Below are 1,106,442 nucleotides of genomic sequence, written 5' to 3'. Positions count from 1 at the left end.
TGTTAGCTATTACTAAGCAACATTATACAATATGTGATGACATGTTTAAATGGTTCAGTGTTAGAAAAAGGAATGAAACAAAATATTAATAAACTAGAGCAGACCACAGGGATGTACAACAGTTGCTCTCTGATGCTGACCTCATCTAACACCCTGTTACATATTCAGTTCTATTTTCTTCCTGGCTTTCATCCTTAAAAAGCAAACATTCCAGTAATCATTGGGATGACTTTTAGCCAACAGCAGCATTACATCACTTATGTAATTCCTTTTTATGAATCTTTTTTTCCACTATAGCTTGTACCTAGACTTGGTAGTGCTGTATAGCAGAAGCTGAAGGATTAGACCTTAACATGAACTCTCATTGATTTCACTGAGAATCCTGGCAGGATGAAGCTATAGCAAGAGAAAAAACGATAGCATTACAGGCCAAGTTTGATCTCAATTATGCCATTGTAATGCTAGGATTACTCAACAGATAAATTACACTGGTGGAACTGAGATGGGATTCAGTCCACTGCTTAACATCAACCTTATGAATAAAGCTTCTTGCTTCCGGCCAAATTCTGTGCGTGCTGCTTGAACTGACTTGGGCAGGATCCAGAATTTGACACTTAAAAATAGATGGAGATTAATATATTTTTATTTTCATGAATGAGTGCTGTACATCTGAAAATCAGATAAAAAAAAAAAACAAAACAGCATTTATATAGGAAGAATACTAGTGTCTTTGGACATATTGTGAATTGCATGTATTTAAATCCCATTGGCTAAAATAATGAAAAAAAAAAGGTTTAAGGTGTCCACTCAACAAATAAACACACTCAAGCAGACCCTTGTACTTGTGACACATTACAAGCCCATCACAAACTTCCTTTTAAACAACAAATTGTTGTCAGACTCCCTTAAATTAATCTTATAGATCTATCTGACTTTGGACAAATCATCCACTTACTAAGACATTTATTAATACTTACATATTCCTTTCTAAGTTATTCTTTTTTTAGGAAGTAATGCATACAAACAGATGAAGTGTGTATCTGAGAATCATCTAAAAATAAAAGTCTGACTTAAGAGAAAGGCATAGTATGTGGGGTTTCTCAGGTGTGTTTTTATGCTTTTCAATCATTCTTGTTATAATTCACAGAATTATTTACCTTTGATTTTGTTATCACATTTGAAATACACAAGATACCACATACATTCATCACACGAGCAAGCAGACAGTCCAACAGACAACCAGGCAGTGAGGTAATGCAAGCGGACACTCCATCAGTTACTCTTCTTTCCAAGCACTGCTCTTTCTCTCTTTCCCTGTAACATTTGCTCTGCCCTTGCCGCCTCATTGTGCCCTAATAGCCCAACCTACCCTATATTTTCAGGCTTAGCAAGTCCCTGCCAGGGCAAAAGGCAGCCACCTCCCCACCACTCACAACTCCCAGACATATAGGATGTGGTGTCACCTCTAAAGCAGCTTCCACACCTGGGCTTGAAAACAGCCCACTAGTCTGTTATCCCATTTCTCTTTTCCCAGCTTCATGAATAAATGGACTTAGTAGTCAGAGTATGGATGTGCTGTCTAGGGATATGAAGAAAGTAAGGATCATGGGGAGAGATATTTTAGTATTATTATTAAAACTAATATAATTGGAAGCCATTGACCAACTTAGGGAACACATATCTTTTCCTACAAATGTTCCCTCACCAAAGATGATACAGGAAGATTGCTTGCAATAATTTCAGGAAAAGTGTCTGAACAAGTCTCACATATATTTAGATTCCCTGGAACTGTGGAAACTTGACTCTAATTTATCAATTATTTTATTTATTTAATTTGATAAATTAGAGTAAAATGTCACTTTATTGCTACACTAACACTGTCACAGCTATATAAAAATTTATTTTCTCTATTCCCTCACAAGCAACTCAACCTTTTAACACTGACCCAGAAAGTAAAATGGTATATGCACTGTAAACAAACAAACATAAAAGAATCCTGCAAGATTTAGTTAGGCAAAATGCATGTTATGAATAAGGTTGTCTTAAAAAAAAAAAAAGGCATTTATTTCTGCTAAAAAAATGTCCTCAGTGCAGTGCTGCCAATGACACCATTTCAACAGGAAATAAACACACACAGATCCATTTTGATTTGAAGGCAACGGACTGCAACTACACCAGATATGAGAAAATTTAACATTTAGCAGTAAGATTACCCAGCATTCATTTCCAAAGTTACTTCAATATATTAGGAACAGCTGCCAAAAAAACAAAACAAAACAAAACAAACAAAAAAAACAACACTGCTAGAAAAAAGTAGATACAGTGAGAACTCACTGAGCACTTAGTAAGCAATTTCTTTGCAGGAAGTATCCTGATGATTCCCACTTTAGAGGGACTCCCTAATCTTTATTTAGTGATAAGGCCCTTTCCTGACAGAGATGCCAAATCAGGAACTCGGTTCATGTTCACTGAAAGGGCACAGAACTGCAGCCAAATGCTGATAAAACACAAAAGCATCACATCTCTGCTGGCACCAAGCAAGAGATTAACCTCAAAGTCTCTGCCCATCTATGAATCGTCTTTACATTGGCACAATGTCCCCTGGTCAGGATATGGGAGCTCAAGAGCCACACTTTTTTATCCGTGCCACATCACACAGCTGCACGATGATGTAGCATCTGGCTGCCTGGGCTTCGGTTTGGGGCTAAAGTAATTTCTGGAGTGTTTCATCAGATCTTCCTCATGGCTACCAGCTGGCTCCAAATTAAAATTGGGAATAAGAGAGCTGAGGAAAAAAAGATGTTTCTGGATTGTGAAGACACTATGTAGAATTGAAATGACATAGGATGAAGAAAATTCCTCATCCACAGATTAGTATACAGGCTCTGTGCAATACATTCAAATTCTTTGTCAACTGGTCAACATGAAACATCCTTCTGAGCTAGAATGGTTTCCAAATAACAACCTCCATAATCACTTTTAAGGCAATGTTATCCAGTGTACAGATATTCATAAAGTATCCAAAGCCCGAATACTATATGACAAAAGTCAAGGTGCAACATATTCTTTTCTGTCAGCAAAGCATTGCCGTATTAAATGTACCGCTGTCTGATGACATGGTGGAAGAGATGAAAGAGTTCAGCCTTTTCCCAGCTTACAAAGAACACAGCAGTGGCAACACTTGTGTGCTGTGAGAGCACTGCTGATTTTACAGATGAAGGTGCAAAACATGTAAACCTATGCAAGTAAACAGGGATAAAGATCCTCAACTCCTTTCCTTTGTGCTCAGCATCTCTATATTGCTATGTCTCCAAAGAAGGAAAATCCTATAACAAGATGAAACTGAAATGAGGTAGATACTTCACTTTGGTCTTACAGAAAACAGAGTTGCAAAATGTTTTTTGATAGAAATACAAGATGCATTTTTTTCTCATTTATACTGATGCTAAACATTTTCAGATTTTCAAAAATGGCTCAGTACCTTTAATCTGTCAATGGAGCTCCTAAATGGCTCTCTATATACCAATAATTACTCTGGATTCATATAGAAGAGGAATCTGGTCCCTGCTATCTAATCTTAGAGAAACAACAACCAAGAAAAGAAATAAAAATGAAGACAAAGATACCTTAAACACAAACCCTTAGGCTGGCACAAGAGGCCAAAATTTAAGTACGCTGTAGACTGGAATAAGCAGGCTGTTTTATTTTTCTTTAACAAGATCCAGCATTGTCAAATATCTCTATAAGGAGAAGGTGCATGAAAAATTTATTGAAGAAGCACTCTCCATTTTTGCTGGAGTACTCAAATGCTTTTGAGGCACTTAGTGACCTTGTGTTAGCTGAGGTTCATTGATGAAATACAGGCAGCAGCAGCAGGGTGCACAGATAAGTTTGACCTCTCAGCTTTCTTTTAGTCATCAACCTTTCATTTAGGAGTGTTAAAAAGGGCAAAAATTATGAAGCACTAAAAACCACTGTAATCTACAGCTCATGCAATTCCAGACAAGGTCATCTGTGGCATATTTATAAACAAGGTCAGTATTATCCAGACCTCTCTTGAGGTGATTTTACCTTCACTTTTTCATTGCAATCTCTCCATGGTAGCACTCTGCTTAATTCAAGCAGTGGGAAAGCCAGGGAGGCAAGAAGGCATTCCCCCAATTTCAGTATTCAGTGCCTGTGACTGGCTTAATAATTTGAAGTTTCAGGAAACCCACGGAAAACAGAACCGTGTTTCTCAATTCTTACTGAGAAAGAAGCGTCCTGGCAGGATTCCCTGGTATTTTGCCCTTATCCATCGATGTTGTGACCAGCAGATGTCCCTCTTCTCTCAACACAGATGTCTCAGAAATCATTTCTGTTCTATAAAAATCACCATGCCTCTACAGCATGAGACAAGAAAAGCCAGGGCAGTAGACTAGAGATAGTGCAAAAGCCATCCCCTACCTGATCAACTGGAGCACAGATTTGTCAGCTATTGCTACAAACATTCTGTTACAAAAATAAAAGGGCCTCTTCCTACTTCAAGTATTTCATCTGGAAAGCTGAGGCTCACATAAACACTGCATTGCGAGTCGTGTGATGTGTCCAGATCGCTTCCACCCTTCAACAAAGCCTTCCATCCTGGAATGACTTTTCCAGCACTGGAGGGGTCTACTCTGAAAGCATCTGGAAAACTCACTTTGGCTGCTTCATTATGCAGGTTCAGACAAACATAGTAGAGATTTACTCAGTGAAATAGACCTCCTGGCTACAGAGAACCAAAGCTTAAGTTTTCAACTTATTGATACTTCTGTAGCAGCGTAGCCAAGAAAGAACATGAAAAAAAGCAGAAAGGCAAGCACATCGAAATCACAGACATTTAACCACAGTCTGGCCAGGATATGAAGGTTTCTCTAGAGAACATGGTTTTACTTACTTGGCAAAGGGCTACTGTCCTGGTTCCAGTTAGGACAGAGTTAAGTAGCTCATAGTAGCTGGTAGGGTGCTATGTTTTGGATTAGGATGAGAAGAGCGCTGATAACATGCTGATGTTTTAATTGTTGCAGAGCAGTGTTTACACCAGGCCAAGGACTTTTCGGCTTCTTGCTCTGTCCTGCCAGCGAGCAGGCTGGGGGTGCAGCAGGAGCTGGGAGGGGACAGACCCAGGACAGCTGACCCAAACTGGCCAAAGGGGTATTCCATACCATCTGACGTCATGCTAAACAATATATAGGGGTGGCTGGCCGGGGTGGGGGGGCCGGCTGCTCGGGAATAGGCTGGGCATCGGTCAGCGGGTGGTGAGCAATTGCATTGTGCATCACTTGTTTTCTTACACATTATTATTGTTAATACTATTACCATTATCACTATTATTATTATTATTGTTATTATTATTTTCCTGTCTTAATAAACCGTCTTTATCTCAACTCACAGGCTTCACTTTCCCGTTTCTCTCCCCCCATCCCAGAGAGGGAGGGGGGAGGGTGAGCGAACGGCTGTGTGGTGTTTAGCTGCCAGCCGGGTTAAACCACAACAGCTACCTGAACGTGTAAGCAACAGTCATAATTAAGATGGTTATAGTTTAGAAATGTTTATCATGTAGGTTATGAGACATAAGCCATATACTAGCATGACATAGAGAACTGCAGTAGACTTTTAGAGTTACGTTCAAGTATGTTCTGCAGTTTTTTATAGAAAGACTTACCTTGAAACATAAAAACAAAGCAAAGCTATGGGAAAACAGAACCTTCCTGCAACATATCTTTGGGATATTCCTGTGGGAATCTTCTGCTGTCCTCTAGTTGTCCTCCTAGCAGTATGATTTGGGCAAATAATAACTTGTTTCATGGAGAAAAAAAAAACTCAGGGCCAACTGAAAAAAAATATTTCTTTTCTTTTAAGTAAAAAGAGCCATATACTAGAACAGCAACAAAAAAGATCAATCTGAAGAGCTTCACCTTAAAAAAATGATGGTGGTCCATTTGACCATTTTTTACCAAACATAAATCAATTTAAAAATGAAAAATACTAGTCCAGCTGAAAAGCTGAGATATTTAAGAACATCAAAATGAAATGATTTCAACTGCAGTCATCTTCAATGCCAAATATTATCAGTTGGATAATTAAGCTGGCATTTTGCCTCTATGCTGCTTTTTAGCATGAATAACAAAGTATTTCAGTATGTGCTAGTCATTCTGGTGCCTCACAGGTTAGCCATCAACATGTGATTCAATGTCTCAATAACACAACTGTAGAAAACATCAATTTTCTACCAAGTCCAGCAATGCTATTGTAAAAGATTACTCCCTTCTCCTTCCCTCACTGCCTCCCATCCCAACCTGCTACCAGCAAAAGGGTGTGTGTGAGCACTCCCTGAGTAAGGCTATCTCAAACACTGGTGTGAGCTTCAGCCCTAAAAAGTTGTTAATGAATTAGGAAAATTCACTTCCCTGAAGTGAATTAGGAGTGTTCACAAACTCCTCCAACAGCACAGCAGTGGGAACAGTACTTTCTGGGAGAGATGGTCCTTCTCAGTAGCGCAGCTGAACCTGAGAAAGAACTACTGTCAGGGCAAACTCATGCCTTTATTAAAGAATGCAAAAAGAGCTGACTTGGGATAATTTTTTAAGTTAAAATCCTCAGTGCGTTGCCAAAATGGATGAGCAAAGAAGAAAGTCCAGATTTGAGGTTTTTAAACTGCAACAGCTTCACTGGCCTTTTGCCAACATTGAATAGGCAGCCTATAGTCAGGGTGCCTTCACATCAGCACTGTATTACTTCCACTGTAAGGAAATTTGCCTCCAAATACTCGATGGCCCTTTCAAATGTCCTACATTGGGGAAAGCAGATTGTCAGATTAAGTCATAGGCTGTCCACTTAGGAAGAAAAAAAATAAAAAAGCACATGTATGCACACACGTGTGTGTTTTAATTCTAACTCACAATAATCTCTATAACCTGATTTAATCAGGATTCAAAACATTAGATTTTAAATTCCACCTTTTACAGTCACTCCCTACTACCACATTGAAGTTGCTTTAGGAGTGGACCATGACAGCTGCTTGCAATCAGAGACAGAGTACACCCTATTTTGTCGTTGTTTTGTTTTAAGAGTGGAAATGAAAACCAATTTCTCAGCTGAAAACACCAATAAAATTTAAGTAGATAGAATGTAAATACCAGAGTTGGAGCTTGGAGACAAGTGGGAAGATAATAAACACACTCTTTTTGTTGGAATAGTTATCCTTGGAGCTCAGCAATGACTTGGCCAGACCTGCTGAGCACATCACCACAAGAGGCAGAGGAACGTCGGGCTGCCTCAGTGCAGAGATGAGGACAGATCAGTACAGACAGCCCTGCCTGGAGGGAAGGGTTAACTGCTACCCACAGCATCCCTGCCTACCTGCAACAGTGCGGGCACTCCTAAGGGACTGTTCCTACACTCGGTTACTCTGTCTTATACACGTGCCAGAATCTGCTTCCCACTGATCCCATTCCTTATGATATAGATAGCCTGAAGAAGGCAGACACCTGCATTCATTTTCTTCTATGTCATGGTTATGCAGTCCCATTTACAATCCAGCCTTCAATAAGTAACAATTACTTTTTGTCTCATATGAAAGTATGCAGTTTACCTGTCCAACATTTACTTATGGGAAAAAAAAAAGCTTTCCAATGTAGGTTATGGTCTCCTAACTCAAGGAGTTGGACTTGATGATCCTTATGGGTCCCTTCCAACTCGGGATATTCTATGATTCTGTGATTATCTACAGAAGCAGAATATCTTTTTGCCCTATTTCTGTCACTCTAAAATAAAGGTTCTGGGCTTTTGCAGTTGGATCTGTCACTGAAGTCCCTTGTTTTAAAGCATCCCAATCAGGTGCCAACCAATCCTGATCTTGGTTTATCTGAGGAATGGCTAAAACTTCTGCAGCAAGTAACGCTCACTTTCCTCATGGCAACCAGCGAAAACAGCACACAACTACACATACATCCCTTACCCAAATCTGGGCTGCTTAAACCACAGACATTGCCCCTTTTTCTCCAAACTCTTGTCTCTGTCATTTCACAGTAACAGTTTACTTTTTAATGTGGACTATATATCAAGGCCCATTTTAAACTGCAGTAGTAGCTACATTGCTACCTAATGACATGTAAAGACCTGCTGCTTCTAGAGGAGATTTAGTATGCTCTGGAAGAAAGATGTTTTCTCATGATCAAAACAGGAAGAATCACAAAGGAACACTTCTATCTGCAGATAATTCCTAGAAAATTTTATTGCAGCACAGGTATAGTAGCAAGCTGATGCACTCATCATATATGAAAGACCATCATATTACAGACCAAATGAATTCCCATATGTCCATATCCCCAGCAAAGCTGCAGCTTTAGGTGCAACTTAGAAAGCTCTACATTGTTTTTGACTTGATCTACCTTACCATCTCCCTTGTGTCTCAAACATATTAGATCAGGTGGATCAGCATTGTTGGCAAATTATGGAAAAACTCCCAAATGCAATTCTCTTACAACTACAGGCCTCTTAGAACCCACCCACAAGAAGACTGCAGTATATGACATTTCTGATAAGCATGTTGGTGGTTAATGAAGCAGGACATATTTTAGATGGTATAATCAGCTCATCTATTGTGACAGCATATGTAATTGGTTAACATAGACTTCACAAACCAAATAGTCTAGTACAGTTTACGGAGATTAAAGATGGCCATCAAACTTCACTACACCTTTTTTCTTTCCAGAATAAATCAGAGACATTGTTGGGTTAAGTATAAAAGTGAATGCTGCAAGCATTTCTTTTTCTTTGCCTCTTAAATGTTTGTAAAACATAACCATGGCACATTATTTCCCTGAGAGCCTGCTGAAAATATACACAGTAAAATCCATTTAGTGTGTTCATGTAAGTTATACAAGAATGTCTCCTTTCATGGAGTTTACTCAGTACTCCCAGTGCTTAAAGATGCATGGATCCAAGCAATGAAAAATCAACCAAGTCTGCCAAGGGATTTAATGATGCTGTATTTAACAGGCACTCCGTTTTAAAGGAGGGGTTAGCAGGTGTATGTTACTCATCACTATTCAGTATGCATCTCAGAGGCAAAACAGGGTGTGATGTTGCATAAGTATGGACAATCAGAAGAGAAAAGCAAAAAATGTGAATTTTTGAAGTCCCTTGAATCTCTGGATTTAAGCTATTGGCAGTACTCTGGATCAAGCTTCTCAGAGCAGTTTAGAGCAGATAGAGAGAATACCAGGTCTTGGTGGAGCCACAGAACTTTCATTGTAAACTGCAATCTTCAACTTGCAGGAAAGATGACGTGTAAAAAAGCACCATTGTTTTCTTAAGGCTGTTCCACATAAACGGGAAACAGAAAAGAACCTGGGTACACTGGAATCCCCTTAACTGTACAGAATTTTCTTTCCTGCTTTTGTCTTTTCAAATCATATGAACCATATGATACAATTAGGTTATCACCGAACAAAATTTTGGAGGGCTGGGCTCCACTCACCATGGAAATGAAAGTAATTGCACTTCCCTTCAGCATCACTACGTGTTATAAATCCACTGCATAAACTCCACATAACATACTGTGCAAGCCTCATGCAGAGACACTAAATAGTTAGGGGGAATGTTGTGTCCTCTATGTCTCTCTGCTTTTGATTAATTACCATGCATGTAGAGGATGGGAAAGTCACTATGTCCTTTCACCATAGCATATAGACATTTTACAGAATGCTCCAAATGGATGTTTGTTGTCCTTTTGCAGAGTGTGGTAGCAGGACATTAAAAACAGGTATTTCAGTCAGCGAAGCAGGCTGACTTACTTCAGAAAAACAATCACGTACTGCTGAGGAGCTCTCCTTTTTTTCCTCCCACACACTGTTTAACTGTGAAATACCTTGGCTATTTCTGTGTTTTCCGCTACCATGAAAGTGAAGCTGATGTTCACCAGATCTGTGCCACTGCAAACACACACTATCCGTCCTTCCAACTCATTTTCTGATTTTCCAACAGCCTCAAGTGCAGTTAGTATTTTGGGATCCTGTTAAACAGAATAAACAGCTTGTTACATTTGCAATACTGATGTTATGCAATGCATTATGGTAAAGATGCTATTCGATCTTCATATACAGTAACACCTTTAAACCTTTGCCAATCATATTAAATGAGTGCTTTCACTTAGGATCACTGTGCGTGAACCTAGAAAACAATGTATTCTAACAATCATGAGAACATGACCGTAAAAGCTCAGCTGTAAATGAGGTACTTTAAACACATTTCAGAAAGTTAAGTTAGAAATTACGTATATTTTAGTCACGAGAAAAGAAAAATGAATCACTCCAAGAAATGGAAATAGAGAAACAGTATTAACCTCTACGTAAATTATTCCTGTCTAGTTAAGTCTGTAATTACTGAGAGTTATGATCTGTGTGACTTTTTGGCTGTTTCTTAATGATACATCTTACAAGCTGGTATCTCTGCTGAGGGTCAAGAGCTATGAATTTAATGGGCATAAAGAACAAATTACCTATGTAAAGTCAGAGGTGAAGTCTGAAGCATATTGGTATGGTTGGCTGCACATGAAGCATGGGGTTGTCTGCACCACCACTTCTCATGCCCCTTTTCTACAGGGGAAGCATTTTAGTTTATGGAATCCCAAGAGAACTACTAAGAGATGGTTATCTATGGTTAATATAAAAACATTTAGCACTTGAAAGTGGAAATGCAGAGGTCTTAACAGATAGATTTCTTCACAACAAATTTTCTAAACTAAAGGCCTGGAGGAGAGAGGCCCAAATTTAATCTCAGAACATTCTGCTTATGCTTTCTGAAGAATACCATTTAAATTATTTCCAAAGTTTTGGGCTTCTACAGAAGCTGTAGCTAGTCCTTCTGCTGATGTTCTTCAAAATTGCAGACAGTGACCACTGACTCTCTGACCACCTAACTGCACAAACAGGAATGCAAACAAAACTTTCTAGGCTTTTATATCAAGGAAACAAGAAGAAACAACACATCTTGAACATAAAGAACAAACTTTGGAATATGGAATTTTGTTTTTTTCCAGGTTCTTAAAAAATGTATCACAATACAATGTTAGAAAAATAATTAAGAACTCCTAACACATAAGCTTAATGCCTATTGTTCCACTTTCACAGCATTCTGAAAGCTAAGCGCCATACTAAATCAGGGAGACCAGATCACAGAATCTTCCCAGTGCAAACATACCAAATTACTTGAGTTTAAAACTTAAAATTTTAGACTTATTCCAAGAGAAAAGCTGTGTTGGTGGTATTTGTGAGACAAATGAACTCTGTTCTGCATTTCACGTTTTGTTTAAGTATTCTTTGTTTAAAAGAAGAGTATAAATTAGCTATAGAGTACCTTTGGTACAGCTCCAAAACGAACACTGTTGATCAGAGAACATTCTAATACCTGTCCTTCCTGAAATGGAAAAAAAAAAAAAAAAAAAGTACAAGTTGAAAGGTCTGCTAGGAAGTGCACCAAAACCAACAGATTTTATTTGCAATCACTGTTCATTAACACTAAACAGTATTTCCCTCTTGTTTCTGTTAATTCCCTCTTTAAACACTTCTGTAAAGTCCAAAAGAACAGAACTAAAGGTAGTTTTGTATATAAAGTAACATGATATTTTACATTTTTAAAAACTAGGCAGTTTATAAACCAAGTGCAATAATAAGTAATATATATTTTTGACATAACTGTAGTTTACCTTTCCTTCACTTTTCCAGCTCAGAAAAAAGCCAAATTCATCCACTTGAAAGAGACAGTTGCTTTCAAAGACAAAAGATTCCTATACAAAAGAAAATACAGATAATTATTTTAGTCAGTTTGAGAAATGTCATAGATCAATTTATTGCTCAAAAAATAAAAGACTGTTACATTTTTCCCCACGTGCCTTCCTGGGGAATTTGCCATTCCTAAGCAATCAGAAGTGAGAAGGAAGGCTTTTAAAAAATGATCATTTTTAATGATTTGTTTTTTTGCCAACATTTGAAACACTAGGATGCACTTAGTATTTTCATACTTTGCTTTGCAAGTATAACATTTCTTTTTTAATAAAAGCACCAATTCTTAGCTCAAAAACCTTAATGAAATGGAACTTCAAAAATATTTATTGAAAACTGAATACTTCAAACTATACTCAAACTAAGTTCAAAATTATGTACTTGCCAGCATTACCTTCAGGATCAAATGACCACATTTTATTTTAACATTCAGAAACTGGGAAGCACTTGTATGTTAGACTATGATAGTATGTATGCCACGAGTATTTTTTAGCCAGAGTATCTGGCAAGCAGAATTTGAAGGATATTGATTAGTAGAGAAATCAAGAAAGGATAGCATACCAGAGGGACTAGACAAGGCAAAATATCGGATTAGCTGAATTAAAAAAGAAATTTCCTCCACACACCTCCAGCCCCAATTAATGCATCATAAATTCAGCTAAAATGTAGGATAACACTGTGCAGAATCAATCATTTTCTCAATAAAAAAGGATCCAGGACTTCCTTACTTCCTTAATTGAAATCCAACAAGCATGGGGGCAGGCTACAGCACTGCTTACTGTTTCAGAGATCAAAGTGTTGCTCTGCATTCAGGGCTGAGATACCTTTCTGATATGCCCTGTCTTCCTCTGAGCATATAAGCAAGACCAGCCAGAACATCAGAGGTGTTTCCAGAGTAAAAGGTCTTACATACAGAACAATCTGAATTGAGGTAACAAAACAGGTAAAAACTCCAACGCCTTCAGTCCTTGGAGCACACTTGTAAGTCAGTAACTCTGCCCAGGACAGACTTGTCTCACTGGGTGACTCTGGGGCTGCTCCCCTGCTCAGCCTGGGATGAGGGACTTCATGGGGCAACCACCACTGTCTTTTTGGTGTCTGCCATGGCACAAGGGCCTCAGGTGGGCTGAAGAATACTCACATTCCAGTTAGGTCTTATCCCGACTTGACACCAGGCACAAAGTCAAGCAAGTACCTGGATCCAGAGTTTGGTAATGTCTTTGAGCCCTCCTAGATGGAGACAGCCAAAGGGGCTATGCTGTGCTTGGGATAATTCTTCCTCTTCCCTGGATACACTCGTTATTGAATGGTGTCTACCACTTCTGGACAATGTTTTTTTTGTCATCAAATGAGATTTACACAACTTAAGGACTGTAGTTTTCCATCCAAGTAGCAAACAACTATGTTAATTTTACAAGCAGGGAACTGAGATAGAAAATAGAAAGTTGCTGTAGCTTAGCCTGAGCCAACACCTCTACAAATAAGTTTCCAGCATGTACTGCTCTGCTCATCTTTCTCCACCACAGCTTCTATTTTCCTGCCTTCACCCTAGCACTCATCCCTCATGAAATGTACTTATTGCCAGACAACTCAGATTTACTAGTTTTACAGCCCTTGGAGTCCTGCAATGTTTCATATAAAAACACAGCTAGCTACCAATCAAAATGAGTGCCTCTTGCATTTTCCAGAGAGATTACTCATACAATAAAAGGCAAGCCGTTTTTTTTTTGTCAGTTATTGCATCCCCGCCTATCAAAAGCTCTTGATGTAACAAAAATGTTTTCACAAAGGTGTTTATGTAAACTGCATTCATGCTGACGTCCCACCCTAGCCTTGACCCTTTTCACTAAATTACTTTTTTTCCTGCAATTTGTCTTCTTGCACTGTAAAGAAAGTACCTACCATCAGACCATGTACTTGCAATTTGACTAGCAACGTTCCTAATCACGTCTGATTTTTTCTTCCCATATTCTGAGACATTCCTCTTCTAGACTCAGACTTCTCAGCAGTCAAATATGATAATGCTTTGCTCAAAATACATTTCTGCCACTTCGTATTTCTGCCAGTTAAGGGACTCCCCCATCAGGAAAAAGATGGATAGAGACACTGCTCCACATTACAGTAACCCTAGATTTTTCTAGACACTCAACGAAACTTGGGCACAAAAAAGACCTCCCATGCTGTACTAGAGCTATTCAGTCACCAAGACCCTCGACCAATATTCCTGAGCCCCAGTTCTACACTGACTTGTCGTGTGACCTCAGTTCACTTGCCATTTATCTTTTTCCCATATGGTCTTTCTGTTAAGGTTGGGGAATTAAGTACAGAACCTCAATTAGAATGAGAAGGCCAGATCTGAAATATTTATCTTGAAAATTGCAAGCCTTACAGTACAGAATTGGATCTTGCTATGCTTGCATAACATGACTAAAGCAACGGTGTTTTTCTCTTAGGTAGGCTATCTACTTACTACCACAACACAATTAAATCATTGCCTATGTATATCATAAATCTGACAATATCAAACAGCTACACCATCTAGTGCTCACTGTTTACAGGCTACAGATCTTAACTTCTGAGTCACTGTTTTCTTACAGCCCTTGATGATTCCTTGTAAATTGCAGATGAAATATACCCAAGTTACCCAAGTGAAAGCCCTTTTAATGTTTCCAGAAGAGTCCCTTTCAATAAAACAAACCAGGCTTCCAACTGTACAATAGCAAACCTGGAGTGAACTGTAGCAAAACTTGCAGCAATGTAGATGGCGCTTGTCACATGGATGGACAGAGAAAATTCTGTTCCAAAGGTGGCAAGTAGGATCCCCCTTTCCGTGGAGTTTTGGAAGGCAATAAATTCAGCTGGGAAGACCAAGACTACTGGTTCTACCATTTAACCCCATGTATGCACAGCGTTATCTGTTGGCTAGTCTTCCACGAGTGCATGCTGAGCACACCAACCTACCGTACAAAAGAATTTCATTTCAAGATGTCTTTTTCTCCCTATCACTGCATCAAGGACACGTGTGCCACACTGAGCATTCTTGATTCCACACTGAGATCTGAGCACTTGAACTCTTTTCTGTATCATTCTCACCTAAGGTGCAAGAGAACCACCATGGTCCATAACTCCTCATTTGGATGCTCACAGACTGAATTTCTGGAATACCATTTACTGAAGGAAAAACAGAGCTTTTAGGAACCTCCTTTTTAGGTCATTCAATGTCTATTAGTACCTTCTTAGTTTCTCTGTCCCCAAAACTGAACATACACGGTAAAATAACTGTCCTTAACTTGTCGGTTCTCATGATAAAAAATACATTTTACCTACATTTCAAAAGGTTAAGAGAATATCATAATATCTCTGAAGGGACTCACTTCCTGTCCAAATGATTAAAAATAGTCCCTGATAAAATTATTCTCACAGGTATATCAATGCTGAATGTAAGGTAAATGTCTCAGCACTTTATTTTGGCTGCCTGTGTAAAATGTCCTAATTTGCATTCCTTTAATAGATTTGGATTAAAGTACAGGTGAAACCAGGATCACAGTAATCACATTTCAGAAAGATTACAGGTTGATTTTGTAAAGGAGTTAAAACCACTCCAGATCTCAAATTATGCATATGAATCACAATATAAATGCTTTGTATTCTCTTACTTTCCTCTATAACATGCAGGTCCTCAGTTTGTATCTAAAAAGACATAATCTTTCCCCCCACCCCAAACCAATACATTTAAAAGATGCACTTTGTTCAGTAATATGCTTTATGTTCAGTAATATGCTTTACGGAACTGCAAAGATGAGAACTTTATGAGCATTACAGATATTTTGATTCTAATCTCCCTTTCTCTTGCTCAGGATTTATTGCAAATCATTGGGATTAAACATATTTTAATGTTATTTCTTTTAAAAGCAAAAATCTGTATAGCAATGAATTGTAATGATATTTTCTCCCCAAACACATTTCTGCAGTTATGTGAAAATTTATGTACAATGAAAACAAAGCATGAAATATTCTGAAACATCTACATATATAAAGAGAATAGCAAATTAAATGCAAATGCATTAAATGGCCTCTTACCTCTTCATATCTATCAAACACAGCTCCATCTTGCATGAAAGAGGGAACTGGCTTCTGCCAGTTAAATTCGTAAGGTTTTGCCATGATTACAGAAGAAAAACCTGAAATGGAATGAAAGAGCAGAGTTCAATTGCTGTCTTTTAAAAGGAGTATTTCAAAGTCTAAACAGGAAAAATAGTGACTTTTACCTTTTTCGTTCACACAGGAATATTAAAAAGTCACAGTGCATTTCCAAATGAAGTTTTCCTCACTAGAATATTTTTGTTTAGTAATTCAAATGAAAAATTATTATTAAATGTGTGTCAACTATTTGAAAAAACACTTGACACTGTAACATTGCTTTAGTTTAAATATCTGATGTATCACTTCTAGAGTATAATGAGGCTGGGATTAATGCAGCCCTAGGTGACACAAAATGTCACAACTGATAGCACACAGGAGTACTTCTTTTCAGAGGAAAACATCAAGTATTACATAAACTGATTTATTTTTTTTTCAATACACTAAATTGCATACTACCTAGACAAAACATTTTTTACCCCTCTGAATTTTGTGTTTCAAAATCCATCAATATTATTTAAAGTTATAGTTATTTACAGTAATATTTTACACATAAAACAATATACACATAATATATAGGTCCAAATTCATGGGGAAAAAAAACTGTTTAGGAATATAGGCCATTAAATGAAACTAGCTAGCAGCATTGCTCATTTGTGTAAGTTTAGGAATGCAAATAAAAGAAACTGTTAATTTAGAATACAATACAGAAGTCATAACATATAGACCTTACAACAAAGCCTATCAAATTATTCAGTATCTTTTCCATCACCTTGGTGCTTTCTAGGTTATGTTGTTGTACACCACAAAATGTTCCAACTACATTCTCTGCAAAGTTTAAACAGCATCTGCGTCATGCCTGCTTACTAACGCCATCTTGGTTACTCCTTCATACGCTAGGCCAGAGCTTTGCGTGAGAGGGAATACACTTGGCAGCAGCATGATAGGACTGACTCACAGATGTCAGCAAATCCATTCCATGAAACGATGTATTAAGACAAATGGAGCACACAGTCACAATAATCTGACCCCTCGTGCTCCTGCCTATTTCACAGGCAAACAACACCTTGCCCTGTTCTTATGGGCTTGGCCTAACCCTCTTCTGACAACTGCTCCAGACACACTGCTCAGGAAAGGTGGTATTATACAATGTAGGAATAAAAGACTGCACAAACACTGCACCAAGAGAAAGATGTGTCTTTCACAACAAAGCAACACACAGATGTTAAGACCATAACAAATAAAGTCCATCCTACACATGGCAACCATCTGAAGCCACACTGCTCTAAAAGCAAACTCAGGGCTGCAACTCGTAACTCATTTTTCTGATTCCCTTTGCATCAAGAAACAGCAGTCTTCACCAGCCCTAAACTTCGCACTGGTTACTCTTACCTTTGCTGGACAGATGTACAGAAAAGAGGAAGTTGCCATCCCATAATCCTGCTCTTTCACCACACTTTCCTCCCTAGTCCTCACCACGTTGAAGGTACTGCTATTGGAAGGTGGCAGTGGACCCCCGCTGCCAAAGTGAGGTTAACCCAGGAAAACACAATTGCTTCTCCCCCCAGTGTATTTGAAATGAGGTTCAACAAGTTGTTGAAGGTGAGAAACATCTAATAATTTCAGGAAGCAAATTCTGGGGAGAAGATCTCTCTATGCTTGCCTTAGTCTTACGTTTATCTACTATTGATCAACCCTAGCAACACGATACGGAGTAAGTGCAACCAGCACAATTCTTACTCTGTTATAGTGCAGGCACCTAGCCCAAACAAAGTTTGTCTAAGTGAGCAGAACAAAAAGCATACATAAAATTAAAGGGAAAGTATGACAGCCTGTGTAATCTATGCTATGCAAACCATCTTTGTAGTGTTTACTTATACCAAAACTCTGAATAGGAGACTAAAATATTACCGATTAGGTAACAATCCTTCAGTGATGCTCTTAGACTGAAATGGCTACTTTGACTGAACTTTAAACCCAGAATAGATACAAGTGCTTAAAAAATAAGAATTTTGCAGTGCCCTCCTTCTCCGTCATGTTCTCATTCCTATCAAAGATGTTCCAGCAAGAAAAAACAACAAAAGGACTCAGCAAATACTATTAAGGACTCCATCTAACACTAGCTTTAAGAACAGTTACTTTTGATAGTTCTATATTGAAAAAAATATCCCTACTTAAAAAAACAAAACATGCAAAATGCATTTTGATGCTGCCTATCTCTTCATCTCCTGCCCTTTTTAGGTCATTGATGTATAAACATGCATATTATGCTTCCAAAGCCTTGTAAGTTACATGAATTCATTCTCTGTAACTATCAAAAATACAATTTGACAATAATATACAACACCATTAAGTGTTCCCTTCTTTTAAATATTCATCCTTTTTTGTTGTTGTTTTGTTTGTTTGCTTGTTTGTTTTGGTTGGTTGGTTGGTTTTCTTTTGTTTTTGTTATGAAGAGATGATTTGAACAAAATAGAGAGCAAAGAACTAGGACCAAGAAGTGATCAGCTACATTTATTACTCTGCAAAAAGCCTCCCCCCGAGCATTTGGTTCTTACTACTCTGTAAAAGAGCAGTAATATCTTCCTCATGAGGACTGCAATGTTCTGAGATCCTTTCAGGGAATGTGCCAAATTATTGAATGTTTATTATTGTTTTAAATGTGCTTATAATTTTAGGTTCTCTCCTGGTTTAAGCTGGCACAGAGCTGCTTTTTTGTCATTCTATGGAGAAAGCTGTATAGTAGGACGGACTTCCCATTGCAGTAGCATGATAGTGTCTTGTTCTACACAACTCTCAGACTTCACAAAGTAGCTCAGGGTAATCACAGCACCTTGAAAATGTAGTGCTTGTTCTTACAACAAAGCTACATTTAGAGAAACATCTTCAAAAATAAGTTTTCTTACTTCACAGGCTTTACTAACGGCAAAATTTGAAACCAGCACCAACAAAATCCTATACTATACAGCAACTCCTCAAAAATCTTGGGAAAATACCCTTTAGATTTAAAGGTAACTTAAAACATACACACCTGAAGCGATAAACACTCCATTTTGACAGTATATTGACCATTCCCCTATAAACATGCTTTTATCTATTTAAATGACTTTTACTATCAGAATGTTCCCAAGAAGAAGAGTCACTTTAATGTGATAGGTAGTTTATGTAGTAATACACAGTGCCAGCATGTGAAGTCCTTCTGGGAAAGGCAGATACGTTCTGTGCTAAATCATAAGCAATGTGATGACACTTTTAAGGCTGTGAAGAATACTCTTCAACAGTCCCTTTACTACATCCACAGCCTTCAACCTTTGTTTTCTTCTTCTCCAAACAGACACTGAACCCCATACAGACAGATTTTAAAACCTAAAAGCTCTGCAACTGCTCTGAACCCCTGTACAAGATACATCATAACATTTCATCCAGCATCTGCCACTCCGAATCCTGTATGTAGCAAGTGCTTGAAGGGACACCTATCTTCCAGAAAGAGTTATTACTTTCACACTACAGACATGCACTTTATTGACAATTTCAACTTGGTTGAGTTCATCATCCAGTCACTGAAACATGACTTTCTTTACAGATATATTATCCTTGTCTGAGCGCTTAGTACAATGAAGTTGTCTCATTACTTCATCACTGAAATTAAATAGATTGAGCTCCTCAGTTTCTTGCTGCAATGCACACTTTACAAATCTTGGTGTCAGCCCGAACCCTCTCCAGTTTCCCAGCTGTTTTTCTGAGGTCGGGGGTCTGGACCAGGACACAGAAAACGACACAGCCCTCTATCATACAAGCTGGAATAATTCTCCTACTTCTTATTTGCATAACCTTGCATTTAGCTGCAAGAAAACACGCTTGATTGCTCATGATTTAGCAAGCAATCAAGTTCTGTGTCAGGGACTCAAGCTCATTGTTATTACCACCTCACCAATCTCTTCTTAGCTCTACTCTCTCACAGGTCTCACAGTTTACAGATGAACTAAGACAGATGAAGTGTGAGGGAAAGATGGCTTGCGTACACATAGCAAGGATTCAGACAAATCGTAACAAACAAGATTTTTAAGCCATATGCTTTGGCAGCTGAGTAGAAGGTGAAGAAATTTTTCTCTCCTTTTAGAAAACCTCTTCTCAGTCTCTCACATTTCTTACACTCCTCTCAAAAATCTGTTCTCCCACAAACCTCTCAGCTTTTAAGATCACCAAAAGAAAATATAAAACACTCCCTTGCCACTTTTTGGAACTCTAAATCTTCATCAACTACTAAGCAGTTTGAGCAAAGCTTAAAACAAACAAACAAAACACACAGCATTCCAACATGCATTTGATTGCAAATATATGCATGCATACACCATTGCCAGGATGAAAATCAAGAAGTACTCTCTTTAACAAAATTTAATAACTATTAAGTGTGAAGATTCAACTAGGAGAGGGAGAGATTTTAAGAACAAAACTTAAAAACAGTCATTCTAAAAAATTTCACTCAGTTAAAATTTTAAAACAACATTTAAAAATTAAAAATGTTTTCACTGACATAGAATTCTTTAAGTATAAAAATGTCTCTGAATACATACCATTCACAAAAGCAGAAAAAAACACTCATAAAATACACCTCAGGAGTTGATCAATGACCACAAGGGAGAAGCAGGTAAAGTCTCAAATGCGGTAGTTAAATGCCTTCTGAGCAATCTCCCTTTCCTTCAACACTGATTTATGCCTGAGGTCATAATTTGGGACACATAAAAAAAAAAAAAAAAAAAAACACACCTCCTGATTCACCTGGAGTACCCAAAGAGTTAGGACACAAAATTAACCATATCCAGAACAGCGTTATTTAACACAGAAGTCTTCTTTGCTGTACTACGCTAAATCTGGGGTGTGGGGGGGTGAAAGGATTATAAATCCTGTTTTTTTCGTTCTTTGACCAAACTAAAGACAAGGTGTGGCTGAACAGGAGGAGGAAAGGATTCTGTTAATACAAAACAGACAAATGTTTGGGGAAAGAGGTGATATTCTAAACTAACCCACAGGGCTGGCTAGCATGATGGATAGGATACTCCTCGGATCCCATAAACATCCTGTCAATGTTGAGACACTGTTGGAAAGGACAGCAGTATTCCTTAGAACTGACACCCCCAGCCTAAAACGCAGTAACTCACAATTTCCATTTTGCTTAGCCCCGAGCATTATAACAATACCTGTACAATTTTTTATTTTTTTTTTTTTAGTAATTACTATTTTTGCCTCTCGAATGAATCACTACCTGCTGAGTGAAAGAAGGTGAGGAGGCTCCACACACTCTGTTAGCCATTTCACCACTCACCTCATCAAATTACGCTCCCTAAAGAGTGCACTGGTTACTGTCTGGGTGGTTTACAGGGGCAAAGTATAAGCAGCCACAAAACATGTTTAGCAATCTTGCTCTGTCATATATATTTTTCTTACAGTTACAAGGAAACAACTTTAAAAAAAAAAAAACACTAATGAATTTCCTACTCTTTCCCCTCTTGAAGTATATACATCCTTCACCATCACTCCTCTTTAGTAAACAAGATTCGTCATAACAAAGACAACCAGATCCACATCAGCAGGCCTGTGTAACTTCTTGGGTTTGTTGTGGTATTCATTCCAATCCAGAAAGTCTACCTGCAGGGATATAGTTGCAGGGTTGTGATCCAGAGCTATGCAAGGCTCCTGCTGATCAGGCAGTGCAACGCTGAAGTTCTTATAAAAAAGCCACACTTGTTTTTTACCCTGAAGCACTGTCATATGCAAATGCCTCAATTGTTTCTAGATCTCTGTTGGAAGAAGACTCAGATCTTCATGTGTTTACTCGTCACAGTCAAATTTACTTGGTCCTAAATGTGCCAGCATTATCACATGAAAAATGCATAGAAAGGCTGTTTTTTAAACCAGAAAATGTGGTTTCTACTCTAGAACTTAAAATTCAGAGCAAGTTTCAAGAAAATTTAGAAAATAAGAGCAGCTACAGTGCAAGTCCTATGTAAAATGTAATGGTGAGAGCCACACTGCTGAATTTCTGCAGCATCCATACTATTTTTTAAAGCAATTCCAAGTTTTCACAGCTCACCAGGCCCTTCCACAGCCATATTTTGTTGTTGTTGTTGTTTTTAAAAAAAGAATGCTCTTTCAAGCAGGTTATTTTTAAACACATTATTCCCACAGCTAATGCAAGCAACTTAACAGTTCTCCCAAAAAACAAGGTCCAGAAGCAAGAAAAGACATACAACAGAGCTCAGGCATTGAAAATGTATTGTTTAAGTAATGGCCTCATTTTCGATTTTGTTTTAATTGCTGGAATGCATTGGCATGCAGGGGCACCTCAGAGGTTAGCCCAGAACAAGTGGCCTGTTTGTCACTAACCTCTTTAGCATTTCACACAAGGTCAGTGGGGCTGCCCACTGCAGAGCTCTGCTTCAGGCCAAGAAATGAGTCTCTCTGCTGCTGACAGCAGAAAACAAAAATTGCTTACGCCATAGTGCTGAAAATGAGATGGCCCTGCCTCAACATAAGGTCTGAACTGTGCTTCAGTCATTACCTCTGATGACAGCCATTATCTCTAACGAGTAGAGTTCCTGATAGACCAGAGGAGCCAAACATGACCTCCCTGCTTCCTTAGCTGATTTTCTATTTGTCCCAAGGCCTTCCTCATCTGTTAATACTTACAGTGTTGCCCAGTTCATTCCCATTCATTCCAACTCTCTCATAATACGCCCTAAGTACTTACGACCCATCCTTTTTTGAGGAGCTTTACACTTCCTGAGAAGTCTACCGTACATAAAGAAACATAGTGGTATGTAAAGAAATTTATTCTGGGTAAAGTACGTTTGCAACAGCATAACAAGAACGTGTTCTGGCTTTTAGAAGTATATTTAAATGGGGCTCTTAAGGAAAGCTTCTCAGTTAGATGATTCAGGCCTAACTCCTCACTCCACTGGAAAACAGAAAGCCAATTAAGCCATCTCATGCTTAAAGCAAATACTTAGTCCTGAAAAGGTAAATTATTCCTAAACTCAGCAGCAACAGAGTCACTGGAGCAGATTCTTCAATTTGGATCAATTCAAAAGGGATCACTGAAGTCATTTCAACTCTTCACATAAATTCTGACAAGACTGCAATCAGTCCTCATATGCCACCATTGCAAACTACAATTATTAGCTTATATGCTGACCAAAATGAGCCTTTAGATAAGTGCCACTTGAAGTGCTAAGATAAACAAAAGCAACTTGGCAATTCCAACAGCAAAGTGTTAAAGAAAAAAAAAGGGTAAATTTTTACTGATAGTGCATGAGGAAACTCCTACAATGAAAACAGAAGCTCATCTAGACGCATCTCTAGGAAACATATGTTTTGAATAGTAAAGCTAACTTCAGAGCTATCCTAACATAATGGAAAGTCAGTAAAAATTTAAGTGCTAAAAAATCATACAAAAGCATAAACTTTATGGAATAAGTAGTTTTTTGTTACTGTTCTTTCCTTTTGGTGATGGAAACTTTGATGTTTACATTTTCAAATTTGTAACAGTGAAAGCAAAAGGCAAGGATCTTCCCAAAGGATGATATCAGGAACTGACCTACACTTAATGCTGTCAATTGTACACAGAACTTAGCAAAATGCCTCATTAAACATATAATGATAATTAATTTTCATTTACATGTATTCTTCAGTACCCCTCTAAAAATAATTTATTGCTCTGACCAGTCAAGAGAAGGTAATTTCATAACATGAGCATATGTCGAACCTTTTCCTAGAACTTTTCCTGTTTTGTCTCATTCTAATAATCAACACTAACCATATATAAAATTGTGTAAAAGAGTTGAAGACATCGGGTTTATCTTTAGTTAAACAACAGAATTGTTAGAGGCATTCAATATTTTAGCATAATATCAAACACGCCATTTCCTTGAAGTCATCTCCTCGCCAGGTAGTAATTGAGAGTGAATTGGACGTAGATGAAAGCAATGGTTTGTGTAATAATTGTCAAAATCTTTTCTGAATTGCTATAGCATATAATGTATGTATAACATGTATCTTGATTTAAGAAGCAATGAATTTTATTAACTTTAATTACTTCACTCCTTGGCTTTCAAATGCAGAATGTTAAAACAAAGAACTTCTACTTCATAGAACAATCAAAAAAAAAACAAAAACAAAAAACACCACCACCATCAAATACATATCACTTGCAAAAGATCATATATTTCCTGAATTACTTGACACTAAATCCTTTCTTTATGGTCTTTTAAATCTGACACCTGATATAATTACAGCAATGAGTCCCACAGGAAAGAGACATCTGATTTATTAAAAACTAAATAAAACAACAGACTCTTCAGTATAATATTTGGGCAATTAACACCATACTTAATTTGTACTGCCACTTAATCTGCAACTGACAGCTAACATATCTTTTAAAACTGTGAATTCTGTTTCTCCCTTTTAGGTACACCTCTATGACGTGTCAGTTATTTTAATTAAAAATATTAACGATTTTGACATTTAGAACATGAGTTTCTTCTTTGTAGTCTCTTTCTGGGGTTTAAGTGCTCTAAGAAGTCTCAAACAGAAGTGAGGCCTGTACTTCAATGTGATAGGAATACATAAATACATGTTTAAAATTAAAATGCTAGGAAGTATTCAGGTGGAAGTATGAAAAAACACCGAATAACCTTAATGTAGAAGCATTCCTGTTATGATGCAATAGTTCAGTGATCCCAGGCCATAAGACAACTGCAAAAGTCTAAGACCAAATTATTACTTACAAATACCGTGAAAAAAGCAACACAAACTTCCAAACTAAACAAATATCAGTAGCCTTTCATTTTTAAATGCAAGGAAAAGTTATGGAAATAACATCAGCTAGTATCTCAAACAAAAATAAAGCAAAATACAAGTATCAGCTGCTCCATGAACACATCTTGAGGACACACTTGTCTGTTTCCAAACATTCACACAGATTTGGTATTTGTATTCAAGACTTGTCAGACTTGTATTAATAAAATTTAACGAAAGGTCAAGATCACATTTTTGTATTAGCTTCTAAATCTGTGTGTTTGAAATAATCCCTTCACAGTCAGATACATTAGATCAAACCAAACTTTATTAAAGTTTTGACATGGCTTAATATGAATTTGCTCAAAATATACAGATATTTTAAAAACTAATAAGCTGTAAGGAACATTGATGTTACTCTAAAATCTGAAATTAGGAAAGCGACAATATAACTGCAGGACTCAATTCTAACTGGTTTTCTAGATGATTTCTGAGAAAAAAGCAGTGAGCCACAATGCCAGCTTAAAAGATCAGATAAAAGCTGAAATGATCTTTAGAGATCGCTCTGGTAATCTAAAATGTATTAATGCAAAAAAAAAACCCCACGCGTTCATTATTTGATAGTACTGTGGGTGGGGTTAAAAGTAGGTATTTGTGGAAAACTTAAATCAATTACAAATTTATCGGTAGCCTGGGCAAAGCCTATAAACTACAATCACTATGAAAATACAGCTTTTTATACTATTTAGGTAAAATTCTCATGGTGCACTTTAACCCACAGCACTAGTCAGAAAATTTTTGCCTGCATTTTAGAAGTGATAACACTGCTCAGATTTCTTCTTAGCATCCACCTTGCACCTTCGAGGTTTTTGCATCCCCTTCTTTAAACAAGAAAAGATAATATGGAATGAAAAGTAGGAAACAGATCTAATATCTGCATTTGAGCAGTACACTCTTTCCTTTTGTGCACACAATATCCTTTCTCTTGTTTTCATCAGCCTTCACTTCCCCTGCTATCCTGCTCGCTCCCACACTGGCACCTGCCCTGATTCAAGTCTCAGTGCAGGCATAGTGTTACCAGCTGGCTGGAATGGAAATCATCCCCTGCTGTCCACCAATCCAGCCCCAGCAGCTGTGGTAAATGCAAACCCTGGGTAACAGAGTGGTAGGAGCAGCCTTTCTTCTTTAGTTCTGTGTTATAAGGAGAGCTCTAGTAAGGGTGGCAGCAGGACAGCTGGAACCTGGCTGGCACAGGCTGCAGCTCCCCCAGAGCTTTTGTGTTTTGGTTAGTTAGTTTAATTGCATTTTTCTGAGAAAAAAAAAGAAAAAAAAAGTTTCAAATCAAACCAAAATACAAAGAAACAGAACAAATTAATTGTCTTTAATGAAAGCTCTTCCTATGATTCCTCCCAGTCAGTATTAGGAGAAGAAAGACTCTTGGTGTTCATGGCATGCACCTTAACAGCACTGTGCAAAAAGCAAATCTAGGAACTGGGGTGACATTTAACAGATGGAAGAAGATAATCAAACCGTCTGGCCTGAACACTGCTGTATAGGATCAATTTGTCTATTCTCCTCACTCAAAAACACTCTCATTGTATGCAGAAACAATGTTCATTACCAATTGTTCGGGGAGAAAAATAAATAAATAAATAAAAATACAGTCCCTTTGGATTACCTGGGAGTCAAGGGACTTGGGTAACAGCTGAGGTTCAGCCAAACAGCTCTGGAATCCTAGCTGGACACTGTGCTGCTTTCCATTTTCCTCTTATCCCTCTATAAAATGAGCCTAGCAAGACTTGTCTTAATTACACTTTTATTGATACTTTTTTTTTTTTTAAATCTGTACAGAGAGTTTGAAGGCAGTGACAGCAAGATGTCCCAGAACTAAAAGTTATTAATGCTATACACCTTTAATCACCAAGAACATTCCGTATTAACTCATTAATACATATCTGGTCATTTTTTTTCTGAAGATGAGACTGCCACAGTTCTGAAATATAACGTATCACAACTAGGCGAGGTGAAAAGTAAAACGTTACTTAAAATTTGGAAACCTAGCTCTCTTTCCAGCAGGACAGCTGCCCACATTTGGACAGCCACATTTGAGATGCACCGAGCTATCAGCTACTTACAGCTTTAATTTCATAGAGATTCAAGAGGAAATGATACTGGTTTTGAACTTGAAATTATTATTATTGTTACTATATTATTGTAGGTAGGTGGCAGAGTAAGCCTTTCTTGTAAATTTGTTTTAGCCAAAGTTCTTTTCAAATGGTTGTTCTGCCACTGCCCAGAAGCTCTAAAAGCTATGGAGACAGAACAGGGAAGAGTGCTTTCATTAAAAAAAATAATGACACTGATCCCTCAGCTGATAATTTCATAGTTAAACATAAATGAAAGACAGGGATATATGAAACATGATATCACATTCTCTTTTCACTGCCTCAGAAAAACAGTGCGATCTATATATATGCTTCTATTAAGTAAATATGAAAACAACTCTCTTGACATTGTGGCATGCTTCCTGTCACATCAGGCATTATTGAATAGAAGTTGTCTCTTTGAGGTAAAATAAGATTGCAGGAGATATCTCTGATAAGTTTATTTGATAAAACAGTTCAGGAGTGCTAATGCACTCATTAATGATGCCTTCAGTTGTTTACATTCCTTGAGAACAATGTCCCTAAAATGTCTTTCTGAACATTAACGTACCTCGTGTTTAAAAACTGGGGCACAACTGGCCAGGCCAACTGTTTAAGAGAGGGGTGGGAGAGTGTTCCAAGCCAGCAGCCTCTCCAAATCCTGCTGCGGGCTGCATTTTGGCTTGTTCAACTATTCATAATGTACACGAAGATTTCTGGAAGAAAGGCATCTTACATTTCTGTATTGCTCCAAATGGATGATTTGACATAGTATTCCAAAAGGGATAAAAATAAAAGTGTTGGTATGTAACCTATTTGTCCACTATGGAGACAAAAAGGAGGGCCAGTCTGCCAGTCAGGGGTGCTGGTATGGCATGCTGGCATACACAACCCATTTTGAACACTTATTTGACATCTCATAATAAACAGCAGGCTTTACAGCATGCTGAGAGATTCAATTTATTCAGACTTTTCTGGACCAACTGGAGACACCAGAGCAAAGGGACTTTCTTTCTCTAAATTCCTAACATTAAGATGTGATTCAGTGTTACACAGCAGGAAAAAAAAAGCAGGGGGTGGAGAGGGGGGGAGCCGATACGTTTCCCAGCCCGCAGTACAGAGTAAATGGCCTCATCGGTTCTCTTTGTCACGTCATAGCTGGTATGAGCGACTTCCACCGAGGTGAAAAGGACACGTACAGCATGAGCAGAAGATACCTCTGCCCTCATGCTGAGACAAGTGTATAATGGAACATGTTCACATAGGTAGGAACATAAAAAGCGTTCTCCATGGAAAGGTGAGAATACACACATCATGCCCGAATATGAAAACATTATTGATTATGTACAACCATTTGGGGAGAAAGAAATGAAAGGCATGTATAGCAAAGCGCACAAGAATTAAAAAGAGGAGGAGGAAACTAGCAAAAAAATGCAGAAAGCAAGGACAGGATGTCTGACACGAATGTGAGCTTCAACAGCACAATGAAGCACCTGAGAAGGCCAATAAAGCTAAAATGAAAAGGGAAGGTGGCTCACAATGCTAGAGAAGAACAGTGGGTAGTTTGGAATAGCTGAAATGGAAATGGTTTGGGATAGCACAAGCATGGCTATTTTTAGAGACTGTTCAGAAACAGAGCTCAGTTTCTGCAATAGGGCTGGAAAAGAAGGGACAGAGTGGAATATATACTAGGAAAGACCAAAAAAACAAAATGCTGGTGTCTGTGTGGGGGGTAAAGAAGTGGCAAGAACAGTGCCAACATTCCAGGCAAGAGCAGACTGGGGTTATTTATTGCGGCAGCTTGGGAGTGGGGATGGCATGGCTCCCAGGGACAAGAAGTTCAGCATTCCCCCTTGCTGCAGACAAATTGAGGGGATGTGTGGGTGAGATGCCTGGGAAGGTGCAACAACTGATTCTAGACCACAGGGTGGAGGTCAAAGGCAGAAGAGCCAGTTTGGAAGTCATCAGATGCAGTGGGAATCAAAGGATGCAACTCATTACACCAAAAAAAAAAAAATTTGATAAAACAGCCCTTACAGAGACAAAAAATATTTTGCCATTTGCATAGGCTGTATTACACTGAGGTGTTCTTTGGTGCTGAACTAATGCTGCCACTCTCCACACTGGCCTCCTGCAACTTCACACCGAGTGGTACACATACTAAACAAGCACAGTGCCCACCAAAATCAAGAGTAGTGACGTATGCAAAGCATAGCAGACCCTGCAGGTAAAAGCAACATTTTTACATGCCTAAAACCAGCTTTGCTCCATATATCACCATTAAGCATTTCCAACATGGTAATTACCATTGCACAGAATAATATCTTAGGCCCAGCAGGCTTTTCCCATAAGAAAACTGGTCAGCTAGTTCAGACTGCTTTTCTTCCTGTCACATCCCTATTAAATGCTCCAGACTGTTTAATGTGATAAAAATGTCTAGACTGTTTTTTGACTGAAAGCATAAAGAAGAGAGTTCTTTGCCCTTGGCTAGCAATCCCCTTCTTTGCTCCTTTCCTGGTAAGTACAATAATGTGCACGCTGTACTTCTGCCGACCGCACTTTCTGCTATGGTAAATGTTATCTTTGTAAATCCAAGACTTTAGAGACAAGCCCAGTGGAAGGTAGAGAATATACACCCTGTATATATATATATACACACACACACACACGGTGCTGTACAGTGTTGCTTTGCAAGGAAAAATTTTGAGCTTATAATGAAGTGTAAATGTTGCTGAAGGAAAGACGATGAAAGAGCACCTCTCAGTCAAGTGAACAAGAAAAGGAGAAACTAAACAGAGGAATCTCTGTAAAGATTGGTAAAGAGCAAGATGGTTTGCTAAAGCAGGAAATAAAGGTAAAGTATTGGCAAGAAATTCCAGTGGGCACATTAGAAAAAGCATTAACAAATGTGAATTAGTGCTTTGAATACTTTATGGTCCCTAGTTGCCCTCGGTCTTTAGCAGCTGTTTATTTTTGTGTAACAAAACTTCTGACATAATTACAATCATGCTAAACTTAGATGCAAGTACACAATTTATACTAAAAATAACCCTCTGGCAGTGAAATTACCCAGCTCAACTGGTACACACCCTTCAGCCCTTTCTTTTTAGGCTCTATAAATCTGCATCTGTGGAGTGGGTTGTGGTCAAGGAACAGGTGCATCTGATTCTTGTCAGCATGTGTGACTTGTGTGTTGGAAACTAAGCTGCATACCATGGAAAAAGCTTGAGAAGAAACACTATCCCTGGACACCACTCATTGTAGCTGACTCCCATAGGAAATACAGCTATTGCCAAAAGAATTCATGGACAACGTGATGTGACAGAAACATCTTTTTGGCACAGTCGCAACTGGCTTGTCAAATAACATATTAAAGTCCCACTTTCCATTTTCCTGTACCCCGTTTGTTCCCAGATTAGCATAGTCTTAACACCCTGAGGGTGACTTTTTGTTTAAAGTGCCCTTATTTCTCATTCAAGATCCCTAAATTGCTCGTTCTCTGTGATCAGACCATAAGGTGCACAGCCAAAGGTGCTGAAGAAGAGACAACTGAACACTCCACGGGATAACAACCAAGGGCGTGGGAATATCTGTGGGAAGGTTGATCCAAGGAAAAAAAACGCAGCTTTTCCACATTAAAAAGCTCTGGGCAGAAAGACCTGTACAGTGAAAGTACTGGCCCACCACTGAGCACTTCTATTTTCCATCCTCAAGGTACCATTTTCGTTGAGCAAGTCAATGTTCCCCTCTGTTAAAAGTGAGAATAGGGTTTTCCAGCATCACCGGAGGTGATCTTACTGTTTTTGAAGCACTGAGACACTGCACTACTTAATACAATACAGTGGAAAACTGTACAGTATTATATATATTAGAGCAAATTGACAATTTTTGAAAAGAAGTTTTTGTGAAACAACTGTGTGTGCATGTTGAAAGTTTGGATCAGGACGGTTGCACATTGATTTTTTTTAAAAACTACTAATACAGTTTCTAGGTCAATAAGCCTTTCATCTTGTCAGTCCACTCCTGCAATCCTTGTGCCTGCACAGTTCCCACTCATGTCAGAGGGTGCTTTGCACAGCCGTGGCACTTCTGAATTAAGACCTTTCTTTGCTGTATATACGCACAGTTCCTCTAGGCATCTGAGTGAAATGGCACACACAGGGAAAAAGGAATAGGCTCAGCCAGCATTTCTCTGAAAAGCTCCACACCACCCTGAGTAACAGAGAGCTCTGCAAGCTCCTTATGCTGAGCAGCTGGTAGGAGCCTCCTGAAGGAAGGCACCCGCTCTGTACTTACTGAGATACCATGCTGCTGGGGAGTTTTTTTTGGATGGGAGACAAAAGCAGCACAGGGAAGAGAAAGGCTGTTGCTTTTCCTGAAACAGAAGTGGCTGGCACAGACGAAGAAAGAACAGACTTCATAGCACCTTTTGGTACTAAGACAGGCAGTGTGTGGCCAAGAGATGCAAGAGCACCAACTTTTTTGGTGGCTGCAAGCTGTGATATCAGGCCAGCCAATCTCGTCTAACACACACTACTGAGAAAAGTCATTGTGATTTTGGGAACTTTGGGGTTGATTTTTAGTATGCTTCCTCTCAGGACCCTGAGTTTTCTGCATTCCATTTTCTGAGGACTGTTGTTTGAGAATTGGTTAATCAGACTAAGTTTGCTATTCCTGTAAATTTTACCACAGACTGCAAACTCTGCTTTAATGCAAAAACAACAAATCTAGAGCCACAGCTTCTGCTAACTTAGCTGATAAATTGAAACAATTTCAAGAGCTACTTTGTTCCTTTTTTTTTTTTTTTAAATAAATCCTGTGTGCCCATAGACAGCAGAACAAAGAAGGGCACAATTTATTTATTTATTTATTTACGCTATGAAACCTGATTTTAAATTTCAGGATGGCAATACTTGAAAGTCAGGTTGAATATAAGATTATGCAGGTGCTGGATGTGATAAGTAGAAAAACTGAACTTTCCTTCAGAAATCCAAACTCATGCATGAGATAAGAAGGAATAAGGTACTCAGATATGCAAAAACCTATCACTGTGGCAAAACTATCAGGTTTAGGAAACAAAGGCCACACTTTTCGAGCTTCTATAATGAACAGTGTGCTGTTACAATTAAAGAAACCTGATTTCCTTTCTCATTTGGACTGGGTCCTGGTAGGCACATGCCAAAGTCAGTTCTATCCAAATCTGCCTTTCTTAGGAGGTTTGCCTTTGTTTTGGATCACAAATATGAAATAGATACCAGAATAAAACTGTCACAAGATCCTAAACTAGCAAAAAGGCACAATGATAAATAAGAGCTCCAGACAGGCTACCTGAACCCCTACAACTGTAGTCTCTGGCATGCGCACAAGTTGAACTTGAGGAACGCAAAGTGCAATCTGCAATACTACACTGCAGGGAAAAGCTACCCACCTGCTCTGTAACCATGCCTGTGGCCGAAGGTAAGAAGGGACACCACAGAACTGCTGTATAAATGATGTGTCATAAGACCAGTTTACATAATCTTTATAAAATAGTCTTGAAAAACATTTGTTAAATCCTTAAAATATAAGCCAATATTAAACAAGCAAAAAAAATATGAAACTGAAGATTTTTCCTTCTTTTTTTTTCAGGCATTAGTATTAAGAGATACATCCCTTTTTCTTGTATAAAGAGTGCAGAGAACTCTTGGATGAATGCATACCTCAATCCAGCATTTTGTTCATACACAAAAATCTTCTGGCATGCATGAATTGATGTTTCCTACTGGAACTAGGTGGTCGGTCCCTCAGTGGTAACACTGGTCAAAGATCAGGTATTTCTGATGCACAGGTTGGTAACAGAGAAAAAGCAGCTCAGACTACAATAGTGCATGCATCTCTTATTCCAATGTTCAGTGGGCACATTGGTGCTGTGCAGTGTACCTTGTAGATGTGCAAGTAGGCTCTGAGCTTTCTGGGATGCTATAAGCACCGTGCAGGCTAATTTAGTCTGCTTCTCAGCCACGCAGAGCTCCACATTGCTACAGCAAGGCTGCTTCCAGCTCACTCAGTGCTTGCCCAGGGATCTTTGGTATTTCTACCCATTACAGTATGTAGGGCAAACATACCTTCTGCTGCAAAACTGTAGTGTGAATGCTGCTTTGCAGTACATTTACAGTCACTCAAAACAGGCTGGCTGAAAGCCGTAAGACATCATAAAGCCATCTTTGAAGCAGAGATGATTTTAGACTGCAGTAATGTTCTCAAAGACTCTTCACTAACACTTGTCTTTGTTGAAATAACAGCCTGCAGTTACTGAATGTTCTGTAAATTACTCCATACTAGCAGTATTGCCATAATATTCATTTTCACAACCTATAAACAGTACCTGCTCCTATGTAACAAGACAGTGAAAATTCAAGTATCTATAATAGATTTCTGTCTTCTAACAATTAGCTTCTCCAGGCTAGTGCACTACAAGATAAGATTACTCCTGCAAAGCACAAGTGAAATATGAACCCCAGGTTTATACTCTAGTCTTTAAAATTGAAAATTTACTTCAATAAAAGCACTGTTTAAGGATTAGATTAAAACTTATACTCAGGAAACTGAAGCAAATTCAGCTGTAAAAAAGCACTTATTTTTCCCCACGGAAAATGTACTCAAAAGGCAGTGCACTCAGCTCATACACCACTTCTTAGGAACAACCTGTAAGAACCCCATAAGGCATTTGCAAGTTATGCTTCAACTTATGCAACCTGCTTGCTAGATCTCATCTCCAGAACATCTCGAATGGAATGCCGAAGCTAATTTTTTCTTATTCTGTAAGAGACATAAGCAAACAGTTATAAATGGTAACAGCCAACATACAGAGATGAAATGAAACAACCAACTTCTGGGAAGAGGCCTGTGTGCCTTGATTATAAACATTGTGACAGAAATGGGATGTTCTGGGACACCTGGGAGATGCAAAGGATGCAAGTCACGATTGCTCTGCTTGCAGAGGATCAGCCAGCAGCACCCTGTGTGAGACACTGAGTTTCACCACAATTTTCATAACAATTTTTGCTTTTCCCAAAGCCCTTGATAGCACATGATTAAGCAAAAGTCTCTGCATCCATCTTCCTTGTGGTTGCAGATAAAACTTTTTTAAAAATCTGAAATATCATTACGATAAGAGACAAAAATTTTTGCAAACACACAAATTTCAGTTAATCCTTTTCAGTTCTTCTTGAGCAGTTTGCAAGATTTCATACAGCTCTGGTTGCATTAAGAGTTTGAAGCTCTAGCAGCAACAGGCATTTCTCTTCAGTATAATGAACTCTGAGGCATCTCGCATGTCTTGAGTGATACAAGCCATCTGAAGCATCATTAGAATTATATTTCAGTCATATTCTAATAGAGGAGGAGGAAGAAAAGTTGTTTGACAAACATTTTGGATCAGCTCTGAATCAAATCAAATCAAACAGAAGACAGCTTATAGGTTTTAAATATTTGTACACACACACACATATATACACATGCACCCCGAGTCAGAAGGACAAAGGGATTCATTAACCTGGGAATCTCCAATATCATTTGGTTTGGCTGTGAAAAATTTTCCCAGCTCTTAATTCTATGTCATTTATAAAGGTCTTTGTACAGTTGCAATGTAAATACAGTCGATAGGTAATTTTGAAAACAGTGTTCTAATGCTGAACAGAAACATGTCTGTAAAAGGCACAGCGGCTGAAAAGCCAGTGGACATATGCTTTGATGAAGAACCAGATGATCTGGTTTAACATTTGATTTTCCTCCCAGGGCAGTCCCACCTACTTAATGAAAAGGAATATATGCCTTGTTAGCAAGTCTTCCTAAATCTGACTGCCTGTTTTGTGTAGTATGAAAACACTACAACATTACCTCAATGCACAAAACCCAAAAATTCAAGCTGTGCTAAACCCAATCATATGAACTATTTTCTTGTACATCTCGGTTTGTTTTCCTATTAGCAAGGCATGAAAATAAGCCAGTAATAAGGAACAGTAATAGATATTGTTAACATCAGTATTAACCAGGTAAAATAAACAGCAAAAGAGAAGAACTGGGAGGAATATTGGTGGAATTAACTCACAAAGATATTGCTTAAGGAAGATTTCTGTGCATTGTGGACAACAGCAGAACAAACCTAATTAAAAATAACTAATAACATGACTAAAATCTTGGAGCCATTAAATGTTCACTATACTTTAACATCACAGAATCTATTTACTGTTTTATTAGCTGGATACCAGTTGCATCTATCAATCATCTTGTTTGTTTATATTTTACAAAAGAAAATTTTGGGGTTTAGAGAATCCAGTTTACTTAACAGGCACTCAAAAATAATACATATTATTTTTAAAGATTACCAGGGTGATCATATGTAACATCTCTATTTCACCTTGTTTTATGTTCCTGGTGGTAAATCCTTGTTGTATACACAAGATGTGTACTGTTTATATATGTAGTGCCGTGCTTAATACTCCCTCTTAGAAAGACAGGAGAAAAATTAAAGCTAACTTGTTCCATTCCCTACACTTGTGTAACGTAACATTCTTCTGCTTCATAGCAATACTTAGACACAAAATCAGTACTTAATAGCCTTGTATTACTTATTGAAAATTACTGAAATAGATTTATGATGAACAGAAAATGGCAATAAATTGTAAAGACAAAAAAAAGAGTGAAGAAAAATAGGCAATGCTAATGAATTTGAAGAGACTGTCTCCACCCAAGTATTATGATAAATATTACCATCTTACCTTTTTCCACAGACTGCTAATCTTATTTGTTTATATGCTGACATATATTTAATTGGCTTCTTGAAGTTAAAATTTATGCAGCAGGAGGAATCAATGATCTTCTTAAATCAAAAGGACTTTCATATTTTTACCTTAAAGTCTGAGCATATTGTACATACTTTTCCTCAAAAAAAAAAAAGAAAAAAAAAAAAAGAAAAAATTCTCTTCAAATCTCTTCAGGATTTAAGATGCAAAGTCTGGTCCAGTAATAAACTTGACTATAGACTGCAGTGCTCATCAGATGGTCAGAAAGCTCCCAAGAAAAACAGACACCTTTCATAGACAAGAAAGGCTACGAATGGCAGAAAACAGACATGATCTAAGAGAATAATTTTATTTATCATCCACCAGATGTGGAATGGTATTAATTTTATACACCAGAGGCTCTAATTTCACCAGAATACCTAATCTGACATTGCAACTACTGCACTTGTTCTTACAGGTGAAGCACCTATACATATACAAACAGACAGCTGGGACAAGTTCACTCGTTTACATGTATACACTTACTTGATGTACAAGTTTGAAGACCATGAACTATCTTTCAAGAGGAGCACAGAGATATAATAATACCAAAGAAGCTGTTTAGTGAAATGTCCAGAATCACCTCTTAGACTCAGCTAACTCACACTAGTCTGTAAACCCCCGTGAAACACTACCTACACTGCTACACGTTTAAATACACTTGTAAATCTGGTGCTAGGAATGCGTAAAGTCAAAAGCACATCAAAGCAGAAACAGGTCCCCAAAAGCCTGATTCTCGTCAATATACTGAGAATTATGCTATTTTATTCCTGGAGTCAGAACTTCAACCGGGTACCTCAGCAAACTGTTCCAATCAACGCAAATGCGTGATAATAATTTTCCTCCAATTTCTGACCTGCTATAAGGTCAACTTCCTGAATGTCACACACTGCCACAATACCTACCAAATTCTTCTAGGACCATCTGGATGCTTTTTCCAGCTATAAAGCATACATATTCAATTCTTGTCATCATGGGATTTATCCCAATCTATTTTGAGAACTATCCCCACAAAAATGTCTAACAGACTTCCATCATCAGGCAAGTTAAAGCTTGAAATAAGCACAATGCTTCTACCCCATTTTGGTACTCTTCAATCATAGCTAGCAAAATTGTCATTTCTAATATTCAAGCCAAAGTAAAATTCACAATGTCATTATATTGGATCTGCAACATTTTCACATTAATTTGCAGGTTTCTCATTCATCCTTATTTCGTGCTTTGAATATGCTTGGATCCCAAACCAATTTCCTGAGATATATTCCAAAATGTTCAAGATTTAAATGTCATGAAGGAATCTGTAATTCATATTCAGACCAATTTTTGCTCAGCTTTGTAATTCCCTCCATATTAAAGCACCTTCATTAGATACTGTTACTTCGAGTGCTTTACCAGAATGGTTATGGCTTGGAAATATGACTTCAGTCATATTAAAAGTAGCAAGTCTCATTTTCCTATTTGCAATGTTCCGTTAACATATGCAGAACAATACAGACAAATTGGGCAGACAAAAATTAATATGAAGATGTCACCAAGTACAGTAGCATATCAAAGCAAGTGTCCAAGCCGCAAGAGATGTGACCAGTGGAGAGCTACAATTATGAAGAATAAACACTGGCTGCATTTTCATCTGATTTTTATTAGCACAGATTTTTGCTATCCTTTACCTACTTGGAAAAGCCAATGAGTATAGTTTCCACTACTAGATAATATCTTCGCTTTTGAGTACCTTTACTTCAAATTATTTCTCTCTACAAAACTATTAAATAATCTTGCATTATTCAATGTGCAGAGACATAATGATAAGGATGAATAATGAGAGAGAACTCAGCATGATCACTGCATGCACTGTTTAGGACAGGCAGCTTCATCTACCTCATAGTTTGCTTGCCACTTTACGGAAAAATTAATGCCACAACTTACAGAGACAAGGACACAATTCATTCGAAACTTGAAAGCATCAGAAAACCGCACAGTAGAAATACATTTCCATACTGCTCATGGAGACAGAGGTGTTTTTACCTGTCTAATGCACTTTGTCAAATCTGCCTACAAGAGCTCCAGATGTCTGACAGGAGACAAACACATTCCCATGGCAGAGCTGGGCATGCACGTGCAGGAGAGACCTGCAGATCCCACTGGTGCTGTCCCAAAGTACAGCGGGTATCTGCAGTCTGGCAACCGGTAACTTACTGCATAGCACAGAGGTTGATACCAAAACTGGACACAGCTGAGCTTGCAAAGTTATCAAACACCTGCTGCACACCACAACAAAAAGGATGTCTTGGGTCCTAGGTAGGATAATACTGAGATAATCTGTTCTGGTATACAGTAAGCAGTCATCACTTGCTCTTCAGGAGCTGCAAAATACACTTAATTTTAACTTAGTGCCAGTCATCTGCTTTTAACTGTTTAAAACAGAATACAGAGTAGGACCAAAGCACTTTTCCATACCACCCCTATTATCATGCCACTAACATAAGTTATAGTACTAGCATGAGTTTTACTACCTAAAATTTTCTATTCAGCTTCAGCCTAGATTAAAAGGATGCAAGGAATTAAAGAAGAATGAGCTTTTCAAAACAGATCTACATATAGTCCCATCTAAGCAAAGATGTGGTTACCATGGTCCAACTATGACCTAAATACTATGATCTACAAGTGTCTGCAAAAGGTTAACTACACGGATTACATCTAGTTTCACTGCACAAGTATTCACGTGTTTAGTTTTGTTCCCCCCACCCCACTTATTCTGGTATTTATGAGATTGACGCATTTGAAATAAATTCAAATGGGGTCTTAATCCATAATTTTTCAAAGATGCAACAACAGAAACCTCTACTAAGCAAAGAAATGATCAGTACACTGATCTTCTGAACTTGGAATACACACTTTTCTTCTATGTTTACTGTTTTGTTGGGAGAAAACACTATTGTTTAACTATTACACATAATGAAAAATAAAATCAATTTTCTGAATTTGAAATTATGGTATCTCTGAAAATTTATACACCAGTCATTGAAACACTGTAATAAGATGACAGGTAACCAACAACATTTAATTAGTTGATCTACAACTTCCTCTTGATTGCCAAAAGACCTATTCTAAATTACGTATAGACACTACTGCCTGCCCGGGGCTCAAGGCATGCTCTCATATTTATTTGGTAGTTGCAGTAAAATTAATGAGTTAACAAATATTGGAAGTGTTTCCAGGATTAGGACACAACTGCTGAGTAGAAACTTCTTGACCAAATTCCTTTTCCTGATAGCTTAAATCTGGCCACATCCCAAAATTTTGTGATTTAAATAATTTACACTCAGCCACTCAGAATGTTCCTTTGCCTAATATGCAAACTCTTTTGCAGGAATTTCTATGGGAAATTAGCATACGCTACTACTGTCTGACAGTGGCATGTGTTTCAAAATAAGCACAATTAAAAACTGAAAGTGACAATAAAAGACAATCACACTTACTTAGTAACGTAACAGAGAGCTCTATATAGTCATTTTAGAAAGTATAATGAATTGGCAAAAATTAAGATTCATATGATCACTCCACCACAGTTTAATTACTCTCCCAAGAGAATATCACATGCATAATCAGTGCCAGCTATACTCTCTGATTCACAGTTTAAACACTTACGTAAGATGATCTCTATTTCTGTAACAGAAGAGGAAAGCCCATCTTACGGACGGTAAAATTATACGATGCAGGGAAGGTGACAAATCCAGGTTTACCAAACCCTGAATTACGCTGAATGGCTTTAAACTGGAACTCCTTTTGGAACACTGCCAAGGATCTAGTATCAAGGGATACTTTAGAGCAACATATTCTGCATGCAAAAGTGCCGAGAGAGTATGTTAGAGAAATTAAATCATTCTGTTCCACTATTCAGCACCCGTGGAAGCCTAAGCAGAGGCTGATAATTAGCTAATTTGCATGGACTCTGTGAAGAAGAGTATTTAAAAGAATTCCAGCAATATAATCTTTAAAGAGCATGACAGCCTGGCCTGACTGGCTAGCTGCTTGCATATCTTGTATTCCCTCTGTCTGTGGCAAGACAAGCCATTTTTAGCTGTACAAGGATGGGTTGGTAGATTTCTGAAAATAGCTACATCTACAGCTCAATGTGTAATTTCCTCACAAAGAATCTAATCAGACTCCCATTTAAGTGGACTGCAAAAGCTGGATCAAGAAAAGGAATTAATCCATCCCTCCTTCAAAACACCCTGTAGAAAAATAAACATTCTTCTTGTGTTTATCCAACTATCTTTGTGATCACAACCAGGAAAAGTACCAGGGCAGTCACAGATGAACTCAGGAGATCCATTTTAGGCACTGTGTAGCAAAATGCAGCCTCTATAGATGCTGTGATAGCCCTTGGAAATACCACAGACTTCTCTACTCCTCTGTCAGGGAACAGTAACCCCTAACCCAGAAATGGGAGGTTGAAGCCAAGGCATTTCTTCTGTCAATTTTCTTTGAGAAATGATTATTTTGGAGTCATTTACTACAGGTGGTAAATTACTATCTCTACAATTTTTCAGATGTTCCAGATAAGGGTTTTAGATTGAAATACAACAATTACCTTTCCTGTATATGAAGTATTATCTTCCAAAGCTCTAATTCTCCAGTTTTATGCCAAGGCCTGAGATTTGCAATGGCAAAATCACAGTAAGTCAAGCCTAAGTCCTTAGCTACAACAAACCATATTTTACATATAAAAGGAAAACGGCTGCACCAGCACGAACCTCTGGTTTTATATTACTAGTGTTCTGTACATGGCACTTCAATGACTGTGGTATATCATCTGTTTATAAGCTGATTAATTCTGTGCATGCAATGTGCATTTCAGAGGTAATATTTTTTTTTCTGATGATACAGCTTTATATCCTGCACATGAAACACCAGCCCAAAAGCTGTTTTCAAAGTTACACAAATATTACATCCAGTCTACTATGCAAACATTCATTCTGGAATCTTGACAACAAGGAACTAACTTTTAATGCTTCAACAACATTTGCAAGTTGGAAAAAAATAAAGAAATGTTCTGCGTCAACAGGATCCTCCCCTTCAAGGAAATTAAATGCCAAAAATAAATATGGAATTCCCTCATGTGGCCCTGATGTTTTCTTCACTGTTTTCCCATAGACCTCAAAAACCAGAAGAGTATGCCTGGATTTTAAAGAAACACATATATATAGAAGCTATTTTGCAGAAGGAAAGAAAATCTACATATTTCTACCAGGTTTTGCGGTTTCTAATTAACTACATGATGTGTATGGATAAAGTTAGCACAGTGAGATGAAATTTGCAGATTTTGTCCAATTTCTTTAACTGAGAATAGCTGAAAAGAAAACAGAAAAGCTTTTGGACACGGAAGCCATATTTTTAGTACTGAAACGGAAATAGCAATGTTGAAGCTAAATGCAGATTATATTTGAGCTTTTTTTTTTTCCCTTGATCTTCTCCTGATTTTTCTGACGTTTGCAGCCACACCTCCCAGTCCCTAGGATGAGGGAAGCAATCCTGTATAGCAAGTGTAACAGAGGCTCTGTTGCCCTCTGTGCACCTTCCCCAAGACGTTTCCTTTTTCTGCATGTCCCCTTCTCTGTTCAGACATCTCCCAGCTCTTCACAGACCTCCCCTCTTGCTGAATTGGTTGGTTCCATTGCTGTGATTTAAGCCACTGTCTCCTTTCCAAACTCTCACACCCATCTCATTTCATCTTCTCCTTTATCATCATACTTCTTTTGTCTCTTGTCTCCCTTCTCCAAACACAAGTTGCTCATGTCCTTCTGACTCCACTGTTCATGGCAATTTCTGTTCTCTCTCCTTTATCTTTGACTGTTCATGAGCCATTTTAAACTGTATCAGGCAGGGAGGCTTGCCTCACAGACAAGGCCTACAAAGATTGAGGTCAGACCCTGGTTCAATTACCAACTTGACTGCAGGCCCTGTGCCACTCCAGGCAACACTGCTCATGCTGCATTTCTACAGCAGAAATACAAGGTTATGATTTTCCTTCCTCAATGGCAGCACTATGAGGATAAAGAGAGGCTGGAGCATACTCACTGATTCAAAATCTTTGGAGAACTTCAGTGTAAAACTCTAAGTATACAAGGAGTAGTCTCCCAAAGTCTAAAGCTCTGTCTAATTTAGGTGATTTTCTATGGAGAAATGGACATAACTGACTCAACACAACTTCAACCACCTTATTGAGTACAAACTGTAAGAGCCAAGGACTGTTCATTCTGGTTCTGTATATGTTAGAGTACTATCAAGACACCTAGTACCGAACAAATTCTAAATAGTAACCCTTTTACTTTTTTTTTTTTTAAACACAGAAGCACAACACCCATTTATAAATTGAAGAGCATGTTAACACATCAAGTCTTTTTGATGCCACTACATCAAAACACAAACCAAGCACTATTTAATTAAAAATGCTACTTTCTTAAGGGTATGTAAATAACAGGTGACTTTTTAATTTTTGGATCTTTCATGATGTAGGCAATATGAAAATCTTGGACTAAGTGAGTTATTTGATCCTAAAACTGAGAAGCCAAGCAGCAAACAAACACTATTACAGTGGCATACCAAAATTAACAAAACAGAGTATCAGATATCAACTTTCAGGGCCCTGTCCTAAAGGACGCAATGGCCAAAGAGCATGGGAAAAATGTTCAAGTGTTGGCTGCACCTGCAAGACTCTGCATGCAGACAATCGTGCTGAGAATAAACAACTAGTCAGCCATGCAGCTATTTGCAGAGCTATTTGCTCTTAAAAATGTCTACTTTCATACATAAATGCTGGGCTTGAAGGGCACAGCATTCATGCCTCTAAATTGAAAAAGAGAAATTAGGATCTTCGTGTTTAGGACTGTTCATGTGAGACATCCAACTCTGTAAGTCCTAGCTGTCATTCCTACACAATTAGAGCCCCTCCTAATTCCTGCCAACCAAGATCTGATGTGGCTACAGCTTAATTCAGACTGTTTGATGTTCCTTTCTAGTCTGTGCTTTATGCATCTACCTTTTAAATACCAGTTTTGTAAGTTCCTGTGCAAGAAATCCTTCTTGCTTCTTGGGGAAAAGGGAAATTAATTCCAAAAACAAAACAAAACCCCAAAAAACCCTCAGACATTGAAGGACTTGGTCAGCCTGGTCAGGAGAAACTTTCCTCTTTCTTCTCTTTCTGTCTAAGCTCAGGGACTCCCACGAGGTGAGGTGCCTCACAATACTGGACAGCCCACCAGTAGAGGTACAGAGGTCAGTACCTATACAAGGCTCTTTCACTGCCAAAGCCACCGGCATAACAGGCAAAGAGAAGAGAAATGTTGGCAGGTCATGAGAGTACAAGGAGGTGGAAACAGACATCAGACTATTCTTTTTTTTACAGCAAAATACTAAAAAGCAGCAATATTCTAAAAGATGCTATGTTCTGCTGCAGGCATAGGGATTCCTATCTCTGTGTTTGTCAGGCAACGACTTCATATTTGATTTAATTTCTCTTTGATTTTTATTTGAATAAACTTTGTATTTGGTCAAGTAAACTCTGCATACCAAAACATTGCCAAACATGGTATGCTAGTAACAGAACTGAGTAAAAAGGCATTGTGTGAAGGGAGGAATTTAGATGGATGGGAGGATACTCACATATAAAATGTCAATCAATTATGCAACCATCTGCATGACTCAGTAGATGTGAAAAATTATTCTCCTAAAGGAATGTACTTAAAAACATATGGAACAATATTCTTTTTCCATAACTTTCCTCTACTCCACAGATCCTCAGTCCATTTACCAATCACAAAGGTGCTTCAACACCGTTATGGATTACAGAACATTTCATTAAACCTTAATCTTTTGCAGGAAATAACAAGACTACAGCCTGTAGCTGCTTCACCCAGGCTTCACTTCCCACATCGTGGTAACTCCTGCTATCCAAGTATGAAACTCAGTAACCCACTATATTGCTGCACAGGACATTATCTCAGAACAGGATTTTCCCTTTTTTAGGTCAAGAAATAAATGAAAACTTGAGCCCTCTGGGTAATGGTCAGACACTTATAACTGCTTTACTGTACGAAGAGTCATGTAACACATCATAGTACACAAAGAGAGCCAGATTTTCAAAGCTGCTCAATACTTAAGGCTTCAAGAGAATTTCACTCCTTTTTAGGCTCATGAGTGAAGTGCCTGAATTTTCAAGTGCTCAGCACCCAGTGAGAACAAACAGTCCTGTTCGTATCACTTGTACAGCAATTGGCCATTTCTCAGAGGACATTATCAAAAGCTGTTCCAGCTCTGTTCTTTTCAACAGCATTGCTGCCTAATGGCACCAAACATTTGCTGCAAAATAAAGATAGGCTTACTTAGCTTTTCAAAATAATCAATTTGAAAAAAATGGGACAGAACATGTGGAATGTACTAACAGGTCCCAATTTTCAGGAGGAGCTGTCAGTTGGTCTGTATGAGAGTAGACCACTCTCCTGCTGTGTAAGCTTTGCACTTTAGGAACTTAGAAGCTGGCCAATGGCGGGGGGAGGTAAGAAATTCCTTTTCTGCTGAACTCAGTCGTAAAAGGATCTGAGCTCTGAGGTACCTTGTCACTTTGCTTTCTAAGAAATAAATTCTCTAAAAAATGAGTATGTTTTGCTAATCTGTGCAAGTCATAAAAGCAAGTTTACATAGTCTGGTGTTTCCCTGCTACGCAGAAGATATTTCTGTTACAACTACAGTTAAGAAACAAGATGTAAGTATGGTGACTGAAGCACTGTACAAATTCAGGAACAGACTGTTCTCTATTGAATAATCTTCTGGAAAAAAAAAACAGGCAAAGTAGAGATGTGACATTGTTTGCCATCGTGACTGTTTTCTGATTGTGTCTCAGTATGTGTGCATGTATGCGCAAGCACCTTTATATAAGTAACACTTATAGAAGCAACAGGTGGCTTAGTAATAAAACTGAATTAAACTTAAAAAAAAAAAAAGTCTTAAGATTTTATGCTTAAGTCTTTTCTTCCCCATTTTCTGTTAAAGTCTGAAAAAAGGCCAAATTTAAGTAATGCTTGCCTTTTTTTTTTTTTTTTTTGGTAACATTAACTACAAGAACCCCTCAAATAACCCACACCAAAGCCACAGCTATGGAACTGGGACAGCTAAGCAAAAATGAGGAATCGGCACTGCTTGCATGGCCTGCTTCCCACTCGGGAATGGCTATTCAGGAATTTCAGTGGTCCCAAGGTACCCTGAGATCTCCGACTCCCTCCCTTCACAAGTCCCCCATAAGAAAATGTTATGTCTCCACTATTAATGCATGGTTCCTTGTCAGTAACCTCTCCACAGCAGAGTGACATTTTAATCTATATAAGACTTCAGGCAATGGTAACAGCATTCAAATTCTAAAGGGTCAAATTTTAGCTTTAAATTATGTCTGCATTAGGCTTATAACTTTTGTATTTTCTCCCTCTGCCACTTTTCCCCCTCTTACTCCTACTATCTTTCACGGCAGCTTCTAAGTTTCAGAAAACTCAAGAGCAGTAAAATACTCTAATTTTGGTGCTCATGCGTTGCAAATATACTCACAGGGAAACCTAGGCATCACCCTTAAGACATGCAATTCAGTGCAAGCAGAAAACGCCAGACAGTTCAATAAGATAATATGAGAATACACAAAATATGCAAGCAAAGAGAACAGCAATCAAAGCTAAAACAGATGGTATATGAGATAGTACAATCTCAGAGTCTGAAATCATCACTTACAGCACTGAGGTGAAGTGCAGGAAAACAACCACATCGCAGAAGCATTACTTCAGCTGAGAGTCAACACAAATCAAAACCAAATTGCAATCCACCAGGAAAACGTGCTCTACTAGTCTGTGAGTTTACAAAAATACAAAAGACAACACTTCTCCACTATAGCATAATATAGCCTTGCTTTTTAGCAAACTGCACTCAGATGTTGCTCCTCTGACATCATTAATCTCCATGGAAACCTTAGAATGACTGCTGGCCTGAAATAGGCTCTGTCATCCCAGATCAACTCATAAGTAGTCCAGCAAAAGATCTTATATCTCATATTTTTGGCTGTACATTTTCACCAGTGAGCACAACTGAAGAGTTACAATTCCCGTGGCCGCTATGAAATAAAGCTTTCATTCCTGATAATCAGAACATGCAAAAGTTGAAACATTTTTCCAGCTGAGTCCAAGATAGATTCAAAGATCACCTACTTCTAGAGTAAGATGCAGACTGAAAACAAATGAAAAAAACAACGAAAGATATGTCTTTACTGAAGGTTAAAAGATGATAAAAACTAGAAGACTAACCTCCTGAAAATCCACTTGTATATCTGCATAGCAGATTTGCAGAGCATGCTATTTTCCACAGCATTTCTCTCTACAAGCAGAGAGCAGTGTAGAGCAAAGATAACTTTCTAAAAACATTTATTAGTATTTACTTTGGGGGGGTCATCAGGGAAATGCCTGCATTAAATGGAGTGCAACCAGATGGCTTGTGTTGGGTTTTTCTTTCTCCTTCTCCATGCTAACACTGCCAGCCTCCACGACTAATGTCCCCAGCACAGGGTCAAAGTGTTACTCAGATGTTTTACCTACAAACAAGTCCTCTGCAAATGTTTTCTAACGAGTTAAACTGACAGACTGAGACAAGCAGATACACTAAGTGTCACGAAAGCTGTTCTCTTGGCAAGAAGCCACGTACACAAATTGTTTCTATGAAGAAAATATGCATTTGTATACATACAGGCAGTATGTGTTATACACATACAGAAATAATCAGACTTCTCAGGGACCAAAATTGAGAAAAATCTTGAAGAGTTTTGAGCCTTGCATAGTTCCTGCACTAAATAAACTTGCTTTCTTGAATGTAAATCGGTCATTGTTATGAATTTCCAAGGATAATTAAACAAATTGCCATATAATTTTTTCTGTGAGATGTGAAAGAAAAGAGAGACTTGCAAAAGAAAACAAGAGAAAAAAACTAAATTGGCATATAAGGATTTCTACTTATTTCATTCATTTTCAACAGTCTGAACAAGCACGCAGAAAATTACAGGATTCAATCCTAAAATGAGGCACCTCCACTTACAGCTGCAAGTACTTAGGCATTTCCAGAAAACCACACCCTTACTTCCTTAGGTCTGACCGTCCCAATTTTAACTCTTCCAAGTCATTCCTTGATCATAGTTTATTTCAGTTCTGGACGGCAAATGTCTTCTGTAGTGTATTTGTCTTCTTTCAAACCCAATGAAATCCTGGGGCTCTCTATATAGCTGGGTTTTATATACTACAGTATTATGGTACAACAGAAATATCTTAAGACCAAGTTGTTAAAGGCTCACTAACTCAAGCAACACCACCGACTGCTAATAATATCTACGCTATACAGTCAGGTCTGTGGATTTGGATGTTTGTTGTTCTGTTTGTTTTTTTGTACCTCAGCAGCTTGGAGAAGTGCTCTAGACAGAAAGGGCTGAACTTGATAGATGACTGACTGATACCTTTAATTTAACGTGTATGTTGTAACCATCTGAATTTATGAGTTCATTTGTTAAGTACCTAAGTACTTAAGGGTAAGCACCTAAGTGCTTGGAGACCCACTAGAGACCAACAGTGTCTGTACAGAGAGGTCCACATCAATTCAGAGGGGATACAAACATGCCACCAAATAGTAGCATTGTTGTGTATTATAGGAAATCAATCTGACAGATCACAGAGGTCTTGACCATAGCTCTTTGAATGGTGGGGTATAGTCATTGCTAGCACTTGGCTCCGCACAAGCTTCATTTAATCATCAAACAAGTTCTCTGCCTGCTGCATAAATGTCAGGCCCTTTGCGTACCTACTCTTTTACCAGGGAAACACAGAAGAGGATGAGAGGTATACATCTGATGAACATCTTGCTGGACTGTGATCTCCAGCTATTACCTAAGGTGCCCAAAGCCACATGCTCTCTAGATTTGTCCTTCCTCCAACTAACAAGAAGAAATAACAGGGCACCTGCATAGTGCAATCTTTATGACTAAAGTGCTGAGCGGGAGTGAATTCACCAAAACATTAGGACTGAATGATGCCAGTTTTACAAGCATGGATCTTGAGGGGGCACAATCAGCTCTTACCTTTTTCTCTCTGTGGAGGGACCAAATATACACCCCTATCTTTGTGCTCACTACTGATTACAGGGACAGAGTCCACAGGATGGCAACAAACAGAGCTTGTCCAACATGGGAGCAGAGGAAATCAAATGCCAGACAGAAATGCCTTTTGCTCCCTCTAGGAGTCCCCTGTAGTCTGGTGTATGTTGTGCCTTACACTTGCTAAGGATATATCTGTGCATTTATTTTTATTTTTTTAATTTCTGAAGAGAATCAATGAACCACTGGATTTAACTATTAAAGACGTGTGCACCCAATAATACAACGATCATACAAGGCCTAATAAAGATTTTACCACCAATGGTGGCTGTGAGGTGATACCTAGGGGAACATATCTGATCACACCAGGTGTATAACTACACTTTTCTCAGAACATTCTTCTGTATTTTGGTGCCCCAAATCTTTTAGCCACAGGCAGCATTTTTATGTTAAATGTTTTCCTTGGTGGGCATTTCTTTCATGAGTTTGTATAATCTATTTATTACCTTCATAAGCACAAGCTCTAAATAACACAAACCCATGCTACCAGATATATAATCTAATCTGCTAGCTCTGACTAAACCTCCACCCTTGGAACCTAGGTATGGATATCTGAGGAGGGACAGCAGTGGGATTGCTGCTTACGCCTGTCTCTGTGTTTTTTCCTCCAGGTTTCCCTTCATTTTTATGATGGCTTCAGAACCATCGAAACATAGTGCAACATGAAAACACAAAACCTTTCAGCCAGAACAATGACTCAGTAAATTAGATTAGAATTACAGCAACAAATTGCTGCTTGTGTTTTTGTTTTCTGTTCTGTTTTTTGTTCATTTGTTTTCCCTAATTCTGCAAATCTAGCCCACCTTCTTTTCCCCTGCTCCTACCTCTGACAGTAAGAAGTTATGAAGCCTTAATAACCCTGCTACTAGCATGAAGGAGAAATTGCTTGGCTCCTGCTCCCCATGAGGCTTTTATGAAACATTTAGACTTCAACAGCTCTGCAAACAGAATACAAAACACTGCCTGTAGCACAGAACATCAAGGTATGATACACTTGATAAACAGAAGGAAAGGGCAAGTAATTTTTTTTTTTTTGTAGCAACTAATGCTAAATTTCACAAAGGGCTACTCAAGTTTTTGTAACAAACCGCATGCCCTGGTTGCTTTTGTTACTCATCCTGACCACAATAAAATGCGGCATGCTGGTCTTCAAACAATTAACTGTAACAAAGAGAAGTTGCAAGGAGAAAAAGAAAAGAAAATACACAGAAGACTACTGAACTTCTAAGCATTTATGGAGTGGATTTAGGACCAAATGAGGTAACATCTGATAGAAAGGTGACATACATATCCTTCCAAGACAAAAGCTCTGTCTGTATTGGCAGCCTGACATTGCCAGGCAACTCACACTGAAGCACCAAGGGCATATCAATGCAAGGAGTTTGTTAATTGTTGTAAAGCCACCATGTCATTTTATAATTCAGGAAGCACCAGACATAGCAACAGATGAAAAGAAATGTTTTAAACATTCCCTATTTTTTAAAAAAAATGCTCATTGGATACAAGCTCTCTTTTCCAATATTTTCAGCAAACTTCTGCACTAAACAGATCTCAACCATTGTGCACTCGTGTACTTACATAAAAGAAAGTTTACTAATTGCTGCCTTATTGCAAGGATCTCACATGCAGGTTTTTAAACTTTCAGTCTTGCAGCAAAAAAAAAAAAAGTATAATTCTGAGAAAGGTTCAAACAGGCTTCTGAGCTACACACAAAATATTCAAAGCCAGTAAAACCATCATAAGGCTTAATTACAGAATACAAACAGTTGATTAAGATAAACCCTCATAGAGCACAGAATCTTTTGTTAGAGATCTAGCACTGGACTTAGATGCTACAGCTTGTTTGTTTTTAGATAAATAGAATAACACCTATAATAGATACTGAAATACTGGTTTATACTTCTTAAATAACACTAATTTAAAGGTAAGCCCTAACATAACCTGATCACGTTTGGTATTTTGAAATTTCAATAAAGACACACATTTTCATTTAGGAAATATATACCCATGCACCAAACGACGCCTGAAGCTAACAATACAAAAGCTTTCTGAACTGAGCCTGGATACTGTTCTACCGTAGCCCAATACTTCATTATCCACTTGATTTCTGAACAGCATGTATTCACTCCAACCCATATGAATGCCAAAAGAAACTTCTGTTGCTGTTTGTCAGTTGCCATGCTATTGTCAACTATTTCACCCTTTGGGAATACAACATCCACCCACAATTTCCCAAGTTTGTACTAGTAAGCTCTGCCTAGCACTAGCTGTATTCCCAGGAAAAAGATACCATTTTTCAACTATCCCTATCACTTATTTAAGCTTTATAACAACATGAACAGATTCAGTTTAAGCATTAACAGTGATACTTGAATCATATCCAACAGCAAAGAGGAAAAAAAAAAGAGCAATACCCTTTGGTATATTCCCAGCTCCATATTTTCCGTGGACATTAGATCAGAAAATGCTGAGTTGTTTGGCCTAGAGTTGAAACAAGTCTATGGATTAAAAAGGCAAGTCTGAGTAATGCCTGTACCAAATAGTCCTCCCTTTTTCTTCACTGTTGGTATGCACAAATTCGTCTGCCCGGTACTGATAGAAGAGAGAAAGATTCAAACTTTCTCCAATGTTTACAGTGAGATTTGCTTTGGTGATCCAGAGCCCCTGGTGATAATGAACCATCAGACCACAGGATATAAGTACACTGTCTGCTCCACAGTGTTTCACAGTTCATCACTGGAACATCATCCTAATTTTTCCAGAAGGATTTAATAGATTACTTAAGAGAGCACAGCAGTGGGCTCCCATGATAAACAGATATGCTTTAAGGAGCGAGACATTTGGGTGCATCACAAGAAGTTGTCTGGAGGAATAGTCATTTACATCTCCCAGAGTGAACCTAACGGGATCCTAAAATGTGTACAACATATCATATCCTCTACGGTGAAAAATTTTGGCATTACACTCTAACCTATACCTCCTAAAGTGAGCAAGCTGTAAGAGCCAGAGTAAGGTAGCAACAAACTGAGTAATGCTGATTACAGACAACTCCTATGACTGAAGGAAAGGGATTCCATTGGGCTTGAAATCTCAGATAGCTGTTGACCTATATAATAAAAGACTGGATGTAAAAAACAAAAAAAAAACAAAAAAAAAAAAACTCTCTCTCAAATTAGGACACATATCCAGTATTTCTTATTAATCTGTATGCTGTGCACTGCAGCAGCTTCAATTGTTGCCAGTATTGCATGACACTCACACATAGCAACAGAGCTCAAAATTTCATCATGAAGATGTCTCCTATTTCGAAAGAGCAAGAACTAGATGGAACATCTAGCTGATCTTTTTGTTGGCTTTATTTTGTAATGAGAAAGAGGTTACTATGAACCAAACAAAAGCTAGGCAAGTGCCAAACCTACGTTATAGTTTTGTTATGGTGACCTGCAATCTGGGAGTGCTTCTGGAATCCCATTAGCTGCTTGGGCAGCCCTGCTATACAGAAATGTGTTTCCACCTGCTACTTCATGAAGTTCCTCTTCACAAGTTGGTCGTCTACATGGTAATAATCCCCGACTACTTCCTCTCAAAGTAAGCAGGCTCTTTTTGTGGAAATACTGCTACTATCAGCTACCTCAGAATTTACCAGTCACTAGTTTTCCAGTGGCAACAGCCCATAGCCCACATGCTATAGTCACTCCCCAGAAAAACACAATAAAGCTGGCAGTAGGCTGTGATTTTAAAGTATTATAAGCCAATACCACTGTGAAACACATAAAACCCAGAAATTAACTGCTAAAGTAACAGCCTCCCTGTTCTCTCATACTCATAATCACTTTTATTTTTACTAATTATGGGATAATGTATGTGAAACCAAGTCATACACTTGTTAATCTATAGGGAATTGATTAAAAGAGCGATACAATAGTGGACTGAAAGCTTAAACTCAGAGACAGAAAGAGAGGAAGGAGGGCGCAAGGAATAGAATTGGAATAGAATTTGCAAATTCCATTCCACTTATAATTTCTAGTTTGTAAACAAGTAACTTACAAAGTAGCTCTGGACCGGATGGAAAAACAGTAGCCTAATTAGGCTGATGTGCTGGGAAACTCTTCCTTCTGTGAAGCAATAAAACAAAAAGAAGTTCAATATAAAACCTGGTGTCATCTACCAAATCTCACGATAGGTAAAAACACACCCCTCCCACAGTTCACAAACATACAGTATCAAGATAATTTTTTTTTTTTTTTAATTAAGAACAGGATTCAGTTATGACACCTAAATCTTTCATTGGAAAGTTTTTGCTATGTGTCTTTGCATAGAAAAAGATAAGTTATGGCTGGTAGTGCTGGAAGCTCTGGATGAAGTATGCCATTCCCCACTGCACTGTGCCAGGTCAGTTTTTAAAATTCATAAAGCATCCTGAATGATTAATAATCATCACAAAGGAGCAGCTGAACAGTGCTGCCACATTTATACCTTCCAGAATAAACGCTAGCTGATTTTCATTGTTTGCGTTTCATGTGTTCCTTAGATGAGCAACATAAAGTTATGGAGCCCCAATCATACACCACACACTATTTTGTGTAGCATTGTACCAAAACAGAACCAAAGACATTCTGTGTCCTAAGCAGCTCATGGGAAAAGTTGATAGCACACATAGCTAAACTAAAGGGGTAAAGCATTGGAATTAAGATAATACTGGTCACACAGGGGTCTTGAAACAGCAGTATTTTCAAAGGAAAGAGATTTTCTATGATGAACTGAAGAAGGATAAATGATGTAGCTTGTCAGATGTTAAGGTAGTACCATTTGCTGCAAGAAGAAGCAAAAAATCAGAGTATAAACAGGTCTTGAGTTGAGAATGTAAGAAGTGAGCAATGAAGGCTTGGGTCCTGGACTGCTCAGTGGTGAGGGTGTATTTCTTATTACAGAAACAGAACAGAGGTGAAAACCACTGAGAATCATGGTAAAGAGCCCTGAAAGCACAAAAGAGTAGTTGATGTTTGATGTCCAAGACAGGAGGACGCAAACAGGGCAATGGCACCGTCAAAGAAACAGGGTAAAAACTGTGGAGCCATTTCAAATTGGCATGAGCGAAGTAGGACTCCATTTTATCAAGACAAGTCAAAACATTTATCAAGACAACAGGAACGTGACATATTAAGAATCTGGGGAAGAATCAGATGTGTGCATGGATAAGAAACTTTTTTATAACAGATATTAGACTAAATGCATGACACTCCATTCTTCAGACCGTGACCCAAAGAGACCAGATTAACAGAACTGCTTAACACCTAAAATTATCAGTCAGAGAAGCATCATGATGGTGCTCACAGCACTTACTTTTGGGAAAGAGGGAAGTAGCAAAGGAATTTATGTGAGACCAAGAAGGACAAAGGAGGCCCTGTAGAGAAAGAGTGCAAAAGCAGCTTTTAACTGTATGTGTGAATTTAAGAAAAAAATGAAGATGGATAGGGGAAACTGAATTTAACAAAGTGCGCCAACAGTAGATGGAGCTGTGAGATAAGAGAAAAATCTAACTTTTAAGGGGATGAGTTAAAATAGCAACTCTGAAAAATCCAAACTTAAAACCCCATCTTCATGTTAAGTCATTAAACAATCCACAAGAGCTGTTTGATATGCATATGATAGCCATACCACATTAGCAGAAGGAGTTGAAACAACCTGTAGCTTCTTTTTCCTGCCCTTAAATAAGCAAACATTGTCCATGCCTAGTGCAAGTTAAATCCCAGCCAGCTTGCTGTCAACCAAGTGCCAGGATTAGCCAAGCACTAAGCAAATGCAAACTCTTGATCTGATTTAACAACTGCATGGAGGGGTTGTACACATTCTTCATGCTTTGCAGTCTACACTGCATGCTAATACCTTCTGATTTTTTTCATAGAAGCACAGATGAGAATTTCATACTATTTTCTGAGATCTATTAAAAATAATTATTTACGATGAAGTCTGTTTACCTCTGGAAAGATGCAAGTAATACTTTGAGGTAGAGGGTAACAAACACTAAGGATATTTTAAAAGATCTGCAGAGACCACTGGTATCACACCATCACCATAAGAAAGTCTATAAACAGACTGCAGCAACGCAGGCTCCACTCCAGACCCAAAACAAAGCCGGACAACACTAATAACTCCAGATGGAATTGGAAATTTTATCTGAAACTTTTCTGTAAACAGAAACAAGGGAAAAAAATAAACACCTAGTCCTGTATAAAATGGATTCCTTTATTGAACAATGTACAGTGAGCCTGTCAAGGGTAAGAAAAACTTTCCCTGTCAGGGTTCTAACAACCATTCCTACGACACATTGACACATTTTAACATCTGATTCTTCTGTGCACACTCTCCAAAAGCAGCGTGCTCATGCTTGTATGCAACTGAGGCACAAAAATGGAACTACTAGCCTCTCTCACTGAAGAAAGACCCCAGAAGCGAAGCGCTGTGAGAAGAACCAAAAATAGGGAGATGACATATAATCTTTAATCCTTCATTCCATGAGGAAACCTTACCACTACCCCAATTCCACAAGTAATCTGGTGGCCAGAACACACAGATGATCAAATTGGCATTACCAGGCCTACTTTTCCAGAGACCTGGAAAAGAGCCTGTGTTCAAAAGCTTGTTTGCAGATCTCATCAGTTAGCCTGATAAAAAATATCATCTGCTCCTACAAATCTTGTTTCTTCAGGTAAAAAAGAAACAAATGTGTTAAATATAAGCACCTGATTGGCAATATTTGTAAACAATTCACAGGGGTGTCACTGAGGCCTAACCGTGTCACATGGTGCTAATTGCAGTGTGGGGCCTAGTTCAACAAGCTGTCAGATGGCCTGTCAAATGGGAATTATGTGCATAGCTACAGGAAAATAAATTGAAGTATATGATTAACTTGATCAACAATAACAGAGTGGGAATACAGGACAGGTTTCATTTTGTACATAAATGGGTCCACAGTCACACAGCTAGCCTGCTGTACATCAAACAATCCATTTCTCTTATTTTTGTGAAGCTGAGCTTTAAATCATGTTACATAATTTATAAATCATCATGCTGTAGCCTACTGATTAATATCATGCTCGCCAGTACTCAACCAAGTCATTTCCAGACACAGGGGAAGCCACAGAATTGTTCTGGGGCCCTTCAGACTACTGACATCCATGCTAATTATTTGCTACTTCATGGTCACATATAGTTAGATATAAAGTACAGCATGACAGGGTTGGTTAAGTCCTTTATTATTTAAAACATTTTTACATGTTATTCCTCCTCCTACCCCCCCTCCCTAAATCAGCATCACAGCAAACATACAAATGGCACTGAAACTCATTCAGCACACAGACGACAATTGCCCCTGCCACATGCTGTCCCTAACTGCAACACCCTTACAAGCACAGAGCCCGAACATCTGCACACACAAACAAAATCCATGATGAGCAAATGCACAGCTGCCTGCTGAGATGTCCTGCTTCCCACTGCAGGGCCTCTGCATCTCTCTCTGCGCCCAGTGAACCTTGCTCCCGAAGACTTGATCAATGAAGAGACAACAAGAAAGGGGTTAGACACACAGCTATCCACCTACTCAAAGTGAATGGCACTGCTAATACATGACCAGGAACAGTCACCCAAAGGGGAGGCAGGGGAGGTTAGAATAGCAAACATTTTCTGTTTGTTTCTACAAACTCAAGCATTCGATCATTATAAAAGAGAACACAGTAAAAATAATGTTTAGATCTAACAACTGCCAAAGCCAACAATACAAAATCTTTCTGGTCCCCAGCGTAGCTAGTCAGCTGTACAGTATGCTAACAATTGAAATGTTACTGTTGTTGAAGAAAAAAAAAGTGATTGGAAGTACTGCAGTAGAATTCCAGGCAGAGCAGTAATTTCTGCCATAACAGAAGGACTGCTAGACGATTTGGAAGATTAATAAGAAAGCCAACATTCACAACAACACTGCTGGATAGGCATGGAGTAAGGAGGGGAAGGGAATGGCAGTGCTATTTTCTTTTCTTGAAGAATACTGGTCTTGATAGTTTCTAATGACAGTGAAGTACTTCTGGGAAGATCAAGCTGATAAACACACACAATCAAGTTTGCCTAAATTTGGCACCTAGTAGAAGCCACATTCTTATAAAAATTCCTAAAAACCCTGTAACAAGCAAGTAGGGAAAGAAGGGGGTTTGTCTATCCAAGTTCACAAATCCTAAATAAGAGAGATATGAGCTTCCTCTAAACCCTTCATAACACGTACAAAGAACATTATGCAAAGATCATTATACAAAGAACACAGGAATTACACAAGGAACACCGATACTTATTTTAGGGAGACTGCATTGTCACCAGGTGCAATCTAAGGTGACCACTAGTTTCCTAACGGCAAAGCCACCTTAAGGGGTTCCTACCATCTTTCGTGCAGAATTATGTAAATTGGCAGTCTACTGCTGTCCTACTCATCTGTTGTGTCCGTGCCGCTGTTTGTGAGACTTGAATAATTTTAGGAGAAAACAACAAATCACAAAACCCTACCTCTATCCTTCCTTCCTACATTCTTTTTTCCTTATTTTCTAAACTTAGTTCACTGATTAGGGTTACAGTTTGGATTGACAAACAGATGCATGAGCACAGTTGAGGCAATACTAAGTAACAGTGGAATAAGGAGAAAAAAACATCAGACTCTGAGTAGGAATTATTAAAAAAAAAAAAAAAACTTTACACCCAAAGCAATAAAACATGGACCTGCATCCTCACATTCCTATTTCATGCTGGCCAGAGACATTCATGTTTTTCTTCAGTGCTGCCTTGTGTGTGCTCTTTAATTGTAGCATGCTAACAGCAGTTGGCATTTTACAAAATCCTGGAACTAGGGATTAAAGTTTTAAAGGATTTAAGGGCTGTGATTTCAAGCTGCTTTACAATAGTAAAGAACATTGACTTCTACAGAGAGTTGTAACAGGAGCAGTAAAAATCATGTCCAAATGGATGTGGGGAAGACAGATGGTATTCAAAATGATGAGATTTTAAGAACCAGCATACAGTGATGTGCCACAGCTAGAGCAACACATGGAAAATGAACTCAAACTCTTAACTGTTTGCTGGACTTTGCAACTGCTACTTCACTACTGAGTCAGGGATCTTTCTGTTAGTGCTGATGTACATATGTACCATAACCAGTGACTTACCCGCTGTTATACCCCTAGTGTGAAATCCCGGGCTTACATTAGTCAACAGAGAAAACTGCACCAATGTCAATAAACAGAGGTTCCTGAACTGGGGTAAAGAGAGTACTGTTAAAGGGCAGAGGGAGACAACTCTTCTGGAACAGATGCACTTAGCTCTGCTTTTAGCTTGGTCTCCCCTCACACTAACTTCAGCTGAAGGCTCAGACTATTCGCCTGTGTGCAGCCTTTTCACCTGAAAATACAAAGCATGTAGTAAGCACCTGCCTGCACACTGTTGCTATTGAAAGCCAGCACTTCCAGTAAATCATAGAATCACAGAATCGTCTAGGTTGGAAGAGACCTCCAAGATCACCTAGTCCAACCTCTGACCTAACACTAACCAGTCCTCCACTAAACCATATCACTAAGCTATACATCTAAACGTCTCTTAAAGACCTCCAGGGATGGTGACTCAACCACTTCCCTGGGCAGTCCATTCCAATGCCTAACAACCCTTTCAGTAAAGAAGTTCTTCCTAATAACCAACCTAAACCTCCCCTGGCGCAACTTTAGCCCATTCCCCCTCGTCCTGTCACCAGGTACGTGGGAGAATAAACCAACCCCTACCTCGCTACAGCCTCCTTTAAGGTACCTATAGAGAGCGATAAGGTCACCCCTGAGCCTCCTCTTCTCCAGGCTGAACAATCCCAGCTCCCTCAGCCGCTCCTCGTAAGACTTGTTCTCCAGACCCCTCACCAGCTTCGTCGCCCTTCTCTGGACTCGCTCAAGCACCTCCATGTCCTTCTTGTAGCGAGGGGCCCAAAACTGAACACAGTACTCGAGGTGCGGCCTCACCAGAGTCGAGTACAGGGGGACAATCACTTCCCTAGACCTGCTGGCCACACTGCTTCTTATACAAGCCAGGATGCTGTTGGCCTTCTTGGCCACCTGAGCACTCTGCTTGCTCAAATGCTCTTGCCCAACTGCCTGGTGCCAGTATCAGCTGTGCAAACCCACTCTGGAGATCACTGCAAGAATGTAAATTGGGCAAGACCACAGCAGTGAGAGAAGCTTATGTATTACCCCACTGCTTCTGCAGCAACAGGCACAACGCTAATCCTGGGAGCCCAAGGTCACACCCCTCTGCTCCACAGAAGGTCCTTGGATTCTGGGGATGTTTTCGGTTATCTGTTTTTGGCATCAAACTCCCTCACATGCCTCTCCAAAAAGATTCAAGTTTTAAATCTATACATCTTCTCAAAACACCCAGCAACAAGTTTGTCCTGAAGCCTCAAGTGTTAGGAGTTCATGGGAGCTCATTCTGCCTTGAAATGATAGCTGCACATCACTCCTCTTTCCTACAGCACTGTACTGAGTCTTTGATATTATTTATTGCATTCACTTTATAACAATTGAAATGTAAAAAGAGGAAGACCTTCAAAACCACAAGGCCATTTCAAGAAAAATGCCAACACCCCCTCATACTCAATTACAAAGGTTTGCAGACTGGGCAAACAGAAGCCCACAGTTGCCACAGAAAGTAAAGAACCTTCCGTAAGACAGGATGTGGCAGGACCAGAGAGAAAAAGCCACAAAAATATTTTCATCACAGCAGTAACTGCCTAATTCAGCTTGATGAAACCCATCATTTGTTACTGGAGACAGCAATGATTCCTTCGGCAGTGACTCAGGAGTGATACAAAAGTGCCTCTACAGAGCAGCCACACCATAAGTAAATCCCCACAAGTGGAGATTTCTTGTAAATAGACAAATATTTTGTGCCTGAAGGGAGAAAATACACATGTGAAATAGAAATGAAGTGCTAAACTCTAGATAGATGGCAGCCAGTAGAAATAAAACCATTTAAAATATATGTTTATATTCACTGAAGATCTAGGTGCTCTGATTAGCACAATTCTGTGAAGGACTGCAATGAAATTAATTAAGCAGAAATACCGAATGATGATTCCCCAAATTTTCACTTTGTGTTCTAAAGGATTAAACTTGAAAACAGAAAAAGGTGGCCCCTTTCTGGCTGCAAAATGATTTGAGGATTTTCAGAAGGTGGCAGTTTGACAGTTTAAAGAAGTTAGGACAGCGTAAAGTCACAGCAAAGTACTACCATCCCAAAAAAGCAGCACATTTTGCATCTAGTCTTTCTTTTGATATTTCTATTTCCTTTTTCTTACTAGGTCAGAATAAAACAAGATTTTCTTCTACATCTCCTTTTGCTACTGATTTGAATGAAAAAAGAATACACTGACTGTCATTATAACTTGCTTGGAGCATAACGAGGTATTTTGGAGAGTTGTAAGTGTCCATTCTAGCCTCGTGGTTATAGAAACAGAGAATCTATCATGACTTCCATATATACTGTACTTCACGGTTGGTTTTTGTTTGGTTTTCCCCCCTAAGGGTATACCAGAAGACTGTTTTTTTAAAGAAGACTGAAGGAAACACAATTCCTTCTTATGTGAAAGATAATGAAGTTAAGGAGTAACTATCTGTATTTTTCCAATGGAATTCTATCTTCAATTTTTCTATTCATTCTTTGCTTTTGTTTTGTCTCATAGAGATCAAATTAAATGATTATCTTAAATTTCCACATATCATTTGCACAAGCCAGATTTGTGTTATTTTTGACCAGAAAAATCTCAACAATGGTGCGTTTTTAATCCTTCAGCCTTACACCCACTTCCATATTTATATAATGGTATTTATTCACTTCCAGATACTGACTGTAGATTTCAGTGACACAAGTGGCTTTATTATTATTATGAATCAAATTAGATTAATATTTCTAATGCATGAATAGAAGCTCTTAGTGGAACACTGCCTTTGGTCTTGTCAACATACGCATTTTTACAAATTATGACTCCTTCAGATTTCTTCAGCATAAGGCCGCAACTCTGCAACCGCTTGCTCAATGGGGCCTCAATTGGTTTGAACTCAAATGATCCAAAACCTGAACCAATTGTCAAGGCCTCACCACAATGCAGCCATATCCTGATTTTTATTCCGCAGTAGCACGCAACTCATGTTTTGTGGAAAGGCCATATACTGACTTCCCTGTGGTTGGTTTATTGACAGGTCTAGAAGGTGCCATCCCTACTCAGCAGCCTGTATGAGAGCTTCCCAGGGCAAATGCCATGTCTGCCGCAGGAACGCCATCTATGGCCGGGTATCTAGTTTTATCTTCAAGAAAGCTGTAATACGGAAAGTCTCAAGTAATTCAAGTTTATACAGTAAATGCTCAAAAGGGATACAGTAACAATCTATAAGCCGAGGTTTTACTTGTCTACTGCATCTTTTAAGGCAATGATATTCTCTAAATTTTCATTTTACTGTCTAATAATGAAGCCTATCACCACCTAATCTTTTTCTCTCTCCAGTTCTTCTCTTTTAACCTGTCGTGCACTATGGCTTTAATACGATACGTCACTTTGACATATATACCCAGTTTCTGTAAACAAGGAGGGCCACTGATTTCAACTATGCAATGTATACTGTCTCAAAAAGGAATCTGTCGTAACTACACGTTCATTAACATTTCAACCAGAAATAACAGGGGAGCTATTATTTCAATCAGGAGCAGCAAGATGAAGCATGTGAGAATCATACTTAATTTGCATTCAATGATTATTCCTTTTGAGACAAGGCTAGGGTACTGCTGGGACGGGCAATCTGTGAGGGTCACTTAGGGATGGATCTCAAGTGGCTCCCCCACGCTCTGAGACAGGACTTCACTCCCCCAGAAGTCCACATAATGGCTGTTAACAGTAGTTTTCAGCACTGTCAACCCCATCACCAGGCCACCTCTGGCAAAACAGCACAAGGAACTTGAGGACTCCTGTGAAAATCTCAGACCAAATATGAACAACTGTGACAATTTGTTTTCAATCCCTATGCCTAGGCTGGGCACAGGGAAAAATCCCTCTGCAGACCCAACAATGTTGCCAAGTCAAATACAGCAGACTTCTTAGAAAGAAGTCGTCCAACTGATAACCACCACTCAAAGTAAGACCTTCCTAATGCAACAAAACATTGATTTCTATGGAAATTCCAGACAGTTTCAAAAAAAGTTGTCTATTCTAGATTCCGAGCATCTGAGTATTTGCATCTCTGAATGTATTCATGTGAATGAGACTCTGTGAGACTTAAAAAATAAAATAAAATAAACACTGCTGCAATGGTTTGTTCACAACAGTATTTCTTCAACTGAAGTTCACTAAAGTTTCGTACTGGCCCAATGACTGATGGGTCACCATTCCCATGAGATAACTATTTGAACTTGTGCACATATGGGAACATAATGCTGACCTATTTATATTTTTAAGCTAGTCCGTATAAGATGCATCTGTAATAATACAGTGCTCATGGATCTCTCACTGAACTTCTGCCATGTTTCCCACTTTAAAAGCCATTCCCTTTGGAAGCTATATGTGATCAAAGAGCTTTAAACATTTTTTCACGTCACTGGAATGGTAATGATTTCAGCACTGGAAGCTTCTTATTTGAGTGGGATTTCATGAACAATCACAAAAGTACATGATGTCACTATGGTCAAACGATCCTGTCTGGAACGGAATGAAAACATATACAGACATTTAATATACAACTGGAGAAGAAAAGGTCCATTCTTCAGAACATCAAGTTAAACATTTTCAGCATCAACAATAAAAGCTAAACTATGATAACATTTTCAGTTTCATGTATTTAGAGAATCAGTTGAGTGCATATACAAATATATTACAACACTAAAAAAAAAACAACAACAAAGAACTACAAAGGAAATACGCAAACTTGCAGAGCCCCAAACATACACCCTTCACGCAAGTAGTTGGGCTATATGATATAAACACTTACGATTTGCATTTCATTTAATAGGATGGTTTTGGTAAAGAACTCTAAGTTCACTACTAAAATGATGGCTTGTCACTCAGCAACTAAATGCTCTAATTCATTTAAATGTATGAATCAAGTCTTACTCAAATTGTATGCTAACCCTGTTTCATCTTATAATGATTACCAGTAAAATGCCACAAAAAAAAACCCGCATGGATCAATGTTTCCTCCCGAGGGGAGCGGAGGGGCAGGTGCTGAGCTCTGCTCTCTGGTGACAGCGACAGGACCCGAGGGAACAGCATGGAGCTGGGACAGGGGAGGGTCCGGCTGGGTGTTAGGAAAAGGTTCTGCACCCAGAGGGTGGCCAGGCACTGGGACAGGTTCCCCAGGGCAGTGGGCATGGCACTGAGCTGCCAGAGTTTAAGAAGAATTTGGACAATGCTCTCAGACATAGGGTCTGGTTTTGGGGTGGTCCTGTGTGGAGCCAGGAGTTGGTCTCCATGATCCTTGCAGGTCCCTCCCAACTCAGGATATTCTATCATGCTGTACGCTATCATTTCCCATGAAAATCTCTATATAAGCAAATATCATAAGGACATCAATGCAGTGCCATGTAAAATTATCCAGTATCACAAAAGTCCAAAAAGCCAGGTACTTCAACTGTCATCTTATAAAAAAAAAAAAGATTGGTCCAAAGTATTCTGTATTGAAGTATTCTGAATATATATTCTGTATTGCCAACATCAAGCCTTATACAATTATTTAATTCTAGAAAGACTATTTGGAAGTTGCAGAGAAGTCACATTTTAACAGAGAAAGGCCTTGACAGAAATGCGTACATTTAAGCCTATGATTGACCTCACTTCCATGAGGCTAGTCGTGAAAAAATAAAAAAGGCCTAAAAAATATTATTTACAAAAAGAACAAAATCATCAGACATTCTATTCTGTGGGAAAACTAAACAAAAGCAAGTTGTAGAAACTGAGGAGCATTCCAGGGAGCCTTTGTATGGAATAAGATCCCCCCCCCCCCCCCCCTTTTTTTTTCCCTAAAGCTCCAGAAAAGCAGACAATAAGCAAAAATGAGTGATACAAAGACAAAAAGAGGAAATGACCTTAGGTACAAATGCAATAACAGAAAAATGTAAACGTATATGCTTTCATATTTGTTTCTTTATAAAATATTTGTCTATATACTTAGATAATTTTCAAAGCAAAGTTGATGATACAAAATTTTGATGATACAAATCCTCCACTTGGACTTAGAACAGCTTGACAGTAACTTTTTTGTTTTCTACTTTACTTGTAACATATAGACAATAACCTACATAGCCACTATTTTTTCCCTATAACTTAAATCTCCTAAAAGCTACAAATACACTCTGACCAAAAGAAAGATGCTTTTCTTTGGGCATTCTTAGAATTCCCCATGATGATTACTGAACAGAAAGACTATTCACTGCGATCTTATCACTCTACTACCACATATTGTAGTCTAGTTTGCTTCAGTGCAGGCAGGTGGAATGCAAGTGATTTCATCTGGACTGCATTTGGCCCTTACAAAGCTAATTACAAAGCTGTATGGAATGAGCTTAAAGAAAATGCATGAAATAATTTACAATACAGTTGCTTTGTGCTTTAAGAAGATCACAAATGAAGCTGCATCAGGTTTCTTTTTACAGTCAACCAAGCATCTCATTTCACACAGAAAAATGCTTTTCTTCTTTGGGCACATTACCTGCATCTCTAATTTCTTACATTTGACATTACACACAGAAATAAACTGGTAGGGTCATATTTGTTACTGTTTAAATAAGTTGTATCATGAGAGCTGTAAAATCACAGCTGAGCTGTACAACTACAAAAAAAGCAGCTTTTTAGAGCTGTTTGGGGGGCTTTTACTTGCCATGTAAAAACTACCCAGTTTTCCATGCTTGTTTACTCTCTCCTTTCCCCCTAGCCTCCACAAGAGTCTAGAACAGGAAGAAACTGCATTCCTGGCTTTGGCTTGCTACTATTTCTTTTAAGGATTTTTTTTTTTTAAATGGTTATGAATCAGACAATGAGCATGATTTCAAAGTGAATTCTGCCACTGACTTAATTAGAGCTAGGATTTCATCCAAAGAATGTTACCATATGCTATTTAACATTATCTGTAATGTAAACTGTTATATGAAATATGGCCTGACTGTTAAAAGAACCAAAAGCTGTCTAGCGACTTCCTGGTTCATCATATTTCCAAAATTTGTCTGCTATAAAAACTCAAGCTCCTTTTTTTTCCCCATTCCTTACAAAAGAACCTCTTCATTTAAGAAGGAAAAAAAAAAAAAAAAAGGAAAAAAAGGTAAAAAAAATTGTTTCTCCACGCAAAGCCAGGAACATATCTAAGCATAAAATTTCACCAGTATTGTAGCAGACTGGTTTCAATTTATTAAAACCACTGATTTGAGAAAGGCTAGAAATAGGAGTAACAGGAAACTATATAAAGAATAGAAAAACTGATACCTTAAATATGGAACTTTTTCGCTCAAAGTATGCGATCTTTAATAAATTGACATGTGAAGAGGCAGTCAGTGTGACTCGTCCAGCTAACTACATTGTTGCTCAGATCAAAGATGAATTTTAATTGTTTTGAAAGAAAAGGGAATAACCTGCAGAACTAGAATACGTTTTTTAAACAATACAAGGTGTTTGTTGATGTAAGGAAACAGGACATGACAACCACTGTAGATTAAAAAGATGCAACTACATTTTTCATCTGGCAGTGTCCCTGATCAAATGCCAGACCACAAAAATACCAGAATAGTTTCAATTGGCCTGCAAGGGCACTGTCCATACCCCACCCCTGGAAGTGTTTAATACCAGGTTGGATGGGGCTTTGAGCAACCTGGTCTGATGGGAGGTGTCCTTGCCCATGGCAGGGGGGTTGGAATAAGATTGGCTTTAAGGTCTCTTCCAACCCAACTCACTCTGTGATTCATTCTATGCTGTATGCAGAGCCAGGCCTGAACATCACAGCAATACCCAAGCATACCCTCCCAGACATCCAGGGCTTCCTTGCCTGGGAATTTTGGCTGGCTCACTGCAGGCTTCAAAACAACACCACCAGACAGCTTAGATCACCCAGGTGTTTGGGTTCAGCTGCAAATTTAAGCCTAGAGCTATCACCAGTGGTACAGATGTAGCCTATTTGAATTTACAGATTACATCCCATAGTCTTCACTACAACACAGACGAAAGTGGTGACTTACAATGGAGATTGCCTAGGTAGGTAACTCTTTGCCATATATAATTAGGGTAACTGTTCCTCTCCATACAGAAGTCTACTCTGAATTTTGTAGCCAGGCAGATGACCAGACAATTTTGAAGGAGGGGGAGAGACTGACACTTTACCAGATAGAGCTGCAAATACGGCTTCATAATTCATATTCAAAGTTTCCATTTTCAACATTTATGTAAAGGTTCTTGCAATGTTTCACAACTTTTCTATAGGTATTTGATTGGGCTTATTTTGAAAGAGTTGCTTGAATTATGCTTATTTTATGAGGACTCCATTACTCATGTAATTCCGTAGGTTAAGTAAAAATAGATAAATACATTTCATTACGTTTTACAAGATTTTCAACAGTCTCAAAGTTTTATTGAATTTTTTTCAGTAGGGAAGAATTTACAAAAAAAAGTCTCGTAAGTCTTTTGACATTTTAAATTGCTAACTTTTCTATGCTGTAATAGGTACTTCTATGGCAAAGAAAACCAACAACGCCTCTGCCAAAAAGTCACAATAGGTTATGTACAACTTTAATAAGCACAACAAAACAAAACAAAAAAAGAGCTGTTATCAGACATCTTCCAGTTGCAAGATAGAATTAAAATGGCGCTTACTATATATAAACTATTGTGTATTAGACCAGTTTTGCCTTTATTAGTGTATGTGTACCCATCATATTGCAGTTCTGTAAAAACAAAACTGAATGAACAAATGGTTTACAATTGATTCATCTAACTCAATCGGTACATATTTTACTTCATTTAATTTTTAAAAAGCAAGAAATCTTATGCGTGCCCCAGCTATGCTCACCATAATTTAACAGTAATGTATCCAGACAGCCTCTAAGTCAATGAACTTTCACTTTTCATCAATTTGCAATGCAATGCCATTCCCCACCAGCAGCTCCGTGCCATTCCATTCACATCACCCATTTCCCATGCACTGTCTTCCACCTGTCCACAAAATGCTCTTGAGCTTCATGTCAGTGATACTGTAATTCAATACTTCTCCTTTAATTAGAAGGGCAGCTAACATGGGAAGATATAATTGATATAAAATCTGATGCATTTCAAACAAAACAACAACAGTCTCTTCATTACAGCTTCAATCTGTCAGGCTACTGGCCCATTTCCATGATTTTCTAGTAGCATTTTTCAGTATCTTACACTTGTCTTGCATGTTATTGAGTGAATGAAAGATAATTTCACTCTCTACCACTCCTATAAATGTTCTTGAGTTAAGAATAAATCAGCCAATACACAACAAAAATACAAGTAACAAGGAAAGTGACCAAGTGTGTAACCACACAGAGGAACTGCTCACGCAAGTATGTGCTTACAGGCCTTAACTGATTGGATGTATAAAGGACACATTAAAAATAACATTAACCACTGTCAAGGCAGAAACAGTCTGCATTTTACTAGGTGTTTTCTTCTTTGCTAGCTTTCAGTTGCAGCAAACTAAAACTGTATCAATCAAGAAGTGTTTGAGACAGACTTATAATGTTTATAATACCTCAGCTATTCTGAAAAATGCATAACTGGTCTGAGAAGGAGCAAAATTTTAGAAAAAAACTCTTTGTAAAATTTAAAATATTTAATAAGTTAAATATGCCCTTGCTGTTTCTATCATGCATCATAGTACCCTCCACTGAGTTAGGCTTAGTCTACACTGGAAGATGGATTTATCTTAACTTTACCAGTTTTGCATCATTAAAATACACAGTACAATTTCTCTCATAGGACTGATAAGTCAAATTTTACTTAGATGAGTGTTTTTTCCCTTGGGTTTGTACTCCTTTATATACAAGAGGAATTCAAATAAAAAAAAATACAATATTAACTAGTAATGTTGTAATCAATACTACATAAATTCAGGTGGGACGAATTATATCAACCAAAACCTACCAGAAACCAAATCTGATTTTTTTTTCTTATCCAAACAAATCTGAATTGCAAAAAGCAACTGTATAGAACCATTAAGAATACATTTTTTTCTGTATATACACACACATTTATTCTTAAATAAGTAAAGCATAAAAAGGACTTTTATCTTTTAAAACCCCAATGCTATTCTCCATCTAACCATCCCTTGATACAACTCATCTCTTCTGTGAAAAATAAATGGCACAAGAATGAGCCTGAAAACATGTCTGTATTACATCTGCCAACCTTTAACAGTGGACACAGCTAACACTGCTGCTGGAGGCAGCGTTGCTGCACGCACCGAGGTGCTCAGCCACTCTTCATCCTGCCAGCACCAGTGAGGCCAGTCAGTGCAATGCTACAGGGGGCTGCCTCTTGGCACGGGTACCCAGACGTGCCTGCTTCTCCAGTGGTGCTGACATTTCTGTTAGCACTGTTGCATCCCTACTGGCACCCAACCAAGCAAGGCAGATGAGTGACGCTTCAAATGCGACTCTCGATGCTGTGCTCACATAGCCAGCTGCAGGACAGAGGTAGCATAAACACAGCAAAAACTTAACTGGAATCACTCTGACAGTGCTATTCTATGTCTTCCTCCATGTGAGAAACAAATTCCTTCTCCTGAGATCTGAATTGCCTCACCCTGCAGTACAGGGTACAACAACATCATGCCAGAATGACTTCTACAGAGCACAGAGAAAAAGGAAAAAGCAAAAGATGGAAAATAAGTTTGACTCTGTCTCCCCAAAGTCAGGTAACTCTACCCCACACACACCCTACCAGTTGATCCAGTGCCTGTCACTGCTTTGGCTAAGGCTGACCCTCAGAAACAGAAGGTAATCATTATCCATCGTATTTGCCATCCCCACGCTACTAGCTTCTCTGCAAACCTGTGAAAGGATCTGTTAGCACAGAACACGGTTCTATCACATTAGCCATTTTCCTTTCACTTATCTTTCTATTGATTTTTAAACAAGCCATCAGAACTTGAACGAGACACAGCTCCTGCACTAAGAACTAAGCAGCGTCTCAAGATTGCAGGCAAATTGCTAAATTCAGGACGAAACTCTCAAAGTGTTCTATGATAAAGATTGGGCCTCCTGGGCAACCATACAATTACAGCATAATGCAAATAAATACCTCTGTCTGCATTACCACAATAACATCATCATCAGATGACACTAGATCATCACTGACTGTTGGTTCAGAATGCCACCTAATGTAGAAAATGAATTATCTGGTGCTGTCTCTGCAGTTATCTCCCATTTTGCTGACCCCCTCCCCCTCCCCCCCCCCCAAAAAAAAAGCACAAAACGGACAAATTTAGAAGGCAAATAAGTCACCTTTTCAATTTGTTCAAAATCATCGTCTAGGAAATGATAAGAGAATTCCCTTGTGCAGCATTGCAAATGAAAATAAGATGTTATGAGAGAGCTAAAGAACAACTATACTACAGCTGAAGAGGACAATAAAGGCATTATGCTAAATGTTTTCAGTGCCCCATCTATCTACTATTTTCCAGTTATGATTAAAAGCAGAGGCAATGCAAAAAGACTGATAAAATTGATTCTGTTTGACATAAATTTCCTACCAGACAGCAAACTACTGTGAAAGAATGCCTGGTGACAGATTTTATGGTCACATACAAAACAGGCCCAAATTATTACAGAAATAATTAAAAAATAAAAATCAGCAGACCACCCAGATTGTTAATTGCATTTTTATTACACATTCTCTGAATATACTTGCAGATCAGATCCATTTTGTAAACAGGATTTTTATGGCTTAAATTCCATAAAGTAAATAAATAATCATCATCAGAGTAATCAACTATTGACCCCAATCTAAAAAACTGTGCTCGTCTGGAGAGGGAGCTTGCATTGTGCCGTTACTTAAAAGTAAGAGCATGTGTAACTACGAGCTCCCCCTCACCTAAACAAACATTCATTTTTGTTTTGCATTCCTCTGATCTGTTGTGGGGTTTTTGGTTCATATTTTTGTTGTTGTTGTTTTTTGGTTATTGTTTTTTTGTTTGATTGGTTTTATTTAAAAAAACAAATTACCACATACTGACAATAGCTCTTGGTACAATGCAAGCCAGCCACGATTTTCTTCCAATATAGGCCATGTAGCCCTTCCAACTAATTGAGGTCCAGTCACTCCCACATTTGCCATATAAATGGAGTAAGCAAAATGGTCCTAGAAGTTATCTGCAGTTTATCTACCTCTCTGTCCTCTAACTAGCAATACTCAAGTAGGCCAAATGTCAAGAATGAAAATGCACACAAAGGCGGTCAATTTTTAACTGTATTTTTTTCTTTGGAAAACATAAAACCTTCAAAAGAGTCACATGTTTATAAGAGAAAAGGGAAAGTATCTGCAGACATAGCCTAATCAATTTTTCCCTTATGTGGGTATAGCCTAGAGCAATGCACTCAACTCCCAAACCTCTAGATCCCTAACACAATAAGGCATGCAAGTTGATACATACATGAAGAATACCCCTGTACAAGAAATAAACCAAACATTTCTTTTTACTAACCTTAAAAATATATTTACAGTGACGCTTTTTAGAGATGAAATGTAGTGAAAAGCTTCCAAAATGCATTTGGCTTCATATTTATAGGTATCTATTAATTCTGTAAAGTTCAGCTGATAAGCTCCTGTTAATTATAACACTTTCTGTGCATGCCTTTCATCTGAGGTTCTGGAAGTGCTTGGAAAATCTTAATTAGGTCTCAGAACACCACTGTGAAGAAAGAGTATTCTCTTTGCACAGAAGTAAAGACAAGGTGCAGACAGATTACGTGATTTGCCAAAGGTCACAAGAAGGCTCTGGTCCTAACTGGCACTCAGCAGACACCAGCGTTAGCAGAGCTGTTCTCTCCAATACCCTCATCTCCAGTCACATCTTGCAACCACCACACCGCTTACTTCTGTCCCTCACGTAAATATCGTATCTCCTCTTTGATTTTCAGTCACAGATTTAGCTGGAGTCCATGGAGACTCAGTCTATTCCAAGGAAAGTTCATTTCTAGTTTGGGGCAGTTGCATAAATTTCTCTGCTTTAATCTGAACTGGTCTATGCAGGCACAACTGTTCGTTAAAGCTACAGCAAACCTTGCTTGGTATAATTAAATGTTGTGCCTGGAAGGCTGGAATATCTTATAGCATCAAAGGTTTAAAATCTCATTTTCAGCCCTGATTACTTGAACCACTACTATAAAACTACAATGGATAAAATCTCATCTGAAGCCCATTAAATCTTTGCTGTTGTAATGGAAGAGTAGCAAACAATCAATTTGCATTTTCCAGGGATATTTACCTCTACTGCAGCTTTCAGTTCTGCAGTGAAGCATACTGTCTGCCAACTTGGTCTAACTTAAGTCCAAAACTTCCATTTTTTGTTGCCAATCATCTGCTTCAACAAACCATACTAAAAAAAAAAATATTAAAATCTGCTTTCATTTGTTTAAAATCAAGTGAGTAATTCTATTTGGCAGGATTTATGATAGCTGTAATACAAACGTGAAGTAATGAGATGACAGTTATAAAAGAAAAGCTCTAAAAAAATGGGAGTGATAAGGAGAATGATGATCAATTCTTCTAGTTGTAAGCTAAAACATTATTCAGCTTCCTACACAAACTTATACCGATGTGTCTAACAAGATGTTTGATGCATACATGCCCTTGTACCCATCCAGAATCAGAACTACTCAGACACCTCAAAAAAAAAAAACAAAAACACAACACTTTTCAGGAGTGATCAGCGCACACAGCACGTAACCTTTGTGCTCATCAATAGATTTTCAGAAGATCAGGACCTGGTGGCAGCAAACCTGAGATGAGAGCATATTGCTCTCCTGAAAAGTTGACATTTACCATGGAATCCAACTGGCAGCTCAGCTTGGGGGAAGGGGGGGGGGGGGGGGGGGGGGGGGCCAGAAATCAAGTTCACACTGCCACTGCACTTTCAATTGAATTTAAACCTCACCTAAAACACAGCAGATTAGGAGTAGTCAAGCAAGTGTATCGAAGATATTACTCATTCACCAGGCAGGGAAAAGGTTCATTTTTGATTAGGGAATAGACCACAACAAATTATTCCAAATCCGTTTCTATTTTGTCCCAGTTAAAGCTTCTTACTTAATCACTCCTTGAAAATATAAGATATGCTTTCATTCATATTACAAAACAAACAAACAAACAAAAAAAAAAAACCACTGCTGCTTCACACTACTCATTAATTTGAAACTTTTATATTTGGAATCATCATTTTCCATTCCAACTGTACTGGTGAGATGCACAAAGACCAAAGAGTTGTCAAACAAAACAGCATACAGTTTTTAAATGCAAAAACAGCCAATAGGAGCTTTTAGAAAAACACAACCTTGCAAAAATCATTTGGAAGTTGAAACTGTGGGTATACCCAGCACTTCCAAAAAAAAAAACAAGAGGCATGGGCAGCAAGTAAGAAAAGTGGTGCACAGTGCTTCTACATTTAAAAAAGTTGGAAGTGGCCCCTCATACGTAGAAGAATGGAGATGAAAGCATTTTTCGCCCAGGTCAGATTGATGAAGACCTGGGTGGGGATAGTGAAGACCTGATCCTAAACAACAAAAGGAAAAAAAAAAAAAAAAGGTCACCCCACTATTTTCACATACCAATAGGAAGAAAAGAGTAGTTAGTGAACCCCCTGGTATTGATGAGGAGCAGAAGGGCTGCTGCCAGCCACCCAGAGATGCATTCCAAAAGAATATACTTTCTTTAACAACGTTAGAGATATTTCAACTTATTGTTGTGCTTAGAGACAGTAGCAGTGAGATGTTTTCAAACTGGGCCTCATGTCTGAGCCCATGGTTTGCCCCAGAGGGCACTGTACGTTGAACAAAATCCAGTCTTACAACCCTGAGGCAAGTGAACAGCTCTCATGACAATATATGGACAGACAACCCAAAACAAATCAGTCAATACTCAGAAAACATGCTGGCTTCTTGAACCCACGTGCACAGCCAGCCAGAGCCCCTTATTTATAGCTTTTCAGATCGCAGGGAAGCTGAGGATAGACTGTGTTAATTTTATATCATGTTTTTTAATTAAGTTTTTCAGAAACTCAGAACCCAATTTTCTCTTCATAATATGAAGCTTTACTGGATATCTGTAAATAGAACATGGATTCATTTCCATATAAAGAGATCTAAATATACTACCCTTCACCAGTGGAAAAAAATAGAAAACTCCATGTTAACTAACAGTCCATCTAATCTTTCACAGACTTTACACAGTGAAATCATTAATACAGCTCATGCTGCTACGAATCAGTCCCTCTGAATAAAATACAGGCACTATTAATGGGTAGCAGTGATACTTTAGTCCAACTCTCCACGGCTAAAGAAACACTTCATTAAACTGAATGAAAAGAATGAGTATCAGGTTGGAAAACAATGGCCTTTGAATTCCCGCTTCTACTGAACTAGATCGACATTTTGCCACTGATTTTAGCAAGGGCCGAAATCACAATTAATTCTGAAGAGCACCAGGAAAAGCAGCAGAATTTCCCACTGAATTTCCTCCATGAAGTGCATTTTTGCCAAGCAGGGTGTCAGTTGCAGCCATAAAGCAATGCCTTCCAAGGAACCTTTCCTCCTGCTTTCTAACCATGAAAGAGCACAGGCGAAAACAGAAAGAACCGACTACTAAAACAAGACATGAGAAGTGAAGAGCTGTTTGTTGTTTTTATTTCAAGCACTCCATGGTTTCTCGAGTCATAATCATCACGATGACAGGGTTTTTCCTAAGTCTTCATAACTAACCTAAACTATACATTGGGATTTGTGGACATAACTTAGCAGACAAAGGGATGGTCAACGATAGATAGAAAAAAATCCAGTTGGTTGTCTGTGCTCAGGTATACTCCTGATACATGCAAATTACCACAATTTCTAATATATTCATTACACAAGAAACATCATAAACTTAAGCTATAGTGTAATAATATTAAAAAAATAAATTTTAGAAACTATGCATGTTTTGAACATGTAATAAAATAAGGCATTATATCTGTTCATTCTACTTACTATCTAATGCATACACACGTTTGTCAGGGAAAAATCATATTTCTTCAGATGTTTAAAAATTTTCATTAATTAATCATCTAACTACTCATTTTGTTTAATAAAAGAATATTTTAGCGATGAAGTGAAAAAAAAGAAATCATTGGCTTTCGAAAGAAAAACAGCTACGGAGTTTAAAAGTATATGCAATTAAACTGTAAGCTAAAAAGCAGAGTTCTACATATACCATTTCCAAACGTTTTTTGTACAACATAACCAGGGAGGCTGGCTTCATTTCCCAGCATTGCTTGTTAATAGCTTGAGAATGAAATACTTATTGTGGGATTCTGGTGACTACACCACTCAATTGTTAGAATGATTGCAATGTCACTCAATAATTTGATTGTCCTTACTGAGAGCCATTAGACACTGAATGTTTCTGAAAGTCTGGGACTTGTTTAACCAGGAACTGATCTCTTCTCAAAATATCACCAATTATTTATGAGGGAATAGTTGTTTAAGAGCTTTTGACAATTCGAATGTCTTCTAAACCCAGAGTCATGTAAGAATTAGCTAATGATTCTGATGGTAAATTATCTTAGCAGGAATGCAAGAAAGATAATGCCTGGTTTTAAATCATCATATACTACCACAGAATAATAAATAATAATTATTTTATTTTATTTTTTTAAGTAACAGAGGTATTTACCAGGCAGTAAAGCAAGAGCCAGTGAGTCCTAGACTGGTAAGTTTCTTTGTGTGGGGAATCACTTGAGTCTTTGGGTATTCTTTAGCAGCTTTGGAGCAGTCCTTGCGTCAATAATCTGAAACACATTTCAACAATTTTCCTCTCCCTGAGGAACCATGCTCTCAGGTCAGGGGTGTGGGACTGTGAAACACTGGAGTGGAAGAAGTTGACATCACGGGTGTAAACACCTAGGCTGCACATGGGTAGGTGCATAGCAGAAAGGTGAAGGAGGCAGAGAGTACAGAGAAAAGGGCATACCTTAAGTTGGGGCAGAAGGATTTCCTAGTAGGATGGGTAAAATAAAGAACATGTGGCTATGGAAGCATGGTGGGAAGGTGACAGTTAGAGAAAGTAGGGGAGACATGACTGATTTAATAAGTCAGATGCAAAGCTGAAACTGCTGCTGTCACGAGTAGCAGTTCCAAAGCAAACTATGGATGAGAACTCATGTAAGGTTATAAATAAGCATCACAACAAATAGAGCTTGTCCCCAAGCTCCACTGTTTCCAGCAGAGGTACTCTGTACAGCCAAGACTCCCTCAACATAAACCAGTTCATGTTAAAGGAGGGAGCATCCACCTTTGAGATCGGGGGAAGGATACAACATCCCGCTTCCAAAATGAGGAAGGTTAGGTGACAAGCCATCAGGAACACTAGGATCCCCAAGCAACCAGGAGAAGTTCTCCATTCCCCACCCCCATTAACTTCTGGTCTGTAACAGGAAACACCTTTTTCTACCTTCTCTGGAAAGCAGGCTCTGACCTAAAAACAAAGGCAGATAATTCACTGGAGCATTGAAGTGTGCAAGTGAGCAAACAGCGTGATTCCAGAGCAAAGGGCCCAGACAGCAGAACTCCTCCTGTTCCCAGCTTTTCATCCTGACTCAGTGTAAGAAGAGATTTACATGATGAGGAAAGAATCAGTACAAAAAGCAGAAAGGAACCAGCGCCGCTGAAGAAAGGGTGAATGTGACCCCTTTTTCTTACACTTCCACCAACACGGGAAATCGCCTGCCAAACTCTCTCTGCCTTCATTTGGCACAGGAGAGCAAGCAGTCTGAGTTACACTGCTGCTCATACCAGCAAGCTTTGCACCTTTCAGAGAAGTCCTTGCTCTCATTATCTGTCCAGATCATCCTATCACCATCATCATACACACGTCTCTGATACGCTCTCTCTCTTTGCTCCTTGCCTTTTCTCTTCTTCACTCCCCAAAACAGCAATATTGGCAATGCTATCTTAAAACGGTAATAAAATAATCAAAGCCAGCATGAAGTCTGAACTAAATTCACTTCCTCTTTGAGTTGTTTCTTCCTCGCTCATTCTTCTCTTACTTTTGACCCAGATTATTACCAGGGCTAATCTACAATTTTCAATCAAACCCGGGATTTTTATGGAGAAAACATGCATTTGATTACACTTATTTTTGCCTGACCCCATTCTCATCAATGATTCAGTTTTGGGGCTGTTGTCATCACACTGGCACTATCACAAACTCTTTTTTCCTCAAGAGAAAGGCAATCGGTGATTAGCTGTAGTTCCACGTTTCTGGGTGAGAACTCTGCATCTTGCGTTTGCTTGGTATTGCAAACGCTGCATGCAGCCATATGAAAGCTTTTTTCAAGTCTGTCAACACAGCTTTTTCCCAGCCCACCTTATTGATACCCTACTAAAATTGACATGTGTAAAAGTTACTAGCACTAAAACAGAAAATACTGACTTCAGTAGTTCTCAGGCTATTTTGTAACAATCACTCAAGTCAAATGCTAAAGGAAACACCTGAAATTTATTTTATTTCATTTATTTCCAAATGAAATCAAAACACGGATGACCCCTATTTGCTTATCACACTTGATGGTATTCTCAAGAGTGATATTACTTAGGTTTCATAGATGCACTAATCTAAAAGCTGTCAGAAAATTCAGGTGTGTCAGAAGAATTTTGTACTGGAAGCATACTGTAAATCACAGACTGCTTCAGAGATGACATTTTCAGAAAAGCTTGAGACTAGCAGTAAGCCAAATAAGGATTTTTTTCAATGAGTCTACTACACAGTACTTTGTTACTCTCGATCTTTCTCCTTCCCACAAGATCTGTAGACAGAAAGCAGATTTCATTCACTGTGACTTGCAGTCCATGACTCAAAGATGTTCAGAAAGAAACTCAATGAGGGCAGCATTCCAGATTGCTTTCCGGACACAACATAACATCCCATCACCCCCAGAGGAAACACACCCAAGTGTTGAAATTCCTACTGGAACATGTGCTCCCTCTTCACTTGGCAAAATCTCACAAGCCAAAAAGCCTCAGCTGCTGTATGATACCACGTGCCAAAACAGATATCAAAGCCTTTGACATCATTCAACCTCAAACAGGAGAAATTCTTTTTATAACCACATGTAGTAGTTCTATGTATGCAAAATTTCTTAAAATGACACTTACGTGTACAGCTCTTGAACTGTCCCATATGCTTCCTTCCCTTCTTTCCCTATCAACGCTATCTTTACATCAGTATCAATAATACTTATTCCCATCAGAGGCTTTGCATACTTGCCACGGAAAACACTGCACTCTAATTTTTTCTCTTAATATCTACAAGCAAATTAATAGTTTAAGACCTTGTTTTATGAAAAGTGTACACTCACATCTTGAGTTAGACCGGACGGTACTAAAAGCACAAAATTTATCGCCTGCTCACCTTTGGAGACTTACGATACAAGCAGACGGTGGAATACCCTGTTTTTCCCCAAGGATCATCTAATACAGCAAGATCAAATGAGATGAAAAAGTTGTCTTACAGAGCAAGTATCAGCAAATTTCAAAGCACTAGAAACACAAAGTGGATTAGAACATCTCCCTATAAAAAAAGGATCAGATAACTCCTGATCCGACAATGTCTGGCTACCTATCTTTGAACAACACATTTTGCCTTTGTGTTTTATCATCTCTACAACTGGGGATAATGCCATCTCACGGGACTGTTTTGAGGTTTAATTATTACTTGTAAAGGCCTTCAACTTCCTGAGCTGAAAGGCACAGCTTTAAACATTAGTAGCATCCATAATGTAGATCTGTATAGCTTACAGACCTTAGCAGTCAATCCTAGCAAATAAAGCCAGAATATGTTACACGTTAATGTTGTGCTGCTACACGCAAGCATGCAGAAGATTGCGCACATTGTTTAAATTAAACTTAAGGCTCTGCGACAAGGGAAGCTATTTGACTTTACCACGGGGGTAAAGTCTACTCATTTAAAAGCTGCAATAAATCTATCAGGAACATTTCTGTATTAAATACTGGACATAGTTGTACGAGCTTTCAATACTCCTGACAAACTCCTCCCCTAAAAAACAGAGTTGGTAAAGAAAAATACAAGTAGAGGACATGAAACATTTAGCCTCTAGGAGAAAGGGGCTAACGGATCTAACATAAGAGGAAAGTCAGTTCTGTGCAAAATGCATAGGTGCTTGCATAACAAGCTTTTTTTTTTTTTTTCCCCCTTCTCATCTGCCACCTTTTTTCCCCTCCAACAAAGGGCTTACTGTACAGCATGGGAAAGAGGCAGCTGTTCCCATAGGACCTCTAATAAACTTTGGGCCTATAGTCTCATATGAAAATGATATAGCCCTTACCAAATCTGATTTTACCAAATAAGGACCTTATTCTGAGCTAATGTCCTTAATGTCACCTGTCAAGTTCATCTAGCTACTTCCTTCCAGCTTATGCCAGTATGGATGATCGGAGTATCAAGGCAATCCCTACTACAGGAGACCTTGCTCCCCTCGGAGGTGGGACTGCATCCCCCCTATTCAACCAGACATTCAAGGCTCCACCACACCTCCCCAGCATGTGTTGCTTCTCTTCCTCATTTCACTCTCAGTACATCTTGAACGCATACTGTCTCCCCACAGCTCAGTATGTGGTGCCAGCAGAAGGAATCCCTCACACTGTTCACGTACTGCTCTCCTTATTTACACAGATGAGCACGATATACAATGGATTAGGAAATCAATATTCACTCCAACCGCACTGCAGCTAAACCTCAGTACAGTGTGCTCTATTTAATAAATTCTCCCACTTCTGATAGTTTAAGTTTCAGAAAACCAAATTAGTATGTTAGACTGAAATAAAAGAATACAGCCAACCCAAAAAAACACCTGATCTTTTTATCCATGTTTCAAGAGATACAGAACTACTTTTCAGTTTAGCTTTTTGTCATGAGCATTGTCTGCCTTTGAAACAAAAATACAATGAAAAGAGATAGCTGTGATCATCAGTAATTCATTCCTTTCCATGTGCATTTATACTTACACCCGTTAGGTCTCTACAACTAAATGCTGCACCCTATCAATATGCAAATAGCTGCTTTCCCACTTCAAGTTTCAGACACAAAAGAATGAAAGACTAGTTCATTTAATAATTGCTTTTAAGAGACCAGTGAGAATCATCAACAGTAAGTGTTCTTACGGGTTTCACTCTGATCTTGGACAGGAATACAATCAGTATGTGCTGAGACAAAGGTCCATGCTGAAAAGCAGGACTGATGAACTGTTTGGTAGAGGAGTGGGGGAAGATCCTGTCTCTGCAGCAGGCTGTGCATGTAGGCAGGGAAAGGATATACACACATGTACCATACTCTCATTGTAATCCAAAGGCTGGGTGAATGACAGCAAGTCACCTGTAACTTGAATTTCAGTCCTTTATAATGCATTAATGAAAAACCAAGACTGAGGTCACAGAAGGAGGCTTATATAAATTAAATGCTAGAACGAAGGAAAAAAGGGAAAGTTTATTAGCTAATGAACAGGTTGGCCTATTCCTTGGATCCAACCGGGATATTATGGTCCAGAGATAGGGACAACTAGGTGGCTGGGTTCAGACAGCAGTGATTAACGAGTCTCAGTCTACGTAGATGCTGGTGACAGGCCAGGTACCACAGGATCCTGCTTGACATTGAGAAAGGTTTCAGTGAATCCATGGCAATAAACTGACAGGTGCCTGGAGACTAACAGGATAGAGTGAAAAGTCATAGTCGCAGAGAAGTAAGACACATTTGTGTTGTTTTCCATTTATTAAAGTTTTATATAAGAGAAAGAAGATATTTATTTTTGAGGTTTCAAAAAAAAAAAGATAATCTGCAAAGGTCAATATACAACGCATGATTACAAACTATTTAAAGGCCAAAGAGACTATTGTGCCAGTGCTGAAAGTCAGTTGCTGTTCTGTAACCTTTAGAATGACTTTCTTATCAACAGTGAGTAATTGTGACCTTTCTCATCAAAAAAGTGCGATCAAATTCTTAATCCATTATAGAGAACACAATGGAAAGAACTTTTTCCTCCTTTATTGTTACAACATTTACGCAAGCCATAGGCAATGAATAGTTTCAGATGGTATTTTGATGTGTCAGGATAAAGACCAAAGGGAGTTGGTTTTTTTTTTTGTTCGTTTTTGTCATTAGGAAATGAAGGCTTGTATCCTCAATTTAGTTTTCTGTAACAGTTTTCTGTTGTTTTGGGGGGGAAAAACAAATATAGCCTTTTTCAGCTATTATAAAATTGAAGCAGAGGCCTAATGTTTCCCTTTGTTAATTATACAAAGTGTTTACATGATAACATGATAGCAATGTTGAACAAAATTCAATAACATTATACACAACGTCACTTTAAAACAAGTAATTCTTTTAGCACATTTGACAATTTCAAGGGCAACTACCTGAACTAGAACAGTAACAAGCACAAGAAAAAAAGCAAATATGTGTAAGCCTCGGACAACAGCTCTTGTGGTAACCATAAAAATGAAGAACTACAAATCACCTTATGTGCAGAGTTAGCTTTAACAGAGAAAATGAGCGGTTGAAACGTGAGTTTAATGAAGCTGAAATTTCTCACCTAACTCAAGAGTCTAAGAGCTATATGCACAAGCTAAGTTATCTGTCTAGCTCTAATGACTGCAAAATGTTAGACACCTCCGGAAGACAAGTCATACCATCCTTGGATATTTGTCTAGAACAAGACAGATGAATCATTCCCCCAGAGGTGCCTTATTCTCTCCTGCAACTTCAGGAGCCACCAAACCAATAGCTTAAATAGATGCGTTGCTTTAGGCAGCCAAACTAGGTGAGATAAATCCTACCCATACAGCTAGACAGCATATCAAATAATACTATATATCCACTTCTTTGTTTATGTAAAAACTGAGATGTGCCCTTTTTTCCTGCACTGTAACTTAATACTTCCTTTGTAACTCATCCCTCATCTAACCTGTTTTATGCATTCTCTTACAAATATTTTCTCCCCTGGTTCCCCCTCTCACTGCTCTCATCTCTTTAGAGAGAAATTAAAAAAAAAAAACAAAACTTTTTAAAAAATAGAGAAATTTTCAAAATTGTGTAGATCTCAGTTTAGATAACACTAGAACTGAAAGAAATTTTAAAGCACCTGGAAACATCCCCTGCATCATAAGTTTACTTTATGCCACAAAATCACTTCCCGAGCTTCCTCTGCAGTGTTGGAGGATTTTTTTTTTTTGATGCACATTACTTAGTATTATTTTATCAAAAATACACTTAATTCTTGTAAGTGTAATAAATACAGAAAATATTAGAAATACTGTATTTTACCAGAACGCCAATAAAATCAGTGTAGCAATGAGTACTTGAGAATGCTACTCATTATATGTTTGGTATTAGTTACAGCTCTTTTCTAAAGACTCAGTACAAAAATATGGACAGAAAGATGCAAAGGCTCACGAAACTGCATGAACAGGGCTTTTATTAAGCATTTATGACCACGTAGACCATTGGTTTGATGTTATTCTTCAATTTTACCAAAAGTACCATAGATAAAGATAATTTCTTGTCAAATGAAACAAACACAATAAAAACAAAAAGAGCAGTGTAAGACCTTACAATTACTTCAACATCACCATATAAGTTAACTACAGAAATTAGCTCATGTGGAACATTTTATGATTATAAGCTATCAGAACATTGGCAGTTGATGTTATTCAGTGAATACCAGGAAAAAGTAATTATATGAGAGCACAGAGTTAGAATAAATATCTTCCCTGATAGGTGTGAAAAAAAGGAACAGATGCATGCCTGATGCAAACTCAAATGTTTTTTTGGAAGTTACTGGCATCTGAAGATGTGGACTAACATTTTTATTTTTAAGGAAAAAAGAAAGAAAGTAAGGAGCATAATTCTAATTATGTAAATGCCTTTTTTGTTAAACAAGGTTGTTGCAATTTTGCATTAAATCAAGCTACATGATTTCATCCTAAAAATTCTGTTAAGTAGTGTAGGTGTAAGAAGTGACCTTGTTCAGAATGAGAGCAGCCTGGCGTTAACACCACGTACTCAAAACTCTGTTAGAGGTAAGAGAATAGTACAGTGTTCTGGCTACTACCTGGCTGCTCACACAGTATTTCCTCAAGTATTCCTGCAGTTACACAAACAGCTGAAATTATCTTCCTCTCCATAGTACTAGGATTCTCAAGTAGAGTATTTCAAAAATGCCTTCCATTGGTTCTACTGCACAGCTGCTGTCCTGACAGCAAAGACAGTTTGATTAACCAAAAGCAAGTTTGCTTGGACCTTACACAGAGCTTTCTCCTCATAAGCTGACACAGAAATACATCCAATATATACAAGTGCATATGCAGAATCCAGCAGCAAAGACTTACCTAAAGTACCAACTACCTTTGTAAATGTAGCAGTTATCTGTAGAAAAAAATAAATCACCCCTTTAGTTAAAAAAGCACAAAATCACATCATGCCAAGAAGTAAAGATGGAGAGGTAAAAAAAAAATCCACCACATAGCGCCTTTTATGTTTAAAAAAAATGTATATACTTAGTGGAGTAAAGGCAGAGGAAGATGCACAGACTTCAGATGTTTATGTTCCAAGGAGCTCAGAGGAACAAACCATATGCCTGAAGTATGTTCTCATCCCTGAGGGTATTCTAAAGAAAACAAAAGCATAGACTGTCCTACTGAAAAGGGCAAAAAAGTCAAGCGTACAGTAAAGGACAAAGTGGGATAGGAGTTGAATCATACCTGCAGAAAGAAAACAAAAAGAATCTACAAAACATAGTCTGCATTTGTCTTTTGACAAAGCTCCTAACAGATCTTTTAAAATGTATTCTATTTCTCTTAGCTCTGATGAAAAGAACAGAAAAAATTGCTACACATTCTATGTTCTCCCAGATGTTCTTGTTGATGAACAGAAAACTTTTCTACTTTCATAAGCACAAGCTTCTTCACAAAGCCTGTGGAAGCCACAAAAGTGAGACTTATGATAGTTTTCCAAACACTGAAGTTGTTATGATCCTGATTCAGCAAAAGCAAACACGAATTCATGAAAGCAGTTATTCATACTGCCATTAATGAAACCAGTCCCACAAATTAAGTTGCATGATATTCAGCAAACCAAATTCTCTCCCTCTGAAACTATCAGTTGAAGAGAACACATTTACAAGCTTACTCTAAGAACCTCCAAGCGGAATAAAATAGTTTAGTTTCTGCTGTTAGGGAGATTCATTAGTCTATATTTTATTTATTCCACTAAAAATATTGTGAATATTTACCAAGTTTAAAATACTGTCTCAGGAAGAGCAGCCCTGATCCAAGAAGAGCTGAAAACAAACTGTTCATCATCTTGAGTTGAAGTAACTCCACTAAGAACAGAGATTTACTGAGAAAGACTCTTTTCCTATAGCTTACAAATAAATTAAGTTGGAGAATATGTATGGGCAAACATGAACAATGCTCTGATAAATATTCAAAGTATTTGTGCTGTAATAGAATCAGTGTTTAGAAGAAATGAAAGTATACAGCTGCATATACCTGACATAAACCTTGAAATCTGTTGTCTTTTAAATCCTAACGACATCGGAAGTATTTACTGGGTATACACTACTATACTTAAAAAGTGAAAAAGTATCAGTATGCTATCAAGAAAGGTAGTTTTTTTTTTTTTTAACATAAGAAAGCCGCATCGGCTCTCTTCATCCAAGAGAAAACAGAACTCAGAACAAGGTAATCTTAGACAAGACTTAAAATATAGTTAAAGGAAACAAACATATATCACGTTTAAATTGACCTCTTTTTCAATATATATCTCACTGAACAATAAAGCAGTATGAAAAATAGAAAATGAAAACATTTACATTTGTCTCCCTAAGTTTACTGATATTTTTATTACTTGAACATGTACCTGAGCTGTATAGTACAAAGCAGTATCTAAGTAATGCAGAACAGCTACTATTCATACTTATAAAACACAATTTCTCCACGAATTGCCTTCAGTAAGTCCCCAAACCAAAACAGAAAATTATACTTCAGTAACACTGGCAAACTTTCAAGCCCCCTCACTTTCCGAGGCTTAAACTATATGGAAAGAAAACAAAACAATAAAACGAGTAATCTTCAGTTTTACAGAAAAGAAATGTTGCAGGTTCTAAGATAGAAATCCTTAGAAGTCTGAACTATATTTCACTTGAACAGTAAGACACTTGAATGGTAAAAAAATAAATAAATAAATAAAAACAAGCTATTTCTTACAGGCAGCAGAATGGTAGCACTAGGAATAAATTCTCACCTAGCAGCTAACGCCTCAAAACACTTTCCTGTGCTGGAATATGCCCTTTCCTTCCATACCTACTTTTTCTTCTCTATGTAGCTTTAAACTACGCTTACAAACCACAAAAATTAAAGTAGTGGTTAGGGTGCATACACTTGTATCTGGCTTTCTCTTAAACTAAGAATTGTAACAACAGCTGTTTAAATACAGCATCTTCAGTGCCAGATTACTGATCAAAATCTCATCCCAAAACCCACTTTTTGCTGGGGGCCACTTGTAACTCTATTTTGCAGACCTTTGGGCTTACATAGCTACCCCTAAAGTTCTCTATTATTACAGTTCCTTAATCAAAGCAACATAGATCGAAGTCTACACCTGCCTGCAATGCAATCCTCTCACCCAGCTGTAATGCAGGTACAAAATTTTAAGTTTTAGGTTGGGATCAAGAAGTTTAACATCTAATCTGTGCAGTATACACAACATTACTGACCTCTTTCAACTGAGCCATTTCAGACATCTGCCCAAGCAATATTCCTCAATCTAGGGAAAGTTAGCTTTCTGAATAATGTATCAGACATTTCCTCCCAGGCAATACGCTTCCATCCTGGCTATCAATTTGCAAGCCAAACCAAAAGATGTCCATAGACAAACATGGTTCAGTCCAATTGTTTTCTGCTTTCATACCCTAACAGAACAGGAAGGGAAAGACCAGGAAGAAACGAAAACAACATTTTCATCTTAAAATAGGACACAAAAAATGCACCACACTAAGACACCAGGACACCATGTTTCTAAAAGTCAATTTAATTAACCTCACCCCGCAACAGCTGAAGTCTTCAATTTCCAACCAAATTACTATTTCAGTAAGTAAAAGAGTAATTTTCTTACATCAAGACACAGCATAGAATTAATGTTGTTTTTGTTACATTTTAATGAAGCTCAAAGTGACACATGCAAAACATCAGAAATAAGAGCATCACCAATCTGAAAGCAAATATTTTAAAACAAATAGAACAAATGTCATTTTACTGTGCCCTCCCTAGTTTCCCCTAAACATTTCATTTTCCTGTTTTTTAAAGCATAATTCTCTCTCCTGGGACTGAGTAACCTTTAAATGGATCTCTAGTGCAAGTGAAACATCTGACTGACTATTCAAGAGAAAAAGTGGAACTATAACTCACAGAGCACTCTCTAATGCACAAAGTAAACAAACAGGAAAGATGGAAAATCCCACTATTTATTTTGTGGTCACCTTCTGATAAATGTAAATGGGAGAGTTGAATTCTACCAGTAGAAAGGTGACTTACAACTAGACAAGTATTACTGAGGAGAAATAAGTATGTTTCAACTGTTTGCTCTGAAACTTTACTGACTTTCTAGGTTTTGCAGTTTTCCAGAAGCCGAGGAAAAACCCTCATCAGGTCACATCTCACTGAAGCAAACCAGAAAGCAATGCTACAAATGGAAATCATGAGGAACGTTCTGACCATGCCACTTTTCCAAAGGCATGTCACAGTTCTTGGAAAAAAAAAAAAAAAAAAAAAAAAAGAGTGGCAGGGTGCAGGGTCAACGTCAGCAAGTTTTCCCTCCAGCATGGTTTTGATGTGCCTAACAACCTGTGGAAACAAGCCTGTGCAGTGTCAGCACCCCCCAAGTGCTTCCAGCAGCCCTGATCAGGCTGGGACATGCAGATCTTCCAGGTCTCAGAGGGGCTGGACTCTGGAGAAGCCACAGCTGAGGAAAGACCTCAGTCTCTGAGCATCCATGGACAACTAGGTCTTCAAACTAACAAAAAATAGACACTGGAATTATTTGCAGGACATTCTCCTCAGACTAGTTTTGTTCTAGAACTGAACTATTTTATTTGTTTTGTATTTTATTTTCTCCAAGATTGGGTTTTCATGTACTCTAGAAGGGTACGTCTATGCATTCATACAATTATTTATCCAAGGATATCCTGTATCTATAAAATGTCACTTATCCATACATGTAGTATAGATTTTTTTATATTTCTAATTGATAAGAACATTTAGATGTGTTATAGTTATATGCATTTTTAATATATCCATATAGCTGTACATTTGCAGCTAATGTTTTTGTTACATCATTATATAAATATTGTTATATCTTTTCTTCTCCCTTCAAGAATTAATCACTTGTAATCCAACAGAACAACATATTACTTGTCTAACTGGTGGGTGCAGTGTACAGAAAATCAAATGTGTATTTTTTTTTGTTGATGCTTTTTTTTGCTATGTATAGCATATGTTTCATTGTTACAGAATGTTTCTATGAGGCAGAGTGACATTAATGACAAAAAATGGACTCATCAGATACTCTGGAGAGTTGCTAGTATTTTTTTGTTTTGATTTTAAGTATTATGGGCACATGGAAGAGTTGGCATTTCTGATTGTATACACTTAGCACAGAGGTGAATGTCAGTACAACAGATCCACTTACTTAAAAATAAGTAAATATCAAGAATGTAAGACTTCCACCTCCCTGACTAGTCTTTACTATGACACAGTATTAATCTGAAGCACATTTGTATGGTTAGAGATTTTACTTTCCTTAAGCCATACGCAGAGAAATGGTGTAAGAAAGGATCTTTAGACAAAATCTTAGTGACTGCGGTACACTCTAGCCATGTAGGAAGCAGCAAGGAGGAGAGTTGAACCATGGTCCCAAATTTTACCGCATCTCTTCCCAACTTCCCTTGTGTAGTCCTGTTAATGTGGGTACACATTGCATGAGTTGCATGATAAACATCGTAAGAATAGTTAGCAATTAACTGAGAAAAATATTTGGATTTATACCCTGAAATTTAAAAAAAATAAGAGAGATTGTGAGCCCTAAAGTGGTTCAGCTTTATTTCCACAGCCAGTCTCATTCTCCTTGACACTGCCATTTGATTGCCTTTTTAGTCCCCCTCAAACAGACACAGACACACACACACAAAATAACAACAGGTTTACAGAGAAGCTATTAAGGCACAGTTGTGGAAAATACTATAGTGTCACTGAGCTAAACAGCCTCCCCAGCTTCGCTCTGCAAGTTTGCCTGTAGGAACATCAGTGGCTGGATGCCTGTCTGCGAGTCCTCCTTCAGAGGCACATTCTCTCTTTAGAGAGAATACTCTACCCTTTCAGCATACTTTGACTCCTGTTCAACCAAAGATACGGCACTTGTGCACACTGTTCTTTGAAAATACATCCGACATTATAAAATCCTCAGAATTACGTTCAAATGAGTAGTGTATCTGCAGCCCTAGCACACCGGATCGTTCCTTGTTGCAGTTTTGGAGCTGAAGGCTCCCCAGCCTGCTCGCTACCCAAATATACAGCTTGTATGCTGGACCTATCAATTAATTGGTTCATGTGCTGTCACTATGAACTAGTTATCTAGAGTTCCTAGAGATAATTGTGCTTTTCTACTTAAGCATTAAAAATTATACTACATATATAACAGGCAGACTAACACACACAAACTAAGCAGGAACAAACCAGCCGATTGAATTTTTAGCAGTCAATGCAAGATTTGGTTAGCGTTTACTGAAGTTCATCTGGTAACTTGGTATGTAGGCTAAAGCTGGCCTAGAATATCTTGTATTAATAAAATTATTATAAGCCATTCACAGCCCCACTCAGCATCAGGTTTGACATATCACAGTTCTGATTCTACAGCAAATCTAAGGAAAACTGCATTTGTTCTCTCATCTTGCTCAAAAGGGTACTTTATTCTGTAGTTTTTCTAAGTGCCCTAGAAGTGATATGTATATGTTAATGGAACAGTATATAAAGTCACCTCAAAGACAATTGTTTTAAAATTGTAAACCCCTACAGATGGGATGTAGGGTGACAAGTTAATTTAAAATTAGATTCCTGGATATAGTGCACACCTGATAATTGAGAGAAGTGGGAGGAGGGAGAAGAAGGTTACTGCTCTATATTTGAAAAGGTGAATCCCTCCTTCATTAGGAGAGGAGAGGAACGAAATCCAGAACCATACTGCACGGCAGATGTAACTGCTACCAATTGCAAGGATTTCTAAACAGCTGCAGGGGATGGGGATGGATGTATCCATGCTTGTGCTTTTTCACTACAGGTGAAATCCATTCAAGTTCAAGGAAGCTGTCAGGGTGTTGTGGTAAAGAGAAAGACCACTGAATACAAACTCTCAAACAGCCCAACATATGCTCTTCTGCGGCCCTCTCTCATCACGGGAGAGCAGCAGAAATCCAGAGACACTATCGCCCCATCTCCATCACTGCTCAGACCTGCCCACAGGGCACCCTGAGAACGGCCTCCGTGCTCTCCCAAGGCATAGAGGCACCACATCCAACCTGGTGCCCCTTGCCAACCTCGGTGCTGAGGCACACCAACCACACTTTCGTGCACCTTGTTGAATTTCACACCCACAGCCCATGCAGAAACCTCACTCTCTTCCCAATGTTTCACACCAGCAGCACCTACCAGCAAAGCTGAGGAGGAAAAGACAGGGCACCTGCATGTTGCCATTCCTGCTTCTGCAAGGCCACAGGATTTGGTGGTATAACACAACATTGCTACAGGTTATTTCTACCAACAGCAATTGTTATTTGCGAAATGCCAGCATTGTGTGTGCGACAAAGTATGACACTAAAGTAGAGCAAGAAATTTAGCTTTGTCAGCCACACATGGCACTCGAAAGAGGAGCAGACAGAACAGAGACAATGAGCAGAGAATACGGCCACTGTAGCTTCTTATTTTACTAATGGTTCTAATTGCTGACATTCAACATTCAATTATTCATATGCAGTTACATGTTCCTATTGTGCCAGAAGCATTGTAGGGACTTTGAAGATAAGAGTTGATAAGAGCTGCACTTAGAAGTATTTTGCCTTAATTACTTAAGAGAATACTTGCGTACAAAATATCTAGAAACACACAAGTCAATGTGAGTATTAGGAAATAAGCCAAACCCTGTAGGTTTAAGAAGCGTGCATAAGTGCGCTCCCCTTCCTAGCTCCTGAGGCTCCAGCATTTTGCCTTGTAATTTAAAAGAGCCCCAAGTACAATTTCACAACTGTTGTTAGAACTGCAATTGCAGGTAAGCACGTATACATGTTCACATACAACTACCAAGAAAGTAAATACGTATGCTGGACAGTACATCTCTAGAAATGTCTGATGAACAAAATAAAACAATGGGCTACAGTTTAATTCTTTTTAAATAAAATACGTAAAAATAGTCATAACAGCAGCAAAACCCTATACAAGAAGCTTACAAAACAACTAGCAGATGTGAATCAACACAACTGAAATCAAATCAAAATTCTATCTTTATGTTTTCCTTTTTACACTTCTACAAAAGAGTCAACCTAAAATTACAAGGATGTAAAAATGCTCCACTTTGGAAAAATTAAAAAAAAGTGGCATGCAATAAAAGATCTATTATTAGCTTTGTCTCTGTTCTATTTGTCTTCAATATCTTTCATAATAAAACCTAGAAGAATGAAGGGCAATATAATTATTTCTAAATCTCTACATAAACAAAAAGGGACTGTCCCCATTTACAGTTTAATATAGAATTAAACACCAAATCAATATTAAATAATGACTGAAATTGTTTAGGCAGCTGGCTGCATTTATGTTGACCTTACCTGCCACTTGACTGAGAATTTTCCATATACTGAATACAAAATAGCTTACAGGACACAAAGCTGATTATTATGTCAGACAAACTCTTTCTTCTCCTTTAAGTTCATACAACTAACCCTATGGCAAGCCTCTAAGAGGCTTTTGTCTTCTTCTGCATTACTGGGGGGGTACTTTAAGTGATGCCAAATTCAGTTTTTTAAAATACAGATCTTGAAACTACTGAAACACTTTGGAAAGAAGTACAGTCATTTACTCAAATTCCCTCCATGCTAACAACTGACTAATTACAGTTCCTTCTCTCAGCAAAGCTCGCAGTACATTTTTCTTGCATATTAGCCAGATTTTGTTTGGAGTAACTTTTCAGCTTTTTCTCTTTGCTAAGTACTTTTTAGCCCCACAGTGTCTGAGAAGCCCCTCTGAAAATATTAAAAAATAATAATAATACGCACCATCAGCAACACTTCCTATTCTGCACTGCGGCTACAGAAGAAAGGAAGAAAGAGGAAACTGCTGACATGTTCTCCACCTGGTGTTTAAATGGTTTTACCCACGAGACAAACTGGACTTCAGACTGCTCAGATTTAAAGGCTCTCAGTTTTAAAGTTTGATGTGTTAACTTCAGCACATGAAAATAAAAATCAAGAGTTAAGATACATGGCTTTCTTTTTACAACATTGAGCTGGCACTGGCAAACAAACTCTGTTTCACTGGTTCTTTTGTGGGTGTGGTACTTCAAGTCACAGAAACAAAACCAGAATGAAGCATATGTAATGCTTAGGACCCTTGAGGGAATTCTGTGGTTTGCTGTCTTGCAGTTGAGCTATGAACAGTTACTGCTGTGGTCTAACCCATCTACCCCATGAACTCCAACAAATGTTTACCTATCTGCCGCTCTAATGTGTTACTCAGCAATTCTACAACAGTGCTTGAATTCACCAAACCCCTGGGAGCTGTTTGCAATATTTCATTGCATTCTGCAGAATGCACACTCATATACTTAAAATACACAGTGGGAAAGCAGTGTACTGAGAAAGGGCTGAATGACCATTGACATAGCAGCAGTGAATTGCACATGGACAGTAAAAACAAGAGAGGAATCCATTTGTTACGAAAAGCACATTAGATATGAAGATGTCAGGGACCAGTTCCATTAGCACTAGCCTAACAGTAACCTTGAACTAGCTTTTAATTACTTTCAATTTCTGCAGCCATTGCTCTTAAGACAGTCACAGCTGTTGAAATCCTGACATCCCAAACAAGAACTCCCATTCGTGTTAAGATGATCAGGATCTTCGTCTGTTTCCTCAGTTGCAAAGAGATTTTTGCTGCTTTACTCTGAATATGGTTTCAGTAGCAGTGGAATAGGGGAAAAAGCAATAGCCACATTGTTTGCTTGATCCAACAACACACACACACACCTTTAATTTGCTCAAGTTTTGCATTAGCGCTCATCAGAAAAGCAACGGAGAAGCAACTTTTGTCCTTCTGCACATGCATTGAAAGCAACAAAAAAATTTCATTCTCACAAGCCTCAGCCTATCCAAATGGCCTGAAATAACTTCCTCCTTAATTTTTAGTGTTTTCTGTGAAGTTAGACATTCATCAAAAAACTACATATAGGAACAACATCTAAAGATGCACGGGAAATACTCCCTTATCTTGGAGCCTGGGATCATTTATTTTACTGCAAAGAATATAAAATCAATGCCTGAGAAAGTACTGAAGAATTATGATCATATTCTTAAATACATTAGTTCTGTATCTGATTACGCTAGCAAAAAAAAATGGGCAACAGGCACTGAGTGTCTTGGTATTGAATTACTATGCAACCTTTTCTTCTAGCAATGCAAATTTTCAGTGTATAGACTATGAGTAAAATACTAGCTTAACACTAGTTTAAATTTGAAGTTATTGGCCACAACTGCCAGTTTCATGGCAGATGCAAGGTTCTGTTAAACAAAAGCTGGGTATATTATTTACCACAATTACCTATGAAATACCACATGCAGGAAAATAAAGGCAAAACCAGCTAAAACTGTACTAAAATCAGCATAACATCTTTAAAGTAAATTTCTTCATATCTTCAAAGCTTCTAAGAAATGGAAATATTGATTTGGAATGTTATAATTCACAGTAACCCCTGATCCACTGTTCTTCTGCTTATGACTTTGTTCTACCATAAATTTTGTTTCATATCAACTTGCTGAACAATAAAAGTTTCTGAAATTGCTCAGTACAATTACAGTAAGCACACCAGCACTCCCCCATCTAAAAAAAATGAACTGTACAGCTAATAAGAATAATCATTGTGATCAATACAGATCAATCTAGTGATCATCACACGAGAATACCCTTTGGCTGCTTAGTTTTTCTGGTTTTCTTTTAACCTTAATGGAACTGGGATGCAAAGAGGAAAGCTGAGAGCAAGAATTCCTCAAACAGGAGGACTCCTGCAACCAGAAATACCAGAAATGCAGAAGCACATCGTGGTACCAGCAGAGATCCTCGTTTCACTGTGCTAACTGCTCTGCTGACAGATGGAGGGGCACTTTTCTTTGAAGAATTTTTAAGGAGTAAAAGAATGGCTAAGAAAGTGATATGAGCAATCCAGAATCACTCACTGAACAAGCAACCTGTGCCTGCATTGCAGATCAATGGTGTCCCCCCTGAACCTGCCTGTTGATAGATTTACAGGGGAACTACAGGATAGTAGCAAAATCACATCACTACAAGAACAGGGGACACATGCAGATGAGATACCTAGCACCAAAATAAAGTTGCAAAAACAACAGCCAAAACACTGATGCTATCAAAAGCTCTGCAGGCTATACAATCTGCCACAGGAGCTGCAAGATTTGGTGGAAAGCCCCCATTATGCCGACAGTCTTGCCAACCAAATGAAATAAATTGAAGTGAAACATGAGAAAGCGAGAGAGAGATGGAAAAACAAACAAAAAAAATTTAAAAATTTATTTGGGTTCTCTCTTAAAGCACATGAATGCAAATGGTAAAGCTGATTCCACTGATTTCAGCAGGCTGTATCACCAACTCCTGAATAATAAATCTTCTTTCTAGTTCACATCAGGGAAAAAAAAAAGTCAATTGATACAAGATGTTACAGTGCTTGTGAAGTGTCCTGGCTGGAACATTGTCCAGGGATTAGAACAATTAAAGACTATTCAGGCTCCATCCCTTAAATCTAATTCTACTCCATTAAAACAGTTGGATTTTTCCCTTGTAACTGTGAGAAGAATTTGGCCTTAAATTACAATTGTCTGATAGCTATATTTACAGAACTGGCAATACCCTGAAAATACAGAACCTCCAAGAGAAAAGAGCTCATAAAAAAACCTTATGGGATTATCAATTAAGATATTCTAACTTCCAAACTTAAAATAAATGGAAAATATGTCATATGAACCTCTGTAGATATTCAATCATTTTATTTTTATTATATTGAGACCCATAATTGCACCTGGAAGGAAGGAAAAACTGGATCACTTCGTCCCCATTGGTCTAAAAGCACAAGTACCATCAAGAGACATACCTGACTCACGAGCAGAGTGAGCAGCAATGAGACCAGTATTAACAAGCTTCACATGAAAAAAAATAATTAGGACAGTCAAAAAAAAAAAAGAGGATTTAATTGTTCACATAGCTATGAAATAGAATCCACACCGTTTAGAAAGTTCAATGAAACAATACTGAAGTAAGGAGTTCTGCCTCTTACCAATCACACATACTGCCGTATAATCCACTACATATGCTAAACATACCTATTTTTGGATCTTAACTTTATCTTCCATTTTGTGCCTGATATTTAAAACATAGGAATCGTTTTAGCACAATACGGTTTGTATGTAACACACAGAAAACAAACTTTTCTTGAATCATGTGTGCATGCATTTTACCAGATAAGTCCAACAAATCAGCCTTTATCTTCTCCACACAATATTATGTGCATTTTCATAGAAACAATCATCTAGGTATAAACAGGAATGGCTCGACTGGTGGAGGTGTTTATGGAAAGGAAACAGAGGTGTTTATGCACCGGAAAAAAGTAACCTGCCATTGAAGAGAACTGAAGTATAAATAGCAGAGAGGGTCTCTGCACTTAATATTAAGCATATATGACAACTGAGAATGAAAAAAAATGAAGAAATGCCAACACAGAAAAATATTTACAGGAGGACATAATCAAGATTCAAGTTTAAACCTACCAGGAGCTTGCTCCCATCTTGTTCTCTATTTTCAAGTATAATCAATTGAACCAGAAAGCAGTTAATACAAAAACACTTACATGAGAAAGGCCTTGCTTTTCAGAAAACCGTTACAAAGGAATGTTCATTAAACAGGCATCTTATGTATTGCTACACCTCTAGTACCTGCACAAAGCAAAACAATACCTTTAATAAAGTAGAAGCCAGCAGCTTTCCTAATGCATCTCATAAAACCAGTGTGCGCAAAGCTCTATCAACCCTCCATTTCAATTTCCATACACATCAAGATTTCTCATCTACTGCTCATCTAAAAAGAGGAATAAACCAGTTGCCTATCTGCTGAAATAAGGTTTGTGGAAAAAACTTGACTGAAAGAAAGAACGTTTTAAACTAGAAAATATATAATTAAAACATGTTTCATTCTAAAATGAGTAAGCCCAAGCTATTTCATTGTGTTTGTTTTGTTTTTGCCCTGTCTTTGCAACATATTTTCTGTCAAGTATGTTGCAAAGCACACATACCTGATAAAGCCAGACATCCAAGTGGACCAGACACCATGCAGCAAACATTTTGTTTACCAGAGACATTTATAATTCAATTTGGAGACATTTGCAAATGTTAGCTTTCAGACTGCCCTCTTAATGTGTTCTTTAACAACTCAGTAGATGCACAGTAACTGCAGGTATATTAGTATAATCAGTCTCAGGAGTAAATTATGCCATCTAGCCTTTTAGTAATGTTTTAGTTGCAAAATTCCAAAAAGAAAAGGCCATTTCAAGTAAAACAGACCACCTGGTTCAAAGGAAACCTGTCTGGTGGACAGGTTACATAAGTGAGAAAATGCAATATCAAATCATCTCTAATTATATTCTGAACATTTGTTCTGATATTTTGAAAAGTTCTGGATAGTTTAGCTGTTAAATCTTTAAAGTGAACTGCAGAAGTACTTCCTCAGTGGAAATAAAGGAAACTTTATTTGACAGACAAAGCAAGATAAAAATTCAGCTTGCTTCAGAAATCTTGTGTTGTCTTTTTTTTTTGACATCTTTTAATAGTTTTTTAAAACATTGTTATTTTAAATGACTTCAACACATTTCCTTTAGCAAAGAATCCAAGTTTTAGACTATACTGTCAAAGTCCCAATAAAACAGAGATACTTCCACCAAAAGGTAATAATACATGGTATCTTTTGCAATCCTGAGCTCATTAAAAACATCAACATCACAGCAAAAAAAATGGAACAAAATGCTTCTAAAATTAATATTTTAGAAGAAAAATCTCAAGATCCTCAAGTCACTAAGAGAAATCAGGTAAAAGCTTAAAAACAGGGGAGAAGGAAGATTTTTTTTTTTTTAACCTTTCGGTAAAGCGTCAAAATGACGCAAAATGATTAGATTTTCTCAGAGTGGGAAAAATTAAGAGTACTATCAAGCTATTAAACCTTGCATTGGATCATTTGTGGTATGAGTTATTAGCATAATTGGGGGCATGCTTTATTATGACCTCTGCAAAACTTTCATTTCCCAAATGTGATAGATACAAAGTGCTTTTGTAATACCAATAATGATTATTTCCTATGGGAAACTGCCAATTATAAGTTGGTGAAAAAGGCTATGCTGGGTGTACATTGAGAAAGCGAACACACCTACCAACAGTCAGACTAATTAAAGCCATTCTTCAAATATTAATAAAGCTTTCCAATTCCATGAAATATAACCTGTACATTTCAGTTCAACCACATCCTTGTCAGGTCATTCATTCAACAATAATAAATATTTGACTACTGTTTAAATACAGCATTTATGCTGAACATTCACCTTTCCCTGGCAGTAAACCAAAACATGTGGGAAGCTGTTTTAACATTTAACCACTTGACTCAATTTCATATTATTTATATCAAGTCACATCAAGCGCCAGCAAAAACAGACACAGAAACAAGTCCCTTGTGTTCTGGAAACACGTATTAGAAAAAAATAAATCATAGTGAAGATCACCTGTAAGGATAAGCAATAAACTGCCAAAGAGAGTGTGTTTTATAACACTGACTCCAGTATACTCTGCTGAGGTCACAAGTACAAGAGGTAGCAGAGTCAATAGCATCATTTCCTGCTCTTCCGTCACCTGCTGTCTCATACCCTCAGCTGCCAAGGTTCACATGCTAATGCGCACCACCAAGAAAAGAGGGGACAGAGGGCACAGCCAGACAAAATTCCTGAACATGCCAACTTGACAGCCAAAACACAGGACAACCACCTTCCCACCCACCCACACAGAGCGTCCAGCTCTACACACGTACGTTAGGCATGCCAGAGTGGGAATGCTTTTCAGCAACACCAGCCTGAGGCATCCTGTTTGCAAAGCTTCTGTTGCAGCCGTGAAACCATACTGCACAGAAATGGCAAAGCCTTCCAGAAAATGCAGTTTTAGGATATATAGCGCACACAGTCTCTTCATAGATAAGCCCTGGCATTTCAAAGCTCTCCCTGGATCCCACTGGTTGTACAGACTGAGTTGGTAGGCTGCAGAATCATACCAGAGAATAGATGAGAGCAAATGAAGCTCCATTAAGGAATACTTGGGATACAACCATGTGCTCCCACATTACTGAATAGGCTTCAGCTTTTACTGATTAGCTATTCCAGACACTGTTGCTTTAATTACCATTACCTCATATTTAAAAGGCATTTGCTGTAATGTCTTTGCTTTAGCCACCATAATTTTTAGAAGTTCTTAGAGTCTGATTCTCATTTATGCTCCTGCCAATTTGCAATACCTTCGCGAGATGAAATAGACGTAAAAGCAAATGTAGAAATATTGTACTACACCTTTACCTCATCTCTGGATTAACACAGAAGAGTAGAGTATTAATGACAAATCTGATTTGAAACTTCATGTGACATTAGAAAACACTCCATGCTGATACATGAATTGAGAAAAGAGGAAAGCTTTTACTTTCCTTAATATATTCTCCTGGAAACTGCCTAAATTGTTTAAAATTTTACAAGAGCAAACTCCCCAGTTCACCAATTGTTTATATGCACCATTATGAAGAAAAAAAATGTTCTGGAGAGTCTATGCAACAGACAGCTTAATTAGGGCATGGAGGAAGAGGCATGTTAAACCAACAGAATAAAAGAGATCATTTAAAAACCACTTAAGGAAGTTTGTTCTAGGTTCTTCAGGATATCTTGCACAATGAATATCTACATCCTTAAAATCAGATGTGTTTACACAAAAACAGGTTGTAAAGACTCTCACAGAAACAAGACAGCTAGATTTCAGGCATACAGACCCAGCTGATTTGTAGATGGGGTTATATGTGCAAATGTTTTTCTATTTTTCCCCTACAAGTTATAATTATATTGTTCAGTCTGATAAAAGACACTTTGCCTAATGAAAGATTTCACTTTGCTTAGTTCCAACATGGCCACAGGCAAATGCCATGTGGATGTTTGATATGAATCCTTCCTTCTCAAAGTTAGGACAGGCAGAACTGACTTTTGAAAGGAACCACAGGCACCAGCTCCAACTTCAGCAAAATCAAGTTCTGATCCACCTGGACAACAAGTTTTCCATCTTGTATCTACCTTTCAGAGATGGAGTTAAATGGCTTAGTGGACCACACATAAGAATCGATGTGCGCAAGCCCACACTTTATTTGGTGAAATTTAAAAAGTCAATTTAAAAACTCGTTTACTTAGTTTTCAAAGAGAAAGATTCAGAAATAACTTGAACAAGCCATCAAAGTACCAACGTGAGGCAGACATGCCTGACCATCTTGCTGGAAAGGACCTCCTGAATTCAAAGAGCCAGCTGCTCAGCATAAACGTAATTCAAACAAGCCGCATATATTTTAATAGCCAGGCTGCTTAGCTTTTCTCCTCCCAGAAAGTTTGTAAAGAATGAAAGACACAGTAGCTTTCTAAAGGCTACAATATAGCTAAGCTCAAGGTGAGATGCCATGCAAGAAGAAAGTGACTGAATTAATTTTTGTCAGACTGAACTTACAAACTGGAGCTGGAGATATACATTTGACCACCTAGACCTGATTAAATGCAGTAAGCAAAGCACTGCCTCTTTTTGTATGAGAAGAGTGATCTGGTAACCAGGCCATTTATAAAAACACTCACTGCAAAACAAGTATAAATGGTTGAATTCCTCCAAAGAAACAAATACCTGAGAAAAGGACTTTGTAGAGTTTGAAAAGCAGCCTGTGTATCAGTACAGGAGTTACCGGTAACCTCTACAGCAGTGCTGAAGATAGGCTCCCAACTGCTAACCCAGACTGCAGAAGATCTCAATGATCTTGTTTACAATCCAGATTTTGTCTGCTACAGATCAAACTGCAAAAAGTGCAGTTATTAAATCTATTTACTAAATTTACTTATTACTTTTCACTGTAATGTTTAATACAATGACTTATTAATTCTGAAAAAGAAGAAAGCTAAAAATACAAACAACTGAAAGGGGGGAATGTGTGCCATTAAGCAATAAACAACATTCCATATTTCTGTCTTTCCCCTTTGTTTTACAAAAAATAACTAGACAGTAGTCTCATCACTCCACATACTGTAACTTTCAAAACTTGGCAGAGCAACTCTTGCACATTGTGTTTCAGATCCAATAACTCAATACATGCTTCAAAGATCTGGCAGCAGTTCTTTTAGGACTTATTTCCTACTTTTCTGGCTTATGCAACCTGTTGAGTTTAGAAAATTTACACTCAGTAGATTAAGGTGATGCACACAGAGAAAGAGGAAATCGTAATAACCACAATAATTATAAATGAAATTTTGAATGCAAATTTGATTGGCCACAGATATTTCCATTGCCTGCAAGGAATCATTCTGATGAAGAACAGGACACACAACCCTATCAGATTCCAGCTTTCACAGGTACTACAACCAAAAACATTTTGTTAGGGTAAACTGCTGCCAATAGGGCAGACTCCATAACTATCACACACGCAAACTCCCTGTTCTCTAATGCAATACATGTTTTAAGAGCAACAGAATTACAACAGGTAAGGTATGAAAACTAGAACAAAAGCAGGTTCTGGCAAAGCCACAGGGTGATGGGGAGTTTTGCCTTTGATTAGAATCTGTTTACTTAAACACTCAGCCAAGCATCTCTCCTCTAAACCAGACCACAAATGTAATTATGGAAAATTTCACAGGGATGTTTTCTGTAGTTTCATAGTTTGAAGAAGTTGAAGACACTGGGGGGGCAGTCCTTTCCAAATGCAATGCATTTTCTGGCAGTAGTTGAGTAGTTTTCTTTTTGGCTTCACCAGACTACAGTAAGACCTAAAGCTGAACGCACCATTTACATTGTATAAGAACACACATCAGTTTAAAAGAAAATATATACTAGTGTATCTCTAGTAGGGCTTGGCAGGTAGTTTCAACAGGAAAATGGAATCAGAAATGAATAAAACATCTTATCCAAACTCATCTGTGCACATGACCTCTTGCTTCCTCCCCCACAACACATTTCCTACATCTGACAGTTTTATTTTTACATTTCCTGATTTTTCTACCACACTCTGTTTATTTTGCAGTTTTTCCCCTACCTTCCAAACTGTTCTGCCTATTCTGTAGCCCTCCATTTCTTTCTCATACACTCGGCTCCAGTTGAGTTCAGTGGCAAAAATCCCACCAACCTGACTGCAAAGGAATTCCTTGGGAACATCACCCACCACCTCTGCCCCCTGCCACCACCACCACCATTCAGCTTTCACACTGAGTCATGTCATCCAATTTTATGTTGAGAAACTGGAAAGGGAATAGTTTCCTCCACTCTTTTCTACTCTACCCTCTCCATTGCCAGGGGCATACTTCTACCAGTTAGATTGAGCAGACTCCAGGAGGCAATTCAAATCGCTATCAAGGAAGAAAGCAACCCAGAAAAAAAGAAGAAAAGAAAAAGAGGAAAACACAGAAAGTCAGCACTTAGTGTCTTAGTGAGCTGAGCCTGCACAGAGCAAAACTGTTTACAAAAATTCCACTTTCTTCAGGTTTCATTGAGGCCTAACAACACGAGCTGTCATTTTGTCTTACTTTCAGACCGTTTTCTCACCCACTGCAGTTTATCCCACATTGCCCACCTTTGCATGTAAGACCAGGTCTTTCCATATTTTAATGAAATAATGCTCTAGTGTTGGGCATTAATGAAACATAAAATTTGAATAAAATAGCATAGCTTAGTTCCTTATATAACATTCCGCTACCTGTGTGCTTTCCTTCCTGGGGAGTGCACGAGAAAAATCTAAAGGGAAAAGCTTTACTAGGCAGCCAAATGAAAAAATATCCAAACAAAAGAAAGCAAGCATTCCCAGCCTAAAACAAGTGCTAATTCAGTTTACTTGTCACACAGCTTTGTATACATACACCACTTCCAACAAGAGTCATGTATGCAGGAACACTTTGGGGAAAGCAGTTTTTATTTCCTAAGTGTCTGATCTTTCCCAGTAAATTATGGGTACAGATAGACAGACTGGATCAGACCCAAGGCCTGTCTACTGCAGTACTGTCTTGGATGCCACCACCAGATGCTTTAGATGAATGCATGAGAATCTTGCAGCAGGCAGTTATTGGATAATTTGCCCCCCCCACATAAGACTCATGCTGATCACTGATAGTCTGAGGTTGTCTTATGCAATGAGAAATAAGTTAATTATCCATTCCAAATTTTTATTATTAGTTATAATGATTATATGGCTATCATAAACAAAATATTCAGCACCCAAGAATTATTTCCTCCTTTTTTTTTTTTCCTGCATTAGAACGCCTGAAGATTCAGTCACAGTTTAAGACAGACCAACCATGGAAATGATGGAATATAATCAGCTCTCATCTTAGAAATTTATGAACAATTTTGAGGCAGTTCTCTGGTAAACTTCAAGAGTCCTCTCCAGAAATCCACCAGTCCCTCATCCTTTCCCTATTAACCTCCACTCTGCCACCACAAATGAAAACAGACTCATTTCAGGATTTTATTTAGCAAATCTACTTTTTGGCCAGATCAGTTCTGTGATTCGCTAGTTGCTTACACAGGTTTTTGATGTAAATGAGCATCCTGGGACAGAAATCAGAGGCTGGGAGTGAGATTGGGGACTGCTTTCTTTAGCAGCAGTGTACATGAAACTACAGGGAATCTGACAACCACAGCCGTGACTACCACCATAAGTGATCTACATACTTTTGTTATCACTTGCTTTTTAATTCCCAGAGCTCTCTCCCTTCTCTCTGAGCCACCAGCCTCCCTCAATCTGAGACCCTCACTAGTCCGTACTTCCTGCTCCATCCACGCTCACCTTTCCCAAAGAGGTCTACCTGCCACTAGATTTTGCTGTAATTATCTGAACAGTCTTTCACAGTAAAGTGTGAAGAATATGTGATTTCCAAACAGCAGGGAATGTTTAGAAAGCAATGCTTCATCTGGATGCAGTAAGCTTCTTTTAATTTTTTCCTTTCTTCCCCCCCTCTGTTTTACATCATTGACTCCAAGTTTTGATGACAAGATATTTTAAGCATTTCTGACTTAGAAGTGTGCTAAAAATAAGAGAATTTTTTTTTAGGAAAACATTGCCTAACTTAAGGGAAACTTGGTATATACACCACCTAAGTAAGCTACGCATGTTGCTTACAAACAGCAGATAACTTTTCAGACCTAAAAACTCGATTTCTGGAAGCCAGAGATAACATGCATAAACAATCTGACAGGCTGTAGGATTCAATGGATCTGATTAAAAGAACAGAATTACGAGTCATGGGCAAAACAGATGCTACAGAGCAAAATTCATCTCAAGTGGAAAATACCTACGCAAAATATCTTAATTGCTGTGCTTGTCAGGGACAATAAGAAGATATTCAGTGGAGACAGAGTCTAAAGCTAAGGTTAAAAACCTCTATTTTGAAAATAGCAAACTGAGCAAATTGCACTGGTCTCTTACAAGAAGAGAATTTCTCTTCTTTGTCCTTCCCTATAAAGTGTCACTTCCATTTTGGGAGTGGTTACCATGCCCTATATAATGATCAGAAGGCAAATACTTCAGGACTAAAATTCATCCTCAATTATGTGAGTGCATATATAGTTATGCTGTGCTGGTGGGAAGTCATACACTGACATAAGGAAAACACACACAGAGTATTTCTGGGTTCATAGCAAAAAAGATTACATAGAAGTTCATCAAGTTTTGGACTTTTAAAGTAAAGAAGTAAACAGTGCAACACTAGAAATTACAGAATGTAATTTGTACAAGTACATTGGGTGTGAGCAGCACCACATTAACAGTGTTTGCATTTGCACTTGCAGTACTTTCACAGCTACAGGACAATGTCTGTGGGTATGTGTCAGTATTTTGGAGGCTCCAGAGAAGTGAATGAACTAGTCACCTAAGTCTACCAAGTAAACCAACTGTTAAAGTAAAAACAGTTATAGATTCAGCTATAAAGATCAGAGCAGGCTTACTCTGTTAAGCTCCAGTACTCTTAAGAACCTAGGTTTTTAAAAGAGCCAGTAAATTGCTACTATTTTGTAATCACAACAGGGTGGAAAAACTTGAGCAACTGGATTACTGAGTGATCTGTTAATGATCTTCTTGAATACAGAAGAAACTTGCATCATTTCTCTCCTACCCTAGCAACCTTCATGTTCAGGTTCTCCATCCTTACTCCCACCCTGCCAGGATGGATCAGAGCACAGAGGCCCCCAATGAACTGGTTTCAGTCTGTCATATGCAGCAGGATGGACAAACACTATTTACATGTCCTGGAGGGACACAGTTGCGAACATCACTGTTCAAATCTGTTTCATTACCTACACCACAAGAACTGCTACCCTGAAGGAATCTGCTAGTACCCTTAATACTACCCTCAATGTAATTACAAGATTAAGATTTAAAAAAGTACTTTTTTGTTTGAATAGTAAATACAAACTGCACAGATGCAGAACACAGAGAAACAGGTAAAGAGAAACAAAAGAAAGGTATATCTGTGTGTGTGTGTGGCTAATATGTTAGCTCCTAATATGCCTGCCTTCATGATTCTAGCCAATAGTCCATCAGGTGTTCAAACTCTGGCTTGAGGATCCAGTTATACGATAACATCTTCAAGCCACATTAATGGGCAACGTTTATGGACAACGTTTTACTAGTGAGAACCCTTACTTTCTTTTACAGTTCGACTTGTCTTTGGTAATGGCTCTAATTTGTGTCTCTCCCTTCCTCCACTTCCACTCAGTCAGGAAGGCATTTAAACTGCTTCATAGCTGAGCGGGAAGATATCCGTTTCAGAAAAATATTAGTGTTTCTTGAGCATAGTCAGACTCAACTACTGTCTGCCTACAGGGTAAACAGTCAGCTAGTGACTGTTCCAGTGGGCTGCTATCTCCTAAACAGAACATTAGCAGAATGCTCATTTCCACAAGTCTGGGCTATCAGGGAGTGAGGCGTTTCCTTGTGTATTCCACGTAAATATACAGGTGGGTTGTTTTTTTAATAACATCATACACAATCACGTAGTTAGGATTAACAGAGGCAGGATTAACATAACTGGCTCTTACTGAAGACAAGATACAGAGATCATTAAGAATCACTTTGGGGTGAATGTTCTTAACTCCACATCTGAGAGAGAGAGTGTCACAAAAGTACCCACATGAGAGCACTAGCAATTTCAACAAAAATACCAAGGCCCAATAATCTGACTGTGCCCTTCACTCCAGAAAAAAAACCCTCTACACTTCTAATCTGTAAAAATGCCATAGGGATCTTGTTTCACCTCCATAAAAATCAACTAAAATGTGGTAATGAATAAAAATCATGTAATGATCAGGACATTGTTTTAATTACCACTCTGGTCAGGAATGCCCACTGAACATTATGCCCAACTTCAACACTACAGACTTTGATCAGGGGTTTAGTACTCCTCCTTTCAAGGAGGTCAAAAACTATAATCAATAAAGCAATTTTTATTTGGGTAATAGCCCAGTCTCTCTGCGAGTAGGAAAGTGGCAAAAGTTCCCGTAGCTGCTGACAGCATTGAAAGAGGTGACTATTATACATAGAGATGTGTTATGATTCAGGCAACATCTCTTATTTGCACCCCCCTGTCCTCCCAGCACTCTGTAAGCAGAATGAACCTGCGAGGACCCACTGGCTGACCTCAGCTCCTGAAGGGATACTGTTCAAAATCACACACTTTAATAAAAGACAATATTGCGCAACAGTCTCACCTCTAATAATCTGATATGTTAGCGTGCTTGCTATCCAAAAAAAAATTCTCCCAGGCATCCTCAAGGTAACTAGTATTAACTTCAGTACACTGCTAGCAGACCTTGTAACTGACTGTATAAATTACAACTGCCTGGGGCTATTTTTGTTTTGTTTTTGTTTTCTTGTTACTGAGCCAAATTCTCTTCATATTTACTTGATGTAAGTTCAGAAGTTGTGGAATTAACTTTTCCTTTGTTCCAAAGGGTTTTAACTTCTTTGGCTTTAGATGTGCAAAGCCTACAGCATATCCCCATGCACATTATGTTTAAATGGCTAAAATTGCGTCCAAGTAGAAAGCGAAAAGGAGCAATCATAACTTTCTTCACCTAATTTCACACTTAATGACTCTTACCACCGCTATGTAGAGTTTTATTTTGAAGGCACGCAAGTTGCTCAAATGCAATAGCTAAGGTACACTCAAGGTAAGGTACACTGATTCATCCCCTCCTTCTTTACCAATTCTAACAAATGAGCCAGTTATCCCAGCAGTTCTGTCACTAGTGTGATTTCATTCTGAATCTCCAGTAAGTTCTACTACTTACACCTGGATATGAATTTAGTTAGCACTACCCGTATTTTCAGACTGTTGCTCTAAGAAAACATTTACAGTAGTTTCTACTTTCCAAGAAAGCTATTTCTGGCCAATGTAGGTTTTATTTATTAATTATTATTTTAGCAAATAGCACTTTTGCCCATAAGAGAAATATTTTAATCATTTACAAATAAACAGACCAATTGTGATAAAACACCATGTCACTGTGCAACAAATTTCCCAAATCCTTGTGGTGTACATTGTGGGAATAAACCAACAACCAAGAAGTAAAAAAAAAATCTTGGGATGTTTTAGTGACTAATACCAAGGTTATATGTACATAAAACACTGCCTACAGCCATTGTGTTATTACTTCTAAAATTCTAGAAGACTAGGGCACCCACACACCCTTTCGTATCAACTACTTTTCTGCACTGACATTTTCCTGAGACATCCCTGCACAACAGATCTGTCTGGAATTGGAATCCTCATCTCAGATTCCTGATGATCCTGAGATTCCTGATGTGAATTTAGATACATTTTTATATAAGCAACAACAAAAAGTAAATACGTTATCCCATAATGGTCATTTACAACAATTTCAGTTGAAGGAAGAATGAATGTTCTAAACTGTATGTGCATGGGTGGAGCTCTGCTCCTATATACTGAGGTGATAGGCAAAGAACTCATTTAACTAAACTGAATGGATTAGCCAACAGGGCAAGGCTGAGGTCTCACCCAGAATTGGTGAGAAACTAGCATTTGCTTCAACAGTCCTTTTGGCCTGCTCAAGATCTGGATACTGAACCAAGTGGAATTTTGTGCTGATTTGGTGCTTTCAGAGGAGAGCAGACTCCAGTCAGCAGCACCAAAAAGGGTAAGAATCCTTGATGCCAAATGGCATATATAAAACTACAGTCAGACTAGAAGTACTTAAAGTGTGAAATCAAGGTGGTGTGCAAGTGACCAGAGTGCTTAAAAAAAACCAAAACAATAACAACAAAACATGTTTCCTGCAAATCTGAGGTGAGAAGAAATCGCTGGAACTACTTCGAAATTAGAGCACTTCCATTGCCTTTGCAGCTGTTTTATGAATGGATCCACAAAAGCTCGGGAGTTAGGTTGGGCCTTAGCAGGAAAGAGAGGTTTGTTGATTCCTTATCCCTTCTCCACAGAATGTTAGGCCACTACAAAAAGATGAGGTCAACAAGTACCTATAAAACCCTCAGTTGCCAGTGGTACCAAGCCATCCTCACACATCTTTCTTAGTGTCAAGGTACCTGGTTTTTGGGAGAGCTCAGCATACTCTGAAGCTGCAGACTTGTGACCTAAATTCTTGATGAAGTCTCTCCCCTCATGAACCTAAACTATTGTTCTTTCAGAACACATTCCTCATTCTACTAAGACTGCCAGCACAGCATCGAAACACTGAACAATATTTTAAAACTTGAAGTAAGTTATCTAGTAAAAATAAAAAAGATCAGATTAAAAGGTTAATAGAAAAACACTTACTTTTTGAAAATCAGAAATTACTCCGTAGAAATTCCCATTGTAGAAGATGACATCCTTTCCCTAAAAAAGGAAACAAAACAAAAAAAGCCTTAATTGTACAAACTAATACCCAGTTAATAAAATACAGTGAGCTACGTCAAGACATTTTTAACCCCCAGAAATAATTTTTCATAATGATTACATCCATTATTGGACATGAGGATAATATCCACACAACAAGCAAAGCAGCATATTTACAGAAAGAGGAATGAAGGGGACAGAAGTGTTCAGAATTGAAGTCAAATCCGAATTTAGATTAGAAACCTATGCATTAGAAGAGGCTTTGAAAGGAAAAAAAACAAGTGTTCGGTTTTCAAAATAATGAAAAATTAACTTAAATAGATCTTTCAAATGAATGTCCATCAAGACCTCCTGCACCTTAGGATTGAAGTTCTGTTTTTTGCTCTGTCATTAAGCTTCATGTTTTTTTTCTTCCCTTGAAGGTAAAATAAATTGAAGCCTAGAATCGAGCGCATCCACTAGGCACATACTCAGGATTAAATCTGACCTGGTACCTTTCAGATTTTTATGAAGTGCAGGAGAAAAGATGTATGCATGTGTGTACACATATGCATGTGTATATACACACAGATACCTCGGCAAGATTAGAAACAGAGGTTCTGGGAACCCAAACTCTCAGCCAAAGATATGCCAGAGCATGATGAAGGTCTAGCATTTTGCCCTGAAAACGCACGGTGCATGAAATGCCCTAAGTATCATACTAGAGTCACTAAGAACCACGGCAATCACAATTACAGCAACGAGAACAGTTAAAGAAAATCATTTCCTGTTCTGGTGGAATCTCCAGTAGTTGCCCAAAAATTCTACTAAAACAGAACTTTTTCCAAAACATAAATAGCTACTCAGGGGATGATGGCTAGGTATTTCATTCTTATTAAATATTGACAGTGCGCTCTTCTAATAAAAGAGCGCACAGTGCTTTTGCTTTGAGAAGGTATCATCACATCACCACCACCTAACAACTACACACAAAAGTGTCCTTACACTTATTTCTAGGGTCAACTGAAATCAGTTTAGTGCTAAAATAAACTCACAGTTCAAAACATGTTATTGTTGGAAAAACGATGTTACAAAAATATTTTAAGGCATGTAAACTACTTTAGTAGTCTGCAATGGCAGATACATATTCAGTATTTGTTTTCTTGCAGATTGTGGTCAAATTTTAACACGGTTACATCAGCATAAATGTAGCACAGCTCCACTGAAATCAGTAGCATCATACCACACCTAATGCACATAACAGAAGCAGAATCTGTTTCTCAACTGTTTTCAATCATTTACAGCTTTCAGGGTAAAACTGCCACTGGGCTCTGAAATTTCTCATGTTCCACGTACACAGATGAATATAATCTCAAAATTAAATCAAAAAATCATCTTCTCTTTAATTACATAAATATCAAAATCATTTTCTTTTCACCAGTTGAGTATTTCTTCAAGATCTTGTTTGTGTTCAAAATCTCCAAAGGCCTTTTAGTAAGACTGTAAATTCTTTGACAGAAAGAGAGCCAGAGTCAAGTCTCAGTTACACAGGCAGAAATGCAGAGCAACCCTTAATTCACAGTAACTCAAATACTGACAGGGAAACAGCCTGCAGCTGCAGCCTCAGGTTTATCCTTTGTTCCACAGCTGGTTGTAAAGGCCAAAAAAAGACAGACCAAATAATTCCTAATATTTTCATTCCTTTCCTGTCCCAAGAAAAATAAATGAAGGAACCAAGAGGTAAATAAGCTGGTCTTAAATACCTTGATGCCTTTTTTTTTTTTCCAGAGAATCATTGATTTTACGTTCCTAAATTCCTGAACACTTAACCGCACAGATATCACAGATCTCAATTGCAACTAAAAACCTAAACAGTTGTTGAGGCATCAAATGCGGAAGTGTTCATTAATCATCACTGGCTACACCACAGATAACACTAATCCTTCTTCTACTTGAGACATTACAGGTAGAGATTTTCACCTTGGGGTTTACAGACCCCTGGAGACTCAGATTGCTGCTAAAGATCCACGAAGAGCTGCTTAGAAAAGCAAGACCGACAGCATACTTTCCATTCTGAAACCCAGCCTCCCTAAATATACCTAAATGTCCCAGACTTAGCAATTCAATTATTTTGTCCAGCACAAATTATAAATCTAGTAGTAAACAGAATACCTCTCACTAACTAGCCATCCAATTCTTTGTATTTAATAGTGCTATCAAAACTACTGTTGTCTCTCTTTCTTTCTTTCTTAAGAGTATCCTTATACATTTTGTGCTTGCCAGTCAATCCAGGCCTTACAAGCAAGGTAAAACTTCTTTTCATAACTTTGGTCCTTTCACAACAGGAAAGGAAACTGGACATTCAGCTGCCACTGGGAACGTGCAAATGCATTTCTGCATGAGCCAGAGTATTGCCAAGACTAGAAAACCTCATACTGTTACAGAAGAACAGTTTCTTCCGGCAGGAAAGAAAATCCAACTTCCTGGTGGAAGAAAAAGAAGCCAAGCAACTCCAGCAGCATCTATTCATTGCTGAACTCCAGAAATGGATCAGTATTAAAAATAAGCTCTCAACTTGAATCAAGGGCAGCTCCTATTTTATACTGCAGAGATTTGCTACTCTCACCAGCCCACTCGTATATGTGAAGTATGAGCTGAAAGGGAATCATTGAAAGTGAACTGATCTGTTTTTCAAAAACATTTAGAAAACATGGCCATTAAGCTTAATAGTTTTGTACAGTACAGTTGAGAGAGAGACTGTGCAAGTGAGCTGTGTCTTGCTCAGCTGCACATGTCCAGTGACATCAACTCTTCCTGGTATGGTAGCACTCATTTATAAATTAGCCTTAAAATCTACTAGGTGCACTGCAGTATTCAGCAGAAAGTTCTGGACCTATCAGAATGCCGAGCAACACAAAAACGGTCTTCAAAATCCCTCTGAAAAGCAGTTATGTTAGAGCTGAGCCATTGGGACCATACATCTTCACTTCCATATCATGGATAGCAAATGGAGCTTTTATTTCTCCTATCGAAGTGTCACTAACACCAAGAGACAAAGCTCTTACCTGGTTCTGAGCTACTGTTCAGAAAGGCAAGACTTGTTTCTTGACTAGTCATCTGAACCATGCTATCACCTTAACCAGGCAGCAGAGCTTTGCCTAGTTGTCTGTCTCTCCCCACTGTACGACTTCAGGTTTTTCTTTATAGGTTACCAGGTGATTAGGTCTTCAAAATCCCCAGCTAAATCATGATGATCCATCATCACAACGGACAGCTTTCATTGAGACCCTGGGTTTGTCAACAGATCCCAAACATCCCTTTACTTTTTTGAACAAGCAAACAATTTTTTTTTTTTACTTTTTTTTTTTTTTAAACTTTGATCTCTGAAAAGATCAAAGAATGACCTGACAGGAACACATTCCTAGAAGTCTCCAGTGGTTTCCCACCTAAGAACACTTGGCAGAGGATGAAGAGCACTTGCTTGTGTTGCCCACTGGGAGAATAAAACCTTAGAACTCGAATAAGGACTTTTTGCCTGATTCTAATCAAAAGCAGAGTAATAGTACCTGATTTAGAAAAGACTGTTAAAATCTTAATTTAACCACAATGATTTTGGTCCTACTCTAAAACAGTCATTACCTTCCAAACTTTCACTTATTTTGTGCCAAAAAGGACCATCAACCATAGTGTTGTGTTAGTTGTTTTTAGACACGTATTTCTTTTAAATTCCACAGACCTAAATCCCCTATGCAATAACATGACAATTTCTAGAACAGTTCTTTCTTCCTTTTCAACTTTTTTCAAGATCCGCAAATAAATAAAAGCTGCAAATCACACTTGCTTTAATGCTAACTCCTTGAGAAGACAATGCCAGCTGGTACACATTTGTGGGCAGGAAACCCCACACACTAAAGGAACGTGATGTCAGCCCCCTGCCTCTGACAGCACGCAGCAAGGCTGTGCGCTGCCAGGTCCTGCCTTCAATGGTGCAAGCTGTTCTAGCTAGGGCCACGCTGTCAAGTTGTTCATCCTCGCCCGAAGCCTCGGAGAAAACTCAGCTCCTTCCTGGAGTGGAGCCGTGCCAGGGACATCAGTCTGTTGCTGGTGACACACACTACACACAATTCAGTGGCTTCCTGCTCAAAGCATTACATAATTTGAGCCTCTGGCATATCTTTCTGGAACATTTCACGTACTAACCCACAAGATCAGTAGCCTTTTCAGTCACCAGATAACTCTGCATCTTTTCTTCACCGATACTGATCCGGATGGTACTGACTGCAGGCCTAAGGCTGTCTATTCCCAAGGAAATAAAAAATGGACAGTTACGACCTACAGACACAGACAAAAGCAGCAGCTAAACAAATATGTCGGTAACTTCAGAGCCAGTGAAAAAATATATTTAATCCATTTCTGCCAAAAGAATACCACGATCAAAAATCGCATCTGGATTAATTAAGAACAGTTGCAGTTAGCTTCACGGAATTAAGCCAGAAAGTTATTAAACAAAGGAAACACACAACCTGCTGCTAGTGCCATGTGATACACTACCTACCGGTCATACATCTGACCCCAGCCATGCTCTCATGAGTCAAGAAAGTTCTCAACTCAGGACCTGCATGCATATAGCTATGTTGAAAACTTAGTTCTTCAACTACTTCCTGGTGTTTGCTGAGCAGAGTTCAGTATCTTGAATTCCTGAAATAGGCAGACTATTTTCCATAGAGACGCCAAAAAAATTGGAGGCCAGAAATTATTCTTTATGAAAAGTATATTGATGAATAATAGTTAAGTACACTCTCAAGAATTATTTATGTAAATAAATCTCTCAGGCTTGTTCATACAGTGAATGAGTTATATTTATCTGATAAAACTACACCATTTGAGCCAGGCAATAAACAGCAGTGTGTTTATGCAATACAAAATAGATACCGCAAACTCTTATCAGTATGCAAATGTAACAGGCCTACAAAATCTGCAACTTGAGTGCTGAAATTTCAGGGTATCCTAAAGTTCCTGCAGGTACTTTTGCTTATGTCTTAGGAGAATATTTTGTTTTTCCTCAGAAAAACAAACACTATCTTCGGTCATCTACAGAAATTCTCTGGAACCAAAATTATCCTGCTGCAGTTTTGAGAGGTTTTTAATCTATGAAATCACTCACTGCAGATGAAAGCAGTAACAATCCAAGACCTCACTTAAGGCATTGCAAAGAATCCAGCTCAATTATGTGTAGATGCCTTTATTCTCCTTTGGCCAATGAAATTATTTTCACACAAAAAAAAAAAATGCACTCTAAGAGCAAGTAAGACCTCTCACCATACCCAAAGAAAACAGAAATGAAGGGGCAATCCCAGCATCCATCCTGCAACCTGGGCAGCCGATGCAGGCACCAGGAAACAAGCAGCAGGTGAGAAGAGGGGAAGAAGATGGATGCTTCTTTCAGGCCAGCAAGCCACCAGCTGCCAGCTCTTTAAATCACTAAGATAAAATGCAATAATCTAAGGTCTCTAGGGACATCTCAATATGATCACAGAGGTCCCACCACAGCTCAGTCATTCTTTTTGAGATGTGCCCCTGTGCTCCAGAGTCTGAGAGTTCATTTCTCGTTGTTCATGTTTCAAAATGCAGACCAACAACTCCCACACAGCATATTTTGATCTGTGCTTTTATAATTGCAACCCTCGACAACAGTAAGAGAGAGGGATTACACAGCAGTATTTCTCCCCTTGAATATTTACTGAGATAATTATGTATCAGTTATAATACTAGTTGAACTGCACAGTGCAAAAACAACACTGAGTGGGCATGCCATTTTATTCAAGTCTTTTTGTCCCGTAACATATTGGGAAGTACACAGCCGATCATATTAGGGTAAGATCCTCCAGGATAGATGTGCTCAGCTTTTAAATACAGTCCCTTTTTTGGCAGTCATATTAAGATACATCCCCTCCCCCTACCAAAAAAAAACAAACCCACACACCACTACATGACAAAACATTACCAATTACTAAAGCCACCTGCACTTCCAGAGAATGTTCCCTTCCATACCTTCTTTCCTTCCTTCCTTCTGGGCTGCACAGTGAAGATGAAGCAGTATATTTACAACAAATTTTATGCTAGCAGATTTTACACCACAAAAAACCTGCTTTGCTCCAAGTTCAGCAAGGTGGTGGGCAGAAGTTTACGCAATCAGGCATTATGAACTAAAGGAAACCACAGGACAGACATTTAATTTTATGTAAATATCTTTTCCCCCTTTCTCACTCTGCTTTCCCATTTGTTTTAATTCCATAGGAGAATGTGACTGGCAGTCACTTCATAATGCACTGCAAGGCCTAAGTGCCAACAGCTTTTCTCATCTCAACAAAACATACAGAGCTGAAATTAAATTACCACTGGCTTAAACACACTTATTTTACTGCTACCCACCTAGAACACATACCCAGTTCAAAGTAAACATGTTTAGTCACTGCATAATATGAAGCATAAAAGAAAAATGTTCACTGTACTTAACTGAGAGTTACGTTCCAAAACAATTTTGATTACTATCTCTGAATCCAGCAGCAACCAGCTAGCTAAAACTGGCATTATTGTGATGGAAATAGCATGATATTTCAATGCAAGAAAATAAAACTTGTACCAGATACTAGCACAGGATTTGAAATCCACCCAAGAAAACCATTCGCATTATCAGTTTGTATTATTCTGCTCTTGCATTTTAACACCAAGTTTAAACATTAAGCTGCAAGTACAATGCCTTTATTTTTTTTTTTTTAAACTGATGTAATTTCTTGGGGGCAAAATCTGATACGGCTGGTCAGATTTCCTGTCAAGCAAAAAAGTGGGAGACATGGGTTTAATTTTCTATTTGTCCAGTAAGCAGATTAAAGCATTACACACCTGCAACAGGGGTTTACAGAGCCTCACTGTGCAAACATCCTGGGTCCTATGCTGTAGGCTATATTAAAACCAATCACTGATGATGGTAGCCAGCACCAGTTTGTGCTAGGTTGCACAGAGTAAAAACTTACACCTAAAAGCGAGCCAATAATTTTGTAGTCCCACTTGACTGAAAACTATTACCACGTGCAGCTCCAATTTTTAGACTGATCTTTACCACTGCAATTAGAAGAATTGCTGAATGCTCATGTTGTTGCCTCTGTTTGAAAAATTGTATTCAACTCCAGGCTCCTCCAATACTGATGTTACAAATGCATTTGGGCAAACAGCATTTTTAACAAGTACGTATAATGCCTAAAAAGAGGTTCCAGAACCGCCATTAGATCTGAGTGCTGTAAAACTGCAAAGTGTCAAATAATTTTAAGCGCAGCTGAAACATCTTTCTAGATGTATGCTTTGTATATTTGACAGCAATTTCTGCCCAATCTCTCCTATTGCTTTCCTCATCCAACTATGCAGTCTGTTTCTGTTGCCTTTCACAGAACTAGAAAAGAGAGGGAGGAAACAGAAACAACACAACCCAGATAAATGGGTTTAAAACTGACAGGGATATTCTGTAGCAGACTTCATGTGTGCAGCTGCTTCAGTGCATTTTTTAAAAAACAAAATAAAAAGCCATATATATATGTATGGTTTTGACTTGAGACTGTCCCTTTAAGCAAGCTTTGCTGATTCAGACTATGGCTGTACAGTTGCCAAGGGGGAGGCAGGGGGGAGAGCTCCTGAGTTATGCTCTGACTTAGGAGGTTTACATAGGGAATCCTCATACCTAGAAATAACACCAAGAAGCACATTTACATTTTCGCTGGAAGACTGGTGTCACAGATTATACGAGAACAGACTGCTTGATAAATACTCTGTATCAGACTATACTTCTAAAACCGAACAGAATGGAACCTCGCTACTGCTGGGCTATAAATCAAAACTGGATCTGTTCCATAACAAAGGTATTAAAGACAATGGCCTCTAATACTGCATGACACGTCAATCTAAGCAGAATGAGCAGTGCTTTACTCCATACATTAAGCTGCACGCCTGGGAGTTTGCTCTGCTATAGTATGTGCATGTCCCTGATTTACTACATTCTGATTTGCAATTCAAGGTCAAGAAGTAATTTACCAGAATCCCTGTTAACACACATGCTGCTAGCTTCTGTAAGCCCTCTTATTACACTAAAATAGTCTCAACAATTGGAATATAGAAATATAACAAATTGTCTTAATCATGCTGAAAACTGCTTTATACCTTTAGACACTTCAGCATATTGAACTGAACAACATGGATGCCATTTCTTTTTAACTTACAACACTCAATCGCATAGTTAAAAACACTGTGCTGCAGTATATTATCTCATCCAAAGTACCAATGAATGGTCACCAGCCAGGTCAAAAGGAAAAAAAAAAAACAAGAAAGAGGGAATGCAATATATGCCATAAAATAAATAATTCAAGGATAGTCCCTGCCCCAGAAACCTTGCAATTTAGGGCAAGAATAAAGAACCCTTAAGGGATCGTACCAAACCTACGTAACATTCCTGAATTCCCCATACTTTAAGGGCTCAAACTGCAAGTATGTGTTGCAGAAGGTTGTTGTGTATCCAAGTATTCATAAGAGAATGAACTGTCATGTCAGGCACTACCATGACAGATAAGAGAGATATTGGAAAATTATCATAGTCAGACCACCAGAGGTGGGGTGTGTGTGCAAGACACTGTATTTAACCCAGATCCTGGCCTGGAACATAAAGAAATGTAAATTTAAAAAAGTTCTCGCTACAGCCAGATACGCCTATGTCCAAACAATACAGGAAGAAAAAATGGGGCAAGACTCCGGAATTATCACACAGCAAAGAAACAGCCTTCAAGCTGGGCCTTATCCTTCCTACGCCACAAAAGTCTACAAGCTCTAACCTTCAGCCCAGTCCTACAGTTAGGAAACATGTTTGTCTTGAGCCAACTTTTTGGATATACATTTCATTTTAGATGGAATAATTTGACCTTCCTTGGATGTATACCAAGGAAATTGTCAAATTCAGTTCTGAAGCCAAATGAAGTACTTCCCCTGCAAAACACACAAACTGATGTAATCATATCTCAAGTTCTGAAGGGTTGGGATGGTGCAGGTGCAGCATGCTGCACCAGGTTCAGTTTTATTTCTCACAGATGGCATGCCTCCTTTTAGTTCCTGAGTCAAAGCCCAACATAGGTGCCAGGAGGGCTCTGCTGGTGGAGGGGGGTGCTGCCCTTTACAACAGGTGACGTAATATAATCATCATTTCTGATCATTCAATATACTACACACTTTTCAGATTTTGGTTCTGTCTTTGTCAGGTCTAATTTCAAGAGAGGAAAAAAATGAGGAGCCTCTTTTTATGCTTTATCTATTGGGTAGAATAGCCTTTTCTTTTACTCCCACTCTGTCTTCTGCTTTGCTTCCGAGTATTATTAAGCAACTGACAGCTTTTTAGAGGTAGCAAGTAGACCAGTACAAAATAACCATAGAAATAATATACTATAGCACCACTAATACAGCATATCAAAGCAGTCAGCAGACAAGCGTCATCCAAGCTTCACTAATACCTTGCAAGGTGACAAAGTCTCTTTCTAAAGACGGGAAGCTGAACAGAGGGGAAAAATTAGAGTGACTTACTCTAACTTTCGCCAGGCCAAAACACAGTCCCAATGACAGCACAATACTGGCATCATTGAGCTAGACATGGTCTACAGAGCCACTTCCTGTATTAATGTTAAGAAGCAGGGTATATAAATTTTATCAGCTCTTCAAAGATCATCTCACCAATCCTTACCTCATGGGCTTTGCTCAGAATGAGCTGCGCTGAGAACAGAACAAATCATGTCTCCACTCATGTACCCCTCATACGGTAATTTTCCTCTATTATTATTTTCCCTTTTAACAATGAAAAATAGACAAGTAAGTAGACACAAACAGTTTTGGCCTATAAAACCTGCAGATGCAGAAATCTAGCTGTGAAGGAATTACAATAAGAGAACAGATAAATTGGAACAGTTTTCTGAGAGACTTCTTAGCTGAGGCACAAAGTGATTTGGAAATGAATACAAGGCTCACGTTGACTTAAGTTACATGGTTGTAACACGCACGCTTTGTCAATAGACATTGCTGAACATAAAGAGAATTTTGGTTAAAAATTTTGTTTCAGTCATTAAGAAACATGCTAATTACCAGCTGAACTGCAGACTATCCAGCTAAGCAAAATGTGACCTGTCAAAGCCTTTAAGACAACATTCTTCAATTTCTAAAAACCTGAGAGGTTATGATACTTTGAAGAGACGGAAAGAAAAAAGATTTGTCCACTTTCAGTCATTTTTAAATAAAAATTCCTTTCTGTGTTTTAAAAATAACTATGAAGTATCATCTTTCCTTCAACTTCTACAAAAGAGAAAAAGACAGCCAGGAATTTATTTGTATTTCATGTGTAGAGAAGGACCTGTTTGTTTTTTTTACTGAAATGAGTTGGTTTCTTAGTTATTGAGGGATTCCATGAAATTTTGAGGGCTTACGAAATTAAGCAATATTACACCAGAAAGCCATTATCATTTAAAGTACCAATTATTTTTAAGGAAGAGATGTACCTTACATAACAAATACCACAGGTTTACAAGGTACCACCTTTCAGATATAAAGTTTTAAAGCTCTTAAAAAAACTGACATCTTGCTCTGATAATTACTACCTCTAAAATTTGAAGAAAGGCTTTGCCTTTCATCTGAGAGCTGTGGAAACCAACACCTTCATGATCCAAGTTATGGTTAAAGTTTCAAATTAGTCATGAAGGTCTTTATTGTACTTCAGTGCCACTAAAAGGCAGGAGCTATTCTTTTAGATATCGGCCTCTATTAAGAGAATGGAAAAAAATGAAGTAATTAAAAAACTAAGTCTATGAAAATTTAATGTAATTTTACATGACTAGTTTTTTTTTATTATTATTATTTTGCTGCATTAAGATTGTGTCTTGTAGAAAAATCCATTAAAAATGGAAGAAAGAAAGTTAAATGAAAATACACAGCAAACATTCTTACACTAAATTACGGTGGTATGGAGCCAACTTCTCAGAACTGTATAATGTAACAGTTAATACAGCAATGTAATTCTCTGTTATTTCTACCTGTGAATTTCAAGATCTGTTTTTCAGTTTTCAAGAGTCATAAAGTAATCTCCACATTGCTCAGCACCTGAATCATGGAAAACTACTCACCGTATCAATCATTTGATGATTCAAAATTACCTGAAGAACTACCTGTATTTCTTTCCGCATAATTTCAGATCAATTTAATAGATGTTTTTAACATAGCAAGCATCTGAGAGCTTGGATTATATCTTTGTTTTCACAATATTCAACCTCAATTGTTCTGTGGGGAGGGGAGGTGGTTATGCTAAATTAAAGTGAGCAGTGTCTCATCAAGGATAAAACAGAAGCATAACCAGGATGAGAACTGTGAAGATTACAGGGCACTATTTAAGCAAGCATAACTAAAACAAAGATACATAAATTGAGCGTGTACGTATTGATAGATTGAGTCAGTTTAGAAAACTGAAGTGCTACAAAGATGATAAAGTCCTCAGCAGCTAAGCTCACTATTTGTTGTTTTTGTTTTTAAATTACCCTACTTTACACCAACTCACAGCTACTCATGTAAGTATTGCTTTCATCTCAAATGTTTTTTTTTTTAAATACAAGAGAAGTTTACAAAATAAATGTGTTTGTATAGCAGAGAATTACTACAAACATATACTTTCGATTTCCCCACACTTAGGATTACATTTGCATTGCACAAGGCCTTTAGCTCATTGTAGGAAGTTGTTAGAAACTAACACAGGGATCTAAGCAAAATCTGGAAAGTACAATTTACCTTCCATTTTCAAAAAAAAAAGAAAAAAGAAAACAAAACCACCAACTGAATAAGCAAACTGGTGATCTGTTACCATAGCCGAGAGCAACAACACGTTAATTTTTCTGGGGCTGCAATTTAGTGAAAGGAACAGCACTGAAAGTGAAGATGCAGTAGATAAATGGTGATTGAGGTTTTACACACAACCTGGACTAGCTGATAAAGGTTTAAGTAGTGAGCTGGGATTCCCCTATCAACCCCAATTTGCAGTGCAGACTTCATTAATAAAAATTCTTGTAAACGAACTTAAGCAGACTAGCAGAAATTAAGATTTATACCTTCCATACCAACTGAATGAAAACACGCAGTAGGAACAGCAACACTCAACACAACTCCATAGTAATGTTCATAAAGCTTAAGAGAGAAAAACAAAATGCAGAAGACTGATACAGCTGTTTCCTTTTCCTGTCCATCTAAGCGCCTATGCATCTTTACTACCAGTTCACTGAAGAGAACTAGAGTGATTATCAGCTGTCTTCCTTTTCCAAAGTAAATGTTTACTAACAGCTAAATCTGCAAAAAGAGACGTTTGGGGTACTCACTCCTATGCACACAATCCGTGCACCCGTTCACAAAAGTACCAGTACAGGTTACCAAGGTCATCAGCAGTACATCAACTTTTTAACTGGATTTGCCTCAGAGACTGTTAAATGCCATATGCTCCTTCCAAGGTGTCAGCCTTCATTAATTCAACAGGGATGAGATGGCAAAAACTCACATAAAAGCAGTACAAATACTTCTTCCATTACCTGACACAAAGGCCAATTTAGCTGCAAGACATTTTCTTGTCTAAAGATACACACACGAAACAGCACACAGTTACAAACCACTGTTATATGACTTCAAGTTAACCTTATGCTCTCATCAGGATATCTCAAAGGAGACCATTCTATCATATACCACCTGTTGGGCAGGCTAGGCGTGTGTGCACATTCTACTACTTTCAGTCTGCGAAGGAGGTAGGGCAGGGGTGGAAGAAAATGAAAAAAGCACATGGGGCCAAACATGCATAACGTTTTAGGATGCAGCCAAGTAGATGAGGGACTGCCTGAGGTGTGCAGTGTTAAATGAACAATACATGAATACAGGGAAGCAGTAACCTGTACAATTAAAAAGCTGCCCATTTTGTTCTGACCTGGGCAAAGGCTTTCTAAGAAGTTACTTCTGTTCCGTGCCACCTGCTATAGTCACAGGTCAACAAACGCCTGTATGTGTTTCATAGCTGAAAAACTGCACATCAGCAAAAAGAACAGCCAGACTGCTAGATATTGCCAGATGTGAAGGGTTTGGAAGCAATTGCTGTACCGATTCAACCGAGGCAGAAAGAGATCACAAGACGAACAGACCCTCCACAGGGGAAACGTGACACAAGGGCTACCTCTCCTCATTTCAGAGCAAGCAGAAGCAGCTACAGCTAATGTGGGGGGCAGAATATGGCACCACCATCTCCCCAGGATAACGAGCAGCAGCTGAATCTCCTCCCCACTCAGGCTGCCCTGTTTGAGCCCTCCGTTATTCTCCCAGGTTGCAGCTCTGCCGTCTCCTCCATACACCCACCTTCTGCTTCAGCATGGGAATTCACCAATCAAAGCAGATAGCTGCATCATGTGAGGGCTAGCAGACAGGCTGAGGGAATTTCCGAGAGCTCCCCTGCACCTGCAGCATACACGGATGCAGGAGATTTCCAATGTGAAAATTACAAGCTAAGCCGCGATGTCAAAATACTCACATTAGCTGCAACTAACAGCTCTTACGCCAGACTGCAGCACCTCATTTGCAAGCTGCTCTGATACACCTGCAATCACATTCCATCTTCCCTTGTTGTTTAGCATATGACAATTATTCTGAGGCGTATTTTGTAGAGAAGTGGTACACAAATAACAGACTGTAAGACCAGAAAGAAATCATTACTCAGTCTATTCTTTGCTGATGTCAGGCGTGCAGTACAGTTCTCTGCATCCAGCAGGGAGACCAATTAATCTGCACCAACCCTCAAGAGCTATATCTGGAGGAAAAAAAAATAAATTTAAATCATGCAACAGCCCATCTGCCTTACAGTCAAGGTTTAGGAACAATACATAGTCCATTTGATCAGCAGACCTTGCCACACAACCTCTCCTTTCACAAAAATATGCTCTATTGTAATTTCTGCAAACAAACCTACCCGGAGTTTCTCAGCCCCTCCCCCTTCTTCTTCAAAACCACTGTTCCTTCCCTGATCACAGTCCTTCACAGAAGTGATTATACCAATTCTGTTTGGTTCAATAAATCATGTCAGCCTAGCCAGACCAACCATTCCATGACTCCACTTCATACATCCCAATATGTCATTTATCTTCTATTTCCACTCACTTTTCTGAGAAGGACTCTGGATGAATTAGAGTAATGTGCCCTTATCATGTCTGTGTAAGGAAAAGAGCAACTTGCATGAAGGTATTAATATTGAAAATTGCTTTAAAAAAAAAACTTTCATCCTAATTTGAGTATTTCAAAACAAGTAGGCTCTTACTGTAGCTGTTAATTCTGTTTCCTTCCTATGTTTCCCTTTAGCAGCTGCAGCAACAATATAGATGTCTAAAGGCTGCAATAAGGACAAGCGTCTTGGATCCAGAACATAGCCTCAACTAAGAGGAAACTAGAAAAAAAAAAAGTGAACGTCAAACAACATCTCAGGTAGGAAAACCAAAAAACAAATGTGAGAGAGACAGCAATTTCAAGCACAGGAAAGAAGAGTGCTAGAGGAAAAAAAAAAAAAAAAAGAGGAACAGAAGATCTCTTACAGTTTTGGAATGAAGGCCTAGAAGATCAAGGAGGAAAATTACCACTTTGACATGAGAAGCTCTTTCATCCAACCTATCTTGTTCAAAACCACAGCTTACATTTCACAGGCCTTCCTTATTATTTTCCACAACATCACATTGTTCACAGGATCACAGAAACTAGATCGCTGGAATCCAAGAGATGTTTCTTACTAACCTTTTAAGTCCTTACTCTATTTGCTCCCTTTGTTAGTCACTAACCTCCTGACTGCTCACTTCCAGGCTGCAGGAACATGTGTGCCTAAGTTCAGTATAGATGTTGTTAGAAAAAGAAATCCATCTACAAGTTCAAGAATAATGCTCTTCAATAGTGCTCTTCAATACCTTTTTCATACCAGTTTCCTCCTCACCAAAATGCACACAAATGTGGATATAGTTGGATATCCAACTTTCTCAGATGGCATAATGATAGATCAGATATAATATGTTTTTATACAACTCTGATAGGTGGATTACACCTGTACATTTTTTCTCTTCATATTTTCATATCGTATTGCATAAAAAATGCAAGCAAAGGCCTAGATTACAACATTTCAAAGAAATGAATGATCTACCAATATAACATCTTAAAAGGAACAGTGCATTCAACCTGACCAGTTACTCTTGAACCTAACCTTGAACCTACATCTTAATAGATCTTCTTGTGGTCATCTAAAGTTATCTCACAAAGAGAGTCAGAATTTGAGAGCCCCAAAGTCAACTGAATAGAAACAACTTTTTTCAAACCTAGGAGCTGTGAACTCAGTTGCCTAGAACTCCAAGTTATTGTTACTGGTTAAAGAAACAAGCTCTTGATTTGAGAAAAGAACAAGCCCTTAATTGTCGAAGCATAGAGTTTCATCATCGTTGTGGTAAAATAATAGCTTCCATGTGAAATGAAAAATAAGGCCAAAACTTTAGATATATGACAGCTGCCAATTACCTACTTAAACCATGTTTCTTAACAAGTAGAAGCAAGAGGAGAGAGATGCAACATCGAACTTTCTGGTTATGGAGCAGAACTGCTATCAGAGAGCACGCAGCAATTCCAGAAAGTCAGATTATGGATTCACCTCCTCATTCAATGAGTTGGTCACAACACAGGAGGACAAGTGAAACCTCTCCAGCCCTGTAGCTACGGGCTGTGTGATCTCCACTGTCCCACAACCAGCTCTTGGCCATTGGTGGGATAGGATCAATACAAGTAGCTGGCAACGGAAGAGAGCAGGAAGCCGCAGAGAGGTCAAAGTAAGGGCCCAAGTGGCCACAGAAACCTAAGCTGCGAAAGAGGCAAGTGGCTTTACCTAGCTGGAGACCTCACAGTTTTCCCTTTTCATGAGCGACAACTGCACTGATCCCTGGAACAGGTTTCCTTGCACAGAAAAGACAAACTGGTGCTTCTTAGAACTCCAAAGGTAAAACAAAGCTTTACAACCACTGACAAATACCGTTCATCAAAGCCTAGTAACACGCCAAACAGGCCAGTATGACTTTGTAACAGGCTGCCTGATAGCTGGGCTCTTCGGTAGAAAAGAAGAGAGTTTTGTTTCATTCCTTCCCTCTCCAGAAATCGATAGCCTTTTGCTGTTGCCTGGGTGCAGATTTAATGAGTTCTTCATTGAGTGGATGATACCTAGATATTGCACCATCCTATTAACAGCAGTAACAGCCTCACCGGAGAATGCCTTGTATAGACAAACTGACAAAAGAAACCACAGCACCTCACCACCTTACATAAGGCTGATATAGGTCTTCAAAAGGAGGGAACACAACTATTGGTTTTCCTCCAAGATCCCAGCAGCAACATCCTCACAGGTATAAGATCAGCCCAACATCCAAAAGGCTGCTGGAGAGGAATCTCTGAAGCCATAATAGTGCTGCTCCATCAATTTCTGTGCCTCACATAACCGCCCGGAATCATACTGCCCTGAAAGTACAGAGTCCTGGCATTAACACTACAAGAACAGCTGTGAAAGGGCCATCCTGATACTCTACTCAAGTTGTAGCTCTGTTCTAAGCACTCAGATGTATCAGCACATCCTTCTGGAACCTGGAAGTTACTGCTGGCATTGTTAGTTAGACTCTGAACCATTCTGGAACTGTTGTCTTCCACAGTTTCATAAGCCTCTTTATCCATGTTTAGAAAATTTCCAGAAACCTCTACCTTAAAGAGATGGGTAAGGAACAGTGAGATAGATTTTTACAGCTTAATGTTCAGAGTGAGAGCATAAGCAAAGCCTGTCCCTTAACATCAAAGCACAATATTTTTGGTATTTATATCGGCATTGCATATATTCAAACCCACTAGAGGTCAGATCTTTGGAAATACAAGTCCAATACCACTCATCAAAGTCAAGCCTACACATACTTTTAGTGCAGCAGCAAGAGTACCATAAAGCCTGCTCCCAGAAAGTCCCACTGAATAAAATTCATCTGAGCCTTTGATGCATGCACTTAAGTCATTTTGTTGTGATAAGTACTACACATGGGTCTTTCATAAAAATATGATGTCCTAAACAGTATAATAATAAAAATAATCAAACAACAACAAAAAACACCACCAACAAAAAACATTTGAAGGGTTAATAGCCTGTCATAAATATCTCCGTCATGTACAACCTCTGATGACGTTAAAGAGTCTTCCCAAAACTGTATATATGACACATCTTGCAAAATCAGTAAATGAACTCAAGCTATCAAGTTTGCAATACTCGAAGCGGCACAATGCACCTATTTATTAGAGAATGGAACTAAGCCCAGGCTACTCATTAGCCACCCTGCAAATAATGCTTATGCAACCTTTCATAATGATTCCCACCAACAACCATCCAGAGATTTTACGAATTGGAAAATTTCGGTTCTAAACTAATTTACAACAATTTTCTGAGTCTAATGGGAGAGATGATTAAAACTACAGAGGAAACCAGTCTTCTCCAAAAAAATCAATGAGGTATCAATTTTCATAACTAGTTACTCTTAGGTGAAATGCCTGGATTAAGCTTTTGTTCTCATTTTTAAAATTCTGATAAGCATTCCTCTGTCCCTTTTCTCCCTTCCAACTAGAAAAGGGATTAATTCAATTTTAAGAAAAATATGAAAACAGCAGTCTCAGACTTCATTCTTCTGCAAGTTACAAACAGGAAGGAACAGCAATTGAGCTGTTAAAACCACTGAGGGAAAGTAAACCACAAAACAATACAAGTAGACCACTAAAAGTGACAAGTTAAAAAATGAACAAGAAAGACAAAATAAGTAAACTCAAAGTATGGAAATTATAATCCTAGAAGTTTTCAACATAGCATACGCAAATGTTGCAAAAATAAAGTCATCAATTCCTACAAAGCTGTAATAAATATTTGACAGACTAACATAGCCCCAAGTTCACCATCACAGTCAGATATTACTTGAACAAATGGCCAAGTCTGCAGCAGAAGTCAGCAGCATATACCAAGCCAAAACAACTCACCATTATTTTAGAAAAATAGGAAAGCCGAACACAACCAGTGATTTTGGGTGGCACAAAATAAGAAGGTATTTCCTCTGTCAGTAAGGGAAATTCATATGAAATCTCTCTTCCCCCCTTATGGTCTTTACCTCTTCCCTCTCAAGGTTCTTTATTCCCTGCACAGTAAGAAAAAGCAGAGTGTACGTTACGCATAAATTCATGACAGAAAAAACTGTTTTAGAACAAAGCTCCTCTGCGTGGGTGCATGTCTATAAAATAATAGGCATTGTTACTCAACCATGTACGTATCCACATCCAGCAATCAAATCAGATCCTAAAATTTTATTTTGACAGCTACATGCAGTTATATTCTCACCAGAGGTTTAACTTTCACATTAATACCTGGTTTTTAGTGCTATCATCAAGAGATGAATCAAAATTGACATTTGAAGCTAGAGTGGTATTAATAGGTGGGAAAGGAATTCTCATCCCTGAAAACTGTAATTTATTTTAATTACTTTACAAAGTTACCAGTTTTAGAGAGGAATAAGTCTCTTCCCAACTCACATTAAGGAATAATCTCTGTGTAATACAAAATCACTCAGCTCTACATAACAATAATTATTTTGTGGAACACACCAATATTAGATACCCTTCATCCAGAAAAAGCCTGTAAATACTGTCGACGTTACACTTTCAGAAGTTAGAGAAAATACTGTCAGCTTGCTACAACTCCTCAGGTAAACGACAGAATACAACCACCAACACAAGCATGTTATGAAAGAATCTGCTCCATCCTTTCACAGAATCAGAAATGCAACATTTTCTCCGCACTCCATGTCAACTCCGTGTATTAATTTGAGAATTCCACAGCGCAACACCATGTGAAGCTTGAAAGCCCAAACATTATTTAAGCATTACGAGAGTGTTTCACAGTTGAATATAGATTTATGCTGTGCAAGACTTGGATTCCGGGTAGCCCTGACTGCCAGTCTTTCTTATGGATGCATCCCCATGGGCACTTTAATGTTATATAAATTCTCTCAGAGATAAAGATTATTTGATAACTTTCCAAAATCATTCCTCTTCGAGAAAGCATTACCTAACAAAGACGCATCACACACTTCACAAACAGATTAGATTCCCGGGCTTCTACTACATGCTAGCATGAAAGAATACCTGCCATTTATTTTCAGATCTTCAATAAAGAAGAGGGAGGCTGGCTAACTGTAGCTGGAAAGGATAAACAGCATTAAGTAACAGGTGTCTGACCGCACATATTTCAAAGCCACGCATCAAACAGGGTGCACTGCCTTGGTGGCAAAAGGGAAACATTGTTTTGCACCTGGCTTTGGAAGTTACCACTGAGCAAGCGGCTTCAAAAGCCTGCATCTACTTCACACACACACACAGGCAACCCAGGCACTCGTATCCCCAGAGACCTTTCATTTCATCTGGAAGAAAACAAACAAAAACCTTCAAAGGTGAGCCTTCTTCCAAGAAGGAGGAAGAAAGAAAAAAAAAAAAAAAAGAAAGAAAGAAAACACCGCAAGAAAGTTATACTTAACTCCACAGAAACATTTGTCAAACCGCCCAGCCCTGACAAAATCCGGATGCTCTGAAGGAACTACGGCGAGCTGCACAGCTGGCAGCGAGGATGAGGAGGGGAAGCGCCCCCACGCACACAGCGACAGCCACACGTCGGGCTCCGGGGCCGGGGACCGAGGCTGAGGGGACCCGGGGGGAACCAGGGGGGACCGGGGGAGCCGCCCCGGGCGGAGCGGGGAGCCCAAGGTTACGGCCCGGGGCGGGCACAGCCGCTGCTGAGGAACGACGTGGTGCTGCTGCCGGCACCCCAACGGTCACCCCCCAACGGTCACCCCCCAACGGTCACCCCCCAACGGTCACCCCCCAACGGTCACCCCCCAACGGTCACCGCCCTCAGCGGTCGCAGCGCGCACGCAGCCCGCCGCCGCCTTTTACCTCAGCCGCGCTGCGCAGGGTGGCCGCGGCCGCGCCGAGGCGCCGACCTCCTCCTCCTTCCTCCTCTTTCCTCCTCCTCCTCCGCACACTGTGCTTGTGCGAGTGTGTGCAACCCGCCCGCCTCGGAGCGGCGGCTCCCGGCTCCTCCTCCCTTCCCTTTTTTCCCTTTTTCCTCCTCCTCCTCCTTCCCCCCCCGCCCGGCGGCCCCGCCGCGCCCGCCTCAGCCCCCGCAGCGCGGAGGAGGGCGGCAGGGAAGGGGGAACCCCAGCGCCGCTTGGGCCGGCCCGGCCGCGATGCACCGACCCCCCCCCCCCCCCCTTCTTCTTCTTCTTCTTCTTCTTCTTCTTCCTCCTCCTCCTCCTCCTCGTCCTCCTCCTCCTCCAACGCCCAGGGCCGCGGGCAGCGCATGGCAAGTGACGCCGGGCTGTGTTTTGTCCCCGTGTCACCCACGCGGCTGTGTCTGGCCAGGCCCCCGCACCGTGTTTACTACGGGGCTTTTAAGGGTGTGAAAGAAATCTACACCCCCACCCCCCCCGCCACCGGTCTGGCCTCTGTAGAGTTTGGCGCAGAACGCGCTGCTGGGGAGAGAAAGGATTGTTTCAGAGGTGGCTGGAGGGTTCCCCGGTTCTCTCACGTTGAAAGGAAATTGAGGCTTACCGACCCAAAAAGAGGCAGGAGACGACTGTCTTGAGTACAGAAACACTCCTGAAAGAAAGGGGCGAGAGCCCCTTTTAGCTCTTCTGTGAAAATCTCAGGGCCTGGCAGGGCTTTAAATCGTGCTGTGAGGTCAGCTGCCTTTTTTTTTTTTTCCTTCCAATTTTTGTCTCCAAATTACAGTTGGACTACTTGAGGTTTATTTGAAGCGAGCGGCAGCTCAGCTTGCTCGCCCTGCGTTGAGCCTCCTCTAAGTGCACATGCGGTCAAGAGTGTGGGATTCCCTCTCCAAATACCAGCCAGCCAGCCCTCTCACAGCTAGCAACTGACTGAAAACCACTGCTGTGGCGTTGTCCATGTAACACCCTGTCCCTTGTGCTCCTCTGTTTGCTGTCATTGTGTGCCTGGTCTCAATTTTCTCTCTCCCCTCTGGCTTTATATGAGAAGTCTTTACCTCCGCATCAAGAAAAAACATAAACACCCACAAAGACAAACAAAGTGCTGAGTTTTACAGCCGGAGCAGGTTCCCATCTGTTTTATCCTACAGCTCGCCCTCTTGGACTTTATTGTTAGTGAAGTGCCAAGTTTGGCCACCTGGGGCTTCCAGCCTAGCCACCCCAAGGTTCCACCAGCACCAGGAGCTGGTGACAGCACTCAGGAGTAAGGAAGGGTAGCCAGCCATGGCTGTAGAAGTTACCTGGGGTAAACTGAGGAAGCAGTGGATAAAAGGCTGAGGAACCAAGTGGAGAAAAATCAACATACTTTTCTTAGACTGTCATAAGGGTGTTGAATTGCCACGAAGTACCCCCCAGCCTGGTAACACAGTGCCCAGAGCTTCCACGGGCAAATGACAACGTTTATATTATGCTATACCATAAACTATAAAAATCTAGCTTGGAACAAGAGCACTGTTGGCACTAGGTGCTGTACCAGGATGTGATAAAAACTATTCTGCCTCTAAGAGCTGAGACAGTGCTCCTGGAGCTGCCATGGAGAAGTGAAGAGGTGATGAGAACAACAGCAATGATGACATGTGATTTCAGGGACTGCCTGTCAGCACAGCAGGCCTTCCAGCTGAGGGGTTTCTATAATTGAGGTAAGTGTTATTTTAAGCAGATGTTCTTATTTGCTTATGTCTACTCAATTAGAAATTCCTCACAGGCATGGTGGTGGTTGCAGGTCTTTAGAAATATATGAAGGGGAGCAAGCCTGCAGCTAAGGCTTAGGCAGGGCATATCATGCAAAAGGAAGAGTGTGGAGGAAATGACAAAGGAACTGGAATGAGAAGCACATGAGCTTGATGGAGGCCAGTATCACTGGCAAGGGTAATGGGATCAAGTTAACACATAAGATGGAGGAGCAGTGATTATATCCATTAAGTTCAGAAGGCATCAGCTTGAATGTGAAATAGACGCGGGGCTAGCAAAGAGGTCTTTGTTTGGGTTTCTGGAAGTATTGATTCCTGAATAATTGAAATGGACACATTTGTTGGTATACTTATGAAAGTATATGAAAACTTCTTATCTTTTTTCATTGCTGTTGTTTTGCTATTGGGCTGCATGTACGTTAGTTATTATAAAAGACAAAAGTATTAATTACTATTATTTTAATTCCAGTGAGGATTAACAGCTTACTCACTAGCAAATACTGTTTGACTCCCTCTAGGAATCCCTGCATGGTTTGAGTTCAGACCTCCAGAGGTTGTAATGTCTGTAAGCATAGACACTATTATTCTGGATCATAATGCTGTCTGGCTCTTCTCATAATTTATCTCCTTCACCCCCAAAATGGCTTCTACATGATGATACTCCATCACTGACTTTTATAAGGCTGCCTGTCTGTGCAAGGGGATTTTATTCCAGGATAAAATTCAGGCCTATTGTCTTCATTTTTATGGTTTTAAAAAGTTGTAGCAAAATACAAGGACTTGAAATGTTTGGGTAACTACATGAAATGCAGACAAGTAGTAGCACCTCAGAATTAGTGAAAGTAGAGTTTCTTTACAAAAAGCCTTTCTTTGTTCTTACATCGTCTTTCCCTTTCCAATGTCATCTCTGTGACCTAATGTCTCTCATTCAGTGAAAGAAGGGCAGTCTTCACAGGAACGGTCGTCAGGACTGTGACTCTACAAGAAAACTAGAGATACTGACAATGGCAGTTTTAACAGCAAGAGAACTTCACATTAAAAGGTTTTTAAAGTTGTAGGAAATAAGGCTATAGGAAGGGTCCGGGACTCCCTATGCAGCCTTAAGTGGTAGGGTCAGGCCTGCAGATCAAAATCAATTCCCATGTTGCAATTTTCATTGTGCTACATCTCTGTTTACGGACTTGAACTTCTAAACACACTGCAACGGATGACACTTTCATCCTTGCTTCACTGATATCCACCTGACTTCAGCAGCACTTTCAAGGAATTGGAAGAAAAACTCAGTGTAACTAAGCCACTGAGGAATGAGTTTGGAGTGAACCTGAGAACCTCAGATTTTACAGCTAGTTCTTAGGTTGACTTGCTGTGGACAAGATACAGCTATTCCGTTTCTATTTCTTCCTGGCAAAATATTGACATTTCCTTCATTAAGAGTGCATGGCAATACAGAATGCTGTTTGTCAGTTATGGCTTTATAAATAGTACATATAAAATATGTGAATGCTAAAGATTACATGCTGGTGGCTTAGAACGAAGATTTAGGAAAAGACGAACTGTGCTAACAATTCACATCAATTAAAAACAAAATGCCACAGGGAACTCAGAAAAAATCTAACCTCTGAAGTGATTAGCTGAAACACACAGAATTTCACATAGTTTTCTCCATTAGAGGTAGCCAGCCACATCACCTGATTGTGTTGGCTAAAAACTACATCTGTCCTTGGAGAAGCTAGCTCAATTTGAAAACTTATTTCCAAAGACATTGCTTGAAAAGTTGGTAATGTCACTTGAATCTTTCACTTCTATTTCTTACTTGATAAAAGGGTGCAGGACATGAGAGTATCCACGCAAAGGAGCTTATTCTGCATTTTATTTTCAGGTTGTCTTAAGACAGGATTTCCGTTGGACATCCCCGTGCTTATTGATTGAAAGTATGTAGTAGGTATAGAAATGGGATAGGTGTTTCAAGCTCTAACATGGAAAATTCAGTGAGAATGTTGAAGCTGAAGGTCTACTCCATTAGCTCACAGACAGATGAGTTCTGATATAGCCCATGTTGATGTATTATGCAGTGTCCTTCCTACCCATTTATACCACCTCTTGATCTGACTGTTAATTTCTTTGCTTCTAGGCCTGGATGATCCTAGTAAAAATACATTGACATGAAATACTAAGGAACCCATCATCTGCATAACAAAACACAGTTATAAAATACTTGAATAAATGCTCCCTTTGCAGCTCTTACTTTGATCATGTGGATAGATACTACAGTGCTCTGACACAAGTCAGCTCAGAGCTAGCAACACAAGGCATTTTTTCCTCAGTCACAGTCCTTAGTGCAAGCTCAAGAGGACATTCATTATCTTCTCAACCCTCATCTTCTGTCCTCCTGCACATTGCACAAAAACTGTTCCCTGTGCTACAGGTAGTATGTCTCTATAGACTTTTGGAGCAGACTGCTCTGACTCTGCTTAGAGCTTACTGGAAACTGCATTAGGATGATGCTCGAGCTAATATTCCTCGTGATACGGCTTATTACCGTGGGCTCAATGCTGTACGCAGTAGCTACAGTGCTTGTAGCTACATGGCTTCTGCTCTGCACGCTCCCCTGGGAGGACTTTGTTGCTTCTGCCAAAAGGCTCTACCCAACGTGTTATCATCTGCCACTAATGGTACCATGGTTGATATTGATGGGTGGAATTTTGGTCTCAGTTAAGTCAATAGCAAAGCATCCACTTACATCAGTGTTTTCTTCAAGTCTTACATTGCAGCCAAGTTCACTCATCTTTAATGCAAAAGGCTATCCAATAGTTATTCAAAAGGCAAATTGCAGATTGAAACAAAAATACATTGATTTTTCATCTTCCAAAAAATGGCTGGGGCAAATAATTGTGGTTAGAAGTTTTTTTTTTGCTTCTTCTTCTTCATAACTCTTTCTTGAACATTGCTGAACCATTTCATTGCAGCCTCAGGCAGACATCAAGCTTGGAATAATTTAGTCAGGACAATTAAAATTTTGGCAAAATATCAAAATTGCTAGGCAGTTTTAACTGTAGATGTCACTACCAGTTCCCCCTTGCAAAGTCTTGGCTACCCAAATATTTGGTTAGATAGGACGCAGCTCAGTGAAAGATTTTCTTGAAGCTTCCCATTTTTTGCAGCGTATTTTTCATGAGACCATTCACTTTCCACATCTGTAAATACCATGCTGTTCCTGACCAATCATGGTCCCAATCATTTGTATTGGCTATGATAGGTTTGTGTTGTGGACCCATACCCCACAAAATGCTTGGATTTAAATAAAAGCCAGGGTTGCTTTATTAAATATTAGCTCTGTTGACAAGCAAGATCTCTTCCAGTATCTGGTCCTTGACTCATTACAAAAATAATGTTATATCTGATAATTCAGAAGGACTGTTAGCTTCTTCTTAGGCTTTTCAGGAAACTAGACACACACAAAGATGTGTTAATAGGAATGACTGGGAACAAGGAATGTTTTTCTTCTGCCTACAACATACTAATGACAGGCACTGCAATTATTATTTTTGAGGTCTTATTGAATGGAGTGAATATTACCACTCAAAAGTGTGATAGGGTATCTACTCAGAATACTCAATCTCCTCATTGTATTGTGATATATTTGTCTTCAGTCCTGGACTCCATGTCCTCTGAATGCAGCAGGACAGAAACATGTGGCTGGAGAAGAGTTCCTCCAGAAGCTGGGTAATGCAGCAGAGAGGAAAACAGAGCTTTCATGATAATGCTGTTAATAAGATTGTTTTTTTCCATTTGGACATTAAAAGGAAGGGGTTGAGTTTCTTTGCCCTTTTTAATGACAAAAAAAATAGTGCTGAACAACATTTTTTGAATCTTAAGATAGCAGTACCTCCACCTTCTTATTGAGAGATCATTTCTTCTTAGTGTCTTAAGAAAAGCAAATCCCCAGTGCCCCCAAACGTGTTTGAGAGGGCAAGAAAACACACATTTCAAATCAAGTTGACTTCCGCCTAAGCGTTTAGGCCAGCTGAAGGTGTTTGGCATTGCCTGCAAATAAATTTGAAGAGTATCAACACAATCACTGCTTAAATAACAGTATGTAGTATTACAAATAACAGATCAAAAATATAGAAAAACAATAACTACTACTTGTTAGAATTTGTAAAGGAAGCCATATTAATCAACTGCAATAAATCTATGCTTACTCAGTTCTCTACTTTAAGTATTGATGAAAAACGCAAGGATTTTTCAGTTTGGGATTTTTGGGGTGGAAGAAAGAATTCAACCATAAAGAGGAAAAAAAAAAAAGAGTCCAATTCATGAATTCTTCTTGTTGATTTTTTAGTTTAGCAGTTGACTGTCCTTTCTTTTCAGTCCCATCAAGTGTTATTAACAACACCAAGTACCCTAATACCTCAATGCTTGTGATTGGCTTATAAAAGTGGAAGTAAATTCCCCATCAATATATTTAAGTGGAAAATAAGGCAAATTTTTTTAGTAGCCATATGGTGGGCACAGTGAAGACTGAAGACCCTTTGTTTTGTGGTTTGTTTTTTTTCTTTGTTTAAGTTTGTATCATGGATTATATGACAGTGCATGCAATAGAAGGTCCCTTCCAGTCCTATGTAAACATTTCCTATATCTTCCTAGATTTTCCTGTAAGTTTTCTAGGAAGTGACTTAACTAGTAACATTACTTTATGTATCCCTCCCATTGACATACCTCCCTGTTCTTTCTTTTCCAGGACTTAGATTGTCTTCTCTTTCTCAAAACTTCTGAGAAACTGTAGTATGATATCATCGGTCTTACTAAAGTACAGGCAACCTTCATGTCATCTGCATCTTTATATATATTTATACAATGCAAGTCCACATTCATGCAGAGTACCTAGGGGCTTTCTATACTGCACTAGTGTCAGAGATCCCTTGAAAGTGACATTGTGTGATCGGATTGTGATTCTGCATAGAAGAGCAAACAAAAATCAAATTGGCAGATTGTCTGAAGAGCTTTGATACTTCAATTCTGCTGCTTGACATATTTCTCGTCCGGTACTTCTGCAAAAAGTCAGTGACATCAAATGAACTCAGTTGTCTTTCCTCCCCACCCTGGGCAGATGTGTAAGCCCACTGGGAGTCAGCCAAATGTGTTTTGTATGACAGCAAGCGTGCTTTGCTCACCTCGCCTGACAGTGACAAAACACAAGGACATCTGCTGGCAAAGAGGGACGATGGGAAGGACAGTGCAGGGCACCTGCATGCCAGAGAGGGCCGAGTATGTTAATGCCACCCACTGCTGAACCATCTGCAGGTTATTGCACGATAGTGACTTGACGGACAGTGACTAATTAAAAAGGAGTCCCACCACATCCACTGCGCAGGCTTAAGTGCACCTCCTCCAGCTAGACTGTTATTTATCTCTTCACCTTATTTTCAGCATTTATGTTTAATTCATATACTGGTGGTCACACACTGCAGGAGTCCACAAATGCAGAAGACAGCCGCTGCTTGAGCCTCAAAGGAACTGTCTTTTGGCAATAAACCTGAAGAACAGACATCAAACCACACTTTGGTAGGTACAGAACAGGTTGGTCACTTGAATACTTATGCATGTGCTCACTGTGAGGTGTGTTACTTACCAGGTAGGGACAGCAAGAATGTGGCATTAATGCAACAGCAGCAGCATCATTCCCCAGTTTACAGGTCTCTTTTGAGGGACCTCTTTGACAGTAGTGCAGGATGGACAGCCCCTGGGTCTCCTGAACGCATTGGGCTCGTGTTAGGGAACTGCAGTTACCTGCCTCCTTCTTTTTGCCATGAATAGTTGCCATTTCCTCCTCTTCTTGAATAATTAAGCTACAGATTAGTAATTCAGAGTGATTTGTCTAATGTCTGGTGTTGAACAGGGATTGACTCTCTGCAGCAACACACAATGGTTAATGCTCTTGCTGACCCCAGGGGTAATTCCCCCCCCCCTTTTTTTTTAAACTAGAAGGACTCCAGTGCTGTTCTTTTTCGGCTTCCTCTCTTCTCTATTCTAATGCTGCCCTTAACCCTGTATCTTGAGGTATAGTAACCAACCTGTCCTTGCTGAGGAGTGGGGAGCAATCTCCATCATCGGGCCAGTGATGAAATGACATCCTTCTAACATCACGTGGACAAAGAGCTGCATGAGAAATGAGATGTGGTGTTCTTACTAGCGGTATCGGTTAGTCATGCCATAGGAAGGCCGTGGCTTTCTCCTCAGGCTGCATAACAAGATTTTTATCTCCTGGCCCTTAAGAGCTGACACTGGATGGGTTTGAAGGAGACTGAGAGAGGCTCTTGTTATTGCAGACAGAAGGAGCTGAGACGTAAATGATGGTTCCTACTTCTCTCAAGTGGAGATTCATTGTCAAAGGCACATCCCCAGTCTTTGTCCCTACCATTGCCTCAGAGGTATGTGCTTCCCCTCCCCTGCATTTACAGGGCAAGACCTTTTCCTGTGAGCCAACTTTATCCCTGGTTGAATGGAGGGTGCAAGACAGTGCCTGAAGTAAAAACTCAACATGGCTAGCCTCAGAACATATTCAAAATAGCCAGTAAGAAGTACTGCTTGTGTTTCCCCCTTGTCAGCCTCCACTCCTCCTCACTTTCCTTTCCACCATCTGCTACTACTGCATTCGCCCACCCCAGACAACCCACCACAGCCTTTCCCCCCTTTTCTTCTGCACCAGGAGGGGAAGGGACTCTGCTTGTGGAGCAGTATGTCTGCCCCAGGAGCACAGAGGGATTTGCCGGAGCACAGCCAGGTACGCACCAGCTGCTGCCTCCCTTCTCCAAGCACTGCCAGGAGCGAGGAAGGCACATATCAAGTCACCTAGCCTCAGCTGAAGCTGGGGACAGAGTATGGGGGATGTTAAGCGAGTGAATTTGGGCAAATAAATTACTGGTGCAATTTCACCGGTTTCACCAATTCAGCCAAGGATGACTTCGGTCCAAGGAGACAGTAAGAGTAGAGCACTTGAAGGATTAAGAGCCTGGGAATCAGTCACACACCCTTGTGGTGGTTTTACGCGGGTGGGCGGCCGAGCTCCACCACAACTGCTCTCTCACTCCCCCTCCTCAAAGAGGAACAGGGAGAAAATACGATGAAAAGGGCTCAAGGGTTGAGATAAGGACAGGGAGATCATGCAGTAATTATTGTGATGGGCAAAACAGACTCAGCATAGGGAGACAGTAAGATTTATTGCTAATTACTAACAAGCTAGAGAAGTGAGAAACAAAGGAAAGAAACCAAAAGCACCTTCCCCCCCCATCCACCCTCTTCCACCTCCTCCCCCCGAGCAGCACAGGGGAACGGGGGTTATGGTCAGTCTATAACGCTGCTTCTCAGCTGCTCCTTCTCGGTCACTCTGGTCCCCTGTGCTGTGGGGTCCCTCCCACGGGATGCAGTCCTTGCCAAACTGATGTGGTATGGGCTGCCCACAGGCAGCAGCTCTTCAAGAACTGCTCCAGATATGGGTCCGTACCACAGGGTCCATCCCTCAGGAGTGAACTGCTCCAGCCTGGGTCCCCCACGGGCAGCAGCTCCTGCCAGGTCACCTGCTCCTGCGTGGTCTCCTCTCCACGGGCTACAGGTTTGGCCTGGAATCTTCTCCGGCAGGGGTCTTCCACAGGCCGCAGCCTTCATCAGTGCAGGTCCACCTGCTCCATCGTGGTCTCCTCCACGGGCTGCAGCGTGGAACCCCGCTCCCCCGTGGTACTCCATGGGCTGCAGGGGGACAACCTGCTTCACCATGGTCCTCACCACAGGCCGCAGGGGACTTCCACTCTGGCACCTGGAGCACCTCTCCCCCTCCTTCTTCGCTGACCTTGGTGCCTGCAAGGCTGTTTCTCACTCCTCTCACTCTCCCAGCTGCTGTGTGGTGCAGCATTTTATTTCCCTTTCTTAAATATGCTCTCAGAGACACAAAACAACATAGCTTATTGGCTCAGCTCTGATCAGCAGCAGGGCCCTTACCTAACATGGGGCAGCTTCTAGATTCTTCTCACAGAAGCCACCCCTATGGCCCCCTGCTACCAAAACCTTGCCACCTAAAACCACTACAACCCTACACTGACAGCACCACACATACACCATGACACTAGTTCAACAATTGCTCATCTTCAGTTCTCTAACTCAATAGCATCACTCGTCAGACTAAAACCTTAATGAGTGTTTGCCAAGTTCTTGTAATCACACCAAATTTCATAATTCAAACATGTTTTGAAGCTCCAGAGAAAAAATGTACATCAGTGAGAACCAGCCATCTGGAAAGCTTTGGAGTCTTTTTTTTGCTCATTTGTTTGTTTGCAATTCATCTACTACAGTACTGTAAGTGTAATTTTTTTTTTTTAAATAGGTTACAAGATAAGTTTTGACTACCAGATGAAAGCACAACTCTTGCAGGGATAATGCACTACTACAAAATGCAAGTGATTTCCAAATGATGAATGAGGTTTGTGATTATGCCAAGGTATCATCCATACTGTTACGACCTGCTACTTCCTGACACTGTTTGTGCAATGGTTGACAGTAATGTCATTTTTCTCCTGCCTCCTCCCAAGTTGTAAGCAAGGAGTAGGGTCCTGAACTTAAGGTAGAAAGGAAGAGACAGAAACAACCTCACTACGTGTGAGGTATTAAAAAATTATTGGTCAAAACACCAAAAAAGATAAAGTGATTGGCTGAGGGGAGTATTTTATGATGTCCTTTTTACATCAGGTTTCAGTCTTCTCTGAAGAACTAAGAAGGGTGGAAATGTACATTTCAAAATGAAAACTAGGAGTCGGTGTGTCAGCTGTGAATACAGGGAAAGTATCAGTTGTTCCCAGAGAGTTAGATGGGGAACACTGCTAAATTTGGGAGGCATTGGTAATGGATTACAGAGGTTGTAGATCCCATGGAAGGGTTGTAATACTAAAGATATTTGGCCCATATTGTTTTGTGGCTCATGGGCATAAGTGCTTATAGGGCTACAGGGGGATGAGGCAGCTGGAAGCTGAAAAAACATCTGAGAGATGGAGCTCCACCACAAGCTGCCATGGTGAACTGGCTCACGTACCAGGCACCCATGAGACAAAGGGGATTACAGTCATGAAGACAGTATTTTAGCTAATGAGATTGCAAGACACTGCTAGTGTAGGCAAAGAAAAGCTTAAAATACTAAATAATCCTTGTGTTCCTAAAAAAAAATAAATCAATCAACTAAAGTTTTTTTCTACTGTGATGCAGCTACATAGCAAGTCCATAGTGTAAAACATTGATACTGCTTCCAGTGAGGTCCAATATAGCATAATAGTCACATATAATACAACTGCATAATATAGTTGAATAATATAATAACTAACATAGTTGAAGTTATTCCACATACAGGTGACAGCTGTAAAAACATCATTCCTAGGTTGTCCATTAGTGGCCAGAAAATGTTGCTATTTAGTATCTCTTGTGAGGTCAGTGCTTCTGAATACACTGTGTAAATCTAGGTTTTGACTAAGCAAACCTATGTTATTTTAAATTATAAATACAAAATGCCTTCTAAAAAAAATCCTTTAAAAAAAATCCTTTAAAACATACCATGATCCCAGCCTGGGTTCATTATATATTTCATATTACAGTATGTGACAGCTCTGCCTTTGTACAAAATTAAAACTGCTTTAAATAAGTGATTAGGTTATTCCTTCCATGTTCACACCTTTGTTTTTAATTATTTATCCTTGCTGACATAAGTTTATGTATCATATTATTCATTTCTTGATACAAGTCTATAGGTGTTGTATAATTCCATTTAAAGAAAACAGGATGAAGAATATGTTTGTAGAATGTGATTTGATTTCAAAAAAACCTCCCCCATTTTTCAGTGTCAGCCCTGCCAACATCAGGCATGGTGGACAAAGCCCAAAGTTAGAGATTAGAGTACAGAGCTGAAAGGTAGATTGCTTCTCAGCTGCCAATTGTTAAATAAAATCACATGACATCATACAGATATTCATGGAAAAGCAATAGCATTTTTTATAATTAAAAGACAACTTGGAGGTTCTTTTGGGGATATCTTAGTATTACCTTAACCAGAAGAACAAGTTTTTGTTTGTTTTTTTTTTGTATCTGATACTTCACAAATGATCCTCCCCATCATTTAAAGAAAGAAAAAGGCAAAGTGAACTGAAGATAGGCTCCTTATTCAGTTCAACTGTCCCAGCACTGAGTGCTGCCCACAAGGGCAGGGAAAAGCTCTATATACCAAGGGCCCTTGCATACAGTAGTGGGGAGGGGAAGACATCTTCCACCTTTCTGCCCCATCAGGTTTCCCACAAAATGAGAGAGAATGGAGAAAAAGAATTAGCACACCTATTCCATGCAATAGCTAGACAATCTACAGTGATCCAACACCTCATAGTTAGATGTGGCAAAAGCCACCTAGAGTCAGACTACAGTTCTTGATTACCATTCCAGCCATCTAGCCTGCCCTCCCCCTCCCCCCAGCAGAGACCTGGGCAAGTTTGAAGACCATGCTTAGCACTGCAATATCCTAATCCTAGCCTATAACTAGGGTGGTCTCTTACCCCTGATGGCCATATGCCATTATTTCTAGCCAATACAGGTTTGGGGTTGTTTTTGTTGTTGCTCTTGTTTTTATTTTATTTTGTTGTTGTTATTTTTATTTGCCTGTTTTGAGTGGCCAATTGAAGGGTGACTAACTGAGAAAACAGAGTCAGGAGAATTGAACACAAATCTGAGAAGGAAGGGAGAGGGAGACTACCAGCAAAGACAGCTTCTGGAGAAAGGAAAGCAATCCAAGAAGAGGAATGAAAGGATGCAGAAGAAAACAATGACAGAAAAGATAACATGGTAGAAGATAAGAGTGAAAGCGTGTAACACCATCCCACCCCCAAACTCGGGTAAAAACTGTAGGTGTTAAGTAAATTTTTAATTGAGAGCATAAATGATTTACATGCTCACAGCAGTGCATCCCTCCTTCCTCTACCATTAGTGAGGTTCTTTCAGCAAGTATCAAAACTTGATTTCCAACATCATTGCAGTAAATAAAGACTAGTCTTTATTCTTTCTATTCCTTCTGATAGTATATTGTTTTCTAACCCATCAAGCAAAGATCAAATTGAGAATTTTTTCTTCAAAAAATGTATATTAGTTGAACATGTCAACCTATGGTCACTAGTGGGGTCCCTTAAGGCTCCATTTTAGGGCCAGTCCTCTTCAATGTTTTTATAAATGATTTGCATGTAGGACTAGAAGGTGTTTTGAGCAAATTTGCTGATGACACCAAACTTGGAGGAGTTGTGGACTCGGATGAGGGTGGAAAGGCCTTGCAGAGAGATCTGGACAGATTGGAGAGCTGGGCGATCACCAACCACATGAAGTTTAACAAAAGCAAGTGCCGGGTCATGCACCTGGGATGGGGCAACCCTGGCTATATGTACAGACTGGGCGACGAGACGCTGGAGAGCAGCCCCGCAGTGAGGGATCTGGGGGTTGTGGTTGACAGCAAGTTGAATATGAGCCAGCAGCGTGCCCTGGCAGCCAGGAGGCCCAACCGTATCCTAGGATGCATCAAGCACGGCATTGCTACTTGGTCGAGGGAAGTGATTGTCCCACTCTACTCTGCGCTGGTGCAGCCTCACCTCGAGTACTGTGTGCAGTTCTGGGCACCACAATACAAAAAGGATGTTAACCTGTTGGAGAGTATCCAGTGGAGGGTGATGAAGATGGTGAAGGGCCTAGAGGGGAAGACATATGAGGAGTGGCTGAGGTCACTTGGCCTGTTCAGCCTGGAGAAGAGGAGGCGGGGGGGGGCCTCATCTCAGTCTACAACTTCCTCGCGAGGGGGAGTGGAGAAGCAGGTGACCTATTCTCCGTTATCACCAGTGACAGGACCCACGGGAATGGTGTTAAGCTGAGGCAGGGGAAATTTAGGCTAGACGTCAGGAAGAGGTTCTTCACCGAGAGGGTGGTTGCACACTGGAACAGGCTCCCCAGTGAAGTAGTCACTGCACCAAGCCTGTCTGAATTTAAGAAGAGATTGGACTGTACACTTAGTCACATGGTCTAAACTTTTGGGCAGACCTGTGCGGTACCAGGAGTTGGACTTGATGATCCTTATGGGTCCCTTCCAACTCGGGATATTCTATGATTCTAATCAAATAGTTGTTTATACTCTTCGGAGGAAAATGCAACTGTTAACATTTGGATAGTTCTACAACTAACGTTTGTATGATCTTACCTCTTAATGTGAACATATTTGAATGCTTTTGGGTGCGGCATGATAAAGAGCTGGTTACTAAACTTAGCAGCACTTCATGTAGATTAGACGTTATAATTGATGCTTACAGAACAGGACCCAGATAAATTAATTTTATGTTGCTCCAATTTCACTGGTTTAAATTTAAGTTACATGAAGGGCCTTTACCATGGGGAAAAGTGTGCATGTATTCATGGACAATTGAAACTGTCTTTGTTCTCTGAAAGTGGGTGGGTGTGTTATTACTGCCCAGGGTGAGCTCTCCCTAGCTCAGTGCCCTGTGATCTCACTATCAGACTTCAGCGTCTTTCAGTTTTCTTGGACTTACGCATTTTCCCCTGCACTCTGCTTCACTTCTTGTACACCAACAGCATATTACAGACTTGAACAATTCCTCTGCCCCACACAAAACAAGAACAATACTGCTCACATTGATTTTTCAGTCCTGTAACCATCCTTTTTCATAGCATTAAGGCCTTGGACATACTATGGGTTTTCAATTTGCATCTTCAGGAGCTTTAGCAGGGAAGGCATTTAGACAGACTGGCTTTGCAGAGCAGCTCCCAGAGCAATAATCCTTTAGCTGGCATAGACAAAGGAACAGCTAGAAATCCCCAGTGTGCATTCCTCTGCCTCCATTTCCTCTCTTTTCCTGCTCCTCTTGCATCATTCAACTCTTCCAAGGGGTCCAAAGTCCCCATTTCTCATGCACCTTCTGTTCTAAGTCAGACTCCTGTACTTTTTCCTCTTCCTGAATGCACTCTCTGGTCAGTAAAGTTACTTCACTGAAAAGTACACTCTTCCGTTCCTATTTCCTTTCTGAACCTTCTACCACAAGCTTCTCCACGTACCTGAAATTTTTCTTGCCCTCTGCACCTACTCCTGACACACACAAACTTTCTATCCTGCCTCTCTTACTCAGCCTCCAGAATTGTTACAGATCTGCTAGTCTAGTCATTAGCAGTTTTCCACTCAAAGATCTGGCTCCATGCATGAAATTGGGAAGAGCAGGGCTTTCCCTAGAACAGAAATACTTTTGTTTCTTTCTCCAGAACCTGCTCATGTGCCAAGAGCCTTTAATGATCAGCCTGGATAAATCTGTTGGCACCACGCTGTGCCTTCAGCAAAAAAGACTGCCAGCGACATAAGGTACTGATAACTCATACTAGTCAGAGTGGAATTTATATATTGGGATAGATAACCCAAATCATCCCAATATTATATTATACTCGGGAGACAATTTACTGTAGAGGTGGCAGGCATGAGGCCAAGCAGTGAGATTTACACCTCCGGAGCCAGGAACCTAATTCAGCCGCAGCTGATCAATGAAAGCCTGAAGTAAATGGAGCAGCTCCAAGATTGTACTGAGGTACGAAGCATTAGCCTGAGTGTAGACTGAAACCCTGGGCTGCGTCTTCCCAACCAGTATCTTTCCCAAGAGAAGGCTTGAGGCTTTGAGTTGTTCCAGATGCAATGCTCTAAAATACTCCTGCTGCAAGAGGTGAGAAGCCTCATCCTTCTCTTTCACATTTCCAGGTGGGTAATTTAGATGGCTCAACCTACTGGCTTCTGTGAACCATTTTCTCAGACGTTTTTCTCCAAGCACCGTAGAAGACACCTAGGTGGCTGTGTGAGGGCTGTGGTGGAAGGGTACCCAGAGCTAATTGCAGCATGCACTGTACTAGGGACCTTTTGTAAATCCAGATCTAGCTACTGAAGTTGTTTCAGCACTTTTAAAAAAGTCTCACATTCACTGAAGAAGCCTTATTCTACAATTAAGATTTTTTTTTTTTAAACTTTCCCATATTGTGCAACAGCCCTTATCACAGTTTGAGTTCTCTATGTTGATAAAGAAAAAGGAACCCCACAAATCTAGAGTTCAACTGAAACAAAAATAACCCTAATTCATGACAATCAATGAACACTGTCAGGGCTTGTATGGGATCCTGTTTTAGCAACTCTTAATTAAAGAGTTGGCACATTCCAAATACTCGTCTAAAATTGTACTTCATAGAAGTCATAAAAGAGGGAACTTCAATCGGTGTTTGAAGAAAGAATAGATTTTTGTGTGTGTGTGTGTGTGTGTGTGTGTATGGAATCTCTAGTTAAATATTGGCAGAAAAGGGATGTAACAACAGTAACAGGCAGGGGAAACAACCTGTAGTCAGGCCTCATTAACACTGATTGTATAAAAATGATTTTGTTTCACTTTTCAGAGGTTTGCCCATTTTTTTTCCAGAAGTTAATATGAAACTCCATAGTACAGTTTTCATAGCCTAGTTTAAGCCTTGGAAGATGATACTTTTTTTTTTTTCCAACTTAAGAAAAAAAAATCCGATCAAATTCTCTTTGTGAGCCTTCCCTTCTGTTTTTGTCGTATCTGGGTAACTATAAATTGAAGAAAACAGTATTGCTCATCTGTCTAATCATTTGGCCTACATTTTGATTCTGTTTCTATGCAGCAATTCAGGTGTTATGGTTAGTGAGACATGGAGAGAGAAGCAAAAAATATTCTCACCTAATGAATAAAGGGGCAATAATATCCCAGGAGCTTCATTATTCATGAAGACATCAACATAGCTTAAACTGCTCTAAATTCTCAGGGCTTGTCTACACATGGTGGTTTTAATTCAGTTCAGTTAAACCAATGCAGACTTAAGTTGTTGGTGCTGACTAAACTTAAACAAGAGTAATATGGTAACAAAAGTATTGTCCAAGGATATTGTCAAAGTGATAGTGAACTGTATCTAAACACAAAGATATGTTTAGATAGGATATAATATGCATCCTTTGGGACTTAACTCTCATACTGATGCAAGTCAGGTAGAGGTACCCCAAAAGACAATTTCTCCTAACTGCCTGTTTCTAAACATACCCTCAAACTCTGCTGGACACTGGGCATGGTAGAGCAATAGCCTAATCACTGCTGCAAACCCTGCATGTTTTTATTCTTGTCTTTAGGGATGGCATTTCAAGATACCAGAAATCAAGTAAGTGTGCAAATGCAGACCTCCTAGACATACAGCATTGCTATGCATAGGCAGGCACTGGCATTACAAGAGTGGTCCAGTTAGCATTTAATGCACCTAAAGATAACTTGAGCACAGAATGCAGTTCTCAGAAGTCACATGCACTGTGTCAGGCCCAGACAGACAACAGACTGCAGAGCAGGGTGAACCAGGTTGTGCCCTGACCTTGTGGGTCACAGATCTCCCAATTTAGGGACCCTCCTGATGAGAATGTACCTTTGCTCTTCCCCTGGGCTTTATCATCAGTGTAAGGAATCACCAAAAAATTTAAAACCCTAAGCACAAGCATCAATATATTCAGTGTATTAATGCCAAATTTATCCTAAAAGTCTAAACTCAGGAACATTTTTCTGCCTTATACATATTTCTAGCTCAAAGTGCACCTTTTCTCCTGTTCTCAAACCTTTTCCTATTTATACCCTCCTTCAACAGCTGTGCCTTATTCCCCATTCAACATCCATTTTCCCTTAAGAGGGATAATTAATTTAGAACTCCAGGCAATAAGACTTAGGTGAGAAACCAGCTTTCCTGGTGTTGCCTTTCTTTTCTTACCCATTAAACGGTGCAATTCTGTCTGACATTTGCATGGGAACAAGGGAATACATCTAAAATCAAAACCAAAAGCGAAAAATAAATTCTTTTATTGCTATACTAGCATAACAAAACAAAGGAGGAACTCCAGAAGTCATTCTTCTACTACTACAGTATTACTTCATCACAGGTTCTTAGTATCTAAAAAGCAAAGAACTGACAAAATGTAGCTTGATGTGACATTCACCTAAGCAATCACATGCTTGCCCAAATCAATAGTTTTGGGAAGTATTTTCTGGAACCTCAGATACAAGAGTAGTACTTCGGAGATTTCCACATGAAAACAGACCAGTCTGTTGGAGTTTATTTAATCTTTTGTACATGCTCCATACATTGTAGTCCTGAAGGCTTCTAGCAGTCAGGTGCTTCAGTTACCTGGTCAATCTCAGTCCATTCTTACCTGAGATGACCTCACAAAAAAAGCAAAAATTGGTCCCCAGACTAGGGGAACTGTCACCTCAGCTTTTTTGGCTGAACTGGTCTTAGGATATTTCTGCCTCTTACAAAGAAACTCATCCTGGATAAGAAAACACGAACCGGAGAAAGATTCAGTGTCATCCTACTCTGAGTACAGTTTAAAATCTTTAGTCAGTCAAGGACCTATTATCTGAGATACCTCCTTCACTGTTTTGGGTTACTTTAGCACTCACAGCAAGCTTGCCCTGATCTCAAGGAAGCTGCAAATATGGGCAGGTATAGCAATAGGGCACAAGTGTCCCAAGAACACGTGATCGTATAACCAGGGACATATTGATAACAATGGTTATTCAGTGAGGTTTGTACTGATGTCCGATCAAGCTAAGACTGAACTCAAAGACTGTTTTGATTTCAGTGCATAGAAAAGACTTCTCTTGGTGATGCAAGTATGACAACTAGTTTATTCCACACACATACAATGAGTGACTTCTGCTAGCCTACTGCTTGCATGATTTCCCTTTAGAACTAAAACCCCAGTCATGATTGTGAGAAATATTACCATTCCCACCCCCACCAATAATGTCACAGTACATGAAGTATTGAAGCAAAAGAGAAACCATTCACTCATGCAGTGCTGTATTTCTGAGTCTACTTTGACTCTTTACATAAAATCCATGTGGTTCTACCTTTCTAACACAGTATGTGCTCACTGTCTGCACTGTATTTTTCAGACACTACAAGAGTCGCCTTATGGAAGTGGATTTGTGGACAAGAGCAAGAGGGGAACCTACATTTGCAGTAAATAAAAGCATCATTCACAGATCATCTCAAGTCCTACCAGTGACCTTTTGGAAATACACACTGCCTAGACAGGTAAGGGAATTACAATGGTGATTATTTTTTAATTTGGTGTTACTTTTTGCTCTGAAGTATACTGTGTACAAAGGAAGAGGAGCTTGCAAACTGTATTTAAAAAGAAGTGGGTTTGTCGGAGATGACAATAGTTAGGGGGAGATTTAAATGAAATAATAGGTGTTTTTTTCATCTTTAATGTCTGTAATTAGTTAATGCACTGTGAAAAAGAGCACATCATTACTCTTTTCTCCACAAAAAAAAAGACACAGCACTGCAAACCCAGTATTTTGTTTGCTCATCTTTATGAGCCTGATTCCTATTTAGTATATGTTTAGCGACAATACATTCAATTGAATGATTTACAGCATACATGACAACTTTTCAGAGGAGGTTTTTAATCAATGTCAGGCAGCTTCCTGTTTTTCAACATGTAAACACAAAACAGGAATCACCACTAACATTATTAGTGTTGGCTCATCTTCCTGCTGTTTGGATGGGAAAGCCCCATTTTTATTTTTTTTGGCAGTGAATTAATATTGTTACTTTTAGAACTTCTTCATTGTAAATGCTGAATTAAATTTATTATCGTAAAAGAAAAGCCCTGTATTGTACAGACACTGCTCAAGTTGCAAAGCCAGACACTCCTGGAAAATGTTAGAATTATGTTTACATCATATTAATTTTGCATGTTATTACTTTTGTATTCTTAAGTACAGACAGCAACCTTACTGGTAATAGCAAGTCTGCTTACGACAGCTCCAGTTATGCCATGTTTACTCACAAGTATCCTGAGAGCAGGAATCCATCCCCATTCAAAGCATTTCACTTGGTTTGCAATACTTTCACTGGCAGTTAAACATGCGTAAGTAAGGGTTGTTTTAAGCACCGATGTTTAGCTGCACACAACTGCACCGCATTCTGGTATTCATACCAATAGCTTAACTGAGGATAATTTTAAGTTGAGCAAAGTCTAGTCCTTCACATTATGGTATATACAGCTAGCAGCTGCTAGCAGCTAACCCTGCCTTGTATGAAATACTTCAGTTAAAGTAAAAACTAGCTCCAAGCTAGTAAGAATTTTTTCTATCCGTGTTCTTTTCATATTGCAGCTTACCCTTTCACTTTGTTCAGGGAAGGATAGTTAGACTAAAAAGCACTTTGAAATAACAAAACATCACTAAACATTTAGTTTCCCCTTCCACATGATCATGGATTTTTTTTCCAGCCTTCTCTTCAAGCCTAATTGTTTCCTGTTATCCACACAATTTTATGTAGGTACACACCCTACATAAGGTGCCAAGCTGCACAGTATGCTGTTAGATTCAGTAAGAGATTTAAATTTAGCAATTTTCTGATTGGAAATAATACCATTATTCATATGCCCTTGTGCTAACTCCCAGGCTGCTGCCTGGTTCTCTTGATAATAATACATTCCTGATGCACATTATCTCAGAGGTCAGTGCAGAAGGAAAGGTGTTACACAACTCTCAAGAACAAATCCTCCAAGGAGATCTCAGATAGGCACAAAAATGTTATATCCTAATCTTGGCACAATGTCTGCTGGTCTCTTACTCACTTGAAATATATACTGTTTCTAGGTGTTACTTATGTATGTGTCACTCATACGTATATTTCTTTAACATGCTTAGTATATCCATTATACAGGATATCTGTTAACAAGAATGGTAAAGAACAGTGGACTAATGGGCTAAACTAGGGAAAAATCTGAGTTTATTCCTATTTTTGAAGTTACACGGATGATTTTTACTAACTTCCATTTCTTTGTAAATAACATACAAAGGCAAATATCTAAAGATAGTGATAAAAATCCGGAAGCACCTGAGCAATGGCCATTTTCTATAGGTGCCCACATTCAGAATTTTGCTGACCCTATAGACCCAAGTTTTAAATTTGTGTTTCTTGGTGACTTGATTGCTACACCTGAGGATTACGTGTAGTGTCTTTCTATCAGAGAGGGTGTTGTGAAAACGCAAAGGCTAACACTATATCAGCATGAGAGTCTATACAGGAGTGCAGAGTCAGCTGGAGATGCTTCAAAGAGCCTGGGTACCAAAAAACACATTAGCCTTTCCTGAGCTCCCTGCTGTGGCCAAACACCTCCCAGTCAAACTTGTTCACGGCTCTCTGTTTTGCAGTCCAGTCACTTGTATGACTGCAATGCAGGCATAAGTCAAGGCTGGCGTAGCCCTATGGAAATAGAAAAGCTGTGCAGCTGCAAACAGCTGGTATGACCTGGGACAATGAGCTGATGAAAGTTAATAGGGACAGGAGCACCTGTATGCTTCTCCCTTCCCCACCCTTAGATCTACAACTGAGCATCTTAATGTAGTGAGTTGCGCGCAACCATGCATGAAAGCTGCCAAGAAATGGAGATTAAAATATTTTATTTGCCTGAGGTGAAAGGACTTATTGACACAAGGCAGGAACTAAGATCTTGTTTACCAGGTAAGTGTGGGGGCTAGAAATCAATACACAAAAAATTGCTGTGACCAGAAATTAAATTCACTTAGTGAACAAAATTCATGAAACCAAGCTATGCCTCACACCACACCTTTGCATGATTAACGCTTCTTTTGTCTTCTCCCAGAATGGCCCCTTTAGAACCAAACATTTCCACAGGACACTAAAATATTGTCAGTCCTTTCTAGTGAAGCAGTAATAAAGGCTTTAAGTCTTAATGAAAGTGTTGAAAAATTAGTAGAAAATTTAAAAAACACACATGCAGAAATTCACTTGTGCATCACTTTTAGTGATTGCTGGTAAAGCAGGTTTGATGGGAGCACTAATTTTTTTTCGTTTCCTTCCTTATTCTTTTTTCCATAAATATAAATTGTCCGACACTTACCCTCGTCATAGTCGTATTAAATAGGTAAAAAGATTTTCTTACCATGATAGGAGTTATTCTGCAAAAGAGAAAGATGGAGAGGCTTTATGAAACAGAGGTAGCAGAAAATAGCAGGAGTGTGTGAAATTGCAGAACAAGGGGGGGAGACAGGAGCTGCTGACTAGCTTGCTAATAGAGCCAAGGAGCTCTGGAGAAGAGATGAGAGTGGGAGAGCTGAAAATAAACCCAGTGCATCTCATACTGATATGCCATTCTCCAGATAAAGGACAGAAAGCCCAAAGGCCCTGCTCATACAGATTGGCATTGCTCTTCTAGCTCTAATGACAACTGTGCCTAGTTTGGGCAAGCAAAAGAAAATAAGTCCGATAAAAATAACAAAAGGAAAAGATCTGTATCCCTTATAGTATTATTTCAAACTGATCATCTTGTGATGGCACACAAAAGTTGACAGAAGAGCTACCAGTTTGTGGCACAAACATTTGACATGTTTGCTGTAGGCAGGCTTTTGCAAAGCACATTTTGGGGCTCATACTTTCTTTCCTCCTTCTCTCACTTTTCTGGGACCTTAGGTGCAGCTGTAGTACTTTAGAGATTCTTTTCTATGTCAAAGCAGAAACACATTCTCCAGCTAGTGCTGATCCCAGTAAGAATGGTAGTACATATACTTGCAGGTAGTGGAGAAAGAGCTTCAGTCTACATAGAATACTGTATCTGTATGTATTTCTGGCAATCAGCAGAAAGCATGCTTTACGAATTCTCTGCTTTCTCATAAGTCCTCACCTACAAGCTCAGATCACATCTCAACACACTAACCATGCAGTTGTGTGCAGGCTTGTCTACTCCTCAGGCAGAGTTACGTAAGAGTTTAATTGCCAGCAGATTAAAATTCAATTTAACGTGTATTTGCCCATGCAGTGCTGAATTCACAGCAGAGAGGAATGGTGATCTCCTTAGCGCTCTTTCCTGTGCTGTCCTGCCAATCCAGGAACCAGTAAAAATTATTGTGTGCTGCACCAAAAGGAATGGGTTTAGGAAGAAGTCGTCCTCCTCCTCTGACAAGGGAAGCATGCTATTGCTATTAAAAAAAAAATATAGGAACTATATAGGTTTTGACTTTCGAAGGTGCAGAGATCCAGAGTATACAACTGTGGTTGACTTTCAATATAACTGGTTTAAAAAAATCCACCACACACTATTTGTACAAGTCTTTCTTTCAAATAATTAAAAGAAGGACTAACAAGAATTTGCATTTTAAGCTTGAATATGAGTCATTCCTGGACACATCCTACACATTTAGTAAACAAAATCCCATTTTGTTACCTTTGTCTTTGCCTTTCTGATTGTAGCAACTGCAGATCTTTCCTAGGAAACGTACACAATTTGACCAGTGGTGAAGTAAAAACTTCTTGGAAATAACAAAGATGTTTTCATAAAAAAAAAAAAGAAAAAAAATCTATTGATTAAAGTTACCACTGAAAAAAAGCTACGGTAGAAAGCATACAGATAGTTTGAGTAGCTATCAGAGTCAGACAGACTAGAAAATAAGAGGCTATGCTCTATTCAAGCTCTAACCCCATGCTTCAACTGCTTCCACAGTCTCAGCACAGCTGGAGATTTTTGCTAAATTTATCAGCAGCAAAGCAGTGAACAACCAGGAAATATGAAAATGGCATAATTAGACTTCAGACTTAGCATCCCAGCAATGGGAGCAGAGCAGCTCCCCACCCCTTTGAAACCAGAGGCAAATCTCAAGTGTTGCAAACCAGACCAAAAAAAGATGTCACTACATGGTTGCATTTCTATTTGGAAGAGTTAAAAAGGCAGAACCGTATTTAGTCGTACATTTGAAGGAGATAGAGCTCAAGGCAGCTGCAAATTTAATTTTAAGCAAATCAGTGTTATAGACACTCAGGAAAACAAACCAGAAATATCACACTTTCTAGTGATTTAAAAAATATATATTGGTGAAAACTTTTGTGACACTTCCAGTGAAATGGTGCCTCTGTGGTACTGAGGTTATGGCACATTTTCTGAAGGATGAATTAACCTATTGGGTAAGACTTCACAAGTGCTAAAACTTGCTGACTTTCTAGATTAGCTAGGCATGTCTTCCTGTTTTGACAAAGAAAAAAGCAGTCAATTTGGAAAGCTTTACCTGTATATCATTTAGTTTCTCTAAAAACCATTAAGCTGATATTTTTGAAGCAGATATTGAGGAAAAATGCTACTCTGATGAATCTATGGCTTTAAAAAAAAAAACACAAAAAAAGCATGTATACCGAGAATCCAAAGTCTCTAATAAAATCAATACCTTGCATTAGTTGCCCTCACCATCTCTGAAAAACCAAGTCTTCATATTATTATAGCATCAGTGCTCATTCTCCTAATTGCACTGTATGGAGCTGATGAACAAAGCAAGCTTGTTCTGCTGAATTTTTTCTCTGTAGATACTGAGTAGTTGTTGTAGTATAAACTGGTAGTTGTGTAGATAAAGTTGAGATATAACTCAGCATTAAGATATAGTAGAAAGAGGAATGAAATAAGAGCTACCATAGAGTAAAGAGTAGAGGATACCTTCTCCTTGCATTAACATTTTTGAACTGAAGGAATGGGCTCAGCTTTAGGTAGCCCAGTGTTTTGTACTCTATTAAAAAAGTATCATTATCAGAGAACATCTAACATAAATCCTTCCTAAGGATTCCCTACAGGAATAAGGTGGTCTAGCTAACAAAAACTTGCCTTATTCAATAAAATACACTCCTTCTTCCATCTAAAATCTAGATAGGGCACCTACTTCTACCATCTTTGTGGGTCAACTGCTACTGCACAAATGTACCTTTATATCCAAAGGATACCTGATCGCCACTCCATGTTGCTACCTACAGGACAATAGTCTCCATTCATGTATCTTGCAGAGTGAACAAACAAGGGCACAAGATGTTGCTAAGTACACAGAAACCCATACAAACTCCCACAGACACACCACTTTCCCCACAGTATTGTCACGTAACCTGTCACATGAAGGAAGTCAAAATAGCAGGATTTGCTGCCTTGGCTCCTCCCTTTGCAGTCTTGCAGGAGAGAAAGGAAAAGTTACAAGTCTCTGAGTAAGGTGTCAGTTCACTGCTGCTGCAAGAAGCAACTGCCCCACTTGCAGGAGACTGCAGTTATTCGGGGGCAGATTCTGCTTTGTTTCCGCATGTGGGCAGGTCAGGGCTCTCCTATTCCTGCAGTCACAAACACCTTTGGGACCAGATCTCCAGACTGGAGGAGATGAGGTTGTTGTCCTGAAAATGCACTGCTTGGAAGATCACATGGAAAAATCATAGGAGGACAGAGTTTTTATAGACTATAGGTTTAGTACTATGTCAGTACAGCTTTACGCCTTCCCCTAATACACTTTTGCTTCTTGTTTATCAGTCCTGCCTCATGAAAACACTGCAACACAGACATGTTCATCTCTCATTCTTTATATGGTGCCCCAAAGAGCAAGAACACCTCTCAACACCTGTCAAATGCCTTTGGTTTGGGACACATTGCATAGCTAGTGCAATCTAGCACATCTTCTGAAGGAGTACAGAGGTCAGAGTCTCGCTAATTGGCAATGTTCTTCAGGGTGGTCTTTGAGGTGATCTAAACTAATGTGTCTGGACTGAATAGATCTTATCTTCTTTTTCAGCATGCCAGTGGGTGCTGACCCGCTGACAAATTCTAGCACTAAAAGAGGTATTCAAGGAGCCCCAATGTGGTGGAAACTGTTCAGCTGAGCAAGGCTAATACAGAAGAACTACAACTGAAGCTCTTGCTAATTACAGTAAGTGTGGGCTTTGCCCAAAGGAAAGGATACACCAAAATCACAGAAGTGGTTTCTCAGGGCAGGAATTGTGTCCTTGTATGAATTTACCTGTAAAGTACACTCCAGGTGTACAATAGAAATGAGTGATACAAAAGTATGCAGCAATAAATAGTGATGGCATCCGGACATCCTACCTATCAGCCAGCACACTGGCTACCTGCTTCTTATCTTCCCATAACCAGTCCCAACCTTCAACCCACCATCTTACCTTAGTGCAATGATTTTTCCAAAGGAGACTTTCTACAATTTAAGCATCAAAATTGTACTTATGAAAGAAGTTAAGGTCTGTTTCCAATAGTAGTCGGAAATCCAACAGGGTTTCCCAACTGAGGAAGTGTTACGGTAACAGATTTCTGAGTTGCATGTCTGCCTTTAGTTCATGAGACTGATGGTTCATTAATAGCACACACGGAAGAGCAACTTCCAGATACTCACCACCATCTATCTATACATGCACACATTACTGCTACAATTATGCTGAAGGCATAGGGGGCTTGTGTACTGACATTATAAATTAGAACAGATCACTTCCATTCCCTCAGCTTTCATAACTTGGCTATAACAAAAGAAATTGCAGTGTAGGGAGCTGGCAAGTTATGGTTTGTATTTGTAAGAGAAGGACATAGCAAGTAACTGTGTGTAGCATTTTGTTCTTTGTACTGAGAGTGTGTTACACTACAAAACCCTTCCTTATTTTTCTGTAAGCAATTATGTGTAAAATAAAATAGCAGCTATCTTAATGCTGTCCAAACCTAGCCGTTCTCTGATATGAAATTTGAAGATGGCTAAAACTAGTTTGTAAGCAGCTTCTTCCTGCTTAGTGTTAATCCTGGGGATAAAAGGAAGGAAAAATAAAAATATATAAAAAAATCTAACTGATATTAATGCCAGGATAGCAATGAAATTGCTTTTTACTCAGCTATGATGATTGAAGCATCATTTGTACTTGGGAAGCAACATGAGTAGTTGGATACTTTTGGATAATACTAGTTTAGCTCCCTTTGGAAACCATTTATGCTAGTCATTTATTCCCGGTACTGTGCTCAGCTGACTGTACCATACATCATCTCATCTCTGAAGAGAAGTTCTACATAAAATTCCTTCTCAAGCAGTACTTTCCCAGCGCAGGATTCTTGCACTTTGTTCTGTGGCAAAGATGGACTCGCTGGTACAACAGAACACCCATTTCTTTTAATGTATTAGGCCTCAAGGAGGGCTGGTAATTTCCATTTCCCCCCTAAAAACCCAGACCTACTTTCCTTTAAAAACTGATCTTTGCATTCTGTCCCACTCCTGTACACCTCAGTTTCTATAATCAGCATCTTATATAAGAGACCCAGAACTGGGAACAGTTATTTATCAGTTTTTGCATGCCCTCACTTTCTCCCCAGAGAGCACTGAAATAATGTGACAGATATACGCTTGGTATAAGGGCTGTTGTAGCAGACAGCTTCCTCCTGCTAGACTGAACCCACCATCACCCTAAAAGGAATGGTGCTGGGGAAAGAAAACCTATTTGTGCTGTTTGCACTATGGAGTCCCTACTCTGCTCATCACAGAGGTGCTGCAAGACACAGCAGACTCCCAGGGCATTCATACATCCCGCCATTGCAAGAGCTGCAGAAAAGCCTCCTGCCTGAACCGCAGCATAGCTCAGGGCTTATGATGTTCACAAAATAAGGCCAACCCCAGCAGCAGCACAGGGGGCTGTAGCCCACATCCTGGAGGCAGGGATGGGCACGCCAGTTGCATGCCAAATACAGACTGGGGAAGAGGATACAGGCATGTTATTCCCCTCTGCGCTAGCGCCCTGTTTTTTGCGCAAATATCCATCCCCAGTACAGGAAAGCAGGAGGGGGCCGTGGCACGCAGCTGGAGTCAGGCTCCCTCCCAACTTCACCCTGGGAGGCTATTTGTGCTTTTTATTGTTTGCCTGTTTATTTTCAGGTGACTCTTCCGCAGCCTTGTCACTCAGCTGGTTTCTAACCGACCTGGCAGGTTTTTACTGCTCCCTTCCTGGTTGCTGGCAAAACAACAAAGTGTGGGATTTATAGGCAGCAGCTCCCTCACAGTAGCTGCAAGTAAAGCGTCCTCACGAGGAGAGGAAGCCTTGCTGACAGCTGCCTCTGTTTGAGATGTCTGTGTGTATTTAGGCCCTGCTCCATCACAGCACTGTAGCACACACTCAGCATCGGGCACATCCGTGCTGCTGTCACTAGGCTACACAAAGTAAGGTGTGTGCTCAAGTCTTTGTGGGCTGTAGGGCCTTAAAGCCCTGCTTTATTGTCCTGGCAAGTCATGGAGTCATTGTGTAGCCTGCAGTGTCCCAGGTTGATGATTTACAGAGCAGCTGAAGAGAAAACTTGCAGCACACAAGTACCTCTGCAGTAAAAAAAAAAAAAAAAAAAAGCACAGAATAACCCACTTGATTAATTCTGGGGAGAGGCTTTCAGGAGTGAATATGCATTTATTCTTTTTAATAGGCACTTTGGCCACAAAAATCTATCAACTCGGCACAGTTTTCTCTCTGTAGAGCACCAATAGGCAGGAATCGCTTCTAGAAGTCAGCAATGCATACCCTATGAATTGCTAATAGGCACCATACAGGGTGCAGGGGCTAGCAGCAGCCTTCTAGTGATAGATATTTTCTCCAAAATTTAGTCAGTGCTTCCAGCCACTCCTTGTCTTGCCTATTCATCTTATGCCAAGCTTTTTTTTTTTTTTTTTAATATCTTTGACTTTGTTATGAGAAGTTCCTTTGTGGGAAGCAGATGAGACTAACATTAAACCAGAAAGTTGTAAGGGTTTCTGAAGAGGCCAGAGTAGTTTGACAAAAGCTTATTCCTCCCTGAAGAAATATCCACTAATTATCAGTGAGCAGACTGTTTGGTGCAGAAAATCCAGCATCCTAGTTTGAACTTTGTTACTAGTATCCTCCACGAGCTTTACTCTTTTGAAAAACCATTTCTTCAGCAAGATGCTGTAACCCAGTGCCCTCAGATCACCCATCCCTGCCCCTTGCCAGACCACCTTCATTCTCTCTGCTCTCCCACTTCCACAGAAAAACTCCAAATGCTGTACAAGCCAAACTAGAAAGCCTTATTTTTAAAACTTGCCACCCAGACAAAATGAGTCTTTCTGGTAAGGGAAAACCACTTGGTTTCTGAAACAGGAGCAGGAAGCAGCTGTGCCAGCTTGAGGCATCACACAGCTATGACTGGGAGTAACAGCACTCAGCCTTAGAGTTCGTCAGTGAGCCACTGCCTCCATAAGATAACCCAAACCATTTCCTGATGTTTCCCTAAATTGCCTCTGAGACTTCTGCTCCCCCTTTGGCTCAGTAATGCAAGTTCCCTTCACTTCTCTTCAAGAACTACATTGCTTTTACTGACAGGGTTGAAAATTTGCCTCAGATTTCTGCTAAATAGAAGTTGGGCCTCTTCATTTTATTATTCACTCATTGTCCACAAGGTTGGTCTACAGCAACAAAGAACAGATGTGAATATCAAATGTGAAGCTACCTGGTGTCATCACCACATAATCTGTGTTACAATAATGCTCAGTTTTCATCCGACCTTCAGAAATCAGCAGATTCAATTACTTATAGCATTTGCTGAAGATCCTCCAGGGATCTCACCATAAATTATACTGTATTCTACAAATAGATATGACAACACTAATCAGAAAATTAAGTGACAGCGATCATTCCTGCGGAGATACTTAAACATCTGATTGAGCGGGTATATTGGACCTGCGCAGCCTACAGCTTTAGTCTTCAAGAGGTGCTGCTCTCATGCATAGGAAATGCTGACCTTGCAAGCATGAACCTGTAGGTTACTTAAGATATCTAATAAAAGAAAAAGGCTGATGTCTCCAAGCAAACACTAATAGATATTGATGGATGGTGACTGTAGTCCCATCATAAATATTTTGCCCTGGTTGTTTCTACCCACTCAGCTTTACATGACAATTTCCAGAGTCACCAGAGCTGACGGGTGACTTAGGTGTGACACTTTCTAATAATTACCCTTTCCCCACAGGGGAATGCCCCCCTGCCCTGCCAGGTAGACCTAAGGCAGTACTTTCTGGAGGTGCACTCAGGAGCCATTTCTCAGTGGATGTGGACTGGTCCTTGTCCCATCTCTGCCCTCCTTGCCCTGTCAAGTTGCAATGGAAAAGCCTTGACTTTTTAAAACCCAGTGCTGTCAGCCAGCTGCTGCTGGGACTGTGCCCCATGTGTTTCACACATGACAGGCAGTTCAGCAAGAGCGAAAATACTAGCCTGGGAGGGCAGTGTATAAAAAGGGCAAAGCTGATGGCTGCAAGAGACCTTCTAGAGGTCATGGAGCAAAGGAGAAAAGTCACTAAAACAGTAGGCAGAGTGCATGGTGTATGGGCTGGGGCAGGCACCGATAGCAGGACTGTAGCAGGGCCCACGCTTGTAAGCCTTCAGCAAAGAGAAGCATGCAGGAACCCAATGCACTGCTCTGCTGGGAGGGTCAGCCAAGCGATCACAGAGACACATCCTGCACTCGCAGGCAGTGTCACCTTCATCTGGCCCCATCCTCAAGCCTTTCATTAGGAGCAGGTGCCACAGGAGGTGGGGGCAGCATGGAGTGGAGAGGTGTGATCACATCTCCTACTGCAAGCTGTTATTTTGACAGCTCTATTACAGACATACAGAAACAACTCCTGTGAAGTGTAAAGTACCGTAAAAAAAATCCAGGAAAATCATCTGTCCTGCAATATGCCAGCTTTCACTGAGGAAGACGACTAAATGCCAGCGAGAAGATATGTGGTGAATTCTTTCTAGGGCTTTTTCTTTGGCCATAGCAAGTTAACATTCACCTGAAGAACAGTCTTTCTTCTCCCACTAAGGTGTGGTTAGTCTGTCCCCTGTTCAGCTTCATAGCAGCTCTCTTCCCCAGGAGAAGTCCTTTTTCCTTTGAGCCAAACAACTTAAGGAATGAACAGCCCTTTTCTGAAATACCTTGCTTGGAAGAAAAGCAAACAACTTATCCCAGGAATCATTATGCTCAGAGTGCAAGTTCAACTCTGATTGCGTTCACGTGAAATAACACAGTTTATGGAGAACACTGCTGTTATTTCTTAATCCAAGTGCCAACAGTGCCAAGTACTAGTACGCAGACACACGCTGTCTGATCAGGCCAACAATTTCCTTGCCAGCACCTTGAGAAAGGTTCCTCCCCGCCATTTCTCAATTTAACAATGGTGTCACATCCTATGTAAACCAAGGTTTATCTCATACAAAAAACACAACACCACTCAAAGGAGTGTGATGTCGTCTCGAGCCATCTCTGGAAGAGTAAACAGGCATGTGCTCAGCCCAGTGTGTGGCTGCAGCGAGGCAGCTCTGCTGGGACTCAAGCCATATACTGCCACCCCTTTGCTGCTCCAGGAGCCTGCAGTTGCATGGAAGAGCGGGCTGCCTGAAGAATTTCATGCCCTGTACACCTTTGAATGATAGAGATCTGTCTGAATAATCCAGCAACATGCTGGAAGTGGATATTCTCAGAGGCAATAAAACCAAAACTTCAGGTATTTTCTTCAACTCGCCTGTTGGAGTTTAAGAAGTGTTTGGACTGTGCACTTAGTCACATGGTCTGAATTTTTGGGTAGACCTGGGTGGTGCCAGGAGTTGGACTCCGTGATCCTTATGGGTCCCTTCCAACTCAGGATATTCTATGATTCTTTTCCCCTCAACCTACCCCAGCCACACACGGTACTGTGTAGCAACAACATCTTTTAGCTTAACACAAACAATCCTGCTCATTTGTGTTAGCAATCTCAACAGATATGTATATGCACTTCAGTCTTATTGACCCTTCTCTCCCACCTTCGGGAAGAAAAGCAGCAGAAGTGCTGATGGAGGAACTCTGGTCACACTCCCTTCCAGTTTCTGGCGGCATTTGCTCAACAGTGATAGCTCATAAAGAAGACACAAATGGCTTGCTAGTCAGGTGCTTGTTGTGGAGCCCTACCCAGAGAAAATTCCTGTCAAGTACTCTACAAATTCACTGTGACTTTGTTACATTTTTGCTTCATAAGAGGTATCCTGAAAAGTTAAATTTCATCCCTCGTTATTGCAAATTATTCCCACAGGTGAAGTGCTTTTTGTCTTAGGCAAAATACCACAAATTGGTGCTGTGCTCCGTTAGTTAAGGGAGGCTCAATCAGCATTACTCTTCTGTCAAGGGAATGCCTTCTTTCTGCACCTGACACTTCTTGTGAAGGGGCTCTCACAGCAAAAGGGAAAGTTTTCAACCTAAGGAGCAGCACCCGAGTGCTGCTGGCAGGAGGCAACTTCACTGGCGGCTTAGAGATGCTTCAAGTACTCTACAGATTGATGTAGTTATTTTCTTTCTTTCACTTACAAACCAATGACGCTATCAAACACTTCCACGGGAGATCAGGTTGCAAGGACTGACCTGTGGGAAGTAACGTTGCAACTTGGTGTAGCAAATCCGCATGCCAGGGAAAGATTATTTCATTTTGAAACAAGAAGATAAATTCATTAATTCATCCTCTCACTTACTTGCTCACAAGCAGACAAAAATGCACATCCGGGTAGCCCCACAGGCACTAGGATTCTGGTATCCAGGGGGTGCGTCCAGGAACATTCATGATGCTGTGGATGACAAATAATAGCTGCTACAAACCCCTCTGACATATCCTTGTCCTAGCAACCAGGCACTGTTTTTGAAGCTGCTTTCTTACACCCTTCAGGAGCTGATGAGGGTTGGTCTCTCCACCCTGTCCCACCTGTGAGGCATTAGGATTGATTGGCTCACTCTCCGTGTCTCCTGCATTGGGTGGTCTGAGGAGCTGCCTGTAGAAGTGCTGGACATTTCATTGCTTCCTAGCATATGTGCCTTTTGTGATTGTGCTGTTAGAGCAGGTTTGATAAAGAATGAAGCTCTGTGTCTAACTTCTGTCTTTTGAGCCTATGTGGTACTGTTGGGGAGGTCATAACAATACCTTCTGCTGCACCAAAGTGATGCCTCTGCAAAAGCATCATTGTTTCACATCTAATGATTTACTAGCAGGTTTTAATGCCAGTGTCAGTTGATGGCACAGTCAGCAGGTCAAAGTGCCTTCTGTATTTTATGATGCCCAAAAGCGTCAGTTATGTTGTCAAAGTTTAATTATTCAAACCTCATACGTATCAGCTAGTAAACCCTAATTTCTTGCTTCACAAACTTCCTTTCTTTGCTCTCTCCAGCAATCTACAGTTTTGCTAATGAGCACACAGCCTCTGCACTCCTCACAGGACAGCTCAGGGCATAATTCCTGCGGGGAACCTCAGATGAGGTGTTATTTTGCTTCATGGGAGAGGTGTCCTGTTCTAGGGGTTATTTTTAGAGGATGCAGAAGGAAAGGACTTCACCCAAACCCTACAGACTACTGCAGCTTCCAGCCTACATGCTTTCTGTCCATCAAGAGTGTGATATAATCTTGCTTGTAGAGGATTGTACTGCTACCGCCCGTTAAATTGGTGTAGCTGTCCTTGTACATCTGCCTGGAATATGGGAAGAGAAAATGCTTTTGTTTAAGCACAAAAGCTCTGCTCACAGCTGAGGCATTTGAGAATCACTGCAACTCGAGGCCATTTTTAACTTTCTGCTCTGGCCATCACCTTGGTGCAGTTTGCCAAGGGTGGATAGAGAGGCTTTCAGTCCCACAGAAACCATGCCTTTTTCTTGCTTGCCTTTTTTGTGCACGTATTTTTAAGGCAAGTCTTAGTCCACTGGAGCCACAGGCTTACTTGCGGCTTTGTGGGAGGCTCATCGTACAATGTGAATATAGTAAAAGCTACAAATAAGGCCTTTTGCTTTCTCCCTTCCCCCTTTCCTGTGTCCTCTGCCATGGGTATCACTGCGTTTTCTGGATGTTTATACAGTACCTCTTACATCTGGGAATGGTTATAGGAAAAATCAAGATAGGGCAGATATTTTAACCGTGGAACACCAGAGAGAGTTTCATTTGTCATGAGCTGGAGTAATTAAAAGTCATTTCTGCATGTTTTGGATGAGGGATTCTGACTTCAGTCAGGGCATGAGCTGTGCAAAGTGCTTATTTTTATAGTTTTGACGTAAATCATGGAATGTTTTCCTTCTTAATTTGGAACATTTGCCCCAAATGTTCCAAGTCTGTATAGATAAGTCCATGCTCTTTTCTTCCTCACGACATACATCCGTACACGCTAAAGTTGCAGGGTTGACTGCCCAAGTTCAGCTGTACTGAAGACAGGACTGGGACTTCTTTTAAAAATAGTAATTTCCAACTGTTTCTGTTAGGTCACTGATCCCAAGTTAGATGCACAGTTTTACTACCTGTTAAAATCTATCTTCTGCTCTGCAGAAGTGCCTTTGGTCATTTGCTTAACAAAACAAACGTGCCTCCCTCCCCCAAATCCAGCACATATACAAAAATAATTTCATTGGTTATATCTTTTTTCTCTGGGGATATTTAAACTGTCAACTTTGCTGAGCTATGCTCTCCCCTCTCATTCTGTTTCATGGGAGATGTTCTGTTACAGGGCACTCATGGCAAACTCACATTTTGAAATTTTCCAGAGGATTTAATATTAATGCACATTCAAGAGACCCAAGAAATCTTTCTCTTTTGAAATGGTAATAAGCTATCAATAGTTTCTAGAGCTGGTATTGTTCAGCTTTCACAACTAGTTCAAAATACAGTCAGTGCAAACACATCTGATCCCAGGATGACAAAGATATATCATTTTCCAGGTCAATCACTGGCCCAGAGGATGGGCAGATGATTGTTGGCTCTCCAACATTGATTTGAGAAAGCAATTTCAAATCAGCCCATGTAATTGTTATCATTTAATGTTGAACTAGGAACTCCCTGCATTTCCAGCTGTAGCTTCTCTTGTTCATGGAAAGTCCTGCTTGGTCACCAACAATAAACTCTTGAAAACCATAGGGCACATCTCAAAACCTCTAGAGGCAGATGTGGGAACAACAGAAGCTTTGATTTTGTTTTAATCTAAGTCATTGTTTAGGAACCAGTTATTATAATGAATGACAATGCAAAACCTTTTGAACCCATGAAGCCTGTTACAAATGAATCTACACGTAAGAAAAGGGTTTATCACATGCACACTTTCCTGTAGAATTGGGTGTGCTTTACCACTGTTAAATAGAGCGCAATTAAATAGTGCTTTCCTCAGCCCCCATGGGTTGTGTCTGTGAAGTCACCGTGATGACCCAGCCAAGGATAAAGGTCAGGTAATGCTCAGCACAACTGAAGAAAGGCAAAGAAGGCAAATGTAGCCTCGCTTCAGGAGGTTCCTTTTCCTTCAAAATCCCACCCTGGGCACATGCCACAGCCTGTATGCTGCTCCTGCCCTTGGGCTAGCACAAGTGTTTTAGGCCTGCATGGTACATCAGATCAGGGATGTGATCTGGCTAGGAAAGAAGGAATATCTCCTTCATTCCCCTGCAGCCTTTTTTTTAATTGCTTCTGAGAAATACATACAGAAAATTGTATGTGCAGTCTCAGCTGTCAATCTTTGCAGCCACCCAGAGTCAGAAGTGACGGTGCAATATAGCTGCCAATCCCCTCAAGTTGAAACTTGGACTTAGTGTTTAACATCCATGACAAGCCATCAATTAAAATGCACTAAAATCCAACTCTCAAAAGAGTTTAAATGATTAATATTTTGAAGCTGCTCATATAGAAACAAAACATGCCAAAATGTTGGCTAGAACAAGCAACTTTGCACAACAATTTGTTTTACAGAGAGTACTCATTTGTTACAATAAAAAGCATGATGCAATCACCATTTCGTTATTAAATGAGTACTATTTTTTTTTTTTTTTTAGCATATATGGCAGATATGTCTTAGTAGCAATAGGGGATTCTTAGCAGACCTGTGCCCGAATGGTGTGTCGATGCCTGCACACCTTGCTGTACAAGTCTTCTGTCAAGAGAGCACAGATTTAGCCTGAATCCGGCAGCAGTGATCGCGAATGCCTGGCTGTTAGTATGCCTGAATAGGCTTCATTTGCAATCAGATCCACAGTGTGGCTCAAATGGAAAGTTGCCTGGTAAATTGGTGTAATTTATTGTAACTAAGACTAGTCCTGTTCCTGCTGCAGCCGCCAGCAGATTGCAATTTTGTCAGGGAAAGCAGGATCAGGCACTGTTGGCTGGTGCCTGTATTTCTGCTGAGGTAAGGCGTGCCAGCCAGAAAGATATCCCAAAATGGTGCCATAAAAATATCCCCCATTCCTTTTTCTCCCCTTTTATAAAAATACGGCACACTTTTAATCAATTACTTGTCTTCTATAGCTCCCAGTGTTAGTGGTTTTATATCCTCCACTGATTTAGAGTCGCTAACTTCGATATTACTGCAAGTGTTATGATGTTTATTGATTTTTTGAAAGCATCATCTCCTGCAGTCATGTGAAAACAGTTTTCAATTCACAAATTAGGAATGGTTCCACCTCTGCTGCTTGCAAAGGAAGGTGCAAGAATACACTCAATAACTGCTGCAAGCACCCATAATATTACTGATGATAATTCTTATCATTACAAATAAGAATAAATTCCTGATTTAAATCAGGAAGCCTCACAGATGTCCCTGTTTGACTTTTGTGAGTGGGTGGCAGTACCAGGTAATAAGCCAGCTCCTGCCCTATATGACTTTGCTGCTCCATCACCCCACAGCACATACACTACACTGATTTATACCATGACAGACTTACAGCCTTATAAACCCTTCCCCGGTTCTAAAGGCCACTGTAAGGAACTAATTTGAGTGAGTGATGCTGAGTGCTAATCCTACAGCACTCACAGTTCTCCAAGAGTTCATACCATCTGCATCCACAATGCTGCTGAGATGCTGAAAGCTGGCATGGTTTGGACCTGTTCCTCCTTTTGGCCTGGGGGCGAGTGCAATATTATCTTTTTCTACTATCATCTGAAAGAGACAGATCTGGTGGCAATTTAAGGATCATACATTATACTAGGCTATGGAAAGAATAATTTATGCCCTTGAGCCATTCTCAGATCTTTCAGCAAAATCAGACGTCTAAAGGAAAATCTAGTTCTTTGGAGAGCCACGGGGATTAGTAACACACCCAAGAGGACATGGGGGCCAGACATGATGGGATTAGTGTGATCCACAAGCATGGTTTTGTCATCTGTGACAGATTCAGGCATATACTTCATGTCTCTGTGTTTTGTAACAGCCATCTGGAAGCGCAAATGGGAAAAGACTGGGGTATGTTTCTTTCACGGCCCTGGTTTGTCTTCTTGCAGACAATAACATCACTTCTGGCTTTTGCACAGAGCTGTGGGATGCCTTCTCTGCTGCTGGCTTGCACCACTCCTCTTTCTTTCTGATGAGATGAAAAAAAAAAAAAAAAATCCTCCAAACCATCCTACGCAGGAGGGAGCACTCCAGCATAAACTGCCATTTTAAAAGGCTTTCTTGATGTTGTATTTCCTGGAAGATGAGGCTTGTGCAAGCCTTTGTGTCCTGGTGCAAGCCTAACTGCTCCACTACAGACTCAGGATGGGAATAACGACTGGCATGCAACCTCTCTGGCTGACGTTCAGGTGATTTTCAGGCAGCATGCTGAGCCTTAACACTGCCCATGCAGGTTTAGGTGCCAGGTTTTTAAGGCATAAAGCAACTGCAAAACATAAACAGAAGGGAACCTGACACATTACAGTGGCATGCAAAGACACCCCCTCCCCTTTGGCCCTAATACATGCCTAAAAACTCGCCATAGCATGCAGTAGACCTTTGTACGTGTAGCTCTGAAAGAGAGGGAATATTCCAATAACACTGCAGCCAAGATGATCACAATCATCAAAAATATTCCTCTGGACTGGGAAGGGGTCCTCAGCCCTACTGGGCATTTGTCAAGCTGTCTAACAAGATAAAAAAAACCTGTTGCCCCCCTAGGATCTTGTTGCATTCATGCAAGGAGTAACTAAGACAGCTCTGCATCTGTTGGCTTTTGCCTTCTGCCTAATGCTAGGATAACCTCCCTCTGCCAAAAAAAACCCAAAGGCTGCCTGTTAAGTGCTCCAGTTGGGACAATTCCCATTAGAGACAGCAGGATCTATCTCCAGTTCCCTGAGAGCATCGCAACGGGCAGTCACAGTTAAACAGTTGACCTAAGGCAAATCTAAGATGATCTAGGTATTAAAAAAATAAAAAAGGCAAAGAACTTCCCTCCCATCCAAAAGGGAGCAAGACCATCCAGCCACCCTGAGTTGGTGTGAATATGGGGTTTTCAGTCCAGCTCCTTCCTATAACGTTTGATGGTTCATTAAAAAAATAAAAAATGAACTGCAGAGGATTCTCTGGTGGGCTGTAAGAACTCCAAAGGACTTTTGACAGCATTCTCAAGGTATTATTAAGTTTTCAGAATATGTATGTGTAGCACAATAATTAGTTCCCCTGAAGAGACCCCAGTAATTGATGGATTTTTTTCTGATGTCTCTTATGAAAGTATGAAATGGCTCCTCATACAAAAGCAGCATTGGGTTTTCACTCTATATGCCAAACAAGCTAAAAATCAATATTAGTGCCTGGCTGGTAAATTCTGACACACAAAGAAGTCTGTGCTATGTGTCAGCAGACAGATTAGCAGTGGTGGAGGCAGTGCTGCCACGTTTCTGCAGGTGGGCTTTGCCCCAGACCCGAATAAAGGAGCCAGAGGCAAAGAAACCCACATGCCCACTGAGAGGGAGGGTGCAGGTGAGGAGGTGGCAGCAGGTAATTCCCCTTGATCTGCAACTGGGATTACACCTGCTACTTCAGCCTCCAAGAATTACCTTTTGTACTTCTAAGAAAAATCAAAGAAGTCCTTACCTGGAGCAACAAGTTACAAGCATCATCTTATAAAGCCAGTTCTTTACTTCTAGTGATGCTCCAAAGTGCTCAGAAACTGAGTGTGCAATAAATAGGACACACTCTGCCCAGTGGCACTTCAAATACGTTAGAATAAATACCATATGGGCTCCATGAGTTTTAGGAGTGGGGATGCAAACCAGCCAGTCGGGCAAGCATTGACAGAACAGCTGGGGACGGAAATGATTTTCCTCGCCTCGACCGTCGTGAGTTTCTGCTGAAGCTGCTGCAGAGCGTCAGCTAGTGCCAAAGGGAGGGAAATGTTTTGAGAAATGAAAGTGGGACCCAGGAGAACGGCAGGAACCTGCCGGAAGAATCAGTTTGCGTGAAAATCCAGCTCCTTTCCTTGAGACGTGCAGATCCCATGCTTTTTTTAATGCAACTATTTTTATGATAGCACTATAGATAGTCAAATAGTACATTGCTGTGACTATCCTAGTGCTTGTAAGTGATCAGAACACAGGGAAAAAAAATACGCAGCTGTATTAACTCCATGTGGCAAGACACTACCGACTGTGTCAAATTCACCTCAACCCACGGACTCTCCCAGTGACACAGGTGCAGTTAAAGAGTTTTATGAGTACATGTAACATTCACCAGTGTCTGTCCCCATGCCCCAGACCCTGTCTGGCCCCATGGTCGCCCCACGGCTCCTCCATCACATGGCCCATGGCACTATCATCGGGGTCTGCGCCAGTGGGGACCAGCAGCATCCCGCAGGAGCTAAGAGCAGCAGCATTTCCACAGAGAGACAAATAATTTCATTCTCATTAGTTACTTTGACACGAGAAAGTTATCATCACTCCCTGATCTGTCAGCAGAATGACAGAATGGGGATTTGTTAAGCCTGATACAGTTTTTAAATTATGGAAATAGCAAGACCATTGCTTTTCATGAAGTAACTCCAGCAGAAAGGGAGAGAGCGCACACACCTCAAGCTGAATGTCCTCAGGGAAAACAAAGTAATTATTTTGTTGCTATCAAGGAGATACCAGGGTGTTTTCTTCCTATTTCTAGGCTTCTAATATAATAACAGGAGTTAATAGCAGCAAGATGTGCAAGTCATTAGCTGATGAATACTCCAAAGCACTGGGCTAAATCAGGCCCTGTGCAAGAGAGAGCACACAAGATTTCTCAGCAGTGTGGGCTCAGTTGCAGCCATTAGGACTTGTTCATCATGCTAAGCCAGAGATTGAAGGCACCTAAATAGTGCTGTATGAGAGGAGTTTCATATAATGACGAACTAGGAGTGCCTTTTTCCACACTAAAAAGAGACTGAACACATCCAAGAAACACTGTCTCTGGATGAGCAAGGAGACACCACCTATGCTCCCATCATCTACCCAGGTGCACAGCAGAAGTCACTGTGCTCAGTGACCCAGGGGCTGCTCTTAAAACAGCTTTTATCTAGAGCAGATGCACCACACCAAATACAGCCCCAGACCTGGGCCTATTGTCACATGCAGAACTGCACCAAACGTGCCCCGCACTTCACTGTGGGTGCTGACAGCACAGAGCGTGTGCAGGAAAAAAAAAAAAACTCCTGGGTACTGGGAAAAGCTTTTCCCTCTTCCCTCTCCGCTGGGTCTGGCAGCTGTCTGCAGGTTTCTGAGAGCTCGCTGCCCTGCGCACTGCAGAAGGAAGCAGCCTCTGTGGCCTCCTCCAGTCACTAAATTACAGCAGCTAACAGCCCTGCTGCCATCGCAAGCAGCGGAGGTGGTGCTTAAAGATCAGAGGCAGCGTTTTGGAGCAGCAAAGTGAAAGCAGGGAGTAGTATTTATTTACTAAAGGGAAAGAGGCTTCTTCCTACTTCTAGGCATCCCTTTACATCAGTAGAGGCTTTTCCCCTAGATGGAAAAGGGAGCTTGAGGGACCAAGCTCTTTGCTGAGATCCTTGTACCCTTCAATGGAAATCGTGGCATACACCGGGTGCTGCCTCCTCCTGCTCCTCTCTTGGGCTCTGTCTCCAGCTGTTTCCCCAAGGCCGGCTGGCTGCCCTCGATGAGTCAGCGGCGTCTCTCACCACAGACTTCACGGCTCTGCTTCCAGCCAGAGTTCATCTGCCCCGCTCGGGTGGTGGCGAGCTGCGAGAGCACTGGGGTTGATTTTCTTTATTTATTGCTCAGAGCTCCTGGGATGCCACAGTTTTACAGATTTACGTCCTTGGAGAGAGGCAGCTCACTTTCTGAGAGATGTCCCATATAACTGAACCGTAGAGACTATGCTCAGCATTATGCTGCCAGCCTTTGCAATTAAAAGGACATTACAAAACCTTTTCCAAGGCAATCACAGCCTTTTTTGGGGGAGGTGGGGGGAACACACTCCAAGAGAAGAACAAGATTGTGCTAAGATTCATGGACCTTGAGGGCAGGAAAGACAGCTGGATCACTTAGTCTGGCTCAGTGGCCCTGCAGCCATTGCCCTCCTCTCTGCTGTGCCTACACGGACTGCATGATGCAAGTAACGTAATATGGCACAGTCCTCTGCAGCTCAACAGCCACCTTTGCTTTCAGTACTTACAATTAATCACCTCTGGTGAGTTTATACAGAAGGAGAAAAAAGAAAGAATATTGTGCCTTGCCTCTAACATGCTTGTGTACAGCTTCCAGTTCTTGTCATGCTTCCAGGAGGCTCAAGCGCTCCTCAACTTCTAGTGGTTTTCCCATGAAAGCCTAACTTTCAGCTGTCAATATACAGCACTGGCAGAACTTTTCTCTGCACCTTCCTGAAAATCCAGATACAAAACTTGCACAGCGTATTTAACACTTTTAACCTCTCACCCAGATGAAAGCAAGTCATCCACTCTGCTTGCAGTTCTCTCAACTCCAGGGCACATGCTGCTGCTACTAGCAGAGCAGATGAATGCAGCGCCACTTACTAACTAAACATGCAATGTTACCTAAGAGTAGAACAAAGCTTGTTTATTTCATTAAAAATCAAACAAACAAAAAAAAAACAAAAAAAAAAAACCCTGCTTTGATCCCTGTTACAGAGGCTATATCCATGTATTTGAGCATGCAAGTTATCCCACTGCAGTTCAGAAACACTAATTACATTACAGTTTTCAGCAACGAAACCTCTCCTGCTCATTAGCTAGGCTTGCACCATTGATACAGTAGCAGGTTATATAAATCTCTTTGCATTTGTCAGGTTGGCTTCCATTTGTTTCTAATTAGAGCTTTGCACCGCCCTTGCTACCTAAAGTCCTTCTACCTGCTCTGGCAGGCTCCAGCCAAGGTGATTGGCACCCCTCACCACGAGGCACAGCATGCTCTCCTCCCCACATTTCGTAGCCCACCATTCCACAAAACCCAAGCCTTTAAAATCATTTCAGTTATACAATAGGCAATGTGTTACCTCCCCTCCTTTCCTCTTTACTGTTTGCAAGCTGAACGCTTGGATTTTCAATTTCTTCCTTTTTATTTTTTTCTGACATCCATCTTTCTTAGGATGCTATTCCCACGATTCCAATCCTGATGAACTCAGGAACCGCACACACTTAGAAGAATTGCAATATAACTACATTGTGGAAAGCAGCACAAACCTCATGTCTTTTCTCCTGCTGACTGTCCTACCAGTGCACACTACTGGAGAGCTTCTCTCTTTAGAGGACCTTTTTTTAATTCCAGCACACATTTCTGCAGTCAGCTTCTTTAACTTTGCCAGTGACCATCACCAACTGCTTTTTGCACATGGCTTTAATTTCCTGCACTGACCCTTTTGCCAAGTAGCTGTTCCTTCATTGCATAGGAAATCCTCATTCTCTTGCTGAGCCTTTTAAGAAGAGAACAAGGCCAGGGCCCTGACCCTGGGGCAAAACTAGGTCTAATGATGGCCAAGCAAGTCCTGCTGTGCGCATTTAGGGATGCTCCACTTCTGGGCAGGGCTGGGTAAGGAGGTCAGGATTGTTTCAACTCTGTGGGAAATGGCAGGATCACAGACGTAGTCTCACCTAGCTTTCAGGTGTCTTCTGTGTATGATTAGGGCTAAATCCAGGAGAGGATTTATCTGTTTCCAAATTAAGTAACACTGCCTGGTTCCCTGATGCCTGGTGTCAGAAGTGAAAATCAGATGCAGAGTTAGGTTCTTCTACTCCCTCTACAGTTACTGGGGTAAGCAAGAGGTCTTTGAATGAGAGCCCAAACAAGCCACATGCAGTCACTGAAGCCCAATCCGTCAGTAAGAAATGGTGACCTGAGGTTTGCAGCTGAATCTTGGTGGCTTCTTGATGGGTTTGCAGAGCCCACTTGAAGCCTCAGCAAGGCTTGCTTTGCCTAGCATCCGCAGCTGCACGAGAGCACACAGCTCTGCCCCTGCTGCCTGGCCTCTGTGACACCATTGTCCCCTTGGTTGGCCTCCAAATAGCTCTTCCACACATCTAAGCTTGCCACCCTCTCTCCTCAGCAGCCAAGTCAGTCTCCTGTGGCCCAAGTACAACAAGTGCTGGGGACGTCTGCTCGGCTGACTGTGAGAATCCTGCCTTGCTGAGCCCCACGGGAGTCCGGGGTTATTTCCCAATCCTTCCCATGGCCTCCTGGCTTCTCCTGCTGTACTTGCTGTCACTGTCCGTCCTCCTCGTTATTGGGGTCTCCCCCTCATCCTCCTGAAAGTCTTCCCACCACACTGCTCCCTGACCCCACTCATCCGCGATGCATTCCTGTCTTCCTCCACTCTCCCGCCTCACTACATGACAAAGCCTCTGCAAAACCCCATTCTTGATGGTTTCACATCCCGCTATTCCTTCCTCAGGAAGGAAACGCACCCCTTTTTCTTTTCTTTTGCAGTGTTCCACCTCCATTTCTTTCATTTTCTTACTCTCTTGTGTCAAATTAATGGTCTTGATATTCAGCTCTATTCCTCCCTTCTTTTCTGCTTTTACGCTGCACCATGTCCATTCCTCTCTTCAGACCCCATTTCCCCAAACCTTTCTGAGTGAGCAATTTGAATCTAACTGCCTTGGAGACTATTTATTTTAATAGGTATATCCCTTAGTACACTGGATTAATATACCTGCTTATCTCTTCTCCCAGAGATGATAATTTTTTACCTCGTAAATTAAATGGGGAAAGGAAAGTCAAAAGCCAAAGGAATAGATTCATTTTCCAATGGTCTCAATGGCCCCTGCAAAGGTACATTTCACAGCACATATATAATTGCATAGATGATTAGTGAAACAGCTGGGGCAATGGAAAGAAGTAAGGCTGCTATAATTTGTTGAGGTAGTTTACAGGTATGGCTGAAAATCTTGCAGTTGTTGTCCTATAACAGCCTGTCTTGTAAACCAATAAATACTCTTATCGGTTTGTTAGCTGCCATGCACTTCTTCTGTTTTCCATTTTTTTCAGAACAGCAGCAAATACATGTTTTCCCTGGGAGGGGCAGAGGATGTCCTCACATGTACAATTTCTTGTTCTTATTGTAGTGAGCACAAGAGCCTGCGGGGAAAACTCATTGGCTTCTTGTGCCACTGCCCTTTTTGAGATCAGAGGGCTCGGTGTAAGGCCACTGAGGTCAGGAAGGTCTCCTGAGTCAACTTCCACTATAGAGTCAATGAACAGAGAGAACAACCACTTTGTGTTAAGAAATTTTTATTTGTCCTTTGGATCTGTAATGTAAGCACATAAAATTACAAGTGGAAGAAACATCATGCCACAAAATTGCATAGAATTTTTACAAAAATGTGAATTATGCCTCTGAAACAATCATAGATTGAAGAACCAAAAAATATGTACAAGTTAACTGAAATATTTCATCCTACTTTGAAAGCAAATCACCAAGGACTAATCAATCACAGACACTATTAATACAATGTACAAGAGCAACACTGATTTCAAAAAAAGGCAAGCAATGATGTCCCTTTAGTTATCTTTCAGTGAATGTTTAGTTACTACATGAGCATTAATTAACATAATTATGAACATGTTAAATCTAAAATGTCTGGCCTTCATTAGAATTTTTAAAATTCTGTTTATACTGCCAAAAACAAGCTATTTTCAGTAGTGTAAAGATATCTGAAGTGCACGACCTAGTTTAATATAGACAGCTCTATTCTATACAGCAGAAAGTCCACGATACAGCATTTCCACACATTCAACACGGAACAAGGCAAATACATAAAAGGCACAAGACTTGCACATCATAAAGACCCTTTTTCATTATCTTACTCTAGTTCAAGTAATATCAATATTAAATGATATCTGTTTCACTGAAATAGTTCGAACAATGCAAGATGTACAGTATTACACACTACCTTACACCTGCAGAAAGTGGCACTGTACAGATATAAAAAAATGTGAGTACAGTAAATGGTCAAATACAAACGTACTGTAAAATGACTACAGCTGATAGTATACTTAATCCAACCAGAAGGTTTTTTTTCTTTTTTTTTTCTTTTATTAAATATAAATAAAAGGTTAATTGGTATTTCCCCAACTTTCTTCGAAGACTGTGGTGAAGTCCTGGCTCCGCTGAAGTCCATGGGAATGTAGCACTGAAATTCAAAGGAGCTAAGATTTTACCTAAAAGCCTGCACTGTACAATGAGTTCTATAATGCAATAGTCTTCAGTTTTATTGTGAAGAGTGCTATCATCAGTTTATTCTTTTAATAATTTAGACAGTATGTCATTTTTACTTTATAAAATGCAGCATTACATCTTGACTCTTCATTTTCCATGAACGATTAAGCTTGATTTCAAAGTGCAAAATAAAGATTTACAGAGGATTCACCTTCTCTAGTATTAAGATGGAAATTAGATTTTTGAATTTTATGCTCATTAATTTCATCATCATCAATCAGAATAGTTTTAATCCAAAATATGATCTTCAAACAATGTGCAATTTTCTTTCTGCTCTAAATTTAAAAAGAAACATCAAAATACTGTTCGTCTATGATTTGAACTTATATATATACACAATTATTTAACTGAAATTTTAAGCTTGATTTGTATTTTATTGCTTAAATTTAAATAAAATAAGTTCCTTTAAAGTACTAAAATCCTGAGGGAAAGGAGGTAAAGTAACTTAACTGTTATAATGTATTAAAATGCCTTTCTACCTAATTGACTTCTTTCTCTGTTTGCTTTTGAATACAAAGTAAGGCCCCAATCTTGCAAATGTGTGTGAACATTATTACCCCAAATAGTTCCACTGAGCCCAGTGGTGCGCAGTGTTAAGTTGTCGATGGGAATTTGCAGGATCAAGCCGCTCCATGCAAATCTGTTTTTTGCCGTAATACACTTTTTTGCTACACGGCTGAGGGAAAAGCCTTTAGCATCATGCACTGGCTTGGGGACAAATAAGAATCCATCTGTAATGTTTTATAATTCCTACTTCTGTTAATATCGGATGCCAGAGAATAGCGTTTCTTTACCTTTCCAAATATGCTGACTTTCCTGAAGTCTCTCTGTTGTTTGATATAAATTTCTGAAAATGTGCTGTTACTTCTCTCATGCATATCATACAGTACATTAACTTTGATTGTTCTTACATTAAGAAGTCAGTTAAACGGATTAATATACATTTTTAAATAACAGTGATCAGGTTTTTATATTTTGCTTTTAAATTTCAGACCTTAGTAAAACTGAACCTCAGTCTTAAAAATAATGGAAGATTCTGTTAAATTTCAAATACTGTAGTCCTAAACATTTTATAATCCTATCAAATTCAGTAAGCTTAAAATATGATACTTAAAATCAATACTTTTGTGTCTGCAAAATATATATCAAATTTATATTCTAAAACTACTTTGATTTACAACACTAACACCACAAAAAGAATTTCATGATTCAATGACTATTTTATATCAGTATAACCCAGATGTTAGCTTTCATAAAGACTCTCTATTCACGTATCCCTGAAACTTCTCATTTGGCCAACAGACCATGCTGACTTCAAACAGAAACGTGCCATGTGTGTATATAGACAGATGTGTGTGTGTGCACATATATATATATATATATATACAAACATATATGCACTCACACAGTGTAACAAACACAGACGTACACAGACACTGACAATCTCCAGGCAAATTTCTTCTCTTTGTTTTTCTCTCGTCTCCACAGTTCCAAGAATTTTCAGCAGCAAATATATTTCTTTCCACGTGATAAACATGATATCAAGACAGCAAGCCACCAGTGCTTGCAAAGCTAAAAAGGATTAAATGTTTCAGTGCAAATGTAAAATGATGGTACAGCTGTCAAGGTGCAGTTATAAAGTAGGAAACAAATACAATTAAGTACTGTTATAATATTCTCTAGGATCTGTATTAGTTTGGAGCACTTTGCGCTGGCACTTCAAAAGGAAATCTGCACACATTTGTCTCTGTTCAATACACTGGTCTTCATTAAACATTCTTAACAGTGAACATGGCCAGAAAATTACCCATTGAAAATTGGCCAAAAAAAAAAAAAAAAGAGAGAGAGAATGATTAACATATTAATTTTCCCATTACAACTGCACTAAGCTTTAGCATAATAATAAGATGAAGAATGAGAATGAAGACCTTTGCACAATACTTTATAAAACGTTCCTTTTGGGAAATGTGCACTTGAATGCAGATTCCTCCTGCCTTCCGAAGCACTTCAGTGGCAGCTCACTTTGGGAAAGCAGAGCCAGGCAGCTGGGGAGTGGTGCGCCCTCGCGCACTGATTGTTGCTTGGGCAGTTAAAAAGTAGTATCAAACACTTTTTCTGAATTATCTTCTTCCAATTCCTCTTCACTTTGCAGAGGTTTATGATTTGATTTTCCACTGTCAGATGCCAGGGAAGAGGGGGCAGAACTGTGGTCTCCATCTTCACTGATTTTCCCTTTCATGGCTTCCTGTACAAACTCCAGAATTTCCAAAGGCAGTCTTTTGAATTTGTCTTGATATTCCTGATCAAGTTCCACCTGCAACTGCAACAAAACAAACAAGCTGTCTTCAGTTGTATCTGATGTGACTTACCTTAGATACAGCTGGGGAAAGTACCACATGAGGGGCGGGGAGGGAAATTAATAAATCATTTCTGCATGATTCAAAAATATATTCCTTTCTTTTCCATATTAGCACCACAATTATAATATGCCCATTAATAACCATGCAGCCATTGCAAAGCTGAAGGAAAGTGCAGCCCTTTGTGCATAAGGCCGGTTTTGGGTATCGTGCTTGGCTACCCAAATCCTTAAAACACTCGTGGTTTAGCTGTATTAGTGCCCACAGTCCCACTGGCTTTCACAACTCATTCAGGTATAGTAAGGATCACGGATAAGCCTTTGAAAGATCATGGCCTTAATTAAGCTTCAGGTAGCAAATCACACATTAATCACACCACAAACATTGCTCAGAGAACAATATAATAACTTGTGCCAAATTTCTTGGGTTGGAGAAACCATTAGGAAAAACTCAGTTGTCAAAGAGAGTCAGAGAGAGAGGGGAAAAAAGTTAAGTTACATTTTTTAGGGCTAGATCATGGAAAGTTACATTATCTGATTGATGTAGTATGTGTCTTGGACATTACTAGGGAAAAAGTGTCATATCATCAACAGGATGCAAAAGGCATGCAGAAAGAAATCTGGCTATCAGTCTTCAGGAAGCTGTGGGCCCTTTCCCAGTATTTACTCAATTAGCCTTTGTTTTTAGTGCCCATATAAGGATCTGCATGATCCATTCTTTAAAAAGCGTTAATGCATATGGAAGTTTCAACTGAAGACAAAGCCAATTTTTTCGTCATGACCGATCTGAACATGGCAGGAAGCAAAAGGGTTGAGTTCCAAAGCCAAATACTGCTAGCGCTCTGTCCGTCCATCCATCCACCCATCCACCTACCTTAAAAAGAGGGAGTCAGATTCTGCTAACTGTAGCTGCAGCAGTTTTGCAATAGTTTCTTAGACAATTGTATTTTGAGCTGTATTTTTTCAGGAATGTATAAAGATGCTATGAATTCTGATTTTTCAGCTCTATGCTTAAGTCTAGTCAATCTAATTTCAAGTATTCACCCCACTGTGATGGATCTCACCTGGTAATACAAATTTTTACTCAAACATTAGGACCTACACACGCTACTCTTACCATCCATCTCCTGTCCACAGCATGTGACTTTACCACTACACCTCCCTCTGAGCCCTTCCAATGCCATTCCCTGTGCTTTCATCCTGGTTTTCATCCCGCATCTCTGACTTTTTTTTTGTGAGGCCTCTTCTCCTTTCTCCTGATGTGCAGATCAATGTCCTTAGCTCACCTGGTCTAGATCTACATTAGACAAATTTTGCAGCTTTTCTTCCTCAGTATCTATGATCTAGCCTTTTCCTTTTGTTTTTTTTTCTTCTAAAGCTCATTCCCTGCCTTGTTTTTGGCAATCTTCCTGCTGTTCCAGCCTCCATTTCCCACCTTGGCATCACATTGCTGATAAACACCAACAAGTCTGGGGCATAAATGGTTGCATTAAATACACCATGCCGCTAAAATACACGTTTGTGCCAACAGTTATTCAATCAGTACCATAGTACCCTTCTTTCACACAGTACTCTTCTTTTGAACTCTTGTTTTTTGGCTTTATGTCTAGATATTTTGAAGGGATATTCCTTTTGTCTCTGTTATGATAACTCTTCCAACAGTAATGTGTTATCAGAGAGAGAGAAACCATGCTGTAAGCATGGTTGGCAGGAAAAAAACCACAAACTATGCTGATTGTCCCTCATTGCCCACCGCAATCCATGGGAACACAGTGTCCAAGCACTCCCCCCCTGCCAGGCACCACCTAGCTGAAGCTGCTCTAGGGACAGGCAGCCCTGCACACTATTTTTTTTTTTTTTTTAATCTAAGAGTGAAGGGAAAGGCTCTAGAGCACTGGAAGACGAGGCTTTATGTAAGGACATTAAATTCTTTACACAGGAACATCTGAGCCAGAGGTGGGGATGAAGGGCTGCTCTACCCCCCACCTCATTGTTGTATATGGAGGAACTGAACTTGTACATTTTGGGCATTTCTGGTATAGAAAGATGCATGTAAAATCCAAAGTCAAAGAAAATCTCCTGGCTCTCAACTTCCTTCAGAACCTTGATTTGCTTAATTAGGTTCAAAAGCAATAGAAATAATTGAAATCCCTCAGAAACAGAACCTTTTCTGAACCCAGTGCAACCATAAGCATGTTGTTATAAAGCAGTTGAGCCTAATATTCACCTCCTAAATGCCTCCAGCGGATAATCCCCCCTAAGTCGAGTGTTTAATAGAAATGACATCAATCTGGAGCTACCTCTCTCTCTTCAGTGTCTCCAGAGACAGTCTATATAGATATCTAATCATGAAAAGGTTGAAGTTAGTTGAGAAGGAGCAGACAGTAGACAAGGAGGGTTGATTAAAACTGTAACAGTGTGTAAAAATGAGGGGTTTTTTGATTTTAAAGGCATCATCAGTCTTTCCCCCTGCTCAGCTTCAAACAAGCACCTCAGAGCCCATTCCCTGACTCCCAAGCTATCACACAGGACTCAGCTGCAAAGAAGAGCACAACAGGTGAGGCTGGGCACACCACAGCCATCCCACTGCCAGACCTCACTGAGGTCCTTTTCAGTGAGCCCGGAGGTTGCAAACCTGCATCACTCACAATGCTTTAGCCATGTGTTTTGCCTTAAACCACCAGCCCCTAACAACACTGGCAAACAGCTGTGGGTCAGGGTTAAAGAAACAAGTTGCTTGCTTAAAACCTGACTCGAAAAACCTAGCTGTTTTTTAAGTCTCAGTGTCCTTTTATCAGACAACGATAATGATATTTTGTGGCCCTACAGGGAGATGACTGTTCATGCATGAATGGGAGGTTGTCCTCCCATTAGTAGCAGTAGTCTTGTACATCTTTTATTCGTCTTTCTGACTCTGTGACAAAGTGCCACGCCAGGTACCATTATGAAACACCAGCTGAAATGGGCTGGTGTTGCCTAGAAGTACATGTAGCCTTTTGCTGCTGGCCACCCAGCTGCTTAAAGTATCCCTGTAATCCTGTCCTGCTGCGCACTGAAGACTCTTGGACCGATAACGCACAAACTGAATAGGCGGCAAAGGGCAAGTGGGCGTGTGGGTGTGTATATAAAAAGCCCTCTGCACAACCAGCACCCCACCAGCCTCTGGTCCAGTGTGCTCTTACTGTTCAGTTTGCTGTCCACTTGGGTTGCTTCCCATTGCAAGTCCACCTATCTGCATTTCTCTGCTCTGTAGCTACTAAGCAAGGTGACGTACAACTGCTTTTAGGATTTTAGTGCCTGACAAGGAGGGGAAGATGAGACTAATGATTAGATGGGCAGATTGTTACCTAGACCACTATTCCATTAACACATAACAACCTTCCTCCTTGTGTTAGCTCACTACTTGCCCTCTTACTGATCCTCTGGCCTCTCTTTAAACCCCAACAAAAAAACCCGTACTGATCAATGTAACCTGTGATCAATCTTGTGGAGGTTGGAAACATTATTTCTTGTTCAGGTAAATCACATTCCCATGTATTTAATTTACAGGCAATTACCTAATACTTTAAAATTTGGAGCTGTCATTACATGCTTGCAGTGGAGTCCTTGGGGATATGAGATGAATACGTTACACTCTTGAAGGCTGTGGCCATAAGCTTTAACTCTTGCATGTACATTTCTATCTACCTACCCTTTTTTTTCTTACCAAATGGTGCTAGTTAAAAAAGAAAAAACAATCAGTTGATGCTTACACCAGCTTTACAAAATGGTTATGTATCAGTTTTGTTACCCCCAAATTACAGACGAAAGCAGAGAGATTAAACTTAGGCAGGGATAGGGATAAAGCTCATGATATGCCATCCTCAGCTGCATCTGGTTAGAAAGGGGCTCTTCTCCACTCTATATGACTGTTTATCAAACTTTACACCCATCATGACAGGCCTGAAACTGTCTGTGGACAATGGGGACACCAAGTTGTCCTTCATGGAACTTGTACAGTTTGTGATTATATGCACCACCGCTCCAGATCACAGTAGGTATGCTGAGGCTTTGATTACAACTGTCTTGCCTCTGTTACCTGTACCCCACAAGGGTTCCCTCAGGCAGCCCGTGCCAGAGGGTCCCTTTTGACTTTAGCCAGGCATTGGGCAGCACGGGTGGCTGATGGGCCTGGGCTCCTGCGCCTCTGTGCCCCGGAATAACAAAATCTGCAGCCTTTGAACCTCAGCTCCAACCAACACAGCAGCTAGCCACATGGACGGCAAATGCGCGGGGCTTTACATGACTAAGCCTGTGCTTCAGCGAGCAGAGCTCCTGGCGGCCAGCCAGCTGCCCAGCTGATCGGCTCACATTCCCTTTTATTTCAAAGGGCTCTTTGGCATCCTTGGCTACAACTGCTTTCCAAAAAGGGTCATCATTCAGAGAAAGGCCTCAGCAACACTTCCTTGGAATGTGGGAGGTGAAAGTGAGTATGGCCATTCAGCTTAAAGCAAGGAAAATGCACTCAGGGAAGGAAACAGATGGTATTATGAAAGCTCTTTATAGCACTTATACCTAGCTATTATTATTAAGCATACCAAAATAACAGCATTAAAATAGTGACCATAGGATTAAAAACAGTAACTTTGATCAATAAAGAATTACAGAAGCAGAAATTGTGGTTTCAGAGTATCCCAATCAATCCCCTCTAGACTTCTGAATACTTGCAACGTGATCTAATGAACTTCTGTTTCTACCAAGAACAAAAATAAAATGATCACATGAAAAATGCAACGTGCTGCCAACACAAGTCACCAGGAGTGCTGAAGTTCACGTAGAGTGTTTTGGTTAAAAGAACTTGGAAAATTAGAAAATAAATATATTGAACCCCTTAATCTTTAATTACTCCACATTTAGGGTACTTGATACTATCTTGCCATTAATTTTAAGCTTAGAATACTGAGCTCCTCTTTTCTCACTACCTGAAATAGATCTCATCCCTCATCCCCTGTGGAAAAGCAAACAAGCTGGGATAATTAGGTATAAGAATCTAATAACAAGCTACCAAGAACTTTCAGGTGTGGAGGAAAGTTAAGAAAACCTTTGCGGTAGCTCAACCCATGGGAAGCAGTTATCTGCACAAGCACAAATATTTCTGGTTTTGGGCAACTGGATCTAGGATTGTAGCTGGCAGGAGCAAAGACCTTACTGTGTGCAGTAAATAAAACCAGTGGACTAAAATTTGACCCCAGCTGTCTCCAGTGAGTATGTGTGTGGTCGTGGAGACCCAAAGAGTTCCCAATCCTGTTGTAATTGGAGCATCTATACAAGAATCACACACACAACAAATTTGGGAATGCATCTGTGGGCTGATGCAGTTGCCAGGGTCATGTGAAAGTCTATTACATCTTCCCCACAGCCAGCCTCAATGGCTTGAAGACAACAGACTGACACACAGCTGGCTGACAGGCAGCACCACTTCCATCCGACCTCCGACCTCTACCTTGACAGCCTAAGGGAAATTGTGGGGGAAACCATTTCCAACCTCTCACCCTCCTGTCACAGCAGGAAGTTTGAATACTTTGAAGTTGTTAACATGAGTATTGCTGCTCCTTCCCATTGCACCTCAAAAGGGGTATTTCGGAAGTTAGTAAACACAGTGATTTCCAGACTATTTTCCCTTCTCTTCCTTCCCTGTACAACTTGGTAGATTGCACGCTTGGTCTGCGCAGCAGTGACCACATAGTATCATTCCCCTGATGTAAGATCCCATCCCTGAGGCAGTTACCTAACGTAAAACCAACCCACTATCACACAAGGACTGAGATTCATCCAGATCACACATTTTTAAAAAATATATTTTCAACTCAAAATAATGGAAAGATCACTACCTGAAAAGCACCTGAAGAACTAATCTTAAAAATGTTTTGAGAAAGTTGTGTCTAAAATACAACTGGTTAAACATTTTGGTGGAAAAAAATAATCCACCAAATGCGATTTTGTTAAATCAAAAACATTCATGAAGGCCATATTTGTTTTGATGAAGTTCTTCCAATGAAAAATATTTAGTATGACTCAAAATAAACTTTTCTTAGTCTCAGATTTTCCATACTGCTTGCAATTTTTCTGTAAGGCCAATTTTCTGAGTTTTGTGCTCCTTTTAGCCTTTCTTTTTAATCTACCTTATTTTGCATTATTCATAAATATTTTCTTACCCTGATCATGCTCTTTCTAGCTGTGAATGATGAAGGAATTATGAACGAAAAATAATCAACATTACCTGGCTTAACAATCAAGATAAAATGCACGCTGAGGACTAAACAGTTCAGTATCTCCAGCAATGTCTGACTTTCCCAAAGGAAACCCTTTATTCTCAAGCTTTTGAAAAGATTTTAATGATTTTTGAATTCTAAATCCAAACGTGAAAAAATCGTAATTAGCATTATTTCCCCTTGAGGTTGAGAGTATAAAAATGTCAAAACAAATGACTTTTTTGGTACATGGTTACTACATTTGTTTACCAGTTGCACTTTGAAACTGATTTGTATCTATAATTTCTGTGGCACTACCAACATGCAGTATGAGATTTAGTGGCACAGAAATACTACCTGTTCTTTTTTTTTTTTTGATGATAATCTCAACTGCATTAATTTCTTCTATGCAATTTCATCAGGATGCATTCTGACAAGAATTAATAACCAGTCTCTACATGATTCGTTGCAAAAGGGTGACTGCAACCTCTACAGGACATTTCTGTTTAGCATAGCTCCCATTTTCCTTTTCACATATCATTGGAACTAACTATTTATTTTGTTAACACCGGTGACACTGATGTCTTCACTGGTCAGTGAAAGCATACTGCAACAGAAATACTGGTCTGAGATTGCAGGCCCTTTCTCACTCCTCCCCCGTTTCTCTAAATCTGCTAAAGCTCCAAATATTGTTTTTCTTCCTGCAAATGCTTGACCCATATGCCTAAAGATAATTTTGAATAGAGGATTTGGGGCTTTTAAGACTGCATCAGACAACAAATATGCATAATGTCAGTGACCTCAATTTAGCTTCCAAAAGAGCGCATACAGGACTCCTGGATTAAGGGTACAGAGAACAAGCAAGCTGCTGTTCTGCAGCTTTTCATTTTCCGAGCTTACTTAATTAGAAAGCCATTCTGGAGGGATACAGCATTAAAAGACATATGAGTAGCAAGAATTGTTAAAAGCAGATGGAGGCTCAATAACAGGGAGAGTGAAATTGAGGAACAGAGCGCAGGGATCAAGTGATTTATAGGCAGCAATTTTTGTTTAATTGGAAACAGGAGGACTTTCTTATTAAGAACCATGTTACTCCTTCCACTAAGCAGATTTCTGCTGGGAAGACAAAGGAGTAACCACTGCTTACTTGTCCTGGTGCCTCTTGCGGCCTCGGTCCCTCCGTGGGGCTCAGCGTGCCATGGGGCCTGCAGAAAATGGTGACTCAAGGTGAGGCTGATGGGTTTGGGAAGACCCAGGACTCCTCTACAGGCATTTCCCCAAAGTGATATACCTGCATCTGCCATGTAGAAGAATGGCCCAAAGAAAGCAGCTGGGAAATGCAGTTTCTTGGGAAGCCAGAGCTGGGGATGCAGAGTTAACATCGCTACATGTGCAGAGCTCATTAGAAGGCAACGGAGAGTTGAAGGAAAGTATTTTCTCTTTCTCCCAGCAACCGTAAGCAAGTGCTTAAAGGAACATACCACTGTGTTAACATTTGGGCTTAACTCAAGGACGATATAGCTAAATGTGAAAGAAAGCTGTTAGGTAGCTGAGGCCTTATCTCAAATGATGCTGGTGCACGGTATCGTTAAAGAAAACCTAAAGGCACTCTGTAACAGAGACAGCACGGATACACGCATTGCACTAGGTAAATGACAGCTGGTGTGGTCTTTACACAGAGTGGAAAGCTCCCATTAATGATTCCTGTCCTCAGACAAGGACATCTCAGTTTTGCTGCACTCCCACCACTGCCTTTACAAATAATGGTTACTTTTCAGACCACGACAGATATAAGTGACACCAACTTCAGGACTTTCTGTCCGTTAGCCCCACCTTGAACCCTTTTTCTTCCACATAAAACTTCCTAATCCTTCATACAAGGTCTAAGACACCAAGCTAATCTTGTCCTGCATGGTCTCAGTGCCACTCCTGACTGAGATCATGGGCCCTTGCTCAGGGGTAGCTGTATTTTCGACTGACCCACCCCTGGTTTCCCATGTCAACAGGTTTCACCGTCCAGATACTCTACTTTAGAAATTGCCCCAACACACGCTTGAAAAAATCAATATAGCACCTGAAGCCCTTTATAAGCCAAGGAATCTAGAAACTGTATATTGTGCTATCTTCCCTTCTTCATATGCTCCCTATTTGACATTCCCTGACTGCTATCTTCCATGTTTCAGCTTCCTGTCTCTTCTTATTAAAGCAAACGTGATTTGCTGCACTTTCCCCAATGTACAAGTCCCCATATAAATGAGTCCTTTAATATCTGCTGTCTCAAGGCATTAGACTGTAACCTTAGGGCCTTCATCAATCTGCGTCTCCACCTTTATTAACTGCAACTTCAATTAAACCAATGGGACTGCGAAGAAACCTGGGACCTAGGCTCCTAGGTTTTAACATTCTCATAAAGAAACGCGTATCTTCTTTCTGTATAGTAAAGCAACATCTATTCCAAGACCTAATTAAAAAGTAAATGTTTGAGTGATGAGATGTCTATCGGTGTCCAGATTATGTATGTATTATATACACACATGCCTGCACTGTACTGCTGATGAAAACTTTTGAGTTAGAGAAGTTCCTTGCAGCAAAAGCCTAAAATGGTGACTTTTTCCTACTGGCAGTTATATTATTGTTAGTAATTTCAGATCTCTTGCGTTTTCTTTAAAGAGAGAGCTTGTACTGAATTCTGTGGGAGGATTTTCTTCACAGTAACTTTGTTTCCTATTTCTTCAGCAGGGCAGCAATTTATTCTCATGCAAAGTCCTCCTCTGTGCCTTGTAAGCTGTATATTTGGAATCATTCTTCTTTTTGATGAGTATTTTGTGTAACTGTTTCTTTTTGTGGATAAAAAGCTTTCTTAATCTGTCAAGTGTTTTTTGTTGTTGTTGACTGTATAAATATGTGACCTATGCATCTCATGATGCATATCAATAAAGATAATTTGAGCTGGTATGAATGGGAAAAAAATCCCTTCTTCATGAAGATGTATAGTATTTTCGGGCTAGATTCTGCTCTTTTTCATTATCACCGGAGAAAGTTAACTTCACTGTAAGCAGAAGAGAATCTGCTCTGTTTCAATGCAATAAATCCAGAGAAATTCCACTGAAGTCTCATCTATCAACAGATACTGCCCTTAGTTTATTGGGATGGATCCAGGATGAATAACTTTAGTGACATAGCTCAAATGGAGCTTCTTAATTGGTCCTTTCTTAAAAAATGCTGTCCATATTTTGGGTACTGTCTTCAAAACAAACAAGCAAGAAAAACATCAGTGCATCCATTACCTTCTACGGATGGTGATTTTTTCATTTCCATGTTGCACCCCGTAAACAGGCAGCTGACTGTCCAATAGCACAAGCCTTGAAAGAGTAGCAGTATTGCAACTCTCAGCTCAAGAGGCCATAACAGTCCCTTGGAAACTCCTTTTAAATGACATCTGGAGGTTATAACAGCAACAATATAGTCCAGAAATACTTCAAATCCCGGGTGGACCAGAGGACACGAGGCTCTCAGAGCTGTGCAGCACCAGAGCAGCTGAGTAGGGTGTCTCCTGGGGGTCCTGGAATCCATGGGGCCACTTATATAATGTGTTTTGCCTAAAAGTGGTGCTGTTCTGCAGAGTGCAAGGTTCTGGCTATTTTTGAAAGAGGACAGAGACAAGACAAGAAAGCTTCAGGTGCTTAAGGCCTCCTGTGCAAGGGCTCAGGAGCTGATGAAATACAGACCTGTAAAAACAGTGGTGAAACCCACACCACATCTTTTGGATCCTTGCCTAAACTGAACTCTGAATACAGTTTAACAAAGTGCTTTTCAGTCTCTCACATCCACCTTGCTAACAGATAATTATAGCGTAGCCTGTGTCTGACTCTTGGCAGGACATCTCTAGCAATCCCATCAGTATTGCAGAAAATTCCCTCTGAGCAGAGAGACTGCTTCTCAAACACAACAATGAAATGAAAAGGAAATAAATAATTTATTTCTCTGTCTCTCTCTAGAGGCATCCCTGTGCTACTCAATGGAAAAGGAAGAGACGCATCCTATGATTAAGTCTGGCACCTCCTTTCGCTGTGATAGTCTGCTCTGCCCTCCTACTCAGCCCAAGGTCTCAAGCCTGTTTAGAGTAGTAAAAGCTCTGAACACACACTGAGGTCTGTGCATCTTGAGATAGCATGCTTCTTAAGGTATATGCTCAGTATAATTTCCATGTCGTTGATTATTGTCAGGGAACTGCAAGGAGTTTTAGAAGCAAGCCGTCATTAGTTCAAAAATAATCATGCTGATAAAGCCTTATAATGCGCATTGACTATACCTCTTCGTATTAGAAAGTCTCTGCAGGATGGAACCTCACTGAAAAGTGTGCTTGGAAAACTACTGAGCAGTCAGTCCTTCTGTTAATATCCTGTTAAAATGAATGTTTTTAGACTAGAAAGCAAGCACTCTCTGAATAAAGATCAAAGCCTCAGAAGTTTCTTCCAAAATCTTTTCAAGTAATTGCAGCTCTGTAATCCTTTGTAACAATGAAGGCTATTCCAAAATATTTCCAGCTCACTAGCAACGTGAATCTAGCTTCCTCTTTACTATTAGCAGAGACACGCATCTCCCCAAACGATGAGCCAATTTAGCAACCAACCTATTATTCTCTAACATAACCTAATGAAAAAAATCTATTTAGGATCTAACTCAGAGGTATCAGACACACACAAATGTATGCAGTCAAATGTGCATATGGTAGTAACATTAGGCAAACACTGGCAAATATTTCTACTATTTATTGCAATGTCTCAATTCAAGCAATGTTCTTCACTTCCTTTGGAATAGGGCAGTGGGGCAACTGCCACGCTGCCAAATAAATCCAGATATCATTTCTGATCATTAGCCCTACTTCTGACCGCTGTTTGTCTTTCTTCAAATGAGGTTGTGGAAAGACAAGAAAAATGAAACATTACAAGCTAAGACTTTCTTTTGAGAGAGTAGTGTGCAACTTTTGTTTCAGTGAAGTAGCCTGTTCTGCTCTAACACCCACATGTCCCTAAACATACCAATAAAAGGAAAACTTCATTTGACATGCGAAGGACTTTTTAAAAAGAAAATTACCTGTATCACACTTTGCCAGTTCAGAAGTTTGGCAGTGTATATTATCTTTCCCAGAAGACAATTAGAGGTTAAGTGGATGAATGACTGGATGATAAGCATATTCTTTTCTAGCTATCTATGTCTTAACCTGTTCGGTAAATATTTTTTAAAATAAATTAGAATTAGCTAATTTTGAAAATTAAGATACAGTCTCTCAAATCATTTAGGTGCTCTAAAAGCTTTCAACTTTTAAGCTATTGTGCTAAAATTGGAAATTTAAATATGCTTTCTGCTACCCAGAGCTTGAGGCAGGTGTTGATCAAATGATTAATAAACGTAAATACTTGTAATTTGGTGAAAGCAACATCTTAAAGACCAAACACGAAATTTCTTAGGTGCTTGAAGAGCAACCCAAGAAAGATAGCTCAGCTATTCATGTCTTGGATGGAGACCACTCTGGGAAGGCAATAAAACAGAAGTACACAAGCACATTTTCATCTCATAGCTGAGTTTTATATTGACTTTGCTACTCTGCTTCACAGGTGGGGTTAGGTGACTTTTTATTTTTATTCATTTTTCACAGTTTATTTGTCAAAAAAAAAGTTTTGGCAGGATAATCTATACATTTTTGAACTGCTGTCCATGATTTTAGCCATCTCAGAATGAATTACTGTAATGCTCTCATTTTTTGTTTTGTTAGTAAAAACATTAGAAAAAATCAAAGTGTTCTACTTCTTGAAGGCAAAATATTCAAAAGCACTCAACTTTGGCATTACTATGTGCCTAGCAGAAGTTTAACAGTGGACACACAGCTACTGTCCTTCACTTTCCATCTTGCAGGAATAATGGTTTAGTACTTTGGCCTTTCTACTTCCAAGAGGGCAGTGTAAGGGAAGCTGAGACTGAGCTTAACAATGACAAAAAGTTGGAACTTGATTTAAATTCATTATATAATTAATATTAAACTAAGTTGTACCATTGCTGTTAAGAATGCAAAGTCTGATGCTGGTAATGGCTGCTCTATGTCCATATACTACTGCTATCTTCATTTCTCTCTACTTCCATCTTTTTTTCACCCATATACCCACCACTTCTCATTGTTTCATGCTATATTGCACAGCACACCATTTTACTTTTTTTTTTTTTTGACTTGGGGTGCAAAATTAGTATGGAATTCTTACTGTACCTCTTAAAACTTTACAGCTCAATGTAAGAGCCGCACTGCCCAGAGGTTCAACCTCATTAAAAATAGCCTGAAGGCTTTTACTTTCTGATACTACAATGAACTTAAAAGGAAAAATACCTCTTCTTGTCTGTACTGCTATTACTGGATTAAGGAGTACTATGCAAAGGGAGGTTAATGGAGCTATCCTCATGATTAAGTTCAAGGGATTAATGTTTCAGTTCAGTTGTTTTTTATTTAAACATTTTTTCAAAGGTCATATTAACACTAACTATCACAAACTCAGGCAACTCTCTAATTACCCATCAAGTTTAAATGAGCCATGCAGAAAACTTTATTTCAATGATGTTTAGCAAGCATCCCGCAATGCAAAAACTGACATATAAGGTAACTCATAATGCTAGATAAACAACAAAAAGCTTGTCCCAGTGCTGCACAGAGTAGGTTGGCTTCATTCCTGTTAAGAGGCAAAGCCAAAGTTCATTTATGTTTACAAGAAGACGGTGATTGACTTTGATGGGTTTTGGATTTACAGTACCAGCAACTGTTTAAATACAGGCAAAAACTAACCAGGTCAAATGAAAGAAGCATCAGCACTAAATAGCACAAAGTGCACACTCTTTCCCAAACAGAGATCCAAAGCTGATCAGGATTTTCAACTACCTTGACTTAGCAACTGAAGGTAGCTGCAAAACACGAAAGAGTTTAGGAAACAGGGCCAGGTTGCTGCTTAAAATCCAGGCCTGTTTCAACAGACAGGTAGAGACAACAAATTCCTGTGGAAAAGGTCAGATGCCATTCTCATGTCCAGACCCACTGATCTTTTTCTCTCTGCATGCAACCTGATGTGGGTTTCTGTCGAGCACCTAAGCTCCATGAAGAAAGGAAGCCTCTGAAGGTGTTTTGCCCCTCTTTTAGTTAGTATGGGTGAACAACTACCGCCCTTACCGTGCTGCAGCCCAACCAGCCAGCAGAGATCCTCAGGTCAGCTGTTCCCAAGTGTGGTGGAATATGTTCAATGGGCTATGCTGATAGAAAACATGCAAATCATAAACACAGAGGAGCAGTTGCATGTTGAAGTCTGCTCTATGGTATATTTTTCACCTTGCAGTGCAGTTGGACATCTTAAAGTCCTCTTGAACAGATTGGTCAATGATACTGCCACCAGCACACTTTGTTTTTGCAGTCAGACCTCTTGCCAAGGAAGAGGAATATATTCCCTAGAAGGTATAGCCAGCAGGTACAGGAAAATAAGGAATGCCACAACTTACTAACACTGGACAGTGATACCTTCATACTGGTAACAGCTTGCTGTATTCAAGAGAATGGGCTGAAGAGGGAGAGTCCATGCTTAATTAGAGAAAACATTTCCTTTAGAGCACAGTGTGAAGCTGCAGGTTCGAGAAGGACGCAAAGTACCTTTTGTCCATGGTGTCCTATCCTTTATAGAAAGATTCAGGCACAGCCAGTCAAGAACAGCATGATGGGCCCAATGAGAAAGAGCAGCCCCCAGAAAGGTGGACGAAGTACCAGCACCACGAGGAATCGGTTCCTTCAGTACCTTCCTTTCCCACAGGTCTCAGTGTGCAGAGACCACACCGGGGCCTCCTCCCGCTCTCAAGCCTACTACAGGAAGAGTGAGCTTTTCTATTGACATCAGTGTGTGCTGGATTTGGTCCCTGGCCTTTCTCCTTCTGAACTTAATATAGTTCATCCAAGTTTAGTTCACCAGAGGGTCAAGCTTGAACTGAGATGAATCCCATGGAACTTCACTAAGTCCTTTGCTTTTTTTTTCCACTGAGATGCCACCAAAATATATAACATGACCTCCTTAGAGCTCTGATTTGTTTTTAATCTGATTTCATTTGTGTGTATCACTGTTGGTAGCCTCTATCTTGTAAAAGTTTTGTACTGTGCAAAACCTTATTTAAGAAAAAGAATTGGCAGTATAACCAAACCACTTTCCATTAAAAGAACTTATCTTCTTAATGCTCTATCTGTATTTTATTATTACTGCGGTACTTGACATCTTCCAAAGGCATTAAGAAGTTCTTGAGAGGTCTTATAACTTTACAATGTATTCTGTCATGCCAGTTCTGATCACAGTCTAGTTGAAGATAAGTTTAATGAACACTAGAAGAATACATGTCTCGCATGGAAAGTGATTCAGTTATTTGAGAAAGCAACAGTATACTTTGAAAACACTTGTTGCTTGGGTTAAAGCTCTATTTAAAACGTGTATAGTACACATTTTACTGAGGATAACAGAGACTGATTTTGAATTTGGGGAGTATTCCAAATGATGGTAGGCAAGTATTAGAAATAACTAAGATTGTTTACTTGCAAAAAAATCTTTTAGAACAATGACTTATAAAATACCATCTTTTCTGCATCTAATGCAAATGGATTTAGAACTATAGAACTACAGACAAGCATTAGATTTAGTAATGATGAGTGGATAAGCAAGTCAAATGCTACTCTATATAACAGCAATAAGATTATTCTGAGTTAGTCACAAGAGTTATTCCTAAAAAAAAAAATTAACACATGTTATTTAAACTTTCTTACATATCAATTAGTTTGAAAATAATAAGTCTTTAGGCTATCTATTAATTGCAGCACTGTAGACACAATCTGTATTTAAAATTATGCAGTGAAAATTAAGCCAAAGCACCAAGCAGTCTTGGCTAACAAAAAAGATTTCCTCAGCCCTTCGGATAAAGAAGGAGAGATAATGGGGGCACTGAATTCACAAGAGAACTCTTTCTCAGTTTACTATTCTCTGCTTGTCACATGTTAACACAGACTACCGAAGCCACAAGCTGTTATCCACGTGTTCAATTCGCAGTGTTGCATTTTCAGTGCATTCATTTTCTGATCATACGGTATGACTGTTTTCAGACAAAAAAGAAAAGAACTCCAGTGATTAATGCAAAGGAAGGACAGCAACATATGTAACCTGAAGAACAGCTGATTAAGAAGATTCTGCCACAGGATCATTTACAAGTGCAAGGTAAATGTAGATGGGAATTTTAATTAGTTTAGCTACTCTTTTTTAGAAGACAGAGGGAGGCTGGTTGCAGAGGAACATCTATACATCAGAAGTCACCAGTTTTAGTTTCTACTTGCTGTTATGGCTCTAGGCTCTCAAAGAAGGCTTCAAAGCACTCTTTTACGTCTTACTGTCTTTACAGAATAGATCCTATTAAAACAGAAGTTCCCTTGTCTGGACATATTTTGCTGCAATGATGTGCTGAAACTACAACTTGGCATTTGTACCATTATAGCTGGTTCACGCTGGCATTTGTCAGAGGTACACAGCATGGACTGCCACATCAGTCACAGCTGCTGACTGCAGCCGCTATCCTCAGTGGCAGCAGTGATGGGAACTAGAATTATTTTTAAAAGTGCAGCTATTAATTGATAGGTATTTTTTCCTGAGTCTTGTATGCCTGCAGCATCCATGAGGAGTCAGAGAACATTCAGCTGAATGGTGTCTTCCTGCCACAGAAATTAGGAACAAGCAGCTGAAATATTCTCTCTTGGAAAGAATGTCAGATGGAGGTAATCAGAAAGTATACCTGAGAACGATGCTTCTTTAAAGTCAGACAAACCGAAACAAACAGGTTGCTATCTTAAGTCTTCTCTGTGTGCTACACCAACAGCTACCAAGCTGTTACACCTTACTGTCTCTGGTATCTTGCACTTAATTATACTCTTACTTGATAAGAAAAGGCAGAGCATCGGGCAGTTACCTTTCTGTGTGTAATACAGCTCTTTATCCTCAGACAGTAGTGATTTATATTTCTGTGCTTGGAAAATGATAAACTCTTTGACATGCAGCCTAGCCACTGTGAGATTTCCTACTGTCAGTATCCTGACATGTAAGTTGGTTAAAAAACACTCTAAGATGTTCTCTACTATATGCATGTTTATTTTAAACGTGCTCCTCTAAATGCTCATTAAATTGTTATAGGAGGGAAATCAAGGTGAATACTGAGTCTATCCTCTTATGGCACGTCTGTATGTTTGTGGATGCATATACTCACAAAAATATGGGAAAAATAAGAGGGCATCTGACTATTTTTACGTAAATCAAAATACTGATTTCACTGGCATAAACAGAGATTTTCTATAAAAATTCACGTTACTGAAGTATTCATACCAGACCCAGGTAAAGAAAGGGTCTTTGGTGAGATACTTGTCTTTTTCTTTTCTTTTTTTTTTTTTTTCTTCTATCTCCTGCATATTATTGAAGGAGAGACCTGCTGAAAAATCTCTGGGTACTGACAGAACTGGACATGAAAATGGACACTGTCATGGTGGTGACCTCTGACAGTTGTCCACACTAGGAAGAAGGGGTGGTGAAGCTTACTTGCCCAGAAAACTTTTGAAAAAGGAACACAGCAGGGCACAGGACACTCTCAACTTCTTAGCAGGCAACATTCATATTTGCAATGCATATGCTCCACCTTACTCGTGTTTGTACAGGAAGACAGACACCTATTTCACCTAAAAGATCTCTGAGCAAGCTTATTGCCTTTTCACATTATATCAATTCCTGCAGCTGCCAAGAGAGATGACCTTGATCATCTTGGCCTGGATCAAATCCTCAAACGTGGTTTATATCACTTAACTGAATCTACTTTGAGGGAGCAGCAGCCATTAAGGAGCAGCTGATATTACAAGAAATTAACTCGAGACTTAAAAAAAAAAAAAAATCACCTAAAAAGTAAAAAACAAATGAACAAAAAACAAGTAATAACTTAAAAATTGAATTAATTTTCAATCAACTAGTATTTTCTAATGTGAGCCACAGTAGTGCCTGACTGAATACAGATGGGAATGAAGGGTATTCCAGGCCAAGAGGAGACATTAACACTGACATGGAACTGGGGAGAAGTTACTGCAGAGTTTATTCCATTATGCCACAGAGAGCATGAGCCCCTGCTCAGAATTACAATGAGTCTTTGAGGAAAAGACTGACAGCGAATTATCATTTCCAGGATGTTCTGTAATTTCCATGCTACTTAGCATTACAGACTCATACACCTATCACACCTCAACTTCAGCAGGATCCAAGCTAAGCAATATAAGATGTATTACTAAAAGAAAAGGGAAAGAATTAATTGCTTCCAAGGCCATCAGTCCTATCAGGAATACTGACTCCCAAAACCTGATCTGGGCTTTCAGATTTTTCAGCAGAAAAGATCACTCTGAGAACAGAAATATTACACTGAGATCCCACTGACCTATGCAACCCTGCAAAATACGACTCTGAGCCAAAAAGATACTTCTGAATATCCTGGTATTGAATAATCTCAAGAAGAACATCAGGAGATAATCTATTCTATATACTAATGGTTTCTAGAAATACTAACCTTCAGTATCAGCAGTTGGTGAAATAATTTGCCCTATGTGCTTCAAGCCGTATGTTTTATTCAGGCGTTAACACCTACTTTGTGAAAATAAAGATGTCAGAATGTGAGCTACCACATGCAATATCATTCCCACAGGCCATACAGTAATTAAGCATGCAGACTGACGTTGCACCACACATAATTCTAGATGTACGTAACAGGCATTAAAAGACTTACAAAAATCCAGGTTTAGAAAAGATGCCAGCTTGATTCTAGACAGCATCTACACATGGCTGAAGCCTAATGAAAAACTCTATCATGCACTTAAGTGTTTATCTGAAAGATCTTAAAGGATGAGGAAAGTGTAGCAGTAACTGTTGGTCTTTCTTTTCAGAGCTATCACAAGCCATCCCTTCCTGGCTTGGAAGGGATGCATGGAAAAAAAAGAGCTGCATGTTCAGACCAGACTTTTAAGTTTACATTCTCTTATTCTGCCTCAAAAAAATGTCTTAGGTTTCTGCTGTTGACAAAGATCAATCACTATTATCAAATGAAAGTTTCTGCTATAGATGACTAAGTGGATTCAGATAGTTCCTGATAGTTCCTGAATGAAGCTGTGAATTTAGGTCATTTCTCTACATTTATGCACAGCTACTCTCATGACTCATAAGGATTACATACCTCTCCTGCTTATGAATATTCTCTAAGGTCATTAGTTTTGTTCAGCCTAAAGTCATTGGTTTCTTGTATGGGAGAGAGCGCTGAGATACGTCTTGATGGCCTGCATGAAAACTTGACTCTTCTCTTCCCTTCTGTGCCACCTGACCTCCTCCTACCCAGCCACTTCAGAGCATGAGAGCTTGGGACAGAAAGGAGTGGAAGAAAAAAGAACTTCCCATCATTCTCATATTTCCTTTAGAGCAAGTGAAACTGTGGGGTGGATTCCTTCCCCCCTGGTTGGAGCTCCCTGTGTTCCTAGTGCTGATCCATGTTGTTTCCCAGTTTTCATGCACAGGTAGGACACACTGAATGGTAATTCCAGCATGCACAGCTTCCCTAATACCACATTCCCCTGTACGCAGTCTATGAGGCTGAACTCCTGAGAGCAGGACAAAGCAAAAGAAAGAATAACTGCAGTGGACCAGACAAGGTGTTATAAGTGGTTACATGGCTGCCACAGGAGGTTCTTCTCTGAGGTAACATTTGCAGGAGCAATTGGATTGCCCAGCTGCCCACCATCCTCCCAAGATATCCTGATTTGACCCAAGCAGGGGACATGAAGTTGGCCTCATATTGTTTAAAACGTAGATGATGTATGGTGAGAACAGAGTTAAGCACTTCTCTTTTTTAAAATGTTCACAGAGTGGTTTCAAGGCAGCTCAGCTCTATTTCTATCCTCCTGCTTTTCAGGAAAGGAAGACAGAATATCCCCGAGGAAGAGAAATCAATATTCTCATGACACTTATACACAAACAGCAAAGAAATCCCAGTTCCTTAATGAACAATTGCCAATTTAATGTTGCCATCTCTACTAAGTCACTCTTTTGAATACTGTCAAGGTGCCAACATATTCATTATGTCCTCTACTTTCTTTTGTCACAACTATGCTCAGGAAACACACGCTTTTAGTTGCCTTGCCTGTATCCAAGAGGAAAACAACATTCATGCAATCAAAGCCCCACCTAGCAGCTTTAATAGCTGACCTTATCAAATGAGAGAACTAAAAAATATTTAGAAGTAACTGCATTCTTCTTAAAAAGTGTTAGAAAAACACTTTTCAATAGTAGAAACATTAAAATAAATTGTAGGTATATAATGATATGTATAGATACATGAAAAATATGTTAGTGTCCCTATAGGCAGAAACAGGTGATCCACAGCAAAACAAAAATAAAAAGCCTGACCAATCAAGTTATAGTCACATGCTGTAAATCAAACTTATTTAGCATTTGTATTTCAGTAGAGTCTAGAAGCAAATCTCTATTTTGCAAGATACATATCAAACACACAGAGCTGGTTCCTTCTTTCTTACCTGTACATGCTCATAGAAGTATATGTGCATTTAAAAAACAAACAACCCCCCCCTAGGCAGGCTAATAAAACAACCCCTGAGGATGCACAAGGAATTGACACATTGCTGCTGGCTAGGGACGAGAGCAGCAATCACAGCAAACATGCTCCTTCACCACTGCTGAAGGTGCAGCACTGCTAACACCAGCATTGGCACCACACAGACTGGAAGTGTAGTCTCAAAAACCTTGGCCTTGGTTATCATTAGGAAGGGCTATAAATTATAAAACAATTATTAAGGCCTTGTATGTGATGGTGAAAAGCCACACAAGGATGTTCCCTAGCAGGGTGGAGCTGCAGCACTCTTGAGAAAGCTTCTTCTACTCCTGAGCATGTGTGCGAGTTGAGCCACAAGACGCAGAAAAGCAAACACTGCCTGCCTGGCAGTTGACCAAAATCCTTTGCATCCAGGTAACTGCAGCAGAAAGGTTGGTTTTGTTACCAAATACAGTCCTCACTGAGAAGCTATGGCAGTTCTCAAAGAGAAACAAAACATATCAAAACATTGCAGAAGGCAGCAGTAGAAAGAGAATATTAAATAAAAATACAAAGCAAACAGGATTCACTGATTCAGTGACAAAGGTGTGTGGTTTATTGTCACCCCCATGTCAGTGAAAGCTCTGGCATGACCATACTTAAAGAGGTTTCAGGAAGCTCACTTATGCATAGTCATGTCTCCTGATAGCAGAGATATCCCTGAAATACTAATTCCTTCTATCATCATGTTCTAATCATTAGCCCTCCCATAAAGCAAGGAAAAAAATATCTTTAATCTACTTGCATCTTTCTTCCAGGCTTTAACTGCCTTTCCCCATTTGTCTTCTGTTCTTCCTCTCTGAAAAACTCACTCTCTTACCTCTAAATCTTTCCCTTCAGGCTTTGCTAATCCTGCTTTACTGATTCACATTCATAAATTCTTTTTTTTTTTTTTTCCCCAATTTTCCCTCCTGCTCTGACACCCTGGTTAATCCTTTCTTTCTTTATCCCATAGTCTGGTGTCCCAGATGACAAATCCTAAATTTATCTTCTTGGTAAGCTTGATCTTCAGAGGTACCCAGAATTCTCACCTTCAACATCTTTCCCCTAGCTCATTCTTTACATTTAGATGCTCTCAATTCCTACCCCTATATCTCCCCCCACATCAATCTTTACCTCTTCAGAGAGACATTTAACAGTGCCTGGTTTTCTGATCTGTGAGTACTGCAGCTACTGTGAGCAGAGAACAGAGGATATTCTGATGACCCAAAGGGCTGTAGGAAGATGGCTTATATAATCATGCTGCTACACACAGCCCCTGACCACTGCGCTGAGGTGGGGCAAAAGCGGCAATAAATAAAGCAGGCAGGCAGACAATGTGGTGGGGTATGATTTGAAGAAGCCACAAATTGCTTTACCGGCATAAAAAGAATGTAATGGCCAGTGGCGACATATTATGCAGCTAGCAGATAATAATCAGGGCTGTAATTGCTCAAAGATTTCAGAGGAACCACCAGGCAGTAAATTGTGTACGCTCCTGACTCAAAGTTTTGACATGTAAAATGAAAACAACATTAGCATTACTTGATAAAAAGGGGAATGTTTCACTCACTTTCACTATAGTCTCATATTCCATTTCTACTTCTGTTTTTCCTCTACTTCTTGTTCTTCTATGCTCTTTAAAACAAAACCAAGGATCATTTCAATTTGATGTGATTAACAATTACTCTAAGCTGAAATGACATAATTCTGTGCATTACAGTAAAATAACAACTCTTTAATCTATGTACTTAAAGAAAAACAAAAGATTACTTCATGCTTCTGCGTGCTGGCTCGTTAATATGTGACTATGTAGTAGGAACACGTTAGTCAGAGAAACCAGTCTATGTATCACAACCTGTCACTCCATACTAAAAGAGGACAATATTTTGACTGTGTCATGTGCGAGATCTCCTAAGTTGCTGCTTAGGCACATCACGCGAAGTGACATGTTTTTTTTCTGGGAAAGGATAAGAAGTATGTCTCTGGAGGACAAAACGAGTATTGCCCATGCTACCTGAAGTCTGTGCTTGAAGAAATACCTCCAGCCATTGCAGCAGGAGGGCCTCAGGCTGCAGCCATGCCTAATCCCATGAACTCAGTGCAGTTTGCATGGAAAACCTTCAAAGACAACCCCAAGTGCTTACGAGAGTGGTGGAGCTCTTTCACCAGACAGCCGATTCCCCTTGACTCAGTCTTGCCACAGTGCCTGAGCAGGAGGGGTGCGGGACATGGTGCTGTTGGAGATGTCACTACTGTTTGCTTGCCTTCATTCTGACTTGGCGTTTCTCTCTGGAGCTGAAACTTCTGTTTGATAGTTCCAAAGAGCATCAGGATTTTCAGATTGTCCCATCAACCTAGAAGACCCTGATGTGCTGCAGGCATGCTACTCAGAGCTGTCTCACTGGGACGGCTGTGGCTCATCACACACCACCTTGAGCACCTGAACTTAAACTCTCTCTCTTGAAGAGGTCTAAGGTCTGCATCAGGGAAGTCCTGAAGGTATTCCAGCATCAACCAAAAAGACTCATGGTTTTTGTGCAGTTATTGGAAAATGGCTATAAAATTATAGTCTGGAACTTGAAAAAGGTGGCTTTCTGGTTCTTGCTGAGTGTAGTATTCCAACGAAGTTACTGTGCCATTTTCAAGTGGCTGCAGTATGTTTTATTCTCTGTTGTGTTAAGTTATTGTGGTAACTGCCTTGTTTTACTTTAAGTGTGATTTCAGTTATTAAGTGCTTCATAGAGATAGCAATTGCATGAGTATATCGCTGAACTTGGTTCTGTTTGTAGAAGTTAAACCATGGCTCTTATGTTACAGATGGTGCCACTAAAACCTTGACTCTTTCCGCCTCATGTACTTTATACCTTATTATGTATTCAAGATAATGAATACCACATATACCTATGTACAATGTCCAAGAGCCAGAGCTGTAATAGCATCTGATGTAATATGAATCAGCCCTGGAATAATCGCATGCAAGATCATTGAGGTCAACTGTATTTTGTCTTAGTCGTTGGCTGTCAGGTTTGCTACAAATGAAAATGCAAACTGAAACCTTTAAAAAGAAACAAACAATAGCACAAAATAAAGTTTTCTGTTTTAATATTTAAAGTTAAAATAGCTTAATAACTGTAGTGCTCTGTTTTCAATTGATCACAAAACATTTTCTCTAAAAGCAATTTTTTAAACTGAATGTAATTATTGAGCCACTTCCTTGGTAATGGGTAAAGCAGCAGAACGATACATTTGAGCACTGTGTCCTCATTCTACTTTCAGGCAGATTCATAAATGCCTTACAACTGAGTCACAATGAAAGGCAAAAAAAATTAGTTAATGTGGCAGAATTTGGTTGAAAATATTTGTAAAGGAACTTATACCACTCTTTCTTATACTGTGTTGCAACAAATGAATTAAACCATTTTTATTTTCTCCTTGAACTCTTTCTCACCTTGGTAGCAGTGGGCTGTAAAACTACTGCATTAGCACTGACACAAATGGTGTTATAAGATACATGTTGGGTATAAGATGTTCAGGAAATGGGTGCCAGTGATTGTGGTAGCTTGCACCATTTTGACATGCAAAATGAATCTAAAATATTAGCTGAGGAAGCAGAAAGTGACAGTTTGTAGCAGAAAAAATGTAGCAGCAAGAAGGTGAAACGTAAAGTGAAAAAAAGAAAGCTACTTTGGTTTGCACAGTTCCTGATCACTTCTGATGCACTTCGTTTTTCTGTCCCTTTGATCTCTACACACTGGTTTTGTGCTCCCTCCGACAGACAAATCAGATAAAGTGCCCTATTTAAAATTGGGAAATTTAACAACATTACATGCATGTTTGCAGCACACAAGCATTTTGTAACTGTGGATGTTGGCCTGGTTACTTCAATGAGGCTCATATCTACTCAGGCCAGGTTAAGATTTGACTAGAAATTCTTTTAAAACCAATCTTGGAAAACACCATTAAGCATACTCTTGCTAAATTCCTTTGTTTGTGCCACATTATTACTTTTTCTTACTTTAGACACTAGTTTTAGCCAGCCTCCTGTAAAGGAAACATTTGTGTTGGTGCAAATGTGTGTCTACTTTGCAGGCAGGTGACTACGGGTCTGTATTGGTTAGTGACCACACACCAGGTGTACAAAGTAGGCACGCATTTGCATTTGCAAACATACAGATTTTACCTACCTGTGGGGTGAACATCAGGCTCAAAATAACCAAATGTTTCAAAACAAACAAACGAACAACAACAACAAAAAAAAGGCAACATGATAACTTTTCTAAATCAAACTGAGGATTTTCCCTTTGGTTATTTAGCAAGTACTCAAAACACAGTCCACTGAATTTAGGAGAGATATCTGGATAGCATGAATTCCACAGTGATGGGAATTATAAGGTTACAAGATACAACTCTTTAGTTGTAAGTAGGGTACACACCACTCAAAACCAGTATCGTCTATGCAGCTTTCAACAATATAGTCTGTGCACTTGCACCATTAGGATTGTGCCAATCCAAATTACATTAGTGTAGCAGATGTATATTATATATTACACACGCATATTTACCACAGGGTGCTCACTAGTTTTGGAGATCCAGGCACTGTCTTGCAGCATAGGAAAAAGAAAGTCAGAAAGAAACACAGGGATTAAAATGAACACTGAATTCAAACTCTTTTCTATTCTGGTGGTCATGACCATAAGTTGTCATCATCACATGATCTTTATAATCCCCAAGCAACTCCTTGATTCTAGCGTGAGAAATGTATTTCCAGATGTACAGACATTGTGCTAAGCAGCCTTTTGTGAAATCTTTTGTGAAATTATGAAATGTGTGGATAATACAACACAGATACACAACAGATATATACTTTCCCATATCATAACTAGACAGCCAAATGTCTATTGCTTTTATTAGAGGTGAGACAACATTTCAGAGAAAAGACACATATGGGAACTGGACTGTAGAATACTACTAATGACGTGGGGAAGTGTTAAAACATTATCTGCTATTCAGTGTCTACCTAATGCTGGTTTCCTAGCAGTTTTCTGGAGACATCTTCTAAAGCAGAAAGTCTAAAAATCATTCAGTGCAATTTCAAGCTTTTAAAATACTGAAGTTGAATATATTCTGTTTTATCTGATAATCCTGAATGTGTCCTTACTTGTGCAAATGGCCAGAAGAAAAGGCTGATTTTTTTAATTTCTGGTTTCTAAGAGTTCATGAAGAGCTGTGGTGTGTTCTTATTTATTGTGACAGTAGTATAAAGAGTGACTGCTACAATTAGTCCAGAGTTATGTTCTTGCTAGTGCACAGAAATGTGGCCCAGAATCTGATCACACACAGCAATAAATTATGACGACCTCACATCTCCAATCAAAAATTGGTAATATGGCCGTATTCTTTACAAATATCTTTTACAAACATTAAAAAATATGATCAAGAAAAGCATATTGTATCAGGGAAAATAAAAAGGGAACGCTGCTTATCCACAAGTGCTGCCTCACAGCACATCATTTTCTTCTATGAATAATTCACACCCCTCCCAGTTATTCAGCAACTTGCATGCGTTGCTGTTGGCTCTGCCTTTGGCATACACTTAGGGTGTTTTCAGAGACCACAGCAGCACAAAATCACCACGTTAAATGAAGAAGAAAAAAAAAACAAAAGCACTTTGAGGGGAAATGGAAAAGTTTTAAGTGATGGAGCAACCCAAGGGACTTGAGATTTTCAGATATAAGCCATCCATACCTAGCTCCTTCTGTTTCTGTGCTGTAACACTCCTATCAAGGGCTCATCTGGCTAAAGGATTCCACTTGACTGGTGGCAACTGGGGGAACATCTTCCTGCTGAACCTCTCAGCAGCTAAGAAGCCAGCATAGTTTACTGGCCACTAAAATGAAGAAAAAAAAAAGCCATCTGGACGACAGTACATACTCTCCATTATTTAATCAATGGACCAAGCAAACAGGTCTTGGAATTTATGGAGGTTCTGGTTTAAATTATTATTAAGCCATGACTCCCTTTCAAAAGCTGTTTGCAGCTGTATTATGTGCTGTACAGTTCACCTTCAAAATAACGTGCCAGATGTATTTTAAATAAGTGTTCTTTATATAGGTATCTACAAATAGAAGATTGAATTGCAAAACAAAACAAAAAAGGAAATGAAAGGGTAGAGGGAATGCTTTCCCATGGATGTAATCTACAGCAAGGTTGCACAAACAGATACTTAGGACAAAATCTAGCTCATGGCAACACAGAAACAGTACAAAAAACATTCAAGGTAGCAATCTGTAGTCATATTTTGAAAGCTGTGAAATGTGATTATATTCTCATCTTTCTTGGGTCAGAAAAAGATCCTCTGCATCTCTATCACAAAGACAATGCACATAAAGAATGCTTATTAATTGATCCGAGACTGTGAACTAGACAGAGGAAGAAATGTAGGAGGAAGAGAGGTCCTAGCTTTGATCTCAGTGAAAGAGTAAAGTCAATTCAGATTAATTCTTTTGTATGGCAAAGAAAATCACTGTTTAACAACAATGTGATGAAATCAATCGCCATGGAATTTCACACCTAAGTTACATACAAACAATCCAACTGTAGCACAAATAGTCTTCATTTGCACTCCTATTTCTCTTCCTGGACAAAAGCACATTTCCATTTCTGCTTATTATCAATTACTTCAGTTATATCATTTTTAAAAATCAAATGCTTCTACAGAACAGCTCTATAAATGCCAAAATATTATCAGAATATATGTTTTTAAACTAACAAACAATAATAATAGTTCCAAACCTCAATACAAGATCCAGGAAGAGCATAACCAAAATTCTGCATGTACAAAACATTTTATCTATACCTTTCTGTATGTAGAAGAACATTTATCAGTTTGCAGGCTAGAAAAAGATTGAGATTGAAATTTATTTCTCAGAAACATGTTTCTATTAATATAATAAATGACACTTAGATGCAAAAAGTCCAATTCATGACTCTTTCCTCCAGAGTTCATGTTCATCTGGTCAAGCATGAACAGTTAACGCACCATGGTAATGAGGCCGACAAGATTCTGTGAATGTCTCAGTGGATGATTTTAATTGAAAGTCTCAAAGACACACTCATTTAGGACATGGGTTTGCTCCGCTGAAGTCAATCTTGATTTTGCTATTGCTATCAGTGAGAGCACATTAAAAGCTCACTTCTTACTTCATGGATGTAATTGGCAAATTGCCTTAGCTTGAGAGGTAGTCAGGCAACACCTGTGACTCAACTACTTTTCACAAATTACTTTAAGGGAGTCAGTGTTACTATAGCTAGTCCAGAACAGCAGGTTGGTGAGGGATTATTTTAGAGTTCATCAGCTTTTATGAAAAAATGCATTCCAATCTACTCAATTAAAGGGAATGAGAATATCAAAGAGATGAGACTTTGATTCCCATTGGGAGTGGGCTAAACAAAGAGAAGAAAGGATATGTTGTATTTTTACTAGGAAGATTTATTTTTTGTTATCATTCAGGAAGCACTAAAATAATTAAAGAAAAGTCAAGTTCTTTCACTGGCCACAGTAACAGGGCCACCAAAAGCTTCAGATACTAATATCTTCTTTCTGACATGATCATTACGGATTTTTAGGTGTTCGATAATACTCCATTCCCAGAAAGCTGGATTCTTGTTTGAGTGCCATGGCTTCTATACAGAAGACAACCAGTGTTCACAGAACCTATTATATAACAGGAGAGTAAGAAGCTGTCAAAGTCTTCATGCAAAAATCTATGTTATGGAGAGCACTTTTCTACTTTTAAAGATCTAGTCTGTCTAGATCACACGCACATTCAAAGTCATTTGATATAGACTAGTTATCTCAGTATTTCACATTAAGCAATGCTGAACTCTCACTCACTTTAAAATTCAAGTATTAAATAGATGTATATTTATGTGTAAGATCATAACAAGAACTGGGAGGGACCTCTTAGATGAACCATAAAACTAGGAGAAATCAGCTTAGCTCCATCTTAAAAATAGTGTTCTGTCTGCACAAAAATATAAGGTATGTAGTGTCCCAAACTGCAACTACTTGTCTGATGCCTAGTTAAGCATCAGCTAACCTAGTTATTTCTGTAAGAACAGAGCCTGCAGCAGTATTCTGCAATGCCTGTCTTCCCTCTGTCCTTATAGTAAACAGGTCAAACACAGTAAAGCCCAAACGCCTTCAGCGAAATACAACCATTGTCCCAATTTAGCAAATGTAACACAATATTTGATTTTTTAAAGTGTAAAGTGTTAATACATGGATTTTGTATAGAAATTATCTTTGGGGTTATAAAAGACTAAGCCCTCTGATCTGGATGGTGAGACAGACACTTCTGTTCCATAAATGATGTTCAGATTTGGAAGTCAGCAAACTAAAGAAAATTCTTCTCCTATACCAAAGTGTCATTCTAAATGACACCAGCACATATCCAAAGTGATACCAGTAACATCTCTGAAATGGTTATGAGCAAATGCCAGTGAAATTGAGATGAGCATCAGGCAAAAGGATGTTTCAAATTGATTCAATGACTCATATGAATTAAATAGTTTAGCATTCTTATCCGTCAAATTGATTTCCTTTGCACCTTTCCATAAGTCATTTCACTGCTAAGGTCTCAACTCTCCCATCTGCAAAATAAAAGTCTTAGTTCGAATTTTAATACTATTAGAATCTGAAAGCAATAGCAGAGCGTTGTCTTACAAAGCTAGCACGATAGCTTAGGCAATTTTAGATCCTTCTCTGTTAAATATAGCAGATTGCACAGCTTTCCCTGCAATGAAAGGAGATTTATTTCCTAAGAATGCTCAAAATCCAAATCCTTTTCCTAATGAAGTGTCAGATAAAAGGATCTTTTACTCCAACACCATATCAAGAAAACATCATCTCCCCAAATTTCATTAAACATTAAATGATTGTGAAATAAACAAATCTTGTTTTTTGACAAATTGTTATTAGTTCCATTCATTTTGTAAGACATAATGCATATGACAATTAGTTTTCACATGACTATATGGGAGAAATCCCTTCTATCCCTGTGCTCAGTACTGTATATTAAGCTCATTAGCTTGTGTCTAAGAAGAGATTTTCAGCTTCATTCTTTTCTGAAACCAAAGCTAGCCTTAAACAGATAATGTAGCTATGGCTGATAAACTCAAGATGCCTTAATATCAATTTGCTCAATGGAAAATCCTACTTATTTTGAACTAATTTAGTACAGCAGTACCTGTTCAAGATCAATTCACAGCAGACTATTTCCTATTTATTGCTAATTAAAATCACGGATTTCCTGTTACAAGCAGCATATAACCCTGAAGAATTAGCTACAAACCCAGTGTGTTATCGACTCAGCTGGTGGACTATTTCTAGACTTACTACCTAATTCTGAGTTTTATAAAAACAGCTAAGCAATGACAAAACTGCAAAAGTGAGGCCAGGCCAGGTGATGAAGGAAAAACAGGAGAGGCTCTCTGAGATTTATTTTCTCAACATTACAGAATTGCAGAATGGCTTAACTGTGATTCTTATCTCCAGCTTGAGGAACTGAGAGCACAGTGGGCTGAAACTCTTTCTTGGCACGTTAAATTCAGGGACCACCCGGCCTTGCTGTCTCAATTCCAGCCCTTTCCGGTCTTGTAGAGAATAATACACTAGCTGTGAGCCAAGGGGATATCTGCAGGTGGCATCTGGGTTTGACCTTATCCACCCACACTTTTGTTAGAATTACACAAACATATTTTCAACTGATTGTGCTGGGCAGATAGAGGCCAATTCTTTCACTTCTGGAACACAGTTGTCAGGAGAGCACACAAGCATGGGAACAGCTCAGAAAAAATGGATACAGTGGAGTGGTACTGAATTAAGGGAGAGTCCACCCAAAGCTTTCAGTGTGTTGCTTCTGAGCATTCCTGTTTGAGATTTAAGACTCTGTCTGAATGTCGGAGTTATCAGGAAACCAGCATCCACCAGACCAGATAAAAGGCTCCATCATGATACCAAATTTCCAGAGGCTAAGAAGGGCTGTCCAGTCCCTCTCTCTTTTCACTAAAACCCATAAATTGAGAGAGGATACAATTACAGGAAGACTGCACATTACTTTTGCTTACTAGTGAATTAACAACTTCTCCAAAAATCTTCACCTCATTCCCACAGAAAAAAAAAAAAAATCTGCTTAGGCTCATCTTAGGGGGATCCAATCAATCCCAGCACCCTGAAATGCATTTCCACATAGAAGTTTGAGTTTAAAATGCTATGGAGAGAGTGATGTACAAATGTAAAAAACCTCAAGGAAGCAACCCTGCAGATTTCGGAACAGACATATCTTCAGAGCTTTTGGCAAATCAAGTGCTGGCAAATGTTCCTATTTGCACCAAGTCTTGCAAAGCCGTGGTGTTTCCTACCCAGTCTGTCAGCAGATAGAAGACAAGAGACAGAGTGTATATCTCATTTAAAGCCTCCTCTAAAGCTTTTATTTTAAGATAAGCTAGTTGTCTGAGCACTGTATGTGGAAATAACTTAAGAGTTTAATCTCCAACTGGTAAACGTTATGAAAGGTAACATTAACTGACGTCAGCCTGGAAGATTCGTAATTCTCAAAAGCTACAGTGATGCTCATCTCAGGGCAGCACCACTCAGGCACAACTGTAATAAGATCCAGACCAAAACTATAGCAATTGCTGGCCAGCAGGTAAAATTCTCACACCAAAAGCAAGTGGAAGACCTCTTTCTTCACCAGTTTAAACAGACTGATATGAGACTACTACTACATTTTAAGATGTTGCATTGAGTCTTACAAGAGTAAAAAGGCAAGCAAAAAAATCTCAATGCTTTATCAAACCAGGCCTGAAAATTCACAACTTCAGAAGCAACTGGAGTTTGAAGGAAGCCAACCTTGTTACTAGTGTTTGCTTTGACACCCCAAAAATACCTGTCAGAATCCCCTTCAGGTCTGGAGTCGTGTGAAATCCAGCAGATTAAGGTTATGACTTCTTTTTGGTGCACTTACTGTTGAAAAAATCTTCCAGTTTTTCTTGTTAGGCGGAAAAGGGCAGATGCTCTTCTTTTAACATGCCACTCGAGTACACTGCTGTTTTAGTGTTGTTGGATTTCACCAACAGCAGCTGGTGAAACGAGCTGTGCTGGCATGGGGCACGCATTTGCATCTCCCTGGTACAATGACTCTTATGTCACTAATGTCTTATCTGTGTCACTTACATTCTCTTAAACTCAGCAATAAAGCTTCCTTTTCTTTACTCCCCCAAAACATTTTTAACCTCTCCCCAGGTTTGGGACTAATATCTTACTCATTTTGCTTTTCCTAGGGTAAGGTTTAATTCAAACAGATATTATTCTTTTTAATTTTTTTTTTTCATAACAGTACTTGGAGATATTAATCACTTTGCAAAAATATAATAGGTGCATAATTAATGTAATAATCATCCCGAATGTATATTCAGTAGGTTTAACAAGAAAGAAGTACTTCAAGTTTTCTTTCATTGTACAAGCTCTTTAATCTTGTACAAATATTTATATAATTAATCTGGTTGAAAACTTTGTTCAGGAAGCAGCTGGGGCAGGGACTGTCTTTTTCTGCAGTGACAGGCCCCTGCAGAACCAAGCATTTTAGGGTCTCTGCTCCTGCACTGAGCTTCTGCAAATTCATCAACACTACCATTTCTTGAAGAAACAGTCTTATTCTTTCTGCAAAAATACAAGGAGGCTTGTCATGCTTCAAATTTAGTCAAGCTCCTTATTTTTTTTTCAGAAGGAGGGCTTCAATTCAAATTCACGGATAAATGAAATTGGTGTAGCTGAAGCAGACAGTATCCCTGGCAATCCTTTTCTCTCCTGAAGATTACGCCATTCTTGCAGGCACAGCTGAGCAAATTCTGTATCTGCTCGCAAGTTGCTGTGGCTTAAATTAATTAAGTGCATTAATATAATCTGCTGCCAACTGGAGTCCACATTAACAGGCAGGACCATAAATATGGAAGCAAGGTGGGGGGCACATATCTCACTGAGCAGACTGCAAGGAAGGGCAGGGCAGAAAGCTAAGGTCGGTGTGAGTGCAGCTGTTTACACACAGTTCTCAGAGATCAAACACTGAACGAGAACCTGTATAGTGCCTGTGAACTCTGATCAAACACCAACGTTCTTGGTTCTGTTCAACCTCGTCTGCACAGGCAGTTCAACACCCCTGGAAGCCAATAAAGCCAGCTGCTGAAAATCTTACAGAAGGAAATTGGGAAGTGGGCAATTACCTCACCCACGGCACATGTGGCCTGTGACTTTGGGGGTGTTTCAATGACAGCTTTACCAGGGCTCTGAGGAGCTGTCCCAGCTGGGGTCAGCTTGGGGGATACCAAACAGCGCTAACAACTGCTGAAATTCAGAAGTAACGGGAAGTGATACAAATGCAAGCAAATATTAACAATAACACTTATTTTATCTGCATTTCTTATTAAAAGAATTAAATTAAATTAATAACAATAAGTATAAATATAAATGCTCGCGCTGATATTTAGATGATGAAATGTACTTCTGTTATTTAGAGCACTAACCAGTTCCTGTTCTTTGAAAGCTTGAAACAGTACTTCATTTATCTCCATCTTGTTTTCCATCATAACTTATTTATTTAAAGTATGTTAGGGGAGAAACCTAATTTGTAAGGACATTTTCCAATTAAGTTTATTAATTAAAAGTTAGACTCAGTTGGTTTGCAAATAATAATATTTAAAACCACAAACTTCATGGATTCTGGGAAATGGCTGAGAATGCAGCTATGCAAGTACTAACAGAAATGATCCAAATTTTCAGTCTCCCAAGCGTTACAGCATGTTTTCTGGCATTCTGAACGTCTGCTCGTTTTTACATGATCTGTAAACAATTTCATTTGCTCCAAGACTCTCTTACATTATTAGAGAGTTATTGTTCCCACTGGTTTCTGTTAGGTAATGCTATACACAAGTGCTTACATGGAAGCACGCACTTAAAACTAATGGCTTTAATGAGTTTTACATTTAAGTTCTGCTCTGAATATGACTCTTTAACAAGAGTCTCTGTGGAGATCTAACTTTATGAATTTATGCTAGAATCCAGTAATATCCTAGGAATTGTCTGCTGCTGCACTGACTCAAATGTCTGTCATTCAGACTGGTCTTTAGAAATCAGTGCGAAAACTCTCAGCTTCAGGCAGGACCAAGACTTTGTCTCAGATCCAATGAAATCCTTAAGTTAGTCTAAGTCTTTCAGGTTATATCTTTGAAATTAAACCAGACTCATGAAGAAAAACCCAGAGATCACATTGCTGTGTCTGACTTGGTGATCAATTAGAAACAGACTCATCCAACTGAACGGTTCACAACTACTGGAGAAAGATTTAAATCTAATAAACTGCAAAAAAATAATAATAATAAAAAAAATTATTGCAAACCACTTTAAAACACTAAAATTACTTATTTCTCTAGTGCATTTATACCAAGTGAATAGCCATACTTTGTGAATGCAAGGATGTTTCACATCTAAAAATAACTTACACTGTACACTGATTGCAAATCTAGATATACCCAAGGCAGCCTGTATTTGTAGGTCAATTTAAAGAGGGAAGGGAAGGGAAGGGAAGGGAAGGGAAGGGAAGGGAAGGGAAGGGAAGGGAAGGGAAGGGAAGGGAAGGGAAGGGAAGGGAAGGGAAGGGAAGGGAAGGGAAGGGAAGGGAAGGGAAGGGAAGGGAAGGGAAGGGAAGGGAAGGGAAGGGAAGGGAAGGGAAGGGAAGGGAAGGGAAGGGAAGGGAAGGGAAGGGAAGGGAAGGGAAGGGAAGGGAAGGGAAGGGAAGGGAAGGGAAGGGAAGGGAAGGGAAGGGAAGGGCTTAAAGCAAAATCAGATGTTATGTATTTCACATATCCATAGTGGTCATATGCTAAGAGTTATGCAAACTTTCTCAGAAACATGGTAATTTAGATGAACATACTTCTTAACAGTTTCCTTACTAAAACAGATTTTTCCCATATGTTGAAAAAGTGATCTTCAGTGGACAATAAGCCCTTAGACACAAGAATGTGTATTATATTTCAACAATTTTTCCTTTTGTAATTCCAATCTCCTTTCAGCAGGACCAATTCTAATCCTCAGACACGTGCAGGTATGTTGACTGAAAGCAACACTTTCTGTGCCCTCATCTAGATGTTGCCCTGAGGCATTCTTCATGGTGGGCATGTATAAACACATGGCTGAGTCCTCCTAATCACATCCTACCCATCTTACAACAGCTTCACACAACATTTAAGCAGCAGTTTTCTTCGCTTCAGTGATAAACAGAAATAAACGTGGTTTGATACAATTACTGTGCAAAAAGAGTAATTTCTACGTTCCCACAAAATGCTTTCAGAAATAATAATAATAAAAAAATCTGGAAAGTCTGACAGAGCCTAGCCATAACTGGAGAAACCAAGTGACTCCAAGTTTTGGACAGAATTGGTTCATAATATGTGAACACACATTTTAAATTAGCATGCTTGTGTGCAGACAACAGCATTGTATTCTCATTTTGTAGTGGTGTTTTTAACCACATGAGTCATAATGCAGAGAAGGCAGGCTGAGGAAACCTGATGGCTTCCACGCTTCAGAGTGTTTCCTTTGTTTAAGAAGGACAATGTTTCCTCTGTTCAGGACAATGTAAGGGGGAACTTTGCTGTATGTTTGACATATGCTAAATCCATTTTGTAGATAGCATGGAACCTAGAAATCCATAAATCCGTCTTCCCCCTTTTTTATTTTCCGTACAAGGGAAACTCTGACTTCATTGTTAATGCAGTCAACTAGGAAAACTTGAGTAGACCACAAAACTCCTTCATGGGATTAGTGGTTTCAAAACAGGACTGGGAACCATCCGAACCGGATTCTAATTTTGTCATGCAGACATGTCACTCTGAAAGGTGCTTAAGCCAAAGATTTCAAACACTGACACCTAAAGTAAGGCAGCAAAATGCAGAGTTAGCTATGCTACCAGCAAATCCTCTAATACACAAATAATATTGTACTGTTTGAGTTGGGAACAACATAGGGAAGTTTTATTACATGTGTTCTCCTTTTGGAATTTATTATTCTTTTTAGATCTCAAATCCACAGATTTAAAACTCGTGACCAAAGTTGTCTTGATATTGTCATTTCAACTGAACTACACGTATTCTCTAGTTGCTGGTTTAAGCTTCAAAGACTTTTTAAAATGGAGCAATTCAAAAACTAAGTTTCCTCAAAAACATATCCTTGGCTAATATCTGGAATCTCTCTTTTTAACAGCAACTGACCGTAATGAATCATTTTCAGTAGTATTTGGTGTCTTCTGCCTCATTTATACCAACTGTGAATTTCAGTGGATTCTCAGTCATTCACTGAAATTTAGGTTTATATGTAGTGATTAAAGTAATCCCTGAGTTGGAATTAAATGTAGTTGCCACTGAAAAGCAGCAGGCTACCTAAGCAGTAGCAGTGGCCAGACAGATTTCCCAGAATCAATAAACTCTTCCTTTGGATTTTCCCTTACAGCACACGTGATTGCAGGTAACCCTCCTGTAGTCTCTGCTCAATGGACCAATCCTGTTACCAAGGTCACCTTTGCAGAGTTATATTTGCATCCAGCTGACGTTGATTCATGTTGCCAGATGGCTAAGGACAAAGCACAATCGCTCAACACAATGTGTGACCTACTTATACGTCTAACAATCTGCTGTTTAATACTTCATAAAAGCATGGAGACTTTGATTAAAATTTTAATTTTGTTTCATAGTTAGCCCACATGTGGCATGTGCATTTTGCATACCAGATACATCTGTTCCAACAGGGCAGTAGTATGATGCCTCTGACTTCTTTCTAAAACAGGGCATATGAATGCGTAAGTGTCATTTCCTTATTTCCTAAAGGCACTCTCAGAAGTAATTACAAATAATTGTTTTACATATGGACAACTAATGAAGAGCCAAACACTCTCATGCTAGCACCACATAAACAAACAATGTCAATAGCAACGTATCAGCTACAAAAAAGAAGAATGAAAACATGACACAAAATTCATATGGGGTTTCCAATCAAATATATGGAAAGTCATGGGGAGATTCTCCATTCCTGTGCATAGTCACATAAATTTAAGAGGATAAGTGAGACAACCAAATTTTTGCCTTAACTTTAATATGAAGATTTGCAAAAATACTAGAAATGACGTTTGGTCATTGTAAGCCAGATTCCCTAAAGAGCTCAGGGCTTTAGGAACATGACAATTACCAGACTGAATCAGACCCAAGGCTGCCTAAGACCTGCAAGTTGCCTCTGCCCTTGACCAGTACCAGATGCTGTACAAAGGAAAAGAGCCTTAGAGCAGCCACACAAAATAATTCCCACCTTCAGGTAGGCCTATCTGGTCCTGATCTCTAATATTTAAAAAACGGCTCATGTCTTGAAGTTTTTGTGTATTTTTAGTTCCTTGCAAAGTACTCATCAACAAGAATTTCAACTCTGAAAATTTTTCATTTCCGAAGTGGTCTCCAATCCAGTTTTGAATCTACTTAGCTTTGACAGATTTTCAGGCACTTGGCACCTCTAAATGAAGCCAAACTGTTAAAAGTCATGAGCATACAGCAGCTCCTGTTGTGAAAGTTCACAGCCAGACCCTCAGGAGAGTTTAGTGTGGTGTAGGAAGCTAGGTGCACACACGTCAAAAATTCTTCTAAAAGAGAACTCAGTTGTTTTTAAAATAGAAATCCTTTTCTCCAGACTATGAGAAAGGAAAGCGGAAATCAAAAAGCCTACAGGAAAACAAGTCTAATGTTATATTAGAGATTGAGGAGGAGGTAAAAGAGGCTACTTGGAAAATGTCCTACCACATATCAATATCATCACGCAGGAAAAAATGAGAAAGGAAAGCCAAACACAAGGAGAAGCAATTGTATCACCATAATGCACGGTGCTAATGAGGTCATTACAGAGGCAGTGTAAATGAAATAAATGGCTGGGCGTTGACTACAATAGAACTTCATCAGTGAACTGAATACTTTATTACTGAATAAAGAAGTGAAGTTGGATCCAGGACATATTACTACATTATTTGGCATTCTCAAGCTCCCCCGGTGAACACAATCTAAAAGTAGATACAAACTTAGGCTGAAGTGTACTAAATGCAGGAAGGACTACCCCCGAGAAGTTTCTCTCTGACTTAAAGCTCTTGTGAGCCTAGTTTTGTCTGGCACCACGAGTTCTTCCTCTCTCCCCATAGCTCCAGAAGGCTGTATCACCAGCGGAATCACGGGAGGGAGCATGTATGAACATTTTGACCCTGCTGTGCCCATGGCATTTGTCACATAGCCAGACATGACGTTGTTTTACAAGGCAGTTCCCCACCCCTCTTTAGGTCAAAAGATGCCTTGAAAAGACATTCCAGTTGTGGATGAGAGAGAACAGAAGTAAAAAAAGAAAAGAAAAAATAAGATGCTTATGAGTTTGTATGTGTTATTTTCTCTACACTTATGCTTTATAGAAAGGATATACCCAGGGAAATGCAATTTCTTAAAGTTCTGTTAGTTCTGTTACTTTGACGTAACTGAAGCTTTGAGAGAAAAAATGATGTATGTATCCAGAATCCAAACTAAGTATAAAAAAAATAGCATTTATGTAACTACTGCGGAACTCACAACAGTTCTGGACAAATACCAGAACTCTGGTATCCATTAAAATTAAAAATCAGAGAAATCTCTTTTTCCTTTTAATTCAAAGGAAGTTCAACCCCAAATTTCTAAGCCAAATTTTCATGTGTAAATTGAAACTTCCATTATTCATAGAACAACAACGTTTTAAAAATATTTATTACATTTTTTGTGGGAATCATAATGATTATGATTAGTCTATCACACAGAACACAAGTTTTTTTGTACTGAGTGCCTCAGACTCTAGTAGAAGCAGGCCCTCATGGCACAGGTCTAAATCCTGTCACTGTGTCCATCTGGTGGACCTGATTCCAGAGCTTCTGTTCCGTGTAAACCTTTTTATACAGAATGTGTTCAATTACAGGCAGTAAACACATAGCAGGAAGCCTGTTTTAGCTGTGGCCGGTGACCCAGTTACAAATTTAAGGTTGCATATTCCCCTCAACCTACAGCAAAGCTCTCACAGCTTTGCAGAGTAAGAGATCTGCCAAGGAACTGGGAGATGACCTGGCGTTCATGCAACAAGAATGCTCTTTATAAGCACACATTATTATTTTCCTAGTTGCTGGACACCAAGCATGACACTATATCACGGATAACACTTCACTACATTTGATTGAAACTTACAATGTTTTGTATTCATTAGGGATGTACAGTGGAATAACAAACACAACCCAGTCCTGAAAGCACAGATTAAGTAAATCTGACTAGCTCTCTCTTTGGGCTGTTTAGCAGAGAACATCCTCCTCCTTTGCTAGGTCTGACTTTTTTTTTTTTTTTCAACTTAAAAGCCTGTAGAGGGGGAAATGTGTCTGTTTAATTTGCTGTTGTGTGGGAAAGAGGCAAAGGTGTCTGTGATACTACGCTGTGTTTGGAAATTGTTTGTGCTTGGAACAGCCTGCAGTTTTTAAGATGCCACAGAAAAACAAACATAATTGAAGAGAGGCTCCTTAAATGAGAACAAAGTAAACAGAGATGCTTCATTAGAAGTTACATCCCCTGATCTTGCTTTTACTGTCAAGCCAGCTGATTTTTTCTCTTTGGCTCAACTTAGAAATTAATTATCTTTCATAGAAAACACAAGTTGTTATGGTTATGTTAAGTATACTTAGAAGAAAAAGTGTTTCTTTTGGCAAGTCTGACTTTAGGAAGAGATAAATTTAGTAAAAGCCATACTTGCTTGCTCTTTAGGTCCTTCAAACAGCAATTTGCAACTGCTTTTTGTGCCTTGTAGCTCCATGTTTAGATAGGGGCTATACTGACAGATTTATGTTGAACAATAACAATATCTGCAACTGGCCAAGTGCAGTAGGACAGCTTTTGTCACTTACTCCCCACCGACAGCAGGTGGTTTTAAGGGACTCGCAGGTGTCCACCACCCTAAAAAAGAAAGCCTGCCATGTATGAAGAAAGTATGAGAAAAGCTCAAATACATCCTCACTTCAATTATTACTGCTGCAGAAAACATCTGTTGGTCTGGTGCCTTGCTTTAGACAACACAGAGGAGAAAGATAATTCTGTCACATTTCTCCAGAAAATAGGCACTCCATATATTCCTTTCAAATTTTGTAATGATGGAAGATTAAAATTTTCATCATGGAGAAAATAGAAGAAGTAGATTGGATAAAAACTTCATTAAATTTGAGTGGAATCATTATTCCAAAATTTTGAAATTTGTCTCAGATATTTATAGCAAATAATGGCAAAACTAATCCAGCAGACTTGAATTCTTTCTGATGACCTTTAACAAAGACTGCTGGCTGTAAACCTGATGCAAACAAAACCTTTTATTCTTAAAATCCCACCTGCATTTAGGATTTAAAACTGTAGTTCTGACTGTCTTTCATTGCTCTGTTTTGCTATATTTGAGTTCAGAATAAAGATAGCAATGATAATCTGAGGTTACTTGATGGGCATTAGACATTATATTTTAATCACATTCTCAGAGGTGCAGAGCATATCAGGAAATATCATTAACTTTATCAGTCAGCTGTGGTTTGAAACAATCACTAAGCAATCACAAAAGGGAAAAACGTCTTAAATAGTATGGAACTGGATAAACTAGGAATAGTAATACAATTGACAGTTTTGTTTGTGTTAGCGCTCTGTTTTGGTGTTGGACTTTTTTGGAAGAGCTGGATGGATCATATTCAGGACAGCTCTTTATTTAAGGAATAGAGCGCAAATCAGAAATTGGAAAGTATAAATATTTAAAGTGTTGTTGAAACTTTACACAACCATTCTATTAAGGCTGAACTCCTTTTTCTAGGCGGTGACTACAATACATGTCCTTAAAAGCAATCACTTAATATAATATTGGCCAAAGACCAAGAGAAACCGTTTCCATAATGGTGCACTGGAGAATTCTTTATTTTAAAGTGCCACATGGAATGTCTAAATTAAGACACAGGAGCACAAAAATCTATGGTATCCAAAACCTTTGCTTGGACATATACTTCATGGCATCAGTCTGTTAATCTTATTGCAGCTAAACAGAGCTGTTCACCAATTATTAACTCAAATGATCAACTGCTTCAAAGTTGTCAAGCCTCATGCCAGCTCTTTTCAGAACTGCACTCTTGATCACAAGTCTAGATGTGCTTTTAGGGTTATAGTGAGGAGTAAGCCAGAAGAAAAAAAAATGCCTGAAGTCCTATAGCCAAGAAATAGTAATTTCAAACAGCTCCCAATTTGGAAATGGCCGAGAGTAGAATAAGATCACAATCAAAACCAATCTCTGGAAGCACATGCTTGAAGCAAAGTATAGGTCAGTGAGTCTACAAGCACCACCCCCTAACTAAAGGGCAGTAATGGATGAAGGCAAATGGGGAAGATCAGCCCATGCTAGAAAGCACAGTTTTTTCCTCTCGCTGACATGGTTACAGAAGGAATTCCAGAGTTAAAAATCATGGTCTGTCTACCGTGTATTTTCAGCTAAGTAAGCTTTTTAAGTCAAAAGCACTACTTCAAAATTCCTCTTGTTTTGTCTCTCCACTGTCTGTGAAACTGTTCTTGGGGACTTGAAAGCACTGTGACTGCTTCCCTTGAAGCATGAGTGCCAGGCAGGTTTCACCTTGATCACCCAGCTATAAAATGCTTCCCTCCCCTCTCATACTTGCCATTTACCATCAGCTGTGATCTAGGGTGTTGTATCATCTCTGTGAAAATGTTCAGGGAAGCAGTAACACTTGTCCTTGTGAGGAAAGGGGAATGACCTTACTTTGTGTCCTGGCAGGGCCAGGTATCAGTGCTGTCCAACGCACTGCCCAGCCCTTGCCCAGCTCTGCACCTCGCTGTGAGCTGTTCCCAGGGAGGGCCTGATTCTGTTTGGGAACTGAAACTCTCATAGGTCTCTGAAGATTGCGATTGTATTTCTAGAGAATGTGCCATTTCATACTTTTACACCCCTGCTTTTCTCTTTCCTTTGTCAGTAAAGCAATGCTACCTAATTTTCCTTGGAGGAATAGCAAGTGCAGCTGAAATTTTTCTGAGTTTCTTCTTGTCTGAGAACAAGCTACTTAAGCCAGTTTGGGCGGCTAAGCAGATGCCAAGCAACAGAAACTCAACTTTTTGTTCTTATTGCATTAAAGAGTGAAACAGGAAATACAAACTTGTATGCATACCTCCAGTTTTAAGTTGTGCACACAACAAGCAAAAAGATGAAATTTGACACACCTCCTTCAAAACAAAACATACTCTTTCTTACTTAGCCACTCTTCAATTTTCTTAGATTCAAATTCAAGTAATTTTTGCATGGTAGTGAGATACCTCAAATAATCAAAACACTTAACTGCACCATGCTGAAGATATGCAATAGAAATGGCTAATGGAAAAACTCAGCTGTGAACAGATAAAAAGTATGTTTGTAGCACAAGCCTCTGGCTGTCTGTCAGGATACGTATCAATATATCGAAGGACGTTTTCTGCAAGTGGAATAGTTCTTCCCATAGTAAACTTTAAATGACAACAATTTTAGCTGATAAGTAATGTAAAATTCAGTTCTTGTCTCTGTAGATGAGTGGTTACTAGGATGTCAATTTTCACTCTTTAACAAAGTTCACTTTAAGTTAAGCTCATGATTAAAGTCTGAATTTATGTTTTTAAATTTTACACTTTCCGAAGAACAGTCCTAAATTAATGAGATGCAAGTTTAAAACATTTGATCTTATCTTTTATCATTTTTTCTCTTTTCTTTTTCATTATTAAAATTGTTGTATATAAAAATTAAATGAGGAATTCAAACAGAGTGGTAAATTGTTATTTCTTTTGATTTGAAGGCAAGCAATGTAAATCGTAAATCTTTAAACTCCAACGTCCCATCCACCAGTATTCTTGGGGTAATTTAAGCTCCTCTGGAACAGCATAAAATACTCAGAGCATATTGGCGCTGCTTTGTATTGCCAGGCAACAAAGCAGCTGATTATGTCTCTTAAATTACGTCTTCTTCCTGCATCTCTAAGCATTCCTTTCCATAACATCACCCCCAAACTGTCCATATTCTTGTTCTCTGATACAATCCCTACTGTTTTCTTCCTTCTATTCTTGATATTTCATCTTTCCTGGAAGCTGAAGAATATTTTTGAATAAAGCTAATATATTTTTTGAAATGTTTGCCTTCCCTCTGTTTCTTATACAGGCCTCAAACCTTAGGCTGCTTGAGTGAAGATGCTGTTTTATTTGCTTGCTGTCCATCCATTTGGAAAGAAAGGAAATTCCCTGAGGACAGCATTGTGCCTCATTCACAGGGGGGTAGGCATAGGAGGCCATTTACAAAGAGGACAGATGGGGCCAGGGAGCCTCTGTAAAAGGCTTAACAGTGTTTATAGAAAAGTTTTAAAGTAAACAATCTAGTCTTAATAAATTCATTTAGAGGAAATAAATAGCTATAGTAAGGCACTGTTATGTTTTAAAGAGCTATTCAATTTTTTAACAGATAATTTAAACCCAAGAACAGTTCTTCTAAAAAGATTTGTTTTCAGAAGGAAGTTTCACACCTGTCATAGGAGTTAATCTCAATTTATCCTTTCCTTAATAAATGTATTGCCTGTCTCCTTAATTAGAGATGTTTGAGCTGGTTCTGATTACACTATTTAACACCTACACACTCAATATAATTTTAAATCAAGATATATAGGATGGGTCCTATTGCGATCTCTTTGGAGTTCTATGTAAATCTGCTTGTAGAGAAGACATATAAAGTGGGTTAGGTGAATCCCTCCTAGCATAACTTGGTTCTCTCAGAGGAATTGAGCACAGGTAGACAGGTTTCTTGTAGATATCCTGATTTAGAAAAGATGAGTGTCACCTCCAGTTCTGCGCCTATTTCCCTTCAAATATTTTTTATATTATGTCATGCCCCCTTTAACTCACAAATAAAAAAGACTTACAATTTAACTGATCAGAAACAGTGCAGAAATACAGAAAAGTAAAAATCCTGAAAAAAAGGAGAAAAAATATATAGAGAATCCCATTTGGTCCATTCTGAAATTATAACTAATCTCATTTGCACAAATCCATGCAAAAGTAGCAAAAACTGAAAGGAACGAAATACTCCCTGGGTAACAGTACCCTTTTGTACTGCTAGTTAACAGCAGCATTAAACTTTAACAAATGAACTTCAGAATGCACTACACTTCTGTGTATCTGTAGTGATTGAGGTCCAAAAAAACGTAAGCAAGTGGAATAGTAGCTTTGTGCTAAAACTTAATCCAGCTCTATGATATAATGGTAACTATTTTCAGGAAAGGATGCTGAATCAATCACTGGTACTGAAAACCAACCAAAGTAACAATAATTTTCCTCAAAGACACTGACAACATCTATCAATGTCACAGTAATGAGGATTGGGGGAAAAAAAAAGAAAAACAGACAATGGCATTGTTTCACTGAATAAAATTAAATAAAACCTCCTAGAAATGCAGAATGGAATGATTACAGACCACAGTTGTCTTCTGTTTATGGCACCAAATGAACTTCTACCAATAAAAAAGGGTGAGTATTCAACATCCAGTAAGATATATGCGATAATACTGCACGTAGACATCTGGATGTCATTATAGGTAACATTTTCAAAAGGGCATAATTCACTGAAGTACTTTATAAATGGCATTCATGTTTATAATTTTACCTTTATCTATTTAGCAACTCTAAAGGTCTGTATGCACTGATCAATTCATTAGGAAAATGAAGTGTTGTATTTAATCTTCTGACCCTATAATGATCTACATGGTGAACTATACACCGTACCCTTAGATGTATATGCTAAAAAATCAAACTGTCAGCCAAATAAGCCCAACTGTTCAGCTATCCTAAAAAACAAAACAAAACAAAAAAAAAAAACAACACTGATTTGATATGCTGGATGTTTTTAGGTATAGTAGCCTACACCAATAAATATGTAAGTCCCATAATTTCTCATATATTATAAGGACAAGATACCATCTTGAAAGTTATAGCTCTTAATTGGTAATTTAAGATAAAATATCAAAAATCTCTTATCTCCAAAGAAATTGGAACAGGCAATACATTATTCTATGTAAAAATATAAAAACTAGGAGAAAATGTTGCCAGCTAAGTGCTGGCTATCCAAGTCATCTCCTTCCAGCATCTTTTCATTACACACATTACTTGTCCTGTGGCACCTCACTGTTTCTTAAGTTCTTATTATCATTATTTGGGAAACTAGTATCGCCTGCACAGATGTCCCCTGGATGGCCACACAGACCATCTGCAATAGCCAAGAACACCCTGGAAACAATTTAAATTTGTTTGCTGTTAACTTGTGACAGAGGTGAAAGCAAACCAGTTAATGGGGCCTTTCTTTTTTAGCAACATAGAAAGACTACTCAACTATGCATCATCTTGAGTTGCCAAGAGGGTTTGGCAATGAAAAAGTACAAATTGGGGAAGAACAAGGAAAAAGTGGAAACTGGGAAAGCCTGACTTCTGGTTGCAGAGAAGAGAAACTGCTTATCTGATGGGCTAATGTCCAGAGAAAGCTCAAGCTGATTTGAGCCCTGTGAACAAGACGGAAGTATACGCACAGCAACGCTGAGCCTCATTGCTGCACCGTGACTGTGTAATACCTCCAACAATGTCCTGAGAATGAGAATGAGAAAGTGCAAGCCAAGGACCCACAATTCTTGAAGAAAACAGACTGGAAAAGAAATGCCTACAGAGTTGGTAGAACAAGGACAAAGGGAACAACCTCATCTTGCTTGGTTTCTTCACTGGATAGCCCCCCAAAAGGGTGACTTTCTATTCAGACCCAAACCTGACCCTAAATATTAATATGCAACACTTCTATGGATTAAAGCTACAGCTGAACACAGCTCTACAGAAATAAACCCCAAATGTCACCCCCAAGGAACTGACAGCTGTTTTTTTTTTTTTACTAATGGCTAAGAATAATGAACAAACAAACAAACAAATAAAAAACCAACAACGAGCAAACCCAAGCAGTAAGCAATTTCAATGGAATTAAGGAGATGAAGGGAAGTCAAGGGCAACACTTCCAATTTTGTTTTCTGCACCAGAGTGGAACTGCAACACACATGCACAAAAAGAAGGGGGAGAGGGTATGGTTGAATGGTGGGTTGAATGGTAGTTAAGAGACCGTTAAAAATGGGTTAGAAGTTCTGCTTCTTCAGAAATTAACGTGTTTATGACACAAAGAATGCCTCAAAATCCCATATCTAAGTGTGTATTAAAAACATACATAACTAAAATGGTAGATGCTGAGTAATTAAAACATTTCTGAATGCTATTAAGGGAAATAAGCAAGAAAAATACACTGTGTAACTGCTGCTGGATATTGCTTTCATACCTCCTGAGCTGTGAAGGGAAGCCTGATATGACCAATAGAGTCCGTGCTGTGGGAAGGCTCCCCTGATAGCCAATGTCTCAAGAGCCACACTTGTAGTAACTAATATCCAGCACTGCAGCCTTTACATACGCTCTTACGAAAAGTGTGTTAAGTTTTACGTATGAAGGACTCAAATGTGAGTGACAGGCTAAAACAGGAAGAGCATGAATAGCTGCAAGTAGGACTGAAAGAGCTAATTGAGGAATACTGTGGAAGAAGTGGGAGACTCTTATGGCTTTTGACAGGACACCCCTGGGAGGGGAAACCGGAGTATTTAAAAAGGTTAAATTATGGTTCATATGGCGCAATAATAGTATATTGCAAAGAACTGTACAGATGATCCTAACCAAGGTACTTCAGGGAAACATAAATCCAGAAAGGCAATAGAAGAAGTGGAATCAATTAATGCTCTGAAGGCAGCTTTTCACACAGAATGGAAGGCCAAGTTGTTACAATTCACATAATATAATACAATTACAATTTTACACTGCATATTAATATTGCATGTTGTCATAGGCGTATGCATTAACAATAACTTTGCATGGATATCTGAAGAAGAAACAGAAACCTTGACCTGAAAAGCTATCATAAAGCTTAATGGAGAACACTGCTTTTAGTGGAAGCTGTGCAACACCCTTTACCATCAGGAAAACAAGCTGTAAGTCACCCCAGAGAGGACATTCATGAGTGCCCTCTACACAGTGAGTAACTATGCAAGCGAGGCAGAATATAAACATAAACCAACACAAGATGTTGGAGACAATTTTGTCACAATATGTTATCAACTCTAAATGTAAATGTAAAAAAAAAAATCTGTATTTTGTGAGCTGGAAAGTACCTTTTTTTTTTTTTTTTTTTTAACAATACAGCAGTCTACAAAAGGATATGACTAAATGGGTTTGGGAAGGGGCTAACCAGATAAGTAGTAATGACAACTACATAGCAGTCAAGGTGCTAATTATGTAGCAGACGTACTCTGTGGGCATATAAAATAGAAAATGTTAGGACACAGCCCTTCATCAAAAGGTAACAATCAAAGAAAAATGCAGGCATTCAAATCACCTCCACTCGCCTGCAAACATACTTACACAACTATATGAACAAGCAAGTTCTGGCGGGTATACAGTAACAACATAATTAGGCATTTAAGAAGTCTAGCGTATCTTGTCTGCATGGACAAAAATTGACTGTCAGAATATAAGAGAAAAAAAGCTCAACATAAGAACAGAAAAATGTGTATCACTACTGTAAGTACCAATATACTAAAGAATTTCAAACTGTGAAACTATCACCATTAATCTGAATGTTGTTAGAAATAGTTTGCACTGAAAGAGCTCTCCCAATCTCCCACATGAGGAGAGGCAGTTAGGGAGGTCAGGGCACCCAGACAATCCCACGAAGCAGCTATGCCAGATCAGTAGACATGAAAGCAAATGACACATACCATTTTCAATTAGAAAAATAGAAAAGGAAAGGGATTGGAAGAAGAAGAATGCTTTTTTTTTTTTTTTTTTTTTAAACTAGGCATTCACAAAATACAGGAGTGAAAGAATAAATATGTGAGAAACTGGTGAACTGGTGTTAAACAGTATGGTTTATGTAGCTCCAGAGATACAGGTTTATTCCATAATGGAAGAATCTATGTATTAATTGGGATGCCATGCACATAATGAGTGCATGACGACGTTTTGATGCTTCACTTGTCACTTCCCCTGCCAATCCATCTCTCTGGTTTGCAATCTGCCATTATTCCCAATGTGTTAATCTTTGGGGTGAGAAAATAAATATGTTTCAGCTCTTTCTGTGTGAGAATATTCAGGAACAGGTACTTGCTTAGGCACTGCAAAGACTCTCTCCTTGGAGTGAACAGTCACTGCAATTTACAGAGACTGCTGAAAAAGAGAGTTTAGCTAGCAGTTAGTTCACAATGAAACTCTCTAATCATGATTTTTTCCTATGTCTAATTATTATCTAATTTGCATTTATATACCCTTTATTACCTAAACACATCATAATCTCAAATGTGCTTAACCTAACAGAACCCTGAAAATTCAGGAGTGGTAGGGAACTTTTATACAGATAAGCAGGGATAAAGGTTATTTATATTTTCTAATTTAAGCACTGGAGCTGGAGGGTTAGTCTTAAGTTTTCCACAGAATTGCTAATCAGCTGCTACCCTGGACATGTTCAAGCACAGGCTCCTTCTTAAGCTGTGAAAAGCATGAACTAATGTTTAGTTCTGTGGGTTTTCTTCTCCTGGGTGGATCAAACCAGATCAATGTGGCTTTACACCTTTAACTCCCATCAACACATTCCCGAGGTCCCTCTCCTCATGCCATTTTGCCTGCATCTGCTGCCAATGAAGGCTCCCACTGGGTGAAGAAAATTGTTTCTCCATAGTCTTCATTTATTGTCTTTTCAGAAGGAAAAAAAATAATAATAACCTTGGCTGTTGAATCAGACTGCAATTAACAGAAAGGTGATCACGCCAGTTTAAAAATCATTAATATTATTTTGTATTTTACATCCTACGAGGCTATGAATAACTATTTTAACAGATGCATCCATAATATATTTATCAAATGAATCTCTATAAACACAGCATATGCATGTTCTTAATATATCTAGTGTGCATACACATACGTGCACACATTACAAATATTTACTATTTGACATACACAGACTCAAACATATAATCAAGAATATAGTAAACAAATTGACTATATCTACTCCATTTAAAATTTTGTTATAATTTCCCTTTGGCTAAAATTCATAGCAGCCAGAAGGGGGTTAGTGAGTTTACAGGTAACAAACTGACTCACAAGCAATGCTTCATTTATTAACCTTCGGAAAATGCATGGTGCAGATAATCTGATTTTTCCTGTAGCAGACCAGAAATTGCACTCTCAGATCACAAACCGGTGGGCCTGTTTGCTCCGTCAGAACAGTGGGGCTGGAGCACAGCCTGCTCCAGCTAAAGCACCACTCAAGAGGAGCTTACATAGATGTAAATTATATGCAGGCTGCCTACAGTTATCGTAATGCCTCGTTGTTCCCAGGGCTTTGAAGATGTGAATTTCAGTGCGACTGGGTAACCAATGCACTGTAAAATATTACTGTTGTATTTTGCTATAGGATATCTGTACATTACTATATGCATTTTGTTTGTTCTGTGATATGTATTTGCAGAGCATATTTTTAAAGAAAAAAGGAGGGGGGGGTAACATCACTGTATCACAGAAATTAGCTTTCCTGTTTTTATCTCATCTTAATTGAAGTCTGTTTCTGTTGCCAAGCAAGGTTTAGTCGGCTTCCCTGATTTATAAATCAAGGGTATTTGTTTCCCCAAAAGTGGTGTATAATTGCTTGCCAGCAGTCACCTTTGCTTTAAGAAAGGCTTTAAGAAAGGAGTGAAAGAAATCAAAGGAAATGTAGAATACTGCTGGAAACTGCCTTTGAACAATGAATAAATGAATAGGACTCTATGAATAGCTGATCAGGTCCCAAAGTTAAAAAAAAAATATATATATATATATATATGGAAGGTTTTTGATAGAAAATGTTTGCACTTATTCACGCTGAAATCATAAACTAAAGATCGTTTTATTCCTAATTCAATGAAATTCAAAATGAACCAGGACTATGACTTCCTGTCCCATATTCAGTAGTTTTGAAAGGGATTGTTTTCCATTAGATGATCATCAAAACTCTGAAACTTTTTTTTTTTTTTGGGGGGGGGGGGGGTGGTGGTAGTGGTAGAATTAAAAATTGTCAGCTTTCACCATTGTCACAATCATTTTCCTACAAACAATCTCTGGATCCTTGGAAAGGTCAATGCCACAAGAGTTTAAAAGCCTTCTTGAGCATCCTTGAGCCAGGCTCCACACCTAACCACCTCTGGATTAGGCTTCCTCTTCCCAGACACATGCACTTATTCCACACAAAGCTTTCAAATCTCTGGGACTCCATAAAAGAGATCATTTACAGGTTCATAGCTGTAGTTTATATGCTTAGTCACACTCCACAATCTCTTGGCAAGAACCTCTTTCTGCCATCAAAGGGCTGAATAAAAGGAAATGTACTGAGTCACTATAGTTAAACCTATATCCTAGCACCCACAACTAGTGCATTTCTGTCAGAAAATGCTGATTTGTTGGAAATGAGTCACAGGAGAAATTTAATGAAACATAATCATCCAAGAGAACAAGGAGGCTTGGAGCAGCTCGCTTGCCTGCCTCCCCAGCTCTTTTGCTGCTAAGGAAGGCTGCCAGACCTCTAAAAGTTGTACCCACATTGCAAGGGAAGTACACGCTGGCATGTCTGAGATGCAGGTTTCCCTGCCACTATGGCTGGAAGAGCACTTTCTCTCTCCCTTCCAGATGATGTACAAGGTTTTCTTCCCCTACCAGACTCAGTACTCTCAAACTGCTGGGGAAGATAATGCATCTCAAAGCAACCGCCTTTTGTTGCTGCAAAATTTTTTGTTTCTAAACACAACAAAAGATTTCCCATTGTTTTCATCATCATTCTAAACAGACTTTTAATCAATGTATTCCTTTGAAACTCTTACTTTATTTTTGATATTTCTGTTACTGTTTCTACTAATATATTTATCATCCTGAAATCTCACCGTAAATAAGATAAACTTGGCACCCACCTTATCATGGTTGCACTAAGAGCAACCTGTATCTTTAACACGTACTGCAATGCGTACTACTACCTCATGGACAGAAACGCAGCAGTATTTTCATTAATGGCTCTGTTTTGCAGACTGATTCTGCACAGAGATATAAGCAACGTCTTAAAAATCCATTTGCATATGCAAAACTAAGCACACACTACAATCTTTGCAGGACCAGCGATTTCATAGCTCTGTTCATTAAGGAACATATTTTCTTCCCACTTCATGCATTTTAAAGCACCTCTCTAATGAGTTTACATAGTAAGCATTAATATTTCTTTAACATTTTTGCCTTAGCTTTGTCAGACTCAATCTCTTATCATTTGTCATGTTGTACTGAAGGTCTGATAATTAACAAATATGTTGCTGCTGTTGTTCAGTGATGAATAGTTATATACAAGAGCATAAGTATCTGCCTTTGTGGTATTTGTTGTTCACTCTGACCCTGACATAGAGTGATGAAGATGTGTATAAGATACTATATAAAGTACTATATTGGAATTTTGTGTGGGTCACTACGCATTTTATATATATTACGTAGACTACATATATATATGGATGGATGTTATATATGTTATATATATGTTATATATATGGTTGGATGTTAGGAAGTACTTCTTTACCGAAAGGGTTATTAAGCATTGGAACGGGCTGCCCAGGGAGGTGGTGGAGTCACCATCCCTGGAGGTCTTTAAAAGACGTTTAGATGTAGAGCTTAGGGATATGGTTTAGTGGAGTACTTAGTGTTAGGTCGGAGGTTGGACTCGATGATCTTGAGGTCTCTTCCAACCTAGAGAAATCTGTGAATCTGTGAATCTGTGAATATATACACACATATACACACACTATGCATATATTTACTACATATTACATAGAGCACTAGAACAGCATAGAAAAAGGTGAAGAGGAGTCAACAACTTGTTGGTGCCCCTTTCCTCCCGTTCCTCACTTTGGTTTAGCATGGAAAACACTTTTGCCTTTGCAGAATCACAACTATTTTTCTAGTAGCAACTTATCTTGTCAGGTTTAAATATTGCACAGTCTAAGCTACAGATTCTGACACAAAATGTTTGCACTCTCTGTCCTCTTTTTTTTTTTTTTTTTTTTTACATAATTTTCAGCTTTTTCTTCAGAGATAACGTTGTTAATACACAAGTTAGCTCAGTGCTCTTTTTTCTCACATGTGGTTGCTTACTGTCACCCACCCTCTGGGAAATTTTTGCTGTGGGAAGCAGTAAATGGAGAACCAAAGCGAGTGCAGCAGTGGGTCACAGGGTTGCAGGTTACTGAGTGACAGCTGCACAGACGCACACTGCTGTAGAGCAGAGAATAGGATACTGCAGACCAAAGTGCTTTGAGAGGCTACAGAGAACAGATAAGGAGCTTTTAATGCTACACTATTCACTGCGGGCTGGTATTTTCTTGTTATCCTCTGCTACCTGCAGTACACTGAAGAGCATCTTCTGTAGAGACAAGGTGCTCTGTCTAGGATGTTATCAACCTGAACTTGACTTTGCAGAAAGAAGCTACACATTCACTTTTCACATCCTGTTCCTGGTTTTCACTTTAATCTATGGTAAAACACACTGTGCTCTTCTCTGCATTGGAAATTCACTTCTTTTAAGAAGAATTAACCATTCAATAATGTTAAAATCAGAATTAAGGTCTACTTCAATAATTTATGTTACCAAGGGAGAAAAGATAATTTTTACTTTTTGCTATTTATTACAAAGCTGATCATTTGTATGGCAATTTATGATGCCCTTTTTTCTCCCCTTAATTGAACTGCTTTCTAACTCAAATTAAGCATTTAAGACAATTATAGTATAGTAGAATCAGTTACTGTACAAATGCAAGTCATTTTCCTGCTTTTAACAAGTGGTTTTGTTTGCACATGGTGATGGTGTTCTGAAACAACGTCCCTAATGGCGAGAAAACATGGGCTGCTCTGTCATTTTGATGGATGATCACTGCAGCACTGTTACAAAGAGGGAGGGGGAGGACAAGACATCTTTTTATCTGCTTAATGGTAAATAACAGCACATTCATTGCTTATTATTCATACCTAGTTGGGCTGATTTGTCTTCCCATCCAACACTTCCATGATATTACAGAAGCCACAGGGGTGGTAAAGGTGTGCAGCTTGCCCTGAAGGAACAGCATGGATGCCATATGCTGCCCTGTGCTGCTGTGGTCATCGGTAGATGCAAAGCTGGTTGCCTTTCTGAAAGCTGAGAGAGATCTCCCAAATATGCACCTCTGCACTGTTCCCAAACTGGACTGTTTTGGGTGCTGCTGCACTTTCTGCTGAGGAGAGGAGGGAATCTAGGGGACACTGCCTCTGACTTTGGGTACAGGGAGTTACCTTTGCCTTCCCTCCAGCCAGATGGGAGTTTCTTGCAGTGGGGACCTCTCCCAGTATCGGGCAGTACTGTGCCAAGCTGGACACCAGTGGGGAATGGCAGGGAACAGCAGGCTGAGCTCTGCGTTGGAGTTTGGCTTTCTATGGTCTGTCAGGAACGCTAATTGAATAGATAACCACAGTAGTTTGAGACATGGGCTTATCTGAGATGGATAAAATAAGAACACAGTCTCTTGTGCAAATTAGGGAAGAAAAAAAACCTGTGAGGTTTCTTTTGCCCAGGAAGAAGTCTCAAATTTGTGCCTTTAAAATAAAATATTCAGTGAACGCCTTTGCCCACAGATGGTAGCTGGACTCTGAAATCACTTTTCTTAAAAAAATAAAAAATAAAAAGTCACAGTACCCTCACAAATCAAATCTGTCTGCCACATGACCTCCATTGTGGACCATACTCTGCCTTCAGTCATGCCATTTTAAATCACCAGTGCCTCTGCTAGTTCCATAATGTTCCTTTTTATTTACACTAGTGGAAACTGAGAAATAACTTGCCTTTTTTTTTGTTTTGTTTTTTAGCTCCATATGCCACCCAAGATTTTCTCTGGTTTCCAGTAGAACAATTTTTTTGTGAGGAATATGTCACTCCCTATCAACAAATAGCAATCTGAAATTCTTATACTTTATCTCTTTCCATTAGACTGCTTCTTCATATTTGCATTCTTAATACAATTGGTTTTAACATTTTTCTTTAATATTATAATTTTAAATTAATTTAAATTTAAAAAGCATTTTGCATAGTCGCACTGGAAATGTGATGCTGCTGATTGGAAAGTTAGTATTCCTGAGTGTTCCCAAGACACATGTGTATCTGCAAGACCAATACCGACAGACATTTAATTAACATGGAAAATATCACCTTAAACTGTTAGATGTATCTTTTGTGACCTGATATTCATTGCTCACACTGTAGTATTTATTCTGGTAGAAAAATAAACAATCATTAAAAATGTGGATTTGTGAAGAAAAAAAACATAAACAAGCAAACAAGGTCTTATTTTCAAATATTCCTTAGAGCATCCTGTTATTTGGACTGAAGTCGTTTGATCTCAGGCCTAGTGATGAACTAGTCACTTCATAGAAGTTAAGGGAGTTTTATTGGTATAAAATTGGCATAAGATAAAGGTCAGCCTATTTCATTTTAATGAGTGAAGTGAGATTATTTACCACTCAATTTACAGACCTGAAGTAAGTGCATTCTGTACTTCATCCACTGGGAGAAACAGAAAAAAGGAGACAACCCTAGTTTCCCAAAAGAATACTCTGCAGCCGTGAGCTGCCTAACAATCACAGTAATTAAACATTTAAAGAAATATCAGGACTTAAGCCACTCAAAGCTTATTAGATAAATTAGATTGATTGTCACTAAGGACCTGATGCTGAGAGGTGCTGAGCAAAGTGCTAAGGTCCTCAAGTGAATAGTCCATGAAAGCTGCATCCTTCAATTTAAATGCAATCTCTGGACTAAAAATGGGAAGATGCCAGATCCTTAAAGATCAAGTCATAGGGAGATTTGGAAATCTCAGCCTAAAAATTTTCATTTAAAAACATTCCTTTTAAATATTTGTTGTTCGCTGAGGCTAAGTAAATTCCATTCATTTCTCCGTGCTGTTGCCCATTTAATGAGGCAGAAAAGCATTTTATTATTCCCCTCTGATGAATATCCAAGCACCAAAACCCTAAGCTGAGCAGTGAAACAAACAGCAAATTATTTTCAATTCTTTTAATTCTGTGCTTTTTTTTGGCAGATACTGTCATAAATCATTTTAGCTCAGCAGCCATAGATTCAAGAGACATTTCCTTTTAAACTTTGAAGATGCTTAAACTGAATGAATTAACAGAAGAAATCACTTTTACCTAAACCATATCCATGAAGTGCAAAGTCCCATGAAACCTGGTAAACTGAAATAACCTTTTTCTCCAAACGCCTTCTCCGAAATTCTTGAATAATTGCCTATGGTTGAACTGGAATGCATTTGGAAAGGTTTGAATTGAAATGCAGCTAGCCCAAAAGACAGTTTGGCTTCTTACAGAGGTGTAAAGGATAAAAAGGGATTTTGGTGGACAGTGCATTGTTACTGTGAATTATGCAGTGAGCTGAAATGACACTGGAATAGTCATCAAAGTTCCTAAGAACTGTTCTCTTCCAGATGAGCTAATAGAGTGGCTCTGAGCTCTGAGGTTAACTGAAATCAAATCTAAAAGTGCTGTGAAATACATTTGCTCTATTTGACTTCTTTCAAAAGTTAGAGGTTCTGCTGACCCTGCTGTCAGCAACAGCTCCATTTCACACAACGACACTATCTGCATGAAGATGGACACTGAGTTTTTTCTAAAGCATATATGACAAGCTGCAACCATTGCAAAGATCAAATATCACTTAGATATTGTAAGAAATCAATCTGAAATCTATGAAATCATTCACCAGTTTTCAAATATTTCCATTTAAACAACACTCAGGAGGAAGGAGTCACTGTCCAGCAGTTTTTCATTAACAGGCTTCCATGATATGTGATTGTAAAAACAGCTAGCCCCGAGATGAAAGGCCTTGGAGGTCCTTTTCAGCCCAATGTAACAAAAAGAAGACACTGCAGCTGTAAGAGGCTTACTGTTGTAAAGGATAAGCATCTCTTAATTTGTTCTGTAACCTGAATATGTGTCATTTTATGTCCCCATAAATTTTTCAGGTACAGTGCTAATATTAATTATTGATTGGATATAGAAGTGTCAGCTCCCATTGTGTGCAATTAATAATGCATGTTGAATTGTGAGATAATAAATGTGTGTCCTTTGAAAGTAAGTTAGCATGCATCAGATGTGTTTATTTTCCATTATCAAAAAACAATTTATAATTCTAAAGAGCTGTTGTCGTTATATTTTCTGAGGGGAAAGGGGCATTTTCTACCTTATGCCTTACCTTAAGGCTATACCATCTTCATTCATTTCAAAGACCACAGAGAGGCAACACTTAGGAGGAAGTTTGCACAGCTTATGGCTCTGTTACAGACCTGTTGTGGCCTTTTCCACAGACAAAGCTTTACCCTGAACCATGCCATCTTCCACGCTGCCAGAGGAGCCCACACATTGTGGCAGGACTTGGCTAAGCTGGGGTTGTGAGCAGCAGGGCAGGTGTGAGCAGAAACACGAACATGGGCTACAAAACTATGAACCACATGCCCTACATCTCTCTTGACAGCTCTGGCTGTAAAAACATGGTTCCCTGAAGCCAAAAGTGTCCAGCTAATGCAATGGGGAGCTGGGGCTGACTTCAAGAGCACTGGAGTCTCAGCTACTGTGTTGACATTCAAGTGTAACTCTGGCCCATGAGCCTCAGTAACAAAAGTCTCATTGGTTTCAATTAGAGGAGGCTCAGGTCTATTTACTGTAACTCAGTTGATTCTCAGAAAAATAATTAATTTCTTGTCATGCCTCATGTGTATTGATTTTCGTAATTACAACGAAATTGAAGGCAAGGGTCGGGGGAAGGAAATGCACCTGATTTATGTTTAATTTGATGCACAGGCTGTCAAGGACAAAGAAATTGAGATGCATACCCATCCTCAACGCACTGTGTTGTGCTTAGATAGTGAGTGCCAGACACACTGTAGAGAAGAATCTAAAATCACACAATGCTCTAACGCACAGAATTCAATACTGCAGTGTAAAGAGCTGTGTTTCTACAGCAGCCTCCACTGTATGTAGAAGAGATGCCCAAGGGGAAAAAGGTAAGGACAGGACAAGCTTAATGTGTATTAATGACTAAGGGAAGAAGACAAAGAATTTGAATGGGGGAGAAAATAACTACAAGCTGTTGCTGATAATAAAGCTGCAAGTAGATAACATAAATACAGAGGGAAAAAAAAAAGGAGAAAAAAATACATACGCCTTGCTTAGCAATGCTGCTGTTAGGAATAAGACAGCGGCATGACAGCATTTGAACTTTGTTTTCACTGTGCTTTCACTACAATGGCACTCAAGCTAGAAATTTTTTGAACTATGGTCAGTCAGCATTTGACTTACTAATTAAATGATATTTCTCCTTTTCCAAACATGGCTGTGGGACTGGTTGCCTTGTTTCCGCATATACACACACAGATTTGATGATAATATTCAATTTCTAGTTTCTACAGCATCAGAGACTAGTTTGTCATAAAGATACCCTCATTACTTACATATACACAGTAAAACCTTTCAGGCCCGTTAAAGTCAGTGTTACACTGTTTTCAGCGGGACCACAAGATGAAGAATTATTTCCAAACTTTTGCCTAACAGTATCCATTCAGGAAGCAAAGTCTCCAACTCTTCCAAGAGAAAAAAAAAGCTACCTTTTTATATAATAGCCCTGCAAATGAAAGTTACAAAACAGTCTCACATCTAAACATTAGAAAGAAATTATGTATATGAAAGAAAGGCAAAGTTTCAGGGTGTGAATCAGCTCCAAGTACTTTCATATAAACACATGATATTTTAAAATTAAACAAAAAGTGAGCCCTCTGCCTCCGGTACAGGGAACTAATTTGCATTAAGTTTGTGCAGTTTCTAAAATCTGTTGCCTTAAATGTCTGCGCTCAAATGCAAGTTTTCCTCTGGTGGCCTACACACACCGCAACAAAGGAGGCTGCAAACGCATACTTAAAAAAAGAAAAATAAAAAAATAATCTCACTGGTATGGCAGTCTGTTGCCAACGCTTCGTGAAACGATATTCTTCCTGGCTTTGACAGAGCTCTGTGCACAAAGCCATAGCACAACAAATTCTGAGTCAGTAATAAATAACGAAATGAAAGTGATTGATGATGGCAAATCTGTCTCCAATGTCTCCAATTGTAAAAATACTAAAAATTCTTTCCCTCATATATTAAACTTTTTGTTTAGGGGTTGTTGATACTGCCAGAAAACCCCTTTGACACAGCTAGCATAAATTTTAGTGGGCGTTTTGACACTGAAACACCAGAGACCAGTCTATTTAAAAAGCTGCCCCTAGAAAGGCTGCTGTATGCATAAAATACATTGGTGGTTCTCAGCTGGGAAAGCATTTGATCTATTTTATATCATACGCCCTGTCACTAGGGAAGCTTATGAAGCAAATATTCATATGAAATATGAACACGAAGAAAAAAATAAAAAGATACTTAATAAAATGAGTAATTATGTTTTGCTTAAATCCTCTCATGCCAGCAAAAAGCACATACCATCATAAATTCAGTAAAGTCTGCCCATTTCAGTAGGTGGGAAAGGAAAAAAAATGCAGCCAGGCCCTGTGAGGCACATTACTGTAGAGGGTTTTCTCGGGAGAAATCAAGAGCACTGACCGAGGAGTGCTGATTACTGCAGTGCTTTAACTGATGGCCAGATGCAGGGGAAGACAAGGGATCTGGAGCTGCTCTGTGCCATGATCTAATGCTTGGCACATGGACAGATGAAGAGTCTCATGCTACCAGTCCACCCCAATCTTTCAAAATGCAACACAAGTCCTGAATGACAAATTCTGACTGCAGGTATGCTACTTATGAGTGAATCAATAAATTAAAAAAAGAAAGAGAGAGAAAAAAGAGGACACACAGAAAAGTAATGATGTGTCCAAGTATCTGTGAAAAGCTGAGGTTAGAAGTACTAATATTCTTTGAAACATGTTCAACATTTAAATTCCATTTTTTGGTTCCCATGCCTGAGAAGCTCATGATCCTACAGTATGAAATACAAACCATACTATTTTTCATGCTTTTAGACTCAGATGCCAGATAACATTGAAAAGTTCCAGGTTAATTATAAACATGGCTTTTAAAATGAAAGTAGAAAATCAGAAACGCAAACTTTTTTTTTCTAAACAATTTTAAGTTTCTAGCTATTCAGACCTTAGCCTAATTTATTCTCTTGATATTTGACAAAAATGACATGACAGCATTAAGTGACAACCAATACTAAATATTTGAACTGGAATACAAGCACATAAACATTAGGACTGTAGACACAAACGAGAAATTAAAAATGAAGCCTAGAGCACATATTTGAGTGAGCGCAGAAAAAATGAAAGCAGAGATGACACAATGGGCTGTGGAGAATCATACTTGGATATGAACTCTGCTGAAAACAGGTCTCCATACAGCAGTCTGATTACATGGTTACCTAGCTCTTCCTGCCGAAGAAGCATGTACAAAAGATGACTCCAAACCTTCTCCACTGAAGTCAGTGGCAAAATAACCACCAACTTGACTAGGAGTGGGAGTCAGCCAATAATATTTAGGATCAAAAAATGTATTTCAGAACACTGCTTGCAGATACAGTGCATAAAATAGAACAGGGGAAATCCAGCAAGCAATATAGAACATTTGGGACTAACATAAAAACTCTCATTGTTTTCCACAAAAATATATCCTCATTAATTATCACAAATATCCAAGACAAGCATGCTAAAAAGATATCTCTTTTTCATTTCAATGTAAACTGTGTTTTGGTTTTGTACTGCTAAAGCACAATAGAGTGAAGAGCACACTCTGCTGGTCAGAAGCACCATTTACGCTAAAATCTTTTTAACAATGTAATATGAGTACTGAAAAATAAACCAAATTATATGACATCTGACTTGAGGTGGTGCTCCTTACTAGGCTGCCACTCGATTTTTTTTTCCATCCTGTATATTAAGGTATATAGCTAAAATGCTATGTATGCATTTTGTCATGTTTAAATATCAGTCTACATGCTATATACAACTCTTTCTTTCCTAAAGGACATTTTAAAGTATTGCTCAAAATTCTTTACCTTGGGCTTTTCATCCAGTATTTGCTGACGAATCTCCTTATGTTTTTCTACCAGTTTCTCCTGTCTTTTACTCTGAGCATCTTCTAGCTGTAAGAGAACAGCAGAGAAACTTGTTTCAAAGGCTGTATATTCTCCCTTTCCCACCCCTTCACTGGTAGAACTTTTATTGCATCATTGTGCTTTAACTTTTACTGTATGAGATGTGCCGGATTGATCCTGCCTCCAGAAGAAAAGTATTTGCATCTTGGAGTCCTAAACAAACATGCTGATCAATTTTAGGCCTCATTTAATACAGCACTCAAGCATGTGCCTGACTCCAACAAGAACTGAGCATATTTAATTTGCTAATTCTTTACACTGATTCCTGAATCAAGGAATCTGTGAGCAAAAATGGGACAACATTTGAATTGAACTCTTCTGCACTGAAATTAAGAGAAAATTCAATAGTGGCAAAAGTTTTGTAATAATTTCCCACATCGAAGTATTGTAGTGCATACTTTCACCATTGCGTAAACTATGTATAGCTACAGAAATACCAACATCTGTAGTGAATTTCTTTGACTTGTATTTACAGAGCTCTCAGAATGCTTTTTGTTTTCTGATAACTGTACAAATGTATTTATGGTTAAAATATACTCTAAGATTGTTTATTAACTTTAAGAGTTCCTTATGCAATCTTTACATTCATGAAACAGCAAGCCAATTAAAAAACACACACAAATAAAAAAATCCTTAGTATTTAAAAAAAATCATAGAGTACATGTTCCATGAAAAAACATAGGATATTCAAAGATGAAATCACAACTTTATTAAAATATGTTCCCATTACTCTCTCCCACTCCCAAAGACTAACACTTAACAAGATCTGTCTGAAATTCCAGTCTTTCTTGCAGTAGAATGTAAATAGGAGCCCACACCGCATCTTTTAAAAATGTGCACTTGTGGAGTTTTTACACAGAAGCTTGGAATCTGTAGTGTAAAATGACCTAAAACATGAAAGCTGATGTTTTATCCCCCCAAATGAAAAATAAACATATGGCCTGACGTACCCTTTTTATGTACTGTACCACCTCCTGGATATATGATCGAATCATTTCAGTCTTCTCTCTGGGGAGAAGCAATCAACAAGTTATTGTAGTCAATAAGATCATACCAATGTATTTTAATTCTCCACAACTCCCTAGAAGAATGAGTACGGTGATGTTTTGAACTTATGGATCAGCCTAACTTAACATTTAGTGGCTTCCTGGATGCGCCTTTTATAACAGGTGGCATCATTACTGTATGAAGGACTCTGATTTCCCCGGGAGGTACCACAACAACTCCTCTGCTCTTCATGATAGTCTTTTCCCATAGGGTATTGTCACATCTTCAAAGTGATGGCAGCATTCCTTAGTGCCCAAATGTCAGTCTAGGAAAGCACACAACCGTCAGTAGGTGCACACTGCCACATCGTGGCACTTTACAAACTACTGAAATTATCTCTGTCTGTGTAGATGCTGCTGGCGACATCTCAGAGATGATGGCAAAGCTCCCACAAAGGGCTCAACTTTTTATTCCTCAGCTTTGCTATGTAAACTACAGAAAGCTGAACTTGGAAGAAGTACTCTAAGTGGCTCATGAGACAGCTATTAGGTAACTTTTGGTCAAAGACAAGATGCCTCAAAGGAATAAATGCACATAAAATAACATTCTGTGGATGCCGGAGTTGACCAGATTCAGGACAGTACTCTAAAATCTAATTGCCTAAGTCAAGAATAGTGAATTGCAATCTACTGAGGTGGCATTAAAATCTGATGGTTTTAGGTAGTTACACAATCCCTGGGCACAGGTAGAATTAGAAAACTTAAGCAAGAACAATATGACATATTCTCTCTCTGCATTTTTTTCCTTTTCTTCAAATTTTCATAAGAAAAGCTTTAAATAAACAACAGCCTAGCAGGGATGACTCAAGTGGGATTTTCCAGAAGGTCTCACTACTCCCTGTTCCACTGCAAAAGTGAGGACAAACTGCATCACTTGACAGAGGAAAGTTGGGTTTCCCATTTGGTTCCCATCTTACCTTTCCCAAGGGTTCTCTGAAAAGCCTGGCAAAAGAAAGCCCTTCGGAAAGATGAGCAAAAAATAAAAACAAAAATGAATTTTTACTTGTCTGTTCCTGAGCCTTTCACACTAGCACCTCATTTACCTCTCAGCTAGCAAATCATTTCCTATTGCAATTGATTTTACTGCTATATTTTTGTAATGACTATTTTTTTCTACTACATTTTATCAGCCCTAACCATATTATTTCTCCCCTTTTCATAATAAACTATTCTAATATTGTTATCTTTTTTTTGATGATGTTTATACGTTTCTTAAATTATCTGATGCAGTTCATCGCGTGAGTCTGTGACCCTCTTTTAGTGTTGCCAAACACAACGATTGTATGGAGAGGCTCCAAAATCTATATACATCTTTTTACCCAACATAATTGTTTCTTACTCACATGGTAAAACTCAGATATGATAGATTTTGTTGTTGTTGTTATTTCTCCTGTATTTTAACTGTTCTTAAGTGTTACTAAAATAAAGACTGGTATAAAAGAATATCCCAGCAAACAGTGAAAGATTAAAATGTTCCATTTTCTTTTTGAGCTGCTTGCCAAAACAAATGAAGAAGGAAAAGCAAACCTAGACACTGTGCCTTTGGGAAGAATATAATCACCTTGCATAACTCCATAACTTTGTATTGTCTGGTGGTGCAGAAATGAAATTAATATTACTGTCCCTGATCACAGAAACTGCACCCACAGAGCGCAGTTCTCCTCTGTCTTCTACCAGAAGTAACTGCACACTGAATAAAATTGTTATTGGAGGAGAGTCAGTAGCACAGCATCTGAGGGGAATTTATCACAAAAGTAGAGCAAACCTTCCAGTGTGTTGCTGCTATTTATTTTAGACAGCAGCTTTAACAGAGTTAAGAAGAAAAGATAACACAAATAAAAAAAATAAGTTACAGTGAAATCAAACCCTGCAGGAATTGAAGTCACTAAGTCTATTTATAGCCATACATAAAGGAATAGCATTTGGATTAACAGTGTCTTGGTGAATCATTGTCATGACACTCACAGGCATGTCCCTATATTATACATCAGCACCTTTGCAGCTGACCCAGACTATCAATGCTTGCTGAACAGGAGATTAGATTTGTCCCAGGAAATTAAATTAGTATCAGAGGAAGTAAGAAGGACTCCACTGCTCTGCTGAGGTATTACAGTCTAACTAAAAGCTGCCTTGTATTTAGGGTTGAGACCTTTCTTTGATTTTCCAGTTGTGAAAAATCTTGTGTCTCTCCACAACATATAAGGATATAGATCAAGGGATACACTTACTCTTCCATTTGATTTTTGTCCTTGGATTTTGCTTCTGTGATCTTCTCCTGCCTCTTCTTGTCCATTTTTTTCTTCAACTCTTTCTTTTCTCTGAAGTGTAAAAAAAAAAAAAAGAAGAAAAAAAAGCAAGTTCAAAATGTATCTAAATGAAAAACACACACCACAAGGAGATGTAATCAATTATAAGGGGAATAGCACCTTACTTTTCACACGTTTCTTTCAGTTTCTTTAGCTGGCTGTTCTGACATTCCTCTGCTACATCTGTCAACTTCTGAATAAGCTAAAAAAAAGAATTCCAAGAAACAGAAATATGCGTTTTCAGCAAAACATCATACATTCATCTAAGTTTCCTCAAACATCTGTGTTAAATATATGAAAGTGTTAAACCATTCCCTGATTAATTATCTATGATTAAAAGCAAGTAAACATTCTTATTAGTGCAAACACATTCTTAACTTGCGGACTCCAGACTTGTATAAGCCCAGCTTACATGGAAACTATGACTTCTCTGTACATCAAGGTGATATACCCTGAGAAAATTAAATGTAAAATCAAAAGATTTTTCTTAGATTTTACTCTTGCTATAGATTAAAATGTCTGTGATAATTCATAAATGATCACAAACTGAACTTGTGCAATATGAATTACAAGCTGAATTCCTGTTCACTTCAAGGTTCTCTGCGAGAGATGAAAACATTCCTCTTGTACAGAGTATTATTGCATGGAGTAGCCTGGATTTCAGTGTGGTCAGACAGACAAACATTCATGCATGATAGCTAAGAAAGTTAAGCTGTATCTTGATCACACATCACTGGATTCAGAATATCATAGTTGGTGTGCAGCGCTGGGTCCAATCTCATTTGAGCTGAAGCTGTTAACAAAACCATGCTTGTAGTTGTGATGCTGATGGATGAGGATACATGGACTGGGCCTCTGTTCAAGTTCAATGAATGGTGAATTAAAATGGGAAATGGGGCCAGTTTGATTCGATCATGCCTATGGTTTAAGCTGGATTCTATTAAATAATCTTCTCAGGATGATGAACAAGAAAATGGATAATAATGCCTAGCTAGTCTCATCCAGCTTTTCTTTCCTTAGATAAAAGAAGAAAAACACTGAGAATAGGCTCTCCTCTGAAAGAAATCAGAAAGAATCTCTCCTCTGCAAGGCAGATTTTATGTGGAACAAATATTAATTCCAGCATAACTCAGAGGGAAAACTGTCTGAATGTTCTGTGTTAAAAAATGAATTTATCATGACACTACCTAACTGGACAAAGCACAAAATGGGACTTGGCTTTGGGAAATGCCATTTCCTATTTTGGAATGAGAAATTAATTAACTTACAATATCATCCCAACTATGTGGGTCCAGAACATTTTGTTTTTATAAAAAGTAAAATCCCTGAGATGCAACCAACAATTGTTACTGTATCCCTGCAGCACAGGTAACTGTGTCCACACACTCCTGCTGGAGCTGCTCCTGCTGTTTTAACACTGATGTGGTTCACATACAACTGATGATAAACAGCACCGCTTGGGAGCCGCAGTTCTGTGCTATGATCCATGGGAATGAATTTGTGAAAAGGCCTTGCTGAGTGATTTAAATTCATATCACTCTTCTGCCCTGCTTTTTGGATGGCAGGACAGAACAGACAAATCACTTCAGACACCAGCAATGAGGTAAAACATCATACAATAGAAAAAAATTGTGAGACAGGATTGTCTGGAGTTGAGAAACAGTTTGCACTCCCATAACACACTTTTAAAAATGTTCTCTTCTGCCTGAGAACATCCATCAGCATCAGCTGCCATCTGCCCAAGCTCCTCTATTGCAGCTCAGAGGGCTATGATCCTGCTGCAGTTGTCAGCCAAACTCCAGCTGTAAAAACAAACTAGCTTGGACTGATGCATGCAAACTACTTCTTCACCATATACAGATTATGTCCTGCATCCCCTTAAAGCATTTGTCTGCAGTAGGAACACTGTTTGGCAAAACTCTGTGCCCTGGGGAATGTTTGAAGCTATTTTCATTTATTTATTTTCATAGTGTTTCAATTTATTTCCAGCTAATACTGCCTACTTGAGTATTGTACATTTAACTAAGTGGCAGAACAAAATAGGAACATCAACTAAAAGCTGCAGAGAACTTAGACATATCTAACTAGAGGTAAGGACTCAGTGCCCTAGCATTAATAATAAACCTGTTGCCTTTCTGCCTTCTATCCAAAGCCCTCCAAGTATGTTACAAGTGTTAGTGACAACGTGGCACAACAACCCCTTGAAGTAGCAATGGACCACATGGGAATCAAGATCTGAAATGGACTCCAACCGAAAGGAAGCCCCAGTTCGTTTTAACGGCACACTGCTTTCATTACTAACCCAGAGACCGCTATAAAGAAAAGCAGATACCATAAACGTACCAGCTTAATGTGCTCTCGTTTCTGGTACTTTTCACTGTAATACTGTTCCTGTCGGAGATTTAGCAGCTGCTGTTGCTGCTTCTCCTTCAGCTCGACTAGCTTCTGGGTCATTTCAGAGTCGAGTGCAGCTAATTCTTGTTCAATAGTTGAAGAACTGTGGTCTGGGCTGCCTGTTTCAGATCTGCAAAGACACACACACACACACACACCAGCTCCAAGTCACTAAGTATGCATGCTCTGCCCCATATTTAAACCCTGTTTTTAAGGTAGCTGGTTACATGTAGTCCATCAAATAAGTTTCTTGGCAACACATATAGAGGAAGAAGATGATTTTAGCCATGGTAAATCCACTAATTTTATCTTTTAGCAAAGAAAATAGTGCTATTTGTTTTTTCTAATGGGACATGTATTACTTTTAAACCTCGTATTACAAACCTGCTATGGTGGGGTGGAACAGAACTTAGTATAAATGAACTATAAATGAAACTGCCAGGATTTCCTATAAACATATGCCCATAGAACTTATTTCTGCACTTCCAGGCACATAACTTGAATTTCAGAGCTTCCTAGTCCTCAGCAAAAATGGTGAACGCTAAGTATTTTGAAAACAGAGTCATCCTTGCATGTGCTTAGCAATAAATTTAAGAGCATAACATTACATCTGCATTTATAAAAAGCTTAAAATGGTTAGGAACATCCCTTTATTTGGTATGTTCTCCCCTCTTCAGGAAATGCCATGCATAGCACACACACAAGAAAGTGCTCTATGGACTCCTGACTTCAGGAGGAAACTTAACTTCCCAGTGGGGAATATATCTCAGAAAGGCAACACATAGGAACAAAGAAAAAATATAAGAAAAAAACTAAAAAGCAAACACCAAGGACTAGATTTTATTTTTTTTCCTTAATATAGAAGGAAGGATAGATGTAACGGTGAAAGGAAACATGATGACACTGCTCAACGAAAAATAAACAAAAAAATGCAAAAGCAGTATCACTTTCAGGCCAGCAGTAAACTAAACCCAAGAAAAATGTTTTAAAAAAAATATGATTATGCTGTGTTTCTGCTTGGCTGCCGTGCTTACTGCTGTACTCAGGTGTTAAATCAGTTGCCTGGGAAACCTCAGGAACAGTACATGAGATGGACAAAACAGCAAAACCTTGAACAGAGAGGACTGACTTAGAAGAATGATTTTTCTACTCAGAAATTTGCAAAGATTACAATACAGAGAACTTGCTGCACTGGCTGCCTGCCTTTTCTCGCCCAGGTTCAACTTTGCAGCTGCTGTCAATTAGCATAACTTCAACTGAAATAATGTGAAGCTGCTTTCATCAGGCTGAAGATACAGACCAAGGTAGCCTATTTGTATCTCCTATATTATTATTATATTTGAATATTCTGCTATGAGCTTAAGTGGTATCAGTGTGACAGGTGAGGGTAATTTACATACAGAGCCACAAGACAGCATTAAAGAATATTAAAGTCAGCAAATTATGCCATTATGCTATATATTTTAAAGCTGACATCTCTTGTATTTTTGGCAAAACGAAATAAGGCTAAAACAGAAACCGTCTGTTAAGGGGCATGATCATTAAATAAAAACTTCAGAACTACACCAGCAAAATATCTGTGTTTGTGTTCAATAAATAGTTCAACTGTCCCATAGACATTGGCTTTACTGAATCTTTGCCCCATTTTAGACATGGGCATGAAACACTGATTGCTTCTGATCAGAGACAACATATTTTTATGACAATCTGATGCAGAGACTCTTGATGAAGTAGCGTTTTGTACTTTGCACTTACCATTTTAAATTATTAGTGAGGCTATTTACCTGTAAAAATTGCCTTTTCCCTTGGGATGCAGTATTCTATTAGAAGTCTTCTACTTGAGATAAAATGTACTTGCAAGTTCGAAAAGCCCTAAATACATACTCCTGCTCCTTAAAAATTCAGCAACAGATTTTTTAACCTTCAGACTTCTCAGTATCTTCGCATAAAACTTCACACCTCTGAAATCACTGTGACAGCTCCCCATAACAGAATACAGTGTTTTATTGACTAATATCATGCATGATTTATGATCAGATCATAATAAAATAAAAAACCCAAATCCTTTTTAGTCAAAGAAAGATGAGTCATTTATTCAGTTTGTTCTTCTACTTAAATTTGAATAGAATATGCTAGAGAAAAAGAGGAACAAAACAATATCATATTGTTTTGTCTGCCACTATCTGTCACACACACTTATGATGGAAAATACAATGAATAAAATATCACTGTGTATGCAGCTGACAACCAGTCATTAAGGGATTTTAACAAATTCAAGTGTAGAACCCAGAGGCCTGAAAACTGGCAACAGTTAAGGCCACCTGAGCATACATATTTTATGAGTACTAAGCTCTTACTAAGCCAAAAGACATTCTGTCATTGGGCAAGCATAAATGAGTAAGCTCCTTCCTAGGGACAAGTTATGGCCTGAATCTTGGTCACTTACAGTTAGAGGTACTATCAACAAGGGTAGTAGCTAAAGCTTGCTGGCACCTTTTTTCTCCAATGGTCTCCTACCAAAAAGTATCCAGTAATTTTTTTTTAATGCTCATTCAATGTCTTCATGTTCAAGATCTGCAGCTATATCAATTTTATGCCAAAGTTAAAAGGCTTTTGTGCTTATCTAATTACATTTAAAAAATTGATTATGTTAGAATGAGAAAGCTGCACTAATGGGAGAAGGAAAAATTTAGGAGGGTACTCCTACATAATTATCATTCAGTTTTAATAGTATTAGACACTGATTGTACCTACAAGTGCATATGTTTTGCCAGAAGTTAAAAAAGATCTTTAGTAATATAAAGTTCCTTACCATATAAATAAGAAAATTGTGGAAAGATTAACGAGACCCAACAGTGTTTGCATTTAAAACTGACAATTGCAAATGCAACTCTCTTTTATTATCAGAACAAATAATAAAAAATGATATCAGCAAACACAAAGAGATGAACTACAGTGCAATGCAACACTGAGAAAGAGACGTTGCACAGAAAGGATGTGCATGCAGAGGCAAAGCCAGTCGATCATTAAGAGATTCCCAAGCGGTCTGGATCAATCATCATTTAAACTATAGTCAGATGTTAATAACTGGCAGCTATTTCTTTCACCTAACTACACGTGATGCTTTTTACTGTAGTATGAGTTTTCTTTCCAGGGCTCTAACTTGGAGACGATGGTCTCCATCCAAAAATTCAGAATATCCATTCTAATCACAAATAACATTGGGAGGACTAGATTTAGTTTCTGTTTTGAAACTGGAGTCTTGCTCCACCACCAGGCAGCACACTGTGGTGGCCCAGGGGGAACCAGTTGCTCAATATGTGCAAGATGACTATGTGTGCTGGCTGCAAAACTTTCTCCTTGCTTGAAAAGGTGCCACATTATGATGCTGTATTATGAAGTGTAGGGCAAGTTTCCAATGAACTGACACCCCTTATCCTAAAGGAAGTCAAGCACGGGAGACTATGGGGTGCTCTGATAAAATGTGCTGCAGTTGACCTGAGTAGGAAACTAAAATACGTTATCCAGATAAGGTTTCAGTTCTTTGATGCCTCAGTCTGGTTCCCAAACTGCCCCCAGGATGTGGGGGAAGCCCAATCTCAGTTTGTGACTAAGTTTACCGCCTAACCACTGGCTCCTGTTGCCAGTATAGCTGAAGCACTTACCCACAACAAAGGACTAAGGAAAGTCCCAAGATAAATGTTGTATGATCTTATTTACAGAGAAAGAGGTATAAAATTGTGAACGACTTATCTGACTTCTAGCAGAGAATCAGTGTATCACAGAGAGGGCTTTTTTCTGCTGATTTCCATATCAAAACACCTGACTTCATTTTATCTAGGAATATTCCAACTTTTGATATTTTTTTTCACCTGTGATCTACTGTCACCTCCATATTAATTGTCTACCATAAAAGAAGCAAATATATCTGATGCCAAAGACAGGAAAGCTGCGTTTAACATACTTTTTCTTACTGTCTCTTTTTGCTGTTTTTTCTAAAACTGCTCTTCGTCGCAGGTAGTCATTTTGGATTTCATTATACTTTGCAGTGTGCTCTTTGATAAGATCAGTGGTTTTCTTGTGGTGCCTCTTTACAAGGTCCTTCATTTCCTTGTAGTGCTTCTTCTGAAGCTTTACAAACGACTTCTGTTGTTTTAGCTCCTCAATAGTCTGTGCTTCCACTTCTACAATGATAATAACAAAAGCCACTTCAATTTTCTAATAACATATGATTTCAATCAGAGAAATCACCACCAGCAGGAATGAAACAAAGCATGCTTTCTTACTGCTGGTAAGTGAAATGTGTTAGCTTAAGCTAACCAAGTAGACTTCTCTGAAAATAAGCTAACTAGATTAAAAACACTGTGGCAAATTTAGAGTAGGAAATGAGTCAAAAATTTAGAACAACGGTATGTCCAGCAAAATAAAAACCATGTACTTATTTTTTTTTCCTCAAACCCTTTCAGATGCAAAAGATTCACATCAGCCTGACATATAACATCATCATGGTACATAGGTATGGTCACTGTTCTTTTTCGTAAGCACTGTGCCAACACCTCAGGTCTCCCTTCTCCCTGAATGGACTACATAACATACTAATGCCTAAAACCCCTTTACAAACAGCATTTCAGCACCTGCTCCTCTGCCTTGACCTCGGCACTGGGTGGGAGCAGCTGTCCCGGTATCATCATGGCAACCCAACAGATTTCACTTCTCTTGTGATGGAGACCCTGCATCAGGAGAGTCATGGCCAGCTGTCTGCTAGTCTGGCAAGGCATCAGAAGCTAAATGCCAAGAATTGCACTCCAGAGCTGTCACTGAGAATAGCAGCTATCCTGGATGTCCTGCTCTGTGAACCCTGATCAGAGTTCAAGCTCAGTGTCTGCTAGTCTGACCTGCATAAGCTCACCCCAAGTCAGCAAAAACAACAAAAAAAGGTGACAGAGGGAAGGAACCCAGACTGAAGACCCTTTCCCAGATCTCACAACAGATCGAGTATACGGAAATGTTGGAAAATGACTTAAAAATAATGAGTTAGGAGATTTGCAATCTAAAATATGTCTCCAAGCTGAAGGACTTGACTCCCAGTTGCACAGTAGGGCTCTATCTGACAGGCCAGTTTGCTTAATGCAACAGGATAATTTCAGTTTTGTAGGAGTGATAGGAAGGATACAGGGCTAATGGAGACAAAATCGTTTCACTACTATTCACAAGAGTAGTAGCAAATTTAGCTTCTGTTCTGAGCATAATGCTGTTTTTTGTTTGCATTAGATGTAAACATTGTGCCTATGAGAATGCAATAATAGAATAATTTTTAAAAATTCCACGTTGGCACCCAATGATGATCTCATGAAGCATGTGCTCAAACATTCAATAACTTCATGGCTGAGGAAGAAGACATGGTAAGCATATTTTCTATGAGTTATTGCAGTCATAATCATTCAAAGAAATGTTTAAGTCAGATGGCCCATTTCATTAAAAATATACACTTTTTTGTCAATTGAAATATCTTTTATATAATGTAAACTGTACATTTAATACCTGTGAGGACACTCTGAATAAGATCTTCTGTCTTTGCAGGTGCTTTCACCGAACCTAGAGGTAAAAGAGATGACTGATATAAATTCTTTTAAAACAACCACCAGTACTGTGCCACTAGATTGCATATTAAAACATGGCATGTGACACAGGATGCATGCTGACACAAGCATTTATTAATCATTTCAGAAGACACATCTTGAATAGAAGAGAAGCAACACAAAACAACACCAATCCTGTGAACTAACACAAAAAGGTCATCTAAAAACCCACCTGAGCTTCATTGTTTTACTTATGAGGAGGGTGCCATTGAACTCACTGATATGACTCATATGAGTCATTTAAGTGGTATTAGGCTGATGGTTAGTACAACTGACCTATATTATGATGACAGTGCAAAATATCTGTACACAAGATGAGTCCAGCTCCTTGGAAGTCAGATGGATCATGCCTATGAAGACTGCATTCATTAAATTATATACACTGTGACTTAACAAGCATTTATTATAGGAGATACATTAATATAGAATATATGAGTATGAAAACCTGTGTTTTGTACATGGAATAAGATTTAACTACTTGCATAAATATGGCATATTTGTAAAAACAATTTAAAGAAATTCCTTCATTTGCAATCACAAAAAAGCACTAGCAAACTTTCTTGTTCGCAATGAACTTCAATTTCACCACAAAAGCAACTCTTAAATATAAGGTACTTGTATGATTGAAGAACGGCCCCCAACAGCAGAGTGGGAAAATGCCCACCCATTTTATAAACAAACAAACAAGCAAAAAAGAAAACACCAAAAACACTTTGTTCTTGAAATACAAAGCACATGAAAAACGATCTACATTTCTTTTGAAAAGATGGTGTTTTCTATTATTGTTTTGCTTGTGTTGTTTGTGTGGTTATTGTTTTGTTTGTTTTTTGTTTTTACCTGGTGTTGGTTGGCTATGGACAACCTGAGTTGCTGGTTTCGGTGTAAGAGAGGCAGTGCAATTTACTCCATTTTCTGCTGGTGTTGGCCTAGGTTCACTGTTAGCTTCAGATGGTGCATCTCCATGGTCCACCTAAAAATACGAAATGATTTACATTACTCTATCCAATTAACAGAATTTAAAATTTCCAGATCTGGTTTACCCTATTTTTCAATAAAATTATGTAGATGTTACACATAAATCATTCTAACAGGGAAAAAAAAAAGGTATCTTTAAGAGACACAGTAACCCAGGTAGTACATTTATGCAGGGCAAATTTCAGGAAGAAATAGAGCATGTATTATTCTGTAGAAGTATTTTCATTTTAAGTTGATATAACTCATCAGGGACATTTTTCATTACAGTATGTATTAGCTGCACCAGATGTGAAATCTGTATTTTATTGAAAAGCATTGTTCTCTGCCATAAAACCTTTCTAGATATAATGTAGAAGGTGGCAAGAAAATGCTACTCAGATCCCTGCTGTGAGCAAAATGTGTATACAAAATTACTTTTAAATTTCATACAAACACAGTACTATCATTATTCACTGTTCTTACAGCACAGAGACATACTTCTGATTCCCAAGATCTTACATTCTTGTAATTACACTCCAAGGATAATATGTAAACAGTACCTCCATCCTGCTGCATAAATACTCCTGTGGTATCCAAATATTTAAGCATTTTCTACAATCTTTTCTTTCTTTCCAGTTTCCTAAAAGCTCAGGCTTACTATGCATTGAACATCTTGTAATTTTCCTCGTGGCCAACAAGTTTGTAAATGACAAGCAAGCACCCAGTGCTCAGCAAACAGAAGGTCAGTGAAAGCAATTTTTATTTTGAAATGGCCAAGCCCTCCTTCTCACTGTCCCTGCAAGGGGCCAGTTGCCATGGTGTCTCAGGGTAGTCTTGGATTTGTTCCTTCAGCTGCTCCCATTTCACTCTTTGATGGTAATCACATTACATGCAGAGGCAGGATACCACAGTTGTTTTTTTTTTTTTTCCCTTGATTACTCTACACTAGCAAAATATCAGCCTGCACTGCATCAATAGAAGCAAAATACATTTTGATCTGTTTTGTGCTGCTCCTGCTGATGATTTCCTTCACCTTGGTCCTGAAAACAATCTAAATTGCAAAAGGATTTCCGTCTCAACAGCCTATTTCTACCAAAATTATAGGAGGGAGATACCATAGTCAGAAACATGATGCAATTGAAAAACAATGCCAAAAACTTTATTTATCTCAAGTGGGAATTACTGCAATAAAACAATGAAAAACATGACCTAGCCAATGTTTATGACAGCAGAACAATGTGCCTGGCAAAAGCTGTAGCTGTGACCACTGCTTAGAGACACGGGTATCCCTCTTGATTTCCCTTAAAATATATTCCTCACAGAACGCTATTCATTAGTTTGATAAAAAATAAAAATACTATATAGATCATCAACACTTAATAGAATCCCTATTTTCTAACAAGTTATTGCCCCAAAAGTCATTGCTTGAACAATGGGTACTATCTTCTTCTTTTGTGACTAGGTTTGTATGTGGTATGAAATGCTGCATCACAGATTGTTGAGAAGCTATTAATATAGCCTGTCAGTTCTGGACACAAAACATCTGTTTTCAGAAACTAAAGCAGAAATGCGAGACAGGATCAGGAAGTGAATAAAGAGTTATTTTCACTGCATCAGGCAATCTAATCTCATTAAAAAGCACTTTCTTTTCTCATAATTCATCACACAGAATGCTAAAGTAAACATGACTTTCCCTTAGTGGAGAATATTTTAGGCTCTTTTTAAAGATGATGCAATCCAGCCTTAGAATTTATAGTTTTAATATTCACAGAAAATGGTTTATATTCCACATGTTGCCATGTCTTTTGCAAGACAGTATGTTTACTATGTAGAAAGAGACATGCTCATACGGATACATATCTATATGGTCTGTATTTTTTTTATTTCTGCAGAGAAAAGAGCCTGCAATGGATTGGGATTGAGAGATCCTCCTCTGGTACTGAGTATATCTGTGCTGCACTGCTAGACTAGGTGGGCAGTTTTGAAGTTGGTTTGTTTCTATCCTTGGCCAAGTATAAGCAAGTCCCCCTATCAGAAGTGTCAGATCAACATAATTTCCATTACTGTAACTTGATCTGACCATCATGATTTACAAAATAATGGCTGCATTTTCATTTTAAATAGTGGTATCAGATGTGCTAAGTGCAGCTGCTCTCCTAGAGATGTTTTTATTTACTTCCCCCATCAAAATCATTTTTTCTTTAACTAAAGAAGCCAACTGGACTGATTACACACATTAGATTTACATCCAGGCACACAAAACAATAATTTCTATTTCAACACTGCTTTATGGGTAGAGACAGCAGATCCAATGCTCTGCTGCTTCTCCTGTCATTAACAAGCCCATGAGGCCTCCTGACTCATTGCCTCTGCAGAATAAATTGCATGCAGCCCCAGGGACATTACAGCAGCAGGGACAGCTGAAAAGCATTTTACTCTGGCTAGCTTCTCCTAGATCCCTAAACACTTCTGCACCCATAACGGTGGGGGGTGAAAACTTATGAACCAGTTACATCAATCTGTCTTACTATGGGATTAATTCATCACCAGAAACTCCCAGCTGCAAATTTCTGCATAGCCCATTCACTTTGTCTATAAAGGTTTGTCTATAAAGGGCAGGGGAAGAGAAGGCAACCTTCACTACCTTTATGCTCATAAAAGTACACTGTGCAAAAAAAGTATAGCTAAATATGCAAAACCCACACTGCATTGCAATGATTCCATTCGGCAAAGTCCTGTCTGCAAAAAGAGTTCTTTTAAGACCAGGCTGGAAAGCAGGACTTGGAAGTTATGAACTGACCAGAAAGCTCAAGGTAGGAATTCACATTACATTCAAGATGGGAACACTGCAAAACTAATACAGAATAGATGCTGTAGATTTTATCAGTTCTTCAGCATTCTTCTTTTATGTTATTAACAGGCAGTGTAATTTGAGGCTTAAAGAAAGGCTAATTTATTTATTTAAAACACTTTGCTGTTAGGTATCTGATTTGATTACTTTTTTGTAAGAAGTCTGAGGAACTTCCCAGATGCAGATTAAACTTCTAGGCAGCAAAAAAAACTCTCAGTTTTTCCTCTGATAGCTGCAAGAGCCCAGCTCAGATAAATAGATGTGTGTGAGAAGAGGGAAAAGGGTGTGGGGAGGTAGAATTTGTGCTTGGAGGCAGCACAGCTCTGGACACATTAATGCTAATAGTGTGTAGATTTGAAACTGCATATAGGAAAATTGAATCCTGGTGTAATTATGTGTACATATCTGGCAAACATACTCAGAATTATTTAGCTATGTTGCCAGTGAACGTACTTGTAATTATTAACCATTGTGATTCTTGTGGGTCAGTGTAAGTGAACAAATCATTCAGCCTGGCCAACTGATGAAGAAAGTATTATCAGATAAAATGATCAGGCAACTCATGATTTCCAAGCACAGCCCAGTTGCCAAATACCTTACCTAGAATGAGAATTTATGAATAGAAAGTAACAATGCTGTACTTAGATTGCAACTTAAAGTGGCAGTTTTGTACCTGTCCCTTGCTACTTCGTGTAATTGAATGGTTATACGTTTTTAGTAAGTGCACCACTGCAATCATTAGTTTTCTTTAAAAAAATATTTCTCCGCTACTCCAAAACAAGCTCCTTTATCCTATGAGCTTTCCAGCTCCTTGACACATGGTAACACTACCTAAGCACTACAATTCAGCTTTCCATCTTCCCATTTGCTTTAGAAGATATTCTGTGACAGATTTTTTCTGCAAATAAGCCTGTACAAACCAGAGGAATCTGTACTTTTTCAAAAGTAAAAATGACCTCTAAGGTATTTAAAGGATTATGTTAAAAAAAGACTTTGCTATTAAAATAGAATCTCATGTGTAGAGCGTCCTAGATTACTGTCTAAGATACTACTGAGCATTTCAGTGTCCTCATTCAGCCGAACTTGTGACACTGCACAAAGAGTAAATTGTTGGCCACTGAATTGTAATGACTTTCACTCATTCGGTCTGCTTTGGGAATGTATTCTTGGTTACAAAATCTAGTTCAATGAGGCTTTGCACATCTGAGAATTGAAGAAGACAGTCACCATAGATGAGGACAGTTTAGGATTATAAAGTATTTCTGCATCTTTGCTAGAGACCTGTAGAGAGTGCCTTTTGATTCATGTGATGTGCCTTACATCTGACACAAGCAATCTTTCAAATACAAGGTAGATATTTCCAAACAATGCTAGAAGATGTCCCAGTGACAGTATCTGGAACAGAGACACAGAACATCTGGATGAACATAATGTTTATTGGAAACAAAAGCTAAACTGTCAGTACTCTTTAAGTATGCTCAAAATTACATCTGTGCATTTGTACGTACAACTTCTCCAATTCTGCAGAAAAATGAGGTTTAAAGGTTAGTCCTTAAGTAACTGTATATATCCAAACAGATACCTAACAACTGAAAATATGGTTCTCGTAGCTTCAGGCTAAACTAGAATAGGTCTGAATATTTAATTATACTATGCTCTCTTCCCTCTTCATCTCTCTTTCTAAGATCTATGAAGGGCTGGATCAGGTGACCTCCAAAGGCCCTTTCCAATCTGAATTATTGTATGATTATACTGGGTCTCCTTAGGGCAAAATTCTAATACTTTCAGGAAAAGCTGCTGATACAGAGTTGTCATTTTTGTAAGGGTAACTTCAGCATCACACTGGAAAACAACAGGCAATGATTTAAGATGATTTAATTTACTACAAAAGAAGCCTACATATCAGCAAAAACCTAACATGCTTTTCCATTCAGCATTCAGTGTTTCTTTACCCCCGAACAGTAATTTGCACCATGCACAACATACTGCCTGCAGCACAGCGCTACTCTGTTGTAACATACCCTAGTCTCATTCTGAGACATTTGTAGGTGTTTAAGTGATCAACACACGCAATCCCCAGGGACTTTCAATATTTGTCTTTCTAAGCAAAGTAGGTGCTTCTAAATACTATAACATAATTTGCAGAGATTCTGAAACCTCCCTTACCTCTTTCTTTACCTCTTCTTCATCTTCTAGAGTAAGTGCTGCCAATTGCTTAGCTCTCTGCTCCATCAAGTTAACATATCTGATTGGATTGGATAAGGCCTCAATCACATCTAGAAATAACACAAATACTTCAGTTCCAAACCCCTTATGTTACGCACTCCTCAGGCTTTAAGAAGCTGTATTTTTCCTACAGATCTGTTGCTGACTGATACACCTAGGTCCTAGAAACATCAGTGAAAGAGAGTATACCATCATGCACAAGTACTCTAATGTGAACCCTCTCTGAGTTTCTGCTTGGGTCATGTCAATGTGCATTTTTGTGAATATGGTGGTTTATGATGGATGTTCAAAGTTTCCAGCATCAGCCAACTTGGATCCTACTTCACATGAGGTACAAAGAGGAGTATTAGTAAAAATTATGTTGTTTAAAAATAAAAACAACAAAACAACTATATGGAATATATATATATATTTATATATATATATATTTTTAAACTGAAGATGCATAGTATAGTCTTTAAACCTATCCCGGTTTAGAGGTGATTCCAAAATACAATACTCTATATTAGGCACAACACTCCTCTGCTTAGGGAACAGCTACATACTATATCATGTAAGCAAAGTGTCATCTGTGTTTCAGTGGCAAATGCCTGACCTTTTTCCTCCTTTAGGGTTATACACAATCTGCTTAAAAGAAAATAGTTAGTCCTAATCCTAAACCTCAGGAAGATGGCTATAAATCAAGTCATCTTGTATGAGTAATTAGACATAATGATCCAATCAGGTGCACAGGTTTCTTCACTGGACTGTTATCCCCAAATGACAAATTGTCTACCACACGTTAATTTTGCATTTCAATTAACCTTTATATTCCTTAGCAGAAAATTTTCACAGAATTACCTGCGTAAGTATCAGGTACATAGTCTTTGACCTCTATGTACACAAAGAGAGCTGGCAATGTCAAAGGTTGGTTCCTCTCATTCCTCAAACAGATATAGTGATAGCCTGTAAAATAAAAAAGAACCAGTTCAGAGCATAAACTCCTCCACAGGTACATCATCCACTGTAATTCTGTTATCATTTGTTATTTATACTTTGGCTCCAACTGAGCCAGCAGCGCTAGGGACTTCTGGTAGGGAAAGGTTTACTTGAAGGATTTTAAAGAGAAGAATACAAACAAGGGGCCATTAGAAAGGCACGTGATGCTGCAGTTTAAAGTAGTATTTGTATGTTATTATCACATCTCTGAATAACACTAAACATTGTCATTAAAATTATTTTGGATGCATTCTATTTTATTACTTTTGGCTGGGTTGGTTTGTTTGTTTCATAGCTCTTATTTTGTTTTCTAAAGTGACCTTTGTAGTATGCGGGAATTTGAACTGCAAATTAAAATTGTAAAATATAGTAGTCCATCAACAACACAATATCTAAGTAAAAAAAAAAAAAAAAGAAAAGGCAACGTGGCACTATATCTTCAAGGTGTGAGGGGTGAATCCTTCACGTGACCAACTGTAGGAATATATTTGAACAAAGAGCATTTTCAGACAGTCTTGAAAGCTGGTTATCCTGTAAGAATAAGGGTATGGTGTTACAGCACAGATTAGTCAAGTTAAGGCAAGGCATCCCAGACAGGGCAGCCCCAAGCCCCTTCTGCTAGCCAACCGCTGCCCACTCCTGCTCCTTCTCTTGTGCACTGACACGTGCCTGACTTTGTGGATAGGCAGTTCAACAACCTAAATTCCATAAAAAGCAACTTTCAGAAACCACAAGGAGTCTTCCCCTCAGTTTAGCTCCCCCAAATGCCTCACCATAAGGTCAGACATGTATTAATGCCAATTTAAAAACAGTGGTGGGAGTGCACAGGTAGGAATGGAAGAAATGGACTTTCAGTCCCATCAAACTGTTACAGCTTCGGAGTGCTGCAAAGCTGCATCCTCTGCCTCACAAATCAGTGCCTCCCACACCATGGCTAAAGCTGGTGTCCTAAGGGATGATTACGGAGCTGCACGTGTGGGTAGTGGCAGGACACAAGTCACCAGCAAGATGTGCTTATCTGGGGGGATCCTCATTTGGTTGATATGAGAAACTTCCTCTGAAAGTAACAGCTAAATTGTTGCTTTGGGAATAGTGATAACTCTGTGGATTTTTGTAACAGTATGATATAGTTTTCGATAATGTCTCAGAAAAGACTTAAATTATGTATTACAAAGGTTTCTCAGTTCCTTCTAGCTCCTCCAGCAAATTTTCAGCATGTACACAAACTAAAATCAACATGCTGTTTTCCATCACATGCTGTAAACTAATGCTTACTGGAGTCAAAAGGACAGAAGAAAAGGCCTGCGGGTAAAAGCTCTCAAAAACGCTCATATGATTTAACACCGTGGCCTCTATTTGGAAAAGCACAAACCTAAAAACACACACATGATTTAGTGCTCTGCTGAAGGGACTCTGTGTCACATGAAGGGTAAGTGCCACAGAAGGGGATGAGCTGTGGTAAGAGCTCACTTCCACCAGATGAGGGAAATCCTTCATAACTGCCTTTCTTCTCTCCCATAAGCTGTCTTCCTCTGGAGCTCAGCAGATCTTCCATGAAGCGATTTTGTCCACTAACTCAGCAGAAAATATACCTGGCATGAAAACGTGGAATTTTCTGCTGGACTGATTATCTGAGCTTGCTCACAAAAAGGTGTGGAGATAGGCAGAGCTGGCACAACAGAATAGTCAGGGATGTGGGGCCAACAGACAGGAGAGAGGAGAGAGGGAGAAGGGAAGGAGAAATGACAATTGCTGAGGAAATCCTGAAGCAATGAATGTCCAGCATTCACCTTCATCTAGCCTGTCTGTGTTCACAGTGAGGCCACATGACCCACGTCAGCTAAGGGACCGGTGAGACAGTAAGAGAAGGGACTGATTTCGACAGTACCTGAGCTCAGGTCTCCAGAAATAATACAAACAACTGCTAGATGCAGGGACGTGAGTTTTGTGCTACTGCTGGGACTGGCTAGAACAGGTATAATGTAGACACAGATACTCTTAAACTGTGAGTGAAGCTAGGAGCATGTTTATGGCCCTTATGCTTGCCCTAACTTAGGTTCATCTTGTCATACAAGATGATTTCCAGTTAAGTGGACACTAATTATAGTAGCAATAATAATATGTTTTCTCAAAAATCAGCAATAAGTATTCAAGTCATTTTGGGCTGATTTAAAGGTTTTGTAGATCTACAACAGCTTGCAAACAGGACACTTGATGTATGCATGTAAAAATTAGTCTAGAGGTGCATGTTTTTCTTTAATTCCCAGCCACATCCCATTCTCAAAAAGATGACATCAAAACTGGTTGCTGCTACCCTCTTTGCTCTCTGTACAAGAAGTGTACAACTGCATGTTTTAGCATAACTGTGTGAATATGCAGTTGATCTGCTGAAGACCAGCAAGTGCCAGCCATGTCTCTTGACACTTAATGCTAGTGGTTTTCCTGGTTCATTAGAAATTTACATCCCTGGTGAGATACGGTATTTCCCTTTTCAAAGTTGAGATATATTATTCAAATCCTCAGTTGCTATAAATCTGCAGGCTTGCTGCTGATTTACAGTGGTCGGGATTTGAATTTGCTGTTTATTTTCACTACATGTTGTCTGTCTCAATGGAGAAGAAGGTTTACCTGGTCGAATTGCTGAGACGGGTAATATCCGGTGGCCAATAAATTTCCCTCCTTCCTCATACACTGCTAGCCTCAAACACGCGAGGGAAGGTAAAACAACCTAGAAGGAAATATTTCTGCGTAATTAACTTTCTGCTCTGAATGAAACAGTTCCTTTCAGACATAGCCTTGCAATATAGCAGACAAAGTTCAACCTAGCAGACAGTAACACCTACATATCCACAGAAAGGTCTTACCATACAAGAGATCAGGGGGTATGTACCTGTGCATCAAAATAAATCTCATAGAAACATTTTTCTTTTAGGAAACTTGAGATGGAAAATGAGTATAGTATGTTCAACCCAGCATTTTCAATATGGTACAAGGGACTTCGCTCAACTCTTACTGCACTTGAATGCTGTTCTATTTACTGCCTATTACTCAGCCTTACTTTTTTTTTGTTTTGTTTTGTTATTTTTTTCCTTTGTGTCTGTGCCAATGGGACTACTTATTTCTGAGAAAAGCCACTGGTAATTCTTATTAGTGTTGAAAACTTAATAAGCAACTCAACATGTTTTCCGGAGCGTGAATGTCTGAATTACATGAACCTTGTCAACTCCAGTAAAGTTTTCCAGTGCTGCAGCCCACTCACTGGCCAGGCTAAAGAGGTTTAATCAGGTGGGATGTTTACTAGCATTGGACGCTTTCTTAGCACTATGTAAGAAAGAAGACCAAACAGTGAAAAAAGAAAACAAGAAATTGAAAACAGCTAATAAACTGCCCTACTAAGATTTGAATTTTTAATATTATTTCTAAAAAAAAAAATGTAGTATAATTTATCTAATTTTCTTGTTGTATGCAAATATGCATATAAATATACATATTTTGAACCTGGGTGCAGATAAGTATTTTTTGCATAATGTCACCCTCAAATTTACATAGACAATGAAAGAAAAACAAAAGCAACAATCAAAAAAAGAGTCTCTATAATTTATTTTCAACATTACTAAAAATAGTAATCTATGCTTCTCTGAGCATAGATGCAGTCAGGCATGATTGTAACTAAATAGAGAAATGAAGTACACTAATTAGAAGTTCATTACAGAAGAAAAATCCTACTGATGTTTCCAAACTTAAGCTTTGGCAGGCTGCCAAAGGAAAGTTATTCAGAAAGCAAAATATTCAGGGAAAAGGGCTGTACTCCCTAGAAAGCATAGCTGCAAGCACCAACTGTATAAACATCTCTGTGAACTGTGCATTTGCCTAGAGAAATTAAAAATATATTTTTTTCAAATACCTGGACTCAGGAACCAATTAACCTCACGTTCCAATAAACATGATCCAGATAATAGCAGAGTTCCTGGTAGAGAACTGGCTGCAAGGATATTGTGAAGCAGAATAAGATATTCTTGTTGCATAATCCTACAAAATGCTCAGTATTTTCTGCTCCCATGTCTCATTTCAGGTAGATTGGGATTTATACAGCTTCATAACCTAGCTTATATTTATATAACACACAGTAGAATTAAGCAGAGATAAAATTGCTTTGAATGAGCTGGTTTAGAGAGCCATGTTGTTACAGCTGTACTCACATCATCATGCTTGGAGGCTAACAGGATCTGCTTTTCAGCAGGGCTGTTCAGCCGAGGCAATTCAGCTAAACTGTTTCTGAGTTCTGCACTTGCTCACTTATAGCATGGCACCGCACCATACCACACAGATGTGTCTATTGACATGTTTGCTCTTTCTAGCTGTATTCTAGTGAGACAACCAACGTGACTTGAAACTACTTTATTTCAGTAGTGGCTGGGCATGGCTAGAGTAGCAAAATTATACCAGAAATAGTTAATGACAAACAGCTGAAGCAGTAACTATTCAGCATCCATTTATCTTTTTTTACAAATGCAAATTTTCAGTAAAACACAGAATTACCCTATTGAACAGTGATGAATCAAGCACTGTGAAGGTTCAAGAAGCAAGTGTTACACCAACCTTCTTAAATACTATGGTTTCCTCTTCCCAGACAGGATTAACTGCATTGCCTTGAGAGGTCTTGGTCTTTAAAGCTTTTCTTCTTGTATCCACGGGCAGGCCAAACATGTCAACTTCTACATAGGTACCCACTTTTTTATCAGAAAGAAACTGACCTGAAATTATCTAAAACCAAACAAAAGAGGGATCACTACAGACAGCTTTAGTGGATTAGGGAATGAGTAGCTAAGGAGCAGGTGTATAATTCTCATTAATGATCAGATAGAATGCATTTTCAAAGAAGAAACAACAACAAAGAAAACCACAAAACATCAAAAAACAACAAACAAAACCCCACCATTTAATATTGCAGGCACAGAAAAACAACTTGGAGGTCTGATTTCCTGTGGCCCTATGACCCTGAATTCCCCTATGAGCAATAATATGGCTGACATCATGCTGCTGCTGTTAGCTCAGCAGGAATACTCATTTGGATCTCATTCCTCAATCTGATTGCCTATTTCCACAACATGCTATCTTTCAGATCTCTAATTTCTATCCAGTTTCAACAGCAGGTTCAAAAGACAAATGCTGGAAGAAAAGAGCAACTGCGTATGACTTACTGGGAGGAAAAAAAAAAAAAGTTAAAAAGTTCGTGTTCTAATAAAGGCTTTTCATAGTTTATTTTCTAGTTTTCTTTTCTAGTTCTTAATTTTAACAGGAAACACAACTCCCAGCTTTAAAATGTGAAAGAAAGACCTGCAATTCATTCAGAAAATTGAAGATGCACAGGATTATACAGCAGTGCCACTGCACCTTAACAAATTCAGGTTTGCCTGAAGCAAGTTTAATTCTGTTCTCAGCTGGATCATGTATGGGCATTGCCATTATACCTAGCAGAGTCTTCACTGAGCAGGCAGATGTGACTGCCTTCTGACAGTTGACTCGTGATTCCAGGTTGCTCATTCCTGTTAAAAATGCTGTGCATCTCCTAATAACTGGTGAATGACTTCCACCTCCATTTCATAAAATTGCAGAACAACGTGCCTTTTAACCCACAGGAGGAACTTCCATGATTACAGGTCACCATGAAAGGTCATTCCCACACAGTTGGTCCCCCCCACCACCATGTTTTCAGATTATTACTTTATTCATAGCCCTCTGAGCACTGATCTGCTATGCTTGTGTCTGCAGCCTAAGAGGAAATACTTGTTTTCCCTCAATGAAAACAGGAGGATATTTTGCAGGTGGATTCTATAATACAGACACTGTTCTAATGGGCAAGTCCATTAAAGGCAGAACAGGATTTCAGAAAGTTTATGTTTTTATAACTAGAGATATACTGAGTATAAATCTGTGTCATAGCCAATGCAATCTAATCCTCTAAACATTCATATACGTAGTTTTCAATTTGCAGATTCCTGGCAGTCCTTGAACTTCGTCAGAGGTCCTTAAAAAGGACAAAGAAAAGCAAGTTGGCAATGACCTGCAGCTGACATTTATGGTTCCACAGATTTGCTGGAGAATTTATAGTGAACTAGAAAATGTATTTATACTAAACAGTATGCTGTTCTACCTATTCCAGTGCAACTGACCGCTTTGTAACTGTGCTTTAAATTCAGCCCTTTGTTACTAAGAACACAGCCATGTTATTCTTAAATTCATTAACTACCCAATCACTTGCATGAAAAATAATATATATAATAAAAGTACATTTATTTAACCTAGAAAATGAAATATGAGGCAGCAGATCCTCTGCAATTTAAAAATTAAGTATCACTCCATGAAACGAAATGCATTTTATTGTCTTGAATTAGTGTGGTCATTTGCTAGTCGTCTGCACAACAGAAATACACCTATGCACTGACATTGTCATGAGAGTATTTTCACCAGTATGTATACGTACCTTGACAGACAAGGTGTTAGCTACTATTCCATCCACTATACCTTCAGTAAATGGATCAAAGTGTTTGTCTGGTCTCCTCATGAATTCTGGCTTTAACCTGTATCCACTTTTGCCATTGTACTCGTACATTCCCATGTTTATTTGCATAGACAAATCTAGGTATTAAAAGTATTGATAAAAATCAATTCCTAGATTTTTCTAACAATTTAGAAAAAAACATTAAAATAATACTATTTATTGTAAGTTCAAAGTGACTATAATTTAAACAGCTTTTTATGGCACACTGCTGCTTGTTAACAGAAGTTTCAGATGTGATTGCAGCCACCTTCTTGGACTCTTTCCACAAGAAAATCACATGCATAAAGTGTCTTTCAGAAATTACTCAACAAATAACATTTTCAGATTTTAAAAGGAGTGTTAACACTTGGGTATTGAGTACCTCAGCGTTGTACTGATTGCACTGTTGTATCCCACCCATTAAGAGGACTTAATGTTTCAAACTCCTTCTAATATCTGATACCAGGTGCCTGATACTTAGTTGAAATTGTCCTAGAGACATTTTTATTACTCTGTGGACTTCTAGGCTCTGTGGACTTTTGCTTTCCATGAAGAGGTGGTGTGTACACCGGCACTACTGGAAAGTAAAAAGGGAATAATACCATGGTACCATGTGCCTAAAGGTAGGACATGGACAGGGTATGTCCTGGGATGTCTGGAAATATTTGTATTTCTCAGAACAGATGTAATCTCTGAAAACAGCAAAACCTATTTCAAAAGTGACTTGTGTATCTAGGAGCCTAAATGTTTTTGTTTCTAAAACACTCACTTTTAAAGTGGAATTTGCTGTCAAGTCACTCATGTCCTGATGTACTGAGACTTAGCAATTCAGGAAAAAAATCACTGCTCATTCTCAAATGCTGCTTAATGATAACCACTTGTAAATAACGACAATATGGAGGCCACTACGTCTGCATATTGTACTAGCTACAGACTGTTAATTACCAATATTCCAAGTTAAAAAAATAAACTGTGTTTAAAATGTTAATGAACAGCCTCAATCACTGTTCAATCACTGGACATCTTTTGACGCATAAAGCCTTTCTTACTTACCAGTCAGAAACTCTACCAGAACAGTGAAAAGGTACAAAATTAGGAGACAAGCACAACTTACCTACAGTTTGGAAGTTAAGAGCAACCATTTGGCAGCCAGCATTCCAAAAGACTTGGGGCATGTAGTTTGAAGAATCTACACGCGTTCCCTTTGGGTAAATTCGGCTTAGCTGCATTTTGTTGTATCTAGATGGTGGGTAGTTAAGATTTAATACATGTGACAAAAATGACTTTGCAGAGAGGCTGCACATTTGCAGTGTTTAAATGCAGATGATCTTTCCAAAATGGCGGTGGGATCTGTATTAGATTTCTGCAACTATAATGCTTCCAGAGATCCACAATTTTGTAGATATGATAAATATGGGGTAATTAAAAGTGCCATTCATGTACAGAGCACTCAGAATAAGCAAGGAAATAGCATAGACATATGCTTAAAAATACAACATTCATAAAATTCCATTTATCATTATAGTTCCTAATTTGGAATTTTTCTTAAGATTGCATTTTTAGAGGCCAATTAGCCATAGACAGCAAATCTTCCTCTGGTGGGGAGAGAAGTTCTCAGTTAAAAAGTAAGTGCTCTTCTGGAATGAGCATGAGAATTGGCCTTTACATAAAGACAGAAGTGACGAGTTTGCACTTCTTATAGTTGAGTCTACAAATCTCAGAGATGAGAACATGCTGCAGGTTATCTGTAGAAATTGCTTTTCATTAATCTTCTTTAAGACACTATTTTATCTTGATCATTTTTTCTTAACTGCAACCATGATGAGACACATTGAGAAGCATCATGAGGTCTAAACAGATTCCTCCTTTTCTTTAAAGGTTACAAGAGAAACGTTACAATTTTGGGTGGCAAGAGAAATCAGTGCACCTGGAACTAGAGGTATGATGGGAAAGAAAACTTTCTTGTATGACTTTGCAAAAAGCAAGTCAGCCACATTTTGACAATTTGCTCACCATAACTCAAACCACTTCATACAGGATGATAGATTTAACAATGAGAATACAAATTATCAGGTCTTCAATATGTAGTTTGTACCTATTCCCTCTAGTCCTAGCCCACAGCACAAGGACTCATGCCAGCTTTTAAATTAGCTCATCAGAACTCAGCCCAATTAATTCATCCAGGAAGACAGTCAAGTTTACAAATTTCATTTGGGTTCCCTATTTTCCCAGCTCCTGTCTTCAAATTTCAATAAAGACCTGTAACAGATCTCAGATATAGAAAGACTAAAAAGCTTCTTTCTGAAAGTCAAGGATACTCCACAAATTCCACAGGAGACTTCGTAAGTTGCTCAAGCCCTTTGGTTTCCACAAAGGAAGACATTTCAAAACTTTTGTTGCGTTCTGAAATTTTAAAGGGAGAAGAAAAACAGTGACACATTAGAGCATGAAATTGTATCCAATACATGAGCTGCAAACAACTGGTTTAGTCTCAGTCCCCTGATCTCATCTACTGTTCACCAGCTCATTTCACCTTAATCTTAAAAGGATTTATGTACACAGGCATTTGCTGACAGCGGCAAGCTCGCTCCGTACACAATCAAGGGTTCTGTCCAAACTCACACTAGCACTGCCCCAAATTAAGGGGACTTGTATTGCCTGAGATTGTTACTGTATCAGCTGCGCATAACAGAAAGTCAGTGCAAGGACAGAGATCTCTCATGTTTGCTTGCAAAATACCATGTTCATATATTTGAGAGGTATTGTCCAAAGCTCACAGGTGAGACATAGAAGTATTAAGGCAGCTTTTGTGGGGAACAGAGTGGACTGACAGATCTCTAGACTCTTTGTGGGCAGATACAATGGCTTTGAGCCAATTTGAAGCTGAAATAACTACTGTCCATATCAGATTAAACTAAGCAATATCCTAGCTCTGCCTACAGTGCTTTGTTATTTTCAGTACATCAGGGTAAACTCACATCTGTCTCAAACAGTCATGGAAACAGTGCTATCTAATCATGTCTGAAGGTACAATCCTATGTCCCAGCAGGTCTTCAGACCTAACCTTCAGACCTAACCCTGGACTCGTCTGAAGCATCAATAAACTCCTTTACATGGTCAGACTTTCTGACCTGACAGTGGCAAAAAGCTCCTGCTAAGTGTATAATTAGGTCGGACTAAACATTCATTCGTGTATCATTTGTTACTCACCTTTGCCTGATGTTTGCAGAGCCTTTCAATGTACCCACATGACATGCTGTAGCACAGCCTAAGTCAAGACCCTTCAAGCTTCAATATTTTTTCTTTTGAACTTTTATACAGGAAATAAGGATTCCTGTAAAATAACAGCTTCCCATTTCAGCACAATCAGCTTCATAGATTGCCTACAAGGGACTACAGCACTGAGAGATCACATCCATTAAATATATCAGCACTGCTCTCTCTAGAAATGAGGTAAACAGAGCATGTAGTGAAACATGAACTCTCTAGCCTAACTGCTTTATTGAAAGCAAACAGTAAATCAGAGAAAAAAGCTTGCCCTCATCCAGTATTTGAAGAAATTGTGCCACAGTAATCCAAGGATGGCCAGGAGGCCAGCCTGGCTGGCTCCTTGAAGTCAAACTGGGAAGCTGCAAGAGCCTGATAAAACTGAACAAAAGCACTTGTCTTGCAGAGAGAAGCAGGACTGAAACAGGTGGGCATTTTCCTTAGAGGAAGCCAAAAAGGAAACAATGGCTCCAAAGATGTAAAGAGCTAGATTGTTTGGGCCAATGTGAGAAGAAAATGTACTGCCAACTCGCGATCTGCGAACTAGATGGTTGCAACTGTTCTCGTTGTATGTTGAAGAGTCAGAGGATGACTGCGCTGTTCCAGAAATGATTCTCTATCCCTAGGAGGACTGGGACTCACACTTTGTAGCAGTCTATATTTCTAATTAGCAACCGACATGCTACTTCCATTATTTATAGCTGTTGTCTCCTAAAGGTGAAAGATTCCTGCCATTCCTTCAAGGCTGCTTTTCTACCACTCATCTTCCTTTCCAACAAGCAATATTCTCTCTTTCTCTAGATTCAATTCCAGACAGCTCACTCCCATCTCAGCTCCTTATAACGTCTCTGAGATGATTCCCCTTGCTAATGGGATAGCACTAGCAATGCACACATATAGTGCTAACGTAGACTATGAGGCTATCACTTGTATAACAGATCAGTTTGTTTATGAATAGGCTTTCATGTATCTGAATGTTTTGAGTTTTTTTTTTTTTTTAACTGAATCATGAAGTTTCTTACAAATCATCTAAGAATGATCACTGATTCCCAGGAACATGCTATCAAAGGAAGCTTTCCTGCAACCCCTAATAAACACTTTGTATCACAGGAGAAACATTTCAGTAGATGGCAACCTATACAAAAAAGATCAAATGAAACCTCATAAAATGACACTGAAATACATTAGTTATTTTTTGTTTGACAGTCCTGTTCCACTTCTTCATCTCATTGCTTCAGCAGTTACTTAGTTTAAAGTGTGTCCTATCAGGAAACAGACTAGTTGTGTTCTACCTCCACAGTTATTTGACCAATGTAAGACTACTGTTTAAAGTGTGAAAAAAAAATACTCAAAGAAAGAAAAAGAGCATTTCTTTTGTTCTAATTAGAATACAAGTGCTAGATTATTATTTTTAAATTATTATTATTATTATTATTATTATTATTTTGTAGTAGTTTACTGTATCTCTCAGCTTTATCTTAAAGTAGCGCATCTGCAGAAAACAAGAATGGGTAGTTATTAAACGACTCACTAAATGTTCACAACTTAATCAAACTCCTAAATAAGAGCAGTTATTGCCTTGTAGTATCTGGGGAGGATTAAGAAACCCGTCCTTTGATGAAAAGACTGTCCAAGAGAGGCATTTTTCTCTCATGATATGTTATACCGTGCTGTCTTATCAAGAGGAAGTCACTATAGAGTGGCTAAACAACTCACTAAAAACTCTGAAAAACTTGAAATAATACCTTGGAATAGTTACAATTATTTGCTGTCAGAGAGAGGGAACCTATCTAGTGAGGGCAATCAGGGGACTGTTACAGATCCAGTTGTATTCAATATTTCTGTTAACAAGCTGGATGCGAGACCAAAAAATGCACTTCTACAATGTACAAATGACAGCAGCAGTGAGATGCTGTTAACGTCATGGAGGCCAGGATCACAATTCAAACCAAATTATGAATTAGAAAATACTGAATTAGAACAAGGCTATAACACTGAAAGATGAAACTTTATGCAAGACAAGTGCAGAGCATTACACAATGCAATCTGTTAAAAACTGGATAGGCATCAAATTAAAAACTAATCCTCATTTAACTCTTTACTTATTCAGCTCATCTTTGCTGAATTTAGTGAAGGTTCAGCAGTGGTTCCAGGCCAGGATTAAGACCAGAAACCACAAGTCTTGATATAGTGGCCACTGCTTTGACCAACTGGCAACATTTGCCTCATAATGATTTTTTTTTTTTTTTGACACAAACACCAGATATATTAGTCCTTTAACATTATGAGTTCACAGAAACAGTATGATTGATCAGAGGTCACATGAAGACTTAGGGTTAAAAATGTGGGCATGAGCAGTTCTGATCAAAGGTCACATGAAGACTTAGGGTTAAAAATGTGGACATGAGAAGTTCTTCAGAAAACACAAAACTTGGAAAGGCGCAGGCATGTGAACAGAAGAAATCTACACAAGAGAATTTTATAACAGCTGCATCAACTTGTCCTGCTAGGATTCACACGGCTTCCTTTCCAAAAGGAATATCTCCTTCCCACTGTGTACTTGCAACTCTCATTAGAGCTAATGGAGATTATGAACATTCAAGGGACACTACTGTAGGGAACAAGCACAGCTCTCTGCACGATTTTGTGAATGCTTATGTGTATGCCGGTATAAATACACAAAAACATAAGAACAGGTAGATAACTTCTTATATGTTTATTATTCAAGATGAGTAAATGCAAAATCTTATGTACAGATATGGACTTATGCACCAATTACCTGTCTTCTGCTAAGGCCTCCACAAATCCATAATAAATTAAAATGCTATAAACTTCTTTAACGAAAAAGCTCCAAGAGCATATTGCAACCTGTCAAAACAAAGTGAAAAAGGGCAGGCAAACAGTAGGGGGTTCTGCACCAAGAAAGGAAAAGATGCTGCAGTGTTTACTGAGGATGCCACAGAGTGCATTCTTAGTAAGGCATCTTCTGTAAAAGCCCATGGGGGACGAAGTTACGGCTTTTTCTATACAACACACAGAGGCAGGAAAGAGTGAATTTGCTTGTGGGGAAGGGCACACTCCCTGCTTACACTGAATGCTATATAAAAGTAGCACAGGGAAAACAAAGCACTTGCTCCATCTGACAGAATATTTATGACCACTTTTCTCAAACTCCTTAAGTTACTCTTCAGGTATGGAAAACAAAGACAATCTAAGTAAAACATTTTTTAAAATGTTTTTGAAATGTCAGCATGTTTACTGTTGATGAAGCTTGATATTTAGACTAATGCAGGTTTCAAAATAAATATGGATTTATCTGGCTGGATACCAAGGAAACATCTCTGTCCATGCATCTAATTGAGAGGAAGCCAAGTCATTATTTCTCCAGAATTTTCTTCCAAATACTTGCTCTGTAATTTTTAGTATAAGACGCCACTCATGCTTAGCTTACTTACTTTTTGATACTTCAAAGGACTCAAACTTCACAGGCTGAATGTAGTTCACCAGGTTAGACATCTCTTCTGTGGCCATAGCCTCACTTCCAGCAGTACCCTAGGACAGAGAAGGGAAGGCTGAAGTTTTGGTCTGTTAAATTCCATGGTGGCCATCAGGGGCCACAAAACCAAAGCCCAGTTACTGTCAATCATGGTACCTTTCACTAATCCTGGCTTAGTGAAATCAATGCCTCACACTGGGAGCTTCACATATTAATGAAGAAAATATGATATAAAATTTAAATGTTTAATTAAACTGCTCTTGCATTCATTCTTTCAATGCGGCTTCTAGGGAAAGGTCTGTATTACCTGTGCAGATGGCATGGTGCTACACACACAGTGCTAAGCACACTTACCAGTACTATCAGACAAATAAAAAACATAGCTCCAAATTTTCAACATCTAGTTTTTCTTCCAACAGTGATAAATATACCACAAGCAGTTGTCTAACACATATCAGCTGTGGTATTAAGTCTTATTCCTCCCTAAATTAAAAAATAAAATAAATAAATAAATAAATAAACCAAATGTGCTTCCAAACTGAGTGACAACCAACTTCAGAAAGTTGGTGATTCCCAGTGTGCTGCCTCCCTTTCTCCACTAGATGGCAGTCCCACTCCTGGTAACACAAGCCAACCCATAACTGGCGGAATCTACCCATCACCATAAAACAAAGCCATGCCCTTACTTCATCCATCGACGACTTTTTACAGTCATCATCATAGTCATCGTCATCATCGCTCTCAATCTCTGCTTCTCCTGAAACGTTTTAAGCAGAAGTTAATTATTGGCTTAAGCAATAGCTATAAATAAAAGGGACAAATTTGTAAAAAGACATGCAAATAGCACTGCTTAGAAGATGTACATGTGCTTTTTGTGCAGCACAAATCAAAAAAACTGTCTTGAGGGATATGCCCATCCTCATCACTGGTAAGTTGTTATTACCTAACTAAACAAAAACTCTTGCTTTGCAGCTGCTGGACACTTAGTATTGGAAATTATAAGGCAGGTATCAGCGCTAAGAAAAGAGCATCGTGGTGTGCATAGTGTGCAGAGTGTGTAGGTATAGTACTACAAAATACTCCAAAGAGATGTTCCCATGCTTGGGTCACAGCTCTGGGGTCTGGGATTTCTATGTCACAGGATCCATGCAGGACCTTCGGTGAATGCTGTCACTCCCCTTGGGAAGCAGACACAACAGCATTCACAGGGTGAAAAAAAGTGTGTGAAAACTGATGGGATTCACATGCTGTGGTAACAAGGGCTGCTCAGAGTAATACATCTGCTTTGAAGATAACGCAGTGCATGTTCTCAGGTAGCATAGCTGGCAGGAATTGGCACACAATTCCCTTCACTGAGACTACTTTGGTGTGTCTTAGTGCTTGGACTCATAGCTCAAATGTGCCGGCTGAGGGCAGTGCAAATCAAATAATGTGACAAAGATGCATAAAGCTCATCCTTTCCCTGAAAACATACTGATGGAGTAAATAGAAGCAAATAAAACATTTTAAGCCTTGCTCCCAATTGCAGCGTACTTAAAAAATTCCAGTGGGCAAGACACAGATTCTTTATTGTTAATTACCGAATATCCCTCCCCTCTCAATGCTTTGATATGGTTGAGCTAGAAATCAATCCATCTTCCTCTTTAGAAACTCCTCCTTTGTGTTTGGCTATCAAAAAGTATACACCATGCATCTTTAGAAGACTCTGGAAAAGCAGGTTTAACTTATACTGCAGTCACCTATCCACAGCAGACTGACAACCGTCCTTAAAGGTTTTATTCCACAAACCTTTAATCTCTCTTCAGTGGTGGCAATTCTATTTTGGCAGCCCAGAAATATAACCACCGTGCAGCATTCCCAAACTCTCCAGAGAATGGTAATTCACTTTCAGTTCCTTCTGTCCACGTAAGGTCGAATCCAAAGCCCACTGAATCTGGAAACTCCTCTTTGTTCCAAGAGGCCTTGAATCATGCCCAGTGGGCCCTTTCTGAACATGTACAGCACATATGATTTAAGTAATGAGCGTGCCTTTCACAACCAAATGATGACTACCCAGGCTGCATTTCCTTCCAGATGCAGATGTTGAAATGTCATGCTTTTATTCATGAACGCATTTCTTCCTGAACATTTCATTGAAGAAAATAACATGATTGCTCAACAGGCTCAAGGGATGGCTCAGGGAACTTCAATGCGCTGCAAAGAGCCAGCCATGCTCTCACAAGATTTGCAGTGACAGTCTTGGGACGGGAAGCTCTTGATTTATCTGGACAGGCAAAATAACACTTCTCATTGTCTACAAAAAGGGGGACGTGGGTAGACTTCAGCCAGCTTCCACTGCCAAGATACCAGGTGGATGATAGCTTGCTTTTGCTATAAGTGTCCAAGGAGGGAAGTATGCAATACAAAATTCATTTATTTAAAAATATTTAACAGGAAAACTCCCAAGGAGATCAGATCTCATTTGGATCCGTCACTACAGGAAGGACATTAAGGTGCTGGAACATGCCAGAAAAGGGCAACAAAGCTGCTGGGGGTTCTGGAGATCAAGTCTTATGAGGAGCAGCTGAGGGAGCTGGGGTTGTTTAGCCTGGAGAAGAGGAGGCTCAGGGACAACCTTATCGCACTCTATAGATACCTTAAAGGAGGCTGTAGCCTGTAGGTGGGGGTTGGTCTATTCTCCCACGTACCTGGTGACAGGATGAGGGGGAATGGGCTAAAGTTGTGCCAGGGGAGGTTTAGGTTGGATATTAGGAAAAACTTCTTTACTGAAAGGGTTGTTAGGCATTGGAATGGGCTGCTCAGGGAAGTGGTTGAGTCACCATCCCTGGAGGTATTTAAAAGATGTTTAAGATGTTTAGATGTAGAGCTTAGTGATATGGTTTAGTGGAGGACTTGTTAGTGTTAGGTCAGAGGTTGGACTAGGTGATCTTGGAGGTTTCTTCCAACCTAAATGATTCTGAGATTTGGTGATTATCAAGTCCCGCATCAGACTGCAAATCCAGAACACATAATACACAGGACTGCAAACACAGAATAACAATTCCTAAGAATTTTTGAGACTACGACTACATCTGCATTGCCTTTCACTCAGCAGCATGGTTCTATGCTCAGACCCCAACTTCTTTTGCTGTTACACTGCTGGGACCTGACATCAGAGCAAGCCTTGGCCAGACCTAGGAGATGTCTGTGCTATGGATGCCCCCGTGCTCACCTTCCCACAGTGCTGGTGGGATCAGCTCAATGCCACCACTCCTGGCCCTCCTGGGACTGTACAGATGTGGTATATCATAAAGGCACATGGTTTGTACATACGGCTGTGCTGCAGGTCCAAGCCAGTGTGCATTGGGGAGCATGTGTAAGAGGGACAACTAGCAGTAATGACATTACTACTATTATTTGCATTTAGATGGGACTACAAACCCAGGACAAGACAGGACGTCACTGTACTGTTATACAAATACAGGGAAAACAGAGACCTCCTGCTCCAAAAGCTTGCTTTCCAAGTATGAGACAAAAGCTGAGGGATTAAGAATTTGTTTCAAAATTTAAATACTCTTCAGTTAGCGAGCTTTGGCTACTTTCAGTACAGGCCTAATTTTGGTATGACGTATGGCCTCACCCAGCAGAACTGCAGTGTAATCTAAATATATATGGCTTCTTTGAAAATCTCACTTATTTGCTCGTGTCAGTTGTGCTAAAACTGCTAGGTCTAAGATTCTTCTTTAACAAAATGAGAATCTCACAAATGTTATCTCAGAAATTCTTTTTCTGCTTTGCCAGCATTGCTTCTTTATCCCAAGCTGTTGGATATAAGATTTTACGCTTACAGACGTTATACCCTACTGAAGTTAGTTTTTACATCAGTTCCATGAAAAACTTGCAAGCCATTCTGAAAAGCTATTGCTTCAGAACTGTTTTTTAATTATTGCTACCATATCACTATCACCTAGCTTTCATGTGATATGTTTTATAAACATATCACAAGAATGGTTTATTTGGGTTTAATTAAATCTGACCTCAAGCAGTGTAAGACACAGAGAAGCCTGCTATCAACTGACGTACAGATCTCTGTATTTTTTGCTCTGCTGTGAAAAAGATCATTTAAAATCTCAAGAAGGCTAGATCAGCACAACTTTCTCCTGCAGATCAGCAGTAACTCTGACAGTTTCTATACAATACAATAGAGTTATTTGAATAATATGCCCAACTTGCTAAGTGTAAAGATTATATTAAGGTTGAAGAACTGAAACACTTCATGTTAAGAAAAGTTAAGAATTAGGCTTCTTTTAGCAAGTCTTTAATTGCATTATTCTTCTCACGCTGCATAAAGAAATTGGTACTGGGTATAGAGGAGCATAACGTCTGCAGTGCCTTACAAGTTGCCAATACCGAGATGCCTATAAGGAACAAGGCAGTGCAAAGATGGGCATCATGATGACTGCTGAGCACTGCCCTGTACAACCAGGCTCTACTCTGGGTCTTGCCACAGCAGTCATAAAATGCCAAATAATTTTTAAAAAATGTTCACAGAAAGCTGGCATCTGATTTACAGAAATGCTCAGTGGTCACAGATGGAGCTGCAGCTGAAATCTCTGGAGCTGTGCTCTGAATACTTAAAAATTCAGCGTAGTCTTTAAAAACAAATCCTGGATGTTCCTTGTCAGTTGCCCCCAAACTGTTCTTAAACCCTTTCAGACTCTGTTGTTCCCAGATTAAATTGGATTAATACTATTTCACTCCCCACAGGTATTGTTCAGTTAAATTCACCGTTGTTTGTTGAGTGTTTATATGCAGTTTGGATATCCCTAAAGAAATTCACTGTGAGGTGAAGATGCTAGATCTGGGATCAAGAATTGAATGACAAAGAGCAAAAAAATATTGACTAATTGTCATTTTCCAAAAGAGGCATTCTAAAGGAGAAACAATGGCAAGGTAATGTATTTTGGCAGTCACAGATGAATCAAATGACCACATTATTTTGCCATCTCAGTTCTAGCATTTTCTAAACTGTATTCATCTTCAAAATCTACAGTTCACAGAAATTGCTACATAGGCAATACAGATATAATATTCACAGTTAATGTTTAAAATTGCATATGCTTTTATGGGACTTATTGCCCTGCCTTGCCTCATCATCGACACAGATGATGTCATTGATTCGTCATTCACATGATGTCATCATTCACATGATGTCATAATTCACAGCCCAAGTCTTTTCCTATAAAAACGCATGGAGGGGTTCCTGAAGTACAACAACGCTGTTATCCTCTATGAAGATCAGACAGAGGAAAAAAAAAATATAAAGCAGAAATCATGCGGTAGGTTGTTCATTTCTCACTATATTTCAATTTTTGGAAAGGAGGAGGTTGGCATATTCTCACTTATTTTTCTGTTGCTTGTGTTTGTCTAAAGCAAATAATGAAAACAGTATTAAAATCATTCCTGACACCAGGATGACTCTTCTTTTGAAATCCAAGTCCTACACCAAAGCATGGCCTTTGTAAAATTTATTAACACAATTGCTGAAAACTCTTTCTTTCTTTGTTTCTAATAGGATAAACAATGTTATCCACAAATTCAGTATGATTTTTTATTTTTTTTTTTTTTGTTCAGCTTGAGGCAAACTGCCAGCATGAAAATTTTCAGCTCAATTAATCAGACTTTAGAAAAAATTACAAACAACTGGAAAAAAAAAATAACGGCAAATGGCAATGAACTTATATTCCAGCAGAGATTTCAATCTACACTGTAAGCATTCCACTAATAGGGCATAAACATCTATCTATGCTTTTAGCAATTCAAAATTTCAGTCTTAAGAGGAAGAAGAAATTCTGGTCCAGGGAACAGACACTTGCTTGGGAATCAGAATACATATATTTTGCTGCTTGTCCTGATGCTGATCTACTCCCATGGTTTAAAGTAAATACTTAGTTATCTCTTTCTCTGCACTTTTCTTTTTCTGTTCTAGTTAGGCATTAAGCACTTCAGGGTAAAGGATGTATCTTACTATATTTTTGCGTAAAACACTCACAGTGGTCCCCTGCAGATCCTATAGGCATTAATAGTATATATGCATTAAATTAAAATAACTTTTCAAATTCATTTCTGATTTTGAAAGTTATGCTGATAATGAACAAATTAAATGATATACACTTTTTTCCATTGGCTACACTTCTAACAGTTGCTCTTGGTAACAAATATTTGTTTGTAATTATTTTTATTTTATTTTTTGCCTGTTTCCATCTCTGGAACAGAAGAACATTTTACAGCACTCTGCATAGAGTTCTGTAACATGTTCCCAACTACTGTAAAACCCTGCCTGACGAACAGATATTCTACCCCAGTTACCCTAAATCTTAGACATTACAGAACCACTGCAGTTCTCCTGTGCAGTAGGTTAAATGTAGCAAGGCTCTGAAAGGACACCAAATGATATGCACATCTCAGAAGCAACAAAAAAAAGAAAACATTTATATTTGATGTTGGGCTTAGGCACGCAACACAGGCAGACAACGGTGGGTGAGTTGGCTGCTTGCTCTATTTCCCAAACAGTGCAGATAAATGTTAGTATACATCGCTGATCTTTAGGTCACTCCGTAAGTGATTCCTCAGCGTCAAGCTTTCTCAGGCTCCTGGAGCAATGACACTTAGTGTTGTTTCCTGCTGAGTAAAACCTACACTGGTGTACCTTTACCTTGCTAGAGCAATGTAAATAGCTTGAAAAACACAGCTGTAATTAAGCATTTGTGTTTTAGTGAGAAGTATATTTGTAGATTCAATTCATACCTGCTCCTGGGGAGGAAGGTTCAAACATACTAGATGTATCGCTGCATGTGTTGGAAGCTTGCTCTGAGAGCTTCTTTTTTGCACTTCCATCTGCAGACTTATGGGACTTCTTTTTATTCTTCACTAGAATTTTGTACATTAAATCCATAGGGCTTGGAAGAGGAACCCCAGGCTCAAGCTTGAAGAAAAGGAAGAGAAATTTGTTACAACAACAGAAGAAACAAGCTTATGGCAATTTCTTAGGGCCCACATGGTGAAAGATAATTTTGTAAGCACTATGAGCCCTGTTAAAGTGAAGCGTATCTTGCAAAAGAGGCAACCTCGATGTTAAATGAAACAGGGCTACTGAGAGCGCTTATGGAAAATACCTTATGAAATGTCTACAGTAATAACTGCAATAAATATTAGTTCAAATATGAAAGCATACGTTATAAAATGGCAGCTATAAGAATCAATTGCATTTAAAGGATTACAATTCACTGTAATGGAACAATCTCTGCAACAGAAACTATATGCTTAAGTCACCACAGCACACGTCATTTAACCCCCCTCCTTTAGATTATGTTTTGGAAGGCTATATATAAAGAATGACACAGGATTGAAACACTTAAATAAAAACACAGATATCTGTGATTTGATAAATACCAAACCATATTACCGGATATTTTTCCAATGGATCCATAAGCAGTGCATCTCCAAATATTAATCTGCAGTACTCTGCCATTTTTGCCTGTTGTTTAGGGCTAAAGGGTGGAAAAGAAATAAATAAATGAGTCCGACTAATGCTACAGACTGAAAGCTACAGTAATGGAATATCTAATATCCCTAAACCAGATATAATTTCCTGATCCAATCACTGTGAATTGTTCACAGAGGCATAGATATATCATGCAATTATTCCAATTCCTCTGATAGAGCTTATCAAAAGGATGACACATGAAGTTTGTAGTCACTTGAATAATAGTGAAACTGAACTTTTAACACTGAGTTGTATTTTCCAATGCGCCTAGTAGAAAACAAAAAATGAGGATGTCAGTTGTTACCTGGAAATAACTGTTGCATGAAGTTGCCTCTTTCAGGCAACATTTTTATTCAAAGTTTAAGTATTTTCCCGGTGTTACTTTATACTTATGCCAGGCATTCTTCTTGCACCACCTTTTCTCATTTGGATTTCTTTCTCTTGTTTGTCATACCTAACCTAAGGCATCATAGCCCAAACAGTTACACAGCCTCCTCTGCAGGTGCCCCTGTTAAACTTCCCAAACTGTCGGTACCTGTCACCTCCCCCAGTGTGTCTACAGGGTACAACCATACAGAATAATGAGCAGAAGATGTTACTTGGGTTTCAAAAGCAGCAAAAATGCATTAATCAAAGGCGCTGGTAGAGACGCAACTAGTTTACTGCAGATTTCATTCTAGCAGCCCACTTTCCCACCCTTTTTGTGTTAGCCCATGTGAGATGAGTGCTCTGGGTGCGGTGGCTGTGCAGTGTGACAGACTGTCCAGCTAGAGCCCTGCTTGCAGCTGTGCTGCAGCTCTGCACTGCTCTCCACCATAAAGTGCTGGTCCAGCCGCAGACCTCATGGGTGAGGCTGGTACCAGCAGTTTGCACTGCTCTCGCCAGCTCCACCAGAAGCATTCCTCCTGCTGGATCCCCATTGGCAGAAGTCACAGTGTAGATGTAATTGGTACTACTGCTAAGATGTATTATGCCACTTTGGAGAATTTCTGTAATAAGTGCTGGTGTAACTGCACTTTTAATTAAATACTGCATGCATGTAATGCATATATAACTAGGATCAATATACCAGGTGGAGCTGCTCGAGGATTAGATTACTGTTTGGGTCACTGGTCAGATTCCTTATTTATGTATTTTGTTTTTGAATTATATACAGAGTCAAATTTTACCACCGTAAATTACTTCAGTGGTTTTCGTGACATCCTCCAGAAATAAACTGAACCTCAGCAAATTCTACTTATAATCAATTTTCCCAAAGTGCAACTCCAGAATGAAATAATTGCTGCATACCATAGTGATGGGAATTTTAGGACTGAAAATAGGTTACATTGCCTAGAAATATCACTAAAATCATCTGAAAACGTAGCTCAGTGCTACAGTCATTCTCTTTCTGATTTTTGACAACTATGTATTTTTGTTATACATGTCCATTTAATAAAATCTGCAACACTCAAGGCTTAGGTTTATTTGAAATTTTCCATTTTTGATACTCTGTTGAGAAGTTTCAATGAAAGAACAGGTTTATTTTGCTTAATATAACCTCCTCAACTACTATTAATTATGATCTGCATATCATGAAAGATACACGAATGGTATAAGCAGTTATGTTACCATGGAGCTATTTTTCATGACAAAGTAGAGCTGGGTATATATGAAAAAAGGCGTGCTCATTTTTCTCTTGCAAACTAGGAGTACAGCAACTTCTATGCCTATTTTGTCATTAGCCACCAACAGAGCACTTGGCACCGGAGCTCTTCCTGGGTTCAGCAGGGCCAAACCAGAGCTGAGATGAAGGCTGGGTGGCATTTGAATCAGAAAATGAAATTTCCCCAAGATCAGCATTCTGGACGTCCCTTGAAGCAGATTCAGGGTGAAACGGTCATTAGCTCAGTCATTTACAAAACATACTGAGAGTAGGTTTTAAATTATTCCACCAAGCTATACAAGCGCTGCATGCAGTTTAAATCTCTACAGGATTTCATTGATGCTTTCTTTTACCTGCAGCCAATTCTGCAAAAAAAGCTAAGAGCCACTTTTAGCTGAGGATGGAAAATTAAGATGAACACAGGCAAGGCAGTGAAACTAAGAACCCACGAGGGAGAAGGTGATGGGAAGAACAGATCAGGCAATGACTGTGTGTTAGCTATTACTAACTGCAAGCTACCAAGGAAAATAAAGGCACCTCACTCTGCTCTAGTAAGAAAGCAGACTGGGTATTTGCTACACATCTTGCCTACAAGAAGTCATTAAAGGGAAGTTTATTTCAATCTTCTTCACCAGTGTTTTTTGAATAGGCCTATGCTCTGAGGACCCAGAAAGTTCAAGGGACATTTCCTTGAATCACAGGAGCACAATTACTGTTGTCCTAGTAATTAGATGTGAGATGCGACATCAGCATTTTTAAACGGGCACACCAACTCCAAAAACAAACTCTTTATAAGAAATAGAAAAAGCACACGAAACCTTAAATCTAATAAATTTCATACTGTCACCACAGCTAGAACAAATTCTTCTGATCTTCCATATTTAATTACATGTTTACCTCAAAGAGCACACAGTGAGGACTTTTATTTATGCATAAGAGAAACATTTAAAGCAGCATATTTTGGTTTAGCACATAAATTCCTGATCATCACTTTGCAGAGGCAAAAAGGAGGAAAAAGAAAATTATGCAGAAAACCTAACAGTTTTTAAAACTATCAAAAAATCTTGCAATACTGGAGGCCAAAGAACAAACATTTTTCATTACAGAATTAATTTTCATTGTGAACTGGACCATATGCACAGTTATTTTAAAAGCTCCTAAGAAAGGAGCTGAGTAATTTATGAGATAAAAATTATTCAAAAGTACCAGCATTTAAATGAGTGGTATTTTTTGCATGTTCCGCACAAATACATATTGTTTCAAGAGAGAGATCATTATTAATGGTATATATAGATTATGTATTACTTTTACAGTACTTTAAAAGTTGGAGTATAAGTTTCCTTTTACTTTCCCTTCTTTTCAAGCAACCAACTAAATACCAACTTTTCTACAACAACGTGTTTCCTCAATTGTGTTGTTAAGAAACAAAAAAAAAAACACATTTTTTTCCGACAGAAAAAATGTCCACACCTATTGCTATTGGAAATTCTCTTGGCATTCACTTAGCTTAATGAAAACGGATTGTCTCAAAACAGCTGACTTGATCTGCTTTATTTTTTTCACTGTATGGATATGGACAGGTATCACACGGAGCAATTATGTATGCCCCCAGAATATGCCAGGGCAAAGGAAGATAAAACGGGAACATGATACCTAGAGATATGGAAATACAGAGAATCTGAAGAAATGTTTTCATTAACATTATTGCATTGCTTGTATTTTGTTTTACTGTGTTTGTACTGGGCCTATTATGAAGGTCAATCACAGAGGCTCTCTAGCACTACTGCACAACTATTGCTCCTAACATTGTATTATTATCACTTCTGCAGAGATAGTTACTCTGTATAAGACAAATAAAGACACAGATCCTCCCCAGAAGAGACTAAAATAATTTAAAGTGTAGGAAAAAAAAAGTGATAAAAATCCTTTTAATATTTGAAGTAACAATTCCAGCAAGAAATCAGCAGTATGAATAACTGTAATTAAATTTAATCTTGGAAGCAATCTTATATGGATACTGTTCAAGGATCACTTAACCTTTTTGCTATGTCATCAGTGCATTTCTAATTATAGAGTGTCTGCTTTCAGATTTGCAGATAGCTTATCTTCTTGTAAGCCCAATTTTAAACATCAAGGTCTTCTTGAGGTCTTTTAAGAATTTTCAGGATAGTTCTCATTTTTTGATAGAAGCACATCTTTTCTTAGCATTGTCTTTTTTCAGTGTGCACATTTAGACATCAATAAAAATGATGGTATATAAAATATTTTATATATTCCAAAATCTATATGCTTACCTCTTTTTCTAAATTTTTTATTGCATATAAATAAGCAAGAATGAATATATGACACAGTGGAGTTACAGTAAACGAAATGAAATTTCTTCACGTTATAAAAGACATTTGAGAGGATTCTTTACAGGAAATACAAAAAAAAGAAATTAAAATGGCACTACATGCCAACAAACAAATGATTTATTCCTTACGTGGACAAAAAGTGGTAAAAAATATTCTCATGAACAAAAAACAGAAGGAAGAAAAACTGTATTTTAAGTCCACTGGTGATTAACACTGTCATATCTATATTGGTGATGTATAACTTAAAACCTCTGATAAATGCAATGTCTAAAAGTCATGCATACAAAACACAGAGTTAAACTGTATTTCTGCTTAAACCAATGTCAGTATTTCAACTGCTTTGTATTGGACCAGCATTTCACCCATGAATACTGACTCTCGTAACTTGAAAATCAGCAGAAAAATTTGAGTCACCCTGAAGTAGGAATTGATGTCATTAGGATTTGTTTGATAGCAGTTCTATGAAAACACTTATCATTGTTTGTTAATAACTCACAAACCTAGTTTTACGATCTAGGAGAAAAACAACATTCCATGTAAATGAAAGACAAACGGAGTATTCCATGGAATTAGGTGAAGGTTTCTTTGAGTGGCATGACTAATTGCAGATTTCTCTAGCAACTAGTGAAGAAATGAAGGGATAATTGTAGCAGTCAGTAAAATAACTAGAAATTATTTTCAGCCAAAGCAAAATTAGAACTCATACACACTAAGCCTGATAGTTTACTGCAGCAAAAAATCATAAATAGCAAAAAGTCTTACAAAGAGAAAATATTTGATATTGCTTCACTAGACTTGCTTTGCTAAAAACTTATAAGAACACATGAAAAAAAAGCCATCTAATAATACAATGAGGGATAATTCATTATTCCATGACTGGAGTTTTCTGAAGAGAAAGGTACAGTGGCTTCTGTGGGAGAAAACTGTAAAGACGGGAGTAACACAGCTGTAACTCTGGTCCATCTTTGACTTGTTCTCGCAGTATCACAACACCTTTAACTTTGACAAAGTTTCATCTTACAGTTTTAAAGCCCCTTACATACATAACTTCTTTCTGACAGAAGTTTAATTTATGCAACCATTTACTATTTTTCTTTCTTGAAACAGAACAGACCACCCTGGAATATTTGAAGATTTAAGTCTTATTGACTTTGTAGGAAGAAAAATGTAAGTGTTCTGTTTAAGATAAATCTGATGTTGCCTCTTCTCTGCCTCATAGTAACACAGTGAATTTATATTTTAAAAATCAAGAAGAATGAATACGAAATATAATGCATTGAAGAATGATGGTTGAGACCTTTTCTAAAGACCAGAGGTTGTATTTGGAAGTGCTGTGAGTTAAAAGCTACAGCCATAGGTGAATGTAAGCAAGTTGAAAGTGATATAACTTACACCAAAAAGAAAGGAGTGAGGGGACCGATTAGAGAAAGAAATTAAATACAGCATCTGTGTGATCTTTTAGAGTAGAACAGAATCAACTAAGCAGGATTTAACAGTTAGTTAGCTGTTTTAACCATAGCCATGTGTCCTTTAAACATGCACATAGCAAACATACTCATCCACTAAAGGTAATGTAAACTTATTCTGTAAGGCATAGAGGTAGTGTAGGTCAGCTCTCAGATTTTAAAGTTTTCTACCTACATCATTTTTTTATCAGTATTGCCACATCTGTTCTTAAAACATTCTCACATAGCTTCTTCTACCAGTTCCTTCCCTTATGATGAGGATGTTCTTTCTAAAACAATGGAAAAGCAGTTAGCCCTCACCCTTTTTCCTTTTAAAGAAAAGGTTCTGACATCTTTTCTGACTTGTATTAAATCACTCATAACATTCCCAAAGATTACTTTTTATTTTAAATGAAAAAAAAAGTTTCTTAAACCAAATTGGCCACAGAAGCATTGCAAATGTTTTCATAGCAGAAAACAAAAGCAGAGAAGGCAACTGATGTTAAGGCACATGCTGTGTGTCAATCTCACCCCATTTTGAACAATCTGATCTCTCTATACTCAAAACCAAGCAAAAGAGTATGTCAAACTTAACAAAGAAAAAAAATACAATAGTAATAAGATAGATAACTGGGACAAATTTAGAAGCTTTTTCACTTTGTTTTCTTTTCTTACACAGGAAAACAAGCATTCTTTCTATACTCAAAACCAAGCAAAAGAGTATGTCAAACTTAACAAAGAAAAAAAACCACAATAGTAATAAGATAGATAACTGGGACAAATTTAGAAGCTTTTTCACTTTGTTTTCTTTTCTTACACAGGAAAACAAGCATTCTTTGCAATTAAAACAAACAAACAAAAAAAAAAAACAGAAAACGGCTTAGGAAATTTTTTTGTTTGTTTTTGTTTTGTTTTGGCAGAAACTGAACAGTTCCTGGACTTCCATGTAACCTATTTTGCAATCCTAGCAAGTATATGGTTCTGGCCTCTACTTCTAACACATGAGAAACAGACCAATTCTATGCATAGAAGAGATGCACTTCACTTTTTTTTATAATTTTTTTTTTTATAGTCCCGAACAAGGTCTTTAAGCAGGTGAAATATTGCTTCTTTTTCTTTGCTGAAGTATCACTTCAATCCAGCAAGACATATCGAGACTGCAAAGTTAACAATTTGTCTCACAGTTATTCAAGCTTTTTCTTTCATACAAAAGTTTCTAATTCAGAAAAATTTTTAATAACATGCCCAATTCATTCTGATCATTTGGGGGTACATAAGCTGATGCAAGTTTTTGTTTTAGTAAGAGCTGTTGATTATATCAGATACTAAAACTGCAACAAATTCATACATAATCCTGTGCTTAGTTATAAAAATGTAAAACCTTACAGGGAAACAAAGTAATTACTTACGAATCCACATGATTTTCAAAGGAAAGGAGGATTGGAAAGGGCGATGTCTTAAATGCACACTCAGCAATAGCTTCTATTACTTCCTAAAGAATCAAAATGTATACAGTTAGAAATTTGTCTCTAAAGAAACAGCTTTTTTGTCTTTGAAGACAGAAAAGACCTAAAGAGTTCTGAAATAATATCCAAACCCCCTGAAAATCATACTCAGACCTTCTATTGTAACCTTTCCTGAAAGCTGTGCATATGCTTTTGTAGCAACTGAATTTTTCAACCTGATCTGTAATCAAATCTCCAAAATGTTTGACGAGTCTCCAGCATTGCATTTCTCCAGAAATGACTTATGTCTGCCTAAATCAATAGTTTAAATGTTAAATTTGGTCTTTGCATGGAGTTGTTCCATGCCTGAAGCTATGTCTTTCATGAATTATTTTGCATAATAATAAACATACTCTGACAAACTTGCGTCTTCTAAACATCATCTGCACAAACATGCATCTGTAAAATCCTTTAGTTACTCTGACTCACAAGTTTTTTTGTTTTATTCTGTTTTGATGAGAGAAACACCCTTAAGTCAAAGAAGAGACGAGAAGAAAAGAGAAACTATTTAGTTGTAACAGTTGGCTGTGTAGTAATCATCAAACAGGGCTCAGAAACGGAAACTTCCATAGAAGTGTCTATTTGGTTTTGATGGAAAATGGCAACTGTAAATAGAGTAGAGGAATCATTTGATAACACTAATTTTAGTAGGGTGCACAATACAGCGAAGCACTCAGTGTTAGAAATTATTCATGTTTTCCTATTGGAGATCCTTTTTTCAAGAGAACGTATCAAGCACTGAAGACTTTACTATCTTTGTTGTCAACCTCTGGAGTTTAAAAGACCTCATAATCTTTTTCTGTCCCAAATCGTAATGACGACTAAAATTAAAAGGTTTATTTACTTTGAACAAGCACTCTGAGGGGATTCATTTTATTCACTTTCTGTACTTTAAAATGCTCAATTCAGAAGTGTAACAGTAAGAAATGCACTTTGTAACTCAAAAGCTGGGTTTCTGGTATGTTCCTCCTAATATTTTTTGAAAAACCCAGGGCTGGAAGTAACACACAAGCCACCTCAAGATCTTCTGATATGAGCTAGAGTACATACAGAATTTACAGTCTTCATGCAAGTAAAAAAAAATACACAGCTCAGGCACAGATAGTCATAGCTTCCCTTACAATATGAGAAACTTTTTCTAACAGGTCTAACAGGTGATGAATGACTATATTTAATAAAATGCAGTCACCCAATATTTAAATGCCTCACATACCACTAACCATTCATGTGCTTCAACTAAGCATTGAGAGAAAGCAGAAAGGCAAAGCATTTACTGTAAGAGTAGTAAATGGTGCAGAAGTCTGGATCACTGCAGGTGGGAAGCTGCAGTTTCACAGCAGCGATTCTCCCATGGGGAACGTCACTCCATGATGGAGTCATTCCTGCCACATGCTTTCTTTCCAACACCAGTAAATCATTGAGTGCTGGTGCCGCATTACATCAGTAATAATATGGGATTCTCAAGAACATCTAAGGCAATTTTACCATTACAAGGGCACAGCAGGGCTGAGAACAGGGTTACAAATACCAAGCCCTCTCACCTAGATGCTTTCCACCCACATCATGGGTGTTGGCTTGATCTCCACCCACTTGCACCCTACCTCCTTGCTTATGGAGCTTGAGATGAGCAGCAGTGCAGAGATCAGTTCTGAGGCCTTTCTTGCTCCTACACACTACCCTAGCTGTGAACTAAATCCATAAAGTTATTTTCAACTGCATTCTCAGTTGCAAAAAGGGACAGAATTCAGCATGGGTGGAGAAGATTAGCCTGAAAGAGTAAAACCAGGGTGACACTGATGAAATCTGGGGGTAAAAAATTCAGATATTGGTTCAATAGAGTAAGAGGTATACTGGTGATTCAGTCGTGCAGTGCCTTCAATGTAAATGCAAATTCTCTATGGTCAGAAAAGAACAACATGTTAAATTCCACATTTTATTTCAGCTGCAGAATGACTCACCTGAAACAGGTCTCCAAGGTATATATAAGTACATATGCACAGATTTCTGGTTGTGGAATGAAAAATACCCTATAATATCATACTCTTGCAGCAGCTCACAGACTGCAGCTGAGAAAAACCTCACCGATTTCTATGTCATGAAGCCCGTAAAAAGCAAACAAACAGGAAAAAAAAAATCCAACACTAAAACCCCAAAACAAAACCCCAGAAACATAAGAATGGGTAGTACATATTGCTTCTGTACCCGCACTTCTGAAAGCCTATCTGAGGCAGTGAAAACTGACAGACTGAACAGAAGCATTGTGTGCTGTGGTCACACCAAACACAGGAACCAACAAATAATTCAGCACTGAAGACCCAGTGATCACTCTGAATTGATTCACACACTTCTGACACATCATTTCGCTATCATTTTGCTCCTCCTAAGTCAAGCAGCACTCTTTGAGTGTTCAAAAGAAAACCAGCAGTCAATACATTTTTACAGTTTCTATGTGGAGAAAAAATGTGTCCTACAGTGACAGATGAAATATCCCTGAATTGGTTTAAAACACCTTCCAATATCTCTCCTGCAAAAACAATGCCTAGAGTTGGACATCTAAATAACCAGAATGATTACCACTATGATTCTCATTCTTGCTAATGCTCTTTTTAAGAATTAATTTTGTTTTAAATTCCTGCTCATGGCCAAAGGAGTTGAGAGCTATCTTCCTTAATTAAAGGACTTCCAGCAATCAAACTCGATGCATATAAACATAAATGGTTTTCATCAGATTCATGGCAAAGTTAATAACAAAAGTGCAAGAAGGTTGTGTTTTACATTTTCCTGTGATTAACTCAATCAGTGGAGAGTTAGAGAAAGCAAACTGACAAAAAGCAAGGGGATGCTCTGGTGTGAGTGAAATTTGGTGTTTTGTCTGTGTAGTAGTATTGTTATTTTTTCTTCAAGGAAGGCATTATAAGACCAAAAAAAAATCAACTCATGCTTCAGTGTTGGAGACATGCCTCATATTTTAACTGGTAAAAAATCCACATCTATCACCTGTAATACAAGCAAATTCAGAAACGGACATTTTTCCACATCTTCTTGCACAGGGAAGTCTAGAAATATATTTTCAGGGCAAGTTAGTGTCTCAGATAACCAAGAATTATTTCTTCAGACTTCAGAAATGATATCTTGATGTATTATTACAGGCTTTGCTAACTACCAATATTGAAACTATAGCAAAACACCTCCATCCCATTCCTCTAACATGTCAGATCAAAAACATCTTTGACAATAACAAGGTAACAATTTAACATTATTGCTAGGGTAGAGCATCTGCCTTTTATTATGGAAAAGGGAAATGGAAGATGACATTCAGAAATACAGATGATAGGTTTAGGGTTTGAATGGCATTAATAACCCCTCACATCCTCCAAAGCTATGTATTTTTCTTTTTCATCCTCTAGTGCTTCAGATCTGATCCCAAGTATCAGGGATATGTGTAATCACCAAGAACCTCTTCCTCTGCGAGTTTCGAATACCGCAACTTTTCCCGTGATTCCCCACATTCTCTGAAGTCTCCTCTTAAAACTTCTTTTTACTCCTACGTTTTTCCTCCCTTCCACCTTTGCAGGAACGAATTTGTCATGCATTTTATGTGAAAGAAACCACCCTGGCTAAAGCCAACCACGTCAGCATGCTGTGTTGCTGTACCTTGAAGGATATTTCAGTTGTCATAGTGAAACCGTGTGTAATGACCGGCTCTTCTTCAGCTGTTCGTCCTTTCCAGCAGTCCAGCTCCACACAGCGGCAGCCTGACAAAAGCACTTGCCGATACATCTCCACCGATGAGTTACCAGCCAGCTGTCCAGCTGAGACAACATAACGAGAACATGAAAAAAGAGAAGTCATTTCGGGCCTCAGGAATAAATACAAATAATCTAATAATAATCAGAGTTAGCAGCATCTTTTACCCTTGGCCGACAGGAATACCACTCAAAGGCATACAAAAAGCACAACAACTTAATGGAAATGACTTAGGCAGAGTCAATGTCATGGTTTTTATTTTGCCATAAGTTAAACTGCTGCAAGTGAAGAGAAACAACTGAATCGAAGCAAATACAAAAACTTCTGTTAGATAGAATTGACATAAAATAACGTATTAGTTCTAAAAGACTTCGTTACCCTTTGACAAGCAAAGTGAAATTCAGAGGCAACTCAGGACAGCAAGAGTACATTTTCTAATAACGTGCAGTGTTTAGTGCAAGATAAAACCAACCTCCTGCACAGTCACTAATAGTGCCATTACTAGGTCTCAAATCTATATTTAACTTTCTAATAGCTACATTCAATTGGTCAGTAAAATTTCCTGACGTGATAATCCACTATGCAGAAAGAAACTTAATTAGACTACCAACTTCCAACAATGACATAATATAAACCAAAAAATAAACACGGAAAACTCAGTTCTTCCCAAACTCAGGAAGTATTAAAACCCAAACAAATCCAGATGTTGCATTCAGGGAAGGATATCCAGCCAGGGTGTTTTCATCCGCTTCAGCAGGTTTGGTTCCAGTCAGATGGATACAAATTTCTTGTAGCAGAGAGGCAGAGATAATGGAAGAGTGGCTTAGTGCTTGTTTTAGATGTGAAGAAAATGGATGTAGTTTCCTGCTTTCTAGCAGACTTGCCAAGAAGGTCTTTATGGATTTCTTGAAGGGCATTCACTTGCTTTTTAAGGAGGCAGTGAGTTCATTTATGCTAAAGATTCTTCATTGACAGGAGTTGCATAAAACACTTCATCCAGACTGGCATATAATATAGCACAGATTAATCCTTGCTTTACTCTCTTTAGATTTTATGTTGGAAACTGTATGTTTTGGTTTGCTTCACTGAGTAGCATTGTCTGCTTTCTCTGTGTTTTTACCTTCTGCTATGTATGGACTGTAACAGAATAACCTTTCTATTGGAAAATTCCTATTTATCATGCATGTCTTATGCGTGAACTGGATCATAAATACTCAAATGCATTAACATTATTCCTACTGAAATCTGTAAGGTTTCTCAGCACCTGCTGGAACTGACGGGAAACACGCGTAAATAACACAGCTTGGCCACTGCTGGAAGGTTCTGAAAATCCAAATGGAGTCAGCAAAGCGACAATGTGCCTCTTATTTTACTTCACTTTTTGTGTGTGTTTGTGCTTCTCCTCTGATTAAGGCAGGTTATCTTTGCTCACACAGTAACCTTTTTGGTGCAATCCCAGTATCTGGGGTAAGCAGAGGCTCTTTTTCTTCGCAGGACTCAAATGAGCATGAGCATGGATCAGGGTACAATAGCACACATTTCTGTGTACTCATCCCTAAGCATCTGCTTATGAAAACTTGGCAGTCATTATACGGGTCCTCTGAGCTCTGCTGCCTGAAAAACTGAACTGCATTCACTTTGAACTCTATTTTCATGTTCTCCATCTTTTCCCTCAAAGCGTATCAAATTTTGATTAACAAACTATTTTATGATTAACAAGCTCTGCTATACCTCCTGAGAGACTACTGGCTGTTATTATTGCTAAGTGTTTTGGACTACAAGATCCATAACCTTCGAAAGTGCTTAAGTAAATCATGACATGCATTGCTTGTCATGTAACACTTTCCCACACTACCTTATTAATAAAGCTCGGTCCTTTTGGAAGGATTTCTGCTCAGAGTAAGAGGATATTTAACCGCCAAAACATTCAGTCATCAGAAAGAATCCCAGTCAGAGTGAAAAATGCTAGCAAAGGTTTTAATAGTTTCAATAGTTCTTAATTTTTTCTAAAACATGGATTATTAGAAATCTTTGCTCAAATGTTTTTGTATGTCTATTATTTATAAACTTCTGCCATGTGAGTCTCTATCTGTATCCATTCCAAAATGTGCTAACAGAGACACTAAAGGGAATACATGCAGAATGAAATTTTTAATATCCTGAATACAGATGAAAATTTTAATACTGGCAATTAAAAGCATTACGTATCCCCTTCTATAATACACATAGCATCTACAGTAGTGCCACAATATTTTTATTACCTTATGGTATATTGGATAAGGAGAAACAAATTCTGACAAAAAATAGCTTTTAAAAATGTATTGGGGCAGCCCATACTTGACATGTAACAGGACACTAAGGTCAATGAGCCTGTGCTCATTTATGCATGCTGAGAATATGAGCCTTGTTTTACCATATAGAGTATTTCCAAACTTCTATAGCTTTAAGTGACTCGTTGCTCAGCAAGTGCACTCTTGTTGGGTTCATTTAGCACTGTTTTGACAAATGCAAGATATTTGGAATATTACAAGGACTTAAAATTTTATTATGATTTTAAGACATGTATCCTCCCCAAACGGGGGAATATTTAAATCCAGGTGTTTGTAGTCACTTGACTTCTTCATTACTCTAGAAATAGAAGCTGCTCCTGCCACCTCACCCACCTACTGCACCATGTTCTCCCATCACGAGGTGCCTGCATACTGCCTTTGCCCTGCACACGTGTGATGCCAGACCTCATCTCTTCTGGGAAGTCCCAGAAAAGCAGACAGTGCTCTGGAACATATGTCATAGTTTGCAACATGCAAACTCAGAGCCCTGTACTACTAGGAGTCTGGCTCTGGACTCCAGCAGTAGCAGAAGGTGTTGGCGTCGGTATTTTTAGACACCATACATTTATCTGAATTTATACTCCTTTTAAGGTATTTTGCCACAAACAGGAGAGTTGAATTAGACCCCACAGCGGTGTGATGTATGCTGCTGCTGCTGCTGCTTGTATGTTAGTCAAAACAAGGCTCTTGCCCTATATCTTGTTATTTTTAATGCTTTCTCAGATCTGATCAATCTAATAATCTCAGATCTGATCAAACTTTTTTTTAACCTTTATGTTGACATTTGTTGCTATTGGAAGCAAGCTCCCTCTAGAAATGTTGGTGTCAGCTGCTGATTTGGAATATAATAATTAGTTCTGCCTTAAGGATACAATCTAATTGATTTTTCCCCTCCTTTTTACATGGTTTCCACTCACTCTAAAAAGTAAAAACCCTCTCACTTGGAGTACGGCTTCTAAAAGAGGGAACTGGCATGGGTGGGCATGTACGCCTTTGGACAATAAAAAGGTAAACTGATGTTCAAGAGCACATATATGAACATTCAGCTGTAAATATTGGAGCAATCATTGAAAAACTTGACAGAGCTGGAGATCCAAGGCATTTTTAATTAGAGGTCTGCTTAACTGAGTACTCACCTTCTCAGAAAAGCCAACTGTCTCAGAGGAAGATGAAAGAGAGTGTCGGGCAGATAGGAATCACCAACCTACAGAAGCTGCTGAACATGTGCCTGCAACAGCAGACAGCTGTATATATCTGTACACTGATAGCCCATTTAATCTTAATCTCAGCTAATCTGACTCCAGATGGTGACACATCATAAGTAAAACCATCAGGCTGTCCATTTAAGGTACAAAAATAATCTTCATTACTACAGTGTCTACTTATTCAAACTTTAAGTAGCTTTTTCTGCCCCATCTTTGAACCGGGGAATGGGTCAACAGGGTCCATCCCTTCTCCTGACCGGAACTCCTCCCCAGCTCACCCTTCTTCTCAGGAGAGGCAATGTCCTCTGCACAAGTGCACAGGAATTTATTTTCAGAGCAGGGTACCAAACTGGGGTCTTGCAAAGTTACACCTAAGACCTTCCACACAGATCATCTTCTACCTTCTGAAGTGACAACAGCTTTCCTTCCACTAATTTCTTTCTTTTTCAATGGATAAAGTTATTTCAACACTGTAACTGTGGAAACTGCTTCCACACTTGCGCTGAGTAGGCATCAGCAAGCAGATAGTGGTCTGTAGCTTCCTTCCTTCGAGGCAAAATGATCACATTCAAATTCAATTCACCTCTGGAAATTCAGCCCCGTTCCCTGATGTTACACAAGTTTTTATGGTATTCTGATGGGGAATCATGAAAAGTAGAAACAGCTGGACGGTAAAAAAAAAAACAAACACAAAAACAAAACAAAACAAACAAAATCAGCAACAACAACAAAAAAAACAACCACTATGCTCCTTCTTACCCCTTTTAGCCCTTGCGCTAAGATAAATTGTGACCCCAGTGTCAGGAAAATCCTCATTTATCTACCTCAGATGATTGCTGGACAGAATTTACTGATGCTGGTGGTGGGAGGGTATCTACAGCTCCTCCTCAGCGCTGCATGAGCTCCTTGAGCTTTCCTGCCCTCTAGTTCATCGGGAAGGATGTGGTGGGGCTGGAAGACAGCAGAGACTTGGGTCTTGTCAGCCGATCCCCTGAGCTCAGCACAGCTTGAGAAGCATGAAGCAGCCAGCCAAAACTGCTCCTGTTCTTGTGACAAGCTCATGCTCAGATCAGGCATCACCCAGCATTCCTTCCTTTCCGTATGGTGTTGTCATCTTGGAGACTGCAAATACTGTTTTGGAGGCTTTGAAGGTGAGGAAGGATTCAGGGAAGTGTTGATTGCAGATAATAAGCAACAGCTATGACTGAGGAATCACTGGGAACAGAAAAGCTGGAGGATGGTATAGGAGAGGCCATAGCAGCAATAAAGGAAAAGAACATGCCCCTCATGGGATTTTTTTTTTATAGAGACCACTGAACGTACAGGACTGTAAGCAGGGAAGCAGATGCTGAGGGCAAGTGGGATAGTCCCATGCTGGCTACATACTCCAGACTGATAGCTCTGCAACCTATTGCTGATATTACTTTTCCTTTTATCCAAAACCAAAATGTGTTAAAGACTTGTGATTTTCATATTTAGCATGTCACGTACACAACAGCAAGCCATCAAAGTGTGCAATGCTGATAATGATATATAATCATCATTTGTCTTTGACTTTGGGTGCTGCTAAAAGAAATGTTGCAAAGTCACTCCCCAGTGTGACAACAGCAGTAACCTGAAGCAAGACTGGTGAGAAACCAGAAGAAAAGCAGGGTTGTATATTAAGGGTTCAAAGAAGTAAATAAAAAATAAATAAACATGACACCAGTGACAGACAGGAAATAAAAGTTTCTAAAAGTTGGCATTACTTTAAACTAGCCTAGGCTCAATGTAAATCACTTTTTTCTTGATGGGGTTTTTACCTTTGTTCTTAAAAATTACATTTCCCTAAGAAAGCAGTAACACTTCTAAATAAATAATCAAGACTTGATGTACTGCCAAGGGTTTCTACTAAAGGCTAGGAAAATGATCAGGGTAATTAAAAATAAATTCAGAGTGTGCACATGTTTCTTTTTATGTTATAATGCTGTTTCTTTGTGGATGTTTTTTCTGGGTTTAAAAAACTAACAAAGCTAGAAATAATTCGTAGGGCATTAAGCACAGTAATAATAAAGTAATACTAAACTGAATGCTTTTCTTATTTTTCCTAATAGTTATTACATGAGTAGTTTCCATTTCACAGCTCCAGTAAGGGCAGAGGTGTTACTGAAGCTTCCCTTCCAAAGCCATAAGCACTTCAGCAGACCCTTTGAAATCTTCTTGGCAAAAAGAATAGTTTGTGACCATTAATTTCATAGATTTCAGCTGAATTAAGTCTTTGTTGGAAGAGTGCAAATGGTAATGTGATTGTTGTATCTGGTCTAGCCTCAAAGCAAAATCTAAGGCTGTCAGTTTTTGTAATACATGGATAAAAATCACATCATTAATCCCACTGTCAGCCAGCTGCCACATGCTTACTGAACAAATGAACCCACTAAAAGGCAAGGGCACATGTTTTGTGCCTCTAAATGTGAAAATACATAAATACATAAAAATACATTAAATACATTAAATTAATTTTGAAAGAGATTCAAACTTAGTTTGCCATATTCCCTGAGTTTACTCTGATTTACTTCTCTCCAATTTTCTAAGCCATGAATTTTATGTTAAATTAAGTCTGAGGATCATATTTTGAAATGTAGTTTCTGCAATTCTTTAAAAATGCAGGTGAAGAAATCTGCAGATGCAATCTTAGATGATTTGAAGACGTTCACATACAAGTCAAATTGAATTTGGACAGTTTCATCAAGGCAAATGTTCTTTCTGCTAAAATAATTAAGTATTTTATGTTATCTATGCTGCGATTAAAAATTTAGAATGGGTTGGACAAATCATGAATTTCTATCCTTAATTCTTTGGGTTTTTTTGGCTTCTGTGCTTCTAGACATTTATAACATGACTCTGCCTTGATCAGCCCTGAGAAAAATCTGTGATACGGTACTGGCTATAAATTCATGCTGGTAGAAGGAAAGGCAGTATTTTACCTCTTTAGACCAAATTTAAACTGCACCACCTGCCCTCCCTTTGGGCCTATTCTTCCCACATTTGTACAGCTTTACTGTTTCCTTCCAGAAACTCTGTATAAGGCTGCAGCTTTTGGCTTAAGTGGGTCCTAATCCTCACTGATAGAACAAAGTCCATACCGGACACAAGGCCTGCAAAGTACTGTAATTAAAAATTATTTTTGCTTTGGAATGTCTGCACTCTTCCAAAGAACATAAATTTCTGCATATTAGAATCATAATTTAAAAGCGGCCATGCTGACTTTCTTTTTTTTTTATAATTTAGAGAAACAAAATAGCTGTCAAACTGAATACTTATATGACAAGTTTTTGCACAAAACACATTTCACAGCCAAGATATAAACTTCTAAAAAATGGGTGTCTACTGGAAACAATGACAGTTCGTTCATATGAAAGCAACTACCACACGGTTTGTTTAAACTGGGCATCACCACTGTGTGCTTTTGTTTACGTTACTGCCTATTGGCATCCAGCAGGACTCAGTCAGTCGAGGCAAGTCTGTTAACTTAGTAACATAAAAAAGCCACTGTTATACATGAGCCATGTTTTGGGCAGACATTGTAGCATTACTTTTTTTTTTTTTTTTCACATAACGTTAAAACATTAGCAAACATGACAAGACAAAGCAAACATCAAATCAGAAAAGAGAATTCCTGGTGCACATCTGCTTGTCAAAAACATTTACTTTTTTTTTTTTTTTTTTTAAGGAATGTTAAAGCACTGTTGACTTTGGTGTTGAAATAATACAGTTTTGAGACTCATTAACTGAAGTTAACAGGATCTTTTGAATGCTCAGATTTTTAAAAACATGACAGCACATAAACTTTTAGGTCAGACATTAGAAATATTGTTAAAAAAAGGATTTCCATTCCTTGCAGATATGAATGGACCATCAGAAAGCCATGTTGGCACCTCTCCATTCTCTGAATCAAAGCAAATTTCACTGAACACAAAAAAAATCAAATTTAATGTTTATGGGCAAATTTATTAGCTATAGAGATGTTTCCATATTCTACTTTGCATACTTGTTTGACTAGCCTGGGCTGCTGTTGAAAGTACTTTCTACTTCCCAGAAAAGGACCTGCTCTTGGAATTCTATCTAAGTAGAGGGAAATTTGCAGGGATTTCATTGGGCTTCATCAGAGTTTATCCAAACAACACAACTCCTGCTCACCTGTTAATGAAGGGATATTCAATGTATGAACTGGAGTAGCTAGGAAAACAGTTTAAAGTGCTACCCTTGCTTCCCTGAAGACTAAGCACTGTCATCATCTACTGCTATTGCTTTTGTTGTATTTTACGGTATCAGCACGAATATGCTATGAATTCTTGTAAGAGAAAAAATCAGATCTCCCCAGCACTGTACCTGTGAGGTAGGTGTTGTGTGAGGAATTGATGAAATAGTGTGACAGTGGTTGAGACATATCTTCATTTAAATCCAGTTTCTCAGGTGGAACAACGCCATTTTCTTCTCCACTCAGATATCGCATAAATCCATCCACTGATATCTGTCCTGAGAGAAACACAGATCCACGGAAAGCACCCATTACTTTCAAGTATAGATTTTACAACATACAGATGCTATGGTCAAAAAATACATTTATACAATGGTATATATGACAGATCATATAATCATCAGACTGGCCTTCATCTAGTTATTATTTTTTTTTTATTACTATTACCTCATTTTCAGCCATTTAAGTTGCATATAATACACATCTCTTTACCTGTACCAAAGAATAATCCTGTCATAACCAGGGTCTATAGACAATCAAAGGCACAGGGGAATCAGAGTTACAGATGGCTACATAAACAGAGAAAATAAACCACAGCATATCAAGGAGAGGGTTCTTCCAAGGATAAAAGAAAGCATCCTTGCTGGAAGAAACCAAGAAAACAACAAACAGAATCACTCAAAGAAACAGGTTAACTTCAATCTCTTTTGAATATGATTCCACGTGTGTTATATGATATAACACACCTAAACGTTATATGATATCACACACCTAAACTGCAAAGCAAAGCTAACCAAATGAACCACTTTTTAAGGGGGAATTAAGCTTTGTTCCTTAATTCTTATATTTGTCTTCCAATTCTTATCTCACTAGAGTGCCAGCATAAATGATCATTTCATATGCCGCTGGCAAATTAGAAAGCTGAGTCCTATCCTTAGCCTAAATATCACCATTGATCTCAGTGGAGCTGTGCTTATCACATCAAGATGAATTTCTCCTATCAAGCCTTCTGCATAATGTTGATTGTAGGGTTAGAGTTGATTTGTACATTTAGGCTAAAAAAAAATGGAATAAAAATACAGTAGTCTATAATCGATGATTAATGCTAATCTGAACCAATCTGAGACATTTTTCTTTGCCTGATGTTTTTGTAATTTTGTCTGGGTTTCATCCGTAGATGTACTCAATTGCGTTACTTTAGTTAATTTGGTTACTTCCTATAGTAAAACAGAACTTCTGTATCTTTGAAGAACCTCGAGGCAGCTACATGGCAGTTGACTCCCAGCAATTGCCCCTACCACAAAATATTCTGCACAGCATCTGTACCCAAAAAATCCTAGATCAACTGACTATGGCATTGAAAAATGGAACACCTCAGTTCTACTCCTGACTCTGCTATTCTCTCCCTAAGCATCAACCCCCTTTTACCTGTACAACAGATAAACTTACTTTTTTTTTAAACATATGAAAAAGCAATGGGCATCCTTGAATCACTTTTGTAAAGCCTGTAATCACATGATGCAAATATCGCATCTACATAAAATCTGTACTTGGACCCTGGGATTCGGCTCTTGCTCAGAGAGAAAAAGATGCAACAACCTTAAGTTTAGATGCCTCATTTTCATAACAACCTAAGATGGTGACACTAAATGAACCTATTCATATGACAAGAAATGTAGTGACAATACAGAGCAATGCAATTATCTTTCATTCTTATGACAACAATTGTAAGATGGTTGGAAAGAAAAACATCAAGTCCATCCACTATTTTAAGACCGTAATCTGAGTGCAGTCTTGCCAGGCTCAACAGCTGCTTTGTTATAGAGTAATTAATCATCCACAGACAGGGACCTATGTACTTTCATTTTCACAAGAAAAAATACAAGATGCAGAAAATCAGGAGAAAACACCACTGAGTTTTTTCATGAAACAAAGATTTATGAACAACCAATCTGCTGCATGAATCTACCAAGAGACATTATGAGTGTAGACAGAATCATCTGCTATCATGGAGTTAACTTGAGCTAACATTCATTGAATAGAAACACTGCACCAGTTTTGCAGTGATTTAAATATTGTGTGTGGTGTACATTCATACCACACAAGCAACATCCTACAGGAAAAAACGGGTAAGATCTGAATGGGATAGCCACTACATCACAGTGACTTATGACTTCTGATGTATGAGACAGCTTATCCAGAGTCATCAGTATCTCCATGTTGTTTTGAATGGGCTACCTTCTGCCAAACTAGGAGCCTTAAAGTTGCTGTCATTTGTTCTCCAGGCTACAATGAAACAGTAGTTTTTATAATTCCTCAACAACAAGAACCACAAGCTTTATAATCACACAGTGTTCTGAAAGAAAAGCTTCTTTTCACTATACAGATGCCTATGTTGACTCCTGTTGACAGTATTCAAGCATCTCAGAATGATCTCTGCTTTTAATACTCAAGAATATACCTGAAAAACAGGGTCCTTGCAGTCCCTGTTTTACAGATGGAGAACTGAAGCTAAAGATAAATTAAGTTACTGGGCATAATATATTAGTTATTATACCAAGATAAGCCTGTGGATTAAGCTGGGAACTGAACTATACAATCTCTGAAAGCCTGTTTGGGTACCTGACTCACTTGAACACCTTTGGAATAAAAGGAAGCAAGGCTGAGGGCCTGCATTTCCTCTCTTCTTTCTATTTAGTGTTTCATTTTGCTTCTTTGCTCCCTTCCATACTACATAAAGTTGAATGAACTCAAGGTCTGCAGAGTGGTCCTTCTACATATTACCATTGTTATTAACATAAATCTCTGCAAGCATTATTCACAAGTATAATTATATAGTTTTTGAGTTACACAGTTATCTGAGCTTATGGCTGTAGATTGCTATTTCCCCCATCATAATTAAGCAGTCAGCATTTCAGAAAGTGAAGCAATTTCCAAGTTCAATTACAGCTGATATCGCACCAGTGAGAGTTTGACTGTGGAACGGAGATGGCAGATGTCAAAGGGACTTTGTATCCTAGATATTAAAGAATAGATTGTTTGTGACCAATGTCAATGATGTTCTGAGGCCAACTGCAGTGATGACAATCCTCAGTGGACAGCCATCTGAAATGAAATAGCCTCAATTTATTGGTAAGATTTCTTCTCTGTTTTCTTAAGCATATTACAAATTTACCTCAGACATTGCCAAGAAAAAATAATTTGTGATCAGTTCTTTCTATTATAGCTGTCACCCTTTATCTTTAGATCTATATTAGGAAGACGTAATGGCATGATTAAATATAAAAAGTTAGATGAAAAAGAAGCACAACAGGAAAAGAGAAAGAGACAAGACAGATTTATTTTTCTTTTTTCCCCTCACACACAATTGCCTTACTAACATCTAAACCCTAGGTTTTTGATGCAACTTTTAAATACTTGGTGTGCTTTATATAGTTAAAATTGTGGAGTTAACTGGCTTGCCTTTTCACTCATCATTGCCTTATTAAATTTGATCTGATGTCACTTATTAGAACAGAGACAGATCACTGGTGTTCGTTGAAATGCTACCGTCAACTTCAATAACGTTTGGTTCAAAACCTTCCTAAATAATCCTAAGGGCAACGTATAGAGAGACAAGAATCACTCTTTTAGCTATACTGGCAATGCCAGACCAAGAAGAGCAAACAAAGATGTAATCATAACAGAAGCTATCTCAGCATTTACAGAACTCTGTTAAGATCCTTTCCTCTACAGAGTTGGGCTTTACTAGCACAATATTTTTTTTTCCTCAAATATTTCTTCTGTAATTTGTCTGATTAATTAAAATTTCCCTATGTAGTCACTCATTACTGCTTTATTAAAATATTCAGCCACCACAAACTTAAAATTTCTTCCTTTTTCCTGTGGCATCTGGCCTATTTTTAAGTCTAACACTTAACTTTTCCCCCAGTGCCACTGGATCTCTTTCTGCTAAATATATAACTTTTCTGAGGAAAAAAGGTACACACAAACATCTGTCTATTTGTTGTGCAGGTAGCCTTGGTGCTGTATATATCACAAAATTTTCCTTCATGTCCTCAAGGTTTACTTGAGTTGTGTGGCAGGGTGGATTGACCTTGGACAGCTGCCTGCTGCCCACCAAGCCACTGCCTCATTCCCCTCCTCAGCAGGACAGGGGCAGTAAATAAGATGAAAAAGCTTGTAGGTGGAAATATATGCAGGGAGATTACTTACCAATTACTGTCATGGGCAAAACTGACTCGCCTTGAGGGAAACTAACTTAATTTATTGCCAATTAAAGCTAGAGTAGGATAGTAAGAAACACAGACAAGAATCAAAGCACCTTCCCCTGCTCCATGCCTGCAGCACCAGCACCTCCCCTTCTTCCTCTCCCCTCAGGACTCTTTTTCACACTTTTTTCACCTCATTTCTCACCCCTGTGCCGCACATTTGCCTTTTCTTCCAGCCACCTCCCCAGAGGTGCTACTGAGGGGCTGAGGGGCTGGGCCCTGCGCTGGGGCTGTTGGAACCTTCTGGAACTGGCATGAGACAGCCCCAGCTCCCCTCAGGAAGGCCCCTGCAGCCAACACCTGGGCACAAAGACCCAATTCAACATGACAACTAAAATTACAGATATTTAACCAATTGTTCTGTTTTCAACTTAATTCAAATCCACTCTGATCATGGGGTGACTGCTGTCTCTGTGCATCTCTTCAAGAAGCAACTGCATTTTGTGCCTTAGCTGGATTACATGTAATGTTTGTCAGAACTGTCCAGCTCTGATACAGAAACAAAGATGCTCACAATGTGTTTGACAATAAACATGGATATTTTTCTTTCTGTGGACTTACTATATTGAAGAAATTAACGATTGTCAAAGCATGCATAAGGAACTAGCTAGAGTTTTGTGCAAACCAAATAAATAACAGATCAGTTTTTTTAAATGTGTGATGTAACAGGGCTGTAAAATAGAAGAACATGTCCTGAGGAGAAATATGAAAGTTTCTAATGTAATCTTAATCACAGACATTCCTAATACCTCAAAATTATAAAAGAGCATCTGAATACTTGTCTATAAGTTATATAAACTTTCTATAATTATAAAAATGTATCTGAACTAAAAACTTGCAAAAGCTAGAGGCACTGGAAACTCTGGAAATGTTTTTCTGTGCCTCTCCACATTTATCAAAACCTCTTCTCCAAATGGGAAGGAAGCTGCTAAAAGAATGGGACCTTGACTCTTACTCTGTTTGGGTTCTGGGTTTATTCTTGCTCTACTTTTCTGTGTTGCAGATTTAAATGCTGCGTTCACTCTAGTTGCACACACCAAATAGTCCTTGAGTGGCATGCCTACAATTCCCCTCTCCCCCTCGGTCTCAACATTTGGAAGCTGAACTTCATCTGCCAGTCACTTGGTGCTAAGTCTGTCAGTGACTGTCCCACCCAAACCTCATTCTTCATTGCAGAAAGGAAGCCCATATAGGGGACTCCAAGTATGCCCTCAGTGTTTCACCTGCAGCAAAGAGTGAAGCAGCTTGTTAGCAAGAGGTTCCACAGGACACCCTGAATAGCTCCACACAACGTGCTTGGTGGTGAAATTAATGCAGAGATCAAAGAAAAACCACCATATTTACAGTCAAGTGCGGACAACTAAACTTGATAGTTTTTCAGGAAAATTTGGTAGTAAAGAGGAGTGATTTCCTACTAGAAAGATAATATATTTAATAGGGACACTGACAGATTCTATTGAATTTCCCAGTCTGCGATCAGCATCATTAAGTGAAACATGAAGTGTTTGTGCAGCAGCTTGATCTTTTTCTGCCTCCCTGGCTCCATTTGATTGCTTCAAAATGGTTACAAGGGAGAAAAGAAGAAGAAAAAAACAAAGGGGGGGAGGACTACAAATACAATTGTAGAGGCAAGCTCTGAGTATATCACAAAATTTCCTTATCACCTACAACTACATATTCACATACTTTTCAAGATCTACTACACTGGATCGAATATGCAAATGTTCATGGATGGCAGTTGAAAGAAAACGATGTAAAAATTTAGCTGTTACTTTGCCTGTAAGAAACAGGGGTCTTCTGTGGTCAACATTTGTAAGTTCTAAAAGACAAGAGGAGTCACTTCTGTCATCCCAAATCCTTTTTCTTGGAAGGTGGCATACTTCTGGTGAAGGACCTATTGAAAATTCACAAAATCTATAGGGGTAATGAAGCGAATCCACTGATTCATTTCATCTCTCTTATGGTTCTTCAATATTGTCAACACTAATCAATCAAACTGCTTTCTTCTGCAGGTTACGAGACCTGGAATTTCCCCACTCCTAGAAGATGGCACTTGTAAATTTGTCAGGGACCAGGAGTTTCAGCCCATCAATTAAACTGGTCGATAGGATGCACCATACTTTGTGTATATACTTCTCAAAGACTTCTCTAGTTGAAGACTTACTGTGTTATTGTAAGGTTCTTAATAATCCTCTTTGACAAGATCTAGAGAACCTCGTTTTTGTTATCAGAGGCCTCTGGCAGTCCTTGTGCAGGGCCAGAGTATTTTGCAGTTTCCCATGCCATCCTAGATATTGATAATAACCCCATGTAAAACTGTTCATGTGTGGTTTCCAGGGCTGGCAAAAGCACAGACTGCTTTGGACACAACAATCTTTGTCTTAACGAGACATAAGTAACTTGACAATTTCCTGCTTTCCCAACCTCTCCAGTGTGCCAGCATGACCAGCTCATCCAGTTTCTGGATGTGGAAATGCTTGTGGATCCTTAGGAGCTTGCCAGCTCAACAACTAAAGGATATAAACAAAGCCCTGCTCACTCAACACCTGCAGCACCATGCCAAGAATAAGATAAGAGACGTGAGGGTTCAAAGTAGGGTTGAGATTCTAGAAGAAGCTTCTTCATTGGGTTAGCGCCCTCTGCAGAGGCATAGGATAGAAGTCAAAACCCCAGTAGTGTGCCTGGAGGAAATAGAAAAGTAAAGCTAATCCTGCAAACTTCTCAAACCAACTGCTTGATTCAAACTTCGTCCCCTTATTTCAGCAGACAAGCTGCATGCACAGCTACTTGATTGCTACCTGATTTTCCCCTGACCCTCAGCAGGCTCAGGTCTGTCCCCAGGAGTTTTCCAGTCCTTTGGGCAGTCTTGTGACACAGTAGGACAGCAAAACAGAGAGGCACAACAGACAATGGAAAAGACCACTTCTCTGATCATTCTTCTTTGCACTTCAGTCCTGCAACTTTAAAATCAGCCTTTGTTTGTCCCTTAACATTTGCAGAGGTTTTGTATGACAAGATGTGCATTTGTTTGTAAGCAGTTAACAAGTTTGGCTGCACAGATCTTGAACATTTCCTTCCATATATTTGCAAATTTAGTAGAGCTTTCCATTTGTTTATGCCCATGCTGTTATCTACTCATTTATGATGTAACTGGTAGGCACAATTGTGCCAAGAGATTTTATGAAAGTAAAAAAGTTAACAAACAAACAAAAAAAGGAGAAGAAGCAATTAATTGGCACCTCATATCTCCCAGCCAGCAACACAGAATTACCACGGTATTTTGTTTGACAGCGAAATCAGGTCTATTCCAACACAATCTGTAACTTTAATCACATTCTCTGTAATCCCGTATAACTGAACAAGTCGTCTCAAGTCAAAGATTAAAATCTGCCGAGTATAAAAGGTATTTGATAATCCTGTGAGAGATCTGCACAACATGTCCCATTGGGAATTACATTCCACCAACCAGCTCTGCACTTCACAGCTCATTAGATATTAAAATTCTCGTGCCCGGTGTAAAGTAGGATGCATATACCCCTGATGTGTCTCTTGACACTGTGCACACATTAGCTACTATATGCTTGCTAGTTCTGTGTACCAGTAGAGAAGTTTACAAGGACGAATTCACATAAAATTCACAGTGTGGGACGCAACGTGCCATTGCCACTCTGCAGCATTTGCATCCAAGTGCTTTTGGAATTCATGCTGAAACCTTTTCAGCTTTCCAAGTACACGTGCTGTTATAATATTGTCATGGCTTAACTGGAATTTCTGTCTGTACTGACTGTTGTAAACAAGGTAAGGACAGGACTGCATCATCCAAGTAACATCCTCTTAAACACAGTCATCACAAAAAGAGAATATGGTACAAGGTCAGCCCAGACCAGATGCCAGAACCCTACAACTGTGTTACTGGATGTTACTTCAAGAAAGTCACTGCTGCTCTATTTTACAAATACCCCTTGGGATAGAAAAGAGCTTCAGTCCTCAGTTCAGGATCTGCAGATATTTCAGAACATCTATGTACCACAACCATAAATTACAGACAACAGGAAGAGGAAGCCAGTAACTCCTCCATTTTAGCAATTTTCTCCATGACCAGCAAGGTGCAAAATTCACACTAGTCAAGACAGTTTTATCAAATTAATAACTAAGTGGAGGAAGGACAATACATTTGAATTGCTATATATGATTATTAGTGAAGCATTTAATAGAGTTTCTAAATTCAAACTATTCCTTATTGGAAAAACTAATCCGCAGAAAGAACAGATAGAAGCAAGCTGAGGTCAGAAGATCAGGATTTCTTTGAATTTGAAAGCGGAACTTCATGAAAGAAGTCCTGAAACTGCCACACCGATCAGCAGTGGGCCTAGCTTTTTATACAGCCTATAATAATCTGAAAAAGTAGAATCAACAACATAGTGTTTAAAGAACAGACAGTTATCTGGGAGCTGCTATCAAAGCAAGATGATAAAGCTGAACCAGGTAAATGGGAAGGAAATCAAATGAGAACATGCAAAATGGTAGCTAATAATTCTAGCAAAGAGCAATCCAAAATTGCTGAATTGGGAGCTGAATTGGGAAGAAGATGCCTAGAAATCCATCATCCTGAAAAGCAGAGAAGAGAGGGATTACAGAAATATACCTATGTGTAGCTGCATCAAAAATAGTAGTTGGAAAAAATGTATTTGATTGGCAGGGCATTTTACTGTCAAATCATTGACGAAAGAGGTAAACATACATGGCATCAAATATATCAACATACATATCCATAACTAAACTTAACCTACAGACCTAGGTAACCCTACAGATTTAATGGACATAATGTTTGGCCACAAACCAAAACAAGCTTTCTTTGGCAACATGTTCTAATGGCAAAAAAAAATAAAAAAAATGATCACACTAGAAAACTTACTCAGTAAGAAAGAAGAAAGAGCAAGATTCATTGCTCTACCCTTGAATGGATATATTGTAGTAGGACACAGGGAAAGCTGAATATAAACAGAAAATGGTATCTCCTATACAATATAGGAAATAAATGTTTACTGAATGGCAAGCAGTCAGAGAGGGAAAACACTGGAAGGTAAACATGTTGTGCTTAAGTAGTGTACATAAAAGAGCTTGCTCAGTATCAGTTAATCCATGCGGAAATATCACATGCCCAAGGACAGTAAGATCTAGAATGTTTTGCAGAGTAAGGATCATCAAGCAAGTAAAGCAGAATTAAATATGTTTGAATCAGGAATGTTTGTCATTCTAATGAAGCTATCACATCCATTTTATCCTCTGTACAAGTGCACAGTGAAAGCTAACACTGGATACAAATTTTTTTCAATAAAATGTTTGCAAATGGAAATCAGGTTTAAGAATGGATTTTAGAGGAAGTACTCCAGCTCAAGACACTTAGCTTGCTTTAGGGAAGAAATACTTCCTATAAGCTTTCATGCAATCCATCCCAAATAGCAAAACATGTTTTTATAACAAAGAGCATTTTCAGTCAGAATCAAAACTCTGGAAGCATGCCAAGGACATTGCCACCTTGAAAGGAAAAGGAAGATGGAGTTTCACCTGAGAAGAAAGGAAAGTTTCCAGACCTCACTTTTCTCTGCTGGTACGAGCCATCCATTTTACAAGTTCTTAAAGTCACAGGTTGTTTTAGCCCTTTTCAAACACCCACAGAAGAAGGGGTCTAAAGCCTATGAAATATATGTATTTTTCACTAGTAGTGCTAGAAAACAGCAACACACACATACAGGCATGGAATTTTAAGCATTCTTTCAAGATTTTAATCACATTTTTTCTTCCTCAAAATCTAAATGTTGGAAATGCATTTATTTTAATGGATATTGATCCTCTAAATCTCTATAGCAGCTTTAAACACCTCTGCTGTAACAAAGCATGGCCACAATTCAGAAACACTGGTAAGCAGAGTTGATGTGTTAAGGAGCACAGTGACTGTAACCTGCTATATTGTAAACTACTGTTTTATTAATAGCAAATAGCACATATATATAAATATATGTCTATGATAGCTAACAAACAGACAAGTGTCCAACATCTTGAATCAAGTATGTTTGTGTTACAAGTCTTTTATCTCACACATTCAACCAGATCCCTATATAACTATACATGTATAGATATATACAGATAGATATGTATAGATAGATATCTTCTATGTTCAGTGTGCTGTGAACTTTCTTATTTGTTACTTTACTGGAATACTAAGTTTACACAAAGGCTCCTGTCACTGGTGGTATCCCATACTTGTGCTTTTCACTTTGAATGCTACATTAGGGTATTTCCCATTCTGCTCATTCTTCCATACAATATCCAAAGTGACTCCTATAGTTCTTTTTTGGTCCTTTGATGGACCAACTATCTACAGATACTCTGCTTTTTAGTTATGTATCTAACTTCTTAGTCAATCAAACCCTCAAAACTTTTTATGACTGTACTTACAAAGCTGTAATAATGTTTTAGGCTTCACTTTACTCCACACTCAGCTTAGCAACACTGTTTTCTATTCAGTCACAGATAGCTTTCTTTAAACCAAAACTGTTTATGCAACATTAGCACACATATCTGAAGATTTCATTATTTTTAAAGAGTGGGGGAAAATCTCACTCTGGTGTAGATAAGCAAACATGCTCTCCTAAGTCTCAAGACTGAAACGGCAATCAACATCATCTCCAAGTTGGACTGTTAAGAAATTCTACATCTAAAGCTATCTAGCGAACCACATGGGACTGCAGTTTATTCCTTGGCAGGCGTTTAGGTTTCCGCTTTTTTCTTTTTTGTTCCCTTTCCAAATTCAATTTTTCTTTAAAGAGCTGGTCTGATTTGTGCAGTCTTTACATTAGCAAGCCTCAGCTACTGCCTTCCAGATTCTCTTCCAAGAGGGGGACCTTGACTATTAAAAGCCACAATAGAACTACATCTGGATGATTTCAGCTGACATTGCAAAACTACGCAGAGCAATACAGCAATATAAAAGATGTTCCCACCATCTGTCCTTAGGATCCATTCTCTCATTGTAACTGCAGTTTACATGAAAACATATGTGCTACTCTGGACTTTGGTTGAGGTCTGAAGCACGATCCAGGAGAAGAAGGTGCTAAGGGCCCCAGGACCTGGGCTGGTTTCATTCATTACACCAGGACAGATGAAGCAAAGGCAGAACACAGTGAGGTACACCTCAGTCTCCCAGCTGACATCTTAAGCTTGGCTATTTCTGAACACTTTGAGCCCCAAGCTGCAATCATCTAAAACAATTACTGTGGACAGAAAGGCTACGGGGTTACTGGGTTTTACAGACACAAGCCCATTCTCTAGCTGCTCTTGACTTTTCAGCACAGATGTAGTAAGAAATTGTTTCTGACAAGATATCCTTTACAGACTATGAGAAGGCAGATAGTTTAGATCCAATTAAACCTGTAAAAACACTACAAAAACACCTTCATACTAGTTCCTAGCTAGCAGTGGAATGAGCACATTATGACATGGCAGATTTCTATGACAGGCAGACAACTAGATAAGTGGAAAGCTTTTAAATCAGACAGATAAAAATACCATTAATCCCAGCAATACTACAGTTATTTCTGACAATCCTGAATGAAGGCCACTACTGGAATACATCACCGCCTTCCCAAACCTCTGGAAAATATGCTCTGCAGAATGCCTCGTAGTGATCCTGGGAGATGTAATAATGTAAGATGGTGGCTTACTTCCAATTGCTAAGTTGCATTAAAAGATGTCTAAAAATACAGACCTTTTTTCTTGTTGGCAATACTTCACAACATAAGCTCTTGCTGCACTTGCCAAAAAGGCTGTTCTGAAGTATAATGGGAAGAAAGAAGAGCATGAGCATTCTATAGGTGCGAAAAAAATGGGAAAAGCCTTCATAACAGTTAATATTTTTAGTTCCAGAAACTCCTCTAGTTGAAGAAGAGAGTTTAAATTAAAAAGAACTGGAAAAGAATAAAGGCATGGTTGTGCAAAGCCAGTTCAAATAAATTGAAAAGAAGGAACTTCAGCTCCTTGAAATGGACTTCCTCATCTGTTCCTTAAACTTGGTCTTGCAGTTACAGGCATTACATTATACACTTTTGTAAACTAGTTGAGTTTTACATATATATATGTGGGTTTTTTTGCCCTCTTTACTACCTCTGGTAGACTGTCCAGACCATAACATTAGGAAACTTCTCTTAATTTCCAGCCTAAAATTATTCAAGGCCACTTGATACTCCCGTGTTCTAAGGCCAACATTGTCCTTTAGCTTACAACTTCTTTCTGCCTCCCTAGTGTTAACCTTGGTACTTATAGGCAAGTTATATTCCAGCATATCCAGCAATAAAGGATATTGTTATAGGAGATGACTACATGTGAGGTTATAAGGGAAACTTCCTCATATGGTTGTATTATAGTAGCACACATACTTCAGCTATGTTAACAGCCCTGTTATGACAGATACCATCCACACAGAAAGACTCACAAAGCTAACTCAAGTTAGCTCCTCAAGGCAGAGACTGACTGTCTATTTAGTCAAGTCAACCAAAGGAAGAGGCAAAAAAAAACACACAAAAAAACCACCAACAACAAAACGGCACATGAAAGGGAATGGGCAAATGTCGTTGAGCTCATTTGTGGCAGAGCCAAGAAAACTGTGCTCTTCTGCCACCAGTTCTACATTTCACCCACTGGATCACAGCAGTTATTATTCCATTTGTCCTTATGGGCCCTTTGCAGCTGCAGAGCACTACATTTGTAGCAGTCATACTGAAGAGGCAAGACCCACAATGTTTATTCAACGTTTATCTATACTTGTTTCCTTCAGCCCATGAGTCTATGCTGCCTTATGTTTTCAGAAGTAAACTTTATCTGATATTCATCTTCAAATAATAAACCCTGCTGCTAAGACTGAATACCTCCCTGTGTTCCATAAAAGAGGCAGTGGCACAGCAACAAGCATAAAGAAGCTGTTTAACTTTTAGAGTAAGATTTCTATTTATGGGCTCTGATAGTCTGAGGCTGAGTCGAACACAATGCAGACAGGCAGCAGCAGAAAAATGTTTCTCCAGAACCCTTGAAAAGCAGCACTGGTCTAAGACTCTCTTTACCTATCCCTCAGCAAAAGCTCCAGCTGAAGGGAATGATGCAGCCCAAAATATCTACCGATGTTGGCTTTGTGGTCCTGTCACCCCAGATTCTTTCAGCCATTTTCAGTGTTACAAAAGGGCTTCACGCAGGAGTCCATTAGATGGCCTATCACATTTCCAAGATGTGGGTCAGGAGTTGCTGCTATGGTCAGTTTATATATTAGCACAGGTCTGCTCTGACTGCTGAACTTACGTTATCAGGATCAGTTTATGCTCTGCAGCTCTGAAGATACAAATTCCACAACGTGTCTGTCCATTTGACACACGTCACAGTTTCACTGACATCAGTGGAGCTATTTCTGGTACCAGATACCAGTCCCAAAATGCATTTCTGCAAAGCTCATTTTTCTTTCAAAGTATCTGTATTATATACAGAAGATTAGGAAACTTTCCCTCCCTGGAACCCTAAACATAATTTTGATGAATGCTATCATTAATTCGACGGCAATAGCAAAAACCAACTCTATGCATAAGCAGCTGGGTCTTAGACCCAAGCCAGGCCCTACCTTTTTAAAATGCAACCAAAGAACAAAAGGTAAAAACTTTTGCTTTTTTACTAAGCCAAATACTACTGTGCCTTTGTTTACTGTTGCCAAATCCATTATTACCAGTCCGCATCACTGTTGCATTTTATAAATGGTACAGTTAAATTATAAAAATAAAGCACTTGTAAAGTGGATAAAAAAAGGGGGTTACGGAATATAGTAATTGAAGATTTTACTTTCTAAAAGACTTCTACAGTATTTGTTTTTTTCTACTTGAGATACAATCTTCTGAACAATTGCAAGATCCAAAATGAATTTTACGTCTCTAGTAATGCAAAAAAAAAAAAAAAAAAGCATCTAAAATGAAAAAACAATGCATTACAGAAGCATATTTTGCAAATTCATTTTGACAAGTATTGTTTCCATGAACTTATTTTTAGCGATACATTACTCATGCTAACCTTTGCTGCATATATGTATATATATTTAAAAAAAAGAAAGGCTTTCTAGCGAGCTTACTAACTTAGCACTTGCAGCTGATGACATGGGATAGGCTATGACTTTTTGTTTTGCTGATACGTTTTAAATAGTAATAAATTGTGACTGGGATCTATTGTTCTGTTGCCATTTAAGAATGGGAAGCAATGCTAAGCGCTCTTCTCTTGAAAACTGGAATGCTGGAAAGCACTATAAATCCCAAAGTTAATGGGCTTTTTGATAAATATTCTTAATATCCAATGTTAAGTTAGGAGGCTGAAGGGTTTCAACCACTTTGGAAGACTTTCTACAAATGTTTCAGAGCCAGAAAGCTCCACCATTTGACTGAATGGTTTATACATTAGAATTTATGCTTTAAATATTATGAAGGATGTTCTAAAAGTGTAGCCGCAGTTGCACAGTACTTGTTTTTGACATTAAAATCTGTTGCCTAGAGAATGACCCCCTTCTGCCATTGAAAGACTCCAACGTGTAATTATTCTTAAGCAGTTACTAAAAGGTGAATTTAATGTGGTGGGACCAAAATGTTTAAAATGTATTGATGTTTCAGGGAGGAAAAACACATTTGTGCTTAAGTGAATATTGCCTGGTGTTAAGGCTGCTGTGAGGAAAAACACATGTAGTAAATGCTGCATAAAATTAAATGTATCTTAATTTAATGTTAATTGCTTAATTTGTTTTATTACTTAAGGAAAAAAAAATAACAGCACAACTGCCAATAAATGTGCACTAGCAAAACAGAATTAATACTGAAATTCAAAGGGAGTTGTGAAACTGGCTCCCCTAGCATCTTTCTAAATACATGTCTAACTATAACTGACATATAGGATTTTTGAGTAAGTGTAGGTTTATGAATAGGTGGAAAATCCAGAGAAAGAAACACTTCATAACATAAGAGGAAAAGTCTTTTCTTTCACATATCTAAAGGTCTGGTCATTTAAAATAAAACAGGCAGTAGCAGAACCTAAACAACTGAGTACTTAAGAGAAAAAATTAACATCTTTATACCATTAGTTATCTTAAAAATACCTCTAGTTAAGTTCAATCTGGTGTACAGATCCATTGGCCAGTAAAGTCTCCAAAGCACCTCCAGACTCTCTTTAAAGCTTGTATTACACTCAAGACAATTTCTCTCAGTTATAAAAACACTTTTAAAAAAATAGCTTATAATAACCTAACCTCCTTCTTGCTCTCACCAACTAGGATGATTGAAAGCATATATTTTATTGCTACAGCACAATTCCAGCTTTTTCATGTCTCCTTTCCCTTGCAAACCTCGTTTCCCTGTTCTTCATTGCTCTTCTTGTACATGGACTATAGCTCTGTATGCTTGGAGTCTAGAAACAAAGGTCATCGCTCCTGGGAGCTTGGACATTGCAAGCAGAGACACCTGAAATTCAGCATCCATGTACCATCTCCTATCCATAATGTAGCAAGATCCTGAACAACTTCTGTACAAGCCTTCTTAAAAGTGAAAGCAAATAAGAAATTCTCCAATTAACAACTTGGCAACTGATTTATTAACACTCATCCCTTAATCAGCATGGTAACTAGAAAAGGAACACATTTTAGCAGTTATGCCATCTATCAATGCAAATGCTTTGTAGCTTGAAAATGCCGAATTACAAGATGCTACTTAACCAGGCCTAACAGCCACACAGCATGTTTTTGCTGACAGTGAGAGACTGCTCATTGGTACCACGAACTTCCTTCTGCCTCCACCTGATAAGGAAGCATGCTATACATAGCACATTAATCTCCTTCACTATATGACACAAAGCATTAATCACGCAGCTTGCTTCAACCACAGTAAAATACTACTCCATATGCTTAACCTATGTAGATGTCAAGCCCATGAACATGCTGATGTTGCAAAAGCTCAATCACATCCCAGATATACAATCCCTAAAAATACATTAACAGTGTGCAGAAACACAAGCAGCATTTTAAATCAAAATTGAGTGACCTAGGGCCCTTATCCAGTAAGCTCATTGGTATTTGATTTTAACAGGTACCTGAAGGGCCAAGTTGTAAAAGTTTAAAATATTACGTACAGCTCTTGCTTACTGTGTTCAAAATACTTTAGTGTAGCTGCAACATGTACCAAAAAGGACCTATAACAGCAATCAGAAAATGAGAATCATCTTATGAGATGTCAAGTGTTTGACAAGTGCTGTAAAAGTTTACAGTCAGTGTGACCACTCTTTAGAGATTCATTTAACTAGCTATGAGAGAAGAAGCATTTAGTCAAAAGAGAATATTGTTACATAGTGGATGTGCTCAAGCATTTAGTCAAAAGAGAATATTGTTACATAGTGGATGTGCTCAGATTATGAACTGAGTTAGGTAGCACACTAGGAGAAGATATAACCATCGGACAAGCGCAGGTCTAGCACTGCTGTCCAAGCAGGGTAGTGGAAGCCATGAGGGGCACTGCTGCGAGCAGGCCCTTAGGCCACACACGGGAAGGCCAGCCCCAGGTGGCTCAGCAGTTAGAATGTAACAGGGTTCTTCAGGAGTCTGATGCTCCTAGTTTTGCCATGGAGAAGATGTAAGGAGATAATGTGGCTTCTGGTTGGCTTTTTCTTCCTTGCCTTAAAGCCCTGGAAGCTGGCAATAGCCTGGACAATGAGCAGTGCCACAGGGCCCCAGAGGTGCCTGCCCGGCCTGTTTTGCTCTGTTTTCAGAGTTTTGGCAATCGCCTCGCTGAGGGTCAGACCAGAATGTCTTCACAAGGATGAAATGGCAGAGGGCACCGGGACTCCTTGATGTGTCTGAAGGATTGCTCCTGTGGGAGATTATTGTGATCATCTAATCGAGTCTCTGCTGTGGAAGCAGCTAAGGCCTGTGCATCACACTCTTAGAAGTTGCCCTGGTAGCTGTTCTCATGTTTCTGCCCTGAAATTTCACTTCAACAAAGCTGGGAAATAGGTAATTATGGGAATTAAGTTTCAATAAAGAATTAATATGATGTTCAAGGAAATGGAGCATAAGAGATTTTATATAACTATCCTTTCTTCCCACACCACCCATAAACTTAATCATATGCTTAAGGGATTTATTTCTCTGAAGCCAGGATGTTCTGCATGTTGCAAACATGAAATCTCACTCCCACAGCATAAATGTTTTCAGCAAATACTTTTAATCCTTGAGAACTGCAAGAATTCATTTTCTGTTTGCATCTTGGCATGTGTGCTACTGCACCGAGAAAAAAGATAGAGACAATACATATTTTGTGCATCTTTGTGAAAGATGATTAGAAAACTAGGCCTTTTGGCCCTATAGAAGACCTGAAAAGTACAGACATTTGCCACTACATTTGTTTCAGGCTTTTGTAAAAGTCATTTTAAGCATTGGAAGTTTAGATAAGGACTACAGAAAGTTAGAATACAACAAATGAGCTTGGCTTATTTCATGAGGACGCTGAACATGAATCCGTTTAATTCAGTGGGATGTCAGAACACTGGATTGATCACTTAAATAATTAAATATGGAAATAATACAGAAATGAACATGGAAGTGGTCAGACCTTCACCATTTCTGTACATGTTTGTACCTAAGCATCTGATGTTTTAATGAGTTAACCTGACACAAGATAAGGAACAGAGCTGGTCAGGAAGACAGCTTATGGAAACAAAACAATATACTTGTGTGCAGGCATGTGTGCACAAATGCGCACACACTGAGCAGGTGCAAAGGTTCAAACTCTAGAACAATCTGAAGAAAAAGGATTTAATTGGCATGAAGACTGGCAATTTATATCTCCTAATGCTTGCACCCAGGCCTTTAAAGTCTCTACCGCCACAAAGTAACTTCAGATCACTCATTACTCTTAAGAAATGGCTTAAATCACAGCTTTCAAATTTCTTTATGGTATTTTCTTCTGTTCTGGACCTGTATTTGTGATTTACTTCAAAGAGTAACTTTTCTTTGCCAGGAAAGAACAAATACATATACTATGCTGTCAGATCTTCTGGCTTGCTTCTTGAACCCAAACTCTGCAAAACTTGCTGTTCCCTGCTCCAAAAGTCCAATTATTTAATTGCATTGCTCTTGTACAACAATGATGAAATCATCCTTAGGCCACCCGTAACTTGGTTTCCCATGTTGCTGTTTATCATGCAGTTCTCTCACATCATTACCTCTCCCTTGTGTGCCTTGCTATGCTACTCACCTCTTCCTTATGCTATTCCTGTTTCTTGGTGTGCCCAGTTAATCCTGAGGAGTGGTTTAGTTGGGACCCCTTCCAGCTCACTTAAAAACGCAGGAGCACAAAGGAGCATGTGGAAATGACCCTAAGCCCATCTCTCTTCATGGAGCTGCTGGGCCTTGCTTTCTGAGAGAACTATACTGGATAAAGATTTCTGCTATCTTTCTACCTACTTTAGCTGCTGGTCCCACTACTGTAAGGTTTGTATCTGTTCTTACTATTTTAGCTGACAGTACTGGGGCCAAACATCTTGCTTCCACCCCTACCTCTCCACTGACCTTGGCCCCAGCAAATCAGGGGACTTGAGCAACACCACCACAAGAAATGTAGTGGAATACCTGAGCAGCAGAGGTAGGAACTTGAGGCTAACAAGTTCATGGGTATGTAATAGTGGACCACATCTAAATGTAGTTTGAACATCTTCAGGTCTACTGAAAATAACATCTCTGCTCAATGGTCCAAGCAAGTACAGTTTTAGTGGCAGGGAAAGCATCTCTGAAGTGTGCCACTTCAGTTTTCTATCCCTACCATTCAGCCTAAGAACAGTCCTTTACGACAGCAGAAAGTCTGAGTGACAATCCCTTTTACAAAACAGTGTATTAAAAGGTTAAATGATTATTCTGAATATGCACTGTTATATTTTGGTGACATTTTGCAGACGTGCAGCGTTTGTTTGCAATTATTCCACAAGTGTAGGACTGAGCACACACCTACACTTCATTTAATATACTGCGAACTGCATTCCCAACTTAGAGCTGAAGTATGGAAAATATTGCGTCCCTATGTTGCTCCCGATCAGCCATTTCCTTTAATTATGGAAGGGGCATAATTAGCAGAACATGCCAGTTGCCACAGCTCAGCTGACAGACAGGGTGCATATAAAGAGGTGGTGTCTGCAGCATGGAGGTGGCCGGCAGGTTGTGCCAGGTGTGTGAGAGTTTGCTGGATGAGTTTGAAGAACTCAAAAAAGAAATTAACTCCCTCTGGTCTGACTTTTCCTTTATAAACTCAGGCTTTTCTGCAAGAACTGATTCTGAAAGAGTAATACAAATCATACACAGGAAGGGAAGCACCTATAGAAGAGCAAGTGCCTGTACCAATTGTGTGCACCAATATAAGTTAGGGTAAACTGGAAGAGTCCTACAGATCCTACTTTGAGGGTGTTGGCAAATACCATTGTAACACACTTCTTTCTGAGGTTCCTTTCATGCTCTCTCCTCATTGTTAGTCAGAAAGTGATTTCATTGTGACTTCAGTGTTCTGTTAGCACAACTCTTTCTAATAAATCTTTCATTTGGCTTATATGAAGTGCCAATATTTGAGTAATAAGAATGATCTTTTACGTACCAGATTTCCTTGTAGCTGAAGTGAAATAAGGTAAGCACATATTCTAATATTAACATGGATGAGAGAGGAGGTCACAATGTGTTTTCATCTCCTCATGCTAGTATTCTCACTGACGTCAAAAGACAGACTCACATAAGCATGACAAAGAAGTAGGATTTACCCCTCCATCAAAAATTCTGGGAACAACAACTTGTGTGAACTAGAGAAGAAAGAAGGCTTATGAAAAAAATTACAAGAGTTTTGCTTTGAGATAACGTTGATGGCTGTATCAAGAGCCACAGGTTGCCTTCAGGGAGCCACCTAGAACGTGGGAAGAGACAGCTGAAATTTGCATTGCTGCCTGAGAGATTCTCTTAAGACCCTCTTCCAGGTCAGGTTTTGAGAGTGAAATACCCTGCAGCGTGCAAATGACTTGCAAGTATTTACAGAGCTCAGCTAACGAATTACCTGCCCCACCGCCTGCTCTCTCTATTAATCACAGTAAATACCATATGCTGTTTCTGTGCAGACGTGTGTTTCCATGCTAGTGTAAGGGGCAGCCTGCAAACTATGCAGGGGACAGAGAGGGCTGAGAAAGCACTCAGGCACAAGGTGAAGAACAGCCTCTCCTAGCTGCCTAAATCTGTATTTCAGAGAAGTACAGACTTGGCAGTAAGGAGATCCTAGCCTGGGAGTGAAAGAACTGCAGCCTTCCAGTGGGAAGACAAGTAGGATCAGATGCAACACTTGAAGAAGGTTCAAGTACAAAGAGGGGGGGATATTTTAAATAACTATTTAATTGTAACAGCAGTTTCTACCTCAAATGCAACAGCCTCTATGTAATTACTTTGGGTCAGAAGCTGCAGGCAATACTTTATTGAACTTTTGCTTCTCACAGTAGAAGTGCAAGGTCTATTTATAACAGGCTACTGCCAGGATCCTGCCTTGACAGTTTTATTTAACTGAGGATTCAAAGGCTTTGTCTCTTTGATGCTGTTTTGACCCTGATTCTTCAAAGGACAGAGGACATGGAGTTCAGGGTGCCCAGGAACTCTCAGCAAATGCTTAGCAACTTAGAAGGATGGGTCTGAAGTCTCTGGACCAAAAAATATATATATTTTTTTTGTGTCAGATCTACTTTTCGGGATATTCCCCCGCCCCTAAAATTTCTAAGGTATAAATGCACTAGAAGCCTGGGTAATCATTAGGATATGTGGATTGGAATAAAATAGGATGCAAAAACAAATTCAATACTATTTTAAGACTGGCGGTGGTAACAAAATTCTCTCACTGTTTTTGGCAAAATGCCCAGTTATGCCTTAGACAACACTCGAGATTTTCAAAAGGGAATTTTCTGTGATTCTGGCATGATATGCACTCAGCTACTTTCACATCTTAGTTTGCATGCTACTTTATAAGAAAGCAGAAGGCTAGACTTATTACTTATTCAATGATAGAATTATCATCATCTTAGTTTCAATGCCACTGTTTCTTTAAAATTTACCTTCCATATGCCAGCAGATAGTCATTGTGACAGTAAGGTTTCTGCTGAAGTTTGCATACCAGAGCAACTGTTCTAAACTATCAATTGCACATACTGAAAAATAAATACCCAAACCGGCCCATCCTTCCTAAACTGATACTAACTAAATACATTTAAAAATTAACCACGTGATGTCTCACAGGCTTGTATGATTCAAAAGCAGGTAGTTGGAAATGCAGTATGATTCTGAACCAAATCTTGCCTTACTGTGTACTGCAGGATAATTGATTCATTGTTTTAAATCAGAAACTGAGTACAGTGAGAACAGAAAAAAACACTGACCTTTCTTTGCTAGATTACTGTTGGGTTCATATTTCTCAATCAGTTGTTGAACTTGTTCTTGTTTTAACGGTGGATAAAGGATTTCATTTAATCGTGGATCACGTTGCTTAAGATTTATAAATTCCATCATTTGATCAACAGTAAGGTATGGTTTGCTCTTGGCACCACTAGGGAAAAATTAAAGCAAAAGCAAAGCAATTAAAATATGTTTCCTTGAAATCATGTTCAATGTTCTGTAATTTCCCAGGGAAACTGAAAGAAAATTCAAATTATCATACAAAAAAAAAAACACAACAAAAAACACAATAAAACAATGTCCCATTGAGTCTCCAAACTAATTTATTTTGCCAGCATGTAATGGCAAACATTTTTCATCAAACATCTAGGATTAAGATTTTTAGAAGCATTCAGCATTATTAACATCAATGGCAAGAGTTAGAGCAATGTTAAAATCTTTTCATTCCTCTTGAATTCCTGGAACAAAGCAATTTAAGAAAATAAAAGAGAATACGATCTGGAATTCAATCTTGCTGCAAATCAAGCTTGCTGCAAACACTCCACTGGCAGTCCTAGCATAACTATTTGGTTTTAATGCTGGATAACAGCAGCCCGGACTTCATTATTCCAGTATTTGCTTGTTTTATAAACCTACAAAAAATGCTAAGCACTCTGCAAAGTAAATGAAAAGATGCCTATTTGGAGTTTGTAAAAAGAGTAGAAATTGGGTACAGTTTGTACCCAGACGGAGATCCATGAAGGCTCCTAGCCAGGTGACATGCTTAGGATTTTCTACAGCGCTCAGGACTGGCCTAGTTCTACTCTGCAGGAAAGCAATAGGAAGTCGACCCCTAGGTTCAATGGGAGCAAACTAGGTCATGGCTGAGTTTTCTCTGAAACCTGAGAGGAAATAAGCACAAAGAAGACTAAGTGAGCACGCTCATGTTGCAAAGATACAGTCACTAATTGCTTTGGTGATAACGGGATGTATTTTAGAAATTACTTTGCTTTCATATTGCTTCATGTTCTGACTCCATTGATTAGGCTCTGCTGAAACAGGGAAGTACAGTGACTTGCTGTAAGGGCCAGAAGCACTGTGGAATGACATGAGCTTTATAGCTTGTAACTGAATGTATGAACTCAGTTCTAGCTGGTTGCTAATTTAATTTCATGGTGGCAATTCCTGAAGCACAAATCCTAAAAGTTACTACATTTTTTGCAACCCTTAATCAAGCTTTTGGGGGCAATTATACATGTCTTCATGCCTATTGCATGCTTTTATTGTTTATTACTCTTCTTCCTTTACTTTCATGGAAGCCTAAACTATCCTCATTTATACTGCAAAATGAGAGCTGACAGTTGTGCTTGTCTAGGACCAGAGGAATCAACTCTGGCCATCAGAAATGGAAGCAAGAGCTTGGGACAAGAGGTAACCTTGATCCTTGGTTAAACAACAGTCCTGCTTGACATTGAAAACTGTTCTTGGCAGTTGCTGCATGGTGCTGTAGTCTAAATAACCTACTTTGCCATCCCTAGCCCAGAAAATCAGTGGAGAAAAAAAAACAAACAGTGTCTTTTCTTACAACTCAGAAAAGATGTGGTCGATTTCAGGCCGAGGGCAGAGGTTGTTTAAGAACACTCTGTACACGTCGGGCGTGAAGTCGTCTTGAGGGATTGAATCATTCTGTGAAATGAAAAAAAATAGTGAAAGAACCAAATGGCACTTTTACACGCTTTTTGTAAACAGATCACTCGCTACTGCCCTTCTTTTGATATACTTCCTGCAACTTAGAGGAGCCCAGGCTTTGCAGAATAATACATTCCCCTGAATAACAGAGCAGCTTAAAGAGCACATCTTCAAAAACAAACAAAAAAGCATTCCCCATCTTCATTCCATAAGACAAAGTTCTCTCTTTCTTGGAGCACCTATGAAGAAGAAAGAAAGGACACCTCCCCACATAACCACATTATCTGTAGCACAAAATGAGCACAGCAGTCCTGAGGAAGCTGGTGACCTGGCCAGTGGTGCTGAGCCAGCATGCTTTGGCAAGGCAGCACACAGTACTCATCTTTCCAAAGCTTTCACAGAACCAGAGAACAAACTGAGTCACCGAGTCATAATTAATACTCTTGTTCTCTGACAGTACCAGAAATGTTTCCTCTTCCTTCCTGAAGATACACGTTTAAGATATCACCATGATGGGCAAGAGTCACGCACTGTAGCTTTTCCATACACCTTCCTCCAAACCACTGAGGGTAGCTGATCAGGCAATCAGATTGCTTTTACAGAAACTGATAAAAGTGCTTTTCTTTAGAAGAGATACCAGTATTTTTTCTAAAGTTTACAATAATTTACATTCATTCTTGCTTCCAGATGATACTTTCACCATCCCCATTATACCTGGTAACTTTTCTCTGAAAAAAATAGAACGACTATATTTAAAGGACGGAATTTTTGGAACGGGTAAACAGTCCTTTGCATGAAACTCAGGAGTTTTCCCACTGGCAAATGCTGTCTTAAAGCTCCACACTTTTTGCAAAAGACAGCATGGACTGCTTTGTTAGCAGGGCTGGGAAAAAACGAGTACCCCAAGGAAGGTGCAAGCTGAGCAGTTTTCTTGGTGCAGAACGGTAATGATGCACCCACTGGTTCTGCATTTGCATCAAGGCACTGAGAAAGGAGAACAGTACAGAAGCTTGTATTTTTTGCAGAGAAAACCTCATAAGGAAACAAGAAAGTGAAAACACAAAAAACGCAGAATGCACATACAGAAAATCTGATTTTGAATTTCCTCCACGCAAGCTAACTTTATCAAAAGCTATGAAATGTCGTCTCTGGAATCACAAAGGAACCATGTGAGACTCTCAATGGCTCCAAATAATGCCTGAATCTGATGAACCAGAGGAGGAAAATTGTAATTTGGACTCAAAGCTGTTTGCTTTTAAATGCTGTTGAGCCGAATTTTATCGGGAGCAAGCTGCTGATTGAGGAAATCATTGCTTTTATTTATTCTGTCTGTTTAATGCAGTTGCCAAGGGAACCGGAAGTGTCAGTTCAAGCCTTTGGTAAAAGGAAGGGAATTTTGTAATATTTTTCCTGCTTTAAGTTAAAATAAATAAGTAAATAAACACTATGGTTGTCACTTTACCTCTCCTCTCATCAGTGAAATCCACAGAGGCCCAAGTGGGTTCTGTACCATGACCATCATTCAGCGTTTGTGTCTATAAATGCAGACTGAGCTGGGCAGCTCCCAGCTCTGTCTCACCCTCCATTCCCCTCAGACCATTACTCCTTCCTTATTTTGGCAGACTACATGAGTGGCTGCTATATCTGCTTAACCTAGCAAATCCTACCTGTAGCATCTTCTTCCCTGACTCAGAAGAGCTCAGAGCAATCACCTGCCCAGCTGCTGCCCAGGAGCTCAGAGTAATGCACGTGCCGTCACAGCCAGCATGAGGATGGGCAGCACCAAGAACCCCTGCTCAAGCCCATTTCTGGGACTTGTTCCAAAAAAACCCATGCTGCAACCTATTCTTCCTCCAAACTATCTTCCTGGGGTCAGCTGCAGTGCTTGCTCAGAGGATGCAAAACCCTGACTGGCTTTCTGTGCTGCTGAGAGTTTCATCTGGTGTCAACTTGGAATTTGCCTGCACACCTGCAACACTGACTTGTCTGCGTGGGCACAACCTCTAAGCGGAGGTTCCACCAGCACAGGATTCTGACCAAGGAGCAGGGACAACAGGCGCTAGCAACAATGTCCTCAGCACCTAGACAGCATGTGCCATGTTCAGCTTTTGGTGTTTCTCCAAACACTTCTTCACAAAAGGCAAAGCCACCCAGTGATTCCCAGGTTACACTGCAACACCAAAGATCTTTCCCTGTATCATGTCATGAGAAATGGGGTTTTCTCAGTTGGTAACTTTTTAGCTGTTAGAAGCAATCATTCAGGATCAGTGAAAACCCTTGTTTCCTTTCATGCTGTAATCAAAAGGTACCGGTGCACATTCACCTGGGACAGCTCGGGCAACTTCTTGTTCCACTCACCTCACACATCCCTTGCTCAGGGCCCTACCTACTACTGTGTGGTGTCTTCAAATCTTACTCAGCCAAAACAACCCTGTATGCTTTGCTACAGGATCAGCGTGTTGAGTCAGGTAGGTCACCAATGGCACAAATACTAAATCCCCTGCAAGGCTGGATGAAGAAGTTTACAGACTGAAGCTGGAGGATGGCAATAGCTCCTTTCAGGGAGAGCTGCGGGTGGCACAGAACTGCCTGTGAAACTGCACCTGCTGCGCTTTGACCAGTTTGAGCTGTGGTGCTGAGTAGGACCACTGAGACTTGCGTATTCCTAAAGGATGGGTTTTGTAAAGCTTGGGCATTTCTTATTAAAGGTGGCACCTCAATACTCAGTGCACCTATAATCACTGTTCAGCAGGCTACTGCTCCTCAGCCAGTGCTTCTCCTAAGGGCATTTTTGTCGTTGATTCTGTAATTACCACAGAATTACAGTCTCCCACTGACCTAGTATATTTTTTTCCTTTTCAGGGGATTTGAAGGTACTCAACAATGTAAAATATGTCTTTTCTGATAACCTGAGATCCAGGCTTTTATTTGTCAGTTCAATCCAATTAAGAAAAACATACCTCAGTTTCCAAACAGATACCTACAAATACGTGTCTACAAAGAGGATAGCCAATACAAGTCCTCAGGCATAAATACAGACTATGTTAACGATTTATTATTTCCTACCAGTAACATAACTAGTGGGCTACAAGACACAGAGATACAGAGGGGTGAGGAAAGCCTTGCTGTAAGCATTCATCACCCCAGGCACAACTTCAGACAACTATATTTGGGTTCCAAAATCCTGCCTGCCAGAAAGGATTAAAATACGCTGCCCCTTTCGTCATCCTGGTCTGAGCCATCCACGTCTCACTGGAACCACCCACACACCTTATGCGCTAATCTCTTTTTTGAGACCAGTGAACGAATCACAAACTTTCTGTGACACATTAGAGCCTCTCTCATCTCTGGCTTTGCAGAATATTGGTATTCAATTTTATTTTGTGATTAAGACTCTCTACTAATTTCAAGCACTGTTGATTTATGATTTGTCTAGTTACCCGCTTGCTTTTATAACACCTGTATCCATTCTATTTTATATTCGGAAGCACAACAACTAATTCAGATTATTTGCACAGATAGGACTCAACAGATGGTTGTTTTATTTTGTGTAAACAGTCAAGCTCACTGGTGCTTTATCATGAACCTCTACATTAACTGGAGTGCAGAAACCCGTCTTCAGAACCAGAGGTGACTAAAATAAAGTTCTTCAAATGCTGTTTAACTAAAATGAAAACAAGCAAACCAACAACAACCAAAAAAAGCTCACAACCAGCCCACCACACCCAAAAGGAAAAACAAAACAAAACAAAACCTTCCCAAGGTTTAAAAAACTGTGGATGCCAATCTACGAATCAGATGCCAAACTCAAAAACTTCATTGGCATTTTTTAAAATATCATTTTCCTATATATTTAAACATTCTTCTGCTTTCAGATCTGCTAGACAACAAATGCTTCAGGAAATCTGATCATACAAGGCTTGGTCCTGCAACACTCTACACATGCCAAGCCCAATCCATAAATAAATAAACCCAAGCTTTGCAAATGTGCTTGACTTGAAGTCCGTAAATCATCCCATTGCATCATGCCCAACTGCTTGCTGAATCAGAGACAGAGTGCTCAGCACTGCAGAGAATCAACCCCTTGTTAAGGTTTCTAAATCTGAAATAAAGAGTTAATTTTAGGCCCTCTGGGAGGCCTGTCTATTCTTCTACAGCAGAACAAAGGCAGTCTTCCAAGCAATGAGAATTCTTCCTCCTCTTCCACTAAATGCAGTGCCTACATGTTGTCCCACAAGGACTCCTGGCAAGCATACACATGGAGTTTGCTCAAGAGAGGGGCTAGCAGATGCTGAAGTTTGTACTGTCACAGACAAGTCCATGCCATGACACTATGCACCAGAAGCAGTCAGGCTGCCCTATGCTCTGTTCATCACATAAGGTACATGAGGGACTGTCCCAGCCCTGAAGCTATGAACCAGGAAGATGTGAGACTACCAAGTGATGACTTGGCATCCTCTTAGACATGACTGTGAATTTAATTCTGTGTTTTAGGGTCATCCATAGGTTCTGAGAGGTGCAGTAAAACATCATGTGAAACTCCTGCCCAACAACACCCCCATCTTTCTAAGGAATGAGAAGTATGCTTTTTTTTATAGCAAATGTGGAGAGAAAATCTTGAGAGTGATTTTCATGAGGTATGAATCCAAAAATATAGAAAAGTCCAAGCTGTTAATGTTCTTGAGAGAGTTTCATGAATACTCTGCAATATTCATTATGATTTTACTGCGGAAGATTCCCTTATATTCACATCTTGCATGCTGCTGGAGTCCTGTGCTCTTCAGGGTTTTACAGGAATAACAGTTGTCCCATAGTATAATGGGGTAGAAAAGCAAGAAAATGAAGCTAAGAATTTTATTTGTTCAAATAAACAGGAACACAAAAGAAAAGAACTGAAGCTGAAGTACTGGTTTTCTTCTAATCCATTACCTTTAGGAGATTCAGAGATTCATTCTTTTCAAGCACTAAGCTCCTAAAATATTTTTTCCAAGATGATCAATACAGTTTTCTTTGTTGCATGAAGCTTGTTTCTCTTTTGTCCCAAGCAAAGAAAGGATCTACTTTATACTATGAATAAATTTTCACAATGGTATCCCAGCAACAAGTATCCAGCAATGTCTATGTTAAACTGACTCTATTAAAATAAACAGCAGAAAAAGGTTGCAGGTTTTTTTGAGGATTCCAGTGATGTTTGGATTTTTTTTTTGCATTGGGAAATAAGACATTGTTTTTTATCTTTATCAACATCAAGAGAAATAATAAATCAACTGATTTAAAAAGCAATGCTTCACTGTTGGTTTTTTTAGCATATCTTATTAAAAATTGTTTGCTACCAATTAAATGAAAACCCATCTTTAAAATAAATCTTTTCATGTTTCTAACCTCACAACATTTTTAACTAGTCAAACACCTATTTTACGTGCTAATACTTAAAGAACCTTCCTTCAGCTAAGATTGTTATAATCGTTTATATTACATGGCATAAAGCTCCAAAACCTGTGAAGGAAGGTCTTAGTGGAAAGTCGTATCAGAGGTTTGGCTTGTGAAGATTTTGCACCACAGCTCTTCTGGAGCAGTAGGAATTGGCTTTATTAAGAAGTGTTTGGGGACACAAAGGTTGAATGAACATCGCAGCACAGAGCTTTCTACAACAGTGAGGGATTAGGTGATGCAGGCTCTCCTCTGCTCCAGACTGGTTCTGCTCCATCTCTTGGACCTCGTAAATAGGAATTATCCTGCAAGAAGCTTCTTTGGAGGAGAATCTCCACCTAAAAGGAATTGTCTTCACTACAGTGTTTACTAAAATCACCCGCTTGATTTCACTCAGCTTGAAAGGGCTTTCTTGAGGCTGAACTACCAACCTGCAAATGCTTCTGGTTGAGGAGGGCCCCTGGATGAGCAGCATACAATGGCCTCATCCCCACAGCATTAACAGCTTTGACACACTACTAGTTCAACGTTTTTTTCATGTACCTTTTAGACAGGCTACAATGAGTTTAAATGGTCTCTTTTGTGAGAAGGAAACAGATTACAGCATTAGCTTCATGTCAAACCAATACTGCTCTAAAACTGCGCCTGGAAAACTGTGTACTAGTTACAGACTCTGAAAATATTCTCATAGGATTTCTCCAGGGCAGATCACATGACTCCCTGCCCTTTCCTTTAATCTATTTGCACTTCTTCAAGGCACTCCTGCTCCCTGTACAATTTCAAATCAAACAAACTCCAATTTGCAGTAACCTCTATGTGGGAAAGATAGACCTGCTGCTGAGGACCCATCTAGGAGCAAATCCAACACAGCATGATCAGCCTTGGACAAATCATACTCAACTCAACAGAGAGTAAATACCAGTGAATACAAGCAACACTTAGTCAGGGCAGGAATAAATTCAGATGCTTACCCTGGAAGATGGAAGATTACAAGCTTCTAACGCAGTCTCTACCCGTTTTCTGTCAGCAGAAAACAAGCGGTATATACTGCAAAATGAAAACAAACCAGAGTGAATTGGCTTAAAGACATGCCTTGTTGGCCCATGTGGCTTAAAGACTGGATATTGCTTCCCAGTTTCTCGTATCTTTAGCTATTTATTTCCATTTGCTGGATGCTACATAACACAAGTGAGATTAATGATGTCCACGATGAGTTTAATTCTACATCACACAAGGCCCTGTTACAGCAAATAGTTATTTGAGAAAGTCACCACTGCTCTCTTCACCACATTACCTCAGTGGTACACAATTTGAGTATATTTATCCTCACAATATATTTCAGAGCTAAAAAAACCAACATTTGTAATGGTGGTGGTGTTTTTGTTTGTTTGTTTTTGTTTTTTAAATTATACGCAAGTGGAACAAGAGCAGAGAAGCTCAAGGTAACAAGGGTAATCTAAGGCCAAAGGCTATTTAAACACAGACATCCTGAGAATCATTGGGTACTCTTTCCTTGGGGTATACCACAGATCACAAAATGATTATTCTAGACACAGGGATCACATGTTCATCCCAAATGATTATTCATACTCAAAGGTCAAAAGAGACTACATGGTAACAAAGTGGAACACTTACTTCTTCAGAGGAATGCGCCCTTCTGGTGTCACCTGCAGCTTAAGTTTTGTGTAACTGTGGAGAGAAAAGCATCTTATTTTATCTTTAGCATCTTCAAGTGTCTCTTCACCAACTTTATAGCCCAACACTATTGCTTTTATCATGTGATAAGTTCCACCCAAGTTTTTTGCCCAAAAAGAAAATCCATTGGGATACTATTAATAAGTACCTTTTCCATCAACAGTAATGCACCTGCACTGTCAAATAATGTCTGCCTTGAAACAGGACATTGCAAACACCATTAACACACAATTTTACCATCCTTCCAAACTCCCCGCTCAAGCTGCCAGCCACTCTATCCTTTTGCTGAAGGAGTCTTCTTCCTTTCAGCTAGGTCCAGTGCAAGCATAAACAAGATTTCAACTTTACCACCTTCAAATCCACACGCTGTTAGGAAATCCTCACTGGGATGAATGGCAGTTTCGCTTTTGTGTTTTATCTTGCTATTATTCCCAGCTATTTTTCTGCCTTTCAGTAGCATCAGCAAAAGCATGTTCTTTGCTGGTAGCTGAATATAGGCATGTGGGTGAACCATATAAGCAAGATACTCAGGTTGAAGTTATGGATAAGCATGTGTAGAAGACACACTGTCTCCCTCTAGCTTGCTAATATCTATTTACCTGTTTGCCTATCCCCACTATCCTTTCAGTGAGGCACACAGGCTATACAACTTGACTGGAAAGGTGGCAGTACTTCTCTTCTAGAGGCTGAAATTGTGCCTGGATGTTGCACACAAATATCCCTGCCTCTCTAAGACATCCCCACTACACAGCTGTTAGGGTTCCTCTGTTTGACCCTAAATGCTGACACTCCTCAGCTGAAAGGAAGTCAAATTGCTGGCAACTGAAATGTCTCTGCACCAGCAAGAGTATATTTAGCAGCCCTGGGCAAGCCCATGACATTTCTAATCTGAAACAATATAAAAATTACATGCTGAAACCATCTACAGGCAGGCAATTACACAGCTTTTGAACTGAGTATTTAAAGCATCTCAGTATCTCAGGACCTGTGACTTCTCTCACATGCTCATTAAGGCAGCAGGATGAGGATATATCTTTCTTTGTTCAAACCTTTCCACTAGCTGATTCAACTCCTATTGAAAGAGGAGTCATGCAGTAGCTATGAGCAGCTAATGGGAAGCAGTTGGGCCTACAGTGATCATCTGATGCTTCTCCTGGTATGTGAGGACTACTGGTAACCAGCACAATGCTCACCAGCAGCAGCCAGCTGTAGTTTTGGTACAGACAAAGTTTTGGTAACAGGGGTCTTTTGGTAAGGCTGGCTTCTATGAGAAGAATCCAGAAGCTGCCCCATGTTAGATAAGGGGCCTGCCGCTGGCCTGAGCCAAGCCTATAAGCGATGTTGTAAGACACCAGGACTAGTGAAGAAGGAGGGCAGGAGGTGCTCCAGGCACGCAGCAGCAGTTCCCCTGCGGCCTGTGGAGAGGCCCCTGGTGGAGCAGGCTGTCCCCCTGCACCCACGGGTCCCACACGGAGCAGATCTCCACGCTGCAGCCCCCCCGTGGAGGAGCCCCCGGTGGAGCAGGTGGATGTGGCCTGGAGGAGGCTGCGGCCCAAGGAGAGCCCCCGCAGGAGCAGGCCCCGGGCCAGAGCTGCAGCCCGTGGAGAGGAGCCCCCGCAGGAGCAGGGGGTCTGGGGGGAGCTGCCGCCCGTGGGGGACCCGTGCTGGAGCAGTTTGCTCCTGAGGGATGGACCCCGTGGTACGGAGCCGTGTGGGAGCAGTTCTTGAAGAGCTGCTGCCTCTGGAAAGCCCACGCAGGATCAGTTCAAGAAGGATGGCATCCCATCACGATAGCTGTTGAGAAATCACCCTGTCCTTATCTCAACCCTTGAGCCCTTTGCATCGTATTTTCTCCCCCTTTAACTTTGAGGAGGGGGAGTGTGAGAGCCTTTGTGGTAGAGCTCAGCTGCCCAGCTTGGTAAAACCACCACACCAGCAAAGCACACATTTTGAGTGCTTTGTCCCTTCTACTAGAATATAATTAAAACTATAAATGAGTTTTGCAGTAACACAATCTGGAGGAAAATGTAGCTACACTGAAGTACTTCAGAGCATTTATTTATTTATTTTTCCACTTTACCCACTGGCCTACCAAAGGAAAAAGAAACAGCATGGTTCTAATAAACTTTCCTTTTCTTCCCAACTGAAAATTCCACTAGCAACCACTTCAAAAACAAAATGCATATTAACATCCTTAACAAGTGTAGGAACATTTCCACAAATCCTTGTGTCCTCATACACATCTTCTGGAAACTGAAATATTCTGTGCCACTGTATCACCAAACAAAAATACTACCCACACCAGTCTCCCAGCAATGAGCTAGATTTAAAAATAAATAAATAAATAAAAAAGTCACAATGATTAGTTAAAAGAGTTTCTTTCTTCTGCTTTTGAAACTTTTGAGCACATTCTGGTCAAATTTAATGTTTTCCTCTGTAATCAAGAAAGCTAGAAGTAAAATAAAATGAAGAAATAAGAGTTTGCTTTAACTGAAGTTTAGAATCCTAAAGACGTGTCAGAAGAACAGTCAAACCCCACCACTACTAGCCACCTTCTTCCCCCCAAATTCTTTGGCATACATGCAACACTATTTCTTTCCCTGCAGCTATAATCCATCAGTTTGGGAAAATTGAATGTTATTCCTGTTAAGAGGCCTGCTAAGAGATACTCCCATTGGTAGCAGCTAAACAGACTCATTTCAGTAGCGCACTGCTGACTCCAGTGGTGACAAACTTTGGATGCAATACTGGACCAAAGTTTCCACAACAAAGCCATCCTGTACTTCCTATTGCACTGCTCAGTACTTCAGTACTAATGTACTGAAAGAAGTTTAGTTGTAACCTAACACAAAATTATACTGCAGGATTACAACAGAGGAATGTGCACTTTACGACCAAAATGGTGGTTTTTATTAACCACATCCTTCCAAATTAACCTGTTTTTCTCATATGACTAAAGCACAGGGAAGCTGCTCAATCTGTTTATTATTGCACTTCCAACACTGCAAGGGAGTGAATGCCACAAAGAAAAATGCCTAATTCTGCTCTAATGCAGTTTGTTTTTCTGTTTCAACAAAAGGGTACTGATAGGATTGCAACCAATCCTTTGCTCAGTACAGTAATTATAACAGGGAAATAGTTTTAATCTTCAAAGTGAAATATTTCTTAAGTGACTCTGATTTGGCATATGTGCTAAGGACCCTGGAAAACCAACAGTTCCCAAGTGATTTATTAATTAGTGGAAAAAAAGACACGAGAATAACATGCTTGCCTGCTACTGAATTGACGCAAGTGTCCGGTGACTTAATTTAATTAATATTGCTTGAATAATTGTAGAAAAATGTCTCCAAATAAGACTGGCTCGACTACATTGTGTGACAACACGCTCCTCCTTTGAATGTCACAGGAAAGCACACATTAGGCACAGCCTCAAATGTCCCTGTTACACACCTGTCAAAGTCCACTGGTCACCCAGGAGTTTGAGTGGTAAGGAAATAGAATATCAGATCAGCCCTGTAACTCATGTACGGTCTGTGGAGCTGAAGGAAATAATTTCTGCTCTCTCTCACACAGAGCTGTATTGATAAAGTGAAATCTAACTTAGCCTCAGCAGCTTGGGAGCAAATTTGGGAGTCCAATGCAAGCCTTGCCTCACCAACTGTTAACGTGCACTGTCCTGATGGAGAGAGGGGAAGAGGGCATCCCAGTCATTCCAAGGTCTGTGGACACCTACAAAAACCTGAATAATGAACCAGTTTCCCTAACTTAGTCAAATTCATTTCTCCACTGACCCATACAGGAACTTGGAAGACCTTCCAGAAGGTACCTGCAACTGCTCAGGCCAGCATAGCGTGTCAACTGTGGAACTGAAGGAAATGTTAAATGTTTCCATCCGTTTGGGATTTGGCTTGCCTAATGTGTTACTGCTGTCCCATCAGAGCATTATCAGATACAAAACTATAGTTTTTGCAATGCTAATTCTCTCCAAGAAAAAAAAAAAAAGTCAAGAATTTCAGTTGACTTCGTCCCATCACAGAAAGAACTATGAGAAGGAAACATACACACGCTCCTCCCAAAACAGGCACTTACAAATATGTACCCAGAATTAAAGTCAAGAACCTTCTGACTAAAATGGGTGCATCTGGTGAAAATTAGGCATGCACAATCTTAGAAAGCCCAAAATGCAGGTGGGTTAACTCGCTTCTTGGATGGAGACAACTTTTAGGAACCTCAGCGCCCACTTGGTATTTAGCTGGACTGAGCCTCTGTCTGGGAGCAGGAATTAGAGGTTGTTTGGGGGAAACAAAAAGCTGAACTTAACCAGTCAACTTGTAGGCTAGGGATGGTATGCCTTCTTTTTTAGAACCCTAAAAGTCCAGCAAATTCCCCAGTTAACTGCCATCGTTATCTGGTAGGCTTTGTCATGCCGCTTTCAACCCTATCATTTAAGCAAAGCTATCTCAGCATGTGTATTTATCATCAATATGAGACTTGCTAACCTCAGGTTTAGTTCTCTTTCATTTCTGAAGGGTGTTTTTACACCCCAGATGTGCTCATGAACAGATTCTGTGCTTTGCTGAAACCAAATCAGAAGTTGCACACCATGCAAACCAATCTAAAAGCATGCTGAAATCAGAGAGATTAGAAAGAAAAATAAACCAGAAGCAAAATAGTCTTTGATTTTAAATGGAGAGCTTCAGACTACAGCTGAAGTTACTCCTTTTGTGTACAGAGGGAAGATGGCATTGAGTACTGTGGGGGTTTTTTTGCTATGACTTAGTAGTCAGCAAGAAGAACCCTAACAAGATGTTTTTAAAATGATGTTTAGATAACAGGCTTTTTAAAGCAATGAGAAAGGACAGGCTATGTTTACAATAGTGACAACTCATCAAAGCAGAGACAATAGATGACAATGTGACTAACAAGAAAAAAGGAAAATGACGCAGATAAAAGAGCAACACCCACAGCATTAAATACTGTGGCCACTTACGCTTTTTCCAGAAACGCGTCCCTTGACATGTTCTGTGCCAACAAATTTGTTGCCAAACTGAACACTTCATCTGACCATTCCTATAGAGACAAAATTTGATTAAATGAGGCTTAATTTAGATGTTTACTTACACAATGCAAATATTTTTGAAAAAGATAGTTAGCAATAAGTGCCTAATTAGTCTGAACTTGATTTTTGCAATTATAGCATCCCTCCCTGTCTATTGGACCTGACTTTCTCATTCTGCAAAAAATGAAGACTATTACAAATATTTTTTAAAGATACTTTATTCGACTGTATTGGAATAAAAAAAAATCACATGGATAAATGCCTGACATAAAGCATATTCAAGCTTCAGGGATGTGCAACATAAACGCCACAGAAAATAACATTTTCTTGCATGTTGGACACTATTCTGGTTGACACACTGAGGATTAAAAAAAAAGAGCCTCTATGCCACCATCCCTGTAAAGCAAAGCTGTAATGAGTTTAGATCTGTGTGAAGCTAGACAAACCTGACAATGTGGGATATAGACCATACCATAATACGTCTCTCGCTGCAATGTCTCTCCTCATGAGTTTGTTATGAGAACACCTGCATCTCTCCTTCTACAGATCGTGAAACAATTCAGACAACGAATATCGCACCTTATCTTTTATAGTAGATGCTGAATTAAGAACCGTAAGTACAAACTCCATCTGAGATGTTATCAGCCAACACGAGAAACATACTTAAGAACAAACCAGGAGAAATGTATAGGAATATATTTAAGTTGTTCTGATACAGTGGGAAGAAGGTACAACTCCAGTCAGAAAAACTCCTCCTCCCCCTATAATACACACCAGTACACCTCACGCTGAGATCTTATTCCTCACTAAGATATTTTCATCTCCGGCTGTAGGGAAGAACTGTCCTCACTGCTCACAGGATGCCTCCCCTCGCCTGCAAGCACTTCTCTTCCCACAGCACTCTTATTTTTCCTCTCTCTTTTCCCCCATTTTTTTCTCATTCCTAAGCACGTTCCTGAAGTCCTTCCATGAGATCCCAGACCTTTCCTGGGTTCCCAGCAAGGCTGATCCACGGCTGACCTTAAGTTCAGACTCTCTCAGCTTGTGCTGTCGCTCTCTTCCCTTGCAGGTCTCTCCTGCAGCCTTTCCTTGACAACCTCAGCGCATTTTTCCTTGCTAACTTAGTGCTTATTTATACTCTGTAATTGCAATCCCTTTTAATCACAAATGTGGTTTTGGACAGGCTTTGTTTTGCTCTTTAAAGAAAAGAAACAAAAATAAACAATGCCTTTGCAAACAATGTAATTTTTTTACTTGAAGTTTTCTGAGTTTTCATTGAAATTAAAATTGAGTTTCGTTTCATATCAGTCCAGATCCAAAACATCCATGACCACACACCGTCATAGACGCATTTGCTCTCCTCAGCTCTTTTTTTTGAGAAAAAATATGAAAAAGGGAATTTCATTCTGACAAAAATGGACGATGATGAAAAGCATCATTAGCTTCCACTGAAACAAATATTGCTGCCTCACACTGGAGCTTACCAGCTTGTTTTACCTAAAAAGCCCCAAGTTTCTGCGTGATGAGGTGATCAGTTTGAGACAGGTTAAGAAGTTGGCATTTTTTATATTTTTCTTTAGGGTGTTAAGATTTGTTCCCTGAAGTTATCAGACCTTGTGTCTGAAAGCAATCTCACACAGTCGCTCCCAGGGAGGAACAGATAAGGCTACCTATAATCCTACCTCCACACAGACCTTTGATATCCTGAAACTACAAGATTCGTAAGTCCAACACAATTTACAAACTCGCACCTACGACAACACATCTGACGGAGATTCCTGGCAGAGAAACCTGCCTCCCTCACAAGCAGATGTGTTGTTTGGGAGTTAAACAATTGCTGCTGAGATATTCTTCCCCTGCACCTCTCGTGACTGCTTCCATTTTTATTTTTACTTGCTTTTGCCTTCTCAGGCCCTTTTTTTTTTTTTTTTTAAGAAAAAACACAACAAAACACAGGGGTGTGAGAAAGAACAAGAAATGAGACGGCTTCTTTAGCAGCATGACTGCTCTTCTGTGACTCTTGGAACAGAAAGCGTATTAAGTGCAGAATCCTTTTTTCTTCTTGGCAACTTATTTTTCCAGGCTCAAAATAGGCTCATCTTGTAAACACTGCTTTGTTTGGGCACTAATAATAGCAGTTAAAATTTCTCCCTGTGACACTAACGGCTGCAAAGATTAATGGCAACATAAAATATTATTCAGAAATCGAACATAGGTTGGCTTTTTACAGATCTTTATAGACTTTGTTTTGATCTCACTGATTCTGCTGGGCTTAAAAGTGAGCATTTTATAGAAAATAGATCGATGGCACTTCAGGAGTATCCCATCCCCCAGCTCTTCCTTCCCTTTGTCCAAGCACTTGTTCACAGGAATTTAATGGGAACTCACAGTTATTATGTGCCTGTCACGAGCGTTATTTATATCAACAGTCTTGCCATGTTCCTTTGCTAGCTCTTCCTGGCTCTTCAAGCAATCGCAGTGCCCTTGCCAAATATTCTAAGGGCTACTGACAGGCTGAGCCACTTCTAATGACACAGGTGCCAAGTCACCAAGTAAAAAGCAATATTTACTCGTTGCCTCTCGCATTTGTAGGCTCTTTGTTCCAGCCATCACAAAGCTGCAGCCAAAAAGCCAAGATCAGAAAACATGCCAAGGATCATGTCATCTTCCCAGTCACTGGTCTGAACCCTCAGCAGGAGGGGAAACAACAGCCCTGAGCACAGATCCAAAGAAATAAAGGAGATGCTTTTGACTGACTTTGATGGGCTTGCACCAAGCTGTGAGCCAAGATGCGTCTCACTGCTTTAGCTACCAAATGGTTCCATTTCCTTGGTTTTGCTGCATGGTATAGAGCGAAGCCTGCCCTCCAACTCCATGCATAATGCACGGTGCAGCTTCCTTTACCAGCAGCAGTGATTCCAGAAGGCAGCACTTGGTGAGAACGCTCCGCAGGGTAGAAAGCTGTTATGTGTAAAAAGAAAACAGCCTACTGCGGAAAGGTTAAAACAGCCTCTGAATCACTGCAGTAGCAGCAGACTCCTATACAGATGCAACACAAAAGGAAAATATAAATCGGTGTATTCTGAAATAGGACTGTACTGGTGCCAACAAACTGTTTGCAGACTGATCCCTTTCGGGAGCGGAAGAAGCCAGCCTTCCGACACATTCAATTCCAAGCAAGTCACATCCATCACGATAAGAGCTTCATGAACCTGCTCTCCTTTTGGCTACATCCTGTTACACTAATTCATATTTATATCGTTCCTGAGAACTTCACTAACAAATCATTTAGACACTCTACGCTTTGGTAGGCAACGTGTAAGCAGCAGTTCATTTTGAGATCTGTTGCTCAGTGAACTCATTTCTCTCCTCCATTACATGCATCAGGGTACATACCTTAAGGCATTTATCTCAATGGGAGCGATCAGACTTGTTCATAAGAAAAGACAGCACACTTTTGTGGAAACACTTCCTTCTAATCAGAACTGACTATGTGAGAAGACAATGTTCCTTACATGCTTGTCTTTGGTGGGAAGTTAACAAAGCAAGTTACTGGAATCCTACACTTCCAGCATCAGTATGAATTTAATTAAAAAAATCAAATGGACATGAATTTATCTTGTTTATTTTAACATTTTACTGATTAAGTTCTTAAATATGCATAAGGAGCTAAAAAAATGAACGAGTATGCTGAAAAGCATACTACAAACTACCCGTGACCCATCTTTGACTATATCATTCTACTTACAGAGCAATTCATACTTCTTAGCAACAGATCTGATCAAATGCTCATCAAGTCAAAGATAAATAAAATTCCTTGGGCTCTGGATATGGATCTCTATGGCCAGGATGCACTAGTGTGATGTGCACAGAGTTGGTATGAGAGACAGAGAAGAGAGTAACAGGAAAGAGATGGGAACAAACAGGAAGTGCACTTTTGAAGTTACTGGATTTGGCAAAAGAATGAAATACCATAGAGGAGACACACAGGTTCACAGGTCAGACTTCTTCACGTTGGGAATAGAGACAGGGAAAAAGAACATCTGCTCAGCAAAGGTTTGAGAAGAGAATTCTTTCTTTATCCTGGCTTGTTCGTAGTTGCTCACGAACCCTGTCCCAAGACAGGCACAGGCACACCAGGCTGAAAATAAGCAAGCAGTGTAGCAGTGCTACTTCTCTTCATCATTAGATGTATCTAGTAATGAGCCTTTCAGACCGTTACCTCATGAATTTCAAGCTGCTTTCTTTGAGCAAACCAGCTGGTCAGTGCCCTTCAGCTCATCAGTAATGTACTTTAAATATTAGTTACTTTCTCCTGGAGGAATGCAAATAAAACAACTACGTTGTAATTTTTAGCTCTTTATTTAGTTCACTGAAAGCAAGTTCAATAGCCCATGGCTCATATCCTCATAATTTTCCCACAGCTTGGACAGTGGATGTGATGAACATGGTTTGAGTAGTAAGCCTTCTGCAAAGGAAGAAAATCTCATTACTGAATTATTTTAACTGCCTTACTAAAACCTCTACAGTTTTGCCTCTCTCCTTCAAGGGAGGACTGATTGATACATGTCCCACAGCTTGAAAAGTAAGGCATCAAAAATGAAGGGTTAATCAGGAAAATGTTCAGGAACTGAAAAGGGAAGGGCGGGGGAGTTTTTCATTGGCACTTGCTTTCCCTCATGTCAGTGAGAAGTAGGGTCAAAATTTGCATGTGTGACGTTGAAAAATTCTTATGTTTAAACGCCTTCTCAGAGCTCCCTGAAGAGATTATAAATAAGCACATCAGGCAAAAATAATGACCTCTGAATCACTACATGGGTCCTGGAGACAATGAGGACCAAATCCTATAGTCTGGCTCACAGAAAGTCCAAAAATATGTTAAACATGGAAGAATTTTTAGATGCCTTCAACAGTGATCAAACTCTGTTCCAATAGGAAAAAAAAAAATCAGGATATTTAGTGAAATTTTAAAGTAAGCAAATCTAATGTGCAATGCTTTGAAAATCCCACCCCCAGGCAACAATGCCTGACTGATAAAGTATGAATTTATTTGCCACGTTTACAAATAACAAGGAAAACTCAGATTCTTTGTAACAAAGATCTGAGTAACTCAGGATTTAGAGCAGCAAAGCTTCTCTAAAGCATGATTTTATCTACAGTATTTTAAGGTTCCATTATCAAACAGAAAATGGCCCTAAGATACCAATTTCTGAACTGTTTCAGCAAATAGATTATGGTTCAGTGATTGCTGGCTAGACAGGAAAGCAAAAAAGGAGACAGGTTTCTGATTTAGGTGATTTTCCCTCTTTCTTGGTAAGGGCTAACAATTTTTGCTGTTAAAGCTTTAGCATACCTTTTCATTTTCAGCCATATGCTTAGTTTTTTTCCTTAAGAGTTGTTTCAATTGCCTTCACTTTTGCAGTGCTAGCTTTCTTAAGCACACCCATAGAACACAGCTCTGTGATCTCGAGTGTGGGGACAGCACTTCCCACAGCAGTCCACAGATCACCACAAACTCAGTTTGCTCCTGTGTTTTCATATCAAAGAAACAGAGTGAATTGTGTTTCCACCAGATTTACCAATTGGCTAATGAAAATTAGCAGAATCAGAAACCTGGCAAACAAAAATAAACCCGCTGAGGTTAAGGCTTCCATCCTAAGTCCTTTTTCACCTCGTCTGCCATTTTCTGGTGCCTGTGAGACAACAGAATAACACTCTACTGTTGTCAAATAGCCACAGTCTGTGAAGAAATTATCTTTTTAAGGCAATCTAATGGACTCAAGGATGCAAGCTGTATGGAACTGTGTTCTGTGCAGGGCTACCAGAGTCCATCTACATGAATGGAAGTGGAAAGAGGAGCTGCCTTTGAAATGCCAATTTGGGACAGATAAATCAAAGAGCTTGCACTTCATTAAACACAACTGGGTTGTATAGAAGGTGAAGGAAGGAAAAGAATAAACTTATGTACTAGAATCAACTGCAACATGTGTGTTGCACAGAACTGTGTTTACTGTGGCTTGTTGGACAGAAATGAAGGTACTGCCTACCTGCATGGAAAAAATACTTTGCTAAGGTAATGACATTTACATCACAGTTCTTTTCAGGGGTTATCAGCAAGGCAAAATGCAAACTTAAAACTAACTGTTGAAGACCAACAGAAAGTGGCATGTGTTATGTCATATTAGGTGTCTGTTTGCTCATATACATGAGTATGTAAGTTAGGCCTGTAGATTCCACTGCTCTGACACAGGTCAGCCAGAAAAAGTCAACAGTTTCCACTTGGATATTGTCCATAATTTGCACATACACAAGCATAAAAGGGTGGTGATAACTACTGAAAGGTATCAATATGTGTTCAGAGAGTCACAATATATTTCTTATAGTGGAATAAAAATTTGTGAATATGATTATTTTCACAGAGCTTATTTGGGCTTTACAAAGCAATGTTCTGAAGATGAACATGCACATCTGTGACATAAAATTTACTGAATATATTTCCAGAAAATGACTGCATGTTTCTACTTTCATACTGAACAGCACAGCTCTACAGCAGAATTGAGGTTCATTTCATAGTAATCTCCACTTTTATCTCATGTATCCATATCTCAAAGGAATACTTCAAAAACATTAATTTTATGCAACACAGGTGAACATGTATTACCTTTGCTATATCCTCTTGAAATGCCACCAAGTTCAAGTACGATATATTGACCAGGTCTGGACCATAGACGACGGTTATCATTCGATTTTCCAGTCGACCTCCTAGGTTCCCAGTATCCAATAGTTCACGCAGTTTTGGATCCTGCAAGAAACCATATTGCAAAATCATTAAAAGTCTTCTGCAAATACTTCAGTTTTGAAAACTTGTGCTATTTTCAGCACTTTAAACATGGTCATAACAGAATCTGATCTGGTTAATTCTTCATTAAAATTGTTAAAGTTATTAATTCATAATAATAAAAAGAATCACTTCTGTAAACCATTCAAAGCCTCCAAGGCCCGCCTTAGGACAGTTCAGATGAAAAGCTGTCCAGTTAACATCAGCACCTTTCTCTTTTTCATGTCTTTTGTCTCTTAAGCACACAAACTGTTTTGCTTGTTGAATTTACACCTTCTGTCCAAAGGTTACCGGCCTCAGCAGAAAGATTCTCTATAATTTCATTTGATTTTAGATAAAGCTCAATAGAGGAGAACTTCGTTTTTCACAAAATAAGAAGACTGCCTGGAATTAGTTTCCTTAACTATTAAGAAATGAACAGTGTAAATTTTGCGGATGCCCTCCTCCTTCTTCAGGTCCAAAATGCCATGCGTTATTTAAATCGCGAGATCTCTTCCAATTATTTTTAGTTTTCAGTCTTTTTCAGGGGCATATCCAATATAAAAATGACTACATAACATTCCTGTGAGGGACAGATAAATTCACTGAGTTTTATTAGCTAATAAAAACCTGAACTTCAACTTCATTGGTAACTTAAGCATGTGAGAACTAATTTCAGGTTATTTTGTAGTTTACAAATTTCTAACAGATTAAATTGCAGCATTTCCAGGCAATGCACTCAGCGTTTTTCAAGCTAAGAAAACTGCTTGGTGCTTGGCCTCAAGATACAGTTTATAAAGGCAAAGGCAGATGAAAAGCAGCCCTGCATGACTGAAGTCAATCCTTTAATTGGACCAGTATAATTTGAAAGCTCAGGTTTCCTATATGGCAAGATTTTTCAGTCTGGTATAAATATTAAAAAATAGCCAGCAAATTGGATCATCATGGGATTACACTCAATTTTTTCACTAATCCAAAAACAGATTCTGTGTAGAGATCAAATGATTTCAAAACTGTAACAAATATATACTGCAGGTTGCACTTCATTCTCATGGACCTTTTCCCCTCTACAGTATGCATTTACGTTTGCTATTTATGGTACTTCTTAATATTTAGTAACTTCTGAATAACGATTGGAATCTCAACTAACACAAATTAAATTTTGTGGAACCGGATGATAAGATTAAGATGATAAGAAGGACCATTTCTCATGATTCTCACAGGAAATTGTATATCCACAAGGCCTCGGTCTAAACAAGGCAATGGAGTTATGCATATGTTCACTGAGTATTTCACAAGCTTTGGGAGAAGAATGGTATATTAACTGGAAAGAAGCTTCAAGGCTGTCCATCATAAAATGCTGAGCTTCTTTAAATAGAAGGTACGATGGCAAGTGTTGCATGAAAACAGATAGAATAATCCTATTTGAGGGTTCTGTAAAGAAGGAATATGATTGTGCTCTGAGAAAAAGATTTCATGGGTAAACAAGTTAATGACAGGCTTTCACATAAGAGAAAAGCAGAAGAGGGATATAAAAGTAGTAGTTGTGTTCCAGTGATGGGGATTTGAAGACAGATAAAGAAATTGTGTTAATTTGCGTCTAGGAGAAAAAATGGAGAAATGCCCTGAAGATACTAAGTTAGTGATGGTGTATTACTAGCTGGTTTACTTTCTGAATGTTATAGCTGAATGTTATAAAGCACTCTTTAATTTCTCTGGAAGATGAGAGCTCATCTCCTTCTTAATCTGTTTTTTCAACCCTAAATCAGACTGATAAATGCTTCTACTAAAGTGGCTGGCTGGGAATAGCATCATTCTTCCTGATCTGAAACAGGATTGTCTACCTGTTTTTATTCTCTTTCACATATTTGTCATTCCTTTCTTCCTTTCCCTGGCTGAATCTATTGCTCAGTTTCACTGCTGGTGATGAACTGCAATCACAACAAAAGAAGAAAGAAGATAACCTTTTCCCTACATATTTATAGTCAACTATAAGATGCATCTATGATGGATCATCCTCTAGTTAGTCTAAGATACGCATTAGTCATGCATCGCAGAATAAAAAAGAAATATATTTGAAATGGGATGATTTATTTTTCAAAGCAAAATCATCAAAAAGAAGGTATTTGGGGCTGGTTCAGTAAGGGTTTTAGAAGTGCACAGTAAGTGGCCAATCAGGCAATACAAGTATGAAGCTGGTCTTCCAAATCACAGGATTTTTCTCCAGGTTTTAAAGGCAAGAAATCTGACAGAACATTCTTCTTGGGTTGGATTGTTTGGACGAATATTCTTCTATTCCATTTAAGACTTCTCTATGAAGTTTGAAGCACAAAATCCCTTATAGTAATGCATTATCTGGCTACCATGCAGCACCTATTAATAAAGGGTGTGCATCCTGAAACACCTCAGCATAACATGCAATTTGCTCCACAGACTTAAAATAGATATTATCTATATGTATGGGTTCACTGAAAGGGAATAACCTTCATACTAACAGACCAAATTTAGCTTCTTTTATATAAATTAGATTATTTTGGTTTGGATAATTCCATTTTAAAGAACGAGACAAAGCCTGCTGCTGTTTGCAGCTGCATTTAATATACTGGCTCATGAGCAGGCTGACTGGTTTTCAGAGTAAGTTTTTGCTAAGCTGGGGCCTCATTATGAACATTTTGAGCTCTCTCAGAGACATTCAGAAGAGCGATGCCTATTAAATATTGATTATAGTTACTCTTTAAACACCTGAGCTACTGAAGCCCTATCATCCATGGGATGCTCAATAGCAGCTGACTACTGACAATGCCCACATAAGCCGTACAACTTCTCTTTGCCAGAAAACATCAAATCATTGTGCTGCAAAGCATCATCTTCATCATCTTTCACCTCTTTAACTCAAAAGCTCTCGATGCCAGCTTGCTTCTTCCCTGCAGCTGAAGTCCATCAGGAACTCCAGCTCAAGGACCATGGCTGCCTGAAGACTGGCCCTGAAGCCAGGCCAGGAAAGTCGGTGCTCAAGTGGTGACACCGCAGTGGTTAAAGGGCTGACGTTCCCAGAGGGAGATGTCAACTGTTAGCAAGCGAGTACAGAGGAAGTGACAAGGATGGCACTAGCAGCACAAAGAGCTTTAAAATCCATTAAAAATCATGTTACCCACCCCAAACTGAGGCCAGAGGTGGGCAGAGGACTACCTGCTCCTTTGGCTTAAAACAAAACAAAAACAAAACAAACAAACAAAAAAACATACAAAAACAACCCTCCCTACCTCATTCTGCTGTCTTCACAAACCGATCCAAAGAAAAACTACCTTAAAACAATCCAAAAGAAAAATAGGAAGAAAAAGAAAATTTAGCCAGAAATATGAAAGAAAGGCTTATGGAATTTCTATCAGATTTATGAGTGAAGACTGAATAAAGGTGATTTGTTAGAAACCAGAATCCTGTATACAGACAGATAAAAATAGATTTCAGTCAGACTTCCAAAACTTTCTCCTGTTTTATTTTCTTTCAGTGGAAATCATAAAAATAATGTAAACTTAAGGAGTTTAATGACAATGACACATTAACGACAACCTCTGCAAAGACTGCTTTCAGCTGTGGCTGGTGTTATTAAGATGTAGCTCAACGCTTAAATTCCAATTACTGCGTGCTCTGCACATATAGCAAATGCTGCACATCTTTTAATAGGATCACCATCTCTTTCAACTTGTTTCAGGAAAAGTTGCAATGCACCATCTGTCTGAGAAAATATGTGGGTTTTTTTGTTTTTATTTTATTTTATTTTTTTTTAAGAGTACATCACCATACATACATGTAAAATGCTGTTGTGTAGTTTTTACAGATCTTAGCCCTTATAACCTATGTATGAAACATTTCACAAGATTTCTTTTGAGGCAGAGAATCACAGAAGGAGCCAGGGCTGCTGGGGCATGGCAGCCCCATGCAGGGGCTTTGTGGGTACCAGCTTGGGAGCTCTGCTTCTGCAGCTCCCCTCTCAATGCACCCCATATTCGAGACTCACATAGCAAGGATTCACAGTCACTTCTCTTAGAAAGCAGCTGTGACCCAGCTTCCCTCTGACAACCCACGCACGCTATCCAGCTATCTCCCACCCTCTCCAAACCAAAAGGATTTTGGATTCTATTTGTCTGCTGTCACAGAACAGAAAACAGGTGTCTGCATTTAACGACTCCCAAGCACTGATCTGATCCCTCCAAGGGGCAGCGGGTCAGCCAAAGCCTCACCTTGGACGCAGTGCAACACCTTGTGTTCCTCACGCTTCTTGGAGCAGCAGCAGCGTTTGTGGGAGCAGCTGGCCGATCTCAGAAGGACATTAAGCAGCGACAGAACCTGTCAGGTGCTAAAGACCTTCCTCGGGGCTTAATAGTTACGGACGACGCAATGGCCAAACTGGATGGCTATCAGAAGACTCAGCCAGAACTTCTGGGTCGCTGAACAATTGCGCAATTCAAGTACTGCAGGAATTTTTATATTTTTCTGGTATTTGTTTGCATTGTAAATTAGTGTCTTCAATCTAAATGAGTGATTATAAAAAAATACCACATGGTATTTCTACCATGGCCTGAGTTGAACATCAGTAACAGCACTATTTGGTGTCCCATTTCCTGCTTACAAGAACTGTCTTGGTACTATTTTTTTTGTATGGTAGCCTCAGATCAAGACTCCTTTGTCTATACTGCATATAGACTAAATTACACATACAGAGCACATACAGTATGTACCACATCATCTATGCAACATACAGTCCTGTGCATGCAAAATGTCATACATTCCCTGCCCACAGACAGCTATCGACCAAAATAATTTTCTTCTGTATCTCATGCATTAAAACATCTTTAACATGTCAATTAAATACTTGAGTCCTACTGAAGCTAGGAGAGGGATCCCAAAGCCTTCAAAAAATAGATGCCTAGAAACACCACCCACCAAACCCTATATACAGACTCAGTGTAAATCAGCTATTTGCATGACTTCTGTCAATTTGACTTGTGATTTCTAAACAATTTCTGGTTCTGGCACTAAAAATATAGCATCATCCTTACTTTGAAGCACTGTATGTAATGAAACAAAAGTTTCTGTCGGTAAAGCAGGGTTGTAATATTTGTAAACTATACTACGTGTTCTGTATTACTATATTTCTTAGACTCTAAAGCTTTTCACAATCCCAAATTGTTTTATTTGTACCCTGATAACTTCAAGAGTGGAAAGGTTTGAAACAAGATTTGCAATGACTTTCATGTTAGTTCCAATAAGATTTCCAAGCATTCAAAATTGCATTTTATTTTTCTAGCTCTTTATGTATCCCAGGGGAGGGGGAGATGGGGGAAAAAGAAGCTTAATTAGATAGCTACATATGCAAAGAGTTTTCCAAGAAATATTCAAATTTGTGCTTAAATTAAACAAAGAATCTTGTTAAAAGGGGACCTTACATTGTGACTCTGTCCAAGGCAAAACTCCCACACATTTCCTTCAAATAGAACTAAGTCTTATCTTCAGGAATGCCTTATCACAGAGTGTTTATCAACAAAAATGTATATACGTATATATATAGCATATACAGTTTGTATATTTGACCCAGATTCCCAAATACCAGATCTTAACGCTTTAAGCACCAGGTGAGCAGCTGTAGTACAGGCACAGTAAGTAAGAAATAGCAAGTGTCTCTGCAAAGCAGACCACTTACCATGTGGCTAACTAAGGACTTCAGCAGCCTTGCCAGCACACAAAACACCTCCCCAGGCAGTTACTTCCCCCCCCTCTCTCAGCAAGGACTGAGATACCCACCCGGCAGCCATTTTCTCTCCCTCCTGAGGATACAAGACAAAGGTGTGAGTGGTTTAAGGAAACTTCTACCTTTTGGAGGCCCCATAAACCAAATCTCTCCATACTAAGGAACCAGACCTCTGTGTTGCCTCTTAGGAAGCTCTGAACTGCTGTGGTGCAATGGTATGACCCTCAGGAACAAAATATTCTTGCCAACTGAATTAAATTTACTGTTACCAACCCCGATACAGATTTCAAAGCTGGTTCAGATACCCTTCCTGTCACACATCCCCTAGCAACAGTACGGGACTGAAAACTTTCAAGCAAGAGGATTGACAGACTCTTCTTTCAAAGAAATGTATGTTTCTTCTCTCTCCTTCCTTTGTTAAGACCAAAGTCAAAACTATCGATAGTTTATCTTTCAGCCATGCCTTTCACTGACTAGACAGAATGTCCATACGTGGGAATCACACCTACAAAACTCGATGAAAGGATTTTGTCTGTCTTCTTTAACGACAATCATTGAAATGGATATACTCCAATTACTACATCAAAGATACTCAAAACAGTGTTCTCTAAACTCTATTATCTTTTATCACACAGAATTCACAAGAAGTTCGATATTCAAATATATTCATTCATGAGATCAAGTCATTTTTACCACGTTCATCATCATTAAACTAGAAATATGTTTAGTCCAGTACAAATAAGCAAGTGTACTGTTGTTTTTTTGTTAAAAAAAGTCTTCATTAATTCTTCAAACTTGTACCAGATCAATAAATTACCACAATATCTGCAATCAGTTCTTATCTGAAATTATTTTGCATTTCTAGGGCTCCAGAATGTATTCCAAATATCGCATGGTACCTCCATAGCCAGCTATGCGCAGAAATAAAGCCAATGTTTTGTTTAAACATCAAAACCCTTGCTTTAGATTATCATTCTTGTGCAAATTTTGTCAGTGTGTACAACGGATGTTTCTTAAAAAAATTAAACAATCTAAACTGGTCTTAAGTTGGCCATCTGTCTAGTTAATAGGTGGAATACTCCTAGAGTGTCACCCAGCTCTCCTGGTGCTCTCGTGTTTTCATGACAGAACATTACACAAATGCTTGGCCTGCAGACGTGTTTGGTTCTCCTTTCCAATGCCCATTTTTCTTGGAGTTTTAGTTTCACAGTATGCCAGTTTTAAATTGGGCGCAAGATTCCGCATTCTAACAAAAATCAAATGTGAATACAAACTAGCTTAGTACAACTGGACTGTGTGTGGTATTTTTCAATCCTTTCTGATGTGGTTGTGATTAACATGAAAGTACTTTATATCTCAGTGTACATCTTAGTTTAAATGACAACTTAAAAAAAGTAAAATACCTAGAAGAAAGGTACTACCATGCACATCTTTCTTTAGACGTTTTCTAACTCACTAACATTTTTATCCATTTCCATTAGCTGCAGACGGTTCATTATTTTAAAAATGACCTCGAAGCACTTTCTTTTCAGTATTTTTCCCTTCTCACAGTACTTTGAGGTTTTCTTCAATATAATTTTAAAGGAAGAGATGAAGAGAGCTGAGAAAAGAATCTTCTCTCATCTTCATGTTCCTTCTGTTAATTCATTTTCTTGGGTCCATATTAGACTATTGGAATTATAAAAAGTCTTAAAATCAAATGATTTCTACAGCAGCTCACATAGCACGCAAGAGCAAAAATAGTTGGAACAACAGCTTAATTTCAATTTATCTCTAAATCTCATAAGGCATTGTTATTCCAATTCTGAATCACTGCGAAGAGTTATTTTAATAGGGTTACTGCAGAGGTAAAGCTACAATCATCTATATATTTATACAGCATTTGCAAAAATATAAATTACTTGCAACCAGCTGAATGAGAGGAACTGCATGAATGCCCACTATGCTTTTTTGAGTGCTCCATAAGGGCTGGAGCTTGCATTTTAATGTATTTTTTAGCTGGTGGAAGTATGTATATCCAGACGGTCTGTAATGCTGAATGCACCAACTACCCAACCTGTATAAAAATAACAGATGAAATACAGAAAGCTATAATTGAAAACATCTGACTAAGGAGCTGCTTGTTATTGCAACATTTCTGTTACATGCATCAAATATAAGAGAACGAGATATCCTGCTCGGCCATGCTAGCATTATTTTGTTACCTGCTTGTGAGACATATTTTGTTACTGTCAGTGAGAGAACTCTAGGTTATAATAGCTGCTATATATTTTTTCTTTAATTACCAAGTCATACGGGATGTATACCAGTAAAGGTTTCAATTTACCTGACTTTAATTGCTGTGAACATCCACTATTCCCATTATCCTTAAATATTTCATAGAATCATATAATGGCTTGGGTTGGAAGGGGCCTTAAGGATCACCTAGTTCCAAACCCCCTGCCATTTAGTTCTAGGAAACTCATTAGTGGTATAGCAAACAAATTCAATGATGCAGCAACAGATTCTGCCCTGGTGAAACCATAGGGAATGGCATTGAGACTTGCAGGAATAAAAGCATAAACTGCTCCTGCTAGAGCTCCAATCATTTTTTTTTTTTCCATCCTGGACAGTACCAGATGCTCAGCTTCTGCAAATCAGACAGTGAGCTTACAACAAGGGACTCATACTGGCACACCTAGTTCACTACTGACTGCCGCAGACAAGTTCTCTTGCCCTGCCATTTGTCACAAAAACTTCACTTATTTTATTACGTATCAGTAACAGTAATTCAGAAGCAAAGATGCATTCACAGACCCTTCTAATTTGAAAACCAGTGCAAAATTAGTCAGCATGGATAATCCTATTTCCTGGAGATCTCAGTAGGGCTGCTCCTGCTCATGGTCACCATCCAGCTCAGCAGGCATCTGAGCCAGGGTACCACAAAGGCCAGGGAACACTCATTACCTCAATGACGCCTGGACTCTGAAATCCTAACTACTACCATAGTATCAACTGAAAAGCAATTCATACAGCAGAGGCCTATGCTTCAGATGGCAAAGTATCTGTAGTAATCTATAATCAAAATAGAAACTATTTAAGATATTTTTTTTGAAGTTGGTCTGCTTCATTTTACTCCAGAGAGGGCAATTTTTGTAAATAGATTTTAACTTATTGTATAAATCAGTAACAGAAAAAGAGTAGAAACAGATTTCTGTTTTAGAAGACAACATGGCTACTGAAAAAACAGTGCAGTCTACTAGCAGTATGAGTAAGCACTACAAACGTGGTTTTTGGCTGCGTATATCAAGGAGAGACAGAGAAAACAATGAATAAATACAGAATCTGGATTTGGGTGGTTGCATGTTAAAGTAATTTTACTACCTGTGAAAGTACAGGAGATATGTTCAATCATTGCTGGGAAAAGAACATCCCAAGCCTAATGTCTTTGGTGAGCTGCTGCAGAAAAAAGTTCTGCAGGGATGTCACGGACATTATTTTAAGCAGTATGTTTTGTTCTCTATGGCATTGAGAAGTAATCAACAAAAGGGATATGAAACAGCGTGGATGGATCGACTGGAGATCAGACTAAGATGTATATAAGACATCAATCTGGAGAACGGTCCTGATGGAAATCCTGAGTACTACATGCTTGTGAGCAGCCAAACAGTATGAGAATATCAGGATGATGAAAATATTCAGGAGAATAAGGATGATGGAAAATGGCCCCAAAAGAGAATGGACTATCTCATGAAGTCTACAAGAATAAAAATCCAGCTGCAGACACTTTGGTGCAGTGAACAACTTTGTGCATCTGAATTATTTGCATATGTTATAGAACTGAACCAAAATTTGCTCATAAACACGTCTCTGCCTATACAGACATGGAGCATTAAGTAAGACGACTATTTAAAGCAGCAGCAGAAATAATGCCCAACTTCAAGTTTCTCCATTTCTATTAGTTTTTCTTATGGTTCAGAGAAAAACCAGTAGGGGCAATGTTTGTTAATCTGAAAAAAGCAGATAATACTCAGTGAACAGATCGTCAGTTAAAAATACAGTTGCATCTTTGATATTCACTGATTATTCTTTCCTAGAGCAGAAATAACTAAACATCACTTCATAAAAGTTCAAGGAGCCAAAGGATATTTACCACCTTAAAAACTACCATGAAAACTTTGAAAACCCATTTCTGAGCACAAATACCAGATGGTGCACTGAAATTAAGAGATAACTGAAATTCTGCTTTAACTTACATCCCTAACAACTCTCCTCACCTCAAAGATGGTACCCTGAATTTACAGTAGTTGGGAAAGAGTAAAAAATTGGTACAGACAGTTTAACAGCTATTAATTATTTTTAAACGTGCCTTGTTCGTATCATGCCAGTTTGCAAAGAATTAAATTCCTTACCTTTAGACGGGGGATCAGCACTTTTCTTCCTAATATCACTTGCTAAGTGCCAGAGAGACTTCTAGTTATCCAAGAATTTAGTGAACTACATCCAACAATTTAAGGCTGCTTCAATTAGATAAAAGGCTTTCCAACCTAAAGGATAAAACAGCCTTCAAAGCAGTGGAAAATAAAACATATCCCTGTGTGTATAAACTACTCAAGCAGTTAGTTAATTCTACAAATCACCTTTTAGCTGTGGAAAGTGGAGCAAATGGACGTGACAACCAGGCCGCAGTCCAAAAGAGTGCACAGAGGATGAAAAATGCTGTGGAAAGTCCAGGACAGGTTTTGTGGTCCATGCTTTGTCAAATTTCCTGAGGATCCTCAGCGGAGTATTTGACTGAGCAAAACTATGCACTCTAGGGTTTGACAAAAATATTTCTGAAAGGCCATAAAGTCTAATGCTTTTTGAAAAGGGAATTAAAAATACTTCATGCACACAAGATTACGGCACTTAGGGTACACTTTATCCAGTTGGATCCTTTCCAACACATCCTTGGGAAAAAAAATAATTACAATGTACAAAATTGGGAGAGGAATATTCTGAAAAAAAAAAAAAAGAGAATATCCTCTTTGCCACTTCCCTAAAACATTGTTTGACACTATGGGTTTTAAAATCCAGTTCGTATAAAGATGCATCTAACCTGTGGGCACCAACTTCACGAAAGAATGTAACAGCTTTGCTAAAATATTTCAGTGGTGGTAGATTTTGCCATTTTCAGGTATTTTAAAAGTGGCCTGGCCCGTATGCAGGAGGTTGATTTTGTTCTTTTTTTCATTTAGACTTATCAGATAAATCAAACTGTGCAAAGTATTTGCCCACAGAAAGTACTAGTGAGAGGCAGACACTTTTTGACATGACAAACCAGTGAGCTGTAATGTTAGACCACTGTGAAAGCTAATCTGTAGACAGTTTAACATGGCATTTAAATACACTAAAACATTTAAGATGTGGCCTTTGCTCTGGAAGACCTCTGCATTTCTGAAACACTGTTTTGTCTTTCCAGCTAAGGTAGGAAACAGTTGTATTTGCAGTGCAAAGCCAATTTCAACAATGATCAACTGCCAGCAAGGAGAAGGAGACAGGAAGATCAGCCGAGAAAGTAGCAACTGTAGAAGATTTATGATGCCAGGGTTTAGTCTAAAGCTGAAAGGATTTAAAGAGTTTGGATCAGACCATCAGTGAATGAGATGCAATTAAATTCCTGATGCTGCTAAAATTGGTTATGCAGAAATGCACACCACTTCCTCTGTGCAACAGGCTGCAGGATCAAGCAAAGACAGCATCACCCTAACCTCCAACACTATCCATAATTCAGTTCTACCACACTGCTCTTGTGCTTTACAGCATAAAGCATTAACACTTTGCATTTCTCATGTTCCTTCCTTCTCCTTCTATTCTCCTTTATCGGGAAATAAGGAAACAAACACAAAGCATGGACATCTCTTGTGGTAACAGAGGTCATAAAACATTGAATTTCAGTGTTTCAATTTCCTTCTTCTCCTCCTACCTCTGTTAAGTCAAAGTGTACCGAATTTCATTTTCCTTATATTCCCATCAACACCTCTTGCCTCACTTAGAGTGTTAGCACAACATCTCTTTTTATTTTTTTTTCCTTAAATCATTTTTAGAAAGAGAAATAAACGTGTGCTTCATACTTACAGAGCTAAATAGACTCTGAAGGGATGAAGCATATAAGCACATTGCTCTAACAGGAATAGAGTTAAGGCTTTCCCTTTTTTTTGCATGATTACGTAGCTGAGGATGCTGCTTTGAAATGCCAGAAGAGCCCATCCTCACATTACCTTGTGTTAGGTGTACATCTTGCAATACAAAATGGCACAGCATCCTTCGTGTACCTGTAACTGCTGGAACTGCAAAGCACAAAGATGCAGCTGGCGAACGCATGGCAGCGCTTTCCACCGACAACACCTGAGGTCCCCTCCTTGCACAGTTTTTGGGGGATGCCAGCCACAGAGGAATTACTGGATTATTTTTCTTTCTAACTTTCAAGGTATAACGTCCCCTAAGATGACACAGAGGTGACCTCCGCATGCCTCTGCCAGGAGGCAGAAGTTCGGTGTCTTAGGTCTCCTAAACATTCAAGTATCCTTTGAAGATTTACAAAGGTGACAATCTCAATTCCGCAGAGGCATACGTGACTCCTGAGTGCAGCCTGTAGAGAAAACCTTGGAGAAAATTCCCAGCTGGTGGGAAATTATGGCTTCAGTTGGCACTGCTTGCCCCAGGTCAGAGCCTCACGTCACTTCCACACTGACTGCGCTGCTTGGGTCCAGCCTTATTATTGTACACAACTAGACCCGATGGCTGATGCAGTGCGCTGTGTTTCCATCCCCTGCAGTGTGTGTGCAATATGCAACGTTATCCCCTTGTTTTACAGCACATAAGAAAATGCTTAGTATTTTCTTACTCTCTTATAACTCCAAAAGGTCTGTGGAACCTTTCTATAATTTTCTATTACATTTAACTTTTCAACGGAGACTTTTAATAGAAAACTGAATACCAGTAGTGCTTTGAAAAACTTTTCCAAGACTCTGAAATATCATTTTCCTAGCAGACCCTTGGTAACAAGGTTACCTAACATGACAATGACTCTGAACCACTAAACCCAGCAAAATGGGTGACTTCTACCACACAAACAAAACAACCCCCTACAGATAAAACCCGTAATAGAGAGATCAACAGTGCCTGGTGTCAGCCTGAATACTTGTATTAATGACTGCCCAAAACAGCAGTAACTCAAGGCCATGTGGAACCCTACCTGAGACTGTGAAGTGTAAACAATGTGGAGTCAGAGGCATCTGGGGACCCTTTTTTGCATATTTTCCATTCCATTTAGATACTTCAATAAGTTAGTTTTGGTCGTGAGTTTTTTGGTTGGTTGGTTGGTTTTGTTTTGTATGTTTGTTTTTAAACTTGCTCCTTTGTTTTTTGAAAAAAGGACATCAATTCATCCCTCATGGCAATCTGGAATCCTTTGAGAATATTGTGTTTGTTGCCAATTTATATTGACACCACGATCTGTTTTGAATCAACACGCTGTAATGATGCTCATGGCATCTGCCCCTTTCTGCAGGACTGACTGAGAGGAGCTATTCATTGTGCGAGTACAAGCAAGAGCAGACAGGGAATAAATCTCAGGAAGTTTTTTAAAATCCTTTTTTTTTTATCATCAAGAAGTGATTTTGCTTTTAATCCCGTCTCATAACTAGTTTCCTGGAGGAAGGGAACAACAATAGGTTTTGAAAGAGGGCTAAATGCAACATGGGGAAACCTACTATTTGCGCAGGAAAAAAAGCACTGCCTTACACCTTCCCTTGGAAAAATACTGTGCCCAATATAACAAATGGTGAATGGAGGTATTATAGAGCAAAGTTCTGGGCAGAATTCCCAGAAGAAATTTATTTTTGGCTTATCATGTTTCTAATCTATTTTTTAAACCAGGCTACTGAATAGGTAGAAATCTCCGGAGTGGTAGGAAGCTCACCGGATAGACAGAAATTTGTAGATCATACTTGATGTAATCTACCCCAATATCTGACCTATTGAGTGCTGGAGAAAATAAAAATTGTAGAAAGTTAGGACAATTGACACACACAGACTTACTCCTGTCCCCAAACCAGTTGGCTATAGCCTATCGTTTTGCTGGAATCTTTAGCAAATACATTTTAAAGTCACAAATTTACTTTCTTGAAGTTTTTCAACAGTCAGCACAATTAGGAAGGTTACAATTCAATATGGAATGGCTTTTATCTTTCAGCCCTAAATAAAATGGAATTTCCATATTCTTCATATATCTTTGATCAAACATCGGACTCTGAAAACCTGACTTTTTTTTTTTATGCTATGCCTGGCTTTTATTTTTCTGAAAACAAGCGTAGTACAGAGACTCTGATTCAGACCCCCAAAGAGCAATTGGATGTACTACTGATGACCCTCCTCACAGCAACTGCAGTATAAGCTTTCCCGAAAATCAGCAAAGCCACTCCACTGCCTTACTGCATGGCCTTACAGAATGAAGAGTGATAGACAGAACTAATCAGACTGAAATTAATAGTGTATTGGAATAAAGAAGAACTGTTTGATTTTTTTTCTTTTTTAAACACATGCATTTCCTAAAAATAAATGCACTCGCAAGAGCCAAGTCTAAAGCAATCCAAGGTGAATTTTTCGAGAAGAATATTGAGTCACTTTTTGCCTCAGTGCCCAACTCTTTTCTGGCTATTTTGCAAGCCATTTGACTTTTTGTTTGCTTGTTCCATCTGTAAATCAGGTCTAATCATACCCACCTCTTTTGTCAAGCATCCTGGAATCAATAAAGCTGGAAAGTGCTACCTAAGCTCTTAATTTGTTTGCATGTTCCAACGGAAAGCTCCACTCTTCTTGATAGATCTAACGTGCACAGTATCTAATAATGTCTTCTTCCTCCATATTCCCTCTCAAAAAACTTTTTTTTTTTTTTTTTTTTTTTTTTTTTTTAGGTTTTGTTCCTTAGGTTTAGTCAGCATGTATGCAGGTTGGGATATCATACCAATTTATAACATTTTTCTTACAAGTCAAGGAAAATCACAGCCCATTTCTTAGCTGTTGGCCACACTTGCTCTACAACTGTGAAGAGAATATTCACACAACCCACGCTAGGCACATAATACTGGAGAGGCTACCGGAGGTGCTGCTGTCCCAGAGCCAGTTATTTAGTGTTACAGGATGATGCTTGAATGCCCCCCAGTTGCCTGGACAACCCACTGGAGTCAGGACATTTGGCTCAGGTCAGCTCCTTGCAGCACCACACATGGAGGCTCCACAGGTTCTTTCAGCAGGCTCTAGCAGTTTGTGCTCCAGTGAAAGGAATGAAATGGATGGAGAATGAAAGTATGGAGCCTGACTGTTGTGCTTTAACCCGGCCGGCAGCTAAACACCACACAGCCGTTCGCTCACCCTCCCCCCTCCCTCTCTGGGATGGGGGAGAGAAACGGGAAAGTGAAGCCGGTGAGTTGAGATAAAGACAGTTTATTAAGACAGGCATATAATAATAACAATAATAATAATAGTGATAATGATAATAGTATTAATAATAATAATGTGTAAGAAAACAAGTGATGCACAATGCAATTGCTCACCACCCGCTGACCGATGCCCAGCCTATCCCCGAGCAGCCGGCCCCCCACCCCGGCCAGCCACCCCTATATATTGTTCAGCATGACGTCAGATGGTATGGAATACCCCTTTGGCCAGTTTGGGTCAGCTGTCCTGGGTCTGTCCCCTCCCAGCTCCTGCTGCACCCCCAGCCTGCTCGCTGGCAGGACAGAGCAAGAAGCCGGAAAGTCCTTGGTTTGGTGTAAGCACTGCTCTGCAACAATTAAAACATCAGCATGTTATCAGCGCTCTTCTCATCCTAATCAAAAACATAGCACCCTACCAGCTACTAGGAGGAAAATTAACTCTGTCCTGACTGGAACCAGGACACTGACAAACTTACTTTATTTTTATCAAACTCAATACAATCTCTACCAATATGCGCCCCAGTGCATTTGGGATGAGCAAGCTGCTCTGGAAGGATGCCCACTGACTTCACGAACTAGGAAGATGAGTTAATGAATTGAACAGATTTCAGCTAACTTGGTGATAAGAAGAAAATTGAAATCTCACACCTTTAAAGAAAGGGAAAAGACATTCTTACACATACTGACATGAGAAAAGGTTGCCTCTTGAGACCTTCTCCAAGATCCTTTCCAAACAATGAAGTAAGCTTACTGTTTCAAAGGAAAGCAAATGTCTAACAAAACACAAGTTCATGTTTTTAAAAGCTCAGAGCAACTCAACATGTTTTCTCCCAACAGATAAGTGTCAGCAGCAGCTGATAGTCATCAGGTCAGAGTAGCTGCTGAAGCCTACCATACCTGCCCCCTTGCTTTGCAGGTTCAGTTTACTTTCAAAGGAAGGGTATCATCTTAAATCTCATCTTGCAGCTAAAGGGAACCCAGCAGTCCTGCATAACAGGCACAGCTTTAGGACACTGGCTCCTGTGACATCCAGGTGTTGTAACTGCAAATATGTCTGCATCCTACCCAGTGAACAGGAAGGGCTGTGATCAGGGCATCAGTGTCACAACTGATGCACTTTGAGAATAAAAGCATATGGGATGAACTCGGCCGTTACTCTGAGCAATGAAGCTGTACCATGGGTAACAAACTGTATTTAGACTTTCTTTTGTGAATAACCCCATTGATTTTAACATGAAAGCCTGAATGAGTAAGTCCCACATTCACATGACAACAAAGAGAAGCAGATGCCTGCAGAACACAGGAACAGTTCAGTTAAATGTGGGCTGCTTTCATGTAATGCTCTGGGATGGAATATAACAGTCATGGGGTGATGGCTTCCCCCCAGTGCAAGAGTCATTAGGCAACGCTGAGTCAAGCCATGAAGAAGCACGTCCCTTCCTCCTCTTTACTGATGCTGATTTCTCTCATGACCTTTGATGAGAGCTTTGCCTAAGAGGAGAATGAGCCCAGAACAAGGCTAGAGGCAGGTATCTGCATTGCAGCCAATTCCTACATTTCTGGTCTACCTCCTGCTGTCCAGTCCAGCAAAACACTGAAGCAGATGCTTAACTGAAGCATCTGAGTAGTCCCAGTCAACTCAGCGTACTACAGATTCACAAGTAAGAAACACAGAAATTTCATCTTATTTTTTTTTAAAGGACTTAACTTATATTTATATTTATTGTAAAAAACCCTGACACTTCCAGTAGGGTTTCAACAGGCTTTCATATAAAGATTTTTTTTTTCTTGTTTTGAAGCACCTGTTTCTGACATACTTTGTTCCAAAGGTGTGACTTTTCAACATGGGCTTGTGAAATAAGAAAAACTATTTAGTATATGGATTTTTGTAAAAGCTCTGATTGAAAAGTTGAAAATAAGCCCTTAAAATCTTTGAAGAATTATATTGCTCAGGTACAAAATACTAAGAAAACTGATTGTTTTTCAGGCTGTAGAAGAAATAAGTGGCTTTGATATCTGTAAGACAATGCCACTTGCTTTTTCTTTTCCAAGTCTCATCTTAAATATTCATATTTGAAAGTAGCAAGAAGCTTCTCCATGGTATTAGACACAAAGAAGGAAATATTTCAGAGGAGAAACAGAAAGAGTTTTTGTTAGCTTGCATGCTGTCTGGGAACAAAGCCATGCTAAAGCAGTTGGGCAGGAGGGTCCACATGCTCAAGATGGTTTTTCCAATTAAGACATTCTTCAATTTTTTTTACTATAATTTTTAATAGTTTTAACCTGACTGTCATAAACTAGAGACCCAGATCTGCCATCATCAGGGGTTCAGACTTGGAATTAGTACAGTCCGTTTTCTAGAATGAGAGAAATAATGCTTAAGGAAGATGAATTCTTAGAGAAGAACTAATTTCTGTATGTGTCAGCTATGGTTATACCCTTATCTACGCACTTTCAAAATACAGCAGGAACTACCAGCTACCTGCTATGGGGAAAATCCTGAAATACCTGTCAGCACTGATTTTCTATATGGCTTGAGCAAAATGAGAAAATATTTGAGTTGATCTGGGAACTGACATTTTTCAAAATTGCCTGGCTGGTCTACATCCAATAGTAATTTTCAGCCTCGATGTTTATTTGTGCATTTATACACTAACATGATAAAGACTAAGGGGAAGAGGAGAGGCAGAAAAGGTCTGCCCTGCAACACTTATAATTGTGATCAGAGTGTCAATGGGAGCTAACAGGAGCCTGCTGAAGTCAGGTGAAAAATTGACAGGAACATCTATAAGCTTTTTATCAAGCTCTGCTTCATTGATTGATACCGTAAAGACTAAGATATGTAGTCATTTTATATTGGAAGAAATAAAGCAAAATAAAATAATTTATCAAGTACAAAGTTAATAAAGTTGAGTGGGTTTGAGTTTCTTTGGATTTCTAGGGAATAATCTGACTAGAAATTTACAGATTTCCTGTGTGTGCTATGTACCTGGGCCCAGGCTCATTCTCGTATGTCTCAGTTTGAGGAAGAGGAAGCAGGGAAAAAAAAAAGGGAAAAAGAAAAAAAAAAAGAAAAATAACAAGAAAAAGAGGTCCACCAATGTGCTAGACCAATGATACTCCAACAGGTCATAACGAAACTTTCAGGGTTTCAAGTTCTATGATACCAGGGACATAAGTGTTGGAAATAAGAGCTTTCATGGTGATATTGTTATTTTTTTCTTCAAGAATTTCCTACTTCATGCTGTATTTCAGTTCTTTGTTCAAATTTCTCTTAAGAGCCACCACATCCTTAATTTCCCTGGATCACTGTTTCAGCTTACGTGGCTCCCACTCTATTTTGTCTTCTGTGAATTCCAGCAGCTGCCATCCTTGACTTTGTTTGGCTGAAAGGAAAATTAAACACAGGCCATTTAATCAGCCTGTGTTACAGTTTTCTTTTATGCTGTTAGGGTGTAATAGCTTGGCCTTTATTTGCTGCTAACAGGCTCAGAATTATTTTTGATAAAATAATGCAGTGTTTGTTCAGCTCTCAAAATAGAAATACAGAAAAATGCAATGCAATGTAGTTACATGGACAGCTATTAAGTAGAAGCAAGATGGGTTCAGCAGCTGAGTACTTCTAGCCATTATCAGATTAAATTAATATATTTAAGTTCTCAAAAGAGAATATGAATTTTAAAGTACTCCAGCAAATTATTCCGAGTTATTAGAATGTCATTTACTATTATTTATCCACGTTACTGTACCTCAGTCTTTGTTTAATACTATTTTAGCTCCACTTTCACAACATTGTCAACCCCAAGCATTCAAAAGCCATGAGTCACCTACCTTTCAAGAAAAGCAACTACTTTAAATCCAGGCGATACGTTATTATTGTTATCGCTGTTATTATTAATAACAAAATCTTGTAAGTTCTCTGTGTTTTTCCAAACTGATTTCTGTACCTTCCATAACTCACACTTTCAATCTGTCTTTCATACCCATGGTGAATGTATAGTTAAGGTGAGATTCTTCTAACCTGAAGCTGACTGAAATGGGGATTGAAAGTTGGAATCTGTCCTTGGATGGGATGGATACACATCCAGGAAATATGCACATCCTACTACAGTTCTGCCCCAGTGTATTGAAAATGCTGAACAGGAAGTCCAAACAAAAACACCAAATATGAAATATGAACTCAGGTAATAAATACTTCGGGGAGAATACAGAAATCATTTTTGCAGCAAATTCACTGTAATTACTTGCTGTTCAAATTCTGAAGAGACATTTGGGGATCTATCCCAAAATTCTATCAATTTTGTTGTTGTTTTTGAAATGTTACAGAAATGCTAGTAATGCTGTTCAGCAACAGCACATATGTATTGAATAATAGAAACGTACAATTTAGTCTTTTAAAGAGACTTCAAAGGTCTCTCCAGTGTAAGAAACAGCATTAAAACTGAACAGTGGAATTCTTCAGGACACAATCCAAATATAAGCTCAGGAATAGAAAATTTTTCATTCAGTAAACCGCACGGCCGTAACAATATCTGGTCTACCACCAAATTATGAAAGGTGGAACTCTCACGCTTTCTTTCACAGCATTCCAATTATACTTTTATTGTACTCTAATTTCATATTCGTAGCAATGAATGCATCCATAAAAAACGCTGATTACTTTCTCATCAGATTCTGGCACAGCACATGCTATTCTTTGACAGGTAGGCAAAAGTTGACTTTTTAATTTTTCTGCCAGCAAAAATGCTCCAGTGGAGCAGTACAGGAATATTTACCCTGGACATAATATTGTTCTCATGCTGCCATGCTGCTCTATCTTGAGACCAAACTGTATGAATGAATTCCGACTACTGAATGGTGAAAGGGTTTTCTGCAGAGCCTGCACGCTGTCTCACTTCCTTTTGGCAAGATGCCTTCAGGTTTGATTGCTATTTTTTCAATACTAAAAAGTCTATCCTGCTATTGCTAACTACATGCACCTCATTGCTGAGGCAAAAGAGGTTTGTCATGTGCCCACAGGTATGTCAGGACGGCTTTCTCCTTTTCAACAGCCTGCTTTGATTAGACTAACACAGCAATTCAACAGAAAAATCTCAGGGCAGAAACCAAGTATTAAAATCTCACCCTTGTCAGGCAATTAGAAATCTGTTATGCCCTTAAAGCCTATGGAAATCTGGTTATATTATTTCTGGTTATATAATATATAATACTATTTTATATTTTTACCACAAACAGCACAATGCTGCTGCTGTGTTGCAAGGTCAGCTGGCTCTAATTCCCATTTGACAATTTCCAATTTCTATGTATCGTGTCACAACTTCACAACAATAACTTTTTTTTTCTTTTAATAACTCCATGGTTTTCCCAATGAAGATCCTGTTCAAGTGTTTAAACCTTCACTATTTCCATGTTCCTGGCCTCTGCAGCCTCCCGTGGCCCTGGGCATGAGCCCTCTGCACTCCCACAGCTTCAGATTATAGATCTTCAAAGCAAATTGCAGGATACAAATATTGCAAATAAATAATACACAGCAGAGTTGCAGCCCGGCTTAAAAACAGAAAAATGAAACAAATTATTTTAATCAAGGAAATTAAGAAAGACTTTGATTGCCATGTCTCTGTATTACATTTTCCAGCACAGGCAGGAGAAGCTTTGGACAACGAAGTCCTTCATTTAGGTAGCTGGCAGTATTTGCAGCATAACTCATTGAGCAGTTCAGTCGATTACTTGATCTCCATTTTATTTATTTATTTTTACATTTTTGGATGGTTTAGGTTTCTTTTGGAATATTTTGGCTCTTATCTTCAAAGCACTTCCATCCCACTGAATTTTTTCACAGAAATGGCAAAAACTAACCTACCACCTGAGTTGTCTGGAGAGCTTTCAAACACCATCTCAGGGCAGAGATATTACTAGAGGGTTTTCATACACTTCTGCATTTGAAGAGTAGAACTAACAGTGCAAGATCCCAAGCAAGGTTTCCTGGTTAATTCAGGCTAAAAGTCACTAATTGAAATAGTTCAACACTGTGTTAAGTATAGTTCAACTTCGTCATCCACAGTAACGTTTAATTCAAGCCATCACACTTTTGACATGGCTTCTTTATTGCTCTTATGATTTAATTTTCCTACAGCTCTTCAGGCTTGAGAAGGTCAAGTCTGCTGTATTGGTGTCCATAATTCTTCATCAACATCAAATGAGATAAATCAGGGAGCTGTGAATAGGTTGGTGTCTGCATAGCCACATCGATATAGAGCTATTTACATACAAGTTCATGCCCATCCTGACACTTGTTTCATTGCACATATTTGCGAAAAACAAAATCTTGAATCTCCTGGCATCATGCCTAACCAGTCACAAGGCAAAGTATTGAAAATAAGATCAAAGGAGAAGAAATCTTCGTAGGTTGGTGTTATTTTTCCTGAAAGTGCCCGAGGGGATCTACGACAAGCGTGGTTATTACTGCATTGAGATGGCCAGTTTTCCCATTTCAACGTGAATCACAGAATATCCCGAGTTGGAAGGGACCCATAAGGATCATTGTGAATGTTAGCCAAGAGAGAATCCTGCCTGTTGGCAGGTGTGCTGGTGGTACGGTGTGCACAAAGCCTTTTGACAGCGGGCTCACCTGCCTGCTCACCGACTCTGCAAGGGTGCAACAGGCACCTCTGCTTCTGCAGGGCCCCGGCTTGCTTAACACTGAGAAAAAGTTGTCTGCTAAGCAGAGTCTGAGCAGCAGCCCCTGAAATGTCTCCACTGAAATCATGAGCTTTTTGATCGCGGTGTCACAAAGGCCCCAAATGAGACATTGTTCCTCCATTTGCAGCTTACAAGATCCCTGTTAACTTCCCCATCAGAAGCAGCTGTCTTGCTGCCACGAAAACCTAAACCAAGATAAACCAACCAAACAAAAGAAACCCCACCAAACAAACGAGCATTTTAACAGATCAGTGCTTCTGCTTGTGTGAATCCTGTGCACAAAACCAGGAGGCGAGGCTGTGACTTTGCTCTCACCTGTCCATTTCTGCCCTAATAAATGCCAATGCTTAAACCAGGGAGGGCTGGAAGATTGTCAGAGCAGATGATGAAAAGACAAGGTTGCCCTACACAGAAGAAATTCTCCATTTACAACCCTGAAGCACATTAAATCTATCAGCAAACCAATAATTTCAGCCCTGGAATACTTCCTGAGAGACATCACCTTTTATTTATTTTTTATTTTTTTCAATAAACATCTCAGTACTTCAGGAGTTGGGAGATCACTCTTCTTAGCATCTTGCAAAGCCTCGCACAAACACTCACAGCCAAAGGACAGTGATATTTCTGCCTGTAGAGATGTGATAAATATTTGTAAATTTTGAGTAGTGCAAATAATGCATAATGAAAAACATAACCCATCAGGAGCAATAATGAGATTACTAGCGTGGAAAACCAATGCCTGATTATCAAATTGTACTTACAAGAGTGTGCTGTTTCTATACAACTTTCTATCACTACCACAGCCCTGCAGCCTGGAGCTCACAAGCCGTTCCCTTTTTGGCTAAAATACCCCAGCCCCAGCCATCCTGTCCCCACAGAGGTATGCCTCCCTCAGGAGGTAACACAGGTTAGCAAGTTTCTGGGGACAGGAAAAAATGGACAATTGGCGTCTAAAAGGTTTTTCTCTGAGTGAAAATAAATGCAAATTTGGAATAGCTGTTTTAGAAGTCTTCATTAATGCAGAGTATCTTTACTGTTTTTATTTTAAATTATGTGATACTCTTACTGTACGATTGCATGGTAATCCATGATTAGATTAATCACATTTTAAATGACAAGGACATCTATTACCAAAGAATCTCATCTTTCCTCAGCATCTCCTGAGAGATCTTCCACTGTGTTTTGATTTGGCTACTAAAGTAATGAGATACCCACCACACAGCTGTAGGGGAGTCAGTGCTGAGATCAATCCATCCAGCAATCCCACAGGTAACCTGCAACTCTCAATATCCCCTTTTTATTTTCCCCAGATGATCATTTCATGTCCCCACGGTAAGTGGAAGACCAGACATCCACTTCAGCTTCTCCAAATACCTTCCTAATTACCCATTTTTAAAATGTTTTTAAAATCTGCCCGGCAGTCACAGCCATGCAGATCTGTGTGATGATCCTGACATCACTTCTGCTTCTAACTGGAGTTTATTTCATTTCTACCTTTTTCAAGATCAAAAATCCACTTCTATTTCAGCTTCATAACTTAATTCACATTTCACTAATCTCCTGCTCATTTCACATAAATGGTACATGCTGTAAATTGCAATAAAACATATTGGCATCTTAACTGGCTGCAGAAATTGCCTCATGGGGATTTTTATATCCAAGGCTTTGTCCCTGGATTTAGCAGTAGCATGATGTTCCCATGATACATTAAGCTTAGGGCTCCACACTTACTGCTTCACCAGATGTCCAAGCTGTTTTTTTGTTCTGCTGAGTTTACTAACTGAGAGCCCAGCAAGCTCAGCCCACGATATAAAACCTAAGCTAATTAAAACTACCAGAGAAAAGATGTGGTGAGATAATTTCTTGGGGTCTTGATCCTCAGGTATGAGGAGCAGCAGTACCGGGGCTGCTCCCTGGGCAATTACAGTAGCTGATTACTCTAAACTAATTCATTTAAATTCTAAGCACGGTCTAATGAGGTGTATTGTAAATAGCAAAGATTCATGGAGAACGACCCCTACCTGAGATGCTTCCCAGCAGACAGAAAAGCCCTTGATAATCACAACATTTCAGGATTAAAATAACAGAAAGTAGGAGAAGGCTGGGAGTCAACTGTGCCATCAACATTTTGTTCTTATGCTTCTATAGCAAATTCCTTCCACTCAGCATTAAGCAACTGCCCAGAGAAGATGCCACGTGGACTAAATGCAAACGTACTTGCATACAGCAGGTAACACTGCCTGCAACCAGCACCCACTGCCGTTGCACCACTCCGACAAGCAGATGAAGGGACGCCTCTTCTATCAAGATGTGCTTGCAAATGATACAGGCTTCGAGAAACTTTTAGAGATTCACTGTTCACAGTATCCAGCGTTAAGACAAGCCAAGTTTCTCTAGCTGTCACACAGAAAAGAACACATTTTCCATTACCCTAAAGTCCTGGGCCTCCTGCGCAGGTTGCCAGAGGGAAGGTCTAGCTTAAGAAGGAATTCTTCAAAAGTAATAGTCCAAGAGGGAAAACATAGAGGAACGAGTTTGTCTTGTTTAACAGAAGCGTGGAGGTCTGTTTAAATGGTCTGGTTGTGGAAAGCAAAAGAGCAAAGGAACAGTAACTGGGACTCAGTATGGACACCCGTCATGAAAATCCACTGCAACTATCAAGAAAAATCTCCTGTGTCTTCAGTGACTCCAGATCTAAAGTTGAGGTGAAAAAGGGAAAAAAACTAATAACCTCTCGGGCGATACCACAGGAGCTTAGCACCCTCCCTAGTGTCTGAACACCTTTATTGTTTTCAGATCTGAGCTGAACTTTTCCCGGCATGGCAGTGACCGGTGACTCAAGTTCCTGGGCACTCCTGTGCCCCAGGGTGTGGGGTGGACATGCCCCTAGCCATAATATCTTAAAGGTCAAGAGATAAGAGTTTTGTGGTGTGTTTTTTTTTTAAGGATTGTTTTCTTCTAGTGGGATGCTATCCAAGGGAGGTTCTTCCCCCCAAATCAACAGTATCCGTTAAATAATAAAACCCACTCTGCCTCAGAAACAAAGCTCACAGAAGGCAATAAAACTGTCCACTGGTCACAAATCAGGCACTTTAAAGCAATATAAACAGCAATAAAAGCGTTAGAATGTTATTTCTAAAAGCTCCACAGCCAAGCCAGTATGGCAGTTTCACCTCAGCACACACAGATCAAGTAGCGTTGTTTGTTTATTTATTTTTAGGAAGGAGCAGACTGCTTCCCTCCAGAGGCATAAAGGAAGAGGCAGGCACCACAAAGAGGACCACCAGGGCGTATAGGGCCCGGGGGCTGCAGGGTGGGCACCTCGCACGAACCCGCCTACAGTCCCTGGCGGCCCCCGGGGCCAGCAGCATTGGGCGCTGGGGTCACGAGCTGCTGCTTCATGTGATGCAGCAGCACACAAAGCCGACTCAAAACAAAACCAAAAGCTTCCCAGCATGTAAACGGATCCTCAGCACTGGGCTGCAGAGATTAGAGCTCTGCATCCCAGCTGAAAGCAAGGAGGCAGGTTCTCAGTGGCTTTAATCAGAGCGGTTAAAGGAAACTCTCCAAAGGAAAACAGCGTTTGTTCCTACAAATACAAGCTTCGATTTGTAAAGCACAAATTTCAGCAGGGACTAGACTTTTGCATACAGTGGGCCTGATCCTGCTGCCAAAACTCTCTGCAGGATGCTGACACCCCAACAAGTGGCCAGGCTCTCAAAGCAACTGCTGTGCAACGCCGCCTTCAGCAGAGCCAGCTAAGCCGCGAGCACGGCCATCTGGAAGGCACGCTCAATAGGGATATTTTTCAGAGAGACTTATTTCCCACACTGAGACTAAGGTTTATTTGTCTTTGCAGTGGTTAATGCCCCATCCTGCTTCCCTTCCCTCCCAGTGAATAAATTGCAATTCAGACGCCAGTGCCCCTATGGTCACAAAAGAGACAGTCAGCTCCCCAGGGATAAAAGTTCAAACAAAGGAAAATATAGAGAGAAGATATAATATTACTGCCTTCTGCTAGAAGAAGCAGCTTCTCTCAAATATTCTATGGGTACTGAAATTTAATAGCATTTTTCACAGTGTTGTGGCACATCAAAATTCACGGACACCCAACGCCTAAGGGGTGTTGTGGGAGTGCTCCACATGCTCCAGGCTGACTGAAGGGATGCTTTACGCAGCCATGAGTTGCTAGTTAAAGAGGTAGTGCCTTGGAAGCTTCTCACTGAGAGACGCTGGCACTTCTCAAGTTTAAAAATGTACTGGCTTTGAGCACTTGCAAATCTGTAAACCTCTGAATTCCTTCTAAAATGTACACTGTGTTTTTATTTAGGAAAAAAAGATTTGAAACCCAAACCGATCACTGGGCCCCTCTAAAGAACAGAAACTTCTTTGGTTTGGTAGAGGACTCAAAGAGACCTTAAGGAGATACTGTCAGATTAAACTGACATGACAATAAACACTGAAATCAGTATTTGATGCCAATGCAAGCAATTTTTGGCACAACCAAACGATCTGGAGCAGCTCCGACAACCCACATGCTACATCCTTGTGCTGCTGAACCAAACTGCTCCTGGGTAAGTCCGCAGCAATTGGTAATGCCAATCAAAAGCATTAGAGTACACAAAGCAGCCTAGCAAGCAGCAAGAACCTCACAATACATAAGAAATCCGGAGGAGCCGGCAGCACAAAGAAGTAATCGCAATGGATTCATTTTCACAAAGAGAAACTTTGAGAAACGCAAATAGTAAGTGGCGCAGCAGAGAAGTACAAACAGGGCTAAACAAACATCCCTCACGAGGTTGTCCTTGAGCCCTTGTAGCCAAACAACTCATTAAACCTGGGAAGGAACAGGATGAATCCCACAAGTAGCTGCAGAGGAATTTAAAACTAACCAAAATCAGCTACCCAAAATCGTATGTCAGAAAGGTGAATTATGTGCACCAACCTCACTTTCTCATTGCTGTTATCTTTTTAATTAAGAGAGAAAGGTTAATAAAACCTAGCAGAAATACATTTATTACACTTCAAAGACAAGACTTTGCTAAATTTACGTCTAGTTCCATCCTGCAGTTAGTGACTAATACAGAAATAATAACCTGTAAGTTAAGAATCTTTTTTCTCAGTAATAAATACAGAAAGGTATTGCACAGAAATGCTCCCCCGGGGATTACAAATTTATACTGCAATGATTAAAGTCAACAACAGCAACAAAGCTTTCACAGCTTTCCAAAATCCTGTTGATTCTTTCAGGCAAAGCCCTCAAAGTAATAAAAGCAAACCAAGTTATCATCCTATGGGGCAACACAAGGCTGGATTGCTACAAATAATACTACCAAACCCCAAGCTGCTGCAGCGGAGTCCTTGGCTGTCCTCTGCAGATCTCCATTTATGTCTTCCCTCTTATTTGCTCTAATTTATTTTGCTTCAGCTCCTTCTGAAGATGAATGTTTACGCAGCAATCACATTCCAGACTGGACTGGGGACCCTGTGCAAGTTTCAGGCTCCAATCTGAAATTTGTTGTTTTTTTTTTTTTTTTTTTTTTAGCCCTGGGTAATTTCCTTCTTTCAATGAGGTATAATGGATAATTAGATGGAATCAGCAGCAAAAAGGGAAATCTACCATCCGCCAAGCAGCTTGCTCAGGACTGAATTTTTCATTGACATAGTTTCATAACAGATCAATACAGTGCTGCAGCTATGTTGAGCTATCTCCCATCTAAACCAGGAGTGGCTCAAAGATAATTATTTGGGCTTAGAAATGTCAGCAAAGTGGCAATGAAACTCAACAACCACAACTTCTTTGTATTTTCCTCTGCAACCTCAGGTTCATCCAATTGTTCCCCAAGATGAGGTCAAAAGACAAACGCACATAAACTGACATCTATGTCTGGCTTTGCAGAGCAAGTGCTGGCCCCAAAAGCCAGCTGACCCCAATCTTGGCTTTTGGCTTCAGCCACCATCTAAAGCATCTCTCAACAACAAGGTCTCCCAGAACATTTCCTCAGCACATTGCATGAGCTGCAAAACCCAAAAAGATCACGCAAAAGCATGCTCAATCACAGCAGGTCAGGAGTAAGACTGTGTGATGAGAATTTATGGCTGTACAGCACTGGTCAACAAAGGGCTGGGGCCAAAGCACGTTGCAAAGAAAATGCTGTTAGCTAAAAAGTGACATCTCAGAAGGAACAGGGCTCAGAAAAAGCCATGCCACAGACTGCTGGCAACAGCAATGAAAATAAATTGAAGATAGTTATGTTTTCATATTAATCCACACTTTCAGTTCTAGCTTGGAGAAACCAAGAAGAAGGTTTGGGATGGCTATCTTGTCCTTTTTAACCTGCTCGGAGCATCTGCAGTTATTGACAGCACACCCAGAACACATGGACCTATTCCCTGCTCCACAGAACCAAGACCCTCGTGCAGCAGCCAGCTGCACGATAAGCACGCTGGTGACATTACATCGCCAAAAGAATTCAAAGGAAATTCAATAAACTCCAATTTAATAAATTCAATATCCTGAGCACCTACTTTCCAAGCCTGACAAAGCCCTAATATACGCTGTTGATTATAAATGCCTAAAAAGTACGCAGCAGTAAAATGATGTCTATTCAGTGGTTTTTAAATTATGACCCTAATCTTATTCACATTCTCATCTCCTTGAAAGAAGCAAACGTGCTGCTTCTCGTGCCCCTGCCCCAGTCTACCAGAACCACACCAGCAGCACATCTGTAGGCACTCGACCGCAGTGCTGCAGGGTGCTTTGTGCCCCCGAGCACTGAGAGCAAGCTTGCCCGTCCTGAGCACCGACCCTGGCGAACGCAGCAGTGCTGTGTGTTTGTGTTTCCTCTGCCTGAACTTCTCCAAAAATTTCTGTTTAGCATGGATTACAGAGTAATCAAGGAAGGGAATAAACTGTGCACATGTGTAAATACAGGGGGGAGAGTGATCAAGATAAGAGGGGAAAAAAACAAAAAAGGACATAAATCAACAAGCTTGCGCACAACTGCAATTCTGCTTCTGCAGTAAGGTGCTCCAGGACACCCCAAACCAGCCCCTAGGATAAGAGGGTAAGCCACCGAGGTGTGAAATGAGCTACCAAAAAGCACGCTCCTAACCTCCATGTACACTGGAGCACAGCATTTAGAGCCTATTCAGCACCTTCCCTGCTTTAGTAATCCTACATACCTGCAGAGTTCAGGTCCTGCACATCGAACCTCAGATGCTTTTTGATTCCTATTTAGCTCCCAATCTCGATCATCTCTTTTGACAACCCATTTCATTACCTATAGCTTAATGTGAAACATGTGCTGACCTGCAGCTGTCAGATCTGATTTTTCCTTTTCACAGTGGCAGGAAAAGCAGAACATACACCCACAACAGTCTGATCCCCTGTGGTAACCCACCTGGGGTAAGATATACCCTTTTCTTCTTGAAAGCCCAAGGGAAAACAGGTGAAAGCCAGTCATTGATCTGACAAGTAATTTGTAGCTTCACTTGACAAAGATTAATTAATATTGGAGGAGAAATTGGAGCAGGAACGATAAGTGGCAGCTTTCCCCGAGGGAACTGATAATCCACAGATGTGTTTCCCAACTAACAGGCACATCAACAAACCACTGAATTTCCGAGTCTCTAAACTCAGGACTAGCAGCAGTGGGTGCTGATGGACCCCTCCAAAGGGACACCGAGTTGAGAGCAAACCTTGCTGGGGGCAGCAGGCACCCTGCTCTGGCACCCACACTTCTGGCCCTTCACATGCTGGGTGCCCGCACAGCTGTGGCCAGGGGAACCAGACATCAAGGGGAGCAGGGCAGCCAGCCAGGACGTCCCCAGAATGCAAAACATGGCCCCAGTTTTGACTGCAGCGGGTGGCTCCATCCCCGCACACATGCCTTAGCCTCTGGACGTGAAGATGGGGCATCTCTGGTCACCTCCAGCCCTCCTACCAGGTTTAGAAAATCTGGGTTTTGAAGCCAGGACTACAGCTCAAATTGCAAACAGCCAATCTGACGAGTCTCTTTCCACTTTGTCTTTCTCAAAACTTAGTCTTATTTGGAATATAACTATATACAGCTATTTAAAAGCACAATAATATGTCTTTCCTTAAAACACGCCATCACCCCAAAGCTGGCAGGTACGCCCGGGAGGATGCTATAAATCTACCAGGTACCATTCTGAAGGAAATGTTTTTCTTTCATCCTTTAAATTGCATCTGCAGGGTCTGCAGACACACCCAAAATGTCTCACAGAAACTAAAATTGCACAGTATCCGTAAACACAGTGTGGTGATGGACGTGCACGTATCTGGCAACAGCACTCCCCTTGCTTTTCCTAGGAAAGGGAAGAGATGGCAAAAGAAGACTTTCACCCAAACTGCCATTTGGAGCACCTGAGTGAAAAGTGATCCTAAATTACAGAAATGAGTTTTCATACAACTACATTAGAATTATTTACCCTAAATATTTAGTTATTTACCCTAAATATATGACGTTTGGTTTCCTCACTGTAAATCAGTAAAATCTTCTAAATTTCAGCTCTGAGTTAGGCCAACATAAGTATTTGCTGGAAGTTCACCTGAATGTATAAACAATACAGTAATGACACGGAACTTTTGGGTAACCTTCAAACTGAGCTTTTGCTTTTGATGAACTTTCTGCATATTCAAATTATTTTAAATTGTTTATTCTACCCACCACTGTCTTCGTACATAATGGAGATAAGATTCATCAGGTTTCATTCTGAGGCATAGAAACTTGCATCGGTCCACACGGGACCTCAGGGAAGGGCTCCGGACCTGAAAGTTTTGCCTAACTCGGTATTCAGGATTAGACCTCCTGGGGACAGGAGGAGGTAGTTACTGTCTCCAGATGAAAAGAGCTGGAATTGCTCAAAGGCAGGAAAAATACCTGTTTCATCAGTCGTGCAGCTGTAAGAACATCTGACAGAATTTATACTTTTCTGAGGAAAATTTCAGCTCTCTCTAGATTCAACTTTTTCTGACAGCATCTCTATTAACTATTTCTGGACTGTTCCAAACCAAGCCCACGTGCCTAACGAAAGGGAATGGCAACACCAAAGCACAAAGCCCTTCACCACCACTGGAGAAAAGCATCCTTGTGCTGGCTCTGAGCCTTTTGTGGAGCCAAACAGGGGCAGAGCCCCATGGGTGCCCTCAGCACCGCTGGAGAAAGCCAGTCCCTACAGCAAGTAGATGTATGTCTCCGTGTCTACATGGAGAAAACACATTTTATTGACTCTGATGAACTGTGTTTCAACTCCACCTTGTCTCTTACCTCTTTTAATTAATGAAGCAGACACGTGAGTACATGCAACACAACAGCAACATAATTTTTTTTTCTCTCCAAGACAGATGTCTTAATGAGCTTGCTCTTGTGCATCTCCCCCCAACAGCACCATGTCAGCCCCTGCTCCACCAGCGCCTCGCACCGGGTCCATGCCTTACACGTGTATCGTGTGTTGAGGTACGGCACCTCGGTGTGATCCTACACACCTACCACTTTGTGCTGTGTACCTGACTTCCCTGAAGAACACCAGGCAGTTCCGCTAATTGGCTGTCTCATTAATTAATTAATCTTGCTAAAACACCTTCATCCTGCTTAACACGTACTGCAATCTCCACGAGGCAATGAAAAGTCAGACTTCATGTCACAGAGCAGGATGGAATGTCAATGAAGAGGCAGCAAAAGAGCAACCTTAGGAAAACAAACAGAACACAAGCAGAAGAACAAATCCTTGTTTTTTCCCACATTTTTATCAAAGGCTTTGATTTACCACTTTTTTATTTTATTTATTTATTTATTTATTTATTTAGGTTCAGGAGGGTTCATTGAGTAAAATTCAGATCACAGCTCAGCTGCAGGCTTCATAGACAGATTTTGCTTCTTAATGGTGACTTTGGGTCGCTTTTCAAAATGCTCGATTTGCCCGCAGTGGCAGAGAGGTGTCCACTGCGACTCCTGCAAGCGCCTGCTCCCTTCGCCACCTCAACACCTTTACAGATTTAGTCTCAAAATCTCAAAATCCCTCACCTGCAGAGACCGTGGATGGAAGCAGCCAGCCCTAGCACAAATAAAGAATTTTTGGACAGACACAGAATGAGCAGTCCTTGGGGTCAGGCAGCAGCTGGAGGGCAGTTTCTTGAAGGGATGAAAGACACAGACTCCTGATGGCTCTTGAACAGGAGACGTTTATTGCCCTTTTTCACTACTACATATACTTTCCCTGTAGCCCCAGGCGCTGTCCACGCGCCCGAATCTGCCATACAATTGGTTAGAGACCCTCAGACGTGCCTCGAGCCAGCCAGCAATTGGCCACTGCCCAAAGCTCATCTTTAACACTGTAGCCAATTTACTTTATCTCTACCTTGCTCAAGTTTTTGTTTCTACCGATTGTTTCCTCATTATCTCTAATTCAGGGACGTGTTAAACAGCGCAAAGCCACCTGCGAATTCCTTTCCCACAGTTTCTCACCCATAAATTCGGCTGGGTGCCCTTTGTGGGGTTGTGTTTCATTTTGCTGCTGGGACTTCAGATGCTCTGGAGAACTTCAAGGCTCTGATCATCTGATTTAGACGCAGCCCCGGACTTGCAGACACCTACGTTGTGGGGGTGGCTGGATTCTCAATTCGAGCTCAGCCTTCACTCTGACATTAGCATTATATAAGGCATCTATTTCAGTCTGCACCATCAAACAGTAAAATGAAGCTAAGCCATGCTTCATAACCGAATATCGAGTAACTTCTTGATTCTCGGGTTTCCAGCATATCCTACCCCTGGGACAAGGCAGGGACATTTCGCTATATCCAGTTACCTCCCCGGGCACACATGTAAATGTCGTGTAGCAAACCTGTGCTCACATGCTTGGCTTTTACCATTTCTCTGCATCCAGACGCTGCTGACGGACATGCTCGCAGACTGGATCCTGGTGCCCAGACACAGTGAGGGCGAACTTGGCCTCCATCGGTCCTGCTAATGCCCTTTCCTTGCACCAACTTCAGCTGGAACTCTTGACATCTAGCCAATTTCCAGCAGCAAAATAAAGCCTCACAATATGTTTCAGTGACAAGGTGGGAGCCAGCTAACACTTTTAGCTCCCACCTTTCTCGTAATTACAGTTTAGAGAATAAGTACCTGATTTTTTTTCCTGTGCAAGTACAAGTGATTTTTTTAAAACAAAAATTGCATATGCACATTAATAATTTAATGCATGAACTCTAAAGAATGCAACGTATGCCACTACTAAGACTTGCCCTATGTCTCTACAGTATTTCTCAAACTTCAATCCTTCTTAGGGTTTTATATCTATTCTTTTATTCCCAGATGACAATCCGTGGACTTTTTGATAATAAAATATAACAAAAAAGCTTAAAAATAAATTTAAATGCTTGATAAAACAGTAACTGGAAATGACATTAAAAAAGCAGCGCTTTCATATTTTATTCATGGTTTGGCTTTGAGCGGGGAAAGCTTGCCAATTCCTTTTCAGTATAACCTATTGTAATGTTGCTGATTTTGAAAGAAAAGACATAATTTTTCAGAACAGCTGCAAGTAGGGAAAAGTAGACAATCCCCACCAGTGAAGAGAAAATAAAATGCTTTCTCCTCTGGCTCTTAACGGAGGTGAATATTATTTGTTTTAATGAAGAATAGCTCACAGAAATGCTCTTTGGATCTGTTTTTTTTTTTGGAAAGATTTTTGTCAGGTAATGTTTTAAAGTATTCTCAAATGTTTCCCACTGAGCAGCCTACCCAATCCATTGTCTCATATGCAATGAAAACATCCAGTTTCATCTGTACAGCAGAATATACTTTTAAAGTTAATGGGATATGATAAATGACACCTTCTTCCCCAGCTCTCCTTAACTTGACATGGTGATCACACATCTGCCTCTTTTCCCAGGGGAATATCCATTTCTGCTACCTCCAAGCCCTGAAAGCTCTCACCTGCCAGCTGATATTAAGCAACAGCCTGACAGCAGAGGAAACAAAATAAAATGAATCTGCGCCATTCAGGAGTAACTGGAAATACTCCTAGAGAGGAGAGATTAGCACAAGAATGACTGCTGATCATTAAGCGCTGTACAAAACATTTTGCAGCACAGTTCCCTCATGTTTTGCCTGTATCTACGCTAGAAAAATGTGCTCTGTTTGCATAACTATCTGCTTTCATACTTTGTGAGGAAAGGGATTCAATGGGTTTTACTCTGCTTTAACACACTGTAAACCAGAGAATTTTGTCAGATAGTATGTAGTATAGTGGTTACAACAAAAGACAACCTGTACCACACATTTCCCTGGGAAGCAGGCTGGATTTTTCCCAGCATCAGGTAACAATGGCTCATGTTGGACACAGCTGGGATCAGTCACCCACACTATTTTACTGAAAACACAGGAGAGAAAACCAAAAACCAAAACCCAACCAAACCTAACACTTGCTTGCAAACCTAAAACTTCCTTGCAGAAAATTGAGGGTGCTCACAAAGTCAAAAGCTACATTCTCAGGAGATAAGATGCCCCTTCAGATCCCGTGTCCCTGCTGTCTGTACGAACATTTCCATCTGCTTGCATGAGCCATCTCCCAGCACCAGATTGCAAAGAGCTTTAAGAGCTGGAGAATTAGGGCCAATTCATTCCTCTACCAGCAAAATGATGCAGAGAATTGTATATAGAAAATCCATGAGACATTTAATCAAGGATTTCAGAGCAGGAATGACAGGCTTACAGATCTCCTGAGTCCTCAGCCTTTGCCATGAAGCTTGGCATAGGAAGAATGCTGCTGCATTCAGCAAGGTGTAGTCTACCATCTCCCAAGAGGTAAGGGATGGGGGCTAAGCAACATCCCAGCTTCTTCAGATTTCACCTCTGGGCATCAGCTCATTCGTACACATACTCGTGCAGCCATGCAGCCCTCCCCAAGAGTGCTTCCCACCACAGGATGCAGATGGGCACCAGCACCAGCTGCGGCTGCTCAGCCAGGACCACGGACTCCTGTGCGGTGACGGCCAGAGTGACACTCCTTGCATTGCATCTGCACTTACTGCTGGTCTCACGCTTCCTAAAGGCCTGCTGGGCTTCTCTGCTCTGAGGGGCAGCTACTGCAAGCCTCGATCCTGTTGGCCGAGGAAGCCTCAGGCTATATAAGCAGACACAGTTCTGCTTCGTGAAGCGCAACAGGCCTGGCAGATAGACCCCAAGGCCTCCTCGGCGCTGCGGTGGGACTTTGGGCACAGCCTTGCAGTGGCAATCTGGGCCGCTGACTTGGCATTGGAAGGCCACTTGCGAGCGCTCAGGAAACTCCCATCACAGACTGGGTGTGGAGGAGACATCACCAGTACTGCCATTACAAAGCAAACAAGCCCCGAACCTTTTACTGAACAGACGACTTTGCAGTTTCTACACCAGAGCTCGTGCTCAAACCAGTTGTTCTGCAGCAGCAGCTGTTAAGCAAAGCTATTTCCCCAGCCCTGGCACGGCCAGTGAATGGTGCTGGTAGACATCTGTTCTGGCACGATAAGGAGGCAGAAAAGTTTGTTGGTGTCCAATAAAATGAACCACTTCACTAACACCATTCAAAACACAGGAAAAAGGCAATGGGTGGGGAATGAAACAAATGGGGAGAGGAAAGAACCTGTCTGCAACGCCGAGCTACGTGTAAGGAACAATGTGGAGCTCAGAAAGCCTCCCTCGAGAGACAACGTGGCACTGGAGGTGGCCACAGCCTCCTGTGCAGCTGCGCGCATCGCGAGCCGGCTCAGAAGGCCCGCTTCAGCACGGGGCCATCCCATAGCCCACAGCTGCCTCCCAAGGACACCAAGTGCCAAGGGCGTTAAGCCAAGGCAGCCAGGTTGATATTACACAGAAAGTATAAATGTATCGTACACACTTGGAAATACCTCAGATCATCCTGTTTCCTCCTGCCCCTGAGCTCAGCTCAGCCCTCAGGCCTCAAAAAGCCGGAGCTGTGCACACCGGGGCCGGCCCCTCGCAGGGGCTGGCAGCGAGCCCTTGGCACGAATGCTGGGGTTTCATTGCTGCCCTCTTTGTTTGACAAACGTTTGTGAACATTTTGGCTGATTGTCATAAAGCATATGTGTTCATTCAAAAACAGATCATTCAAACCACCATTGAGCACACTTGAAAATACATATTCAACAGGAGAGAGGAAACTTGGGCTTTTTAAAAGGCAAATCTGAATTTGGAAATAGTCTACAGATCTCCAGTGAGGATCTGTGCCATAAAGGCAATGACTTTTTAAAACTGTTAGTCTTAGGGAGGGAAGGCGTGTGAAAGCTTTCTGAACATTTTTTATGAATTAAATATCCTACTAAGAATAAAAGCAGTTAATATCAAAACCGATCATTTATAGAAAGTGAAGATACACAGAATAAATAATCTTCCCCTCCTCGAAAGATGCAACATGTAAGACCTACTGGAAGAAGAACTACAGTGAAGGAAGGACTCAGTAACCTGTAGAACACAGGCTGAAGCTGTACAAAGCTGTAGAATCAGATTCAGCTCCAAATCCTCTATGAATATTCTTTTCTGGTCAAAATAAACTAGTAATTTGTCCCATCCCCTTCAAAGGGATTACTTAAGTGCAGAATTATGCATGTACCTAAAAAATTTACAGGGATGGAAATCTTTATGCAAATTGAAAATAAATTAATCAGTTCAGCCAGCCAGTGTTACAGCCGGGCCACCAGTGAAGACAGAACAGATGATGCTGTCCGAATAAAAGATGAGGTCATTCCGTAATCTCCATGACTGTAATTCTTGATCAGTTTATGAATAATATCAGTTCCCATTATATCTCCTAGTTGTTTGAAGTCATGCTACATCTCAGTATGTGCAAGCTGAATATCACTCCATCTGAAAATACATTCCTTAAAGGAAGCAATTTTGTTCATGTAAAAAGCCTAATCCTACAAAGTCCCCAGGAAAAGATTTTGCCAACTTCAAAGCAGAGCGTACTTCATGCAAAATATGGTAATGGTTATCCAGCCCTCCTGCGCATTAGAAATATGCATTTTATCAAGGTCATGCAATGAGACACACTTGGAAGACTTTGACTACTTGCTCATTTTAAAACTTGATTTCTCCCTATTACTCCGTAAGTGCAAATTTATTGTGAACATGAAGAACGTGGTAGAACTCCTAAATTGTTAGGAATGAAACTCCGTGTGAACCCATGAGACATCAGTTAAGGGATTTTTTGTTTTTTAAGATGAAAACATGCTTTTCAGTAAACAGCTAAAGTTGATTTCAAGCTCATCCATATAAGGAGATTCATTTTTCAAGATGCCAAAGAGAAAAACAAAACATAAAATAATCAAGTGTGTTTCTTAATTGCTATTACCCAATCCAGGGTCAAAAATATCTGTTTTCACAATAGCCATATAGCTAGTGCTTGGCATCCTTAGACAGCATATCCTAAGTTGCTTTGATGCATACCTACAAAACGTACAATGCTGTATAATCCTTGGCTTTTAACATTTCTGAAGTCTAGGTTATATCCTCAACCTTAACTGAATCTCAGTGTGGATTTGGTCTGAGAGATGTCTACCAACACTGAGTTGTTAGTGGAATGCTTTGGACGGAGGAGCAAATGATCTCTCCTCCCAAACCAGACGAGGAAATCACATTGCCTACAGCCCTGAGAAAAACTAATTGCAGGTCGATAGCACATTGAGGGAAGGGGAAAGCACAGAACAGGCTGTACCTACACATGACTGGCAATAACATATACCCTATTCTAAAGAAATGCCAATTTCTTTATGGCTTTTAAAGGTTTAAACCTTATCTTCCAAGCATATGGTATATCTTCCAAAGCTTATCAAGAGCAGAATTAAGCGACTGCACTGACATATAGCAAAGTTAACACCATTGCTAACAAGTAACTGCAAAAACAAAGCGACAGTGGAATATGAAAGCCTAGTTTACTTGTTACAGTAACAGAGGTCCCATGGCGATAAGGAGGGTGAAGGGTTCCTATTTTTTTTTCTAGCTTTTCTTGCAGGAAACTTTTAAAAATGAGACATTCCTGCCTAAACAGACAAGTAAGTAGATGCAATCAGCAGTTTACTTTTTAATTGTCTTTCCCATGGCTCACTGCAGAAAAAAAAAAAAAAAACCCTGCACCTTTATTCTGCAGGTACTAATTTCAGAGCTCTGTATTTTTAGAAAAAAAAAAAGGCAAAAAAAAAAAAAGCTGTATGACTGACACGTATTAATTAAACCCTGCTGTGATGTTTATTAGTTTGGGAATAATTATTTAATCAAGAAATAGCTGTTGCGCTTTTGATTCAATGCTGATGAATAGATATGTTCAAAAAGATTTCTGAAAACAACTGAAGTAGGAAAAAATCCAGATTAATTCATAGGAATTTGAAAGCAGTGGATCAGCATAAGGACACTGACCCTGCATTTATTCATGCTCTAAATCTGAGACCTTTAGCTTCCTTCCTGAACAAACAGAGTTTTGATCTGCAATGTTCATTGGCATAACTGAGCCAAACATAAAAAAAATACCTGAAGGAAACAGAATAAACATCTTGGCAGCTCCCTGACAACTTGTGCTACACACATTCATTCTTTCCACTGTTCCTACATAAACACATCTAGTAGGGAAAAAATTATGTCAAGTGTATGTCCGCTTGCTTTTTCTTTAAAGAAGTGGATAAGCTTTGACTTCTTGACCAGCAGTAAAGTGTAAAGTACGTTACAGAGGGCTCCACTATGCTACTGGAAGAAAATTCAGTTTTCCCTTCTCAGTAAATAAATGATATACTCAACATGTCCTGCCCTGGTTGTACTCACACTGCAAACTCAAGCAATAATCCAATGCAGATACTGTCAATGAGAAGAGCTCTAAAATATATTCTATATTAAGATGTTGCCCACCAACTTAAATAAAAATGTCCTGCACATAATTCATTCGATTTTAGGCCCATAATCAACATGACAATACAATCTCATGTACTATTACTATTACAGATAAAACCACAGGCACGCTGTAACTTATCACAGAACAAGGTATATCCAAATTCAGACAGCTTGCAATCTATCTAATGCCAGTCCTGCAATGAGTGGCTGTGGAAAGACTACAATGTAGGCAGGCACAGAACTGGAATTAAAAACTTATGAAATGAAAGAAAAAGAAAATCCTGAAAGATTATAATGGTGAAGGAGAAAGAACAGCTTTAGTATCAAACTTACATGATTTCTCAACAGTGCCAAGGTGAATGTCACGATGGATTAAAAATACACATATATATGTCTGCACATATATATATACACACACACATATAATAAAGCAAATACATGTCTTAGAAAACAAACGACAGTTTTCTAATTGTCTCCACAGACATGTTTCTAAGGGAGCTGAACCAGGGAAGTGGCTTGGAAATGAAAGGTTTTCCTATCTGGACAAGTTTTTCTCTGTCTTATTGAAAGCAGAATAACAAACTGGAAAAGGTGCTGTCAATTCACCAATTTATTTATGCTTCTCTAAAAATGATAAAACCTTCAGAGGATCGACCTGATGACAGCCCAGGCTGATAAGCCCGCACTGATTTGCTCTGGAGCAGCAAGACGTACTGAGGAAATTGTACCCGAGCATGAAACCAGGGACTTTGTAAGTATCTTGATGCTGACAGAAGGGGCTGCTGGAGCTTTAACAACAGGCTTGTCTGTCTTCTATTCAGTGAGCAGTCTTCTAATTTTAGAAGGAGTGGGAGACTTTGTGAGCCTGAACTTCAACAAAGGTTTTGTCTGTCAGAGTGAGGAGGTGTAACAGAAATGAAGGTAGGAGGAAGGCATCAGGTAGTAGAACAAGTGCCTGAACTCTCCAGGGCACGGAGATTTTCTCCTTCCCTAGGAAACCTGAACTCAAATCTGCCATGTTTGGGGCCCTCCCAAGAATACCCCAATGATGCCATCATTTCAAACCCACTTCCAGTTACATTTGCTAATGAGCATTCGTGGGTTTTTGTTTGTTTGTTCTGATTTGTTTCTTACTTGATTGGGGTTTACCTTCTAGCTTTTTCCATTAACATTTTTCTAACCCAGACAAAGCTTTCAGAGACAGCAGTTTGTACTTGCTAACCAGATGTGAATAATTTTAGCAGCTAGTTTAGGATCAAATTCTAATGAAGATGAGAAAGTTTCTGTTTTTCATGTTTAATCCCTTCCATAAAAAGGGACAGGCTTGCTGTTTGTTTTGAATAGGCAATACATGCTCCATCTACAGACAGCCTGGTCTCTGCTGAGATTTCACTTCAAGCTCAGAAACCATTTAGTAGAGACAAGGTTTTAAGGAGTGTCTAGGCTAGTCTTCACCCAGGTGTCATCTGTGTAGAAATACAGAAACATGTTTACACTGAGTAAGAGTAACCCAATGTAGGTAGGACTTAGAGACTTAATTACAGTTACAAAGCCCAAATAATTATGCAGAAGAATTTCAGGAGGCTAAAAGGCTTGCAAAACCTTTCAAGAAAGCCAGAAAATTCAGACAGATCCTTAGTAACCTATTCCACATATTTAGCAAGGACTGCACGCACGAAGGCTTGGATCTTGCCCCACTTACTGCAATATACTTGTACAAGTGCATGTAGGTGTGTGTTTTACCCCTACACGCACAAAAAGGACTGGAGGCTAAACTGGGTTAGTGTGTTATTGTGGCAACAGCTTTTATTCTAAAGGTGTGCACACATTGTACACAGAAAAGAGACCAGAAGGACAACAGAGCAATTACCTCTTGTTGATCTCAGGCACAGATGTGGAAGGCAGACAAGCACAGAAAGTTGCTTGGCTATTGCCTGCATTATTTTGTGTTGCTGGCTACCACGGATCTACTGCATTGCAGTATCTCTTGATAGTTCTGGCTTGGAGCACAACATCTCCACTGAGAGGCTATGGGCAAGCAGATTAACACTGAGCTCCCATCCCATCATCCTGTCTTTCCCACACACCTAGGATGGAAGGGAAAAACTGATTTTCCTTTTACTTGTGAAACTGCTCGCCTTTCCTTATGACAAGAACTACGGATAAAATCCCTTTATTTTGCAGATGAACAGCTGCCACTCCAACAAGCAGCTCAAACGAGCTGCTAAACCGACCTCAGACAGGCGAGGCTTTGACTGCCTGACCCAGCCAGACTTTTAATAGAAACAAAAAGCTCAAATACAGCTGAATTCAGGGTGCCCATAGTTAACAAATGTCCTTTCCCCACTTTCCCCTTCCTCTCAAACACTTTTCCTCTTGCAGGTCAGGACCACAGCACACCTGACAGACATAATTCAAAGGCCAACGAGATGTACGGCTCTGATTACGTTTAGTATCTCAGTGGCCTTTCAGCACCATCCATCCCTCTGATACTCCGCTTGCTCTTTGAACCCCTGTGGTTTCAAGGGTGCTTCTAAAGCAGGGCATGGCAGCTCTGCAGGCTTATTCAGTGCTTGGTACCCTTTGGCAGTAATCCTTCTGGCTGAACAAATCAGAAATATCAATATACTTTTAAGGTGTAATCTTTCAATTATGATCAATTGCCTGACAGCAGAGATTGGACAGCATACACAAAAGAACATTAAAAATTCTAAAGGAATACAAGAAAATAGATCTTGGACTCTTTTAATAGCTTAACATCTCCAGGGAAAGAAGAAGGAAGCATGCTGTGAACACAGCAGTGTTTTGGTTTAAAAATACAATGCATGGTTTATTAATTTTGACGAAGCTCCTTGTAGCAAGTATTGCATCTGTCTAACTTAAGAGAATAAAACGTATTTAATCCTGATCAGTCTCGCTGATTTTTTTTTTCTGAATTTGTAAGCTGAGCTCTGCAGCCACATAGCTGGGCCACACTTTTGTGTATAGAATATATATATATATATTTAAGAAAATGGCTGCATCTTACTGGATTGAAAACTGCAAGCAGCTGTAGAACAGAATCAGCATAATCTGTCTTCTAAAGATAGCTGAAACCTCAGCCTTGTGCTGTAGATGGCATTACTGTTTTCTGTGGACTTAGTCAAACAAAGTCACATTAAAAACAGGTTATTCTGCAAAGCTTGTTATCACCTCCCATATTATAAGTACCACTAAAAAAACACGTTACTGCTGCTTTGACTCTTATCTAAGCTATGCTTCAGAAAGCATCAGAAAATGTATAACAACACAGTAAATGATAATCATGATAGATCGACATTTTGGTTTTATCACCAAAATTATTATGCAAACCAATCTGTGGGGCAACAGAACTGAAATAATGAAGACAAAAAGACAGCCATGCACATGAATCGGGTCTGAACATTATCTCTGATAAGCCTTGCGATCTGTTTGCCTACAACTGGCTTGGTGAAAGCAATGGGAACATCAAATATTATTCATCACCACCCACCTTGTAACACCGAGTTGTATGCTTTACCTTACTGTATTTGCAGACCGATATATAAACCTCATGAGTACTTCATACAGCAGAAAGGTTTATGCTCAGGAGTTGAGATTGAGGGTGAACCCACCACAGGACATCACCTGGCTGGAGATAGACTAGTTAAAACCAAATAAATATCCCTCTGTTTTGTAGCATTGGGCCATCCTGCTGTGGTCTTGCTCCTATCACTGCTCATCTCAACCCAAACTCCCCCTAGCATCAATAGGGAAGAGTGATACAATTTGGAAAGTATCCCACATTACACAGGTACTAATGTAGTAGGTTACTGCGATTGAGAGACGAGGTTTTATGCCACCTCTACGAAAACAACCTGTGCACGCTCAACTGTTACACAGCCTTTATTGCAAAGTTTACCTAGATAATAGTGCTGTATTGCTGTATCAAAAAAAAAAAAATCCTATGAAATTCCCAGAGGGAAACAAAGAATCTGTAATACACAAACAGGTGGAAGAAAAGAAGAAAATCCCCAGCTGTGTTCCCTTTCACAAAATGAAAGCCTTTTCCTCATGCCTGCTGCACGTGTTTGGAGGGCTACACTCAGGACCAGGTAAGGATAAAGCAGCACAATTCCCCTGCAGCATGATCCTCTCTAAACATCCACTTGTCCTTGTTAACATCTTAGAATCAATGGCCTTTCCTAGAATTAGCTTAAATCCAGTGAAGGTGCCTATACGCATGGTGTACGCTGACCATAAGAGCTGCTGATGAGCCGGGATGTTCCTGAACGTGCCCATGAGCTGCCGTAAGGAACCAGGCGATGCACTTTGTGCAGGTTAGCTCAGACTTCACCCTCCCAGTTCAGTGCTTTTATGCACGAGCAGGAGTTGAGTGAGGGCCAAGGCACAAAACTGTAATGTGAGTTAATCCCCACTGCTCCAGCCTTGGGAAACGGTGAAATCAGCCAAATGCTCTCCTAGTCAAAGGCAACTCAGCTGATTTCAGCTTCGTGTTTATATTGCTGAGGACTTGGCTCTGGTTTTCTAATTGGCGTACAGGCTTGTGAAAAGCTTTATCTCTCTTTCCAAAAATGTTATTTTAACCTTCGAAAGAATGGGACACTTCCATGAGTAAAGGCTACAGACTTGGATGCCTTGACGTTTCCCAACACGTTCCAGATTTTAAAAGAAATTCTTTCGCTAACTAGCCTTCATCTGGTCTCAGACCAGAGCCTGCCTGGGCAACTCACAGCAGAGGAGCCTGCTGTGATGCCTCTTGGTCCCCACAGGGATGTACACGCAGAGCATGCCCCGGGGGCATGACCCGGCTGCTGGTATGCACCTGGTAAGGCACGCTCCTTATGTGTGCATCTGGCACTTGTTGGTCAAATAAAGTTGCAGGCCAGCAGCCTACTGAGGTAAAACCCTGGTCCCAGCAAAATGTTTTTGACATCAGCAGGGTCCAGATCTCTCTTTTTGATTTTCTGCATGCACAATTTCTGATTATAAACAAGTGAAATGCAATGGAGTCATGGTCATACCTTAAAATGTGAGGGTAGTTTGATGGAAAATGTGAGAAGTGTTGAATGCTGTAATAGATAGCCCATTCTGAACAGCAGATTTTTCTTCCAGAGCAGTAGCGAAGATGTCAGTGAGCTATTGCCTTTAGTATACAGAGAGCATCTTGTCATTTCATCACTGGAACACGTACAAGACCCAAAGTTTAAAAACAATAATAATAGAGAGATGGAGAATGAGCATAAGCCTTCAATGGCAAATGCAAGCAAATGATCTTAACAGATAATTTTCAGCTACTTTAAATCAGCCTATCTCCATAAAAATCAGGGAATCCATCATAATGTGACCAGAGAATTAACCCCAGTTTTCCATGCTACCCAAAACAAGGGGGACAGAAGAAAATGTAAATTCAGTTCAAATGTCAGCTCATGTTTAACAATGCAGATGTTACTGTTTGATCTGGTCCTCCTGTTTGATCGGGAGAAGCATGGGGAAAGGACAGTTTTCGTTACAACATTACATACAGTAGTTCCTAAGAATGAGCTGCCTGCAGTATTTATAGCTCAGGACTCTCCAGTGAGTACTTCCAGGGTACATTTTATTGTCGGTAAGGCAGATGTATCCCCCATTGCGTAACTAGTGTGGCTTTCTATACCTAAATAAGAATCTTGCAACAGCAAACTCCAGAGAGTAACTATCTGGTTGTATTTAAAAGTATTTTAGCAGAATTTTATCAAAACAATTTACTCAGACTGCTGCTGCTACAGTAATAGCAATTGACTTCTCATCCCCACTTTATTAGTGCTGTTAGGGGGAAATGAAACCAACATTTCAGGGTAATTCCAAATAGGAAAGAACAAACAAGCTCAATCCTGTAATTTCTTTCTCCCTTATTAAAAAATTCTTCCCTTTACAGGAGAACAATAAAATGCCCTTCTTTTTAGTGTAGTGCTATGTATGCACAGATTTTTCTAGTCACCCATCGTACCCTGGAAATACCGTCTGGATGGTTCAGTAAGGCACATGCACTCAAGGGGCAACGCCCAGACGTATCAAAAGAGTTTTGTTTTATACAGCATATGTACAAGCTGACAGACAACTTGAAAAGCATTAGACAATATTCAGAATAGACTGCTTGCATTTTTCCTCGTTTTTGTCTTTTCTTGAACATCTATAAGAAAAAATGACAAATATAATGCTTTTATAGCTCTTAATAGATGCTACATCAGAATAAGCAGGTGTTTCTGCATGCCCGTCCTCTCCACCAAAAAAAAAAAAAACACAAAACATAAATATATCTTTTTTTTAAATTAAAAACCAAGGAAGCCATGCACCTGTCAGCATGCTATCCCTCCCCAGACTGGAGGGCCCCAGCAGGAGGTAGCTGCCCCAGCCCTGCTCACCGCCCAGCCTGCTCGCACTCCGTGCTGCCATAGATACAGCCCCAATTAACAGCCCGAAGTCAGCCCCCCAGTTAGAAGGTTAGCTAAACAATTTAAAGGCACTTTTAAATTAACTCCCACTTCGTTTAAATAAATGGAAAGGCACACAGCATTTGCTCTTGGAAACCCAGAATTTTGTCCTCTCTGCTATAGTGGTTTCCCCTTGAATCTCCGTGGAATTTATTTCCCTCAATCATGAAGAAATTGGGATAACGACATGATTTTTATTATTTTTTTATAATTCTTTAAGTGATGTGAAAATATGAATTACAAAGCTAAAAATAAGACAACACTTCATTTGAACTTCTTTACACCCGTTTCCGATAGCAGTTCCATCAGGCCGCTCTTTTGCACATTTCTCTAGTTCCAAGCAGAAAATGTAAGTCTCCTGCATTTAGCTGGGGGACCTCATCTTGATTAAATTTATGGAGAGAAAGAAGCAAATTTCCTTAAACAACAATATGCAAAACTGATGGGAAAATGAGAACTTGTGGGGCCAAAATCCCTGGCAAGCCGTGCAGGGGTGAGATAAATATAAAAGCACATTTTTGAAAGCAGCACTCAGCCGAGCAGGTGCCTAGCAACAAAATGCCACGCACAATGTGGTTTTAAATAGGAGAGAAAGTCCGGTAGTTGTGCTGGTAAGCGAAACAAGAATTCCGCCTGAAACATCATCTTGCTCCTGCTCTATCAAATTCCAGACGGCGAAGAGACGCTCCTGCAACGTCAAACTGAATTTCTAAACCTGCTGTTTCCTGCTACATATTTATAGCGGCTGTACCTTAATCCCAGCCACAGAGATATGTTTTCCTTTTCTTTATGTGTTTTGTTCATAAAAGAAGGTAAATATTTAAAGGAACTCATGTCATAAATTTGTGATGCTCAAGCGGCTACAACACTTCAAACCTTCCAGGTGCCATTAATAGATGGAGATGGCAGTCATGATGCACGCTGCATTGCAATGCAGCCTGGAAAAAATGCCTTGAAGTCTAAGCCAAGAGCAGCTCCGTAGTTACACGAGTCCCTGGGATAACTTCATGTTGGTGCGTGCAGCTTGGGAGGCTGCAGCAAAGGTTTAATTGGCCTTTTCCATGTATTTTGGCTTGATGTCCTGAAGAAAGATGCGTGACTGAACCTGCAGTTAATCACTGTAATTACGGACACTTTGTAGTGCTGCATATTGAATTAGGCATGAAGCTATTTTCACACTGACAAAATAGTGTATAGCTTCATGTATATGCAATACATGTATATGCAATATAGAGAGAATTAAGAGGTAATACCTATATTAAGAAAAATATAGCCTTTGAAACACATACAACGATAGAAATAAAAAAAAGAATAGAAATATTCCATGGCAAAGGCTTTTATGTACTTGTTAGCAGTAAATATCAACTCATAAACAATTGCTTCTCTAAAAAAAAATAAAAAGATTGTGAACTTGCCAAATGTAAAAAACTGTGCCATGAAATCCCAACAGGAGCAAAGAGCAACTTTACAAATTCCTCTAATGTACGAGGTGGAGTTAAGCTGTCAGGCTGCATAAACTGCCACAGTCTAATATATATAAAAGTGAAAACATTTGAAATTGGTGTTTTACAAAAATACAGTACTATCAGTCAAACTGAAAATGGTAAATAAAAATGGTAAGGAAAAAAAAAAAGTGCCATCCCACCAAGTCGGATGGGGGTCCAAAACAACATCTTGCAACTTAAGCTACCCAACAGCAGTGTATAAATACCAACTGTGAAGCCCTTCTTTTCCACTTCCATGTTAATAAAGCACATTTTATTTCAATTCCTCATAGGATTTGGGGAATATTTTGTATAGTATATCTGCTAAGATTGTTGTGTTTTCTCACAGAAGGATTAGCTGATGCTATCAATCCAGACATCAACAGGAGAGAGCTACTTAGAGAAGTTGCTTCGCATGTGGAGCATTTTTAACAACAATCTGTGCAGCTCTCCTGTCAAGGCTATACTAGTGCAGGAGCAGAGGTGTAACCTTTATCTGGGCTGCAGAGACAAACCACGTCTTCTGAATCCTGTTCTGAAACCTTGCTCTTGTTGCAGAGTACTTAGAGGAGCATTAGACCACAAGTATATACAGCAGTCTACAGAGAAAGTACATCAAGAATGGATCTAAAAGCAGCCTAAGAAAAGAAGTCAGTATTTTTACAGCAAACTATTGTAAAAATCTGACAATTAAGATGAAAAATGGAATGGTTATTTTCTAAAAGAATGAGCTCTGGTGATGTGAGCTTGGCACTCTCATAATGGCTGGTTTTTAGTGCATAAACTTATTTTATTGAAATACTTGAAAAAACTACTACTTCTACACAGAAGCAAAATCTATCCAAAATACAGCTGCTGGAGCAATTCTAACCCCATTTAAAACTTTCTGGTAGAGGTTTCAAGCCATAATAAGTATTATACCCATTAATTTGTGTGCATCTGTGCTGAGGATGCCTAACTTAATGTTTACACGTAGACAGACAGTCACACAAGTTGCTTGCTCACACCACTGATGATGTGTTTATGGAACTCTATATTTCTCCTGGATGATGTTACTATATATTGCATTGTTGCCAATAGCCTTGTTTTTCAAGTAAAGTAATACTTTTTGGCTGTTTTTACCTAGTAGCAGGAACTTTCAAATATTGAGTCCTCTGATCCTTTAGTGTAATAGTTACAAGGACATACGGAAAGGAACATTACAACTTCTCCAGCAAATAAGGTCAGACTGAGAACAACCATGAATGTAAGCATGTATTTCCATTGTTCTTACAATGTTTTGTACTACACAAATTAATAGAAGAACCCGTAATAAAACAATTCTACTTTACCCTTTCTCATGTGGTTAACCCTATCTGAGCTGGAAGCACATAAGAAATGTTTTGGGAAATGGGCAGGAAAACGGAAATGATTAAAGATGTTTGCTCATCTTTCAAAATGGAATATTTGAAGGCAGAAAATTGGGTAAGGAAACTGAAGTTTGATATTCTTGCCTCTGCTCCTACACAGCTCAACTCTCTGCATCCCTGCCCTAACACCGACATGTCGTTGTTAAAAGCATACACCCCTACCCAGCTGTATCAAGAGAGACCATGCACATTGCTATTGCACAGATACCCTCCTGTTCCCAGGTATTCCATTTCCAAAAAACTTACTTATCCTTTTATTTTACTGTGGGCCATTCTAAAATACCCAGGACCTTTCCAAAACTCCTCCTTCCCAAGTGCCATGCTTCAACCACCAGGTTATTCTTCCCCAGGGCTCAATGCTCTGCTGCTGGCCTCCAGCCTAGCCTGTCTATTCCTGCACTGCCTCTATTCTGCCATTAGAAACACGAGAGTGACCAGTAACTTTGTAATGAGCATGCAAACAAGAACACCAAAGCCTCATCATGCCCTAGATGAAGAGTTCCTCTGGACGGTGATAACCGGAGTTTTTCTTGTCAATGCACAGTTTAATGTTCACCCAATGAGTTTAATGCATTTATAATTGAGTCTCTGACTGCTTGGCTATGAATAAAGGATTAGGTCTGATGCAAAAGGTTATTTTGACCTTGAGAGCTATCAAAGTTATAAGACGTGTTTTACCACCAGAGTAAACAATTTCAGTATGTCTTGGGAAGCAAAAAAGGTCCTAATAATGAAGCTGATAAGAAAAATCAAACGATACTTTATTCTACTAATAAAAAGTTTATCTCATCTCCTACAGCTATGTTAAGACAGTGATTGTTACGTATTTTAGCAACTTGGTAACTCAGTTTAGCAATGACAGCTATTTTTTTTCCAGCAGTTTCCATCATGCAAAGTCTGTGCACACAAAAATACAAATTGTCAGTGATGCACGTAAAGAATACTTGCCTTATTAAGTGACATCACCTAAAATTGTCTTCGTACAAACATGATCACACCTTTTACTTCCAGGGCTTCTGTAAACTAAAAGGCAAATCATAATTCCACTGAGAAACTGCAGTTTCTAACAATTTTTTTTGAGGAAAAGATATTTCTCAAATGGGAACATCCTGAATTTTCTCTTTGCAATGTGGTGATGATTTTCTGTGAACCTTGGTCATTATAGTTACTAAAGTGTGAAAAATGCACATTTTAAATGCTATGATCAAATGGCTTCATTTTTTTCTAAGTGAGATTGCTGCAAGACTTCATGAAGACTGAGCATTTCACCTGGGAAAGGGTGTGGGCAGCACCGGGCTGGATGAATACTGCATACACATACACATTCATCCTCCTTAATTTGAGTAGACAATCTTGATTCCAGCTGGAGAATCAAGTCCTACACTTGCCTATAAACGGATTCTTGATGCATTTCTGAACATAACAAAGAAAGAATTCCAGAAACAATAAAAAGATCAGCTTTTGGTAAATTATGAGAAAACAGCAAGCTAGTAAATACCACAGCTCCTCTCTTACACAAAATCATTATTTCATTTTTTACTTCAGACTACTTTCTGGCAGTTGTTGACAAAAAATGACTTTTTAATGACCTGCATAGGCTTCACTGACAAATTCACATTATATATAATACCCTTGTAACACGTCACTGACAAATGAGCATACCCTCTGAGTGAAGATCGCGGCTCCAACACTGTATGCTGTTCACAACATACCAAAATACATTTATTTATTCATGAATTTCAAATAAAGACAAACACTCATCAAAGTGAAGTTTGAAGATGGATGACATCCTTCTCCTTATCATTTTCAAGATAAGACAAAACAACAGATCATGACGCTAAACACAGATCACAGCAATACTCTCCTAGCAGGCTTCTTCTGACTTAAATGGATACTTTAAAAGTTTAACCTCAGAAGTCACAGGAAACCACAGCCCAGTACGTCACAAGCACCTGAAGGACAGCCAAAATAAAATACTGGAATGAAACCATTCTGGCCTGCCTAATCAAATGACTGGGAATGCAACAGGGATGGCATCTGATAAAGACATCCAGGGAGGCTCAGCCAAAGCGTGCTGGGGCTCTGGTTGGCAAGCAGATCCTTTGTACCTGCCCCGGGTGACTCAAAAAGCTTTGGGTACATCCACACTGCCACTGCAGGCTATTCACTGCCATCAGATTAACAGCCAGCCTTGGCATGGGCAGCAGCGATGTCCTCTGCACTCAGGGCAGATTTATCGACCTCTCAATTTATTGAATGAAAGAGACCTAACGATCTCTTAAGCGACACAAACTAAGAAAAAAGTAATAGAATAAAAGAGCTTCTGTGACAGGCATTCAGGCATTGTCATTAGGTCTACAGTCTTTCATTCCTGCAAGGGATTTTCTCAATGGCATCCTGGTTTGCTGTTGTTGCCCCTTTTTTTTTTTTATTTTTTTTGGAAAGCAAAAGAGGCGGACCTCACATGCTCTCCCAGTGACACCAGACACTGCAAAACAGGAGGAGGGAACTGCAGCAAGAAGATGGTATTTGTCTGGAGGGCAAGGCAGCAAAGAGCAGATATGAGAAAAGCCTGCTCGTACCTAAACCAAAAGCAACAACTTGGAAAACGCTGGGATACAGGAACACCATCATGGCTTGAGACCGTGAAAAGCATGCAGACAGTGCATACTCTTTGCTTGAGCATCGCTGCCTGCCTCATGGTAGCTCTGGTTTCTAAATCCCGGCAACTAAATGCAAATTGGAGCTTGCTTTCTACTTGCTTTACTTAATCTATCCAAAATATTAACACCCACTTGAGACCACATGGCATGGTTGCCTAAGCTGGTCATTTTGTAAGAGTGTTAAGGAGCTGCTATCAACCCCCACTCTGTTTACCTACTCATGCAATTCCATGGACTTTTACAGAACTAGTTGGGTATGATGAATATAATTTTGCCATAAAAATCTAGATCCTACTGCATTATGGTGTTTATGACCAGGAAATTTGTAATAATTTTCTTCAACACTAGTAGGCTTATTTAGAACCTAGATTATAAAGGCAATTTTCAACAATGTAATGTGTGCGTGAACAAGCCTTTTCCATAATAACACCACTTATTTAAGAGAGATGATAGTTCACAGAGCACCATCACATATAATAAGAGTTCTTATTATAGTAACTCTTCTGTAACCGGAGCATTAAATAAGTTCTACTGTGTTATTAAAAAGTCTTGCAACTACTCTTTGAAGTTACTGAAAGTTACATTATGACTCTGTCACTTCTCTTAGAAAATATCAGACCTGGGCCTCGGCGAGGGAGTCACAGGCTGACAACGTCAGCTTGACAGCCCCACTGCATCATCTCTGTGGCTGGAACAAGCACCAAAGCCATCGTGTCTAATGTCCTCTCCTGTCTCTAAGAATACAGCAAGCTAGGCTTATCTCCTTCCAAGCCTGTTCAAACCTCTTTTGACCATGCAACGCAAGACCTAGCCCTCTGTGCATGTTGTTGCACTGTTTCTGCTGTCTTTGGGCATATCTTCTGCCTGTGAGGCAAAGCATTGAGCCAGAGGAAGCCAGGGAAAGGTTCCTCCCTAAAACTGGTTCATTTTTGCTACGTGTTAACCTTTTCCTGTTTTCATATTGCTGAGGAGAGACTGATGGCATTTCTTATTTTAAATCTCATCACCCGCCGAATTAGCATGCTGTGCATCGAAGTTCAGACAGCAAGATGAAGAAGGCAGACCTAAACTTCTCCATTACATGTGTATCAATCACAGAAATTTGGCTTTTGCCCTTCAAATGCAAGTTCTTTTGAAAATAAACCACATTAGCTATCATTCATAAAATGACATATAAGAAGGTAGCTAAACCAACTGAACAAAATCTCTGCATTCTGCTTACTTGAATCCTACCAGTTTACCCAAGAATTGCTTCACATGGAACAAAAAAAGAAGAACTGAAGTGGGAAAGCTATCGCAGATGACTCAAGATTTAACAGAAATTCAGTTGGTGAATTATAACTAACATGCAGCAACGTTATGAAGATATTCTTGCAAACCAAAGTTGTCAAAGGGCTATCTCCCACTGGAAAGCAATGGGGGAATGACAGATTCAGCATGTCAAGGGCATTTTTTAGCCTGCACATGGGATTTGCAATGTGTTCTCACTGTGCAACTCTCCCATATGTTCTGCAGGGAGAACTTCTGCTCAAATAATTGATATAGTTTTAAACACCCAGAAGCAAAAACCTTGGATTTAACATAATTGTGCGATTCTCCTCAGTGGAACCTTTCAGCATCAGTCTCTCTATATATCACCAAGAGACCCAGTCCCATAATCTGTTGTTTGAAACCTTGCAGCCCCACTAAGAAATCTCAAGCACTGTTCAGAAGTTGAGAACATAAAAACTGATGCGAGCAAAGCCTTGGAAATTCAGACAATAAATATCTTATGTTCTCAGTTTTCTCATCTGAGGTGATAACTAGCACTATTTTTCTGCTTCACATTGTTTAAGTCTCCAGTCTCAGTACATATATGAATGAATAATTTTATTTCAGTCTGCAAGCAAACCCCAGTAAGATTTAAAATCAAAAACTTTTTTATGTCTGGCTTCCTAATAGCGGCAATGCATCACACATCCCTCTGCTCCGAACAGTGACAATTCAGGTGAATTTTTTCTCCCAGGATAGCCCAGACAAAGCATTATCGGCAGGATCCTGTACTCTGGGGACAGCTTCATGATTTCAGTGTTCACAGATTTCTCTATGTGTAAGCAGGCAAATGACAGGTTTGCAAAATTAACTCATGTCACCGTTCAACCAAATATACTGATTAGTCAACATAACTGGCAACAACACTGAAATCCTTTGCACCCTAAATCTAGCAAATGAAGGTCAGTATGATTGACACACTTTGCAATTACAACTGAAAAGCTCTAATATGTTAAATGTAACTTTCCCCAAAATTGTAGTTAGGCAATGCCAAAATAAACGGCATGAGAGAAGTGAAGGTATTCTATTTTAGTATACTTTTGATGTACACAAACATTAACTTTAATTTCTACACAGACCAGAAACAATTTTACAGATTTACTGGCTGCTTAGAAGCAGGGCAATTTAAAGTACGCTTCAGAAGTGAAAACATCATGACATAACCTGGCAAACCATGTTGTGCAATCTGTTACTAAACAAGGAAAAGTTTTGCCAAGATAATTAAAATTATTACCAATGGAGAGCATCCCCACTGCCTGTTCTTATACTGTCAAATCAGCAAAATAAACAATCTGCTTACAGGAATGTATCAAACACTCAAGGCCCTTTGCAAGTGGGAAAGCAGTCTGTGGGGGGACATATTGCCGAATGAGAGAAGTATTTCTCTCTGCTCGGCTCGTAGGCAGCAGGCATTCCAGCTTCCCGAGCGCGCCATGTCTCCCTGCACAGCAAGCCATTAAGTGCAAGCCTGCTCTTGCTCACCAGTTGCAATAAACGGTGTACAAACTGGTCATTAACTACTCCATAATACGTATCATACCAGAGACATGAAAGCGATGGGTACGCGGGTTCACAGGAAACAAAGCAGATGGTGGTACCTTCTCAATTGCAGGCAACTCTTTAAACGAACTAATGCAGCAACAGCATATTGTGAATTCAGCTGGAAAATGGGCAATTACTCCTGGTTTTGCATACTGGAGCTTTTTGTGCAGAACTAACCTTCCCAGTCTTAGCACTGCCAAAATAATTAGTTTTCACTAGCCTCTTAGCATTTTAACAGCTCTGTTGTTGACAGTATCTTAAATAAATGGCATGGTGGACAAAGAAACAGCCAGATGTTAATTGGAGTTACAAAGCTGTTCTCAAGGACAGCTGCTCACCTTCTCTGTCTCTCATTTTTATTTTGAAACTTGAATCTGATAAACAAAAATGGGGGGGAAAAATCATGGATCCAGCTTTTCCTCATCATAAACACCCATGGTCAAAGAAATCTGTACTTCACTAACTCTCTCAACATTTTTAACCTGAGGCCCTACTCTCAGACTACGTATCTCAAAAGATATCTTTCAGCCTAGTTCAGCGGACTCTGTGGGAAGCCCCCAAAACACAAATCTATTTGTATGAAAACCAGGTTAACACAGGTGGGCTATGCTTTGGCCCAAATAGCAAAAGAAACAGAGAATGAATCATTTTATGACAGTATCTCAGCACACTGCTAACCTCTACTGTCCCAGAGACCATGGCTCCAGGGATTTTTTTTTATATTTTTTTGATCAGCTTCCCATCACACTGACTATATCCAAAGCAACTCCAATTACATCCACAGCATTCCCCTGGATTTAAGCTGTTACAGGGCAGGTGAGAATCTGGTGGTGAAGTTAAAGGTGGACTCATTTTCAGGGTAGCCAGCCTTTAAAAAAAGAGCTGCTCCAACCCACAGAACATTGCTAAAAGCCATTTTCTTGACTGCAAAATCATTTGTTAGAAAACAGCGTGTACCTTGCCTGTTTATAACTAATTGTCTACTTTCCTAAAATCATCTTACCTATGACACCCAGTTGATGCTTTTAAGACCTTGTTGTTCTATCATAGCTCCATATCTGAATCTTGGAAAATACATAAACCTGTCACTGGCTGAAATGTTTTTTCCAAAAGTTTATAAATGAAAAAGTCTATTTATCCTTTTAGAGTTGTTGTTTTTAATAGTTTTTATTTAATTTTCTGGATTTAATTCTTCATTAAAATCAAAGAAGCAAAACAAATTGTATCTTGTTAAATGCTCATTTTCAAAGATGGAAAATATTTTCTAAATGTTTCCCAAGTAGCAAAGCTAATGCCTGTTTCACATTTCTTTTTGACTATGATAAATCAAGCAAACTTTATAACTACCCCACAAAATATACATGCAAATATTTGTAATATTGGTGTGCTTGGAGCTTGGGGGACCATAGTCTTGCAGCTACAGGCTTTCCAGGGTGGGAGTGGGAAAAAGACATGGAGAGGATGAGGTTCACTGTGATTGCATGGGAAGAAATGGAGAGGCAAGGAGGAGGCTCTTCCAAGAGAAGCTCTGAGAGACCCTGTCCTGCTTCTAAATTGCAGAGGAGGTGAAAGCTTGCCCGTCTTTCAATATACATGCATCATATTCCCCCAAAATGCAAGCCTAGACATCTCTGAATGTAATAACAATGGGAGCAATATAATAACTTGCACGAGACTTTTAAAAAAATCTACAAAAATCATGCTGCTTTACATGAATGAAGCAAAAAGGGCTAGGAAAAGAGATGCAGCAAGTCGAGTGTGGAGGACGTGGGAGTTGGAAGAGGCAACTGCACGGAGCTCTCAGCCTCTCTGTGCACTGTGCCCGAAACCCTGGAATAAACTACAGCCCAATTGCACCTTGCCCTGGAAATCGCGCTGCCTTGACATCAACTGGCTCAGATAAAACAATAGCTTTTGTGACTCATGACAGAAGTCTTAATGCTAAAATTTCCTGCAGAACTATTGAGCATGTCTTTTTGAACAAAGTGCTTATTACCAGGGACTTGTCGTCCCAAGATCAACCATAACCTTGACATCTGCTTATTTTCTTTCAGAAAACTACCTTGCTTAGTTATTACGTATTGAAAGCATTTGGGTTGCCAGCAGTTCCAGGGGGTTCATACTAGGAGGAAGTGTCACAAAGTGGTAATATTGTAGCTGCAGGACGCAGTGCTGCTAGAACCGAAAACAAAGCTATTAGTATAGAGACCTCTAAGCAGCAGAAATTCTTGATCTCCCAAGGAAAAATATAAAGCAAACCTTGCCCAACTCTATTCTGCAGCAAAATTCTGCTAAAAACATCCCTATGCTTCCCACAGGACTTAGGCTGCAGCTCTGTGGAAGCCAGAAGCCCAAGGCATGTCTCCGCCTGCTGCCCAGAGGTGCTCACCCTCCTCTCCTCGCCTGTGACCCTCTGCCAGCCTGGGGACAGGCCCAAGAGGAGTTGTGCTGTGCCCAGCCCCAGTGAAATGCCCTGCAGAGCTGCACGCTTCCGAACGTAGTTGTACAGCTCACGCAGACAACACCCTTGTGTCTCTCCCAAGCTCCCACTGCCATATGTGCTGCTGAACCGACCCACCGGAATTCAGCCAGCGGTGCGTCTTCCTTCCCTTCAGCAAACGACCTTACGTTGGAAGGACACTCCAAGTGTTGACAGCAGAAGGAAGCAGCCTACCCGCGATCAGCCTCTGCACATCTGTCAGCACAGCACATGCTCTTCCTCTCCTTCTCCTTAATTGCACAGCACAAAACTCGCACCACGGATGCGGTGGAGAAAACAAGACAAGGTCACCCAAGCCCCGAGGCCAGGTGAGCTGCCGGTCCGCTTCGCTGAGCCGTGCCTGCTGGCTCTCTCCTGGGCCTTCACATCTCAGCAATGCATTTTGGGTTCCTCTTTTGCCACTTACGGGATGCCCACAGAAGGGCTGCAGTACCTCCCAAGGACTAGTTTTATAAATACATACGTTTTCACACCTCTCTCCTCTCCCTCCTCCGGTCCCTCACACCTGCAGGGCTACATCCAATTCCCCAGGCTTTTTCTTCACATAACGAGGCACTAGAATAGCTGCAGAGGTGGTGTGAGAATGGTGGCTCCTTCACAAGGCCACAGGGTTTATGGGCATCAAGGAAAAACTGATTTAGTCTGAGGCTGAATCCTCCAAGCAGAGGAGCACATTGGCTCTTTGTGCCCCAAAAGATGTCAAAACCCTGGGTGCAAACAGCCTGAAAGTCTGCAGAGAGAACCTCGCTTGCAAATCTGTGGCTGTGGGAACAGAAAAATACTGCACATGCTTCCTTATGGATTTAGTAGGGTCATGTATGCCCACCTGTTGAAATCTGAACGTCACTGGACAGCATTAAAGATGATGACACATAGATGATAATGCAAGCTGCACTTAAATGTACACAGACCAAGGGTCTTAAATGCCTTGCAGGATATACCTTACCACCTGCATGATCAATACGTTGCATTCTGTTGTTTTTGTATTTTTTGTATTAAAAAAAAAAAAAGTATTTTAGTGCTCATTCCAGAAGAGTATAATACAGAACCACAGGCAAGGTTTTTCAAATTTAAATTAATTCATCCAATTTTAAAATCATGTGTAAATAAAGCTATAATGGGAACATCCTTGACAACTTTAATTATACTGGAGTCACATGCAGAATGGATGAAGGCATAAGAACTTCAAGATTAGCAAGAAAAATAAGGCTTTCTATAGGCACTGTTTCCATACATGGTAAGCTCTGAAATAATGCCTCTATATAGCAAAGATGGCTCCAGGCGCTAGCTCAGAGGTAGGAAAGTCCCTGTAGTGCAGACAGCAATGACTACAGAGGTGAAGGGTACAAAGACAGAGTGGAAGTTCTCTGACGTCTGTGCCTTCTCAATATGGAGGGGTTTCTGCCAACAAAAACAGAAAGGTGAACTCAGCTTTCCTGACCCACTGTTACAAAAGAAAACAAAATTCTCATGCTGGTCGTTTCACACGTTGCTTTCTCTCGCCGTGCACTGCCGCAATACTTTGGGCAGCCCCAGCAAGTATCAGCTGAGTCTTTCTTGCAGTTACTCCCTTAGCCAAATGCAACGTCCTTTACCTCTTCTCCAACATCCTTTCCAAAATCCTATCAGATCAACTGGCAAAAACAATTACAAGACCTTACCTGGATGCCAAACACCCCCGTAAGCCTTTCACTTCCCTCTTCCTTCCTTCACTCAAAATCCTCTCAGGAAAACCTTTCCCGTTGCCCCCAAGCCATTTCAAACACATAATAAATAGTTTTGCTTCAAGACCCCCAAACTACTGCCCTAGCTCACAACTGTGGTCTTGTCTATTCCTATAATCTTTTTTTTTTTTTTTTTAATTTTCTCCTTCCTCTCTGCCAGCACCTCTTAGTCGCTGCTTTCTCTGTGTACCACTCCAAGAGCAGAGATCAGTTGTTCACATGTTGAGGAGTACTAGCTGCTTCTGTGAAAAATGGTATAAATAAGGATTGGAAGTCTTTTTTTCTGATTAGCATTTTTGGGCAGCTTTTGTGGCTTCTGCTTTTCTTTCAAAATAGATCTTTGAAAATTGGTGTGTTCATTCTTTTCCTTCTTTTCCATCCTTCCTTTTCCCCCATTTTTGCTTTTTAATGAGAGAGAAAATGAAGAAACAAATAAAAGAGGAGAGGATGGTTAAGAAATAAGATGAAAAACGCAGAAAGACCACAAAAGCAACACAGTTAAACAGAAATGGCCTAAAAAAATCCAAACTCTTAGGAAATATTTTTTTCAATTATACATTTGGCAAGTTCCGTTAACCCTCCAAGCAACTAAATACCAAGGGGCAGTGAAGGCATCTTCTAGCTCCTGTGTTGGGTTAATCCATCCTGCCTTGGTTGTATGGACATGACTAGGGTGCCCCTGAAGGAGTCCAGCATGCTTTGATACGTGGGGAACCTACCCACCCTGTCAGAATGAGATACTCTGGATTACGCCTTTTAGGATGCATCACTTTCTCTAGGTACAGTGTGTGAATACCTGGAGTGTCTGTCTAAATATAAGATCATTAAGCATTATCTGTTACAAATATGAAAAAAAAAAGTGCTTAATCCTCAAGCCCCAGTCTTTATTTACAACAGTTGTTTCAGACCTGCCTTAATTATTTCAACAATAAAAATGTAACTCTCTTTCAGATAGGTTCTGGTGCAACTTCTGTTTCTTTCTTGTGCCTAGTAAGATACTCGTGTTCTGTTTACACAACCACAACAAGAGAAAATCAAGTGAAAACACAGGTTTTGCTAGAAGATAACCTCAGAGCTAACTCTATTCAACCATCTCACAACTGGAAAAAGAGGCAGCAGCTGAATGTGAATACTCACAAAGAGCTAATAAGAATTGGGCATTTTGTCTCGAAAACCCAGGAAAATCCTGTCTCTGCTACGAGCAGCAGTAGTGGAAGGACGTTCAGCAGTGAAAGGGATGGCAAGCCTCCCAGCCCACGGCGCTGCCTTAGCGTTGTTCCATCATCGCCAGCAAACAATGAGTGGGCAACAACGCGCAGCTTCCCTTTATTACCTCATTGGAAGGGGATGGCAGCATAACGGGAATAATCGCATGGCAGTGTCAGGATGAGACACTTTAATTAAGGGGATGTGAGCCTCTCACAGCCGTCTTCCCTCCCCAGCGTGAGTTCTTAAAATGTACCTGAGGGCAAATCCTGCCCTGAGGATCGGGGGGTTTCATACGCCTTGATACAGAGCAGCTTTTAAGCAGCTTGGAAGGAAAACTCACATTTTTGTACTTGTGGTAAATCCTTCTTCACCTGGCAAAAATTGATTTATTTTTCCTCCCCTTTCACTCTTAAAAGTACTGTTCTATTCACATTTACATAGTACGTCTGTTTTTATAGTGGGGATGTAGGAAGCCCAGAGCTCTCAGCAACATTGCCATAACTCTTAAACTGAGCCCCGAGACGTCTCTGGGCTTCCAGACAAATGCCTTGTCAGGGTATTATCAGGGTATTATTTCCACTGTTAAAAACAAAAGAAAACAAAACGATCTGTTATGTTTCTAAAAGAATGAAATAGCTACAGAGCTGTAACATGACATTTCATTAATATTACCTGTACTTTATATATATTCTCATTAAGGACTTGACAACTAAAGCAATTTTTCAGTTTGTTGTTGTTCTCCAAAGAGTATACTCTACTACAGAGATCATTCTTTGCATTTCTATATTTTTTTTTTCTTTTCTGTTCGTACATAGTGAATAGTTTGTCAATAATTTGGTTTGTCTTTTTGGTCTGTAAATATCAAAAGCTAACCCACAAATTATGTTGCGTTCTTGATTCCTGAGCACCAAACCATTGCTTTCCAAGAAGTGTTTTTAAAACCAAGATCTTATCAGTAAATCAGATAAATTAATGATAAATCAGGAGTTTTAAGCTGAAGGTCAATGCAATCTTTCTACCTGCCTCACACCAATTGAATGTAATGGACTTCAAACGACAGTTCCATGTTCACAAAGCCCCACGGTGAGCAGACTGTGCTCAAATAGAAACAATTTCTAGTCCCTCCTCCAGCGGTCTGCCTATCATGGAAATTCCAGAAATAGAAGAGAAATTGGGAAAAAAGTTCAGCACATATATAATTTCAAGAACTTTGAAGACCTTTAGAGAATTTAACAACAAAAAAATGTTATTTTACAATCAATAGTTTGATACCTGGGTTATCAAACTTGTAAAAATATACCAATATTTGTATCATTGTAGGTAACTTCTTCAAAATAGGGAAGAGTTTTCTGACTCACTCCAGAAAGAAAGAAAAAAAAAAACCAACTATTTTATTTAGATAAAAAAGCAACTTACATTTGAAATATAAAAGCTTTAAACTGTATCTCCCTTCTCCTGAAACGTGAATGGCAAAATGAAAGAACTTTTCTCTAGAAGGTTTGTTTTCCTACTGGTTTATGTGTGACTCAGCTAACATTCAAAGTAGACTTCAAAATGTCTGCAAAAGGTGACCAAAAGCAGCACGTGCTGAATACTAACTTATGACTGAGAAGTTTCCAAAAGGAGCTATGTCTCCTTTGAAAATGGTACGGGACCTACAAATCAAGGAAGCTGGAAGTCACTGGCAGCCTGAAAAGCCTCCCATTCACTTGCTATCAACCACACTGTGGTTACTCAGGCCATTATGTGTCAGAAAGCCCCATGACCCTCTGCCTGCAGTGGAGAGGCTTTCTGAGGCACCTAGCTAACAGCAAGCAGCACGATTTATTTATTCCCTGAAAACTTTCCACAGTTTTTGTTCCACGCTCTGAAAAACAATCAACAATTTTATGCCACAGGGCCAGGACTGCACTAAAGCACAGTACTGCAGAAAACAATATTGATAATGCTACACACACAGGAATAACGCACGATGATGCAGTTTAGATAGGAAGAAAATAACCCGGCAGAATTGAAACCATGGGCAGAATTTTAAGCAGGCTGAATGCAATATCCCAAACCTTTTTATGCTGTTTCTATTAGCCCATCTCTTTGAAATATTCTTTAAGATGCTTCTGATTCAGGCCCATACAGTGACACTTAAAACTATCTCAACGTGTGTACAAAACCACTTCAAAGCATGTTGCTTCTTTTATTGACGCTTTTACTGCCATCCTTATAAAAAGCCCGCAAAATAAAACAAACTGAAATCATTGCACAAGGAAGAAACAGTTTTGATGGATGGCTTTCAAAAGTTATGTGAGTTTAAAGAACGATTCTGTTAATTTCTTGGGAGAAAAGATAAACATGGCTTGAAAAAAAAACAAAACAACTTAATTCTGCAATTCATCCAAATATACCTGCCACAACACTGCTCACAGTCCTGTGCTGGTGCAAGGCTGATGCTTGAAGCTGCATCAGGTACATCACAAATTTTCAGTGCTACTTACAAGTTTTCAGGACACAAGCAGATTATTTGCTAAGTGGCCAAGGCTCAAGAACGCTTAAAAGTGCTGACAGACGGAAGAGGAGCTGGGGGTAAGCCCAAGAAGGGCTCTAGCTTTTAGGGTTTTGCTTCCCAATGTGGCTCCAGGGATCCCAGTGAGATGCTGCAGAGGCAGAGACACCCTGGGGCCAGGCAGGCACCGAGCCTTTTTCCCACAACCTTCAGCATTACGACCGCTGTAATTCGTAAGAAACTCATTGCAAGTATGGCTCCAAGCAGCAGCCTTCTCTCCGGAGGAATTAAAAAAACTAGGAAGATGGAGATCCAGCACAACTTCTCTGCTTTGACTCTAAAATACAGAGCAATCCATACACACACATTTTAATAATGCATAAATGCTACTTCCTAGGTCCCAGGGGTTATTTATTCTTTCAAATGATCTCCCAAATTCGTAAGGAATGGGCTTAATTTCTTTCTGTGCTGAAAGTGCAAAGATCCTCTCTTAATTACCTACATATCTGCCAGAAGTATTTCTAGCCACACAAGACTGTTCCAAACTCTCAAACTGCTCAGCCACCAGAACATCATTCATTTTGTGATTATATGCAAAACTGAACCTTTGAACCATTTCAATCAATTAGCTTTTAATTGTTGTTTAGCAGCCCTATAATAACTACAAATATTTTCCCAAATTCTGGTAAAGCTGAACTGAGCTGTGTAATCAGGAGTTCAGTTTCTCCACAGACTATTTAAATATTGTTGGCATGTGTATATTTACAATATTATCTTCTGAGCAATTCTTCAGATTTATTTTTAGACTGTCAGTATTTACTGAGAGCTCCATACATCAGAGTTTTATCGACATTGAAACTATTCACTGGTTCATATTAAGTTCAAGCTCATGAGGGCCAGACTTTTTTCCAGAATAAATCAACGTAGCTCTATTGATTACACGGCTGCTCATCTATCTGGCAAACAAATACAGAAAGAGGATGCTGAAGACCTCTTAACTCTGCTTTCCTATGAACACTGGGTCATTTTCTTTCCCACGCACTTCTAATTTTCCAGCATTTCAGTACAAGGAAAATAAAAATGCAAACTTAATTTACACATAACGTACTTGCCGATACAGACAACTCACACCAATTATGACTAGATAGCCTGCACCATCTGCCCACTGCTGAAGTTCAAAAAAAAGGAAAGAAGAAGTGACAAACTACCCTGCTTAGATGCATGGAATATTTCCAGTAACAAAAAGTGTCTGGGAAATCGATTGCATGTTTAGTAAGGAAGCATACATAAAATGAATTCATAGATAAGGTATAAGAAACTTTTTCTTGTATCTTCTGCCATCAGTGGCTCTAGGTTTCAGAGCAGTAGTCACCTTCTCCAGCTCCTCTGCACATTTGCATTAATTTTAAGATTGACAATAAATAGCTCTGAGTAGAAGAAGAAAGTATGGATTTATTGAGCTCTATCAGTACTAATTAAAAGGTGAGTTTAGAATTCAGGTCGTAAATTCTGAAAAAGGCAAAAAAATATCAGCAGATGCTTCATATAACCTCTGCAACCCTCTAGGGGCTGTTTACACGAAACCAAGAGAAGTTCTACAAGGTATGACCTTACTTTCCTTAGTTAAGATTTTCATATTAGAATCATATGTGCATTATTTCCAAAGCAAATCTAATACATCAAAATTCATAGCATGCTTTTTCAAAATGTGCACCCCATATACTGGTATAAACAACGTGGGAAAAAAAGAAAGTATGTTTTTTTGGGATGGGACTAAATTGAAAAATTTGCACTTACTCAAGACATTTAAAGTTTTGGATCAATTAACATGGTGACTGCTTCTAATTAGTAGAGTCCTGCAGTGACAATTAACAGACTTGGTGTCCCACCCCACATAAACCTTTGCAGTCCAGGAAAACCTCTTTTTCCCATGTAGCTTGCCTCTGGCAGTTGTCTAGTTCATCTTTTAATGTGCATCTGCGCAAAGCCTATTTCTGAAGTATTCACAGAAGCCCTCACTTCTGATGCTGTATGAGCACCAGCTTGCCAAAATCCCCAGCCAACATTAATACCTTCACAACCTTCAAAATTAAACTTCACTGGGCTGAGAGAGCCCAGAAATTTATTTCCTTTGTACAGGAAATCAGGAGACATTTTTGAACTTTGGGGAGAACTTCAGGTTTTAGGCTTCAGTAATTCAGGATAATTATTCTCCTCTTCATTACAAGCAAGCCATTCTACTCTTCAATTCAAAATTGCCTAACCAAGACTCATTTAATTCTTTAAGGGTTGTGGTTTCGATTGTGTATCATAATAGCTATGAAAACAGCTTGGAGGAGTCATTTTGAAGAGACCCAACAGTTTTAAGAAGGGTAATTTATTGATTTACTACAGTAAATAGACAAATGGACCAGGAGATTTTTAATAAGATAGAAGGCAAGAAGATCATAACACAACATTGAGAATAACTGGGAAGTTACAACCTGATGCTCCTGTTCTACATGCCCAAGATTATATTATATTATTGCTGTCTTTTGAAAGATTTGACAACTGTAACTGTATGTACTTATACTGACTGTGCTGAAGGACCATTCTGAACAGCAGACACATGTTAACTTCACAAGACAGCCGTATCAGCAACAGCACAGGAGCAGTGTATGACAGAAAACGATGAGACTTACAAAACATAGCAGTTACCAATGTAAACCTGCCCAACCAGACCCTTGGAAGATCTAAAGGAGAAGAGCTTAGACATCAGGGCCACACCACCGATTTGAAACAAGCAAGCAAAAAGGCCCCCAGATTACTTATCTGAAGTTTTCTTTTCTGCTCCCTCGCTCTGGATTATAGCTTAAAAAAATCATTGCCTCCTTCCAATTTAGTACTTCAATACTGCAAGCAATTTTGTACCTTAAAAAAGAACAATGGCAATTTTTGTGATTTTTAAGAAGTATTTCTCATTCTTTCTATTGTCACTGATTCTTTTCTCCCCCCAAAAAAGATTCACTGGGATTATAAAACAAAAATTTACATTTGCTCATCTGCTGTAGTTGTGTCTTCTGTCAAAATGTGAACTGTCATGTGTTTGCAACTACTAATATTTTGGTGTTTGAGTAGAGCCAGAACTCCAAAGTTAATACGTAAATTGCATAATGAAAGCAGAAGAAACCTATTCAATTAAATGACTTATTTCAGATGACTATATTGTCTAACCCTCTTCTACAAATCTATTTGTTGTGAACAACGGGGAAACAAGAGTCCAAGCACTACTTCAAACTTTATTGGTTCTCTGTAAATAAACTTGGAACAAAAGAAAAAAAAGGAAGGTGGCAAAAAGGCAATTGGCATGATGTATCTTTTGGTTTCAATAGAGCAAATTTCCCAAGCCTTAGCAGATTCTTGATCCTTTTCTACAAAACACATTTATTATTGTTAGCTTGTGTTAGGGGTGGCACTTTCCTCTTAAGATCAGCTTTCTCCATGGTGGTACTAGCTTAATTCTGATTCTGCCTTCAAGGACTGAAGCCTTTATTTTTTTAACGTGAGTTTTCAGTGTAACCTACAACTTTCACCACACAAAATACTAACAATTTTGGATTTAGCTGCTGCAATAGCTAGCTCTGGCAGAATTAAAGATACTGTGAGATCCGAAGGGCCCATGCCAAATCTCCTCCGATTTCAGCGGGAGCCTATTTTGTGCATTAGAAGAATCTACTCAAGGTACTAAGACCAAGGTACTTCTGCTTCCAAAAAGCTTCTCATAGAAAGCAAGGAGACGTTCCTTATGCTACAAAAACATTTTACATTTTTGCTACAGAATTTCAATGAGATTTAATCAAATTATGAAGTGTTAAAAATAATCTCCATTTTACTTCTCAGAAAATGTTAGGTTTGTGGGTAAATGAACAACATAAAACTGACACTTCCCAGTTTTCATACTTGTTTTGTGACCAACATAGCTTCTAACTTTTATGACTTGGGAAGCCAACTTCCATTATAATCCCTGTGGAATTTGGCATGCAAACTCCTCAGGTCTGAGGTATTGGTCCTAAAACCAGTCATCTCCCTGCTAGAAAATCCATGCAGGTGTCTTCTGTGGGTTAGCTATCTCAGTACAAAAACAGCAAAGAATCAGCCCCGCAGCTGGGAGTAACAGACAAAATCAAACCCAGTAAGAAGAGCTTTTTCACACCCGCACTTTCTTCTGTCAAACTGAGAATGATACCTGTAATCGGCATCCAAGGATATATGTATCTATTTTTTTTTTTTTAATAAACTGCATTATTTGAAGCCTAGCTTTAATAACGCATTCTCTTTCAATTTTTATAAATCATTTAGAGAACACAGTAACTAAGAAAGTTAGGGATCATTGTTCCAGAGAGAGTTATATCATTGCCAGCATTATTACAATGAATGAGGATATGAAATCATGGGGTAAAAGACTGGAACAAATATTGTACATATTTGATTTTCCAAACAGAAAGTACAAATATCGGATGCATGCAAGAGCAATGTAACTATTACTACACAGTTGAAATGTATTCACTTTTAGCTCTTCTTGCATCATTTAAAAACTCAGCAAGATTCATTTCTGTAGTGTTGCAGAAATACAATTACCAAGATCAATTCAATGCACCATGCCATTAACACGTTATTATAAAGAGACTGCAGTATGAAAGCTTCTCATAGACAGCACTGTGTTTTGCAATTCATAGTGCAATTAGGTCTAAATCTGATTCAATGAATCTGGTCCTAAGTGGCATGCAAATTCTAGATGTCTTCGTCCTCCGATATAAAGGTCAGCCATGTAAGTTTGAATTAACTTCACCAGGCAATTAGCAGGATAAAGCTCTCTACTAACAGGAAGTCTTCTCTAGCAACCAAAGCTGACACTAATAGCAACTATAGTTTAAAAATAAAACAACAGAAAAAAAAAATGAAAAAAAAAACCAAAAACACGCAAGCCCTGAAACACTGATACTTAATGTTTTTGGCAAGCTGTTCCTTGACATTTCCTTTTTTCCTCACTTGATTTAATTCATATGGTGACAAAGGCTTGTACCAACAACACAAACATGTAAAGGTGCATTAAAATTTTCTGCACTGTGGCTTGTGACTGAGAATCCTAAACTCCTGCATTGTGTATTCTAATATTCACAAATAAATAACTGAAAAATACATATGCATATTAATAAGCTTTTCCTAAAAGCTCAAGTGTCAGTCCTGTGAACACAGTCCTCAATTCCTACAGACATATTGATGTTATCACTTTTGAGTGCATTTCTTCCTATCATTTTCACCAGCGCCAGTTTACAGCAGCACCAGAACCAAATGCCCCACACTGCCTTTATCAGAAGCTGTAGGTATGTCCAACCATGCTTCATCCTCATGTTCAGCCGTTCTGGTTGGATCAAGAGGCTTGAATGTGCCCTGCTGAGCATGTTGTAGGGCCTGAAAAATTAGCAGTTAATCAAAAGTCAGTTCTCACACACTAATGACATAACAACCCCAAATCAGAACAGATAATATTCTTATTAAATGACTCTAAGCCATCAATGTGTGAATATATACATATACATATATATATATTTAATCCGGATATAATGTAACCTCAGCTACATTTTTTAATGTATTTTAAAGACACACTGAAAATTTGCAAAATATTGACTTTCAAAAGAACAAATGAGTTTACATTTAAAGTAAGCACCATGATTTTCAACACAACGAGGTATGTTTACAAAGTAAAAACCCTACAATCAAATGTAGCTGTTGAGCACCCAAATATCTGGTCCAAAACTCTCTAGAAAATCTAGCCCTGTGTTTGCAATTAATTGTTTCTGTTTTGGATCAAGCCTTGTTCCTCCACATAAGTCCATAGCCCTGGAGGCTATTCTTTAGCACCAAGCACTTTCAAACTTGCAATCCAAGTCATGTATATGCAAGCTAAGGGCTGAAAGGACAAGCCTAGCTACTGAAGTCCTCTCTCTTACATCCCTGTGCTGGGGTACTGGTGTGGGATGCAGTCATTGGTAGTAGGAAAGGCAAAGGCTCCAAGTGTTCCTTCAGACTGGTGAATGCCCCATAGTCAGCTGGCTCAGTCCAGAAACCCACAAGATATGCTTAGAAGTACAACACTACTATTTTCAATCATTGCCAGCCTAGATTTTATAGCAGAACATAATTCAGCTGCTGAACAACCCTGAATTCTTGATGTTGGTCAAGTTTTGTATTTCCTTTGTCTTTTAAAGCAAAACACAAAAGCAACATGTTACATAAATCAAATCCTTTACAAAAAGAACTTCTGAGACAATGAGAGTAAGCATTTAAGTGTTTCCTTAGGACTCAAATACTTTCAGTGATGCTAGGATGAGGCAGGATATATATTGTGACTTCTCTTAGATATGAACATTTTTTTTCCTCAAAAGACCATGTGCACTAGGGGTCCTCTGGTTGAAGACAGCCGTTTACTCTCCTCTGTAGTTCACTCTCCTCAAGCATCTGAAACGAGAATGCAACCTGACCCCAAAAATGAACTTCCACGAGTGCATGACATCTCCTGGCTGAACACCCTTTTACTGGAGAGATGTCTCTTACATTTAGCAAGAAAAAGAAGGCTGAAAACAGATGCATTAAACAGGAAAAATGAATTTTACATGGCCTGAACACTTTTCAGCTTTATGAGGTAGGAATGTTGTTTTCAGCAAATATTATAATAATATTCTCTAAGCAGCTTCAGTGACTCAGTGGTAAGTCCCTGTATTGCCGCGTGGGAAGTTTGAATTTGAATTCCTTTTCCCCCTAGGTTGCCACTTTCTGATTCCTGTGCTGAAAGAAAGCCCCAGGTTTTGCAGAGGAGGAATCCATCGCATGCCCCCAGGATGCCACACATGCTTGGGGCGACCGCGGTTTGCCCGGCGGGGGTTCGAGCTGAACACCACTTCAGCAGGACGGCATGTTTACCAACTGCCAGCTCCAAATGGGGCACAGGGAGTCGTACACTGCAATTCCCAAGCTACCCTGTATATGCCAACAACAAAGGACTTGGGAAATTTGTTGGAAGCACCTCGTGCTCACAGCATCCTTCTGAGCTACACACAAAGAGACTGAGCTTCTTCCTCTTCTCCTTCTAGTCTTTTTCCTACCTTCAGCAGAGCAGCAGGTTAGGGGCACGAGTGCGTGACCTATATGAGAAGCTTCTTCTCCAAAGAGCAGTGAAAAGGGATGATCTTGTGGCTGAGCAAGTAGATTGGGCTGAGAAGATTAAAGCCCATCTCTAGCCCCTTTCCTGCCTGGTCTGTGGGTGATACAGCAGAAGTTTGAGATATATATATTTTAAAGGGGGGAGAACTGCCTTCTTGTTTTGCATTCAGAAAAAAGAAAAAAAAAAATTATTACTACTACTTATTTTCAGGGTACTAAAATACTTGTCAGCAGAGGCAGAAGTGGGCACTGTAGGAGGGAAGGGAGGGAGGGTGTTAAATTACTCCTGGTTATATTTTCTTCAAGAGTCTGGGGGAAAAAAAAAAACAACAGATGAAAACCAACTGAAGGAAGAATTTGATTAGTTTAGCAGTGATGTTTCAGGGAAATATCTGTAATTCTGTGCTCAGCAGAGCCAGTGACAAAGGCATTCTAGCTACCCCACACAGGAAAAGAACAACTCTGATTTTATCTTAATGGGCTCTCCCCCTGATTAGGCTAAGGACCCGAGCTGAAAGCTAGACTTCCCACTGATTGCAAAGGACTTCTGACCACTAGCCCAGGATCTGGAACAAAACCGGCTCATTGTTAGGCTTGCAGCTGATGAGGGCCTTTTCTGCTATAACTACCTCATGAACAAAGGGAACGATCAGGCTCAAAAATAGAGCAGAATAGAAAGTACACTATATATTCCATAATAGGGGAAACAAACTAGGTAAACCATTCGGTTCAATTAAGACAAGCCAGTATGGGAGCAACTTCATTATCCAATTTGGATCCCAAACCACAATTTTATTTGCTGATACTCTCATGCTCTTAGCTCCCGGGAACACTAAATTAATCTCTCAGGTCCGTATTCAATAAAAGCTCCATCCTATTTTGGCAAGGCTGAGGTTTCATTCGTATTTAGCTTATTTGATGAGGGTGTTGGTAGAGCAGAAGCAGAGCAGAGCATGTTGATGAATACCTGCATATTCCACCACCATGGCCCAGGCGCCTGTTTTAGTGCCCGGAGGTGCCTGACGGTCTGGGGGCAAGCAGCACCCTGCCAGAACCAGCAGGTGGGTGCATGAAACCTGTGCGAAATCACTGGTGGAGATGCAGGAAAAAAACTCCATTGTAGGCAGGACAGGAGCTAGACGCGGATTTTCCTGATGCATTTAGCTCTCTGCATTTCTTTCCTTTACCTATTGCTTTCTCATTTCAGACAGAACGGCAGATGGAGGGTGAAATTAAACAAACAGCTCTGTCACAAAAAGCTCGCAGTTTTATATGACACACTACAAACCAATTATTCACAGAGGTGAAAACATGGGATGACAATGACCAGTTTTATTTAAATAAATAAAAAAGATGATAAAAAAGAACAGTGAGCCTGTTTATTTCTGTTTTATCAGAAGCTGTGTTTCATCTATACCAGCTGAGATTACAACAAAGCTTTAGTATCACCACTGACCTGTGAAAATCACATCCTAGCAAAATAGGATTTTAGCTATTAAATGGATTATTAACTTCCACAGATTGCAACTAGGCAGCTGAGAAGACTTACAAAATGGTCATTTAGACGGAATCCTAGTGTTTCTTAATGGTCAACAGAAAAATATGGGCCACGAGCGATGACAAAATAACCATGCACTAACACGTGCCAAAGTCAGCTACAACAGTTTAAATCTGGAGGCCAGCTACAAAAAGAAATGAGTGAAGCTGGCTGACAGGCTGAGCAGAGCTTTATTTACAGAAAATACAAACTCAGGCTGTAAAAAAGGCAAGTCCTGCGTGCCCTGACTGAGGAATCTGCCACAGCCCTTTGTATAAATACTTCTTCCCCTTGTCTCAAGGGCTTGGTTGCCACCGCGTTATTCACACCTTTACTCCACGCTCAGCAGGAATCAGTCCAGAGAGCCGGTCAATGCTTACGGCAACTGCAGGGCAGAGGGAACACAGCAGAAAATGGGCAATCAAGGAGAGAGAAAATAACTGGAAAACCGAGAAAGCTATAGCCAGAGCAATGCGGAGGCACACAGCCTTCAGGAGGAGGATACAAAAGTGTGCACGACATGGAGGGAATAAAACCCAGCAGGTCCCGGGCAGGGAAGTGCTTGAATAGCTGGCCATACACACCATATAATGTACAGAGAAGAGTCTTGTCTCCTGCTGGCAATGTCCTCCTCTGCCATGTGTGATTTGGAGTGGCCACATCTTGGCTCACGGGCCAAGCCCTGTATACATCTGCTGAGCACCTGGAGCACCTACAGTTCTTTGTAATCAGTTAATACCAAGGAGAGAGATCCTTCTGAAGAGCACACTGCTGTGACTGAGCAGTTTTTAGGCAGACAAATGCACGCATGGAGTTTGCCCACAGTTATTCACTGTATTCAAACAGAGCAAGTTTGGAAAATGCTGTTTAAACAGTGAAAGTGAATCACTTTTAACCAGCTGTTGATGAATCAATACAACATCATCTTTATACTAATAATATTAAAAAATAATGATCGCTAGACTGATGGGCCATGAACAGGTGATTAAGAGGATTGCAAGAACAAGTTTCAGCGATGAACAGTAGATTAATACAGGAAAAAAGTTAATAGGCACAAACAAGGATAAAATTGCTTATGAAGATAAATGACATCTTCCTTTCCAAAGGAAAACATGATGTTGCAAGAAAATTCACAATACTTTGGATAAATACTAGGAACAACATGACAACTGGCCTCTGCTTTCTAACAGATACCCAGGCCTGACTTTACTGCATCCCTCTCTCATACAGCCACAGCAAAAAACTCATAAGGTCAGTCCCTGATTAAGCTGCACTCCTTTTATGCAGTTAGGAGGCCCAGCAAAATTTTCTTGTCACCTTTGAGGCTCCCCTGTCCCTCCCTTGACCAGTAACACCTCTTATACGGCAAACCACCACAAAAGCCATATGGGAAATCTCCATATTATTTAAGAACCCAGTTTTCCTCCTCCTCTTCACAAATTGTGTCCAGAGTGCCTGATTTCCCCATGCACCAAACACCACCAGAACAGTACCGGCAAACACGAGTACTCAGCCCTGGGCATAGAGCATCCTTATATCTGTGCTGGCATGCATCACCCCCTGTAGAGACCTCAATGCCTGGCTTTAGACATGAACACTTGAGAACTGACTTCAAAAAATGACTAGCTTGGGGGAAAAATACCGAAGGACTTTGTTGGCGGTTTTAGCATAGTGAGCTGCCTGCAAAGGCATTGCCTCGGAACAAAATAATTGCCAGGGAGAAGGTGGGAGGATAAATGTGAGGCTCTAATAATGCTGATGACAAACAAGGTAGCAGGGCAGGCTTTTAAGATTTCAGCTATGAAATTAAAAGGAGCAGCTTAACCAAGTGGAAAAAGGGTGAAGGCAAACAAGTGGGGCAGTGCAGGAGGAGCTGGCTATGTGGATATGGCAATGTGGATAAGGGATGGCAGCTGGGTCAAGCCGTGGGCCGGGCGCTGCGGGGCTGCCACCAGAATGGAGCTGGGAGCGCACAGAGCTGCTGCACTCGCTTCTTTCAGCTACATCCTGCCCTCGCCTGCGGGACTGCTGAACGTGAAATCAAACTGATTGATATGTATGAAAGATTTACACGCGCACATGTATACATGCACGTAATTTGTCCTATGGTTAGAAAATGCCAGAGAGTTTCAAAAACAAACCTGCAGAAAGCATTACAAAATTCAGAAAACGTAGGCTCACCTGGTCTTCTGAATCAGCTCAGGGCAGAGAAAAATCCACAGGAACAAACAGCTCGAGGTAAGTGTTTTAAAAGCATGAACCGTGCCAGAACTGAGGAAAGGTCTTTGCCTCTGGTGGTGGAAATACACCAGGGGAAACACTTTGGTATTAAAACTGCTGATGTTTTTAGGACTGAACAAATCACCCAGTAGTACATTAATGTGAAATTAGGCATTTCAAAATGGGAAGTGATTAAAAATGTACAAAATAAAACCAAACCATAGGAAAGCTTTTTTGATGGCAAGATTACATTAGGAGTAATTTTTATTGCAGCTGAAGGGAAAACTGTATTACCATCCATTAAAATCTATAGTAAACTGATTACAAATAACTGCGATAGCTTGAATATGCACTTCAGTGACTTCTGAAAAGTACACGTCCAAAACTAATCCAGCCGGGCACGATGCCTCAGCGAGGGTTGGATAAAAGCTTCCCACCTGCAGCCTGGCAGCATGGACTCAAACCACCCTCAGAGGAAAACCAGAAGAAACCCAGAGGCAACGCAGGCATCTCTATTGTGCCCTTCGCTGCTGTGACTGAGCACTTGCAGAATTTCCTTAGAGAAAGGGCACACGTGTGCCTGGCACAGACACACAGAGGGAAGCACCACTGCCCAGCCCCATCACATCCCTGGAGGCAGCAAATCCATCCTTTGGTATGTGACTGGCCTTGAGGTATGCTAAGTGTCAGAGATACAAAACTTTGGAGATCTGCAAATATTGTACAAACCGTTAATATTCTCTGTTGTTTAAACTGTGTCTTGGTCAGGAAAGGAATGGCTTAAACAAAACACGCATCTCAGGGCACGCAGGAGACCTGCTAAGGTAGCCATGCACTCTGCAGATGTCTTGCGTAGACCCACGTTCTTCATCAAATAATACATTTCTGTTACAGCTGGCAGAACTTGGGCCAAGAAAGTCCATGCTGCTGTAGGATGAATGCTTTAGCATGGAAATTTTCATCTGACATCAGTGTTACCTGTGTGTGCAGAACTCACCTGGAACAATTTCCCAATGCATGCTTATTGCAAAAACGTATTTTTCCATATGGTTGCTGATGGACTTTACAAAAAATGCCACCTTATATACTGTCAGCAGATTTAACCAGTTGCATCATGCTGTTTAAATGCAGGTTATGGATCAATGCAGCTAAACAATTAATATGAGACAAATTTTCAATATTGCAATTAATATTTAATCAATATGTGCTGCCTTGTACTCTAGCAGCCACTTAAAATGCAGGGAACAGGTACAGTTTTACAGCATTGAAGGAATAATTACCACTCTGACTGGGTCCTGAACATAATGTCACTCTACTGTATTTTTCTGACAAATATATATAGACACTTTTACAGATTCAGTGACATTTTCTTTTCTTTTATTAAATACTCTGTGTGGGCAACAAAAGAAAAAAGGTTGCAGTATAATTTATGATACCATTTAATATCAATACTACAATACAAATGAAGGAATTTTAAAAGAAAGTTGCAATGTTTCTTCCAAGTTTTCCCTTTTTGCTTTGAGTAAGTCATATTTCAGATATTCACAGTGTAAATGGATGGTTTTCCTTTCTCAAAGAAAATGGGGAACTCAAAGCACTGTCAACTACAAGATCAAGATGATGCATTTTAAAACTAAGAGATGAAAACTAAGAGATGAAATAACTACAGATTAAAATTAAAAGACTCTTCACGACAACAACAGGGAAAAGTCTGAGACAGGATAAGACAGGATATAAACAAAAGAAGGCGGGTAACGAAAGATCTACATCCTTACGATATATGCCTAAGAATACAACAGACAAGCTAACAACAGTTTATAAATATAATTTTAAAATGTTACATTATGGTAGCAATCCACACAGCAGCCAGGCTTTGGATACTGCAAGAAGTTCCAGTTGTTCGGTGAAGGTGCACCAAGGAAAGGTAAAACAAAAGGCTTCAAAAATAAGCCTGAGTAGGTGACAATTATTCAATAAAAAGATACAGAGAAAACAACTTAAACAATCATACATAGTCCAGCACTCCCTTTTTAATTTAAGCCATGCTGTTTCCACGAGTTGAACTGAATAAACACAACATGTCTCAAGCAGAGGTTTGCATCTGCAGTCTGCATGAACTATTAACAACTGTGGTGCATGCAGATGCTCTATTCTAGATTGATGCCTGACTCTTCCTTGCTGGGTTGAATTGTAGACCAAGTCTTCCAATCACAACAGCAGTCAGTTACATTTTGAGAGCATTTCCTACGACAACAGGCAATGTGTGGCAAACACAGTATTTAAACGGGCATGTTCTCTCCATATTTAGATCCTAAAGTGCAGATACAACCTCAGCTGCAAACTAGTTCTGTCTGTGCAATGCTTTACAAGATGCAAAACCAAAATTTTAGATCCAGTAGAGACTCTCAGTGTCCCAGTAGACAACACATCTTTAAACTGACTTACCGCTGGAGCCCTAACAGCAGCTGTTGCAGTGACATGGGATGTTCCTACCTGATTTTCATTTGAAAACTGCGGGTTCTCCACGCCAAGGAAACTGTTATGTAGTTATTTACTACTCTTTGCAGTTGGTGCTGACCTAGGGGCAAGTGGTAATGTGAGCAGCAAAGGGCTGAGAGATGTAAATACCAACTAATGAATTAAAAGAACAGCATTAACTGAATTTTTAGTCTAGTATTTCAACCACTGCTTAGCTTTAGAGAATCCACTTCAATTGTCCTGGGCAAGTTTTACACTAAGAATTTAATCATTTACATTATTCATCAGCTAAAAAACAAACAAACAAAAAAGAAACACTAATGAAAATTGCCTGAGTCACAATTATTGGGCAACTGATTTGCTTCTTGCACACTTGTGTGTGTACACATCCAGGCATCAACAGACATGGATTTTCAACATGCACTAGAATCACAGAACCACGGACTACTAGACTGACTGATATACTCATGCCTAAAGGTTGATCTGTTCAGCATCAGTTAAAGAAAAGTATATGTATTCTCTGTGAGACAAAAATAAAATAAAATCATTTAAGTACTTGGAATTTATCCTGTTCCCAATATTATGTTGCCAAATGACTGACGTTAACAGGACACTGTAATAAGAATGTTTAACAAAGGAGCAAAAGAAATACCGAATGCAAGAGATGAAGCGCACTTTGCAAACATCTTCTCCGGGGAAAATGATATCATGTCTTGACTGGCCTCAGTCAGACATTCTCATACACCGGGCGATTCAGACAAAGTGGATTACACGTTGTCGTTTTCCACTCAGAAGTTGCTGCTGCTGTGCTGGACAATCGTGTGCTACCCAGTAATGTTCCCCATCTGGTCCAAAGTTCTCAGCTGGCATGCTAATTACACCTATCAAAATAATACCAGTAAACAAAACAGGATTGTCAGATATATTTTTATACTTGCTCTGGCTCCACAACAACCTGATTTCTAATCCACGTGCCTGACCACATAGCTAATATTCAGCTGTTGATGCACTTAGGGACAGGACCCAGACCTCATGCAGAATTCTCTCCGCTTTCTTTGCAGTCCAACTACAGGCAGATCATCAGACCAGAAGACTTCCAAGCTTCAACAGAGCAAAGCCTTTAAGTAATTTTTCCACCGGCAAATAAAATAGCGTGAACACTGGAAATGAACACCATCTTACAGAAAACCAGTAGAAGCCCACTCTGGCCAGTGCAGGGGTCTAAGAAGGGAAGGAAGAGTCTTTCTTCTGACATAAGGGGTCTCTCCTCATCCCGGAGTGGAGGGTGACAGTGCCCATACAATTGCTTATACCTCACCCTTATACCTTGTGCAAGTGTTAACATTTACGGTCTTTCTGTTTTGGTTACTTCATCTTTTCCTCCTTCTCAGTGTCAGTAGGGAGCTCATGTAACGCTTTGGGCTACAAACCTGCTTGAAACGTCCTGGCCTGATGGACAGATGTCAGAGCCACATAGGAAGGCTGCCCATGCTGTGTTTCTCTGGAATAGGGCTCTCTTGTTTCTAATTTTTAAGTGGATAATTAAAAAAGCAAAGTCAGAGGCTTTGTAACTCACTGTGTGAAAGATTTGTATTAACTACTGTTTGAAACTCAAGCATAAAATGAAGAAAACAAACTTGGGAGCTTTTAAAAAAAAAAAGAACCAGATTCCCAACTGCATTCTAAACCTGAAGACTGGAATGATACAAGAGGGCTCTAAGATAAGGTTTACTCTGTGAGTTCATCAACTGCTGCACACTTTGATACCCTGGGACATTTATCTGTTAGGATGAGGTATGGTGATTAAGTAGGTCCAAATGAGTTGCAAAAAGCAGTAACAGAAAGTAACAAAAGAGTCATGCTCAGCTGTCACTGGCGGGTCTCGGAAGTGACAATAACTTCCTCTCCTTTCATATCCCACCAGCAATATCCAGTAACATCCGCACATTGCTTCCACAGATACACAGTGCTGAGAAAGCATCAGCCTCTATCTCACCCACTTGAGAAGTCCAGCATTAAGATGCCTTTTTCTCCCCACCCCTTTTTCTTTTTGTGAAGTGAAGCAATTCACTGCTGTGGGGAAACAAAAGAATAAAAACAAACAAAACAAAAAAAAGAAAAAGAGGAAGAAACAACATCAAAACAGCAACAAACACAGAGAACCAGACCAGACAACCCCCAAATTAAACTGTAGTGAAACCAATATATCTTTGCCCACTTGTAGAAACTCTTCTATCTTCACGGGGCAACTGAAATACAATTTAGATGCTTCAGGAAGAACAATGACCCTGCCAGCTCTGACACATTATGCAAGAAGCCAGACTTTAGATAATGTAATAACAGCATCCTGACCAGTACCGAATCTCTGTCTCCATCTCTCTACTATCTCAGTCTTTTGTTTTCCCACTTAAAATAGGCTTTAAATATTTTTTTAAGATGTTTGATATGAATTTGCAAGCCAGGTATTACAAGAAATCCCTGATTGTTTCTTATTTATAGAGATTACAAGTTAATACAGAGCCAAGGCATTTCTGGGAATCCCACTGGGAAGTCTGCGGAGTATAAAAGTTCAAGCATACAAAGATCTAAAAGGCTAAATGAAAGTCAGCTTCAGGAGTCTGTATTACTTTGAACATTAAAACTGAACTTCTCTCGTGTCTTAAGGTTTCCTCGAGCAAAGCTTAAGAAAGGAAAGCAGCAGCACCAAACATTTCATCCTTTAAAGAGGAGCATAAAAATAGGTCTTTTTACTCTACAAAAATAAGCTCTACTGTTTGGTATGGGGGAGATTTGAACACATAAACCTCTTATGAACAAGGAGGAGGCACAGCGTAAGTGCATTAGCACAACAGGAGGGCAACTGCACTGACATTTACATGCAGAACATCTCAGACCACATCTGACAAAGGTCACCAGACAACAGCTTCCACTTCGTGTGACCAACTTCAGATTCCCCCACGAATCAAAATCCAGGACGAGACAGACTTGCTTGGCTCCTCCTAGCTAAGGAACCTCTCTATACCAAACCCAGCAGTGTCTCCAGAGACACCGGCCTTGGCTGGCCGTGACACGAGGCATCCTGGCACTGAGCAGTCACCTGCAGCTGCCAGGGAGAGGAGCCCAGCCCGGACACAGGCACCACCGCACAGAAGGAGAGGACGATGCTCCAGGTGATACAGACCTGGTCCTTGGCACTGCAGGCTTATAAAAACAGGGAGGCAAATCCTGTATTTATCCATTAGGTTTTATGATGAGAAATGATAGCTATGCTAGAAAATTATCACACCTACCAGCATTTTAAAATGGAGGATACATTTCAAGTCAGCTGACATATGCTGTTTTCAGAGAGAGTTTTGAAAAATGGCTTGGGAAAACTACATGTATTCTGCCAAAACATGGAAAGGATACTTCCCAAACAGAAAGATTTGGCAGGTATGAAGCATTTACTTATTTCAAAGCAAAATACCTACACAGCGCAGAACATTTTTCTTAAAATATTTTTAAAAGAAATAAAATACCTATTTAAATGCCCTTTCATGAACATGTGCTATCGTCCAGATTACACAACTCTGCTTCTATTAAAAACAAAGCTTATTCTAACAAAAATGTTCATGATGTTTTGAAATAAGAAATGGATGACTAGGAGCATTTTCTGCGTTAAGTAACGAATTGCTTCTCAGAGATGGATATTTTAAGATAGAGAACAAGTGGCCGATCCTCAGCTGCTGTAAATTATCACTCTTGCAGGGAGCTCTATTTTTACCCGTTGAAGATTTGCCCCTAAGCATCTGTCAGGGAACCGCAAACATGTATATGGAATTTATTCTAAATAATGACAAGAGACATGCAACACGTTAGACAATTATGGAGAGAGGAGGATTTGTAAAGCATGAAGAACAAAGTAATGCACACTAAGTGAAGAAAGAAGTATTTTATCTTTAGAAAAGTAAGATACAATATGACTCCTGGTTCTCATAAAATCAACAGTAAAACCACCACTGACTTAAAGAGCATCAGCACTTCACACTTAACATGGGACAAGAGTAGTTATTGCCACCATGCTATTTTTCACAGCTGCATTGGTTTAATGTGCAGAGGAGCTGGGGCAGTGCAGGCGCTGAGGCTGCACGGCCAGGGTCAACGGGAGCATCTGTCTGGAGGCAGACTTCGTGGTGGTTACAGACAGTGGGAAAAATGGTCAGGGTTGTAGTGCTGTTTTTTTTTTTTTAAAAATGAACAAACAAAAATGTAATCTGCAGTACCGAAATCAGAGCTGCAACCCTCACTTCTACCCCCCAGGCTGCATATCCTGCGTACTAATTGTGCTTAAGCATCTGGGCTGAGTCAGCACCTCTGGTCCCACCCCGCGGCAGTCAGAGACAGCTGGTGAACACACTGACTGTGCTAAAATAAAGACAATGGTTATTCTTAACTGCTGGATTAAGCACTTACAGATTTTAAGATAATTTTCAGGCGCGTCTTGGCTCAACAAGTCTAGCCAGCGTATCTCAAACCACTTCCTTGACACCTGGATATTACGTCCTCCTGCTCTATACACTGTGCTCAGTCGGCTTCTGCCTGCGTGGCAAAACCCGTTGTGCAATCTGGCCAAAGGCTGGGAATGGGGCGTCCCTGTTCGGAACTGGGGCACTCTCCTGTAGTGCTGGCCTTGCTTCCCAGGGGTGGCTGTCCTGAGCCAGTGCTGAGTTTTCTGTTTGCTTTCCCCATAGCCCAGCAGACGTAACCCAATACAGTCACACGCTCTTGATCTGGTGCTAATGGACTGTAACAGTAAAGCTTCGAAACCATCACGTGTGTAGAACAGTACTTGAGAAACCAGCCAGCTACAGTTTTAAGCAAAACACTTTCTCCAGCACTACACGTAAAGTTTGAGTAAGTTAGACAAGAGTAGAGAAAAAAAGGCTCTAGAGATGCTTTCTTTTCCAATGCACTTCATTGCTGGTGTTAAAAGAAACAACTTCCCCAGTATCACGTATGTAGCAAATATCCTTTTGCGCCTGAAAGCCTACCTTTTCCTACCCTGATGGCAGACACACTGCTAATAGCTGTCCTGCTGCGTCATTTGCAGGAACAAGCGACTGGAATTGTCACACGATGTTTGCTGATGTGAGCCAAGCCAGACCGGCTGGGCAACACAGCCCTGTAAAACCAGAACGCTTGGACATCCAAAAGCCATTAAAACGAGTAGCCCAACGACTGGTAAAGAACAGCTTCCAATTCCATGCCATAATCAGCAGTTACCTTTTATCCACAGACGAAGCATTGCTTCACATTGATACTGAAGATGATAACTAGCAACGGCAAGTTGTCAGCCACTTCTTTGGTACTTGATGGATGTGCCACCACACCACCCGTAAAGGTCTTTATAAATTTGGGTCCCTTTCTAAATGTCCACAAACACAAAGCAATGACAGGCTTAAAATCTGTGGAGGCAGGTGATTTGGACTTAAAGTCAGATTCTGTCAAGGAAACTTTATGAAAACAATGCAAACCAGCACAAGCAGACTTAATTTAACCTGTGCCCGATATGCCGCTACCACTGTACAGGCTTTATCCTTTAGGCCACCAAATCTACGCTAATCTCTTCAAGACTACCAGAAACCAAAAGCAGACAAACTCGTTATTTTCAGCATGTCAAAACTTGTCCTAAAATATCCTGCTTTAATGTCCTTTTCTTAATTTTTATTTTTAATTCCCCCATGAAAGGCCATTTTAGCTTACTACAGTAAATACTGCAGGGTATTTACTCTGGAAGTCAGAGCACTGGCTGTACTTTCATTTCATTGTAAAAAGCCAAGATAACAAATACAGATTTATTATTAAATGTCCCACCTTTCACACTATGCAAATTCACCCGGCCTGCAGCCTACTTCTGGCAGTCCTCTTTCCCAAGGGCCCTTTAGGAAGAGGCTATCAGCCAGATTAATTATTTTAACAATAGCAGCCTTTTCCTAGTGCCATTTTTTCTGTCACCGTAATGTGACAGAAAGCAGGGGGGAGGCAGAATAAATGTATCCAGCCTGTAATATCTATCAGTCCAAAAGTTCCCCGCAAGCACCCAATTCAGGGTGCAAGCACGAAGCCGTCAGCTTCATGTGACCTATCTGGGGGACAGGAGACACCGCGGTGGGTGTTTGCTTCTGGAAGGGGCCATGCGGCCCGCCGGGCTGAACATCACCAGGCTCTGTCTACAGGACAGACAGGGACAGCCAGCAGCACTAAAATAACCTGCTCCTGTTTGTCGTCATTCCTTACAATGCATTAGCTTCCAAATGGAAAATGCAGCAACTCATAAATCCTTTGATGCTCAATAACTTACATACGCTTCATTTACCACTCCTGCTCTCCTGACGGCTACTTGACAGGATCATAATTGTAGCGGCACGTGATCGCTGTGCACCGCACACCAAAAGGACATGTCCTGACCTTCCTGGACGTCTCTGCGGTGAGCCCTGGCTGTGCGGTGCTGCAATGGGGCCTCCTGGGGCAAAGGAGCACACCCCGAAGCTGCCTGGGGCTGAGGGCGCTCTGGTGCTATTGCCATTGCACCACAGGCCATGGAGAGGAATCCTGAGGGCACACGGGACATTACATCTATATAGGTACAAACTGGGTGTGCTTACTGAAATAAAGAAGTTATATACAGGCAGTGAGTGTAAACATGGATAAATTATGGATTTTCTTATTCTGAGACAACTCCTGAAGTCAGCAGCCCACAGTGGGTAGGCTAAGATAAAAATAGCAATTCCCTAACTCATTATTTTTTAACAATTCAGAGCCACAGATGGGAGGGGAAGGAGAGGGAATCATCCCTCTTCCAGCCCAAACCACACGGGGTGTTGCAACCTGCCCTTCGGCTGCAGTGCTCCTTATTTCAAATTTGGGCTTTTTGCAGATGCTGATCCCAAAGATGTAAAACAATGTGGGCACTGGAGATTACTTCATGCGAATGGGCTGTGCTGTATGTTTTATTTAGCAAAAAAAACAAAGCATTTGGCACTCCACAACCTACTCTGCAATGTTTACAAAATGATAATAACCCCAAAGAAATGCCAACAGGAACTTAGCACGAGTTCAACAAATCACCTTCAAAGTGGCACTCTGACACAATGGTGTCAAAACACATTTCCTTTCTCACTGGAACAATCCTATTATTCCGTACTGACAAATGAAGGGGAGAAAAGCGCTTTTAAAGCCATGGAAAAACTACAGATTTGCAAGGAGACTGAAGTGGCTGGTGAGCTCACACAACTACCTGGGGTGAAGCTGGACTTCTTTGGGAAAGAAGTCTTGAAGGCAAGGGATGTTTGACAGAGAAAAGACTACAGGATTATCCCAAAGGGTCATATCCACATCAGCATAAATCCATGACAAGACAATGTAATCTTGATGACTCCAACCGGCACCAGATCATAATCCCTCCCATGAAATGGAAAACATTTTATGCCCCTGTTAACTGCCCCTTCTCAATACCATGACAAGCAAATGGGACTGAGAAGAATAAATTATTTTCACACTACTCCAAGGAAGGCCAGTATAAGATATTGAAGGTATCAACACTTATATAAGAAAGCCTAAAATAGTGCCATGCAGTGAATAAGGGGGCATCATTTACACAGAACCTGTGGCACTGTGACGAAGTTCTTATTTCCTTGCAGAAAGTCCAACGTGTTTTTGTACATCCTTTGCTGAATGCCGGTAATTTTTATTCTTTTGTGATTGTTTATCAGCCATATGATTTGCAGCATTTTCTGTCTCTAAAGCGGTGGGATACAATGTTAGTACTATTTAAGAGTACCACAACAGGCAGGGAATATACCGAACATGCAAATGACAATCAGATGCGTCTCACCCAAGCTGAATGACAAAAGAATTGTGGAGTAAGAGTGAAGTTAACTTCAGCCTGCCACCTTACGCAGAATTTGCATGTTCATCAGACACCACTGTATGAATCTGGCAAAGACTGCCTATTAAGATGCAAGAGGTTTAGTGCTTTTTGTACACAAGCTGACCCACATCCTCAGAGGCAAACAAGAACATCTGATTAGGAAAGGGACCTGGCTGAGGTCTAGCAGTCAAGAGAGTTTACCAGTCCAGTGACACAATCTAGATTTCCAACTCAATGCTTTATTTATTTCACTACCACGTCTCCTCAAAAGAGAATCCTCATGGAGTGAAAGAAAAACATTTTAAGGAAAATAAAGATGTTAAATGTCTCTTCCACAAAGAAAAATGAAGGGCCAATTCCCCTTTGCATTTCTTTTCCACGGGAACCATTTGATGTAAAAGCTGATGTAAAATTTGATGTACATGTAATGTAAAGCAGGAGGGAAAGGCTTAACATCTCTCTGGCTATCAGTACATTAGCAAAGATGCTGCTCATGCTGAAAACTTCATATTCAGTCCTCAGGAGTGAGGATGGGTGTCTGCTTCAGTGCTGCAGGTGAACACCCATTAATGGCACAAGCACATTAGGCATGCACCTGGAGCACAACTTCTGATTTAGTTTCATCCAGTTTGCGTATGCCAAGACTGCTGTGCAACATGAAACAAATCAGGAGAGATTTGCTTCAAAGAGCACTCCTAAAGCACCAGCGTGCACAAACCTTCTGTTGGCATGAAAGGAGCCAGCGAAGCGTACCTGTGCAGCACAGGCTGCTGGCTGCAGAAATCACGTAGGCAGGCATACAATGGGCTCAGTTTGCAGAGCTGCAGAATGAGCAGCGAACCAAGTTGCTGATAAATAGCAAAACAACATTCAGCACCAAGAAGCTGCCGTAGCCAAGAACCAGTGACACCTGACTCCCGGAGTTACAAGAAGTTCCTTTATCCAGACACAAAAGAAATGTGTCAGCAGTGAAAAATAACCTGCTGCAAGTGTTAATGCTTGAGGGTGACTGCGGTAGCGTGAACCTTTGTGTGTGCACAGATAGAGCTGTGCTGCTTTACATGTATGAACGACCACATGAGTACACAAGGAGCACCCTGAACAAATGACAGCAAAGGCTGCCCCCTCAGTACTTTTTAACTACTACTTAACGCACAGAACATAAAGAAAGCAGAACAAATACAAACCATAACCTGGCAGCTTGTGAGGGAGCTCATTATTTTACAGACTATGCTAAAGACATCACAAAACTTCCCAGGACCACGTCCCTCCCTGTGTCTCAATTCATCACCATGTTTCAACCTGGCCCAAGGGAGCAGGAGGGAGATACTTGGGATATTTAGCAGACTTCCATTCCTATTAACGTATATAAAAGATCAATGAAATGGTACTATGGTATTCTCAAAAGAGCACAGCACAAACACGTGCTACTTACTTCTGAGAATCTCTCAAATCTTATACTCAGCAAAAACTAGCTGGAGACACCCAGTGTGACAGCTGCAAAGGAAAATCCAAGGGAGATTATTCAAAACTACACTGAACTCATAAATATCCCTCAAATTTAAGGAGGAATGAAACAGGTGCTTGATTTACATGTCTGGAATAAAGCATTACTGAGTCCCCTATATTACAGAAGTCATTGGGGGGGGAAAAAAAAAAGCCAATTACTAAGACAAAGCTCCAATAATAAATTTGTTCTGTAAGACCGTGGAAGGTCAGTGTGTGCAGGAACTGCTTCATCGCTCATTCTCCGCAGCTCACTGCAGGCAATCGGGAGTGGGTGGGAGGGGAGGATGAGGGTCAGCAGCACCACCAGCTCTCCACGCTCAGAAGGGAAGGGCAGCTCCGGGAGCTGGAAACCCCCACGCAGACATTCTGGCATCCCAGCCAAAGCCTGGCTGACAAGGGTCCTGACGTGTCTATTCGCTGCTAATAGCAATCGTGTCATTATAAGACAATATTGATTTTCTTCTTTTTACTAAAACTTCAAACTCTTGGATCTCTCAGGCTTTATTGAGGGTTCCTCAGAGTTCCCGCAGCTGAGCTGGCTGCTTTCCTAAGAAAGCCGTCCATGGATGTGGGCACCTTATTCGTCTCCAGAGGCATCTCAGCTCAGTAATGAGGCTGCCACCTTGCACTTCCTTCTGGCTCTGAACAATGCATCTGCAAGCTTGCTCTGAAGCACATCAGCCATTTAGCCACACAAAGGGATTTCTTCCTGCCCAAAGAAGCTGAAGTCAGATTTGCGAATTTTTGGAAAAAAAAAAAAAAAGGTATAATTACCAACCATTAGTGGCACATACTCCCCCAGAAAGGTTGAAGACTAGCATTCCTTCAAGGGTTTCCTAAGCCTTTTTTGCTTGGTAAAAATATCTAACAAGGGTGGAAAAAAAAAAAAAACCTCCACAACATAAGCAGCATGGAGTCCTTTTGCTGCATAATACATTTCTTATTTTGGTAATAACGAAAGTTGGGCACTTTCAAAAGCAGTTTGTTCCAGATTGCAGGCTCCCACTGTACAAAAATAATGACCCCTTCCCCACCCCATCAAAACAGTAGCATGCAATCCTTGCAGGACAATATCCCATTGTATTTCTCTGAATGCCTTATTGGCAGTGTAACTGGTGTGAAGGAGGGAACACAATCACTTCTTTGCCCTCCTACTGCTGCCAGCTAGAGTTCAGGGAAACATGACTCACGGCTGCTGCCAATATGTTGATTTGAGGGAATGAAAAGAGAGGCCCCACTAATATAAATGCATGGACAAATGCCACGCTCCGGCCTCTTCTCCTTTTAGCTACCAAAGGGGCGCAGGACAGGAAGTCCCTGCTGATCACCAACACCAGCAGGAGCGCACTGCTGAGCAGGACAGGCCACCTCAGCAGCATTGCTTTCTCTGGTTAGGGGCTTATCTGGGCTTGGCTGCTTTATGAAGTAACAAATCTCCTTCTTCCCCTGGTTCTGAGTACCAAACAGAATCTCTCCTTAGCATCCACGTGTTTGCCCACTGAGACAATCTCATGATTTTTCAATTGTCTTTCAGCTCTCCCTGCCTTTCTGTCTTCTGTCCCAGCTGCCTGTCCTCTGCTTTCCTGCATTTACCAGATGGGTTTATGTCTCCCACAACACACATTCAGCAACTGGGATGCTACCCTGAAGACTGCTAAGAAGACCAAAGCACCTTGCAAAGACAGAGCTCCCACTGTACCGAAATGGAGGGACAGCTACATGAGGCAAAATTACGTAAACCCAATCCCTCTGTTCCATGAATAACACAGCCTCCCACTTGGGATGCAATTAGAACAAAAAGAAACCTCTGTGCTCAGGTTATTCATTTAAGGTAAAGCCAGTGAACCGACAAATAACATCTGTACTCCTAGATCCCTCAATTGCTTCATGGGTCTCCCCCAGGACAAAGCCCACAACAAGCCCCCCAACTGCACGAAGGCAGAACCCCATCATCACGCAGTCTCGCAGCTCAGTGCACCAAAGCAAGGCAGGAGAAAACCCCCAGGCTAAGTGCATGCACAGGACGGTGCTGGCGCTGCAAGTGGCCTGCCACAATCCCATGCAGCCCCAGGACTACTGCAGCCGCTGTTCCCCCAACTCCTACTGGCCATTCTTGCATACAAAGCCCAAGCTGGTATTTTGCCATCCTCTTTTCATGACTGTCCTTCTGATACCGCTTGCTTTTTCCCCAAGCCATTGATGGAGAGGCTATAGCTGATGGTTTCCTGCAGAACTTGGTTGACAGTTCTGTTTTGTTTATGGCTCCTTTCCATTTAGCCACATAATTATGTCCATTTGCAGTACAGAAACAGATTCCAAGAATAAAGTGACTCACATTCATTAAGCCTGTTTGGACAGAATTTGACAATGTTGTACCCTACCCAGAAAGGACGCAGTGTCCACGCTTGCAGCAAGGCTGGACGGACTTATGACAATGACAAGGGTGTAAACCAAAATGCACGCACCTCTGCCTCCGCTGCGGGACTGGGAGCATGCAGCAGGCTGGCGATGAGAAGCCCCTGGTTTCCCTGGGTACCACAGTAAAACCTTTTGTGGTTTGCCACAGAACAATGGGGTTTCATGACTATGTTTAAAAAATGGGGCTAGGGTTAGGGTTTTCGGTTGTTTTGGGGTTTGTTTGTTTGAATGAGACTACATCTTGCAGCACAAGTTCCGATACCCATACATTCTGTGTGGGAACACTGAACACGGTTTATGTCTGACTAAAAGCACATCCCAGTTCTGGAAGCTTTTTGGAAATTACTGGGAGATAGTACAAAATAGTTGTGAAAAGGTATTCCTATAGTCTCCTCTCAAACAGCACAATTATGATTATGATAATGCCATATGCAGATTGGAAGTCGTCAATGCTTATACTACAAGCTCACTTCTGGTTAGGCAAAGCAGTGGGTACACGTAAACCCAAGCAGGGAGATGACACCAAGAGGGACACTGATATTATTGCATTAAATTTATCCAGAGCCCTAGAATCCACCCACATGTTCCTGAGAAGCACAGGCCTTCACAGGTACACTGCTTAAAGAAAAATTTTAGGAACTCAGAAGCCCTAAACTTTGATACCATGTAAAAGCACTTTTTTTTTTTTTTTTTTTTTTTAAGTCAGAAGTGTATAACCTACCATCTCTTTAAATTTATTTGGGAATGTTTGTCCATTAAAAGCTAGAGAGCTGACCCCGAGGTACCTCAAGATAAATTTAATATAGCTCTCCAAGAATTAGGTAAGAATCCGATGTTGACCTCCGGGCATTACTGCTGAGCAGCACGAAGACAAGTCTGCACAACGCGACACTTTCATGATGGGGTTAGCACCTCTTTACTGCAAAATATTCCAATTGACCCTGAGGGGAGTCAAGCTACTACTGTATCTTCCTACCCTCACACAAACTTGTCTCCCCTCCCACTGACAGCAATGTATAATATTTCCAACAGCAAAAAACACTCCCCAATTTTTTTTTTTTAAGTCCTTCTCACCCACGATCACCAAGTGTCATTTGTGAGGCACTATCTCATCCTTTGGCAAGCACAGCAACTGTTCCTGTGCTGAAGTAGCAAGTAAAATCTGTATCTGGCACTGACTTCAGTTCAAATGATTTAGCTTAAGAAAAAAAAATAAAATCTCATTTTCAAAATCACCCAAGTAACAGGGTAACGCTAAAGCTGTGTCCTGCTGACTGTCAATAGGAACTGTGCTCCTCAGACTTCAGGAGATGACACAGATAAAACTGTTGAAGAAGCAGTAAGGAACAAAACGGTTTCACAGATTGAATACAGCTATTTGTGATTTCAGTAAGTAAAAAAGGCGATAATGACTGCACAGTACCATGCACAGAACATTTTCCACTAAAAAAAGTCAAGAGAATATGCACATTGCTTTTGCAACATGAAACGGAACAGAAAACCAGTTGCACTGATCTGAGCTCTGGACCTGATTATATTTCGACTAATAGGTACTGCTAAACTGAAGGGGAGCTGACAGCTTTCCTTTTCTGAAACTTTTATGGCCACTAAGTTAATATATTCAGATTAAATGTGTTTTATATACAGCTACACCGGAAAAAGTGGTTCTCTCTGCTCATTTTTACATCTGCCAGAGTGGGCGATAGACAGCAAATTGGACTGTAAAGCTGCACTACTGATAACCACCTCACTTTATTTCTTCCTCCCTAAAAGATTGTTTCTTTTTCCAAAACTTTGATTCATTAGTTCCAGCTATCTGGATGGGAATAAACTGGGAGAAAAAGCAAGAGCTGCTCAATGAGAAGGCTGACACGATGACTACTGCCTGGAAAGGGAAGCTAGACCAAGAATTGGAAAAGGTTTCATCTTCTCATTTCTGCAGGCAATTGACCATCAGAGTGGGTCTCCCACCCTGAGATTCTGAGAGAATCCAGGGATTAGATCCATCCTTCGAGCAGAGAGACTGAATAACTTTCTCAGTTTAATACTGATGGATGAATTTGCTATTGACTACACGCAACTTGATACTAATTTTAAAATACCTTACCCCATCAACCACATGCTACTGGCTTTGGCGTAGGAATCACTGGATGGATTTCCACTGCTCCTCCCTGGCATCAAACCAAGTGGCCAGGTTCCTCCTCTGTGTACACATTGGATGGACTTGTAAGGGTGGAGCACCTTGTGGTGTCACAAAGCAGGGATGACATGGTAACCCAGCACCAGGGAGGTCAATAGCACTCTGCAGAAAGAGAGCTCTGCTGGGGCAGTAAAGCAGACACTGCAACTGAATGGCATGAACCTCCCAGGGCATAAAGCTCTATAATGTATTTTAGGGGGTAGAAATTGTCCATATCTTTCCTTTTTTTCTCTACATTTCTGTTTACAAAACAGCTGGGAAATTGATTTTTTTATGCCCTCTTCTCACAAAACCTATGGTGTGTAAAGAAGCAATGCTGGTAAGCCATTAGAAGAACCATGAAGTAATATGGAATCATGAATAGCACTGAATCATAAAGCTCTACTATTTCTCAAATACCCCTTCCAGCAACACGCAGCTTACAAAAATAATAATAAAAATAATTTCTCAGCACTGCTGCTAGCAACTACAGGCCAGCTCCCCAATCTGAAGAAAGCATACTAAATTCAAAGTCTTGTCTAGAGGTTTGGAGACAGCCACCAGAAAAGCTAGAGGGAGTGAAGAAGAAAAAGAGGCAGACACTCAGTGCTTGCGGCAGTAACGTCACCAACTCCAGCCGCTTCATGCAGGCAGATGATTTTGTGTTATTGATTAAGACAACTTACTACTTCAGTGTATGACAAATGAAGTAAGATATAATGAATAAAAGCAATTTAAATATACACTTATTTTAGAATTAAAATAAAGCCTTGATTTCTTTGTTTTCAGAAAACATCTTATTGAAGTTCTATCATCTGCTTCACAAAATAATGTAAAGATAAATGCAGCTCTTCTCTCTCTTGCCATCAGCGAAACAGAAAAAAAGGCAAAAAAATAATTTAGTGAGTGTTCAGTTCCAACAGAAAGCAATACTGCTTTTAAGTTTTGAAAGACAGCCAACCAATTCATTTAGTATTTTCTAGTAATAGGCATTTACCCACGTCAGCTATGCCAGCCTTTTGTTTAGCACAGAATTATTGCCCGTATGTCTTGAAAATTGCGCCTGTCATACAGGTTTTTTAAAAAATCCACGCCCATTTAATAAATAGAAGCATCTCAGAGATAATCATAACCTTGCAGGGAGCAATCACACGCAGGAGCATACTCCTTCTGAGGAACCTGGAATCAAACACACTTGAGCCTGGTTTCTCCTCCCTTCTCCCCACGAAGGGCACCTCGCTGCCCACCACCATCGCTGAAATACGCAGGACACAAAATGCAATCGACTCCAACGATTTCGTACGGCACAGCAGTGCTACAGATAGATGTGAAGTATACATACCGGATCTCTGGCTAGCTTAAAACCACGCGGGCCCCTCAAAGCGCGCTGTGAGTTTTATGCCTGATCTTGAAACATGAACTTGAACATGAACGCACAAAGATAATTTCCATGATGCAGACAGATGGTGACTTGAACGTAGCTAGTCGTGTCAAGCATGCGACAATACGTATAAATATACACATATATTTGCATACTCATTTTTTTTTCATATGGAGATAAAATACTAGCTGGCAGAGAAGCATATAAAGATGAGACTGCTGCTGAGTTCATTATTACTATTTTGGAGATGATTATCAAAGGAGAAGCAAGTACTTTGTGCTCAGAGAGGCCAATAGGAGGTGATGAGCACCACCAACCTCTCTCAGTTACGCAGCCATTACGAGCCATGTTCTGCTTCTTTCAACTTTCCCTGTGCAGGAACCATGGTACAGCATGTTCTGCAGAACAGTGAAAATATTTTCATTCTCCAAAATAACAAAAAGAACAACAATGAAAAAAAAACTCAGTACCCAGAGAATGAGCTGTTCTCTATGACGAATAAGGCAGGAGTTTTTGTTTGCTTAGGTTTATTAACCACAGTGAATGAAAAAAAAATCATCTATTGCTACTTTATATTTAATCATCTGCTTTCCAGCTCTGCTTGAAGTTCTCAGGTACCTCAAGCTAGCAGAGGTTAGGCCCAGTAATGGCTACACTACGTGACGCTAAGTGTTTTTGACAAGCTCTATTATAATTATATTTAAATGTTTTGTTCTAAGGCTTGTGTTTGCCGAAGTCTTTGATGGGAGATTAAATTACCTTCACCCTAAAACCCTATAATAATCAAAACAAAACAGAAATGTAGTGTCAATTTGTGTCCAAATCTGCTTACAAAAGGGAATTAGCTCAGGCCTTTGCCTAGCCAAGCGCTTAATCATGTGCATAATTTCTCTTACGTCAGTATCCCCACTGATGTCAATGAACAATTGAAGCCACGATCACCAGGCTTCACACATGCCTGAGTGCTCTCCTGGATCGGGGCCTCGGAGAAGTCACGCACACCTCAGGGGCTCGGGGCAGGCAGGCCAGGGAAGATCTCGCCATGGATGTCAAGAGAAAGCTCAGCATGCAGCCCCGTGCTCCCTCAGAAATAGTAAGCCCTGCATCATAAAACAGATGACAAATTTGAATTAAATTTGTAACAGAAAAAGCAGCGTTCCGCTGGCCTGAGATGTTGAAGTACCATCCAAAATTCAGGCAATTAATTGATGATTACAGTAGCGCCAGTTAATTAAATGAAATCATGACAGATACGAAAATTGTGTTCTTTATTGCATTTCTGCATAACCAAATGTTAGCGTATGTTTTACACAGTCCAGGGGAACGCACTGACAACTCCAATTCCCACAGCAACTTCTGCCTTTCTATCAGGGCCTCAGCACTTAGAAAAGCACTCACGCGGCTGAGCAGCAAATGAAGACGGCTGAGACATCTCAAGGTAACAGGCTAATTTGTGTGAAGAACTTTCGGGTCATTGGGCACTTGCCTGCAGAAAAAAGCAGCTCCTGTTGACTCCTCCTGAGATCTACACATACCAGTCGGCACCTAAGCTTTGTGCAAAGCAGCGAGATGGCACCCTGAATCTGAACACGAGGAAACCCAAGACTTGGGAGACTTTTCATGAGTACTTTCATGAAAAGCTTTAATATGAACAAGTTTTGTTTTTGCATAGCAGAGACCAAGCTGGGAGCTTCTGAAAAGGACGGACATTTTTATCTATGTTATGGAGTTGGAAGCGGGCTTAGGCAGCCAGAGAAAAGGATTTAATTATCGCTTCGTCAACCATATCCTGTCCACAGCGAGCGCGGCTTATTTTGACGGCTGCTACTGCTACCACTTGTTCTAACCCAGCAAACAGGAGGTGAAGATAAGGTGTGTTTGGATTCTTTTTGCTGGATAGGATATTGTTTTTCCTTTGCTTGTTTCATGGTCTCCAGCTTTGTTACATCGTTTGGTCATTATTCAGCCAAGTGAAAAACAAATAAATGTTTCCTGCTCTCTGCGTAAATCGGTGAATGCAATCCTTAATCTGTATTCTTCTGCTCTGAGTTCCCATTAATTTACAGTGTATGTACATACACAACACATATATTTACATGTTATGTATACTATTTACATATTTGTATACTTTGCAGTAAGGTGCACGTAGCCTCTTTATTTTTCTCCAAATGACTGCTCTCTGACATCCTTTTTAAACACCCAATGTTAACAGTAGCTCATTATTAGTAGTACAAAGACAAAATTACAACTTTAATCTTAGACACTTGTCTAAACTCATCTTGGCACCACTGGTTTTTTATGCTGGTCAGTACCTAAACAAACCTATGTGAGAAGCTTCAGTTTCAAGTACCTTGCTTTACGTTCAGTTTCTGCAGAACAAACACATGGAAGTTTTACGTAACAGTGCCTGCAAATGCCAATCCTTGCTTTGAAGATAAAGCAGTGAAGACTCTTCTGCTTGGTACCTACTTCATCCGTCTTGTGCCATTACACTTGGCCGCATGACAGCAGCAGCTTCAAACCTTAAGGAGCCTGGCAGAACGATAACAAAGCTTTCCCAAGCTTCATGCTTAATAAAATAAACCCAAAGTGCCACAACACACAGCACAGTCCCTACGGAACAAGTGCTTCAGTTTTTCATGCCTGTGCTTTCCTCTTCCTACGCAGTAAAACTACATTAAAAAATGTATGGTATATATATGGTGGGTCACCAAAACATCACGAGTAGACAGGTGTCCTGACAGTTGAAATTGGTGCTTTTGTTAATATTCAAAGAGGATGAGTATGGGATTTCTTTCCCACCCCATCCAGGAATGTTTTTCCCAAAGGAAAAACTGCAGACAAAATTTACTAGATTAAGAGCTAAACCTGTATTAAGTCATGATCCTTCACCAAGCAAATGCAACGTATACGCTTGGTTCAGGAGACACATTTTTATTACTTTTCTGTTTGGTTTTACACTTTCTTCATTTCAATAGAGGCTAAGAAATAATAAGTATTTCCTGGCAAGGCTGAGCAGTAGGGAGCATAAAAATCTTTCACAAGAGACTCCTTTTGCACAGTTTTTCACCTTGCTGGTAAAACTTCTGGGGGGGGGGGTTTGACTCTGTGGCCATTTCAGGTGTCTTTCTAAACAGACTGCTTAACCATGATGTTCAACTTCCATTACTTTTAAATGATTCGTTGTCAGCTATGACAAAGATCAAGCACCTCAGCTGAAGTACTGACTTTGTTTACAAAGCACAACAAAAGAAACATCTCTCTGTTGCCTGTCCAACTTTATTCCCAGAGGACCGCGAAACAGCTCTTCTGCTGAGGCTTAATCCTACATCAACTACTGAGACAGAGAAGACTTACAGAGCTCAGAGGGCTTGACGTTGGTCTGTAATAGTGACTGAACTTCACTTTTTCACTCTTCCACAAGCATCATCAGAGCAGAGAATGGAAACTTGTTCCATTCCAAGCAAAACCAGCAGAGGAACAGCAGGCAGAAGCCAATCCCAACTGTTTAAAAAGCTGTTCATATTAATTTTTATGTTGAACCGACATAGCTGTAGACAGTTTCTGTTGTATACCCTTAAGAGGATAGATGCATTTTGAGCTGTTTTAGAGTCAGGATCCTCAAATTAATCTTGTAAGGCCAAACCAAGGTACTTATCTGAATTATAAAATATGCAAAATGCTGTTAAAAACAGTAGTTCTCACTGAATTTTTGAGCTCCAAATTCTTAATGTTAGTCATCAAACAATAGATTTTAGATTTATAATGCCTACAAACTTTATATTGTACTCAGTTTCAGAAGTGTGAATTCCAGACAAGTAATTCTGATGCTTTTTAAACTGTACCTTAAGTCCCTAAAAATGGCATTTTCTAATTTGAAGCATCCAAGTTTAAAAACTGACATCTTAACTGTCTATATATAGTATAAATCACACATTTTTATCAAAACAACATTCCATAGCACTAAAATAAAATGTTTCATAATTATCTGCTGTAGATAAATAAAACGCACCATGTATTTACCCTTCGCACCAAAGAGACAGAAAAAAAAAAAAAACACCTGATAATCCAGCCTGAAGAGTTAAAATAGATTTTGGCCACTCTGTCCCCACACACTGCAGATGTTTTTTTAAAAACTACATGTTATGAATTACAGCGAAGTAAAGAATGAAACTACCCACGGGCACAAAAGGATTTTCAGAGGACTGTTGTTAGACATCTGGGGGATCAGAGACGTTTAAAGATGGTACATGAACACTTTTATGGTGTTATTGACTGATCCTACTGAAAACAATGCCTGCCAACTCACAAGATAGATGACCTTAAATTTGTCAACTACGGAAGTAAAATATATATTTCATTATGCAACAAACAAACTTATTGCTGCATTTTCTATCTTTTTTATGTTTGGTGGAACCATCTCCATGGGATTTCTGGAGCATTTCAGCATGGCTACTGCTCAGTAAGAAAACAAAAAGGAAGACTATGCTTCCCTTGCCAGTGCTACAACACTCAATATAGCAAGACCCCGGCACCTAAACGTGATATTTTCTGTTCCGTGAATTCTAGGTCAAGGGATGTTTCAAGAGGCCATCAGAAGATGGCTGTATCTTAACAAGTTTCCTGCACCATGGTCCTGAATAAACTGAGCACTTGTGATGACAAGCTATGGATCTTGGCCAAAATTGTCAGAAATGAATGGCGCCTGAGTCACTGCCACCTTTTACACACTTGGTGTGACACAGCTAATGTGCCTAACTCGGAAAGCTGAAAGCACTTTCTAGAAATCTGATTTTGAAGACTTCTACGAGGAAAGAAAATCCAACTGCCATTGAAAACAGTGGCCAGCAGGTGCATAAACCTCCCTTTCCATGCTCCACAGAATGGATTTTTGAGCATGTAACTTGAAAGGAGAAGGGTTAAACACAAAAATAAATGTTTTTTGAGGATTTTTTGTTGTTCTTTTTCAGAGACCATTCAACTTCCAGACTTACTTGTTACTTAACTAGACTGGTTAAGAAAGTACTTCTTCGAAACAAGTCATGTCGGTTCCTCATTGTGCAGTTTAAGATAGGATCAAGTTCTTCGGGTGGCCTTTCCCATGTCACTGGCAGCAGAGAAGGGGACCTCATGCAGGTACCAGAAGTCATCAATGAGTTAGAGATGCTCCAGCAGGTAGGAAATACGAAATACAGCCAGCCCTTCTCATTTCTCAACAAAGACTTCCATCTTTTGTCTCTTCTCTGCAGACTCAAACATTTTACTTAGGAAATGACAGGACGTTACAAATAATTTGTTTCCAGTTCTTGATTTGTCTTGCCCTGAGGCTAATTATATTAATAGACTTCCCTGGGTTTAATTAGTATTTTGCCTAACCCCAGCTGATCGTTAAAATTTCATTTAATCTGATCACTAAAGTACATATTTTAAATCCAGTCCAGATGAAGGAATTGCAAGTGTACAATTACCACTGAGTGGATGAGCCACTAAATTTAACTAAGGCCAGGGCATTTTTAACTCGTAAATTCAATTTCAGTATCTCAACTCCATTAGTGTGGATTGCAGAATCTTTCTCCTCATTTAACTGACAGCAACAATAAATCACAAGATCATATTTGGTATATCTGAGACCCTAATTCTCAATTGCTGTCACTCTGCAGTTGCAGGTGGCTCTCCCATACACGAAACTCAGGTCTCTGCCTCTCTTTGAGCCTGGCTGGCACGTAACAGCAAAGAGCTCAGTGCAGACTTCGCTTCATGCAAGCAGTAAGTTATTTTGTCAATAGAGCCATTCCATTGAAAGAAATAAACTTCTGCCAGTAAAAGAACTGTTTCACTTCTACAGCTGGGTCTGTAATTGGGCATTTGCTACCTAAGATTTTCTAGCAAAAGCTCTACAACTGCATCCATCTTGGAGCAGCTGAACCCTCCGTACAGCCTCTGAGAGCCGTGCTTCCAGGTGAGTTATGGGGCTGATAGCTACCAAGACCCACAGGGGGATTTTTGCGAGCCCAAAGCTCTTGGCAAACATAACTCCACAGCTCCTTTACCGTGCCCAGAGGGACGTATTAACTCCTTTTCAGAGAAATGTTGTATGAAAGCGGAGCACGTACACTTCCCCGTTTATATGAAGTGCAGCTATTTGTGGAGGCTCACCACAGAGTCATACATCCTCAAATTCCCAGCAGGTCTGAGTAACGACACGGCAAAAAGCAATATTGTAGATAAAACAAAGTCCTGAGAGCATGGCAAACATCGATTAAACCAATTCTTTTGAAGGAAGTGACAGCGTAAGCTGACACATTCAGTCAAATTATAACAAAAGCAAAGCCTGTATTTTTTGTGTCCATTAAAACCAAAACCAAGCAACTACATTCTGGTTGTGCCTAAATACTACCTCAAATATTACAAAGCTACTTCCTAAAATACAAGCTTTTCCTTGATTTCTCCATGAATTCTGATTTTGCCCAGTCTGATCAGCCCATGAGGATTCACTTGCCATCACTGATGTAAAATTAGGCAGTCCAATTTTCCAGTGGAAAATCTAACCTGAAAGTGAAAATGCTTCTCATAGCCTAATGAAGGCTCTTCATTGCTGATGGAGCTTACAGGATCCTCTGTTTAACTTCTTTAGTAGAACTGTTAAATAATTATTCTGATGTGGCAGTGGCAATCTATTTCTGTGTTATTATCTGTTGTCTCCACTTCAAAAGAAATCAGAGTGCCAAATGCAAAGTCTGACACCAGTTAACTTATGGAACCATTACTTATTTCCTCTCCTTATGTCTTGCTCCCTTATAATACATGAAATACAGCTAACGTCGCTGTGATAGAAAGAGTCCTCACAGAAACTCTGCTGCTGGTGACTGATTTTGCATGATGCTGAGTGCTCCTGTCTAGGTGCAGTATGACTTCAACTTCTAAATTTAGTTTAGATGGAAACTTCATCCTGCTGCTGAGTTAAATCTAGCATAAATCACTGCTAGGTTCTATATTTTGTGCAACTCATGTTTACAATGCCTTGTTTACATATAGTCATGCTAGCAGTCTTAAGGTTAACCTGAGAACATTTAAAATTGAAATAATTGTGTATATTTCCAAGAGTTTTCTTTAATTGTACAATATTTTAATAATCTGCTTATAGCCTGTCTGTTTTTGTTTATCTGGAACAAAGCAGCTCGCATGAGTAAGATAATTCAATTCAAAAAAATACATTCCCTGTAGATGTCTCCAATACACAGAATATTTTGGTCACTGATGTTTTTCACAAAGGCTGTGTTCCTCTTTCTACACTGAAGCCATAATACTGTTCCTTAGGGGAAAAGATTATTTGATGTATGAATAGCCTCAGATTTTATTCTTTTAAATATTTTGTTGTAGACCTGAGCTCCTCTGGCCATTTCTGTTTCCACAAATCTTTCCTGCAAAGTATTAGTCATGCTCTGATTTCTGAGAAATATATTTGATGAGCTGAATTCTTCTAGCTGGCATAGTGGCTCAGAAACAAAACATAGCTGATTTGTAAGCACTAGTATTACCCAAAGTTTGCAGCTCAGCTGCTTATCCAATCTTTCATTATAAACTCTGCTTATAAATCTTAGGAAAGATCTTTTCATTAAACCACCAACCATTAAAATAAAAATTCAGCAAGAAAAAAAAGTACTTTTAAGTAAAATAATAAAATGAAGCTCTTCTTCAATGTGTTAGTGCTTTAAGAACTGGATTTCTGGATTAAGCAATTAAACTCCAAAGTTCCAGAAACACACTACAAAGTCAACAGACTGGGGAACAAGAAAAACGAAGGATGAAATCGGAGCTCTGCTGAAACCGATGATGTTTTGTTTGCCTTTGGCTTTTAAAATACACAAATGTCAACCTCACTGAGAGAAACAATGCTGCTTGTGATTCAACGCAGTGAATGTGAGAGAGGCATCAGCAGCTGCATCTCCTGTGTTCTGTAACTGCTCACCAGCAGCACAGGGCTGGTATCATTTCCAGAAGAAACTGTTTCATCCTTCTCTTCTCCTTCTCTGTAAATCAAATCTTCATATGCAGTCCTTCAAACCCCACCCACCTCCTGACAACATAATCAGGTTTTCAAATTTCTGCACTAGGCAATTTCTATTCTTGCCAAGGAATAAAAGCTCATGACATGCCCTCCACACAGCCTACTCCACTGCTGTTACTTCCTGCACAATTAGCACTTGCTTGCACATCCTTTCAGGAGTTGAGAGCCCCTGTTTAATTAACAGCATACTCGGTCAGAGATTACCCGGTGATACAAAACGGAAATGCCTCCACGGACACTGGAAAGGAGAGAAGCATTCACAGAAAGACCTCCACTGAACAGCTTGCCCGTAACACTACACCTGGGGCAGGGTGTATTTAGCCTCTGTTCCACTCAAGAGTTTTTAAAAGATCTCTTTCTAATTTGCTTCCAAGTACAGCCTCATCATCTTGTTTTAAACATCACCGCTCAACCCAAACAACTTATTGCAAAGACACTGCAATCTTCCATAAGTAAAGTCTTGACTGACCAGGACAGACAGCATCCGTAGCACTGCTTGAGTAGAGCTGCTTGAAGAAGAAACTTGCACTTTGTGTGCAGAGACCTCTTCAAAGGAAGGCAGGCTCAAGGCAGAGGATCAAATGAGCTGCAAGCGGAGAAAAGAAGGAATGCAGCGGTGCTGCATGTAGTCCCTTTACAGGCTGACGATTTCAAGAGTTTTCTCTTAACAATTGATCTCCAGTCTGTTCCTCTCTCTCAGCTTCCTTTCCAGGAAATACATTTGAGCTCTGCCTCCTTTTAGACCTTTTTTTTTTTTAAGCAGGAAAACCCAGCATCCCAATGTAAACACCAGTTCCTAGTAAGGAACTAAGTAACAAACACAGTGCAATTAGGGGAAAAAAAAATTATCAGGACACCACATTCTCGATAAGTGACACAAACTTTGCATAAAGCTCACTTCATTAGTGCTATAACATGAACCACTGCATCATTTGCTTATCTTCAGCTGCTGTAAATCCTCCTAGCCAGATGACAGAACTAGAATAATGTTAACTCCAGCGCTTCTCTGTCAGGCGGTGTCTTAGGAAGCTGCCTTTCTGCAGGTCTTCTTTCCGAGATGTCTTCATTTGATGTTTAGTAATTACAAAAGGAAAGCTGAGGAGTGATACACAGCAACAGCTCGGTTGCAGCAGTTGTATATCTGGCATCAGTTTCCAGACCGTGCAGAGCAAGAAAGATCATTCAGAGTTCCAGCCCTGACTTCTACATGGCTTGAGAAACTTTTGGCTTTCTCGATCCCTATTTCCTGGACTCTGACAGTTCCCAACAATCTCTCTTACTCCAAGAAAAACTAGCTGATGAGTCAGAGAGGCACAATTAGATTGAATTATTCCAGGTTAGGGAATTAAAATAGCATGTGTACCACCAAATGTGATGGGGTCATCAGGATTTACCTCCCAGATTTAGGGAAACAGATGAGACATTACAGAAATTCCTCATTGATAACTGAGGTTCAGCCTTACTGCAGGTCATCAGTTGAGAACAGTCTACTATCCCGACTTGAAAGAGATACTTATAACCACAAGTATTCTCCCCTGTAATTTACAATTGTGGGAGAAAAGAGTAAATTGGAGTATTTTTGTTTAAAAACAGAATGACAAGATTCATAAAATTGAAATTGAACTTTGAAAGGACTTGGAAAGTCATCAGTGGAGTGTAACTGAGGAGAAATCCCTCAGTAAAAACAAATACGCATGCTGTTGTTAATGCTGTTTGCAGCAGAAGCTCAAAGCTTCTCCCCAATTTTACAATATCCATGCTATCCCTACTCCACTGCAAAAAAATAAAAATAAAAATATTGAAGGCACTGTCTGATTTAGTGACTCCTGTAAGCACGCATTAGGCACTGATCCCAAAATAATACCTATTCTGCTCCTTGGCTTTTATACAAAACACAAATATTTGCAAACACTCTCTATGCCATTCCTGCTAGCCTGCAGTTTATGAAGCACAGCAAAAAGGCTACGTTTATAGTACCTCAGATAACGTATCTTGATCTTTCACTTTCTGTAAGTCATCTCTTTCATCACTGAAACAATGTCAATAAATAGCCATGCAGCTACAGAAGTACAAACAGCTCAGCCTTTAAATAAACCAAGAAAAACATGAAAACATTTGAAGCGAGAGTGCGATAATTTGCAGAAAAGGATCGGAGACGCAGGAGGCGGTGTGATCTGTCCATCTGTATCGCCCTCCCAGGCGGTGCTGCGAGCACACAGGACACGCTGCACGGGGGCATCAACAGCAGCACACGGCTCTGCGGGAATGAAGCAGGGGCAGCTCCCCGGGATCACAGAGCCTGGGGCTTAGCTCTCAGGCACCAAGTGCACTGTCAAACAGTTTCTTCTTTCAAGAAACACATTATAGATAAATGAATGGAATTGCAAACAAACCATAAACTGTGTGGAAGCTAATTACCGGTTAATGCAGGACCCTAAGCAGCTGTGCTGGTTGAGTATCACTGAATCGAGCTACTGGGTTAGAGCGATGTCGCATGAAGTTCTCAAGAAGCAAGCCTAACGATGAACAAACTTTTAAAAAAGAAATGCAGAGAGATTCACTAAAAATGCAACTACATCAGGTTTAAATACTTTGGTGGGTTGGGTGGAGGTAAACAGAATGGCACGGATAGAAGTGTCAGTACTAGGCTAAAGGTTGGACCAGATGATCTTAGAGGGCTTTTCCACCCTGAATGATTTTAGGATTCTATGAAATCCATACCTGAAGGTTCCGCACGTGGCACTTGACACCACTTCAGCATGGCACCTGCTTTGATTCTAGCTATCAGTACTTAAATAAGTTGTAGAGACGGTAGAGAAACAAGTAGGTAGATGTAATAAAGCTGTATCAGTTCTACTAATTGCTGGTTAGCGGGCTTTTTGTCAGCTTAGCTGTTTCCCACCAAAAACTAAGCAACGTTGCTAAAACTGCAGAGGGAGGCTCTGCCTCCACAGCTGCCTCCAGCCTCTCCCGCTTCCCATCCCCAGCTCCTTGTGACTGCTCAGTGCCAACACACACTCACGTGGCTTAGAAACAAAACGAAACGGGGAAACAAATCAAACCAAAAGTCACCCTAGGGGGGAAAATACACCTGGTTTTCAGCCCTGCGAGGTCCCTAATGAAGGTATCATATCCTTGGTGTACAAATGCTTCTGATGCTACATGCGAGTCATGGCGCAGGGCTGAAAGTACGTGGCCAAAGCGAGTGGGCTCAGGTTCTTATTCCAAGGACGAAGCTGATGGCAAGTTGCAAGGTCTGGGCTGTGTTTTTAGACCTCTGACTTCTTCCTGGGGTCTCCGTGGCAGCTCATGCTTTCAGGGGCTGTAGAGCATTTCAAGAGAGGAAAAGCAATGTTTACGCAAAGGTTCATGCTGACCACGACCCGTCTTTCTATTTTCAAGGAAAGGTAGACTGCACCTTCCCAGGCCAAGGCACGGAGCTTTTCTTTGCGGCTCCCTGACATGTCAAGCTTTGCTTTGGGCACTATTATTGCTATTTTCACACGTTTCACCTCTCCTGGCTGCTACCCATTAAAATCTAGAGTCCTGTCACCAGTCTTCAGCTGCCTCTCCAAGAAAGCTGCAGTCGCACACTGATGCTACATTTCTACCAGGCTGGGCAGGCAATCACTACCCATCCCTTCTCTTCAGGAGAAAAAAATCATGAGTAAGAGAAGACAGGTACATTAAAAAATAAATATTTACCTCATTTCTAAAGGAGGATGTTTTAGACAGTACTGTTCATGCATTGTAATAGGACTCTTGGATTTAATATATATAAAACCACAAAGAACACAAAAATATAAAAAATTGAAACTATCTACTTATTTTAATGAAGCACAATTTCTAGTCCAGCAAAAACTAGATGACTTTCATTGATACCAACTATTTCACATAAGCAAATGAGCAGAAATATTTGCAATACATTTAAATTAATGAGTTTAAATAGCTCTCTCTTCTGAAATGCGTATTTTTTTCCTCCAAATCTCCCTTGTGATGTTGTTTGCTAAAAATGCTCATCAGAATTTTTTTGTTAACTTCATTCACTTCAATCTCAGGCTGAAGAAATAAAATTTATTCTACATTTGTTAAAGCACAAACAGTCTCTGGAGCTTTTAATTATGCTCACAATGCATATATACAAAGAAATCAGAACAGATGCATCAAGTTACACTGAAAACAAACAAAAATAGTTGAATGATTAACGAGTGTCACTGGGCCGTGAGCGCCTAGCCAGCACTCTGCCCTCCCTCCCTGGTGTTTTCAAGAGCATTTAAACCCAGCGTCAGCCACTGCCCACATCATTCATCTTATTTCAGCAATGGAAAGCTTTGCAAACACAATATGCCATCATATTTCTTTCCCAGGCACGGTTTCAAATATTACTTTTGTTTGTAGTTTGCATATTATTTTATCTTAGGTATGTACAAAGTGACAAATCAGCCCATTGTTTGCGACATGCCATTTCTTTGGGTGATATCCCTCAGCTGATCAGCAGCAAGGGCAACTTGGAAAAGAGTCACTGGGGACATGCAGAGACCACTCACGGTGGCTTTTCAAGCTAAAACCCTATTATTTGGTGTAAAATTAAAAGTAAGCCAATCAACTCACTCTGGGTGACAGGAATTTTAAGGAGCACTACCACGTACCTCAAGAATAAATACCATTGAAAAACAGATTTTTTTACTTCCTTTGGTGATTTGCCTGTTGATTGCCTGTTCATTTCCTGGAGATATTTCTAAGCCCTCTACTTCCTAAAACCAAACAAAATCAATCCCCCTGCCAAACTGCAATTGTACACTGATGTGAGAGCAAAGAAATGAAAACAAAAAGGAAGCCTCACAGCTTTTGCCAATGCTTACAGCCCCAGCAAGGAAAACAGTTAGTTTATTTATTTACTTTGGGGTGAGCTTGCTCTGCCATCAAGGAAACTGGAAAATGTGGTAAATATTGATAACAGTCCTATAAATAGAATTTGACTTTACACAAGAACTCTGGTTTGTAGCAGCTGATACAAATGAGCTCCAGCTTTAAAGCACATGACAAGCACCCTACTGTAAACCTACCGGGTTGTATAAACAACTGTCATTGTGGTGAAAGTGAGCCTGAAATCTGCTCTTCTGCTCCCTCTGTCCCAAACTGGGCACATTGACTTAAGAGGAGCGCTTTGGCCATGCATCCTTTGCTTTTCTTTCACAGAAACCACCAAGTCCATATTCACACGTACACTGTGGTCCCTGCCCTCAGGTGTTGCAATTCCCCAGCACAATCCTACACGCAAAGGCACAGGAAAACACTCACTTCTCAGCTTTCCTATCGTCAGCCCCCATGTTGTCAGCAGCGAGAACAACAGCACGATGCTCACCTGGCCAGGCTGCACTGCTTGGTCATGCTGTTCATTTTGGGACCCCCAGAAGCACTCCACCACGTGCACCCAAGGGAAGAAAGAGCAATATCCACCTGCATCTACACCAGGGTCCACTATTTTGACACAAATAAAAGCATGCTCTCGTCATCTTTTCCCTTGCTGTGCAAAGTTAAAATGCTAAGGGTTTCTCTCATATTTAACTACAACTGAATTAACTTAATATCAAACAGTTGTGTATCACATCTGATATCAGCTCCAAAAGTGAAAGAAAAGGCAACTTTTCTTATACTTTAAATAATCCTCCAAATAGTTTTGAATTTATTGTCAGGATATAAACTGCATGACTAACAGGCAGAGTTACTGCTCAGGGGAAAGCTTCTGACAATGCTTTTACATCCTCATCACTCATCTTAATTCCGGACTACTTAAATAGAAATCTCCTCAAACGACGCTTTGTCTCCCAGTTCTCCAGTTCTGGTATCACACCTTTCCTGTACGTGCAAAACAAATACTTGGCCATTACAGGTTTTCTTCCAGCAAGACTTCCTAAGCACGCTGAGCGCTGTGATGAATCAGGCTCTAGGAGCAGGCAGGATAGCAAGGCATTTCCTCTAAGCGGGATGCGCGTAGTTCAGCCGCTTAATCCCAGCTCAGACAATTTCGTATCTGTGCTTGCTGGCTCTCATCAGAAAAGGAGCTCACAGGGGGTAATGTACGCACAGGGAATCTTAAATAAGGCTGAGTGAACCAGTATAGCAGTGTTAGAAAGGTGCTCAGGTTTGTCTTCCCTGGTTTTGTGGAGTTGCACAACTTCAGTTTTCTTTCTGAGTGCAGGAGCAAAGACAGCTAAACAGAACAATTGAACAATTATTCTGAATATTCAAACAGTTTGCAGATACAGGACTTCCTAGAGTCAACACAGAGAGGCAGAGGCCTCTGGAGAGCAGCTCGAGGCTCCTACACTAGAGTGGCATAGCCCATAGCACAAGCACCACTGCCCCTTCCCTCTCCTTGGCAGTGCCCCCAGCTGCGAGAGCCTTCACTGGACACCCGCTTTCCTTATTTCCAAGAACAACATCATTGCAAAGAGCATAAAACTGCCTGGCAGGAATTGGGTTTCGCCACATGGCAGAAAGCTAAGAGATTGGGTAGCATTTGTTTACAGCCTGATGAATTTTACCTTGGCGTTTGTAATTAGCACAAAGAAGTTTTCAATTAAAGCAAAAAGCAGAGTACGTCCCATTCCAAGGCATGGGTGTTTAAATGCTCTTAATCAAGCTAGTATCTGATACCTAAAAAAAGGGTAAAGGGTTTCTTTTAATTATATAACCTGCAAGTGTCATGTAAAAAAAACTAAATGAGCAATATCAAGCAATTATGATTAGAGAACAAAATACTTTAAATATAAACCAAAAGGAAAAACCAAGCATCAAAAATATGACCAGAACTGACCACAGCTTTCAAAGTTTCCTTTTTTATTATATAAGTAATAGTAAAATAATCCCACTTCTCTCACTGTTTGCAACTCTCCCAACTCTAGCAAGATGTGGAAAATTCAGTGAAAAAAATTAGTACCCCCTGCTGAAATACTGGCACAAACATATTGGTGTCTTAAAAAGGAGCTAAATCACATTCGGTGTTTCCTACAACAAGGTTCAGCAGTAATAGCTCTTTCAAAATATGCACAAGTGGCTCCACTTTGAGTACGGTGGGAAACACGATGCAACGCTCAGTGTGTCCATTCCGATGATTCTCAACCATGGACACATCCCCAGCTTTAACAAAACAAACAGCCATCACCTGCAAGGGCTTGAGAACATCAGAACCCAGGAGAAGGGAAAAATTTATTTTAACTTAAACCACTATAGTACGTACCAGGATAATGCTAACGTTGCCACCTCCGCAGTGAAGGTGTTCAGTTTGTACTGATGAAAAGCAGAATCAGTGCACAGACCACGAGAGCAAAATCTGACTGTGGGCCCAGCACAAGGCAGGTGTGAATTTCTATGCTATCAGCAGCCTCAACTCCCAGAGCACCCCAATGCCCAGCAGGCCACTCAGAAGGACAATAGGAAAGGAACTCCAAAATAAAACCTCGACCATTCTTTCAGTTAAAACCAAGCAAAACCAAACCTCTGCAGTTGTGAAAATGATGTTCCTTTGCTGGCCTGTAAAACACGGACCCTCACCCCCAAACAAGCTCCTCTGCTCCCTTACTGACAGCTTCCACATTTACCAAGTACCAACAGTCTGTGTCCATGAAGAAAGGCTTACTGATATTAAAAACAAATAGATATAAATATTTTTTTTTAGAAAAAGATGACCGTCTCCTCTACAAAACCCCAGTGTTGTCTCAGGTGCATGTAAACAGAAAGAAATACCGGAGGAAAGACTGCCGGGGTGCAGCTCAGGGCTTAGTGCTGGGCACAGAAGCCCTGGTAGATCCCTGGGGCAGCTTTGAGAGGATGCCCAGAAAGAAATCTTTTTGCTTATAGGGGCAAAGTACAACCAAACTGGACTAATGAGGCTAGCAGAAATCAGCTTTCCTCCTCATAAAGCACAAAACGGGCATTTGGCAAATGATTTATTTAAAACCATACCACAGAAATCAGCTGTGTCTCAGTTTTGATCTGCAATGAAATGAAGGAAGCCTGAGTCTTCCCAAAAGCCAGAGCTGTCCCAAAGCTCCTGCTGCCCTGAGGGGCTGGCATCTTGCCCACGGCTGGCACTGCTCAGCCCCACCCCAGGAGTGCTGCTGCTCATCTGAAGACGAAAGCCAGGTTTTTAATGCAGCCAAGGGGCATGGTGCTGAGGAGCGCTGTCCCGAAGCTGCTCTGCAATCGCCTGTCGCTCTGCAGGATCGGGCACTTTGTATTTTATCATCGCTCTATCAGCTCTCCTGACACAGACGAGTTTCCTGTCTGTGTTACAACCTGCAGGTAACCATCCAGGTATTCTGTTTTACCTTCCCCGAATTTGGTTTGGTTTTCTTTAAACTTTTTAACAACATGCAAACTACTACCATTATTTCTGAGACCAGTGTGATGGCCTTTTCCTTCTGTATTATGACCCTACCTGGCACTACAGTTCTGCTTCTGCCGCATCATTAGCGAACATAATTGTGAAGCTCTTTACAAAAAACATCCCAGCTACTGCATACAAATTCCTCATATAGATTTTTTCCTATATTTCATTAATCTTGGAGGAAGGAGGTTAAATCAGAGCAACAACAACAACATCTGCGTAATTTCAGTTATGGCACTATCAACATAGGACATGTTTCAAAACAGAAAAAAATAAAAAAAGGCATTAGATGCACTGCAAACCAGACCTGCAGTCAGTACAGCACCCCTGAAATCCTTCTGTCACAAAACTTCTTATTAAATCCCTGAGCTGGTAACGCTTTTTCTGTATTTGATATTTGGACACAGCAGAGAGGTCTCATTTCCTCTGACCTATATACATATATGTATGTATGTATGATTTTGTAATCCAATAATTTCCCAGTTGTGATAAACTATAACTTTGAATGCTATCCTAGGACCAGGACTAGAGGTAATGTTCCTGCAGGTAAAGAAGAAATTCAGACCCAAAGCCCTCCCAGCTGGCCCACGGGGGGGAACTAAAACCCTTTCCAGTGGTCCAGCACAGCCGCTCCGCAGCCCCAGCACTGACTGCTGTAGGTATGGCATAAATCAAATAACTGGATTACGATGTGTTTTTAAGGTACACGGATACTTGTTTTAGGGTTCCTCTCAGAAATAAATAGGAAAAAATACGTTATGGGGATGAACCATCATGAGAAATCTGCTGTCTAGAAAATGGTTGCCCCCTTTGGTGGGAGCTGAGCCCTGATGCAGAGATGGTGCACAACAGGATGGGGAAATATCAGCTGCTAGCGTGGCCCATTCCTAAATCACAAATTTGCAAGTTCATGCTAACTCCAAAAAGCCAACACAAAAACTGAACACTGCAAAGTACTACAGCCAAGGGTATTTCTTCTCCAAAGTAAGGTAATTGATTTTTTTTTTACCCAAATTCCCCAAGTTAAACAAAGTAACTCAGAAGCTCCCAAATGTAAACCACGTGGAATCAGGCTTTAAAAGAGCGAAACTTCATTTTAATTGATTACTGCCATTTACAATTACACGCAAAGGTTTTCTCTGCTTTGTTCTGCAATTCAATCAAGACTTCCTAAAAATAAAGCTGAACTTTAGTTAAGTTCAGCGTTGAACCTGCCCTTTGTGCTCCTTCTTTCTAGGACACACTGCGATCCTCAGGCTCTCCAGTACATTTTCCATATTTTGGTAAGATCCCTGAAATTTGAGGCTGATCAAAAACTGAATCTACACGTCCTTGAACAGTTCGTGGCAATGAAGTTTTTGTACGTACCCCAGAAAGAATGGCTAACTTCTGGAAACGTGCAATTCACCTATTTTCTTACACAACCAAAGGATGATTTCTGTTCAACAGAAACACCATGCATGTTCACTCACAGGATTTCTCAGCAGATTAACTTTCTCAAGAGGAACCAAGCCCTGATTTTTCTCATTTACAGACACCATCCAAGCACACAGGACAGTATATGAAGGACACTGGACACTACAAGGCTAATTACCAGATAAAAGAAGACCCGCATGTAGAAGACAACCCTCGGTTCTGTACATAGTCATCACTAGTGCAGATCAGCCACACCAAGGAGGGGCTACTGCACTACTGCCCATTCTGCCTTGTACCGATAGAAATGCTTCTCCTGGGGAAGGATATATGCACAGTGCACTTGCTAGCCAGAAAAACCCTAAGACAGAGAGGTGCATCTCAATCTTAACGCATGGTCACATGGTCATTTGTGCCACGACTACACTGCACTTTTTTTCCACTGCGTTACCAATGGTTAAAAAAATGAGTAAGCAAACCTTTGGCCTCAGCAAGTGCCCCTTTAGCACTACATACATAACCCTTTTGCTCCTGTGTGCACATGTCTGCATATCAGTGAGTGTCACCGTGCCATCCACTTCGCAGGAAGCTCCCTGCGGATGGCTCATTAACACCCCAGGAGTGGAACAGTGCCTCAGCTCCCTGGCGGCACCAGCTGATAATTTTGTTTGTTTAGCCAGGATTAGGCTGTGAGGTGACTGAGCAGAGAAAGCCAGAGACAGGCAAACTGTGGCCAACACAGCTATAAGGTATTGTGCTATCACAACAAAAATATGACCAGGGCTTATTTAATTAATATTGGAGTATGCATATGCCTTAGTAGGTAGCATATACCTATTTAAAGTTTAAAAAGGAATGGTGTGTGGCTTGAGGGTTTTTTTGTGTGTTTTGTTTTTTGAAGAAAAATACCACTGCATTAAAACAAATGATCAGATATACAGATGCACTTGCCTCCATCTTCTCACATATCCACACCAGACTAGAGCAGAAGAAAACAGTTTCATTCCTACTTGACTGTCTGGAAACCAGTGACATGTATTTAACAGGAGTACGTTGACATCATTCCACTGGAAATAGCCAGTCTCCTATTTTCTAGTTCACATGGGCTCTTAGCAATTTCCATGCTACTTTCCAAGTTATCTTACCTGTAACTACATCCCACTTTGGCTCTACAAACTAATCGTACCCCTGCAGTAGCGTCTCTCGGGACAGCTGTGTCCCGCAAGCAGCAGCTGTGCACCTGCCAGGGTGTCCAACTGGCACAGGTTTGTGCCTTGGGACACAAACCAACAGACTAAAATGCCATGGTGACGAAACCAGGATTATTTATGGCAGGGGCTGTAGTTAGTTTGCGATCAAGGTTTTAGCTCAGAGCCAAGTTTCCTTCCGTTACTTTCCCAAGACAAGTACACCAGATCACAAACCCATGGCAATTAACACGTTAGGCAAATGTGTGATTTTTCAGCCAGATGTGCTTGGCTGTGAGACCAGGAAAGAGCTAATGTAACATGGAAGATAACAAATTTTGAAATAGCAAAGTGTTCTAATGGAGTTGAAGCAAGCTTCAATAACTTCAGTAGCAAAGAAAACTTCTCTGATGACTCCTGAATCTCCTCAAAACTCAACTCTTGAGTTACAAGCTCTGACCAAAGACTCTTTACACTTGCTCAAACTCGGGGACACGTTGCTCAGCTCCTGCCCTTCACCTAGAAGATTCACAGGCAGGGTTTGACACCCACCTCAGCACACAGCAGCCCCAGCCAGCAGGGAGAAGGGCTTCGCAGTGCTCATCACACGGCCACTCAGCTCCTGACTATTTACGAGGTACAGATGCCATGGAAATTCACCAAGCTGGTTTCCAATAAAATGGGGAAATTTTCATCATTTGCTCTAAACAGCTGCAGAAAAATGTTTCTGCTTTGACATTTTTCATTTGAGTCTGTTGATTCCACCTCTGAAACTTGAGGGTATTGCACTGCCACCAAATCTCTCACTGTCCGCAGAGCTCCACGTCTGCTAAAATAGATGCTTTAATATTTATGAAATATTTCTAGATGTAGATATCGCTCAGAAGAAAAGAGTGGTATGACTCAGTTATTTAGTACACTTACATTTTCCAGTGAAAAATTCTGGAATCCTTTCCCATATGAGCGTTCATGACAGAAGTTGAATGAAGCATTTTTTGTCCTTATAGAAAGCAAGATTTTATTTATTATTTTCTGCACTAATACTGCACTTAGGAACACTAACTCATGAAACAGGACTTTGTTCTGTTTCCCAAGACTTCATAATCTTAGTGCAAGTCAAAAGGTCGTGTGGGTATGAACCCACAGGACTGTGAGATAACAAACAGATAACAGGCAACAATGCGAGGCAATATTAACATCTTAGCATTGCTAAAAGCACCTCCAAAGTAACCGTACATCATCCTAATGATATTTAAATTGTGCCAGCCACTGCAAAAATACCTTTCATGGGACTCGACTGAGCTTTATCATGACTTGCAGGGGGTGGGTGTGCAACAGCCGTGGCTGGACATCCCCTGCTCGATGCCACAGTGGCAGCCAGGCTGCAGCCACCTCCGCTCCTGCAAGCCCCTTCCCGTGGCAGGGGAAAGCAAGAAGATAAATGTAAACCTTCCAGCCAAACCAGCACAGAGGTGATCACGATCTACTATGTTACTGAAGCCAGGAGACAGAAAATATTACCTTAGCACTGAGCCTTGCATCTGCATGAGGCACATGCTCAGTTAAGCGATGAGTTCATGCCCTCCGGTGTGCTACTCCAATCTCCCACTGCTACAGTCTCAAAGCTCATAAGAGTGGTTTATGTGTGGATTTAAAATAGTTTTGGAGTATTACGTGTGCCTGAGAGCACACAAAGCTGTCTTTGTCAATCTCTCTTCACAGTCACATAAAAAGTCGTACTAAAGAAGAAAAAAATAGATGCACTCAGCATGCAGGTTTATTCAAAAGCATCTTCAGCAGCAGCATTTAAAGCTCAGGCTTACTCACACTTACTGGTGTTCTCAGCAGCTCAAATATCATGTATTTAATTGAGCAGTGTCCTATTCTAGCTTTTAAAATTTAAATGTTAAGTTTAAAATCACATTTATGAAATATCTTTGTGCTTCTTAAACTATGGAATTTCTCATAACGTGCTTTGTGCTATGTACTTTGGCATGGAAGTATAAAATTAATAAATGCTTTATACATATAACAAAAGAAAACATAAATCCAAGCAGCAGAGAAAGCTAACTGAAACAGTCAGCGAGCAGGAAAAAAACAAAAGACACCTTTTTAGCAATGATTCATAGTGAAAGTCTTGGACAAAATCCTGTGCTTTCTGTTACACCTGAATGTTAGGAAATGGTGAACGCGATGAACTACCAGGGAGCACTAAGTTTTACAGCCAGTGACAAGCTTCCGGAAAGGTCCCGGTCCCTAAGGGCCAGAGGGTTGTAAATAAAAGCACCCTCTCCGACCTGGATCATCCCAGCAGCACAACGGGACACGGATCATCTCAGAGGTGGCCTCAGCCTCAGTCATGAGCAGCCAAGTGAGCGGCGCCCGGAGGCAGAGGAGGAATCTCCGCAGGCTTCAGAGTGCAGGTGCAGCCTGCTGGTGCCCATCCACTCCACTAAGCAGCCACCGTGCTCAAGACATGCCTTGCAACCCGATGAAGCGTAAAGAAAGCAGCTACTGTGCTGCTAACTGAGTGCCTCAGTCTTCGTGTGTGCTTTCAGGAAGCTTGGCTTTGCTTCCAGCATAGCATGAGGATGGTTCAAGCGGTGACATTTTTCCAGGTGATGGAGAAGTGAGGACCTCCTGTCCATGCTCCCTGAATAGCGGAACTGACTGCCTCATTTTTGGAGATATGGCTGGCTCTTCCCCAAAGAGGTTAACTTTCAAAGAACAAATTTTGGGAATATCTCTGTAATAGGGAAATTTGCTTTCTTTTCCTGAATAAGCAGCAGGACCTGGCCATGGGCAGCGGTGAGACGCTTCCTGAAAAGGAAGCCTGCACTGGTGGGGGAGATGTGGAAGGAGGAAAGATGCCAGCTGCCAGCAGAAGCCCGCAGGGTCTGTTGGAGCACGGATGCAGAGCTGCAGGAAGGGGCAGAGAAGGGAGCCAGCTAAGACTCCCACACGCACTTGCAGCTCCCACGCTCTGCAACACTGCTGCTGCTTCCATTTCCCTGTCTTACAGCTGTGACCACGTGAACGCTGTGCAAATAGTCCCCACAAAAATCCATCTTAACTTTCCTTAATAAAACTCAACCTAGAGCAAACTTTCGTACAATTTACTCTTCGTTATGAAAAAAACAGTGACGTAGAGGTAGAAAAACTGGGGGGGACAGGATGTCTGAGATGTCATTGCTACACCTAAGGTGAGTGGGAAGCAGGTGAGCTGCGTGCATATTCCAGTTTTATTTATTTTTGGCAGAAATAGAACATTGCTTAGGCATAATTTACATTAGAGTTTCTAATTTAATACCAAGGTTATTGAAGGAAAAGTGACACGCATTTATCAGCGGATGAAAATAACAGCAATACCAGCATTTGAGACAGCGACAGAAAGCGACAGAAAGTGTGTGCTGCCAAGGCCAGGCCTGCTGCTCGCCCGTGCTGTCTTGCAATCCACACAGGCAGCAGCAGACTTCTCCAGGGAATTCACTGAGTGGACAAAAATGAAAATGGAAAAAAAAAACAGAAAGCAACCCACAACTATCTGTCATTTCCCATATGCAGTCTAATCAGGAAGGTTATTAAACATGATAGAATTGCCCCAGCTCAGACTTGATCATAAAGAAATTAATAACTACGCAGCTTTCAGATGTGACCAAAAAGACAGAAGCATCTTTTGTTCTGCTGGTAAGAGAAGACCAAAAAACCTGACCGTAAGACAACAGGCTGCCAGCAAAAATGTAAGTTAGATACCATAAGGAAATCAACTGACTGAGGTTTATTTTGACAGGCTCTTGTCATCGGACTCACAAATTACGAGTTAGAGCTTTATTCCGATGTAAATCAATCTTGTGTTATCTGTGATTTACTTTATTTGCATCTGTAATTTATTTATTTGCATACGCGTGCTTTGAGTGAGTTTGAGAGTCTTCCACTCAGGTTTGCATGTTCAGGCAGTAAGCTTAAAAGATGAGAAACGTCTACGAGACCATTAGCAACATAACAGGCAGCAGCTTACTTTCCAGTTACCTGCACAAATTCTACCCAGATGCCAGTAAGATCCTCCTGCTTCTAACTCAGTGTAATGACCACAGAGGGAGACACAGGAAGGCAGCAGTGCTGATAGCTCTAAGAATTCAAATAAAGACCTGATTTCCCTGAGAATCATCAGATTTTCTGTTGCATCGTTATTTAGACATTTTTATGTTGGTTTTCCTTGTAGTTTGAACCCATCTACTTGAGGGATTTTCTTTTTTCTCTGCAAATGGGTTACGAAGAGCCAACTCTCTGCAGTGTATTTTTAAATGAAAGCTGAGATAATCCTGAAGTCATCGCACTCTAGCTGAGGATTTCAGGAAAATCCACCGAGCGCAGAGGCTGGTGACAATACCGTAGCAGTTGAGGCCTCGGTACATTTCTGATATTAAGAAAGCTCAATTGTTTTCCTCTGCAGAGCATTCTCCATTAAGTGAGAACGTTTGGGGCAGGGGAGTCGGAAGTGTTTCTGAAACTGGGGACGACACACTGTAAACATTTTGGCATAGAAGTGATCCCATCATTCACAACTTCCTCTCCTGCAGGTTCCATAGCATATGTCATTTAAAGAAATTCATCTCCTGCTGAATGATTTATGATATCTTTGAGGGAAAACATACTGATGAAATGCATCAAAAGTTTTAAATGTGAACATTTGCCATGGGGTTATTTCCGTATTCTTGCCAACTTATCCCGATATTTCTTCTTGCTGCTAAAAACACTTATACAGTTGCATTAAGATTTTAGTTTCCATAGAAACTGTTATTGGCTAAAGTAAATACAAGATGGTAAGAAGTGTGAATTTCTTAGTCCTGTGAGCACACTGCAGCAGCACTGTTACACCACCTAACCTTTCCCAGTACTTAATGCTGCAGGATGGCTTTTGCTACGTCTCCATTTTAAGACCAGGGACATTCTCCTGAGCGGCCCCCCTCCACACCTCTCAGAAGGTGTGTGGATGCTCAGGGCTATTTATGTGTCTTTTTGTACAAAAACACATTTCTCTGCAGCGCCCAATGTGTTATTTTGTTTTGTAGACCACTTCACTGGACTTTACATGGGGAAGTGCTGGTCTTCATTAGCCTGCACACCAAAACAAAGCTGGAGAGAGGGCTACCAGGTAATGTGTGAAAAAGAGGAAATAAATAACTGCTTCATTGCAACTAATGGCTTCCACACGCCTTCAGCATTTGTAAATATAAACGATGTGAGCCCCGAGCACCCTGGCGCTGTAACCCTGCTGAGGCCGGCTGCAAGCTCTGGCTGCCTGAACACGGTGAAAAAAGGCACGCGGCGCTTCCAGCCGGCTGTGCTGCGGCTATGCGCCGGCACGTCTTCCGAAGGGAGAAATGAACTGCATAATAATCTCCTGTTCTCAAAATTTCTCTTGTTCCCTTCCTAAATGATTCTAATGCTTACTAAAAAGGCAAAGTCCTGATAATCATCTTACAATTCCCTCACTTCTTTACAAATTTCATTGTATTTTGAATTCAGGCACTTTTTGTAACATACACAATTAGTGAGTCTTTTCTTGCTCTCTTCAGAACATTACTTCCATTTATCTTCTCATTTAGAGATCCGCAGCAGTGCTCTGTACTGCTGGAGATTTGCCCTTTTTCCAAAGAATAAGTCCCTGCATGTATATTGCAACGAGACGGAAAACTCTGTTATCATTTCTAAAAATAGCAACCGAAGGCAGAAGGACTCACACTTGACAAAACGTGGAAAAAGAAGGCAATGCTGAAACTTCTCAGTAACATGGGGTCATTTGAATACACAATTCATTGATTTGGGGATGGAGAACAATCTTATCCCCCACCTGTTACATGCTTAGGTACCTACAGAAGATCTCCCTTCTACGTTATTAGAAGCCTATGTTCCTAGGAAAGACAAACAGGCTTATTTCCACATACAACCTTTACTCTTCATGCCCTACTTACTTTGCTGTAAAGCCATTCTGACCCCCTCCCCAAGACCCACGGGGTCTACCTAACCCTCTACATCTACCAATTCCTTTGGCTGGGCATCTGAGGTAGGATGGGGGCTTGCTTAAGTCTCCCGAATTTGTCTCAGCTTCCCAGCCTTGCGTGCTTTTTTGTTGTTGGTTGGTTTTTGTAAGGAGAGGACACTGTCCGGATGCAAACATGCTTTGAGTATTCTAAAAAGATGAGCACAAATCCGCAGTACAGCCAGAGGAGCTGAGGTGGGACAGCCATGAACGTGCTACAGCACACTGCGGCGTGACAGCCCAGACGATCGTTACTGTCAGCTCCTAATGTTATGGCCTCGGCTCCAGGACTGTCATCTAGTGCTGGCTTACTCTAATTGGTTTCAGCCAGCCCCCCTGGGTAACTATTACTATTTAGGGACAACGTGAAATAGGATAAAAATAGGATAAAAGAGAAAGAGTACAACGGTTTCTAAATAAGAATAAGGCATTTGGCTGTTTATCCTTCATTGATGAAAACTCCTCCAGAATGATTTTTTTTTTTCCTTACAATAGTGCCTAGAAGATGCAACAACAAAAACACAAGAACAATCACAAAATACGTGCATCTTGATTTATGGAAAAATATTGTGAAAAGCAAATGCCAACCAACAAGGCTGAAGGAGAAGCTAACTGAAAAACCCTTTGTATTTCTGTTTTTCAGAAATTACGAATGCCAATAGTTGTACAAAAGGTATGCTGAATGCAGCATGGGAACAGACTCTGTTTCCAGCCATCAAAAAGACCAAGAGCGTGGCAGATTAATTAAGCCAACCAAAGAAATGTTCCTGCTGCTTAATATGGTAGCTTATAAGAAGGAAGTGTGTATTCCAGATGGTGGAGGGGAGGAAAGTTTGGGGTTTTTTTTGGTAACAAGGGCTGCTTATAGTCCTCCAAAATCACTACTTGCTGGTGGTCTCCTGTAGCAGCACACCTAACAGGTTTGGGTAGCTTGCTGTGGGTGTCCTTAATCATGCTGAAATTTAGTTTACTAGAAAAATAAAAATGAATCGCATTTTTATTTAATGTTGAATAGAAAAGCCAAGGATTATTGAAAATGACACATTTTTATCAAAAGGTTCTATTTCTACATCAGAAATACACTAAATGAGGTTGAAAGATTCCCATTAACTTCTCAAGTTTTTAGTGACAACCCACAGATGAAATCCACTCCCTCTTACAATTCTCAAAATAGATTAAAAAGATTTGCACAAACTGGTATAAGTCCCCTAACAGTATAAAAATTGTTTAATACTACAGGGATGGGGGATTGGCAGGGGAATTAGGAGATAAATCACCTAAATCTCTTGTTTTACAGTGAAAGCTGTGCCAACACACTACAGCACGCTGTCCTTTCCATCTGGCAAGACAAATACAGGAAGCAAATTCCCAAGTCAGTGATGATCCCACCAGACCACAAGAGATGACCTTCTGGGATAGCTAAGGAACATGTGAAGTGATACCACAGCAGGGGGAAGCATTTGTTTCTGAGGCAGCTTAACTCCGTTCCTGGTCTGCAGCTTACACTGGAGGCCATATTACCTATAGGGCAAGATGCTCAGCGGGTACCTGTACATCACAACAGAGCCACCCCTCTGGACACAGCTCAGATTCATCATCACAGCACAACCATCACGTGCATCGCACGTTTGCCATACATCGAGCAGGCTGTGAACAACCTCTCTGTGTGCTACATGAAGGCAGCTTGCTTTCCCACGCAGGAACCATCCCAAAACAGCGTTCGCTATTTACGCTCACCTGAGTACCAGGGTGGCTCAATCTGAAAGTACAGCTGTGGAAAAGAAAACCTGGGAACTTTGGCGAGTGTCACACGGATGTGGTGCTACTCTCTTAAGCCCATATACCAGGGTTTTTACTAGAAACCTCCACACAATCACAAGCTGCTACTGCTTGGCTTAGAGCCAAGCCTTCCTGCTGCTATACGAGTTTTGTGTTTTCTGTGGACAGTCAGGGCTCCTGTAACACTCACTCACCTGCAGGCAGCACTCCATCGCTGAGCCCCACTGCACAGATCAAGGCACAACAGACACGACTGGCCCCAAAATGAGCATTTTGCTTCACACCACTTGCAAAATCCTATCAACAGCCAACCCAGGTGCTGTTCCCATTCTGCCCACACACAAACCCATGACAAAAAGCAAACCTATTCACACAGGTGGTGCATTTCACCACCCTAAAAGTCAGGATTTTCTCATACCCTTCATTTAATGCCACTGCTGTCAAATCCATAACGTGTGGTAACAAAAACAGCCTTTATGTAACCTAATAAATAAAAGTCACCAAGGCAATAGCTATGCATAAATTTTAGCTAAAAACATTTTGTTAGAAGAACATGAATGTCCTCTGTAAAGCGGGTAGCATTTTAAAATAATGTTCTAGCCATTGTTAATACTTTATTGCTATTCATCATAGAACCATTAATCATGGTGAACTCATTTGGTATTAATGTGGATGTCATAAAGTACTTCTGCTGCATTTCAATTATAACTCAGCCTTTAAAACGCTGCCAACATTACATGAAAGCTCTGAAAACCAAATTTGAATAGTCTGTTCAGAGATAACTACAGTTACATTCTGGCACAGAGAAACCACCTTTTCCAGCCCTAGGCGCTGAGCAGACCCCAGGGCAGTGCCCTTGCCCATGGCTGGGAGCAGGGAGCCCAGCAGGAGGCTCGGTGAGGCTGCAGCCTCCAGAACTGGCCATTGTCCCCTGGGATGATGGCAGGAGACGCATTTCTCCAGGCTGCTTCAATCTCACAGGCTCAGCAGCAGCTAAGCAGCAGCAAGGCCCTACTTTCAGGACCCTGTAAGGGATTTCTTTTTCTCCTATCGTTCCTGGGATACCCCACAGCACACTCTTGCTTCCAGAGGTGTGCACTCCATTGTTGGTTTGTTTGGTTGTTTTTTTTTCCTCTCTGATGTGTGGTTGCTGTCCAAACAAAACCACCACGGAGTACATATATCTACAACCTCCTGTCTTTACAGACAGCAAAGGAGTATGCAATATATCAGAGAGGACCTAGGGGAGCTGATATCCTGACCTCTCTACAACTGTTTAAAAATAAATATTAAAAAAAAAAAAAATCCTTCTGGCCTCAAGAGGCACTGAAAAAGGAAAATAAGCAGGATGAAATGCAACATGGAGCTCAACAGCCATCAGCTCCTGGCCATCAGGGAAGCCAGGAACTTGAGCAAATTTAAATGTAGCTCCAGATAAACCAGGATTTTTGTTCATTCACTGTCAGCAGAGCTTCCATCATCAGTTTTTAAATACAGAATCAATGACAACAGCTCAACTATCACAACACTTCTTATCAGAAACTGTGATAAATGAAGCAAAGACAAAATGTTTCTTATTATCGAAGGACACATTCTTTGAAACAAATTCTTGCATGTAATTCCCATTCTATTTTCCTAGGTAGTCAATGCAACAGGTAAGCATACAGCAAAACCGCCTACCTTGGGGGCTCTGGCATGTTTTCCACATCTGGCATCTTTGACGAGACTGATATCTAGCAGCTCCGTCTCCTAGAAGAAAAAATTACAAAGGTAATTAAGACATCAGTCAAAAAGTTTTGCTGTCTACACACATCTTGGATCTGACATGGGTTCACCCGTTTGCAATGACTTCTGTCCAAATTGAGGGCAGTTTTGAGGCATGCTGTATCGCGCTTAATCTAGTCTAAAAGCAATACAGAAACACAACTTAGTTTCCTTTAAAACGTGCATGTCTCATGATATACAGAATATACTGAAGCCACATTAGTCAAGCTTATTTCCTGGATCAGTAAATACCAGCTGCTGTGCTTTTTTTTTATTTTCTTCTTTTTAATACAATGTAAGCTTTTTGATGCTAGCTACAGTGAGAAAAAGATGTTACTAAACAGAAAATCCTGTCTCTGCAATAGAAAACCTACTTTATCATGGTCAGAAGGTTTTGAAAAGTCCACATAAAACTCCCAAAGTGTTACAAACACAATGTCAACATGTCACAGGAACCTTCCAGTGCTTACTAAAAACCCTGTGCTTTTGACAAGCATTTCACCGTTCATACGTTACTCCCCAGCTTCAGGTTATACAACACATGCTGCAATTGGAACAAAACCGGCACATGATGACAGCTCTGTTGGGCAAGCTCCTGTCCTCCCCTACCCATGCATCCCATGAGCAACCTCCCCTCTCTTGGGTGCTCTCAGTGGTGCCAGCAGCATGGTACTCCCCCGGGATTGGGGGGAAGCATCCAACCCTCTGCAAAGGCACGGCGCTCTGTAATCTCCTACCAACATCACCTCCCCAGTCTCATCCTGCGACGGGGCATTCATTTCCTGATGTTGCCGTGTTGGTTTTTGCTTCAGTGCCTCAACCTTTGCAGGCATGGCCAGTCCGGGAGGAGGAAGGGGGCTGCAGACCAGAGGGGTGCAATTCCCTTGCCGGCACGCACACCACAAAACCACGTAATGGTACCCAGCTTTGCCCCCAAGCGATGCAAACCGTTTTGCAAGACAAAGCAAGATCATCTGATCTATCTGGCATTACTTGACAATCTTCAAGCACATCTTAACACTGTCTGCCTCATTTACACTAGTATTTGGACTAATAGCCCATGCTAGCATGGCTCGATTACATACTAAATATAGTTTAAAAGTACATCAGCAGGAATGTGACCACACTGCAATTACAGCTACACCAGTTCAGTGCATTTCAGCCTTCCAGCAGTTCCTGCGAATGCTGTGCAGAGAATGTGGTATCTTCTGTGCAGCATAAAGACACTTCATTGTTTAATTCCAGTGGAAGAAAAAAAGATTTTCTCATGGACATATTATTTTGCCATGGATTACTTTGCAGCCTTATTTATTTTTCATTTTATGGGACCTGCTGCTGCAGAGCTCTTGCAGACGTTTGCTGTCTAATAAGACGTGAGCTTACCACACATGACTGTACATTCACAACATCCCCCTCCAGCCCTCATATCAATCCCAATTCTCTCCTGTATAGTACCAGCTGAATTTGCATGACCATTTTTTCCCCTCTTTATCTAACCTGTTTAGGGGAAACTTGGACTTTTGTGATCTTTATTTTTTTTATCATACTTCCCAGAAACAGGAAAAGGAGGTGAAAACTTTCAGGGGTTAGGAAGAAGTATAGGCAGGGCTATAAAGGGGAATATTCTATAAACCTCCTTAAGAAATCACTCAAAATACACCAATACACAAGGCATGCATATACAAGTACTCCTCCGAACGCTCTGCAGCCCCTCGCATTCACGGCTGACTTGGCATCAGAAAAGCATCTCTACAGCTCTCCCTGATGCAGCTCAGGAGCATCTGATGCTTTGTGAACCCAGCTTTTACATCCAGAAGCTGCTCTTACTTTCAGATCTAAACTCTTCTCAATCAATCTGTCTTCCACCTGACAGTAGCACAACGGACACAAGGAGATTAGGGCAAAACTCAATCCTCCGAGTGCAGAAAAGGCCCGAATGCACAAAGGTCTGGGTAATCCTCACTGTTCAGGGAAACAACTGCATGAGGAATGTCTATAATCTGTAGATAGGTGGATATAGAAGGCCATTCGGATATTGGCAGAATGGAAAATCATGGCATGGGACAGGACTGCACTCGGGTTTGTCTCACCCAGAGCAAGAACTGAAGCAGGAAACTGAGTCCCAACATAATTACGGGGAGGAGGGGAGCAGAGGACAGGCACAACAGGCAAGGAAGTGTAAAGAAAAAAAAAAAAAAAGGACAAGAGCCAGACTATTCTGTGAGCATAAAAAGCAAAGGGAAACCAAGAGACACGATGCAAGCCCAGAGACCACACAGTAAACATGCCGTGGGATAGAGCACGGAGGCGACAACACTTCAGAGTTACGGCCCATGAGCTCCACAAGAGCAAACACGCATCGCCTGGCTGCCACAGACAGCAGCACGGCCTTTGGGGTGAAAGGCCAGGTGTTGTATTTATCACAACAAATAATACTTGTGCCCCAAAGCAGTCTCCAGCCCATGACGAAGTGCTCTACAGAAGCTATGGGCACATGCGTGGCGTGGCATGAAACTAAAATTTTGCAGACTGAAAGGACTGACAAACACCACAATTTTTAGCAGTAAGCACTAAGATAAATGAAAGATGTCAAAAAAATGGATCTTAAAGATGGTGAACCATGCAGAATGAACTGCAGATGCTTTTTTTTGGTTGGACTGATCCGGCATTTTAGCTCTTAAAAAAAAAACAACAGAATTAATCATTTGCTCACTTACAAAAGTGAAAAGTGTAACTAGATCTCCCTTTGCACACACATAGACAGACCCTGTCAAATGCAATAGCACACGTTTGGAAGAACATCCATCTTCTGGCCTCGCTGTTCTGTTTCCTCTCTGCTGGGTTACCTCTCTGAGCAGGTTTTACAATCCTACCCGTATATTTATTTATATTTCTATTTGACAAGAGCATTTAATTTTTGAGGAAGCCACCATCAGATATCAGGCAGGAATGGTCCAGCTTCCATAATTAGATTTTATATGTATGTCCTGGACTGCAGAAGCAATAGCCTGGTAGTTTAGAGCCCAGGCTATGGCACCTACGCAGAGGGGAGCAGGATATGCACCCATGTAAGCGCCTTTGCAGGCAGCATTCAGGGGGCTGGATAAATCAGAATTCATAATGTGCCATTTCTTAGAAATTCTTTAGTTCAAAAATCCCAAACCTCCTGGAATTCCCTGCCCCCTGGGCGCTTGCTTTCATCTTTCACTCAACTAATTAACAAGACAGAGAGCAACTTCCTCCCAAATGAGAGAAAAGACAATTTCCCTAATCCCCTATTACAAAGTGTGGACAGACGTTTGTAAAGTGAAAAACAGGCACATGCACCGGGCAGAAAACTACCCCATTTCCTGTGCAGCGAAAATGTCCGTGCCCTCCTCTGCTTAAGTCAACAGTAGTTTTGCTACCAACTTCCTCAGCATGGGCTTGGGCACTGCTTTCTGTGCTGCAGGAGGCACAAAAGCCAGAGCAACTGAGAAAAAAAAAAAATCCTGCACCAGTCCAACTTCTCTCGGTTTAATGACCTCCAACTCACTGCTATTGGGACTTACTAATCTTGCAATAGAATAACTCTTAATGCAACTGGTAGATCCCCTTCATATTTTATAATACGTAAATTCCTGAGAAGTGAGTTATTAATCCTACCATGTTTGTTTTCAATTAGCAGCCGAGACAGAGATGTATTCATATAGGGCCCGATTGCACAACCTCACTTTTATGGGTGAGCACACGCTCACAAAAGCTATGGATTGTGCAACCCTCAGTGGCTGCTTGAGCACTTATAGTTAGGCCTGTCTGAATCTAATAGAGTAACACCAATTTGTACCAGCTGAGGATCTGGCTCACTCCTATTTTAAACTGCCCACAGCGATGCCAAGTGAATCACGCTGTCTTGGGAACTTGCTCGTGACGTAGCGCCAGCTGGGAAGCAGGACTCCTCGCTGGCCTCGCTGAAGAGCTCTGCTGAAGAGCCCTCGGTGGCACAGCAGGCTGGAGAGCAGGATCAAGTGTCCTACACAATTTCACAAAAACTATGTCAAGGAGACAGAGCAAAAGCGGGTGTGCATTGCAACAGCTGCACGGGTAGACCAGATATCTAATTGCTTTACTTATGTCCCGAACAAAAATAATTCCACTCTGCTCAGAGTGCTCACTGTGGTTGAAGAGTCAGGCAGTGCTTGAACCCCCACTTGTCCCACCTCCATTTCCACATCCCTTCTGTCGCGACGTCCTTGGCTCGCGCTAGGTTAAACAGCTCTGCGTGCTGCTATGAACCACTGGATGATGTTGCCACGGCCGTTGCAGCATAGGGTTACAGAATATCTGACGGACAAGTAATTAAACTCTGAAAATTCATTTTCCACTTAGCTGTGAAACCTGCTGCTCCTGGGTTCAAACCCGAAGAAGAAACTGTGTGCCTTAAAGTTTATCTACTTCTTCTAAATGTTACCAGTTGAGCTAATAAAAGACACAACACACTGCCTTCAAAGTTTGTATCACACAGTCCTGGCATAATAAACTTTGAAAAACCAAGTCCATTATTTTGTAAACAAACACCATTAATGCTAGTAGATGGCAACATCTGGCAAAAGTTTTCAAAGGGGAAAAAAACATTATTGCTGAAGCAAACTTCTCACGAAAACTTAAACAGCAGCATCTTCTATTGGGAACAGTTAATCATAATAAAATGTTTCTTTAACATAGAGAGATTCCATTTTAACATTTTCTGAACATGAAAGCATTGAACATTTCTTGAGCAAAAAAAGCCTATTCAGTTCTAAACTACATTTTTATCCTGCATTTTTTAAATGTTTAAAATAAAAACACAACTGACTATAATTTCCTTATAGCATGTTAGAAAGAAAATATTAAGGTCAACGTTTGAATCTGATTTGGAACAATTACAAGCTATGCTAAATAAATATCTCCCTATACATTCAGACTAAGTATGTAGGCAAACTCAGTAATTTACAACCATTTATAGAATAAGCCTCATTTAGGTTTCAGAGACTTGACAGTGTGCTTATAAATCAGCCACACTCAAATTGCTCCAGGACTGAAATTTTCTGCATAGATAGAGAGCATTTAGCACTAATTTAGAAAGGCTGCTTTCACAGGTATGTAATCCTCCTGCTAAAAATATATAATTTTTCCTCATTATCATTAAGAATAGATTAAATAAAACACAGCAATTTGTCTCCTCATTCCAAATGAAAACTTGAAAAGGAGAAAGATTTTAAAGAAACCTGCACTGATGGCTGCAGGAACAAAAAGCAAGACTTCCAATGATGTTAATTGGAGCTGAGCTAAGGCTGTGCTGTGTTTTCCTGGAAGTCCTCTCACACAATTCATAATCTGCATCCTCCTAGAGAGAGAGAGTCCCTGAAGAAGCTGCTTCCATGTTCCCTCCTGCCAATGCACAGCTCAGTTATAGGCATTACAAATCAATGGTAAATCTCTCCCTGACAACAGCAACGTCTTTGTCAGCATAAAGTTGTTCTTCACAAGTTCTAGGTATTTAATTCCCTTCCCACTTGCTCTTTTTAAGAAGCCATTGAAAAGAATTATATTAATGGCATAGCTCATCAACTTGCCCAACACCACCAGACCTCTCCTAGCTCCTTGCGTGTGCTGCCCTCCTCACAGGGATATGAAGTAGCAACCACCACGGATTCATTCCCTTAAACAAAGAGTAAAGTGATGCGCTACTACAGTCACCGAGAGTCAGATGGTGGATGACCTCCCCCAGGGAAACAGTTTCAAAGGGTTCAGTATCACAGGGAGGAGAGGTTTTTCAAAAAAAATTAAAACAGAATGACTGCTTTCCACCCAAACTGAACTATTTGCAAGCTTCAAATTGAAGCAGACTTCATCTGGGTGGTCAGTTAACTGTTCTTACCTCAAAAACAGTCAGAAGACCTCAGCCCCTGAAAGGTGAGAGTTAGTATTCATGATTTGACCCAACTGCTCTAGGAACGAGCTCCAAATGGACCTGCAAGCACAGAGACCTCGCAAGGTAAGTGCCAAGTTAAACGACAGCCCTACTGAAGGGCCCTTGCAGCACTCCTATAGAAGAGTCAGACAAACTGGAAAGTTTTCACTGTCTTAATAACGCTCAGTCTCTCAATGCATCCCCGGAGACTTGAGAAGAGCAACATTTTATAGTACAGGGAAAATAGTCTGTCATTTGTATGATGCACAGGGCTATTAGTGAAAAAAACGAGAAGGAATTTTCATGCTAAGTACCCTTTTAATAATGAAAGCAAAACAAGCCTTCTACATCTATCCATATAGCTCTTTGCTGCTTCATTAAGGAAAATTTCATTTACTTGGATTTACAGACAGTGCCTAACCAGTCTAGAAACTGGTGCATCAATTTCAGAGCACAACTTTTAGTGCCAAAGAAATAGTTGTGACGCAGAAAAAAGTGCAGCAGTAAAGATTTGCCACCTGCCTTCATCTCAGCAAACAACCAGCGTAAATGGATGAAGGGCGAACCAAGGAGTCAGAGGGCTCTGCTCAGTGGTTCGGACTTAAGTCTTGTATTTACAAAGTAACACACTGGGAAAAACAGAAAATTTCCCAAACAGACAAGACTTCAGTCTGCCCCCTCCTTCAGTCACGTCTGAAGCTGCAGTTTTACCCCGAATTCACCGTTGGTATAAGCTCAGCTTGGTAAACATAAATAACTACTTCCCATGTTAGTCAGAGTATCGGTACATACTCCACAAAAACAGGCCACGACCCTAAGATCTTTCACCCTAAATACACAAGACAGCCAGAGGATGAAATAAGAAATAGGTATGTGAAATAAACTCCCAGCAGCACAAAGGAAAATAGTGGTAAAGCTGGAGAAGCATCTCCCTGTCTTAGCCCAGGCCTACGCATCAGTGCGCTGTCCCTTTCCCACCTCTCTGCCCTTTGCAGCGCACTCTGCCTACCAGTGCTCTACCTTTTCAGGACAGGCAGCATGTCCAGGGGTGACAGAGATGGATAAAGACATGTTAGACAAAAGCTAGGAGCTTTATGATGATGGCAACCTGATGCTTTTGGAGAAATGAGTGGGCAGACAATGGGATCTCCAGCACCTACAGGAGCTGCTCTCCAGGTTCGGGCTTGCTGTGTACAGCTGGAAGTTTCTCCCCAAAAGCTCTCGCTTGTCACCCAGCTGGCAGCAGGAGCTGCGTGGACACCAAAGCACCACTGATGGTCGGGCTGGGTTTGGTTCTGCTGAAACGGTTGTCACAGACCTGCTCTCCACACGCACACGAGTGAATAACCACAGGAGGAAAGGGAGAACTGACGAGGTGCGGCCAGCATTCAAAGAAAAAAGAGCTGGGGGAGGACCAGCTTCAAAAGAAAATACAAAGCATAATGTAGGCAGCCTTCATAATGGTACTTGACTGATTTTTATTCACATAACTGAGAATAACCTGGCAATTTTTAGCTCCAGAGTCACAAGGAAAAGTACACTGAATTGAAGTTTTTAGCAGCAGATAAAAAAGAGGTGTTTCTATTAAGAAGCTTCTCGGTTCAAATAAAAAGTCTCAATCATGTATGATTATGATGATTAAACGCCTTCCCAGAACGGACCGTATCATATTTTGGGAGTGATGTTCTTGTGCCATTACTTCATGCCAACAAGGGATCACAGAGCATATAGATCACTGGTATGACTTTCCTTTTGAAGCAAGTAGAGTGTTTTATTTTCAGCAGAGCGCCCCGAGCAGCGAAGAGCTGCAGAAGGGACTTGCGTCTCAACTCACACCACCGGGGGCAGAGCCGCTGTGGTGCGGCTCAGGGGAACCTCCTGCCCACCGCGAGGGCTCGCCAAGAGGGAACGAGCTCAAATCCTTCGAGCTCCTGCTATACAGGTACTTGTCTGCCCATGCAGCCTAAGTTTGATGCGTCTAAAATAATGGCAACACGTTAAAGGGTTGTAATATACCTTTGTAGAAGGGGCTTTCATCAGGTGAGGGTGCTTTTGGCAGGACTGCACCGTTCTGTAATGCTGTTCTTTCTGACTAGCTTGTTTTGTGGAGGAGTTTGCAGACTGCACTTTTAATTATTGTTAATAGCCTGGAGCTTTTGGCTTCTTTATATTAAAGCAATAAATACTTTTTATATATTTAGATTTAACAAAAGCAGAGGAGGAACTTGGAATCGCTCTGCTAACTACATAACACACCGAGTCTCAAGGTTAAGGCTCAATGTATCAGTACATGCCCTACACGTGTACCTATGACTTCTGTGCAGGAATAAAGTAAAAGGATCATCAACAGAAAACTTTGCAGTAGCACAACGTGCATTTCCTGCCCATTCTTCCAGCCAGGGCCCTAGCATGCATGGCTTAACTGGAAAACCCAAAATCCAGGCAAACTTCCAACAGGAAACTCACGCTGTAACATGATGCTTCCGACACTGAAGATGACAGCTAAGAAGTCATGAATTAACCTTTGTAAATGTTTTTAGAATCCGAGGCCTGGTTGTTGAGATTTAGAGCTGAAACAGCACCAAGAGACATGTTGCCAAGATTTCTCCCCCAGACATAAAGGTCCCTCAGGACCACTGATTTTGTTAAAATATCTGTTAGTATGGGATGAAAATTTCTCACTGGATTTTTAAACAAATCATCCTGGTCTTGCATCTAATCTGTACCAAACCTGAAAACTGAAGAAAAACTAAAACTTGTAAATTTTAGAAAAGGGGAAGGAGTGGGCTATGACCCAAGCAGCTGTAGGCATTTTAGTCTGGTAGGCAAAGCTTTAGATCATATGCGGAAAAGAGCATAACAACATGGAAGTAAAACAAAAACAAGAAGCCCCCACCTGGGCTTGCCCGCCAAATCATATAGAACTAAGCTGATAAATTTTTTGTTGGCACAGGAAGCTTTGAAGATTGCCTGAATTTTGATGAATTGCATAAGCCAGAATTGGTGCAGCATCATCCAAAGCTCTGGTCACCAGCACTCAGAGTTGAATTTAACATGAAGGAGGTACAGAGGGGGTTTCACAAGTGATCAGGGACCTGGCAGCATGCTCTGATTCAAGGAGAGCTTGGCTTCCTAAGAACAGCGAAGGAAGGCCAAGAGGAGTATGGTTATTGTCTGTACAGCCATGCATTGTAGCATCAGTTGAGATGAAGAGGAGTTATTCAATCTAAAAAGAAATAAGAATTGAGCAATATTGATTCTCCACTAAAAAGTAGAGGCAATACATAGGACTGTTTTACTCTAGATATTGAAAGCAAAAAAAATACACTTTGAGATTTTTCTGAATGTGAAAGTAATACATGCACTAAACAGCATCCAGATCTTTTCTTATTCTATGCACCTAAAGAAATTGTTCTTATTTACAGCTAAGTCTTTGACTTCTCACCACTCCAACCAACAAAGAGCTTTGTTTAGGAAGTACCAAGGGACACGTAAAAGAATAATCCATTACGTACTAGTTCATAAGTGGGCTATTTAGTAGGTCTTGATACTCCAGCAGTTTCAGTAGAAGTTTATCCCAAAGAAAACCGCTGGTTCCAGGCTCTTCGTGCCAACACCAGAAATAAGCAACAGAAGTTGCACACACAAAGAAAAGCCTTCTGGGTTGAACCCTTGACATTTCGCTACTCTACAGGAAGATCAAGTACACAGACAATACCAGCTGAAGATGTCCACGTACTGACAAATGTTTGAGAATAATTTAGATGAGTGCATAAGATCAGCATAAGAAATCATCCCTTTGTCATTAGGCAAATCATATTTTGTTTCTGCAAATGCACACTGTTCCTGGTGCAGTTACTCAGCAGCAAATCTCAGCTGCTATGCTCTCCTCTCCATACCAAAGTGGCAGACAAATGATTCCCCTTGTCGGAAATCCCTTGCCCCATTCTCCCACAGCCCACATTGCTTCACCTGCTGCTGCCATGCTTTAATTTCCCTCATTACCTCCACTTGCTACTTACCTTGTAAATATAAGTGAGTTTAGGACAGTTATTTGTTCAATATTCATGAATTAATTAGAAGGGAGTAAGGATATCTAATTTAATTCATACAAGCTGTAAATATTATTATTTTTGCATGCTCCCAGGGCTTATGGATAAGCACATTTTAAAAATCAAGGCAAAAAAAAAAAAGAGTATCCCTAGATCAGAATCAGTGGGTGGATTTCTAAAGATTTAATTTACATTCATCTCCTATTAAACTGAATGCATAATCTTCTTCGTTATTTTATAAATCTCCAGATACATCTGGGAAATTATTTTTTTATTGATGTATTTGCATGTGCATGACTAAAATTCTTCTAGTCTTGGCAGTTGTACTTGAAACCAGAATTTACACTGAATGAGGAAATATGGGTCATTCAGCAAACAAAAACAAAGATGAAGCAAAGGGCAACTTATTTGAAGACCTTGAGCTCTTGCCAAGCCACGTTTCCCAAAATATTGTGCTCTACACCACACTCGAGCCTTAATTATCAACTACTCTCCTGCAGGAGCCAGCTGCTTGGAGCATGAAAGGCAAACACAAAAACATGACCCCGGCATAATTCAGCAACAGACTTGGTGACAGTTCGGCGTGTGCGTGATTAGCTCTTCTTATCTTTAACCAACCTGAAGAATGCCCTTTTCTTCACAGGGCTCACTTCCTCCTAGGCTGTGCTAATAGATGGTTGCGCTCAGCGTTCGCCCAGTCATGCTGAAGCACTCTTGTAATTTTGCATGCATTTCATCGCCTCAGCCTAACAGTCTGGTGGGCTGTTAGAAGGTTTTGGGATCCATGAGATGTCTCCACTTGTTGACAGCACACAAAAAGACATTTTTTCTCCTCTCAGGGCACTCTCTGCTCTTGCCCGTTTATATTTTGTTCCAGTATGCGGAGTTAACTGCAAAGCAGCAAAGCCAAGGTTCGCCCTGCTGTCTAACGATGTTTCCTTATTCAGCAGCTAGTTTTATTGCAATCTTCTGTTCTCTCCCCCACAAATGTTCTAAGTTCTGTTCTCTGGAGCATAATTACTCCAAGTACCTTTCCCTCCAGCAGCAGCATGCTAATGCTTCATGGCTTTTCAAGAGACACTTTGCCTTCTTAAAGGCGACCAAAACATCTTGAGAGAAGTACCAAAGGGCTCCATCCTGACAGAGAATTTCAGCAGAAGATTAGCACCTGAACGTTTTGTGGAGCTGTGCAACAATACCTCTGAGACACCTGAGCCTCTAAAACATACAGTACAATTCCCCAATTTCTGCAGTTTTGCAGCATCTCTGGGGCAGCTTCCACGGGCACAAGCAATGTGCAACCCCGAAAGGCATTTCACATCCAGGCAGACTGGTTTTAATCTGACCCCATTTCATGTTCCCAAAAGCACAGCAGCACTGTGTGCAGCTGCCCAGCACCCTCCATTAAAAGACCTGGACATCAGCTCCTCATTTCTTTGCCAAACTTGACCCATTCGGACTGAAATAACCACACTGGACGATTGCCTGGGCTGGGGTTGCTTGCTTGCTTTTGTTCCTGAAGCAGCAGCAAGGGCAATCTCACCAATTTCCTCTAATGAAGTTACAATTTCTGAAGTAAGGTACATCTCTGCAAAGGAGATGAATGTGAGCCAGAACAGTTTACAAAATAGGTTCTCTACATGCTCAAAAACATCAGCTACTACTTATACGTGGGAAGAGCTAATGCCTTCCTACTTGCAGAAATACCTGTGGATTTTAACACAGTCAAACAAATTGCAGCTCTTTGTACCAGACCTGTGAAAATACAGGCTTGTTTCAACAAACCAAGAAATTCTGCTAGTCTAATCTGCACATATGAAAGAAAAAAGAAAAAAAAAAAGAATACATATTCATACTCCTACTCTCAAAATGCATAGGGAAACTAAAATAAAGTTTTACCTAACATTTCCTAACTTCTAAGTGGTTGAGTTTGCAGCCTAAGTAATCTCTTAACATGTCTGATTTCTTTTTAGCCAGTGTCTCATTTTTAACTCTAATTTTATTACACATTAAATTTCATTTTAAAAGAAACGAGCGTAGGAATTAGTGTGTCTTTCAAAACAGGCAAGGCTGACTCCGGAATGACTCTAAGAAGTGCTGTTAATGGGTAAAAGCATGCTAGTTAGAAGGGAAAAAAAAAAGCCTGGCAGACTTCGAAAATGGATGCTTCTTTCAGTAATTACGTGGATTGAGAAACAGCTATTTCTGTCAACATCTTCAAAGAAACTTTTAAAGTTATGGAAAGTAAACAGAAGGAAAATCAGCAAGCAGATTTTTTTTTTCCCCAGAAAAAAAAATGTTATTTTGAAAAACAATGACAGCAGACAAATCTATTTTGGAAAACAAAGATCGCCACGTGGGTAGAGGCTTGCGTTAATGAAATCACCTACCGTGATTTTAATCCACGCACACATCAGATAGATCAGGCATTTCAGCAAGAAGATTTTAATTGGAGCTTGGTCACCCTTGAAAATCCCTCCCATAAAACCCAGCCAGGCTGGCTGTAAATCAGGACAGTAGGGATGATGACACAAGACACTCAAAATTAGAAATCGTCTGACGGCTAAGCCAGTTACAAGACTCGTGGCAAGGGAGAGAGTAAATAAACAGAACTTGCTAGAAGGTTGGGTTTATGTTTGGTGGCCAACTCTTGCAGCTTTATGATGACAACTGTGATATTTAGGGTTCTATCTGGAGATTTTTTTTTTTAATGTTATTTGTAAGACCTAGTTGCTGTATGGGAATTACAGGATAAATGTGGAGTGAGTTATGTAGAGGGACAACAGGTTTTAGGCACGCCTCTCCTGACCTGTACACGTATTTGATGAGAAGTACTTTTTCCAATTAAACCAAACGGACTCTCAGGTTCTCTTGATCCTTCTGAGGGTACCAATAAGCACAATGTACTAGAGGCCCCATTTGGACATGATCCCAGTACTTTTTTTGCAGGGTCTTTTAAATGAAACCACTTGTAGCAAATCAACCAAAGCTTCTCCCAGCCTGGTCAAGGGTGACCGAAGTGAGTGTGTTTTATTTCAAAATGGGCAAACCTAAAAATGTGCAGAAACCATGACACAATTGTTGGGTATGTGAAACAGCTGCTTTCCAGAACTCTGGTTTTAGACTCATTGGACCACACTTGGAGGTATTTCTCAATGCAACTAAGGGAATCCAAATCCATGCTGCCACAGAAGAGTTTTTTTCCATTCTGGAGGAAGTTATCTCATTAATTTACCCAAGCCAATGCCTGATATTACAGAAGCTTATGCATCTCAATTTCACTGCAGAGGTTTTGTAGAGCGGTTAGCTAGCTAAAAGCCAAAATTAAGAAGGCCAATTTGGCCATGACCCTCTGACAGCAACAGCTGATCCGCCATGAACTGTAACTGGAAAAACGTCCAGACATAAACATGGCTCTTACTGTCTTCTGCTATTGTTCACACGCATGAAGAGTTTTAAGAGCTTTGCTGTACATGTTGCAATTGTCTAAATTTAAAAAAAAAAAAAAAGGCAGAGGGACTCGCAGCCTACTTTCTCCTACCAATCTCAGTCCAAGTGCTTTACTATGTTAGCCCAGTAAGAAAAAAAAGATCCCTCATGCAGATATATGATGTTAGAAAACTTACTACTTCTTTTTCATTCTGGACTACAAATTTTAAGGATCTTCCAAGAACGACTCAAAGCGCTAATCTGTGTATTAACAACTCTTGTGCTGTGGACGTACAAACATGTAATGGCATGCCTGTTTCTTTTTCTAAAGCAAATATTTTTCTTTCACAAAAATTTGCAGAAACAACTTTAATTTCTCCGAAAATCTGTTTTTACATGCCAGTAGAGATCAAGATTTACCTATTTCAATACTGAAGAGCCTTTTAATTTTTAATAGTGTTTATCTGTCCTTTAAACTAACTTTTTATTCATGTTGGTAGAGGCTTAATCTCTCTCAGTAGTCTCAGTCTTTTCAAAGGGATTATTTACCTCCTCAATTAAACAAGAACAGAGTAACGTGGCCAATTAAAAAGCTGAAGGAGCTGAAGTTTTCTATGAAACTTGAAATTAGCCTTGAAGCTACAATTGCAGCTATCCTTATGAATAAGCAAACCTTAGCCAATTACTGCAGCAGCAAAACAAATTAAGATACAGTATCAAACCAGATTAAACATGAGATTAATTTCTTGAACAAGCGCGTTCCCAAGACAGCAGAACTCTTCAGCAGCTGATTTTACGCAAGCCAGCACATCCCCATGAGTTACGGCACTGAAGCAGGAATACAGATCCTACTTCAGGTGTTCAAGGTGTTCTGGAAGTTTGGATGTTCAGAACCACAGAACTGTTTTAGAACCAGTAGGAGCGATTTTTTTTTCCATTATTTTAAATATTTGTTTTAGTTTAACAAATTAATTTGTTTGAGCTTGGAAAAAATCCTCTAAATATTTGAGTAACACGTTGTCTAACCTTCCCCAAATAAATCCATCTAGATTTTTTACCACCCTGGATATAGTATCTACATTTGATCATCTCATAAATAATTCCTTGCCTCTCATTCTCAGAAGATTTTGAATGATCCACTAACAAGCAAAAGCCTAAATAATGCAACGTTGTTCTGGTTCTATTGACGATATAGTTTTCCCCACACTAGAAGTGGAGTAAATAAAATTGCAGGCTGGCTGTACCACTTCCATTTGTTTCAGAAATAGAGGTGGCATTTCTTGGTTTTGGTTTATATTTACTCTACAGGGATAGGAATCTGCTCATCTTCTTTCCCCCCCCAACAATAATTCCTGATGAAATATGAAGCAATGCAGAGTGCATTTCTCAACATCCTCTACTGCCAGATCAATTTGCTCCTGAAGGGTTTTTCTGTTCCATCAGAATCCGAGGCTAACAAAATGCCATGAAGTATGAAGAAACAGGAAAGACTCATGCTTCCTGAATGGATTTAAAAGGGAAACTTTAGACATACAGCCAGAGCATTACCGCTTACTCTGGCTACAGAAATTCTCCTAGCGTTTCCCTGGAATACAGAGCTCCTCCTCATGACGGTCTTCGCACGTTGCTCCATCGAGCAGCTGCCCAAGAGGATGCTTTGACCTCAAGACAAGACACAGCACCTCCTGAAGCACACCATGCACCACACCAGCATGCATCCTGTACCCACTGCAGGGGCTGGCGACGCAGCTCACCTCACAGCACAGACCCTGTACCGGCCGGCACACTGTGGTGCTGCAGGGACTTGCTGCCACCCCACAAACCTCTGAGCAGCTTCAGGTAGCGGCGGGAGACACACGGCCCCCTCCTTTCCCTGTCCAGGAACCAGCCCCACGCTGGTGCTGAACACGTCTCGCATAATCGTGCGGGCAACTTCTCCTTTGAGGCTTCTTCGCGCTCAGTCCCTGTTGCTCTCCCCTTCCAGTCTCAAAATGAGATTGGTTCCAGAATGCTACGGATGACATCAGGAAACACAGCTAGCTGCTATACTGGGCAGCCCAGCGGTCTGACCAGTCAGAAAACTTCTAGGCTTGTTCCTGGTAGGAAAACGGATGTAGTTCTAAAAATGGTGGCAGTAAGTGCCACTCCCAGAGGGCCTTCATACATCTGCATTTACAGCTCCCTGAGCAGAAGGGGATGAAAAAAAAAAAGTCTGACTTGAATTTATTAAGTAATTTCTATGGCTTTTATGGAAGACATTGCAACAATTGTCCACTATGCACACAGGTTAACATATGTCCCACACATTACAGAGCCAGTATCCCGCCCAAGGTAAATCTCAAAGTTCAACATGCCCCAAATTAAATTCTGTAATGACTTCTAAAGACGGCATTACAATCTGTTATGTCAATACCATACAGCAGTCCACGGTTATAATTTGTTAGGTCAATAATTCAGTGTAGCCTACTAAACTTAGTACTGCTTCCTCAAGAGCAATAAAATAAATGTTTAAAAGGGTCACAATAGCGTATTTATAGTCATCTATAATTAGCTCCACAGCATCACAGAAATACATTACAGAAATTACATATATAAATCAGACTGCAACCTTCATTTATAATTTCTCACATTCTCCAAGGACTGGCATAAAAAACTGCAACCACTCCTCTGCAGATTATAGCCTTAATTCACAGCATAGCCTGCACTATCAGTGAAGTGAGACTCCTCGAAGCTTTCTTCTCCCTTGACTCCACCACGAGTTTGAGCAGAGACTGGAGACAGAGTCTGTCCAAGAAGTAACAGGATCGCTCCCACACAGAAACCACCGGACCTGCCCTGTCATTCAGCCCAGTCGCGCAGCCAGGACTTGGTGCTGTGGTGGTCACGGAGAGGGCTGGCTGTTGGACCAGGCAGGGGCGAGGAGATGCAAACGGGGAAGTGCACCCTACATGAGGGAGGGCAGAATTCATCAGAGGAAAGCTTAGGCACCATGCAGAGGTGCTGTCCGTACTGCCACTGCTTACTCAATTCACATGTAACCTTCTGGGCAGTCTACAAGCCCAGATCAAGAACAGCCAGTAAAGCCAAAGTACTGACTTTCAGCCAAAGGATGAACAGCAAGTGGTAGCTTGGATCCTATATTACACTCTTTTTTAAAAAATAATAATAATTAAAAAAAAAGATTTCTGTATTAGGCAGCCAGGATTTCTACTGCATGCAAAAGTGCTGGCCGTGGTCTGCAGTGACTGCATGCTTTCAGAAGCTTGCCTCTACCTTTGGGATTGAGATGAGCTCCATCAAGGGGAAAAAAAAAAGTCTAGCTGGCAAACACTGATGTATCGCAGCTCAATTTATACTGCACACTGCTGGATTCCTTTTTTTTTTTCTTTTTAAATCTATATGCCAGGAACAAGACTTAAGGCAAGACTTCTTTATTGCGAGTTTTGGCAGATCCAGTCAATGTCTATTATTTATGATTATGGTGGTGTTTCTTCTTTCGGTTTGCTTCTACTGCAGTGTCTCAGTCTGATTGTCAAGGCCAGATAGGACTTCACCACATAATTATTTAAAGCTCATTTACTAAGTGATGCAGATGCAAGATACAGGAGAAAAATAATACAGTCAGTATGAAATTACATTCCTAGCGGCACTGCAGCAACATCTCTCTATAAGCAGAAAGCGCATGGCAGGCTAGCACTAAAAAACTCCTGGGTGGGCTCAAGACTTTTTTCACATTTCCTTCAGTAACTCAACATCCTTTGTTTTCTGCATTTACTATGAAGCTAATCTACAGTGACAGAGTTACCTGGACCTGCACTCGCAAAATCCCACTTGTACCACTGTGCAGAACAGAACTGACATCACACTTTTTGCTTCAAAAAAAATTAAAAAAAAAATCAGTGCCCTGAGGGCCCATGTTTTAAGTAGAGCCAAACCACCTCTGAGACCTCAGGAACACTGAGAGGGGAAACGTCCCTCCTTTCTTGGTGTATTTGTCCTGTGGAGGTGCCCACAGGAGCCCAGCTGGAGTCACTGGCATGTGGGCAACAGCACGGCGCTGCTACATGCAACTCTGCGCAACATCCATCTGCAGCCAAACCCCTCTTTCCCTCCCAAAACAGGAAGATAAAGCCTCAGAGCCCGATGTCCAAAAGCCACACGAGTCCCAGGGCGGTGAGAAGATGCAGGAACAGCCAGCCGGGAGCAAACAGCCCATGGCACCGTGGGCAGTGACGGCAGGGGCTGGTGCCTGCCCAGGACACACAGCATGGGTGCTGGCCTGCTGCCACCGCAGGTACAGCTCACAAGTCAAACTCTGCCTGATGCAGGGACATGGTGGGGCCCGAGCTGACAAATTAGCAACGTGACATTTCAGCAGGGTGACAAACTTGTGATACATTGCCATATTTGTCATATGATGAACCCACATAATAGCCACAGGTCCTGAACTTTCACTCAGGTTAGCTGATGGTGCATTAGGCAGATTGCAGTTTATTGCCCTACTACATCTGAGCTTCCCTCTTCTGCTCCTGGGACAGCCAAAACTTTTCATACAGAAAGGTGAAAAGTAAGGGATTTTTTTTTTAAAGTAGTTTCATTATCAAATACATGACAAGAAACAAAGTCCATCTTCACTTGTTTTCAGGGCTCTTTGCAAGTAACCACATCTCGATGCATCTGCCCTGCTTTCACTCACGCCATGCTCCTTTTTGCACGAATCTTCTAGCTAGTGATAATAACAGCAAGCTTCAGGTTGGAATTTGCAAATGCACTAGGTGTGGGAGTTGCACAGCTCCCACCGGAATAAATGGTGTAAGTACTGGTAGTGCTAATGGAGGAAGGCGGCCAAAAATAATTCCTCTGAGAAACGAGCTTGTATGACTTACCGAGTCTGCTATGACTCTTGGAGGACAGAGGAACTTTGGCAAAGCTGCACTTGGAACATCCATTTTTAAGCCAGCATGGCAACAGAAGTCTTGTAAATTGTGGCAGACCAAAAAAAGCTCCAGTAATAAACTGCTGTGTAGTAACTACAGTACAAATGTGTGCATTCTGCTTTGAACTGCACCTCTACCAAAAAAAAAAAACAAACCCGAAGGGTAACTGTGAAGCCCTGTTTTAATACCTTTCTTTGCATGTCACTTGTAAAGACAAAGGGTCAGATATTGCCCAGTTTTTGCAGTCCCCAAGTGAGAGATTGCAGGGACACAGCGCCACACTAATAACCTTAGGGTAGGTACACAGCCGAGAGCAGCAGCGGAGTTCAGTACTGCACACAGTGTTTATGCAGGGATTACACCTCGGTCAGGCAGTGTACAGTGCACAGCTTCCTTGGGAAGAAGGCAGTGTGCACCCACCAACTACCAGCCATGCTTCGAGGCCAGGCTGAGGGCCACCAGCAGTTGTTGTCCCTGCTTCCATAGGTGAGATAACATGATGGGCTCGACCCTGCTCCGGTAAGGAGCAAGAGTTCACACAACCTGGAGAGAAGAGCATTTTGAGCAGGATCTTGTTGGGATGGTGAGCAGACAGACCCTATCTGCAATTTAAGGCTGCTGCCTGAGGAGTTTAGGTGAGCTGAAATTGATGTCAGCCTTTCCAGGTACTCCTCAAAGCCAGGGCCCCTGTGGGGGGCATCTAGTTGCCCGGAGGGTTCGATCCCAGTGCAAGGGACAGCACGGTGCTGGCTGCCACGCAGTGCCCAAGCACTCACCTACCCGGAGGCATTCAGCTCTCTGAACACCACGCTTCCTTCTTTTAAAACTGCAGGCTTCTCCCACTTTGACCTGCAAAGCAAAGGGTTTACTGAACATAAAACCAGATACCGTTTCTAGGGAATCCTGTGCGCGGTCCCCAGCTGGCACTGGTGGGTGGTTTCAGCAGCTGCCCACAGTCAAGGGAAGGTTGTGCACAACACAAATTCCTAAAGCAGAGTGCTGGAAGTCGCTACCCCAACTAATTGCCGCAGCTGCCCTTCCCCAGCATCTTGCTAACACAGCACAAGGTGTTGCTGAGTACGGAGCAGCAGGCAAGAGGGAAGGGGAATTTTAAGACCCGATTTCCATTTCTGCTACTTGAGGTATTTGTTATAAACTGCTCCAAAATCACCAGCAGAATAGAAATGTTACTTTAGGGTCCGCACTCTTTATAATGAAAACAAGAGCGGTGATAAGACGACACTAATGCTAGCCATGCATCCATGTAATTCAGTACTAAACTGTTCTATGCATGGGCAGGGTCTAAAACACTCAAAACGGTTAGATGGGAAATTCAGAAGCAGACATTTGCTTAAAGTAACAGACTGGCACTCCGTAAAGCGTAATAGCTGCGCTGACTACGTGTGGGCGCTCACAGCATTACATCTCACAACCTGCAGCTCCCGCTTCCATTCATCTGCCATTCCCTTTCTGTGGTTTCGTCTCCCTCTTTCAATATTTCCATTCCTGTAATACACACAGGATAAGTGGTCAGGCGAGCAGTAGCTGCATTCAGAGCAACAGTGCCTGAATTTGGGCACCGGACCTCAGTGATGGGATCTTGCAACACCAGGCTTGGAGCAGCTGCGCTGTAGGATGGGGTGTTTTTTGTGTGACTTTCAAAGGAGACCCTTAAACAGCTGTAGAGATTGCATTTGGGCAGTGATGCTCTGAGGTTCATTTTCACTTAAAAGAAGTTAAAGCAGGCAAACAGACTGGCTGGCAGCCGTTCCTGACACCAGACACACTGTAAGAATGCTTTCTGCCAGCAATTTCAACCGCACGTACCCGGTGCTGGGCTTGGGTGTGCAATGTTAGGGTTTCACAAATGACCCCTCGACGCAAATAGAATCTCCTTCCCTCACACAAACCCAACGTACTCTTACTTCAGGCTCAGGATGCTCACTGACCAGAATGAAGTGCCAAGGGTTCATTTAGCATGTCATTACCCGTTAAGGTGGAGCAAGCGCATCCTTTGGCTGGCCAGCACAGACAAGCAAGAGGCAGAAAGAAAAAGCCATTTTCAGCACCAGAACATCTCTACTTTAGGGGGCAGGCAGCACCACTGACTGGTGCCAAACCAAGCGCAGACTCTTCCCTGGGTGCTGGAAGCAAAGCATTGCTGCTGCCCTCCCGGCACACACACAAAATGGAGAAGCCATAGCGTGGCTGAGGGACAAGCACCGAAAAACTTGAGCCTATGCCACTTCTCAGAAGGGGACAGCAGAGGAGCTTCCACCCTCATCTCCCGTCATCTTTTCTCACCACTACTGCAAAACTAGATGCGTGGATGCGTGAGTGAGACCGGGGTAAGACTCTTCATCGCATTGCCTGTTAACTTCTTTCTCCACTTTCTGTTCAATTATTCCTCGTATTTTCTAAAATGTCCTGTACCTGTGCTCTTCTGCAATTTGTGCACACTTTTGGTTTTGGAGCAAGAAGAGAAGGAGCCCCGAGAGCTTTATTTCAAAGCATTCACTTGGAAAAGAGGCAGGAGAAGAGAGAGAGAGAGAGAAATCAGTTTTACATTTTAAATTAAGGTCTTAGACATCCTCTTTAAATGCTGACTGAATGTTTTCTATGAGAAGATGGAGAAGATAAATTAACCCTATTTTTTCCTTTCTGCTTTCCAAGAGGAGCCCATTTACATCCTGCTGCTGTTTTGCAGCATTAGTACGTATTTCCTCACGAATCTCTTGCTATCAGCATCTGACCTTGTCTTGAGTACATACAGCAAATGGCAGCATGTAGCCGTACTTGAATTTGGGAAGGAATTGCGTGTCTTCCCACGAGCAGCCAAGCCAAACTAATTTGGGGGCTAATTTTAAATTGCATATGAGCTTAAAAACATACATAAAAAATACTTTTGGTTTGTTTGTACCAATGGTGCATGTCATGGACAGTCAGCTTCAACTTATCCTAGTATTTGACAGCTTGTTGTTTAGCCACAAGGGAGAAGAGAAAAATTTCTTTTGTGGCAAAAAGTAAACAGGCCCCCTCTGCCCTTCCAAGCCCAATCTTCCTCGTGCATGCACCAGAAGAACCAAAAAAAACAAACAAACACCACCCCCCGAGGAAATCAACTTAAAAAGATAAACAAGCAAGAAATTCCTTAAAATATATCACCTTTGAAGAGAATGTTTGGCAACCACTTCAAAATAAGAAACCGGGACATGCAGCCCACATCATAGCTCCTCCCTTTGCAGAAAGGAATTGAGAGATCCTGTGACACTTGAAAGATGTGCCCACAAAAAACACTGTGACCTGCACGGCTGCAGAGCCGACAGTCAGCAGACCTATGGTGTTGGCAGAGCCTGCCATCTTCAAAGGCATTTAATCTCCTTTTAATCTGTTTTGAATTGTACGTCAGTACTGTGAAGTTGGCACATGCTTCTCTTTTTTTAAAAAACACTCTCCAATGTCACTTCCATTAGCTGGAAAAAATACTGGTTTGGGATATTGTCCCACCTCTACCACCAAACGTACATCCAGGGCTCCACCCCCGTGACAGCTCGTATTTTATATTTGTGCCCAGTGACACCAAGCAAACCTTCAAACAAGCTCACGTACTGTATGGTTTTAGAACATAATGCATTTCAGCTTCTCTGTTGTTTCCCTTCTTGTTCATTTTGTAACTATTTCATAGTTTTTTCAACTATGAAAGCAAGAAAATTCCTTTCTGAACACAAGCACAAACCTGACTGCCACATAATCATGGGACTGCAGGAATTGGGCTTTAAAGGCAAAGCCAAATATCACGAGGCTTAGGATGTAACTGCAACTTCACAGGACTTATGAACATACAAAAACCATGAAAACCAAGGGTAAAATAACAGCACCTCTGACATCAATGGGAATTTCACCACTGATTTCAATGGACTAGATTTTTCATATTGCCAGTCCAAATTTAGTTTCCTTTGTGTTAGCTGATTGTGCCTTGGCATCTTGCCCTCCTGATACGAGTCACAATTTTTAAAACGAGTTCACAAGGTTAAAAAGTGCAAGGAAACGACATTTCCTACCACTAAACAAAAACTACAATGATGCATTACGGTAGCTTTCCCAAAAGCGTGCGCTGGTCACCATTCCGATAAGGAAACACTAAAGCTAAAATCCAGGCGGTGACCCATTTGCCCATTACCCCAGTGCAGGGCCACACAGCCCTCTGCTGGGGGATGCTCTCAGCCATGGGACCGTGGGTTAACACCCCACGGCTCTGCTTTCACATGGACACTCCTGCGAGCCCACCTGCTCCCCTGCAGAAGTGAAAGTGGCACATGAGTGCTGACCTGACAGCAGAACCTCCGCCGATAATACGGCCCTGCCTCCAGCCCTCTGGGTAAACCCACTAAGGTTTGCTGAATCACCGCCCATGGCCAAGCCAGTGGTTTGAATTTACGAAATGAACGCCTACAAAGACTGCAGTGAATTTTTTCTCATGCATTCAGAGAGTAAATTATTCTAAGAGGAAAACAGGTGGAATGTGAAAAAATGCATGGCAAAATTCAGGCAGTAAACGATCCTCTTCTAAACACAAGGTACATTTGTCTGCTCTACAGGATGATGATGATCATCATAGTATGTCTCGGAAGAAATCTGGAGTCATATCTTGCTGTCTGTTTTGCAAACAGAGTTAATGACAGTCATGTGGATAATGTTTTTCATTAAATTGAGGATATGAGCCTGAATCAACTCCACTGAAATCAATGGGAGTCTTTCCCTTCATCTTAATGAGGCTGAATCTACTTTTATAACACTAGATTGCAAAAGCCTTCATTCACTCTGCCTAACAGAAGGTATTCATCACTTTCAAAAGAGTACTAAGGACTACTGTACCACACCAAAAATGAGCAAAATCAGGTCAGGAGAAAAGAACGTATATCCACAAGGGCATTTCAGTATGGAAATACCTTATGTCAATAGGAAATACAAAGATATTACCCTTAGTCTACTATTTTCAGGGTTGCCTTCATATCAACTGGATGAAGTATTTTTAAACGTGATCTGAAAAAACTCAGAATATATTGCCAGAGAAGTAATGCATGTATGTAGGATTCATGCAAGGAACTGAAGCATAGCACAGCCTTACATTTTTATAAAGCAATGTTACAGATGTAAACAAAATACAGAATTTTAAAAAGTCCCTCTTTTTTTTTCTGAACAGAAACAACCTGATTAGTTTCAAGCACTCTGAAGAAAGAGGAAAAAACAAAGGAAAACAATGTTCTCCTCTAGACAAGTGCTGCAAATGATGTATTTTAACAAGTATAAACTATTTTCAGGGAAGACAAAAATGGAGCATGAAGTCTGACTCCAACGAAGGACTGCTGTGTTCTTTTGCAACCCCATAAAAGCAGCAAGTGTCAGCACCTCCACAGGTAAATATTTTGTTAAAATTTCCTTCATAGCTTTTTGTTGTTGCTGTTGGTTTTATACTAAATGATGGCAAGGTGATGGGCAGGAAAGGAGGGGTGCGTCAGGCCAGAAGTACGTCAGGAAAAGCTGCAAAGATTGACAGAATTGTTATTATCTGTACCACAGCAGTGCTTGGAAGCCCATGCAGCACTCAGCGCTGTCTTTGGCTAGAGCCAAGGCAAACACGCCGCAATACAGTCCCTACTCTTCAATTACAGCGATGCTAATTTAACTGCATATAAATTGGGAATGAAAACACTTTTACTTAACTTTTGGCTTTTAGCTATTCCAATGGCAGTTCTACCACTCCTGGTAAATATTTCCACCAACTTTCAGCAACTTCCTCTCTCCCCAGTTTTTCTCATTGTTAGCAAGTACATCTGTAGTATTTTTATTCCTCCTTGTTTTCCTTGTAAACTGTGCACATTATGTCCACCACCTTCCCAGTCCTTTGGGAGCTCTGCACTTTAAAAGGAGAGAAATGTTTTTGTGTCATACCTGCAATTTCTGTTACAGTTAATGAGGGTTACGTGTCGAAAGTTCATTTAGGGAGGCTGTTCTAGTTCCTTGCCCATTTCCCGTAGCATTTGGGGATGCAATTCATCTTGCTCTAGTGCTTTGTCAACTTTTCACAGTTCTAATTACCTTATTAGCTGCTTCAGTACTCGAGCAAAGCCTTTTTGTTTTCTACATTGCCTTTCAGGGTCCTATTGCTCATCCTAGCAAACAGTTTTTTCACCTTTTCTTTTTTTCCCCCTCCGTGTGTGAAAAGCTGTGCAGAGAACACAAGTGAACTTGCTGAGTGAACTTCCCATCTCTTGCCCGGCTGCAAGCCTGAAGGCACATGCTAATTAGGCACATGCCAGACAGATCACATTGGATGCCTCATGCTTTGCTCTTTCCAGCTGATTGCCTTTTATCAGCACCTCAAGTCATCCTCTGCTTCATTTCTTTTTCCAGATTTTTGTGTGCCTGTCACTTCACAAAGTATTATTTTAATAAGGAGTATCTGGAGAGAGACAGGGTGGAATCAGATCTGAAAAAGTAGGAAAGCCAATACAGAAAGTGCAAACCACAGAGATGGCAACGTCAGACTCCCCGCTCCTGGGTTTTCGTGACTAAACATAAGCTACACATCCTATCAGAAGTATGGAAAGGCTATCTGGAAGGCTGAATGTTAATCATCTACCGGAGAGGCAATTAACTTCTAATTGCCGTTTATTCCCATTAAAGAGAATTGCTTCCAGTGCATCTTCAGAGCTGTACCTAACAAGGTGTTCAAACTTTCCCCGCGTGGGACTCACGTGTAGCGAAGATGAGCCCGGACCTTACAGCAGTGGATTCTGCCCAGCGGTTCCAGCAGTGAGCCTTTCTACCACTGCCTGCTACTCAGTATATCCCCAGCTGATTTACTTAGCTTCCAGCTAATAAAGCATATGTAAAAATGGCATCTTAACGAGAAAAGAGAGCTTTAACTATTCTACCCAAACCAACTAAACTCAAGTCAATAACATCATTTCCCTGAGAAAGAAAAGGAGGAACTGAGTCCAAAAGCCTAAAGCCAGAACTTAATTTGACACACCTTTCAAGACAGAAGAATAACCCAGCTCGATGGCCACATACGACAGTGAGCTAGCTTTTAGTGCAGCCACTAAACCACCTAACTTTCTTGTTCTAAGTTTCTGGTTCTCGTTGACCAGCAAGCACCAAACCGAGAACACAAGGAACATGGGTCTCTACACTGTCACTGCCACAGAAGCATGTCAAAATATTTCTAAGAAGCTACAGACAAGAGGCCAGTACAGAAAACTACAAGTCATAAAACACTGTGTATATAAAGAATACTGATTTCCAAAAAAAACATTACAACCTATCTTCACTGTGACAAGATGCTCATGAACCCATTCAGACCACAAATACCAATCTTCAAGCATGCAAATCTGACAAGATCCTGACAAGCTACATTTTCAAAACAGCTCAGGAGCCACTGGAAGATTATTTTCAAGTCCCTCTCCTTTCAGAGACTGAGGCCTTCTGAAAATGGCAACATGGATTTTGGTGCCAGTGGGACCCATTAATGGGCACAACCTGTAATGCAAGGGTGAATAATACAGAAAATCCAGACCTATTTTTGGGTGCCAAAATCCTTTCACATTTTCTGAAGGGTGACTGACTGGAAGATACATCAAGCTGGCGGGAAGGAGAAGTTCTCTTTTCCCCCATCTTCCTCTCATTCTCTGTTTGCTTCCAGCAAGCACCTATAACCTCCCATTCCCATGATTTGTTATTGCTACACGTTAATTGCACCTATTCTTTCTTTCTTCTGTTTACCTATTCATCTGTTTTCTTTGGCTTTATTTTAGTTATCTGAACAGCTGATTTCCTTCCTTTAATCACACAGTGCACTTCCTCACTGATCCGCACAGTCCCAAAACACGCAGCTCTGAGAAGAAGTAAGGTTTGGGGGCAGAGGATTTGTTCTGGTTTTCTTCACCTTATTTGTTTGTTATTTTTTCTGTCTTTAATCACTTCTCTCCTGCTACAGAAGCACAACGTTGCTGTGGGGGACCTGTGTGATCAGATCTCTGTTGATGAGAATACGTTTCCTACTGGATTAGTCAAGCCAGAAAAAAAAAATCAAAGGGAAAAGTCCAGGCAAAAAATAGTTTTTGATCTTTGGATTAATTAAACTGCATCAGTCCTCTAGGATGGGAACCAAACAACAGATCCAAACCCCTTAAAATAAGTTGCAAAGCAAGACAGCCATTAACAGCGAAAGGCAGCCATAGCAGTGTGATGGGAGGGATTAAAGCAAGCCAGTTGTGCCCCCAAAGGATGGCTGCTGGCACGGAAAGAATTCAGACTTGGAATAAATTACAGGGTTCTTATCCCACCTATAGCCAGGGTTTCCAAGCATTTGATACTCACCATTGGGACCAAAATTTCAGAAGTTTCAGAAGGGCTCAGTTAGTTCCCATTTAGGCAAATTGTTCAAAGAACTCAACATCTAGCAGTGAGCTACTCTTAATATCTGTATGGAAGACTCTGGTGTTAATACATATTTCTTTCTCATTCCTCTACACCTCTTCTGAATTCACTGATTCAATCTCATCTTTCAGGTATGTTTAACATCCGCTCGGTTAAACTTTTATTTTCTGTTAGCTCCTTCACAGCTGTTTCACTTCTAGTCTCACATCCTCACTCATTATTCTCTGAATTACTAGCATTGCTCTCTCCTTTGCCAGTTCACACGTGTTTTGAATTAGGAAGCAAGCCAAGGCTAGCAGCACACACTTAGCTCCCATTTTATTTCCTTTTTAATGGATCACAGCCACTGGTGCCCAGGTAGCTAAATCCCTCCATTATCTCACTGACCTTTTTGCATATTTATAACAGGTTATTTTGTGGGTTGTGCAAATAACACAGCAGAGTTCTTGGAGAATTGCGCTGTCTTTCCCACATCCTCACCTCTCCCAAAACGCGCTCCCTCACTGGTCATCTTACAATCAACAAAGGCAACAGGTCAAACCCGGACTATTCCTACTATAAGCAAACGCTGCAGGAGTAAGCAGGGAAAGAAGTGTTTTGACGTAGTGCACAAGGACTTGCTGCATTACACTAGAACAGTCTGAATCACTTTCTGCTAGAAAAGACCCAGCCCACAGAAAGAATGGAGAACCTACTGCACCAGGGAATAAAATAAGAGAAGAGAAAAACATGAGAAAGCCAGTACATAGTGCCAGGCTCTGTAACTGTCATTCCTAAATGCTTGAGGAGCCTGAGCAAGACTAGCTCTGGTAGAGAGAGAGAGGTTTGCAACCTTTGCCTTCCTCTAACAAGGACTACAGTGGGCTGGAAACACTGAGCACCACCAGAAAGCCTGACAAGGAGGCCATTGGGCTTGCAAGCCACAGCAGCTGGAGCCCACGGCTGGGACAACTGCACAGGGCTCACCCCAAGGATGAATTTTGCTGGCCTCTCCCTCTGCAGCCGTAACTGCTGAACAAGGACTACATTCTGTGCTTGTTTGGAACTTTTTATCTACAAATGAAATAAAAGTAGTGCAAAATTTCAGAAGTCTATCAAAAGAAGCTGAGTAACTCAGTACTTTACAAGGGCAGTATTTTAAGTTACATAGGTTTCGCTTTTGTGCCAGAATCAAAATTCACCCAGCTCAGGCACATACCTTGCGTGATGCTGTGAATATGTGCCAGTAACATCTCTTCCATTCCTATGGAAGTTTTTAGTTCTGCAATATTAAGTAAGGCTCCTATTAAAGATTTATCGCAACCTGTCCCTCTGCATCTGGTGGCTGTGTACTGAAGCTAGAGAAGCACAGCAAAAATGAAGTAGCTGCTATAATGCCAGCCTTGCTTCCTGCAAGTTCCAAAATGTCTTGCGACACCGAGCTTGCTGTGTAACAGAATATAGAGCTATTTCCATTTAAAACTCCTAATGATCCATTAAATTAGTGCGTAGAATGAGGAAGAAGGGGGTAGGAGAATTGAGATTTTAAATGACATTTTAGTATATTTCAAGAAGTTATTATACTACAATGGAGATATTCAATGCATAAATATCTTTCTAGAGCAAAAGATGCATTTTTTCTCTGGTCTTTGTTAGTCATTATATTATTGAAGACCAAAGGGAACATAAAACAGACTGGGAGGTAAAATAAAGTTAACCTCCACAAAAGGGCTGGACAGAACTACAGCCTCTGCCTAACAGAGAGCAGGAAAGGCATCAAGAAAAGAGGGATGGTGCTTCTTTGCACTACAGTTTTGTGCCTGATAGTAATTACTTAAATTAAAAAAAAAAAATCCACCCTTCAATTGAAACAGATACTGAGATCTGACCCAAAAAAAGTCCAGAGATTCTTCCTTAGCTGACATTCAACAAATACAAAATGACAACTCTCAAAGCTGGCATGGTTGCTAGGAAAACATCTGGGGAAACCTAGAAGTCTGCAAACAAAATGTTAGAGTAATTGGGGCCATGTGAATGCTCAGAACATAGAGGCCTGCTTACAGAAGGTGAAGTAAAGTAACTGTGGCTAGCTGGTTTATTCAGATGCACATGGAGACCTGTACGCATTTCACATCAAATCAGTGGGGCAGACTCACTGCTACCATGAAGATCCTCGCACTGCAGAGGTTTGCATGACACCCTAGAATTTGTATATCAAATAGTAGTTTTCTGTTAGAAAATATGCACCTTTTGTTCTCAGTTTTGTTTTTTTTTTTTTTTTTTTTTTTTACAGAGAGCTGATTAAGCTTCTCTCCCACATTCAATTCAGTACTGCATACTCACAAGATATGTCACAATTGCATTTTGTTAAATCAATAGGGATTATAGGGCGCAATCAGATCAAAAATGGAGAACACAACTTGCACAGCAGAATCCTGACACAATAAACCTCCCCATTAAGGGCTAAGTTGCGCCATGGGAAATGGAGGCGCGCTTCTGGCCTGCTTGCATTTGCAGAGGGGAACAAAACCAGACAACAGCTTCCATTTGTATTCAGGACAAGGAGGCAGCAGCAGGATGCAGGGACTGTAAGCATTCTCGCAGCGCCTGGAAAATAAGGGGCCATATCAGCACTACACACTATTGGCTTTCTGCATTACCATAAGGCTCTTAAATCAATAGTGGCAGAAGGATCCAGCTACCCAGCTCCAGGGCACACTGCTCTCTTCTATGGCTACGCTATATCAACTATCGTTAAGCAGCAACAACAAAGTAACATCCCTGAACATATATAAATTCCTAAAGTATTTAAGGATCTTTGGGAAGTCCCGCATAAGTAGCAAACCTAATCAGAGCAGTCAGGAACCGGTGCAGACTCCCTGAGCATCAGCTCAGCTTTCATTCAAAGGAGCACTCCCCCCATGAAGATGAAAAATTCCAAGTGAGATTTGAGACTTACCATAGGAAGCCCTTGACTAAATGAAAAGAAGGGATAAAGATAGCACTTACTATTTTGAGATCCCAACCTACTGCTTTTCGTGTTGTTTTGGTTTTCTCTGTGTTTAAACACAGCATCCCACACTTCTTTACACCTGTTTAATCACTTGATACTCACTGAATGCATTCTTGTTAAGTGGGATTTATGGCACTGACCTGATTAGGCAACAACCATTGGCATTGATAATCATTAGGTGAAGATGGTTCCCTGGGAGATGTCCCAGTAAAAGTGGCTGTCTCAATTAAGCACGTTGCAATTAAGAGAACTATATCTATAGGGTGATCTCACAAGGATAACAAGGCATATCAAATGCCCTCTTAAAAAAAAAATAATTCAAAGTTAGCACTTTTGAGTGGAGAACAGAATACTACTGACAGATTTTTCTAATAATCCCTTTTTTGGCACCTGCAAACTGTTACTTCAATGCTAAGGACTTCCTCTCCAGCTCCCACTGAGGTCTCTGGCAGCACATCTCTGTCTCTCAGTTCCACCTGCCCCGCGAGGCACAGGTCGTGCTGGAGGCTTTGCCAGCCAGAGCCATCCCAAGAAAAGCCCCTTTGCCCGGGTGCTGATGAGGGAGAACAGAGACAGAGGCTGCTGCCCACACTTATCTGCTTAATTTGGTAGAGGAATTGAAATAAAACAATAAACAAGGCTGGGAGAAGCAGGAAGGAAGCACAAGTCTTATCGTCAAAATCAGTCCAATTTTGTTGTCAGCACCCCATTTTCTCCAGAATTGCTGGGAGGTGCCATGCAAACTGCCTGGGCATGTCTTCACAACGAGCTATCCCAGTCCAGATTGCAGAGGCTGGTCCCAAGCCCCTTCCATCCACACACAAAACTCCTGCGTGACCTTGGGGAGCTGGCTGGGTAGCGAGATGGGCACATGCCAAGAATCCATTTCTCTTTTGGCCCAGACCCAGTCCTCCATGCAGCGGAGATGTACATTACCCTCCCGAGTGCTGCTGACCTCCAGTGCTGTCCCAGGCTCCCTGGTGTTCAGGAAAGCACTGTGTTCATCTCCTCCTTCCTGGGAAGGGATCATATGGCAGCTCGGCTTACTTCTGCATGGAGAACCTCAGGCAGCACAGGCACTGAGAGACAAGTTTCCAGAGCATCTGAGTCCCATGCACTGGGTGCCAAGTGCCTCAAGCTTTGCAGTAAGGCATGTTTTCAACCTTGCATACATTGCTAGTGATGATGCATTCCCCATTTTAGGGAGGATGCATAGTGGAGGCCTTTAGGTCTCATTTGCTGCGGAGCCAATACTTTTAACTTACTGACTGAGAAATCTTAAATCCTTTCAAATGCTTTCTTACTGTTGGTTGTTGTTTTTTTTTCTTCTTTTTTGTGTGTGTTAATTAGAGAGTACAAGTGAAGGCATTTGTGTGTATATTCACAAAGAGTGAGGTAGTCATCCTTCAAAGGAAAGATTTGGGGTACACTTGTAAGGCACAAAGCATCCATGGCACGTACAAATACCTCTCTCCATTTGGGAAGCTTTAATCCCCTCCCGCCGGCTGCACGTGCCCACCAGCACAGCAGCTGCTCTCATCAAAGCAGCAGAGCTGGCACGCGTAGCGTTGTGCCATCAACTGGGTTGCTGAAACTGAAACTTCGGACACTAAAACAGCGGAAAAGATCCCATTCAAAACAGGTGTTTAATTTTCTAAATCATGAAGATAATTGAACACATTACCCTTCACTTACAGCTTAATACCCATACTGTCAGAAAAAGCAAGGCAAAGCTTATGGTACTACTTTTACATTAAAAAAAATAATAATTATGAGATACCACAATAAGTCCTTGGTCACTGGCAGGTCAAGTTTACGGATTCATACTTCATCCTCAGCAAACTTCATTTAGGCAGCTGCCCGACACCTCTGCCCCAGATGAGAACAATTAACCCAGTAGGAGCATGCAAGGCACACACTCCAGCGCTGCCTCCATGTGCAAACCAGTGCCATGGAAACAGAAATGCCAGCACGGCCATAAGGGCAATCGGCAGTCACCAGATGAGTTGTGAATCAAGGGCTGAGGAAAACAGCTGTCAGCAGGATTGTTAAAAGGGATAGATTTTCACAGGGCAGCTCACATTAATACTGCAGTGTGGTATTTAAAAAAATGAGGACAAATTTGTTGCTTCATCATTAGCTACCACATTATCAACTTTCTGGCCAGATAACAAAAGGTCAGTGGTACAACATGCAGATAGAAAGGATTCAGCTTCAACTCTCACTCTAAGTTTTAATGCCCATTTCTACTCATTTTCTACAGCTGGTCAATTTAGACTTTTCTATATAATGTCATCTAAACAGCTGTATATTGTTTTCCTCCACTTCTACCTTCAACATAAGAAAACAGAGCAGCCCATTTTTGTTGTCCTACAGCACTTGCTAACTTTGGGAACTTAAAAACAAGGAAACATTTTAGTAGCATCAGACAAACCCCTTGTTTCAAAGCATGGGCTGGGAACATTAGATAATTTTGTGACTAGTCGACCACTAATGAACACACATGCCACGATCAGCCATGTAACGTCTCTCAGAACTATTTCACTACCATTTTACCAGTCCCCTTGCAAGGTGGCATGAGGTCCTGAAGGACTTAGCTTTCTGTGTTTTCAGAAGCTATCTTTGAAATTAGATGTTGCACATATAATGGAAGTCGCACTGCAGATATTTAATCTTCAAGTTCCAAAGGACATTCATAATATTTTTTGGATCACTGGAAGAGCCAAAGTTTTTTCTTTTTTTTTTTTTCTTTACAGAAGAAAATGAACCCTGGCTTCTAGCACACTAACCACACTCTTCTATGTGACACACACAAACCCCTCAGCTACATGACCCGCCACAGAGCTTACCCTGCACAACTGTTTTGAACAACTCAAGAGAGACTGGGGGGGAAAACCCCAAAGCACGCATGGGGATTAGAAGACTCAAGATTTGAGATCTTCAGAATTGAGGAATTTTCATAATCTAATCCCCACTGAGTGTTTGCTTGTTTGAAAACCTCCTTTTCTACAAATTAGGTCTCCCCTTTCCTTTTTCTCTTTAAATCAGAATCCTTCAAGTAGCATGATAAGGGGAAGAAAAACAAGGAGCCTCGCCCACCCCCCCTAAAATAGAAAACGCAGAGCTGTGCTGCCAGCACAGCAACATTCCTCATGCTTTCTCCTAAAATTTTCTAATAACATGCTTATTTAAGCACTACAGCAGGATACTTTTCACCATTTCTATTTATACAGTGTACAGAATTCCAGTTAAATGACCAATGGCAACATTTCAATAATTACTCAACAAATCTGGCTATTTGAATCAGTGATTTCCTGTTTTGCTCTCACTATAGGACTGATTCAAATCTCCCCTGAAGCCAAGAGCAAAGAGATTTCAATGCGGATCAACCCAAGGTTCCCATCTTCTATGATTCAAGGATGAGGGGCAGAAGGGGCTCTGATTTACCCAAGAGGCTCATGGAAAACTCGAGTTGCCTGATCACAACAAGCACAGCACTCTGTGCACTTCCGGTGGTACTGCTGGATGCAAACAATAATGGGGATGATCTCTGTAACCTAACAAGAAGAATATTATGAAGAATATACAATATCAGCAATATATTATTTGTAGCCTGAGAGAATAATTTAAAACTATCTTAATGGTAAGAAAGCATGTTCTGTACCCAACGTCCCAGTCTGAGTAGAATTTAAGGCATTTTCACATTAGTAAATGTCCGTGGCTAAGGATAAACTCTTTCTGACTTTATATTTTACATTTGCAAAGTACATTGTCAGAAAAACTACATTTTTTTGCAAGCAAATTTACTAACCATATATCAAATCTCTCCTGACATGCAGCGGAGATTGGGTAAAGCTATCAGTCAGTTGTGACCAGGGCTGAGAAACATCTTTTAGCTGTTTTAACACAGATTTTGTTCGTTCTAAGGTTTTGAAAAGGAGTTCTACATACTTAGGATTTAGTTTTCTAGGAGGAAAAATGTTTGAGATTGTTCTACAAATAAAAGCAAAACAGATAAACTTTAAATCAAGTTATTTAACAGTTGGCAATTAAGCAGTATAAACAAATTAAGCATAACAGAAGCAACTCAATGAAGCTGGAATACACACTGTCCTATTAGAAACAGCAGGTTCTCCTAAAGTGATCTGACACTTCCACAATTCAAAAATTTGGACAAACACTTGTCCTCCTTTGTGAATATTTTTCTTCCTCAGTCATACAGCAATTCTAGCTTTGTCATTCTCTTGACTGTGTGTGTGGTGGGGTTTTGTTTGTTTTCCCCAACGCCCAAGTCCTCCAGCAAGGGAATCGAGCATTAGGTGTTTCAGATGGGTGTGAATACCTTAACAGCTCTGCACATTGGCAGTAAAGGCAAAATTCCTCAGCTTCATTCTATGCAACTGATGGTTTTTATACCTGTGTCTTCAATTCTCTGCCTATGATCTATCCCACAAGGTTGCAAAAACCACAGCTGTTATTCTGAACTATCTGTATCCAGATGCTACTTTTTTAGGCTTCGCTTTTTCTTTAGATTTTAGAGGGAAAACCAGAAGAGTTTAGCATTGCAATTTTTTCTTTTTATTTTCCTCTTTCTGGCTTTGATAGATTTTCAGTTTCAGGGCTTTTCCTTTCATTATGAGACACATCAAATCAAACTTTCAAACTCAGCCAATACGGGTAAGGACTTAAAACTGAGGTGATATTTACAAGAATATTAGTGATTAAGTTTCTTGTGTCATTCTAGAAAACAGACAACCCTTCCCACCCTAACTGCTGCTCCATGTACTACGTACATGGTCCTCCGGGATTAACATTGCCCTTCCCTTCCTCTGCAGCACTGAGAAGGCAGAAGCTGGAGTAGCTCAGCAGGACTCCTTCAAGACTACCACACAGGAGTTTCACCTGCTTTGCAAACGTCAGCACTTGCCACAGCTGCAAGCTGGGGACTTAAGTCCACAGCTGAACCAGCACTAGGCTACCTCCAGCTATATAAACTTCACAAGAGTATATAAAGCCTTCTGGCAAACTTCCACCCCAAAACATTTTCCTCAAGTTCCACAAACAGCTCCAGCATGAGCCAGAAGCAGCCTCTGCCACTTCCCAGCCACAGCTGCCTTGCTTGCTGAAGATCCCACCGCCCAGCCCCATCAACTTTTCCCAAGGTGATGTCCCCAGCCTGGCTGGACCCTGCTTTCCAAATCCTAAGAGATGGACCCAAAGCACATTTAATCTTCCTGGCATCTTCCCCCAATCAGCTGAGCTTCTGGGGCTAGCCAGGATACTTCGTGCATCTCTTACTGCTGTGAATGAGTAAAACTCTCATGTCCAGGCTGTAGAAGCACAAGAGACCTGTTAGTCCCTGTTCCTGAAGCCAAACAATTGCCAAGCCATCAGCCAAACAATTGAAAATCCTAAGTGAGGGGCAGGGGAAAAGGCATTGCTTTCATTTAAAAACACCTTTCTTCTGCTTTTGAGCTTTAAAGTATGGAAGGGCAGATACCCCTGAAGCTTTCAGAACCAGTAATTCTGCTTTGAAAGTCTTTATCTTTTCAAGAGACAATAAATCTCGAGGTATAAACTGGGAGCAGATGGAGTGGGATGTTCGACTGTCAGCTTCCATTAACAACACCAGGGCTCCCAACGCAGCGCAGCCAGGCCGGAGCCTTTCATCGCGCCTCTGCGCAGCTGCTGGGGAAGCTGCTTGTCTGGGTTTGGGTTATTGACAGGGGAACACGAGTCAAACCCAGATGTGACTACAGTGGCGGCCAGCCAGGTATTATGTTAGAGGATCACTCTGCCAATAGATCACTAGATCGCAGAGCTATCTGGCTCATATTTGAAGTGGTCAGGAGTTTGCACCATGACCACAAAATGCCACAATGGTGCAAAGCTGCCCGGGGAAGCAGGGGTGGGTCTCCAGCTTCCTCACCCTCCTTTTCTTCCAAGGCTGCCAAAAGGAAAACCGCGACGCTACCTTATGTTGTCCCATGCAGACGGGAAAGAAGAAGCCGGCTTGGATGAGCACCATTCCAGCCCTTCGCAGCCCGAAGGAAGGTGACTACAGCCATTTGCAAGCAGGGCCAAGGGACAGCTCCCCAGGACAGGCAAGCTCCCTCCAGCTCCCCAGAAAAAAAAAAACAGCACAAACCTCTCTGGGAAAACCATGTGGGGTCCGAGGAAGCCCAAAGCTGCACAGCCTCAGGCACTCCAGATTCACAGCGGGATTCTTTAAGATGCTTAAATAACCAAGAGCACGAAGGGACACACACACACACAGATTCACAATCTCTTTCCTCTGTTTTTTTCCCCCTTCTCCTTAAAAACAAGTTACAGGGCAGAGAAACTATGGTATTGACTCATTACTATTCTACATCAACAACACACAGGCAAACTATTGTCCGACTGATGTGTCGGTTAAACAGGTGCAAGGCCTAGATATTTTGGAAAGCACAACTCTGGAAATAGAAGAGGTTTGTTTGGCGCCACAAGCTTTCTCCAAGCCTCCTTCCCTCTCAGATATTTCCTGTTTAATCACCAATATATACATTATGCAATGTTTTCAAACTGAAGAGCAACATGCTGCTTTTATGAATAGGAAGAACGTAGCCATGTTGACAAGAAAAAATGAATAGAGAAGGAAAAAAATACAGCAAATCCAGTGACTGGCCCTAACCTGAAGTAAACCGCAAGCCCGTTAAGGTAGCCCATGAAAAAAAATCTCGTCTTGCAAATATGTAATGAAGTGCCATCTCTCAAGGTTGTGTACACTCTACAGCATTAATAAGAAATGCTTTGGCAGAAATTCAAGTACCACATGAAGGTAGAATTCTAAGGAGGCATTTAAAGGAAAAGGAAGGAAGAAAAAAAACGTATGGAGTTGTTATGTTTCAGCTCCTAAACCATTAAAGTACCTCTCACAAGTTGCAAAGGGTCTAGAAAAAGACTTCAGTTCTGCCCATGTGTGACAGTAACAGCGCACTGGTAGGGTGCACATTATGCAGTCTCTGCTCCTGGACAATCAGTACCATGGGCCTTGAAGCAACTTCACTCCTGACTTCAGCACTGTAACATCCTGATTGCTTGTGACAGGTGAAAAAGGACACAAGAGGACAAGAAGTGCTAGGGGCAGCCATCTCTTCCTCAATCTTGCTGGGCACAGCATGAAGTATTTTTGAAGCACTTTGCTGGAATCCAAAGAAGGAGGTAAGCGTGCAAAGTCAGGGTCAGACAGATTGCCTTGGCTGACAAAGATCCTGGTTAATTGGGGTTGTTTGCATAGTGTGAGAAACTCAAGTATTTCCAGTACTGGCTCTCTGTCCTTGAATCACCCAGCTCAATCTTTGCCTTCCACTTGCATTCAGGTGTTCATTAGTTGCACATAACCCCCTCTCCTGAGGTGGACTCACTCACAGCACTCTCGTTGAAGCATCTGATAACAGTGATCATGAAGTGCTACCACAGATGAAAAGGAAGCAGGAATACTTTGCAGTGAATTCAAGATGGGATGGTTTGTAAGTCAGGCAGCCAGGAACACCAGTTGATTCTGGTTAATCATTTTTCTTTCACCCCTAGAAATCTTTAGAGCTAAAATGGTTTGTGTTGCATCCCAGAGCCAAAACTGGAAAGGAAAGTAAATGCTGGGGAGAATGCTCCAAGTTCCAGCAGAAGGATTTCAGAAAAATTACAGAAAACGTTCATTGTAAAGACAAACAACAACAGAAAACAACAACAACAAAAACACACAACACCACTTTGAGTAGTATCAATGAAAGAATTTTAGCTAAAGTAAACCCTTTTAATTCACCCCACACACACCCTCCCAGTAAACTGGGGAATATTCTGGAGAGTCAGGACAGTTGATTTGCCTGCAGACTTAGGAAAGCTTTAAGAAGAAGGAGATATCCAGAGATAATTATGAATAGTTCATTTAAGCCTAACTCCAAGGAACATTCTGAGGAAATCGGAAGGCTCAGGAGATGAACAGCGAGTGAGTCACAGCTCTTTGCTTGCAGGCAATCGCTGCTAATCCAGCCTAGCTGTCAGCAAACCGAGTTGTTAGCTGCTGGAGGTTTGCATGAAATGGTTACTCACCAGCCCCCTCTGGAGCCTCCACACCATGGGAGGGAGAAGTACTTCCCTCTGCAAGCGCATTGGTTTACACCAGGCAGGACTGCTCATTTACACATTTTAACCTTCCACAGAAGGCCAGTTAGCCTTCTTAGCCAGCACTGAGTTGATTTAACAAAATAAAAGCTAATTTGGCCATTTACAGCATCATATAGACACTAGACATACTCACACCTTGCTGAGAAAGTTTAACACTAATCCGAATTTTGCCCCAAGCACAGGCTTGGCACCATGCTGCCTCTCCCCACAGGATACCAAAATTCATGATTTGTCTGCTTTGCGTATTCCCAGGCAAGCTGCTTTGCGAGCTGCCACTATTTGGCAAGGTCCCTTCCCCACTACCAGCTGAAGCCTTTCGCTTTCTTCCTATCGCAGCTGTCGACGACCTGCTCAAGCCCAACATCAGCCTTGCATTAGCAATGCTGCATCCTCAAAATCTTTTCAAAGATTTTCCAGATCAAAAGCACCTGCTCCAAATCACTCTTTAGTTGGACACGTTGTGATGCCTGAAATTCCCTCACTCAGGGTTTTAGCAGTGAGGCAGCAGTGAAGGTGGTATTACCTGGTGGCTCTACAACTAACCACTTCGTGGTCCAGCTGCATTGCTCACCACTTGGTCAGTGTTAGATGTCAAGCAACAGTCCTGCTGCATTAAAATGAGGATGGATGCGGTGCCCAGCAAAATCTCATCAGCAAAGTCTGTGCCGGACACTGCTTGGAGCCCAGCAGTGCCTGCAGGTTTTTCAGCTCCTGGTGGTGCTTTAGGTTTTCACCTCTGAGCAATAACTGGGAACAATTATTTCCAGTGACTACAGAATACAAAAATAAATGCTTTATCTTTAATTGTGTCATCAAAAGTAGCGAAAGCAGCGAAGAAACAGTCAGAAAGCTCCATTTGCTCCATTCGAATCGCCACCTTTTCTAACAGACCCACCCAACCGTAGAGGCAGCATTAAGCAAACAGACGAAGTACAGGGAGAAATTTGCCAGCACACAAGCATTGATGCCAACTGGCCACCAGCTGATTAAGTGGAAAACACAAGAACACAAATAAAACCCACAAACTAGAAACAACCTAGAAGATACTTTGACATTTTCAAATGATGAGCTCCAGTTTGGCATATGGTACTCCCACACCTCACAAAAAGCTGAAAAGTTGGTTTTTTACTGGCAGTCAAATAACTATAAACTTTTTAATACAGTCTGCACTCCAAGAAAGTCATCGGCTTCTCTGCTTTTTGAATGTAACTATGATTTTTGTTAAAAGTTACGACTTCAAGGTCTCCACGAGACCCTGGTTACACCCGTTCCAGGGCTGTCTCAAAGAAGTATCAGCTCAGGCAAGGCATGAAGGAAGAGAGAAGGGAAGGAATATCAATGGCACGTTGGAGATCAAGGCCTGAAGCAAAGAAAGGTTACGTGAACCCTTCCTTGCTTACCCAGGAAGTCTGTATCTAGTCTGGAAAACAAGGCCAAGTCTCCTAATTCCCAGTCCAACAGACTTCCTTCCAGCTAATAAAGGTTTACAGGAATTTTACTTCGACATTCGCACACACGCAAACCAGTAAATCTTTCACAGCAGGAGACAGAGCAAAGACAGATACAAGAGAAGAACGAACAGATAATGCTATTTTAGATCCTCTTTTTTTTTTTTTTTTTTTTTTTTTTTTAAGTGTACGTGTTTTTTTTTCTGGCCTTCCCCAACCCACCCTCTCCTGCCACCACACGGGCAAATAAATCCCAGCTGGCCAGCCACACGCTGTGCACGCAGCCTGCTTCACTGCCTGCACGGTTATGACCCCGCTGAATTTAACTCTATCATTGCTCTGGGAGACAAACCGAGTGACGCAAAAGCTGCAGTACAGATGGCCTAAAGTTAATGGGAAAAGAATCAAACAAATTATTGCAGTGGTGTGAATTAGCTTGGAAAGCTTGCAGGGAGCAGCAGAAGGGCAGCTACCTTTTGAGCTCCTGAAAAGCCACTGCAGACTGCTCCGCACACTGCAAGCAGTGAGGTGCCCCCGAATTATTATACAAGTTATTGTGTATTATAAATTCAATTTCTCTACTTCCCATCATAAAAGCCTAACTTTCTGGAGTTCTAGCGTGGTTTTGAGCTTGACGAGCTAACTGCAGGCCCAGGTTTGAATTAAATCAGTATGAATTAGTTCTAAACTGAAAAGTCACTACTAATTGACAGGCTGAGCTATGTCACCCCGAGAGGACGGGAATGAATAAACCCTTATTCCTTTGGTACGGATCCCACTGTCAGAGAGATGACACATTGGTGTCAACGCATTATAGCTCCACTTTGACAGCAAGAGTTGCACGTGGCCTGTCTCCAGAAAATATACAGTATTTTAACTCTTTGGAGCTGGCATCATGCTCTCAGCAAACCTTCAGAGCCCACCAGGAGTCGGTCTCGGTACAGACTGTGCTCGGGCTGTGAAGGTGACAGCTGGCAATGCTGAAACCTGGAATTGGCACGATGCATGTCTCTAATTACCACTGATATGAGACATTTACAGTCCTGCACAACAGATTGAGAATATTACCCTACAGGGCCATGTTTATTTATGTACGCAGAACACACTGTCAAGTTAGAAGTCATTTGTGTGTGTGTGAACAACCCCACACTTGGGTTCAAAGAGCACATTTTACTCCCTGCCTGGGGAACTTCAGGTCCTGCAGGTGCTGAGGAGCTGCTGCACACCTGAAGCAGCCAGGGCATCCTGCCAACATGGTGTAAATTTGGAGGAGCTTCTGAGCTCTGCACCTGTCCTGCTAGCAGCTTGTTTCTCTGGGTGGATGGAAACCTTTCCTTTGGTAGAGGCTTTTGCAGATCTGACAGCAGTGAACATCATTTTCAGGCTTTTGGGCATCACCACTTGCAAAGTTCAAGTAAAAGCCCACAGTATGCAAGTGCCATTCTAAAATGAATAATTTTAAACAATAGCAACATTTCTATGAAGCAACTGGTAACACTCCTGAAGAACTCTTTTCCTATGCAACCAACCAAACATTACACATCAGGAAACACAGTTCATGTTTTCCTTTGGAGCATCTCTTCTCAAATAGTTTTGTAGATTAATGTTACCGCATACTTCATTCAAATAAAAGTTGTACACTGGCTACCCAACTGATCAGCATCTGGAAGGGACTGCTTCCGCATTGCTGCACATACTTTTGCAGGAGACAAACAAGGAGCTTTTCTGCGGTCTCACAGCACATGTACGCAAACAGAGCCGTTTTAAAATAAGCCACATCCAGAACTACGCCTAAGGACAACTAAAGACAAATGAGGCTTCATGACTGCATGGCACGAGAGAGCTGGAACAGGAGGCTGACCCACCCACCTGCTGAATAAACCAAGTCAAGCCAAGAAACCTACATTACCAAGGAGAGCATCCATTTGTGAATTGCTAGGTATCAATGATCACGGTAATTTAAATCTATCTCCTTAACATACACCTGAAAAACAGACTGCAGTAAGTACAACAGCCAACTTCGTGCCATATTAACTTCAGAGACGTAAGGAGTTAAAGAGCTGAAGTGCAGTAAGATCAGGGCAATCAGATGAAAACAAACAAAATTATCTTTGACAAAGACAGACTCAGTTTCTTTTATACTCAGGTCGTAAAAGAAGAATATTTAATTTCCATATCCTTCCAATGAACTAGAATAATATCACCTAATCTGCATAATTTAGATGAGAGTTTGTATCCATGATGAACCAAAATCACAGAGATGTAGGAAAAAATGTTCTGCGGGAATACTGCAAAGTCTAACCTTTCTCAGGGGTTGTTGCTATAAAAGACCTTCAGTATACTTGATCTCATTTACTTAAAAAAGACTGTCAGAAAGACTTGTCAGCAACTTCTTGGAAGGCAGCAGAGGGAGGAGAAGCAGACTGTTAACATTAGAATATCACCTACCATCTGGATGTGTTTAACATAGGATCACATATAAGATTTGGATGTAAATTTGCAGTCCTTGGTCTCATGCCCAGACAAAACTTGAACTCAAGAACTTAAAGACATGTTCTTGTCTGTGGGATGGAGCATGTTAATAAAAGCTCCAAACACTTGAGACAATTTTGCTGCATATACTCCCTTATACTTCTTTAACAACAACAACAACTCTAAGTGCATTCAAAAGAGAAAAAGAAAACTATAAAAAGCCAGTAAGCAGCCATAACTTCTAACATATGCTAAAGAAAAAAGGAAAAAAGGGGAATAGACAGAACTACTGCAATCCCTGAAATCCTGCAGTTTTAAACAGTCACCTTAAAAATGGATTTCTTTATGGGCACTGGCTGAAAGCAAGATCCTGATTGTCACTCCAGTTATCTCAGTCTCTGTTTCTACTTTTGAACAGAAAGATTAATGTAAAATGCATGGAGTAATGTAGAAGAAACCAACCACATAGCACCTCCTGACAATATATTCAACAGGAGTTCCCAGCATCATCACAGCCATCGCTGTTTCCCTCCCCCTCCACCTCTCTCAATCCCTTTAAAAGGACTACTTTCCCAAACAACCAACCAATAAACCCCAATCTGCATTTTGGTCTGTGTTTTCTGTAACTGTAGTTAGTTTCATTAAACAGAGTCGATAAATAATTGAATATGCAGAAACCTGGGACTCTGCCTGAAGAGATGAGAAATACAGTTCACCTGGTCTGGGAGCTCCACTTCGTCCTTTGGAAGCAGCAGGACTTGCCCAGCACATCACCCTGAACCTACTGCAGCAGCTCTCAGATGCAGGCACAAGACTGTTCTTGTCAACCATAAATGAACAGCGCAATAAAATGAGTTTATGGTAATTGATACCATGCAAAATGAAGAATGGCAATATCCTTCCTGAAAGCCAACAGAAGCAGAAAATCAATTTCCAGCCCCGCAGATCTGGGCGTACTCCTCAGGCTCACCTTCTCCTTCCCTGCTGGTAGCAGCAAAAACTCGGAGGGGGCTGAGAAAAAGCCTTCACCCTACACCATTAATCAAAGGTGCCTTACCATTCTCTTAACACCGAGATTTATAGGCAGCACATAAAAGAATGAAGATGGTGAGCTCTGAGTGCTGTTCATAGCGTATATGCAGAATACATCAACACAAAACGAGCCTAATAGCAGGTAGCTATCTTGTCAGTAACATGAGTTTGCAAAACCCAAACTTCAGGAAATTTCCCCCAGGCTTCTCCTTACAAGCCTACCCACCTTCAGCAGCCCCAAACAACAAACTCTGGGTAGGAGCACCTCCTGTACAAAAGGCCTGTTCAACTAAAATAAAAACTAGAGCATGAAACTTCCAGTGCATTTTTAATCAGTTATTTCTAAGTTTTAAATATTTATTGTCATCATCAACAACATCCAATAATAATCCAATAAAAAATCATCAACATTTTGCCTTTTCCATAGTGATTTCCCATATTTGTTCTTCTTAAGTAAATAGGAAGTCACAGCACAGACAAAACAGATTTTTCTGGATGGAAACAGTCATTTTGTGGTCAATTACTGTCTCTCCCCCTTGTTCTTTCTAAAGGGAGAGAAAGAAAAAAGGGACATTTCAGATCAAAACGAGCTAAAGATTAAAATCATAATCAAAAAAAAAAAGGAAAAAACCACCCAAAAAACAACCCACAACTTTTTTCTGTAGCTTTTAAATGTACTCATTCTTTACATAGCCAAATCACACTGCAGACATATCTCCACCACCCACATAATCAGCATGTCACTTCCCAAGTCATCTATTGCCTGGAGTGCTGGCAGCTTCACACCTACACGCTTTGTCTTCCCTGCCAAGGAAGGTACCTTCCTGCCACGGGTAGGTAGCACCCAGTCAGTGCCTTGTGAAAACCTCCCAAAGACACGTTGCTTCGTTAAATCAGGCAAGGTCACCTGGTAATAAAGCACCACCCTTGCTCACCTAGCTCAGAGCAGAGCCATGCACATCCCAGCACTGTAGGCATGGTGATGCTGTACTGGAGGTGACGGAAGGACGCAGGAGAGGAAATGCCTTTTCCCAACTCAGCCCACCTGGTGAAGGGGCCACGCTCACCTTTTCCAGCTGCTGCACTGCCCTAGCACATGAAGGAGGACACAGCGTCTGTTCAGCAGGCCACAAGGTGCTTACGTCTCTCATCAGGTTCCACGTAATGGAGGGGAAGCTGCAACCCCAGGAGCTCTTTTCCCCCGGTTAGTGAGAATTTTTCCCACAAGAAATTCTGATGAATAACAGCACATTGTCCAACTTCTATTGAAAAAAAAAAAATACTTTCTTGCTGAAAAAGAAAAAGCTGTTTTCACTTTGGTGGCCCAAAAAAGGAGTAGTTCCATGCTTCCAGTGTATCCTCATAACATTTCTTTTGAGAATATAAGTTTTCTAAAAGCTGCCTATTTGATGAACTAAGCAATCTCTTAAGCAGAAAAAAAGAAAATTACCATCTTGACCGTTTGGAGACATGCCCTACCAGTTCTACTTAAGAGAGGAATAACCCCACAGTGCCTCTCTAACAGCATGGACGATCCCATTCAGAAACCCTGCACTCCACAAGACTTAGCCAGCACGGGTCACAACTGAAATATGCAGTTACTGCTGGGTGTTCGTGACAGGGCATATGCTAGCACAGCACTTTTAACCTGGTACACGATGTGTGCATATAGTCGTGTGCCTGAGCGTGTGTACACACCTGAATACACACACATCTCTATTGCACAGTATGCCTGGGCTAGGATTGGAGCTGGTTCAAGAGGCAAAACTCTTAAACAGCTGATTTGGAGCAAAACACTTCAAACATTCATTCTTTTACAGTTCTGCTGTACCTGAAGCACTGCCTCATCAACTCCGTGGCGCTGCACCGATGAGCAAGGCTACGCTGACCTACCTGGCACACAGGCTGTTCCTCCCCCTCTCTCCCCCTCTCCCCCCCCCCCTTCTTTTTTTAAGGTGAAACAGAAATTGCAAAAGCCGTGACAATAAAGAGATCTCCAGTTCTCTTTAGAGTAATGCAGGTGATCAGGTCAGCAACGTAAAACAGGATAATCTCCAGAGCGAAGCACACAGCAGACTGATGCTTCATTGCAGCAACTTTGTTCTTAAGTCAGCATTTAGCAATGCATTAGTATAATGCAAGGTTTATTTTGAATCATTTTAAGATCCTGAGAGAAGTACTCTGTGTAGAGTCTAGTACTATGTCAATATTAAGCTAAATCAGAAACCTTCTAGATGTCATTTAAACAGCAATATTCCTCAGGTGATCCACGGCACTGATTTAATCCCAGCACCCAGCATGGGTTGCTGTCTGTGCTAGGGTGTGCGGGTGCAAATGCTAGGGCAGTGTGTGAGGATGAAATGGGACCCACATCAACAGCTGTGCAAGACTTGCTTTCATTAGGATAAAATATTTCCCTCGAGACATAATATTCATGCTGTTGATGTATTTCTGGTTACTGTCACTGTGCTTTAAAACTGAGCAGTTCCACGTGGCCACAAATTAAGACAAGAGCCCTGCAGACCTAGCCCACAGTTTCAGTTTGGTTGTATCAAGGTATACCTGTAATACTGTGAACAAAAGCCTGCCCTGCCAGAGCTCGTGGGCATTTTGCTACTGACTCCAACATAAGCTGCACTCTTCCCCTTTGCATCCACGGTATCCAGTTTCACGTTATCATTTAGCTTCTCTCCAGCCTGGTGGTAATCTTGCAGTCGGGCTGCACTCAAAGTATTCGTGGAAGACCAGTGTATTTATTGTGCATTTAGGCACTCCTCAGCATCCACGAGGACTCAGCCTGCATCACACTCTTCAGCTACAAAGCAACATTTGATCATCTCCTAGCACACTGAAAGCTCTCTGAAAATAAACTGAGTGAAATGGTTTACGAAGCAATCACCCAGCCCCCGTTCCCGCTAAAGAACACCGTGTGAAATTAACTTGTTCTTTTCAAACTGTTATTTAGCTGTGAGCAAAACCAGCTAGATGTACCCAAGTAATTAGTTGTGACACACAGTCATCTTGCTATCCAGACCCGTTTAATCAAATTGGCTTTCACTAATTCCCAGCTACACTGCAGGCAGCATATATACAGCCACTAACGTCCTTCCCTCCCCCAGAACAGGTTAAGTGCATAATGTAACTTCACTTCTGCTGCTACACGCTGAAATTGGAAAGCTTTCCTGAATCGGGACACTGCAGTCACTAAAATCGTGACAGTCAAATTGAACCAAACCACCACCCCTTATTCAGGCAAAGACCTTGCCCTGATTTTAATTTCTGTTTATTTTCATTACAAGCAGCAGCAACCTAGCTGCTCCACACTATTGGGCAGACTTTAATTCCTAAAGCAGAGAGCACTGCTAAAAAGACAGACAAAAATGTTCAAAGCATCTAAGATTCAAAGGATTTACCCTAGTCACAAAGTAGCATCAACTCCCCCCCCAAATAAATTAATTGCACATGAGATTCTACATCATTTAGCTGCTGTTGTCTTTGACATGCAGATTTGTGCCACAAACAAAGCCTTTCTAAAACGTGATTGTTTTCCATCCTCCAAATTAGTCCTTGTATTCCCTGATTTATCTTGATATTAAATAACAACAATTTCCTATTGTAACATTGTGCTTTAAGAACATTTAACAATTTATCTTTGCTACTGAATGATAACAGACTGCACAAATCAATTGCAGTCCCTCTGTTTCCTAAAACATAGCTGAGATTTCAAAGCCACAAAGGGACAATTAAACAGCCTACACTCACTAGAAAATAGCTATTTGTGCCTTTGAAGTTTTCTTCCTAAAGGAAATGGCCAGAATGAATGAAGTTAGAAAGGCTTCTGTACTAGCACGACTTCAAAATTTGTGTGTTGAGCTTGCTCTCTCAACCTAAGGATGCTCACTCCCTCCAGTTTACTGAACTAAAATACATCAAAGTCAGTAACATTCCCCTCTCACATGGAAAGTTCTCCCACAAAACAGACATGGTGTGTCTCAAAATTACTACATAAAACTAAGCATCAGAAACCAGGTAATTATCTTATTTATCAAACAACCACAGGACGGATTTATTTTTTTTGACTTCAAAACTACAGGCAGTAAGATCAAGAGAATTAGAAGAAACCTATCAAATGTCAAACATTAACTGCCAAGATATCAAAGTTGGAAAATTAAGATGTGTTCAAGTACAAACTCGTTAAAAATAAATATTTCTGATGACCCTATTAATACCTTTAGGGGAAGAAATAAGAGAAATGAAGTGCAATCTGTAAGCAATCTGAGTAATCCTGAGCATGATGGCAACAGAATCTTATAAAAAATATGAAAATATGCATCATTATGAACCAGCTGTAAATTAATGGGTCATAAAATAGCTTTTGCTTGTTTCATGAGATAAGAGTCGCTTGTGAGGAATAAAGTCTGATTACCTATCTCTGCTTCTTAACCTACGAGTATATATGAACTATTGTCAGTACAGACACTTGGCTTTCTTATATAATTAGGACGTAGGAAGTCTATTACTAGGACAACTACGTAAATATTAAATTAGGACATTTATTCTTCTCAGTTAATACAGTTAAGTCACCAAAATAAATCCTTTTACATCAACAAATTAGCATTAATCAAACTTGCAGTAAATTAAAGCTACCGCATAGACATGTCGCTCTCACAGAGGTATTACTTTAACTCTGAAAGTCAAAAGCAAATAAATATTTTTAAAGACCATTAAATATTATAATTCTTATTTTAAGATGCCTGTTCAAGGAGAATTCCCATGGGAAGCTTGTCAACACAGAAAAAAAGATAACTCAAACACCAGCGCGTAAAGAACACATGTATTCCTTTGCTCTTCCTAGCTCAACACCCTGGTATTAAAATACAGCGCCTACACTGCACGCTGTCATGTGCTCCTTCCTCTCATCACCACCGTCAGGATTTCCAACCAGTGGACTTACTGCAACAAATAACCAGTGTCTAAGGAGCTGACTTAGCCACTTCGAATTATCAATTGTAAGAACTTCAAAAGAAAGAAACTGCTTATGCATATTCGTGAGACAAACTGGGTTGAAGCAGACAGCATCACCGTGGGTAGGTGCTCTCAGTACAGGAGAAATTGCTGTAACGAGGGCAGGGGGATCAGAGAGACAGCTCGCAGCACCTCTTCCCAGTCACCAGGTCAGGCACTTGTTTCTGCAGAAGGGGTTAGCCCAGCCCCTCCGAACACCACAGGTTTTGGGATACTGACAAAGAGCTCCAGGGCATTTAGCTCTCCAGCTCTGCACAATAAATTGGCAGATGCTACAGGCGCTACCTTTGTTCTAAGGGATGTTTTGTCACATAGCCAAGACTTCATCCGCTATCTGTTCATTTTTCATGAATAAATAGATAGTGTTTTGTGGCTTGATAAAAACAATTTCTAGATCTCATCCTGTCTTTACTTCCAAAAGAAAATATCCTCAGTAAAAGGAGAGCTTCGTGTATTTGTTCAGCTAACTGTGCGGCACATGGAGGAACTCCCCAGTATGTCAGTGAAGTCCCATTTTAGCACGGAATCACTCGGCTGAGCTGGATGCAGGAGATAAGCACAGCATAACATTCACAGTTAAAACCAAAGGCTTTGGTAAGGTGAGGAATGGGAACATTATCTAATATTTTATATTATACACCAGAATCCCTACCTCAATATATCGTTATAAGCTGCAAGTGAATCCAGCGCTGAAAAGAAGTTCCAGTCCAAAAAGCACGGAAACCCTACAAAAACTTACTTATGTGCTTCCAGCAGAACTAACAGCCTCCCACTGTCAGCAAGCACTTCCTCTCTCTCCGGGTTGGACACAGTGAAACAAAGCAAAAACAAAGCATTTAAAATAGCTCAGACCCAACTCTTCTGTCTGCATCCCCACAGAAAGGAGGAGGAACCCTGAGGCAACCCACAGAACTGCTCCAGCTTCGCTCTGCAGCCGCTGGGAGCCAACAATGGCACCCTGCCCTCCCACGTAAGCACTGGTAAATAAAATGCGTGTAGGCTCCAAGTGAAACACCATATTGTTCGCCTCTTAACAAGTGTCTTGTGTTACAGGACACCGAACAACTGGTGCATTCACGCTTGCTACCAGCACAACACGAGCCATCTGCGTGCTGCAGACCCGCGGAGGTTGCTGTGCCTGGATTCGCTTCCAAGGTGAGCAAGGTTTCTGTGAAGGGCCTCCACTTCAGCTCCGTCCTGCAGAATTGGGGCCGCAGCTCAGAAATGCTGCCTGGGGAACGCACTCGATCCTGGTGCAGTTGGCATTGCAGCAGGCAGAGTAGCCTGAACTGACGAGAAACTTTTCCTTTTTGAACCACACTATTTCCAGTCAAGCACTCGCAACTATTTAAAGATCCAACCAGCTGGGCCCCGTCTATATGCGATTAAACTCCTGTCTGTGTGAAACCAAAGGTCACCAAGCTGGACTGCTCTGTGGCAGGGAGGGGAGAGCGCGCTGCCAGCGGGGCGCTCCTGGGGGAACCTGCAGCTCCGCGTTTCATGCCACGGGATACCTCCTGCTTCCATCAATTCTGGCCGTACGATGCAAAACACATCTACCTTAATAAGTTTCTCGTGGAGAACAGAAGGCGACTGGGTAAATACCTCAGCTGGAGCAAAGTACTGGATTACTTGTCGCTCAGCATGGCTGTGCAATTTTAAAGGCAAGACCGGCTGCAGAATTTTACCTGTTGTTATAATTAGGCTTCGCCCATGACACAGCTTAATTGCATTTGGCTTTGTGTACACACTAGGATGAGATCTATATTTAATAAACTCTGTCATTACACTTTGGTCAGGAAATTGCTCACTGTAGACAGACTTATCATAACTATTTATGGTTTAACTTCAACAAACTCTACAGAATACAAAGAGCTATACCAAGAAAAACTAAACAAAACACGTTTATGCTGGTAAAGCAATGCTTCTATCAGGGCTTGCATCGCCACAGGGTGCTAAAAGCACCCCATGTTTATCTCCTACCTGCTGTTGCTGCGCGACCCAAATAATGAGTGCACACTCGGCCAGGGTACGGGGCAAGCCCTACCCCAAAGTGCTTACAAATTACAGCAAGAATTACAGAAGAAAATGAAAACATTACCTTTACTCTGCTCTTGGGGAGAAGGCCACGGAAAAAGTGAATTGGTCAAGGTGACACTGAAGATCTCTAGCAAAAGTGAAAATAAAAACTACCTGTTCAGCTTGCTCAGGGATTCAGCCACCAGACCTAACTTCTCTGTACTGTCAGAGTGCAATTTTAAGAGCATACAATTTTAGCTCTATACATTTTATTTTAGGAGGAGTACTCTCGTATCAAGAGGAACGCCTGACATTCATTCACAGTGGAGCATAGGAGGACTTCGAAGAAGAGAAGATAAATTATCTCAATAAATGATGAATCCCTTGCAAAACATCCCTCTCCAATTTTATTGGGAGACTCAACCTTCCTACAAGTCAAAATAACAGTATCATGCATGTTTATGCTCATGGCAATGTGTTTTACACCAGAATCTAATCTTGCCAACGGCACTGTCAACAACCTGGGGAAACAAACCAACATACTTTTCAAACACAACAAGCACCAACACACAGAAAGCTGAATGTGGAGATACTGGGGGGACTTGTATCAGCCTGGAAGAATCCCTGTTGTCAGATAGTCCATGTCATGAAACAACTTGCCATCTCCAAGAAACACAATAAAACATTTAAAATCCCCTCCAACAATTCCAGAACAATTTTTTAAGCAAGCAAACAGAAAAATCTGATCGTATTGGTGGGTGAGAGTGGGATGAGCAGATGGGGTGATGCAGGGAGGAGCCCCACCACGACCAGGAAGGGATGGTTCTCCTCTGAGAGATGACAAGAACTGTCAGCAGAGCAGCTGCCAGACAGGGCTGTGCTCGATCCAGTCTGGCTTGGCCACCAGAACATGCCAGAACGATGGGTAACCATCCTATTAAGAGAGCAAGGTCTTTTATAAGCCACAGCCAGCTGCAAGGGTAAGCTAAGTCAGGTGGAGATGCTAACACCGTGCACCCTGTCCCACCTGCCCAGTAGGTCTCACAGACAGCTCTGCAATTTCAGGGGCAATTTTATGCGACACAGCTTCTGACCCATCCCAGGATTTCAAGGCCACCGTGTTACCTATGGATAGGGCTGAGATTTCTGATGGCTGCAATTAGAAAATACTAACAGGCTGTAAATTCTCCTCTCAGGTCAGAGAGCAGTTGCTATAATTGCCTCCAGCCTGGGAGAATGCTGCGGCACACTGTAACCACCGGCTGGTCTCTGGGACAGTATCTCAGTATTGCAAGTAACTCCCCGCAGTTGTCCAGATTGCAGTATTTCCTTCAAATCAGCTCAGCCTAAACCCACCCGTAGGGGAAGATGTTGGAAAACATGGCTCGTTGAGACCTGAAAGATGGAGTGACCCAGGCGATGTCCTGGCAAGCAGAAGAGCACGCGCTCAGGTTCTGTCCACGAGCAAGATGATAAAACTTGCAGTTAAACACAGCACCCGAACAAAATCAGACAAACATGTGCTACCCCTCCTCTGACAACCATGTGCACGCTGCTTTGCTTTAAAGTGGTGCACTGCAGAACATGAGGATGCAAAACCAAAACCAAGCAAGGCCCAAGCCCCTCAGCAGACTGACTCAAGCAGCTGTCAGAAACGGCTGGGATCAGGGTGTGCACAGCACGGCACGCATCTCCTTTGATTTTCCCCTGCCAACACAACGCCAGCTCCGCAAGAGCAGGGTGCCTTGGAGGCTTCGTTCACATACTTGGATCATTTTTATCTGCCAAGATATTCTCAAGCTATTTCTTTCTGGAGTGTCCCAAAAGGAATATATCAAACCATAAGGATTTTTCTTGAGGATTGAGGTCTACTTCAAAAATACCACTGAAGTCAATGCAAGTCTTTTAACTTTGTTAAGCACTAGCTTCAGCCTTTGGTAAAAACACGAAAAGAAATAAAACACTTGCACACAACTTCTCCAGCAAACCTGTGCCTGTCCTCTGCAACACATTCCTGGGACCTCACCACCGTGACACTTAAAAATCTTCTCGCAGTGGGTCACATAATTACCTGCCAACAGAAGGCATTTGTGAATGCACTTATTAAGTGCATGCATCTCATCCTTTCAACTTTCTCTTGTTTCCTGGATGCCAAGACATCAGCTGATGCTTTATGAAATACACTGTGGAATCAAGAGGTAAAAGGATCCTTCCTGCACCCCCCTCACAGCTGCACCTGTGCTCCAAAGGGCACCGTTTTCAGGAGTGATCTCTGGCCAAGTAACTGATGCCCACATGGATCAGGGCTCAACCCTCCTCAGCAGAGCAGCCGTGCCCACATTACCCAGGCAGCGGCCACAAACCCCCTGTGCCCCATGTGGAGCCCCTGGCACCTTGCAACATGTCAGGCAAGCTCCGTACCTCCTGGAGGGCACACAGGCCAGCATGGCACCCACTCACATCGCCGTGATATGCACCAAGACGGAGCGATGCCAGGCTGGGTCTGTGAGAGCAACGCGGTGGTTCCAGTGACCCGGAGTCACACACCTGCATTCCTCTCTTTCAGATAGTGCTGCTCAAAGAAAGAATAAGCACCTGCCTAAAGCCTGCACATAGTTTTTTAAAATCTACAGATCGAGAAGGGAAATGGGTTACAGCTGCTTTACTGCAACCACCCTCTGGGCACTGTCACTCAAACCACTAATACACACCAACGATACCATCTCACCTGCCACAGAAACCTAGGTCAACCTCAAATACTAGTGTCTATTTTTATTTCCAAATGCTGTAATAGTCAATGCGCGTAATGATGAAACAAACTATTAAAACAAACTACTCGGAAACATTTTCTTAGAGCTTCGTTAACTCAGTATTAAACCAAATTGGGGTGTACCAAGCATATCTACAGGGTAGAAATTACATTTGCATTTTAGTGACACTAACATTACATAGTTGGGCCGCAGACTGCCACCTCTACCTAGAATAAGACTGTCGCTGAAGTTGATGGAAGTTCTTAGATGAGGTCTCTGGATCTCAGGGCATGACTTCACAGGGATGCTCAGAGAAGTCAACTGGCAGTTTAACGTATGACCTAAAGAAGATTAGTTAAACTCTATGTGCATGCTTTCCTTCAAAATTAAAGTGACTTTAATATGATTTTGTTACTTAAGTTTGGAAGTGAAGTAAACTAAATCGAATTAGTCCACTTTAATGCTGAAGAAAAGCATCCACGCAGAGTTTTGATGCAGTACGACAAGCTGCTTTAAAAATTAACTCGATTTAGTTTTCCCATGTGTCTGTTTGTTCAAAAACTCTTTAAGAAGGCTATAGTTTTAAAAAGTATTCATCTAATTAAATGAAATTCCGCTTTATCAAAATGACACAATTCTACTTGCTACTGTGAAGAAATCCCTAAATATTAGACTGAGCTCCTCTATGGAAAAAAGTCATCCAGCTTCAGAGGAAACAGACTATTTTGCTGCAATATTTCATAGTGAGTTATATCAAAAGACTACAAAAACCCTCTCACCTTTTTCTAGGATGCACTTAGTGACATCCAGTGGGGTGTCAAACCTGCTCAGGGGCAGGTTTGAGGTCCTTTTTGCTTTTACTTTAAGGCAGAGCAACTTCATATTCAGCAGAGAGCATGTTCCATATCTATTAACACAAGGCATACTTCCAGCTATGAAGACCTCCAGCATCTTCCATAGCCTTCCACACAAACTAATTCAGGAAAGTCAATTAATAGTGGTTAAATCATTAGCTAACAGCTCAGAGGAAAAGACAAGGCAGTTAAGGAAAGCTGAAAGGATGATTCGACATACACTATCTTAACTGTACTGTTCCAGTCAATACTGTATTTGCTAATTCCTGCTGACGGAGAAAGAATTGGTGAAGATGAATCCAGAACAAGTACTGAAGTAACCTCTAAGGCTTCAAAAGCACGGCTTACATTTTTTCCCCCAAACTGTTTTACATTTCAGTCAAATACCTTCCCTTCTGTCCCCTTCGCACAGAAGGTCTGCAGCCAGCATTACACTGCAGGTAGAGAGGTCTCCCAATAGAGCCGTAGGAGTAACACCTCTTCACAACTGACTAATATGCCATGCGTACATATGCATTTTTACAGGACCTTATTATAACACGCACTTCTGCCAGTCCCCAGCTACATCAGAACTTATCCCGTGTTTTAGGGACACTCACGCTTCTTCTTGGAGATGATCTAGAGGCACCAAGGCACCCAACTAGCCTGTGTACTCCCGAGCGAGCCAGACACAGCTCACGCCCTGATCCACAGCACACAGCAGAATGGGACCAGGCCTTCCCTTACTGTGACCATTACCCCCTTATTGTGACATGCTCGGGCGTCACCACGGAGCGCAGCACAGCACCACATCAGTAGGTACGTCACAGCAGTCTGCACTCTAATTTTTCCCATAACAGCCACATTCAAAAATAAGCCATCAGATGGATGGATTGCTGGATTATTCTCAATGCTTTGACAACTGCTCCCTGGAGTCTGATAGATGTTAGCAGCGTTATACCAAGTGAAGTAAAACCAGCTGGCTTAAGAAGATTCTAGCACCCAAAATAACAGTAAAAACAAAATTGGCGGTTTGAGAGCTTCTTTTCTTTAGACCTTCCTGGCTCCATGAATTGAGAACAGGGGGCAATTTCAGCTTAACAGCAGTTTTTAAGAGTAAATGTTTAGGATGTGGCAGATGCATGCTCAATTACAACATGTTTGAAGTAGGTCTCCAGATCAAAAGGAAAGAAATGTTACACAAAAAAAGGAGAGAGTTGATCTAAAGCTGCAATTAAGAACACAAACTCAAGGGAAAGAGTTGTTTGAGCTGGTAGGGGAAACATTATACACAGAATTAAGATCAGTATTATAGTTTTAGAAATGAAAAAAGCAAGCCAGATAAGAAGCAGCACATAATAATCGAGTATTTACACAGCTGTAAAACATCTACCAGGAGAATTGCAAGTACATGTGTCTGGAGTCCTGGCAGGGGAAATCTTCTCCACCTGATCCTGCACAGCAATTTGCTTTATTGCCTGGTTGCTCTTGGTTCCTACAAGAACACCAGGAAAGGTTCATCGATTTAAGCGGTGTGAATCTGAGATGAGTAAACTAACAATCATATAAACTGGCAGTTTATATAAAAACACATGTGCACGCACCAATAAGGCTCATAAAGCTTAATAGAGGAAAATATTAACTTAAAACCTAAAACAAAGAAATGGAGAAGTACTTCAACTAACAGGCTGACCAGTTCTTTCATTACTTAATTGGTTCTGGCTTATAAGCAGGCATATTTGTTTTTAATCAAGTGTTTACTTAAGAATAACTTATTCTTTTATTAATTTATTATGTTTAATAGAGACATGAAAAGCACTTTAAACTTTCTCAGATTTAGACTTGTAATAGCCTTAGAAATGACTAGTTACTGTTGTGTTTAGTACTGTTATTTAATACTTAATTTTTTATAAAAGCTACTGATAATACTCAACACATAGATGAAAATGAAATGAAAATTGCAGGAGATAAAGAAGGATGGACCTACTACAGCCTCTGCCTTCTAGTCTCAGCACCATCAGCTGACACTGGAGCTAAATATCACTAATATATGACTAAATAGTCATAAACATAGCATTCAGCCAGGGGAATTGTAGCAGTTCTCTCACACTTAGCTCTTCCAAAGTTGATAGCACAGAAATGAGTATCAGTGAAGAATGCATCTATGGCATCAGCCACTTCACTCTTTGCCACTTACAACAATGCACTAAGAGTTTTTGGCAAATGCTGAACACGCACAAACAACTTCAGAAGGGGGCAAACACTCAGACTCCCTTAGCTTTCGTAGGAAGACTGGGGTGCTTCAGAATAAGTTCACCTGCATAAAAGTGGGTACAAACTTCCTAATATGGTCACAACCAAAATTATAGGGACATTTTCCAACCTACGGACTTGATCTCCTCCTTCACTTTGCCCCTTGTTCTCAGTACCTGCCATAACTAGGAGACATTCTCTGTCGTGTCCTACTCCCCCTTCCACCACCCACCAAGCACAGCAGAGGGAGAAAGAAGCCCTGCTGCCTTGCAGATTTGGTACGCGTCCCCACGATGCTCCGAGAGGAGCTCTGAAATTCCTTTTCCTACGGCCATGCTCTCTTCTTGGTCCCAAACCCAAGAGCAGGAAACATATGTTGGGACAGAGAGCAAGAACTAAGATACATCACAGCAATCTCGAGGAAGCAGGTGGTTCCTCGCAGATCGCTGCCAATGCTCTTGTCTTCGAGCAGCCTGTGGCCTGGGTGCGGCAGAAGCATAATCAGTCCCTAAATATCCCATCCCTTGCTTCTGCACACTGCTCAGCCCACGCACAGCAAAGCCTCCATTCCGCTATGTCTGGTGACACCACAGTAGCAAAGAGGTTCGAGATGCTCAAGTTTCCTGTTTTTATTGTTTAGCACACTTTGGCAGCGATATGCTTAAAAACAACCAACTTGGGTCATTAATCACATCAACAGAGAGCTGGCTAACAATCTGTTTTAACTCAGTTGGCAACTGATGGCTGTCTACATCTCTGAATTTGCGTAGCCCCGATTAGTTTTAATCAGCCGCACAGCCGCTAAGCCGTCCACGTTCTCCAAAGGAGGCAAATTCTGGGAATTAAGCTGGAGATGTGAATAGTTGCACTCGCTCGCTCTGAGCACAGTTACGGAGAAGACTCCGCATCTGTCACTCAAAAGTTGCTGTTTCCTTCGGCATTGCTGCCAGTAAGTGCTTTCTCTGCAGCGTTGTTGAAAAATGAAAGCCAAAGGGGAACAAACACAGGCAAGTGGACATCCAGATATGGTAAAATCTTGGGACCTTGAACACAGTCCAAAAATTTTCCCTTTGCCAACATGAAAGCACATTTCAAGTTAAGGCCAGAAAACTAAGAGGAGAGCTCTGTTCAGTAACCACATGGTTTAGAAATAGTGTGTCTGCCACTCTCGAGATAAACACACCTTAAAAGAAACAAATTAATAAACGGTTATAAACTACTAGTAATAACAAAGACTAAAATAAAATAACTATTCAAAATACTAAGTTACTCCACCTTACCAAGAACGCTCTACTGCAGGACTGTGACCAAAAAGCATGTCTATTTCCAAACATGAGACAGGCAAGCTAGAAATAAACAAGTCCTAGATACGCATCACTGTCACAGACACCACCCAGTCACTCTGCGGTTCTTCATACACTACAGTTCATTTCTGACAGTCTTTATTTTCTTTCCCTTTCTAGGCATCAAGAGACCAAAGGAAAACAATCCAGCCTGCCAGCTGCCATTAGGTACATTAGCACTTGTCCTTTATTCACTCTCTGTTGTTTCTTACCCTGGATTTCTCGCATTCAAGTAGTGCCTCCTGGCCATTCTCTCCATAGAATGAAAAACATCTAGATCCTGTGTTGAGCTACTATTTTTTCTCAGAGATTATTATTCACATGCTTGACCATTTTAGTTATTATATTTATTTAAGCAATAAAGCGCAGATGGGAAGAGGCTTAACAAATGGTCAGCATCTGGACGCTGGAAGCTTCACTTCAGCCACTGAGGGCTTCCTAGCGGTAAAATTATCTTATGTATGTATGAGCTGGTCTTACTATATCCTGACCGTAAGAGAGAATTGTTTTACTTAGGAAAGTTGCTTTCATGTGCAAAATCTAAGAACTGTATAAGCATAATACTGCTGCTACTAAGACCAGCAAGTATACGACAGACCATAAAATTCACAGGGTCAGCCTCTGCTTTTATGACTAGTTTTGCAGTCTCACAAAGTGTTTGAAGGCAAGATGGAAATAGGATGCAAAATAAATGCAGAATCCTTGAAAATAAACGTTAATCAGCCAGTCACAGTGGAAGCACATCTTAAAGTCACAACAGCAAAGCTTCTCATAGTATGAATATAGACAAATGTTTTTGTTGGAGATTCGCTGGGACTTCTTAGGATCTTCGGATTAAAAGAAAACTATGCAAATAATTCCAGTCACCATACAGATACATAACACATGCAACAAGCTGTCCCCCTTAAAAAGGAGGAAAACCACCCCATTTTAATGTTGCAGCATTACAAGGATCAGTCACCAAGTACACAAAAGTAAACTAATGTAACCGTAAATATTTTATAAGAGCATCAGCCAAAAAGAAACAAATGTTAAAAATAACTTGAAAATTTGCATATAGTTGAGCCACAACCAGAAAATGCTGCATTCAAAGTCTACCTAGTTTCCTACCATCCTTATGTAATGCCGTTATCTGAAGAAATTTCTTAGGTCATCTAAGGTCTTCCAGAATACAACATTAATTTTCAATAAACAGCTCTGCTAAAGTTAGCGCTTCAAACCTTTACAAGACAGCACACTTTTCTCCAGTTTCTAGGCCACAAAGAGCAAGCTGCCTTCCCACAAGCTCTCCGTTTCCATTGTTTGCCCAAGGAGAGCTCCCAGGCTCTGTCCCCATCCCTGGCATGGCCATCACCAGCAGCTCCCTCCTGCCTCATGCTCAGCAGCCACACCACGTGCACCAGCAGCCCTTTTCAGCCCTGAAAACTCTAGGTGTGGGGAGCGTAAAGGTGTTCTAACAATCCCTTATGTTCCGTCTTCCCACCTGAAAGGTCAGTGCTAAGGGCATGCAGTCTCCAGAGGGCTCCCCCAAATTTCCAAGAGGCTGTGCCATGTGCTTATGCCAGCACTGCCCCCAGCCCAGACAAAGGTACAGCCTCTCAGGCACCAACTTGCCTGGCTTGGCACCAACTAACCATACCCTAAATCCTATGTCTTCTGCTACCAACTCACCAGAAACTGGGCAGATACGCTCCACAGGAGTCAGCAGAGAGCCCAGCCACAGAATTTCTGTGCTTACAACAAGAGCAATTTCTTAGAAACAGTCTGAAACTCAGTGCTATATAGTTTAACTCATTTCAGGTGCTCATCGGCACAGGTGATAGCAATACAGCACTTCAGTCTTCTCTCAAGCACAGAGGAACAGGCTTGGCTTGCCTTTATTGCCTTTGCCATAAGCACTCTAAGAGAACAATTTAAGTAACTGGGAAGTTAATGGAAATCTTGAATTAAGTGATATTACTGAATATTCTCAGAAATGAGAACTGAATTAGCAAATGCTAATCTCTGAACTGAAACCCCAGTTGTACCAGAAGCTGTGCTCATCAGCGGAAGGAACAGCTACATCACACAGACCCTACGCATCCAACCAGCCTGAAGGTCAGATGCTAAGTACACTTTGCTCATTAGCAGTCATTTGAAGAAATTGTCCATCCAATAATTTGAAAATGTACATACTTGATTCTCGGTAATAGCTGATGTTCAGTTCTTAAAAAGGGAAGCAAGCCGAATTCAATCAAAAGCAACAGCCTGGAGTGACTTATGAGCATACAGAAGGCCTGCAGGTGCTCAAAAGATTCAGCTACTGAGCAGGGGGTTGCAGGGCCCACAGGTGCAAGCAGTATTTATTTCCAAGATAATCTTTAGAAGCCAGTGCCTTGTAATCATGTATGTTTGCTCAGGAAAACAGGCAGACAATGCTACAGGTTAAAGCATTATCACATTGACAAAAGGAGGTACCACCTACGCATTCATGAAGTTTGCTAGGAAAAGTCATGTTGTTTTTCAGAAGCACCGCATGAAGGACTTCACTGGGTCTGTTCGAGAACCTGGCAGCAATAAACCAGCTTAACAGAGCCAACATCTGAAGGCAATGAACAAGTAAATGAAATCCAGGAGCATTTTAGGCCATGCCTAAAGCAACCAAGCCCACCTCAAGGTCCTGCCCACCTATCGCTGAGTTTGCTGCCAGTGCCCTTCTAGCTGTACCAATGGCATGCTGAAACACCTGACACTGCAGTTGGAATGTGATAGCCTTATAAATCCACTCACTTCATACTTTGCTAGTAAGTTCTGTGCTATGCGCATTTGCTTCTGAGCAAGTGAAATATCTCCAAAGATAATATTTTATCTTAAAATGTTACACTGAAGTCTTATATCCATATAAGATCAGGATCCATGCTTTGTTTTGTTTCTTAAATGCATGCTGTTGTGTGCCCACAGCTCATGTGAAAAGCAGTAACAGGATTAATACAGTATTTTCAGTGCTATAGGAGAAACCCCAATATGAGAACCTTGTATGTCGTTAGGTGCTTATGTTTCTGCTTATACGTTGCCTTAACATAATGGTGGGTGGGTTGTTGTTGTTTATTTTGTAATTTATTATCCTCTCACCTTCAAATCTTCCTAGCTCTTACCGTATCTCACTACAAATCCCCAGATGCAGCAGAGCAGAGAGTGTTCCTCTAGAAGCCAATCTGTCTTTTTTTTTTCCCCCCAATAGTAATGCCACAGCAAACACCACTTTGACACAGACTGAGTACAAGTTATTTAACATCACCCATGGTAGAAGACGACAATGAACTATAAATGAATTTGATCCCTTCACACCTTCTTTCCTTTATCCTCCTCTGCACTGAAGCTAATACCCAGAGCTGCATGTAAAATCACTTGGCAGCTGAATGGCTCAAGCTGCCAAGTTTGGGAATTATTCTTTCCCATCTCGGCAACAGTAGCAGGAATACTATCATGTTTTCTGTCCGTTTCTGGCTATCCCACTGAGAATCACTGAATTCAGTTGTCTGTGGATGCTTGATGTGCTTCTAGCAGAGGGAAAAAAAAAATCTACTCCAACAGTTTTCCTGTAACTAGAAAAAAATAATATTGTCTTGCTACAGGTTAAATTTAAATGTTAATTAGAGCATATGAAAGACAACTGTCCTATGTTTTAATCCACATCAGCAGCCAAAAGACTGGGCAGGCTTTAAGCTCTGCTTCTGTAGCTGTGGAGACACTCAGCAAGATGTCATCCTTGTTTGCATCAAGGATACTTCTGAAACTGGATCCCAGTCTCATTTCTACCAAGTGCCATCAGTTTATATCTCAGAGAATTGTCTTAGAAAATAAGCATGCTGGACCGATTTTCTACAGCTCCACACGTTTCACTTTTTATGGCATTCACACCAGTTCTAGCCCTGCACTATACATGACTGAGTTACAAGTTAGAAGTTACACTTCATTTTAATTCCCACCCAGGGAAATTAAAGAGGAGGTCCCAGGGCTCGGTCAGTCACTGCAGTCAGGTGAGGGATGCCGACAGCTGCAAGCAAAAAGCAGAAGCTGGTTGAAGCTGCAGGGCTGAGAAGATGCTGCTGCCCTCCTCCCTCCACTCATCCTCCAAACCAAAGCCAAGCCTGCGGCACCCGAGCACAGAGCCTCCTAACGGTGCTCAATGGTACACACATCACAGACAGGAGGTTTGGCAGATGCAGTTCTAAAAGCCATTACTTGTGTGCTATAGGACATTCACAGCCATAGGCTAAATCCAGTTGAGAGCATGGAAAATCCTCTATTTCATTAAGCCATGAGGCAGCGCTGGGCAGAACGCGAGTCTGCTACCGTCGTCACTGCAGGATAGCAGTGAGAAGCACTACCCAAAAATGGTCATTTTATGGACAAGTGTAAATCCATTTGTTGTAGTGGAGTTTCTTAGAATTAGGCACTGCAAGGAACTAACAGAAATTATAAGAAATACCAAAGGAATTACTTCTTACCTATTAAAGTACTAGAAAGAAGCACAGAGTAACATTTTCCCCCAAATATTTACTTTTCACGCCTTTTTCCTCGGTTTCGGTTTTGTTTATTTTCATTCCAATGTAACAGATGAAATATTTTACTTTGCAGTGTAAACAATATATTAGATACATCAAATGCTGCACTAAGTGGGCCAAAACAACTTGGAGATACCATGCATTCTTCACTGCTACTATTATGATCTTCATATGACAGCACAATCTCGCAGATCAGAACGTAGTGCAGAGATTTCCCAGCTAGCTGGAGGGATAAAAGCAAACCTGAGTCTTCTCGTTACAGCACCCAAACAATTTGATTTAATCCTGACTGGACCATTCATTCCCAAGGGCTCAACTACAATATCACATACATCTCTATAATCTGTCTTCTACCTGTGTGGCAGCTAGACAGTTCATTCCAATAAATGCAGCTTTAATTGCATCTGTCAGATATAAAAAGCAATTTTCACAATAACAACCAATTACTCAAGTCAGCTTCTCACAGAGCAACTCTGATCTTAAATTTCTTGCCTTTGAAGCAACTGCATACCTAAGACTTATAAGCCCCTACCATTGATCTGAAAACAGAATTTCTTTAATCTAACAGGGCATTTAATAAGAATATCATTGACAAATTAATGTTAGTGTGACGGATGCTTTCCATGGCAAGTACACAATAAAGCTTTGTGTATACAAGATGCAGAATTCAAAGAGCATAAAATAGTTTTCAAGAATGATTTTACACTGCCCTTGCAGCTATAGTGTCAGTATAAAATTGAAAGGAAAAATGTCTTGACAAATCAGAATAAGATTGCATGTGTTTAGTGCACCTATAAGAGGTATCTAAAGTTGTCATCACAGTTGGCAACGTCTCAACTGCAATTCTAGATTAATGGTTAACATACTACTCACCTCTTGAGCTCTGTGGAATGGGAATTTCATTATGTATCTAAATGAGCAACACGCATCAGACAGTAGAAAGCAGAAAGACTGCAATCTTGTTCCTTTATCACATTGCTTTTCTGTGTTACAGAGACAACAGCACTAACTGGAATATGGATACCAGAGGGAAAAAAAGTGCACTGTGTCTGTAAATAAACAGGAACAGTTCAATATTTCTAATTAAGCAGAGATCAGAAATGCCATAAACTAACAGAATTGCCTTTGGCAGGAGCTTATTTAACCACATTTCAGAAGTGTTCTTGAAATTCATCTGATGATCACTTACTGCTAGTACCTTCTGAAATCTGTGGCATACCCAGCCTTCTAGACAAGAAGATTCATGCTGACATTACAAGAGATTGAAACTTTTAATTGAACAGCTCAGCTTTCCTTAATTGTATAACGCTCATTAATCGGCTGAGTTGGCTGACTGGCTCTGTTTTCTGTCATTTTAGCCAATGACAAACAGATAGAAAGGAAAAGTTGTAGTTCAGGCTATTGACATATTAACTCCTCAAGTCTTAAGACCTTACACACGCTACTTCAGCAAGAAGAATACATCTTAGACATACAAGAAGGCTAAGCAATTTGCATAATGTCATGAAATGATCTTTTAAGTTGTCAGCATCAGGAAGCAGAACAAGAGGAACAAATTTCAACATACAAAACCATTCATATACCATATGTCACATAATGTATGTCATGCAAGGAACGTTAAAACTGATATTAATTTTACCAGTCAAAGTCTGTGGATACAAACTCCTTTTTCCAGTGATGTCAACCCTTGCAAGTACAGAAATAACATTTTATTCTAGTTTAAGGACGGAGCTCCGCATGGCTCAGAAGCCTGCCACTTCTCAGAACAATGCCAATATAGAATGAACGTAATCAGACACTATTAGGAAGGATACTTGTGGGAGGCAAACCTAGCAGTACTGTGTGTGTGTCTTTGACTTCTTTCCTCCCAAATTTAGAAGCTAGCAGACAATCAACATAATTTGCATATCGACATAACTTACTGTTATGAATACCATAGGTGTGTATCAAGGCAAAGTACCCACAAAACAGTGACCCACATTCTTTTGAGCTGCTTTCACTAGAACAGGAAAGAACTAAATTATGGCTTAGAAGTGTCAGGCAGCCTGGGAAATGGATAGAAGAAAAAAAAAGTGTGAGAGATTATCTTTCTGAATATAAAGTGCTATACTTTAAGGCTTATTGAGATTAATCTGTCCCGCAAGTGAAAGAATAGATGTTAGAAACTTCAAACACCAACTGAAGCTCAGGTGTAGACTGGCCTACAGAGAGAGTATCTGTGACAGCTAGGAGACAAACTGGTAAATTAAGATGCAGTAATATCTTCCGTCCCCCTCAGATAGTCACTGAAATACTCCACATCTGTTCCTGATCATTCCTTTCTTTCTTCCATCTTGTCACCTAGACTGTGCGTGGGGAAAAAAAAATCTGGAAGCGATTGAAGGAATAACATTTTTAGTCCTGAATATTAGTGACAGAAGAGTTATTTTATTCTGTGAAAAGCATGCAACTACTAATTGAGAGGGAAGTGGAAGCACCCCAGCTTGTAATTACAAAACAGATTCCAACATCATTCTCCACGAGCATTTTGATGCTGCTGCTCTCACTGAGAACAGTTTGCAAACCACACAGTTTTTATGGTTAAAGAAGCATGGCCTTCCACCTCCTCTGAGGAGAAACATGGGTCTCCTTTCTGACCTAACCAGCATCTCACTTGGTACTTATTCCTGGCCCTCACAGTTTTCCAAAGAAAGCTCTCTTTCCTACCTGTTTCTCCTCACTTAAAGCACTCTAACAAGCACGACCACGCGGACCACATGAAATCACCCAACATAGCAGGGAATAGTGGAAGAGGTAGGTCCTGTCTGTTCTGGCCACGCCAAAGGTTGATGAAGGGTGACCCATAGAGAGCCAGGTAGCTCTGTATATTTTCCGCATAGAACAAGACCTTCTGGTCCTTTGAGCACGTCCAGAATCTGGAGATACTCAAGCAGCACACTGCTGATACACCGTGTGAAATCAGGCAGATGACTCGAGCACAGCCAGTGGCTTGCTGCCCAAATTAGGCAGCACAGGATTTTTATTAGCTTGGGATTTGTTTTTTTTTTTTTTTTGCTCAAAAAGCTTTGTCATAAATAAGATAGAATGGAAGTCTTGAAAGCAACTTACACAAAACCTTGAGGGTTTGATCTTCCCTTATTAAATCATTTATCTATACAAATATTATGTATATATTTATATAAATATTATATATTATATAAATAGATATCTTAATGAAAGTACAAGAAGTGTATTCCAAGTATTGACATTTCTTTGAAAGCACACATGAATGAAGATAAGCAAGATTCTGGTTGCTGACAAAAGAAATTGTTTATTTAAACTCTCATGGATCAACAAGTTATTTATTTCCTTAAAAGTTCTTCTAGAGTTAACATAATTACAATATCTTTAAGTTTAAGCAGAACTGGCATTTTAAAACAGTTGGCCTTAGCAATGGCATTTAAAATAATGTGGGAATAATTACTGACATTTACTGTGCTGTAGGGAGATCACACAGAAAAGGAGCGAGCAAGCATTTGAGCTATGCTGACACCCAATAGTTCAACAAGATTATTAGTGTCGGTACAAGGGTACATTAAATCTGGTGCTCCACATCCATTCCAAGTTTGTAGATACTCAAGAAGCACTTATCTTCCAGTAAATAAGAACTCAAACACTGTTGAAACTACTTGAGGATGCATATTATAAACTTGATTCTGGCACCGTTCAGGATTACAGACACAAATGATAGAGCATACTGCTCAGAGTACGAGTTTTGCAGGCCTTGCTATTTCTAGCCTGAACTATCAGAAGACTGAAAATACGCATGGCCAGCCTGTCAACAGAACAACAAGTTTTATGTTAAAGTAAACAATTATTTCTACCCTTTTGACTTGAAGAGTTGCTTTAATCCAAGTAAAACCTGTGCCATCAATGCTCTGGCTGTTTTTGAAAAGACCCGCTTAAGTTATTTATGTTTCCAAAATCCCCCTAAACTATAGAAGAGGAACAGCATTTTCTGCTGGTCAAAAAACAACAACAGCAACAAAAAAAAACCTAATTCTTGTGGATGTCAGGACTCTGTCACTACATTTTCCACCCTCATCTCTTAGGAAAAATGACACCAGCAGTGGCTGCCTTTTACAGTGATCATCCCAGACTCTGCTCTTTTGTTTACAAGCATTCTGCCTTTCTTGGCATCATCTTTTATGCTGTTCCAACTGTTTAAAAATACATAAATTAAAAAACTTTTTCTCCCCCCAGAAAATTCCTAGGCAGCCTATTGAATCCTCTAAAAATATGCCAGAAAGAATTCCCCATTCAGAACAGTACCTGAGGAGTTCCTGATCAAGTGCTCATCCCGCACACTGCAAAGAGAGGCAAGCATCTCAGGGGCAGGGACCATACCCTTGTGTCCTTCCCCTGCTAAGCACACTGTAAGTTTGCCACTCGGTGGGTATTTTGGTGCATGGAGCCAAATCCTTTTACTGCCTGAGAACTGATGCAAGTCTTCCAGGTCTCCAAAAAAAGCAGAGAAAAGTAGAACTTTGTCTGATTTGTGTGGCAGAGAGAACGAATTCTGTTACATGATTTTTACCTTAATTCGGCAGTGACATCTCCAGCAAATACTGCCAACGACTGTTTATTTGTAATGGCATTTTAAAATGTTAAGCATCTGAGACACTGCTCTCTGAAAGCAGGCACACACTTTTCAGACATGCTATCTGGAAGACAATCACTGAATTTTCAAGGTCCAATTATTTCAAAGTTCATTGTTTTGGAAAAAGGTTTTAGAAGACATTAGTGAGAGCAGAACTTTTCAAAGCTCATCAAAAGCCCCATAAAAGCCAAAACCTTCTCTTGCTCAGCACGGTGAAGATTAAAAGCAGCAAAATGCACTGCTCTGTGGACAGTGTGCTGCTTCTCCAGCACTTTTACACATATAAGACACACAAGGGTGGGATGACAAGAAGGTTCTTGGGAAAAGCTCTATAAATAAGAAAGTGGCAGCAGGACAGTGGGAAGGAGGAGGGCTTAACAGCATACTGACTTTTATGGCAATATCATACAGGGTTCTCAGCAAAAGCGACTTTATGCAAGGCTCACTGCCTTACTGCAAATCCCTCTTTCCACTGTTAAAAAAAGCCAACCACCAAATAGCCACAGTGCCCTGCTGCCACACACAAATGCAATCCCTACAAAACCAAGAGAACACCTTCTCGCTTCTTGCAGGGACTTGACAGCCCTCACAACACTCCAGGAGCCAAGGAGATGATTTTTTTTAATTCTGCAAAGGCCAGCCCTGGCCACAGAGCCAGCCTTTGGGGCATCTGGGTGCTTCCACCTCCAATCCCTCAGTGTCTGGGAGTGAAGACCAACGGAAATCACTGCTTGCAGAGCCCTACACAGCATCCTGGTGAAGAGACAGCCTCACCCCGTTGAAGTCTCTCCATAAGCATGCTTAGAAGGGTACTCAGGAAAGCAGAGCCGGTGGCTCTGAGCACTTGCGGTGTGCCAGCAGAGTTCCCCACCCCAGCACAGAGTGTGTTGGGGCCACTCCCAGTAGCTCCAGGGTTATTTCCCCCCTCCTCCATAAGCTGTCAGTCCAACATGCCCATCACATTGTCAGACATCCAACAAGCCCCAGTAGGCTCAGTGAGGCTAGCTGGAGGCAGAGCTCGGCTGGACAGCCGCACGTTGAAGGCGCAAGTGAAAAGCCTCATGCTGGCTCAGCCAAACTGATGAACTGATGAACTGTGATAAACACAAAGACGCCAAAACATATTCTTTAAATTAGCATGTCACGTTAACTTTTGGTTACTGGCTTAATGACAATACACCAGTTGGAAAATGAAATGTTTGGGACAGTAGTGAACACACTTTGATTTGCTGTTTTCCCTGGCAGCTATTGTTTATCTTTCAAGTATTTGCACATTGCACATTTCATAATAAATATCTGATTAATTGGAAAATAATCTCCATGTTTAGCTTGACTCAAGCTTGTCTTGTTTGTTTACACATCTACTTCTCTTTTAGCAAGTGCAACAAAGATTTCAAGAAAAAACTAACCATACACAGACATTTCCTTTGGAACTTTCCATCAACCTTGGCCAGGCCAAGTCTTGCTTTATTTATTGCATAACTTTTCTAGGAGGTAAATACGCACCATCCAGGAAATAACAGCAGAGTTGTTTTCTCCTGACGTGGAGAACGTGGATAAAACTATTGGGGAAGGCAATCTCTGAAGAAGTGAGTCTTCTGCTCTCCCAGCACAGTGTACTGCCTGGAGAAAGGTCCATGAGCATGCCATACGGATGTGTTTGACTCCCACAGCTTTTAAGCGCCTCTTCCTGAGCTCTAAAAGTGCTTGGCTCTATGTTTATGTACCCAAAAACAATCCTTTCCCATGGAATTTCACCAATTTTGTATGCCCTGGGAAATGAAGAACTGGAACACATTCAATACAAGCAAATACACGCAGTAAAACAAGCTGAGGACTCAAATGGCTGAAATTTCTAGAGATGATGCATAACAGAAGTCAACAGTAATTTGTTTACTGTTATTTTCTATGCAAAACACGATAGCATGCTTTATAATCAGAAATATATATTGAATCTAATGTAGAAGTTGACATGAGGGGAAAGGGAAGAGGCAAGTGTTGCATGAACTGGAAAAAACAGGTTTTCCTTGAAATTATACAGTTTGGGTAATGATTATATGGAAATGCTGGATGAGTTCTGAATTTTATCCTGAACACCATAACTACACCTTCCAAATAATTACTTCCTGAACTATTTTTTAGGTTGGCTTAAAAAAAAAAAAAAAACTCATCCCAAGCTGCCACTGGTTTCTAAATGTCTAGTAAGAAGTTTCATAATGGCCAACAACAACAAAAAACTATTTAGCTGGCAACTATTAAAGGCATGTTTTACATTCAGCTTAAGGCTTTAAGTATTAAACATATACTACTGACTGCTTTAAAAAAAAAAAAAGGATTATTTGCACTGCAGTGACACAAGATGCCCATTCACAGGTCAGGATCCCATTCTCCCAAGCACACAATTAGTTACCATCTAGGACTGCAATCGAGCAGGAGTACAGCACTGCGTTATTTGTCGTGCAGCCTGGAATATCACAGCCTGACAGAGCGGGGATCTTGGCCCATGTGCCAAGGTTACAGCCTGCCCTTTCTGGAGGAACTATTTCTTCACAGCAGAAAGGACTTTGGTTTAATATTTCATCTGAAGGACAGAATCCCTACTAAGGGATAGGCTCAATCCTATTTCTGCTCAGTAACGGTTTGCTATGAATTTCCAAGGACTGCATTTAAAACCTGGAATTTTACAGTATATGACACTGTACCAGAACACCAGCCTTGAGAATGAATGCAAAGGTGTCCTTATAAAACATGATTATGCTATGATTTCTAGTAAAAATACTCCAAAGTGTCTATATTAAATTCTTTGGCATCATAATATTAAATAAATTTTCTTCACTTCAATTGAGTATTTTCATGAAACTAAACAGTACAGCTTAGCATTGCCTAAATCTCAGGATCTGCCATGATAAAATAATGGAGTATCTCCACTGACTGACAATGAATTTAAAGCTGGGATCTTTGAAATGTTTTCTACTTAGTGAAGCAACTGCTAACATTAAAATAATACTCGAACAACTCAAAAGACTAAGGATTGGAATTTTGCTGCTCTAGCTCTTACAGATCCATCTACATATACTTTAATCTTTCAAAGAGAGGCAGTAGCATCCGCCACAAGAGCTGTATTCAGCAAATACCTTGAAAATCTAAGTTTCATTTGCTCGGCTGCAGCCAAGAAATTTCTCACTTTTGCACATCCAAGTTAAGAAAATACTTTGAATGGACCTTTTAGCTTCAAAAACACACAAAAAAAATCATACAACATCAAGGCTAGTAGGTACAATCTATGGAAGCTTTCAGTCACCATCATTTGTTGGGTTGAAGACAAACACCACAGGTTTCATATAAATCAGTCTCTTGCGAAGTAATACCATGAATTTGACAAGACACCAGGTTGTATTTCTGTCAGCCTTAATGACGTAAACCTATTTTCGTCACTTACTCCAGTCAATCACAAAGGAGAAAGTCAACTTCTCTATCCAATATTTCTACTTTTCTTCACTGAAAACGTGGACTGCAGCAATGGCCCAAATTTGCTAAGAATCTTTCAAAGTGAAACCAGTGCCTCCAAATACACAGAAACTACCACAAACAAGATCTTGCAGTGCAATCTATGACCTACATTTCAGGACATTGAGCTGAATTAGGATTTAGCCAGAGTGATTCTGTCTCAGACTGAAGTGAAAAGAAGGCAATCAAGATGCACCTCGTTCAACACTACTTCCCTCCAGCCCTTCATAGTTCAATTCATGGCTTTTCCCAGGCTTCAGTTTTAACCTCCCTACTCACTTAAACTAGCAGGTCATTCATCGTAAGAGTAAGTGAGCATACAAATTAATTTGTCACAGCATTTTATTCAGTCAGTACAGCAGGCTGCACCTTAAGCTCTGGAAGTTGTACCAGCTCCCAGAGAATCAGATGTTGGAAAGGCCGGCTGGAGATCGCCGAGTTCAGGCCCTGCTAAAACACAGCCAGCTCTTTTTCAAGAAAGCTGAAATAATTCCAAATATCAGACATCAAAGATATGAATGTGTTTTTTTTTTTTATTTGAAGGTCGGCTTTTTTGTTATTTCTCCAATGACAATACCAGAAAAGCTGCAATTACTGTATTTTCCTCTATAGCCATATGCTTATTTAAAAAATCCTGAGGGTTTATTGTTTTTTTGTTTGTTTGTTTTTTAATAAAAGTTACTAGTATATGTGCTACTCTGAGGACTCAGAAGGCATAATTCCAGCACACAATTTACCATCTCAATGCGACGACATTGAAGGGACTGTGGTACCCTATATGCAACCTTTTAACTTCACTTGCTGCAAACAAGGCTCACGCGATGGCAGGCTGTGCGTTTTGTGGTTTCACCAGTTCCATTTCTCTGGTCTCACAGTTAGCTAGTGCATGACCAATTCCGGCCAAACCTAACGAAGCTGGATGGAAGCCGAAAGACAGGTCCTCTCCTAAATGTTTACTGAAAATAATAATTTTGCGTGGCTGTCTAAGTCACTGAGAGAGAGGGTGCAGCGTGAATCCAACTCTCTGTAGCTGTAAGGGAGTTCAGCCTGAAGATCAACAATTCCACCAGCCCGAGGACCACCAACAGGCTTCTCAGTGGTTACTGCTAGCAAGAGCAGAGATCAACACTATGAAACCATCTGAGCCGCAGAGGAAGTTACAATAGCAATAATAACAAAGAAAGCACCAAGCTAAGTCATTCTGCTGTTTACAGGTTTTGTTTTCACACCTCTACAGAAGTTCAGTGTCCTGTAAGTACAAAACTTTTCAACAGGTCACAAGGGTTATAGACAATCAGCAACAAAAACACTCCAAGGGAAGTTGACATGCCTGGAAGTTTTGTTAGCACCTAATATCCTCTGTGCTAATAATTATTTCTAGTTACTTTAAAAGGCCAAGTTAATGATTACACTAGTAGTAACAGGTGGGGATTATACATAGCTGGCAAAAATCCTTTCCTTCACTACATTATGCCTTATTACTATTCACCTGCGGAAAGCGGAAGCCAAATGCCCTGGGGAGAAGATTCAGACACACAGCTCATGTTTATCCACATCGGTGTGATACAGCCAGAAAACACAACCAGCCAGACAAGACACACCCTCATGAAGACCTCAAAGCTTCAACAGGTTTCAGACTAACGCTGTTTTTTTCCCACTTTTATGAAGTGTATTTGTAGCCAGTCTTCAAGGGCATGAAGTAACTGTGCCCACACCAGACCATTTAACAACATCAGCTCCTGCAGCAGTCCAGCTGCATCTTCAGTGACACTGGAGAGTTACTTTGCACCAAGATCTCAGATGGGAGAGTCTGGCCTCACAGTCCCAGGAGCATATGATGCTCCCCAATCAGCCAGGAGACTGTAAGGCAAAGCCTTTCTTCTGCAAAAAATCAGTCCTTTTCCTAGGAGGAAAAAATGCTGTCTCCCACAAAATGCCACCAGGCAACAACTACCTTTAGCTTCTGAGAATGTCACCATTCTGTCAGAGGCTGCCTGGCAGCCCCCCATCCCTACTACAGAAGGACAACTGGCAAATTTCACCTAAGCACAGGAAGCTCAAAAGAGCCTAGCAAAAATACCGTTAGCGTAGAAAAAAAATCTACTAAGATTTAATATGTTGCACACCACATTGCTCACAAGACCTCCCCATTCCTCTATGTGCTGTATCATTAGGCAGAAGGACAGAAGTCCACTCTACTGCTTTGAGTTTCACAGGACGGTCCAAATTCTTCAGGCCAGCACTTGCTCTCCCACTCCAGGATTAGGCAGCAACAGGCGATGAGGAAATCGACATCAATATATGCTGTTTTAATTGACTTTTAAATTGTCAAGGAATTAAATGTTGCTGCCAGCAAGACAAATCCCAGAGATGTACCTGTCTCGTGGTGGCCAGCTGGAAGAGGCAGAAGTTGAGCTGACAGCTACAGCATCAGTCAACCCGAAGCCTTGCTCACAAGGCAGGGCTCTGCAGTTCTTCAGCAGTACCTCACAGCGTGCAATACATGAGTGACAGCTTAAAAGGGGGACAAGCCCATGTCCACATTACAAAACGCAGACACCATAAAACAAGAACGCTCCTGGTATACTACTCACTGAATTTTGTACCACAGACTTGGCAAAAGCCAGAAGCCCCTGAGCATGGCTCTCTTCCTTATTTTGTATAGCAGGCCAGACAAAGCTTAAAGGCCTGAAGACACAAACTTCTACCCCACTGCGTGCAGATGAAGGTGATATTCCAGACTTGTCACTCGTTACCTTCTACTCAGAAGGTCCCTTGCAAGGAAGGAATCTCTGGGCACAAATCTAAGACAATAGAAAGCAAGCTTGTCTCTGGAAACCAATTTATCTTCAAAGAACAAGCCCTAGCACTGTTTTTCTATTTTGACAGCATGCACAACATGAGCCCACTTAAAAATACTGCACGACTTTGAATTTTCAGAGGCACAGAAATTTATATTGCTTACTTAAAAAGAAAAAAAAGAAAAAGGAAAAAAGGGATTTTCTTCTCTATTTCAGTGAAAGACCTCTCCAATGCCCAGTTGGGTAACTGTAAAACCATACAGCTTCATCCTACTCTGAAGTTTAAAACCACAGAGTTTAGACTGACTACTTAGAAAATGGTCTAATTGAAAAAAGATCCTGGAGTTAAGACGAAATGGCTCTAAACTATCTCCCCATAGATTGCAAAGGGAGGTTTTGGTGGTTTTATTTTTTTATTTTTTTTTCATATTTGTACTTTAATGCTATATTCATTAGTTATTTGCCTCCCAATCTAGGGTTCAATTGCCAAAAGCTGTTTATCAGCAGCATAACGTTTGGAAGTGGATGCAAACCAGCAGTCTGCTCGTAGCTCTAAGATTGCTAAGTAACAGACAGCACTCCTCCATTCCCCTCCTCACCCCTGCCCTCAATCCTACACACCAGCACTTTGACTGAGCTCAGCAGTCCAGCACCGTGCCGCGTGTTACCGCACGACTCTGACACGATTCCAGCTTACCAAAGCTTCTCTTGTACAGCATTACTAAGCCTCCTGCTTTCTGCATAAAACAGAAAAAAACTAGAGGACGTAGAAGGCATTCAAGAAGAGGACAAGTCAAAACAACACTTAATGTAATAGGAAAAGGCTCATCTACATTCTGCAAGAGTATTTAATAACGCATATCATTTACTTCAGTGTCAGCATACGTCAGCTTGATAGAATACAAAGTTCACAACAGATCTCAGGTATTCCACAGGTATGTTCTTGTGAGTTGAGGAGGGGAACAAAAAGAAAGCTCACACGCAGGCCTATGTTTGTGGCACATTTACAACTCCAGCATATCCTTTAAGAAAATCTCTGGGGAAAAAAAAAAAAAAAAAAAAACCAACACATGACTTCTCTCTAAAATAAACAAAACAGGTAACTTGGTTAATCCACATTAGAATACGGCCTGAGTCTTCCAGCCAACCCAGGTTAGAATTACTGCATCTTCAACTCAACTGTTAAGTGCAAGGAAAAGTACAGAGGCAGAAGTTATACCAGAATATTTGTCTTCTGAAAAATCCAAGTAAGTTTGGATTTAAACCAGAATTGTTCATTCTGCCTTACATTACAGAAAGCAGATACTAACATCTACTCCTATTCCCCACAACAATAACTAAAATCAAATATGACATTCAAGACTTCCAAAAGCATTCCATTAAGCATGAGAAGGCCTGCCCATACCGAAAGTAATGAGCCTACGCAAGTTATCCTACTTTATTTTATATACAGCTACAGAACCAAGCATTAGAGACCCAAGCAGGATCTGATCAAATCTAGGGATTCCATCTGCTCCACAAATAATCCTAAAACAAGACCTGTGCTCAAGGAGGAGGAACTTCCCACATCCCTCACAAACAGGGCAGGTGGGAGCCTGGGCTGTAAGGAGCAGTCCCACCTCCTCTGCTACCCATCCATCTTGCTGGGGTACGCATCGCAGAAATTCCTGGGCCTCCTGGATTATAGGAGAGGTGACTGCAGTCTCGCTGCCACCACCATCGGGGCAAGCACTAGTCCTGCTGAGAAAGCCCATATATCTTTCCCAGCCGACTGCAGCCTGCCCCTTACACTGCCACTCTGCACTGACATGTCAGTTTTCCTTCTGTAACAAATATCAAAGCCCCAGCTGTGGCAAGTTGCATCCTTAGGCAGCAATCAGTTCACAGCATTAGCAGGATGCGGCCACAAACCAACTGGCAAGGCTCCCTCTGAGAGCTCTTTCCAACCTAGTGCATCTGACGGCAGGGGGCAATGACAGATGATAGCAAGTGATCATCTGCCACTGCCCGCGAGATCTGTACTCGCACACTGAATTATTGCTGCTGTAATCCCTGCATGTGAGCAGAAAGGAAAGAGAAAACGAAATGCTGAAGTGGACAACAACAACTGGCTGGCAATAAGTCCCTTGACTCCTAAATGGAGTCCTCCTGATGCCCACAGGTAATTCTATTCAGTCCGATCTTCATTCTGCTGAAATATCCAGGTTAAACTGAGTTTTGTCATTTCACAGATGTCACCGAGTCTCACAGCCTGGTACACTCCGTCTCCTTCCACACAGCCCCTTACACGTGGAGTGAGCTTCACAAATGTGAATACTTAAAAACTCATTGCCTAGCCAGAGAGATGGAAAATCTTCACCTCCACAGGTAAGAAGCACAGATGGGGGAGAAAGGGGCTCAGAGACCTGTGGCAGGAACTGACACTGCCTTTTGCAGCAGGCCACGAGGCAATCCTTTGCTCAAAGGATACAAAGCTTGCATCTACTAGACCCGCAATGGGCATAAACAGCCTTTTCAGTTCAAGTCTTCAACTTGAAACAATGCTGTTCTGTTTAGAATACGACTCCACAGCTCATAACACGCTTATTTGCATGTTCTCAGGCTAATTCTACAAATCATTAACAACATAATTAACGATATCAATATGAGCATTCACACCACCCAACAATCCATATTCCAAACATAAAGCCAAGCCAATTAAACAACATATCTAATGATGTTAGGATATTATCCTAGTGGAGCAGATTTTACAATTTCTGAAACAGTCCATTAAGATTATGTGTGAAGGGCTTTCAGTTCCCCCAAAGACCTTGCTCTTTCAGTTGTACCCATATAATTGGCATCTTTTTTAGTCTCTGGGGAATTTACTGTCAACTTGTAACACCCTCATAATTCAGAGGGATCGTCATGTCGGTGTCATCATCGTGTTGATTAAACTCAAATGCACAAAATCAATTCACAGCTGAAACACTAGATGCATTTTCACCAGTCTCGATACATAGATGCTAAAGCTCCAGGCTTCAAATCCCTCCTTCGAACAAAGCAGAGACTGGAGCATACATCTCTAGACTCTGAGGGATCTGCTATTGGTCAGTCACTCCTTTTATGCAACAGGAGAAATTAAACATGCTGTTCTCAGGCTAGGAAAAGGTTCACAGAAGAAAATCCGAAGAAGAGGGACCAGTCAGAGCCACCAGCTGAATGCTTTGTTTCCTTCTCACTTTCTCCGATCCCCTCCCCACACCCTGGCAGCAGGAGGTGCAACCCATCAGATTCCACCCCACTCCGTGTGGCACAGGTGAGGCTGAATGCCAGACCTCAGACCCACAGTTCCCCAAGGTAAATGCGACTCCAGATGTTGGCCAGCTGTGCTTGAGGGGCTGGCCTAAACCCACACAAAACTGTAACCGAGCTGTGAGCCGCAAGTGTCCAGCTCTTACAACACGGGACTGTTCTAGCAAGCTTGGACTAGAATTTCTGAAGTCTTTGAAATCCTCCGATGCCAACAATACCTGAAAGGGATCCACAGAGCACCCTTCTGTGTTACCTCTGATACCAAAGGGGTATTAGTTTGGCTCTGAGCAGAGATCATTACAGACCAGCACTTTTGACTTAATTTATTAGAATTACCACTTCTGTCTCTCATTGTTCTGATAATGTAATACCATAGCAACAAATGAGAAGCTCCAAATTATAAGCATGGCTCAGAAAGGAAGTGCATAGTTCCTGTATATACAAACTTTGATCTACTGCAGGACGGTCAACAGCATCTGTTACTCTAATATCCCACGTTATTAGAGCCATTTAGCTAAACAGATCACAAAAAGACTGTTCCATTAGCCATCTTCCTGGCATGAGTCCAGGGAAGTTGCAGAGTGGCCACGGCTGAGCACCAGCACAAACCTCAAGGACTTGGACGGACAGCTGTGACTAAACGCCCGCATTCGGCAGTGTTAGGAGGTTTACGTTGCTGTTTCCAGGCTCACATCTTTAGCTACAATATTATAGATGAGTTTGAGCACTCTAAAGAAGGTGACACAAACTGACGTCATTCAGAATTACGTTTGTAATTGCCAGTCCAACCACATGTGAGCCCGCTTCACATTTACCCTGCTCCGAAGGCAGTCCGTGAAGAGCCTTTTTAATGTAACTTGGGTGGATCAGAGCTGAGCAGCCCGTGCATTGTGGAGTCCATCTGGAAACCAGAGAGAAACGGCAAAAGTCGTCCTTCTGCACAGGCAGAATTTCTGCATGAGAAAAGAGGACATGTCCAGGAAACTCAGATACAAATCTAGACAGAGCTGTATACACAGATTTTATCGGTTCTGCATGAGGCAGAATTTGAGCCTGGAGCAGCAGTAAGAGGAGGAGGAAACACATAAGTTTTAGCCTGAATCCCAGCATGTTCTGCATGAAATGTCAGGTTTTAAACAGGACAAAAAAAAAAAAAAGAGAAGAAAAAAGCTTCACTCTGAGTTATGAAACGTCTCATGTTACTTCCCAACCGAGAGAAAAGCCCCTGTCAAGGAATTAAAAGATCTTGTTTCCACTACCAGCTTTGCAACAGGATTTCTGAAGAGGCTACACCAAACTTTTTCCTCACTGTAACTACAAAAGGGTAGATAATTCTCCCCTTACACAAAGGCTATGATGCCAGAACCATTTGTGTCATGAAATGTAGGGATGCTACGGAGATGAGTATAGACGCATATTTCAATCTGCAAGTCAGAGTGGCTGACTTGACCTCTGGCTTTTTGCATCTTAACCTGTACTCCCTTCCTCTGTACCTTTCTCTAACTACTTGACTTCAGTAAAAATACTGATTGCAACTTCAACATATGCATCTGCACGACAGGAACCTACATCTGCGTACGCAACATGCTGATATGCAAAAGATACTGGTATGAGTTGTCAGAGACAAGATACATCTGCAGTCAGCTCGCTGAAAACCTACTTCTGGCAGCAGCAAAGCAGCACCACTTTTCAAGCTGATTTTCCCCAGTTTAAATTATGCTGCGTGCAAGTCTAGTGAGAATTGCTCTTCGCCTCGTCCATTTAGTACGTATGACATCATTATGCTCAGAGCATTACTGCACCAACTCTGACAGGCTCTTCCCAGCAACTTTGGCTGGCAAAAACGGCCAGTTTTCTGTCTTCCAGTACATCTGCAAAAGGGTACGATACACAGAGATTTAGCTGTGATAAGTTTAGACTGCGACACTTTTGCTGATAACATTCTATTTCAATAAGCCAACTTACTCCACACACAACTAATTTCCAACTAACTCAAAGGCATAGGCTGCAGATGGGACGTACTTTTCACCTACAGAAAGCACACTAAGTTCCTCGCTGAATAGAGGTTTTACAGGGCTGTGACAAGTGCACATTTAAAACACAATTGTGAAAGCACATTACTTTGTTGTCAGGTACCAGTTACTTATTAGCCACCTCCCTGAATTAGGGGCAGTTGTATTATTCTCACTTACCGCATCGCTTTCCAGGCAGTGCTGTCAAAGTGCCACTGCCATATTATGGCAGCCTAGCTGGCAGAAGCACCTGGAGGCTTTAAAGATGCACCACCACACCATGGACTTGAGTGGCAAGGGAAACACCAGTTCAGGAAGTCCCAAATCGTACCTTCCTTTACAAGGGTGCTCTTCACAAACAACAAAGCCTGATGCTCTTCGCTACTTACCAAGCAAATGGGAGTTTAAAGCAGAAAGACAACATCCATTTTTATTATTATTTTTATAGGAACTACAGAATAAAGATATCTTTTGTAAAACTGCTTTGTTCTGAAAGCTCCCTTAAATACTGAATATTTATTTTTCCTGATCTCAAAGTTTAAACTGCCTAATTATTTAAATTTCTCTAATGGCACTCTGTTTTTTTCCATATTCCTAACTTTCAGGCATTAGTGCTCTATTTTATAGCACCTCTTATTAAATAAAGCTTTACACCTGACTGTCCTGACTAAGCCCAGAACAACTAGAATAACAGATAAAAACTTCCTTCAGAGTTTCATTACTGTTTTAATAGTAGCTTCAGTGAGTATCACTTAGTACCGGACAGCTACCCTGCTAATCAATATTTTTATTATTACTCTTGTTAAACAGCACTTACTGCTGTTTATCAATCAGAAATAATCAGCTCCCTGGGTAGTAAATCACCTGTCCAAATTATTCATAGCCCTCTTAAGTGAGACACATCATACAGGTAAATACATTACCATTTGCACAGCTTATTCAACGTACTGTTATCAGCAAGGCAGCATTCGCCTAGGTCAGCTGCAAGCCAGCTCTCAGTAAGCAGTACTTGAAATAGCTGGTGGCACAGCTGTGCTGTAGCAGCTAACAACCCACAGGCTTCTCCAATTTTAAGGCAGACTTCGCAGCCTGGAGCTGCCAGGGATGTAGCACACAGCCAGTTTGGGGTGCCTGTACAGGCTGCAGCCACAAAAGGCTCAGCAGAGCTCTGGAGGCACACTACGACCTGCCTTGAGAGCAGGGGGAGGCTCTGACAATCCCCAGCCCCCATATTGCATGGGATCTCTTTGGGGAGATAGCAGTGGGGTAAAATTCTGCTGGTCATATAGAACTGCAGCCTTGAAATAGCAATGTTGTACATGCCCCCAAAGATGACATTGCTATTGAGCTAACTGGACAGCACTGTGTTTAATGTGCCCCAGAGATTCAGGATTTAAATCCGTTCTCCAATGACAAACAATTCTCTTTGAAAAGAATACACACTGTTCCTCTTGCACAATGTAGAGCACATCTTGAATAAAGACATGTGCCAGTCTATAAAGCAGAATCAATCTCCACACTAGACATTCAGACCCTGGAAATCACTTTTCCTTGGAAATGAATGAAGACAAAAGCCTAAACCTTCTACATCACCTTCCTCCTAGCACTAGTGCAAGATGAATTGACGTCAGTAGAGCTACGATGTCACACACTACATAACAGAGATGAGAACATGCATCTATTACTGTCTGTCCTTCGCTCACGGAAGAAAGCAATGACGTCAGGAAGTCAGAATACACTGGAAAACTTGCCTCCATGGGAAGATTCATTAGAAGAAGTAATGAAGATGAATACTCATTTCCTCTCTGGTGAAGAGCCCTAACTCTGAAACGACAAAGAAGGAAGTTTGCGTGCTGACAGCACACGTACGCAAAACCAAGCCGGGGAAGGCACGGTCTCTTCATCAGATGCAGACACAGTCTCCCCTGTTTTGGTAGGGTTTGATATCCTCCAGAGCTAGCTCTGAATTTTAGTAGGAAGACCTCTGCCTGTTGAGAAGACGCAGCAGCACAAGACATCATGAAAAGGCCACAGACAAGAGACAATATACCACTTGCAGAGGCTGCCTACTGATTTTATAGGGTAACCCAGCAGAATATTTGGAGGAGAACGGTGCTATACAAACAACATCTGGGTAGTTAGAAAAGCCCAAAAATAATAGCCAGGCACACATAATGAACCTAAACCTCTTTTCATTTGTAGCCTGAGGTTGTTTCTGTGTCACCCCAGTACTGGGATATATAATAAAAGTTGTCATTAAAGCACAGACGATAGGACTGAAATACGATTCTCTGAGAAAGGATACTACAGAGGGTCTTCTGTCCATTCACACTAACCCCAAATCAAAAAGGAAGGCAGCGCCATACAACAGAGAACATTGTTATCCCTGTAAATGCAGGCCAGGCGCTTTGCCATTTCTGCTCTGTGTGATGCTAACTGCAGGCATGCAGAGCTGCTGTACAATACCACCAAGACTGCAGGAGTAAGCAAAAGGCAGGAGAGGAAAGCAAGGTCAAGCATACATTTTTAATGGCAAAAAGCCTGAAAGCAACTGAGGCAAGTATTAGTACAAAACTGCAAGCTATATGGACATTTGTTGCCAGTTACTTGGACACTCACACAGGAAGATCACATGTATGGAGACAGAACATTTTATTTAAAGTGCCCTGAAAATAATGCTCTATCTCCTAAAGAGCTTGGGGAAGAAAAAAAAAAAAAAAAAGCAAGCATATTGGGGATGGAAACAGCTAGGGTAGGAAGCATTAGAGAAGTGTCTGAGCTTGCACCACTACAGCCGAGCAGCAATGTGACAGGCACTCCGAGAGATCAGTTATCCTCCCTGCAATCAGGAAAGCTGATGTCCCAGAAGCCAATTTTCAAACTGTGCAAATAATAGGTCAGTCAGCAAAGCACATGCTGCAGAAATTCAGCCAAATGTACGTACAAACAGTGGACGTGAACACAAGAGACTGTTTTAATTAAGGAGGAGAAGTGAGACTGAGGACTAACTCTCTCATTTACCATGAGCACATGAGCATCTCCATCAGCAAGGCACGTGTGGTGTCGGAGGCCGGCAGCACCCTGTGCCATCTGCTGAGCAGGCAGTCGCAGGCAGTCCCTGCTGCAGCCTCCTGGTGGAAGACCTCTGATGGACAAAGTCAGGAGAGGGCAGACCGGGAGGCACAGCAGCCCATTGCCAAGTTAGGGCAAATCATGACTGAGAAGAGACGAGTGCCCAGGTCTCCCGACTCCCAGACAGTTCCTAAAAGCATGCATTGCTCTTAGTTAAGGCCAAGTGTCTACTGACACATTAAGCAGTACTATACCACAGGAGATGTGAATCAAATAACAGTTTTCCTATAAGTCACAGCATTTGAAAGCCTGACACGGATGCCCATTAAAGAAGCCACTTCAGTGTACAGCTAATATTCTTCTATGCCACAAATTGTCTTAGGACTGTTCTCAGTACCTGAGAATTTAAAAGTGCCAAAATTTGGATTTCAGAAGTCTGTGGACAGTCCAAAGTCATCCTCCTTTTTTGAAGTTCTTTGGGTTCCTCATTTCAGAAACTGTACCCTGGACCTACTGTGTAGATTAAACCCAAACCCTGTTTGCTATTCCTGCCTCCCTCACAATAATAAGGGAGATATTTAGCAGTGGGAAATGCTCATTAGAGATCTGTGTTTGATGTAGTACCATTTCCCTAATGGGCCTTGAACAATTTCCATGTTTTGAAAGTGGAGAGATTTCCTTTTAAAAATAAAATCAGCAGCCTGATGGGAAGTTGACCTCCATGAAATATTTCCTTCCATTATCACTTTCTGTGGCAATCCTCTACCAATTTCCTTGTCTTTTTTATTCCACTCACATACCAATATTTTTAGTGGTTGCAAAAACCCGTGAGCTGCAACTTCCAGCTGTTGCCAGGCTGACTGCCCTGCATGCCGGGAGTTATTTCTGTACTGCAGAGAAAGCACCAGCAAGCAGGTGAATTTTCCAGGATTGCCACTCTGGCCACTAACAGAGCCAGCAGCTCAATGTTTGAATGCTTTACCCTTAGCTGCTTCAAGGCAGCACTAGGGCCCTCAGCCTGAGAACTGCTGTTAGGGATTAGTTAAATTATCTACTGCCAAGCTGATTCTTGTGATGTTTCTCACACATCTGCATTGTCTGTGGAGGAAGAACTCACCTTTAAGATTTCAATTCCAATGTCTGCACTGCTGAGTCTACTGGTTACAATCATCCGTCTTAGCAAGCAGCTGCATTCTTGAAGAACTTCTCTTCCATTTCTCATTAAAAATGTGGCAAACACAAATATTGGCATCCAAAGTTGTAAGTAATTTTCTTATCCAAAGTTTGCAGCCTGTTCAAGAAATAACATCCCTGTTCTTGAGCTCCTACTGCCCCTACAACAGCTCCCAACATTACACCTCAAATTCATCAACCAAGAAGATGCAAAACCCAGGCAGAGGCCCAGGTATTTGCTGTGCCACCACTATTTTTTACTAACTTCTTCAGCTTCACTCAGATTTCTAGTTTTGGAAACCTCACATTACAACTCCTTGTCCCAGAGGAGTCCTCATCCAGATTCCCAAAGAAAACTACCCTGTGTCACCTCTTCCAGCATGTGTCATCTTTGTTCTGAAAATGGGATTTCAACCAGCTCCACCTAATTGTACTGGAAGACTAGCCTGGCTTCCTCAGTACCTGAGCCACCTTCAAACATAAAAGACGCCTCATTCCCTAAATTTCCAACTGAACTACAGTGAGTTACTCCTGCCCTGAAAAATCAGAAGCAACCCACACATTCAATAAATGGATAAAGGAACAGTGCCATATGGGCTCAGCCTCAAACGGTGCCATTCATGGCAATTTAACTTGTCCTTCAGTAGAAGAGGATTATAATCCAGTACCACAAGGGTCCTATTGATAAGAAGCTTTCTCAGCTGTAGCATTATTTCTGTGCATGCCGGTTTTACACTAGAGAATGGACAGATGTAGATTATACATCATATTTTTACAGAAGTCTATGGAGAAGCACCACAAGTACTAGAGCACTGAGAACATGAGCCATTTAATACAGAACTTGCTACTAGTACAACAAACCAAACACTCCTCAAAGACTTAAATATACAGGTCTTATTCAGTACCTGGTAAAATGCCAGTGTGGCACAGGGATCTAAGTTCTTCCAGCTCCTATGTTTTGCAGCTAAATCAAAGGCAAGTCTATTTGCATGTCAGAAACTGTGTGATAGAGTCCCACGTATCCAATATTCACTATCAAACAGTATTAACAGACAGAGCTGTTGACTGCTGAAATGCTAGCGCTGCTAAAAAAAAAATACGAGGAAAGCCAGCAAGTTTTTCATCGTACACGTTAAAATAACCATTTCCATGGAGAGACATGCACCATCTTTTCTCATTTAATTAATGATATTTATAATCTCAGTTCTCCAAAAGGTCAGTTATTCAGCTTTTTTCCCTTTTACATGCCAGGAAGAGAAGTGTGAATACATGTTTAACGATGCACTTCTTGGATGTTCTCAGCAATGAGATCCACCACCGAGTAACCTTGCTCTTGAATAAATTAAGCCAAACAGTTGGTTTTAGGAGCAGGTATTTTTAAACCTAGTAGTATTAAATATTAAATCCTTCCCATTAAATTATTACATATATTTTAAATATTGATATATTAACTTCAGCCATTATTGTTTGCTTGTCAAATGTACTGTAAAACCTAGAAAGATGTAATGAAAAGATCTTTGACCCACAGGGCAGTCCAAATATTGACCCGATTGCTTTAAAGCCCCTATTCAAGACAGACACAGAAGAACTCTCTCAAATAACTCAGCCATAATCCCCAGCAGCTGGAAAAACGCCACATCTTTCATTTGGACGAGGGCAACGGGAACGACACGGAATTTACAAACATGCTGAAGCCAAGCCTAATCCTACGGAATCCTACCTACTGCAGGCAGAGCCCTGGGGCTCTCCTTCACACATCCGCTCAGCAGTCCACGTTTGGTTTTCAGGCCCAATGAGACTCGGTCACCTCAGGACACAAGAGGAGAAAGGACCTTTGAGTCCAAAAAATATCCTCTCATTATCACCAGGAACCACAGTGTGTAGTGTCACGAAATGAGAAAGTTTCGTCTCAGGAGGAGCTGGGGAAATGACAAGCTGTAGGTACTTCTGTACCACTGTGGTACATCATCCCGCCTTCTCTCAAACACATTCAGAAGCTCAAGCTATGAATTCTGCAAGCTTCCCCAGCCTCAGAAGCAGGGATGCCTTCCTGCTATCCTATAGGTTAGGTAGTGCGAGCCCTCTGACTGCAACCAACAGAGGCGGGAAGCTTCAGCCACGCATCCCCTCCTACTGAGCATCACCTCAGCACTTAAAGCAGTTTCTCAGCACTGACTTCCATTGGACAAATGGGATCAACATCTCTTTACAACAGCTTTTCTGCAGAAGACAGATTAGAAGGCATTGTTGACCTCCCAGGCCTGGACACCTACATTTCATGACCCACACTGTTGGATAGCCCATCTCTTTCCATGTGGATGAGACCAGGTCTCCATCCCCCCTATTTTCAGCATGCTGCCACGTCAGTGAGGTTACCTACCTTCCCACTTAAACATAAATCCATCAACACTAAAAACTGATGCCATCCATTTGATTGCGTAATACAACTTACAGCTAGGTGATGCAAAAATAATAATGCACAAACTGGCCAACAATACTCATTTCTTGTCCTGTTCTGCCTACGCATCCGTTGATAGACTGATTTCTGAGTGTTTCTCTAGCTTTGCTTCCAGGGCCTTCTCATCTCCTGAGAACTGCTGTTATCCTTCCTTTTTATTCTGGTAGAATTACTTTTCACCTGGTTGAGTTTCAATTTGTCCGTCTTCAACACTCATGAACAGAAGAACAAACGACAGAAATGGCATTCCATTTTCAAAGAAGTAGCAAGGAATTGAGATATGTTTTAGTAAGGTCATAGAAATACAACAATGCAATGAATATTGTCTGCGTTTCCTATAGTTAAGAAACATTACTGAAACAATAAGGTATATAACAGATGCTAGCTTGTCACATTAATTAATTTTTCTTTTTTTTTAAAACCCCATGTTGAGAATCATTCAAGTAATAATGTGAAATCAGCCAGCACTCTGCATACAGATGAAGCAAATATTCCAGAACCTTCATCAACAAAAGAATTTCATACTGAAATATCCAACTAAAATCAGAAAGCTGTCCTGCCATCTGTTTAAAATAGGTTTAAAATTTCCTTGTTGTTATCAGAAAACAATATAGCAAAATGCTATGTATGACTATTTTGAAGGCTTATCTTTACTGATGGCAGCAAAATATAGTTAAATATGCAAATATGCAGTGAGAGTGTCACACCACAGGATCCCACAGTGCTCCTGTCAAAGCACAAGACCAGAACTGAACTGAACTTGCTTCACAGTCCCTCACTGCAGCTAAGACCACGCTACGGTATGCAGCAAAGGTCAACCTAGCACACAAAAATCAAAGAAATGGCACATGGCCAGAAGAACCCGTACACATTTCCATCCTAGGCTACTGTTTACTCTGCTGATAAAGTCAATTAAACAGAGAAGCGTGATCAACCACTTTGTAATACAAAACCTCTTCAAGTCCAAGTGCAGTGGTGCTGGGCCTGGGTATCTGGCAGGACACACCTGAGCCAGCCCAGACATAATCAAAGGCTCAAAACACAGCCATGAAGGAAGAAGCAATGCACGTGGGTATGGATCTTGCACTGAGGGAGGCCTGAGCAGTTCACTGCTTGCCTTGCCTGAGGTTGTCAGATGCGGGGAGGGAAATGCTACCATCTCATTCATCCTAAACCCAAAAAGCAACACACAACCTCTCCAGGAACTCAGTTCTTCGTGCAGCCAGAGCTCAGTCTGAAGGACTTTTCAGACACGCTGCTAGACACCACACGTTATTTCCTTTCTCTGCAGAGAGGAAACAGGAAAACAATGCAAGCACAACCAGTTAGAGAAAGCTGCACAGCTACAGCCACCAGTGACCTAGGTTAAATAAAAAATTAACAAGGGGCGCCTTTTTTTTTTTTTTTTTACTATACAGTGCTTCATGTATTTATTTATTTTAGATTACTGATGAGACAACAGCAACCAAAGGAGCTAAACAAAAGCCAGTTTCTTCAAAATAATACTAGGTTAAAAAAACAATCACATAGTCACACAGAGGCTGTGTCCTTCTGATACTATTTCTTCCAGTAATTCCACTGTCATCACAAAATCACCATTTACATAGAAAGAAGGAAATGAAGAGAATTTCTATATACCCTCTTTTTTTTTTTTTAATATATTTGTCATTTCACAGTAAACACAAACCCAACCATTCTCTGCAACAGCAGAAAGTGCCGTTTCCTTCCCAGTCCTTGCAGTATCAGCACCCCAACAGAAATATATTTTCTTTATGTAGGCACTGTTATAACGGGGTACAGGAACAAGCTTTCCCTAATTGCCATGAATTATTAACCAGAAAAATATCCTTTTTGTTGCCCTTCACAGAGGCTTGATTTGCAAGTTTAAAAATCAAACTGACATTTAATGTCTCTTGTACAAATACCCAAGCTTTTAAAAAAATGCTCTGGGCATTATAAATACATTTTTTCATGAATATGAGAACAACAATTCTATAAATAGCTATTCTTCACAGAATTGCTTCAAGACATTGTTTTTAGAGACAACAGTAGGAAACTGAAGGAGGTCTTAGTGCCAAATATATTAAAAGTTAAATAAACTCTCCAATCAACTCTGGTTTTCCATTTATTACTACAAAGTTTGCTACTCTTTTTCAACTTAAACAATTAGCTTATGCAAGGGAAGCAACAAATCAGTAGACTGTGCTACGTCTTAGCATAGCTACCGAGTTGGTGTAAATCAGTCATATCCTTCAACTTCTCAGGGGATCCACTTTGCTTCTTTGGGCAGCTATTTAACTCCAGACTGTCAACAGATGAACGCATTATTAACCAGCACCACCTTGTACAAGCACAAGCAAAGTAAGGCAGGATTTTTATTATAACTCCATGATATGACTTTCAAATACACTGACTCGAAACTGTTCTCCATCTCCTCTAAAAAGCAAACATAGCAAGATAAATATGAGCTAATGTAACAGCAAATTGCCTGTACAGTCTGCACATTTAATGGTTGCTACCTCCTCAAGCAATTTGTGCATTGGTATCTAAACATAAAATCAACAGGAACTTGTGAAAAACAGCTACACAATGAGCAAACCAGGTTTCCATAGCCAGAATAGCATACTTAGTCATCTTGGCATGTACTCCAAAACAAGGCCAAAGCCCCAACACTACCAGGTTTTCAACAGGCAACGGGTACAGGCACTTAGCTCCTAAGCACTCGAAAGTTCATCTGCAGAAAAGAGGAACCTATTTAGTTTCTAGTTTTAATGCAGCATTTTGCTATAACAATTTCAGCAATAATTTGCTATTATATATTTTATATGCTTTACGAAAGAAATTGTACCCAAGTGCTAATTGCACAGATGCTTTCACCATGCTGCAAACCACAGTCTCCAACAGCTGGAAATATGACAGTGCTGATTTCAAGGGGTGACACCAACACAAAATTGGAGTAATGAAGCGATGAATCAGGCCATGAGCTTCCCAACAGCTCCCCAGCCATAATAGTGATCTAAGCATGCTGGAATGTTTTTAAAAGAAAGTGAGCGTCCAGTAAGGATTAGTAAGAATTTAGTGACGTAGCCCACCAGGCGAGGCCAGGGAGCGTGCGGCAGTTCAGGAGGAAGAATTCAAAAGGAGTTCCAGCCTTTGGGTATTCTAGCTCTGCCACGTACCACATGGAAGGCAAGACAGAAACCACAAGTCAACTATGAACCAAAACAGCTAGATTGATTCTCACCTGTAAACCAAAGCATTTATACAACTCATCGGGCAACAGATCATCAATGTGGCTAGAAACAACAGGAGCACAGCAGAAATCCAGTCTCTTACCCTTCTCTCCATGTTTTGTGCACCAGGAACGGACTGCAGACCTTTTTATGTTTGCTCCCCAGAAGAGCAGAGGAACAAATGCTGATGCTATGTTTGTCTAACATACCAGAACCAGCACACAAAGCCTCCTTACTGCTGCCCATTGCACCACAGCAAACAGAAAGAATCATTCTGGAGTAATAAATCTTTTCCTCTTACCTTGTTTTGATCTGTCCAGTAGAAGAAAAATCCCTGTGGATCTGTTCTGAGAATAATTGGAGTGACAACAGTGGAGTCCTAGAAAGAAAAAAAAAAAAAAAACACAAAATAACATGTCAGCACACAGATAATTATGCACTAGCTGCTTTGCCACCCCTGTTAATGAACTGCAACATCCAGATACTACCCGGAAGGTATCACTTGCAAGATGTCACTAGAAGAATTTGATGTCACCTACCTCATCTCCATTTTCCTGACATAATGTATTTCCATTACTGAAAAGACAGTACTAAATAACTTCAAATGTGTCAATGCATGGAGTTTTTCCAGAAAAGCTGGAAGTGGAGTTAAACAGACATAACGTGCTAATTGTCAAACCAGAGCCCATACAAAAAAGTACTACAGTTATCACAAGTCCCATGTGAATCCAAATTAACCTTTAGATATAGATAAAACCTAAATGCATACAAGCTTTACTTAACATATAAAGACTGACTTTGCCAACAAAACCTGAGGTAGTACCTACTATGTTATAATAAGCCTTTGTCAATTACTTTAACGCCAACAACCACCACCATGCAGCTATTAGGGTTTTATTCATGAAGTACACATGCTCTTTCCTTTCCACCAGATCAGTTTAAAACCTGTCAGCTCTGGTAACAAACATAGGTCAGGTCATTTAAAAACAAGCACGCTTGTAAGCGCTAGCACTAAGGAGGCCTGGTTTCCTACATATTTATGTATTCTGACTGGTGCCTGACCCAGGAGACATAAGCTCTATCCAAAGCCTCTCCTGCAGGTGGGTGTTCATTACATCTCTCACCCACTGGGATTCCCTGGTGCCTAACAATAATTGAAATCAGTGCAGCCTGGTCCTAATAGAATTCCTCTTCTCCTTCCTCTACCATTTTTCATGACATCTGTAAAAAATGCTGCTGTATGGGGACCTCTACCTTTTTGCCAAACTCGATTAAAAAGTTATGGAGGGAGCACAGAAAAGAGGAAGGCAGGCAGAGAGAGAGATTGCTTACACCTTATCTCCACAGGAAATCAGACTAAATACACAATTCCTCCTCAAACAGAACGTAGATTTCTGTCAAAGTGTTAAAGGTATTTTACAGCTTTAGTATCCACCTATTTTCAAAGCAGCAGTATGTGAGGTCAGTCTAAATTCCTTTAAGGACAAAAATAGGCTCTGATAGGTTCAAATCAAAATCAAATGCATTTGTGATTTGTTTGTTGTTTTCTTCAAATGCAAGTGAAGTTGCTGGAGGTGGCATTATCATAAATAAATAAAAACTAACTTAATGTAAGTGTCGTCTCGAGGGCAAAAAGATAAGCTTCCTGCATCATGCCATTAGTACAGTCCTTTGTGATGGAGTAGCAAACTCCCAGTAATGGACGTTCATGAAACAGGGAAGTTGAATTATTCCCAATTTGCATGTTTTCTATCTCAGCACAAGAGAAATACAAACAGAAAAGCAATTCCACACTAAGAAGAAATATAAGATCAAACCCCTAAATGAGTGTAGAAATCCTCTTTGCTACCAGAAGACATGGGCTGGGGATTAACTGTGCCACAGGTACAGTGACACCCAAAGGGCTCCACGTGGGCTTTCGGAGGCTGGGAACAAGCGCGGCTGTCCCAGAGCTATGGGAACAGCCCAGCTGGGAGCAGAGCTGCTCACACAGCACCACCGACCCCTCTTTTCCTCACTACAACAGAAAAAAAAACAGTTCTGGAGACAACTCTCTTCTATTACATTATTTTTATGTTCCACACAGCCTTTGCGTAACTATGTAAAATGAATGGAAAAGACTTGAAATGTCCTTCTGCTTTGGGATGAGATACAACTTGGGGTGGGGGGGGGAAGCAAAGAGAAAGAAGTGATGAGAAACAGGTATGAAGAGATTATGTCTCAGATTAATCAATTGTGCCAGTTAACTGTGTCAAATCAGCTGCTCCAACCCCAAAGCTGTTCAGATTTGTCTGTGCTGATGACTTCGAGCCGTCAAAGTAATACTTGTCTAGCTGTGGGTTGTAAGGCGTTGGCTTGAATCAGACTCATAAACGCAGAGCTTGGGGAAGAGAGCCTTCAATATCTAGTAGGCAATATAAAGCAAATCTCATTGTAACAATGAGTTAATTTAAGATCCACTGTGCTCCAGGAAAATTTTAATAAATAAATAAATAAAAAGCAGCCATACATTATGCCTGTCTTCTAGATGAGCTACACTTCTCTGACATTAAGCACAGCACTATTAACATGCTGATGAACATGAGAACCCCACCCTGTCACGCTGAACACAAACACAGGATCAGAGAATAACTTGGTACATGTGACTTGGTGTACGTAACTATTAGGAACCCGTCCACACAGTTAACAGCAGTAATAAAAGTCACATGCAGAATGTTTTATATATTCTACAAGATAACTATAAATCTAAGTCCCTGCCACTAGGAGCCAGACTATTTAGTTCTGGGAACAGAAGAATGGAAATAAACTTCTCTAGTCAGCTCTGCAAGTTGTTTTGCCCACTCGACGAAGGACAGAGTGTTCGTGTCACGTGGAAGAGGTCTGTTGCTTGTATATTGCTTTGCAATCATCTGCAAAGGCAGGCAACAGTCAAAAAGGTACATAAAAAAAAACTTGATACACATCACATTCAGGAAGAAGAGTGATTCAATTCTCTGAATTAGAAACTTGTTTCAAATGACAGTTGTCTGGTACATTTATTTACAAATATATATATATATATATATATATACACACACACACACACATACACACTCTATTATATGGAAGAAAATGTGACTTCTTACCCAGAAGACACACCTGCAGTCATTCAGGACAGTGTCCTGAAGTCCATTAATTCAGTTTCCTCATCCAAAGAGCTGACCTGTCTCATAACTCCCCTGAACAGAGTTACCAACCACATTCACTTCTACAGAAGAGGGTAACAGACAGGACCAAAGTGATGTGCACTACCTCTCAGCCCTCTATCTTCTAGTTGAGGCAGTTCTACACAGAGCTGTAAAAAAATAAAAGGAAAAAGGAAAAAAAAACAAAAACTTGGAGGACAAACATATAGGGAGCAGAGGTTCATTTCTTCCCTAACCTATTCATATCCAGAACACAAAAATAAAACAGATGAAAAGAAAGAAAAAAGAAGTTAGTGTTATAAATCTCTAAAACTGTCAGTCTGGGAAATTAGCACACATTTGTGTGTCTAGAAGGGGCACAGATCCTCTGGATGGCAACAAGGCAAGAAGCCCTTTGTGTAGGGACCCCAGATTCTTGAGACACTTCCAAGCACATAAGGAAAGAAGCAGGAGTGGTGACCAAGGTAAGAATCAATGGTGAGCAGGCAGGGGAGAAGAAGAGAGAAGCAGGGTGTCACAGTCAGTGAAAGTGTTTGTGACTTCTCAGGTTTTTTTTAAAAGCCACCCCTGGGTGCTCCTGCCAAGCAGGGGCTTGGTTTCTGACTGATGGCACTGCAAAGTCCTCGAATAGAAAGGAGAAGTGGTCCTATTCTGACAGGCTTAGCAGGCTTCATAGCACATCAGTCTGAATTTAAGTGAACGATTTTTTTAAAAGAGCTTTTAATTTGACCTTTAAAGGCCCCCTACCTTTTATTTGTTGACTTTGGGCCAGTTCTCTACTTTCCTCCAATTTCACAGCCTCAAATCAGTAATGTGGTTTGGTCTATACATATTCCATTCATTTGCCTCCTAATCGCCAGCACAACCTCAGACCCCGCAATAGCAATATTCTCTATTTTATACTTTTAAACAAAGAGGTTTCAAATTTATTCCCACAAAGTGCCACCGAGAACTCTGGGATATTTACTTGCCAGGCACAGCAGAACATGGCCATAAAAGATCAATGTGCAAACATACATTTAATTGTACGTAACTGTTGCAAGGCCTACTTTAGGTGTAGGCCCCCTAAGCCACATCCCAAATCAGCCAGCAAAAGCTGCCACCTCTATTTTAATATTACTGACCAAGAACCCCCTATACTTCATTCCTTATGTGCTAAAGCAAAGGTATATACTATCACCACCATGTTTTGTGTCGAGAACAAATCAGTGTTAAAACGATCAGAGAACATCGCTACTGTACCTGTGATGCAAATATTGGATCAATCCCACGATAAGTGGGAAGCTTCTAATGGATCTTACAAGAGGTTTAGAAGGGAGTGAAATTCTACATGTACCTTGTCAACCTCAAGATCACAGGTCAGGTGAGTCTGTGTTTTTATAAAGCAGACAGGTATTGATGATGTTACCTATAAACAGTCACAGTCAAAAATCCATACCTACAGACTTTTAAAAGAACAGGAGACCAACCTTTCTGATCAGCTCTTCCTACAGGTGGGGCTCACCGCGCTGCCTTATTAACCCTGTGCATTGCCTGCTTTTGCCTCAGATTTTCAGACGCCTCTTAACATCCCCAAATAATAACCTGAATACTTTTACGCACAGCAGTATTTCATGTGCTTGAACCTTCTCCTGGAAAATTTCTGCCAAACTGCTTCCAAACACAACGCTAAGAAATATAGGTTGTTTCTGGCAGAGGCCAAGTATTCTGCAACTTTTCTTTCACCTTGGAGAATGGGCTTGAACTCTGGTTGAGCAAGGGTGTAAAGGCTGCATGGAAGGTGTGAGGAGAGTCCCTGCAAGGAGTTTTCTTGCCACCCCACAACGTATGGGGATTGCAGGATTGAGGGGAGGAAGAGGAAAGGAGAAGGGATAGCAAAACCATAGTTTAGATGCGTTCAGCAAATAGATTAGCTTCTGAATTCCATAATACACTGGGCACACTCAGACTGGAACTAAACTGGATTATGCAAGCAATTAGCGCAATGAATTTCCTTAGTCTGACAGCTGAACTACAAACGACAGGGAGAAGCTGTCCGTCCCCTGGTTTGCTTGTAAAGGAACAGATTGCCAAAAGGGAAGGCTGGAGACACTGCAATGAGCGCTGGAGGTTGGAAGCAGGAGAGGAAATCAGAACTGGAACTGAGGCCAAATAGGATTGGGACTGGATGCAGGACTAAAAGTGAAAGTTGGGACCTGTAAACTGAAATCCCACTTGTTCCACGGGAACATGCAGGGAAATATTCTTCACCATTAGAGTGATTAAACCCTGGAGCAACTTTGCTGACAGCACCACATGACAGAAGTCATCATTCTGGTAATTAAGGCTAACTTCCTGCAAGTTTAAAAGAGCTACTTCAAGCAGGATTTGTTTCTCAGAAGCAGACGGCCCCTGCCTCTTTCAGGACGTCCGTGATCTTAGGCTAATTACAGCCTTATTTCATGTAGCTTCCATTTGTCTGCGTGAGCCCTTATTTGTTGTAGATGCTGCAAATTATGCAGTGAAGAAAGAAGGAATAAAGAAATGTATGTAGCCAAACGCCAACTAGGAAGCTATCATCTCTGCCAGACAGTTTTGTGATGCTGAGCAAATCATTTAAACCAAACTGCTCATCAGCATAACTGCTGTATTCTGATTTTAAGGGAAAACCAGAATTCTATTTCCACATTTCATTACCTAAGTTTTAGAGATGCTGAGCCCAAATCAGTCATCTGCAGTCACTAGGGACTCATTCTGAACATCTGACTGCGTGGTGCTATGCAGTCGGAAAATTAGGTCCAATGTATCTAATCACAGATTAAAAATTAGTAGTTTTTAATGTTGGTCTCTTTTTTTGGACCTGCAACAGTACAATAGGGAACACATTTTGCCACCAAATGGGTCTTGTGAAAATAAATTAAGAGGTGCTTATGAAGCATTTCCTTTATAATAGATAAAAGGCTCCATAACGATTTAAGTTAACTCTACTTCACCACAGCCTTTTATTAAAAAAAAAAAAAAAGCTTGCAGCACTCAAACATTACGGTGAAGAGTCCATACAGTACACAATCTCAATGCACTGTTAACTTCCCTTCCACGCAGAATTCTTATTTACTTAAAAGAGACGTGTTCTGATTTCCCGTTTCCTTAGTATCTGAGGCTCCCAACGCTCAGAGGCTACCATAACAGATGTTATCTACAACTTGAACCACGTGAAGTCTTCCCCAGATCTTTGAAGGCACACATCGCACCACTCTGCAGGGAACGGAGCTAAGTTCAGGCTTTCCCCTTTACCGCATGTTAACTGTTGAGAAATTTTAAACTCAATCTGATAACTTGCTTATGTTGCAAAAGACCCAAACCACAACTTCTATTCATTTAGGTTAAATATTTTCATATAGCACAGAGCTGTTATTTGTTTACTACAAGAAAACAACAAAAACTCTAAAATGTTTGACTAACTTCTTCCCTCCAGACTGAAAACATTCAGAAAAAAAATAAACTGTTTTCAGTTTATTGTTTTAGTTTTATACACACAGAACAATGGTTGCTCATTTTTCACAGCCCCAGTACTACCCTGTAGTGACAGATTTGTGCAGAGTTTAGAGAAATGCCGGGGGGGGGGGGGGGGGGAGGAACAAGCTACACGAGCATCAGCATCTTAAACCGCTTCTGAACATTTCCAGTCTTTTGTTGTTGTTGTTGGATCTCTGCTTATCCATAAGGATACTCGGATGTTACATGTACTTGAAAGTTTAAAGGGGATGTACCTCACACTCTTCATAATCTTCTTTAAGAGCCTCTAACTAAATAGAGAAGCCTGAGAACTCTGCATAGCACTCGTCTGAACTCAAAAACATTTATAAAGACAAAGAAGGGGGATCTAAGAAAAAGAAGGCATTAAAACAGAACTTAAAAGACCTGGGCTCATTTTTGCTTCTCACTGGAATACCTGGTGCTGTAGCCACTAAACAATACTACCGATAAGTAGTTTAGTTTCAGTAACTAAAGGTTCCTTTAAAATAATAATAATGAAAAGGAATCACGTCCCTCACCTTAGGCTTTCTTACATTACCTTACCCGTATCGTTAACTTGCAAGTAAAAGTAAATAGCACAAGCTACAGAGCAACCAGTCAAATTCTTTATGTAAAGTGCATATTATCACTAGGGAAGACAAGAAAGCCTTTAAGCAAGAACTGAAAGCAAACCTATTTTTGAAAATACACCATCAAATTAACTTGCTTCAGTATGCCAATTACTGCTCTTAGAAAACACCAGTTCAGCTGTGCTCTAGCTGTTGTACTATTTGTTAACTCTGTTATGTCTACCTTGTTCCCACTGCAGGCCAAAGGAAAATAGAGCAAGAAAAAAAAAAAAGAGGCAGAGGCAGGTCTCAGCCCCTTCAGACTTCAGCTTAATGCTGAGGGAAGTCTTTCTTTAAGAAGGAACCTGCTTTATACTCAGGGTTCATTGATGTCCTCAGCTAGCAACATATTCTCCTACGTTAAACTCAGCCCCCTACAGAAAAGCTTCACCCATACATTTAAATGCATCCTTTTTTTATTTTCAAACTGTTTTAAAGCTCATCAGGAAGAGCTGCTACAACCCTGGGTTTCACTACAGCTGAGTGGATCAAGTCTGCTCTTCTTCCTCTGTCACAGACGTCACTTCTCTCTAGGAATGACAGAGCACATCTGTTCACAGACCAGACCAGGGCTTAGGAGACTCCGTCTCTTCACGGCAGTAAAGAAGTGGTTGTAAAATCCCAACTGGAGGCAGCATGAAGAAACAGGACTTGAAGAAGCTCAGCAAACTGGCACCATAAACCAGGCACACATGCATCCACACCCCCCCCCCCATCTATGCAACCAGTCACTTTCATCCTTCGCTCACTCAAGCTCCAGCTATTTCTGTCCGGTGCCTTGTGAATCCAGTCCAGATATCAAAAACAAGAATTAATTCTAAACTTGGTTTACTGACTGTAAGACTGCCGTAGACTAAAACAGAAACAGTGTGAGAAAAGCAAAATAACGATCATCGGCTTGATTTCAGTGCTTTGCATCCTGATCCCAAACTGAATTTGTGAAAAGCCTCTAGGTAAGCATTGGATAGCTGAATGTAAGTGCCATTGTAGCCGACCCCAATGCACAGAAGTGTGACTTGAATTGCAAAACCGGAACTTTTTAATTGACCCTAATGCTTTTCCAATTTAGAAACTGAAAACGGTCTGCGAAAGAAACAGAATTTCAAGGCTCCTGAGCTGCCTGCCTTCCACCTGCCTGCATTTGATCTTAAGTGCTTGATGTAACCTCTTCCTCTTCTCTGCCAAGATCTTAGCACAGCTCGGGCAAGGCTTTTCTCCTTCAAACCGGATTATCATCACACCTCGGGGGGCGGGAGGGGATGCGGGCACTGGAGGAGATCCCTATGCAATATGTAGCACACTTCCCCGCTGCTCCTCAGAGAGGAGGCCCGTATAACAGTGCCAGTACCACATCTGCGTATTAGCAGCTTTGCAGTTATCAATTAGGCACAGAGCTACTGGAAGCTCGGGATGGTGAGCACTGGGGTGGGTCTGTTTGGAAGCCTGTACCGCTGCTGCCTTTGTCAGACGCGTTCTGCACAGCACACTGCAGCATCCTGCTGAAGGCTACCGAACGCATTCTTTAACAACTATTACTCTACACACCATGAAATTCCTTACACGCCTTTCATGCCCTGGTTAAAATCCTTTCTGCATTCCCATTTAAAAAAAAAAAAAAAAAACGCACTACTTTTCAGTAGTTTATAACTCAGCTGAAAAAATTTTGCTCTGGGCTGAAACTTGGTGCAAGTCCTAGGAATTCACTGCAAACTCTCCTTTGCCTTATGAGAAGTGAAGTCGAGTCAACAGAGCCATCTTTAAACTGGAACACAAAACAGCAGGAAAGCATACCGAAAGAGTACGCCTGCGACAGGCATGAATGTTGCCCTGGTGCATGGGTGATGCAGAAGTACTGAGTTCCAGTTGTTACTCAGACACAGAACAGACCAAATTGGTGCATAATAAACACCAGCGTGTGAGCCTAGCCTCTCTGAACAGCCCTGTTAGCGCAGCAGATCCAAAGCACTCATTACGGTCAATTCCATGTTACTGTTATATTTTGTAGTTTACTATTTCTCATTACAGCCCATTGTTTCACTGAGAGCTTGTGCCCGTGTATTTACACGACAGAGCACAGAGGTTCGGATTAATTATCATCATTTTTAAAAACCCTTGAAGCAGATTAATTGATAGAAAACAAATACTTTGAAGTGGTTATTGGCTACTCAGTGACAAATACCCGAAGTCACTGAACATGCATTCGCCTGAAGACCTCCTTACGGCCAGAGTGCCAAAGGAAGGAGGTTAATTTCCACTGAAACCTTTGATTTTGTCGGGCTTCCACTGCTGAGAAGAAACATTAAGGGCAGGACGGGGCAGGAAGGGCGATGCGCACACACATACACACAGTGTGTGGTCAGCAGTCAGGTACCGCTGGTGTTCTTCATCACACAGGTGTGGCTCGATACACAACTTCCACAAGATTGCTGAATTTGCTCACAAAAATACTCACTAAACACAACAGGACTCTCAGACACACTTTCCAGGTAATACTCGCGTATCGCTCAATATCACCTTTAACCTGAATCTCGTATCTTTTGCCAGATTTTAGCCCTATTTCATTATGGCACCCTTTATGTTTAAAATTGAAGATCTTCCATTTAGTCTATAGCAGACAGATTAGCCACTGAACATCCACTGTGCATGGAAGTCGCCTCCTTCAAATGCTATGTGTACAGTATAGTGCATGGAAATAGCACTTAAATCATTTGAATTGTTGCCTAATTGCTTGGACTCTTGGTCTGGAGACTGAAATTACACCATTGACATGACCTCTGGATCTATCTGCATAAATTTCATGGTAGCTTTGTAAATTTCCTGGTAACTTACCAAACTAAAACAATAACTGCAATGGCAAGGCTAAGATTACATTGTACTATACTGATGAAAGAAACTGACTGAAGGAAAACATTCTCTGACTATCAGGCAAGTGATTCAAGCTTAGCTCCATCTATCTTCAGATCAATCATAACCTGTGTCAAGCCACTGTTTATTACTGTGGACAAGGTCAGGTTGCTCAGTTTATTAGAAAGGTATTAGCTCCTTATTGTAAATAACATTCCACACCGCAGTTGGTTCATTTTTTTTTTTAAGTGTGTTTTCTTTTTTTAAAGTGTTCTTTCCCTCCTTGAGAGCCTTTATCACAGGTTTATAGAGGTCAGACTCACACATTTGGCTGCTGGACAGGCTGAGAGCAACGGCAAAGCAGCGATACGTAACAGGACAAGAACAGTTGTCAGACACATGAACTGCTCCTTCTCCCTCCCGCCAGTTGTTGCTGTGCGTGTCCTTAGCACAGCAAAAATATCCAAGAGCTGTGTTAAGGCTCTCAAAACAAGTTATCCTCACAGCTCTTCTGACACTCAAACTGCCCAGCACACCCAACTTCTCTCCCAGCCGCTCCCCTGCCACAGCTCTAGCCTCACGATGCCCCTCTGTCTCCAGACCATTCACTGCCAGACCTGTGGGGCACCCAGCCCTCCACACACAACCAGGGCACAAACACCCAATGTCACGCTGTAGGCACGATGCTGCAAGGGCAAAGCTAGCCGCCCTGCCTGTTTTCCTTCTCTACCGCACAACATTTGCACTTTCACGGTTTGACAAAAAGGCAGCTAAGCAGAGAAAGCTTTGCTTTCCCCTGCCTTCCTCTGACACAGTCCCGGGCACAGCCTGCGAGCAAAGGCAGTGCAGCTGCCCCCATGAAAGTGAAGCAAAAGCCATGCTCCTCTGCTGCGTGGGGCAATACTTGAGGAAGTGTCAGGAAGCAGCAAGTGGCAAGGGGAAAGCAGGGGGGATTCTGAGGCGAGTCTCGTGTCCTCGTGAGCCAAGGAAGGAGAGCGCCTTCCGCAAAGGAAGGAAGATGAGAGGGAGCAGGGAGCTGAGGGACATCGTGCCCAGGGCTCGACAACCCTGCCGGGCTGGAGGAGGACAACGGGAGGGACAGGAGCCACAAGGACAGGACAGAGAGAGGCAGGGAGGAGGAAAGGAGAGATGGAGCAAGAGGCAGGGAACAGGTTGAAACAGCCGCGTTAGAGCCACGGGGACGGAGACGAGCAGGATGACAGGAGGGAGGCGGCACAGCGACAGGAGCCAGCCGAACCACGGCTCGTACTGGCGAAGCGAGCGCGGAGGCGACTTCAGTCTTTGGAGAAAGTTTGGCCGCCCGGGGCTGGCGCTTCAGCAGCACCCCTGGCCCGGCACGGCACGGCACGGCACGGCGCAGCCCAGCACGGCCCGGCACAGCACGGCACGGCCCAGGCGGTGACACCGACGGTGCCCCAGCGGCCACCGGCTCCCACCTGCCCGCGGGGCGGCCCGGCCGGGCTCTTCCCCACCGCCGTGCCGAGCCGAGCCGAGCCGAGCCGAGCCGTGCCGGTCTCCCCGGGTGCGCCCGAGCACCCCACGCGTGGCGGAGCCCCCCCGGGCGGACAGGGGGCAGCGGGGCAGCTACTCACATCGTCCCACTTGACGAATTTGACGCCTTTCTTCAGCGCTTCGGAGACGCAGACGGGCTTGAGCTGCAGAGCGTGCACGCCGGGCTGTGCCCCGGCCATCTGCCCCGCATCGACGCGCCCGGCCCGGAGCCGAGGAGCCTGGGGCGAGCGGCCGGGAAGGGCCCGGGGAGCGAGGCCGGGAGCCGCGGCTGGGCGCGGGCAGGGCAGCGGCGGCCGAGCGGCTTCAGCGGTGCCGGCCGAGGGAGGCGGCGAGGCGGCGGCGGGCAGGGCGAGCCCCGCGGCGGCACATCCCCTATACGCGGCGGCACATCCCCTATATACGGCCGCGCGCCCGCTCGCAGCCGCTCGGCAGGGGCACGGCGCTGCCCGCTCCCCGCCCGCCCCTCCTCCTTCCTCCTCCTCCTCCTCCTCCTGCTGCCGCTGCCCGGCGCGGCCCCGCGGCTCCACCTGGCGGCGGCCACGGGCAGCGCGGCCGCGGGCAGCGCCCCCCGGGGCTGGGCAGGGCCTCGGGCACCGCACGGCGCCGGCTGCCGCCCGCTGGCACGGCTGCAGCAGCCCTAAAAGGGGCCAGGGCCCCCTAAGGGTGCCCGGGGACCGAGGGTGAGGGGCTGCTGCGAGGGGCAAGGAGCGGTGCCCCTTGGCAAGGTCAGGCTGCAGAAGGGGTGAGCGCAGGGGAAGGTGAGGGCTGTTTTAGGAAATAGCCGTGGCACGCTGATTTCCAGAAGAGAAATACAGTGCTCAGCCTGCAGAGTGGTGAATGGGACAGCAAAGGAGGGAAGACTCTAAGAAAAACGTGCATGCGCTTCCCATCAAAGCTTGGTGCTTTAAATACACAGAAATTGCTTTCCCAAAGCTTGCTGCTTCCTCAGCATTCCTTAATTCAGTTTAGGTATACTTCACACAGAAGACAATGCTGATAAAGTCTCCTTTCACCCACCAAAATCCTCAATTCAAGGTTTCATAGGAAAGATTTTAGAAGAACAAAGCCACACGTGCGCCAGAAATGGCCTTCTCTCCCTTAGAGTCCCTGTGTGGCCACGGTGGAGATGAAGCATCAGATGACACAGCACAGGAGATTTCTGATTTCCCTGTAAAGGTTTCCATTTGACCCTTATGAGTTAAGGGCAGCAGGTCAAACTTCTACCATAGACAAAGCAATTGATGTAAAAGAATGACTTCAAAGAAAAATTGATTTTGTTTTAGGGGAATCATGTTTCAGAAGATTACCAGGTGAAAATATATATGCTATAGGTGGGGAGGTGACTTCAAAAAAAAAAAAAAAAGCTACAAAACTGGCACATTGGACTCCGGATTTGCTCTTACTGTTAGTTACAGGGTTGTTAAAGCTTGCTGGTCCTCTGCCAACTTTTTTGACTTCAACAAGAAACTTTTCATTGCCTTTAGCAGGAGCTGAATCCACTCCACAACAGCCTGTGCAGGCAGCATGCACGATCCGGGGCCAATCAATCCATTTGTTCAGTGTTTTATTCTTATCAACCTTCCAGGCAAATAGCGGTGCCATGTCAGTCAGGCTGCATGTCTGCTCCCTCCCTGCTGTGCTCCATTTCCCACTGATTTGCCAGGACTTAAACAATAACAAATTCTGGGGTTGAATGCACTGATGTGGGTACAGGATTGCTTTCTTCATGATGGGGGTATGGGGGAGAACTTTTCAGTACCGTGCTCACATCTGCCTTTTCATCGCAGTGCAGAGTATACAGAAGAATGAAAACAAAATATTAAAATCCCTCAGAAACTAAGAGCAAAGAGCCCAGACACTACCGTACTTATCCATGATCACTTAAGCACTTGTATTCATAGCAGTCTGCCAAAATCAACTGTCTGGAAAACGTAAAACTACCAGTGATTGGGACACCTCTGGCCGTTTTCTCAACAAGCCCATAATACGTTTTTGCTTGGCCTAGACTTCTTTGAACTCTGTCAGGAAAAAACAATTACAATTCACAATGATACCTCCTGATTCCTGATGCTACCACAGAGCCCTGGGAATCCATTAGTCTGACCACGTAGGAGGTGACCCTATAGATCAGTACAAAATCTGATATTTGTAGGTGATATTTCAGATATGAGTTGGTGTTTGGAGGAGTTTTATGGCTTCTCAGACTTAACGGTTTTAATCTGATGAAATGTACCAGACCATGGTATTTGGCCGAAGTGAAACATGCCTTTTGTGTGGCAGATAGCTAATGGATTGTGCATCAAAAGGAGGAAGAAGCACAAAAGGAAATGGCACTATGACTGTGCCTATTAAACATCAATTCTGGCAAGTGCTTATGATTCAGTGTTTGCTGAAATCCTGGGCTCAGTGAAATCAGTGGGAATTTAGGCAACCCAGACAGTTTGTGTGTTACACTGTTGCTCAGTTAGCCCCTACTCCAGCTAAGAATACCTTTCTTGGTACATACTGCAAACACTTAAATTCAAAGGACATCTAAATTCAAGCTTCTTCCACAAAGCATGGCATCAGTGACCTGGAAACAGGCTACGCTCAGCAGGATCACTACACCCAGAAAGAGTACGATTATCTTATCATTAGATGATGGGACTAAGTCAGGCAAAAGAAAAAACAGACACCTTTTATCCAAGCGTGCAGTAAGCCTCACTAAATACCTAGCATTACGCCTATCTTCTGTTTCTCCTTGACTCAGCCCTTTTAGTTCCATGGAATTAAAAGACGTACTGTTAAAAATAAACTTGCAGTGAGCTTATTCAGGTAGTTCTTGAAAATTTTACATATCAGGTGTGATACACTCTGGTCTTGCATTGCTGCAGGAACTGGCTTCTGAATGGTTTTCTTTTTGCAGGTTCCAGAGTTTCAGCCTGGACAATAAAATGATTGTCTCATGTAAATAAGCTACTAGAATGCAATATGGCTGTAAATCATTTCTTCTATATGACATACTTAGGTAGCAATATTTAATTTCCAGAGGAATAAGCTGAATACCCAGTATGTTTACATTCACATGTGGAAATGCATGTAGACAAATAGGAGAAAGGAGCCACAAGTGATTTAAACAACAGATGGCATTGATCAAAGCCAGGTCAGATGAAGATGCAGAGAAAGCTATACTGAAAGAATATATCATGAGGTGATAGGAGAAATGCATTAAAATATAATTTAGTCTTTTAATATTGATTTCAAAGAAATAGATATGAAATATCTCAGTGCCACTTGCTGTCCTGAGTTTATTGGTGTGAGTCTATATTTTTAAAAGAAGCAGTGGCCTCAGCCTCAAAAATGCTTAAATGCACTGGTACACCTGACATACGAAGAGTTAAACATAAGTGGCAGTGTTTGCAGGATTGGGATTATAGATAAACTCAGTTTCAACAGAAGTATATCATACTAATTGCATTTTAAATTGGGCCAAATTATACTTTAATTATCAGTGGGAGCAGAATCATTAATTTCTACAGAACAACTCTCCAGAAAAGAAATATAGAAAACGTGACCCTACATCTCTGGTATAAGCAGTCATTCTAAGAGAAGCACCGTTTAAGTTATGTAGGCAGTAGAACTCAAATCTAACCTCTGAGAGACAAACACTGCAAGGTATACTGAAACTGCCTCGTATATGACTGTCACATCAAAAAATGAAACCTACTGAAGGTAATAGCCCCAAGAGAGATTTTTTTTTTTTTAAGTCACTCATTTACTAGAAGTTTACCTGTGAAATTGTTACTCCATAAACTCACGGCCAGTGGAATATGCTTGTATTTAATTTGATCAATTTACTAGATGTCATACATACAGAACATCAGCAGTCTGATACATCCTTTATCTTTATGAGTGAAACTGATAACTTATGTGGCACAGCCACTCAATCAGGTGACTCTCCGAGACTGAATATCAAATTCTGGCACACAAAACACCACCATAGCAACAAAGACAGCCTGGCAACAGCAGCTGCTGCACGGAAAGAAAATTGGAAGGGGAGGGGGAGAGCTTACACAAAAGTCCATTTCTTGTCAAAATCATATTTTTCTTCACATCAGCATCATAAGATGTCTTTAAAATACTGGGAGGATAAGATTAATGCACGGTGTTTGGAATTATTTATGACGGCCAGTGTCTTTGTGCACATGGAGTGACCTAATCACTGTTACACTCACTGGGACTGTATTTTACTCCGGGTGGCTTGGCCTGGTGCACAGCTGGCACCTGCGGATCACCGTGCCACAGGAAGCCATCCGCATTCCTCCGTACAGTGCCGCGTATGAGGAAGAACGACTCCCCGATGGCTTGGGCAGAGGACACCACCGAGCAGAATTTCTCACCCACTGGCACCTGAGACCTCCTCCATCGGGACTTTTCACAGCATGGATTAATTCCTGACTGCAGCAATTAGCAGAGCTCCACGTGTGTACTGTTCACATGTACATTTCATACACAACCAGAAGCTGAAATTGATCTGCGTAGAAATATTTGCCTTTTACTCAAACTTTTCTCACTGTCTCACCCTGCCAGGCCCCTGAGAACACTAACAGGCTCTAACAGCCCTGACCCCAGGGGTCTGCCCCCAGCCCTGCCCATGGCCCAGGACCCCATTTCATCTCAGCCTGGGGCCGTCAGTCCCTGCCCCAGCGATGCTGCAGGACAATGCTCTGCAGCTCTGCCACAGCCCTGCCCGCTGCCTGATGCCCTAGCCCAGCCTCAGCCCAGCCCCCTAGGCTGCCATCCCAGGGCTGTGTCTGTCCCTCAGCTTTGCCTTTTCTTTTTTCCATCTGCCTTTTAACAATTGTCCCAGCTGTATAGGTAGGATAGAACCAACTGGAAAGCAGATCATCTCACCTGCTTTTATTTACATCCAGTTTATTTTATTTACATCCAGTTTAGCTGTGAGTTGAATTAAAAGATAAAAAAACATAAAATGGGTGGCAAAGCAGGAACTGCAATGAAAACAATCCCCAACTGGTCCTTTGGACTCTGTAGCTGCTGGATGAATGGGACAGTGCTCTGTTCTTCATACAAATAGAAAACTGCCTGGTTTGTGCTTTTCTCACAATGCCTTAAAATTGCAGGAATCCTCTCATCATATTTTTTGGAAGCATAGGGGTCAGTGTGTACTTTCCCTGGATTCCCTTCTGTAATTCCTACATGCTGGAGAGAGGATGGCCTGTCTTTAGATAGGATGCAAGATTATGAGCCTGAAAAACTGAATTATGGTCTCAGATCTGCCCCAGTCTTCTTTCCATAAATTCAGATCAGGTCCCTGTAGATGACTATTACCCATTTAGACTTAAGTTCCTAAAGGGAAGAAGCCTAGCGTACACATGCCCTGAATTTCTAGATACCACCCATAGCATGAGTTTAAGTAGCTTTAAAATCAAGCTTGATAGAAAGGGTTTTATAATTATTTCAGATGATATAAAGTTAAGGAGAAAAATTTTGTTGATGTCAGCAATTTGATACATTTCCAAGGTTATTTTAGATTTCACAAGTGCTTTTATGACTTTTGATACTTCTCAGATCCAGCCAAAAAGATTTTGATGATATGCCTTACCTTGAAGTTAAGCAGCTCATTTAAAATTTTATGCCTTGCTGTAATCCACTAACATTCCTTCTGTATTCCCTTTTCAGAACTATTCTTACAATACACTATTCTGAATCACACACTTCTCATTCCCATTCTGGCTGTTTTACAGAACTTGCAGTTGTAAAGGGTGAAATTCCATGACTGACAAAAGATTAGTCACAAAGCAACAGAACACCATTTATGTAGTTGAAAACAGTTGCTCCAAAACTGTATTTCTAAGGCTTGGAGCAATTGTGTTGTGATGTAAACCTTGAACCATAATATTAAAATGATTTGTAACTCTTCATCGCAAAAATAAAATAATATTTAAAGGGCGCTTCTAAAAAAGATGGAGAGTGACTTTTTACGTGGACAGATAGGACAAAGCTTTTAAACTAAAAGAGGAGAGATTTAGATTAGAGGTTAGGAGGAAATTCTTTACTCAGGGTGGTGAGGCACTGGAACAGGTTGCCCAGAGAAGCTGTGGATGCCCCATCCCTGGAGGTGTTCAAAATTCAGTTGGACAAGGCCCTGGGCAACCTGATCTAGTGGGTGGCATCTAGTGGGGTTGGAACTGGATGGTCCTTAAGGTCCCTTCTAACCCAGGCTACTCTACGGTGATGATTTTATGACTCTGTGATGTAAGCAGTTGGCTGTCTGGGAGGCAATCTGCTCTAACAGGATGCCTGCTGAGCAATCAAACAACATTTACCAACCTCCCAACTAGAAGACATTATTAGAAGCATAAAGCCAGTGTCAAAGAAAAGCAGGAGGTTAAACAGAAGAGGAAAAATGCCTTTTTAAAAGAAGAGCACAGACTATGTCATGATATTCACGAGCAAAACATAGCTAGCAGGAAAAGGAGAGAAACAGCCAATGTGTCTATTCCGTAGCAGTGACCAGCAAACAGCACTGATCCCCTTATTCCCATTTTGTCCTCAAATTTGATATCAGACGTTAAGCTCCACAATAACCAAAGTTCTTTTGTTCCAGGAAAATAGAAATGAAGAGGACTAACAGGTAAAACTGAATGGGACCAATGAAATGTTGGTTAAAGACATTCCATCAGCTTTGATAAGAGTTCCAAACAGGCCCCCTGAAAGCAAATAAGTTATCTTACAATTATCTTTGTATAAGATTATGCAACGGCCTTGATGAAACACCTGATGATTAATTTAGTATTCAACATTCATTTTCCCAGTAGTCTTGTAAATATATAAAGGTCATGACATATAATTTCAAATAAGAAAGAGCAATTATTACAGAATCTCAGGTTTCAGAGAAGCCAGCAGATACAGAACCATGAGCAAACCCAAGCTAAAAGAACATCACTGACTATAATAAAGAATACCTCTTGACTTCTGTAAACATAGAGATTTGTAGGAGTCATAGGGAATATCTGGTACATGCACTGATTTGAATTAATATTCCCACCACCAGTGTGGCCAGTATTTCATAGGTCATCTGCAAGAAAACTCCGTGCTTACAAAATTAAACTGAATCTAAATGCCAACTAAAGAAACTACTTTTTCTTGTTTATTCAACAGAAAAACAAAACAAAACAAAACAAGAACAATAGACATTATTTGCTTTGCAGTGCCAAGAATATGTTAACCTGTTTATAATCTTGTAATGCACCAAGAATTCAGTCATCAGTATAACCATACTTTGCACATACACAGTTAGCTGTTTGGACAAGGGCTGTTTGTTGCTATCTAAATCAGTGACATAAAGAAAGGAAGCGTGCTCAGAGCGAGTATTATCACTCCCCTAAGAGACCACAATCTTACAAGAAGTCTTAGACAAGCTGAGGACTGAGCCCAGATTTCCAAGAAAGCTAATCAAGTACTGTTTCTCTGCTCTCCTACATGCCTCACAGCACTGATAACAACAGATGTTTTAGATATGATGCAATAACAAGAATGAACAGAGCAGCACAGGGTGGGGGGAAGGATCTTGTGATTAACATACAAACAATTGATGGTGAGCATTTAATATGATTTGGTACCAAGTTTGTCAATAAGATTCTAACCATTTCTACTATCTCAAATATGCATCAAACTAAGATAATAGGACTTATTCCTGAAGAAGTGTTTGAATTAAAGCAGAGCTGCCTTGCAGAGCAGTTCAGGAAAGGAGCATAAAAGAAAGCGGAGGAACAACACAGAAGTGCGACTTCAGCTTGGCATTTCAAATAAAGTCACTGAAAATTCAATAGTGTGAGCTCATCAACTACAAAGCCAGAGCAGTGTCAGTCCTGCTTCCGAAGCTACAAAGCCAAGTGCCTAACCATGCACAGTACTGATCTACCACGGTATTTCACTGATTTCCATTGGGTTGCAGATCCTGATTTCTTCCTGGGATTAGTTCATTAGAGGTGGTTTTCACAGACAGAAGTGGGACATGGGAATTCTAGGGGCCTTTAACATGGAGGCTGTGTCCATTTAAAAATCCAGACTCTTACAAGCAAATTAATGTGCATGTATTTTTGACAGGAAATGCAAAATACTAACATGTGACTATCTGCACAAAGCTAGGATCTATGTTATGTAAAACAGGTTTTTAAGAGTCAGGTCTCCCTGCTTCGTTCCTTTCTCCATCACTATTCATCAGTAAAAGCTTCCTCCTACCTCAAATTACTGATCTAAAAAAGGGACATGGGTATTATCTGATAAGCATTTTGCAAGCTGCAATTAATATCTAATAGTACTGTAGAACATGAGTTAAAATGCTACCTAGAGACAATGGCAGTGGAGACAGAGGCACTGGTTTGGGGCCAGTTTGCTTCCCTTGCAGGAAACCATTTCCCTCTAATAATTCTGTGGAAGCAGTCAGACCTTTTATTTATGTAGCAAACTAAAGTAAGAAAGCAAGGAACACAATCCCCACATTCTGTGCCCTGAGTATCAGCTGTACACCTTTGTCTCTTCTATGAGGGAAACTGTCTGCACCTAAAACCTCCTGATTTAAATTTTTCAGCACCTTCTTACACCAGGGAAGGTCCAAGCTATACCCTTCACTTCCCATTCACACCGTCTCTAGTCTCTCCCTTAAGAAGTCCTCAGCCACACAGGCCATTGGCACAGTAAGAGTTGAAAGAGTAGTGCTGCAGCAGCAGTTGAGCTGAACCTCATTCCACTGAGGGAAGAAGGACTGCTGGAAATCATGTCTATGGATGCACAGATTCCCCCACAGAACGAACTGAGCCTCAGTTAGGAGCTTTATAACATGCAGCACCTCTTCTCATGCTCCATCCAGTATTTAGCAAAGGATAATTTTTTGTACTAGAAATGTTTTGATACCAGATTTTATACCTGTGAAGAATTCCAGATATTACACGTCTGAAGATGGAAAGAAATATTGTAGTCAACAGAAAATGCCATGCAACCCACAAAAACAACAAGCCATGAATCTCAGAATGTAATTGTGGTGACTGTAGAGGAAAGTTGCTAGATAAACTCAGTATTACTTTTTTTGTAGAGAATCTTAATGTGCATCTCAAATGGCTGTATAGAAAGGTTGGAGTTACACTAACAGGCAATATAAAACACAATCAGTTTGTTAATGCCATGGCAACACATGCAGAAGGGGAGGCGTTTCATTAAATGGAGGCAATAAAGTTCATGGCATGTGCTCAAAAAATGGAAAAAAGAACAAGGACAAAGATCCATAGAAGTAGCTTCACAGAGCACCCTGGGACATTTATGATCACTGAGAATAGCAAGTTCAAACCACAACGAGACATTAACAATTGATTTCTATATATCCCCAGCAGGATTCTCCAAAAGTATTCTAACATTATCACTCCCTGGTAGCAAACAGCTGACTTCTGATATGCCACAGAGGCGCCACAGTCTTCTCACTTTCCTTCCAGAAATGCTTTTGAAGATAGCAGATCTCCACAGACTTAGACGAGGTTGGAAGAGCTGATGAGCTTGAAATATTCAGTCCTTATTTTGTAGCAAGTCATTATTCCTCAGTGCTGTACCAGCCTGAGTACCTTCTGTGTTCGCTTTTCCTGCCAGGTAGGACTGCCTCCCTGAGGAGGCATTGCATTTGACAAGTTTTAGAAAATTTAGAAAACACTGGTTTGCATGTGCTGTGTGCAGTAGTCTGGGAGGGCAGGGCAGCAGAATGCTGTGATCTCCTGCTCATTTGACAAGACAGTGTATTGTGTGCTCTAAAATACTTCTATGCATTTCTGAATGGTTTCCAGCAAAGCTAATCAAAGTGTAATTATCTGAGAAATAAAGTTTATTCCTCCATAGAGAAAGTGTTTCAAAGACTAGACTGTGTTCCAGTCTAGGTTGCTGCTTATTTTCCAACATATCTTGTGCACACCTTTTAGAAGAATTAGCATCTTGGTATAGTATTTTCTCAACATAATTTTTTAAAGAATGTTGAATATGAGAACATTTTCGGGTATTTTCCGAGGTATGAGAAAGGGAGTCGATAAGCCTCTTCCCCTTTGTGTGAAAGAAGGGATGTGACTATTGTCCATGCACACACACATCCCTACTTATATTAATCTAAAAAGTGTTACGCTTGGAACATGGCATACTGAATGCCTTCATGGAAAACTACAGTTTTTGCTGTCATCAGTTTTCTTCATTTTCTCAAATTATTTGAAATCAATTTCCAACAGAATGACCACTGATTTGCCCCTCTGCAACACTTAAATCCCCAAGCCCAACTACAGCCTGCTTTGCCTGCCTCATTGCTGCCTTAAAGAATCAGCCTGCAGCATGGATCAATAGATAAATCACAGCTGAGAGCAGTTTATGAGGCTGTTAATTTATGAAACAGCTAGCCAACACTTCCCAAACAGAACAGAATTCATCCCTCCTGCCTTTGGGCAAGGGTTAGTTGCTGCCTCCTGGACACCTCTTACCCATAGCCTGTACCTCTCAGGACCTGGTGGGAGAATTGGAGCTTGTAGGTGGCCAAGCTCTAGGCATGGTGGGACAGAGGTGAGATCAGCTGCCTTCTCACAGCACAAGCTCAGCTCAGTTCTGCTCCACTTCGCTCATGCCTGTGGCTAAAAAATAATCAATCCCAAACCATGCATGCAGCAGGCTAAGGCTATTCATGCATGTCAAATATCAGTCTGAGATGATCGGAAGGCACATCTGGCTGAAGCATGGGGCAGATCTGCAAGGGACAGGAGATGCATCATCTTCAGGATTCTGGATGCTGCTGCTCAAGTGTCAGTCTGACCCCAAAGTACAAGCAAGGCTTGCTGACAGGAAAGAACACGCATTGCTTTCTAGTACTGCAAGGTGGTAGATGGAGGAGGACAAGGCTACTCTCACAGTCACCAGGAGGCACAGTTTTTATCATACCAGTACACAGATGTTCCATTTCTATAGTTGATGCTGTATTCCTTAAAGTTTTTCTTGCATTGTAAATCAAACTTGAATGACCAAGGACACCTGTTAAGGTAACTGGGAAATGTATTTGGAGATCCTTGACATTTTGGGGAAAGGAGAAAATTCCTACTGAGTCAGGTGCGCGTTAAATTTGATAGCTGTTTGAGCTTGGCCCATGCTGCTTCCAACAATTGAATAACAAGGCTTTTCTGCATAACTTTTTAAAATGTCTCTAAAAGCTTTGAAAACAAGTAAGAGTTCAATCTTCGCTTCAATATATAAAGTTGTGTTCTCTAATGAAGAGTTTTAACCTCTGAAGAATTCCTTCCTTCTAGCAGATACAGAGCGCCACAGCCTACCTCTAATGGCAGCATTTCTATGGTCTGAGGCAAGGCCATTAAAAGGTACTGCCTTACAGTGCTATAAAAATGACTTAAAAGCCATTTTGCTGCTAGGTGCTTTATATGTACAGCTACTCAGAAAGAAACCTGTCTGTGTTATAAATCTGAGAGGGAAATACGGACAATATCTTTATAGGTAGAAAATGAAAAAGGGATGATTGCTTTACATATAATATATAACACTACTGACAGATTTCAGTATACGAAAATAGTATTCAATATTTAAAGGGATTATGTGGGTCCCTTAATACCAAATGATGCAAGATCAACTGTGCATGAAAAACAACATTATCAAAGGGTACTGCACCTACCGAAGATACTGTATAACTGTAATAGAGCTGCTGCACTTAATATACATGAAGATATTTTCATTCTAAGTTCCTCAACTTGGGTGTTCAGTTGTCTGCAATAAACACCCAAGCTTCTCTGCCTTTCCTGAAGTCAAACTTTCAGAAATGGGCATGCTACATGTCTGAAGACTGTTTTGCTCTCTAGTGAATTTGTTATACTGCATTATTTAATCTGTGAAGACTCTCTAGAGCGAACCAGGTCTGAGACAGGAGCAAACAGGGGTGCATTGTCTGTGCCATGGCATACAAATTAGTTTCCCCAGATAGACTAAGAAATTGCTACATTACATTCAGAACCATTTCCCATGACGTTACTTATCCATTCTTGATTAGCTCAGCTGGCTTTACCTGTATCACGCATTTGAGTCAAAAATCTTTCATATTTGCTTCATATTTCAAGTAAGCAAATTCTGGGATAGAAAAATAATAGTGAAGTGCCTGCAAAATATAGCCACGCTCCCCTCTGCGTTTGTAATTTAAATGCCAAATATTTTAGCACAGTTAAAACCCACAACGAACAAAAAGACTACCAAAGTATACATGGGGTGCTGCCAGAACTGCTGAAGAAGTTGGATGTCTGCATCTCCATCTGAAAAGTCTCCACATCAGTAAGAAAGAACTTCACTTTCTCCTACAGAAACCACTATAACCCAGAATACACTGTGACTGGTTTAGATATTCCCAGTAAAGGGAAGGTTGCACCAAAACCTTGTCATGTAAACCCAATACAGCCCCATCCCTGGAAGTGTCTGAAGCCAGGCTGGATGGGGCTTTGAGCAACCTGGTCTGGCGGTAGTTGTCCCTGCCCATGGCAGGGAGGTTGGAACCAGATGATCTTTAAGACCCTTTCCAACCCAAGCCATTCTATGATTCTACGATTTTAAAGCCCTTACCCTCTTGCCAGCCAAGCTTAAACTGCCCTGGAGGCCACCTAACCCATCCTGGCTGTGCCAAAGCAGCTCTGGTGCACTCACATACATCCTGCTGACAGTTCTGCATGAAAACCTAGAGAGTTAGGGCCAAAAGATTTGCCTGATTTAGCAATGCAGTCAAGCGCTCTCTGAAGTGTGGGAGTATTCACCCACTGCAGACAATTCACAGGCTGAACACCAGCAATGTGTTAAATAGCCCAGCGATTAAAGAACAGTGATCTGCAAGTAAATCCTCACGCAGTAAAACACCCTAAGTATTGTCTGAATTCAGGAATATGCCTGTTATAAGTCTAACTGCCACGGTTTGTGATCTGTTAGTGAACTATTCCATATAAAAACACCATAATAGCTTGTGATTTACACTCCCTGTTTAACACACTTTCTAGCTAGCAGCAGTATTTTGGCAGTGATTTGCTTGCTTTAAGTGTTCAGTAGAGAGCGATAATCTTGCAGGCAGTAATTGCCACATCTCGAATAATTCTAGCCTTTTAGTACTGATTTTTAGGTAAACTTTATGAAGAGTTACCTATGCATATTCAAGTATTGCATTATAAATATAACTGGTAGAGTAAAATATCAGTTTAAAAGAAATTTCCTTCTCATTACAGTGTACTTTTAAAATACAGCAATAATTCCTTTTATACTTCATAAATAATGCTTCTAGCACCGCTGCTTGGAGTTAAATTAATTTTTTTTCCTCACACAATCAAAGTCTTTGTACTGTAATGCTGGCATATATTTTTAGGTTGCACTTGTAAAATACATGTTTGCTTTATTCAAGTGTTAGTCTTTATACTTTTCATAAACCAGTCCCAGCTGAAAGTTTCCCGAATCACAATAAAATCAGAAGATAACGCATATTTGCTGTGGATACCTTGAGACTCAACAGGCAGTAGACAAGTCTTTTACATAGGAGAACTGTGAAATGTGAAAAAAGATGGATAACCAGAGCTTGTTTCCGTCAGCAGGACAAGTTTCTCAATTGTTTAATCAGGCTTTATCCCAAGTTTTGAGGCTTCACCTGACTGAGAATCTGTGCAAATACATTTTGATAAGCATGGGAAAACCACATCATTTTGTAAGATGAGAAGATGGCAAGAGCAAAACCCCAAAGAGATATTGAAAGAGCAGACAAAAAAATGCAGCATAATAAAGGGCTACTGACATGTAAAGCACAGAGAGCCTTCAAAACTTCATTCAGAGGAAAGAAAGATGTGAGAGTATCAGCATTTACTACAAGTTTTATCTCAGTAATATTTTAGACCTCTTTTTCCACTAAAATTAGCACATTGGAAGATAAACCAAGATCCTCAGGTGATGTGAACTGGTATAAAGCAACAGTGCAATACTAATTCATAACCCCCAGAGACCCAGAAAAAATCCAGCTCATGTTGTAGTCAAACTAATATTCTTAGTCAGACTAGTCCCAATGATTACATGAGAAGAACTTCTGAGACAAAACATGACAGAATTTGAGAAGAGCATAACCCAACACTTGACATTTAGAGCAGTAATTTGGAAAAATGATTTCAACATAATTGTGATCAACATAGGAATCATATGAATGGGAACACCATCTGTTATTGGACATGAACAGTAGAAGGACTGCAATGCTATTATGACAAGTTCCAGCCCATCTTTTATTCATTTATTACATTTGGAAGAACAACACACACTGAAAGGTATCTAATGATTGATGGGGTAATTTCTAGGATATCCTAAAGCTATAAACTTATGAATATGTGAATATCTGTTGATAAACAGATCTTATTTGGAACAACATTTGCTAACTGATACTGTTTTTTACAAAAAGATGTCAAAGACAAATTTGCAGGATCCAGGCTTGTGTGGAATATCAAGCCATTAGTCACTGGCTAATCCTATAAAATACTGTTTCTGATTAATGCTGTTTATCAGAGCAATACAACCAACTGGGAAAGGAACATGGGCACGATTACAAATATTCCTGTTCTACTACTGTCATCTATTAAGAATAATAATTCTATTCCCCTCTGTACAAGTTGATGCCAACATAAATAAGCAATGCATTCTAGTATACCTGTGATTTAACCTTTCTCCTTCTTAAGCAAATAATTTTAAGACAACTACAAATAAACACTTAAAGTTTGTTTGGAGTATAAATAGAGCTTAAATGTATAAATAAACCATTAAAATGTTTATTTTTTCTTTATCCCAGATACTTCTGAAATTATGTCACAAAAAAGTCAGCTTTTTATACAACCATGTTATTTGAGGAGATACTGAAAATTTTCCTGTAAAATTTGTTCAAATGGCACAGATTAAATAAGCACAAAACATGCTGTAATTACCAAAAGACAGATGAAAACACTCACAGAATTATTTAGGTTGTAAAAGACCTAGGATCATCAAGTCCAGCTGTTAACCTAGCACGATGATTCACCTATGAGTAGCTAAGTGGGATTAAGTAAGCGCAGGACCAGATCCTTAAATGCTTTTGCTTGTAAGTGAATCAAGACTTTTATAGGAAATCTGGTACCCAGATAGGGATTTCCTAAGTAGTAAGAGATTCATATCTTCAGGAACATTCAATTCAAAAATGGCTTTTTGAAAATATGGCCAAATATTTAACTGCCTAGACTAGATGGAGAAGTCTGGCTGTGATTTGGATGTTGAGTTCTTTTTTTTTTTTTTTTTTTGAAAATGCAGCCCAATAAACTATTCAGCATCTGATTTAACATCCTACCCACCTGACAGATGGGATCAAGTAGCTACAATTCAATTTGCTTTAAAGCTCCCCAGGTTCTAGAATACTTTCCCTGACTCTCACACTCCAGTGGCTGTGATTCTCATTAGTAATACAACAGAAAACCAGAGGACTCACACCCGCCAACACACACACAGCCCCGAAGGGGTCCCTACTTGCCACACCCTGTACTGACAGTCCCCTGCTTGGATGCAGGCTATTCCTGGCACCCACCACAGAGGATGCTCAGCCAGGTCCAGGTGGAGATTATGATGCTGCAGGGCAACTTCTGGCAGCAGCAAACCTGTTTCTGACAACTGCTGTTTCTGCTCCAGGGTCTCTTCTCCACTGTTGCAAGTTTTCATGCTTCTTTGCCACTATTTTTCAAGCTGATTCCTTATGTCTTTTGCTTTCATATGAGCAGTATTGGGCAAGTGTGCTCAAAGCCCTCTTGAGAAGCCCAGCCACGCACCCTGCCTACACTGCTGCTCCTACCTTGGCAGGTGGTGTTACCCAGGCCATGTACCATGGGTATGCTGAGCAAGCAGTTCTAATTTTTGTCAACAAGAACAGTTACAAACAAACCTGAATTAGTTGAGGTGACTTATACTATGGACAAGAGTGGAGCAAATCATTACGATTGTGTAGCAAAGTACAGATTTTGCTCAAGGCCCCTTTTATGTAAATCAGTCCTGTTTTGAAGTGCAAAGTATCACCATACTTAATGTCAGGTTTTTTACACCATAACGTTATGATGCCTCCTGCTTCCGTGTGGTGTTTCAGTATCCAAGGATCTATTGGTACTTCTGACAGGAGAATTGGAGCTTTTCCTTTTCTCCAGAAGACCTAGTGACCACGTTGAGGTTTGACAGGCCTTTTGTTCCATGGGTATGCAAAGCTGAGAATCCAGGAAACAGTCTTCCCTGCAGCCAGGCTTCTGTTCCTTCCCCTTCTCCCATTTTTTTTAACCTACTAAAATGAATATACACCTCATTCTCAGAATGCTTGCTCCTCACAGAAGTACATGAAAAGCAATGGGAATGCTAAGTGGCATCTGAGATCATCTTTGAATAAGACTGAGCCTGAAAGCTCCTCAGAAGTACAGACTTACTCTTATAGGAAAGGAATATGAAATATGTCAGTCCCAGCTACTGTGACCACTCTTTTATGCTAATGGACTTTGATGGGAACTTCTCTCATCAACAATTTTTAATGCCTCTTCAGAGTGCTTCAGAAGCTTAATAGGCTTAATAGTGTGGGAAACTGAAAGACATGCAGACGAATTATGCTTTCATAGTAACATTATATTGTCACTCTCTCACTGTTTTAACTTTAAAGCAGTACTTAGGGTTAGAGTGACCTCAAATGCACATCGAATCCTAAGCCGTTTTGAAATCTTTTTAGCTTTCATTACGACTTGGTTTATCCTGCAGACAAATTATTCTAAAATCTAATCTGTAAGGAAACAGGAATTGGACTTTAATGTGAATATGAATGGCCACGGCACTGTTGACTAGAATAAAAAGCATTTATAAGGAAAAGTCATCATCCTTCAGGACAACCAACATCCTCCCAGGGTGAAAAAGAGACTCAAAATATTGAGATAGATCCCAATGTAGTTGGTTTACACTGCCCCATGCTATAAGAAGAGAAAAAATACCCCTTTGTGGGATTCTCATAATGCACAAAACAGCATGTAGGTAAAGATAAAGGCAACAGATCTAATCCGTAGTCCTGCAAGGTCATGCTAGAGTCTGACCAGGACTTTGAAGTTACTCTAAACCTCTGAGCAAGCACCAGTCAGCTATGCAAGAACAACTGCTTCCACTTACCTAGGACCATACCAGGCCAGAGCAAACCATTTGGCAAGCTGAACAAAAGAATTTTGCCACTTGGGCTAGCATTTCTGCTTCTATTTTAATAGCTGCCAGAAGTAGGGAAAAGATTTGTTGTTCTGATGGTTTGGGGGTTCTACCATTTTCTGGGTTTTGCTTTTGTTTTTAATCTGCCTGTTGCTTGGGATGAGACAAGAGCATCCCAGTTTTTCAATTGCAAGTCAATAAGTCTACAGTATAGACTGAGTCTTCCATAAGAGTTTCTCACACAATTTGATATATGAAAAAGAAAGGAGGAAATTGCAGAGGGTCAGGCACACATGATACCATAATACTCAATGTTTACATGCAAGTGGAAACAGAAAGTGACAATGTGTATAATCTTTTAAAAAAAATGATAAAGGTCAGAAGAATCCACACAAAACAAGAACTCTTAGCTATCAGACATTTTTAAACTAAAAATCAAACCAAACCAACCCCGATGGAAAATAAACTGCTTCCTGAAGGCAGAAAGATACCAGGTTAAAGAAAGACAATTATGAGAACCTTAGCAAGAGAAGCAGATACAGCAGCAAAGGACAGGCAAGTGACTGCCTGTACTCCTACAAGCTTGGATATTCAAAGAATAGAAGGATCAGGGACAGTTACTTACATGCAAATTTTGAGGCATACAAATGCAAAGAAAGGAACCTGTGATGCTTTGTGGCATGCCCAGAAGAGCCTGGTAGCATTTTCAGCAAATTTGTTTCGATGTGGAAAGAACCACTAGGTGCTGATACACAAATGTTACAGCTCAACAGATGTCAATGGGGAGGTTTGAATAAAGAATATTCAGGGAAGAGCCACTTTTTATGAGCAGAGCTCCAAGCCATGACAATATAAAAGCAAAAGTATGTCTATAGGTAACACCAAAAATGCTATTATCTATCACATTATATATATATATACGCACACAATAATGAAAGCCTTCATAAGGATGAAAAACCCTATAGCATTACATAGTGTTCCAGCCTGGTTAACAAAAGCCGGAAACACACCTTACATAAAAAATGCAGAGAACATAATTAAGGACTAGATGCCACTTAATTTATTATATCCCGTGTTTCTTACTGGTTGGCTCTAGGAGCTTAGGAAATACTGGGATTTAGATATGGTTTTGATCAGAAATCTGTGCTGTCAGTTCTAATCCCATTCATTCAGTTCTGCCTTACTCTGAAAACACACCCTGTAACATTAAAATTGGAAGTCGGGAGAATACCAGGTGCAACCAGCCAGAGGTTGGTTCAAACAAACAAACAAACAAACAAACAAAAAGAAAAAAAAAAAGGAAAAAGCTGGAGGTTTTTATGCCCGTAGCAGTCTACAGCATGACAAGTTTGAGAAAGGTCTTTTGGGGTAAGAAGCTACAGAGGGCTTTACAATTTCAGAAGGTACATTTCACCTACTCCCTGAAAAAGTTATATCTGCTGGAAGCAAGCACAGAGAAAACAGAGCTATCCAGGATCTGTCTAAAGCTGTCTTCTCTCACTTCTGTACTATAGGGCTACAAGTCTATCCACAAAAACTTTCCCAGAAAAGAGGAACTGATTTTATAATGAGGGCCATTCCTATACTTACAAGTAATTAGCAAACAAAACTGTGAGGAGACATTCCCAAGCTCAGGAAATGACAATTCACATAATTATCTTCAGTCCCTCCTCTCTATAACATTCAGTGCGGCCTTCAGCTTTTCACTTGGTCACCTGCAATTGCTCATCTTATGTGTGCTTAGCAAGCATAAAAGATAACCAAATGGGGTAAATTTGCAAAGAAAGAAACCAAGTAACACCCTGTCTCCAGCAGCTGGGGGTCCTTGCTAACCAACAGCAGGATATTCTCACTAAGACTTGATGACAGAATGCTTCCACTTTGTATTTACCTGCTCACTCTGTCAAATCCTAATATCCAGGGAGTCAAGCCCTCAAATAAGTCAGAAGGCTCTTGGATTCTACTAGCCCAGTCCCTGTTTTAGGAACTTTTTACTGGAGGTAAATGAAGTGATGTGACCTATTAAATTGATCACCAGACAGAATGAGCTATTTGAGGTTTAATTCTGCCTTTGGTTCTAACTTTGAAAGATCACTTAGATTCTTATAACTGTGACAACACTTGTGCTCCATAGACATATAATGGTTAATGAGTTAAAATTCCCCTTGAAAAAAGTGTAAAATGCTACAGAAGTGCTAAATACCATCATTTTTTTTCCATAATAAATTGGCATAATTCCTAGACCTGATACCAACTTGTCCAAAAATTATGCATAATACATATATACACAAAAAGGTACATCATCCATTATATATGACCTCAAGCAGTCTAGAGAAAGGATATTAGCGTAAGTAATCTGCTAAGTATCCTGCTCTAAAATGGTACAGAATTAATAGATTGTAAAATATGTATCTATTCCCTATCTTTGCTTGCAGTTAGTACTGTAATAAAAGTTGTTTCTCTAATACATTATGAATTATGGAAGGGTCATACGCAACACAAATCAGTTAAATTGGCATTCATTTGGTTTGGACAAAATGTAAAAATTATAGTTGAGTAATAAAGTTGTTTTGAGTAGATATCCAAGTTGTAGTTTCATACCATGTAGCAATGCAGCTTGAACCTTATAGGATTTAAGATTACAGCTTCCTTATACAGGAGTATCATACCCATGTTTATGAAAAGAATCAAGTGAATTAAGTTAATTGCCCAAGACAAAATAAAAACCAGACTGTGACTGAGCTAGAAAACTTGGTCAGTTCCCTAAGTTGTTTAGTTCAGTCACACCTCCAGCTCTTTCTTACCAAAGGATTTCCTTTCCAATATATATGTTGTTTTACCTTATTTGTTAAAAATGAAGATCTCCAAAATGGTCACACGGAGATCTCCCACTCCGAAGCAAGTAGCTATTAAGAACAAATAAAGCAGACGATGGAATGGAAGAGCGTTAAAGGAGACAAATATGCCAGGCTGAATTTGCAACAGAACCAAAATGTTTGTGGGAAGAAAGCCCTGGTAATCAGCTCCTTGGGCTGTCAAGACCAATCAAAAAAACAGTCCTGGAAGAAAAGAAGCATAGTCTCGGAAGCCCTGATTTTATTTCACTTAGTTGCATAATACAAGAAAATCCAGTGTCATAATCATGCACAATAGCTTTGTTTTAGAATTGCAGACAATAAGGACTCCCACTTCTAGGAGGGACTCAGCTTCTAAAATGGCCCTAGACATTTTTGGAAACATACGTGGCATATTTCCTCAGCTAACTTAAATTTCTCTTAGGCAGCTGGTTTCACTAGTAAATTTTGGGGAAGATTTTCCTGACCCTGCTTCATCTCTGAGCTTGCTTCAATGAGCGATAACTCTTTAGGACTCACGCACCCTAGTTGTAAGGAAGAGCCCAGCATGACAGAAAGCTCCTGTCATCTTTGCCACTGCAACTCAGCATCTCATGAATTTCAGGGAGTAAGTCAGAAAAGATGTTTTAAATAATACAGTAAGCACAGATCCCTCCAAAGAACAGAGACAAAGTTACAAGGAACCTTTTAAGCTACAAGAACACTAGCCCTACACCAAACTACCATCAGTCAGTAAAGCATTTAATAATTCTATTTATACTCTTCAAACACCCTGTTTTCCTGTTCACCATCATGTTGTATCACCTTTATCACAGGACATGATTAGCTAATGAGCATCCCCTGGCTGCTGTAGTAGCCAGGACATTCCCAACCCAGCCTGAAAGGTACACAAACACGTTGATGACCACATTTTCAGCTGGAATTTATGACTGCTCTGTTAGAGATAATTTTTGTCAGTATTTTAAATACTGGCAAGTGGCAGAATTTAAGAGGAGAACAGAGCAAAGCTGGAGTTTATTCTATTTCCACTGTGGAACTAAGGAACAAAAAAGCAAACTGCATAGCTAAGAGCAAAGACCATCATACTACAAATACATCCAAGTAGAAGAATAGCACAGAGTTCTGCCCTGTTATGACCGATTCAGACTGAGTCCATGAAAAGGAAGGTCACAGGAGTCATCCTCATCTTCCACTCCCATACTTCCATGCACATTACCTGACTTGGAAACATTGATCTGAAAATACGAGGACAGCAAAACGCAGCTTGTCTGTTCACTGTCCAGTTAGCAGAAACAGGATGGAGATGAAACTGAGCATCTCCACATCCCTCTGCACACTAGTCCTCACGTTTGAGTTTATTACTGTAACAGCTGCTACAGGCTGAGACTGAAGATGTTACACCCTAACAGCAGAAAGTAGTTGATTTAGGCATATCCATCCCAGCCCCTTCCTAAATTACAGCTGTACTGGTGTGACTTGCAAGCTGCCCTCCATTTGTCTGCAGCTCAAACCTTTGCCTGAGCTGTCAGTGCATCTGGCAGAGGAAGCAGCCCTCCAGGCTGAATCCTATGCTCAGAAAATAGGAAGAGCATTCATCCTGTTAGCGTCATGCTAACTGCCCACCGCACAGAACACCTTCTGCAGACAGGAGCACCACCTTTCTCACCTTCTTCTGGCAATGAGTTGCACCCTGAGGAGGGCACTGCTGCTTGCCAGGAAGGCAATTAATCCTTCATGACTATTCAGTCCTTGGCCTCTGAGGATTCCCCACTGTCAGGCAATGCCAGCTGCGCAGCTCTGAGATATGCCACATGCCAGCAGAGAGAAAGGACTTAACTCCCACCATTTTCAGGAAAGAGTATCAAATACTTCATTTGCTTACAGCTTGATTCTCAGCTCAAACCAGTTCCAAGAGAAGTCTAACCCTGTTAGTAGCTCTGAGTCACTCAGATGACTCTGAACCCTGCACCAGAGCTGTTTATAAAACCCAGCTTTATTAGCATGCATCTGGTGAGAACTTGGCAGATGACTCTGCCCAATGGCAAAAAATATATATATCTATTTAATCCTTGGAATGTTTGCAGGCTCCAGAAAGCCGACCAAATGAGGGCTCAGGTGCTTTTCCCAAATATGAATTTGTTGTTGGTTTCCAGCTGGTTAAGGACTGTATCTAATTGCTAATGAAGTTGATAAAAACATTCAATGGTATTAATGGGAGATGATTCAGGCTCCAAATCAGTTAAACCATTTTAAATATTTAATAAACACCTTAAAACTGAGCTGCTATCTTAAAACTTAATAAGAAAAGGCTGATTAACATGATTTTTTTGCAGATTGTTTAGCTGCAGAGGAGGCCAAGTTTTTATAGTAGAAAAAAAGCACTTTCCTTACTATGAGATCAACTTTGCTGTGATAACTGTTTTTAGTTGTGTTATGCCAGGTTTGCAGGAGATCAGAATATCTGGGTATCTTGTAGTACTCCAAGCTGATCTCAGTGCAATAATGTACAAGGCTCTTCCTTAACTACAGACCATTATTATATAGGACGTTATTAGTAGCACATTAAAGTTACTACATTTTAAAATCCAGCATGTTGAGACCTTTAAACTCTTGGAGCCGAGACTGTCTGTCCTGTGTTTGCACAGTGCATAGCAGAGTGCAATTCCAATACACAAATAGGGCTCATAGGTAGTCCAGTAACACAAACAAATTTAGTTTTATTTCAAATGTCTTCATGTCACAAAACAGACGCTTCTTCTTTCATGTGCAAAGGGTTGTAACATACTTTTGACTAAGCAAGTGTGAAAGACAGATCTTACAAACCATGTGACAGATTTATTTATAAAATAGTGTACTTTCAGATGTACTGCCTGAGAACACGCTTGTCAAACAACTGCGTAGTCTGCAAACACACAATAGCCTTAATATGGCAGGAAGTGTAAATAAAATGCACACAGACTCCTGTACCCTTGCTGACTCCAAGTACCTTACTCCAGCACAGTCCCACTGAAATCAGCTGTTCTGCACAGAGCAGAAGGGTTTCACCAGCTGGTCGTTAAATGTGCTAATTCCCATAGCACAGCATAAGCCATCTTAATCCACTTGCCCTGCTCATACCCACTGGTATCAGTTATGAGTCACTGCCATTCTGAACTCCACTCTGACTTGCTTAATTATGACAATCCCCAAAGGAAATGGGATTGTTATCTTGGAAGCCAACATGCTTCCCAGGCTGTGTGAGCTGCCAGCATTGTCTGGGACCCATGTAGATCTCTCACCAGTGATGAAGGTCCTAGTAACAATATTTCAGTTAAAATTTGGTTTTGATATCTTTTTCAAAATGTCTGAAAATATGCATGGTCTGAAAAGATTGCTAATGTCCTCTAAAAGAAATTAGCAAGAGAAGAATCCTACTCACACCACAGAAACAGCACAAGACTTCTTTCCCCCTATAAAATCATAGAATCACAGAAGGGTTTGGGTTGGAAGGGGCCTTAAAGACCAGCAAACCCCCTGCAGAGATACCACCCACAAAATGTTTTTTTCTTCTAATAAACAGCTTATTTAGTACTATAACAGAAAATTCAATTCAAAAGCTTCATTCAACCAGGATATGCTTTCATTAGGGCAAGTAAAGCAGTGATTTGTATACATTAAATGCCTGCAACACAAACTTCTAAAGACCTAGTGCGTATAATGCTGGATTGATTACTGCTTGGCACAATGTGCAAGAAGGAAGCATACAGTGAGTTAAAAGCACGGTGGAATCTGAGCAACTTTCTTCCTTTTATTCCTTGCCTGCTTACAGTGCCTAGGAGTGTCTCTCTTCCCCAGGGGGAGAGGAGCTACCTAAAAAGCCCTGAGATACTTGGTTCCTCCGCACAGAGCTGCCCGACACCCTGGGCGAGGGGCTGCCCTCCCCTTGTTGCCTTCTGCCTTGCAGAGGCAGGGAGCCAGGCCCCTGCTGGTGAGGAACGCCCAGGAATCCTCTGCAGCTCCTGGCCCCCAAGCCAGCCACCAGCCCACACTGCACCCTGGTACTCAGTAGTTGGCATCTGTTTGGCAGAAGTTCCCTCAAGCACAAGGAAACTCACATTCCTTACCCACAAAAAAAAAAAAAAAAAAAGTTGAAAGCAAGAAAATCAAAGAGCACCTAATACAATAATACAAACATATTTTCTGAAGGGACAGAAGTCTTTATTTGCTTTAAGATGCTATTTTACACTACAATCCAGTTATAACTTAGCTTCTTAATACTTTCAATTGAATTCAAAATTATTTCCTATCACTAACAGAAGTATGGAGGCTGAGATTTATTGTTTCTAATCCAAACCTATTTAGATTTTCAGACAAAACATCTATTCCATCAACCATCCTAAACACAAGCAGAAGCAGATCTATTCTAGAAGAAATCTTTACATCAGCTTCGGTTGTGAGTGGCCAAGACACTCCAATCCAGCACACTTATTTTGGTGCAGCAGGGTCACAGAAGAGGTTTCAGAACGGACAAGACACTAATGGCTTATTTCTGCTTTTCCTTCTAACAGAAAAACAGGTATGTTGTACATGATAAAAAACAAGCAGTTCTTTATCTAAGAAAAAAAAAGTACTTTTTCCCCTGATCACAGATTCAGGCAGTTAGCCTGCAACCTTCTCAAATTATTTCTGTACCTGGAAAGAATAGCTGACATTCAGGTGTCTCCTATCATAGACTAGCTGGGAAAGCACAATAAAAGGAAGGGTCAATGGCAGAAAATACCACGGAAGCTGCAGGCTTTGTAAATAGTGTCTGACTAAGGGACTGCCTATCACTGCTGGAACACTAATTCTCTTTGGAAATGAAGTGCTTATTCCACATCTAAAATAGTCAATACCCTCAAAGACCTTCAGAGAACACCAGCTCAATTCTTGTTCATTTGCCCTGTTTCATACTCAGTGCAAGGCTAGATGACAACCACCTTGCAACAGTCAGCACAGCAGTTTGCTCTAGAGACCTGCTTTTTCGATTTCTTTGCTTTCTACCAACATTTACACCATTGATGACAGAGGCTGCTATGCCATAGACATTGGCCAGGCTACACTGAATCTGTTTCCTGCTGCCTCTACACAGGCATTGCTCAGGTCATTATCAGTGCCTGCACACAGGCAACTACCAACCATCAGCCTTTGCCTGTTACAGACTCACCCCACTGCTCTGGTTTGCACCTACCCAGCAGCAGGGACTGATCACTGCCAGCTGCACACGTCAAAATACAACAGCCAGAGCCACCAGTGTCAGAACCATGATGGCTGCTAGACTGAGGGGAGTTCCTTCGCTACTTCGAGAGAAAAGGAGGGTCTGCAGCACCACAAGTCAGAAAACAGTTGCAGTTTGCATTGTGAGGGACAGGGACAGGAACACAAGGTGATGCACCTCTCCCTCTTGCAAGTGCACGCAGGGAACTGCTGATACGGGTGGCAATTGCTGCAGGGTGCTTTGGGACTTGTTATTGGTGGTGATCTGTCAAATTTAGTTTAGCTAGCCCTGTTTTATAGCACTGATCTCCTGTAAATCACAAAGGATTTATCACTAAATCATATACAGACATCTGAATAAGTGGCCTGAATTTCAGTGAGGGGATAAAGTTCAATTCTAATGTAACATCCATTGAAGTACATGGTAAGGTCTTCATGAGTTTCTACAAACACTAAATCTACTCCCCTGTCACCTCCACACTCAGCCTGTTAGAGACTAATCTGAACAAGTCTATAGGTGTGAGAGCAGAGCTGCGAGGATCATGGACAACGGGACAAATTCCTCAGCTACGGAGCCTTCACCGCACCATCCACACATGGGCCTGGGGATGTCCTGAGTGCAGCACCTAAGCACAGGGTAAGGGCCAACCAGTGCAAGACCAAAGAGATTAATAACACTTGAAATACTTCAGGCAGCAATCACAGGCTGTGTAAGCATTGAATAGCTTCTGACTGTGTATATAAAACATCACTGCAATTCAATAGTGGCATGACAGAAGTGAAAGAAAACTCAGCTTCAACACAAGCAAAGGCAGCAATTATTTTTCAAGGCATTATTTGCACAAAAAGCTGATTAAAAAGGGAGAAAAATGTTTGTCAGACCTATTGGCATTCACCCTCAGGTTGGATATCTTTGAGAAAATGAGAAAAAAGGATTACAAAAATATTTTAGTCCTCGAAACACACACCAGGAATTATTAGCTGCTACGTGTGCTAAATCTTGGAAATTCTTTTCATTCCAAATGGATGATGTTCAAATAAAATTTAGATAACCATGAATTCAAATACTGCAGATTCATATTCTATGTTTTTATCTAGCTTTTTCTTAAATATAATCTATGAATAATCTTGTGTTAGAATGGCTACATGTATATTTTTCACCAAACTACTTCAAATTGTTCTAAAATGTGTTTTTTTCCCTCACCCAAAGGAAAAGCATTTTTAGAGAAAGTCTCTGAAGAGCAAGCATTTTGCTTTTCAAAGAGTTTCAGACCTCAAATCAGATGAAAATTAATTGCATGCAAATGTACAATGAAACTCTAAGATTCAGCTCAGCCCCATGTATACAGCTGCAGCTGATTTTTGTCCCCTTCTAGGTAGTCAGGAAATTAGTTTGAAGCCTGCTGCTAATACTTCAGTCGAGATTTTAGGATTTGAAGTTAGCAAGTGAATGAGTCTGAGGCTTGATATATTAGGCAGGGGGCTTGAATCACTGAAGTGATTAATGGTGTCTATCAAAGCAGCCTTAAACCTCCACACTGAGCTTTAAACATGTGGAATGGAGAATCAAAAAAGGATGAAATAGTTAATGTGCAGAAATTAGTGGTACACTGATGGCACAAAGCTGAATCAAGACATCTCCGTAATTCACAACAGAGGTCTCCAGTTTTATTAACTGGGTTAGTAAAGTCATGTCCTGAGAGGGAAGATTTACAGAAATCAAGCTAAAAATCCTGGTGCCTAGGAACAGGCATGCTAAAAAAGCTAGGCAAAGTCTCACAGTGGCATTGCTTGAGCTGACAGGACTGCACATTACCACTGCACTGCTGTTCAGCTGTTCTGAGCTTCAAAGAGGAAATTCTAAGGGGACAGGGTAGCAAAGAGGATAAGGAAGATTAATTTAAAATGCACATTTTATCTTTTTACTCAGAAAACCAATGCTCAAATAATAATGTCCATGCTTAAGAGATAAAGGTAAAGCAGTAGAGAAGAGCCAAAATCCATTAGTACAATGAGCACTTCCAATTTTAGTAGTAACAAGCAGAGCCCGTTCATACAGAGGTTAGCTAAACAGTTATTTTAAGGACTCACTGTCCTTAGTGGAAAATTAATAGAGCAAGTGTCAAAAGCCTTTCATGATTTTAAAAATTAGAACAGTGTCTCCACTGGGTATCTGTCCTGCATAGAGAGCTTTCACCTACTGAAATGTGGAGTGTGAAATTTATTCAGCTCCTAGAACTTAGCAAAGCTGTCCTGAAATCATAACATCTACTCATCTCAATCACACATGGCATTTGATGAGTATACTGGCTACCTAGAGCCATGCAATTCCTCTGCTCAAGTCATTTACGTCATTCACAGCAGTGGAAAATTTAAAATATAGTCACTTAGAAACAGAATCACAGAACACTTCAAAAACCTCCCTTTCTAGAGGGAAGAATAGGGGCATAAGAAGCTATTAAAGCTGCAAAAGAAAACACTGGAGGAAGGAGAGGGAACAGGGTGAACATTTGCCAGATTTGAACTTAAAAGCAAAAACCCAGACCTGAAGTTCTGCCCTATGTCATACAAAGTTTGGCTAATCTTTTTTTGGGAATCACAGAGGTGTACTTGAAGGTAGAACTGGGTTTATAATATTCATGGTTCACGAGATGCTTGCTTCTACATGTCATTTGACTTTTGCAAGAAGCTGAACGCACTTGTCAATCAGTCCCCTGGCCTGCAGTGGCAGCTTTCACTTGCTATTCAGCCCAGCACACATTTATTTTTGGACTGCAACTACCATCAACTCCCACTTGCCCGTGGGTGGTTTGCCTGAGTTGTAAACTAACAGTGCCACCTATTGCACATTCGCTCTGCTGCAGACAGAAGACTTGGCTCTGGGTAGGGCTAGCCATGCAGTGTTAGAGCAAGTTTAGCTCCGCGCAAACCAAGCACTTGGCTCCCAAAGCTGGCGTGGGCTTTCAGACAGAGTGCCGGTGATGGCCCCAACTTGGACCTAGCGAAGTTTGTTCACTCCAGTTTTAATCAATTACAGTCTTGAACAGGTTCTGGAAGAAACCATTTTGTCCCTTCACACTACTCTCTCCAGCATGTACCCTAGCACCAGGACCAGCTAGTTAGAGCATCCTCCCCTTACGCCAGGCAGAGAAACTCACTATTTATTTACAACAGGCTCCAAATTGCTTTGACTCACATATTCAGCCTTACTCAAAGTTTATAAGGAGAATAAGTAATGTTATGACAGTACACAACTTTGCCCCGATGAACACAACTCTACAGGTAATCTGATTACGGAGTTCAGCTAACAAGTGCAAGCAGATAAATGTGGTATCATTATGTCCGCCTCTTGTTCCAACATTGTTAAAAAAGCCCCTTTCTCTTTCACTCTACTTGAATCAATACATATTTGTCACGCAGTTTTTGATGATTAAGTGTTTAATTTTAAGCTGTGATCAGACCTAAGAACATCAAGCCTAAAGTCTTGTCCCTCAGTGAACTTTCAAGATTTATTTTTGTGCATCATCTCCACAACATCCTAAATATAGCTTTGATACTCTAATAGCAATCTAATTTGGCTGTAATGTCGCTGGAAAAAGTGAATTGTACAAGAAAGTGACTTTTCAGGTACCATAACTATGTGGATAGTCATGTCCAACTGCCAATGTTATGCACAGCTGCAGTTCAAACACTTTGATTGTATTACTCAAGCAATTTAATTCTAAGACAACAAAAACAACAAAAAAGAAAACTAAAAAGTAAACCTCAAGAACTCTGGTTGAAAATTAGCTTGAAAACAGTTTTACAATTAATGTGGATGATTTCCATTTAGCAGCTAAAATAATTTGCCACAAATGGTATTACAACAAATTTAGTTTGCATTGTCTTTGTAGCAGGAGAGAATTCCTGACTAACATAAGTGAGAGAATCACAGGCTGTAGTGCTGCAAAATGGATCTGGGGGAGAACAATAGCTACTGTGGAGCTGGGAATGAGAATACTTTTTTCCTCTTTTCCTGGAGAAGAACAGTAACTATGCTTCCAGAGGATGCTCTGCACTTGTTACTTCTGAGTTTTTTTTTTAAAAAAAAAAAAAGGCTGTATGAGCACATGCTGAAATTGCTCAATATTAAAGAACATCACATACATTCTTTGGGATCTTAAAATAATCTCCCAGGGGAACATTGTGATTCTTCTTTGAGACTGAAGGCTGCATGAATGCCAAGTAAAGTTCCCATGTACTGACTAATCCGCTATCTATCATTCTACCAGCCTGCTTCCAGTTCTAATTCCCTTTGTCTTTTTCTTGGCATGACTGAACAACTCATTGTCCTTTGGTGCTGCTATACATACAATTAAATTGGTTTTACCTGTGAGGATTTCCCCCACTAGAAGGCATTCTTCAGTGGCCCCTCTTCTGCTTTTAACACACATGTAACAGCCTTGTCCTAGTATTTGCAATGAGCTGTTTTATGCAGTTAGATCCAACTCTGTACTGCATTTCTCCTTGTGAAAAAATAGCCTAAGTGAGGCATATGAGGCATTGGAAAGAATATTTCCTAATTGTTAATCACTGTACATACACACACACACACAAAAATCCTATTCCTAGGTAAGACAGTTCTTCAACTAGAGCTTCAACTGTAGTGGCTTAAATAATTAAAAAAATCCCCATTATATCATAAAAACGTACAACATTGAATAGTTTCACTATTCAGAAGGACTAGATCTATGACTTGTGAACTGGCAGAAATTTTATCAGAAAGTTAATTTTTCAAGGGAAAGCCAGACCTTTGAAATCTTTTATAAGCTTTTTTGGCAGAAATGTCAGTTTCTGAATAAACTGCGATTGCCTGAAACATGGTAAATATTAGCCTGAAATAAAAATACAAGAGGAAGTTACACTACATAGATTCAAATACACGGAAGACCAGGGAGAGATGATTTTGAAGCACTTCAACAATTCATAGCTGAAATACGTCATTAAAGGATCAAATATTTTTACCAAATCAACTTCCCTCGTGAAGATAAGCCTAGTTTGCTGACCTTCAAACACTAATTTAAATTCCTATAAGGGACTCCCCCTTTCCTAGGAAGTCATGTTTTCAATTTTAAAAAGTTCATGTCTGCACCAACCAAAAAACATGAAGAATCTCACTCCCCCAAGCCCCACACAGGTTTCTATTAACAAGATCATTTTATTTTTAAGCTGTTTTTGTTTCTTGTTTTCTTTTTTGTGGATACAAAAACAAAAAGGCAGGACTAAAAGCAGATAGAATATCTTTCAGTTCTAAAACAATGCTACTCTGAACTTTGAACATTATCATGCCTACAGTATTCATCCAAACTTCAGGAATTAATGGAAATTCAGCAATTCCACTGGTTTTGATAGACTCTGGACTGGATCCTCCATACTCTTAACAGCAAAGAAGGTTGAAAATATAGGCAGAAGGCAGTAAGCAAAATGCTAAGTGTGCCAAACTGATTCTACTGTAATTATCTGTATTTTGGGCTTGCAGCAAAGTAGATGAAATAGCTTTGCAGTTAATGTAAATAATTTAGAAATGGAAGACCCAGCTGTCAGAGCCCAGAGCACATTCCCAACGTAGGACTGTAAACTGGGTGAATCGAGTAGCTTAGCTGGCTGAGTCCAAGGCCAGCTGCTTCACTGGTAAGAACTGTTGTGAAGAAAGCCAGAGAAGAGGGCCTGCCTCTCCTTTCCTTGGTAGTTGATTTTAAACTGAGGCTTTACTACTTCACATATCCCTGACTCTGACCTACACGCACTGCCCAGGCTTTATTTGTAGGGGCTAAATAATTGCTTTGTACACATAAATTAATACAGACTTAGGCCAGGACCCTGTTTTCAGCTGCTCTCCTCCAAAGATCACACGATCTATTAAAGAGACCACATGATCTATTAAAAACTCTTGTTCCTACAGGAAGGCCTGTGACAGGGCAGATTTTCCTTGCTGGCTTACATTTTTCCTCAGACATTCAAAGGCAACACCCCTCATTCATGTTAAGAACCTCTCAATACTTAGTGCTGCAGGAACTTACGTACAGCAGTAAATCAAGTAGAACCAACAGCAGGACATAGGCACAGAAACAGACCGAAAGGAAAAGATGAAGAACATTCTCATACACCTCTCATTTCAACAACTGCATGCAGCATTTTAGTAGAGCAAATACTTCTTCCTTCCACAAACCCAGCATTTTGTCATGACTATCAGTCCCACATTGCTGATGTAAGAGTATACAGCTAAAAAAGCAAGTGACTGTTTGTCTTTATTTAATAGCAATGGAAATCAGATAGCACGGGATGAGAGGGGATGAATTGTGCCATCCATTTCCAGGAAAGAAACAGCAGGAACTCATTACTTTTTACAAAGAGTTCTGATTTTTCAGAAAATGAAGGTCCTAACACACTGTCATTGAGTACATGTATTTTTACACTGATCCAAAAAGTTGTGTGTGGTTTTTAGAAGAGATAGTGTAAGAAATTATGAATTTCTGTAGGATGCTTTGGGTATTTGCATATTAATAACCAGAATATGTAGGTTTCTTAGTATTTAATACAGTTACTCTGTACTGAAGCTTTTAAAATGAATTTCTCATTAAGGTATTTCAAGAATGAGTTGCATTAGGATGCTGCCCACAGATTATCACACTACTTGCTTAAAGATCATATTGTCCATCTACCTTGAAAACGGAGTGACTTTATCACTGCTAGTTAACTACACTAACTCCTTAATGAAAATTACATTTGAGTATAATGGCAGTAAAACCTTCTTGTTCTATTATGCAATTTTTACAGAGAGCTTTATCTGTGTCCCTCAGTCCATTTGCAGATGGGGGAGCAAACAGACCAGGAGGTGAGGCAAGTTGCTCCGAGTGGCAGAGAAGGGCCCACAACCCATTCTTCTCACCCAGCTAGTGATTTGATCCCCTGCTCCACACTGGAGGCGATGCCAGCCCAAAGCAAGAGTCTGTTCAAATCATTTCAGAAGGGAAATGGAGTAATTTTATCAGTTCTTATTTTAAAATATGTACATGTGTCCTGTTGTACAACCTGACATTCAAAGCTGACTAAATTAGCGATGTTCAGATATTTTTAGTAACACTTATTTTACACCTGGAACATGCCTCACAGGTAGCCTGCAGATGCTTTTCAGCTCAGACCCTACTGAAATCCTTAGTTTTTTTTTAGTTCCTCCCTGCCTTTTATGTCCTTGGGTAACATTAAAAAGTCAACTGTGATTTTCAAAAGCACTGCAAGATGAAGAATCCGAGTTCTCACAGGAAAATATTTCATTTCTAATGCTCAGCCCAAGTACCTTTTTAAACCTGGCAAAAAGCCTAACTTCCATTGGCTTTCAATAAGATGCAGGATTCAAAGTGCTCAATATTCACTGAGCTTTTTTAAAAACAGTTCATCCATAACAGCTTTCTGGTTACTCATCCACTCTTGGGACAGAGGCAGAGAGACAAATTTGAAGGTCTGCCTGTTACTGCTACCTTTCTGCTCTTGACAGTCACCTCAAAGGAAAGGTAGGCAGGTATGCTTCCTATCATGCTTCCAGCCACATACTTCAAGAAGCTGGTGGCAAAGAATGAAAGGGGCATTTTCACTCCTTACAAGAATGTATGATAATTCAAGTCTCAATCTTTCACCATGGCTTGCAGTTTTAATGTTGCTTTTTTGGCATCTTCCTCTTTTCCTTCAATTTACTGTAATGAAAGTAATGCACTAGGAAGCAATGTTTTGACAAGAAAATCAAAGATAACACTTTGAAACTGTTCCTTTTAAAGTAATTAGCAAAATCCAAATTCATTTTAACAAGGAAACCTGAGCTTTAACCTGGTAATTAATGGAGATGATTCCAGAAAGACTACTCATTTTTCATGGGGCATAATGAGATCTTGTTTTCCATAAGCAAGTTAAGAGAAAGCTCATGAGCATTCTGCTAGATTCCAGCCAACATTGACTGTTTAATACCAAGGCCTCCAAGAAGTAATTTTATTTCCTATCTTTATGTGCAGTTGAATTTTCTCCAGGGCAGAGAGTGTAGACAGACTGTCAAAAGCTGAGAGCTGTGAAATCCAGACACAGCACATTTTCCCATATTCAATTTATCCCCCTTGCTTTTAAAATAAGAGAAAATGTTGCTAAAGATGCAGGCAGATAATTTGATTAGAGGGTTCTTCTATTAGCTTTACTTTTAATTGGGATTGTCATTTATAATGTGTACAAAGGCACAAAGTGAAACAAGTTCATTACTTCTTTGGAAGCAGAAGAAGAATTTTCTAAATATACACTGGGGCAACAGTCATCAAGAGTCCAGCAATGAGATCACATGTCCTGAGAAGAAAATAGGTTATTTATACACTGGTTTTAACCGGAATTTCTTACAGTTGAAGTCAATAATTCTGACTGCCATGCAAGACTCACATGAAGCTGCCCCCTGCAGCCTTCAGTGCTGTGTGCACACGCAGAGGTAGAGCAATGGATGGGAAAAGGCCCTCTAGGCAGCTTAGCCTTGGCAGCCTGCTCAACTCCAGCAGCATCTCTGAAGCCACACTACAGGTCGCAGTGCTGCTCCCAGCTGATGCAGTTCAGCACATTGACTCCGCCCTATGATGCTTCTCGTTACTGTGACATATGAGGAGGGTCTCCATGGGCAGCCTTTCAGCTGCCATCCCAGTGCTAGGCCTGAGAAAGTTTGTCCCCTCTGACCTCTGCTCTGGCAACATAGAAATGAGCAGAAACACAGGGGCCTCATTTTGAGCCCGTGCACTCAACTTACGCTAGTGACCTACAATTTCTAGACAAAGGAAGTTGAGAAAAGCATCTTTACTCTGTACACTGTCAGATAATCCTGTTCTTACAGGGACTGATTATCCTCCCAGGAGGTCTGGGCATTTATTTATACCTGGAAAAGTGAGTATCAAGTGCTGCCTTTCCAATTTGGCACTTGTTCCCTCTCCCCCACACTATATATTGATGGAAATATTGCCCACAGCATTAGCCCATACAGCTCTCATTGCTGGGCATTAAGCACAAAAATGGAAATTTCAAGAGTTTGATTGTTTATCCTTAAGGCACTTAATGCCTCCTTGTCTCTTATTAGAAGCTCAGAAAATGCAAAATTAATTGTCTGCTACCCATACCTTGCCAAGAATTGATTCTGTAAGTACACTAAAACACTACACATAGAAGATGCTAGAACAGTTTGTCCACATCAAAATATAAACTGGAAAAAACAAACATCAACAAAACAAACTAAAGGAAAATTAAAGGGTCTCTAGCAGCATGGGTGTTTAATAACAGATTTGAAAGCAAGCATTCACGAAGGAGGGGAAAGAGCCAGTCATTCTGCTTGCTGCTATAGACACATCTCAGGTGCATCTTGAAAGATATCTGAACCACTGAGTAAGCCAGTGGTGGAGATGACATGAGGGGAAGTAGAAGAACTCAGAAAGCTACAGTTCTGCTGAAGAGAAAACACACATGCCACTCATGTACAAACCCACACCACACAAGAAAGCTCAATCAAGATCAAAATAACCCCTTCACCTTTTGTGAAGCAGAATATTTTTCTACCGTCTTACAGCAACTAAAGGCTTGACTGGTTGCCTAGACATTTTGGGGCCAGTGTTAATTCCTTGTCATCATGAAAAAAATTGAGAAAGCCTCCAAAGTCTCAGCAAGTACAACAAAGCTGGTGTTCACACTGGGGCTCTGCACAGCAAGAGAGGCTAGCAGTACCAGCAAGGAAACCAAGCTCAGCCTGGAAACAATGTCATTACTAAGGTGCTGGTATTCTAAGAGAAGTTAAATCTACTTAGCAGGAGGTGCTATCTTAATTTTGCTATCCTATAATCAGCTGTTGACAAACTGTTAATTGACTGAGCACAGCATCCACCAACACAAGCAAGTGTTGAGGAGGGCATGGGTTGTCTAACTGGATGCATTCCCGATCTGTCATCACGTTTTCAAAAGACAAGTACACAACTGGTTTATCACAGAAATGGAAATCACACCTGCCCCAAGCTGTCATTAGCATACTACAATGCCAAGTAACTAGGAGAGAGGTAGATAGATAATGCGAGGTGCATTTGCATCTACAGCAGGCATTTGCTTTCTCTTCATAAATCAGCAGCCCAGATTCCACCACAGTCAGTGGAGTAACACTCAGTATGCAGACTCCTAAAAAGCAGAGGGAAGGAAAAAAACTGTTTCTTACATTACTAGATCTAAGAGGCAACCCACTGGCTCTGAAGCCATAGGTCCTAAGTAAATAAACTTTTTGCAATGCAAAGCATAATGAAGTTGTGAAAGCTACTGCTAAAGAACCTAAAATCTATGAACAGATTCAAAGAAGGGATAAACAAATTCACAAAAGTTAAGTCCATTACCAACAATTAAATTTAGAGCAAAAGTTTCCTGGAAGAGAAGCTTTTAAAGTATTAACACCAGGCATTTCCAAGATGGAGAAGATGGTATATGCAGTCTGCGCTTGGACTGTTTCCCTAAGAATTTGTTTATACCCAGTGTTGTAATCAAAACCCCGGGTTTGGCAGAAATTTGTCAGAGAAAACCTTGCAATTTTTGCATTTAGGATTACTTTAGTCCCAGAGGTTTAGTCAGGTGAGAAAGAGGAGCCAGGTGTCAGAGAAAATCAGGAAACAAGGGAAATTCCACAATCCATTTAATCTTAGCAGCTTTCTTTTTTCAACTCCATAGATTAAGGATGACTTATCACACTTCATTTCCTATGATTTTCAATTTCTGGGAAGTACAGCAATAACGTTAACATTACTCACTAGGGTATTCCGATATTCAAGTATTTTTAAGAGGTACTCTATCTGTGCAAAGTGTTAGCAATGCATCATCAATAGGAGGGAGGTATTGGAAAAAAAACTTTGTGTACTTTCAATATCATGCAGCTTGTATACTACCTCTGCAGAGAGGTAGAAAACACCAGTGTTTAAAGCCTGACTCCTACATCTGTCAGGAAAATCTTTCATGAAGACAAACCAAGAAACTGTCTGCAGAACTCCTATTACCAAACAATAAAGCATTTGTGCTCACACGTAAAATGTATATTTAGAAGACTAAGAGCAGTAGGTATTTGTTTTGGTCAAATAAAGTACTGAGAAGACATACAGAAAAGATGGAGTTGTTAAAGCAATGAAGAAAGCACATTTAACTCAGCTCAGCTGAGCTTGGTGACCTTGGACTGTCAGCTATTCTCTACCTGCATCAGCTTCACTAACCTTATTGAGTTAAGGATAAAAATATATATTTAGGATGTGCACACAGTATTATGGATATGAGTGGTTACACAGACCTGTTCAAGAGCCTCTTAAAGCAAGTAACTGTCAAAGTGTTTGATTTGACACCTCTATCTTCATTAATACTCAGCCCCTCACAATGCTGCTCTCACCTTAATGCCTTGAGAAACAGACATCTGAACAGAGACCGCAAAGCAGCTCAAAAATAGCAGGACATACTGCAAACTGCTACAAAACAGCAAGACATGCTGTAAAATGTGCTGGCAGAGGCACAGGTACTTGTTTTTTAAATCAGAGATGAGGGAAATTTTGATCTGAAGAGACATTTTTACTGGGTAGTCATCCATATGAAGTACTTACTCCATTGTTTTCTCACGCCCCAGGAAAGCTCAGAAGTTCAAACATCCCCTCTTTTTCATCCCTCCCAGCTTGTATTTTAACAAACAGCCCTTCCATTTCTTCAGAATTAAAGCAGGTTGACAGTTAAAGCTGTGAAATCAGCATGGCAATGTTATTAAGTATGCCAGGTTTGCTATGCTACCCAGCAGAAAAATACTGAGCAATACTAATTAGAATCCAGCCATAAGAGGCTGGGTGAATCCAATTCAGTGAATACTGACACTGCAACTTTCAAAAGCTTTTAACTCAATCTGATTTCTCCAAGAAGTTACTGCTTGCCACTCATGGAAATTAGATACTCTGCAAATAAGTACTAGACCTGAACGTGACACTTATACCCACACTTTCTGGCCAAGCATGCAAGACATACAAAAAGCTCTGGTAATGGAGTGCATTAAACATCCCATTTCTTAGCTCTCCCCTCTCAAGAAACTGACAGTAGTCTCCATTCCTCTCCAGGCAGAAAGTAGGTTCTTTCAGAAGATTAGCTTCGCAACCAGTAATCTGTTTCTCCAAACAGCCTGTTCTGAAGTACAGAAGCAAATCCTACTCTCTGTAATCCTGTTGGTTTCATTGACAGACAGGAGTTTGTGACACACATATATCCTATTATGACAAAATACCATGCAGCATACAGCAACTGAGAAATATTACTTTCTTTGCTTTTGCCAATTAAACACAAAAATAATTTAATGAGGGAAATAGCAGATTGATTATTTCTAGAAATTCTTCAAAGAAGGACTATGTATTTCTCACTGTTACTCAAGTCCCCAAAGAATTTAAGTTTAACTTCTAAAACTAGCACTGACTCTTGTCTTCAGTAGTTTCATTCCAGTCCCCATTTAGGTATCTTCCTGCTTCATGTATCAAGGAACAGCAAAACCAGGGCTGAACCACAAGCAGGGCTTAACCAGGACTACAATGTGACCCCAATGCAGAGCTAGTCCTCTCTAACCTAGGCAGCATCCTTCAGTGTCTAAACATGGCAGGCAGTACAAGGTATCACAGTATCACAGATTTCTAGGTTGGAAGAGACCTCAAGATCATCGAGTCCAACCTCCGACCTAACACTAAGTACTCCACTAAACCATATCGCTAAGCTCTACATCTAAACGTCTTTTAAAGACCTCCAGGGATGGTGACTCCACCACCTCCCTGGGCAGCCCATTCCAATGCTTAATAACCCTTTCGGTAAAGAAGTACTTCCTAACATCCAACCTAAAACTCCCCTGTCGCAACTTTCGCCCATTCCCCCTCGTCCTGTCACCAGGCATGTGGGAGAATAGACCAACCTCCACCTCTCTACAGCCTCCTTTAAGGTACCTGTAGAGAGCGATAAGGTCGCCCCTGAGCCTCCTCTTCTCCAGGCTGAACAAGCCCAGCTCCCTCAGCCGCTCCTCGTAAGACTTGTTCTCCAGACCCCTCACCAGCTTGGTCGCCCTTCTCTGGACTCGCTCGAGCACGTCCATGTCCTTCCTGTAGCGAGGGGCCCAAAACTGAACACAGTACTCAAGGTGCGGCCTCACCAGAGCCGAGTACAGGGGCACAATCACTTCCCTAGACCTGCTGGCCACACTGCTTCTTATACAGGCCAGCATGCTGTTGGCCTTCTTGGCCACCTGAGCACACTGCTGGCTCATATTCAGCCGACTATCCACCAATACTCCCAGGTCCTTCTCGGCCAGGCAGCTTTCCAGCCACTCATCTCCCAGCCTGTAGCTCTGCTTGGGGTTGTTGCGCCCCAGGTGCAGGACCCAGCACTTGGCCTTGTTGAACTTCATACAGTTGACCTCAGCCCATCGCTCCAGCCTATCCAGATCCTCCTGCAGAGCCTTCCTGCCCTCGAGCAGATCGACACACGCACTTAGCTTGGTGTCATCTGCAAACTTACTGAGGGTGCACTGGACGCCCTCATCCAGATCATCGATAAAGATATTAAAGAGGGCCGGCCCCAGTACCGAGCCCTGGGGGACTCCACTAGTGACCAGCCTCCAACCAGATTTGACTCCATTCACCACAACTCTCTGGGCCTGGCTATCCAGCCAGTTTCTAACCCAGCGAAGCGTACGCCAGTCCAAGCCCCGAGCAGCCAGTTTCTTGAGGAGAATGTTGTGGGGAACTGTGTCAAAAGCCTTACTGAGGTCAAGGTAAACCACATCCACAGCCTTTCCCTCATCCACCAAGCGCGTCACTTGGTCATAGAAGGAGATCAGGTTTGTCAAGCAGGACCTGCCTTTCATAAACCCATGCTGACTGGGCCTGATCGCCTGCTTGCCCTGCAAGTGCCGCGTGATAAGGTGCACATAACAGGATCCAGATGGGACAAGGCTGTGAAGCAGGCTCTACAGCTATACCATTAGCAAACAATACTATTACATACATACAAACTATAGCCTTAAAGCATAAAAACCTACACTCCTATAACACAGCTCAAATCAGGACATAGTGCCTTGGCCTGAGCTTAAATAGGGCCCAAAAGCCTATGTGAAGGGGTATGGGTGGGGGTCCCAGGTGCAACTGATCAGGGCCACTAAAGACTTATTAGTGCCCTCAGGGCCATAGCATAACTCTCTGTAAGAGTTGGGTTCTGTGGGCAAGCCAGTTATTGCAGATATTTGTGAGTGCATAAACATCAAATGTTTTTTCCCTTTTGGAAGACTGGCTTCAGCTGCAGAGGGAATGGTTAGAGTATAGCTGGTTTATGGCTTATGATAGGTTTTAGATGTACTATGTTGAAATGTCAAGGTTTGTTTCTTCACAAGTATGTCTGCTACTGTATTTAGCCACCTTTCAACTATTTCAGTTAGCTGTGAACTCTTACTAATTTTAATCTGCAGTGTCTGTGGTATGAACTTGTAATCACTCTTAATAGCTTTGAGTAAGAAAGTGCTTTTTTCTATCTACTATGATGCTTCATTTTAATTTATTACAATAGCTGTTAATGCTAACTTCTCTCTAGCTTATCTATCTATCCTATTAGCTTCTGCTTTTCCATGGACTATAGGTTAGCAAATAACACTCCACAGGTCGGAATCTGTAAGGATGTCATAAAGCTAGCTGTATAGGGTACTGTGTTCTCCTTGCCCTTCACAAAAATTTTCTAACTAATCATATAGACTTGAGGAAACTGAATGTATGAGTCGGGTTCCTTTGTCCTTAAGCCTCTCCTTTAAAATGTGTTTATCTACAAAAGGTTCTGGTGGTTATTTTGCTGATAAGTGCAACAAAGCTCGTGGAGGGTCTAGAGAACAAGTCTTATGAGAAGCAGCTGAGAAAGCTGGGGTTGTTTACCTTGGAGAAAAAGGAGGCTCTGGGGAGACCTTATTGTACTTCACAATTACCTTAAAGGAGGTTGTAGTGAGGTGGGGATCAGTCTTGTCTCCCAAGCACAAAGTGATAAGATGTGGGGAAATGTCCTCAAGTTGCACCAGGGGAAGTTTAGGTTGGATATTAGGAGAAATTTCTTTACTGAAAGGGTTGTGTAGCATTGGAACAGGCTGCCCGGGGAAGTGGTTGGGTCACCATCCCTGGAGGTCTTCAAGAAATGTGTAAATCTAAAACTTAGAAGCATGGTTTAGTGGTGGACTTGTCAGTACTAGGTTAAAGGTTGGATGAGATGATCTTAGAGGGCTTTTCCAACCTGAATGATTCTCTGACTGCCCCTTTAAAAGCCATCTGTACTGCTACAAGAGACCCCTGGAAAATTACACTGTAAAAGCAGCAGAGGAATGGTACTGCAGTAACCTTAAAGCAGGGGTTACCCCTTCTCTGCAGGCCCCAAGCATTACTGGGGTATTTTGCTCACTATTTATGTTCAGCCTGAAAGAAATCTTGAAAGAAAGCCTGAAAGAAATCTTGGGCATAAAACATGGAATCCCTCATGGGCAAAGGAAGCAGTCAGCACTGTTAGCAGCCAAAAAATTGTTTTAATTGTTTGGCCTTTTGTTTGCAGAACAGACTTTACTGGGAAATAACTGAACCACAAGTAGCAGCAAATGATATGCAGAGAGCTAAGAGGACTTTAAAAATGTCTGTAACACTTCCAGTTGGCAGCCCTCTGTTTTAACAAATGACAACAGAACTCCCTTCCCAGGGTGTGGTGGGACTTTGCTGACTCCCTGCATGTCCTCTTTGCTTTTTTTTCTTCCCTGCCTTTTGCAGCAGAAATTTATAGTTGCATTTAAGAAACTGCTTGGAGGATTTGGTCACTTAAAATAACATTTACTCTTTCCTAAACTGTAATATTTTTTTCTTCTACCTCAATGAAGCATGGAAATCACTTTCTTCACAAAGATGTGTGGAAGGAGGAACATGACTGCTGTATTATCAGGAGCTGTGTTTTAGCAGGATATATTCCCCATGTACAGATTTAGAACAAAAATAAGTAGTGTATTGATATATTGTCTGCTTAACGAAAGTACAGTTCTTTATGATGTCAAATCAGAAGGTAATTTTCTCATTATTATGGCCAAGGCTCTGTCAGAGTTACTTGGTATAAATGTCTTCTCAACCATTTAACACAGCGGTTTCAAGGTACCTTTGGATTCAGTTGCCCTCAGGTTTACAGTCCTGGTGATTTTCGTACATTAATCCATCTCTGACTGAGACAGCAGCAAATCATCTGCCTGTGGGGTTTTAGATACAAGCCAAGAAGTTGTATTAGGAGGCCATCATTGTCTTATGCTTTCCCACTTCAACCTAGTCTTTCAACATGGAAAAAAATCACAGAAAATAACAGAAAAAAATGTAAAACATCAGCTTACAAAATTTCCATCATCTGTGTTACAGAAGCACTTGGATCAAAAAGCTGTTCTGCTGGGTGAGGCACAGAAATATGAATTCCACCCTTTCACTGTTTTGAGCTGTGGGACAGTTGCATTCCCACTGGGAAAGAGTTGCGACATGAGCTATAATTAGGGTCCAGCATGCCAAATGGTATATTTGCTTCAGGGACAAGGCTCTGCAGGAGTGACCGAGAGTCACACGACTAGAATGCAGTACTTGGATCTACAGTTCTCTTGCCAGAGAGGAGGGTCTGAAACCAAAGAGGACTTGCTTTGGCAGCTGCTGCTTTGCAGACTGCCTCAGTTCTCTGTGCTTGTGTATGCCAACAGCAGTTCATTATAAGGTCAGGTCTGGGTCCCTGAAAATTAGTCTTCAATAACTTTGATAAAATGAACTGTGCCATCTGCAAAGCAAGATAATTTGTTTCTTTCTTAATCAGTGATATGGATGGAAAAAAGATGTTCAGGGATATGTAAACCTTTGTAAGTGGACTAAATGTTTCACGTTTCCCTCGAGGAGAAAAGGCATCCAGGAGAGTCGAGCGTATGGGAGAAGCTGACTGACCAGAATGCTTTTCACAAAGTTGTTGCCACACAAAAAGCTGCGCCTTGGCTGGGAATACTTCAGCAATACCAGTGAACTTTCAGTACAGGTCTTTTCTGGAATGAGCCATTTAAGACTATATACCTAGATCCTTAAAGCATCCTTTAGATTGTTACCTTTGGTAATCCACTTATGTCTGTTTTTACGTTGTCTACTTGTGGAGCTGAACAGTATTAATGGGAAAAAGCTATCAAATAAGGCTCTGAGCACTTACCAACTTCAACTTTCTTAGTCCTTAGAAAGCATGCTATTTGTAGATATCTGCTAATGCAGTCTTTGGCAAAGGGGTAGCTCTGAAAAAAAGTTTTAAATAAGCCCTGTCATCAGCCCATGCTACAGATAAGTGTACACCCCCTACAGTTTTCCCTTTCTCCGTCAAAAACAAAATATCTCGAAATTGTGTGCTTGACGCCCTTGTATTCTAGGACTGGATCTCACAGATGCTCTGTACAGGAAGCCCCCAAAGAAAAGTCAATGTCCTTTACGTTGGTCAGCTTCACTATCAAACCCCGTGTCTGAAAGTTGCAACAGGCTTAAATATTTACAGAAACTTTGGGTGTTGCACTTAATTGTGGGAAGATAACTGGCCGCTGATGGTGTATTTGAAGATTTCTGTGGCCTTGGCAAATAAAAGACTAGAATTTCAGCCTCCTGGAAGCTTGAGTATAGCCTTTCTCTCAGGCAATTTACATTGACATAGAGTTCTTTCATGTCCCAGTAACAATATGACTTCCCAATCTAACAATCTGTAGCCTAATCCAACTGTAACTCTTCAGGCAAAACTCCTGCTAAGTCTAACAGTCTATTTTTCTGAATTGAGACTACTACAGCAGGCCCAGGATGACTGTCCCACTACTTGAAAGGCAGTTGCAACCCCCAGATGACAAACTGACTAAAAGAGCCTTTCAACAGTGGCAGTATGTGGGCCTCTGGCAAGTGTCACATTGAAGCAGCTGCACAGAGAGCTATGCGACTGCTCTGTGCCAGATGGGGACTATGCTGGAAGCAGTTATCTGGGTGGCCCGTTTTCTTCTGCACCTGTAGGAGCATTTAGTCACCACCAGCAGAGTCATATTCATAAATACATCCTTGCAGAGGCCTATTGATCTACGTGCTACTTCTTTGTGCTGTAGAGAAATATTTTTATGGCCACATAAATTACTATAAAATGTGGGTAGTCTTCTCATTCTATTTTGCAGCAATACTGCAGAGATGATCCATCCTGCCTGTGGTAATAAAATCACGTTGTATTGGTAGGCTCTTCATTCATCTGGCTTTTATTTATGAGAAAGACATGGTCACGACCAAGAATTTTGAACTCAGCCAGCTTTACATTTAAATGCAGAGAAACTTTCTTTGATCATGTCCAATTTTCTTACAAGTTACCTCTCTAAAATCACTGGGATGAATTTACAGCTATGACTGAAAGTGTCTGATCTTTTTCCTAATATTCCAGGAAAAATTTGAGTTCATTGTCTGAAAGATAAATGGCCTGGAATGTCTATTGGACACTAGAGATGCAAGATGAGTGATGAGATAAACTTAGATCATATTGCCATGTGATTCTTCTTTCAAGTAACTTATTTTAAGTTGTCCCTTGGAAAGAAGGTAGAATTATGAAGAGAATAACACAGGCAAAGCTATGGCAGAATCTAGTTACATAATTACATTTCTTTCATGCTGCATTTCAGTAAGTTTCTCTGCATACCTATTTTTTTCCAGCATCTTGCATTGTCTTTTGTATTCGTTTACCTTCTTTAAAGGGTTACTGGAGTATGTGTATTTGATAGCATTACTCATCCATTTCTCTTGATCTACATATTGCACAGGTCAATGGGAGGGGTATGGGGAAATATGCTTAGAGACGTAGGCAATCACCAGTTAAACAGGAGGGCCAGGATAAGGGTTTCATACCTGTTTTGTAAAACTGAAGAAGAGATGAATGTTACTTACCAAAATTCGAAAATGTTTAGAGAAGTCTATTTCCATAGGAGCCTCTAAGATATTGGCATACTTACCAAGCCAATATACCTAAGAACTGCTCAGCTGGGAGCCAGAAATATATTTTTCACTGCATTTAGATGAAGATGTATTTTCTTACTGTGGGAAAGACTGACCACCAGCTCTGAAAAGGTAGTGCAGATATAGCAATGCATTGGGAAATATTTCTTGTTTCACATTTACCCTGCTGCCTTCATCAGAAGTAACTTATCTCCAGCACTAAATTTAGATAAATTCTATATAAAGATAGTCCCACAGGTTGGAAGATTTGGAAGCTTGGCTTGAGATCTATGTGCAATGGCATCTGGATTTGTGGCTTTGCTGCAGTATCTTTTAAATACTCATCCAAAAACTGATTTCAAGCAAAAATTTAGCTTATGATATGCCAGTTTTCACTCCTCAAACACACAGTCTTCTCAGGTGAGCTGTTATTCTTTTGGCAGAAAATATTGGAGGTATTGGACTTTAAGAAAAAAAAGCAACAGATTTTGTTATATAGTGCACAACAGATACTCTGCTACAGAACATCTGTGAGTTTAACCTGGGTTTATGTTGTGCCTTTGGGCAGCCTGCTTCACTGCTTTGCTCCCACAGCATTCAGAGCAGGTTTAAAGTGAGTGTGACATATTGTAAAGAGAGCTGCCTACTGTTAGCGAGACTGTCCCTCTCTGGAATGGAAAAAGCATTTCAAGTGTTTTCAGTACCTAGTGCAGCTTTCAGAAACCCAATTTTTGTGCAGTCCCTGTTGAAAATGGAAGTTCTCCATGTCTATCTGGCTTCAACAGTTTGATTCATTCTTTTAACACCACACCTAGCTGCCAGAAAGGAGCAGAAAATGGGCTATGTCAGAAATAAGAAGTCACTGATGGTAAAAAGCCATGTATAAATAAATATCCATGCCATATCCAACAAATCTTATCCTCTATTGTGATAAAGGCCTGAATTTTGGTTTCATGTATTGTGTAAGGAAGAATAACTCCTTTGCCTTTACAAGCATTATTTCTGATTTAATTCAGGAGCACAGTCAGAATCATTTTACAACAATGACTGTTTACGTTATAAACATTGCCCTACATATACCTCTGCCATTCTAACAGTTGTTGGAATGGAACCAGTATTACAGCAGAGAGGAATAATGTCTGCAGTCAAACAGCACCATGAATGAAAATGAAATTTGGCCACAGATGTTTGCACTAGATTTACAGTCTGACAAGCCTAGCCAGGTTGAGCTTGCATCATAATCTAATAAAAACCTAATAATACCTTTCATGTAGCTCTCTCAGCCACATATATCAGGCTTTAGAGGTGTCAGATCTAAAAGAGAATTGTGCTTCTGACTTAGATTTTTTTTTTATTGTTAAGGAACAATATGTTGCAAGAAACAGCTCCTTACCCAGAAGAATTCCATTTTAGAAAAAAAAAAAAGTCAAGCAATAAAAAAAAACATTTCTTATCAAATCTGTCCTGAGCTGATGCACTCAAACTTGAAAGCTTGTTCTCCTATCTCTTACAACTTTTAAATTCTGAAGAGGTTTGACAGGCAGAAAATGAACAGATGCACACTAGAGGTGGGAGATGATCTTGTAGGAGGTCTAAGCTTGAGTTATGCAAAGATAAGGATGCGGAGGCATGCCTGCATGGTGGAGTGCTGTGTGGGTAGAGCAATCCCCCCAGAATGCACTTCTTTGCAGGACTGGATATTACATAAGGCTTGCAAATGACTTCCTGCCTGTCCATTTTGTATCTTGGTAGATATGTGAAGATACCAATAGAGACGTTTCACCAGAAACAGGCTGGACTTCTGGTTCCAAATCTCATTCTTTCTGTCCCAGTTCTCCTGCGACAGTCATCTTTTCAAAGCCAGCAAGCAAGCAGTTTCTCTAGCTCGCACACAGGCATCATATGCTTCCTGAACCAGGTTTTCTCTGGCATCTCTGCTCCCTGAAGATGGATGCCTTTGACCATGGGAAGTATACTGAGTATACAACAAGTTTGTTGTTTCAGCCTTTGACAAATCTTCACCTCAGTAGCCAAGTGTCTTCTGCGGTTGGAAATGCACACAGTATGAAAAAGCATATTTTTATATTGTTTTTTAATGTTACAAGATCAAGAGCACTGATGCAGGAAGGTGGGACATAACTGTTAGCACGCACTAATGCACCTGTTGTGATGCTCATTAACTCACCTGTATAAGAAGCATAAACAACAAAAGAGTTATCAGGGTTATTTTGCTAACAACAGATTTTTTTCAATGCTGAGTATCTTTGAATCAGAGTGCTTGAAAGAACAACTATAGTTCTTCACATTTATGTATGACAGCAAACCTCAAGGTTAGTCAGAGATGTTCTTGGAAACTACATTTAACTAGGAAAAAAAAACTTTAAGTATTATAGGTACAGTATCCTCCCTAACTTTCTGTATGAAGGTGCAAAATATGACTTCCTGTTGTCATCATATACTTACCTTCTGGTGGGTACTCATTAGATGAGGTTCAGTCAAACTTGACTCATATGAACAAGAAAATTCTTCATACGTTTACTTTAATATTCCAGGGAATTTTGTAGTCTGATTTATGAAGGACAGATATGAACATTCCTGGTCAAACTCTTGTATAAAAGTTTTGATTCACTTTAGATAGATATCGAAAGCAAAGCTACTGTGCATTTCCAAGAATTAGTTAATTGCAGTGCTGTGGTGTATTTACTGATCCATCTATTTTAAACTAAAGCATTCTCCATAAAAAAGATATGCTTTAAGGTTAATAAATCTGTGTTAGAACATGTATAAAATACTTATTTCTGAACACAGTTTATTCTCTACTAATTACTTGACTTAAGTTAAAAAGAAAGTTGCAAACTCATTTATGATTCACAGTGAAAAATATATTGCAAACGTTATTTCATTAGGCACAGGGAAAGATCACATTAAAACTGGAAATATCAATTCCTGTTGCCTGTATGATAAGAAGTTCCTATTTTATAGTTTAACAAACAGTATTTTAAAAATAAATTCTAAAAGTCTAGAAAGGTAGTTCTGGAAATCCAGTGTAGAACAGGAAAATATACATGGATATTGAGATTGGGCATATATTGGGAAAAATGAGTGTTACAATAATTTATTCTGCTCTAGGCAGTGTCACAAATCTATCATGGCATTCAATAAAACACCAACAAGTCTGAATACTTTTCTTTACCACAAAAAGCACACCTGAATTAATAATAGGACAGCCTTCGATGAAGTAGAAAATAAACCTAATAGAAATAAACTTAGAAGGAAAAGTCATCTAAATATACCCTTTATATCACACACCTAAGATCAATGAGTTTTTAATTCCCTTTTTTTTCTAGCGAAAGCTGCACAATTGCAAAAGTGTAAATTGCAGTTCAGTGAACATAAAAAGTATACATATGAAAAATACTTGTGGAGCACAAAGGACGATCTTTCTCGTGACCTTCTAGAGAAACACAGAAATTACTGTTAGGGAGGTCTAGGAAAAAATGTATTTGGTGTTGTCATCTGGGTAGATTAGGGACTGGTTTTGAAGGTAAATAAACATTCCAGTACAGAAATATTTGTGATGTGAGCACCTGCAGTACCAGAGAACAGAAGGAAGATATGTTGTTTGCATCTGTCCTTTCATTCAGGTCTACCATGTTTGTTTATTTATTTATTTGTTTCCCGTATTGTAGTTCAACTTTGCATTTTATAATCAAAATAAATCTATATCCTGAAGAGGTCTATGCTGACACATCACCTCTAAACTACTTTTAACCCCATGTCCTCCTGCTACTGAAAGAAACTTTATTTGGCAGCTTCCCCTGATAACGTGTACTAAAGATTTAAAATAATATACTTGGCTGTGAATGCAGGAAGTTGAAAAACTGGCTTCTGTTGCCAGCTTTGTAGCAGAAGAAGCAGATAGGTGTAATCACTAAAATCTTAAACCACCCCTAAAGCAGATTTTGAGTTGGAGTCCAAAGAAACTGACCTCTCCATCTGAAAGACATTGTCTTCAGCTCCTTAGTTTTTTTAGTATTTCATCTTAGCTTTGTGCTATTAAAACAAGGAGCTAAAGAAGTGAACTCATAAATCCTTTTTTCCAAATTCTATCCCAAACTTACCTGTGGTTAATGGATACACTTCCAACAACAGACAAAACCTAAACTGACATATTGACTTCCAGACCTTTTCTGTAACAGAAGTTGGAAAAGTATATTTCTCTTAAGATGGTTGCAGAGCCAGCAGAGCAACACACAAATGGGGGTAAAAGCTAAAGATGTACAGGTTTAACAGAAGCAAAGTGAAGCTAAAGGAGAACAAGTTTTGTAAGGGACAGAGTGATTAAAGTAATGAGTAAAGTAATAAATGGTTTGGTCCAAACAGTTCTTCTTTTCTAATTGTTCAGCCCCCCCAATCTCCCTTTTTCCCTTTTTAACCTGTTTCCCATTTCATGCTCCTAATCAGGTTCGAATGAGGTGTATCTGCTCCATCTTTGCAAGCTTGACCTACTTTAGAGGGATTAACAGTGCTGTGACATGTCTACCCTGTTTTAGGAACACTCAGTTCTGTTTTAGAAATGAAAGCAACTCTGCCTTGTTCCTGAGCAGACTTGCCTAAACTGCAAACCTCCTCGGTGCTGAATGTGGCTAGCAATTACTTCCAAACCTGTTCTGTAATAACTGGTAGAGAAGAGTTCCTTAGACGTACCCTACTTTTTTTTCTTTCTTCATTCTGAAGTCCATCTTTCCTGGTCCTTTTGGATTCACAGGAACCTCCTCATATATTTGGGGCCATCATTTTACATGCTTCCCCTTCTCCACTTCATGGACATCTGTTTTGTCACCTCTCTCCCTCACATGCTCTTTGAGGACAGAAATATAAATTATTCAGCACCTTGTACCACACAATAAAATGTTCCTTAACCCTTACTTTCACACATCAGCTCTTTGTCATGTAAATCACCTAATTTGATTCCAGCAGGTGAATTCCTCCACCACCTTTCAAACTTCTTTTGGTTTTGGCTGATCACTTTTTTCATTTTCTTCAGAGAATCTACAGGAAAACCAGTGTATTTCCCTCAGGCTTCCCCAGTTCTTACTGAGCAGCAAGGAAAAGTCCTTCCTGTACTATCTCATCACAAGGGAACTTCAGCTAAGTATGTCTTCTCAAATAATTTCTACTGCTGTATTTCTTTCTCTTTCCTACATTATTTCATGTCTAAATACTCTTAGGTCTAAATATTTCTAAAATATCACATTCAACATCAAAACTATTCACTCAAGAAGGAAGGGCACTGATAAATTAGAGGGGTTTTTTTTGTTTGTTTGTTTTTTACAAACCACATAAATAGCTAAAGGATTAGAAAAAAAAATAATATTGAGTTCAGTCTCTGTGTACTGCATGGAAGATAGAAGGTATGTGTTCCCTGAGGCTCTTACTTACTTAATTCTCAGCTGGCATTAATTGTGGTAGCAGGAAGCTTACAGCTCACAAAGACAGGGCTCTCAATGCTGGGAAGCTATCAATGAAAAATCTTCTTTGGTAGCAGCAGGTAGTTTTTGAATACCTAGTGAAGAAAGAATATAAGTCATCGCTGAATCATTGGGAGATGTGACCTACCCTTGTACAGTAGCAACTGAGGAAAATTGCTATTGATGTTTCATTTCTGCATAGTGTGAGTAGTGCTATGGGCAGGCCTGTCTCCCTGCTCGCTCAGTGTTGGAGGAACCTTGAAAGCCCTCAGCTGCTTCTAAATTCCTCCTGATTATGAGCTGTCTTTTGCTTCTGTCCCCAGATGCTAATGCTGAGTCCACTTGAGTGTCAATAAAGGCCAGACCTATAAAAGCCTAATAAAGGCCGGGCTTTAAGGAATGGTTTGATCAAAACCCAAATTCCTATGGAGAAAAAATTGGAGCAATGTAAAAGAGCCTCGTTAGACAAACTGGTAGTGTGATAAAATGGTGGTTAAGTCTTAAAATTTCCTCAAGCAGGGAAAAAAATAAAAAAAGCTGTGTAAATGTTTTCACAACAGGGCTTACTAACCTTTGGAGTAACTTTTAGAGAATTCATCACACAGAATTTTCTGAAATCTTGGCTGAAGACTACAACCTGTATGTGGCAGGAAAGCAGATCAGACCTTTACAGCAGTCTTCTCTGCTTTATTCAGGTCGATTTACCAGGTTATGGAGGTTGGCTGTCCTAATCCCCATTAACTGAGGGTGCAGGCACTACGCTCAGGGGCAGGGCTGCCGTTCAGAGACCAGGGCACCCTAAAAGGCATGGTGCTGAGAGGAATCTGACTGAAACCAGCAAAGAAACGTGAAGTCCAGTACCTGGGTTGGGCTAGGGGCTATGTGCTGGAGTCGGCTGACTGGTTTCCTGACAGAATGTAGTGGGGTCGGATGACTAGACTTGAAGATACAGCGCTGGTGGCCAACAGCACGCCAAGCTCGCCCTTTCACTTGGCACTCCAAAGACGGGGATGGTCACCCCGATACGAGAAAGCCTCCAAAAGCCGGCCGAGCCCCGTGAAACCCCGACGCTGCCATCCCGGGATGGCTGCGGCAGCCATTGCCGCCGCCACCTCCCCTCAGGCGGCCGCCAACGGCCGGCAGCCGGGGGCCGCTCCTCGCCGCCCCGCCCCGCCCCGCCCCGCCGCGGCCGTTGGCGCCCGCCCTCGCTTCCTGGGCCCGGGCGGGGGGAAAATGGCGGCGGGCGGTGGTGCCGGGCGGTGGTTGTGCGTGGCGGCCGCCCTGCTGCAGGCGGCAGCGCTCAGCCCTGCCGCTGCCCTCTCCTCCTCTTCCTCCTCCTCCTCTTTCTCCTCGTCCTCCGCGGGCAGCCCCGGCGAGCCGCGGAGCCGCGTGCAGGTGCTGGGCAGCTCTAACTGGAGCCTGGTGTTGCAGGGCCAGTGGATGGTGGAGTTGTGAGTAACGGCCGGGGGCTGAGGGGCTCCCCCGAGGGGCTGGGGTCGGGGATGGGGTCGGGGTCAGAGCCTCCTCACGGGGCACCCCCTGCCCCGGCCCGCTCTGCAGGAGGAGGGGGCTTCCTCCCGGTCACCTCTTGTGCAGGCTGGGAGAGCCCGAGGGGGATAAAGTGGCCAAGATCTGGTAACCTGGGACTGCACTGGTTGCGCTTCAGAGGCCGTGGTCGAGAGAAACTTGCTGGGGAACAGTGTTAGGCAATGCACCTTACGCTGCTTATATGTTTGGGACTTTTGTGGGGGCTTGTGCGAGCTGAATTTGGTAAGTAATGCTTAGCAGGAGTGGGAAGTGTTCCCTAAAATCCCAACACCACCCCCAGCAGCATTGCTGCAGGGTTCCTGCTGTCAGAGGATGTGCATCAGGCTTCCTCAGCTCCTCAGTGCTGCTCCTGCTGTCTCCTCTTGACAGCTGGGCAGGTTTCCCCATCGTGCCCAAGGGCTTTCAGTGCTGCTAACAAACTTCTGTGGGGCCACAGCTTCGCCACTGGCACAGAGCTGTTGTTGAAATGCACGAGATGTCTTGTGCTTGGGGACAAGCTCATCTGGTTGTATTTAGACAGGAGAAAAGGAACTCGAGGTTTTCTAATATACCAGTTAAAAAGTAGTTTGGATACTCGCATGGCACCTGTAAATGTGAAATAGGATTTTATTGAGGCATGTGTGCTACTTCTCTGTGGATGTGCGTTAACAGTTTCAAACAGACTAAGTAGCCTCACGAAGGAGATGGCTTGTCAACACCTGAACTCATGCTTCCTCATAAATATTTCCACGGCTGCTTTAAGTTTTGTTCTGCTTTAGTGTTGAATTTGAGTTAGTTTGAGTCATTTAGGGGAGGGATTACGACTTCCCCATGGGCTTTGGTGCTCTGGATCCTGATGGAGTGTCATCAGGGTTAGGTGGAGGCAGCCCTGAGACACCTGACTGGAGGCCCAGGGATGCCCACTGCTGTGGCTAGGGACTTGGGTTTGGTTTTGAGCCTTTTTTTTCACCTCCATTTATCTTCTTCTAAAAGATGAGGGAAGAGACAATTTTGGAGTGAAAATAATTCTTTTTCAAATTTTCTACGTTGATTTTTTTCCCCACTTCTGACATCTGAGTCCTATATGGAAACGTTTGTATTAAGTTACCTATTGACTTACAGCCCAGTGAATACTGGGGAGGAAAGGGTTCACTTCAGGTGACCCAATGCTTTCTTTTATTTCTAAGAGAAAGTATGTGAGTAACTAATGGTGCATGACCCTGGGGAAGGAAGAAGAGAGGAACTGACTGAAATCAGAAGTGGTTGGGGTAGTGAGCAGCCACATTGCTTTGTGTGTCTTTACTCTGCTTGAAACTCTGGAGTGACAGGTAGCTTGGAATGACAGGTAGCTGAGAATAGTAAGGGTGCAAAAGTTAGCTTTAGGGTAGCTGAATTTGGTACATCGTGCTCTGTTGCCTAATTTTTTTTTCTATTTTGTATACTGTGTTTCAAGTGGCAAAGAAACTTGGCTCTCCATGCTGCATTCTGTGGTGCACTTCTAATACATCCTACTTGTGAGAAGGAACCTTTTTCTCTCCTGAGGATGCTGCTGATTCTGAATTAAGTCTGAGATTCCCAGTTGTCTAAACACTAATTTAAGGTCCTGAATTAGTTTCTTGTGACTCTTACAGTTCTCATATTAACAGATTTTGGCTTCTACTGATTTTCATCTGGTTTAGAGCTGGTGGTGTGGACAGGAATCTGGCACTTGAGTTCAGAGGTTCCTCCCATGCTGCATGGTGGGTCTGTTGGCAAGGCAGCAGCATCGTTCATCAAAACTTCATTTGATCGGAGAATCTGCTGTTTATAAGACTTCTCTCTGAGCAGTATTTCTTTTTATTTTTTTAATGCAAAATGCTGCGAAAGTTGTTGCAGCATCTCTTTGGAAAAAAAAATGGTCACTTGTTCTAAAATACTGTTTTGAAGCCTTTTGTCATGGTGCAAGCAGGTACTACTCCTGCTTAACTTCATTTTTTCGATTTGTGAAAATAGTGGAGGCCAATTACCATATGCTGCCACCTTATTATTTGTTCTCGAGTGTGCAAATGGAGAGACTTAAGTCAGAAATAATTTGTGTGCAGGATTTGTAGGGGTAATAGGATTTTTCTTCCTTCATCCCTCCTAGCTGAAGTGCATGTACTTGGCTGACTTCTTGTAAATATTCAGGTATTCGTAGCTGGCAAAACTGCAGGCACTGGAAGCAATGCTGCATTTCATTGATAATGTTCTGGATAACTTTGTGTCTCAAAGACATTGCAATGCTTTTTGCTTGCTGTTACTATCACAGCATGCAAATCCTTGCTGAAGTACTTAAAGTATGGTGATGGAGCAAACTGTTATAACAAGTTCCCTTGTTAAATTATTTCTACTCTGTATCTACAAAGCAATGCTTTGTTAGCATGAATAGTTTTCTTCTGTATTTTTAATATCATGTCTATTGGGAATATAGAAAACTAATTCCTTGTGTTTTTCGTTAAAAGTGCATTTTGCATTTTTAAACATAGCTTGTTCCAAGCTTGATTGATCTCCATTTAACTTCCTCTTCTTTTTGAAGTAAGTAAGTGTTTATAGTCTTCATGCCTCTGTTTACAGACTAAACTAACTCCTGCTGGTCCTGCAGTACTTCAGGTGTTTGCCCGTTGGGAAAATCTCTGCTTTGGTTCCCACCCGGGCTGTGAAACGTTTTGGTTCCCTTTAGTTTCAGGAAGTACTAGCGCTATGTGCTCCAAAAAATGGATGGGTTAACTTTCTATTTTAATTCCAGCCAAGGTTAAAATTGGGAGAACAGTAATAATCATAACAAGAATCATGCTTTCAAGACTAGCTTATAGCATACAGCATAGGCCCATAATTTATTTTCCTATAAATTGTAGTTAAAACATTGCCGTGCTGCCTTGCGGGCGAGATCATCACAAGGGTTCAGTGCCTGGCAGCTCCTGTTAGCTGCACCGCTTCCGAAGGAGTGTGCTCAAAATCTAGCTGAATGTGTCACTGCTTACATGGATTAATGCTTTTAAATAGTTGGCCAGAAAGGCTGCATAAATAAACTTAGGAAGAATTCAGTGAATTATTTAACAGTTAGCGTAACTGAGATTCAGGACTCAGTAAGATTGGGGAATTTTATGTCACTTGGGAGTGTACAGTCTCACACTGCCTCTTGATTTATTAGTATCTAGGCTTTTCTTTGTCCTATTCGTTTAAAAAAAAAAAAAGTCTGCAGGGAATGCAAATCAAGTTACTGGAGCTGCAGTTTGATTGCGAAGCTTCTGCAGACCTCCTGAGGTCAGAGAAAGTGACCAAATTATTCTACTCAGTAACTGAGCATCGGCTGGTTCCTGTGCTGGTCATTGGCTGAGCAGAAACTGATAAAATGTGAAACTGAAATATCTGTGGTAGCAGATGCTTTACTACTGTTGCAGAGACAAACCTGTATGGAGTGATGGAACTTAATCTGCTGAAGTATGGCAAGAGTTCACATCACTTTTCAGCGATTGACTGGCTTTCTGTTTTAAAAAGGAATGCTCCATCTTTTTCAAAAAAAAAAAAAAAAGCCTGTGAATGGAGTGTTAGTTGAATTGCAGATGGCACTTTTATCATTTCCTTGGTTTTGAGAGTAGAAAGCTGAATAATTACAGTATAACTGGCTTTGCTTGCCATCGTGGTCTTGAAATGTTCAAATGCACTTCGGTACTGAGCTGTGGCATGAGGGCAGGATCGCACTCCAGCTGTTATCCTAGAGGATACAGTTTAATTGGCTCGCAGTGCATCACAGCACAAAGTAAGCAGTTACATTTCCCCTTGTGCAGGTGTTACCAGAAGAGATCTGCGTGCCAGGTTACTCCAGTGCACCCAGCAGAATGGGAGCTCAGCGGGCTGCCAGTGGTGCCTGGTTTGGGCTTTGCCACAGGGTCCAAATCCTGTGGCTGTGGCTCTGAAATCATCTGCTGAGTTTCTGTGAACTCTTACTAAAGCTCAGGCCTAGCAGGGCAATATACTGCAAAAATGCTGTTGGCCCACAGAAGTCACTTTCTATAAAGAGTTTGAGATGTGTGCATGACAGCATCTGAGAGGAACCAAACAGTTAGTGATTTACTTATTTTTTAAGCCATTTATGTGAAGCCCGGCAGGACAACCCAAGGGAAAACTTCACTTCTTTGTTCTGTGATGTTTGTGATAGGCCTTTAGCAATTTGTAAAAGCTTAACAGTTGTGGAGTTGTTAACTGTTTGGGGGTTGGGAGATGTTCACTGTCTGCTTTGGAGGGTTTTGGCATGCTGGAGGCAACTTCTTATCAGCTTCCAGAGTCTGCACTGTTGTGTTGTAGGCATGGGTGGGTAGATCGTGGGGGCTAACATCTGGCTATGCTGTTAGAGGTTTCTCTGTCTCGGCACAAAATGCTAATGTGCGCATCCTGAGGGTGTGTAGGTTTGGGGTTTTTACCATGGAAATGGTGCTGTGGTTTACAGAGGCTAAGGACAGGCTGTGGAGGAGCAGAGCTGGGAAGCTGTTAAAAGGAATGGAGGAGGGCGAGGGCAGAGAATACAGGGAAGGAGAGGAATCGAAGCTGTGAAGGAGGAGAAACTAGTCTGACCGAGTTGTGGTCCTGCACTCATTAAACCTTTGGGAGGTTTCTGTGTGTAACTCAAAAGGGAAAAAGTCTGGCTTCTGTTAGGCAAGTCTCTTACATTTACAAAACTTGTAGCAGTAAGACAAAACTTGATGGAATAAAAGAAATGTCCATTTTACTGTTACTGCTATGACTGTTCTACTAGGAGCTGTCTCAAGAGTTGCACCTCTAATTTTAATAGCACTTCCAATCTGAAATTAAGCTAAGAGCTTGGTTTATTTTCAACAGTACCTTTCACAGAAGGAACAGATGAGATGTGTGTCTTGAATGGAGAAAAAATAAGACTAAGCAGGACATTTTTGTCTTGGCTGTTTTGCTGTTTTCTCCTCAGTAAATCCTCTTGTGCCTGCTGCCATAAGCTGCTTGGCCTTTGTTCTTAGATTCTTGCAACTTCCTGAAGTTGCCATTGCAGCAAAATGCAGAACAGGATTCGGGGTTGCATCTGTTCAATACTGATAGCCGCTGATGATAGCACTGGAAGGGCAGATAAAGGAGTCAGTTACATTCATCCGAAAATGAGTGAATCTGTCAATTCCCTAGCCACCTGCTTGGAAGAGGAGAAACGATTAGCAGTGCGGCCTGCGAAGCTGTGGGTCAGTGCAGTAAGTGCAGTTGTTCCCTCTTTACCTGTTCCCTCCAGCGACAGCAGTGAATGGTGTTTGCTCGGACTGGTTTTACCCCAGCCATCTGTGCAGCTGCTGTGTTTGAAAGCCAAGGCTTGCTCTCTTGTGCCTGTGTAATGCGCAAATCACTGCAAGCATGAGCTGATCCAGCTTTACATCTGAGACAGATGCAGACTTGGCTTTTAATGACTTTGAAATCTTAAAACTTGGCTTCTGGATTATCTTTTTTTATGCCCTCTGAAAGAGCTTCAGGTCTTGTAATGGATTGAAGTGGGGAAGAGAAGACACCCAGCTTCTCTGAGACTGTGACTGTAATCCACTTAAATCTGGTGTTCTTGCAGTGGACCTGACCAGCAAATAGACGTTTGCCTCAGTTACGGAGGGGATGCAGTGGATGAGGTTATTTCAACTGTGAAGCTTTGTGCTGTGTAAGAGGCCTGGTAGGGCCATGGGTGAGGTGTATGTTGGCAGGTGTCTGATACATACTGCAGCGAGGAGCTTGGCTATGTGTAATTTACAGGTACGTGATGTTTTCAGTCAGGTTTTTGTAAATGGTGGAGATCAGTAAATTGCTGTTAAATATGTAACAGGCTACTGAAAACTTTTTCCTCAACCAAGTGTCCAGGTCTTGCTTTAAATTCCAGTAGGCTTTCGTTTAACTTGGAAATACCTGCGTGCTGCTTTTTTGGAGCACCTGGAGGGCCACAGAGCACAGTGTGAGCAACACCTAAACAGGTAAACACATCCCCTTGTGCAAAGGGAGCTGGGAGAGCAACAGCCCTAAACCTGGTGCTGCTGCTGCAGTGCTCATCACTTCCTGGCTGGTTGATGGTGGAGTATAACCGAAGAGATTCGGTTGCATCTGCTTTTGTAAGTGACATGATCTTGAGTCATAAAGCTCGATGGATAGTGACAAGGACTAGTGAATACACATGTGGATCTGCTTACCTGCTCCTACAGACACTTTGTGGGTTTTTTTGTTTGTTAGGGTCCTTCTTGGGAAGGAGAAGAAGAACAGTGGTTGTACCATGACTTGTAGAAGTACTAAGCAGCCATGGACCTAAAGGATTCAATAGAAACCTACATTCAAATCAACGTAATTGTCATCCTAAGCTTCAGTTCTTCAGGGTGCAAAGGGTTTTGAAACTTTAGATAAAGGTGACCTAAATGTGAAGCATTTTACTCCTCCCTATCTCACAAAAAGGGTAAGGGGAGGTATTTTCAGATTGACAGACAGAGTAGAGCTTTGGCAGCAGAATATTTTTGTTATTTCCAGAAGGCATTCCTCATAGTGCTTGAAGTACTGAGTAACCAATGTGGATGTTAAAGCTTCAGAGAAGTGAGGATTTTGAAGTAAGCAGCAGTAAGGACCCTGCAAAAATCTGATGTTCACTGCAAGTTGTGTAGGGGCAGGGTGTTTCCTGGCTAGCAGAAATTGAATTTGTAATTTCAGGAATGCAAAGCCAATATTTTCAGGCAGATGACGTGCCAATGTTCAGCATGAGTGCCTGGATCTTGTAGCACTGTATGTGACTTAGTTCTGTCCCATGTCTGGTACTGATACTGAAAGGAAGCCAAATAAGCAAGGCCTTTTGTGAAATTCATTGTTCTCCCTTCCAAACAGTGGTAAGGGTGGATTTTAGTGCTGCTTTGAGATAAAGAAAAGGTTTCTAATCATTTGAATATTATCTCAACTATGCACATTGAATATTCCACTTAATTTCAGATAGAAGAAACTCTCATGAATGTCAAATGTAAGCGCGAATGTTAATATGGCCAAATTTCCATTTCAAGATCAGACAGTACCTGAAGCATGCTAAAGGTTAAATTAATCTTGGAAGCGTTGTGGTATGAATTTGACACATCTAGAGAAGCTGGATTTAGAAAGCGTTCCAACTTCTGTCTTTAATTTTAGAGCAACATCAGTAGCGTTATCTGACATGGTTTTTTACTTATCAGTCAAACTATTGTAATAAGCTGTAGTCTGTTTTTGAAGCGCAGTATCTGTCAATCTGTTATTAAGAGCACTCTACAGGCCAGCAGCTCTGCATGTGAGATTTGTTTCCAGCATCTTTTTAAGTGATAGTGACAGGCTGTTTCTTGGCAAGATCAGATTTATGTACTTTTTTCAGGTGTGCTCATAACAAATGATGTTACTTCAAAAATCCACAATACTAGCTTTAATACTTAAAATCATAAATTTCTATTACAGTAAAATACAATGCGTATTTTTAACTTGTAATTTTTTTTAACATCCAAAGTGCAAGACTTCCTTTTTTGAAATACTTAGTTTTCAAACCCCCTATAAAAAATTTACAAAGCACTCAGTAAACTCGATTCTACCTCTTCTGTGAAAAGTTACCTGTTCAGGTTCAGCCTTATTGACCTGAAACATCAGTGGGTGGCTGGAGAGATCTGTCCCCAGGTGCTGAGGAAGCAAGTGTTCCTGCTCAGAAGGCCACTGGGCAGGGAGAAGTGCCTCTAGGTCAGGTAGCAGCATCGGCAGGCAGACCCACGGCATGAGGCAGCCACTTGCAGAGCTTCTCAGTCACAGTGGGCGTGTGGGCTGGGAAGGATTTGGGGCTCTGCCCATGAGGAAATTTCTTCTTTCTGTAAGGAATGGAAGAGGAACACGGTAGCACGTTTTGAGTGCTGTGACAAGTAGGGTGACTCTAAACCCCCTACATTTGCTTCCTTGCCTTTTAAAATAGCAGAAGCCTGCTTATACATTTCAAACCCCAATAAATTAGGGGACATCTCCTAAAGGTCTCTTAACGTTCATCTGTAAAAGGTATGGCTGGGGGGGAGTGATTGCCATGGCTCACTTACGTGCTATGCCTCACTACTTGTGTTATCTTAATTGCGTGTATGAGCAACCGCTGCAAGCTGCAGAAGGCTGACGTGTTAGGGCAGAAATGGGGTCCTATCAGAGTTTAAACATTTTCTGATGCTATCCTTTCAAATTAGCTGTTCTGTCTCCCCGTTGATACTATCAATAACAGTGGTAAACTGGGCTTGAATAATGCAGTTGGTATTGTAGAGAACTCAGCTTTTAAAACATGCTCTCTTATTTTGCTGAAATTAATCCTAAGATAAAGCAAAACTTGAGAAAGACAGTCAGTACAAGCAGTAGGAATTTAAGGTGTACTTTCTTCAGATCTCCAAAGAGCCGTATTGAAAAGGGCATGCTCTGATGTATTGAGTCGCGGGCTAAGGCCAATGTAATTTCCAGAAGTTCTGAGGTGTGGGAAATCAATACGAAATGTTACGTTGAACTAGTACAGCCTGGCTTCAATAATTCAGATAGCTGCCATGAAAATGGATCTATTTTATATGTAAATAGAATAAATCATGAGTGGTGAGGGTTTTGATATGAATTTCTCAAGGTTGTGGAGATTTGCTTTTGTTTTAATAACATGAAGAGGAACACAGGAATCGATGCGAAACCTGCTTGATTAAGAAAAACTGTATTCTTTTCTGTAATTGATCTGTTTATATTTTCCTCTATATGTTAAATCAATTTGAATGTGTACACATATAAGAAAACTAAAATATTTAACCTGTTTTACCCCTCTAGCTATGCTCCTTGGTGTCCAGCTTGCCAACAGATTGAATTGATATGGGAGAGTTTTGCAAAAGAAAGTGAACATCTAGATATCACTGTGGGAAAGGTGGATATCACTCAAGAACCAGGTATATATAGTACATAGACAGTGTTTTTAATAAATGAATCAATGTAAGTGCAACTTAATATCTGGAAGTGTGCTTTATTTTACTGGAGTACATGGAATGCCAGCCAAGTCAGACGTTTCTATACCAAAACAGTGCTTTCCACATTTTGCTTTTCTACATAGCTCACATCTGTATGCATAAGAGTTTGTAAGGTTAACTTGAAGAAATTGTGAGGGAATGATCTGGCCTTACGCTGTATTAAAAGGGGTTTGCTCTCTGTTTTAATCTACTTCACTGGAAGCTGTTGCCCACCTTACTTCTTTCCCCTCCGAACTGTCTGCAGAAGCATCCAGTTCTGTAGCCTCCAGTTTCTGAGAATTTCAGGGTGCGGTAGCATTACCACAGTGTGAGCCTCCTTTAATAAGTTTTAAACTATTTTGCATTACAGTGCTGTTTTACTGTCATGTTAAATTGTAGTAGTGCTTTTAAAGTACAACCTTCATTGTTTTTTTCTGATTTGATGCATCTATGCAAATACACTTACAAACTGGGTATCCTATCTATCCACAGAAGCATAAATACAACATTTTGTTCCTGCTCTAGTGACTCCTTTCAAAGTTTTGAATGCGTGTTTCTGTAAACAGTACCAACGTTTATTTTTTTTTCCAAATCTCTACCATCTCTGAAGAACGCTTCGTGCTTGTTTTGGCTTTGAGGGGATAAAAGATTTTTTCAGCAATATCAGAAGATTGACAGCAATAGCTGTTACTAGACCAAAAAGATTCCTAGAGCTTTAGGATTTTTTTTTGTCTTAAAGTCTGTGAGAATGTGTTCTGTTTATTTGAGAACATGCCAAACAAGTTAGTTTTACGAAGTTAACACTAGGTGGATGAGTTAAATTGCTTAAAATCAGAGATTTTAGTTCACAAGAAAATGCCAGCTGTTCTAGCCATCATGTTGGTTAATGTTTTGTTTAAAGACTTACAGGTATACAAAAACTCTGATGTCAAAAAGCTGTTGGTGTGGGGCTCTCCTCTAGTGCAGATACTCATCAATAACAGATTAAGAAATTATGAGTTTGAACATTAACGTTTCTACATAGGTGAAACTTAAAGCCAACTTCTGCTTCTTCACCTTAACAAAGCAGGGCTTACTGTGGAGTTAAGGCTTCAATTGGGGATCCATTATAATCCCATCTTGTTATTTTCTCCCAATTAGATAGGGATTCTTTGCTTACCTGGTGTTCAAATAAGAGGATTTCAGTCTTGATTATGGCATTAGGATGTGAGTAACTTAAAAATGCACTTTCAAAAGTGAGGCTGTAAAAATAAAATATTTGGGATCCTGAATGGAATTAGTCTACTTGGTAAAAAATTTGAATGGGTGTGTTGGGACCTGAAGGGATCAGGTACTTGAAATTTCTTTTGGTGAAAAAGAATGTGTGCAGAGCCACATAAAATGCCATTTCCAAACACTGCAGGGGGAAGCAGCCATTCATGGTGCTTAATTATAACAGATGCCCAAAGAATGAATCCATCAGAGCCTTAGTGGATTTACAGCATGCTTCGGTCACTTGATGTATTAGTCTGAAAGTGCTTGTTCTTTCCTTGTCTTTTCTACTGAAACATGCAGTATTTCAGGAGTAAGTAATGGAGGTGCTTCTGGCTCACAAAGTTCCTGGTATTTGCAGTTCCCAAATCACAGCATTTTTAAGTTTTTAAGTTCCCAATCACAGCATTTACAGCTCTATTTAAAACAAGATTTCTTGGGTCTTCCATAATCTGCTTTGAATATTTGCTTGTTGAAAGCAGCAGTATTTTTAGATGGCTTCTATATTCTCTGTATTTTGGGGTGGAAAGGCAAATACAAAACTTTTTTTCCCATGGTCTTGGTTGGCTGTTAACTACACGATGGGCATGTGCCAGGATGTGATTTGCAAACACATGCTTAGCTGTGTTTCAAGTTAAACTGTTACCCAGTTCAAGTTAGTATTAAGCATGCACCAAAACTTGCTGTATGTTCTTAGCTTTTTGAAGCTGACTTGCATCTGATTTTGCTGACCTAAGAAGGTGTTTTAGATTAGCACAAAACCTCTATCTGAAATTTTGGGATACTTCAGTGCACTTGGCAACAGATTTTGTTTTATGCCTTGCATTGTTCATGCTAAGACCATTGGTACTTGCTCTAGGATAGGTTATTGGTAAAAGGGATTTAAGCTGGCTATTTCATTTGCCTGCTTAGTCCTTGATAGGATTTCAGAGTTTTTCAGTATTTCCATGACTCTGCTCTTTATAAGCTTATAATATTCTTTACAGCTCTCCACCTTTTCTTGTGCTGCTATTCTTTCTGCTTCAGTAATTCTTCTGTTACACTTGTGTTTTTGTTTATTTAGTGTCTCCCTGTGCTGGTGTGGCTTTGAACTGTTTTATAAGATTTCCTGCCATCCTGTCCCCTATAGCAATAAAAACAGAAAGCTGAAAAATGAAGATGCCTTCTTTTTTGGGGGACTTTAAAGAAAGTTGTGTTTGATCTAAATATGTTCAAAAACAAAACAAACATCAACAAAACCTGAAAGCGTTTTTTGCTAGTTCTGTAGGGGGTTTCACTCTAGAATAAGCATTAGTACTGAAACCTAAAAATACCTGGCTTAATTCAGTCTGTGTCCTCTTTTTCTCTGTGGGTAGAAATTCTCTTGCTGTAATACTTTTCCATGACTAACTTCCTGGTGCAGAAAGCTGAATAAAGATTTAGTTTCCTGAAAGATTTTTCAGAGCCTTACAGAAGGAAAAGTTAACTGATTTGCCTTCCTTACGTTGGCGCTGTCTATGAGCAGCAATTGCCTTTACTAGTGGAGTTAGACTACATACCTAGGGGTTGGTAAGCTCTGACACCAGTATTTCTTTTTCAGAATAGATGACATTACTAGCACATTTTTTGTTTCTGCAGTCTTTAAGCTGGATGAGTTAAATATTAAAATTACTAAGCACTAAGGCCAGTTATTCCTCTCACTTATAGGTTTTGCTAATTGTCAGGAGGTGGTAGTGTCAAGTAGCCCTGACATTTCTCAGTCTTGGGAGCAGGGATAGAGTGATACCTTCACCTGACAACTGTAGTTAGCTGAGTCTTACAGACACTCTGCTTATGAGGTATTTCAGAGCTTTCTGTTTCACAGATGGCTTTGCAATGAAGCCATACACTGGGAGATCTTCATCGGTGTAGCAAACACAGCAGTGATGCTCGAAGCACTTGTGCTTATCGCTCTATAGCAGTACTGAGTGGAAGGAAATCCAGAGAACTTCAAACACTTTCTCCCCCACAGCTGCTTTTTGATGATTTGGAGAATTTCTGTCCTGCAAGTTGCATTATGTTGTCACTGTCAAGTGTGGTACTTGTAAAACAATTATTGTGTTTGCCAGTTAGTGGGACACCTGCTTTCAGTGTGGGTGTCACTTCCAGTCAGCCTTGTGAAGCCCTGCTTCAGCCTTTCTGCCATCTCTCATGTCTGATGCTCAAAGTGCTAACATGGCCCACCCTCCTGGGTGGCAGTAAAAAATTACTCTCATAGCTGAGATTTGCAGTATTTCATGGAACAGAATGTTGAGACATCCCAAGCTTTATTATCAATCTGTTAACATACCACTTCTGCTTTTGTAGATAGGAATGCTTTTTGGGAAGGAAGGATAAGAACCTAGAAACAACCAAAACATTGTCTTGCTACAGTCATGTATGAGAGAGATTGTATCATCCTACAGCATGTCAGAGCGGATTGCTTCTTCCAAATAATCCTTGTACACTGCACAACCAAACAAGCAAATAAGATTATTTAATTACTTTAAGTACCTGAAATCTTACATGCGCAGCTCTAAATCATCTAAAATCAGCTAGAGGATGAAATAAAACCGGGGGCCAGAGTTTGAAAGCCTGCATTGCTATGTTGTTAGCGGTCCAACTTTCTAGATGGAGCAGTGGTGATCTGGATGAGGCTGCGCACAGGCGTAAGCATGCAGGGTTCTGGAATAAGGGTGCATTTGCGTGGCTCATCTTCCTCTTGGAGGGGAGCACTCCCAGTCTCATCAGCATCTTCAGCTATGTGCAAATAGGAGTGAATTCCCTGTAGAAAAATCATCCTGTAGTAAGCCTTTTACAAGGTAAACATTTTACTTAATTTGGCAACGGTATTTAACAGCTGTTAGTTTATGGCATGTCTGATGACAAACTGTTAACTTGTGTTTACAAAATGGTGGTAAAAGCTATGCAGTCTGATTTCTAGTATACAGATAAAGATTTGTAGGTGTTTATAGGTAAGTCAAAATGCTGGGGAATTTCTGTTTTACGTAACAGTTTGATATTTTTTTTCTTTCCTTTCTTTCTAGGCTTGAGTGGTCGATTCTTTGTAACAACACTTCCTACAATTTACCAGTAAGTGTGTAATACTAAAAACAATTGTCTATTTCTGTACATTTTCTTTTTTCCATGTCCTGTTTGTACAGTGACATGGAAGACGTGAGGTACAACTGTTTTATCTCACTTGGTCAATTTTTAAAATGTTCTTTAGGAGCTCAGTGTGTTTATTGGATATCATGTATTTTTAACTTATGGGGGAAGGTTTTCCTACAAACAGTTTTGTACTTAGGTAAGTGATGCTTTTCCAGTCTGCAAACAACATTTGATAATATGTAAGAACTGATGCAAGTCTGCAGTATTGGCTTCTAGAAACCTGACTATTTGTGAGCAGAAACACTTGACCTTGTAGAAGTGTCAGTTCAATTTCTCATTTTAATAACAGACCGCACAAATCCTATGTAAAACACTACAGAAACCTCTCACTAAGCATGTAGCACTGCTTCTGTTACTATAAATTCTTAATCTGTTGACTTTATATTGGTATGTAGCTGTTGAGTCCTGCTTCTCGCCTGTTTTACACCGTAACTCTGAAATATAGATGGCGATGAAGGAATATTGACTTTCAGTTTCAGTTCAGGGTAAGCTAATGGCTTTGGTTATGTTAACACAGTCCTCATCTCAAGACTTTCCTTAGATTAAGTTGATTTACTAAATTCTTTTGTTACTAATACTGTTTATAAACAAATCACACAGGATATTTGCTGTGTCACCTTCAATAAAGGATGAAATCCTTTAAATGGAGAACTCTTTATTAAATCGTGGTATTGAGTCATACGTATATATGTATGCATACTTTTAATTCTGAGATGTGCCTAAAAATTAATGTAATTAATATCCTGTGCTTCATATTCACTACAGAATGAATTTTTATATAAGAATAATAACAATTTTAATAAACAGCAAAATCTCATTTTGTTGAAAATCTGAGACCATCCGTCAGATGCTAGTTTCAAAACATTGAGAATCCTTGGGTACTCAGCTTCCTGAGCAAGTTGAATCTGTGTACATAGTACGCTTTGGTTTTTTATTTTGAGGAGGAGGGGAGGAACAGCAGAGCAGAGGGTTGCATTTTTCCGGTACAGTTTAACCATTAAGTTAATGCGTACTTATGCTTTTTAGTGCAAACAATGGAGTATTTCGCAGATACAGAGGCTCACGCACGTTGGAAGACCTTCAGGGTTATGTTTTAGAGAAAAAATGGAAAGCTGTGGAGCCGGTAGCAGGATGGAAGTCCCCGTCTTCTATAATGTAATACTTTGTTTTTATTAACAACAAGCATGTTTTATAGCTCATCATTCATTAAGGGTGCTTTGCTGACAGCTTAAAGACAAAAAGCTGTTGTTCCCTAGACAAGTAGGCTTTGCAGAAGCAATCCTTATTGACAGCCTGCTATGCAGTTTCTCACCTTTAAAAGCAGTGTATTTTCTGCACTTGATTTTGTCCATGCCTGCTGAGGTTTGTTGATATTATCTCTGAAAATATATAAGGGGAGGGAGATAGAGCCACCTGACATTACACAAGTGTCAGTTCCACTGCTTGCTAAATATTTTCAAATGTATGTTTATGTAGATTATTACTTGTTGATTTCTGGTCACTTGCAGCAGCAGCCTTTAGCTTTAAGGTTTTTATTTTTTTAAAAGGAAGTCTTCTGTCTTCCTTTGGAATAGGAGACTGGTAATGCTTTCACAGTATGCTTGTCTCCAGAATGTTGAGATTGCTTCACCTTTTACAGCACGCAAGTGTTCTATGCTATTTCAAAGCAAAGATATGAATGCCCTGTTGCATTTCATTTTGACTAAAGCTATCGTGTATAAATTTATATGAAAGATCCGGTGTCTGTCCTTATTTCTCATCTGAGAATGAGGAAGTATAGAGTATTTAGTAACAGGGAGAGGAGCTGTGGGGCTGTATGCTGCTGTGAGCTGGGGAGAAGGTGCACAGACTGTGGAACTGATATTTTGTGATTATGCTCAAATGCTATGTCAAGCTACCGTTTCAATGCTTTGCATTGAGCCAGCTTAAATGAACGTAACATAGAGAAAAACGTATTTGTTTGCATTAGTTTCCTTCTGTTGATTACTAGGGGCTGAAATGGTATCAAAAATCCATAAGCAGAATCTTTCTCTGGTTTTTGGATAGTTTACTTTATATCTTAACTCTTACTTGTCCTAGAACATGTTCTTCCCTTTGCGTTTTTTTAGGATGCATGGTATGGCAGGGCTATTTCACCTCTCTGGGTGGATCAGGGTAAGTAACTATGTGGTAACATATTCCATGCCCCTCTTTCTTCATGCTTAGAATAATATTCTGTTTAAGAAGTCAACATCTAGTTGAATGTTTTCATTACTATTTTATGAGACTTCGATTTTCCATACGTTTACTGTACATTGGATGTGTAGTATCTTTGCACTAGAAATTTTGCAGTGCTGATAGACAATAGCCTCCATGCCAAAAAATGTAATTTGATTGTGAAGATTATCATAAATACTGAAAATACTTACTTGTGTTACTATCTTGGTATAGTTACTATTCTGTCAAAGTGTGCCAATACCAAACTGATAAAGTAGTTTTTTGACAGCTGCTGAATATGTGGCTGTGTGCCTCAGGAATACATTTAGTATCTACCAGAGTCTCTCACTTAATCCTATTCATAAAGATTATATCCAGATTCATTTTAGAAGTTGTAAATCATGCTCTTCTGCTTTTTGTCTACATCTAATCTATTGTGCAGATGAACAGAATAATGGCCTTATTCTTTAATAAGAATTCTTGCATCTGGATTTCAAACTATCAATAAGATTGACGTAAAAACAAATTTGGACGGTGCAATAATTACCAGAAGTAATGGAGAAATGCTTAGTGTACAATGAAGTGTGCTTTGAACTTACAAAACATTTCAAGACACATTTGTTTGGGAGATATCAGAGTTTTTCCTGTAGTACGCAAATGTTGAGAATTTTCAGACACTTTTGCAATTTTGGTTGGGAAACACTTTCTTTCTTAAGATTATCAGGTGTAGCCAAGATCAAAAGACTATCTGTAGCAAAACAAGTCTGAGTATTTTAATATCTACTTCAAAAGGTAGTAGGGAGTTTGAACAGAGTTTGTAGCACTTCCAGTAAGCATCTAACTATATCGGAATCAAATACAACTTTCCATTATTAGGTTTCCCGTGCAAGCCATCTTTGATTCTTTCTTTCATTGGATAGTATTAACTTTTTTACAGCCTTCTGGCTTTTCTCTTCCTTGGTTGCTGTGCAATGATGTTTTTCATGTCTAGTTTCCTTCCTGAAAGATTAGAGAGTTTTTTCTCAGAGCATTTAATTTGCTATCCACCCTAATACATATTTCAACTCTACATTTCCTCACTCTTTGTCCTGTACTATCCTTGCATATAGTTTAAGAAATGTTGGATGCTGTTCAGATGTTAAGGGGCTGGGGGAGGGCGGACACAGACCCTAGAATTTTCAATATTAAAGCTTCTGTAAATGTTGATTGCGGTTTGTTTTCTAATGGAAATACTCTTTGAAGAGACATGATGTTATAATTTACTTCCTACTGGACAATCTGACTTGATGTGATGCTTGGTTCAAGTCAATAGATCTGTAGGTTTAAATAACGGAGTTCAGTTTCAAAGAAATTGTGATGTTGTGTTCCAGTTAGAAACCACTTACTTTGTATCTGTGTAGAGTGTGTGGCTCTTTTTAAGAACTAAAGAGCTCGAGTAAAAAATAAATGGCTGCATTTTAGTTAATGAATGAGTTCCCAAATTGAAGTATTTGTTTTTAGCTTGTGCAAATTCAAGCACCTACCATTCTTCTTCCCAGATACAATTCTTATCCCAGGGATAAAGCCCTTTTGAGGATCTGTTTTTTTCCTTGGTGGTGTGCTTGTAAAGTGGGTATAAAATGACACCTGCTTTGAATCTGATGTGATTGATTTTTTTTTTTTTTTTTTTTTGGTTCTGCAATGTTTAAGTTCTAAACTACCATTGTAAAATTTGCTGTACTGGTGTTCTGTCATTCTTGGGTATGCTTACTATATGGTCTCCTCCCTGCAGCAGAGGCTGTAAAAATAGATGTACAGGTTCACGCCATAGATTCATCTAGCCCGTTAATCTGTTTTAAGCAGCTGTCACCTTCTTACAGAATATAAAAACCTAGGATGTTGTGATACATTCTTGTATGCTCTGAGCATTCCTCGTACATCTATCTGCAGTAAGATTACATGGGGTGCCTTTTAATGTGAAAACTCAGTAAAGCAAAACAAGATTTCGTGCTATCAGAAGAATCCTAGTGTGACATTTAAAGGATGGCTGGTACTTGAGAGGGAAGACTCTAGTATAAATGCTGTTATGAAAGGTCTTAATTAGGTGTCGATTTATGTAATAGTGACAGCAGTATAAATGCTGTGTGGTGTTTGGCATGAAGTTGATAAATATCTTCTCATTTCCAGCAAATTCATAGCTACCTCACTGGAACTCTTGGAATTCACGTTTGGATGTCTTATGCAATCTTCATCTTGGCTACCTTGTTGATTGGCCTGTTCCAGGGTTTGGTAAGAGAGCGTATTCCTTTCTTAGTTATTTAGAACTTTTGGTTTGCATTAACTTCAGTGGAGGGGGGGAACAAAAAACTTCACTGATACACTGCAGCACCTGATTCTAAATTGCTTATTAATTGCTCGTTATTATACTTAAGGATTGCATGTGTGTGATCAGAATGGTGTCTAAAGGCTCCAGCTTTCTAAAAACAGACTTTTTGGAGTGACTTTTTTATTAGCTGAAATGGAGCTGTATTTGTGGGAGTTAGCAATGCAGGTTTGCTGTTGCACTGTTACTTAAGATGAAAGGATGAACATCTTTTCTGAAAAGCTTTGAAGATTTGGCGTTTTTAACTGACATACTCTATTTCAAGCCATTAATGTTGTGGTAATGTATGCAGTATCAATACATGTGAACAAATGCTTTTTTCTTGTACGATTAAAGCAGTTGCATCTTTTGAGATGATAGACTTTATTGTCAAATAAATGCAAATCAAGGTAACATATCTAGAAGTAAATGATAATGCTGATTTAAATTAAAAAAAAAAAAATCTCCTTCTTCCACTTAACAAAAAAAGACCACGAAAACACCCCCCAACAGCCCACCATGAAAAAAAAAACTGGAAAAAGTTGAGAAATTGTAAACTTAATCTTTCTGCCTTTACTAAAAAGCTTTTCTGTGATGGAAATGTAGTTTTTATCATTGTATCCTTTATCTCTTTTCTTTCCTTTGCACTATTCTTAACATGTGACAGTGAGACACTAAGACTTTCCCCTTGCATTTTGATTGTATGTGTTCCACTCTGAGGCTGCTTTAACAAACAGAAAACCAAAAAGTACAATAGAGCATAAAAGGTGAAAGTACAGATCGTGTATCAGGGAACTGGGGAGTCAGAATTGAGTAGCATCCTAAAACACAGAAAATCTTGACCAAGAAGCTTTCTAAAGCTTTAAATAAAGATCCTCAGCTGTGTGCTGGGCATCTCTTCTGAAGATGCAAAGCATTTTCAATAGTGAATAAATTTAGGGAAATAGGAGGCAGAAGATGTGGAGTGGAAAGCAGAGTATGTTGGTTCATATACAGAGATAGCACTTCTTTTTTCCAGTATTTTTAATTTAGCTCCTTCAGGCAGCTCTTTCCTATGAGCCAGATAATGCAATTTTCTAAAATTTTATTGTATGTTTAAAAAGGATGAGTAGGTCTTTGCACATACTGTATATTAAATTATCAAAAAAACACACATTGCCTTTGCTCAAGTCTAAGTATCTAAAATTACTTGGCACTTAGTGAATACTTACGTATTCAAATAATAGCATATTAATCTTTTTGTAAAGTTCTGCTTTTTAAGAGCTGCTGCTTGTGAGGATGCACTGAAGTGAAAGTATCTTGAAATTCTCTGAAGTAGAGAAAATAAATCCAGAATCAGTGCAGTACTAAAGTGACGAAGATGAATAATGAAGTATCCCAAATCACAATATTTCTTCTCATCATCAGCTTGCCAATTACATTTATACACAGGGTACAAATATAATAGTGCAGGGGCTGCTGGGATGAAATGCGTGTTTGTTAACAAATGCTTTTTTCCCCCCCTATACCCAGATACTGGTCTTGATTTCAGACTGCCTTTGTCCATCAAAGTCAAAATACAGAACTGAAACATCTGGTAAGAACTCCTGAGCGAGCGTGATGCTGTAGTTTTAAATGTATGTTTGTGGGAGGGAGGGCAGTATGCTGTCAGGCACTTAAGTCTGACCCAGTAAACCAGGTATACATTGTGGTCACACTGTGACAAGGATTGTCACCCTGTATCAGGCTCTATTTAATCAGTCAAAGCATCTGCCTGGTAGCAAGGCAGACAAAAATACTACTACTACAGCAACAAAAGCCCTCAGTACTTTATTCATACTTCCACAAATGTGAAGAGGCCAAATGCATTCAAAAGGAGGAAGCCTTGAAGAAATATACTGCGTTTTGTTTATTTTATGCAGCTGTATCTTCATTAGATTTGCTGCTTAAAAGGAATTTGCCTTGGCAGGACATTTCCACATCCTATTATGCACTCTATATGTTGCCTTCGGAGATGCAAAATTCTGAACCTATACAATTCTCCATATAATTTGTGGAAAGAAAGGGAAAGAAGGAGGTAGAGAGAATCAAATCTAGAGACTGCAGGGAATAATAAACTGGCATAATAAAAGCCAGAACTATACAAATTCTGTATCTGACATCGCTGCCAGTTGAACAGACTTCGGCTGTATTTTATCACTAGTCACGGATCAGACCTGGTTGCAGTGTTGAGGCTTTGAGAGTCCCTATATGAGCTTCATGGGGAAAGATTAGAACAGCGGTGTTTCTAGGTCCGCATCTGTTACACAAGGCTGTTTCTTATCACATGGGTTGGGGGGAACTATTTAGTCTCCTGTGTGATTAGAGGTTGCCTTTTTTTTCCACCCTGTAGCATGTAAAACCAGATTTCCCTCTGAAATTCTAAAGTTAGTCACTAAGCTCACAAGGAAGTAATATATGGTGTGTGGCATTGCATATCCTTTAAATAAAAAGAAAACATACATCTTCCTGATCCTCAGTGAGAGGGTTTCAGGCCAGCATTCTGTACCCTAGGGAATGGGAGGCAAAAACTTGCGCACAAAGTGAAGTCTCCTGTAAGCACTAGATATGTGTTAAGTTCCAGAACACCTTGTGACATGATTGTTCTATTAAGTGGTGTCAAAACTGAACAGTAATTAAACGTTTCATTTGTAACTGTGTATATTTGTGTGTGCTGGTTTGCAGTTCAAGATGAAGATACATCTGTGATACTTACCAGGAAGACTGTAGCCAAATCTTGAATTTTTAAATACGCAAAATTACTCTCTTTAAAATCCCTATCAATAGAAAAAGCATACCGGTGCAGTATGCTGTCCAGTTAGCTAATTGACTCAACAGCAGCTGTTACCTGACAGCTTACCAGTATCTTATTGCCTTCACACTGATTTCTTTGGTAATGATACCTCTTCAAGGAACCAAGCAACATCGATCTTGTAACTTTGTGGAACCAAATGAAAGCCTGATAAGCAGGAAGAACAATTGACGATGAAAGAAAAATTCTACTGAAGAAATATTTGAAATAATTTAGTAATAAAGGAAATATAATGTCTAACAAAAGTTTTCAATAGTAAAGTTCATTAATATTTTAGTATTGTAATATACTGTAAAGTTCATGATGTATTTCACATAAACAGTGGTGTAACTTTTAAAGACATTGTTTGGAGAGTCAATCTAACATCAGTATTTGAAACTGTTTTGTTTAGAAGAAGCAATTACAAAGGAGAATGTGGAGAATGCAGCATTAGAAGAACCAGAGGAGGCTGCTGAGCTTTCTGCAGATGATGCAGAAGAAACTGCAGAGGCAAAAAACCTCTCAGATGAAGAAGATGCAGTAAATTCAAGTGCTGGTGACTCAGAAGAGGATTTGGAGCTTGGAAAAGAATCGGGTGAAGAAGAAACAGAAGATTTGAGTGAACAGCCTTTAGCTGATTCAGAGACTGAAAGCTCAGTAAGACAGCGTAAAAGTCGGGCAGCTGACAATGGACTATAGTTGTTCAGTGGTGTATTTTGTACACTTGGACCAAAGAAGTATCAGACCCTGGGTCTGAAGCTGAAGCTTACACTTGATTTGTCACTTGTGTTTACGCAAAACCTCTGCTCTTTTAGCAGGCTTTTCTTTTTTAAGCTAGTAATTACTCATTGAGTTTGTTTTATAAGTATATATACTGTTTATTGTATAACTTTAGCCATGACAATCAAATTAAGTGTATTGTGTGTGTATTACGTGTTCAAAGACTTTTAAGGGAAAAGAGAGGTGGAACCAAGTCTCAGTTCACCGGCTATAAAGTGGTCATCTGTGCTTGTGCTCCTTTGTAAGTACTGACCAAGACAAAGACTTTTAACTCTCAAGTAGCTTGGCAGGGCTTTGACTCTTTTGAATGTTTATTTATTCCAAATGCCACAGAAGCACCAGATAAGTGATATGGCAGTGAAAGAAGGCACCTTACGAGTCTTCTGTTGAAAAATGTGGTGTAGGATGGGTTTATTTTTATCACTTCTAACTGAAGCACCTTTATATCTTTCTTAATGTTTGTTTTGAAAGTATATCATGCGGTGCGCCTTGTGCTCTGATTAGCATGGCCCCAAATTTTTCAGGCTTTGGTAATTCAGAGGCATGCTGCGTAGCTCAAGCTTGCCAGCTGAGATTATTTTTATTTTTTTTGACCCAAGGATTTTTGAGTAATCAAAAGCTTCAGGCCCAGAGAGAGTGGCAACTAGATGCTTAAAATGTGTAGTACTTAAAAAGGTTTAAAGGCAATTATTTCGGTCAGGGAAAACTGCCAAAGCATGACTCCTTTCTTTAAGAGATTGTAGCAAGAAATACTCATTCTGCAGCCAGTAAGTTGCATATTTCTTGCCAATACAAGCTTACGATGTACAGTGCAGTTCTGCTGGTTCCAACCCAGAATAGTTTTGGCAGAACTCAAGCTGCTTTAGTAATACTAATTGAGGAGGCATTTAAGGCTTCACCTTTGTCACTTTTCTACTGTCACTAGAATCAGCACATTGGGGAAAGGGAGGAGCAGGAGCAAGCAGCAAGGAGAAGCTTTTGGTTTTTGCTAATTATATCAAGATAAATATGTATCTATGGAACTGTATATAGTGAAAATGGCTTGGCAGGTAGACAGCTTTAAGTGTGATTAGAGGACTTAAGTCATTAAAGACACCGGTCTTTCCCTCCTTTGGTTGACTTGTTCAATACTAGTTTTTTTTAGGTAAGGGATATCTACAGTAAGACCTTGTATGTTATGTTTCTGATTGGATGTGTGATCATGTGCGTAAGGTGTCTTAATCTTGACTTTTTTTATATTGCATAAACCTTGCTAACGTGCATGAATTTCATCTTGTTCTTCTAGAATAATCAGATGAAATCATTTCTCTTACTAGAAGAGAAGTTGCAAGTGCAAAATGCTAGTTTCCTTTGAGACTGAGATTAATAGGGCCAATTTGTCTTGACTTTTTTAATGCTCGTAAAGAGCATATTTACTAAGAAAGCTTAACTTTTGCTCGCTGCGTCCTGTTACATATTGTGTCTTGGAACCATATAGCAGAAGTTTGGATTTTTTTCTTTACACAAAATTACACTGCATGTATTGAATATGAATTTTCTTAAGGAGTGCTCTCAGTGCTGAGGTTGAATCTCATTCTACTGTAGTGGAGATGTATAAATATGCTTTCACATATGCAGAGACATACAGATGTTAATATATGTACATTGCACTATAATGAGAACAGTTGGTTTGTCTTGTGTAATCTGTGCGTTCTTCAATGTAACTAAGAAACTGTAGAAGCTTACAGACAGCAGAACTCAGTATCAGTTGAGGTACGTGGCTATTTTTTTTTTCCTCCAAACTAAGCATGTATCTGCAAAAATTAAGAAAACTTCTGTGGCTACCTTAGCGTGGAGGGAAGAACTATGCACATAAAAGTTCAGAGTACCGTTTTGTTGTTTCCAGGACACATTTGCTTTTTTCATTTATCTGTGCAGCAAGAGCTCATAAAATTCTAAAAGGAAAACAAGACTTAGGTGTATTTCAGGAGACAAGTAGGAACCAGTGTTACGTGAATTTGTCAGATAAGAATTGATATATCCCTTCAGTCATGGATCCAAAGCTACCAGACTCTGAAAAATATGAGAGACCATATCCGGTGTAGATTAAGGGTGCTGATGACTTTGCTTGGGTACCAAAGAGGATGTTTTAAACTGCACAGGGCCTTGTTATATTCACAGTGTGTAGGAGGGCACGTGTCAATATTCAATTTTGATTTCATTTCATTTTCATAATAGCATGGATCCAGTCATCTAAATTCTTCTCTAGCTGTTTAAAGAGACTTGACTTTAAAAGATACACAACATCCATATACCTCACAGTTTGTCTTACGCTGCTGGGAAAATGAAGTATTAAAAAGTCAAGTTACATGTTGTCAGTACTCAAGATGAGGTATTAAGGCTTCTTAAATGTTTAGACAAAGAACGTGTTCTCCCAGGAGTTGTATTTTGTTAAGGTGTCTTTGAATTTAAAAACACAAAACACAAATGTGACTGACCTAGTAGATATAGGGTTTCTGAGATACTGTGAGAGAAAGATCTGAAATTGCTGCTGTGTCATGATTCTCTGGAGTCTCTGCTTACAGACCTTCTGTTCTTGCATGTCACTGTTAAGTTTGGATTACTTAACGTAAAGTTAGTATTTTCCATCATCACGGACCTAACAAGATCACTCTGTGCAGGGATTAAGTTGGCAGGCAGCAAGTGACAGTGGTGCATCTCTTCATAGATCTCTCGTGAATCTGGAAATGAGCAATAGTGGGCTTCTAGGGCTTTTCAACATAACATGTATGTTATTGCTCCTGTGTTTTTATGAATAAAATAGGAAATGTTAATGCTAACTTGGGTTTGACTGTATTTGACGTGTATTGCAGAATCTTATTACAAAGTTCACTAATAATTTAGTGAAAATTAAAAAAAAAATAATTAGAAAAGCAACTGCTCTGCAACCATTTATATCCAATTTGGTTTAACATCTGCAGTAAAAAAATACTGTAGCATGATATCAGAGATACTTTAATACTGTCTTGTAAACAGTAAGTAATAAGTAGCAGATACTCCAAAGGCTACACTTGGGCTTAACAGAAAGACCACTAGTTCCGCAGTCAGAGTGTAATGGTAGCGTACCTTTCAGAATCAGTTGTTTTCCACTGGAATACATTTTAATTGAATCATACAGGTACAGTACTGATTAGATGATTACAATTGATTTAAAATATACTAAATTTAGTATGTTTTTTTAAAAAGTCAGTATCAACCTTTTGTGCAAACTGAGCATTTTGTCATCTGTCCTCTGTTGTGATTAATTTTTTAAATGGAAGTTATTCTTGCAATTCCAGTATAGACAAAATGTCCTTGGAGAAGCTGCTGTGAACACTGTTAAAAAATGTGTTGATTAAGGATAGAGCTGTTAAGTATAAGGCTGGTAAACCAGAGCTATATGTCAAAAATGACTTAAGATTTTTGAGAACCAATTTAAATTTCAAATGGGATATGTACTGCTTTGAAAAACAGTCCCTGATGGATCTGAATATGAATGCTTCAAGTCAAGTCACTCAAAAAATCCTGTGGGTTACTTTTTAAAGAGGCTAGAAATGCAGCTTTTCAAAACTGCTGTCCTCAAGGTTTGTATGAATCGTGTGTGCAAGTCTTGGAGTACTGTGTATGCTGCACGCATGCTGGGCAACGCTTGTTCTGTGGGCTTTCTTCATTGAAATGTTACACAGCATTGTCTTTTATATGAAAGTTTCTACTAGGGGTGTTTTTACTAAAATTCCATATAAATTTTGTATTTACGATCTTGCTGTAGTTCTCATTTTTTTCAGTGTATAGATGGCTCATCTGTTTAATTAATAATTTTAATACTGATCTTCTAATTAATAATGGCTTGTGACTTGCTTCTGAAGATTCTTCACACTTTATGAAACAAACCTTTTATCAAGGTTTGAAATGAACAAAACAAACAAATGAAACAAACCTATTATCAAGCAGTTTCCTTTGTATACAAGTGGAAAAAATGTTTGGAAACACACCTAGATCTAGCCTTTGATGGTAATAACTGTGGACTGAGCAGTAAACTTTTGAAGGTATAAAATGCAGCTGGGCAAATGGAGACTGAGCAAAACAGTGCAACTGTGAACCCTTGATGGTTGTCACCTCTACATTGGGTTAGGTTTTTTGGCTAGTAATCTACTGTCTAAGCATGCAAACAGTGCTAGCACTCTCTGGGATTGGAGGACAGCTGTACACATCTCCCTACTTACCTGTGGCATCCCTCCACCTTATGTGGGGTCAGGAAGGTACAGACCTAAATCATACTTCTGACAATTCTCAGGGAGCAGGTACTACTAAAGAAACAAGCCCTGGGGCTGGGTGTACTGGAGGGAGAAGTGGTGTTTTGTGACTACCAGGAAATACTGCTTCAGCATATTTGGGTGATGTGAACGACAGGATCCAGTACGCAGTTGGATACATCAGGTGAGTTTCCTGGGCTGCCTGTCTGCACAGAGCAGAACTGCTCTATAGGTGGGGTGATTTGCAATTCCCTCTTTCTTTTCCATTGCATTGATTTCCTGAGGTAAAGTCAGGAGGGTGGTGGTTGCTATGGAGCCAAAAATGATGCTGTGAACCTTCTTGTACATCTTCCCTGCATTGTTTTCCTCGTACCCAGTTATGTGGGTCCTCCTAGGATAACTGTTCCTCTGGTTGATGCTCCAGCCTCCCTGCACCCTGGCAGTCCCAAGACTTCCCAACTGACTTCCCAAAACAGATGTTCCTGGGGCCTCGTTAGGGCCACCTACTTGCTGTTCCTGGGTGAAAAAATTGTCTTCATTCATACAACGAAGCCATTGTCTTTGGCTCAGTCTCATGCTGAAGTCAGATGGCTGAAGAAAAACACTTTCTGTTGATTCTTCTGACTTGGAGGGGTCAAAATCGATTGGTTCAGCTCTGATTGACGAGATACTCACTGAAAACACTTCACTTTAGCGTTCACAATTATAAAGGTGTGTTTTCTGACTTTATTTGCAGAACTTCAGGAATGTCCATGGGGAATTTGGAAGTTAAAACACAGCCATTTACCTATGTAAAAAGTTACTTGATAAAACAGCTTTCCACAGCACTCTTGAGAAACACTTAAGTAATCTCTGAGACATTGAAATATTTTAATTATATACTGGAGTTAACTTTTCCAGTTAATCTTTACTTCAGTTAACTCAAGTGAGAAAATCCCAGTTGACTCATTCCTCACCTGTGGAGTTTTTGCTGCTTCACAGGAGATAACTGACGTTTCTCTGATCCTGCAGTAGGAACATAGTGACTCAGGCTAAAATTCTATGTAGTTCTTTTCCTCTCTCTGGCAAATAACATATGTAAGGACAAGTGTGTAATGATATTTCTTAGAACACTTCTTTTTGGCTTCTGATTGAATCACTTTCTGAGCTGGAAGTTGCATGTCTGTAATTTGCAGCCCTCTGTGGGTTTTTCATCCTGAACTTCTGATATCCCTTTTTTAACTTAAGTGCAAAGAGGTTCCTTTGCAGAGCCTGGTACAGCTGAGGTTCACTTATGTGATGCTGTTTTCCACTGGCAATTCACTAGTGACCAGCTCAGGGAACAACTGAGAAACAGCTGATATGGGAGAGGGTGTTACTGGTACACTTCTTTTTTCCCCTCTGCTGTAATCACATCTGAACATTTCACAGAATCACAGAATCGTCTAGGTTGGAAGAGACCTCCAAGATCATCTAGTCCAACCTCAAATTTCAATTGCACATTGACTTTTGCCAGTGAGATTTGTATTGGTTACCTGGGCAAACTCCTTGCTGTTAAATAAGATGCTATCCTTTTGCTCCAAGGTTAAAGTTAAGACAGCTGATGTCTCGTTAAGCAGACAGGATGTCCCTCATCCAGAGAGGGAGCAGCCAGATAGATTCATTAAAATAAGGATCCAATTACTTGGAAAGAAGCTGTGTCAGAGCTGGTCTGTATGTCGCTGTCAGATGTGCTGGGGAGACATTTGCTGTGCCCTCCTAGGGATTACACTCATGCTACCAGTAAGAGGATACGCAATTGTAGTGTAGCTACAGATTAAACTTTTTTGCTTAGTTTTGTTTCCTTTGTGCTGATACTGGCAGTTTCCTCCATGCCTCAGCTCATAAACTGGCCAGTGGTGGTAAGGGTTGTCTGGAGTAGAAGCAGCTCTAGCTCCTGGTGGGCTTTCGAGGGCTGTAACTTCCGAGGGCGTGTTGCCTGGGCTGCAAGAAGAAGTCACTGTGCTTTGGCACGTTTGGCATTTTCTTGGGGGATTCTTGAGGGTTGCATGTGAGCAATTTAGTGATGGGGAGGGGAGGAGAACTTTTAGTACGAGTGGCAAAAAATGACCAGTAAAGACAGGCTGGTATCACGTGAATATGATAAATGAACATAAATGGAGAGTGAAAGGTTAATGTGGGAAGTGCTATGAAGAGCTTAACTCTTTTTTTTTTAAGTGCATATAGATGTAAAAGTAGGGGGAAAGATCAGCAATGAAACAGTGTAGTTACCTTCAGCAATTTTGTGCAAATTTCCAACATGTTGCATTCATTAATGTTGAATTCAGTTGCACACATTAAAATGTTTAGCTATCACGCAATGCTTACTTCCTCATGCTAAAAACAGCCATTTATCCTAGAGCATATGTGATGCAAACTGAATAAATGTAAGCAGATATATCCCCTGTTTTGTGCTGGGAGCACAGAGAAATGTCAATGTAAGCCAGTTTGCATTTAAATTATATGCAATTATAAATACCCGATGGTGTAATTGTATATTGATAATCATTTCCAGTAATTTCTCCCATGAATATTCTGACCAGCTATAAAAATGAACACCCTAAGGGGCCCCATATGTTTTAAGCTAAGATGCCCTCATCTGGGAAAGCAGCTATTTCTAGCTGCAAATCTCTTCAGTGCCATCGTTCTCTTAAGATGATTTCTGAAACTGACCTTACAGTTGGCACCATCCTTCCTGCTCCAGTCCCTGAAATACTCCTCCACAGATGCTTGACAATCTCCTTTGAATCTTAAGCACTCCTCTCACTCTTTGCAGAATATTGTGTTCCTAGTTGTTATTTATAAACCAACAGCAAGGATGATGGCTGTGGTTTTAACAGAGGTATATCTATATTTAACTCGATTTCTTCATCAATGCTGAAGAATTTAGATAACGCCAAGTAACTTAACATCCCAAATTTTTGGAGGAAGTAAGGCACGTATGTACTTCTGTTGCATTGCATTTCTTCATGTTTGTTCATCACGAGATTCCTCACAAATAACTGACAGTAAGCAAACAACAGGTTCTCTGGTTTGCTTGCACTGTAGACAGAAACAGAGGTGTGTGCTGGGCTTTGGTGACCACAGTGCATGCTGCTTTGTTCCTGTGCTTGTTGCAAAGCTCTGCCATGTTTTATACTGTGCTTTAGAGAGTATTTCCAAAAAAGGGACCAATTTCTGTATTCTCCCCCAAACCTGTTTTTTTATTCTTAAAAATAATTGTTAATAATTCAAGTGTGCAGGAGGAAAACTGAGTTTTATATACACATGATATAACTGCAAGTTTTCCCTATCAAACAAATACTGTATACCTGTTCCAAACAAAGTATATATGTGGTATTTGTTAAATCCTAAATGAAAATTAAATCAAGAAATCTTAATGTTGTATTTTGGATGAGTATCACCTCTAGTAAGCTAATTTTATTTGAAGCTGGCGACTGCACATGACTTGATAACATTCTAAGAATAGAGCTCTCTGGGTTGTGGAGGTGGAATTACCCTAAAAAAACAGGAATTACTTGCCTGAGGGTATATTAAATGTCCTAGCTGGGTGACAGCTGGGTTTATGCAACTTGGCTCAAAATTTGGAGTTTTAATGGAAATAACTAGAAACATGCTTGTGTTAACTGTTGTTCTAAATGCCAGTCCAGGCTCAGACCTGCTTTTATAAATCAACTAAATCAGAATTTTGTTCTTTGAACATAAAAGGTATCTTTTTTTCAGTCTCCTGGATATTTTTGACGATAGTTATACACAAGAGATGGTACTTGCCTGTTACTGGAGTTTTGAGTCTTTTTCCATTATGTTCTAGGTTCACCTCACCACATGAAATAAAATGGGGTGCTGAAGTCCAATATGACACAAGAAGTTGGTGTATATTTTTTGTGCATAGATAAGCAAGTCAAATCTCGATGAGATCCCACATTAATGATTTACAGACAGAAATACAAAGTTTAAAAGAGTGGAAAGTAGGAATAAAGTTATCCTGTGAGATCTGCAAACATGTCTGGAAAGCCAGTTTGTATTTCGGATTTTGAAGATTATGCTAAAAAATTTCTCCCCAAATCAGTGTATGATTATTACCGATCTGGAGCGGATGACCAGGAAACGTTAGCAGATAATGTGGCAGCATTTTCAAGGTAGGAGGATAATTTAAGGTTGTAGAGTGCGTAAGTTCTGTGTTATTAGTAGATGTGGTGCAATATTCTTTTTGTGTCAACAAAACTTGCTTTTTCTGAAACTTCTTTATTTTTAGCCAAATGACTCAAAATTCCTTCTCAGAACATCTGTCTCTCCCCTTTCTTTTCCTTTACCTAACATTTTCTATCAAAAAGCAGTACCAAAAATCCACTAGCATGATTTAACTTTACCCACGTTTCTTTTGTTTCAGGAAACAAACTTTCCAGGTGTAACGAATATTTCATAAGCTGATGAAAGTGTAGTTTCTACATTTTAAGCTATAATACAGGCAATGCATTCGTGTATTATTGTACTTTTTAGGTCCCGAGTCAGTTTCAACACAACTGTACCTCCTAAACTGAGTTACTTTTGTGGCCTTCCCTGGTAAGTCTGTGCAACACTGCTAAATTGCAGCTGCCTATCCTAGCATATCCTAGCCGTGTGCTCTGGAGCAAGCTCTGAAAGCCAGTGCTCAGTACTATGTGGCTGTTGTGTGACTGACTGTTCAGGAGATTTCCAACAAAAGGTCAGCACTTCACCATGAAATATTGTAAATGATAGGTATTATTGTAAACCAGTTTTGACTTGCAGACCATAGCTCTGGGCTCCTGTCATCAGTACCTCAAATCACTCAACCCTTTGTCCCAGAAGTGCAAGGTCAGCACAGAGTAAAGCAACATTTCCTGTCAGATTCAGTGGAGGAGTGTCAAAACTCATGTCAAATCACTTTGTGTTATATTGGCTCCCCATTCCCTGAATCTGTGCTGCAGCTCTGCTACCAGAGCATCATCCCCAGCAGAGCAGAAAGGAGAGAACGCAGCCAGCGGGCTGATCACCTCATCCTGGTTGATCCCAGTCAAACTGTTTAAACTTGCAGGTGTTAACTTCCCTTTCCTTCTGTTACTGTCTTTTGTTGGTGTGGACATCTAACTCCCCTGCACTTGTCTTTTACTAATCTCTTAAGGCTTTGTCTTTAATCCTGCTGTGTCTAACAAACCATAACTATTTTTCCCAATTTATTTTCAGTTTTTCTCCCTCCCTACTTTGGTTTTCTTTCACTTTCACAAATGTCACATATCCTGGCAGCATGGCTAATAGTTTCTGCCTTGAGCTCAAACAAAAATGTCAAACCTGGACAGATGTTACAAGCTGCATTGTAGGAGAGGTTAGGATCACTCAGCATCGTTTTTTCTTTTAACATCAGACTAGGGTAGAAATTTAAAGTTGGCACTAATGAAGAGTCATTGAGTGAGCTCAGTCTAAACTCAAGGGGTGTGGATGTTCCCATGCCTGTAGAGAAATTTACTGGGCTGGATTCTCATGTCCGTATGGGGTATGACTCAATTCCCCTTCATCTCACAGCACCTGCCACTAGCTGGATTTCAAATCACTTTACAGTGGTGGTAGCTATTGTTTGCTTTATGCCTTTGAAATGAAATATAAGCTAAGGGTTAGAGGAAGGACAGCTACTAGTTTCAGCGCTAACTTCTAGGCAGCTTGCTGAGTTGGGACCTGCACACTCAGGCAGAGCTGGGTGCCTGAAAGGAAACCAGCAGCACCAGGGGAGTGAAAAGAGGGGCCACCAAGCTAATTGGTTCCCAGTGTCTGAAGTTGAGGAGATGCTGCAATGGAGCTCTCATCTCTTTCTGAGCCTATTGCAGTCTGTAATCGCCTGGGAGATGAAAATGTTTTTGTTGACAAAGGAAAGGGTTGTGTGGGAACACTTCTGGATTTCAGAATGAGTTAAAAAGGGAGCAGCGGTTTTGAAGGTATAAGTCTTTTTAAGTTTCCAGATGCTTTATAAAGGTTATTTACCCTAATAAGAATAAAATAAAATGTTAAGAAAATCACGTTCAGAAGAAGTGATCAGAGGTAATAAACTATAATAGTAGTGTGTTTTTTTTAACTACTGACTACTAGAGCTAATCATGGTTACACCATGAATCGTAGTTGGATCTAATCTGTTTGGAAACCAGGTAAGAAAAAATGAGTATGTCAACTTGCCATTTTGGTATTAGTGGGGCTAGATGTTAGTGGTGATATAAAAGCAGCTTTGCTCTGAAGTTGTTTCCCACTGCAGGAGCAGACTCCTCTCATACAGGCCTCCTTGCATCACCCTGGTCACCTGTTGGATTCACCTCTTTCCTGCAATCTTTCATTGTATTTTCAGCCTCTGGTTTTAGGCATTCAAAACTGCAGAGCTCACAGGGAGCCTGTGACTGAGGGTGGTATTAATTAGCAGTGCCTTGAACAGCCTGAGGGCATGTAAATTTGCCAGATCTTGGTGTGACTGAAATGCCCATGTACTGGCTTCCTCCTCCTCAGCAGTGAAGTTACAAATGGGGGTGGTTCTGGAGGTGGAAGCTGTGTTTCTGTTTTTGCTCTCCGTTCATTTGCCTGAGTATTAGATGATCCTATTCCAGCAGTTGCTCTAGACCATTTAAATGCCTTCCAAAAGGCAGTTAATAAAATCTAAATGACTGACAAATGGGATTTACTCTATTAAATCATCAAACAGAATTTACCAACAGCCAAAGAGAGATGGCATGGGCCAGAAATATTGAAGTCAAAACTATGCTTGTTATCTTCATTTCACTTCTCCTCTCTCTCTCTGTATAGACCCAAGCACAGACAAGTGCAGTGACATGCTGAAGGCCACCTAGTAAAACAGCGGGAGAGCTGGGATCAGAGTCCAAAACCCAGTCACTGTTGTAAGACATGCTGTCCACTGGTTTCTGATAACTGCAGCACTGGCACAGCTCTTCCTGTAAGAAAGGGTAACATAACCGAAGTCATCTGCCAGATGGTCCTTCCCCTCTGTGAAGGTGAACCCTGAACTCTCCCTTCTTTAATGGGATGTTGAACCTCTGTGGAAGCATGTTGAGCATGGTGCTCCGTGGGGTGGATCTCAATAGCAACGGTGGTCCCTACTTGTAGCTGCTGAGGGACCCCATGTGACAGTGTATTTGTGTTTTCTTAGCATATGGGATGCTGTGGTTAACAATTTCAGGCCATGTGTAATGGCTTCCTTGCAGCACATCTAGAGATGTGAAACTTGGTATAAAGACTTGAGGTTATCTTAGATTTTAAGACTAACTTCAGCACAAGCGACTTCGAAAATCTTCGTTTTTAATATGATGCTTCTCTGAGAGAAGCATGGTCGAACCATTATGGATGCAGGGCTGCTACTCACTCTGGATTCAGTCCCTGACTTGCATCGTCTTTGCCTTTGAGCATGTTATTGGTTATCTCCCTGCTCCTGAGTGCTGATCATGGGTAAATATAAAGTAAGATGGACTTTACACTCACAAAGATCACAAAGTGTCAAATTACTTTGTGAAAGAAGTACAAAGCTTTGCTTCCAATGACCAGAGAAATCTCACTTTGATTTCTACTGTCAAAAGCTTAGTAAATACTGTTTCAGGACACAGGGATCAGCCTGTTTAAAGATTTAAAGTATAGCATTTAAATATTTATAGGTATCTGTATAAATATTTGTATTTAAATGGAAAAGAAGAAAACATGAAATTGAACCAAAAGCATGAATTCTTAGCCGGTATTTTTGTGATGCATGGTGCAAGATTGTTTAGGTGAGACAGAATGATAGGACAGTTTCTATCTGGAAAAAAAAAAATCAGTCAAATTTGTGAGCTCTTAATTTTTTTTGGCAACTTAATGGTTGCATTTACAATGGAAATAGATTATTACTAAGGAGTGATCTAGCAAATGAATGGCTGTGTTGATAAATAATGCAATACCTTTGGAATGGCCTATGCAATTTTTGGAACAGCACAATTCATATCCATTTGATAAAATCAAATGGCCTGGCCTTTTGACAGCACAGGAGCTTAAAGTAGTTTGGACTTGTAATTAGATACTGGAGTATAAAATGCCCCCAAAAGACCAAAGTTTAAGATGAAGTCAACACTAGGTACAGTCATTCTTCTCCAGCTTCCAGTTTATCTGAGATTTGATGTTGGATTGAAGAACTGGTGTTTACATTTCAACATCAGCATTTTCCTGATAAGGCCAGATAATTTTTTATTCAGTTTCCGAATGAAATGGAAATGGCACTTGCATAAGTGAGGCATTAAGGCCAGAGACAGCCATTTAGGGTGTCAGAGCATACATTATTCCCTATGGCATTTGACTTTATTCACCTTGCATTTGTTCTCCGTCCCAAAACACCATGTGTCCTTCCAACACTGTGCTGTCTCGTGATTAAATTCGCACTCAAGTTGTCAAGAAAGCAACAGGCCTGAATAAAGAATAGATTTTATGACAAGGCTTGGATGCCTTTGGCTTGATGGCTCTCAAGAAATCAATCTGAAATCACCTCTTTCAGCATTTTAATGAGGGTAGAAGTATGTGTGTTTAGGAATACATTTCTGATAATCTGCTGTGACATGTTTTGCCACTGACTTCCCAGTGGCATTTGAAGTTGCATTTTTTTGTCGTGTACCAGGAGCTTGTTTATCAGTGACAGCACTGATGCATATTTTCTGTAAATGTACCATCATATTGTAGCTAGGTATTAAGGGCATTGAAACGATTTGGCACATGCTTTTTTTGACCAATATTTAAATTAAGGCTGAGAATGTGATTGGGGTCAAACAAGCATGTCAAGTTGCAGGGAGAGGAAAAGAAAGGAATGCTTGCAATAACAGGTTGGGTACATTTCTGTAATGTCTTTCACCTCAGATTCAGCATGCTCTGAAAAGAATTGCTGTGTGGATGGTGAGACATCCCGGTAGAGAAAATGTATTTTCCTCAAGCAAAAGCAGCTGTTGCTTGGCCTTGTGCAGCAATAGTACGTGCCCCTTGTGATGGGAAGTAGAAGTTGTAGGGGAGATTAAGGTTATCAAAGAGGGTTGGAGCTGGGCTGGGGCCTTTGCCTGAACACTGCATCCTTTCCCAAGCACACTGCTAGCAATGCAGTGTGAAGGAATTATTTAGTATGAATTCAGAAGAGAAATGAGAACAGCTGCTTGAAAAGTGTGCTACGTTTTGAAAATTTCAGCAGTTTTTCAAAGCTGAAAGAGTCTGAAAAATGAGTGCTCTCCTCTTTATCTTACTCAACTGCAGGATAATTTACATTCTGAAATTTCTGAACAGGGAGGGAAAAGGGAAAGCCCATTAATCCCCCTTCACTTTCATCCTTCTTTCAAAACAGCTTTCAGCTGAAGTTGTCTGAACTGGGAGAGCTCACTACCTTCCCCAGTGCAGCACTTCCCAGCCACCAGCTGGGAAGAAAGACGCAGCAACTTACAATTAGTGATTATAGCATGCAAGTGTGGGCTTTGCTTAAAAAGGTGTGGGTGACAAGAAGATAAATTACAAATGTACAAGGTCTTCACAAAATATCTTGCAAATGCTATGAGCAAAAGCATTGCAGGAAGCATGTCTTGTGTGGCAGTCTAACAAATGTGTGCTCTAGTTACTGGGAAATAATGTTCTTGGTTTTTGCTTACTGCTGTTAAGGGTATATCCCTATGGCTTGTCCAGAAAATACCTAATTTCAGTTGTCTAGTAAACTCGCAGCTGAAAAAATCCACATTTGATAAAACCTGCATGCTCTTTACAAAAGCAGCAAATACTAAGATGATGATCCCTTTGGCGTTATTTGTGGGATCCAGTAAGTGCTCAGTTATGAGTATTGATTTGATGCTGGTCTAGAGCAGGTGACCTACTAAGACGCAAGGAGAGGAGAAGCCAGAAAAGCAATCAGGAGAAACTTCATGTTTAAATTCTGGGGCTAATAAATCTGATGGCCCCAAAAAAGCTTGTGTACAGAGTTATTTGATGGTACGTAAAGGTGAGTGGGAAGGAGAGCGTTTATCACTGCTTGTAACAGCATCATTTTTCTTGTATACACTGCTGGGGGGAGATAGGGGACTTTTTCTGCTTCTTTTCTGAGCTAAAAGAACTAAAGAAATTTTTGTTCTCCAGGACTGACACTCAAATGTGTGCTTTGAAATGGCAGTTGTTTGCACCAGGTAAAAAAATCCTACAGGTCAGGGACAGCTGAGAACTAGGTGGCTGGAAAAGGGTAAGATATTTCATGTCCTTATGCTTTTGGGTTAGTCTGTAAAATTGAGTGAGATTATTAATGAATTTGTATTTGCTGGGAAAAGATGCCTTGGAGCTGGGAGAAAGCCTTTGGAATGAAGATCAGGAAGAAGGGGAAAAAAGTCATGTTTTCTTTGTCCCACCCTCAGCCTGTCCTCCCCTAAAAAATAACAATCTGCCATAAAAGCATGAAAACAAGTCTGAGGAGACATACTTACAGTGTGTGTCTTGGCATCGAATAATACAGATGACTCCCACAACTACATCTCTTCTTCTAAGCATCATAACCATCCTTCTCCCTTGGGAGCGCTTTCTGGAGAACTAGCATGGCCCAGTGCTTTATGGCATAAGAAATTCGGATCTCATCCTGGCTATGTCTCAGGCTTTGTATGGAAATGAAAATTGATCTTCCTATAAAATGAAAAGACTTTTTCTTTTTCTTTCTTTCTTCCTCCCTTCCCAACCACCCCCAACCTGCAGCTTAGTATGCAAGCTCAAGCTGACCGCTACTCAGAGCACGATCTTAAGATAACTGGCTCTGGTTGCTCTCTTCATGCTAATAATAATAGTACCCGTCTCCCTCAGGCATTCTAGTGCTGAGCAGGTAGTCAGGTTCAGCAGTACTAGAGATTAAGCTTTTAATTATTTTCTTTAATTAAAATTCAATAGCAGTCATCTAAAAGTGCAGTCTTTCAGAGAGAAGGATGCATTAGTAAGACATTGATGCAGAGCCAATTACTGCTTGTAGAGAACATTTGGACCTTGCTCAGAGCACACCCCTGAGAGCCAGCACCTGCTAATGCACACCCTCTTGTGGCTTGTGCTAACAATGGCTGCACTGTGACGTTACGTGGTTGATGAGAAAAAGTCCACTTTCACAGGTACTCCCATGAACGCAGCCATATTAACATAGGTTTGGATATTGCCAGTGGTGTCTAGCTGACCCTGTGACAGGGTTCATTGGCCTGTTGTGCCCCCATTTGGGAGCAGGAAGGAGGAGATAAATTTTTGTGTCCAAACGTGATGTCCAGCCTGACTGCGTATTCAGATGTGTTGTGTGTGTTTTAGTTCTCTTTTGGAGTCAGCTTCCATTTGTACCCAGGCTCAAGGAGAATGAAGCCCTGGGTTGGTGTGGTTTCTGGTGGATGCACTGGAAGCAAAGCAAGGTCAGGAACAGTTGAGCAGATTCAGGGTCAAGTCATTCAAGGACTAGATTGTAATTTAGTCTCTTGGGAAAGTAATTGTGCTACTTGGTCTTTTCCTGTACCAAATTACAGTGGCTGCATTTGGTCTTTTCCTGGAAATCTCAAATCTTTGTGGTATGATGGGCTGCTCCTGGGGCTGCAGTTACTTTTCAACTAAGCGTGTGATGCACAGCAGCCTGTGTCTGCTGGGGTTGTGGCTTCTCCAGGCCTAGCGGCTCTCAAAAGGTGCCAGCAAAGACGTAATGCAGAGAATGTTCGCAGCCCTCTGAGCTGAGAAAAGCCAAGGCAGTGATCCTGCTCACCTGTTTTCCACTGGAAGAAGTATGGCAGCTCATTTTTCTCAATGCAGAGACCCAGAGCACAGGGACAAGAAGGGGCGAGAATGCTAGCCAGGCTAGTTTTATCCAAAAATCTTGTATCCTCTGGCTCCCTGGCCCATCAGGCAAACAACTGAGGGAGCTGAGAGGGTGACTAATTTCTTCTGTTCCCGCACACCTTCTGTCATCCTGTTCTGTCCCAAGGTTTTCCGGGAAGCTGAGATTCACTAAATGTTCTTTTGCAGCTCCCATCTTTTCTTTCAAATGATACCAGCCAATGGTTTTCAAAGGATCTTTGCCTCTTTCACCCTCTGTTGACTTTCACCCTCTATTGATTTTGGTCCTTTCTTGCCTGCTTCTTCCTCGCTTTGTACGTTTTGCAGGTTCTCTACAGCTCCAGGTCACACAATGTTCTGTTCCAACAATCCCCTACCTGGTGCCTTGTTGCAGCATCCTCCCCTCCATTTTTCACCAGTTTTCTCCTGACAACAGGAAAATCTGCTCTTGTACTTAAGGAACTATAATTCCAGTGATGCAGGTATTTTATTTATTTGTCAGATGGAAGCTGTACCCCCGGGTGCTCAGGGACGTGTCTGTAATGGACCTGTCAACTTCAGTCTTAGGGCAGAAAATCAGCATGCCTGTCTGCGTTGGAGCAACTGCTATGCAGCGCATGGCTCACGCTGATGGAGAGGTGGCTACTGCTAAAGGTAAACTGTGCAGCGTCCCTGCAGTCCTCTTATCTCTGAATAAACAGAAAAACGGTGGGAAGGGAGCAGGTGGGCACTTGTTTCTGTGTCTTCAGAAGGAAAAGGTAGATGCCCAGGACATCAGTAAAGAAGGTGACTTTGATCTGGATCCCAGACTTAAGGCACACACAGGCTTTGCCCAAACATCTTCAACAGTGGTTGCAATCTGACATATCAGAATAGTAGTACTTAATTTTCAAAGGTGAAAATGGAGGGGGAAAAATTGCTATTAGCTTTAGTCCATGTTACAACAAATACAGACTACAAATACAGATTAACGTGGAGAACTAGACACGGGAGGCATGAAATGAAGCAGGTTGTGTGACCAAACTGGAAGAGGCCAAGGAGAGCATCTGATGTCCCTCTGTGGGTGAGCTGGAGCTGTGTGATGGCTCCAGGAGTCGTCTTTTCAGCCCTCTCTGTTGTAACTGTTTTCTATTAAAGATTGTGTCTTTCTGGATAACTGGCAGAAACATTTTTGTGATCTTCTGTAATACAAATACATCCCTATCTTTTTAGGGCTACGAGAGACTACAGTACTTAAATAATATGACTACGTTATGTTAGTCCTGCAACTGCTGGCAGATTGCTTTTGTACTACTTTGGCAGCACCTTTTTAGGAAAGCCATTTGGTCTTGTTTTGGGAATGAATTGGTAGAAAAATCACCTTTTTTTTTTAACAGAAATGGCAATTAAATAAATAAATAAAAGCTGCCTGTTTCTGGCTTGAATTTGCAAGCTTTGGATACTTTTTGCTTGGCTGAAGGGTCACCTGGTGCCAGAAATCTCCCCTTGGTGTCCTCCTTGCCCACTCCACCAGAGCATCTGTCATGGTGTGAGTGACTTGATTTCTCTAACTATGGATGTTTCACAGGCCTGCAGGAATCCTTAATATCATTTGTCATCAAAATAAAAAATGAAAACATCTGTATATTTATACATTCTATAAATGTAAATGTGTATATATTTTCATGACAAGATATGCTTCCTTTCACAAGACTTTATGAACACCAGTGCTCATCCATGTCTTTGCTTCTAGAAATTCAGAAGCCCTTGCCTATCTCAAGACTTTTTGCTTCAAATAGGGCATTTTTTTAGGACATCCCAGGGAGCTAGCAAAATAAGGGCCCCTCCAAGCTAGATGATACACAGAGGTTGCTGATGTGGAGCTCGCAGCCTTAAAGTGTGTGAGAAATGGGGTATTAAACAGAATTCAGATGTAAAAATTTCTCACTCCTTAACCCAAGTTGCAGAATGAGACAATCTCAGAAGAGGTCACATGGTGTGCCTGCTGCATACAAATGCATCAGGGTGTACATTACCAGCATTGAAGAATGGAAATAGTTACAAAACAGAAGTAGTGCTGTGCATGGATGAGCTATTAATTTAACAGCAATTCCATGACCAATGCAGCAAATGCTAGTGTGAAGTGAGTCTGATTATATGCCCTGCAGTGACAGCTGGTCTTGATTCTTGTTAAAATGCAGCATTGCTGGGAGGTTCACTGTGATGAGCTGCAACACTTCAGTATTGTCATCCAAGGCCTTCAGCAAACACAACCTTGTTGTAAAGTTTAGACTTTGCTTCTCAATAAGGAGCAATCTGAATTGTCCTTTCTGCCAAAGGAGGCTTATTTTAATTTATAGTATATTTGGGGATGCCTTTTGTTTTTTTCTTTTTGCTAAGAGATTTATTAAGAAGCCAGATAGCATGCGTATTGTATGTGCAGGCACATTCCACACGATGGAGCTCGAATACCTTAAACTAGTTGGAGAAGCAGCGTCCTGTCAGCTGTGTTAGTGCTGTCCTGGCCTTTGGCAATGCTTGTGAATTATTTCTGGCCCAGGTTATGCTGGGAGGAAACTCTGAAGCATAATACTGTTAAGTGCAAACACATTAATGCAATGTTAAGAGTGAGATTAGAAATACACAAAACCCAAGATTTTTCTTAACAAAAATACCCACCAATACTATGGCTTGGCCGCATTTTAAGTCATAAATCTATAACTGCATATAGAGTTGAGTGATAAAATAAGGCTAACTACTAGGGCTGAGTTATGGTTGTGGTAGATAACTTAATTTTGGAATTTCCTGACTCTTTTGCACTTAGTTTCAAACTGTAACATGATTATTGCATTTAATATTCCTGGATTTTCAAGCTAGGGGAGAGCTTAGTGTGCTGGCAATGGTCTGAATATGTGGTCAAATAAACATGTCCTCGGGAGTTGATAAATTTTTCATCACTTTAAGGACAGTGTAATTAAAATCACACCCTCTGTGTTGCATTAGCATATCTTGTAGAAAAAAGTCCTCAGTTTTGTGCTCTGTTAGAGGTGGAGCAGGGCATTTAATGCCAAGCTTTTGGTTTGACCTTATAAGATGACAGGGATTAGCTGTAAAGTACACGTTTGGCTTAAAGCTTCCCTTAAATTTGGGACATTTGGGATCAAGGGTTTTGTTACATCCAACTTCTCTTAAACTTAGTGATACCTCAGAAATACAAGTGGCCAGGCTGTTGGTTGCTTTAAATCCACTTTTGTTTCAGCTGCACTGCTTTATGCAAGTCAAGAAAGTCTGATCCATAGTCTTGTGGCTTTTTTGAAAGCACTATGTACTTGTAAGCTTGAATATACACCTCAGGTGTATAGGGAACAATGCATGCAGCTGTTGTGACGGCCCTTACAAAGCACAGCGTGGTCTGAGCCTTGTCTCCTTCTGGCTTGAGCAGCTGTAGGACCAGGCATTATGCATCCTGACTCTCACTGGGGGGCACAGCAGCTGCCCAGAGGAGCGCCCACAGTGCATTTATGTGCGTGTGCCTGGGCAGGTGCCATAAGAAATGTAGCTGCCGGGTTGGGATTGAACCTCAGGAAATGATCTTGGATTCGCGTCATCTTCACCTACAGAACAGGGTGGTGCAGGTAGAAATAGCAACCTTTTTTCCCCTGTTTTTGTATTTCATCAGCAATGTCTAGTCCTACCAGTGACTTCCCTTAAGCAACAGCATTGTGCTTTGATCTGTTCTGCTCTTCCAGTGTGTTTGCCTGCAGGCTGCTGCATAAATGTCCTCTCTGGGGAGAAGGGCATCGATGTCATGCTGTCTCTCATTAGGTAAAACTTCCTTTGCGGACCCCTTGCTTCAGGAAGGAGTTGTGTTTTGGGGAGTTGCTGTTTCTCCTTGAGGGAGGCTCCTCCACAAATGACCACACTGGTGTAAAGGAGCATGTGTCTGACTTAAAATAGGTCAAAGTCTGGCCACTTGCCTTAAACACACCTTCATCAACAATTCGGTTTCATTAGTAAAGGTTATTTTGGGGGAAAAAAGTTGAATTGTGATATTAAAATTTCCTGATGGTAGGCAATTGAACACAATATTTGTAAGTTACTCCAAAAGTTAACTCCACTCTGAACAGTATAAGCTGTAATTACGGTCAAAACTTGTATAGCTTCAAATTCCAGAGGTTGGATTTTGTTATACTTGTTAGCTAGACTTTATATATATAGTCCGTACTGGCTGCAATAAGTTTGTTCGTCAGTTTTCTTTGACATATCTAAAAGGACATGGAGTCCTTCCTTATTGAGTGCTTTCTCATACTTTAAACAATTTCATGGACCTTGGCAGAAGTTATTCCCTTTTTTTTTTTTTTTTCAGGGCTTGCTTCAAGTATATTCCCTAGCATTTTTGTTGTAGTTCATCTGTGGCAATTTTCCAAATACAGGATTTTCCTTTTCAGTAGAAACTGAAAAATTGGGAGGAAAATTGTTTTGGATTAACTGAAATGTTTAATTTGATCCAAAAGGCAATGTTTTATTTCACTTTCCTACTAGCTAATGCTTTTAACCATAGCTCGCTTTTGAAACAAAAGTGTTAGCTCAGAAGAAAACATTTCCATTTTGAAAATATCAATGCATGACATTTTGACTTTGGTGAATTTTTCTTGTCCTTCCCACTCCAATTTCAGCTTCTTTAAAAAATATTTGCCAAATTCAATGAATAATCTTAGCCACCATTAAAGAGCAAAGGGCTGTTCTCTAAATACTTTTCAGCAGAATTTTTCCTATTTTTTCCCATTTGTCCATTGGAATATTCACTGTTCCTCAATGCAAAGACATTCATTTCCATCCTGACTTCATGATGTGCTTGCAAACCAAAGTGATCCCCATGTTATCTTCTGTCTGTACTCACGCATGAGTACATGTACTCACCATGAGTACAGTAGCACTTATGGTCCTGTAAATAGGACCCACCTTTAAGTACACTGAAACAAAATCTTGTGCATTATCCAGCTGCTTAGCAAGAAATAGCAATTTTTTGAAATCTCAGTTGATCATGAACAGATATGGAGCATTATTTTATCAAGATTTCTATTGTTATATAGTGATGCTAATTGCATAATGCTGTCTTAATGCTTACTGACTACCTAGTATTCTATTGTTTTAGCCCATAAGCGGTATTGCAGTACCTGACTTCTCTTAGATTTACTGAAAATCGGGCTGAACAGCTTGATTGTTTTCTTGGCCAGATCTTTCAAAAATGTTGAATGGTAGTTGTTCAGGTCTGATGATTTTGTTTACTCTGCGATTGCTCTCAAACAGCTTTCTGAGTTACTGCTGACTCAAGAAGGATTTCACCATCACCTGTGATGCATCTGCAGAGTCTGCTTTGCCAAATGGAGAAGAGGAATACTGGCTGAAAAGCTTTTTTCCCACCTGTTTACTTACTGTTAACTCTATCATTTTCACCTAGACTTGGATCAATACCTTTGTTCCCTTGGCTCTTAACAGGCTTCTAAAATGCTTTTTGTTTCTTTAATGCTGCTGAAGATCCGAGTTCAGGTTCCTTGTGCTCATCTGATGTTCCCATGACTTTGAGCAAAGGATTTTGTGATCTACTGTTTTTTGTGCTCAGCCCCATGGTGACAGGTGAGCAGGACTTTGCACCCATCTCTAACCTGCTACTTATATGATCTAATAAAATAAATTTCAGGGCATGGCTACTCCACAGAGTCATTGAAAGGAAAATATTCATGTGGGACAACATGGGACCTGACCCTGACTCCCCCCAGAGATGTGTATGGCCAGGGTACTTTCTGGTGCAACTCTGTACAGGTGCTCTGGCATGACAGACCTTCAGACCTGGAAGAGTGTTTTCCTGCTGCCTTCCTGCCCAGCTGACAAAATGTTGTGTCAACAAATTGTAGGCCCAACTTGCACAGAGAGTTTTGAAAGGGATAAGTGAGGTAAGTCTGGGCAGGGGATTTCTCAGCCAAGTGTGTTTCGTCAAGAGAGCAATGTTAAGTACTTTAAACAACTCTGTTTCTTAGGAGATGCAACTCAAAGAACATAGCTACTTCTCTTGAGAAATACCACTGTGCCAAAAGGACACCATGTTGATCCCAAACTTATCCTTTGGCCCCGAACATGGGGACAGTGGATTCAGGGAAAAATGACCACAGTGGGGCTTTTTGGCTGATGTGCTTCTGAGATGCCCCTGAAAGGCAAACAATGGGAACTTGCAGAGCAAGAGAAAACCAGCGAGATTTACCATTTCCATACAAGGAAGGTAACCCTGACAAAACACAAAAGGTTAAACTGGGATCTTCTCCAGTGCTTTCCACTGAGGTGTGTTGCCTCTGGGTTGCCCACAGGAATAAACTCTGTACCTTTTCCATATCAGTTAATGTAGTGATATCCCACCAGAGTTAGAAAGGAGACATGGTTTAAAGATGAAAAAAGGGCTGAGAAACATTATTATAGAATCACAGAATGGTGTGGGTTGGAAGGGACCTTAAAGACCATCTAGTTCCAAGCCCCCTGCTGTGGGCAGGGACACTTTACACTAGACCAGGTTGCCCAAAGCCCCATCCAACCTGGCCTTGAATGCTTCCAGGGATGGGGCATCCACAACTTCCATGGGCCACCTGTTCCAGTGTCCCACCATTATTGCTCTGTTCTCCTGAGGATTTCACAAGTAGGTCCTGTCCCATGGTCAGCCTTGATTTGTTGCTACGTAAAATAGTTCAGTTGAATTCCTCAAGAAAGAAGACAGTCCTGTTTGGTTTGGGTTTATCTTTCTTAATGAAAATAAGTGTCCTTGTGTCTCAGTTCAGGTGTGTCCAGAGGCTCAGGGCAGGTGGCAATGGGGTTGAGGCACCTGTGCCCGTGCAAAGCAGCTGTGGAGCAAAGTCTGTGGAGGTCCTCATTCTTAAGCACCCTATCATATCCCAATTAGAGGTGCATCTGGCCTTGAACTAAGGTGGAGTACAAAGAACTTAAAGCTTTATCATCCTGATCTTGACAACTCCCCCTAGCCTCCTGTGTGTGCCTAATGCCATGCTTTCTGCTCTGTCACTGACCTCAGTGGAAACCTGTGGTGTGTACAAAGGTAAATGTATGCTTTGGGCAATGCTTAGGATTTGGGTTTAAAAGATGACCTTAAAAAAAAAAAAAAAAAAGGCTATCTGAAATGGCATGAGGAAAGGCTGGTTTAAAAAAATCTGATGTTTAAACTCTGGCAAATGTCACATGTTGCTGCAAGTTTCCCGTGGGAATACGGATCTAGGACTGACTTGTAACAGTAAATTTAAGTATTCGCAGCACCCCTAAATTGAAATGTAAAATATAGTTGTTAGAGGAAATGAACTGCTTCGGTTTTCTTCAACTGCAGTTACGTATGTAAGAAGAAGTATATTTTGCCAAATCCTGATTTGAGGTAGGGAAAAAACTGGTAATACTTTGAGGCTATGTATCATATTTTTGAAAGCCTACAAAATTGTCAAAACCTTAAAAATGATCAAGGTACAAATGTAGGTCAACTAAAACTGAAACCTGGAATCTCCAAAACTTTGAAAAATTTTGTGTGCATAGACTTTGAATTTGACCGTGAAAAATCACAGAATCATTCAGGTTGGAAGAGAACTCCAAGATCACCTAGTCCAATCTCTGGCCTAACACTAACAAGTCCTCCACTAAACCATATCAATAAGCTCTACCTAAACGTCTTTTAAAGACCTCCAGGGATGTCCAAAATATATGTGTTGAGCTGGTGCTTTACCAGAGAGTGGTTAACTTTAAAAGTAGAATGAGGGAGGAATTTTGTGAGTACACTCTTATGAAAACTCCATAACCTAATTTGGGATAGTTGAACTTTGATTTTCATCAAAAATCTAATCTTAAATAAGATGAAAGTGTTACCTTCTCTTTTGCCATATATCCAGGTAAGTTGAAAGGATATGGTATTTTGTGTTTAAAATCTATTCATTGAATATACTGTGGGGTTTCTATTTCCATTTCTGCTTTTGCAATTGTTCTTGTGTCCTTAGGGCGGTATATGTTCAGAATAAAAGTAAGAATAGAAATAAAAGGATACCTAAAGACAAACTGAACCATAACATTTACATTTTTCCCTTATCTGATCTGAGAGTTTTGCAATTGCTGGGTTAGTAACCCCTCCCTCTCATTCACGAACTCATATTTGACAGAGCAAAAGGAATGCTGCTCCCTTGTTTCTCAGCATCACTTAATGGACTTGATTGAGTAAATCACTTGTAATGGGATTTGTGACAAACCACCACAGCTGATCTGAGCAGGATTTTAGGCATTCAGTGGGTTCTTCAGAAGAAACTTATTTCTAGGTACTTAATCTGTGAGAGGGGACTATTTCCAGTAATTTTAAAGAGACTAATCAAAACCCTCCACATTGTAGCCCTTTGGTTCTTTGCTAGGTCTGTGCATGTTCCACCATGGAAAGCTTGTGCCCTCCAGCACAGCCCCTCTAAGATGTGCAGAAGGATTATTATTTTTATTAGTTACTAGTGTGAGCTAGGCCTGGAATTTTAAATTGGTCAGTTGTTTCCTTTTACTCCACTGAATCAGATTGTATTTTGAGTCAGTTAATATTTATACCTTATTTCAGTCCAGATTTTTGTTCCTGTATATTGTAGTCAAGCAAATATAGCAGCAGCAAGAATAATTGAACATGACTTAAAAATTGCAGTGATTGAAGTGGATGGCTGTGGTGTGACGCAACTCACCTACCTTTAATCATTTACACGCAATCTATTCACCAGAGGCTGCCTTTATAGCCAATGAGGAGAATTATACCTTCTAACTATTTCACTTTACTGACTTCAAATGGAGTCTAGGAGACTATCCCATATGCACATGCTTGTATTTGCTCAGATACATCAATCTTAATAAATTAGGCAACAGATGCATTGACAACGGAATACTATACATTGACATACAATACAATACATTGACAACAACTGATTGACAACAGAATACTATAAAACAATTGACCTGTGAGGATTATTCAGCAAAGACTTCAACAGTTTGACCCACTTAGCCTTTTGATTAAGTTGCAGTCTAATTGCAAATGATTGTGGAAGAAAATACAACACAAATCGGTGGTTTCTAATGCACCTTTTCTTGGGTAGGCAGAGGGAGAAAAACACTACCTTACCTCAGTTCCTCTTAGGACAGCGCAGATGCATCTATATCGGTTCGTGTTATATGCTGTCTTTTGTGATGTATACCTTTTTTCTGTTTGGAAGCAGAAGGTGAATTTAAGTGGGCAGCACTTTCTGAAGCTTGTTAGATGTTTCTTTAGGCTGCTCCTTAAAATCTGTTGTTTCAGCAGTTTACAGCTCTTCATGAGGTAGCAAAACCTGGAAGACATGGGAAGGCATGGGTATTTTCACTGACTGAAAGCTGCCTTGTGGCTCTATCCAATTTGTTTGAAAAAGCTGTTCATAAGCTTCAACTCTGAGACTTGTAATCCTCATTTAATAAAATGCTGTCATAAAGACCACTTTTTAATGCCTTCATGGGCTGGAGATGAGGTTTTGAAACAGAGGTCCATTTACATTTAAAAAAAAAAAAAAGTATTGCGGTAGACCAAGAAAAATAGGCTTCATATAATATTTGAGTTTTACAGTATGATTTCCTTTATTTTACATTGTGATAGATTACTTCTAAAAGAATAAGTCATATATTCATAAAAATGTAGTTGTACGAGGTTAGCTGGTTTGCAGTGCAGCCCAGTTTGGAAATCACCCTGTGGAGGTAGCTGGCACAGAGCATTGAGCTGCTTGACCCCATCGGGGATTGTTTGCTGATGTTTGACCATGGGGCTGCCCACACCTCAGGAGTGATTTCACTGTACAGTTATTGAATGTGAAGAAGGAAAGTGCAAATAACATTTGGTATGAACTCCCATCCCTTTGGCCTCTGTGGAGATTTTTGGACATCACTTGTCTGGTGTACCTGCACATCTTCTTTTTCTCGTTTAGGGACTCCTGGATGGCAACTGCCACTTGGGATGTTTCTCTCACTTTCAGCAAGACCAGATTTTTATTTTTAGTTTTATTACTTTTCCAGAAGAGTGAAGCTTTATGTGCAGGATCAGGTGATGTATGTTGAGACCCACTCCTTTAGGTCATGAGATAGGACGCAAAGATGTCAGACGAAACACTAGTGGAGGTTCCCCCTCGAGTCTTTAAATGTCCACCAAAAAAATCCTGTAGAGGCATTGAATCTAAACATCATGTTGGCTCTGATCTCTGGGTGACAGTGTTCATAACATTAGCTTTGTAGTCTTAGTTTACCACCACTCTTCTGAAGATTTGGAGCTAGATAGGAGCCCTGTTCAAAGATTAGTTGGAACAAACTCATTTTTCAGTTTTTCAGTTGGAGAAAATGTGATTAGCTACCTAATCTGTTATCGGCTAAGACGTACTACAGCACCCTTTTTCTTAAGTCTGTTAACATTTGTACTGTGTACCTACATACACTTATCCAACTTGCACTGTTTTACAAACAAATACTTCACAAATTGATGTTTTTTCCATTTGCATGAAATGGTGAATGAATAGCAGAATGATGTTTTAACATTTCAGCATAATACGATATCGGAAAACAACCTAAAAATGCAGGCAGGGAGGAAATAAAATTCTTTCATGCATTGCATGCAAGAAACTGAAATGTTCCCCTGTGAAACTGACCATCCTTACAGCTCAATATTAACTCATATGAGAGGGACAATGCACTTTAGCTGGTGCTTTTGGCTTACATCTGTGGGAAGTTCTTATGTGGAAAATAAGAAGCCCTCAACCTTGAGGCCAGTGGCTTCCTTTTTATAATCAACAAGAGCTATAAAAACAGCAACACTTGCTAGACAAGAGATCTTGGACAAAATAAGGATCGAATCTATGTAATAAGGTTGCCTGCTGGACTGTGTCCTTTCTCTCTTCTGTTATTATACACTGAAATACCCTGCAGGGATGAAAACAGGCACTTGCTCAGAAAAGTCCTAGGAGACGCCTTTATTAAAAGTGTGCTTAATGCTAGCAAACATCTTGGGGGTGGGAGAAAGTAGTCAAAAGGCTATGATAAAAACTTGGAAAAGTAGCAAGTGCTCGAGGGTGCTCATGTGGCAATGGCGAGGAGGACTAAAGAGCAATGTTGACAATGATAGTCCTAAAATGCCAATCTGCACCAATGTGGCAGCATTCCAAAAACTGGAAATACGAAATGATTTTTTTTTGGATCATTTAAGACTATGTGTATGCGAGTATGTCCTTAAATGTGTGCTAAAATTTCTTGAAGAGTGTTAGCCAGACTCTAGAGGCTTACAGAGAGGCTCCCCATAGGATGAAGAATTAGTAATGTGGGATTAGGCTTATTCTGATTATAATGTCTTTTATTTCCAGTATTGGAACAGGAATCATCCCAAACATGCACACAGCAGTTGCCAGAAATAGGCCAATGAACACAGAGAATAAGCCAGAGAGCTCTCGCAGCAGCCCATTGCTGTTAGTAACTGCTAACTATTAACATAGCATTCACTGAAAGACTAGCAGCACATTCACGCTGGAGAAAGGCAGTGTGAAATCACATGCACTGACACTCTCTCATGAGCCAAGTGCTCCTGTTTAGAGGAGCCTCTGTGTTTTGGGGCAGTCTTGAACATGACCTTGTGTTCCTCCAGCCTGCCAGGCCATGGGGACAGGGATGATGCTGAGCTCCTGGGCGACCTCCTCCATTGAAGAAGTTGCTGAAGCAGCTCCTGACAGCCTTCGCTGGCTGCAGCTTTATGTGTACAAGGACCGGGAGGTTACCAAATCCCTAGTGAAGCGTGCGGAGAGAGCAGGTTACAAAGGGATCTTTGTGACGGTGGACACGCCGTTTCTCGGAAGGCGCATTGATGATGTGCGAAACAAGTTCCAGCTTCCTCCCCACCTCAGGTAGGTGCCTGCTGGTGGGATGTGGGATGAGCATTTGAGTTGGTACGCTGTACAGACCCTGACTAATACTTGCTGAAGTGCTGGCACAGTGGTAGCAACCAAAGATTGGCTGGAAGGGTAAAGAATGAATGGGATGTGCAGGACTTGGGTTTGCAAAATGGAGCTAAAAATCTTGTCGGAATCTTGTACTTACAAGGTCCTGATACTGTCCGCAGTATCATGACATATTTTAAGAGTACTGTGTTTGCCCTTACTCAGAATCTGGAAATGAAAACAAAATTGAAATTAAAAAGAAAAAATATATATATTTTGAAGCAGATTAGTATTGATTTGAGTTCTGAGTGAAAGTTAATTTTGAATATTATTAATGTATCCGAAGTGCTCTTCCAATGTCTCCTCTAACTGTTATGTTATGCTATGTATGTACCATATGTAATATGAACATACCAAGAAATACAAAATCACATCCCAAGGTTCTTCATTTTCATAATACTCATTTCAAAGGTAAGCCATGGGACTGCACAATAAATCCGATTGTTCACCTTGGAGACACAAAGCTCCAGAACATGGGGTGTCAGATCCCCCCCCTATATGCCAGTCCTTGAAGCTAATATATGAGATAGCGAAGACTGACAGAACAGCCTTAACTTTGCCTCTGATTTCTATATTAAAGTACAATCTTATGAGAAAAGCACCAGAAGACACAAAAATCCCTGACAAACCTGACACTAAAATGTAGTACGCTGGTATGTATATGCCCCACATGTTAATCCTGCTATAGATCCGTGATTGACAAAGCATTGTTGATACACACTGTCATTTTACCCGAGGAGAAGGTATTTTAAAGAGCTTTTTTTTTTAGGGACAGTATCATTTTAAGGCCTGGGGTTAAAGTTAAACAGTTTTTGAATGAGAGTCAAATAACCCAAAAAATATTTGAGAAAAGCAATAGAGAATTTCGGAAACACTTTGACCCCACCTGACCCACCAAGAACAAGGTTTTGTTTGATTGAACCATATGCAATAATATGAAGTTGAAGTAATCTTTAAAGGTTAAAGTTCCTTCAGATTTCAGAATGACTCTCAGTCAGTGTTTTGTTGCAGAGTTGGTGGTGAAACTCTCTAGTGTGGGGCTCTGCTTAGTTATGTGATAACTTTTTCTTGGCTTCAGATTTTCAACAAAGTTTCAAAGCAACAACAAGGTGCCATTGTGCTCAGAAATGTATGTAAGGCAACATTCATTCAAGTGTTGATCTGTATTTCACAGTCCAAGAAAAACAACAGTTATTTATATAATCTTATCCATGGTTCTGTTTTTCTCTGGGTACCCCACCCTTCACAAACCAACAGCTGAAAAGCTGAATCTTGCTGAGAGCCTGCTCCTTTCTCATTTTCTTCTTTGCTTGGAGCTGAACAGAAAACCCATGTGAAATGTTGCTTGTTACAGGCATGAAATCAGCAGTGAAACTAGCCAGTTTCCGTGAAAAAATAGTGTGTGTTCCCAAAATGTGGAATATGAGTATAAAATAGCACAACATGGAATGACACGCAATTTCCAAAGAACAGAGCAATCAGCCTGGTGTGGAACAGAGGTGTCCTTGGTAGTACTGGTGTCACTGATGGTGGTTTGGTGTTTGTGAGCACTCGGGCACTCAATTTCTCTGCGCACCCTCATTTCCTCCTCTCCTGCCTTGTCTAGTCAGACTGAACTCTGATGCCAGGGGTTGGTACTTACCATTTGATTCCTAGAACTGATGAGATTGATTTGGTGCTAAAGAGCAAATAATAGCTAATGTTTTCATATGAGCTTTGTTCCCCTACATTTTACAAGCAAATGTACAAAAAAAAGATGAATTGTACACAAGAGGAACTGTCTGGATGTTGGTCTTGTCAGCCTGATGAAAATTCTGGTTTCTTTGCAAGGCTTCATGCAGTTCCATCTAATTCATGGAACTTAGGAAAATTTCCTTTCCTTTTTCTCCTCTACCATCTATACATTTCCCTATTCCCTTCAGTGCTTGAATCCCCTGGATTAGAGGGGGGAAGGAGGAAATGGCAGGAAAATACTTGCGACATGAAAGCTAAGGGCATTTCTGCTACAGATATGGGTAAGTAGAGGTGCACTTCTTGACGTCTGTGGGTCCTGGATCATGTTATGAAAGATCGATGTTCTCTTGGTACATGTAGCCTTTGCTGCTCAAGAGTCTGAATGGCCCACAGTCTCTGATGCATTTATCCTCACAGATATGTGATATCATATCATATATCACAGATATCCTCCAGATGCTCCTGGAGATACTGTTGTTCCTATTTTATGGTGGGAAACTTAGGCAAAAGGAGTGGCTAAGGGTTGTGTCCAATGTTGCATGTGAGGTCTATAGCAGGATAGATGGTTGGGCCCAAACCCTAAATTAGTCTTTTCATTGGGTTTTCCCTCCTGATCGTGGATTTGATGCCAAACCTTTAGAGTTTGGACTTTATTCTATTTCCTTCAAAAACATTAGGAGTGTTGCCTTGGGCCAAAGAAATTTGCAACAAAGTTAACGAATGTTTTGCCAGCCAAAGATCTTGACTTTGACAGACCCTGATACAACATCCTGGGGTAGGCTTTTTTGCTCCTGCCCTACAATACAACACAAGTTAGCACAAGTGTGTTGAATGCCGGCACTAATATTTTTATGACTCCAGTGAATATTTCTCAGACTATTTTTCTATGCTTTTTGTCATTTTAGATTAAAAAATTTTACAAGCAACAGCTTGGCATTCTCCTCAGGAAAAGACTTTGGAGAAAATAGTGGACTGGCTGTCTATGTAGCCGAGGCAATTGATTCAAGTGTCAAATGGGAGGACATCAAGTGGCTTCGAGGGCTGACCTCACTGCCCATCGTCACGAAAGGAATCCTCAGGGGTGTGTAGTTCTACTGCTTTCTATGAGGCAGGCAAGGTGCTCTTTCTTGTGTAGGCACCAGGGAGTAAAAAGTGCTTTTGCTGCTGGCACTTCTGCAGAATTGTATTACTTTTCAATGGCAAGCATCTGCTTTACTGACATTAAATATGGTGGTATATATGTTCATATTTGTGTGCTGTGCAAAGTAGGGAAAAAACTCTTCTTTGTGTATGGTTAGTATTTGGAAGGTGACAGGTATCACCAAATGCTCATCCATTTTGGGTAGGTTCAGTGCAATGGGAAATGGGGAGGGTGATTATTGTGCTGCCTCTGTATACGAGCTCCTCCATGTGGAAGGTAGTCTTTGAAGCAGACAGGTTTTTCTTCCTGTTGACCAGCAGGGACTTAACTTAGTGTTCCTGTCTGGGGAAAAGTCAAAGAAGGGGATTTTGCATTTTGCTGGTTGAAGGTACAGGTCAAGGTTTGTGGCTTATCAGGCCTGGATAATAATAATAATAAACAATAATTCTACTTAAGTTTGATAGGTTGGTATAACATCAGTTGTATCTGAAATCACATAGTCAGGAGGATCAAACTTGCACTTGTAAACCGTAACTCTAATCTGAGTTGTGTGCTACTTAAAGGAAAGCTGGATATCTGTTCTGTCAAAAGAGCACCGAAGATGGTAAAGCAGCTTCATTTACTATGGATTATTACTGCAATCTTATTGATAACTATGGCATTGAGAAAATCATTTAGCAAAAGAATTTTACTGAGTGTTCCAGGACAGAGAAAAGAGAATAAAAAGCCATCAAAATGGCTGTTAGCTGAAAATGATAAAATATTCTGCTCCAGTATTTCAAGTGACCTTTCTAGTTTTTTTGCTTAAAGACAAAACTGTTATTCTGTGTTGAGATGAGCATTTGGAAGGATGAAGCCCTAAGTGGTTTCCCAGTATCTTGCAATTTATTTTATTTTTTTAACTGATGCCACTGATGCCATAATTTCCCTCATGATGTTGCATTCCCAGTTCTGGAAAGGAGTATCTTCTCATTATGACTTTTTTTTTCTTCAGCTGATGATGCTAAAGAAGCTGTAAAGCTTGGGGTAAATGGTATCCTGGTGTCAAATCATGGAGCACGACAGCTTGATGGAGTCCCTGCAACTGTAAGTACTGGTGCCAATATGCAACAAGTTCTCTCTGCCTTTGGCTTCTTGTTTTCTTCCTCTGAATACATGGTAGCTGGAGGAAAAAAACTGTAAATACATCTGTTGCATGCTTTAACCCATGAGTCTGTCTCCCCCTCTTTCCTTCTTTTTAGTATGTCACAACATACTTAGAGTTAGAACCAGCCTTCCCTTTGCCAGATCAATTGAAAAATCACTGGAGGGTTTACATGTGACTTTCTTCAAGCTACCTGGGTACACTATCCTGGCTGCAGTAGCCAGCATGGGAATCCAGAGGAGCAATTTCAGATAGCATATTATTGGCAGTTACGCTGTTAGAAATTAGGAATATATTTTTTTCTAGTCTCCTCTTTTATTTCTTCCTCATTCCTTTAGAAACCCTTTGCTGCAGTTTGTAGAACACCAAAGATTGTACTAAAGATGTTATTCCCTTTTAATATTCTCCAGAGATTTATGAAAAATTAAGTTACAGAACAGCTAAAGACAGAAGGAAACTCTCCCTTTTTCTCCTTTCAAACCTTTTCACCTTTGGAAAAGGTACAGGGTGGTTAAATAACAGGTTTTTTCCTTCTTCCTTTTCCTTGCCATGCTACCCTGTACATCTTCCAAAGGTAAAAAGGGATTTGAGAAGTTCTCAATTGACACAAATGAAAGAAGTAAATGAACATGAAAAGGGTTGTGTTCAGGTTGAAGGAAAACCCTCAAAATTCCAGTCATCACTCACTATGCTTCATTTGGTGTGAGAAAGCTGCACAAGTAAAGAGAGAATGAATGGGAGGAGAATCAAAGCCCAGACGTGACTGTTTCAGTATTCTTAATGTGCCCTTGATGAAAAACCTCCTGTTTTCCATGAGGATTTTCTGGAGGGAGAAGAGGACAGGTAAGCCCTTTTCCACTGTGGGATGTTTTGTATGTGAAGTTTTAGCAGTTCTGCCCTGCAGGCCCAATGGTGTCCCCCCTTATTACCCTGAAGTATTTCTACTTTTCTCCTTGGGGGCAGCTGAGGATTTCCCCAGTTGATTTCATTCACCAGCTGATTCTTCAGAGGTCTTCAAGTGGACCCACGTGAAGCCCATGTGGGCTTCTGAAATAAATTTATCTTTAACTTTTGTCTTCTTGTCACCTTTTAAGAATGTATGCCTCAATTTTACCAAGAGTATTGGAAAAATCTTGGGCAAGTCTGTGTGAGGTAACCCAACAGCAAGAATATATAAGGATATTGAAACAAATTTTGAAAAATGAGAACTCAAGGAAAAGAATTATTATTTTTTGCCAAGTAGAACAAATTAAACTTGTGAACTACTTGTTTTGAGTTATTCCTTTGCAACACTGTTCACTGTGCAGATGAGAAAGCACTATCAAAGCTGGCATGTTCACTGGATTTCATCTTACAAAGAACTATTTCACAATGCAGTTTTCATAATGTAAATATCTGTATTGGAACATGCAAGTGTTTCTGCTTTTGAAACAATTTCATGGCTTTCCAGAACGTGAGCTGAACCCGAGCTGGTTAATATTTCTAGTGTCTAGTTACACATTGAGGAAATCTATGTTTTAATTATGGTTTGCATCATACTTTAGTTATTATAGCACTTTAATGTTGGTACAGTTTGTCAGGATGTAGAAAGTGGTCTCTGTATATGGAAATAGATCCAAAATATGTTTGGCAAGAGAGCAAAACCAAAGGGAGGGGAAAAATTACAGCAAGTGCCAAACTTCAAGAAAATTTTAATCCAAATCTAAAAACAAACTGTACTTTCAAGGTTTTTTTCCCTCATCTCCTGGTCATTTTTTATCCATTAGAAAGGAAATGAATTGCATCCGTACTTGAAAGACATGAATTTGTATGCCTTTTGTCTTACTACCACACACTGTTTCCAGTCTCCTTAGTACCAGTTCTTCCAGTTCTGTGTCTTTCCTGATATTCATGAAAAGGAACTGTTTAGGCATTATAGGAACAGCTGCTATGTAATGCTTGAGCCTTGAATTCAGGAGGTTCATCTCTTCCTGGGACTTCTTGCATGGTGTTGACGTGTTAGTAAATTCCCTGGTTACTTGTCTGTACATTGGCAAAGCTAAGCATCCTTTCCCTTTACCTTTACCACTGGTGTAGGGAGTAAGGGGAGATTGGTAAAAGCAATATACGTGTGCAGTAGAAGAAAACTTTTTCCACCTTGCTCAAAATTCAGAGAATGCTAGATTTTTCTTATATGAAGAAGCTCCTTCTACAACTATTCCTGTAACCAAAATGCATTTTCATGTGGAAAAATACATTCTTTACTTTTTCTGTGAACTCTAAGAGCAAGTTCCTCATGACACATCTCTTACTCAGTGTCTTTATGTATAATGCCCACTTTTGTGTTCCTTGGTGCTAGCTGGCCCTCATTAAAATTAATAACGACTTCAAGCAAGAAAGTGAAAATGGTTATTTAAAAAGTCAGTGATTCAATTTTATTCCCAGATTACTGAACACCAAAAGTTTGGGGAGGGGGGCAATATCAAGGAGCAGACCTCATCTGTGCCTAGTATTTCTTTATATTCTTCACAAGTATCTCATACTGGCTTGTGTTGGATACGTGTCATGGGATTAGATTGACATTTTATGTGATTCTGCTGATTCTCATTTTATTTATGTGACTGTCCAAGTAAATTTGACCTTTGTATGTATCTGCTAACATGCTAAGTCACTTCAGTTTTTGAACACAAAGCTGTATTATTTGTGCATACAATTAGGCAAGCAATTGCTGATTTAGCTTTTTAAAAGCTTGATTTCAAAAATTTTGTGCTGCAGAAGTGGACAAGCTGTATTCCTGGTTTCACTCTTCTAGATTGATGTCTTGCCTGAAATTGTTGAGGCTGTGGAGGGAAAGGTGGAGGTGTTCCTAGACGGTGGTGTAAGAAAAGGCACAGACGTTCTCAAAGCGTTAGCCCTGGGTGCCAAAGCTGTATTCATCGGAAGGCCTCTCGTCTGGGGCTTGGTTTATCAAGTAAGTCACAAAAATCTCAAACTTATGTTTTTAGATATCCAGACTAGCTGTTCAGGCTTAGTGTATGTGCATGTGTATATGTGTGCATGTAGGGGTGTGTGTGTGAGAGAGGGTTTCTGAATGCATGTGGTTATCCAGATCTTCTTAATAATCTAAAACCTCCTATCAAATACTTAGGAGTCAGGGTTTCCATGAAACGTTCTTTATATGTTATCTGTATCTACACATGAGCTACAAGTACATATAATAGTGCATGTTGTTTTCTAATTGCCTAGGGTGAAGAAGGAGCAAAAGAAGTTCTCCAGATGCTGAAGGAAGAGTTTCGCCTGGCAATGGCCTTGACGGGTGAGACTAGTTTCCTCTCGGTAACAGCCACCTCTGCCTCACTTTTCCTCTGAGCTTTCACTTGCCCTGTGCAAGGTGCTATAGTAATCTATAGAAGGGAGATAGAAATGTTTGCAATGTAAACAGATCAAGCTGCAGAGAGATGAGAAAAGAGATTGCTGTTAAGAGACTGCTGTTAACCCTGTCTTATATATGGGGAACTGAATAGATTAAGTAAAAACAAGTGTAAAGGTTTTTGATAAGGAAAGTGATAAATCCATAGAAAAATAGGGGCAAATAAAAGTCACTAGGGGGGTTGGTTTTGTCTGATTATGCAGATTTCAATGCGATAGAAAAAGAAAAAAAGCCTAGAATGGGATAGAAAAGTGAGGCTTTTGACCAATATGTAACTTGTCCTCCAGGATGCCGCAGCGTAGAAGAAATTAGCAGGACGCTGATATGAAGACACGACGTATTGTTTTCCAAGATTTAGGTCTGAAGGTGACCACCTCGCCTGTTGTACAGAAAGTATGCTACCAAATAAAAAGAAACTGCTCTTCGGGCCTCAACCTGCAATCCTGACTGAGAAGGGGTCGTTTGTAAGAGATCACTTGCCGAAGAAAGTACATGAAGCAAATTTTACAGGTGTTTCTGTATTCTGCTAGGCTCTTATGGAAAGCTGCTCTGCTGGTAGTTGTGACTAGAAATTGGTCTTTATACAAGATCAACACAGAAGCTACAAGGTGTTTCTGCAACAAATGTTAATAATAACTTATAAACCTCCAATAATTTTTTGTTAAAATGAAACTATAAACAGAAATGATCAGATGGCAAACAGCTACCAGAATGTAGAAATTTAAAATGTAAAAGATACTTCTTGCTCACTGTTTAGAGAAATTACACTGTAGATCAAAGATTAAATTTTGCTTTATGAACAATGTCCTTTCCCTAGCAACTATGTGCTATTCCTTTTTAAGCATGTGGCCTTGTAGGTTGTAGAAGCTCAGAGGACTATTAGTTGTAAAGAACTGAACAACAAAGTGAAACTGGGGAAGTTCTGTTATCTGACACAAAGCCTGTTGCAATCAGACATCCACTATGCTTGTGTGTCAGACGTGCATCAGATTCTTGGTGTGTGCAAATCCTTGCAGTCCTAACACTGTTGCCAAACTGTGCTGACAACACCCAGCTTGAGCCCTAATTCATGTTTTCCACCTGGACTCATTTACTGACAGCTTTTTAGATTATTAATTGGTTAAGCCTGTGGTGTCCTGCATCCCAATTGCATAGAATTGATAGGCAGAGGCTGGCTGTAGACCCCAACAGACATATTGAAAAAAAAAAAAGTTTCTTCTCGCTTTCCATGGATAGAGAAACTCAGTTGCCAGCAGGTCACTCTTTCTGTATTGTGACTATAAGTATAACTGAGTTTAATCCATCCCTTTCCAGCCTCTTTCTGTTTTTCATAAAGATGGGAGAGTTTGTAGGATTTGCAGCCACGTGTAAAAGAAACTTGGATAATTGAGGTATTAACCCATGATTTGGGAAGATCCTAGTGGCTCCATTCAGTTTCCATGAACACCCTTTAGAGAAAGATGAGTGTTAACTCACTTTATGAGGAGGATACAGATAAATACAGGATGTGCTTCTCTTCTTGTAACAGTCCAAATACCTACTGAATACAGGAGAAAGAACATAGGAATATCTTCATACAGCAACCTGTCCCAGAGTGAGCAGACAAAGGAGGTAAAGCTCTATGAAACTCATCTACAGTGAAAGTAAGGGTGGCTCTTCATCTGTCACACTCTTGTTGCAGGCATGGCAATATTACTGGGAGCAGGGAGAGAGGCCACTGCAGAATGGTTTTGAAAATCTTGATCTGGAAACAAAGTGTTTATTTTTAAGGAGGATTTAAAAAAAAAGTGCCTTGATTTCATTGTTCCACTGTCACCGACATCACTGTCTCCGCCATTTGTTTCCCATCAGTGTCAGAAGAACTCATGCATTCTGATTCTCCCTTTTTGCTGTTTGAAATATCCCGTACTGAGCTTTAGAGGCAGCATTGTAATAAAATGATGGAATATTACAATGTGAACTTAAGCTGGGACTGGAACTCAAATCGGGGAGAAAACCCAAAAGGCCACATGCTTGCCCTTCAGTTGTAAAATTTGTACTCTTATTTACTGCCGAATGTAGTGTGTTGTGTGAGGGTTGCGTAGCAACAAAATAAAGTTTATCTGTGTAGAGAAATATGAATGTTTCTCAGAGCATAGAGAAGCATAATTTCTACTGTTTACTGCACTTATCATATCTGTTGCAATGTGGACTGTGTCAGATGTCAATTACAGACTAACTTCAGAAAGACTGTTTATTTTAGATAATATAAATGTTACTTAAAAGAGAGGGGCATAATATCTTATGTTTACATGTTTAAGATCCATTTCTAAAGTTTAGAAGATGCAGTTTCCTGTCTTTGCCCCAACCACATTCAAGAAAAGTTCTGTAACTCTGTGGTCCAGGATAAATTCTGATGGTGAGGAAACTGGTTTTGTTGCTTGTGCGTAATTAACTATTTCTAGTTCCTTTGGGATAATGGGCTTATTTTTTTCCTGCTTGTTATCTGAGAATTGTCTGACTGCCTTCCAGTTCAACCCTAGTAAGGATATACATACATTAAAAATCAAAATTAGAGCCAAACACTGAGAGGCTGTGAGACAGAGCTAACAGAAATGAAAGTGATTTGCCTGGTAGAAAACAAAATATTCCACAGTCAAGAGAATTTTCCTAGATTTGGAGACATCCAAATACAACTGCTTCTGGAAATGATTAACAAAAGACAGTTAATCTTTTTGGTTTTGACTTCAGGATAGAAAGCAGGAAGACCAATGATAGTCTCCTCAGACAATTTAAAAGCTGAAAAATGACCAGTAAAAGCAGAACTGTACAGTTCCTCCACCTGGAGCTGAGAAGAAAGCATATCACACCTACCAGAGTAATGGTAGATCTTTCTGGAGTTTGTGAGGGTGTTTCTGAAGAAAATACAAGCAAATAACTAAAGGAAATAATAGATACTTGTGGGATATGTTAAAATAGATTATTTTCCTCTGAAGTAACAAGTGAACTCAATGAGCTCTTGGGAACAAGAAGTCACAGTCCTCAAATCAAGGCATAGAAGTAAGGCAAAAACAAAGTATATTTTGCATTTCTGATGCTTTAGTACCTTGATGGTTTTAATTGTAAAATTATTTTCTGAATTTACTTTAAGTTAAACCACAGATACCAAAGAAAATGTCTGCATACAAAAAAATATGTAGCGTTGTGTATTATGTATCCAGCAAGGGAAGGACATTGAATCATATTTACCTATCCAGAAAGCCAGCAGTCAACTGATGTGCTGGGTGCCTTAGAAAAAAACCAAACACCACCACCAACAAAAAACAGTCCATCTGGGAGGCTGGTAACTGAACAATAACTGAATGGGGTTCCCTAGCCACCTTTGAAGGAGACCAGGAATATTCCCTGAAAAAGATTACAGCTCTCATTGAGAGAAGATTTATCCAATGTTTTGTGGGGAGGAAAGATCCAAAGTCAACCCCTGAGAGTGTGAAAGATAAGGAAGATCCTAGACTTCTGAGGAGAAAAGGGGTATCTCCCAAGAGCCGAAGATGTGAGACAGGGTTTTACATTACTGATTTTTTTTTTAATTCAGCCTGTGTGTGGATTTCTCTGGTGATGTCAGCTGGGAAGACTGTTTCTGGAAGTGTTCCCACAAAGTTATCTCCTTGGCGTCCATGAGCTCGTAGACGATTAAACCCACCATAGAGGATACAGAAGAGCACAGTGCTCTAGAGAGGATATGTAGAAACGACTGGGAAGATGCTGAGCGGCTTCAGCTCTGGTATGGAATCTCAACAGGTGAGCCCATTTTCTAGCAATTACTAGCAAAGACAGTCTGTGTCAAAGCAATGAGGTCAGTGAAAGAGCCTGTGACGTTGTCTGGACGTCTGGCAGAGCACATCGAAGCTGGACATGCAAGGAGCAGGACCCGCCTAAGAAAAAACAACACATTTCTGTGAAAGATCTTGAGCAGCAACACACACACGGTCTGTGCCTGGAGGACAGGTTTGGCTGTTTTGGGAATGTATTTGCCACGAGAGAGGGACAGTTACATACAGCAGAGGAGAGTGCTGAAGTGTGGAAGTGCACGGCTGTAGGCATGGCAGTCTGTTAGGCAGAAGGTGGCAGGAGTCAGCTGAGGATTGTGAGACCATCTGACCTTTCAGATATGAAGTGAAGGAGGAAGTTAGTGTAGCTTTGGGATAGATCTTACACCCTCACTTAGCCCGTCAGTTCTTTGAAGCAGAGACCTGCTGTTTTTTGAACGTTTTGAGCCTGCGCACAGGGTGGGGAATCCAGTAAGTAAATAATAGGAGTCATAATTCAGTTCACTGAAGCTGAAGAGCTGTGAAAGACATGATCTGTTTTCTTGTGACCTCCACCTCTTGCTGTAACTCTGGGACACATTATTGCATTTTGCTTTTTATTGGTGGCCAAGTCAAACAAATAGCTCTGGAACTGGTAAGAACTCCACCTCCATCCCCAATTTTTCAGGTTAGGCAAGAAACTTGTCTGTCTTACAGAGAAGAGAATTTCTGAACATAAATAAACAGACACTTAGAGTAACTCGGTTTGATAAATGGGCAGTGTAGGTCGGGGCCTGTTAGATATGCAGGCAACTCAAAGATGAAGCAGAGCTGGGGAAGTAGGCAGGAATGGCTCTGCTTTTCTTGGCCCCTCAAATGGTTTTCAGGCTGAAATCAAATACTGAGAGCACGAGGAAAGCTGCCTTCTGAAGTCATGATTTTGCACTGAACCTCACTGTAAGGATATCTCTTATAAAGCTACTTTTGATGTGGAAATTTGGCTCCAAACCACACTGAAGGCCATTATAAATAACCACTTCATCACAGGACACACAGAAGTTGGCTTCCTTGAACAATCCTAGAAAGCAAGCCTAATGTTATTGAGCCATAACCTCAGCTAGTGTAAATCAGAGAAACTCCATTGACTTCATTAGCTCACACTGATTTACACCATCTGTGACTGTGGCCCACAATACAGCAAGATATGTCAGCTTTTAAATTCTATCACTGAGTGTTGAGCAAAACTGTTTTTAAAACAAGATTGCCAATCCCAAATTTAGATACTAATGAGACACAGCACTGTAATTGTTTCACGATGCCTATATGCTCCATTTTGTTTTCATTTTGCCTTGCTTCTGTTTTTCTTATCTCCTGCCAAACAGAGGGAGAGTACCACATATGTTACATTCATAACAAAGATGTTTTGCTGCTTTGAGAACATGTCCTCCAGATGCAAAATGCCTTTGTGTTGTAGTTCAGCTTCTTTCTTTGCATAGGTATGTTGGTTGTGTGTCAATATAAGAATGCCCTTGAGGACCAGCCCCATGTTTCTCCAGGGGCACCCAGAGGCTGTCCCCCCTAGACTTCAAAGGTCTGATTTCCCCTCAGGGATTTCCAGCTCCTAAGTCGTTATTTCAAATGAACAGGAATGCCCTGAGACCATCAATCCATCTCTGTAACAATTCTGCTGGGCGCTCATGGAGTTAACTCTATTGAGTAATCAATTGCACTTGCAGCACCTTTATGGTATGCAATGCTGGTAGATACATACAGATGGCTTGTTCAGGCAGGGGAAAACATTCATAAAACTAGATTGACAATGATTAATATTTGTTATTATTTTATGACAACAGCAGCTGTAAGTTCTAGTCAAGGTCAAGACAGTATTGCGCACTGCAAAGATGCTTTGCTGCCAGCAGCAGTCTCTACCCAGTAGAATCTGAAGTCTAAATTGACAGGCACATGAAAAGAATGTTTTTATCCCCATTTTATAAAGAGACTTACTGATTCACCAAGGCTAAATCACAGGATTGAACCCAGTTCCTTAAATCTTATTTTCACTGTCTTAAATACAAATCAAGCTGTTCTCCCGAAGGCAGATAACTCTGAGGTGGACATCAGATATTGCAAATACCCAGCAACCATGGGAAAGGTCCACAGATGTACTACAGAGCAGAGGGAGACCTGGGCTACAGCAGAGCCCTTAAGTTCTCTATTTTTCCTTGCAGAAGGGGGAGGCCCTGAGGCAAATGGGACCATACCTAACCTTCTGCCAGCTTGCCAGGTGAACTCTGCTTCTGGTGGATTTGCAGTGGGCTTCCTATTTCTTCCTGGTTATCTATAATTCAGTAGCATAACATTATTTTCTTGGGTTCTCCATAAACCCTTCAGGATGCTAACACTTCTAGTTCTGTGTACTGTATATTGGAGTTTTCTGTTATGAAGAATCAGAATGGTTTTACAACATTTTATGCTCATTACAAAGATTCCTGCAGAGCCAGGTGTTCACGGTTAAGTTTATTTCTCATGAGATTTGTCTAATCTTTAAGAATGGCCACTAAGACATCAGAGAAAGGTGCAAGAATCCTACAATAAGCCCATGTGGCAGAAAGTTAGCTTTTATGCACATTCGGGATGTGGATTGTACACTATTCTAATTGGTACGGCTAGTTCAGTGTGTTATTGTTACCAGACCCAGAAATCTAGCATAGATGTGAGATAAGCAATCTTCATAACAACTGAGATCTGAATCACAGAATCATCTAGGTTGGAAGAGACCTCCAAGATTACCTAGTCCCACCTCTGACCTAATGCTAACAAGTCCTCCACTAAACAATATCACTAAGCTCTGCATCTAAACCTCCAGGGATGGTGACTCAACCACTTCCCTGGGCAGTCCATTCCAATGCCTAACAACCCTTTCAGTAAAGAAGCTTTTCCTAATATCCAACCTAAACCTCCCCTGGTGCAACTTTAGCCCATTAGCCCTCGTCCTGTTACCAAGCACGTGAGAAAATAGACCAACCCCCACCTCTCTACAGCCTCCTTTAAGGTACCTATAGAGAGCGATAAGGTCCCCCCTGAGCCTCCTCTTCTCCAGGCTGAACAACCCCAGCTCCCTCAGCCGCTCCTCGTAAGACTTGTGCTCCAGACCCCTCACCAGCTTCGTTGCCCTTCTCTGGGCTCGCTCAAGCACCTCGATGTCCTTCTTGTAGGGGGCCCAAAACTGAACACAGTACTCGAGGTGTGGCCTCACCAGAGCCGAGTACAGAGGGACAATTGCTTCCCTAGACCTGCTGGCCACACTGTTTCCTATCCAAGCCAGAATGCTGTTGGCCTTCTTGGCCACCTGAGCACACTGCTGGCTCATATTCAGCCGACTATCAACCAATACTCCCAGGTCCCTCTCTGCCAGGCAGCTTTCCAACCACTCATCTCCCAGCCTGTAGTGCTCCTTGGGGTTGTTGTGCCCCAAGTGCAGGACCCGGCACTTGGCCTTGTTGAACTTCATACAGTTGGCCTCAGCCCATCATGCTGATTAGAGATGGGAATTTGACCAGCAGGATCATCTATCATACCCAACCTTCTTTTGAGTCTGTAGTGTAAGTGGAGTCTCTATTGTAAGTTTAATACAAGGTGTCATTGACTCCAGAGGTACACATCTGCAGCCACCGGGTAGCTAAGAGCAGCAAAAAATACTGAATTTCAGGTGAGTCATCTCCTTTTGACAAGCATAAGTATCCAGCCAGGAACATGGAAAACCTTTTTTTTTTTTTTTTTTTTTTTAATAAAAAAAAAAGTGCCCTTCATACATTATTTGAAAAAGTTACAATCAGAGAAATTTATATTAGGAAAAGAGAACTTGGTCACAGTCTTAGGAAAACACAACAAAATATATCTGCAAATAAAGAATAAGAGCTGGCAACAACCCACCACACTTCCTTTCAGCATACTGGCAAGTATATTCCGCAGCTTCTAATCCATGGCTGCAGGTTCAGGGGTGCCAGCAGTGCCTGATCCAGCTCTGCTTTGTTGTGGCATTACATCTTGCTGCATCCTGCCTATTGCCGCCATTTCCAGCCTTTGCTGCAAAGTCCTTAGGTTTGATCTCACAAGGAAGTTGGAATAAGAGACATGCCTGGGACCTTTGGGCAGAGTCTTTGCCATTTGCAAATACTTCCAAACAAGGTGTGGACACGTGCATGTTGGTGAAGGGCATTTGGCCAGGAGGTAAGAGCTCCTTTCATTTTTCAAGAGCACCTTAGCATACCCAGTATTGAAGTTGAAGTCTTGTTCTAGTGACTTCCTAGATGGGACAAGGGAATCTGAAAAGATGGCAATTTGGCATGAGCTACAGGTTGCATACAGTGCTTCGGCACCACTTTGTGTCAGTAGAGATAGCACAGAGCACATTGTCATGACAGAGGATCCCAGTCCCCAGTTCCCAGGCTGCATGCCACCTAAAGAATTTAAAAATAAGGCTGGCAAAGACCTTAAAGTACTGTTGTCTACGTTGTTATCTGCTCAGTGGTGTTGTTCTGTGGCCAGGAAGGTTAGAGATTGCTGTTCCAGAAGTTCTGCTGTAAGGGTCATGCATTTGGGTAAATAAAGAAGCCCCCTACCGTTACAACATTTATTCCACTTCATCTGTTTAGATGCTGATGCTATCTTTGTCTAAAATGTTTAGGGCCAAATCTTGAACTAGGATAGCTCTGTTGCAATCTGCGGAGTTGTACTGATCTCTGTCAGCTGAGAATCTGAACCTACAGGCTCCTCTCTCTCTATCCTCCCAAGAGGCATCAAAGTTTTCACCTATTTAATTGAAAGTTTTGTGTGCACCCTATCAGGCCCATAGTATTTGAATTTGTGATATTTGCAGTTATGCAAGGTTTTCAAATGTCACTTTTTATTGGGAATTTTGAGACAACAGCTGGAGGAAAGCAGCAGGTTCTGTGCTGAGACCATGATGATTGTTGTTAGTTTGGCAAGACTTGTACAGTTACCTTCTGAACGCTGCCAATCTTTCCCAACCAAAGTTGCCCTATTACACAGCCGATATTGAATATCAGAGCTTGCTCTTGTGTGAATGGAAGAGCAAACAGCCCTGGTGAATGACATACACACTGAAACGTATGAACGAGTACTTTATGACTTCTTCGCTCTTTATGCTGTCTATCCATAAACTATACCTTACCTGGATTTTCCATCTCCCAGTCTCTGCATTTTATGTTCACTGTTAACCTGGAAGTCTGCTACAGCTGTGCAGCAGGCCTAGAAGAGATCTCTGATAGTCCTAGCCACAGCTTATTTTCTGGCTATGCAGTGGTGCCAGAGAAACTCTTAAGACCTCACGGTGCATCATTAACAGTGTCTTCTCATGTTAGTCTATGGATAGTCACACACAAACAGTTATGAAAAGGTTCATAACTGCTGCGTAACAGACTGCAAACCACACATGACCTAAATAATTTACTGGCATGCTAATGAACAGTAAACCCAGACAGTTAACCATCTGCAAGCTCTGCTTTTTATCAGTTTCAAGTGTGTTAGATTCGGGTGTTGTCGTCCTCCGACATAAATATATGCTTTTGATCTGTCACAGAAAGGCCCTTTTACCATAAAGATAAGTATTGCTTTTGATTCTCAATCCTTTTTCCATTATTGCTCTGATATGGATGGGAGTTATATTGTCAGTTATTACAGAAGACATAGAGAGCATTCAAAGAACAAGGAACTGCAGGGTAAATCCAGCCCACAAACCTATTTATTAAGTTGTGTTGCTGCTTACTGGTGTGATTGAAAATCTTTGGCCCTACATGATGAACAAAGATTTTGGCTGCAATGTCAAGTGCGTGTTGCTGCTGTGGTCTATAGAGCTACAATTGTAGCACAGTCATGGAAAAAGTCTCCCTTCTGACTGAATCTTCCTTGTGATGCACTAGATAATTTACCTTGGAGAATTTTTATTTTCTCTGCCAGAAGCTTTTTAGTTATGAATAAAGGAAGAGTAATATGTATTCAGATACATAGCTGCATGGGTCTCCATGTATTAATGTATCTCAAGCTTTGTTGTTTTGGATGGTTAGAAAATTGCAGACTGATATTTTCCAAAGAATTTGTATTTTTTTTTAAAGCATAATGTCTGCATGCCATATGATATGATGCATCAAAGCAAAGGTGTCTTTTTTTTTTTTCTTTTTTTGCACAGGAGACAGCCATATTAAATAGTATTCCTTTCTTCACAGCTAGCCTTTTTCAGTCTCACCTTCATGTTGTCTTGAGAAAATGGCTACAGAAGAAATTCCTCAAAGTTTCTTTCCTTTTCTACTCAGTTGGTGAACGTTCCCTTCCCCTCTGTATCACTGACTGTAGGAAGGTGGTGCTGTGATGTATTTTTCTATTATTATTATTTTCCTTGTTTTCATTTCCAGTGCTGGCAATAGTTAGGTTGTCCTACCATGAACCAGCATAGAAAATGCCAGCAACAGCTTATCTCAATTTTGTTTTGTCAATTACTGCTCGCTTACGTAGTTCCAGACACTTCCATTGCCCCAACAAGAAGCTTTTAAGCAGAATGGCAGCATGTAAACAGCTGATGAAATCAGCCTAGAAAGAACTTTGGATTTTTGGATATTAGTGATTTGCTGCAAGAAAGCAACCAGTATGTAATTTCATGGGGCATTTGGTGTCAAAAGCAACAATTCCTGATACATTTGTGTCAGTGCAAATAAAAGTGTACCTTGATGATTATTGAGAGGATTGAGAGAGGATTGGATCTTGTTTGGAGATAACAGAGAGAGTTTTGAGGCTCTTTCATCTCAAAGTAAAGACATACAGGATCCAGTGGCTGCAAGCTGGAGGTATGAAAAACAAAGTATGGGATTTATTTTCGCAGCAAGGGTTATTAGTGTTGGAATGTTCCCAAGAGATGTGGTAAATTGTCCATCCTTTGTAGTATTTAAATGAAAAATAAATGTGTTTCTAGAAGATATGCTCTATTTTGGCCACAAATTGTTGGAGAATTGTTGAGTGAAACACTGAGTTTTTCATGGTGGAAATCAAATTAGGTGGTTAAAACACCTCTAAAACCTACCAAGACAATTACTTTCCTTTTAATGCTTTTTTTTCTTTTTTTTTTTTTTTTCCCTCTTATTTATGGCAGAATTGCTGTGAGACTGGCAAGACATAAGTTTGCATGATAGGTGTGACTTCAGCTACAAAGAAGTGTACCTGATCCTGAATGGTGCTGGGCCTTTTTATCAGAACAACACTATGATTGATCATGGGGATTTAGGATTTCTAAGCCTCCGAGATCCAGTGATGCTTTGGATAAGATCCTCCTCTGGGTCCATCAATACAGCCCTTTTGGCTGGATTAGTACATTGCTTAATGAGACTCAAACAGGATCTGCACTGTTTTCTTGCTTCTCTGCTTTTGACTTTGCTGGTGTGGGTATGTCAGATACCTCGCTGTCTTACTGACCCATAGTAGGTTTGAGAGCATAATTCTAGGCTTTGTAAGAAGGGAACATTTGTAAAGCAGCAGTCTCGTGCTAATCTGCAGAGGAAAAGCACATATGACAGGCAGTGGGGATCCCATTTCTCAGGATCCAGAGTTTAAGACAGGCTTAAAGGAGTCTTATTAAAAGTGTTTTCCAGTGCATGTGGCTCCTCCTGACAGCACCCAGGTGGTTCAGAAACCAGTATTAAGAATAAAAGCTGCTTCTCTTTTCTGTACAACAAATGGTTCAAGTGTCTGGTATTTGATTCAGAAAGGAAACCTGCAGCAGTCATGTCCCCTGAAATAAACCAACCAACATTTTGAGCTGCCAACACTTCTGTCTATTACGTCAAGGCATCACAAAGTTTAAAGCATAGCAAAGTAATATATATATATGTTTTTCTGTAATCCCAGGGTAAATATTAGGTAGACAGTATTTCTGCTTTGTGCATTAAAAACCCGACTGAATTTGAAAAGCCTGCAAGTGCACTTTGGGGATTTTGGAAAGTGTCATTTGGCCATGAGCTAAGACCAGAAGCTGCCATTTTGCAGATGGGGCAGGAGGGAAAGGCGTTTGGCCTCATTCATAACTTCACAGCTACTGCAAATATCAGCTGATGAATATTTATGTTATGCCTGGCAAAGGCTCGAAAGGCAAACGGGGGGAGGAGCAGAGGGGGAAGCTTAAGTTAGGAAAATGGTCGTCTGAACTCTGTGGGATTTCTTTACCAACACTTTCCATGCTTGAACAGTAGCTGCTGAATGAAATCATTATGCACTGAGCCCCTGCGCAGGAAAACAAAGTTTGTCAAGGCTCTGTTCGTTAGCACCTCGTACTTTGTTTGAACCTTGGACATTTGCTGGGCCCTGTAAATGGAAACTTTTTTTTTTTTTCTCAAATCAAACACACTGTACAGCTAGCCTGTTTTCTTTTGTTTAGTCATTGCTACAATGGTGATGGTGCTAATGGTAAAACAGTGTCTCATCGTTAGAACAAGTGGGGTCAGACAGAACATGAAGTGCTGCAGTGTGGTGTGGGTACCGAGGAGGAGGTCTTGCTGCAAGAACAACTGAGATAGCAGATATGGAAAGGGTTAAATTAGGTGTCATTATTGAACAGACCTGTAGCGTTTAACTGTGTTCAGCTGTGTCTGTTGATGTCTGTAGGCTCATCTCCCTTGCCAGGAACCCACTTGAAACTGGATTTCTGTCCTGCAAGTTGCTGCACAGCTGTTGATAAGAAGAGAAGTAGAAATTGAATGATCTGGGCATAGAGCTGAGAGATAACAAAAGCCAGCGACGCTTTCCTCTATACTGTGCTAAATTTAGAAACAGCACATATATTGTGTTGCATTTAACTGCTGTGGGCAATAAACGTTGGGTTAAAATGAAAGTCATATTGTTTTTCACAAGACAGTAGTTCTACAATAATTCCTGCATGTGTTGGCAGTCTCCAATGTTACTGGATTAGTCAGTACAACACCCGAATTTTAAGGAAGAAAAGCAAGTGAGTGCCCTTCCCCTGTCAAATACACTGTAATTCGAAAGTAATGTATTTCTTCCTATTTGTATTAAGATTATCTCAAGCCAGCCATTGAAGAAAAAAATCCAAATCTCTTTCCTCTGCCTTCACCAGGCTGTAAATTAACAGCAAGGAGCAACTTTGAATAAAGCTCATGAACATGACTTCACTGTTTGGATGAATCAAGCCCAGGAAGGAAACTGGCTGAAATAAGTGACTGCTGAAAATCAGGTAGGGTTTCCTAAACAGACTGTCGGCTGCAGGTGGCCAGGCTGAGCACCTTCAGAGGACTGCAGGTCAGAAAGCAGCGACGTAGGACTGCATGAAATGCAAGTGCCTTTAAAGGCAGGCAGCTCGGGTTAGACACATGGAAAATACAGAAGTGTCCAGAATGAACCAGTCAGTACAGGAAATTATTCCCCAAGGGCTCTGAAAAGTTTATTAGGCTTTGCTCTATAGGAGTAGGGAAAAGCCTAGATTTTGTCCATTAAAGTTCTTCAGAGAAGGAGCCTGCAGTGAAATTCCTGAACTCCGAGTTATCCACTGTTTCACTGGGAGGTGGCTTTTTACTGAGATGACTTATTCAGAGGTGTTTCACTTCTTCTTTTAAAAGGAGGAAATTCTTTATGAAAAATCCATGCACAAGAGAAAACAGTGCCTTCGCGCCCCAAGAAAACCACCTGCGGAGCTGTTGTGCTCCCTCCTTCCCGCCCTGCAGGGAGATGCTTCTGTGTCCAGTTTACAGAAACCAGCAGGTGGTGCTGCAATACACCAAGTATGAAATCTCTGGAAGGAGAAAACTTCAGAGCTGATGTACTAGGGGCTGCCTCTGGCCCCGCTGAGGCAAACCAGCTGCCGGGGCAGCTTTGTGTGCTGGCAAACACAGAGGGTGCAGCTCTGTCTGTCTCTCAGCCTAGAGGAGAGAAATCCCAGTGCACCCAAAACACTGACCCCATTATATGCTCCCCCCCAAACACCTCAAGTGGTTTCCTGCCTCGGGGTCCCTTTTGGTTTGACTTTTCCTCACGAGGCAGCGAGACAGGGCTGCCATGGAAGTGGTGGGTGGTTGGCAGGGGCAAGGTGCGCACTTCTCAGAGGTGGCTGGAGAGGGCTGTGGGGAAAGGCTGGGCATGAGGAGACGGGGAAGGCTGCCAGCCCCTGGGGGATCACCCTGCTTGGTATTTGCCGTGGCAAGGGGTTTGCCTGCCAGCACGGGTTTGGGTTTGGTGGGCACTTCTCAGAGAGGGCGGCCCCAAGCCCCAGCTCACCTCCTTCCTGGCGATTTTAATGGCGGCAGGTTGGTGCCCGCGGCTTGGAGCAGAGGTGAGTCCTGACTGTAGTGCTTAGGGTGCTGGGTGAGGGCTACTTTTCCTCATAAATATAAAAAATAACGACAAACTAAGAAAAAAATTATGATTTTGTGCCCAGCACTGCATCCCTGCTGCCAGACTGGCCCATAGCCTTTGCCCCCCCCCCGAACCTTCTGGGGTTTTCTGGAACTCTGTGGAGATTCTGCTCTCCCTGGCAGTGGGGGCTGCAGCAGTACTAAAAACTGAGGGAAAATGCCCCAAAAAAGGGGCAGCAGAGGAACAAGAAGATTTCAGAGTGAACTGTGGAAGTGCACACGACACTGTGAGCAGGCAGGGCCCGTGTGTGGAGGGGTACTCTGTAAAACACGGCGGTGTTAGCTGGGGGCAGCGTGGAGGTGATGTGTTGTCTTTCCTCCCCTGTGGAAAATCCTCAAAACATTTGCCATTTATTTTTGAGGTTGTCCCTGCCTGCCAGCCCAGTGCCTGGCATCTCGCTGCCGTGAGAAGAAGCAGCTGAGGAGCTGCTTAACAGGCGGGCGGCAGCAAGGACAGGGAGAAATATGCTCGGGGAGGGACCCAACAACGCCGCGCAGCTGTTTTTGTTATACCACCAAGCTGTAAAGTTGAAAAATGATTTGAAAAGCAAGGGATGTGCCGGGAGTACTGGCGCGTCCTGCTTATGGGCGCTTGGGGCATTCTGTGTAAATTGAACTTTTTTTTTCCCCTTTTTTTTGGATGGCTTAATATCGTGGAAGGGAAGAGCATCAACACACTTGGAGTGCAGAGCCTCTTCCCTGATCCCTCTGGCACAGAACTGCACCAGAGTGAGCTGAGGACAGAGGCTGCTCCCTGTCTTTTCACTGCTTTAACCCAAAGCTTGACGGTTACTTCAGTACAGAGGTTGCCTATGAGAAGGCCCTTAGAGGCCTTTTTTTATGAAAATATCAAATAAAGAAAAAATCAGCCAGGATGAGAAGGATAACTTGTGTAACCCGACAGCAGAGGAGGGACCTGGCACAGACAGGAGGGGCCCTACAGGAGATGGAGCCATGTGCAGGGGGGGACGCCGGGCCCCTCGGCTCTGCCCCCTGTATTTATTTGTGCGCTGATGCTCTGCAGATGGTCACAGTTCAGGAACAAGACTGCCTGCTTCCACTTTGCAAGTAAATAACAATATGCAACCTTTCTTTTTCACTGCAAGATTATTTGATAATTGTGAGTTGGGTGTATATGGAGATAACCATTTTTTATTTTGTTTTATTTTTTCTGTCTGCTTGGAAGCCTGGTTTGAAGGTGACCCATTTGTTTCCAACCAAAGGCACCAAGGAAAGCCTGCCCCCTGAGAGGAATTACTCATTTTAGCGAGGGAAAAGGGATGGAAAGACAATCATTTTGTCTTGTGGCTAGTGCAATATGTGACTCAAAGCGTTAAGCAAGAGTACAGACGTGATAGACTCTTCCTCGCATCTTGAATTAAATGTGAGAGGTGTCAGGTTGAGATGTGAAGTAATTCCCCTGAAGCCAGGTTGCTCTAGCTTTATATCCAAAGCATCTGGAGTTGGAAGTTAGTTTGTAACCCAAAGAAAATGGAACCATTTAACAGGCTTATTCCTATTACAAACACAAAAATTTTAAAGTCTTTGTTGTAGTCTGTATGTTTTGATTTAGCAGATAGAAAGTGTATTTCATGCAAGAATGCAAGAGGGTGCTGCGGAGGTGAAGCAGCCTCGTGGTGTCAGGGCGTGCAGCTGCGCTGGAGGCTCCTTCTATGGCTCAGGCAAAATCTGGGAAGTATCCTCCTCATTCCTCATCTTGTCCTTCTCGCCAGACTCTCCACCGTCATTCTTGGATTTGTACAATGCAGTTTTGGACTTGATGTTGATGTGGGAAATGGGTGCCAACGTTCGTTTTGCAGGATAAGGATTGTGAGCTGTTTTTCCTGCCCTTCTCAAATGTGCCTGTCCATGCCCCTTCTCTAAGGGATTGAGGGGTTTTAATCAGACTGCAAGGATGGATCCATGCAGGGGCTCCTAATGTGTATGAGAGGGAATGAAGAGCTGAGCTGTGTGCAGAGGATGAGTAATTTGTTTCAGCTGGCACTTTTAGATTTCAGAATATGACTTTAGGCTGAGTATGAGGGACAATAAAAATAATTATTCTATAAAAATTGGAGAGTTACGGGAAATCCAGTAAGTCTCCCAGAAAACTGAAGTTTGTTTTGAGAAAATGTGAGGAGAAAAAGAGGAATTGGACTCTCTACCTTTGTGTTGAAATGAAAAAAAAAAGTTGCTATAACTTTATTTTTTTATGTGTTTGCCTTTGGGAATTTTCAATATAAAGAATTCTTTTGTTACCAAGGGAATTTTATCTTCCTGTTCTGTACAACAGAAAACCTTGATTAAGCTGACTTGTTTCATTAGGATATTCTGCCATTTCATTAGGATATTTCTGCTGGGGAGCAATTGCCCAGTGGGGTTTGCTGGATACTTCTTGGGAAAAATGATGCTGTAGTCCCACTGTGCAGGGGCCTATTACAGTGTGACCGTGGTGCTATCAATTGATCACTGGAGAAGGATGTGCTTAGAGAAAACAAAATCCACTACTGCTGTCATTAATGGCTCAAGTCTGTGTTCTTGTTCAGGAGTAGCTTTGCTTGTCCCAGTCTGTACCAGGCTGTCTCACTGAGGCTCTGTTAGCAGTTTTACTGGTGGTACGTACTGAGGTGGTTTTGCTCTTGGAACAGTCTGTGTGCACTTGGTTTCTCTCCCTCCTATGCAAAGACACACTTACCTGAAATGGTGGATCCCAGTACGTTATATATAAATATGTATATTTATATATACATATATATAAACAGAGCAGCTGTTGCAAATACCTCCTGCACCATATATGTTTTTTCAAACCTACAGGTTGCTAGTATTAGTTCAAAAGAGGCAAGGAAATTCACACTTAGAAAGAATGTGAGTTGCAGAAGTGGCACTCTATGTCATTACTCTCTTCCCTAGCCTTACTTCTTCCTCCCCTCAAATCTCACATTTATGGTTTGGGGCTGTGAGCTTGAGCACAGGACTATCTTCAGGTAGCACATATGGAAGGAAGAGAAGCTTTAGGTAGACAAATATTCTTTTTTTTTTTTTTTTGTGGAAGCCACTCACTGCAGAAAGTGTCTTTGAAGGATGCTGGCTAGGCCATCCTGCTTGTGGGAGAGCTGCCAGGAGGCTGAGCATCTTGGTGTGGGGTTAAAGGGACTGCGGGGTGAGTCGGGACAAACCGAAGGTGAGGGAGCCTGTCTGTGAGCTGATGTCCTGTAGAAAAGTGTTTTGCCTCCTGCCCAGAAATGCTTTGTGACTGTTTCCACACTTACTTCAGAGCCAGTCACAGGATGTAGCACACTCATGTGACTCCTGCTGCATTGTGTTGCTCTAGATGATGTTTTTTTTTTAATGAACAATCATTTCCCAAAACATGTTGTACTGTGTTTTGCAATAGGGTGGTAAAATACTGCTTTGTTTGTCAACTATGGGATATACTGTGGACAGCAAATGATTTGTTGTCTAGCAGACAGGAATTTCACTTGTAAGAAATGCTTTTAATTTGACTTTAAGAAATCTGCCTTTTTTTTATTTTTCCATGGAAGTCTTGTGAGAATAAGATGAATTTGGATCAACTCTCACAAAGGTAGTGACAGTAAAAGGGTGGCATCTTAAGCCACAGCAGATTTGACCATAATTTGTACGGCTGCTTTAAACATTTTTTTTTAGCTGTGCTTTTATTTTTGACTTCAAAGAAAGTAATGCCTTGCTTTGGGTTGTGACATGCAGTTCTTGTCCCTGAAACTGGACAAAACCAAAATGGATAACTCAGGTCTGCTTTGGAAGGGTTTACAATTTTCTTCTGGAGGTTGCTGAACTTTAGGAGATCATAATGTACGTCCCACCCAGGAAGGTGTTGTGTGGTTTGAGGTTTTATTATAGACATTTTCTACAGCTCTTCTCATGCTAGATTCATACTTAAATGGAAGCCCAGCAAGGCAAAAGCCAGGTGTTTAGGATGTGGCATTGGTGACTCAGTAGGTGGTACATTTCCTTCTCCATCAACATTAAACAAGTGCCCTTGTGTGGTAACAGGGATGGGTTGTTTCTTGGCTGACAAGAAAAAAAAAGCAAGGTCAGTACCAAGACTCTGGGAACTGTACAGGAAGGTCTTCTGTTCTCTGCAGTGGTTGGGCAATTATTCTCATGATCACTTAAACTGAAAAACCAGCACTTTTTAAAATGAAAATTGAGAAGGGTTGTATTGCAGTAGGAGCTAGAAACCCCAGCTGATGTCAGGGTCCTGTTGTGCCTCATACTCCCAGAGACAGTAAGATACCCCGTTCTTTCCCTTTGGCTCCAGCTGGACCTGGAACATGGAATTAAACAGCAAAATTTGGAGTCTTGACAAAATGAAAACTTCTCTGAGCTCAGTTCACATTTAAAATATGTTTTAGGCACAGAAACCAAAAAAACTTTGTTATTGTAAACAGAAACTCAGATTGTACATTACAGTTAAGCAGCAAGTAGCAGCGTTTGTATCTCCTGAGTTACAGCTTGTATAGGCTCTCAGTCTTGTTTGAAACACCACAGCGTACCGTTCAAGTGTAAAGGTTTGAGCTTAATTTTCTGCCAAGATTACAGTAAATTCATGTTTTGTCTTCCTGTGGAAATTACATCTGCATTATTTCTTTTGCTACACCAAATTATTATATAGGATTATGTAGTATTATATTTAAAAGTTTCAGGAAAAATGTGTATGTCCTTCTAAATGCTTTCACTACCTTACCGCTCTTAAGCGTCTGCCTTACACTCAGTGACAGTTGGGTCCTTAAACTCCTTAGAGGCCTTTGAAAACCCTGTCAAATCCCTATCTGCTTAAACAGTTTTGAAAAGCTAATCTGTAGCCTCTCTCTGCCTCATTTGCACCATTCTGTAATAACATAAAGAAATACCTGGGCTCTTCTGCTAGAATTAGCCATCTTCTTGACTTCAACGCCCACAGAGCAGTGTTTGCTGTTCAATGGAAATAAACCTTGTACATCTCCCTGTATTGTATAAACAAAACAAAATGCAGCAGTTATGCAGCGTGAATAGTTTATAAACTCATGAAAAATCTTTTTCTTACTTTCAGACAGCCAAATAATAGGCAATAGGACACATTGCAGGTGAGTATCATGTGGCTCACTTATAAGAACAAGGAGCAGCAAATCACTAATCTTGGGGTTTTGTTATCCCAGGTGGTAGGAATTAAAAGGTGATATTCTTATTTATAAGGTCGTGAAAACCTGTGTCCCGTTTCATGGTCCACACAGAAGCAAGGCTCATTTGAGAGGCAGATCAGGAAAACTTACTGTGTTTCCTAACAGAAAATGAGGAAACCCTGGTTGTGATGATACTTCTGTCAGTCATTGCTAGTGGGATCCAGCTCTTCTGTAAGCACTAAGTAACCTGTGGCACCTGCTAGTAAAGACTTACTCTGAAGAGACAGGAGGAAAGGAGCATGTATATGTATATCTTTATTGGTAAGGGTAGTAGCTGGAGTAATGTTTCCACTGTAATGTAACTGTGTGTACTAACTATATTTTAAGAAAAGGGCAGGAAAAATACCTGGAGTTATATCCTGATTAGTCACTTACAAAGGGACTAACGCTAAGGAAACTTTTCACTGAATTGTAATGCTTACTCATGGTGAAGTGGTACGTTATGATTTCTTAGCTGGAGACTAATCTGGGGATTAGTGCTGCAGAGAGATACCCAGGGAATGACTAGAGAGGGAAACGGGCCTGATTCGTTTTGAGCTTCCTGGCAATTTCCACTTGGTGCGAATATTAGAAGCGTTTTGTTTTTCTGGTGAACTTTTGTCATTTTGAAAAGCTGAGAAGCATTTGGTAGGAGGGCTTAAGTTTTCTGATGAGAAACTCTGGGTTTCTATGGAAAGCAAAGCCTCCCTTTGCAGAGTGAGGACCTTTCTGGTGGGCAGGTTGCTTTAGATGTAAAAACCTCGTACCAGCTCCACATATCTGAAAAAAAAACAAAATAACTGTTTCTGAATGATCTTTCCAAGTGACAATGAAGCTATTTCAGTAAATCTTGTGCAGGCAGAACACGCTGGGATTGTCATACGGCTGGGCTCATTGCAAACTGTCCAACTGCAGGTTACTTTTAAGATAAGTAATTTACATTCCAAGACTCTTCACATTGCACAGGAGCAGCCACAACAGCAGCTTGTTTTCGGTAATAAATTTACTGTTATCTATAATGACTCCTGTGATGTGAGGCATTATATTGAGCTAGGTGATGTAACAGCTATAATTGGTAGGGCCTGCAGTAAACAAAGAGCTAGTGTTTTTTTGCAGAGAATGAAACTGATTCATAGCAAAGTTGTATAAGTTCCTGCATTCTCTACTGGCCGTGATTTGAAGGTAGTTTGTGGTCTTTCACTCAAATGAATCCCAAATTTCCAGCAGAACTTTTTTTTTTTTTAAATACTTGAGTACTGATAAAGACACACCTCTTTAAAGTTTACAGGAGCTGGGTAGTTTGAGTGGCAGCTGAATCTCCCTTCAGTGCAGAAAGGAAGGTCAACTCAAGTGGATGTGAAGGTAATGTGAGATACAGGCATGCACTACATGACAGGAAAATTTTCTGCCAGGTTGGTGTGGCTGTCCTAGGAAGTGCTGGAGTACAGCTGAGATGTGAAGATGTTAAAAGATCAGTTTCTGCAGGAAAGGCTGGAAGGTGAGCAGCAGAGAAGCCGATTTGTCAGGGAACCCAGACTGTCACAGTCATGCTTGTTTTCAGTTTGTGCTCTTTCCCTGCCATGGCTCAAAGCAGGCATGGCTTTGTCTCCTGGTGTACTGGCTTTTTCTCCTGCACATGCTGGGGTCCCAGGGGAGGTGCTCTTGCAGGCATGGCTGTTACCCAGGATGTGCTGTCTGTACTGGGCTCTAATCCCTGCCCTATTGATGACAGAGTGCCCATGGCAATCCTGAATTATGTTACCCATCGATGGAGTGAGCAGAGGCCGAACGAATGCCTGGAGTAATGCAAAAGGATCTCACAGCGAAGCAGCAGGAGTTGTGTCCTGGCATGCTGTGGACCTGGATTTGCTCTTACATTTGCCGGCACTGCATTGGCTTAGTACAGTGAGGAGCACTGAGGAGGAGGTGAACAGTGGGACAAGGAATGGGAGCCTGCAGCTGATGGATCCCATGCAGCTGCACGTTTTCCTATCTTCCCCTCAGTCATCTGTAGTGCCATTGATTCTCATGACCTCGGGATTTTGCTGTGAAAGTTAAGTTTTAAAAATTACTATCATTTATTTCTAATTATAAATAGTAATAAAAACAGAGGCAGTTTCTGGGCTTAATTAATCCCTTGCAGCAGGATTCCCCCTTGACACTGACCTCTGTTCCAAGCCACCCTCTGGTCCTTTTTCTGCTCTAAACTTTCCCTTCTCCAAACAGTAACCCTGTGTTACAAACAGCTCTTAGTTGCAGCATAATGCTCCACAGTGTGGATCCCCCTGTCTCTCCCACCCCAAGGCCTCCTGCACTATCGCTCTGCTCTGATGAGGAAGGATTTTGAAAATGAAAAGTCCAAAATATCTACATTAATCTCTAAATTAGCTTCAGAGAGGCGACACCCAAGCATGCCATTTCTATATGTTTCCAAACAAGCTGTATATTTTCTTTGAGATGTTAAGGCAAGTTTTGCAGGCTGAGTATGGCAAAAATGAACAGTATCAGCAAATACTGACCTTTATGATACAACAGGACATTAGCTTTAGTAATTGTGGCCCAGGTCAGGTAATCCAGATCTGGAAAGAAGATAAAATTACTTTGCCTCTAAATGTGATCCAGTATTTCGTAACATCTGACTTTTAGGAATAAATGTCATGTCATAAAACCGTAGAGTTATGACCAGAAAAATAACATGGAGGTTTATTTTTTTTAGTTATACATATATATATTCATTTTAATAATATCACAGGATTTTCACCCAAGGTTAAGTATTAGCCATATGCATCTAATAATTTCCTGCAAAATAACTGTCTGCCTTATTCTCTGAAAAAATAAATCAGGAATTGGTTCTGACATGCTTGTGGAAGTTAAATAATAATATCGACACCAACAAACCATGGTTTATGCATTTTCCTCGTCCCCAAAGTAGTTAATACCTGGGATCCTTACACTTTTGTTATGAGAAGCCTTACCAGTGAAAGTACCAGTAAAGAGGGCAGGTTTGCCTAAAATACAAAGGGTGGAGGGGACTCTCCTCCCTGAAGTTAATGTATTTTGAATTTTATCAGCTTTCTTTTTAAATTATTTTATTTTAATCTGAACACCTTCAATATTAATTTAAATTAATATCCTTTTAATCATCAGCCAGCTCTATCAGCCAGCACAGGAGGCTGCCTCTAGATAGATTTTGGCCTCCAGCACATCATCAAGTTACCAGTCATCAGCTGAGCTGTAGCAACCGATCACACATGTTTTTTTTGACTGATGCCTACAATTAATATGAATGGGAACTGTATGTACAGCTTTCCTAGTGAGATTTGGACTTCTTGACCAATTTTAAAATACTTTTTGTTTTGTTCATTTTACTCTAGAGACATCTGTTTGTTTTTATTCCAATGGAAATTAAAGAGCTAACCTCGGTCAAAGTTTAAATTTGTTATTAATGTTACATTATATTTTCAGAAATTTAATCAAGCCTAAGTTCACTCAAGGAATTCAGCTCCTCTTAATAGCTTAGCCTTCTCTTTCTCCAAGTTCTTCATTGACAGCTTGTGTTGCGCTTTAGTGGGCAGAATTAAAATCAACATCCTGCTCATCGGAGTCCAGGGTAATACTGAAGTTAAGGCAACGCAACCTCATACGCTCTTGGAACTGGCTTTAGGAACGTGAATTTATAAGCTAGTGTATTTACTGCCCCTCAGTATCTATCAGAAGGTCACATGTACATGTGAGGTTGAAATTTAACAGCCCCTCCCTCCCCCCCCCCCCCAAAAAAAAAGAAAAAAAAGAGGTTAATTTTAATGCAAGTGAAATGCTTTGCCTTTTTTAAGTTGTCATCATCTGGATGTCTGTGGCACTGTCACTGGTGGAAAAGGAATTGTTTCTGTGGCTGCACAGAAAGAGCAGTTTTGATAAGGGACTGAACTGTCTAAGTAGCAGCTTTTATGTACTAGTAATTTTTTTGAAATTAAGGAAGTTGGTCAATGGAGCCTGTGAATGGAAGAAGGGGAAATTGCTCTATATAGCTGCGTAAACACACATCCTGCAGTATATCACTCAGAATAAGACTTTGCAGCTTAACATGTGCACCTCTGAAATCTTACATCATACATCTTCAGCGTTTCCTCTATAAAAGGATCAGAAAGTTCTGAGAGAGCTGTTTGCCTGAAATAAGTTATTCAGTCCTGCATCCATCTAATCCAGAGCTTTTCCATCAACACTAGACCAAAAGTTTCCTGTTCCTTGGTTCTCTGTGGTCTACCTTCTTACTCACCATAACCTCCTGACTGCCAGGTCATGCATGACTTGTAAGTTCAGACCTGCATTTGATTATAATACGAGCTCTTAAAACCCTTAATATGGTTACTAAATCCATTGGGAAAGGCTGAAATAAAAGTTTAAAAACAAAATGTTATTTACTAAAACCCCCATTTTAGTAGTATGTAAAAAATGTCCAGTTCCATCTAAAACAGCTTTTTTCACCTTATGATAAAATAGTCTGGTGGCATCAGAGGGACACTTACTGTATTATTTTTGGCCCATTCAAAATGGCTTTAACTCTATCTTGTCTCAGCCAAAATTGTGGCAAAAGGGGTCAAAAAGGAGGCTACAGTAGCCACACTAAGAAGGTCATTTTTGCTTAGGTTGTTGGGTTTGCTCAGTTAAACCCTGGGGCTTAGTATCTAAATAACATTTGATTAGCTTGGATCAAGTACGAGCGCTTCTCTACTGGAAGCTAATCCTGATAGGTGTTACAGGATGGTTCAAGGTACTAAAACTCTGAATGATGGCAAGTTAAAAGGAAGGAAGACCCTGCTAGGCTTGCCTCTGGAAGAAATGTCAGACTCAGAACGGCTCTTTTACTTCCAGGAGGATGAGCAGGAGGGCGTTGGGATGCTGACTAAGGCTGACAGAGCCTTGGTGGCTGGGGAGGTGGGAGTTATGCACTGTTTCCATTATGCTAAAGTCAACTTAAATACACAAATGCCCATCTTTGTACCTCTTTCTGCTCCCCAGAGCCTTCTAGCAGCTAAATCCAAGTAACAGCCTAGCTGCCGTGTTCCCCCTCCCCAAACTCTGCGTAGCACTCAGCTCTTAAGTCTTTTAAGGTGAGCACACAGCAGGGATGGGAGTGAGCATTATGAGCAGCAGAGTGCATATTCTTCATGCAAAATAATATGAGATATTGGCAGAGGCTGTGAAACAGTTCCTCTGAATTCCAGCGAGAGTTTCTTGAGACTGGGAGCAATTCTTGTAGGGGAGATGCTAGAAACAATGTGTCAGGCAAGTGAGAACAAGTTAGGAGAGGGGAAAGAGAACTGGCTGGAGTACATGCGGTCAGACAGCATGAGGGATGGAGTGAGAAAAAGACAGGTGTACACCAGGATCATGCTGCTGATACGCCTCTCAGACTGTATTTTTCTCCTGACGGTTCTTTTTTGTAAACCTGCATGTGTGTCTTGATTTCTGGGGAGTTGAGAAGGTGAGAGTCCATGCTGCTTCCTGGAAAAGCAGTGGGTGGCAAAGATACCCTTTGTTTTCAAACATGATCTGTAACAATGCCCTGATACAACATGTTGAATAATCCACTTCAGCCTTGTTTTATATCTACCTTTAAAGCTTTGAGGAATTGACATTCATTGGTATATTTCTACTAAAAGTTTTCCTTGGTCCTGACCTTTTCTGCCATGGTATTATCCCTGTATCTGTATTTTAGAGATTATGTAACAAAACATTAGGTTTCTTGACTCTCCAAATTTACTAGAATTTGAATTATGCTAGAAAAGGATGAACAATATATTTCATTTTACTAGCTCCCTGCTCATTTTTTGCTTGTTCATTGTATCAGACTGAATTTAGATAAAAATTGGAATTGAAGTTAAAAACAAACAACAACAACAACAACAAAAACAAAAAACCAACACAACAACAACAACAACAAAAACCGTTTAAAATGTTTTATTAGTTGTTTTAAACATAATGTTACTGAACATATAGGAAAGATATTTTGCATGTAAAGCTAAATTGTTAAATGCAAAAATTAAGGAATTGAAAGGTCAGCTTCTGATTATCATGTACTTCAATGTTTCAGAGTCCTTAGGCATCATCATTTATTTATGGATTATAAGAGGAAAACAGGCTTTCCTATTCATGCAGGGATTGTAAGAAGAAAAGAAATCTTCCTTCTTTTTCACATCTCAGTCTCTTTACCAATTCTGAATGAATGAGTCCTTTTAGAGACCTGATTAAATGAACGAGAATTTCTTTTTTTCCTTTTTCTTTCTCTTTTTTTTTCTTTTTCTTTTTTTTTCTGGTAGGAGAGGGCCTGCTGTCAGAAGCTAGTTATCAGTTCAGTAAGTGTTCTAACCATTCACCAATATTGGCCTACTCTGTGCTTTAACTTTCTCTGTGAGCTTAACAATAAATACATGTACAGCATCATACTGTTTTAAAAATGCAATTTAAAATAATTTAATAATTTTGGGGTTCGAGCTTTACCATGGATTTGCCATTAATGAATAATACTGAATAATTCTTTTTAAACAGGAAAAATATCTAAGTGGTATTTAAGTGGACAAATTTATATTATTCTTAAATTGTTTTTGAGCCCTAAAGGAAAAGAGTCAGAAACACACGTAATGCTGATGTAGGCCACTTTGTACAGGGGAATCACAACTAGACTCACAGGCTTTTTTTCCTGGCTGCTTGAATGTCAAACACAGCCACCTGTGGTGATTCTGATGTTTGTGCACTTCTCTTTTTCACTAGGCTGGTGTTGTAAGCCTTGAGGGTCTTCCAATCTGTGTCTACATTGGTGTAAGAGTGGAAATGGGATGCTCTGGATTGACCTCTTGGGTAAGGAAAATCAGATCTTTTCATAACAATCTGTGGATGGCCCACCTAAGAAGACTGAAAACATGTAGGTAGGTTTTAGAAAAAAACAACAAATGTCTTCTTTCTACTTAGCTTTTCTATCAATAACTGGTCGTTTCATCACCATGACACGAATTTAATGAGTTCTTTTGTTACTGAGGCACTGTTTACCAAATGGTCGGTTTTAGGAGCCATTTTATTTGTAATAATTCACTGTTAAATAACTTGGCTTGTTGCCTCCAGACAGTTACACAAACACTTGCTCAGAGAACTTTCTGCATGGGTATTCCTGCTCCTGCTCTTTCTGTGCTAATGCCTCACCTGAACAGATGGAAGCAGCATGATATTTTAAGTCTGTGAAAGTCAAATAGAAGAAAATACAGGCAGATTCCTGATTCTGTTAATCCCAGATCTGAAAAGAAGAAAGAGCTATCAGATCTGTAATTTGTGAAGCTGGAGTCCTTTTGCATTGAAACAGTTCTGTCTAAGACCTTGTACTGAATTCATTCAAGTTGGTTGCAAGTCGTGCACTGATCTCAGTTGAAGGTTCAGGCCCTAGTGAGATTAACAACATAAACAACGTCTCTAAGAATAAATGCCAAAGAAACAGGAAAAGTAGACTAAATTTCTATGTCTTCGACTTAGGTCAGGAAGAATGAAAACAACAGGGATAGTGTTCTTTTCACAGAGAAATGGACAGGAAGCACAAAGTGTGAAATAAATCTATCGTGTATTTCCACTGCTGGTTGTTGGAAAGCAGTGAGAACCTTTTTCCTGCCTACTTCACCATGAGGAAGGAAGGGCTGAACTAAAAAAAAAGATCTGGGCTTTAACTCCTAGCTTTTCTACAGACCTTTTATGTGACCTTGAGCAAGTGATTCTGACCATTTTTATCGGCAAGTAGAAGATAGGAAGTTTTTTTTGTTAGCCTTAAGAAAAGAAAATCTGTCTCTATTCACCACTAAAAATGTGAACTTTTTTTTCTGAGTTATTTTCTAGAGAGTGAAGAGAGATGGACACCTACAGAGACATCCCATCCCTTCCCATGGATGGGATGAATTGTCATTTAAATGTACACATCTCCTTTGACAGTACAGCTAGGCTTTATGGGAACAGTCCTTAGTTAGTGTCTCACTTTTCATGTTAGACTCTAAGCATGGGCTCCGTTCAGCCCTAGCATGTCTGAGGTCCTGTTTTACTTGTTTTTATTTCGCTATGAAGTATGACCTGGAAGCAATGATATCATGGGAGGGTTAGAAGACCCTGTTTGGGTGGCTCTTAAGACTCACGGCTTCCTGGGATCAGTGCTACAGGATCAGTTGTTGTATGATACCCTCATTAAAAAATTATTTCAGATTTTCACTCACAGCATTTGCAGAAAATTAGACAGAAAGTTGGTTAATTAAACAAACAAACAAAAACATTGCTGGAAACAGAATTGTTCTCAAAACGTTTTTTTAGGCAAGTTTTACTCAGCACCATTTTGCAGGTAATTTGCAGCTCTGTTTGTCCACATGTATAGTGTGACATGTTTCCACTAAGCCCAGACCCATTTCCATTTCTGTGCAGAAATCATGTCAAACAAATGGTTTGGCACAAATCAAACTGAAAGCATGAAGTGGGCAACTAGTTGACATTCATACCTTGTATGTTTATTTAACTGGAAATGAATAGACTTGCTGTTTTCTGGACTGTTTTTCTGAAGAGAGCACATGTATTAGAGATGTGAAAGACACACGCACACACAAAAGTTTGAAGCCCTTGGGCTTCTGTGAAATAATAGGAATTAGACCATACAGTCACCACCAGAAGCTTTATTGACCAAGACTGCTGGGTGACATGGTGGGCCTGCAGAGGTCCAAGTGTCTTGCATTTAGTAGTCTAGGATTTCACCCATCTCACATTGTGTAGCTGCAATATTGGATAAGTTTTTGTTGTCCTGAGAATATTTATGACTGTGAGAACAGAAATCCTAAATACAAAAAAATAAACAAACAAAACCCACTGAAATTCTAAGCTGTGATTGTCTTCTGTATGTGTGCGTGCGTATTATTTCTGGCTACCATGGCATTTTTCCTATGAAATTTGGCTTTGTTAGTTGATGGTATTGCTTTGGTCAAACCAACTACATTTCCAGACCTGGACTGCACAGACCATTACAGAGGTGAACAGAGGGGTTTTTAGCAAATAACCTCATTAATCTGCTAAGTTTTTGCTCAGCAAGAAAATATTCAATGTGCAGTGTCACAGTTCTCTGAACTCCTGAAACTGAGTGGGATTTGCCCAGCTTTTCACGAGCTGGTTTTCTTTCTCATCACATGTTCTGTGCTGTTTACCACACATGGGTTACAGATGGTAATTTCAATTTAGAAACCCAAATGTAATAAATTCAGTAGATTAGTATTTGGCCAGGACTGAGTACTGAGATTGTTCAATTGACTATTATGGAAAACACATCAGCCAACCTCATCTCTGACCAGAGAGCAGTGGTTCCATCCCCTTACAAACAAAGCCTTTGTTATGTCTTCCTTGCACTATGGCTCTGGTCTCTACTGTGCGTTTGTTTCCAAAGCAAAACAAAGAATTCATAATCCTTGGCAGTTTGAATATTTCAACTTGGATTTTCCTGTTATACAATTTACCTACTAGACAATGGAATATAAGAGATGACCTCACTGCAGAGGAACAGTATGTTTTCAGATGCATTCAGTCCTATTTGTTTCTGGTTCAGCTTTAAACAAGAGTGAACTCTAAAGCAGAGTCTGAGGATCTGGGCTTTAGTACTGATATCCCTTACTTTATGCAAGAGGAGCACTCATGCCTCCTTATTTGGATATAGTTTTCAAGAGATACTAGAGTTTGGAACTTTGTGGTTGAGGTTTGGGTTGTATCGTTGTTAAATATTAAAGAAAATAAGGGCTTCTTTATCGTGGTAGTTTTGGAAAAAGAAAAATCTATTATTATTAGCATTTTCAAACTTAAATAGGATAATATGTACACACAGATACTTATTAGTACATACTTTGTAGTCCCTATCACTTCATTATAGGAAAAATCTTCCTGTTTTACAAATATGAACACACATAAATGCATGATTTATATTCACTGTGATAAAAATTTAGAGGAATATGGATAAATGGCAAGTGTCATACAGCTTTTGATTGTTTTAACTGTATTTTGCCTATTGCTTTCCTCCTGGTTATTTGTAACGTGTCTAGACTTCTGATTTTATGAAAAAATCATAATGGCAACAAAGATTTAATTTTTTCCCTCCAGGTTTTTCACCAAACTGACATTGGCTTGAAGTGCAGAATGAACACCTTCATGCTGTGGAGATAGTCTGGAAGTCCTGTCATGTTGCAGGTATGTACAGGTAGAGATTTTAGCTTTACAGTGAAACCCTCATGCCACTTAGTTTTCCAGTGAGTCATGATATCAATTCCTTATTATTTTGACCATTCTGTTTACACTGGTTTTAAGTGTTTCATTTAATTTATTCCCCAGAATTGAAAACAACATCCAAAGAAGCGTAACAGTGTAGAAGAAGGAAAAGTAAAAGGCTGTAAAGTACCAGTTCGCTGTTTGATTTTTGTCCTTTACCAGTTTAAACAGCATGATCTGTTAACTGCGTGGTCATTGGTCATAACTGGGTGGGCCTTCAGAAAATCAGCTTTTAATTTAAAAAGTGAGTACAGTGCCTAGGTGAGGACTGCACCAATATGAGTCCTGAAAAATGAGCAATGAATGACTCTTACTTTTTCGATGAATATTTGTAGGATTAACATATAAAGTTGAAAGTTGAACAAGCAAGATGAAGTGAAAACGGAAAGAATGACACAGGCTGCTCTGCCAATCACTTGCTGTCTCAGAGAGTGCACTGTTTGGACAATTAGTAATAATTATTTATTTTAGTATTTTAGGATGTCAAGACCCTGACCAAGACTGGGGTTTTGTTGTGTGTCACACCCTGCTCATGTAGGGACAGTTCTGCTCATAGGACTTGCAAAGTGTAGGAACAAAAATAAAGACACACAAAGGTGCTATTTGTTTCCACAGGGTGATGAAAAAGGTTAAGCGGCAGGACAATGGCACAGCCAAGAGTAAAGCCCAAGTGTGCTGACTCCTGGTCTTGTGTCCTGCTTACTAAACATTGCCTTCTTTAGCAGGAAAATGGAAGCCAAAATGCTGCAATAGCCTGGGGTGGGGAAGGGGTAGAAAAGAGACAGAGAAAAAACACGTTCAGCTTTTTATGTAACTGCCATAATCAGGACTTGGTACTCAGAGTGACAAAACTGCCTGTGCATTTTTTGTCTATTGAATTTTGCTATTCACCTAAATTTGTTAGTCGATCTTGACTGCTGATGCTCTCTCTATTTCAACATTTCTCTCTACATAATCATGATATAGTCTGGTACTTCTTTTGATTGTTTTATACCTTTCCAGTGACTAATAGCATATACATACAGTAGCAATCTGTAAATTAGACAAGTTCAGCATCTTGTGCATCTTTAAGTGGTGAAGTGATGAAAATTTAAAGCCTGGCAAGTCAGCTTTTTGGGAGGAGTTGGACAAATATTCTGTCCATTCTCATGAAGCTTTTACAGACTGATAAATGAACAGTCATTGCCATAACCATTTACTAGAACTCTTTTTCCATTTCTGACAGTGAACAATAATATGGTGTCTGCAGTGTTCATTGTGCTCACTGTATGAAATGGATAAAGCATACTATGCATATGGTAATAAAGCTGAGCGCCTGCCAGTTCCAGAGATGTATCTGATGAGTACTGTATGGGTAAGAACTAACATGCTCGGAGTATGATAGGAGCGCTGGGCTAGGAGTCATTTTACTGAACAGTGAGTTGATTTAACTTCTACCGTTTACCACTGAGACCTAGATTTATGTGTTTATAGTCATTTCTATGTTAGTGCGTCAGCGCTTAATGCAGATCAGTTCCCTCTGAAGTAGACAGGAATGATCAGATTTCCTCTTTACTGATGGGTGAACTGGAGCCACAGAAAAACTTCATGATTTGTTCACATAGCCAGCCAAGACGAAATATGGGATTCCCAATTCCCAGTTTGTTATTCTAGTGATTGGTGGAGGCTGTTTCCATTCCTGAACTGTTAAAGAACACTCCTTCCTATTCCGTATTCTGAACTAGAACAAATTGTACTGATCTGACCCCAGTTGTAAAGCTATAAATTTAATTTACAAGGTCATTTATATGGGAGGAGATGTAGTGTCAAAATACAATAATCTATGCAAGGAGAAAACAGAAGAGGCATAGATAACATAACCCCTATAAAATGTCTCCATATGTGATTTGTGTGGAAACAGTTGCACTGAGATCAGAAAGAAATCTGTTGCTTTTGGCAAAACTGGTAACTCTACAGCTCAGTAGTTATTAGGGCCTCTGTGTGATGCTTTCTGAGCTACAGACTTATCTTAAATACTTCCTGTTTTACAGCTTTCAGCCCTGTCAAGATGTATGCTTTAGTGTGATTCAGTTCTGTTGTTATAATGATATCAAGATTTAAAATGAACAGTTAAAAGATTAAAAGATAGTCTGACTGCAAGCATGAAGATGAACATAGTTTGGAATGGAAAGTAGAAGACTACAGAAGCAAATTTCAGGCTGGAAGTTGATCTGGCAGTATTCTAGGCACTCTGTGTTTTCTGTAGCTGTCAGTCCAGTGAGCCTGTCCTCACTGTAACACTCATTAGCTCTAAAAAAAACCACCCTTTTCACCATCAGCTAGCTGTGGTAATTCTGCATGGTCTAAAACAACTGCAGGAGCAGATAGAAATGACCAAATTAAATTCGTCAGATTTGAAAAATGTTAAGAATGTTAATGCAGGAGTAACTAGAGAATATGCACCTCATTTGTGCTAGGTGCTGCACACAATTAAGTATGTTCATAGAGGTGGTCTGCTCTTTGGTAGCTACTGTAAGTGATGTTAAACAAAAAAATGGAAATAACTGTCTCTGTTTTAGGTTGTGGACCCGTAGGGCACATTTTGAAGCTAATAAAGGAAATTACAGCTGCATTCATGTGGGACTATTTGGGGAGAGAGCCTTGAAAATAAACCTTTATTTGACAAAAGGATCTGGCCATATAGGGTCTTCCAAAGGCAATAAAGGATCTGACCATTAGTGGGAAACACTACAAAAATTTCCTCTTTATAGTACTTCCATGAGCTTTCCAGGACTGACAGTGTCGTTGTATCTCAAGACTCTCCAGCCCTGTAAAATGCATCATACCAAATGACAATAAAAAGCTATCAAGTAACTTGATCTTAAAATCACAAATCTATGCACTTGGAGAAAAAAAAAAAAAGGATGCCAAAGCAGTTTTTCATTCCCCAGACAGTACAGATAGAAACCTGTAGGATCTTTTATGGGACACCGCGAGTTCTCTCAATTTCTGTCATTTTCATGCATCAGGGCACTGAGGTGCTACTGAAATGTGGCAACATAAAATAGAGAATCAGGTAAATATCCTAAGAAAGTACAGCAGAACCAGGTGTTTTTTATCAGCAGTGCTTCAGGTATGGGACAACACTTTTGCCTAGAGGTTCAGCTTTCTTTCCTGAGTAATGTAATATGCATCTCAAAGAAACAGATATAGGCATGATTGGAGTTCTTCTTGTCTGAGGTTTATCTGCACTCTAAAGAAAATACTAGCAAAATTGGGAGAGAATGGGCAATTCCCATCAGTCTGTAAAGCAAGCCGGGATGGATATGGCACACTTGTACAAGCTCTGTGTTAGAACTAATAGAAGTATTAAAACAGGAGATTTTCTGGTGAAATACAAACAGAAAAGAACACCCAAAGCAAGAAAAATGGAAGGGATCTGCCCTTCCATTACAGCTTTGTGCTCCATTTTTAACTCCCAATACAACACAAGTGTAGCACTGACCTCAGCAGCATTTGGGCAACTGTTTTACCCCAAGCCACATGTGATGACTGGAGTACTTGATCTAAATTTATGACTTGCTGTTCCTTGTTAGGCTACAGCTTCCAGCCTGCCTGGCAGTGTTTTTGGTAAAAGAGCAGCCTCCAGAATTAAGACACATAATGCCTCTAAATGATGACTGTTACACTTTCTTACCTGACTGTAAAAAGGAAAAAAACAACTCAGAATTGCTTCTTTTTTAAGTTTCCTAGTCTTAGCTAGGATATGTGAGGAGGGAAATGGTTCTGATTAAATTAGTGGAAATTTTGCTGTTATCTTGCAAGAGGTCAAGATTTTACCCAGGCCTCAACAACAGGCAAGTCTGAAAGAGTAGGTAAAGTGCCTCTTGTTCAACTTTGAAGGCAAACACGTGGGCTAACCTGGGTAAGCTGGGCATACTTCAGTATTTCTTCTTCAGCCACTGGAAAGATGAGAGAACTTCAGGCTGTTTTGGAAAGTGAAGTTATGACTTAAATGTCTTAAAATAAAGTGTGAAGGGATGAATGAAATAATGGACTAGTTCATAAACTTACAATTACTCACGTGGTCTCCTCCAGTGTAAAGTCACCTTTCTCCTTTCACTGGCAGGTTTTGTTGTCAGATGTAGTTAATGGTCTAATTAAATAAAAATAAATTTAGCAAGAATTTTTTGCTGGCCTTCCTCTCACATTCATGGAATAAGTGAAGACATACCTATCTGACCTGGCCCTATGACACATGGGGCCAATCAGTCAAAGGGTTTGCTTTATAGAACAGTTGTTTAGATAGCAGTTCACAAGATTTACACCGGAGATAAATTAGACTGGACTCCAAACCACACCATCTCCCTTGCTTCTCATAAGGTTGAAAGGGGAAAAAAACATTTGCGAAGGGGTAGAGGACTGGACAGGAGCTGAGCTCTCACTCTTGCTCTGCCACAGAAGTAATTGAATGTGTAGCTGCTCTAGGCTGCATTTACATGTATGGCAATCGGATATTTCTGGCTGTGCTGCTGAATTTGATGCAAGCGTGGGCACTCAGAAAGGTGCTGATTTAATAACTCTTAAACTTCGTAGAGGTTCTTCAGGGGATGCTGAAGCAGCTTTGGAAAAAGCAGCTTATTTCTGTTATTTTGGGGAGAAGAGAGCTTCAGTGGCAGCAAACATACTGTAATAGACTGAAGATTTTTTGTATTGTGCTTAAAAAAAAGAGAGAGAAATCTGTTTTGAGCTGTTATTAGTTGTCACTGTGCAATTGAAAGGTCAAACCTGATGTTCTTGCTCAAGCGAAACCCTTCTCGAAGCCAATGGAGTTTTGCCTGAGAAAATACTGGATAGAAACATGCACAAATGTCAGCACTGGGACTGGATTTGAACTGTATTCAGGCACTAGTTAAGAGAGTTCCAGAAAAAGCTCTAAATGTAGAAAGAATGCTACCTTTAAAGGGTACTTTTACATAAGAAATATGAAGTGATATCCTCAGTTTACAAACTCTTGGGGATGAGAAGTAAGTGGCTGTAATTCATGGCTCTGCTCCCTCGGTTCTAGAGATGCCAGTTATCAAAATGTTATTAAATAAGTCTAAGGTCAGTCTAAATGCTGCTCCAGCATGGAGCAGCTGGCTGTCCACAGCCTGACCCACTCCTGAGCAGGTGGTATAAACCTGCCTTTCAATTCAGACCCCTTCACATTGCCTCTGCAGCCATGCTTCCCAAACAAACATGAAACGGAATGAGTATTTACAGCGCAGTTAGCAATATATAATGCAACAACTAGGAAATGCTAGTAGAAGCAGGATTTCATTTATGTAGCAGCTGCATATGCGGCTTTGCTGCATCTCTTCTTATCCTGAACTTAGTTCCACACCAAAACGTGCCTCCCACATTCTGATCTCTTCTCCTGTGATCCTTGTTCTGTAACATTCACGAGACTGTTTTATATGCGACAGCTTAAGCACAGGCTGAAACACTTCTTATTTCTGGTACAGTTCTTAATCTGACCTTTGCAGATTTGGTCTCAGTACCCAATCGTAGGACAGAAAAAGTAATGACTAATTTTGGTAAACAACTTACACAATGCAGTGTACTAAATTAAATTGTAAAATGTTAACAAAAACTTCTCATAGGTTATTCTGGGAGGGAAATGGCAAAGAAGTTCACAAGTCCTCTCAAATAAATCTGAGAATATCTCAAGCTACTCACAAACAAAAGAGAAGAGATGGAGATTTTCCAAGAAAATTATTTTATTGCTCAGCTCTATTCCTGTCCAAAAGGTTGGGAAAATGAGCAGTCACTTCTAGCTTTTGCAGTTCTAATTTCTAAGCAGGGCAGGACACAGAGTAATGAGTCGCTTGTGAATACTCCCAACACTGAGTGATGTCTCCTGGAGGTAGGATCAAATGTTTGCAAGTCTATAGAGAGTCAGATCTCCTGTTGCCTATGAGACATTCATGTTGACTGTTCATAGTGGTATTTTATCTGTTCCAGTTACATTGGCAAGTGCAATGGATGGAGGTGAAGGCGTGTGGAGGGGTTCTTGACTCTTAAAATAATAATAGTGATGGTAATAATAAATGCTGGTGAGACTAAACCAGATTATCAGCTATCCGTGCATTAAATCATAACTTAGTCTTTGTACACAGACTATTTCCATATGCTGACTATTTAAAGGACAAGCTAAACTAGATTAAATAAATAACACCCCTTTACATCAAACGGCAGAAGTATTTCAGGCTCTTCACTTTATTGAGAAGTGGCTTGCTCACAGTGTACAATTTTCTAAATGGTTAAAAAAGCATAATTGTGGAGTTTTGTCTACTCAGACAGATGAAGGTGTAATAAGAGCCAGCCACTAGAAGAAGGAGGATCCATTCGAAGTAGGGGTAAGGCTGCATTTTGAACAATAAGGGTATTTAACAACTTGGAAAAAACATTGTCTAGGAATATGGTGGATCTCCTTCACTGAAAGTCTTTAAATCAAGAATGGAAGTCTTTCTCATGACTGTGCTTGATGCTGTAGCAGGAGTTATAGGCTTGACACAGAAATTACTGGGTGAAATTCCATGGCTTGTGTCATCCAGGAGGCCTGAGGAGAAGATTACATTTGGTCTCTAGTGGGCCACTAGTGCCTGCAAAGCATTCAGCTGGATTTCTTCTTCAGCATATGTGGAAGAGGAAAAGTAACATTTCTTATATCTGGACAATAGATGACAAGGGGTTTCCACTGGAGCTATAGATCAGGTTTCCCTTAATTTTCCAGGCAGTGCACTAATTTGTCAGGGAATAAGGAAACTGCCAAAGGACCTTTTGGTTGTTTTAAATTTGTGCAGCCTTTCCCCTCCTCCCACTTGTCCTCCCCTCCAAACCCAGTGTAGAGGTAAACAATGCATAAAAGTGGTCTACTGGTCCAAGTATGAAAACATTGGCACTGAGTAACTGTGTTTGCATTGGGCATCCTTTAAATTATATTAATAAAAAGTTGACTGCATTTCTCTGAGTACTCTGAAATGAGTTTTGAAAGAAAACAGCTTTTAGCAATTCGAGAGAAAAAAATACATATATTTCATTTGCAAATGGCATATATTGACTGAAGTTGGCCATAATATTTATGAATAACCATAGAAACACGACAAACAGGATCTACACAGTTACTTCCAAACTTCATTGCCAGAATCAGTATATTCGTATAACACTCCTAATCTGATATACCAGGTAATGGCAAATATTACGTTCACGAAAGAGAAGAAACAAACAGACGCATTCCTTAGTGAAGTTCTTCTGCAAATAGACCAACACTATGCACACACTTTGAGCAGACCATAACCTGTTAATTAAACCACAAATATTTACTGTGGTTTGAAAAAGCTATAACAGGACATAAAATAGATTTGCTTTACATTTCAACACACTTGCTGGTGAAAATAAATGACAGAAAAAAAAAAGAGGGAAAAATGAAAATGAAAACAAACAGATTGTTTCCAAAATCCTACCAAATATGTGATCCACTGAAATTATCAGACTGTTAACTGCTTGTAAATCTGCCTAGACTGGGGATATGAAATTATTTTTAGCGTGACAGCAGAAACCTTTCTAATGCTACCACTGTGGCACCGTGTCAGCCTGAGTAAGAAGCAGCAAGAGTGGCATAATAGTCAACTGAGCAACCTGAGAACAAGGCAGCTTAGCAATACAAAATTTTCTTTCCAAATAGAAGAAGAAGTATACTGATGTAATTATGTTTACAGCCTGTGAACTTCTGAAATCCTAGGGAGAATAAATGTGAGGACACTGCCATCACCTTACATAGTCCAACTAGCAGCTACATAATTTTCAAAGAACATCCAGAAGCCTGAGAAATCTTGCTCGGCTGCTTAATAGGGTGTGTAGAGCTCTATTGTACTTAGTGGAAATGATACATCTCCAGCATGACAATTTTGTATCCTTTACTGTTAACATCCATCCCACTGAGTTGTATTTTGTGCTTCCCATAAATTGTACACTTGGTCCAGAACGGAAGAGCTTCAAATAAATGCATTTTTAGTTTTTTATTTTTTAGTTTACTTATTTATTTATTTATTTATTTTTTACTTGCTGTCTGGTTTGAGATTTTGGTAGTGGTAGGGGATGAATTTTCTGTGGTCTCATGAAGCATCCTTTCTTCTGTGTGAGAAAGTGGTTTTTGCATTGCCCATACATCAGGCTAGGTTATGGTGTCAGCAAGGAGGGCTTTTCTTTGGAAGAGGGCAGAAGAAGACGTTATGGAGGTGTTCAAGAGAGTGGGAGAGCTTTGTTCCTCTCTGCCCCTCGTGTTTTTGGTTCTCATTGTGCTATAAATGGTTTGAATCACTGTACTGTTTCAGACAAGTTGTACAGGCAGATGCTGGGCACATGGCAGGATTTCAGATTGTTTTTGTTGTTTTTGTTTGTTTTTTAATAGCACTGGAAAAAAAATGTAGATTGCAGAAGTTCAGCTGAGCATTTCTGCTATCAGCAGGGGAAGAGTAGACAGTGTTGACACAGTCATCTTTTGGTTTCAGATTTACTCTGCTAGGATGGGAAAGACAGGAATTCACATCCCTCAAACATTGTTTCAAGTTGTCTACAGACTAGAGAAGCACTACACTGCAGCAGCTTACTTTTTTTTTTCTTATTTTTTTTTTCTTGTAATTACAAGAAAGGATGATTGAATTTCTAAGTGTTGATTTCAGTGGGAATAGAAATTTAAAGACACTTTTGGAAACTTGTCTGCGATTTATTTTAAAAATTAAGCTTTAGATTTTTAATGTCAGTTCTCTGAAAAATGTCAAAGAGGGAGAAAGAACAGTTGACCATTCATATTCTACCTGAATAATTCTGAAGAAAATACACGTAGTTTTGTGCAAATTAAATTGCTCAGAGTTATGAAGGCCTAAAAAATTTAACTTAAGAAAAGTGAAAACTAGCTTTTGAACATCAAACTAAAATGAACTCGTTACTTAACTCTGTAAGTTGTAACAATTCCATTTCTCCAAGCTACTCAGACAAGATAAGCGTTGTCTTCCAAGCAAATGACAATATATTATACAGCGGTGTTGTATGCAACGTAAAATGGCTTCAGCTTCTTTATGGAAATGGGAAAGATTCTCAGGCTTTCTGTTCCCAATCCAGTTTAATTTCAAGTCTCAGGCTCAGTTTCACTTTCAGAATGCCCTAAGAGAAAATGTAATTTAGACTAGAGCTGCATTTGCAAGTTAATGGCACTGACTGTAATCCTTCAAAATGATAGATACTGGAATTTTCCCCCCTTTACAGGAGGAATTGCATTTCTCAGTGTCACATAAGGAAAAGAAACAAACATGCAGAAACAGCAACTGGCCTTCAAATCTTTGAGGATACATTTGTGTTTCCAAAGCTGAAGTGATTTTCCTGCCAGAAATCAATGCGACCTAAAGTTAGAACCCTTGTATCTGTGCACTATTTACAGTATTGACCTTCTTAAAGATACCATTCTATGTATTATAAGAAAAATTGGAATTGGAGGGGGAAGGCAAGAGATCATCAAGCAGGCTAGGGATTTGTCTGTCAAAGTACAGAAGAAGCTTAAACACAAAACTTGGCTTCTGTTTTTTCTCTTATGTTCTGCATGCTGCTAGCTATCATCAAATGTTTAAATACAAGTGTTTATCAGTTTTGACTTGTTTTGCAGTATTGTATCTTCTTTTGCTTTATTTTAGATGGATTGATTTGCTGCCATTGTTTTACTTTCACATCTGTGCTGTGCATGCAAGGAGATTCCTTGCTGAATGGCCATATCCTCCAAACATTGTTCTTCAAGAACCTTTGAGGGTAAGAAATCGATGTTTCCACCTGAAACAGGTGGTTAGAAGGATGATACAGAGCTATTCTGATCTCTTCCTCCAGTAGCACAAACCCTAGTAGCAAGAAAGGAGGCCTAAGAGGGATCTGTCATCCGTAGTCAATACAGGGAAGGTTGTTTTACTTAGAATAATTAAACCCCAGACCCCAACTCACAATTTCTGCAAAATTATCTCTGTTCCTCATTGGAGCTATATAGGGAAGGTAATTCTGTCACTCTGAGACTATTGGATGGGGACAATGCTCACACTTAAGCTCAGCCCAATCAATGAACAAAGGTCAGAAAATCCTAAAAACACTGAAAGCAAAAGCTGGCAGAATAGCATCCTGTCTCTCCTGGCTAATAAAAGCAGGTGGTCTCTGCTGTTAATGGAACTACTCAGCGTCTCCTTCAAATAAAGTGCATATCAAACGCATAGAGAAATGTAAGGCTTTAGCTGTTCAGACAAACAGTACTCATCCAGAGGGAATAAGATTCATTACATCCTTGCAACACAGGGCATAATTCAGCATCAGTTGGATGGATGTTGTACTCAGAGCTACCTGTCAGTCTTCACCAGGTTATTTCTCTTCCAGGTGACAGCTATCCATTCAGCATTAATGGAAGCAGCATGCGCAGAGATGTTTTTTTTTTACCACCATACAGTGTCTTACAGCCTCAGAGTTGAAACCTCAATGCTTACATTGCTGGACTTCGCTGCAGCTTCATCAGAGTGAAGTACAAGGTATTACTAGTATAGTACAGGAGGAGCAGTATCCCCAGAAATCTGGACAAGAGCATTGCCTGGAATAATATTAGTAGCTTCTCCTGTCCCGTAATGTGTTGGAATATCTAGTATGAATCATACCCCATTTATGCTAAGATATTGCAGTGTTGGATGGGGGTCTGGTGTCATCTGTTTGCTTCCTTTGTTTTTGATTGCCATGCTGTAGAGGGGACAGAATGGGGGAAATAATCAGGGCATGCGTTTAGTACATGTGGAAAGTGATTTTCCTGGGCAATAGAAGGTATATCTAGGTCTTGTCAATATTTTTCTCTGCTCCGTCTTTGCTCAGGTGCCTTCTTCCAGGAATCTACCGTTTCATGTGTGTTTGCTGCCTTTAAACAGGGAATAAAACCAGAGGGGAGAGGAAAAACAAAAACGTGACACGTAGTAAAAGAAAGGTTACTCCTTTGTTGGTGTTTTGGGGAACAGTTTTGTGTAAAGATTCTTAATGTTTGTTTTTGCAAAGAGATATTTACCTTAAATCTCAGGTACCTGACAAACGAGCTGGAATACCTTACTGGATTGTATCAAGACTGCTTGGTGATGCATTGACATTTGGTGTCATGACTCCATTAATCAAAAATATTTTGGAGGAAATTCTTCCTGGTTCATTCATCCACAAATAATTTACGCTGGGAGCAGTGGGTCTAAACCTCCTTGGCAGTCTGAAATCGAGGAGCATGATGAACAGCTAGCCTGGCTCCTGACTGACCAGACACCCACTGCTTACCAGTGGTCTCATTTTTTTCAGGCATGCAGTTAGTCTGTTGTGCCTGGAGGGAGCTCACAGTAGATATTTGTGAATGATAAAATAAAAAGGGACCGAGGGGCCAGGGACTCAACACAGGCTCTCAGGTGAAAGAAAGCACAGTTGTTAACCTTCCTGTGCCTGATATGTGGTTTGTCAATTAGGCAGCAGAAGCTGAGTTGGTTGTATATTGACCTACAAGCATTAAACAACTGGCTGGGAGCCATATCCTGTGAAGACTGCACTGTCTTTTTGATTTAAAAAGCAGCACCACAGTTGCAGTTCCACTTAAGGCTGGTGTTTTTTTGTTTTGTTTCTAATTTCAACTCCTATTTTGAAACAGTCTTTAATAAAAAAAAAAAGAGAGAAAAAAATAGAAAAGTATCTTTCACCAGGTGCGCTTTGAGTATTTATTTGGAAAAAAAATAAAAAGGATTTTGCACAGAAGTATCCAGAGTTTTCCAAAGGTTATTAACATGCATAGCCATGCCTGGCTTGACCGTGCAGTATGCTCCTAGACAGAATGACAAAGCTGGAAAAATGAAGTCAAGGAAATATGAGCTGATTTATTTTTTATGCGTAACAAGCTAAACCTTGATCCAGTGCATCTGTGGAGCAAAAGAATATTTATTCAGTTCCACCATCAAAAACACTGACAAACACATGAGGTGAGTGTGAATTGTCTCAGCTGAACTCATGTATTCTCCAGACATAATTAAAAACTGGCCCAATTTTTAATGTGGGCTACTTAATTAGATGTCAGAAATTCCACATTTGGAGGTTCAGTTTGACCTTTAGTTACATAAAAGAAGCGTTTAAGAGCCTCCAGTGAGTGTCAGTGTTTGAATGCAGATGCCATATTTGAAAACTGTGCTCCTTTACAATGATGCATTCCAGGCAAAAAAGTCCTGATCCCGCAAACAGTTTTGAGCAGGCTTCAACTTGCTGCCACTGACACCAGTCTGCTGGAATCCACTCATTCCAGGCAATGGTACACTACTGAAGATGAGTACATATAGGGAGCAGTTCAGGTCTAAATTAGCAAGAGATTTTTCTCTCATTTAAGTACACTATAAATTTGAGAATTTAAAGGTGGAGATTCAAAAATGAAAGAGAAAGTGCTCAGATAACTCGCTCTCCTAAATGCCAGAGGATTTGTAGGGAAAAAAGCAATTCAATTACAGTGAGGCTTTCAGTAAGTGGAAGAACTTGTTAAATAAAGCTAGTGTGACCAGGTGAAAATAGGACTTTTACGTACAGAGGGCTGTTTTTAATCCAGTCAATCTAGAGGAGTTATATAGCAGTGAAACCTGGCTAGGTTACGTGTAGCTCACACTGCCTACCTAAGACAGAAGCAAGAGATGTAGACAAGTATTCTTGTTTCCAGCTGTTGGAGAGAGAAGTCAGTAATCCCTAGTGAAGGGACCCAAAGGAACACTTTTGGAACAGGGAAGACCTAAAGCATCTGAAGCTGTTTGCTCAATGAAGCTTTGTCTATGCCTTATGACATGGAGAGACTATTGCGGCTCCCGGTATCTCAAGCTTGACTTGTGTCAGTACCTTGCACAGCAGGGTTAGGTAGGCTTGCGTAGGCTGAGGCTCACATCATCTATCTACCTTTGCATGCAGTCTGTGATTCTGTTTCTGGGGTTTAAAAAATGGCTATAGTACAACATCAAAAAATTAACTCATAAAGGGAAATGTTTTGCTGTTTTTTTTTTTTAAATGCTGTGATCTGCCTACAAGATTTGCAAATGATGTGAGAGCCTCCAGATTCAGCTTTGGTTTCTAATATTGCTTGGATCAGTATGTGCAGGTTCCCCTTTACTATGATGTTATGCTGAAACATGCAAACTGATGTTCCAGTATCAATTTGCTTTGGTCAATTAAATTAACAAAAATGTAGCTGTACAGGTAAAGATGTCATCAGTAAAAGGCATTGCTCTCTGAAATGTGTTCCTCACTTGCCAACTACTACTTGGCAGGAATGAACAGAGGAGGTCATTAGTTTGGTACTTTCTGGAGAAGGATGCTATGTGCTTCATACAAACTGCAAAATGCAGGGGGATGCCAGACTACTGGCATAGAGTTATTTTGTTTGCTGAGCACAGGGGATGTTAAATATCTGTAGATAATTTTTCTACTTTAAACAAATGTTCTTACTGTGTATGGCTTGTAGTTCACATAAGGCAGATAGATGTTCATGGGAAGACAAAACCAGGTGAAAACTGGGCTGTCTGTCAGTCAGGACTGAAAGTGCTCATATAACTTGAATTGCATCCATAGTTCTTGGTAATGCAGCTATATATGAAAATCAGTTTGAATTGGCTGATGTAAGTGTAGGAAGTACTCCAGCAAACAGGGAATTCCCCAGGAGAATTATGTTTGTCTTTAAAAGTAGTTCATTGTCTCATTCAAAACAAACAAAAGAGTTTCACAGATAAAGAAATGGAAGTTCTTTCCAGGAAGGAAAAATATTGCATGATAAATAATGTGTGAATTCGATAATTCAAATGGTGTGGATCGTAACCTATGGAATATAGACGGGAGGGATCTACAGTCTTATTATTTGTAATGGTTCTTAAATCACACACAATAAATGCTTACAATATTATGACCAAGACTTAAAAGGAAAGACAGTTTTAAAATAAGTTACTTTTGTTTAAAAATAATCTAGAGTGCATGTTTTCATTTTTTTTTTCTCTATAATTCCATGGACTAAAATCTAAAAGAAAAGGAGCACCCAAATTCCCAAGATTCCAGAAAGTGGGGCTTTTTTTCTTTTTCTTTCTTTTCTTTTTAGAAGAAGCCCACCCAGTATCAGAGTAAGTAGCAAAAATAATGAGTGTGGCAATCCTCTTGTCACACTGAATTTCCTGCACTTTTTTTTTTAAACAGATGATGGCCCTGGTGAGAGGGCTCACCCTCTCACTGTGTACAAATGTTTGTGGTTTAGAGCCCAGTTTTCCAAAGAGAAGTCCAGAGTACACAATACGTCACCTGTTTGTATTCCAGCTCCATGAGGAAACTAAGACAGAATTATACAGCGTTTCCAGATCAGCTCTCCCATGGGGCTTCAAGGCTGAGTTTTGGTCTCTGCAACACACAAAAATGTTTCCCCACATGAATTCAAATATTACTTCTTGGCTGTACAGCGTGCTACAGGCTTTATCCACTGGTGTTACACTTTTATACTGTTTTAACCATTCCCAAACTAAGGTGGGGAGCATGGGTTTGCCAGTGTAGTATTAGTCTACCCTTGGCTAAGGGAGTATTTGCATTTCCTGCTATTACTGCTAAGCAGATTATTCACTGTTTATGTGAAGCAAATTTATAATGTCTTGCAAGGTTGCAGCGTACCTAATGAGAGACAGAGGGGATTTTGCCAAGCGGGACTCCTCTACCTCCAGTTTAACCCACTTTAATAACTGACTTGGGGAGCAGCAGAAATCAGACCTAGTGTGTATGTTTTTATTTGATATAATTTGAATGTAGAGCCCAAATGAATATCTGGGCATGTCAAAAGAAAGGCTGCTATTATCTTCAGTAGCTTTGGAGGGTATCCCAAAGTTCACTGAACACTACCAACAAAGACTTTACTAAAATGAGAACGTATACTGGCATGTAGCTCCTCCTCCATGCCTTTCTGCCAGAACGTAGTGCCAGGCTGTGAAGGGTAAAACTTGCCCTGTAAGAATGAAGAATTTTATGACAGTATTCGGTTTCTTTGTGCTGATAGTCAGTTGGAGGATCAGCTAGTGTCGCAAGTCCCACTGGGCATGTATGTTCTGTCCCATGGTCATCTGTATCGGAGCATCCATTGGCTCCTTTCCTGGTCATGCTCCCTGCTTGAAAGATGTATGCAGGCCATGTTCTTGTTCCAAGACATGGAGCAAGTCCAGCAAAGTGGACTTGAGCACACCTCTCGTGTCAGATTTCTGAGTACAAACACAGAAGGAGCATGGAGCATGACTATTGCATACACAAATGCAGAAGCCAGCTATAGATGGCTCTTTCTTTTTATTAAATTTTTTACTCACATACCAAGCAAGTCCCTTGATTATTATTACAGTTTTTAATTTTTACAACTATTTTTGTCTGTTTAGTTGTAAAAGGTCTTTGGCCAGGTGGCTTTCAGCTCTCAGGTGACATTGATATTAGAGACAAGCTGTGGTCATATTTTCAGAATCCTTGTGGTCATATTTTCTGTCAGGAATTAGGGCAAGAATAAGACCTTTCTTTTACTCTCTGTAGTTAGAAATACTGGACAGAGGCATCTTACTGGTGTTGTTTCATGTTTGTTCATTTTGGTGTGGACAGTGGACTGTGTCAATCGCACTGCACTGTCAGTGGAGCAGAAAGACTATACAAGGAGGGGAATTGATGTGCATGCTTTGACTCAAGGGAGTATATACTGTGCAAGTCAACGGAGGAGGCAGGCTACTAAGCCACTGAGTGTTCCCTTTGTGCATCAGATTGTGATTTTTGGCTTTTTAAGGCAACTATGTGAGCAAAATACAGCAAAGGATAGATTTTTCACTAGCCAGCTCCAAGCTCTCCTTTGCCAAGAAAATAAGTGCAAACGGAAACCCAGTCATATACAAGTGCATGTTGAATTTCAAGGGATGGAAAAATTGTGTGAGACTCAGAATCCATGTTTGCATTCTTGATGTGTGTGTGGTTTTTTTTTTTTTTTCCCTCTCTCTAAGAGAAAAATGGGATTTGGAGTGGGGAAAAGAGGGGAAAGAAAGAGCTGGCAGAATTGATAAAGGAAAACACCCTGACACTACCTGACCATAACCTGCATTTAACTGCCAACAAAGGCAATGCTAAATAAATATGAAGCTCTAACCAAGCACTACTGGCTAGATTTATTTTTTGTGTGTGTTTTGTGTTTTGTTTTTTTTTTTTTCTTCTGCCCTCAGTGTTTTTGTTAATTATAAGCTGCGACACTGAGAATATTTAATTTTGTTGAAAGGATGTGTGGTTTTCTGGGTGGTGGATGTAAAGTAGATGAGCGTGCTACAGAGGTGAAGTGTCCAAAGTAAAGATTTTAAAGCATTCCCGGTCCACCTAAGCAAGTGCCTTGTGGTGTTGAGACTTGTATATAACTTTACCACTGAGGCCAGCTTTAGGGTGTTCTCTGCACATACCCTTCAAGTTTCAGTAATATAACTCTAGTTCAGCAAGGGTGTTCAGTTACACCATGATAATTGTATATACACCAATTTTGATTATTGTGCTGATAAATCTTTACTGATTTTAAAACATAAATGCAGAATGCTAGTATATAAACTAGGGACCTTTGTACAAAAGGTGTGAAGACTGGGTCTGTGTGAATATCTTTGTTGAATATACTTTTTCCTATTGTTCTATGCAATGATTATACCTGTCTGCTTCTGGAGGAATCTGCTGTAACCTAGAGGCGCTTACTGGTGTAAATGGGAGGCATCTGCTTTTCTATCAGCCTCTCTGGAAACATTCAGTTATTTGTCAGGACAGAGAATGAAGGAGAAAGCTGAGTTTTCAGCAGCTGTTGAAGCCATATGGAGCTCTAGGTAGCTGATCTGTTTCCACATCCTTTATACTCACCTTAAGGCTGAGGGTGCCATTCGATGCTCAAGGAACCCATTGCCTTTTCTCTCCATCTCCACCTGAGACACCAGCTGGGAGTCCTCCTGAAAAGATGTAAGGCCTATCGACAAATAAGTCAGTCCTAGGTCACTTTGTGCATTCTACTACAGCTACTCTAGTCCCTGTGAAAGGATGGCTTGAAACTAGTTCTCTGGATACAGACTTCTTGTGAAGTGCTGAGAGACAAGGCCCAGAATTTTAAACCTTTTGTTTTTTACCTAGAAACCCCTCCAAAGACTTAGTTTCAGAGACAACCACTTATTTCTACTCAAGGCTTAAATATATATATATATATATATATACATATTTATATGACTTCTTAGAGAACGCATAGAGCTTATCTGTTGGCAGGAACCAAGACAGAAAGTTCTCAATCTGGTTATTTTAATTTCCATTTTATTTGTTGGGAGGTGGCTGCAAAGTCTCTCAGACTGTAGATTTCTGTCCTCCAGCTGACTACAGAGGGATAGGATGCTCCAAACTTAGACATCTCTAAGTCCCTAACTGTAGATAGCAAGAACCTGGAATGAATGAATTTCTGTGGTCTTGTTTTTTCTCTTTACTTCTTTTTCCCCCTTTTTAATGAGGAAAAAAAAGGTTAAAAACAAAACAAAAACATTTTTACAATTAGTGGCCAAATTATAATAGCATTTTCATCTTTCTCTTGCTACCATTATCCATAAAGAATAAGACATTTTTTCTTGAAACAGTGGATGTGAAGCTGAAATGACTGTATTAATTTTAGAGTAACTATGGCTGGAAGACAAGAACCAAAGTCATGCTGGCCTTTGGGATTTTGGTGTGAAGGGAGAAAGTGATGACACTAATCACAGCTTCAACTTTTCAGACTCAGCCGTGGGCTTTGAGGGTTGTGTCTGCTCAAATGATCTTCAACAAGCAGGTTAACAGCATTTATGGCATTTGTGTTTTCCAGGTTGATTCTACTTTTGATGGCCTGTTTCTCTCTACCTGTATGCTCAGGGAAAGACAGTCCTGCATCACTTCGGATTTGGTGAGTTTTCTTCAGGATGGCAAAAAAAAAAAAAAAAAAAAAAAAACTTTAAGTTGAAAGTTCAAATCTAGCATAAGTCAATACCAAACCAAATAAATGCTCTGAGACAGGTATTCATCTGTATCCTGATACCTCTGCAGAATGTGCAGAACAACAACAAAAACATAGATAATAATCTGTCACAGCACCATATTTATTCTGCCAGTGTTTTGTCAACATAGAAGCCCCCCAAAACAGTAGGCCTGGAAACAAATGTTTCTGTGGTCTTGGCAGCAGCTGGATGGTCTGACTGTTCAACAGTTGTTATCCATTATTATCCACTACTGTATAAAGGTGAGTGTCCGCAAAAAATAAGTACTGGAGGTTGCACTTCTTTTTAAATATAAGTACACTCATTTATACACCTTTTAGCTTCTCTACATGGTTATTAGCAGTTCCCATATGAATGAGCCACAGATTATTTTTATACATGCTTTGTCTCCCAGTTAATTGGTTTTGTATTCCTGTTAGCATCAAGAACACAAGTAGATCTTTTATTTTGCATTTTTATACTTCTTGAGTTGAGTTATAGAAGCAAATGGCTAAATGGTCAGTGTATTTTGTTCAGGAAAAGAAATAAAATGCTTCATTCTGCATCCCAGGAAAAGTTTCAAGCAAACCTGACCTAAGTTATACACTATGAAAATTGAAAATAGTCAAAAGTTTAGTGTTTTGAGCTGCTGGAATTCCACTGAAACATAGTCTTCAACTTTGAAGCAAAGGGCTAAAGCAGAGCTGGTATATTTTGTTGTTACTAGGTCAGCACACAAGGATGCCATCAGTACTTTTGTAGCTGAAAACTGTGCTTCACAGGGTTACCAAATTTGCACATGGAGCTGGTCAGAGAAACAGGAGAATACTGTTGGGAAGCACTTCAAATTCAGCAGTGATATAGTGGTGTTATTTGCAAGGTTAATTAGAAATATTATTTAGCCATTCTCTCTGCTTTCCTCAGTCCTCAACTAATTAGGTACCTAGTAGAATTTAGATACTAAACCAGTATAAATTTTTAAAATTTCAGAAATCATGAAAATTGGGAACTGTTAGATATATTTTTATCAAATGCATGCATTTATACTCATAAAAACCTGCCAATTTTATGTTTATGTTCTTAGACAAATACATGTAATGTGTTTGCATTGATATCATTGTATACAGGCACTTTTGGGACCTTATTTGTTATCCTAGTAATACGTATAGCAGACCAACTTACAAAAGTCTTATCTGAAAGGATAACTGTAATGGCACAATCAGTCACAGTGGTAATCATCGTGCTCTGCAGAATTGCAACACAGTGGAAGGAGCAATGAATGTTACACAGAAACATAATCTTGCCAAAGCTGAATTATATGAAAGGTTTAAAGTGATCTAAAGAAGGAATGAATAGGGCTGTGCTTTCCAAAGACGTCTGTTCAACATTTTCTGACATCAATTGTCATGACAATAGGTGGCACCCTTATGCCAAGAAATACCATCTTGTTTAGCTTAGCTGTGCTTCTCTGGATATTTTTCTACTGCCTTTTTTCTAATTTTTCTAATTCCTTTAATCAAAATTATTGGGATTAAAAGCAAAAGCAAGTCATCAAAACAGATTATTCAGTGGGAAAATAGGGGACATGCCTAGAAAATTAAAATATAAACTCCATTCTGACTATAGAGTATAGCACATGACAACTATCACTGCTGCTCTGTTGAGGAGGAATTTGAGAATTTAAAGTATGAGCATGTACTGAGTGATGCATACAAACTGTGTTAGTGTATACTTTATAATTGATTAATTTGACTCCTTTGGGAGTACTTAAAAATGCAAGGGAAACAAGATGTGTCCTGTTTTATTTTTCCTGTTACACAAACACTTGGTTGCATGGGGATATCCAGATGATCTGAAACTTACACCTGTGCAAAATCAGAAAGGGAATCTCATAAGAACGAACCTCTCTCAGTAGAGTTTTTGTCACTTTTACTTCTAATGTGAGGCAAAACCTGGAAAAAATGTTAACCAAACTTTGTCAAACCACAAGCATTTTGGCTTGCGGTTTGGATAAAGGTTCAGGTCACTTCTCAGTGTACCCTGAAAAGACCTTATTCACTGCTCCTCTGCTGAGGTTGAAAGGAGATAGGAAAAGGCAGAAGAGAGAAGATTAAAAATGCCTAAATGCATTGCAGAACCATGGAAGAACACCGCATATTAGAAAGTGTGAAAAGACATCAGTTTTTATTGTATATTTATGGAATTGGGTATAAGAAAAGAAGAGTTTTGCTAAGCAAAAAATTTGTTTGTTTTTTTCATGAAAATAGGGTTTAAAGATCTGATGTAATACTGAGGACATAAATTGTCTCGGGCCTGCAGATGGCCCATAAAATTTGCAAAGCCTTGACCATTTATAAGCTGGAATTAGATCAGAAAAAGCTTCAGGATTCATTGAACTTTGCTAGTCTTGGCAATGTCTCTGTTACACTTTTGCTGGCATTCTGTTTCATTCTGACATTGCAAAAGTATCATCTTATGGTGGTAATGCAAAGTTGAAGGGGAAAAAGAATTCTGAAAGAATCAATGGAGCTAATGAGGTACTATTTTAATTTATGAGGCATAGTTAACACAGCTGTTCTCTTAGGTATAATTTTGCTGAAGTGGTTATGATGCTATAGGCAAAATTAAAGTTTCCAGTGTTCCATGAAATGTTGCTTATTTAAACCTCTTCCTTTCCCTTTCATCATCTCATACTGTTTTTTGTATTTTTTTTGCAAAGCAGGGTACTACATTGGCAAATTGTATTTGATGCCAAAATGGGTATGTTGAATTCTGCTTAACATTGCTCGTCTGCAGCAGTCAGTCTGGTTTTGGACAGGTGGTTACAGAGCCAGTAGGACCCAGAGGCTACTGCAAGTCAGTTAAGTCTAACACATTGCACTTAAAGTGTCTCCCTTTAACATCATTTACCAAACACTTTCATATGCTCGTCTTGGACTGACAAATATCCTATTGCCACTGTTAAGTCTTTCTTGTAACACTGTCATATTTTGCATTTTTTGGGGGGGAAAATACAAATCTTAAACTTGATTATAAATTGTTTTAGGTTTAAAAAAGAAATCTGCAAATTCTGTTTGTTAGAGCATAAAAACAGCTTAAGGAGCTGCACCACTCTCCAACTGTTTCATGTGTGTGAATGTTCTTTCTGCAGAAGATATGCATATTTCCTGGTAGAAATACTTGTAATAGCTTTGGTCCTTTGGTATGATGCATTTTAAATATTCTTTTCATTATCAGTGAGAAAGAAGATAGAACTCCTAGATGGAAGGTCTTTGTCAACGTTGCTGATAATACTCTTAACTTGTTTGTAGGCTTGTGACATAGCTTTGCCAAGAGAAAAGAATTTTAATTTTTTTTTTTTAACAGTGCTTTTAGAGTAGGCAGAAGTCATTTCATTGCAATAGTTATTGGTATGTGGGGGGGGTTACCAGTCCAAACCTCTTCCATCAAGGCTGTCATTTGGTAGAAATACGTTGTGCTTTTTTAATGGGAAAATAATTGAAAAGGAAAAAGTCAATTGTCTTTTCATCTTTCATGAACTAACTTCTGATAAGTTTTTTGAGAGCATAAAATGTTACTCATCCACAATTTCTGAAACAAAAAAGAAGAAAACATACTCTGTCTATTGAGGGAACAGTGTAATGGGACCGTATGGAAGACCCCTTTCCTATTGTATTTTTCTTTCATGACTAGTCCTATTTATCTGCCAGTGATTATTTCCCCTGGTATTTTGCGTATCAAATCATTCATATCAGACATAAGCTGTCAGACGTCAGTGGTAAAAACTAAGCACCCACTCTGGGCCAAACACAAAACTAAGCACCAGCTTTGTCTTTAAATGACACTTTTCCTGAAGAAACTCTCTCTTCGTACTGATGCATGATGAAAAGTGCACACTTGGAAAAGTCAGTTGATTTTGAGGGACCTTGCTCTGTAATGATTCAGATATAGAATGTATTGGTAGTTTCTTTCTTTCTGTATAGCTGCTTCTCTAAAACTTGTTTTACTCAATCTCCCAAATGCTCACATGGGCATCAAAACAGTCTACTCAGGATAAGTTGCATAAACGTTATTTCATAAACATTTTAGAATTTCTAAAATCAAGACCCTGCCTACTCTAGTGGATTCAGTATTATAATTAGAAACTATTATAATATTCAATATTATAATTATATTTTATATATTATAATTATATTCAGTGTTACAATTATTCGGTATTAGGAATAAGATAGTTCTAAATACTACCTTCAACTTTGGTCTCGATAGGATGAAATTTAGAACTTTCTAGAGCATACTGCACTCTGGCATTGGTGCTGGCATTGTCATCTTTGTAGTTTTTCTTTAAGATAAGTTATTTATATTTTTCACATTGCAGTCATGTTTGTGATTTTTTTTTTATTATTTTTGAAGTAATTTCACAGTAATTTTTACTGGTTACTTTCAGAAGATTGTCCTAACTTACAGTCTGAGGTCTAGGAGTTAAAAATACTTACAAAAGTAAATGCCATGGTGTATCAAGCAGTGGAAGAGCCCTTCTTCATAAGAAAGAAAGAGCCTATTTACAGCTCATTTATACATGTACAGTGTATGAAGTATCTTGGCTCATTGATCATCTAGCCAAATTTCGTATAAAAATAAAGAATTCCTCAGAAAATAAAATTACAGATTGTGTGGTTTGCAGGGAGTTGCAAAACTAAATGAAGCACATTAAAAATACATTTCTGGTCTAATTCCATTTTCCAAATCCACACATTAAACGTAAATGTAATAGTGAAGGTTTCAAAACCAACAATGTTCTCCTTAGAACTCAACATCTTTGTTTTTAGAATGTTGAGAGTTTGCATGAGTGATGCTGTACTCATAGCACATAGACCTGGACGTGAGTAGTAGGACACTGGCTTTAACCTAGCACTGAGAGCCCAGGAAATCTTGAGCAATATGAAAGCCAAAGCTAATGTCCATGTTCACAAGCTTCATTAAAAGTTTCTCAAGGTTTTTGGTTTCTCAACTGTGGAGACTCAGATTTAAATTCCAACCTACATTGGAACCTTTCAAGGATGTAAATACTTTTCTGGAAAAAGATTTTACCATGTTACTGTGTTACAGCTCTCTATTTTATGCTTGTGGATTGTGCCCCTTTGGCAGTAAGCTCTTCAGGGCAGAATAGTCTCCTTCTGTGGATATGTACAGATCCTTGCGTGAATGACTCTGTGGGTACAGGACCTGCTTTTTTCTTTTTCTTTTCCTCTTTTTTTTTTCTCTCTTTTTTTTTTTTCTCTTAGTGAACAAGACTCTGGAAAGTAGCGATATAAGTCAGCTGAGTGAGTCTCAGTTTTTAGGGTGGGACAGCCTGCTCAGGTGTTGTAATGATATGAATAAGTAGTTACAGGAGATGCCTAAATTACCCAGTGAAGTAGCTGTGGGATTGAGGTAAGCTTAGGCTTTTGTAGGAGTGTACAGCTTCTGATGTGCTCAGTGAGACAAACTTTTGGCTTTCCCTTATTTTGCTTCCAGCAGCACAACAGAGATGTAAAATGATATGTTGATGCCACAGAGCAGGTCACTACTTAGTATCTCCACTTTCTGTTACCTCCATATTTACCAGCAAGCGGTTAGATAAGGCACGGTAGACCTGCTAATCTTCAGACAATCCAAGTGCCTTTGTGCATCAGACATTTCCACAGGACCTGTGGGGAGACAACAGTAGGGTTGACCACTAAAATGTGCTATTTTATTGGACATGGGCAAACAAATAAGGTTATGGTCAAAGCGGTTAACAAAGACCAAACTGGCATGCTACTTGCTCATTTTTCTGATAGCTGCGTATGTGCTAGGGAACTTTGGGCCTAGCTGGAAACCTTGGATGCTGTTAATGAGTCTCTGTGCTTTCGTTATGAGCCTTCAGCGTAAGGTTAGAAAGAAAGAAATCCCAGACCTGTGCACCATGCTGCAGAAAACTTATTTATCATGCACAGATCTCTGGAGAAGTCTCCCACCAAGCTGACATTAACACTGACAGCCAGATGTGCAACTCAGTTCAGAGCAACAATGAAAATAGACTGTGGTTTACAGCTACTTACAACAATAAACAGAGCATATCAAAGGATCCCCAAAACACACTTTCTCTGTAGAAACCTGCATGGTTTTATTTTTCCAGTCTCTAACTTTAAAGCATTTTTGTCATTTTTTTTTTTAGAAGAAGAATTGAATAGCTGCAGATTCCTACCAGGGACAATTGTCAGGGACTGGACTGAACTTGCTGGTCAACCACATCCATCCCAAAGAGACTCTGTGCATAGTCAGCAAAAACTTCTTCAGAAAAACATTCCTTGCCAAAATCTACTTTCTTAAATTTATGATGCATTTTTACAGGGACGTTACTTTATAAGGCTCTTCCTACTGCCCCATACAAATTGTTACGAATGTCATTTTATATGGCTTCAGAGAGACTGTGTGGTCAGTCCTTTGCTTGATTGTTGGTGAGTTCATCTAGCTGGTTAATGGGATGAAACAAGAGTGTTCATCCCCTCCAAGCAAATGTTATGTTTTTTTGTAGGTAGACACAAATAACACAAAATGGCATGACAAAATGCTATAAGAATCCTTTGAAACACGTTTCAGTGTGTAAGCATTGAAAGTGAGTAAGGTGGAAATCGAAGTGTTTCTCTGTTAAAAATAAATAAATAAATTCAGCTATGCAAGCTGATCTGGAAGAAATAACCTGTGAACAGTAAAGTGACAAAAGCAACTTTAATATGGAAACAAGTAAAGACTCTGTTTCAGCTGGCCTCTTTTTTTTTAATTCTTCTTTTTATTCAATCCTGAATCTATTTTAAATCTTGAGCATTCTTCTAGCTTCCAGATTTCAATAAAGTTGAAAGATGCTTTGTTCTCCAGGGCTCATATCACCTTACTAGGAAAGCCAGGGAGGAGGACTCACAAAGTCTTCAATTACAGAGCTATATCTTAATGTTGACATGAAATTCTTTGCTAAATTTCTGGCAACAGAGTTGGAGAAACTTATTCCCTAAATTGTTTCAGCTGATCAAGCAAAATCTGGAATTCTCTCTATGTCCTGGAACTTCAGAAAGTTGATAGTTTGTATTATCCTGAATCAGTCAAACTCATGTCACTTTCCTGGAATCTCTGTGGGCTGAAATACTTGGGTATTTTTACTTTTGCAGACATCTGCACTCCGCCATGGAATTAAACGTGAGAAAATTTTAGTTGTATTTTATTGCTTCAGAATAGTTCCGCGTAAGGCACTCTAGGTGGAAACAGCAGACAAAAATAATTGTCTTAGATTAAGTTCTTCTATTCTGACCCTCCCCTTTTTACCTTGATGTATTACTCCTGCAGGGTTCTGGATTTTCCTACATTAAGGTAGGGATGATCATCAGGTAACAAAATATTGACATGATAATTTCACCCATGTGTGCTACGTCATCAGATTTCAAATAACCTTGCAGAATGTCATTCTTTCCTTGCTTCTCAGAGGTAACAATTTAGGAAGCCAGTTGTTAAGGATGTCAGGAAAAAAAAGGATAAAAAAAAGCCATAAAAAAAAGCCTGCAAAGACATCTGAGTTGACTGAATTACAGGAGAACGAAGGGCAGATTTGAGGAATTTGCTGAGATGCTAAATGATGCTTCTTGTAGCAGCCTTTGTCTCAGGTGGCTGTTAATCTGTGGTATCACATTGGAATGTACTCTTCTCCAGCACTGAAGATGGAGCTCTATAAGAAAGCGAGATGCAGGAAAAACTGTTAAACACAGTCAAGAAGGATCCTGCCTGTAAAAGCGTAGTGATTATGGAACTCTGGATGTGGACAGTTGTGATCTCTTAAGTTTTAATTTAGATTAAAATGTTCAGAAAGTAGAGACCAGAACTGAGTAACCTCCTCCTCAGGCCATGCAGATTCTTTTGCTCAGTGTTCTGAAGACCCAGAGAGCTTGACATCCTTTGCTGCACAATGGTATGGCTACAGAAAGGAAGAGGATTAGTCCTGGCCTTGGGAATGCAAGCTTAAACATGAGACTGAGGAGAACACAGAACTTATGCCTCCTGCTTTCAGGGTATGTCCTGTTCCCTGAGTCACATGTAAGAAGGGCAGACGGTATTGTCTGGGTGTCTCTATCATCATCTCCATATTTATCCTCACTGTAGCTAAGCCAATAGCTATTCCACTGTGGCCCTCTGTTCCCGGTATTTCTGACAGACTACAGATTTATCAATGAGTGGAAGCGGGGTAGAAGCTGAAGTGCTTTCCTAAGTCGCTGGATCATCTTTACATGCTACAACAGACAAGCTCTTGCGGTCATGAGATTAAAATATTACAAGTTTTGTTTTGAAACAATGACACAAGGAATGTTCGCAAAGACTCCTTGTGCAGTGGTTTGTGATTTAGCTCATGTTTGGAAACCACAGTTTCTAGATTGCAGGACAGCTCATAGCTTGGGAATTTCCAAAGCAACCATTAACTGGAATGTCAGTTTATATAACTGTGTCTGTGTGAGTTTAAGATTTGTCCTCTTACAGGTGGCGGTGGTGCTGGGCAAGGGGAAGGAGAATAAAAGGAAACCTACTGCAGTTCCTTTTGGGTGGGTGTGGTGGAAATTCAAACTTCATCTCTCACCCATCATGTCTGGAATTAATCTATCTGTCTGGTAAACCGAGTATAATCATGGCAAGAAAATTTATTTCCTATACTGAAGCTTTTCCTATGGGCCCCATCCTGCTTCTTATGAGGTCAATGGTAATGCCTTTGTAGGCTTCAGTGGGGGTCAGAGCCAGCTCTAAGAGGATGCTATAGGTTCTTCTAGTCTTAAATGGATGCAAGAGCCTCCATTCCAGAGAGCGCTGTAGGGGATCTCTGTCAATGCGCATAGGCACCTGAGACACTGATAGCACTCTAAGGTGCTTAAATACTTGACACATTCAAGAATATGAGCAGCTTCCTTAGATCTCTGTGGTTAATGTACAGCTCCATGTGCCGAGGCTGCACTTTTGTACTACCAATTTTTTGTGCAACCAATTTCTTCATTCTGAAGCTAGACATTGCAAAATGGATAGGGTTAGAAGAGAGGTAAGAGAGTCTTTGAGATCCTTCACTAGGAAAGAGAAATACCATCTCTGTTGTGACTTGGTATTATTTATTTATTTATTATTATTCTAAGATTGTTAGGGTAAAACAATTATAGTCCTTGCAGAATACTGTGAAGTTATTTCTGACCCGTCAGTCCTATAGAGGAGCCTCACTGCACCTATACATTAAGTACCTAACCTCAGGCAGGGGACGTGATTTCAGACACACCTCTTCAATTAACTGTTTTGCACAGTGGTTCTTAGAAATCTCAGGCTGTGATCTCTTTCTTTTTTTTTTTTTTTTTTTTCTTTCCTTTCACCTTAGGTGAAGCTTAGGCACCGTTAATGCTAGCCATGCCTGGTGGTGCCCAGCTCTGCTATGGTCCCTTATACCTCCTGAAACAGAAACATGCAACTCGAGTCTCTCTACGTAGTAATACTGGCTTAAATACTAAGAAGTAATGATAATTAAAAAAAAAAAAAAAAGACCATGATATTACCACTGAATTCTTTTTACTTGTCTTCTCAGCTCTTTCACTTGAAGGTGACTGCTTATTTGTAGTTTTAACTCTTTTGGAACTCAGTGCTCTTAAACTCTCACCTAAGAGGAACACCTAGCTTTTTCCAGTGTCTAATCAGTGCTTTTTCTTTAGTCACCAATGATTCTTTGAAATTTTCCTCATATCTGTCATGATTAGAAATGTATGTTTTTAAGGTGAAAGCTTTGACTGCAGTTTGGTGTCTTCGGCTAACACAGATCTTTTCGATGAGAACCATAAATATTCAATGATTCTTAATACAGTGGTAAGGAATGTTAACGTTACAGATACATTTACTGAAAAGTGGTGCAAGTGCAGTAAAAATGGGTGGTGAAAGCTAATGAACTATGCTGTAGAAAATTAAAAGCTGCATTCAGATTCAAGACCCTCACGCCAGGAAATGTGGTGACATACTTTCTTCAGAAGTACGAGTTAGCAGAGTTTTACAGGAATCTACTTCTGAACCTGGCATAGATATTTTCCAGAGATAAACTGCTGCTCAGACTCTGCAAATCTGAAGATTATTGGACAAAGAGGGACAGTAGTCCTCTCTTCTGAGAAGATCTTGAATTATTTTGTGGAATGCAGAACTTTTGCTAATACATTAAATGTAAGAAAATGATTGAAAGGATTTTAAGAGGATTTTTATCTCGACAAGTGAGTGATGCATTTTAATGCACCATAAACATGTAACCCTCACCTCTTCTGCGTTACAAGGTAACATATTGTTTTGTTTTCAGTTTACCTCCCACCCTCTAACTGTTGTTCTGTTTTCCATTACTGCAGCTTGCAGTGTAACAACAGAATTGTTGAATCATATGAGAAGGGTCCAGCAAATCTTATTTGTTCCACCAAAATTCTTTCCATGTGTTCAAGCTTCCTTTTTTCTTTTGCTAATTTTTGTCATGAGCTTCATTTTAGTCATTTCTCCCACACATTGGAGGCTAGCATCCTTCCCTCGCCACTAACAGGTTTCCAGGTCCTACAAGAAGTAACCAAAGCCCATTGCACTTACCACATCCTTAGAAGAATGTAATCACTGTGCATAACGAAAAGCTGCTCTTGATAAAAGCAGAGTACAAGAACAACAACAAAAAGACTTAAATAATTTACCATGGTTCAAATTAGAGATGATAAATGGTATGAGAAGAGAGCTAGGCAAGAGGTAGACCTCTCACTGATGCTGGAGGAATATTTGATGTTGAAATGGACATCTACACAAAATTAATTAGTTGAATTCAAATGAGGGAAAGCATTGCACCTCTAAGATAAATTAAGCAAGCTTGTATGGGAAAGTGTAGGGCAGTGTAGGATTTTGAGCATGTTTTTGCAGGAGGTCCTTTGAAGTCCCTCAGCTAGAGCTCAAAATCACGCAGGATTTCATCAGGAACTACTGTGAACTTCATTTGCTCAACAACGCATTTTGTGCATATATGTTTGGGGGCAGGTTTCCAAACATTTAATGCTTCTTTCCTTCCTTTGGGAGAGGATAATTTGGGTCATTGGTCTCTAAAGAACTTTTTCCAACAACGGTTTTGATTTGTTCAAGGAAAATGAATGGGAATTCTATTAGAAGCAAATGCATAACAGAGACATCTACTACTGCCCTTTAACTGCTGGAGACTTTGCTCTTGTGTGTTTTATTCACCTCATAAAAAAAAGCTTAGAACCTTGTAAAAAAAATACATATCACAGAAAAGATGTGAGACTTAGCACAAATATATGCCACACACATAGGGTGGTCTTTTCTTTGTGTGTATCCAATAAACTTCCTTTTTTTTTTTTTTGCATGTTGTTTTTGCCAGCTTCCCATTGTTTCCTCTTATATGAATTTGTTTTGGCTTGGGCCATGCTACCTCCATTGTTTTTGTAGGGTTCTCCTCTCTCTACGGATTTATGGCTACCCAATAAAGAAAAGTGTGTGAAGATGCACTTCATTATCAGAACCAAAATATGTAAATGTTTGGAAGAAGTAGTGCTTGCATTAATCTTAAGTAAACTGCAAAAACATATAAAACTTAAACACTTTATACTTTCTAGACACTATATTTTCGTACAAGACTAAAACTTCTGCTAACAAAATGCTGAGGATGAGAGGACTGGAGCTGAGATCCAGGGCTGTCACATTGAAGTTTTGAATCTGGAAGGTTTTGAAAACAGTGTTTGAAAATAGGATTTGAAAATATTTGGTTCATATTCATAGCCAGGCCCCAGAGGAATCTTTGCATTCTTCCATCGGGTCAAAGGCTTGTACTGAGAGAGGTGGAGGACTCTGTGTGCTTCCTCACAGCTAGTCATCCACCAGTACAACTACTGTCCTCATTGCCTCTGCAGTTGCTGTTCGTTATTTAAATGCACACTGGAGAAGCCAAAGGCTCCGTGAGATGTGGATTCTGAAGCATGGTCTAAATTATCTGTCTTTTGCAAGGCAGAAGTTCGCTTTTCAGCACAGTTTTAATTGCACAGAAGTTAGGCAGAGCATTTGTACCAGCATGCTACTTATTATCAACATGGTTTTAATTTGAGAACTTTAAAAAAAAAATCTATTTGAGATTACTCTCCTTTTTTAAGATGTTGGACTTTATTTTTCTTAATCTTCACTCAAGCTTCCTGCAGAGGAATAATTCATCCATGACAATCCTCTGTCTATTTTAGTGTGCTGTTATACATATGAGATGAATTTGTAATGCTGTCTTTTAGTATAGATGTAGGCTTCCACAAGTCAGAAAAGCCCTGAAAATCCCTATTTTGACCCTACTGGGCATTACTGGCCTTTGAAATCCTACCTGCAACCTTTCCTGGGCCCAAAACCCGCAGTTAGATTAAAGCATTCTAGAGAAAATGACAGTTTGAGCAATAAGCCCATGCTGCCGTTCTTATGAAGGAAGCACCATAGCAGTTTCTGTAAATTGATTTTTGTTTATCTGTTTTTTTTTCTTCTTCTAAAAATGATTTTGTTGTTGTTGTTTGGGGAAAACAGTTAAAATTAAAGGTGTTACTCTTTGGTTTTCAGTTTTGATGCATTTTGGTGTATGTGTACGTTACGGGCAATGTTCTTTGGCCTCTTTAGTGCGATGTTCTTTGCACAGCCTAGGTCTGAAGAAACAGAAATCTTCTGTATGGTTTCATGAATTTCTGTTTCGTATCAGGGTGTGTGAAATTCAGCTTCTACGTTTAGAAATGGCTACATTACAAAAAGTGCATTTCTTCATCTCCTCTTACCTTCTCTTTCACCTGACTGAGCATGACCGTTTATTTTCTTAAAATGCAAGTTGATCCCAGTAAGTTTTTGGAAGAAGTTGATAAACTGTGATTTTTCAAGTGGTGTTTGCTGTATCTATTTCTGAAGTCACGATTGTAGTAGAAACTTCATGGGCATTCTGAACATGTTGCTGGTGATGTCAGAGATCTGTGAAAACCTGAAGAAGTTAAAGAAGCTTTAATGATGCACTGAGCCAAATATATGCAATAGAATTGAGCTCAAGTAAGTCCATAAAGTAGTCTGTAATAAATAAACAGCATAAATCACTGAATGTGAAGCCCTGCCTTCCCAGTGGCCACTGCTCTGTAAAGCTAGCTGAGTAGTCTGCTTCCATGAGATTCCTCCATGGAGGGCTGTAGTTGGGAACTGTAGGACCCTGTGTTCTCAGGAGTTATCTCTTATTTGTTCCAGCAAGGACATTTCCATCTCATGACAGCTTCCAGGTGTCTGAAATTTTTCTTTATTCTGCCTCGGATGGAAGACAAGTTCACCCAAACCAATGGTGCTTTCACTGAAGAAATGACTATCGTTCCAATCCCAAATAGAAAAACTGATGGTTTTGGCCAAACATTTTTTTTTCTCTCTCTCTCTTTTTCTTTTTTTTTTTCTCCTGAAAGTGACTAGAAAGCTTTCCTGCATGTTAGGAACACTACTGTGAAAATCTCTTTCCATGGAACATTTTAACAAAACTGTATTCTTTCATGTAGAAAAGTTCTGTCAAAAATATTCTGACCATCTTCTAAAAAATTTTCATGAATATTTTCTAACCATGGTGCTCTGATTTGCACTTCCTTCTGGCATGCTTCTGTCTCTGAAATGTGCCTACTGTCCTTTGGACAGTAACATTTCTGTGCTGAGATACTCATTTCAAGACTGATATGATACTACCTGAATCTTTTGCCTCTTCTCCTCTCCTTCCATCTAAGCCTTTCCTCATTGTCACTAAAGAAGTCCCCACAATGAAACCTGTCCATCTCTATCCATGGTAACTTACTTGTAACCAGTTCTGTATTTGCATCTAATTCAATTGAAATTGGATAGTGGGCTCAGAAGTTCCTGGTGGGGGGGAAACACCCACGCCCACAAATGCAACATGCTCTCATAAGCCTCATTTCCTTTGGAAACCAGCTAAAAGCCACAGAAGTGTAAATTACTTCACGTGGTGAAAGACCTTGGCAAAAGAGGCCCCACGGTCCAGTCTGTGATCTGAATTACATTAGCATCAATGCAGATGAGCTGCAGAGACGTCAGGGCGGCCGAGTCCAGGTCCCGCAGCCTCAGCAGTAAAGCTGTGGCCTGGGGGGATCAAGATTGGGACAAAGGTTATGAGGACTCTGAAACAAACAGTCCATGCTTCTTCTGCCTCATTGGCCATTTATGCTAGTCTCAGTGCAATTTTTCCAAAGAGTTAATGAGAATTATCCTTGCTGACTGTAGAAACACTGTTATCACTTAACATACTGATCATTGCTTACTTTGGTCTTTTCTCAGTGTTGCTATCTGTCTTAAATGGAATCAGGGAAAAGATGTTTTCAGTGAAACTGAACTTTGCAACCTTCTTTACTTAAGTAGGTTTGAAACTGGTTTACATACAGAAAAAAAAAAAGGAGTTCACAAATGTCCACCAAGAATTTTTCCTTTTCACTCTCCTCAAGCTGTAATTGTTTCTCTTTGGTGGTCTTAAACCCAGAAGACTCCCTCCAGAGTTCTACTGCTCATGCCAGATGCCTGCAGTGAAATTCAAGGGTGGTAGGAATGGGCTGCAGCCATTATATAACCACAAAAATCTCCTGATGATTCAGAAATTTCATTTAAACAATAAAAAACAGGGTACAGATAGCAAAGAAAAGAAGAATAGAAATAAGATGCAAGTGTGTCTCTCCTTTACAGTTCATGGGCTACATCTGTTGTAGCTAAAGATTTCATTAGTGCAGCTGTTGTCTTGCACTGTCTACTTTATACTTAGTTCTTCCTGTGAAAACGCAATACACTAAATCTGGGCTTACTGCATTAGATGCCCTGGTCTTCAATATTTAGATGACTAGGAGGTAATTCTGCCACTTTGTAGATTGTACTATTGTCTAGGTAAAGCTTTATGGGCTATCTAGCAAAAAAGGGGTGGTGGTGGAAGGAAGTTACTTGAGTCAGCTGCTGTGGGAAAGAAGGAATAAAAAATTTGAACATTTCTTTTTATATGCTTGGCAATAAAACTGAGACCAAAGGCCAAACTAGCAGCTGCTCATTCTCATTGAGATGTAGCTATTTCTTGGGGAGATCCTGAGTCACATTTTCCCCCTGTGACAACCATGCTAATCCACTGATGTCAACTGAGGAGGCATCTGACCTCGTGACTTTTCATTAGTGATGGTATGGCCACAGAACTACAAGAATTGCTCCTCTAGAGCAGAAATCCTCCCCTGAGTGTTTCTGATGTATGTAGCTTTGTTGCTGATGCCTGTGATACTTGCTCTGTCACTTGTAAGTCAGGCAGTAATGGAAATGGGAGTAGAGCGAATCAGATCCACAGCTGCTGTGAGACAGCAATTTGCAGGTGTAGCTTTGCTGCACAAACTAGTGGAGTGAAGGCAACCAACTCTTAAGTTTTCTCTCCTTATATCTTTTTTCACGCACATCTGTTGACATAAGTAAGTCCTCATGGTGAGAAAGGGAAATCAGAGCACAGGAAAATCACAGAAGTTTAAACCAGTAACTGCCTGATGTTGGACAATACTTCAGAAATTGTCTTCCTGAGGGAGGCAGCTCTGATGATATGAATAATCAGTTTTTCCTAAGTTAGGAGATTATCTTAGGTCTCGGTAGTCTTCAGCCAACTGTGTTCTTTTCTTTGATATTCCTGTTTCAGGTGTGGCTCTTAGGGCCCTCCGGTTGCTTTTTATGAGAAGAAATAGCACACTATGTGTCCTGGTGTTAGTTGTGAACAAGATGACTTGTGTGTCAGTCGTGACTGTTTATAGCTGTTGACAAATATTTAAGCATACAGAGAAGATGGTAACAGTTTTATAAACCTACAGATTTATCTGTCATCTGTCCATGAATTTTGAAAGACATGAATTTTAGGTTGTGGTGGAAAAATTATTAATATTTAAGGTTTGAGAGGTATGACCAAGAAGTTTGTCCTACCAAAAGAAACATTCCTTTCGACCAAAAGCTAGCAGCCTGATTGTTTCTGTCTCCCACTTCTGAGCTAAGAAAATGCTGGGTGTGCTGCTCCTACAGGCCCCACTGCAGTGCCAGCTGTGGCAGTTAAGATACTTAAGGAGTCCATCCCTCCCAGGAAGGGGTACTGGGCTTTGCTAACACATAAATGGTTGTCTGGAGTTCCTTCTTCCCAAGAATGCACACCTGGCTTTGTAAGCATTAGAATGATTTTCCTTACCTGTTTGATATCTTTGAAGCACTTTGTGAGTCGGGTCTCTGCAACCACTGGGTAGAGAAGACAGGGGGCAGAGAGGGGATGCTGGCGGAGCATTCTCACACTAGGATCATAGCTAGTAAAGCTTCTGTCTGACCTGTCTGAAATTGTACTTGTGTTATTACACACTTGGAGTGCTGATATTCTCCGACAAGGTCAAATGCAAGTTAATTGCCTACATCTCTTTTCTGGTTGTAGTGTCAGTTGCACTGTTCCAGTTGAATTGGTAGTTGCTTTGCGCTTGTTTGAAAAACCAAATGACTGTTAACAGGCATGGAAATGTTTTGCCTATGTGGTAACAATATTCTGAATCCTTACTTTGAGCTTTGTGTACTGTAATCAAGAAAGTTATCACATAATAATTCAGGGAAATTATTTCCACTCAAATAATCTTCAAGTGACCACAGATATGTTCTATCGTGTTCTTTGGTACATTTTTAACTTGTTAGTGGACTTTTATATCTCATTCCATTTGTGCGTTTCTCCTTGGCCTCTCACAAGATTTTTTTGTTTCATCTTATTCCTCAGCTAGCAAACAGGGTTACAAGAACAAGATTTAAAAAAAAATATTTGTTGTTGGAAAGTAAATTTTAATCAGTCAGATGGCTTCCATGTATAACAACTGTTTAAAAGCAAACAAAAAATTATGGGGAGAATTCCATAAACAAATAATTCTGGGCTTTAGCTTATATTCGTTATCCAAGTGAAAATACCATTGAAGTCTTTCAGTTCTCTGCTGAAGCAAGACACAGAGGATCAAACACTGATTCTTTTAAATACGGCTTTTTACCCCATTTACAATGGTCTAAACTTTTGGGTAGACCTGTGCGGTGCCAGGAGTTGGACTTGATGATCCTTATGCGTCCCTTCCAACTTGTGATATTCTATGATTCTAAGATTCTATAAATTACTATTTTTTTCATAATGTCTAAAGGTACATCAATAGGTTCATGCTATTTGTGTTGTACTGTGACAATAGGAGATGCAGTTCTGCCTGACTGCTAAGAGAGGGACTTTATGTGCATGGTCACAGCTCTTGAAGCACAGGCAGATGAGTTTGTACCTAGTTGTCCCAGTGTAGGTAGAAATATCCTGTAGAAGCTGCACTGTGACCCACAACGTTAAAAAGCCGTTGTCTTTTCAAACCTGGTGTTCATATTTGTTCTATTGATAACTCTGAAATGGGCTTATTTGCTTGGATGCGAAAATAGGGATGAGTGTTAGAACTTAATCTTTACTTGTCTAGACCACAGAATAATGTTGGCTGCAGGAGAATGTCATCTGATCTAACTGATTGCTCAGAACAGGCCAGCCTCAAGGTGGGGTCCACTTCAGAGTTTGATCGGGTTGCTCAGAGACCAGACTAATTCACGGGGTTTGGAAGATGTTTTGAGCAGATTTGTACTCCAGCTCTGTGCTTTGGGAGAGGAGCCATTGTACAACTAAATTGGACAATGCAGGCAGCAGCCTTCCAGGGATGAAAAGTAAACATCTCACAAACTTTGGCTTTTGAACTGCTGAGAATAAGGATAGAAGTCATCATCAGGCCCATATGTAATACCAGTGCAAGCAGATGACTGACGGAGCAGCACCAAATGCAACAAGACATGGCTGCCTGATGGCAACAGCTGGTTTCCAGGAGGAGATAGAACATGAGCAGCATTGGCAGATGGTTTGGCAAGTGTTGGTCCTGATGTAGCAGGTGGAGGTGCTGCCAGCAGCCTAGCACAAGTGTTAGTGACTGGATTAACAAGTCTTTTAAAGACAGGAGCTACCGGGAGTATGCTTTGTTCTCTCTGTGCAAATGGTGACAGTAGTTAAGAGGCCCTCTGATGGGCTGGCCACTTCATCTCCCCATAACTTGTGTGGGGCCCAGCCAGGAGCAGACACAGCCCTGACCACATAGCTGTGACATGATGCTGGAGGCCGGCACCATGCCAAGAGGTCATGAGAAGGACCAACCATCCCCTGAAGCATCTCTTCTTCTTCTCTCTAGTCTGCATGAAATTATGCCCTCCTGTTCAGGCTGGCCATTCTGAACTGGTGTGACCTAACCGAAGAGATGCTCTGACAGTGATTCCAGGAAAGAGACGGATCCCTGGGGAAGCTGGTTGTGTATAATGGCTTATGACCTCTGGCTGTGGTTGAAGCTGAAATGTTGTAGTGGGGTGTGGGTTGCAGAGCTCATGCTTGTGGAACAGTCTGCTCATGCAGTCTTGGCATGGGGTGGGGATTTAGCACTGAAGCACCATGTTGAGTTGATAACTGGCTCGTGAGGAGCTGTGCAATGGCTGTGGTAGCATCTGGATTGCCCTGAGAGAAGCCAAAGGAAGCTGGGGAGGGGGTGAGAAGATACTTCGTTTGCAGACAGTGTCATTGTGCTTGATTGTGCCAGGCTTTACTGGGCCTGGAGGGCTTGTGCCTCCTGTGCTAATGGCAGTAGTAGCCTTGTGGCTAGCTGATCAGCCCCTCGTTGGAGTGGGAAAGGGAAGGCCAGCAGGGACTAGCAAGGAGCAGATGCAGCCCAGATCTGGACCTAGGAATGTGAAGACTATGAACAATCAGTCTGCCAGGAATTGGGGATCTGGTTGTGTGTGTTGATGTAGAGGGGTACTTGCTCTCTGCAGTGAGTTCTGCTGTGGACGTTTTGGCCCTGTGCCTATGACTGTGGTGGAGCAAAAAAAGATGAGCTGGATATTTTTCTTTTAGAAATGTCCTAGAGGGATAGGCTGTGGGACAGTTTAGATTGTGGTGTTAATAATGGAAGAATTCAAAGACAATTGCTGGCAGAAGGGGAACTGGAGGCTGCCCAAAACATTAGTATTTCCAACTGCAATGGGAGCACCAGCAATAGGCTTCCTAGTTTTGTGCTAGGAGTGCAGAGATTATTACCCCTTAGCGCAGCACACACATCAGCAATAACAATGCAGGACTTGGTGGAAGAGCCTGACACTTCTGAAGGGTATTTCTTCTTCATGATGACAATGCAAAATAATGAAAGCAAAGTATCTCTGAATATTCTGGCTCATAAGAGACAGATAGTAAAATCCTGGGGGGGGGGGGGGGGGGGAAGGAAAGAAATTGAAAGGTTTTTGTTTTGAACATGGAACAAAAGACATGTTTGTCTTTTGAAGAGGGAGCAATATTTGCTCTGTCCAAATAATTGGGCCTTCACAAACAATATTAAGCTGTGACAGAATTCAACAGTCAGTAAGCACTAGTGGCTGGATTTTATCAGCATGCAGAGTGGTTGTGGATGGCACCAACAGGTCTGAGCTCAGCTATGAACATGGCATAGACTTGCACCACACTGGAGAACATGGTCACAAGATCCAGATTCTGTGCTTGATCTCGCAAAACCTGGACAGAAGAGAAAGCTCACATTTCTAGACTGAGGTAAAATCTGCTAGAGAGTAAGGAATTGCAGGTAGCAAACCGTTTGCATCTTATGGGGAACAACGTCTGTAAGAAAACTTAATGTTGCAATCATTTGCAGAGGTTTATATGAGTTTAATAAGTTGTTGCAGAATTATGGACATTTTCCAGAGACTCCCAGTAAATGTGTCACTGCTTAGCAGAGGAAAACCTCTACAGAGGAGTGGTAGTACTGGCAGAAGTGATGCTGAAAATGTATCAGCACTTGAAAAGGAACTGAGAAGAGAGAAGGCAAAGAATTCATGTCTTACCAACTAATTTTTTTGTTTTCCGGAGATGGGAAATAGTGAGTCTGGTCTATTGCATAGGAAGGAAATATGGAGTCATGGCAACTGAGTACAGTGAAGCCTTGGAGTACAACTGAACTGCAAGATTTTGCCCAGAGCTTCAGCCTTATTAGAGCCCTTGTGTCAGCTTCTAAGGAAGGAGACAGAAAATGTCTTAAAAACTATTTGAGTAATTTAAACTCCTTGGTGGATCTTTGCCCTAGACAAGGATTTAATGTCATGCGGTATATTGCCCGGAGAGTAGAGGTAGTTGTGTTATGTTGTTTGACAATTTCAGAGAATGACAGGTTGGATATGTATCTGGGCATTGGCAAAAGCTGAATGGGGCAATTCCCAGTGAGAAAGAGATCATCTATGTTTGACCTGAGGAAAAATAAAAATATACCCTACAACCTCCCCACACATGTCCCCCCCTCCCATCCCTGCATACCGCCTGCATGAAAAATGGCAGATACCGTTTCTAGAAAAATGTCAGAGATCAAAACAGCTGCGAACTTCTTGCTAGCCCTGGCATCTTCCTAGGTGCAGAGCTGAACTTCTGTCTCACATAAGTGGGCCTGGACACAGAACATGAGATACCAGTCTTGATGCCATCCACTGTATTTATGCAACAACTAAGAGGGAAAATACAACACACAAAACAGTAATGGCTTCCAAGAAAAGAGTAGAAAAGGAAAGAAACAAAATGAAATGAAATGTCAAAATTCTGTCCTTTCGTGGGTTTGGCAGCATTTGCTCCAAGGCTGGCAAAACCTGGCAAGGGTGAGGCATCTTGTGAAGCATTATTCTGTGGGATGAGAGCATGTTTTCACAGGGTTATGTGAAGTATATTCTGCATTTTCATGTAAAAACTTTGGCTTGGAGCTATTTAGGTCACCAAGAATATCTAGAAAAAATAGTGAAATGTGATCAGTGTCACTAGTTATGCCAGCAGATCGTCCTCCTGCAAAGCGTGCTCTGTGGAAATGGCCTGGACATCTGTGATTGAAACATAAACTCTCAGTAGCTTTCTGACTAGGAAAATGGCTGGTTTTAATCAGTGTATGTACGCTTGAAATAAGTAAAAGAGTATGTAACAACTTTCACCTTGGAAAAACTCACCCATCCTGCCACCAGCCATGGACAGGACACTTGCTGAGCAAAATTGAAATTAAATCTCTTCCAAATTTCCATGTCATCCAGACTCAAATTACCAGGGAGGGGTAATCTTTATAGTGGAGATGAAAAATAAATGATTAATGGGAGCATGGAAATGGTTTATTTGGAAGGCTATGAGCCCAGCCCAGATTTTGATAGGAAGGAAAGTTAGGTTCTCAGCATGCAAGTGGGAGTGTAAGAGAAATAATCCTTTGATAAACAGTCCTGGGACTTACACCAGAGACCAGAAGTTGTTTCTGAAGTTGGGTCAGTCACTAGTGGCAACTCAGATTCCGGGCTGGAGACTGAAATGACCTGAATTTAAGGCTGTTGGTGTTGACTACGAGATAGGATGATACCAGGATTTCTTGTGAATTACTCAGAAACAGCAGTCTTTGCACTTGGGTGGTGGCCATCTGCAAGAACAGAGGCCAAGATGAAATGACATTATTTTGGGAATGCCCAAATCAGATGCACCTAGAGCTGCTCTGCCAGAAGACTGCCAGAAGAAGACCTTGGCCTAAGGACAGATCTAACAGCTGTGTTGAAGCCTGCCCTTGGAGAGAGATGTCTGGGCTGTGAATGTAGAGGTGCTGCATAAAGGAGAAGAGTAATTCTAATGCTTGTTGTGTTATCTAGACTAATACAAGTCATGCCATGCTTTGCTTCTCCTGTGCTTGCATCCTGTTTTGGAAGTGGAACCTCAGCTTTCTGTCACACGTACGTATTGTGCCCTTTGTGGTCTAGAAGAACACAGTGGTGATGTCCTGCCTGGGGTACTTTGAAGGAGAATTTGAGGAAGGAAGGAACGTGGTCTGTTCAATGTTTTTGTGTGTGTGTGTGTTTGTAGGGTGCTGTTAAACAAATAAATTCAATCGCTTGCTTCAGAACTGAAAAACAACCTTGGAAAAGGATCTGTCAACAGTGTAAAGAAGAATCATGTGGAAGAGGGAAGAAGGGTCTAAGAAAGGCCCCCAGCAAGGAAAAGAAGGCAGGCAGCCTGCTTCTGTAAGAGGATAACTTCAGTTAGGAGAAGATGAAGTAGAGAAGTTCCTTTCTCGATGTCCAGTTTTGGTTGTGCATGTGTTTTCCTAGACTTTTTCTCTATGCTCTGTATAAACAGAAATGGTCTTTCTCTCAACTGGAGGCGATGTTGCATGCTGATCAGGTGGCCAGTAAATACACTGGAGAAGGTAAATTTGAGCACAGTGGTTTCTGGAGCTGAACCACGGCAAAAGTTCGAGTGATGTTGGTATCCTTTTCCTGCTTTGTTTTTTAGACAGATGAATTGCATATTCTGATTGCAGAGCTCTGCAAAACTCTGTAGCTCACGCACAATGCAAAGTAGAGGTGGCCTTGACAAATGCACAGTCTGCTGTGTATAGATTCTCTGTCTGTGAATGGGCCTCATTCACTGAGTTCTGCCTCACTTAGAGTCCCAACGAAAAAGCATCTGGTTATGTCCTTTAGGGATGTACAGTATGAACGGCTGAACCTTGCCTGTGCTGCCCATTTGTACGGTCATTTTTCAACAACGGAAAACTTTACATGGTGTGTTACAGGCCATTCAGGAAGCAAATCTGTCAGAAATACGTGATGACTGCTCAGGATGTTTGGGGCAGAAGAGCACAGAAAAGCAACTTGTGCAATTGTTAGCACATAACTGAGAAAGCATATTGTTTGCTATAAAATAAATGAACAAAATACAAAGGCTGTGACCTAACATGCATAGAAATAACTTGGAATTTGTAAAGCCTGTGTGCAGAATTCAGCTTGACATGATAGAAACTGAACAGTTATTATAGGATCTAACGTAAACAGGGGAAATTCTTTAATGTTGTCATACTTAGCGATAATGAAACTGGCTGTCTCAGGGAGAAGGCTGATGTAGGTAAGCAGCAAGCATTCCAGTGTTACCACCCTTGCCATTTTTGCCTCTGTTCTCACTGGCCCTTTGGAGCTGTCCAGCAGAAGTCACACAGGTGCTTTGTGGAGGTGTCCTGGGGGAGGATGAGCCTCAAGCTGATCTCAGCCAAGGCACCCATGGTTGTTTGCATGTTTCTAATGGACAGAGGAAGCCCTGGCACACATCTGCTTAAACAATCACTTATCTTCCACGGCAATTGGCCAAAAGAGCTGAGCGACTTTCCTCAGAATTTCCATCCTGAAGAAATCCTGACAAGTTGATGCTTCTTGCAGTTCCAAGTCTGAATTAAAAGAAAATATAGTGGAAGATTTCTGTGGGTTGAAAAGTTCTGATGACTTTTCGTGAGAAATAACTACTTAGCAGAGTGAAATAGTTTGGTCCAAACCAGTCTGTCCTTGCACATGCTCCAAGTTAAGTCCTGAAGAGCAGTGGTTCCAGAGCTTTTAGCTTATTATTTTGCTTTTCAAGCCATGGGCTTGATTTGGTTGATGCATTTTTCATGTCAGTTATTTACACCTTTGACCATAGCACTGGATAAAAATGTTGTTGTTAGTGTCTAATTGTATTATCATGAGCTGTGCACAGATCAAGACTTGTGACTTCATTGACTATACAAAAACTTTTCTTAAATGCATGAAAAGAAACCACACTGACAGTGCTTTGGCTTTTGTTTCTGATGTCATAAAAGAGATGAATATGATTCCTCCTGTAGCTTTGTTCTTGAACAATAAATGAGGTCAGCAAGACAATTCAGACTGAGTATGCCCCCATCAGAAAATGGGATTTAGTTAAAATAGAAATAAATCTCTGCATCTGTTTAGTGGTGGTGTCCCATAGGACCTACAGTTAGTTCCAGGACTTTCCTGTTTTATTATCTCCCCCAGGACCTGCATGCCATCTGCATTACAATTCAAAATTTGCTCTGATATAGCACTGCTTTATGAGTGATGAAGTCTTGCAAAAACAGCAGGTTTTTAGATATGTAGATGCCATAAGTCACCTGGAACTACTCACCTTCAGCGATAGTAGGGATTCATTTAGTCATTGAAATGGATGTTGGCTTCCAAAAAAGTATTTAGGTGTGATTTTTTTCTGACAAGAATTCTGTGGAAATCAGTTCTTTCCCGCAGAATAATAAGAATATTTGCTTGTCATTTTTCAATGGGAAAAAGAATTCAATGGATTTTTTTTTTCTAATTTGTTATTATTTTCTGTATGGAGGTGATGAAATTATTGGTAATGGTCAAGGTGATGGAGATAACCTACCTCCTTCTCTTCAGCTTCCTTTATTCTGGTATGTTTGCAGTCTTGGCGCCATATTTAACCTATATAGAGAGTGGTTGTGTACCTTTGAAATGTGATTGGGTGATACTCCTAATTTCACACGTGCATGAAGCAAGAGTGGAAAATAATCAGCTGTTCTGTTTTATCTTGAGACATTGGAAATAATATTATTTAGGCTTCTGCCTAAAATAGCTTGGGCCTGGTTTCCCAGTATGCTGATAAAACATCAAAATACCTCTGTTGAAATCAGTATTTCAGAATGCTTGAATGAAGGCAACTAGGTTTAAATATTTAAGGTACAGGCAATTTCTGTGGGAAGGTAAGTCTTCAGTGAAACTTTCAAATACCATAATACCCCTTATTCTGCACAGTTATCAATTTCTTCTCGGTTGTGGCTTCTGTGGAAGGCTGATTTTCTCCAGCCCCTGCTCCAAGAAGTTACTATTTTCATTCACCCTAAGAAAATAAATTTAATGGAAGTGTATATAAACACTTGCTTCAAGCTGCTCCGGTAGAGTCCAAAACAGTATGGACAGAAGTCTTTCTAGTAACTTCAGTTTGATCATTTCCATTCAGTCCCATAGCGAATGACAGTTTAGTTAAAAAAATAAAGAAGAATAAGAAGGAAGCTTTGCTGAAGAATAGCACTTGGTATTTGTAAAATGAATCCAAGTGTTGCTGTTTTCTGTTGTTTAACACAGTTGTATCCTGGGTAATACTTGTAGCAGTTCACTCCTGTTCAGAAATACTGAACTGCGTTGAATCCAGTTTGATCTTTAGCTCCAGATGTTACTTCCATAGCTATGCAAATTCTTTACAAGAATGATTTAACCAACTTAGTTCCTAGGAAATTATTGCTTTCCCTGACTGTATCAGGTACTTTTTTCTTCAGAAAGCATATGCAATGGTATCTGAACAAAAACGTATATACAAAGCAATTCTGGAGAGTTCCAGTTAAGTCTGCTGGGTTCAGAGGGCAGCATTCTTGCCTCACCAACACCGCCTAAGTCAGGTCCAGATAGTGTGATACAGAGTTTGAACGAGTCTGACAAAAAGTCAGATCAGCCTCCTCAGCTGTGAATGACCTTACAGGTCATGATCACATCTTGGTTTGTTCGTGACATGGATACATAACCTTACACAGATGTGTCTATACAGACTCCTTGTTTGGGCAGGTTTTCTCTCGATGATGTGTCATGCAGCATGCCTCTTTGCTGTAGCCAGGCTCAAATAGGATGTAAATCATAGGAAGTAAGGAAAAAAAATAAAAAAGTGTGGTTGAACCACAAAACCAATTTCCAAGACAGAAAATCAAAAATAGAGATGTTGCAGGATGGGATGCCAAAATGTCTTTGCCATCTGGGAAGAGGACATTGGGCAAATTTAATAGAAATTTTCTGTGGAGTTGTAACAAACGGCAAGTGTGTTGCAAAGCCTGCAAAAATCTGTGTAGTCCTTGATTTGGATGGCTGTTGGACTGAGTGGCCATTTAATATCTTGATTCTTTATAGAGAAAATGGCATTGTTATTTCCCTTTGCTCAACTGTAGCTTTTCACCTGTGTTGTCACCACTCACATATGAGCTATCTGTGTAGAATGAAATCACTAATACACAGGAAGCTGAAGGTGGTGGATATGATTCCCCCTTACCCTCCTTGCTGCACAGGTAGAAGAAAACAGCACTGAACTCTGGTGTTAGCTGCCAGTAGTTACCTATTGCTACCTGTATTGCCAGTTCCTAAAGCTTGGCTCACTGTCAGAACGATGTGACACGTATTCGCGGCAGTGTCATAACATCCATAAAACTACCAAAAAAAAATATTCAACATTTCAAGGGGGAGATTCATTGTTCTTCTTTTTCTCTGCTATCACAAATATAAGATGCTATTTTTTATTGCTTAGCCTTGGGCATTAGCTGTGGCAATCTATTTAATAGCACTGCTTTTTTAAGAGAATACAGTCTAAGGAAAATGATCCTTTGGTGTAAATTGACATCATTTCACTGATGTCACTACTGAGAGAATCATCTGCATGAAGCGAGTATCATACCTAGAGTCTGTATCTCCAAAGATCACAGGTGTATGCCACACCTTCTGAACCTTCTGCACTCATATTCAATGCAGAGGTATGTGGGATAGCTTGAACACTGAAGCAATTGGTTGTTTTAAGAGGACATTGCATTCAGAAACATGGAGGTACCTGCAAAGACCCGGACATATCTGTGGATTGACCAAAGTATCCCAAGATTATTGAGCAAGGAAAAACTGTAGATGTCTGTCTGTTGGACTCCCATTTTATCTAATAAATATATGAAGGTTTGGTTCAGTTATCTGTCCTTGCTAAGGGGAAAAATGGATCTGAAAATTAAATCATGCTGAGACTTTCCTTCTTTCTCCTTCCACATGGAGCCTTGGAGTAGGTGATTTCTGGCTGAAAAGGACCCAAGAGACCAAGCTTACGTATCTATATATATATATAGAGAGAGAGATTTTTTAGCATTCAGTAGGACTGAGAAGGAAGGGGAGGGTGTTATTTCTCACCTGGAATAACACAGCTCTCAGCTGCATTTTTATTTTTATTTTTATTTTTTTTTATCAGAAGAAGCCCAGAGTAAGATGAGTACCAAGTTAAAGGAAACAACAGGAGTGTAAATGTCATTTAAACATATACATCTGCAAGCCATTCTATCCTGAATGTTTGGAAAATTTGCTGTCTAAATATTGCTTTTTCTTACTCCTTCCCTGCTCTGTCTAGCTCTGATCATTCTCAGCCTTGGAACAGAAGGTGGGTGTGGTGCTCAATACCAACAGTGCACCATCACTGCAGAAGTCTTTAAAGTCCAGATATTGCTCCGTGCAGAGCAGTTGAAAAACTCTGCCTTGAGACAGGCAGGTGGAAGCCTCGGCAAGGAGCCCAATGCAGGAACTAAACCATTGCATGCACAGCCCCATTAAAGTACCTTTCAGTTTGGAAATGGGAAAAGTGCCTTAGGCAGACCATTCTCAAAATAGCATTGTGGACACAAAGCCAATATAAACATTAGAAGCTCTTAAAGTGCATTTGTTTGAATCATGGGTTTGAATCGACTCCTTCACCACTGACAGACAGTGCATCTATCTCACTTGCAGCTCTCCAGAGGATTCTCAGCTGTTTGCACAGAGACAGAAACGATTCTTCAGGGAGGTTTCTGTAACATAGCTGTTTCTAGAAGGTAAAAGGTCAAAGCAAAATTCTAGAAACCTAGCAAATTAAAGACTGTGACAGCCCTGCCCATCATCTGTGTTGACAGAATTTTCCTGCCACAATTAGTGTTATTTATTTGTTTTTACAACAGCAGCACTAATTTACTTTTATTAGAAGCCCCAGCTGTGGCTGGGGTTCCATTGTTATAATCAGTGGAGGGTCATGGTGTAATAGGCAGGTCCTTTCTGAAATGTTAATGTTTTATTCTGAGCTGCAAGACTGTATGGGAAGCAAGAGGGATTCTTCTTCTTATCCTACAATTGGAAAATGGTGGCATGCAAGATTTCACAAGTAGTCTAAGGCCACCCACAGTACAGAAACTGTAAGTTGAGGCTTGTAAATCTATCCGCTTTAATGAGGTGTCTTGCTAAAGAGAATCTCATATGAGCCCAGTTTAAAAGTTAAACAGAGGAAGCACTCAAAGGTGCCATACCCAGCATACTGTGTGTCCTGTTGATACCGTTGAAGGCAGCGCAAGGTCTCCATGTTCTCAGAGTGCACATGTGTGAACACTCACCCGGGTCTAGATCAAAGCAGAAAAATGGCAGATTTCAGCAGAGGACAAAGTTTGCTGAAAACACAGACTGTACAGCTCTGAAATGACAATCTGCCCCCTTTTTCCAGAGTGAAGCAGAATGTATGTAGACTGCTTTTTCTGGACATAACACTCTTCATACTGTAAATCAACAGCTTCTTGACCCACTCATTTAGGTGTTTACCTTCACACCTGCAGCAATGCAGGTGCTCACAATTAGTTGAATGATGTTGCCTGGCTTTCACCAGGAGGTCAAATAAAAAGTGCAATGAGAGACAAAATAGTCTAGCATGTGGTGGTAGAGATGGCAAAAAGGAGTGGAAATGAAAATGGCTTCCATTTTGAAGCAAAGAACTTTTAAAAGTTAGTTCATGAACTCTTAATGGCTGCACATTTCCTGTCTTCCCTCATTCTGTATTTTCTGATATATGAAGTTAGGATGTTCCAGATGGAACAAGCTGCTAGGATGACAAGAGGTTGTTTGTGCAAACTGAAAGCCTGAAATGTTTTCCTTTCTTGGGTTTGGGAAGATGGTATTCAGTGGTAGCATTTGCATTGCTCTGGCTCCTGAAAGGAATAGGTTTCAAAAGTCATGCAGATAATCCCTGTTTTTGTCCTGTTTTAGTCACTGAGCAGCTATTTTGAGCTGCTGCTTGTGGACAGGCAGCAAGCTGAAGAGGAGAAGGTCTGTTCTCGCCCAGAAAGATGGCAGAATGCTACAGAGAGGAGCTGAGTTATTGAAGATACAGGAAGTCTAATTTCTTTTGTCACCTTTCATCAGTCTCCATTTTCATAATGGCATTGTGCATTGATGAAGTTAGGGTAAAGATATTATCACATGTTTCCCAACACACGATTCTAATCAGCTGTACGGCTGATAAGGTATTTGGAGGACAAACAAGGAACTCTTCTAGGGATGAGCCTGATTTGCTGCCAGGTGAGGTCAATGAGAAGACTTCTGGCCAATCCAGCTAGGCTTGTTTTTTACCGTAGTAATTAAATGCTTGTTGTGATTCTGCCTTCCTGTTTCACCTTCCCGCAGACAATAATCCTTTAATGTTGCAAGTGTTCCCTTTTCTGAAAGTGCTGTTTTTGTCAGGTGGGATGGGAAGTGCAGACTACATCAGGCTACTTGATGTTCTCTGACTGGGAAGAGACTTAAGGGCAGTCTGCCGGGACCCTGCCACTCTTGATGATGCAAGGACCTGTGAACCCTTCTCTCCGTAGCACACCATTATATTCCTCATTTGTGTGATCTGAATGAAGGTGTCCCCCATACAAGAGCAGAGCACCTTGTCATCAGGTACATGTCTGATCACAGACCAAACCACACGCTTGTACCTACAGCTAGGCAGCTTTCATCTACCAGCAATAGGAACATGGCAGAGAGGCATAACTGAACCTCCTAGAAAGAGGCAGAATAGCTTGAACAACCCCTCGCTGGTGGTGTCTCAGGGGCCTGCAGGACACAGCACTGCAGGAGAGAAGCAGGCTGGGTGAGCAGCCCAGCCTAGGCCTAGGGCAGAGATTAGCCACCTTTGATGCAACTTACTGTAAGGCATTGAGACAAAAAATAAGGAATACATTACTTCCCTCTGTCTTGTCTGTATATACTGTACTAATAATTCACATTGTAAGGAAAGGAAGATACTGCTTTAATTAGGTGTTAAAACAGGCTACTTCTGGCCAGTCCCATGTGATTGGAAACACTTTGTTCATCACTATCTAATTTTCCCTGAAGTGTTCATCACATTTGTTCTTGATTTTTTGCAGATGTTAAGTAAAGAAACTCCTTCAATTTCAAATAAAGAACATCCTAAAAATAACTTTGATTCTTAGGAATCAGAAAAGTACCTAAAACATACCCAAATAGACTTTTTTGTTTGTTTGTTTTGTTTTCCTTACTGTAGCTACATTAGGGAAATCTGAAAGTGTATCTGCTGTAGTCACTAGTAGGAGGTGGAGGGGCATTTGTACCTTTAATGCCATGGCCAGCCCTGAAGCCCTGATCAATTTGCCAGACCTGGGATAGTCTTGGTTCTTTTTTGTTGTTTTTATTAGTTTTGTTTTGTTTTAAATTAAGGAAGGACTGTGCTAGGTTTGTAGGGGAAGGCTGATTTGTAAGTCATGTGTTTGGGCTGTATTTATGGACAGCTGTAAGCAGAGGAAAAGCTGGACTGGGAATATACTGCTCTACGAAAGTGAGCTGTAGCAGTTCAGGGCTTGGGACAGAGCTCTTTTTATAGTGTGATGATGTTAAGCTGAGGAATACTAACTGGGATGAGAGCTGTTGCTGTGAAGGTGCCTCCTGAGGAAAAAGAAATCATGTGGGGAAGCAGCAAGGGATGGAGTTCAGCAGTTCTGTGCAAGGTTTACTGAAATCTCTGAACTTTCCCCCTTGGAAAAGAGGAGTCTGCTGAGGGCACTGCTGAGAGTAAAGAGTGAAAAAGAATGACTGTACAATGCAGTAACAGCCCTGATCCTCCAGCAAGTCTCTGGTGGCAGGGAAATGGGGCCTGGCAAGCTTACTGCAATCCCTGTCAAGGCTGAAAGACAAGCAGAGATGAACTCTGATGAGCTGGGCTGGGTGTGAGATCCAAGGTTGCTTCTCCCTCAAGAAAACCTTCATTTGAAGGTCTGGGGACTTGAATAACTTGCTTGCTGTTCCATGTCTTCACATGGCAGGCAGGTGAAATCTGGCTTCAGACATAGGCAGCCTGTGGAAGTGATGCAGCATTAGAAGCTGTTTTGGAATGGTAAGTGTGTCCCGTGAGACCTATGTTTGGTTGTAAGGTGCAAATGTCTTTGACCAGCCTGTTCAGGATGTTGTGGTTTTTAATACCTTTGATGGAGATGGTGGGCAGTGGATGGTATTATTTTATAAATGTGCATGTAAAAAGGTAGAAGTGCACAGCTATGAAAGTTAGCCTTCTACCTTGCTTTGCCTGTGTGTGCCCTCTGTCTGTAGCTCACCACAGTGTGTTCTCTGCAGCTAAGGAAAAAAAAATAAGGCTGGCTTGTGCTGCAGTCTGATACTGAAGCTTTTTTTTTTTAACTGATGGTCTGTTGTTGGGATAGTGTCTATGAAGTTAAAGCTCTTATCAGAAGAAGCAGTGAAGCTTTAAGTATAAAGAGAATGTTGTAAATCCTGGAGTACTGCACACTCAGAAAAAGGGTGGCATCATTTATCGACATGCTTTTTTTAAGCTGATTCACCATAATCTGCAGACATTTATTGGTCCAGATGAGCTTACAAGTGGTTGATGTCTGACCTCCATTTCTTTTGCAATTTGAAGGATTATGACAGATACTGAAATATACTGCTATTATTAATGGGAAGGAATAGTTTGAAATCTTTTGTACTAGGATGTAAAATTTCATTTTACTTTTGTTAAAAAAAGAATAGTTAAAATACATTTAACTCATGAAGCATAAAACGTGGCTTGTCATCATCATGTGTAAAGTGATGGCCAATGGGTTGCTAATCCACAGAAACATCTGAAGCTTGCATGAACTCTTATGCAGCTTTCCAACTGCTCATGCCTCAATTGATTTATGGGAAAGTGGATACAAGAACTAGTGCGTAAGTCTTGGCTGGAAAATCGCAATGCAACACTACTCCTACTACCGTAAGGGAGCTTCCCTGCCTAAGCCGGTTGTAGATCTAGACCAGGTTGGGCTGATGTGTGTTTTTTGCCAAGACTACTTGGCGTACAAGATTTGCCTTGAATAGTATGTTCTCAGTGATCACGTGAGTGGTCGAACTAGTGATGGTGGTGGTTACAGACAGCATTGATGAACTTGCTAGCCTTCCCTGTGTCTTCACTTGGGTCCATGGGAAGGTGCAGAATGCTTTGCTGCATTTCTCTTCCTGAGCTGAGGATGCCTTTCCGACACCTGATTCTTGTTGTAACTCTGTAATATGCTGCTAAGTCCATTCTTTGCTGCTTCTTTCATTGATATTCTTCCTTTCCTTATAACGCTGAGGGGTTGGAGTTGGGGAAGGAACCAGAAGAGGCATTTTAAAGCTATAGGATTTCCCTTCTCTTCTTTCCCCATTCTTGATTTTTGGCTAGAGGTATTTAGTCATCCTGTTCAACTAGTGGGGCGTGCAGAGTGATGAGGAACACAAAGTCCCTGGAATATTAGTAATTACTTTTTGCAGTCAAATATCCAGGAGAGTGAAAATACGAGCGTAATGCCTTGCCTGTTCCCTGTGATGCCTGATGCAAATAATGCCTCTTTTTTTTGAAATAGGCTGTGGTTTGGGTGGTAGAGGGGGCTAGGAATTGTTAGTCATCAAACCCAGCCCTTTTTGTAGTTACTCTATTCCCGTGTGTATCGGCAGGAATGCTGAACAACATGCATATGGTCCAGAAGCTGGCTTACTATCTAAAGCATAGAACTTCCTGGCTTGACTAGAGTTCCGTAGTGGCCAATATTTCTTTGTGTGCATTTTGTTTGGGTTTTGCTTTTCATTAACAATTATGCTGTGGTCTGTTAAGACTGGATCCTGCGAAACTCTGGTTGGATCAGGAAATTATTTCTGGTTGGAGACCACTGAATCTACTTGAAGAGAGCAGAACTGAGCAGGTAGCAACATCTCAGCAGGGGTCTGAGACCTGCCCCTCAAGGTAATGCAGGGAAACCACTGCTTGGGAGTAGCCAGCCACAGCTGAGAGCAGGATTGAAAGACCTTTGTAGGGTCTGGGCAGAACTCGAGAAGCCTGTTCTGGAGGGAAGAGGGTAGGAGAAACGGTTAGTTTATGAATGTCTTGATCTTCCACAGGAGCTGAGCGTAGGAGATGATCTAAGAGCCAAGCTCTGGATGGCTCAGGGTGCCATTGCAGGCTATGTTGGTGAGGCTGTTGTCTGCCTCTTGTTCTGTCCCTACAGAGTAGTGGTGCTGTATCCTGAGACCTCATTAGGAATACCTTACTCCTTCCCCCAAAATTCATATGCACACATACTGTCTTGTTTTACTTCCTTCTAGCCAATGTTTTGGCTCAAGTGATGAATGGGGTGGTAGAAACCTGTCTTTTCCCTCAACCCGTCATCTCCAGAAGTCTGAGGGAACTGGGGAGGCCTCTGCAAAGAATTTCTTGATCAAATATTTTTTCTGAGTCTCAGCAGAAAGGCCATAAGAAACATACATAGTGGGGAGCAGTAAATGCAATGTGTGCACTCGGTAATGGAGGAATAATTTTTGACACTTGCAGCTCAAATTGGATGTTTTTTTCTAACCTCACAGCTTAAAGTTTTTGGAATTTCTGCCCTCAGAGATTTCCAAGACTCAACTAGACAAGTCCTTGAGCAACCTGGTCTAATTACGCATGCTCTGAATTGGGGGTTGGAGTAGATGACTTCCAGAGGCCCCTTCCTGCTTAAATTATTGTATGATTTTAATAAGAATATCCTATACTTTGGTACTTTTCTCTCTGGGTGGTGTGTGATATATGTTACACTATTTTGGAGGGGATTTTCCAATTCATTGAAGTGGTTCACACTGAAATAGTCCTTAAAAAGATTAATAAATGTTACACAGTATCATCTTGCCATTTGTGTGCTACTCTTCATATCAATGTTTGACTGACTTCTTGGCTGCTGTAAATCATTTTAGCTATGTGGATGGTTAGTTGCAACACATATTTAATCTTTTATATATTCACATGTGAAACTTGTCTTTCTTAGTACTGTGTGTCCAGTGTGCTGTGGCTAGAAGGAGATCTAGAAGGAGAATCTTGGGGTGTTAAAGTTATCTATTAGCATTTAAGTGCATAAGGAATACCTCTTTCTAACTTGGGCTAAGACCCCTTCTGGGGAGGGGAGCAGGGGCAAATACAATTCAATATTACTTCTAATCTCTTCCTTAATGCTACTGTGATTTAAAATATCTTCTGTGTAAATGAGAGCTGGGTCTTAGCATGCTTCATTTTAAGATAGGAGTTCAAAGTACTTATTTAATGTTAATCGCTTTCAAGCTGGTGAAATCCTATTGATTTTTATTGGCAGAGAATTTGCCATATTCTGCAGTGTTTGAGGGTTGACAGATTGAAGATCCAACCTCTGCCAGTTGGCTTGGAGGTAACACCAAACCTTGGATGTACGTAATCTTGTGGGAATCTTCCAGACTGCTTCTGGAAATCAGGAAACATTTCCCTGAACTGCTGATTGCTGGGAGACTATACCGCAGGAAGGATAATTCACTTGCTTTTTTTCTGTTCCTGAACAGCTGTTTCCTGGACATGGCTAGAGACAGGGTACTGGCCTAGAAGGACCTTTGATTTGACTCATTATGGCGGCTGTTGTTTCTCTGTGAAGTAATAGCCAGTTGGAGCTATGCCTAATAATGGTTGGTAAAGGAGGATCCAGACAAATGATACAGCTGGGGATTAAGAGAGGTTGCATTGATGAAGAGTTATGGAAGTGGTCATACGTGACTGTTGAAATGAAGCTTAAAATTGCTGCTGTTGAACAAATACTACTGCTGTTCAACTCATGTTGCTGGCTAAAATCTCCCTTGATTTTTAAGGTCTTAATCATATTGCTCTGACAATCAGCAAAATGGCCATATTATGTGGACCACAAGATGTCAACAAGACACACCCACTGTCCACATTTGGCAGATTATTTTTTCTAAAAAGTGAAATAACAAGCTCCAAGAGAGCCAAACCAAACCCAAAATGAAGACAAAACCAGAAGGACCATACAGATGGGTGTGACACTGTGTCTATTATTTGAAACAGACCTTTTTTTCAACAGGTCTCATGACACACTTGTCCCAAACTGGAATCTCTAAGTCATCAGGTTTATGGTAACAAATGACTCAAAGTGAGCAACTCCTTCCCTTCTTCTGAATGTTCTGGTTTCTTTAAAATTTGACTTCTATTGTGAGATGAAGGGAGAAAGAAAATGATGCTTGTCTAACCTCAAACCTCTAATGCAGAATTCCATTATTGGTGATGGATAGCATGTTGTGGGCATACTAACTGCAAAAAGTTTTGATAAGGTTGATGCACACCTTAATTTAGGCTTATCTCAGACACACTTGGGGCACCTAAGTCCCTCTTCTAAAGGACATGAAAGGACATGTGCTTCAAAGTATGAGGACTAAAGCAATAGGAGGACCACCTGAAAACATAACTGTTGTTATGAATACTTTCTACTTACTTTATCACCTATCGCATGACTATCAAACAGCATAGGCAGCTAAATCTTTATAACCTTCCTTTTTGTGCTCCACTGCTAATGCAGAACCATTAGTCAATTCCTGTTATTAACTATTTAAAGACATTTTTTATTATTCCAGAATATAAATCAATAGTATAGTTGTTCATAACATCTAACAATGAGTTTCATTTATAAGATGGACTCTCAACTTTTTTTTTCTTCTTGATATTAAAATATGAGCTACAACAAAAATATCTGCCTAACTTTTTGAGTTAAGTATCTCTTGGGGAACCTCATCCAGTTTTCCAAATCTGCCACAGTCAATTAAGTATCACAGCACTTGCTTATTTCGAGTTGAAATTTTGTGGCAAGGATGTTATTAGAATGTGTGGGATCTTCCTTTCTCATATACTGGTGTCTTGGAAGCTACTACTGTGTGCTCTCCACCTTTGGCCATAGAGGACAGAGTTGGTAAGCAAAACTTTGCATCAGTTCATGACATGCGGTCAAAGTCGCATTTCAGCAGGCACTAAAAAGGTCTTACTCTGTTTAAGTTGGTTGACATTCAGGGCTGGAAATGAAATCATAAAAATGATTCCTTATTACATATACACTAAAGTGCTCTCTTCTGCAATAACTTCAGAAAGGAAGTTTAAGTTTGCTTTAATGCACGGTATATTATTAATGACAGCTCATCTAAAAATCCTCTTCTATCTGGAGGAGGCTAGAGGGTGTTTACTCCAAGCAGACATTCAGAACTGATAGGTAAGCAAGGCACTTCAACTTTTTATGTATTGAAACTTTACATAGAATTTCTGTCTTGTATCAGCAAAACTGATTTGTGTGTTTTCTTTGAAGAGGCTTTCTATTTTACAAAGTACTTTTTTTTTTTTTTTCCAATGTCTTATCCAATTTCATGTTTATACTATTGGATCTCAAATTCTGTTTCTCCAGTACCATTTCTTCCTATATTAAATAATTATTGTATTTGTGATAATAGGTGTCCCAAAAAAAGTGCTGAGAAGTGTGTGGGCGGGTGCTTTTCTGGCAAACTACTTTCTAAAATAAGTCTGGGCATGTTTAAAAATATATTTCAAACGAGCCTATGAGACTCTATCATGGTCTAGGGTGATCCTGTCAGGTATCATGTAAATACAGTTCTATAAAAATGAGCATTTGCCATGGAAGGATATAATTTTCTTCTTTCCTTTTAAATTTTGTATTAGGCCTTATTGTCTTTTAGAAGCATCAGTAATAACCTGGTGTTGTTCCCGTGTGCATTACTGGAGATGTCGTGGGTTTTAAGGTATTCACTGTATCTTCTACATGCATTAAAAAAAAAAAAGACCAAGTTATGTAACATAACATGTAGGTTACATGTTGTGCCAGACTACATTTGGCATAAGCAATCAGACTGATTCACTGCGATGAGTTATTGTGAAGTTCAGTGGACATGTGATAAAATATTATGTAGCTACTTGTCAAAGAAACTTGCAGCAGCACTCTCGAGGTACTTCTTGAAAGGCAAGGGAACGCTAACAGGGTCATCTGGCTTAAAGCTCTTGGTGGTGAATAAATTCTGAAGCTCAACTTGTGTCACTTTTGCGTTACTTCACACTCTGAGCATCAGTGCCTTGCTGGCCTCTGGGTTTAGCTATGATGCACCAAGTCTTTTGCCCACGGCAAAGTGTAAGGGGGAGTTGTGTTGACCTGATTTCTACATTTCAAAGCTGCAGCTTCTCTGGCACCATAAAGCTTCCCAATGGACTGAAGATGTAGTCTCACATCTTAGTATGACCTTCGTGTGAAGCTGTCTGTACTTGTGGGGCAGTCCTTTCTGCTTGGTTGTTGCAAATCTCACTCTGTAAGGGAAAACGACTATTATTGGTGACAGCCGGCTCTGATCTTTTTGTCTCCTACTTCAGACAGTGCAGTACATCCAGTGGTGATCCTTCTTAAAGGTTTTCAGAGTCTGACTGCCTTTCAGGTATCATATGGTTTCTTTGGGCATAGAAAATAAAATTTCTCTCAGCGGCAGTAAAGACTTGCTGTGTTTTGTAGATGAAGGACTGATCACTTGGTGTGGTTGGGTGCAGGAACAAATATAGATGGGAGAACACCCAAGCTGTCTTGGAAAAGGGTCACAAGATCTCAGCAACCTATTGCAAGCTGGTGAATGACTCAAGGATATGATGGCATAAACCAACAGTAATGACTTAATGACTTTATTTTTATATGATTGGCAAAACTTTAGGAAAGCTGAAAGAAATGCTTTTAAATAGTAGAAAGAGTGATTTTCTTTTGCTTTCATTAACTTTGGTGTATGAGTATGCATTTCCTAAGGAAGATGCTCTGTATTTGCAGACTAGTGCACTTGCCAAGTACTGCTTCTATTAGAACAGTAAATATTTGTTTTTGATTGAAAGCCCAGTAAATATTTGTGTATAACACATATGAATAGTTAGGGGCATTTTAGAGCTACAGCTAAACAGACAAAGCCCTGCACTGGCCTTTCTGGAAAGCTTTCCTCTTTTTCTGACAACTAAGTCATAGTTTTGTGGGACAGAACCAGAAATGGCTGCTGTGCTCTCCACCTTCCAGAGATCTGGAGATAGGAGCCATGCAAAAACACACAAAGATGATCCCCAAATGCTCAGACTTTTCTGAGCTTGAATTTTGAGAGGTGAAATCTTGATGTAGCTCTCTGTATTATAAGCCCATCTGTAATTGTAATATTGGTTTATGCTGTAAATTTGGTGTTTTGTTTTATTTATTTATTTATTTTTGATGGGGAAGGAAAGTGGCAGGACAGAGGGGTGGTTATCTGTGATGCACTGCGAAAGGGCTGGTTGCTCCTTATTCTTTAACTTACTCTGGGAATCCTGGTTTTTTCGATGTTTTTCTGCTTGCTTACCAGACATGCATATTCTCTTCTACTGGGATCTAAAAGCTTTTGTTGGTGTTTTTTTTTTCTTCTCTTTCTTTCTTTCTTTACAAAAATGGCTCTTCTTCCATCTATACAACTGCTGCAACATTAACCATTTGTGTTTAGCTGTAACTTTATATGTGGTTCAGTTTTGTTCTGAATTCTTTGTGGCATCTTCACAGTGGCATAAATAATGTAATCAAGATGCCTTCTTTGTTCTCCTGCTTTAACAGAAGCCCAGTGCTCTCCCCGGAGTCATTAAACTGATGTTAAAACTGGGTGCAAGTCAAGCTGTCAGTGATTTCCGTCTCTGCTCTTAATATGCTGAGGAAGAGCTTATGCAGTAAGGTTAGTCTGCTGCAGTATGGGTTCAACAGCAGAAATACAGAAAGTGCTGTCATTGTGCTGTCATAGCCCTTGCAGGGGCATGCAGGGATGGTCTCTCCTGTTTGGGGAGTGTAAAAACTGTGGGAAGCCTAGAGTAGGGGATCAAGGATGGGAGGGCTGGGAGTGTTACTGAAGAACAGTAAGACTGAGAACATGCATGTAACACTGAAATAGCAGCTCACTCCTCAGTATCTGTGTGCAAGACTTAGTTGAGAAGGAAACGTTCCACACACATTCTTTCTTCATGCTTGTTCATCACAGGGCTTATTCTTTTCCTTAAAGCATTTGGTGATGACCTTTGTCTTCACAAGACTTGCTCAAAGATGACTTCTCTTTTGGCACTATCTAGCTATTTCCCTAATAGCTTCCTAAGCAGGAGGTGTGCCTAAATATTAGAGGGGTATAGCGGTAACCAGATCATCAGTAGGTGGTGTGTAGGGTCACTCCAGTTCCATACAAACAATATCCAGATGTGCAGCACACTAACATTGCTTTAGCACAGACTGTAGAGTGTAAACTCTTCCTCAAAGGTGGGGATCTGGAACCAAACCCAGGGAAAATCCAAACCTGGAGAATTTTCAGGTGTGTTCACTTCATGAATATTTCCATGATGGGGACTCTATAGGTAACCAGTCTCTACAGAAATGAAAGAATAATACAAAAAAATGCAGCTGAACAGAATGCAGTTCTTTTGGAGCATCCTCTGGCTCTGAGCAGGATCAAATCAGGCTGTCACACCTTACAGATTTTCTCTCAACCTGTCCTTAATTCTCCTAATGGTGGATGTTCTGTCCAAGAAAAACATTCCTGTGCTTCACTATTCTTTACTTTCAATGTTTTCTTTAATATGTGTAACTTAATCATATTTCTATTTGTTCTGACCACCGTGGATTAATTCTTTCCACTTTTTTTCAGCAGCTCATTTCTCTTCTCTTTAAGCAACCCCAGTTCCTCAGTCTTTTGGCAGCTTGTGATTTCTGAACTTCAGACCATTCCCATGACTCTTCTCTGGAATTTCTCTAAATGGTCCAAATCAGGGCGTAATTATTCAGCTGAGATCTTACAAAAGCTGAGTGAAGTGGGCACTTGATATGCCTTGCAGTTTTTACTCCTGCTCATATGTTTCAGGATGATGGTTACAACTTTATTTATCCAAAAATCTGGTTCTCTTCTTGTAGGCAGCAGTTCTGTACAGTACTCACATCTTCTATACATGTAGTGGGTGAGTACTGCTACTTCAATGTAAGAACATTACACTTAGTGAACTTCCCCTGATGTTGTTTTTACCGTACAATTTATTATTATTATTTGGAATTTCAGTTTTCTAAGGCAGATTCCCCTTTAGCTGCATCATCATCCATCTAAGTTACATTGTGTAACTTAGAAGGCATTAACTTGGTCAGATTCTTAAATATTAGGAATTGTGGTTGATTCCTGGCCAGTCCATACAGGAAAGGTGTAGTAAGAGCATTGCATCCTATTTTGAAGATGAGAGAACTGAGGCCCAGAGGAATCAGGAACTTGGTCAAGGTCATGGAGAAAGATGTCAGGGGAATAGGGTCCAATCCCAGCTGTGTCAACTCCCAGACCAGTGCCTTAACCACAAGCCCATCTTTCTGCTCACTTAGCCTTTCTGTCTGCTTCCTGGGCAGAGCCGGAGGCCTTGGTGAAAGATCAAGATACACTGTAAGCAAACTTGTGTTTATTTTAAAATGTGGTACTTCGTAGGCTCTCAGATAGTTAGCTTGGCTGCTGAGTTTCTGGAGATGTTGGTATGCATCATGGGGGTTTATGCTACATTGGTATGTGCATAAACCCTGTGACAAATACCAGTGTAGCCAAGGCAGGCTTTAGGAAGCAGGAGGCACCTCAGCTGGAGTTGATTACCACTTCTGTATATCCTGTTGGCTTGGGGAAAATCTGGCAAATACATGTTGGGAAGAGTGGATAGTGAGAATAGGAAGGAATTAGTGGTCACAGAGAGGTCAGAGTGAGTGGCACAGCTTGTTAATATTAGTCCCGAAGCCAGATGGGCTCACAAGATATATTGAATTTGGGAAAGGTGATGCACTGACTCCATTTGGATGCCTCTCTTATGAATTCACTGTGAGATTTGGCTAGACCAGCTTCATAGCGATGCCAGCTGTCTTGGTTTAACATGAGTCCTGGAAGTAGAGGGATAATTATGCCACTGTTTGTTTTTTGGCTGCTTATCATAGGAAGTGTGTACCTACCTCACTGGTGGCCCTTCTTGCAACTTTGTTGAAGTACTGGGCCCTGGAAACATCAAGCAGATGTCAGTGAAGGATAGACTTTCTGATGAAGATTGGCCTCTCTAGCTAGCTAGCTGTTATCAAGTATTTATCTTCGAGAAAAGATGACATCTCCTTCCAAGAACATCATCTGGTTTAACCTACTTGGATAATGACCCAGCAAAAAAGGGCCATCTCTGAGAAATTTCTAGCAGTGATGTGATTTGTAGAGGAGATCCTTATGGATCAAGTGTCTCTGCATTGCCTAACTGTGTAAGGTGCTAGGGCTAAAATTGTGCTGTTGAGGTTCTGAGCAATCCTGGAGCGTTGAAATAGTAGGAATGAGAGGTAATGATGTCTGGGAGAAGTACCTATGCTCTAAGCTCCTCTGAGAAGTAGAAAGAAAGAACGGGTTAATGCAGCTTGTGGGGGAAAACAGGAAATGTCGCAGCTGGAACTGATTATGTCTGCTGTGTAGACTATGCTGCTCAGATGGAAGACATATGGCAGAGAGGAAGATGTGTTGCTTAGTGCACAAGGATCTGCCATCAGTACTGAAACGGGTCTTTTGTGTTGGTGAAGCCTCCCACCATATTTAGGGATGGATCTGCTGGGCAATGGCTAAATGTCAGATCTCACTTAACCTTCTCCACAGCCTGAGGCCAAGGCACGTGAAGTAAAAGTTGCCCATCTTCCAGCATCTGGCCAACAAGCAGACCTGCCTGCTGCCGCGTGGTTTTAGAGCTGTCCAGTGCCTCACTGTTCCTGCCTGTTTGCCTGTATCTCGAGGTGAAACCATGACACAAAATGGCCGGGCAGCTCTGAGTATTCAGAGATGGGAGCATGACTGAGGGAGCCCTGCTGTCAAACGGCCTCCTGCAACTTGACAACTGCCAGGGGCATGTTAATTGTGGCTGTATCTAATTAGCAGGGCACATGACCTCTGCATGAAGTCCTAGTTCATAAGCAGTTACAATACGTACTAGCTTCTTCTGAGTCATCAAAGCAGGTTCATGTTTCTTCTATAACAAACAGAGCCATGGGCATAATCCTGTGTCCAGCAGTGGTTAGTACCAGGATCTGTGCATAATACTCACTAATGAACAGCTATGGGACAAGCCATCTCCAAAATACTTGTTTGTGGCTATTTTGGTTTTTAAAAAGCATTTGTTACAGAGTACATCCTTTTTTCTTTCCTTTTTTTTTTTTTCCTCCCCACAGTATAAAGCTGAGGCAGGAGTTTCTAGAACCACTCCACGCTAGACACCTGCTTGGTTAATTGTCTCCATCTTTACAAGGTGTCTTGCAACTTCTGTCAGATCCTGGAGTTTCTCCTTGGACTCTGTATGCAGCAGCTGGGGAGCATCAAGGCTCATGCACTCAGGCAGGGCTTTGATGTTGCTCCAGTGATACTGTTGATAACACCTGATTGTTTTCCATCTCGATCTCCTCAGAAATTGAATTTGATTGGACACATGTTAGGCCCTGTAAAACTAGACAAAGGCTTCTCCAATGGGGCTAAAACAGCAGTTGTACAGCTTTTGGTTTTGTTTTATTTAATAAACTGGTACTATTTTTCCTTTTTTTCCTCTTTTGCTGTGTGTGGTGGTGGTGGAGGAAGAAGCAGATGTGGAGAGAGACAGCTCACGCTGGTGAGAGAACCGTTTGCATTCCTGCTAATTAGAGCTGCATAAAGCAAGTCATTTTTACCTTTAAGTAAGAAATTCTGGTATTACGGCAAGAAAACTGCAACTAAGCACTATTCAGTGGCCCTGACAGATTCAAATCCACTATCTGTTTTACGCTACAAGGGCTCTTCTACCAAACTGCTTCTCCATTCCATAAAGAGCTGCTTCCCTGATGGTTTAGGCTTTGTCAGACCCTGGAAAAGTGGAAAGTTGGTGAAATTCTGAATACATCCCCCAAAATTCTGACATTGAATAGATTTGAGCAGATACAGTTCTTCCTCCATGCTGGGAAACAATATGAACACCTTTTCTTGTAAAAGGAAGGTGGACATTTCTTCCACGGCTTTAATAACTGCAATAGCCAGAGGCAGTCGTTCCCAGTTATCTGAATCTGACTGGTGTAAAAAGTGCCTGAGTAACCACAGCTGGGGTCAGATTGCTGCGCTTTTTTTATTATTTTTGAGAGCATTTTTGAGGTGATACTTAGCATTTACACAACAATAGCTGTGGAATTTCAGAGTCATTTCTGCAGAATGTAACCCACACATGTATGGTTTGAGGAGACCGTTCTTACACATATGCTAGTCTTTGTTTCTTTTATCCCTCATGTTAAAATTGAAATGGTGGAAAAGATCCCCCACATGGGGATTTGACGGGGAGACTGCCAAGCCTGACACAGACAAGGGAAATGATTTAGTGGTTCTCTGCCACATAAAGGTCTTGGAGAGTGGAGGTCTCTTTGCCAGCCAGACCCAAACCCAGTGGGAGAACGAAATCCTCCCCTGAGCAGGGGGTGGGCACTTAGCCTTTTTGCCACTTAAAAGGGCTGGGTTGAGACAGAAGTGATGCCTAGGCCTTGCTGCTCAAGGGTGGATGGATCCTACAGAATGGTTCTACTCAGGATAATTAGGGGTGGCAGTGCTGGTCCCATTTGGCTTTCACCTACCCAGTTAGGGACATGCACAGCTTCAAACCCTGCAGTAATTCAGTTGACTTGATCCTGTGCTGCTGAAACCACTGGTAAAGCTCCTGTCTTAACTTTCAGCACAGCACGATTGATACTGCAGGAGCCGTTGGGGATATGAAATGCAGTGAAATGGGAATTGCTCCTGTATTTGTGAAATACAAATATCTGTATCATAGTGCAAGGCTAATGCTAAAGTTTCTCACTTGTTTTTTGCTCCAAGAATTCACATTCAGTTTGTAAAGAATGGGAAGATCACTGGCAGCACAGGAGAGGGAGTCTGTACTGCTCTTCTCATTTCTAATATGCAGTAAAGCCTGAATAAATGACTCCAACTTCTTTCCCTGGTGGAGTTTGCCTTGGCTTGGTGACTGGGCTGCTTATTCAGTCTCTTTTCTGAGTTTTATCAGGGCTCCAACACTCTGGCAAACACTTCCATGTCTCACATGTTTGTGGCCCTTGGAATTTTTCTTAGATTTGTTTAAGTGTGATGACACGGATGATGTAAAAGCTTTTTGCTAGATAATTATTTGAGCCTTAACATCTTTAAGTGTTTTGTGATGTTCTGCAGCTCGGTATGTGACTTGCTTTTATTTTTTTTTCATGATCTGCTTTTGTGGAGATCTTGACATCCTCTGCTTGCTCATGATGAAACAAATCTGTAGGCAGAACCTGAATCTTTATGGAAAACATCTTTAGCTCCCTTAATGATGATGTTTTAAACACCACTGATAATTAGATTCTAAGTGACTTGCTGGAGTTCAGACCAGATCTTCAAAAGATCAGTGACCTAATGATTGAATGGCTGTTCTATTTAAATATTTGCAGAAATGTACTACCCAACAGAAGATTTATGATGCAGCAACTGAAATTGTTTTAATTGTTTTTGATGAATAAAATGACATCTGATTGGACAGTAATTGAGATGTACCTGAAGATATTTCTCAAATACTTCAACCTCTCATAAAAACAAATTATGTTTGCAGAGTTCCAATTAGTATCAGGATAAGATCTGAAGTCTATTTTATTAAGTAAGGTTTTTTCTTATTTGCAAAAATAAGGGTCGGGCTGTTATGGTTAAAAGAACCAATGCCTCTGTGCCATTCAGAAACATGGAGGTATGGGGATTCCTTGCTGCCCCCTCAGATCTGAGCCTTGTGTAGTTTTGGCCTAGCAATAAAAATTACAGGAGTGCTGTTGAAGACTCACCCTTTCCTCTCTGCCCAGTTCCTTGTGGGATATGCTGCAAAAAGAGAACGCACGTGAAATACGATCGATGAACTGGCTGCTGCTGCAGCAGAGCCCTGCTAGGCGAGTGATACCAGCTGGAACAGCGACCCGGTCATGGCCAGGTGGAAAGGAGAGGTGGTGGGACCTCCCCTCTCCTGGCTCAACCAGGCCAACGAGGGGAGATGGCAATCTGAAGTACAGGCTAATTTTTAGTATTTTCCCCCTCTTTTCTGCACTGCTGCAGTAGTGTTTCATTAACAAACCTTGATGATGAGATCAGATGAGTCTGTAACCCACATGGGAAGGGAAGAATGAAAATAATTCTGATTGAACTCTCACATGCTGTTAGTGACACAATGGGAGGCAGTAGGTGATACTCAGCGTAGCTTTAGCTAAGGATGTGGGTCATATGTAACTGAGGTACTCAGTGGCCTAGCCAGCTGTAATGGGAAGAAAAATATTACAAGTTTTTTAGCTGATCTTATCCCTCAGTTGAGAATAATGTCCCTTTCTCTACAGATGAGCAAACCCCAGTCCAAAACAGGGAATGAATTTCTGCATGTGGCTTAATGGGTAAGAGAACGTAATGTTTTATATGTGATTCAGCATTCTGGCTCCCAAAAGGTTATTCAGCTAGTGTAAAATATAATATGCTTGGAACAATGACAGCACCCCTTCTGTTATATTGTAGAAACTTTTGCAGTATTTTGTTAAGGATCAGTGAAAAATGAAACATTACTCCTTAATCCCTAAAGAGTCATCTAGCAGAGCAGTTGAAAAGCACAAGGAATAGTTATGAAGAAGAAAATAATGGACTTGCTGTTTAGCCCAACAGAAAGTCTTAGGTGGCAACTCCTGTTTTGCAGTGAATAGCGATTTCTCTGTAGGCTTTTTATTTTGCGTTGATGTAGGTCAGTAGAGCAGCAAAATTTCATACACAGCCAGAAGTCAAACTGATGGTTAGTTATATACATAAACAGAAAAGGCTTGCTTTCTATCTCTGCACTTGTAAGTTATGAAATGTTTACATTGGGAAGATCGGCTTAAGTGTGTGGAAGCAGAAGACCTGTATGTCTTGAAGCCACCCTATCAGAAGAGCAAGGCATCATCAGTACAGCAACTGTGAACATCCCTTTATTTTCTTTTGGATTCATTGGCAAAGAACGAAGTAGTTACCAGTGGACTACTGGACTTCATAGTGGGCAGAAGTTACACTGCGGGAAAGATTTCTCAAAACTATAAGGCAATGGAGTAGGTGGTTCCTGCTAGGTTTAACTTGGGATATTTATTAATTGGGATATTTTTTAACTTGGGATTAGCATATTTAGTTCTCCAGGTGGCTCTGAAAACTGTACCCTAACCAGCATTTAAATGCCTGCTTTCAAAAATTGCTGATACCTACAATGCACTGTAAGATATTGACCCAGACAGGGCTGTAGAATGGGATTGCATTTCAGGAATGCATTAAAAGCATAAGATTTAGTGTTTTCCAGCTCCACCTTCTCTGACACTAGCATTGCTCAGTTACTTAGGTGCTTAAAATTCTCATCATCAGCCTGCACACTGGGGTAACACTGCTGTCCCTTATGCTGCTGCCACAGTTACCTTGGGACAGAGGAAGATGGAGACATGAACACTGGCTTGGCGTTCCTCTCAGGGAGAGCTACAGGCTGTGCAGAACCACTGCTAGTGCGGATCAGCTTGCGGAGGAGCTGTCACCAGCTCAGTAAATTGACTAATGCTATCTCCCTTTCAGCTTGGAAGGACTGTGGCTTGGAGAATCATGCATCCAGACCGTGCCTAAAAGCCAATTTTAAGCCTATGCCAAAAACTTAGCATTCAAAATGCAATGCCTTACTCCGGCCTTCATAGTCTAATGCACGTTGTTCTGCCTTTTTTTAACTAATACTGTGGATTGCATTAAAAGGTAAACCAATATCATAGTATGCTATTGACTTGACTGTGGTATAGCCTATATTTAGAATGGATGCCACAGTATGGTATTTATACTGTATCCTGGCCAATGTTTACTTTTAATGATGCCATCTGTGCTTCAATGTTGCTCTCTTTCAAAGGCTTTAAAATGGGTAAAAGAAATTCAAAGTAGGAACTGATAGTTAAAAATGAGTTACAGTGTCTTTGACATGCTGCCCGTTGTCAAAGATTTTGCAGAGCTGTGTAATTCCAGACACAGCGATGGGACAACTGCCACTATAAAACTCTAGAGAATTCACTCAGCTAAAGGGGACCCTGGCATACGAGAGCAATAAGGTAATAAAAATAAATAATCGACAGTGGGTTTTTCTTTAAACAAACAAAAAAAAGAAAACCCAAGAAAACCACAAAACCCTCCTGCCCCAAACAGAACAAAAACACTGCAAAACAATCAGACAGCTAAGAGGCGGGAGGGAGCTCTGCATTTTGGAGCCCAGTATGTGTAAAGGCAGGGTCTTCTGGCTGAATGCATCCTTTAAAGAACCTTCCTTTCAGTCTGTCATTCTGGGGACTGTGCTGCTGTCTTAGCAAAGCATTGCTTGGACACTGGAGGGCAGATAGACCTTGTAGCTTTATGACTTCGGGTAAGCAGCTCCGTTATAAGTGAAGACACTAAAGGAGTGCTTCCAAATAGTAGTGCTGAGGAATGTAGTGCATAGAAACTCCCCCATGTTGTTCTGGATGTTTTCCTTGGTCTGTTCCCTCCTTTGGCTGAGTTGAGAGAGTGGCCAGCAGATGGAAAGCTGAAGGTGCCTGTGCTGCTTCCACAGCAGAGTCCTGCTGCACAGGGCTATGTGCTGCTTGTGCCCTGCTGAATGCTTGTAAAATGCTTCTGAACATACACATAGGTGTTTACAGGTCCAAGCGGGAGAGACTATGTTCCGAAAACCTCAGAAGCTGGCAAGTAATGGAAGAGCAAAGCTTGCTCTAAATGAGCGCGTTGATTAAAGCATTAGTTCTTATTATGATTGATTATTCAGTGAATCTCCTGCAGAACTTTGTGCATAATGCTGATTTGTATGCTGCAGGTTTTTTGGCATTTTGAGCCAAAGCTGTAAATAGACAGACTTGGAAACGTGACTTTAGTTATATGGTATCATGCAAGTGTACTGTTTTTTATTGTTGTTGTTGTTGGTGGTGGGTTTTTTTATTATTATTATTCTGATTATGAAGTTATCAGGCATTTTTTGATTAAAATACTATGCATTTTCAGATGGATATTAAATAAGCAAGCTGATCAGGATGACCACCATTTAAAAAAAATAATGGAGGAAGGGAGGGGAACCTCTCCTGAGCCTTGCACAGCTGCCTGTTCAAATTTTCAATGGTGCATAGAAACTGCAAATAATGTTTAGGACTGATACTTTTTGCAGGCCCTGAAGGGGCATCCCATGATTTACTTACCAGAGAGGAGAAATCTTATACTGACAGAATCTGTTAGTCAAATATAGAGTTGCGCTGGACCAACACTGGACAACTCTTCAACTACTGGTGCTCTTTCTTAACTTTATAGGTGGTCTAGATCTACAGTTAGTGTAGCATAACAGTAGTAATTATGATATCCTGTCTCATGGTTTGTGATATGGGTGGGAAGACCAAGGGAAAAAGGAACATCTAATGCTTACTGGCAAACTATAGATGCTTACACAACTTAGCCCCTGAAAACAAACCTGTACTAAAGCAAAAGAGATATAAAAGGCTGTAAGCAAAGATCTGGTCAGGAATATTCCTAGCTGACTAACCATATATAAAATTTCTGGCTTTTTTTTTTCTTGTTTACTAAATGGAGTGAATAACTTTGCAAGTTTTGGGGCTGGAAGGAGAAAAGCTACTTCTGGTCCCTGTACATAGCACTCCTGATTTGCTGCGATCTACCAGGATTTGAGCTTCAAATGGAGTAGAAAGACTGTGCACCTTGCAAGAGTAAACCCTTTAGTGGAATTAAATACACAGAAAAAACCTTGTGGTCTGCAGGGTTGTGAGAGCAGAACTTCGCTGTGGGTCATGGCCACAAAGTCTCAATGCTGGTGTGTTGGTTCTCAAATTCACTTCTCTTGTTGAATCTGCAAGGTGAGTTGTTTGGCATGGCTGGTGTCTTTTGCTCATAGACAAAGAATTAGTGGAGAGTCACTATTCTACTGTTTGCAGTTTTTCTCAAAAGCTCTTCATCACCTAGAAAGCAGTACTTGTTTATAAGGACAGCCTCTCAAGAAGCAGGAAATTTCCTTCTGCTTCTCCCTTCTGCCTTTGCATACTGACCTTATTTATTCTGCCAGAGGTTTGCTGAACCCTGGACACAGGCAGTGTAAATGCTTGTATCTCTGTGTAGAAGAAACTTAATTCTGAGCAATTGGCTAAAGCTCGCTTAACAGAATGTTGTTAAGATGAAGTTACGCTGACTAGCTTTGACCATGTGAGTTGTTAAACTGCACCGTGCTCTGGAAGGAAACAAAAACTAATGGAATTGATAAAACTTGGAAAGGATATGGGATACCAATAACAAATGAACATTTCCTATTGCCTTAGATCCTATTAGTGGTGAAATATAAGCTGCTGCCTAAAGGAATTTACAGTAGGTCGGCAGATTACATGTAGCTGCTGCAGATAGACTCAGTGCTGCTTAGTAGTAGATAGTGGGGAAAAGTGAACTCCAGAAAACCTCTGGCTCCTTTCCTAAGCATTTAGGCAGCTGAGTTACTGGACCCTTGCTAGAGGCTGGCAGTGCGTTGGCCCAAGTGTGTGAACAATGATTTCTTCAAGTTATTTCCAAGAAACTGCACACTTTGCGTGGCTCCCTGTGTCTCTTTCTGTACCAGGAAAATGCAAATTAACTCTGATTAAACTTTGCTGATGGTATCTAAATCATAAACTGTCCTGATAGATTCCACTGGCAACTTGGGCAATGAGACTGGTGGGAGTTCTCCTCTAAGAACCCTGAGGCCTTCAAAACCAAGGGACTCCTGGCAGGACATCCAGTGCGTGGCTCCATAGGCTTTTGTATTTCTGAAAGCTAATGAAGCAAATGAGCCTAGGAACAGCCCCAAGGCCCTTGTCACTTAACTGGATGTGATTTGTCAGAAAACCAAGTTGTAAATGTTAGTCCTCTGTTCACAAGCAAGAAAGGATTTTTAGCTGCGTAAGGAGACAACGAGGGCTCAGCCTAGGTGATTTGGCTCTGAGTGAAACTGGGGATGCTGGTGGCTTTGTGCAAATCTGCTTCTGGTGGCCAGTAGTGATGGAGCAATGAGTGTGCTTCCCATTAGCAGCTGTTGTTACACAAGAGGACAAATTGCCTCCCTGGCAAGTGACGTGGGTCCTTTGCCAAAGTTAAAAGTTTTGTTCTGTGTCAAAACTGAGACATTTGTGCATTTTCTCATATGTGATTTTATTTTTTTTCCTGAGTTTTCTTTAGTATACGGTCATTTCTAGCACTGGGCTTTGACATGGAAGACCCTGCAAGACTGGACAGCTAAAACAGGACTTTACTGCCATGAGACTCCTTTGTTTATCTTTGCTTCTTTAGGAAAAATCATGATGGAGGTACATTGTTAGCCTGCTGCACTCATTGTTTGAAGGCTCCCTTGCTGCCACCTGTGAGGACTGATGAGGGTATAGCACTAAACAGTTGGATTGGTGCTTGATTTCTGTATTTAAATTGCTGGTGTGCTGCTGCTGGCTTTGTTGCACTGTGGGGAGGGAGGGAAGGAAGGAGAAGAGGGAGGTGAGAGATGAGTGAGAGAATAGCAAGGTGAGAGAAGTCATCTCTGATGCAAAGTTATGCAGACAGTCAAAACTAAAGCTGCCAGTGCAAAAGGCTGCAGAAAAGGCTTACTAAAAGTCAGAATAAGTGGTACATGTTTGGGGGAAAAAATATTAATTTCACAAGGTGCAACAATGGACTATAAATTATCTATTAGACCTCAGGAGTGAGGTCCTAGAACCAGCCAAAGCAATGACTGTAGAGGACATTGTTTTGTGCTCAGCAGGCGTAAATATGGCAAACATCACTTTAGAAATTGTTAAGGAAGAGTTGAGAAGAAAACAGTGAATGTTATTAGACCATTGTCTAAATTTATAGTGTGCTAGCATCTGAATTGTCCTAAGTGGTCCTCATCACCCTGTCTCAGAAAAGATGCAGTGGAACTGGAAAAAGTGCAAAGAACAACAACAAAAACTTGCCTGTGTTGTAGCATGATCTTTGTATGAGGACAGATGAACTGTGCTAATGCTCATCTGAGGAAAAAGTAGAACCGAGCACAGGCTGTAATAGACATCAGTGTTATGACGAGTGATTGGGGAGAGGGAAGAGGAAGGAAATAAAAGATTTTTTTCCTATTAAAGATGACATAGGAGCAGCCAGTGAAATTCAGGGAGAATTCAGAATGGATTCTTGCTGTAAAGGTATACGTCCAAATAGTAGAATTCATCACTAAAAAATGCGGTCCAAAAGTATCTCCTCCTCCCCCCCCCCCCCCCCCCCCAATAAATAAATATAAATAAATAAAGAAATAAAAGGTAACTGTACATATTCACGTAGGGGAAGGCTTTGGGCTGTAGAGCAAGACCCGTCAAATGCAAACTTTTGACTCTGGAGGTCCTGTGCCAGAAGCTGGGAAGCCACAACAGAAGAGGGAAGAGAATGCCTCTATATACCTGCCCCTTGGTGCTTTCCTAAAGAAGAGCAAAACCTAGAGAGCCTGCAGCTTATCTGATGGGTGGATCTTGGGTTATATACACCCAGACTTCAGCCCGGGTGAGGAGCTTATATTCCTATCCTGCAGTCTATTCCAGACACCTCTTTTTCCTTCCCTGGGAAGCCAGTGCTGAAGAAAAGATGCTAATACCCTAATTTTCAGCATCTCTTACTCCTAATTCCCTTTGGTCTTGTAGGAAAACTCCCAAGATCCTACTCTTTTTCATGGGAAATGAAAAGGTGGACTCTCTGAGCCTGAAGCCAGCAAGAAAGCCCACAGCGTGCTGACACGGTGTTATCAGCTGCCCGATCAGTCAGGTCATATGCTCTCCATCAAGCTCGAAGAGCTAATGCTTGCTGCAGCTTGAAACGCAGCTTTGGGGAAGTTGTGGTTGGTATCTTTGTCTCTGGCAGTGCTGTCTTTTTGTGGCTGTTGCAAAGGCCAGCATCAGTACGGAAAAGGTGGGGTCAATCATAATTAGCTCTTTTTTGGGAGGTAGTGCTTTTAATGCTGCCATTGGGAGGAGGAGATGGAAATGTTTCACAGCACTGGCGGTGCTGATGATTGTGCTGCCTGTCCTGCCAACACAAGGTCATGTAACTGGGGCAAATGTGCTCTTCCTTAAGCAGTTCAAAGGCTGCTGTGTTGCAAAAGAGTTCTCGGTGCCTGAAACATGAGCCACAATATTTGCGTGTGCCTTTATGTGTAGCTTCTAACCTTGGTGTGAATTGCATGTGCATTGTTCTGTCTTGTTTTGGTTTTCTTCCTTCGTCGGCTGGTACCAGGGTGTTCAGGGTATTTAAATGGAACTGAATGTTACCATTTTTTTCAGTGCTAGAGCCTTGTCTTGCTGCAGATTTTTCTAATGTCACTTTCTCTTGCTGATTGCTGGTGAGACTTCTGACCAGCTGCTGATAGACACAAATCTCAATATGATTTGTTGCAATGGCTGGAGTTAATTCAGAGCAGAAATATATCTCAAAGAATTGTTGTTTCCCCTTGTTCATAGTAAAGCATGTAGAGCTTCCAATGCCCGAGAGCACGTATGGCTGCTAACCAAGCAACATCCTGTTCAGATCCATCCTCCTAGCTATTGATCACAAATCCTGCGGCTGCTGCTACTGTGGTATGTTTCCTCCCCACTCCACCCACTCCAGGCTGCTGCTGGTGGTCTCCCGCTCCATGCTTCCTTCATCAAAGACCAAACTGTCCATGTTGCAGATGGTGTTAATAATAACAATTGTCTCCAACAGTGCTAATGGCCATGGGCTCCTTTTCATCCATCGCAAATGTTTGAAATCATCTTCTAGCACCAACCACACCTTCTTCAGTCAGCACAGTGGGGCGGTTTTGGCTTATGTTGGGAATGCCAGCAGGGATACTAATGATGAAACAAAATCTTAATTGCAGTACCCAATGGATTCCCCATTTCCACTCCTTCCTCAGTGCTAGCAGTGGAATGAGATAGCAACTATGAAGTGAGATCTGAAATGGCAGTGGTAGGAGTAGCCCACTGACTCTGCTGAGCCATCTGATGTGAGCTTAGAAACTTCTTCCAAAGTTTTGCTTGAGAAATAAATCTATTTCTAGGCTTTTTATGTGCTACAAATAAAACCCAGAAAGTGAATGGAAACCTTCAAATGCAGCCTTTCTCAAGTGAAGGTCACATCTTGATTTATGAACAAAATTTTCTGTTCTCAATTTTTTACCAGTTCTCCTGTTTCTTTGACCTATTCAATATCTCTGAAACACATCCTCTCTTTTTCCAATATGCAAAAGTAGGACTGGAACACTGGGAAAAGTTGTTGGCCATTTTAGGAACAACGGTAGGCTTTGAAAGAATAAAACTCCTGTGATAAAGGAGACTGGAACACTCAGTAAGTCACTGAACACTCCAACTACATCAGTAAATGTGACGTTCCTCTGTGCTGAGTCTGGCTCAGTGCACAGCACTACAAGGCCTTCCTCTGGGTGACATTTTCAGCCCCTGAGCTGTTATGGGAAAACATGAGATAGTTCTTGGAGTTGTCTTGTAGAAAAATTGGGCCAGGAGTCAGCTGACAAATACCTTATTTTAGGCTTTTCCTCTGCTCTGCCATATATTCATATGGATCATTTTCTGTCTACTCTTATCCACATCTCCTAAATTTCTTGTCTGGTTTTATAGTTTCTGATCTACTTTCTGATTTACTTTGTTAGGCTGCTGTACTGGACACAGTGGACTAGACAAAATCACCAGACAAGTGCAGGCTCTCAGGTGGTACTAAAATATTACCACAGTTTGAACAACAAAAACTTGAGAGTGTAATGTCCAAAGCATAGCAGGAAATGAGAAAGGAAACAAATTACTACTTCTGGAATTACAAAACAAACAAACAAAAATCCCACTCTCTTTCATCTCCTGATTTTCACAGTGTTGTGCCCCTGGTTCAGATTTTTTGGGACTTAATTATTGTGTAATTGGAGAGTAAGGCTTTTTCAAAACTAGGGAAGAGAAATTCTATTTGACTGTTTCTGTAGACTATGAAACTGCCAAAAAGGTAATTGTTACAGGTTTCAGCCTTAAAGGGGAGTTCGTTTTAAAAATCTACTCAGAAAAATACTCCCTCTATTGTGTTTAATCTAGGCAGTTCATTGCATTAAATGTGTGCTTTCTTCAGTGCTTTTTTCCCTCTTGGAAAACAGATTTTGAATGAGGAAGTGTCTTCTGAATATTGATGGCGGATGCCAGCCTCAGTTTGAAACAATTGTAAATTAAGAGAGAATGAGCTGTCTGTTTTGAATCGCAAGCTATTTACAGGAAAAGTAGCAGTTCTCAGTATTCCATGCTGACCCTAAAACTAAATACAATCGGTGAATATTCTGGTCAAAGTAATTTTTACAGTCAGTTGAGTTATGCAAACTCTCCTTGGAGAAAAGTGGGAGGAGAGATGACATACAGAAAAAGCCCACCAACGTGACAGTGGGTTAGAGCAAAGCTTTCAGGGGCAATCAAAGCAATCCTTCTTTTCTTATTTGAAGACTGCAGCTACACTCCTTGCAATCCACAATGTCATTTCCCAATAAATTGGGAGATGAGGAAGAGTATGGATAGAGTCACAGAAAGCATGGAAATACGTGTAAGTATGTCTATGTAGCTATCACAGCAGTCCTTACATTTGCCTGGCCTACAAAACCCTTGCTGTCTTTCTCCATGACGTTGTAGTTTTGCTGTTTTGCCTTAACTCTCAGCATCCAGCATAAAAGGCTTAAACCCACAGGCCAAAATGTTGGGTGGAGTAAAGCAAAGGAGTTTCTCAAATGAGATTTTGAACTAGATCACTTTAGAGAGGAAGATGTGGTATTAAACTGCCATCCCTCTGCAGGGGCTTTACTAGAGCTGTGAATTTCTGTGCTCTGGAGTACCAGTCTTCGTGGGATTTCAGACTCATCTGTTACAAAAGGCAAATGACCCTGATTTGAACTTCCTCCAAGTCTTCCCCTTATTGCTCGAAAGACTTTTTTCCAGCCAACTGAGCAACAGTTCAATCCCACCCCTTCTCCCTCAAACACCACTTAAGTTTCTGAAAACTGTCCTGTGTATTGTAGCTAACGTACACCGTATATAATGGCTTGAGCTGTGTCTTGTTACTTGTGGCATTTCTGGCAGAAGCGATTCTTGACTGATGTGTGAATAGTTGCCCAAGTTTTGCTGCTACTGAAGAAGGGATGCTCTCAAAGCTGCATCATTAGCAACGATTTCACAGCAAGGATATGAAGTTTTCAGAGCCAGATGGCAAATATTGCTAATCTCTCCAGGGTTTGCCTGGGAGAGAGAATAGCGAAGGGAACCCTGTTAACTTCCTTGGATATAGAGACTTAGTAGAAGAAACAGTGCTATTTCTCAGTCTGCTCCCTCATCTTATTGTGGGCACTGACACTGCTCCTGCTCTAGGTTTCTAATGACTTCTGTGGTCTCCAAAATCTTCCACTCTTACTCCTTCAATCACCCACTATTGTTGGTTTATTCTTCCTTTATATTAGACAGAAGGGGGGGTAGACTTTAACTGATCCATACTATTTGCTTCACAGACTCCCATGAAGTATAACGGGAGCTGAACACCTCCTTTTCCCAACTGAGTATCTGTGGCTTTTCTCCCTCTTCCTGTCTTCAGGAACCCCTGTAACAGACACCTGGTCAAAACCTTCTCCATCAACAACAACCACCACCAGCTCTACTGGAAGCAGCCTTTGTCTAAAGGAATTAAAGCAACACAGGATGGGAGCCTGTTTTGTCCTTTATTTTGTTAAGTCTTACAAAACCTCTGATAACTGGGAATAGAGAATATCTGCAAGTCCATTGTGAAACTGCATAAATTCAGAACTTAATGAATTGTAATTAGTGACATCATAATAGGCTCCATATGTTAGTAAGTCATTTAGTAAGAAATACAGTTGTTTGCCATTCTGCACAGCACTATGACAAATTAGGATTCAAACCATACAAGCCTCTGTCTTTCATGGATCTCTTCTACAATATGTTTGTCAAGAATGTACTGATACGAAATGATGTGCAAAGCAGGATGCACAGAACTGTTCTGTCTTGTTTCCATGTTGCCTCTTTGTATGTGAGGGAATCAAGTACATGCATGCCTGGTTCTGTGTTACAGGAGGTTCAGGCCATCTTGAGGCTTGGATAAAGGAGTGCTCAGACTATAGGTTACCCTCTGTACTTATTTCAGTATATCCTGGACTTACAAAATAACTGCTTTCCAGGGAGGGAAGTATTGTCTAATAGATTTGGTTGTCATGCCTGAAGGTGCTGTATAAATGACAAACAGACATATGTTTGTATAATCTTCATTACTTTTAACACAGCTCAATATAATTTCACAAAATGTTTCATTTATTTTTATTTCAAAGATTGTGACAGTTAGGATTTTGAAGTACAAGTTGCCATCTGCAATCAATTTATGATCTCTCCCTAGTGCAATTGTGAAAAAAAAAAAAAAAGGAAAGGAAAAAAGAGAGAATTATTTGGAGTAAAAAGCATTGAAAAACAAGTAGAGTGGAGTAATAGCACATCTGTTTTCGTAAGAAATCATGGAACCTGGACTTTTTTCAGTGTGGTATTTTACTACCACATGGCTTTAATCCTACATCTGGGCCTGTTGTTTTATGAAATATTTCCCACAGATGATGTCAATTATAATTTTTGTCCCGCTCGTCAATTTACGGACTTTTGGAATAAGACAAAATGAAACAACCAGAAAAAGAACAACTTATGTGGTCTACTCTCTGACAAAATTATAGCTGTGTGATACACTTCTAAAATCAATAACTCTGTTAATGATTAGCAGAAAACATTGCTTAGTTTATGAGCAGAGATGTGGCCCACACTCACCAGATGTTTGGCTCTAAGTTGCATTCTTGTTTGCTGTGTATTTACCAGCAGATGTTCAGCAGTTTATTTAATACCTCTTGTATGAGCCAGTAGTAGGTCTAAGTCTGTGCGACATTTATAAGCCATCTGCCAGCAATACAGGTGGAATGCTTTTATGATTTTTCTCTTCCCTCTCTCTCTTTTTCCAGTGGTGATCTATCAGTGAAATCATAGATAAGTCTTTATAGATTTATATAGCTATTAGGAAATAGAGCTCTTATCTTTATAGGAGTACCGTAAAATGTATACCTCAGCAGATGTCTTTTAGCTGTTCTTTTGTAATTACTATTTTTACGCTTCTTAACCTACAGTATTATATGAAAGATCAGATGAAGCTCTTCTCCTCAGAGAGGTATTCCAGCTGTTTTTAAATTTAGACCTTGATTCAGGTATTAATGTTCCTAAGGCTCATGCTTGTTGGAGTCTAAACTTTTTTTTTTTGAATTGGTCTTTGAAAGAGGGACCTGGGCAAAGTAAAGATCCAGCTTGTGTTCCTGGCTTTCCCAGAGTTGAGGAGTATTTGAGTTTAGGGTTTATAGTGAACTAGACTTAAATTGTTTCAATGCATGGGCATGCACAAATTCCAGTGCTGGTTTTAGTTGGAAATGCTCATGGGGTCTGATCCAAAGCCTATTGAAGTGAAAGACTCTTGTTGACCTCAGTGGGCTTTGGATCAGGTCCATGGAAAAGTGTTTCTATGAAAAGAATGCATTTACTGTGGCCCTGATTCAGCAAGGTATTTGAGTATGCACATAGTGTTTCAACATGTGTATGGTCCTGTTGATATACACATGTGTTTATTGTTACACAAACGCTTGCATATCTCCTTGAACTGGGGCCCTCAAGAGCCCCCACCCTGTCCGAGTTGGGTGAGGATTTATTCCCTGGTAGGAAGAGAGGCTTGGCCCCGAGCTCTGTAGAGCTCCAGAAACCTACTCTGTATAAGGGGAATCCATACAAAAAGCTTGTTTTCCTGGCTCAAGGCTATCCCAACTGGCTCTCCAGGAGCATAGCTGGAGTAGGTAATAGGATACTATCCTATTCCTAATAGTGTATTGGACTAGACAGTACTTCAAGAAATGGGACTCATGGGAGATAGTCAAGGGAGCGTGGTCGGGCAAGGCGGTCCCTGGTGCCTGATAAACTGCAGATTCATAAGATATCCCAGGCTAAAGCTACCAATAAATTGCGGAACCACATCACAAGTTATATTATCATGTGAATTTAATTTCTTGTTGTGTATTAATATCACTTGGATATATACATGCTCGTCCTGAGCGTTTACCACAGTATCCAAACTGGTGCATACGGAACTGCTTTGATAGTGAATAAATGAACAAACAAACAAAAATGTCTATTGCTGTTTTAGAGGAAGATATATCCAAAGCAGACTAAATAAGGGCAACAGACAGAAATGGACATTAAAAGGTATATGGTGATTGGAACTGTCGTTGATACTGTCACTGTCTACTACGTATTCTGGCTGTGTGAAGTGTTGAATTTTTTTTTAACTTTGTTCCTTTCCTTGTCTTTACCCCTTTTGTGTCCCCCAGTCAACTCCCAATCAGTCTGGAAAGAAATACTTCAATTTCCAAAGAATAGCTTAGGGTTGATGGAAAACACCTGTTGGAGGTGGGGAGATTGTGATCTGCTGAAATAGTTCTAAAATATTTCTCTACTTCTTTAAATTAAAAGTGTTTTCTGTGTCAGTCCTCACAGTTACAGTGTCCGCTATGGTGGAGATACAAGCTAGATGAGCCATTCAGCCTCCAGTCTCAGTGCAGTCCTGTGGTATGAGTGAGACCTTTGAATGTGTATGAGAACACACACCAGCGGTGCTTTTGCTTCTCTACACAACATCAAGGCTCGCAAGAGAGCCCAGTCCTTCTTCCTGGGAAGCGATTCAGTGTAATTTTCAGTGAGTCTCAAAAACAAGTCTAAACTTAAGTATGGGGCTTTTAGACCTCAATTTATGTAGCTATCACAGCTGAAATTAAGGTGCTTTGAGCATCATGTAGACACTTGTACGCGAGAAGACACTGGGATGGTTCCAGTTTGCTGACATGCGGAATGAGATCTAATGGCTGGTCAAAGCCCCACTGCTTCAGCCTGGAGTGAAGGTGAAATTTCGTAACAGTGATGTAAGCAAGCCCTGGAACAAATTAAGGGGGAGGGGGGGGGAATTACTTTTTCATCAGCACTTAAGGTTCTCAGCGTGAGAGTTAGGGACTTGATTCGGTTTCCTGCAGACGAGACATCTCCAAAGGCACTTAACGCTTACGGTCTTGGAGAGACTGAGATGAGGCTTGCAGAGTCAGCAAGGGCTCATAAGAGCATAGGCACTTGTGCCCTTCTGGAGGAACAGGCAGATGATAAACTCTCCAGCATTCAGAACAGCCCTAAGTGTCTCCATGCAAGCAATGGAAACAAACCCTACGTGCCTGTCTAAAGCATACCAGTGCTTTAATCAAAGAGAACAAAGAGAAATTATTTGGTATGTTAGTATTTGTTCCCTTCTTAGGGAGAATAGAAAGATCTATACTGGTCTCAGCGCGTCCTAACCCCGTCAAAATGTGAAACTATAACCAAATCTCATGTTTCAGGGCTTCAGCCTGCAGGACTTGAGAAGGATTTATTGTTTGCTTTCCTCTGAGACACCAGATTTTTCCCAGCTGGAGGCATGACACTGGAGGTAGGCCAGTGCTTGGACGTGGTACATAAAATCCTCTTTTTGCAGATGACTGGCTGGTCAAACTGATTTGATTACCAGATTTGGGAAGAAATTTTCTTTTGCATCACTTGGTATGGCACAGATCCGTAATACGGTGTTTTCATTAGAAGGGCAAAACAGACAAGACCCCATGGTACGGGACCTTAAAGGAATTAGCTGAGCCCACTGACAAAGTCTCTGTTGTAGTCAGGGCTTCAGGGGTAGATGCTCAAATTCAACCCAACCATGAGTTCAGTAAGGCGTCTCCTAGCCCTCTCACCTCTGTCCCTAGGAAGGGAATCTGGGCTGGGCTTCACTTACAAGTCCTCAGGCAAAATTTCTAGCACTGATATTCGCTGTTCAGTGTAGTCATGCTTCCCCACCTTGCTAGTCCTTGGGGCTTTTGGATGCCCAAGGTCATACTGGCTAGTTTTTCTGCTGCTCCATAAATGCTTTGTTTCCCTCCCTCCTCTGGGGAACAAGCCTCTTCTAGCTTGCCATGCAGCTAAGTGAGGAGGCAAGAGTCCCATCAGAAGTGCAAAGGGATTCATCTTCCTCTACATCTGAAAGCTCCCTTAAGGACCAGGGGAAGCTCCAGGTTCTGGTAGCAATGTTGTATGCCACAATGTAAAGCTAGACTAGTGCCTCTTTAAACTGAAAAATACTCCTGTCCCTAATACTCAAAGGCATTGCTCTTGATGCCCTGGGGATGCCTGTGACCAGATCAGATCGTATGGCCTCCTTTGGCCTGACTCTGAATCAGTTGCTGTCAAAGCCTGAAGAAAATAGCAGCAGTGGGGATAAGTGTGTGGATTGAGATACTAAGTGCCATCTGTAGGATCAGGATGTTTAGTTCAAAACTCATGGAAATTGAGTGCCCAGATCTTCTAGAATACTTTGGAATACGCTGGAAGTCTTATTGGTATATCTAACTGCACTCAAGCTGTATGGGAATCTGGAATAATGTTCAGCAGCAGGATCTTTTCAACTGACTGAAACAAAATAGCTGTCTTGAAACTGCCTGTTGACAGAAATCACAGGTTTTCAATTAAGCTTACCTTGAAAAAATGCTTGCTTTCCAGGGAAACCTTTTTTCTTGAAACCTAGTTCTTGAAATTCAAAATGTTTCCATCTGGATAAGCTGAAGCGGTGGTGTGGGAATTTGTTGGTATTCTGCAGCTTCAGATTCCCATTCATTTCTCTAGTGTGTGTCCCCCCAGGAATTAGGAAATACAACTTTGGTGATGCAGCAGCTCTTGTCTGGAAAAAGGGAAATCAGCTGTATCATGGGGCAAAAAGGGAAATGAGAGTATGAGACTTGGAATTCCGTCTCCCAGGGCACCATGCAGCAGTATTTCCTAATGGAAATATTTTGGGTTTTGGTTGAAATATTTTGGTATTTGAGTTTCAGCCAAAACATTGGATTTTTTCCTTTGAAAAATTGAGATGAAAACTATTTTGTATTTTCCTTGAAGTTTTGCCCAGGAAAAATAAAACACTTTCCAATGAGCTTTACTGAAGATCACACAAATCAGACTCTCCTTTTTTTTTTTTTTTTTGACCATTTAAGCAGCTGTTAGAGGATTAAGATGGATGCTACAGGCAAGGAAAAAACTTTAAAAGGCAGTGCATCAAAAAACACTGAAGTCCAATTTTTGTTTGTGTTTTTTTTTTTTAGAACAGGGCTTCAGCTGTGTCAGTGAATTGTGTATATAAACACAAAGCATTAAATGTGCCTTCTAAATATGAAATTATGCATGAAAGCCTATGAAGGTTTGTCTGCTTCTTCTGTTTTGTGCATGTTCGTATTTGCAAGTAGTCTATATCAAGATACATACAACACTTCAGCATAACTGAAAATACTTATAAAAATGTGGCCCATCTCTTCTAGTGCATTTCCTGGATCCGTCTTTGCTTACCAACAAGGGAAAAGAAGAGAACAGAGGTTGAAGCTCTCAGCCTGCACGCTCTTGCAATTTTTTTTACGTTATCATGAGAACATGCCCAGCCATTTGGCATACCAGCAGATCAGCATAATGTCTGTCTGTGCTCTCTGTGTGTGCGTGTTCTTTGTAGTTCTAAGTATCAGTCAAGATGTATGTTAGAACAGATACAGAACGCCTCAACTATGAGCATCTCTCCCTGCTTCACTATCTGAGTCACTTTGCCACTAGCAGAAGGTACTTAGTGTTAAGAGTGAGTCACTCCTCCAGGCCCTGATACAGCCTACAGAAGGTGTACGGCATTGTGTGCCTGGTGCTTCTCACTGCTCTGCATCCAGGAGTGAGCCAAAACAGCAGCTGGGTGTGTATGCACTGCTCTGGTGTATCATTCCATATACACTTCACACGCAAACAGCTTGCGCTTACATGAACGTGCTGTTTCTAGTTGAGGTTTTGTTGTGTCAAGAGATGCAAGCAATGGTGATTGAAGAGTGGATTCTTTAAGGGAAAAACTTCACAAAGGACTTATCTCTATGGGATGTTTATGAGTGGAACTATAACTGTGTAACTTGTGCAGCTGCAAGTCCTGCATGGACAGCCTCACTCCAAAATAAGTCTTATTCCACTTAAGACAAGTCACCAGCATACAAGGAAAAACACTAATTTTTCAAAGCTTTAATGATACATTGTGGCCATGCCATTGATAATTATGGTCTACGTAAATCCCAAGACAAGGTTAAATCTATCCTCAAGGCACCCCAACCACAAAGTGTGTTGCAATGAAACTCCTTCCTGAAGATGGTTAGTTGTTATTATAGGGTTTTACCTAACATAGAAACAGCATTTTATCCTCTGATGGAACTGCTGCACAAGAGGATGAAATGTGACCCATCTGCATGTGCTCGTGACAGTGCAAAGACACAAATGCTGTCTGAGGTGGTTTATGTGATCTCAGTGCACCTCTGCCTTCATTGTGGCATCTTCCCATAAGAAAGACACACTTGACGTGGTAGAAGATCAGACCAGAAGGCCTCTTACCTTTGATTTCAAGTGTTTCCTTTTTAAAGTTTAGAACCATCATAAAATTGATAGAAGATACACGAGATTCTTCTAAAAGATTAAGGAAGCTCATAACTGTGACATGGGAAAAAGCTCTTCCTTCTTATCCTGGGCATAGGTCTACTTGCCACAGGTGTAGCATGACTAGAGATGGGCGGTGTTCTTTCACTGCAGTACTAGACTGAGACAAAAATGCATGTAGCTCATGAGAGCTGCTTTTTGTACCACCAGTGATGGAGAAAGGAAGGATGCAGATCTGGAGACAGCTAAAATATCCTGGGTTGCACAACTTGAATGTTGGTAGTAACAGAAGCCTGTGTGCCTGCAGAAGCTCAGGTTATGCATCCTATGAATGTTACGTGCAAGCTATTTGGGACTCGCAAACGGAGGCCCGTGCCAGGAGTGTGTTGTGAGTAAATGGTGATATGGAAATGGAGGAAATGCTCAAACAGTGTCACCGTGATTAGACAAATAAAACACAAGTCCAAATGTGGCTCTCTGTTTAGGAATTGAGGCAGGTAGTGCTAGAGCACTTAGAAGACGTGTACTTTTGAACCTACTGTATGCATGTTCTGAAAGTCTTCAGGTCATGTGCAGGAATTCAGATAGTCTTATCGCAGAAGTTAAAGAGCTAAGGCAGCTCAGATCAAATCACTTCCCGATTTACCTTCTGAAGAATCCAAGTTTGTTGTCTGCTCTGTCAAACACCTTGCACAATCTCTTTCGTATCTGTTGCAAATGGATTAAGTGACTGTTATTTGCTGCCATGGGATCTGCTGTAGGAAATCAGGTACTGTTATTGCAGATAGCACGACAGCATGTTCATGGGTCATAAATTAAACTCCTGCCTGGACTTGCTTAAGTGTGATCCACAGAGGGACACAGTTTCTTGTTTGTTTGTGGTGGTTTTTTTTTAGGTTGGTTGGGTGGGTTTTTTTGCTTGTTTTGTGCTTCTTGTCTTAGAAAAGTTGCTTACTGAGCACAAACAATTGCCGTTGCTGGTAGTGTTCTTGCAAAGAGAAAGGTCCTAGAGATAATTTGAACAACTCTATCAGACCCTCTGATAATTTAGAATTGGCATTGAATACAAGTGTTTTTTGCAACACCAGCTATGAAGCACAGTTTTAAAAGGTTTCTATGTCAGTGTTGTGCCTTCAAGGCATGACGATGGTGACGTGATGTTGTGTGTGAACCTCTGCTATTAATGACCAAATGCCACACAGTAGAGAGCTGTTATTGAAAAAACACTAAGTGCAGACACTGTTTCAGATACTTGTTGGACATTATTTAGACAGAAGTTATAGTCTACCCTGTTGGAATTAACTCATGGACAAAAATTAGTGATGTATTTGTAACTTTTTGTTATTTTCACATTAGGACATGAGGAAAACCTAGAGCAGGTAATAACTGAGCACAGCAACTTCACCTGGATCATAGCCCCTCTGGGACTCTCCCCTGTGCTTCCGAAATCAACCAGAGCATTACCTGCATGTAGACACAGCCATTCCAGTGCGAATCATAGCAGCCTCAGCATAAATTTGGTGATTTTAGCAGTATGTAATCTCTCTCTTTTTGCTCTGATTGCCTTCTCACTGTTTATTATTACCAAAACTGCCTTTTGCTTTTAGATTCTCTTAGTTTCTCCTTAATGATCAAGATCAAGCTCCCTCTGCCTGCCCTTTTTGCCTTCCCTGGACACCATACTTTTGGAAAGGTAGCAGTACAACAGGTGTTACAAGAGGTATCAGGAGGCCTTAAATTCCCCTCTGGGGAATCTTATACAGCTAGTAGATTTTCAGTAGGAAAAAAAGAAAAATCTTCGACATAATCTTCAAAGTTTAGTATTTAGTAAACCCACATATGATTCTTAACATTTTTCTTACTCCTTTATCCATTCTTCCAGCAATTTAACTTCTGTTTCTGAATAGGCTTTTTCGCCTGCTTGCTTTTCCTGAAAAATCTGTGCCTTCTATATTGGTATTCCTGTCATATGAGTTATTCCATTATACCTGTTTTGCCAATTAACCTATAATTTTGGTTCTGTACTAATGCTTCCAGTTCTTCCTTTTCATTTCCCATACTACTTGCATAAATATGCAGATACCAGCAAATCAGCCCTCCTTTTCCCTTTCTGTCCCTTCTATAACCTTGTTATCACTACCCACATTCCCTTCCCAAGGGTTAGGCTTTTTTCCAGGTCACCCTGTTCCCTGGTTGCACTGACATTACTTCAGCAGTCAGTTATACATGCAAAACCAATGTCCAGGCAATCTCTTCTCTGAACTAGGCAGTAAACTTTTTTTTTTGGTCTGATAGTTGTTTCCATTTGTATGCATTGTTGGGAGTAACTGAAGAGTCTGAACAAAAACAGAATTGAGGAATGAGCCAGCAAGCTCAAGAAAAATCATTGGTGTGTAAAGATGTTATGAACAAAACAAAATAATCTACGTGCTGCTTTAGGGAAACTATAGTCCAGTGTTTGTGACTTGTTAGGAGAGCTGCTGTATTTTATCCTGAGTTATTGGAGTGTTGCAGTGTACCATTACCACCAGTGAGTATGTCTGCTGGTGAGTCTAGGAGGTTTTATAGTCTGTCTTGCACCTAAATTATTGCGAGTGACATAGAACCCCTTCAAATGGGGCATTTGCTAGAGGACTAGTGCTAATGACATGGGTGGTCTGGGGATTACTAAAGTGACTTTGAGTCATTTTAATTTTCCCTTTTATGTCTACCTGTGTGGCCCTACAGGAAGGAGAATAATGAGGGAAGCACTCATTAAATGTGGAAAAGGGATCTAGTTACTCATTTTCAGGTGTCGGCATGCATAGATCCTATATGGAAATGTCAATGTATAAATGAAGGGAAAAATATGCTAAACGTGAAAGTTTGAAATTCTGCAAGCCTTGCACCTGCCTTGTGGCGTGACATGTGACAGGGAAAGGGGGAAAATTGGCTGAGTGATGCCAATAAAACACTTGAAACCTAAAATAGCAGTGAGAGTTTTTATATATCAACAATCCCTGTAGCACAGGAGTTTGCTAACTGCCAGGGGGAATGGAAGCTAATAGGAGAGGCCTTTTGAAACCAAGGGTTTTCCATGTGCTTAATATGTGCATGACCTCTGCTACTCTACCAGAGAAACTCTTGAAAACACTGTTCACATTCCTCTGCAGGCATCTTGGTCTGGGAGCACCAGTGTTTCCTTGTCTCTGTTGCAATGAGATGTGGAAAAACCACTTGACCAAGTCCATGGATGCAGGTGTCTGCAGGTGTCAGGAGATCCTGACATCAGCTTAAGCCACTGCCCCGTCCCTGTGCCCCACCCTCCCATTCCCTGGCTGTCCAGCTCACAGGGCTGGCTCGCTTTAGTCCACTTGGTCACTTGTGATTCCCTGCGTGCTGCCTAATTCAACAGTCTCTGAAGCTGCAAATGTCACCCCTTTGCTTTTGTGCTTGAGACAGGCACCTTGCATGCTGGGGTCTTTAAATGCAGCTGAAGTAAAGATACGCAATGCTTGCTTATACATTCTTTGTGTGTTTCTGTCATTGCTTCTCCTAACTTTCTGTAAAGGGCCAGTCATGAGTACCACCTTTAGAGTTAGAGGGAAGTCAGTTCATACCTTTGGGAGTCATGGCCAGTAATAACAGCAAGTAGCATCTCCCAAATGATGCGTGTTCTCATCCATGTGCAAACATTTTCACATATTTCACATAGTTCTCACTGCAACAATATTAATGTGCCTACATTTTATGAGTCCACCTGCACCATCTGTCCCTTTTAAAGCTCCCCTTTACCGCAGTGGTGCAGGATCAGGCACCCTCAGCAAAGAGAGGCACTGGCTGCGGTCTCTATTCTATGACTATTTCCGAGTGGAAATGCACCAGTAGGTAACACAATAAGGGAACACATGGTAGGAAAATTGTCCGGTGCACAAAAGAGATCCTGGATGACATTAAACAAATGGCCCAAAGTAGCTTTAGAAATGGTTTCATGCATCTTGGGCTGTTAGCTGTTTTATGTTTCCTGTCTGGAACGAAGAGAGAGACAGAGCAAAGGAGTCAGGGCCTTGTTTATGCTCATGTGTTTATTGTATCAGAGACATTTAAGTGGGAGGATATGACAGGTTTTCAAGGGGACAAGGTATGACTCAAATCCAGGTGCAGTTTATTTTCCATGAAATGCATCACTTGCCTATTAGACATAGATTTACCGGCGGCCAAAACAAATCTTGGCAAAGTTGGCATTCTTCTTACCGTAAATGAACAGCATCTCAGCTTGTTATTGTTATTTTACAAATGTAACAGGTGTTGCTGATTTCTGCTCGATAACCTGCTGTTTAAGGGGAGTTGTTTAACTTATACACACAGATAAGTGGGCTGTTGAACCAAATTCATCCCAGGTGTAACTGCAACATTTCCTTTGGTTCCTAAACCATAGATTCTTATCCTAAATCCTATTTATTAGAACTGGACACATGTTACTGTGTTCTTCCTAAACTAGTGGATTTAGAGGTGTGTTTGCTTCAAGGAGTTGAGATTTTTTTTTTCTTTTTTTTTTTTTTTTTAAGCTCCAATCATTCTGGTGCCTTCTAGTTGCACTTGTCGAGGAATAAATGTCTACTTTCTACATTCTTTGTAAAGTAGACTTTGTGCTGTGGACGTGCCAGAAGTCTAGGTCCCAAATGGGATTTCAGCCTGCAAATGCTTCTGTACTATGTAAGGTAAAAGAAAGTACATTGTAAGAACTTGGAGGGATTCATTTGGATCATAAATATGTTTTAGAAATCTGTGTCCTTTTAGAGATTAGATGAACATGGTCTGTTTAAGGCACACCGAAGCTACTGCAATGTTTTAAAACTTTAGCTAATGAAGAACTGTCTATAGACCTTACTGAAGTTTGGGGGGGAGGGGAAGAAAACCTAACTTTTTTGGACAGTGGATGTTTAATCCAAGGGAATGGTATTTCCAGGTAGCCTGCCAGCACTGGGTGCTGCATGCAGCACAGCAGATAAGATCTGCTACACAGTTTAAAGATATTTGAACACTCCCAACATTTCTGCATGCTTCCAAAGAGAGAAATACCACAGACCTGAGGTTATGGGTGTCTGTGTGTTGGGTTTGGTGGGAGGGAACAGATTTGTCCAGTCACCCCACTGCACTGAATCATTATTTCCAGAAATGTTACCTCCTGAGTCAGTCAGTCAGTAATTTGGGGGTATCCACAAGTCCGTGCCTGTAGGTGGGTATATAAGTACTCACTCACATCTAGTGTAAATACCACTGGCAGGATAACCTCTGCGTGAACTACTGTGCAGCAACCCTTTAGGAGCTCGGGAGTTAGTGCTCCTTCAACAGGCCTTTGGTTATGCTAAAAACTGTCCAGCAGTTACTCTTGTCCATGGATGGAGACAGTTTCACTAACTTACAATTTCATAAGCTAAATCATAATAATGGTTTTACAGTTATGTCAAGTTCCATCTCCAGTATGATTCATCAAAATGGCATGCGGATCACAACCCCACATAATGTTGCTGGCTGTTGTATCTTTTGTTTTGGTTTTGACTACAATTGCTGGTCTTTCCCATAAAAGTTTTTGAAGTTTTTTTTATTATTATTTTTATTTCTCAGAAGAAATAAAAGCAGCAGAGATATCTCTCTGTGTGGCTTTGTGAATGAAGAAGATTTGCTGCCACTCATGCTGCTGGTTGCTACATCAGTTTTATTGCTGTATGTGCTTTAAAACGTACCATAGATTGAGGGAGTTTGGGTTGGTTTGTTTTTAAGGTTTATTTGTTTCTGTGGACTCCAGTTGACATGATGGCCTCTTGTGCTTAATGCTATATTTTTGAAATTGAGGATGGTTTCTGGTCGTGAGAGCTTTATAAAGTCAGCAGACATGACAGGCAGGCAATACGTTGGAAAATAGTGTTAGCTGCATTTTATTAATGCACGGAAGTCTTACAAGAGAAATTAAGTCACCAGCCAGTAGGTGAGACAGAAAAAATGTGGCAGAAGTAGGAACTATCTGATTTCAGAAGTGAGGTGAAACTCAACCTTTTACTTGAAAAATGTCACCAGTTTCATGGTTTATGTTCTCAGACTGTATTACAGTACATCCTGGTGAATTTCTAATAGCCCAATGGCAAACAATGCCAGCAAGAGCCTTGCAGCATGTGTAACCAGTCATGCTGGATATGCAAACATGAAAACAAGTCAACCAAGCAGAAATGTGTTTGTTTGTTTGTTTAAAATCCAAAGCAGCCCATAGCATACCTGATCCTAATAATTTTGCTTCATTTAGTGGCTTGTTGCATTGGCTGTGCTCATTGCCTAGCATTTGAGCACTTTCTTTATCTGCAGTGATATGTGGGGTCTCTCTTCAGGAAAGTCATATAAAGCTTTGAATTCTGCTTTGTGTGCCAAATTACTAACCAGGTTTTTAAAATTTGTCTGTATAATCTCTAATTTACCCCAATGTGTTCTTGCCTTTGTTAATCTCAGGACAGTGAAGAGTGAAGGGGAATGAATTTGTATGGTTGCTCACTTTTATTGGCTTTTTCTTTGTGTGCTCTTTGAGGACATAAGTTTGAACTCTGCCTTTGTATTCAGAGCGGGAGAAGTGTTAATTCCTGGGGAGATCTTGAGCTACTCCCAGACGGGAGCTTCCAGCCCCCAGCCCTTCTGAAAAGCTGCAGATGCTGCCAGCAGAGCTGCCTCCAGGCACAGACACCCAGCACACCCTCGTTCAAAGTCGAGACATAACCAAGCGGGTTTGGGTGTCACTGTGAAACAACCTGGCAATTTGGTTGTGGCAAGTCTCTTTCTTCTCCTGTGTAACTGATTTGGCTATTGTCCCCTACAAATTGCAAATTTGTAATTGCTTCCCAAGTCTCTTCCCCCTTGGTGCTTCCTACTGCCAACTCAATTAGATGTGTCTTAACTCATCTCCCGTGTCCCGGACAGCTTTTCTCCTGCACTCCCTGTGTGTTGGTGACATCCCCCCTTGTCCAAAGACTGAGGTATTGAGGCTGATTCCAATTGCTCTGCTTGCTTGGAAATGCAGCTGTATAAGCTAGAAGCCATCCTCTCCTTCCCCATGATATTCTTCGGGGTCTAGGGCTCCTACAAACAGCTGCTTTCCTCTTCTGTACCTTTATTCCAGTTGTGTCTTGCTCTCTCAACTGCCTTTGTCAGACAGGGCTTTTTTTGTGTGAATTCAGTGTTCATGTTGCAAAATATGCCTCCGTGAGACATGCTGTGCAGATGGCAAACAATAGCTGTCTCCTGCTGGGGAGGAAATCCATTTGTCACTGTTTCATCATCGGTCCCCATTGTGTCGCCTTCAGACAAACCCATTTATCAAGACATGTTCCAAAGTGCTGGCATTTACCAGGGATACTGCACAACCCATGTCTGCTTAACTGCAAGTCCTCCCTCTGTGGTTTCTAGCGTTGCTCTTTATTTCCGTTACAAGGATGTCTAGAAAGACTACCTGAGGTCAGCAGCCTGTTTGCAGGGGATGTTTAGTTTTCCTCCCTGAGTGGGTTGCTGGTAAAAAGGACAGAATCTAGGACCTTTTTCCTGACAGCCCATTCAGCCTAAGTGAGAATAGATGGCTTTTATTTAGTAAGATGAAGTAGGATGGGAGCTTGCATGCACCGTCCTCTACATGCTGCCCACCACTCCTGCCAAATACCTCATACCGAGAGGAGCCCGTCTTCGTGCATCTTGCAGTCTTTGTGGAAATGGCAGGGCAAAGGTGTGGAAAGAGGCTAAAAGATGTCTTTTTGTTTACCAGGGTAATAGCAGGGTCTAGACAGCACCCAAGTTCTTCTTTTCAATGTTCTGTCCATTTCTTAAAGCTTTCTTCTGAGACTGGATTCTTCTCTGCTGATATATTGATATCTACAGAAAAATGCACGCTCTGAAGGAACGTCTGTGGTCACACAGACAACCTGCAAAGCACAGAGCGTAGGGTTGTAACTGCAACTCCTGCAGACCAGGAAAGCAGCACTCGATGTCAGGTGGCTGTGCCACTAGATCCAGCGCCGGTGCCAAGCGGCCACCGTCTCAGGAGGGACAGTGGGTACTGCAGGGTCTGTCCCAGCACCCTGAGGAGTCTGCCATCAGCTAGGGGCAGCACTCTGCACTGGGCTGTGTGCAGGAACGGTTTTGTCAGTGCCAGGTGAGCCTGACACAAGTCTTTAGTCTCACAAGCTTCGTTTAGATTTGAGGCATTTTCAGCCGAATTTTTGCCTGTTACAGAGTAACAGTGAGACATTGCCTGCCATGGTGAGACTCAAAAAGAGGCCATGAACTGGTTGGATAAAAGGTCCTTGAGATGGCAACAGCTGTGATAGAAGCAAAATCAGGTATTAAAAATATATGTGTAAGAAAACTGAAGTTGTTGAATTTTGGGTAATCTGCAATCACGAGAATGCAGCTGGGAGAGTGGCTGTGGAGTTCGTTCACAAAGCCAGAATGTGCTGGGGCGGGAGGGCTTATCCAGAAATTGAAGCGAGGATCGGTCAAAGACTGGGGGTTATCTAGGAACACTGGTGTGGGGACACTGTGTCGGAGGCACTGAATTAAGGGGTTTCTGGCCAGGGTGTTTAGTGAGGGAGTGTTCATAACAGTAAGCAAGCGGATGCTGCTAATCAGAACAACATGGAGCAGGCAAGCACCCTTCATACTGCTGGGCTTTTCTTTTGCCTTTCTTTTTCCCTCTCCCCTCCCTCCCCAGCATGTATATCATGTACTGTATGAGGGCCTGTTGATGGCGCTTGGCGGATTGAAATCGGTGAAGATAGGCTGTGTTACAAGAGCTGAGGATATAGCACATGTAGACTTAATTATAAAATCTGCAAATAAAAGAAGCGTTCAGTGTACCCGAGAAATCACGGAAAGGTTTAGTGTTTCACCAGGAAGCTGACAGCACCACAGTGGACCACAATTAAGACTTTAAAATATGTAACAGCATTTTTATGACATCAAAGTACAGTTGCCGCACAAAGCAGCATTTATGAAAAGATCCCTGCTCTTCACCCTACAATCATGATGTACATATTGGCAATAAGGAAGTCAGCAATAGCTATTTACTGCTCTCCTGCAGCTGTGGACTTATAACTTAGGTCCCTAATTAAGTAGAAGCAGGGCTAACCACGAAGCACACCACAGTGCCTTAAAATGGCTTTCATACTGCGGAAATCTGGTGTTTGGTTACTCCAGAGAGTGGGTTTTTTCCCCTTGAAAACTATATTTGCACATTCAGAAATAATTATCTGGAGATTAAAAAAAAATGCTGTCTTGATGCACCAGGAGATCTAAAGAGCTTTTCATGGAAAGCATTTTAAAAAAAATAAATCCCACTCTATATGGGAGATATTGACACCAGCCCCAACTTTGTCATCAAATGTGAGTGATTGTTAGCAAAGAAACTAGTCATGCTGCACAAAAGAGATCACAGCATGTGTGTAAATCTGCATAACCTAATTGACTATCTTGGGAACGTGATCTTCAGCTGTAAAAACCCGCTTTTGACAAAACAAAAAAGTTAAAAAGGAATGTCGCATCATTATGTTCCTTAAATGTCACAGGAACTGCAGTAAGTGCATCTTGGCAGAGGCGAGCCTACATCATTAGTTCCTCTCCTGGTTGCTTTTAGGTTTTTTGTTCCACATGGCCTGACTTGACAGGACAACAAATAGGCCTTTTGCATCTGTACACATTTATTAGTGGATTTTATCGTTGGACATCAAGGAAATTGAGTCTCATCTAAAGGTTTATGACTGTACACATCTGTGGATTTTACTACCCTTCTTTCAAACAAACAAACAACAGCAGCAGAAAATTATTTTTGGAAAGTACGCTCTAAGATTTAATAATCATTTGATGTTCGGAGAGGTCCTTGGCTGTTTGTCCAAACGCTTGCTGAACATTTGTCGAGCACTTTGCTTACTGGCGGGGGGGTGCGTAGGAGGCTGGGGGCAGGTGGTTGGGCTTGCTTCTGCCCTGCACGAAAAGGTGATTTGTGTAATTACAGCCTTCCTCTCTACCCCCAGAATAGCTGCCTTCTGACGGATCATGCATAGAGACAACTTACGGGGAATAACCACCTTTGTGCATACAGAAATTCTGCCTCTAACTGATAAAATTCAAAGGAACCCCAGGGGCATTAAATTGGGGCAGAATATTGCCCTGTGCTGCCCCTGATCTGGTTTATTGAGTAAAATTGCAACTCATTCCAGTTGGTTGGCAGGAGAGGCTGAAATCTAGCTAAGGGAAAGCAAGGCCTGAACGGTCGGCATGCCGTACTCATTTAAATTCCCGATGATATTAGTGGGTGAAAAAAAAATGTTGAATATTTCCTCATAATCAAAGTACTGCACAGTTCCTATGCCAGGAACTTCACACCTGGCTATAGTCTGAGCTGTCATATTTAAAAAATAAAATAAAATCAGAATCCCAAAGCAGATCTTGGAAGCAGCAGCTGGGTGTAAAAGGAAATGGTGCATGCCTGACATTTCAGAGGAGCTTAAACAACGCGTTTGAGTGAATTGCTGCCTAGTTTTTCTTAATGCTATGTTTATTCGGAAATGTAAAAATGGGAGCTTACATGCAAACATTCTGAAATGTTTTGCTGATAATAATTTAAGATTCATAACTCCTAGTTGTCATTGGAAAGGGGCTCTTCAAGATAAAAACTGAGGTCTTAAGTTAATGGAGCCTGTTTTGATGGATTATGCTTTGTTCATGAATATTTTGATAGTTAACATGAAAGAGGACTGGAAGCTGATTTTTAACTAATTTTTTTTCAGACTGGGGGTAAGGATGGGGGAGCACTTTGGCCTAACAGGAGATGTTTGCTATCTATCTTACACAAAGGATGTTGTTTCATCAAAACAGCTTCAACCTGCTTTATTTCAGCTTGCAGGTGTTTCACCTGTGATGTTGTTTTCTAATGGAGAGACTGACTGGTAGAAAGAGCCTGAGAAGATGGTGTTTGTTAATCCTTGTTTTGTAGAGAGAAAACAGGACTCTCAGGTGACCTTACAGACTGATTTTTACTCTAATGTATGCTGATAGATTTGCTTTGAGGCAGGCTTTCATACACCAGACTGTGGACAAAGCGCCTGGAGAAAGTGGAGAGGGACACTTGTCACTTCCTATGCAGATTGGTAAATGAAAAGCAGGGGCAGTGGGTTCAAGTCAAGCAGGAGGAAATGGCTCTGCACACAGCAAAGTACACTGAGCTGTGACACACTGTGGACATAAGTTCATGAGAATTTGGGAAGGTATTAGACAAGTTAAAGAAGTAGAGGTCTGGTGAATGCAAAGGGTGACACCTCTGCGCGGTGATTTTTTTGACATCTAGGAGAACACTCCGTGGAAGCATTACAACAGAAAACTGCACGTCACTCACATTTTCGTCAGACATGTTTTTTTGGGTGCCCCAAGAGACAGGCTACCAGACTTCCCTGGTGCATCTCTGGAGAGAGGGCTACCCTTCCTTCTGGCTGTGATCATGATGGTCCATTTGGAGGCCCGCTTCAGGACAAGTGCTGTGCTTGGTCTTGCTCCTTTGTGACTGCCAGAAGGTCGTGACAGCGCCTGGAGCTGGGCCAGGGCCTCCATACAGACCTCCCAAGTCCCCATGCTGCGGCCTGACCTCAGGATCGGATTGCATTGTCATTGCTGTTTAAATAGGGCTGTCTGGATAAAGAGAAAGCTGCATGTAAGACTAAAATAATAATCATCTTAGAGATGTGTAGCCATCGGTTTCTCTATGGGGCCCAGGAAAAAGCCCCAAGAGCAAGTCTTCAGGACAGAGGATAGAGCAGTATTTATGCCTTTTGGTGTGCTGTTGCAGCCAGCTCATTTAACAGTTCTGCAAAGGCAAAGTTTAAAGAAACAGTTGCTTGCTGGGAAGAACAAATGTATGTTTTCTCTATACCACACAGTGCAAGTGAAACTGCCACTGAGGTGAAGAAAGCCTGTGGCAGTCCCTCTGCTCAGTCATTTGTAAACCTTTGAATGAGTTCCCAATGCGAATTGTTACTCCGCTCTGCAGTGGGCTACTTTTTGGCCAGCTCAATGAAGCCCCAGAAAATATTGCACCCATATGTGCTTTTTTTTTTTTTTTTTACATTCTCATTAAGTTTATAAAACCCACAAATTTAGACCATCTGTCCTATAAATGTTTCTAAACTGCACCAAGATGAAAAAGCTGTTCTAGCTTTTTGATATAAGCGGTCAGCAAACCAAACACAAAACCAGAGCAAAGCAAATATTTTCTTGTCATACATGCTTCCCAACCGTGACGGATGAACTGTTATTTTTGATGTGTGTTTGGATCCAAATTTTTGAGAGAAATGCCTCCTAGATATGCGCACTTAACACCAAACCAGTTTGATATGAGGAATTCTTGTTGGGGAGGGGGAAACAGAGAGAAAGTTGCACCACATGCTGCCCATGGACTGTATTAAAGAAGCTGTTTCTTCAATTATTTGTCTTCCAACTGCCCTGGTGACTGCTATAACAAAGCCATCCCAGGCATGGGCTATGTCAGCCCAGACTCACGGTAAGGTGTTCACGCTTGCATTCGACACACCTCTCTCTTGGATGTTAATCCAGGGATATTTATTGTCCCCACGTGAGACTCCAAAGTGTGGTTGGAGCACGATAATGAAGAGAGGCTGTTTGCAGGGCTTGGCTGACAGGTGGGATTAAGCCCAGGTCCTTGTTCACAGCCAGACTCAACAGCAACCCGGCTATCGAGAAAAGGTTCAATAAGGCAAGTGGTAGAATGTGGAAATCTCACTTGAGATCCCTTTTCCTGATGTTACTATGGACACAGCAAATTCCCAGTCTAAATCCTTTAGGAATGAGAAGGCGCTGTTAAAATTGTATACTCTGCTTGGGGATTCACAGCCCATTGGAAAAAAAGAAATCTGACTGCATCCGACCGCCTTTTCAACTTCCTCCGCTATTGACACATTACTGCTTTGAAGGCCAGATCTTCACCCAAATACTGGGTCAAGGATATCTTGAAGATGTAGGATGGACCCTGATTTTATATAGAAGGATATCTTTCACTGTTTGATTTAGGTATATTACAGCACCTACGATTGCAGCTCCTGCAGGCTTAGCCAAAGCACAGATAGGAAGGGGCCGGTCATGGCACAGCTGCGGAGCTGTCTTCCTGGCTGCTGAGGAACCAGCCACTGAGCAGTCTGGAGAGGAGCTGTGAATGCTCAGTACCCCAGGAGACCCTTACTGAATTCTCACCTCTTTTTCCTGGAGGACGAAAACGATAGTGAAGTAATGCCAACAGTGAGGGATAAATTGTTGCATGTGCAAGCAGAGCTGTTTTGTGTTTTTTTTTGCTTATTTTGTGTGTGTGTGTGCCATTGAACTCAACTTGCCTATCTTCAGCCATTGTCTGTGCAGGTATCCACAGCTGATAGTCCTTTGGGCTCTCTTTATCATCAGTAGGATTGCACTTTAGGACAATTCATCTAACCTGTATTAATTGTCTATCTTTGAGGTGAGACATGACTTAAAAATGTTTATTTTTCTGTGTGTGTGTCTAGGGGCAGTTGAGATAAATGGCTTGTAGATGCCTACACTTGGGCTGAGGAAAGCATCCTAGATGTCAGTTCTCTGTTCTGCTACCAGCTATTTTTGCCTATAAAGCCATGGTGCAAAAGCACGAGGTCCTAGTTAAACAAAATAAAAGCTGAGCTGCAATCACCACTGCCATCACTGCCTGACTCTTTCATGGTATTTGAGGTTTCTGCATCTGCACTTGCCCAGCCCAAGTCCGATTCCAAAACTGTACAGCTCTTCTGATGCTTTACCTTCTGCTTCATGTACCTTCAGGTCCCGTCCTGCCTGCTGATCACCTCACAGAGTTCTGCTCCTCATTCTGGGAAAATGAAGGTTTATTCTTCTGTCCTGGGTTTGGGCTTTGACAAGTCTATCAGTTTTTAGGACAAAGCAGTTACTTCAATGAACAGCAAATCTGCTGAAACAGATGTATCCTCCATGAGGTTGGGACAAATTGGCAAACAATTTTGGCTTAAAAGCTCTGTGTGGACAGAAGAGATGTTGAAACTTTGTCAGTGCTTTATTACTATATCCATATTTGGGGAAATTTGAAACATCTAAGTTAGGTTTTACCTCAATAGAACTTCTGGTGATTTGATTTTTTAACTTTTAAACATAAAAAGGGACCTTTCAGGAGCAGGAATGATTTTTTTTTTCTTTGCCTGCAAAGCCCAAAGCTTGCATTTGACACAACCAAGCTGGGCTTCTTTCCCTGGTCACCCAATGGATTTGTTGGCTATTTCCACAGCCTGAGTTGTAACTGCTGGGGAAAAATGCTGCCTTCTGGATCTTGACTCTGTTACGGGAGAGGCTGTGCAGTGCATCAGGGTGTGATATGTGTTGTGTGATGTGCCTGTTTCCTATAGGGTGCTCCGAGATCACCAGGAGTCTTTGTAGGGGCACCAAAGGATTTTCTATTCATAACTTGGTGGGAGTTTCATAGGTCGTCTGATTCCTACAGCCTCCTGTGTATATCTGGTGTTTTATAGGAAGTGCAGTTAGATTATCAGCCTAAGATTGTGCACTTTACATAAAAGTCCTTAAAAAAACATGCAACTTTTAACTAATGTACCTATATATGAAAACTTCACATGCACACATTTGCTCACATACTGGACAAAGATCTGAATTCGCTGCTGAATTGCCTTACCGATCTGCCAGGCCCTGCAGCCAACCAGCAGCTCTTGATAAATCAGGTTTTAAAAAGGAAAAAAAAAAATTGGAACACCCCTTAAGAAATGAAAGCGGAAGATTGAAAAGAAACATTTTAGAACCAAGAGAAAAAGCACACAAAGAAACCATTTTGCTAAAGATTTGGAGAAATCATTAACTCTGCTCCTTCCCCCACTAAAAAGAGTGGAAATACAAATTGTCAGTGTTCTCTTCAAAGGTTTGCAGAAGTTCAGCATGCACCAGGCTAAGCAGTGACATTTTTTCTGTTCATTCATTTACAAAAATAAACAGGAAATTTTGCATTTTCATTTCGTCTAGTGAAACCCCATTACAGCCCTTCATTATTTTTCAGAGGGTTTTCCCCCTCATGCAACACAAACACACGGGCATATGCATTATTCTGCCAGCTGAAATGAGTGTCTGAACTTGAAGTGGGGTCACTAACACTACTATGGGTAGTGCCGTGCTTGTTTTAGCCAGGCTTTTCAGAACCAGAGCAGCTGACTTAGATCCCGGATCCACATCCAGGTGGGCAGCCATCCTGCCGCCTGTCCCCCAGACATCCTCTGTGGGCTTGGGGGGGCTGCGGTGGAGGCTGGGAAGGGAGGAGAAGCATAGGTGTAGCATACCCCGTACAGTTATGAAAGAGCTCAGGAATTTGGGACATCAGCGAAGCGCTCCGGTTGGTTGTCAGTGATGTCAGCTTATACCTTTGCCAGTAATGCCCAGTAGCTGCCTGCTGTATTTCTGATGCATCAACATACTTCTAGCAAGTTGCTTTTCATTCTTAACAGCGTGCTTCTTTAAACAAGAAGAAAAATATTTTATTTTACTGTTAGGGGGAAATATCCTTCTTTGAAAGAACTCTGAAAACTGCAACAGATTCATCCTTTTGCATCAGAGAAGTGTGTGTGAAGGTTTAGTTTTAGGAGCTGGATCCAGTTGTTGCCCTCTTCTTTGCACTCACATGCTTGCAATGGATGTATTTAATTGCTCATTTATTTATTTAATAATAAAAAATAATAAATAATAATAAAAAATGCCGGTGTCAGTATTCTGCAACCCCCCACTGTCACACCTCTGCCTAATCGTATTTTACAGCGGAAGGATGCTGACTGCTCTATCTGTTGTCTGTATCTATTTTACTTTTCGTATCTATTTTACTTTTCCCTTGAACTGGGAATGTCCTTAATTACTGTGCTTATGGTATGTTAGCTGCCAAAACTTGAATTTTTCTCCCCCCATAGTGCAGCAAGAAAGCAACAAGATGTTTGCATTAGTGCAATCAAAGTAGAGATGTGCTGTTATCTTCCCACTTTGAAAACAGAATTGAACTGGTGTGAAAGGTATATACTTACATAAGTGATGAACAAGTTTTATGCTTATATAAGTAATTGTACATATACATCACTTAACATGGTTGAATTGTACAAAAATGCAGAAAGATGCAATCCTTTATATTGCTTTGTGTCACAGCAGTATTTAATTACTTTGCACACAAATCAGTAGCTCTAGTGAAGTTCTAGAATAGTCTATTTTGTCTGGCAGTAATTTATTGCCTCATCATGAGCAAAACAGGTTGAGCTGTAGGTCTTCCTTTGCTGTTACCCTTTGCACTAGTGCTTGCTGGAGGTGTGCAGGGTAGGAAGATACAATGCTGCAGCTAGATTCCCATGAACTTCGGACACAGAGCCATCAAGTGCCATATACTCGTGCAAAATCAGAGATTTCCGTAGTAGGAAATACTGTACTTTTACTCCATAAGTACCACAGAGACCAGCATTTATTAATTATTTGCTTGCTTGGACTTGTTTTTCCCTCTATCTGTGGGTTTAGATGGGCAAACTGAGAACGGCTATGATTTTTTTTAGCTACACTCAGGAATGCATTACTAAAAGTATTGCTATTATTAAGGACAAATGACAGAAAACATTGTTTTATGTCTCTTTCTGAATGCAAAAACCCTCAGCAATACTTCTGACGCCCATCTCTACACCAGCAGAGGACCTTGGTTCTCGGGTACCAGATACTTTTCCATCATTTCAGTTGCCAAACACAGGAATTGATCCAAAGCTCACAGAAATTAACAGGCAGCATTTCTGTTAACTTCAGTGCAATTCATGTCAGACTTGTGCTCTGGAAAGGCTGTTTTGTTTTCCTTCCCTCCCCAAAATAAAACAGGTGGCTGTTGCCAGCAGCAGCGATAGCTCTCGTGCAGAACTGAGTCTCCTCCAAGAGGCACACCGTCTGCCCGCTGATTGATCCTCCAGTTAAGAGGTTCTTTCGCCAAGTCTGTTATATCTGCAGTATTTGCTTTTTGACATCTTTGTGTGTATATAGGAAGTAATTAGGAGTTTTCCTGTCTCATGTCAGAAGACCACCGACTGACCCTGCCTGATGTGCTTTTAAATAGACAAAATGATTGATGTGCAAGTTTTCAGTATTGACAGAATATAATCATTTCACTTATCATTGAATCTTCTTTGCAGTGAGCTATATAAACAGCCCCATAAATAAACATAGTTGCTATGAAAATGCTTCACCAGAACACAAACCTAGCGAATCTCTGAATTCAGTATGATTTTTTTCAGCTGATGAGAAATTGTGAAGTGTTGGACAGTATATCCCAGTAAGAATGTTTCCTGTGCTGAATGTACCACCTGTTAAACCCAGTATCCCTCGTGCCTTTGCATGTCAGCAGGCGGAGGAATCAGGTTGTGAAGTGAATGAAGCTCACAGAGAGGCTAACATCGGTATAATTAGCACTGCTTGGGGATGAGCAAATCAGCATTCCAATATGCAAAGTAGAGTAGAAAAAATACCTGTCGGCCTTTCAGGTTGTGATCAGTAGCGTTTGCTGCTTTACTTTTTTGATGAGGAACAGCTGTGGATTAGCAGAGGGTAATCAGACACAGTAGACAAGCTGGTAGGGTCATTGTGCATCGCTCCTTTGAAATGCTCAAGTTTATGGGGTGTCAGAGCAAGCCAGGGCATGAACCAACTGGGCTGAGTTATAACAATAGTTCGCATCACAAAGGGACGGATCTTCAGCTGGGTGAGATCAGGTCAGTTCTGCAGTGCAGATAAATCCGCTTGCTCCAGGTGGGTATTTGCCCCCAAAAGCTTTCTCCTGATATCTGCCAAATTTCTATTAGCACAAGAATTTGATATGATCTCGATTGGATAGATGACTGTAGGTCCTGCAGCCACCCCAAGTGAGAGGTGCTGTAATGGGTAGGTTTTAAAAGGAGACCACATTGAGCCATGACCTCATTTTTAGAAATGACCAAAAGCGTCTGTTTTTTCTGTGGGCTGTGTTTTGAAAAATGACTTTTTTCTAGATTGGAGATTGTTTTTTGACAAAAAGAATTTATTTTTTAATTGACATATGAAAAGTGATTTTTTTTTATTATTATTATTATTTTTATTTCTCCAGTTGTATGGCTTTAAACTTGTTTCCTGCCCACAGGTGTGTCTTCCTGTTTTTTTTAACTACCCAAATTGAAGAAGACCAGTTGAAAAAAAAATAGAGAGAAAAAAGAAAACAAATGATGGAAGAAGAAAAGCAAAAAAGTCTTTTTAAGAGAGGACGAGCAAAAGAATGAACTAAAATAACACAACAATACTGACTACACTATTTAATGAAAAAATAATTTTTTACAACTCTGTCATTTAAAGTATTTTTTTCTACCGGGTCTCCTCCCAGTTTATTTTTTGCACAAGAAATATGCAAGCTTGTCTATCAATGTATGGTCCATTTCAACTTTGTAAAAGTTTTTTGTTCCTTGCTTTCTCTTTGCTATATCCCTCCTGAGATTCAGGGTTTGTTTTTTTTAGTTATGCTCTACCTTTTAATTCAATGCAAGTTGGGTGAAATAAATTTCTAGACTGGAACTGAACATCTCAGCTAAGCACTTTTGGATATGAACCAATTTTTTTTAGTGCTGTTATCTCCTTGTGCCAGATTATGGACTTGGATGTTCACCCCGGCAAACTGTGCAGCAAGTTCAGCAACAAACCCTGTCCATTAACACAGGGCTTCTGTGTTCACTTGTGGTGTTTGTCTCACCTAAATAAATTTCCCAAAGGGGTTAGAATAGGTAGGGAACATTTCTTTTCCTTTTCCACCCATGTTTGAAATTGCTTGGGATTTCTCCCAGTACATAACAGGAAAAGTTTTTTGTTTTTTTTTTAATTGAGGAGAAAAAATAATAATAATAAATCAGTTGGGGGGGGAGGGTGATTTTGTTCAGAAAATCCATTTTTAGTGGAAACTATGTCAGGTTTGACACGCTAACATTTTCCATCATAGCCTTTCCCATGACAATTCTCTTAGGCACAGATCTATCAATTCAGGTAGACTATATTGGCCTGCCTTAACCAAATTCAGGTCTTTTTTTTTTTTTAGATACTGCAGTGCTCCATATTTTCTGTGACTCTCTGTCCATCCCACCCTGTTATCAGCCCCTTTCCTTTCTGAGCAATTTCTGTAAATGGTAAGGAATGTTACTCGTCTGGAGTTGGAGGCTTTGCATGGATACCTTCATACAGATCTGTGTTTCCCAGTCCTAACTTTGAGCATCATTTCTCTGCCAGACTGCCTTAGTCTTATTTCAGGACTTGGTGGCCAAATACTACATATCCAGGTCTTGTCTCCTATAAGATTGGAAGGAAAAGTTGTCATAAAACACTGATAACTTATTTACCGTTGGCTTGATCAGAATCAAAGTCACGTTTCCTTTTAGCTTAATGTGTTCACATCTGCAGTCCAGCAGGCAGATCGGTCGTGTCTGAGCAGGAGTAGCGCTGACAAGGGTAAGAGCTAACCAATCATGTCTCATGCCAGGATTAGAGTAAAATACTGGGGTGCTTGCTGTCGCCAGGTCACAGGAGTTTGAGCTCTGTGGTGAGGTTGATGTCCCCAGTGCCTGTGAGGAAGGTACAAAATTCCCTCTGGTCCAGCAGCATGGCATAATGGGAGGTTCCCTGGTGAAAGAAAAGGCAAATTCTGGGGCACACGTCCATGAAAGTAAAGAAACTAAAACAAGGAAATGATCGCCAATATTTTGAATTGGCCATAAGTCAGGTCGTGCATTAAGAGTTCCTCCTGGATGTCACCAGCCAAAGGTCTTGTCTGTTGGTACCTTCTGGGCACATCTGAACAGAGTGGTCCTTTCTTTCATGCAAAATTGGGAATTTGGGAAGAGGCATTTGCAGCAGTTGAGTAAAGATTCGGCCACGCTCAGACATCATTGCCTCTGCCAGTGCATGCGTAAGATAAAATGAAGGTGCCTGATTTGCCCTTTGGCAACTAGACAGCCTGGCTTGTTTTTGTTTGTTTTGCAGGTGTTAACATATGATACTACATAAAAGTGAGTTAGTCCCTACTCCTCAAATAGAAATGAGTCGATAATCAGGGGCAGATGGGGAGGAGGGTGTGGGGGGTAAGGAAATGTTGCATATTGTTTGATTCTGCTGTTTTTTCAGCTATTTCTGCCCTCTTCCTCCCTGTGAACACTCCAGATAATTTAAGGTCCGTTCCCTATAGCTGACCCACATTTCACAGAAAAGCAACGGCATTTCATCAAAGACAACAGTCTGTCCCATGCCTGTAGGACTGGAAATAAGATCTGAGAGTGTCCTGCTTACCATAAAATGGGAGCACAACTCACAGTGCTGCACCTGCACCCTTTTTCATAGTTATGCAATATGCTAGGCCTGTAGCATGCAAAGCATACGGGGGCAGGATCAGAAAGTGCTCTGCTTCTATTCCTCCTATACCAACTTCAGCACACTTTCTGCTCTCTGGAGCTAGTCACCTTTAGCCTCAGTATTCCTGTCTACTACTGATGTTAGCATTTGTTGGGGAGATGTGAAGAGTTCACAGCAAGTCTAAAACTTTCCTTGGGAAGTGTTGAAGTCCTAACATGGAATAAGCATTAAGAAAAAATGGAGATAATCACGTGTTGAAGTTTGAATTCAAGTAAAAGTCTTAAACATCTACAAAATGGTATTGGAATCCATGGAATGCCACAGGTGCCATAAAGCTGTGGATTTGTACTTGAATGCTTCCCTGGACTGAAGCCTTAAGAGTTCTCCTTGCTATAGTATTAGGTGGTGTCATATTCTGTAAACAGATCTCCCCTCCAGACAGCCCTGCTTTAAAAAAAACGGTGCTATAATTCTTTTGCAGATGAGGAAATTGAGGCAGAGAGAGCCTTGTCTGCCTTCTGTAACATCACCTGTAGTAATCCTCAGGAAACATATCAAAAGCTGAGCTTCTCATACACCTCTCTGAACTCCCCTACTGACTTCAAAAACTGAATTACAGCCTGTTACTTTTTTTTTTTTTTTTTTTTTTACTTGTATGTGTATTATGTGTAAAAGATTGGGGTTATTACTTTACAAATTAGCCCAGGGTAGCCATGGGAGTTGATGTATTCTAAAAAAACACAGAAAGAACTGGAAGCATTCCAACTGTTGTTACCAGTGATTTGGGATAACATGCTAACTGAAATCTAAGTATGCTCTCTCATAAGTGGTACAATAGTTTAAGTTTTTTTGCTCTATTGCAAAACCTGTAGTTTATGCAACTGGTGTCAATGGAGCTATGGTAACATATGCCAGCTGGTCTGATATTTTTGCTTATTATTTTTGCCTTGGCAGGAGAAATATATAATACTGTTTTTCCCAAAATATTGGCTGAATATTAGTCATTATTGACTAATTCTGGGGTTAGCCAAGTAGGACCAAGATTCCTTTCAGTAGTGGGAACATCGATCATTAGGGTGAAACAGATTGTATTTTGCTGAAAGAAAAGCTCCTTCTGTTTATTTGTAGGGCATAAACATCCCATAGGGCTGTTCAGAGTTATAACAGTGTAAATCCATTCTGGCCGAGTGGAGACTCGAGCCCATTATTTTTCAATGAGTGATATTCACCTGTTTGCTTAAATGATGCCAGGTGGACAGAACCTGCTTTAATAACAAATTTAAACTCCTCATAAACAGAGCTTTAACTTCCCGTCTTCTTTCATTTCATGCTGCAGCCTTGAGAATGGTGGGGACATCTGTACAGTTGTGGTGAGGCATAAGAGCAGGTGAAGGAAAAATTATTTGTCCTTATCCCTGCTGCATTGAACAGATTTGCCTGCTCATGAGATCCCAAGTCATCTGAGGGGGAGCTAAGTTACACTAATTTTTGGAAAGTTAACACTTTCTGAAACTTGAAACTCAAAGCCTGGCCCTGTTTTGCCTGCAAGTCCCTTTTGCAAACAAGTGGCCTCAACTTCAGCAAGTGTAGGCACCCTCTGGCTCTTCCTAGCAATGCTGATTTTCACCAGTTTCAACATGTCACATTCAAGCTGGCAAGGGCTTGGCCATGGCATATGAAAGCAGGACCTGCAGCAGATAGGAAACCTGGACAGCAGATGGAAAGCTGCAGGATTTGTCACAACATGCATGGTGGTGATGGGGGAGAAATGGATCGCTGGGTAGAGAAAAGTCACAGAAGAAGAGGCAGGGACAGGTACAGAAAATCTCAGTAATTTGTTACATGCATATTGGTGCTAGTCCTACTTCCTAAATTCATCCAAGGGTGCAGAGAAATAATGGAAAAAGACTGAGACTTTCTTTCCCTGTTGGTAAGACATTTCAGAGCAGCGTCTGGCTGAAGTCTGGAATCAGTATTTTGATTTCAGAGCAGGTCAGACTGCCTCTTGTTCTTTAAAGTGCCAGACATTCAGCTCACAGTAGGGCCTTCATCTTTGTACAGGGTGAAGTTTCTGTAAAAATAATAAGACTCAGGGGAAAGAATTGCAGTAATCCTTCCTGCATGTGACAGAAACAGGGCTGACCATTTCCAGGTCTGCAGGAGCCCGGCAGGACTGAACGTTAGCCAGAGTCCTGAAAAGACAGCAAGCTGCTTCAGTCCGTCTTAGTACCAGGCTTTTGAACAGAGGGTTGTGGTTCCAAGGTGTAAACGCTCACATTTCTCGCAGATGTGCAGGAGAGGAGCTAGTCTTCTCCAGAAAGTGCATGCAGCAAGGTTTGGGTTAAGCAGTGTTTTCCCTACCTTCTAAGTATTTATACATCTGAGCTTTGCTGCCTGTTTGTAAATCGAATAAAAATGGAAGTACAATCATCCCATCAATGCAAGTGTGCAAAGGTAACCCACTCGTGCTCAGACAAGCTTTCCAGTTGTGATCTCATTCCCTACAGAATAATTCCAGGTGTTGACAAATATGTGGCTGGAGCTGCATTTTTTGATGAACTCTCATTCTTTTAATCTGCCATTTTTACTGAATTCTTAAGTACTGAATGTGCCCCCTTTATCCTTCCGTAATCTGGTCAGCACCTTTAAAAGACAAAATAGTACCTAACGCATTGTAAGCAGTGAACACTTCTCAATTGGCTTTGGTTTTACCTGTGCAATGAGTGGAAGGGAAACGAAGAGCCAGACATCTCAGAAGTCACTGCTTGGTAGGCGAATAGTTATTCTGCTCCTCTTCTGATATATCCACAAGCTAGGCTATTTCACAGGGAAAATTTGTACCGCTGTAAAAGACAAATCCTTACCTAAGCAGTGCATCCAACATCCTCATCTGCCCTGCCTGCTGTCCCTGTGCACTCTGGCACCGTGGCTGAGGTATATGGGATCTGCCACTGTTGGGAAAACCCTGCAGCTACTCCCCTGAATCTAGCAGAGGCTGCCACCATGCTCATGGCTACAGGAGGTAAGAGGCTTTTCTTTATAATATCCTGTAAGTTAAGATGAGCCAGCAAAGCAATGGTGAGCAGCTAGCCACTAACCACATCTCTTTACTTAAGCTCATGGTTTTGTTTTAATTTAGGACACTGCATTTTTGCCAGTTTCAGGGTATTCTCATTCAGCCCGTTCTAGGGGCTGTTAGAAAACACTGTGTTCCAGCCATCGTCAGGAGGTGTCATTACCAGATGTAAATCCTGGATCAGGAAGACTAGTTTTGCTGCAAACAACTGGTCTGTAATAAAGCACACTTGACCTTCTTTGAAGTCTTCAGATCAAACTGCTTAGGCATTTTTTCATTCTTCTTCCTGCTTTTTGGTGGTAAGATACCCGTAACATACTGTACTGTACAAGTGCCCCAAACTCTTGTGTCTGAATGGGTGATGTTAGGGATGGTGTGAAGCCATCGGTGGTGTTTGCACAGATTTCAGCACAGCCAAGGCTTCAGCTACTGTAAAGGCACCAGACTCTGGCCCTGGCTGACCAAGGCCCAGAGGCAGTCCATGGGAACTAGAGTGCCTACCAAGGACAGCTTCCCAAAGGAAACCATCCGTTTCCCCTTGTGCTGACCCAGATGCTCTGCTCCATCCCAGCTCCAGTGCTCCTGTCACCCCGTAAGGTGTATTGTATGTTGAGCCTTGGCAGCCCATTACACGGTAGGCAGATTTGGCTGGAAGACCAGGGCTTACTTCTGTTCAGGTTTCTCATACTTTAGCTTTCCATTATAAATGTCTTACTATAAATTCTTGGCTGACCAAAGAAGTTTGGCAATTCCTAACTTCTGGATGCTCATCAAAACCAAAGCTTGAATTTCATCCACCATGAATCCTAGTCTATTTTTAATGCTGCTGTTTGGAAGCATAGCTCCATGTGCTCTTAATAAAATAGTGGAAACAACATGCGGCAACTTTGTAAACAAACTTAAAAATTATTATTTTTTTTAGAGAGCCAACTTATTTGTAAATAATGTACACCAGATGTTGGCCATGACATGAATTTCCACTATTAGTATTTTTTTTATAGCCTTGGACAAATCAAAAGTCTGTGCCTCAGTTCCCCACCCAAAAAAGGTGTGGTAGCTTGTGTGGACACTAATACTTCAGGAACAAGGAGTTATTTAAATAGGAGACAAAATTTGTGCTTAGACCATAGTTGGAAGTGCTGGAAACTAGAGGCTCTTAGATGCATGGTTTTTATACTCGCAAAATTGCCATGATCTTAGGACTTGTAGCAAAGGCCCAGCACAGTCCAATCTGTGTTTATGTATTTAGGATACATTTTGGATAGTGCTACTTGTAATTGTGCTGAAGTCACAGAGTAATAGTAGAGGCAATAGTAAAGTAATAGTTGAGGCAAAGCTGGCCTATTTATGCCTAAAGGTTGGTTTTTCCAAAAAGAAGCCTGAGGTACACCTATTTGCTCGTTCTAGGCTGTGGGTTTGATTTAAGGATAATGTTTTCCAGAGTTGGGGACCTGAAGTCAAGTTTCTGGGTAAGACTTACAAAATGACTCGGAGTTTCCAATCAACAAAAAGTGTTGAGCTGCCAAGCTAGTTAGGGATTACATGCTTTTTAAGGTACTGAACCTAATTACTTAAGTGGTTAGAGACAACACCATGGTGTTGCCTCAACTGCCAGCCAATTAGGTGAGCAGCGTAAGCATCTGTCAGCTCAAAGTTGTTAGCAGAGCCCTGTGCCATCCTGGGGCTGCTGACCCTTCTGAAAAGTGACTGCTCTGGCCTTGCCAGAGTTTCTGATTTGGATGTTGGCAGAACCAGCATGGTGAAGTGTATACCAACAGCACAGACGTGCCCATGGTTGCTTTTAATCTGAATTTCAAGCTTTTGAAGCAGATACAAAAACAACTCAGTTTTCTAACTAAATCAGTCTTTTTTTTTCTGTGTGTGTGTGTGTGTGTGTAGTGGAAGTGTTAGTATTTCTTCATACCTTACAGCACCCACACAGTTTTGTTGCTGAGCTCCTCTGTATTCTTCTAATAATGAAAATAACAAAACCTTATTTTCATCCCCTTTCAGTGCCATCTTAGTTTTGATTTCAAATTAATTTGTTCTTATTTGCTTTTCCAGTTCCTTCTGCAAAGATGCGTGAAAACTGAAGGAGAAAAGACCAGATGTACAGATCAACTGTAATATAAAGCTTCCCAGTCCCAAAGTCAGCACGACCAAATACATCCAATAGCTCAGCAGCTGAGCAGCTCCCCTTCAGCGTCCCTCAAGGAGAGATAAAAGAGCCTCTGGGTTGTTAGGCAGGGTTTAAAAAACCTCATGCTTTCATTCATCTCGGCACAAAGCGGAGTGGATTGTAGCTGCACACCTGCAGCTGTGTTCTAGTTTGACCTTTCTTGCTATCCCTGCCAAAAAGTAGATCTTGACAATAAATTCAGAAGAAGCTGGTATGCTTTGGAAAACAATAGCAGTGTCTTATTTCTCCTTTATTATTTCCACATCTGAGAGGCAAGTATAAAAGAGGAAGCAAACCCTATGTGCAGGTGGAAATAGGGTGGGTGAGATTTAGTAGTGCGCATGGTGGAGCAGGTCGGATGTAACTCACTGCATTTCTGAGGACTTTTTCTGCCTGAGCTAAGTATTGTTTTTAATAGGGAGAGCATTTTCCCTGATAATAGTGTGACCATTTTTTTCCACTTTAAAATTAGGTGCAATTCAATTTATTAAAAAACTTTCAAGCCCCTCAATGTTAACGTGGACTTTTTTTTTTTTGTTGTTAAAATGTAAAATGCTGACAATGGCTATTCCTATAAAAGTGTTTCCTCTGGGTGGGCAGGGAGAGGAACGTGCCCTAAGCACTCCTAGGCTTCATGCTTGTAAGCATTATTTAAAGTTTCTTTTGCATTGTATTTTACCCTATTTTGGCAGAAGGGGGTGAGGTAAGTGAACAAACATTGCTGTAAACTCAGTATAGGTTTTCCAAAACTGGTTCTCAGACTAACAGCAGAGGATTATTTCGTTGTATTTGTTGGTAGATAAACAGCTAAAAAGAGGCCAGTCTGCCTTCTTTCCCCCTGAGGTCCAAGGTAGGATGCAGGGAGGTAAATACAGCCCTGTGCTGCCAGCACTGCAGGGCACACAGTGGTTGGACAGGGTTTGAGAGCATCGTTCGGGGCAGCTCTGCCTCCACTAGCAGTACTGCTTGCCAGATTGCTCCAGCAAAGGGCTTAGGCACCAAAGGAAGCGTCTTTCCACCCATTTTGATGGTTGTCTCTGGGTACCAAGTCTTTGTTGCTGTCTGCACGTTTCTTTTCTTCTTGCAGGACCATGCCATTTTTCTTCTTCCCACTGTGACTCCATCCCTCAAACATCTTTCAAGGACTCTTCCTTTTCTGTCTGCTTGCACGTAGCCCTGTTTTTTTCTGTCCCTTCTCCTCTTGGTATGAAGAAGAAAGGGTCCATTCTGCCCATTTTGCTTGCTCTTGCTGAAGTCAGTGAGATGGCTCCTATTTGCTGAAGCGGAACTGAGTTGGGCTTTTTGCACCGGGATTGAAAGTACTTGCTGATTTTGGTTTTGGAATGGAGGTTCAGCTTGTGACTCTGGCTGCCTTCAGGAAAGGGCATATGGATAAACATGAAGTCAGTGAAGATCTCCGTTAGATATTATCCACCCATTCAGTGCAGAAGTGGTCTTGTTTGAGCCCCCTGGGTAATTGGCTCTGAGTTCAGGAAGGAGCAGAAAGAGCCCAGCAGCTCGCACAGGACCTTTTGCAGTTTGGGAGTTTTCTGAGTGGGGAAAGAACAGTGATTTTTTCAGGATTTTCACTACTGGAGGTGGTTGGAGTGGTTTTTATTGCTCATCATGTTCAATGTGATGAATGCCACATCTGAAAGAAAAAACACTCTGAGGAAGCATCAGGTTTGGGCTCTGAGTGTAGGGTGGTGGGGCACATGGGACAGCCAGCTGTGAACAGCCCTGGGGGGCTGGCTTGTCCCATGGGCCCACCCCTTCCTCGGGGAGGGAAGTGTGCAGCACATGTAAACATGTACCTTGTGTACCTGATTTAATTTTTCAGATGTTACTGCTCTCTTTATTTCAACATTTGCAGGAAATCCAGCCCTTTACCCCAAAACATACGTGTGGAAAACTCCCTCCCCACACACACACGCTTTGGACAAACAAAATCATTGAGGGAAAACTTTCCCAAATGAGCTTTGTGACTAGGGGAAAAAAGTAATTACTATGTTCAAGGAAAATAGACATTTTCCTCTAATTAAAAATCCAATTTTCCACTGGGGGAAAAAGAAAAGTTAAGTTCAACATCTATAGTCACAGTATGTGCTTGAAGTGCGTGCAGAAAATTGCACAGATGGCAGCTCTGTGAATGAGAAAGTGGAGACAGCTAGAAAGGTCAAACTGTTTGAAGGCTGCATATGCATGGACTGCTTTTTAACATCCCTTGGAGATATTATTTTTGCCTTTTTCCTCCTTTTACTATGGATTTTTCCCCCTTTTTTACCCCTATTTAGATAATTTAGAAAAAATGTGAAAAAGGCAGGGAGGGGAAGTCCAAAGAAAACTTAATTATATTTGAACCACAGGCATTTTGAAATAGCTTCTTATTTTATCTTGAAACTTGCAGAAAGACTTCTCTCCTCCCACCCCCTGTGTTGCAGATGCATACATTGGCCACCGGTAGCCGCATTAATCAGCCTCTTGCTGCTCTACTAGTCTGCCTGATGGGAGGTAGGCTGCAGGTGATTTAGAGGTGTCAATTTGGCTCTGCAGTTTCAGAATACAGATAAAGAGCCAGGTTAAGAAGAAAAGTGACCACAAGATCTAGCAAACAGCCGTGGTTTCTCTCCATGCTGTTGGATGTGATCATGGCTAAGGGCTCGGGTCGAAGGGAAGAACCAGGAGAGGCTGCGCTCCGCTTGCACAAAGGAGGTTCTGTAGCTGTCACAGTGGTTGTCTTCTTTCAGGGTGGTTTTGCTTTTTTGTTTTTTTTGCTGCTCTGAAGGCGTATTTCATGGGACACTTCACAGAATCAATGCAACTCATCAGCAAATGGGTGCTATGCACACCAGGGCTGTAAGAGGCAGGCATTTGTTTTCACTGCACACCAAGGGCTTTCAGTCCTACACCGACACCGAATGGGTCATCCTTTTGCTGATCAAGAGAGGTTTTTGCACAACCAGAATTTATTCTATAGATGCAATTGGTGCTCTGGTAAAAATCAGATAAAAATCCCAGCAGAAGATTTTTTGACTCTGAGGTGACAGGCCACAGCTGATTAACAAGCATCAAGCACTAAAGTTCAGAGATAAAACATCATCAATGACAAGGCCTAAATTATCTTCCAGTCTATTTATTTTTCCTGCACATCTGAAGGTAAACAAGCCTTTTATAAAAGCCCTGGTAAATGCACCAGGTTTGTAGATAATGCTTGTTTAAAGTACTTAAACTACCAACTCCACGAGGCAGGCTTTCCTGTACAAAATAAGCAGTCACCCATTTGATAACCATTAGTGCACAGAAACTTACAGAAGGGGAACTTTCAAAAATTGTGCATGAACTCAGGTGATGCACATGTGTCTGTGCAAGGAGTTTTGCCTGTACTTACGGAGTCAGCCTCAGGCTTTCCGGTGCTGTGGATCAGCCCACAGCAGCCCTGAGAGATCAGCTAACAAAACATGAAGGTGTTTGAGAGGTAATCATGGAGGAAGCTCACTCTTTCAGTTTCCCTCTGCTTTCTGAACCTTTTTGTGGGGGTTTGCTTCTGGGTTGTCTACAGCCTCAATGGCCAAGGATGCATTTTTCTGCAATTCTGCAGAGCACACAAAGTAACATTAAAAAGGAAAAATAAAATAAAAAATAAAAGCCCTGTATCCATATCTACTTTCCAGGCATATATTTTTAATTATTTAAGTTTGTGATAAAGGAGGGCAAAATAAAATATATTGGTCTTCATGCACATATAGCAAAATGAGTATGGATATTTCCCTGTCTCACCTGCTTTAATTGCTGGTTCTCTTTAGACTCTCTCAATATGTTTTATTTTGTTGTATTTATTTTTTATGATGCCTAGTTCAGTAGGAGCATGCTATCAATTAGTTAGGACCTCTAGGAACTACTGTAATATAAGTATCAGCATTATTAAAAAAAATAAAGGAAAAAGAAGAGACCTACAAATGGGCTCAGGCTGGAATTTCAAGCTTATGTGGTTCATGTGGTTTGCTGTCATTCAGGGAAGTGACAGTGCTCTTCTGTTACCCCAGCTCCTGAGTCAGATCTGCTTAAGACATCTGTATGTGACAACTCCAATGGTTTCTTTTTCAGTTTCTAGTGGCCTAGGATGAGCTGATGTGAGCAGTGGCACCGACTAAATCACACTCTTGCTGTCAGCATTATTTTGCACAGGAAACTGATGCATAGAGATATCAACACTCAAAGCTTCTTTGTCAGCTGTGTTGTTCCTTCTCTAGGAGGACTCACGCACATTGTGTTATTAGAACAGCTTCTTATTACTGACTTCTCTTAAATGTAGATGGTGTTGCCTAACTTTACATTAAGAAAACCAGACCCCAGTTGACTCCAGGTATTATACAGTCAGAGGAATATATTCTTAGTCAGTGACCACATCGGTTCACACTGATGATGATAAGGTCTCAGCCAAGTTTAAAGACTTTGTTCTAAATGGCTTATCAAAGATCAAATAACTAGATAGTAACGGGCTAAGGAATAAAGTCTGGGTATCCCTCATCTTTAGTCCTCCTTTTTGATCACTCAGCAAGATAGCCTGCCTTAAAAGAAGGATAACATTGCTTTGTCTACAGAGCAAACTCCCAGAGCCAGGGGCTTACGACAGCATCTTCTGATGTATCCATGTACGGAAAGCCAACAGGAGAAATTCTGCCCACGTTTACACATATGTGACCCAAGTTTACAGTTAACTGAGTGCAGAATGCTGTCCTGCATACATAAATATATTAGAAAACATGTGTGTTTTATAAGGATCGTACTACTGGTTTTCAGCATGGTTTTATTTAATGAAAGTTAACATGATATATGGTAATTGTTTGTGCAGTTATGAGTCTTTGTTGACGTAAGCATGCAGTCATGAACCCACTCCTAGCACATGGTTTTAATTTTTTCTTTGTTACTTTCACAATTTGACACTCTTGGCCAAATAAAATATTTTTTGAGAATTGATTAATGAACATTCCCTGATTTATAACAATACTGATTTATAGAGCATTAATGAAGAATAACAAAGTTTACCCTGAGATGACTTAGTCTTTCTTTTCTGGTTGCTTACTGATATGGCAGGTGGTAGAAGATAGCAAAAGCATTGTAATGAAAAAGGCAAGGCAAAATTCCAAATATGTTCCACAGGAATCCAGGAATGGGAAAACTTACCATGTATTCTAATATTTGGGCAACTTTCAGATGACTGCAGTGGGTCTGAGTAATCTGCTATGGAAATGGTAGTTCCCATTTTTAAAAATTGTTCTAATGCCTAATAATGTAGATGGCTCACAACTTGCTTGCAGTGGAAATAAACTAAACTTGGTGATCTTATAAACTGATACCTTTGTAAACTGTGAGTATTGATATCTGCACGCATGCTTTCACTGAGAGAGGGAGGACTGGGTGAAATGAGACAGCTCACAATCTTCAGAAAATCAATGCCTAATGCATCTGGCACAGCAGCAAGACAAGTACTATTCTAATCTCTTTCTGTCATGCTTCCTCTGTAGACATGGCTTTTGTGGAAATTTAATAACATCTCATAAAAAAATTACAACAGAATGCAATAAAAAATTTGACATGAAGAAAGAAAATATGAGGCTGAATAATAACCACGATAGTATCAATTATATGATAGTTCTTATTGTAGTTTTGCTATTTGAGTGCTTCGTCAATTTAACTATGTAAAAATCCACATATTTGATCCTTTTCTTCCTGCAGTGATCAAATCTTTTTAAACTTTTATACGTAGATCCACTATGTGGAGCTGGTGCCAGATGACGAGCTTCATTAGTTCGCATCACAGGATTAGCAGAGTGCAGACGTTGCAAGCTTCTTCCATGTGCCTGTTCCTCAGAGCGCCTTCATCCCAACTTGGTAAAAGCATCCCAGTCTCAGTCCAGCACTATGCACAGCAAAGATGAAATTACTGTAGATGACTGAGATTTGGGGGATTCTTGTACCTGTCCTCTGTGCTCTGGGCTTCCAATTTTAGCTCATTTCAGGTGAGCCACACAGCGATTGTTAGATAACAATGGCCCTGTCCCTGCCATTGGGTCAGATTCAAATCAGTGACCTACAGCAGAAAAGTAATGCAGGCTGCAGCCATCTCCTCAGTTATACAGATTTTCTGTATTGCAGGGAATGACTTCACAGGCTCCTATTTAAATCCGCCCTTTCTCACTTTTGCAGTATCACTTTCTTGCTTTGCTCTATGGGCAAAATTGTCAGGGAATTTGTGCCCTGTCTCATATCACCAGACTGAAAATATTATTATAGATTCCTGCTAGGGTAGCAGTTCTCTATCTTGCTGTTTTGCTCCTTCTCCCATTTCAAACCACATGAGGTGAGGCGTACTTTAATTTATTTATTTTGAAAAATCAGGATTTCAAGCCTTAGCAGGTGCTCTGGACAAATTTAGGACCAACACTTAATTTCATCTGCAAATCAGTCCTCTGTGTATGCTCAGTTATGAGGTGGGGAGGGAAGGAAGTCTGAGAATAGTGTAGAAACATCATCTTGCACTGGGGTGAGTTACAGAACTTCGCTACAAACTGACTCCGGACAGCTGCTGAGGTTCTGATGCCCAAGACAAGTTTCCTCCAGCTCAGGCTCTCCCTCAGCTTTCCCTTTCAGGTGTTAGCGTGGTTCTGAGCCCTTGAGCATTGAGCTGAGCATGCGTCCTTTACAGAAGTCGGTTGTCATCTTGGGATACTGTGATTTCTGGCTCTGTGTTAATGAAAGTTTTCCGAGGTGGAAGCAATCAAATGTAGGGAAAAACAGAGAGAAGACAGAGGATATGTGCTTCAGTCTTTGCTGGACGGCTTGTCTAAATACGGGTCTAAATGAAAGCCCCAAAGCCCCTATGTAGGTTCTGAGTGCTCAAAAGGATTAATAGCTTGGTGCGGGGGCTGTTTTCAGGGCTTGGATCCCAAAAGGGCTTTGCATTGGTATTCATCTACCAGCAGGTATGCCTTTCCCAAGCTGCGATAGCTCTGTGACGTCCCTTAGGTCACCTGTTGACCAGAGAGCTGCAATAGCATCTGGCTTAGAAAAATGGATCTGTCTGCCAAATCCTGCATTCCAAAACCAAAATTACCAAATGGAAAGAGCAGTATTTCCTCACATAGGACAAGTAATACCAACCTAAGAAAAGCAGTAGTAATAAAAGAAATAGTAGTAGAAAGAAAGAAAGAAAGAAAGAGAGAAAGAAAGAAAGAGAGAGAGAGAGAGAGAAAGAAAGAAAGAAAGTAAGTAAGAAAGAAAGAAAGAAAGAAAAAGAAAGAAAGAAACAACCCTCACTCATGCTGTACCATAGATCTCTGTGGCCACATATTTACTTGCTCTGTGCCTCAGTTTCCTGTCTATTAAGTACTTAGAGTGAGGCTTCCTTTGCCATGTCTGCGTAGATTTTGAGAGCTTTTGAGTGAGCTGTGCCTTGTATGCGACTGTACAGATGGTGGACTAGAAGGGCCAGGCCCTTTCTGGGTGCATGGAGCTGCAGATTGTTGTACGGTTGAAGTAGGTGCAGCTGAGACCTGTGCGCATGTTATGGGCGAGCTGGATGCAAACGCCAGATCACACAGCAGCGTACTTGGGCATAGCTCCCATGCTGGCGTCGAGAAGGGATTTGCAGTGCTGCCTGTTGTAACAAGGATTACAATTGTGAGCACAGCAAAACACCTACTTCTCATCTTAAATTTCAAAACATTGCTGTAAGGGCCTATTGTCCCCTTACGCACATTGCAGTGCTCTCGCTGGCATTAAATTCTCTGAGCAGCAGAGGCATAATAGACTCCTGTGTATGTATTCTGCATTAGTCCCTATTCAGTGCTTAAGGCACAGCCTGGAAATGAGCCAAAAAGAAATACGAATTTGTGGATCTGAGTGACTTTTTTTTTTTTTTAATAGCTTCCCAAAAGAGCTACTTGCTCATACTTGGGATTCATCTCTCATGTGTGAGTTGGTCTGTTTGGCATAATTGGCATGTGAATGCGTGCTTAGAGAGCTTGTAAACACTGCAGTGCTAAGAGAAGAATAGAGATACAAGGTGCTAACAGATTTCAGGAATAATGCTTGGGAAAGCAGGGTTCAGCTTGACCTACTTTTCATTAGCTTTATTCTTTAAAAAGCAAAGCAGAACAAAGGACTTGACTATTATTTAATTTTTTGGAGTGGTTAAAAAGTGCATGAAACATTCAATCTGAAACAGAAACCAGGAGAAAACGCCTTAAAGCCTGACTGTGAGATCCTTTCCATACTTCAGGGATGGAAACAGGGCATCTGCTAGCTAGTGCCAGGCTTGGTACCTCACCACAAGTGCAGAAATTGATCAGACTGCTCACTGTAGAAAAGAGTATTAGTGTATATGGAAAGGTATACAGAAATATAATGGGGGCTTTTCTGTTGCTATTACTTGTGTGAATGGAATTGGGATACCAGGGGTGTCAGTAAGAGCAGAAAACCTTAAGAAGATTCTGATTTCAATGCTCAGGAGTTTACATCTCCCACAGAGGTAGAGATGGTCTGAAGGGTAATGAAATCTTCAAGAAAGATTTCACTTATTCCACAGGACCTTGAACTGCTTCTGTATCAGACACAGACCCAACTGTATGAAAGCACTTCACCATGTATGCAGTTACTAACACATGAATGTTTTTGTAAGGAAAGTTGATTTGCTTATAATGCTAGGCTGAGGCCTCATGAGATCTCCAAAATATATTTTACAAACATTGTGTGTTGCTTTGGTTTAAGCTTTGAGCTACACCTCTTGAGCTCTTCTTGCAGATATGTGTCCATAGCAAACCTGACTGGTACAGGATTGAAAGAAACATTTAAAGATCTGCCTGAGCCAAGCGCAGGGGAATGAAACCAGTAAAGCTGGGGAGCAGAGCATGCTGGACCAAGCAAAAACTGTCTTGAGCCATCTCCACCCCAGCCCTAGAAGTAATGACTCAAAACATAAGATGTCGTGGAGGCAGGGGTTGATACAGCTAAGCATCCCACTGAGAGGAACTTCCCTCCTGCTCCACAGAGAAGTCAGGGTGCACGGGGGAATTTTTAGGGGCTCTGTATCCAGCAAGACTCCAATCCTGGGAAGAGGTGGCAGTGTGAGTGTGCTCCAGAATTACAAACTCTAGTAAAAAGCAGGAGAAGACAGAAGAAGGGCTGACAAGCAACAGCATGAAAGGAGGAAGTATTAGGAGAGGAAAAAAGGAAACCAAGAGAAATTAACAAACGTGCTCTATGGTCTGATGGCAGACAGTAGGTGCCATCTTTCTGCTGTGCATTTTCACACAGCTGCTGTCCCGCTCAGCGCTGGCTTCTGCCTACTGCCACATTGCTGCTACTGCTAATAGCAGCTGTCTCTCTGTGTATAAGCGTGTATGGGTGTATATATAGGCAAAATTCACTTTGGTTTGTTGTCTTATCTTTTCTCGTCTCTGCAAATGTGCTGAGGTAGGAGAGAGCCAGCTCTCAAGCATGGACAGTGCTGCTCCTTTGTAGAGGTCGTGGTACCGTGTGCTCAACTAGGGAGGGAAAGGCTCCGGCAAAGGAGGTGCATGGTAATGATTTCTGCTTGGCAGTGCTGCACTAGGCACCTCAGCGCTGCAAAATCAGAATCATAGAATATCCCAAGTTGTTCTCTGGACGTTGTGTGGTTCTGTTGATGCTTACACAAGCAGGGGGTATTTGGTGTTCCAGCTTGCTGGTGGAGAAACTGAGATCTTATCTAGCACATGAAGCTCATGGGAACAGTCAGCGCCATGCTGAACAAAACCTGTTCCTCACACTAGCACCTGAACCACTACACGCCGCTTCCTGCTGAGGCACAGATGTGATGCTGCAGTGAGTTGAGCTGTTACTTTCTGGGTGTCATTTTGTGTGTGGGCATCCCGTAGAGAGCCGACTTTCCGCTCTTGGGGAAATGCTTTTCCGCGTCTGTTGGCATGGAGCAACGAAGACATCCGGTGGCTGGTTGTGTTAATGGCAGGTGAGTACGTGTTCCTCGCAGGGAGCCTCGCTGAGGTTTTATACGGCTAAAGGTGCCGCACCAGACCCAGTTGAAGCTTCATGTTGCAGCCACCCACCAAGGCTGGAAGCACGCACCTCCCACACACAGAGCTGCATCCTGCCCTGCTGGGGCTGAGCTAACAACCTGCTTCTTTCTCCCTCAGCACTGTGCTACTGTGCTCCTGAATCAACTCATGTACAAAGGGGGCTGGGAAGAGGTTTCAAGGCTATTACATTCTTTTAAATTCCCCCTTCTTTCCCCTATGGTTCTTAAGCAACAGCTCAGGAGGATTTCTCCTGGAAAGCTGGTAACCAGTGGACCAGATGCTCATGTCTGTTCCTCTGGGGACTCACAGCTCCAAGTGCTACCAGTGACCTTTGAGGACTCCATAAAAAAAACTAAACCGCACACTGTTTTCCCATAGACTGTCACTGTGGAAACTACAGTCTGTCTTTGTGCTTCATTCATTTTCAATTTGGCCAGCCCTGCCACTGATACATGGACAAATGAGGAAGCGGCAGAAGAGAAAAGAATACTTGACAGAGGAGACCGGCAAATAAAAACTGTTATGTTATGCTGTCAAGCCCAAGTGTGAATAGCGCTGCACCTGGAGAGCACTGACAAAAAGGCTGCATTCATGCCCAGTCCCTCGTGTGTGGGAAGCCAGCAGACGTAAAGGAGTTGCCGTGTCAAGAGCATGATTCAGGAGACCTTCCTTGTTTGGGATTAATCATATAAAAGGGAGGCATGAGTAAAAATATCCTGTTCACAAGAATATCCTGTCCACTGGATGTATGTATTGGTATTAGCCGAGCAGAGCTGCAGAGAGGTCTGAGACATCTGGGAGATGAATCATCCCCATCCAGAACTGGAGCAATTAGCTACATTTAGATCAGCAAAAGGCCTTGAAAGGTGTCTAATTGAGTGGCTTGCAACTGCGCCAGGAAACAATGTGGATTTGACAAGAATCCCACAATTAATTTCTGTATTGACCTAGTGGGACACCATTTGCTAATGTGTACAGATTATCCTAGATAACTAATTCAATTCTTACAGCATCCACTGCAGACATAAGTGTTTTGTTAACTAGGAGGAAAGTAAAGGATGTAGTTAAAGGCAAGTCTTTTTTGCAGCCCATTATTAAATCTGCGACCATTTAAACATGAAACGGATTTTTGGCAAGGTCAAGGCCACACATTTCTTGGGAACATAAAGCTCAAAATTCTGCCCTGGCAGCCCCAGTGGTTTTGAACCACTGTGTTAAATTATTTTAAACAAGCACACGTTTACTGAGGACAAATTTAGAAGCATAATAAAGGAAGACATGTCAAATCCAATTCATAGGTATTAAAAAAAATAGAAGCAAATTATGTTCTAGGTAGGTGTGCAAACTTAATTTCCCAAGAAAAACAGAAATCATTTCCTTTATAAATACCAAAAAAACACAAGCTTTTGAGCTTACTTAAAATATTTTTTTAACACTGACAATATTTCTTAAACTTCAGACTTTATTATATGGAATCGCAATGTATGTATTAAAATTTCTGTTTTTAGTTGGACCAAAAATGGCTGGACCTGAGAACTTGTTGGCAGCTTATGATAGGCAAGATTAAGCCAGCTTTAATTTGTGAAATTCAGAGCTTCACAAATTATTAGTAATTATCTGTGTGTATGTATGCATTGTTCTGGAAGAGTAATAGGTTTTGTATAACAAGTTGCGAAAATAAACAGGAGTGTTCTGGGGAGGAAGGTCTAACTCAGTAAGCAGGGAGGCAGACGTGGGTACCTTTAATGACTCTGACTTTTGTCTTTTTCCTGGTGGTCACGTTAGAGGAGTGATTAGAGTTGACTAATCACATTGGACCTGTGGCTTTGCTATCAAAATCCTTTTCAGAATAACAGAAGTTTGTATAGAATTGGCCCTTCTGAAGCAGAGAAGATTATAGCTGCTCCTTCACAGTGGCCAGAGGCAGAGCTGGGCTGTAAAGCACTGCAAGTTACCTTCAGATAGGCAGATGCAGACCAGCCAAAATTCATTTCTGAGCCAAATTGTGAGTAGATGAGCTGTAGAGGTCTATGTTTGTGATAACTTCGAAGGGAGGTGCCTGTTAATACAAGGGATGGCTTGTTTTATTATTTTAGTAACGTCAAGAAGCCCTACGGGGTATCATCCCACCCCCATCAGTGTGAATGTGAGCTCTCGAGTCCCATCCAGCTCAGCCCTGAGCCTGCCTCCTCTTCTGCCAGCTCTGTAAACTCACAGCTTGTGGCAGTATTCATAGCTTGCCTAGCTCTGTGTTCTACTTCAGAAAGTAGGACTAGGGAGGTAAGTCTGATGTCAGAGGAACGATTAATAGAATTATCAGTTTGCGGATGTTTCCTGAAGCAATTACTAATGAACTTTTGGCAGATGCCTTAAGGTTTAAAAACAGCCCTGCTTTGCACCTTGCAAACAGCAAGGCTTTAACAGAAGTCAGTCTTCAGGGAAGAAATTATGGAGCAGCTTATGTGCAACAGGTCATTAGGGAGAGCAAACATAATTCAGGCATTGTGCAGAAATTTCTGTATGAAGTTGTGGGGCCAGTACCAACAGCAGGAAAGACATTTGCCAAGGACTCCTGCTCAGTGCAAGTGTGATTTCTGACCCCGGAGAGCAAGGTGTGCAGGATGTGTCACATCAGCGAGCTGACACACCTCTATAAACAGGGATGTGTAACAGGGCAGTGGTATAAACTAGAGCAGAGGGATTTGTGAGTCAGAGATGGGGGCTTTGGAAAGAGCCTTTAGAAACCGCTTCACTCCCAGCAGGCCAATTTGCTGCAGGGAGCAGCTGTGTCACATCCCGGGGGCTCAGCAGCCCCCAGAGATGCAGTCAGCTTTTCAGTCCATCACCTGGTTTGTTGAAGGGCAACTACAAGAGATTTGGGGGTGAGAGCAGCAACAAGCAGATGAGCTTTGTCATGACTCTAGATAAAATCCATTCTGGACTCAATAAATGCCGATTTTGGTGACAAGAGCTGCATAAGTAGACACTACTTCGTTTGTTTGTTTTGTTTTCTTGACAAGTTCTTTTAAGGTAAAGCAGCTTTCTGACAAAGGAGATGTTTCCACAAATTGTCTTTCAGTTTGCTAATAAAAAATGTTCATTCACCCTTTTCCTCTCCCCCCCACCCCAAAATGAAAGCCGCCAACACTCAAGAACAAACAAACAAAAGCAAGTTCTTGGCATTTGTGTTGCCTTTCATTCGTTTAACTTTAATTTTAAAATAAATAATTTCATCTACAAAGGTCAGAGCAAGAGAGATGCTCTAGAGGGGAACAATCCCTTCTCCTGCCCAAAGTGACTCCATTAGGAGGTTACCCAGTAGACCGGAACACAACTCACTTAAGTTACCAGATTGCTTTTATGACATCCCTAATGTATAAGCTTAGAAAGGGAAATCAGACTGATGCCTGTGACAACTGCGTGAGACCCAGAAAAGGGGATGACAGCTCTTCCCAGGCAAGGAGGGGCTGGCAGCAATAACATATGGGGGCCAGTAGTGGTGGTGGCATTTTAATATCAGTAATGTTTTTGGGAGATTACCTACACAACAGGATGGTGGAGTTGCTATTGACTCCAAGTAGTTTCCATCAACAGCAACAAGAGAAGAAATTAAGAATGAAGTAGGCTGAACTGGTTTGACTTCATGAGCAGCTGAGGCACTTGGCCCCAAGGCCAAATTTCAGCCTTAAGCATGAGTGTCCTCCTGTAATGCACAACGCTAGTGTGATGTCAGAAAAGTGTTTACAGATTATTTCCAGATATTTATTTTAATTATTAAAGTGGAGTCTGGAGTTTTTGCTTGATTGTTTTTTAAGCAAGCAGTTGTAAGCTAAAGTTTAGTGGAGCTAAGTGAGTGCAGCCAATAGAGCAGATGTTATTGCCATACACGGCAGGAGAGTTTCATCAGGCTCTGGTAACACAGTAGAAGTGTTGGCAGAAATAGGCAGAATTTCTTTTGTACCCAAATGAGTTCTGAATTTCTTGGATCCTTTGAGAGAAAAAAAAAAAAGGCTAGGAACTCATGCATGCAGTTGGTGAGAGTTTCTACTTAACAGCGGCAGATGCAGCATAAAGGCACTGGCAGGTTTTCCTCCATTAAACTTGAGAAGGATCTTCCCCAGCACTGCTGCAGACTCTGGATGTGGTCCCCAACTCTGTGGTTAGCTGTGCTGGGGACACAAAGTGAGTAAGAGGGAAAAGATTGTGCAAGAGCTTCTTCCCATGAGGAGAGGAGGGATGTGCGCTTGTTTGGCTTGGGTAGACAAGTAACCCACTTATTTTGCCATGAGGACAAAGCCTGAACTTCTCTTAGGCCCAGAAATGATGCAACTGTTCTCCTGAAAATCCCAATGAAAGAATTAATTCACAGGCTACCAGTTCTTCAAGGCATCTATACTGGGCTGCCCTACAAGCTGTTTTTAATGGATCCAGGAAAACTTTGTTGTCCTTCCTGCTTCCCGGCAGGAGTTATGGGAAAACACTGGAGAATTAGCGGTACTCATCTAGTCACTACTCAAGTGTCTGTCTCTGGGCCAGCCCAGGCCAGCTAACGAGCCCACCCATTTAAGTTAAGAATTCCACTTTTGTGTGAGGTGGGACTCAAGTTACAGCATGAGCTAACTTTGCAGTGAAAAAAAAAAAAAAAACCTCTTTCAAAAGGAATTTTCCTAAGGCCTTTCAAATTTTGAAGGAAACACTCAAAATAGGTCACTTCTTCCTTTCACAATGAGGTGATGTCTATTGCTAACCAAGCTTATTTAGATGAAATAGGAAATACAAAATAAAAGAATAACATTTTGATAATTCATAGTTACAGCTGAGGAAATTATGGAAAGCCACGGGCTCAGTCGACTGTTGTGCAGATAGACTTTGTGATGATTTCTCTTCATCCTTCATGTACAGAAGCATGTTTTGTAATACTCTGAACTCTTAGTAATACGAGACCTCCTTAAAGCAATCTATTAAATTTTAGTGGAGAAGGAGGAAGAGACCACTGCTTTCCATGCATGAATTATGAGGTGTGTGGATTAGCGAGGGGAACATTAACGAGGCTCCACTGTACTACTTTGCATAGGGTATTCGTTACCCTGTCAATCTCACTGCTGCGGGAGGTCACCAAGTCAAACGCTGTAGAAATGGGATGGATGACTCTTCTGAAAAAAAAAAAAGAAAAAAAAAGATTAAATTTGCTTAAGCTTTGCTTCCAGTTTGCTTGATCCAAGGCATCAATCAATAGCCTTGATTTTGAAAAAAATAATCCCCCCTCCCCAGATCAAGCACCTGAGTCAAGGTGCTTCAGTGGAACAGTCACATTTTCTCTGACAGTTATTGCAAACTTGACAAGCAGCTTAAAAAACAGCAGCTTTGTTTTGTGAGTCCCATGTGATGCTCTGTGTAATCTTCCTAAGGGCAGAACTCCTGGAAGTTCTCTCTGAAGTTAGAAGTGATGGATCCAAGGGTGTGACTTTGTTTACTGAGGAGACTAACTCAAGCTCCATGTCTCTGAAGGATCTTCCTGGAGGTCCCTTTGTCTGAATGTCTGAGTACTCCCATAGAACTAGGCGTGTTGGTGAATCCAGTGGCGTGAATGCTCTGGGTCGTCAGTAGATTCCTGAGAGCTGGTCCCAGAGGTATAAGCCATTCTTAATAAGAGCTCGGGCGTTACTTCTGGCCACACACGTCTTGCTCAATCCATAGGTAAGCTTCTCCAACCTATTTTGAGGCAGCTTAATTGGAATCTGTATCAAATAACTACTAATCATGGCTCTGAGGGGAACAAAATTATTTGCCTGACAATTGAGTCATCTTCGTTTCATCTTCCCACAGCTATTAGTTTGCTTAAACTCGCCTCATCTTTTGTATCACTGTTGTCCTCCCGCCTCCACTATTGATTCCCATATGTTTTACCTCTGGACTGGAAGTCCACTTTGTATACAATTGAATTCTTCTTGTGTGTGTGTTGGTTTTTTTTTCCTTGCTCCCGGGAAAATCCTGTTCTTGTAGCTAATTTATTGTTCCTTTCCACTGCGTGATATCATCTACTTCCAGATGTCTTTTTACGTAGATGTCAGTGATTCAGACCTATCTGAAACTGGCATCTGAGTTTTCCACACATGAAAAGGAGTGTGTGTTGGAAGGTATCATCATTGTTCACAAGACTCAAGTAATCTCTTGTGTGCTTGGCATTTGTTGTCTTACAATTAGACTCCTTTTCTAAAGATAATAACCTAATTATAGGCTTTACTTCAGCAGTTCAGTGGAATATGTTGGTGAATCATGGGTGAAAGGGGCAGAGGAAGATTCTGCAGATATATAGGCAAAAGGTTGGGGTATGACAGTCAAACACCCCTCTTACCTTTTCTCCCTGATCGTACTGCTATCTATCGCTGCTCTGCGTGTCCCTGTCAAGAGATTAGTGTTATCTCCCTCAAAGATTAAAAATGCATGTAATGCATAGCTTCCCTTCATTGCTCATACAAATTGCAGCATCTAATTGCAGTAATATCCATAACACGTACCTTATTTAAAAAAAAAAAAAGTCTAGTGCATCTTCTTTCTGGAGATCTTTTCAACATAAAAAGCAAATTCAATTACTGATGATTTATTTTGTGTTTGCTTTGGCATTTGTTGCCACGCTGCTAAACTGCTATCCTGATTAGTCATGGAGAATGCTTTAAGTTATTTCTTTAGCTTTAGTCAAAGAACAGCCTTCACAGTGATAGTGATTGGCATGCAAGATCCAATCGGAGATCCATTACAGTGGCTGTATTTAGTGCACAGCACTAGGGGCTTCTTGAAAAAGTGACTCTGCCACCTTTCGTATAGTTCCAGCTAGCATCACCCATCTGTATTTGGACTGATCTGTGTCACCCTAAAGACAGACAGGTGTGAGAAAAGAAAGGGAAGAGCAGAAAGAAAAAGGATTTTCTCAGGATCACCCAGCAGGGCCAGGAGAAGAACTAAGCTATCCTGTTGGCAGTGGCTTATTCCTCCTGGAGTTACACCAACATAAATCCTGATCTGTAGGAGCGGGAAGAGTGCAGTTGTACACATTTGTCTGGCTTCATCTGATTTAGGGCTCACAAGTGAAATACTGATGGAAGGCACGCTAGAATGCCTGCATGGTGAAATCTAGGTGGGGATGGTAGGTGTGACTTCAGGTGCTGAACTTCACTAACTGATTCAGAACACAAACATTTCTGGGGCTGCACATCTGCTACGCGCTTTGGGTTCTTTTGTGCCTACATTTTGGATCTTGCATTTTTCTTGGTATGTAATATTAGTTTCCAAAACAGACACAGACGTGCTGCTTTCTGACTTTCGTACACAGGTGTTTCTTTAGCTAGCCCTAGCTTATCATAGCTCTGGATTGCTCCGAGGAGCCCAGCTTTCACCTGGGTAAGCCTCCTTCGGAGGCTTCATCCCCTGACTGCAAAAGCGGTGCAGAGACCTGATGCTGACTCCTTTAACTGTCCCGCTAGATCTGGGCACCTGTTATGTAGGTGATGTCAAATTGCCTAAATTCAGACCTCACATGATAGCTGTAGGCAATCTCTAACCTCCCCTGCTTGAAAACATCCAGACTTTTCCAGCTTTTGTGCCCAGTATGTGCTACAGCCAAGATCATATTTCTGAGAAGGCATTTTCTACATGCGCTGTGTAACACAGTGTTTATCACTGAAGATAAAATGTATTCGGGTTTTGTCTTCTGTTAACACACTCTTAAACACGCTAGATCCTCAGCTGATATAAATTAAAGTAGCTCTGTGCAAATCAATGGAGAAGTGCCAGTTTACACTGATTAGGAAATATCTGTGCATTATTAATGAGGGCTTAGATAATGTTTGTAGAAACTTAATTCTTCAGCCAGAAGATAAATAACTAAATAAGATATAAACCAGTAACGAGTGCAGTAGGCCAGAAGTACATACTGATGTGGAAATGTCTGAGATGTAGTTGTTGGCTGCGATAGAGTTTCCTTTCCTAAAAGCCAGGTGGTACCTCCAGGCACATGAGGTTAGCACTGGGATTTGGGGTCGGCAACCCTTTGCAGGCAGCATCGGGAGGTTAAATCTTCAGGTTTGTCTAAGCCTGGAAATGAACCAAAACAGCTATTCCTGAGTATCTGGAATAGCTATTTTGGTGTGTTTCCAAGTACAGGCTGCTTTGAAATGCTAATGCTTGAAGCTGTTTAGCTCTTACAGTAAGAAAAAAAGATAACAGCCCACTAGAAACTTGAGGGAATGGGGGAGATGCTTGGAACAAAAAATAAAATTGGAGTGGCTTTTATTTTATTATAAATGGTGACTGAGCATCACTGGTTCACACAAAGGGCTAAGATGACTCCATGGCAGTGAGTTTCTGGTTGTGCTTTGGATGTTAATGATACTGTGTAACGAGGATCTTCGAACATGTCCAGGCTGCTGCCGAAGGGGGAAAGTTCTGTTGCCCATTCTGTAGTGGGTAGGACAACTGGCAATGAGATTAAATTGCAACCAAAAAGAGTCAGGCTGCATAGCAGGAGGAGCTTTCTGGTGTTAAGATGAGTATGGTGCCAGGGAGGCTCCACCACTGGATGTGCTCAATAACAAGATAGCAAGTAACTTTCTAGAACAGCACAGGGAGAAATGATTCTGCCTTGGGGTAGCAGGTGGGCAAGGAGACTAGCACTGCTTTCTGGGATTGTAAAGCATGTATTAATATTTTGACATGCAATTTTTTTCCTGGCATTTGAAGAGAAACAGGCTTGGAAAAACTGAGGCTAGGGCGAGTAGAATTTCTATATACAAATGAAGAAAATGGTTGAAGCACCCACAGATACCAGGGCTCTGGAAGTTCTTAAGAGGACGCACCTGTAAATGTGTAGCTGGTTTATTTGGAGGACACATGATTTGTATATCTATTTATGCGAGCACTTACTCGTGTCAGCAGTCCCCCTGACTTGACTGGGACAGCGTGTCCCACTACCAAAACACAGGGCTGACAGCCTAACCAAGGTATTTTTATTTCACCTGCCTTGGGTGTGCTCCGGATCCTCAGGTATTGTGTACCTCTGCACGTGTATCCAGGCTATGGATGTGCTCGACAAGCACAACACAGGACGTCCTGCAGCATCTTCGCTACCCAGTTACACCCATCCTGGTCCTCCTGTGCACTTACAGTAGATGCCTGCAGAAGGGGCTCCCCCAAAGCACCTGTTTCACCCAGGAAACCTGCCAGGCGCTGAGGTCAGGCTGGCTGGGGCTACTTGCAGAAGGTGGCTCCTTGCAGGACGTCCTGTGGCTGCCCAGGAAGGCTTCCCCAGCATCCGAGCAGCATCCTCGGCTCGGTCCCACCTTGGCCGCAGATCCACGCTTTGGGGAAAAGGAGAGCAAGAGCCCAGAGGCCTGGCGGCCAAGGTAAGTGCCGACTGGAACAGGTAGCGTAATTATGAGTGGCATGAATGGACGATCACTCCCATCGCAGCAAATCAAACCTGTCACATGGAATCCGGCCTTTTCCAGGGAAATCAGCTCACACTGCGGGCTGCCAGCGCCAAACGAGCTTCATAAAGCACCTGCAGATCGGAGCGTCAAGCAATTATTCCACTATCTTGCCTAAAAAGAAAAAGGGCCCTGCCCTTTGGTTGCCCGCGACCTCTTCCAGCTAACATAAACTAATTATATTTGTGGCAGGAGGAGGAAGGGGGGAGCCCAACCTTCCTGCGGCCCTTCCGGGGGTGCCAGGTTTGGGGGGCGTGGGGGCTCCCCTCGGCCGAGCGGGGCCGGGAGCGGGGCTGAGCCCCGGTGCCCCGGGACAAGAGCGCCTTTGTTTGGCATCACTTAGCAGCAATTACAGCCCGTCAAAACAGTTTTTGTTTTACGACAACGTGTTAATGGGCCCACGGTTGGGTGTGAGAAGTAACCCAAGCCGCCTGCACTGAAGCAGGGTTAGAGGTTAATTGAGACTTTCTAACGCAGCGCATGAGATTTTTGCAACCTTTTGCAGCAAGGGAAGTGGGGAACAAAAAGGAGATAATGTGATACAATTAGTTGGAAAGCAGGAGGGTCAAAATTCCCAGATGGAAAGGAAAACTGGCCAAGTGAATCAGGCCAGATGGGCCACCTGGACCATAACGAATGCCAAAAATAGCTTCAGTCCTTCGTCTGGTGGACGAGGCAGTAGGTGGTACGTCTGTCCTTCACAGTGGATTTAAAAAAAAGAAAGCAAGGTCAACGTTATAAACAGCAGTAGCCCGTTGTGATTTGTATTCCAGATCTACGATCATTAGAGCGGCTCATATTTTCATATTTGTTTTCTTTATTTCAAAGTCATCTGATGTTAACCCAGCAGCCCCTTTCAGGCGCTCTGGTGGTACTGGTCTGCTGGTAAATTTTGTGAGCCTTCCACCGCTTGCGTTGCTTTCCCTGCACGAACCTCGGGAGCGTTATTAACTAAAGCATTAACACTTGGAGACAGCTTTGGTGGCAAGGGTTCCCCACAGCCGGCCAGCACAAGGCCATTTCGGTGTGCACCTGCTCCCTGCTCGCCTCCCTCCGCAGCCGGTGGCTGCTGCGCCTGGAGCTGGGGAAAGCTGGCGTCTGCTGGGCTGACGCTGGTTTCGGTGCCCAGGGATGTGGCTCTGGCTTTGCCTTCCCTGGATGATTGCTAGGGCTGATGTGCTTGCCCCCTGCTTCTGTGCTGCTTCAGCTGCTCCCTTCCTTGTCCGTACTCTGACATCTTTCAAGACCTCTCTGCAGGGTGACACATGCAAAACAGGAAAAAAAAATCTTGTATTTGCCTCCCAGCTTGCACTGGAAATGAACTGCAAGGTGACTGGAAGTGCCAAGTCATTTTTGGCACCTGTTGAGTGCTTATTTGTATTCCTAGAGCCAGTGTGATTAGTTTCCTTCACTACTTCGAGACTGTATAAGCTTCCTCTATTGAAGCTGAATCATCAGCTGCAGGTGCCTGTAACTTTTTCTGTGTCACGTTCGAATGTTTGGGGAAACTGCGCGTAACGAGTGTGACATGCAGGAAATCGTGCCACCCTCATCTGCTGCGGATTGCTGCCTTTTCCTTGCTGCCTCAGCAGCCTGTACGTGCCGGCTGGACAGCCCTCGGTTGCTATGTTCCCCCTCCAGCGGGTGGCCGAGGCCGGTGTCTGACCTGGAGCTGCTGCCAGCCCTCAGGTACCTGGTACGAGGTCAGCAAAGCCCAGCTGGGCTTCATTAACGAGGACCGGCCTGGTGGAGAAAGCGTTGGCAGGGGGACAATGGCACAGTGCAGCCTTTGGAGCCTGAACCACCAGCTCAGCAACAAGCTGGTTGAGCAGTGGAGTGCCAAAGCTGAGCCTGACTTTGCTGACCCTGCCCCTCCGGTTTTCCATCTCTGCTTTCCCTTCCGTACTCCAAGAAAAACAAACTGGGGGAGGAGATGGGGCAAGAGGAAAAATGGGGATGGAGATTAACTCAGGAAAAAAAAAGTGAAAAGGTATAACAAAATTAAGAGAAAAGCAACTGCATTTCATATCTGTGGATTACCTAACGTGCTTCTAGTAACCAAGGTCAAAGTGGCCTGGTAATGGCAAAGGGAGAAGAAAAATAGAGGAGGTTTGAAATAAGAGCAGAGCCCAGCTATTCAGTAAGTGTAAATGAGAGAAGTGGCTGTGATTTAGACAAGCCTGGCTGTCCTTTGGCAGGATCGGACTGCGTAACCAAAACTTTGCTAGCTGTTGAAAATTGTGTGTGATGAACAGACAGTTCTAGGAATGGGAATCATCCATGGAAAACATGATAAAACCCTAGGCTTTCATGGAGGACCACCAGCAGACAAGTCTTGTAGCTCTGTGTTCATCTGGGATCTGTTTCTGTGCTGTTAATCTGCCCAAAGTGAGCGCTCTCCAGAACATGCTGCAGTGAACACACTGCAAGGGAATTGGTGGTGCATAACGTGTTAGAGCCTGCAGTCAGCACTACTACTTTCGTACCCAGTTGTGCATCCCAGGCAAACAGGATCCCTGCCTTTCCCTGGCTCCTCTGCTCCAGTCTGCACTATTTGCTCAGCTCTTTGTAAGACTGGCACCTACCTGGTGGCTGGGGAAACTAGAGCAGAATAATGCTAAAAAAGACAGATTTGAATACAAAGCAGACTTGACCACTGCTCAAGCACAGCTCTTCTTGTCACTAACTGTCTCCAAAGAGGGAGTGGAAAAGACCGGGGGAATGTGAGGAAGAAAGGGCCAGCCACAGCTCCTTGCGCCGACGTGTGTTTGGGTCACAACACAGAGCTGTGGAGGTGTACTTTTCGCCTTTAGCTCTGCTCTGCCATTAGCTACGATACTTTTATCCCAGGTACCGTGTGAGATCTCACAATACTGTTTCAAAAATACTCAAAGACTAGAATTCAACTACATTATTTTTAATTCTATTAATTCATCCCTTATCCTGCCAGTGTGCAGTTCACAGGAACCAGGGACCCTTTCTTTTCCTTTCATTGAACAACATGGCGTCTACGTATTGCTTTTGTTGTTGTTAATGATTCATGTGTTGGTAAATTTGATTTTTTCCCTTCTCTTTGAAGCATCACAGGCTGGCTCCAGCTGAAGGATGGAGGTAGGATGCTGGGTGACTGATGTGTGCTCATGTTCCTGTTGCTCCTAAGCAAACTTTCCAGTATCTGGTTGGTGTCTCATTTTCCTACGTTTGTTCAGGAGTCAGGGAGGAACTTCTCAGATCAGATCACTAGGAAAGTTTTTACTGTGGTTTTGCCGTCTCATGCTGCCTGGACCATTACCTACTTCCTTGGTTCATCCGCATGTTTTCACATAACAAATTCTGTATTGTTTCAGTGGCCTCAGATATAAATGTCTGTGACGTTTCTTTCTGTCCTTTTGCAGTCCTTGGTAATATTCCTGGGTTTGCGGTATGTTGTATTAAAAGCCTCAGAGTTTTCTGCAGATGCCAGGGGGTTTCTATGGCTTCTGGCATGTGGGACAAACTCTTTGGGCGTTCCTCTGGACAAAAGTTCATATGTTGCTGTGCTGTGGGAGGTCTGCAGGAGGTTGTCCTCTCCAGTCTTCTGTTCTTTTCACCCACTAATTTTACAAATCCAGTAAAAAAGCCCAACCCAATACACTTTCGAGCAAATATTTTGGAAACTTAGTTTGGAATTCTTAGTTACTGATGCTGGGTGTTATCACAGATCACAACTTTATTTTCTCCATTTTTTTCTTTTCCAAGGCCAACTGTCTTTCTTTTGTGATTTGTTGTTCTTTACTTTTAAAGATCTCCTCAGCGTTTCAATTACTAGTGTAAAAAAAGAACCAGTGCCTTCTGCTTTACCAGTCTGTCCTAGTGGATAAGGTCGTATCTATACTGAACATCCAACTGAATTAGCCTAACTTTGTGAAACACAGCGGCTATGTCTTCAGCTGGTGAAACAGCTGGAGATCTGGCTGCTAGTAAAAACATAGCTTGGTTTAAGTCAGTTCCTCCTATGATTTCTGCTGGATACAAAAGGACCAAAATCTTAAAATTATCCAAAAAAAAAATAAACATCTTTGGGACTATCATCTTTCGAGCATAGTTTGACACCATCAATGGCATTAGTTTCAGGTACAGCTATTACCAGATGTGGCATAGCTTTGACTTTGTTTCTGGCCTGTGTAGTTGGAAGAAAGCGTGTTTAAATATGTTGGGGTGAGGAGGTTCCAAATGCTTTAAAAGCAAGTGTATGATAAGGATGATATAGATTTTGTGAGAATGCCATCAGAAAGCATATCTGCTCATCACAAACGTCATGCCTGGTGATTGTGGTGGACATGCCTCAGGAGAGGATTGTAAATAGCTGATGTCCATATGTGTGTGTGCAAGACAGGAAATAACTCTTCCTACTGGTATTCCTGTTCCTGCACCCAGCAAGGGAGCAGCCACAAACCTGGTTCTGCAAAATGCTAACTCAGCTGCAATTACTTATCATTTGGATACCAGAATGTGTATGTTGGTTTTCTTTTGAGTAGCTATTTAGGTATTGAAGCCATAGGATTTAGTTAATTTGTCATGAGAAAAGGTTAAGAGTGTTGCTTGAGCAATAAACCAGTTTAAGGTAATAGCTTTTGAGACTGGAACAGAGCAGTGAAATAGGCTTAATGGTCAGCTCATTTCTCCTCTGTGAATGTTAAATAGTACCCAAAGATTTCCAATAATAAGTATCTTGTTTTAAAGCTTGGGAAAAGCACAATGGGGAATAAAAATAATGGAATAACAATAAGGCTCTGTGGCTAATGAAACACAGGTTATTCAGAACAAAATACTGCTTTCAAGGACAGGAGCTACAGGAATACTTCCCTTATCCTTGGGTTGCCTGCCTCTGTAATGAAGACTCAGTTCAATTCGGTGAAAGGTATTGCTGTGTGATCTTTTACCCAAATGTCTTTTTGAAATATTACTTCATTGCCAGCATCTAAATAAGGTGAAATTTCCAGATTTGGAGAAGTTTTGATCAGCTTAACAGTCTAAATGTAGAAAGGGAAGGAAATTCCCCACAAAAAGAAGAGTACCATTGATTTTTTTTGTTGTTTTAAATTGTTATTTTTTGTTAATCTGGGAGTTTGGTGACCTTTCTTTTTTTTTTCCCCAAAAATAATGATCTTGCTGATTTTAAAAGTTATTCCAGGCTGACAGTGCTGTAGATGAGGGGAGAGGGAAGCGTCTTCTTGTACCAAAAAGGAAAGCGGTTCTACTGTCCAGCAGTACACAGTGATGCTCCTCTGAGCAATGGGTGGGGATATCGCACCTACAGCACCGCTCGTGCATTCAGCATGGGAATCTTCTGTGGAAACTTGCTAGAACCCCTGAAAGCTGGGTGTAGGGTAAAGAGCAAGAAAAGTATGATTTCTGAGAGGGAGGGGGTTTTTGAAGTCACTGACAGCTGCACTGTTAAAGACCTGGGCAGACCTGACAGCCCCAGCGCTCGGTTTGAGGTGTTTCCAAACACACCATTCCCTGCCTCTTGCCTCAGAGTGAACAGATGGAAAGTGTTACCCGTAAAGCACATTTTCATAGGCTTTCTGGTTCTCTTTAGCAAAAGCCTTACAAAAGTCTTCAGACAAATTAGTGCCTGAAGGTAGAGGAAGTCTTTAGTAGCGCTGGAGAACTGCTGACTCAGCCTGTTCTCAGAGCCGCGTCCGCGGGGACCTGCTTTCTGCCTTCGGCGTTTCCACCGTGGATGGTGATTCCTTCAGAACCAATTACATTACTCTTAAATGTCTTCTTAACTTTAGTGAGTCCAGTTAAATCCAAAGAGTTGCTCATGAGCCGTAGTTCAACAAATGGCAAACACAGCCAACACGAGTCAATGTGTGACCCAGAGAAAGATCGCATCAGATAAGCCTGATCTCACCCGGGATGTGCACTCCTGCATTTTGTGTCCTTCTAATCCCACGTCTTCCTGCCCAACCCACTGCTGAGCCAGGCCACACGTGTGCCTTTTTGGGGTCTGTGCTGTAGGACAAGGACAGGCCTTAGCTTGGCCATGCTGCAGCACATCTTCCCCAGCCACGCACGGCTCTGTGCAGGGAGCAGGAGTGCGACAGCAGCACAGTGAAGGGCTTCTTGGGGGGGTTAAATGCATACACGTGTCTATATGTGTGACCATATGCACACCATTAGCTGTAAAAATTCAACAAGGTAATGTACATACTTATAAAATACACAGTCATTTAAAACAGTCATTTAGACTATTGAGAGTTGTTTGGGCTAGATACTCAGCTGAGCAGAGTTCGCATCAGTGCAGCTACTCCAATGGTTTATTTTTGTCTGTGCTGTGCTGATAAACTCCCATGCTTTACAAAATGTCATCTTCCCACTGTCCCCCATGGGAACGGGTATTCTCTCAAGTGTGGTGTGACACCACTGCTGCTCTTGGCTGCTTTTTTGCCATGGCACACGCAGACATGTGGATATGGGGTGGGGCAGGGCTGGTGGCATCCCTGCCATGACCTTCTGATTGCTTTTATTGTCATCCAAAGCCCATAGATGCCATGAGGCTGATCTTGGGGGGGGGGATTTGTTTGGGCTTTGGAACAAAGCAAGGGGAAAATTTCTGACTTCCCTGTGGAGTTACTGTAAAACTGATATTACTGTATTGTGGAGGTCAGGCATAATATGGCATGAAAGAAGATGTGGAAGAGGACACGGGCACCCAGAATCAGGAGTGTCGTGGAGAGGCTGTGCAGGGAGTGATCGTTCACTGTCTCATTCAGCACAACACAGCAATGATCAGGCAGCCTGCTGTGAGCTCATGGGGTACTCACCTGCGCCATCTGGGACAGAAATATTTTACCTTGGGGCTAAAATGAGTTCATATCTCCTGTTTGATTCTATGTGCAAAGTCCAGCTTACAGCTGCAATGCATGGCATCAAAAAGATTCAAACCGATACTTTACGTGCCCAGAACATAATTTTTAAACAGCTATAATTATTATTTTAAAATGAGGGGTTTTTTAGGGTATTATTTCAAACTGGGAAAATACTTAGTCTTCCATTAATCACTTGGCAAGTTCAGTTTTGAAGAAGCAAGGCTGTTTTTAAGTCACATGAGAACCAAAAGAAGAACACGTCTGGAAACTCTTTAATTGATTCTTTGTATGGTCTATAAAAGTCAAATATAGCTGAACTAAATTTTTCAAAATCTGTTAAAAAATTTGATTCCAGACTTAAATTATCTCTGCCAAATTTCAGCTCAGAATGAATTTTCACCCTGATGTTGATTTGGAAAAACATTTAAGCAGATGGGTTAATTTAAGCTTTTACGTCATGGGGACTATGCATGTGCTGAAAATCAAGCATGTTTTTAAATCTTTTGCTATGATAAGGAGGGAGATGTTTCATGTTGAAAAAGGTCTTTTTGAGAACTAAATATCCAGAATTTCCATACTTTCATGTGGAGGGTGTGTTTCTCCTAGAAAATAAAATATGATGGAGTTAAAGTTCTTTGCACAGTGGAACGGACCTACTAATAATTAGAGAAATAATTGCTCAAGATCTTATGCTCTCTGATATGTAGCCAAATGAATATAGCCAAACAAAACCGTGCCTGGAGGTGCACCTTTCGGGATGTGATGTCACGTGGTGCTTAGCACGTGTTTAAACTTCTTAGAATGAATAGTTTGATTGAAAGGATGACTGCAGGAAGATCATTCTTGTGTGGAAAGTTCAGTATGCACTTTAGGACCAGGCTGACCTGGAGACAGGGGAGAGCCCAGTGTCTTAAAAGAACTCACGATAGACAAATTAGATCAGCAAAAGGTTAAATGTGGACTTTTTAGAGAAAATAGGAGCCTGTATAAAACGGGAAGTCATGGAAGAGTGTTTATTCAGTAGTATGTGTCTAATAAGGGCAGATTTTGAAGGTACATGTTTGAAATTCGTCTAATTCAAAGCCCACTGAAAAAGCCTTTGGCTTTAAAAGTCATTTGATGGGACCTGTAGTGAGCAGACAACCGAGCTGTTGAGCTTGGGTGCTGGTACTGAAGAACCTGCCATTTCTCATGTTGGAAAACGCGGTCCCACACTGCAGGCAGAGAGCTGGTGCCTCCGGGAGTGCCTCAGGTCAGCCACCCAGGTGCCCGAACCCGGCCTCTGTGGTGTCCCTGACTTCATTGCACTTGGAGCACTGCCTGAAATGCAGTTGGTGGGCAGATTGATATGTATTGACTAAGACTTGGGAAAATGACCTAATTAATTACCTTAATTGGGGAAATTGGTTGCTCCTTTCTTCTGTGCAGAGGACGCGGGGGCTGTTCGCAGCCTGCCCTCAAGGCAACAAGCCACTTCACCTCTGTGCCCGTGTGTTACTTAGTACAACTTGCATTTCTAATTAGAAAGAGATACACAGCATGAGTTAACCTTGTGTTCAAGGCCTGAGAGCTCTGCTGAGCAATCTGCGCACTTCCAGTGCTCTCCTCTAAAAAGAAAGCTTGCTGTCTCACCATCGAGCTGCCCATTTGAACCTGGCACCAGGGCAGTACTAACACAGGCCCTGGTGCCATGGCTCTGCCAACGCTCCTGTTACTCTACGTGTGACAGAGTCTTGCTGAAGGTCCACTCAACTTCTCTTTATCTTTTCCCATCACAGGATACCTCCGGCTACCTCTAATTTGTTTCTCATGTCATAAGTTTTCTGCTCCTTGCCTATAATTCAGAGCCATTACTGTAATAACTGGGTCAGACTTAGTTTATTTATTCAGGCTGGCAGAACACAGCAAGAGCAAGGAGTCTATCTGGTTTTCCTGGTCATCTCGGTGACTTCTGTTGACTTGTCTGAAACTGTTCATGAATAAGGCAATATAGTATTCCAGGGTTTACAATAGCTTAAGCTCATTAGGCTGCTTACTGAGGGAAAAGGAAATAATACATATTTCCCCTTTACTGATGGGCTTTGCTTATGATGAAGGAAAAAGATTCTGGTGTTGCAATTGCATTGTAGTTCTGTAGATGATTTTAATCTTCCCATTTCTATATGGAGGATGGTATCACCTGCCTTTTGTGCCTATTGTCATTGGTAACTTGTCAAAATTTACCAAGATTTGCAAAAGTGAGAGAGGCAAGAAGAAAAAAAAAAGACTTTTTTGTAGTTTTAAGTATTTTCAGACTTTCAAAAAAATCACAGCTGTTTCAAATAGTTAAAGATGAAATCTTCAGAGAATAGAAGCTGAAAAAGTGGAGAAGGACAGGGACATTTACTTTAGCTGAGAAAAGAAAATAAAAGTGAGGAAAATCAGAATGAAGTACACATACTCTGAGAAACTGAGATTATTTCTGGTTTCAGCCTTAAGGAAGGGAAAAAGCTTCTATTTTCCATCAATGTATTTTTCTGAGTCTCTCACAGTGTGAGGGAGACCCTTCCCCAGCCTCAGCAACCCATTTGAATCCCCGGGAAGAAATGAGAGGGACTGTCCCTGACCTGCATGGACAGGGTTGGATAGGAGAGCCAGTCTTGCAGTATTGACACCAGGCCATATAAGCTGAGGTTACTGAGTCTTTTCATCTGAATCAATTCAATTCAGCTGCACTGAAGGTCTTTAAATCAAGATAGGATGTATTTTTAAAGGTCTTCTTCAACTCAGTTGTCTGGCATGGGTTTGACAGAGGAAGGGTGGGGTGAGCTCCTCTTTTACAGGATATCAGATTGACCCCTCATAGACTCAAAGCCCATTTAGCCATACCGGTCACTGAAAAGTCTCCAGACAATGCTGACTCTGAATGGTACCATCTGGACTTCATTTCAATCAAAAATCAGGGTGGAAAATCGTCAGTAACGCTCAGACCCAAAGTCCGAGGCTGGAAAAACAGAACCCACCTCGGTTGCAAGAGGGCAGCTCTCGCCATGCCTGTGAGCACTGACGTCTCTCCTGTGCTGGTGAGAAACCACCCACAGATTCAGAAGTGTTTCATGTTTTTTTTTCCAGGGTAACCAGAAAGGCATGTGTGGATTATCCTTATAATAGACCGGTTGGCAGGAACAGAATTGTATGTGTTTAGCAAACAATGTATTTTGAAATTAAACATAATGTATTTTTAAAGCTTCTGCTTGGATTTCTTGCTAAAATCAGCAATAGCAGCACAGGCTAATTTTCCTGGTCAGCAAAGGAGTTTAAAATATTGACTTTTTGTACTCTTCTCACTGCAGTTACAGGTAGCTGGTGTTTATATTTTAACTCTGTAAATTAAGATAAAATAAAATGCAAAGGCTGGAACCCAAACAATGATATTACCAAACTGGGTGAATTAATCCTTGCAAGAGGAGGCCTTTTCCTGAGTACCAGTTGCTGGGAAAGGAAGTGTTGACCAACGTTTGCAGCAAGTTCAGTCCAGTGTGCTTACTTCTGACATCAGCAGGTTTCTAGGCACTGTTTTTATATGATTAGGTGTAGAGAAGGGTGAATCTCAAAAGGCTTTGGATGTTCGATTCTAATTATTACAAGCACCTGAATGGGCAAACTTTTATCTGAAGGCCAGCAAAGCCAGCTGGGAGGCTCGTGAGCAGAGCCTCCTTTTTGCCCTTCAGCTTGTACTGATGTGCAGGGCTCTCCAGAGCTCCAGGGGCAGCAGGATGTCTTCGGGGAAGGCTGTGTGGAGCATGGCTGGAGCAGAATGTCTTTGATGTGGGTCTTCGTGGTGTGGCTTGTCAACAAAGCCCGCTAAATCAGGTCTCCCAGCTGCGGTGCTGAGCTAGAGAACGTGACAGGTCTGAAGGGACAGAGATGGATCTCCTTAACTGTACGTTATAGGAAGGGTTGCAGCTAAAGATGGTAGTCAGGGAAGGGAAGGGGTTTCCTCGCCATTCCCCTCCATCCCTAGCAGTGGCCAGAATTTGAATTATGTCGGGTTTAGGCATCATATTGTTATGCTGCTGTAACCAATGGCTCATTTCAGTCTGCCTGTAACTCCGGCTTCAGCCAAGCTAAGACACAGTACAGGACCATGCATTAGCAGATCATTTTGGAAAGATGCTTATTCCTATGAGATCTTTTCAGTGACATAAACCTAACTACATTGCCCTTGCTGTTGCTTTTGAGCAAAGAATGAATATTGCTGTCTCGGTTTTTATAAATGAAGCTGAACTTGTGTAGCCAAATGCTTGGGAATTTGGGATGGCTCTAGTGTTTTGCTTTGATGCTTGCTTGTTTGTGATCATTATGACTCATGTTCCGACAGGAGTCAGAGGTTATGTCTGAAAATGAGTATCCCGCTGTATACTTTCAGTGACGTCCAGGCCCACTTCACAAACATGCAATCAAAACAGATCGTATAGAGAGGATGGGAACATTACTCAGCGCCTTGTGATGGGAGCAGAGCTGCGAGTACAGTCCACGTCTGGCACTGGGATGCTGCTGCAGAGCTGGGAAATAGTCACATTTCACAATACCATCCTTCTTGTTGACATTCCAAGTATTATAGAAAAGCACCACCATAGTAAGAGTAAGCACTGGCATCCCTTTGTTGAGCACACAAATAATCTTGGCTGTTCCCAAAAGAAAAGCCAGAACATAGGTATTTTTCTCGTTTGTTTTTATTTCACAATAGAATAAATCTTCAGCATATTTTGTCTGTGTGGTGTAGGTTAAAACAACACCACTGTAGCCAGAAAGTTGTGTATTAATGTGTGAGGAATATTTCAGGAACGTTGTTATTTAAACATAACCAAAATGCATCTGCTCATTTTTAACCAACCCCATTGTTTCTGTGTACTGCTCTGCAGAGTAAGTACCATCCAAGAATTTAAATATTAGCTCTTTTCCAAGGAAGAGAATTCAGAAAACTTTCTAGGTTATTTCATTCACTTTTTCATCTATTTTCCCACCAACCTTTTCTCAAGCTGTAGTTACTTTAGCTGTATTTGTCATTGTGATGTTGTAGTTTTATGGTGGCCATCTAGCACTTGATCTCTGGTATGGCCAAGACCATTTCCACCTCACTTCTAGTTGAGTTATGGAGGTCAAGCTCGAGTCTTATCTCAACCATAGTCACAAAATCTGAAGTAATCCCGTAGACTGGGTGGAAGTAGGCCGGCTGCACATTGAGCTCAGCAAATTCTGGCCAGGAGGCTCTGTCTGCAGGTGAATTTTTGTTGCAGGATTCCTGGAGAGTACTCTGTAATGTCTCCGGGTCTCACTGTGATGGCAAAATTGCATGAAAACTACCTCAAGTGATTTTTTTTTTTTGTGCCCCTCGACCGATGTTTGATTCTTGCAGTGGGGTTTGTGCAGAGCATGTCTTCCTCTGCCTTAGTACGCTGGGGAAGATGAAACAACTGGGGACTATGGTGCACATTCTTGGCTGCTTGGGGTATTGAGTGATATAAGACACGTACCAGCAGAGACTGCTCTTAAAGTAAAGTATTTTGGTATTTGCATGACCCAGTGCGATAGCATGCAGGATGACAGTGGCAAAGGAAGTGAGTCAGCATCCTGAGGAACAATGAACCAGACGGTGGTTCGGCACCATGGAAACAGCGCACTTTAAGATGTCATCTGCAGAAGCACCTCATTAAGTAGACCACCATCATTAAGAGAATGATGACAGCAGAGGCAATATTTTCAGTTCCCTAGAGGAAACACAGCTCCCACTGAAAACCTCCTGGCAATCACTTTTGGGAAAATAATGTCTTGATCAACATTTTGCTGTAGTACAGGCCTTCTGAATAGTTCTCTTGTCTTCCAGCCCTAAAATCCTCTTGATCTGGAATCCTAGTATCTCTGTGCCCCTGGAATAAATGCCATCTAGGAAGATTGTGCTTCCTGCCCAGGTTTTGCCACAGTACCACTGTGAATGAAGATCACAGATCCAAGAGCAGCTGTTGTTCAACGCTGTGGAGCAAGGCAAGATGTTGGGCTCAGTCCAGGCCTGATGTAAGCAAGTCTTGCAGGGCCTGCAGTATTGTTGAATTTGGCCCATTCTTCTAATTCAGGAATGGATTGTGCTGCCTACTTGGCTGTCCCAGTCCTTCATCCCAAGCCAAAGGAGGCTAAGACTATTTGAGGAATCTGAAAGTGAAATCCTGGCCCTCTTCAAATTAATGGGCATTTTGGTGTTGACTTCAGCAGGGTGAGAGTTTCACCCTGGGTATCACAAGTGTCAGAAATACTTTCTGCTTTTGTGATTCCTTGTGTAAGATGTAAGATGTTGTTTTCCTTGTCTGCTCAGGTAGAATGGACCTGCTTGGATTATTTTAATTGGCAAATGCATTTTTCCAGCGTCTGTGGCAGAAATAGCTCAGTGCGTGAAGTGCCAGGCTAAGTAGTTCCTGTTAAGCAGCCCCTCTGCAACCTTGCTGTTAACACCAGCTGTTACTGCCAGACCCCTCTGCATGGGTTGTGTAATGTCCCAGTTTTTGGTGGCTGCTGCTGTTCTACTGTTGTTGTGTTGGGTTTTTATTTATTTTGTTCTGTTTTTCTTTAATTCCTGGAGGTATAGTCTGTGATTTGGAGGTAGAACAGGGGAGGTGAAATTCTGGTGCCATTGCAGGTGAAGGCAACGCTTCTGTGGGTTGAGGCAGGGTGAGAATTTAATCTGAGAAGTCTGAAGGGAGCAAACAGACCATAATATGGGCTTGACGGGTGCTAGCACTTGACATTGCCTCCTCTGGTGTTGAATGTGGAAGCCCCAGGTGTGTGGGGGTTCCGGCAGGCAGCCGCACATCGCTGCAGAGCTCTGAAGTGTTTCCATGCTGAAGGCAGGGTAGGAAGGAGGGACAGAGTCTTAGGAGCAGGTAAACTAGGTTTTACAGTAAAACAGGTAGGTAAAACAGGTTTTAGCTGTTATGCTGGGTTAATTGCTGGTTCTCACCGTGGACTCCTGGTATGACTTAAGGTAATCACTCCAGACCAGGGTTTCTATAAGGCAGATGTAACCCTGTGGGCACCTCAGAAGTGATTTGGAGTCCCAGTTCTCATACAAATCTAAAGAATTTAGAAACCCTTTGCTTCTCTCAGCCCATGCGTGCCAGGTCCATGCCAGAAAATAAAATGGGCAAGGGACTCTCATCTATCTCTGAAGGCAAGTGCTCCATCAGTGTCTCACGTCCATGAACTGACTCTCTTCCCTAACAAAGGAAAAAAACGAAAAAACACCATGCCTGGTCCATAACGCTTACAGAGTGGTCCATGCCCGTGCTGGTGGTGTCAGAAGAGCACAAAGTGCCACCAGCCAGTGCCTCCCCCCAGAGCAGACTAGCACAAGGGTGTGTGGGCAGCCACCTGTGGTGCCAGGGCTTCTGGCCTCCTGGCTTCCTAGCAGTGGTGGGGGCTTTGTCAGCCAGCTGGGGACGGAAGGGCTGTGTACACGTGCAGATGGGTAGGGAGTACCTCTATCTCAGCAGGAGAGGGGCCATCAGCTTCCATGGTAGTGTTTCTTTGATATTCTTACACATAAGAGAACATGGGTGCATTATGAAAATATTTGGAAGTGAGAGTTTTCCAAAATATTTCTTTTCTTTCTTTCTTTTTTTTTTTTTTTTTCTGCACAAGTCTCATTGCTCCTGAAATTTCCCGGAGTATATGTACTGTAGAAAAAGTGAGGCAAGGAATACTGATTTTTTGATGGTTGTGGTTTAATTGTAAACTCCTGTTTCCTGACCTGAATATGCAATCCCTTTATCAGGCTTTTGGTACTTCTGGCTGGGCATCAGGGTGGTCTCTTAAAGGGTTTTAAGAGTCCCTGTGCTACAGTTATTGCATCCTATTCTATAAATGTTCACCTGGAATCATAGAAGTATTATTATTATTATTACTATTTTAATTGTTAGGTCAGGGTGCTCATTCCAGAAGGTTTTGTGTGCCCAGTTTCCAGATGAATTAAAAGGTCCTGTTCTATTTGGTAATGTTGTGCAGCAATTAATCATATTTTTTTAAACATCAGCACCTGTTCCATGACAGCTTCCCTTCTCCCTCCCCCCATTTCTGACACAAGTAATTTATTTATCGAGATTTTATTGTATTTCATAGCTGAACTTACCTTTGAAAATTTGTTGGAGAGGACCTAAATAAATCAATAGTTCACTCAGCAACACCATTAATGTGGTTAATAAAACAAATTTTATAAATTTGTCACAGCCCTTGAAAGTGGTGCCAAAACCTGTTAAATCCAAGCACTACTTTTCTTCCACACACCCCTCCCACCGTGCTGGTCACAATTTCTGTTTCTGCAGCAGGGTGGCTACAACACCAAGGCAGATTTTAATTCTTCATAATATGGTAAATATACAAAGCCCCAGGTCTGTTGCCCAGATGGCAACATCCTGTAAAACCTGCCAAGTTCACTTCTGTAAAACAATTTACAGTCTTTAGCTGAGGGACTGAAATTAAGTGAGTAATCTTGAAAAAGAAAAAGTTCAGTTATTCCAGTTGAAAGTGCTTTTGCAGAAATAACTGTTTCCTGTGAGAGAAGGAAGGTCCCTTTGCCTGTAGAACTGTGTCCATACACTGACCATATTACCAGAGTGATGCTGATTAAAAGTAAGAGGTCAGGAGCCTGAAGGAAACCAGTTGTAGCATTATGTTGATGCTTTGTTTGCCTTACATGTAAGACAAGCATCATCCGTTGGTGCTAAAGTCGTCCTAGCACCAGAAGACTCCCCGTGTGATGATACAGCCTGCAGGAATGCATGCAGGGGAAGCTGCTGATTTCAGCCTGGGCAGGGAGAGGTTTTCACAAGCAGCTTGTGTCTTCCGTACCCAACCCAAGCATCCTGGGTTAGAGCAGGGCCCTAACTGCCAATGGAAGCTCATGAAGATGAAAGTCTGTATTCCAGGGCAGTAATGCAACCTGTGTGGCTGTGCCTTTGCCAGTTTGGTCTCTCTCGGGGGCTCTCGTTCAGCTTCTCCTCCAGGCAATGACCAGGGCTGGTACGTAGCTGGCAGGTCCTGTATGCAGTGAGGAGTCTGAAGCCATACCTTGCTCCTCCAGGCTTGGGGCCCATTTTGGAGGTGCTTCCATGCAGTTCTGTGCAAAATTTTATGTGCTGCTGTGGAGCACTTCAGAAGCCACCTTTCCACTGGCTTCAGAGGGAACCAGACTGAGCTCGGGGTCACGGCAGCAGGCCCATAAAGTCTATGGCAAAGTCTCAGGTGCAGGCAGTCAAAACCATTACTAGGAGGGAACTTAAAAGCAGCCATGGAGGAGGCTGGGGCAGTCTGCAGAGCTCCCCTCCAGGCTGTTAATATCTGGCTAGCTCCAGTGTTATCTCCTTCCAGTGCTCCATTAAGACCTTATGTCTTTCCACCAAACAGCCAGCTGATCATAACCAACAGGATTTTCTTTCAGTTTCCCAACAGGGTTTTTGTTTTTCTTGAAAAAATGACTGAGACCAGAAGGGTTTTCCAGCTGGAAGATAAGACCTGTCAGTTGGAAATTCTGACTAGACCTAAGCGGACACCTGTATAATACTTCAGATATATTATGTGGCTGGAAAGGAGTGTGAGGGTGCAAGGAAAATGGAGGGGGCAAGAGAGGAAGTTAAGGAAGCGGTTATGTTCATAGCTGGTTTGCGTTTTCCCTGTTCTAAACAAAACTTATTTGGGCAGGGGGAGATCAAAGGAAAGTAGTACTAAACATAATAAACCTGAATATAGAGTAACGAGGGAATTTATGCTGGACCATAGTTTGTGCTTGATGAGGTGCCGTAACCAGTGGCATCCACGTGCTGCTGTCACTGTGGTACAAGGTGATTTGGGGGAAAGCCACCAGGACTCAGATGTCCCTTTAAGTCAGTGGACTTCCATATTACAGTGCAGTGCCAGTCTGTATCAGCTCTCTGTAGAGGCTAATTGGCAAGCAGAAGTGTGAATGGAGGAAAACTGCAGTAAATTTGCCTCTTCACCTGCCTTCACTGTTCTCACTTCTCCCCAGTGGGCCACATATAGGCGTCTTGATGCAGCCAGCCCACACAGCCCAACTCCTCCCCCCCCCCCCCCCCCCCCCGATTTTTTGAGTAAGAATTGAAAGAAATAAAACTGTATTTAAAAAGTCTGGGTATCTCAGTAAAAATATTTCAGACCTACTCAAGTTCTTCACTTCAAGTTTGATGAGAAAATAAAACAAGAATTTTGTAAAAATGATCATAGTGGAATCCAAGCAATGTAAAACCTGCCCAAATACCCATGTTGGTCCTGAACATTAACCAGACCAAATGGGCTGCCTGCTTTGTTAAGGTTCCCGGAGACATTTACCAAGCCCGGAGCTTTCGTTTAGTGGTGGTGCAGGTGAACGATGCAAAACTCACCTGGGCTAGTTTTACTTCTGTATCACTGAGAGCTTTTTATTGGTTTCAGTATTTGTTTGAATCTGAAATGTGAAGAGAATTTGGGAATTCAAAAGCACCGTGGACTGAAACTGAGGAAAATATTTTTACAGCCTGCTGTGACCTGAAATCCCTAAGCTTTGCACAGCTGTAGAAAGAAATCCATTTCAGAGTCTATTATGTTCGGACATGAATATAAAACACAACCGCTCAAGTGCACGTCCCAGGAATGAAGAATTAGGCATTTAGGGAATGCGTTCCCAGCAAATATTATTTATATCTTAATTTATCAAGCTAGCGAAAGTAAATTAAAAGTCTGGGCTGTGGTTTTTTGTCAGTTTGTGCTCAGGCAATAAGGTTACGATGTTTTAGAAGCACAACGAGGAGGGCAGAGGCAGTTCCCCCAAGTCCCGCACCGGTGCTGGAGGAAGGGCTGTATCTCACCCCGTGCCTGGCACCCCGGGTAGCTGCTTGCAGCTGGGGCCTCTCACCGAAAGTCATCCTCATCCACATCCAGGCCAAAGCTAAAAATAATTGTACCTGGATAATGAGTTACGAAATAATTATAAAACGTTCTGAACTGTAGCAGAATCAGCATGGGTCTAAAGATTAGCCGCCATGCCAAGACCTAAAACAACTGGAATAATCTAGAATGGAAACCCTACTTTAACTTGTTATTTCCATCGTTTATGAATACACTAAGTCTTTGGTGTTGGTGGTCATATTGCATCCTGTTGTTAGCACCTGGAGCCAAGCTGAGAAAATCCCCTTCTTGGCATGTAGAATCCAATGCTTCGCATCGACATGTCGTTGCCAAATTACAGGGAAAGCATTCTCTTGCCAGGTCACTAGAAATTAGATTAATTGTAACGCAGAAACCACAGGGAAGGGAGAAAAAGCAGAGTTATGCTCTGAATATCACGGCACACCTTGATTGTATAACAGGAAAGTTAGCCTGGAATAGAAACACTGGGCAGCGTGCACAGAAATATTTCCTCTGTGCTCACAGCTCCTTGGTAGTGGGGCTCAGTGTATAAGTGATGAACGTGCTGGTACCGGTAACCTCAGGGGCCATGGAGCAGGGTGGGGAGAGGAGGCATGACTGACACAATCAGCTTTCCCACTATTACTTTGTTGTTTGCTAATGTAGATGGCATCTGAGCTTTTCTCACTGGGACTAAACGTGAAAATAAGCATCACTGTCTCTGACAGCATCACTTTTAGTTATGTTATCTTTCTCTGAAGCAGTTTTTGCTCAGAGTGCGGGCCAGAAAGGCTCCCCTGCAGCCTCCTAGAGAGGTCAGAGATGAAGCCAGGCCAAGGTCTCTGTGCAGGTACAGACCTGTTGTGCCCAGCCTTTGCTGGAGGGCACAACTGTGGAAATACCCTCCCACCTCACGTTTTCCATGGTGCTGTTGCACAGCTTGGCAGGAGACCAGTATGATTTTGGAGCAGCTCTGATGTTCCCTACGTGGTCCATCCAAGCACCCGGAGTCACAGCTGCTTCACACAGGGTAGAGTGCGAGGGCTTTCTGCTTGGCTTCCTAAGCAAACCTTCACTACTGAGGTGCGGAAACCAGGGTAGAATGGTTGTTGTATCTTTTGTTTTGTTTATTTTCCTCTGCTTTCATATATGAAAATGTAAAATTTCCTTTTGGGCTACAGCCTTTAGGCAATTGTTACCAGAGGTAGTTAACGAAGTTGAAGAGATGTAGTGAACGAACTGCTGTTTTGGAATATTTTGTCAACTGGAGGATAAGCCACAGGTGGATTTTTGACCAACATTGTCCATTTCTTGTCTGCTAAGAGAGGGAGTTCTCAGGTAGGCTCAGCTCCTCTGCCTTGAGCTTGCCCATCACTTGCCCCCCTGGCATTTGGTTTGCTGACTCTGAAATGTTGCTAGGACTTACCTTCCTGCCAGATGGTGTTCTGAGACCTACAGGTAGAACGTGTAATAAACAGTGCGTGGTAGGTTTTCCAATTTTATAGCAGGGTGGTATTTCTATCTATGCAACATCTAATTTAAGCACCCGACATGGAAGGATCGGGGAATGACAAATGGCAAAGAAAATAATTGTTTTATGTATGCATGCTTTATCTGTAGTCACATATGGGTGTGGAAACAGTTGTTTCACATGTATTCCCACATATAAACATCCTCAGGAGTAATGCCAGCAAATAGCAAGCAAAAAAAGGCATTAAGATTATTGAGGGAAATGAGTACTTGGAACACAAATAAATATTCACAAATATTTGCATCCCTCCTGTATGATATCTGCCCATATTCTCCTACACTGTCCTTCTTCACTGGAAGGAATTCCACTGGGCCTTTAGCTTGAGGAAGAGCTTGAATACTTATCTTACATAAGTGTTACCTTGGCTAGTGCAAATAAACATTTTCTTTAGTCAAAGTCGTTAATGAACAGTTCTGGAGAAGTGTTCATCCATTGTGGCAGACTACTGTAGAGGGCACAAAGGAGCCAAGCTTTGAATGAAAGCTCTGGTCGCAAGCCCACAAGAGCAAGTCAGTCGCTACCTGTTCTTTGTATGAGGAAGCTAATCAAACAAAGTAGTTCAGATAGGATTTAGTTATTTATTAGATGTGCTTACAGTGTGGAGTGCTTGAGAACACAAGCTTCATTTTACCTATGTGTATCTTGACAGCAATCAAACGGCTCTGTTGACTTTGGCCACAAGCAGTATCTGTGGAGCAATCTCTCTAAGAAGTCATGCCTTGTGCAGCTGTGGAAAATCCCTCAAGGTTAGCAACTTTCAGATGCAGAGTTACTTAAATGCTGGGGGATGCCTTTGAAAAAAACAAATGATTGTCCAAGAGCAGTCAGCATATGGGTATAATATCAGAGCCAAGATGGGAAGAGAGGAGGATCCTTCAAAGAGGACCATTATATTCTCCCCTATTTTCTGCAGAAAATATTTCCTGTGCTATAAAAAGACAGAATGACTAGTGTGTAACCTAAACCCATAACAGAACGATACTTCAAAGACACCTTGGGCCTGCTAGTAAATTCATGCTACCCACCGTCCACGACAGTAGTGGAGAACGTTGTTCAGCAGTTTCCATCAGCACATGCTTATCCTTTTTTGACGTCAGTCTGACTGAGGAAGCTATTGAAACACATACCTGATTTCCAGGACATGAACAGTCCCATTGATTTCAGCCTGCAATATAAAACTAGTAACTATCATAATGATTATGAAGCATTCCTGAGTCCTAAACCTTTGGTGATTCATCATCTAGTGTGCCCGACTGTATTTTATCATATAAGCAGCTTCTTTCTTGAAAAAAAAAAAGGCTCATTCGTTGCCTGTAATTATAGCTCATTTGTGATTTAAAGCTTTTTGTAGGCCTAGTAATTTAAAGGTCTATCTGATCACCTCTTCCATCCTATTAAAAGCAGTCTACAAAATGCCAGCTGTGCGCATAAAATCACATGCCTTTTCCACTTCCCGTAGGTTTCTTCTGAATCTTCAGCGTGAGTGAAGTACTAACAAAAGCTTAAGTTTGGTCCTTGTTTTTTTCTGAGGATGGAGGCATAGTGGTCCTCCTGCGTAACAGATGATGCTTCTGTATTGTTCGAGGACGTGAATAATTAAAGCATGCATCAACTCTTAACTGTTGCAGTTTTAGGTGTATTTGTGGCTGGATATTTTTCTGGACTGCAATGCAGAAAATGCATGCGCAGTAGACTCTGGCAAACAAGTTCAAAACTTCATAATTAACTGGCTGTCAAAAATTTGGAAGCAAAACACAGGAGGTGGTTAGGAAATCAAAGTATGATGTGTTTTTAATCACAAAACACAAGGAAATTTTAAAAATTTATGAGTAATAAATCCATATTGTTGCTACCAAATGGCTCCCTTTGCAGCCCTTTAATGTAACACCTGTGCTTCCTCTCAGAGAATAACGACCCATTTTTTGACTGCCTGAGGAGCAGTGCAAGAGTAGGTTTGCAGGCTCAGGAGAACAAAGCCAGGTTCCCAGACTGGGCTCTGACTGCGCTTTAGGATTCCATTTACAGTCTGTTTGGTTTGTAATTCAAATCGCTCCAGACCAGAGTTAATGTTTAGACCACAGCCACCTGAAATTTGCTTCGGGGCTGAAGCCCAGCCAGATTGCAAATGGAGGAAACACTTGAGGTTTGCTAAATACAGTTAATAGGGGATTAGTGGCTGTGTTTTTTATGGTAGCGCAGGGAGGTCTGTAATAGAAAAAATATTAAAATGCAAATATATAACTTTGGCCATGTTGGGAAGGATGCAACTGATTTCACTCTAGCTGTCTAGTAGCTATTCTTCCATTTGTGAAATAAAGGGAAAATGTGAAGAAGAAGGTGACAGGGCTCTGATACAGCTTTTGGTGAGGGATGGTCTCCTATGGCTGCTACTGGCTGATGGGAAAGGACCTGATGGTGGGGTGGCTGGTCTGTGAGTTATCCATTTAGCTCCTTGGGGTACCTTCATGGTGCTTGTTCTCAGTGCCTCATGCAGGGGGGCGTGGGTACAGACATTGTACAAATATTTACCACTGCCCCATAAATCATAGAGTCACAGGAATGGAGAGCTGGAAGGAACCTTGGAGGTCTTTGAGCTGCAGATAAAAAAGGATCAAGTGTAACTAAGCCATACCCACCAAACATTTGTCTTAACATTTTCTTTAAAACTCTGGCAAAGGAAATTCCACATTTCTAGGTTGCCTGTTCAAGTGGTATTTATCTAAACTCTGTCTGCATAATTTCAGTGAAGGAGATTCCACACTCTTGGGTTGCCTGTTCCAGTATTTCACTGCTGAAGCTGAAATGTTTTTCTAATATCTGCCCTAAGTTGTCTTTGCTAGAGATTATGCTGATTCCTCCTCTTTCCTCTTCCGCGGACTATGAAAAACAATCAATCATTCTTCTCTTCTTAGAAGTCCCTACATATTGGAAGACTCTTGTCACATTCATTCCTCAGTTTCCTCTACTCCAGACTAAACAACACCCAAGTCTCTATCCTCCCCTCAGATGGCAGATTCAGAACTGCAGCTGGCCATTAGGGAGATTTCTGTATTGCCAAAAATGTGTGCAGCCTTTAGTGGTTTCTCCAGAGCTAAAAGCATTTACCCTTCTGGAACTTCTTGCAGACTTAGTCCTGAGATTAAGAGGTTCAAAAGCTGGTGTGGATGGAGGAGGCACCTTGCACTTGATATGGTTAGAAAGTTAACATCAGAGGACTCTGAGCAATCCCGCTGGTTTTAGGGCTTGTGTGTGTGTAAGAAAGCACGTGTGTGTGTGCGCAAACAGGCTTTAATTTGGCAAAGCTGGATTTTAAAGGATGAGATTCATTTTTAAAAAAAAAAAAAAGCTTTCCTGAAAGATGGAACATGAAGAGCTGGCCGCTTGGGCAGAGAAGCTGAGGGCAGGCAAGAATCAGAGGGGACACGGGTCGGGTAGGGCTGTCAGGACCACCTTGCAGACGTGCACTTGCTCTGAAAAGCCCAGGTCTGTCTGCCACAGTTCCATCAACCCGAACTGCAGGGGCTTGAAAGCCCTTACTGACTTTTGTGCTCCCTTCCTCTCGCCTCCCTGCCTTGCCATTTACTTTGTTATTTTCTGATCCTGTCTTCAAAAAACTTCAAAAAACAACAACAAAAAGCCCTAAAATAATTAAAAAACAAAACAAAACAAAACAAACAAACAAAAGACCTAAAATTCCAGATTTGGAGAACATTTGTTTCCACATTTTTGCTCTTAGGAAAAGGACTTTAAATTTCCGATGTGAGTCTCATGATCTCAGCTTGACTTTTTGTTGTCCTTACTAGGAAATGGAAGAATTTTATTTATTTAAAAACAAACAAACATTCAGACCCCAACCCTCAAATTTCAAAAGGCTCCCCCAAAGTCTAGACCAGCCTGCCACAGAGGAAGTGTGTTTATTTATGTATTTATGTATTTATTTATTTATTTACTTATTATATCTCTAATGCAAGAGTTCATTTTATCAAGAGCCAGGCTTTGCTTTAGGACAGAGATTTGGTCAGATATTCAGTCAAAAGAGGCCATAAGGAGTTTCTGAGCCGCTTTCGTTGGAGACCACCCGCAGGTAGCACATAGCATTGGAGGAGACGTGGGGCAGGAGCTTGGCTCCCCCAGCCCATCCTGTGGAGTCAGACTGTCACCGCGATGTGTCCCCGTTTCTGCCAGAAGCAGAGAGCAGGGGAGGCTTCCCTGCACCTGCAGCTGACTCGGCGTATCTCCAGCAAAGTACTGGCCACTCCTGTGGCCAACAAATTTTATGGTGCAATGGCTTGGCCAGGATTTCATGCTTTCTTTCAATTCAAGGCAGAAAATATGTGAAGCAAGACACACGTGCATCTTCTTTGATATCCATGGGGAACACTCTTGCCTGCTGCCCAGTGCTAGGGATATTGGCACGAGGAAGAGGCTGTTATCACAAAGCTCTCAGCTGTCTTCTCAATCCGCTTTTGAAGAAATCTGGCTGATAGGTGTGATTTTATGTGCAGTACATCTCTGGCATCTATCTAAAGAAAAACTCTCCTCTGTGGTACTGACACTGAAGTCAACTGCTTTGTACCACGGTAAGGGGTCAGAGCTGGGAGAATTCCTAAAACCTGGTTTGTGAAAAAATTCAAACAACTCATTGCTCTGGTGGGATTTATGCTCCCTCCACTGCCTGCAAACAGGATTTAAATCAAAGAATACAGACCCATGTTAACTGTTACTGTTGTTGTTGATCATGACAATGAATTCAAAATTCTTCAGGGACCAATATGATTGTTTGCTTTGACCTGTGGTGTAAAATAAGCCAAAGAATTTGACCTTGCTATTTTTATATTTTTTGTCTACCAAGTAAATGAACTATCAATAACATTAATCTGTGACTGAGCCATGAGCGCATCTTTCAGAAAGGCATCCAATCTTGATTTTAGATTCTGAGTGATGATAGAATTACAACACCCAGGAGAAGTTACTCTCATTTGTTTTTTAAAAATGTATTCCCTATTTGAATGAGATGAGCTTCAGCTTCTAATCCAGAGCTCTGTGTGTCCTGCCTGCTAGATTACACATCCCCCTAACAGCACTTATCTTCTCTGATCTAGATTTTATAGAATGCGAAAGGAAATGATTGACTTGTTTCTTAGGAAAGAATTGTTTCTTAAGGAACTATAGATGTTTCAGGGAAAAAAAAATCACCGTTGCTATTGGACTTCTAAAAATTGGCTTTTTAAAAAGTTGTATTTTTAACTAGACATGGTAGTGCATAACATTCAAGGAAAAGGTACGTACCCTCAAACATTTCCATTTGGGGAGCTGTACTGAAAAATTACAAAGGAAAAATTACATTGAATTTAAACATTTTGAAACAAAAACTACCCTGTAGATGTAATCATTTAGCTGTTCTCAGATCTTTCCAATTTTAATCACATTCCTATTGCTTGGTTATCTGTCACAACTTTGGACTCTAAAGTCCTTGTACAAAAGGGTTGTCTTTATTAAGCCAAAGCTTAGATGTATACTTGCCTCGGTATAAAAAAGATAGGAGAAAAATTGTTTGTGCAATATAAATGCTGGTGAAAATATCCTTTGCACAGGTTTAAATGATGTAGAAAAGCTTCAAGAATTCCAAAAGCCCTGTAACTAATGAGAAAGTTGCCATTTCCTTCAATAGTGATTTTACTTGGAGCTTCTGTACTGACTTAGGGAGTCCTTGTCATACTTCTCTATCTGTAAACAACCTCCATATTTTTCTTTCTGAAAGCAGCCACTGAAACCCAAAAGGTTTAATCAGTGTGAGGAAGTAAAGTTCAAAATTCACATGGCAAGGAAGCAGATAGTTGACTAGAAAGTGGGTGTTTGTAAAATACAGATGCAAAACCCAGACATTTTCCTGTTTGGTTCTGCTGTTGGATTTTCAGAAACTACTTTTCTAGCCATTTCCGTGCCCATTATTCTTAATAAAGATTTTACTGGGTTATGAACTATTTTCTTTGGGCCAGGCAAAAGGTGCTAAGATATTTCCTCTGGAATTTAAAGATTCTTTTTTTCTGAGGGTAGGTATGTTATTCTGTGCTGAGTGGGAAGCCTGAAGGGGGAAAACTTACAAATAATTAATTTGAGGAAAGGTAAAATACTGTTTACTCTTTGATTGACTCCTGGGAGAAGGGAGGCAAAAATAAATCAAGACATTCCACTCTCCGAGCTCCAACTTTTATGGATTTCCCATTGGTAATGTTTCACGTACTATGGTTAAAGACTGTGTAATGAAGTAGGTTAATATATATAGGAAAGCAGCTATGCCGGCAAGGTTTGCTTGATCCTGGACCAGTAAACACAAGGTTTTCTGTTTAAGTCATTTGTGCCAGCCACCCCTTTTAGACTGTCTATTTCACTTCCACTGCAACAGCCTCATTTAAGCTGTACCTGCCAACTTGCGACAAAAAATGGTGTACTTTTAATTTCCCTGAGATCACACACCTTGACATAAGACCACAAAAAGGAGCAACTTCATGGTTGCTGCTGCTCTTTAATTCTCCAATGTTTCCAAAAGAAGAGGAAAGGGGGACAGGAAAGAAACCATGCAGGGTGTGCATGAGAGGGTTGGAAGCACGGAGCAGAGCCGTCCTGCTTTCCAGAGCCAGGGCTAAGTGCCCTGCCAGGTGTTTCACTGCTACCATCCACTGTGCTGATGATGCACAGTTTGATGACTTAAATATTCCTCTGCTCTGACCACCTTATGTGATGAACTCCTTTTCTTATTAAAAGAAGTGGGGGAGTGAAGGAAAAAACAGCAGAAGTAGCCTTCCTAAGCTGCTAGCTTTTCCTGGCAGATGTATAACCTGCTGTCCAGAAGCCCTCTAGCACCGGTGTCTGCTGAATTCCTCATAGACTTGTTCATATTCCAAAGAAAATCACTGCACTTGTCTTCAGCTGTTGCCTCTGTTGGAGGTCCTCACAGAGAAGCCAAGAGCTGGGGTGAATAAGGTCTTGTAGTAGAGAAATAGACTGGGAGTTCTGGGCTCTTCTCTCATCTGTGCCATTAGATCCCTACATGCGTTATATTTGAAAAGCGTATATGAAGAAGAATGTAAATACACTTGTATAATTAAAAGTGTATGTAAATATAGATGTTTTATATGAAGAATACAGTGGAAAGAACACTGGGCCTCTTCCTCCTAAGACAGTGCTGAGGCAGTACATTTTATTTGAGGTTCATCAGGGGAAAACTGGAGGAAGGCAGAAGCAAATCTGGCCATGTCATGAAACCTCAAAGATGGCATGGCCACATTCTCTGAAGAGGGAAGGTGACTAATAATGCTGAGGATCCAAATCCAAATTCTGTACCTTGTTGGAGCTGCTAATGTCTTAACCAGTTGCTAGTGCCTGTATTGCCAACAGCTTAACTAAGCACAGTTGTAAGGTCTGGAGGTAGAGTGATCTCTTTCCCTGTCAGGTCAGGATTCCTTTAAGTCCTTTCTTTTGCCTCTCCCTCAACTATGTTTGTGTGATGAATGCATTTTTCTGGGAGTCACTGGCAGGCGTAATTCCTTGCAATCTTCCAGGTGTTGCTCATGCGTGTAATTCTGTAAGCATTATGCAAATTCTCAAAACATTAAGTTGTTCCTCGGTTGTTGACGTAAATCCTTTCACAGAAACTGTCACAACCAACTTCCCTCTTGTTTTCCCTTAATCTCTTTCTACCAAATTTCTTAATGTGAAATCACTAACAGAATCACAGAACGGGTTGGATTGGAAGGGATCTTAAAACCCACCTAGTTCCAGCCCCCTGCCGTGGGCAGGGTCCTCTCCCCCCAGCCCAGGCTGCCCCCAGCCCCATCCAGCCTGGCCTTGGGCACTGCCAGGGATGGGGCAGCCACAGCTCCTCTGGGCAGCCTGGGCCAGGGCCTCACCGCCCTCTGAGTGAAGAATTTCTTCCTTATAGCTCATCTAAACCTACCCTCTTTTAATTTAAAGCCATTCCCCCTTGTCCTATCACTACACTCGCTGACAATGAGTCCCTCCCCAGCTTTCCCGCAGCCCCCTTTAGGCACTGGCAGGCCGCTGTGAGGTCTCCCGGGTCCTCCTCTTCCCCGGGCTGAAAAACCCCGACTCCCTCAGCCTGGCTCCGCTGCAGAGGTGCTGCAGCTCCTTCATCATCCTTGTGGCCCCTCTGGCCCAGCTCCAACAGCTCCGTGCCCTGCTGGCGCTGGGACCCCAGAGCTGAACGGGCAACAGGGCTGAGGCGGGGAGGAGATGGCAGCCCACGTAATGGCCGCTCGTGTGCCAGCCGCCATGCCAGCGGCCCGGCCCTGCTCGCAGGCAGCTTCCCGCCATTTGGACCGGCCGTGTGCCATGGGAGCCCCAAGGCCTACCTGCACGGCTCGCCTCAGGTGGAGGCCGGGCAGGGGGAGGCGGAGTCAGCAGTGGCCCCTGGTGGCTCTGTGGGGGCGCTGAGACGCAGTGCAGGTCGGCAGGGAGGCAGCAGCACCGCAGGGTCCCCCAGGTAGGTACAGCCATCTTAGCTGGCACCCAGTGTCCGTCTCGGTGCGGATCCAGTCAGTGAAACGGGCCCTGAGGTCTCACTTCAGTTTATATCGCTTAAAATACAGGAATTGGTACCTAACCTGAAGTGTTTCAGAGGCAGTACCTCCTTCAAAAACAAGAATACAAAATATTTTCCCAGCAACAATTTACAGTTTTTATTTTTTTCATTAAAAAATGAATGCTCTAGTATTGATTCTGCACTGTGGTGCTTGTCAGATCACTTTGCATTTTTTATTGGAGACTTTAATCTCTTCCCAGTACCAACAGCCATACAATATTATTTTGCGCGCTCCTCTTTGAACCTACAGCACTGAAAATTAAAGTGCAAATATGCACGCGAACCACCCAAAAGTCATAATAAGATTATATGAGTGCCTGAAACCACACAGCAGAAACAATGGGGTTGCACAATTCCTCCACGGCGGCAATGCTGAATTTTAATGAGGGATAGTTGGTACATGCTGATATTCCTGTAGCTACCCTGGAGCCAGAGAGGTGATTTAAGATGCCAGTGACAGTGTGTAGGTGAGTCTTAGCTGTAGCGTGCCTTGGGGAGCGGAGCACGATATAGCAGGCTGAGAAAATGCCAGGGAAATAAGCAGGTTAAATTAGAAGGAGAAATAGGAATGGTCGGAGGAAGAATCACTTAAAATTGCCAATCACCAGTGTTGCTTACACTGTCTGTTGAGCTCCTATTGGAGAGAATATGACACTGTAAGCTGATAGAGTAATATGAATAACCCAAATACAGAACATATGCTGTCACGAATCAAAAATGTCATGCTTCAGGGTTTAAAGTGATCTCTTAAATATCAGGGATTAAGAGGGGAATTCAGTGATGTGGCGTTACCTCTCTCCCATGCCAGAGTTTTTGCCTTCTGGAGCTGCTAATACTGCTAACCTAGGTACACCTGGGAGCCACTTGGGAAACATTAGCAGTAGGTGTACCTCTCAGAGATGTGCTTCTCAGGCACAGAGATATCCCTCTGGTTTGCAGCTAATCTAACAATAAGCATCGCTCCGAGCGAGTTTCTTTTCAAACCTACTGTTCCCATTGCACAGCACAGGGTCCGCATCTCCTGTCGGACTCTTAGTCTCTTGTATGTGTTTGTAAGACTGCACATGTGCTTTTCATTTCAAAACACTTAAAATAATCTGAAAGGTGTGTTGGGGCCTGCGAGGGTGTGTTTGTGTAGCATGATGCCAAGGAGATGTATAACACGGCCGGGGATATGGGAGGACAGTGGCCTGGGATGTGGAGGACAGCGGGAGGCAACCCTGCCCTGCTTGTGCTTGAGTGTGAGCTATCACAAGAACTACAACAGAGATTTGTCTTCTAGGGAACCTGCTGATGCCTTACAAGTGAGAGGTTTGGCCCAAACCAGCAGGGGTGCTGGGGGGACAGCCAGAAGGCTGAGGCAGCGAGGAGAAGCAGTGTTATTTTACAGCATAGACTGGGTTAGTGCTCTGTGAAAGTGATAAACACTTTGTGAAAACTTTCCAGCAAGTGCTGATATACTGTTACAGGGTCTCTCATGACCCACATATTGTTGGGGAGTTCTGATTTTTGTAAAGAAGCATATTTTTAAAAAATGGAGTGCATGGCCAGGACTAAACAAACTGTTTCATGCAGTCCACAGGAAACGAGCATGAAATGGCAGCTGATATTCAAATCCCACTGCACCTGTGAGTCAACAGTGCTACTGTCAGCTTCTTGGTTATTATCTGGTTTTAGGGTTTTGCTTAGAGGTCTTGCTCACAAGCCACTGTTTGGCACTCTCTGAACACAGAATAACTGGTATCAGCTGGTTTGTAAGTAAACACTGAGAGTGAGTGGTGAGGTAGAATTGAAATTGCATCTGGTCACAAGCTTTTTTTTTTTTTTGTCTTTCCCTATTTTTTTTCTTGAATATCTCTGGAGGATATAAGGCCCTTGTTTGTCAGCCTTGGGTATTTGCCTTATTCATTCAAGGGATGGAGAAAAGGTGAATTACACAAATTAAAGTTTGGGTGTGTTTTACTTCTCCCTGCAACTTTGGAGCATGTCTATCCTCTACGACATGAAATAGCTTGAGTGAGAGGTGAGAGGAACCCTTTTCACTTGTTTCAGATTTGGGGCAGGGTTTGTTTCATTTTGAAATTATTATCCTGGCAGAAACTTTCAGGGAAAAAAAATCTTTTGACTCATTTTACTCAGCCATTGAGTGATATAGATAATTACGTGTTGTAATTTTGCTTATTACTGGAAACTCTCTTACTGTGACTTTGTGTTTGGGCTTATAGCCTGTCTTGTAGTGCAGAAGAAGGAAGTCTTTTCACCAATAGCCAATTTTTTTTCTTTTTCCATCTCTCCAAACTTCTTGTGCACAGATCTTAGACAGAGACTTGGCCACAGTACATACTTCTATAATTCTCTCAATTACAGAAAACATTTGCACAGAATTATCATTAGTACATAATATTTTGCCGGGAATAATAGCTCAGTTTTACATGGGAATTTAATTTTATTAATACCCAGTTATGGCATCTCAGCCCTATGTGTTCTCCCTTGATTGCATCTTCTCCAGAGGACAAAAGCTTTAACTTTTTGAGGCAAGGTTGTTTGTTGTTGTTTGTTTTTTTTTCTTCCCCCCCCCATTGGATCCTGTGTGCTTCAGCGCTTCACTTCTTGTAATACCATGCCAGAATATGTTTTTTATAGCCCAGAATATGGTATGTGTAGCTGTATTCACCTGTTCTTTCAGAAATACTTTAATGGAAACAACCAAAGTATCAGCTGGCAGTTGATAGTTGTCCACAACCAAGTGAACCACAGAAAGCTGGAGTGAAAGCTCCTGCCCCAAAACCTCTACCCAGGAGCTAGTTAAGATTGTACATCCACAACTTAGTCTGCCTCGCAGTTCAGGGGTTTTGCCCAGGGATTGCTGTGCTTAGTTTAGCCAAAAACTGAGAAAAATATTTCTCATCCCAGAGACACTGCCCACTATATGATTTATAGAGCATATTACACTTCGATGAGATGTCCTCTGTGGATGATGCCAGCTCAGTCTGTACAGCGTGCAGACATTTTTCAGCGATGAAGCATTCATTGAAGCGTCTCTTGGGCTTCCCATGGATAAGACAGGCCAGAATTCCTTAACTCATCGAGCCCAAGTTGGTCATTCCTCCCCAGCCCCACTAACTCAGAAAATGTCAGCTGTTTTCTAGATAGCAAAGACACATTATCTTCAAATCTACAGCACGATAAACCTAATTTTAAAACTACTTAATCCTTTTTTAAATACTGTTAGTCTATGTCAGGAGGTTGTGTGAAGGTCATTTCTTTTAACTGATCTTGAAAGGGAAAACGTTTTTTTGGACTTGGTGTTTTGTCTATAGGAGGAACAAAATGAAGCTGTGCTAATCATGTGCATCTGGCTTTTCTTGCAGTTTCTGCAGGGTTAGAAGTTGCGTTTCCTGAAGCACATCTTACTACTGAGAAAGGAAGGTATAAGTACTGCCACACCCCTAAATTGATTATTCTTGTAGGATTTGCTCATCCTATTTTGGCTGTTATGAAACGCAATGGGAGCAATTCCAGCTTGAGCACATCACTCCAGAGTCAAGCAGCCCATGATGTCATAAGGAATTCCTTGTCGTAAGGGACGTCTCCCAAGGAGAGCATTTGCTCTGCTGGAAAACAGCCATCCGCCCACATGTGCCTTCCCCACCCAGCTACTCTGTCCAAATAACCAAACCAAAGGGAGTGCTTTGATTAATCGGAGTGAGTAGGAGTGATGCCATGACAATACAATAGTGTGTCTGCTGTAGACTATTCTTGATTTGCATTTGAATGTTTGCAGTCCTACCCAACTGTAGCCAAAGGCAAGGAGTGATAACCTGTCATGTTATATAAAAACAAGTTTGGAAAAAAGTGGAGGAATACAAGATAAATAGCATATGTTCTTTGGGTCTATTCTTTCCAAGCTGTTCCAGTCATTGCACAAGTTGCTGTTTTCTCTTTTTAATGGAGGTTTTATTTTCATACAGTTTCCATCTGAATAAAAAATATTAAATGAGTGAATGAAAGCACAATCTATTGCAATTTGGAAGGAAATATGAAATAAGCGGGGCGTTAGGGTCAGGCCCTTAGCAAACGGACAGGAAAGCGAAAGGATAAGTGGCATCATTCATACAGGAGCTGGACAGAAAGGCTTCTGCTCAGTCGAGGTAGTTGTGCTACCTTAGCTCGTGTCACATGGACGTTCTCTGTCTTTGTTTCTGTGCTGTTATGGCACTGAAAGTTTGATCTGGAAACAGCAGTGAATCATGTCACAGGGCTTGAAAGTTCCCCTCTTCTGCTGAACACATCTTTTGTTCTTCTATAGCTGATTGTCAGTTATTTAAGTTATGCAATAGAATTAACCTACTGATAAAGCCTGTAGTGAAATCTTGTTGGCTCTGTTTAAGCTTGTTTTGTTAGGCTGTTTTAGGAGGCTTTCCCACCATGTGTATTACATAGCCTCAGAGGCAGAGGACTATCCATCCTATAAATAGGGGTAAAATATAGACTGGAGAAGCCCTTGATAAACGGAGGTTGAAATGTTCCCATCCCTTAAAATTACCTCCAAGGGTCACGCTCTTTTAGGTAAGTTGAATACCAGGAGGGGATTTGTCAAAGTGGAAAGCATGGAAAGTCTTCACTTCCATCATGAGAATGGGAGCCAAGTCAAACTCACAGGTAAAGTGGTTGTAGATCCAAATTATTACTGACACATCCCTCTGTTTTGGACTGAGTCTTCTTAACTACAAACCTAAAAATGTGAATTCCTCCTCTCTCAGAACAGAGACTATGGTGCAGTGGCAGCCTGAGGACCTCATTCTCTGTACCCCACATAGACTTTTTCACATTTGGTCCCACTGAACTGAGAGATTTTTCTCTACTGAATCTTTTGCAGTGTGATTTCCTTTACTTACCCTTCCCATGCTCCACGAGGTGCCTCATCACTGCTGTCACAGCAGAACAGTGACCAAAGCGGGGACACACAAAGCTGCACTGCTGACAGTCCCGTTTCCTCATATGCAGTTTTATCCTCCCTGGGTTATTTTGTGATGGCTGGCTGTACTGTAAAGCTGCCTAGTCAACCCTCATCTCTTTGATACCAGGCCTGTAAAATACCAATTAATTATGATGGCAAGACATGGCTATGTAGCTTGATGCTGGTAGATGTGAATGAGAGCCCATCATATGAACTTACTCCAGTCATATTTATGCATGTTATCACCATGTTAATACAGCCTGCGATCCAAGCAAATCCCTCCTAAAACACAAGATGTTTTAGTTTAAGCATAGTACTGCATGGACATGACTTGCTGGCTCCTGGATTAGAGCTAACTTGCTTTTTGCCAGTGCAGAGTGCAAAGCTGAAGGGCTGTAATTGTAGATGAAGTGGAGGTCTGTGTGCTTGTATGCATGTGCATGGACGTGTTAATGTTTAGGATCCCCTGGACCCTTGCAAGATGGAAGCCTGCGAGATGCAAACTTGTTTGTCTGCTGTTTTCAAGTATCAGGTTTACAGTCCTTAGGTCTGAGAAGAAGAGCATGAAAATGCAAGTTATTCTTACCTGCTACGGAAATATGCGGGCACTACATACCTAATTTAGTTAGCTCTGCTGTTGTGGTAGTCCTGCATGGCCATTCCGGCTCTAAAAGTCATGTAGGAATTGGGATTCTTGCTTTAATTTGACCTCCTCCAAAGGGGCTGAGCTAAAACAAAACCCAATCCTTCTGATGCAGTTAGAATTTCATCAGATTTCCATCAAGGCAGCTGTACTAGTCTAAATTTACACTTCAAGCTGTTCTGATGCAACTGAGCTCTGCAGATACCTGGTGTATGTTTAGATAGTTTGAAAGCATAGCCATAGGTGTGGGATTGTCCTGTGCATGAGAAATGGGTGTTGGCTTCAAAATCCACTGTTCCTGGGGCCTTGCCAAGTCAATCCTAATGGAATACCAGGTGTGCATATGAGCAAATGTATGTGCGTGCGTGTGTTGAGACTTAAAGCTGGAAATAGGGATGGGCAAATAGCTGTTGAAAAGGAATTTTGCTTTTGCTTTGTTCTGAGTGAAACCTCACAAATTGGTTAATTTCCACCACATAACTATCTGAGAATAAAACCACAAACAATTAGGTAATATTTTGATTTTTCCTTTTAAAAATTGTTACGGCTTTTGGTTTTATAGTGTGGAAGGCAAAGCTGTTTTCAAATTTGTAAGCATTTCTAGGTACCCTCACCATCCCTTCTTGTAACTGTCAGTGAAATGTATGTGACATCAGATCTGTATTTTCTGCTGGGTCTCCTCTTTGATTGTACCTCTTTTCTGGAGGGAGAAAAGGGTCTCCCTGATGCTTCGTCCTGAAGGGGAAGAGCTTGGGAGGCTGAGCGTATCCCACCGCAGCAGTTAAGGCAGAGCAGTGAATAAACTAGCAGAGCTGGGGTACAGGGATGGCACTTTGCTTCTCCTTGCTGCGGAGGAGGCCTCTTCCCAATAGAGGGAGGCAAAAGATAGACAGCAGAGAACTGTTGCTTCAGAGGGAAAGATGTGTGTGGGTGTATAATGAGGGGACTTCACAACTAATTCTTGGTTTTTATTCATTTTAAGGGGCATTCAGTTGCTCTAGAGATACCCCATGGAGTATTTAATTTATGGAGAAGTTCAGATGTGCAGGGTTTTGATTTTGGTGACTTTTTGTTCCCTGCCCAATGGCAGAAATTGTTTTCATAATCTGCCCTGGGGACTACGCTGTGTCTTGTACCCTGGTTATGTGCACAGCCCGTTTTGAAATATGACTTTTTGTTTTGAAACTGAAATAGTTCCAACTAATAACACCTTCCCTTCAGAGTTTCAGAAGTGACCCACCCACTATTGAATAATAAGACTCAATAACCGCAGTTTCTCAGATAGTGTGCAGGGAGCTGCCAGTATTGCTTAGGGACTAAATCAGGAAATCACTGGCTGGTGGTATGAAGGAGGCTGTTATCCACATGGGATCATCTACCCTTACAATCTTACATAAGAATGTGGGCTAGAGATCTTCTGTTTTGAAGATGTCCTGCATTAATAACAAAACGACGGTACAGATTTGAAGAACAGAGCAGAACACATCCGTTTCCAGGTAAAGAAAAGCTGTGCTTCGGTCCAGAGTAAGTTAAAATCACACACTTATGTGAAATCCGCAGTAAAGGACATTTATAGTGGAAACATTGACCAACTGTTAACAATAGCAGTGAGGCCAGCTTGGCTGTAACAACAACTGGAAATAGCAGGCAGTAGCGTTACAAGGCCATATAGGCTAGGGCAAGTTCTTTTCCTTAATCTAGCCTGAACATTCAAAGAGAAACTCCCAGAGCGGCTGACTGAGTCTTGTCTTTTTTTCCATTAATTGGCCACGGTTTGGTACTCTGAAGTTAACAGAAATAACTGCTGTGATACTAGCCCAAGCCTAAGCATTGCCAAAAGTCATTTTATTTCAGACCTTTCTGAATTACAGTATAATTTCCTATATTGCTTACCTAAGAGACCAGGAAGTTGGCCATGAGTCTGCTTAGTGAAAGTCTCCTAGCTTTACATGACATAAAACTTCATTTCTTCTATCTGTGGGAAAATGAAGTCAGGGCACTTCCAACTAGGATGAGGATATGGGATGGTAGATTGAGCTTAGAAAGATTCCAGTGATCCAGGTTCCACATTCATGCCCTGGCTGCCACTGTGAGCTTCCCCTGGAGACTGCACAGCTGGGTAACAAAAAAATCACAGCTCCTGTGGATCTTCTTGCTGTATGCCGCCTCTCCCCTTGCAGGTAGGCACTTCCTTTCCTTTCTCACCAATGTGCAGATGAAGAGGCAGAGACGAGATATGGGGAAAACAATGTGATGACATGTAAATCTCACATGGTAGGATAATTTGAACCTTAAACAGGGATCCACGGTTCAGATCTTTTTTGTGTTCTGGCTCTGTGGTGTGTGATGGTGCAGGAGATGCATGGTCCCACTCCTGTACAAGCCACAAGCTCTTGAAGATGAGGTGGTTTCCTGCTCGGTGGCTACCTAGTAAAATGTATCTTAGAGCTACAGCAAACAGACAACTAGCAATAGCACTCATGTTCTCTGATGATGTTGATAAGACCTGGAACATCAGCTTTTCAGGATGATCCAGATTAGTATTCTTCATGACAATTTAAATGCAGTGCATATGTTTTCATAGCAGAGCTTGCTCATTTTCTGGGAATCTGTTGGGCTGTTCCACTCACCCAGATGTTTAATATTGTTAGTGACCTGCAGCTAAGTCTCCCAGGCAATTCTAGCAAGACTTGTTCATCTTGTTTCCACAAGATTATGAAATGCTGTGTAGTAGGTGCCATTCCAAGGGCCAAATTCAGAGGTGAATATAACTGAGTTTAAGCAAGTTGAATTTCAGAGGCAGTCTCGATTAGTGCAGTCTACTGATTTACTTGTTGAACATATAATTGAAAGGTCTTCATGTGTACTCTCTAAAGTCCTGCACTTATTAACTTAGACTCTTTTGGATTCACTGGGCCAAATAAAAAGATATTGTATATGTTATATTCATCTATTCCATTAATTTCCACTTCCCACAGATATTCTGTACCAAAGCTTCAAAGATACAAGATGTACTATCCTCTCCCCTAAAATAATTTGTAGTTCATTTTGGTTTTATGCAACAATTTAAATTCCCTTAGATGTTGGCATAGTGCTTAGCTATAAAAGAGTTAAGATAAACATTGTCTGAAAGTAATGATGCTAGCGCAATGCGAAGCTTATTATTACAGTGATGTAGTCAATTCATTATTACTTTAGCAAGGAATCCTTGATTTAAGAGACAGCTTGATCAAGCAGATTAAATGCTACATCTCATCCACCTGTCCTCCCACACTGTCTCTTTCCATCAAGAAAAAGTTAAGCCTCTGCAACTGAAATGAGTTCAGGAGTAAAATAGTACAAGCATTATGTAAAAGGCAAAAATCAGAGAAGTTCAGATGGCTTGTATTGCAAAACACTTGAATGTTACATCAAATACTTGGATCTTGAGTGTTCTTTTGATTAAAAAAAAAATTGAAAAGCTAATGATATGAAATTTATATTTTTTAGAAAAAAAGCTGCTTAAATTTTCAAACTTGCATCCTGATTTTGCATCTTTTCATTGTTGCTTGGTGATTCTGAGTGATATAAACACATGATTCTCAACAGCAGCTCAACCCTGAGATTCAGGACCTTTTAATTTGGATACACAGAGCACAACAACATTTAGGACTAGGAATGTTGTCTGTACTTCTTAAAAGCAGAACACTGTATTTAATAATGGACGAAAGATTAAAGATATCTCTCTAAAGAAGATAATTCTTCTGTTGTGGAGAGAAATCAGCAAGCACATACACATTTATCTGAAAGTTAACCTTCAAATCAGTAGTAATGTTCCTAATCTCATGTATAAAGTTAAATATCTGTATGTTTTAGTACTTACTAGTATAAGATAGCTGCTTTTTTCAGTAGGAGTGTTCCTACTTATGCCCATAACATTTCTTTTATTTTATATTCTTTGTTTTTTCTATCAATAATGTCAAGGTACAGAAAATGGTATATACCTCATGAAAATATTTTTTACATTGTGCCTTCTCCAAACTATTGGTAAATTTCAGGACTGAAATAGAGGCTGAAATTTAAGATTCTCAAAACCAAACTACCTTGACTTGTACTGAGAGTCTGATAGTGAGGTGTCTGATTTACCTTGTCTCTGATAGAGTAAAGTCAGCCCGTTTTCAGAAAGAAATCAGGAACATCAATTGATAAATATAGTGTAATATGGACTACAAGACATGGGAGTCTTGATTGCATATTTGGATTATATAACATACATGCATATACACACATTATGTATGCACGCATGCATTAGGATTATTCTCTGAGTAAAGTCATCCAAAGTCACAAAATAAACACCATGTTTTTCAGGTCAACACTGTTGCACAAGCATCAGCGGTTTAGGTACTTCCCATAGGCTTTCACTGTAAGATACAAGAGTAGATGGAAATGACTTGATTCTGGTCTTTCTAGCTACCGCGCTTGAAAGCAAGCCAGAAATATTGAGAAAAGAGAATTATTTTGGGCATTTCAACTTCTTGCCAGAGTCAGCAAGATGAATAGATATAGGAATTTGAAATAAAAGCAAGACAAGTTTAAGTCTTCTGACTGTGCAGTTCAGTTTCAAGTTTAGGGCACAGATTTAAAAAATGCTGTTGCCTGAACTCTTATGCCCCGATCCCCAGAAGGCAGCTGCTCTCTGCATTGCAACCCCCCCAAAAAGTTACAAAGAATCGAACTGGAAGTAGTTTACTCCTTCAGATCCTTTACTATCCTGGTTGTTCTGGTAGTAGGATTGTCATTCAGGTGCTATATGAGTGCTGAGTCTTTTTACATGCGAGAAAAGTAATAGCTGGAAGGAATTCACACAGCTCTAAAAGGTATTTGATGTTGAAATCTGTCAGCTCCATCCAACTGGGCTAAATACAGACGAGAAACCTGAAATGGGATCCAGTGTTCACCCTTAAGAGGTGCAAAATGAAACTTCTGGTCCAAGAAAACATACACAAAGGTGATATGGTATTGCTGTGTTTTCCTACTCTTCTAATCTTGGATCATGCACAAAAGTCTTCACTGGCCCAGATCTCTGCATTTGGGTGTGCAGCTGGAAAAGTAGAGGAATTAGCTTGAGTAAAATCAGGCGTAATCCAAACCGAGGTCAAAACTGATCTGAGATTAGAGAGTGGGCAATTCGTTGTTAGTGGTTTTGAGCACCTCTTAACTTTTTGGCCTGGACATGATTGCAATATTTCTTTAAAAAGCAGGAAGTACAAGATAAACCTCACATGAAAACCTCTTCCTCTGCAATTTCTAACCTAATTTTGTTGACAAACCGTATGTATACATTGCAACTTGGAAATGTCAAAATGTTTATTTTCAGTCAAAATGTTTCAACATTTCAGACTACAAAAATGTTCTGAACTTTCGATTCTGTGGGGAAAAAGCTTTGGGTGTTTAATCTTGATTTGAAATGAAAATCATAATTTCCTGAGGTGGAAATCTTGATTTTGTGTGCCTTATTGCACTACTGTCCCCATCGGTTTGGTGAACGGTCACATAAGAAACGACCAGCTTAAAGGCAGGGCTCGGGCTGACCAAGCAGCTAGCCAGTAACTGATGTTTAAAAGATGCCAAATAGTCTTAAAAAAAAAGCTTCATTTATACAGTTATTCCAAATAATAAATGAGACAAGGCCTGTATCTTTTTTCCCCCATGTTTAAACAGAACCTACTCTCTTCCTTCTGGATGGGACAGGTCGCATCCTAACTTGATTGAACTGGCCGTGTTTGGATTGAGGGGAAGTCCCCGTTTCCATGCCAGGGTGCTTGGGGTATTTATAGCAGGCTACCTGCAGAAGCAACCCCGTTGAGCCATAAGCTGAAGGCTGCGGTAAGGAGACAGTGCTGAGGAGCCTTCCTTCAAGGTCGCTCTGAAGGCCAGCAGGGGCGACAGTGCTACCCCGTCGTCACAGCGGCAGAGGCATGCTGTTAATTATGGCCTTCAGATTTAATCTTTCTGGAAGGACTTCCTTTTCTTTGTAAGATCCCTTTCCATAAATGACCTGGGTTTTGCATCTTGAGTTCATCATTTGTGGCTGACTTCAAAGAGAAGGAGATGGCACAGTGCATTTGATAATTCAGGGCACAGGCTGAACGGGGAATGCGGGTGGCTGCCGGGGTGGCAGTTTGCTACGGTGCGTTTGCAGCACGGAGGATCTTCAGCAAGCAAACTCTGCTGTGAACATTTAGGAAGGAATGGGCAGGGTGCCAGCAGGGCTTGTGAGTGATACACAAGGTGCACCCTCAGCTTTTGGCTTGATTAATGTGTGCAAGAGATAGAGGCAATCGATTGCCATCATGTTAATATTAGTTAATGACCAGCAATGCCTAGCTCAGTGTGTGTGATAGTGGAGACCTGTTAATTCACTTACTCCCAAGGCTTGCTTTAGCAGATGGAAAAGGATTATTTTACCATATTTTCAATGGCAATTCAGGTCTATTTTTATCTATTTTTTGGCTTGTGTGAAGGGAGACTGCCACCTGTTTTTTGCAGGTTGTTTTCAGCACTGCAAGCCAGATTAAAAATTGGCCTAGTTAGTGCTTCATGGAAAATGAATTTGTTGCTCAAGCACAGAATAATGAAAGCATCCAGGGCCAGTGCTGGCGTCCAGCCCTCTGCAGTTGTGTGAACTCTCGCTCCAGTGAGCTCTTCTGGGTCATCGGCATCCCTGCTGCTGGGTCGCGACGTCTGCTCCACAGGCTGCTCCTGCCTCCTGGCTATGACAAGTACAGGAGAATGGAGGGGGTTTTGGGGGGCTTCTCTTTGCATGGCACCATTCAGTGCTGGCTGAAATGTCTGGGAGAATAAGGATGCTTTAGCAGAAAGATCTGGAGAGCCATTATGACTTTTGGGAACACGAAACGTTTTAGGTGGACAGCCTGTACCAGGGAGTTACTTTCAATCCGTTACTGGGTTTAGCAACATCTGGTTTTAGAGTTTACCATTCTCCACTCCTTGCATTAATGTGGACTGTCTCTCTGGTACGAATAGCCCGTAGTTTTGCTTACCTACTGCCATGCACACTCCAGCATCTCTGAGGCACTGACAAGTCAGCCCTGGGAGATGTTACATGCGACTCTATTTACAAGCACCTGACTCAGAGCTCATTTTATTTGTCACCAGTAACTCCACCAGAAGAGCTACATCAGAGCTTGGCAGTGATGTTATTTATTCCAGCTTCTGTCAGGGTGGCTTTCTGGTTTTATTTTTTTGTTGTTGTTGTTCTTGGGGTTTTTATTTAGGTTGTTATTTTGTTTTGTTCTTTTACAATTCAATTGTCAGACTTTCTTGCTTTCTCCATTTGTACTTCTGGACCCACTCAACAAGCATGAGCTCCTGTATACCAGGTCTTTTCAGTCCTCTTCCACTAATTAACTTGTAATTTCATCTTCAATTTTGCTCAATTTGGTACTTATTCTACTGTAAACACCCATTTGTTCCACTGGGTAACACAGCTCTCTGAACATCTGGAAGTCATCATGTGTCATGAATGACATGATGTATCCTCACTGTTAGACGAGCACAATGCTAGATCTGATGGATGGAAGAAATGTGTCAGGGTGAAGATTAATACACACTTTGGTTGTGACTTGTGACTCACAGGGTAAACTTCATTCTCTCTTTGATGGTACAGATCCAAGTATAGCACAGAAGCTTGTTATAACGACTCTAGAGCTTTTGATAGCTGGATCAGAACCCTTCACTTCAGTCTGTTCCAACACATCTAAATAAATCGTCACTTTTGTATGCCACAGCTGTGCACAAGACTTTCTTCCGGAGATGGTTTGCTACCCTTTGGCTGGATAACCGATGAGAACTTGATAGTGTTTGCTCCTCGCATGCCTCTGGCGGTGCACATTGTACAATATCTTCTTCGAGTGCCCTATGGCTGAAGGATTAAACAACAGCTGTCTGAAAAAACAAAGGCATTAATATTTTATTTCCCTGTTACAGTTTCACACTGATTTCTCTCAAAATGCCATCTCGTTCACCATCCCTGCCCACCCATGTTTCAGTAGCACTGTGAAAAGGCCCCTTGGGAAGCAACAGGATGGTATCTTAATGGGAGGGCTGCAGCTTAGCTTCCTAAGCTTCCACCTGTGTGGATACAGGTGATACTGGCAGGAGCATATTTTTGCAAGCATAACTGATACTGTAGGAAAGAAAATGCACAAATTCTAGGTTTTAAAGCACTTCCTTAGGCATGCTAGATCTAGGCAGGGTTTTTTGCTGTGGCCACTTATTCTGTATCAGTTATCATCAAGTAGGTTCTTGGCACCTCCTTCAAGAGCTACTCGTACTTGTATTTCCTTGGGAGAAGAACCAGTCAGAGTGAGAATCAAAGCCCTCTAGCCACTTGTGGCTGCTTGTGCCTCAACACATGGGCTGTCTTCTGCCCAGGACACCACAGGTCTAAGCAGAAATGGGTTTTTATTTTATTTTATTTTGGTTAGCAAAGAGACAGTAAGCTCAAAATATATTTTGTGGGGAAATACAAAAGGCAGCCAGGGAGAGCCTGAAGGCAGGGCTAGAGCTGAAAGAAAGCCTGGAGTTTCAGCAGTTTATCCCCTGCCTGACTCCAGCAAGGGCTCCAGTCTGGCGAGTGGCAGCACCAGCAGCAAAGAAGATAGTCAATGCTAGGTTCCTTGCAAAGCTGAAAGCTGCAAAGGAGGCCTCTCCAGGTGCAGAAGCATTCATAAATTTCTAGATAGATGCTTTGGGAATGTTAAAAGATCACTGTGTTCACTTATACCCTTGCTGGTTTTTTTGTTGTTGTTTTGTGGTGTGTTTTTTTTTCTTTCCTTTTTTTTTTTTTCTTCTTTTATGTCTTTTACCTGGAGTCCTGGATCTTTATGATTTGATTTAAATTTTATCTTTCTAGGAACTGCATTAACTCTAATTACAGTCTTCTTTATCACTATTCATTATTACATATTTGGTGAGCAGGGAGCAGGAAAAAATAGAGAAATTGTTAGAGGCTGTTTAGAGTGGGAACTACTGTGATGGTCATTAGAAGGGAAATGTGGTATTTTGTCTGTGAAGGCTGTCAGAATGAGGCCAGAGACAAGTGAGCAATAATGAGGCTCCTGAAACCCGTCTGCAGGTGTGTAGCAGTAAAATAACAGGCAGGTGCAGAGAGCGAGTCTTTAATCACAGTCTTGGCAGGGATCTTGTTCAGGGTCTGCCCTGTTTGGCTTCTGTGCAAAGGAGAACATTTAGTGGCAAAGGACTCAAACACAAACTGCAACTTCTTGTGCACCACAGATTCTTTTATTTCTTTCTTTTCAATGTACCACCATCCCAGAAAGCGGAAGGCTTGTTCCTAATAGCAGGAATAAATGACTATGTCCTTTTCCTTGTGAGAATAGTTGGCTCTAATCTAGAGATAAATGCCTACGTCAACATTTTCCATAAATACTGCAACTGCAAAAAAAAAAGTTTTCAGACCAATTTGTTTTAGCAACAGTTGTGATTTATTTTGGATTCCTTACCAGTAAGTATTTGAGCAGGTTAAGTAACCTTTGTGTCACATTCAAGGACAATGCAAGGTCCCAGACAGCCTTGGAAATGAGTGGGAAAAAGGTATTTCTAACATTGCAGAATTTCAAGTGTTTAGTTTAATTAGTGTATACCAAATTAGGACAAAGATCAAAAGTATCAACATCTGTGATCTGGGAAAAGTGAATGGGAAAATAAGTTTGCAGCAAGAAAAGATTGTCATATCATGGGACATATACAGGGGAACAAAGCATCCAAGTGGTCCAGAACTGTGATTTTCCATCCTTGTGCTCTGAAGATGCACCTCTGACTACTGAGCTGAAGCAGCTCTTCTTCCTGCCCTCCCCAGCAGAGCCATCCCAGCCCTGCCGGTCTTTCCTCTGAAAAATGTTAACCCTCTCTCTTTCCCCTCCCAACTGCCTCCATTTACCCTGGATAAAACTCCAAATTCAAACAAGGAAAAGTTTTGTTTGAAACCAGGGCGATGAGGAAATGATGATTAGCTCAAATCATAAGCTCCTGTGCCAGAAATTCAGAACATACTGAAAAAAACTATACCTATAGCTTGTGTGTCCAGCCAAAACTAACCAGCCCAGCTCCACGGCTGAATTTCAGCAACCACAGTCCAGACGTACTGGCTGTGGTGAACTCTCAGACAATAACTACTTTTAGCTATTACTAATCACAAAAATTTAATTAGTGAGTACTCATGTTAAGACAACTGCAAGTCACCTGTTGACAGTTGGTGAAGGGAAGAGTGATGAATTACCCCATTCATTTGTTCAGCCCAAGCTGCACAGCACATCAGTCTGCTCTCTTTAGCAACCAAACCTGGAGCCTCTGCTGCAGCTTCAAGTTGCTGACCTGAAGATCCACGGCAGGACCTAAATAGGATTATGCAAAAAATTGTCACTTGTATACTTCCGTCACAAAGCCCCTCTTTGGATGGCTGCCATTTGCATCACTTTTTTTTCCGCAAGTTTTTGTTAGTGAAACTCCATAGTTCAACTGTTCCCAGTTTCCTAAATCTTAACTGTACTACAGTACTTGGTGACCTGACAAGACTAGGGCTTTTAAGCCAGCCATTTTCCCTTCCTGACTTATTTGTGGGCATCTTCAGAGTCTTCTAAAGATGGATGTCATGATGGTTTGTGAGTCTTTCTGTATTCATGCAATCAAGGGATGGTGCAGCCTCTTGCCATCAGGAATGACGAGGGCTAAAGCCCCCAGATTTGCTGTGAAGCAGCAAGTGAAGACTTCACAGTGGCAGAGAGACTGCCTTAACTGGCAAGCTGTCAGGTACTCGGGTGTGAACCTTTCTCTCTGCTGCATTAAGCTTTGAGGAGGGCCCGTTGCAAGCTGAGGCAAAACTAACATGGCTATCTGATCGACAGGGAAGATCTATAGCTCTACACCCATCCATATGGGCATGAAACTCACCGCATGCCTTGCACAGGGGATTCTTGGAGCTGCTGTGAATTGGTCTAAGCAGCAAGCAGTTCAGACCCCCTACATGTTTAAGCCTAAAGGGCGCTGCAGGAATCTTCTGTGTGGTCTAGCATCTACGACATTATTAGTAGGGGTTATGCTTGTCCTGCTGGCTTGTTTGCAGGAAGAGCTGTGTGGTCTTCACGGCGCTCTTTGAAGTTAATGCAGAGTCACGAGGACACAATTAAGATGAGCTCAGAAAGACTGATTTCAGGTGAACCTAGAACATTTGGGAGGATAACAGTCTCAGTGCTTGCTGCATGCCTTATGCAAAAAAGACAGAGAACACCTGATAAATTATAGCCATGCCTGAAAACAGTAGTGTGCAAAAACATTTTAGCTGAGATAAATCTCAGCTAGCAAACAGCTCTCAGAGGCAATGAAGTAAAAGCTCAGACTACCTGTGTATGAATTATGGCAGACTAGTATACGCTTGCTGTGCTTCTGGGGCAAGCAAAAGAACATATCTACCAGGCTGGAATCTAAAATCTTTGTGTAGTTTTGATTTTTTTAACTTTCAGCTGATCAGGGTGTAATACACGTTTTCAGGTCCCTTCTCTGCTCCAGAATTTCTGTCATCTCTTGGGAAACTCATTTGTCTTCTCCACATGCTTCATATTCAGTGAGGATGTCAGCACCACAGTGGGCCAAAACCTCGGAGGTGCTCCCGCTAAGCTTATGGGAGCCACAGAAGTTTTAAATACTTTGCTTTGTATTATTTTTCTGTTGCTGTTGAATGTAACCATCAGTCATATCAGTACCTCATTTCATAATATAATAAATGATAACCACTCTTCAAAATAAAACTTCCAGCAGGATTGGCTTGTGACCAGCTCTCAGTTCTCTCTACTGCTACCACCTGCCCGTCGTGTCTCACAGACCACATTGGATCAAAGTAGTTCCTTGGCAAACATAGGGGAAGGGAAGGGAAGTTGTGATGTCCAAAGGAAGGTAAAGGTGTGCGTGTAGCACAGGGAGAAGTAGATGCTATGTGCTAGCTGGGGTTCAGTATAGCAGCAGAAAGGAAGTAGCTGTTTTTGAAGAACAGTATTGTAAGTATGTCGGTCCTGCAGCGTCAGGCAGAGAAATGCTTGAAGGTATAAGGATAAAATGGGATTGTTTGGCAAACTTTCTCAGACGAGCAAAAGGAAAGAGAAACGTTAGCAGTGGCTCTTGAACTTTGTCAGATTGTGCAACCTAGTTAAAAACAAGGGGAAAAACACTTCCATAGCTACCCCACGCAGATTTAGGAGCGTCGGTCACTGGTCAAGATATACAGCTTAGGCTCCATGATGTTTCTGACCAGTTTTTATGAGGCTAAATTTATACATATATATCCCTTTATATATATATAACATTTTTCTCCATTTCTGCTCCTGTCTAGTCTCTCTGATTATCATCTCTCAGAGGCTGTCTCTCCTACCGTGCTAATACAGGGCATACGCATGCAAAAAGTATTTTTCTTCTAAAGTGAAAGCTTGCATTATAGATTATTTTGTAAGACAATCTCAAGAAATGATATCAAGTATTAATAAAACCCGCTTATTGATATTAGCATAAATGCAAAGCCAAGTAATATTATCAGTATCGATGCTGGAACAGTTCCATCACATGCTCTTCACATCTCTGTTTATCTCTTTCAGGTGATCTCAAAGAAAAATGCTCAAGGGGAGTTCAGGGACCAGAGATTTAATGGTTGCAGTTTTATAGTCTTTATCAGACCATCAAGGCTGTAATAGAAAGATAGGAGTTATCATCTCCAAAAGTTTTGTCATCTCAATCAACCTTCGAGGGAAAATCATCGCAAGAAAGCTTCTGGTAAGTCTGAATTAATCCAGATTTGGAAAACATTAAATAATTTGTGTTATGTTTACACCTGCAAACTCTAGTCAGAGGTCAGGAATTTGCTGTGATAAATAAGAAATCAAAATGAAAAGCAAGTTGTTTTCAAAAGAAAAACACCAACAAACAAACCAACCAGCCCGAAAGGGTGGTGTGTTATCTAGGCCAATTCATATATGTGTTTGTTGCATAGCACGATTACATTAAGCTCATGTGATGTGCAGAGTCAACTGCATCTTTTCAGCGAGCTGGAAGCTCTAAAAATTGAGATAATCCCAGTTAAAAACCTGTGGAACAGGGGGCTTGGAGAATGTACATGTCAGCATGCGTCTAGGTGGTTTGAGTAAGACAAAGTGGTCATTAAGACTGGAAATGATCGGTCATTAGGAATGTCTTTCTTAAGCCTCCTCTCCTGACAATGTGTACTAAACACTAGTTGTGGACCCTAGCACAATAACTATTTAATCTGTAGATTTAATTAATTTGCATCTGTTTATTGTATTTAGTGGGAAGAGGTTGGAAAGATTTCAGAAAGAGAAGTGCAGCTGGGATTCTGAGGGCTTTGCAGCCCTGATTGTATCAGTGCCATACTGGAGTACTTTAGGATATCTGGTCCTTCCTGAGCTGCAGAGTTCAGAGCTGCCTTGCTGTGACTCTGTCCCCGTTTGGCTAAAACAGAATGTGAGCTAACTCAGGTTGTGGCCACAACAGCCGAGAGGGACAGGCACTTCAAAGGATCAGTTCTGCTGAAGCGTTATCTGTGAGTGTGTACTACATCCCCTGTACTAGCCATCCGAAACAGATGTCTGCTCGTATCAGGACTGTCCATGTTGATACAAGGTTGCTGTGGAAGCATGCTTACTGTGCGCTCGGCTGGGTATTGCACATCTGGTCAAGGTCTTGAGCTTTATTTCTCTTTCGCCTGATTTGGGACTTCAGAAGCATTTACTCAGTATTAAGCCCAGGGCTATCTTTGTTCCATGAGGCTGCCCCAGCTGGAACCTGTTGCTGGTTGACAGAGTCAGATCTTATATTGAGACTATTATATTCTTTGGCATATTACACCGCGTTTACATCTTTTAATTCACCCCAGCAAACAGATGGGTTGTTTTAAGAACCATGTGTAAGAGCTTTCATTAAAACCATTAAAGGACACCAGATGGGGATGCAGAATACAGCAACAGGGCTGCTTGCTACCACGTTGGTCTTCTTGAGACACAGTCAGAGGTGCATAGCTCTTGCCGTTCTACTTCTGTTCTGTTCTAAACTTGTCTGCTTTCTGGCATTATGGTGTCCCAAACATTTCTGGATTTGAGCTGCTACGTCTTGCCAAGCAGGGTGAAATGCACATGGATTTCTTCATCTGAGTTTTCCAGATCCTATCATTTAAAAATACGCTTGGTATGGCAAATATGATTTTAGTAGGTGTGTTTTACAACAAAGAAGTGTCAAATGAAGTAGAAATTAAAGTTTTCTGTTTGTTTGTTTGTTTTCCAAAAGGGCTACTCTCAAGTTTTGCCTTTTTGCCTTTGTAAGCTAAGAGAAAAGGACTATTTCTTAGGATTTTCAGTGCTAGAGTAACTTTAAGAGGTAAAACTCATCAGTGTCACTGAGGCGTTCTCAAGTATGCTATCTATACTAGCGCCTTAAGTATACTAGTGTCTAGAGAGTATGCCAGTGGTCTTAAAAAGATAGAGGAATAAGTTTCAGAAGGAAAGTAGGTCAGTGGATCTAGTAAATCTTGACCTATTTGATTCAGATGTTCAGCTGAAACCGGTTCAAAAAACTCTGATCTGTGGACTTCGGGCTGGAAGTTTTGTGAAATAGATTCTCCTATTAGGAGTTTCTCCTGCCACATCCGTTCCTGAAAGAGTGCCAAAACCTTTGGGACAGTGTCACAGCTGTTTGGTTTGTCTTATTTATGAGTTTAACATCTGCTAGAGTGACTGCAGTAATTAATAAAACAATTACCAGTATTTATTATAGTATACCATAGGGCCATAGGAGCTGTTTCTGTATGCCTGTTGTTGACTAACAGTTTTAGCTAGATTTCTAGGGCACATTTAGAAATAACAAAACAGTTGTTGGTTTTTTTTTTGTCAGGTATCAGTCTTTCCTTTAGAAAAATACCCAGTGTTTTACTTCAATATTATACAAAGGTAATATGTTGTCTTTTGTTTTGAAATTATAACCTGAAAAACGGCCTAAATTTTAAGAGATTCTAAGAAGAGTTAAGTAACCTGGAGGAAAACTAAATAAAAAATCAAGGTTATGAACATAAATTTGTTTTTAACATTTTCTAAGAGGAAGAAGTCCTGTGTTTAGGTTCAAAATCTGCTTTAGCCCAAGGATAACATAACTATATTTTCCAATATCTACAGATATTTGATTCAGATTCTTTTATAACTTGGTAGTAAAATGTTTTATTGTATCTTATTTCAATTTCTCTATGTGATGAATAATACAACCACTTGTTTATGTTGAATTTTGCATGTCTTAAGGCAGCTGGAGAGTCTGATCAACTCAGCCTTTGCTACAGGTCTCGTTCCCTGGCTTGTCTTTCCCCTGTGCACCTACCCTCAGCTGATTCTCCTGACACCTAATGTCAGACTAAACATCCCTGTGTAACCTCATGGGAGGCAAAGTGCTCTGTGGATTCCAGTCTGGTAGGAAGAGAAATATTTAAATACCTGTTGGCTCTAGTTCTGCAGTTTAATAAATCAGTGGACTTTCAGGTTTTAGCTTTAAATGAAAATCTGTAATGTACTTCAGAAACTTACAGCACTGAACTATGCAGGCTTTTCTAAAGCTAAAACGTCAGCTCTGGAGGTCACCTAGTTTGCCCATCAGCCTATTTTGAGTATTTTACAACTCTAGATGCTGTTTTCTTCCTTCACTATCTGAAATTCCTGTCTTCAGACTAGCCCGGACAGTGTGAGCTGAGAGTCCCAGCTGCTCTCTCCCCAGGAGCACATCCAAGCAGATCTGCATCCGCACAAGCAAGCGTGTAAACACAAAGGCTAGCACGCAGACCTTACCTCCTGGTGAACTCTGCCATTTGCTAATTTATCCCTCTTCTAAGTTTTCTCTTGTTTGCCACCTTCTGTGATTTCTTCCTTTAAAGCCTGTGTGGCCTGGCTTCTAGATTCACAGTGATCTTCTAATACAGCAGTTTCACCTCCAGCTTTGAACATAAATCAGCAGAAAGGTCTCACAGGTTCCTTACGCTCTGTTATGGGAAGGAAGGAGGAATAGAGCAGATACTGAGGTAATGTTATCAAGCTGCCTAAAGTGAGAGAAGAGAATGATAAGAGAAAGCATTGTATTTATGGTTTCTGGCATGTACAATAGCACAAGTCCTATTTGAATTCTTCAGAAATTAGTATCAGATGACTTAGGAACTTCTGGCATATTTGTATCTTAAGTGGTTACAGATAATTTTGCTCAGGCTTTCTTTCAGTTGTTGCATGTGCTACTTCTTTCTGTTTGTTTGAAGGCAGGTTGGGGGAGTCCACAAATTCTTGGAAGACTGGAAAAAAAATCCTGCTCTCACGGGGGCTGAGTAACAACAGGGAAGCAGATCCTACCTGAGATCAGTGGTAGCCTCTCTTCCAAGTGTGTGTGTGCCTGTAAGATCGTGTGGAAAGTTTTGTCTGTATGACTACTCAGTCTGATGTTGCCATTACTTTACAAATATGCGTGACCTTGCTGCCACCATGTATGATGTGGATATGGTAGACATCTGGTGAGGTAAAGGGTCAGCTTCAAATTAACATAGTTTTTGTCTTCAATCTGGGTTCTCGCATGAAGCACCTGAATGTGGACTTTATAAATGGTGGAGAAAACAAAAAAAAAGGTAATATAAAAATTACCTTTAGTAATTTTAAGGCATTGTTGTCATCAGAGCACTGTGAAAACCTTGGTACAAAGGTGCTCCAACAGCTCAGAGGGTGTGTTTCCTTGCTGCTTTTTATTTGTTTGAGTTTGCCTGCATCTGGCCTGAGAGCTAAGCCCATGCCACGGCGGGCAGACTGGGCGTTTTGGACATTAAACCTTCCCCTCCCCTTGTGAAACCTGCTGCATGGTGATCCTGGCAAGCTGTGGGTGGGCACTGACCTGGGTGTCTGCGGGCAGTCCTGCCACTGCCCTGCCTGTGCTACAGGTTTGCCTGAGCTCTTCTCCAGGCACCTATGTACACGTGTAGGAGCAGCCTGGCTCAGACTGACGTTTTGCTGGGCTTCCTGGCGAACCTCCACCACACTCCAGCTGCAGGCGGTGCAGCCGCTTGTCCTGCAGCCTGCCAGCAAACGGCTGGGAGCATCTGCAGCCTGGCAGAAAGCGGGCTGCAATCACACAGGGCTGTGCAAGCACCGCAGCAGGGACCACCTGCCTCCTGGCAGGGCAGGGAGCCTTCCCTGCTGCCCACACCATGGCCTCGCCAGGCTCCCACAGTTTCCAGCCCTGGCTTTGGCAAAGGATGCTCTTCTGCCTGATCCTTGCAGTTACGGGTTGGGTCAGCCGTAGAAGAAGCAGTGGTTTTCAATCTCCCTGAGGTCTCTTGAGTCCTAAGGGAATAATAACTCATTGGGATGGTTGGAACTTGACAGGGACCTGGAGGTTTATTACTGTAATTCCCTGGCAGTATCTTTCACCCTTGGGGCAGGACAAGTAGGAGTTTCGCCCACAACAGGAGTCAGAAATCTTCTCCTACAGGAAACACCCAGGCCAAAAGGCCTCCATCCACACTAGTTCTTTGGGAGCAACTCACTTCAGGTTCAGAGAATCTCTAGCCGAAGAAAGAGACCTGCTAAATGGATTTGTTACTCGCGGGCTCTCCTGGCTGTATCATTAGCATTTCCACTGATCAAAAGATCAGATGAAGAGGTGAATAAGAGTAAACAAGTGAATAAATCTTTGCATTTAGAAATAACGATGGTTGGGGAAATCCCCCTCTATTCTTAATCACCAACGCTAAAAGATGTTGAGGCAGATTCTCCTTGACATTGAGTCAGTGTTATCTTGACACAAAGGCAGAGAAAATAGAAAATTGCTTTGTGTGAGTATTTTATATCCAGGCTGTTATGAACGATGATGGGTGACTACAGAATCAGGGTGTCTTATTCAATTTTATGGGAATACCCATCTCATTCTCGTAAAAAATAATTGTTAACATATATAATTTGACTAGATGACTCAGCTCCTCTTACAGATTTTATGTTATGGTGAAATTAGTTCTAAATATATTGTATGTTCTGTAAGCATTGCCTCTTACATGGTTTCAAGGAAAGCTCTTATGTCCTGATGGAAACCAACTATGTCCTCAGCAAGGCTTGTCTTAGATGTACCGCTGTCGTCTTCATGATCATCTTACTCACACATGCTTTCTCGTACAGCTAAGAAAATGTCAGTGGGGAAATAGTCAGTGGGGAAAGACAAGGTGCCGAATGTAGGTTTATAGGTTACTACACAATGTACTGAAGACTGTTGAAATCGTAGGATAAAGTTCTGTGTATAAATGCTATCGTTCAGATTACCAGTTCAGACTTCATTTTGGAACATTCTGATTTCTGGTTGTTCACTTTTGTGCATTCAGTTGTGTGGTTTTTTTTGTTTTTGTTTTTTTTTTTTTTAAATTGTCTGTTGATTCAGTATAGGCTACAGGTAATACTGTCAAGGGCCCTAGATTGTGTAGGGTTATATGGAGCAGAAGCCACCTTAGGGCTGAATCCTATTGCTCTTCTCCGTGACTTGAACTGTGACAACCTGTATGCTTAATGCTCCGGTGCATAATCCATGTTGCAAGGTGTGGGGCACAGTGCCTAGATCATGCTCAGTTAATACCTTTAAAAGTTCCTAAATACCCTATGGGCATCTGAAGAAATCATCTCTGTTTCTTCAGTTTCTTTTAACAAGAACGCTAATATAATCCATGTTAGAGTTCAGTGAAAGTTATTTGGCTTGCTTGTTAGCATGTGTGAATAAATGTGTATATCATTTGCACAAGAAATGCAGGTTAATGTTTACAGTATACATTGAAATACATGTAACTAGTAACTTGTATCTTCAAACTGTCCTACAAAAATGTATAGATATGCAGTGTGTGTGTGTGTGTGTGTGTGTGTGTGTGTGTGCATTTTTACTAGGAACACGTCCTTCAGTGTTTCTGTGAGTTCAGTGGGTTGAATGAAACACCCATGAAAGCTTGCCAGCTATGCTGACGCAAGCTCCAGGCCCATCCTATAAACATTTACGCTTCTGAGTAACTTCAGTCACGTACAGACGCTGGGACGAAAGAGATCTCATGGGTCACTGCTTCCAGTCCGGTAGTATGACAGCAAGTCGTGTAGTGCTTCTCAGAGAATGGCCAAGCTTTATTTTAATGCTTCCTGAGTTTTCGCTTTTCATCACTCCTACTGGAAAGCTTTTCCATTACCTTGTTCAGTTGCAAGTTAAAAACTCTTGCCTCATTTTCAGCCTCAGGTTAGTCATGGACAGTTTCTACCAGTTTGTCCTTGTGTCAATATTGGAAGTACCTCTTCTTCCTCCCTGATGTTTACCCAATGAGACTGATTGCTCAGCTGAAGTTATTTATGGGCATTTGCAGCTTTGGGTCCTTGGGACGGATGTTCACATGTATTTTACGTACGTACAGATAAACAAGCAGAATGACTTGACAAGCCAACCCTGTCAGAGTAATTAAAACAGAGCAGGATCCTGCAGTAAATGAGATAAGGATTGTCTCTGAAACAAGTGTCCATCAGTGTGCAGCTATTTCTGGGCAATTGCAGGAGGCTAGCTTTGGAGCTCTGTGATGTGTATCAGGACAAGTCTCCTGCTCGCATAAAGCACAGGGTGCCACAGTCATCATGAAAGAGGATATCTGAGTCTGTCCCTTATTTTTCTAGCAATCAATCTATGTTAGCTGGCAGAGCCGTTCATTTCAACTTCGGGTCTGAACTGGAGGGATGACTCGCACTTCGGTATTCTTCATTCCACGTTGGTATTTATCGTGTTTGCTGTGAGTGAGTCAGAATGAGGAGAGTTGGACTCTCTTTTCCCACCTGCCCCTGTCCAGTCACTGACAGCACCCAGCACAGGGCAGATCCTTGCTTCTTGTGGCACTGTCAAAACATGGAGGAGAGGAAGGCAAATACTGCATTTCATAGGAATTGGCCACCCAACTTCTCTATCCCTTCTCTGGGGGTTACAGAGATGTGAGAATATGCAGGCTGAGAGCTGGTAAAGCAATGAGTTACACGAGAGGAAGGAAGGGGGCAGAAGTCTTATGGCAATGACAAGGGAGTAAAAGCTGACATAGGAGGTCATACGCACATTGAGGGGCTCAGGAATCACCACATCAGCTAACAGTCTTAGCAAGGAAACCAGAGACTGAATGGGACACATCTTTGTGACATGGGACACATCTATGCTCTCCATAAAACAGGCTTGATTTGCCATCTTCTAGCTTGCTCCCAGTACCTGGATATACGAGATGGGCTTATGCCAAGAACACTGCACTAGTGTATTTAATTTGCATTTAATTCATTCAGTATTTTAAAACACAGATTCCTAATTAAACAAATAATTTTAAAAGACTGGAAATTGAACTGAAAAATAATATGGATAGAAAGCCATTTTTCTGTAAGAGGACTGATGAAGGAAGCTTCTGATAACTAGGTGTAGTTTCTGCTGGCTGCCCAGATTCGATTGTGAGTACTCAGAAAGTTGTTGCTGGTGCAGCAGTACTGAAGGTGGCATTTTGGACAGCACTGCAGTACACTTGGAATAACCTCTTAATAAAATGAAATGAGATTTTCATAAGAATGTTGGCATTGCAAACCTGCTCGCTGTAGCTCTATTAGAAAGTTGTTGGCAGTTCTGCAATGCCAGGTGATTTGTGCAGCAACTTGTAACAGCAGTTAAGCAATGGAGTCAGGTGCCCTTCCCTGAGGCGACAGATGAATCACCGAGTTACAGGCAGAGAAAAGAGATTGGGAGCAAAGAGGATACACACTAGTGAAGAAGAGAAATGGGAGAAGTTGGGGTGGACAGTGATCAGCGAGCCCAGAGAATGCATCTTGGTGTTTCTGTGTTGAGCAAAATGTAAATAGTGGTGACTGGAGGATAAAGATTGGGACACCAGTTCAGAAATTGTTTGGGCAAGCATCAGTTGAGAGTAGCCTAACAATGGATATCAGTGGAGTTTCATTGATTAAAAAAAAATGTTGTGAGGTCAGAGGAAGGCCCCCCAGTTGTTCCAGTCCCTGGACTCTAAATGAAGCCTCCTTTGTCAGCCACCTGTAGCTTCCTGACGTTCCTAGTTTAAAGTTCAACTGTGTCACCATAATTATTGGTAGTATTCATGAAGCTTTGTTGCAACCTATTCTTATGACAGCTAGATAGCACAGAAAGCATACCTTATGTTTTTCCTCCACAACTCTACATAGCCTGGGTTTTCCTGGCAGATCGTGCAGGGATTTTCAAATGAAATGTGATCTGTGTTGTAGCTTCACAGCTTCAGAGTCACAGGATGGGATATTTTAAACCTATTTTGCAGTCGTACTGCATTGTCAAGTAGCTGGTTGTGTCACACTTCATTAATCCAGCCATGCTGATGCTCTGACAATGATCCTTCATGTGACAAAACAGCCACTACCACCGCAGGCAGTGGAGTAGCAGAACAAAGGCTGGAGCTGGGCATGGACCTAGCTGGATGCCTACAGTTGTGCCTCCAAGTGCATCCTTGCACACCTTTGTTTAGTTCAGGCTTTAGTTCAAGTGTCTCTATTCCCCGTTGATGGGGATGTGTGTGTGAGAGTTGTTTCACTTTCAATGCAGTTACCAAGGGCAGTACAAGCATTGAACAAAAGTGTAAAATATGGGGTGACTGCCCAGGCTGGGGTTGTCTCAGAAAAATTGCAAAAAACTTCGTTTTCTCCAGCCCTGTGCTGATACGCCTTCTCAGCATGAGTGGGTGATTTGTAACGCGTTTCCACTGATAGAGTACAAATCCAGAGCCCGGTGCTGTAAATGTTTTACCCAGGCAGTCAGTCAGATTTGACATACCCAGGAAGGACAGTGTCTGCCGGACTGTCTGTGTCCTCCCTGCAGTCTGCCAGGCAGTTTTAGGGGCATTTCTCTCACCCTCTTTTCCTTGCTTGGTTCATGAGGTCTGGTTAAATCAAATAAGGACACACTTTCAAGAAGGTCAGTTTTAGTGATGAATAGATACACAGTCTTTAAAATGTAAATAATTTAGAAACATCGTGATGTTTTTTATGTCTGCTGTATTTCTTGTGTAGGAGAACTGCATAATTAATTTGGACTGTTTTTTTGTGGGGAAAATAAGATTGCCTCTTGCTTTTGGTAGATTTATAAATTTGTCCATCATATCTGATACCATTTCATAGTGTGGTTTCATATTTCTACGTACTGAAATGAATAACCCTTATAAGGCAAAAACGATGACCATTTTTAGTAATTAAATGGCTAACATTTATGCTCTAGAGTCCATATTCAACACCACATTTAGGCTCAAATTCTGAACCAGTTTCCCATCGATTTGAGTGTTGAACTGGATACCAAAATATGCCCCCAAAACCTTAACATTAAGCATGCAACACTTCTTGAAAGCTCAATAAAAATCACAGCCTTTATATAAAAGTAAATTTCATTGTCAGTTGAAAAAAAATGTATTTGAGAGAAGATGTAGAATTAATTTTAATACCCTTACACTAGACCTGGAAAGTAGCATGCCTCCTAGGTAAAATTTTATTAAACCTTTCCTTGTTGCCAAGGTTTTGTTCTGTGATACAAATTAAAAGTTTGTCCAATGTTTTTGAAGGTGATTGTCTTTATCTTTATGTTCTTCACACTAGTTTCACATCCCATCCTATGTTCTTCTTTAAACATCATCAGACACTGGGCCCTGATTCACTCAAATTAAGCACTAAAAGTCAAGGATTAGTATCCAAGCTGCTGACCTGACTGGGAGATGTATGAAAAACTAAAAGCGAGGGTTGTGTCATTAAAAATAATAGGAACAGTATTATTTTAATTAAAATTTACAGAACAGGACTTATGTGAAAAAATATTGTCACCTACAGATCCTGACAACATATTACAGTATCTACAAAAGATACTTTTATTATAAAAATACCCTGGTTTGTAATGTTGTGACTTCATTCAAATCCTGCTCTTCAGCATTACTGAAAATCAAATACATTATACAGCAGTTAGAGTAGCCTTTTTTTTTTTTTTTTAACTGTATTTTGATCTGTCAGTGTTACATAAGTATATTATATATGCAAGCTGAAAAGTTAATAAAAGCCTACAGGCTCTCATTCAAACCAGCTAACACCAGTTCAGTAATCCTCAGAGCAGAAGAGCTCTGCAGCTATTGCAACAGCCCGCCCTCCAAAACATGATACTATATGTTCCTTTTCCCTTGATAGGATATTTTTGAGAAGGGTTTCACATCCAAACTGCCTTTGTAAACCATTCTTGGAAATTCTAAAACAAATATATTTCTTTATACCTGTAGCTCAAAATTAATCCGGATTTGTATGTTTTTCTAAATACTTTCTGTGATCTAATACCGAAACAATTGAGCCATTGGCAAGTGATCCAAATCTGCACATCAGTGGCAATTCTGAATAGGCTCTGCATTATTCATTCCATAATTAAATGAATGAGAAAAACCTCTGCTGATGAGTGTCCCTCACAAGGATTTCATAACTGGGCACTCTGTGGGTTTAAGATAGGTCAGAGTAACTTCATGATGGAGAAAACCACAAATCACCGTAAGAAATGTTATTTGTGGCAAGGCTATTCCATTTAAACAACTCCAGTTTACCAAGCCCCATCATAAGAAAATGTAGATCTAGTTTCCTTTGGTAAAATACAGCAGGAAATAATTTTTGAATGTTTTCTAAAATGTGTCTAAGAGTTAGGGTGTGATGCTATGGGGATAAAGCTAAGCAAAAGGGATACAGCTGGTTCTCTGTACCTTGCAGTGGAATAAAAACTGAGTCACTCCCATGGAAAGGTCACTCTGGTTCTCTGAAAGCGGGTTGGGATTTAACATCAGTTATCCAGATGTATCTGTAGTATTCAATATATCATTCATAATTTTATGCAGAAAAATAAGCATATTGAAGTAGACATGATGTAAAATTAGAGCTATTGGGAGTCTTCTCCAAAGAACAATAGGAGTTTTGCTTTTATTTCAACAGGACTGAAATATATCCCATTTCTCATAAGAAAGAGCAGCAAATAATATTTATTATCCTTTTGATATGGAGCCATTACTGGAAGCCATTATCATCACATTTCAGGTTACTTAATCAGCCCTATGAACTGATAACCCACATAAATAATTGCCTTACCGCTGCCAATAGTGCTCTTGGCACACTATGAAAATAACATTATTCCTTAAGAATTAAACCACAATGAGATTTTAACTGACAGATTAAAGGCTTTCCTTAGGTACCTCAAATATTTCCAAACTGAGCAAATGAGCAGAGACCCACCATTTTGCTGGTATGTGATATAGGTGAACTACGGTTGAGCTCCCTGATGGCACAGAAACGAGATGCATGTGTCCAAACATGCCAAGCAAATGCAGATGATGAAAAAGAAAGATTAACTGCTGAAGAGCCACCTGCTCTTCAGAGCATTCCAGCTATCAGGCACACCCCAGCCGATACTGTAATGCTCGGCAGCGTATCCACGGGACTTCAGGCAGGGGCTCCATTATCTGTTTGGCTCTTTTCCTTTCCTGTGCGGAGCAGCTTACAACTACAGTGTTGTGCAAGACATCCGTGTGTCATTAATATCCCTCGCTTTTGCATTCGTTTCTCTTAAATTGAGCCTTTCCCTCCCTCCTTTTTCTTGTTGTCAGAAATGACCAAAAAGACAAAAATCAAGCAAAATTATTGGTCTGTTATTTTTTTGTGATATCAAATCATCTGGTTGTCCTTGGCTGGATGTCTGCTTGTAGCCTGCCTTTCACTATAGGTGAACGAGAATGTCTACTGTGAAAAAGAATCAGATATATCAGCATTTTTTCTCGTCCTAAATTATGAGGAGATGACAGACTTCCTGGTGCTACCAAAATCTGCGTGTGGCTAGGAGTCTTGAAACAACGCAATGCATAGATAGGAAGGCAGCTGAGGGGGTATCTCCAGACAGGAGGGGTGAGGTCTTGCAGGCGAGGCAGCTGCTCCATTTTCGAATGGCACGGTCCACGTGTCACCATGGGGAGAGCCAGCAATGTCACCAGGAGAAGCTCCACTTGACGCATTTGCTCTTACAGCAGAAGCTTCAGGTTCCCCACGGGCAGGGGAGCTGCCTTGAAACCCTGCCTGCACCGCTGGCGTCTCAAAAGCCACAAGGGTGCAAAGGTCCTGGGAATTAAAACTGAAAGCGGCATAGTATTTTTGGAAGCGTTTTTCACTTAAAAATAATCAAAAGATGGCATTTGTGTTTTGGCTTAGGTCCTTCTGTATTATACCATACTCCTCTATGAGCTCTCATGATCTTTTGTGAGTTGTAGCCCAGGTGTTTCAGCCTTCCTTCATACCCTGTATTTAAGTGTCTTTTCTGCTGTATTGTGTGGGAAAGAGGGGAAGGCTAGATAGTTTAGGAGATGAGATCTGGCCAGGGATCTCAGACCTGCACAAGGGGGTGAGGAAGGAGACACCTGAACTTGAAGTGCTCTACAGGGAAGAGTGATCTCATACTTGACTCAAATGGAAAGATTTCATTTAAGCTATTTCACTTTTCTTTTGCAACACTGGGTGGGAGGTTCGACAGAAAACAATTTCTCTTTGAAAAATTTCTGGCCTGATCTACTTGTTAAAATCTGTGTTGCTGTATTCAGTTCAGCTCTCCCCGCATGCATAAGCTCTACTTGCACTGGCAAGTGTCATCTCTTAGGGCAGGTACCTGAATACCTGAACCTCTGTAGGCAGTCACCCCAGTAATCTTGAGGAATTACCTCTAGATGTCACTCATGAACCCTTCTCTTAGTTGAGGGATTTAAATAAGTAGTTAGGATACCTCTGACAAAGAAATCCTGCAGTCACCGTGCTTGGTTACCTAAATATTTGTATTCTGTGCTTTTTTTTTTTTTTTTTTTTCTGCACTGTTGGAGTCAGGTAAAGGCTAAAGGCAGAGAGGACACTTCTTCAGCAGTGGAGAACCTTCTTAGCTCACACGGGAAATGAAAGAAAAGCTTCTGTAGTCTTTGATGCTGATTGAGGATGTTGGGAGAGCTCAGTATGAAGTGATAGTTTATTTAAATATCTATGTCTTGATCCTACTTGCTTAGCAATAGGTACAGACGCTTGATATAACATTTTCTAGCCATTGATTAAAATGACTAGGTGGCTATTTCCACACTAGGTAATGCTCAATCGAAGTGGACCTTCTCCAAAAAGTAAATCATCTCTTGGGGCTCTTTTCAGTGGATTTTCATTTTTTTTATTGAAAACTGAAAATTCTTTGCTTGCTTTTTTCAGTAATAAAAATATCCATTCGAACAGACCTGTTCCAAACCTTCAATAGGAGTAAAGTGCTCGTATGGAAAAGCCATTTATTTATAAAAGAAAGAAAAATTTCAATGAGAAAATTTTGGGCACGTCCAGCAATAAGTATGGTTTCTGAGGTTTTGACACCCTTACCCATAGTAAGTAGTATTTTATTCTGTAAATAGTTGAGCTGAAATCAGAGACTCTCCTAATGGAGTCAGACACTTCTAGTGCATATAAGAGTATTTGAATTCTCGTACAAGCTGTGGCTGATAATTGTTCCAATTTATCTCATGTTTGGAAAAAGTTTGGCCTTGTGTTGTTCCAGTTCAAATGTTAATGAGTGATGTGGTTTCCCACAAAACCTTCATTAAAGTTTTTGGGGGTTCCCTCACTCCTGAACTACTGGAAGGACTTTTTCTTCAATGTTATCATATTGCTAATATTCACCTTCCATTGAAATCAGAATTATTTGTCTGAAGTCTGCATTTCAGCCAGGACTTCCAGAGGGTTGGCAGTCAGAATGGACAAGATACTAAAAAGATTCCTATCGCATGGTAAACAAAGCTTTTAAAAATAAATAGGTGGTAATGAATGTCTGGCAGTGTAAAGCAAACACATTTGCAGATCAAATAGCAATAAAGGCAATGTGAATTTATCATGTAATTAACCTCTTAATGGGTATGTATACATTCATGTGTGTTTGTATATATATATATATGTATAAAAATATTGATTGTTGCCCCTTTTACTTCCATTTTGCTTTGAAAGACAAGGTCCTATATGGAGAGTTCAACAGCACAATAAAATTCTGTTACTAGAAGTGGAAGAGACAATAAAACACTTATAACCGTACCTCAGTTGCTTATGGTCAACAGGTTTTACAAGTGCAATTTAAAAGTAATGGAAGCTGCACTTTGATGTCATCAAAGTTTCAAAGTTACTTAGGTTTTATCTGTAATGAAAAAAAAAGATAAAAAAGGTTATATAGGGCTGACAGCATCCATAAAAATCATCAAACTTTTCTAAAGGGTTAGTCTTACAATGTTTATATGTATGTATAGATATAACCAGGCTCTTCTAGGAAAACTTCTGGAGAAGAACAGCAGAATATCCCAAGTCTTTAAGTGTGATTGATGTGTATGCCTGGATGGGGGAGATGTGCTCTCTGTGCCATATGAGAAAACCGATTGAGCCAAGCCTCTTCTGTATTTGTGTCAATGGCCCCGATCAGTTTGGTGTTGTACCAGTCTGGTAACTATGAGGTTACCTGTAATGATTGTAAGATGCAAAGGTTTATTTGTTCTTCACTTCTCTTTTGATTAGGTATTTGCTGTCATGTTTATATTGCCCAAAGTATGTGTGTGCACCCCCGTGGCACTGGCAGGATGTTGCTTCTGGCTGAAAAGGATTTTTGGAGTTTGGCAGGTGAAGGCTTCTTTGCAGGTTGCGTGATAACACTCACTTGATGGCAGAAGCCCAGCAGGAGCCACCTGCTTTTCTAGGGCCTGCAGGGAGATGGTAAGAGTTTTTGGTGTTGCTGGGGAGAAGGTTAGAGTGGTACAAGCTTCCTACAGCTGCACCTGCAAGAGAAGAAGCTCTTGTGGCTGCATGTCAGGCACAGAGGCCTGGGGAGAAATATCATTTACAGTAGGTAGATTGATCCACAGGGTTTTTTGTTGTTTGGTTTTGCTGTGACTTCACACTTACATGTCTGTGTTGTTTTTTTTTTTTTTTCTTTTTTTTTTTTTTTTTCTGTGGTGTACACACTGGCTCTGGTCCCTAAAGCTGCTGGGTTCTTCACTCCTGATGGTCAGATTTAGGCACCTGGAACACCTCTGTGTCTGAGTTACTAAGGACTGAAAGCAGTGACCACAAATAATCTATGGCAGGATAAAAACTGGGGGAGCCCTTTGCCCATACCTCTGAAGACAGAAACAGGCAGTTGTTAGAGAGACATTGTGTGTGTCAATACACAGGTACCAATTTTGTAAATGATACTGGTATCTCTCCCTCAAAAACAAACAAACAAACAAAACAGCAATAAACCAACCCAAACATAGGTGCAAAGAGAAAGTAGTGAAGGGTTAAACGTCAGGTTGTTAATATATCACTGCAGCAGTTAAAACAACAGGAAGGTAGGGGAAGTGGAAGATCTTGGGGGTACAGACCTGGTTTGAGATTTAGAAAGAAAAATCAGTTCCTATCTACCCTGCAGGAACGGTCCTGGGGTGATGGGAGATAAGTCACCTCCTCTGCCAGGGGAGATGCCCCTGCTGCTCAGATGGTTCCTTCTTCCTGCTCCTAGAAATGAGGTGTTTTGTCTGGATTTTATGGAGGAGCATTCCCAGGGAAATTGTGAAGTCTTGGAGATGGGGCAAGTTAGTTTATTTTGCTCTAAAAAATTGAAAGATTAAACGTACAAAAACCCCATGCTGGAAAAATACTTCATTTGCAAAGCTGAGTGCTCCAGACTTAGGACATTTCTGAAGTCCACAGGACTCATCTGTCTCTACTATGACTGATACATGGCCAAAGGGTGTGTGAAGAATGCGCTAAGGAGGATGAAACTCACCAAATTAAAAAACAAAAATCCTGACAACAAAACTATTTTCTTGTTCCTGTACCACAGAAATGCTTAGAAACTATTTCCAAGTTCCTGGCATGATTTCTTTTTGCAAGAAAAAACTGGAAAAGGTACAAATCTGGTTCATTATCTTATCGTAATTATGCACTCACTCAAATGATGAAAACCATTTCTGAAATGGTTTGTTGGTGCGGCGATCTTGGAGGCTTTTTCTGTGTGGGTATGCCTGCTTGTGTTTAGCACAGCAGGCTGAAGATGTCAACCAGACACTCCAGGAAAAAATGACTTAAAGAAAAAGAGATCATATAATTAGGGGTTATATCGTAGTGCATGTGCACAAGGGGACAAAATCAACCTTTGTGCCATTGCTTGGACTTGTGCCACTTGACTGAAGTGCAGAGGTAGTAAGTCCTCCCAGTCTTGGAGCCTGTTTCACCCTCGCCTGTCCCACCGCTGGGGTCTCTCCGCAGTCATCCGCGTCCCCAGCCTTCCCTCCTCTCACTGACATTTAACAGCGCTTGGTTGTTATCACTGATATGATGGAGAACTGCTTCAGTGGTACACAGGCAGGTCATGCAGGAGTGGAAAGGGCAAAGGGAGGTGAATTTTCTACTCCTATGTGACCAAGCACTGTGGTTACCCACGTGTGAGCTCTCAGTAGGGTCGTGGAGGTTCCAGTGGTGGAGGTGACGCTGGACACGCTCTTGCTGGAGTGCCGTCAGCGGTGGTGTGATGAACCCAAGGTGGCTGCGCTCCTGTAGACAGCACTGACAACAAGCAAGGCCAAAAGCAGGGAGCGGTTGGCCGCACGCCCCAGGCGCGTCCCGGGGATGGCACTTTAACCTGTGTCCCTTCAGCCCTCCCCCCTGCCAGCCCCACCACATCCCCTCTCTGCCCTGTGATCTTGCGAATGAGGGGGTGGGTGTGCTGCGAGAGGAGGGCACGGGCCTTCTGCTCCGCACGTGGGGCTCCAGCCAGCGCTCCAGCTTTGGGGAAGACGCACCAGCAGCGCGCGGTGCAGCACCACTTCAAAGCAGGCTCTGGCAGCGAGGCCAGGAATCGTCTGGTGGGATTAAACCACGTTGGAACCATTTTGGAAAGGGTTCGAGTCTTTGATTCTTTCGTATACAAATCTGACATCAAAGCAAAGTCCTGGTGTCTGTCAGATATGTCCTTCATCTCCAGATAGAGATAAAACAGCCTCCTGTCAGTCAGATAACATAATAATTAGACAGCGTGATAATGCATTTATCCTGGTGCTTACAATCCTTGATCATATATTGCAATTATGTATACAGGCCACAGCAGCCAGCGTCTTTAATTATAACCTTGATGGCAAAATGATAGCGAGAAGGAATCTTCCTAAGGGGAGAAAAATGAGCCTTTTAATTCATTTTTATAGATCCTCGCTGAATATAATAGAAGGGATTAATATGGAAGTCCTCGAGTGTTTGTGTGAAGTGATGAACATGTGTGTATAAACAAGCAGCGGTGTGTGGATATTACATTAATACAGGCCAGATATTAGAGCAATATGAGATAGGTACCGAGCTAGATAGCAACAGCAAATAGCACAGCATTTTCTTTTTATGTTAATCTGCTGCCCTGGAAATTCATTTGTAAGTGCATATAATAATATTATTATTGATATTCATTAAGGGTAGGTTTTCCAAGACAAATAGGAGGCTTAAACACAGATTTCTCATTCATTTAATCGGTAACTCCTAGGTCATGTTGCAAATCTCAGCCAGAGAAAAACAAGTAGATGATATTAGCCCTGTGCAAGAAACTGCCTCTGTACCTGAGTGAACGAGACTGCTGGATCAGGAACCTAATGGCTTATACCCAGTCTAAGAGCAAGTTTGTTGTTTGTTTTTTTTTAACATACCATTTAACTGCAGTTGTATTTTTAGAATTATTAGAGTATTATGAAGTTCCTGACTGAAATAAATAAAGGGAACAAGGGATAGCTGTGGGTGTTGGGAAGTAGGAGTTGGTTGTAAAAGGTGTAAGTGCAGGTACTTGGGATTTATTACATTTCCATTGCTCAGTCTGGAGTCACAAAACACCCACTGAGTGATGCATAGCTGGCTGCTGGTCCAGCCCAGATGCTACACAAACTCCATTTCTGCTCCTGTACAAAAAAGTTGGCTGCGTCACCACATCTCTCTCGTGGGGTCCCTGTGACCGTGCCTGGGAGAGTGCCAGGACTGGGTGCACCATAGCCTGGGCACCTGCTTGGCTCTCAGGAATGGAGGACAGAAACGCAGAGGAGAGGGAGAAATGTAAAGGGAGGGTTTTTCCAATGGACTGTTTTTCACTGTTTTACACAGTGAAAATCAGTCCCATTAAAATAAGATATTTTCAAACTGAAACACCTGGGAAAAATTATTGCATTGGGAAAACTGAGGTTAAGTAAAGATATAATCATCTGGTTATAGAAGGCTGCGCAGCCACCTCTAGATGTGTCAGAACATGGACGTACCTGTGTCAGGACACGAACTGCACCTGAAGTTCTAGGCTCCCATTAGCATCTTTACTCCAATCACCCTCCTGAGGCAGCTGCTGAGTTCAGCCACAGATGAATGCAGTGTGGGGCCAGAGTTAAGTAAGCCGGAGAATAAACCTGCTTGGCTGTGACTGTGTGTTTGCTTAGTAATGATCTGCACTGTGACTTCTATTAGCCTTGTTTGTTCCTTGTTCTTCAGTACAAAACTATGTGTTTATCAGACAGAAAATTCCCTCTTGCCCCTCTGCATCTCTTATTCTTGTAGGACCTCTCCTCTTCCTCCTTATGTCACTGAAGGACTTTCTTCTCTAGTTTCCCCTTAGGCCCTTCCCAGCAACAGTGTCCTCCAGATTATCCTCTGTGCCTACTTAGTCTCTGAATAATGTAATTCCTCATTGTCAGCAAGCCAAATGTGTGGTATATTTAGAAAATCAGGCTTGCTAGGCAGCTGAGCCTGTACTGCCCGTGTCCTGAGTCCAGACTCCCAGGAGGTGACTGCTTAAGTAACATGGTATTGGTCCTTGAACGAGCAGCAGATCTCAGCAGCTTGGTACGCATGATCTGAAAGGCTGAGATACACGGTGTGTTTGCCAAACAGCTGTGCTGACCTGGTTAGTAAGGTTTGTGGTTTTGAAACCCCCTTTCGGATTGAAGGCCAGTATTTGGGCCCTACAGACGTTCACATGATGCCATTGATGGTCTTGCAGTTCTGCAATTCTCCTTCTCTACTCCCATTTTTTCCAGCCCAAAGCACCAGACAACACGTTTGCAGAACTGGAGATAAGGATTCCCATGGAAATTCTCCATGGAAATTTCCCCTCCACGATTAGGAGATTAGTCTCTGTACTGGAGAGCCACATAGATGCATGGGAGGCAGCTATAGGGCTTTTCTTATGGTCTTACTCCTCTTGTGTGTTGTGTGAAGCGTTTGCTCCTAGACTTTAATCTTACTGTCACAATACACTAGCTCAAAGACACACCCATTTATTGATGTAAAATTTCCATTTTCAGTAGAAGAAAATGTCTTACATAAAAAGTAAAGAAACGCTTTTCAGTCTTATGATTCTAGAAAAGTTTCTATTGCAAAACCATAACCGTGTCTTTATGTTGCCAGGAACCTAGATTTAAATTTTAAAATCAGCTACAGTAGAGCAGTTTTCAGCTGTCAAAAACCCAAATGAAAGCACACAAATCAGAAGACCTTTAAGGCAAGGGTTGTTTATTTTGGGGAAGAAAGCCAGATGCAGACATTACAAATTTCTGTTCTGTAAAAAAACAGTGATGGGAGTTGCTCAACTAACTACACGTTTTGATATATTATTGTTGACTCCTTATGGCAATATTAAAGTGTCAAGGGGATTCAGCCAACTAATGTAACTCTGTATGCCATATATAAGTGTATATATGTAAATATATATATGTAAACATATATATGTAAATATACATGCATATACATAAAAGTAACTGGTAAGTGCAGTATTTCACGTTATAAATCATTTCTTCAGCCATCCATTCCAATAACACCCAATGCAGCAGATCTTATGGATCTTATTCTTGCTTGGCTGTGGGTGTTGCCTTGTGTTCGTGGCCCTGTGGGGATGGATTAGCCTTCAAATACATGGGCTGAGGAGCTGCAGGGGGAGCACCACATGTTCAGTTCTTGCAGGGAGGCAAGGGGAGATTTATCAGCAGCTTCCATGAGGTTAGGAATTGCCTCATGAATATTTACATGTGAAAAGAGATAAACTGTGCAAATGTATCCAGGACAGCAGTTCACTGCTCCGGCATCTCCTTGGTTCGAGGTAAACAGGAAGCTCCCAGAGAGGGAAGCGCTGCCCCTGGCTGGGGACAGAAGGGTGAGAAAGGCAGCACGTGAGCAGGCTGGAAGAGGCTGCCGTAGGTGTCACGCAGGTGACACATTTCCATGGCTCCCAAAGAACGGGAAGTGGTAGCAGCCATCGCGAAGGCAACAGCAGAGGGAGGCATAGCTTGAAACAGCTGCAGCGAGTACAGGGTATAGCTCTGAAGTGTTGATCTATATTTAATATAAAAATGGTGAAAATAATAACCATCATAGGGTAAAGCTAGGGAAATGTTGAACTATGGTGCTGTAATTCCAGCAAGGGCTTCTGGTGATGTTGTGGGCCTTAGGAGTCCCAGGCTAGTGACAGAGTTGTGGTTCTGTGGTTCGCAGTTGCCGATACCAGTTTTTGATATGCTTTCCTTCTTTTCCCTTTGTTGATTGCTTAATAGAGGCAACCTGCCATTATACAATTAATTAGTGGCACTAGGACCTAAAAAAAACCACATTCTTTATTTTACTTGCGCCTAAAACGAGCAAGAGAGGCTGGATTGACTCTTTTTAGTGGGTGTGTATCCATTGAGTAGTTTGCTACAAATGGCTGCAGAAGCAAGGTGTACCTGGCACCATGTGGGCCTGTACAAGACTATTACTTTTCTTCCACAAGTGCTACAGCATGGCTTTATGCCTACCCTAATTAGGAGTAATTAGCTCAAGCACTGGTGCAGCTGTACAGGATTTTTTTGTGTGTCAGGCCTACACCGCACATCTTCATTGCCTTTGCTTTTGCACTGGTGCTCTACAGCCTGCTGTTCAAGACGTGGACTCTTCCATGTGCAGCTGGGTGTTTGTTCTCCAAGGCCTTTTTGCATTTCTTCGTGTTTCTGAGAGGAGAGCGTGCAACTCTCAGCTTTCAGTCAGAGCTCCCAGTCCTGCGCCTGGGGCTGGAGAAGCTGGAAGGGTCCAATTCCACATCAGAGCCATCTGGTGAATCCTGATAAACCATCAGACTATTTACCTTTATTGTTCCTCCAAGCTGGATTGCATGTGTTCTTGGAAGTCACTGTATTTATATTTCAATGGAGATGAGAAGGATTAAATAAATAGTAGTGGTGGATTTTTAGCCCTGGTAAGAAGATCTCTATGGCTAGGAGCTTTCCTTCATCTGAGATCACATGGCTTTCTCAATTAGGCATATATCTTAAGTAATAACAATAAATCATTTGAAAATGGGATCTGCCCCGTGGTAGGCTACTGCTTTCAATTACGTTTTGCAGAGTTCAGCCCATCTTTTACATCAACCAAACAAGCCACAGTTGTCCTGAAAAGCTCCAGGTTTTGCTCAGCATAGTGTGAGCATGTTCCACCAGCCCTGGGGGCCCCTGAGTGTGGAAATGCTTTGGTTCCAGCAGCTGGTTTTCCAGAAATACTTGGGGTATTTTCTCTTCTCTGAGCAGCCTTAGACTTCAGATCCTTTCTTTTTTAACTGTAGTATTTTAAAGCAACTCTACTCCCCTTGCTTTCTCCTTCCCACGTGCTGCTACAGGCTCTCTGAAACCTGCTGTGTTTAAGTAGGCTCTTTTTCTTTAGAGCCACTCTTCCGAAGCTGTTCTGTCATTGTTTTTCTTGTTGTAGTTTTTAAATTACTGAAGTTGTTTCAAGGCTAAAGAGATTGTCATGAAGAACTTAGTCTGTCCCAACCATCGAAAGCATCACAGGTTAGGTTTCGAAGTCCCAAGGTGCTTGCACTTGGATCTCATTGTGTGCACAGCTTGGGCAAGTTTGGAGTCATCAGAGAGAGGTCTGCGGGTGCCACGCAGGCCCCGGAGCATGTGGGGAGCATCACCTGGCTTCCCCATCTGACTGGCAGCAGATGCCTCCGAAGGGGTGTTCAGGAGGTGGGTCAGCTCCTAGGTGTGTATCAGGGTCTTAGCTGGGAGTGAGAGCAGCAAGCATGGAGTTGTTCTGTAAAACAAGAGGTAGGTAATTTCTGTCAGCTCCCATCAGGATGTTCAGCACCCTCAGACGATCCTTTGAAGTATGGTTACAAAATGGGAAATGAGACATTTTACTCTGCATGATGATTTAGCAGTTTTAGGACTCCTGTTCAGAACCCTTGCACCTCTCAGACAATTTTTTTAATCTACTCTTTGCTTTAAAAAATTAGGTGACTAAATATCCCAAATATTTTTCAAGAAGCAATACTAATGGAAAAATGGGCCTTACTTAGGTTTCATTTCTGATCTGCTTCTTAATGGTGTTGATGTTTCACAGGGGAGGAACTTTGATATGGGTTATTTTGTTAGGTGTGCTATAGAAATATGAGAGGAAGGTTTGTCTAGGTGAGAAAATATGTTTTTTGAAGTCAGCTAGCTTGCTAGGCAGACCTCTAAACAAATAGATATCTTCTGTTTGAACTTCATGTTCACATTAACTGGTGGTGTTGCTTCATGATGCTATTTAATGTAGCAAAAGTTGGAGAGTCAGAGCTTACAGCAACACCAACATGACAAATTGGGGCCATCAGCATTTCTAAAACTGCCTTTTCTATATTTCTGTTTCTCTAAAACAAAATTTATATTTGGAGCCCAAGCAAACATGACGGCATCATGTAATCACCTTTCCAATCATTCCCTTCAGAAAGCGATTCCTTTCATTTTGTCCTACAGCCAGGAGAACTGAGTTATAAAACAGCTTAACGCTAATTCTTCTTACTTTGACGAGGGCTAATTAAATTCATACCTTTTTGAGTAAGCTGTTAAAAGCCACAGTTAATCAATGTTTTGGCTGATGTGTCCTCATTAAGAAATGTTATTTTTAGCAAGAAGTAAACCACACTCTTTAAAAACAAGCACATAAAGCAAGCACACACTGACTTGCTGTTGCGATCTTCACTGGGGCCCGGGTACTTACACAGCACATAGTTCACCTGGAGTTGTGTGAAGTGGTTTATTCTGCTGAAAATGTGCTTTGACTATGACTCTTCTAAAAAGAGGATTATTGCCCAAGGGGCATCGTATTAGCGGGGCTGAGACGTCCTGATTCCAAACAGTCATTAAGCAAATTGGAAGTAATTTATACTGTGGTGAGCAAACTAATGCAAAGCCCGCCAGCTGTCTGGCCCTTCCAGTATGCCTTCAGACAAAACTTTGAAGGTCGGTTCGGGAGCAGTTTCTCTTCCACTGCCTTGTTGTTGTGACTGGAGGAGGACAGTCAAGTTCGGAGGCAGGCCCTGATCCAGCAGAAGCTCAAACATCTGCATAGTTTTGAGCATGTGAGCAATCCCATAGGAGTCAACGAGGCTACTTTAAATGCCTAGAATTAGGCATGTGCTTAAGAGCTTTGCTGGATGGGAGCCACGGTAAGAACCAGCCCCAACTGTGACCTAAAATTAAACGGGAACACTTTAAAGATTAATTAAGGTCTTGTCTACATGGGAAAAATTGTTCGTTGTGGCATGAGAAACTTTCTTCTCATGGCGTTTGTGGCCCAACTGGATTCAGACCATTAACAGTGTAGTCGGCTCTTATGAGGTTTCCTGACCGCATTTGGGAGGTGTGGAGAGTTTGGGAACGCACCCAGTGTTTGGAAGTGCATCTTTCATTTGCCAGCACAAATGAAATTTGTATACCTTCATAGTCATCCTTATGATAGTATCGGCCTTTCAACTCTTGGGAAAATGGCAGAACCATTCAAGTAGCCAGAGAGCAAACAAACAGACACATTACACACCTTCCTTTTTCACCACAGCTATTGAAAACCCTAAACACCACAAGCCGGAACCATTCTCCTTTTAAAGCTAAAGGATGTGAGGACTTTGTGGATCTTATTCTCTTTCCCAGAAGACATCTGCTTAGGCACTCCAGAGGGGCTGTGGGGTAGTCATAAATTGCACTTGCATCAATTTGTTGCCCCTTTTGACTGCCAGAAGAGAAGAAGGGGAATTGGTGTGTGTGACCAAGGCATTAGGAAGTAATAAACATCCTGTCCCAGAAAATAAGCTGATCCCTTCATGCTTGTGGCACAGCGCTGTTCCTACAAACCCATTCCACGAAGACACAGTAGGGAAGCAGAGACCTGTGCCTGCAGAGACCGTGATGTGTCAGGAGAAGGTTGTTCTTGTAGTCTTGAACATGAAAGATCCCAAAAACTCCAAATGGCAACATGGAGTTTTGTACATGCTCTATTTAGCCCTACTGCTGTTTTTTCCATAGGAGGACTAAGCCTGGTTTTGAGTGTCTTTACCACAAATACTGAAGTGATCACTTCACTGTGACGTGGATATGGAGCCTTCTTTCTTCCCCGCTGTAAAGGAGCCCTATGTCAGTGCTCTTAGGGCAAAGATACACATATATTACTTCAGCATTCAAAGAAAGGCAGAAAGTTTTCAGTGCCTCAGTGTCCCTTCTGGCTAGGCTACATTGAAGCTTCATTTTTTGCAGTCCGGGCTCCTTCATCTATATCACAGCAGAGCTGGACAAATCTGCTGTAGTGGCTGGTCGCCACCCTTCACCTTCAGAGACCAACCATTTGCTCGCAGACGGTGTTGAGTCATCCTTCAGCTGAAGAAAATGCTGAACCTGAATTAACAATTCAGCTCTGCTCTGACTCGAGACACACTATGATAGAAAAGAGGTCTCTGGATAGCTGGAAATATGTCTGTATTTCTGGTGTTACTTTATTAGTTTCTTTACGATGGTTGGCTATTAGCTGGTATTCAGAAGTCGGCTAGTGAGCAAATAGAGAGAAAAATAAAGATAATTAGTTCATGTGGTGCCTTGCATTTGTAAAGTGCATTGCAGACCTGAGGAGTAATTCATCTCTGCTGTCATCTGTGTTTCTGTAAATCTCGAATCATTTTCTACAACTCATACACAATTTTATCCACTTGCTAAATGGGTCTCAATTGTGCCATTTAGAAAGGGCTTCCTAGTGAGAGCTGGAGGTGGCAAATGGAGTGGTATGAGGTTACAGGAGGACCAGGAACATTTTCCTGCTCTGTATCCTAGTAGGCAGGGGGGTCACACGCTCAGCTTTTGCTGTGGGCCTCATGGGACTTCAGTCTGTCCCTAAATTTGCTGTGGTAATGGCTGGTTGAGAGTCACAGTGAGATGGAAAATACTCTTGTAAGGAGGCGGAAGGCTTCTTACAGCTTCCTATTCACCTGCTGCTCTGCTGCCTGCGCCCAGTTTGGATCAAGCCATTACACCACCTCCTACGTTTTTTGTCTCACCACTAGCAGTCAGAAATGGTGAAAAAAGGGCTGCAAAACATTTCTGCCTTTCATCTGGGAAAGAGAAAGGAAAGCTTTTATCCCTGACCATTCTAAAGCATGCTTGCATAAAAGCTAAGGAGAACCCGAAACTGGGAAGACTTAATTTATGGGAATTAAAAAGAAAAGAAAAAAAAGTGGCCTGGTTTGATTTTTTTTTTCTGTTTTAATAAATGTGTTCCTTAATGCAATCAGGGACTCCTCCTGCAGCTACTAGGAACACTGGGCCATATTCCCAGCATAAGGCAAGGGAGCTATTCCAACAGACTGCCAGCTAGTGATTTTTCTCTCTTGTATTTCTGACCTATGTTTAATGGACTATAAAGCTGTGTACCAAATACAGTGTTAAAAAAATCAGGTATTTGTTGTTATTGTCATTGCTGTTATCTTTCCTGTAGAAAATGACAATATGTCCATAAAAAGTGAAAAGTAAAAACTGGTGAAAAACACACAAAACCCAAGTACGCTCAGCTTGAAAGCTAGATTGAATTGTCCATTTGGGCTGAACTGGTGATTTTCATTTTCAGATTTAAAAAAATGGCAGGACAGATTGTTGAAAACAGTCATGTTCTGCAGATGTTTTCAACTGGTTAAAAAGAAATGTTTTTAACCTAAAAATGGCCCAACCTTTTAGCTGCCTCTAACACTAAATGCCCTGGCTGTCATTCAGCACTGCTGTTTTCCATGCTCTCTGATCAATTAATCGGTTGTTAAATGGGTGTTCAGGTCATTGATGGCTATTTCAGAATGGGGTTACCAGGACATGGAGAAAAGTCTTGCCTCACATGTGGTGCTAAAAGCAATGGAAATCAACAGATTCAACATCAAAAGGCAATGGAAAAAATAAATTAGGCAGATTTGTTTATATAAATGGTTACACCCAGCATTTTACAAAGTAAATATCCTGCTCAGACCCCAAAATGAATTAAAAGTTAATTGGAAACAAACAAAAAAACAAAGTAGCATAAATAACTTTGCAGGTATTGAGGATTAAAATCTAAGCCTGTCTGAAAAAGAAGGGCGGCTGAACTGGCTTGGATGAAATAAAAACCCATGTGAACCTTTGTCTAAAATTCAAATTCAGTCAAACTCAATCTTTTAAGGTTCAAAAAGATCTTTTTGCTTTAATTATCGCATGTGTCTCCATTCCCTCGCTTAAGCTATGACTAAAAGCCATGAGAAGGCTAGTCATGAAAATTTTCAGCTCTTTGTTTGGTGCTAGTGCAATGCTGCAGACTTCCAGTGACTTGTTGTTTTTCCATCCGTGCTGGTAGCCAGGCAAGTTTCCCTAATGACAACCATCTCAGTGGTGTGAATGCCCAGTGCTACCCCTTGGTGGGCATCGACCGCCGGCCATCTCAAGAGAGCCCATCTGTAGATACCGAGCCACTGGCTGTCAGCCTCCAGCAGTGCTGAACCAGACATTTATTGTGTTGTGGGATGTGCAAATGGCATCCAACCTACGTGCTGCTGGCTCACTGAGGATGTGCAAGTGGGCTGTGTATTTATTTAAGCAGCTGTGGGCTCTTTGCAAACCTGAGGTAGGCACTGTGGGGTCCACCATGAGCGTGTGGGGATATTTTACAGACCTGGAAAGACTTAGGCATATCTGGCACTGCCCTTTGAAAAAAAAAAAAAAGTCAGTGTTAAATCAGAATAAAATAAATGCATCTTAAGCACAGTTACGTTTGATTATCTTTGTCCAAATCTGGCCTTTTTTTTTTTTTAGTGGGAATGACATGTTTTCACTGGGTGGCACTTGCTAGAGCACAACAGGGTCTTTACTGGTGGCTGGGGACAGATAGGTACTGAAAGGCAGCAGGCGTTGCAGGAGGCTATGGCGTCTTTACCTTGTTTTCTCTTTGGTGTTCTTCCGTAGGGACAAACCTAACAATACAGCAGAGAGCATACAGGCTGACAATACTTCAGCAAGCCATCTAGCCTTCTTGTTTCAGAAATATTTCTGAATAGACTGTCACTTTTCCATATTTGGCATTACCTGGAAGTTATCTGATGATTTAAAATGAGGAAAAAATAGTGTTTTACTCCATGTATCCCTTTATGTTTCTTTTGACTCTGGTGTTGGTGATTATGTTTTCAGTTGTTTGGGTCACTGAGCGGCTCTTGTTTCTTGACCAAATCGCTGCAACATTAAGTGTCAGCATGGAAGAAGTCAAAAGGATTTAAAATAAATCAACACAAACTTTCAGGTAGGATTTCCCTGACTGTTCAAGTGAAAAACATGGCACTCTGGTCATGAAAAATGAGGAACAAATTCACAGGTATGAGTCATCTTGGAAAGAAAAATGTTAAATTGAGCCTTGAATATTGCTGAGGCAAATCTGTGAGCATGGGGTCTTTGTGGCTGCTACTTGGTTGTCCATTAAAGAGATTAAGTTAGATTTTCAGTAGGTATCAAAACCACTGTGTTTACATCAGCTGAGGATCTGCCCCCACATGTACTGTAAGGAGGAGTGTGGATAAACTTAGATGGAAGGGCAAGAGATTAAAGATAGGATAGCCCAAAGCAGATGATTTGCTTTCTACCAAAAAAAGAAAAAAAAAATGTAGAAGTGATAACATTGGCAAGCCCAAAACCATATCACACAAACATTACTCAAGATTTACCATAGATTTTGTGCTACAATAAAGTTATGTTTTCCAACCAAGTATTTATACTTACAGATGGGTTTCCAAGAGCAACATTTTTAGAGCTGCAAGGACAAACGCACTGAAGCCTGGGTAGCTTTAAAAACATCTCTGCTTATCAAAAGGTTTTGCACATGGGGGCTCTGACACAAGCTTTTCAATATTTTATAATTCTGGAAAAAATTGAACCTTTCACCTTTGCATAAAAGGCTCCATTCAGTTTACATTCCTGTTTGGTTACCTTATTGATTCACTTTTTTTCCTTGGCCTATTTGCACATCACTGGAATACTCTCCTGTAGCTAATGCTACACATCAGTTTTGCAGAAATGACTGCATTTGAGGCACTCAGTAAATCTTCCAAGCAGCTCAAGGGTCAAATTGTGAGAAATATCTGACATAGCTCTGCGGAAAAATGAGAAGAAAAGAACCCAGAACGTGAGAGCCGTAACATTTATTTCTGGCAACCCAGGCTGTTTTGTTACTTTCTGCAAGGTGTGTCAAAACAGAGCATATGAGCAGCTTTGAAATGAAGATGTAAATTGCCATCCCTCTGCTTTCCCCCCTGCCCTCCAGTCTTTTTTTTTCGCTTTGTTCTTCTTTTTAATGTCCTCCCCCCACACCCCTTTGCCTTTAACTCTGCCTGCCAAGGAGGAGGCTGCTAGAATTGCCAATCCATACCGTGTATGCAGCTTTTCCTACTGCACTCCCCTTGCTTTTGCACAAAACCCTGGTCCAAAGCCCATCACAACTCCAGGGGATTCTTTCCATGCGCTTCCATGGGCTCGAGATCAAGCCGAGTAAGGAGAATTTTTTCCAGCGTGCATCTTTCAGCTTTCTGCCCCACCTGTTTCCCACCAGACCCCGTCATGGGTACTAAATGTAATTCATGTCTAATTACGGGTATTTACACCTCGACCTCAAAGCCATCCGCTTCCACCTGCACCCTGGCCGCCGTGGGCTCGGGGAGCGGGCGAGCGGCTGGCTGCAGGAGGGACACGGGAGCAGCTGTGTTTGTTTGATCTCCTCGCTGCCAGGTCTCCGCGCTCGGGGCTGGAAGAGCGGACGGAAGCTACTAATAGAGGCAGAACTAAAGAAACATACAAAGCAGTTCCAGTGTTACCAAATACACATCCCTGGTTTGAAAGAAAAGAGCTAGAACAAGAGGGAGAGAGCACGGGGGAAAAGCCTGAAGAGGCTCCGGTAACTACAGCGTAAATACAAACAGACCCCGTGTTGCTATGTGTTCCCTGAGGTTTCCAAAATGTTGAGAGAGCTTGGCTGTAGGCTTTCGCTTCCTCCGGAGGTGGGGAAAAGGCACTGCAAGGGGGCTAAGGTGTTTCTGCAAAGACCAAGGCTTTCTACGCAAGGAAGGGAAAACCATGAGGGCCTCCCACGCTTTTGGTTAAGATGGTTTGAAACAGCAAACAAGTGCAAAACAACTATAAACAGGTTATGTGGAGGATGTTCAGTGGGTCTGGAATTGAGCAATTCTCTTCAGGTGCATGACACGGTGGCCTTAGGGATTGCTTTGAGCAACCCAAATGGGCTAGGGAATGAAATATGGAAATGGTTAGGGTTTTTTTCACATGGAAACGACAGCTGGGCTTCATGTACAGTCGGAGAGAGGTTTGTGGGCTCAGTAGTACATGATGGTTACCACAGCAGAGCATAATAAGCAACTATGGCTGTGACTTTCCACCTCTTTCAGTACCTGTAGGCACCTAGGGGTGCTCAGACCTGGCTGCAGTCAAAGCCAGAGATGGTAGGTAGATAAATTCCTGGGCATTTGGGGACCTATTTCCAATTTTAGTACCCTTAAACTGGATTCCTAGCCTCTGCATTTATAAAACTTATTTTAAAACCTTCTGTTCTGAGATGAAATTGTTGAAAGTGCTCTGCTGCCCAGGCATCTGGGCTGAGCAGAGAGGGACAAGAAAGCGTAGGAATGGTCATCCTGGGCTGCACCAAAACCTCCTGTTTCCAACAGGAGCTATTTGTGGATGTCCGGAGACCTGGCAAACAAAAATTGTTTAGATAGTCTTGAAATCCTTCAGCTAATTCCAGCTGAGGAAACGTCCAGGTCCTGATGTGGTTTGAATGGTTGGGAACACCTAAAGGATCTCGGGAACGTGTGCTTGCTCAATCCAGCTTCCCCACGGATTTACTTTTGTAAAGGTGTTCGCTGGCAGTATCTGCTTTTGTCCAGCTGCATTTGAAATATTTTGTCTGAGATTTGTTGTGCCTTGCACACAGAGTGGGCAATCTAAAGAGAGGAGGGAAACAAGGGGAAAAAAAGAGGAATGTACGCTTACGGGTCAGGCACCCCACCTAAGACTGCCCACTTAAATGAGGTACCCGATTTGTCTTGGGTTTTGTTGGACTCCCTCTATCACTGACTGAGGGAGGAAGGTGACTCCAGGAGTGATTTTGGTCAGGATGGGCTGTGCAACCCTGCATGCTACAAGGAGTTGGGGACCTTCAAAGGGCACCAAAAGGAACCAGGAGGTCTCTGAGCCAAGTGCCTGAAAATGGATGAGATGGATGCAACTGGCTGTAAAATACTCATCCAAGATCAAACACAAAGTCCAGGAATTCGACTCAGACCTCCTGGATTGCAACCCAGGACATCAATCACCCAGTTCTCCTTTCTTCATACACTGATATTCTCCTTTCATTTTGTACATAAGTAAAACCAACTTGCCATGGCTGTCATGGCCAGTGGGAAGTCTCCAGTCCAGCCTCCTGCTCCCAGCAGGGTCACACTGAATGCAGGGCAGGTTGCTCGGGCTTTGGCCAGGTGGGTTTTGAAAACACAGGTTCCTCCAGAGTAATTGTGCAATGAAATCTTCTTTCTTTCACCAAATGTTACCAAAATATTGCAGGATTTGTCCGTAGAGGTGCTGCTGGCATACCTACTTTATATCTCACCAAGAATCTCAGCTACTAGTTCACATTAAGTATTCTTAGCAAGCTGGAGAAAAAAAAAAAAAAGTAATTAAAAAAAAAAAGCAAAAGAAATTTATGAAATTCATATTTGGTTATGCAAACTTTTGATGAGATTATTTCCATTTATGTGAACCCTTTGAATGATTTAGAAACACGGGCTCTTTTCCTTCTGTTTCCAGTATTCCAGACTACCGTACCCATGGCAGTGGAGTATCTCAGAGGGGTGACAGTGGAAGTGTTACGTTACTGTTTTACAGGAGGGCAGTGAAGTGCAAAGCACTCGCTGCCCTGCAGATGAAGAGCTGGTGGGCAAACCCTGCCGTACCCAACTGGCCGTCCCTGCTGGCAGAATGATGCACTCGTTTCCTGAAATGGGAGGCACTTCTGGGGCCTCTCTCTTGGTGAAGCACAAGAGGGAGGGAGATGGCTCCTGGGCCATGGTCTAGGGAGCACATCCAAAGGGTCCCATCACTCATCCTAGAGCTGGATTGGGACGAGCGCTTGGAAAACCTCAGTTTATCCTCTCTACTTACAAATCTCTCTCAGATTAGATGATGGTCCTAACCCTAACAAGCTTGGTGGGGAAAAGAAATGATGAGCCAGAAGGAGCCAAAATCCAGCTGCAACCGTTGCAGCAAACATACCTTTTCTTCATCCCTCTTAACTTTAGCCTGATTGCTACAGCCCTATGTTTCTGCAGTGCTTTACGGGCGTCTTGTTCTCTTACTGCAACAACAAAACCCAAATCAGCAAGGTGTTTCTTGCAGGGATACAGGTGCTGTTGCATGACCTGAGATAGACTCTAGCAAACTCTGAGCCCCAAAACCAGATCAAAGTAAAAATGCTGGGAAATACAAATGTACGGCCTGGGTTTTGGCAACTTCACACCGCACCAGTTAGTGCCTTTGTAGCCGACGCTATCCACACGGAGCTGGAGACACATCCTGCACAGACAGGCGAGGTTGGAAATAGCAACCCTGTGAATGGGGTTTAATAGCAGAGAAATGGGTTTTAATAGCACAGAAAAATCAGAGTAGCAAGTTGTCGAGGGATTTCAGGGGATCACAGCTAACTTTCCAGTAGCAAAATTAACTTGCCGCTCTTTCCTTCTGTTATTTTTGTAATAGTGTTTTCTCATTGACTGATTATGATCTTTCCAAAGGGGGAAAAAAAGGGACCTGGCAGCATACTTGGTTTGAAGGGCTCAAATTAGGAGTTATCAAGAATCTCCCTGTAGCCAAGCAGCTAATTTCAGTGGCAGAACAAGAGAGCTTCTGTTAACACGCTGCACTGAACTCCCGCTGCTCTTTCCATGGCAGGTGTGGGCCCAATACCTGTTTATCAAGAGTCTTACTTATATAAAAGTAAAAGTTCAGGAAACTAAAAAATCTGAGTCACTGTCTGCTGAAGTCCCAAATAAAATAGTTTTATTTTCCAACCAACCCAGTTTTCCTTATTTAAGCCCAAGGAAAAGAAAGAAAGAAAAAAAGCTTACTCTGAACCCTGACCTTTGGAGGTGTATTCCCCCCTGGGTGATTCATCTGTTTACCTTAGGACAATTAAATGTGAGTCAGTTTAAATAAACTTTAAAACCAAAGGAAAAATATGCTAAAAACAGACCTGACCCCACCCCTTCTCCTGTTAGGGACTAACTGAGAAGCATGAAAAAACGTAACACGGATCACATTTTCAGGAAAACCCAGAGGAATGTGGAGTGAAGTGGGGAGTCCCGGCGGTCCTGGCCCACTCAGGAGCTGGGAGGTGGAGCTGCTCTGGGAGGGACCACGCAAAGGCTGTCCCCACACTGCCACCAGCAGCAACCGGCCACCACTAATAAGCTAACGGGAGGCCATCAGGGTCGTTAACCCCAATGCAGTATAGTTAAATGCTTCACCTTTAGGCTACCGGTGGCTACAAGGAATTTTGGTTCGGTAATGTCCTGACAGCTTGAAATATTTGGCATTGATAGCATTGCTGCTAGCTGGGGAAATACTGCAAGCACCCAGAGGTTTGCAGCAGATAAAAAGGAGATAAAATCACCAGAGAATTATTAACTGAGGCCAATGGGGAAGAGCAAGAACAAACCCCACTTAAATAAGGCAGTGCTAAATGCTAAATGTCAGGGTTTATGCCTGCAAGAAATGTGGCAGCTGCAGGGTGTAGCTCTTAAGAGGCCATTAATGGAAAGAATCAAAGCTGTTCTCAAACGCTTCAAGCAGCACTGCCAATGCCCTTAACAGGCATGTGTCGGCTCTGAGACTGCCTGAAAAGTGGTGGGATTAAACAAAAAACCTCAATATCTGAGGATGTTTGTCACTGACTTTTTGTTTCGGACCTGTTAAAAGCACCTTGAAACCACCTGAAGAATTCAGGAAAATAGAAGTGAGTCTGAGAAGCAGCAGCAGTAAGCTGTAAGACCTCGGCTCTTCAACCACTGTGTGAAATTCATAGTAGAGAATACAAACCGATGCAAGGTCTTTTCCCTTTGTATTGACACAGTGGTCTCTCCTATGTGTCACTTGACTCAGGGATTAGCTTCGCAGGATGGTTCAGTCCTGACGTTGTTTCTGACATTGTGGCGAGCGTTGTGCTTTCTGGTGGCTTTGGGACGTAGGGACTCTTGTGGCTGGGGCTGCCAGAAGCTGCTGTCAGAAACTTTGTGAGGACGTCTGAGGCAGCTTCGTGCATGTGAAGCAGAGAAGCAGTGAGGATGCACCAGCACCGGCCAAGGCTCTTCCAAAATGTTTTTTTCACGTTGTTCCCTGGGGGAGCCTCATTTCCCCTGAGTTTGGAGGTGCGGGAAAGTAAGATGAGAGGGATTGCTGGTAACGAGACCTTGTGGAAAATGGGATTGTCCCTCTTTTCATCAGTGTTCAGGGATGTGACTGCCAGTGCCTGTAGGTGCGCCTTCCCAGGCCTGGGTGTGAGCAGCCGTTCACCATTGGTTTTGGCACTTGTGTACAAAGAGCAGAAGTGTAGCCAACATACAGACATCGGCTCCCAGCTTTAAGGGTCTTCATCTACCACTTGGAGCACTTCTTTTCAAGGATAGCCAACCTGTAGGCGAGCAGGTATGCTCCCAGGGGGCTGAGAAGAAGGAAACATACAAATTTCATGGGGAGGAGGCTGTGCAAAGGCAAGTCTTGTTCCTCGTCAAGGTGCTTTAGGTGGCTGTGTGACTGGGCTTTGTGAATGCCAGGGCTCAGCACAAAGCTGCCAGGCTGTATTCTGATCCTTTCCTGGGTGTGTGCAGGAGCTGCTGTTGGTTTCCTCTTAAACAGGGCAGAGTATGTCAGGCAACACAAGAAGCCATGGGAGCTTGAGAGGTAGCAATGCAGCCCTCCTGCCTGGTTCTTCTCAGGCAGAGAATATTTTTTAGGTTTGAGAAAAGGCAGGGCTCTCTCTTGGGGAGTTGTGGAAACCAGAAAAAAAAAATTCAAATTAATTTTGTGACATTGAGATACAACTGCCTGCATGTTGTTGAAAAGAAAAACCTCTTTTTGTGTGGATGCTCCTCAGCAGAAAGCCTGGGTATCGCTTAAACTCAGCATCCTGAGCCCTGGTACAGTGAGTGTTGTGTTGGCATTCTGCTAATGGGCACGTGTGTGTGCAGCTGTGCAAGCCTGACTGCAAATCTGACCTCTCTGTGCAGATCACCCCATCTTGCAAGTTCTGAATGATGCTGCAAAAGTCCCTTTTAGATTTATGAAAGGTCCAGAGGATTGCTGTCTGATTATGGGTGTTGATGCCAAAACTGTGAGAAATGCACTTATTTCCGTGCATCTAACCCTTGCTTGGTCCCAGACAAAGTGCTGTGTCATAGTGTTGTAGAAAAATAAAATGTTCTAACAGAACTGAAACTGATAGGTGAGATGAAGTATTTTATCATTTAATGCCTCTAGGGACAGGAGCAAAATCATCTGCATGTCTAGTAAAAATTGCTTACATGTAGAGTACTCCTCGTGAACTGCACACAAGCTAACTGCAGACGGAGCAGTATGCTCAGACTGGTGGTCTTCAGGAACCAGATCCATCCTTTTGTTGTGTTGTTTGTCCAGCTGCTTAGGAAAGTGGGTCCCTAATTTGTGCTGGGTGCTGGTCTGTGTTACAGTGAGCCAACATACAAAGACAGTGAAGGTACTTTCAAATCACAAACCCGTCTAATAAAATGGCAATCAGCTGGTGGAAGATTTATGCATGGAGAAAGAACAAGAGGAGGTTTGCAAGTGGGATTTTGGTGCTCTCTTGCAGGGATCTTGCCACACTAAAGCACGCTGTGCAGGCGCAGGAGTGGGTGTAAATGCACTGTAACGTTTATGCTCCTGCCCTCTCATCCCAGAATATGAAAATGTGGGTTGTGATGGCATGTTACATGACACAGTCACAATAACCTCATTGACTCCCTGCAGCTCCATATTCGTACTTGTCAGTAGATGGCACTATTTCTATTGCCTGCCCATAAATACGGCCACATCTCTAGAGCTGGCTGTGCGGCTGAGGATTAGGGGAGAAATGGGGTTCCCCCAGGGAGCAGCATTTCAGGGACCTGTGGTGAGGCCTGTTGGAGTCAGGGAGGCGAGGGACCAAGTACGAATGGAAATCCCCCTTCCCAGAGAGCAGTGCTCTCCTTTCAGCTCCCTCCTGTAAGCTGGCAGCCCATGGGTTGTGTAGGTGAGGTGCCTCTTTTGGGAGAGCACCACTACTCCTGGGGGCTGTTGTCCTCATTCTTCTCCTGGAGTCTGGTCTTGCCCCGTGTGGTCAGCCTACAGCTCCACGGTTTCCTTCTTGTGCACAGCAGGACCTCGGTGCTAAAGCTGAAGAATGAGGGCTCTGTGCTGGCTAGAGAAAGGTGCCGTCCTTGTTCTGTGCCCGTCCAGCCACACCGTGCTGGGCTGCTGTGATTTCACCCAGAGGGAAGACCATGGGATATCAGTTTCCCCAGGGGGTCTCTGCTTAGCATCTGCCTGCAGCAGGATCTCCTTGCACCTGCACTTAGAGCTCTGTCCTCGTCGTGCTGGCCCGAGGATGTGAACAGAGCGGGGCTGCTGGCCCCATACACACCCGTCCTGCAGCCGGCAAAGCCATTGCACGGGGCTTATGTTCAGACAGTGTCAAAGCACTAAGTCATTGGTGGGGCTATAAAATAAGGTCCTTCCTCTACCTCTGTGTACAGATGGGCTCAGAAGTCATCCCACAGCATTTTCTCCTCTGAGCTCCTTTATGCTATTCTAAAACTATATAATTTGCTGTCAGCAGCTCCTCGATTTGTTTAGGCTCCACACCAGCATTACGTTTGAAAATTATTTCGGGCTGTTTGGGTCATCATCACTTATACAACATGGATCCCAGCTCTTCACCTACCCGGCTTGGAATTAGGCAGGCCGTACAGCTTGCTGCTTGTGAGCGCATAGCCCGATTTGCGTAGAGGAAAGGCGTGAGTGTGCGTAAGTGGATAAAATAGAGTCCTGCGTCTTGGATTGCTTCCATGCCCCGTGGATTTATGATGCACGTCTAGCAGAGTGACTCCCAGATGCGTCTATGGACGGCATTGTAACGTGTTCCCTCAACATTCAGATTTACTGCTCTGCATTAAAATAGTCGGCTTCTTAATTGGAGATAGCATCCTGGGATTAAAGCCCAAAACAATTATCGGACTGTTATAAAACTCTTTTAAATAGTCCTACCCAGCCATTTCTTCGTTAGGTAATGACTAGCCAGAATGTTCCTCCCTTCATTTTCAGACCTCATCGTTAATGACCTCAAAACAGGTGAGACTGCAGCTTCGTGAGATACAGGAGCTTTAACGTAATCGCTTTGCACTCTGCAGCCATTAGGTCAACAGAGCTTTACTAACATGCGGTGTGTTTACACAGCTTCCAACAGTTCAAAAAGCCAAAGGAGGATCACAAGTCTATCTTCAAGCCAAAGGGGAAAAAGATTGACACAGGGTTGTAATCATCAGTGTCTGAAAAAAGCCTTCTCATCTGTTTTTAAGCATGTTCAAACAAGACGTGACTCTTTGTACAACAGGGGCGCTGGGAAGGTGGGCAAATGCCATTCTTGTGGTTTAATTAAGGACCTCGGAGAGGATCTAACAAACGCAGCGCGAGCTGTGCCTAGTGGGTCTCGCATGTGGATATGGAGGGGAGGGAGAAAGGGAGGGAGGAAAGGAGGGGGGGGGTACCGGGGAGGGTGGAAAGGGTGTGGGATGTGAAGGACGGTGTGTGGCAGCTGTTCACAGCAAATACTATTCTCGCTCATGGCTATGTGTTCCAGCCCTGTTGGAAAATTACATCTAAATAACAGATCACGAAAGAGCAACCCTGACAAGGCCTGTAATTTAGTCCCAAGAGGAAATTCTTCATTCATCAACTGTACAAGAGACTAAATTAGTTCTCTGCTGGACGAGGCTTTGCTGGCAGTCTGCAGGTCAGCCCTACCTTCAGAGCAGGTCCTGCTGGGCAGTCACTCCTGCCAGGGACAGAACCCCTCCCAGCGGGAGGGACGCTGCTCTCCAAGCCTAGGGCAGGGGCTTCTTTCTTGTGTGCATTTTTGGGGCTGTGGGGAGTAACGAGAACTGCCTGAGGTGGTTGGATGGGAGCTCTGCAGTGAGGGTCAGGCATTTGCCCAAGATGGAGCATCACCTGAAGGCAGCTCCCCATCTGGAGCTCCTAGCAGTGGGCTCTGTTGCTCCATCCAGGACAAGGGAAGATGCTTTCTGCTGTAGCAGGTCTTTCACTGGAAAGCTCTTCTGCAGCTCTCTGCACATGCTGGTGTCAAGATCTCTGCTTTCTCACGCTGTCTGAACAGGGAGAGAGCGCCCAAAGGGCTTCCTGGCCAGAATAGCTGCACAATGCAGACCTCTGAGATCTGTAGGGCTCCATCCCTGTGCGTCTGGATGTGCACACAGACACAGGTGTGTTTCTTCTTCTTGTTGTGTTAGCAGATTTTTTAAAGTGGTAACTCGGTAAATTCACTGTTAAGGCTTTCGTTGCAGACAAAAGCAAGGTGTGTTGCCTTCAGCTGCTGCTTTCACAGGAGCTGCTATTTGTCAGGTGCAGTTAGCAGTTCTCCTGTCTCCAGAGGCCTGGTGTGTGGGTGTGAGAGAATAAATCAAAGACACCCCGGTCTGTAAGAAGTGTACTGGGCAGTTAAAAGTGCATCTAGTGGGAACCCCTTGCTACTTCGCCTTTTTTTCTCTTTGTGCTTTGAACCTGGTTCTGCCACTTTCGCTCATGCTAAGTAGTGTTCTCCAAGGGACACCCTATTTGTATTGGGAACTCAGGAAGGCACTCGAGAAAGTCAGGAAGCCTCCAGGATTAGTCCCAAACTGTAACCATATTACAAGAAGACAGAGTACGTAGTGCAATAGGACTAGAGGTATCTGCTCAGACACTTCTGTAGAGCTATCCCTATAACTTCCCTATGCTTAGAGATATGCTGCTATTCTAATGCAAACCACGTGCTCATTTGCAGCCCCAAAATTAATTCTTGGCCAGTACTTCAGCCCAGTGTCTTCTTTAACCTATTGATAGTTCTACGTGTTTTCAGGATAGTACCAAAACAAACCCCTTGTAGATAATTATGGAAAGTTTTTCTGCCAGCCTGTGCTTTGTTTATGTCTGGAAATCCAGGGGCTTCAGTCCCTCTAGGAACAAGCTGGTCATCTGCAAGTCCTTACTCCTACAGCTGTTGAATTCTGTTTTGATGGTCTCTCAGCATTTGGTCACAATGCTTTTCTGTAGCAATACATCTTCCACGTTGGTTATATATGAAGGTGTTGCCTTTTATTAGTTTTCATTTTTTCTTTCTTTTTATTTTCCCTGCATGTTCTTTTGCCCTTGGGTTAAGGGATGCAAAATATGTATGAGGTGCTCCCCACCCCCTTCCACCGTTTAAAGGGAATGTTCCTGTCCTATCCCCACTTACTTGCCAGACTTGCAAATGAAACACCCCTACCCTTTCCAGACTCTCTATAGAAACTTCTCAGCTGCTTATCATTCCATTTCTCCTTCCCGAATCACACACCCTCTTCTGAATCTATTACTTGCTCTTCTTCTGTAAGGGTATGTAAAGGTATGTTAGCAAATAAAGTAAACATTTTTCCCTTTGGTCTGAGAGGTGAATCATTATTTAAGGCCTTGCAGGACTTTTTTCTTTTAGGAGGAGGAACGGATGACACAAGCCAGGTATGTACATTGACACAACCTGTTTATTTGCAAAGAATGCTCATGACTCCGCGAGCCCCAAACGCAACAGGAGCACACAGTGGAAAGTCCTGTTGCTCGTAACATTCGAGTCTGTTCTGCCAATCATTTCTAAGCCGCAGGGAGCTCTGCTGCTCTTCAGCCTGTCATCTCTTGGGTTTGCTCCTTTCTCCTGCCACACATGCGCACACAAACACACACACACACACAGCTCCTGCCAAGCTGTGATCGCACCCATTCAGTTGCAGTCAGGGTAACCACCTCTTCCCAAACATTTGTCTCCAGATCAGGCCTTGGCATGGACAGTGGCTCCTATTGTTTCCAGCTACCTTGCTACATAAATGACTTTCTCCTTTCACACACAAAAAGAAGACATCTGACACCCACTGGCTTTGTGCAGAGCTTTTATTTGCTATAGGCCAGCGACCCAGCTGAAGGCAGCCACTAGCTCCTTTCACATTAAAGAAACCCCATTACCTAGAAAATGTTCAGTCCGGCTTTCTGTCACATCCTTCATACTTGTTAGTACTCTGTTTACTTATTAGGCTCACTGTACCAGGTACGGAGATTTTTCTTTCAGCTATTTAAGCTTAGTTCTCCCTGGCCACAGGCAATGACAGGTAATGTATACGCCAAATGCAAGTATGAGTGATTTTCCATTGTCCTTTGTAGTAGGCATTACCTACACTTGTCATCAGTGAATGTTGTCTTCCCATTCATCTGCTTGTCCCAGGTTGTGCTGAGTTTCTCTGTAGTCTTCACTAGTGTCAGTGATACGTTTTCATACAGACATACCTTCTCCCATTTTCTGGAGAAGATATGTCTGCATGAAAATACGCAAGCTTGTCCTGGAAGTCTGTTTCTGGCCAAGAGTCATGTATAGCACTGTCCTCTCTAGGACTGCGGCTAAGCCCAGGGCTCTTCTGTGTAATGAGCTGCGTAAGGGGACCTTTTTTCTGTTCACATGGCAGAGAAAAGCTTTTTCATTGGGGTGGTCCGAGGGAGCAGAAATGAAGCCCTGGGAGGTGTCCAGCCCAGCTCCACCACACAGTCACACTGTGGATCTTTGCAAAGGCCGGCCCGTCCCACCTCGCTCCTGTCTCTGGACTCCTGTCTCAGGGCTGCTGTCAGGGTTGGCCATCAAAGAGACATCATCTGGTTTTTTCACTAAAAGAAAGAATCTTCATTATGTCTACATGAAAGAGTCCTAAATGGAGCAGATGTGACCTGTGTGGAGCTGAGAGGTAACATTGCAGCACTAAGGATAAGTTACAGTGCCTGCTCAAGGCTTTCAGATACTATAATGCTTGCTAGATGCAAGGCATTATTATAACTACCAACGGAGATGGCAACAAACCCTCTTGTGTCCTCAAAGTTACATTATTTTTGTGTTGTCTCATACCTGGCAAATCCAACTGTGGTACCTTACGTTGCTTTCTTTTTTTCCAAAAATATTGGATGGATTATGAAAAATGTAGTGGTTTCAGCTGAAGGTCAGGCAGCCCACAAAGTACTGAGAGACTGCTTCTCAAATTCAGGTCTTTGCCACATTTATTGCTCTGAACTCACTTTCACTTCTGCATCAGCCGTTCAGGAGAGAATGAATCTCTTTTCATAAAACAGCAATCAAGAGCACAATTTCCACCTCCCTCTTACAGTTACTCGATAGAGTAACATCTTTTCAGGGTATTAAAATGAAACAGTCAAGGCATGCTTTATTTTTTCATTGAGGGGAGAGGAACTGAGTCCTGTCAAGACTCATGCTGAAGGTCATGTACCTTCTTGTCGTGGGCTGAGACCAGATCTCCTAAGTACTGACCTGTGCTCCCACCGTAAGAGTACTTAACTCTTCCTTTTGAGAGAGGAGCTGCTGAAAGCTGATCTTGCATGTCCAGGTGCAATTGTGACCTGGCCTTTGGAAATAAGAGTTAGACTTGTCTTGCTGGGAACAGGTGAGGGTAAGAGCTGGATTTCATGCCATTCTTTTGGTATTAAGATTAAAAATACATAAAAAATGGGAAGCTGTTTAAGGTGCTGACTCATAACTGTACCCATTACATGGCCAGTGGCTTCAATCTCAATTTGCTTTACAGAGTGGACCAGAGGCTGTCCTCAAACTGAGCCTGTAAAGTAAGCATCGCTTGCTAACAGATAGAGCAAGCCCAGTAGCACCAGTGACCCCAGGCCTTTCAGAGCGTTTCATGGCTGCACACATTGCCTGTGGCCGTAGGAACAGCACCCAGGCGACTGCCTTCCAAAGCTGGGAGCTGAGAACTGTGGGGTTTGCCTTGGTGACTCTGCGCTGGCACGGTATTTTGTGGTATGGCTTCATCTCAGGTTTTCCTCATTTGTGCAAAATGTGACAGCCTCCTGAAGTATAATTTACTTTATAAAGGCTGAAAAGTGCTCAGCTGGTGTCAGCTCTGGGTCCTGGCCAAGAGGGAGTTCATGAACTGGTGAGCTCGTAACTGGCCCCAGAGCCTGTAAAAGTGTTGTGCAAAAGCATTGTCTGTGAGCCCCTAGCAGTGCAACCACAATTCAGTTAGACAACTAGGACTTTTTCCTCTTTATTGCATCTGAGGACACTGCTAGCCTTTTAACTGATTGCTTAAAAATCATGGCAAGCTAAGTGCCCCAGGTGCCATTTCTGGCTCCGAGTTGAAAGGCAATCAGCAGGGACACGCGGGCAGCACTTGAGGGACTTGTGTAGGTCTGTTCATATTTGGTGTTCATGTCTGGAGGAGTGAACTGTCTTGTTGGGATTTCTCTTAAGGGATATGGGAGAAGGGATGCTCCTGAGAAGCTTTCAGTCCGCGCGCAGTCCCATGTTGTGGGCGGAGCAGGCAATGATGAAAGCCTGCAGCAGTGAGAACTTGGAGGCAGATTTTCTGTCCTTGCACCAGGTGATGTGACCACCAACACACATCTTTTCTTTTCAAACTGTCAGTGCATGCAATACTTGCAAAGGATTAAAAGGGGTACGTGATTGCTCCTAAACCATAGGGGCAGCACTTAGAGCATCCAAACCAGTGAGCGCTCACCGCAGCTCCTGGGTGGTGAAGCAGCATAGGTGGGATTTCCTGGCAGGGCTCTGAGTGGCTTGTAGGGCGTTGTGCGGGGAGGGACTGAAGAAACTCCAGTGCTTTGCTCAGTTGGGATTCCCATTCTCTTCTCCCTCCCTGTTTTGCCACACCACTGCAAACATACGTTGTGAAAATAATAGCGATGACCGAGGTCATGTCTAGAATAGGAACGCTGTACAACGCGTGCTATAACGGAAAAATGCTCCTCGCCTGAGCGTGGCTATACAAGGAAAGCTGTACTTTGTAGCCGCACACGGCGAAACCAGCCTGCCACCCACCCTCAGGCACAAGAAGCAGCAGCCTGGCTGTCCTGCCATCTCTGGCCTTCGGGGCCGGGGCAGCGCAGCCCCACCAGGTGCTGCCCCCTGCCCTGAGCAGGGTGCTGCTGGGCTGCAGTGTGCTGTGCTGGAGCCTGTTAGCTGAGTGGTCGCTGTGGCAAGCAAATCCCCTGGACAAAAATCTCAAGTAACTAATTTTTCCAAGAGTTGCTATGACACTCATGCTGCCTTTAAGTGTCAGCAATAACCATATCTGCTTGTGCAGTAATTATATAGACGCTGTGGACTTATAATTGCATGCGCTCATGTTCAGCACGATTATCTTCCTCTCATTTTATCTTTTTTTTTTTTTTTTTTCCATGGGAGCCTGTTTCACCAAGCTTCTCCACTGCTAAATCCGTAGCATTTGCATTAGAGCACTTTACCAAGACAGCAGCATGTGTCAGTATCTGCAGGCTGGATGGCAGTGATGGCACCAGACGTTTTGCGCTTTCCTCTCTCTTTTTGCAGTCCTGTATGGAAAAAAGTTATATGTATACATGCATGGCGTGAATCAGCTGCAGTGCTATCGTAGCCAGGTCTCTGTTTCCTTTGCACCCAAAGGCTGGATCCCTGGGCCAGGGATTGTCTCCACACTGACTCAGTGACTGAGGTCATCGGGGTGTTTAGACACCCATCTCGCTTTGATGGCAGGGGAGGAGGAGCCTGGATGGTTTGGGAGGACTTCCACTGTGTGTCTGTTGTCAGCATGCTTCAGAAAGTTTGTGCTCCGCGTGAGCATGTGGAGAAGCTGATATTTGTCACAGCCCAGAGATAAGTCAGCTTTATTGCTGATTATCTCAGATTCGCTTTTGAGAGGATGGGCTGTTGCTGTAAGATAGGGCAACATTGCTGCTGGTTGTCAAAATGAGAGGGGAGGGGACTGTTGTGCTTTTTGGGAACAAGATAGATTTCTTCTAGTGATGGCAGCAATTCAGACAGACTTTCCTATGTGCACTCTACTTAAACACATTTCCATGACCTTAAAGCAAAGAAGCTGTATTCAGATAGGCACAGGGCAAGGTAAAAATTTTGCCAGCTGTCACTTTCCACTCAATTCCCCTATTTCCAACCTCGTTGTGTAAGCCTTAGTAGATAAGCCTATGGTAAACATACATGTGTTTGCCTTTGTGTACGCATATATGCATAATTCATGCATAACATTCATGATCCCCAGAGGCTTTGCTAAATATTGTTGTTTTACCACCAGATTGATTGCTTTTGAAAGACTCAACTGGGCATGGAAACTGGAATCTGCTCTCCATCCGAAAGACATCACTCACTGTGTAAACAGTTAAGAGGATAAGAGGAGATAGTGCCTAGATCCCAGTGCTATATGGCCTCATAATTTGGGCATCAGGAAAGTCACCAAATATGCCTTTTCTCCCTCATCAGGCTAAAAATCAATATTGAGATAACAGAAAAAAAATGGAAAACTCAAAGGTTTAATGCATACAAAAGCTTTTGTTTACTTCCTAAATATTTACCATTTGTAGCTATTATATTTCTATAATATTACCCTTTGCATCTATTGTGTTTATTATTTTCCTATAGATACAATTTATTTTTATTTTATTTTTATTTTCTCTGCATTCATGATGGCAATGTAATCTTGTGGTGAAGTGTGGCACTATCTACGTTTGTGTTATGTGCAAAAGTATTCCTTTCATGTTGAAAGTTCATTGTTAATGCTATACAAAAAAAGGGTAAATAGGTATTCCAGCCTACTTTCCCTGTACTACTCCTTATTTTATATGCTTATATTATCTCCTCTTTTTCATCTTCTCTTTCATATTGGCCCTACCTAGAAAGTTTCAGGCATTTGACTGGGCTGGTATTTTAAAAGCTTCACGGCTATCGTAGGGTAGATGCAGGATGTGTTCCAGGAGCCCCCTTTCCCCCCATATGGAATAACTTATACCAGTATAAAGAAAACAAATATTTTAAGAGAAATTATACCAAATCCCTTTAGTGTTTGTTTGTTTCTTTGTGTGTTATCTTCATAAGCTATAGAAATGGGAAGCCTCCTTTTAGCCAAGAGAAATTGGAGTATCTATTTCTGCTACCAGAACCATGGGACAGTGCTTTCTTTTAGGCTGCAAACAAGAATGCTATGTGAATCTGAAGCAGAGCTTGTGAAAATACAAATGGTATAAATGAATTTGAGTTAAGTTTAGGTTTTAGAAATTCATGGGTTTTAGTAAGCTTTTGTTTGCATTCGGACACACAGTGCTTCGTTAGTTTTAATTGCAATAATAAACTACATATGCATGCTTATGCATATGCATGTGTTGCACACATACACGTGCCTCAGAAGCGTGCCTATTTTTGAAAGTTTTTAAAAGACTTTCCATACAGAGACAGCAGCACAATAACTCTAAAAGAGCCACAAAAGCAGCAATCATTAATAAGCACTATCGCCAATGAACATGCTTCTTCATGAGCTCGGCAGTGTCCACAGCTTAGAGGAGCGACTAATGAACCTTATCTTTGCATGAGATAATGGTTAGGACCAAACAGGGGAGGTGGAGGGGAATTTGACCACCCACAGAACAAATACCATTATCAAAGTGCAACTTATGCCCCAAAGCGAACTTGCTCGCCGGAGTGACATTTCTTCTTGGCATTTCATCTGCTTTGCTAGGTGAGGATCAGGGAGGAGGAGGGGAGGGAGAGAGGGAGGGAGAGAGGGAGGGAGGGAAGGAGAGCAAAATAGCCCAGCTGACATTTCAAGTGAGTAAATAACATCTGCAGGAAGCTGGCCTGTGAGATGTTTCCACTCGCAACGTGTAATTCGCGTGCGGCTGAGCGCAGGTTGCGCGGAGTGGCGTGGGGAGGAAGGCGGGCAGGGCACCGTCCCTGTCCCCGTCCCCGTGGTGGGCTGGGGAGGCTCTGGCAGGGCCGGAAATCAGGGATCAGCCTTGTCAGGTCCCATTGCATCAACGCAAGGAACGGCAAAAACTAGGATTTGTTCCCACTCAGGGTGCCATTGGCTCCTGCGGCCCTTGGAACGTGAAATCAGTTCAATTGAGTGAAAAAGGCGATGTGTCGTTCTGCTGCAAATGGCTTGGATTAAGTCACCCATGAGTACTTCTCGCATAGCAAGAGAAGTCAGCATTGAGGAGCGCTGGCTGCTTTGGGGAGAGGGGAAATGAACACTTCAATCTCTCTTGGAGGTCCTGTAGGATTATGAGAGCTTTTGGTTTCCCTGTACATGTTCAAAAGGAACGTCTGCTTGTTCGTACCAGCCTAGGAATCTGCCTCTATCTTACAGTATCTCTTCAGAGGATACGTGCTCTTATAAAATGAACTACTTAAGGTTCTGAACACTTACCCATAACAGCTCGAAAGATGGAGATAAAGTGAGTTCCTCAAGGCACTGAACAGTGCATCTTCTTCTGTCTGAGAAGTGGGTATCTGGGCACAGCACCCCAGGCAGCTCCCCATCTGTTGGGCCTTGACTCTATGAAACTGCAGAAAACAACAATAACCAGCATATCCTGGTAGAAAGCTAACAGATAAGAAGGAAAATAAGGCTTAAGCTCTCAAACCAGAAAAACAAATGTGAAGGTGGGGTTATGCACAGAAATACTTAGAGGTATGTTTTGTCTTGGTTGTACGAATATTAATAGCTGTCTGAGCAGCAGTCAGGATCAGTGCAGCTGAATCTGAGCATATTCTGCAGGAAGGGTGCCCAGTGGCAGTACAGCACTATTGCCCCCGCATTATTTCTGATAAAACAATGTCCGGTCAACTGCAACTTCACAAGAAGTGTGATAGTGATGCAGCACTGGGAAAGGGAAAAAATATCCTGGTCTGAAAAAGAATGTGGACAGGGAACAGCCTGTTTATGTGCTTGGTGCCATGTCTGGCTCTCCCCCATGCTTCTGCCTCTGGTTCCTGCTGGCTGCTTGTGGACACACAGGCACTTGCCCACTCCCTTATTACAGATTTCAATAATGATGTGAATATCAGATCAAACCAAAACGTTCAGTGCTTCTCAGTGACTTTGGGCTCCAAGGTTCTGCAGTCATTGCTTATAATGTTATGTGGTTGCTTATAACGTTATGTTCATGTGGTGTGAATCCTTTTCTGGACCACAGGAGTGTTCTTCCATGGCAGTCAGCTCATGGATTTGGACCTTGGTGATTAATATTACTTCAAAGCAGAATATAGTTCGTCTCCCAGACACCCTTTACTGGGCCATGCTCTGCGAAATGTAGTGAAACATGGGACGCTATCATAGGAAGCCGCTCACCAGTGGGGTTTGCTGAAGTATTCATTGTGAACATTCCTGCAAATGGAGTCCCTTTTGTAGATCCCTGCAGTTGTCATGAATCATTCTTGACTCGAGTAAATGTACGTGATATTCAAAGGTCAGGAATTATCTTCTTAATCTTGTTTAGACTCCTGTTCTGTGGCAGTCTTAGAGGTGCTCAAAATAACTTTTCTAGAGAATAGCGCAAAATAGCTAGGAAATAGTTCTACAAACTGATAGTTTTCAACATTTGATTTCTCTTTCTACAAAGCAAAACCAGGCTTATGAAATACTTCGAGGCTTTGCTAACATTCTGATATAATTCTAGTTGAAAATCTGGTTTTCATTCATTCTTTTACAAATTATGTTTGTCTTCTGTAGGAATGATCAGATCGCTTTCCACGTGGAATATGTTGATCCATGTGGCTCTGAAAGAACTAAAGAATATTACTCTCCATTTCAGTGCAAAAATCTTACTTTTGTCAAATAAAACAACAAAAAACTAGTGTTTTGTCACAGTTATTACTCAGAAACCCCAGTAGATGAGCATGCTAATTAATGTATAAAATGTTTTTGACCATGAAATAAGCATTATCATCAAGGAATCTGCTGAAGTAGGTAGTACCGACAAAGACTGTATCCTGCTGCTAACTTTTCTGAAAGCTTTCTTGAATGTGTTCTCACTTGGGAGAAGTAAACTTCATTTGTTGTGTCTGTTAGATCTTTTACAGCCTCCACTATCCCAGTAGCTGCAAGTATGTTACAGTTTAAGAAGAAATCTACTTTCACTGGACAGCTTTCAAATTAATCTTGACTGCAAGGAAATTGGGCATGTTGCATTTCTGCAATTCTTCAACTCTTGAAAGGCAGCAATGAGGATATAATGAAACTCTCTTCATCTCTCTAATTAAATGTCTTGTGACCAAACAAGAGAGGGGTAGGAGTGGAAATACCCAACCCAGTTAGGTAATTGCTGATAATCACAAACCTGCTCTCGGTGCTTGAAAAACTGCAGGCTGAGGGCTTAATACCTGCGCGGCTGCCTGGGGCTGCCCGGGACCAGTTATCTCATCCGCATTCTGCAGCCCAGCACGAGGGTGAAGGGGAACCACCACACTGCGTGCAGAAACATGGCCCTGCAGGGAGGTAACAAGGTATCCGCGAGACAAAGAAATGCCTTTGTGCAGGAGCTGCAGGAGCCGAGAAAGGCTGGGGTGTGCTCGTGTTGCCCATGCTGCTGTTGACCCCATCACGAAAATTCACGTTGTGACCCGAGGGGCTCCAAGGGCTGCTCTGCATTTTCGGGACAGGGGTCTAAGCTGTTACAGTCCCTGCTTGTTGGATCCAGAGGAGCTTTCTGCAGACAGCCTGAAAAGCTATGGTTACAAATGATCACATCTACAGCAATTTGACTACAGGATCTCTGACACATTGTGGTGGTTTCCCAAGAAATGCGAATGCGCTTGGGTAGGTGCTTGTAGCCTGTGATGGTGCAGTTGCCATTTGAGACTCCAAAATGTCTGGACAACGTAGAGGTTTATCCATCTGTAACTGTCTAATAGCCAGCAGTGCTGTTCTACCAGGTACAGGATTAAAAGTGAAATTGCCGTCCAGTGTCCATGAAGCAAATAAGTGGAGAATATCTTAAGGAATTCATTAGAAGAGTGCCTCACTGAGGAAATGAGGACATTTGACTGATAAAAATAATTTGCTATGTTTTGCCCAAACAATTTAGATCTTTCAGCTGTGCTCATGTAAGGTGGGAGTAACAAAGTAGGTGTTATGTACAGAGATTCCATAAATAAACACAGAAAATTGCTCTAGACTTATATCTTCCTTTTCATAAGCATCTTCCCATTTTCCATAACTCTTTAGCAGCTGCATTAGGAGGAAGCACCAAAATCCTTCTGCAGTTCCCTTAAATATCTTTGCAAATACTGGAGCAGAGCTGCTGAACTACACAGAGCAGAGCACCAAATTTTTTTCTGGTTTTGCACATTTATTAAGAAACTGGGAGAAGGTGCTGTGGGTGGGTCCTTCAGGCCCTGCCAGTGCCATTCCCTGCACGTGAGAGATGCAGAAGTCCAGGTGCTGCTGGTCTCATTTACAGTCAGGTGACCTCAGCAGGACTGATGTGAACATTTTGGGGAGCAGCTTCCTACAGGGACTTCTTTCCAGTGGTTTTGCTCAGTCACCAGAGGGCACACACCTGTACTTTCCCTTTATTCTTCTGTCCTTACAGTCTTTGTGCAAGCTGGAGGTTCACCAGGGCAGGTTGGTTTCTGAATTGTCAGTCGGGTTACTGGAAACTAGAAGGTGAATCTTGAGCAAGCCAGCAAGAAACTCCCCCCGTCATTTCTGACCATTTCTGGGAATCCTGTGGCATTGAATGAGATACCATTGATCCTCACGAGGGAAGGAAAAATGTCCTCACCGGAATGTTGCTGTGGCTACGACAGGGAGGCAGCTCTAATCTTTTCTCAGAATCAGTGTGGTTGTTAAGCAGATCCTTCTCATTAAGTTAATCTGTTAAATATCCTTTACTCGAACATACAAAGAGTAGTGTTTGATGTTAGGGAAGTCAAGGAAGCACCAAAAGCAATAATTTTTTTTTTTGTTTTCCATCATAACTTGTTTTCATCGCACAATTGACACTGAATATTCTGTACTTCTCCGAGTCACTTCGTTGACTCATTTATCTGCAGAATTCCTTTAAAGTTTAACAATGCAGAACTAATTTTGATGACTCAGTAGCATGAAAATTGTTATTTTAAGTGCCGAAAAGGTATTTTCCCTGTGGATTTTCTAGCACTGAGGCAACATTCTGAATGTTTTGACTGCTACTTTGTCTGACAATGTAAACAGACAGGAATAACTTAATGATTAACTCGTTATCCTTGATGCATGCCTTGATGTCTCATCTTGTTATTAACAGTTTGGCCGTGTTTTGAAATATATACAATATGAAGCAGAGCTAATTTTGCTCTGGCATGCTCTTTAAGACCATTCCACAAGGTTTTCCAGCCACTGGCTGAGTGTGGTCAGTGAAGGTGCTCTCTATTAACACCCCAGCAACTTGCTCTGGCACTTTCAGCTATATAAGATTAAACCCACTAATAAGAAACTGTTCATCAAAGAACTTGAATATGTGCATAAGTCCGTCCTTATTCAGCCTACTATTCGGGCATATGCTTACCTTTAGTGCACATTTGCGAATTTGGCTTAAAGCTGCTAGACTCCTATTTTGCTGGTTGGGTCTTTGAAATACTTCCTGGCACCACATCCTGTTTCTGTCATCTTTAATAGTTACCTGTCTATCACTGCCATTTCCATGCACATTCCTCTTCTGAAAAGCACTTTGCAGAAGACTGCAGCCTGATATAAGATCTTGGAAAAATCACATTTGTCTTTGAGCACGAGTGCTTTCTTGTTTTCTGTACAAACTGGAATGTCAAAAAATAACAGAGCGCATTTTTCATCAGGGAGAATTTTTAATGCCTTTTCACCCAAACATTCAGTGTGATAATATCATTCTGTGCCATTCAGTATGGTAATATCACTCTGTGCAGTGGTTTTCTTTTTATATTTGTCACATTTATGAGATGACGTGTGCGCTGCATGTGAAGCACTGAGCACATTTTAAATAATACCAACTGATCCCATTAGCATCCAAACAGCTGAATGGATAGGCAGCATTAACAGAGCCTAGGCTGAGCAACCCCAAAGAATATGAAACTCCTAACAATCCCTCTTCCCGGTCCGTGGAAAGCATGATAAAGAGTTCAGTCTCTGCTAGTACTTTATGAATTGAGGTACCTGAAAGCAATCAGTATGTGAAAAATGCAAACTCAGGCATTAAAACAAGCAGTAAAATAATCATAAAAGCCGCAGTGGGCAAAGCCCTAGCGTACATAGCTATTTCCAGCAGATGGTGGCGTTAGCAATTCCTGCATTCACTCCCTTGTCCTCCAGCGCAGAGTTGCCCCATTCCTGATGCCGGCTCTGTCTCTCTATGTGAATTCAAACTAGTGAAATAAATAATAGTAGCACAGTTATTAATACATTTCCTCCAGAAGCCACTAATAAAAAATCGTTTCCCCTGACATTCCCATTCTGCACAAACCCACTTCAGAGCTGTAACAGTAAGAGTTAGGCTAGTAAAATGAAAAGAAATGACCTGGCATTATTTAATTCCTGTCTGGCAAGTGCCAGGCAATGACCAAAAAACTCACAGATAGATAGACAAGCACCACTGAGAATGTTGAGAACTAGTTGGGAATGGGCAGCGTCTCTGCAAACACACTCTAACAGCAGCAGCAGTTGTCAAAGCAGTGCCCGCTTGTATTTTGTGGTGTTTTAGCTAAATCCTTCTCTTACACTGTTAGGATTTCCCCTTTACTTTGGACTCCTAATAACTCAGGTTGATAAAAATGTGTCTTTGTACATCTGATAAATACCTCAACAAGGAAGACAAGGCACTGTAGTTCCTCCTGTGTGCGGACGGTAGCACTGCAGCCTGGGGTTGTGGGGCTGATGGGGCAAAGGAGGCTGCATGGGCAGTGTGCGGGATTCGGTATCTTTTATCTTGTATCCAATAAGAAAAACTCAAAGAAAAAGAGAAAACTACGCAGGCAGTAAGTGCCAGTCCCTCCATCCGCAGGTACCATTATTTGTAATTGAAATAACTGCATGAATATGAATATACATACAGTAGTGTTTGCAAGGTTTACCCAAACAACTTTGATTGTAAACAGGACGCTTGTGTTCCAGAAGCACGTTTCCGTGGCAGATACCGACATCTGCTGCAGAAATGTGAAATCACTAAAGCTATTATGATTTAAGATGAAACGTGAAGTCTGGGCTACCTTTTGGCAGGAAGCTATCGGAGACCCGGTATCTTTTGAAGGACTTTAAAGGAACTTCAGCTTTGTGGGTACCGTAAAGGAATGTAAACTCTGCAGGAACTGTGGAAAACCACATTCAGTGCATCTTCTTCAGACACATGCTGTCTTCTGCAGCGGTAGGCTTGCACCCATCGGTGTCCAGCATAGCTCTGATGGCTCTCTGCCTTCTTGCCTGGCTCAGCAAGGAGGAGGGAGCGGGAGCTCATGGCACAAAGCCCCTCTCTCGGCCCAGAGGCTTGGCAGAGGAGCAGAGATGCTGAATGTGACCTCGTGCCAGATTAACTCCGCCTGAACTGCACCTCTCTCCGCAGGTGGGAAGACAGTCTGTCACAGACAAAACCTGTCGAAAATGCATCTGGGGTAGCTGAGTGTTTGTGTTGCATTAGCTTCTGGCACGGCCTCTACTGTATTTATTCTTCCGCCCACCTACCTTCCACAGAATAGGGATGTATGCAGTCACCGATCTTATCACCGCCATGCTTTGATCCAGCTGGGATGTTAGGGCCTTTGGGAATTCCCCACGTTTGATAATTCCTGATAGTTACTTTTAAGAAAATACCAGCTGAAGGATGGGGAGGGATTCTTTAAATTCCAGCAACTGACTGAATGGCAGAATTTATCAGGCAGCCAAGCCAGATTTCCTTGGAAAGAACACATTTATTTTGAAGTGTCACATTTTCATTGTGTTCAGCAAACAATATCACTTAAGGCCAAAGAAACCCAGTCTAACAGGACATTACTAGCATTTTTAATATGCACAGGAGCCGGCCCTGATAAAAGCATTATGAGACATATCTAAGATATGAATAGCTAAGCACTGGGTTTATCCCGAGAGGTAATTCATTACCCCTTTACGTTTAGCTTTCAAAACGCCACCTTGGGAGAAACTTGACCCCAAGGAAATCTATTTCAGGAATGCATGTGGCCCCCATCCCAGCACTCTGTGCCTCATGCCCCCCTGCGAGGCAGGACCCAGCCATCCCCCCAGTTCCACGGAGAGCAAATGGGAAGATGTTCATGCTGCCATCAATACCTACGTGGTGGCGGTAAGCAGCGTTCCCAGGCTGGAGGAGGAAGTTCGTGGCAGAGCAGCGCATGGGAGTGGGTACCCGGTGCGCCCCGCGCCTGCCCTAACCCAGGGGTAATTTTGGGCAGGCAGGGTGTGGCTTCCCACCTCCCGGTAGCAGGCAGGTTACGGGGCTGTCAGAAGGTGTGTGTTTGTTTGTTTTTCCACGGGGTAGCATCAGGAGAAAATATCCATCATCTCCCGAGACCAGAGGCATTCCTGAGTGAAAGTGTGGGAGGCAGCAATGTCACGCCGCGGCTCTGGGGAGCTGTTTGCTGTGGGTTGCTCCCAGGCTGTGTCCAGCTGGGCCCACGGCAGGTTTGGGCTTGCAGACGCGGAGGATCTCGCTGTGGCTTTGTCTGGCTCTTTGGGGGAAAAAAAGAAGGAAAAAACACAAAACTGAGCGCTACGGCTGCTTGTAACCGGTCTGTTGATTTTGTTGGATAGCAGCTTAAGCCCCAGATGAACTAATTCAAAAGATTTAAGACCTGAGAGGATCATTAGGAAATCTGTGCTGACCTCCCAAGAAACACAGGGCTCTCACTGCTGCAGTTCCTGCGCTTAAGTGTCTGATGGCAGCGGTGGCTTTGGTTTTGGGCCCCCCCTGCCTGCCTCCGTGCTCCCGGCTGCTTCCTGGCCTCACCCTGTGTCCTGCAATGGGGGAACTGGCCATGCGGGTAGGAAAACTTGATTTCTGATACAGGCAATGTGCCATAGGGAAATACGATAATTGGAAGAGTTGATTAAATACCACGCAAAAGAAAAAAAAAAGTACTGTGGATTTTAAAGGGCTCTTCTTTGTGTCATTCTTACCTTTGTTACCAAAAGGCAACGTGCTTGGGAGCATTTAGCGCTGCCTCTGGGCTTCCCTGAGAGTCAGTGTTTTTTCCATGAGAGAACTAGATTTGTGCAATTGAAAAAAAAAAAACATTTATTCCTTTGTACACAGCAAACAAAATAGGGGTTAGGGACCCCCCAGGTGGTGGTACAGCAGGATGGAAGGATGAGTGCACACACGTCGTTGGGTGGCTACAGCCATAGCAGGCAGCAGTGACTGTAATATTTGCTTTTTGTACTTTGGTTATATTCACCAACTGCTCCTGTCTCACCCAGGAAATATGCCTGAGAAACTCCTTCTTCCCACCACAAGCAAACACCCATAGTCCTGTTCCTGAGTGAAAAGAAAACAGAACTGTTTCACTTTATGTACACATATTCCCACGCAATTTAAGCATTACCTGTTTATAATTGCTTGAGAAACGTTTTACAAGCATCTGCATCAGGTGGAACATCTTTATTGTGGGAGGCTTTTGTAGGGAGACTTCATATGCTACTGATCACAGGCCCTGTTTTAAAGCCCACTGGAGTCCATGGGAGGGATGTGCCTTTCCCATGTCTCCAGCGCCCTTTGATCATGGGCACTATGTGAAAGTGTTGTAGGACACCCTGCAGTCTGCTCCTCCACGGTGTGTTTTCTGCGTCCCTTGGGCCAGACGCTCCTAGCTCCCCCATCGTGTGTGGTGAACACACCACGAGACACCCATGTGCAACCTCGTCCATTGGCAATGTCTGAGGCGGGCACAAGAGGTCGAACCTGCATAGTCTACAAATGAACAGCACGGCGTAGTCCCTTCCCAATGTGTGTGAGGCTTTTCAAAATCCTGTAACTCCTCGGCTTGTTGGGTTTGTACCTCTGCTCTTCTCGGTAGGGCTGCAGGGGCGGTGTGGGTGGGATCTCTCCTCTCCCTTGCTCTTCGGAGGCTCTACGGGCATGGCAGGGTCGCCCAGCAGCCTGCAGGTCTTTGCGTGTGTGTGCAAGCTGTGAGTACTGGCCTCTCTGCTGTTTTCTGGCCTTCATGTCCTTTGCTCAAGCCTCTCTTCTGCTCCCAACCATCCACAGGTACCAGACCAGCCTCTGGGAGAGCAGACAAGGGATTTTTTTGCTGGCATATTTTGCTGCATAGTCTTGGTCCTGCTGCAGCTGAAGCAAAGGGGGTAGGAGAAGCATCTCATCTCCAGCACCAAGGCCTGGCTGCAGGGGAGTGCATGAACCAGTGCACGATTTTCCACTCTCTTGGAGATGAGCAAAGCTTGGAGGATATTCCATGAAGAGCTAAGGCACTGCCCAAAGCTGGCTCTGCCATTCACCTGGTATAAATCACCAAAGATCTGCTGGTAAGCATAGCCTCCATATCAAACACACCAGCATTTTTTGCAAATACTGCAAAACTCCTTTCCCCAGCTGGAATTACTCATGCTAAGAAAATGTGTGATGTCCCAAGGACTGACTAATTTGGCATCCCGAGCTCCTAGGCCAGTATCTCTGCTGCCAGGACTTTTATATTATCAGTTCCATTCATTCCTGCAGAGGGCTGATGGGGTGTGATAAAGCAGATGGCCAAAGTCCCAGACAAAGGCCAGGCAGAACAATTAATGACAAGCCGTCAGCCCCACAAAGGGCATGGGCCCTGGATAATACTGGCTCTGGAGGGCTGCTGACAATAACATAAAACCTCTCCCTCACAATGGGGAGATAAGATACAGTACTGTAATAGGAAAGCAATCATCACAAAATGCCATCAATTATATAAAAGCTGCAGCAGTGGGGGACTGATTAAATATGGCCCTGTCGATGCCTTGACCTACCTTGGCTGAGCATTTTGCCTGGCTTCTCATGACAAGTCAAGTTGGGCACTGGAGAGGCTGAGGCTCCTCTACCCCAGTTCTTTCATCAGTTTTTGGCTCATGAAATTACGCCGAATAATATGCTTATTCAGGTTTTTATATCTGTGCACCTATTTTATTACCTTTTATAATGCATACAGGGTCGGATCAGCTTGCAGCAGAACAAAGCTAATTACACCTTTCATTACCTAAATATAGCATAATGACAGAGTGTCATTCAAGTGTGGCATTGAGCTGAGAAACCTCATGGCAGGCTGGGACAATGGCGGAGGTTATTCAGCCCAACCTGAATGCCGCCAGTGCAGCGGGAGCGGGGCAGGGTTAATAGACAGGTCACTACGTAAATTACAGTATCCTATTGAAATGGTGAACTGCTCACACCGCTCCCATCAGCAACTGTATCTTCCCCAGGTAGGAACCTCCAGAGCCAGCGTTAACCTCTTCTGGCCCTCTTGCTCACACACACATAAATATACGCAGCTAGTTACAAGACCTGGGAACAAAACAAGCCCCTGATGCTCTGCGGTGCTGCGTTGCACCCCAAACCCATCACGTTTTGGGTGCTGTAGGAGCGTCACGTTTTCTTGGTGAAGCACAGCAGTTGATAGCCATTTCAGCTCCCACCCTATTATGGTGCTCTTGAAACATACTTCAAGGCTTATACCCCAGCATTTACCATATTGCAGGGAATTCTCCCCTGTGATCACGAGCTAGGCACTGGACAGAGGCACGGGAGGCTGAGCGATGCGGTCCCTGTCCCATGGCCAGCAGGTTACCACTGCCTCTGCCCTCAGGCTGCAGACCCGCTGCTGCTGAAATCTTCACTGCCGGCTGAATTTTGTCCCAGGTGACATGAAGGAGAATTTTCCCCCAACATTGGTTGGAACCCACTGCCTTCACATCTCTGTAAGGCATACAGGGATGGTGGTTTGCTTTTTGCTTATTTCTTTACACATCTTTTAATAAGAGGCTTCCCTCATTTTTAGTAAAGCAATGGTGAGAGCAAAGGCCGGCAAAAAAAGTGTTCTTAAAAATGATTATCAAAAGCTATTTCATTTATGCCAAACCAAGCAAGTCGCAGAAAGTTTCTACTTTCCTTGGAGTGCTTCTGTTTTTCATCAAAATGAGAAAATGAGACATTTTAATTTGCAAATTTGTTCAGGAGTTGAAGAACATTCATTCCAGTTTTCCAAGGTTCTTGCTGAGAATTTGTGCTGGGCTTAATGGTTTTCTTCCTTATCTTTTTGGCTGAAGAAAAAATATTTCCATAGCAAGTCACCCTTTCCCTCCCTAGTTTTTCCCTGAAAGGTGAAAGGCATTGCCAGGCTGTAATTCCACCGCAGCACCGCTGCCTACATGAAAAATCAGTAGGGCCGTGAACCTACGATGGGAGACAAATGAGGCTGCTTTACACCTTAGATGAATTTCCAGCTACCTTGAAGAGAGACATATTCTCCAGAACTTCAAGAGTTCACGCTGATGCTGGTTTTGTTTCTGGGAGAAGAGCGAAATTGAAGTATATTCTCCTTTGATGGGCTGATATTTTTTGACAGATTGAGTTAGTTTGTGGTTTTCTTTACATAGGTTGCATCATGGGTGTTGAAGCAAGGTATTGTCTTGTTCCTCTGTTTCTAGGGTAGTAACGCTTTACTAGGATTTTTATTTTTTTGGGGGGGGGGGACGTTCTTGAGTCAAAGGAGAGTTTGAAGTGATAAACTGGTTGTTTTGCTTTTGCCTCTTCTCTTTGCAAAGGTGCTGGCAAGGTGCTTTAGAGTCCCAAAGAATTCCAAAGGAGTCCAAAGCTTGAACTCTTTGGAAGTGTCACCAGTTCTTTTCTGCCCAAGGGTCCAGAATTTCCTTGAAAAGCTGGCAGATAATGTTTTCAGTGGCCACAGGACCAGCAGTATGTGACAATGATTGATGTAATAATGTTGTCCACTGCTGGTGTTCATCAGAATAGCCTCGTGACCACTGCTTACATGGAGTTCTTGCTTCTTGTGGATGCTGCATCTTGTTAGTTCTCCTTGTCGGTTCTGCCTCCTGTCTGGATTCCTTCCTATTTACTAGAAGTGAATCAAATGAATCCAATTTCCCTTTTCTACAAAAAAACAAAAAAAAACTCTTCCCCCAGATACCAGCTGTTGCTCTTGCCAACTCCTGTACTTAGGGCTGGACACAAAGCAGCACTGAGGTCAGTGCAAAGATCCTTGACTCTGTGGTTGTAGCACCAGGGTCGTAGCAGGAAGTAAGTGAAGTGTATTTTTCAGAAAACCCAAATCCAAGGCATGGAGGAGCTGAGTGCTTTGAGCAAGGTGGCAGGGAAAGCATCTGATGGGACAAAAACCGAACCCAGTTTTCCAAACCTGTAGAATGAGCACCCCACCAGCTGCTCACATCTGCAGGAGATGCAAGGGCTGTGTCTCTGATCTGATCCAGCTCCAAGTGTTGCACAAATCTGTCTGCTGCCGGCTAAGTCCACATTTTGATACAGCTTCTCTCTGCCCATAGCCCTGCAGCCTCCACCCTCCCAGAGCTTCTGTGTTTGTTAGGTCCTGGGCAGGATCCTGCTTTAGAAAGCAGGGTTTTATCTCCTTTGTTGACTGCTCTATAAAAACAGTGCTCTTTTGCATTCATTCACCTCTGAGCTTCCTGAGTCCAGCAAAGAAAAGCCTCATACCCATATTTATCACATGAACCTTGAAGAGCTTCAGGGACCTCCTTGAATTATTAATTTTCCGGCCAGACACTCGGGCATTTTCTTACTGATACAGCAAACTGTGTCAAGAAAGCAGGGAGGTTGGAGTTAGATGGTCTTTAAGTTCCCTTCCAACCCAACCCGTTCTGTGATTCTGTGAAACTAAGAGGGTGAGCAGGGGCGAGCATGGTCCTCTAGTGCTCATCTGCTCCAGGGACACTTACTCCCTCATCTCCGTTTCAAGCCTTGACTGACTTTGTACTCACTCTTGTGAAAGCCTGGCTGGATCAGGGGATGCTGGTGGGTTTGGCAGGTTTTCACACTCACTTTCTGAGCTTTAAATCAGCATGGGAAGTCCCAGCGGTTCTGAAAACACACATACACTCTTTTTTTCCCCTTCCCTTTCTTTTTCTTTCTTTTTTTTTTTTCCCCTCTTGGTCTGCAAAAGCCTCCCAGCCTCCTTTTTTTTTTTTCATTTCCCTTTTTGCTTTCGCCTTTATCTCTCTCAACTGTTGTAGTTACATCCTCTGATGATAGCAGGAGTGACCCCCTGGAGTGACCTTGGAAGATTATTACATTAGCTGCAAATTTTGAACCTGGGCCAGCCAATGCAGTAGGGATTGCAACTCCCATCCTTTAAGTGCAGGAGGATTAGCGCTCGGGAACATAAGTACGTTAAACCACTCTGCAGACACAAGTGACCATTCCTTTCTCTGCGTATCTTTGTATTTCCCTCTTTAAGACCAGTTGGGGAATAGAGCTTTGCTATTTCTGTTGAGGTGGTGAAGGGGAAGAAAAAGACAGCATTCATGACAGTCAGGGCAGAACTGCATTAAATAAAGCCTCCATCTTTCATTCTTAAGCTCAGCTCCAGGTCCTTGATGAAGACAGATTTTTCAATTAGACAGGCAATGTTTGTTCTAATATTTTATATATGAACCGCTCGGCTGACATCTTACCCAGATTTATGAAGGAAATCGAATACAAATGGGAGTTTTAATATAAATTTATTATTCAAATTTATCACATATTTCCGCAAATAAAAATTATGGTTGCCTCAAAGAACACATTTAAAAAAAAAAAAAAAAGAAAGAAAGGAGTTGATAAAGTTTCTTTCCAGCCAGTGAATAACAATATTGTAAGCTAAGAAAGATCTGTCATAATATAAATTATAACACACATGGAATACATTTCCCATTGAAGACAATATTTCTTTCTTATACAAATGTTGCACTCCTTCATTGAACTGAAAGGAAGTTCAGGAAGGTTGGCAAAACAAAGTAGCCCATTTTTAACACTATACAGAACAAAGTGTATTCTGCTGCCAATTACCCTTAACTGAAAATGACTGCAGCTTCTGGGAGACACAGCCAAGGGTCACGGGTGGTAGAAACGCTCCCCAAAGAAAAAGAAATGTCAGGCGACATTCACACTTTAGCTATTTAAAGAAAAGGATGAAGAGAATTTGGGGGAATAAAAGGCCCTGCAACACCCGTTTTTAGCTACGGGGAAATTGCTCCAATTAATGCTTGGCCATTTAGAGCACGCGTTTCCGTACGGTTTTCCTTCACAGATGACGTACTTAATCTAGGAATAGATTAACACAGCAGGGCCTTTCATCTCCACTCAGACTGAGAAGGAAATAGAGGAAAACTTTTTTTATTTTATAAAATGAAACATTAAAATGAAAGATTTATATATTTGGGTTTGCACAAACCAAAGCATTTAGCTTCCTTATTCAGATGCAATGGCATGGTTTAGCTGCATTTCCAGGTCCCTGCATTTCAGTTAAAATTTCCCTGTTTTCCACCTTTCTTTTTGACTGGAAAGCAGTACAAGATGTGAAAGGTGATCAAAACCCATGAGAATACTTTAAACTTTCCTGCACTTCACATCGGTAAAAAAAGAGGGGGGAGAACATGAATGATCTTAGCAATAATGTCAAAACCATTTGTGCTGAGTGCTTCAAAAACTGAAACAAAGTGCAAAATTTCAAAAAAAAAATGTTTTGGACAGTCTTGACTTTTTTTTTTCATTGAATTCTGTTCTAATACACACATATATGGATGCATTTACAAGTTGTTGTGCCTGCTGTACTGGTGCTTTCGTGAGAAATTTCAGCCAGCTCTGCTCATACTGTGATGTTATTCGGTGCCTTAGTAAACCAGACACCAAGCAGATGCATACAAAGACAAAAGGTCATATACTAATGGCACTTACTAGTGTGCAAATCAATGGTAGAGACTGGTGGGATATTCAGAGTGTTGGGGTGTCTTACCCTGCTTCATATCAGTAGGATCTGGCATCCCCGCAGGAGAGAGAGCTTATCTCACCTGAATGTAGCCACCTACAGAGGCTGATGCTCCGAACCACACGTGAACTACTCACCCTGGTGCAGGAAAATGGGATCAATAAAGAAGCCTTGTCTTCTTGGCCATGAAGGCACTTTGGAAGGTGAACCTGGATGCAGAGGCATGCATTTGGTTAGGTGGTTCCCACCTGATTTTCCTATCTGCAATTAGTTGTAACTCAAATGTAACTCAAAGCAGGCCCAAAATGTCTGTCCTAATGAGTACAGATGTTAGGTTGAGGTGAATGTTTTCTCTTTGCTATTTTAGATCCATGCCCTCTTGTAGCACTACAGGGGAAAAATTTGTGCTAAGACCCTGGGCCTGCGTATTTGGGTGTTCTTGCCCTGAAGGTGCTTTCTTGGCTGGCTCGGAGTGAGATTTTCAGAAGGCACGTGGCTGCAGATCCCTCAGGGACTGAGTCTCTGAGCTCCTTGTGCCCAGGCCAGTTCATTTCAGGGTTTAAATCTGATTCAGTCAGAGGAAAAACCCAAAGCTCTTGACCGGTATGGGTACTAACTCCCACTGACAGCAACAAAAGCATTGTTTTAGAAGCCTTTGGAAGTCATATTTACCTTCGGTTTAGAATTGTAGTTGGTCAAACACCTTTAAAAACACCACTTGAAAATCTGAGCAGCACAGAGGAGAGCTGCACTCAAAGACCTGTAACTCCTGGAGCATGTGCTTGACTTAGAAGCACAAGAATAGTTCTGGTGCTGTTTGAGGCTTAAAATTAAATTCTAATGACTGTGCTACATTTTGTCATGTAGTTTTTGAACAGGAACCACTTCTACTGTCCGTTGCACCCATAAATCAGAGGAGGCTGTTGCTAGGTCGGTATGCTGAGGTGTGACATGGGATGTGCGACTGCAAAGCCAGACCGAAATAGCAGCTTAGGAACAGCAGCAAGAGGATGGGAAATCTCCCCGCTGTTTGCATTTCACTCTGAAATGGGCTGTATGGCACAGTTGGGAAACAGAAAAAAAAGGAGATTTGGTGTATATATTGCAGAGTCCTTTAGGAGTCCAGTTGCTTCTGCTTATCCCCCAAATGCATAGACCCTCTCCTCCTCCCAGGGTCACGGTGGCTGCTTCCAGGTGCCCACGCACCCTTCCCGACAGCCCCACTGACCTCACCAGCCATGTGGCAGCTCACCGGGCAGGGGCTGGTCCTGGGGACGGAAGCACAATTCAGAAGAGAGCCCTTGCTTTTTTTCCCTGTCACCTCTGCTGTTCTCAGCAGATGTAAGGTGTGACCTGGCATGTGTTTATCTACCTTGAGACATCCCGAGTGAAGTCTCCACAGGATCAGGCACTCAGCTCAGCTGGGGCTGGGGCATTTTGCACTGTGTGCTTCTTATATCCAATCTACAGGTAGGAAAACAGAGCGTAGACCAGATTAGGAGGAGGTTGAGAGTGTTTCTTCGTGCACATAACTGACACGAAGGACAGCTACGCACACCCCAAGTTATCTGTAAGGGCCAAACACAGCGAAAGGGTGAAGGTTTCAGCTAAGGTTGCAATCCAGGAAACTACTGCTGCTCAGGCTCTGGACGTGCCTGTCCTTGACCACAACATCCAGGGAGCAGCTCTGCCCTCTGCGTGCGCTTCAGCCTACCTTGTGTCTCAGCTTTTGGCCAATATCGAGGAATAAAGCATTGCAACATCTCTCTTGAAAGACCTGACACCGCCGAGGCATTCAAAGCGCAGTCCTGCTACTGGGTTCAGCATCGGTCATGGTCTTCTTGGCTGTTTTCTTTCAAAAGTAGCTAAGTTGTGCCAGCTGCCTCCCATCTCATGGCCTTGAGGTCAAAGACTTGGCCAAGGAAGTGAAGGGTCTCCATTCGGCTCAGGAGGAAGATGCCCTGAGGAGGAGGGGAAGAAAGGTGAGCACTTCTCTGTTCTTGCACCCTCTGCCCATGTGATGTAGATGGAGCAGCAGCACGGCGCTGAATGCAGCCTCGTGGTGCCAGGGGACGAAGGGAAAGGGCACCCAGCTGGTAGGTAGGCTTCCTGGCTTCTGATCCCAGCTCCTGAGATTATTTTCCTTGGTTTTTCTTTTGTTTTGGTTTATTCCAAGATTGTTTATCATAAAATACGTAAACAGTCCTGGGAGAGCTCCCCACACGCAGCTGAGTGCTCCGACCACGAGGCGGTTGTGCAAAAGGCAGGGCATTCCCACCGGTGTCTGGCTGCGCCTGGGAAAAAACAAGCTGTAAACACTGACCCTCCTGAGAGGGGCTGAAGTGGATGGAGGCACCTCCCCGGCTGCTCTGACTCAGGCGCCTGCGGCACGCCAACAGGGTGGCAGTTCACACACATCGCTGCGCTCAGCATTTTCGGTTGGCTAACACCACAGACTCGCCGGGGCTGGAAGGACTCCTGGAGATCGTCGTGTCCACCCACAGCACTCAGAGCAGGGACAACCAGAGCAGGTTGCTCGGGGCCGTGTCCAGTCAGGGTTTGAATTCCTGTGTGGCTGGGGACTCCACAGCCTCTCTGGGCAACCTCTTCCAGGGTCCAGTCACCCTCTGTGTTCCTCCCAGGTCCTTTGTCCATCCTTGCACCTCTTATAAGCTTCCTTTTCATGTCTCAGTTTTGTCAGGAGCTCTGTGTTTATGCCTGCAGGTTTCCTGCTACCTTTGCTTGCTTTCCTGCTTGTGGGGATGGGCCGTTCTTGAGTTTGGAGGTGATCCCTGAAAATCAGCCCGTTCTCCTGAACCAGGTCTCACCAGGACCAGACCTGCCGTCCTTCTCCCACACCCAAGGGCAGCCTCTTGGGTGCCCTCCAGCAGCAGATGTTGCCTCACCCTCAGGGGTTACCACGAAACCATCGCTGCTGAGAGAACAAGGCAATCACTTCTTTTGACTGACTTCTGTCTCAGAAAACCAGGACTGACTTAATGTTTTTTAATCTCAGGAAGGATCTAGTTTACTCCTGAAATATGTGATAATTAGGAACCCGTCCATCCTTGGGCCGAGCAGCCTTGAGCTTGCTTTCTTGGGCCAGTGCCTTTGTGCTTCAGTGGCACACATTTGTCATCCAAGCAAACTTAACCTTTTCATGTCTTAATTTTGCCAGGGAAGATGAGAGGCTGAGGCCAGCTGCAGGAGCTTCCCTGCACCCATGTCCGCGCAGGGCCAGGTGTGCTTTATCATGCTCCCCAGGCTGCTTTGCCTGCCTGCAAAGCCCCAGCTCCTTGAGGGCAGTGCCCCTGCTCTGCAGCTGTGTTGTACTCGTGCTGGATGAACGGTCTTCAGAGCTGTGTGACATTACATGTTTTGCCAGGCAGCTCATCTGCATGCTTTCTTTAACGTCCGTAAAATCCATTATCATTGTAGCTCTGGCTAATTACCCCATAAATGTTCCGGCTAGGTCAATAAATTACTCTGCCCTTAAAGAGCTTATCATGCTTGGTGTAACATGTAGGTCTATGCACTTCTTTCTTTCTATTAAAATAGTCAGAGTATTATTTATATGACTGAGACTGAACTATGCCTGAACTGTGAAAGAAGCACTGCGCTATAAATAAAGCGCGTTTTACTGTCCAAAGACTTTAAACCTAGTTCGGAGCATGTTAATGTCTGTCTAAGCCATCTAACTTTGCTTACTCTCTACTCCAAACAAGTAGAGGGTGGACTGACACAGTGTATTTGGAAACACTAATATATGGTGATCTGCTGTGCAGATAGACAGTGGTAGGGCTTCGGAGGGTGCTTTGATTTTGAGAGGTCGGTGGGTGGACCATAGCACACTACGAGATTTCTGGAGATAAGAAGGAACTCCTGAATTTCGTTGTGGAGCTACATCATGTATGCTTTAATACACACATATTTTGCTATGTCACCTAGGTTGATCTGTAACTAATTTGGCAGGGAAAGGTGTTTTGTTTCTACAAATATTAAGGAAAATTCATCAGCATTTTTAAAGCAGATAGTTCTAAAGTTGACACTTACTTTAAGAGGTTAAAAATATCAGCTTGGGTCAAATATGGAACACAATGGCATTTTTTTTCTTCCAAAACGAGCACTTCCAGCCAATTCTTTTCTTTAATGTTTTGTAGTATTTTAATGGGAGGTCATTTTAAAAGGTTTTCATTTTTTCATTCATGTGAAAACAGCATTTCAAAGGGAGTTTCTCAGAGACATCCAAGGCGTGATCCAAAGCCCAAATCCAGATGCGTGCCTAGGGAAGCACTCAGGGCGGGCGGGAGGTCTCCTGCGGTGCCCTGGCTCCTTCCCTGCTCTCATTAGAAACATCTGCACTCGCTCTGCAGAGAGCCACCCAGGCACCCACCCACACACCGCAGGTGCAGGGCACTCACCTCCGCGCTCAACAGGGCTTAAGCAAAAGCCATAGCAACCAGCTATACTGCTGTGCCTTTAGGACAAATGTCTGGGGTTTATCCCAGCAGAACAAATGCAGCTAACTAGATTTGCCGTTTATTCAGCAGCTGATCTCAGAGCAGTTGAGAGAGGCAGCAAAGGCGTGTGCACAGTTAATTTCTTCTACAGGTGGCACAGCTCAAGGCAGGTGGCCAGTGGGGACTCTGCGAGTTTGTGCCACTGGTAAGGCAGCAGCCACTTCTCTTCTTTGTTTCTGGAGCGGGGCTGAAGACCTATCTTGCTACCAGAACTGTTGTGTGGGGCTGGCAGCAGTACTCAAGGTATTGTGCTGTAGTAGGGATAGCAGGAGCCCTTGTGCAAGGTGCAGCATGGGGGTCCTGCCTAAGGCCACGTGGAGGCTAAGGGGGTAGATGCAACCTTGGTGTGCAGGGTCCTGTAATGCCTCTGTCTTTGAATAGGTGGTGATTTGGTGACAAATTAATAGCATAAAGGCACTTCTGCCTGGATGCATCTATGTGTCCACCAGGAGCTTTATCTCAGCTTCTGCGAGGATCTTAGGGAGGTCTGGTGCATGTGGCTTCAGTTCCAAAGTGTGGCCTGTCTGAGAAATACACCCTACTGCATATTTGCAGTTGAGGAGGGATGCGGAGGGATGGATTTTGTAGGGACACAGGTCTGAGCTATTTCCCTGTCCTTCTGCAACACAACGGCACTTAGGAGGGATGGGGCTTGCTCTGGGCTCTGCCTGCAGTTCCTTCTTCAACCTCAAACAAGGTGTTCTTTTTGGTTTAGTTCTTCATTGCTAAGATGACAACGTTGCATTTCTTAATTATTTTTTTTCCTTGTCTGCTTAGCTGGTAAGGTCTTAAGGTTACTTGTTACCTAGTGTTTGTTCTGTGGCACCATGCTGAGCGCTCAGACAAGACAGGGATTTAGGTGACTGTACCAGCTGCAAACAACAGCGAGTCTTCTCACCACCTGCTGGGAATTACCACTGTCCTCTCAATTTCATTTTAAAGGACTGAAACATTTGTAATCTGTAGGAATATTTGTGTGTGTGTGTGTGTTTTCATTAAATATATATATACACACCAGTTTATGAAATAAACCAGTTTTATATATATATAAACACCAGTTTATGAAAACAGCTTGGCCATTACTTTCTCAAGCCCTTCCTGTCTTTCCCCTACTCCTGATAAATTCATCCCAGGCTCCATCACAGTGGAAAACTCAAGGCTGAAGGGGAATATGCTACCCAAATGAAAAGCCGAAATATTATGAAAAGTTTATTAGTTGTCACTCCAAAACATGCACGTATTCTCATTGCAGGTATTGTCGCTGGTTTTTTTTGGTTTTGTTGTTTGTTTTTTTTTTCAACTTTGAGCAGCACCTCCGTGGCCAGCATGACTTGCAGTTGCACAAAGCTTGCATCAAGATCTGTTTAGGCCACAAGCTACAGGTGAAACCATGCACTCTGTCTTGCCACTTGTGTTGTTAATGCTTATTCGAATAGGATCGATGTGTGTAGTTCAGTGAGACTTCTTTTTGTTGTTGTTGTTTTGACACAAGAAGCTAAGGAAAAAGATTGACACGCAGCTCCAGTAGCATGCAACACTTTAAAAGCATTGCCCCTGTTTTGCTCAGTGGGGTGTAAAAGGAACTATGGTGTATTTTTTCCCATTGCTTTTGTTAGGTCAAAGAATGATAAACTGTTAGCAGTGTAATTCAACAGCCTTCCTTTTCTCAAACATCAGTTAACTTTAGTTCTGAAGAGCAGAGATTGTCCCTGAAGAGAGAAATGTATCTCAGTGCACTGGAACATGTTCCCTGGTCATGTATATTAGCATTCCAGCATCTCCTGCCTTGCAAGATGAACTCTGATTCTGCATGTTCTTACCTGTGTGTGTTGGGCTAAGGTGATTATATATTAAGCTGGTCTTAGGAGTTGTTAATTATAAACACACACAAGTTTTTTGACTTCAGGCCTCAACACTACAAAAGAAGTCAGGTTTGGAGAAAATCATTTGAGCAATGTAAACTCACCGAGGCAGATCTTACAGGTGGGGCTTTTAATTATTTGTAAACAAAAACAGGCAGTGTATCTCTCTGTTCAAGTATGCATCAAGTAGAAAAGATTCGTCTGTGGTTGCGCAGTTGGTGATATTTAAATAGCTATGATTTTGGTGACTAGAAGGAATGTTTTCTTGAACCAAACAAAGTCCAGGCTCTTCGGTGAGAGACCAGCTCATTGCTCATGCAAGATTTTCTGTTATATAAGAAGTTGGTAGGTGTGAATTTATTATATTTAGGAAAGAAGATGACTTATCTGTGATGTTTTTAATGTTCTCTGTTCCTGTGATGGAAACATTGAGACTTATAGCTGGCGATTTAGGTGCAGGATTGTCTTCTCTGACAATACTATTCATGTTAAAGTGGCGCTGTTCATTAGCCTTTTCACTTCAAACACTTGGACATGATCACAATGACCTAGGTGGTTACTCTGTGTGATGCTGTCATCTTCAGAACTGACTTGGCCCAGCAAACCCTGAAGAAACTACACTCTAGGTCTACTTTTTTCCTGTCTCTGAACAAAGCCGAACTCTGTATTTACCTAAGGCTGGTCCTGAGTAGATGCTTCCCAATATATCTTCAGCAGTGGATATGGTTATGACTTAAATACTTTTTTTAAAGCAAGATGTTTAGTTTTAAATGAACAGCAGAACAATGTTAAAACTGTACTCTCTGACTGCCTCACTGAAATGGTGCTTGTTCACTTCAGCAGGAGATGGGTAGAGCCCATGTTTTGAGTTTTTTAGTTTCTTTTTTTTTTTTAAAAAGGTTTATGGACTCACTTTAGCACTTTCCCAGTCTTTGGATTCATACAAAGACAGTGTCTTGCGATTGTTCTGTAACAGAGTGGATAGATTAATTGCCTTGGTTTCACTTCCACTTGCTATTCTCTTCAATATCTCTTCGTTCTGAGCATCCCTTCTGTCTATTCTTTTCAGATACCATTGTGTTGTCAAAAGAGACTTTTCACAGGACAATGAGTCACCAAGCCCTTGCAGTGATTAACTATATTTATTTTCAAAAGCCTTCAGCAGGGTCCCCCTACCAAGCAGAGTAATCCACACCCTAATAACACAGGAGTTGTTCTAAATTATCAAATTTCTTTCTTTCTGCTCAGTTTTGGGTGACACGTTTACAGAGAATCCATCAATCTGCTTGCCTCCCCTGGGCCACCAGCTTGTTGTGAGCCTGCTGGGGAAGGCATCGCAGCTCCAGAGGGGTCACCAATTCCTGACAAGTGGCTCCAAGCACACCTGGGAGGCTGGATCAGGAGCCGGTACTGGGTTGCTGCCCTGACATCCAGAAATGTAATGGGTGAAATCCCGGACCTGCCTGAAGTCAATGGGAATCTTGCCACGGGCTCGAGCAGAGCCAGGACGTCACCCAATATATTTCCCAGCCTCCTGCCGTATGAGTGTGCGAGGTCAGGCTCTTACCCGGCCGCGCCACGCTGCAGTCTGGAAGCCATTTACTGAGTCTAGTGGAATCACTCCTCATTCTCGGTAATGAAATTCAGCGGGAAACCGTGCCTGTGTTTTCATGGGTAGGAACCAGCTCCTGGCTGCCGAGCGCGGCTCCCACTGCACACATGGAGGGTGGACGTGGAGGCCATGGAGACATTTGCTTCCTGCAGAGTGCTTGCCCCAGTGGGGTTGATGGTGGTGGCTGTTGTTTTTTTGGTGTTTGTTTTTTTTTTTTTTTTGTCTTATTTCTAACAACTTCTTATTCTCTGCATGTTACATGTTCTAAAAGAATTTGGTCTTAAACCCTGCAGGGTATGTGCACATGTTGCTGCCCTTTTTTTTTTTTTCTGTGGATAGACTTGATCCAAAAAACTTGGATCCTGGAATTTGCATGCAGCCATAAGTGAAGGGTCTGGCGTGGGAGGGGGTGTTGGTCCTGCCTACCCCGTGAACAGCAATTAGCTGACTCTTTCTTTGCCTCTCTCAGATGTTCACTGATGGCCTGCTTGTAGGGTTATTGTCCAGGTCTACCTGTTGATTTCTTTCACTACTATAATATTGGAAATTGAGTTTAAAAAATTGTTACTTTGACCAAGAAACTAGAGTCAAACTAAACCAACAAAAACAGGAAAGTTCACTCTGAATTTCTGGGATGAGAGCCAGTTCTCAGCCACATGTTGTAACTGCATTATTTATGTCCTTATTTATTGACTACATTGGCACCTAGAGTTCCCCATCTCTGCCTGAGGCCCTGTTGCAGCGCATGTGAGAAGCATAATAAGAGCGAGTCCTTTGCCCTGAAGACCATACAAGGCAAAACAACCACGCATACGTACGTACACAAAATCCCTCTATAAATCCCATTTTGCGGAGCAGGAACTGAGGCTTGTTTGCAAGGTTGAGGTGAGAGGAAAGCCAGGGTGCCCCGCTGTATCCCAGGTAGGGGCTTTAGAGGCAGTTACAGCTGCAATAATACTCCCTCTCCCTTCTCTCCTCTCTTTTCATGAGTAAATCTCTTTTCAGCGTTTCCCTTGTATCTTGCTCTCCGTTGTCAGAAGCAGTGCCACCTCTGGCACTGTGGCCAAGAAGATTAAGGGAAGGGCAGTGTCCCGTTCTGTGTTTCCCTTGCTTCAGTGGTTGAGGGAAAATATTGATATTGTATATATATTAAAAAGAAAAAAAAAGTTTCTGGAGTTGAAGCTAATTTATTTCAGTTGCACTTAAAATATATTGGGGAAAAAAAAAGGACACCAACTATTGTGGATTGCAGTTTAGAATCATGTTGCCTATTGCTGAGGTACCTGTGATTTCTTTTCCTCCCTGAGGCTTTCAGTCTCTTTCAGCCCAAACTAGTAAGGTACAAACGTGGGTTTCCCCTAATAGCGAAACACAATACCAAATTGGGAAGCTTCTTGAAAGGCTCGTAAGGGAAGTGCACAAACATCTGGTTGACATTTAATCTAGAAATGTCAGGCCTCAGCATTTCCAACCCAGGCTGACAGTTCCTTGGGTTGAACACCAAAACATACTTATTGAAAAAATATAGGGAAGAGGTAGATCAGAGACCAAATATTAAATTGGAAAAAGTTGTTGTGTTTTTTTTTTTTTAAGTGAGTACAAGCTCTGTCTGTAGAAACCCTTGTGCATTCTTGATTATAATCAGCATACCTTTAGAGGAAGGTGGTTTGCTGTGAAGAAGTCTAGGCTTAGGTTTCTTGCTAAGCTGGGGATGACCTCCATTAATCCTTCCATCGTTTGAGTAAGTCAAACCTTACAGCAGCTGGCCAGATCAGACCATGAGGCTGAGCAGACAGTAGAAGGTCCCCATATCCTCTCTGCTACACTAATGTGCTAGGTATCATGACACTACATTTGCCTTGGAGTGAGCTGAAGTTTTCAGTTTAACGAAGGATTTATCAAAAGAGGTGGTGCCTGTGTTCCTCACTCTCAGGGTTGTCCAAACCCAGCCTGCCAATATTTTACGCCTCACTGAATTCCAGCTCTTGGTGCTTCTTGTCAACTGGCTGCGCACTTCTTGAGGCACGTGGCTGGTACGCAACTCTTTGCTCAGCTCTTTTGTGGGGCTGAAGAGCTTTAGTTGCCCAAATCCTGGAAAACCTCAATCTTAAATGTATGTTTAAATCCCAGTTGAATCAATGGAAACTAAGTATATGCCTAGAAAATGCCCTACTCACTTGCTTTTGAGACCTGGCACGGGTTGAAAATGTCAGGGTTAAGGTCTGATTGCAGAGCTCGGTAAGATTTTCCCCATTTTAGAAAGAAACAGTAATTTTCTTTTTTCCAAAAAGTGAAAAAAAATAAGGAGAAACCATCTCCTAAAAATATACTGTTTTACTGTTTTTGTTTTGGTTTTGGAAGGGGTGATTTATTTATTTTTTTTAAAGGACAATTTTTTATCTACTCTCCTGAACACGTTCTTCTAGTTTGCACTTCTTACTTTGTGCCCCTCAGCATCCTTAATTCTTGCCAATCTACTTCATCTTTGGGGAAAAAATGAGCGGATGCTGACATGTTATTCCAGATGAGGCTCTACCATCTGCCTGTGAAATAATAAGGTTTGTATTACTTTACTGTCCTGACCTCACGTTCTCTTGGCTCCAACAGTGAGCCAAAATGCTGCTTGTGCAGCAGGCAGGGATGCCTTGCTCTGAGCCCTCAGCTGATTTTGACTCTTCCACTACACTGAAGTCACTTCAGTCCACCCAGTGCGCCGTATCTGTCAGTAACCAGCAGCAGATCTCCTTTCCCACTGCCCATTCACCTTCATTTAGAAAGTCTTTTTGCTTAATGGTGTGTCCTGGTCCTGAGCGAACTAGATAATTGTGTTGTAGTTTTCTTCTGCCCGTGTCAACGATGCATGCTGCAAACAATGTCCCAGGGCATGATGTTGGTGTTCCTTGCATTCAGCTATGGTAAAAACAGCAAACAGGCTGATTTTTTAGAAGATGCAAGACGTGATCTGTTTTTTATTGGAACTGGTGATCAAGTTCCCATTCCAGCAAAGCTCCTGGCTCACAGCATTTCATTTGCGCTGGGTTAAAACAAAGGTCATTAGAAAATGTACCCAAGAGGCCAAGACCTGTTTAAATACACATTAAGGGATGTAATGTTTGAGGGAAGTGTAGTTAAACTGAGTAAATCTGATAGGAGACCATGTCACCGTAGCTTTTAAGGGATGCCTCAGACTTTCAGAGCCTTTGTTTATTGTTGGCTGATCAATAAACGGGCTCGGTTTTGCTCTAGCAGAAGTGGTGGGGTGGGGAGAGGACGGAGGGGGCATGAAAACAGTTCGTTTCAGGAAACAGTTTCATGTAAGCTCAGCTTGTAAGAATCACAAATTGAAAAGTTCACATGACTGGAAGGCAAACTCCTCTGGCCGCGCGCCAAGTAGGGAAATGAACAGCGTTTGCTGGAGGAGCTTAACCCCGGTTGGGGACGGGAGGAGTGGCTGCCGGGGAGATAAGCATGCACGCGGCACCCCTCAGAGCCGGCTTCTCCCTTTCTGAGCCCACGTTGCCACCTCCACTCCCCAAGGAGGCTGGAGCTGAAAGGATGATCTCAAAGGGCATGGTTTTGCACTGCTGTTTGTGGCCACGTACTTACGGAGAGGCACCTTGAGAAGGGTTGCTCAAGCACAGGCCATCCAACATCTCGTTTGGCCCCTTGTTTCAGCCCCTTTCCAGGTGGTATGGAAAACAGCGGTCCATGCTGTGCCTGGTCAGCTGGTGCCATCCTGGCTGCACAGTGCTCCTGCACCCCTGAACCAGATGCTGGGATGATGTTTTGAGGTCTGCATGAAGTCAGACCTTCGGTCTGATGGTCGCTGCTATCCCCCGGTGTGTGCAGCATCCCATTCTGCTTCAGCAAGGAGAAGGAAAAGCTGGAAGGGCTGGGGAACGGAGGGGCCATTCCCTCTCCTCCTCTCCGGGAGGTTGCATCATTTAAGTGGATACAAAGGCTGTTAAAATCAAAAGATTAAATTGGAAAGCTGCTTGATGTGTAATGGCCTCCAGCAAATGGGGGACAATCTGTGAAATTTTCAGTTTTAGCTAATATCTTTCAATCTTTGGTTGGCCAAGAACGAAAGAAAAACTGGAACTATATGCATGAAATTCAGTTTGTGTGTAAATTTTTCACTTCGGGGGGGTTTGTTTTTGTTAACCTCCCAAAGTATTACTTTAAGTCCAAACTCCAGCCCTGAATGGGATTGGAAGCTGGTTACAGAACATGGAAGAAAATGTTTTGATTTTTTTATCATCAGTAACTCACTGGAAAAGAATTCCCAAAGGAGGGTAGGTGGGTGTGTATTTACACACACTTTTTAACTTCCACACAAAACAGTTGTGGTTTTTAGCCAGTGATACTGTAGCTATTGAACTGGAAGCTTTTTTGCCCTGAGTTCTGTTAATACAGGACCCGGTCTGACAGGTCTCAGATGTGCAAGTTGCATAGACCCAGACTTCAGCTTCTTGCAGAGCTGGGATGCGTTTTGATGGGGACGTGGGTTGAGCCCCAGCTCCAAGCGGTACCTGCCGTTTGGAAGTACGTGCAGATGTGTGTCTGGGAGCAGAGAGCTGAACCGTGGCTCCAAACCAAGGAGTACTGCTGTGTGCTGAGCATCTCTGGAAATCCAGGGCTTTCCTTGAGTAAGATACCCATTTCCTAGACCAAAAGGGTGCGTGGTTTGGTACCCAGCTCTGGTGGAAAGCCATGGAGAGCTGGTTACACACCTGCCCTTTGTGACGTTGAAAATGTATCCCTAAATGACTGAATTCAAGAGCTTGTAACTTTGGACTTACTCTTCTTGTGCTCTTGGTCAAGATCACTTGCAATAAAGAAACCAAAGGCTGTGCTTGCTCAGTGCCAAAAGGTAGAGCTAGAAAAGTGCTCAGGATGCTGCAAGAAGCCGGCGTGCCAGCCCAGTCCCCAGTGAGCCTCAGGACATGTGTCTATCCTGCACGAAGCTGCCATTCTCCCCTGTGTGTCTCCAGGGGCCATCAGTTACTGATGAGCACGGCAAATGCAACTTCTTTCTCACCAGGAAACTCAGTCCCTGTGCTCCTGCGTATGTCCAGCTTGGCCATACATTAACTGCAATACATCATCAGGTGCTTTCTTTCCCTTTTTTGCTGTATATGCTGGTAATGTACAGATGCTTCCGGAGGAGGTGCTTTGGGGTGAAGTTTTTGGTGATTATTTTTTGGTTTGTGACTCCTGTAGCCTGCATGCTTCAAAGGTAGAAATCCTTCTAAAAATACCACCTATTGCTGGAGAGCCTAGGCAGAGGTGCTTTCCTGGTCTCTTTTGTGGACCCAGTAGCTGAAATCTGTGGCTGGGGACATTGGCTCACACGCCACTGCTGCAGAGCAGCGATACGAGAAGCAAGCCTGTGGGCACGAGGTGTCCTCCAGGAGTCTGCCCACTTGAGCGCTTGGCACCTCACAAAGCTCCAGAAGCGTGAATGGAATATTATTAATACTGCTGCAAGAATGTGCCCAGACTTTTTTGATGTTGAAAGTGGTGCAGAGCTGCAGGAGCACCACCTGTGTCATGCTTGCACTTGCATTAAATAGCCAGAGCTGGGTTGCAGCAGCTGAGAAAGTGAGTTGGCAGAGATGTAAAAGGATGAAGGATTAGACCTTAATGGCTAAGCTGTCTTTAGGAAATTCCTGGCTAAAACTGTTGCTGTGAGCAAGGCTGGGACTAGATAGGGCACTTGGACGTGCGTCGTGGCCGAGCCCCCACACGTTTTCACCCTGGCATGTAAAACTCCCGACCCCTCTGCAGCGATCGGGCTCCTGCTGCTTGACACCAGGCCCAAAGTCACCACGGACCGTGCAAAACGGATCGGGGGACACCGTTTGTGTCTGGTGGAACGTATTTAATCATTTTCCCAAAGATAGCCCTGCGATATGAATGGTAACAGGATGTTTATACCAGAGATAAGGCTGGGATGAAATCCTACCCCTCTCTGGGAGCTAATAAAAGCAGAGATTTGGAATTAAGTATCACTTTCTCCGAGCTGCACACGAACGAGGAAATGGGGTCAGAAGGGCAAGCTGCAACGTTGTAGGCACTTTATCTAAAACATAAACATTACTAGAGTGCATTCTGACCAAATTAACTCTCTCAGATCTGCGATGTTAGCATTCCTGTAGTACTTAAGCCTGCCAGCTTTACTGCTCCTCTGACTGAGGGCTGAACTCCAAGTTGGGGTTGACACTTGTGAACAGGGCTCTTGGTGGGGAGGGTCTGCTGAACCCTTCTGCAGTTAAATGTCCTCCAAAGGAATGCCAATGGCATTGCAAAGGAGGGGGGAAAAAGGGGGATGGTGGTGGTGGCGGCGTGGAAAAAATCATCGTAGAGCCAGAAAGAAATGTGATTTGCTCGGACATGCACAAAATGAAAAGTAGAGCTCTACTGCTTGTGCAAAGAAAACCAGGAGTATTTGCTCTGCTACTGTTCACAGCAGAGCACTGGGAGGAGAGGCTTGAAATCCCAGCCCTCTGTCAAGTCCAGAGAGAGCCCTTTGATTTCAGGCTGGGTGATTTATTTCTGCGCGATGCCAAAAGCTTCCTAAAATGAGGACACAACTTTATGGGGAGGGAACAGTTTATCAAGGCTACTGGGCTGCTTGGCTAAGTCAGTATCTTCTGCACTTCATGCAATTCCTATAAGAGTGGTACCTGGATGCTCAAACCAAAAGCAAAGTCCCATTGTTCCAGGCAGCCTCCAAAAGTCTCATCATGAAGGGCAGAGAGGACGGGGAGCACATGCTCTCTCTGTACGTGCCATGAGGGACTGGTAGAGCTGATGCTATCTGCACTGCACTGCAAAAAGAGCAGCGAGGGCCTGGAAAGAGGAGGAGGAATGCAGCATTAAAATTAGCACTTCCCAAAGATCAGACAAGCACCAGGGAGCTGAATTGCTTCCTTGCTCTGGGGAGGGGGCAGAGGAGAGCAGTGCATGCCCCACACCTCTCCACAGAGCAGATGGCTCCCCGCAACAGCCATGGACCTCAGCCAGGAGATACAGGAAGGGTCAGCTCTGGGGCTCCTCCCAGGCCAACCTGCGGCTGACCGAGTTTGGCATCACTGTCCTACTTGAAGTGCTGCCCTGTTCTCATTTTTATTTAGTTACGGAGGTTTGCACTCTGATTAAAGGTAAAAAGAGGAGGATTTTTTAAATGCACTTGAGCAAGAGAATTTCTGCTAGCTGTTTGAAGAGAAGAGGCTGTTTTTAATTTTTTATTTTTTTGACAGGAATAGTTCCTCAAGGTCTCCTAAATGCATCCACAGTAGCAGCCACTTTGCTGCTTCCAGCCCATCAAAACCCCAAGGTTGCCTCAGATCTTGGGTCTTCTGGGGCCCTGAGAGCATCACAGCCAGGGGGCTGATGCCCCCAAGGGTGGCGTGCATGTGGTGGGGCTGCCCTGAAGGTGTGGGACTGAGGACACTTGGTGTCCTCACTGTTCCCCATGTAGGCAACCTAAAAGCGTGGCAGTTTCCCTCGTCTAGCAGCAAAAATGCCACCACCCCTTTGGGTTGTCTAAAGCGGGTTTTCCCAGCACCTGCACTGGATATCAGCTTGGAATTCCTTCTCTAAAATGTTCTTCTTTCAACAGTTTGAGACTTTAGTGATGCTAGAAGTATTTCTTACATTACTAGTCTTTACTTTCCGATCACCTTGCTCCTTTCTCACAGCACTGGGAGCTGCAGCCATCCAGAGTTATGCGAGTTGCCCAGACTCCCACCAGCAGCCAGAGGAGAGGCAACCCAGATCCAAAGTCCCAGTCCCTTCTTTTAAAACCCCAAAGCTACCTTTCTCTCCGAGCTCCTTCCTGAGGAACCTCTCAAGTTTGTAAACCTCCTGGTTGTTTTTTCTAACACAGTCGCTCGAATTCTTATCATAATTCCTTATCTATGGCAAAGAACAGTGTAAATACCTAGAGCAAAATCTCAGCTCTTCCGGGAACAGCTAGTCCTTTTTAGTTCGCGATGGTTTGTGTTGTAGATAGCGAAGCTATCAGAGGAGGCTTTACACGGCAGTGGTTAAGAAAAAGCCATCCTTTTGCCAACTGATGTCTGCCAGAGTCCTCTGGAGGCCTTTGCTGCCACAGCATCCCCTGGTTGGGCATCGATGTGCCCCTGCAAGGTGCACTGGCAGATGCCAGGGCAGCGATCACCTTGAGAGCTGAGCTGAGCAGCGCTGTGGGTTAGTGGGAAGCGCGAGCTGCCAAGGGATCGTGCTGCCAGCTCGCTCCTTTCCTCGCTTTGTTTCCCAGCGGCCCGGCTTGGACCAGCTTCCAGCTGGATCCTGGCCCTTTGGAAAGGGAAGGAGACGGACTGAAAGCTGTGGTTTGCTCCAAATGATAAGCATGAGGGAGAAAAATGGGAGAGAGTTAAAAAGTTGGGAGAAGTTCTTCAGGTGGTGCAAAGCCATGTTGCTGTCTGGAGAGGGTGCTGAGCACTGCAGGGTAGGACCAACAGAAAATCAGCCATTTCCTCGTGCTGTTCACCTTGGTACGGTGTCAGATGCTTCTGGGAGCCGAGTCAGATGGATCAATTCACACTGGCCTTTTATATCTTACAGAGCACACGACGTTCCTAAAGTTTAAAACCACGCAGTGAAATTACAAAGCTTCTTGAGCTTGTCCCAGGCTGGTCGTGTTCAGGAGGAGCAGGGAGCAGCACGCTAATCCCTGGCGCTAGCAGGGATCTCACTAGGTGAGATCTGCTCTCCTTCCAAAGGCTGCCTGTCAGTTTTCTTTTCAAACCACAATCAAAACTCCCCCGTATTTTGTTTGAGACTTAAAACAGCCAGTGGTTTGCTGATTTCACATAAAGGGTTTCTGTGCAGGGGGTTGTACCTCCGTTAAGACACCGGGGCTGGTCACCCCTTCCTGAGCTGAAGCTTACAGGAGGCTGGGGGCTTCCACGCCAGCCTCCCCACACGGGGAATGAAGCGGTGCTGGGGCTCCGGACTGTGTGGGGGCTTGCTGGGGGGCTGGCTGAGGCTGCTCGAAGGGCAAGTGCTTGTAGTCCTCCAGCCCCGCGGCTGGGGCAGGGAGCTGGGCTCCCAGCCTTGTGGACATGGATGTGGCCACGTCTGCCAGTGGCTGCTCAGGCCACAGCACGTCTGGTGCTGTTGCTGTTGGGGGTGAATCTGGGGAACGCAGACGTGTTACGTTGGGTGTCTTCATTAAAGCATCCAGCATTCTGCAACACACCTTGAGGGGGAATAAAAATAAGTCTAGTTTATCTTCCCTGCTCGCCTGGATGCTATGTGCGGGGTGAGGCTCCCCATGTCCTTGTCACACTGCTCCTCTGGAGAGCCTTCGCTCTCCTCTGGGCAGCTCGCTCTCTCCCTTCCCATCCGTGTGGGTTTGAGGCCGTGCTGGGCTGGGGCCAGAAGCACCCTCCCCTCTCCACCACCTCAGAGCAGCTGTCAGAAAGTTGTTTTGGAGCTTGGCAGTGCTTTGGGGAGGAAGCCAAGCTCTGCATCTGAAATAATCAGAGTATCCTGATAAATAGGTCTGTCTGACGGGGCTTCTATATTTGGGTTTCTGTTCCTAGTGGTTGCACAGAAAGATTTGAAAACATGCACTGTACAGACCAACAAAATATAAATCTGTCTTTTTTAAAAAATTGCAATCGCTAAGCCAATCTCATCCTTCAGTACCTAACGAATGGCTTTTGAATGCATCCTTCTGGCAAAACTGAATACCTCATTATAGCTGCAGTAGATAAGTTTACATCAGCTTATCCCCAAATGACTGAGTTCCCACATAGGTCTGTGCAAACTGCCTTGATTTTTTTCAAACAAAATAATATTGTGCAAACAACATAGTTTTATCTAACTGGGCTGTGACAGGTTTCAGGTTTCCCACCCCAACCACCTTTTCGCAAGCACAGTGGGGTGTTTCAGATTAAATACGACTTGCAGATATTTTTCTCTCTTCTTGAATTGCACTCATGTGCAATTTAGTTTACACGGGTGGAAATTGTACGTGTAACCCCCTCATTCTAAACTGTTAGAGATGACCATGTATTTATTAATTTAACACCAGATCGGTACCATGGTTTTCGTGGAAATTGCTGAGACTTGGTCGATTTCTCAGTGTGAAATCCGCTGGGAGATCAGGCCCTGAGGTCAGCTTCTGCAGCAGCTGCAGGCTCGGCTGGAAGGAGCATAGAGCAAAGGGAACCAGCTCTGGTGGCAGCTGGGACCTGCGTCATTGTCACTTCTGCAAGAATTATGAAGTAACTTGTGCTGAGTTTAACTGTACCTGGCCTAGAGTCTGTTTTATCACGATCCCTGTTGCACATTTTCTCTGCAATAATCAGCTTATTCCTCGTTAGGCAGAGAACCAGGTCTGGCTGCGTGCTAATTCCTGCACACAAGTTGCTTAGTCCGGCAGCTCGTGGGCACCCGTGGTATCGCACTGCGGCCAGACACCCCTGCCTGGCGGTACCAAGGCCATCTGCCCAGCATTCAGGTGACTCTCCCCAGAGTCCTTCAGCTTGTGAAGAGCCTAACAGCACGTCAGGGCTGTGGAAGCCCCTTCGGTGTTTCCTGGGGTGGTTACTTGGGCTGCAGGCGCTCGGCTTTCCCACCCTGCAGTGGGGCTGGATTGACACGGCCCTAAGGAGTTTGGGACGTGCGCTCCACATACGGACAGTTCTCATGTTCGACACCATGTGTATCCGTGGAGGGGACGGTGTTTGCTGTGGAGTGGCTAGGAAAAGGAGGTCTAGCTTCCATTTCTGCTTCTGTCATTGGCTTCTTGTGCAGTTTTTCCGCAGTTACGGGGCGGCCGTGTCCCCAGAAGGCTGTGAGGACAGGCCAACTGCTCAGCCCTCGGCTGCTGGCCTCTCTACCTTTTGGTTATCACGGTGTGGGAAGGTGCCTCCCACCCCAGGTGCCTTTCATTGCACCTACAGCACAGTGCACGAGCCGAGGGCTCCAGTCTTCTGGAGCGCCCAGCACCGGAGAGCTGCGGTTGGAGCAGAGAAAACCAAACCCTGCTGCTACTGGTTAATGGCAGCAGTACGGGTGGCACGGGAACTGAGAGCCACCTCCTCAGAGGCAGGTTACCACTCCTTGTAGCTCTTTTCCTGAACTGTTTCCAATTTATTCCGACTAGGAAGAAGTGAATATATATGTAGAGATATGCCATACGGTTCTGGACCCCTCACTTTTATTCTCTTTGCCGAAACGCGCGTTTATTTAAAAGTTCAGTGTGGGTAAGTTGAGCCAAAACCCTGACGTGTGCTCCTGGTGAATGTGCTATAAACATTTCCCTAATACTCTCAAAGGTACCCTTTCTGTCTGAACTTCAGAGCAGGTAAACTTCCCAGAAAATATTGTAGTCAATGAATTTTTACATCACAGGGTCCCTCTCACACTCCTTTCCTGTGTTCTTTTTTCTTTTTTCCTTTTGAAGTGGAAACTGTATTCATTTTCAAAGTAGATATGTGCAGTCAGCAATGATGAAAATGAAGGTAACTGTCAAAAACACTGCCAGAAGGGATTTCTCCACTTTAATTTCTGCTTACATTATTAAGACAAGTAAATTATCTTTTCATGGAATGTTTCCTTTTTTTCTGGAAGCACTACTGATAAATGATGTAATATTCAAGGCCCTTCTCCACAGCTGTCGGAGGCCCAAAATTTTGATTCCTGACACCACAATAGACACAGACGCCAAGTAAAACCTTAACCTGACTTTCATGATTAAATATGATGGTATTGCAGGAGGAAATAAGGAGTCTACAAATATTATTCTGAAAGGAGTTGATTAAGCTTCCCCCCCAACCCAGTATTTTAGGAGTCTGCTGCTGTTGTTCCAGGGGTTAGGAAGAAGCCAGGCACGGTTCTGGACGGGCGGCTGAGAGCGGCTTTCTGTAGCTGTACGCCGAAACACTATTTAAAATCCACCTTGACAGGAGCAAGTTAGCTGCTGTGTAAAAGCAGACTCCTGCTATTTTTATCACTGAAATCTTAACCTGTTCTCAGGAAGGGATTTCTTTCCATGCCACTTTCAAATTCATCTTCAAAAATCAGGGTGGTTTTTTTGTGTTTTTTTTTTGTATCATTCAGGAAGATGAGTAGCCTGGGGAGAAAATCCCTTAGGCTGGCAAGATAATACAGTGCCTTTTTATGACAAGGGGCCTCTTTTCTTTTTGTTTCCCTAAATTAATTGCTGAAATTTGAATAGCAGAGGCCAGTTTTGCTCTGCATCTTAAATAATTTAGGTCAGTTGTTGACATCTCAGCGCAAGTAGCTTATCGTATAGGTAAGAGCTGCTTAACCCATTGCAAGAAGGGATGGATACATTTCCCCCTGCCCCGACATAAACAGTCCACATACTTTCCAAACAGAATTTGGGAGGTTCTCTTGACATCTGACACTGGGCAATTTACTTCCCTTGTCAGGTGAATAGGTTTGTCCCTGGTGACCAACGCCGGTCCCATGCAAGTCCCTTGTGTCCCAGGGATGCGTTGCCCTGCTGCTCCTTGCAAGTAGTCTTGCTGCTTCTGAAGAGCACCAGCTTCTGCTGCTGTCTTCCCTCCATAGGCAGAAATGCAGATTGCCTGGGCTGCGTGGGAGTCAGCTCTGGCCTGCTCGAGGGCCTTGCCCTTTTGCTTCAAAGATCAGGAGAAAAAACGATGCAGTTTCATCGCTGTAATTGGCTGGAGCCTCCTTGTTTGTCTCTTTTCTATCTAGATAAGCAATCTTTAAGGGGAAAGCTGATTCACAAACTCATGGCATTTTAGGCCTAGGAGGCTGTTACGGCCACAGAGCAATTAACAGGTTGTGGGATTACCTAATAATTCTCGTCTTGACGGGAGGAGAGAGTCAGCTCAGCTCTGGCTACCTTGTTCTCTCACTCTTACCCTGAACACAGGCAGCTGCGCTGACTCCGCGGTCAGCCCAGAGCTCTGCCCTACCAAAGGGGGTCTGGCGGGGTAGGGAATAGTGGGCCGGGATCCAAGGGCACAAAGAATGAATTCCAGGTGAGAATCCACATGAAATACCTACATGGTTCTTGGTTAATCTTTATTGCTGCTCTTCCTTGAATCCATTCCTCTGAGCAGTGCTGATTTTAAATGTGAACATTAACCAGAGGGGTGGGGGAGGGATATACAGAAAGAATACCTAAATTTTAGGAGTTCAGACCCAGGTATGTTTTTCTCAGGTTAACTATCAAATTATTTCAACTAGAAAGCTGGTTTTTTTTGTGGTTTTTTTTTTTTTTCCTGATACTTTACACAGAAGACCTTTAGGGTCCAAGCCACATTCACTGGAGGACAACTGCATGAGAAATTTTAACAAGGCAAAATATTTTTTTGGACTTCTAACACGTTTTGCTATATTCACAATCTTCATCTGACTTCTGAGGGCGGTCTGCCTGCTGACCATGACCTTGTCCACTGCATGTGGAAGCATGAGAGCATTCAAAAACTGGAAAGTTTTGCAAGGGGTCCTCTTGGGTACGTGTCAGAGGTGGGCAGCTGCTCCATCCAACTTGATTTTATTAATGTTGCTGAGGATGTGCAGCCCCCAAGGAGAACCCACTAGCTGGTCTGTGTGTGCATTGCCGTGCACAGCAAAGAGGAGGGAAGAGGGAGGTGAGTGACTTGTAGGGGGAGCTGCAGACGGCTTGCAGTGGGCAGAAGTGCAGAGTTAAGACATTGAAAACATTGCATGGACACGGTGCAATGAGCACGGGTTTCACTCTGAAGATCTGTAAAAATGGGAGAGGAACTGCTTAGTTACTCAGAGCTTACCTAAGGCATTTCCAAGTACTTGTTTATTCAAACACTAGTTCTCAATAAGAAAACACCGCTTATGTAAGTGCAAGGAGGAGGAGGGGAAAGGAGTTGTCATTATGACCAGCCTCTGAAAACACCCAAATCCTACCCCTAGTGTTCAAGATCCCACTCAAAAAAGCAGTCAAATAACAGCAAACACCAGGCTTCCCAAGGCACCAAAGACCCAACTTGTGGCCATTAACACCCTTCAGTTACCGTGCCTTGGGATGCGGTGGCCTCCAAAATATAGGGTCTCTTGTGAGCTATGCTCAGGATGCATTAAACAGCAGCTTCTCTGGTAGCAGCAGCTCCAAAGGCAAAACAAGAGAGGCTAAACATGCGTGTGATTCATTGCACTGACTTAAAGTTGGGTTTGAATGCAGCCGGCAGAGCTTCCTGGTGTGGCAGTGCTCCCCAAGAAAACTTTACGCGTTCTAGGTGGAGGTGTTGACTTCAGCGCATGAAGTCAAGCAATGTTTAGCAACAGGCTTTGATGAGAGCAGGACCGCTTCTGTCACATCCCAAAGACATTACCTAACCATCTGCTTTCTAAATTCCTGGGAACTGCCCAGCGAAAGACTAATGGAGCCAGCCAGACACATGCACACACCAAAATGAGTTCTGCTGAACACCTGGGGCCAACACCTCAGCTGCTGTACAAGGGCAGCAGTGACACTAAGCTAATTTATAGCAGCTGAAGATTTGGCCCAGGAATGCTATTATTTTTCTATTTAAAACGGTGCTAGCAATTTGCAGGAGTTTGTTATTAGGAACGGGCCAAATATTTCGGAGGAAATTATGGAGTAATAACAACCACAGAACCTAAATTAGTTGTTTTTAAGTTATAAGAGCATAAAATAATAGCATCTGACACCACTAACCACTATTCTTTTTTGCACTCCTTAAAACTTCAGATGCGCTTTGCCAAACCAATTGTTTCCAAATTCTGTCAAAAATATTGTCCTTGGGCAGAAAGCTTGGATGCTAAATTTCAACCCAGTATGATTTTTATGGCTGAGTGACAGAAACCTTGAAAAGGGGATTTATAATGAATACAACCTTAACTTCTGTGGTGTGAACAGTGCTGCAATTCTCATTAGCTGAGCTTTTTTTTCCCTTTTTTCTCAGAATTTTGGAGGGTGGGGCTGGCTGTAGGAAGTAGTTGACTGGTGTGTACGCTTCTGTCATGGCAGGAAAGGAACTCAGCAGCTTCATTTCCCCCTTTCATCTCTGGACATCTGTCTGGGTTCAAAGATTGTTGTGGATCTGAAGCAAGAGGATTTCAGTACGGTTTTTCAGGCCGTGGCCACGAGCGTGGGCAGGCTGCGCATATGAGCCGAGAGGTTTCGGCACCAGGAGTTGCCTCTGTCCTCCTGTTTAATGAGGTTTATTCACTGGAGGATGGCGGAAGGCTGTGGATTTGAAAACAAGCCTTAGCAAAGGAGGAGGCAGAAAGACCAGAAAGCAGAGGATCTGCCAGGTTCCCATTCCGCTCAGCTTTGCTGCTAAACTCCAGTTTTCAGGTTGTGGGAAAAGGAAAGTCTCTGCCTTTGTATATGTTAAACACCAGGTGTGCAGGGTTGGGAAGTGGGAGTGGAGAGCTGGCTGGAGGATTTTTTTGCTGTGGATTTGGACTTTTGTTTCCCAGGAGCAGCGAGTGCAGTCACGGAGCTCTCGCAAGAGGTGGTACGAGTGCATCCTCCATTTGAAGGCATCTGTTCAGCACGGCACAACATTCAGTGCAAAAAATAAAGCCTTGAGAAACAGTTTGTTAAAGAAACACGAGGCTTTATAGCTCCATGTAGCTCTGAAGCAGGATTGTGGCCTTTCTTTGAGAAGTTCCCAGTGTAAATATCGCCTTAGGTATACAACTTAACAGCTCTCCAGCTGGGACCTCAGCCTTGGTGGCAAAAACTAGATGGAAACTGAAAGCCCTGAAGTACAAAATGAGTTATATAGTGCACCGGGTCTCCCCAGCGCAGTCTCCTGGGATGGGAAGATGGCACATGTGGTGAGTAATGTCATAATCATCACACAGTAGAAAACAGATCCAAGCAAAAGGTCTTAGAAGTCTTTCATCTCTACTTTCCCAAGCCACAAATGGCGAAATCCTCACATGGCTTGCTCAGATTGCTTTTGAAAGTTGAGAACTTCCGTCCTCAATGGGAGAGGCAGAATGGGACTGAAATTGCCCTGTTAATGAAGAAACCATTAATAATAACTGCTTCTGCTGAAAGCTGTTCTCATGGTGCCTTCTCTTGGTGCCTCTGGTAGGAAGGGAGAAGGCTTTAGTGATCCCAGAAGGATCTGTCCTGTCTGACTATAAAAATCATCCAAATTCTTTCAAGATGAGAGAGGCTTCCCCCAAAATGAGCGGCCCAGTTCACAGCTTCCTAATGCATGTACTTTGCAGCTGATGGTTTGAAGTGCTTTATCTTGCTCTTGGCACGCTGCCTTTCAGGAACCATCTTTTTTATGAATTGCTTTTTTTTTTTTTCTCTCCTAAAAAGAAAACTTTCTGTCATTAACTCAGGAAAAAGCAAATGAAATCTGGGGAACTTGACTGTTACCTGGATGGGGAGGAGGTGAATCCAGTTCAAGGTGAAGACTGAGTTGAGCGCAGCGAGGTGTCGTCCCCCAGCCCTCGATACCTAAATACATCCGAAATATCAAAGTAACAGGAGACTGGGATGTATTTCAGCAGCTCGCTGTAGGTTGTGCATACTCTGCTGCCATCTGGCTAGCGTCGAGCCCTTCGATCCTACCTTGGCAATACAACGAGGAAGCTTTCCTTGCCTCTGTTTTGCGGGTGGCTGGGATATCACTTCATGCACTTATACACAAACACAAATACTGCTTCTCTGCCACAGTGCAGTGGCTTGCATACCCCAGCACAACAGCGATGTATTTGGTTCAGGAACTCTATTTTTATTTCTTCACCTAGGAATGGCCATTTAACACATCGATGCAGCCCTTGGTCTTCAGCAATTTTCTGTCTTCAGAGCTTTGGGGGTTTGTGCGTGTGATCTCCATTTGACTGCTAATATGGGCAGCTTAAGAGGAAGCACCTGCCAGTGTAAAGGTGTCAGTGCATGTGCTTTGCCTGGCCTCTTCTTTGGGACCTCCTCTTCCACCCGCCCCGTGCTTGTGTAATCCAAAGAGAAGGCTGCACCAAGCCAATGCAGGGCAAGGGGAAGCGAATAAACACCGACGTGTTTATTTCTATCCTCTTACTATCAGATACAAAGAACAACTTCAAAGCAATACATAACTAAGTTAGGTGATACACCAACAATAATTAAAACGCCCCTGCAGGAAGTCATGTCATTGAAAAAACAACTGCTTCAGAAAGCAATAACATTTTTCTGCCAAAAGCATGTGAAACTGCTGTATCCGGGCCTTGACGCAAAGAAATAAAAATAAAAAAAAAATGGCACTTGCTTCAATCTGTCCCTGCTCAGGACAACTGAATAATTCTGAGACTGTGCTGGTTACAGGGCTGCAAAATTAAGGCCCCTCTGTGGCAGAGACATCTCTGAGCAGAGCAGGCTTATGCAAGAGAGGAGAAGAGGCTGTTGGAGGCCGTCTCCTGGGGAAAATTGAAATGCGAGGGGTTCGTGGGCAGTGAAGGGGCTGTGTGACGCCTGTCTTGGCTCTTGGAGCATGAGGAATAGTAACAGTGATGTGCTGTTACAACATTGCTGAGTGTTTGCAGCATAAAGCAATATTCAGGTGGGAAACGTAGATGGCTGCCCATCATGAAGCACTGTATTGGTGATGGTTTGCACAGAGGCTAAGTAGGTTGCCAGCTCCACGTCCCTGCCTGTACAATCACTGTGGCCATTTCAGTGTGACACCAGCTGGTTCTTTTCTTCATCAAGCAACATCCAAGCCTAACAAGCCAACCAAAAACCCCCACCAGGCTCTGGATCATGCTGTTGGGCCTTTGTCACAGCTAGACAAAATGGTCCTTTACTATTAAAAATTATCTGCACGGCTTGCTTTACAGCCCGCATAGCTATAGCTTTCTGTAGATGCCATAAATCTCAGTGCTCTCTTCTCCCACTTTTTTTTTTTTTTTCTCTTATAGTCAGGATTGGAAAGGATAGATGTTGCTGAATGATTATTGTGTTGACTTCGGGAGTCTTTACTTTAAAGTCAAGTTGCTCTGCTTATTTAAAGAGTAGCAATTATAAAGGGAAGGAAATTGTTGAAGAGATCTACCTGTAGGAAAAAAGAAAAAGCAGTTGCTGCTGTTTTCTAGTTTATAAATGTAGTTTAAAGCACAGATGCTTAGAAAAAAAAATGAATGCATGTCACTTTGAAGAGAGGAGTTATTCAGAGCTTGAGAAATAGGCCCCAACAATGAAGTTAAGTTGCAGACAAAAACCATGTTTTATCAATCAACTGCTACTTTTAAGTTTGACAGCTTTTGTAAGCAGGAAAATGTCAATTACATAAGATATTTGAACCTGTGGAAATAACCCATGGAAACACAAAATGTCTGTTCACACATCAAAATGATCCAGACTTGAAGGAAGTTAAAAACCAGAATGCACTAAGGAATTATCTGACGGAAAAATGGAAACTTTGTTATGAATTTTCAAGAAATATTGGCTAATTAATTTCTTTGGTGAGTTTATAAGGTTATTTAGGATTGGAGAAAATGAGGTAACTTCCCTATTTTTCCTGATGTGTAACAGCTATGGAAACACTTTGAAATGAGTGTCCCATCATTACAAATTCATTTGGTTATCCTTTTAATAACAATGATTGTACTCAGGCACTTTATATGAATGTTACATCCCATCTCTTTCAGGTGCTGCTTGGTCACTCCAATGAGCATTTGTCAGCTGGGTCTTATTAAATTGCCATTAAGGAAGAAAAGCTAAATACCCAGTAAAAACATTGAAAGGGGAAAAAAACTGAAAAACACGTAGGCTTGGACCTGGAAAACTAGTTCTTATGGAGTAGAAGATGCTCTATTGAAGTTAACAAAAAAAAACCAAAACTGCCAGGAGCCTGGTTTGACAGAGCCCAGTCAAATCGATTGACTCAATGTTCATTTTCTGCCCTCAGTCTGCCTTTGTGGGATGTAAACAAGATGAGATCTTTGGTAATGTGTTTTATTAGATGCAACTAATGTAGCTGGAAAAAGTAGACACAAACTTGCAGGCTTATGGGCTCTTCTTCAGGTCTGAAGAAGCGTGTGATTTAATACAGCGTGTTTTGGGGAGTGTGTTAGACCAAACTACCAACGTCCAGCAGTGCCAAGTAGGGCTGTCTGCATGGAGACCTAATAACTAGTAGCAAGTTTGCTCTGAATTCAAATGCCACTGTGTGTTGTCTTCATTTTATGAGTTAAGCTGAACAAATTAGGATGGCTTTATATCTGCATAAATGCCCGTGCAGAGTTTTGATGCAATTTTACTGCTCTGATGAAAATAAGCAATCTTCTGTTTAAAACTCTAGGCACAGGAATGCAAAATTAGTGCCTGAAATTATATAGTCAAACAAATACATTTCCAGCAGCGAGGAATATAGCTTGTAGCTTATTAACATATCTGGGAAACATTTCCTTTTTTCCATGGAAAATTTAACATTGTCATTAAAGACTAAACATTTTTAGTCTAACCTGGAAAGTTTTCAGCGCAAGGCTGCAATGGGATGGTTTTCAGCCAAAAATCTTCTTTCTCTTGTAGATTTTAATTTTTTTTTAATATATTTTCTGCAAAGTGTTTCCATTAGCTAAAACAGACATATTTTGTCTTAAAAACAAATCTGATAGAAATACTTAATAGCACAGTTAAAATTATTTAGTTTAGGAGGATAACAAGCTCTATAAGTGAAGGACACTCATCTTGCATGTGGCCTTAGCATCAGGCATCCAGAGTCCAGTGTTTCTACCTTTTGGCCTCAAATTTCTCTCCTGCCAAGGGAATGGTGCTGCATAGCCAAAATCTTCTGCAACCCCCCAGCACACTGATCCTCCACGAGGGACTGAGCATACAGCAAGTCAAGTCCCAGCCCTGTACACGGCAGTGGCCTGCCCAGAGGGGGTGGCCACAGGGCCTTTCGGTTACTTCAAAGTTGGCTCGGAGATCATCCAGGGAGCCTACAGCCAAGTTTATGCCAGCAAAGCATCACAGCACTGGGAGCTCTTTCCTTACCTCCCGATGTAAAACACCACTGTGGCTTCTCAGCCTCACTAACCAGGCTGAAGGAGACATTGTGCCCATCTTCTGCACTGAAGTGGAGCAGCCCTGCTGAGCACTGTCTCCCTCAGAGTAGCCCTGAGTGCACCTCAGAGGAGGGCAGCACCTGGGGTTATGCCCTTGCTGGGTGCTGCATTGCATGAGCAAAGGGCCCTCTCGTGGAGCCACCCCAAGAGCTCAACAGGTGAGCTGCGCTGACGGGATTCGTGCCGTTAACCCGTCTGGTTATTGCTTTTGCTCATGGCAGCACTAACTAGCCCTCACTTGATCATCAAGCATCGTGAACGTGCTCCAAGGCTCTTGCAACCTAGGGGAGAGCCTTTTTATGATCGTGGAGCACTGGCTCTGATACTCATCTTAGAGCAAGTTCCCATCAAGCCTCCTGACATCATTGGATATGATTGCTGACACCTGTTTGGTAAATAAAATTACATCAGATCTTTTCAGCACCAGGCTGTTAAAAGAGAGCTCTAGTGCAGATGTAACCTCCAGTATGAATAGGAGAATTCATTAGGCATCAAGGTCTTTAAACTCATCAGGGTTAAACAGCAATTTACCTCACACCATAACTGTTAGCAAGTGATTTAGTGACAAGGAATTGACGAGGTACATTTCCCTGGAGGGCACAATAAATAATTTTTTTCATCCCAAAGCGTTTTTGCAGAAATGTTTATGTAGTCAAGTATTCAAAGTTAATTCATTTCCAGTAGTTTGACAGTTTTTTTTTTCAGTGACCGATGAAAATCTTGTGTGAGTTCATCTCTTTTTACAGTATTATTTGGTGAACTTTTCCTGCATGATCTAATCTCACAGTGGAAAACTAAATAAAAGTTTATTGGTAAGCAGGAATGAGTTCACTGGCCTGCTCAGCTGGCATTATAGACGAAAACAATGCTTTGACGTTTTGGAAGTAGTACTTTTCCTTGGTTTTGGAAGCCATTTTGGTGATACTAAGGAAATCATATGCAGTGTTTCTAATTGTGCCATAGATGTCCTCGGGAAGACCGTCAGGGTGATCTTAGCTGCCTTTCAGCCTCTCCATTTCTACTGCAGATTGAAAGAAGAAGCCTCCAGCTATTCTGGTTGTCACACACAGTCTTTCCATTACTGTTTTAAGGGTTTCTTTACAGTCTTTTGAGTTTTGTTTCTGCTTGTTTCTGCAGAGGCTTGTTGACATGACTGATAACGGGAGGCCATCATGGGGCAAAAGCCATGTTCCTCCAGACACCTTCCAAACGGACCAAGGTAGGAGGATTTCTGTGCTTCTTTTTGAATAGTCCAAGCAAAGAGCCTAACTCAATTAAAAAAAAAAAAGTCAAGGTTTTAGTAACTGGAACTTAGATTTACATCACATTATGTGTCATCATGGATAAACTTACCTGTGGGGGGACTTTCCATTAATACTGAACTGATTCAAAATGAAAAAAAAATATTTTAAGGTGTTTTTCTGTGACTTTTGTAGTAGTTAGTAAAATGGAAAGTTTCATGGAGAAGATTTTTGAGCTTTCATCACTCCAAAATTTGTCCCAACAGAGCATTTCCAGCAAGCTCTAGCTATTAATAGACATTAAAGCAAATGGCAAATTGAGGAGATTTTGAAATGTCAGGCTGGCAATGGTTAATTAAACAGCACTTTGCTGTGTGCCCATTAAATTCAAGTAATGCCACTCCAGCTGCTGATTTAAGGCTTTTAAATGACAGGCTACTTAGCCTGAAGCTTGATTTGTGATTATTATTGACTTAATTCACAGCTTTCACTTTCAGAGGGGTTTTGAACTTAAGACTCCTTGGGTTAAACTTTTCAGTTCAATTTTTTGACCTACGCATGCACCAAACTAATAATATGTCAGGTCCTGTACTGAAAAGGATGTGAATTTATGTTGAGTGTCTGTTACTTTTTGTTGTGATTGATGTTTATTATGATCTCTGCCGGGGTACAAGTCCTGTTGCATATTTGATAAAATGTTGGCATAGCAGCCTTTGATGTTCACAGCAGATGGTTTTGGTGGTTAATTTCTCACAGTTATGATAGCAAAAAGCAGAACGATGGCTTCAAACAAAGCGTGTGTTCCACACAAGAGAAAGCCTCCTAGGCTAGGGCTAATGCGGTACATCGCCATGGTGTGGCTCTAACAAAATGCAAAGAAACTGAAATCCTACCTGACCAGCGTGGACTGAAACTTCTCATTTTCTCTTCTGTGCTGAGTTAATGCTGTTCCTGTATTATCTAAGTGTCCTATTTTTTGAGAGTTTTGTATGCAAGCCCAGTCTTAGAAGATCTTTTGTGGTTTTATGGGCAAGAAGTTTGTGTTTTAACTGCTTCACACGCAAGTAGGAAGCTACCTACTTCCTAAAAGTATAGCTCTGTCCTATCAGCAGGGTCCCAGATGCTGCTGCCAGCTGGGGATGTCTGCGTGTCCCACCTCAGCTGTTGTTACCAGATGTAGGATGCTCTGTTCTAGCTCTTTGCCCAGGTGGCCTGCGTGGAGGCGTAGAGGTTGTGGTGGAGGGAAGGTATGTTGCAGCAGCTTTGTGTCTCCGCAGCAGCCTCTTTAGTAGGAATCTCCCGCTTCAAAATTTGTAATCAACTGCTCGTTTCCACTGAAATTTGTGCTTGCAGTGACCAGACCCTCAAACATACTGAGACGCCTATATCACTCTCTGGTGATTAAGCCCCTCTGAAAGCAGGATTTAGCCTTTTTAAGCCATGTAAGTGTTTCTGCAAATCGCATGTTGGTTCATGAATTAACGGGTGCTGATGCTTTCTTTGGCAGTCACGCTGACGGTCGTGTTCAGAAAGCTTCAACCGGTTGTTCTCCAATCCTCGCTAATATATTGGGTCAACAGTCATGTCTGTCAAACCCTTCCTATAGCACTTGCAAGCCTGAAATACTTTTTACAATGTTAATGAGGATGGGAGAGGACTTTTCCTGTCCTAGGAACAGGCTTAGCATAATAGTTTTTTTCTGTCCATGTAAGATCTGTTCTGCCGATGGGGTGGAAAGAAAAAGGCCCCTGCAAAAACAGTGCTTGGAGTTTGCTGCTTTCTATACACGCATCGCAGTGGCGAATGACTTCCCTCCAAATGAAAGCTCATGGTGAAAGAAGACAGCAACAAAAGCACCAAGGTAATCTAGAGGCCATGAGGGAAACATTCCTTCTTCTGGGAGGCCTATCTAAATCCCCGCTGAAACACAGCGTATCATGTTTTAATCCCCAAAGGTTTCCTGCACCATGTTATTTGCTCGGGCTGTTCATTTCCCACCCACAGGAAGACAGAACAACAACACGGGTTGCTGCTCTTGTGTAGCTGTGTGACTTTTCCCAAGAATTAGGAGATTTTGCCTGCGACCAACTTCCCACTCGGTTAACACCTCCTTATCTGAAGGCCAGGCGCTTGCAGAGGCGGGGAGCAAGGCTGCGAAGCTCAGCGCTGCCCCGAGTGTGTGCTCCTGCGCTCCGCTGCCTCCGAGGGATTATTTAATGGCTTGTTTCCCAAGGGGATTAAGCTGAACCTGATAAAGGCGCTATCAGCATCCACCCATGCAGACATTGATAAGTATATATTCCATCAGAGCTGCCCTTCGTTTCTTTTCCAAGTTAGACAAGCTCCAGAGCAGGGATTTCTGAAAGCATCCAAGAGGCTTAGCGACACATCAGCTGTCTGATTTTTAGCAGGATTCGTGGTCCTCTAAAGACCTTCTCTAAAGATAGCCAGAGATGACAGAGTGTTTGCAAATATCAATTCCTGTTCTGGACAGCCGTTCGTGTCGGCCACATTTGTTCCCCATTTCTTGACCATGGAGGCGTCTCTGGTTTATGATGTCTGTGGGAATTCACACCAAAACCCGTGCCTTCACACCAGCACCCATGCTCTCGTGGGACGTGTTCCTGGTTCTCTGGTGGCTGGCCAAGAATCAGCACCTAGTAATGAGCAGCCAAAGCAAGCAGCACATTAACATCCCACAAGCTGTAACAGATAAAATATCTGACAAGCATTTGTGAATAAAATAGGATCTATTTTCTTTTTCTAGGGTTGACAAAAAAAAGGAACAGAAATGAAATGCTCTGAATGCTGGTGTTTATCCCACTTGCATTTTTTCATCTAATAACTGAACTGTATAAATTTAGTTGATATTTTGAAAATTCGTTTTCATAATTGAGATGGGGAAAATTATGTATTTTTAAAGCAATTGTTTTCTTTTTCTGTAATTGCTTGTTCTCTCTAAGTACAGTTACACAAAATTGTATTTTGAGAAATAATTGATAAGAGTCGGAATTCACCTATTTTTCTTTTTAAAAAATGAACCAGCTCTGTTCTGCTAAGTAGAATTCTCTGTAATATGAACTATATGCATTTAGTTTTATTTTCACTCTAAAGAAAAAAAGAAAATTGATTTCCTATTACAGCTCCATCCTAATAGTGCTGTTACAATATATTTTCAGTTGCATAGAATTTCAACCAATCCATATAAATGGAAATGAAGCTGCTTGGATTTGCTTTTCATAGGCATCATTTTGGAAAACTGGATGCCAATTCCAGTGCAGCTCGGCTCTCATTTTGCTGTGCTTAGTCCTACAGGAGTAAGTGGCCCTGACTTGGGACGTGTCCACAATTTTTCTGTATAGCACCTGATGTGGTGTGGCTACCATCTTTGGGATATTTGTCTTTATGGGATCTATTGTAATTGTCACCTTGCTCACAATTTCCATCTTGGTTGCAGCTGATTAGATATAGGCCAGATGGGATTGCAGGTCACACAAAGGCAGCGGATTTTGAAATGTTTGCGTGCCCATAAATGAGAAGGAAAAATGTCTAGTGTAGATTGCTTGACAGCTGTGGAGCAGTATGGCAGTGTAGCATCCCAAATACCTGGAGCCAGCCGTGCTGGCTGTGTATGGCAGGATTGGCACCATGGAAAAGCAAAGAGAGCTTTGTGCTTTCCTCCTGGGGCTCTACATCTGCCATAGTTCTCCTTCAGTGTTTGGTCTATGACAAAACCTGGTTTAATATAGCAGAGCTTGATTGTGCTTATTTTTATGAAAAAAAAATGCTGTCATAAACGGGTTTTGATTGTTGCTGGTTGTAGCCACAGTTGAGCAGTTGCTCAGCAATTGGATTTGCTGCCTCTTGGCGCTTTTTATATAACACCGCTGAGGCTCAGCGCTCTCATGGGTTACGCCAGGTCAGCTTTTCATTCCTTTCCTTTTTCTTTCTTTCTCTCTCCCTCTCTCAATTTTTTTAATCAAAAAGATTTTTATTGGTGCTCTGGAAAAACAAACACAACACACCGCTGTGAGTTTTGTAACTGAACCAATAAAAAATGAAATTCACTGATGGATTCTTTAATAACAGCGAGCGAGCCCAGTTTCTAAATGGATTTTATATTGTGCCGCTGTGCATAAAAACCACGCAGCGATAGCCCTGTGCTGAGGGGGCTGCATGCAGGGGAGCACCCCCAGGCCTCTTGTTCCTCATCCGAAGAGCCTCAGGTGGGGATCTGGGCTAAGTATGCTCAGGAATGGAAGTTGCTGAGCCCAGGTGCCCTCAGCCTGCTCTGAAGCCCATGAGCTGTTCCACTTGGTGTTGCCTTTAGCAGTTGCTTTTTGTACACCCGACTTGCATCTGCCCGAGGTATTGCTTTCAGAGCCTCAGCAATTTTTATAAAAGCCATTTTAAACACTTCCCTTTTAATGAAACGGTCCCAGATAAAACATTTAGAGCAAGGTTTTCAAAGCCATTTAGGAACCTCTAGGCAGGAGGAGGTGCCAGCTTGGACTCTTGAAAGCATCGCAGCATTTCATATTCCCCACCAGTTCTTTCGGAGGCTGTCCCAGAGCCCGGTGAGGACGAGGGTCGGGCTCAGGCTGACTTTAGGAGGAAAATCACTCAGGATTGACACAAAATGACCCCGTCGCTTCGCAGCAGGCTTCATCCCCATTCAGAGGATGCCCGTGGGGCGCCGGGGCCCTCCTGCGGAAAAGGCAGCTCTGCCTCCTACCAAGCACTGGGACACGGAGCACGACAGTGAGTTCCTGGACATGTGTTGTCTGGATCCCAAACAGAGAGATTTTTGTAGCTTTTGAAAACCAGTCTAAGCTCTTGCTCCACAAAGCGCTGCAGAAGCTGCAGAAAGCACTGGCCAGCTGCTGGCAGGGTTGGTTTATAGGAAAATAACGGAGGATAAACGCGACTGTAAGTCCGTCTGTCGTTGCTGTGGTCCGAGGCTTGGCAATGTCGCCTCAAAGAACTTCAGGACTTAGGTCCTGCTCCTTCTCTCGTTTTTTTGTCCACTCTGTTTCATGCCCAAAGGTGTGGGCAGGGAGCAGGGAAAGCCCAGGGCAGCGCTGGACTCACGTGGGGCTCCGCTGGAACCAGAGCACGGTGGGCAGGCAGCAGCCCACCAAAGACTGCACCTAACCCAGACAGACCGTGTTGGAGGGGGGACAAGGACCCCAAGAAGGGGGAGAGAAGATGCTCATCTGTCACTGAGCTCACCAGCTGCCAGGACGCAGAGACACTGGGGCTGTGCTGCTGGTTTGATTACCCGGGGCTTATCTACCCAAAGTAAGGGCTATTATCTGCACCGCATTTTGCTCGGGCTCGGTCCAAAAAAAATACATAGAACAGCTGTGGGGCTGTGAAAATTATTTTCATCTGTTTGGCTTTTAAAAATGAATTTACATCAATCTTTCCATGGTCCCCTCCCACCCACACCCTCCCCTCTCGTTTCAGCTATTCTTTCAGAGAGGCGAAGGAGAGCTGGTCCAGGGGAACATCTCCATCCTGCTCTGTTCCTGTGTCCTGTGGCAGACATAGGAAATGCGAAGTAGGCTCGAGCAGGGATGTAACTCTCCTCTCTGAGGGCATGTTGTGGGTTTTTGTCCCTTCCCATTTCCCCTGTGCAGAGAGGAAAGCCGTGGATGCGCTGATGACCTCTCACTGATGCTGTAGGCAAGAAGGGACCAGGGAGGGCAGTGCTGGGGCTTCCACTTCTGGGTCCCTCACCAGCAAGAGGATCCGAAGCAGGGCGTGCGATGCCCAGAGGAGTGGTTGCAGCTTCTCCAACTCCCTTGACACCACTGTTCATTGTCTGCTCCCTGGGGGATAGTTTTTGAGGGGGGAAACCCCATTCTGGCCCAATCAAAGGATGTACAAGCTCTGTTGAGTATTTCTGTCCCTCCTCTGAGTCACTGTTCAGCAGCCACTGCTAACCCCAGGGCTGCTGAGTATCCTTTAAAAAGTACGGATCCTGTAACTTTGGATTGTTTCACAATGTTTGTTTGTCTTTTTTTTTTTTTTAACAGCTTTTTTCTTTCTTTGTGCCCTTAAGAAACGGGTGAGAGGAGAGCACTCCTACCAGACTCCTGTAAAGACACCCGTGTGTGCATGTGCATTTATGTGTGTGTTGTACATAAATATTCACAGCCTGGGGAAGTACTGCTGGCTTCAGGCGAAGCCATGTTTTTGCTCATGGCATTATCAAAGTTCATCTCCTGTGTACTCTTAATTCCTAGAATCCAAAGGAGGGAAGGGAAAAAAATAGCATCAGGTGTTTTCTGTTTTTTCCTTGCTAGAACACTATTTAATCTTTGTTGTAGGGTGAGAAGGTGAAGCACCAGACCTCAAAGTAGGCTGCAATAGGATTCTGGCAAGCTTCCCACACTGTAAGCTCCATCCATAGGCAACACTTGGTTCGTGCCAAGTTTGCATAGCTAAAAATGACTGGGCCCAAGTTCCAAAAGTGGCTATTTGGCAACAACTAGCACTACATTATTTTTGTCTTAGCAAGGAAAAAAGTCACATTGTGAATGACAAGGAAAAGAAGGTTGGCTTAGCTCCTTCTGGGTAAATCGAAGCAACTTCATTTCTGTGACACTGCCCTCCTTGTAAAGCACTTTTGTACCCGAGGATGAAGTGCATCGGGTAACAGACCGGTACTGCTGTCACAAGGCAGCAGCAGTAGCGTGCTCCTATCCTTTCTGCCGCGCTCATCACCCTGCTCTCTGGCATCAGTTGAAGTCTGTGGAGTCATGCCAATTTTCCTTGGCTTATCTGGCTTCCTATCTTGTTTCTCAATTAGAGGAAGTAAATGATCCTTTTGTTTTCGTCTCCTCTTTCTTTGGGAAATGTTAAAGATGGGCTCAAATTGCAGTGGAGCTGCACCACTGGGGAGCCAGATGGCCGATGGGGGACCTGGAGGTGATTCGGGGGCTCAGGGCTGAGGGCTGGGCTCCCTGAGGTCTGGCCTTGTGGCCTGCCTGCTTTACCACCAGCTCAGCTTCGCAGGCTCGCAGCAAGCCCGAGTGCTGGAAGTGGAGGAATCAGGCTCAGCTTCCGTGCCCTCCCTGCAGTAGCACCTGTTTATGCTGTTTGGCAAGCTCTAGGAATTATGCTCTAATATTAACTACGTTATCTCTAGTCTGCCTTCGCAAGTATCTTTAACTATTTATTAAAATCATAAATGAATAAGAGGAATAAAAGAGTAGGTGCTGGCCCTTACCGCACATCCCCCTCAGGTTATGCCATCTTCTAAAGCATCCGGTACAAGCCACTGTCGGAGAACCTTTCGGCAGGCTTCCCCACAGTGCTAGCTGACTTGGGTGAGGTAATTGAGAAGCAGAATAAATTAGTTCCCGGTTGCCGTGGCCAGGTCACCCCCAGTAGCTGAAGCAGGCTGTCTGCAGGGCAGCGGTGTGCCCCGTCACTGCGTGCGCTCAGGTTGCCGAACAAGGCGCTTGCAGTCGTGGTTTTTCCCTCTTTTTAATAATGAATGACGTTCCCAGCATGCCAACATAGGTTGGTGAGTGCCAGGAGCTTTCCCACTGCCTTTGGTGGGAGTTCACTCTCGATACACTGAAAAGGATGCGAAGGCCAAGACTTTCCATGACTGCAGATGTGAAGTGCTTTAATTTTCAGGCACCAGATATCCAGATCTCTAAAGGAGGCATAACCTGGGGGGAGGGAGGGCAGTTCAAATCTTGTTAAAACCTCATCCTGCTGTAGGGTCTCAAGTTTGGCATTCAAAATCATTAGCACTCTTTAAATTTGGCCTAAAAATCCCTATGAAAAGTTACAGCACGTGCTGAGTAACTACTTTTCACAATGTAATAACTTGGCCCTTTCAAAGAGTAGGTTTTAGAAGCACATATTACCGACTATAGGCTTGCCAAATTTCTTTTTTCCTTTCCAAACTCCAAGCAATGATTCATAGAGACTCATCAATTTTGTCTCTAATAAGGTGCTGTTCTCCCGTTCGCAGAGGTAAAGGAAACCAGAGCAAAATTTCGAAGAAAGATGTTTTGTCTGGGAGTCGAGTCATCCAAAGCCGTACATGAAAAGCATTCTGAGGCAGAAAAAAAAACACCGCCTGGTGCTACATTAAAAATCGTATTTTCATGGCAATTTAGCATCTGCAGAAGTATCAGGTTGATTGCACTGAGGTCTAACATACTGTTTGCAAGACAGTAAATCAACTATTTGCTAGCATACCTTTACCTATACCTTGTGTTTGTGTACACGTGTGCACATCATAGTCACCTGAATAGCACGAATGGTGGGCTGGGCCCACTGATGTGAATCACTGAGTTCTCCAACAGTGAGTTCATTCATGCTTTACTCATTAGTAAAGAGTTGCTCGTTAATAAAATCACTGTGGCTTCTGACAGAGCAAGGATGTGCCCACCCAGAGTGAGACCGACGGCATCGAGCCCCTGGTGCCTGTTCCTAGCAGCGCCTACCTTAGGGGATGTTTCCAGGAGCAGTCAGTGCTGGAGCATTGCATCTGTATGGGTCACATCTGTCTGTTCACCATGTCTGGGCTTTGGGCTCAGAAAAAGAGTCTGGAAACTTAGCACAAAACCCAGAGAGATTAAATATGAACAAGGTTTAAAAATCGCTTCAGTTCCTACACGCACCAGCCATGGCTGCTGTAAAAAAAGACTTTTCTTTCTTCCAGTGCCTTTTCTGATCGCTGTAAGAGCGGTTAGTTGAGAGTTCATCTCCTCGTCTCTTTCTGGTTCCTTTCAAGGCTCTGCTAACAAAACCTGACCCAGACCTGTACAGCTCCCTCCTCTTTCTCCAGAGTCTGAAAAAGACCAAGCCTACCTCACTAGCCATATTTTTTCCTAAGTTTCTGACCAGCCAGGCAGTTTACTTCAGGGTATGATCAAATTCCAAGCCACAGTGTGAAAATGTCAAAGGTCCCTGGAAAATATGTAATTACATTTGAGATTTGGAGGAAACAATTAATGAAATGGAATTTCTTGGCCCTTCTCTCCGTCGGATGATATGTAGTAGCTTGTCTGTGAGCCGAAGCCTGAGTACACTTATGGCACAAAAGAGTTTTTATCATTTTAAAACTTAATTATATAGGCTGTAATTAAGGTATATACAAAATGTCTGGTTCTTTGAAGTATATTAATTTTGGGGAAGTTCTCAAGCACCCAGTAGCTGCAGAACAATCATGAAAGAAGACAAGGCTTGAATAATGATGACAGTTGCAAGCCACAAATAATAGGAACAACCTTTCCAAAACAAAGGGTTTCACATTTTCCAAAAGTACGAGCATTATTATTTGTGTGTATTTGCAATTTGTACATGCCTTGGAGGGACTAACCTCAACTATAGTGCTTGAAATAATTGTGGGATGACATAAATGGGCACTTTTCTATTGAGGCAATCGTTTTTCTCGCAGCATGCCAGTTTTTGTTTACTATTCAGCAACTGGAAATGAAAAAAAAGTCTTAAGTCTACAATAACCAGGACAAGGTACTTGCATAAGCTAATATAAGCCAATATTTTTTGTTTTAAAAAGAAGTGTGGGGGGTGCTAAGTGGGCATTTAGTGCATGTATTTCTGTATTCCTTGCAGAGATTGAGCAGTCCAAAGGGGGCTGCTTTCTGCTCATCTGTACAGCACCTAGCCAGAGCCATGTCCTACAAGTGACAGAAATACAGGTAATGAATTCAGCACTGGCAGCAAAAACATCTTTGTTTCAGCCTTTACTATGTGGTCTCTATTTTAATAATAGGTCCCCAAAAACATTTTCTTTCAGGCCAAGGTCTGTATGCATTTGGAGATGAAGGACTTTATTTCTTCATTTAAAGGGCTGCTGTGAGCTTTAAAATAAACACAGTTCTCTCTGGAAATCTTAACTGTTTCGTGTTGCCTCGGCTTATTGGCGTGCTGCATCTGGCAGGCCACCGTGCATGGTCCAGACTCAGGGCTTCAGCATCTTCTCTGTGCTCAAGTGACAGCACCCATCCGAGCACTTCTTCCTTCTTCGGGCCTGGTTGACAGCGGTGAAATTTAAGCCGCTATCAGCAAGTTTCAGCGTGCCAGCCCCTCTGGGGAGCAGAGCAGAGAGCCGTGCCTCTCTGAAGGAGGGAGCTGCACTGCAGGCAGACGTTCATTTTGCAAATAGCCATGCTGCTTGGGACAAGGCTTCCCACTCCAGCTGCTGGAGGTTTGCAATCCCATGAATCTGCTAGCAGAAGAAATGAGTTGGGCCTTTCCTGTGCTGCTTCAAGCAAAATCCCCAGCTTAATTTGTGTGGCAAACAAAGTGAATTGCAGGCCCTCGGATGCCTCTCCTGGCATGAAGAAGCTTCCCAAACATGTCCATAGTCCTTCCAGGGATTTGGTTTCTGATCCCTAATATTCTTTCTGAAGACTTCTCTTTACTTACTTCTCTCCAGAAAACGTTGACTCAAAATAACTTGTTTTCATTTGACTTTCTCTGAAACTACTGGAAAAGTTTCATTTAGCTGTGGTCTTTATAAGTAGTTCCCACTATAAAATCAAAAGCAAGATTCTTAGTCAAATGCAAGGCTCTTTAAAACTGAACCCAGGTATGGAGCGTGGAATCGTTCCTGTTCCCCTCTGTCTGTGGGAACCATCCATTTTCTGCTTGCTCACAGCAATGGGGAAGTTAATGGCCTATTCCTGGCTTTCTTAGCCACATTTCCTAAAGGCAAGTTATAGCCTGGGAAATTGGCTGTCAAGCCAATAAAATCATGTGGTTGCATTAGGCCTCTTTGCACTTAAATGGGCTTAGAAATAAAGATAAGCCTGGTTAAGTGGAAAACTCTTGGTATTTAAGCAACGGCCATTGACGTTTCTTTATTTTTCTTTCCTTCTTTCCTTTCTAAGGGAGTTCTGGGGCCTGCCTTGATGTAGAAATGCCAAAAAACTACCCCAAACTTTGACTTTAAACTGGAAGGGTGAGATCTTGGGAATACTTATATGAATTCAAGTAATTTCCTTAAAACGCTCACCTCCAGAGAGGAAGGATGTTCTCAAAGTGGAAGCTTAAATAATCTTTCTTCATCTAAAAGTGCATACTGGACGTACTCGTGTATTTCAAAGTCTCCATACATTAGCTTTATTAAAACAAGCAAGTCCATGGTACCACACTGGAAGTTTATTGTACATTAAGAGTCACATCAGGGCAGCTGTCTGCATGCGATCTGAGTAGGAATGCACTTTATGTTTCCAATTACAGACAATGAGCAATTAATGCGCTGAAATTGAATGAAAGGGAGGAACTATTTACAAAACCCCTGCTTCTTTCTCTAGCTCAAACCCGTAAATCACTTTGAAAAAATTGACGAACAATTCAAAAAGTGCTCAGAAGCTGGAGGAAATTAGTAGTAATGGGTCTGCGTGCATTGCAACAAACCTCTCGTTTTCATAGCAGCGAGCAGGAATTCTCTGTCCCGGGTCCGTGTCCACCAGCGGCATCCCGCGGTGTGTCTCTTGGGCTGCAGCGAGTAATCCAGCCTTTTAGAGGAGTGGATAAAAATCCAAACCTTTCGAGCTCCCCTCCTTATTGGATTTATATAATTTTAGTTTCAGTGGGGGAGGTTCTGAAAGGGACAAATAGGAGGAAAGTTCCCTTTTCCGTGTGTTTTTAATTGCCTCCAGTATGCTGTTACTTCCACAGGTAAAAACTGAGCTTAAAGTCTTGCTGTGCCAGGAATGTCTAAACACACAGTTAAAGCAGTGCTGCTCTGGTAGCCTGGACTGTCTACAGACATAAGGCAGACAAGGCTTGCAGGTAAAGGTAATCTTGTTCGCTAGGTCAGCTCGTGCAGCTGGAACAGCTTTTGGGCACACAGAACTACACAGAAAAGGCTTGTGTGCCTGAAAATGTGATTATTTTTTCCAGCCGTTCTAACTAGTCCAATTAGGGTTTGTGGGGAGAGTTAGCTTCATTCTCTGGCAAACAGAAAGTAGAAGTAAATAATACATTTTAAGATGTTAGGAAACATCTAGTTGGACAACCTGTTAATTCTGGCCTATGGAATTGCATTAGGTGTTGTAATCGTCATAATGGTGTGTTTGGCTGTGGCATGTCAGCCTCCTCGGCCTTGCTTCAGGAGACGTGGATCCACCAGCCCGAGGCAGTGAACCCGGGGCCGTTGGCTATTTGCTCCCACTGCCTTCGTCTGAAAGGGTCTGGTCTCGCTTCTACCCAATGCTTCCCACTCAAGTGCCAGGATTAGTATGTGGCACTCAAGAAAGGAGGAGCTGAGCCTGTCAAAACTTACATGAAAAGTGCAATGATTTTTCTTGAAAGAAATAGATGATGGCTTTTAATCTGCTTTCTTAATTGTCCATTGTGTTTATTGTCCTGTTTATCAAATGGTATGGCTGGACTTGTGGCTTTGCAAATACCTGGGCTGAGCGGAGAGCTGACTTCGATCAAAAATGTTAGCAGTGGCTAGGAAGAAGACACTATTTCTAATGGCTTCACAGCAGATTAATTGAGGGATTTTTTTGTTAAGGCTTCTGAAGGACAGGGCTAGGTTGCTAATTCCACCAAGCTGAAGGCTGGAATTGGGTTTCCTCCAAGACGGCAGCTTGTGTGCAGGACAAAGCGATTCTTGGCGTATGGAAACCTAATATTGGATCTGTCCCTGGTGATCTCAGAGCTGGAAGTGAACAGGCAAAGAGCACAAGTTCATTGTGACTGTCCAAGTTGGTTGCGTTTTTTTCAAAGTAAATGTGTTGTGGTTGGAAAATGCTGATGTGTCAAATCTGAAATGCCTTACAAGAAAGGGTCAGTTTCAGACAATTTTTCATTTGAAGAAAAAACAAGGTAGAATGTCTCAAAATTGTTAAAGCAAAAATTTTTGGCATTTTTCAGGTAAAAGTTATGACTTTCCCATCTAAAACAGCATGCTGTATAGAAACATACTCTCATTGTAGTAAAAGTATTGGAAAATGGTTGTGTGTCGAAATCCTAATTACACATTACAGAAATGAAATCTTTCAGTTATTCTAAATTATTCTTTTAAACTTTCACAGCACACAAAATTGCCAAGGTTTTCATCAGAACTCACAATAGGAAATATTTTCAATGCATTAAACATGATACATTCAGTAAGAACTGATGCTCAGCGTGTTTAAAGTCTGCTTGCAACATCATTTGTTTCAGTCCAGAAGTGCAGTGTTACCTCAAGGCTGGCAATTTCAGAAGCTTCTGACTTCTGGACTTTGTTTGTTTTTATTTATTCACTTTGGTTTGTCTTGAGTGTGGTCTGGCAGCAGGGCCAAACTTTGCCCCAACCTAGTGGTGTAGGTCTTCTCCATTTTAAGGCTGCAGTCCTTGCAGGAACAGTGCTTCAGGGTCCATTCCTGATGCCCGGTAGGACGAGGGGTAGGTCCTTTCTCCTAAGGCCAAAGAGCTGCATTTGCAAGAGGGAACCATCATGCCTCAACCTCAGTTCCTTTCCTGCTATGTACTCGCTGAAGCTGTTGACTCGCAACACATGGTTGTCATCCAAGCTGCCAGTGAGCATCCCCAGTGTCCTAACCAAGAAGCAGATATTTTCCCAGTGGCTAATGTCATTCATGCAAGGAAGAAACATTAGAGAAGCACACAGTCTTGAAGCACTCTACTTGGCTGACAGCTGAGAGCTGAAGTCAGCCAGAGAGAGGAAGAGGCACCAGATGGTCTCGGGGACTGCATCCCACTGCGGCGTGGAGCTGGGAGGAGAAGAAGAGAACCACCCTGTCCGCTCACCAGGACGGGGGGTGATTGTCACTCAGGGCAGTGGTTTTACCCCCAGCAGATGCTGTACCAAGCAGAAGGGAAGTGGGCTATAACCACAGCAGCAGGCACCTCTCTGCTCTGTTTGTGCCTGGCCGGGTGGCATGGGTGAGCCTGGGCCCTGGCAGGAGCTGTCTGGGCTTGTTTTGCTGAGCCAAGCTCTGACCAAGGTAACGCACACCAAACTCAGGCTGGGGGGTTCCTCTTCGCGGGGTCGTCTTCTCCAAATCTAGGTCACCAGAAAAGGGCTGGTTTTGTTCCTCTGATAACCCAGTAAAACAACAGCTCTTCGTTCTGAACCAGAAAGTAAAGGTTAAGGAAAGGGTTTGGGGTGATTGCTTGGTTTTTGTTTCTTTGCCTGCTTTTACAATTCCAAATTTAGCTAGGACAGGCATTTAGCGGTCTTCTTAAGGGAAAATGGTCTGTTAAAGTATCTCAGGAACATTGTTTCACTGTAATCAGTTACACAAGTTTAATAGCTAGAAATGGTTTCAATATTACATTTTTTATTTAAATAATAAAACCATATGTTAGTGGGATAGCATCATAAGGAGATAATTCGGTGCAGGGAACTGTTACTTTGTTTTGGAATTAGATTAAGTCATAAATAAATACTACTTTGTCCTTAAGTTAGAAAATCGTTCCCATCCAAACAGCCTCTTAAGACATTTTCCACCTGTTAAAGGACGTGTAGTATTGGGAGTCTTTCATAACAGTGGAAACTGGCTCAGACTTTCAACGGGTTTGTAGAAAATAAACCAGCGTTGATTTATGAGTTGAACTACGACAGGGAACATGTAAGCAAATAAAAACAATGAACTGAGAAAAAAGCAAATATACTGTTGATTTGGCACCGCATGAATCATACGGGCAAATCTGAGAGGAATAGGAGGAACGAGCTTCAGAGTGATGGATTGGGAAAGGCGATCTGATCCCTGGGTAATGAAATGTGAGGGGGTCTTGCCTTATGCTATTGACCTAGAGGTAGCCTGGAGGAAAGTGATTCCTTCTGACTATACAGTGTTAGTTAAAACAATCCCCTGGGCTCAAATATCAGCTATTAAAATAAATTCAGGAGACAGAGGAAGCGATGTTTATAAGTTGGAAGTTTGAGCTGCTTTTTAAACAATTGTGGATCTACAGATTCTGAACTGGAAACGTGATACGGCGGGAAGAGGGCAAGAGGAAACGACAAGAGGGTAACCTGGGGGTGAGGTGGTAGAGCAGGGAACTGGGAGGCAATGTGGTCTTTTTGGGGGTGGAGGGAGGAAGCATTTTTGCAGGGCCAAGCAGAGAAACTCCCTATACATGCTCTCGCCTCACCTTTCTCCATTCAAAGAGCCGTCGCATGAGGACGCCACAAAAACTCAGGCTGCCCCAAAGATAACAAGGGCTTACAGCACATCTGGGTGTGTTTGGATTTTCAGCCATGATTATGAGAGCTGGTCACTATTTTCCAGCAAAACATTTTTCCTCCAGAAATGATTTTTCATTGAAGATGAGATCTTTTATGGAAAAGTGAATGTGGCTTGGTTCTGGAATATATATATATATATTTAATCAGTAATAAAAACAAGGATGTCAACATCATAGCAGAAACCTTTCAATTTAATCGCAGCAGCACCAACAAAAGACATCTTTAACAACAAAAGAAATCTTTTAGTTGACCACTGAGCAATTTTGGTTTTGGAACAAGCGTGTTTTTTATAATTGTGGCATTTCCCTTAAGTGATCACTTGAGTTTCAGCACTACTCCAAAGCATTTTGGAAAACTGAAACTCTAATTTGGGTAACAGCATGACCCAAGCATTACAGGGATGCACTTGAAATGGCTTCTCCTCTCCTCTCTGGCATTACCCTGTGATGTTGTATCCAAGCAAGTCGCTTTTCCTGCCTTGCCTATTTCTTCTAGCCTGGAAGCTGATTAAAGCAGGGGAGCTCTCTTTTGCTGAGCAAATACTCTTACACGGTGCTGTTCTCATTTTGGTCCCTAACTTCTCTGTGTGTATATGTTTATATATCTAAAAGTGTGTATTACATATAAATACAGAAATGCAGGTAGGAAGAGTTATTAGTGGGTCTGCTCTGCTTACAGTTATTCTGTTGCTTCTCTAACAGGTGGATTTGTTTGTTACTCTAAATAATACAGTGAGCCTCAGAGTGTCAGAGCTTTCTCTTTCTTTCTTGATGCTAGAGGTATCCTGTGGCTTTTCCAAATGACCTTTCACCATTTAAGGTCTTGTCCATGTCTAATAATGACACACAAGCAAATGCCCCTCTGTTCGCACACACATCCCTATCGTATCTTTTCTTGTACTTAATAGTCCCATGCGGTTGCTTCGGTGGGAGTCTCATCATCTATTCCTCTGCCATTTATGAGCAGGATTGGTGCCTGGAATTTCGCAAAGCGCCAGGTGAAAGACAGGCTCAGAGATCCTTGTATACAATTCTGAAAAAAATGTGAAAGGCAATGAAATCTGAGCTTGGGCTTTCAGAGACAACTTGACAAGTCAATTGCCCTGTTAGGAGTTGACAACAGTGACCCTGATAGTAGAAACGATCCGTTTCCTCTGTTTTAATTTATCACCCCAGGATTCTGAGTAGCTGCTCAGTAGCACAATCTTCAGATACTGATATAGCATCAGTCCCAAGTGGGACATTTTGTCAAGGGAAAGTTTACAGTCCTAAAAAAAAACCAAAAGCCCCAGGAATGCACAACATGTTTATTGTTCAGAGCCAAATCTGATATATGTGAAGCCTCATGTTTTAAAATTGCAAAATATAGGATGGTTGTGCACATTGTTCCTCTCTCTTTTTAGGCATTTAAAACAGTGTTCTTAAATGCTGTCATTCTACAGATGTAAAGAACAACATCCTCAGTCATTCAGAATTAAAGGTGGACAAAAAAGCCTGTACAGAAGATGTCTGGGGAAGAACACTCAAATGAAAGAATTTGTTTCAGTAGCATGCACAAGCTTCTTTTTTCATTTCAAAGGGCACTGATGGGAAGGATGCTTAGTTTTGTAGGCCTGTTCTTGAAGCTCAGAAATTGTGAAAACACTTCCACAAGTGTTACCAGGACTTTTACAGTCACACTCAAGACCTCAGAGGGAGAACAATCAGGAGAGACAAAAAAGAGAGAAAAAATCAGATTCATAAAAATGTACTTAAAACATGTACTTCTTTATATATTAAAAAAAATAATCAGCAAGTAGATAAATAACAAATGCCAATGAAAAAATTTGAATTAGAAATTCACTCTTGCCTGGTGCCTCTGCTGCATCTCTCCTGAGCTGCTGCGCCAGGGAACCAGTGCTCAGACTCAATTTGGGTACCACTTTCTTCATGTCACTAATCCAAAACACATTTCACAGGTGAGAAACTGAGCCCCAGGGATGTCGGAAGGGCAGAGGGGATTTAGGAGTCTGCTTTATGCTCTTAAATTAGGAGCCTACATTCCCTATAGAGCCAGTAAGTGCACTGCTCCTGAGAGTGCTCTGAATCACCCAGCCCAGCTCACTCAACTGGCTATAATGGAAGCCTGAGCTCTTAATATAGGCATTGAAATTAGATGTTTGAGTTAGATGGGCGAATACCCCCCCGGTGCAATGCATCCAGATTTATACAGGAAGTCTGTGGCAGAGGCAAGAATTGAACCCAGCTTTCCTGTGACCATCTTTTTATTCCCAAGCTTCCAGTTAAACTATAATCCATCTTGAACCACTTACTGGAAATAGTTCCCTAAAAATAAATTGAAAGTCTAAGTGATCAGGAAGTTTACCTAAACTTCAGAGGCAGGTTAATATGAGGGTACTTTGGTTTGACTCATTGGATCGGCTCTTCTCGCAGAGCTTACTTTATTCTTCTCTGCAGGCTTACTTCAGTCCTCTGCTCCTGGAGATCGGTCGTTCCTGCGAGGTGCATCCTTCAAAAGTTCACACGGTTTGCCTCATGAAAAACATGCACCAGTGACACTTGGACAAATGGTTAAAGAAGAAAATTAGGGGATCTCAGATGAGAGAGGTCTTCTTTGCTTCTTACGTGAAAGGCATTGCCAACACAGATTGGGTTCTTCAGCAGCTGTAGGAGGGGACATCACAGCCCTCGCGTGGCAGCTGACGGGAGGTTTGCAGCCTCTTGGTACTCCTCTGACAGTGCCATTGGGGGGCTGGTTTCCAAACTGGTTTTTTGTGCTGGTGGTGTTAAACATAAGTGGCTTTGGAGTGGGTTTGCTGGGAGAAATCAGCCTGTAATAAATTTGAGAGGTAATTTGGCCTCTTACACATGTTGCTTCACTTCTGAGCACAATATGTGCGCTGCTAACAGAGACACGACTGTTAAATATGGTCACAGGACAAAAGTTAGCTGACATCATTAAATTGCTATAAATTTTTACTTTTTTTTTTTTTCTAAACTTAGCTTGGCATAGACTCAGAGCAAATGCAGGGAGGTGCACATTAGCTGCAGAACAACCGGGTCTGTTTCGGAAGGTGCTGGTGTCCCAAACGTGCTGCCGCTGGTCCCAAGCTCTGGTTGAGGGTCCTCTGTGAAGCCGTGGCATGAGCCTGCAGCAGCCTCAGGCACTGGTGCTTAATGAGTAAGGATGTTTAGTTTGAGGACAAGAATGCCCAGTAGTCTGGGAGCCTGATGGCTCTCAGTGGTCTGATGGATGTGAAATATGTGGAAATGAGTGATGTGTGCTGTGCCGCTTGCAGGGTGGCGTCAGCACCCAGCTGATGGTTCCTGCTGGGGCCACTGATGGGAGCACAGAGAGCTGCAGAGCTGGCTTCAGGCAGGGTGCTGCAATGCCTGAGTGTGGGTGATTTTCAGTGTTTGCCCCCATACAGCAGACAATACTATAAAATAGATTTTGTTTAGGTATTATACAGGTATATAGATATATGCTCGTGTGCATGCACATGGGTGCAATATATTAAGAGTGTTGAATGAAAAATATATGAAAGATTTTAGCGAGGTCACTGATTTCATTGCATTTTAGGGTTTCTGTCAGGAAGGGAATTGCAGTTTTCATGGGGTAAGTGGTCATTTGTGCACCATCCAGAAGCAGAGCTGCCCTTTTTAAAGGGAAGATTCATAAAACAATTCCATCCAGTCTGAGTATATAAAGCCAGGCATTGCCTAAAAGCGGTTGGAAAACAGCAAATGGGTTTTTTTTTTCACCCTAATGTATGTGAAATCTCCATGGGAATGTTTACATTAGACAAGTGCCTGCCAGCTTTACGAGGACAGCTAAATCCCTGCTGGGGACCTCGTATACCACTGAGCCTGTAGACAGAGATAAGGGCTCACCAAAGCATGACGCAGAGCCTCTCTCTTTTGTATAGAAATCAAAGTGGCCTGGTTGGGATGCTCTGCGTTGCCTTCCTGGGGAGATCTAGACCTTGGGGTGGGGTTTTTGCAGTTAATTCAAAAACACACAGTGAGCCCAGTGCTGACGAAATGAAAGCCCAGCTCAGGGTAGCGTGGGACACCAGCTGACCTGGAAACCTCTGAAGCTGGGTCCAAAAAATGCCATTCAGCAGCATGTGGCTATGGTCCCCTGTGGAGCAAGTCTGTAAGTACCCTCTCTAGAAAGTGGGGAGATATGTTAACATTGCCTGGTGTTTCCCTACCACTCTATTTTGGCCCCAGCTTCAGGGCAGGATTGCAGTACGTAGATGTCCAAATGGCAATAAAGGTGCCGCCACCGGGGTGTGGGGGGGTATATGCACAAAGGAGGAGGCAGCTTGCAGCATATCTGTGTTTCTAATCAAAGGCCTCTTGGAGAATATCCCCTTGTACCCAGCGAACGACTGCATGGATCGGGTGTGGGGAGGCTGCGGAAAGTCTGTGTGAGGGAGAAACGGAGATGTGAGACCAGTGGAAGACCAAAATGGATAAAAAAGGCACGAGGGCAGTGATGTTAACTCAGGCTACGGGAGTAGCTCTCCAGAGACAACATCCTCTTTCTAATCTTAGACTTCCCCAGGAGATATATATGTCTGGGTGTGTATGTATAGGTATAGGCACAAAAACGCACTCACATAAGAAAGACGAAGAAAAGGCACCCACAGTGCTTAGAGCCCCAAGGCTAAGGGCTGCACACAGCTCTGTTTTGAGGTTTAGACTTGCTGATGATAAATGTGCTGTTATTCTGGCTGCAGATTTTTATTTCTGGGGATATCAATTGAATTCTTATTATGAAAGCAGAAAATTGGAGTTACATCTGGTGACTGACGCATGTGACAGTATCACTGCAAGGAATTCCAGTTTCCTGAAGCTTTTCAATTAACTCGGTGCACTTTTCCTCAGGTGCTACGTGCTGGGTTTTTCAGCATGTGCCTGCTTCCAAGTTGTAAATCAACGAGGAGGTTATTGTACTTTCGTAGGAGCACTTGTGCCAGTAAAATGAAACAGCAAATAATAAACCCCAAGGAGATTTATATAGCCTGAGTTGATGAAACGATTACTTTCTCATTCCTACGCTCTCTCAGAGAGGTGGGTTAAAAATAACTGAAAATTTACAAGAGCCTAAAACTGAATCTGAAAAGTACAACCTCAGCAACTTATTGGGCTCAGCCTAGCGAGCACCAGATTTACTGTTTGCAATTTCTTCAACTTGTTCGGTCATTTTTATTATTTTATTATTTTTTTTTCAACTGCCCCCTCCCCAGTTTGATGACAAGCGTTGGCAAAAACATCTGTGCAAATAAAGCAGGGGAAAGAATGAAGGAACTTGGCAAAGAGCCCCATGTGTCTGCTATGGCAAAAATGTATGATAAAAGCATCCTTTGCCTCAATAGCCCGGAGTCTCCAGGGGTCACTTCTCACGTGGCAGATGAGGAGCCTGCTTGGGTTACGGCTGCTGGGGGTCTCTGCCGGGCACCTCGGTCTCCTCGCTGTGGGTGAAGTTTCAGGAAGAGGCTGAGAAACCTCCACAGCACTTTCAGGGGTGAACTGGGAGCCCGAACCCAACCAGGCGGTGACCTCTCCCCCAGGACTCCTGTCCGTGCTCCCAGCACTGCTATGGCTCGCGGACGGTGACTTCTTTCAGTCCAAATGCTTCAGCAGTGACAGGAGCAGAGACTAGAGCTGTGCTTGCCGTTGGCATGCCCAGGAGCAGGGCAGGGCAGAGAGGGATGAGCAGTGCTTTGAGAGCGATGGGAGGACTACCCGCATTGCTCTGAAGGACGCGTGTTGGTTTTATCCCTGCCTGATACGTCGGCTTGATAAATGCTCTGCTGACAGCATCGGGATTAAGCTGACAGCACTTCCCATTCAGACCAAGCCAGGAGGTCCCACGGTCAGCTGCAGCTGGGGCACTTGGGGTCAGAAAGCAACAGGACAGTGGCCATATCCTTCTGTCACCATTGGTGATGGCAAAGCCCTGATGAAATAGTGCATTCCCCTGTTTTTTCTCTGCTTGTACTAGTGAATAAACCCAGCAGCCCCTCCTCTTGCACAACTAAGATGCCTTCATGTCCTGCTCACTGTCTTCCTCCGTTCAAGCTTCCTGGGTGCCTGAGAACGAGTCTGTCCTCTCGGTGAGTCACTCCTGACTCAGAGCCGCGCCGAGGGCATGCCAGGGCCCCACGCGCCTGGGGACAGGCAACGGTGGCCGCCTCTGCACGACGCCTCCAATGTCACCTCGCTCCCTGCTTCCTACTGAGACCTCCTGCAGAAAACAGCTGCGCTTCGGGGAGCAGCTCGGGGTTTTACAGCCCTTTAAACGGTGGGGTTTGTTCCTCCTCTTCCTCCTCTGGATCATGGGCAGCCCCTGAATAATGCGATCCAGGTTGATGTGGCAAATCCTGCCCCTCGTGCTCTGATCCTGGCAGGACCACAACAGCCAGCCAGGACATCTGCACCTCCCTGGCCACAGCTGCTGCTGCAAAAAGCTTTCTTCTACGTTTTCCTATATGACTGTTGAGAAGTTCACTGGAAAGATGGGGGAAAACGAAGAGGTTGGTCGGTTTTGTAGCGGCAGAGATATTTCTGTTGTAAATGAGGAAGAACAAAAGAATGTGCAGGTGGGCTGTTTGTTGGCAGGATTGATTCGTCCAATGGGAAGTTCTGCTGTCCCCCCAAAACAGACAACTCTACGAGCATGTTTGGTTTTTTGAATTTTTTTTTCTTTTTTTTTTTTTCTTTTTTTACCAAGAACAGTGTCAAGGCATTGCTTTCAGCTGGCCCCGGGACTTCCCCTGGGTGTTGTGCTCCTCGCCCCGAGGGCGCTCCCCGATGTAGCGGCGGGCGTTCCCCGGGGATCGTCAGGCCCTGTCTATCAGTGCTGCAGATCTTCACATTGAACGTGGTGGCTAAAAGAAATAGCGATATGCATTTTAATGGGCCAATTATTCTCTGAAGGTTTGCATGTGATTCTTATTTTCGATGTTATATAAAAGCTAAGGGTGGGATTTTCAAAACCACTCAGTGCTGGCCTAATTCCGCTCCCATTGAAGTCAGTGGGGCTTTCTTACCCTTGACTGTAATAGGAGCAGAGTTAAGCCAGCGCTGAGTGCTTATGAAAACCACATCCTAAATATGCTCCCAGACCTCACCCATATTTCTGCTTTCATGGCATGAAATTTGTTTTCATCATATTACATGTGCTGGAATGCTGATGTCTAAGGGAAGCTACTAGGGATTGAGTTCGATATTAAATCTGACCGGGCTTGGCTTTGTGGGTCACAGCTAAAGCGTTCCCGTAAGTACAGCGTAGAGGCTCATCACACAAATAACGCCAGCGGTGTCAGGACAAGTCAGAGCTGGTCACGCCCCAACTTGTCCCAGGTGCTCAGGGTTTAGGGAAGGCACGGGAAGCACCTTGTTCTCCAGGCAGACACCTCCTGCGAGGACCAGAGTGTGCCACGAGCCATCTCGGTACCCATGTCCTTCCTCCCGGAGGTGTCAGGGAAAAGGAGTCTGCTGGGAGCGTTTCTGGGTGGACTACACCCAGAGTGGTCCTTCTCATGGAAGTCAGTGTCCCAAAGTGGCTTGCTTCAGCAAAAGTGGAGGGGAGTCTTGGGCCATGGGTCCCTGGAGCTCTGTTGGCCCGGGGAAGGACCAGTCTTCTGCGTACAATGCTGGGAAGCAACTGCTGCGGGAATTTTTAGGGAATCGGACTTTCTGCAGAATAGAGTTTGGACAGAAAGTGGCTGTTTAACTCAGAAATGTCAGCTCCTCACAGAGAATTGCCAGATTGCTGATTTGGAGAACTTGGTCTTTTTTTTTCTTTTTGGTGTTTTTTTTTTTTTTCATTTTCTCTTCTTTTTTGCATGTGTATTTGATCTGTGAGAGGAGGCGGTTGCTATAAAAATGTTACTTTGATTCTCAGATTCTTGATAAAAAGTTGACATTTTCTGAAGGAAGAAAAAAGGTTCCCCGGCCTTACCCCTTAAAGTCACTGTAGCACATCGCCTGTCAAGCGGGCTGGCAAAATCCTGTATTTTGTGCTCAAGTTAATTTGGAAGTGACCTTTTAGGGGGGGAAAGGTGGCTGTGCCAGGGGATTGGCTGTGCTCAGCAGCACTATGGGATGTGGCGGATCCCATCCCAGTGACCTCCATTGTTTCAGGATTTTGTCGGGATCCTGGTGGAGACTGAAAGGACACCACCAGTGAAAATTCATCTTAGGGAAGAGATCCCACCCCAGCCTCCGTAACCCAGGGATGAAACCAGCTGGGAAGAGCTGCAATCTCTTTCACTGTGGCCAGGAAAGTCATTTTGTGTTCCCTGCGCAAGCTGGACTGAACTTGGCCCACGGATAATTGTTGCTGTCGATCCAAATCTCCCAAAAGGCTGGTGTATTTTCTTGCTAATAAATGTCCCACAAATGTTTTGAATTTCTGCACTCATTAGGGCTTAGGGAGGCGATTTGTCAGGACCAAAGACGTCTTCTACAATAAACCAGCAGCTGTCTGCAAAGGGTGAGGAGACATTTGTTGCCGTGAGCTGAGTCTGCTGTCAGCAACCAGGCCCCTGACCAGCCCTAGTAAATGTTTTATTGATTTAATATTAAATTAACTGCCCGGGCATAAGGAGTGCATTATTTTTAATGGCATTCTGATATTAGGGACTGCAGTTTGCTAGAATGCACCTGTAAAATTAGTATCCCTTAGTATTCTGCAGGAGCCATAAAACGTAGTGCTCTTTGTGCGCAGCGCTCTGAAGCTCGCCGTGGGTAATGTGACACGGCTCTCACTTGTAGCCTCTCTGGTGGCTGCACCGATCTCTGCTAGGAAAGGAAGAGGATTTGGGTCATCTTGGAAGGCTTATTCCAAGTTCATCTCTACTTTGCTCCGAAAGGGGTAAATGGAGCCTCTGAAGCCAGGGTCCTAATCCCAGAGCATCTTGTGTGACCAGGCATGGTACCACATGGCAGTTTCTATACAGGGCACTCAAAACAGCAAGGCACCTTCTGGAGGTCAATGTTGGCATCAGTGATCTTCCCCTGTTTTTTCCAGTTAATGCAAGAAAGGGAAAAATTACAATAAAAAATTATCACTTCTTCAGCCCCAAATGAACCACTCTGTAATGTGGCTGTCTTTTAGGGAAAGAGAAGGAAGCATAAGAATGAAAATACTTCCTGATTTCAGAATTCATCCTGTTTTGTTGTTGTTGTTGTTGTTGTTGCTGCTGTTGTTGTTGTTGTTTTTTTGTTTGTTTGTTTTTACTGGGTTATGAATTTAGAAGAAGAAAAAATTAACTCATCGCAAACTGTGTTTTGTTTAACAACAACAACAAAGTTCAAACAGCATCACCCAGCTGTAGTTCTTATCATTCTTTACTTCTGGAAATTAGGGCATAAAAAAAGAAAATCTATCACTGGGAGCAGAGGGGATAGTTTTTGGCATAAGTTCTGCTCTCTAGTGCAACAGTTGCTTTTGTTTTCTGCTGAGTACTGCAGCCTGTTTCCATGTGGTGATCTCTTGTTTTTATCAAGTTCTGCTATTCAAGTACAAAGCGAGAATTTTTCTTATGTCAATAACATACACCTTGCTGCTCTACAATTACTGTTGGTTTTGCTTAAAATTACTATGATCGCTCTTTTGCTATGGCAACCTTTCTCTTTTTGCTAAAATGCATTCCTAGTAAATGTTGCATTTGGTTTTATGAAGGTTATAAAAATGTCACATTTGAGCTGTTTATATTTTTTAACTCCCTCAGAAATGGTTAATTACAAAGTCAAATCTTCTTAAATGGCATTCAGATGGGGATTCCAGGGAATCCCAAGATTTCTGAGGAGTTGCTTTGCATTGATTTCACAGCAATGAATCGCAAAGCTGAAACAATAATGGATACAAGACAGACCAGCAAGCATAAAGCCGTCATCTTAGTACTTGTAAGTACTCGGTTATGAAAATGAAAACACTAAACTAAAAGTGTGTAATCTTAGGGAATGAGGAAGGGTACCAAATTCCGTATGTTTTGTCAGTAAATTAAAGACTGAAGAGCTAAGGGGCTTTTCCTATGACTGAGCGATTGAATTAATTTCAAGCAGCAAATCCAAGTAGCACAGCAATCTCAGGGGGTAGGTCATGATTAAAATGGACACAATGGCAAAATCTGACGCAAGGCCTTTTTCAACCACTTCCTTACAAGATAGCTCTTTGTAAATCTTGTTTGCAAAGGCACAAATGATCTCTCTTCTGCTTGCTTTCTTGGGCATACCAGTGAATGAAAATCACGTGTTAATATTCCTTAGGGAAATGTTGACAAGAAATGTTTATTTTTGTTGTGGTTTTCCACAGGAAATACAGGTTTCCTTTGGAAAAAAAAAAAAAAAAAGGAGGGGGGGAGAAGAAAATTGAAAATTTCACTGAACTTTTTCCTCAGAGTTTTGGGGACCAAAAATCAAATAGATCTCCTTTTCTAGAGAAAAATATGGAAGATGAGACAGAAAACTGAATCATATTTTTAAAGGCGTCAGTTGTTGTCTGTAGAGATTGTTGTTTCATCAGACGTAGTTTCTGTAGGAAGTCTCAGAAGAAAAAAGTTCACAAGCTCTCTCTGTGAGAGATCCTTTTTGTTGTCATAGTTGTTATCAAATTATAATGAATTTATCAGAAGACAAAATCTACCCAGCATCTCTCCATGGCTCTGACCCATGTGGGTGCACCAAGAGCACAGGGAAAACCATGTAAAGTGGCTCTGTGTTAAGGCTCCTGTTGTCTTCAGTACTAGATAGAATCATAGAACCGTTCAGTTTGGAAAAGACCCTTCAGATCACCAAGTCCAACCATCAGCCTAACACAGCCAAATCCGTGAAGCCAACCTCTTAATTTTTTCTATCATGATATCAGCGTTGTCCTTCCCACTCTTCTGCCACTTTTCCTCATGATGTATATGACACTAATTTGCCACCTTTCGTTTAAAATTCGGAGGTAAACACTTTGCAAGAGGGCCTGCATTTTGGGCCATTTCCACGGACTTAGCAAAGATGGGGCAGCTTAGCACTCATTTCAGGAGCTAGTTGTGTGAGTATCCTGCCCATTTTGTGCTGGCTCTCAGCTCAGCTTTTAGACCGAGGATTAGAAAATTGTACCAAAAGGTGGGTGACTGCTGGATGATCGCTTTTGAGTTGACAAATGCAGATAATTCATTGCCCGGGCAACTTGAGTTGACAGAGTCAAACCATACTTTTTTCAAAGGATGTGGTGGATTTACTTATTCCTGTTTCTGTATTTGATTTACTACCACATGATTTCATTAAATAAGAACTTAACATGGGGATTTCTGCCAAGCAACTTTAGGCAAGGCCCATATTCCACAAATCCCTAAATTTGAGGGTGGTGGGTGGGGGAATCATCATATTTTTCTAGCAGATGTCTGTGCTGCCTGTGGACTAGAGTTCGGGGCGGTTTGTTATTACTGTTGTTGCTTTAAAACCCTTGTAAAATTATGTTTATTTTTCTCCCATTAGATAATGAACTTGATTTTTTCCATCCAGTAAAAATGATGATAACTTTAATAACTATTAATTCTCTTAATTAATTGCAACACTGGAGGGAATAAAAGAGAAACCTTCAAACAGGCTTGAGCTGGTTTCAAATTCAAACAGAGCTCTCTCTTGCCCTCATCAAGTATAAGGCCACACAGCTCATGTTTGCTGGCATTTCTAAGTAGATAAAAGTGTGTTAGAAGGTTCCTACCATAATGCCTGGATAGAAAATCCATGCCCTGGTAGCTCAACTGTCCAGGTCACGTTAAATTGTTGTGGAAAATGAGAGAATGCAAAGAAGAAAATGCCAAAGAAAATGCAGTGAGAGAAGAAAAAATCAGGCAAGTTGGCCAGGAAGTCAGTTACACTTTTTGGCCCAGGTTCTGGTGTGGTATAAATCGTTACCGTTCAGCTTCGGTGCAGCCATTCTACTTCGCAGTTTTCAGTTTGACCTGTTGTCAACTTTGAGCAAAGGTGGTAACAGTCAAAATTACACACAGCCACAAAGCAGTTTAGCTCACTTTTGCATGCTGATCTTTACCCTCAAATGTTGTTTGGAGGACCTGTTCCAGTCCTCACCATTAGGGTGAATATAATGCAAACTGAGATCATAGGAACAATACGCCTCAGCTGAAGGTCTGGTGTGGGAGACAGACTGGAGATGATCCATTGGTCTCAATTTCTGAGCTAGGTACCCACTCCTCTATTTGAGAAGGATTTCTAAATGACACCTAGCAAGGAGAAGTTAGAGGCATTTATGTGATCTCTGTCCACTGCCACCATCTTCAGTAGACTCTGGTTTTTGCTCTGAAATGCTCCAGAGACATTTCTGGGAGCTGTTCTCTGGAGCCTATGTCAAGTGTAGCTCATCTGAACCCCGGGGTCCAAGTCAATGTGCACAGCCCTCAGGCAGAGCAGGCTGGGAAGGCCACCTGCTAACCGTTAGCCTCAGTACTTCTTTTTTGTTCTTTATTTGTCTGTCCTTCTTGGTCATTTCAGGTCTTGGCTTCAGGTGACAAATGGCACCATCGACCGGCTGCCATCTAGCAGCACATGCTGCTGCTCGCCTTCGAAATCCCTGAAGTGTTCTGGTCATTGCCCCAAGAAATTGTGTTTACATCATCTCCAGGAGACATCCGGAGTTAAAAAATGGCCAGAACAGCTTAGTGCTTTTGGCTTATTGTTTGAATATTTAAAGACATTGCATCTGGAAAGTATTCCATTAATTTGTGGCTAGCACCCATATATCAAATCCATGAGCTTCCAAGTAAACAGCTGTCACTGAAGCTGCCATGGAGGGAAATTGGCACCGCTAGCTTGTGGTGAGCAGAGAGGGAACATGCTGGTACAGACTAATCCAAGGAGGAAACTTTAACCCAGATGTGTAGAGGACAATGAATGAATTGTTCCGTAGAGCTCCTCAACTTTTCAGCTGCATTAATATGAGACACAATTAAGGCGTCAGACTGTTCTGTTCACTCACACACATACACAGAAGCATGCATATCATCATAGCCAGAAAGATGGGGTTGCATACTGTAACTATATGCCATAAAACAGCCTTCAAGTCATGCCTAGCTCTGGATTTCCTAATGCATCAAGGATTGCCTTGTCTAGCTTCCCTCCAGCCATAGGAAAGGGCCATTCCAATACTGCCACCAGTAGCAGTTGTGACCTTGCCATAAGTTGGCCATACTCAGCCTTGGGAAGTGATTCAGCCTAAAATTAACTCCACAAACAAAATACAAGATTCATCTTCAGCTAGTGCCACTTCCTGAAGCAGCTTCCTCTGTGCCCGTGCACACAAGAAGTGGATCGTGTGTGCAAGGAAGAGAGGAGACTGTCCGTGTTGGTGGCAACCTGTCTTTAGGCGGGTTCAGCCACATAGGCGTCTTGTGGTGGGTATTCAGCCTGAAAAACTGAGGAACCAAAACCATCCATGCCCTCCCCACAAAAGACACAGTAGGCTCAGCACCCATCCAGACCCTGGTGTCGTGGAGAGGCGTGTGGGGTGTTTGCCACAAAATTTGAGCTGCTCTGGGGCTCTTGGCAGTGCTGTGTCCCGAGTGCCTCAGTTGGAACTGGGCTCAGCTCGGAGCAGTGCAAGAATTGCTACGTGAAGCCGGGTGAAATGCCGAGCCAAGGACTCGGCTTCAGTTTTCAAACACTGCCGTTACTGGCAGAGCCGTTGTGCAGCCTAAGGCAGGGGGGTGAGGGCCGGTTATTTTCAGTTATGTGTTTGATCAGTGTGTTTTCCATGCGGTGCTCAAGTAAATGAACTAATTAATTAAGAGGAATTGTACACATGGAAGAGGGGCAGAGGTGATATTGCTGCTTACATTTTCTAAGTAATGTTCGTCATCTAAGGGATGGTAGAGAAGTATTGAGAAACACCACATCAAGATCAGCCTTTCTCATGGTAGGTGCTGGGGGGCATCCGGGGAGCTTACAGCTGCAGCGGTGGAAGGGCAGCAAGGAGGAGGGCTTCCCTTCTGCTCTCCAGAAGGGAGGATCTGAGGCCAAGGGACACGAGGTGGGGCCCCAGAGGAGGTGACCACATCAATCCAAGGGGAAGCGTGGATGACCTGGGATGCAGGGAAGAAAAGGAAGGGATAACCTTTCCAACTTCTGCCCAACAGATGCTCTGGCATCTACTCTGGATGCTCTGGCTCTCCACCGGACTTGGGATCTACCTTGTGTTTACTAACCAGCCCAAAGTGGGTTTGAACTGGTGACCTGAAGGTGAAGGGCTCTGCATCTTATTAGAATTACTGTGAGCTGCTGAATGAGTCCCCCATGGCAGTTAATATTTGATTATGGTTCTAGAAAATGTTCAGCTTTTACAATTAGTGTCAAAGCAGTGGTAAGCCCCTCTTTGATTCCTGGGTGTAGGCTCGTGCTTTTCTTAACCTCACACGTATGCTGGCATATTTACAGTAAGTGCTCAGGGGGTTGGGTTTTTTTATTATTATTTTTTTTTGAATTAAAAATGAAAGTTCCCCAGGGAAATTATGCAATGGGAAATAGCCACTTCAATAAACTTGACTCACACATTTTATTGATTATGGTAAATTTAATTATTCCATTTAAACCTTACTTACGCATAAAAAAAAATATATCCTTCCTACATGTTTTTTCCTGATTTTGTATCCCTCGCTACAGACCAAACACGTACTATATACATTATTCTACATTTTTAGAGGAGAAACACTCAAAGCTAAGCTTCTCCCTAATAATTATAAATTAAAATGAGAAAACATACCATAAATGGTATTCAAAACATCCTCAGATAGAACTTTGATTAATTAAACAACAGTAATTATAGCTTTTAAATATTGTTTTGTCTCTGCCTTATATTCAGTGCACCATTTTTGCTAAGGGAGACAATTACTCAAGTGCAAAGGATGTTAAAAAAAACACAAAACAGGTATTTCTCCATCTCAGTATTTCATTAGGTGATACCTTTCTTTTTCTGTATGCTCAGGTAATACCTAGAGGCCTCGATCTTTTTGGGAAACCACTGCACTAGGGTCTTTAGAGGCAACAGTCGAAAGAGCAGCAAAAGAGCTGGTCCCTGGGTCATTCCTGGGTTTTAACCTTTTTTCTCTAAAACAGAATTGCAAAATTGCTACTGGGTATCTTTCCCTTTCCCTGAATTCCTGCCACTGCTCCTGACCTACTGAACCGCTTCCAATGCAGGCAACCATCTTTTTTTTTTTTTTCCTTCTTAAACTTAAGAATGGTCTCTCCTTCCTGAGGGAATTCATTCGTTTATTACCTTCTGACTCTTCCCATGAACAGGAATCTGTGGGACTGAGGGCAAAGCAGTTCACCATGGGTAGGAATTAGGCCACAGAAAGAGGAATTAGAGATGAAAAATGAAATGTAATTCACAAAGTTTTTGTACTGCCTCTTGCATGAGGGGACCATTTGGAGCCAGCCCATCCCAGCAGTGAGGCAAATCATGGTTTGTCTTCCTCCTTGAAGCTGCACAATTCAATCTGGAGTGCAGTATTTGGGGTTCCGCCTGGTTTTGAAAGCTGAATGGAGCTGGGATTTGCTCAAGTCATTGTTGCTTGGAGACACATCTTCCATCCAAGTGCTTTCTCAGGGCTGTCAGACCTGGGATTGTTGGAATCCCATGGCCAAACTCTCATCTGGTGAAATCTGAAAGGGAGACGCTTACTTCAAGGGAGCTGCACCTCTTTCATCAGTGAGGTGAGCCTGGGAGAAACCGATGAGTTGCTCCAGTTTCTCTCCTGGCAGCACTTTTGGCTGCCACCGCAGTCAAGCACAGTGACCAGCCCAGCACCCTTCTGGAAGTCCCTTCTTGGCAAAAGATGGGCTGGGGAATACTCCACAAAGACCTCAATGTCATTTCTGTCCCCGGGTTTTCCACGTTACAGCATAAGTGACTCAAGATAGGGGATACTTGTCCCATGGCTTGAAACAAAAATTTGGATGCTCTGTATCCTGGTGGGTTACAGATTTATTTGCTTTATTCAAAAAGTATAGCTGGAATTAAGTACTTACATATTTCTACATGACCTACCCTTAAAAATAACTACTATTTGATGTAAACTGGCGAGGTTCCCTTGAGTTAAATGGATTCACTCCAGGTTGCACCAGATGAGGATTAGGCCCCAAGATTCATGCAAGCCTGGTTGTGATGACCTTGAAAAGAACTTAGATTAAAGATGAGTTTGGAAGCAAACCGATTCATAAGCCTGGCTGATCTAGTTTGTTTTTCTGGCAAGTCCTAGTTTTCTGAAAATATGACCTTGTTACAATATGTATTACACCAAATCCTTCACTTAATGAGCCCATTGCCACAGATGTCACTCTCCATGCCATAACTCCCCAAAACATTTCAATTTCCTTCCCCATAACTGTCACCACGCTTGCTCTGGCCGCCGCAGGGAGGAAACTTAGCCATGTAGCAGATCCCAGACTCGGCTCTTGGCCTAGATGACATGCAGAAGAGTTATTTTGCAGACGGACCAACCTAGGACACGTGTTCCCGCTGGGATCGGCACTCTGCTCTCCCCTCGTGGCCTCCTTAATGAGAGCGCGAGAGCTCAAACCAACAGCCAGCTCCTCAAATGGCAACAACAAAAGCCTCCTTCTCATTACCCAGGCTGACTCAGAAAAGAGTAGAAAAGGGGTTTTTTTGACAGAACTGTGGATCACAGACTCGCGAGATACAGCTTGTCACCTAGCACTGTCAGCGATGCTCCGTGTGAAGTTACAAGGTCACCTGCTTGCTTCCTGCCTCAGTTTCCACAGTTGTGGGGATAGTAGTGTCTCCCTGTGGGCCAGGGGCTCTGTGAGGATTAGTAAACCAGGAGATCTGGTGTGTAGCTCCTACGGTGTCGGTGGTGATATAGAGAGGCATATAAGCAACACTTCAAATGACGTACGAGCTGGAATCCCATGGCTAGAAGGAATTCTAACATCTGACTTAGGAGTTTAGGAATCACTCCAGAAAAAAAATAATAATCTTCCTTTTTCCCTCCTAAAAAGTGAGCCTAAAGCTGTTGTCTCTCTTCCTGCTTTTCGCAGTCTTGCATAATGATCTACATGAGAACCGCAAAGTACAAAAGCCAAATGCTTCATGCTCTAAGTTTTGAAATGGAGCAATTGCAGTGCTCTTGAGATTTTCTTTTTCCTTTGGATGTTTTTCTTTCAAAGCAAAGTGTAGTCAAAAAGGGATCTACTGATGGGACTGCATATTTCAAAGAAATAGATGTGTATTCCTTATACAAACCCTATATAACCACATAGGTATATGGTTCTTTTATATGGCTCTTTTGAAGTTTTGCCAGCCATTTCTGTTTACCACTGCTTCAAAGAAAGCGGAGTAGAGTGCCTGTGGAATCCCCGCTCTCCCAACACACAGAGACCTCGAGGTTGAAAAGAAGTTGCAATATTATTTTTCCCCCGCCTTTTTATTATTATTATTATTATTATTATTATTATTATTATTATTATTATTACTGCTATTACTAGTTGCAATAGCAAGTGCTTACCCAGTGAGGTGCTACATACCTTCAACCCCCATGGGAGTCGCTGACAAGAACAAATACTCCCATAAGGGTTACTTGCCCATAATGTACTAGCAATATGGCTTGGCCAATTCTGCCCACCTTCCAACTCTCCTCTGAGTGCAGGAGGAAGGTCAGAACTGCCAGAGAAGGAGAGGTCTGGGAGGGAAAATGCTCCTCCTGGGTAGTGGACCCAGGGATGCTTTGGGAGCAGGCTGAGGTAGAACGTCTTCTGCAATGCCTTACTCCTGGTTAGTGCTGAAGATGCACAGGCACCAGTGTGCCAGCCACCTGCCTCATTGCACAGTGACACTTTCTCACATTCCTGTGAGAATAAATAGTTCCTCTCCCCTTCTCTATTTACAAGATTACCATGGTTTCACAGGGAAAAAAAGACTTGATTTTTCCACATCCCTTCCTCTTCCTTTAGCCTGTTTGATTCACTAATTAGTTTTGTACCCTCTAAGATAGACTCACTTTTAAAGCTTTATTTGTTTCCCTTTTTGTTTGTTTTTGTTGTTATTGGTAGGTTCAAGAGAAAAGTTTGAAGGCCTCATCTACTAGATGGCACGTGTGCATGGCTTTCTTCACTTTGCCATCCTCCACAAGATCTCATCACGCTTGCCTAGAACCTAATCTGTAACACCCACCACAGAGCTGGTCCCAAGGAAAAGAGACAGTGGCTCACCACGTGACATCCTTTCTCTTAAGATCCCATTTCCTTCTACGTGGCCCCACTTGCCGGGCTGGCAGGATGGGTTCCCCCACTGCGCCGCGCTGGTTGGACGTAATCGCTGTAGTGCCACTGAGCAACATGTGGCGAACAGCTTTATCACCAAGGGCAGCCCAGCAAGCCGGGATGGATGAATGAGAAGCAGCTTCCAGCAGGGATGCTCCTCCATATTTTAAGTTAGTCTTTCGTGGAGAGTTGGGGAAGAAGAGATTGTTGTTTTTTTTCCCTCTGTGTGATTCATTTTAAATGGCGCTATCTCTCACGGCACAGAGGGGCACCAGACAGCTTGTATAAAAGGTTGTCCTCAGGGATATCCTATTAATTTCTTAATCATTGAAAAGGCCAAAAATAGCTTCAGAGTCCAGCATCTCTGGGCAGCTGATCTGAAGGAAACCTGGAGAGAACAAGCCTATATCCTGAGAGCCCTCACCCAGCCCCATTTGACCACATCACAGCTGAGTTTGTGGTTGGCCAGAAACCCCATCTTGCATCCCTACAGAGCTCAGGCATGCCTTCAGACAAGTGCTCGACTCGTAATCTATCTATCCTACATGCTCTTTTTCTGAGCACCTCCCAGACCTTGCTACGTTTATCCTCTTAGCACCTCTGTAATTATCTCTCTTGTAACAGATGAGAAACAGAAGAACATGGAGATTTTGCAATTTGAGCTGAGGCAGGCAGGAGCTCTTTGGCAGAAGAAGAGGCCTCCCAAGGGGTGAGTAATGTCCTTTTGACAATCCCATTAGACTTCTGTTTGTATCATTATGTACCTGGATACAAACCCCAAAGTTAAGCCCAAAGCATCTTGTAGACAGCAAAGTCACTCTCTGAATCTGGCTCTTCTGGGAGCGATGGCAGTGCTCTCACCACTGTCCTTCCCAGTCCCTGTCATAATTCCCAGAGACCAGATCTGCGAAACAGTTGCATTCTGTTCCAGTTTGAAGGATCAAGCCTTATTTATACAACCAACATAAACATCTCTTTAGCTTGACAAATATACAGAAAATTCAGAACAGCTGCAGTCGTTGTGTGCAGTATTTTTCAGAATAATTTTGTGCACTCACAACTTTATTTTAACCAGAGTAACTGGCACAATGAATCAAATGGCACTTGGCTTTAAATGCTTACGGTCAGCCCTAGTACTGATTATATCAACGGGAACTTTACCAGATACCTGAATATAGCATTAAACCCTAATCAGCAGAAGGAATTGAGTATAAGAAGTGCTGAGTGGAGAGGGAAACCAATTGGATAATGTCCTTCAGGTGAGGCACATGCTTAGCCAAATGGAGGGCTCTGTATAAAACCAAGTGGAGCAATGGAAATCAGATCAGCAAGGCCTAAGGTCTGCCTAATGAACATCCTTCCCAGCATGTGAGTAAGCGGCACGTTAATTAGGCATAGCTAGGCAGGGAGCAGCGGTTATGACAGGAGAGGCTTTAATTGATAGGATCATTTTCAGCACAATAATATTAATTAGCAATTGCGATAGGGAACATGAGGGCAGGCGGAGCACTTTCTGTCAAGGTATTTTTGTAAAGAATTAGTGTGTATAAACACCCATTGTAAATACATAGCCCTTGTCAGGCATAATAAATGTCTTGGCACATACCATCCCTTCTCACAATGGAAAGATAATTAAAGACACAATTGCATACTACGGTGTTTCTCCCAGATGCTAACTGTGTCACTGGAGAGATCTAAATAATTATGGTAGGAAAATATTGGGTGACTGTTAACAGCCATTTCCAAAATGCAGGCAACAGATAGATTGTGAAAAATGCTGTGAGCATTGAGCCAGCCATGGAAAAAGCTAAAGGAAAAATATATTTCTGAAGAGAACATGGAAATTTGAAGTGGGAGTTAGGTGCCTAAACATCTTGGAAGAACTTAGACCCCAAGCTTACTGAAGCCAAATCCCACCCTAGCCTGCAAATACTTTCACATTCACAACCTTCACGATTCCTCCTATGTATGTTGTTCTTAGAAGCTTGTACAAGAAGGGCCGAATCCTGAGGACATTACTTACCGGAAATTTCTATTCATCTCACTGAATATTTACTACTGATCATCCTAGTAATAATTATCATGAAAAAATGTGTTATATTACTTGTTACATTTTATTATATATTGCACATATATTGTATAACTCCATATTACAGGTCTACATTACATACCTGTAATATTATGTCCTGGTAATTAAACCAATTAAAGTGCAGTTATGATCTCACTAAAGCCCAGAAATATGAGATGTCAATCAATTCGGTTTTCATCTAGATAAAATCTTATCAAAGCCAAGTGATTCAGTTCTTAAAACCAAGCGTTCTTATGTCTGTGTCTCCATTCATGACGCATAGAAAAACACAATCCAGAGAATGCCTGTATAGGCATATGTGACCTGCGTGCACAGTCCCCGTTGTGAAACAAACTGCTACTGGGTATTTTTAGCTCTTTAGTTCCTGTGATACATCATCTGGGCAGGCTGTTCTGTTGGAATCATAAAATTTCAATTATTTAGGAATATTGCATAGTTCTTTACTAATCTGGTATGAGCAATACACAGCCCTCCGTCGAGTGTGTAGGTTTTGCTCATCTTCCCTCAGAGGACACCAGAACAACCTAGATGAGCTGAGCTACCTAGCTGTGGTCAGATGCCATTTTCCTGGTTGCTGCAGTACCTAAACTGGTCCCTGCAGAGTCGGCAGGTCCAGCTCTCCCTCTCAGCTCCTACAGGGCTGAGAGGTGATCCTGAATTAATTCCTTTGAAGTTGCCCAGGACTAGTGCATGCCTGCCTGGAGCATGACATTATACTCCGGGATAAACATACGCAGGGCAGAAATCTTCATCCCACTCAAGTTCTCCCATGGCTCTTACGGTGCGGGTAAGATTTTGGGCAAAGCCTCACTGCTGTCCCAGTCAGTTGCTGGGAGCTTGTTTCCTGGGGCTGAGTAATGGCAATTTTGGGGTTTGTGCTTTGCATTAAAAAGTCATTTGGTACAGCCATGTTCATGATCACCAGGTACTGCACCAGGAAAAATTCCAGTTACGCAAAAGAGGCATCAGAGGAGTGGCAGTGACATAGGATTAATTGAACTGGGCTGTTTCTGACACTGACCAAGTGTTTCCCCTAATGTCCTGCACTCTGTTTCACAGCTGCATTGCTCTAGATCTGCTCGAGGCTGAAGGCAAGGACTGCGTTCGCACGTTGTCTGCACAGCATCTGCACCATCATCAGGCCTTGATCCCGGCTATCATCTCCAAGAGAGGCGCAAACATAAGCAATAGTAGTAATAATAATAAGGATAATGCCAGTGAACGACTGGTGATAGTTACCTTTTAATATGCTGCAGAAGAGCTCCGCACATCAGTTTCAGCTCATCTGCGCGGGGAAGCTGTTTATATTCATATTGTCTTTCTGACGGGAGGAGAGTGTTAATGCCCAGAGTTGGAGAGCATGGGGAGAAAAGAGAATGTGAAGTGATTTTTCTATTGTGCCCAACAAGATTATGATCAGAAGAGGAGGAAGAGAGGAAAATGCGGACAATATTTTTATTACTAAAATGAAAGAATTTGAATGTAATCATAGCAGTTAGGGAAATGTGTTTTAAAAGACCTTGAGAGAGGTCATAATGAGAGTTTACTTTGTAGATCTAATCATGGTTTACAAGACCGTATGCCAGTTCCCAGTGGTGTCCATAGTGAACAGCAGGACACCAGTAATTTTCCAGATGTGGCTTCACCCCCCAGGAGGAGAACAAAACCAATGAGAAGAACTGGAGTGGCCCAGCACTGGGGGAGCCTCTGAACTGCTCTCCATCCTTTGTCTGGATGCCCTCACGAATAGTTTGGCTGTTGCCTGGTAACATTGGCATAAATTCTTCTGCAGAGTGACTGGGAGAAACTCGGAGCCGGGTCATAGGACCGGTTTTATGGAAGAGTCTTTATGAAACAGGGCTGAAGTGCATATGCCGTGACATCTGTCCCAGATACCTGATGCATATTCAGGGCCTCATCGGGATTGTGGGTGAGGGTAAGGATGTTGGATGCCGGCAAGGCACTACTACCTCGTGAAACATCCCAGCATAGAGAAGGTCACGGTCTCAACTTCTGGCCTAAATTTCCTGCAACTTGAATGCTTGCATACTTGCCCCCCCCTCGGTCAGATCCATCCATCATCCACCTTGTGTGCCCTATTGCACTGCAGTGGGAGCACTCTGCTGGTAAGAGCACACCAGCAATGGGGACTTCGCAGGGGACTACATGGAGTCACCAGATCTTTTCCCATTTTTGTCTGGCCTTTGTTTTGGAGGAGTGGATTTAAGAGGATTTAAGAGGAAAAGATATCTTGAAGAAGGTGAAAAAAATGATGTTAAACAGGAAAGGAATCTCTGGAGTTAACCTCCTCTGGAGGTTGTTCTTGCAGCCTAACACGCTTGCTCCAGGTTGCTCTTTCCCTCTCTGTCTCACGTGCTTTGCCCTCTGGTTTGTGATTGACATCAGCCTGGGGAAGGGAATTGTCGCAGATGACACAGAGGTTTGTGATTTCACCAGTAACTGATTCATAACTTACTTTGGAAGATTAGGGAACACACTAAGATACACAAGAATAGCTTCCATTGTGTAGATGGTAGCTGATGTCTAGGCATTGCTTGCGCTGTGGTTGCAGGGAACATACTGTCATTTCTGTGAAAAAAGCACAGGTCATGATAGCCAAATCTTTACATGGGAGGAAGGGCTGGAGTTCCCTAACGAGCTGGAGATGGAAGGAGGAAATTGTATTCAGAGACACCGAGTGGTCACCTCAGGGCAGTGATGCATCAGAGGACAGGGAGGCCTCGTTCTGCTTAGCCAGAGGAGCGTTGCCTGCCCTCACTGCAGATCACAGCAGGAGCTGCTGAGTCAAAGAGGAGAGCAGCCCGAGCCGGGGCTGTGCCGAGGAGGAGTGCACTGCTATATGCATTACTAGGGATTGGTTGAGAGTCTTGGAGAAGAAAAGGGAAAAGCCCTCATGGGAGATGGTCTATTTTTAATGAGCCCAAACCTCTTCCACAAATTAAGTGAAATATTTTAAAAGGAAACAATATTACTTTGGTTTTATTTGTTTCAGCTACTTAGTTACAGCTCCACGTGGACACAATTAATGGAGGAAATAGAGTATTTTATAAGCCCGGGACTCTGAGATAGATATTTTGTGACCATGTGAATTTTTTTGCCCTAATCACCGTGCATTCCTTGGGAGAAGGTTGTATATTGCCGAAAATTATTAACCTTGGTTCCAAAACTGTTATGTCTAGTCATTGAATGGCAAAGGTTAAGAATTGTCATGGCATTATTCAGTGATGAGTTTTGCCCTCCGTTTTTGATTAAAGTCCCTGCTGTCCATCTCTGGCTCAGGTCTGTTCTAATTCTGTTCAAAGTATTCCCCTGCAAGAAAGAGAGAAATGACCTTTCCACTGGAGCTAGTTTTATTTCTCAGATCCCTTTCAGACTCCCCCTTGTGACTTCACATAAATCACTTGGATGTTCAATACCTCATGTCTCCATTTTTTAATGGAAAGAATGTGATTTCCCCTTTATTTGCCCATTTACGTGATGAATTTCTCAGGACAACGAATCCTCTTGTGTGGGTGGTATCTAACACCAACACATCTGATCTTTGCTGGTCAAAGAAGAAAAAGAGATCAAGGTAAAACCTGGGGATGAATGTTGTCTGGATGAAGAGTTTCGTCTGTGCCTTGACATGCTTTCTTGGTGATGGAAACAATGAAGAAGTCATCCTTAGAAAAAATAATGTGTTCTTCCTCCTCTGGGAGTGCATGAAATATCAGAGACAGGAGCCTTGAAACGCCAGGTCTGGGCTTTCTGGCTGCAATGAGTGCGACGGCCGGGTGTGATTTCTGGATTTCTGAATGGAGACAATTGATCAGTTCCTCGGATGATACAAGCCTATATACCTCGTTAAGCAGCCATCCAATTCTCACAGGCAGACGTCAGTATTCTCCCTTTTAGCTCTCAGACCAGCGCTGCTGAGAAGATTTCACTGCAACAGGCTATTACATGGAGGTAAACAGCATCTTGTGGACACGGTAATCTGTGCAAATATCCCGACAGCTAAGCGCAGCAGTGCAGTAAATAAGCAAACAGCCCCAACGCCCCTTGCCCTCCACCGTGCCAATAAATACAGTTTACTGTACACATCACTCTTCAGGGCCGTGTTGGGATGGTGTGAATCCATTAGTAGGGCAAGGGTGAGTGACTTCTGACTTCAGTGACCCTTAAAGTTAATCCAGCATTGTAGGGGCAGAATTAAATGTGATGAGCTCAGAAAGTGTGATAAAACCAGATTTAAGTGCACAGCTGGGCAGCAACCTATAAAGGCAGAATTTAAAACCGTAATAAAAACTTTGTAATCTAATTACGACGGTAAAGTTAAAGGTGAGGTATTTGCAGCATGATTCACATGCACCACGGCTAACCTCTGACATCTTGAATATATTATGTGGTTTCTTCACTACAGGAGTAATTTTTTAGTTGCTCTCTTGCACTACATGGTTCCCCAGGTTTTATTCTCAATGTCTTTGGAGGTTTCGGGACAGGACAAAGCTGCGGGTCAGCACTTGGCAAAACATCTGCTTCCCCGTGCGTCTCGCTCGAGGCTTCTCACAGGGCTGCTCCTCCCCAAGCTCTGGGCACTGGCACCCAGGCACGGGGCTGCGGCAGGTGCGCACCTCCGAAAAATCGCAGTACAGTCTGAGGAGAAACTACAGCAAGAGCAGGCATATCCCAAGCAAATTTTAGCCTAGCTAGTCCTAACAGGAGGGAGGATGCAGAGCAGGATACAGGCTTGGATGCAGGATCTGATTGCCAGCAGCCAGCTCCCATGGAAGCCCATGCTGTCATGTCTTCATTGCAATTGGCACCTAATTAACACCACCTCAGATATGCGGTCATCTCTCTGATTTCAGTGCTGGCTTGTCCCAAAACCAAAGCAATGGGAAAAACCAGCCCCTTGAACTCTGCCTGATTCTCCTTCACTGCTGCCAGTGGACAAGACTCATTTTCCCCAGCTGGTGGGCTTCAGAGCTCTCCTTCTGGGACAGGCACTGAAGGCTGTCAGCTACAATAGCAGCCTTGGGTCCAAGTCTAGCCTCTTTCACCAGAAAGGCCACAAGGAGTTAAATATTCTGAAATAAAGGTCTTTTTCCTGGGTCCCATTAAGTATTGTCCAACATCCAACGAGCACTGCATGTTATGGGGGTGTAGCGATGGGATTTAAACAAGTTTGCTCAGCGTGGTTACAGCTGGGCAGTTGCTCTAGGAAAAGCAGCTGGGAAGCTCACTCTTTTTCTTCAGCCAACCTGTTTCAAGACAGAAATTTCAAGTCATTTAGAAATCTGTTCCATGAGATAGATTTGACTTTTCTTTTTTTCTAGATTCCCCAACTGGAACAACAATGTCAGAAGAAAATCTCTTTATATGAAGCATGAAAAACTATATTGTAATTTTTGAATTTACAGAACTTGGGGACATCTTAGAAATCAAATTACATTTCATTTAATTTTGTTCGAATTTAGCCCAAAGGTTTCCTTTTGTCTGATTGACGTGAAGCAATGTTCATACAATGTACTGCTCACAGAAGTTGTTGTTCATGGAAGTGTTGTTTGTGGAATCAGCATCCCAAAATAAACTACGTCCTCCCCCGGTGCAATGTGCACCCAGCTAAACAAGCTCTGTAAATATTATTCTTAAACTGCTTAAATATTTCCTATATTTGTGAAACCTAATTGAAACAAATCTGTTGCTTAGGTTTCCCCAATATGTAATCAAACAGTGTTCTTCCTGAAGGAAATTAGTAATTTTTCAGAAATTGCGTTTCAGAATCTGTCCTTCTTTTTCCCCTTTCATCAAGCTTGGAGGTGAACAGCAGAGCCACCAAGGACAGTGTGCAGGAATCAGAGTGATGTTCTCTCTCATGGGAAGAGAAAGGTAAGAACCAGTAGCATAAAAGAAAGATTAATATCAGCAATGGGTGGGAAAAAGGTGTGGGGTGCTCTTGGAAGGGGACTACTCAAAGCTTCCAAGGGCAGCTGGCATTTGTGGTAGTGGGCCTATCTCTATTGTTATTTAAAGAAAGAGAGAGAGGCTTTCTATTTTAGAAGGAGAAGAAGGTGCTTTGTGTATAGACTGAGGTTCTGTACAGATTTCTGCCACTCCTCAGATAACTTCATCCCAAACTCTCCTCCTCATACAGCCGTACAGCAACTACACCAGGGCAGAACCCTCCATGGGAGACGACAGCCTGTAAACTGCTGGGACTACCAGAAAACACAATAAACACCGTGAACCACCGGAAGGAGCCCGCCAGCTGCAGAAAGGCAGCAAGAGGATCAAAAGAGCAATGTCCCAGGTACAAACAGGGTGAGATCCTACTGAGCCCAGGCCAGCAGCCACCCACTGCATACTCCAGTGGGTTTAGAAATCCCATCCTGTACAGCAGCTCCTACACGCCTGAGCTCACTGCACTGCAAAGAGAGCAAGGGAGCATTTAACACCCTCAGTCTGCAAGGCACAGACAGGAGGTGGTAAATACCTTGATAAGGAAACTGCAGTGAAAATACCAGCTTTAGGCAATCCAGATTTTATCAGGGAAGTATTCAGGGATGAGTAACTACCTGACATGCAGATGTACCTATGCACAGTGCCAGCAGTCTGCCAGTCCACACATCTGGCCTCAGGCATCATGCTCGCATTTTCAAACCCATGTGATTTGGGGGTACATTGGGGCGGGAAGATTTTTGCATGGAGTTCTCATTTACACAATGTCAGTGCCCAAAAGGAATCTGCGGCTCTGTGTCTGGAATAAGATACAGATTTGACACTGGAGGCCTTTTTTTTTTTTTTTTTTTTGATATAGGAAGCTGCTTGGCTTCTTAATGCTATTAATAGCTCTTCCTAGCAGTGGCATGCATTTCACAACATGGGAATCCACATGTGACAGGTGACAAAAGGACCCTGGAATCCAAGGGCCCAGCAAAGTCCTGAAGAAATGAATGTTGTGTATTGTTCAGTGAATGGGTGGTGTCTTCTGGCCCATCACTGTCAGCATGAGACATTGACAAGATCTGTGCCTGGTCCCATCACAGTCTGTGCAACATAAATCACAAATTTGGTTAGAGTGGTTGGAAACTGAAGTACTGCAAAGTGGCTTTGGGGCACAATGTGTGTATTTGCACTTGAGGAGATAGGGGAATGGTCTTAGACCAACAGCTTGCAGAATTATTCAGGTACTCCAGCTCCATAACCCGAGATCAAACCACGCAGCTGCCTGTTTGCTCTTTCCCCCTTGCATGCTGGATTGTCAGCCTAACCATTTCCAGGATTGCCATCGATCAGGGTAGGAGATATCTGTTCAGAGACCTGTTCCTGCTCCAACAATGCTCTTCAAGTGTCCAGCAGGCTCCTGGACCTGTTTGGTTTTTTTGCATTCATTCTTGACCAGGTTTACAATACAGCAGACAGGACAATCAGCCCTTCCTATGGGAAGAGAAGAGCGAGAGGAGCTCGGAGCTAGGCCTGGCAACGTGAACCAGGAGGAAGGAGAGACAGCTTGCTGGAATGATAAGGGGTTGGGGCAGCGCTCGCAGCTCTGCCATGCCAGGGGCTTGGCTGCTGACAGGGTGGGGACGGACTCTTCCTGAGATGGTGCTTAGCATGGCTAATGACAACCAGAAGTAGGAGAGAGAGGCCCAGGAATGGATAAAGAATAAATTGGCTGCACTATGTACAGAGAGGGCCAAACAGATGTTGGGCCTGATCCAGAGCCCATTGAGTTAATGGAAAGGCTCCCTTTGGTTTCATTGGACACTGTATCAGACCCATTACAGCTTCACAGGAAGCAGTGGAGACCAAGAGTAATAACTTGTGGTGACTGGAGTGGTGTATGTTGCATAGGTGTGGGCTGTGAGGTTTTCATGGTGAAAACAGATGGGTCTTCAAGACCTGTCCATTTGGCCTGGGTAACCTTCCTGCCTCGCCTCCCCCACCTTATGGGAAGCAGTCTCATGCGGTTTTGGTCCTCTAGCCAACATTTTGGCATGATTTTGTGCAGAAGTGCCCTTCTCCCTTCTGTCTTTCCCCTCCTTCTTGATGAGGTTCCGGTGTGATCCTGTGGCGTCCCAGAGCTGAGAGACCAGTGGCTTGAGCTGTCCACAGAGAAGGAAGGAGCAAGGCCTGCTGAGGACCGTTGACCAGGGAGGATTTTTGTTGTGGACCAACAAGAAACATAATGTAAAGCAGGTGTTTCTGCAGTTGTGAGACATTTATAAAAACCAACATTATCCAACAAGTCTCCCACTCACATTCTCATCCACATGATATGGCAAGGTCTCACACGAAGGACTGCAAATAGAAAACATCTCTTTGTACTAGTTGGCTTACAACCTGCACTAGGGCCTCTCTCCCCTTCTGCTGTCTGTGCTTTGCTGTTTATTTAGGTGTGTGATTTTGTTTCTGTTTTTACGTTTAGCACAAGTGGAAAGGAAATGGAATTTTGTGCAGCTTAGGAGCCTGAGAGCACACTGTGTTTGGATCTTGGTCCTTTATTTGTCCTCATGCCATAGGTGCAGGTGTTCGCAGGCCAGATCCTCCACTAGTAGAAACTGCCCCAGCCTCCAAGAGAGCTCCCTCCATCTGGCCAACACATTTGAGGAGGTTTGTGATATCCAGAGATGCAGACACAGGGCAGACTCAGGCCAAATTGTCTCTTAAACTCCTAAACAGGGGTGAGAACTTGCAGCTGAGCAGCAGCCATTTTCTCCTGGTGACTACCAGGAGGAATGGATTGACCATTGCATACAGAAATGCGTCAGCATACTGTAGAGGCTGGTTCATTCAGGGTCATTACTTTATTGGAAATGTAAATTGGGGGGGGAAAAAAAAAGTCTAATTTAGCCCATTTTGGAGAGAGGTAGGGAAGTAAATTATCAGGGTAACATCAGGTCTCTTTTCAGGACGGCCCCTACCCAAACACAGATAGCTTTGCTCCATCTCTTTCTGTCAACAAGAGAAATGCTCAACAAGGGAATAGAGTGGGATTCACTAGTATTGCTGAAATAAAAAGCTTTGTCTTTCTTCTGTGGAAACAATGCTCTGAATGAGGCTCATAGTTCACAAAGGTTGTATAAAGTAGAGCTTGCTCAGCATCAGGACCACTATACTGATTTATTCCAACTGAAGACCTACCCCAGTGTTCCTTCACATACCCATAGCCCACAACTGGATTATCAGTCATCCATCAGCAAAGGAGCCACTCCCCAATCTTTAGAAATGCTTGTGCACCTCAGAAAGTTCTTGTGCACCTCATCTCCAGCTGAATTCACGTAGACTTCATTCCTAACGTGCCCCTTTGCATGCACATTACTGCTTGTTTGAACAAGGGAACCCATGCTGGCAGTGGTGTGCACACACTACAGTGGGGCTGAGCTTGGCTCAGACTGAGCTGGGTTTTAGGTACATAGCACGTCAAAGTTGTGACCCTACAACAACCAACATCCAAAATATAATCTCTCACTCCTAACGATAATAATACACTTCTAGCCCTGTTTAAAAAAGAGCTGGTACTGAAAAAAGCCGCTGAACTTTTTGTGTGAGGTAAGGGTCACTGTACGGCTGGATAAATTGTCTGGCAGAAAGGTTGTGTGGCAATTTGGCAATTGTACCACAGCACAGCTGAAGGAGAACGCCTGAGCCATGTCTTCTAGTCCTCTTTTTAACCATGCTGGCTTGTTTATGTTTGGGTGGTAGATGGGTGGATCCCTTACTCCAATTTTTGGCTCGTATCTGTCCTTTTACTTGGATGTCAACGTAAACTGCTGCAATTATATCATAATTGTGTCCCGCTATTGGAAATGATTAGTCTGTTCGTGTTCCATAAATGCTGGCTGGCTTCACCTGGCAGTGGCAGGGAATTGTCATGGCAGATATTCATATAGGGACTATATGAATATAGGGACTCATAACTTCATGTGAGTTACGGTGTTTTCCAGGTGGGAAAGCCTAACAAGACTATTCTATTGAATTTAGATGTAAACAGGATGCTGGAGCAGAAATGTCAGCTTTTAGACTGGGATTCAGGTAACAATAGAGAATACACAGATATTTTGAAGCAAGGGCAGTCTTACTTTTCTGTCTCAGTCAGAAAGTTAATTTCTTATTAAAATAAGTCCCAGTCTAATGGGGGATTTTTTCAATTTCAGATTAAAGTTCAAAAATATCCAGACTTTATAATTAAATAGCACTTCCCATTCCTACCTCTCCACCATGGCAGCCTTTGCTCTTCCATACCTACCAGTTCCAGTGTTCGGAACTGAATGCAAAACGTAGCCAGTGTATTAACTTCAAGGTTATTTATTCTACAAGTGAGCTCTAATTCCAAATAACACCAATGCCAACCTTTTTTTTTTTTTTTTTTTTTTTTTCCCCAGGACTCAGGCATACAACACACTTTCCTCTATTGGAGCTCATCATTCCATAACTCCAGAAATTGCAATATAAACTTTGGCTACTATGCATGCTTCAACTTGAAAACACAGCAGTGATCTGGAATTTTAATTCGAGCAAATTTGAAAGTGGATTAGAAATAGGATCCAGCTGTATCTCTAATAGTCAAAAGACAAATTAGCAGAACATTGGAGTCGAAATGAACTCCGTCTTTCTTTTTGCATTTTCCCTCCTTTTGCTTAGACCTAAAATACCATAATTAAATTGTCATTTGTTCCTTACCTTGGTAGAAGCTCTCCCCAGCTGAACACATCTCAGTTTCCATCCTAAGCATTTACCTACAGCACAGGGTTGGGGGAGGATGGGGTTATTACTTGTTTGAAGAAATTAGAAATCAGACGTATGCGCAGTCTGTCTGTTATAGTCTTCAGCGTGCGTGTTGCCAGGCTCTACAGGTTATACATCATTAGCGCACAGAGTGTCCAGGAGAGCCCAAAGCTTGTGCAGGTGTGTTGGCAAAGCTCACACCACTTCCCTCCCTCCTCCCTCTCTGCTGCACTTCCAGCAAGCCGATACTTGAAACTCGATGTGGCAAAATCGCAAAGAGCTCTTCTAAACTTTGTTAGCTCGAAGCTCACCCAGCAGACGTGACTGTGAGATGGCGCGTGGAACCTGGAAGGGACTCACTGGAAAAACAAAACCATTGAGTCAAAAGCTTAGTGTGTTTTTCCATGATTGTATGAAAAAAAAAAAAAAGTGCATGTGTGTTTTTTTAAGCGCTTTCAGATATTAGAAGTTTAGTGAACACAGAGACAGTTTCTTCTGTTTTTTCTTTTCCCCTGCCCTTGAACTTTCGGAATGACTATAGGGAATATATTCCAGCCTGTTTTCAATGACCCATTCATATGGTGGTTTTATTTCAGCTTTTCCCAAAAGGGAACAAGCTCCATTCTATCTCTGCTCCTGGCATTAGCTGCCATTATTTGTGCATCCCACTCAGATAATCAATAAAGTGGATGGCATCTGAAAATAATTATATACACAGCTCTTCCCCCGCTTCCAAGACGGAGACAGAAGCTGGGAAAGGAGCCTTTGCATATTCAGCACTTGTTAAAGGAATGAAATATAGCATTGTGTGTTATTATTGTATCCCAAAACCTGGGCATTCAGCAGCAGTTCCTTTTGACTCTGGCTGTGCAGCACCTGATCACAATGCTAGTCATCCTTGCTATCTTTCCTGGCTTTGCTAGAAAAGTTGCCCCGTCTGCTTGTGCGGCACGCCAAAGGGCAAGAACTGTCAGATGGGTCTCAAATGTAACAGCAGTGGCTGTGGCCTCCCTCAGGGAGGAAGGATCTAGCTGCGTCCAGTACCCTCCTTTGTTTAGGAGACACCATCACAGTTGCATTTTTACAACCAGATGTTCTGGCCCCAAGCAAGAGCTTGGTGACAAGTGGGTGGCCTGTGCAGGGCGTGGTGTCTCTGTAGTATGGGATGAGATTTTCCAGTGAAAATCGTGTTCAATCCTGAGCTAAAATGGCAAGGCTCCGTCTTTATACTGCTCATGGCAAAGTCACCTATGTCCCTAAGGCTGTCACTGCCAAGTGACCTGATTCAGGTTCTCCATCACCTGTTGAAGTTCTACCAGCCAGAGAAATAGGTGAGTCATCTCATTTTAGAAGATATTTAATGATTATTTTAGGAAGTTTGCAGCTTCAACCTCCCTTCTTGCAGTGGCTAAGATGAACCACTGGCATGAACCTGAGCATTTCCGATGCAACCTGCCCAAACAGCAGCTGCAGCAGGTACCAGCACCAGGCCTCTGAGCTGAGCAGGTGCTGGAAAAAGGAGAGGCACAGATTTTGCCAGGGCACGTTACAACTGCAGAGTAAGGCTTTCTCTGTTTAGTCCTTCAGCTCTGAAGGAGCTTTGTGCAGTACTGTCACAGTGGGGACTTGATCCTGGCTGTGGCCCTAGACAGTGCCATTAAAATCCATTTTACTGTTCTTTTCCTGAGAGTCTCCTCATGGCCTCCACTGAAGACAAGAAGAGAGATGAGGTGCAGCAATGGACTGACCCAGCATGGCCCTTCCCAAATATTTCATTTGCACCTTTCTCTCTTCAGCTGCAGAGTCAGGAGGAAAGCCATGACTCTGCGGCCAGGAAGACCTGTAATGTCTGCAAGGGCTTATGGCTGGGGACATCAGGAGTTTGGCAGCTGCCTCCCTGGGAATGAGCTGAGGACACTGAGCGGTTCCCTGCTCCCAGCTGCTGGGTGCCAGCAGAGCTATTTCACATATCCGGAAAGCAACAATTACAAGGGAGCAATTATTTTTTGCCACTACTACAGGGTCACTGCTATCTCCTGATCTAGGCAGCCAGCAGAAGTGTTTGTTCATGGCTTGCTCCATTGTCCATCCCCAGCTTTTCTCCATGGCAGTACATTGTTTGAGATGTTGTTTAAATCCTCCTGCCAGTCCCAACAATGCCTCACGCAACCCCAGCATGTCAGGAGCTTTGAGGCCACAGAAAAACCAAGCCTGCTCAGCCCAGAACTGTTTGTTGCAAAGTGTTTGCTTAGTGATTAACTCATGCACGGACGTACACAGCCACAAATCTCTAGGTTGTCTCACAGCCCTTTCATTCAATTAAGTCTGTTGACTTAGTCTCATTTTGAGCAGTAACTGGATTTAGATAAGGCAGTGGAAACCAAAACATCAATTGTGTGATTTCTGGCCCAGCCAGTATGTTGATCTGAAGGGAATGTTTGTGCGGGTGATAACCGAGGTAGCGCAGTGATTAGGACAAAGTCATTTCGTGCAGGCTTCTGTAAAGTAAAAACCGCTCTGCATTAAGTACCAGCACGGGCCACAGGGAACCAAAGGGAGCTCCTTGCTGCTGCAGACTCCCCCTTTGCCTCACTCAATGTGCTGTGCTATGACCAGCAGCTGGCAGTGGGGAGGTTGTGGTCTGTCTGAAGGAGCAGCTGTGGCTGGGCTGGGGCTGGGAGCTGCCACCGGGCAAAGGGGCTGTGCTGGAGCCCAGCTGATGTAACCCTGGCCGCTCTTCTGAAGCCACAGATACAAGGAGGTAATCATTTGGGATTTAGACAGTTACTTTTTCTCAGCAGTAGCCTAAAGTTATTCTGGGATAATTTCTTCCCACGAGCTCAAATTTGCATTCAGTTCCTAATGGGGTTGGTTTGCCCAGCTTGAACTAGCCCTCCTCACACGCATCCCTAGGAGGAGGAAATGCAGATGGCACAGACTCAGCATCCCCACTCTTTACAAGTCAGAAAAATACTCTGTTCTACAGTGGGTAATGTCTCCCTATATCAGAAAGGGAAAAGAGAAAGGGAAAAGGAAGCTATTCTATTTGCAAGCATACATTTTTGTGATAACCTCCTGTGTCTTCTATTGTTGACACACTACAGTGAGAAAGCATATTGGGAAACATACATACATATTTGTCAAATGTATATTTCAGTGCATGACTTTTTTGGTCACACTGTTTTCCATATTACTGTTAAGCTAATGGGGAAGATGGTTTGTAGGCATTCCTGATGTCCTGCGGATTTTCAGCAAGAATTGTGGAGGAACAGAGCAAGAAAAGCTAGCCAGAAGACATTGCTTCCTGTGCACGTCAGGTAAGGTATGCTGTTAGAAAGATAGCAAATATATTGTTGCCTTTCTCTTTCTTCTTTTCCATAGTAGGGAGGGTTTCTTTCCCAAATTACCCTTTCCCCTCTGACATTCATCTGTCACATAAGGAGATCGTTCTAGCTTGTTGCACTTTGCTGACGGAAATTGAAAGGGGGACACATAAATTGTCGGTGGTTCAAAGCAATGGGCAGGGTGCAGCCTTGGAGCGCATATTCCTCCAAACAGTACAGCTTCACCACTGTAGTAATGCGTTGCTTCAGAGGACGTCTCTCCCCAGGTCCTCCCACCTTGCTTGTTTCTCTTTTGGGCCATGCAGCACTTTTCACAGAGTTAACATTGTAAAACCAGTGTTTATTGAGAAAAGTGCTGAGTCCACGTGCATCCCGTGAGGTATGAATGGGGAGGAGGTGCTGAACACCTCCAGACACCGAGCCAATATTTCATGTCACCACTCCGGGTTTGGAACAAGAACCACCATGGCCAGCCTCAGCCGTACCACTGTGTGCACTTGCAGTCACGCTTCTTATTAGACCTTCCTATGGGGAGTACAGCACGTTGGCACTTGGGCAGAGGGTGTTTTAGTGCCTTCAGACACTGCTCAGTGTTTCCATCAGTGACTCGGATGACAGAGTGCTTTTGGCTTTCTTGCACTGGGGCATGACAGAAGCGGTAGACGTGCATCAGGCACTGTAGCCTCACCGCCTCGCTCCCTGTGTAGACGCCCTCAGCCTGTGACTGGTTTTGTCCCAGCTGCTGCCACCAGAAGCAGGACAAACACGTTAAAAGTTGCTTCCTCTGGGCTGCAAGGCAGTGGTTGCTGCGATGCCGTCGCCCAGCGGTGCACATCCCCACGGTGCAGCTGCAGAGCTGTGCCCGGCGCGGGGCTCTGCCCAGGCTCGGCGGGTTAGCACAACGTGGTGTGCAGCTCCTGGGACACAGCAAGTGGCTGGGCAGATGTGTATGCACACACACAAACACTTAATTGTTGGCAACTTAGCATATATTAAACATCTTCTGGTAGTGATGAAAGATGGCATCCTCCCAGAGTTTTGCATACCTGTGAGCTAATCAGCCCTTTGTGTGAAAGCGTAGGTGGGGACTCTTCTAACAATACAAAGCTGATTAGCTCATCATCTTGGCTTTAGGGGCATACTGATGTGCCCATCCTGCTTTTAGAGCTATGAATAATCTGGCTTCACTGCCATCTTCTTATAAAAAAAAAGAGAGAGTGTAGTTTCAGGGCTTGGTACTCAAGCCTATTTCTCAGTGCAGGTGATGAGTAGGTATTTGCCTATTATTCACTAGTATCACTCTTGGCTTCAGGTCTCCTTTGGACAACTGTTAGTATCAGAAATGATATCTATCTGACAGAAATAATTGCTATTTTTCAGCCATTGGTTGGAATAACACTCTTGCACATTAGGTAGGAGTGATTCACTGTCAAACTGAGAAGGTGCATCAACAGAAGCCTGTGTCGGTCACAGTTCATTTACGTCTCTCTGTTAATGGTTTGGATGGTGGAGCAGACAGGGCTCTCACAGTAGGATAAAACAATGAAATAAGCTGGAAGGTCCCTCCCTATCTATGGGAGGGGAAGGGGATTTATTTTAAATGTTCTCAATAAACTTTAGAAGCAGTCTTACATGAAAAAGAAAGTACATAATCAAAATGCACATAGGAACCTGGTCTTGGTACTGGAAGTATGCTAGGGGAGATGGGAGAAGAGAAGCTCAAAGTCTGCCATGTGATACTGTGGCCAGAAAGATACTTGTTATTAGGAGAGGTATTAAGAGCGCTCCTCATGGTGAGGTCATTCTGGAGCTGGAGAAGCCCAGACCAAAGATCTGCGCTCCCTACTTTGAAAAAAGATGTAAGCACACAAGGAAGTCTGGAGGAGAACAGCAGAACTGATAAGACCTTTCAGAAAAACATGACCTGAAAGGAATTGTTTTTTAATTAGGTTTGTTTAGTCTAGAAAAGATAGCTGGGAGAGACTGCACATGTGGGGACAGTAGCTGAAAGGGGTATAAAAGGATGTGGTGGTCACTGGGTCTATCTGCATGGGGAAGAACAAGATCTAATTGGCTTTATTGGCAGCAAACAGAGGAGGTAAGAGTTCAGGAAAGCTTTGTCTATAAGGAAAGGGAGACACTAGAACTGATGTGAGGCGTTGGGATCTCCACCACTGGGAAATCCCAAGAATTTAAACAAAAGTACAAGAGGAATGGTGTGGGCACAGGCACAGAAAGATGCAGGAGGGTCTCTCCATATCTACTTGCCTTTGGTTAAGCCCATTCTTCAGAGATTGTTGCTTTGGTGGTGGTAGCAGGAGGCATGTGGGACACAAGTTGGGTTGCTAAAATAGAAAAGATGCTGATAGGGTGGTATGTTTGCACAGAAAATGTTGATAAGACAGGAAAAATGATATCGTTGTCAGAAACAAGAGCCAGCAGTTTTAGATGTTCTACTTCAAACAAAGTATATTTCAGGAAAATGGATCCTTTGGCAAAGCATCATCTTTCATTAAACAAAAGATTTAGATGGAAAAAATTGTAATGACCTCTGTAGATTAGGAGCCCAGAAATATCACGAGACACCTAAGTGCAATTGCTAATACTGGAGATGGTTACTTTTTGCCATTTGGGATTAAGCAGAGGTAAGATAATATGGAATGGAAAGATGGATAGAGAGATTCTCAGGGGAGCCTGGGAGTAGCTTCACCTGCAAAAAAGGCAGCGCAAGAACAAGTATGCAGAAGGGAAGAACAAGTATGAAGAAGTGCAATAACGTGCCAAATTAAGGGGGAAATGGTATCTTTCACAAAGTCAAGGAAGGGCTGCGGTTAAGGGATGAGAGTCAGAAACCCAGCATTCAAAAACTGCTCGTTCTCACAAAGCCTGCCCTTATATGTATTCAGTCCAGGAAACTGGTTAGTGGGATGTGAAACTACCATATGTTTTTGCAGATGCTACAAGTATGTGTGCTTTCCTTATGTATATATGCTTTATACCCACTTTTGAAAATGAGTCAAAGCCTTCCAGTCCTCCAGGATAAAAACTCTGGAGAATTTACAGATCTGAGATACCGTGATTAATGTTTCTGGACAGTAATTTCGCTTTCCCCTGTTGAGGCTTGGAAAAACAGGGAAGAGTGCAAAAGGAGATCCACACCAAAGATCAAGGCAGGCACATCTGCCTGGCTGTCAGATTTCACGCCAACAAATTGGAAGAAAATTAAAAAACCCAGGCCAGATCTGGTCCTTGCTCTGGAAGTACAAAGAGGTCTGAAAGGGTCCTACACAGGCTTGGCGTAAAACCACCACAGAAACTCCTGTTTTTCTCTGCTCTTGCCATCCTTTTAATACAAAAATGCCAAGTGAATATGAAGGAATGAGATCTTCTGGTTAAAATCATCTTGGGTTTGTATTACTTGAGTTAAGAGGTGGTTGCAATGTCTACCTCAGCCCACCACAGCTCACTAGCAGCCCTTCCCAACACTTCAAGTCACAGGCTTACAGCTTCAATCAACAGTCCTGCAAGTGTAGGAGCTGGGGGACCACTAATGCTCAGAAGTAGGGTTTTTCACTAAAGCCCTGGATGACTGGCACCCTGAGACACCATCAGGTGTGGAGGATGAGCTACCTTCATCATCACCTTGCTCTTACATTCAACTTTCCAGCACAAACAGCCCCAAACTGCTCTGGAGTGGGGGCAATGTGACACTGCCAGATGATTGCATATTGCCTCTTAATACTAAGCAAATTGTGTTGTTTGTACGCCATTACTCAGTTCCAAATTACAAGCCTTATCTCCCAGGAAGCTGAGGATGGCTCTATAGTTTTAGAAACCTCATGGTAAAAGGGCCAGGTTTTAAATATAGTGTTTTCCAGAAAGACTATCTTAAAAACATAGTGCTGTTCAAATCCTCTGCTTCCTTTAATGCTATTTTCAGGTTGTTTTTTTTCAAATTAAACATTAGGCTTAGCAACATACATGAGATGTTAGATTAAAGGGACACGGCTTGGGTTTTCCATCTCAGTCTAGAAATAGCTATTCCATGGGTGGGCCAGGTGAAGTCCAGCAAGGTTATTGTCGCCTGACTTCCCCCGGGTTTCTGGGTGGGGGAGAGAGAGGGGTGACTGGCTGCTTGCAGAAAAATCTGGCCAAGAGCATTGGGCCACATCCTTTGCCGAGGTAAATCAACATCATCTGAGTGGCATTTCTGGAACCATGACTATTTTCATCGGGATCAGGCCTTTTACATATGGTGAGGAAGTGGTAAAGATCACAAAGGGAAGGAAAGATATACATGCATGGCAAAAAGTTATGGGGTTTTCCTATGTAGGTGGTGTCATTTTCTCTAAAGAATTAAAGCGTGGCTTTCCCAGCACTTGTTCCCTTTAAGGATACACGCTGAGCAGCGTGTCCCGATAAGACAACAAGCACAGATGCCCGGAGGAAGAATACTATTGTTGTGAAGACACAGGCCCGAAAGGCAAAATGTCTGGATTTTATTTGCAGCTCTGCCACGAACTTCCTGGATGATCGTAGCCAAGTTAACCAGGTCCGTTTTTTTCAGGCAGAGTCTGTGCCCTCCCTGCATATGCATGAAGCCCACATCGCCTTTCAGGACTTTGTGCAAAAGTCCAAGAAACGCAAAGCTGCAAAGAAATGCTGCCACCTATATGCTGCCCCAGTTTCCCCAGGCAAAGGGTGATGATGTGGTGAAGCCACTAAATCCCTGCCAGCAGGGATTTGGATCCAGAAGCAGGCAAGAGCATCAGAGCAGCTGTGCTGCTCTGGATCATAGCCCACCATCCGATGGCCCGTCACTGGCAGCTGGTGGAAGCGAGTGCCCAGGGAGGAGAGCAAAAGCGGGGTGAGCAGAGCTGGACTCATCCACACTGTGCTTTCCTGGCCTCTAACCATTCAAGGCGGGGGGACTTGCACAGCTAGGAGTGGTTTGTGTGAACTTAGCAACCCTCGAAGGATTTCTAAACCTGGGAGCATGAGTTGTCCAGGACAAGCTCTCAGAGATGTTTAGCTTCCTTGGTGCAGGGCTCATTTGTTCAGCTCTACGTCAGACCTACTGGGTCACACGGGGCTTTTGTAGCTGCTACAAAGGAGAGCCTTCCCTTCGCTGTGTCAGCTCCCTGCCGCTCAGGAGGAAGTGATGCCGCCTGCCAGGGAGTTGAGGCTAAACACACTGATGTTTCCTCATGCCTTGGAAGGGAAGAGAAGTCTGGAGAGAATTATTGTTGTGATGTATAGGAGCTTTGCCAGCACAATGCCCTGTAATAACAGCTACTCTTCCTTCAGGTCATTAAGTTACAAATTTTTTAGTACTCTTGCTCATGACAAGTAGATCCCAGGTTTAAAGAGATGTTTTCTTCCTCTTTCCTTTTCCTGACTTTCTAAATATATTTTGCAGATTTTCTTTTTTTATGGCAGTGTGTCCAAATCTCCGTGTTCAATTTTTCTTCCAGATCTTTCCTCAGAGCCAAAAGGCTGTAACCAGATAACCAACACATTTGTTCCCTGTCTCCATGGCTCAGTAAAGCGTTAGGAGATCCTCTGAGAAGCACTATAAATGCTGAAACCGGATTCAGAATGAAGGTCTACCTTCTCTCAGAAATGGTCTTGCATCTGCTTTGTCCGTGCCCCATCCAGCCACGAGCAAGCTGCACCCTGGAAGCCACAGAGATGAGTTAGAGTGGTGCTGGTTCCAAGCTTTCCCCCCAGCTCATGGTGGGGTTCGTACACCTGGGCTCCAAATGGTGTTAACGTGGCTGCACAGCTTTGGTGTGGAGATGGCTTTTGTCCAGTTGGCTGAGAAGGGGGCTGGATTGACAGGCAGCTGTTTGCATCGGCCGGTGTAGACATGCCCAAATTCTCCTAACATACTACTGAAGGGTACTCAGATATTACAGTGATGAGGGCAGTCTGAGAACCTGTTTAGACCAGAATATGGGTTTCAGTGGCAGTTTTCTGGCTGATTAATTGGGTGACTTTGTGCAAGTCTCGACTTGCTGTTGCCCTATCCAATAAATGGGAATAGCAGCATTTGCTTCCCTTCGTAAAACACTTTGAGGTCTATGGATAATCCTCCTCCTTTTTCCCACCCATGATGATGGGACCAAGTGGAATCTTACGACACATTGAGTTTCTGTGGTCTAGCATTTGCCAAGCATTTGAAAATGACTCTTTGGCTCGAGTTTATTATTGAGTCTGTGATTGCCACGTGATTTCTCATGGAAGCTCCTAGTTTAAATCAGGTCACTAAACAACCAAAAGTGCATGGGATTAGGAGGGAAACTGAAGTAGTCATCAGGAATCTACAGATCCATGATGACCTAAGTGTCCCGCCTGGAGCACCCTGCAAGCGGTAACCACACATCAGTAATTTTGTCAATAACCTACAACATTTTGTGGTTCAAAGATCTGCAAACATTTAAGAGTGGAAAACTCTAAATAGGAGAAGATTTCTCCTGAACACCGCGTTGCTCTCTCCATTACCCAGTAAGTTGTGCATGCAGTAGACAAAACTAGAGAAGGATGTCTTCGTTGGGCATTCAGAGGTGTTCTCACAACCTAATGTTCAACATTTGAAATTCAAGGACACTGTGCTGCTGTGGACAACTGATTTTTAGGACACATTTTATTTTTCCTTTGGGTTTTTCTTGACCAAGGATGTTTTCTCATATACTGGATATAAGTCCGTTCTTAGGTCTCATCCCTTCCAGGTCCCAAAGGAATGTGTTACTGAGGTTATGCTATTTTTTACAACGACCTGAAAAAAAAACTAAATCATCGCAAAAACTTTACAGATGAGTTGGGAACTGAAGAAGAGAGTAAGTAGTTAAGAAAACAGGTCACAGATACAGAGAGATCTTCCCAAAGAACATTGCGAGGCTGTATGTGAGACTTGAAGAGCTAGGAAAGAGATTTATATCATGCAGCTCGATCTAATGAGCTTACAGAAGAGAGGCTAAGGGATGGCTTGATCACAATCTCTAAGTGCTCACAAGAGGAAGAGAAACATGGAAATGAAGTAGATGTATACAGAAATACTGCAGCTAAAACTTAAGCTGAACATTTTTTTTCTTTTGCAGGGATAGAGCAATAGCTAAGTTCAGAGTTATTTCTATTTTGGGTGAACAGGAGCAATAGTTAATTCCAGAGCAATGCTCCAAGGCGTCTGTAATAGCGCCTGTAGTCCCCAAGCAAGTGGGGGCAGGTGTTTAAAAACATACGGTGTAGTTCAAAGAGGAACGAACTGGAGGGTGTCTGGAAGCCCTTGCCAGATGAGGTACCAGATTATGTGGTCTTCCCGAGTCGTACAGGTAGTGAACCACTTTGTTTTGGACTTCTTCAGCCACAGTAATTTAAGAGAATGCCACATCTTGCCACGCATCAAACAAAATTAGTAAGGGGAAAAGTCTTTTAAGAAGAAAGAGCGTTTAAAAGACTCTCCAATCCAGATAGCTTGAGGTATCTGAGGTTGCTTGAGCTACCTCCTGTCTTGTCCTTTACCTCAACCATATCATTATGGGATGGCAGCGTCAGAGTTACCTGCGAGAATTTCTTCCTTTAAATTACTAAAATAATAATAATAATAACATAAAAAGAGCCCATCAATGATTGCAAATAAAAGACTGCTGTATGAGCTACTGAGATATCCCAGAGCAGCACTTAGGGTCTGCTTCTCGGTTTGAAGACAAAAGTGTGGGGGGACGCAGCTCCCAGCTGGGCTGGACCCAGTGGCTGCGTATTTTATGAGTCCTATCAGATACCGTCTGTCCATACACAAGCTATGTTTTACTTATAAAGTAAATTACATTACATGGCCTATAATGTACGTTTTCAAAGGGGACCCACCTTAAAAACATTTTGTTTAATAAAATAACTTAATTAGAAGAGAGCTTCTGGCTGATGTGGTTGAGGCTGTGATAATTTTTCCTTCTCAAATCATTTTCTCTGTTTATTATACTTAATTATAGTGTAATTATGTATCCATCCTCTAGGCAAATTATGCAATCAGAAAATGTGAGTGGTTCATTTGCCACTGCATTTGGGACCCGTGTTTACATCCCTAGTATAAAATATGGGCATTATTTCTATTATTTATAGTATATATGTATATGCATATATATAAAAGATGTTTCACACAGAATGAAGCATTGGTGTAAAGATTTTATTGACAGTCATTTTTGCATCATCCACCTAATTCATTTGTGGCCTGCTAATACTAAAACCATCCAAAGCTCAAAGTAGTAAAATCTTTATACCCTACCAGGAATTTTCTCAAACGTAAATCCTGCGCAGCTGAGGAATGTAGAAGTTCCTCGGTTTAGCTTCAGTTTTGGGGGGTGGATAATTATTACTTTTAAGAGCTCTTTTTTGCATTTCACCTTCTAACTTTCTGGCCAGAATTTCCTAGCACAGCAAGAGAGGAAGGAACCCCACAGTATTCAGTTACGGGCTGTAGATTTCTGTTCAAGTCATGAGTTCAGACTAACCTTTTTGTCCCATGTGCTTCATGAACTTTCTAGCCATGGCAGCACTGACTTTTAAAGGCTAGGCTGTTCTCCCTCTTTTTTTTTTCTTGATGGGAATTGACAGATTGTGGTTGAACATAGTGAAAGATGAAGCCAAATGTCCAAATCTTGAAAAACCTTTTGAGATTGATGTTTTCTCCTTCCTTGGCCAGCTCTCAGCACAAATTCAAACTGGATTTCCTCTTGGCAATTTCAAGCTCTCTTTGTGTGCTTATTTTGCAGAGATGGGGCCGCTCACACCAGTGGAGCAGGAGGGGAAGAAAATGCTTCTGTGGGTGAAGCTCGGCCCAGTCCTGTTGGCATCAAGCGGACGTGTTTATTGTAGCTGGCAGAGAGGTGAGCTATCCCTGCAACATGGCAAGCCTGCCTAACTGTCACCAGGCCAACCCCACAGCTGATGGAAATCTGGGTAACTATTTGATCTGCCCCATTTTCCCCATGCTGGGGAGCTGGTCCTACCTCTCCCATTGTCGCTCATCTGCATAGTGTTCTCCACGAGTGTCTTGCAAACACACCTTTGCAGGAAATAAAAGGCCTTGACGTGGTCTAGCTTCCACCTCGTTCCCTGCAGGCAAGCTGGTATTATTATGAAGAGCGAGAGTTTCTCAGCCACGTAGGCAAAATTGAATTTTGCCACACCACAGCTGAAGGGCCAGGACCTGCCTGGGGAGCGAGCGGTGGGGAGGTTGGGGCAGAGACGGGCTGGGTGGGGAGAGCTGTGAGTGTGGGACCTGGGGACTGGGGTGATGGGAGAGCTGGGGGTGGCAGTCCAGTCCCCTGGCTAGAGATAGGAACCAGGAGTGGAGAAATAAGATGATTTCTGATCCTCCTCGCCCGCCCTGCAGCTCCCCCATGCCGACAGCAGCCTCAAACACCCTTTCCATCTCCCCAGCCTTGAAACACAGCCACTGCTCCATTCCTCTCCCTGGGAGGGGTGCTGTCAGTTGTGGTCTCTGAGGGAAAGGCACTACCCCAGCCCGCCTGGGATAAAGTAGTGGAGTGCAGAATCAAAGCCCAGATCCAGGCAGATACTTCGTGGTAACTTAAGATCCAGTAAAAGTCTGGGAAGATTTTCAGAGGAGCCACCAAACTTTCCCAAGCGGTGGTGTTCCTCCATCCTAACCCACTGACCCACTGGGGAGCCGCCGGTCCTGGCAAGTCCTCATGCACAGCAGGTAGGATGAGATGTGCTAACAGCTCCAAGTCTGCAAGCATGCAGTAGCTCTGCAGAGCACTGAAGGACCACAAGACCAGGCACTGACTCAGTCCACGGCGAGCAGGCATGTCCCCAGAGCAGGATGAGATGGGAGCAGTAGGTACGTAAGATGTTTTTGTTTTTTTCCTGATGTTATCCCCATTTTCCCAGGTCCCAGCTTCAGACAGCCGTCTGCCATCCACTTTGGCCAGACACCGAGACGCTAACAATTGGCTGGCGTTACTGTCATGAGCAAAGGTATGGCACTGTGAGTTGTCTGAGCCTTGTCAGGCTTTTCCCGCAGTGATTCTGCATGGTGTGAAATAGGTTGGGAATCGGAGAATGGCTCTCTGGCTGATCGGCCTGCTGCCAGAGGAGGATTTGTCCATGATAGTCTCACTTGCTTTCGGGGTGTGGCCTGAAAGGGAAGGTTTGAGACAATATTTGTTGGGGTTTTTCCACTCTTCGTTGTGAAACCCTTGGTTTTCTCATGCCTTGATTTTTGGAGTATATGCCTTAAAAAGCAGTATGACAAATGCCTAGCTCCAGGTAATGCTTTCCACCTGTATGTCTGTATAGAAAGAATGCTGTATTTTCTATACTCAAATGATGGGGAGGCTGTGATGCCGTTTGCCCAATGTCAGGCAGTAGTCTGAAAGCAGGGCTTGGAGCAGGAGCTGACTGCCAAATCCCTGCCCCTTCCATGGGCTCCACCATCCCTTCCATCCTTTTCTAGTTTTGTTTCTCTTTGCTTTCCTCAAGAAAAATGAAAGGAGAAAATTAAATAAAGATTATGAGCTCCAGCATCTGTGTTAGGGGAATCTGTAGCCAAATGAAAGGTGACTGAACTAGGTCCAGTATTGGCTATTGATTCTTAAGGACCTCTTACTACAGAGTGAACTGCTTCAAAAATCAGCCTGAGGGCTGATAACCCGCAGCTCTGAGTGAGAACAAGGGTCACCACTCCTGATCTGAGATTTAATCAGTTGGGTTTCAGTTATCAAAAACCGAGGCTCATAAAGGAAGCCTGATGTTTTTATATCTTGCACTACTCCAGTGAAAGCTGCGCCCAAGATCAGGGAAGACAGAAATTATACATGGGAATGAGATCTCTGTGATACCCTTTTGAAGCCTCTGGATGATCATATAACGCACAAACCAAAGCCCTGAGTGGTTTATTTTGATATGTGGATCCAGGCCATTACCAGTGAAATGAAGTCCGTGCGTCCTGCCCGGCGGTGTGTTTGTGCAATCGGTATGAAAGGGCTGATCTAGCAAGGCTTGCATGAGAATTTTTCTTTCCCATACATGCTCTCAGGAGGTGTTAATGCTGTGCTGAGGAGCTCTGCTCGTGGACTAGGACTATTGTGTGAAATGTGATACTGTCACGTAGTGGAGAAAATGCTGTCATCCCCATCCTCAGGATGGATATGTCTGCTACAAGTGAACTCATGATTGTTAGGGCTTCCAGACAGCTAGCGGGGGGCAGCAGCAGCTCCCTGGGATGCCTCAGCCCCAGCAGTCTGGCCCAGCACTGCTTCAGCAGACAATGAGCCTCATGCTCATGACAATATCTGAACTTTTCTAAGTTAAAGCCAGCAGAAGTGGCTTTCCATTCAGACCTTCAGCTTCCGTGTTGACATGCTATTATGACATGAGGCAGACCAGGAAGAATACTCGGACGTACTAGGCAATGGGGTTTAGTTCATGTGGCTCACGCACTGTTACTGCAGTGGAGAAATCGCGAGTCAGTGTCTGCAGCTACGAAGGGCCAAACTGAAAGCTTCTCATAAGTAAGAAGCAAAAGGGGATGAAATGGGCTTTGCCCAGGTTTATTAAACTTGTTGTTTTAAACCACCACTTCCTGTCCCAGTCAGCAAAACCCAAACCCTGCTGTTAGAAATTACTGCTCTGATTCTGGTTGGGTTCACAGTCCTGCTCCCTCTCACAGGCCCACCTGACACCTTTCACCTCGGGAGAAGGTTTGAACAATAGGCATCCAGCTGAAACCCCATGTCCCAGCTAGAAGCAAAACACGCCTTTAAATCAGGGGCATGTTTCCCAAATGCTCTGCTATCTCCGATCCCCTCTACTTTGTCTGTGAAACTATTACTTTGCATAATAGAAGGGAGAGACGCTCTGACCATCTGGTAGGCAACGCCATGTATAATTTAGGTTGCTTCACTCACTCTCCCATCAACAACAGGAAAGTAGATTCCTTCTGGTTTCCCTTCATCTCTTAGCCCTTTGCTACAAATGCGAGGACACAAGCAGCTGCGGGGGAGTAAACTGCATCCTGCACTAGGCCACAGAGTTTTGAGGGATGCCTCTGCTTGTGGGTGGGACTCCTTCACAACCAGGTCATTTCCTGATTCTGCATGAGCAAAGGGATCAAGAGCTCAGTAAATCCCTGCCAGGAAAGGACAGTTGGTATCAATGGATCTGCAAATTCCCCTTTCCCCTCCCAGGGGTTCCCCAGGACAGGGATAGCATCATCAGGGCATTGCTCTCTGGGGAAACACCGTCATCCCCAAGGAGCCCCTCATCGCAGGGACCAAGCCACCTGTTTGTCCCATTGGCGATCTTCTTAGAACAGCTGCCAGGAAACCTGCAGCAGGTAAACCACCATTTGCTGCTATTCCTCTATGTCAATTATTTGGGCCTATCCAGGCCTGCGCGCTTGTTTATCCACTCTTGGCGAGCACAGTGAGGTGGTTAAGGCCCTGATGCTGAAGTTTATGGCTTAAATCAGCGGGATTATTCATGAGGTCAGAGATAACCATGTGCTTAGCATACCTGGCTAGAATGGCGTCTCAAGCTGACGGCTGGGAGTCAAAAGCTGAGTCATCAGGTCCCTCCTCACCTTCCTGTGTGACCAGCCTACCCGTGTCTGCTTCCTCGCCTGCCGCAGAAGGAGGATGACAGCCGCTTTTATCTGATGGTTACTTTTAAATGGCCCTAGAGGCCTCTTCTGGTCTGATGAAAATTCAGTAGAAGCTGGACTAGCGTGGAAAAGGCAGCAGGACATTTGACTAATGAACGTGCTGGAGCTCAGGAAAGCAATTACATCCTTTCTTCCTCCTCCCCACATTCCCACACGGGTTACTCAGAGATTGCTGCAGAATTTTCTCTGAGCAAAGAAAAGTGGAAGGCCATGAAAAGGCTGAGACGTGTCCCTCGGAGCTGAAGGAAACCTCATGTGGGATGGTGGTTTGGGTGCCCCGTACGGCAGATTGCTATGCTAGCTGATTCCCAGCAGTAGTTACACCTTAAAAGAGGCCCCGTTCAATTAAAACCCGTGACCTTGATTCTGCATACCTCTTCTTTACATACGTAGCTCGTAGAACAAAAAGATGCGGAAAAACAAGAGAGGGAGAAAGAGGCAAAAAACTGATATTTTATGACCCACTATACAACAGCTCCCCAGGGAAGTGTGTTGGAGGACTTCTGCATTTGGCATGCACATCTCTGCTTGGGTAATGCGAAAACCCGCATGCAGTGCTGTGTACAGCTGCCGTATCCATGTGAATATGCAAGGTTGAAACCCAGGAGAGGAGCTGTGGGCATCCTCCCAGCTGCCCCGTGCTTTTGTAAATACAATTGCTCTCACTTTCCATTGATAGAAATCAAACGGCAATTAAGAATCAAGCTCTTTAAATTGATAGGTCTCTTGAATTTGAAACATTTTTCATTCTTTGGCTGGTATCACTGCCTAGATTAGATTATTTTTTTAAAGGCAAGATTAAAATAAACAGTATTTATGGTTTAATTATTTGAATGACTAAGAAGCTCCAGCTTTATTTTAACTTCACAGAGGACTGGGAGATGTTTTTAATGATATGTTTGACTCGCATAGAATCTTTCATCCAAGGATCTCAAACTGCTTTTCAAATAATTAATTAATCCTTGTACCTTTCCATGAGACAGTTTTATCTCTGACATTACTGATGGGTAAACAAAGGCACAAAGACGTCAAGGCACAAACTGCTTTCCAAATATTAATTAATTAATCCTCGCACCACTCTGTGAGACTGTTACTGTCTCTGGTATTACCAATGGGTAAACTAAGGCACAAATATGCAAGCAACTCGCCTGAGGCCCTGCAGGTGAGTCAGTAGCAGAGCTGAGAATAGCATATGACCGGTCGAAGTCTTGGCTAATTGTTTCTAGCAAGTGCTATGCCATGCTTCTGACAACAGACCCTGCAAGCCCCTGTGTGAAGCACAGCTGAGACCAGCTGGGTTTCTGAAAATATCCCCTCCTGTCTGTCTCCACCCACTGGAGGCTGCCTTTGCCCACGTTCGCCTGCAGCTCCTTTTCAGCTCGTAACGACTGGCGGAAGCCCATGTCGCTGTGATGACAAGTGGTTGTTGGAAGCTATCTGGGGAGTTTTGAGATCCTCCAGTGACGGGGGCTGTGCAAACGCTTTGCTGTGCGGCGGGGAGCTCCAGGAGAGCAGCATGCAGGTTTTCTGGTGTTTGCCCCTATGCTGGCCCTGTGTGGCACTCTTGGGCCAGGAAAGCCCCAGGCTCGGCCATGGCCCCTCAGCAGCCAAGAACACCTTGCTTCCTGGCACGGTCCGTCAGCTCGGACTTCAGTGGGTATTTAGCCCACGGAGCAACAGCTCTGTGTCCTCTCCATGAGGAAAAGGAAAAGCACTCTCTGCCCTCAGGAAAGGTCTCTCCTTTCCATCCAGCCGCAGCAATTTTCTGTGCAGGCACCTGAACCCTCACCATGCTCACATCCCAGCTGAGCTATTTCAAAAATGGGCTTGGCCTCATCAAATGCAGTCTCATTTCCACATGAAAGCGCTGGAGGAATATGAAGCCAGCTCATCTGTATTGATAAGAATTTGGCATTACTTTCCCCCAGTTATCTAAGCTTTCTGTGTACATTAATCACAATGCACAAACCAGGAGCTGGGGGGATGCATTTTCTCATCTGGCTTTCCCTGGGCTCAGGCAGTAATCCGGCTCTGTTTTTTTTTTTTGTTTTTTTTTTTTTTTGCGTGTGTTTTTGTTTTTGTTGTTGTTTTTTCTAAACTTCCTTTTTCCAGTTCCACTCTGCTGGAGCCTGATTGCTCCCTCCCCTCTGCAATTTGGATGCCTCATTCTTCTTGCTACAGCTCTGATGCAAGCGCTGCGCTGCCGTGCTTGCCAAACCTGGCATGAGTACCCACTGCTAGTCTAGACACCAGTCTAACTGTAGCGCTAATGCTAGGGTTTAACAGACTGATCTCGGCATTTGTCATAGCTCTGCCCACGGTCATCGCTTTGATCTTTATCCTTGAAAACCACAGCCATTGACAAAGGTAAAATGAATTTCTGTCTTTGAAAGACTTTGATGGCATTCCCGTGTTTTGTTTCTTTTTTTTTTTCCTTCTCTTATTTGCTCTTCCAGCTGAACTTCATCATAACGCTTTTGATTACAGCTGCAACTCCAGGACCAGCTACAGTCGTTCTTTCTTTCTTTCTGCTGTACAGCCATTTAAAAATCTAAGGGGGAAATCCTGGGACACTTCTGAGACAAACTGCCAGTGAGCGTAATGTAAATTTTAATGGGAGTCAGCGACTGAGGGCCCTCAGGATTTGTCATCTTGAATAGGGCCAAGTGCCAAAAGCAGGAGAGGAGAACTATTTGATATTAGATTTCTAGTTCAAAATCTGCACTCTGCCAAGTACGATTGTTTGCCTCCATGTAGTACCTAGAGGTTGAGCTGAGACAAGGGCCTTCTATTAGACGTTGTATAGACACGTTGTAAGAGATTGCTTCTGCCTGGAGGTATTTATAATTTAAATAAACATGATGAGCAAATCGAGTGTTACTAGCTCCATCTTCTAGATGGGGAAGTGAAGGAAAGGAGCGTACACACCTTGTCCAAGGTCACACAGGGGACCTGAATACATTGGAGGGCTCCAGGTATGACAGTTGGTGATAATGTCCCCTTTGCTGGTGAGCTGTTTGGCTCCAAAAGCAATGGCTGGGCTCTCACCATGCAGCTAGAGGTGCCTCTCGTTTGCAAGGATTTATGACACTTTTCCCTGCTTGGAGTTGCAGGATTTGGCTTGCTGCGGGGGAATTCTACACAAACTTCCCAGCAGCTCAGCCACCACTAGAGAAAAAGCTGCTTTTGAGCCAAACTTTGGGTTTTTTTTGTAATGCTATAAAAGCCAATTGTGAGATGCCTCATCCCTTTGAATTTACTGTAGGAAACAAGCTACGTGAGGAACCTTCAGCAAGGTACTTCCACCAGCCTTGATGTAGGAGCAGTGATGAACTTCAGTGAAGCCAGACGAGGTGGTCCTTCCATGGGGCCTGAGATAAGAGCAGGAATTCACAGAGCTTGGGTTTAATATTGTGCACAACGTAAAAGTAAATAAACTCAATAAGGAAGGCTTTGATTACAGGATATACACGGTGCATTATTTGCACATCTGTAAAAATCTTCCAAGGGCTGCGAGTGAAATCCAGGTTTGTTGAAGTCAATGGGATTTTTGCCAGAGACAGCTGTGGGGCCAAGTTCCCCCTAAACACTTGCACATCCTTTCCCTGTTTTCTAGCACACAGGTGATGCCAATGGGACTCAGAAGCTGCTGGAGAGGAGGGCAGTACCCCAGTGAATTATAACAGCACAGGGAGGAGAACTCCAGAGGAGTTACTGATGCTGGCAACTATGAAGGCCCTGACAGTGGTATCACACGGTCCATCCAGAATGGCCTTCAGGGTAGCCAGTCCATAGCTAGGACAAGTTGTTTGTCAAAAGTGGGTTTTGTTCAACACACAAATAAATCTGCCTTCAAAACTGGAGCTGAAAGTTTTCCTGTTCTCATATATAAATATCGAATAAACACATACACATACACATAGTTGGCAAATAAAAACTTTGTATGTAGGTAGTGTGTATATTTTAGATAGCAAAACGCGTATATTTTATACATACAGTCATGTAGCTATATATATTCCCAACATCCATAAAAATGTATTTTCCTGTTTTTTCCAGCCACTTCACCAACTGATTCACACATGCCAAATGTTGACACAATATGTTAAAGAGCAATGTTGACAGTTTTCCATGGACAGTTTTCTGCAGTCTCAAAGAAGTTCTGCTCCACATTTCTTTTGAGATTCAAAGGGATTTGATTAACATTTTGCTGTTGCCCATTTCTGACTATCCTGATTTCAGCCGGGACTGGAGGAGCACTTGATGAGTATGGCTCTTTTGTTATTTACAGCCTTGTCAGAACGATGAAGTAGCAGGAATCTCCTCAGAGAGCAATGTATCACAACATTTTTCAAGATGATTTCCAAATCAAAGATGACTTCCAAGGAGCAGCAAGGGTGTAATCCTGGAGCCAATCAAGCCAATGGCAAAAATCCCACTTTTTGCATGATATTCTTAATGGAGCCTCTGAAATTTTGGAGCTTCATATGTTATGGCTTAAAGATCCTGTCCAAACTCAGCATCTGTGAGCCTTACAGAGGCATGACCCCAAAAAGAAGTGATGAAAAATGTCTATTTTAAAAACAAATATCCCTGTTTATAATGAGACCAGGGGGAAAATGGAGAATTCAGTACTTAATACTGACACCTGCCACTTGCAAAATCTCTCCACTGCTAGAAACAAATATTAGTGAGAGTTTGGAAACTTTTGGTCACTCATTTTTTCCTCGTTTGCTTCCATTTTGCTCACTGGTACGCCTGTCCAATAACATCACGGACATCGCTGAAATGTCATGATGAACTTTGTTCATGTACTAGTTCCAGGTGAGATGGCCATGGGAGTAGCTATAATTCTTAACAAAACAAAACAAAAGAAGTATTTGCTAATGTTTCTGGATATAGTTGTTATTTCCCAGGCACAGCGATTAGTCAGAGCACCCATAAATATCACTGTCATTTAAATCTGATTTCCAAGTTCTTTCCTGGAAATGCCCACTGGCTGTGGAAACCCAACCAAGCTTTGGCTGCTGGGCTATAAACTCCTTCTGGGCTCTGTTCGGCATCTGGTGCGGTGGCTGGGGGTCTCTGCCAGTGCAATGGGGTGGTACAAGCATCATAAATGGCCGGGTAGATTTTTACTCTTCCTTGAGTGACTCTGAAAGAAACTGGGCTAGATAGAGTCTTGGTCCCAACAAATACAGAAGTTCTGACATTGTCATGTAAGGAAAATCCAGTTTCTTAGAGAAAACCTCAGAAAAAATAGCCATCCCAAGATATTTGTTGATTTACACTATATAGATGCAAACAAAACCAACACACCTTACAATAAATCTGTTACTGAGCTTTACCAGAACATTCCCACATATCTGATTTCTAGCTGGTAGGCTTGGTGTTTTTTTTTCCATTGGTGCATTTTGGTGAACGACAACTTATATTCCAATTGAATGAAAAATTTTGCCTCCAACAATATTCAGTTCCACTGAAAGGTTTAGAGCTCTCTATAGGAAAAAGCTAAGAACATCAGTTCAGTTATTTTCTAAGAGGTTTCTTCAGTATTGCACTCCCCCATCACCTCAAAGCTACCCAGAAGTAACATATTATCCGAAATAACAAAATTCATACATGTCATCAGCAGTTTTCATGGGGGAGAGGAGTAGTCCCTGGTTGTGTTCCCCATTTATGCTTAAATCTGGTATTATTCCAGCTCTGACCTCCGTAAGTGTCTGCTCTGCAGCATCCCAAAGCCACATGGGGCTGGACTCAGAGCTGAACTCAGACTCCAAGCAGGCCGTTGCAACTCAACGCCATGTATTAATGACAATAATAGCAATATCCTTAGAGCCTACTGGAACCTATTGAAAGCCAAAATTAGCTCAGCTGAGCTGGAAATGCCTCCACCACCGATTCTCTTAGCAAGGTATGTGAATGCAGGGAGTAGGACGTGGTGCAGTCAGATGCAGGCTGGGCCAACACAGGAGAAAGCCCGCGGGGTGTGCAGAAGTGATCAGGGCTCAGCAAGTTGGGGTAGAGGAAAGAAAGCATGTCTGAATGGTACCATTTAAGCCCCACAGGAAAGCCCAAGTGCCGGCCAGTGCCAGGAGATAAGGAGCACCCCGGAGAAGGGCACAAAGGTAGCACTGATGAGCAGCGCTTGGCTCGGCTCTCACAGAGGTCGCAGCTGGGTCCTCTATTAACTTTCCTCAACACAGCGTTATTGAGATTATGCCGAGCTACTCAGTAGTAATGCCTCCCTCCCACGGACCTTTCAAGAGAAAAGAGAAGTATTTGATGTCCCAGGCATAAGCGAAGACAGTTGAAGGCACTGTTATCTTCTATTATAAGCTGGAGAATTTGGCTACAAGTATGCAGAGGTCCAGCAAAGCACGTGGGCAGTGTTACTCCTGTGAGCAAATTGGTGCACGAGCCTGCAAGATCTGCCTAAGCAGCGGCGGGACTGAAACCTGGGTCTCTGGTGGTGTGTCCTGGGCTCGGCTGCGAGAGCCTCCACTGGAAATAGACGTAACTGGTATAAATGTGTCCACTCTGAAATTTAAAACATTACCTATATTATGACAAGGGGAAATTCTTATTTATTACCATTTCTCATTATCCTCGTGGAGCTGAAGTTCCACACAGAAGCCTGGTTCATCACACAAGGAAACCTCTAGCATGGAGTTGTTGTCGTTCTTATTCATCTCTGTTTATTTTCCAGTTCCCGTCCAATCGGCTCCAATGAATCAAGGTGGGAGGAGGTAAAGCAATTGGAATGGGCAATTTTTAAGGCTGCACTGAGTATAAGGTAAGAAAATATCATAAATTTTATTTCATGCCTTCTTGCCAATTGTTAGAAATGTGCAGTCCATATGAATTCTTATAACAAGGAGGGAATGTTGGGAAAACCAATAAAGATTTTGTGGTCTTAACTATAATGAATGTAGTTTGATATAGAGTCTGTTTTTCACTGCATGGCAAAATGAATCATAAAATACTGGACCTTGAAACTCCTGCATTTTTTAACAATAGCCTGGGGACAGTTTACAGTGTAATGAATTGTAATTAACCCACCTTCAAAATCTTTTATGAGTATTTTGCCAATTAGCTTCGCATGCTTGCTAATGACTCATGGCCAGCGCATGTCTTTACAGAGCAGGCTTTTACAGCACACGCTAGCCTGTTAAGTCAGCAGAAGTATGCAGGATGGTGAGGTATACACAGGTAAGACCCAGCCAGTCCTAGCAATGTGCATATTTCAACATTCAAAGAACTTTTGCTGTTCTCTCAGACCCAAAATAACTGTAATAATGTATAGCAACGTCAAAAGGCTTTGGTTTCCAAAGGATTGCAAGGAATGCAAAGGGCTCAAGTCCTGACATCTGTTGTTACTTAGTACTAACATATATAATGCTGCTAATTGCTGAGCCATCTTTGTTTTCCTTACTTAGCACTAGGGTTAGAATTATTTTATTTTTGTGGTTCATGGCTTCCTGCCACTTGCAACACAAAGTCCACTCTAAAGAAAATAAAACAACTACCAGGCTGCCTACTAACAGTGTGGAGGGCTGGGGTTGTTTCTTCCCCCTCTTTGGCTTTATTTTTTTTTTATTTTTTAATTCAAGGGGATTAAGTGGAGACGTGCCCCAGACAGGACCAGCAGAGCTGGGACCTGAGCAGCATCACACCAAGCAGCCGTGTGAGCCAGTATCCTGTCTGCTGGCGTAGCCAGAAGGAGATGCGGAAGGAGGAAACTCAAGGAGGAGGTACGGCGTGATCCTTCCCCAGCTGTACCCTCCTTGCTTCAGGCAATCCGTGGTTTATGGACTTCCCAAAGCAGAGGCTGCCTCCAGACCAGTGTGTTTTAATAGCCACCCATGGACCTATCCTCCTCAAATTTTTTTGATCCCTTTCTCAAGCCATTTATAACTTTTGGCCTCCGCAACATCCTGTGGCAACGAGTTCCACAATTTAATTATGCTTTGCATGAAAAAGTACTTCCTTGTGTTGGTTTAAACCTTCTTGCGTGAATGCTGTGTCAGGTCCCCTTACGAGAAGCAGTGGACAACCATTTCCTATTTGCCTTTTTCTATACATCATTCATGATCTGACAGACCTTCACTGTACCTCCTGCTTCTATCACCCCTTTCCACCCTGAAGACTCCTCATCTACGTAGTTTCTCATCTTTATGGAAGCTGTTTCCTACCTCTCCTGATCCTGAATGCTTTCGTTTCTGTGTTTTCTAGTTCAGTTCAACCTTTCTGGACTTAGATGACCAGAAAACACACTACCATCATGATACAGTTTCACTGAAGACTGCTATGATGACATTTTATGTTTTGTTCCTGCATCTTTGCCAGCTAATTCTTAACATGATGGTTGCCTCTTCTGATGGACTTTAAATGATGTTTACAGAGAACTCCAAGCTCTCTTTGCTAAATGTTAAACTGAGGTCTCATCCATGTTGAAGTATAGTTAGGGTGAGTTTTCTGTATGTGCTCTGCTTTTGTTGACACTGCACTACATCAGTCATTTTATTGCCCAGTCACTCAGGATCATGAACTCTTTCGGCAGTGCTTTGTGGCCAGATTTAGTTTTACAATGCTGAATAATTTGCATCGTCTGCAAAATTTCTCATCTCACTATTCATCCTTTTTACCGGGCTATTTATGAATACGTCTGAACACTGTCAAATTAGTATTGCAACGACCTCACTTCTAAGTAATGCACAAAAACCTTTCTCTTGCACAGAGAGATGTGGCAGATGTCCTAGCACGAAGCCCTGAGGGGACCCAGTTGTATCCTCCAACAATTGTGAACAGAGCTTTATACCCATCTTCCAGAAAGACATCTTTTAACTTGTTATTATTCTGGGAAATATCTTTCTTTTCGCATCCTTTATCGTGGAGCCTCGATGCAGATAGTTTTTGGGCGTTTATGTTTATTGGCATGACTCTTAACTCCTCTGAGCATGTTATCAATATTGAGTGGGTAAGCTGGAGAAATCTCTGATAAGAAGTCCCATCTGGTGTGTCAAGTATTTCATTCCATGGCCAGGGATACGTCATTTGTCGGCCTATTATTTTTAATAACTATCAGATCATCTTTCCCTGATGATCATAGTTTCGCTGTAAACCATGCAGACCATCAAACAGAAGGACCTCAAGTTAGTAAGAAGGACTTCCCTCTGCACACTCTCTTCTTCATGCTCCGTGAATGGAGGAGGAGCACATGTCAGAGCCCAGCAGTATTTTCCTTTGAGCAGTGACTCTCCGAGCTTTGGTGCAGGCTGGAAGCAGAAATGCAAACACTTTGGTTGGGCAGTCGGGTTCCTCCAACCCCATACCCAGGAAGGCGTTCAGCCTCGGCCCAGGATCCTGCAAAACAGCTGATGTTGAGCAAAAACTGAACCACCATCCTTGGCTAGCCAGGAGTTTGACATTGTACTTACTTAACTTGGGATGATTTAAGCTTAAAAATCATGCGAGAAAACCCAGGCTGATGCTTGGTCTGTAATCTGATCCATCAGCCAAAGTTCAGCCTTGTATCCAGGTCCTCTCCTACCTTGAGCAGTGTTGTGTTTGATTATCATTGTATGCTTTTCAATGTAGTAGTAATTCAAAAAACTCCATCTGAGACTTTCAGAAATGATCATCACTGGCCTAAATGGGCTACTGATGAGCTGAGCAGCTTAAGGCAAACCTTCATGTTTTGGAGAACTGTTCATGCATGTCACACATTTATATCCTGGGCAGCTTTTTTACCACACAGAAGTTAAGGGCTTTCCATTATCAATATTTCCTAAAAAATGAAAATGTCACCATACACTTAGTCCAGTAGATTAAATCCACAGAATAATTTTGAGTTTAACTGAATTTAAGATAATGCAAGTTATGTACTATTGAGTACAAGTTGAGTGCAGTGCTTCGTGGCTTTATTTCCACATCCAAAGATTTCTGGTTTTCAAATCTAGGGATTTATGTCCCTTCTAACTCTGAATTTATTTTGCTTTCCTTTATATCAGCAAAGGTGATCAATCTGGTCACACACATCTGAAATATTTTGCATCTTGGATCTCTGAAAAGCTGAACTCATCCTGATCTGCTTACACAGATCAGCTGAAAAGAGATTTTTTTCTCTTTACTGTACCGCAGTATAGATCTATTTCTCCTGGAAGATCAACTCTCACAGTAGTGTGAAACCAGTTAGCATTGGCAAGCCATTTCCTCGTTTCACAAAATAGTGCCACTTCTCTGTTGTCCCAGATCATTCTCACTCCCCCGTCAGCCAGCTGTCCAAGTGGTTTAGCAGGGAGGGCCAAACTTGTGGACTTAACCCAGACTTAACTTGTGCCTCATCCTCGAAAGTTGTGCATCTGCAAGGTGTCCCCGGAGGGCTGTGACTCAGCTCTCCCCTAGCTCTGTTGTGGTGCCGGACCTGTCACACCAAGTTATCATGAGGTGCTGAGCGTTGCCCCTCTGGGGTTGTTCTGCACACCGCTTTCGTCCTGGAAAACCTGTTTGCTGGCCATGCAGGTAACCCATTGCAGAAAATTGTATCACAACCGTGGGAGCCTGGTACTTGGAGCGAATCTGAAAGAGGAGCCAACATCTACTACATGAATTGTACAATTCCATGAATCTTAAGGGTTGAGCAGCAAGTTTGGACCAAAGGTTTTTTTCAAAGAAAAACTGCAACTTCAATATATTTCAAAATTCCACTGATCATGCCATACTGACCTGATTTGCAAATTTCAACCTTTTTTTTTTTTTTCCTCTTGTTAATTCAGTGGGAGCTTTGCCTGTTCTGTGCAGGACTGGACCATCTGTATATGTCCAAGTAAAGGCAAAATATTCATTCTGTACTAAATAAGCTCAATATGTCTACAAACTACAGGGATTTTCAATCCTGCTATTTCTACAAAGTATGGACTTTGCTTCACTGAGGGCCTAATCCTGAATCAGTTTACTCAGTGGGAATGGCGGCATTAAACTAAATGAGAGCACAATCAGACCATGCATTATTTTAGCCAAGCTAACATGCTACAAAAAAATGTGTTGAATCATTTATTAAAAAAAAAAAAAAAAAAAGAGAGAGAGAGAAATAAAACATATGGTTAGATAATTACTGGGAATCACTGAACACCTACACAGGATAGTTGCAAGCATGGAAATACTCATACACATATTTGAAGTTACACCACAGATTCCTTGGGTGGGTTTCTTTGCCTTGCTATTTTATGTCTGGACAAATAATTTGGATGGCGATTGCTCAGGTAATGTAATCTGAAATCATGTTGCCTGTGTAGAAAACAGAAGTGAAAAGAGAGAACATTTCATTCCTGTCTAACACGAAGCAAAGTTCACAGCTGCAGCGTTTCATTCCAAGCAACACCATTGCCTGTAACGCAGCAAAGCATGGCGGAGGGGGCACTGAAATTGTTTTTCTTCTGCCAAAGAGCTAAGGCATGACTTTTCTTTTGGGGGGGGGTGGCTTCTTATCAACTCCAGAGGATAAAAGCGAGCAGTGTTCCCATACTGCAATAGAAACCCATTCACTTTGTGTAACTCCAGCATACTGCCTGCCATGCTTGGAGCCATTATTTTTGTGCACAGTGGCACAGACATGGAGTGTGAATGTGGTAGTGTGGGATGGGAGGTGATAGAGGTGCAAAGGACTCTCAGGCTGACCAGGTAAATCTTCTCAGCAGATCCATTCTCTACTGTGTGTTTTCTTCATCAGTTGCAGGGCAGTGATCTGAGGACCAAATCAATCAAGGTCTAACAACGGTGGGCTAATGCCTATGTCCTACAGAAACTCTTGAGACAGATGAAATCCTGCCACTGAATGGTGTCTATCTTCTTTATCTTCTCTAGCACTTAGCCTCTAAAATTTGGTGGAAATTTCAAAAGCTGGAAGTGGCCATTGCACCCTTGAGTAAAATGCTGGCCATTTTACAACCAGCCAATTCATGCATTTGTCTGTGAATCCCCCACTCTCTCATTTAAACGCCATCTATTTTTTAGGATTATTCACCGAAGTCTTTCATTCTTGACATCACCCACCATTAAAAAATGAATTAATTTCTCCATGTTGACAGACTGTTTGTGGAGCAGCTCCTCCAGTGGGGGCAGCACAGCGGCTCCCCGGGTCAGGATGCAACATGGGGGGCAGTGCTGCCAGCTAGCTGCTGCCTCTCCGTGCATGGTACGTCTGCCTGCTGCATGGTAAGGCAAGGCCTGGCAGACCGATCTGCTAATACGACGGGGAGGTTTTGAGGCTGAGCAGTTGCACAAGTACCTCCCCCCAACACAGGGCACATTTCTGCCCTTTTCCTCTCTCCTCAGAGCAACCTTCAGTCCCCGCCCGCCCCCCGCATCAAGCACAGGTGGGTCAAAAATCAGGCTTAGTAGGAACACATTTTGGTGAGTGCACAGCACATATTTACACACGAGAAAGAGCTTTGCTGCACCACGCACTTTGATGTCATCTACGCCTGAGCCTCTCTAAAAAATATCCTATCTGAGTAGCTCTGAGCTAACCTGGATGTTTGAATACAATATGAACAAATACAGATAGCAACTTCTCCCCTCCAATTTCCCCAAAAGCATTTCATTTCTTTGTGGTTACCTGCATTATATTGGTCTAAGTATCACTTTGCAGGCAGAAACATGTTTTTATATAATCCCTATTTTTTTCCTGATAAACAGTTTTTCTGATATTCTTTTCCGAACCTATAGACATCTGCTGAGAGCCCCCAGGCATGATTCCTCTTGGGCTGTTGCTGCTTGAGCAAGGAAAGATTCACAGCAGTGGAGTATCTTCAGGTTTCCTAAACACCTAAAATTTAGTATGGTCTCTCTCTTTTTTTTTTTTTTTAATAATAAATAAAGAAATAAATAAAGTTTTGTCACCTAAGAAAGCCCTACAAATTTTAAACCTCCTTACATTAAAATAGAGCCATCTTCCTTTGAAGACAATACAAAAACCCTGCAGACAGGGTCAGTTATTAGTTTTGCTTGAGAGCAGACCTCCACACCCCTGCCAGCCTCCCTGGCTTGCTGATAGAAATGCTGCTTTGTGATGAGCCAACCAGAGGCTTCAAATGAGAGAGACAATGAGAATTTGGCACATTACCCTGCAAAGTGTGATCCCAACACAAGCCGGCTGCTGCTTGGCACGCGTCTCCAGCTTTGGTACAAGAGACTGCTGTGTCAGTAAGTTCAGGCCCATTTTCCCCCACCATGCTTATGAGCTTTTCTAGCAAGCTCCATCGTAAATGAGGAAATTGTTCGTGCTTGCTCTCACCAGTACTTAGGAAACCTTTCTCTAATTTCAGTCTAAATCCATCCACAGCAGTTTGTATTACCATTTTCGTACCAGACAATCCCTTTGCCTGAAGAGTTCTTCAGCTTCCTTAATTTTTTTTAATATATTTATAGACAGAAATCTCAGCCATTGCTTTTCTCAGCTAATCCCTCATGGTGTCCTTACCCATAGCAGGCCCTCCTGTCCTTGCCAACCTTGGTAGCACGCTTTGGCATTTGCTTCTGCCTCAGCTCATTTCTTGTTCCTTGGTGAGCACAGAAGGGCACCGTGTTGTGCCGCGTTGAAGCCGAGCTCTCGTCTGTGCCCGCTGTGCTGCCACTGTCTTGTCTCTCCCTTTAGACTGCATTTCCCTTTTCATGACTATGGCATAGTTGTGGCTCAGAGTCACCCTGTGATTACAGGACACCGAAGTCTTCTTCCTCCCCGAGCAGCTCTAAATGCACAGCTCATTACAGAATGTTTTCTCAGTAACAATACCCAGCTCTGGTGATTTGCATTAGCTACGGGTTTGGGCTTCCTCCTCTAGAAGAGCCAAGGCTTTGCCATTGACACCAAGTGAAGAACCAGCTCTCAGTACTTGATGTGTTGAGGGGAAAGAAAAAAGTAATGAAATAAAGACAGCCAGAGCTGCGTCGCAGCCTAATGCATTATAGCACTACCAACCAACACAGAGACTTCTCCTGCCAGCTTAGAAACAAGATATAAGTAGAGTGCTTCTATTTTTGCATTAAAATGGAAACAGGTGGGAAGGACGTATGGGATTTATCAAGCCAAAGAAATACTTTTTTCTTTCTTTTTTTTTTTTTTTAATTTGAATGGAATGGAAATGATAATCTTGCAGTGTTAATATGGTGCTGCAGTATTGGCCTTCCCCTTACTTGGCTTTTGGCAGTAAGGATTCAGTTGCAGTGAGGCTGCAGCATTGCAGTTTACTTCCACACCCAATCTAGCTCTCTCCTAGGGCTGCCCCTCTTTGAATTATTGCACTACCTGGCACAGCCAGAGGATGTGACTCTGAAGAGAAGAGTTAAGTTTTGCAATGATTTTTTATAGATGGCTAATTGAAAAATATGAATAAAAATGAGCTGCTGGATATTTCATTGCTTAGAGGGTACAACATCTCTGGTTGGTCGGATAAGTAATAAAATGGACTACCAGGTAATGCAATTATCTTGATTATTATTGATACTATATTATCTTGATTGCCTTTTTAAAACTATTTCCAGTAAACAGCTGGAGTCTGAAATTATTGTAAAGCACAAAAAATATTTAGTGATTCAGCTACTGAAAGGTCTGTGATAGACTTTTGCGTCCGTGTGAAATGCCACTGAAATCAAATGGATCAGGCTAACTGCATGCATTCAGACCAGCAAACAGCCTATAACCACAAGCAGGATCCATACCAGTGAAGTGTCCTGTGTGCCCATCTCACAGGGCTGTATTGGCAGTGCTACACACCGCTGTCCTCAGGGCAGTGCGCTACTGGCATGAAGCTTCTGGTTCAGAGAGCTTAAAAAAATGATTGCTTCTTTCCTTGAACTGCATACAAGTGACTTCTTTATATTTTTAGTTGGAATGAAAAACACTTTTCTGTTATGTTAAGGTTTGGAGGTGGAGTCCTTTTGTTATTATTATAGTTCCTTTTTTTTTTTTACAGTTTTATGCTTCCTTGTACTTCTTGGTTTGAGACGGAACCAGTGAAGTGTTTGCAAAAGTCCCGATGGTTGGGAGATCGCTGAACTCCTACAAACCAAGAGCAGATGAAAAGCTTACAAGAAAAGTTGCTCTCCAGAGGCTTTCAGCCCAATTACGAGGAAACGAGGCAGGTTGAATACACTCAGGGCGATGGATGGAGGGAGGAAACATTCAGGTACCTTTCAAATATGCAACCAAACAATTTGAGGTTTCCCTGTCACATGTCTAGACAAATGTTTCAAAAGGGTATGAAATAAAAGAAAGAAAAATACGCTGTCTGGGAATTCTTACCCGGTGATTGTTGCGCAGCTGAAAAGCTGGGTAATTCTCTTCAACTGAATAAACATCGGAGGGAGTCTGAGAGCAATTTGGCTCCAGAGCAAATATTGTTACCGAATTCTTTGCACCTGCAATGGTCAGGGAGATGATAATACGCCCTCTCCATGTCTTCTTATCCCACGCTTTGGAACGCAGCCACACAATATCTCACACGCCTGCTACAGCATAAATGTTTGCGAGGGCAGGACTTCAGGCAAGCCCCTGCTGGTGGGGTTGCAGTACGTTCCACGGCCCAGCCCCTAACACCCGCTCTTGTCTCAGCCTCAAGCAAACCCGACACCCCGACACGACTCGCGAGCAGCAATGCTGCTGCACTGCCACTGCTGCGGCCGATACTCAGCCGGTGCTGTGCCAGCTTTGCACCACGCCACCCAGCTGGGGTTTGTCACTGCGTTTACTCACTAAACACGTTTAAAAATAATAATGAAGAGGTTAAGGGCTTTGGCTGCCACAGCTTCTGGTACCATTCTACCAGCCTAGGCACAGATACCAAGGAAAAACACACTTACCTGGTATAGTATGGCTTGCCGGAGGCTAGGTTGTATTACAGCGGTATGAGTCCTTGGTGCCCTGCCTGACACAGCAAGATGCATGCCACTAGTGAGGGAGCATCCCCAGCGCGGCTGTGACCTCAGCCTGCACCTACCAGAGGCACACTGGGGATGGGGTGGGCAGCGCTGGTACCACCGAGTCCATAGCAGCAGAAGGAGCCAGGAAATAGGGAAAATGGCTCCATTCTGCTGGGCCAGCAAGGCCAGGGCACAGCTGGGGACACAAGAAGGTGAACTTACACCCCTTCCACAGCACAGGGAGGCCAGGAAGGCATCTGGACCTCTACAAGGGGTGCCATTTGATTTTCTGGACTGTTTCTTAGGAAACACAGGTGCCACAGGACCTCAGTGCCTTGTCTATAAAATGGAGAGCATTCCTATGCCTCTGTCTTGTCACACTGGTGTGCAGCTTAATGCATTCATCCACCGAGGAGCAGCTGAGGGATCGAGCCACCAAATGGCACCAAGGCAGAGAAACACTCTCACCATCATCGTGTGGGCTTCACACAACTGGGCTGAAGGTGAAATGAAGGAGTTTGGTGTCAGACTCTCTACTCCGGTCGCCAATGGCCTCCTTCAGCAGGGATTTGAGGACAAAGCAAATGGAAAGGATAAAGAAGAAATGAGATGCGGTTTCTCCTGTTCCTACCTTAGACACACTACAGGATAATGGCTTACACAGCAAGGTATCAGCTTTGTGTGTGTGCATGAGCTGGAGTCCATCAGCACCGTGGCTGCTCAGGTAACGGAGCTTCAAGACAAATCAGAAATAGAGGATACATTTAATATTTGTAGTATTTTAAAAAGTTCCCACTGTAAAACCACTTTTTCACTGGAAGACTCTTAGGCAGATATTTATAAAGAGTTCCTGCATCACATTTGGAGATTAAATTCAGTCCTGAGTCATAAGGTATTGGTTTTATGTTACTCTTCCCATATATTCGACTGTATTTCCTTTAATACTTAGTAACTGCTGAATTTTTTTCTTGTGTAGGGAATTTTTCAAGTTAGTTGCATTTATCAAAAGGACAGAAAAAAGTAGGTACAGTCAATATTCTAGTAAAATACTTTTGTCCTCAGTACACCATACTGTCAACACCATAATGTGTCATCCAGCATAGCAGTAGCCATAAAATTCAGCCACTTAGTCTCATACATAGCCCAACAGTTTGCATTTAAAACAACTGCCTCTTGGCTATACCCCTGTCCCGTAAAACCCCGCATCAGCCACTGCTGTGGGTTTCCCAGGAAAAAAGTGCACACACACATACTTGAACAAAAAAAAAAGTGTACGCACACATACTTGAACGAGCTAGTACTGAGTTAGCGTAGCTGACTCGCTGTCCCTAAGCTCCATCCCACTAAAAATGAGTGTTTCATATCCATGGGGAGTTTCATAGTAAGAGAAACTCACTATGTGGTACACTTAATGCATTAAAAGAAATTCTGTTTTGGAAGAACTACACGTGCATGATTATGCACAGGCATATGCCTTTATCTTCTAGACCAAGGGTCTTGTGGTCATGCCTAGTCCATGTTTTTGATAAGTAAAATAAATCGGACTCCTTCACATCTGCATCAATAAGCAGGTTTAAGAACAGGTGACAACAAAGCAGTTTGGACTCTCACTGGGAAATAAATGCTAGGTAAAGAAAAAGTCGCACCTTAATGTGAAGACGGTGATCATATTATTAGGAAGGAGGACAAAAAGAGGAGATGATGATGAGTTACAGAGCCCAAATTCAAAGGAATTTATGCCAATTTTTGATAGCTAAGTAGCTGTAAAGACTACCAAGTATTTTCTTAAGATTACTAAGCATATTAGCTGATAATTATTAATATCTGTCCATGAAAATTAACCCCGTACAACAGAGCAATTTAATCACTGTGAATCCACATTGGCAGAAAAAGAGTTCTGGTTTTTGTATCACTTGGCTAAGTAAATGAAAACACGGGAGATTTGGTTTATCCTCCACGAAGCTTTTGGGACATGATGTGATCAGAGAGGAACAGGACAGTCGTGTGATTAGTTTTGAATGGCGAGAGTCCTGCGCACTAAACTGGGTTTATGAACTATGCTACTTCCAAGCCCGGTTGTGGCATGTGTTTGCTGTGGTGGACAACGAAGCCCCATGAGATGAGACTAATCCCCTTGGCCTATTTTGTTCATTTGGACGAGGAGGAGAGGCTCTGGCAATGTAGGCATGCAGTGCCTCCAGCAATACGTAAATAAACAATTTAGGAATGAACCTGAACAAACCCTGATTTTTTTTTGCTCAAATGAGGGTGATGTGGAAAGCTCTTACCCAAACTCAATGCATCACAACACATTTTGCTCCTCTCACCACGCTAGCAGACCCAATCAGCCCCAGTAATCTTATCCACCCTGCTAAACCCAACCATTAATTTCTGCTGAAGACATACTCCCACAGAGGCACAGAGTAAATATGCTTAAGCGTCCCAAGCCAGCGTCGTACCATTGCCCTAAAGGAGCAGCCCCATTAGCAGAGCCTCTGCTATATTCAACCCAGACTTCCTAACAGTATCACATCATAAAACCATCATGCATCTGGCCCAAATTTAAGGCACAGTTGGCAGTATTTGATACAAGAAAGAAACCAAGGACTGAATTAGTATCCCATGAGGTTGGTTTTTTTCAAGTCACAGATGAAGTGCAGAGCCATGTGGAGAAGTCCTCCATACGCCTACTAACCCTTCCCAAACGAAAGAAGGGCTGTCTAGGTTTTATGTTCTTTGAAAATACCACTTCATTACCGCCCGTTTTCTTGTTGCCAGGAGAGTTTAACAAAATTACTGAGGGATGAAACATACTTGAAACATTCTGTCTGGATCATCAAACAGGATTAGTGTATGAATTACACTCGGCGGTGCAGCACACCTGAAGGAGACGGGGCTGGTGGGACTGCACGCTCCCCTGTCTGTCTCCTGTGTTAACAAGGACAAAGCGCAGTGCATGGGGTGTGTGCATGCACATGTTGCTTGTTGGCTACCAGCTGGAGCCTTTGGAGAGGAAGGAGAGGAAGAAACCAACCAAACCAAAGTGCTTGCTGCTCAGGGTCGCCTGAACCACGGCACTGCACTTCACTGCTCCTGACACGGAGTCTCGCTTTTGGCAGAGCCTTGGCAAGTGCTAGTCTGGCCGTGCCATGAGCGTGGTGCATGCAGCTAGAAATCCCCACCAACGCACACCCGAAGGGACTTGCCTCGCTGCCGGCGCACCAGGTAGGCAGCGGGCCAGGTGAGAGCCACACGCTCTGGGGAAGCTCGTCTCTCCAGGCCTTACCTCCTCACCAGCAAAGTCCGCGCTCCTTTGCAGCCTACTGACATGACAACCACCAGTTAAACCTTCAGCAGTGAATAGTTCTCCCTGCCTTATCCTAGGTAGTATGGTGTTTCCAGCTCCTCACCAGGTAAACACTCTTCCTACTGATCTTTTTTTAACCCATCAATAAACTGCACGGATTATCCAGAGCTTGCACATTTCATGTGGCACAGGATGCCATTTGTCTTTGGTCTTCCAGTGGCCCAGGCAGGTGGGGCTGCCTCATTTATTCATACCAGTGTTTTAGGGCGGTAATTTTTTTTTCTTATTTTTCTCATCACTTTTCACTAATGGGTTACAAAAATAAAGCTTTATACATATCTGTGCTTAAGAAGAACAATCTTTCATGTAAAATGCATTTTACAACATCACATAGATCGGAATTCAAAGCTGCTGCTGCAGAACAAGATGGCACAGAGGGTTTCTTCTTTTGGGTCAGTATTTCTGGTAGGCACCTGAAAACCAAGGCAGCAGAAGCAAGAGCCTGCATTGTGTTCGGTCAGCGCTATTCCCTGTGTGCTGAGGCATATTTGGGTTTGGAGCAGGGAGTTTGTAAATTGAACACAGGAGAAAAAAAATGACTTTCACAAAGATGGCCCACATGACTTAGCAACGGGTGGTTCCAACCTCAGCAGCATCACCTCAACCAGCTGCTGGACTTTTCAAGTTGAACAGCACATCTACCAGCCATTGCTTTGAGATATGTATGGGGGAGAAATACCTGCCAGCTGCAGCGATTTTTGTCTGTAAACATTCATTTGTGAATGGAACGGGACGGTTCCAGCTGCAAGGACCCCATGCAGCCTCCATCCTTCATACTGAACACCCACATCTCCAAGTATCCTTGGGGACATGCGACACTGAGAGGAGGAAACAGTAAAACAAATGCAGCTGGTGTCACACTGTACTCTTTCAGCTGAATTAACTAAATCAACTAACTGATGATTTTAAAAGCTTTGAATTCTCATTCAGCCCAAGGATCAGGCTCAATTGCTTGTCCTTGTACAAACCGGAGGGCTTGGTTCTCCCCATCTTTGTGTATCCAGTAACCAACCTGCTGCACGCACTGAGCGGGTGAGCGCTGAACGAGAGGCAGGCATCATCGGGGATAGGAGAGGCAGAAGAGATCAGCAAAAAGGAGGCTGAGGAAAAGGGCCCGCTTCACAAGTGATATAAACCAGAGACCCCCCCCCCCCCCACGCTTCCCCTCACCAACTGGAAAGCAGGGACCAGAACCTACATCATCACCCTTCCTTGTCTGCTTTATGCGTTTTTCCTCCATACGCTCTTCAGGAGAGGGACTGTCTTTCATATGCATGTATACATCGCCCAGCATAAAAAAGATCCCAAACCATGCTCCGAGTCCTGAGACTGCACTGTAATTGCTTGATTTCAGAGGTTTAATTCAGGTGCAACAGCCATCCAGTGCTGCCAGACAAGCTATTGCAAATTGCTGCTGTCCACTGAGACAAGATGAATGTTGATTAATCTACAGCATTTTTTACTGTCTTGTGTTTTTTTAATATCTCACTTGTGATCTCTACTTAATGGCCTAGCAAGTTCCCTTGCTGATTACAGTTATTTAGACCGCCCTAGCAGCCGAAAGCATTTATGGTCAGTGTAATTTAAATCTCTTTGTTACAGTCTTAGGAATCTCCTGAAAATAGAAAGTAAAACTAATGGGAAACACAAATGTTTTATAGATTATATGCATGTCTTTAAGAGGTAGTAGCCAGCTAAGCAGAAGGTAGGGGAAAAAAGCAGAGATCAAAATCTAGGTCAGAACAAATGCTGGGCAAGAGCCCATGCTGTCAAGTCCCAGGCCTCCCACAAGAGAAAGAATGAAAAGAATATTTATTTTTTTTTAAAGGAGGAATAATGGTCTTTTCAAACATCCTATGTTAGTAAAAAAGACATTTCAGAAATATCATTGCTCCATCCATTTCTAGGACAACCACTGTTACCACTAATTTTACAGGTGCTTCATTACCTGTGCTGCAGAGTGAAGTCGACAAACTGCAGCCCAGGAAGCTCCATCTGAACGTGAGGAAAAACTTCTTCACTGTGTGGGTGACAGAGCACTGGAGCAGGTTGCCCAGAGAAGCCGTGGAGTCCCCTTCCCTGGAGACACCCAAAAGCTGCCAGGACACAACCCTGGGCAACGTGCTTCAGGGGACCCTGCTTGAGCAGGGCGGCCGGACTAGGTGATCTCGAGTCCCTTCCACCCTCAACCACTCTGATTTGTACTAAGCTACACGCATGGCAGCTCAATTGTCAGGTCCCAAGTATTGGGGTGCAGCAGCCTTTACACCTGAAGGTGAGCTTTAGGGTTGCAGGAGTACCCAGCAACGGCCACGGGAAAGGGCAGGCAGCGAGCGCAGCCTGCCAGCACACGTAACAGCGGAGGCCGGGCACCAGCACAGACCTTTGCCGTGCCTGCTGCTGCCCACGGCTGGAAGCACCCTTGAGTGCAAGCGCTGGCCTTCCAGGTGAGAAGACAGCAGCCACAGCCATTTAAGACTGGGGTTAATGCTTCGCTGAAGTCATGTCCTTAGGCTACACTTCTCAAATGTGGCAGTGTAATTTTAAAAGCCTCGCTTTGAGAAATAACTTAAGCACTTAAATGGTAAGTCTTAGTAGCTTACAGTGAGATTTACACCCTTAACTGCCTTCGGTTACTCTTGACATGGCTCCAGCCATTTCACTTGTCCCACTGAGCGACCAGAGCTTCTGGGCAGGGACTGCTGCCTCTCACTCCATGGTGGGTTTTCACTTCATGCCTAAATCCCTGGCCCCTCTGGGTGCCAGCATGTTCGAGGTAAGAGCTGCCCTTTTTATTGTGGGGCTGATGCTGTGATCTTTATAGAGCTACCTTTCCTTTTGAAAGCCAAGGCAGAGCAGCCCACCGTCTTGGTGTCAAATCATTCTCGAGTTGAGTGGGATATGTGACTTGACACACAAAATACCAGTATTTATGAGAGGAACTGGCCACAGTGTGATCATAAGAACATACCAACGTTGTAGCTCCCCACCCTTTGATCTTGGTGCTTTAATGATTAATTAGTGCTAAAGTACTGGAAAAATACCTCACTTGAGGCAGTTTAAGCTTCTCTTTGTATAGATAAAAACTGTGATTCACATAAAAGGATAACCCGGAAATGCAAGACAGAGAGGGTGAGATTAAAGCAGAAGCCTCTGTTCACATGCAGATGTTTGCCCAACAGGACAAATTGGAGAATCTGTTGGGCTTTAGGGAGCATTTCCATTAAACTGCCTACATTTTCCAGTCCGCGACTTGCATTGCAAGAAAGGCTAACTGTCAGTGTAGAGGGAAATTTTTTCCCTTAGAAAGATACATACGTGTTTGAGGAGATTTGAGCTTTAAAGAAACATCACATCCTATGGCAGTTTGCAGAAAAGTAATCCTTGCCTCAAGCGTTTGAAAAGAAGCCATTTCCCCCTTCTGCTGTCGCAGCTGCGTGTGTAAATGTTTCCAAATATGCTTCGGGCTCTAAGTCCCACTACCACCAGTGCTCAAGACGAAGCATAACGTGGGAGGGAAAGCTTTTTCTTGCTCAATCCTGCAGAGTTTATGCATACCACACCAAAAAATCTGGTGCTGACCTTTTCAGAGGCAATGCACCCAGTTATACCCCTGCGCTCCCCCTTCTTTTCTGGCTGACCGTGTACCCCTCTGGTTGCAAACGTTCAGGGATGCAGAAGAGGCCAAGACCATGCAATCTAATCAGCAATGGTTTATGCGCCTCCCCAGCCAAAAAAACAGGCAATGTGGAGGGTCTGTGAACCAAAGCTGACCATACTGTGTCTTCTTTTAACGAGCTGTGGCTCACATCCCACCGGCAAAGGGCTCGGGACAGGGCTGTGCCTCCAGACTGGTCTTCCACTGCTGGCTGCTAGTGTGAGCAGTCACAGCTTCCTGGGGAGGAGCACGTACAGCCATGTACGTGGCCAAACAGATAGGGAGACTCTTCTGAAATGGAGTAATACACAGCACTTAACCTGAGTCCAGCTCAGCACTGAAAACACGTGGTTTATGGCACATCTGTAACAGCACACGTCGAGACTGCTGCTTGCAAAGCGCTACTAAGCAAGTGGAGTTGACATTTTTCAAGGCAAAAATCAGGAAAGTTTTGTTTGGGTCTTCTAAATAGACAATTCTAAATGAAATGTTTGACTTTGACGCTATAGCAATGAAGTGCTTTTGTGAAAGATGCCGTGACACCATGTGCAGTTTGGACGCTGCCCCGCCACCCCCCGTGACTGCAGCCAGGCTGTTGGTCTCAGGGTTGTCTTGACTCACCCAAACCCCAGCAGTGCAGAAGGACCGGGAGCACAAGGCACCGGAGCTGTAGTGCCATTTGGTTTGCTGGTGCACAACTAAATGCTGGGACACTTCCTGGGAATATTTTATCCCTTTACATAATCTGTTCCATAAACACATCACTGTAGCAAAATTGTGGTCTTCTGGGGAAGAAAACAAACACTGACTTTCTCACAGGACAGACATTCCAGTTTTCACTTCCCATTTGCCAGTGATTTTAGGATTCATTTCTCCATATATTCGATGTTTCCATCCATAGCAAGGGTGTGGGATAACCCTTAATTGATTTGCTTTGAGATCATCACATCAAAGCTGCCCTTGAAGTACAGATCATTAGCGTTGTATTGGCAGAAAGTAGATTTTAATATTAACTAGCAGAACTACTGGAAGTGCTCTTGGTGGAACCTGAAAGGCAGAAGAATTGGCCAGGCTTTGCTTTCATTACAAAAATTGAAACTGAGCACAGGTCTGCTAAAAGGGCAGCTAAACCTCCGAGGTGAATCACAGCCCATGGTTAGGTAGCCTAGGGGCAAGGCCAGATACATTATTATACACCCGCATCACATGAAACAGGAAAATTGTTTTATGGTTTTGACATCCAAAACCACTTGGCTTTAGATGAATTCCACACAACTCCCAAATTGAATCAAAATCTGAGGTAGGAATACAGAATTCCTAGCCTGTGTAATGACAGATCTCTGCTCCCAGAGCTTTGATCTTGTCTTGGGTAAGCTGAAGAGAAAGGTTGGTATAAATAGCATTAGCTAGGAGAGAAGAAATCCAGCTAGGAGGATTTCTGAACATGCAATGTCAGTTGTGTTATGGGTTTTGGAGAGCAAGGATCCCATCCTCCCGCAAAGCAGGCCATGTACCTGGGCAAGGCAGAAACCCAAGGCCACTGATCTCAGTCAAGCAGGGTCCTCGCTTGCACCCTGAACTGCCACTCATTGGGCATGGCAGACACCAGGCTGTCTGCTCAGCCACAGACATAGGGGATAAGGCAGGGTGCATGCATCTGCTTGCTGTCTTTGTCCCTTCTCCTTTTCTTCTCCTCCCTCAATTCCATCTTGGACCCAAGACTTTGTCCCTCCAACCTGTCAAAAAACAAATTTCAGCTTGAATGATGAAAATGCCAGCATTTTCTAAAGACGTGTGAAAGAAAGATGCCTGAAAAGTCTGGAAATAAGCACCTGAAGATCCTTATTCTTATGTACACAGCAGCAGCAGCTATAGCTCGGAAAATTGGATGAGATGTGCAGGCTGGAAAACACAGTGCATCTTCTTGCACTGCAAGGTAAGCAAAGCAAACGAGTCCACGAGAGGGTACAGGGAGACACAGAGTTACAGGCAACATCAGCTGGGCAAGGACCTCTGTCATTCACCTCCAGGAGCAGCAGTCACCTCCAAGCCTGGTTAACGCCCTATGAAAGCAGAAGGTGCCCGTACAGAGCAGACACAGCTTTTATCATCACAGGGAGGAAGAGAGCAAGGACAAGGTACACCTGCAAAGAGGAGTGGCAGCACAGGGACTGTGCAGTGTGCTCACCTTGCCCTGTCAGCTCAGGGCTGCTTGTGGTCATCAGGAAGACCCCGAGCTCGGCTCCACTTCCAGCTCCCCCCACCACAAGGAGCTTCCCGGCCCTTTGGAATAGAGGGGGCCAGCATCAGCCCCCGTGCTCAGCGTCTCTGCCTCGAGGCCGTCCAGCCCCAGCTCCTCCTGGTAGCTCCGTCTGGGTGAGATCTGAACCTGGGGTCTGGAGGGAAACTTGAAGTCTGGCAAATGCCTCATTCTGCTGGATTTCAAAGAGGACACCTCTGCAGGGCTGGGAGTCGATGCTGAAAACAGGTCACTGCTAATAAAATACAAATGCTTTGCCCTAAAATAGTGAGCAGTGCATACGGAGCTGGAGTAAACAGAGACAACACTTCTTAATTCAGCTCTCAGTGCTGTTTACCCCTTAGGATATCCCAACAATGTTTCCTTCCAGGGGCAACTACAAGGAGATATCCACACATCTGCCTGGCTTGTGAGGATGTCAGGAGAAAAGCTCCCAACAAAGAGCTGTATCTTACCTCACACCCTAAATGTAGAAAGCCTCGGGGCGTTGGCATACCTTTGTGAGGAGCAAATTCCTAAGTCGAGGGCTCTCTGCACAGGAACACCCTATCCTCCAGCACCGCCACATTTAATCCCCAGCCCCATCAGGCGGCACTTCCCACCACCCACAGGTCCTGGGTGATGGAGTGACTCCTGTTAACACCGCGCACACCGCTGGCAGCCAGCTCGTTGTGCCAGTGAAGCTCAGCCCCAAAGCAGTGGGCAAATTTTGCAGCCCTGTAGTTCCCCAACTCTGTCTCTCAAAGGAACAAAAAAAAAAAAAAAAAAAAAAAGTGTTTGTTGCCTGGTTAGCACATCCAAGGAGCACTCTGACACCTCTACTGTAAGCCTGGGACCACTCACTATTTTTCTTTTCTGGACTTAATAAACTGGTATCTGCCGGTATTGTCAGAAAACCCAAACACTGATCCTTTAGCTCAGTTTTGCAGTTCTGGTGTTACATATTCTATGTGTCCTTGTGTGCTTCCTTGGCATGAATTTATTTGAATAGTCCCTTTTTTTGTGCTGGTTATCTTCAAGAGTTTTATCAGAACAGTCCAGGCTAGTTTTGTAAATGAATATTAGTAAGGCAAGATAGCTTTTCCGCTGTATTTGGATAGGGTTGGTATCCATATTCATTTGTTTTTTTAGGCTCAATCCAAAATGAAAGGCAACTCCTGCCCTATTTCAGAGGGACAGAGGAGTAAAATAGAAAGATAGTTCCAGAAGCTGACATGGACCCAAACTTGCACTGCAGAACTAGGGCTCATTTTGTCTGGTGTGGGACTCCGGAGTGTCTGAAAACTACGGAAGGAAAGAACCCCAAACCCACCAAGAACGAAACCAGGAAAACCATGAGTGTCCAGCTCCTGGGTGGACCCAAGGTGGTGTGGACACTGCAGGCATCTCCTCACCAGCACCACGTCTCAGCGTGTCAGAGAGCTCAACAGCAACCCGCCAGAAGCTATGATGGGCTACCCAAAAGGACAAAGTCCGAAAGGCAGGAGGAGAACCAGGTGTCGGCGGGGAGGAGCTCGCTCCCCTTGGGCTGCCGCAGGCGGACTGGTTCAGTGACTGTTTCATTTGCTTTTCCCTGGCCCCCGCATGCCAGGTGCTGCCCCTCATAACCCTAATCTGTCCCCATGGTGGAGCAACTCATCCTGGCTTCCTGCACAACTGCGTGAGCAGCTTCTGCACTTTCATTACGATCAAGAGAAGAAAGACGATCTCATGGCCGCAGGTAAGGATTAGAGGCTGGTGTCTGTGTCCTATTTCAGGCTACGCTGTTGGGCAAATCATTTAAACTTTCCATACTTCCTTGTGTAGAAACTTTACATTTGGAGAGGAGGAAATCAGCATACTTCCTTCCCTCTTTGAATTAAGTATGTGTCAATTCTTTGTGAGATGTAAAGGGATCGAAAGCCCACACAAACACGCCTGCAGATGCTTTTCTCTGGATTCTATAGCTAGAGGGTCCCATTGAAATGCAAATGCCAGGCCCTTCCCAATTACACACAGTTCTCGTTCATATACCTCGGATAACCTAAGCTAAAGGAAGTGGAATAGTCTCTATGGAAATAACCATCCCATTCAAAACTTCACCTATTAAAAATGAAACCTGTAAGTGCACCTGGAAAGGCATTGCTGATTGCACAGCACCTGCGTGACACGAAGCCAGAGGGAAGTGCCTCCTGACACAGGCGGTCCTGCGCTGCCTCGGGAGCAGTCGGGGGACCGCCACGGCCATAACCTGCCCCCGAGCTGGCAGTGGAGGCGCAGGGGCACGGCCACTGCGCGTGAAGGGAGCTGTCACAGCCTGGTAAAGCTGCTGCTTCCCACCTCGAGCTCTGGCGGTGTGCTTGGACGTAGCAGAGGCACAGGCTGGAGCCTGCCTGCAGGAACCCCACGGTAGGAAGCTCGTAGCAGGAAAAAATCTGTTTTTCTGTCTCCTGTCATTGAAGCTGGGTCAGAAAACTGGATTTGCGTGCATGTGCATCTAAAACACAAAGCCAGTACATGGATGCAGCTCTGCCAATCCCATTTTAACCCAGCTCAAGAATCCAGCTAACAAAATCACTTCTGGTCCAACTCAGCCCTTCAGGGTGTGGGGGCATTGACCACAATATATCAAAGGAAAGCCACCGCTGTTTTGCAAAACCTAGGCTTATTTCTCCCTACTGGTGTCCCATTTCAGCTACAGAAAATTGCTGTCTAAAGGTGCAAATACCATTTTTTGTCAGTGTAACAACAAACAATGCACACTTGCAGCTCGTTTAATTAAAGGGGCTAATTTCCTTCAATTGTCTGTTCAGGCATCACACAGGTGTTCTGTTTCGGAGCGTATTAGTACATGGTGCTCTGAGCCTGAAAGCTAATTTTTAACTTAACCTAATAATGTCAGAAATAATGACCCGTGATTACTGCCTTGTGAATCAGACCCTATGATACTTAAAATAATTAGCATCAAAGCCTAATTGGTAGCTTGCTAAATTCATTATCAGCCATAAACCATCAGCGCTGAGCCCAACTTTATATTGAATGTTGGCGCGGGCTCCCCCTGCCTCTTGGAGGCAGCTTTTTAACACATTTAATTTAGAAATGTAGTTAAAGCTTTGGCTACCGATCCTTCTTGAAGGAAGAAACCGTGGTGCTAGTACCAAATGCCATTTGATTAAAAACAACCAGCTATTTTATGTGGCTCCTGTTGTGTGTGGAGCAAGGGTTTCTCAAGGCTTCTTCATCCCAAGAAGTTATCCTCATACCTTTTGCACCCCTTCTTGACAGCCAGCCTTCCCACCAGGGTCAGACACAGACACAGCTGCCTCTGGAAAGCCTGCCCTGGACGAACAGACACGGGCACACAGCTGGGGCTGGTGGCTTCAGCATCCATGCCAGCAACCTCAGCTGGGAGCCAAGGATGCAAAGGCTGCCCTGCACTGGCAGGGTTACCAATCCTACGCGTGTGCCACAGAGCAGAACAAGCCAAACACCAGTCCTTGAGAGCTAAACGAGATTTCCTGTGTAACCAACCAGTAGGACAGCTGCCCCGGTGAAGAGCGTGTAGTTGTTGTTAACATCTGCTGAGTCCAAGCTGAGATCTGAAGCTCAGTCTATGCTTGAACCTTCTCCAGGTGCTCAGATTTCCTGATGTAGATCTGCCTGACAAACAACAACAACAACAAAGGCCTGAGAACAAGCTGATGATTTGGAGAAGAATTTCCTCCTCGCATCCAGGGAAGTTCAGAGAAGAAAATCACTCGTCTGGGATGTACACCTGATAATACCTTCTCACAAGCGTTCCCACCCACAAAACAAATAGCAAAACCCATTGGCTTTGGGGTGTAAACCAAATTAGAAACAGGGATGGGAAACCTACCAAATACCCACAAGGAGTTTGGCTAAAGGACTCTGATGCTCCTGAATATTTGACTTGATATTCTCCCACTAAAAATCACAGTGAGTCCAAAGCCTAAGGAGTCACTTGCTTTAAAAATGCTACGTTAGGCCTTCAAACCTGTTTGGAAGTTTGTGAAAATTTTGTCCTGATGTTACTAAAAAAAAAAAAAATCCTCAATCACAACCACTTTGAATGCCAGAGGTCCCTTATGTCCCAGTTCTCCTATTCATCCCAGCTGCCACGTTACCACAGCCCCATATGAGCAAGTCCCTGTAAGACCAGTCATGGCCAGCAGCTAGGAGAACAATCACTAAGGAAAAAAAATATATCCTGGACTGAAGAGGTTAGAAAATATTTTTGGTGACTGATCCTGTAGGTCACTGCTGCTTTTGTTAGGGCCGAGCATTGCCGAGCAGGCTGTGCTGCAGAAGGCTCTTGGAGCTCACTTGAGTTCATGGAAGATCCCAGAGGAGGTTTTATATGAGTGTTTTCAATATTCACCCTGGACTATTAGAATTTTATTTCATTTCTATTATTAATTACATTTTTGACTACCCTTTAGCTGTACTGGGAGACATTTTTTTGCAACATCATTAAATAAACCAGTAAAAATAAAGTGCTTTGCTGTTAAGTGAAATGACTCTGTTAGGCTTTCATCTCTTTTCTCCTCTCTTAAGGCTTTGGGCTTTTTTCAATAATTTACACTCTTTTTTTCCAGCAAGAAAAAAGAGAAGAAGAATGGAGGGGGAAAGAAGAAGATGATAGTCACCGTCTAACCTTTTTTTGACAGAAAGCAGGTACCTCTGTAGAGATAGGTCATTAGCATCTCAGAAAATTGTCCAGCTAGTTTTGTTGTTTTCCTGTGCCTTCACGCTGACCAAAAGAGAAACTTTTTTAACCCCAGCAGCTTGTCTCCTAAGGCTGGGAAGTGACTCGGACACCATGCGGGTTGACAGGACCAGCGTAAGTCACCACTGTCCTGGTATTGCTGAAGAGCTGCAGTCGGTGCTGCTTTACAGGCAGCAGCTGCTAGAAAATTATCTCCCCCTGGGCCCAATCATTCCCTGGTGTCATAGGGCTGATCCTGGAAGCCAGACTCTGCGCCCACGTCTGGTTTTGTCCCAGGCTGACATGAGGTGAGAGCTTCTGCTAAGGCTAACACGTAATGAATGTGAAAATGACAACTGTTGTATGGTCCCTTCTGGTTTGGTTTTGGTTTTGTTCTTGCTTTTGGTTTTGGTTTTGTTCTTGTTTTTGTTTTTTTAATCCTGTGGACAGTTAGCCTGATTTGAGTGCTAGAGCACCAATATTTTCAAATAAGTGGATGGCCCCCTGACAGTGTCCAGGGCTCCCAGCCAGCGCCTCCCGCACAGCCCCAGCTGCTCCAAGCCTTCCTTCCCTCCAGACCCATCTTCTGCGACATCTCTCGGCCAAGCAGCTCCTCCGCCTTCCTTGCTACTAGGTGGAGCTTAGAGAACTTCACCTGCCCTTGCAAGTCGGTGAGCAATAAGCCTGCAGTTCCCTGCAGGGCTCCAAAACCTCCTGTGAGGGTGGAGCAGGAAGAGGCTCCTGCAGCCCTCCTGCCAGCTGCCGTGGGAGAGGTGCAGCCCAAGGAATGGCAGCCGGGCGTGGGGAGGGAAATGGATGCTCGGAGCAAGGCAGGTGAAAGGAAGGGGAAAGGAAAGGAAGGAAGAGTGAGAGCAAGGCAACAAGAGACAGAAAGACATTTTTAGAGATAATAATTTGGTATTATCTAACTACTGGGATTGCTTCTGCAGGGTTTTATTTGGGCTGGTATGTGCTGAACAGAAGTACACTATAAGTACATCATCAGAACACCACTAGAAGGAAAATGAAGACCAGGTCTGTGGTTCACCTGGAAGGAGGAGGGCGCATATGCACTTAGATAGCCTATGGAGGAAAAAAAAATGGCTCTGAAGAATTTGGCATCAACTCCTCAGTATCCCCCCAAATGCATTTCCAGCCTGTCTGCAGAGAGCTTTGCATGTTCCATATACAAAACCATACCAGGAGATACATGCAGGATTCCATGACAGTCACACAGTATATAAATCCCACTTCTTTCCCTCCACACAACATGATGTAACCTAAAAGTTACTCATTGCAACTTGGTAGGATTTTATTCAGTATGAAATGAAAACCATGTGGCAGAAATGCAATCATTTCTGTTGCTACAAGGCACTGCCCATGAAGACCGCCTTGCTCAGGGTTTTGTTCTACAGCACCAGGAGAAGCGGGCTGGGGTCTAAGGGAAAGAAATTGTTCTCCACAAGAGCTAGAGTTGCTAATCTTCCTCTTCCAACCAAATTTTGAATAGCAGTCTGTGGAAGAAACTGGAACACGGGGCAAAGCCTTATGTCTAAGTAACATCAACCACCGAGGCTTTTACACGAAGTCTGGCACTGGCCAGTGATGAGGGATCTCACTGCAGCCACAAGCCTGTTGTTCCTCCCCCTTCCACACACCGTACGCACAGATACGCAGCGTTAGTGGCTATGTTCTGCAGCTCAGCTCGTGCTTCCCCCAGTCACCTGTGTCTGGCGTTTGAGTCTGTGCCTGACCCCAGAGCACGGCGGCTCTAGGCTGCTGTTTCAGGGAGGAAGAGGACCAGGCTGCAGCTCTCTGGGCTACGCTTCACTCCCAAGACTGCCTGGAAGTGTTTATGTGCCCCTCTCCACTTGGCCACACCGCACTGGTCGACCTTCCCAACCGGTGCCTGGATCCTCAGGGTGTGAGAGCCATTGCCACCTTGCTAAGAGCTGTTTCGATGGCTCCGTGCTGGTGGAAATGATTCTTTGAGAACCCCTTCAGATGCATTACTATCTCACAAGGAAACCTGCTGATAGATGTTCGTGGTGTAACACAGCCATCCTTAGGACCAGAGATGAACAGAGGTGTTCAATTGGAGCCGTCCCCTCCTGTTCCCATGTCAAGGAGCTCAGCCAGATCCACATCTGAACTCTGTGGCTTGGGCCCGTTCTTAGCTCTGATGCTCAGCAAGCTGAAAGGACTTGGGAGCTTCTCCATATTGCTTATAAGCATCCATCAAAACAACTGTAAATGAGTTATGTTTCAAGTATGCAAGAGCTTGGTTCTCTATGCCAAAAAACGATTAGTGTTCTCAGGCTTCCAGCAATGCAAAGCAGAGTCTGAAATATCCTGATGAGAGATATATGCATTTCCTCTTAGACAATTAATATTAGGGGTGGGTTTTATTGCTATTCTTTTTTATGTTGTTAACATCCTGCCCTCTTTCCTGGTTCCTCCCAAAGAGCTACAATGCAATTTGCAAAACTCCCCTTTGTAAGATGTAAACATTTACTAAACATTGTCTTTCCACTTTGTATTATGACAAAAGAATAGAAGTCAAGATGTTAAATATATTTCTGTATTTGCATCTGAAAGCCCCAGGCCTTCCTGAACATACTTGTAGATAACTTCTATTGTTTTGAGCACATTACCTTTTCTGTTGATCATCATCTCCATGAAAATCCAAAGGCGAGGTCTTTGCTGAAACGCTGTGTAGGTCTCATTTATTACTCAGTGCCTTACAGACGCATGAATGCCGTGTGATGATCGCCTGTGTTATTCCACCTCATTATTTAATATTGAGAAACACGCAGCCTGGCTCACAAACTCACCGCTGGGGATTTACAAATGAGTGGCCAGCATATCTTGCTTATTCTCCAATGCAATTACTGCTAAACCAGAGGTTGAAACTAATTCTGCAGAGGCCATTCCCAGAGCTGTCACACGCTTTGGCAGCAAAGTCTTGGGTGATAAGACTGATCCGACTGTCTTTGTGGGACAGCTCGGCTGTATCAGCTCTCATGGGGCTGCAAAACAGACTCACCAGCTGCCTGAGCAGCTCGGGAAGGCAGCAAGTGCAAGCGAACCCTGAACATAGTGCACAAATCTCCAGCAAGCCAAAAACTCTGCTGAGTTTTCTCTGAAGCCAAAACACCTGGAAGCACTTCAGTCACTTCCCCCTCGTCTCTGCTAGATAGAAGAAATCCAGTGGCTTCATCAGCTCTGCTTGGCCAGAAGCCTTCAAAATTAAGACAGAACCTTAGGCCTAGTTTTGACGAAGATGAAGCATGGAAGCATCCAAAGCCTCCTTTTCCAGCTTTCTTGTCAAATGCCCCGGGCAGACATCTGCCACCATGGCAGTACGCAGCAGCAGACCCACCGTGATCTCATTTTCTCTTCTTTTGCATTTGCTTCCCTCTCTGCTTGCTGTAAACATGTTCCTATATTTTACAGGTGGTACGAAATGGCATTACTTTGACTTGTGTTGCAATGTTCTCCAAAGGCTTAAAATAAAACTAGTTTTCACAATTGCATTTCATGTCCATAAGCAAATGCTCTTCCTTACCCTTTCTTCCCCATTCTTGAGTGTGTGCATTTTTTCATGAATAAAGAGCATAGTTTACCTGCACGAATTCTTTAAGCTTAATTATTTGGAAGATTTCCAGTTAAAAGTCCTACTGAATAAGCAAACATTGTTTAGAGAAGATCTGCTTAGTGTCACCTGGCATTTTTCTTCTAACAAGATGAAAATCCGATACGAGGAGATACAATCCAATAAAAAGAGATGCCCCAACCGAATCCCCAAAACAGATGGGACTTTGGGATATGACTTTGCAAAACTGATTGATACAGTGGAGCAATTTTGTAAAGACTTAGGTTTTCTAGAGCTACGGCAATGGTTTCAGAGCAGGCGTACTTAAATCTCTTTAACATCACACCGCATCCACAGAGGCACATCTTTGTGAAATTTCTGGAGGGAGGTGGGGTTGTTTGTTTGTTTCAAGTAGCCTGTTAACCTCGTTTTCTGCTGCAGACAAAGCCTTCAGGCCAATCCTGCAAACACCTCTGGTATTGTTCAGAGCAGTTGCTTTTGCACCTGCCAGGAAATTTGTAAGATCAGAGACTCAGATCCACCTCTTGCAACCTCTTTGCCTTCCTGGAAACTCCCCCAGAATAGCTGACTGGGTAGGATTAGGCACTTGCTTTGGAAGTTGATTATGTGATCTCTGTTTCTTTCAGTCCTGCCAGCCAGGGCTTACCTCCAGATGAGTATTTCAGCACGTGCTTAACCTTAAGCAACGAGATACTCATGCTTATAGTTAAGTATAGGCTTAAAAATTTTGTTGGAAGCAAATCACAAGCACATTCTTACATACTTCTCTGGGCTGGGCCTAACCAGAGTTCTCCTGTTAAAACAGTCTTTTTTTCTTTTTTTTTTTTTTCCCCAACACTTATCCCATCACTGCAATTTCCCTCTTCAATAACGCTCTCCATCTGCCTCATTCCAGTGCAACCAAAGGGAAATGACATTTTTGTCTATGGCAAGTAAATCATAACTAACAACAAACTGGTACATTATGCACAGCTCTGCGGGAAGAGGTAGTATCTTCCATTTCGACCAGCTAGCCCAGGCCAACTAAACAGACAGGTCTGTCTGAGACACATCTCTCACCGAACCATCGCCTCTTGTACTCCTTGTGTTCTCTAAGAGCTGCACTACCCACACGGGTGCCTTACCGAGGTTTTTGGGGGAAGCTGCCGGCTCCGCTAAGCAGCGAGGAACACACAGGGAAAGCAGCGTCCTGCTCCTGCTGCATACGGCTGCCTAGCAGAGAGTTAATATCGTTGCACACGAGCCATTTCACCTACAGCAAGAAGTGAAAGCATGCGACTACACCCAGCAAGTGATCACAGAGCACCCTGCAGGGAATTTGCTTCCATTTCAAAGGGAGAGATCAAAACCCACAAAGAAGGGGGATGGGGGGGGGGGGGGGGGGGGGGAAAGAAAGATGCTCCCAGCCTGTGCATGAGATCAATGTTGGGCCCGACCTCATAAGTTTTCTGAGAGGAAGGGAGAGATATGGACAGAAGAATCAGAGAGCACCTTCAGTGCCTGATTATTTATGTGCTGGGGGTTTGATCCTACACACTGCAATAAATGGGAGGTTTGCCACGGACTTCAATGGAAGCAGAAACAAGTCCTATCACCTTGAGGTTTATTGGCTGTCTGCAGAAAGTCTTCAAATTTATATAGAAATTAAACAGAGGATAATTTGATAGTTTAATGGTGATGTCGTGGTTCTCACATTAAAAGAGACACAAATTTATCCTTTGGTTTTTATGGTTTTCTTTTTCCTGGCTTTTTTTTTTTTTTTTTTTTTTTAAGAAAAATGCTCATGTTTCAAGGGAAGAAGGATAAAAATGGGATGGTCATGTGCACAAGAAAAAGAGGACTTACAGCTCAGTCTTGTCCTCCTTCCTTCACTCAAGGCTCAGTAGTTTAAAGCAGTTGGCGTTAGTGGTAGCATCAAATGAGCCATTCTGTAAGTGTTCCCCTCCTGTGCCAAAAGCAGAAAAGGCTGTCCTAGTTTGAACTGCGCCAAATCAGGCATTTGGTCATGATAAATGACTTTAAAGAGCTGAACAAAAAGATATAACTCTGTGATCAGAGCCTGTGTTTGGGATATATTGATCAGCCTGAAAAGTGAGGAGTTGGCCATAGGTGGCAGAGCCAGGCCCAGGACTCCCTCCAGTTCCTTGGGAGATACAGACTCAAAAGCATGTGGAAATGCCTGAGTAAATGCCTTCCATCCCCTTGGTCACCTTGGTTGTTTAATTATTAATTATTAATTATTGTATTCTTCCACATGCTGCAGCCAGTTAATGCCACTACAATGACCTGTTTCCCTCTGATAGAGTTTGGGCTCAGAAGCCTGGTGACAAATATTTAAATTACAGACCTCATTTCCAACAACGTAATAAAATTACCCATCTCCAGCTTGTTGCTGTTATTTTCTTTGGAAACCCAAAGCACTACGTGGTGGCAGCTCCTCATGTCCAGGCAGACCAGGACGGGGTCCATCCCCTGCTCAGGACCTGAGAGCCCAGCAGCCATGAGGCACGGGGAGGGCAGAAGGGAAACGCCGGAGCTGACAGCGACGGGAGAAACTCAAGACCACCACCAGTCTCTGCAAGGTGGCCTTTTCTTTTGGAGACCTTTTGCTCGATAAGCCTGTCCTGCACAGACCCTCCGGTACCCGCAGGCAGGCGGCTGTGCCTGCATCCCCCTGCATCCGCCTTCCCTCACCTGAGGGATGGGTCCTGGAGGCAACGCTAATGGCCCATCAGCCTCGGGGGTGTGGGTGCAGCCCTGGAGGAAGGGCAGGTAGGAGGGAGGATGCAGGAGGGACGGGAGGAAACGCTTGAGGTTCGCACAGGAATGAAACAGCCCCGATCCCTCCTTCTCCCACACAAAGCTTCCACCACCTAAGACTGTTATTTCTTAGGAAAACACAGGAGAATCCTTGGTGTGGGAAACAACAGCAAAAAAAAATCTTTAATCGTGAAAAATACAGCTTGACCAAAACTATTTGAATTTGTGCCATATTCTGTGAGGGTTTTTGTTTTGTTTTGCTTTGCTTTGTTTTGCATTGTTTGATGCCTGCTTGGGGGAGACGGGACGAATAAGAGCAAACACATTTCAAATCGACCTGAAAGGATGTTTTTTCCCCTCCTGAGATATTTCCACTTTGGTTGGCATGCTGGAGGAATCTCTAGCTCCCACAGCCCCTCCGCTTCCAGCCCCCCAGCAGCCAAATTGCTGGGGCAGATGCCAGCCCCAGGGCAGTGGGGCTGGAGCTGCCCTGCACCCTGACGCTGCGTTCGGCCCCCGAATTTCCCCGCCGGAGGCCGTGCTGTGAGCTACGGCCGGTGGCTGCTCCGGTGAGGAGACAAGCCTCTGCTGCGAGATGCATAATCTCCAATTTATACAAAGCTTTGAAAGGCATCCAACGGTCTAATTGGGAGGCCCTTAAATTAAAGTGGGGATGGGATTTGGAATCCACTTTAGAGCTTGCGGTTTGGAGGGAAGCATGGGGATCCATTTCATCTGTGTTGATATCAGGGGAGCCCAATATAAATGTTTTCTGGCACTTTTATTCCTCCAGCCCTGGGGTTTACATGAGGGTTGGCTTTTTGTTCATTTTTTTTTCCTTCTCCTCTGTTGTTGTTTTTTTGCACTCTGAAGACTCTTCCAAGTGTAATTGCAGACGAGGTGCGCTATCGCAGTGTCTGGGGCACCACCTCTTCACTCGCAGTGCTGCTGCCAGACCCAGGCACTCTTGCAGCTGCTGCCCCACGCCTGTCACCCCGCTGCTGGCTGTGGCCCTGCCCGAATCCCGAGGCAGGACAGTGGTGGTACCTATAGGATAGGAAGCAACCTCATGCACTTCTTTCAAAGCAGTGCCATCGGCACGGGGACACGCTGCTGGTGGGCAGAGGAGAGGCGAGACGTGCCCACCACAGCTACAGCCCTCTCCCCTCCAGCCTGAGCTGGGTTTTCACAGCTCTGGTGTTAAAACCATGCTGTGCCCTCTGGCTTCAGAGACTTAGCTCGGGGGTGGCTTTATTGGCCTGCCGTCAGCAGGAAAGCTCTGTTGCCCTTAAGCAACAGCTTTGCAGCTGAGGCAACCGCGGGAGGCAGGAGAGAAGGGGGGTTCTCCTTTGCACATCTGCTTTTAATCTGATTCCGCTGGAGAACTGCAGCCATTTTGCATCGCTCCTCATTTGGCCCACTGACAAGGACCCCATGGCTGAGTGCACCTGAGCGCTGGCTGCAGACCCCGTGCTCCACCGCCATTCACTCACAGCACAAACCTGGGCTCTTATTCTACAACCACAGAAATGCATGTTTCTATCCATCAGGAACCAGAAGCCAAAGGGGACATGTATTTTCCACCTGTCCCACTATCCTGGGCAGCATACACCCAAAGGTGAGAGACTGCAAGTGAAAAGCTCACCACTCAAACGAGGCATGTGCTTGTAGAGCCGATGGGCGAGCGACGGTCCACAAGGAGAGGAGGGCTTTGAGTGGTCCCACAAGCCCCCTCCTCAGCTGCCACAGCACGGCCAGGCTGATTTACAGCGCCGGAGAGCTGACCTCTGCATATCGAGAGTGCCGAAATGTGTCAGCAGCTGCTAAATGCGGCCACTTCTCCTTCTAATCTTCTAATAAAATATTCAGCAAGCGACCAGAAGTAAAATGATTTGAGGGAGTGGGAGTTTCCTCAACTTCGTGTTTTTCCTGCCAGCACTGAGTTATTTCTCCTTACCACTTGAGGTGGTTTATGTTCACAAAAGCCCTGGAACAACAATGCCGTGCGTGAGCAGGAAATTCCCTTCACATCACAGTGACACAAGGAGGAGGACAGGGAGCGTACAATGCATGTAAAAATATAAACATGAGAAATGACTTCATTTGTGCCAATGCTCAGCCTGATTATATAGGTTCGTGGCCAGAATTTCTCCCAGGGCCTTATTTTCGCTCTCCTCTCCGCTGATGTATGCCCTGATCAAAAACAGGATAGCATAATTAAATAAGACTTGGCCTCTTCTCTTGTGCTTTTCCTCCAACTCCTGAGCCTCCTCCCTGGGCAAGCACCACAGTGGCTCCCATTCTCCCGGAGCTGGGAGGGCAGGTTAGCTTTGGCCCCATCCTCACGGGGAGCAACTGCGCAGGCTGAATGCTCTGGCAGGACTTCCCTGGTGGGAAACACACACGTATGAAAATAAGGGAAGGGCTTGAAGCTAAAGTCCTGGCAGGAGACGCAGAAAAACTCGCCTTCATCTCCCAGCCCTCCCTTGGTGACATCTGGCTAATCCTGGGAGCCCACAGATTACCTTTGTCCCCCACCACTGGCACAGCAAAATATTCCTGCCACTTCTCCCCGCTCCGCAGAGGCAGACTGGCACCCTCCACACCCCCTTCCTGCGAGTGACCCCAGAGCTGTGCATCTTTTGGGATGACACACTGGGGAACACATCTTAGCCCCAGTCCAGCTCTTTCTATCCAGCAAAAGTCACAAATCCAGTGACATCCTAACCAGAGAGGAGGTTGAACTGCCAGATTTCTGTTCTGCAAGAGGCTGTGACATTTTGTTAGAGTGCGTGGGGGGAGCCACTTCAGAAAAATAAAGAGGAAAATTTCCCACAGAAAGGAAATTACTAAGGATTTTTTGTTTCATCTTAAGGGGAAAAATGCGAAATCTTTCCACTGGATTTGTTTCCTTGTGAAATAAATAAATAGCTGGCTCTTTCGACACTTGAGGATTTGCTACTTTACCCTGCCCTGGGGTCACGGCGAGCATCCGGCACCCTGGTAGCAAAGAGAGGCAGGAGGCCCTGGTGGGATCCCTGGTTCTCCAGCTGAGATGCTTGGCACCAGAGAGCCCCCATTAACCCCACATGTCGGCCAACAAGCTCCACGTCGCCACAGATCCTTGTCCCAGGACCATCCCCGCCTGCAGTGTAGCATACAGCGCCCTTGGTCCTCCACTCCACGGCAGAGCAGGATGGCACAGCTGCCCTGTCCCCCCAGGAAGAGGTGTCTGTCATTTGGTTATCTGCCTCCTGCTCCCCTGCCAGTCCCTTCCTTCATTAAATTAACACCTCGTTATAAAATGCAAGCTGCTTTGTTCCTACAAATGGTGCTGGAGGGTGTTTACTTTTCTAATGAATATCCTATGTAGAATGGAAATCTGTCCCTGGCAGTCCTTAATAAGTGCTTCATTAAGCTGTTTGAAAAATGTTCTTTTCTGTTCTTTGAACAGGTTACACTTTACTCTTTTAAGCTAGTTTTTGGCTGCCTCCCCATACCTGAGAGGATGGGTGGAGAGGTGGCCATCTGCTCCCAGAGTAAGCAGTCCTTTTAATCCTCAGCAACAGGAAATGTGCTGACAGACAGCGCAGTCTCTACCAGGTAAAAGAGCATCCCCCTGCTGACGGTGACAGCAGGGACAGCCCGGCCTGGCAGTGCCCAGTACAGTGCGAGAAGAGAGAGGCATTCACCTGTACATGGAGCTACGAGGGTCATGCTCTTGCAGTACCATTACAAGACCAGGGAGTTCAAAAGCATACCAGAAATAAGTAATGAGGGGTGGCGGATGAGGAGACCAGACAGTCAAAAGTATGTAAATTCTGCTCTGAGTTAGGCATAGACTTCAAAAACTGTTTGTCCGTGACAGCAGGGTGAAACTCTTACAGGCAAGGGTGCTGCTAAGTGTGATTGAGTCCATCTCCTAGTCTGTGTTAGCAACGACAACGAAAACTGTTCGTATGTCTGTTGAGTAGAGCTCAGTTTGAAAACTCTATTTATTAAAAGCTTTGGGATAAAGAGTGTTTGGTGAAGCTTCTTCCCAGATCAACAAAGGGAACTAGGTACTATATATGCTGCCTTCCATCCAAAACTGAAGGAATGCTCCCAGAAAAGCAGAAAACACAAGACAAGTCCCTTTGGGACAGGAGACTCAATGCTGTGCCGATGAAACTGGGCTGCACAGTCTCCCCACAAAGAACTGCATGTTCTGAGCTGATATATTGCTCGTTCCTGTCTCCAGTCAGTCCCACGTACAAATGAGAAACCTTTAGCATCCCCTCACGCACCTCAAAGGGTTACTTCCATGGGTGTCTGAACTGATGTCTCCTCCTCCGCCAGTCAGATGCCAGCAATCACAGCTGTTGAGAAGTTACCAAAAAGACACGTTTGGGACTTCTGGACTTTGGCTAGTATTGAACCTAACAGAGGGTTTTAAAGGAGATGAACTATATTGCTTTGAGGGTGAGGAAACTGCACTAGTTTAAAGCTAATACAATCTCCTTTGTCCTAGAATTACTTCAGGAGCCTAATTCACCTGGATAAGCAGGTAACACACTAGAAAAGTGTATGCAGCCAAGAAGCAAGGCTCGTTCACCAACCCCAGGAGCTCTTATTTTGCAACCCTAAAATCTGACAGGATTCCTCTCAGGCAAGAAAGTCTGGGGAGGGATATGGTGCTGCAAAAGTGATCTTACTTCTGTCAGAGTAAATGCAGGTCCCTCTTTTAAAAGACCTAATCATCTTTGAGGAAAGTGATGCCAGCACGATGCAGGTACAATAAAAGCAGAGAAAAAGCAAGTTTCAGTGCATATGCGTGTCATTATGGCACTATAGGCACAGGAGAACTGCAGTGAAGTCAGTGCAGATTTACACTAGGCTCAAAATATGGACTGAAACATGCAGTCAGTGACATAAAATCAGTAATAACATTTACAGAATGAGGAAACAAACTGACTTCCTAACCAGCCATCCCATTAAGACACATTCCCTTGTTAAAGCTGCATTGATAGGAGAGTTGATAATTAACCAGCCAATGTCTGTACTGTACTAGCACACTGTCCAGTGTTATCTGACCGTGGTCTTCGGAGATAACACTGGACAATGGCCTGCTTAGAAAGGCGGTAAAATGGAAAGAAGTGCTGGAATGCTTGCATGAAAAAATAATGCCACTATTCAGATGCTAAGCTACTAAATTCAGCCACTCCACATAAATACTGGTTTCACTCAGATAGCTTTCCTAACAGGTGATATGTAACTTTGACTGAAAGACCAGTAGTCCAGCCGTGATTTCACTTTGATTTTGCTCAGTCTACTAGTTCATTCAGTAGAGAGGAAAAGGAGTCCATCTGCCACTGGCCAGCGAAAGGAGGCGGCATTTAGAAACCACAGTGTTGAAAGCAGAGGAAAAATAGCTGAAATACTCCAGAAGACCAGGGACAAAGCAAGCCAGATACCATCAAGCTTTTCTTCTAGCAAACCCTGAATCCAAATTCTGGCCACTAATCTGGGTGAGGAACTGCTCCAACCAGTGTGAAGAAGAGTTCTCACACAACCTAGAGAAAATATGGCCTAGAATAAACACAAGTCCTGTCTAACAGGCCTGTCCTAAAACAAAGGATTTTGGCTTTTCCTGTGGCCACATGATTCCAGGCAGACCATCCACAGGCTGCCTCAAGCACTCACATCAAATTAGCATTGTCATCATCTATTAATACATATGACCCGTGATTGAATACTTGTAAAACAGGATGGGGCTCATTCTGCCCTAATTGACCAGTATCCATTAGGAATAGCTACACCGAAGCTGGTGGAGTCTCTTGGAGCTGAGATTACAATCTAACTCGATACCTCTAAAGATTTTTTGTTACTTGCCACTTAATATGAGCTAATGAGCAGCTCTGCCTCTCTTGTAAATCTCTGAGAAATGTGTAGCCTAAAGAAATAGATCTGCTTTTCTACCTATTCTATGCCTGTTGGATCAAAAATGGTGAGTCTGACTTTATGTCCACACACAATTCAGTTACCCAGAAGAAGCTGGAAGATTATACTGAGATGTATTTTAAAATGCTATTTCTACTATTTTTTCCTTTTAATTGCAGTGGCTCTTTATAATACGTGCTCTGGGAACAACAAAGAACTGCCATCTGAAAAATTGTATTTTATACACACTTAAATGTTCTCCACAGTGGCAGCAAATTTACGCAGGGAGGAGGACAGGACAGAGGTGGGCCTGTCTTCCTTACCGCCAGTCCTGCAAACCCATCACATCAAAATATGTGGCTGAGCACTGTTTAATATATATTAAAAAACTAGCTTCAAAGGCAGGCAGGAAAAATAACTAATCAACCCTGTTCCTGAAGAGAAAGGGAAGGCATTACACTGTAAAGAGCCTCTTGCTCCCTGTTCCTGCACAGCTTTCAAAACAAGATCTTGAATACACTTTATTGGACCTCTGAACATCTCTTCAGGGCTGGGCTAATGAATCATAGCTAATGCCAGAGGCAGTGGTGGAAAACTTGTCGACCTGCTTCACATTCTGTTCTCTTGCCATAAATTTGGAGAAAAAAAAAAAAAAAAAGAAATAGTGCATGCAAAGGTCTCCCAGAGGTTTTGGAAATTTGTACACACTCCTTACCCAGCCAGGCTTGCAGGAGCTTCACAATAATTACATTAAATAAATCCTCAGTGACCCCACCAGCAGCAGAGCCCGCTCAGCCAGGTTTGCCCCCGGCACTGTCACCAACGGCTGCCCTGGTGTCACCAGAGCACGTGGAAACCTCCAAGGCCTACAGGATTGGCACTCCCTGGGCAAGCACTACTCCTCAGGCAGTGTCAAGGCTGTGATCTCCAGCAAGTGCATGTCTGACATCCTCCCCCTTACTGCAGCTGGGCAAATCAAACCCCTCACAGAAAGTAGAGGGATGGAGCAGGTTGGAGGAGAAACATCGACCAGCCTAGGACCGAGGAAAGAGCTAGGCCTCACCTCCACTCTTACCTCAGTTGTCATGCCAGCTTTTTGTCCCCTGACATCTCCATCATTTGGCAGCTGTGGGCTTTCCACTGCGGGTGCTCCTAGTGCTCCAGAGCTCGCCATACCTTGCTCAGCCACCCTCCTCTACCCACAAGTGGCATTTCCTCACACCAACCACGTTTCTCCCTGACTGGAGCAAAGCGGTTAAGTCTGGGGCTACCACCTGAAGGAAGCCCCAAGGCATGTGTGGCTCTCAACTTGCCTGCAGCTTTTGTAGCCAGATGTGCCAGTGGAAAATCTAATGCAAAAATCTCATCAGCAAGGTAGTGGTTTACCTCCAAATTGTGCCTGAAGGGTTCAAAGTAAACCAGGGAACACCATCTCCTTGCCCATGGCAGGGGGCTTGGAATCAGATGATTTTTAGGGTCCCTTCCAACCCAAACCATTTTATGATTCTAATTCAAGAAAATTAGTGATCTCTTCTAAATATAATCCTCTTTCTCTCCACAGCAAGCTAATCAGAGACCAGCTCATTAAGATCACAGAGTTTGCATCTGGAGCAAAGCTACGATTAAAAAACATGCAGGGCCTGATCTGTGCAGCTGGAAAACAAACGAACAAAAAAATGAAAAAACACCAAACCAGCCATCCCGAGAACCCTAACCGCTACAAGATCACTTCAAAAGCCCCCCCACTTGTAGAAGATATGAGAATCAGGGCTCAATAGATGCAGCAGAAACCAGGGCTGGCTCTCTTTGCCCTGAGTTCAGGCCTTCCCTCTTCATGGTGGCACTGTTGCGCACTAATGGAGCATTAGGGCAATAAAAAAATGCTGCAGTGGCAATAAAGTCAGTTCCTATAAACTTCTGTTTCATCACAGCAACATGCTGGATCTTGGGTGTGGTTTGAAACTAGCCCACGTTCACCAGGCTATCAATAGAGTCAACAGCTCAACTGTGTTGAGCTTTGTAGCTGTGTGATGTTTGGAAATACTTAGGTGCTGTTCTTGGGGAGAGGGATGGAAGAGTTGTTTTAAAGTGGGGTGAAAAATTGTCCATACAGGAATGGTAAGAAAAAATACAGGCAGGCAAGCAGTAAGCTCATCAATAAACAGAATCAATAAGATAAACCCTTCAAAGACTAACCCAGGGTGTCCTCACTGATGGCAGAGGAAACCAAACATCATCTCAGCATGTATGTATCTGCAGGGGAAAAGGACACAGTAATGGCACTTTGAGCCACCTTTCTTAAACTGAATTCCTACCAACTTTCCGTATCCATGTGACAAAGGCATACCGAAGAGCACCACTTGTTCAGAGAAGGGAAGACCCAAGCATCTCGTACAAAGACAACAGCAACTTGAGGTGCTCAGGGAACACGAAAAGCAATTACTGTAAGGTGAGGGTGAAAGCGTGAGCCTGGAGCTACAGTGGAGCTCTCTCAGACCCTTCCTACACCATGCCCAGCCCCAATGCCCCAGCACATCGTCATCTCATTGAGCCTCTTCTGGCTTCTCAGGAACATTAGTCAGAAATTCCACCTGTTTCAGTCCTAAGGAGAGTCTAGTCTTCTCAATAGTTTTGTAGAAAAACAAAGAACAAAATCTAGCAGCAAAAAATAGTGGTGTAGGTTTTCCTACACTACATAACAGCTACACAGCAGCTGTGGGAGAGCCCCACTACTGCCAGGCACCTTTGAAAAGGCTTAGAGCACAGGATGAGCCTGCACCTCCACTCACACCACTCCTACTCCTGGACCTTGCACGAGCCTCTCAGGCAGATCCCCACGCTGAGACTACTGCACCTCCTCGAGGCCGTAGCCACTTGCAGATTTGCCAGTCCTCAGCTACACTTCATGCCTGGCCCCATATCCTCCCGAGCTGCCAGCTTCGAGGGCTGACCTTCAGGGCCACCCTGAGGGCCCGGGGTTTTACCCCAGGGCAGGAGCAGCTCGGGGCCGGGCTGAGGAGCAGCGTATTGCCACCCCAAGGGTGCTGGGACTGCAGGGACACCTGCCCTGTGAGGACTCTTCTCCATCAAACTGCAGCAATGCCACCAAGTCCCAAGACCCAATCCCTTCTTTCAGCTTTTTTTTTTTTTTCTCCTTTCTTCGCCTCACTGTGGTTCTTTTTTGGTCAAATTATTCCAGGGAACTCTTTATTTTAGTAAGAACTCTGATATCATTCCTATTAGATGATAAACATTTATAAGCCAAAGCATAATTCCAAATACTTAGCCCTTAGGTAAACACTAGAAAGTAAAGGTCAAACTATAAACATCAGTATTTTTGTAAAGATTGTGCGCATTCATGTTTTGAATTCTTGTTTTCCTTAAGTAAACCCCAGGCAAGAGATAACAGATGCCTAATTTCAAAGATCCTGAAAGTTGTAATTTGGCACGCAATGGCATGCGTTGTAATGAAGTTTACAGAAGCACTCTCTGAAGCGTTCACACATGAAAAATTAAAGTGGAGATAGTTGTTTTATTTAAATTAAACCTATTTTCAGAAACCTTTTATCCAGCCATAAACTGCTGTGGAGTAGAAGATCAACATTTGCGTCTCCAAGTTCTCTTCCTAATAACAAGCCACTAACGCAGTGCGCTCTGCCTGAAAGGACCATTAGGAAAACATTTCTTTGCTGGGGGGCTTACAGGGATGTTTGCTACTCACAAAACAGATAAGAAAAGACTTAATGTTCTTGCAAAGCCGAGCACTCGAAAGTGACGAAAAGCCAGGGATATGGTAAATGGAGCAATTTTACCTCCTCTTGCACCTTGTGCCTGAGTACGGACTCTGTGGTGGGATGACCCCACTCCTATTTTCACCGCAGGGTGCGTGTCCCGGCCTCGGCCAGGGCGGGGAAGGGGCCTGACCCTGCAGAGCTGTTCCATAATCGATGGGAGCCTCGGCATGCGCTGCGTGCTCCTGGGCTGGCCTTGCTGCACATGACTCAAGCCCAGCTGCAGCGGCAGAATTAGCCATGTCCTCAGCTGCTTTGCTATGGAGCTCTTGATGCTATTACTTAGGCGCGTCACAAAAATGTATCTTCACTGTTTCCCAGCGAAGTGCAGGGGCGACCTTTCCCCCATTTTGCAGGCTGGAAAGCAAGGAAGGAGAAAGACGAGCTGAAGGATCCATAGCTTTGGGGATGGTGCAAAGGCTGGGGATTGCCAAAGGCTTTTTGTTTCCCAGAGTGCTAAGGCATTTGCTATAAACCAGCTCTCCTGAGCTTCTATTGCAATTGTGACTGCTCAGCATTTCAGGTCAGATCCCTGGGTCTCAAGTCAGATACCCAGAATATGAGGAACACTTAATTGGTGACCACCCATGAAGAGTTTGGTTTAAGTGACTTGCCTGGAATCACTCTGGCAGAAGCACTGAAAGCTCTAGTTCCCTAGTGTACATCTGAACAGCCTTAAATATTTTTCATCTTTCCACAAGCCCCCACCTCATTCACTGTTCATCTTCCCATTCCTGCCAGAAGCGGGTTAGAAATCCTCGGACAATAGTGTCTTTTACTGCACAACCCTGATTCTTTCCCCAAGCAGGTCTGTAATTGTAGTGGTCTAATTAAAGACTGTATTATAACACAGATGATGGGAGCAGGCCTGGGAGAATTAAAGTTGCAAGATAATTTTGGTACATCCTAAGTGTTTTTAAATACAGTTCGCACACAGACAAACACATATGCATATGTGATTTCCTTGACTTCAAAAACAAAGAAATCAAAACAAAGCTACGAAAATCCACTGCGTCACTGGAAGCAAATTCCAGCAGTGCTGGGACCCTTGGAGTTACTGAACAGACCTCCAGTAGGTGAAGCTGACGAAGAACCTGTGTGAAGGCGAGCTCCTTGTCCTCTGCTGTGCAGGCAAAAGAGAGCTGAGCACGCGCTTTGTCTGGGGGCTTCCCAGCTACTTGCTGAGCTGGGTGAAATGCAGGAATGACCAGATCCATTTCAGGTTTCTGCAGGGAAATATGCTGAGCACAAACTTTTCTACTATCTCCCCAAAATACAGAGGCCTCCCTGCTCTCTTTTCTACTCTATTGTTTGTGCATCTAGGCACCAAGGGGGAGGAGGAGCTCTCTGCAATCATCTAACCCTCTCCTGGGAACAGAGGGAGGCACTCAGCTAGAGACACAGGTTTTCCTGAGATTACTCCCATCCTGGAAATACAGCTACAATTACTGAGCAACTCCTTTCTTGCCCGTGCCCCCTCCATCTCTGCAGAGGACGTGCCCATCACGGGTGGGGGCTGTGGGGAGCAGCCCGAGCTGGCTCTGCAAGGAAGGTATTTTTCCCTTAAACATCAGCGGAGCACGTGCAAGCTGAGAGATTTGAAATGTTCATTAAGTGGCCAGGTTTGGCAGGAAAATGAAGTGAAAGTCACCCTCCTGCCAAATCTCAACAGCACGGTGGTGCTAGAGCTGCTCAAATTGGAGGATATCTTAATGTTTCAAGGCAAGCTAAACTTCTTTTTCCCTTTTTCCAAAAAAACTGGCAGTGCCAGTCCCGCATCAACCACATGCTATAGACGCATACGTGCAAAAACACACACACATGGAGCAGCGCTGCCACTGACATTTCGACATTGTTAAGCAAAGAGATGGGCTTGTTCTGATTTACTGCAAACTTCTGGGAAGTTTTATATTTCAGATCCACCCATCATAATTACAGAAAACCGTACAATGGCTGAAACTTCTTCCTGCAATATTTTTTAAAATATTTCCACTATCTTTGCCCACGTGCCACCAATAAAGAGGGCTTTTGTATCAGTCTGGCCAGAGTCATTTTTTTGTTTGTTTGTTTGTTTTGCTTTTACTACGATTATTCCTTTTGATTAGCTGTCAGGCACAGCTTCTTTTTTCTTACTTTTTCCTCACTGGGCTGTGGTTGAACAACTTATCACCTGTCTACCTCAAACAGAGAATCATTTTAGACTCACAAAGTTGGATGCATTTTCTTTGCAGACCTAATATATATACATCATAGGCAAATAAAAAATGTGCAAAGGTAAACTACAAATGGATTACGTGGGAATAAGAAAAGCACAGTAGACAGGGGTACAAACCTTTGCATTTAAACTGTTAGGAACAAATAACCACCTTGTTAAATACAATATAACTGCCTATATTTGATTCTACAAAAGGAAGGCCTCTCGGAGACCGGGCCTACCAGCAAAATCTGGTTTTACTGGTCTCACATTGGACAGTAAAGTTGGCAGCAGCTGCCAAAGCTGGGACTTCAAAGAACTGAGGATTTGCTGGAGAAGATTCAACCAAGTCCACCCTAGGAGCTCTCCCCTGACCTTATGTAGCACCAGATATGTGAGAAGGAAGGAGAAAAAAATCTTCCTTCCCATTATACTTTTAGGGCTGTGATTCCCACAAAAGTGCAATTATTTTTCCCAGTAAAATTCACGACTAATATACATACTTTTGTTAATTCAGACTAATTGCTTTTGTAATTAGGTTCAAGCTCTGAGAGAACACTGTCCACAGCCATCTATTTTCTCTTTGGGATGTGTCTAAAGAACAAAGAAATTGAATCAAATACAGTGAAACAATAGCTAAGGAGTATATAGCTCACCAGATATAAATGTCAGCAAACAATGGTATTTCTCTATTTCCCATCAAGGAATCTGTAGGACTGGACAGACAACAGCTATTTTTCTCAAGACTTAAAAAACAACAACGAAACCACCTTAGGCCATTTGCACCTATACTGCCTCAAAGGTACTATAGACATTTTCTGAAAATCATGAAACTTTTCAACTTTGTTGACTGCTTAATCAATTCACCAGAGCAGTAGAAAGCAAAAACGCTTTTGGCCCAAACAGACAAGAAACTGACAAACTGAAAAGAAAAATAGGGGTTTCTCCATAAAATGCAATTTTGGTTGAAAAAATTCCAAAGGAAAATTTTCTTACAGTTCTGCATTTGGTTCTCCTACCACCTTCCTCCTTTCCCCAAACAAGTATTTCTACTTCAATCAAAGGCAAAAAGGAAAAAAAGAGACAACAAAAAGGAGCCTGATTTTCCAGAACACCTAAATCCCAGCAATCCAAAGAAATTACCCTTTGAACCATCTCAATCTAGACACCCAAATATTGAGACACACATATATATATTGTTATTCAGATCTGAAGTGCTGGCCAAGGTTTTTATTTCACCAGATGATTATTCTGAGATGGCAAAATATGCTTGTACAACCAGCTCGGGAAACACACGGATCCCTGCTGGCTTGAGAGTCCCCAGCAGAGAGATGGAAGCAAGCAACCTTTGCGCTAACCCATTTCTGAGCTTACAGATCTTCCAACAGAACTCTGAGGGGAAACATTTGGCTGTCTGCTCAAACATACGCTACTTCAAGATGGTTTTGTAATAAATGTCATTAACGTTGCACGTTTGAGAGGTCTTGCAGGTTGCAGCATAACCTTCCGAAACTCTGCTCAGTTACACATTGACTAAATGAACAATGTGGAGTTGGTTTGGATTTCACCATGTTCGGCCTGAAAGAACCTAAACCAGCCCAAAAGTCGCCCGGTATGAGCCAGTACCAGCTAGATTCTCAACACTTCAGCAGCTAACATTTCCCTTCAGCGTCACTGAAGTTTGTGAGGTTTGCTTTGGTGACCTGTGGCCTTTCTTTCTTCCCACCCGCCTCATTCTTTCTTTCTTTGCTATGTATGTTAATTTGGGGAAAATCATAGCCTAGGGCAACACACCTGACTGCTTCCCACCCCAAAATCATTTACCATTTAATGCACGGTTACATTCATTCTTCTGCCTTTATAGTTCCCTAATGAGCTTGAACTGCAATTAACAAAATGATTGCATTCACTCCAGTACAATGCACCTGCAAATACCAGGATGAGAAGTCATATTTAAAACAAAAATACACTCGGTACATATTTCAGCATAAACTTGATATTCTAGCATGGGCTTGAATTTTAACAGGTGTCAGTGGCTGCAGTTTGCTGTCATTTTTGTATTCTATTCTAATTGGTTGAAGGTGTCCCTATATCATCAGTTCATCCACGGTTCAATGGTTCTGTGAGTAAAAAATACAAAATACTTCCCTTTATTTTTCTACTGAAATAATTTTTCATCCTGTATTTCACATTTTTTCTTGTAAAAATTCTGATTGAAGCTGGTATTATAGCCTCTTATCTGCATGAAAATCTTTTTAAACCCATTGTTAGGATTTATTCAAAAGTGATATTTATGAGAAAAAAATGCCTGCTAGAAAAGTTGTTTCTTACACTATTTCAGTGATATTGGCCACAGCATTTTAAGAAGTATGTGACATCCTACTCTGTGTACTGCAACTGAACTCCTACATATAAATTTTTACTGATTTTGGTGAAAAAAATGATATTTTCTTTCTCTTTGCTTGTTAAATGGAGCACAAACCATACATCATATATAGATATAACAAAAATATCATATATATGGAAACAAGAACTCTTTACAATTGTATTGATCCATCTACTGCTCTTCCTCGTTGCTTTCTCTCTGTCACAGACAAACAGAGGTTAGACAGATGCTCCGGAGGTCCCCTTGTCCAGCCTCCTGCTCATGCACAGCAGGGCCTGCTTCAGGTCACGTCACGTTGCTCAGGGCCACATCCAGTCAAGTTCAGACACTCTCCAAAAGTGGAAAATTCACAATTCCTCGTGAATAAAGTGCTAAACCACTGGTGCTGTGCAGAACTTTCTCCTTATATTCGGTCAGATTTCCCCTTGTTGGTATCTGTGGCAGCTGCCTCCTGTCCTTCCACTGCACACCTCTGAGCCTGGCTCCGTGCCCTCTATACCCTCCTTTTGGGTCATGGAAGACTGTGATTAGATCCCCCTTTGCTAAATAAGTTAGGATCCTGCAAACCTGTTCCCCGACCCCTCCTCAGCTGTCTCCAACCTTACACCTGTCTGTTGAACTGGAGGAGATTCCTGTTGGCCCATTCCTCCAGCTTGTCCCTCCGATGGTCCCTCTGGCCAGCAGCCTTACTTGCTAGTGTATTGATTCACTTCCCAGGGGCTGGTGTCAGCTGCAAGCTCACTAAGGCAGCAATCTGCCCATTTGATCAGGTTGCTGATGAAGATGTTAAACACCAGCAGACCCTCGGCACCTTCAGATGTATCCTGTCCAGCTCCATGGGCTTGTTAGTGCCACGCTATCTTAGTGATCTTTAATTTTCCTAATGCAGGTACCACCTCTCCTCCAAACTCTGCCACTATGCACAGAGGCCTGAAAGCAGATCTTGCCAGTAAAGGCCTCCAGCAACACACTGAATATGTCAGCTTTGTCACATGCCTTTCATCACCAGCTACAGTCAGCAGAAGGCCCCCATCTTCCTTTGTCACTGACATACCTGTAGAAATAATCTGCTCACCCTTCACAAGCCTCATGAGTTCCAACTCCAGCTGAGCATTGAGTTTCCTAATTCTGTTGCTACATGCCTGGTCAACATTTCTATGTTCCTTTTTGGTAGCTTGTCCCTGCTTCCACCTCCATACTTTTCCTTTTTGCATTTAAAATCAGTCAGGAGTTCCCTATTCAGCCAAGCTGGCCTCCTGCTTTACCTGTTCAGCTTCCTGAACATCAGGATGGACTGTTCTTGTGCTTTGAGGAGGCTGTCCTTGAAGACCAAGCAACTTTCATGGGTCTCTCTGCCCTCCAGGGCAGACTCCCCGGAGATCCTGCCTACCAGTTCCTTGAACAAGCCAAAGTCCACACTCTTGAAGTCTTGAGTGATTATTGCCTTTCCCTCTTTCCTCAGGTTCTTGAACCACCATCCTATGATACTGCAGCCAAGTCATCCCCAAAAACTTCTTCCATATTCATGAGCAGCAGGTTGAGCACCGTTCCTCCATCAGTCAGCTCATCCAGCACCAAAATGTTGTCTCTGATGCCCTCCATAAGTCTCCTGAATGGTTTACGCACCATCAAACTTCCAGCATATGGGGGAAGGGTTATGGATCTCCTAAAAGGGGGTTGCTTAGTATCAGAAAAGTGAACCCGCTTCTTGGTAACTGGAATTTTGCTTGTGTTAAGAGCAGAATATTCCTATTGTGACTTTGTAAGCCATGGTACTATAATTGTAAGTAAATTGTAGGATCACAAGTGGAATCTGTATAATATAAAAGCAGCAATTACAAGCAACTCTGAACGAGGTCCATTCAGACTTGTGGACAATCTCTGGAGTTCTGTATACAGTGTAGAAGTAAAGGCAACGCAACACAAAATTAACGCCTGAAGTGTTTGCTTATAGCCAATTTGGGCCTGCTTATAGCCAATTTGACCAGCAGTGGCTTGTTTCAGGAGCTGAGGAAGAGGCATAACATGACCTACCTGAGTGACGAAAGCTCCCAGCCAGCCAGTCTGCCTATTGCACCTGTCCAGAGGGCAAGGCCAGGAAATGAGTAAAGGAAGAAGCATTTCTGTCCCTTGTGGGCCAAGTCCAATCCCCCCAGTCAGAGACTGTCAGAGACTTCAGTTTTTATCAAAAAGACAGGATCTGCAGAAGTGCCACAGGGTAGCATCAGGAACCTGACCCTCACTTTCTAAAGGACTCGGTTACTGGCTGCAGGTAGCACCTTTGCTGGGTTTAAATCAGGCAGTGGGTAGTTTTTTGGACTTCTGGCCAAATTCTCACTCAATCTTTCAACCCCACTGAAACCAGAGTAAGCATAAGGCAAGCTTGGCCTTCAGTTTGAATTGCCTCTCACAGTTTACGCAAGCTCAGAAGAAGCCTGGTGATGTAAATGAGTGCCTGATTTGACTGTGACTCATTCACCCTGTCAGACAGCCCTAATGATGGATCTGTCCTGGCTCTTACCTGCCAAAGAATTCCGAGGAATTTCTCCTGTTCATACACTGACTGTTAAGACATTCACATCTGCTCATCAACCTTCTTCCTACATATCAGAAGTCCTTAAATCCCCCTGCAACACCACTACTGCCACCATCCTTATTTGAGCACTTCATAATTTTTACTGAATTTACCTTCACAACTGCCCTGCAGGATGGATTTCCCCCAGGTAAATGATAAGGCAACGATGGGAAACTAAGGGCCAGATTTTTTTAAATGGAATTTAGTTCAAGTTGCAGCGAGTTTCAATAAACCTTTACTTTGCCTCTGAGCTGGGTGAGCTCACAGCCCGATTTGCTTAGTGCTCTGGATTTGTAAGGGTTCAGGCGATGCAAAAGTGCCAAGTTTCACACTGTTTTGCACATGAAACCATAAATCCCTCTCCAGAACCCCAGGGGCATGAGGGGGGCTGTTGTTCAAAAGGTTCATGAACTTGGGCAGATATCAGAGTTTATAACAACGTACTAAATTAAGCTCTGTCCAAAACTTTTTCACTGGCCTAGCCTACAAAATAGCTAATAAGAACATTTAAAGTTTTTCCAGAATTGGGCCACTGGCAAAAACAAAAAACAAACAAAAAAACATTGCCATATTTTATTCTTAGCTTTATCTTTTTCTGTTAATTCAGTGCATTACTTTCTCCTGGTAAATGCACAGGCAGTTTTCTTTAGATTTTTAACTTTTGCTAGGTATCTAGATGTGATTCCTTCCTATTTTGTTTTTAAGGTAGGCATCTACCAAATCAAGAAGACCACATTCCACAAGGTGAGACTACATGAAAATGTTTACTTGGCCTAATCATAAAATTGTTATTCTTCTGAAAAATCTTTAGTACACAACATGAAGTAATCCTTTGACAGTATTCCTTATCTGCTCACTTCAGTAAAAAGCTAAATCAAAGTAATAGAAAAATCTGAAGTAATAATAGTTACCACCCCAAATCCATTCTGTTACTCTGATAACTCTGGCTTTCAGTGAAAATGACAACCACAGTTTTCATTATCTTCTTCCAGTGAAGTTTTAGCGAGGAAGATTTGCCATTCAAAATTCAGGATGTTCACTATACTGTCTTGAGAATAAAACTGAGAAAAATATTTGCTCACCTATTCTGCAGGCAAACACGTCAGCACATTACAAAAGCACTCAGTTGACAGTTGCTTTGAAAAGCAAACTTCAAGAGAAAGGCTTATCTTGCCAGCCAGATTTGAGACTTCCTTATGATAAACAACAAGTTAGTCCATTACAATCCAGCATAATGCTACTCATCATAAGAAGAGAGAGAGACAGGTTTTCTTGTCTACAAAGCAGTCATTCTGATAACCCAATACACAGAGCAATGGAAAGGACTCTGATTTGATTAATACTGAAGTCACCACTGCAACAGATCCAGCTGCAGCTGTTCAGAGTAGCATCCATCTCTTTCCTCCATATTTGTATAGTGAAACCTCATTTCAATGTATATTTACCACCATCTCACCAATCACTATCATAACAAGCAGGATCAGATAATCTGACAGCTTTTAACACTGCACAGTGTTCTGCATGTAGTTTGCAAAGCACATTGGTTACTAAAGTGCTGAGGGGTGATGATCATCTCGAGGGCCAGTGAAGAACCTAGGTTCCAGGACCTTCAAAACATTTTTCTGTCTTGACTGACATTCTGGGAAAAGCAGCCCTCTGCGGACAGATATCTCGTAGACACCCCTCGCTTAGCTCTGGGAGTAGCATCAATGGTTACTGAGGACAGCTTTTCATTTCCTGCCTGCCCAGAACACAAAACTGACATGGCCAAAGAGAGTAGGGAAGAAAGAGAAAGGAGAAAAAAATAAGGAAGAAAAAAAAGGAGGAGAAAACAAAGGAGGAGAAAAAGGAAGAAAAAAATCTGAAGGAACCTTTAATCTCTTACGGGGAAAAAAAAAAGAAAACAGCAACAACAAAAAACTTATTAATGGAATGTTAAGATTGTGTATTAAACCCACAAAAGTCAGAAAATGAAGGATTTAAAGACTCCCTTGGCTCTTTTAACCCTTCCCTCTGCCTGTGTGCATTACAGGCTTTTCATTACACACCCACGTAACACTGGGCAAAGGGACATAACCGTAGGTGATGTTTAAGTAGGAGCATGGCTTGTTATGAAGTAAAGCTACAGAAATGAAAATGTTAATAACTAGTCATTTAATCTTGTAAAAGTTTAATATTCACTATTAAAGAATGGCAGGACACTAAAAAAATGGCAAGATGTTGTTATGGAGCTAAATGAAATATTGAATAAATGAGCTGTTCCCCCCAGTAAATATTTTCACTGGAGTTTATTTGCAGCAGTATTTATCTCTCTGTGAACCCAATATGATGGCAATATATCACGGTAAGTAACTATCCCCCAGTTTATGCCCATGCGTAAACAAGTCTCACTGAAATAGGCTGTTTGCCCTGTACCAAGCACCCCCAGATTTTTCAGTCCTGTGCCTGCAAAATTCAGCATGCTCCCCCCTGCTAAACCCTCTGCAAGCTCCCTGTCTGTCGCACTTGGAGTAGCTGCACACTTCCCAATCAGTAATGCGCACATCCTCTTCGTGAGCAAGGAAATACTATTATCCTGGCTTTACAAATGAGAATTCTGGGCACTGAGAGATTAAAGCTAAGCATTTCAAAGCATCCCAGTTAATTAAAATGACTGGAAAATGGGTGTCCAAATTGTTTAGATACCTTTGAAGTCTCAGAATAATTGTATTGCTCAAGGTCACACAGGGAGTTTATGGCTGACCCACAACTTGAACCCAGATTTCCAGCGTCCCACTCCAGCACCTTAATCACAAAGCCATCTTTGCTTTCCAATTTAATACTGGCCAGACCTGGTTCGCATGCAAACCTGTTACCAGCGGACGAAACCTGTTATTAATGCCTTAATGCCATCTAATGTAGCTATCTATCTCTCCCCTACAGGATAAACAGCAGTACATTTGGGCATCTCTAAATTCCTTAAGGTACGTATCATTAGAAAACACTTAGGAGGCAGGGGGATTATTTTGATTATATTTGAGGATTAGCACAAAAAGACAGTGAGGGGCCTTCCCAAGTGCACCGTGACTCTGCAGCAGAGTAAGGTTTGCAGTCTCTCCAGTCCTTATTCTGGTGGCCCTGCTGCTAATTTTTCTGATGCAGTATTTGACTAGCAGCATCTCTTTTTAACAGGTTCAGCTGCCAAAGCCAGTCCTGTTGCTATCGGCTTGGCTGTGAATACTCTACCTTCCATGATAAGGCCCACTTGACACTACAGCCAACAGTGCCGCCGTGCTTTTTGCCACCAGGCGTGCTGGATTAGAGTAGAAAATAAACCTTCAGAGATGTTCAGAGTAGCACCAAGACTTCAGCAGCAGAGCATCTGGTGGAAGAGCCCTTTCCCAAAGAAAAGTTCAGGAAGGTCCTGATGGAGAAACCTCCACGCCACGCAGACCGAAGAGCTTGTGCACGCAGTGCTGCCAGACGCTAGCACTCTATGACACTCGTCAGCCTCTCTCGTGTCGCTGCGGTCTTTGCACAGAAGAGGGCTGCACTTCATAAGCCAGTTTTGATATCTACTAACAAACCTGACCTCAGCTTAATTTCTCTTGGGCATACACTCTGGTTATGCACTCCTCTCATTTCCAGCTGTAAGTCAGAAAGCTGCCTTTGCCAAACAGCCTCCAATTGTTGGCACAAAGCATTTGGGCCTTCGAATGAACCGATGCAGTTACATAAAGCAAAGCTCCCCAGATAGGATTCAATCTCAGGTTCTCCCTAGACACACCAACACCCTCTAGGACGAGGAACGCAATGCAGCACAGAGATCAACATAAAGCACGCACACACACTCAACGTGCTGACTCTTTATCATGGAGGTTGCTAATTTCCCATGCTAAGAACAACCTTTGGAACTAAAATGAATTATGCGTCTTATTCTAAGTGCATCAAAGAGTAGACAGCCTTTTTAAAGTAGTCGAGATCACCTCAGCTGTGCTTTTGTTATCTAGCCCAAGGTTAAGGATTTGGCCTTGGGCTAACAATTGGCTCAGAAAACCAGGATCATATAATGAGAGTTCCAGGAAGAGAGAAAAACCAAAGCTTGGTAAAGGCACACTCTTCAAAGTGTCCCAGCATCTGACCCTTTTTTCCCTCCCCCTCAGATGAATGGGGTAAAAAAAGAGAGGACTGGAGTCTGAAACGCTGAAGGATGTATTCACATACAAGATGAGCTGGAAAGACATTCCAGATCTTTCCCAGACGCTCAGGCTTACAGAACAACAAACTTTCCTCACCAGTTAGATGGAAAAGTTGGCAGTAACCCGCTGCATGGCTAAGGTCTCAAGAAGAGGAGGCTGTTGGAAAAGGCAGCACCTGGTTTATTTTCTTTGATATAACACACAAGTTAGACTACTTCGATTCAGAAACCTGCAAAAACGGGCTAAGACCTTCCAGCAGGTGAGAACTGCAATAGCTACCTGCCAGCAAAATGGCCTGCTGGGTTACACAGAGTTGATCACAAACTACTGTTCTTTTTTTTTTTAATAAGTTTTTTTTGTTTTGTTTTGGTTTTTGTTTGTTTATTGGTGGTGGTGGTGGCTGGTTGGTTTTGGTAGCGTTTTTTTTTTTTTCTCCCCAGAACCTGCACATGGGAGAGTCACAGACCTCTTTCCCAACCTTTGCTGCCAACAAACACCAGAGCTCTACCCACACTCTCCGCTCATTTCCCAGGTGTTGGTCCTTCTCACCAAGGAACTCTGCAGTGGGCATGAATCAGTAACTTAGCAGGTGTGTAGGATCTCTCTCTAAATGACTCTGCCCTCTAGGGTACATTTGGGTTATATTTTCAAAGATGAAAATCTTTTCATTTGCAAACCTGGGAGAATTCTTTGCCCAACCTGTCAAAAAGTAGTTAACAATTAACTATTTCCTTTAAAAAAAAAAAAGTTAAAAAATAAAAATAAATCACCAGACCAGGAAAAATAAATCAATTAGTCTTTGATCCTCCCCTCAGCAACAACATCATCCAGAACATAGGCTATTGCTAAACCTAAGTAACCAAAAATGTTGATGGACTTTAAAAATACCTGCAATTAAGAAAAGGAGAGCTTCAATTCCATTTCCTTCTGATTTTTGGGTCTCAAGGTGCCATTCTGAGGCTTTTCCCCAGAGTGTGAGGAAATTTCTTTGTAAGGATCTCAGATTTCGCGGTGTACTCACAGGATTCCAGCACTGGATGCTTTAAAGTAAGCCTGCATGATGCCACTGGTCTGTACATTGAAAGCAGTACCTAAAAAATTACTTGCCTGCCATTCCAGTAACCTAGGCCTTGAACAACAGGAATAAAAGACAATCAATAATGCCAATAATATTTTGCAGTACAAAGCTGCTCATTTTCCACTTAAAGCTACTGGGCCTATATTTTTTTCACAGTGCCTGGGCTGGGAAAACAGCTTGCATGCACATTAGGATCTGGTCCAACGACAACAGTTTGTGACATCAAAACCACCTTCGTGTCAATACTATGATGTCAGCTGGAGGATCAGGACTTCTCATGAAAATGCACAAGGATGCTGGATTCTTAAAAGAGCGAGCCTCCTAAGTACAAGATCTTTTCCTTCAAAGGAAAAGAGAAAATGCAAGCAGAAAAGTTGTGTCAGAACTGTCCTTAAAATAGAATATTTAAAATAATTGTCAGTGAGCAATGTTTATCAGAAATAATACATACCTTGTCTCTCTTCCTAATTCCTAACAAGTCAGTAACTCCAGTGGTCTATGAAGTCCCATACGAAGTTATCAATAAGTCATGAGAAAAATGCAAAAGTCAAGATTATAATGAAATGAATCATTGTTTCTGGCTGTAAAGCAGAGGCATTCTGCTCAGACCACGTGTTTGGTGCAGTGGCAGTCAGACATCCTCTCCCCTTTCCCCTCCCATCACCATTGGCCTTGCAATTAAGCTTCAATATGCCTGTGTGTATATTATTGATGTGGAAACAGCTATTTCCATCATGCCGCAGACATTCTATACTTTTGAAGTCTGTGGTTACAGAGTCATTATTCCATACAACACTTTCCCATCGCTAGGGTGTGCAGGATGCCATAAAAAAAATGTTTTTGTGGAAGTTCCAAGCTACTGGAGTTATGTCAATAGTTACCTTAAATACATTCTTTTTCATATGTGCTCTCCCTGCCTTCTGAGGCTTTGCTTTAATAAAAAGAGCCAGATTGTCTGAGAATGAACTCAGCAGAGCTATGCGCACTTGCAGATCTGGTTGGCATTTCCATCTTTTAATCTGCATGTTGTTTCCAGGATGATGATGCTAGTAATAGTAGTAGTAGTAATAATAATAATAGTAATAATAATAATAATAATACATTTGCCTCTGTTTGTAGTGAAATGCTGCTGGAGTTGAATGCTTTGTTTTAATGAGACACACTGAATGAAGCAGCATCCTGCAGTGCAAGAAGTACATGTCAGCTCTCCGCTGCCTTGGCATTACAACCCAAGCTACAGTACAATATTCATAATTTTCTTGGTGATCTCCCAGAAAAACCTTCTTAATTTAATCTCTAATGGGATTATCAGCCTCATTAAATTGTAAATCTGCCACAGTCCAGCTGTTGTGGGAACCTGAACTTTTGTTATCAATTTGCTGCTCTCATTTCTCTACCTGAGGTTACTTCAGAAACTTTTAACACTTTCAGCTTCAAAAGCCTGCAGGCCTTTCCCCCACTTCCCTCACCCCTAACTTCTTCCCTGCCTTGTTGCCAACTAAAAAGCCAGACAACTGCTTCTTTCCTGGAGCTCAGCCAATATACCCAACCGCTGCCCTAACCCAGTCCAGTTTCTGCACCAAGAGCCAAACACGTTCGGCAGAAGCCCCCACAAGAATGAACTGTGAAGAGCAAAACCCATCGCTGCCCTGCCTTACGAGCTAAGAGCCAAGCTGACCCACTGCAAGTTTCATTGCTCTGGAGAAGACCAACAGCTCTCAGCCGCTGTTCGCCTATCGAGGGCAATACAAGCCCGGGCAGGCAGCACAGCTGAGCCTTCACAGCACTATGTAAATACAGAAGCAAATGAGCTCTGGCCCTCAGACTGCTGGCAAGTTACAAACATGGTCCCCGGTGCTCCCAGGTGTCTCCTGCTGCAAACAAACGCGTGCAAAACTTCAGAGCCTTCCCAAACCAAAATTCTTGCTGAAGGCAGGGACAAATTTCCCTCTGCAAATAAGACAGAAGCAGGAGAAAAGCAGTGTGCCTGCTTTGCTAAGTGCCCACTGAACAAGGCTGGTGGACCAAAGGTGGCTAGACCCCCAGGGCCCTGACAGGTGCCTGGATTCCAAAGAGAAGAAATTTCCACCCTAGGAAACCACTACTGCCTGTTGCAGTAGTGTATCAGGAGTACAGCTCATGAAGGACTAGCACCAGAGAGAAAGGAAAGAACCAATCTCACAGTAATTTTGGCATCCTTTTTGTGCCCAAGCAAGTCCAATGTAGTGGACACACAAACCGTTACTTTCTCATACACCTGCAAAATCTCTTAGGAGAAATAAACAAAAACATAGAAGTACAGCAGAGTAAAATATATATTCTAAAGGAGCTGGGATTTTTTTTCCTTGTATACAGTAGCTTCATAAAATAGAAGACCACCACTCTTATCCAACAGCCTCCTTGCAGCAACCATATGTAAACTCCAGCTTGTGAACCTAACTTCTTTTTCCTACGTAACTAAAAAACAAAGTGGTTTGTGCCTGTAACAACCGTTTATAACATTTTAAAAATACATTTTAATGCCTTTGGCTTTTCATCCTCATTTTGAGCAGCTTAAGTCAACTGGGAACAAGACTTGCGGTTCTCATGTTCTCACATTGTAAGAACACAACAAATCAAGTTCTCATAGCAGCAGCGTGCCCTACTGAAAGGGGAAAGGTTGCCTTAATGTAAAGGAAAAGAGAAGCATTCCATATCCATAATTAGATAAATAATACTTCAGGCAAGATATGGCACCTTTAAAAGTGCCTTTTCACTCTTGAATTTTTTCTCTGCTTGTTACTACAGAAACCATCTAGCAACCAGAATCTAAGACAGACTCCACCCAAAACAGAGAAAAACAATATAGACAGAGTAGGCTTTTCCTCCATTTTTCCTGTTCTTTTTTTTTTCTTTCTTTCTTTTCATTTTTTTTTAAGGGGTGGGTGAGTACTAAAGAAATATATCTTACTGTGCAAAGGATAGGAGCATTTTGCATGCAGTTGAAACAGTAAAGCCCTGATTACAGATGGCAGAAATGAAAGCAGGGAATGAGTAATGAGCAATGAGAAATGCGTAATGCGGGATGAGGATATAATTTCCACACATCGGCTAAAGAAAGGTTTACACTCTTAAGCAATAAAAACAAACCATTAAGCCAGACCTGCACTGTCAGGAAGTATAAAACAGTTCTTGAAACTCTGCAGTTACTATACAAAAGCTTTTCATAAACTTTTGTTTCCTGATCTTCATAAAACATTAACATCAAGCTGCCATATGGCAATTAGCTGCCTCCTGAAATCAATAAAAAAAAAAATCAACAATTTAGGAATAGCTATATAATAAAATAGTTCAATAATTATCCTCTTCTAATAGCATAGCAAAGTGTGTCTAATATAAATGCAGTCCAGATGAGCTCCATCTTCAAAGCTGAGAGTACAATAAATAACGTTCCTCTCCAAGCCTCATCAGTACTGATTGCACCGATGCAAGACCTCTGCCTGCCTAGCAGGGGAGAAAGCAGGTGATATGACAATCTGTGGACACCCAAACCCAACTACAACATGAGCAGGAAAGGTCTCAGTGCCTGATTATGATGAGCCCAGGTTAGCACAGCAGAACAGATCCTGCTTGGTGAAAATGGCCAATGCTCTCGGGAGAGCTTACCTCAACTGAAGATCTTCCCACGTCATTTTTACATGATGCTGACCACAGAAGTCCAACTGAATTTTGCGCAAAAATTATCAAGCCACTCGACAAAGCTGTTACTGAGTCTCAAAAGGACAAGGAGAGATGCTGATCACATTTGTGTTTAGAGAGATGCTTATCTGAAATGCACAAAGGGTGACATTATCTATCACAATCTCTGCCTATATAGATTATATTAAGTGCCTAGAAGCAACAAGTTTAGGGGAAACAGGCTATAGGGTAACAAAGGCAGTTTTGCCTTCTAGATCTTCTGCTTTTTCTCCTCTTAAGAGGAAAAAAAAAAGCTCACTGCTTCTTGTAGAGCACTATAACACTAATAAGTACTAACAAACTAAAATAAATTCTAGAGTATTTTGGTAATGGCATACTTTTGGTGTTTAGGATTATTTAGCAGTCATTACCAGACTCAGAAGATATCAGAAAGCCCACATTTCTCAGGAGGGCTGTCTGATCACCAACACTATTTAGCAGAGTCCAGGAACCCAACTGAGGTGTAAGAGGATTTTCTACTACCTATGTAGGAAAGCCTCTGTTTTGTATCCTTTCTTTAAAAATCCTACTCAAACTTCAGTGCAGCACTCTCACATCTCCAATCTAGAGAGTTTAAGGGTTAGGAAATTAAAAAGATATACTTTGAAACCAATTCTGCAGAAATTTGTTGACTTGCCGAGCTTGATGCATGCATATTTCCTCCTCAAAATCAGTATGGAATTGACAATTCTGTGACTAACACTATGCGGGCATAGAAATGCTTAGAGGAGTGGATCTTCCTATGTTTACAATTACCCGTTGGCCTCACGGTGTGTTTTACGAAGGATGCAATTCTCTGTCAAGCAACAGGAAGTTTGCCTTTAGAAGGAATGCAGCACCACGCCATGAGCCAGCTCCTGCTCATGCATAGACAAGCGCCGTAGCCAATTTTTTTTAAAACAAGATTACCATCAATGTGTTCTCATGCCTTAGAGGAGATGTAAAGCAGTCGCCACTCTGGAAAAAGCCTCCCTCAGTCTAGTTGCACTCCCTGGACTAGGAGCTATGAAACTTAAGCCTGGCAACCTTGGAGCTCAGGATCTGGTTAGACATGCCATGGGGTCCTCACTGATTTCAGCAGGCTTGGGATCCAGCCTTTCCTTCTCATAGAAATGGTGCGATCTCTAATTTCTCAGCATTTTATGTCCAGCTTTTGAAAAAACGGGTCATAGAGTATGATAGCGCCGCTGTGACTTGACTGGCACAACCATGTAAATAACTGGAAAATAACCAATAAATTCTTGCAGCACCTTCACTGTGGCACACCTTGCAACCTTTCCAAAGCGACAGCTGTCATCTCGCCCATCACCAGTAAAACTGGCGTGCCCTTCCTAACAAGCAAAAGGCAAACCAAAGTTCTGCACCAAGAGACTCCTGCCCTAAAAACAACACAATAACCAACAGAACAGCACTGGTCTCTTGAAAACACAAATGAGAGGCTGACCACCCAGCAAACTTGCAGGCTACTACGTAGTATCAGCATGACCAATAACACAAGAATAGAGCCAAACTGCCCAGCAGCAGATTGCTCTCCACTAGTTACTAAAAATACTGCTGCTACAAAGAATGTATTAAGTTTTTATCTCACCACAGAAGCCTGCATCTTGCCTAATATATTTCTGAGCTCACGAGACAAAAATGGAAGCAGCCAACAAGAAGTTAGGGTTAGTTTTTCCGTCCTCTCTGCCTATTTTGTTTTCTGATGATTAGCAGCAGAGGAAGTGAACTTTTCTATAAGACCACCTGTAGGATGTCACCAAGTTGCCCTTTTCAGCAACAAGCCTGCCTACTAGTACCTTTTCTGTAACCCAGAGGATTCTGGCAACAAGAAGGAGTTTGGGGAGGGCCATGTCAAAGAGGAGAAGGTTTCTATTAATAAAAGGTTATACTAGTGGTAAGCCAGAATTAGATTTCCAGTTGACTTAGAGAGGTCTCTAATGGAACAACCGTACACATGGCATCAGAACGTGCTGCCTCGGTTCACCAAATCCAGAAATTGATCCACTCATCAGGACACGAAGGAACACAAGGGGGTTCTGAGGTCTCCAGAGGTGTCAGCACACAGTCACTTCACGTTCACTACACATGGCGGAGAGCTCCTGAGATAGGCAAGGACTTACCACTACTAGTCTAACACAATTTCATTCTGCTCCTGGCTTTGGTGCACTTTGCAGCGGATCACCAAGAAGCCATTTTAAACTACTTCCCTGCCATACTATTTCAGCATAACTTTCATGCAACAAGCAACCCAACCTCTGCACGCTCATCCCATGTTCCACAACCAGTGAGCTGACTGCCGTACCAGTCCTTTAACATACAACAGGCACAATGAGTATTAGCTTTGATGCTGAGTTCACCAACTGCAAATCACGCTTTTGCGCCTTGCACAAAGAATTTAAAAAGTAAAAGGATGTAAGCACAAGTTATCCTGGTGATGGTTGGACAAGCGAACCACGTTTTCTTACAGACTGGACTTTTCAAAAAGACATAGAAGAGTTCTGTGATTTATTATCTGAAATAGATTTAAACATTTTTGGAAAAAAATAAAAATTAAAAAAAAAAAAGCTTTCAAACACAAAACCCTGGAAAGAAAGACAAGCTAATCTGCAAAACAGCAAAACCGTCAGCTGAGGTTAGATAGGAGGCTGCATATGACAACAACCTGCTGTATGAAGGGCAAAAATTGAAGATTAATTTCACTATTACACTCCACAGAAGTGAGCTTTCATCTGAGGTGAGGAAGTATGCAACGCTTTTTCAGCTGTTAAAGACAAGGGCCAGTACAAATACCATAATCATTCCTCTTTAGCATACATAATCACAAAAAATAATGATGACATTTTAATTTTTATTATTTTATATTTGGCCAGGACTTTTGAAGGAAGGACTTTTAAAGGAAACATCAAACATTCACTTTTCTGTAGGTCTAGAAAGGACTCAGTCTTCCCCCACCCCCACCTCCCCTAGGACTTCTATTGGCCCTTCGTATATTCACTCTGCAAATTAGTTGGGAATAGCAGTATTTATACTAGATCAGCAACGTCTGGTTCTTATCCAAATGTTCCACCTAAAGAGGATGCCAGTTCTCATGGATTGGACAGCCCACCCTGCAGCATTCCTGAGAATTGTACAATATAATAATCTTGAAAGTCAGCAGAGTGGATTATCCACTTTTTTCTGGACTTGAACTTGTGACCTTAACAGTAGCACAGCAGAAAGCAAATGTGCTATGCACTTTGCCATAGTAACCTTCCATGTATTCTTTTCAACTTAAATACACACAATTGAAACAGCTACAATTTTGGAAAATTATGTACAAACCCTATATTTTTTTCTTTTTGATTACATATAAATACAAATTATCTATTCTTCTAAAAAGTGGTTATAATAGTAAATAAATACAAAATAAGAATCTGACCATTATACTTCATGTGCTGGGGTTAAACCCATATAAAATGTACAACTAAAATACATTTAAAATCTTTAAAGGAATATTTCTCTGATTAAAATATTTGTTTTCCCAACTTTTTCGTAGACATAAATATATTTTCAAAATAGTTGTGTTTTTTTTTTCTTTCCATTTCATTACATAAATAAAGTCTTCATTGGGAAATATTAAAGTGTCAGCTTTTTTTTTTTTTCTTTTTGTATTTGTCTAATATATTTGCTGTGTTAGCGGCACCCACAACCCTCCACAACCATATCTTGATAGTTCTTTAATACAACCTTTTCGTTCTCATCAAGGTAGAGCATTGAAATAGCACTCAGTTCTGTCGGCACACAGCAAGCCTTGGGGATTTTGGAATTCACTGAATTGACCAAAGTCTGAACAATGGCATGGTTTGTTGAGTTTAGATGGTCTGCCAGTGGAAAAGGACATTCCCCGTGGCAGTAAAAGGCACTATACCCCGGCGGGGCAACAATCCAGTCATTCCACCCCACATCATTGAAGTCCACATATAACGGATGCCTTTTGCAACTGTATTTGTGGCGTTTACGCTGTTTGTGTTTCACTTGACGCTTTTCTCTTTTATGAAGCGGGTGTCCCTTGCCATCATGCCCAAACGTTACTAATAATGGCCTGAGCTGAGACCAGCTATCTTCATCCTGATGTAAAGACCTGCTAATCCTAACGTGCCTCTTGGAGGCACTGTTCTCTTTGTCCAAGTGAACCACCTCTACCACAAACCCATGATTAGGTTGTCCATGTGCAATCCACCTCAAAACAGCTGGCGTTACATCAAAACTTTCCCATTTACTTGCATTATGATGCACCAACCTGGTGTCCAAAAGTCTTGTGACAGGGTCCTTAGAGGTGGCTGTGGCTGGCTTTATAATTTCATAAATATTAATACGGTGATGGTAGCTGCTGTTGTTCTCAAAGGCTCCGTGCACCTGTTTCCGAAAAATCTGGAGTTCAGCTGAGGTGATAGACTCCTCATTAGGGATGGAAGTTAAATTAAAGAAGAAACGCCGTGCTGTTTTCCCACTCGTTTCTGGCAGTTCTTCCAAAACTTCTAATTTGATTAAACAGGGACGGGGAGAAAAGAGAGAGAAAAAAAAATCAGGAACTGAGACAAGCAACCAAACCCCTCAGTTAGTCTGCTGCTGGCAACTTTCAAATGACAGTTCACACATGTGACATACAAGATCTGAAAGACTCGCAGGCAGAAAATACCGCCTCCCTTGTCTTTCTGTTTATTTATGCAAGCATGTATAGCACGAAGTTAAGAACGCTTCATTCATTGTTATGCGCTTTGATTGAATCCTGGTGCCCTTTGCATTCCAGGTAGTTATAATGAGTGGCAAGGAACATGAAGCATTCCGCTGGAATTCAAGGACATCAGTGAGAAAACTCGAGCACTATAGTTAGCGGAGGCCTGATGAGAATCATTAAAACTGATTGAGGATTTAGGGTAATTATCTAATTTCGGCATTTTTCAAGAATACAGCTCTAACGTCAATCCCTTAAACTCCATTCTCAACACTGTAACTCCCCAATTTAGGTAACTTATTTAATCTTGATGTAGGGATTTTTGTGCCTTAATTACAGACAGAGAACTCAACATCTGTAAAGGCGCTTCACGAAGCATGCCCTACTGTTTGCTCGAAAGGACTATAAAGAATGGCAGGAGGGTTCAACTGCTAAAGGGGATGGACGGTGAAGGGATGATGAAACAACAGGTTTTCAAAAACAAAACAAAACCCTAAACCCCGTGCCATTCTCCCCTTTCAGCCAACAAACACTTGAACGGGACTTCAGGGGGAGTACAATGTATCTAGGGTTGCTACAAGCTATGTTGTTGCTACAGGCATTGAAATGATGGCAAGTGTTTGCCCAGGGAAATCCCTCTAAAATCATGACTTTTAATTCTGGTGCTAAGCATCCCAGAGAAAGATTCACTTTCTGAATGGATGCAGGAACTGGTGCAAGCAGCTCTTAGTCACATAACCATTCCCTGCTGGTTCCAGCAGGACTTCCAGTATAAGGTAAGGCTTAGCTTTATGGCATTTCAGGACCAGACCGGTACTTACAAATAAGGCAGAAGTTTTGAGTGGTCATAAAACAACTTACGAATAAGGCAGAAGTTTTGAGTGGTCACCAAACTCCTGCTTTAATAAGTCATGAATTGAGAGGGAGAACTCAATGAAAAATTGGGAGTCACACTGATTTTTTCTACATTTTGTGAAAATTGGAGAATAGCTTTTATGTCAAAAAGTCTGTCGCAGCACTGCTACTTCAAACATTCTTGCATCTGCCTATAAACTGTAAGGGTTGCGCTTGTGGCTCCTCTCTCGCTTAGTGCCATGCCTGCTGTGTTCAGGTTTAAAAGGAACGAGCCACGCGCTGGCTTTTCCCCCTTCACTGCTGAGTATTTACTTTCCACGTGGGGAAACAGGCTACAGCGAGAGGTTACGTTTCACCATTCACCTCCTTTCCCACCATGGGGCTTTCCACTAAACACCACCTCCACTTCTCTGAGGCCACCTTCTTTACCCATCGGACCCATTACATCCTAGCAAACTTCTTTTTTCACCCCAGTTTCGCGCTCAAGAGCGTGGGGAAACCACATTTTCATGACTTTTCCAGCAAGCCTGCTGCATGCCAGCACTAGAGACTAACAGCTAGGAAAGATTACAACCTGGGGAAACGTTTCCCAACGAGCACGCGAGCGACGCGCGCCACCGGCTCCGTGGGCCCAGGCGAGGAGCTGCTCGATGGGAGCTGCTCTGGGCAAAAGGCGCTGACAAGGGCTGGGGCAGGGGGCCCATAGGTGCTGCCAGGGCTGGGTGCCCAGCTCGGCGGGTGGGTGGGTGGGCGCCTGCCGTTTAGGGCCGAGGGGCCTCCAGCAGCGGGCGGCGACGGGATGCGTGGCGTGGGGCCGGGGCTCGACGGCTCCTCGGCTAGATCGGCCGAGGGTTTTGCTCGTCTCCCACGGGGATTAGGCGAGGATTAGCAAACTCGGGGAGGCTTCGAATTGGCGGAGAGAGCTGCGGGAGCGCCCGGTCGTGCACGGCGGGGCTGACAGCACCCAACCCGGACACAAAGCACCGGGCCCCCCCGGCGGGGCTCTGCGGGACACCCCCCGGCCCTCCCGCGGCCCGCACCGCCCCCGGCGCCCCCCGGCCGCCCCTACCTTCGTGGTGGAAGCTGCGCACGGTGTTGGCGCGGCTGGCGGCCCTCTCCAGCGGGTAGCCCAGCGCCGGCGGCTGCCCCAGCCGCTGGCCAGCGTGCAGGCGGTAGAGGTCCAGCATGTAGGGCGGGATGACGACGTCCTTGCCGGGGCTGGGCCGCCGCTTCAGCCCGAACATGTGGAGCAGGCGCAGCTCGAACTCGCCCAGGAGCTCCTCGGGGCGCTGCGCGGCCGGGGCGGCGCGGCCGGGCTCGCCGAGGCGCCGCCGGCCCCCGGGAGGCATGAGGCCGGCCGCGCCGCCCAGCAGCACCCGGCAGAGCAGCAGCGCCAGGAGGGAGCGGGTCGCGGCACCCATCGTGGACCTGCGCGGGGGAGGAGGAGGAGGAGGCGATGGGAGGCAGTCAGCGCGGGCAGGGGGGTTAAAGGGGGGTGGGAAGAGGGGCACGGCCCGCAGGGGGGTCCCACCCCGGCTGGGGGAGCCCCGTCGGGGCGGGAGGGCCCCGGGTCCCCGCGGCGGGGGACCGAAGGGGACGGGACGGGACGGGGCGCCCCGCAGCACGAACCGGGGCAGGGGGCTGGGGCCGGGGCGGCCGCTGTCAGCCCGGCCAGGGGGCACCGAGGGGCCGGGCCGCTGCCCTCGGGGCGGCACAGGTGGGAGCCGGGCCGGGCCGGGAAAGCCCTGCACGAAGCCACCTCCCCGCTGCGCTCCCGGCTCGGCACGGCTCGGCACGGCTCCCCGGGCTGCCCCCTCCGCTCGGCTCGGCTCGGCCCCGGGGCCGGCTCCGCACCCCCCGGGCTGGAGAGAAAGGCAGGGTTATTTTCTCTCGGCGGAGCGCAAGAAGGGGAAGGAGGAAAATACAAATCCTGCTAGGTCCTCAGCCAAACCCACAGGACGTTCTTCTCCCCCGTGAAACTCGGCGCCGGGTTACTACTCTCGTTATGGTTATCGTTAGCGGCCCGGCCCCCCTCTCTCTTGCAGAGCGCCGGCACCTCCGCCGTGGCCCTCGGAGTCATCCTGCGGGAAGGCTTGCAGCGGCTCTGCGACCGCCGGAGCTATACCTGTGTGCAGCAGCAGGGGTTGTGTCTGCAGGAGGGTTTTCTGCTCTCGGGGTGTTTTTCCCGCATCACTTGGTGTTACTCCGAACTTCGCTGCTGCTCCTCTACAGCTGCCGAGCAGAAACCAGAAGTTCCCTGAAGTGCAGTCCGCCCCAGAAACATACTTTTAGCAGCCGGTTTGGGAGGCAGAAGGCAAGTCCCGGCCAGGGAAGGGCTTCTCCCTTTTAAAAGCAGCGATCGAAAAGTTGTTGCTTCTTCTTCTTCCTCCTCCTCCTCCTCGCGTGTGTGTGCGTGTGCCTGCCCGTGAATGGGTGCCTATGTGTCTACGGAGTTCAAAGGCTCCTTGTGAAAAATGTCCTCTGCATCACCCGCACCGGACAGATGGACATTTACCGGGACTCCCGCAGCACCATTGAGCCGAAGCTTCACTTTTCTCCGCTCCCTTAAAAGAGAAAGAAGGAGGGGGGGGTGGAGGAAAGGGGGAGGGAAGAAAAAAAAAAAGGGTGGGGAGAGCAGCTTGCAGCGGCTGCGCTAGGGGACAGCGGCGGGTGCGCGGCCGCCTCCCGCCCCGCGCCGCACCATGGACGGGGCCGGCCGGGGCCGCGGGGCTTTTTGTGGCGGCGGTGTCACGACCCCGGCGGCTCGGGGCCGGCGCCAATCACAGGCGCCCTGTGGGAGCGGGCTGCGGCCCCGCACGGCTTTTAAGGGAGGCGCCGCCTCCCGGCCTCGCTCCTGCCCTCCCCGCCTCCGTCCTCGCCCGCTTCCCTCCCTCGCCTGGCCGTGCCGAGCCGAGCCGAGCCCAGCCGGCCCGGGTCGCGCCGCGGGACGGGGCTGGGGCTGGGGCTGGGGCTGGGGCTGGGTCAGGGTCAGGTCCCGGGTCAGGTCCCGGGTCAGGTCCCGTTAGGACGCAGCCCGGCCCGGCCCCACTGTGCGCCCCCGGCCCCGGGGTGAGCCCGGGCTCCGCCGCCCCCAAGGGGCTGGGTGCGGGTCGCGCAGGGCACCGGCAGCACCTCCCGGCCCCGCCAAGCCGCATCCGACAGCGGCGCCGACCCCCGGCGGCAGCCCCGGCCCCGGGGCCGCCTCCCCGCTTCTCCGTGCCCGGCTCCCCGCCGCTCTCCGGGGGGCAGCCCGGGGGCTTCCCCGCGCCGCTCCCCTCCCCTGGAGAGAGGCGTCGAGGCCCGGCAGAGAGCCGAGCTCCCCTCCCTCCTCTCCTCTCCTCTGCGCTCCGCTCCTCCCGGCCGCCTGCCCCCCCAAGCCCCGGCTGCGGGTCCGGCCCCTGGCGGGCCGCGGGTTTTTTGGATGTGGCTGCCCTCCAGTGGCGGAAAGGCGGCGGCTCCACCGCCGCTCGCCTCCCCTCTGGCCCGCGGCACCTGCCCCACAACCCCCCAGCCCCCCAGATCCCAGCCCCGCAGCCCCCCAGGCCCGTCTCCCGATCCCAGCTGCACTGCCTTCTCCTTTTGTCACTGCTGGCTGGCCCTGCGGTGCCTGGTGCCATGGCAGGGCTGCATCCTTTGCCCTGCCTTCCCTTTGCTGCCAGGGTTGTGTGGGGAGCCCGGACTGATGCCCTGCAAAGCCATCGGCCCATAGAGGGGAGCAGCCCCGTAGCTCTCAGGTGCTTCGTTTGGAAAAGCCACGGCCAGCCCGTGACACCTCGACATACTGCGGAGGAGGACTTAGAGCAATAACAACCGAGACAGCTCCATCACCAGCTCCTCGTTTAGGAGCGGCCTTTTCCCTCTGTCTCAGGGCTTCTCAGCATGGGAGAACCGCCGCTTTGAGGCAGGAGCTGGGCGCGTTTGGGCTGAGGCCTCCTGGCCTTCCTCTCACGCTAGGCTGACCTCAGCTCCATCACCAAAACCTCACTGTGGGGACGCGGGTACACCCCAGTGCGATGTGACCGCAAGGGCTGCTGAGGCTCCCCCATGCCCGCCGCTCCCCACACTCAATGCCACGCGGCTGGCTGCAGCAGGAGCGGTGCCACGCGGTGAGATGAAGGCCCTCCGCACCTCGGCAGCCTGTCCGTTGCATTCCAGTGCAGATAATGTTTAATTTTATGACTTCCTGCAAGTCTTTAGCATGAACTGAAGGTGCATGCGGTGTGACTTCAGGGTATGCCAATTATGTAAATCAGCACTAAAATAACAATGGCAATGTAGTTTACACATCACTGACATTAAATGAGCGCTTCAACTTCTAATTGCCATTCCAGTTCAATCTGCAGTGGGTCATGCCAGGAAAAAGTCATTTCTTGCCTCAACACTTACTGACTGTGCCTGGAGCGTAGGCTGTGCTGTGTGCCCAGCAAGGCTTTATCTCTGGGAGCTTTCTGTGTCAGGACGGTGAGCCTTGGGAGGGAGAAGTGTGCTCGTGGTTGCTCTGAAGGCCTGGACCTGCTATCGAGAGTTTCTTGTAGGTTTGCCCCTCTCTGTTTTTAAATGTAAGTTGGTTCTCGCAGTCATCTGTTGTCTTAGCCATGAGAGACGTTGCCCCTACAAGTTTTTCATCCCTTGGTCTATTCAATGACCTGGTCTCCCCATTTGTTTCCACAAGGCCCCAGAAGACAACAGCGAAGCACTTGTAACGTGGCCCCTACACCAGAACCTCCTACGTCTCGAGCACCAACATGGTTGAGGTCACGAGTGAAGGAGGACCTTTACCAGACATCATTACACACAGGTGCAGTGCGAATGCACCAGGATGCGCCCACCCAGACTCAGTGCCCCAGTCAAGCTGCGTGGCAGGTGTAACACCCTTGTCCCCTTCCCACCCCACAGCTGTGGGGAACCAGAGATAATGAAACTGAAGCTAACCTGGCTGTAATTCCTGGTGCTGCAATTCCGCACAGGCTCCACCAAACCAAGGAGGCGAGTGGCGCATCAGCTCGAGTCAGCCCCAGCACAGCGTCATTTCATTCTGCAGATCGAGCCTGCACGTCAGCTAAATTCCTGGTGGAGAAACCCGCGTTCACGCTGAAGATATCTGGTACAGATGTTGGGTTTTAGGAAACCTGACCATGCGTATTTATTAACCTCCTTTGTGAAACTTCATTTCGCTGCTCCTGAACTTTGTATAGTTGAGTGGACTGATTAATTTCTTCTTTCTTTCCTGTATCTGCTCCCTACTTTTCCTTCTTTTTTGGTTTAGTGGTTTTTTGGTTTGGGGTTGTTTTTTTCTGAGCCAGTGAGTATTCAACGAGCAACACCTGCTTCTAAGGTTTCAGATCCAGGTGCTCCTTACAGGCATCCAAACACAGCTGATAGATCTCAGCTTTAAGTATTGTTAGGTTTTCTTAGTGAAATGATGGAAAAGTACCCATGTATGGGTAGGTTTTGCAACACCCTGAGCACCCTTTTTCAAGCCCGGAGGGCCAAGAAGAAAGTCTTTTTTCCCCACAGCATTTTCTTCTCAAAAATATTACACTAAATGACATTTATATACTGCCACCAGGCAGTGTCTCCTGTCCTGATTAAACTGTGCCCACCCATGGCACAAGACTTTAGAAGTCTTGGGGGCAGAAGACTTCAGCTGGAGGACCTAGGTTAGAAATGCTCAGCAGGGTTTCTGGCCGTTACTGACAATCCTTACTAAAAAAAAAACAATTTCTGGTCTAGTTAGAGTTGTGGGTCTGCAGAAACACGCACGCTGCTCTATGCCTGTCGATATTCAACAGTTTTACCGCTGACTTCAGCAGACCAGTTAGACCAATGCTGAGAACCTTTAAAGTTCCCACTTTAGACCACTTTCCCCCAGGTATGATGAACTTTTGACACGATACATTTATAGAAGCAAGCTTTTTAGTATATATTTTGTACATTTTCGTGACTAAATCTACCTCTTATGAAAAACCTGTGCTGAAGCATAGAAAATATACGTGATACAGCATCAAATGCACTCCTGAAAATGAGTTAAGATGTGTTAGTGATGTTGAGGTTTTGGCTTCATAAAGGGTGGAGATTATCTGAAAGCTTTTCTGTTTCTGGACTCTGCTTCCTGCTGGCATCTGTGTGAATATGATGTGTGGTCATTCTTTAAAATACTACTTAATGCTGTTTTCTGAAGATGTATTTGACTTTTGGTGGTTTGTCTTTTAACATCCATCAGTTGTCTCTGCTGCGCAGTCTGTCTCCTGTTCCATTAAGGATGGATTCTCACTCAAAAAGGTTATTTATAAGACGGTCATTTGTTTCTGAACAGGGAAAAAGCAGTTTATTCAGAAATGTCTATTTCATTCTTATTCACCTTCGCTGAAATCTGGCAGCTCTTCAAAGCTGTTGAGACTCACTGTGAAACAGAGCAATTTCATTCATCAAATCTTGGCTCTCCTTCTGTCATAGGAGCAAGAAAATTGGAATTTATCAGGAAATACATCTCAGACCCAGTATTTTCTACACTTCCGGGATGTCTCCCTTGCTAATGAATGATAACAATTGTAACGCTGTTACATCCGCAAATGCAGGCTGCAGCAATCAGTTCACATGGTTGCACAACTGTCGTATTGTAGGACAAATTCCTACTGGTTGTAACTCCTACAATTGCTGGCGAAAGAGGAAAAAGGGAGACTAACATGATAACATCTTAATGCGTTTAGCATCAAGAGGTGAAAAAATGCTCAAGCACCTCTGCACAGCCTGGAGAACAAGCGAGCCGTCACCTGACAGATTCCTAAGCATCACATCATTTATATATTTTTAATTACATGCAGCATGAATAGTCAGAGACTGTCAGACTAGGAAGATGTGGTAGGCAGTGAACCAACTATGATTCGGGAGACCTCAGGTCTCTCCTCAGCACTACGTGTCCTTTTCCTTCCCTCTGTGCCTCAGTTTTCCCACCTTGGAAGTGGGGATGGTGATGCTGACCCCCACTTGCAGGTCGCTGCAAGACCTGTCAGGAAAAGTGCTAAGACCTAGGCTTTGCTATTGTTAGGGGCTCAATAGTGTGTTAATGCCAATAGTAATCTCAAATATCTGGAATCCCAGGGCTCAATCTCACCCTCAAGTAAGTGGCAAAATTCCTGTTGGTTTTGGTGGTACAGGCTCACATGAAGCGACCAGGATGCTGACTATTCCAGTCCGAAGACTCAGAGCAAAGAGAGATTTTCTAATTATATAAGTCTTGGTAGGAAGAAAAAGAGGTGAGGGCGTTCCCCCACATAAAAGAGAAACAGCTGTGTCATAGATGGTCCACTTCAGGAGCTTATAATTTCATCACTGCACAGATATTGACGTCAAGTAAAATGGAGGATAATATAAAGCTACGCATGTCGCCTTAAGAAGTGCATATTTCAGCAGTGAAACTGGATCATGTTTTGCAATTAAAATAAAATAAAGGCAAGCGTGACGTTCTGTTTAAGCAGATTGTCTGTATGAAGGCTTTATTGTAGCTGCAGATTTAGGGCATATGAAAAGGTTTTCTGTGCTCAGTTGCAGGATGAAAAACATTGCATCATCAAGCATTCTTGTTCTCTAACACTTCTTTGCCAGTGTGCCTTTGATAATGAATGGTTGCAATTTTATTTTCTGGTCTAAAGTCATGTTTTCTCAGGTCATTATCATTCCAATTTTTAAATATCCTCTTAGAACTAGACAGGACTACGGAAAGTAATAGTAAAGCTTTGTGCCTGCTCTTTGGCATGTGCTCGGCACAAGTGATCAGCTGCTGCACCTGCTTCACACTGGGAGCAAAGCTATTTGCTTTCAATTATGTCCCTTGTTCCCAGCTCTGCCCAGTTTTCAGAGAAGCTCTGACAGCAACAAGTCTCAGTTCTAAAAGCACCCTGTAACTTGTGTTTGATTTGTTTGTGCATTACAAACCTTACTGAAGGGGGTCTTGGGAGAACAACATCCTTTCACCCTTCCCAGGCCCTCGTCTGCTCCGGTGCTGCACAGCTCCCTCTGCGGCGGTCCTGAAAGAATGCTCAAACTGCAGGAACTAATTATTAGTGGCACATGTTGCCTTGCGTCATGTTCATCCCTGCAACATCTGCAGCCTGGACATCATAGTACTTCTCCTTCCCATTCCTCTCCAAGCGGTGGAAGAACTGCTACCCCCATTTTACAGAAGGGGAAAAGCAGCAGAGAGCGGTGAAAGGCTGTTTTTTTAAGAGGTATACAGAAGCCTGAAGACCTATATAGGTCACAACGAGATTTTCAAGGATGCATAATCAGGTTAAAGACACAAATTCCCAAAACTTCGGAAAGACGTCAGTAGCTGGCTCATGTTGACATTTTTGAAAATCCCAATCCCAAATCCATTACCCAATAGTTGCCTGACAAATTCTTGCCATGCCTTGTCCACAGTTCTTCCGAAACCCTTAAATCCTAGTAGGAACAAAATCGCCTCATTCAGCTACGGAGAAAATCTCTGACGTTACAGGAGACTATCTGCGCTGGGGAGAGAGGGGTTTTACAACCTCAGCCAGGACAACAAATGTATTGGTCATCATTTTGACATACAGGTTTGTTCCCAAGCTGGATCAGTCGCTGCAGCAGAGATGCACGTAGTAGTGAACTCCGCATGCTGTGCTATCACCTCCTCCCTTTTGTTTTTCTTCAGCCTTGCTGAAGGACAGAGTGCTGGGTGGTAGATGTACAGCCAGTCTGCTTGGCGCTTTGGGGAAGCCTGGACCAACCCTTACATTCCCTAACACCTTCCACGACCTTCCCTCGGACTCCTGCTTTGCCTGCCGCCTCCCACGCTTCCATCTTCCCACTGCCACCAGTCCCTCCACCTCTGGCCAACACACGTGTCCCAGGAGCACCGGCTCTGGCTCCCCTCCTGCTCCCACGACCTGCAGTGGTGCAGCCCCCCAGTCCCCTCCCTGCCACCTACCCCAGCGCACCCCAAGGCTGTGCCGTGCTCCTGTCACCCCCTGCTAAGGTGTCCCTCAGTGGGAGCAGCTTTAGACCCCACGGTGCCCTCGCTCTGCACAAGAACTGCTTCCCTAGCGGGCTCACATAGCCTTGGCACCGTGTTCCTGTTGGTTTGCCTTCCTTACGTTTTCTGTTTTCTATATAGCTTTCACCCAAATGCACTGAGTAAACATTCACATCCACTCACCTAGGTATACTAAACATTGAATGCATGCTTTCAGTCAGCCATGGAATAAACTCCTTTCACATAAATCAAAATACCAAACAAACAAACAAGCCATGGGGAACCATGGAAAAACTTCACTTATTTCACACCTCTACCCTTCTCACCTGCTCTCTGTGCACACCTCACGCCTCTGCGTGCAGCCCAGCCAGCCACTGGGTGTTGAAAAAGGGACAGGAAAGGTCCCCAAATTTCTCCTGTCCCTCTTTGTTCCCCACAAAAGGCAGCCAGCACGTGAGTCAGGGAAGAAACACAATCACTGTGAGCCCCAAATTGCTACCTCAATCCATTTCAAACAGACTGAATGCATTGGGTAAGCGCTGGTTCAGATGCTCACACTGCCTGGGAAGAACCCCAAGGACCTAGAAATTAATTTTATGAATAAATCCTTCAAAAATTAGGGCCACTCTCTCCACACCAATGGAAAGCTGAAATTCCAAGTTGCGCAACTGAATGTGACATTCATTTCTGCAGCTGCTGGGAAAATAGTTTCCTTGCAAGATAAATTTAATAAACAGTAGAGCGTTTTGTATCTATTTTTTCACTAAGCAACTTCTGAAATGTCGGATGTTAATATTAAGGAACTTTGACAGATTAAAAAAAATGCATCACTGTAATAATATGTAAATAATATTTTTTCCTTCCCTCCATTCATTTACAGTATTGGACAGGTTCTGACACAGCAAGCTGGATCTACTAAGGCCAACACTGCAAAAAAACAACTTTCTAAAAACTCTCAAAATGAAAATATAGAGAGATTAAATAAAATAGAGGTTTTATATTTAGCCAAAGTGATTTCACAGCTACCCTGAGTGAATGCCATGTGTGTCCAGGCAGCTGTACGCATATTTTATATGTTTTCTTTCATTAGAAATAACAAATTCTAATTTCATTAGAAATAAAAATTCCTCTACACTGGATCACAATGATGGCTTCTACCTGAAATGTCTCTCCTGCATTTAACAAGCCCTGTAGACTACTGGCCAAAGTAGCACACGGGCCCCATGCTGCTGTGCTGTGCATCAATTTTACTTGCTGTGCACCTCGGCCACATTGTGGTCGACCTCTGTGATGCTGCAATGAAGCAGGTGCAGTAAGGTGTCTGAATTATGTGCTCTGCAGGTAAGTTCTGCATCCTAAGTATCCCAAAGAGGTACTGCTGATATTGTGCGTTGGCAGTCCCAACATGCCAGGTATCAGCTACTGCAGCAGACAGCTTTAAGGTCTAACTCCATCTCTTTGGCTTTTGATTTGTTCTGTGGCTTTCTGAAAGCACCACAAGAGGAGATGCCTGAACTGCCCCAAGGGGATCATTTATAACCAATGTCTCCAAGCAGAGCAGCAGAAGGAATATCTCTGTTGTGTTCAGAGAAGGTTTTCTTCAGCATCCCTCAAGAGTAGTGTAATTGCTGCTGGCAATCCCTGCATTTGCCCTGCTACTGACGAAGACATTTTTAATACTGCTACTTTGATATAAATGATGGAATAAAACCAGGAAAGGCAAAATAACCCAGCTAAATGATGGGTTTGCTCTTTTCTGTACAGTTTTTCTCTTACTGCAGTATTTCACACCCTAGAAGCAGAAAACACCCCAATGTCATATCCCATTTTAAGGCAGGAAACAAAACCCTAAGCAGACTGTTGGGAATTGACTCTAATCTCACCCTTATTGGGGCAGTGGCGTGTGGCACGGGCATTTGGAAGTCAGCACCTGCAGCACAGATGGCTTTGGACGCTACAGTTTGCTTGCAAAGACAGTGTGAGACAAGGCTTTGGGGCCAGAAAGGCAGATTTGGGGGTCAGAGCATCTCTAGTCTAGCCCTGGGTTAGCAAAGCTACAACCCTTCCTTCATTTGTGTTTAAGGCATTGCTCACACCCACACTAAGGGCATTAACTAGAAACCCCAGTCTGGCAATATCCAAGTGGCACGTTGTATCTGTCTGCACGACAGCTCAAAGACTTGATGAAAACAGTATTGCTTTTCTGTCCCTTCTCTTCCTTCCCTTCCAACAGGAAATCACTCCATGCTCCTCCTGGCCCCGCTGCATTACCAGGGAAGGAAAATCCTCTTCTTTCAAAGCCCAGGGCAAACTTCCACGGGAGCAAGCTAGACCCACAGCCCTGTTTATATCTCTTCCTCTAAGGCTACGTCTCTTCTAGTAAATTAAGTGTGCCTGGGAACATTCCTGGGCACAGAGGCCAACTGGCATGGAAAAGCCTGCTTCGCTGCTGGCTGCCGCACTGGGGTGGCTGCCTTCAAACTGCTGCTTGAGGATGGGCCCGGGAATGCCAGAACCAACCATGACTGGAGACCCTTTGGGACAGAGCTTCTTGGCCTGGCCCAAACGCATAACAGAGCTGTCCTGACAGCACTACCAGACACTTCCCTGGGCCCAGAAGTGTTCCCAGGTGCTGCTTTATTTATAAATAAAGCACAGATGTAGCCCAAGGCTGTGCCTCATTCCCCCTGCTCGGGCATCACCTGGAGGATGAAGAACATGGATTCACACTATCAGCTTTTGGCCAGCTGGTGGTGATTTCATATAGCAGATCCTGAGGACACCTGCCCCACACAGCCCTTCCCACAGAGAGGCCAACGGACATTTAAGCTAGCTATAGTGCCATAAGCTGTGCGCAGGCTTGCCAAAATCCATGGAGCTCTGCATGGGCACCCTAACAACATGTACCCAGTGTAGTTTTGCATTGCATTTAGTCCACAAACCTGGCTGCCAAGAGCGCAGCCCCAACAATTCAGGTGCCCCAAGCATGGGCACCCACTGTCTTTTCATCGGTCGCCCCAGCCCTGGCACCAGGCTCCATCTCCTCTGCCAAAAGCAGTGCTCCCACAGCAAACAGCTTGAGGAGCTGCTCTGCCTGAGAAGCTGTCCCTTCTCTGAGCGCATGCACTGCACTTCGCAGTGGAGTCCTGGTTTGGGTGGGAATTTCCACATTACAAGTAAATTCTTTCTGTTATATTTAAATTACATGTAAATTCTTCTAATAATCAAAACTCATTAAATCTCAGTTAAAATTTTTAACTTGTAAACCAGGATTCCAGAATCTGTAGGAGCCGCATTCCCTTCCCTGCCATCGCTGAAGGTACAGTAGCTAACATTTCAGCTAACGTTGTTTTGTTCAAAATCAAATGAGGTTCATATTAGGCCTACAAAAGGAAATCATGATTGATGATCTGGCCTGCCCAAGTACAATTCCTTTAGTAACAAAAATATTTTGTAAGTTCATTTATTATTGAGATCAAGCAATGAGTCTGGAGCTACAGAAAATGGTTCCAATTAGATTCAAGTAATTGCCATTTTGAGTGAACATGAGCTTTTTTGAATAAAAAAAAAAAAAAGCAATAAAAGCTCAAGTAAGCTCACATCTGAGATTTAAGCCTTCAAAGCTTTTTTTCCCCCCTCCTTTCTTTTTAAAGTGAGAGAGACATGCCCAGGGAGGATGGGGGGGAGGAGAAGTACGGGTGCATGAAGAAAAGAGGAGTGATTTTCCCAAGGTGATTTTTCTTACCGAGTGACCCAGGCTCCCCGGGAATGCTGCCCATGTGATCTGCACCGACGGGGTCAGAGGCAGCGCCAGCACGTGGAGTTTCCGCAGCACCATGAAAATAAGCGGCCAACAGGGGAAAGCCTGCAAAGCACAAATTTCATAATCTCACTGAAATCCTCCCGCAGCCGAGGGAGAAGTGTCTTCTCCTGCAGCAGCCTTCAGAGCAAATGCTGGAGCATGCGGTGGACGCAAGCAATTTCAGCACAGTGCCAGCTGGATCCTTGCAGCAGCTGAGTTGGTCAAAAGGAGAGAAGTGCACTGAGCGCAGGTGAAGGCACTTCTTCGGGGCCTGCAGTCACTGCAGAGCACAAAGTGCTCAGGTGCCCCTTAATGCCGAGACGCAGGAACCTCATTTGGAGCTGGATCCCAGGCCTCTGCACACCTTTCATGTTGTGCTTTTATGTTTGGTTAACTTCAATCGAGAACTGCCTTGAACAAACCCTGCTGCTGGAGAAGGTCAGCCTGCCACCAGGGGCTCAGCAGAGGTGGCATTCTGCTTTCATGGCGTGAAGAGCAGTGCCACAGACACATGGGCTCAGTGGCCTCCTCCAAAACAGATCTCATGGAAATCATACCACCCAGAGCCATCGCTACCACATCCCTGCACAGTACTGCCTGCTGGCAGGCAATGATTTCAGAGACCCTATAGCCCACCCCTATAGCAGACCCTAAGCATGGAGATTTGGGTGGTACATAAACTATATGAAGCTGGATCAATGCTAGGGATCACGGCAAGGGATGGTGCAGGGTTCCCTCCTACACTGATCAAAACACGTAGTTACTAGTAAGAGAAAATACAGGCACAATTAAAAGAAATCCACTCACATCCCCGTGCCAAAAAGCCCCTTATCCCTGGCAGCCCTCACAGCAGGATGGCATAACCGGTAGATACATCATAAATAAAACAGTCCTTCCACACACCTGCACCAAGAGAAGCAGTAATCAGAATTACTTGAAACATAGCTTGAAACAATTTTCCAGCCAATGCTGGGAGGCTGAAGCCACCGCCCTCCTTCTGCACTGTGAGGAACTTCTTCCACCCACGGACATGTGGATGCAGAATGCAAGAATATGGGATAAGACAACACTTCCACGCTCCACGGGCATCAGCCACATATACATAGCTCATACAGGCGTTTCATTGAGCACAGTGTCATCGCCCACTATATTACCCCTCTCTCACCACAAACGTTTACCTTCAGCAAGGTACTTCCCATGAAGACCATGAGTGGTCAAGGAGTTATGAGCAAGGGAAGGAAGGTGGATTGTTTCTGATTTCAATACGTTCATTTCTTCTTTTTATTGCCCAGATGTCATCATCAGATGCTCAATTTCCTGTGCCCACCTGAAGGTCTACACAAGTTCTCTACTGCCTCTATAGATGATATAACCTCTGGAGTCCAATTTGCTAATAATTACAATCAGACCATAAATACAGATTTAGATTTTTGTACAGCAGCACAGAGCTTCTTTCGTGTCTGACTGTGCATCAATATAACGTAGAACACTTTTTGCTTTAGCACAACTTTGGTTCACAGCTTCTTAGTGCTCCTGGTTGAAGTCCTGGAGAGAAATCTCAAGTCAGCCTGGAGACCTATGCGGCTCAGCTCAAACCATGTTGACTCAAAGAAGCTGAAAACCTAGCTTCTCTGAAAAATGTTCTTACAACACCTTGGCATTTCTGGGGCTAGTTCCTGATCAAACCTGACAAGAAAACTCGGACTCTTTTCCTTAAAGACAGCCTCCCGTGATTCCCACATGCTCTACCTCCAGATTTTGTTCTAAGCTTGTAAATATTTTTCCTTTGAAATGGTTCAAGAATGGAAGTTTTAACATACGGGACATGTCAATATTTGGTTTCTTCAAGAAACTATGGCCTCCTTTGTATTGTTCTATAAGATTTCCTTTCCCCCCGGAGCAGTTACCCCATGAATGCAGAGGAGCACCCAGTATCAAGGCAGGGAAGTGCAGCCACCCGAAGCACCGCTCTGGACGCTTCCAGGCACGGCCCCATCTCCTTCAGACGCTTCCCGACACCACAGGGATGCATTCAGGAGCAGCGTCACACCAGCTCCTGCCTGCCAGAAACAGGGTGCTGCGTGTGTTTCACTCCAGGCTGGACCACGGCTTGCTCCCCAGAGCCTTCGGGTGGCCGGCCACACAGGTGGCTGTGGGGCTGAGCCCCAGGGAGGATTTCACTGGGACCAACACAAGCAAAATCAGTCAGCTGCAAGATACCTGCAGGAGTTGACGGTGATGTCTGTCTAACTGAAATGAAGTATCAATAACCTAGCTCACACTCGATGAAAGAGCCATTCTGAATTATTTACTGTATGTCATACTTCAGGTTTTAATTTCAATATATTGTGAGATGTACATTAAATTATTTATAAGCGTGGCAAATTAAAATGCAGTTTCAAATCCACCTGTAGTTTCTCCTCTTAGGTTCACAGTCCAGTTTGCAACAATCAGGTGCTAATCTATTTTTGCTAATGGTTCTTCAGCTAGAGAGGCACAGCGGCATTCATATTTTCCATTGCAGCCAAACTTATCCAGCTTGAATCATTTAAGAGCCCATCCTCCTTGAGATATACTAGTGAAATACAGCTTGGGCAACAGGGGCAAAAGTACCTGCAGCAAGTGAGCCCAGGAGCCCACAGTTGTTTCCCAGCTTTACCCAGGAGCATACAGTAGTGTGGGGGCTCTTCCTCGCTCCTCTAAATGTCTGTGTGTCTCTGTCAAAGAGCCACTTCAGGAGCAATATTTTATTTTCTAATTCTTTCTCTTCCCTTTTTCACAGGCAGTTTTGTAGGAAGATCTTGGAAACATAGTCAGTGTTTTAACATGTCCAGGTATACATTTCTTTGTGTCAGGGTAGCAGTGAAGAATTTTGTCTTCTTCTACTCTGAGACGTCACAGGTTCGATAAAGCAGTTGTTGCTTTGTCTCCCAACTCATTTTTAGACCAGCCTTGCAAAGCTCTTCGTATCCACTTGTCAAGATATTTTTCATCCTCTTTATGGAAAATGGAATAAGGAAACAGATTTTAATATTCCTCCTTTGGACCTCCACAGAGAGGTGACAAGAGCCCAGGTGGCAGTGATTTGAGCTTTCTTCATTAGTGGGCAACACCTCTGCAAAATTACGATCTTCTGAGCAACAGAACACACAACATTCAGCCTTGAAGAATGATAAGTTTAAGATCCAACGTTCCCTGACTCGTCAGAGCTCACAATGGAAAGCTTTGTACTGTTTGAGGGGAGAAATTCCAAGTTTCTGTCCATGAAAGAGCCTAAGTTCTTTAAAAATCATGACATGTTTATGCAGAGTAAAACAATTTTAGGCCCATTTAGGACATTCTGTCCCTCTAAAATCTGCACTGCTGAATCTGTCCGGATGATAGGAAAACTTTTATTGTAGTAAGAACATGTTACAATACCTACTATATTTAAAATCTTCAAAGCATCTGACGCATACCCAATTCTCCATACAATGGTCTTGTTTAGTACCTTGTTAGCAGTTTTGTTTAAAACTGAGTCGCGGTTTGTATATTACCAAATCATGGGACTCCCCCAGAGGTATGACGATGGGAACTGCTCTGAGCTGGGAGGCTCGCTGTGGAAAGAAAGTTCCATCAGACACGGTGGCTCACAGAGCCTCAGGAAGTTTCCTACACAACATCCTGCGTTTGATTCACTTTTGCCCTACCAAAGGCAGAGCAAAGATGTAGAAAGAGCCCTGCCTGCAGTGCTGGTGTATTTGGGAGCAGCAGACGATGTGGCCCTGAAGCAGGCATCCCCTGCCTTGTGCCCCAGCGTGGGTAGGGCAGGACAGAGCAGGAGCTCCCTGCAGCCCCACTGTGTGCCGGGACCAGCAGCGAGTTCCCATCGCCCAGCCCACAGCACAGCCCCAAACACCAGGGCAACACCAGCGGAAGGCCGTCAAGTTGCTGGGCAGGGATGGAGCAAGGAGCCTAAGGGCAGGGGGGGATCAGGAACAGGTTAATTTTGCCCTCCGAGTCAGAAAGGCATCAAAGCAGAATTGCTACAGAAGGGAAACTGAGCAGCTGCCAGACCCAAGAGCTGCTGCTTTACCTAATGTTAAAAAAGGAAAGAAAATGTAGTTTCCTCTGGTTTCTTGTGAACCAGAAACTGGATTTCTGCCAGCCTTAAGAGAGCCCGTTACATACACCCTTACATATAGATAATGTCTATGGGTACCTTATCTCTGGGAAGTCTCCAGCTGAAAAAGCCCGGCTCAAAGGTGCAGCACCCATTTTAATGTCAGTCCCCAGGGTGGGACAAACAGCAACTGTTTGGGTTTTTTTCTCCCGAGCAAAAAGTGAGGCTGCAGCAAAGGGGAGTATGAGATGGCTGGAGGTTTTCTGGTCCAGGGGAACATCCCATCAGACTGCGACCCCATTACATACTCAGTCTACAACAGGTTTCATTTAGGACCATGGGCAAATCATTACTCGCCCTGTCTCTCAATTTCTGTGCCTAAAATACTAAGTGAAATAGCTACCAGACATTGGATATCCCAATGTATGGACTCTAGGAAGTGCTCACTATCCGCATTGCCTGAGACTTAGTCAGAAAAAAAAAAATAAACACTTGATATTACAATAATGCTAGCAAACTGTAAAAGTCTGCAATTACATTAAATTAAAACCTGGTGAGGTTCACAATAGTCTGAAGGGGTTGCATGGAACAGGAACCATATTACAATAAAACTGTGCTGCAGCTGAAATATTTTAGGTTTGGAGCATTTGGATTTTAAAATTAGAAGTTCAAATTTACATAGAGCCATATTTCAGTTGAAACCTTACATTTCACCAAAAAATACTTTCAGCAATAGATTTTCCCATTCAACTGTGTTGTACTGCAGCATTGTTTGTCAGACTTCTTTCCCTTCTACTTCTGGTCTTACTTGCAAGCACAGTTCAGATTTTGCATCTGCTTTCTTTCCTGCCCAGCAATCATTCATTAGAGTACAATATTTTTGAAAATCAAAGCTAGCATCACACTGTGGACCAACTGTGTTGGCTGAAGCATTTTACATGCAAAAAGTAAGGACGGCAGCATATGCCTGAAGTTACAGCTCAGAGCTTAATTAATAGCAGGGTTTTTCACCCTGGTATTAATACTTTCCTCTTGAGCTGAATGGGACTTGACCTTGTCACAACAAGATCAGGGCAAGTCTGTGAAAACAATGTTATGACATCAAAGCCAAAACAAAGGAATGTCATCGCATGTGTCGGAGGAGGATGTGATGGGGTCCTCTTACAGAAGCAAAACAATGTCAGTGTGACACCAAGAAACCTTCTTAGCTACCAAGCCGGTGGAGAGAACCACTGCAATGGGAGAACCTGGCAGACAGCAATTTCTTTAAATTCCAGAAGATGTGGACTTGATCCTCAGCTGGTGTAAATGGACTCCACTTTAATGGGGTTGGACGGATTTGCATCTGCTGGAGATCTCGTCCACTGCAACCAAACTGAGGGAACTTGTATAAATTAAAATACCACCCTGCCGAAGGGCATATAAATTCATCAGCAGCATGCTCGGGCATTGCTCCCCATACCTCATAGTGTAAATAAGGCCACATCATTTTCATTTGTGGGTAAGAGCTCTCAGTTCCTCGTGCCCCTCTCCAGCATGAAAACCCCCACTTAATGCTGGTTACTTTTCCACCTGATGCTTAGCTGGAAAAGCCTCACTGAGCAATCACTGTTCCCGTCAGCTACTGCCTAGAAGAGGGGGGAGTTTCCCCATGCCCCCTCCCCTTCCCTCGAAGAATTAACAGTACAGCCTTAGAAGGGGATTTTCCAGTATAAACAGACCTAAGCCAAACTCTTCTGCTGGCCTCTCCGTGCCCCAGCCCATATTTGCCCGATGTATAATTACCTGTGGATTTCACCTAGAAGACAGAGGATTTCACTTATAACCCCAAATAGGCAGGCTCTGACGTAATGGCAGTCTGAGGAATATAGGTCAGGGAGGTGGCCTGGCCACTGGAAATGAATTTCTGAAGCAGAATGAGCAACCTTGTTAGAGGGGAAGATAGTAATCAGCAGTGGGCCTTGGATCTAAACATTTCACCTCCAGCACTCTTGCAGCTACAGCCCTCATCTGTTTCGCTTTCCTATTTTAAGTTCCTGACTCACATCCTAAATATTGACTTCTATTTTTCTATTAGCACTGGATTTTCAGCCTCCATATTGACTTTGACTGTACCTATGGTTGATACTAAGCCTCTCAGGTCAACAAACTTTTATAGCTGTTACCTGCTGAAACCACACTGGGCAGGAACTGGCACTACAGAGCAGTAGCTAGAAGCAATATTATTGGGAATTATAAATTATTCCTCTGCCTGAACTTTTCCTCTTATTCACATAGCTACATTCATTTTTAAACATGTGGCGAATGAATCGCACAGGGAGGACAATTGGGACTCTGTGATCTTGGGAGCACCCGCCACCACCAGTGGGGATGGATTCTCCTCTGGGAACAGCGGAGTAACGCAGGCAAATTTACAGCCGGGGTACGGCAGTGTAATCTCGGCTGGAAATGCCTGTGAGGACAGGCAACACCCAGCCCGAGGATCAGAAGCCCCAAATCCATCTTAGCTGTACACACAGGCTCTTAATCTTCTCCTTTGGCTACTATTTTAGCAGGACACGTAACTGAGCTGTTGCAAGCAAACATCAGAGAGCCCTGACCATCCATCATTTGTAAAACACTTAATGTATGGAAGAAACAATAACAGCATTAAAAGAACATTACAGCGGTGACAAAGCCAAGCCAAAAAGTGAGGAAACACAGCAATTAAGATTAACTTATGCCTCGCGGACGAGGCTTTTTCTGCAGACCACATGCTGGCTTTTTGTGCAGGGCCCAAGCTCGGGTGCAGAGCGCAAGGAAGGTCGAGCTAGCCACAAGCTATGCCAGGCATTTTGCTAGCACGGCAGGACTGCAGCGGTGGGACGTGGCAGGAACTGTTTGCTGCTGCATCCCTTGGATGTCCTGTCGGGCGCTGCCGACCCCAGCACACGTCCCTGCACAAAGAGCTCCCCAAAAGGGCTCGTTTCCAGCCAGCCTCACTGCCGGGCAGAACGTGACCTGGATCTATCTTCAATTTTAAGTCCATGCCATGTTCAGTTTAATACTTTCTCAAAAGCGGTTATCTCTGAGGAAATGATTACTGGGATGATAAGCCATGAATGACTTATTCAGGCAGTGTTTTCGGTCCTTCATCAGCCTGCTAGATCTCGCACTAATGTTCCAGTCCTTCACATACTGATTCATTTTTCATGTGCTACCAGGCCTTTTTCAGGCAAAGACTGCCAAACTTATGCAATCCAGCCATGTAGTAGGCTATTTCTTTCCCTTTTTGTTTTTCTTACCCCATACCTTGAGTACAAGCCTGAGGAAGGAAGGAAGGGTCTGTCAGAGACGTTGTGTGATACTTGTGATTTATTATGGCTTGCTGGTACTGGAGTCCCTGCAGGTCACAGGGCCCTCCCCGTGCTAGGCACCGTACTGATGCTGTGCGGGGCGATGTATCGACCAGTACGGGGTTCCTTTTCCCAGACCTTTTAACTGGACAGAGGTGGTTTCCCCCCTCAGTGATGGGAAGGGCAGCAAAGGCGCAGGCTGACTGCAGGGGGAAGCCGCAGAAGAAACCGTGCAAGTGCCTGGAGCTGAACCCAGACCCGCAAGGCCCCGCAATACCTCTGTCCCCCCAGCACATTCCCAGTCCTCCCAGCTCTCAGGGCAAACCCAAGAAACATGCTTTTCCCTTGCCTAAAGTCTGCAGAATTACGCTTTTCAAGGATTTACCACTTAATGGCAAAATTCTGGCCCACAATTACACTGTGTTCTCTCTGCCAAAGCACATACATGGGTTGTAATCAGAGAGCGCTTTTTTCCCATCCTCCCTCCAGTCTTGCCATGAGGTGGAAGAAACTGTGATGGGTTGCAGTCACCTTCCCTCCCCGTGCCAGGCAGGAGGCGTGCCTGGTCCCAGCAAGCTGCAGCCCAAAGCTGTGTGCTGAGCAAGCCCTGTTCTGCCAGCACACAGCACAGCCCCAGCAGGCAGCCCCGGTAAGGAGACACTTGGATTGCTCAGAGTGGTGGCAATTAAGGGCAGCTAGAAGTAGCATTTACCCTACTCTTAACAGCCTGGTTTCATGTGTAACCCCAAAGGTGATGCCTTGAACATGCGCATCCTGTATTTCATCCCTCGCAGCGGGCGTGAGCTCCTCTCCCAGCATGTCTGTGTGCGTGCCCTCACAGGGCGCTCTGAGGAGGCCTGCGATGGGTTTTGGGAGGCACTCCAATGTACAGCAGGCATAATGACACGCAGATACCTAAAACCAATCCTTCTGATAGAAACATCCATAGCCCTTTAGCTCCTAATTCCAGCTGTACATTACCACAGCAGCAAGATGGAGCGAGATAAGCCTGTTGTCTTAATCAGATCTCCACTATCTGATCAGCGTTTGGACTGCGCTAAGCCAGCATACTTGTTTCTGTGCTGCCCCCCTGCTCTGCAAGCGATGCAATTACCGAGCATTTTAAAAGACAAGACAGGGAAAAAAAAGAAAAAAAAAAAAAACACATCACTTTGTGAACTACCTGCTGCCATTACAGTCCCAAGCGAGGCAGCACCTCTCTGCTGTGCACTCCTAGCAGCATCATTCGTTCTCTGAACAGCTCCTCCTTACCCCATCACTCCACACATGGGACGCTATCCCCTTATTACCCTCACCCAGGGCCCTGACCTCAATTATTAACTGCGTTTAGCAAGGACATTATTAAACCTGCCTCTCTGCTCCCAGATGAGCTATCATGTGTCTCTCCTTAACCCAGCAGGAACCTTTTTCTCACCCCATGCCCTCCTTATTACTCTTTAATGTGCCCTGAAGCCTCTGGAGCAACCCCATCCATCCCAGATAATGTCGTTTCTAGAAAGACAGTAAAAAAGGCAGGAGAGCCCATTCCTGCAGATTTTTCCCTAACTGGCTCCAAAGCATCTTTCCATTTCCTTTCTAGTTTAATCATCCATCTCTAGTAACAACTTCTAAAATCCAGCAGGCCTCTCCACTCACAGAGAAGTGCAGAGCTGCGGATTTGGGCACGTCAGTTTTTAGCAGGACGCTAATTCCTTATACCTGTGAAAATGATCACAACTGTCCACTACGATTAAAAAGCAACCAGATATTAATAACTAACTACTAATTAGCTTACACTTCACTGGCAGCTTTTATTACAAAGAAAAAGAGGAGTGCGACTGAAACATAATATAAAATGTCAGTGAATGTCTCTGCTTTTCTGCTTGGCAAAGGCCGCTCGCAGCATGCCGATGACGTGGGAGCACCGAGGGCCGGCGCTGGGCAGCGCTCCCTGCTCCTTCGGGCTCTGGCCCAGGAGCAGCTCCACGCCGGGCTGCAGCTGGGCCATGGCCCTCGGTGTAAGCTGCAGCTCTTAACAGCAGCTTTACTTCCTAAGCAGCTGGAAAAGCCCACTGGAGGCTGTTCCAGCAGCTGAACCAAGGAGACCTCAGCAGCCTCTAATCCTGTTGTTGCCTTCCTTGCTCCTCTTCTGGGGCTTTTACAATATGATACAACAGGGCTCATCTCATGTGGCAAGGCGATGCCTCCCTGTGTCACCCTGCAAACCCATAAGCCTGTGGAAGACCCTGGGTTAATGGGTAACCTCCACTGCCTAGAGATACCTGCTGCGTGTCTGCACCCCGCAGCAGGGCCGCAGCCTTCACAGAGCCTTTGCAGAGCAGCGGCAGCTGCCTGGCCAGCAAGGCAGCCCTCCCACTGCCTCCCTTTCCAGCCCCAGATGCCAGCCATTACACAAGAATTCCTCGCTGCAATGCCCCATGGCTTCACTTGACATCCCTCGTGGTGGCACGCTGCCCTGCTCCGTCCACCAGCCGGGCAATCCCACGTCCCTCCCTGCACCGCCTTGTGAGAGGAAAACTGCTCTGGGGCTGCACTTCTGATGACAACCACCTTCCTTTTCCATTTCCACTCCTGTCCTCCGCTACATCCTCATACAGTGCCCAGCATCACAAAGTCCCTGTCTCCTTCGGGGCTGCCATACTGCAAACAATACCTGCTGATAAACAGCTGGAAAGCATGCAAACATTCACCAAACCTACCCTTTGACTTATGGTAAGCAGCTGACGAGCACAGCAGCCCTCAAATACAACACTACGACTGAATATTGCAAGCACGCCGAACATTTTGTGGATGAGAATGCTCCCTCCCCTCAAAATATTTGTTTTCGATACCCACAAAGTAGTATAATGTCATTTAGCGAGGAAAGTTCTGGCAGTCAGTGCACAACCTGGCAGAGCTACAAGTCCTGTAGGTGTTATGATACACACGCAACATGTTTTACAAATAGAAAGTGGTTTCCACAGTTCTTTAATATATTCTAATTTCCCCCACCTCTGCCCAAAAAAGCTGCAGTTATGAAAATACAGTTGCATGCTGAAATATTAAACTAGAAATGTGAAGAGAGTTGTTTTTTTAAAAAGCTCTCTTTTCAGCTATTTCTTCTTCTTCCTCTTCTTCTCCTTTTTTTTTTTTTTAAGTCAGGTATGTTTTTAGCAACTTAAACAGGTTGGGTTACCCACAAGAAGTAGTAATTTTTCCACCTAGCAGATTGAGGTATTCATACCCTCTTTAAACAGTTCTAAATTTATTCTCCAGTATTATTCAAATAGAAATATTTGCATGTACACCCTGAATCGGATAAAACCCTTCTGTGTTAACCCATGGGTAGAAACCACACAAATGAAGAAGATTAGCAAAATGCACCTTCTTTGAATCCAAGCAACCTTCGGAAGAAAGGCTTCCAAAATCCATTCTTCCTCCATCACACATTATTATTTATTCGTTTTACAGGAGAATCCCGCTCAAGAGCAAGGCCAGTACCTGGACAACATGCAGTGAGACAGACCCCTTACCTGAAGAACTCACTGGCTAGCAGCCAGCTGGGTGTAAGAAGCTCTTGGTCTGTTTTACAGGTGGGAGACCAAAGAAAAAAAAAGCCAGAATGAGAAGTGCTCGGGGCCACACGAGGCACCTAGGTGAGAACCAAGCATCAAGCACCACTGCCTCACCCCCACACCTCAGCCACAATGCCCAGCCCCCTCCCGAACCAAGTGCACCAGCTGCTTCCTGTGAATTCATGAGGTGCAGAAAAGCCGAGCTTGCACT

General features: G+C 41.6%; 7 protein-coding genes and 7 long non-coding RNA genes across 33 annotated transcripts in view; 6 read left to right on the top strand and 8 right to left on the bottom strand.

The window, feature by feature from the left end:
* Positions 1-51,943, bottom strand: part of PLCB4 (phospholipase C beta 4) — a 126,904-nt gene extending 74,961 nt beyond the window's left edge. The window contains exons 1-6 of the mRNA XM_083827647.1: positions 45,478-51,943; positions 15,888-15,988; positions 11,732-11,812; positions 11,383-11,442; positions 9,884-10,039; positions 4,249-4,382 (exon numbers count right to left, since the gene is read on the bottom strand). Coding sequence (XP_083683773.1) covers positions 4,249-4,382; positions 9,884-10,039; positions 11,383-11,442; positions 11,732-11,812; positions 15,888-15,988; positions 45,478-45,511 — 566 coding nt within the window. The 5' untranslated portion in view covers positions 45,512-51,943. The remainder of the gene's footprint in view (positions 1-4,248; positions 4,383-9,883; positions 10,040-11,382; positions 11,443-11,731; positions 11,813-15,887; positions 15,989-45,477) is intronic.
* A 26,906-nt stretch (positions 51,944-78,849) lies between these two features.
* On the bottom strand, positions 78,850-126,513 carry LOC310895930 (uncharacterized protein; the record flags this gene model as incomplete). The annotated part of the gene is made up of 4 exons (XM_083827646.1): positions 125,859-126,513; positions 105,705-105,764; positions 81,632-81,668; positions 78,850-78,950 (listed from the first exon to the last, which is right to left on the bottom strand). Exons 1-4 carry the CDS (start codon positions 126,264-126,266, stop codon positions 78,850-78,852), a joined length of 606 nt encoding a protein of 201 aa, XP_083683772.1. The 5' UTR covers positions 126,267-126,513.
* A 5,294-nt stretch (positions 126,514-131,807) lies between these two features.
* On the top strand, positions 131,808-200,875 carry LOC310896552. Of its 2 annotated transcripts, XR_014581597.1 has the most exons (6): positions 131,808-133,224; positions 133,989-134,090; positions 136,037-136,132; positions 144,699-144,840; positions 188,783-188,894; positions 195,296-200,875. It is a non-coding gene; the product is annotated as an uncharacterized lncRNA (long non-coding RNA). The 2 variants fall into 2 exon arrangements; XR_014581598.1 differs by lacking the exon at positions 195,296-200,875 and having other exon boundaries at positions 188,783-192,445.
* On the bottom strand, positions 152,236-158,267 carry LOC310896550. The gene is made up of 3 exons (XR_014581594.1): positions 158,101-158,267; positions 157,940-157,993; positions 152,236-153,926 (listed from the first exon to the last, which is right to left on the bottom strand). It is a non-coding gene; the product is annotated as an uncharacterized lncRNA (long non-coding RNA).
* On the bottom strand, positions 170,032-585,482 carry PLCB1 (phospholipase C beta 1). Of its 11 annotated transcripts, none has more exons than XM_083828908.1 (33): positions 551,743-552,163; positions 540,278-540,355; positions 452,032-452,100; positions 332,846-332,986; positions 326,116-326,195; positions 321,066-321,119; positions 320,402-320,477; positions 313,897-313,997; positions 312,317-312,483; positions 290,678-290,824; positions 282,682-282,839; positions 278,932-279,014; positions 271,998-272,082; positions 271,340-271,517; positions 265,240-265,310; positions 264,513-264,609; positions 260,109-260,193; positions 258,905-259,029; positions 257,734-257,888; positions 255,849-256,013; positions 253,878-253,977; positions 251,112-251,216; positions 250,212-250,321; positions 245,078-245,210; positions 244,143-244,196; positions 242,566-242,785; positions 238,551-238,731; positions 236,333-236,409; positions 236,130-236,219; positions 233,806-233,863; positions 232,757-232,843; positions 194,900-194,964; positions 170,032-173,356 (listed from the first exon to the last, which is right to left on the bottom strand). In XM_083828908.1, exons 1-32 carry the CDS (start codon positions 551,839-551,841, stop codon positions 194,926-194,928), a joined length of 3,468 nt encoding a protein of 1,155 aa, XP_083685034.1. In that variant the 5' UTR covers positions 551,842-552,163; the 3' UTR covers positions 170,032-173,356; positions 194,900-194,925. The 11 variants fall into 11 exon arrangements, with proteins under 11 accessions (XP_083685034.1, XP_083685032.1, XP_083685029.1 ...); XM_083828906.1 differs by lacking the exon at positions 194,900-194,964 and adding an exon at positions 180,770-180,827; XM_083828909.1 differs by having other exon boundaries at positions 173,217-173,350.
* Positions 585,483-590,705: 5,223 nt separating this feature from the next.
* LOC310896527 lies at positions 590,706-594,479 on the top strand. The gene is made up of 2 exons (XR_014581574.1): positions 590,706-591,449; positions 593,493-594,479. It is a non-coding gene; the product is annotated as an uncharacterized lncRNA (long non-coding RNA).
* Positions 594,480-596,894: 2,415 nt separating this feature from the next.
* On the bottom strand, positions 596,895-602,562 carry LOC310896525. 3 transcript variants are annotated; one of them, XR_014581570.1, is made up of 4 exons: positions 602,426-602,562; positions 601,536-601,659; positions 600,215-600,954; positions 596,895-598,278 (listed from the first exon to the last, which is right to left on the bottom strand). It is a non-coding gene; the product is annotated as an uncharacterized lncRNA (long non-coding RNA). The 3 variants fall into 3 exon arrangements; XR_014581571.1 differs by having other exon boundaries at positions 596,903-598,278; positions 600,801-600,954; XR_014581572.1 differs by lacking the exon at positions 600,215-600,954 and having other exon boundaries at positions 596,935-598,278.
* TMX4 (thioredoxin related transmembrane protein 4) lies at positions 602,038-627,451 on the top strand. The gene is made up of 8 exons (XM_083828887.1): positions 602,038-603,015; positions 611,918-612,033; positions 616,386-616,431; positions 617,536-617,664; positions 618,618-618,663; positions 620,872-620,973; positions 622,559-622,622; positions 624,268-627,451. The coding sequence occupies exons 1-8, from the start codon at positions 602,495-602,497 to the stop codon at positions 624,552-624,554; spliced, it is 1,311 nt and encodes a 436-aa protein (XP_083685013.1). The 5' UTR covers positions 602,038-602,494; the 3' UTR covers positions 624,555-627,451.
* Positions 627,452-632,283: 4,832 nt separating this feature from the next.
* Positions 632,284-661,015, top strand: HAO1 (hydroxyacid oxidase 1). 2 transcript variants are annotated; one of them, XM_083828890.1, is made up of 9 exons: positions 632,923-633,063; positions 633,425-633,487; positions 641,253-641,404; positions 652,434-652,689; positions 655,422-655,597; positions 656,652-656,743; positions 659,593-659,751; positions 660,027-660,096; positions 660,498-661,015. In XM_083828890.1, the coding sequence occupies exons 3-9, from the start codon at positions 641,293-641,295 to the stop codon at positions 660,536-660,538; spliced, it is 906 nt and encodes a 301-aa protein (XP_083685016.1). In that variant the 5' UTR covers positions 632,923-633,063; positions 633,425-633,487; positions 641,253-641,292; the 3' UTR covers positions 660,539-661,015. The 2 variants fall into 2 exon arrangements, with proteins under 2 accessions (XP_083685015.1, XP_083685016.1); XM_083828889.1 differs by lacking the exon at positions 633,425-633,487 and having other exon boundaries at positions 632,284-633,063.
* Positions 661,016-678,188: 17,173 nt separating this feature from the next.
* On the bottom strand, positions 678,189-679,593 carry LOC310896524. The gene is made up of 3 exons (XR_014581569.1): positions 679,491-679,593; positions 679,318-679,410; positions 678,189-678,731 (listed from the first exon to the last, which is right to left on the bottom strand). It is a non-coding gene; the product is annotated as an uncharacterized lncRNA (long non-coding RNA).
* A 45-nt stretch (positions 679,594-679,638) lies between these two features.
* On the top strand, positions 679,639-692,951 carry LOC310896526. The gene is made up of 4 exons (XR_014581573.1): positions 679,639-679,887; positions 686,377-686,531; positions 689,758-689,844; positions 689,986-692,951. It is a non-coding gene; the product is annotated as an uncharacterized lncRNA (long non-coding RNA).
* On the bottom strand, positions 681,340-683,363 carry LOC310896528. Its single transcript, XR_014581575.1, has 3 exons — positions 682,581-683,363; positions 682,125-682,184; positions 681,340-681,650 (listed from the first exon to the last, which is right to left on the bottom strand). It is a non-coding gene; the product is annotated as an uncharacterized lncRNA (long non-coding RNA).
* Positions 692,952-900,161: 207,210 nt separating the features above from the next.
* LOC310896523 (uncharacterized protein) lies at positions 900,162-1,030,007 on the top strand. Of its 6 annotated transcripts, none has more exons than XM_083828891.1 (6): positions 900,162-900,514; positions 952,257-952,338; positions 986,501-986,585; positions 989,025-993,857; positions 994,123-994,278; positions 1,010,809-1,030,007. In XM_083828891.1, exons 1-4 carry the CDS (start codon positions 900,452-900,454, stop codon positions 989,209-989,211), a joined length of 417 nt encoding a protein of 138 aa, XP_083685017.1. In that variant the 5' UTR covers positions 900,162-900,451; the 3' UTR covers positions 989,212-993,857; positions 994,123-994,278; positions 1,010,809-1,030,007. The 6 variants fall into 6 exon arrangements, 5 of the variants coding, with proteins under 5 accessions (XP_083685017.1, XP_083685020.1, XP_083685019.1 ...); XM_083828894.1 differs by lacking the exons at positions 900,162-900,514; positions 952,257-952,338; positions 986,501-986,585 and having other exon boundaries at positions 991,814-991,934; positions 993,781-993,857; positions 1,010,809-1,010,922; positions 1,011,953-1,012,039; positions 1,021,435-1,030,007; XM_083828893.1 differs by lacking the exons at positions 900,162-900,514; positions 952,257-952,338; positions 986,501-986,585 and having other exon boundaries at positions 991,814-991,934; positions 993,781-993,857; positions 1,010,809-1,010,922; positions 1,011,953-1,030,007.
* Positions 1,030,008-1,079,680: 49,673 nt separating this feature from the next.
* BMP2 (bone morphogenetic protein 2) lies at positions 1,079,681-1,087,490 on the bottom strand. Its single transcript, XM_083828888.1, has 4 exons — positions 1,087,352-1,087,490; positions 1,084,545-1,084,983; positions 1,083,489-1,083,847; positions 1,079,681-1,081,367 (listed from the first exon to the last, which is right to left on the bottom strand). Exons 3-4 carry the CDS (start codon positions 1,083,838-1,083,840, stop codon positions 1,080,523-1,080,525), a joined length of 1,197 nt encoding a protein of 398 aa, XP_083685014.1. The 5' UTR covers positions 1,083,841-1,083,847; positions 1,084,545-1,084,983; positions 1,087,352-1,087,490; the 3' UTR covers positions 1,079,681-1,080,522.
* Between the last annotated feature and the right edge of the window lie 18,952 nt (positions 1,087,491-1,106,442).

The sequence above is a fragment of the Anser anser genome (genome assembly GCF_964211835.1).
Source record: "Anser anser genome assembly, chromosome: 3".
Classification (NCBI taxonomy): Eukaryota; Metazoa; Chordata; class Aves; order Anseriformes; family Anatidae; genus Anser; species Anser anser.
Note: the sequence above shows the minus strand (reverse complement) of the source record. Positions and strands in the feature narration are given on the sequence as shown.

Bases quoted from the DNA above. Each gene is read 5' to 3' on its own strand.
- PLCB1 (XM_083828901.1), bottom strand. From the start codon at position 551,841: ATGGCCGGGGCACAGCCCGGCGTGCACGCTCTGCAGCTCAAGCCCGTC. The intron at 312,484-313,896 runs GTAAGAAAAGAC...ATTTTTCCCTAG, and splicing joins GACCACATCTTTTCTGAGTT to TGGTGCCAAGAGCAAACCAT. The intron at 236,220-236,332 runs GTAAGGTGCTAT...TTTACACTTCAG, and splicing joins CTGAAAGAAACGTGTGAAAA to AGAAAAGAAAGAGTTGAAGA.
- HAO1 (XM_083828889.1), top strand. From the start codon at position 632,927: ATGTCTGGAAAGCCAGTTTGTATTTCGGATTTTGAAGATTATGCTAAA. The intron at 659,752-660,026 runs GTAAGTCACAAA...CTAATTGCCTAG, and splicing joins TCTGGGGCTTGGTTTATCAA to GGTGAAGAAGGAGCAAAAGA. The intron at 660,097-660,497 runs GTGAGACTAGTT...CTTGTCCTCCAG, and splicing joins CCTGGCAATGGCCTTGACGG to GATGCCGCAGCGTAGAAGAA.
- TMX4 (XM_083828887.1), top strand. From the start codon at position 602,495: ATGACTAGACTTGAAGATACAGCGCTGGTGGCCAACAGCACGCCAAGC. The intron at 612,034-616,385 runs GTATATATAGTA...CTTTCTTTCTAG, and splicing joins GGATATCACTCAAGAACCAG to GCTTGAGTGGTCGATTCTTT. The intron at 617,665-618,617 runs GTAATACTTTGT...GCGTTTTTTTAG, and splicing joins AAGTCCCCGTCTTCTATAAT to GATGCATGGTATGGCAGGGC.
- LOC310896523 (XM_083828891.1), top strand. From the start codon at position 900,452: ATGCAGACCTCTGAGATCTGTAGGGCTCCATCCCTGTGCGTCTGGATG. The intron at 900,515-952,256 runs GTGTGTTTCTTC...TTGTTTCTGCAG, and splicing joins GGATGTGCACACAGACACAG to AGGCTTGTTGACATGACTGA. The intron at 952,339-986,500 runs GTAGGAGGATTT...CTCTTGTAACAG, and splicing joins CACCTTCCAAACGGACCAAG to ATGAGAAACAGAAGAACATG.
- BMP2 (XM_083828888.1), bottom strand. From the start codon at position 1,083,840: ATGGGTGCCGCGACCCGCTCCCTCCTGGCGCTGCTGCTCTGCCGGGTG. The intron at 1,081,368-1,083,488 runs GTAGGGGCGGCC...TAATCAAATTAG, and splicing joins GCGCAGCTTCCACCACGAAG to AAGTTTTGGAAGAACTGCCA.